Source organism: Ceratotherium simum, chromosome 5 (genome assembly GCF_057802395.1).
Source record: "Ceratotherium simum simum isolate JZ-2026a chromosome 5, ASM5780239v1, whole genome shotgun sequence".
Taxonomy (NCBI): Eukaryota; Metazoa; Chordata; class Mammalia; order Perissodactyla; family Rhinocerotidae; genus Ceratotherium; species Ceratotherium simum.
Window position 1 is genome coordinate 61113263 of NC_141904.1, and position 886659 is coordinate 61999921.

Below are 886659 nucleotides of genomic sequence, written 5' to 3' on the forward strand. Positions count from 1 at the left end.
TTCCACATTACATGAGATAGATAGATGTATTCAAAAGTGGGCAATCTTACCACAATCTTACCACTTACCATTGAAGGTCAAAAAGATAAATGTTTGTGACAGCATATTAAAAGGTTGGGATAATTTTATGATATGTAGGTAACACAAGCTAAGACAATGATAAAGATAATCAAATCTCATGCATGAAAAGGCAAAAGCTAATCGCCAACAAGGTCAGGTAGAGCTTTACCTCTGTGCTTTGATTTAGCTGAGCATAAAGCCATATTAAACACACAGTACAGTACACAAAGTTGGTTTACACAGTACAGACATCTGCCCCAACCACCAGTGCTAAGGAGATCTCAGGATAAAAGTGAACAGTAACATGAAATAATAATAATAATAATAGCAGCTACCACTTAATGAGTACTTCTTGTGGTCCAGGCCCCATGCTAAGAATTTTATCCATGTGATCACATATAATCTTTACAACACCCCTATATGGGAAGTACTACTGATATCCTTAGAAAAATTACTCAATTTCCCAAGGTCACACATCCGGTAAAGAGCAGAAGGAGTATTAAATGCGGGTCTGTCTGGCTTCAAAGTCTGTTCTCTTACCCAGTTCACATTTTATGCAGCATCAGAAATCATGACTAATTTTACGCTAAGTCCACTGTTAGTGATCAATGTTATCCATAACGACGCCTCTTTTTACACATAGAGTGCTGAAACAGTCATGGTTAAATATCTTGCCTCAGGTCAAGCTAGAAATCAGTGGTCTGCTTGAATTAAGACTGCTTGGTCACTGGACTCTAGTCAAAACATATATTCTTTCTCTTGACTGACTTCTGCCAGCAATTAATTTATATCCCTAAGCAAAAGATCCGATTGCCTTATCTGAGATTATGTAACTGAGATTGCTATTAATAGATAAGATATTCTACAGAATTATGAAAAAAATCTATCCTAGAGAATTTAACTCTGTGCCTTCTTCTGACAGTGAGTTTCATAGTTCAACCAAGTTTTGGGTGAATCAGAACTCAATGGTCAGCATATATGGTCCTAGCAGTTCATCCTAACACAGGAATCAGAGATGAGATGGATTTACCATCAGAGGGCACGTGGAGCTTGATCATGATAAAACATAGAATCTCCCCACTTATAAGCATGTCCCACTTAAGAGAGACAAAAAATCTTCCGGATTCTGTTAAACAGTTATTAGCACAAACTTGGGTGGAATATTTAACCTTTCTGGGCCTTAGCTTTTCATCTTTGAATAAAAAACCAACTTCAGAGTGGTGGTGAGGATTCATCTACATACATAACCAAGAATAACATACGATACATTGTAAAACTTGAAATGATTTTCATTTTCTTATCTTTTCTTTCTTTGTTTCATAAAGAATTTTAAGTGGCTTATGAAAATAGTCTCAAAAAAAATGTTCTCTCTCTTCTTCTTTCCTCTGGTCCAATGAAGAAAAATTCTTGTAGCAAGCTGAACACTGTACAGGACTTGAAAAATGAATACTTTTGAAATATCTGGGCTTGTCAATGGAGGACAATTTAGCAATATCTAACAACTTACAAATGTGAATATTGCTTGATCCAGCAATTCCACCAGTGGGAATTTATCCTACAGATAAACGATTCATGTACAAGGCTATTTATTGCAGCTTTAATTTTAACAGTAAAATATTTCTAAAAATCTAAATGTCCATCAATAGAAAATTGGTTACATAAATTATGGTACATGGGACATCTATACAATGGAATAATATGCAGCAGGAAAAAAATTCCAGGATGTACTTTTTAAGTGAGAAAGTAAGGTAGAGAACATTATGCATAATATACTTCTATTGTATAAAAAAGGGGAGAAAATAAACATGTATTAATATTTTCTTGTATGTGCATAAAGAAACTCTAGAAAGACACCCAAAAGATTGTGGTTTCTGGTAAGCAGGGGATCCATGGGTGAAATGGGTGGAAAGGAAATTTTCGCTATATTTCACCTTTTTTTAAATCAATGGCAAAAGTTTAATAAATTAATTAAATTTTTAAAATATTTTAACTTAGCTTGTACCCACTTCCAACAGATAGTAAGATCTTGAAGTTCGCCATCTTATCTCACATAACTTCTAATAGACAAATGGATGAACTGAGCCATAAACTACTAGATTTTTCCATATAAAGATCATCATCACATCTTGGAGCATAGAGCTACTCACATTTATGACTATCTCCATTATTTCTATTTCTGTCACTATTTTATTTTTTTGGTGCTCTTCCAGTAATAGAACCATATGGTAGCCATTCGTAGGTGGAGCACAGTTTCACTACTGACTTTTAGTATAACTGACAACACATGCCACATACCCTTTACTTCCTCTTCAAGCAAACTTATGGCACTTAGTTGAACTGTGAATCACATTACTAATTTTTGAAAATGTCAGAATCTTGCACATATAATCAAATAGAAGTCAGAGAACCACATGATGAACTCTCTTCTGATGGTGTTACCTTTAGTGAGCACTTCCTTATTTCAACTCTTATTTTCCATATGTATACTCCAGCATAAAAAAATTAGAATAATAAGTTTCTTTTAAGATACCAGAAGTCATTCCCTAACTTTCATGATATGCATTCAACAATATGACTTAAATGTCCAAAACTGACTTCTTTATTTCTCATATTAAATATGCTACTACCCAAGCATTCCCCCATCATAGCACATCACACTACCATTCACCTAGGTGCTTGGGCCAAAACTTTTGCAGTCAACATTGATTACCTCTTTCTTTCATACCCCACATCCAATCTATCAGCAAAACTTTCCAGCTCTAGAATAAAATATAAAGAAAAGAGCAAATATTTGTAAATTAAACAATATATTTCTAAATAACCCATGGGTCAAAGAAGAAATCTCAAGGGAAATTAGAAAATATTTCAAATTAAAACATTTGAAAATTTGTGGGATGCAGATAAAGCAGTGCAGAGAGGGAAATTTATAGCTTTACAAGATGATATTAGTAAAGAAGAAAAGTCTAAAATCAAAGATAAATTTCTATCTTAAAAATGTAGAAAAAGAGCAAATTAAATTCAAAGTAAATAGAAGGAAGATAATAATGATAAGAGAAGAAATTAATGGCATAGAAAAGAGAAAAATAATAGAAAAAATTAACCAAAAGAAAAGTTGATTCTTTGAAGAGATTGATCAAATTAATAAACACCTGGCAAGACTGACCAAAAAAGAAAAAAGCCTAGAAATTATCAATATCAGGAACGAAAGAAAGGTTATCACAATAGATCCTATAAACATTAAGAGGATAATAAGGATTTGTTACTAACTTTATGTCCATAAAGTCCATTGATGAGTTATATGAAATGGACAATTTTCTTTAAAAACACAACTTAGAAACCTTGATGGATAAAAATATATAAATATCAGAATAGCTCAATATGTAAGTAAGCCCAAAAGAAAAGCACAAAAGTAAAAGTATTTATTCAGAGATGACTTAACTGTCTACATAGAAAATCAAAAACAATCTATTTTTTAAAAACTATTAGAATTAGTAAGTGAATTTAGCAAGATTATAGGATATAAGGTCAGTATACAAAAATTAATTGTATTTCTCTATACTAGCAAGAAACAATCAGAAAATAAAATTTTAAAATATCATTTATAATAGCATAAAAAAATATAAACAGGAGTGAATTTAAGGTGAAAACAGTACAACCTGTCCACTGAAAACAACACAATATTGCTGAAAGAAATTAAAGAAGGCATAAATAAATGAAGAGGCATACCATCTTCATGGATTAAAAGATTCAATATTATTGAAATGTCAGCTGTCTTCAAATACATCTACCGATTCAACAATCCCAATAAAAATCTCATCAGGATTTTTCTTGCAGAAATTGACAAAATAATTCTAAAATTTATTTGCTATTTCAAAGGGTTTAGAGTAACCAAGTCAATCTTAACAAAAAAAAACAACTAAATTAGAGGATTCAAATCACCTGATTTCAAGACTTACCATAAACCTACAGTAATTAAGACAAAAGTAGCAAAATAATTCAATGGCGAAATACCAGTTTTTTCAATAAATTCTGCTGAATCAAATGTATATTATATGAAAAAAATGAACCTCAACTTCTACCTCACGCTGTACACAAAAATTTATTTGAAATTAAACATAGACCTAAACATAAAACTAAATTATAATACTTCTAGAAAAAAAAGTAGAATACCTTCACAAGGTTTTGAGGTAGATAAAGATTTCTTAGACAAGACAAAAATAAAAAACATTAATCATAAGAAAAAATTAGTAAATTGGGCTACAACAAAATTTAAAACATAGCTCTTCAGAAGATTCTGAAGAGAAATTGAAAAGGCAAGCCCCAGACTAGGTGGAAATATCTGATGAAGATCTTGAATCAAGAATATTTAAAGTATCCTGAACTGTACACTTTAAATAGGTGAATTTCATGTTATGTATATTTTATTACAATAAAAAATATATATATAAAGAACTCTTAAATCTCAATAATAAAAAGATAAACAAAGGGCCTGCCAGGTGGCATAGCGCTTAAGTGGACACGCTCTGCTGCTGGCCCAGGGCCAGTCTTCCTCAGCAAAAAAGAGGAGAATTGGTGATAGATGTTAGCTCAGGGCTAATCTTCCTCACACACACACACAAAAACAGATAAACAAAACAGGCAAAATATTTGAACAAACATTTCACAATAGAAGATATACAAATGGCCAATAAATACGTTAAAAGATGCTCAACTTTATTAGTCAATAAGGAAATGTACATTAAAATCACAATAAGATACTATTGCACTCCTTGTAGACTGGCTAAAATTGAAAAGACTGACAGTACCAAGTGTTGACAAGGATGTGGAGTAACTGGTACTCTCATACTTTGCTACTGGGAATGCAAAATTGCACAGTTCCACTGGAAAACAGTTTAGAAGTTTCCTTAAAAGTTAAACATACATCTAACCCAAGTTTTCTCAACCTCAACACTCTTGGTATTTAGGGCCAGTTGGTTCTTTGCTGTGGAGACTGTCCTGTGCATTGTAGGAGGTTTAGCAGTGTTCCTGGTCTCCACCCTGTGGATGCCAGTAGCACCTCCCAGTCATGACAAAATGTCCTCAGACATTGCCAAATATCCCCTCAGGGGCAAAATCGCCCCCCAGTGAGAACCACTTTTCTACTCTATGACCCAGCTATGGCACAACTAGTTATTTACTCAAGAGAAATGGAAACATATGTCCAAAAAGAAACTTGTACACAAAAGTTTATATCATGTTTATTCTTTTTTTTTTTTTTTTTTAAAGATTTTATTTATTTATTTTCCCCCCCAAAGCCCCAGTAGATAGTTGTATGTCATAGGTGCACATCCTTCTAGTTGCTGTATGTGGGACGCGGCCTCAGCGCGGCCGGAGAAGCGGTGCGCCGGTGCACGCCGGGGATCCGAACCCGGCCCGCCAGCAGCAGAGCGCGCGCACTTAACCGCTAAGCCACGGGGCCGGCCCTCATGTTTATTCTTAATAGTTAAAAAAAAAAGGAAACAATCCAAATGTCCCGCAACACGTAAATGGATAAGCAAATTGTAATATGTTGATAGAATGGTCTAATTAGTGTATTTTCTTCTCTGTTCCCACTTCTCACCCTACCCAATCCCCAGCTTGAATGAAATCTCTATGAGAAAAGAGGGGACCAGTTTTGCTCATCACCATATGCCCAGTGCTACAGCAGTGCCTGGAACATAGTAGATGCTTACTAATTACTTAATTGAATAAATGAATGTAAGTTGCATTCAATCTTATGATTTTTGTTAATCTTTCTCCTTCAGGCGCTTACATGTATTTCTCCCGCTCCCAGAGCGATAGCTCTGAAAATTTGCAGAACACTAGCAATCCATAATGTAAAAAGAAATTTCATTATAATGCTAAGATGTTATTTGCTTTCTTCACCGTACTGACATTTGTACTAATGGTGCAAAAGCAATGGTGGGTAAAAGTGTTGGTGTCATACCATGAATCAAGGCAGTGGCACCAAGTTATACTAGAAATTGTTGTATTCTTCACTGCCATGCAATCAGTTTTTTAAAAAGCCAGTTTCACTTAAGAATGTCTTTGCTGAAAAAGTATGAATGATTAGTTTTATTAAATCTCGACTGGAATATAAGTCTTTCTAATATTCTCTGTGACAAAATGGGAAATAAGCATAAAGTACTTTGGCTGCACGATGGTTGCGTCTGAGCTGGGGAATGTTGGTTTGATACTTTGAGTGGCAAGCTGAACCAGCTGCTTTTCTCATGGAACAAACTATGGTTATTTAGACTTAGGTGTTTGGCAGACATTTTGTCAAAACTTTTCTCAAGAATGAATAAAGTGAGCCTATCTCTTCAGAGCAAATGATAGTATTTGTTGCCAATGATAAAACTTGAGTTTTCAAGTAAAAAATTACAATTTTGGAAAACTGTATCCACCCACTGTGAGCTTAACAGCTTCCACTATTTTTCTGATGAGATTGGTGGTGATCATAATATGTGATTTTTGGCTTATACTATGCAATGAAACTTGTCAACATTTGGAAGATCTGCAAAAGTCAGTGAACCACTATTTCCCAAATACGCAATGCATGATGTTACATAATTATGCATGAGTAAAAAATCCTTGAAGTACAAGATAGATCAATGGACTATAATGGAACAGCATACAAAAAGTTCATTGATATAAGATTCAGATTCTACATTGCAACTAACACTTAACAAACTACCACTTGTCCAGTTTTGACATAATACCAAAAAAGAATACCCAAAACTATCTGAACAGGCTCTTAAAATATGCCACTATCTTCTAACTACATATCTCTATGAAGCTGGATTTTCTTCTATTTCAGCAACAAAAAAAACCACAATAAGCTCAATACAGAAGCAAATATAAGAATCTGGTTGTCTTCTATCAAGCATAGACATTAAAGATATTGTAAAAGTATAAAGTAATACTGCTCTTGTCACTATTTTTTTTGTTTTGGAAACATAATTATTTTCACCAAAATTGTTGTTTACGTTAATATGCAATGGGTCTATTATCTTAGCCAGCCCTGGTGGTCAAGTGGTTAAGATTCGGCACTCTCACCACCATGGCCCAGATTTGTTTCCCATTCAGGGAACCACACCACCCATTCAGGTTGTCATACTGTGGCAGTTGCGTGTTGCTGCGAAGCTGAAATCTATGCCACCTGTATTTCAAATACCAGCAGGGTCACCCATGGTGGACAGGTTTCATTGAACCTTCCAGACTAAGACAGACTAGGAAGAAGTACCTGGCCACCAACTTTCGAAAAAATTGGCCATGAAAACCCTATGAGTAGCAGTGGGGCATTGTCGAATAGAGCACTGGAAGGCGAGAGGATGGCACAAAAAAGACTGGGCAGGATTCTGCTTTGCTATACACATGGCTAGGAGTCGGGGTGCTAACAACTTGATGGCGCTAACAACTACAACTATTATTTTATTTTTAAATATATTGATAAATATTTTTAATTTCCCAATTTTAATTTTGAAATCTGTAAATATGGATAGATATAACTCACATAAATAAAAGCTCTTTGGGGTCTCAACTTTTTTCCTAATTATGGTAAAAAACACATAACATAAAATTTACTCTTTTAATCATATTTGGAGGTACAATTCAGTGATATTAAGTACATTCACAATGTTATGCAACCATCATCACTACCCATTTCCAGAATGTTTTTGTAATCCCAAACTGAAACTCAATTAAACAATAATTAAACAATAATTGATAATAATAAACAATAATAAAAATAAACAATAATTAAACAATAATTCCCCAGTCCCTCCACCTTCCAGCTCCTGGTAACCTCTATTCTACTTTCTATCTCTATGAATTTGCCTATTCTAGATATCCTGTATAAGTAGAATCATACAATGTTTGTCCTTTTGTGTCTGGTTTATTTTAAAGTTCATCCATGTTCTAGCATGTGTCAGAATTTTATTCCTTTTTAAGGCCGAATAATATGCCGTCATATACATATACCACATTTTGCTTATCCATTCATCTGTTGATGGACATTTTCACGAATAATGTTGCTGTGAACATTGGTGTACAAGTATCTGTTTGAGACTGTACTCTCAATTCTTCTGGGTATGTACCTGGAAGTGGACTTGCTGGATCATATAGTAATTCTGTTTCACTTTTTCAGGAATCTCCAATAACTTTCAAGACTACAAAGGGGTCTGAGATCCCTTATACAAAAAAGTTGAGAACTGCTGTTCTAGAACAACCCAGCTTTTCCTGGATGACTCCTGCTTGTTATTCAAGATAAAGGCAGGCCTTACCTCTTAAGAAAAATGTCAAGTTCAACCCCAGTTTGTGTTATTAGGTCCTCCTATGTGTAGACTTTGCGTCCCTCCATCTTGTCTCTTAGTACACTGTATTTTAATCACCTGTTAACTTCACTTTCCCCTCTCTGAACTATAAGCCCGTTGAGAAGGAGATTCAGATCTCTTCTATTTGTGTGTATGCCCAATGTCTGGAACATAGTAGCACACAAGAAATATTTGTGACAGAGGGGCCAGGCCAGTGGTGTAGTGGTTAAGTTTGCACACTCTGCTTCTGGCGGCCTAGGGTTCACAGGTTCGGATCCTGGACGCGGACCTACGCACCGCTTATCAAGCCATGCTGTGGCAGGCGTCCCACATAAAGTAGAGGAAGATGGGCATGGATGTTAGCCCAGGGCCAATCTTCCTCAGCAAAAAAGAGGAGGATTGGCAACAGGTGTTAGCTCAGGGCTAATCTTCCTCTCAAAAAAAAAAAAAGAAGTATTTGTGACATAATTTTGAAGGAAATTAAAGATGATTATTTGAAATGCTCTACAGGAGGATTGATAAAGATTTCACTCATCTGTTATCTCTAATTGCCTAGTACAGTCATGCACTGTGTAACGTTTCAGTCAACGGCAGACCACATATATGACAGTGGTAGCACAAGATTGGTACCGTATAGCCTAGGTGTGTAGTAGGCTATCTAAGTTTACTCTACGATGTTTGCACAACGACGAAATCGCCTAATGACACATTTCTCAGAAGTATCCCCATCATTAAGCAATGCATGACTATAAGGCTGCCGGGAGGTCTGTATTGAGAAGGATTCTGAGGTCATCTAGAAGCTTAGCAGGAAGGAACACAGGGACTAATTAGCAATGCAAGTGGGAAGTGGAAAGATCTATACCTAGACTAGATGCTGGGTCCCTTTCAGTTCTAACATTCCATGCAGGGAAACGCAATTATTTTGTCTTCAAATCTCATCCTTACTACTTTAGTCTAAAAACCTGATACTTCTTTTAATAGTAAGTGAAATGTGACTATGTTGCAAAATCCACTGGATAAAATATTCCCTCTTCAGTCTGCGTCCCTATCCCTGGATCCTGCTAACATTAAAAGTTCCTTATAGAATTCTTCATGGATTTTTACAAATACATCAACGCAATTTTATGATAATATGAGGCTGTTAGATTTGATATGATTCACACTGCTTTCATCTGGGGACTCATTCCTTACTTGAGTAGCATTCAGAGACAAATATATACAGCCTATTTTCATTTTATTTCTAGTTTCATGTCTTTGGCTTTATTTATAAAAAGCTACACCTTGTTAGAAAATGAAAACCATTCGTATATGTATTATTACATTATTTCTCCAATCTCTCCTTTTACAAATGGACAGCTATTGGAGTTAAAGAGATTACTGGGTAGGCTAAGAAAAATTAATGATGCTTTAGAAGAAAGACTTAAAGGATACATCTGAATAGGGAGTCTGAAATCGTTCTGGCCTCCATTTCAGAAGAGGCAAGAAAAGAAAAGGGAGACCTCTATAAATTAAGTGTGGATATGGTAATATTCATGTGGGTGACACAATATGTTGGTATATCACAGTATTAACTTATCAACAGATTGATCCATAGATGTTCAAATTGGACTAGAGATGTTATTCCCAGAGAGATCCTTTCATTTGTGCTGTTTAGATTTGTTCACAGATTACTGGGCCTCAGAGAATGAGCTATGCACTTATCTTAAACTCACCCTAGATGGAGTAGAAACAATAAATGAGGAATTGAGAATTTCATGAAAATCTAAGTGACATTAGCTTCATAAAGGAACAGAAAAAAATTTTCTAATTTCTTGAGGATAGAGAAAGAAGAGGACAAACGCTTTTTTCATTTGCATGTAAGTGGAAAAGAGCTGATCAACAGTGAATGTGATAGAAAATAATTCTGCAACCAAGGCACAAAAAAATACTACCTGAATTTTATAGCACTTTTTGCTTTTTAAAAACACGCTCACATCCATTATTTCATTCTATCCTCTCAAGAAACCTGTGAGGTAAGTAAGTCAGGTTTCATTATCTCCAAGATTTATCTAACAGTCTTGCCACTACTATTTTATGGTCGGGTTCATAGATCCAGAGAGAAGTATTCCTTATATTATGGCCATATCTGGCGACTCACAAGAATCGGAAAAATGAATAAACGTGTATATATTCCGAGGGACAGGGACACTCTTTCTTAACTTGGGAGTCGATTGTCCCTTATAAATATTCTACTGTCAAAATTAGCAACAAACACATTTGTTCTGCTGTATTGAAGTGGAGATTTCCAGACAAACTACTTTTGACTTGCCATCCGGGAGGATAACTATAAAAGGTGCCCCCAAAGACTTTGAGCAACAAAATCACTGGTTCCTAATTTCTCACCCCCTTCTTAACTCTTTCTCTTATTTAACCCTCTTTCTGGCCTCTAGAAAATCAAAAATAAACAAGAGGAGATAGGAACATTTTAAGCTAGACAATGACTAGAAATGGTGCTGTTTCTATTTAAAAGACAGAGCCCACGTTTCTATTTAATTTAAAACTAATATAAGGGGCCGGCCCCGTGGCTTAGCAGTTAAGTGCGCGCGCTCCGCTGCTGGCGGCCCGGGTTCGGATCCCGGGCAAGCACTGACACACCGCTTCTCCGGCCATGCTGAGGCCGCGTCCCACATACAGCAACTAGAATGGATGTGCAACTACGACATACAACTATCTACCGGGGCTTTGAGGGAAAAATAAATAAATAAAATCTTAAAAAAAAAAAAAAAAAACTAATATAAGTATTTCTTATTCCATGTCTTATTAGAAATATAAATGAATAACATTTATTGAATGCTAATAATATACCAGGCAGAGTAAAGAAATTTGCTTATAAAACACTAGCTCAGTCTCAAAGTCTGCTCTTCTATTACAATGAATAGAAGCATTTCTTTAGAAGTGGAGGGTGGGCAGAGCTGCTAGTCAGCTGTGGTTGTCAGTAGCCTGGTCATTTGTTTACGGATAACTTTCTTCTGGCTGTCTGATGACTGGTGCCTGTTAAACATTTCACTTACCATTCCTGACATAGTGTTTGCTATTTTATTTTCTATATTTTGTGTATGCTTGAAATTACACACACACACACACACACACGTGCATATATATATAACATATGCATGTGTGTATATATATGTATACAGACATATATAATATGTATATTATACATACTTTTTAAAGAAAAACAGGTATCTATAAAGCATTTCATCTGGCTTGTAAAGTAGAGGGGACCACTGCATCAAGGGGTCCCTACTCCAAGGCCCACTAGGTTCTGACCTCCACGACCCCTCTCACCAAGTTTGTGTCTTAGACTGACATGGTTAAGAGTCTGTCCTCTATGCTGTGTCTTAGAACCAAACTCTGTCCTCCCACTGAGGGCTTACATTTTTTGGAGGCAATGAGAATGTTACATAGTATTATATAGTAAGACCAAATTTAAATAACAACAATATTCCAGGAAGCCTCTACTGACTGTTGTTTTACCTGTAGCTGAACAAACCTGGCCAAAAGGTTTTCTTGCTGCCCCATTATCTCTGGACAATACCATTTGGAGGACACAGCGCAACTAGAACTTGGTTCTAGTTATCAGCAATTCATCTGAAACAACGAGAGGGGAATGCCGTCTCCTCTCCCTCCCTCCACCCCGCTCTGTTTTGTGCCTAGTGGTTACAGCCCTGGTTCTGGAATGACAGGAGCCCAGGATTCGTATTCCAGCATCTCTCCTTTCTAACTGAGTGACCTTAGAAAGAATAATTCATGTGGGCCTTAGTTTCCTGATTTGTAAAATGAGGATACCGAAAGGACCTACCTCAGAGGGTGGTTGTGAGAATTAGATGAGGTCGTGCTTCAGACACAGTGCCCAGAATAAGTGCTCCATGTTAGGGGGGTATATTTACATAGTTATAAAAGGTGATTCTTGACCCCTGACAGCAGGCTGCTTCATGAGAGGTGAAATACACTCGTCTAAAAGTCTTATTTTCTGACACTTTTTCAGACAGAGCCTAAGGTGGATACATACCTATATTGACTTCCGAAGCCACGCTAAAATATAATATTGCCCTTTTATGTTTTATAATTATTTCCTATCTCAGTTCTACCATTGTACCTCACACTCACCTACATATCATTCTGCATGATTGCCGTCCATTATTGTGTCCTGTTTCAGAGAACGGGCACCTGGAGAATGGGGATCTTTTACTTAATATTAGCTTCTGCTACTCTAGCTCTGCTGAAATGTTGTTACGTTGATTGCCTAAGACTTAGACAGTGTCAATAACCAAAATATTTTGCAGTACTGATTTTCTGGGTCTATTTCTCTGTTGGACCCAGTTGACTACTTAGTTCTTCTTGAAACTTTCCCTTTCCAAGATGCTACTCATGACTAATTCTGCTCCTACGCACCTCTCTATCTCTTGTTCTTCTCTGCCCAACCACCAAACGTTGGTATTCCCACTGGGCACCAACTTAAAAGAAAGAGGTAGTTCTCTATGTGCTCATGTAGACAGATTTCCAAAATATCTAGGGAAATGAAAACAAGATGTTTTCGCTTATAATTTGCAGTCTTTCTTTCTTTCTTTTTAAGTATTTAACTAGGGAAATATGTATTAGTTTCTTAGGGCTGCTATAAAAAAGTACCACAAACTGGGTGGTTTAAACAACAGAAATGAATGCTCTCATAGTTCCAGAGGCAGGGAGTCTGAGATCAAGGTGTAGGCAGAATTGGTTCCTTTTTGGAGGCTCTGAAGGAGAATCTTTTCCTTGCTCTCTTCCTAGCTTCTGGTCCTCGCTGGCAATCTATGGCATTCTTTGGCTCATCACTCCAAACTCTGTCTCTGTTGTCACATGGCATTCTCCCTGTGTGTCTCTGTCTTCGCATGGCATTCCCCTGTCTGTGTCCAAGATTTCCTTATTTTGTGAAGGCACCAGTCATTGGATTAGGGCCCAACCTCCCTAACCCCTTATAACCTTGTTAACATTTAAAAACAACTACAAGTAAAGCATATTGTTATGGGTTGAATTGTGTCCCTCAGAAAGATATTTTGAAGTCCTAACCCCCAGAACCTGTGAATGTGACCTTATTGGGAAACAGGGTCTTTGCAGATGTAATCAAGTTAAGATGAAGTTACACACATGCACACACATGTATTTTTACATATTATATAATAATTAGTACCCTGTAACTTCTATCCTGGCTTTTCCTTTTCTATTCCCATCCTGCCCAGAGACACCCAAGCCAGAAACCTGGGAGTCCTCCCTTGAGGGTTACTTCTCACCACCCTGCGGATTTTGCCTCATTAATGTCTCTCAATCCAAGTCCTCCTCTCCAGCCTACTGCCATTGCTTAAGTCCAAGCACTCATTATCTCTTCTCAGACCAAAACAATAGCTTACTAATTGGTCCCCCGGTGTCCAATCTTGACCCCTTAAATCCATCGCTTCCTGGGCAGCTAAAGTTATTTATATAAAATGCAAATTAGATGATGTCGCTCTGCTGCTTAAAACCAGTGCCTTGCTTGCCCTTCCCTCTAGTTCCTCAGCCTGCACACAAGACCCTCTATTACCCACCCAACGCATCCCTTCAGCCTTATCTCTTGCCTCTCCTTGCTTTCAACGCTACATTACTAACCTCAGTGGCTTGCAGATCCCGGATCACACTTCTCTTTCTCTGCTGTGCTAGTCCCTCTGCCAGGAATGTCCTTTCTTCCTCTGCCTAATGTTTATCAACCTTCAGGATGCATTCCAGGTATATTATGTTCTCCATGAAGCCTTTCTGAATCCCAGGCGAGGCAAAGTGTTCTTAGTATGTGCGACCAGTGCACCCTGAGCACACTGCTCTCTTACACTGTCCTGTGTATATCCAATACTACCTTCTGTGTCTGTCTCTCTGACTGTAAGCACTTGAATGATGAATGTCATGTAGTTTAAACCATGTATCTGTAGTGTCTAGCCCAGCCTCTGGCATGAAGTAGGTGCTAAAGAAATGCTGGTTGAGTGAACAAAGGAAGACACATTTTATTATTCAAGAATTTCCACATCTGTTAATTAACAAAGGAATAAATGACCATTTGGTTCTATTTTAACAACACCTCAAAACACTTTATAATTTTATATAGACCAAGGTTTCTCAACCTGGGCACTGTTAACATTTGGGCTGGATAAATTTTTGTTGCAGGAGCTGTCCTAAGCATTACAGGATGTCTAGCAGCATCACTGGCCTCCACCCACTAGACACCAGTAGCTCCCCATCGTAGACAACCAAAAATGTCTACAAACATTACCAAATATCCTCTAGCAGGGAAGGGAGCACAATACCCGCCCCCCACCCCCCCAGTTCAGAAGCACAAGTATAGACTGATGATCAATACAGATTCTGAATTTCATAATACTGTGAAGACAAAAATTCCCGTAACATTTCATTTGGCTCCTCGGGGTATCAATTATTCTTTGCAAGAGCAAATCTGCTATAGTTTATCTTATGTTTTTAAAGGCATTTAAATCAACTGTATGTAAAACTTTTAAGAGTTTTCCTAATATAATTACCTTGTAAAAAGATGAGATCATGTCATTTATTGTTCTATAAAAATGTAAGGTTTTTTCAAAAAGCATATGTATGTGCTGATTCTCATTTGAAATGTAAGCGGTCTATAATTTAATTTGAAAGACGCTCTCCTCTGGCTATAAGAGAAGAAGGGAAAGAGAGATAGGAAAGGAGAGGGAGAGAGACGGGAAGAGGGAGAGGATTGTTTTAATCCAGAATTTGGGGGGCTTTTTATGTTAACTCCGCATTTCCTTTGCTCTCTGCATGTCTCTAACTCACTGTTATTGACCAGTGTGGTCAACATTAAACAAAGAACAGTGAACTCTATTACACAGCCTAGTCAGGCAAAGGTCAATCCAATATTCTGGGTGACAGAGTTTCCAATATTCAAAGTATTCCACTATTCATAGACACACTGAACACGAAAACTATACTGAAATATTTTAGAAATTCTTTGAGTCAAAAAGAGCACCTCCTATGGGCCAGGAACTATGGATTTTTCTTAAATGAGTCACATAGTCATGATCTCTATTCTCTGAAAGATTACAGTCTAGTAGATGGATATTAAAATTATTGAAATAGTCACATCGATGGGGGTATAATTAGAAATTGAATAAATGCTATGAAGGAAAGTAATTAAGGAACATGACCTAAACTTGAGAGAGTGACATTTGAATTGAGATCTGAAGAAAGAATCTAAGGAATTAAGTAAAAGAGACAGAAGAGAAGCAGCTGCTGGGGGAGGGGACAGCATGAGTAGATGCCCTTGGATGGAGGGAGCATGTCAGGAAACTGAAGGAAGAGAGGAGAGGAGCCTGATGGAGCTGGGGGGGTGAGGGGGGACGGGGGTAGGCCAGGGCAGCCAGGCAGGGCCTGTTGGGTCATGTTGAGGGCAGCTGGAAGGGCATCACCTGATGTAGGTGTAAGAAATCATTCTGGCTGTGGTGTGGATAATGGATTGGCAAAGCAGGGCAGAGGGGATGCAGTGAGACTAGCATCTTACCTATATCAAGATCCTCATTGTTCCTTGAAAACTCAGGCAAAAGATTTCCTATTCTACAACATGAATGAACCTTGAAAACATTACGCTAAGTGAAAGAAGCCAGTCACGAAAGGCCACATATGATTCCACTTGTATGAAATGTCCAGAATAGGCAAATTCATAGTGATAGAAGTAGATTAGTGATTGCCCGGAGCTGGGGTGAGAAGGGAATGGGGAGTGACTGTTCATGGGAACCGGCTTTCTTTATGGGGAGATGAGAATGTTTAGAATAAGTAGTAATGGTTGCACAACTTTGTTGAAAACCAATGAATTGAACACTTCATACGAGTGAATTTTATGGCATGTGAATTATATCTCAATAAAGATGTTACTCTCCTCGCCGCAAAAGAAACCTCTTATTACATCTTGGGTGAAAAATTGTTCTAAATTCCTAAGTAAAAACAAGGTGAAGAGCTGACTTGTTAAATTCTTAATTTTAAAGTCGTGTTCTTTAAAAAGCTCCTTGTATTCTATTAGCCGAAATTTAAGAATTATATTGAAATAGAAGCATTTAAACAAGAACACCCGATCAACAATTTAGACAGAGCCCCATAAATCCCAAATCAGAGCCTTTGTTAAGAAAAATTGTAAAAGCACCAGCCACTGGGAATGAGATCAATGGGAATTTTACTATTTTGTCAATTCAGTCAAATAGTGGATTTTAGCTTTCAGCACGATTTTCATTCTCATTTCAGACAGCCACTTAGCAGATATGTGATATCCATCTTGATTTCCAACCTCAGCTTTCTGCATGAATTTAATGGGGGAAGTAATTGTGCAAGAATGTGTTTTAAAACACAAATCTCAACTACCCTATTATTACATTTACAGTTGATTACCATGTGAATTGCTTTTATGCTATGCTAGAATATCACTAACGCTGTTCTTTCAAGGGGTACAGTATAAAGTACAGGATAATGAAACAGCCTCTAATAACGATGACACTGGCTAATACTTATCTTTCACTTCAGATTTACATTAAAATTATCATCTAGAGAAAAGGAACTAATGTGTGGGGTCATTTTCCACATCAGGACTCTTTTTTGTGTAAGTGACAGAAAATCCAACTCAAAACAACACAAGTGAAATTATAATTTATTGACTTTCTTAACTGCAAAGTTCAGTGGTGGTGCTACCTTCAGGCACAGCTGGATTCAGGGATCTCAGGCCAGTTTTCTGCTAGATTGGTTTCATTTTCATACTCAAGGTTGTCCCTCTTGATGGCAAGATGGGAGAACCAGCTCTTCCTGTCTCTCCTGCATTCTTAGCAAAAGACTCACTGTGTCTCTTGGGTTCTTATCAAGCCATGTGCTCAGCCTTGGACAAACCGCCATACCCAGCAGAACCAAGCATGTTGATTGACTCAGGCCTAGGTCACAGGTTCACTCCTGCAGGACAGACTCCCATTCCAACCATACAGACTGACAGTAGGGGAAGGAAAGCAGGTATTGCTGCTAGAAGAAAGGGCAGTGCAGGCTGGCAAGGAAAATAACAAATGTCCACTAAAATGTCCAATTAAAAGATGGGCCAAGAGCTAGGGCCAGTGAATGGACAAGGAGCTAGGAAGCAGAGTGGACCCTTCTGGGGATATCAACCCCGCAAATTACCCTTCTCTGGGAATTTCTCATATGCTTCATGGGTTGAGCCAGACATTTTCTGCTTGCCCCTCTAAAGCCACTCTGCACCCATCTCACCCTGCTTTCTGTCCCAAAGGCTGACTTGAGTGGACAAGAGTATGTTCCTGTACCCTCTGACTTCTGGTTGTGCTTGGTGAGTGGGGAACACCCGCAGGAAATCTAAGGGAGGCAGGAAGGGGTCCTTTCAGTCTAGCTACATCCTTCAACCAACCACTGCAGCCCCCTTTTATTTCCCCAGCTTTACTGAGATATAACTGACATGTAATATTACGTTTACGATGTATAACATGATGATTTGACACACATATATATTGAGAAGTAATTACCACAATAAAGTTAGTTATCACTCCCTTCAACTCACATAATTACCTTTGTGGTGGCAGTGGTGGTGGTGAGAACATTTCAAATCCACTCTCTTAGCAACTTTCAAGTACACAATACAGCATATTAACTACTGTCACCATAGGGTACATTAGGTCCCCTGTTCTGGCTGCCTTCTCTACCTGAACTTCCCTTCCTGGCTCTGGTAACCACTCCCCCACTTGTCTTTTTAGGCTTAGAGATGGTAAGAGCCCCTGGGGTACTACACTATTCTTTGTGGGGTTCCCTAAACGCCTCTGATAGCTTTGAAAATAGTCCCATAATTAAACCCTTTTTGAATTATCACAATTTGAGTGCACCATCTGTTTCCCACTGGGACCCTGACAGATATATGTATTGAACATGGCAGATATGCATTTACTGTATGAATTTAAGTATTATCCTAATCTTCACATTTATTCTACAAAATAGGTATTCTTAATCCCTACTTGATAGATGAGGGAACTGAGGCTCAGAGAGGTTAGTAACTTGACCAATATCCCACAGCTACTAAGGGACCCAGCTGACACTAGTCTAATTTCTCATTCTGTATGTCCGAGCTGCATCATCTCTGGCCTAGACCATGACTTCCACTCATAGTTTTTTCCGCACAGCAGCCAAACATCATCTGTTCTATAGATCTGCCAAAGTTGTTATGAGGAGTCAATGAAATAACAAGCAATAACACTTAGTAAAGTGCCTTACAAATGTAACACATTAGCTCACCAAATATGTATGTAGATCTTCTGGTCACTTTCAGAATTAGATTCCTTGAACTTGGAGGATCCAGAGGAGATGCTGGAGGAATGGAATCTAGGGATCCAATCCCTCTGAACTCAGCTCACCCATCATCTTCTCTAGGAAGTCTTTCTGATACTTCAGGATGGGTGAGGTGCCCACTCCGTGCTCCCGTAGTATTTATCCTGCCATGACACTTTTCCCACATAGTGTAATCATTTGCTTCCTTCTCTGTATCCCACATTCAGTAGAATGTGGGATATAATGGAGTACCATTATAATTGTCCATTTACTTCTCTGTCTCTTTCTAAACTACAAGTTTCTAGAAGGCAAGGGTCATATCTATTATTCTTGTATCTCTAGTGTCTGATACACAACTTTAGGTGGGTGCTAAATATGTATCTGTTGAACATAGTTCTGAACAAAAAATCACGCCAAGAGTTCCTCAAGATGGGTTGTCAGGGACAATATTGAGGGGATTCCCTCAAGAGGAGGAAGATGAACTGTGACTGCTGAGATAACAGCCAAACTCGAACAGTCCGTGATTCTGAATAATAGAGCTGTAATCTAGTCAGGAAATGTGTTTCTTTCAAGAGTATGGGTTAATAATTTTAAAACCATCTTATGTAGTTTCTACTAACATTGATTAAATAACTAAATATATTGTAAATAATAAGACCCAGGTTTTTCACTGTGGGAGAAAAGACTTTAGTGGAAGAACTGATGGAAATCAAATAAGGTCTTTAATGCAGTTAATGGTATCATATCAATGTTAATTTCCTGGTTCCGATCATTGCATTACGGTTATGTAAGATGTTAACATTAGGAGAAGCTGGGTGAGGGATAATGAAATTTTGGGGACTATTTTTAAAACTTTTCTGTAAGTCCAAAATTAGTTCAAAATGTGACTGTCCGATGGTACATTCTCTTAAAGCCGTACTCTTAGAATCTAATATAGGTGTTAACATTTCACCAAGAAGTTCACAGGGGTGTAACACATTAATAGCTTGCTGTGTTATTCAGAATCACAGAATTTTACAGTTTGGGTGTAATCTTGGCAGCCATGGTCCATTGTTCTACTCTTTAGGGAATCCCCTTAGTACTGTCCCCTACAGCCCAATGCCTTTGCTGGGACGTCTCCAGGGACAGTAGAACACCACTGCCCAAAAACTGAATTGCTAGAAGAAGAGCTTGAATTGCCAGAAACATCTTCCTCCTTCTCTCCACCAAGCTGAAATCGGCCTCTTGTTGACTCTCTGGACCCACATGATGGCCCTTCAGATACATGAAGAGAGTCAGAATCATCCTTCCTGTGGTTTTTCTTCTTCAAGCAAAACACCCTCAATCGCTTTCCAGATGACCTAATGATGTTTTAGTAGGAGACCCTGATGCTTTGACACAGCTGTTTCTGAAGTTTTTCTTCAGCCACAGAACACTTTGTTAAAGAAATTCTTAGGTGGAAGTCAGTATGTAAAATAGATGTAAGTAACACTCCTCTGCTGCAAGTGGTGTGTGAGGGACCCAAGGACTATTTGATCCCCTCACTCCTTCCCTTCTCGAGTGGTCCTTGAAGCCCAATCTTGGAACCTTTAAAACTTCCAGAATATGTAACAAACTCTTCCTTAAACCAAAGGTTTGAAAGGACATGGGAATGAACCTCAGATCCCTAGGCAGGTATGTAGGGGAGAAGTTTTGGAACACATGCTTTCCACTGTCCCCAAATTATGTGGACAATCCCTCACTTAGCCATGTGTAGGACCACACATGGTGGTGATCATAAGAAAAACTAAGACTTTATATGTATCAGTTCAAGAACTATATAATGTAAATATTAGGATCATCCCATTTTATAGATGAGAAAACAGAGGCGTGGAGGTAAACCAACTTATTCAAGGTCAACAGAAGTGGTAGAACTGGCTTTTAACCCAGATTTCTAACTCTGAACCACGCCTTTTACCACTGTACTCTCCTGTCTCTCTGGAACAGAGATCTAGAAGGATTATGGGACTCTAGCCCTCTTATCTGGCATCCTCACCTGTACACTGGTCACTTTACAACCCGGAAATTGTCCTGGAGTGGATTCAATAGGGAATCCATTGTAAACAGTCTGTCCCTGACACCAAGCCTCTACAAATATAACCCGCAACCCTTCCCCACAACCTTTCTCTCAGATAACACCTAAGTTCTCATTTAAACAGCATCACCTTGGAATGTAATTGCTCTGAAGTCCTGAGGATTAAGCATTCTTAGAATGGCATGTCCGCACATGAGGAAGGGTGGTCTACAGGCACACTCAGACTTATGCCCACTAGAGTGGTGGTTTGCACCAAGCCTGAGCGCCACTTGTGGCTCTGAGCTGTGGCTGTTCTATGCTTTCATGCAGGACAGATCTTCGTGAGCCTCAGTCAGCAGCCTCTCATCCCCAAGTGAGGGCTGGGGTGGTGGTCATCTGTTGTTGCTGCCTATCTGGCACCCCTCCTCCCTTTGCTGATAATACCAAGTTTTCTTTTGGTGGAAGCCCTCCCCAACCCCACCCTTCAGTAACTGGGCTTTGGGTGGGGAGACTTCACTTCCTCAGCTCTGCCCCAGGCCAGATACCTGGCTGAGCCTGGATAATCAGCAGAATCCCAGTTCCACGTGATCCAAGCTGGACCAATGAGACCCAATATCAGCACAGTTGTTGGAACCACTGGAGAAGATATCTCTCTTACCCTAGGGCTTCTCAGTTGAGAGGTTGTAAATCTAGCAGCCATCTTGTTACCAAGAGACTCCCAGCCGGATGTTGAAGCCAAGGAGAAGAAAGCAAAGCCAGGAGATGAGAAGAAACGGATTCCAGAAATCTTCACTTCAGACACTGCATCCAGCTGTGCCTAGGGACGGACTTTTTACACTTGCGTGAACTAAAAAATTCCCTTTGTAGCACAAACCCCGGTTCAAGTTGGAAGTATGAACTTCAAATTCGCTATAGTCCTCTCCTGCTCATCCTTTATAAAATTATAACCCCCACCACACCCTGGCATTCCCTAAGCTCCTTCCCTCGTTTGTTATTTTTTCCTAAGCCCTTATCTAACACACTATATATTTTACTTTTTTATCTTATTTATTTTCTGTCTCCCCAACTAAAATGTAAACTCCATAAAGGCAGAGCTTTGGTCTATTTGCTCATAGCTGTACTTTCAATGGTGCCCCAAATGACCCTGGAACACAGAGGTGCTCAGTAAATAGTTGTGGAATGAATGAATCAGAGAACTTGCAGCTGAAACAGTCCTTAATGGCTTATATGGAAATGCTTTTTGACCCTTGTAGAAAGGGCCCTGCTACAGAGAGAGTCAGGAAGGAAATTTTCCTGGCCTAATATGAGGCAATCTCTCTCCCAATTTTAAATATCTACTCAATAAACATATATTGAGCACCGACCTGTGGGAGTTACTGTGCTAAACACGAAGATAAATAAAAACGTAGACCTTGCCCTCCACTAGCTTTCAGTCTGGTACCACAGTCTTTACAATAGCAAGTCAACGTGGTGGGAAAACAGCCAGCTTTGAAGTAGGAAGATCCATCTACAAGAAGTCAGGCCACGTGCTCTCTCACTCGCTCGCTCTCTCTCCCTCCATAGTTAGAGGCTGACCTGCAAACTCAGAGTGAAGAGTTACAAATATCTCAGACTGGAAACTGGCTAAACAAGCTAAAAAATCAAAGATACAACTTACTTACTGAAGGAGAGAGGGGGAAAAATAAGAATTAACTGAAAAAAAAAAAAACTCAGTAAAAACTAAATTCAAGTTCATGTGGCAGTGGCAAAGCTGACTAAATACCTGGCATCCACTCCCTTTATGTTGTATGGAAGCTATTTCCACTAATTTGAGAAGATTGTAGGGATACATGCGGCCGTGAGGGAGACAGGAATCTCAGAAAGAACAGTAGTTCTGATTGTTGGTCCTCATGGGACTGAAGTGTGGCTCCTTCAGGACCCAAGGCAGCTTAGCCATCTGGTTATCTTGTGGCTTCCTCAATGTCCCCTAGAGCTCTGCTGTTGGCATGACTCAACCATTCTTGGTCTCTGCTTCTCTTGGCTTTTTCTTCCTTTCTTTTCCTTCCTTCCTTCCTCCCTTCCTTCCTTCTTTCCTTTCTCTCGCTCTCCCTCCCTTTCTCTCTCTCTCTCCTTACCTCCCTCACTACTTTCCTTTCTTCCTTCCAACCTCCCTCCCTTCCCTTCGCTTTCCCTCTCTCCCTTCCTTCCTTAGCTTCATTGACATATTTAAAATTCATGGTTTGCTAAGTTTTGACATATGAATACACCCGTGATTCCCTCACCACAATCAAAAGAGTGAACATATCTGTCATCTTCAAAGTTTCCTAAACACCTTGTGTGTGTGTGTGTGAGGAAGTTCAGCCCTGAGCTAACAACCATGTCAATCACCTCTTTTTTTTTTTTTTTTAGCTGAGGAAGAATGGCTCTGGGCTAACATCTGTGCCCATCTTCCTCCACTTTATATGGGACGCCGTCACAGTATGGCCTGACAAGCGGTGCATTGGTGCGCGCCCGGGATCAAAACCCGGGCCGCCAGCAGAGGAGCGCGTGTGCTTAACCACTACTCCACGGGGCCGGCCCCCTTAAACACCTTTTGTTTTTTTTAAAAAAAATGTCTTATTTTTTGGTCAGTTCATTCACTCTTTGAGCAGTTTTTGCTGAGGGCCTACTATGTGCCAAGCTCTGTTCTAGGCACTGGGGATACAGCAGCAAAGAAAACAGATGAAAATCCCTGCCTCCTGGAGCTGATATTCTAGTGGAGGAAACAGATGAAAAAAAGAGAAATAAAATGTGAATTGTATATAGAGCTATTTAAATTGAGGCTGGGAGACCAGAGTAACCTGGAAGCTCTCAGCTTAGTTCTCCCTACTGCCCCTCCCTCAGTGCTCCCATGGCACTTCCCCTTCCCCCTGACAGCAGGGACAACCCCGGGCTCTGCCCTCTGGTGTACGTGTGGTCTCCCACATCACAGAACCCCAAGGGAGTGCTCAATAAGTGACAGTTAAGTGAATGAAAAAAAGGATGATTAGGTAAGTTTGGTTGTTTGCTGCAGACAGATACTCCTGCCCTCAGCATGGCCAGCAGTGGCGGGCATGGCCATCTTGCTGTTCCTGCCTCTCCAAGGCCACATGGCATCTAAACCCCTTTTTAATCCTCTCCTCTGCCCTTCCCCACCCCCGCTCCCCATCTCCAGACAATTGGTGATATGCTTTCTGTCACATAGACTAGGTTGCATTTTCTAGAATTATTTTATAAAAGAAATCATACAGTATGCATTCCTTTTCTCTGGCTTCTTTTACTCAGCATACTTATTTTGAGAGTCATCCATGAGATTGTGTGTGTCAATAGTCCATTCCTTTTTACTGCTAAGCAGTATTCCACTGTAGGGATATACCACAATTTGCTTATCCATTTACATGTTGATGGCTATTTGGATTGTTTTTAGTTTTTGACTATTATGAATAAAGCTGTTATGAATATTTGCATGCAAATGTCTGTATAGACGTATGCTTTCACTGCAGTTGGGTAAATACCTAGTAGTGGAATGGCTGGGTTTCAAGGAAGTGCATATTTAAATTTTTAGGAAACTTCAAAACTGTTTTCCAAAGTGGTTGTACCATTTTACATTCCTACCCACAGTGTATGAGAGTTCCAGGTGTTCCACACCCCCACCAACACTTGGTATGCCAATCTTTCTAACTTGAGCCATTCTAATAGATGTGATGGTATTGACCTGTGGCTTTACGTTTCTGTGGTGAATAATATTATCAAGCATCTTTTCATGTGCTTATTTGCCATCCATACGTCTTCTTCGGTGAAGTGTCTGTTCAAATCTTTGCCCACTTTTCTATTAGGTTATTTGTTTTTCTTATTGTGCTTTGACAATTCTTCATATGTTCTGGACACAAATTCTTTATCACATATGTGATTCACAAATATTATCGCCCTATCTGTGGTTTACCTTCTCATTCTCATTCTGAAACAGCATAAATTTTTAATTTCTTTTTAATGAAGTCCAACTTATTAATTTATTATGGTTTGTACTTTTGATGTTACATCTAAAACATTTACCTAACTCAAGGTCACAAAGATTTCTTCCTGTTTTCTTATAGAAGTTTTATAGTTTTTGGTTTTACATTTAGGTCTCTGAAACATTTTGAGTCAATTTTTGTATATAGTGTAAGGTCTGGATTGAGGTTCATTCTGTTGCATGTGGATATACAATTGTTCCAGCATAATTTGTTGGCAAAACTATTCTTTCTGCATTGAATTGCCTTTTGAATGGCCTTTGTCAAAAAACCTATTGATTAGATATGTGTGGGTCAATTTCTATACTGTTTTATTGATCTATTTGTGTGTCTTGGCACCGATACCATACTGTCTTGATTACTATAGCTTTACAATAAGTCCTAAAATCAGGTAACACTAGATATCCAACTCTCTTCCTTTTTTTTTTTTTTTTTTTTTTTGCTTTTAAACAAAACAATCCGTTGAAATTTTGATTGGGAGTACATAGACTCTACAGTTTAATTTGGGGGGAATCAGCACTTGAATAACTAGTTCTTCAATTCATGCATATCTCTCCGTTTGTTTATATCATCTTTAGTTTCTCTCAGCAATGTTTTGTAGTTTTCAGTGTACAAGTTTTAAACATCTTTTGTCAAATTTATCCCTAAGTATTTCATTTTTCTGATGTTGTAAATAGCATCGTTTTTGTAATTTTAATTTCCAATTATTCGTTGCGAGCAGAGTTTCTTTTTGTTTCTTTCGTTTCATTTCTGTTTAGGGCAGATCCTATAAAGCTAGGCTGTCTCTTAAGGCCCTGGCCTAAGTGGTTATCCTAGGTGATGGATCAGCCCAGTCTAATCAGCTGTAGCCAAGAGTCCAGAGTCATATGGGAGAGTTCATGCCCCTTGCCCACTCAAGGATTAGCCTCAGGTCACTGACCCTCAGCAGGGATGGCCCTCAATTAAACCATTCCATACACAGAGTGAAATTATCACTAACAAATCAGTAAAATGATTTGAACCAAATGTTAATTTTGTGTTTTTAAATATTGCACAGGAAACTTCTCTATGGCTGTGGGGGAGGGCCAGCAAAAAAAGACTCTTGCACTAGAAGTCAAGTACGTATTTCTGCTGGCATCTCTAAATACAACCATATGGTCCTGAAGGCCAGAGTGTTACAAATTCCACCTACTACAGGAAGATCTAAATTCCTAGGAGACCATATGTCTAATGATGTATCCCAGGCCTTTAATTTACACGCTTTGGTCTGTCAACAACTCTGCTTTTAACTGGTCTGCTAAGCATAAAAGGTAGTCAAGTCGAAGGTATCAGAGTAAATAACAGGTATCTCAGGTGAACTTCTATTGTTAAGGGGACGTAGAACTCTGTGACTAGGCCACTGCCCACCAAAATGGACATCTGAAGCCCAAAGCAATTTTAAAGGAAGGCATTTTTAAGCCCAGTTTTCTTGGTAAATTGTGATGTTTTTCAACACAACTCCTTATGCCTTGGTTTTGTCTTTTATTTTCTTGTATTCATTTATTCATTCATTCATTTTTTCATTCAGCAGATATCCAGGAGGAACTACTTTGGGTGTCAATGCTAGGGTGGTGATGGAAGTGGGAGGAAACACCAAGACGGATAATACAGGATTCCTACTCATAGATAGGAGAAGCACACACACCGGTACAATAAGAATAAACATACAAAGTGGAATATTTGGCACTGTGATTTGTAAAATATAAGGCACTAATCCAGTGTTTGTTATTTTATAACTCAGAAGAGGAGAAAGTACTATGGAGAGTTGAGGAAGGCCTCACAGAGGATGGAGAGGGATTTGATTTAGTTTTATGGATGAACAAGCATTCCTTCCTCTAGGTGAGAGGACAGAGAAGGAGTCTCTGTTTACCCTATCCACTTCTCCAATAAGCTTAGTGTATTGTGTTGGAGGGAAACTGGAGAAGAGGGTCTGATAGAGGGATGTGGTAGATCACATTTTCCAAAGATGGCCACATTCCTCATTAAGAGGTGGAGTCTAATTCCCTCCTCTTGAATGTGAGGTGGCTTTTGTGACTGTTTCAACCAATAGCATGCAGCAGACACAACACTACATGCAAGATTAGGTCATAAAATTTCATTTTTGCTCTTTTCACCAGAACACTTCTGCTAGAGCTCTGAGCTACCCATGTAGGCACTCCCACTGCCCTGAGGGTTCCACGTTCTAAGGAAGCCCAACCTAGCTGAGGCAGAGAGAAGTTTTGAGACTACACACAGAGGAAGAAATGTGTGGTTGGCCCCCCACTGCTCTAGCTCCAGCCATCTTCTGACTGCAACCGCATGAGATGCTCCAAGTCATAATTGCCCAGCTGAGCCCTTCCCAAATTACTGATCCAGAGAAACCATGACAGGTAAGGAAATACTTATTGTTATTTTAAGTCACTAAGTTTCAGGGTGATTGGTTCCACAGCAATAGATAACCAGAACAAGGAGCTAAGAAGTGACTTGGCTATTTTCTTTTTACTCGTTTTATATCAGATTTGGGTTTGGTGGAACCAACCAGACATGGGGTAACTGGGACCTGGAGATGAACCTCACTCCACAGTGCAAAAGAGGTAGTCAAGGGAAGCTCAAGAGCAGGAGTAGAATCTAGATAATTGGTCAGTGAGATAGTAGAGGACCAGGCCCTACCAAGCCTGGGGGACAAGACAGAGCTACCATTGAAGCAAGGCTGCTAAAATGAGAACCAGAGCAGGGACTCACATGCGGGGGGCAAAGGCAGGGAACTCGCTCTCAAACTGGTGACAAGATCACATGAAAATAAACAAGAAGTGAAGCTTGACGATGAACAAGAAGTGTGACTTGACACTGAATTGTGAAGCTTTGCAATATAGTGTTTCTCCCAACTAGAGAATCTAGAATGTTCGCAGAGCCTAGAGTGAGGTGGTACCTGTGATCCCACCTGTGTAGACGAGATGGAAGTAGGTTCAGGGGCTGGGGGCCAGTCAGGTTATTTGTTCCCAGCCAGCCCTGATAACTGCCTAGCCCACTCCACCCAGCCTCTAGCAAAAGGGGAAAAAAAAGAGGCCACTAAAGAAGTCTAAAAGAAAAGAAAGTCATAGGAGAAAGATGAAGGGATTATGGATGGTATTCTGAAATAGCTTGCATCCACTGAAAAATCAAGCTAGGTACCCACCCCTAATTGAGTGGCACCACGTATCAAAACATGCCTGAAAATATTTTTAAAAGACAGAACAGCGTGCAAACACGTAAGTAAGAATGTAACTGAAGAATGATCACTTTGACCCAGTGTTTACAATAGCTACATCGACACCTAAAAGGGGAACATCCAACAACCTAATTGTCCAACAGACTAGTAAATTGTAGAATACTGTGGAGCCTATTTATAAAAAATGATGTTTGATAACATGAAGAAATATTCCGAAAATATTGTTTAGTTTGAAAAAGTTCCATAGCAGCAGCTTCTGGGTCTCTGTATCTTTAAACCTGCCTGTAAGTATTCCTTGTACCAAAAGTCCTCAAAGAATGTTGGTTCAGGGGCCAGCCCAGTGGCCTAGTGGTTAAGTTCGCGCACTCTGCTCTGGTGGCTCGGGGTTTTGTGGGTTCGGATCTCGGGTACAGACCTACACACCACTCATCAACATGCTGTGGCGGCATCCCACATACAAAATAGAGGAAGATGGACACAGATGTTAGCTCAGCGACCATCTTTCTCAAGCAAAAAGAGGAAGATGGGTAACAGATGTTAGCTCAGGGCCAATCTTCCTTACCAAAAAGAAATATTGGTTCAATAAATTAATTCTATAGCTAATTTTCAATGAAGACCTACTATGTGCCAGGCATGGTTTTAAGTTCCTCCCATATGTAAATCTGTTTCACCTCCACATAATCCTAGGTGGTAGATACTATTACCATCCCTGTTTTGAACAAGTGAAAACAGGCACAGAGAGGTTAAGAAATTTGCCCAGTAAGTGGTAGCACTGGGACAGGAAGGGATCAGGCAATCTGGCTCCATGACACTGATATAGTCGTCTCTAGATCTAGATGACCCCAAAACAAGTGATGTGGAAAAAATGTCAAAAAACTGAAATTTTGTTTTGTCCTTACCAAGACGTTACCCCCAAATCATCAACAAGAAATACCACTTATTAGGTCTCAGGATTACTGGTAACAAATCTTCCAGAACTAAGGGCAGGAAGAATGGTAGCAAAGAGTCCAGAAATAAGGAGGAGGGAGAGGGATCCTAGGATATTCTTTTTTTACTGGCCAGGGGAAATAGAGAAAGCAGAAGGAAAAAAAAAAAAAAAAGGAAAACAGGTTTGTTATTAGGTAATTGGAATCATTACATAGGAAAGAAAGATGTCAGTACAAATACTTTAAATGCATTATTCTGGGGTCTTATACTTCTGGATCCATTTTTTCTCCCTACTTATCTGTATGCATTTGTTTCAGCTCCTATTACACAGGCATAATTTGTCATAAATTACTTTAAGTCTGTTCAGGAAATTTTAAAAATTTTACCATCAAGAATTAAGACGGGGGCGGCCCCGTGGTGTAGTGGTTAAGTGTGCGCGCTCCGCTGCTGGTGGCCCTGGGGTTCGGATCCCAGGCGCGCACCGACGCACCACTTGTCAGGCCACGCTGTGGCGGCGTCCCATGTAAAGTGGAGGAAGATGGGCATGGATGTTAGCCCAGGTCCAGTCTTCCTCAGCAAAAAAGAGGAGGATTGGCATGGATGTTAGCTCAGGGCTGATCTTCCTCACCAAAAAATAAAAAAGAATTAAGACGAAATGAGACTAGACAAATAGCTGATCACCTCCTCCTCAAGAGACTCTGCCTCATGCTATTTCTCAGTTCTAGCCTCAGGTTAAGACCCTCAACTCCAAAACAGGATTAACGCTACACGCACATTTGCCGCTTGAAACAGGGACGGCGCCAGCAAGTCCTTATTTCCCTCCCACACCTCCCCATTTCTCTGACAGCCTTGGGAATTGGGACTGAGCTGAAGTGTGGGTGGTTGAAGAGTGGGAGGTGTTAACCAAAATTCCCCCTCCCCCGCCTTCTGCATCGCGCTCGTGCATATATTATGCCACCCCACCGCTCTCCATACTGTCTGAGGCAAGAGCATCTGGAGCTTCGAGATGTGTATTAATTCACTTCTCCCTTCATTCTCACACTCAGAAGGAAACGGGTAAGCTTAGGCAAAATCGCTCCTTAATAAGAGATTACTGAGTGTGTAATTGCTCCCAGAGTGTTTTTAGAGTGATAGTCCCCTGGTTGGAGCCAAGCTTGCTATAAAGAATCTCCCTAAACTGCCCAAAGACTGTGATTCCATTCATTTGTCGTTATTTGAGTGACACACCAAAGATTAAGGAGCATCATTTACTAAAAGCCTTTTCCTCCCACCTCATCTCAAATAGGTCAGCAGATTCAAAAGTTCAAGGTTTCAATCTTTGAGTTGTGGAGTGAACAGGTCCTGATGTTAGTACTGAGGTGACTCCAGAACCTTCTTTCCCACAGCAGAATTTATTAGCAAGTAGATGCGATCTTTGAAAGGGTTGTAGGCAGAATCACTGCACCATATAATTTTTTTAGAGCGTTAGAGGATCATTATTGTGTTCACCTGCCCTATTTCACAAAGGAGGTCACCCAGCTGGGAGTGAAAGTTAGTTCTGCTGAGTACTAACTTACTGCTCTTCTCATTTTCTCCTAGGACATAGGCCTGGCATAACCAGAACAGAGTGCATGGTCGCCCAAGAGGGATGGACACAGTCTGATTTGACAGGTAGACTTCTGCCCAAGTTGACACAGTTCTCACTTGGTATTAATGTTTCTCTTGATGAAAACTGTGTCAGTTTTCCATTGTCCCATAATTGGTGTGTCTCCCACCCCCCCAACACACATACACACACACACACACACACACACACACAACTTGTAGCTTGTAAGGCTTTTCCTTCAAGTTTGTGGCCTGAGGGTGCCAGATGGAGACTGTCTAGGCCTCCCCATTTTCCCATGGACACTCAGGGAGGTGGTATAGGGCTGCCTTTGGAATCCCTGAGCTGTGCGCTCCTCTCTGATGTGGTTCAATTTCCTGAAGCCACTTCGTGGTATCCATCAGAGGAGCAGGGCCCACCCCAGAAGTGGGTGCACTCAGACGTCCTGTCGTTTCCTCGCATCCAGTCGTGGGAACCAGCCAGTCACATCCACTTCACCTGCTTTCCCGGTGCCATTTCTGAAACGCTTTAGTCAAGAGAGAAAGACAGGCAAGGAGACCCCTTGGTGTGCCTGCCTGTCTAGATTGGGGTGTCTGTGAGCATTCTCAGGTTTTGTAGACTCTCCAGTCGACTTCTGGGGTGTCAGACAGAATTAGGGGCTAGGATGCCCCTCGCCTAAAATGTATCCATTTTGTGAACTATCCACATACTTTTTTTTTTTTTTTTTTGGTGAGGAAGATCAGCCCTGAGCTAACATCCATGCTGATCCTCCTCTTTTTGCTGAGGAAGACCGGCTCTGAGCTAACACCTATTGCCAATCCTCTTCCTTTTTTTTTTTTTCCCTAAAGCCCCAGTAGATAGTTGTATGTCATAGTTGCACATCCTTCTAGTTGCTGTATGTAGGATGCAGCCTCAGCATGGCCGGAGAAGCAGTGTGTCGGTGTGCACCTGGGATCTGAACCTGGGCCACCAGTAGCAGAGCGCGCGTACTTAACCACTAAGCCACAGGGCCGGCCCTCCATATACATTTTTAATCTTTCTGTGTTACTCATTGTGGCCCTAGGTTACCACTGATGGTAAAGCTCACTGAGGGCAGGGCCTCCTGTTCACCTCACCTTTCCAGTGCTATGGACAGTGTCTGGAATAGGTAGACAGTCAACAACTGTTTGTTGAATGAATAACAGTGAAGTATTCAGAGGACACAAATAATTATTTTTTAATTATTACAAAGTGGACTATGAAATTTGAGAGAAGGAGGGGGTGATCTGGGAATTTAGTTTACACATTTCATTGTTTACCTTTACTGATATGCATAAACACTGTCTGTGTGTCCATAGTCAGAAAAAAAAGTCATAAATAATGGTCAATTGGAAAGACCTGTTTACAAGGACCTAAGAGTGAGAATGCTCACAAAATGATCATGTGTTAGCATTTTAGCTGTTTTCCTCAAAGCTCTTTTGGTTATAAGCTGCAGGAATCTCCCCAAAGTGGTGAAAATGGGAGGTGGGAGTTATTTGTAATGCTACAGGATTCTCACAGAATTCAAGAGGAAACGAAGTTTAGCTGGACATTATGCAAACCAGAGCATGGAGAGCAGAACAGCCAAGATTTCTCTACATGGCCTTTCCCGTTTCTGCATCTCAGAGTCAGCTCCTTCCTCTTCCTCTCTCCTGGCTTCCTCTGCCTACTCCTCTTAGGCACAGTCCAGCAGCAATATCCTCAGACCCCGGATGACATGACTTGCCTACTCTGGTGCCCATCTTCTATGACAACCTCACTGAGAGGGTATCCGAGCAGCCAAACTCATCTGACTTTTGGCAGTGCTTTAGAAGTCATGGATAGGTGGCCAATCAATGGAGTGACCACCTTTGAGTCAGGTGCTTATCTGTAGTTCAACCTGCAGTGGCTAAGGGCAAGGAAGGAGGAGGACATCTTACCTAGAAAGCTTCACGAGTGGGTCAGACAATAAAACATATCTAGTACTTTTGTTCTTCTAGTAGTCTGTGAGCTCCTTGGTTTTAGAGACATTATTTCATTCTTCTTTGTACACTTGGTGCCTGGTATATGGGCTGGTACATAGTAAATATTCAATAGTTATATGATGAATGATTGAATGATGCCTGGATGAGAATGAATGCCCACTAAACTCTGTGAGATACCGTGTCACACACAAGAGTACAGACAGGCCTCAACTTACAATGGTTCAACTTAATGATTTTTTGACTTTATGATGGTGCAAAAGTGATGCACATCCAGTAGAAGCCATACTTCAAGTTTTGAATTTTGACCTTTTCCCAGGCTAGTGGTATGTGGTACGATCCTCTCTCATGATGCTGGGCAGCAGCAGTAGCCACAGCTCCCAGTCAGCCATGTGATCATGAGGGTAAACAACCCATAGACTTACAACCATTCTGTCACCAGACAACCATTCTGTTTTTCACTTTCAGTACAGTACTCAATAAATTACATGAGATATTGACACTTTATTACAAAAGAGGCTTTGTGTTAGATGATTTTTGCCCAGCTGTAGGCTAGTGTAAGTGTTCTGAGCGTGTTTAAGGTAGGCTGGGCTAAGCTATGATGTTGGTAGGTTAGGTGTATAAAATGCATTTTCGACTTACAATATTTTCAATTTACGGTGGGTTTATCGAGCTGTAACCCCATGGTAAGTCGAGGAAGATCTGTATCTATAAACAAAAAGACACACAACAAGTGTTGACAAGGATGTCGAGAAACTGGAACCCTCGTACATTGCTGGTGAGAAGATAAAATGGTTCAGCCTCTTTGGAAAACAGTTTGGAACTTTCTTAAAATATTAAATATAAATTTACCATATGACACAGAACATCACCCCTAGGTATCTAACCAAGAGAGCTGAAAATATATGTCCACATAATGGCTTGCACACACATGTTCAGAACAGCGTTATTCACGGTAGCCAAAAAGTAGAGACAACCCACATGTCTATCAACTGGACGGTGGCTAAATAAATTGTGGTATATTCATACAATAGAATACTATAAAAATGAACTAAGTATTGATCAATGTTACAATGTGGATGAACCCAAAAAATATTATGCTTAGTGAAAAAAGTCAAATACAAAAGACCACATATTGTATGGTCCGTTGATGTAAAGTGTTCAGAAAAGGCAAATCTATAGAAACAGAAAGTAGGTTAATGGTTGCCTCAGGGTTACGATGGAAACAGGAAGTGACTGCAAACGGGCATTTCTTTTGGGTGTGATGAAAATGTTCAAAAATTAGGTTGTCGTGATGGTCACACAACTGTAAATTTGCTAAAAATCATTGCACTATATACTTAAAATGAGTGAATTTTATGGTTTGTAAATTATACCTTAATAATGCTGTTTTTGAAAATCGGTGAGACTAAAAGTGGCCACATAGGTTATCTTAGATAGCCAAAACCCTTTGGCTGACCTTTAATTTTATCTTTGTGTGTTCTGAACAGATTTGCACCCAATCCACTGTTAGTTTGACATCCTCCTTGCAATCTAGCTTGTGCAAAAATGATCTTGGCAGAATCAGAGTGGTCAACCCATTTATTTTGAGCTTTAAAGAGTAATGGAATTGTGTCCAGAAAACATCACCAGCTAAAGCTAAGATAGCATTGATTGTGGTAGCCTCTTCTTCAACTTCATGGCCTGGATGACCAGTAAAACCATTCCTGGCAATATAGACAATTTACTCAACTGGGGAGGTATTACACACTGTTATTGTGTGGGCTGTTTGCTTGCTCCAAAAAATAGATCCAGCTGGTCATTTTAGGTATCCAAAAAATCTATAATGTAATTGTTCAATATAGAATCACTGTACAGAGAGTGCTTGATGTTAATACATGTTTGATACTTGTAGAATCTCTTTAACATAAATAATCTTTCTATATGGAAGGGGTTAAGCCTGGAGATGACATACAAGTATAAGAATAGTCAAAATATTTCTCAGCCACCAGTATCCTTCTCTCTCCTGAGTGGTAAAGAGAAGATGATGTTGAGTAAATAGCAATTTAAAAAATAACAACATCATAGCTAGATATTTTATAGATACTTTTCTAATTCAATTAAAAAAAAGTTAATCTTATACATTCAAGTGACGATAACTCCATCCTTGCCATTCACATAATGCTTGAATACATGATCTGAAGTAAGGAATCACCCAACTGGCCTAGTCTTTCTACCCTTTCCCAAACGGACTTGTGCTCTAAAATGAAATATTTAAGCTTTTGCCCAATCTCTTGGATGGATTATAAATTATGCCAGGTATGATTGAAAGAAAACTGACTTTTTTACTTTTTTTTTTTTTTTTTTTTTAAGATTTTATTTATTTTATTTTTTCCCCCCAAAGCCCCAGTAGATAGTTGTATGTCATAGCTGCACATCCTTCTAGTTGCTGTATGTGGGACTCGGCCTCAGGATGGACGGAGAAGTGGTGCCTCGATGCACACCCAGGATCCGAACCCGGGCCACCAGCATCGCAGCGCGCGCACTTAACCACCAAGCCACAGGGCCGGCCCTTTTTTACTTTTTTTAATGTACCGTGGATTCTCTAGACAAGTTGATTGGTTAGTTTAAAATTTTTTAATACATATATAAATATGCACTATGTATATGTAAATATTTGTATTTTCTTTCCACAACTGCTCCAAATGGTATGATATGGGTACCTCTAAGATTTTTTCCTCTGATGATCAAATTAAGCCAATAAACATTTGATTAATCCCTCTGGTGACCCTCTAGCACCATAAAGTATAGTCATAAATAGGAAGAACGGTGATAAGAGTCGCTCATTGAGGAAGTTTTTCAAGGCAATAGAGCAGCCTAGAGTCAGGTAGAAAAGAAAAGAATCAGCACCAAAAGAGAGTGAAAACCCAAAAGTACTGGCCATAGTCTCTAGAAATGCACAGCAAAAAAAATGAGTTAAGGATTCTTAAATGCAAAGTCACATGATAAAATGTTTCCTAATTAACCAGGGCATCTTGTAGCTATTGATTATAACTTATGAAAATAATAAACTTGTGCATCATAAATCAAGCAGAACATATTCCTTAGGGCATGATGGATGGAAAACAATGGATTGAACTTATTAAAAGTTCATTGCAAAAATAAAGGATTTCGATGGTAAACTGTTTATACTTCCTGCTTATCGTATGATCTTTCTAAATGAAATAGATCTTGAAACACATTGTTCAGAAACTGAGGTACTAATCTTCCTGCATTAATAGAAAAAAAAAAAGAAAAACATCAATCAGGCCAAAATACTACGTGACTCAATGTCTTAGGGACATAATGGGGATTATAAATAATGAGAATTTGCTACCAATATTTTTTTGGCAGTAAACAGAATAAAATCTGTGTTTAAGGGTTTATATGCAAGATATTTGTCTTTATCTTAGTCTGTTTAAAAGATTCCTGAGCTTAAAATGGAAGAGCTGGGAATAATGACCTTTTTAGAAAACTAAAATAAGAAAATAGCTTTTGAATAGCATAGAAACAGAATAATAAGCATTCAAGAGTGTGTATACTGTAAAATGGCAATAATTTGGATTAATGAGGATAAGGCCAGTCTAAATTAGTAAAATATGAATAGAAAATATTTGAAAATAAAATAAATGCTGTTATTTATCTAGTACATGCCCTCAAAATGAAAAAAGTGGTTAACAAGTTGCTGGACCTGATGTTAGGGCTAGTTTTACTTGGTAAATGAGCCTCGTTTGTAAAGGTGCATTAATTGCTTCTTTTCACCTACATTACTCAACAAGTGTTTACTGAGCTCCCTACTCCAGCTGAGGAGGACACCAAAGAAACACAAGAGGACTACATAAATCTGGCATTCTTAGAGGATCAATTAATTTATTGAGCAGCCTACTTGATTACAGGCCAAATATTTCTAAAATAGAGACCCCTCCAAGCTTATAAAAGAATATTTCACAAAGAGTCATTATTATGGGGGCCGGCCCCGTGGCTTAGTGGTTAAGTGCGCGCACTCCGCTACTGGCGGCCCGGGTTCGGATCCCGGGCGCGCACCGACGCACCGCTTCTCCGGCCATGCTGAGGCCGCGTCCCACATACAGCAACTAGAAGGATGTGCAACTATGACACACAACTATCTACTGGGGCTTTGGGGGAAAAATTAAAAAATTAAAAAAAAAAAGAGTCATTATTATGGGCATTCATGTTGGCCTATACTATCATTCAGTGATACTTTCAGGAACTGTCAAGAAGCAAACAGTCCTTGAAGTATTTTCAATCATCCTTCCTCAACGTCTCCTCCACCTGCTGCTGGTATGCCTTCCATAACAACCCCGCTCCCTTCTCATTTACTGCTTATCCTCTCCATTGTAGTGGGAACCGTGTCATTTCCTATTTTATTTTCATTTTAATCATTTTCATTATTTTAATCAAATCATGATTTCATTGTAATTTATTTTCATTTTAATCATTTTCAAAGTAATAATTATAATAATAACAAACATTCCTATATGCCAGCCTTTGTGTTAACCTGCTCAGGTGGACACCTGATTTTTGTCTACTAGCATTCATTTCTCTTTCTCTTGGAAATAGTATCCAGATTTTATTTTGAGGAATTCATTCCACTCCCCATACACACACACACACACACACACACACACACACACACACACACTTATAATCCGTTTGGTTTAGGTGAGTGGGCATGTGATCCAGGCTGGACTTCTCAAAATATTCCATCTCCCTGACTATGATCATTGGTCAAGAACGACCCAAATTGATCCAGTGAGAATTGTTTCTGGATTGCTGGAACTGTGGGTAGGGAGATGGTCTCTTTTGCTGTGGTGATTAGCTATAAGGATAATAATGTAAAACTGGAGAGGCCTCTTGAGAATGAAGCCAACACAGAAGAAAGCAAAACGTAGAGATGGAAAAAGAGGCTGAATCTTGATGACATCAAGCCCCCTGGATTCAGCTATACCTGCAATCCACTCCTAGACTTTTCAGTTATATGAGCCGTTATAGCCCCTTTTTTGCTTTATGACATTTTGGATTCTGTTTCTGATCCTTGCAACTAGAGATATCTACTTAATAGACATACTCTATTTCATTTGATTTCTATAACAATTCTCTGGGGAAGATATTGTAACTCTCTACATTGCATGCATCAGAAATCTGGGGCTCACAGAAATTAAAAACTTTGCCCAGTGAAGAAGCCATTAAGTGATAGAGCTCAAATCCATGTCCATCTAACACCAATGTCCATGCAAAAACCACTGAAGTCATCTCCCTCCATGCCTCATTTCTCTCTGTGTCTTCAGCATTTAATACAGGCTCTGACACATACTTGGTGTTCTGTCAATGTTTTATGAATTGGTTGGCATTAGAGGAGAGAGGAACAGGCTTTCCTGCCTAATGGACTAAGACACATAATAAAATAGCATGGAAGAAAATTAATTGGGGAGTGGGGGATTGTAGGGGTTGGGGAGAGGAATGAGACAAATTTGACTAGAATAAAAGATTTTGATGAATTTCTGCAAACTGGTCTAGTTAAATCCTCTAAAAACAGTTGATTCTCAAAAGTAGGTTAAACATTTACCTGAACTATCTTATTCATCAGATTCATTTACTTTATAACCCCATACTTCATAAGTAGTACAAAGATAAACTTTAGAATGGTTAAATTTGTCCAAATTTCTAATGAGTAAAGGCAAACCAACAGATTCTTCTCCATATTTAAGATAAGCTTTCCAACTTTGCTACTATATCATGACAGAGCTTTTTTTTTTTTTTTTTAACTCACACGAGTTAATGATCCCGAAAGGGCCAACTTTCTGCTCATGATCCAAGGGCTGTGATGCTTATCTGAGGACAGACCTCTTGCAGAGTTCAAAGGGAACTCTGCCCTCAGATGTGCTCTGTGGAATTGTGTAGCAAGACAAGAAACAGCCTCTTAAATGGGCATGGAGACACAGCTGTCCTAATTAAATAATACCCCGTGTAGCCTCTGGCTTAATCATATAACAAAGTGCACCCCAAATATCATTAGCCCCAGCATATGCACAGACATGTGAGGACCAGCACTGCAGCGTGAGGTGAAAATGTCCAGTATGAAAATGGCTGCTAAATTATATCCATGTCGTGGATCTCTGCCAAAGATGGCTGACAAGCCTCACCTGTCTGGTTCACTCAACCTTTGCAGGTCTGAGTCCATTAGGCAGATGATGGGGGAGTGAGGCTAAAGCAAACTGAAGATATTAAGACTCCATACGTCCATGAAAATGGATGATTGCACAGAGATTCCATCCCAAGTGATAGCCCGGGAGGCAAAGAACTCATTGAAACACTCCATAACTTGTCCTTATTACTTAGCATATGTAAAAGATAGGAAATCATACTAATAGCTTCAACTCACAAAACGCTTGCTGTAGTCCAGACACTTTGCTGAGCATCCTGCATTCCTTATCTCATCCTCGGAACCGCCCACGGGGTTGTTGCTGTTCTTAATCATGCTGGTTCTGGAGCTAGGGAGAGTGAGTCTCGGTGAAGTAAGTAACCTGCCCAAGGTCACACGGTTCATAAGTGGTGAGGCTGGGGTTCAATCTCACAGCTGGCTGGCTGTCTCTGGAATGAGGAAACTTATCCGCCATGTTATACCACCGCTACAAGAGACTACACAGAACATTCAAGACGTCCTCTGGAATGCAATTTTGTTCAATAGCATTTCTTTTAATTTTTTTATGGGGGTAAAATATACATAACATAAAATTTACCATTATAGCCATTTTTACAATTCAGTGACATTAAGTTCACTCGCAGTGTTGTGCAACCATTGCCACTATCCATCTCCAGAACTTTTTCATCCTCCCAAACTGAAACTCTGTACCCATTTAGCAATAACTCCCCATTCCTCCTCTCCCTAGGCCCGGATAACCTCTATTCTACTCTCTGTCTCTATGAGTTTGATTATCCTGTGTACCTCATATAAGTGGTAACATACAATAATTGTCTTCTTGTGTCTGGATTATTTATTCAACATACTGTCTTCAGAGTTCATTCATTTTGTAGTATGTATCAGAATTTCATTTCTTTTTAAGGCTGAATAATATCCAACTGTATGTATACACTACATTTTATTCATCCATTCATCTGTCAATGGACATTTAGGTTGTTTCTGTCTTGACTATTATGAATAATTCTTCCGTGAGCATCCATGTACAAATATTTGTCCAAATCCCTGCTTTCAGTTCTCTGGGGTATATACCCAGAAGCGAAATTGCTGGATCATATGGTAATTATATGTTTAATTTTTTGAGGAACCACCGTACTGTTTTCCACAGTGGCGGCACCATTTTACATTCCCTCCAGCAATGCAAAGTGTACCAATTCCTCCACATCCTCATCAACAATTGTTATTTTCTGGTTTTTTGGTTGTTTTCTTTCTTTTTTTTTTTTTTTTTGATAATAGCCATCCTAATGAGTGTGAAGTGGTATCTCATTGTGGTTTTGATTTTCATTCCCCTAAGGATTAGTGATGTTGAGCATCTTTTCGTGAGCTGATTCACCATCTATATATCTTCTTTGGAGAAATGCCTATTCAAGTCCTTTGTCCATTTTTGAATTGGGTTGTTTGTTTTGTTATTGTTCTTGTTGAGTTGTAGGAGCTCTTTATGTATTCTGGATATTAATCCCTTATCAGATAAATGATTTGCAAATATTTTCTCCCATTCTGTGGTTTGCCTTTTTACTCTGTTGATAGTGTCTTTTGATGCACAAAAGATTTTAAGTTCGATTGCATTTTAACAAAAAAATGTTAATGCTGGTTACACAGCATTACAGTCAGGAAGAGAGAATAAGGTGGGTGACAACAATCCTCTGCATCAGAGAGTGAAGCACATAAGAGGCATGATTTGATTAAAGGCATATGGGGACATAAAAAAAAGTATTAGGGGCAAAGGACGGAGGGAGTGATGCCTCATATCAATAATAAGAACTTGGAAAGCCTTTTAAGAGTCATCTCAAGAGGGAATTATTGCTCAAGAAGCAAGGCTGGAGAAGGTGGAGATCGATGATGACCACCTGTATGTTCCCTAAGGGAGGAAGAACAGGACCTAGCCAGGGAGATTGAGAAGAAGTTAGAGGAAAAGGAGGAGATCTGTTGATTGCTGAAAGATATCAGTATGTACTTTGGGCAAAAAGTCTTGACTTAGTGTCAAAAGACCAGGATTTAAGTCCTAGTTCTGCCAGATATCAAGGATCTGGAACAAGTCACTAAACATTTCTGAATGTCAGTCTTACCTCTACCGTGGGGGCAACAGGACCTGTCCTTCCTATATTCATGTTTGCTGTAAAGATTAGATGAGATAATGTAGTTGTCATAAACCGCAATGCGCTGTCCTTACAGAATTATGAAAGCCAAGAAAAGAGGCATCAAGCTGGGAGCATGCTAAACTATTTAAAATTTGGCACAGTATATAAGAATTTAAGACAGAGATGTGGCAATCTGGAGGTTGTTAGTGTCCAAGAAAGCCTCTGTAGCGGCAGGGAAAGAATGGAGGCCAGATTGCTATTGGTTGAAGAGTGACCAAGAGAGGAAGGAGTCAAGTCTGCAAAAATGGAGAATGCTTTCAAGCTTCTTGGCAGTGGTAATTTGAAAGGGAAAGGTCATGGGAAAGTCATGTGGTTCTGATGGGGATGGCCAATTTATGGGATCCACTCTCCACAGCTGCCCCGAGAGTGCATGTCTACAAGACTTTGGGCTGGCTGGCTCATCAGAATATCCCACCCATTTATCCACAGTAGTGGACCCAGGATAAGCATATAACCCAAATCAGTTCAGTCAGACAGGATTATATTTGCAGGTACTGGAAGACAGAAGAGACACTCTTTCCTCTAAGTGGTAAAGTAGAGTCCTTGTTGATCTCACTCCCCATCCCACCTCCACTCACCTGCTCATGTGGAGGAAGTCCATCTGTAGTGGAAAATAATGAGATCAACACCCAAAGAGGAACACAGCCATATGAGAAAGAAACATCCACACAACAGACACCAACATATAATAATGCCTTCTGTGTCTAGAACATGAGTCATCAAACTAACATCTAAAGGTCAAATCCAGCCCTCTACCTGTTTTTATATGGCCTGTGAGCTAAGTATGGCTTTTACTTTTTCTTTCCTTTTCTTTTCTTTTTGGTGAGGAAGATTGTCCCTGAGCTAACATCTGTGCCAGTCTTCCTCTATTTTGTATGTGGGACACTGCCACAACATGGCTTGACAAGCAGTGTGTAGGTCCACGCCTGGGATCCGAACCCACAAACTCTGGGCCACCAAAGCAGAGCACATGACCTTAACCACTACACCAGCGGGCCAGACCCATACATTTTTATATGGCTGGGAAAAAATCAAAGGAAGAATATTTCGTGACATATGAAAATTATATGAAACTCATATATAGTGTCCATATAAATAAAGTTTTATTGGAAAATAGCCATGCTCATTCATTTACATCTTGCCTGTGGCTGCTTTCATGTTTCAAGAACGGAGTTGAGTCATTGTGACAGAGATCTTAAGGTGCACAAAGCTGAAAATATTTGCTCTCTGGCTATTTACAGAAAAAGTTCACTGATTCCTACTCTAGAGTAAGGCCAGTGCAGCCCTGAATTGTTATGTGAGCCCCCAAAAATTTAAGCTAGTGGGAGTTAGATCTCTATCTCTCACAACAATGTATTTCCCAAAAAATATCCTCTTGATTTTCAAGATGAGAAACATGAAGTTTAGAGGGAATAAATGACTGGCTTGGTCATATAGCTGGTGACAGAATTAGAACAGTACCTGGTATCCTGTCTCTCAGCTCACTGCCACACAGGCCACCTTCACGAGTGTGCAACCTGTGCCATAACACAGGGTTCCCTGCTTAGAACAACTCTGCTCTTCGTTTAATGCTCTGTTGTCACAATCCTGAGTCTTAACACATTTTGAAAAAGAGGCCCTGCATTTTCATTTTGCACTAGACCCCGCGAATTATGCAGCCAGTCCTGGCGCCACACACGCAGCCTCCCCCTCTACAAATCTTACGTTTTTCTAATCACTTTCTACATCTACAGTATAATTTCCTATCACCCTAGTGCATTAATATTAGAGAAAGTGATATTATGAAAGCCTCCATATTTTAATTCCAACATAATTTATATATAGTTAAAAGCACACGTTTTCTCACCTTTATAACAAAACGGTTTCTCCAAGGTTCAAGTTAAATAACCATAATTTTATTTTTCACTTGATTTAATCATTCTCATCACCATCATTGTTTTCTGTTTATTTTTATATTTCACTTGTACTCTGGGAGTGGTGTGGCACAGGGAGTGGATTCAGTAATTCTGCAAGTTCATAAATTCTGAACAGGTTTTCAAAAACAGTGCCTGTGCATCATGCCCTCAATGTCCATCCATGTTGTCACAAATGGCTGGATTTCATCGTTTCTTATGGCTGAGTAGTATTCCATTGTGTATATATACCACAGCTTTTTTATCCATTCGTCCCTTGATGGGCACTTAGGTTGCTTCCAAGTCTTGGCTATCGTGAATAAGGCTGCAATGAACACAGGGGTGCATGTACCTTTGCAAATTGGTGTTTTCAAGTTCTTTGGATAAATACCCAACAGTGGAATAGCTGGATCATATGGTAGTTCTATTGTTGATTTTTGAGGAATCTCCATACTGTTTTCCATAGTGGCTGCACCAGTTTGCACTCCCACCAGCAGTGTATGAGAGTTCCCTTCTCTCCACATCCTCTCCAACACATGTTGTTTCCTGTCTTGTTAATTATAGCCATTCTGACGGGCGTGAGGTGATATCTCATTGTAGTTTTGATTTGCATTTCCCTGATAGTTAGTGATTTTGAACATCTTTTCATGTGTCTGTTGGCCATCTGTATATCTTCTTTGGAGAAATGTCTGTTCAGGTCTTTTGCCCATTTTTTAATTGGGTTGGTAGTTTTTTTGTTGTTGAGATGCATGAGTTCTTTATATATTTTGGAGATTAATCCCTTATCAGATGTATGGTTTGCAAATATCTTCTCCCAATTGTTAGGTTGTCTTTTCGTTTTGTTGATGGTTTCCTTTGCTGTGCAGAAGCTTTTTAGTTTGATGTAGTCCCATTTGTTTATTTTTTCTATTGTTTCTCTTGCCCGGTCAGATGTGGTGTTTGAAAAGATGTTGCTAAGACTGATGTCGAAGAGTGTACATGATGCAAAGTGAAATAAGTCAGAGGGAGAAGGTCAAATACCGTATGATTTCCTTCATTAAGTAGTAGATAATAACAACAATAAACAAACACATAGGGACAGGGATTGGCTGGGTGGGTCACGGAGGGGAAGGGGGGGGGGAGGAGGGTGAAAGGGATAATTGGGTACATGTGTGTGGTGATGGGTTGTAATTAGTATTTTGGTGGTGAACATGATGTAATCTATGCAGAAATAGAAGTACAATGATGTACACGTGAAATTTTACTATGTTATAAACCAAGGGTACTGCAATAAACAAAAAATTAAAAAAAAAAAATAAAAAAATAATAAAAATAATCTACCTATGCCCAAAAACCAAAAAAACAAAAAAACAAAAAAAAAAAAAAACAGTGCCTGTTATTGAAGCGTCTGTCTGCGGTGATAATTAAAATGAAAACATTTATGAAATGCTGAGATAGCCCCACAGCAAAGCAATGTAGGGGTCAGGAAATGTACAGCACAGGGCAAACCACAAAGTTTAGTTGCCTCGACAAACCTAAATCTCATCCAAAACAATTGGGTCTGCAAGAAATGAACCTAAAACATACAAGAGAAAGGAAATGTTAAATCACGTGGTACAATATTGTTCTCGTTTTTTTTCAAACATTGAGTTTTTGTCTCCTGTGCTGGTCGCCTGCCTTAAAAGACTTTAACTAGCTTTCTCTCTCCTCTTTCTTTCTTTGTTACTTTGTTTCTTTCTTTCTTTTTCTATCTCTTTGATTCTCTGTCTGTGTGTGTCTGTCTCTCTCTTCTTTCCTTCTTGCCTTCTCTTTTTTGGTAACTTTTACCATTTTTGCAAATTATCAAAGTGATATGTATTTATTGTAGGATATTTTGGCAGTAAAGGTAGGGGGAAAAAAACATAAAACCATCATCATTTTGCTACTCAAGGTAGCAGTGGCTAACATTAATTTTTGCCATTGCTAACATTTAGAATATGTCTTTTCTAATCAATTTTCTCTGCACACATAAAACTTTTAAAAATGGAGCCTCACTGTATACACTGTTAGGAATTTGCTTGTGAGCATTTTTCCATGTCTTCATTATTCTCCCTCATTGCCATTTTAATGACTACCTTCTATACCATTGTGATGGTTAATTTTATGTGTCAACTTGACTGGGATAACAGATGCACAGATAGCTGGTAAAACATTTCAGGGTGCATCTGTGAGGATGCTTCTGGAAGAGATTAACATTTGAATCAATAAACTGAGTGAATACGATCTGACCTCAACAATGTGGGTGGGCGTCATCGAATCTGTTGAGGGCCCAAATATAACAAAAAGGCAGAGGAGGGGCAAACTCTCTTTCTCTCTTCTTAAACTGAGACATCTATCTTCTCCTGCCCTCAGACATCAGAGCTCCTGGTTCTTGAGCCTTTGACCTTGGATTGGGTGTTACACCGTCAGTTCCCCTGGTTCTCAAACCTTCCGCCTTGAACTAAATTATACCACTAGCTTTTGTGATTCTCCAGCTTGCAGATGGCATATCACGGGACTTAGCCTCCACAATCATGTGAGTCAATTCTCATAATAAATCTCCTCTTATCTCTCTCTCCCCGCCCCCTGTGTGTGTGTGTGTGTGTGTGTGTGTGTGTGTGTGTATCTCCTATTGGTTCCATTTCTGTGGAGAATCCTGACTAATACAATCATTTATTTAACAAATTCCCTATTATTGGACGTTGGGGTTGTTTCTAATTTTCAGCCATTCCAAACAACACTGCAATGAACATCCTTATAGCTATATTGATGAGTACACCTGTGTTTTTTCTTTTGTTCATTTCACACTAAAGGCTAAAAGAAATGATCCTTTAGCTCTATCATTATACAACTATTCATTTCCATAATACCATTGACAGGAGAGCTTGGATGAAAGTATATATATATAATTTCAAACAGTTGCATGGCACAGTGCCTACATATAGTATTTGCTCAACAAATGATGGCTATTAATAGCTCCAAGCGAGCATAGCCTCCGTGACATCAAACTCAAAGGGAAGTTGTTCTTAGCTGCCATTTATAAACTTTGACATAGCCTTTTTTAAGCAATTTAAATGTTTGTTATACCATCCCTCAGAAGATGGGATCCATTAGTTTAGTACTCATATAAAAAAATAGATATTATTTTGTCCCACTTATATTTCAGTGAACCCTTCATCCCAATATTTTAGGATTAGATAAATCCATTCTTAAACAACTCAAAGGTCACATCAAGCTTACAAACTTCTAGGGACATATTGTATGCAACTGTATATGTATACGGAGTTCACTATTGTTCTTTTAAAGAAATTGATTGTGATACTTTTAAAAACAAAGATCCAATCACATCAACAGAAATTAATAAATGGGACTAAAGATTTTCACTTTTTATGTTAAATACATATAAAATATTTTATTATAACTGGCAGGTAATTTTAACCTTTAAAAGTAGATTAAATACTATTAATAATAGAGCAAAATTTCTTCCCTGCTTGGTACAATATCCTACAAGGGACTTGTGTCTTTTAGACTTTCAAATAACCAAGCTTCCAATGTGGCAAATCTTCATTTAGATGTCCGCAGAAACTTAACCAAAGATGTAAAAGATCTCTACACTGAAAACTATAAAATGTTGTTGAAAGAAATTGAAGAAGACACAAAGAAATGGAAAGATAGTCCATGCTCTTGGATTGGAAGAATTAACATAGTTAAAATGTCCATACTTCCTAAAGCAATCTACAGATTCAATGCAATCTCTGTCAAAGTTCCAACAATATTTTTCACAGAATCATAAAATTTATATGGAACAACAAAAGACCCCACATAACCAAAGGAATTCTGAGAAAAAAGAACAAAGCTGGAGGTATCATACTCCCTGATTTCAAAATATACTACAAAGCTATAGTAACCAAAACAGCACGGTACTGACACAAAAACACACACACAAAACAATGGAACAGAATCGAGAGCCCAGAAATAAACCCATACATCTATGGACAGCTAATTTTCGACAAGGGAGCCAAGAATATACAATGGAGAAAGGAAAGTCTCTTCAATAAATGGTGTTGGGAAAACTGGACAGCCACATGCAAAAGAATGAAAGTAGACCGTTATCTTACACCATACACAAAAATTAATTCAAAATGGATTAAAGACTTGAGTGTAAGACCTGAAACCATGAAACTTCTAGAAGAAAACATAGGCAGTACGCTCTTCGACATTGGTCTTAGCAGCATATTTTCAAGTACCATGTCTGACAGGCCAAGGGAAACAAAAGAAAAAATAAATGGGACTACATCAAACTAAAAAGCTTCCGCACAGTAAAGGAAACCATCAACAAAACGAAAAGACAACCTAACAATTGGGAGAAGATATTTGCAAAGCATATATCTGATAAGGGGTTAATCTCCAAAATATATGAAGAACTCATGCATCTCAACAACAGAAAAACCAACAACCCAGTTAAAAAATGGGCAAAAGACTTGAACAGACTTTTCTCCAAAGAAGATATACAGATGGCCAACAGGCACATGAAAATGTGTTCAACACATCAGGGAATGCAGATCAAAACTACAATGAGCTATCACCTCACACCCATCAGAATGGCTATAATTAACAAGATAGAAAATAACAAGTGTTGGAGACGATGTGGAGAGAAGGAAACTCTCATACCCTGCTGGTCAGAGTGCAAACTGGTACAGCCACTAGCAGAAAACAGTATGGAGAGTCCTCAAAAAATTAAGAATAGAACTACTATATGATCCAGCTATTCCACTGTTGGGTATTTATCCAAAGAACATGGAAACATGAAAGATACGCTCACCCCTGTGTTCATTGCAGCATTATTCACAATAGCCAAGACTGGGAAGCAACCTAGGGGTCCATCAAGGGACAAATGAATAAAGAAGATGTGGTATATATACACAATGGAATACTGCTCAGCCATAAAAAAACAATGAAATCTGGCCATTTGTGACAAGATGGATGGACCTTGAGGGTATTATGCTTAGCGAAATAAGTCAGAAGGTGGGCCGGCCCCGTGGCTTAGTGGTTAAGTACGCGCGCTCTGCTGCTGGCGGCCCGGGTTCGGATCCCGGGCGCGCACCGACACACCGCTTCTCCGGCCATACTGAGGCCGTGTCCCACATATAGCAACTAGAAGGATGTGCAGCTATGACATACAACTATCTACTGGGACTTTGGGGGAAAAAAAATAAATAAAATTATTAGGAAAAAAAAAGAAATAAGTCAAAAGGAGAAAGTCAAATACCATAGGATCTCACTCATAAATAGAAGATAAAAACAAAAAAAACAATCACATAGAGACAGAGAATGGATTGGTGGTTACCAGAGGGGAAGGGTGAAAGGGATGATGAGGCACATGTGTGTGATGATGGATTGTAATTAGTCTTTGGGTGGTGAACATGATGTAATTTACACAGAAATTGAAATATAATGATGTACACCTGAAATTTATATAATGTTGTAAACCAATGTTACCACAATAAAAAGAATAAATAAATAAATAAATAGATGTCAGCAGAGAATTCCTGCATATTGCAGGTTTTCAATGCGTGTCTAAAATAATCATCACTTTAGGCACATTAAGGATTAACTTGAAGAATTTTACAGCTTAGCACTCAGCTTAGGGCCTGGTATATAGTAACAATTAAAACTTTATTAAGAAATAAATGAATGAATCAATGTCACCAGATATTGCCTTCGACCATTAACATCCAGGACAACTTTTATTTCTTCTCTTTATTTATAATCACCGTTGATTCATAACTTCTCTTGGTTGCCTTATCTGTAAAATGGGAATAGCAGTAGTGCTTGGTACAATTGTTTGAGGATTCAGTAATGTCACGTATGTAAAGCACCTAGCTTCAAGCATGGCACTTGATAAGCCCTCAATAAATATTAGCTGTTTCCATTAACAGTAGCATAATCATCATCATTATCCTCACCATCATCACCATCATCGTCATTATCATTCTGGAATGCAAATGCCATTTGTCCTGCTCTCTTTTTAAGCAGGAATGAGCCTTATTTTCTCCTTGAGAAGGTTATTCTACTATAGTTGAGTTTCCAATATATTCCCCACCTGAGGGTACGATGTGGAAGGGAGTCAGAGAGTGAGAGTTGGAGGAGAAAGGGAGCCCATTAATTTGAGAAAAGCAACATGTTCCAGAAAACCTTGGCCTAGTGTATGAGAAAAGTGGACTTAGCAATTACAACTGTTATGAAACTTGTGTTTTATGAAGCCAGAGGCTGGAACTGTTCAATAAAACAACTTCGAAATATCAAAAGACCACTTTGGGTGGCCTGCCAGTGGATTATAGACATGACTTTTATATTGAGAGGGGTTGCCTGGCATTGAATCAGAGGAAGTATATGGTTTGAGCAGCAGGATATCAGTAGCTAGTTTGGGCTTAAATAAAAAAATCAAAAGTGGCAAATCAGTACAGCATAAGCAAAACCTAAGAGATTTGTTATGTACAGTGTAAAGGAAGAGGGAGTTCTGCAAACATCCGACTGTGGAGGAAAATGCTGGAGATTTTTCTTTAAACCATTTCTCTCAGCACACTGAAACTTTTCAAGGACTTAATTGATTTTTAGGAAGACATTTAACATTGCAATCTGTATAGGAACATTCTTCAAGTTAATTTAAGAGCAAATTTATCATAAAAGCTCATTTTTCTAATTATTAAGGAAAGAGTAAAAAAGATTTCCAATGGGGGAGAGACATGGCAGAGCCCAGAAAAAAATGTCTCTCCAATTTCCTCACACAAAAGGAGAAGGGAAGTGCAGAAACTGTCCTTTGTTGTAAACCACGCCTGCAAAAGCTAACGAGAGCACGGCATCGCTGTGTCTGTCAGCCACTGATGGATGATAAGCAGCTAGTCATACAAGTGTTACCAGTTCAAAATGGAAACACAAGCATGCACAGTTTTAGCCCATAATTGGTCAGAAAACCTACTAGTGCTTCCAGGACTTAGAAGCTTGCTGCTCCCTCTCTTCAAGACAAATTACTGATCCACGTGCCATTCAAGTTCTAAATTCATATTTGCAGCAACCATGGCCATTTCTCATCCACTAGAATGCAACATATACCAAATGTACAAGGTGGCAAAATGGAGTTACACCGTAGGATGCTTAGGAGCCAAGCATCTGTTAAGCTTTCTGTTAAAGCAGGTAAATTATGAAATAGAAGGGGATACCAGTGCTAAAACTGAACACAAACAATATATCATTTCTCCTTGGAAACTTTCAAAATGATTTTGCCAACGAATTACTCGATTCGAACAAAGAGAAGACTTCTGGGCATTGTAAACGATGTTCCTATATCTGCAGAAAGTTGTCTTCAAGAAATGGATTTTTATAATATTAACACATTTGAAATGTTTATGATTGGAGTCTGGTCCACCCAGGGGGTTAGAAATAGAAGGCCTCTTTACATTACAATCTTGTATGCTACAACGTCCTGTAACAAAACCTGTTTGACTAGAGATCCAGCCATTGGCCTCCCAGTCTTTCTAGACAGAATGTCTGAATGACTTCTTGATTGCAGCTAATTATCTCAGCTCCAACTACTATATATTTACATATCTAGCCCAGACTCTTCTATTGATGTTGGGGAAAATCAGAATTCTCTTTCTAAGCTCTGACTAATCTTGCCATCACCAGCCTTCCCTCCTTGGGTCAGTCCTCCATAAGGCCATCACGGATACCTCTCTAAAACATAAATCTGATATTGTTAGGACCCTCTTTTAAAACTCTTCAGTGGCAAACTGCTTTCTTCATGGATTAAGTCCAAAAATGCTTATAATAACCATTAAGAAAACCTATATGCTGGGTATTTTGTAAACATTTCATTTAATAGCATAACAATTATGATATTTCATAAATTATTAAACAAAGATTTTTTAAAATTTCTCTTAAATGGTGTCTCAAATGAATTGGCTTTTTGTCTATTGAGTAAATGTTTTCAATTTTTCCTGAGTAGAGCAGATACACAGTAGAGCAGTGGTTTTCAACCAGGAACGATTTGTCTGCAAGGGGACAGTTGACAATGTCTGGAGACAGTTTTCATTGTCACAACTGGGTGGAGGCTTACAGTGCGCAGGACAGCCCCCCACCACAAAGAATTATCCAACCTAAAATGTGAATCCTGCTGAGGTTGAGAAATCCTAGGCTAAAGCAGTAAAAAAATATTGCTCAGCTATGACCATGAAATTCAGGTTTGGATTCTCATGCTACAGGATGAGGCTGATGGTGGGTCCTTCTGGGAATTGACCTTTGCTTCATTCAGGGTTACAGTGAACACGAAGGAAGGAGTTGGGACTATGTTGCACCAATATATATGACATATCTGATAGGCCAGAATCTCCAGGTAAGGCAGGCAGGAAAAGAGGTCAGAGGAGTTAAAAAAATTAAAATGCCAAAGGAGCATCTCATACCTGGCCAATCCTCAACACAGGTAATATCATTCATGGCTGTAGGTCCTTGTGATAAAACTGAGAGATCTGAGAAGCCATCCCTCTGAGAGTACACAGTGACAAATTTTGCCCTAGCTAACAGTCTGTTTCTGTATCATTTGCCATTTAAGATTCTTGCATCCTCTAGCTTCATCTGGTGATGTTTCCATTAATCACCATCTCTTTTGGACAATGACACACCAGCAAAACAGTGATTTCAGAAGCCAGGCTGAGTTGAGCAAAAAAAACAATTCTAAAATCTCCCTTGAACATACCAGAAGTAAAGCTTTAAGATCTGAATGTACATTTTTTTACCACAAGCCAAAGGAACCTAGAAATCGGGATATGACATAAGGAAATTTCCCAGCTGCCCAGACAGGAAGTGGAGAGGATTTGCATGATGTGGAAGTGTGGGGGAAATGTGGAGGAAGAGGAAAGGGGGCCAGAGGTCAGGCACAAGTGTACTGACTTCTCTTCAGGGTCAAGAGCTTGGGTGGAGTTGAGTGAAAGGCATGAGGAGGGAGCTGAAAGCTTCAGGAATTTGGGACCTACTTTCCATTTGTAATTCTGGGAAGAGACCACCTTCAGGGTCCCTCTGACAAGTGTGCAACCATGGAGGAAAGGGAAGCATGGCATGTTTTTGGCAGAGATGGCATGGAAGGAATCCAAATGATTCCACATGCACCAATGAGGAATACAAAAAGATAACTATTAGATCAAGAGTCAGCAGTCCAATGAGAGGTGACTTTGTAGTAGAGGCTAGGGGTGACAACCAGAGCTTGGGCTCAGATGCAGGATATAGTTAAGATTCAGGGGATCTGCAGCAAGATTGGTCACATCAGCATGGGAAGGGAGAAAAACACACCAAAGAAAACAAGACGAAAGTTTTACCATCTCCAAACTTTAGTGATAATTACCAAGTGGGACCACGGATATCTTTGTGAGGCCAGCAAACACCTGAAAGGACCAGCCTTGTGGACTAGCAGTTCGGGCTTTAGTTCATGACAATACGTGTAATATGTATACACAGACACCAACTTGGGAGGAAGAGGAATAAAGGCAACCCTTGGAGAGCAGCAGAACTGAAGATCTATCCAAATGTCTAAGCAAGGTTAAGGGAATGGTCACTCAAGAAGTTTAGATAAATTATGGGAAATAAAGAAGCTATAATTTTTGTCATATCTAAATTGTAGTATTTAAAACGTTGATACTCATTTCAGTAGAAAACTCCTACTTACAGGGTGTAATTATAAGAAAACTGAAGCACGAAAAAGTAACTTAACTCACTCAAGTTCACAGAGCCAGTAGATGGGGGAGCTCTGTCTCCAAAGACCGAGATCTTTCCACTGTGCCTCTCGTTATCACAACATTCCAGCAGACCCTTGGCAGTCTGGCCCACCCTAAATTACCAGCCTCGTTTACCACTACATTCCTCATATTCTCTTTGTTTCTGTTACAGAGTTATTTCCCAAACATGCCATGCATTTTCCTCCTTCATGCTTTTGAACAAGGTTTTCCTGCTGCTTCAATACACATCCAAACTACCCTTTTCTCTTCCACCCAACTTAACACCTTTGGGTAGGCTGGAATCCTCTTTGTTGGTAGCAAAAGGTGGGAAGTACTGAGAAACAACCTGACAAAACTTAGTGACCCAAGCCAATTCCCAGAGAAAGAGCACTACTCTCTCGCCCAATCTGGTCTCCTCTGGGCAGAGGCTGCCAGGTCAACAGGCAAGGCAGCATGGGCTTACAACCGCCTACTTGATTTTCGCTGGCTGCGACCATGTCAGCAGGATCACACCGGGTCTGCAATACCTGGTCAATTCTCAAGCTCAGAGACTTGGTTCAACCAGTCTGTTTATAGCCCCACCATCCCCTTGACATTTCATCGTGTTTCTCTGACACATAACCCTCCCCAACTTCTCCCCAACTTTCCTCCACAATGATACTAGCCAGACCACCCACAATTCCTGTTTATCTTATTTGCACGTGGCTTTTCTCCTTATAATGTCGTTAACATGAGATGAAAACTCTTCCAGCCAGGACAATCAGAAGTGCCTCCGCCAACTCTTCCGCTTTACTTGGTCTATCTCCAACTGGTTCATCTCACTCTTGTGGTCATAAGAATCTAAATACCCTGCGACCTCTTCTCTTACGGACCCTTACTGAGGTCTTCCTATAACTATTCTCATCAATTCGTGTACTCCTAAAGCCAGTTAGGTTAGTACAGCACTTTCCAATAGAACTTTCTGTGATAATGGAATATTCTATATCTGCACTGTCCAATATGGTACCCACTAGCCACATATGGCTATTGAGCCCTTGAAATGTGGTTAGTGTTACTGAGAAACTGATTTTGTTCATTTTATTTAATATTAATTAATTTAAATGTAAATGTAAATAGCCATATGTGACTGGACATATACCACACTGGACAAACACAGGGTTAGAACATTCTATTTTGAGCAATGTAACATACAGAATATTTCCCAGCATATAGTCAAAGCACATGTGATACATCTATATACCCACTAACCAAATACATCTTATATACTTAATACTTAACCTAAAATATTTTCCTCCCTCCAGTACAGTAGATTTCCCTTCAATAATAGCTATCAGCTATTATAACCAAGCCAAAAATTACCCCCTCAACAAAGCTTTCCCTGTCATCTCTATAGAAGCAGTTACCACTCCTTCTCCAAGACTCACATAGCATTTTATACATATATCTGTCACAGAACCCATCCCAGCATATTACTTCAGTGTTTACATTTTGATCTCCTCTTCTGTTAGAATGTGCTCTCTCTAAAGGAAGGAAGAGAATCTTTTTTTTGTTTTTTTTTTTTTTTTTTTTATTGCAGTAACATTGGTTTATAACATTGCAAAAATTTCAGGTGTACATCATTGTACTTCTATTTCTGCATGGACTACATCATGTTCACCACCAAAATACTAATTACAACCCATCACCACACACATCTAACGAATTTTCCCGTTCACCCTCCACCCTCTCCCTTCCCCTCTGGTCACGACCAATCCAATCTCTGTCCCTATGTGTTTGTTTATTGTTGTTATTATCTACTACTTAATGAAGGGAATCATACGGTATTTGGCCTTCTCCCTCTGACTTATTTCACTTTGCATTATACCCTCAATGTCCATCCATGTTGTCACAAATGGCTGGATTTCGTCGTTTCTTATGGCTGAGTAGTATTCCATTGTGTATATATACCACAGCTTCTTTATCCATTCGTCCCTTGATGGGCACTTAGGTTGCTTCCAAGTCAGGAAGAGAATCTTTTATTCATCTTTGATTCACCAACACCTAGAGCAAGAGTAGACATAGAAAGCACAGAACTATTGGATAAGTAAATGAATGGAAAATAACTGAATGGAAGATTGGTAAAAAGGTTAAAACTATTTTTTTTGGTGAGGAAGATTGGCCCTGAGCTAACATCTATTGCCAGTCTTCCTCTTTTTACTTGAGGAAGATTGTCCCTGAGCCAACATCCATGCCAATCTTCCTCTATTTTGTATGTGGGACGCTGCCATAGCATGGCTTGATGAGCAGTGTGTAGGTCTGCACCCGAGATCTGAACCCAGGAGTGCATGAACTTAACCACTGTGCCACCAGGCCAGCCCCACAACTATTTTTTTTTAATGAACATGGGTAGGATGAAATCTAGCTGGGGCAGAGATAATTAAAGTATCATCTGTTTTATGTCTTTTTCTTTCACATTTCTTTTCATGAAGTCACTGTGATCTACTTGAGAGATGCTGTAGAATTCTAATTGCTAATGAGGCCTCTGCAGAGGCCAGCATTAAATAGTATTTGAGTTGTCAGTTATCAAATGTTGGTAATAGATGGGAGACAACATGCCTGGTGGAACAGTTCTCCCCACAACTGTCATCTGCTACACACAAGAACCCAAGACATGTCTCTGCAGACTTCTGAGTCACAATTAATACAATGGAGTATTGCCATCACTCCCTCCAATCCCTTTTCTAAAGCACCGCTTCAGTTGTCTTTTTAGACACAAACGGTGTTGGGTCATATCCATGATTAAAATCCATTGCTAACCAAACTCCTTAGCATGACCTGCAAGACCCTATGTGATCTGACACCCAACCCAACTCTCAGCCACAATTTAGACTGCACTTCCCACTTCCCTGCTCCAGCCATGCTGGCCTTTCCTTGGCCTCTCCTTGGGCCCGTCTCCACCAACTTCCTTCTGGCCTCAGAGCACCTGCACTTTCAGCTCATGCTCCCTGGAACTCTCTTCTCTCTCCTTTTTGCCTAGTTAATGCCAACCGATCCATCAGCTCTCAGCTCAGGCATCACTTAGTAGAGGAAGACTTTCCTGGTGTCCAGACAAGGCCAGATCTACTTTTATAAACAACACGTACCTCTTTTTAATAACAATCATCACAGATGGTTTTACATATATTTGTGAGTATTTGATAAATGTCAGTCTTCACCCACAAATGCTTAGTTCCATGTGGACCTGAGTGTGTTTACTTTTCTTCATTATGTGACTCTCTGGCCCCTAGCACTGTCCCTGACACAAAGTGAACACTCAAAAAATATCTGTTGGATGAATGAAAGAATAAATGAATGAATGATTGATACAAAAATCTCCCTTAAGAGTATAAGCCCAACTAAATGTTATTAAAGATCACAACTCAAGTACCTAAAGATCACAAAAATTAGGTCCCCAATAAAGAATAAACACATCACCCACGGCCTGACTTCCTTGTAGTAAAAACAATAATCATAATGACTCTCAAACAAAGGATAGGATGCTAAGATCGCTTAGCAGATTCTATCTCATCCTAGGAAGTGACCCATCTGGAGGTCATTAAATTGCTATCTGCAGTGACCAGCCAGATGCTTCCAGAGATAATTAGAAGCATTGGTGTTAAAATATCCAGAGATTATCATTGTGGAATTCACTTCGGGTATCAAGGATATGGACCTTTTAGCTTAAATGTTTCCTGATCATTAAGACAAGCCAAGGGAAATGGTAAGTTTCACTTTTCACATTTTGTGTCTGGTTTTGGATATACTATGTACTTTATAACATACAATAAAACACATTGATTACATACTGATATTCACTCTTTCATTCATTCAACAACTATTTAGTGACTCACTAATATTGTCCAGCAGTGGTGGACAAACACAGACACCATATCTGGCCTCATGGAGCCACCACTCTAGTGGAGGATAACTTCTAATATTTATTGAGTGCCTACTCTTATTCCAGGCACTATGCTATGGGCTTTACATGCATTATCTCATTTTAATGCTCAGAAAAATCATATAAGTTAGTACAATGAGACTTTTTTGTCTGAGGACTGCCTAGAATCCACAGTTCTTAATAGCCACTGTTTCCCCTGAGCAAATTATTCCTCCCAGGGATATTCTCTAGTTGGGACTGTTAGACAAGGCTCTGTGCTCTCCAGCCAAGTGCCAAGGTGTAACCCAGGCTGCTAGGCCAAGCAAGTGCTCCCTCCCTGGAATCTGAATATTAGGCAGAGAGGGAATAAGACTGAAAGAGGCTGCAGGCAGACCTGACTCCTCTGGCCAGGAGACCATTTGGGGCTCCCTTCTTCCTAACACCCCACGCATGCTGCCTTCAAATCCAGGAGTCCCTAATATCCTTCTAATAAACTATTTTTTCTTAAGTTAGAGTCAGTTTCTGTTGCTTACAACTCAAGAATATTAATTGTCATTGAAAAGATGACAAAATGGGTTGAAAAATGTATCCAAGGTCATACAGCTAGAAAATGGTAGAGTTAGGATTAGAAACCATGCAGTCTGATTCTAGAGCTCTTCTCACTACTGAAAAAGAAGATGGTGTGTCCATGGGTGCCAGGACTCATAAGGTAAAACCCAGCAGATTCTATGCTGTCCCACCTTTATCAAGGCTTTACTAGTGGGCCACCATCAGCTGATTATGGCTTCATGGCTCACACTCTTTATTTGAATTGTTGGAAGGGCCTCCTAGAGCAGAAACATGGAGGTTGCCTGCAAGCAATGGGTTGGTGGAGGTTTGTAAATAGAACCAGCCAGATTCTCTAGAATACCTACCACTATCACTTCAAGCTGGACACAGTGGCAGATGGGCTGGCCACTGAAAGTTAGTGGTTTCTCCTAGATAACACCCAAAATGACCTTGGAACTGAGTCAGCTTCCAGTTTGAATGGTGCCCCCATCTCCTCTCCCCATTTCCCTAGCCAGAGGCTTAATAAGTTCTGAGGAGTAGAAAAATTCACCCCAAAAACATGCATCTAAAATCCTTGGGCCAGAAGCCTCTGTCTCTGATTATTAAAGTCTTTGTTCCAGGTTTCAAAGTCAATGATTCAAGCCTGGGGGAAGAAAAAGGCTCTCAGAAAACAAGTGAGAAAGCACAGGGGGAGGGACACCACCCAATTGGAGTTATAATTTCTGCCCCATGACCTTGCCGCAAAGGAGCACAGTGATAAATGATCCTCGCAAACTCACAAGAGAATGAAATGTATATAAATACGTTGTTGGAGTCCAGTGAGGAGTCCAAGAGCGTTTCTTTGACTGTGCTGGTTCTGGATTTCTCACACATACAATAACAAGTTTCTGGCTTCCCTGGCACATATGCTTGAGCAATGTGTTGCTGTATCACTGACAGCTGGTGACATTTCCTTTGCAGTCAGCAAGATTCGTACAGAGGCTGTGTGTCCAATGAAGAAATTAACATCCTGAGTCCCTATATTTGCTATTAGTCATCATTTATGCCTTCATCCAAAAAATATTCATTGAACACCTGTTGTAGGCTCAGCCCGGGGGGCACAAAGATGAACCTGAAGCAGTTACTCCTCTCTCAAAGAGATGGTACATGTACTTCGATAACTATATTACCCAGTGATATTACTAATTAGAACAATCGCAATTAACATTTGTTTGAGGACTTACATTGTGCCAGGAAATGTTCTAAAATATTTTGCATGTCATGTCTCCTCTAATCCTCACAGTAGCTCTGTTATTATACCCATTTTATAGATGAGAAGCATGGAGAAGTTATATAATTTCCACAAGATCACAAGTACAATAAGAATGTCGGCAAAGCACTTCTGGATTCCGGGAGAGAGATGTTAGTCCTGCAGAAGAGTACCAGGAAAGTTTTGTAGTGGAGATACCGTCTGAGCTGGTCTAGTTAGTCTATAGTCTATTAAACTGGTGTTAAAGAAATAGGATCCTACTTCTCTTGTGATTCTCACTCTCAAGGATCATTGCTAACACAAATCCCTCATCTGACAGACTTAAGACAAAGACTTTAGACTTATATTGATCTCTTTTCAAAGCTTGAAAAAGTGTATTCTATTGGTCTGTTGTGCTTGAGATCTGAGAACTCAGTAAATCAATTAAAAATTAACACAGAGTTAGAAGATCAATTGAAGAAACTGATACCTTGATGGATTTACCTATTGGCCCAACGGCCATTAAATGTTCAGAATTTTTCTACTGGGTGAGACCTTAGACATGAATTGATCTATCACTTTCCACTTAAAAATGAAAAAATGAAAACACCCAAAAGTAAAAAAGACTTGTCCAAGGGCACACACAGACTTTGAATAGGATCTAGGACTGCCACTCTGGCCTTCCGATTCCTAATCCACTGTTCTTTTTTATTTAAAACAACTTTGCTGACATTGAGGGTATGATGCAAAGTGAAATAAGTCAGAGGGAGAAGGTCAAATACCATATGATTTCCTTCATTAAGTAGTAGATAATAACAACAATAAACAAACACATAGGGACAGAGATTGGATTGGTGGTTACTAGAGGGGAAGGGGGGAGGGAGGAGGGTGAAAGGGATAATTCGGTACATGTGTGTGGTGATGGGTTGTAATTAGTATTTTGGTGGTGAACATGATGTAGTCCATGCAGAAATAGAAGTACAATGAGGTACACCTGAAATTTTTACAATGTTATAAACCAATGTTACTGCAATAAACAAAAAATTAAAAAAAATAAATAAATAAAACAACTTTGCTGAGGTACAATTGAAATACACTAAATCACATATGTTTAAAGTATACAATTTGATCCATTTTGACATATATATTCACCTGTGAAACCATCACACAATAAACATAAATATTTCCATTGCCCTCAAAAGTTTCCTTATGCCTCTTTGTCTCTCTCTATACCTCCATTCCTAGGCAACCACTGATCTGCTTTCTATCACTGCACGTTTGCATTTTCAACTACTTTATACAAACGGAATCATACGGTATGTACTCTTTTTGGCTGGCCTCTTTCACTCACATAATTATTTTGAGATCTGTCCATGTTGTGTGTATCCAGAGTTCACTCCTTTTTATTGCTGAATAGTATTCCATTGTATAGGTATAACAAAATTTGTTTAGCCATTCATCTGTTAATGGAGACTTGGGTTGTTCCCAGCTTTGAGCTATTATAAATAAATCCACAATAAACATTCCTGTACAAGTGTTCTGTAGACATACGCTTTTATTTCTCCATATTAGATACCTGGAGTAGACTGGCTGAATTGTATGGTAGGTGTATGTGTATCTTTTTAAGAAACTGCCAAACTACTTTCCAAAGTTGTTGTACCATTTTACATCCCTACCAGCAGTGTTTGTGAATTCCAGCTACTCCATATCCGATCCAACATTTAGTACCCATTTCCTTTTCACCATTATTTTTATTAGCTAGTAACAATTCCCATCACAACTGACTAATAAATTCTTTAATACTGTCCTGGTAGAGGAATGCCTTTCAGATGCCTGAGGCCAGGCATGATTTTCTTACTCTCTCACTCTTTTCTTTTCTCCCTCAGTCAGTTTTGCTGGGATATAGTTTTTGGACAGAGTAAAAAGAGTGGATATTTTTAGAGGAGATGTCAATATGAAAAATAGAAAAGTTTGACTTCCTTAGAGGTGCTCCTTTTGATGAATATGAAGGAAGAGAAAGCTCCCTCCCTCAGAGCACAGGAAGAACATGCCATTACCACCAGGCTGGAGGGGAGCAGCACTCAGAAGTTCAAGGATCTGATGCCAGGACCCTGAGGGGTCCACGGAAGGGAAAGAAGAAGGAGGGAGACCAATGAGAAGGCTCTCCATCTCCCGTTCTGGGGGGCTCTTTATGGACCACAATGTGACCTTCTCTTTCCTTCCCTAGATTTTTTGAGAGTGGACACCTTCTCTTTGTCATTCCTGTAGGAAATCCATAAATATCTGGTATTAGTTATTTAATCATAATAGCTACTATTAAATTAGCAGAGACCTCATGTCAGGAATTGTGCTAAGAATTTCACAACTGTTATCTCACTTTAATTTTCAGAACAACCATGTGAGGTTGGTATTATTAGTCTCATTTTACACGTGAGGAAAGTGAAACATAAAGATGTTAAGGAACTTGTCCATGATCACCAAACTAGTAACTGACAGAGCAGAATTTGAACCCAGTTCTGTCTGACTTCAAAACCCAGGCTCTTAACCACTCAACTCTACTACCTTTTCAATGACTGAATCTGGATGTTGTGAATATAAGTGAATAGTAAATGAATATGAAACTCCTTGCAAGCCTAACCCTCAATGAATCTATTCTGTAATATTATGGATTGATTACAGGCACTGCATGCCAAATATTCAAAGAATTTCTGCAATCTTTAAATGTTCACCAAGAGTAAGTCCTTCACGTTCCTTAGTAAATGTGGAGGGAAGGGGGGATCCATATTTAAAACTTTGATTACTAACTGCACCAGTCTTTTCTCTTCTTTACTGCCTACACATTCAAGCTGATGTTTCAGCAACTGCTACAGTTTTTTCAGATGTGTGCACATGCACGTACCACTCCTCACAATGTCCAGTGGTTCTGCACGTTTGGTGTTGTAAGTCTCTCCTGGGGAGCTTATTAAAAACAGAAACACCAGGGCTTAACATTCTGAGACTCTGATTAGATAAGATTGGTTTTGAACCCAGCATCCGTATTTTCAGCAAGCATCCTAGGTAGAGAGACAATTGTTGCCTTGTAGCCACCCATCATCCATTCCCTGACCTAAAATCACCCAATTTTATTTGGGGAAATTGCCTCTCCCCTGCTGGGCTTGGTCCTGATGGGAGGGCAATTCCAGGCACTCTCCTCCGTAGAAACCAAACCCCCTTCCCATCAATTGGTTTAACCAAGGAATTGACATGTGAACTAAGCTTAGCCAATCTTATGCCCTTTCCCAAGACTTTGAATTTTGAATGAAGGAACAAGTGGAGATGATGCAGCTCAGCAATGAAGTCCTCTTCCAGCCATGAGCGATTATATGCTTACTGCTTCTTGGCAGCTTCTTGGTACCGACCTTGTCACTCAATTCTATGAACCTCCATCCTACTTGCCCAAATATCTTTTCAACAAATACCTTTTTGCTCAAGTTAGCTGGTTAGTTTCCAATGCTTGCAACCAAAGCGATATTCCGTGATACCTCAGGCAATTCTGATGCAAGAGATCCAAAGGCCAGCCTTTAAGAAACACCGGCCTTAATTTTTGTCCTTTCCTATTTGACCATTTTGGGAAGGGGCATGTTACCTCTACTAGCTATTTCCAGCTATCATTCCCACATGAGTAAACTTGTCAAATCTTTTCAAAAGCATAAGGAGACGCTACTTAACGCAATATTTAATTCTTCCTCTGTTGCCTACCGTGCTTGTAGTCTCTGCATATAATAAGGATCTTTTTTTCACTAAGTTAGAGGTCCAAAATGCTGTTCTTAGGCTGGCAAACTCAGAATTACCCTCACTAGCTTTTCTTTATTTGTGCACCTCAGGTGCCTCTCTTAGCCTAAAAGTAGAGGAAGAGTTGGTAGAATCAAGTGGACATCTGACAAGCCACTAATTAGCTGCCTGGTAGTGTGTTGACGTGGGCCATGACCTCAGGGAACTGAATGCAATGTGAAGATCCATAGGAAAGGGTAGAAAACCAAGAGAGCACCATTATTAGCAACTCCTAATGAAATGATGACATTCCAATGATAACAATAGATGCTAATTTCTCCCTCCAAGGAAGTTTTTATGGTAATAAGCCTTTGGTCACAGATTTCTGGCTAAAGAGTTAGTCATTGCGGAACAAATTGAAGCAGAACAAAATAAGGGCTGTGACCCTCTTTCCCCAGCTAAGACAATCTTATGCACTTTGGTGTTATGTATGTTGTGAGCAGACTAGTTCCAGATGCTGTGGTTGTCTTGATCTTCAGAAGAATGAACTTCCAATGGGGAGTGGACTGCTGAGGCTTTTGACTGGCCAGGATCATTATTATTCCCCTTCTCTGAGGATGGCATCCCCGCTCACCTCTGGAAGACCTTCATTTCCCCGTCATAGTCTGTGTAGTTTCAACGGGGTTGACACCACCTCCTTAGCTCCTGGGGTGGACACAGAACCTACACCTGGCTAGTCAAGGCATTCAATCTTCCTGACCACAGTGATGGATCCAAGATGGACATACGACACAAGCCAGACCAGTGAGACTCAGACCTAGCTTTTGCTGGAGCCATTGGAAAGAAGGTGCTTTCTGCTGAATTTTTTAAGCTAGTTAGATCCAAGCCATTTTGCCACCATTAAGGGAGAACCAATTTTAGAATTGAACCAACTCAGAGGGAAGGAAAGTCAAAAGACTGAAGAAGATAGATTCCTAATGTCCCTATGCAAACCCTTGAATCCAGCTGTGACTAAAGTAGCACGACCCACTGGGATTTTCAATTACACCAGCCAATAAAGTCCTTTTTGGTTTTGCTTGTTATTTTTGAATTAGGTTTCTGTCACTTGCAACCACAAAAATCTTGACTAATACACATGGGAAGCAACAGATTGACCCCCACAAAGATTATTTGATGAGGTTGTTAATCCATTCATCTGGAACTCTCTAAACTACTCTTTCTGGCCTAGGAGGGAAAGTGATACAGGCATAAGGGAAGGATAGGAAACTCTTATAATTGAATCCTCCTGCTACAAACATTTGCCTACACATTTCCTAAGCTATGAGGCAAAATCTTGCCTTCCTTCTGCACAATGTTTTCAAATTCAGAACATATGCTGAAACATTCCAAATGAACTTAACTTCTGCTGTTTCTCCAGGACACTGTTTCATTTTGTGTGGCCACCCCTACCACCTTGATGCCTTTCTTCCAGTGGTGATTTCTTTAAAAAGCAAGAACACCTTCCTACTAGGCCAAGGTCGTTAGCCCTAGCACCGCCATCCACTACTTCCAGCAAGTTCTCCATCAGAATGAATCACAGAGAGAGGACTCAGAGAAGACATGTCAGGGTTGCCTCCTTGAACTCATCTCGGTGTGCACACTCTTCTTAATGCATTCATAACCCAGTGAGGGACTCTACTCCATTAATATTTAATGGCCTTTCTGATGTGATGGGATGGAACTAGTGAGTATCACAATATGCCTCACTAGTGTGAAGTTATAAACTCAATTTGCAGCTTACCTCCATCCTTGACTCCTCACAAGTAATTTATTGCCAGACTCTGTGATCTCTGTCTTCAAGGACCTTAAAAATGAAACTCAGATTGCTTTTAAAAAACACATGGGCGTTTTCAACACCACTAGACCAGGATGTGGGTAACCAGAAGATCCTCTGCTTTAGATATTGTGACAAAAATCAAGTCTAAAACCTTGCAGAGAATGACTAAAGACAAAGGAAAAAGTTGGGGAAATGTGAAGGAAAAAGTACTAAAATCTAAAAACTGGATGTGTGAATACAAAGAAAAAGATAAACCAGAAGTCATGTTGGAGTTTCTTGCTTAGAAAGTTAGACATAAAGTAGAAAATAGCCATGGACTAGAGCTAGTAAATTAAAAACTATTACTTTTTTTTTACAAAAATAATAGTGGTTCATTGCAGAAATAGAAATCACCTGTAAGCACACTGCCCAAACATAAACAAAATTAAAAATTTAATGTGTTTCTTTTACACCTAGACGTACACACTCATTTACAAAGTTGGGATTATATTAGTGTTTTTTATTACAACCTGTTTGTTTAAATGTAATATTTTATGACCATTCTTCCACATCATTAAAAATTCTAAACATGATTTTTTTAATTTATTTTTTCAGTTAATTATTCAATATTTCAGACATACAAAGAGGTATAAGGAATAATATCATGAAAACCCTATAGCCACCACCCAGCTTAAGAAATAGATCATCATGAACACAGTTGAAGCTTTCTATATATACCTCTGGAGTAACATTCTTCTCTTCTCTCCACTTGCCCATTAAGTATAATTTTTTCCTGGCTGCATAAGGTTCCCTCAGAGAAATGTATCATAATCTATTTAACCAATTCTTTATTGTTAGAAATCTAGACTGCTGCCAATTTTTCATTATTATAAATAACCTGTAATGAACATCATTACAGCTGTCCCTCGGTATCCACGGGGGATTTGTTCCAGGACCCCTCCATGGATACCAAAATCCGCAAATGCTCAAGTCTCATATAAAATGGTGTAGTGTTTGCACATAGCCTGTGAGCATTCTCCCTTATACTTTAAATTATCTCTAGATTACTAGAAATACCTAATACAGTGTAAATGCTATGTAAATAGTTGTTCTACTGTATTGTTTAGAGAATAATGATAAGAAAAAAAAGTCTGTACATGTTCAGCACAGACGCAACCATCATACGCCTTTCGATCTATGTATGTGGAAATCGCAGACATAGAGGGTCGACTCTTCTGGCATCCATATCTGTGATTATTTCCTTACGACAAATTCCTAGACGTAAAACTGCTTTTGCCCAATGGTAAGAACATTTTGCTACATATTGCTAACTTGTCCTCCAGAAAAGTTCTAACCAAGTACACCCCATCCCATCCCCAGCATAGTATGCAAGAGCTTATAAAATAGCTGCACATGGGGCATGGGGGAAGCATCATAAAGTTCGTTTCTGGTCCGTCTTTTTAACTGGCTGACAGAGTGTCTGCTCCTGGGCACAGGCTCTGTGCTGGGCACTGAGGATAGAGCCCAGTAAAGCCCTGTCCATCTAGCAGAGAAGACTAGCGCAGGAACAGGAGGCAGAAGATGTGCGTGCTGGAGAGGCAGCCTAGCAAAGTGGTCGGAGGTCTGCTGTGGGAATCAGACTTGCCCCTTGGGCAGGTTATTTAACTTCTCTGTGCCCCAGTTTCCTTATCTGTGAAATAAGGTAATCAAAGCTGCCCAGCATAATCCATACATTTACAGCTAAAAAGACATGCTGCACAGTGCCACCAACTTGGACTGCAGTGTTACTAACTCACTCCATGCACAGCATCTTAGAAAAAGCAAGGGATGGAAAGGGAGGGCAGGGTAGCAAGTCAGAAAATAGAAACAAGAAGGGAAGATGGGCAGGGAGGACAGCAATGAGGTTTGTGCTCATGGCACAAAAACTCAATTATTTCCGAGGTAAGAGGGCCCAGGAAATGCTCCACACCAGTTTTCCTGTGTCCCTGCCTGCATGTCGCCCCCAAAACGGATTAACTAAATGCTTCATGACCGTGATCCACTCCGCCTGCCTGAGGCTACATCTGAGCTGTACGGAGACAAGTTACTACAAGGGCCTTGGCTGCCGTGAAGAGGGGTGTGTTTTCTGTTGCCGAGAAAGAAGGAAAATACTCTCTCATCGCACATCCAATATAATCTCCGTGTACTGATGTACCCCATATATCGCCACGTAGGAAAAAAGCACACTGCAGACAGTGTGTTGTGTAAGATCCCATTTATATAGATATAAAACTATAATTCATTCGTGCATAGAGTAATTCATTAAAAAGTATTTATTGAGGGCTTACTCGGTGCTAGGCCCTGTGCTCTGAGCTGGGGGATATAAGGAGGATATGGTCACTGCTCCTGGGAAGTTTCCATTCCAGCAGCAGAGACTGACATGGATATTTTATATACTTGCACATTGTTTGACTTTTTAAAAATAATAATTAGGTGTTACTGGACTCGTGTGAAAAACCAACTTTTCTGATTTTGGAATAGTGAATGATCTGCAACAGCTGGAAAACAGAGACAGATAAACAAATGAAAACACAAAACAAACAAACAAAAAATAAACCAGGTCAAAGAAAGCTGAGAAAAATCCATGATAGAAAGGAAAGCACAGACTCTGTAGGAAGGGTGTGGGACTAAAACGAATCTGTTCTTAAGAATCTCGTTTAAGGGTCTGTTCTAGAACAGGAGTCAGTAAACTTTTTCTGTAAAGAGCCCGATCGTAAATATTTAAGGCTTTTTGGGCGGCACAGTCCCTACAGCAACTACCCAGCTCCGCCATCACAGCAGGAAAGCAGCTGGAGACAGCACGTTGATGAATAGGCGCGGCTGTGTGCCAAAGAAACTTTATGGACAGAGGAATTTGAATTTCATATGATTTTCACATGTTGTGAAATCTTCTTCTTCAAATTTTTTAACCATTTAAAACTATAAAAATCATTCTTAACTCGTGGGTCACGTTTGGTCCGCGGGCCATAGATCGCCAACCCCTGATTTAAACAGCTACGTGATAGTCCGTTCCCTGGATATTCCAAAATACTTTTAATGAATCCCCAATTGGTGACATTTAGATCGCTTCCAGTTTTTTCCTATTACCCACAGTGCTGTCATGAACATCCTTGTACGTGCTTCTTTGCATCCTTGAGTGTCTAAATGAGTATCTTCTACCTGTCTCTGAATCCACACTCATGTCCCCAGCACGAGCACGAAAAAGTTGTATGGGAGGGGTTCTTGAGACAGTCCCGCTGAGCTCCAAATGCAGAGGATCATAATGGCTCTTTTATTCACCAACCTAATAATTTTATTTTTAAAGGGCTGTCAAATTGCCAGATATGAGTTATTCTGTATGAAGCCTGCTGCTTCTTTTCAGCGATCCATCTTTCTCAGCGTTTGCAGAAGAATTCTCAAGATGGCCTTCACGATTTCCCCCAGGAGGCTGTCAGAAAGGCAACAGCCACTTGCCAACCCACCCTGCCTCGCCGAGAGACCTCTCCTCCCAACGTCTCTCACCAGGCTCCTCACTCTGTCTTTGTTTTAGACAGTCAGGCAGTTTGATAGAAGATTTCCTTCCTACCTCCCCTGGAAGTCAAATTCTGGGATGGGTGTTTGGTACATTTGTAGATTTTTTTCCCAAGGATCCTCGACTTCTATTTATACATGGCTATCTCCATCCTGTCCACAATTTCTATTTTTTCCCTTTGTTTGCATCACTTCAAGTTTGTTTTTTTGTTTTTTGTTTTTTTGTGAGGAAGATCAGCCCTGAGCTGACATCCATGCTAATCCTCCTCTTTTTGCTGAGGAAGACCAGCCCTGAGCTAACATCTATTGCCAATCCTCCTCCTTTTTTTTTTCCCCAAATCCCCAGTAGATAGTTGTATGCCATAGTTGCACATCCTTCTAGTCGCTGCACGTGGGACGCGGGCTCAGCATGGAGAAGCGGTGCGTTGGTGCGCCCCTGGGATCCGAACCCGGGCCACCAGTAGCAGAGCGTGCACACCCAACCGCTAAGCCACAGGGCTGGCCCATCACCTCAAGTTTTTAAAGAAAAGGTTTATTTTAAAATTATTTTTGCAAAAGGAATATAGACTTGTTGTAAGAAAAACTAATATCAGCTCATTAAACTCCATAAAGTAGAGTGTGAAAGGCCTCCTTCTATGTCCACCAACAACCCTTACCCCCAGAGGCAGCCATTATTTTCAGACAGACGGGATCTAGCTGCAGAACTGCTTAACTGTGTGACCTTGGACAAGTCACTTAACTTCTCTGAACTTTAGGGTCTTCATCTGTAAAATGGAAGTGATCATTCCTATTAGCACAGTTGGAAATAACGCTTATAAAGCATTTAACACTTAGTACTGTGCCTGACCATTGTAAATGCTCAAGAAACATTAGCTATGTTGGTATGACTATTATCAACAGCCTTACATTATTGTTCCTCTGTAGTCATAATTTTTAACATAACATAATTTTTAACATAAATGGTATCATTCTATGCTAAGCTTTTTAAAAAAATTTTTTAGTCAATTTATATGGAACATCTCTTATTCTTTTTAATAACTTTATAGAATACCAAGGCATTGATATTCATTATTTGTTTAATCATTCCACTATTGATGGTTATTTAGGTTTTCAATTTAGGTTTTCAATACTGGAAGGGACATCCTTGAACATACAGGTGTGGGTTTTTATGGGAGTATTTTCTTAGGATGAATTCTCAAAAATACAATTGCTGTGTCAATAGGTATAGACACTTTTATTTTAATAATTACAGCCTAGTGTAGACATCTATTTAGCTCCCAGAATATTTCCAGCTTTCGGCCTTCCAGGGCCTCATAGGGCCACACCTCTTGGTCCCCTTGCCAGTAGAATGGCCATGTGACTTGGCCAATAAGTTGTGAGTGCAAGGGACATATGTCATCACCATTTTATTGTCAGTTTGAAGCCTTCCAGAACCTTCTTTATCTTCTGCCATAGAGACCAGCAATATTTCAGATAGTGGCCACTCCACCACAGTGAGGACAATGTAGCACAGAGCCTCAGATGACCCACCATGAACACACATCACGAATGAGAAATAAACATTTGTTGTTTTAAGCAGCTATCATTTGAGGATTCTTGGTTACTGTGGTATAACCTGATTGATACACTGCTAAATTTCTCTCCAAAAAAATTTTTACCAATTTATACTCCAAAAATGGTAAGCGAAAGAGCCTGCTTTACTCTACTCTTTTTGCAATTTTTCTTAATTTTACAGATTTCTCCTTTCCATTAGTCTTACTAGAGATGAACAGAAAAAGGGTGTGTAATGCCTCAGCCACTTAGCGAGGCTTTGTTAATTTCACACCCCTTCTTATTTATTAGCAAATTCCTTTTTTTCAAAAATACCCCCAATGGTAAATATGCAACTAAAAGCCCTTCTCATGCTCCTTAATTGCTTTTTTTCCAAACATTGCCTAATTCCCTTTTTGCTGGGCTCATCTTATGTTCACCAGCCTTAACAAGTGTACTGTAATCTCATCCATGTCTCTTTCCACTATCTTGATTTTCATAAGATTTTTTCCTCTCATGGAGAAATGAGCAGTCATTCTATGCTATATGTGACTATAGTGAATAGTCCTTTCGAAAAAAATCACATTAACAACTCTATATGTATTATCTTTATTTGTAATAAGGGGGAACCAATGTAAGCGTGTATCTAGATCCTAGGCACTCTTTAGGAACCAGCTCAAATGCCACCTACTTCGTTAAGCCCTTCCTCATCATCCTCAGCTCAAGGGAATGACTCCCTCCTCTAAAGACCCATGTACTTTTCTGCATGTTTTTCACAACACTTGCTTTGTTGAATTGCAATTAGAGGGATCTGTTTGGTGAACTGTCCCTTCCTGTGTCCCTTTGCAATACATCATTCATTTATATGCAACGCATTTTGCTATCTCTGCTTTACAAAGTTATATCATTGGTTAGCCGCTCTTATTGGGAGAGAGAGAAGGCATGTGATCAGAACACCAGTGTGAAAGCAAGACCTTCCCAAGTGGTATTTGGAAAAAGCCTAGAACGCTTAAAATCTGAATGCTCAAACCACAAGTGCATTCTTGTATTTTTTTTCTATAAGTTAAATGATTCTTCTACTGATAAAATCCAGGAAGAAGAGAAGCAGAGGATGTGTTTTATGATAACCATTGGCGTCTGAACAAACTCTCTGCTGGGATGTGTCTATCTCTGGCTTGGAAGGAAGTAGTAGGACAGTGTAAAGAGACTCAGGCCAGTTTGGTTAGGTGCAAACTACTAGGTTTTTTAATAGAATGTGAATTCAAGAGGGCATATAGTAGTTGTTCAGTAAGAAATTGTTTAATACATAGTTAGAGGTAGGTCAGTGTAAACTACCTCCCCCAATCCTTGCTGCAATAAAAGTGAATCCAGTACCAAATTCTGTCACACAAACAAAGATTTATTAGATAAGCATTTATCAGCAAGCAGCCACAAAAACAGTCACATACCTCTAAGCTCGATGACATCACAGCCCTCTGTCCTTCTGTGTGCTCCTACCATTCTTTACACGACAAATTCTCTTGAGACAGACACAACAACATTCTTGAGGCAGGATTCAGTTAGCCTCCTAGCCAGCACCAGGCAACCAGAATCATCTAACTTAGCAGAGGGAGGTGGGACCATCCTAGAATCAAGCCATAGGCACGATTCTGAAAGTCAGAGAATAAAAAGCTCACTAGAGTTTTATGTCCTATTCATGTAAGTTTGGGAAGTGTCTCTAAAATATTTTAGCCAATCTACACATCTTGAACACTAGTCATTTTACCAATGAAAACCCACTTCCAACATTTAGTATGCTAATTAATAAGACTTTTGGTATCAGTCAAGGATAAATGCAGTTGAAGTCCTGTGGTTAAATTCATCTAGAGTGTGGACTTATGAATAAATGCAAACTGGCTGTTTCTGGAGCACGTTCCCAATCAGAAAGGCTGACTGCCCCTAGGGTGTAGCTTAAAACTAATCAACCACATATTTAGATCATACCATCTCTGCTGGCATAATTTAAAATCAATTACAGACATCAAAACACAAGAGGTCACTCACATAAGATTCTAAAGCACAAAAATTAGAGTGTTTAACTCAGCTCTTGAAACCTGGGGTGGAAATGAACAATAGGCTCAGTAGGCACCTCTCTATGTATCTCTGGTCATAGCAACTTTTGTGGCAGTATAATAAAAAGGAGAATCTGATTCACCAGGAAGACATTTCTCCTGGTAGATGCCTGTGTATACAGTCGGTCCTCCATATCCCCAGGTTTCACATGAGCAGATTCAACCAACCCAGGCTGAAAGGCCTACAGCAGTTGCATCTGTACTGAACACTTACAGATTTTTGTCATTATTCCCTAAATTAAATAGTATAACAGATATTTACATAGCATTTACATTGTATTAGGTATTATAAGTAATCTAGTGATGATTTAAAGTATACTGGAAGAAGTGTGGAGGTTATATGCAAATAGTACGCCATTTTATATAAGGAACTTAAGCATCCACGGATTTTGGTATCTGTGGGGGTCCAGAAACCAATTCCCCATATACGGAGGGATGACTGTAGTGGAAACAGCTGAGAGGTGAGCCTCAGCCCTCCAAATTTGTCAGGGAGACTCTCCCCATGTGCCCTCCCATCTCATCACAAGCATCGGAAGACTTCTAATACACAACTCTATCAGACTGGGCATAAAAAGCAGTAGGTGCTTTATTCCTTCTGTATTGTCTTTAAGAAGGATATAAAGGAGGGAAGACCTTCTCCTGGCCCTTCATTATGTGCTCCTTCTCACCCCTCACCTGCATCTCACCTCCCCAGTAGAGATATCAGGTTGATACAGATGTAGAGTTGAAAGAGGTGGTTCTGGACAGTCTTTACCCTCATCCCTCCTCCTCCCCCATCACTTCTGTCACTGAAGGATACACTTTTTGTGGCCTTGGTATTTTGTGCAACATCGTACTCCGTCCCTGTAATGCCTCCACCAAGCCAAGGGGTCAACATTTTAAGGTGCAAACAATTGCACATGGCCTTTTATTATTCCTTCCATATTTACATAATGCCTTTTAAGTGTTTTTTAAATGTGTTTTAGGTCAGTGTTAATGGAAAAAAAGTGTTAAATGGTACGGCTCTGAGTATATATCCAGATTTTTTTACAATAATTTTTATGGAAATAATTTCCCATTATAAGTCTTTGTACTGTAAGTTGCATTTTTCCTGAGATACAGGCTTGACTCGTGATACAGACTCCCTATGTTCTCAGGCATGTCTTACCTCCCCATTCGCACTCCAAGGGCAGGATGTACGACTCTCTCATCTTTGTATGTCCAGCGTTTAGCTCAGTGCAGTGGAACACAATAGGCCTTCAATACGGATTTCTTGAGTAGGGGTATGGGTACTTGGTTGATCACGAGCAACCGAAGGCTATTTGTGTTTAGTTTGACTGTGATTCTGGCTGCACGCAGACTCACCTTTGTTCTGAAATTATTTTAACAGTTCATTGTGTTTAACTGTATCCTAAGTGCACATAGAAGTTTAGATTGTAGTTTATTTTATTTTTCCCTAATACTAGTGCTATATTTTTACAGAAGGATGGAAGGCATTGAGCCAATTCCTTCAGAATTTTTGCATAAAATTAAGTCAGTAGTTGCCCATTTTTTAAAAGACTTCAAATTCTGAGGGCAATTGGTAGCTAAGCAATTTTATAATTAGAAGAAACCTTGAAGATTCTTTAATAATACTGGTTCACATCTATTGTGTACTTACTACATGAATGGCTTTGTGCTAAGTACCTTACAAGCATGGTCTCATTTAATCCTTTTTCTTTTTGCCTCAGACTCCAATATGGCTGAGCACAGCACTGTTACTGATCCTGTCTTTATTGAAAATGTTGATATTTTGTTCATCATGAAATTTTTGCGTTAATTTTTATTTTTTTAAATATGGTATTAAAATTTTATTTATCTGGGGGCCGGCCTGGTGGTGTACTGGTTAAGTTCGCGCCCTCTGCTTCAGCAGCCTGGGGTTCACAGGTTCAGATCCCAGGCACAGACCAACACTCCGCTTATCAAGCCATGCTGTGGCAGCATCCCATATAAAGTAGAGGAAGATGGGCAGGGATGTTAGCCCAGGACCAATCTTTCTTAGCAAAAAGAGGAGGATTGGCAACAGATGTTAACTCAGGGTTAATCTTCCTCACACACACACACACACACACACACACACACAATATTATTTATCTTAGTTGCTGTTTTTTGGTATCCCCTTAAATTTTGTACCCTATTCCAAATAACAATCTTAAAAGGTTAGGACTATCATTTTTCTCCCTTTAGAGACGAGGACACTGGGTAGCTGCACTTGCCCAAGGCTTACAGGTGCCAGTAATGATAGAACCAAGATTGGAATCCAGATGACCTGATAAATCAGCTCTCAGCTTAGTCAAATAATTTCAGAGATGAAGAAACTGAGAAGCAGAGGGACATGAGGATTCTTGGAGTCACTCAACAGCTCTGTAGCAGACTGGAACCCAGAATTCCTCACCTGTCATTAATCTTAGCACCATCAGTCATTCATTGTAGATACATCATACTTATTCTCTATGCTGCAGAATTCATTGTCTCAATAACTATTTATTATGCATCTCCTAGGTTCATCACACTATGTACATAGTATAATGATGGCTGACTTCCTTGGCAAAGAAGCTGGGAAAAGGTAGTCTTAGAAACCATTCATTCATTCACTCACTCACTCACTCTGCTAGGCTTTGGGATACACAGCAGAATAAGATTCCAAGAGGTTCACTAACAAAAGAAGAACACAAATGTGCAACTAAAAATTTGGGATAAAGTATGATAAGCTCAACCATAGAAGGGCTCAAAATTACAGAGCCTCTGTTCCAGATTCTAAATTCTTGTTATGTACTTGCAGAAGAGGATTCAGAAAAAATATAAAGTAAGCTTCCTGTCTTTCAGGAGTTTGTAGTTGACTTGAAGAAAAAGATCATATGCACACATGTCCAGTATTTGTCCCCTAATTTGGTAGTTGACCATTTTAAGAATTCTCATAGCTTACAGCATTTCTCTGTCACGCAGTCATTTACTCATTCCTTCATTCGTTAAGAATGTATTACATGTCTACTACGTGCCAGGCATTCTTCTAGGTGTTGGAGATGTAATCATGCATAAAATGGGCAGGGCCTCTGTTCTCATGAAGCTATATAAACAAAGAAACTAACTTTGCATAGCAATGAACACCTAAAACAGGGAGATGGGACAGTGTGGTCAAGGAAGGCTTCTCCAAGGCATTGAAAATTCAGCTGCGACCCAAGTAATGAGAAGGATCCATCAAATGATGATGTGGAAAAAGAGCACAGGAAGCAACAAATGCAAAGACCCTAAGGAAGAACAACTACGGCTGTGCTGGTAAGAGCAGGGAGGATGGTTCAAGATAAGGTAAGAGATATGCGAAAGGCCAGACCTCATGGTGCCTCAAAGACCTCAGTAAGAAGTTAAGATTTTAATCAAAATTTATCCATCTTATGATTACTTAATATCTGCTGTCCAAACTAGAAAATAAGATCCATGAGGGCAGGGCTTTGTTCCTTCTGTTCTCTATGGCATTGCCAACACCCAGAATAAGAAATGGTGTAGAATTGGTGCTCACTGAGTATTTTTGGAATAATGAAGAATAAACAGAAATAAGTCTTTTAGGAATTGTGTCATTCTGATTGGAATTTTTTCTGGTTTTTTGTTTTGTTTTGTTTTTTTTGTGAGGAGGACTAGCCCTGAGCTAACATTCGATGCCAATCCTCCCCTTTTTTCTTGAGGAAGAGTGGCCCTGAGCTAACATCCGTGCCCATCTTCCTCCACTTTATATGGGACACCGCCACAGCATGGCTTACCAAGCAGTGCGTCGGTGCGCGCCCGGGATCCGAACCTGTGAACCCCAGGCCACGGAAGCGGAGCGAGCACATTTAACCACTTGAGCCACCAGGCCAGCCCCAGATTGGAATTTTTGATACGTATACTCTCTTAAAATTTCATTTTGACTTTTTTTTCCTTTTTTTGCTGAGGAAGATTCACCCTGAGCTAATCTCTGTGCCAATCTTCATCTATGTTTTATATGTGCGTCACCACCACAGCATGGCCAACAAGTGGTATAGGTCCACACCCAGTATCCAAACCTGCTAACCCAGGCTGCCACAGCGGAGTGCGCCAAACTTAACCAGTACGCCACGGGGCCGGCCCCAACATATTTACCTTTAACATCTTTTTCTTCCCCTTGACTCCCAATTTTAATCATCCATCTGTGCCCCACGGGCAAAAGCTATACAAGATAGATGGTGGTAGGATAAGGGGTTCCTGCTGAAAAGTGTAAGTCTTAGAATTTGACTTAAGTAAGGAAATGTATGATCCTCTCTCAATACGAGGTTTTAAGAGTCTAATAAATATTCAATCCTTGGGTTAATGTAATCTAGTGTAATAAAGTCCCAGCTCTGGGGAGTCAGGCAATTCTAGACGTATATCCTGGATCCATCACTTGGACAAGTTACTTAACCTCTCTAAGCCACAATTTCTTCATCTGAAAAATGAGAAGAGTAACAGTATCCAGCTCATAGAGCTGTTGTGCTGATTAAATCCAATAATGTATGCCACGGTAAACGTGGAGATGGGCCACTCACAGCCCCCTTCAAGGAAGAGCTTACTGTCCAGCTACAGAAAGTGCCGGCAGCAGATAGTCCAGCTGTCAATTCTCTCTGAGTCAGCCTCAGCTATAGAGATCCCCTCACTCAAAGTCATGGCCTTCCTGGGGCAGCCTACACCTTGTGAGGCATGAGTACAAAGGCTTGACCTTCAGGTTTCAGCCTAGTGCAGGATACCGTGATGGCCAATGTTCACCTTAGAATTCCCCACCAGATTGGCTGAGAATTTGGGAGGCCTTCTTCCTCTGCCCAGTCTTGCTTCCTCCTCCTTTCTTTCAAGTGTTGCTCACTAATAAACATGTTGCACCCCAAACTTCATGTTAGCATCTGCTTCTGGAGAACCCAATCTGAGACACATGCCAAGTGCTCAGCACAGTTCCTAGCATATGGATCAAAAACATCATTATTATTATTCATTGCCCTAATGAAGATAAGAGTAAGACTAGTTGCTTGTTCTCAGTATAATGTTCTACAATGGTAGTGAGATGAAAATTTTTCATTGGAGTTGCCAGGACTTTTGAACCTAATCCTTTCTCTCTCTCTCTCTCTCTCACTCTCTCGCTCTCTCTCGCTCTCTCTCTCTTGCTCTCTTGCAGTGCATGTGGATTTATTCATTTATTCTAAATCGTGGATGACTAGTATGGGCCAGGCTCTGAGCTAAATACTGGGAATGAGAATAGTACAACAAGCCTTCAAGAGCATTTTAATTGGCCTCAGCTAGACTCAAAGGTAAGGGTGAGACCTACTGCCCTCAGTAAGTGACCTTGTAAACGTATGGCTCTTTGTCCCTGAAACGGGGCCCCCAATGAGGAATGGAAAGGAGAAGACAGTCCAGGGGTTCCACAGAGCGTGGCAACAGCAAATTATTCTACTTCTGTTGGCAGAAAAGGAAAAGTTATAGGCAGCCAAGATAGGTGCATTTTTCACAACTTCCATCAGTTTCCTCTCAAGCTTATTCATAGATGATAGGGGAAATGCATAACTTCCTGAGTGGATGGAAATTCTGGCTCCAATTATGGCCACAACTGAGGAAGAGTAACATGGAAATAGTCAAGAATATACAAACACAATAGGGAAACAGAAACACTTCTAAGGCAACTGGTTATTTTGTTCAATCACTTCCTGAGCAAGTTGGGTACAAAGCCCAGCTATGATGCTGGGGGTAAGAGAAACAAATAAGTAATACAGTCTCTAGATTCAAGAAACTAAAGGCCTTTGAGTAAAGACTAACGCTCATACAGACCAATTCCCTAGAGAGTAGAGCATTCTAATGAGTGTTTATGTAAGAACACCACATATGCATGAATATAAGGTAAATTTTTATTTTCTCAGCCATTTATGCACCAGAAAGAAGAGATTTGCCTTATGTTTGAGTCCTTACCAAGTCTCTCATTACAGGGCATGCACTCAAATATTTTAATTTGAAAAACAAATTACTGAGCCAGAACCAACTTCAATAATTCTGGTTTGGGATGAGTATGGAAGTCATCTGATACTGTTTTTAAAAAATAAATTAAAAGATGGAGAGACTTAAGACAGATTTAGAAAGTATTCCTAAATGTATAACCTCACAAATCCAACAGTCATATTATTTGTAAACAAACCTCTGAAAGACCATTTGAGAAAGCAATTCAGGACTTGCCTGTCAGCAGGGCAGACACCACATAAACAACACTGCTGAGTGAAACAAGTAAAAAGCTGGATTAAAAATATAAAAACGTCTGTCTAAGTGCTTCGCTGGGCTGGGCTGGACACACGGATTCTCCAGAGGCCAGGGACACAAAAGCAGCGTTCCTAGGAGACATTCTTCTGAGATGAGAGACCTCGAACTTTGGCACTGACAGCTGCTCAGAGTGGGTGGCTGAGGGATGGACTGGGGGTGCAGAAGAGTGCTAATTCGCTATTCCCACATAAAGTAAAGACCCAAACAGGCTGTACCCAGGGTGCAAGGAGCAAAGAGAAATAAACCTCGTGTACTGAAAGGAACCAGAAGAAAACAGCTCTGGGTAAGACAGGAAAAAAATCTCCCCTGAGAATTTGTAGCTACAAGCCAGCTTTCACCGGGGTTTGCAGGCTGACTTCTACCCGTGTGATCCCACGGCACTTCCAGAATAAAATTTAATATGAAGCAGAACAGGATAATTTAAAGGCTGCATGTTTTCATCCGTAGAACCACAACAATTTTTAAAAAAAGCATTCTTTCTATCACACAGGCACACTTAACTATCATACTTTAGAAAACAGAAAATACGAAAAAGAAAAAAAAAACATATGAACGGTTTTCAACAAACTCTCTGTATTCATCTGAATGAATAAGAAATCATAGAGAGTTTTAAGCACAGCAACCAAAGATAACGATGGTAACAGAATTCTTACAAGTAGCATACTGTGAAAGAATGACTTGTTTTAACTATTTCCTTAACTGCTTTCTTTTCAACTTTTTTTTTTTTTGGCCTTTCATGTGAGAAAAATGAGATAAAGCTTTTGGAGATATTTTGGAACAAAGCAATATGATGCTCCTTTGTTAACTTGCTCAAGTCATGACAGCCAGTAGTTTTCTTTAATTATATCAATATTCAAGCTCACCAGGAATAATATTAGACTTCCCCTGGACACGATGGGACTTAGCCAATCATTTAACACTGGGAAGATCTCAAAAGCCTTTATAAGACAAATGATGAAGAGGAAAAGAAGGTAGATCCTGGTAAGTATTCAGGTCACCAGGGAAAAGTAGTATAAAGAGTCTAGTTATCTTGACATATCAATGTTTTCCTCTGGTAATCAACCTCACACTTCTGGATATTCAAATTTGCTTTATTTGTTCAAAGGGAACCAAAGAAGGCCATAAGGCACATCTTTTCAGTAGTCAGGCTGCAAATTTCACCCAACTTGATTTTTTTCCTCTGTTACACAATTTCCCCACCCTTCAACATTGCTTTTTGCAGACATCCCTACTATATATAATTTCAGGTAATTCAGGCATTGCCATAAATTTAGCTGTTGATAGACAGTGAGATGAGATGAATGTTCACCAATGCCGAAATAATTAGTAGCTCTATTATGGGAACAGGGCTTGGTAGTCAGGCTGGAACTATTTTAAATCCAAAATCAAGATGTCTCACTCAGCATGATTCCCTTCAAACTATGAAAAATATCTGCATAGTAGTTCATTAAACATAAAGACACTTCTTTAACAAATCAAAACAAATCTCATCTTTCTGCCAGATGTTTTCGATAGGAAAAGCTAGAGCCCACCCTCTTATTTCTAAGGCAGTCTGTAATATGTAGGTGGATGATTGTTCTCTAACCAAAGTCAGACATCTAGCCACACTCCCCAAAAATTAGCAAAAAGATTATATTGCATTGCAATCTGGAGAAGAACATAAAACAAGTGAACCTCAAAACAAAAAGAAGCATTTTGGAGAGAACATTTGTTGATTGCCTCCCTTGCATACCTTCTAGCCTTCTCTCTTTTTAATAGAATCTCAAACTTGTCAGTCATGAGATTTGGCCAGAATTGAACTCTACCAAGAATCCAAGGATAGGCTCTAATTGGCTATATCAACCAGCATTTCTTTCTTCCAGCCAGAGAGAACGGCTTTTTGGAGGCATTCTGAGAAAGTACTGTCCTTTCTTTTCTGTGGAATCTACCAAAAGAATTCTTTCCCCTCTCTACTAAAACAGAAAAGTATGGCTGTCAGCCTTTTGTGGCCATAAAAGCTGCCAATCTTTAAATGAAACTGATGACGGGGAAGACAGTATGGAGAAACAAGAAGAAACGGGGTTCCTAGGGATATGATTGAGCCACTAGATCAATCTATACCTGAAGCCTGAACTACTGCTGGACTTTTCAGTTAAATAAACTGATAAATTCCCTTTATTGTTCAAGCTAATCTAAGTTGGATTTTCTGTTACTTGCAACCAAATAATTGCAAGTTAACAGATACTTGCAACTTAGTTAGTTATTAATGGAGGCTGAAACCAGATTAGAGGACAGGCGTTCTTAAAAAAAAAAAGAAAGAAAGATTTGGGTAAAATTAACCAGATTCACAGCTTAGACAGTGTAGGGCATCTTACTTGACAAGCAAGTATAGCCTGGTGTTTAGTAAAGTTGAATGTATTACAATGAAAAGATCTTAACGCTAGCATGTAGAAAAGTCTATTATTGTTGAAAGAGTGGCAGATTTTGTTAAAACACTTCAGTTCACTGTGGAAAAAGAGCTGAGTCTAACACCTCAGTCCATTCCTATGCATAAGCTGTGAAGAAAAAGAACAAGTGTATAATTTCCTCCATCATCTCCCTGGCAATTTGCGAAGTCTCCATCATGAAATCTTTAATCCAAGAAAACTATTTTGTTTTGTTTTGTTTTTAAGAAGAAAGATTAGAATTCACAGAGATACTCTTTGGACAACCAAGATAAGGCAAAGACTGGTTGGTTGTTTGTTTTCATTTTTCTCTTTTCCTATTGAACACCACCATGAAGTGGCACATTTAAAGGTTTCCTAGATATATTGTGCACTTCTCAGTTTGTCTGGTCACTGTCCACCACCTGTGCCCCTTTCCTCTATCCACGTGGTTACAACATAGGGTTCCGGAAAGCCATGATTAGTTAGTAGGTCCCTGCCTACTGGATTCAGTTTATTGGACCAGGGATGGACGCCGATTCCACTAAACCAAGCAATCTCTTCTCCAGAAATTTGGATTTGGAAGCAAGAGAGTGTCAAGTTAATTTGTTCCCTGTGGTTGGACAAGGAACATATAAAATCACTAGGATTGGGTGGTCATTCAACCATACGGACTGGAAAGTTAAGAAATCAAGTCTGCAGTGACATATTGTAATAATAAGAATTCCAAGAACTAACAGTTATTGAGTGCTTAGTAACAGGCACTGTGATAAGTTCTTTAAGTGTGTCATTGCTTGATGCTCAGAACCACCTATGAGGAAGCTACTGTTATTATGCCCATTTTGAGAGCACACTGAGTAATTAAGTAAATTGTTCAAGATCAGAGGGCTCATGTCAGAGCAAAGATTCAAACTCAGAAAATCTGTATTCAGAGCATTTGCTCTAAACCACCAAGTCCTGTTCCTCATGCCACTTTGTACCTAAGGTTCAGATGCATCTCTCCCTTTGAATCCTGTAAAGTTCAGTATTTCTGTTGTAAAGTTTCCCTTTTTCCTTAGTTTAGGTTGATCTCTGTTTCTTGCAACCAAAAAAGTCTTAGGGAGCACATTAGTCACAATCAGGGATCAACATTTATCGTTCCCCAGAACTCAATAAGCAGTGAGTAAACAAACAAACGAGCAAACTAATGTCTCATTACCACAAAGCCCCCTCTGCAGTGGGCTATTCGGCATCTTAATTCATGACAACTGCAGGCTCAGATTCTCTGAGCAATGCCTCTTATTTGTGCCCGCACACAGCAGATGCTACGTCCCTGGGCATTTTGGTAGTAGGTGGATAATTTCCTAGAAATGAAACGAGTTCTTCATGTTCTTAAGAGGTAGCACAGACAATACCCTCCTCTGCAATCTTGGCATTTTGAAGGACAGCTGTAGGACTCAGTCAGTAGTTAGAATCCAGGAGGAAATGCAGTTAGATTAAATTTTTGAAAAATAAAACCATATTGCTTATGGCAAGATTAACTCAAGGCTGAGAATTGAGCTTTGGAGTCAAGCAAAGCTGAATTTGAACCACCACCAGAACTACCCCTCGCCACCTTGTGACACTGGGAAACTTTCTTAATGTTTCTCTTTCTAAATTTTATGAATTTTTAAAGTACTACTTTGGGAATTGAAAAAGTACCCCAAAGAAGTACAAAGAAAAAAATAACAATTAACCGTATCTACCCCAGAATCAATTGTCATTATATCTTGGCTTATTTGCCTCCATTTTTTATGTTTGCTTGTTAGCTAGTTGGTTGATTTAAGAAAAATCACACAATATGTTCATAAAAATGATACGCATTCAATATAAAAAATCCAAACAATACAGAAAAATAAAAAGATGCTTATTTTAATCACCCCAAATTCCACCATCCAAAAATTACTATTACTTATATTAAGTGAAAATTATTCTGGAAATTTTTCTATATATGTACAGAAAGTTGGCTGCATAGGTAAACAACTTATTTGATAAATAGACTAGATAGATGGATAGAAATATTTTATTAAAATAAGAGACTTTAGATGGCTTTTAAATTAAATTTAATTTTAAAATTAAATTTAATTTTATTTGACTTTAATAGAAAAAAATAAACTGAGGGGACACTAAGGGCATTATTCTTGAAGTTTTTAGCTTCTGATTTTCTTAGCTTAAGACCCTAAATTCCAGCTGATGCTTATGCAAATATCCATACTCCCTCACATCCGTGTATCCTAAATTTCAGAAGAAAGGTGACCTTTAGATTGCCCCACGGTGGGATTTTTTTTTTGTTGTGGTAAAATATACATATCATAAAATTCACCATTTTAACTATTTTAAAGTGTACAATTCAGAGGCATTTAGTAGATTCACAATGTTGCACAACAACCGCCTCTATCTAGTTCCAAAACATTTTCATCACCCCAAAAGGAAATCCTATACCCATTAAGCCTTCAATCCCCCTCCCTCCTCCCTCCACTCCCTAGCAACCACTAATGTGCTTTCTGTCTCTATGAATTTGCCTATTATGAACACTTCATATAAATGGAATCATACAATATGTGGCATTTTGTGCCTGGCTTTTTCATCCAGCATAATGTTTTCAAGGTCCATCCATGTTGTAGCATGTATCAGTACTTAATTCCTTTTTATGGCTGAATAATATCTACTGCATGGATATGCCACATTTTTTTAATCCATTCATCAGTTGATGAGCATTTGAGTTGTTTCCACCTTTTGGCTTTTGAGAATAATGCTGCTGTGAATGTTCATGTACAAATTTTTGTTGAGAGACCTGTCTTCAGTTCTTTTGAGTACATACCTAGGAGTGGAACTGCTGGGACATATGGTAATTCTATGTTTAACTTATTGGGAAACCACCACACTTTTCCATATCAGCTGCAATATGTTACATCCCCTGTTTTTATTGTCATCACTCACTCCATACCTTCAAAGTCTTCCTTTAGAAAGACATTAAAAAACCAGAAGGCCAGTTTCAATACCTTTCCAACCATATTCTGCCTATTGCTATCTATTTTACTTGAATGGTGCAGTCAAAGTCCTTTAGGCAATACTTTTTTTTTTTTTTTTTTTAATTTATTTATTCCCCCAAAGCCCCAGTAGACAGTTGTATGTCATAGCTGCACATCCTTCTAGTTGCTGTATGTGGGACGCGGCCTCAGCATGGCCGGAGAAGCAGTGTGTTGGTGTGCACCTGGGATCCGAACCCGGGCCGCCAGCAGCGGAGCGCGTGCACTTAACCACTAAGCCACGGGGCCGGCCCTTTAGGCAATACTTAAGCAAATGTATAACGCTTTCTCTGTCTAATAGCCTACCTGAGGCATGCATTGCCAATTGATCCGCCCTTTCTCTAACCCAGAAACAGCGACAGAACTCCCAACCTAGTACCACTCCCAATCAAAGAGGAAACATAAAAATTAAACGTTTTGTCCCCTTTGTCTTAAGCCTCCTCTCACCCCTTTTTTGCTTAGGCCATCTTGCTAACTTGGAAAACCCCCCTCATTTCCTTGGAGTCTCTGATAGCTCCTTGTTTTTAAGACCCAGATCAGATTTCATTTTCCACAAGTCCCCCAGTCCCCCTACTGTGAACTCCCAGAGCCGCCATATTGTCTGTGTCCCATAGTTTGTGCCCATTTTGTATCACTTAGTGTTATAGTTTGTGTTTATATCCATAGATACTCTCTCCACAACCTGTGTGCTCCTTGAGGATAGTGAGTGGGAAGTAGACAGGCAGAGTGGACAGAAACCAGGTCACATAAGGCAGACAGAGCAGGCCTGAGTTCACACTCCTTTATCTGAGTACCACGGCTGCCTCCACCTCCTCTCCTGTGAAATGGGGGGAAGTGCTGAAATTGCAGGGTTGTTATGACGATTAGAGACAATGCCTAGAAAGCACGTAGAAGGTGAGCGGGAAATTACAAAGATACAGAGCAACACAGTCTACATTTTCATGTATATTTTATATCTTCCATGTGTCACTGACAAGCACTGCACACAGTAGGAGCTCAGAAAATATTAGTGGATTATTATATTCATTCTACACATACACACCAGCCTTGGGTGAAGAGTGAGAACCAGGCAGAGCCTCTTCCTTTGTTGTATTTGTTAGTATTTTGTGCATATTCATTTTCTTATGTATTTACACTCACCTCTTTCCAAAAAAATTGATGACACATAAATATTCTCTTGTCTAGATAGACTCTTCCCAAAAAATCTCCTCAAAATTGTCATGGACACAGGAAAGTGCCAGAAGGCCTGTATTACAATCATATTGGTTAGTAGGTAATAATTCAATTAGACAACTATTAGCTCCCCTTTACTAAGTGGTCACTGTGTGCGAGGCACTGACTCTGCATCTCACATGGTTCTCCTTGAATCCTCACCACAACCCTATGATCTGAGAGGTACTATTATCATCTCTTCCAGGTGAGGAAACTGAGGCTCAGGGCAGGCCCACAGCTTCTCAACAGGTGGCAGACGTGGAATTTGAACACGCCATCTGTCTCACTGCCAAGTCCATGCTCTTCACTCACACACTACCCTCTCCTTCCGGACCATGACTGACCTTCCAGAAGGAGCGAGTGTTTTGTTTTACTTTGTTTTTTTAACCAAGAACTTCAAAGCCTTAGGCTTGTTTATTGGTGATGGACGTGTTAGTAGCAAAGAGAGATTTTTCAGACCTCAACAAGCCTTTTAGAATTCTTTAAATTACACAATAAACAAACAAACAAAAACATCACAACTCTATACCCTCAATAAAGAGAGGCAGAAGGATCCCCTAAAGTTTAGTCAGCTACTGATTCAATCTTCTTTTTTGTGTGTATGAGGAAGATTAGCCCTGAGCTAACATCCGATGCCAATCCTCCTCTTTTTGCCAAGGAAGATTGGCCCTGGGCTAACATCTGTGCCCATCTTCCTCTACTTTATATGGGACACCGCCACAGCATGGCTTGACAAGCGGTGCGTTGGTCTGCACCCGGGATCCGAATCTGAGAACCCCGGGCCACCAAAGCGGAGCACCCGAACTTAACCACTATGCAACCGGGCCAGCCCCTCAATCTTCTTTTTTTTGCATTCAAGTATAGTTAACACACAACATTATATTAGTTTCAGGTGTACAACTTAGTGATTTGACATTTATATGTATACATTATGAAATGATCACTATGATAATTCTAGTTACCATCTGTCTCCATACAAAGTTATTACAATATTGTTGACTATATTCCCTATGCTGTGCATTACCTCCCCATGACTTATTTATTTTATGACTGGAAGTTTGTACCTCTTAATCCCCTTCGCCTATTTCACCCATACCCCTACTTCACTCCCCTCTGGTGACCACCAGTTTGTTATCTGTATCTATGAGTCTGTTTCTGTTTTGTTTTACTTGTTTATTTGTTTTGTTTTCTTGGATTCTACATATAAGTGAAATCATATGATATTTGTTTTTCTCTGTCTGGCTTATATCACTTAGCATAATACCCTCTAGGTCCATCCATGTTGTCGCAAATAGCGACATTTTTTATGGTTGAGTAATATTCCATTGTGTATTCCACACCACATCCAGAGGAGCAAGTTTTGAAGCACATGGGATTTCACTTTAACAAGCATGAAACAAAAACGAGTAAAGAGAAGTGGCCTCAGAGAAACTGGTTTGAGTATATTAATAAGGAAGAGGTAAAATGAAATGCCATCAACACTAACATACCCACCTCACGAGCTTCACCAGTAGTTAGGTGGTACAGGTCAAATCACATTATCCCCAAATAAATAATAAATGAAGTAATAGCTTTCAGCCCCATCTCTTGCCAGCAAATTTCAACATTAATAAAACCTGATGTGATTGTGCAGTCTTTTAATCATTTAACCAACATTCATGGAACACTACTCTGTGCCAGGCACTGTGCTGGTCATGTGATACTTTTGAATCTGTTGAAAGAGGATTTATTCCACATATTTAACCAGTAGATGTGGTATATGTTTCAAGAAGACCATCGAAGGTGCTGTGGTCATTGCTTGGTTCTTCTGGACGGACCTGGTAATTAGGTACCGGGAATGAGGTTAAAGAGGAACTTGAGTTTGTATTTAAAACTCTATCAGTATATCCATCAGTATGATAATTCGATTAATCCTTATCACTTTTCTAATGTGAAAATTAAATGTCAGCTAACTCTAAGAATTTCACGTTTCAAAAAAATTAAGTCAAGATGGAACAATTCAAGCGTGTTATTAGAATGAGACCACATATACTGCACATTCTTATGCCTTTGCTATAGGTGGCAGAATAATGCCCCCCTCCAAAGATGTCCATCCTAATCTCCAGAATCTGTGAATATGTTACCTTACATGGCAAAAGGGACTTTGCAGATGTGACTAAGAATCTTTTTTCCTTTTTTTTTTTTTGTGAGGAAGATTGGCCCTGAGCTAACATCCGTACCAATATTTCCTCTATTTTGTATGTGGGCCGCCACCAAAGCATGGCTTGACGAGTGGTGTAGATCCGTGCCTGGGATCCAAACCTGCAAACCCAGGCCACCAAAGTGGAGCACACTGAACTTAGCCACTATGCCATCAGGCTAGCCCCTAAGAATCTTGAAATGGAGAGATTGTCCTGGATTATTCCAGTGGGCCCAAGGTAATCACAAGTGTCTTTATTAAGAGGGAGGCAGACAGGTCAAAGAGAGAAGTAAATATGATGAAAGACATAGAGGTTGAAGTGATGCAGGGCCATGAGTCAAGGATGCAGGCAGCCTCTAGAAGCTGGAAAGACAAGGAAATGGATTCTCCTAGAGTCTCCAGAAGGAATGCAGCCCTTCCAACACCTTGATTTTAGCCCACTGAGACTGATTGTGGCTCTCCAGAACTGTAAGAAAACAAGTTTCTATTGTTCTAAGCCACTAAATTTGTGGTGATGTGTTACAACAGCAATAAGAAACTTGCAGGCAGACTTTTCTGAATCATATGATAGTTGGACGTTAAATTATCTCTCAATGTAAGATATGACATCATTTAAAAAGAGAAAAAGGAAGTGTCTTTTCATGCTAGTCTTTTTTAAATCTTGAGAAAAATAAACACTGTTTCTTTTGTGAAGGCAGAATGGTACAATGTGCAATCTGACCTTTCGGAGGGGTCAGGGCATTGTCTATAAAAATGGAGACAATGCGAATTCAAAAGACTGTTATGAGTGTAACTCATATAAAATCTATACAAATCTCTATCATGTGGTCCAATTTCAGCACAGAATCACACTCAAAGAAACAACAACCAGATAGAGAAGCACAATCCAAAGCAACTCGAATCTTGATTCAGACATTCAAGAAAATTCTAAAGGGGAAAATTCACTCAATAGATAACTTCTCAAAAATCCTTTTGAGGCTACTTTCATTCTCTGTAGCAGTGGCTCCAAAAAATTCTCCTTTCTCTCTCTCCACTCCCCAAAATTGTCCTCAACATCCAGCTCCATCACCTCCCTAGTCTAGCTCCCTTCTCCCCTCCAAGCCTCAACCCTTGAACATGTATATCTGTGATTCTCAAGTGGGGACCAGGGATGCTATTAAACATCCTACAATGCACAGGCCAGCCCCCAAAATGACTGTTTGGCACAAAATATCAAGGTGCTGAGGATATAGATGAACGGCATCTCTCCATCTCTTAATTTTCTTTTCATTTAGGAACACATGGATCCTGCACAACAAAGGTAGCTCCTTGACTAATGCAGCAGCGAGACTCCTTCCTCTTTAGAAATGAGGGGAGAAAAACACTTGCAATCTCTTATAATTCAATATATTTTCTTTTATCCCTGTCCCATAAGAATTACACGCAATAACATATGTAAAGTGCCCAGTATGGTTGCTCAAACCATGGATGCTAATGAGTGCTCAAAAAATTTTTAGTTCCCATCTCTTTTTCCAGAAGGGAATGAAGAATCCAATTTATTCTTAATATGGTGGCCCCAAGATAACAGCATCTCTGTCTAATGTGTCCTCCCACCCCATAGCCAATTCAAATTTTTGAATATTTAGATTATAGCAATTTTTCACCTGCTATTGTATTGAGTGAAAGTAGGTGCAAATATTAACATGTAATATTTATTGAGTACTAACTACATGCAAGGTCCTGAGATAAGAGTTCACAAAATCACCTCAATCCTTATAACAGCACTCTGAAGTAGATACTATCATTTCTATTTTACATTTGAGGAAGTTAATACACAGTGAATTAACTTGACCAAGTTCCCATAGCTAGTAGGTAGAGGAGCCAGGATTTGTACCTAGGAAATGTGGTCCAGCACATACTCTCAACTGCATACTCTCTCTCTTTCTACTCCCCCAAAATTGTCCTCAACATCCAGCTCCACCACCTCTCTAGTCTAGCTCCTTTCTCCCCTCCAAGCCTCAACCCTTAAACCCTTAAACCCCATATCTGTGATTCTCAAGTGGGGGCCAGGGATGCTGCTAAACATCCTACAATGCACAGGCCAGCCCCCAAAGGGAGTAATACATTCCCCAGGAGAATTAGGTTTTAGAAATAAGAACATCAGAAAAACAGCACAGAACAGGATTACTGAAACCCAGTGTTCAACCGTTGAATACTAATGGCTCTGATTAATATGTTTCAATATCTAAAATAAACAAAATTTTTATCAAGTAGCATTCACAATGTGTAAGAAGGGAAATGACTTCTACCTGTTTTTAAAAATACCTCATTTTTATTGTGATGACCATCAAACTCTTTGCATTTGGTTGAATATACAGAATTTCAATTTATCTGTATATATGCTTTTTTTGAAATTGTTGTAAAACATACATATCATAATATGTACCATTTTAACCATTTTAAGTGTACAATTCAGTGGCATTAAGTACATTTACATTCTTGTGCAACCATCACCATCATCCATCTCCAGAACTTTTTTCATATTGCAAAACTGCAGGTCTGTACCCATGAAACAGTAACTCCCCATTCCCCCTTCCCTCCAGCCCGTGGCAACCACCATTCTACTTTCTGTCTCTATGAATTTGACTACTCTAGGTACTTCGTATAAATTGAATCATACAGTATTTGTCCTTTTATGACTGGCTCATTTCACTCAGCATAATGTCCTCAAGGTTCATCCATGTTGTAGCATGTGACAAGATTTCCTTCCTTTTTAAGGCTGAATAATATTTCATTGCCTGTATATACCACATTTTGTTTATCCATTCATTCATCAATGGACACTTCGGTTGCTTCCACCTTTTGGCCATTGCAAATAATGCTGCTACAAACGTAGGTATAGCGTATGTGTTTTTTAAATGCTCAAGTCATGGTGATTGAAGAGCTCATCCATGTTTACTTTAGATTTGTATATGTTGAACATGAAACTCATATTTTATTTTTACTGGCCTGTGAAAATACCGCAATAAGTTAAGCTTTCTAAAACAAAATTAATTAAAACAACAACAACAAAAGATCATATAATTATAGTAAAGTCAGGAGTATCTTTACAGTATTATAAGGGTTGAAAACATGGTGCTCTTTAGTCTATCTGGCCACATGCAACTCTAGATAAGTAACTCAATCTTCCAATAATAGGTTTTATCATTTATTTATTTAGTTATTTATTATTTTTTTGTGAGGAAGATCAGCCCTGTGCTAACATCTGCCAATCCTCCTCGTTTTTTTTGGCTAAGGAAGACTGGCCCTGGGCTAACATCTGTTCCCGTCTTCCTCCACTTTATATGGGACGCCGCCACAGCATGGCTTGCCAAGCAGTGAATCAGTGCACGCTCGGGATCTGAACCAGTGAACCCCGGGCTGCCATAGCAGAGTGTGCGCACTTAACCGCTTGTGCCACCTGGCCGGCCCAGGTTTTATCATTTATTGAGTACTTACTAAACACCAGGTATTGAGGTAGGCACTTTACATGTATTAACTCATGAAATGATTATAACGATGCTGTGAGAGGTATACCATTATTACCCCTGTTGTACTTAGCCTAGCAGTTAAGAGTATGTGCTGGACCACATTTCCTAGGTACAAATCCTGGCTCCTCTACCTACTAGCTATGGGACCTTGGTCAAGTTAATTTACTGTGCATTAACTTCCACAAATGTAAAATAGAAATGATAGTATCTACTTCAGAGTGCTGTTATAAGGATTGAAGTGATTTTGTGAACTCTTATCTCAGGACCTTGCATGTAGTTAGTACTCAATAAATATTACATGTTAATATTCGCATCTACTTTTCACTCAGTACAATTCAGGTACATTTCTTCCCCATCCTTAATGGTCATATCTGAAGAGTGAGTACAGAATTTGCAACCTGATGTTAATATTACCTTAAGCCTAACATAATTTAAAAATTCTGTGATTCTCAATGTTGATATTTGTGTCAAGCACTAATCGTCAAAGCTATCAACCCCATTTTTTGGAAAGCCCTTTACCTTTGGGTCCAAGCTAACAAGACCTTGCTTAGATCCAAGCAGGATCAGGACCTAATTCGCTCACCCCTGTTTAACAGAGAGGAAACATATACCCAGTATATGTGTGCAAGGCAAAATCTTTACATATGGATTGGATTCTACTGAGTGAGTAAGCTATTCTTTGAAAAAGACACTCCCTCCAATAAGAAATCCCTAGATGGCTTCTGTACAGAGATGACTCTTAGTCAAATATATCAACTGCCTCGTATCTCTTCACCATTATGAAGGAAAAAGCTGCATGTTGAAGTGTTGCGGACCAGAATACCATGCACATAGCGAATGACAGATGGATTTGGCCCCTTTCTTTCTGAATTCTAGGCCGTTGCATGTGTTATTTCTAGGCCTTTGCATGTGCCCTTTTATCCATGTGGCATATCCTTCCTTCCCTATGGAACTATCATCCATCCTTCAGGAGCCAGTTCAAATACCATGCTCCTCCATGAAATCTTTTAGAGTCTAGACAATTGTAGGGTTCTTTCCCTCCTCAGCTCCAATAGCATTAATTCATACATCTCTATTGAACTTTGTCATATACTTCTTTGCTTGATTTGCCTATGTATGTCTAGGAATCTTATCTTTTTCATTTCTGGAATCCTCAGAGGGCTTAACATGGTATGTTACAGATGTTCAACAAACATTGTCTGGTTGGATGCTAACTATAGACTATAGCATCTCCCTGTAAATGCTACCTGTGAGATTGAATCTGATCATTTCATGCACAAGCCTTGTTTGTGTCCCCTTCAACACCCTCAGAGTAGACAATGTTGGATTAATTTATCTGAACAGATTATTTGTTTTGCATTACCTTGACATTGTTTAAATCTTCTTGGTCAGAAAATGTGAGAAAGAGAAACCCAGAAAATCAAATAGGAGCATCTTTGTTTATTATAAATGGAAAAAGTTTCCTCTTATACTTGATTTGGTGCTGTTTTTAATGACCTGATGGAAGGAAAAACAGGCTTTGACTGTGACGATTTTGATAGTGTGCTGTGAAGTTTCCTGAAGATAAACAATCAAAAAACATGATTTCAAAAGCCGGTATGGATAATCTCAATGGACACTAAACTGGACCAAATCTTATTAAACATAAACAACTTTGGGTGGGAAGAATGGTTGGAAACACACAAACATGGACCAATACCAATTTGCAGCTTCCGTGAAGAGGAAGTGGATAGCCTTTTGGGTTTATCAAAGCTATTTATAAAAGTCCACAAGGCTAGGGATTAAGAAGAAAGTATTAGAGAATTGGCAAGATATAAAATTCATTGGCTGATGTTGCCCAGAACTAAGGAGTTCATCTTAAATGTTGAAAGGGGTCCTTCTGTTTCACCTTGAAGCATTGAGTGATACATAATTTTAAATGAAGAGAAGCCACATGCAATCAAAGATCAGAATCATCAGAATCAATATAAACAGAGACATCAATTGGCAAGCAATATTTGCCATGAATAATTAAATCTAGGATTGGCGGAAGCCAGACTCCAAGTAATTCCTTGATGTAAAAACAAACTCACTGAATAACCTCCAGGGAAGTTCCTCATGTGTTAAATGGAAATCGTAGTCCCAAGATTCTGGACATTGCTCTTGGAAAGAGAAAAAACTGGCTACATTCCCGAGGTCATCACCAGAGAGTCCTGCCCACACTCTCAGTGATTTAGATGCCCAGTCTTTCTTTTTTTCTCAAATTAACATCGTATAAATACGAAATGATCATTATTTTTAACCAGCTCAACACATTTTACTGAAAACATTTGTGCCGTTAAGACAAGAGATGATTAAGACATGATCATTGTCCTCAAGGAGCACACATTATAGTAACAATAATTACAGTAAAACATGATGAATACAATAATAGAAATAGCATAGAAGCTCTCTTATCCAATGAAGAGTCAGGCCTCCAACCTTATTCTTTTTTATTGCTGTGGCAATTCTAGGTCGTTTGCATTTACATTTAATTTTAAAAAACTATTTTGTTGATTTCTATAAAAAAGATGATAAATTTTTATTGGGATTGTGTTGAATCTCTAGATCAACTTGGAGTGAATTGACATCTTAACAATATTTAGTTTTACAACCCATGAACGTGGTATATATATCTCCGTTTATTTTGTGTCTTCTTTAAAATCTCAGCCATATTTTCAGTGTAAAAGTCTTGGATATCATTGGTAGATTTTTAAGTATTTTGTGTTTGGGAGCACTACGGTACATGGGACTTAAACTTTATTTTCTTATTTGCAGCTAACATATAAAAATATGTTTTACATATATTATAAATATACTTTATATATTATATATACAAATGTGTTATATATCATAAATATATATTATGATTTTTCTCTTGTAGTTTATTGATATGGTAGATTACATTGAATGACTTTCAAATGTTGAATCAGCCTTGCATACCTGGCATAAATTCATTAGCCATGGTATATAATTTTTTTATATATTGTTGAATTTGGTTTGATAATATTTTGTTGAGGATTTTTCCATCTAAGTTCGTAAGAGATATTGGTTTGCAGTTTTCTTTTTTGTACTATCTTTACCTGGTTTTGACATCAGGGTAATATAGGCTTCATAAAATGAGTTGGGAAGTGTTTCCTCTTCTACTTTCTGGAATAGATTGTATAAAATTGGGGTTAATTCTTCTTCAAATGTTTCATAGAATTCTCCAGTGAAACCACCTAGGCCTGAAGATTTCTTTTTTAGGAGCTTTTAAGTTAAGAACCCAATTTCTTTAATGCTTATAGGGCTATTCAGATTGTCTGTTTCATATTAGTTGAGTTTTGGTAGTTTGTGGCTTTTGAGAAATTGGTCCATTTCTTCTAAGTTGTCAAAATTATGAGGATAAAGCTGGTCACAGTATTCTCTTATTATCTTTTTAATGGCTGCAGCATCTGTACTGATAGCCCCTTTTTCATTCCTGATATAGGGGATTCCTTCCTTGCATTTTTTTATTTTTGTCAGTCTTACCAAAGGTTTATCCATTTTATTGATTTTTTTAAAGGACCAGCTTTTTCTTTTTCCATTGATTTTCTCTTTTGTTTTATTACTTTCAGTTTCATTGATGTCTGCTCCTTTCCTTGTTATTTCCTGCCTTCTGCTTGCTTTAAGTTTATTTTGCTCTACTTTTTCTAATTTCTTGAGGTAGGAATATAGTTTATTGTTCTTAGATCTTTCTTCATTTCTTTTTTTTTTTTTTTAAACTTTTATTTTTTTTTTTTAAAGATTTTATTTATTTTATTTTTTTCCCCCCAAAGCCCCAGTAGATAGTTGTATGTCATAGCTGCACATCCTTCTAGTTGCTGTATGTGGGACTTGGCCTCAGGATGGACGGAGAAGTGGTGCCTCGATGCACGCCCGGGATCAGAACCCGGGCCTCCAGCATCGCAGCACGCGCACTTAACCACCAAGCCACAGGGCCGGCCCTCTTCATTTCTAATATAAGCATTAGCACTATAAATTTCCCTCTCAGCACTGCTTTAGCTGCATTCCGTAAACTTTGCTATGTTGCTTTTATTTTCATTGAGTTCAAGGTATTTTTTTTTTTCTTTTGAGACTTTCTTTTTAAGTCATGGATTATTCATAAGTGTGTTGTTAATTTCCACATGTTTAGAGATTTTCATATTGTCTTTCTGTTATTGATTTTTGTTTGATTCAATTACGGTCAAAGAACACACTCTGTATGATTTCAACTCTTTTAAATTTATTGAGGTTTGTTTTAAGGCCCAGAGTATGGTCTATTTTGGTGAATGTTCCATGGACATTTCTTTTTTTAGTTTTTTGGGTGGAGTGTTCTATGTATGTCAATGAGATCCTGTTGGTCGATTGTGTTGTTGAGATAGCATGTGTAGCACATGCCAAGAGGGGATATAATCATGGATTTGTCTATTTCTCCTTTCAGCTCTATCAGTTTTTATTTCATGTATGTTGAGTCTCTGTTGTTTGTGCATACACATTTAAGATCATTACGTCTTCCTGGTGGATTCATTCTTTTATCATCATATAATGTCCCTCTTTGTTTCTAATAATTTTCTTTTTCTGAAATCTTGTTGTTATTAATGATGTAGAGTTGATTCCAACTCCTAGCAATCCTATGTACAGCAGAGCAGAACCCAGTCTTTTTGCACCGTCCTCTCACCTTCTGGCACTATATCAGACAATGCTCTGCTGCTACTCATAGGGTTTTCATAACCAATTTTTTTGGAAGTGGGTGGCTAGGTCCTTCTTCTTAGTCTGTCTTAGTCTGGAAGCTCCACTGAAATCTGTCCACCATGGGTGACTCTGCTAGTATTTGAAATACCAATGGCATAGCTTTAAGCATCACAGCAACATGCAGCCACCACAGTATGACAGGTCCCTGGAATGCTTTTATTTATTCTCTTCTATTTTCTCTTCATTGTTCAGATTGGATAAGTTCTATTGTTTACTGACTCTATTCCTTCTCATCTCTACTCCACTCTTGAGCCCATCCAGCAAGATTTTTAAATTTCTCTTATTGTATTTTTCATTCTATGAATCCCGTTTTGTTCCTTTCTATAATTTCTTTTTCTTTATTGAGATTTCCTACTTTTTTCATTTTCATTTGTTTCAAGAGAATCGTAATTGATTGTTAAAGCTTTTTTATGATGGATGCTTTAAAATCTGATTTTTCTCAGCATTGGTGTCAGTTGACTGTCATTTCTCAGCCAAATTGTGATGTTCTTGGTTCTTGGTATTTTAGGTAATTTTCAATAGTATTCTGCATATTTTGTCTATTTTATTAGGAGACTATGGTCCTATGTAAATCTTAATTTAGCATGAGTGACTGCTGCCTCATGAAATGAGTGAGGAAATATCCTCTCCTCTCTTTCCTGATAAAGATTGTATAATAGTGGTTTTAAATCTTTGTTGAGTGTTTGATAGAATTCACTAGTGAAACCATCTGGGCCTGAAGGATGTTTTATTTGCTGGAAGGTTTTTGATAATGTATTTAATTTCTCTAATAGATATAGAGCTATTGAGATTTTCTGTTTCATCTTGTATCAGTTTAGGTAAGTTGTATATTTCAAAAAATTTGTTAGTTTCATCTAGCTTGTTGAATTTGTTGGCATAAAGTTGTTTATAATATTATATTATCCTTTTAATGCCTGTAGGATCTATAACAAACACATCTATTTAATTCCTGATATTGGTGACTTATATTTTGTTTTTCCCTTGATCATTCTAGCTAGGGATTTCTCAATTTTGTTGATCATTTCACAGAGCCAACTTTTTTTTTTTTTTTTGTGAGGAAGATCAGCCCTGAGCTAACATCCATGCTAATCCTCCTCTTTTTGCTGAGGAAGACCAGCTCTGAGCTAACATCTGTTGCCAATCCTCCTCCTTTTTTTTTTTTCCCCAAAGCCCCAGTATATAGTTGTACGTCATAGTTGCACATCCTTCCAGTTGCTGTATGTGGGACACGGCCCCAGCACGGTCGGAGAAGCAGTGTGTCAGTGCGTGCCGGGGTTTCCCAACCCGGACTGCCAGTAGCAGAGCGTGTGCACTTAACTGCTAAGCCATGGGCCAGCCCAAAGAGCCAACTTTTTGATTGGTTAATTTTCCATATGGTTTATCTGTTTTTAAAGATTTTATTTATTTATTTTTTCCCCCCAAAGCCCCAGTGGATAGCTGTATGTCGTAGCTGCACATTCTTCTAGTTGCTGTATGCGGGACTCGGCCTCAGGATGAACGGAGAAGTGGTGCCTCGATGCGCACCCGGGATCCGAACCCGGGCCACCAGCATCGCAGCGCGCGCACTTAACCATCAAGCCACAGGGCCGGCCCTGGTTTATCTGTTTTTATTTCATTGGTCAAAGATCTAAGAAGCTTTATTACTTTTTTCCTTCTTCTTTTGGTTTACTTTGCTCTTCTTATTCTAGTTTCCTGTAAATATACAACCTTTGGTCATTGATATAAGCATTTAAAGTTTTATCTTTCCTTCTAAATGTTGTTTTAGTTTCATCTCACTAATTCTGACATGTTCTTTATCATATAGTTCAAAATATTTTCTAATTTCCCTTGTGATTTCTTCTTTGAGTCATGAATTATTTAGAAACATGTTAATTTCTAAATATTAAAGGTTTTCCTTGATATTGTATTGTTATTAATTTTTAATTTAATTCCTCTCTGGTCAGAAAACATATTTTGTATGATTTAATTCCCTTTAAATTTATTGAGACTTGTTGTATGGCCTGGCCTATGGTTTATGTTATGAATGTATCATGAGCCCTTGAAAAGAATGTGTATTCTGCAGTTCCTAGTGTAATATTCTATAAATATCAATCATATCAAGGTGGTTGATAATGTTGTTCAAATTTTCCACATCCTTACTCATTTTTTTTGGTCTAGTTTTTCTATCAATTCTTGTGATGAAGTATTAAAATCCAGCACTATAATTGTAGAATTGTCTTTTTCCCTTTAATTCTGTCAACTTTTCCTCATGTGTGTTGAAGCTTAGAAGTAGGAAACAGCAGCATATAGTCAGGAAACCAGCATTCAAAGCTGGGTAAGGCTAGGCATGAAGTAATGTTGGAGATATTATTTTTCATCTTTATTAAATAATGATTACATGGGTAGTATTAACAACATTATCACGCTGTTCCCAGCTCATGCTGTAAGACTTTATTACAATAAAAATAGTGTTATCAGGAGAATCTGCAGGCACTTCCAGAACAAAATATCCTTAGATGGAGTTTAAATGAGATTCTTTATAGAAAATTATCTTAAAATGCATAAACACAAGTAGGAATTATCATAATTATTATCATTATAAAATCATAGAGAGTCCTCTTCTACTCAATTCCATGCTAGAGAAGGTTATGTTCTATCAAGACTTTAGTATTCCTGAAGTTTATTAGAGCTATTTTAAAAACTCTTTAAAGAGTCATTATAGTGTTAGTCAATGGGAGCTCTGGGCCGGCCCCGTGGCTTAGCGGTTAAGCGTGCGTGCTCCGCTACTGGCGGCCCGGGTTCGGATCCCAGGCGCGCACCGATGCACCGCTTGTCCGGCCATGCTGAGGCCACGTCCCACATACAGCAACTAGAAGGATGTGCAACTATGACATACAATTATCTACTGGGGCTTTGGGGGAAAAAAAGGAGGAGGATTGGCAATAGATGTTAGCTCAGAGCCGGTCTTCCTCAGCAAAAAAGAGGAGGATTAGCAAGGATGCTAGCTCAGGGCTGATCTTCCTCACAAAAAAATAAATAAATAAATAAATAAATGGGAGCTCTTTTCTATGGAAAAAAAGGGGAGTGGGTGATAAAAATATTCAGAAATTTACCAAAGGTACATTATATGGAATATAATATCACAATAAAATATTAAATAAATCTATACATAAGCATATGGAAAGTTGACTAGGATATATTGTTAAATAAAAAAAAGTTTTAGAACAATATGTAATGTGTTTTTTAAAAATACGCACAAGTCTATAGGTGCATTTGTATATTTGTATAGGCCTAGATCAAGAATGAAATTGTACACTATGGACAACTCTAGGGAGGGGTATTTCAGAATAGGGAATCGGCTGAGGGGTAGGGGGTGTTGATGAGAGAGGGGCACTTTTGCTTTTTATTTTCTATAGTTTTATATTATTTGTATGTATCTTCTATAAGCAACGTGCCTTGTTAAACAATAATTTATTTTTAATTTGAGCAAAAAACAACCAATCAAAAAAGTGGAAAATATGCAAAGAAAAAGCTAAATTTTCTAATATTGGGACAGAGCAGAGCCTTTAAGTAAGACAAAGAGGAACTCCTTGGTGAATTTACCTGGGTGAATTTACTTATTCTATAGCACAAGGCTGGATAAGATTACTGGAGTATTTTTTTTCGTAAGTGCATGAAAATAATCTGCTCTGAAATTAATGATAATTATACCTTGTAACCTGTTTGTTTTATTGGATTTTTAATCAAACTTAAAAAAATAAGCAAATACAAAGCTACCTCCTGAGCTTTGCGGCAGAACAGCAGCCTGCTCCCGTGCTGTCCTTTATTAGATTAATTAAATTAAACTGGCTCTTAGGGGATCACAAATTCTACAGAAGCCTAAAGAAGGAAGACATATAGGGCTCCCTAGCCAGAGCAACAATGAATCAGGACTCAGTTTCGATGGGGTGGTCAGTAAGCGACACATGGATTTGCTTGCAAACCGAAGTATCTTTAGGCAAATTCATTTTGTCCCAATGAGATACGCCAACCTGCTTAAGTGCCGCTGTTTAGAATGTAAAGTGATAATATAACAGAAAGTGGTATTACCATTGTGTCTAAAAGCAGATGCTTTTAGCTGCCAACCTAACAGCCATTTTCCTACCCATCTTTCTTGCCAGCAGAGCCCTTCTCATGTTCCAAAGGCAGCTGAAAATACAGATACACAGTTTCTGAGCCTCCTTAAAGTTAGCGTGTGGACATGTGACTCAGCCCTGTGCAATGGGACTTGAGGGGGAAATTTTCTGGGATAAAGAAAGAATGAGAAAAATCTCTTTCTCTCTCCCTTCCTGCTTTTGGACAGTGTTGCTTTTCGCTACTGCAGCAGCCACCTTGTAACCTTGAAAGAACGCAAGTCACTGATACACTGTGGATGGCGGAGCAGAAAGATGGAAAGAATCTGGGCCCATCAATCAGCTGGGAACCCCAACTTGGAATCACTTACTTCTATCTTCTTTGCCTCAGTATATGGAGGAGTTGAGCAGAAATTCGGGGCAAAGAGGAGGGGTCAGGTGTTACTCACATCTTTGGCATACCCAAGAGGATGGCCACAGTGTTGCAGCAGAGGTATTAGGCATGTGATCAAAGAAAGCTTGTGAGTCACCTACTGTGCTCTGGGAAGGTACTGGAGCCATGGCAGCTGGAAATGGAAAATGAAATCCTCCTTGGGAGGGCTGCTGCCCCTCCGCTAGACAGATCCACATTTACCAGGAAGAATTGTATCTGCCAGGCCTATCAGCGGTAAGATAGAACCTACCTACCTGGTTGTTTAAAGCAGATGTCCAGTCCATCCAATCTACCTCCCGTGCAAGTCATTCTTTGTGCAGAATTTCTCACTATTGGTATCAAGACCACACATCCTCCATGGTTCCTCCAAGAACCCTTCTTCAGAGACGTCCTCCTCCAGGGCCCTGAAGACTCTGTACCTCACTGTTATTCCAGCTGAGGGCTCTAACTCCTGGGCAATAAGAATAATATAATAATGAAACAGCTAACATTTATAGAGCACTCATTCTATGCCAGGTGCTATTTTAAGTGCTTTCATGTATTAACTCACAGTAACTCTATAAAGAGAATACTATCATTTCCCCCATTTTACAAGCGAGGAAACTAAGATGCTAAGTGACTTGCCCAGCATCTTGTGTCTAGTAGGTAGTGGAGCTGGGATAAATCCCTGGCAGTTTGGCTCCAAAGCCTGTGTGCCCAATCCCTACGCAAAACTGCCTCTTAGAAATAAGCTTCCTGGGGGCCGGCCCCGTGGCATAGCGGTTAAGTGCACGCGCTCTGCTGCAGGCGGCCCGGGTTCGGATCCCAGGCGCGCACTGACGCACCGCTTCTCCAGCCATGCTAAGGCCACGTCTCACATACAGCAACTAGAAGGATGTGCAACTATGACATACAACTATCTACTGGGGCTTTGGGGAGAAAAGAAAAGGAGGAGGATTGGCAATGGATGTTAGCTCAGAGCTGGTCTTCCTCAGCAAAAAGAGGAGGATTAGCATGGATGTTAGCTCAGGGCTGATCTTCCTCACAAAAAATAAAAATAAAAAAAAAACTTATACATCTACAGTCAGTTGATTTTTGACAAGGATGCCAAGACCATTCAATGAAGAAAGAGCAATCTCCTCAACAAATTTTTCTGGGACAAATGGTTGTCTGTATGCAAAAGAATGAAGTTAGACCATTAACTCATACCATATACAAAAATTAACTCAAAATGGATCAAAGATCAAGAGAGGTGAAACTATAAAACTTAGAAGAAAACATAAATCTTCATGACCTTGGATTTGGCAATGGTTTCTTAGATATGACGCCAAAAGCACAAGCAACAAAAGAAAAAAATAGATAAACTGGATTTCATCAAGAGAGTGAGAAGACAATCCTCAAAATGGGAGAAAATATTTGCAGATCATATATCTGATAAGGATTTATTTAATATCCTGAATATATAAAGAATTCATAGAACTCAACATCAAAAAGACAAACAGCCCAATTTAAAAATGGGCAAAGAACTTGAATAGACATTAAGGAAATGCAAATCAAAATCACCATGAGATCATACCCACTAGGTTGGCCATAACCAAAAAGAAGAAAAAATAAGTGTTGATGAGGATGTAGAGAAATGGAACCCTTGTACATTTCTCTTGGGAATGTAAAATGGTGTAGCCATTGTGGAAATCAGTTTGGCACTTTCTCAAAAAGTTAAACATAAAATTACTATATGACCCGGCAATTCTGCTCCTAAGTATATAGCCAAAGGAACTGAGAACAGGTATTCAAACAAATACTTATTTGAGAATGGTCATGATATCATTGTTCACAATAGCCAAAAGGTGCAAACAAACAACATGCCCATCCACAGATGAATAGATAAACAAAATGTGGTATATCCATACCAAGGAATGGAACGAAGTACTGATACATGCTACAACATGGATGAACCTCAAAGACATTATGCCAAATGAAAGAAGCCAGAACAAAAGGCCACATATTGTATGATTCCATTTACATGAAACATCCAGAATACACAAATCCATAAATACAGAGAGTAGATTAGCGGTTGCCAAGAGCTGGGAGTATGGGGGAATGGGGAGTAACTGTTTAATGGGTACAGAGTTTCCTTTTGGGATGACGAAAACGTTTTAAAACTAGATAGAGGTGATGGTTGCACAACATTCTGAATGTACTAGATGCCACTAAATTGTACACTTTAAAATAGTTAATGGTTAATTTTATGTTATGTGAATTTTACCTCAATTTTTTTTTAAAAAAATGGTTAATGTCCAAAAGGATCATAAGCTGTAAGCTTTATGGTTATCTGTTTCACCAGACATCATTTAACTTCATCTGACTAAACCCTATTAGACAAAAATCTACAAGTTAACCTCTGCCTCCTATGAGTTATAAAATGGCCCTGACAATATGAAGTCAATCCAGTACTGCACTGAAGAACATCCAGCAATCTCTTCTCTATGTCTAAGTTTTAGATATTTTTCCTGACATCATATAGAGTCCACGTAACCAGTTCAGACTTCGCCGTTACTGAGAGTTCCTCTCACCTTTGGAGAGGGCTGCCATTTTGTTTTTAGTCAGCTGGCCTCATTCAGGGCCTCCCCAGCCCATTAGAAACATTGTACTTAAACTAGAAAGGGAAAGTGTTGGGATCTAGATTTCTTTCCTCCCTGAAGATTTCTTAGCCCTTATGTAAATTTGCCCACCTCTTCCCAGCAATCAACAAGCCATCTGTATGTGGGTCTGTCTGTCTACCTACATATCTGTAGGCTATATTTATGTGTGTCACTAATGGGTAAGGAATAAGAATTGTGTCCTTCCCTCTGCTTACAGAGCTGGATTTTCAGCCCTTTGCAAGTATAGCAAACAGAAATCTTTTACCAAAAGATTAGAGAGAGACAAAGACAGAGACAGATAGAATTTTTCTGTAGCACTTCAATTTTTACTCAACATGTTGGGGGTGATAGAACCCTTTGAAAATTTAAAGAAAACTGAGGACTTTTTCTACAGGAAACACACATGGATACATAAACACAAAATTTTGCAGACGATTTCTAAATTTCAGATCATTTTGTACTTCCAGAAAGGTTTCCAGGTAAAGAACTCCTACCCTGGGCACCCCAAACCATCAGAAATAGCCAAAGTAAACCATTTTTAAAGTGCTCTGTGTGATCTAACTAAAACATCTGAGGACAAAGCCTCCAGTCTATAGCTTTCATCTTATTGCAAAGATCCATAGAATATATGAAATTACTCCCTTTATTTGTAGGTTCCTGAAATGAGGAAATAAAATTGTGAATAGGGAAAAAAACATCAAAGAAGAAACTTCTTCATAGGCTTGCTTTTTGTTCTGTTATTTTAACTATTTAGCCAACTACTGTTGAAAAACATTTATTTTGAAAACTTTATTTATTTTGCTCCGCCACATTTATTTGCTCAGTATTACTCTTATATACACAGATCACTGGTTAATGAAGTTTGGAACAGCCTTATGCAGTTTCAGTTTTAGGCTAAAAATGCAATGAGCTCTCTATATCAACTTCTAACTGAAATTAATCTTCTTCACTTTTTCCTCAGCATGAATACTTTTTATAGGCCTTTCAGCCCCTCCCACTCACAAACTCATTATTTTCATCTGCTAATTTACTTTTTAATTACTTATTTCTACCATACTATACAGCTATATTCAGTGGTTCTTGACTTAGTCAACCTTGGACTATTTCAGAAAAAAAATGTCAGAATGGTATATTTTCTTTTGGGGCCTAATTTAAAAATAAGATTTACTTTGCATGCACCATTAAAGGTGATAAATCTCCCAGCTTTAGTTAAGAACAGAACAGTATCAGATGTCACAGAAATTCCTTCTTTATGCCATTTATTTCATTATGAAATTTAAAGTAGAATTTAAGGCCTTTTTTAAAATGTCATAGAGTTGATGAACAATGCTTCTGGAAAGATGAGGAAAGAGCTATAAAACCTGGGCTGGTAATGAGGTGCCGTGCACGAGTACCTCGTGTGGGTTTTTACATCAAGCATTTTTTCTCTTTGGGCCAATGTCCATTCTAACTGGTCAGGCATCCCTGTTTGTATGGGACTTCCCCAGTTTTAGCACTGAAAGTCCAGCATCTTGGAAACCCTTTCAGTTCTGGGGAAACTGGGACGGCTGGTGAACCCTAAAGAACACTTTCAGCAAAACCCAACATTATTCATTTAAAAGCACCTCAAGTCCACATTTTGTAAACAATCGACCCTCTTCAGATTTGTAATACGACCCAGAGATTTTTTTTTTCAATACTCAACTTAAAACACATTTAAGACCAGAATGGAAATTACATGAGTATCATGTCAGAGAAGCCTGGTAGCAGAAAGACTAATTTGCATTGGCATTTATAATGAAGAGAATTTACATATTACTTGTGAAATTAAAAATAAAGCTTTTTTTTTAAAAGAGAGATTGATTTGGAAATATGCCTAAAAGATGTTACTCTGAGAAGAGTATAGAATAGAATTTCTTCTGGAGCTGAGATTTGTTATTGTTTTTAAATTTGAATCGTGTTGATTGGAACAGGTATAAATTTACATAGTACAAAAGTTCAAAAGGAACAAAAAGAGTATGGACAATGAAGCACCTTCCTCCCATCCCTGTCTCCCAGCCATTCAACTGCCCAAAACAATGGTTATTAAATTCTAGTATATTGTGCAGAGATATTCTGTGCAAATATAGACAAAGAAATAGAATTTTTAGAAAGTGAAATGATAATTACTGAGGATGGGATTAGAGGGGTGCAGAGAGGCTGCGTTTAGAGTTGACGAGTAGGAGTTAGCCAAGCCAAAAAGGCAAGAGAGAGCAAAGGAGCAGCATGGATAAAGGCACAGAGTATGGGGCAGCTTGGAGCATTCAGGGAACTGCAAGCCGTTCAGGTCAGAGTTAAGGGTACAAAACCAGAGAGGACAGTGAGAGATTAATCTGGAGAGAAAGGCAGGGCCAGAACAATTTTTTTAGTATGAAAGCACAATGTTTTAAATGAGTGTAAGCCAAGGAAAAGCAGATTAAATCTCCATGGGCATGGGGGGGTGGGGCCGGGGGGAGGACAATCAAAGGTCTTCATAGGCAGTTCTCTTAATGCCATGCCCAGTTTGGACCAGCCTGTGGATAATGTTTTAGATGACATAGTTTCGGAAGGAATAGATATCTACATTCAAGACCAAACTGAGTTTCTTCTAAGACTGATGTCCATCTCTATTAAGTGAACTGTAAGTGAAGCTTTGACAAAAGTAGACGTTAGGGGAAATTATTTCAGCAAGGGCTCCTACTTCCACCTAGCCTGCATTGACGAGCTGTGTGTCTTTACATTGTTGGAAAGTGCTGCTTTAAACAGCTCTCATCAGTCCTGCCTCCTACAATCTCAGCTCAACAGATGTCAAAGCTGTGATCTTTAGAAGGCATTCTGTGTGGCTGAAACTCTCTATTGGAGAAGCTTAAGGAACAGTGTCCTCACTTGAGCATTCTCTCTGCATGTCAATAGACTTCTGGCAACTGTAAACATGTTCCCAATTGCCGAGCCAATAAATAAGGACTAGAGAGGATCACTTGTACCATTGTACAGTAATTTCTAAGAAAGAAAGTTCTAGAGAAAGTTCCTGTTTTAGAGAAACTAACTTGCACCATTGCATAGTAATTTCTAAGAAAGAAAAGAGAGAATTGACACATGCAAGACAGGAGTTCCCTAACCTGGCTCTTAAGAATCAAAAAAAAAAAAAAATTCAAGGCACCAACCTTGATTTACTAGGTCAGAATCTGGGAGGAGTAGTAAAAGAGTCTATCTTTTTTTTAAAAACGCCCCAGGGGTTATAATGATCAACCAGATTGGGGAGACTCCATCTGCTAATCCAGAATGATGGAGTCCTCACACAATCCTGTGCAATCACAGACTCATTTCAAATGAGCCTGATTGCACTGAGGGTGTTGAAAAGTTTCTAATTGCTTAGGTTGGGAGACTCTTTAACTTCCTGGCAATTTGTTAGTCTCTCCACAGCAGAGGAAATGCCCAGTGGAGAAGAAAGTCCTTATAGAAACCCATTGGTGATGGGTCATTTAACTGTACTGGTGCACCCGAATGCAGTAGATGTGTTCCAGAAAAAAGTGTAAATAAATCAAGCTTTTATAAATGGTATTTTTTTTTAAGTGTACTAGGAGACTTAGAGATTTAAAGGGAACTTCATGGGCATTTTTCAAATCAGTATTTTATTTTAAATGTAATACATGATCATGGTTTTAAAAAAAATCCACACATAGTAGAGAGGAAAATAATATGAAAGGTAAAATCCCTTCTCTCCCTTCCTCCTCCTCCCAAATAAACAATTTTAACCCTTTCTTGTCTCCTAGTCATTTTTGCTACATATTCCAGCATGATTTTATAAAATGTTTGCTTTTTCTTTTCACTTATCAATACATGATGGACTCCACGCCATGTTAGGAGACAGAGAGCCCCACTCATTCTTGCAATTGCTGTACCAGTCAATGATCTACGGAACTATTTCTCTACTTATGGAAATGTAGGTGATTTCCTTTCTCTCTCTCTCTCTCTCTCTCTCACACACACACACACACACACACACACACACAATGCTCCAATAAACATCTTTGCACATATATGCAAGTATATCTATAGGATAATTTCCAAGTGAAATTGCTGGGTGAAAGGGTATGTGCATTTTAAATTTGGTAAATTTTCTCAAAATGTATTCCCCAAAGAAGTACACCAACTTCCACGCCCAACAGCAGTGAATGACAGTCCCCACATTCCCCCTTCCTCATCTCCTCTCCATATTATCAGACTGCTTCATCTAGGTCAATCTCATCAGTGAAAAATGGTGTCTCATTCTTACTTTAGTACTTATTTTATTACAAGGGAGGCTGAGTATATCTTCCTGTGTTTACTGACCACTTAGATTTTTTTTCCAGTCTGTTGAGAATTCTTTTGCAAAGCAGAGAATCATTTTTCAATGTGATTCTTCAGCTGCTATGATTTATCCCTTTCTAAGTTTGAGTCATCACAAATCAGCTTGAACAAGTCATTTCCAAGGAATAACCATACAGAGGTCACCCTTATTTCGAAAAAGCCATGACTTGATCCTGCTTGCATCCCATTTCTCTCCTTTGCTTTGCTTGCCAAGAGGTTAATTCTTATTTCCTCTCCATCCATACCTTCCTCAGTCCCCAGTTCTGGCATCTGTCCCCACCACTCTAATGAACGTGCTTCCTGGAAGGTCACCAAGGGCCTCCTTAGTGCTAAACCCATAACCTCTGCTCTGTAATCATTCTCCTCAATTTGTGGGGGCACTTAGTTGCTCCTTGGCTCTCTGACCTCTCTGGGCCTCAGATTCCTCAGGAGATACTAATAAGAATACCCTTTCTGTCTTGGGTTTGTCGGGAGGTTTAAATGAACACATATGAATGAGTTTTGTAAGCTATAAATACCACGTAGATACAAATCATTATTATTGTTCACTGGGGCCTCTGCAGTTCCCAGCACAGGCTTAGAGCTTAAGAAGAGATACTTCATTCTCATCCATCATTTGATGCACTGCCTCCCTTAGTTCCCCCACTCCTCTCCTCCCCCCAGAGACTGACTTTCATTAAGCACCTACTGTGTGCCAGGCAGCATAAGGGGTGCTGGAGAAACAGCAGTAACCACTTTTGGGAAGCCTTCAATGAGTGTTGACAATGTGCTAGCACAGTGCTTAGAGGCCCACAGGGATAATGATATTTCATCCTCTTATCAACTCTCAGAGGCAAGTATTATTTTTACCTCTGTTTTAAAGACAGGAATCTGAGACCCAGAGAGGTTAACTAACTTACCCAAAGCTACACAGCTAGTAAGTGGGGAAGCTGGGATTTGAACACAGATCTCTACGGCTGCTCCATATAATGCTCAGTACACTACATCTTGTCTTATACAGTTATTGGGAGAGTTAAGTGAGATCATGTACATGCTTAATGAGATGAGGTAGATAGGGATGAGATAAGTAGGTGCTTAATAAAGGTAGACCCTTGCTAACTGCAGGATCAAGAATGTCAACATGGTTAACTCAGGGAAGAACAGATTTCAGACAGGATAGACATGAGCCAGCGCATAGGCCTGGGGGCACTTTGATTTTCCAGGTGTGTACAACAGTGGCACTGCATGATGATCAGGCTGTGTCACAACCAATTACCTATCTCCTCTTCTGCCACAGGGGTCCAGAACAACTCAGTCTGAGTCACTCGTTTATCGACCTCTTGCTGGAGGGAACAACAACGAATCAGGCATCACGCTACAGTCCGGAGCCCTGAGAAAGACTTTTGAATCAGGACCCTGCGGGCAGAGAAAGTAGTCTGCTGTCTTGGGAGAGGAACTTAAGCACTTTAGAGTGAGGATAGTATTCTCTCAAAGCAGGCACCAGAATTAGGAATTCTGGGTCATCTTGCAGATTTATGCAATAGGTCGAAGAGAAATAAAGTTCATTGGCCAGCCGTGATTCCAAAAAATGAACAAATTACCTACCCATTGTTAATTGGTTCCATCAGAGACTACACATGGTCCTCTGGTACAATAATCCAAGGACTGTTGTGACAATGACTGCTGCCTTTTCTCATCCCACCTAAAACAACATCAGTTGTAGAATATGCCACTTTTTAATGTGCCGCCAAGAAAAAGCACTGCCAATTAAACTGTGACAGGCCACCAATTGTAAGACACATCCTTGTTTCTGAAGGGGTTAAAAATGTGAAAATCTATATGCATCTAAGAATTGATAAAATTGCTAATATTAAGAACAATTAAAATTTTAGTGTTTTCCATTGGCTAGGCAGTCTTCTAGGTGCTTTGCACACCTCATCTTATTCAATCTTCAGAGCCCTGTGAAGGAGGCCTTACTCTGCCTCTCTCACAGGTGAGGATGCTGCGAGGCTTGGAAACATCCTCACCCCACATACATGACCACAGAAGCGCCCGTGGAATTCAGATCTGTCCACGTTCAAGTGCTCTTCCTGTCGCCACCCTCCGTCAGTTTGGAAAAGGTCAGCATGTCCTTCGCAATGCCCAGCAGGTGACGTGTAGTCTCTGAGACCAAGTACGAGAATGAGTGGCAGTGGGAACAGTGCCCAGAGTTGCCACCTGCCAAATGAGCCTGGGACGTGCTGCAAAAGACATGTGTGACTCCCTGAATGGTTCCACCAAGGTCATCTCACATCAAAGAACACAAGGAAAGTTCAAGACAAGTTCTGGAATGTAGTTTACCAACAGGCCATTATTAATCTCAAGCAGTGAGCTGACATAGTGAGGGTGACAGCGAGCACAGCGGGTGGAAGGGACTCACTCAGCCCTTCCGAACTTTGCGTCATGTAGCTGAATTCTGGCCTGCTAGGAGCATCCACAGATGAGGCTGGCTGGCCACATCAGAAATATGCTCCTTTTGAACTTATTCTCTGAGAAACCTCCAATGAATGCTCGAAAACACTTGTTATAATTGTATACACTCCTATTATTAAACACCTACTCTTAGCTCAACCTCCTCACACCATTGCATGGAGCCCCTTACCCTCTTTTTCATAGCTGAGGAAGTGTACAAGGAATTCATCCAAGGAGGGGTCACAGAGAAACAAAAGTCAGCCCTCTGGCTGCCCAATCCCATTCAAACCAGTTTGTCTCAGGACAAGAAAACAGCTGGATGTTTTTCACATCGAAATCAGCTTTGTGGTTAATAAGAGACAGCGATGCCCTCAGGCAACATTCCCAACCTGACCTAATCTTAGGGTTCCCCTGGGGAATCTATTTAAATTTCTACGGCCAGCACCCTCTCCTCTCAGACATACTCAGATTATCTAAGAATAGGTCTAAAATTTGTATTTTTTAAGAAAGTGCCCTACGTGATTCTTCTGAGCTGGAGAGTTTGGAAAACTCTGCCCTGAGGGCAGTTCTCATTTCATTGGTTGGAGAGCCATTGAAATAGGCATTATCTGGGTGGGCAAATTGCTGGAACGCATATTACCACTTGAGACAAGTGGATAATTGAAAGGTTGTTGGTTCTTACCTATTATTTCCTCTAAAAAAAAATCTTCCAGCCGATTGCCTGAACATTGATGAGGATGAGTTGTGCTGTTAATGGCTATAGCCTAAGAAGGAAACTCAAGAACTGCGGCTCAGGGATTGTATTTTAGTGGCTATTGTTAATCTTCATGAAAACAGTAGTTGGTATGCTCTATTATTATTCTCATTTTACAGATGAGGATTCCAAAGCCCAATTAGGTTAGTAACTTGGTGAAGAGTCAAGAATGAATGAGGCAAATGGGAGCTGAAGAGATAGGAAGGAATCTAAGCCTGATACTGGCATTTAAGGAAATCCAATCTCAATTTGGAAATGTTATCTGAGGCCTTTTAAAAATCCTTAGACTTTGAGTTAAGAGGAGTAAACCCTATTCTAAAGGAAATTAGGCTCCAACTTCTGCCATTTAAACTCGACCAAAAAGAGTTATCAAAGCCCAAATAGTCTAAATATTCTACAGGTGTCACCTGATGAGGTTTTAAAAAAATTGGTCTACTGTCTTATCATCCTTATTAATAAGGATGGAAAAAATATTCATTACACTTCAGCTATACCCATTTGTGGTTCTAATTGCAAAGGGGTGAACTTATAAGAAAGGACTTTAACTTCTACACAAATCTACACAAGACTACTCCATCCTTGCAAGCGTTATTAAAATAATTCCTTAGTTCTGTTGATCAAACCTCAGTGGGCAGAAGAACCTCTTGTGTAGCTGGTTAAAAATGCAGATTCCTGGGGCTGGCCCAGTGGCATAGTGGTTAAGTTCACACGTTTCGCTTTGGCAACCCAGGGTTCACAGGTTCGGATCCCAGGCACGGACCTACACACCGCTCATCAAGCCGTGTTGTGGCAGGCGTCCCACATATAAAGTAGAGGAAGATGGGCATGGATGTTAGCTCAGGGCCACTTTTCCTCAGCAAAAAAGAGGAGGATTGGCAACAGATGTTAGCTCAGAGCTAATCTTCCTCACCAAAAAAAAAACAAAAGCAGAAACAGAAAAAATTCCAGATTCCAGATCTGGGGTATGTCCAAGAAATGTGCATTTTAATCAACTGCCCAGTTGAATCTCATAATGGGGACCCATTTATAAGATTCTGTATTAGTAAAACTTATTTGTAACTGCTCTCCATTCTTACTGTTCTCTTTCACTCCAAGGGAACCTGTTTTTATGTTCAATTCGGAATTGTCAGAGGTGCTGAAAGAGCTCCGAGTTTCGAGAAAAACAGGTGAATTACCAGCAGAGTGATTTATGAAGTGAAATAACTCACTCATTTAGGCAAATCGGCTCCCCCTTGTGGAATGTGTTCTATGGCAGGTACGGCCTCATAAATGAACTATAGATCTTGGTGCTGAGCTGATCAACACAACTCAACCAAGAATATTCTTGTGGTTGTTGGAGTTGGAATTCTAGGAAAGCCATTTGGTTTCCTGCATCCCACTTCACTTGATTTCTTGCATCTGATCTGATGCTCAGAGTTCCTGTTTCACTGATGGCATGAACAGAAATTAATTGAATTAGCCAGTCTCCAATTTTCATTTGCACAAACCCACTAGAATTTAATCCAGCAATGTCTGCTTTCCTCAAAGCCCTCTGTTTTAGAGGTAAAATCCCTACATAAACAAACCACCAAAAAAAACCCACAGGTTTTTCCCTTGGCTATTTCCAAAGATAGATAAGCTAAATGAATTTTGTATAATAGCTTCCATCATCATTTCTAAAACCAATATTTTTTTCAAAATCTCTTAATTCTATGATAATCTCTTGTAATGTGTGTTTGCTGTATTATTTAAGATTATTCAATTTTGCAATGGAAAATAAGAGAAGCAAATAGAGAGAAGAGATGAAACTAAACATAGAAGCAAGTAGCTTATGAGACACATTAGCCATAGATAAACTAAGTAGAGGAATCCACATGCCAAACATAGGTAGGAAGAGATAGAAAAACCAAGAGGCACCAAATATTCCTGCTACACACATTAAAGACAAGATTTCTAACAGTGACGCGTAGGAAATTACATTAACACAATGGTTGCCTACGAGTACATACCCGATGCAATATTCAATCTAGGAGGTCTTAAATTGGCTCCTGTTAGTGACACTCAGCCTGCTTCCAGGTTTTCTGCCCAAGAAACACCAATGGCTGCTCATCTGGCATTTGGCAAGCTACAAATGTTGACCAGGGGCACTTGCATATGTGTCTCCAATAGAGCAAGTGTGTTTTACAGTCCAGGTAAGTTTTGTGTGTTGAGTGCCTTGCTCAAACCTCACTTCTGGTCCTCATAAACACACCATCACCAGGAAGACTAATGGGGCAGAGAGAGAGAGAATATGTGAATTTCCTCAGAATTCAGAGAGTGTGGGCCTCCCCCCACTGGTACTCTATATTTTTTTTTTTTTTAAAGATTTTATTTATTCATTTTTTCCCCCCAAAGCCCCAGTAGATAGTTGTATGTCGTAGGTTCACATCCTTCTAGTTGCTGTACGCGGGACTCGGCCTCGGGTTGGACGGAGATGTGGTGCCTCGGGGCGCGCCCGGGATCCGAACCCGGGCCGCCAGCATCAGAGCGCACGCACTTAACCGCTAAGCCACGGAGCCGGCCCCTTGTACTCTATATTAAGTGTGTTAACCTATCCCATCTCTTCCCCCTTGCTTTGCAATGTATGTTTTAAACTGCTTCAGTATACCATATGATTTGAATATCTTCATTTGCTTTGTGAGCCTTTCAGTTAACTAACCTCTGAGTTAGCTTGCATGATAGTCTACTTGGAGGCTATCATTGTTTCAAGGTAATTTCCCATGCAACATCTCTTATTTTCATATTGTCTATAACTTAATTCAAAATACGTCTAAAGAGACATTAAGACAGATGTCTTATGGGGCCGGCCCGGTGGCGTAGTAGTTAAGTTCACACGCTCCACTTTGGCGGCCCAGGGTTCACAGGTTTGGATCCCGGGCACCAACCTACACACCGCTCATCAAGCCATGCTGTGGCGGCATCCCCCATACAAAATAGATGAGGACTGGCACAGATGATCAGCACAATATTCCTCACACACACACAAAAAAAAGACATATGTGTTATGTCCATGCAACACCCTAGGTGTGGTGAATTAACACTCAAAGTGCCCTAATCAAGAATCCAAACTCAGTCAGCATCTGAAAGATCTTAATCAGGAATCAACAAACCAGAGAAGATCCCTCCCCAAGAGCTTCAAATATCCTTATCTGAATCTGCACCAGAAGTTTTATTAATCAGCATAAGAGACGTTAAAAATAAGTTTTCACGTGTGAAACGATGTGAAGTTGGCAGGAAATTTTGTACAGGAATCTTCATTCTGGCATGGATGAGGTATAATTATCTGGTGAGCCCAGAAGACTAATGCCTTCTGAGTGACACCTAAAGTTTATAACTCAGTTCAGTTCTGTGTCATCTTAACTTACTTACTGGAGGATTCTTTCATCTGATTCAACTAGAAGGTCAGCATATTGTGCCCTTGCAACATGGTCACACTTGCCTCGGAATAAATCCTTCATGCAAAATACTTTCAAAAGGCCTAAAAGGACAAAGAACAGGGACTTCACTGAGTTCACAGACAGGATGTGTGATTGTTTTATGTCTGCTTGCTTGCATGGCAGAATTAGATCTGAGACTTGCCATTGTTTTTTCATTCAATATTGTCAGGAAGCAGAACTAAAGCCCTCACCTACCCTAATTATTGGAGGTTATCATTACAAAGAACACATGAATTGTGAACAACTAAATTTACTTAGGTTAATTTGGGGCATGTACTAGTTATCTATTGTTGTTTAACAAATTACCCCAAAACTTAGTGGCTTACAAAAATAAGCCTTTATTACGTTATAGTTTTCATGGGTCAGGAATTCAGGAGTGGCTCAGCTGGCAGGTTTTGGCTCTGGGTGTCTTATGAGGTTACTGTCAAGACGTAGTCAGAGCCGCAGTCACTTGAAGACTTGACTGGGGCTGGTGGGTTCACTTCTAAAGTGGCTCATGCACATGCCTGGTAGGATGATGCTGGCTGGTGACAAGAGGCCTCAAGTTCATTACCATCTGACTCTCTCTATAGCACTGCTTGAGTGTCCTCAGGATATTGAGGTCGGCTTTAACCAGAGTGAGTGATCCAAAAGACAACAAGGTTGCAGCCAGCCTGGTGGCGCAGTGGTGAAGTTCGCGTGCTCCGCTTTGGCAGCCTAGGGTTCACAGTTTCAGATCCCAGGCGCGGACCTATACCGCTCATCAAACCATGCTGTGGCGGCGGTCCACATACAAAATAGCGGAAGATGGGCACAGATGTTAGCCCAGGGCCACTCTCCCTCAAGCAAAAAGAGGAAGATTGGCAACAGGTGTTGTTAGCTCAGGGCCAATCTTCCTCACCAGAAAAAAAAAAAAAAGACAGCAAGGCGAAAGTGGCACCTTTTGCAATATACACTCAAGAATCACACGTACTGTCACTGCCACATTCTATTCATTAGAAGTGAGTGATTGGGCCAGCCCTGTGGCTTAGCGGTTGAGTGCGCGTGCTCCGCTACTGGTGGCCCGGGTTTGGATCCCCGGCTCACACTGACACACCGCTTGTCAGGCCATGCTGAGGCCGCGTCCCACATACAGCAACTAGAAGGATGTGCAACTATGACATGCAGCTATCTACTGGGGCTTTGGGGAGAAAAAGGAGGAGGATTGGCAATAGATGTTAGCTCAGAGCCAGTCTTCCTCAGCAAAAAAAGAGGAGGATTAGCACGGATGTTAGCTCAGGGCTGATCTTCCTCACACACACACAAAAAAAAGTGAGTGATCAGTCTGTCTCACACTCAAGGGAAGGGGAATTAGTCTCCACCTTTTATAGGGAGAAGCACCAAATAATTTGTGGACATATTTTAAAACCTCCACAAGGCACTTACTTGAGCCTCATCTTTGCAAGTCAAGTGGAATTTGTTCTATCTTCTCCATATTCTTACAGTAAATATTTATCAAGTGATTATTAGGTGCCAGGCTTTGCTATAGATGTGAGGAATACAGCTCTGAACAAAGCAGATGAGGTGGAGCAGGATGGAGGAGTCAGCCAGTCAACAACACACCCACGTGCAACTGAAGGGAATCAGCAGATGTGAGAATGGGAAATAGTGGGGGCAGGTATGGGGAGTATTTAACCTGTCTAAAGCAGACATTCACTACCAAGTTGTGTGGGGGAGTATGGCTCAGTATATCCAGACCTCCTGATTTTTCAAGAGAAGGTGGAAATCTGTACATGTGTGTAAAACTTCCAGAATTTTAATGTTAGTCATTAATTCAAATGTTAACACAACATTATGAGAAAAAAAAGTCAGTGTGCCTAATTCAACCAAAGTTCACCATTTTACAATGTCTCACCTTTTTTTTAAAAAAATCTGATGATTTCAGGGAGAAAAAGTAAGGAAGCGATAAGCAAGGTCTAAATGAGAACGTAACATTTAGATAAGGGTTGAAAGATGAGACAAATAGACAAAAGTATTCTACCATTCTGTATTAATATACTACTACTACAGAAAGCTCTACTATTATCTTAGTGTTGCTGATGAGCTTCATGCTAATAGATACCAATATTTTTAAATGATGTTAGTAATTTTTTTAAGGCTTAAAACAAAAATCTCTGAGAAATAGAGCAGAAAAAAAGCACAGCAGAGGAAATTGGAACTGTCTGCATTTAAATAAAATGAATTTACTATCAAGTATATAATATCCTGGATAACTTTTTGCCTTTTTACTGAAAATAAAGCAATTATAGTATTTTAAAAAATAGATAGATAGAAGTAGAAATAGATAAAGATATGCCCTAAACCCAACTTGTTCCTTTTGGTGATTTAAAAATAAGAGTTATCAATACTCTTAACTGATCAATGCCTCTGTCATTCATTTTATCCCCAAATTATTTATTCTGTTTTAAGATGCAGTTTACAACCGAGAAACAGAAATACTGATGTAGCATGTCTTGCTTTAATCATGTAAACTTTGAAGTTAGTGATATTTAATCTACCAGGCTTTCAAATTTAAATTAAGAAATCATTATGACTGGTACATTCTGTAAACGAAGCAGAGTCGATATAGATATTTGGTTTTAAGAAGGTAAATGAGGGGCCAGCCTGGTGGCATAGCAGTTAAGTTCATGTGTTCTGCTTCGGTGGCCGGGGGTTCGCCAGTTCAGATCCTGGGTGCAGACCTACTCACCACTCATCAAGTCATGCTGAGGCGACTTCCAACATAGAAGAACTAGAAGGACCTACAACTAGGATATACAACTATGTACCCGGGCTTTGGGGAGGAAAAAGAAAAAGAGGAAGATTGGCAACAGATGTTAGCTTAGGGCCAATCTTCCTCAAAAATAACAGAAAGCAAATGACTTCTGTAGATGTAATCACAGGGTTGACATCAAGAGGGTATTGGTTAGAACTTGAGTTTTTAGCTTCACATTCTTGGGTTCAAATTTTAGCCTTTGACCTTAGACAAGTGATAACATTATTTATTTTTTAATTGGTAAAATAGAGATAAGTTACACACCTCTAAGTATTGGAGAGATAATAAGATCATGTAAGTAAAGTCTCACACACATTGTCAGTGCTCAAAAAATGTCAGCTATTGTTATCACTGGGCCACTTGCCTTCCATATGGCTGCTTCCTGGGAGAGAAGTCAACTCACCTCATATAGATCTTCCTTACCTTTAAAATCTGTGGGATTCCTTGTAGGCCTCAATTTGGGCCAACAGTTGCTTTCTTCAAAGGTAGTTTAACATCCCCAGGTGGGTATTTGTTAAATCCCTGAAAAATTGCCTTAATGGTCTTTGCACAGACTCAAATCCTGGAATTCTGTCCATGACCTCCTCTCTCAGAAAGGGTAAATCACTTAAACTCTCAGCTTGCTTGCCTGGAGAAAAGAATAAAAAGTCACTTTCCCAACTGTGATATTAATTAGTAGAAGTAAAGTGTTTTAGAAATGCAGAATATGGTTAATTTTTAAAGGGTAAAATATAAATGTTAAGGGCAATGGAATTTTATCACACTGTGGAGGGAATGCAACTGTTTTTAACACTTTTTTGCGGGAAAACGTTAGATGGTGGTGATAATACTTAGCTTTCAGAGACCTAGGTTCATTTTGAGCAGAGCTAAAAAGAGCTTTGGGAGATGAGGTAAATTTTTAAAAATCAGAGGTGAAAGAAAAAGCACTAGGAATTTTATAGGAGTGCTTTTTCTATGAGATAGACCCCTTTAGTAAAAATGAAGTTGTTTCCAGTATCCAAAGATTTCTGCTACTGAATATGTCTAGCTTTAATACGGGCATAATAGCACTCAAATTTCCTCTTTGTCATGAAGGGGCTCTCTGTTGAGTATTAAATTGCTCATTTCACTTGTGGAAGTGAGGGTCCCTGAGTTACCAAATCAATGTAATGGATTTTATGAGCTGGTTTATATCAGCGAGGTGTTCTAGAGTAACGACTTTCTTAAAGAACTATTTAGCTTTTCAAAATGGAGGTATGATCCATTTGACCAATAATGTGCACATAGAAACCCCAAATGGAGGCATAATTGTCACGGCCCACATTGAAATAAATGTTGCCTATGAACAAGGAAAGTGGCTTGTTTTTATTTTTTTAAGAGTGCTTTTTTTTTTTTTTTTTTAATCCCCTTTAAAAATCCCCTATGGGGTAGAAGAGTAACATTGTCCCCACTGACTGGAGGAAATTGGTGCAGTTGGGCTTGATGACTTTTCCTGAGTTTGCAATGGAAGCTAATGAAACAGCCAAAATTAGAATCGCTAAGTCCCTGCATACTCTCCTTGCTCCATTGAACCTGCTCCATTCCAGGCAAAAGCACTTCACTTGACGGTTTCCTGTCTGGTCTCGGAGGATGTCAGCCCCTCCCTATTCTTTTTTCTTTTGTCTGACCTTCCAAAGACAGGAACATTTATCAAAGTCCTCTCTCCAAATGATCTGCCTGGCACCAGCCACTTTCAGATTTACCATAAAGAACAGGGTAGTGACACCCCAGCAGTTAGTGAACTTGTTTCAGGGGAGAGCATGCCTCGGAAAAGGGGCTGACCATGAATGGGAAGGGCTGGGAGATGGGTCCTACCAGACGAGGATGGAATTAGCTGAGAAAAGGAGAACAAAATCTAAAGAAGGCCTGGAAGAGGAAATATTAAGGAAAAAGAAAAATAGTAACTGGCATTCTATAGTGATTGAGAACAGAGCAGGAAATCAAAAGACTTAAATTGCAGGAAAGAGGTTAAAAGAGGAGGAAATTTTCTGTTTCCTGGCTCTGCACAAAAAGGTGGGTAGCTTGATGATGATGTACTTAGAGAATTTGAATGCAGTGCTTCCCTGGGGCGGGGGAATGGACTAAGTGAATCTGCTGAGGCTCTTTGAGCCACAGGGTTTCAGACAGTGCAAAAAGTAAAGGATGAGAGCCTGAGAGGCAGGCAGAGGCACAAGGGCTTGGGTCAAATGCAGAGTCTGAGTTGGTACTCCTGCATGGGGCTCAAGTCAGCATTTCTTTCTTTTTTTTTTTTCAGGGAAAGAGTCGCCCTGAGCTAACATCTGTTGCCAATCTTCCTCTTTTTTTTTTTTCCCCTCCCCAAAGCCCTAGTGCATGGTTGTATATCCTAGTTGTAAGTCCTTCTAGTTCTTCCATGTGAGCTGCTGCCACAGCATGGCAACTGACAGACAGGTGGTGTGGTTCCACGACCGGGAAACGAACCCTGGCCGCTGAAGCAGCGGGAGCACCAAACTTTAACCACACGACCGTCAGGGCTGGCTCAAAGTCAACATTTCTAAAAGCTCCCAGAGGATGCTGTTGCTGCTGTCAGTGGACCACATTTTGAGTTGCAAAGCCCTACAGCTACACTGTTAAATACAAATAGAATATGAGCCACATATTTATAATATTGTAGTAGCCATCTTATAAGAAACAGAAATTAATTTAAAGAGATTTTATTTAACCCAATATATCTAAAATATTATATTTTACCATGTAATCAATATAAAAATTATTGATGAGATAATTTACTTACTTTTTCCTGTACTAAGTCTTTGAAATCTGGTGTGTATTTTACACTCTACGGAATATCTCAATTTGGACCAGCCACATGTGGCTGATGCCTTTTGTATGGGGCAGTACAGAGCTAAACAACCCCAGCAAAACCTTAGCCACTCCAAATGCTATTGGCAAGCTAAGAACTGTGCTTTTAGTACTGGAACCCACTTGAGGGGGAACTGAGAAAGCCCGGGATCATGGTGAATTCCCTGCTACTGAGCAAAAGTCCTCAAAATTTAATTATTCACCAGGATCCCCTGAGGACAGGGTTAAATGCAGATTCCTGGGCTTCACCCGCAGAGATTTAAAAAAAAAAAAACTTTTTATTATAAAAAAAAGGTGAACATCTTTAATGCCATTGATGTGTTTGTTAGAGAAACTGGGTTGTCACTCCTTCCTGATTTGGCTGATTGCTTCTCCATGGTGTTATTTCACTTGTTCTTCTATTCCCCATATTTCCTGCAAATTGGCATTTATTGCTGAAGAATTGATGAGATTCAGGTCCCAGAGAATCTAACTAGAGCGGAGTTTTCAACCCTGGCTCCACACAGGAAACACCTGGGAGCTTTAAAAATTCGATGCCAGGGTCCGTCCCCCAGAGCTTCTGATTTGATTTGTATGAGATGTGGTCTGCACATCAGGATTTTTAAAAGCTTCTGAGTGGTTCTGGTAGAGCAGGGGTGGAGAACCACTAGATTGGACTAACTGGTTTGAAAAAAGGCAAGTGCTCCATAAAGGCCTGAAAAGAGGACTTTTCCACCTCCTTATCACTCTGCCCTGAACAGCCTTGTGAAGGAGCCTCAGAGCCAGTGCCACGCTAAGAATTAGAGTCACTGGGGGAGCTGAAAATACTACCAATGTCCAGACTCTACCCCCAGAAACTGATATAACTGTTCTGGGGTAGGCTCTGGTATCTTCGGTTTTAAAGTCTCCCCTGGTGATTCTAATACATAGCAAGGATTGAGATCTGAGATAATGCTTCTCAAAGTTTAACGAGCCTATGAATCATCTGAGCATTGTGTTAAAATGCAGATTCTGATTTTGCAGGTCTGGATTGAGGCCAGGTTCTTCATTCCTATTGAACTCTCAGGAAACGCTGATGCTGCTGGGACCATCATTTGAGCAGCAAGAGCGTAGATGGACAATACGCACTGTGGAGCCAGAAACAACTGCCTTTGAATTCTACTTTTGCAACTTACTAGCTCGTGTGGCTTTCAGCAAGTCATCTCACCTCTCTCAGCCTTTTTCCTCACCCACAAAATAGAGATAATAATGCCTACCTCTGTTATTAGCCGATGTGAACAGCACACGGAGCCTAGTTGGATGTTGAATCTCTCTGTTTTCCCACTGATCCTGGATCATTTCCGGGGAAGTTTGTTTTGCCTTCCAGTCGATCTTTTGTTTAAACTGACAGTTCAGGGCATTTAAATAAGCACTCTGAGGCCAGCATCCATATTCCTCTGCTTGGTGCCTGACTTTCTGCTTGGCAAAGCGGAATTTGAGGTTATCCATGACCTGTCTCTTCGCTTCTAGTCCTCATTACCTCTGATCGGTTTCCCTCCTATGCATCCCCCAGCACTCGGGATTAATTGTCTTTATGTCGTCGTAAATCACAGCCAGCACCACGTGTTCCTATGACTATTTTGAAATAAAAACCCTCTTTTCTCACCATCTGCCTGGCTTGCCCCGGTGTCTGAATCCCAGCGGGTTCTTCACGCCCTGACTTTCAGCGCTCAGAACACACGCCAAGAGGAATGCATCCATCCTCAGGTTGAGAGAAGAAACTCTCCTGTTAACATAACTTATTAACTACAAGTTCAGATCCTCTATTTTTAGCCATATGGAACAATTTGGAAATCTATACATCACAGGACTGTGTAAACTAAACCCAAACCCCACCACTTTTTCGCATTTAAAGAAAAGCTTCTATTTATTCTGTTTTCTGAAGCTGACAGACAAAAAAAAAAAAAAAATGTTTGCTGTAGCTTCCTGACTTCACAAACGTGCCTTCCAGGTGCTTTCAGCATTGTTCTGCTTGTTAACAGTTCACAGTGGAAACTGATTAACACCATTAATAGTTTTCCAGTTCAACAGCCCTCTCCTACCTGAATTACTTTTTTTTTTTTTTTTAAAGATTTTATTTATTTATTTTTTCCCCCCAAAGCCCCAGTAGATAGTTGTGTGTCATAGCTGCACATCCTTCTAGTTGCTGTATGTGGGACGCGGCCTCAGCGTGGCCGGAGAAGCAGCGCGTCGGTGCGCACCCGGGATCCGAACCCGGGTCGCCAGCAGTGGAGCGCGCTCACTTAACCACCAAGCCACGGGGCCGGCCCCTGAATTACTTTTAATATTTGTCTGTTTCTTTCCATGTGCTCCTCATTGAGCCACCTGACTTCCTCTCAATTTGAAGTTCCCATTATGTCTTTTGAGGGATCAAATAAATTAAAGAATTTTTTGTTTCCCAGTAGAGATGTCCTTATGCCAAGAAAAGTGACTAAAAATGTGTTTTCTATTCAAATGAGAGGAGGAAAAAAGATACTCTTCATATCAGTATTTTAAAAGCAAACTATTTATTCACTGATTCCACAAGCAGTTATTGGATGTTTGCTGTGTTAAAAACACCATGCTGAGTGCTGGGGAGGGCACCCTACAGAGACGAAAATAACCAAAATATAAAGTCTCTGTCCTGAAGGACCTGATAATCTAGAAAGGGAGAGAAATCTACATATATGAGCACCTCTAATATGAGCACAATGTGAAAAAGTTTTCTCAAAGCCTTCCCAGGTCCACTGGGATTTTCCTTGTACACTCTGTTCACAATACAAATATTAACCATCGTGTTATAATTAGTTGGCTAGCATATGTCTCTTTGGGAGGGCTGCAAGGACTCTGAGGTCAGAAACATTCTCTCAGTATTTCTCTGGTCTAAGCAGATTCTAAGGTGCTTGATGAATGAATGAAAGGGAGGAGGAGGAAGAGAGAGAGAGAGCACATGCTAACTTGGCAGTGAGTCAACCTTAAGGACAAGAAACGGTGTCTGTGCTCCAACATTCAGAGGCCATGGAGGGAGGTGAAATTTAAGTTAGGTCTTCAAACCTGGTAAGAATAACACTGGGTAAAAATGAGGCAGAAGAACATTCAGGCTTAAGAAATGATAGGAGGAGAAGAATGGAGGCAGGAAAGCCAGGGCCAATCTGAGGAATAATTTCTGTTTGCTGCTTCTAAGTCCAAGATAGAGACACTGAGGGAGATTAAGAAGTAGAAACCCTCAGTAGTGGTGGGCCGGCTCTGTGGCTTAGCGGTTAAGTGCGTGCGCTCTGATGCTGGCGGCCTGGGTTCGGATCCTGGGAGCGCCCGGAGGCACCACTTCTCTGTCCAACGCGAGGCCGAGTCCCGCGTACAGCAACTAGAAGGATGTGAACCTATGACATACAACTATCTACTGGGGCTTTGGGGCGAAAAAGCTGAATAAATAAAATCTTTAAAAAAAAAAAAAAAAGAAACCCTCAGTAGTGGAAATGCAGATGAGTGAGCTGGTAAAAGCCCTGGTGGCAAAGCCATCCCTCTTTTGTTCATTAACCCAACGTATTTAATTACACGCATTGAGCCCTAATTATGTGTATGTTCTAGTCCATGTTCTGGGGGCGCAGGGGTGAGCAGTGCAGACACGCGAGCTTCCTGTCTGCATAAGGCTCATACTCCAATGGAGTAAATAAACCAGCAAAACCGTACACATACATGCTGTGATAATTTACTGTGACAGGGAGAGTGTGCCGTGATAGAAAGTGACCAGTTGGCTAGGGTGCTCAGGAAGAGGTTCTCTGAAACTGAGCTCAGAATGATGAAAATGGAACAGTCACACCAAGAGTTAAAGGAAATAATTCCAGCAAAAGTAGTGATCTCAACCGGGGGTGATTTTGCCCCCGAGGGGTGCATTTGGCAATGTCTGGAGACAATTTTGATCGTCACATCTAAAGAGAGGAGGCAGTACTAGCAGCACCTACTGGACAGAAGCCCAGGATCATCCTGCAATGCACAAGACAGTCACCTTATAACAAAGAATTATCAAGCCCAAAATGTCAGTAGTGTCCACGTTAAGAAACCCTGAGCTAGAGGTTCAGGGTTTGCAACTGCCAAGACCCTGAAGTGGGAATTAACTGTTAAGTCTGAGAAATAGGCAAAAGGCTAATGTGGATGGAGCCTTCTGAGACCTGGAGGAGTGGAAAGTGATGAAGGAAACAGAGATGCAAGGGCCAAATCATGCAGGACCTTGTTGGCAGTGGCAATGAGGGCACCTAAATTGTGGGACTTTAGAACAATTAACCTGGACCCTACAGCTGCTACAAATATGATCTTAGGTGGATAAAGTATTTCCTTTAATAACTTCAAAATAAACAAGTCATTGTGCTTGGTTGCTTTTCCAAGCTCTCTGCTATTCCAATAACACAGCAAAAAATGATTTCAGTACAGTTTTCTCCTGAGAGCTTGAAGAAGAAACTTCCAAATAATTGGCCCCTTCATTCTGTGGATCAACAAAATTCCTGGAGTGAAGAAGGACCCAGAAAATGGAATCTTGTTTAACCTTGTTTAATCCAATTCTCCAGTCTTCTGTCATACATCTTTAAGGCTCTTTTGCCCAACAAAATTGCTAATGTGGAAAGAAAGACACCTTCATTACTGAGAACTCAGACATGATGGATGATGATGTAATGATTGATTCGCCATTGTAGGAAAACTGAGCCTTACATGTTAAATCCTCAGTATAGAGAAGCAAGATTAAATGGGACCATGGCTTTTAACGTGGTTGCAGAGAATCGTGAAATAATGTGCCTTTAGAGGCTTTTGATGTGTACAAAAATGAATAGTTTTATAAACATACAAATGCTTAGTTATCAGTCATTCTATCATTCATACATGCTGCTAATACTATTGAGCACCTACTGTGTAGAAGAAAATGTGTATGGTATTGGAAGCTAAAAAGAAAAATAAGACAGAGTCCTTGGTTTCAAAGAATTTATAGTTTATGGGTAAGATATCACATAGACAACAAAGTATAATATAATCCAGAATTAAAGAAATGCCAGGTAGAAGCCAGAGACATCTATAGTTTCTGTCTGTCTAGCATATATTCTCCTTATTCTAGTAGGAGCAACTTGATTTTTCTTCGGGGAACAACATCTCCCACATGCTCAGTCCACGTGGATTGGATCAGTTTGACCCTTACTTACCCTCACTCCACTAGGGGTGGGCACATGACCCAGTCCCAGCCAATTAGTATATTCCATTCCTCTGGCCACAAGGTGGCATGGTCCACAATTCCAGGATGGACACTGGACCCAAGCCAGTCCAACGACAGTCAGTCCCATCAAAGAGAAAGCCAGGCTTAGAATAAATCCAGGCAAGAGTAAGAGAGACAAGAATTGGAGAGAGGCTAACTCTTGCTGACATTGTTTAAGCCCCTGGGTTTAGCCATTCCTGACATCAGTGTTCCCTGAACCACTGAAGTCCCATTTTAAAAAATTATTTTTACAATTTACATACAGTAAAGTTGACTTATTTTTTGGTGCATAGTTCTATGAGTTTTAACACATGCATATATTCACATAACTACCATTACAATCAGGATATAAAACAATTCCATCACCCCCAAAAATTCCCTCCCTCATGCTGCTCCTTTATAGTCAAATCCTCTCTATACCCCTCACCCCTGGCAACTACTGATCTATTCTTTATTCCTATAGTTTTAATCTTTTCCAGAATGTTACATAAATTGACCCATACAAATGTAACTTTTTGAGACTGGCTTTTTACGTGCAGGATAATGCCTTTGAAATTCATCCATGGGCCGGCTCCGTGGCTTGGCGGTTAAGTGCGCACGCTCCGCTGCTGGCGGCCCAGGTTCGGATCCCGGGCGCACACCGGCGCACCGCTTGTCCAGCCATGCTGAGGCCGTGTCCCACATACAGCAACTAGAAGGATGTGCAGCTATGACATACAACTATCTACTGGGGCTTTGGGGGAAAAAATAAATAAATAAAATTATTAAAAAAAAAAAAAGAAAGAAAGAAATTCATCCAAGTTGTAGTGTGTATTATTAGTTCATACCTTTATATTGCTGAGTAGTATTACATCGTTTACATGTACCACAATTTATTTATCCATTCTCCCATTTGAGATGTTTCCAGTTTTTGGTGATTATTAATGCAGCTGCTATAAAGCTTCATATATAGAGTTTTGTGCAAACGTAAGTTTCATTTCACTTGGGTAAATACCTGAAGTGGAATTGCTAGGTCGTATGGTAAGAATATGTTTAACTTTATAATGTTTTCCATAGTGGTTGTAATATTTTATACTCCTACCAGCAGTGAATGAGAATTCCATTTGTGATGCATCCTACACAGTACTTGGTATTGTCCATCTTTTGTTTGTTTGTTTTTTAGCCATTCTAATATGTGTGTAGTGATATCTTATTGTGATTTAATTTACATTTCCATAATGGATTATCATGTTGAACAACTTTTCATGTGTTTATTTGTCATCCATATATCTTCTTTGATGAAGTGTCTGTTCATATCTTTTACCCATTTTTGCTTACTTTCTTATTGCTGAGTTTTGAGAGTTTTTGAAATATTCTAGATACAAGTCCTTTGTTGGATATGTGATTTGCAAATATTTTCTCAGAATCTGTAGCTTGTCTTTTCATTCTCTTAACAGTATATTTGCAGAGTAAAAATTTTGTATTTTGATTAAGTCTTATTTATCACTTTTTTTCCTTTTATGGATTGTGTTTTTGGTGTCATTAAAGAACTCTTTGTCTAACTCAAGATCACAAAGATTTTCTACTATGACACCTAAATTTTTAAATTGTTTTATGTTTTACATTTATGATCCATTTTGAGTTAATTTTTGGGTAAGGTGTGAGGTGTAGGCTGAGAATTATTATTATTTTTTTTTTGGCATATGGATGTCCAGTTGTCCTAATACCATTTGTTGAAAAAAATTATCCTTACTATTATATTAAATGGCCTTTGCACTTTTGTAAAAATCAATTGGCCATATTTGTGTGGGTCTGTTTCTGAGTTCTCTATTCTATTTCGTTGTTCTATGTGTCTATACCTCCACCAATACCATATTGACTTGATTAATGTAGCTTTATAGTATGTTTTACAATTGGGCAATGTATAAGGCTTTCAACTTTATTCTTCTTTTTCATAAATAGTTGGCTATTCTAGTTCCTTTTCCATAAATTTAGAATCAGCTTGTCTGTATCTGCAAAAAGTCCTGCTGGGATTTTTATTGGAAATGCATTAAATCTACAGATTTATTGAAAATTTACAACTATGAGTCTTCCAATCCATGGACATGGTATATCTCTCATTTATTTAGCTCTACTTTGATTTCTTTCATCAGCATTTTGTAGTTTTCAGTATACTAATCCTGCACATGTTTTGTTAGATTTAAAACAAGGTATTTCATTTCTTGGGATATATTGTAAACGGTTTTTTTAAATTTCAGTTTTCAATTATTCACTGCTTATATGTAGACATACAAGTTATTTTTGTAGGTTGACCTTGTATCCTAGAACCTTGATAAATTAACTTATTAGTACTAGGAATTTTTTTGTAGATTCCTTGGGATTCTCTATGTAGAAAATCATGTCGTCTGCAAATAGGAGCAGTTTTATTTCTTGCTTTCTAATATGTATGCCTTTTTTCCTTGCCTTATTGCACTGGCTAGGACTTCCAGAATAACATTGAATAAGAGTGATGAGAGTGGATATCTTGCCTTGTTGCCAGTCATGGGGGCAAAGAATTCAGTCTTTCACAAGTAAGTATGAGTTTAGCTGTTGGTTTTTTGTAAATGCCCTGTATCAGATTAAGGAATTTCCCTTCTATTCCTAGTTTGCTGAGAGTTTCTCTCATGAATGCATGTTGAATTTTGTCAAGTGCTTTTTCTGCTTTAATTGATATGATCATGTAGTTTCTTTAGTCTGTTAGTATGATGGAGTATACTGACTGATTCTTCAAATATTGAGCCAGCCTTATATTCCTGGGACAAACCATACTTGGTCATGGTGTATTGTTCTTGTTATATATTTCTGGACTCAACTTGCCAATATTTTATTGAGGATTTTAAAGTCCAATTTTTGGTTTAATCCAGTTTGAGTTGGATTTCTGTCACTTACAATGATAAGAGTCCTGACTAGTAGTTATAGGTCCAAACAAGAACTGTGAGAATTCAGAAGAAAGTACAACAATATCTGAATGTTATAAACAGAGAAGATTACACAAAAGAGGTATGTAAGAGCGCTCTTATTTCACAAGCAGTAAAAATAGAAATTATATAATAAAATTAAATTACTGCATAGGTTCCTGTAGTTGTTTTAGTAAATATTCCTAGACTTATATCACAACAGTAAATTGTTTTTTAAATTGAAATAGCTTTATTTTGGGTGATTGCACATGTAATATACACAAGTTGTAAGAAATTTAAAGAACTGGGGGCCAGCCCCATGGCATCGTTGTTAAGTCCTGCACATTCCACTTCCGTGGCCTGGGTTTGCAGGTTCAGATCCCAGGCGTGGACCTACTACACTCATCAAGGCATGCTGTGGCGGCAACCCACATACAAAATAGAGGAAGATTGGCACAGATGTTAGCTCAGGGCTAATCTTCCTGAATCGAAAAAAAAAAAAAAGAGGAAGATTGGCGACAGATGTTAGCTCAGAGTGAGTGTTCCTCACCAAAAACAAAACAAAACAAAACAAGAAATTTAAAGAGCAACAAAATGTAAAAAAATAGAATATATAAATTACTTGTAATATCATTAGAGATAATGATATTACATTATCACATAACCACATTAATAAAATTTTATATGTATCCTCCATAACAGTATTTATCAAATATTGCTACAAATTAGAATCACCTAGGAAGCTTTGAAAAGATTGATGTCTGTGTTCTACCTGTAAAGATCGTGTTTAATCAACATGGATTGTGGCCTCTGACCCAGGATTTTTATAAGCTTTTCAGGGATTCTAGTATGCAGCCAAGTTTGACAGCCACTGCTCTAGAACTTAGTTTACATGTACCCAGTGACATACACATTTGCTTGTTATTTTCTAAAAATTGAATCAACTATTCTTTAATGTTCAGCAACTTACTTTTCAATAATTAAACTTATTATTTTGAGATAATTTTATATTGATATGCAGTTGTAATAAGTAATACATAATTCCTTTGAATGTTATACATAGCATTACAATATGACCCAGCAATTCCTCTCATTGGTATATACCCAAGAGAATTGAAAATATATGTCCACACAAAAATCTGTGTACAACTGCTCATAATAGCGTTATTCATAATAGCCAAAACGTGGGAACAAACCAAATATTCATCAACTGGTGAATAAACAAAATGTGGCATATCTATACAATGGAATATTATTCAGCCATAAAAAGGAATAAAGTACTGACACATGCTACAAGGGCCAAGAACCTTAAAAACATCATGCTAAGTGAAAGATACCAGACACAAAAAGTCACATATTGTGATTCTATGTATATGAAATATCCAGAATACGCAAATCCATAGGACAGAAAGCAAATCGGGGGTTACAAGGGGGCTAAGTGATGGGGATGGGGAGTGAGTGCCTAATAGATACAGGTTTTCCTTTGAGGGTGATAAAAATCTTCTGGAATTAGATAGTAAAGATGGTTGTATAACTTTGTGAATATACCAAAAGCTGCTAAAAGTGGCTTGTACATTTTTTAATTTAAAAATTTGTGACGTGTATTATTTCTCAATAAAGCTGTTGTTTAAAGAAAAAGAAGAGGGGGCCGGCCCCGTGGCGCAGTGGTTAAGTGCACACGCTCCGCTGCTGGCAGCCCAGGTTCAGATCCCGGGCACACACTGAGGCACCGCTTGTCAAGCCATGCTGTGGCGGCATCCCACATAAAGTGGAGGAAGATGGGCATGGATGTTAGCTCAGGGCCAGTCTTCCTCAGCAAAAAAAAAAGGAAGATTGGCAGATGTTAGCTCAGGGCTGATCTTCCTCACAAAAAAAGAAAAGAAAAGAAAAGAAATAACACAGAGTGATTCTAGGTACGCTTTACCCAGTTTCTCCCAATGGTGACATTTCATAAAACTATAATACAATATCACAACCAGGATATTGATGGTGATATATTCAAGACACAGAAAAATTCCATTTGCCATCTGTATATTCTCTTGGGTAAAATATCTTTTCATTTTTTTTTTGCTCATTTTCTAATTGGTTTATTTGTTTTTACTCTTGAGTTTTGAGAAGTCTTTAAATATTTTAGATACTAGTCTTTTGTTAGAAATAGTGTGAAAATATTTTCTCCCACTGTCCCTTATCTTTTCAACCTCTTCATATGAGCTTTCATAGAGCAAAAGTTTTTAATTTTTGATGAGGTCAAATTTGATCAATATTTCCTTTGTTGGATTTTGCTTTTGGTGTCATTTCTAAGAACTCTTTGCTTACCCCTAGATTCTGAAGATTTTTCAAATTTTTCTTCAAAAATTTTACACTTTTCTATTTTACACTTAAGTCTATGATCCATTTCAGTTAATTTTTATATAAATTGTAAGGTTTAAGTCCAAGTTCATTCGTTTATTTTTATGACATATATACTTTTTACCTGTGGATGGCCAATTGCTCCAGCACCATTTGTTTAAAAGGCTATCCTTCCTCCATTGAATTATTTTTGCACTTTGTCAAATATATCTTGGTCCAGTCCAATATAATGCTCTGCAATGATGGAAAGGTTCCACATCTGCACTCTATAATATTGTATGTTCTGTATATGTCTGTTAAGTCCATTTGGTCTAAAATATGGGTCAAGTCCAATATTTCCTCGTCGATTTTCTGTGTGAATGATCTATCCATTGTTGAAAGTGGAGTACTGAAGTCCTCTACTATTGTTGTATTGTTGTGTACTTCTCCCTCTGGATCTGTTAGTATTTGCTTAATATACTTAGGTGTGCCGATGTTGGTTGCATATATATTTATGATTGTTATATCTTCTTGATGAATTGACCCCTTTATCATTATATAATGACCTTCTTTGTCTCTTATTACCATTTTTGGCTTAAAATCTACTTTGTCTGATGTAAGTATAGGTACCCCTGCCCTTTTTTGATTTCCACTTGCATTGAATATCTTTTTCCATCCCTTTACTCTGAGACTATGTGTGTCCTTAAAGCTGTAGTGAGTCTCTTGTAGGCAGCATATGGTTGGGTCTTGTTTTTTTTAATCCATCTAGCACTCTCATCTTTGGTTGTAGAATTCAGTCCATTTACATTTAGAGTAGGTTTTTGTTTTTTTTTTTTTTTTGGTGAGGAATATTGGCCCTAAGCTAACATCTGTTGCCAATCTTCTTCTTTTTGCTGAGGAAGATTAGCCCTGAGCTAACATCTGTGCCCATCTTCCTCTATTTTGTATTTGGGATGCCGCCACCGCATGACTTGATGAGCTGTGAGTAGATCCGCGGCAGGGATCCAAACCCGCGTACCCCAGGCCACCGAAGCAGAGTATGCAAACTTAACCACTACACAACCGGGCAGGCCTCTAGAGCAATTATCAATAGGTAAGGACTTACTAGGGCCATCTCACTGTTTTCTGGCTGTTTTGTAATTCCCTTGTTCCTTTCTTCCCCTGTTGCTGCCTTCCTTTATGAATTGATGATTTTCTGTAGTGGTATGCTTTGATTCCCTTCTCTTTACCTTTTGTGAATTTACTGTAGGTTTTTGCTTTGTGGTTACCATGAGGCTTACATAAAACCTCTTATAGGTATAATAGTCTATTTTATGCTGATAACTACTTAACTTTGGTCACGTACAAAACTCTACCTTTTTACTCCCCCTCCTTTTATGTTTTTGATGTCACAATTTACCTCGTTTTATATCGTGTATTCGTTACATTATAGCTACAGTTATTTTCAATACTCTTGTGCTTTAACCTAATACTAGAGTTAAATGGTTAACACTCCACCAGATTACAGTATTAGAATATTCTGAATTTGACTATATACTTACCTTTACCAGTGTGCTGTATATTTTCATATAACTGATTATCCTTTAATTTTAGCTCGAAGAACTTCTTACAGCATTTCTTTTAAGGTAAGTCTAGTAGTGATGAATTCCCTCAGCTTTTGTTTATCTTGGAAAACCTTTATCTCTCCTTCACTTCTGAAGGACACCTTTGCTGGGAAAAGTATTCTTGGTTGGCAGTTGTTTTCTTCCAGCACTTAAAATATATCATCCCACTCTCTCCTGGCCTGTAAGATTTCTGCTGATAAATCTGCTGATAGCTTTACAAGGGATCCCTTGTAAGTTACAAGCTTTTTTTCTCTTGCTGTTTTTAAGATTCTCTTTTTGTCTTTGATTTTTGACAGTTTTATTATAATGTGTCTTGGAAAAGATCTATTTAAGTTGATATTGTTTGGTAAGCTATGAACTTCATGCACTTAGATAACCAAATCTCTCCCCAGATTTGGAAGGTTCTCAGCCATTATTTCTTTAAATAAGGTTTCTTCCCCCTTTTCCCTCTCTTTTCCTTCTGGAACTCCAATACAGACATACCTCAGAGATATTATGAGTTTGGTTCCAGACCACTGCAATAAAGCAAATATTGCAATAAAGTGAGTCACACTAATTTTTTGTTTTCCCAGTGCATATAAAAATCATATTTACACTATACTGTAGCCTAGTAAGTGTACAATAGCATTATGTGTAAAAAAATGTATATACCTTAATTATTATTACTATTATTATTTTTGTGAGGAAGATCAGCCCTGAGCTAACATCCATGCTAATCCTCCTCTTTTTGCTGAGGAAGACTGGCTCTGAGCTAACATCTATTGCCAATCCTCCTCCTTTTTTTTCTTTTTTTTTTTTCTCCAAAGCCCCAGTAGATAGTTGTATGTCATAGTTGCACATCCTTCTAGTTGCTGTATGTGGGACGCCGCCTCAGCATGGCCGGAGAAGTGGTGCCTCAGTGCGTGCCCGGGATCCAAACCCAGGCCGCCAGTAGCAGAGTGCGTACACTTAACCGCTAAGCCACGGGGCCGGCCCTGTACATACCTTACTTAAAAAATACTTTATTCCTAAAAAATGCTAACCACCATCTGAGCCTTCAGCAAGTCATAATCTTTTTGCTGGTGGAGGGTCTTACAAAAAACATAATATCTGTGAAGTGCAATAAAGCAAAGCACAGTAAAACAAAGTATGCCTGTAATTTGCAATTTGGTCCTTTTGCTGGTATCCCATAGATCATGTAGGCTTTCTTCACTCTTTTTCGTTCTTTTTCCTTTCTTTCTCTATGACTAGATAATGTCAAAGTTCCTGTCTTCTATCGCAGATTCTTTCTTCTACTTGATCCATTCTTATGTTGATGCTCTCCGTTGCATTTTTCATTTCACTCATTGTATTCTTCAGCTCCAGAACTTCTGTTTGATTATTTTTTAGGATTTTTATCTTTTTCTTAAACTTCTCACTTTGTTATTGTTTTCCTAGTTTCATTAAACTGTCTTTCTGTGTTTTCTTGTAGCTCATTGAATTATTATTATTTTTTTTGTGTGTGAGGAAGATCAGCCCTGAGCTAACATCCATGCCCATCCTCCTCTTTTTGCTGAGGAAGACCAGCCCTGAGCTAACATCTATTGCCAATCCTCCTCCTTTTTTTCCCTTTTTCTCCCCAAAGCCCCAGTAGATAGATAGTTGTATGTCATAGTTGCACATCCTTCTAATTGCTGAATGTGGGATGCCGCCTCAGCATGGCCGGACAAGCGGTGTGTCAGTGTGTGCCCAGGATCCGAACCCGGGCCACCAGTAGCAGTGCACGCGCACTTAACCACTAAGCCATGGGGCCGGCCCCTGATTTTCACTAAAATAGCTATTTTGAATTCTTTATCTGGTAAATCACAAATCTCCATGTCTGCAGGTTTGGTTAATGGAAGATTATTGTGATCCTTTGGTGGTTTCAGGTTTTCTTGATTTTTCAAGTTTCCTGAAGTTTTGTGTTGCTAAGTTTGTATTTCTAGTTGGAGTCACCTTCTCCAGTCTTTACTAATTGCCCATTCCAATGTGTCCAAACTCATATTTTTTGCTCCAGTAGTATGCTAGTACTTCTCCTCTAGAAACCTGGACTTCCACTAAGGCTCTGACATCCATGGGTAATTGTCTAAGACAGTGTTTTCCAAGGGCTCCCAAACTGTGGCCAAGAGGGTCTGGAGCCCATACACAGGCCTCTGCAGGTTCCACAGCCAGGACTGATGTCCCTCTGCCTATTGAGTGAGACTCCTTCTGGGTCCCTTGGTGTATGGTGCTAGATCCCAAAGCCCCCTCAAAGGCATTTTTGTGGATGAATGCCAAATTTTTGTGGTTGGGGAGGGGACAAAAATGAGGGACATCTTATGCTGAGGAAGACTGGCCCTGGGCTAACATCCTTGCCCATCTTCCTCCACTTTATATGGGACACCGCCACAGCATGGCCTGACAAGTGGTGCATCAGTGCCCGCCCGGGGTCCAAACCTGGGCCGCCAGCACTGCAGTGTGCACACTTAACAGCTATGCCACTGGGCTGGCCCCTAAATGTTTCTGCTTCTAAAAATAAGTTCATTGTAGAAAAGTTGAAATATATAAGAAATTTAAAGAAGAAAATGAAAACCAGTGGTAATTTTACCACCCTAAGGTAATCATTCAAAATATTTTAGTGTGTTTAATACTAATGTACTTTAATACATATATATAGTTTATAAATTTGAGCTAGGACTATGTATCTAAGTTTATGTTCTGATTTTTAACTTATAAAGCAAGGTAAGCATTTTCCCCATGTCTTCATAAACATCATGTAAATGGCTATGCAATAACCTACTATATCAGTTGCAGGTGTTTTAACATATTGTTGTGTATGCATGATTTGGTTTATAAATATTTTTGCAAGGAACAACTTCATAGATATTATTGAGGTATTGCCATTTCTGATTATCTCTGTTTTAAGAGAGTACTAAACGTTTAATTTCTGGGCCAAAAGATATGAATGTTTTTGAGGTTCTTGATACATACTGACCAATTGTTTTTCAGAACATTTATAACAATTCGTATTCCACTGGGCAGCATGAGTGCCTGTTTCACTGCATGTTTACCACCATTTAGTATTATCAAGGAATATTTTTCATATGAATTTTCTTCCTTTTTTTCTTTTCTTTTTTAGGAGGTTGGGTTACAGAGACATTATGTAGGTGAAAACTCAGAAAAATTTGGGAGACTTCTTCACCAACAGAAAATCTTAAACAGAAAAATCTAAATCATTGCTTTCACATATTTCACATTTATTTGAAGTCCCCTTATTTTCTGCAATCATGGAAAACATGATGGCTATATAAAAACTATTTTACGTTTTAACACATTCAATTTCAAAAGCATCATTGTGAATAGCAGCATAATATTCCACTAAATGGCTACGTAATTACTTAATTGATCCCCTAGAGTTGAACATCTCATTTTTTCCCCATTTTTTAGCTGGAAATATTGTGATGAAGAGCCTTGTTCATGAATTATTGCCATCATCTCTGATTAATCTGGATCTACAATGTTTGTGAGTCAAGTTATTATGATTTTTGGCTCTGAATTTAGTGTTTAGTTCTGGTAACTAGTCTTCAGGACTTATTTTTGAGCCTAGGTTACTTCAGCAACTGAGCCTTGCCTTATTCCCCAGTCTTTGGTAGCTTCACTTCAAATTACCTAACCTCTCAATACCTTAGTTTTCTCTTCTTTAAAATAGGGATAATATAGTTCCCACCTCAGAAGACTGTTGTCAAGGATTAAATGAGTTATAACTACTTTTTCCCTGCCTAGCCTTCTATTACTTGTTCTCCCAATGTGATGCAAATCAAGAGTGAGCCTTGCCTCCATCACCCAGTTGGTCAGGTCCAGTACCCTGGTCCAGGCAGAGGTATAGGACCCAAGCAAGGGCAATCAAAATACATTTTTAGGAATCAATATAAACACCGGAGAAGATCTCCTTTTGAGAACAGGGGTCACCAGGAGCCAGACAAAGAAGTCAAAGGAAAGGAAAGCAGAAACATGGAAGCTCAAGAGGGAAAGTGGAGCCATCACTGGAGCCCCTGGATCCAGTCTTACCCAAAGTCTTGAACTTCCCAGCAGTGACATGAATCAATAACTTCCTTTCTTTACTCCAGGTGGTTTGTTTTGCACTTCTGTTGCTCATAACCAAAAGAGTCTTATCAGGCATGTTGGCTATTAGTATTTAATCCTGCTTTTTAAATACAGTCATGCATCATTTAATGACCGGGATAGTTCTGAGAAATGAGTTGTTAGGTGATTTTGTCCTTGTATGAACATCATAGAGTATACTGAAGGGGAACAAAATTTGCCACCCCAAAATACGTCTCTTTAACATAAGGATTATTTTAGGCTGATTATTTTTAAGAAAGAAAAGACTTAGAAAGTTTTTCTTGTTACCTCTCCCTTAACTGCCTAAAAGAATTCAGATAAAAAAACCTGTCTCAGGAAGTGAGCCATCACCTGAGCATAACATGAACTAGGTGGTAGACAGTGAGGAACCTAGAAAAGCTTGTTTGTTTGGCTCCCCTCTGTGTTCTTCTGTTTCTGTGTTGCCAAACAAACACTTATTTTCCAAATGTGTGCTCCTTTTCACCAATCTGTGAATTGCCTTCCTTCCCTTTGAAGTCCCTGACTCTCCCCACCCCCAACATCTTCTTTTGTCTTTAGCTGAGGATGGTACTTAAGGTGAGGGCTTCAGCCATTTTGGTGAATTACTTGGTTTTCATGGAATCCTCCCATGTATACATGTTATTAAACTTTTGTTTATTTTTCTCCTGTTAATCTGTCTCATGTCTACTTAATTCTTAGATCAGCCAGAAGAACCTAGAAGGGTAGAGGAAAATGTCTTCCTCCCCTATAATACTTACACAAACCTAGATGGTATAGCCTACTACACACCTAGGCTATATGGTACTAATGTTATGGGACCACCATTGTATATGTGGTCCGTTGTTGACGGAAACATTGTCATGAGGTGCATGCCAGGTGTTTTAAACTGGCACCACTATTGTTCATTCTCTTGAGGCCACTAGATATAGTCTTTTATGTAATGACAAATATCATTATTACTAGAGGACTTTGAGGTTTTTCTTTATGTTTTTTTTAGAATTAACGTGTTTTGCCGTCTTAATTTCTTTTACCCTAAAATAAACATTGCCCCAAAATTTAAAGTCAGAATTACTAGATTTTCTGTTCTTATTGTTTTGCAAGCATTCCCTTGTGAAGTAGAAATCACAGTCATAAGTCAAATCTACACATGAAAACCATCTAGGGGAAAACGGTTAATGGGTTCTGTCTTAGTTTCCTAGAACTGCTGTAACAAAATACCACAAACTGGGTGGCTTAAAACAACAGAAATTTATTGTCCCACAGTTCTGGAGGCTAGAAGTCCAAAATCAAAGTGTTGGGAGGGCTATGCGCCCTCTGAAACATGGAGGGACATCTTCCTTGCCTCTTCCTAGTGTCTGGCTTTTGCCATCAATCCTTGGTGTTCCTTGGCTTGTACATGCATCACTCCAGTCACTTGGCCATCTTCTTCCCATGTGTTTGCACATCGTTTTCCCTCTGTGCTTGTCTGTATCTGTGTCCAAATTTCTCCTTTTTATAAGGACTCCAATTATATTGGATTAGTGTTCACCCTATTGACCTCATTTTTACGTGACTACCTCTGTAAAGACCCTGTTTCCAAATAAGGTCACATTCTGAGGTACTAAGGGTGAGGATTTCAACATATCGTTTTTGGGAGACACAATTCAACCCATACAGGCACCATTTAGTTTTAATTTTTTTTTTTCCCCCCAAAGCCCCAGTAGATAGTTGTATGTCATAGTTGCACAGCCTTCTAGTTGCTGTATGTGGGACGCGGCCTCAGCATGGCCGGAGAAGCGGTGCTTCCGTGCGCGCCCGGGATCCGAACCCGGGCTGCCAGCAGCGGAGCGCACGCACTTAACCGCCAAGCCACGGGGCCACCCCACCATTTAGTTTTAACAGTAGATGAAGTGGATTGTTTGCAAAGGCCACAATTCCTCCCATCCTTGTTTTCATGCCCCTTTGCAATGCCACTTGGCTGCTGCTCTCAAGAACTAGCGTCCATCCCCCCTCCCCTTGCATGTTGGCTTTTAGACCTGCTTTGACCAATAAAATAAAGTGGAAATGATGTTACGCCACCGCCAAGTCTAGATCTCAAGATGCCTAGCAGCTTTTACTCACTGTCCTACCGGTCTGAGACCTCTTTGTGAACAAGTCTGAGATAGGCGGCTGGAGATGTTAATGGAAGAGAACATGCCCCAGGCAACCGCCAGCACCGGTTGCCAGGCATATGAGTGAGGCCATCGTGGACCGTACAAACTGAGTTGAGCCTCTGGAACCTGGTGTTGTAGCTCCATGAGTGACCTCAGACATGGTTAGCAGAAGAACTGCCTAGCTGAACCCAGCCCAAATTGCTGGCCTACAGAACCAAGAACAAATAGAATGGTTGTTATTTCAACCTACTAAGTTTTGGAGTGATTTTTTACACAACAAGAAATGATCGATACAGTAGCTTTGGGTCAAAAGCTTGAGTCTTCTGTTGTTTACTATCTCAATCACCTGAGCTAAATCACTGAATTCTAAGAGCTCCTGCTTCTTTCTTCGTAAAATGTGGATATTTTACTTATCTTTCACCATCAGTTCCAGGTTTCAAGTTTCTGGTTTCAGTTTAATACAGACCCAAGTCAAAATGGTAAAAGGAATAAAAGGAATTTATTAGCTTAAGTAACTGAGAAGTCCAAGGTCTGGTCTGGCTTCAAGTATGACTTCATCCAAGGACTCAAGTGATGATACCAGAGGTTGGTTGGCCTCCACCTTTCCCCTCTGCTTTCCTCTGTGTGTCAGCTTCATCCTCAGTCAGGCTCTTCCCAAGTACTTCTCAAGACAAGTTTATCCAGCTTCTCAAGACTTAAGTTTATACAGCATGGCAAACCCAGGAAGAAGTCTGACTTTCACTGGACCAGGTGGAAACATGTGGCCATCTCTAAGTCAATCAGTCCAGAGGGCTAAGGTGCGCCAAATAGTGAGGGCTGGGACATGTGTCCATGCTGAGCTGGTGAGGTGGAGAGACAGAGGGCAGTGATGGAGGAAGAATAGATTAGGCTTACCAAGACCATCTGGGGAGATTAGCACAAAGGAAACTGGAGGTTTTTGTGTGTGTGTGTGTGTGTGTGTGTGTGTGAGAGAGGAAGATTAGCCCTGAGCTAACACTTGTCGCCAATCCTCCTCTTTTTGCTGAGGAAGACTGGCTCTCGGCTAACATCTTTGCCCACCTTCCTCCACTTTATATGGGACGCCACCATAGCATGGCTTGACAAGTGGTGCATCGGTGCACGCCCGGGATCCGAACCTGCGAACCCCTGGCCTCCGTGGTGGAACACAGGCACCTAACCGCTATGCCACAGGGCTGGCCCCAAAACTGGAGTGTTTTTGATAGAAGAAAAGAAATGGAAGCTGAGCAGGTAGAAAATAAGATGTTCACTCTCTATTGCTTAGGCTTGTTGAGCAGATAACAGTAATAGCTTATGTTTATTAAATGCTAATTAGATGCCTGGCACTGCTCTAAGTATTTTACTCTTTTTAACTCCTTTTAATCTTTTCAATTTAGAAGTAGGTGCAGTTGTTATTCCCTCTTTACAAATGAGGAAACTGAGGCACAAAGTAGTTAAGCTGTCCGTAGTCAAGCGAATATAAGTAACATCAGAACCCAACTAGACTGACTCAAGAGCTATTCCTTTAACCACCAGTCTATACTCAGAATAGAATTATGGTAGCCAGACTTCTAAAATGGTTCCAAGATTCCTACCCCCGGAGTATAATCCCCTCCTGTCAGAGTGGGTGAGACCTGTGAATGCGATGGAATGGTTATTCTCTTCATTAGGTTACATTATATACAAAAGTGATTGGATGGTCATTCCCAAGACTCCTTTACAGCGGAGAGTCTCCTGTTGGCTTTGAAGAGGTAAGCCACCATGTTGTGAGGGGGCCACGTGGCTTGGACTTGAAGGTGTTCTCGAGCTGAGATCCACCTTTAGCCAACAGTCAGTAAGAAAATAGGCATCTTTATCCTACAGCTACAAAGAACTGAATTCCGAATAATCTGAATGAGTGTTGAAGAAGATCCTAAGCTCCAGGTGAGAACACCTGGCTGACAGCTTGATTTCAGTCTAGGGAGACCTTGAGCAGAGGACCCAGTTATGCTGTGCCCCAGCTTCTGATGTGCAAAGCTGTGAGATAAAAAATGTGTATTGTTTTAAGCCACTAAGCTTGGGGGTGATTTATTACCAATACCAGTAGGTCTCCTTGTAGCTTTCTTATCTTCCCATCAGGGTAGCCGCTCTCTCCTGCGGCATGCCAGGGCCCTTCACATCAACTTTCCTGGGTTGCTCACTGTATTGTGCAGCCCCCACATCCCCTGGGGGGTGGTAATCAGCAGGTGGAGGCATTGTGAGGTCCACTGCCCCCAACACTTGATACAGTGTCTGGTGCTGTTCTGTAATTGGTTGTAGAATGAATGAAGAGGCATCCTGTGTGGTATGCTGGTAAACTTCTATTTTATTATGGGAACTGGTGGGGCCTGGGTTGTGGGAGGGTGCTTCCAAGAGCAGTTTGTGGTCAATTTCAGCTTAAGGCCTCAGGACAGACAGTCAGGCGCCCAGACCTAATTTGAGTTAGTTTTTAGTGTGGGGCCTCCTATACTATAAGGGTTATAGTAATTCACTCTCCAAACCCATGTGAGGTTTCCTCCACTCCTAAGCCATTTCTCCCATTTCAGTGCCTTCTCAAACCATCATTTCTTTGCCTTTTCACACCTGTAGAGGCAGAGAGGCCTCAGAATCTCAGCTCTGCTACTCACTAGCTGCGGATCTATTATTTTACTCCCCTAAGCATGTTTCCTTGTCTATTAAATAGAGAAAATAATCGTTACCTTTGGCAGAACTGTTGTAAGGACTCCATGAGAGAATGCATTCTATCCTTTGGAAGGTAAGCTCCACAAAGGTCACAGGCCTTGTCCTTTCAGTTCATGGCTGTATTCTCAGTATGCCCCCCACACAGTAAATGCTTAGTAAATTTGCTAAGTGAACAGTTTATGGAAACAATTCAGCACAGTGCTTGGAAGATAGTAAGCATTCCACAAATGGCAGTTTTTACGATGTCCATTTTGCCATGGAGGAAACTCACCTGGGGATGTCTAGCCAGGTGTTCTGTTCTGATTTAAATTCCACAGATTTTCCCATTTTATCATTTAATCTTTAATAAGGTAGCCAGACACGCAGGGGTCATTCTAACCACTCTCAAAGCTCCTACTGACAAAGGGACATCCCTTAAAATCCAACACTCCCAAGAAAACTGACCCTCGCAAGCATTTATGGGGAGTCAGGATTCCAACAAAACCAGGAAGAACCAAATTCCAAAGCAAACAAACTCACCTCACTCCCCATCCTGGGGGAGGGTGTTCACCCCGGTTCAGCTAAAGATAGAGCGCGGGCCCTCCCCGGGAACTTCCTGGCTTTTATTAGTTTGTAATCCCAAACGTAACTCTTCAAAGGTTTTTCTTTTGGAAGTGTGGGTGTGAAACTGCTTCCCTAATCACATTTTGCGGGAGGATCTCCGAACATCTGTATATTATTTGAAAACCTAGCATCCGCTTGGGATGTTTGGGTGGGTGGGGGACCCTGTGTGGCAGGATGAAACAGCAGGGGCACGTTAAAAACATGTCAAGATGTCTTTTAAACAGAGGCAGAAAAATTAGGCAAAAACTACAAATGGCTAATCATCCTGGCTCAATTACACGTTTAATCAAAGCCCGCCTCCCCCACTTTTAGCACCAGCGTAAGAGGGGGAAATGGGGCGCTTAGAAGTCTAAGCGATAAACATCTTCTCACCAAAAGCCAAGGGACAAAACTCATTACAGATAAACCCAATCCTCCCATTTCCCCCGGACGCCTCTCCCCGATTGCTAAAGAGGCAGCCGCTCCCCGGGTAGCTGCCAGGAAATCGCTCCTGCCCGGCGGCGCAGCTTTCGCCCAGCCGGGGGTAAGAGGTGCACTTCCTGCGCCCTCCCCACCACCAGGCCGGAGTGCGGGAACCTTCCCTCCTCCCATGCAGCAACGAGTTGGGAAAACTCCGTCACCAATCCATCGTGGCTCGGGGAAAGGGGGTGTGGGGCTCGGAAGAGCTGGATTTTGCAAGTCTAGGATCGATATTCCTCCCCTCCTCCCCAGCCGTGGACTCGGCCAATGGAAGCCTGAAAAGAAAAAAAAAATTAAATCCCAACGTAGCCCGAGTGCAAAGGCCGCTCGGCTTTGTTTCCAGGCGGGGGAATGCGCCGGGCTGGGGGCGCGAGCAGGGAGTGAGCAGGGCGCGCCCCGCCGCGGCGCTGCCGGGGTGATGAAGCCGAATAAGAAACCCCGTCGCCCTAAAAAGGCAGCCGGCCGTCCCTCTCCTCTTCTCCGACCCGAGCCAGAGGCCCCCCAAGTGCTGGATCCGCGAGCAACACGGACGGGGGGAGACCTCGCCAAGCGCGCGCAAAGCGCGGAGTCTTTAATAGCTCGCAGAACAGGAATCTGGCAAAGACTCGCCGGCCTCCCAAGGCAGCCACTCTCCTCCCTCTCTCCGAGACCGGGCCAGCGCCGCCACCAGTCCCCAAACTGCCCCAGCCGAGCCCGCAGCCCCTGGGGCCGCGAGCGAGGAGTACCGAGCTGTGGGACCTCCCAGAGGCGGGAGCTGAGCGCGGCTGCTTTAAGAGCGCGGAGCGCGCGCGCCCGCCGCCGGCAGCCCGGCTGCGCGCCCCCGCCCTCACCGCCGCGCGCTCCTGCTCGCGCGCCCCCGCCCTCACCGCCGCGCGCTCCTGCTCGCGCGCCCCCGCCCTCACCGCCGCGCGCTCCTGCTCGCGCGCCCCCGCCCTCACCGCCGCGCGCTCCTGCTCGCGCGCCCCCGCCCTCACCGCCGCGCGCTCCTGCTCGCGCGCCGCCGCCGCCGCCGCCGCGCGCCCCCTGCTCGCTCGCTTCCTCGCTCGCTCGCCGGCTTTAAAGTCTCTGCCAGGATCCATGCTCACATGTTACTTCCTGTATGGAGGCATGGCCAGTTTCCAGCCCCGCGCTCCCTGTTCCTCCCCAGCCTGCGCCGGAGCCACAACTTTCAGGAGCATGGACTGAAGGCGCCCTCGCCCCAGCGCCCGTCTGAGATCCTTTGTGTTTTCCTGCGTTTCCTCTGGCCGTTTCTATTTTGGGGGGCTCTTCGCTCCCCCCGCCTCTCCCCTCCCCTTCCCCGCTCGCAAACATGCCTCCTTCCTTCCCGGGGCCCTGGAAGGAGCTGCCTGCTTGAAGCTCGGAGACGCCGCGCCGCGCTCAGCCCCGCCGCCGCCCGCCGGCTCTCGGGCTGCGCTGTGCTGCCGACTCAAGTTGGGGATCCTCGGCTGCTCGCCGCCGCCGCCTGCGGTCCCTGCCTGCCCCGGGGCCCGGGCATCGCCGCCGCCCGCCGATTCCTCGCCCTGGCCGCCCGCCTCGCTCCTTTTTGAACGGAAAGCAGCCCTTCTCCGCCGCGGATCGTCCCCAGTGTGGCTCCGCGTTCCCGGTCACTTTTTGAGATTTTTTCGGGGGGCGCTCGGCGGCTTCCCGGATTCCAGGGGGACTCGGGCCGCCGAGTGCGGGTGGCCCGTAGAGCCGGCGAACAGGGGAAGAGCCCAGGCTTAGGGGAGGCTCACACGGAGGCAAGAACTTATTCAACAAGTTTACCCTCCCTGCCTTCCTCTTTTCGATGTGCGTTTTCGGACATGCGGAGGTTACTGGAACCGTGTTGGTGGATTTTGTTCCTGAAAATCACCAGTTCCGTGCTCCATTATGTCGTGTGCTTCCCCGGTGAGTGCCGGCCGCCGGGGGGATGCGGCCCTGGCCGGCGCGCGCGGGGCATGAGGAGTTGTCGCCGGAGCACGGAGCTCGGGCGCCCGTCCCCGGGACCCCGGAGAGGCTGGGGGGGGGGGGCAGGTACCCGGAGAGGAGAGAGATCCGCTCTGCTGGCTCTGGCGGCGTTTAAGGAGGCTGGTGGTTGGGAAGGGTGGAAGCAGGGGCTGACCTGGGAGGGGGACAGGGGCTGCAGGGATCTCCTCTTGCTCAGGTTTGGGGGGCCTGGGGTAGCCGGAGTCAGGAGAAAAGGGACTCGCTCTGCTGATCCGCCGCCGTTCGGGAGAGCTAGAGCTCTGTGGCGGTTGGGGAGACGGGCCATGGGGAGGGTACCTCTGTGGCTTTAGGGGACCTAGGGTGCGCGTCTTGCTCAGGCGGGGATTGAAGGAGCTCAGAAGGGAGCACTTTCTTTGCTGCTCCCCGACCCTTTGGAGAGGCTGGTGGTAGAGGGATGGAAAGCTGGAGGCTGGTCGTGGAGGATTGCGTTCTGGTCTTGGGGGCCGGGGGCGAACCCCGCTCGGGGCTCGGGTGCAGGCTGCGCTCTGGCGCCAGCGCGAGGCAGCCTTCCCGGGCGCGGGGGCCTTGGCGCGGTGGGAGGGCAGGGAGCGGGCGGTTTAGGGAGATCGGTGGCTCCCCCAACCCCGGCCCCGCGGCCCCTTTACCGCGCAACTCTGCTTGGCGGGGCTGCCTCGGGTCGGTGCGGGGTGGGGGTGGGGGGACGGGGGCGGGTCGGCGGCTGGGTTGCTGTTCGCGCCGGGCGGATATTTTCCTGTCTCGCACGCCCTGCCTACCTTCATCTTTGCCCTTTTGCAGGCTGTTCGCGGCTTGCAGACCCAGACCCGCGCCTTTCTGGCAGGGTTAAGACAGCAACAGTATTGGCCATTGAAGATAATAAATCACCGCACGTAGCGGTGTGCGGCTCGGCGACCCTCCACTTCCAGCCCTCCACCGGCCGACTCCCCTTCCTCTCTCCCTTCGGGAAGGGCAGAGGCCAGCCTCCTCCCTTTCTCCTCTTGCAGGCCCCCCGGGCTGCAGCCCCGAGCTCCGTTGAATCTGTCCAACCCCGAGGTTGGAGGCCAGGTCCTCTGCCTTAGCCGAGGAAGGGATGGAAAGAAGGGGGCGATTCGTTTTTCATTCCTCGCTCTCCTAAGGACAGGAGAACCCCACGTTTTTCTGCCCTCTCATCCACCCGCTCCTGGATACCCGGCGGTAGGGATCATCTGAACCAAGAAAAAAGAACGTGCCCCGATGTTTCTGCTTTCTTTGGTCACAGCCGGCTGTCCCCGGGTGGCCCGAGTGCACGGTTTTGGTGCAGCGGGTCCCCCAGCTCTGTCGTGCGCCCTGGAGCAGGACGCGGGCGCTCTTGCTGCCCTCGGGGACCCGCTCGGGGACTGGCAGCGAGTGTCCCCTTTACAGGCACGGCGATGGCCTCGAGGGGCAGAGAGGCAAAGCACCGTCTTTTCTTCGGCACCCCCCTTTCCCTCTGCGCATCCTCCTCATCCTCTGCCCCTGGCACCTCACAGAACTGCCACAGCGCAGAAACCCAGCTAGGATGCCGCGCGAGGACGTGCGTCCACACTCCCCCTGAGGCCTGGGGTTTTGCCGACCACGGTCCTGCCTCCACGGGGCTGGCGGCGATGTGGACATTTCCCCTTAAAAATGTCCCCTCTTTCTTTAAAGACCATAGCTTAGTATTTGTGTTAGTCATCTGTTCCTTTTAGACTTTCTTCTTTGCCGTTTACTTGCCGACTGAGTGGGCTCAGGTGCACACTGGGGTCGAGCTTTGTAAGGGTCACGCTTTAATGGGAGCAGTGGGAGGCAGCAGGAGAGCAGCCTTGCGAAATAAGAGGAATTTCTAATTCCATTTCTGGCCGCCTTCTTACGCTGGGGCATGCGATCAGTGGACCGGCGGTGATTTTTTTTCCCCTGGTGTCTGAGGAAGCTTGAAATCCAAAAGGGGACCTCTAGTGATGCCGCCTTCGTGGCGCTTGGACAATTTTCTTCTTCCACATTTTTCTTTTGGTGCCCACGCTGCGACGTAAATAGCCCATTCCCTTGTCCGGGAGCCGAAGGGTGCCGGAAAGGGAAGGGGCCATGGTGTGAGGCGCGGGGAACAGGGGTTGTGGTTTGGAAAAGTGCGGCCGGAGATGGTGCAGCAGCCTTGGGAACCAGGCAAAGTTAAAATGTCAGAGCCGTGGGAGACGCCGGCTTTCCTTTTTCCGAAGGTGCCGTGATGCTGCTGGACCTCAGGGGGCGCCCCCGAGCCACTCGTTGGGCTCCTGCCACCTCCACTTGTCCGGCTCGGCCACCTCCATGCGGTGGGGCAGGGGTGGGAGCCTGGACCCGGCGCGGGCGGCCGGGATCCGAGGCTAGGGGGCTGCGGATGCGCCTTGGCGCCTTGGCGCAAGGAGGCGACCTCTGCTCCGCGCTGCTGCTCCTGGGCCACTGTAAATCGGGTGGGGGCCCGAGTTCGGTTTGGGACCCCGCTTCTTGCGTGCCATACCCTCTTTTGGTTTTGGTTTATCTGGTTGACAGGAGGGTTAAAAATGCTTCTGGTATTGGATTAGTGTCCTCCTCGTGAGGTTTTAACCCAAATCCTTTGTTGGTTATTTTGCTTGTTTCTTCTCCGAATCGCACTAACTTTTCAGTTGCATTTGAGTTCTCAGCTGCTGTTCAGGATACAGGGGAGCTGTAATGTGGGAGGGTTGTGGAAACATGGCCCTGGCATGGGTCTTTTCCCAGCGGATCGGAAACGGTGGCTTTTAGTCTCGCAACGACAGTATGGCAGGTGTGGGACTGAAAAGAGTCACGGTTAGCATTTCCAGTGATGTTTCCACTTTCCAGAGCAGAAGTTTTACCAAATGTGATACAGTGCATAGTACGTTCTTTTCCTACATCTTTCAAAAATTACTCTTTTGGAAAAATTCATGAAAGTAGAAAAATATAATGGATCTCTATGGACCCTTCACCCAGCTACAACAATTAATCTTCCCTCTTCTATACTCCCTCCACCCTCTCTAACACGTCGTTATTTTAAAGCAAATCTTACACATAGTTCATTTAAGTATTTGGTATGTATTTCTAATCATTGAAAGTTTAAGTGCCTCCAACAGGATATAAAATATGTTACTTAAGAGTGTTAACATTTTATGTATTTTACATTCATAAGGTATTCAGCGGAAACTTAAAAAAAATTTTTTTTATTGATTTCTTCTCTGTTTTCAGAGTGAAACCCTTCTCTTTGATTCTGATATGTCTTGTGCTGTAATTACATTACATCTAGGAAACTGACGTTGGAAACACTTCAGATGGATAAGCTCTGCTGTGTACTGCACGTCAGGCTCTCAACATCCATGATTGATGTCCTCGGGTCTCCCTTTAAGGCGTCTCTTGGTGTATTTGCATGTATGTGCTTTAGTGCTGATGGACATCTCTTATGGCCTTGTTAGAACAATGAGAAAGTGATATTTGTAGTTCAGCTATGTTACTCTTAGGGATGGAATGTGAAATCATGCAGTCGTGGCCCCCCCCCCACTCCTCTCCCACCCCAGTGTCTTGTTTGAAAATGAATCTATCCAGTTTTAAAAGTGGGTGCCTCTGACACAGTTAACTATGGAATAAAATCTTTGATGTTTCCTTCTAAACTGTTCACATTACAGAGTTGATGAAGTTAGAACATTAATACTACAAATAGGCATTACAGGACCTTTTAAAAATGGGGGAAGTTGCTGTCACCGGAGGCAGAAAGGTTATAGGAAAGGTTGGCTGAAACGAGAAAAAGAACTAGCCAATAGTGGAGCTCTGAGCATCTCCCCTTAATTATGGACCCGTGGTTACTGAAGAAAAGATTATATTGTTGTTTACATGAGGAGTACAGGGAATGCTGATGATTTAAAACAGCAGAACAACAAAAAAACCCTTTTGGATTCATCTTTCTATTTTTCTGAAAAATTTCCAACTTAATGTGGTATATAATCAGTTATGAATTGGTGGACCAGTTGCAATGAAGTTTCCTGCATTTATGTAAGATCATTTGAAATGCCCCAGGGCAATTGTTATTAGGGACCGCCTCCTCCCTCCTCACCCTGTCCCCCATTTTCCTGGAAACTACTTATCTGAAAGCACAGTCTGGACACTTCCATCAGCCTTACCTTGGTGAGGAAAGCAAATTAAATGTTGCTCGTGCTTTGTTGCTTTAACTCTTCCCTTTTATGGTGAAAGTTTTTTTGTTTTGTTTTTGTAAAATCTGAATTTTTGTTCAACATTTTACTTAGAGCATGCAATGCCATTTCTAAGCAGGATAAATATTATAATAGGATGTGCATTCTGAATTGCAAAATTAAAAAAAATTATGATTAACCCTTTCATCCTGGGGCACATCTTTCACGTGGTCACATTTTGTAAATCAAAGTTTATGGGGGATATTCAGCGCATCTGAAGTTATCGCAGAAGCACTGCTGCCCCCCTTGAATAAGCCCTTGGTACGTTTTGGTTACAGATTGCCCACTATTGGATGATGGTAGTAATCGCCGAAGCTGCATTTTTGGCTTGACCCATGTAGAGAATAAAAGGCCTGTGTATCTAATAATATAAAGGAAGCCAAGGTTGTGTGTCCTGTCCCCACTTTTCGTTCTTCATCTGAGCTTGATCTAGGCAAAGCTAGTAGCTACTGAGGGGCTCAGGAAAGAGAAAAATGTTCTTCTGAGAAGAGCCTGCCCCCAACAGGCAGTAAGAGCTTGTGGAATTCAGCAGCAGTCACTCAATTTGTCCGAATGAGGTTGCCTGGGCGCACATTAGCCCTCAATAATTATTTGCAAATGATTAAAAGATCAGATACCTCAATTTCCCTGTCTGAGAAATGGGAGTGACCATCTTGCTTGCAAAGAACCAAACCCAGGACTCTGGCACATCTGTAAAAAAAAAGAGTTATCTGTTACTCATTTCTCTTTGACTTTTTTCTTTTAGTATTATGTTCCATGGAATTGTAACCAAAAAATAACTCCAAAAAAGATGTGATTTAAAAACCTTGTTTATTTCCTCCTGCTTTTTCCTACAGTTCCTTTTTGTCTCAAATTTCCAAGGCCACAAAATTGTTAATGTCTCCTTAAAAAAATAAATCTGGAAGTAATGCTTAGAAAAATCTGTGAAATATATAACATAAATTTGTGGTTTGCTCCTATTATGAAAAGGACTGTGAGGTTTGTAGGGGATGGCTGTGCAAGATTGCTTCAAGTAGCTAGAGGGCTCCCTGTGCTGTCGTCTCCTTGTATAGGGACACCTGTAATTGGAGGGACCATTTCACCTGGTATCATTCGTAGCAAAATGTTTGGTGTTTTGACAGAAGAAATACATAATTTATGTAAGATGGCTTGCCAGGCCTGCACAGGCTAGTTTTCATGACGACAGCACTTGACAAGACTATTTGAAAAAACGTTGTGAAAAGTGCTTTTAGGGCTGGGTGGAATGACGGCTCACTAGGTTCCAGACGTTCCAGGTTCCTGGTTTCTCTTTTTTTTTTTATAATTTTATTTATTTATTTATTTATTTATTTCCCCCAAAGCCCCAGTAGATAGTTGTATGTCATAGCTGCACATTCTTCTAGTTGCTGTATGTGGGACGCAGCCTCAGCATGGCCGGAGAAGCGGTGCGTCGGTGCGCGGCCCGGGGGATCCGAACCCCGGCTGCCAGCAGTGGAGCGCGCACACTTAACCGCTAAGCCACGGGGCTGGCCCTCGGTTTCTCTTTTCGAAGCCCGGCTAACTGAGTTGGATGGTGTTACTGCTGTACTTGGGGTGGGGGTGGGAGGCAACTTTTACATTGAAGGAGAACTTTGGTATCTGTCAACCAGTTTATGAGAGTCACTGTACTGTTTTATCAGCGTATAGCAAGGAGAAACCTTTTAGGAGCCTAGAACTTGTTAATGCTTTTTATTTCCTTTCTAAACCAGGTAGCTATAAAAAGTTGTACAGAATATAGCAAAGTACATACCTATATGGTCTCTGCAGCCACCTCGCCCCACCTCCGCTATTATTGGCTGTGCTGCCTTAGGCAAGTTACTAAGCCTCTCTGTGCCTTTCCCTCTTTTTCTTTTTTCCTCTCTGAAATAGTTTAGTGATAATATCCTGACTCCTAAGGTCTTTGTGAGGCTTGAATGAGAATGCATGCTAAAGGACTTAGCACTGTGCCTAGTGAATATAAGTGCTCGATAAATTAACCATTTTTATGTGTACTAAAGAGATTTGGATAGGAGTATATGGGCAGAGGAAAATGGAACTGAAAAGGACAACTGTAGGTAAAAACAAAAATATTTTTTAAAAATTTATATAAACTTGAATTTTTTTTTTTTGTACCTGGCTTTGCTGTCGAGGGTGAGGAGGAATGTCTGGCATGAGGACATAGCATGTAAAAGTACTAAAATGGTTACATTTTGAGGTTTAAAAAAATGAGAAAACCTCAATGAAGTCTGAGCTGTCTCGTCACTCACATTGCAAAGAAGTTCTCCACTTTCGCAGCTTAAAATGGGAAAAATGTTTTCTGCAGGCTTAAAATGTGCCAAGTGAATCTCCAAGATCCCTGTGCTATGTTATCCTTTGTAGAGTTGCCTGCTCCCGCACCCTGGAATTCCGATTCCCCTTCTAAGGCCTTCTGTGCTGTGTGGTAACCAAGGAGAATGGGTTGACCCGTTACCGTCTTTTCTGGGTTTTAATTTTGTGCCACTAAGGGAAGCAAACAGTCGTATTTGGGTGTCGCTTTTATTTTGTACTTGTGTGACACTTGAACACACTCGTGTCCCTGTCTCCATATCTTCGTGGGTTCAGACCTGTGGAGCATCACACACCGTGCATAGCTCCTGCCCTCTAATCAATTTTTTGCAAACTGAAATCAGCATGATGGTTTTCTGGCCAAACAACAAAATGCAATTTTAAACTACTCAACTTAGCTATTTTGGGGCTGTAGCAAAGTGACACAGTTGGCTGCTGAAATCTAGCAACTAAAAAAAGAAGAAATGAAAGCATAGTTCATGGAATATGTAACACTTCCACGTAAGAAAATAGGACAACTGGTCTTATTTTGGGGACTGTGATACTAGTTTTCCAACGAGGAGAGTGAAGCAGGTTGCCAATTGATATCACAGTGGGTATACTTTTGAGGAATTCATATCAGTTATACGAATCCAGGAGATATTTGAATTCTCACAGTGTTGCATCCTCGTGAATTCCACAGTGCACTTAAATCAAATAAACTCATCAGTTTGGAATAATTGGGATAGGAGACACAGCCATGAACAATTTACCAAATATAAAAGCAGAGTCCAGATTAGTGAGGAAATGTCATTGACTTTTCAAGAGTCAAGTTAGTCACGAATCGTCCCAAGGGTTTATTTACAAAGCAGTGGTTATTTATAAATGAGTTGTGTTCATTTAAAAAAAAAAAATCGCTTCTCCTGAAGTGTTTTGATTCAGTGGAGGCTGAGAGCTGGCTGTGGATTCAGTGGAGGCTAAGAGCTGGCTGTGGTCTTGGCTATGTCACTGGGTAGCTGGGCTGCCTTAGGTGAATGACCCAACGTCTTGTGGAGGTGGGGTGGGGTGGTGTTGGTGGCCTGGGAGTCCCAGATGTGCATACCTCTTAATCAGGAACCACATGAGGACCCCAGAGGCCCAAGTTGAAATTCTTGATCTGTGGCAGCAGTGTTACCTTGGGCAACTGGGCCCAAGGTAATCTCTAAAATGGGAACAATGGTTTTCATAGCCCACGCTCCCCAGGTGCTTGCCATTATCTAGGCACTGTGCCTGAGCTTTTAATATGCCTTTACTCCTCCCTGGAAGTGGAAACTATGAATAGCCCCACTTTAGGATGAGGAAACTAAAGCTGAAGGAGGTTGTCACGTGTCCAAGGTCACTCCTGTAGTAAGTGGGGGTGGCTCTAATATGTCTCCTAGTCATCTCTCAGGATAATTTTGAATTTCAGCCTGGTTGCTGTTTGTTGGAAAGCTGTTTTTCCTAGTTGCACAGGAAGGCCAATTAAAAGACCCACCCAGCCTTGCTTATTTCAACCTACTACTTTTCCCTTATAGGCAGGTACCTAAACACTGGGTGAAAGAAAGGTGTCTTCCTGTATTTGCTGTAATTAAATAAGGATGTAATGCAATTAGTATAGGATTTTATTTGGTTACATTGAAGAGATGACCTTTTAGCAAATTACTTTAGCTTCTGAATAAGCTGATAATAACTGTGGGTGGAGTGAGTTTGTTGGTGGTAAGTTTTTTTAACTGCTCTTCAAAATGATCTAAATTGATTTGGTTTATAATCTGAAAACTTTTGTTTGGCGTGTTAAATGTGGTTATGTTATAATAATGTGATATTATTATTATTATCCCATATATCATTTCAGTGTGGGCTGCAGGCTCTGAATCACAACTTCAGGAAAATGTCTGAGGGAGTTGTACTTGGCAAGAGATGGTTTGGGTTCTGGATTTTTCCTCTAGAGTTTAGAACTAGCCGTGGGAGCCAGCCAAGCCAGCTGTGGGATCTGGGCAAGACCCTCAGTTTCTTTTGGGTTTTTTCCCTCACCCTTAGCTGAATGGCTTCCAAAATTCTTCTAGAATATTAGGGATTGTTGATTCCAGGCTGGGCAGTTTGGAAGGGTTGGGACCTTTCTGTCATATGCAAGTCAGGTGCCCAGTGCATATTATATTGTGACTTGTGAGGTGTACTTGTTATCTTTCTCTGAGAGTTTGCTTCCTAAGGTGCTAAGAACCCTTTGATTATCTTGCTAACCTTGCTGTAGAATATCCCAAAGGAGTAGCAACAAGGTAGTGAGTGAATCTTGGTTAATGGAATGCCTATGAGCTATTTTTTGTTTTTAAACATTAAACCTGGGCCGGCCCCGTGGCTTAGCAGGTTAAGTGCGTGCGCTCCGCTGCTGGCCGCCCGGGTTCGGATCCCGGGCGGGCACCGACGCACCGCTTCTCCGGCCACGATGAGGCCGCGTCCCACATACAGCAACTAGAAGGCTGTGCAACTGTGACATACAACTATCTACTGGGGCTTTGGGGGGGGGGGGGACAAAAAAAACATTAAACCTTATTTCTCCTGGAGTCCAGGTAAAGAATGGAGGTGTCCTCATGCCAACGAAGCTATGTATGGCTTTTAAAACTGTTTAATGTTATTTATGATTGGAAGAGTGGTGGCAGGATTAAAAAGAAAGTACAAAGCTAGTTCTAGAGCTTATTCTGGAAAAGAAAAATGGAGAAAGGACAGTCCTTTGGGTTATCTGGCACTCCACAGGGGGCATCTGGCCAGCAGATGCTCTGTTTGGCCATACTGTGTTGAAAAGAAAAAAATGAATTAAAAATGGTGGCATTTCACATTCATGCCATCAACAAGTACATCCTGAGTCTCTCTACTGCATGCCAGGCACTGTTCCAGGCACTGGGGAGACAGTGGTGACCAAAACAGATGGAAATGCTGCTCTCATGGGGCCTTCCCACGAAAGTCTGGGTTACTCTTGAAAAACTGGAAGGTAGAGCAACCTAAGGCCCATGTTCCTGCTTGGCAACAACAGTGAGCTGGAATTAAATCGTGGCTGCCCCCCGAGATGGGGCACTCGCCTGGCCCGCAGTGGTTATTTACAACACTCAGCTGGTCCCTGGAGGTGTTTGCCACCCACGCATAGGTGATTTCTAGATTTCTACCTGAGGGACAGATTTTTGTTGTTGTTGCTTGTTTGGGGGTTTGTATTACCCGGATCACTTGTGTGTAAATGGGTGTGTGTGCACACGCACTAGTATGAGCATGTGCCTCAGTGGCTGATGAAATGGCTTCTTTCCCATCAGTCTGAAGCTCAGCTATCCTGGTGGTGTCATTTTTTGGCTCTGCAAATGGCCTGCTGCTTGGATATTTCATAATAATGTGGCGACTTCTGTCGCTGATCTAAATTGCTGTTGGCTTGTTCGGTTTTAAAAACTTGTGTTTTGAAAATCTCTCATTTGATTTAAGAATTACCTCCCTTGGTCACTTTCGTGTTACCAAACTACCTAAGAGGGGGTGATATGGAGCATAAGAGAGGGTAGGCCAGTGACCAGTACAGTAGGATCTGAGTAAATTGATATTGGAGATGTCACATTAGTGGGTCCCTTACCAAAGAGCTTAATTTTCTCACATAACATCCCTGACCCACTAATTTTTTGCACATGACACCCATGCATGGATTTCTGATATATGATGGAAATATCACATATCTTAATTTTTCCAGCAATAACATATGAAAACCTGAACTTTGAATAGAGTAGAGTGCCCAGCTTTTGGCATGGACAGATGGAAGATTTGAGGAGGTAATTCCTTCACCCTAATTCTAGCATGTGTACTTTAAGTGGTCATTATAATATACGGTACATTGACATGAATTCTTCATGTATGGTTCAGGACCTAATTAGACTGTATGCTCTTTGAGGGCGAGACCTCATTCCTCCTTCCATCTGCTGGATCTTCAGTATCTAGGAGATGGTAGTCATATTTGAGGACTAATAGAATGAGCAGATAATGCTTTCTAAAACACAGGACATTTTACGAGACATTGGTATCATATGTGGTTCCCAGAAATCTCACATTGCTTCCTCTTAAGAGATAGGATATATCCCAGGTTACCATCTTCCTTAAGAGAATTCAGAGTGTATATATTGTCATGGTGTTTGAAGTCCATCTTTAAAAAGGGAGAGGCTGAATTTGTACCTTCTATTGCTGGCTACCAAAGTCTCTGTTGCTGAAAACAAGACATATTCTCAATAGAGGTCAGGTGTCTTATGGGGCAGCAGAGTAATGTTTTGATGGTCACAACTCTTTTTTTTTCCTCTTGTTGAATAATTGAGGCTAAATTCTGTGACTCTGGTATTCATTGCACCAGAAGCGGCCTTGACTTTAGGGTTGATACAAGAGAAGTAGGCATTGTCATTTCTGCTTTGGTGGTTCTAGAAATAGACATGAGGTATGTAGGGGGCAGCAGAGCTTGCTTGAGCTGACTGGAGCGTGAAGATGAATGCTGGTCTGTTGCCTAGTAATGGTTTTGGGCAGGTGGCTCTAGGAGAAGGGCTAGCCTGAACTGACCCTTTTTGCTTGCTTGACAAGTATTGGTTGATCATCTTGTCTAATGCACTCCGTTAGACAGATGTTGGCTGGTGCATCATGGTGATTCTAAATGTGTTTAAGCAGATGCTAAGCTTTCTAAAATACATTGCTAGCCGATGCCTGCCCTACTTTATTCCTCTTCCAACCAGTTGTTTTCTTTTCTAAAACTAGTCATTTTCTCTGCTTACATATGTGAAAAGGCCACGAGTGGAGGGTGCGGAACATCATTGGACAGTTTTGGGCGTCAGCCCCTCATCTTCTCAACTGGTCAATTTGCGCAGACGCTGCTGAAATTATTTCATGTGATTAGAGGGTGGGGAACTCGGGCATTAGAGTTCTTTCTGAACATTTTTTAGGATGTGCTTTTTTTTTTTCGGTGAGGAAGACCAGCCCTGAGCTAACATCCGATGCCAATCCTCCTCTTTTTTGCTGAGGAAGACTGGCCCTGGGCTAACATCCGTGCCCATCTTCCTCTCCTTTATATGGGACACCGCCACAGCATGGCTTAACAAGTGGTGCGTCGGTGCGCGCCCGGGGATCCGAACCGGCGAACCCCACAGCGGAGCGCGCGCGCTTAACTGCTTGCGCCAGTGGGCCGGCCCCTAGGATGTGCTTTTTAAAAGAAAAACTTCTCGGTTGGTATTGAAGCATCTTAACTGATGGGAGGGAGCTGCTGGTTTATGAGGTTTTTGCCTTCCCTCGTGACGTCAAGCTGAGGGAAAATTGATTTCTGGAGAATCTGGGGGAAATGTAAGCACTCTGACCAGTTAAACAAAGGAGTTTTTGGAAATAACTCTTATGTGCCTTGGGACCCTTAACAGGGTTTTGAGGAAATGAGACTTGCGACACGTGGATTCTGATGAAAGAGGCCATTGGCAAATGCATGTTTTTTGAATTGCACAGGTCTGTCAATCAAGGTAAGTAACTGGCCTAAGTTAGTGAATCCTAGCTTTATCCTTTACTAATTTGGGCCAGTTACTTACTTTATTTGCTTTCTCATCTGTCAAAGGGGGATAATGAGAGTTTCAACCTCCTAGAGCCCTTGTGAAGATTAAATGAGATCTTGTTGTGCAAAGCATCAGAAAACCATGAGGCACACAACACCGGCCAGTTGTAAATAGTACCTGTTTTTAATAGCTGCTGCTCAAGATTTATGCAACAAACGCTGGTGTCAGTATGCTCTCAGTTAATGCCATGTAACCCTGTGAAGAGGTGGGAGAGCTGGAGCTCGGGGATAGCGGAGATCCCACAGTTAATGAAGTGGCAGAATCAGAATTTGAACCTGGCTTTCTGGATGCTGTGATGCTTCCTTCTCTGCTAGCAGAGCAGGTGGTGGATGAATTTAATGTGCACGTGGCTGCTCAGGAACATTTTCTGTTGACTTGAGATTTACCAAAGATGGCTGTTGGGTTTTAATTTGCCTTGTATGCCCCCAGCTTGAAGGAGCAGGGTTTCAGCTCTTCTTGGTATTCTCATGACTGAAATCATCTGTGTGAGTAGGTTGTACATGCCTTGCTGTACATCTCTGTGTTAACGTGGGACCTGTCGTATCCCCTGGGGGCATACGGATGGAGATGGTCAGTGAAAGTCTGAAGCACCTGTGTTTGTCTTCAAGATGCCCCTGGGTTATTTTGCAGTTTTTTTACGCAGGGGTTGGAGATTGACATTTGAGATGAAGGTCCTCATGCCCATTGCCTTGGCAGATGTTGCTAATCCATCACAGAGCTCTTTCCTGTGAACACCTGAACTGGGTCTTTGCCAGAGTTGGTCTGGGAGAGGACTTTTGTGCATCTGTGTGCTATAGTGAGACGTGTTAGACACCCTTCAAAAGTATAAGGAGAAGCTATCCAAGGGGCTTTTACATCCTTGCAAATAGGTTTGCTGCTGCATGGGCGATTTTAAGCCATAGAGCTATTCTGAAATTGAGTTGAAAGAGCAGGTATCAATAGCAAGTACCATGTGCAAAGGTTTCCTGGTCCATGAAATTGATTTGGGCTCACATTTGACTTAAAAAAATCCAATCTCTTGATGATGGTTACATCATATTCTAATTGGTGAGCTCTATTGATGGAGGTTTAGGGATCTAAAATTAGTTGCTTATTTTCCCTTTCTTCAAAGCCCAGAGGTTTTGCATCAGATTATGGCTCTTGTAGGACTGTTTGTATTCCAAAGTGACACTATTCTGAATTCTTAGCTGTTTAAGTAAGTGTTAAGTGTGGGCTTGGTGACAGCAGTTTTAAAAACTGTGACTGACTAAATGGATCCTTTCCCCCTGTTGTTTATACCTGGTAAAGTATCTTGTGTTTACTCTGAATAAATTCATTGTTACCTTTAGGGTAGCTTGTTTCTCAAAATTTGAGTGGTTTTCTGATCAGTGTTATTTTTGTTAAGGAAATTGGAGAGTAGGAATAAAAGGCGAAAGGAATTCTTTTGTGAAGCTACGTCAGATAAATTTGTGGTGTTGGGTAATGTCTCAAGTACTTGGATGACATCAGGTAATTCCATATTTGTTTCCTGGGTACAAATTTTTTCCCCTAAATGTCCCTTCTGATGTTGAGCCTTAGCTTATTTACTATGAAATGTCTGTAGAGCTGTGCGGTCCAGTATGGTAGCCACTAGCCACACGTAGTTGTTGAGCACTGGAAATGTGGCTTGCCCAAATTAAGATGTGCTTTAGGTGTCGAATATACACTAGATTTCAAAGACATATGAAAAAAGTATGTAAAATATCTCATTAAAATTTTATATTGTCTATTGATAATATTTTAGATATATTGGGTTAAGTGGAATATATTACTAAAATTAATATCTCCTGTTTCTTTTTACCATTTCATGTGATTACCATAAAATTTGAAATTACATATGTGGCCCACACTCGTGGCTTGCGTTGTATTTTTATTGGATAGTGCTGGTCTAGAGTGCTCTTTCCGACCTTATCGCACCTTCCAGAAGAACGTTTCACAGCTGTGGTCTCCTGTGTACAATGATCATCTCTTCTCCCTTCCCTTCCCCTTCAAAGCACAGGGCCAAGAGAGACTCCTATCATTGATGGGGAGAGGGTTGCCTCTGGAAGGCACTGTCACTAGGAAGCGCTGGTGTCTGGGTGTCTGGATAGAGAGTTGGGGTCATTTAGCTTTGTGGGCTTGTTTGCCCATCTGTGAATATGAGTAACTGTCCCTGCTTGTGAGGGTGTTTAAGGAGTCAATGAGGTAAGCAATGTCAGGCATTTGGCACAGGCCTGGCAAATAGTAAGCACTTGAAAATAGTAGCCATTATTGTTATTTTACCTGCTCATGAGTGGGCATTCAGCAGAGTTCCTACCTTTAATTTCTCCCTCTTTGGGTTCTAGTTGGTTAAGCATTGTGGAACCTGTCGAGGGTTGCAGACAGACCTGCATGCTTTTAAAACACCAGCCTCTGCTGCCTAGGAAATCCAGGACAGCGCAGAATACCTTCAGCATTCTGATTGAGCTTGTGCTCAGCAATTTGAAAGGCAAGTGGGACCTTGGAGATCTTCAGAGATTGCAAAGGGCCCGCAGAAGCTCCTTGACAAGAGTGCTAGTCCATCTCAGTGCTCATTCCCTCCTGCCTGGTGGAAGAGGCTGTAGAATCCTTTCTCACACAGCTTCCTGGGCCCTTGCGTTTGCTCTCCTGGGTATTTTGCCAAGTTATTGAGGTCCAAGTTCCCAGTTCTAGTTAATAGCCAAGCTCATGCCAGATCCAAGTGCTGGACTCCAGGTTATTGCCAGTGTTCCAGGCTTTCACACAGTTGTGGATTTGGTGAGAGAGAGCGGGTGGTGGTCTCTGCATCCATATAGTGTAGAGACATCCAAACCTCCCTCTTAGGATGTTTGGTTCCTTTTTCTAATAGATTCTTAAAATGGGTGGCTCTTCCAAGTGGAGGAAATATTTCCTCCACTTATTAAGTGCCAACCTGCCACTTAATTTGGAAATGGAAAATGTGTGAGACACTTTTATTGGAAGCTCAGGTCCACCCAGAAGGGCTTCTAGCATCGGGTCCTATGTGTTAGTGCGTGCCTACAGGCTGAGAACTAGGGCAAAGGTGGCTGATGCTGGGGAGGGAAGCAGCAGGACGGCTGGGAAAACCCATCCCTTTTAATTGTTTTTCAGGTCCTGGATGGGAATGCTTCCTTCCCAGGGAACATTTGGCAGAGTGGACACATGCCCTTTGTTTAGTGCAGGTGATCAGAATCTGGGTTTCAGTTGTAAGTTCTTTTATGAGGGATAAACAAGGATGTTGAGGTCTTCAAGTTAGGGTTTTGAAGGATCCTTAGTGGGTCCTCAGGCCCCACCTTGAGCCTGCCTTGGAAACCCAGGGGAGGGCCGATGAGAGCAGCTGTGCGTGCATGTGGGAAAGGGAAGAGAGGGAGTTCTCTGAGGACTTTCTCGTGCTCTTGAGCAGAGCCAGATTTCAGAGTGATTCTTAAAGAAAAACAGTCATCCAAACCATTTTGTCCACATGGAGCTTTAGCATTTGCCTTGCCAAGTTGTCAAGGCAGACCCCTTTGTAGGGATGGTGTGATCGCCTGTCATCTGCATCTGCCACTACTGACAGCTGCCTCCCTCCCTGTCCTTTCACTGGATCTGGGAGTTTTACTCCTGGGTAGTGTTTTCCACTGTAAGCCCTGATTTCTAGGAAGAACCCACCCTCTCCAGCCAGTCTTGCAGGGGTGAGGGATGGTATGTGGAAATTCTGCTGTTACTCCTACAGATGTTTTTACAATGTGGTGTGGCTAACGTAAACCACCATTTATTAAGTACCTGCTATGAGCATGGTGGGCCTCATGCTTGGGGCTGGACACAGCTTACCCGAAAGCATCCGTATATTTCCCAGGTGTGCAAATAGCAGTTTTGCTTAGTTAAGGAACTTGCCCGTGGATGTGAGGGCGGATCTGGCTGCGACATCTGTCATGCCATTGATTGCCAGGGTTGATTCAGCTGATCTGGCTGGCTAGGCGAGTGTTCCCTTCCTCCCTCACCACTCCATGTGCATCCCTCCTGAAGCTGTGTGCTCAGTCCAAGAGGATGACCTTCCCCGATAGAGGAGGACCGTTCTTCAGTCAAGGGTATATGAGTAGCTGTGCTCCTTTGCTAGAACCTTCAAACAGGCTCTCAAGAAACTTGCCCAGCTGGGATACCTTTGAAAGTGGTGGAACCAGGCTTCTGACTGCAAAGCCAGTGGTCTTATTCATATGAAGAAAACCAGCTCTGCACATCTTGTGAATTGCGTTTACACGATTGAACTCTGGGTACTTTAAGACTGGTAGCTGAGTTCTGAGAAAGGGAAAGGCCAGGTAAATGAAGACTGAAGGCTAACTTGGACAGGTATCTTAATTCTTGCACACTTGGCCACCGTAGGGATACATGGAATAGGATCAAGTCTTTGTATGTATTTTGACACAGGGTTGATGAAATGTTAGAATGCATTTTAAACCCAATAAATGATGTGTGTGTTAATAAAAGTAAGAAAAAAAAGCCTTACTGGGTAAGTGTGGTTTTATTCCTGTGGCTAAGAATAAAGTAAAAGACTTAAAGATTATTATTTTCTTTTGGCTGCAAAAACCTTTCAGGAGCTCTTCGTAAGTTACCTTGGGTAACAGGATATAATTATACCTTTCACCTGCAGAGTGTATGTTTGTAAGGTACTGTGTGATTTGTACTGGTTTTTGGAGGTTTCTGAGTAGTTACAGAACAGTAATGTCTTTGATGGAGGGAAAATATTTGTGTTTCCTTCATTGTTGTCTTAGTCCCAGAGCATGGCAAACACATGTTCTTGCCCTCTGACTTTCCCAAGGCTTTGTGGCTTGGTCCATTGGGTGCTTTTGTCCATGATATTTTTTTTTTTTTTTTTAACTCTTTTTTTTTTTTTTTAAAGATTTTATTTATTTTATTTTTTCCCCCCAAAGCCCCAGTAGATAGTTGTATGTCATAGCTGCACATCCTTCTAGTTGCTGTATGTGGGACTCGGCCTCAGGATGGACGGAGAAGTGGTGCCTCGATGCGCACCCGGGATCTGAACCCAGGCCACCAGCATTGCAGCGCGCGCACTTAACCACCAAGCCACAGGGCCGGCCCTGTCCATGATATTTTTGGCACCATCTATAGCCAAGGAAGCAACCATGGAGTCGAGGATGAGTTTGTAACTTTTCTTTCTTGCCAGTGGTGAATACTTCTAAAGGCTGACGATGTGGACACTCTTTGAATAATGAACCCACCTCACTGAGCTCTTGGTTAGTTCTGTCATAGAGGAACTGTTGTGAATCTAGAGTCATCAATTCCCTGAGAGACAGTTGCCAAGGTTTGTTTTCTTCTTTCTTTCTTGCCACACCTGTTAATTAGTTCCAGACACTGGCTAATCAGACGGTGAGCGTGGAAGCTCGGGGGTGAGAAAGAAGGTCAAATCAGTTGTCTTTCTCCACACAGCCAAAGCCCTTGTTTTAATAGAAAGGGTTTGCAGCATCCTTTTTCCTCTGTTCTCTAACTCGATGTTGAGTCATTTCTGAGTGCAGGCTGCACCCAGCTGTGGGGCTTCTTGTCTCCTGTGATGTTGGCTTTGTGCTTACCTATTTGAGAGTGCCTGGCCACAAGAATGTGGGCGGGGGGACAGTGGCAAAGAAGGGCAAAGAGTAAGTGAGAGGACCTAGGGTTGCTTCTTTATCTTGGCAGTTGGTGTGTCCTTATTTTTTTGCTGGGAATGCTTGACTATATGATATATTCATATATATCTAGTATATAAATGATAAAAATTATAAGGATAGCAACATGAGTGGCCAAAGTGGTAAGTTTTTTCCAACACATTATTTCTCATCATCCCAGCATGACTCTGAGAGAGATGCTGCTTCTCTAGGAGGGAATGGAGACAGTGCGAGATTGAACAATTTGTCCAAGGTTGCGAACGCAGCTAGAAAGTAGCATAATTTGAACCCAGGGAGCCTTTGCCTGTGTTTGACAAGAATGGGATCAGTGTTGAATTTAACATGTACTCTCATGTCTTGTTGGGATGCTGGGAAGGGAAGAATGACCAGGCTCACTCTTGAGTGAAGCTGTTGACTTCTGGACCTCGCTGTTTCCAGGCTGTTGATACGGAAATGAATGCCTGAGCTGTCCAGTGGGACGTTATGTTTTTTTAACTGTGAAGGGGTATTCTATTGCACATTGTTCAAGGAAGGTAATGGGTTCAAGTCAAATATTAGTGGGAACTCCACGTTTAGCTCTTTGCTGGGTGTTATGGGTGTTCTAAAAATGTGTGCGAATTGGGGAAATAAGATAAAAGGCCACTAAAACAGTGTGCCTAGCTGTGTAAGGCTGAAGATATAATAAAATACTGAAATACGAATTCAGACCCTACGTGTTCAGGAGCAATAGAGTAATGAGAAAGATACCTTCCCAGGAGTAGGTGCTCTATAAACCTTTGAAAGCCTGGCTGATATTTTATATGTGCACGTGAAGTAGGGGGAACTAGTGAGCAGAGGCAGTACTGAGCCTGTTAAGGTGGTTGGCCCGTGGGTAAATGGGCTTATTCCAAGGGCAAAGTCATGCAGTTCTGGGATACCTTGTATCTTAGCTGCTTTCTGGTGGCATAAAGCCATCAGTGACTGTCAGCTTGCAGATGGACACTGCAGAGATTTGAGAGGCATGGAAGCCAATATTGGATGCATGGACTGGCCCTTGAATGCCAGGGTGAGGCATTTGGACTTGATTTTGTTGCCTTTGGAGACTGAAGTAGCACAGGGAAAGGCTGAATGGCTTTCTCACAGTGGTCCTGTGAACTGAGACTTAGTGTCTTCTTGCTTTGTCATGGACTGGTTTGTGTCCTTAGTCCCCAATTTCTTCATCTCTGAGATGGGGTAATGGTCACCATCTCATAGAGTTGATGTGAAAATTAAATGACAATATAAGTAAGGCACTGGTCCCTAGCAAGCACTGGCTGTTGTCATTGTTATTATTGTCCCGCCCTTGTTTTTGCCTGCCCAGAATCCCATTACCATTTTTTGGTAACCACGTCTTTGCTACTCTTTGGTATTGATCCCTCCTCCATTGTCTTGCTGGGACCTTCTGCTAATCAAGGGGTGTCCACCCCTATCTGAGGTACAAAACCCAGGCTAGGCTGGTCACACATTTTCTCCCTGGAACTGGAGCCTGAGTCAAGTGAAATACGGATACTGACATCTCTCTCAATTCCTGCTGCCTGAATCCCCAGAGCTGCTCGGATCCTTGCCCTTTCAGAAGCTGGATTGTTTGGCTGTTGATTGGATTCTTTGAGATGTCTGAGATCCTTTCAATACCTTCTTTTTCCGCCTATGTTAACCAAGGGTTGGTTTCGGTCTTTTTCAATCAAAGGAGACCAGTGTCAGCTGGAAGTACATAAAAGGGTAGGTAACTGGGTGTATTGAGAAGGACAGGAACTGTCTCCTCTGCCTGCCAAAAATAGTCCTGTAATAATGGTCGCATTCCTTCTTTGGTTTTTCGAGTTCATTCATTTTGAGTTTTTAATCTCCAGGAATTCGAAGACTTTTATTTTGGTGTTAGGGACAGCCTCTCTTGAGGAGACATGCTGATAACACTTAGCCTTAACTGCTTCTCTTGATTTTATTTGTAAATGAGAGTCCTAAGGATCTGTAAGGAAACGAGTAGAACTTAATTGAACATTTAGAACCAGAATTAAAAAAAATAATAAAAAGAGTCCATAATGGTAAGAGGCCCTGGAGGAGGAGATTAATGCAAAGCTGTGTGTCTGGGTGTATATTTTGCCTGTACCTAGTGCTGTCTATCACATTTTAACTACTGCTTAGCCCGGAGGTCAGCAGAGTGTCTGATGATTTCCAGAGTTCATCTCTCTTATCATATCTTGTCCCCACTCACAGTTTCCTTTGCTGGCATTATTGGACAGCAAGTGTTCCAACCTAAATTTAAATCAATAAGAAGCAATTTCATTTGTTTTTAACTACGAAGACAAGCGCTTCCAGCAGAGTGCTGTAGTTTCAAGTAAGGTTCATTTTTGTTTTGTTTTGGTTTTTTTCCCTCTTTCTGGCTGGGGCCCAAAATGCATTAATTTTTCAGTGTAAGACTTTGCTGATGTTGCCCGGCTTTGATTTAAGTCCTTGTTACCATCATCATCTCTTTAAACTGGGATTGTTGGCATCTGAATCACTTTCGTGTTTTATAGATTCTTGACAATCAAAGAGCCATTGGGTTTGTCTACTCATCACAAAGTTGGAGCCTGTTAGAAATGCAGGACCTCAGCCCTACCCCGGACCAGTGGAACCAGAATTTGCTTTTTAACCAGACCTGCAGGTGATGGGAGCACCTTGGAGTGTGAAGGCTGCTCTCTGTGTTTGAATGGGAATATTATTCCAGTCTCCTTGTTTTTCATAGTTTTTTTCTATTGAAGTGTAACAAATGTTCATTTTAGGAAACAGGGGGATTCTTTAAGGTACATAGGGGAAAGTAAAATCATTTGTAACCTCAACACCCGGTCATAACTAATGACTTACCGTGTTGATCTATAGTCTTTTGGTCAGTTGTTGGAACATTTAAAGAAACAGTTAATAGAATCATATTGTGAAAGATATTAAAGCATCTTTTATTCAGCATAAAGCCTAATTCTTAGGAATTATCTCCTAATTCTTAGGAGATGAAAGATGAATATCCAAGTTCTCTTTTGGTCAATGGCAGAAGATTCTTGAACAAGAGACCTTTTCTTCCCCACCTATATCATTTGTTAGAGACCTGTTATGTGTCAGGTACTGCTCCCTGCCTGTGGGACTCTTAAGTCAAAAATCACAGAGGAGGGCCGGCCCTGTGGCTTAGCAGTTAAGTGCGTGCGCTCCGCTGCTGGTGGCCTGGGTTCGGATCCCGGGCGCACACCAACGCCCCATTTCTCCGGCCATGCTGAGGCTGTGTCCCACATACAGCAACTAGAAGGCTGTGCAACTATGACATACAACTATCTACTGGGGCTTTGGGGGGAAAAAAAGTAAAATAAATAAAAATTAAAAAAAAAAAATCACAGAGGAAGATGAAAGTTAAGACACTGACCGGGCTTTTGAATCCTAACATGCCTTTTTGGTGAAGTCTCTGGACATTTGAGACAAAAGAAATTATTATTATAGTTTGCTTTTTGTTTAATTTTACTCCTTTTAATTTTTTGCCTTGTTTTGCTAGTATGAATTTTGAGTTAATTGCTACTTTAATTGCTTTCATTAAGTGATAGATTCCTCTGATTGAGCAGACCTTTCCATCTCAAAATATCTAGGATTTGCAACTTAAGGTCAGGAAGGACAACTTCTTCAGCAGGGAAATAAAAAAAGGTGGTTGCCTTGGCAGCAGAAGCTTGGTAATTACACTGCCAGTTGTAGTATCTATTCATGATGGAGGCACTGGGGACCCAATTAGCAGGTCATTTTCATGTAGGAGTTTTGGGATTGGACTCTGGTGTGTGAAGATGATATGGCAACCAGCAAGCACCGTCTTCGTGCAGGGGAATTGGGTATAGCTTTAGATCTTGTCGCCTTGGATTGCCACGGGTCATAGATAGGCGACTAAGGCTCTGCTGTTACAGAAGCTCTGCTGTTCCTTCTGTTCATTTGAACTAACAGTTTCAAAGTTGTCTTGTCTGCAGAGCCAACATATTAGAAAGTTGCTACTCTGGAGAGAAGCTAGCTTCCTGGGAAGGAACTGGCCGCAGTGATAAAGCCAGGAGACTTGTGACAGTCAGCAAACTGGAAGCACCGAGATGGGAGAGGCAGTGGACCATCCCTTTGGTCTGGATGTCCCATTTGTCTTGGGAGTGTTGCCCTTTCCTGGAGTCTACTATATAAAAGTTTTTTGTTTGTTTTTTGCAGGGCAAGATTTGCTCTGAGCTAACGTCTGTTGCCAGTCTTCCTTTTTTCTTCTCCTGCCAAAGCTGTAGTACATAGTTGTGTATAGTTGTAAGTTCTTCTGATTGTTCTATGTGAGCCGCCGCCACAGCATGGCTACTGATAGATGAGTAGTGTGGTTTTGCACCCGGGAACTGAACCAAGGCCGATGAAGTGGGGCGTGCCGAACTTTAAGTGCTAGGCCATCAGGGCTGGCTCTACATGCGTTTTTAACACAGAACTTGTAGCTATCATTTATTCTTGGTCCTCAGCCTTTTAAATTTTGAAATAATTTCAGATTTCCAAAGAAGTTACAAAAATAGTACAAAGAATTCCTGTATCCCTTTTTGCCCAAATTCCCCAAATATTGTTTGCCACATTTGCTTTCGCTTTCTCTACACACACCCACATACTCTATTTTTTTTCTTGACAGTCTGAGAGGACATTGCAGACATGTTGCTCCTTTACCCTTAATCACTTCAAGGTGTATTTCCTCAAAACAAGAACATTCTCTTACATAAGCATAATACAGTCATCAACAGAAAATTACTATAGATATGGTTCTATTATCTATAGACCTTATTCAGATTTAGTCAGTTATCCTACTAATGTCCTTTATAGGAAAACAAAGAATTTTAAGTATTTAAAAAATTGTTTTTTCTGCTCTAGGATCCAAATACATGATCATGTATTGCATGGGGGTTGTCCCGTATCTTAGTCTACTTTTTTTTTTTGGTGAGGAAGACTAGCTCTGAGCTAACATCTGCTGCCAATCCTGTTTTTTTTTTGCTGAGGAAGATTGGCCCTGGGCTAACCCATGCTCATCTTCCTCTACCTTATATGTGGGACACCTGCCATAGCATGGCTTGATAAGCAGTACGTAGGTCCACGCCTGGGATCTGAACCTGCAAACCCCGGGCTACTGAAGCGGAGCGCACAAACTTAACCACTATGCCACCGGGCTGGCCCCTCTCTTAGTCTTCTTAATACTGGAATTTTCTTTATCTTTCATGAGCTTGCTTTTTGAAGAGTACAGGCCACTTACTCTGTAGAATCTGCCTCACTTTGGATTTGTGTGATGTTTCCTCCTGATTAGATTCAGGTTATCATTTGTTCTTTATTACAGTTCCATGTCTTGTTTCTGAGAGGGGGCTTGTGGAACTTGGCTCAAGTCCCCCCCCCCCAACTTTATGCCTCAACTCTTTTTGATCTGATGCTCTTATTAGGGGGAGAAAGTTTTGAGATCTATCCCTAATATACATATTTTTCTAAATTATAGATTATATCAGTCAATTTAGGCTACTTTAACAAAATACCATAGACTGAGTGGCTTAAACAACAGAAATGTTATTTCTCACAGTTCTGGAGGCCGTGAAGTCCAAGGTCAAGGTGATGGCCAGTTTGGTTCCTGCTGAGAACTCTCTCTCTGGCTGGCAGCCTGCCGACTTCTTGCTGTGTCCTCACATGGCAGAGAGAGAGCAAGACCTCTCTCATGTCTCTTCCTATAAGGGCACTAATCCCAGTGGGGTCTCCATCTTCATGACCTAATCACCCACCTACAGCCCCACCTCCAAATACCATCACATTGGGGGTTAGGCCTTCAACATAGGAATTTTGGGGGAACAGAATTCATTCCCTAGCATAGATGTACTATTATACTGATGTTATATACATCATAAAATATTCCCAGCATACAAATTAAGAGGGATAAATGAATATTTATATACATATTTATATATATACATACATATACATACATGTATATGAATCTATAGGTGTTTATATAGGTGTTTTTTTTCAACTAACCCAGTGCTGGAGACTCCTGCAACAAACAACGTTTACAGTCAGCTCTCTACAGGGAGGAAAAATTAGTTGCATGATAGGTTGGGATTTCTTGGTCTCTTTAGGTTATAGGATTTCCTCTAATACAGGAGTCAGTAAATTGTAGCCTGGGACCAAATCTGACTTGCTGCCTGTTTTTGTACAGCCAGCGAGCTATGAATATTTTTTACATTTTTAAATTGTTGAAAAGATTTAAAAAATATTTTGAGATGTGAAAATCACGTCCTTCAAATTGAAGGTCTATAAATAAAGTTTTATTGGAACACAGCCAAACCCATTTGTTTACAAGCAGCAGAGAGTACTGTTATGACCTGCAGGCCTAAACTATTTACTGTGTGGCCAGTTACAGAAAAAGTTTGCCAACTCCCACTCTGACACCATCTTATTAATGCAACTGCTGAATGATATGGTCCAGGTCCTGAACTTAGAGCTGTGCATGTATTAATTCAATCCTCACTGCAATGCCATGAGGTAAGGGTCTCCTAAAATATCTCCTTCGAAGATACTGTCTCCATCCAATAATGTGAAACTTTGAGGCTCACGGAGAAAAATTTGCCTCTGATTGCATAGCTGGTAAGTGAAGAGGTTTGAAAGCAGCTCTGTGGCTTCCTGGCTTGGTGGTTCAGGGTCATGCTGGACTTTCAGAATGCACATGGTTGCTGCGGTGGGTTGGGGGTCAGTGTGGGTAGTCCAGGCCTCTAGACTGGTCTGTGCAGTCAGGATAGCCTTGCCCGTTGCTATGTCTTGGGCACGCTGGGTGCCTGGTAGCTGCTTAGTAAAGGGTTGAAGGATGGCTAGATGGATGGATAGATGATGCCTAAACCCGACGTGGAAAATGAAAGTGGAAGATGGGAGTGTGGTCAGGATCAGTTATTAGAGTAGATTTCCCAGAAACAGCCACTTTAAGTTGGGCTAGAGCAAGAGCCCCACAGCCTTAGGGAATCTGGAATGAGAAGTTGAGAAGTTAGGAATAAGAGATGAGGCTGGAAGCCATGAGGATGTCAGACCTCAGGTTTCCCAGATATTCTGGTGAGAGGGGCCTGAGGAAAGCCCAGTCCTTTGGGAATGCCTGTGCCTTGTCTCTGTGTCCCGTGGGCATGTGCCTGGTCTGGATGATATTATCTTCTGTTCCTGATAGAGACGATGGCCCAGGATCTTCTGTTCCTGATAGAGACGATGGCCCAAGAGTAAGGGAGCAGCTACTGTTGGGGTAGGCATCCCTGGCATCTATTTTTTTCTTTAAAAAAAAATTGCATATAACATATGAATAGGTTCTTTTTTTTTTTTTCATAGTATCATACATTTTATTTTTTGCTTATTGATTCATCTCATTCAGCATCACACTTTTTCTTTTTTTTTTTTTTAATTTTTTGTTTATTGCAGTAACATTGGTTTATAACATTGTAAAAATTTCAGGTGTACTTCATTGTACTTCTATTTCTGCATAGATTACATCATGTTCACCACCCAAATACTAATTACAACCCATCACCACACACATGTACCAAATTATCCCTTTCACCCTCCTCTCTCCCCCCTTCCCCTCTGGTAACCACCAATCCAATCTCTGTCCCTATGTGTTTGTTTATTGTTGTTATTATCTACTACTTAATGAAGGAAATCATACGGTATTTGACCTTCTCCCTCTGACTTATTTCACTTTGCATTATACCCTCAATGTCCATCCATGTTGTCACAAATGGCTGGATTTCATCGTTTCTTATGGCTGAGTAGTATTCCATTGTGTATATATACCACAGCTTCTTTATCCATTCGTCCCTTGATGGGCACTTAGGTTGCTTCCAAGTCTTGGCTATTGTGAATAACGCTGCAATGAACACAGGGGTGCATGTACCTTTACAAATTGGTGTTTTCAAGTTCTTTGGATAAATACCCAAGAGTGGAATAGCTGGATCATATGGTAGTTCTATCCTTGATTTTTTGAGGAATCTCCATACTGTTTTCCATAGTGGCTGGACCAGTTTGCACTCCCACCAGCAGTGTATGAGAGTTCCCTTCTCTCCATAGCCTCTCCAACACGTGTTGTTTCCTGTCTTGTTAATTATAGCCATTCTGACGGGCGTGAGGTGATACCTCATTGTAGTTTTGATTTGCATTTCCCTGATAGTGATTTTGAACATCTTTTCATGTGTCTGTTGGCCATCTGTATATCTTCTTTGAAGAAATGTCTGTTCAGGTCTTTTGCCCATTTTTTAATTGGGTTGTTAGTTTTTTTGTTGTTGAGATGCATGAGTTCTTTATATATTTTGGAGATTAAGCCCTTATCAGATGTATGGTTTGCAAATATCTTCTCCCAATTGTTAGGTTGTCTTTTTGTTTTGTTGATGGTTTCCTTTGCTGTGCAGAAGCTTTTTAGTTTGATGTAGTCCCATTTGTTTATTTTTTCTATTGTTTCTCTTGCCCGGTCAGATGTGGTGTTTGAAAAGATGTTGCTAAGACCGATGTCGAAGAGCGTACTACCTATGTTTTCTTCTAGAAGTTTCATAGTTTCAGGTCTTACATTCAAGTCTTTAATCCATTTGGAGTTAATTTTTGTGTATGCTGTAAGGTAAGGGTCTACTTTCATTTTTTTGCATGTGGCTATCCAGTTTTCCCAACACCATTTGTTGAAGAGACTTTCTTTTCCCCATTGTATGTTCTTGGTTCTTTTGTCAAAGATTAGCTGTCCATAGACGTGTGGGTTTATTTCTGGGCTTTCGATTCTATTCCATTGATCTGTGTGTCTGTTTTTGTGCCAGTACCATGCTGTTTTGGTTACTATAGCTTTGTAGTATATTTTGAAATCAGGGAGTGTGATACCTCCAGCTTTGTTCTTTTTTCTCAGGATTCCTTTAGCTATTCGGGGTCTTTTGTTGTTCCATATAAATTTTAGGATTCTTTGTTCTACTTCTGTGAAAAATGTTGTTGGAACTTTGATAGGGATTGCATTGAATCTATAGATGGCTTTAGGAAGTATGGACATCTTAACTATGTTAATTCTTCCAATCCAAGAGCACGGAATATCTTTCCATTTCTTTGTGTCTTCTTCAGTTTCTTTCAGAAATGTTTTATAGTTTTCGGTGTACAGATCTTTCACCTCTTTGGTTAAGTTTATTCCTAGGTATTTTATTCTTTTTGTTGCAATTGTAAATGGGATGCTATTCTTAATTTCCCTTTCTGCTACTTCGTTGTTAGTGTACAGAAATGCAACTGATTTTTGTATGTTGATTTTGTATCCTGCAACTTTACCATATTCGTTTATTACTTCTAAAAGTTTTCTGGTGGATTCTTTAGGGTTTTCTATAAATAAAATCATGTCATCTGCAAATAGTGACAGTTTCACTTCTTCCTTTCCAATTTGGATCCCTTTTATTTCTTTCTCTTGCCTGATTGCTCTGGCTAGGACTTCCAGTACTATGTTAAATAGGAGTGGTGACAGTGGGCATCCTTGTCTGGTTCCTGTTCTTAGAGGGATAGCTTTCAGTTTTTCACTATTGAGGATGATATTAGCTGTGGGTTTCTCATATATGGTCTTTATTATGTTGAGGTACTTTCCTTCTGTACCCATTTTTGAATAGGTTCTTACTTAGAACATTTCAGCTAAAGCTTAAATCTGTTGACTGTTTTCTCCTCATCCTGCCTCCCCAGAGCGTGAAGCTGTTTTAGGAGGTTTACATATATTTTTATACAAATACATAGATTACAGGCATACCTCGGAGATGTTGCGAGTTTGGTTCCAGACCACTGCAGTAAAGCGAGTCACACTAATTTTTTGGTTTCCCAGTGCATATAAAAGTTACGTTTACACTATACTGTAGTCTATTAAATGTTCAATAGCATTATATCTAAGAAAAATGCACATGCCTTAATTAAAAAATACTTTATTGCTGAAAAATGCTAGCCATTATCTGAGACTTCAGCGAGTCATAATCTTTTTTGCTGGTGGAGAGTCTTGTAAAAAACAGTATCCACGAAGCACTATAAAGCGAAGTGCAATAAAATGAGGGATGCTTGTACAGTACGTTTAACATAGTCCTTTTTGTTGCAGTGGAATATTCCATTGTTAAGAATATGCAGTAGTTGGTTATTTTCCTGTTGATGGTTATTAAAGTCACTTCACAGAGAGCAGTCTTCATATGTATCTCCTTGTGCACATTTGCCAGTATTTGTTTAGGGTCGATACAGAGAATTTTTACTGGTGGGTCACAGGATAATAGAAATGAGGGTCTGGGCTAGCCCTCTTCCCTCCCTGTGGTTCTGGAGACCCTAGGGTCTGATTCAGTTTTCCCTAGCTGGTCTGCTTAGCCTCGCTTCTTGTGTGTATTGTTTCTTTTTCTTTTTGCAGGTGGAGAGGGCAGGAGGTTAAGCATGCTGTGATATTTGCAGGCTGAGTGTACGTGAATCCAAGGATGTCCCACATACTGTCACTGGCCCCACGATGGGTTTTCTTCCCTTGGTTTGTTGTGGAGTGACAGGAAAGATGTGTCAACTTCGCCAGGGCATCCTTGCCTCAGTGCTAAACTGCCTTTTGGCTTGAGGGGCCGGTGGCATCCACCTCCAGGTCAGTGGTGTGGAAACTAGATGGAGAGGCAGGAGGAGGAGGGGAGGGCAATGAGAAGTATAGAGGAACTAGAGAGAATCCTGCGGACGACGGGTTTTGAACTTGGCAGTGAAAATGTGATGTGATCCTCTTGAGAAATATTCACTGAAGCACCATGATATAGTTGTGGGGGGCACATAGGCTTTAGAACTGGGTAGGTAGATTTGGTTCAAATCTTGTTTCTAGGCTTAACCAGCTAAATTAGTCAACTTGTTCTGAACCTGGGTTTCCATGAGGATCTTGGAGAATCATTCCTCAAAGGTGAGATTCCAGAAGATAATGGGTATGGGCCACACACAATGCCTGACACTTACAAGGTGCTAATTGTTAATTCTCTTCTATGTCCTGGTTGCTGAGTTTGGTGCTGAGATTAGAAAGGTTAACTAAGACGAGTTCTTGCTTTCAGAGCACTCACGGGCTAGAAACTGGCATGTAAATAAATGAACATAAACAAAATGTTGGATGAGCCCAGAGGAGGCAGGAGAAAAACTGCCTGTAGGTTCTTCAGTAAGAGGCACTGGAGAAAAAAAAATCATGACTGAATCTTCTGTTTCTCTGGACGTTAAATTGTGTTAGAGTAAGTGGATACCGCAGCATACCAGTGTTGGTTTTATATAAAGTTATACCTAACCAAAATGATTTCAAATGACTTTCTCAGTAGTAATTGTAAAAAATACCCATTTTTGGGAAAGGGGGTGGATCTGTCCATCTTCTGAGCTTAGTACTCGCCCTGTCTTTAAAAATCACCCTCTTGTGCCGGCCCCGTGGCTTAGCAGTTAAGTGCGCGTGCTACGCTGCTGAGGCCGGGTCCCACATACAGCAACTAGAAGGATGTGCAGCTATGACATACAACTATCTACTGGGGCTTTGGGGGGAAAATAAATAAATAAAATCTTTAAAAAAAAAAAAATCACCCTCTCTTTGTCAGTTATACTCCTATAAAGCTGGAAAGAAAAAAAAAAAGAAAAGAAGAAAATCACCCTCTTACCTCCCTGAAGTCTAGCTGGTTCTGTGCAGTCCCACAGTGGATGCTGGGTGGGGAAAAACAACATAGGTTCTGAATGGGCCCAGGGTATTCTAGGGTATTCTAGGATGTTCTGTATCTTACTGTTCAAAGTGTCATCCTCTGACCAGGAGCAGCAGCATCCCCTGAGAACTTGTTAGAAATGCAGCAACTCAGAATCAGAGACCCCACTCTGCATCTGTAACAGATTCCCCAAGTGATTCCTATGCACATGGAAATTTGAGAAGTGACAGGCTGGGACAAGTCAGGGCAGCTTGGCCCAGGTCAGGACATCCCCTCTTTGCAGCTTTTTCCCGTATTCAGCCCAGGCACCTCTGTCCCCCATCAGGACAGACACCTTTGGAACCCTAAAACAGTGTGTGTCAAGACAGGCCCCACTGTGGTGAATTACTTTTAGAGAGCCCCCTACCCTCCTTTCAGCCCAGGAATCAGCATTTCCCTTCTTAGGTAGAAATACTTAGATTTAAAAAAAGGAAGATGGTCCGCATTTTCCTCATAGTCAAAACAGCTGTGGTTACATGGGTGGGAATTACTGCTTAAAGGCTTAAAGTCTATTCCTTAAAAGTAAGCTGTGTATACAGTTCTCCTTTTCTTAGTTAAACAAAATGAAATGGTTTTTGAAAATTGGAGATAGATGAGTGAGGTTTTTATAATAATCACTCGCATTTACTCATCAGCTCTTGTTCTTGTTCTCTGCATTTTCTTTCAGTTTGAGGCATTTTTAATGAGGAGAGGAAAAAGGGTCAGGGAAACCAAAACACAAAAATTCTGCTGAGCTCTGTAGCTGTTCTCAATTCTTGAAAGTGCTTGAAAAGTAATATTTTGTTGCTACTAAATCTAATTAATAGCTAGCTGGTACTCATCAAGACCTCATTTCTTTGAACCTTGAAGGCAATTGGAAAGATACACAGAACTGTGTATTATCACAGCAAACGAATTCTCTATTTTCCTTAATCACTTAGAGCTTTATCAGCAATATAGGCGCAGATGGACAGCTGTGTTTAAAAAATAAAATGCATCTCAGGGTGTTCACTGTGGTATGTAATAAATGCGTATTGATTGATAGGATTACTTTTTAAAAAAATATAATTTTGAAACCAGAGTCTAAACTATGTACTGGGCATGGTTGGTAACTGAGTATCCACCCTGTTCCTGAGTATTTGGATGGAATCAACAAGTCTTTGGAAGCCTAGTCTCTGCCCAGCACCGACTAATCAGAAGGCTATGGAGCAAAATGGATTTAAACACAAAGAGAGGATGAAAATGCTCATCCGGGAGGAGGGCACGGGGGATTACAGCACAGAGCCCTGCATCTCTGCCTGTGCAGGGCACAGCTGTGGGCTGGTAGTTACATGGGCATTTCTTCCGTTCTGAGCAGAGCAAGTATGAATTGACTTGGTGGCTGACCTGCTGATAGGCTCAAGTAAAGTAGGTCAGGCCTTAATTGTGGCTGTCAGACCTCGGGAGTTCAAGCAGAAGAGAGGCAGTGATTGCAAATGCTGCTTATTCGGAGGACAAGAGCCACTTCCAAGGGCTGTCTGAGCACCCCCTCTCCACACCCTCTACTCCATCCGAATCAGTTATTTCTGCTGAAACACACCCAGGACTGATGATGTTCTATGTTTGTTAGGTAGAGTGTTATTCAGTTTGGCAAATATTTAAGTATCTACTTTGTGCCAAGTACAGCAGTTTGAGCCTCAAGATTGCCATTTGGTTGGTTGTGCCAGTGGAGCCACCATCCATCAGCTCTTTGCAGGCCCGTAATTGATATATACTAATAATCTGGCAGTTCTGCTTTCAAGCCTGACTCTTATCAATAAAGCATGACAGAGAAATCTGCACAGTGTGTTTGGGGAAATAGCTTTCAGGAAGAAACACTATGTTAGAACAAAATTGGCCTGATCTAAGCATAGCTAAGGTCTGAAATCGACAGGGAATTGTTACAATTAGTGCATTTTTTTTTCTTTTACCCATTCTTAATCTGTTCTGGGAAAACGACGGAGTTTTTCTTAATCCTGATGAAAAGTGAGAATGTCTGTCTGTTTACAGATGTTTGTCATTTAGTCAAAACACAGATGACAGCCTACATTTTTGGTTTCCATCCGGACGTGCTGCATGTGTCTGTATTCAGAGAGCAGTGCTAATCTCCCCCCTCCTTGGATAGCACCAAGCAAGACATGGGGTCTTTCCGTTGGACCCTGAATGTAGGAGCTTTGCCATCTGTTAGCTGATGAACCATTTGTTTCCACCATTGGTGGATGGTAGGATCAGCACAGTTGCATTCACATTTTAAGAAATTTATTAAATGTACTTTTATCTTTTGCAGATGAGGAGAAAAGTCTGATTATATACTGTTAATTAGCTGCTGGAAGAAGTTAATTGAAGTAGAACTATAGAAACTCTAAGGCGTGTTTTCTTACAGCTGGGAGTGTATCCTCAAAGATTGGGCGTTCTCCAAGATGTGTCAACAATGTTGCAATTCCAGGAAAGGGACTAAATGTCACAGCTTGGGTAAAGGGGTATTTCTCATGGCTACTTGAGGGAGGGTGCAAGAGAATTTCATTTATAACTTGGTAGTTTCGCTCTAGGCCTTGACCCTTCTACTAAATGAAGTAATTAATGGCATATTCATAAGCTAGTAGGCGGAGAACCATTTATATACACGCAGCAGCTGTTGAGCTCTAGGTGAAACTGTGTCAGAGATTTCCATATCCAACTGGACTTGGGTCTTAATGTCTTTATCAGTTTTACAGGTTTGGGTAACTGGTTTATATGGACAAGAAGTCTAGCTTATGTTCACATCACGGTAAAAGATTAGAAAATTTGTGTGCTGTATTTCTTTTTATACTTTTTTTTTTTTTTTTGTGAGGAAGATCAGCCCTGAGCTAACATGCATGCTAATCCTCTTCTTTTTGCTGAGGAAGACTGGCTCTGAGCTAACATCTATTGCCAATTCTCCTCCTTTCTCCCCCCCTCCCCCAAGCCCCAGTAGATAGTTGTATGTCATAGTTGCACATCCTTCTAGTTTTCGTATGTGGGACACGGCCTCAGCATGGCTGGAGAAGCGGTGCATTGGTGCGGGCCTGGGATCCGAACCTGGGCCGCCAGTAGCGGAGCGCACGCACTTAACTGCTAAGCCACGAGGCCGGCCCAATATGACTTCTGTTTCTTTAAACAAAGTTTGAGGCAGCTATAGACTGAAGTGTTGGCATCTTTGTAGTCTTTAGCATAACTTGAAAAATTGAAAATATTTTTGAAAAGAAAGCTTTTTTTTCCATTTAATTTATACATAGCCCAATTTATACATTTGCCTTTAAGGCAAAATCTATGGAGGCAGAAGGACAATTAGTTTTGAAAACAAATTTGAACAGTCTCAATTTGTATTTGGTTTCAGCAAGTATGGAAAATTTTCAGTAACTTTGGCCAAAAGACATCTTAAGACAGAAAATATTCTTCAAAAGTTGCTTATTTTGGGGACCGGCCTGGTGGTGCAAGCGGTTAAGTCTGCATGCTCTGTTTCCGCAGCCCGGGGTTCGCAGGTCCAGGTCCTGGGTGCGCACCGACACACCGCTTGTGGAGTCATGTGGTGGCGGCGTCCCATATAAAATAGAGGAAGATGGGCATGGATGTTAGCTCAGGGCTGATCTTCCTCAGCAAAAAGAAGAGGATTGGCAACGGATGTTAGCTCAGGGCTGATCTTCCTCACACACAAAAAAATAAATAAAATAAACTTAAAAAAGAACACACACACGCACAAAGTTGCTTATTTTGAAATGCTTAGATTAAGGCAAAAATTTATCTGTGGTCACCTCCTTTTTCTTGAACCCACCAAAATTAGTCTCCACTTTGTTTTTCCCTTTGTATATGAAAACATTGGCTATCCATGTTTAGTTTAAAAATAAGTGGAATTTTACTTTAAATTCACATTACTTTTCTTGTGTATGAGACAACGTGATGTTTATTTCTACAAGTAACAGGAACCCAAACAGACAAAAAACAAGACCAGATTTCACCAGTGGTTTTCAAACTTTTTAAGCACAGAATCCCTTCTTCAAATCTGATTCTTCTTGTTGAAGCACAGTACTGTGAAACACATTGAATGCTTTAGTTATTTGACAGATGACTGGGGGGCAGTGCACAATCCTTGCCGTCTTAGGTGTTACAAGGTAGTATTTGTTTTTGATGTAGTCCAGTGCTCTCATTCCTGATGAGAATACTGAGGTCTGGGGACTCTGAGACCCATTCAAAGTCACAGTGAGTCAGTGGTAGAAGTGGATTTGACACTCGTGTCTTGGGTGGCCCCATGGGCTAGTGGTTAAGTTCGGCGCACTCTGCTTCGACAGCCCGGCTTCAGTTCCTGGGCGCGGACCTACACCACTCGTCAGCAGCCATGCTGTGGCAGTGACCCACATAGAAGATAGAGGAAGATTGGCACAGATGTTAGCTCAGGGTGAATCTGGCTCAGCAAAAAAACTGAAAAACATCCTGTGCTTCAGTTGCTAGTTCCTGATGGTTTCCTCTTTGGCAGAGAGGATGATGAGCAGAAATGAAAACTGCATGCATGTGAATTTAGAATCTCAGCTGCTTTTCTGAATTGAATAATTTTCTCAACATTTTTATGCCATTTAACCTAACTCTTAGTAACTGTATATGTGATTGAAATAAATGGTATAGAACGTTTAATGTCCAATTTCACTTTCCCCGGTCTGTTAGCTGTAGAATACCGCCAACTGCCCACATTGTCGAAGGCAGCCAAGTTCATTTGTTATAGGGTCTGATTTAATCTTTTTATCCTATTGAGTTTGGTGTTAGGTCGTTGTCCTAAACTCAATAAATTTCTTTTAACGTCTATGTGTTGCTTGTTTATGTCATATTTAATCAACTAAAATGGATAAATCTGCAAGGACATTGAAGATCTGTATTTCTTTGACAGATTTTGTGAGCCATTTAATAATTTTATTTTTGCCACGTATTGATATTTATATGAAAATGGATAGAGTGGGTTGTGTTAGTTGTAATTAGAGTCATTTTACTAATAGGAAATTTATCTCCTAAAAGCATTTTGGAACCATTATCTTGGAGTATAAAACGAAACAAAACATTATTCTAGCATGAAAAATCCACTTAAAGGGCACAGTTGTTGCCACGGTTTGTTGTTCTTTACCAGCTAAGAAACTAAGGGGCATTGGCCATGGGAAGGAGCTATTGGCATGGAATGAATAGAAATTTTGCACACACTTGTTTTGAAACTCAGCTACTTCTGTTCAGGGTTGACTGGTCTCAGTGGTAACAAGCTTAAAATGAAATAATGCCTTTTTGCCAACACCATCTTGATTCTTCTTGTATGGCCTGCTTGAGCCAATGTAACACATAATGTAGAGCAAAACAAGGAATCGATAAAGCCATTAAGCAGCTCGCTGTCTGGCTAGCAATGTTGATGAATGGGTCTGCATTTCCCCTTGGGTGTTTTTATTCACCCCGTGAAGAAAAGGAGCGGGCCAACAAAGTAGAGGAATTGAGAAGAATGGCTTTTCTTGCTGGAGTGAAGCTGTGCAGTTAGTGTCTCTGTCTTTTTACTGTGGGGACTCCTTTTCTTACCTATGAACCAGGACGTGTGGTTGGTCGTCCTGTTCTGCCCTCTTCCTGTGTCTTATTTTTGGGTTTATTAGTTGATGATAGAGTGGAGAGATATCAGACATAACTCATTAAACTCAGGAATCAGTAAGTTGTAACTCCACTTCGAGTCGTGAGACTAGTGCCCAGGAGCTTGGGTGCAATGGCCTATAGTGGGGCCACAGGAGAAAACATGAGCTTGGATAGTGTGTTATTTTGCTAGGGCTGCCATAACAAGGTACCACAATCTGGGTGGCTTAAACAACAGAAATTTTTTGTCTCAAAGATTTGGAGGCTAGAAGTCCAAAATCGAGGTGTGGAATGGTGTTGGTTCCTTCTGAAGGCTGTGAGGGAGAATGTTTTCCATGCCTCTTTCCTAGCTTCCAGTGGTTTACTGGCAATCTTTGGTGTTCCTTGGCTTGTAGAAGCATTACCCTGATCTCTGCCTTCATGTTACGTGGTTTTCTCCCTGTGTATCTGTGTGCAGATTTCCTCTTTTTATAAGGATACTAGTCGTATTGGGTTAGGGTCTACCCTAATGACTTCATTTTAGCTAAGTACTTCTGCGATGACCCTATTTCCATATAAGGTCCCATTCTGAGGTACTGGCGGTTAGGATATATGAATTTTTAGGAACACAATTCAACTCATAACAGATGGATAGGAAGATGGCTGGTTTTCTGTTTTTAAATTCTCAAGTAAGATTGGTTTCAGTCAAGCAACCTACAGAGTCAAAGTTAGTAAACATCTATTGTGTTTTACAATTTTGGTAGGTGCTTTCACATATCCTGTGTTCCTTAACACAGCAAACAGATATATTTGTATTTATGAAGCTTATAGACGCTTTATAAAAAATAGAGTAAACCCTGTAGATGAGCAGGAACACTTTAGAATCTTCTACTCATCTTCTGGATATCAAAAAGGATAATAATTCTAATCCCCAGTCACTTGCATGAGGGCTTTGATTTACTTGAATCAAGCTCAGTGGGTGGCAGATGTTGGCATTACACAATACATGTATTGTATCATGACATAAAACATGTACTGTAATTTTTGGGTGACTCAAGGAATTTGTCGAGTACTTTTGACTCCTGCTAAAATCTTGTGCACTGACTTTTAAACTTAACGTCCTCGCTACCCCAGATGGGAATCTACTGTAATTAATTAAAAGTTTGGTTATGATGGTGTTTTGTTTTGTTTTGTTTTTAAACAGTCTTAAAGTTGAGTGTTTTCAGGTTTGCCTTCAGCAGTGGAAGCTATTTTGCAAATAAAATCTTACTTGAAATCTCTATATAAAATAATTTATTTATTTATTTATTTACTTTTCCCCCCAAAGCCCCAGTAGATAGTCGTGTGTCACAGGTGCACATCCTTCTAGTTGCTGTATGTGGGACGCAGCCTCAGCATGGCCGGAGAAGCGGCGGGTTCGGATCCCTGCGGCGGGTCGCCAGCAGGGAGCGCACGCACTTAACCGCTAAGCCACGGGGCCGGCCCTGAAATCTCTATATAAAATAGGTTTTAAAAAAGATCTCTGATTGAATCGGTAGAGGCTTCTGGTCAACCTGCCCACTCCCTTCCTTGGTTGAGCTCCCTCAACCAGAACACAGTTTGAGAAGACATTGAGAAACCACAGTATGTGAACATGTTTGCCATACGATGCAAGTTTTACTACCTAGAGGGAAATTGAGACGAGTAAGGATATTGTTGGAATAATCTCAGGTTATTTGTGGGCTCAAATCATTGTTCATGGTGTATTCTTTTCATTTATTCAACAAAAATTGAGAGTAGTAATATGTTGGAGTTTCAAAGATCAATGAGATATAGTCTTTTCCTTAAGAGTTTTTAAGTCTCCATCCATCCTTCATATTTGTTGAGTGCCTCCTATGTGCTATGCCCCATTCTAGGTATTTGAAAAAGTGAGAAAACTAACAAATAATACCTGCCTTTGTGGGGCTCTGTTTTACTGGAGGGAAACAAAGTAAGGTGATGAGTGTCAGGAAAAAGGAAAGACAGTTAACGGAAATTGGGAGTTATTAGAGGTGGGGAGTTGGGTAGGTGCCTCCTACTTTAAATAGACCTTGTTGGAAAAACGTGACATTGAGTAAAGATGTGGAGGAGGTAAAGTTAAGCATGTGGTATCAGGGGACACAGGGAACAAACAACTCACTGTCATTTGGACCCCACAGTAATCTATAAGAGCAGGTACTGTTGTGATCAACATTAAGGCAAGGCTAAAGTTGTCTAGGATCAAGTGACTAGGAAATAGTGGTGGATTTCCAGCCTCTGGTGGCTTTGTGTGAGCTGCAGCTGGCTAATTGAACAAATGTCTCTCTGTGACTGTGTTAATGGGAATCTTCTTAGGCTTCTGTTTCAGGCCCTCCTAACCTTGAGCCGGCCTTTGTGTGCCAGAAGGGCCGAGGCTGTATCTGCCTTGCTCACTTGGATCTCTAGAATGCTTAGCTCATAGTTGTTGCTCATTATACATGTGTTGATTGAACAAGAAGGATAAAATATGGCTCTTGCCTCCTTGTAATTAAGAGAGAGGGTCTAACACCCAAGCCGGTGGTGATAGATAAGATAAGGTTCAGAGGAGAGTAAGACCAGCTTCCTCTTGGTGGTACCTGTCCAGCAGCCAGTTTGGAGTTGGAATTCTGAAGCACGCTGCAGCTGGGGCTCCAGGTAGCTGCCTCACGTACACGGGGCTTGTAATTTTCTCTGTGGGTCACATTAAATAGTCCATTGTTCATCAAAGAGTGGGGAAATTGATTTCAAATTACTCCTGTATTGGTTAAAAACCGAAGTGCCACGAATGCTTTATGGGATCAGGAAGAAGATGGGCCCAGGGTTTTAGCTGCACTAAAACCTGCTTAATTAACCGAACACTGTCTATTACCATCTGACAGCAAGCGTGACCCCTCTTCTGCAGAGGAGCTTGGTTTTGAAGACCATCCTCCCAGAGCCAGGTGTAGTTTAGACCTGTGAGAGTGGAGAATTTATGCTTTGTGCACTTCTCTTCTGCTCTTTGCGTCTCTTCTGCTCTGCGCATCCTTCCCTGGGCCCAGTGGTGTGCTGGAGCCTTCTTGCACTGGCTGGTGAGAACTGATTGTTATGTTTTTAGTAATTTTATGAGCTGGTTATTAAACACAATCTTTTAGAGCACAAAATTATGTAAACTTACAATTAAATTATATTTAAGAAGTAATAAATACCTCAAACATATCACTTCCTAATGATTTTAATACATTTTAGTATTATCTAGGTTCTTGAGCCTATGTCTATTATGTCTCTATGGTACAGACGCTGTTTGATGATGTGCTACTCTACGTCTCTTTCCTACTTCACAGTTAGTGATGTCACATTGGTAGTTTGAAATTAGCAGTGGTGGCAATATTTACAAATGCTACGGATCAACCCCCCTCCCAGAGCTGGATGGTAAACATTTACAGATACACCACTGACTGGGGTCATCTTCTGTATTAGTTTCCTGGGGCTGCCATAACAAAGTACCACGAACTAGGTGGCTTAAAACAACAGAAATTTATTGCCTCATAGCTATGGAGGCTACAAGTCCAAGATCAAGGTGTTAGCTGGATTGGTTCCTTTTTGGAAGCTCTGAGGGGGAATCTGTTCCTTGCCCCTTCCTAGCTTCTGGTCCTTGCCGTCAATCCTTGGCATTCCTTGGTTTGTAGGTTCATCTCGCCAGTCTCTGCCTTCATCTTCACGTGGTATTCTCCCTGTGTCCGTATCTTCACATAGCCATCATGCTTTCGTGTCTCTTGCCCCTTAATATGAGGACATTAGTCATATTGGATTAAGGTCCCACTCTCTTCCCGTTTGACCTCATCTTAACTAATTACATCTGCAACGACCCTATTTCCAAATAAGGTCACATTCTGCCTTACTGGGGGGTAGGACTTCAACACATCTTTTTGTAGGGACCCAATTCAACCCATCATGTCCTCCAATGGCCTTAAGTAGCCGGTTGGGATACCTTGTCTTTGCCAACTTAAATAATAAAACTTAAGAGCCAGTATGTATAATAACTTCAGTGGCTTACTCTGGAGTAGGTTTTTTTTTTTTCACGTGTTCTCATTTAACCCTCTCAATCACTCTGTAATGTAAATACCATTATTTCCATTTAACAAATTAGGAATTGTGGTCTGGGCCAATTGGAGTAATTGTCCTAGCTAGCATATTAGGTATTTGAATTCAAATACCAGTCAACTTACTAGTCATGAGGTTTTTTCCCCTAGAACCCCACTGGCAGTGCCAAATCCACATGGAGGGTTAATTGTGGCAGAGGAGGAGAGAAGGAAGATCTAATTTTTATGAAGCTCCTTGCAGAATCAGGTGCGAAGCTTGGTGCCCTTATATATGAATTACCTAATTTAATCCTCATGACAACTTTTGGAGTTGTTACTGTCCATGTAGATGAGAAAATGGAACTGTAGGGCAATAAAGTGACCTTGGTAACTGGCTGGAATCACAGAGCTGGTAAAGGGGACAGCTGAAAAAGGAGCACAGGTCTAAAGACCTTTCTTGTTGGGCCGTACCACACTCTGTCCTTTAGCAAATCCCCCGTCTGATACATGGACACGTCCCATTCCAGATCCTTCTTGTTGGTTGAGGTTTTAGTCATGCACATATTTATTTTCTCATTCATTAAGTATTGCGAATGCCCTGACATTGTGCCAAGGATTGTACTAAGGGATGGGTTGTGACTTGTAAATAGATATTAACAGCTCAAGTCTCAGAACTAGAAGGCTTTAGAGTCCTTTTAAGGTCACACTTCCTTAAAAGGTCACGAGGTCCCACCTCTGTCTCTGTCATTTTCCTTGTTGGTGACAACCCTCAGCCCATCTGGTATATTGGTTTGCTTTTGCTGTGTAACAGATCACCACAAACTGAGCAACTTAAAACAACACAGATTTATCATCTCTCAGCTTCTGTGGATCATATGTCTGGGAGTTAGTTGGGTCCTCGCTCAGGCTGAAATCAAGGGCCAGGGCTGTGATCTCATTTGGGGCTCAGGTTCCTCTCCCAAGCTTGCTGCTGGTGGGCAGAATTCAGTTCTTTGTGGTTGTAGGACCAAGGCCTCAGCTTCTAAAGGCTGCCTGCCTTTACCTGCTGTGTGGCCATCTCCACAACATGGACATTTGCTTCTTCAGGGCCAAGAGGTGAGTGACTCTGCTGCTTCTGTTCTTTCAAAGCTTACCTGATTAGGTCAAGCCCACACAGGGTAAATTCCCTGTTCATTAAATCAAAGTCAGCTGATTAGGGACATTAATTACATGTATAAAACCCCTTCACTTTTGCCATTTTTAATGACTAGAAGAAAACCCTAGGTCTGCCTCTACTCAAGGGAAGGGGATTATACAGGGTTTAATCCAAGAGGTGACAGTCCTGGAGGCCATCTTGTAATTCTTATACCATATCTGGAATTTCCTTCAGACTCTTCCGCCCTTTTGAGTTTGGACTCGTATTATTCTCATTTGTTTCCTCCCTTACCTTAGCCAGATACGTCCATGTGGTTCATGAACAAGTCACAGTTTGAGGACATTGAGTGCCTAAACTGTGGCTGGCTTTGTATGACTAGCCTCTGCTTTACCAATCCTTGGGATTGGTATAAATCTATTTCTTCAGATTCTTTGCGTGAAATCCCAGTTTCTGGCCTCAGTCTCTGATGCCTCTGTTTCTGTTACTTAAATATTCTTAATTTCAAAAAATTACGGGAATATTGCATTGAATTTTCAGCTGAGAGGGAGAGAAATCAACACAAAGTAGCTCAAGCAGCTAGAACTTACTGGTGCCATAATGCAAGGGTGTAGTAGCTTCAGACATGGCTAAATCCAGGTCCTCAAACCATGTATCAAGACTCTCTTTTTTGTTTTTTTTGCTACCCTTTTCTGGCACATCTTGTGAAGTTGATAGATGGCCACCCTCACTCCACTAATACCTGCAGACTTATATGATACACATATCTCCTCAATTCTAAGGAAAGAAACTCTTCTTGAGTCCAGATATCATGCCTTACTCTTAGTTATCAAGACTTGGGTCACATTTGGCTGGACCAATATCTGGACAGGCTCAGATAATGTCCCCACCACTGTGATTGAGGTAGGAGTGAAAGCACCCACCTCAGCCTCTTGGAATGGCTTTCTCTTAGGAAAGAGGGGTCTTTGCCAAGAGAAGAGAAAAAGAACATTGGGCAGGTGAAAATAACAGACACCCACTTCGGAACCTGGAATGATAGACACATCCTAAACAGATCATTTTGGTATAAATTCAGGGGTCTAGAATTGGTATTCTTTATCGCTCCTTAACACCATAGCTGGTGAGACAGAAGTGATGTGGACAGCCACCTGTGATATAAAAGCTTTGGGTAAGTGGCAGTCCCTGGTAGGTTTTCGTTTTAGTGTAAATCCTCTGACTTCTTGACATGGATCTCCTTTAAAGACTTATGAATATTGTCCTGAGAAAATGCCAATGAATTCAGAAGTTGGATCAAACTACGTTCTTTGGGATTCGTTAAAACTGGAATGCCTGGGGCCAAATGCTAGCCAGATGCATCGAAAGCTGCGCTAAACCTGAGACTATACTGAGCTGGATCACTCTGATGCTCTCATTTTATAGGATTTTTCTTCACCGCAAAAGGCAGCTCCACAAACTCTTTAAATCTTACATGATTCTTTTTTTGGGGGGGCGCTGAGAATGTGGATAGAAATTTTTGATTATTAACCTGACTCTCCCTCCTGCTTCTCCTTGGAATTAAATTCTCTGTGAAGAAGCCTCGAGGTGGACATTCCCCTTGTTGGGTTTTATCGGTTTGAAGGCTCACTTTCTCCGGCTGGTTTCTGTGCTGGCTGATATTGAGGTTGCAAACTCAAGGACATGCCATGTGGGCTCAGGAGCTGAAGTCAAGGAGTGAGGTAGGAGAGCTGCAGGGAGTGGCCGGACTGTGGAGAGCCGGACACAGCTCGCCTCCTTGTCAGGGCCGGCTCCATTCTGCCTGGGCTGATTGTGGCCCTGAGGGAATTTAAGCCAGCGTTAGATCATTCCAATATTTCAAGAAAAGCTAGAGATCTTAAATTTCATCTGATTGCTCCCAATTTTAAATTTTGCTAATGACTTCAGTTTTTATTACACCATGAGGGCTGAAGTAATTGTCTGTTGGCTAGGCTTGTCCTCTGAGCGGCCAATTTGGATCTCTGGTCTGCATCTTGCCCAGGTCAGAAGGCCTGCTGTGGATGCCATTTGATGCCTTTGCAGTGTCCATCTTCTTCTTCCTATTAGAGCCTCAGTTTTGCACAGGTGCTACCCTCCTCTACGAAGCTCTGTAGCTGGGGAGAATCCAAACCCTAGCTCCAAGGTTGAGTTTGTTTGATTTACATCTCTTATTAGTGATTGGTTCAAGAATTCCCATGTGATCTGACTCTGTCCAGTGGAATGGGAAGATGTGTCTGCCGGGCCCACCTGTGGAAAGCTGCATCTTTCCTTGAAGCCAGAGAAGCTGTGGTCTTTCTCCTTTCTCTGGGCACTGTCAGGATGTGCCACTCACAACTGCTGCAGCTGTCTTGCTGCTAGCCTGAGCATGAAGTCAAATTTGAGGAGGGCTGACGTGGAAAGGAAGGAAGAATCTGCATTCTTATTGATATCCTTGAGCTGCTGAATCAACCAGCCCTGAAGCCTGCCCTTCCACTGGACTTCCTTTTGTGTGAGACAATAAATTCTTTATTGTTTAAGGCAGCATGAGTCAGCCTGTGAAGCAGACTATGGGAGAGACCTCAGTCCCTTTCTAGACCCCATGAACTATTGGTGATAAAGAATGCCTTCCCTGATGCTGGGCTGGGCTGTCACTGATTTAGGGTTCGATGATGGAAGGATTTCATCCTATGCCTTTACTCTGATGCCTTGCTGTTGGCCCTTGGGAGTGTTATCCATACTCCATCCTTCTGTTGAGAAGGATGGGCTCCATGAGGAAGAGGAACATCATCAGTTACATCTGCCATGGGTGTTCAGAGTGAGGATTGGTGAGCATACCATGTGTTTGCCATCAATGGTTTGTGGTTGGATCCCGCCTGAACATGTTACCGAGGCCATTGGTCTCTGTAGAGGGTTAGATAGGGATCAATAATAACTAAACTATGACCTTTTCCATTTATAAAAATTATTCTTCAGGTTGATAGGCCTTCATTATGGAAAGAGCCTCATTCTTCAAGGAAAGGCTGAATTGTGTTTAGTATAACCCACAAAGTTTCAGGCTCCTAGGAGAATACCAAACAGAAAGGGGTCCCTGGTGACCTTTACTGTGAAGGCAAATCAACTGGAAGCACCCCACCATCTCTAAACATTCCAGATGTTTCTTTTTCTTTTTTTTAAATAAGAAATAACATTGCATTTTAAGAACATGTTTTCTTATTTCTGTCAGTTTATGCAGGTTATTTTTCCTAACCTTTCCCACTGTTAAAATTAAAGATTGCCCTTCTATTAATAACACAGATAAGCATGGTCATGCACAACTGATTTCCACTTTTAAATGTTTTTATTTGATGTAGTATGAAGAGGCAGTGAAGTATGTGGTAAGGAGTGTGGACTCCAATGCCACACTGCCTGGGTTTGAATCCCAGCTCTACTACCTACTGGCTATGGGACTTTGGCAAACTGCTTAATTTCTTTGTGCCTCAGTTTCCTAACCTGTAAAATAAAAGTAATTATAGTGCTGACCTTGTAGGGATGTGAGGATTAACAGTTTAATACACGAGTGCATTTATAGTGCTTGGAATAGTGCCTGGCATACTATAAGTGCTGTGTGTGTTCGCTGCTAGGTGTCGTCACAATAATGGTAATAAAATCTACAGTGCCACCACGGGCTGTATCATCAGGCTTTGTTAAGAGATTTTGGAAGACCTGAATCATTTGGTAGATGTCATGTCACTGTCTCTGAGATTATAAGTGATTTATTGCTGGATATAAAAAATTGCCCTGGGAGATAAGTGTGGGGGAAGGAGTCACTATGGGGCAAGGATGCTGGGCTGTAGCCAGCAGTCTTCATAGCAGGTGGATAAAGAGATTAGATAGCGTGTTTGCCTAGATGGATTTGGATGTACTCAGGATGATAGTAAGTACAGGAACGATCGTTACTTAAGAGCCCAGCACTGAAGTGTGCAGCATTTAATAAGACAAACATTTCTCTGTTAAATGGCCATTCCTTTCCAATGTAGGTAGTTCTCTCGTTTCATTCACTTAAATATTATTTATTCTCTTACTGTCTCATTCTTTTTTTCCAAATGCCAAAAGCAGTATGAGTTTTTGCACAGGAATCCTAATCTTGTAATTGTTACAAGTATGGGATTTAGAGCCAGTGAAACCTGGGCTCGTGCTCTGAAGACACCACCTACTGCCATGACCTCTCTTGGGCTCGGTCTCCTCATCTGTAAAATGGGATAACCATTCCTCAGAACCTTGCTGTGCCATCAGATGGAGTTATGTATGTAAAGGGACCAGCACAGTGCCTTCCTCATCATTTTTTATTTTCATCATTTTCCTGCTTTATTTCTAACCACTATCTTCATTACCAAGTTAGCAAACTTGAAAGCTTTTTTTGGAGACTTTATGTACGTTGTGCCATTTCTGTGGAGTTTACTGAGAAGGGAGCCTATTTAGAAAATAAAGAACATTAGTACCTACATTTTTCTAGTGGGCCTTTAGTTTATTTAGAGCGGTTTTCCTGAAATCTCTGGGTGAATTAGGCAGGCATTGGCAAACTTTCTTTGTAAAGAGCCCAATAGTAGAGATTTTTGGCTTTGCGGGCCATACATCACAGTTGTACCTCCTCATTCCGTTGTAGCTTGAATGAGAGTCACCATAGACAGTACGTCAACGAATGGGCAAGGCTGTATTCCAATGCGGCTATATTTATGGACCCTGAAATTTAAATTTCATATACTTTTCATGTGTCATAAGATATTCTTCTTTTGTGTTTTTTTTCTAACCATTTAAAAATATAAAAACCATTCTTAGCTTGAAGACCATACAAAAAGAGACAGCCGATTGGAGTTTGCCAGCCTTGGCGTTCAGGTTTTGATGAAGCATCATATTACAATCCAAGCAGCAAAGAAGGCTCTCATTTACAGAGCTTGTCTGGCAAACTGTTTGGAATCTGAAACATCTTTCTGTAACATTTGTAGCGATGCTGCAATTTGATCAGGTTCCAACACTGTTTTCTTGGATGGCCTCTGCCCACAGTGAGGTGCACACTTGCTTCTTTTTCGGGTTCAGTGTAGCATGTGGCCTTCTGCCCTTAGAAATGTTACCGCTGTGAGCCCAGGTAGCTGCTGGGCATGAATTGCCTGATTGCCTCCCTGAAAAGCTGTTAACTTCTCCAGTGCTTTTGAAAGGAACTTCAGCTTTATGCGTTCTCCAGCCTATTTTGTTCCTTGGGTTTTTTCCCACCCCTGTCTTCTGTGCATTAAAGGTGCATTAGTGTATTCTCAGTGCAACACTTTAGAGTTCTTGGAATGGGCAGAGAGCAGTTATATCCCATAACAGCAGAATAATCAATGGAAAGAGATAGATTGCCAGGTTGTAAATCATGTGAGAGAATTTGATGATATCAGCTTCAGGGGAATGGGATCCTATTACTTGTTCTGAATTCTCTGGTTCCTGGAATTAATTTTTTTTGTACTTGTAATCATTTGATGGAACAGCCTTTGCCATGAACGAGAGGATGACAAAGAACAGGTCAGCTGTGTCCCGCACACTGCCTCCATTCCTCGCTGGGTGTGCTCACCCCTGTATAATTTCAGACCTGCAGTGTGAAATGTTATTTCTGTAGCTTTAGTGAGCACTACAGAGTGGAATATACTTACACCGTCAAAGAGTCTAAAGAACATTTATTCCTTCATATTGAAAAGTGAAGAAAATCACACCCTTTAGACTAGGACACTCAAAAACCTAGTGGCATTCTAGCAAATGCAATTACTGGCAATAGAAAGCAACGTTTTTTTTTTTTTTTTTTTCATTTCTAAGAGAAATAAACTGTGTTTTTTACTTTCTGACTTAATACAGCAAGATGAAAATATGCTAAAGACATGTGTTTTTTAAAAGCATAGACCAGAGACATTTTGGAACCTTTTCATCTAGCAAATCCAGCTTCCCTTTAAGCAATGCATCAAGATTGCTTCAATATTTAGGTATTAATATTCCCTTGTGGCTCAATCAGCTCTTTGAAAATGAATTTCTCGGCACTGCTGTCACAATTAAAGACATGCTGAGGTGAAAGGGAATTTATGTGTTTCTTAGATTGGAAGGATGTGTTGAGTCAAATGAACATCCTCTCAAGGTTAAATTATCTATTTAAAACTCTCCTAGTTACAGTGCCAGGCACAATCTTTGATAAAATTCAGGAAGAACAAATGACTTTATCAGTGGGAGACAGATTCTCTTTGTATAGAGGAAACCTGTGAAATCAGAATGAACTGGACATTGTTTATTATCAGGGGGGAAGTGGTTACATAAATTGAATATAATGTAGTCTTAATAAAACATGAGCCATTATTGGGTTACTGAAGGCTTCCTAATAGAAGAGGGTTGGGGTGTGTTCATTGCTGTTTGTGCTTTTTTTTCCTTAAAGAACCGTGAGGTGCCCTGAGCAGAAAACCATCAGCAGTATACAGTGACCTCTCTGTATTCAGTCTGTCCAGGGAATTTGGATGAATACAGTTTTACTTAAAAGATGATTTCATGCCCTGGCTTTCTAGAACAATTACCCAAGTCCTGTTGGCTTTACCTTCAAAATAAATCTTGAATCTCTGGCCAGTGCTTTCCATCTCTTCTGCTACTAACTTGGTCTAGGCCACCATCCTGAGTTGAAATATGGTGACAGCCTTCTAAGTAGTCTCCCTGCTTTCAGAAACATCTTCCCGTTACATGTGAAAAAGTCCAGACTCTCAACTGTGGATCTGCCTCTACTCCACATCTTCTCCTACTGTTCCCCACTCACTTACTCGGTCCGGTCTTCGTGGCTGGGATGGCCCAACAGCCCTGGCTCCATCCTGCCTCATCATCCTCATCCTCCCATCCTGTACAGTTAGTTGCCTGGGGTTGCCTTGATGGCGTAGTAGTGGAGTATAGACCTCGGAGCCAGACCGGCAGGTTCAAATCCTGGCTATGCTAGTAACCAACCTTGTGAGCTGGATGAATTACTGAAACCTTTCTGTGTCTCAATTTCCTCATCTTTAAGTTGAGTGTAATGATAATTCTACTTGATAATACTTAATAATAATTCTACATAAGGTTCTTATGAGGAATAAATGAGTTAAAATATGGAAAGGACTTAGACCATTGCTTTGCACTCAGTAAGCATTGTTTAAGAGTTGGATGATGGTAGTGTTTTGTTTTAAAATCAGCATCATAATTATCATCTCTACTCCTTGGATTTTTGCGTAGCGGCTCCTTCTCTTGTACATCTCAGCTCAAGTGTCCTTTCTGAATGACCTTCTCCATCCACCTTCTGAAAGGGCCCACCCCTTCCTTCGCCACCTTGTCCTCGACCCATTATAGGTTAAAATTAAAAAAAAAAAAAAAAAAAAGAGAAGAAATGATAGCAACAAATAAAAGAACCCCCTCACCCCAAACCAGTTTGAATTCATTGCCAGTCTGGTGCCCTATCATCTCTGAAGACTTATATGTGTATTTCCTGCAAACAAGGACATTCTCCTATAATAGCACAATATATCCATTAAAATTGGGAAATTAACTTTGATATAATACTACTGTCTAATCCTCAGACTCCATTCAAATTTGCTCTGATTGTCCCAATAAAAAAAGGAGCCGTTTGGAATCATGTGCTAGTTGTTAGTCTCCTTTATTTCTGGAACAGTTTCTCAGGCTTTCCTTGACTTTTATGACCTTGATAATTTTAAAGATAACAAACCAATTATTTTGTGGATTGTCCATCAATTTGGGTTTGTCTGAGGCTTCCTTGTGATTAGATTCGGGTTATGCATCAGGGCAGAAATATCACAGAAGTGATGCTTTTCCTTTCATCCTGTCTTGTCAGGTGGCACATGATGTTCATGTATCCATACCTGGTGATGTTAACTTTGATCACTTCATAAACACAGCATCTGCCAGGCTTCTCCACTGTAAAGTTACTCTTTTTTTAATCCCCTTTGTAATATTTTGTGGATAGGTACTTTAAGGCCAATTTCCCTAAACTTTCAACTTGTTTCTTTATTACATCAGTTTGGACTCATGGATTTCTATTTTATTTAATGGGTTATAATCTGTTACTACCATTATTTTGATGCTCAAATTCCCCCCACATATGGGTAGTAGAAGTTCCTTCCAGCTGATTCTTGTGTCCTTTTTTTTTTTTTTTTTAAAGATTTTATTTATTTATTTTTTCCCCCCAAAGCCCCAGTAGATAGTTGTGTGTCACAGCTGCACATCCTTCTAGTTGCTGTATGTGGGACGCGGCCTCAGCATGGCCAGAGAAGCAGCACGTCGGTGCGAGCCCGGGATCCGAACCCGGGTCGCCAGCAGTGGAGCGCGCTCACTTAACCACCAAGCCACGGGGCCGGCCCTCTTGTGTCCTTTTGACATACGTCACCATCATTATTTGAGCACTTCCTTACTTTCTGGAACAAGAAATTCCAGGTTCATCTTGTACTTTGCTGGCCCCAGCCCTGGGTTTGGCCAAGGAGCTGAGGAGCCATGGAGCTCTGATTCCTTTTAGAGGAGAATCATATTTAGAAACCAAGATCTGGGTGTTAGGTGTGTTCATTGCTCATGAGACGTTACAGCTCCCACACCCTTTTAGTGGACACAACTAGGGATTATATATGTATATGTATGTGCATATACACACACATTTACATCTGTATTTATTTCTGTATTTTTATCTAGTAAAAATTATGAGTTTACTACCTCTAATTCCATTTCAATGCCACATGGTTCAATTTAGTTTTCTCCTTTCTGTATTTGTAACTCCCTTCTCTGACAGTGAGTAACCTGGCTCCCACCATCTTGAATATATTTACTTATTCAATTAGTCCCGCCCCATGGTGGGCCAGTCTTCCATGTAGGCACCCTCCTCAACTCTCTGAGATACCAACACTCCACGCTAAGCCCTTCTCTCCCCCAGGTACAGAAGCCCTCATCACCATACTTGGGTGCCCCTTCTGGACAGATGGTGCTTTTGTGCAAAGAAAATGGTATTTCTTCCTTTTGGCAGAGAGCAGCCCCATGCTAGTTACTCAGCATGGCAAGCAGAGTGTGGAGGCTGCGTTTCACTTCTCTCAATTGACCTTGGTGCTGTACATCAAGTACCCAGCTTCTGTGGCAGCCCTGATGACTCTACCCCTGGCTACACTGGATTAGCTGATGGGCTCCCAATCCACCTGGGGATGGAGGCACTGCTGCTGCTCCTGCAGGTATGCTGCTGTGTTGAACCAAGAAGGTTTGAGAAAGGTTGTTGCTGGTTTTTGACTTCCTGCCATTGGCACTGAAAGACAGAGAAAGCCTGGTTCAGTAAGAGGGAATAAAACAGATGGCCAGAGAGGGGATGGAGAAAGAGGACTGTCAGAGGCTTCATAGAAGGATTGAGTGCCTGATCCTAGTTTGTGTCTGAGGCTAGCGGCATCCTTGCCCTTGTTATTTGAGTGACAATCCCATATTTATACAATAAATGCACTCATAAAGTTAAGCTAACACACTAGGTAAGTCACATGGCCAAGCCCCAAGTCAAGGGACAGAGAAGTACACTGTGGGAGGAACTGCAAAGTTGACTGGCCCAGGACCTGGATACAGGGGTCAATTATCCAGTCTACTATGGATAAGTCAAATTGTTTGCCAAAGGCTAACCCATTAATAAGTGGCAGAGCTAGGAATCAAGTGAGGTCTGTCCAATTAGGGCATCAGCATTTAATCACTCTTCTGTTGCTTCTGGATAAAATAGTCAGGGGCTTGATCTGCATGTGGCTTTACCAGGGTGCACAGGCAATTTAAAAGGGTATTCCTCCCTTCTTGCTTTCTCCTGCCCTCTTGTACATAGGAAGTTTACTTTCAAGAAGATAGTGTTAATCAGATACAGGAACTTCTTTCAAGAACCAGATGGCCTTCATTTCTTTCTTCCTGATTAACTATATAAAGCTGATTGTCCAACTGAGAGAGGCTTAATTTTACAGGCTTACATGGGAGGCACGCTTATTGTTTACAGCTTTCCACCCCCCTCTTGCCTTCCTTGCCAGAGGCTCTGCTCCAGCAGGGGAACCTGAATGTAACACTAATGAATTTTGGAAGAAGTTGGAGTTTTACAAGGAGCCATCACATAGTGGATAGACATGAGAACACTTCTCTTTAATCCTGTAGGTTAAAGGTGTGCCTGTGTTGTTTGGAGGTCTTCCATTCTATGTCTTCTTTGTATTTGTTTTATTTTAAAGGGCTTTGACCGACAGCAGGAGTTTGTATGGTGGTTTTCAGAGAATGTCTGCATTAATGTTCTGTAGGCAAAGGGCTGATTGTGCTGGAGACCATATTAAGGAATTGTAATATAAAAATTATACTGAATTATAAATGTGCAGGGACATGTTATTATAACTAATTATTAAGCTTACAAAGAGGCCAAGTGGTACTTGGTAAATCTTACTATTTAGTGTGGTGGAAAAAACTATTTGCATCAGTGGAAATATTACACTGAAGCATTGTGCCTTTTATGCAGAGTAAAGGTAATAGTGGCTGGAATATAGGATCGCCCATGTGCTGTGTGAAAGATGGCAGGCTTAAAAAATCCATTTGTATTTCTGGCAAATTGTCTTAACATAATCCACACACTTTTCTAATTTAAAATATGAAAGTTAAAGTTTATACTGAAATTACATCCATTAAGAAACTGGTAAAATAGTTGTCTCCCAAGTCTAGACTCCAACGTTAGGGGTGTGTGTGTGTGTGTGTGTGTGTCCTGCTCACATTTGAATTGTGAATTCACATTGCGTTCCCTTGCAAGGATGTGCCATTTTTAATTAAGACTAAAACATGGTGGGTTATTCTAAATTAGGCCTGATTATAATTGCAGATGGCAGTTGAGCTTTTGGAAGCTGGTTTCTTTAACTGTTAAATAAAAATTGTCTTTTTTGGTATTGGTTTACAGAAGTTTTCAGCAGTGGTTGTTTAGGAAAAAAACTTTTACCTCTTTATTTCCGTTAAACTAAATATCACAGCATATTCATCTTCTATTAAGGGGGTTTGAAGAAATTTTTCTTATTAGGCTTTCTTGACGATTGATAAAATGAAAAATTTTGACCCATAAAACTGGACTTTCTGGAGGCTTTCTATTAATGAATACGGAAAACTCATGACATATTTTCCAGGTGTTCTCTGGATAGTTAGTTATTGAGCCAATGCAATAATAAACTGGCAGAATTTTTTTTTTAATAAACAGTACGTTTGACTATTAGTAGACTTTTAATGATCAAAATTAGTACCTTAGCATAGCCTTCTTCTGTTTGGTAGGCATACTTGACTTTGTTCAGTGTTCCGAAAGGTTTATGGGTGTGATAGCCTATGGCCTAGGTGTGCAGTGGATTTATGCACGTTGTTCCGGGCTTATAGGAACTATATACATACATACATATAGGAACTTCTGCCTGTTGATGGGTATATAGACCCACAAGACCAGTGGTTTGTAGCCAGGAGTTCACAATTTTGCCTCCCCCTCCACCAAGGGGACATTTAGCAAAGTCTGGAAATATTTTTGATTATCAGGACTGGGAGGTGGTGCTACTGTCATTTGGTAGGTAGTGGCCAGCATTGGTGCTCAACATCCTACAGTGCGCTGGGCAGCCTCCCCCAGGAAAGAATTATCTGATGCACAGTGTCAGTAGTGAGGCTATTGAGGAACGCAGCACTCAACAGTGAACTCATCATGCCTCCTTTTGTGTCCCAAGTGGGCATGGATTCACTCATGGATCTACTATATTTTATCCTCCCATTACAGTACCAGTGGGTAGTATATTAAATTAAACATCAATTGATAAGAAATAGTGTTTTCTGGAGGAATTCAACAAGGAAGTCATAGGTAAGCAATGAACCAGCAATGTGTTAGGCAAGTGGTATCTTAGAGCCAGAAGTTTGCAACAGGCCAGGTAGTGGATTTGCTTATGGGGTTTGGGGAGAATGGATTGCTTTGTCCCCCCATGAAGTCTACCTTTTAGAGTAGATGTCACCCTTAAGCGTTAGTTCTAATAAGTGATGGATTCATAAAAAGTTGGTAATGAAAACATCTTAATAAACAACATCACGCAATTGTGTTACTCCTTCACACTGAATTCTGCCTAATGAAGATTGGCTGTGTACAGTCACCAGTGCTTAATTTTGTTGCATTTTGTGTACACAGCTCAGAAAATTAAGAGACCAGGGAACTGATATTGAGTAGAATAATAAAAGGATTTTGTTGAATGACGGCACTTTTGATTTTTTTTCTGCCTTATGTGACTGGGGCAATAAGGGAGGAGGATGTCATGGGGCTTATAAACAGCTGATAACAACAGGCTTCATTTACATTTTGTAGCTTGTATAGCCCCCCTCCTTCAAGCACATGTGTAGGGAATTGAAATTGCAGTTTGCCTATTATGTGTTGGCGGTAATCTTTCAAAAAAAAATTTTATGTTTCAAAATCAGGCAGCCAACAGCAGTAGCCAGTGATATATGGGGCCATTGATGTGAATTGAATTTGCAGAGGGAAGATGGGATTTGGTTGCAGTAGGAACTCGTAATGAGGTGGCCCCACAGATTTGTAATGGTCAGCCATTGTTTGTGCCCAGAATCAGCTAGAAATCAAATACCTTTCAAAGAGAGACTGAAATGAAACTTGAGTTGTTTTTTTTTCTCTAGCTAATGGAGTGGTTCCAAAGTGATGTCATTTAGTTTGGCTATTGAGGGTACTGGAAGATAACAGGTTACTCTTGTAATAAGTGTGTAGATTGGTGGTCTTCACTGATCTCATTCATTGTCTTATCATTAAAAAAATTGGACCCATACCCCTAATATATATATATTCATTTTTATCAATTTTGTATGTATGGTCTTATACTAAAATGTTATATAAATTATAAAATATTAAAAAGTGTAGGGGCCGGCCCCATGGCTTAGTGGTTAAGTGTGCGCGCTCTGCTGCTGGCGGCCCGGGTTCGGATCCCCGGCGCGCACCGACTCACTGCTTCTCCGGCCATGCTGAGGCCGCGTCCCACGTACAGAAACTAGAAGGATGTGCAACTATGACATACAACTATCTACTGGGGCTTTGGGGAAAAAAAAAAAAGAGGAGGATTGGCAATAGATGTTGGCTCAGAGCCGGTCTTCCTCAGCAAAAAGAGGAGGATTAGCATGGATGTCAGCTCAGGGCTGATTTTCCTCACACACACACACAAAAAAAGTGTAAAGCACGAGGTACAAACTATTATGATAGAAGGTTAAATATTTTTTCTCATCCCCAGGGAATTGTCTTATGCACCCCTGGGTGCTCAGTGCTGGAAGTGACAGGTGCTAGTGTAGCCTTAGGTGACACTGTCAGGTCACGCATGGGCGGTGTGAGGTAATGGAGGATATCGGTCTGTCTGCTTTTCCACCTTGCAGGCATCTCGTTAAAATAAGCGTCTTCATCTTGAACCTTTACTATGATTGTGTGCTGTGAGCTGCAGATGGGATTGGATTAATGCTAAACATTCAGAAGTGGTTCTTCTCCCCAGGTGTGAAGTGTGGGATAGAAACAAAGTCAGTCAACTACAGCTGACATCTCATGTTTTATCCGGATGCTGTGCCTTAGAAGTTCACTTCCAGGGGCCAGCCCGATGGCGTAGGGGTTAAGTTCCCGTCTTCCGCTTGGGCGGCCCAGGGTTCGCCGGTTCAGATCCTGGGCGCAGACCTACTCACTGCTCATCAAGCCATGCTGAGGCGGTGTCCCACATAGAAGAGCTACAGCTCTACAACTATGATATACAACTATGTACTAGGGCTTTGGGGAGGGGAAAAAAAAAGAAAAAGAGGAAGATTGTTAACAAATGTTAGCACAGGGCCAATCTTCCTAAAAAAAAAAAAGTTCACTTCCTGATTTATCTCAGTAATTTTCTTTCTTTCTTTCTTTCCCCTCCCTCCCTTTCTCCTTTCGTTTTTTTTGGTACCAGGGGAATCTGGGACACCGTATTTTCTATATATATGTCTTCTCTGAGGTCTACTTCTCTGTATGGGCTTTGAAGTTAGAATAATTATAGTATTTGAATGAGTGAATGCAGGATTCAATAGATTTACCCCTTAGTCCAAACTCTACTGGGTGGGTAATCTTAGTGGGGAAGCTGGTAAATTCCTCTGATCCTCTGTTTTCTTCTCTGTGAAATGGGGATCAAGGCTAACCCATGCAGTTCTCTGTGGGATTCAGTAGGGTTCATGTGAAGGAGCCGGTACAGGGCCTGGCATCAGGTAAATGCCCATTGAATTATGGTGTAATGCTTTTCTCTGCAGTCCCGGTCCTCGGAATTCTTGAAAGTATTTCTCAAAAGACTCCACTCCCTCTGGCCAACACCGATTTCCCCGACCTCAGAGACCAAAATGACAAGTCATACTGTATTTGCTGGGTGTGGTTATATGATCATTCACTTCAGATGTTTTTTTTTTTTTTTTGTGAGGAAGATCAGCCTTGAGCTAACATCCAATGCCAATCCTCCTCTTTTTCGCTGAGGAAGACTGGCCCTGGGCTAACATCCATGCCCATCTCCCTCCACTTTATATGGGACGCTGCCACAGCATGGCTTGCCAAGCACTGCATCGGTGTGTGCCCAGGATCTGAACTGGTGAACCCCGGGCCACCGCAGCGGAGCGCGCGCACTTAACCACTTGCGCCACCGGGCGGGCCCCCACTTGAGGTGTTCTTTCACTCTCTTCTCCCCCAGTAAATTCGGTTTCTGGAGGGTGGAAACCAAGTCTTCACTTCCTTTTGTGGTCGGTTGTCTTTTCTTACCTCCCTCTCCAACGCCGTGCTGAGTGAGTAATCAAAGAACTAATTCCTGGTTGTCAGACTAATAGGCATTTTCTGTGTTGAATCAGAAGACTCGCTTTGGAATTAAAGAAGGTGAATGAGGAAGGGGGAGCTGGAAGGATTTCAGAAAGGAGATTTTGCTAATTGTCATTAGTGCCGGATAGAGGTTGGTACACTTCTGTATTTCTCCATTGTCAATCACTTCGGATGATAATTTTTTTGCTATTATTTTTAAGTGACAGATTGCAGTACATATTTTAGGACCTGCCACCTCTTTTGATTTGAAAGATTATGTTGTCGGAATTTTAGACACTGCAGGTAATGACCTAATTTTACTAAATAACAGGGACTTATGAATCTTGTAAATTACCTTCCTCTTGCAACTGACAGTGGTTTTCTCTGATTTATTATGCAAATAATTGTAAATCCTATAACCGAGCAAAGTAAAACTTTTCATGTCTTTTAGAATCTGTTTTCTGGTTTTGCTCATTCTGTAAGTCTTAGCTTAATAGGCGAGAAGTATAAATTGTGTGGATTACTGAGCAGAGATGAAGGGCAGTATATTTTGGTTATTTCCAGTTAGCAAGCTGCCTCTTAGTGAATCAGATTAAGTGCCTCAGTCACTTCCTTTTTTACAAGTTGACTTTAGGAAGGCACGTTTGCATCCTAAATGCAATAAAGGGAGATTGTTATTTTGCCACTTTCGCTAAAAGTAAAAATATCCTTATTCTTCTGTTGTAGAATTTCAAGCCTGACCCCCTGAAGCTAAAGGAGAGGCTAATTCCACTGTGTGTCTAATAGCAGGGAAATATCTTACATGCCTATCAAGTTGATGCAGGAGGGTTTCCTTGATTGCTAGCAATGGGATGGATTCTGACTGACAAGTCAAAATTTGGCTTTGGAAGAGTACTGTAGGTTTATTCTCAGGATGAAGGAAAAATGGGATAAGCAACTTGGAAAGGGCAGGAACCAGCACAGTGGGAGCTAATGGCCAACTGGTGTTGGAATGAGTTGGCCTCACCCCGTCTTGTTTTTAGGGATGGCACTCCCCTCAAGATCCAGATCCGTCTCTGGGAGAGATTCTGGTTGGCTTGGCTGGGGAGGGCAGGACGCCTCTATGGATAATGCAGAGGAAAACTGGGGGATTATAACCTGGAGAAGTGGAGGGAAAGGACCATGAGGTTAACTACGGCCGGAGATTTCTTGTTCTTAAGGTTATCCGTTACATGGCTTCAATCATAGAGTGGATTACCGAATGATGGAGCAGGAAGGGGCTCCGAATTCCTCTTGAAAGGCCTGATGAGTGGCTGGCTTGTTAAGGGGGTGCTACAGCTGTGGATGCTCAGGCTGGTTTTTTTTTTTACCTTTGCATCAGGGTAGAGAATTTGATTCCTGAGTGATGCTGTCTAACATTGAGAAAGACAGTCTCTTTCAATTAGCAGAGATAAAGTATTGACACTGAAGTAGAGCAGATGCCTATAAACACAGGCCTTCTAAAATTGCAATAAAAGACTTTTTTTTTGCCCCCAAAGCCCCAGTAGATAGTTGTATGTCACAGCTGCACACCCTTCTAGTTGCTGTATGTGGGACTCGGCCTCAGGATGGACAGAGAAGTGGTGCCTCGATGCGCACCCGGGATCCGAACCCGGGCCGCCAGCATTGCAGCGCGCGCACTTAACCACCAAGCCACAGGGCCGGCCCACAATAAAAGACTCTTGAAGAAAACTTGCAGTTGCTGTTGGTAGAAGCCAAGTAAAGAACTACCTATGAAAGGCTTCACCTGTTTGAGGATTATAAATATCACTTGAACAAACAAACACCCAAGGGGATAGTAGCAGGCAGGGTAAGTCTATTCCTAAATTTTATTGACAAACACCAATGCAGCCTCTAGTGTTTGTTCAGAAAATGCTGTTGTTTAGGGGCACATCAAGACTCTGTTGGCCTGATGCTCTCTTGGATGCTCAGAGGTTCTCAGTTTACCTTGAAACCCAAAAGGAGAGGCCGCTGAGCTCAGGAGCCGCTCCTGGGAGGCCACACCCTTTCTCACTTAGGACCACTCCTTCATAAGGTTGTGGGTTTGCCGAGGGTGCCGGATAGCATGGTGGTTCCAAGTATGAGTTTGGGATTAAGATGAGACTTGGATTTGAATCCCCACTGTCCCATTTAATAGTTGTGAACTTGGGCAAGTTTTTAACCTCTCTGACCTTCTGGTAGATCTGCTTAATCAAGATCCATTTCCTCCTTCCTTCTAACTGAATCTTTGTATTATTGAGGATGGCAATGAACCTAACTAAAAAACTACATTTCCCAACTTCCCTTGCAAATAGGGGTGGTTGATGAGTTACAAGTAGAAGTTGTTTGGGGATTCCAGGAAAGCTGTTCTGAAGGGATCCATTCAGGCGGGAAGTATGCTCTTTTTGATTTTTCACATTTTGCATTTCAGATGTGAAATACAGATGTGATGGCTTGGAGCAGCAGCAGCTGTTTTGAGACCATGAGGGAAAGGCCAAGGGAATTGCAGAGACTTGGGCATCTTTGAGCTGCTGAGCATCTACCTGCAGCCACCTTCCTTCTTCTTCTTGTATGAAAGAAATCAACTTTTATGTGTTTAAGCACCTGCAATGGGTCTCTGATAGCGTCATAATGCAGTTCCTGACTGGTAGCTGCTACTTTTCTTTTGAAATTACTATTACCATTATCACATATTACGTACAGGTACATGTATTAGTTCCCTAGGATTGCTGTAACAAAGTACCGCAAACTGGGTGGCTCAAACAGCAGAACTTGACTCTTTCACAGTTCTGGAGGCCAGAAGTCTAAGATCAAGTTATGGGCAGAGTTGGTTCCTTCTGAGGGCTATGAGGGAAGGATCTGTTCCAGACCTCTCTCCTTAGCTTGTAGACAGCCATCTTCTCCTTGTGTCTTCACATCATCATTCTTCTGTGCATGTCTGTGCGTCCAAATTTCTCCTTTTTATAAGGATATCAGTCATATTGGATTAGGGCCCACCCTAATGACCTCACTGTAACTCTATTAACTCTGTAAAGACCCTATCCCCAAGTAAGGTCACATCCTGAGGTAGTGGGGATTAGGACTCCAACATATCCTTTTGGGGGACACAGTTCAACCAATAACAGTGCATAGATAACATATTATCAATGAAGTTTTGGTTTCTCATCCTTTTCTGATTACAAAAACTCTTTATAAAAAAAAAATCAAATACTTCTTTATGAAAAATTGCCTTCCTCTACCCCCCCAAAATTCCTGTTTTGTAAATGACTTCTAACTTACTTTTTCGATTCTGGAATCAATAAGGGCTTGTGAAGGGGCCATTTGTTGTTGTTTTAGGGCATTGATTATCAGCTTATGACACTCTTGAATTTGGGTATGCACTTGAGTAGGTTTCAAGCCCATGACTGAGAAATACAAGAGTCTACTGTGTTATTCCACATTCTTTAGAATAAAGTATCAACATGGTCACAGTCACGTATGTTGTGGGCCGTTCGGTGCTCTTGGTGGATTTACGTGACAGCGATGCCCTGGAGTGTCACCCTACAGTATGCCCAAGACAGGCTGCCTCGGGCTGTTTCAAGTTTCTGTGACAATACTCCTCAACGTCTCAGCCTCCAACGATAAGTTCAGTAGGGTGAAGCTTGGTTAAATCACTTTGTGAGTATAAAAAATTTTTAAATGTTGAAGTTTCCACCATTGCAGAATTTCTTCAATTCTATTTAAATCTGGAAAAAAATGTTACCCCACCGTTCTTCCCGCTGCTTCCTTTTTCTTTGCAAATATTTCCAGCATTGAGACCATTACCTCAGGAGTGAAGCAGAGCAGTTTATGCATTAAATAAATAACTTTCCTGTCCCGACGGGGTTTTTTTTTTTTGAAGATCGCTTTTAGGTGACATTATGTGTTTGTAGGGGCTTGTCTTTAAATAAAAGGCATAATTGAAATATAGCTGAATAGGAATCAAGAGTGTGATTCAAGTGTAAGGTAAAATTGATGACATCCTTTATTGCTTTATAGATGAATTACTTTATGGTGGCCTATTTCCCGATAAAGCTTTTTTAAAAACTAAAAATGCATTTTTCTACATTGTAATCGTCCATCCTGACAGCAGCAAAAAGGAAAGGCTGTTTTCCCCCCTCCCTAAGCAGTGATAGTAGAAATTGCTTATTGCTTGAAAATCTATATTTGCCTGCTGGTGTGCCATTAAAAAGGGATTTTTGTAGCCAGAATTCCATTTTTTATTTAATGTAAGACATAAGGGGTTACATTTTCCATGTTGACAGATTGTGGAATGGGTAGGTGACTTGAATGTGGTCTTTTTCATTTAGAGTGTTGCTGTTCAAAATCTATGTGTGCTGGGCCGGCCCCGTGGCTTAGCGGTTAAGTGCACACGCTCCGCTGCTGGCGGCCCGGGTTCGGATCCTGGGCGTGCACCAACGCACCACTTCTCCGGCCATGCTGAGGCCGCATCCCACATACAGCAACTAGAAGGATTTGCAACTACGACATACAACTATCTACTGGGGCTTTGGGGGGAAAGAAAGAAAGAAAGAAAATTATAAAAAAAAAAAAAAAAGCTTCGTGTGCCAAGGAATTGGGAATGTTTACACGTGAGACATAAAGATGATTTTGGGGTTAGTTCTCTGCATCCACCAAATTTACTGCCCTTCTCGGAGTAAGGAGCTCAGCCAGGGAAGGAGGACCAGCAGTCTTTAGCGGGTGCTCCTGTAAATTGCCGCTGGATGCCAGCCTCCCAGCAGTGTCCGGGGTAAACGCTTGGGGGGAGGAAGTCTGGTAGGCAAGTCATTAAATTGTCGTCCAATTTAATTTCCATAGCCCATCTCACCACCTATGATGTATTCTTGGAAAAAAGAGTAATAATTTGAATCAGATCAAGCCTCTAGGTCAAATGCTGGGGACAGAGCCTAATGTAAAATGACACACCTGGAATGCAGTGAGCAAAACCCAGAATGAAGGGGATTTTATACCTCAAATGACGCCAGTTATTCAACAAATACATTGAACAGTTTTAAGAGGCAGAGAAGCACCTTTGGATTAAAAGAGATTAAAGAGTCACATCAACCAAATGCAAGGCCAAATGGCCTTTGGATCTTGATTTGATCAAATCAGTCAATGTTAAACTTTTTTTTTTCAGATGGAGAAATTTGGATACTAGATATTGTCTCTGACTTATGGCATTATTGCTACTTTTTAGGTATAGACAAGGTAGTGTTGGAATTATTTTTAAAAGAATCCTTATCTTTTAGTGATAGATACTAAACTGGTTATGGGGGAAATTATGATACCTGGGATTTGCTTTAAGTTAATCCAGTTGGAGTAGGGAGTGGATCAGGGTAAAAAGAAGTAAGATTTTCCATATATGATAATTGTTGAAGGTAGGAGATATTTATGTGGGGACTCTTCTTTTTTTTTTTTTTGTGAGGAAGATCAGCCCTGAGCTAACATCCATGCTAATCCTCCTCTTTTTGCTGAGGAAGACCGGCCCTGAGCTAACATCTATTGCCAATCCTCCGCCTTTTTTTCCCCCCCTTTTTCTCCCCAAAGCCCCAGTAGATAGTTGTATGTCATAGCTGCACATCCTTCTAGTTGTTGTATGTGGGACGCTGCCTCAGCATGTTTGGACAAGGGGTGCGTCGGTGCGTGCCCGGGATCCGAACCCAGGCTGCCAGTAGTGGAGTGCGTGCACCCAACCACTAAGCCACGGGGCCGGCCCCCAGGGACTCTTCTATTTTTGAATGTTTGAAATTTTTATAATACAAAATTAAAAAATAATAATGACCTACCTGTGTTCTATTCTTCATGATGACTGCTGACTTTACAAGAACTACCTTTTAAGTATTCTTGGGGTAATAAATATTTTAATATATAACCTTTTACCTCAAAGTAATCTCAATATAAATATGATCACTAACTGCAGCAACCAAACCTCAAAGAATTGACAGGTTTTGTTTAATGACTCATTTTCCTTTCTTTGAACTCAGCCCTTTGGAAGAAAGGGGATGTTTTATTCATCAGACTCTTCACTTTTTTTTATTTTAGAATGCTTTGTAGAAATTAGCAGGTGTTTAATTATCAATGGGAGGATTCTTTATTTGCTGAATGCAGTAGAAAGTCGTTAAAAGAAGTTTAAAATATGAAAGAATCAAGTGGGAGAACTCGGGGGAAATGAATAACTGTTCTCTCGAGTCCTGGGTTTATTAAGGTCAAAGGAGGTGCTGTTTAATGTTTTGCAGCTTCATTGTAAACTGAGCCAAAGGAAAATCTTTCTGCCCTTTGGTCAAACATTCCTGTGTGAAGAGAACAACAGTTACAATGGAGCATTGCGAAGGTTTTTTGGGGTCATACCTTAGACCTTAAATTTAGATAGTTGAGATAAGCCGGGATTTATGGCAGATTTATCCCTGGTCTCAGCATTGAGCCATTACTTCCATTTTTGCGTTTCCTTTCATGCTACAAGTATTTTTTTGAAGTGCCCACTGTGTATTTCATCAGTTCTGTGCTAGGCACTGAGCAACGAGGCAAACCAGAATTATTTTTTTTTTTCTGTTTTGTCTAACTCGAACACAAACTGTCTCCTGCTCCCTCCCATCTCCCCCCGCTCTCCTCTTCTCTTGTCTTGGGTACCTTTCTCTTTTTCTAGCAACATTGCCCTATTAGCTTCTAATGATGATGGTTAGGGTAAATTATTTGGATCTGGGAAAAAGGTGTGATTAAATTGAAACAGTTTGGGGGGCGGTGAGAGAGGGCGAGTTGAATAGCTGCCATTTATCCAGCTCTGACCCTGTGCCAGGTACTGCATGAAGAAACCTCTAATTTATTCCATCCAAATATCCTTCAAGGTGAGAGTCACTCCCATTTTATAAGGAAGGAAGGGAAGCTCAGAGAGCTTGAGGAACTTGATCAAGGTCTCATGGCTTCTAAGCATCTTTGTTGGTAAATGCACCAGGTCTGTGAAAAATCGTGCTTGTAACCAACAGGCCACATACGTTCTCCAGGGTGTAGATAATGAGGGAAATTTTTCAGTGAAATATCAGCCATCTATTTTCACCATGATGTTGCTTCTTATTCATTCCATATGGGAAGTTGAGGGGCAGGGAGGAGGGACACTTGGGAGATAGGCATTTTTGCCTTCAAGCAGTTCACTTTGGGTACCTTCAAGATTGCCTAAATTAGATCTATAAGTCAAATATTTTCTGGATAAAAGAGGGGCACAGGAAGGACAGACGGAGACTGGTAGTTTGGTTACTGTGAAATGGCTTTGCTAGCTCTTTGCGTTGCTGCCTTGTTTGAACCTCAAAGTCGAAAAGGGTCTCCATGATGTAGTACACAGAGATCTTTGTGAACAAAGCTGCTTACGAGCCCTGTGCATCGACAGGAAATCAGTATCTTCTTTCAAGATTATTTATTTATTTTTCCCCCCAAAGCCCCAGTAGATAGTTGTATGTCATAGCTGCACATCCTTCCAGCTGCTGTATGTGGGACGTGGCCTCAGCACGGCCAGAGAAGCGGTGCGTCCATGCGTGCCCGGGATCCGTGCCCGGGATCCGTGCCCGGGATCCGAACCCGGGCCGCCAGCAGCGGAGCACACGCACTCAACCGCCAAGACACGGGGCCAGCCCGTCAGTATCTTCTTAAAGCTTGCAAATGATACTACTTTTGTGGTCTCTGCTAAGAAGGAGATAAAAAGGGTAAAGGTTTACTGTAGGTTCCTTTGAAGGCACGTGGAGTTTGTGAAGTAATGAATGGCGAATTCCAGTTGATCTCCTAGAGGCTCTCCAGGTTAACCAGTGTTATCGGTCTGCCTGTCTTCAGCTTTGGGCTCCTTTTCCCTTCCAGGGCTCTTCTGTCAGGTGGGTAAGGAGCACTACGCCAGGAATGAAGTCCAATGTTGGAGCAAAACGTTTGAAAACAGTTAGAAGGTGGATGGAGAATAGCCATTTCAAGTAATGGACAGTAAATCATAGAATTGGAGAAGTTCCTCAGGCTGCGGTAATGTGCTCAAAGATGCTGAGCATGGACTGATGACTGAGACGTGCATTTAAGTGATGTTTCTTGGCCATAGGGCAGCAGGAATTGGTCGGCTGGATGTGTGCTTTAAATGGATGATCTAATTGGGAGGAAATAAAATGATGGGGAGAGAACTGTAGTCTTGCTTCCTGGACCTTATTCCAGATCTTTTTTATAGAGTTTGGCCAGAGCAGATTTTGAGATAAGTATTCATTTAGTTAAAGAGGTTGTCATTGTCTTCATTCTGAAATGGTTGACTTGAGCTAATTCACTTAAGATGAACAAATTCCACTATTCTGGCTTTCCAACTTCCTATATGAATATGAAAGCCACATAGAAATTAAACATTTAAGTTTTCTTCAGTGTCTTAGTTACTAAACTATAAAACACCTGGTTAACACTTTAGCATTCTATACTTTCCTATTAATAGTGACTTTTTTCTAAATCAAAGCTGTTTTGTCCTGTTGTCCACTCCCAATTAGAAAAAAAGTGTTTTTTTTTGGAGAGCTCTTTAGGGGGGATCTTTTTAAGATTTTATTTATTTTATTTTTTGCCCCCAAAGCCCCAGTAGATAGTTGTATGTCATAGCTGCACACCCTTCTAGTTGCTGTATGTGGGACTCGGCCTCAGGATGGACAGAGAAGTGGTGCCTCGATGCGCACCCGGGATCCGTACCCGGGCCGCCAGCATCGCAGCGCACGCACTTAACCACCAAGCCACAGGGCCGGCCCTAGGGGGGATCTTTTTAAAGATTGGCTCAGCTGAAGGAATTTGCCAGTTGACATTCTTTGCAGTGTCTTTGTGGTTTGGCATGGTTAAAAATATTTATCATCTCAAGTTTCTTTGACAACAAGGGTAGAAAGAAGTATTAGTGTACTCTCCCCAAAGTACTATAGTAATTGTCAACTACTTAGAAAATGTATCTTTAATGAGAGGAGGACATCCTGCTGTTTGTGACAACATGGATGGGCCTTGAGCACAGTATGCTAAGTGAGATAAGTCAGTCAGAGAAAGACAAGTACTTTATGATATCACTTTTATGTGGAATCTGAAAAAACCCAATTCTTTATCTCAATTAATCATCCCAACAAGCAACAGCCCTATGGTGTAGGTACTATTATCTCCACTTACATGTAAGAAAACTAAATCATAGAAATGAAGCAGCCAGTCTATGAGCACAAAAGTATTATTATACCCAAGTATTAAGAACCGTGTGCACAAAAATTAATATTTGCTCCAGTTCTTTCTCTGGAAACTTTTAACCGCTATATCATGCTGCTCTCCTGTAGATTCTGGCTTCCTGCTTTGTTTTCTAGATTTTCCTCACTGTTTCCTTCAAACTGGATAAGGACTTAACCATGAAGTTATGAAAACTAGATCAAGAGCAAAGGGTTCTATAGAAGACTTAAAACATCAGCCACCACAAAATCTTTGCCTGATTACTGTCGAGATTTGAATCTTTTGATTCTATCTAGAATGCCTGTTTCGTGTGTTTTGTTTTCAGAAAACTGCTCTCTCAAGTTATAATTGAAGCGTAGCCTCATCTGTGAAGCCTTTCCTGATCTCCTGAGAAAAATAGGAGATCCCCTTATATAACCCTCGTATCTTGCACATGGCTTCACTAAAACATACATGTTTTCACAATTATTTTCCTTAAAGTCTGTTAAGTTCTATGAAGTGTGAGAGGCCATTTTTTAATCTTCATGTCACAGTGGTTCTCAAACTTGGCACTCATCAGAATCATCCAGGACTCTTTAAAGCACTGAGCCCTGCCCCCCAGAGATTCTGATTCAGTAGGTCTGGGGTGAGGGCCACAAATTTGTATTTCTAACAAGATCACTATTGATGTTGATACTGTTGGCCTGGACCACAATTTGAGAACCACTCATCTATCAGCTGACCCATAAAAACATGTTAAACGAACACTTTAGTCTAAACTGCTATTTATTCCTCCGAACAAGTTGCTAATAAGTTTTCAGTATGAAGAGTGATGAGCTAGTAACCCTCAGGTATGAAACTGATTCCCACACAGAGAGGACAGCATATCAGAAGAGGTTACAGAATATGCTCCAGGTTTTGTCTTCCTCTCCAGTCTTCCCAACCAGTTATTAAGACTGAGAGTAGGAAGTAGAAAGGCAGACTTTTAACTTTGAAAGAAAAAAGGAAGTTCGGATTTCTCTGTCTTCTGCTTTGAGTCTTTAGGTACTTTGATGTGTTTATCAAAAATACAAGAACTAATTTCAGTTTGCATTATTTTGGTGGGGTAGCTATCACACAATAGGGATTAGATTTGGATGTAACGCATTTTATGGAAACCATTAGATTTAAAATAGTTGTCTGGGCCTACATGGAATCAAATTAATCCTTTCTCTTCAATAAAATAATTTAATATTTTGTATCATAATAAATAAGCCAAACTCATAAAAACAGAGTAAAATGGTAGTTACCAGGGAATGAGGGATGGGAGGATAGGACAGATATCATTTAAGGTACAAATTTACGCGTAGTAAATAAACCCTAGAGATCTAATGCACAGCATGGTGAATATGGACATTATTGTATTATAATCAACAAACTTACTAAGAAACTAGACCTATTAATGATTCCAACCACTAAAAATAGGATACTTAGGTAATGCCATAGAGGTGCTAATTATTGCTACAATGGCAATTATATTATAAATATAACAAATTAATATGTTTTACACCTTAAATTTACACAATGTTATGTGTCAAATATATTTTAATAAAAGAGCAAAATGTATATTTAAGATTAAAATTCAAATCTTGAGACTATTTGGGGGGCAGGAACTGTTATTGGGATTGAGGAATCAAAGCTAACAGTTGTAGTTTTACTACCTTGAAATTGTACAGTAATAAATGAACAAATGAATGAGTGAATGAATGGTTAGCAACTTTTTGCCAGGTGTAAAGATCCCCCCAGGTTTGTTAAATGAGTATGTTATTTTCTAAAACTTACATTTGTTATATACAAATACATGTTGTCAGAGTTTTTAAGCCGTTTGTTTCTGTAAATAGTTTGAATACTATAAGTGTTTATTCTATTCACATGTTGAGAAGACTCTTTTTTGATTAGTAGAGAAAAGGGAAATTGCCAACACATGGAATGGTTCCCCTTGGCTTTTCAGTGATGTAGGCACTGGAGGCGTAGATATGAACAAGATGTGGCACCTCTTTTCTAGGAATTTATGATCTAGTGACAAAGATGGGCATGTAAATAATCAATTGCAATAAAATGACAGAGATGCTCTGATTGTTGTGTAGAGTGGGGGCCCTGGAAGCCAGTTACAGGGAGAGATCAATTCTGCAGAGGTGAGATTTGAGTCAACAGTCTAAAGTCCAGAAGAAGTGATCAGGTAAATAGATAATGCTTATAATACTGGCTAGAGAAAGTGATAGTGTTAAGGGAGGTAGAAAGATAAAGTGCTCTTTCTTACTAGAGAAAGAAATTACTTCTGTTTTAGGAGATTAGGGAAGGCCTCAGTAAGGATGATGATAATTTTACTGTACATTCAGCAGCAAATTTCAGTTTGCAGAGAGCTTTGAAGTATGTATATCATCTGCTAGTCCCACAGAAAATCTGGGAGGCAGTTGAGATATATTAGCTATTGGCTGAGAGAAGTAGGGCAACATACCCAGGGCCACACCGCAAGTGATTACACAAGCATGTGTTTGAGTTCAGCATTTCTGACTATTTATTCCGCAAAGAACCAGAGTGATCATATCACTCCCCTTCAATCTCCCCTCCCCTCCCTGCCCATGGCTTCCCAGTACGTATTAGGGTAAAGCTTTCACTCTGGACCATGGCCTGCAAGGCCCCATGTGATCTGGCTCCTGTCTTCCCGCCAGGACTAGCCTTGGACAAGCCCCCTTGCTTACCCTGCACAATGGCTGTTTCAGGAACACACCAAGCTTGTTTCCATCCCCAAGTTCTTACACATGCTGTTCCAGTTGTATAGAAAGCCACCCCCGAACTCCCTTCTTCATTTGGTTCATTCTTAGAATATCACCTCCTCAGGGAGTCTTTCCTGACCTCTGCATCTAAAGCACACCTCATCCTCCCATCAGCCTCCATCTCTGTTCTCTGTTTTATTTTTGTTATGACACTTAGCACCCTCAAAAGTTATAATTTTTTGTTCATCTGTTTGTTGTCTTGTGTTCCCAACTAGAATGTGAGTTTCATGATGGCGGGGGTTGGGGAGTGGCAAGGATTTATTTGTTCACTGCTGTTTTCCTAATGCCTGGGATATAGGAAGCACTTGATAAATATTTATTAAGTGAACAAATGACTCTTCAATTGCTTAAAGTATGACTGAGGTGGTTTTCTAAGAGCCAGCAATGAAAATCATTGGAATGACTTTATAATTTCCAACTTACAGATCGGAAATCTGGAATTTATTTTGGACAAGGCTGATATGAAACACAAGCTTTCAATTTCATTTTTGGATTGTTTGTTGCTAATGTATAGAAATATGATTGATTTTTGTATATTTATCTTGTATCCTGCAACCTTGTTGAACTTCAACCTTGTTGAACTTTTAGCTCTGATAGGTTTTTTTACTGGATTCCTTAGAATTTTCTATATCCAAGATCATGACATCTGTAAATAAAGAGTTTTACTTCTTCTTTTCAAATGTGGCTGCCTTTTATTTTTTTTTCTTGCCTACTTGCCTTGGCTAGACTCTCCGGTGCACAAGTGAATAGAAGTGGTGTGAGCAGATATGGTGAGAGCAGATACCCTTATCTTGTTCTTGATCTTAGTGGGAAAGCAGGTAGTCTTTTACCATTGAGTATGATGCTAGCTGTGGGTTTTTCACAGATGCCCTTTATCAGGTCGAGGAAGTTCCCTTTTATTCCTAGTTTGTTGAGTGTTTTTATTAGGAAAGGGTGTTAGATTTTGTCAAATGATTTTTCTGCGGAAAATTAAAGGTTTAGACTAGAATTCTTCTTTTTCAAGCACAGATTGCAAGACAAAGCTTTCCTTCTCGACCCCCACTCAGCAGAGGTTTGGGAGTGTTCCCCTTTTCTTTCGTGAGCTCCTTAACTACCTGGAGCAGTGTTTGTCGCAGGGTTAACTGTCCGAGAAGGATGCCTGTGCATCCTTCTAATGACGGGATATTTCCCAGAAGTCTCAGAAACAAACTGCTGGAACGTGATGCCCTATCTGATGTGCACACTGCTGCCATGTTTGTTTAGTGCATATAGTACTGTCAAAGCACTGTTGAATGAGCTGATTTCGAGCTGTTGATATAGTTCAGACCTTGACAGTTATCTCTAATCTCCTTGAAGCTTTAGTGTTTGATTGCATTCCCTTGCCCAGCAAATAGTCAACGGTGTAAGTGATCTCAAAGTGAGAACATATCGAAAGGCTGTATTTATAATAGACAAGGTTCGAAGGAGAGCCGAGACCTTGTAAAATACGCACATGCACTTCCTGAGTGTGTAATAAAGACTTCTCCTCGTTGGGGCCTGTCAAACAGCCGTATTACAGGCATGATTCGGTTGCATGGGGCTTCTGTTCTTGATGTTAAAATAACATCCAGTAAAGTCAGTTGGTGAAAAAACAAGCTGTCAAGCATGAGAATGAAGGAAAACATAGGATATCCATAAAATTGTATCGTGTTAGTTTAGTAAATTCAATAGTTTGAGGCATATTAGTTTTTTTGTTGAGGGTTCTGTCCAGTATTACACCATGCCTTCATTAAGGTCTTGAAATAGCACTAATATTTCTTACAGCTTTTGGATATTTATTGGAAAACAACATATACGTTGGAATCTCTGTTTAGGAGAGGGTCCTGCCCCTTTTAATCAGTGAATGCTATTGGATGTATTTTAGTTTTAGTTAGAAATCTTTATATTATAGTTCATGTAGTGTTACTAAAAATGCTGAGATGCTATGGTTATGGCTCATAAGGCTAAAAATCCAATGAGATGCTATGAGAGCGGCCTTATCATTATGTTGTTTAATTCTTACCAGTTAGCCTATAAAGTATTACTTTATGTTATTATTATTATTGATTCCAGTTTATGAAACAGAAAACCGAGTCCTGGGCTGATTGCTTCCCTAGGGCCATACTATTAAATGGGGGAGTAAGGATTTGATTCCAGGTGGCCTACCTCCACATTTTGTACTCTTAAAACATATCCTAATCTAATGACTAATTCTTCAGTCACTTAAGTGTCATCTATGACAAATATTAGAATTTTAGTATTTTAGAGATGGTTTCTTTGAGCTTTCAGTCCACAATTGAAGTGAATCCCTTTGGTTGTATTCTTGACCAAAAAGTCAGGTAGTTTCTGCTTGAATGCTTCCAGCACTGAAGAGCTCACTACTGCACGTCGGCAGTCTTTTTTGTTCTTGGGTAAGTTCTTTCTTATTTTGAGCCAATCTGAAGTCAGGTTAGCTTTCCTAGCAATTGCACTATATTACTGTCTCTATATAAACATATAGGCAACTAAATGCTCCATGTTTTTTTTTTTTCTAACAGTTTTATGGAGATAGAATTCACACATCACACAATTCACTCACCTAAAGTGTTTTCCTTATATTCACAAAGTTGTAGAATGGTCGCAACAATCAACTTTAGAACATTTTCATCGCCCTCAAAAGAAACCCCATACCCTTCAGCAGTTACCTCTCCATTTCCCCTCAACACCCCCTAGCTCGAGGCATCTGCTAATCTATTTTCTCTTCTTATAAATTTGCTTATTCTGGACAATTCAAAGAAATGAAATCATACAATATATGGCCTTTTGTGACTGGCTTCTTTCATTTAGCTTAATGCTTTCAAGGTTCATCCATCTTGTGGCATATATCACAATTTCATTCCTTTTTAGGGACAAATAACAGTCCACTTATGAATATACCACATTATATTTATCCATTCATCACTTGATGGATATTTGAGTAGTTTCTGCTTTTTGGCCATTATGAATAATGCTGGTATAAACATTTGTTCCAAATGCTTTTTGTGTGTGTGTGTGTGTGAGGAGATCAGCCCTGTGCTAACATCTGCCAATCCTCCTCTTTTTTTGCTGAGGAAGACTGGCCCTGGGTTAACATCCATGCCCATCTTCCTCCACTTTATATAGGACGCCGCCACAGCACGGCTTACCAAGCGGTGTGTCGGTGCGTGCTGGGGATCCGAGTCCGCAAAACCCTGGGCCGCAGCAGTGGAGCGCCCGCACTTAACCGCTTGCGCCACCGGGCCGGCCCCTCCAAATGCTTTTTTGACGGAAGAGTCTGGTCTCTCCCTGCTCCTGCACTGTATTTACTGTTGGTTAATCTGAATATAATATTTTACATGGTAAAATCTCCTATTGCTGGGTTTAGTCTGGTTCCACCTTGCTGGATGTTTGAAGTTTTGGTTCTTTGATCCATTAAGTTATCTGTTCACTCTAGAGTTGTATACTGTGTCAGTTGGTAAAATATCCGGTCTGTCTTAATCCAAGTCATAGATCAAAATACTGCACAGGATGGAGGTGGCTTCTCTGCCACGTGGCTTGTTACTGTGGAGGCGGCGGGGCCGTCCCCTCCCAGCCACTGCTCTGTGTACAATTAGGGGACTCACATTTTTATGTTAATGTGAAGGATTTCAGGTTATAAAAACATCCTTTTATTTCTGCCAGCACCAAGATGTTTTAGTATCACAGGATTATCTATGCCAGTTTCTTATCTCTAGTTAGGTTATTAGTTGTTTCATGTTCCAGCTCAGACCAGAACTTGAATTCTGGTTCTTGCACCACTTATTATCAGAATGACCTTGGGCAAGTTAGTGGAAGCTTAACTTGGTTATTTTTCTCATCTGGAAAATGAGGATAATAGTAGCACGCACTTCACAAGGTTGTTGAGAGGACTGAATGAGGGAATCCATACAAAGTACTCATCACAGGACACGTTGTTAAAGGCTATATTTCAAGGAAGAAAATGGAGGCCAGAGACTTTTCTGTGACTGTCTTGGTGCCAGAACTTTAGCTACACAGATCAAGCAGAATCCTTCCTATTCTTTTGCAGCCTCATTCCCTTCAGCTTTCAGTATCTGAAGGAAATGAAGTTGTTTGTGATCCTGGAATTCATGCCTGTGGAACTTGAGATTTCCTAGGAGTTGACCAGGTCCCGAGTTGCCCCTCCTTCAATGGTGTTGTCCAGCATTTTCGCATGTGTGTTTATCATTGTTGGCCATGCGCCACAAAGATGTCAGTCACATCTGAAACTCGCTTGGTCACTGGATAGAGAAAACTCCTGCCCATGAACACAGCCCAGCCCTTTGAGGGTCTGCCTACCTAGTGATGATGATAAATGAGGATAGCCATCTTATCATTCCAGTCTGTGAATTATTATTTATTCAGACTGGAATAATCTCGTTAAGAGAACTGGGTGTAATCTCTGCATCATAATCGGATTTCAGTTATCACTTGGAGCTGTGACTCAATCTTGTGGAATTTTAAGGACAAAATTTGAAGAAAACATTACTGGTTGCCTGTTACAAGGGTCTTTGTTGTCCTTAGATTTGTCAAACCTTCAGCTACTGTTTTTAAAGTTGTGGTACCAAGTTCTTTTTATTTTATTATTATTATTTTTGTGTGTGTGAGGAAGATTGGCTCTGAGCTAACATCTGTTGCCAATCCTCCACTTTTTGCTGAGGAAGATTAGCCCTGAGCTAATGTGCCCATCTTCCTCTATTTTGTATATAGGATGCTGCCACACATGGCTTGATGAGCGGTGAGTGGATCCATGCCCAGGATTCGAACCTGCGAACCCTGGGCCTCGGAAGCAGAGTGTGCGAACTTAACCACTATGCCACCGGGCAGGTCCCGTATCGAGTTCTTATTTGCAGATATTCACACAGCCCAGCTCTTTGAGGCCTTAGCAAAACCAAAAAGCTGAGGGAAGAGAGGCATCTTATTGCTGATTCTCTTCAGATGCTGTTTTGGAAATGATACTGACTTTTTTTGTATTCAAGATCAAGGATATTTAAATTAATATTTGTTGTAGTTGTTTTCTTTCTGTTACATTTAGCAAAATGTCAGGATCATACCGCAGAGCAGTGTTTTTCAAATTTATGTACAGACCCCCTTATCAAAGGGGGAAACATCTTTTCTTTTTTTTTTTTGCTGTGGAAGATTTGCCCTGAGTTAACTTCCATTGCTAATCTTCCTCTTTTTTCGCTGAGGAAGATTAGCCCCGAGCTAACATCTGTGCCAGTCTGACTCTATTTTGTATGTGGGTTGCTGCCACACCATGGCTGACGAGTGGTGTAGGTCTGCACCTGGGAGCCAAACCCAAGAACCTGGGCTGCTGAAGGGGAGCATGTGAACTTAACCACTACACCATGGGGCCAGCCCCAGGAAACATCTTTTAAGAACCCTGTGATTTATCCAGGCCCCACAAACATAAGATACTTAGGTTTTATTCCATGAAAGTGTGTTTTGACTGCGAGTTATCAGAGTTTTTGCCTGGTTTGGTGTTCGTAAATTGGAATATTTTGTTTTTAGGGGATCATAGAAATAAAAAACCTTGAACTTGTGGACTTTTAAAAAGACTCTAGTGGTCTTCTGACTCCATTTTGAGAAACCCTACTCCAGAGATGAGCCCATCGATAGGAAGTGAGGGCTCTGTCTCCAGGAGATTGCAGGTTGTGCATTCATGAAGCTCTGGGTCAGGCTATAAGACATGATACTTCTTTCTGAGATTTTGTTTGGTTGCAAGTGTGCAGGTAATTAAAAAAGAAACAAACTACATGTGTGTGTTTGTGTATGTGTGTATAATTTAAATATATATTTGATTTACCAACTTCAAATATCAGATAATCTTATTTACAGCAGACACCCATGTTTTGAAATACCTGCTACTTGTGCTATACTGTCCCTGCATTCTTGCTTTGCTCCAACTGCCTTGATCTGCGCTGTTGCTTTGTCACTTTCTGACATGGCTTCTTGGTAGCTGGTACCCGCCTAGTTCTATTTGTGGTTCCTGGACCACTTAAGAAGGAGGAGATGATTACTCAACTCTGTTACCTGGGCGTGTACTTACCTGTGAGTGAGGAAACTGTAGTAGTTTCCTAGGGCTGCCACAGCAAAACTTACAACTACGGAAATTTATTCTCTCACAGTTCTGGAAACCACTAGAAATCAAGCAAGGCCAAGCTCTCTGAAAGCTATAAAGGAGAATCTGTTCTTTGCTTCTAGCTTCTGGTGGCTGTTGGCATACCTCAACTTGTGGCTCCATCTCTGTCTCCGTGGTCCCACTGCCTCCTCCTCTCTTACCCGTCAAATCTCCCTCAGCTTCACTCTTATAAGGATACTTGTCATCGGATTTAGGGCCCAGCTGGATAATCTAGGATAAACACCTTCTGTTTAAAATCCTTAACTTAATCACATCTTTTGCCATGTCATATTTACTCTTCGACCAGATAAGGTGATGTTTACAGGTTCTGGACATAAGGACGTAGACTTACCTTTTTTGGGGCGTGGGAGTGGGGCACTATTCAACCCACTACTGTAACCTAAAGCACTAGATTTAGGTTACAAAAGCATAAATGCAGAATGCTGGATGCTCAGCAGAAAAACAACTCATTCTCAAGAGCTGCCACTTTTCTTTTCAGGGAACTAGGTGATATATTGGTCTCCCGTTGAGTCATTTTCAATTTTTTGTTCAAAAAAACTTAGCACGTACTAGGCACAAGGTAGGCGTGAGGTAATCCCCTTTAAAGCATTACAGATGTTATGTCTGTCTTTAATTGGTTTTGCATTCCACTGGAGACTCTCAATGCGTTGCTTCCTACTTTGAACGCTTGCTACCAGCTGGCCTTCCAGACTTTTCCTTGACTCTGTCTGCCCTCTCAGCCCTGCCCACAGTCTATGACTGACAGCCTCGTTTCCTGGTTGAGCGCCTTACGTGAACATGAAAATTCATAGCAGCCTTTAGGGAGGAAATGAAGTTGATGTGGTTGATGGGCAAGGGATAGCCATGACTGTCTTTTCTTTCCCCAAAATGAAAGCTACCCTCTGGAGAAATCAGAGTAGGACATGGGGGATATAACCTGGCTATTTCTAACACTAAAATGGCCTTTCTTTCCAGTGTGTAATCAATATCATCACTGTCATCTTCATCATTCTCTTCCTCCTCATGAACACAACTTATTGAGCATATATGAAGAGTCAGACCCTGTGCCAAGCACTTTTTGCATATTACCATATTTAATCCTCATACCACCCCCAAAGGGAGCTACTGTTATCATCCCATTTACCAGATGAGGAAGACAAGTCTCGGAGGAAAGAAGTTACCTGTTTAAATTCCTGTGTCTGAGCTGTCTGGTCCAGAGCCTGAGTTTTACCCTTAAACAATCCAGCTCCTTTCTCTATTCTGCAAAATGGGCTTTCAGGGTTGTTTTTTGTGTGTGTGTGTGTGTGTGTGTGTGTGTGTGAGGAAGATCAGCCCTGAGCTAACATCTGCCAATCCTCCTCTTTTTGCTGAGGAAGACTGGTCCTGGGCTAACATCCATGCCCATCTTCCTCCACTTTATATGGGATGCCGCCACAGCATAGCTTGCCAAGCGGTACCTCGGCGCGTGCCTGGGATCTGAACCGGTGAACCCTGGGCTGCTGCAGCAGAGCACATGCACTTAACCGCTTGCGCCACCAGGCTGGCTCCAGGCTTTCAGACTTTAAGGAAACAAAGTCTAACACAAACTGCAATTATTTTAAAGGCAGTGCAGTAATTTATTCAAGTTCCGTTTGCTTTTTGGATATTTCATGTCTCTTCTGTTTTCTTCTTCGTTCACTTTCAGAATATACTGGATCTGGAATAAATGGGGCCCCAGTCTTTAGAGTTTCTTTTCTCTTCCTTCAGTGCTTTATGTGGAAAGGTGTTTCCAGATTAGAGGAGAGATTGATGGATTGTATCTCAGTCACAATAGTGCCCCCCACTATTTGGGAGGGTCTCTGAAGAACTTAGGTGGAGATGTGGGCGATCAGGGGAAAGCTCTGCCAACTTCAGCTAGAGGAGGTCCAGGCAGGTTTGTTTTTGTTTTTGTTTTTCGCTGAGGAAGATTAGCCCTGAGCTAACATCTGTGCCAATCTTCCTCCACTTTATATGTAGGTTGCCAGCATATGGCATGGCTGACTGTGGTGTAGGTCTGTACCTGGGATCTGGCCCGCGAACTCGGGCCGCTGAAGTGGAGTGTGCCAAGCTTAACCACTACGCCATGGGGCCGTCCTCTCATGCAGGTTGTTTTTGATTACATGAAATTAGAGGCATATTTACAGAGATGAAGCTGAAGCTTAACTCTTTGGTCATTTCCTCGGAGTGTCCTTTTAGCCCTGAGGTACCCCCTGGTTCTAGTGAAATGAATAAAATTCCTTTCTCCTTTCTGCCTTTCACTCCTTTCCTCAAATATATGTAGAACACCTACCATAAAACATTATTCTTGGCACTGGAGATACAGCCCTGAACAGAAACAGATGAAAATCCTTGCCCCTATGGGGGCTTTATATCAGTGGGCCGAATTGGAAACCTCAGGAGAGCAAGAAGCCACTGCACGTGGTTATCCTGTGGACTACAGTTATATTGTGAGTAGTTTGTTAGGCAATAATTATTTTTATTAATCTGGGAGAGAGAAATTTTGCAAATTTTTTTTCTCCTTGCTTTCTTTCCGTACCACCCCTTTAATTAATGTAGTTTGAAAGGAAAATCTCTGAGTTCTGACTCTCACTTAGGTAAATGTTTCCAATTCATTTAAGGCTTATCAGCGATTGTGTTTTGTCCCACTACAGATGGGCTCGTGGTTCTGTTGAAAAGATGGGCCATTAGTATTTATACAGAAACTTAATCCAGGTTTAGGAATGTCAACAGATGCCTCGTGAAATCTAACAGCAATCAGGAAAATAAACAATTTCTTTGTTTGGTTTGGAAGGGGTGGGGCCCAAATCTAGAAGCATAGTCATGCGTTACAATTTCAGTGCGTATGCCTTTTAGAAAAATTAAAAGCAGGAAGCCAACCTTGCGTGCTGCTGCAGAGATCTGAGATTTAGGATGGATGGGTCTAATTTTGTTTTGCATTTATATTTAATGGCCCGGGTCTCTTTCCTGTGGGCTGGTGCACATTTAGCTAATGAAAGCCTTCTGAGGAGACCTTGCTGGCGGTAAGGAGGTCATGCCCAGCCTCCCCATCTGGAAGCCCCGGAGAGAAATCTGGCCGGGCGATGCAGGGCTTACCTGCGGAGTTGTTTTCGTGCTCCCCACTCGCCTGGATTGTTAGTTTACCGAAAGCAGAGGACCGAGGCAGCAGCCAAGTGCCCACCCTGAGTTATGAAGTCGGCCCTCCGGCCATTTTTCCCCGCCACAGAGATGCCCACCAGCCCCCGAGCCTGACCCGCGCCGGGGTGTGTGCCTCTCCCTGCCTCGGGCCGTCCGCCTTCCAGTTTGTAAGGCCATGGTTCAGTTGAGTTCAGACTGTTGATTCAATTTTTCTCCTGTACAGTTTGTCAGTTCTCTCTGCTTTGCTGCCCTGGTGCGAGGACTTTCCTTGGCCGGCCCCGGGGGAGCCGCTGTTGGGCTCACAGACGCTTGCTTCGGGTTTGGGGGGCAGCCCGGGGTCCTCTGACGGTCCTGGGGAAGCACCCGACGAGCGGCCTGGTTCCGAGAGCCGGTGGCTGGGCCGGTGCAGAGAGGTGGCCCGCCGTCCCCAGGACAGGTCTGCGCTGTGCCGCGGGGCACCGAGAGGAGGAGGGAGGCCCGAGTGCCCCGTGGACCGCGCCGCGTTCTCTGCCGCCCGGTGTGCTGAGTGGGCGTCAACTCAGGTGCATTTTTTGGCGACCTCCTTGAACTCCAGATTTTCCTTGACAATAATGAGGCTTTTGGCTGTGGCTTCTGGTCGTTCTGTATGTAATAGAGGCTTAGATACGTATTACGTATATATTTTAAAAAATTAAAAATAGCTTTCAATACTGAGTAACCAGGTGGTAGCTTTCAATACTGAGTACCCAGGTGGTAGATGACGGGAGGTTTTTTTTTCCCCTATGAAATTATTGTAGCTAAAAATGAAGACAGAGCGATGGAAATAGAGGATGGTCATTTTGCAGTCCACTAGTGAATTGAGGGATCTAGGCATGGGGCATCAACACTAAATATCACCAAAAAGGACAACCAGATATTAAGAGCCCCTGATGGTAGAACATTTACCTCCTAGGAAGTGGTCTTGTAATCCTCACCTCCCCCTGGCCCCCAGGAAAAACAAAAACAAAAAGACCCGAGTCTGTTCAAGTGTCTAAGTACCAATTTACAGGAATTACAGAGGACTGAAAACCATGGTTAACAGCACCACAGGAATAGAATAGGCAAATTCCAGACTGGCCAGAGATCTGGATTTTTTAATGAATAAATTGCAAGAGGGAAATAAAGAGAGATGAAGAGGAATACCTATAGATTAAAGATTTTAAAAGACATACCAATCAATCTCCGTCTGGAATTTATTTGGATTGTGATTCAAATGAATTAACTAGTAAAAACTAGGTGTTTGGAAATTTGAACCCTGATTGGAAATGGGACAGTATTAGGGAACTTTTAAAATTTTTTTAGGAGTGAAAATAGTTTTAAGGGAAAAAAACCTCTATTTTTAAAATACCGATGGATGAAATGATATAATTGAGATTGATTTCAAATAATTGCAAGGAGGGATTGTGGGTGGTTGTCATGAAACAAGATTGGTCCTGGGTTCCTAATCTGTGAGACTGGGCAGTGTGTATATATGGGGGGGGGCCCTTCTGTTTATCTTAGTGTTTGTTGGAAATTTTCCAGATTTAGAAATATAAAAGGGAGATATGGTAAGGTATCTCCAAAAAAGCTTTTCCTGATATAAAAGCCACATGTGTTCATTGTAATAAATACAGATAAAATAGATCATTGAGTTAGTGACTTTGAATGCCTCAGTGTATTTGTATGTGTCTACACGTCTTAGATATTTTTTTGATGAAAGTGAATACTGTCGTACTTTTGTAATCTGCCCTTTTCACAGAACTGTTTATTTTGTGTGTTGTCCTAGACCATTAAATTCTCTTCTAAAACCTTTACAATTGACTGTCGAGAAATGTTTGATTTAATGCTTGTACAGTGATTTTATTTAACTGTTTCCTTATTGTTGTAAATAAATGGTACTTACAATTTTGGATATTATAATGAGTGCTGTGACAAAAATCCTAACTAAATCTCAACACATATCCTTCTTTCCTTAAATAAATTCCTTGGGAATGCTAAGGCAGTATTCAGCCCTGAATACTGGTGTTTGGATAGCTTTTGCTTATGTGCTTTGCCTATGAAATGTTCTTAGTTTTCTTTTGAATAAATTTCTTTTTTCTTCCAGAATAACAAGCTTCTTGAAGCCAGGCCCCATATTTTCAAAATCTTTTGTGCTTCATAAACTTGTCTAGATGTCCACGAATGTTCACACAACTGCCTGTTATTCCTTATCTTCAAAAGACCCAGTGTTCTTATTGGAACTTGGCAAGGAAGATGCCATCTTTATAACTTAGGTGTGGCTGTGTAGCGTCTGTAAGATAAAATGAATATTCAACATTTTCATCAAGCTAAAAGCAATGAGCCCCACCCTATGCTCTCACATTTATTAGTCTGAAGGTAAAATTTCCTTTGTAAGCATGGAGCGCTGGAAATGAAATGGAAGGAGATGACTCTGCAGTGCTCAAATTCCATGCAAGTTTGGAAAAAGAACTTAATATTGCCCTCACCAGTAAAATGCTTTGGGTTAGGTAGCTTGGGTACAGCTAGCTGCTTAGGGTAGTTTAGAGACCTTGTAGAAACATAGTTCGTGATCACAGGGCAGGTTCTCCCCCTCCCATAACTCCATCCTGTTTTTCTCCTTTCCTCACCCTGGTGCTGAGAGATTGGACCATCCTTGAAAGGATGGACGTGAAATTGGTTTGTGTTTCCAAATTCCACATGAGAGCCCATCCATTTCTCATCTCTGGATAAGGGAACTTTAGTAAACTACAGAGTGAGATGTTTGGTTTTTGAGGTGGGTATGTGGGGGGTATCAGGAGAGGTATTTTTGTGTCTATAGATAACGGACACATGCATCCCATTTTAAAAATGAGAAACAGTATGAGACAGAGATGAGGTAGCTCATCTAAATTCACAGTGTGAGTGATGAAAACAAGACTCCCACCCAAGCCTTCTGTGAAGGCAGCCAAGTGAATGGAAGTGCCTAGAACCTCTCCTTAGCCTTGTGTAAACCCAGTGATCTGGAGTTTTGTACAAGGCCTTAGAGGAAAGTGGTTAACTCTGGCTTAGTGGTTAAAAACAAAGGCTGTAGTATAGGCAGAACTGAGTTTGAATACTAGCTGTGCCACATGTAGTTTTGTGATCTTTGGCATATTACATGAACTTGTGCCTTAGTTTCTCCATTTGTAAAATGGTGGATAATAATTGGACCTATCTCACAGGGTGGCTGTGAGGAGTAAATGAAATAATAAATGAAGTAATATGTATGTTTAAAGTGATTAGAGTGGTGCCTGGTGGGTAATAATGGCTTTATAAATAATGCTTATTGATATGCTAGCCTTCTTTAGATGGATTTTAAGGCATTTGGTCTAGCACAGTGATTGCATATAGTAATCAGCAAATGCTTGTTACATAGTCAGTTTGATTGTATATTGTAATAGTTTAATTTAACTTTCAGATCAACTAGGATACCCTTTTCTTCCGAGTTGACCATGACACCCTGTAGAAAGGAACAGATTAGGTTTCCATTTTTTCCCCCTTGAGGCTCTGCAGAATCAAATCCATTATGTATACAGCACCTACCCTAACAGAGATGATCACAATCACATTTCAATTACACTGCGCACCTACAGAGTTTCAGCAGATGTGTGAATTTTAAGTTATTAATAACTAATTGGGTGTTAATTATGTGCCCTGGAGTTCTTGGAGCTGATAAAGAGGTGTCACTTACAGTGTCAGGCCTCTGTTCAGCTCTGGAAAATCATTTTTGGCAGATGTGCCGAAGTTAACTTTTGAGCGTTAGGTTTCAAACATCGTCTCCCACAAGTCTTGGTTTTATTTTTTGGGCATTGTGAACCCTTCCTATGAAATTGATGTGACTTCTTGTAAATGGAAATTCCATGTACTGTTTCTAAAAGGGGGTGGCCAAAATATGACCATAATTTTTCATCCCTGAGGAGATAGAAGAACTAAGTGAACCAAGAGTAATCCTAGGGAAGAACTAAAAGCTGCTGAAGGGAATTCAAGAGCGATTCTAAAGCCCAGTGGGTTTTGGTATATTTTGGAAGGTGACTCTTATCTTTTTTTTGGTGAGGAAGATTGGCCCTGAGCTACCATCTGTTGCCAGTCTTCCTCTTTTTTGCTTGAGGAAGATTGCCCCTGAGCTGACGTCTGTGCCAGTCTCCCTCCCCTTTGTGTATGGGACGCCGCCACAGTATGGACTAAAGAGCGGTGTGTAGGTCCCTACCCGGGATCCGAACCTGTGAACCCCAGGCCACCGCCAAAGTGGAGCATGGGAACTTAAGTACTATGCCACCAGGCCAGTCCCACATAACTCTATTTTTGAAGAGCCTTGAACTTGGATCTTGCATGATTTAGCTTCAGCACTAAGGATATGTGTCTCATGTTTGCCTCCTCAAACCCCCTCACCCCCCATCAATTATTCCACCTCCATCCCAATTGGTAATAGTTTTACTTTTATTAACTAGAAGAAATCTCTGAGTTAGAAATCTTGGATGCAAGTCAGCATGCTAGGAATATGATCCATGATATCTAAGATTTCTGGAACCATATAAAATTAAAAGAGATGTTTTGAATGAGATAATCTTTGAAAATACCACCTTCTTCCTCTTTTTATCTCTTATTACTTGCAAGCTTTAGATTGCTGGAACTTTTTGCCTCCTACTCTGAGCAGGCAAGAGATACTCATTTGTCTGAAAGTCAATGCAACGAGAGAAGGTGTTGCTTTATGGTTGACAGAACCCATTTGCTGCTAGGAAGTTGTTAGGACATGAGGGCTGCCTGGTTTGCTTTGTCTTTTAAAATTAGCTTCATAAACGCACACAATTGAAGAGGGTGCTGAGCTTGGATATTGTCTTTCCTTTGACCAAACTAGAGCATTTAAAAAAATCGAAGCATTTCCAAGCCAGGGATAAAAATATAGTACAGTTATGCGCCACATAAGACGTTTTGGTCAACAAATGGACCACATGTATGACAGTGGTCTCATAAGATTAGTACCATATAGCCTAGGCGTGTAGTAGGCTATACCATCTAGGTTTGTGTTAAGTATGCTCTAGGATGTTCGCACGACAAGGAAATTGCCTAACAATGTATTTCTCAGAATGTGTCCCCGTCGTTAAGCAACGTCTCACTGTTTACAAGATAAAAGGGGAAGCTGAAAATGAAAGTAAACAAATAGAAGCCCAGGATTAGCAAATACTGCCAACGATTAACACCTCTTATTGGTCAAGTTGGCAAAAAACCTAGTGTTTTGGTTGAACCACAGAAAATAAAAACTACCCGTTGGGTTGTGGTTGATGGCTTTGTCCACACTCCACATACCCCTTCCATACTGTGTTTTTGGCTGCTTGCTTTCTGAAACTTCTTTCTGGATTTGGGCCTTGCCCATTCTCTGAGTCCTGGTGGAGGCAGAGCCTGTCTGATGTTCAGGTTTCCAGCCTCCCTTGCAGCTAGCGTGGGGGGCATGTAACCTGGACTGTACCAATCACATACATCTGCCCCGGACTTTGGATCTGTTGCTAGTTTTGTAAAGACACAGGGACAGAGGAAAAGCCATTTTGGCAGTGTCCACGACATCCTCTTGATAAGGACAGCAGTGTCATTTTAGGGGCCTCATTTGCCTTAATTGGCCTGGTTCCTGAGCTTGGTCATCTAGCCCAGGGGTTGGTAATTTTCTATAAAGGGCCCAATAGTCAATATTTGAGGCTCTGTGAGACATTGTCTTTGTTGAAACTTCTCAACTCTGCTGTTGCAGTGCAAAAGCAGCCATGGACAATGTGGATTTGGCTGCAGTTTGCCAATCCCCCATCTAGCCTACCCAGTGATCCTGGGTGCTGCGCTACCTAATACTTCCAATAAATTCTTTTTCTCAGATGAGGCAGAGAATGTTTATTTCTCTTGCCTCCAGTTTACTCCTTCCTACTTCCAGACTCCTTAGTCCTGATTTACTGAGTGTGGGGCCTGTAAAATCCCACCTGCTTCATACAGACTCAAATAGAGGCTTCTCCTATCTCCAAAGAGATGGCAGCTCTTTTGGGGTAAAATATGGTTCACTTCTGATTCTCTGCAGTAGATCGTTTAATTCTTAATTGAACACATCCTCTTTGTTCAAAACTCTTCTGGAGTTATACATCCAGAAATACTTCCATTTGATACTTTTTTCCACCTAGGGGTCCTGTATACTCCATACCCAGACTCCCCCAATGGTACTGTTGACCTTAAACAAATAGCCAGTTATTTCACCAGCAAAAATGTTTTCTGGGGGGATCAGCAAAGAACTGCAATTTAGGGTCTGCAGCCATAGCTAGCTATGGGCAAGTCCCCTGCAGCAAGGGGAGGAGAAACTCTTTATAGAGGGGAAGAGGAAGTTGGGAGGGCTATTGTAAACAAAGAGTTCAGGTGTAGTGGCTTTTCATTGGTTGAGCCGTGACAGTCTCTCATTGGCTGAGCTTCTTGCCAGTCAAGAGGAAAGTCTTTCTTCTTCCTATTGGGCTCAGCTGTCCACATAGGGCGTGAGAGCTCCTTTTTAATGAGGTTTTTGTTTATTAATTTCCATAGTACATTGTGTATAATTGTAGTAGGATATCAAAACCAGGCAATCGACTGTCACATTCACAGACTTGATTCAGTTTTCACCAGTTTCACACGCACTCAGTTGTGTATGTGGTGTGTGTGTGTGTGTGTGTGTAGTTCTATGCATTTTTGTCATATGTATAGATTTATGTAACCATCACCACAGTTAAGATACAGGACTGTTCTGGGCCGGCCTGGTGGCTTAGCGGTTAAGTGCACGCGCTCCGCTGCTGGCGGCCCAGATTCGGATCCCGGGCGTGCACCGACACACCGCTTCTCCAGCCATGCTGAGACTGCGTCCCACATACAGCAACTAGAAGGATGTGCAGCTATGACATACAACTATCTGCTGGGGCTTTGGGGGAAAAAAATAAATAAATAAAATCTTTTAAAAAAAAAAAAAGATACAGGACTGTTCTATCACCACAAAGGTGGTATGTGCTACCCCATTTAGCCACATTGAGCCCATCCCTAACCCCTGGCTATCACGAATCCATTGTCATTTCAAGAAGTTTAAGTTTAAAGAAGATGTAACCTTTTGGGGTTGGCTTCCTTCACTCAGCATAATTCCCCCAACCCATCGAGTTGTTGGTCCGTTTTTTTGCTGAGTAGTATTCCGTGGTATGGATGTAGCTTGGTTTAGTTAGCCATTCATCTGCTGAAGGACATCTGGGTTTTCCATTCGTGGGCTATTACAAGTACAGCTGCTACAAACATTCACACACAGGTTTTTGAGTGAACCTAAGTTTTCATTTTCTCTGAGATAAACACCCAAGAGTGCAATTGCTGGGTCATGTGGTAAGTGCATGTTTAGTTTTATAGGAAACTGCCAAACTATTTTCTTTAACCAGGTACATGGCAACTTGGATTGGCAGTTTTTGAACAGTTCTCTCTTTCATTTTACCCTCTTTCAAACCATTATCTGGATTTATTTTCCTAAAACGATAATTGCATTTCTCTTACATGGCAGATATTATACTAAGCACCATACATATACTTTCTAACTTAATCCTCATAACAGCTCCCCAGAGGAGGGTCGATAGCGTTATTTCTCTAGAGAGGGAACCTAAGTCATAGAGGGTGTAATTAACTTGTTCCGGTTCACCAGGTCATTAAGAGGCAGATCCAGCAATTCAAATTCTGTCTTTGAAGCTAGCGCTGTTAACCGGACTGCCTTTCTTTAGAACATCGCTGAATGTTCAATGCACTCGATGCCCTGAGATGTTCTCTTCTAAAGTGTCCCGATTCTGAGCATGGCCTTTTTTGAGGCCCATTACAGCCTACCTACCTGCTGACACTCCCTTGCACCCATCCATGAATCCTCTGCTGCTTTGGGTTTTATTTGCCTTCCTGCTTTGACAAGCCCAAGACGTTCCACAACTGCATAATAAATGCAGGGGCTTAATGTTTGATTAAACTGATCCTGTTGCATGGTCACCTGAGAATATTCTCACAGTGGAAGTAGTAAAGGAAACTATTGTAGGGTGTAGTGAAAACCATACTGGAGATGAAGACTTTCTGAGATTAAAATAATCCCAACACATTCATGTAGCTGTAGGTTTGTTACCCAAGCAATCCTTGTTCCATGTCGAAGCCCTCAACAGTACCTAACCACTAAGGATTCCCTGGCATCCCCAAGGAACTCATCTTTTCCTTCCTTGAATGCCTTCATATGTTCCAGGCACAGTCCTAGGCTCCAAGGATCCAGATATAAGACACTTAGCCTGCCCCTATCAGGGTACACACATTCACCACAAGAAGGGGGAAAGAAAACTGGGCAGCCAAAGAGAGTATCCTGGGGAAGAATGAAATACTCCCAATTTCTTGTGGTACGAGAGAAATTTTCTTCTGGAATATACATCTTGAAATACCTAAATTCTTCTGTCCTGAGACAAAAAGCATTTCACTTTGTGCTAACAGCTAAATGCAGGGTGTTTGATTGGAGGGACCCCAAGCTAATGTACCAAGGGAAAGCTTGTATCTCCTAGGCTTTCTGCTGCAGAACACACACTCTTGATACTCATTTGGCTGCCATCTGGAATACACTTCTTCCAAAGAGGGGGGAGAAAATGTTCTAGTAGGTCCTGTTACCCTGTATTGGAAGAATAATGGCATATTGCTTGAATGTTTCCCAAGAGAATGTTTCCATGTGCTCCTTGTGTATTTTAAACTCCAAATAAGAAGAGTCATGGTGACCATGGATGGTTGGATAGTGAATTTCCACTTTAAAGATTCTGATCTTTGCTGAAGCAATTATTTATTTACATGAGAAAATAAAAGATGTCTTTTCCTTGAACTGCCTGAGCAAGCCCACAAGCTAAGAAATGCATGCAGGTTTAATATAGTGTACTGATGTTAAGAAGCAGTCATGTGAGTTCACCACCAGGGTTAAAAAAATCTAATGGCAACTTTGGTTTCAATCAGAATAACAACTAGGCTTTATTGTAAGTGTAGCGGGAGGATCTTTGCTTGTGTTTTGACTCCTCTCAGAAGTAGATTGTCCTGTTGTATAGATAAACAACTGACACTCAACTTTTTGCTCAAGATCACATGGCTGGTGACAGGGCTTGTAATTGGTGGAGCCTGGGTTTGGGTGGACTCTGCTCTATTATGTCCCCAAGCCTGTATTTCAGCCAGTGTGCCCTGTCCTGGCTCATCAAAAGCAAACTGTAAAGAACACCCTTTACAAATAGTAGCCTGAAGGTCCTAATAATGGTAGCACTGGGTTTTACTACTCAACTTAATAAGGGTGGTTTTTCTTGATTTCTCTTTGTCCTTAATTCTCCCCTCTTTTCTTCCCAAAAGGAAAAATAAAACCTATAAACAGCGGGGGTTACAATGCCCGGTAATTTTGGTTTTCCCTGGAGAAACGCAGTGATGCATAGTGAAAGTATGAAACGCAGAGCTGTACGCTGCTGTCAAGAAATGATCTTTTGATGCATACGAGTTTCAAAACTGAATCGAGGAAGCCAAGGGTGGGGGCAGCATATATCGTAATCCTAAAAACGATGAATGCCAGCAAAGTATTATGGAGTTGGCCATTGCCACGTACCCGGGAACATCAGCGAGAATGTGTAATACAAGATTTTTGTGGAATGAGACTCATGTTCGAAGAGCAGAGTGGAGAGTTCTGCACAAAACTGCTGAGAAGCAGCCAAAAAAGAGCTCATGAATGATTGAGCCGTGGCCAGGAGAAAAGAAATTTGGCACCTGACTTAGTAGGATGCAATAGTTATCCAACTATTGGATGCATCTGTGGTTTTCACGAGGAAGACCGTGGGACCTCGGGGTGATGACTGAGTGAGGAAGAAGTTTTGTGTCTGAGCCCATGTGTTTCCAACCAGCAGTGTTCTTTTTTGTGGAATAAATATTTCTGAGTGCTAGTGTGAACATTTAATCAAATTAAATAAACATTTCATCATCAAATGCACAGTCAAGTTTTATTTTCAAATTTATTAATGTGATCATTTTCAACTGCTTTGTGCTGTTTTAACTCTTGATTTGCAAAGGAGCTTCTTTGTCAGATGTGTGCCTTTGGAGGGGGCCTTCACCCCTATTTGGCTTTATTGCTTGCTTTTCTTGTTTACTTTATGTTGTAAACTAATTTTAACTACCAATAAAAGTTTTAGGACTCCTATTTACATCTGAACAATGATTCAGCAACTTGAACCTATATTTTTTTGCTGTGGAATTGTCTAGTAAAAAGTTTATAGATTCTGCTGACTCTAATGGCTCAGATAAATTATACATTTATCTGTGTGTATGTTTATATTTCTTTTCTCACTGCCTACACTTTTAGAACCCTATTCATCAACCTCAGTTACACGAGTGTATTTGGACACTCTCTCATTTTTTTAAAAGGAAAAGCATAATTTCTGTATGCTACCAGATGGGTGTGTTGGCTAGAAGATAAAAATCCCCAAATACTTAGCAGACCATCTGGTGTCTTGGTAGGGTTTAGTGATTGAATTCTTGAGTACTGATTTCCAGTCTTAGCAGAGGTAATCTTAACCCCTTTGAATTTCTACTAAAAAAAAAAGTTGTTTATATTTTGTCCCATTGTTAATAATCTTGTTTTAGAACTTTCACAAAAATATGGTGGATGGTACCAGCCATACATACGTGCTCACGCAGTTGCCAATTGACTGATGGTAGGTTGTCCTGAACAGGCCTGATGAGGCTGGAGGACTAAAGCTAGTTCATGGGACACAGCTTTCTCCAGGAGATGGCAACTGGTCCATTGGGAATTAATCTTCCCTGAATTCACTGGCATTGAGCTTGAAGCTAAGCAATTTTCATGCACCAACATGAAGTTTTTTGCATGTGTACATTGTACTTAGCAGGTCACCTCTTAATACTGTGGCTCGTGTGTATTTTGGACAGTATTAAAAGCTTCATTTACATTGTCCCGTGTAAGTCATACAAGAATTAAGTAAATAGCACTATCATCCTCATTTTGCAGATGCAGAGTGTGTGAGCCATTGCCAGAGCTGCTCTTCAAGTCTGTCTCTGACTCTGCAGTTTGAATTTCCTCCACAGTGCAGCTCTGATGGACAGGACACTTGCTAAGCCCCTGCTCGTGCTATGGACAGTGCTAGGGTTAGGTATCCTTAGAGGAACAAATGATCCCCATCTCTTTCCGTGTGGAAACTTGCTCCTCTGGTAGCAAAACATTTTAAGTACTATTAATTTTTCTTCTCTTAGTTCTATTTAGGATATGACTTTGGGCTCGCCACAGTATATGATTTTTCATCCTAATACTGTAAAACGAGGTTTCTCAACCTCAGCACTATTGATGTTTGGGGGCCAGATAATTCTTTGCTGTGGGGTTGTCCTGTACATTGTAGGATGTTTTGCAGCATCTCTGGCCTCTACCCAATAGATGCCACTATCAACCCCCTCATTTGGAACAACCAAAAGTATTTCTAGACATTGCCAAATGTCCCCTGGGGGACCAATTTCCCCCAGTTGAGAACCTCTTTTCTAAAGTAACTGCCAGCTCTTTGTCTCTGGGTAAAGGCTCAGAGCCTGTTTGGGCAGCTGCAGAATCGCCCTGTCAAAGGAGGGGAGATTTACAACACAACCACCAGATGTCACGGAGGTAGAAATAATGTTAACCAACAAATTCGTATTCATCATAGAACACTTTATAAGTACATATCAGATAGAGGAAAGGCAATTTTTAAAAAGCACTTATAAGCCAAGAAAGGAAGAACATTTGAAAAATCATCTCACAATCTAGAGATAAGTGTGACTTGACATTTTGCTCTATATCCTTGTTGTTTTTTTTCTATACACATTACATATGGGAAAGACATGCTCTCCATACCAGGATAGAAAGGATAAACTGTCCATGATGTTCTGCAGTCTACTCTTCCCTTTATATAGTGAACATTTCCCATTTCTTTAAGTCCCCTTTTCCAGCATGGTTCATAATGGACAGTATATTTTGTCTGCTGTTCCTCCTCGTTTTCAACAGCTGCAATAGTAATCCTCAATTAATGGACCAATGTCTATTTTTCTGTTACTTTGATGTTGGACATTTCATTTGTTTTCAGTTTTTTTCTATGCCAGATAATGCTTTGATTTATTCCCCAAGTATTTCTTTATAATTAACTATGTGCCAGGCACTCCTGTTTCAGGTACCCAGGATAGAGAAGTGAACAAAACAGATTCCTACCCTCAAGGATCTTACAGTTTAGCTACATCCTTACAGCTAAGTCACTGTGTGTATCTTTGCCTTGTTTTGTGGGGATTCATTGTGCCCTGCTATTTTCTCGTATGTGTTGTCTCCCACTCCTCCAATTTTCTTTGCTCATCTGAGCAACCTCTTCCTAGTTTGTAAGGGCCCAGCCTCTATGAAAGGAAAGCTCTAGACTCTGTTTGCCTGTGAAATTAGAATTAACCTTGGTTCAGAATGCTCCCAGTTTTCTAGTGAAATCATCATCAGCCAGAATCCTGTAGAAACAGCATGTGTGTGCTTTATTAACTGGGGGAACTGTCAAGGAACATGTAAGGCTAATTAAGGAATTTAATCTGTTACACAGAGAGTTGACTGAACGGGGTCTTTCTTGTCCTGTTTTTCATGGATGGCCTCACAGGAAGCCCAATGCAGTATGGGAGAGGCATAAAGGGGGTATGAAATTGCATGCCTTTCCTGAGTCTTTGACCTCGGTGAATTACTTAATCCCTTCGGACCTCAGTTTACTTTTGTGCCTCAGAGTTGTTGTGAGAAGTGGATCAGATGTATGAGCAGCATTTGGCATAGGGTCTGGGAAGTGGTGGTCACTCAAGAGAATGGAGGCTGTTCTTATTCCCACCCCACCTTTAGACAGTCTTTTGAATCACTCTCTTGAGTACCTTTTATATGCCGGATACTTGACATGCATTCTCAAGTTTTCATAGTACATTTAGGAGATAAATGTAGGAGGAATTCTGTCAGTTTCTTGTTTTGTTTTTGTGTGTGTGTGTGAGGAGGACTAGCCCTGAGCTAACATCTGCCCAGGGCTAACATCTGCCAATCCTCCCTTTTTTTCTTGAGGAAGATTGGCCCTGGGCTAACATTCGTGCCCATCCTCCTCCACTTTATATGGGAGGCCACCCCAGCATGGCTTGGCAAGTGGTGCGTTGGTGCGTGCCTGGGTCTGAACCTGCAAACCCTGGGCTGCCACAGCAGAGCACGCGCACTTAACCGCTGCGCCACCAGGCTGGCCCCAAGAATTCTGTCAGTTTTTGCTTTATATATTTTGAGGCTTGGTTGTTAGATGATCATGCATTTATAACATCTTTCTGGTCCACTGACCATTCTATCCTGGGTTCTTGCACGTGGCCCAGGGCTTGCATGGTCTGGACTTCCTGCTGGTGACAAAGGAGTGTTCATCCATGCTTTCTTATCTGCTTGCCGAGATGTGGGGCAGAAGGGACCTTAGTCACTTAGTGAGTCATCCCGCAGGAGGGACTGGTTAAGTCTCTTAGTCCCATGCCAGTTCCTTCCAGAGTTGCACATGAGTACAGTGCTGCCTCTCAATGACAGCAAATAAATGTTATCTCTCCCTCCTCTATTTCTCCTTAGTTCATCACTGATTATTGTCTTCCTAGTGTTCAATCACATTTGCAAGTGACATTTTTCATTTATTTGTTGACCTGTTCATGATCTTCCTTTACCCTGTAGATTAAGGTAAGATTGACAGGGACTGTATCGGTTTTATTCATTCTTATGTTATATAGTCCTAGAACAGTGCCTGGTATATAGTAGATGCTTAAAAATACGAATTGAACAAATATCATCACTGAAACATCTTAGTCAAGAAAGAATGTCAGTTATATTCAGTTGTTTTTCTTGAAGGTTTATTCAAGGTGATATGTGCTAATGCATGGTTGTACAGTTTGGCTGTTTCACCCTTAAGTGTCGATATCATTTATTTTGTGAAAGGGTTTCCTTTCTTTTGAGTTTGTGTTTCCTGAGCATCCCTCACCTGATGCAAAAGGTGAGATGACAAAGAAGTGGCCTTAGTCTCAGAGATTAGAGAATGTAGAATTGAAATGCTTCTGCAATCCCAATTTACATGTGAATAGTTAAGAGCTGAGGGTTCCACAAAATAGGAAATAAGTGAGAATGCGTTCTAAGGGAAGTGTGGGTAGATTTCCAGAAGTCTTGGTAGCAATGCCAATCATTCCCCTTTGGCAACATTATTTTAAAAATTCACTTTTGGAGATTTCTTCTCCAGTTGGATTCTCAGTTCAGCCTCTTAACAGTTCATTTACCTGATTTTGTTTGATGGCTCTATTGGAATTTAGAATGTATAGGATTTTGGAACGTTAATTTTACTTTTTAGGAGATGGGGTGCCTGGGTTGTGTCCAACATTCTTGCATATTGAAGACTTTCCTTAGTTTCTTGATCTTTGCTTTCTGGTCTCACAGCTTTTAATTTGTTTTCAATTTTTTGCTGTTGTAAACAATGTTTTTATTTATTTCTCAGATATTATTTACAACCTACTTTATGCCAGCCACCCAGGGTAGAACAGTGAACAAAACAGACCCCTGCCCTCATGGAATGTACCTTCTAATACATGGTTGCAGCTAAATCATTGTGCATATCTTTGATTTGTTATCTTGGGATTCACTGTGCCCTAGTGTTTCTTGTACATGCTATCCCTAACCCCTCCAACTTTCTTAGCTCAAAATGAAATCAATTGATTAAAAATGAAATGAATACAGGAGGCTTTAAATTAGTTACTCACAATGAGCATTCAGATTTTCTTGCCCAGCATGGCTGTTGAGAGTGCTGTGCAGTTCTCTTTGTCCCTGAGTTGACTGATAGCAGGCATCAGTGGGGAAGATGCCTATGCTTTGCTTGTTGAAAAGTGGGCTACTGAGCAGCTGGGATCCGCTTGGCCTGGCCTTGCCGCTGTTGGTGACGTGAGTGTGCACTGACACAGTGGTTACTGTGCTTTCTTGGACAGACACTGGGTAGTCACTCTCTGGACAGACAGCTCCACGAAGAAGATATTTGGGAAAAACAAGAATTCCAGGCCCTGAGATGGGATGGAGAGAAGACCTAACTCTCAGGGGCTGCAAAAGCTGCTAGGATAGGAACGTTCTAGCCTGGACCAAGCAGATACCAATGCCTGTGTATTCAGGGCTGGTCACGTTGCAGCTGGACATTGTGAATCCAGATGTCCCTACCAAGAGGGTGTCCCAGGAGAGTGACCAGGTGAGGTCTCAAGAGCAGGCACAGGGTTAGAGGAGGTGGTGTGCCATCATGATGAAGAGCTTGGATCAGCCCTACAGCCAGATAGCTATAGGTTCAAATACTAGCTCTCTGCCATTAACTATTTTGTATGACTCTGGCAAAGTTGGATGACAATTGGAGTTCATTTCTTCATCTCTACCATAGGGTCAAATGTCTAAATTGGCCCTCCTGATTTCTGTTCCTATTCCACCCCCATCACACGTGTGCTTTCAAATTTTGTTTTCTATCACTTATTGCTTAGATAAGTGTTTGTTTTCTTGTTTATTTCCCCTCCTAGGATACTAATTCTTTGAGAGTTAAGGATTTGATTTTTTTTTTTCTTCGCTTTGTCCTAGCACCCAGCACCTAATAGATAAAATATTTGCAGAATGAAAGGATGAGCTTGCTAGAAGCTCGGGGTCATTATCTTGTGCTCTCCGGCCTGTATTCTTTGCTGCATCTAGGAAAAGATCATCTCCAAGTAAGAAGGCAGGATATGCCTGTGTTTTAGACATCATGGATTCTGCCCACCATGCCCTTGGCACTTAACTTCTGAGTCTGTTTTCAGACCAACAATGTAACACTTGTTCCCATGGCTTGCTTTGGAGGATACCTTTGGGAATTGTTGCTGACAGCCTTCTACTCAGGAGCATGAGCTCCGCTGTGTTTTTCTCCTGCCCCTGCCCTGTTCTCTGTTCCCTTTTCTCTGACAGTGCCCAAGGCCTGGCAGGGGCACCAGGGGCTCCTGCAGCCTGAAAGACTGGCTGATCCCTGCATTTAAGGGTCATGAGCCATGGCCTGATGAACATCCAAGACAGAATGCTGGTGGTTTTATTTTTTTTAGCTCCACAGCTGTCAGTTTGATTAGATGTTCTCAGGGCTTCATATAGGAATATAAAAATGTATGTTTTCTTACATTGACAAAGGCTATGATTGTGCAAGTCCAAACAGTGCCCGCTCAGCTGAGTATTTTCTAGTTCAATTTTCGGTAGCTTTTGACCAACTGCATTCTGCTTCACTGGAGAGGAAGATGATTTGATGGCACTATGTATGCTTCTTAAAGTGAAAAAGCCTTTGCAGATAGTTTCTCCAGGCAGTAGAATGTAGCAGGAAAGAGAGTCAGAAAATAGGGATCTGAATTCTGATTTTGAGCATTCACTACCCAAAAAAGCTTAGACAGATATACATTTTTTTAAAAATCTTGAGTGTTAAGTTCCTCCTCTGTCCAAAGAGTAGATTAGATTCAATGTGGTATGGCCAGTAGATTTAATTTTGAGTATCACTGGTGATTAATAGATAGAGACCGCTTAGATCACTGTGTTGAGAAGGATTCTGAAGTTGTGTCTGGGCCCAGAGGGAAAGTGTCATGATTGACTTACTATTATTTTTGGTAACCGATTTACTTAAACCAAATGATCCTAGTTTTTCATTCCTGGATGTCATGTAAAGTTTCCTTTAAAATTAAGTTTGTTTAATTGAAAGAACTGAGTTGATTTTTTTTATTCTTATTATTATTCTTTTTTTTGTGGGGAAGATGAGCCCTGAGCTAACATCCGTGCTAATCCTCCTCTTTTTGCTGAGGAAGACCGGCTCTGAGCTAACATCTATTGCCAATCCTCCTCTTTTTTTTTCCCCAAAGCCCCAGTACATAGTTGTATGTCATAGTTGCACGTGCTTGTAGTTGCTGTATGTGGGACGCAGCCTCAGCATGGCTGGAGAAGCGGTGCGTCGGTGCGCACCTGGGATCCGAACCCGGGCTGCCAGTAGCGGTGAGCGCGCACTTAACCGCTAAGCCACGGGGCCGGCCCTGAGTTGATTTTTAAAATAAGAGTAAATTAGTGTATAGTGGGCATGTGGATATAGCAGAAGCCATGAACATAGTATGAGAAAGAAAGAAATTCTGGAAATGTTAAGTAGATGAACGTTAACCTACCTGACAAGATGATCTTGGGGATTTTGATGCAGGTGGAAGTGCATTGTGATTTCTAAAGGCAGTGCAGAGGAATTACGTTGTTGTTAGGTTTCTTTTTTGACCAGGAGGTAGATCTGAGAGAGGCCTTAGTATCAGATGTGAGCAGCAGTATAGAATAGTGATCAGAGCGTGGACTCTGAAGCTGGATTGCCTAACGTCTGCGTAACTGGTGCGAGGTAAAGTTATTTAACTTCGCTGAGCCTCAGTTTCCTCTTCATTAAAATAGGGGTAAATGTAGGTAATTGTCTTACCTACCTCATGGTGCTGATATTGGGATTAAAGGGGCCGATGCAGAAGATGCCTCTAGAGCAGCATCTGGCTCAGTACAATCCAGTATCCATGTGTTGACAGTAATGATGATTATCGGACAGAGGAAACTTTAAACAATTCATTTAACAGGTTGGAACATTTTCCTCCCCCTTTTTGAAAAGAGGTGGCTGGCCTTACTGATTGCTAAGACTACTGTGAAGTCTGAAGTATTATTTTTATGAAAGTTGGCCTTTTTTTTTTAAAGAGAAGTTATTTCTGGATGGAGGAGTAGCAAATGTTAACTCGGGTGACTATGTTCTTTGTCCCTTGGTTTCTATATGCTCTTTCTTGTGCTTGTGCATATCTTATTTCTCTGGCTGCCTGGGGCAGTTTGGAATATGTGAGCATTTATGCAACTGAATATTTTTTAGAATTATGGCATCTTTGGTGAATGATTTTTTTCTAGGCTAAGATATTTTATCATGCTATAAATATCAGAAACACTAGAAATTAAAGAATAAGTCTATTTCATTTTTGTTTATAAATCCTACTGCCTTTATTTTGCAGCGGATAAAGGACATTGTTTAGTTGTTTGTTTGTAAGTCACCTAGCTTTTTTTCCCCTTTCTATAAAGTGTAGATATCCATTTGTACATAGATATTAACATTCTTATATAAAGGATGCAGCCCTAGACACATAAAAACCCAGCACCTATGAGTTAGTTTTGAAATGTGATTGTGGAAAAGAGAGTAAGGATTTTGGTTTAGGAAGACTGGTCTGTCAAAAAAACCAGTCTCTCACAGTTTCTTTTCAAATATTGATAATTTAAATTTTAATAAGTACTAGACCTAATGCCTCATGAAGTATGATTTTCTTTCCTTAGGATCATACATGCTATGGTGTGGCTGACCTGTTAACTAGATCTGGAGAGCAGACCAACCAATAGAAACCAACTCTAAATGAACCTTCTAGGTCTAGATTTGTGGTTAATAAACCTGAGTTCTCCTGAAGATCTGCTTTCTTAGTCTCATCTTAGAGGGGGTTATAAGGTAACAGTCATCTCAAAATATGTCTACAGATTCTTTGATAGTCCTTTTTTCACGAGGTGGGACTTAATTCTTCTCCCATAGTATGGGCTGATCTTAGTGACTCACTTCTAATGAAAAGAATAAGGTAGAAGTGATAGTGACTTTTGGAGACTAGGTCTCTAGAGAGACTTGCTCTCCTGGATCATTCACTCTGGGGGAAGCCACCTGCCATGTTGTGAGGACACTCAAGCAGCACTATGGAGAGGCCCATGTGGTAAGGAGCTGAGGACTTCTACCGAAAGCCATGTGAGTGAGCTTGGAGGTGCATCCTCCATCCCAAGTCAGATGCTCAGATGACTACAGCCCAGCGGACACCTTGACTGCACCCTCATGAGAGATCCTGAGCTAGAACCACCCAGCTAAACAGCTCTGGAATCCCTGACCCACGGAAACTGTGAGATAATAAATGTTTGTTGTTAGAAGTCACTATGTTGTGGGATAATTTGTTACATAGTAATAGATAAATAATATAAGTTAATGGTGGTGGCCAGACAGATGGGAGCAATCAGCCATCACTGAATCCATATGCAGATTCCTCTCCTTGGTATACACCCTTTGAATGGGAACCAACAATGGTGGGGTCTCTGGGAAAGGCCTTTCTAGGGGAAGAAAGGGGAATGTTTTGGGGTCAGATTTGGTACTTTGCATGCACAAAGAAGATCTGTGCCAATAGCAATTTTTAAACACCTCCCAACTAAGAATTATTGATAATGACTTGGCATATGTGACGCCAGTCTGTAGGAGTGCAGGTGAACAAGGGTAGGCAGAGCAGGTGGGTAGATGCAGAATACAGAAATTGGCTTCTGATTCATCTCCAAGTCAAGTAGCTTCTGATATAACTCATTTACGTAGTTTTTAAAACCACGGGAAAGAGCAAGGACATTGGCATTCCTCTCAGGTTTAAGTATGAAATCTGGCTTTGCCTCTTAGAAAACTGTAATCTCTACAAAGGCCAACATGTGTCTGTGTCATTCACTTCTTAATGCCAGGTATCACAGAATGTGAAAGGTTCTCAGTCGATATTTGTTGGATGAATGAATGAACGTCATTATGCAATTTTGAGTAGATGACATAATCTGTTTGAGCTGCAATATGCTGCTCTGTATAATGGGCATAAATAATCCCTATCTTACAAGGTTATTATAAGGCCTGGAGAGAATCAAAATTAAAGAATTAAATCAGAATTAAAGCACATCCTAGAATGTCTGGCCTACAGGAGGTGGGCATGTATTTCTCAAAATCCGCAGAATTAATTCTAATTGTGTTGGTCGGGGAATAAATGTGAAGTTTTGGTCACGTTGCACTTTCTGTTTTGGCAGAATTAGTGTAATTCAGTTCCTTAAATTGTCAGTGGTGAATTCAGAAAATGAACTGTTGGATTTGGCTTCATGTCTGTATCTTAATAAGTGGAGTATCACCAAATTCCCACTCTACAGACTCCTTGTAGTCAAGCTGGTGCCACGCCCCTCTCATTTCCAAGAAGATAATGTTGCAACTGGGAGTCAGGAAGCCACATTCCTGGGACTCACTTATGGGGTGACTGGGAGCAGAGTTCTTGATACTGAAGATCATCCCTCCTCATCTTGTAATCTTCAGTTCAAGAGCGTGCCTAATTATGTTTCTTTCACTGAGATTGTTTCAATAAAATGACCTAGTATAAATCTGGATATTCAGTAAAAACAATTCTACCTTTCTGCTGTAAATAATATTTATGAATGATAGTTTTGGGGTTAAAAAAGGCATTATGGGAAGATACTGAGTAAGATTTTTCTGTCTGAAGGGTTGTATGAAGTTTAACCAGTTGGACATCTCTTGTTTTTGTGTTAGATTTGGTGTGTGTGTGTGCGTGCTTCTGGTAAATGGCGTTTTCTGATAAATCTTAGTGCTACTATCAGTAGCACTCCTGTTTGAATGGGGACTCTCATGAGGGGGTTCCTATTTATTGTCAGATTTTGTTCTGTTTTGCATTGCTGCGCTGTGGTTGGGGGTGAAATTCTGAGGGAAGGAACTCTTGTGCAGGAGGTAGGGGTAACCTTGACCATGCAGGCTCCTACGTTTCCGCCGTTTAGAAATTGAGACCTAGAAGAGGTAAGAAATGGGAATCCAAGAAATGCATTGTCTAGCCTTCTGCAATACTTGCCTATCTATATAAATGAAAGATTTTATTTTTTTGAAAATGGAATGCACCGATGAAGCTCTTTTAGTGGGAATTTTATATGTGAATTTGAGAAGTCCTGAAAATGAAATAAAATATAAGGGAAAGGTCTAGAAATCTGGCTGTTAAAGCCTTATGTTTTTTTGCCAAACGAAATGGCTAATTACACTGGGAACCCCAGACAGGTGGCTGTGTATCTTACTTGGTAAATAAAGAATGATGTTAACCTCTCCAGAATGCTGATGGCTATTGAGTTTGGGCTGAAAATCCTATAAAGGAGAAAGAGCTGCAGCGTGTAATAAACTCCCAGGTGCTCGATAAACCCCTGTTCCTCTTATGCTAGCTGGTCAAGATCAAGGGCGCCGTTGCCAGCCGCAGGAGGCTCCTTGCTGGCATGGAGGTGATGAGATTTCTCCTCTCCTGCTATCTGTCTGAATTACTTCTGGGCCTGACGGAGACGGGCACTCTCTCGATAGCAGCTCAGAGACTGTGGATATCTTATTTCCCTTAAGTTAAACCTACCAGTCTTCATTTGCCAAATAATTTCCACTTCTGGGAAGGGTGTGTGGTTAAACCCGACAAGCTTGTGTTCACTTCTCTGCTGTTACTTGGAGGCCGTAGGGCCTGGAGCAGGCAGCCAAACCTGCTCCAGGTTTGGATGGCAAATGTGCCATCATTTCCGGCATCGCCGGTGGACAAAAGGGAAACCAGCTTTGCAGAGTTGTTATGAAGGTGAAATTAAATGATAAACACAATGTACCTGGGCGGGTGGTTTTACAGTTACTGTTTTCTCTAAGTCTAAGGTTGGATTTCTCAACCTCAGCAGCATTGACATTTTGGGCTGGATAATCCTTTGTTGTGGGGGACCATCCTATACATTGTAAGAATTTTAGCAACATCACTGACCTCTATCCACTAGATGCCAGTAGCACCCCCACGCCCCTTCTTGTGATATTGAAGATGTCTCCAGACAAATTTGCCCCTCACCACTGATGGAAAGGTACTTAACAAAGCCTGATGCCAGATTTTTTCTTTGTTCAAAAATGGTGTAGAACAGAACTTGGAATGAATGAGTAACTTGAATTTAATATTATCTCTTACATTAATAAGGAAATTATATAATGGTGGTACCTCCTCCTCTAATCCCATCTCTTACTCATTCATTGAATTAATTTTGAAAAGGTGCTTTTGAAACTTAGGCCCAGCCATCTGCTTCTTCCTGTTGCCTTAAACCAGCATTAATCACTTTAGGATGGACTTTGAAAACAATAGCAGAAATGGTGTCCTGTTACTCCAAATCCTAGTAGAAGAACTCAGATCCTAAGAGAATCATGAAAAAGCTTATGAATAAGCTCAAAACTTAAATGTATCCCCAACAAACTAAATTTGGATTGCCGTGATTATGTATTTGATTTGATAGTTTAACCTCTATAAATCTCTTTAAAAATTTGCTTCTAGGGTTCATAGGCATTGATATAGGGATGGAGAGAAATTTTTTTTCTAAGATTTCCTAGAAAGTCTGGCATCTTTGACATAAGCATACTAGATACTATATATATATATATATATATTTGGTACTGGTTCTGGGATAATGTCATTAGTTGTATTAGAAATAATGCTAATAGCTTATGGTGCTTAATATGTGCCAGCTACTGTTGTAAGTCCCTATATTAATTCAGTTGCTTCTCAGAACAGTTCTATAAGGTAGGTTCTGTCACGCCTGCCTCACTGTCTGCATTTTTTTTTTTTTGTGAGGAAGATCAGCCCTGAGCTAACATCCATGCTAATCCTCCTCTTTTTGCTGAGGAAGACCGGCTCTGAGCTAACATCTATTGCCAATCCTCCTCCTTTTTTTCCCCCAAAGCCCCAGTAGATAGTTTTATGTCATAGTTGCACATCCTTCTAGTTGCTGTATGTGGGACGCGGCCCCAGCATGGCCGGAGAAGCGGTGCATCGGTGTGCGCCCGGGATCCGAACTCAGGCCGCCAGTAGCGGAGCGCGCGCACTTAACCGCTAAGCCACGGGGCCGGGCCCCCGTCTGCATTTTATAAACAAGGAAACTGAAGCAAAGAAAAGTTAAGTAACTTGCCCAGAATTACCCAGCTGATAAGTGGCAGCCTGCCTACTAGTCTTTGACTTCATTTCTGCTGATTCAGAGACTTGATCCACAAGACCAGGGGTTGTCAAACCATAGCCCATGGGCAAACAACTGGCCCACTGCCTATTTTTGTAAATAAAGTTTTATTGGAATACAGCCATGCCTGTTTATTTACTTACTGTCTATGGCTGTTTTCTTGCTACAGTGGCAGAGTTGAGCAGTTGCAGCAGAGAATAAATGGCTGGCCAATCCTAAAATATGGCTCTTTACGGAAGAAGTCTGCCTACCCCTACACAAGACCGTTCTCATCCATGTGTGTGGTCCAGATAGGTGGGAAAATAAAAAGAATCATGGTTCCATAAACTTTCAAATATGATTTAGTTAACATTCATCTCATACTTTGAAGTTCCAAGTATTTGGTGTCATTCTTCTTGTTATGGTAGATGTCGTACATTTATAGGACACACCTCTTCATCAGGGTTTTCTCAGCAATTTTTTTTGGGAGAGGAGAAAGGAACAGATAAACACATGAAATACAGGAGAGAGCATAGCAAGACAGATGGAGGGACGCTTGTCAATGAGTGTGCAATTAAGGTGCTGCAGAGGTGGAAACAGGTGTGGACAGTATTACTCTACCAAACAGGCTTCGACTCCATGCAAAATTTGAAAATAGCGCTCTTAAAGTTTCCATTCTTCCTGCTTTCTGCTTTTCAGGATAGAAATGGACAGGCCCATTTTTGTAGATAGCAAATGGCAACACGTAAGGTGGCTCCTTATAACACAGTGGCTCAAGGTTGGAGGTGGGGGAAGACAAGAAATGAGCTTCTTTTGTCAGATCAGAAATTATGCAAGTTTTACAAAAAGTATTAGAGGAAATGTGTTGTCTTTAATTGGTTTTATGGTTTTATCGTTCTCTTTAAAAGGTTACTTTGTGAGCATTACCCTCCACTGAACGTTGTAGACACTTCCTGAAGTTTAATGAGATCTTGGAGTAAAATCACAACAAAGGTGACTCTCGAGTATTTTCAAGAAATGATATTATTTTGGGCTAAAAGTATGTTACACTAGGCTGTCATTTATTAGGAGGATTCACTTCACCACACAAGCTTCTCTTTATCTGAAATTACTATGAGCGGCAACATAAAGGTTTTTGCTCGCACCTAATTCACAGAATACTTATTTAGTATATATTAAATCAGTGGTGGCCTAGTTTTTTAGACTCATTTATTATGCTGAACTTTAGTTAAGATAGAAATAGTTTATAATTATATTTTTGTCCCCTGGTAAAATACTGTGCATTGCGTTTTTATTATTGACACCTCCTTCTAGGTCCTTGTGAATGAAGGATACCGACCGCTCTCTAGGATTGGTTATTTGAAATTTTGATTTTTGGCTGAGAGTGGACTGAGCTTGTGTAGATCAAAACAAAAAGTATGAGCAGGAGTGTTTTTTTCGGTGACTCATTTCTTGTGGAGTGGATGGATGATTTTTGTGACTTAGAGCTTGCGATGTTAGGAGTTGCTCACTGAGACCCAGAATTGAGTCAGAAGGATCGATTCCAAACAGTGTGGCATGCTTAGATGCTGGTCTCCATGTTAGGAGGCTGGAAGGGACAGTGAGCATCCTAATAGTGATGACAGCACAGTCACACCTGCTGCCTGCCCATGGCTTACCGTGTCTCTACAGCATCCACTCCTGTCCTTCCTTACTATTCTTCTCAGACTTGTCGCCAGAGTTAATTACAGTTCTGTGTCTATTTCAGATAGTTTATTCAAGTTTACTATGGGACCCCAGTGCCTACAGTGTATTGTTGAACGAATGCACGTTTTGCCTTTTTCTTCTCCTTTGAAGCAAGGAATTTCCTGCTTGGAACCACATTGTGCAGGTTTATCTTACCATTCTGTAGGACACACATTAGTTTTTGAGGTATGTGACCTCCATTGCTGCAAAAATCAGTTGACCTCGAGACAGACTGGCACAGATTGAGAAGGGATTGTGCCATATCTTGGCATTAAAGACAACTGCATGGGCAATGAAGGAAGTGGCAGGTGGGACTGGGAGGTCCCACAGGCCAGCAGGTGTGCTATCTGTGAATGAATGTGGTGAGGTGGGGCTGCTCCTTCTGGGGAAGAGGCAGCTTGACAGGGCGGCTAAAAGCCTCAATTCTGGAGTCCAGCAACTTAGACTTCTATCCAAATCCTGGCTCCCTGGCTGTTTGACTTTGGACAACTTTATTCAATCTCTTTGAGCGTTAGTCTCTGTTTTAGTCCCTTTGGGCTGCTATAACCAAAATACCATAAACTGGGTGGCTTATGAACAAATTTACTTCTCATGGTTCTGGAGGCTGGGAGTCCACATCAAGGTGCCAGCAGATTCAGTGTCTGGTGAGGGCTGCTTTCTGGTTCATAGATGGTGCTTTCTCGTTGTGTTCTCACATGGTGGAGGGCATGAGCTAGCTCTCTGGGGTCTCTTTTTTAAGGGCACTAATCCCAATCATGAGGGCTCCACCCTCACGCCCCAATCACTTCCCAATAACCCTGCCTCCTAATACCATCATCTTGGGGGTTAGGATTTCAACATAAGAATTTTCGGGGACAAACATTCATACCACAGCAGTCTCCTTGTTTCTTTGATGAGGATAAATACCTGCTCATGTGTAGGCTCTTGGGAAAGTGTTAAAAAAAGCTCAACACTGGGCCTGGTATGCAGTAAATACCCTCTGTTAGGTTTTTTTTAGTTGAATTTGAACGGATTCAGTTGTGTTGGGACTCAGTCTCTAGGTTAGTGGCTAATGTTCAAAAACTTGAGAAGACCCATGAGGGGGTTAACTTATCCTGAAATCAAGTTCTTTTTGAAAATTTGCTAATTTTTTCAGGACAGCAAGGTGGCATCTTAAGGATGTCAGAGAATTAACTAGTTCCCAGGAGTCTCAAAATGTCACTGCGGCTTTCAGACGTACCTAAGTTATTCTTAAGAGCCCTTTTGCCTGGTAGGAGTCCATTTTATAATATTTGTTTAAATTATGTTACAGAGCATGGTGGACTTGTAATCTGTGTTCAAAATGGCATTATCTGCCCCTATATTGATCAGTGCCATATCTTTTACTTGCTTATCTCTGCTTCCCATATGGTCAAACTCCAAAGCTAGACCTTGAGGAGACTCACTAACTCATTAACCTCCCTGACACGAAATACAAACCTTCCAGAAGGGGACTAGCTGTGGGAGGCAGAGTGTTGAAAATCTCTTTCAGCCCCACTGCAGTTTCCTGAGTCCCAGTCAGAGGCATTAGCCTTGGTGCAAGTTTTCATAACGTGCCGGAATTTGTCATGGTTGAGTTTATACTGTCATTTGAAAATTATTGCTTAGTTCTTTGAGAAGTAATTTAGTAGAACTGCGGAAAAGACCTCCTTATTGGCATTTTTTGTTCAAGTGGTGGTCATTGAAATCCCAGCCCTCTGGAGGCTTGCCCTGACTTGGGGGGGGTGTGAAGTAGAAACCTTGTAAAAGCAGAAGATTGAGGCCAGGTAAGGCAATGCTTAAGTTGGCATCAATTGAGAACATGATTCAGTTGAGAACATGATGGTCTCCAGGCTGAAATGGGGTCCAGGAGGGACCGATGAAAAAAATCTTAGATGTCTATGGGAAAAGATTTTTCTGAGTGGCTTAATTATTTTGTTTGAGGTTTTAGGCCTTCTTCTGACATAGTGTGAATGCTCTGCAGAGAAAACTGTTTCTTAGAGTCCCTCCTATTTTGGAGTCTAAAAGTTACGTTATCCCTACATGTAAAACAAAAGTTGTCCTTGCATGTAAAGCCAGTTCTTTGTGCTTCCTGAAAGTAATTGAAATTTCTGTGGATTAACAGCTTGGCCAAGGTTCTTTCTAAAACTCTGGCTTAGGCTTTTTGGCAAATAAGCAAGAGCCTGAATGATCCCATAGGATAAAATACCAGACTGAGACTTTACAAAGTTGGGCTCTCATTGTGATATTTCAGTCTGTAAAGTGAGGATAATACATTATAGATGTTACAGTAATTTGGCGCCATTATTGAGTGCAAACTCAGGCATCAGACGGAGTATAGAATAGATTCCTACGTGTTCTTCTTTTTAAATATGGAACTCGGAACAAGACTTGATGGGATAGGAGGGTTGGAGTCAGTAGAATGTAGATTCCATATGTAAGATGTAGTAGGAAAAAGAAACATTTGGTTGTGCACGAGAAAAACCCATTGAGCATCTCTGAGATAGACCTACGTGCGTGTTGAGTAGGAAGATCTGGATACTGATTGCCTTCTCCCCCCTCTCTCATTTTTGGATTTTACTATTACCTAATGTATTTTAAGCCATGATGGAACTCACAAATACTCTATTTTTTTTTTAAATGGGGGGTAGGAGATGAAGGTTCCTCAGTTCTCCAAAAAGTTAGATTGATGTGCTGCTGGATTCTGTTTATTCAGCAAATGTTATTGAGCACTTGTTTGTTGAATTGATTGAAAATGAATTTAAAATAATTTTATCTTGACCTTTCCTGTTTGCAGTTTTCATATCCCCTTATGAGGTAGCTGGAGAAGTCCTGGAGTGTCTTTCAGACTCTGGATGGGAATTATTGTTTAGAAGTTGTCAGTTAGTGTCACTAGGTGATAATTCCCCTCTGTGTGAATGTCATGGTTACAGTCTGCTTTTTTGCCTCTAAAAAAGAACAATTATATTCAAGAAATTTCCTGGTGCATTTAAAAACAGCTGGGTGAAAGTCATTTTAAATCCCCAAATCGAACACATTAGTTCTTTTATGCATTTAATTAAGCAGAAGTTAAAATAAATTAGAACAGAAGACATTCAGTGCTGATTGTTGAATCAACAAAGCAAGAAACAGCCTAGCATTACCCTACCACAGATGTCTGTCACTCAGCACTGTTGCCCTATAAATTTTCATCAACTCTTAACATTTTTTGAATAATAATTTCTTTTCTAGTAAAAACTGGCATGTGATGTATAGCAAACAGTGTTCTTATACAAACTTTACTTCTGTGTGTGCGTGCGTGTGTGTATAATTTTTTTTTCACTTATAATAGCTTTACATTGCTGGCATGGATCATTTTTGGGGGTGGGGGGAGATTAACCTAGAATGGTAAAGTTTAGGAAGATATAGTAAATAGAAAAATAAGATTTAGCAGTAAATTTGGATATTATCAGTGGAAATGACTGCTGAGATTGTTTCATTTTTAGTACTAAAATATTCTTAAGGACCGGGTGAGTTTGAGTTCAATTTATCTTTATAATGCAAGTAATGTGTGTTTGGTTCATTGAAGAAATAGTTGGTTAAAAATACATCAGCTGGAAACTTAGCCTTGTATTGTCATCACCCATAGGTATCACTGTTGCCATTTGGGTGTATAGATTTTTTTCCTAGTATATATATATTTTTGGCTTTCTTTCTTTTTTTGTTTGTTTTCTTTTGGTGAGGAAGAGTTGCCCTGAGCTAATATCTGTTGCCAATCTTCCTCTATTTTTGCTTGGGGAAGATTAGCCCTGAGCTAACATCTGTACCAATCTTCCTCTATTTTGTATGTGGGTCACTGCCACAGCATGGCTGACAAGTGGTGTAGTTCTGCGCCTGGGATCTGGACCCGCGAACTCAGGCCGTCAAAATGGAGGGCACTGAACTTAACCACTATGCTATGGGGCCGGGCCCCTTTTTTCTTTTTTAACAGAATTATGCTTTATAGGCAGTCTTATATGTATTATCTTTTTTTCCCATTTAACAGAATATCATGATTGATATGGTATCTGGTATTGGCTTCCAAATAATTGAGGGGACGGGCAAGGGTATGGCTAGTGTTTCAGCTGAAACAAGATTTATCCTTAGATTTTGGATAATTTTTGCAGCAGGGTAATTGGTACATAATGGTTCACTATACTCTTGCTTTTGCATAAATTTTGAATTTTTCTTAATAAAATTTATATATGTGTGTGTCAATTAGTCATAAAAATCTTCCCAGGTCTACAGATTAGCATTGCTGTCATTATTCTTAGGAGTCACGTGTCATACTGTTATAACATGGACCATAATTTGTAGCATAATTATCATTTAACCATTGCCCTATTGTTAGATCTCAATTTTTTAGACTATTCTTGCAGATGGATGCAAACTTGTTTTGTCATTTTCTTAAGAATTTGTCAGTTAAATTTTTTTCATGACTCAGCAAGGAATTGTGAATTATGATAGCTGAAGAAATGAGAACCAGAAATCTTTATTTAGAAAAGTTATTAAAGTCTGTGAAATCAGTACATTCTCTGAATACTTAGTTGTAATTCAGATGAATCTTACACTTTCAAACACGCACACACACATTTGTGCACCAAATAATTGTTGTTGCCAAATGTCTTAGTGCCTTGATATATTGTAACATATGACACAATTGCATTTGACTCTTCTGGAAACATCTACTGGGTACATGAAGATTGGATAGTTCCTGTGTAGTCTGTCATCTTTGTGCTATTTATTCATCACAAGCTAATAATTCCTTTCTCTGTGGAGGGCTGTTCTCAGCCTTCCCCTGGTCAGGGGCCAGTGGAGCCAGACAGAATAGAGACTCGGTAGCTGTGACCATGGACCAGCAATTTCTTTCTTATCTGCTTCCACAGTTAGTTAGATTGAGAATCCTGAGTGAGGAGTATCATCTGTTCTGTGAACTTCAGGTTAATTTGGGTAAGTTGATTTTGGGTTAATTTAGTGTTAGTCACTACATCTTATGTGAGCTTAAGTATGGAACAGGTTGTATATTATAGCTGGTGCCTACTTTATCCAACTGAATCTTTGCAACAGCCTTCAGAGGCCGTTTCTATTATTGTTCCCATTTTACAAGTGAGGAAATGAGGTCCAGAGAGAGAAAGTAACTTGCTCAGCAGAGGTTACACTGCTAGATACAGATTTTTGGACATCACAGTCAACTCATTTAGTAGCTTGGATCAAGATCCAGATGGATCAGCGGTGAATTTTTGGTAGATGTATCATTAATTATAATGTATGCAAATGGAAAGCCCTAGATATAAGCCTGTGATTAAAATCTGCCCACTGATTGTGTCTAAAAGTTTCTCTCCTGTCCATGCTCCAGGAGCTAAATTTTACGACTTTTCCATTTTCAGTCCCTCTTAATTTGATTTGGAATAAACCAAATTTCTTTTTTTTTTATTATTATTATTTATTTATTTATTTTTCCCCCCAAAGCCCCAGTAGATAGTTGTATGTCATAGCTGCACATCTTTCTAGTTGCTGTATGTGGGACGCGGCCCCAGCATGGCCGGAGAAGCGGTGCGTCGGTGCGCGCCGGGATCCCAACCCAGGCCGCCAGCAGTGGAGTGCGTGCACTTAACCGCTAAGCCACGGGGCCGGCCCAGAATAAACCAAATTTCTAATGTGCGGGGTCCCACAGCGGTAGAGTGGCTTGCTTATTTGATATATTTTTTAAGTTAGCAATTTCTGAAAATTGGCAGCCCCCTTTGATGTGGAACACCTAGAGCATGAGTCAGTTATAAAGAGTGCTTATGATTACTGGGCCCTGGGATGGGAGGCAAGGGAAGTGTTTTGAAAGGTAGTTTTTGTACAACTCTTCCTCATAAATTAAAATTTATGACAGCTGTTTGGGAAATTCGATACCCAGAGGCACAGACACCTCGTTTAGAAACACAACATGCTGTGCGCAGAGCTGGAGCAGAGACTCTGGATGTTGAGTAGATGGGGATGCTTTATCATCATTAGACAAATGGTGCAGCCAACTGGAGCGTAGGTGGCTGTGGCTGGGATAAATGGGCTCAGCTTGCAGTTGCAGTCTCCTGAGCAAGCCAAAGGCATGGGTACAAATGCCGTCCCCCAAGAGGAACATGGATGATGAATGTAAAACTTTTTTGAAAGGCACCTGAAAACCAGCAGCTGAGGAAACCATTCGGAATAGCTGAAGGGAGTAGCCTGATGAGTTTTAAAAAATGAAGGAAGAGATAGATATTCATTTTTGGTCCAGGGGAGAAATAGTCAGCATATGATTTAAAACGTCTGCTTAGTGGTCTAGTCTTTACAAATAAAGTTGTCTGAAAACACAAAGCGGGGGTGTCAAGAAAATGTGGAGCCACGTGGGATTGAAATCGTCAGGTACAACCTGATGGTTCTTCCCTTCATCCCCTCTTATTTAGAAAGAAGTGCAGTCCATTGTAACTTTTCACTCTTTGCATCTTTGATCTCTCTAGCTTGGAGCATCACTAGACAAGATGCCCGCCTGTCTGACTAAAAGTTCACAGGCCAAGAGCCCAAAGTGAATTTCCCGTCCTGGCTTCCAGGTTTCTCAGCTTGGCATCTCACGTTCCTAGAAAAGAATTACCTGCAGTATTTCGCAACCTTGTTATAACCATGTCCCAGTTTGATAACTGTTAAAAATAACCCCAAACTCGTCCACTTTCTATTGGTTAGTTGATTGAAACTTTCTTTTTGTTCTCCAAAAGTAAATGCCCATTGTAACACGTGATATGGTCTTTCAGATTGCATCCCCGTCCCTAAATTTTGAGATGCCTCTGAATTCTCAAGCCTCATTAAGGATCTCTGTATTAGACAAATTTTTTTCTTATTTCTTCCTTGTAAACTTTTCTGGAATAGTAGGGTTTTTTGTTTTGTTTTGTTTTTTATTCTTAAGTGAAGACAGCATCCCTAAGTTAAGTTTATTTGACTAGGAGGAGAGAATATTCACGAGGACGCTAGTCTGATGTGATTGGAGAGACTGATAGAAACGCTGCAAGATCGTGCCATACTCAAATTGCATAGTTTGGAAAGCTTGCTGCCTCAGGGATAGAGTGTACGCAAAGTCCCAAACGGTACAATAATTGATTTTGATTATATGACTCCAAAGCTTGAGCACTTCAAACTGTTTTCAAACTAATGGCCGCCACATTTGGCAAGGAGCCCAACTTCAAGTTGGATTCATTATAAAGGGAGATCTTGACGGCTTATCAGGAGGACAGAATGCATGCTAGGTTTTTGAGTAGTTGCTCAATTTCAGAGCTTGTATTGTTTTTCCTTAAAAGGTACCAGAATGTAGTACCCCTACCACCAGCCAGGCCAGAGTGACTCTGGTAAGCACTTGCAGAACCTTAACAGTGTGGTCTCTAGGTCTCCTCATTATATGCCAGCTGACAAAAGCTTCCATGATCAGAGGTTCACAAGGTTTAATGGACTTCGATGGGAAGTTAAGGATGATCCCCAGGAGAAGTAAATCCGTGACACGTTGCCCCCTTCATCTTATCCCACTTTTCCTCAACTGCTCTGCCACTGGAACATTTTCTCTTTCTCAATTTCGATTCTCCCCTTAAGCAATTGACTAATTAGACATTAAAATTTCCCAGCCTCTCAATCCCAGAGCAAAACTGATGAACACAGCAAACCAAAGCATTTGGACCAGAAAAGAACAAAGATGTACCTGCTGCTGAGATTTGAAGCTGGAGCCAACGCTGGTCACCCGAGTAGGGTGACCGTATGTCTCGTTAATGCCAGCTTGTCCTAGTGTAATTATTAACAGTGCCCCCCTTCACTCTCAAAAGCATCCCGTTTTAGACAGTTAATTATGAGTCATGGTAGGACTGAGTGGCAGCAAGTGAAGCAGCGTGGCATGGGAGGGGAGGGAAGATATGGTGAATGGGTGGGCCCTCCTCTCAGGGGGTGGCTGGTTCTTTGATCCACCAGCAGTGCTTTGGGTGGATGTGTACCTACTCTTGCCCCAACTGAGTGTCAAGAGAAGCCAGAAATCTGCATTTTTAGGTGAATGTCCTACTTTTAAAGTCTTGGCGATTATTCAGCTTTATAATAAACACTGTGGAGGCCGGCAAAATATGTGGGTGATCCATTGGCTGCTTTTGAAGAAAGTTCTCCATTTTTTCCTTAAAAAAACACACAGGTGATAAAGGGGGGAGAAAAGGAAGACATGGAGATACCAGCCCCTGGTATGGGCTCTGGGGATACACTGATGAACAAACTTCTCCTATGTCTGTTTCTGATTACAAGGTTTTGGTAAGGGTGCTGGGTGGGGATGAGTAGGGATGCAGGATGCAATAGAGTAATTATTGGCACCCGGCTGGTGTTTGGTATCTACAGTATAACTTGCTGTGTGATGGAAATCTGAACATGGCACATGTCAAGTGCACCATGGGATGTGTTAAATGAGAAACAAGAGTGGTACAGAAATCATTATTTTCAAATGTGGTCATGGCTTTTAGGACATGAATTTCTTTCCTTTCCACAATCAGTTTAGATGAACAGCTTTTGTTTTGAGTCAGGTTGAGTTAATCTTTTGTCTTTATGTTCCCTAAAAAAATATAATAGTGTTCAAGCTTCCCTGGAGCCATTTCTTTCTCTGTGAAATAGGCGATTTAAGATCCATCCCATCCTAAAAGGCTTTAGCTTGTGAAAAGCTGCTTTTCTTGCTTTTAAAACCTTCACTCTGTGTTTAGAATAAAGGGCATTCCTGGATCTGTTAAATAGGCAGTTAATAACGCAGTAGAAGCTGCCCACTGCACAACCAACCATAAAACTTGCTCAGAGGGCCAGACGTGTATTGGAATATTCCGTAACGGTCAAATGCTGACACATTACAATTAGCCGTGACCCTGCGATCTGCATTCTTAATTGCAGTCTTCATTTACAGTGGAGTATTGCTCTGCTTTTAGTTTGTCCGGAAGGTTGACTGGATCTTGGTAATCTCTTCCTGTCAGCCTGCCTGCTAGGACCAGCTTGAATTCAGCTTTTTAGAGGAAGCGTTGTCCTAGGGAGCAGGCTTGGCGGTTTGTTTCACCTTGATGTGTTTTCCAATATATGCTTCATTCTCGGGGGATAGCTTTTCATTCCTCTTTTATCAAATGTGGATTATAAGGACTCACGCCCCATGGAGTTTTTATGAGGTTCAAATGAGACAATTCATGCAAAATGCTTGATGTGAGAATATAGTAAGCACCAAATAAATGGTAGCTTTTATGCTTTTTCTTACTCCAGATTTAAATTTTTTTTAAATCCTGAATTTTGAGTTAGTAATCTTGTTGACTATTGAAGAAAGTTGAAAACAGATGTTGGTTTCATTTTCTTGATTATTGAAAAGTGAGTTAGTAATGAAAACAAGTGACATAGAAGTTGGGGATATTGGTGAAATTTGAATATGGACTGTAAATTAGATCATATTACCGTATAGCAATGTTAAATTTCTTGAATTTGGTAATTGTACTATAGTTATGTAAGAGAATGTTCTTGTTAAGAAATTCGCTGAAGTATTTGGGGTTGAAGAGGCGTGATGCCTGCAACTTATTCTCAGATGGTGGCGGAAAAAATACGTACATAGAGAATTATAAAGCAGATGTGGCTAAATGTTGACAATGGTGGGTATGGGTGAAGGATATATGTGAGTTTTTTGTACTATTTAGCATAAATTTTTGTTTAAAACAGTGGGCAGGAGAGGAAAAATGTAGCTAGTAAATGTTCTGTATTTATTCACCAGGTAACACTACTGGTTCAGATTTCTTAGAGCTTTCTATCAAAAGGTGGATTTCTCCCAATTAGAGTTCCCCCATCCTGCTCTCCTTTCCTACCCCCCAATCCTTGATTCCTGGATATGGTATTTGAAAAGAGGAACTTCTTTGCCCAGCAGTTAGTGTTCCTGCTGTTTCATTTCCAACTCCAAGCCTTAATCCTTTGTTCATGACATTATAATCATCACCACAAGTGGCTAATTGTGATGTCACAAATGGAGGATTATGACTCAAATGAGGAATAAACAGCAGGGGTGGATTAATTCCTAAGCAACGAAGAAGATTCTGTTTGGTGCAAATGCCCCAGGGTAATAAAATTTAAAACCAGAAAAAGGCTAGAGGAAGACAAAACTGAACATATGTGATCTATTAGCTAAATTGTCTCTAAGTGGAAAGCTTTTTTTTCCTTCCCTCCTTACTTAATTTTCCATGCGGCATGAATAGCTCCTCTATGGCAGATAAATGGATTGTTTGTAGGTCTAACTAAGCTCAAGGTGTCTTGCTGACTAATTACAGGGATGTCACACCTGGGCTGAAAAGTGAGTCGTTACGGAGCCATCGAGGTGTTTTTATTTTCTGTAAAGTTGAATTGCTCTTTGCAGTCAGCACTGCAAAAGTCAGGCTGTATAGATCAGTACAATGGCTGCAGACCCCTAGGCTGATAATTGACAGCAGCCCCAACCTAGAAACCCTGGGTAAGGCCATGGCAGAAGGAGAATGGCATCAGTCGCTCTGGCTCAGGACAGTTTTCGTGAATGGGTTAGATGTAAATGAAGCAGTAGTAACAGCTGTTGCTAAGGATTGGCCTAGAATTAGTAGTCAATTCTCCGTGGAACTGTAATTTTCAATTCCAAGTCAAGGATATATTTTTTCTCTTTTAGGAAACATGTGGTTCCTATACTATTTGGTTAACCAAATATCCAAATTCTCCTCTGCAAATGACACTTAACAGCTCCTTTATCCTTGGGGTTATTTGGCTGGCTCAGGAGTACTTTTGAATTTGTGGCCTTTTCTAAAACCATGGTTTCAGTAGCCAAACTAAACTGGAAATCCCTTTGAATTGTTTTCCTCTTCATAGGACATAGTGTTCCCTTTTCCCGTCTGTTAAATTTAGTTCTCTTGAGTCGTGCTGTTTGAGCCCTCTCTGGACTTAAGACTTAACCCTCCCTCGAATTTTGGAAGCCTTCTTGAAAAACATTGGTGAAAGACTTGAGGCTACAGTTTGGCATTAGAGCAAATAAACCCACACTTTAAAAACATAGTAAATTTAGTTATAAAGGAGACTTCCCATTTGAGACAAGGCATTTAATAATAGCCTTTATGCACAAAGTAGAAATTACCTGATTATTATCTTGGGGCTGTGATTAGAATGTGTTGTTATATTGGTAACATCTAGAAATGTGTAACTTCATCCGTGGTTTAGATGAAGCAGCTCCATGGTGCCAGCAAGCATGATGTAGCATGGTCTTGCAGTTGCACACGAGTTTGAGATTCCCTGGAGACAAAACAGCTATGAGAAAGTCATGCCTCCATTTGTCACAATTTTCTCCTTTGCTTCCGGAAGCAACCAGAGTTGTTTTCTGTATTTTTAAGTGTAGCTCAAACATAAGTTTTGCCTTCTGGGTTGTGAGGCAATCATAGCCTCTCCTGTTTCACACATGGGTTGGAGGGGTGGGGGTGTTTTTCCTGCTGTTTCCACGTTAGTACACTGCGGCTAGCTTTCCTCCAGGACGTGCTGTCTGAGGCAGGTATGTGTCTGTGTGTGTCCTTTTGGGAGTGGTCAGCTGTTCTTTTAAGATGAGAGAGAGTACATTTAGTTTTTCTTTTCATATCTTGTTTGGAGCATTTACGGCCCTTCAAAAATGCAGTCATTGTAGTGTGGGTTTTCTCTGAGCCAGTGTTTTCCACACTCCAGTGTACTGGGAGAAACAAAGGGAACACGTCCAAGCCCAGAGGGGTTCTCTCAACGTGTGACGGGAGCTCCCAAACCTGGTGTGGTTGTTATTGTGGGAAGTCTCACACCAAGTGCTGTGGGAAACACAAAGGTCATTAATGTGGTGGCCTCTGATTCTGGGGCATTTACAGCTTCACTTGGGAGCCAAAACTGGACCATGTGAAATTGATTAGAACAATTTCACAACCAAGAACCAACAAATGTAAATTAATATAGATAGAACTTGCCTGTAAGTTTCCAAGGGACTTGTGGATTTAAGTTTTACAGTTCACTGAAGGTTTCCTGCGGTAGATGAGTTTGGGAACCAGGTTTGAAAAGAACCAATATAGGGCAGTGAACATGACCGTGATCTCTGTCAGCAGAGGCACCTGGGTATGAGTCCCTTCCCTGCCATTGACTGACCTTGAGAGGACTTATTTAACCTAAGTCTGCTGTCCTGGAGATGAGTCTTCTGTCTCTCTCTCTCTGCTCTCTCTCATTCTCTCTCTTCAATACGAGAGTACCTACCTACTCCATAAGGTAACAGTTGTTGTGAGGATTAATTGGGACAGTGCCTGTGAAGAGTTGGGCAAAGTGCCTGCACTTTTTGAGAATTTGGAATTATCGGTGGAGGCAGAAAAGATGCAAGATAGGGAAGTTGGCATGTGCAAATAGGAGCACTGATGGAGAAGGGTTATACTAAGAGCCTTATTGTGGAGGGCAGGTTAGCCTGGTTAGCAAGGAAGAGCTGATGGAGCAGGTGAAGAAGGTTTGGTTAAGATTAAGAGTGCCCTTGATGATCCCAACGGTGTACCCTATCCATATCAGTTGAGGGATGCAGATGCTGAGTTCTTGGTGCAAGGAGTTAATAGGGGTTGATGCCTGTCACAGATAAAGGAGGAAGAGGCAGGATTGGATAGGGAGAACCTCAGAATGCGCTGCAGATCTGGCACAGTCTCAGCCAACCCATAGGAAGGTCTGAAGCAAAGGTTGCCCATTATATGAGTCCAGCTTTGGGCAGAAATGGCCAGACCCCAGAACCCCCGAAACCCTTTGCAGCCTTTGGTTGAGGGCTGCTTGGGAAGAGCATCATCTTGGCCCAAAAGCTGCTTGGATCCTGAAGGCTTCTTGCAGCAGAACAGCAAGCCCTTTCTTGCAAGGAGATCTGAGTGCCCCCCCTTCCCCACAAAGCTGCTCCACCATCTAAACTGGGTTCCCTGTCCTGTCTTATTTTCCATTTTGTTTATTTCCCTCTCAGCTTTTTGTCAACAACTGTAATAAAATGTGTGTACACTTTCTCTCTCCCACCAGGGTGTGGCTCTTGCCTAATTGGCTGCTAGCACACCTACAGGCACAGAGGAGGGCATTTCCTGGCGGCCTGGCAGATGACAATGTCAGGTCTCCTGTTGCTGTGATCTCTCCTTTGCCGTTGGAAAGATTTCTTAACTCTTGCTGGTTTAGGAGCAGGAATGCAGTCATTGTGAACATTTGCTGTGAACATTCATGGGGGCCGTGCATTGTGGTTATCTCATTTAATCCTTCCCGCGTTCCAGCATGGCGAGGGACTAGCTTATATTTGTTTAGTAGAAGGATGGATGCATGCATGTCCACTTCATGGATGAGGAAACTGAGCTTTAGAGAATGTAGATATTAAGAGTCTCCCGGGTCACTCAACTCAGGAGTGGCAGAGATGGGACTTCAGCTCTTTCTGCCCATTAAGCCTGTGATCTTAATTGCTCTGCTGTCATGGGGCAGATAGAGTTGGGGACTAGAGGAATGAATGGAAGGAGGATTTGGCCCACACCAGCCCTTTGATACCTCTCATTGTTCTCAGTGTCAGGGTTAATGGCCTTTTAGAGTTGGCCTGTGCTGTAAATAGTTGGTGAAGCTGTGGGGAATTGGGTAATCTTAGACAACACTAGTGGGGACTTGAAACTGGTATAGCTTCTATGAAAGTATTAGGCTATGTCCATCACAATTATACATGCCCATACCCTTTGATCCCATAACTCTGCCCCCAGGTCCATATCCTACAGATGAACTGTACAAGTGCAAAATGACTTATGTCAGGTTATTCATTGCAGCAGTGTTTGGATTTGGAAAGGATTGGGAACAACTTGATGGCCCATTAATAGGGGATGTTTTAATAAATTTTGCTATGCTAAATAATGGCATATGTGCAGCTGTTACATATGTTACATTAGTGAAGCAACTCTGTGAACTGATACATATGTTTATCTATATTTCCCTGGATATCTTGTTAATTAGAGGGAAAAGAGCAAGATGCACAACACTTCTAGATTAGGCTATTTTTTTTCTGAGGTGCATACAGGAGTTTCACTAGCCTGGTAGTAATAGGTGTTGCCCTGGGAGTTACCAGGAAAATGTGAGGGAAAATGATGTAGTTTTCACTGTCTGTCCTTTTGTACCTTTGACTTTGGCTTTTATAATATATGCATGTATTACCAATTGAGAAAATTCAATAAGGTATCCCCCAAAACCAACTAACCAAAAATGAATTAAGCATTGGTCATCAGGACCAGGAAGACGAGATCACGTAAAGTTTACCACTTAACACAGTACCTACATTGAAATAAAATGAAATATCTGTTTATTTCCTGTTGAAAGGAAAACACCAAGGAGATTTTCAGCAAATTTGGAGGACATATTGGGAATAGTTTGACTTGAAAATTTTATGATCTGGCTTATCTGGAATTTGCTTTAGGGTGCCTTCAATGGCACCTCAAGTTGGCAGTTGGCCATTTGCCAGGGCACCCACAGTACCAGAGTTCCAGTGGAGGGCACATGTGCTGTCTGTGTTAGCTCTGTTCAGGGTGACAGCCAACATTTATTCATGTTACAACGATTAATGATTCTTCTGGGCAGTGCGGAGGAGTCCACCATCCAGATGTATTTGTCAAGGCTGTAAATGGGCTCTGGGGCTGGACATTAGGGATCCTGGCCTGACCTGACTAAATGTGGCTTTGGAGCCCTTTTGGAAATTAACTGGTGGATGTTCCTTTCTTTTCTCCCAAACAAAAAGATTGCAATGAAAATAAATGAAACTGTTAAGTTTCATATTTTTACAGCAATATGAGAAAGAACAAGAAGTTAGGAAAGCGTGAATTATTTCTTAAGTAGGACTTTGTAGCTTCATTGGTCATAGAAATCTTTATATTAACACATTAGACAAATTCTTTAGAGGCCAATTTGCATTCCCTTAGAGGAACATTTGTGGGGGTGGTGTATAATGTGCAGCAATACTTGCTCTTTTTCAGGAAATCCATTTGTTAAATAGCCCTCAAAATATGACAGCTTTATGGTAGGATTATGACTTTTTTTGTTTCCATGTCTGCTAAAGGGCTAACAGAATAAGACAGTTTAATCACATGCCATTATGTTGATAGGGGCGTGGGAAGCTCAGACAAGCTTCCAGAAGTGGAATTGGGTACCCTGCTTTTGTAAGCTTTTCCTTAGCAGAAGTCCTTTAAGTACAGCTCCTTGATAATGACACAATTTGGAGACGTGCCCAGTCAGCCCCTTCTTCTAGGGGTGTCTGACCTTCCTGACCTGTGACTGGCATCCCCTTCTCTACCTTGGGCCCCGTTGAAGTGGCTGTCCGTGAAGGTGTGTTGCCAGGTAGGGATGTTGTCTCCAGGGAGAGACGGAGAGAGAGAGAGACCTCCCTGGAGTAATCCATGTTTCCAGCCAGATTTATATTATTTACAGGGGATTAGGCAGGGACCAGGATTAGGCCAGTGTTGCCCTGGAAAATTGTTTTCCGACCTCAAGCCAAAAGAGGGCTGTGTCCTGACCAACCTAGGAAGCGGGTCGGTTCCCACGTGGCAGCCTAGCCTCTGTATCCAGGCATTTGTCATCCCAGCTGGGGATCTTTGAGGAATCAGAGCTAGATACAGCATGAGCTCATCAGAGGCCCCTTTTCCTTGGCTGCCTTCATCCTTCCAGAGACTCAGAGGCCTCCAGCTGTGGAAGCAGGTCTTGAGCTCTGTCGGTGATTAGCTGCACGGCGGGGGAGGCTCTTCGCATTTCCCTTGGTCCTGGAGCTCTCTGGTGGATTGGAGCAGTCTAATCTGGCTCCTCACTGAGCGGGATGCAGGCGACTCCGAGTAAAAGAAAGGAGCCAGTGTCCCTTCCTCCCCGCCTTGTGTTTTCCATACCAAAGGACTTAACGCTTATGTTTGCAAAATTCAATCGTCAGTGCCCTTGTCAGCTGCTACTTTAAATTCTGTGTCCTTTTCCTGTTTCTGGGTCATTGCCTAATAAATGGTAAACATGGCCATATCCCAGCTTTCTTTTTCTGGATTATCTTGTGTGAGGCTTGTCAGTAGCAGAATCTTAGATGGAGTAGCTTGACCTTGACTTGCCTGCCATATTCGTGGACCATCCCATCTCTTCTCAGCGCATCAGGGAAAATCTCCTGACATGTCTGGTGTAACCTTTCACCTTAACAGAGAGGGCAGAGGTTGAGGAGGTTTGGCAATGGACCTGCAATTGGTTAAGGAGCCCATGCTGTAGAATCAGACCTTACTTATTAGCCCAGGCATCGGGACTTCTGTTTGAGCTCTCCTTTTATCGTAATAATTCATGGCCCTCGGTTTTATGTTCTAGGAACGAAAGTTAAATTTACCAGTAGCCTAAGGAAAATATTTTGCCGTTCATATTTCTGGCAACTGTTAACAAAGATCCCTAATGCCAGCCAGAAGTCATCTGGTGATTGGAATTACCTGTTTGAGGGAATGATTCATATAACTGCTCACCTATCATCATCCATAATAAAGAGTTGAAACTGTGTGAATACCTTTACACGTGTGTATACACACACACACGATACTGGATCCTACAAAAGCTCTAGAAAGATTTTCAACAAAACTATATGCATATTTATGATGGTCTGACTTAAAATGTAGCTGGGTGGCATATATGAAATTCACTTTGGAGGGGGCCTTGGGAGAGCACCTCAAATAAATAGTTAATCATTCTCTTCTAGGGCAGCTGGAACATTCATGAGTGAGACACCGTGAGAGGCTGATGTGACTGCCCAGCTGGGAAGACCCTAATCTCTGTTATAGGATGCCAAGCACCATAGTGTTCTGTGAAATTTAGGTGCCAAAGCTGAAATGGCAAGGGCAAATGTGAATTGCAGACATGGAATTGCATCAGATCTGCTTTTCTCAGGGGCATTGCTGTGTAGTGCAGTTGAAAGTAGCATCAGAAATTCTAGTCTTTCTACTTATTGACGGTGAATAATTTTCTCAAGAAATAGAGGAGAACGAACTAGTATGATAATCATAATGATGACACTCTCTCATTTTAGAGTGCTTATCCAATCACTGAAATTAGTTGATCAGAGAAATTGAGGATTTAACCAGCTTCCGGTTATTTTATACTGGGGACATTTTGGGAATTTCAGTCGGTGTTCTGGAAATTCTCCAGCTACTAAGCTTCAGTAGAGTTAGAGATAGTGTTCCTTTCAAGTTAGGAATAGCGTTCCTCTCAAGTGCTTTGGAAAGAAAGCAAATTGGTGAAAAGGACGTTCAAGTCTGGCAAGGGGGCATACCTTCTACAAGTCTCATTGTGCTTTCCGTACAATTTTCTGCTTCCTTTATTTTTTTCCCCCTTCCTCTGGGCACTGTCCAAGCCCTCCTCTGGGTTAGGTGATGGGGGAGAGCTTTGCTAGACTTGGTTCTGGCATCAGCCCCAACCAGGCAGTGGACCTGACTTGTTGTGACAACTTCACCAGCTCTTATTGTTTGTAGCAGATGGCTTGGAATGCAAATACAGGGATTCCACATGGTTGCTCTCACTTTTTGGAAGTGCAGAGGCTTCCTAGTTCTTCAAGGCCACTAAATCCAAGAAGGGAGAGAGTGTGAGATGGCAGAGACCCACAAAGGGGCAGAGTCAGATCTCTTCCTGAGTGTTGGTTTCAGGGTAACCCATTAACTGATTCTCTCCATGACAAAATGCAAATACTTAATTGTCCTTGTGCTTGACGGGACATGTGTTACATACAACACCTGTTTCAGGACCCCGTCTGCCTTGTTTTTCATCTCTTGGACATCTGATACATGCAAAGTGGAGGAAATGTGCAAAAGAGTGGAAGGCAGGTTGAACAAACACGCACAAAACCACGGAAAGCCTGGGATTCTAAAACACTCAGTGTGTTTTTACCCTGAAGGTCCACAAAAGGATAAATTCATCCTCTCTCCCTATCATCACACATTAGGGCCCGCGTTGTGCTGTTTATAGATTCTACATCCTAAGAGAAAACCATTCATTCACTCAAATGGTTTTTGGTAGTTGACTCCTGTTCTCTTTGACATGCCCTTCAAAGTTTTTGACTAGAAACAAAGCTTTTTGATTAACAGCAACCCTCTGTTGGCTTTTGAGCTTGTGTCAGGCTTTTGCTAGAGAGTGGTTTTTTTCAAGGAAACTAATAGATGATACACTCAATGCCAGGTAGTTTTAGATCTCTGCGCTGTCTTCCTCGAAAGACACGTTAGTTTTTTTTTTAGATCTCTCAGATGAAACTGCTTAGAGAATGACTGATTTTTAGAGAGAATTGCTGTGTTTTTACATAGACAAAGTAAAATCATATTATCTGTCAATAGATAAAATATGGCACACCAAAAATGTGGAGTATTAGGCACCCTCAAGTGACATAAGTCTATGTGTACTGACATGGAAAAATGTCTAATATATTGTTGGGTGACAAAAGCAAGATGCAGAACAATATGGAATGTGGTCCTATTTGTGGTTTTTTAAAGGAGTGTAAGGCCCAGCCTATATATGTATGTGTATTTCTGTGTATGTACTTGTAATCACTTAGAAAAATGATTAAAAAGCTATAAAAAACCATGTTCCCTCATGGGCTAGTAGCAGCATCGGGTGGAAGGGAACACGGGGTGGCCATCATGCTTTGTTTGGACCTGTGTGTTGTCCTCATGTCATACAATGAGGATATATTTATACACTATGGACGTACAGATTCGGGAAAATATCCCAACAAGGTTAATGCAGACAATACTTTGCCTGAGGTCACCATTTGGGTTCTCACCAAGAACAGATATAGCATCAAGTATTTCAGTAAAATTTTAATACTGTAAAGGACGGATGGGGCTTTCCTAAGGGCTGGTAGGTACGATGGAGTCACATTAAGTAAAGAGGACATACGTTTGAACCCCAACTCATATAAAGAACTTACTGATGGGGAACAGGAAGGGGGTGTTACATCATATAGAAGTTGAAGAGAAATACGTTTTAGGTTATGGAGAGTACGTAAGGTAAGTAGGATGAAGAATGAGCTTTCCATGCAGTATTTACTTCTATTTTTCTTCTTTTTGTACATTCCAGTGCTAAACTGTGAACAATATATGATAAATAATGAATTTTCTTCTACTACCATGTGGTGTCCCCTCATTAAGAATTCAACGGCCCTGGGCCAGCCCCGTGGATTAGCAGTTAAGTGTGCGTGCTCTGCTGCTGGTGCCCCGGGTTTGGATCCCGGGCGCGCACCGACACACCGCTTCCCCGGCCATGCTGAGGCCGCGTCCCACATACAGCAACTAGAAGGATGTGCAGCTATGACATACAACTATCTACTGGGGCTTTGGTGGGAAATAAAATAAATAAATAAATTCTTTAAAAAAAAAAAAAAAGAATTCAACTGCCCTTCATATGTGTGGTTCCAGTTAATGATTTGATGAAGAGTTTTGTGTTGCACATAAGTTGCAATTAACATTTTTTAAAATTTCAAACACAGACATTGGCAATTTATAAGGCACATGGAGTAGAGATTTAGGAAGTGATAAAGAGCATGCCACCTGGAATTGGACAAACAAGTGCGCAAATCTCCATTGCAGAACTTGGCAGTAATGCATCCTTGTATTAAGCTGTCAGCTAGGGGTATTCAGCTATAAACGGTGAATAATAAAATTACTTAACTCCTTATATTTGATATGAGTATTAAGTGAAATAGCGTACAAAAATGACCTAACTACAGTGTGTGGCACATGTTGTTTGATAGATATTAGCTGCTATTACTATGTATTATGTTGTGGAAATGATCAAAAGTGAAAAAGTCATGGCAAAAGTTAGCTACTTCCATGTAAGCACATATAAAACTTTGTAGTATGTTGTACATTTTATTCAGTATCTTTCCAGCCTTTTTTATTAAGTTGTTTTTATAGCAATTGGATATGATGTGAAACTAAGAATTTTTATTAATTGGTTGCTGTTCCTTGGAATAAAAATGAAAAAAAGATGAACAATTGAAGAATATTAAAAACACAATTTGCCCATTCATTACATCCAACAATTCAGTTTTATGAAGAGGTAGGCATCATATTAACATCTAACTATTTAGCAAGATGTATAAATGATTAATATAGGAGGAATTCTGAATTTAATACCTGTCCAAAACTTGTTAGAATAAATGATTTTTATGTTTCCATTATGTTTTGTGATGGGAAATAATATATTTCACGTAAGGGAATATTCAAATACTTCTCCTTATTACCCATGAGATGTCCTTAAACTTGGCAGTGTGTTCCTTTTTGCTAATATATTATGAACTCTTATGGTTAAATGCCTAGGTAATGTGTTATAATTCAGCATACATTCGTATCAGTTTTGTCTGTCAACCAGGATCCAGTAGATTCAGCAACATTTTCTGCCCATTAGGTAGCTGAACTTAGTGCTAATGAGCAGTGAAGGGAGGTTGAGTCCTTGCCCCACAGAACCTGCTACAGAACAGAGATATTGAAAGGTATGTGTGTTGGGGGATAGGAGGAGAGAAGAGGAAGACACAACGATATCTGACTCTATTTGGGCTCCTCTGTGGAGAGGAGGTAGGAGAGGCAAGGCTTTGAAAAGTAAGTGATGTTTGAGTTGAGTAGGGAATGACCTAGTTGGGCTTGAAGACCAACCATGGGAATTTCAGAGAGAAGGAACAGCGTTTTAGGTAGAGGGTAGAGCATGTGTTAAAGCATGCTCTATTAATTAATTCTATTAATTAATAGAATCATGTGTTAGAGCATGGGCATAAAAATGCCAATTAATTCTTTACGGAGTGGCTGAGGATGTAATAGGTGAAGCTGAAATAAGGTAGGCAAGAGGCCAATTCATGAAGGGCCTTGGGAATCTTTTAAAGGCATTAAGATTATAGCTAGTAACTAGAGAGAAGTTGATAAAAGGATGCAAACTTTCAGCTCTAAGATGAATAAGGTTTGAGGATCTAATGTAAAACATGGTGACTAGAGTTGATAACACTGTAGTGTATAATTGAAATTTGCTGAGAGAGTAGAACTTACATGTTCTCACCAAAAAAGAAAAACAATAATAAAATAAATATGTGAGGTGATGGGTGTGTTAATTAACTACATGGGGGAATCCTTTCACAATGTATACATATATCAAATCACCACAATATACACTTTAAATATCTTATAATTTTTTGTGTCAATTATACCTCAATAAAGCTGAAATAAAAAATTAAAAAATAAAAGAAGAACTACTAGGTAGATATAATTTTCCATGTTCCTTACTCCAACTCTTCCCAATATAGTAGACTGTTTTCCCACAGTCTCTCCCTCTCCAAACTAGATATTTAAAAAGAATGAGAGATTTTTCTTTCTTTCTGCTAAAGTTGAATCCTACTGTACTGTTTAACCACATTGTTATAACTTTTTTTTTTTGCTGAACAAGATTGGCCCTGGGCTAACATCTGTGCCCATCTTCCTTTATTTTATATGGGACGCTGCCACAGCATGGCTTGACAAGTGTTGCGTTGGCGTGCGCCTGGGATCGGAACTTGTGAACCCTGGGCCGCCAGAGCAGAGCATGTGCACTTGACTGCTACGCCACCGGGCCGGCCCTGTTATAACTTTTAATTCCATCCAATCTCACGTAAATGTTGCTTTCAATAATTAATAGAATCAATTTTTAGAATGTGTTAAAAGCTGGAGAGGGGGAAAAATGAAGCAGTAAGAAGGTAGGATATTTATACTTTATGTCAAGCTGACAATCAGCCCATTTCACACACACACACACACACACACACCCCACCTATACACATCTACCTACATCTTTCTGATTTCACTTTTTCTCATTTTTTCTGATCCAAAATTGCCCAGATGGGTTAAGAAATCCTAGATATCAAATGCACCCAGGATTTCTTTACAATGCAGTAAATATTCCACATGTTTTGGTTAATAAAGAGGGCCAAAGCTGCTGAACATAATTTTTTTTTTTTTTGCTGCCTTAGTAAATTATAGCTAGTAAGGAGCCATTGTGGGAAGAGGTTTTTTTTTTTTTATTTATTTTTCGCCCAAAGCCCCAGTAGATAGTTGTATGTCATAGTTGCACATCCTTCTAGTTGCTGTATGTGGGACGCGGCCTCAGCATGGCCAGAGAAGCAGTGCATCGGTGTGCGCCCGGGATCCGAACCCGGGCCACCAGTAGCGGAGCGCATGCACTCAACTGCTAAGCCATGGGGCCGGCCCTGGAACAGGTTTTATAAAGTTCCTTACATACTAAAACCATAGTGAGTAAACATTATTTATCTTATATTGATTGGCAAAGATCAACTTGCTTGATAAAACATCAAGTTAGTAAGGGTGTGGATAAAAGTACTCTGCTATTTACTTAATATTAGCCTATAACTATGTCAATGGAAATATATGTTTGGTTCAGAAATCTTTGGAAGGCAATCTGTAGGTTTCCATAGAAAGTAAAAATACACATACCTATTGACTCAGTGTTCCCACTTACAGGAATTTATCCTGTGGAGAAACTTGCACGTCTGTACCGAGGTTTATGTACAGGAATAGTAAAATCAGGAAGTATTATGATAGCGTGAAATTTGAAACAACCTACATAACCATAACTAGAATTCTAACTTGTGACATATTTGTATAATGGCGCACTATGTAGCCATTTACGAGAAAGGAGGCAACTATGTATATGTTGATTTAGAATGATTTCTGATCTAGATACTGAGTGAAAACGGCCACATGCACAATTTCTATGGTATCGTGTTCAAGTTTTTCCCCAGCGAGGGGTGGGCGAGAGGAACATTCTTGTCCTTTTTCCCTCTCTCTGCATCTTACTCCCTTGCACATGCACGTGCACACACACTCTTTGAAAGGACGTGGCAGAACTGTTGCCAAATGTAACTTCTGGGGAGTAAGGAGGGACCCCTACTTTTCACCGTACCCTCTTTTGAACTGTTTGGATTTTTGTTACGGAGTACTCCATTTTTTCAAAATTTAAAAATAAAAGTTCCCGCATAGGCATGAGGCTCCCTGATGTCTTAAGAGCGTTGAACTGGGTGGACCTGGTTACAGTGAAAGGCTCTGCTACTGAATTTACTTTCTAGGTCTCACTTTTCTTCGAGAACAGGTCCCTCTGAGTAAAGGATCTCTGTTCCTTTGCCGTCTCTGAAATCCAGTGCTTGTTAGGGCCCACATTATACCCCCTGCATTTTAAGCATTAATTTGAGATTTTACATTTTGCCTTGATTTCATTTCTTTGTTTTGTTTTTTAATTTTTGACTGTTCAAGAGATTTTTTAAAAGCCAGACATTTTCATTAAAGATATGATGAGTTCTATGTCCAGCATAACTTGTTCTAGGTTGCGGTGGTGTAGTGTGGAAGGTACTTTTCTATTTGTTTTGTTTTAGCCAAGTGAATAATAGTTGTAATCAAAGATGCTATTAATTATATGATATATAGAGGCTATCAATTTTGAGATAAAAAAACACTACTACTATATTAAATATACATTAATTTTAATAAATAACATCCCTAGTTCCAAAATGTTAGAGAGAAGGAGTGAATGAGTATGTATGTTGGCAAGGACAATGGAGTAAGACAGGGATTTAAGGACATGTTTTGACAATATTCTATGACACCTGTCACTATGGGGTTGAGCTGATTGGAATATAACTACAGGTTCTCAAAACTAAGACTTTGAGGATGTTCCCATGAGAACAAACCTCATCCTGTGGTTCTTCTCAGGGTATAGTACCCATAAATTCCCCCTAATGCTTATGTGGTCATGCTAAGTACTTTTTGTTGTTGTTATTGTAAAGGGCCACAAATTGACATCTTAAGTGCATAGCCATTTACAAAATTCTAACCACATGCTCATTTCGTTTTTCTTTTTCTTAGCAATGGACGGAAATTTTATTAACCTGATAAATAGTGCCTACCAAAAATCTACAGCAGACATCATACTCAATGGCCAACGTTAAACTTTTCCTTTGTGATCAGGAAGGATAAAAGGATTCCCGTTATCCTGACTTCCTCTTCATTTTCTTTTGTTTTTACAACTTTATTGAGGTGTAATTGATATACGAAAAAGCACGTGCTCATTTCTAATGTGATCCCACCCCACCCCCACCCCCCCGCCTGGAAGATTTGCCCAGAGCTAACATCTGTTGCCAATCTTCCTCCTTTTGCTTGAGAAAGATTGGCCCTGAGCTAACATCCATGCCAGTCTTCCTATATTTTGTATGTGGGTTGCTGCCACAGCATGGCTGCTGAGGAGTAGTGTATGTCCACTCCTGGGATCCAAACCAGGCCGCTGAATTAGAGCACACTGAACGTAACCACTAGGCCATGGGGCCAGCCCCCCATCCTCGTTTTTTATAAGGCTTTCTCGCTGATGGGTTGCATGAAGACACTTCCTTGTATGTCTGCACTAGCTACGCACCTGGTGGGTAGGTACACAGGTGAGCAGGGAACTAACCTGAGAGCTAGTCTGTAGTGGAAATGACTGGAGTCCTTCAATGGAGAAATACTTTTTCTGGCTTTTGCCAGTGTAGGGCAGTGTGCAAGATGGTTTCTGTCCTTTTTTCCTCCGAGCTTTTTTGAAAAGTTAGCATGTTTATTTTCCATGCTTCAGTCAGGTAGTGGTTGATCATGGAGTTAGTCGTGGATTTGAATACTGGCTGCTCCACTGATACAGCCTTGTGACCTGAAAGTCCTTTAAACTTTTGTTACCGAGCCCTAAGGGACCAGTGACCCGCTAGTGGGTCCTTTCGCCCAGAGTCGCTGGTGCCAAGAGAATGAGACCAGGTTCAGAATAGCAGAACAGGAACTGTATTAGTTGATCAAGGAATGGAGACGGGAGAGCTCATGCTCTAAAAACACCTTCTCCCCCAAGACAGGGAAATGGGGAACTTTTAAAGGTGAGTGGTCCTGGTGTCATTGGGGTTCCTGGGAAGAGGGTGGAGACTTCCTGGAACAGTTGGTGCATGCGCTGTCCTTGAACTCTTGCTTGTGGCCCCAAACGTGCCTAGCAAGGTATGCAGGAGGGGAGACTTTTGTATAGTAACGAAGCAGAAGCAACTTCAGTTCACCTCCAAGTCCCCCTGCACAGGCGCTGCTCCCGTGGTCGGGTTATAGCTGGTTTAGAGCGGTTTGTAGTTGTGATTTCTCTGGTGGGGAAGCCCAGCTCAGCTGAAAAACATCTCAAAAGAAGATGTTAGGTGTGGGCCAAAGTGAAGTTTTTCTGTTAGGAATATGTGTCGGTGCACCGGGGATATGTATGGGTGACACTTTGGGCTTTAAATTTTTCCTCTATACAATGGGGATAGTGAAAGTGTCGTGCTCATGGAGTTACTGGGAGGATTTGATCCATGTGAAATGTTCATGGCACGGTGTCTGCTGCATGGGAGACAGTTAAGATTGATCATCATTATCATCATCATCATCTTTTCCTCTAAAGAGCCAGAGAGTGAATATTTTAGGCTTTGCAGGTCATACTGTCTCTGTCACAGCTACTCAACTCTGCCCTTGTAGCAGGAAAGCAGTCATAGATGATATGCAGCGAATGGGTGTGGCTGTGTCCCAGTAAAATTTTATTTATAAAAACAGGCTGGATTTGGCCCGTATATAGTATGTAAACAAACGTAGCCGTGTGCCAATAAAACCTTACTTACAAAACTAGGCAGGTTGGATTTGGCTCATGGGATGTAGACTGCTGATCTTTTTAGTGGTTCTCAAACCTTTTAACCTCAGATCTCCTTTTACACTCTTAAAAATTACAGAGGACCCCTGAGAGCTTGTGTTTATGTGAGTTATATCTATTAATATTTACCATATTAAAAATTGAAACTGAGATATTTAAAAACTATTAATTAGTTAAAAATAACAATAATAAAACCATAGCATGTATACAATAACATTTTCATGAAAAGTAACTATTTTCCAAAACAAGAAATGTTATTGGGCAGAGTGGCGTTGCTTTACATTTTTGCACATCTCTTTAATGTCTGGCTCAACAGAAGCAACTGGATTTTCATATCTGCTTTTGTATTCAATTAGTTGTTATGTTCCAAGTCAGATGGTCTCTGGGAAACGCCCACTTGACCTCCTGAAACTATCTTGGGGATCCCCAGGGGTCCCTGGACCACACTTTGAGAATGGCTGGTCTGTAGACATCGTGAAGGGAAATTAGGTTAGGTATTACCTTGTAAATGCCAGCTGCTTTTACCTGCCACTTCCAAGTTCCTTTGTCATCTTATTCTGAGCTAAAAGCGCAGGTTGCAGTGTTTTTCCCTTCCCCCTGTTGCAGAAGGCATATTTAGTTGTGTGGTAGGAGTGTATGAAAGCAAGTTTGCTTTATTTTCGGAAATGATTGTCACCTTAGCTGAAATTGTCTGCTGCTGCATTCATAATAGAGTTTTACTACTGTAGAGAAACAAAAGCCAGGAGATAGTGTGAATTCATTGGAGTAAAGGAGAACAAAAGAAGTGGGCTTCAGAGCAAGAAAATGCCTCTGATGACAAAGAATCCTAAAAGAATGATTTGCATAAACTGAAACACTTAAAAAGCTCCAAGAAAATAAGATTAAATACAAAAGGAGACTCAACTTAGAGTGGCTGCTTTGGATAAGTTTTCAGGATTTTCAAGAACAAATGTTTCATACTTTAGTGTTGAGAGCTCTTGAATTCTAGGGCAAAGATACCTGGAACTCTGTATTCTTTTCAGGGAGAATGTGTCTCCATGGTCATTTTGGAGTTGATCCTTATTTGGTGAACAGGAGACTCTGAAAACCTTGGGAGTTTTCATAAGCAATATGTCCTTATTCCTCTGTGCACCCCCTCCCCCCCCAAGGATTTCCATATGCTGCTAAGACTTGACTTTTCAACCGAGAAAGAAGTTGACTCACGCGTTGCTAAAACCATACTGTGAGATCCTAATATGAACCCATGTATGTGAGATTTTTCTCATAAAGAAAGGCAAAATTACTTGATCCAGATCTGTTTTGTTCATAGATACCTGCAAGTAAATAGACTGAGGGATAAAACTGCAAATAAGCTGAGAACGTTCAACAGCGAGATTTCTTGTAGCCCTGACTAGATAGATATGAATATTAAAGTAATTCAGCACAGTGCTAAAAGCTTGTACCTAATTGCCTTTTCTTTATATTTAGCTTAACTTTAAGGGAAATTTATCACTAAATTGGGCTCAATGATTTCCCTGGTTGCCAGCTTTTATTACCCATTATACCATGTTTCTGTTCAATTTACCTCTTATGGCGGTGATACTTCTTTTTTTTTTTTTTTAAAGATTTTATTTATTCATTTTTTTCCCCCCAAAGCCCCAGCAGATAGCTGCATGTCACAGGTTCACATCCTTCTAGTTGCTGTACGCGGGACTCGGTCTCGCGTTGGAGGGAGAAGTGGTGCCTCGGGGCGCGCCCGGGATCCGAACCCGGGCCGCCAGCATCAGAGCGCGCGCACTTAACCGCTAAGCCACGGAGCCGGCCCCGGTGATACTTCTTATGGCGGTGATACTTCGGTGAGGATATGACTATGTATTTGGAAGATGGAGAAGTGAACTTGACTGCCTTTGAAGGTTCAACTCCAGGGCTTCTCGAAAAAAATGGCAACGAAACCATCCTACCTTGTTCCAGAACATTCACATTTTGGGTTTTCTCTACTGAATTGTACCGGATTGTAGTGGATACATGTCCCCATCTTCTCAGCCTCATGTTCAGCTGTGTCACTTACATTCCGTGTACGGTGCCCTTCCCTTTTTTATTACATCTGTTACTTGTATTCCCTTTGCTTCTGTGAATCTTAAATTGCATGCTTTTATACTCCACAGGAAATACATGTAAAACATCATCACAACTCTGATAGAAACAAATGTGCATCCCTGTCATTAAAGCTACAGCTGTAAGCTGTGCCTCCATCCAGGTCAGAAGGCTCTGCCATGAGGAACCCAACAATTAGCAATGAGCAGGAAACAGTCTAGGAGGGTAAGCCTCCTGGTTTTCTGGAAACATTGTCGTGGGAGATTTAGTAGTTGCCATCCCCCCTTCCCGGCTCGCTTGCCCCTTTGTCTGTTTTCTACTAGCTACACATTTCCTCCTGTGTGTTCACGGAGCACTCCGCCATCACACCATATGGGCTCTTTCCTCTGGTGATTAATCAGGCTGCATGCTGGGCTCTCTGATTCTTTGGGGACTGTGTTTCCTCCTGGTCTTGTCAGAACATGTAGAATAGCAGTGTGATACTTCTCACATTTGCACCCACTGCTAACAAGGTATCTGACAACTCCGCAGTAGCATCTTGGATGCGGGACACAGGATGCAACTGGGCTGTGCTGTTTCATTTTCAGATCTCTGCTAGATCTGAGTTTGAGGAGGCCCAGGCCACATTTTCTTATTTATATTGTGTCTCTGGTTGCATGTTATAATCATAATAATATATTTATTCTATTTTTGTGGACCAAAATGTGGAGGTTAAAAAAAAAAAAACCAAAGCCCACATTCAGTGGCTAGTTTTTTCCTCTACAGTATATTAATGAAAAGAAATAAGTGCAGAAACGTCTTTAAGAATTGTTATCATCATAATGATGATGACAGAAATAATAGCAGCCTGTGTGTTTTGAGGCATCGTGCTAAGATTTCACATCCTTCCTTGGTTACTATTTTACCACAACTTGGTGAGAATAGGGGCTATTACTATCTTCATTTTAGAGAAGAGGAATTTGAGGCCTGGGAAATTAAGTATCTGGCCTTCAGTACCTCAGCTGATAAATGGCAGAGTTGGATTTTTTTCTTTTTACTTTTATTTAAACAATTAAAGATTTTTTGTAATTGAATTAGAACATATAAAAATTAATTATAAATAGTTTATATATTAATAATAGTTAAAATTAATCATAATATTTAATGTGTTAAAATATATATAGATGTATAGTGTACTATAAATATACAAATATAATAAAATATATAATATATAAATACATTATATATTAAGTATGTTATAATATTTAGTATATATGTGCACAGATCTTAAGTGTGTGGCTGGATACATTTATATAGGGGTATTACTGTTTTCACCTGAGTGATGACCTTCCAGATCAAGATGTGGACCCTTTTCAGCATCCTAGCCACACGAGTCATTCCTCTCCACTTCCAAAAAGGTAACCACTGTTGTGATTTCACTCACCATAGATACTTTTACCTGTTGTAGAACTTCATATAAATGGAACCATACAGTGTGTACTCTTTTGTAAAAGTCTGACTTCTTTTGCTGAACATGTCTGTGAGATTCATCGTGTTGTTGTATGGGGTCTTGTTCTTTAGTTTTCATTGATTATATGAATATACAGTTACTGAGTAAAGGCTTGCTGCCTGGTGCGCATAGAAGCCAATGCTACAGCACAGGCTTTTGAGAGAAGAAATTGCTGAGCAGCAAGGAGACAGGAGGCAAGGCTCAAATTTGTCTCCCCAAGCTGAAGCCGGGACAGACTTTCAAGGAGTTGGGAGTGGGAGTGGTTATACAAAATGCTAACTTGGTGGAATCTGGTTGGAGGGTAAGAGTCTAACAGTCTTACAAGTCCCATGTGCTACAAATCAAGGGACCCCTCGCTTCTTCTTAGGTTCCGTATTCCTCTTTCTTTTTACCCTGAGTTCTGTAGTTTGGGAAGTTTTGGTTCCTAGGCAGCTTGAGGTCGTCTGAGGACAAGGTTTCCACCTTCTGAGCATGCTCCAGCTACATGATTTAGAGTTTTTGCTCATTACCCCTGCAAAACAACTTTTGATACAACATTGTTATTGATACAATACAATACAATACAATACAATACAATACAATACAATACAAGAGGGCCAGTAGGAATTGGCATATGATGGTTACAATACTACAGTTGATCCCCTTTCGTAGTGGTAGACCTTTGGGTTCTTTCCAGTTTTAGGCTTTTGGGAATAAGCTGTAAAGAACATTCTTGTGTATGCCTGTTGGTGCACATCTGTAGGCAATTCCCTTGGGTCCCTACCATAAGGGAGTCATAAGGTGGGTGCAGAGTTTGGATTTGAACGTTGGTCCTTTATCCTTGCTGCTGCCTATTGTTTAAAAATCTCCCCAGTGGCCAGCCCGGTGGTGCAGTGGTTAAGTGCGCGTGCTCCGCTTGGTTGGCCCAGGGTCTGCAGGTTCAGATCCCAGGCACGCACCGACTCACCGCTTGTTGAGCCATGCTGTGGCAGCGTCCCATATAAAGTAGAGGAAGATGGGCATGGATGTTAGCCCAGGGCCAGTCTTTCTGAGCAAAAAGAGGAGGATTGGCATTGGATGTTAGCTCAGGGCTGGTCTTCCTCACCAGAAAATAAAAAAATTTTAAACATAAAAAAAGTAAAAATCTCCCCAGTTGATGAAGCTGTAGGTTTTCTGAAAATTCATTGGACTGGTACTTCGAGATGTGAAAAGTAAAAACTGTTTTCTCCTCTACTCTCTGCTACTGCCACACTCTCACTGTTACCAAGCAAGGGCTCTCTCCACCTGTGCACACAGAAGCTGATACCATGGTACACCAGTCTTTGAGGGAAGAACATTTATTATGCAGTCGATTGGGAAGGATATGGAAGGACAGGCTCCCAACTCTGTCTCTCTGATTTAGGGTATGAGGTGAGGTTTGAGGGATCAAGGAAGGCAGGCTGGTATGCGGAGGCGCTGGCAAGATGTGTTTCAATTGGCAGATGAAAATTTTCTCCTATGTGCATGCTCCTGGCTGGCTCTAGCCTTGAGAAGTAGCTTTGACATTCTGTTGTTAGGATGAGGTCAGCACAGTAAACAAGGGTAAAGTTGTGTAGATTTAAGTCATTGCCTTCTCTATTGATAACAGTTTCTAGAGATTTAGTCATCTTCTCCTTCCTGGCACAGAGAGGAAGGCACCCCCTACAAATGGGGATTTCTCTTATAAATGTAAATTTACCTTACAAATGGATAACTTCTGCTAGGTTTTCAGAGCTTTTCCCTGTGTCTGTTGTTTCTTAAAAATAATCAGCCTAAAATAATTCTTATGCCAAAGAGGCATATTTTGGGGTGACACATTCTGTTCCTGGTCCTGTGGCTACATCACTGACAACACTCTGATGCCAGATTGTGGGGTTTTCCACACCAAGCAGTTGTCCAGTTCTCTGCAGACACTACCTGGGTGTCCTACAGTTTAACCCAGTCTGCTTGGAGATAGCGTCAGGTCTCACAGGTTGAGGGCTTAGTCCCACAAGACTGTGCCCCCCTGCCCCTGACACATACACTTTAGATGACAGTTGCATGATGGGTCCCCAGGTTACCCAGAACTTCTGTCAACTTGGCTACAAATCTGAGGTACCCACAGCCCCTTCCTCAGATTCAGTTCTTTGCTAGAATGGCTCATAGAACTGGGGAAAACAGTTTACTTACTGGATTACTGGTTTATTACAAAGGATGTGTTAAAGAATATAAATGAACAGCCAGATGAAGAGATACGTAGGCGAGGTCTGGAAGAGTCCTGAGCACAGGAGTGTCTGTCCCTCGGGAGCTTTTCGGTGCGTCACCTTCCTGCCCTCGGGCCTGTTCTGGTTCACTAACTGGAAAGCTCTCCAGACTCCATACTTTTGGAATTTTTACTCAGGCTTTCTGCAAGTTTCCTCATTAACATAAACCCTGGTGTGGTTGAAAGGGGCTTGTGATGAATAACAAAAGACACTCCTTTCATCTTTATAGCTCTTATCACTTAGGACATTCCAAGAGTTTTAGGAGCTCAGTGTCGGGAACTAGGAGCAGAGACCAAACATACATTTTTATGATAGGTCACAATACCTCAAGATGTTTCTTAGCAGCTTGTGTTTGCCTCGCTTATACAGGTGCCAGATCATTAAACTGCCCATCATTTTCAGTTTGTTTTCCGACTAATGGCCTTTTCGTAAAATAGATACAAGACGCTAGAAGAATGCATCTCATCAGTGTTGCTTGCTTAAAAGATTGTGAAGAAGTTTCGGTTACAATAATGTCAGATTCCACAAGATTGGGATTGAGAGTAACTATTTTAACTAGCTTGACACTTTTTCTATTTTTGCTTTATTTTATTTAATATTAAGTACTTCAGTACTTGGTACTGAAGGTCGAGTGATCCAAATTCAGAAACCAGAAATAGTGTTTCTAAGATATTCCATGGGTTGGGGGAGTTGACATCTTGTTTCCTGTGCTCTCTTTGTGCTAATTGGTTGTATGGCCTTGAGAAAGCCACTTTCTCGTGCTTTGATTTGCTCTATTTTAAAATGGGATATATGGGATTGCATCAAGGGTTCTTAACCTGTTCTTGGTTTTTCCAATCCCTTTGGTAATCTGAAGGATGACTCTCTCCTTTGAAAACCAAATACAGATTTGTGTCACGTCTCATATGGGCTAGTTCAAGCATATTTGCTCAGGATTCCTTGATTATAAAGGATATTTCCAATTCTAATATTAGTTGAAAGTTCACCTCTCTGCATTTTGGAGGAGAAATCTTTTATTGCATCAGGTTTATTGTCTGGATGCCGGGTTATACTGTCATAGCCAAAATGTAATTGATGCTCCACGGTCACCCTGTAACAAAAGTGAGCTAGATGCACGATTGGTCAGGTAACATCTTTGTGGACTGGCACTCTGAGGCAGCTTGTGCTGTGAGGATGAAGTGAATAAGCCAGAGTCCAACCCTGCCCTCCTAGGATTTACAGTGAGGGGGCAGGATCTGACTTGGCGAATAGCTGCTGGAGAAGAGAGGCAATGGTTGTCTGGTAGGCCAGGTGGTGTAATGGTGAAGAGTGCAGGTTCTGGAGGGAGACAGAGGCAGATCAGATTGGAATCTCAGATCTACATGGGCCAGGTATTTAACCCTCTCTGTGCCTCAGTTTTCCGTATGTACAAAGAGTATAGTAACTATATCCAGTATTGAGGATTCTTGGGGCTTTAAATGCATCAATGCAGGGTTACTCAGCCTTGGCACTATTTGACACTTTGGACCAGATCATTGTTTGGGGAAGGTGCTGTCCTGTGCAGTGTAGGATGTTTAGCAGCATCCTTGGCCTCTGCCCACCAGATTCCTCCAGTTGTAGCAACCAAAAACGTCTCTGGGCATTGGCAAATGTCCCGTGGAGGAGTCAAAATCCCCTGCAGCCCCCTGCCCAACCACTGGTCTTATGTTAAATTCGATTTTCTAAATGCTATGGAAAAACTCTTGGTGACTGTTGACTTAAAGAAAAACTCTTTTGAATAAGCCGTAATTCTCTACCTGATGGTCCATTGATGGAAACAAAAACAAAAAGCCAACAAAGCCCAGGTAACAAAAGTCTGTTTGTTTCCTGCTTACTGAATTATTGATGCGCTCCCTGAGATGAACTGCATTCATTCAGGTAAGATTAATACCCACCTGCTCTGTCCCCTGGCCCTGCCCCTGGTGGCTGCAATGTGACGGTTCCTGCTACCTGCCCATTTGCAGCCCAGCTTCTCTGACATCCTGCAAACAGGCTCTGTTCTCGAGGTCTTAGCTCAGAGCAGACCTGTTAAATCATGATAAAGCCAGGCAGCTCTGCCGAGAGCGCTAGCCTGCTGGGGCTGTGGGCACGGGTGCCAGGCAGTGGGAGAGCTAAGCTGACAGTGATAAAAGACACATGCGGGAAGGGCTTTGGGTGGCTGAGACACGAACCCTGGGTATTATCGCCTTACCTGTTAATGACCACACACCCCAGAGGTATCGACCCAGAAGTGGTGTTTGGGCACCTGAGGCTTGGAGTTGAGTTGGTGAGGCTGCCTGTGATGGGAGTGAAGAATAGGTGGAAACAACACTGCTGGAAAAGCGTGTGGAAACTAGGGAGTGAAATAGTAGTGTCTGATGGGTTTTGGTTGTTGGGGGAGGGAGTGGGAGGTTGGAAAAGAGAGTGGGTGGATTCTGATTCTTTAGAACCTTTCTGGGGCTGGCGGTGGCATAGAGATTAAGTGCACACACTCGGCTGCTGGCGGCCCGGGTTCGGATCCCTGGCACGCACCGACGCACCGCTTGTCAAGCCATGCTGTGGCGGCGTCCCATATAAAGTGGAAGAGGATTGGCATGGATGTTAGCTCGGTGCTGATCTTCCTGACAAAAAACAAAAAGAAAGAAACTTTCTTCGTTCAACCATGTTATTTGGTTTCCAGCTTTGGATTTTGTGGACCAGTTTAAAATAAAATTGGAGGGCTGATGTAGCATAGCTAACCTTTACGTTTGTCCAGTAAGGATGTTTAAAGAAAAAAAATACCATTCACCATCACTATCACTGCGTAAAAGAGAAGATGTTTTGTCACCAAAGAAGCAGAAGGAACGTAACCATGGAAGAAAGAGGAGTCGTTTATGTTGAATAGATTGCGGTTATGGAAGGTTGCCAGTGGTCCTTATGTTTTCTCCTTTCACCAGGCCCAGGCGAGGATGTCAGCATAGGCTGCTCCGTTTGTTTTAGTGCATATAGGAGGGACTCGATGCACATTGTCAAATGGCCACTGAATTAACGAAGGGTGGTGTCCCATGTTTGCCAGTCTTGGTGAGGACTGGTGGTTGAGCAGAGGCTGTGTGTGCCCCTTATATTTGAGGTGCCCTTGTCAGGGCGTTCATCTCTCATTTGTCCTTCCCCTTTCTCTCCACCTTTGCTTTGCCTTTTCCTAAGTGGCAGGCAAGACTGTAGCAGTACACAAGCATGTTCCCACTTGCCAAGATGTCGCACCTCTTGCTCTGCTTTTTGTTTCATATTGTTTGTATGTGCCCTAAGGGACAGTTATGCTGTAAAGGAGCGAGTCCCCCAGTGTCCTCGCCGCCCCAGGTCTCGAGAGGGGAAAGTGCAGAATGTGATCCCTGTAATGCAGACACGATTAAATGCTTGCAATCTATTGACATTTTGAAATGCTTTGGGCTCTAAGGCTTAGGGAGAGCTTTTAGAATTGGGAGCTACCTGTCATTTAAAAAAAAAAAAAAACCTGGGAGAATGAACAGGATGCAGCTAGGAGCTGTCCCATTGAATAAGTGCTCAATATGGGCTATATCTTCCATCTAAATCAAGACCCTGACCTGTTTCTTTGACTAATAATTGGACAATATATAGTGACATAGTATCCGTAAAGCTATCAGCAAAGGGAGACCCTAATTTCTTGCTTTGGAGAGTGGGTGTAGAAACTACATTAACTCTATGTCTTTCTTAGATTTTTATCTTACTCTGCTAGTGTGTTAATATTTTTGTTTTAGCTATGAATACATTGCAGTTTTTAAAATTCTGATAATACAGAAAGACGCTTGAACAATCCTTCCTAATTCCAGACCATCTGAAACATAAATGTGGTGAATTTTGTGCATTTGCTTTGCTTTTACATATGCAAAACATCCAATTTTAATATTACATAAATGATATATGTGTATTGTTAGACAACACACTTTTTTTCCATGTTAATGTCTTGGAGAGCTATACATGTTTTTCCATAAATAATGTCCTCATCCTTGTTAACTGCTGCATAGTATTCCATGGTATAGATATTCCATAGTCTACAGAGCTGTTCATAGTTGCATGCTATTACAAATGATGCTGCAGTGAAAAAATAAAACTTAGTACATGCATCTTTTTCCACATGTACATTTTTATCTATGATTAAATACACAGATGATTAATTCGTATTTAAGGATATTTTTAATTTTAATGTATACTTTGCCTCCCCAAAATGCTATGTCACTTTGTGTTACTCCCATCAACAATGAAGGAAAAGACTGCCCGCCTTTCTGCATATCCCAGCCAATTGGTGATCTAAGTCCGTTAAAAAATACTGAGTCACTATGATGGGATGACCTGAATATTATCAGTCATCTGTATGAGTGAAGGGAGCATTGTGGTTTAAAGTCATCACTTGAGCAGTGACCTGCCTCCAGGAGCAGCTACAGAAGCTGAGGGACACTTTTACATACCAACAGGTAGATCGTTAGCTCACCAAGACCTTGGCTCGTTAGCTCTTTCCTAATGAGCTGGCTCTTAATTAAGTTGAGTAGTGTGTAAAAATTTAATTGTGAATGGAGAATACCAGTCTGGGTTTCTTAAAGATGTTTTGGAAATGTAATATTTTTCATGTGGCTACTTCCAAACCGCCTGCGAGGGGACTTGCCCTAAGAACACATGTCAAACAGGATAATTTTAGAAATTGTCACGAGGTCTGGCAAGTTTGGATTCTAAGTCTGTCAGAAGGAAACGAACACTAGTAGTAAGACCATAGTAAAAACTAAGCAGCTGGCAGCCAGTAGGTTGCCTCAGCACTGTGCGTGTGTAGGGCTGGGGCTTTTGTGCTTTAAGTCCCTTCGGTGTTTCCCTCCTGCCCACAGCCCATGCAGTCAGAGCTGTTGTTATCTCCATTTTACAGACGAGCTCACTGAGGTAGAGGGGAAGAGCCTGCATGCTGGGGATACAGCTAGTAAGAGGGTGAGCCGGAAAGTGCATGTGATATGTCTGCCTGATTCTAAACTCTTGACTGGGGGTCAGCAAATGTGGCCCACCACTTGCTTTTGTACAGCCCACCAGCTAGGAAATGGTTTTTATATTTTTAAATGGTTGCATTTTAAGAGATTACTTTAATACATACATAACCTTGATTTTTGCCTCTTGGCCTGCAAAGCCTAAGATGTTTACTATTTAGCCCTTCATGGAAAAAGTTTGCAATACCCGCTCTTGGCTGTTATTCCTTAACTACCTTAGACTGAAAAGAAATCTTTTCACTCAAGTGGGAAAGTCAGCTAGGCCAGTGGTTCTCAAAGGTTAGCATGGGTCAGAATCACGTGGAGGGCTTCTTCCAACACGGATTGCTGGGCCCTATCCCCAGCATCTGGACTGGGACCAGAGAAGTGGCATTTCTAACAGTTTCCCAGGGGGTCTGATGCTGCTGTTCCTGGGACCACACTAGGAGAAGCCCTGAGCCAGGGGCTTAGGGATGAAGTAGGAGTTAGGGATGGTGACCAAGGACCTGCAAGAGTGTCTCACTCCAGTTATTGGCTGTAGCAGCCCCTCCAAGTTTGAGCCATAGGTTTGTAGAATGAAAAATCATGCATTAAGTAAAGAAGGCTGCTGTGTTGACAATGAAGAAATTTAAAATATGATGGCAGCAGCTGGATGAAAATGGAGATAACTAGTACTTAAGAACTGCAGTTTTTTCTACTTAAATGTTTTAATCATTAATGTGGTTGAATATATAGTTAAACCTCTTTCTTATTTAAGTGATAATAATTGGTATCAATTATTGGTAACTTACTATGTGCCAAACTGTGCTAAACTCTTATAATATGTAATCCTGTGAGGTTAGACAATAGTATCTCCATTTTAAAAGTAAGTAAATGGAGCTATAAGAAGATGTAAGAGATGTAAGAAGGAACTTGCCATCAGTCACTTGGCTAGTAAGTGGCCCCAGCCGTTTAGACCCTTGTTTATGACACAAGTCGTAACACATCCTGCCTTCACCCTCCTCCATGGCTACTGCGTGTGAATCCTGTCCGTCTCTTCAAACTTAGATAAATGTTCCCCTGGGAAAAAATGGCCCACTAGGTAAAATGTTATTAATGTTTTAATTGTTAATTATTTTATATTAATAATAATTTAATTTTAAGTACATTCTTAGAAAAAGCTTTTGCTTCTAGTTTAGCTATCAAAATTATTTTTAGAAATTCGAATTATGGAAAATTGTTGTTGTTAGTGCCATCCAGTCGATTCCAATTCCTAGCGACCCTGTGTACAGCAGAGCGGAACCCTGCCTGGTCTTTTTGCGCCATCCTCTCACCTTCCAGCACTGTATCAGACGATGCTCTGCTGCTATTCAGAGGCTTTTCGTGGCCAATTTTTTTCAGAAGTGGGTGGCTAGGTCCTTCTTCCTAGTCTGTCTTAGTCTGGAAGCTCTGCTGAAACCTGTCCACTATGGGTGACCCTGCTGGTATTTGAAATCCCGGTGGCATAGCTTTCAGCATCACAGCAACACGCAGCTGCCACAGTATGACAACCAGCAGCTGGGTGGTGTGGTTCCCTGACCAGGAAGTAAACCTGAGCTGCAGCAGTGAGAGCACCAAATCTTAAACACTAGCCCACCAGGGAAAATTTTTACCTGAGAATATATACCAGGACACTCTCATTTAACAGATGCTAATATTTTGCCATAGTTGCTTAAGAGATTTTTTTTCCCCCCAAAGCCCCAGTAGATAGTTGTATGTCATAGTTGCACATCCTTCTAGTTGCTGTATGTGGGACACGGCCTCAGCATGGCAGGACAAGCGGTGCATTGGTGCGCGCCCGGGGTTTCGAACCCGGACCGCCAGCTGCGGAGCACGCGCACTTAACTGCTAAGCTACAGGGCCGGCCCAAGAGATTTTTTTTTTAAAGGAGAAAACACTAGAGAATTGCTAAGTCTCTAAACTCCTTCTTTCCTCCCCAAAGTAATACCTTGTTTTGTTTATGCATACTTATATGTAGCAAAACTACAAAAACATGCAAAGGAAATCATATATAGCAGCTTCAGCATATGGCCTTATAATCAATTGTGTGTTGACAATTTATTGAGTACGTACTCCGTGGGAAATTAGATGAGAGAATGATGTTCCTGGGGGTTTTGTAGGCAGTGTATTAATAACATTTTACCCACATCAGGAATTCCTATGTGGCACCCTAAGTCTCCCCTTTCATCATCCATGTATTTTGTTGCTGTTTGTTTGTTTTGTTTTGATTTTCAGGTGTCTGGAAAATTCCTAGAATGCGTGTCTTTGGGTTTGGATCTTTAAGTTCCTATCAGAGTTTTGACAGATTCTTTAAAGCAACAAGTGTTTTTTAAGTCCCTGTGGGTACTAGGCATTTTGCAAGGTAAGGGGGATACAGTAGAGAATGGGACAGATAAATAACCCTCCCTCTTTGAGCTTGCATTGAGGCTATTCCAATTCTCACTCACCCTCCCCCAATTTAGTATAATAGGATTTTTCTAAAAGTTAGTAATACTTGTAGTTAATACAGCCGTGAGTCGCTCAACGACAGGGACACCTTCTGAGAAATGCATCATTAGGCAATTTCGTCATTGTATGAGCATCATTGAGTGTACTTACACAAATCTAGATGGTATAGACTGCTCCACACCTAGGCTGTATGGTACTCATCTTATGAGGCCACTGTCATATGCTGTCTGTCATCGACTGAGACGTCTTATGCGGCTCGTGACTGTCGAGTCCCAGATTTTACGTGCTGGCCTCAGCATTCAGCTGTGGTTACCATTATCCTTATGTGTGGCAGGCAGTGTGTCACAGTTTTTGGTTCGTAGAAGGTGGTCACCTTATCTATTATGTGGCAATGAGGCGTCCACATTCTTAGTAAATGGCCTGCAAAAGTTGTGTGCCCATTTCCATTTGTTATTAGACATTGTGCTAATTGCACGGGTGATTTAAATGTTAAAAGGCATTAAAGCATTTGTTGTAATAATTAACAAAGGATTGGTAGGTTACAAATGAATGATAATGCTATATTTTTAAAATACAGCGTTATATATCTGTGCAAAGTGGTATATGTTATGAAACATTAATATTCAAATGAGAGATTTGAACTGAATGATCTCTAAAATCCTTTCTAGTAAATTCTTTCTAGTTTTATAAAGTATAAGCTCTACAACTATTAATGTATTTTGTGAGACATCAACTGTGTCACACTTCTGAAAACCTCAAGGAGAAGCCACAGCCTACCTTTGGTCATATGCCAGTGTATTCACTGAACCTTGGATAGTGGCCTAGAGATTGCTGATTTTTTTCTTCTTTCTCAGTAACAGAAGCTCTGTTTCTCCAGGTGAACACAGAGTAGCATGGAATACAGACTAGCCTTCAGCCTCTGTAGTTAGGTGTGATTTAAATTTTGCCTGATGGGATATAAGTGGAAATGGCATGCAATTTCCAGGAAGTTTCCTTAAAGGGAGAGAGTCATGTCCTTAATCCCTTCTTCTTCCTCTTAGCTGGAATGTGGACATGATGGCTGGATCTTGAGCAGTTACTTAGGATCATAAGGTTGATATTACATGAAGAGGATGGAAAAGCCACAAGAGAGAAGCAGTCTGGGCAGCACTGTGTACATAGTTGTGCAGATTATTTCTTGCAGAAAGGCCTCTGGCTGAGAGGTTGATTAAGGGGCTGAAATTCAGTCCAGGCTCTGCTTTCCACGTTGTGTACCTGGAGAAAGCTTGGGCCTTTTACTATCCACAAAAGGATCGTGTGCTTACTAAGCCATGTACCTACAGGGCTCCTTTCACCTGGAGGGCTACCTTTTTCTAAGTTATTCAAAGGTGCCACATGAGCCCTGTTACTATGGAACGCCTCACCATCCCCAGACCTCCCTACCTGTAAACTTCATTAATGGTAGAGAGAAGTAACCTTTTATCTTGTTTTAGCCACTGTTGTGGCATTTTCTGTTATTGGTGCCTAGACCTAAACCTGATAAATATATCGCTATTTTTTTCTTTGCAAATGTTACTTTGGACTTTTTTGTTTGTTTTGTTTGCAAACAACAGAAATCAAATCTTGGCAACTGAAGTCAAATGAAGTTTTTTGGAAGGTTATCAGGGGCTCACAGAATAGACAGGCGACTGAAGAATAAACGTTGGGTCATGGGCAAGGAACAAAGAAATTCCAGGAGGCTAGCAAGTGGGTGCTAGCGAACAGGACACTCAGAGCCAGGAGAGTGTGGTCAGAGATGCAGCTCCTGCTACTGGGGACAGTAATCTCCAGCCTTGTCTTTTCTCCTTAAGGGGCTCAATCGTGATTTCACTGGTATCCTGAGGTCAGGGTGTCCACTTGGCGAGGTGTAGATCAGCTGTCCTGGCTCCTTGGCCTCCAGCTCCTGTAGTGGGAGCAAGCTCCTCTGGGTCGACTGTTTAACTGCCTGCGGTGAATGGAACATATTCTTCCAAAAATGAATTGAAGCTGCTGGTAGGGTGGGGGATGGATGCTGAGCACCAAAAGGAAATAAAAAAGAAAGAATGAAAAGAAGAAGACATTGACGACACGTGGTCACACCACTGTGTGCTCTCAAAATAAGAAATGGAATAGAGTGCATACGAGTTTCCCACCAACGGTCTTCTTTTCTTTTTGGTACTTAATTTCCCGCCATCAAGAAGTGAGTGCTAACTCTGTATTTATTAGTTCACAGATCCCTCAGCAGATCCTTATTGAATGCCTGCTGTGTACAGGGGTTCTGTGCTAGATAATAAGAGGGACATAATGACATCAGAGATGGAGCGGGTGCTCCCTGTGCTAACATAGCCCCAAACACCATATTGTGTTTTGGCATCCAGAATGACACGGAAGCTGCAGAAAAGGCTTTGCAGTCTTAGCTGCACTACCACCTGCCACTCCCCTTCTTCTATAACTCTTTAGGGAATGGTTTATTTGCTTTTTTCATTGGGGCTTATGCCTCAACTCTGTGGTCTGACATCATCTTGAACCCTGCAGAGGTATGTTTCTGTCTCTGAAGTGCTATTTTGTGGTAATTTTATGGTTCTTCTTTATGAATAATTTATCTGTAGAGTCCTAATATCTTTGTAAGACAGTGAATTTTAGTGTTTATCAAGGATATGTCTCAACTAGAAGAGAGAAATCAATTTCTTATTACAAAGAAAAGCAAAACGTGAGATCATCCACTTTATGGGAAAGCAGTGTATTTTATAAGCATTTTGGATTATTATTATTTAAGTCAGGAACACATGGATTTATAAACAAATTATTGTCCCTTCTCATAAAGAAAATGATACATTTAGTAGTCTCTTTTTATGCATCCTCACCATCTATCTATTCTTGTTGTTGGGTTATGAAGTATCCTATAGTCACAGTATTTTAGGGCTAAAAGACAAACCTGTGCTTAAATCATCTTGTAAAAATATTTGCCTAATCTTTTTATAAAAATTCCCCGGGGACACTGACTCCCTAATCTATTTTGGTGACTTACTTCTTTGTCTTCAGCTCTTCTAGCCCTTATTGCAAGATATATATGGATGCTCTTGTCCAATTTTCGTAAATATTTCTTGGAATTCCATGTGGTAAAAAGTTTTTATGCCTCTTGAGTTGAACAGTCCATACTAGCTGGATTTCTGTGCCTCTTGTGAATCTCTGAATGCCCAAAGAAAAGAAGAACAACAGTAATATTAGTAATGGTTACAGTTTACAGTTTATTAAATACTTCTTAAATGCAATGCATAATCCTGATACCCTGTAAGGTACATACTGTTGTTATCCCCATTTTTACAGAGAGGAAAGTAAGGCCTTTATTCTCAGGGCCAAAGGCAACAGACCTGGAACTTGAGAGATGATTGCCTCAGATCTAGTTCTATGGGAAATCAAAATCACTCTTCTGTTTTCCCCCAAACAGTAAATTGCTATATACTTTACTTTTATGCTTGAAGGAGAAACAGTAGGTGCTACTGTAAGGAATGATTTTATTATAGGTATTAGAATATTTTAAGCTCCTGTTTGGCCCAAATACAACTTATAAAAAATAAGACTCAGAGAACCATAACAGATTTAGAAACTCCAGCTTCCTTCTCTTACTATTGCCTTGTTACATTCAGGGAAGAGTTTTTTAAATTAATGACATTACTTGTTTTATTAAAAGATTCCTTCCATATCCTTGGCTTCTTCTCACTTTAGCCTGCTGTGTACAGGGATGTAGAAGTGAATTGAAAAATACTGGGCAGATTCATACTGCATGCTGGAGAAGGCATGGATCCATGTGACGTATCTACTTTAATGAATTTTTGGCTTTAGCGAGTTAAAATGGTATGATGTTTTGATACTGTCCTTTAGTTTAAAAATCCTGGACTGTTTTATATTTATTTTTGTGGCTGAGGGGAAAGCAGGAAAGATGGAAATTTTGCCAGTATGTATCTCTGTTGCTTTGAAACAAATCAGGGAAATTTGGTGTGTCCTGAACAGCAGCGAGGATACCAAGTTTAGTGCTCTGGTGACTTAGTAGCTTTTCCTTGGCAATTAGAAACCAGGGCCTTTGGAAAGCAGAGGGCACTGAAGTGGCCCAGAGACTCATAGGACATACTGATGAGCTCGTGGAGGAGAGGCAGATTTTGCAGTAAGATTTTGATAAACTTTTGCCCTGGTGCCTTGTCCCCTCTCGTCCTTCCCCATTTGTAAGAGAAGCATGGAAGTCAATGCTATTGACTTTGAGCAGTCGTTGCATTGTGATGCGCACAGTGAATTTGAAGTTTGGGTCTTTAGTTGAAAGGGGATAAATAATCAACATTGAATTCTTACCTGTTATAGCTTTGTTGGCTTCATAAATTGTCCCCAAGGAACCTTCATGAATGGTACAGATACCAGCCATCACCTGGCTTACTAAAAGCCATAGAAATCCTGAAACCTCATTTTAGGCAAGGATTTCCACTTCTACTATTGCAAAAACTTCCACAAACAGCAGCGTTTCCATATATGAAACATTGTGTTGCGTTGCCTGCTACCGAACCATAAATCTTACCACAGAGGGAGAAAAGGGGCAATTGAGCATGAATCATACAAAGTTTTGAGGAAGACTTTGTTGACTATTGTTGCACATGAGACGTACTGGAGGAAAGGTCCTGGGGTCAGTTTCTTTAATTAAAAGAAAAGACTCAGAACGTTCTCAAGCATTCACCAAGGGGCCTTGAACTTGGAGTTATGGGGATTATGAGGTGTGGAGGCCTTCTCTACAAAAGTGTCTGGAGGAGTGGCATCCTCAGAGCTCGAGCCCCTCCTCTCTGTCCTCCATAGTTGCTGTAGGCTCTCCTGGGTCTCCGTGCCTCCAGTCCTCCTCCGTCATGCACCCTGGGGTGGGGTCTTCCATGGCAGGCTTGGTAGTGGCAAAGAAAGGGAACCAGAGAGAGGAAGAATAAACCTGGTTGGTGGCCCGCCCTTCTCCATTTCCATTCCTTCCCATTTTTATCCTCTTCTCAGCCCCTCATCCCATTTCCTCCTCGTAGTAGTTATGTGTTCATCCCCTGAAATCTAAAGTCTTATCTCTGGGGCTGGCCCGTGGCTTAGCGGTTGAGTGGGCGTGCTCCGCTACTGGCGGCCCGGGGTTCGGATCCTGGGCGCGCACCGATGCACCACTTCTCCGGCCATGCTGGGGCTGCGTCCCACATGCAGCAGCTGGAAGGATGTGCAACTATGACATACAACTATCTACTGGCACTTTGGGGGGGAAAAAAAAATTAAAAAGTCTTATCTCTGAATTGAGCCTGTGTGTGTGTAAGGCGTGGGAAAAGTGGGGCTGACAGTTGAGTTGAGTTTCCTGATCGTCACTTTTATGGTTCTTTATTATTATTATTTTTAAATTTTTATTTATTTATTTTTTTCCCCCAAAGCCCCAGTAGATAGTTGTATGTCATAGTTGCACAGCCTTCTAGTTGCTGTATGTGGGACGCGGCCTCAGCCCGGCCAGAGAAGCGGTGCGTTGGTGTGCCCCCAGGATCCGAACCTGGGCCGCCAGCAGTGGAGTGCGCACACTTAACTGCTAAGCCATGGGGCCAGCCCTATGGTTCTTTTTTTTTTTTTTTTTTTTTAAAGATTTTATTTATTTTATTTTTTCCCCCCAAAGCCCCAGTGGATAGTTGTATGTCGTAGCTGCACATCCTTCTAGTTGCTGTATGTGGGACTCGGCCTCAGGATGAACGGAGAAGTGGTGCCTCGATGCGCACCCGGGATCCGAACCCAGGCCACCAGCATCGCAGCGCGCGCACTTAACCACCAAGCCACAGGGCCGGCCCCATCCCCTATGGTTCTTTATTGAATGACACAAAGATGTCATGGGTCAGGAGGAGCAGCGAGTTCTCTCCTTTCTTGGTTCTGTTCTCCCTATTATTCCTTCAAAAACTCCAAAAGGTCTGTGGTTTCCTCATTATTGCAGTGTTTCTCAACTGAGGGGCGATTTTGCTACTCAGGGGACATTTGGCAATGTCTGGAAACATTTTGGGTTGTCACATCTCTGGAGGAGGGGCTTGCTTTTGACATCTAGTGGGTGGAGGCCAGCAATGCTGCAAAACATCCTACAGGGCACAGAACAGCCCACTGCAAATCATTCTGCCTCAAATGTCAATAGTGCCGAGATCAAGAAACCCTCCTCTACTGAAACATCTCCGCGGCCAACATATGAGCCTGTCTTGCCTGGCACATGCATCACTGGCTGATTTATCTCTCTAAAGTGTATCAAACTGGTTTCCTAAACCAGTTAACCATTTTCCTTTTAATTTGTATTCCAAACTCTTTTTCTAGACAAGGCCAAACTAATTGCTGCCCAAAAGGATCAGAAGTTCTACATTAGTGGAATCAGAATTAGATTTTATTCCTTGGGAGTCATGCCAATTATCAATCATCTAGAGAAAGATGCTTGAATAATCCATAGTATAGTTCACCAGCATTTTATGGGCTGGTGAGTAAGAATAGGGGTTTTGAAGTTACACAGTGGTCCAGCTAGTAGCTGTGATCACTTTGGTCGATCACTTATTTTGTGCCAAGCCATGTACTATGTTATTTTTCTGGTCTCCCTTGCACCACGCCATTTGTCCTGTGGGCCTCACCGTGGCTATCACTTCCTCCAGGAAGCTTTCCTTCATGCCTCAAGTTCCGAGTCACATGCGCCTCCCATGTATTTGCCCCTCTGGATATGTAACTCTTAATTCCTTGAATCAGGGTGGCTTGTTGTTGACTTTGAGGGCCAGCCCCTCCCACCTGTCTAATTCACTTCTGCCCGACACATAGCAGGGCCTCTGTAAATACTTGTGGAATGAATAAATCAAGGTAAACTTTAATTACAAAAGGAATTATAGTAGAACAAATAGAAACTTAGAGTCAGGAAACATGTGTTTTGGTGTTGGTTCTCGGACTCTCATTTATCAAATAAGCGGCCTGAATGAAATGATTCTAAATGGGGAGCCTCTGTGTTTCTTGGAGGTACTCTCACATGTACAGCGCTGTCACTATGAAAGTTGATCTGCATTACTAAAACAAAAAGGTTTCTGTGTATCTGAATCAGTAGCAAGCAGAGTATTGTTGTTAAAATGTTACCTCAGATCTTGCCGTTCCTCTGATCGACATTCTTCTTCTCAAGCGAGAGTTCTTACCAGGAGCATCAAGTACCTATGACATCCGGTCTGTCCCCTCCTTGACCTCTTCTCCTTCTCTACCCCTCGCTCACTCTGTTCCGGTCACACTGGCCTTCTCGCTGTTCCTCACACTTCCCAGGCACCCTCCTGCCTCAGTGTTTCGTAAATGCTTTTCCCTTTATCTGCAGTGTTCTTTCTCAGAGACCCGCATGGCTTCTTAAGTGCCTGTGGGTCTTTGCTCAAATGTCACGTTTTGGTAAGGCCTTCTCTGGCCACTCTATCTCAAATTACAGCCCACTCCCGACTTGTCCTATCTATCTCCCCTCTCGTTTGCTTTTTTCTCCTGAGCACCATTTGACATTCTATATATTTTACTTTAATTTATCTTGTTTATTGTGTCCTGTCCCCTCCCCACCCCTGCAATGTAAGCGCCATGGTGTCAGAGGGGTTTTTTATTCATTTTTATGGAATGGTAACTTGCATGTGGAAAAGTACGCACATTATAGTGAACAGCTTGATGAATGATCACAATCTGAACACACCCATATAACCAGCTCCCAGATCAAGAAATGGAATGTCACCAGCACCTCCGAAGACCCCTTCATATCCCCATCTAGTCACTTCTCTCCTCTTCAAGGGCTTCTACCTTCCTGACATCATAGATGAGGTCTGGATGGTGGGGACTTGGTCACTTTCTTTCACTGTTGTATGCACAGCACATGGTAGCCTCAAACTGAACACTGGTTGAGTGAATTGAAACAATCCTGAGAGAGAAAACTGTACAACTGATGTAGCTAGATGTTCTAAAGTTGATCTATACTTGTGGATTAATCCCAGTCATTGGAAAATGCAATTAGAGGCTTTTGAAGTATTCAGTTGCAAGACACTGGCTGCTGTAACTTAGCCTATTAGATTTGTCACTTGTTTCTGCTGTGTTGGCCTTGGTTATTTAAGTATTTTACCTGTGATCTCTTTAAGTCCACTCTTCTTGCTCATAATTTTAATTTATTGTCTATTCTATTTGCTAGGAACTTAATCAGACATCTCTCTGGTGATTGTCTCAGAGGATTATTTAACTTCTTCTTGCCTTTCAACTACATTGTAAATTCAGCCAAACATAATAAGTTTGCACCAAATTTTACCTTTCAGTCTTGATTCTTTCCTAGATGGAATTATTGTACGTTTCTGTTCCTGGTCACTGGCCACTATCTGGGACTATTGGAGTGTTGATTACTGTTCCACTTGGATGCCTACATTAGAATTGAAACCTGAATTGTTTTAGTGTTTTAAGTAATAGAGTGTCATCAGATTTGATTGTACTGCTAACCATTTGAGATTTCATGATGAGTTTAAGGGTACAATGGCTTCCCAGAAGTTTGGGTTATAGCTGTCTCCAGCTGTAGAGATGCCTAGAAAGTCAAGGATGTGCCATTCACTACAGAGTCACTATGTAACTGATGAGTAAAGTTATTGGGTCTTTATTCTGGCAGATGGCAGAGAAGTGTCCAGAGGAAGAAATACCTTTTCTAACTCATACAAAGTAACCATATCAGCTGACGCTGGGGCTTGACTATATGATGGGTGAATATTATACAATCATTAAAAATCAAAAAGAGGAGCATTATATTTTAGGACCAATTTTGTCTTCTATTTTTCATATTTAACACCATGCCCTGTATGTTTCCCTAAGTCAGGAAATGCCTGGAGGACCTGGTTCTCTTAAACCCCACAGAGACCACCCCTTGGCTAGGGCTGCCATGTAAGCAAGACCCATATATTACTTAGGATGCTCTCAGATGCGAGTGAGGAGAGACCCAACTCTGAGCAATAAGAAAATAAAGATACGCTATCCTTCAGACTAGAGATCTGGAGGTAATGGATTTCTGGGTAATCAGTGGCCAGCCAAGTTCATTGGGAACCCAGGCTGTTTCCATCTTTCTGCTCTGTCATCTGTGTATCAGATTTGTCCTCAGAGTAGTTCTCCTCGAGGTAAAATGGAGCAACACAAAATGTTGCATCCAGACTAGCAGAAAGGGCCTAGATCAATTCAGACCGCCCTCCTTGAAGGTCACAGTTGGGTGGTGGAGAGGAATTGGGGGACTGAATGTGGGTTCTAATCTGGAGGAGGAAGCAGGGCAGGTAAGGTGGGGAACAGATATAGCACGGACATCCAACCCACTTGCTGGAATTAGAATTGGGCTTTTGGAGCTCTGTTTATGCAGAAGTCTCCCCTGCAGTTTCATGTTTTAAGCAACTATATGAAATATGAAAGTCAAGACCAAATTTAAAGTCCTGTTTTCCCTTAATTTCATTATTACAACTTAAGAGTGAAATTATTAGTATGATAGTATGATTGGAGAATTAATAATGGTGAATTTTTTAACGCTGTCCTTATTTTGGTTAAATTTTAAAACTTAAATAGATTGCTTTTTTTACCCTGAAGATTTAATATACTGTCTGGTACACAGGTGCTTATGTATTCATAGTTATTTAATCATGAACGTGTGAATAAATGTTTTATTTTCTGTTCTTATTAACTGTATAAAGGCGCCACCTGTTTGAAGTTATGATAGTAATGTTATTTTAAGTGACAAATTTGAGACATTGAAATGGAACTTAAAGGATTGTTTGTGGAGTGGGTTTGTGGGGGCGGGGAGATGTGGATGATTAATTCAAAGAGTTGGTTTTGTAGCTTGTCCCTGGGTTAGAACTATTCAGTATTCAACCTGGGCCAAATATTTAGGACTTTACTTATTTCTTCTCCTCTTTCTTTTCAGGAAATGTCTTTGTTGTAGAAATTATATAATCCATCTCTCAATTGGTACATTGTTCAAAGGCTGGAGTATTAACACACTCAATGTTATTTCCCAGTATTTTATCAGATGATCATCAGGAAATTTTCTGTTTTTTTCTATCATATCATCATTAATTTTTATGATCAGATTATCTCTGGGGATATATTTCCAAGAAGTTGCTAAATTTCATCTGCTCTCCTCTCCTCCCTAGCCCCCACCCCCGATATTATTAGTACTGTAAATAGGATATGTATGTAAATTTGGGGGGGAACAAGAAGAAGGGAAACTATTCTGGTCTTACTGTCTTTAAACATACATTTCTCCTGGTATGATTTCCTTATTTCCATGTGGAGTTATCAAAATGGGTTGGCTAGAATGCAAAAATCGTGGCTGTTTTTGACTATCTGTCAAAGGTATTCTGTTTTTCTAATTTTTAATTTTGAAATAATTGTAGATTCACAGACAGGTGCAAAAATAGCACAGAGAGGTTCCATGTACCCTTTACTCAATTTCCTCCATTGGTTCCATCTTACATAATTATAGTACAGTATCAAAACCAGGAGTTTGACGTTGGTACAATGTGTGTGTATAGTTCTGTGCCATTTTATGTGTGTGGATTGGTGTAACCACTGTTGAAATCAAGGTACGGAATGTTCCATCACCACAGAGATTTCCCTCATTCTACTCCTTTATAATCAGACACTCCTCTTCCCCCATCGTCCCCAATTCTTGCTATCCACTAATCTGTTTTACATCTGTACAGTTTTGTCATTTCGAGAACGTTATATACTTGGAATCATACAGTATTTGACCTTTTGAGATTGGCTTTTTTCACTCAGCGTAATGTCCCTGATCTCCATCCAACTTGTTGGGTACACCAATAGTTCACCCAACCTCATTTTAGAGGAGCATTCCATGGCATGGATGCACCACAGTTTGTTTAACCATTCACCTTTTGAGGGAGGTTTTGGTTTTTTTCCAGTTTCTGGTTGCTTACAACAAAGTCAATTATTAATAGTCCTGTACAGGTTTTTGTGCAGGCATGAGTTTCCACTTTTCTGGGATAAATACCTACAAGTACAATTGCTGGGTCATATAGCAAACGTATGCTTCACTTTTTTAAAGAAACTGCCAAGCTATTTTCCAGAATTTCTGTACCACTCCACATTCCCACGTGCAGTGCATGAGAGATCCAGCTTTTCTGCATCCCCACCAGCTTTTGGTATCGTCACTGTGGTTTTTTTAGCTATTCTGATAGGTATGCAGTGATACCTCACTGTGGTTGCAGTTTGCGTTTCTCTGATGGCTAATGATGTGGAATATCCTTTCATGTGCTCATTTGCTATCTTCTCTGGTGAATGTCTCTTTCTGTCCCTTGCTCACTGTTTAATGGGATTGTTTGTTTTTTTTACTGTCGAATTTTGAGAGGTCTTGATACAGTCTAGATAGTCGTTCCCTGTTGGATATGTGGTTTGCAAATATTTTTTTCTCAGTCTGTAGCCTTTCCCTTCGTGCTCTCTACAAGGCCCTTTACAGAGCAAAAGTTCTTAATTTTGGTGAAGTCTAATTTATTCATTTCTTCTCCTCTGGATCATGCTTTTGGTGTCATATCTAGTAACTCTTCACCTAGCCCCAGGTCCAGAAGGTTTTCTCCTATTCTATCCCCTAAAAGTTTTACAGTTTTACATTTTACATTAAAATTTGTGACCTATTTTGAGTTAATATTTGTATAAGGTGTGAGGTTTATGTCAAGACTCTTTTTTTTTTTTTTTGCCTATTGATATCCAACTGCTCTATAGAGCACTACTTTTTGGAAAGCCTATCCTTCCTCCATTGAATTACTTTTGTACCTTTGTCAAAAACCAGTTGGCTATACTGTGCAGGTCTCTTTCTGGGTTCTCTATTCTGTTCCATTGATCTGTGTGTCTACCTGTCTGCTAATACCACACACTCTTGATTATTGTCGCTATATAACAAGTCTTAGAATAGGGCAGAGAGATTCCTCACACTCTATTCTTCCCTTTTGATGGTATTTTCTTTTGAAGACTTGATTCTCGGCCCCTTTTTTTTGTTGCTTGGAAAGATCACTGTGTTCAGTGCAAATGACCTCAGTGTCCCTGGAGAAGCCCTCACTTTAATGTGGCACATTTTATCCTGAGGGTCAATTCCAATGGATGGATGATGTCTGCTTACAATCTGTTTTATTTTATTCTCTTTCTGGAATCCAATTTTGAGCGGGATTGAGAGGACAAGGCCTAGCTCAGCAGGAGAGTGCTGTGAAATTTGAGTGATATCTGCCTTGGGTTTAGGATAGGCACTTGGTGGCAACAACACTGGGTGTTTGCCTTACTGGTATTAAATAAGGCACTGTTGAATTTTAGTTGAAGAGCCACAAATTTATCACTGTGGCTGGGATGAGTGGTGGAGGACAGGCCTTCCCCACACATTTAATCTACCCTCTCGAGTTTAAATATTTCCAATGAATCATCATACTCTCTGACCTTGTAACATAAATCCAAGAGAGCTGCATTTCTTTTTTTTTTTTTTTTTTTTTTAAGATTTTATTTATTTATTTTTTCCCCCCAAAGCCCCAGTAGTTAGTTGTATGTCATAGCTGCACATCCTTCTAGTTGCTGTATGTGGGACTCGGCCTCAGGATGGACGGAGAAGTGGTGCCTCGGTGCGCGCCCGGGATCCGAACCCGGGCCACCAGCATCGGAGCGCGCACACTTAACCACCAAGCCACGGGGCCGGCCCGAGAGCTGCATTTCTTATCTGCAAACTTCAGCCAAGTCTCATTACTGTGTCCGTGTGTAGCGGCTTTGTCTTTGGGCTTCCGGTTAGTCTACTGGTTACCATCCCTTTCATGTGAAAGGATCTCTTGATTTATGACTTGATGGGATTTTTTTTCACCATGGATAGAGATGTGCATGGATTAATGGTTGAAAACATACAGGATTTGGTTGTTAGAGTGTATCGAGAAAAATAGGATGAATAGTTTTTGGGGAATATGTTATCAAACCTAACTTGTATGAGGGATTCTTATAATGGAAATATACTACCATTGAGTGAAAAACGACAAAGGATTGCTAAATGTAATTGTAAGTGGATACTTTCCTACCTCGGGCATATAAGATGTCTACAAGACCATTTTAGAATCCATTAAAGACTGGTGATTGAATTATATCTGCTCCAATGCCTGCCCTCTAAATTACCTGTTTTGATGCCTGCAGTTGCACCATTAAGGGTTATTATTATTGTATATTTGCATCGCCAGAAATCTTCTGTATTAGATTGTTCCCCTGAGTTTGTGATATGTTAAACTGTTCCCACTTATTAAGATTGAGCTAAATAATTTAATTTTGATTTTCTGTGGCATGTGTCTGAGTTCAGTAGATTGGAAATGGGAGAGAGTGGGAGAGGCCTGGGGCCCAAGTTGTTCTGGAGAGTGGTTTAAGTCATTGCAGTGTCGAATCATAATTTTCAAAAAGTTAAAATACATGACTCTTCCACAAACAGAATTAATACATATCAAATTTAAATCATTAACGAGGCAAACAGTAATACGGTAAAGCTGGTTGGAAGGGCATTTGGAGGAACTGGGTATTTTTAGACAATAAGGAATGCCAGAATATGATTGCTAGGTTAGATCCAACATTGGTTAATATCCTACAGAGTTATTAAACCGTAACCTATTTTTCTTTTTTGAAACTGGATATAAATCTACAGGTTAATGTGTAACTTCACCAAGTGTGATCTTTAATCATAGTGAATAGCAAGTCAAACAATGGTACATTCCCCTAGGTAATTAAATATTTTTTGAGTGAGTTTGTTAAATTCGGCCCCAGTATGACGTTGAAAGGACGTGCTGCGTTCTCTTTACCTTATTTCCATGTTTTCGATAATTGTTGTCCTCAGCAGCTTGTGAAGCTTCATGGAGACTGACAACGCCTGTGTTTTATCCACTTTCTGGTTTTGCTTTTGGCTGGTGTTGACGGCGGGTCTGCCTGTCTGCAAGGTGAAGTGCTTTACAAGCCTGCAGTTGAACTATTTGTGATATTTTCATTGCTCTTCTCTGTTGATATTTGACACTTTCAGTCCCATCTCTATCCTCGCCTCTTTCTTTCATCCTGTTAGAGTGCATTTATGCCTCTATTTATGTAGAATGCTGGCAAAGAAGAATGGGCGACTGGAGAAGACTGGATCAGAGTCCTGAACGATTTACTTCCTTGGCTGTCCTGGGCTTGGACGTGACTCCACCATGTTCTACCTACGCGACCTTGAGCAATTCAGTTAACCTCTGCACCTCCATTTTGGTCGCCTAAAATGGGTTGAGCAATGGTGCTTACTTTGTAGGGATATTGTAAGGATTAAAGAATTAAATTAAAGGATTAAAATAGTGCCGGGCACCTAGGAAATTTTCAACTAAGATCATCTCTAAGAGCTATATATATATATTTTGTATCTTGTTATTTTACATACTAGATGTTCCCTAAAGGATTTGCAAACCCACTTGCTTAAAAGGACCAGGGAGGCAAGTCACAAATAACTGAAGGGTCTTACAAAATTAACCATAGGAGCAGGGATGACTGTCACTTAATACCTGGCATCCCAGCTGGGGAAAGGTTAGTGACTGATAGGGACAGTGGTGAAGTTTACACCAAGTGAAGGCGGCCCCTGACTATGCGTCTCGAGCCAGTTGTTGCCTTATGGTTCGATATGGCTTGATGCTAAAATTTTTTTGAGAAGACTAAAGCCTGGATTGTCATGTGTCTTTTCTCCTTTGTAAATGTTGGCAACTGATTGACATAACATGCTGTGTTTATGGGCTCCATGTAGTGGGCCACCAGTTTGTCATGTTTACTCTTGGTTGATTTAGATTATTCAACAAGAAAGGTAAAGTGGTTCACATTAGATTGTGTCAGAATTTCAAGTGACCGTAGCGGTCATTTCCCCAGTCCCCTGCTTTTACAGATAAGACAGTTGAGTTTAGGCAAAGTCACAGGGCCTGTTAGAGGTGGTACTTGTAATTTTTGTGGGAATAAGCTTTACTTTTACAAATTCTTCCACTTTTGGAAGTTATAAGGTTTAACACAGATTCATTTTTGAAAGATTACCGTGCATTAAAAAATGACCCTATTGATTATCGGAACAGAGGAGGGAAATACACCAAAAATTTAACAGTGGTTACGGTTATTTTTATTTTCTTGTTTATGCTTTTTATGTACTCTTTTGTCTATTTAATGTACTCTGTTGATTAATGTACTTCACTTAATGTGCTTCTACAATGATTATTTATTGCTTTTATAATCAGAAAAAGCAATAAATGCTATTAAAAAAATAATTTATCGTGGAAATGCCTAGATGTGTGATAATACGGTTATTGATCAGTTTCATGGCCTCAAGATTGTCACCAGCAAAGTAAAGTTTCATTATTTCATTTGCCCGAGGAAAATGATGGTGTATCTTACTGTGCTATTTAAATATGTTTACATAGGTCTTCCTTAGGTCTGCAGTGATTTCTTTGATGGAATGGTTTTGCGACCACCCTGAGGCATGTAAATTGCTGGTCCCACTCCTAGGCAGCTTGCCTGCAAGGGATACCGTCTGTTTTGGCAGAGCCAGGGGCTTGCCCTGCTGGGCTGGAGCCCACCAACTGTTGCAGCCACAGTGCCTCAGCTGTTGTGCTTTTACACTAACTGTCATTAGCCATGCAGACCTTTATGGTTCAAACCAGGCCACATCTGTTGTGAGTCCCATGACCTTCAAAACCCACAGCAGAAAGAAATGCAAAACATACTTTTTATCTCCAGGCTTTCTGCAGATGCGACATTTTAGAGGGCTTAATTAAAAATATTTTTCTAAACTTATTTTGTAAAGGATTTTCATTTTCCTTGTCCTCTATTAGCAGTAGATTTACGTTGTTGACGACTTGAGCAAATCAGTGTTGCTCAGAATGTGGTCTGCTGACCACCTGCATCAGATCCCAGAAGGAGTTTGTTAAAATATTTATTCTGGAACCTCACTGGAGAGCAAGAGAGTCATGATCTTAGGGGTGTATTCCTGCACCAATATTTTAAAGCGATGTTTTGGGCGTTTGGGGCTGTGTGCCCAAAGGCACATCCTGTTCTCTTTCACAGTGGTAAGCGTGGAGTTACAGAGCTGACACTAAGATGAGTAGTCATGTGGTGAATTGAGCACCCCAGGAAGGCCTTGACCTCGTAGAAAGTTTGTTTTTGGGTGTAAAATTTGGGGAAAGGTCTTAAAGTCATGTTACGTGGAAGATGTTCCTGGTCATTGCAAGAATGGAAACTATCTTTACAGGTTGAACATAGTGATTCATTTGGTTTTGTTTTCCAGAAATAGTAATGTCTAAAAGGAAATTGTTCTCTGTATATGCTGTATGTCCCCTCAACTTAGTTCCTTCTGAAAAATAGAATGGCCCACATATCAAACGCTATGGTGGTGTTGCTGTATTCTTCAGTGCCAGCCATTGGGTCTCCTGATGCATTTAGGAGCCTTATATTTGCATTGCTAAAGCCATGAAGAGACCAGCGGACCATATGCCTCTATAAAAATACTCCTCCCCCCATTGAGTTAGCACTAAGTCTCTTAAACAGAAAAGGGGAAAAGGAAGAAATTGAGTTCCCCTAATTTGTGGGAATGAGGTAAGTAGAGAGAAGGAAGAAAGAAGATTTCTCTCAACTATTCTAGGTCACATTTTGTCCTTGAGGCAGGAGCAAGAGGGACAAAGAAGCTGGCTTGCATAGTGCTATGTGAGTCTCCAAAGCACCACGTTTCAGACATTTTAGATGGAGGAGATTTATTTTATGCAACATATCCAAAATATCATTTTAACATGTAATCAAAATAAAAAATATTAATGAGATATTTTACATCATTTTTTCTTATTAAGTATTTGGAATCCTGTGTGTATTTTACTCACAACACGTCGCAGTTCCGGGTAGCCCCCTGTGGCTGGAGGCTGCTGTATTGGACAGCGCAGTTCTAAAGCCTTCTTTTCATCCCCAGTTCTCAGTTAAATTTTAACATATGCCTGCATGGAACATTCTTTTTTTTTCTGTCTTAGAGAAAATGAATTGTTTTCTCAGCAGTTTGTTGGTGTTAGCGTAACGCCTTCCTGTGTAGGCTGTAGTGTTAGAATTCTCTTTGCAAGCCTTGTAATAATTTTCAGGAATTATCACTTTTTTTTTTTTTTTTTTTTGTGAGGAGATCAGCCCTGTGCTAACATCCGCCAATCCTCCTCTTTTTTTGCTGAGGAAGACGGCCCTGGGCTAACATCTGTGCCCATCTTCCTCCACTTTATATGGGACGCCGCCACAGCATGGCTTGCCAAGCAGTGCGTCAGTGCGCGCCCGGGATCCGAACCAGCGAACCCCAGGCCGCCGCAGCGGAGCGCGCGCACTTAACTGCTTGCGCCACCGGGCCGGCCCCTTTAGTTGCAACTAGAGAGTATTGACACTGGGAGGAATTCTTTCAGTGTGAAAGCTCTTAAAAGGACAATCGAAAACACAGTGTTTTTCTTCTAGGACACAGGTTTGGGGCATCTAAGTAACCCAGTGGGGTCCTTGACACAGAATATGTAAAATTAGAATTGTCCAGGAGAGTCCTGGTTCAGTGGTCACTTTGTGTCAGTCCAACCATGTTCTGTGTTAATATTTTATGTTTTGTTGTTTATATATATATTTAAAAAGAACCTAACATGCACCATCCATTTCCATGTTGCAGGCCCTCAGACTTTATAGGGAAGTCTCAGTGGAGCTCATTCTCCTTCCTCTGTCTGTTTAGAGTGTCTGGGTTTGCATTCCTTTCTCTGTCCTGTACAATGTAATGTGATTTTGACAAGATACTTTACCATTCTGTACCCTGGGAAATGGGAAAGCTGAGAGGATTTACTCCTCCAAGTTCTGGTGAGGATTAAAGGAGAGAATCCAGCTGAAGAGCTTGGCACTGTGCCTCCTGGTACAAAGTTAGTGCTAGAGAAATATTAGCTATCCTCAGCATCTTTACTAATTATCTGTGTTAATTTTAGAAACTGAAGCAGCGCAGGAGAAATTTTAGGAATGTATTTGTTTCCTTGACATTGAGATAAGGTTTAAAAAAATCCTTACTTCTTACCCGTAACATATATTAAAAATCTTTGTTTCTGCCACAGTGTCTTTAGCCTCATTTCCACATTCTATCCACTGTTTTGTCCTAGGATTGAACATCTCTTCACTTTGGGCAAAATTATTTTAATAAGAACTCTCTGCTCAGAGCATCTCTATTAAAGACCCCTCTCCCTCGAGTGTGAAGGGAAAAGTCCTAATTGCATTTCACAAAGTGCCTTTTCTCTTTCTGAAACATTGGTTCCTGAATAAACCTCAAATATCATGTCCAATTTCTGAAACACCTGAAATCTGCAGGCTTTTCGGTTCCATTGTGTTAAATATCAAAGAATGGATTAGTCTGAACGTGGATGGGCACAAAAGAAAACCTAAGGTTTCCAGCAGCTTCTAATACCATCCATTCTTTCCATCTTTTCACTTAATACTCACTCACTAATTATGCAGAAGTGATATTTAAGAGCCTGTTTATAAAATGTTTAGTAAACCTTTGTAAGTAATATTTAAAGGAGAGTGTGTTTTTCAGAATTCACTCGGGATTTCTGTAATCTGCAGCCCTGTAGTTTTGGTACATGTGTCGCACCAATTTGTTCCAGAGTATTTCACGGCGTGTGCTACATTGTTCTCATCTGCTGAGTCAGAATCAGAGGAACAATTTGTTTCATTCAATTTTGCCTGATAGGGAAGCCTCCAAGGATATGAAATTTCCTTTCAGCATCATTATATTTATATATATAAAAAAAGCAACTATCCTTTTATTCTCCCTCCTACCCCCAGTCTGATTGACTATATTGCAGAATCATAAAAGGATTTAAATTCAGAGTTGAAAAGTCACCTTACAATTGATTTCATTCAGTTCCTTGTATACAAATACATATTGAGAGGAAAGAAAGAAATATTGAACTGAAACTTTCAGTTTTGGATTTGAGCTTTTTAAAGTCATAAAACTGCTTTTCCATTTGACTCTTCAGATAGGTCTTGTAGTATAATTGGTCAGAGTCAGAGAAGGTTTTAGAAAAAGCACATCCAAAAAAGAAAACAGATGCAAACTGTGCTTATTTAATAGCTGCCATTTCATCATCAGAAAAGGCCTTTTGGTTAAATGGCTCTTTTTCCAAAAAAGGAAAAAAATTTTTCCCATATAATTAAAGAAACCGCTTTTAGAGCTAGATAAAGCAGACAGAGATAAATGCTTTAGCAATCTTGATGTTATCTGGTGAAAATTTTTATGTGGTTAGATTTTTTTTTTTTAATAGTACTTTTTTTGTGTGTGTCTGTGTGAGGGAGATCAGCCCTGAGCTAACATCCATGCTAATCCTCCTCTTTTTGCTGAGGAAGACCAGCTCTGAGCTAACATCTATTCCCAGTCCTCCTCCTTTTTTTCCCCAAAGCCCCAGTAGATAGTTGTATGTCATAGCTGCACATCCTTCTAGTTGCTGTATGTGGGATGCGGCCTCAGCATGGCTGGAGAAGCAGTGCGTCGGTGCACGCCCGGGATCTGAACCAGGGCCACTAGTAGCAGAGCGCACACACTTAACCGCCAAGCTATGGGGCCGCCCCGTGGTTAGAATTTTTTAATTAAATCATTTTATTTAAGATTGTAATAGCCCTTTTAAATTATTTTCGTTGAGACTTGCATTGTGTTATTTCAAGTTAATTCCTCTTCAAGCAAAGCAGAATGCAAGATATTTTTTCTGATGATTTCTTTCTGCAACTGAAGGGAACAAAGCAAACCTCAATCTTTGCGGAAAGCAAGCACCTAACACCTAATAAAAATGGAGATAACAAAAATGAACTTGTAGCCCTGTGATATTCTGACTAGCAGCATTAAAGTGGTTGCCTGGGCAATACTACCCAATTCCTTGGGTTATTTTTTTCTTTTAAATTCCAGAGACAGATTGAATCAAAGCCGATGGAAGCTTTGTTCTCGGTGTTTCAGGGAGGAGAAATGGTCCTATGGATTTCGAAAACAGAGAGAGGTATATTTGGTCATTTCTCTCTCTACCAGCCACAAAGCATATTTGTCCCTGAATACATTTTCATGATTATAGATAATCCTGAACAGTTGCTAAAGACAAAATCTTTGTCATTGTGCAGAGATGAATTACCATAGTTTTATTAGTTATCCTTTCCTCAGGTCACTTACTGTTCTATTGCTCACACTTACTTGTGGAAGAGAGAGGTTTTTTTTTTTTTTTTTTTTGTGAGGAAGATCAGCCCTGAGCTAACATCCATGCTAATCCTCCTCTTTTTGCTGAGGAAGACCAGCTCTTAGCTAACATCTATTGCCAGTCTCCTCCATTTTTTTCCCCCGAAGCCCCAGTAGATAGTTGTATGTCATAGTTGCACATCGTTCTAGTTGCTGTATGTGGGACGCAGCCTCAGCATGGCCGGAGAAGCGGTGCGTTGGTGTGCGCCTGGGGTCCGGCAGGCCGCCAGTAGCGGAGCGTGCGCACTTAACCGCTAAGCCATGGGACCGGCCCCCAGGCCTTCTATCTTAAATTCTTTTAGACAGTTAAGGGACAGGTCAAAGTTTTTTTCAGAGTCTTTTGTTCTTAAAAATAATCAGGCCAGGGCCGGCCCCGTGGCTTAGCGGTTAAGTGCGCACGCTCCGCTGCTGGCGGCCTGGGTTCGGATACCAGGCGCGCACTGAAGCACCGCTTCTCCGGCCATGCTGAGGCCGCGTCCCACATATAGCAACTAGAAGGATGTGCAGCTATGACATACAACTATCTACTGGGGCTTTGGGGGAAAAAATAAATAAATAAAATTATTAAAAAACATAATAATAATCAGGCCAAAGAGACACATTTTAGGGCGGCCAGTTCTTATCCCCCACACTACTTAGATGGTAAGGGTGAGGGAGTGGATACATTGCTAACATTGCACAGAGCGCTAGGGTATAGACAGCTACAGGCCACTGAGTGGCTGGCAGGCCTATCCAACCTAGAGGCCCCAGGTTTCTGGGTTTCCTAAGCCAGTCAGGTCTGTCCACATCTCTGTATTTGATCCCCAAACCCAGAGCTTAGGTCTTGGCACCTCCAGTGTATTTTCTACCATCTACCACGAATGCGTATTATCTTGGCGTGTTTTTTTGTCACTGTGAAGCTCGCTTTCTCCAAGTACTGGAAATGTGAATCATGTGGTCAGTGCTGACGTATTTTGCTTGGGTTGGTAGTTGTGCCATGGCTTTGAAATGGGCACCCAAAAACATTTAAATAGGGTTTCTTTGTCCATTTCTATTTGTTCTATAAGAAATATCCATTTCATTCAATATTTTTCATTAAATACTTCATAAGGACTGTGTGTGTATAAATGACTCAATTATATAAAAGGCCCAGGTTATAAAGTTTATCCTTTATTTCTCAGGGATAAAAATTTATTAGGCACTCATGATTACAAATTTTAAACGAAAGAAAATATGAAGAGAATTTATTTGTCAATGTACCATTTTGTTTCCCTAACTCAAGTTGTAACAATATTTATTTCCGCTTGACTAGAAGTAACTTGCTTTTTTGTAGACAATAACCAATGTTTGTGTAATTGTAATTGGATATTCTTCACATCATGTTAGAAAAATCACTCTAGTTTTCCGTTAGTACTATTGCAATGTGATTTTATCTTAGACAATTGCCAGTAGTGGTGGGAAGAGTAGCCTAGACAATTTCTTTCTTTTGAAATTGTTACATTTTTAGTTTTCCAAGGCCCATGTAGAAACTGTTTTTCACTTGTGATGTTTATTTACGTTTGAGCAGGTGGAGTATTTTTATGATTCCTAAAATTCAATTTTGTGAAGAATAGTTGTAGTATAGTATCAATTGTACAGGTTTGAGAGTAATATCTGGTTCAGGGCTGTGTGTTCTTGGACAAGTTACGTACCTTTTCTGAATAATTGTACCGAAGCCACAGGATTATCAGAAGAATTACTTGAGCCATTGTATTGGTGGTACTTCTAATAGTGCCTGACTCATGGGCAATAATTGAGTTCGTAAATATCTTATCATGAGGCCGGGCAATGGTGGCAAACTCATATGGCCATAGGGACTAGACAGGAAATATAAATGATCAAATGGGATTGGGTGGAGTTAATGATTCTTTTCTAAAGAGCTACTTGGTATTCCCATAGCATATTGTTGCTATTTGGGAACAAAGTCCAGATCTCTCATTAAGAAAATACAGATATTGGGGTTCTCTCCTGGATTTTCCCATGTTGGCAGTGAATTAAACACACATACACACACACGCATACATATACACTGGGTGAAACAAAACATCTGGATCGATGGCTGTATACAGCATGGTGGCCACCCGGAATGCAATCTCCGATCTGTATTTGCCAGTTCCGTTGATCATTAAGGATTAAAGAGATGGCACAGTTGTAACATTGGAAGTACAGATTTGTGGCAATTGACATTACCACAACACTATCCATGACTAATCCTCATTTTCCCAGTAATCTTATAAAATCAGGAGGCATGATTCTTTGAGAACCAAACAGTATTATCATGGATTGGAAGAGTTGGTTGATACATTTCTATCTGATATTATAAAATATTTGAAGCCAGAAGTCCAATTCTTTTTTAGGAGGGAGCCTCTGAGGAAGACTGAACCACGGTATTTTTCAGATTTTTATCACAAATATATAATAAGCCCCCATATAAATCAGTTTTCTAAGTGTACCTTTTCTTGGATCTGTTGGGAAGTGTGTATTTTTACTTCTGAAGTTTTTATTTTTTTATTTTATTTTATTTTTTTTTTTTAATTTTTATTTATTTATTTCCCCCAAAGCCCCAGTAGATAGTTGTATGTCATAGTTGCACATCCTTCTAGTTGCTGTATGTGGGACGCGGCCTCAGCATGGCTGGAGAAGTGGTGCGTCGGTGCGCGCCCGGGATCCGAACCCGGGCCGCCAGCAGCAGAGCGCGCGCACTTAACCGCTAAGCCACAGGGCCGGCCCTGAAGTTTTTAAACTATTATATAGTTAATAGCAGAGGATAGCTCTAGTTTTTTTTGTCCCTTTTATTCCTGTCTGATTGAAAAAAAATTGATTCTGCCTTTCGGAATCAGTGTTATTTTAGAGTAACGAAGAGAAGTTCAAGTGTTTTGCTTCTCTCCCTGACTTCAGTCATTTTTACAAGCCTATTTTATGTTTTTTTCCTCTAGGATACTACAGTGGTCTGTGATTCCTCTTTCCCTTGAATTGCCTATGAGTTTTAGTAATCTAGTTTACTTAAAAAAAGGTCAGGGCTCTACATTAGGTCTCTTTATCACTTTAGATGATAAAAAAATATATTTTTTGGTAGTTGGAACAATAAGTACATTTGAATGTGATAAAATAGGTAATCTACTGTAATATAGTCTATTGTATTTGAGGTTAGCTCCGCATCACAAACAACCTGAGGGACCATTTGTGATGCAGTAGTTACAAAGGAATGCACTTCTTGATTCTCCTTTTTGGGACATTCACTAAGTACATTTTACTACAGTTAATTGAAATACAGGCACAAAGGAGAGGAGAGGCTGATCGGAATATTTAATTACTTTAACTATAATTTGATACTTTTGCCCATTGTAGACACGAAAAAGATAAAGATTTATTCATTTTAGACTATTGTGTGGGATTTAATGTTCTTAAATGCTCTTTAAAATTTAGAGAAAATTATACTTGATAGAGATTTTGCCATCCTTGAGGGATCTTTAATTTGTTTGTTGTATGAGCAGTTATTATAGATATAAACAGCCTGCTTAACTGCTTGTCTGCCATTCTGGAAATATGCATTCTGCATTTAAAAATGTGAGTGCCTATTACTTATTGTAGTGGGCTTTTTTTTTTTTTTAAACATTTTATTTATTTTTTTTTTCCCCCCAAAGCCCCAGTAGATAGTTGTATGTCATAGCTGCACATCCTTCTAGTTGCTGTATGTGGGACGCGGCCTCAGCATGGCCGGAGAAGCAGTGCGTTCGTGCGCGCCCGGGATCCGAACCCGGGCCACCAGCAGCGGAGCGCGCGCACCTAACCGCTAAGTGTAGTGGGCTTATTTTTGGCAGTAACTCTGGCAGAGAACTAGGACTGTCTGTATGAGAGCCATCCATCCATCATCCTAAGTAATTTTTCATTCTGGTACTAGGGAATCAGAATTTCTTTGTTCTGATGTTTCAATTTTGCATGGAAGCTGGCCAATTCTCCTAGGCTTCTTTTTTTTTTTTTAAAGATTTTTTTTTTTTAATTTATTTTTTTCCACCCAAAGCCCCAGTAGATAGTTGTATGTCATAGCTGCACATCCTTCTAGTTGCTGTATGTGGGACGCGGCCGAGGCCGGAGAAGCGGTGCATCTGTGCGCGCCGGGGATCCAAACCCGGGCCGCCAGCAGCGGAGTGCGCGCACTTAACCGCTAAGCCACGGCCGGCCCTCTCCTAGGCTTCTAAGTCCTTTTGAATGGCCTAGAATTGGACATACAGTTAAGTGGAAATACTATCAAGTATCACTACACTATTTTGCTTTGGTACAAGATGTGCCACCATGTTGTAGATGGAAATTTGGGCTGTTCTCGTCATAAACTTACTCTGGTTTCACCTCTACATAACCTCTGCCATATAACCACTTTCCCTTATAGGAGATCATGACATAGCTGGGATCAAGTGGACATGGTTGGTTCAATATGGTAAGATGAAAGAGCAACGTGGAGAAATGCTGTGGTTATTTTGAAATGTTTAGTGACCACATATCTTCCTTTCCTGGTGGGCACTTCAGGCTTCCATTCGTTTTCAGATATACAAATGCATATGTAAATGAACCATCTTTGTCAAAAACCATGAGACATTAGTTGTACTCTGTAATTTCCATTCATGCATTGGCAATTTTGGAAGACACATGTTCTCCATCAATATGTAACTAGGTTTATTTTTATCCCATGTAGATTCAGTGACCTTCTCTCTGACAGTTAAAACCTAAGAAAAGACATCTATGTCAAGAACATTGTTTAATGTAGTGTATAGAGGAGCTGGTCTCTTTGTATGAAAAATGTTCAGCCTTCAAATTAACACAGAAGAGTTAACACAACTTGAAAGTCTTTTTCTTCCCCCCAAGTTGAAATTTCTATGAAACGCTGAGACGAAGGTTTGCACAGAATCCTCCTGAATATAGAGTCAAGGCAGATGGGATACACATCTGCTTTTATATTCCCAGAATAAAAACATTCTTTGTTATAAACTATGTGCAGTGGCTCTGGGAAATTAAATCATGGACACAGGAAACAATTTTGTTGATATCTTCAATGGTAGGTAACTCGTAGGATATTTTTATAGGAAAGGATTGGGACTTTGGGTCTGGAAACATTTTTATCTTTTCTGCTTCAGGCTGGAAATGAGGTGGGCTCAGTAGAAGTTCTGAGAGGTGATAGAGTTTATGAAAAGTCCCTGATGAAAATACCTGTCACTCATTTAGCTCTCTGCATAGCAACCAACTTGACTTAAGATTCCTCCTGCTGGGCCAGCCCCGTGGCTTAGCGGTTAAGTGCGCACGCTCCGCTGCTGGCGGCCTGGGTTCGGATCCTGGGCGCGCACCGACGCACCGCTTCTCCGGCCATGCTGAGGCTGCGTCCCACATACAGCAACTAGAAGGATGGGCAGCTATGACATACAACTATCTACTGGGGCTTTGGGGGAAAATAAATAAATAAATAAAATTATTAAAAAAAAAAATTCCTCCTGCTGAGTGAGACATAAGCATCATTGGCTAGTTAATGCTTTTGGATTTGAAATCTGTATTTTCATCCTGTCAAAATTGAGAGACTCAAATTCTTCTGGATGTTGGGAGATCTGGGTTTTTCCTTTCTAAACTCATTTCATTATTATACTCTCTAGACACTTGAAGGCTGCCCAAGTTTGTTATTCCTCATGCCCAGTTTGTTAGCCCAGCGTGTCTGTGTGTGTGTGTGTTTGTGTGTTTGGGTATGTGTTGGTTAAACTTGGACTAGAGATGACCTCTTTGAGGAGAATTCTGCAGCAGTGTGCACTATTGAGCATCCTTTGTGTCTTCCACACTTGTTATGTCACTGCCATTCCAACTCCTTGAAGCATTATAATATCACTAAAAGCCCTCCTGATCTTTCTTCTGACAGATGACTTCAGCTCCATAAACCATAGTGAGCTTGGTGCTGTAGAACTTGGGAGAATATGTGTTTGCATAACACCAACTCCTCCCTCTTGTCGGTCACATGATAACCATAGGCAGATCTATACTTATTGTCTATCCTGAAGAGTGAAACTACGTATTTTCATAAGCATGCTTCATTTTTAATTGTGTAATTAAGTTGCTGACATAAGCAAGTATGCAATTTCACATTAAGGTAAGGATCCATAAAGGCATGCATTTGCATAATTTAATTTTCTGCACAGAAGATACTGAAAATCAATAGCATAATTCATGGCCTTACCATATCATTGCCACGCCACCGTTGGTTGGCTGTTTGAGTTTAGAAGAGTACAAAGAGTACTAAAATTGATTGAATTTGGTTGCTGAGTCTGTAACCACAGATTTTTTCTTTGTGCAAATCACTGCTCCTTGCCAATAAAATATTAAGTTGCTTAATATACTCGATATATATTTTTTGACTGCTGTTAAAATAATAACTTTAAAAAAACACACCTTGTCATATGATTAAAATGCATTTGAAGAGGGGACTTAAACTTTTGTTTTCTTTTCAATTATGCAAGAGCCAGTAGTACATGATTATGTTCCTATTTAGGGAAAAAAGAAATCACACATTCCTGACATAGACGGAATAAAAATTAAATATAGTCATCTTTAATGAATAGTTTATGTGTTAAAAAGAAATCTGGTGCCAAGATGATAAAGTCCTTTGCTACCCTATTCATTGCTGAGTTGCCTCCCTAAAGAACTGCTTAGGAGGTACTCAGGATCATTCGTTCCAGCTTCGTGTATTAGATGTTCGCTGTTTCTGATAGGTGGGCAGTGACTGGAAAAAGAGACAGGAGGGGAGAAGGTAATGTTTTTGCTTGTGGCTTATATAAACACACACATATATGCGCATACACACAGATACTCTTGCCCCCTAACACAGACACCGTCAGTCTTGCTGTTGTTCATCTATATTCATTCATTCATTCACTCACTCACTAATTATTGAACAGATACCATATGCCAAACTCCATCTTGGGTGATAGCTTGAGAGCTCCTTATCTCCAGGGAGCTTAGAGCCCTTCATAGGCCATGCAACATGTCCTTCAGAAACTGGTTTTCCTGCCCATTATTACCTTGTTGTGTACAACCCATGTTGTACTCAATACTTCGGGGAGTGTGATGAAGACAGGGTTAACCCACCCTCCTTGGGATCGCCCTGCCCCCTCTGTTACCGCTTACCAGTTGGTCTGTGCAGCAAAACTAAACTTCTTACTTTCATCCCAAGTGAACTCCCTTTAGACAGGCAGTTCTGCTGCTCAGGTCAGATCCCTTCCACTACAGAGTGCTGGATATTCATGGCTGGGAAGGTAACTGCTCTTTGGGTATGGATTCCATTACTTTGCAGCTTCAGGGGAGGACCTTCTGATGTTTCCCTCCCTTGTTTCTTGAATAGGGTATATCTTTGTAGATTTGCCATTTCACTAATAGTTTAGTGGGCTTGGAGAGCTGGCTGGTATGGAACTCCAAAACCTGTGGCCTCTATCCAGTCTAGAGACTGGATGGAATTATGGGCTACTTCTTAGTGCTTGGAGGTTTTCATGATAACCTGATGAAGTTCTGGACTCTGTTGCTCTGCTTTCCCAGAAGGATTGATAACACAGTTTCCAGCATGGAAGCCACTCCAGTGAGAGACGCTGCTGGCAGCCCTTGTCCTCCTTCACCCCATCCTGATGTTCTCAAAGGTTCTGGGAAATGAAAAGCACCTCCGTTTCAGAAAAAAAGGGGACTGGTAGTGGTGATGGTGATTCTAGATAACATCTTCTGTAAAGGGTATAAGTTAATATCCTTGAGGATCACCCTATTCCTTCTCTACTTTTATACCTAGTTCATTTGTTCGTAAGCTTTCTGGCTAGAACTCTGGTTCAGTTCAGATTGTGTGTCTAAATTCTGAGGTTGACACCACCCTGGTGTAATGTCTGCAGCAGGCTGTTCATTTCTGCCTGGTCAGCTCTTTCCTAGTGTTCAGACTTAACCTGTCGAGTTGCAGGCTGTGAGCGTAAGAGTTGAGAATGTTAGAGGTGAAGCGGACCTCCGATCTAGCTCAGCGAGGAGGTTTGTGGTTCTTATCTCTGGCTTTAAAATAGAATCACCTGGAGAATTTTTTTTAAAAGTACTGATATCTTGATCTCACTCCAGACCAATTAAATCTGAATCTCTGGAGGTAGGGTCTAAGGCATAGGTTTTTTGTTTTGTTTTTTGAAGCAGTCAGGGCTGAGAGTCAGAGCTCTAGTCCAATGCATGGAGAAATTGATGATCAAGTGTTGAAGTGACTCGTTTGAAGGTCACCTTTAGTGTCACTTGGGGATCTTTTGCACACGAGAGACAGGAAAGTGAGCTTTGGCAGGTAATTGGTTCATGTAACTATAAAGCCTCCCATGGGGTTGGTTTCAAATTGGCTTTGTCCTGGGCTTAAATTTTGTCAAGAGAATTGATCCATAGATTTTTGCTTCCTCTGGCTTGGTTCTATTTTTGAGCTCCTCTGCTGATCTCTCTGCAAGGGCTTGACACTCCACCGCGCTCTTGAGGCTTCCAGCTCATGTCATAACACCTTCAGGAGGAGAGAAGAATCTCTCTGATTGGCTGATGTCCCCATTCCCAAACCTATTACTGGGGTCAGGGGCATGGTTTACAGTGATTGACGCTTAAGCCAAACAAGGCCCTGGACCTGGCAGGGATGGGGATGACAGGGTGTGGCTGGTCAATCCATGTGACTAGGGGGAGTGGGGTATGATGATTACAAAAACAGAGTCTCTGCAACAAATTTCCACCATGCTATCAGGAATTTAAAAAGCACTGTATGCCCAGTGCTGAGTTAGGTGCTCTGTTCACAGTAACTTGTGTTGTCTTCATAACAGTCCTATGAGGTTGGTATTTTTAGCTGCATTTTACAGACAAGGAACTGAGACTCAACCACGTACCCTAATGAAAACCACATATATTGTTCCCAAGGTCAAGATACTCTTTTACTCATTGTCCTAGTACTAAGAGGAAAGATTATTTGTATAATAATTATTTAGAGTGAGCTAGCTCTAAGAAGTATAGTAAACAGATACATAAAAACGTTTTCCATATGCATAGAGAATAAATAAGGCAAACAATTATTTATTTAGTGTGCTTGAGTAGAGGACAAAAATAGATTAGGAGATGGGAAATTTTATTTTTGGTTCCTGGAAGCTTAGAATAGTCAACTTCCTGGGGCTCTGAATGGCTCATCTACAAAATTACATGATGGATTGGAGGGTAGGTACCTAAACCTTCATCATACTCTAAAAATGGGTAGTAACTTAGATTTTGACTTTCTCCTTCAAGACCAATAAGCAGACATAGATGACACCAGATTTACTTTTTAGATGTGTGTTTAGACTTGATGAGATTCCCATTTCCCTCTAAAGGGCTCATCTCTATGGAATATCTTTGTTTTTTGTTCAAGCATTACTTCTCTCAGAGCCAGTCTTTGCAATTGATGTGTAAACATAAAGTACTTTATGTGTTTCCTGATTTTCTTTCATGACTGTCACATTGTCAACAAAGCTAATGCCATCATGGTGAGATTATTACTTTGGCTAATTTGGACTAGAAAATGTGTGTGTTTTCCTGGTGCCATCTTAATCTTAAGTTGAATATACAGTTCCCCTAACTATTTTCTTTGCTTTTTAAAAGCACATTTGATTTTGTTTGGGTGTATTTAAATATTAACATGGACAGCTGGGATGTATTGTGTGAAGTATAATTCCATTTCATTTTGGATTCTGGGTACCTGTGATATTTGTCGTCTTACATGTCAGTGCATTCAGGTGTGCTCTCACAACAAGAGAAATTTGCATCCATGAAGTGGCTGGGAGGGGAGGGCTCTGAACACTATAGCAGGCAGATGGAAGCTGTCCATATAGGGTAGAAGATGGGATTCATTTTGGGTTATCAAAAAGTATATCATTAAGCAGTATTTCTTTTTTGAACATTGTTGGCCTTGGAGAGTTTCAAGTTTCATATCCTCAGGTACAACAGGTGAATATTTGGGGCCCAAAGGATGTAGAGGACTGCAGCTCACCATGGAGTGTCTTCCAGGCCTCAGACTGTACTGTGTGTGGATGGCAGAGGCCTGGCTTTGATGCTGTCATGCTTATGTTTGGTTTCCTGATCCACAATGTGCTTCCCTTTGTGGCCTGAGACCAGTTACTTAGTGTCTCTAAGCCTTAATTCCTCCATCTGTAAAGGAGATAACCCCTTGCTCCGTGAAGATCAAATAAGGCTAGAGGCCCTTTCCACCGAGGACATAGGTTTATACGTGTAGTTGGAACCAAAACCACAGGTTCTAGGTCTACTGGTTATGTGACCTTGGGCAAGTTAAAGTGACTTAATTTCTCAAAGCTTCAGTTTGCTTGTCTATTGAATGGTGCCATTATTGTGACCACTGTATCTACTGCCTGGTGTTGGTTTGCAGATTAAATAAGATAATGTATGTAAAGTGCTTAGTGCACCACGCTTCCTGGCACAAAGTAAAGGCTCATTGTAAACTATTTTTAATAGTAATAGTAATCATGGTTATCTCTCTAGGTTCTCCTGTAGTTGTTTTTCTGTAAAATCAGGAAGTTCTTTTCAGTTATTCCCAAGGCTTGTGCTTCTAGGAAGTCACCCAGCTGTGTGCATTTGACCCCCTTCCTGTGTCCAGTGGGGTGATGGCTTTGTCTCACTGCGGCTCTCCCTCTCTTCCAGCGTTGACAGAAGGTTACGTCGGGGCCCTGCACGAGAACAGACACGGCAGCTCAGCTCAGATTCGCAGGCGCAAGGCTTCAGGCGACCCATACTGGGCCTATTCCGGTAAGTGGACTTGTTCCAACCAGGTTCACACAGGCCCGTTAACATCCCATTCAACTCACTCGAAAGCACACTTTTAATCACTTTTACGCCTGACTTCTGTTTGTTCAAACCTTTGGAGTTCACTAAAAGTTGAAATATTCAAGCCTATTTTTCCTCAAGGTTATAAGTACCTTAATTTATCTCTCCCACCTGTTTTGTCAACCTGTTTTTTCCCCTCAATTTGCATTTATTTCTGAACTATACTTGTTAATGAGTTATTGTACCAAACTTGTAATTTTGCAAAAGACACAGCCTTTGCTTTTCTGTCTTTTCAGTGGCTCTGATTTCAGAGAGCAGAAAATATAAGGTTAGTCTTGAGCTGCTAAATGTCTGCTAAATATTACGAAGCATCACAGATCATTTTGATCTGTGATGCTTGAATCTAAGAAATGCAACTTTATTTACAAATCAGATCTTGTTAGTTGAATATAATTGAGCTCTCTACTCTATGGTATTCTGCAGTTCTTTTCATTTTTATTTTTACTTTTACTTTTATTTGAAGAGAGAGAACATTGTTATAACTATGTTGCATATTGCATTGGAAATAATTTTTGTACATTTTAAGGGGAAAAAAATGAAGACCTACAAGAACATACAGACCTTTCTGGATTATGCTTCTAACAATTACCAAAAATATTATAGGTGGATTGTTATTTCTGAGAGACTTTGATGCTCAAAAATATATGGAAAATGTATTGTAGGTAATTAAAGAGGAAACTTGAGGAAGACAGACCACTTCGGAAATTATTTTGGCACTGAATAATTCAAATTCTTTGCATGAAAGGGCTTAGAGGCACAGAGTATTAGTCTTAATAATAAATCTATGTATTATGCAATGTTTTTGCATATAGAACTGAAAGGTATTATTTTCATAATGATACTCTGGTTTTAAATCCTGAATTTTGACCTGCAAATCCTGTTAAATTTATGTCAGTGTAAAATTTATAGGCCTGATCTTTAATTACACATTATCTATTGGCTTTTTGCATCCTTTTGTCTATTGATAAATCTGCTGCCCCTACAGGGAGAACAGCCTATCTGTTTTATTTTTCGAGGAACAGATAGTGATTCTGAAGTCTTCCATCACACCCAGTTCCTTGTGATTAGAATTATCTAATTAGAGCATTTCTGATAAATGAAGGAAATTGGGAGATGAAGGCCAAAATTACATATATATAGCTTCTTTCCAAGAAACCCAAAGAAAATTTATCATTTTGTACTCTGTGGCTTCGATATCAGTTAGGAAGAGGATAAAGTGGCCTGCTATTTACAGTTCATCAATTTAGAATAATAATGCTGTTAGTCAGAAAATTGGAAGTTATGTCCCATCAGCGTCTCCAATTTCAAATGGTAATGAAAGAATAAAAAGCCTGAAACTTTTCCCATTATTTAGTTGAGAATGGACATAAGTGGTGCGCTCACTGGGATGGAGCAATTAATTGTTGACATCCTTAACTCTGGTGGACTTAATGAGTCTCTATTTTGTATTTCTGGAATGCATTGTGTCTGGATTTAGGAACTGCTTCTATGGATGGAAGGACAGATAGTTCAACTTCAGGGATTTGTTGTGCTTTTCTGTCAAGATCCAGATAGTAAATATCTTAGGCTTTGCAGGGCATACGGTCTCTGTTACAGCTACTCCACTTTGCCATTGTAGTAGAAAAGCAGCCATAGATAATACTGGACAAACGGGCTGTATTCCGATAAAAATGACAAAAATTTATGGATGAACACTGAAATTTGAATTTTATATAATTTTCATGTGTCAGGAAATATTATAATTCTTTTTGATTTTTTTTTTCCCTCAACCATTTAAAAATATAGAAACTATTCTTACTTTGCAGGCCGCACTAAAATAGGTAGCCCGTTGGATAGGGTCCACAGGCCATGTAGTTTGTCAACTGCTGTTCTAGTTAATTGTTTTCTGGAATCAGGATGGGACAGTCATAGGAGGAATGAACTGGTTTGGAAGAACCAGTGAAGTCACTTGCTAGATGTAATGGAGGAAATAAAAGTAAAAGGAGAAGAAAAGAAATAGAGAGGTATATAGTCTTCATGCTTTAAACTATTGTTCCTGAAAATTCCTCGCTATCCGTGGTTGCTTCACACCACAATGGTGGAATATCGGTTCTCATGTCAAGAAGACTTGGGGTCCATCAGAGACACTCCTTAGCATTTGGCAAATAGACAAAGAAGGAGCAGGAAGGAGTAAGAGGCATTGCCTGTTACTTTTGGCACTTCAGGCCAGGCCCTTAAAACCACAGTAAAGCAGATGTCAGACTACTAGCTACAGATATTTACCTCAGGGTATAGATGTTGCTTGAAAAGTGGGATTGCCAAAAGAAAGGCTTGTCGTTTGTTGAGGGAAATGTTTGTAAATTTAGCAAGTGAAGCAGGCCACTTCTGAAAGATTGGTTTAATGGTCCAGATTTTAATCTCATGCCTCTAATTCACAGATTTGTCTTACTTCCTCCTAAGATAATGCCATTGGTGCTTTGTTGATATGGTGTGTGAGTGAATGAATTTTGAAGTCATATAGATAGATTATGGTTCAAATGTAAATTTTATCTCTTAATATCTTTATGATGTTGGGAGGGCATTTAATTGCTTGGAGCCTTAGTTTCCCCATCTTTGAAATAAGAATAATTAATAGCACTTCCCTCATAGAGTTGTTATGGGGATGAAATGAGATGATGTGCGTGAATAATTTAAGAAATTGATAGAATAAAGTATCTGATATTACTTATAATTGTTTTGACACTTGTTTTTGACACTTATTACTTTTGTGGCTGTTGATATTGTTGTTATTGGAATTCTCAGTGGGTAGCGATGATTGACAGTGGGTGATCACTAGGTAATGCTGAGAGCTAAGCAAGCTAAATTCTGTCAGCTATATTTCACAAGAATTGACCATTTGGGATTTGGGAATGAGGGTTAAGCAAGCTATCCTCAAGTTCAGGGGTTGGCAAACTACCAACCACTGCCTGTTTTTGTGAATAAAGTTTTATTGGAACACCACCATGCCCATTCCTTTGGGTGGTGTCGATGGCTGCTTTCATGCTATAACTGCCGAGTTGAGTAGTTGCCACAGAGACCTTTGACCAAAAAGCCTAGAGTGTTATTATCTGGGCCTTTACAGAAAAGGTTTGCCAACTCCTGCTCACACTGATACAGCCTGAGTTTTAGAGCAGATGTTAGCCTGACTCATAAACAGAACTGTTTAGAGATTTGGAACATGTCTTTTTTGGCCTTGCATTTCCTTTGAGCTGGCATATCCTCAGCAAGTATTCTAGTTAGCATTCATAGTGATTCTGGTGGTCCTGCTTTGGGAAAGGACTTGGGAGGAACAAAGATGAGGGATGTGCTGCAGGAGATAGAGCAGGGAGATGAGCGGGTGTTGGCAGTTCTGGGGCCCCTGGAACTGTGTCCTGCTCATTAGATTGCCTTCATGTGGGTGGGGTTTGGTGCATGATGCTGATCCTGTTATCCCCGTGGCATCCCACCCCAGTCACTTGAGGAGAGTTGCATAAGTATTTGAGCTGTGGATAGCTTGTTTTTAGGATATTGTCATGATAATTATTCATTAATATTGGTGTCATGTTTCACTTTAGGACTAGCCAAGTTATTTCAATTTCACTGCATGACCTTGGATAATACATACATGCTATTTATATTTGAAATGCTAAAAAAACTTTACTTCTGTAGGCTTATCGAGTAATGCCATTGTGAACACTTGTAGCTTTAGCATAGGGGACTTTTTATTGAGGAGCCTGGAAATATGTGTTTTAGTCTCACTGTGATCATCTGAAGATTGGTTATCTCTCTGGTTCTTAATTTTGTCCACTGTAAAAAGGGGGGTCATAATATCTGAGTTCAATCTGAAAATATAATAATAAGAGATATGAAGCAAAAGATAAAGGTAAGATAATTTTATTCTTAACTGTTAACAATGGCACTGTAATTTCAGGATTGCTTTATATCTTTGGATTTATTTTCTTTATACCAAAATAGGGAAAAAGGGGGGCTGGCCCTGTGGCCTAGTGGTTCGGTGTGCTCCACTTCGGCCACCCAGGTTCAGTTCCTAGGCACGGACCTACACCACTCATCAGCGGCCATGCTGTGGCAGCAACCCACAGACAAAATAGAGGAAGATTGGCACAGATGTTAACTCAGGGCAAATCTTCCTCAGCAAAAAAAAAAAAAAAAAAAAAGAGGAAAGACCTCTTTGTGTATTTTATGCAGAATTACATTGAGAAAAAAAGCAATAGTTTAAATAGGATTATGTCATTGGAAATATTAAAACAATTTCTTTTCTGTTAGTTTTACTCGAGTAAATTATAGATATTTTTCTGTGTTACTTGAGGTGATGACAGCTCATGAATTTTGGAGTTTGCCCAGAACTGTAATTATTATACAAAAAGTAACACATGCTAGATAGGTCATCCTTGCCGGAAAGGGAAATGAGAAACAAATCTGGAGCAAGTTCAAGAGTAATTTTGGGGCATTTTTATAAAGCTATCTGTTTTCTCTCCTTCCCCTCAAAGACTTGGAGAAAAACAGGCTGTGGTTTCTCCTTCTACCTCTTTTTTACTTATTCTGTTTGTTTTTCTGCTTTTTTAATAATCTATATCTCATGTTCCTTCTGTGTAGAAAGATTCTATGAATCAATGCAAGGGAGGACATTGCTCACCATTAGAGGAATGCAAAACTGAGAAATGCAGTGACCAAAATTCCTTGCAAGAAGTGTCTGGTGTTGCGCTGGGTGAAGGTCAAGCAGGATTATTCTAAGAGGCGTTACTGCCACTGCCAGGAAATTGTAGGAGGAGAGAGATATCCAAGGTCCTTTCTAATTGTCCTGGGGTTTGATGACTTGCTCAGCTGTAAAATGGAGACAAAAGGACATAGCTTGGAGGTTGGCTTTGAGGATTAGAGGTAATATATGTAATCACTTGGTATAATTCTTGGCCTCTACTCTGGAGTGGATAGGTATTACCCATTTGGCTCTTAATTACATGCCACCCCACTACACTATTCATCTAAACTTCTTGTTTTATAACACGTGTTTGTAGGTGTATGTCTCATTTCCCCAGCTAAACGTAGAATCCTTGAGGACAAGGATTACAGCTCATAATTCCTTGTTTTTCCTGCTATGTGCCAGAGTATCTCATTTTGTGCATATTTGGTGCATATTTTTCAAGTAGGTGAATGGATAGATGGGTAAATGAACTCATCCCAGAGTCTGTGCTTGGGAACTCACTGAGAGGATCCTGCCCTGAAATTCAGATAAATTAGTGGGTGATTTACAAAAGGTTTCACCGTTGGATCCTTTTAAGTAACAAGCTCCCCTGGTGAACTTAAGATGTAATTAAATTCCTAAAATAACATTTCCATGCCTATTTTAAATAATGTTTATACAGGGTAAGGCAAAGTATACATGCCTGCAGAAGTCTACTTTTGTCATTAGGAGAATGGAAGGCACTGTAGAACCTCAAATTTTAATGTTATTATTAATGTGTTATTTGCCCCTTTCCTACTGCCTCCTATGAAGTCTCTTAAGGGAATTATTTCCCCAGAGACATTCCCTTGGCATAGAGACCATCTGATCTGATGGAACCACACTGTTGGGGAGGAATCAGCCTTAAGAACCGTTTTCCCAAGTCCCAGCTCAAAGGTACGTCCCCCTTGATGCTTAGCCTGACCCCTCTCTTCCTTAACTCATCAGTCTCTTCTTTATTTTTTTCACAATTAATTTCTGTGTTCTCTATAATTTTCTATTAAGCTACTTAGAGTTTTTAAGCAGAAGTTATTTATTTATTCATTCAGCACACTTAATTGCTTATTGTATGTCAGGTGTTGGCTATAATGGGAGGGGCCCAGAAGCTCCTCAGAATTGCTGCTGCCAGATCCCAGCCATTAAAGATGGGCAGGTGTTTGCCAGGACATGCAAAAGCCTTGAGGCATGAAATGATCTGGCAGTGACTGGGGAACTGGAAACAGCTTAGTAGATTGAGAGCATGTGGTAGGGTGGAGAAAGTTAAGGGAATAATACAGAGCTTGAATTTGGACCATGAAGAGTCTTAACAGATTTCTAGTAGAACATCTTTGTGTGGGTGATAGGACATCATTAAAGGGTTTCATGGTGGAAATGGACTAAGTTGGTTTTGAGTAAGTATGTTTGAGTAAGACCTCTGGTTGTAGGGTTAAGGACAGGTCAGTGGGAGAAGAGCGCAGGATGAAATGTGATGAGGTTCTATCATCAGGGATTTGAGGGATATAAGGAAAGAGCCCATGGGAATTCACTACCCTTAGGACATGGAAGAGAAAGCAAAATGAATTGTCTAGGATGATCCCCAGAATGATTGAAGACGGCATTGCATTTAGTTAAGATGAGTAAATGAGGAGTGGTGGGTTGGTTGTAAAGAGAAAAAATTTGGACTTGAACCTATTAAGATATGGTCTAGTGTTTTGTTCATATTTCTTATACCCTTTAAACTTTATGCTCTTTGAACAGACACCTCTGTCTCTAATTAATCTTTGTGTTTCCTTGTTCCTACTTAAAATGTTTTGGAATAGGAGGGCCTCAAGGTCAGGAACACGTTGTAGAACAAACTGTTTCTTCTTATAGGTACTCTTTTTTCTTTTACTCTTGATCTGTGATTAGATAGGGTGAGAAAAAACACATATGGTCACACACTAATCAGGACTTTATGTATAAAAAAGAAAAATGTGTTGCCATATGTTTAAGATACCTTGAGCATTTTTCAATACTTGGCTGAGTTTGGTTTTTTCCCCCTCTACTATTTGAAAGAAATTGTTCTCACACCTTAGAGATGTCTTCTTTTTCTGTTTTATTTTTTTAACTTTATTCTAATCTTTGCCACCTGAGTTCTAAAGTTTCTTGGCATCTTCTCTCTGGAGATGGTTTCACAAGTTTTTGTAAAGTTAATGAAGGCTATTGTATGTTATAAGGAGACACCAATAAATTTCTCAGGGTCCTTGTGACCTTTGGAAAGGCATGTTAGGAAGATGCAGGATTGTTCAGTGGTGGGTTGGTATCAGGTGATATATATCAGTGATAACAATTTCAGTTGTTGCTATGATGGGACATTTAAAACGTGGGTAAATGGAAGGCTGAGAGTTTGGGTTTTAAATTGGCTCTGAAGGAAGTGGGGTGATGGAGCCTTTTTGGAGGGCTCTTTGGCAATATCTGTGAAAATGTGAAATACTGATAGTCTTTGATCCAGCACTTCTACTTCTAGGAATTTGTCTTTCAGAAACACTTGTGCACGTCCCCAAAGTGGCATTGTGTTTAATAGCCTAAATAACCATCAACAGGGACTTGAATAATGATAGCACACCCTTATGATGAAATGCTTCCTAAGCATCTACCAAAATGAAATAGGTTGAGCTACAAGATGTATTAAAATAATATGGTAATAAGGTCCCCTTAGTGAATAGAGCTGAGTAGTCTGGAGACTATACACAAAAGTTAATTGTGGTTATCACTGAGAAATGAGAGACACTGCCTTTTTGACATTTATATTTCTATATTTAATATATTATAGAATATTAAGTATTAATTATTAAATATTAATATAAATATATTAATATATCTAGAATATTTCAATTTCTTACACCAGTACATTCATAATATTTCCCAAAATAATCCTTTTATTTTAGAACAGATGGCTGAATTGTATTGAATTCAGGCAGTCTTCTTTGTAACAATTTTGAAGAGAAGGGAAAGAAAAACTAACAGTAAGCCAGAAGGAAATCAACAGCCTTTTTGTCTCTTTAATTGGCTGTATCTAAATTTTTTAGGTGAAACATTTTCACTGGCATTTCAAATTTTATAAAATGCTGATATGAACCACGCAGAAATTAATGAACTAATATTGACTCAGTTTGAAAATGAACATCAAGATTTATTGAGCAAAGCAGTAAATATTGACCCAGGCAGAGAAAAGGTCAATATTTGCTTTGATATAACATAAATCCTAATATTCAGTAATCTATAAATTTAGTGGGTCTATAGAAGGCATACAGAGAGCTTTCTATAAGTATATATTTTTCATATCTGTGATGGATCAAAGTCAAACAGCTTTTTTTTTCCTGGTCATAGAGTTGAAAGGATGATAGTCTCTCCTTTGAAACTAGCTTCTTGGTGGGGGGCGTGTGGGTTTGTGGAAGGACATGATTAATTTAAATGTTCAAAGGAAAAATATACCTAGCTTCATACATGCTTAATAATTGGAGCGCCATGATTTGCATGTGTTGTGTGATTTAGTTAAAGGCTTCTTCTCTTCTCTTCTAACGTAACAAAATGTACTCATTTTTTATATCTGATTTGGTTCATAAAACCCACTCTCTGACTATATAAAACAGGGGCACATTCTATCTTTCCCTTTGGATATTGTTAAGCTATATTATGTGGAATTTTTTTGTGGAAATAAAATATCATTGATATATATCACGCTGAGTAACACTTTTATTGGCCTTTCTGTTGTTGAAATTATTAAGTTGAACTACACTCTTTTTCCTTATCCTTGTGTGTTCTCTTGGTGGGGTGGACCTGGTAGCAATATAAAAGTAAGGGAGAGCTGTTTCACTGGATTGTGAACTTTTAGTATTGCCAACATGTCGCTGGACTAAGTATCTAATATGTGCTTTAAGATTGACACTGTTTGTTTAAATGCAGAAGCGAACTCAGTTCACAAGGTTAAGTGTAATCTTGTATCTGAGCAAAAGTCTTCTGTGGTGTACGGTCCTGTTGTGGTCAGTCCACTTTGAGTGTTCTTCCAGTCTGATGACAGTCTAAAGTGGTGATGAGTCTTCAGTGGTTTGTTAAATGATCCTGAAATGAACGTCACCTCCATCTCTCAGCTTGTAGTCTCCCATGACCCTATTTGAGATCAATAGCATTAAGAAGAGTATATCTTCTTGATTGTCTTTCTTGCTATTAAAATTTAACCTGTCCTCTGTTTCATTTATATTAAATCCTATTTTCTGTCATGTAACTAAGACCTTGTTTGGGTTAAAAAACAAATCAGTGGTATGTATATAACACTGAACCTTGCCTTCTTGAGAAATGCTTTCTAATAACTTTAGGAATCCTTACTTTTCATTAATAATACTGTAGTGTGTAATAAATAATGTTTTCCTTGAGTGTAGTATTGAATGTGATTTTGTGTCATATGAAAAATGACCCTACTGTGATATAAGGACTTGAACATGATAAAGTCATTTCTTCTTGAGTTCTTTATCAAGGAGAAATTCACAATTTGGTGCTAATAGGTCTTTAACACTTCTGTCACTTGCCAGTATCTTTTTAACAGAGACAAGTCTTGCCCAGAGCATTCAGCCAGGAAAGTATTTTAGAATTTGATCTTGTGGCTTTCATTATTTCCTGGTACCTTTCATGTCTGGCAGGCCATGCTAGTTTTCTGTTTTGGTCTGTTAGGTTTCCCATTAATTATATATTTAAGATTTTATAAAAAGTGAGCCAGTTTAAAGAAAAATTTTAATTCAACAGTTGTACAGTTGGCATTCTAATATGGCAAAATAAGTCTTCTTCTCTAGGAGATATTATCACCATCTTGGAAGAATTGAAAAGCTTCTTCTATGCCATATGATCGACCTATATCTATGATGTGAAAAATCATAAGGGTATATAGAGTTCTCTTGAATTGGCTTAAAAATTAAGGAAAATATTTAGTGTCCTAATTTTAAAAAAGTATGGCTCATTTTATGTCTTGATTCTGGTACAGCCATATAGATTATTAAAAATCTTAAAATACATACTGGCCCAAGCCCCCTAAATTTCCCCTCTGTCATCTCCTTGGCCACTGCTTCTCCTGTTTTGGGACCTTTTCAGGACCCTCCACCACCCCTTGTTAGTGGTTATTCTCTCTGATCTGTTAAATGCTTTAAATATCATCCCTGCTTATCACGATGGAGGGAACTTCAGAGAGTTGACAGGGTGGACTGTGGTGGTATTTCAGGGTGTGCATCATACTTTGCAGACCACTTATTGAGTTTAGTTGACCTTGAGATCCCCCCTGGACTTGGGAAGCCACTTGATCGCAATTGCCTGTTTATGTTGATTCACATTCTCCCAGTTTGAAGGCCATTCCCTGGGAGGAAAACAAGCTCCTTCTTGAAGCTGCATGAAAATTTGCTGCTCCCAAAGGTACCATTTATTGCTCTGCCCCAATTAGTGTTGGCCTCTCTCCTTCCTGGAACCTGTTTTTCTCTGTCCCACCCTTCTACTAGTTCCAAGTGTTAGGACAATGTTCTTCCTTTTAGCAGGGCGTGCATACCATTAGTACATTTGGTATTGATTGGTTGTTGAGAAATTTTGGCAGGAAGTTGAAATATGAGCCTCTTCTAGGCTGTCTGACTAACATCTGTGAAGACGAGAAAAGCCAGGTGCAGTGTGTGTTTCTGCTTCTGGGGCTCACTGTGATAATGGGAGGTATTTTCTCCTTACTGTTGTGGAGTCCATAGTCCACACTCTCCTCCTGGGGAGTGATTTTGACACTTTTTGAAGGTCTTGTGGCTTTTACATTCTTACACCACCTCCTAATGAGCTATCTTATAACATCCTTTTCGTGTGAAAATTGCCCTTTCTCTCACTATCCATTAGGGTGTGAAAAGGAAGTTTCAACACTTAACGGCCAATTGGACCTCGTACCTGCTGTGCCAGAAAGAACTAGTCAAGTTTGGCTTCCCTTTGTCATATGAGTACTCCCGGCTGGCAATATTACCAGGATTTTTCTCCCAAGTTCACACAGAACTCATTTCCAGGAGTATGTCTAAGGATTTGTTTTGGTATCAGTTACCATGTTTTAGCCTCTAGAAAAGACCTCCTGATGCTCCTTCTGTAATAATAAGGGCAGTTTATTATCTTACAAAGCCCTCTAGAAGCAGGGCACCTCCAGGTAGCTTCTTCGTACTCTGCCATCTTTAATGTATACTCCATGTTGTTTATACTTTACCATCCTCAGCCGGTAGGCTTGGTCCTTAGAATCACTTTCCTCATGGCTTTAATATGAATTTGGAAGTTCCACAAGTTCCAAATGCTGAGGTATAAAGTCCAGAGAAGAGGAGAAAGTGTCTTGTGCCTCTATTTAAGTGCAAGTAAAATTTTCCTCAAAACACCCTACCCCTGGCCAATCAACCCTTCTATCTCATTGGTCAGAACTGGATCACATGTTCATGCTTAATCCAATCACGTGCAAGGGAAATTGGATTAGCATGATTGGCTGAGACCAGTCAGGATTTACCCAGAAGTAGCAGGGGAATGGCTGTTGAATAAGTACCCCATGGTGCCTGCTACCCTTGTTATTTTTTCCAGGTCTGAAAAGCTAAGCAACCCCATGGCACTTAATAAGGGAAGGAGTTAGAGGAAAGAAATTTCATTACTTTTGAAATGAAAATTTGATTTCAGAAGCCTGATGTGGTTGCAAATAAAATAATAAGGCTCCATGAATTTGGGGTGCTTTACAGTATTCAGGGTTACACTGTACAGTTCTGTCACACTGGTCATACATAACTATTTACATTTAAATTAATAGAAGTTTAAAACCACACTAGCCAAATTTCAAGTTCTCAGTAGCCACAAATGGCTAATGGCTACCCTTTTATACAGCATAGTTATAGAAATTTTCCGTTCTTGCGGAAAGCTCTCTTGGACAGTGCTGTTCAGAGTATTTAGACATTACAGAGAAGCCAGCAGGTAACATTTATTGAGCACTGACTCTGTCTCAGGCACTGGGCTAATTGCTGTGTCTGTCTTAATTGATATTCACACCATCCCTCTAAGATATGCCCCCTTTGCAGAAAGGGAAACCTTTGTTGTGGAAAGTGCTTTCCTGGGAAGCAAGTTAGAGACCTCTTCTGAGCACTGACACCTGTCTGCCTGCCCCGCCCTCCTAGTCACTGGATCTAACATTGGAAGTGGGACATCAGAGCTTTCTGATACTTGCAAACATTCTCTTAAGTGGAAAGCATTAGGTACTTTCTTTTCTTCCTGAAAAAATTGCATATGCTGCAAGTATACCAGCTTCTGAAATCCAGGAAGGCCCCATGTAGAATCCCCTTCCCTTTGGTGGTCTCAGGAACTTGTGCTGTTATAGCTCCTAAGCATTATTTTTGCCACAGTTCTATACCTTTGGCTAAATAAATCAGAAACTTACAGTGATTGAGGGTGTGTGTGTGTATGTGTGTATGTGTATGTATCTTCCCCTCACCAGTCTTCAGTTCATTCAGTCATTCACTGAAAGAGTATTTATCAAACACTGGCCGTATGGCAGGCTCCGTTCTAGGTACTAGGGCTACAACAGAGAACAAAACAAACAAAATCCCGTTCCTACCAGTGGAGACTGACCGTGAAGCATACACAAAATAATATGAAATCTCATCAAATAATGCTATGGGAAAAAGTAAAGTATGGTAAGGCAATACAGGGTGATGAAGGGGGGGGTTGCTATTTTAGAAGGGAAAGCCGGAAAAGGCCTCTGATGAGGTGATATTTGAGGAGAGACCTGAATATAATGAGAGACTGAGTCGTGTGGATATGTGGGGCAAGCATTTCCGGCAGAGGAAAGAGAGGAGACAATGGAACTCAGAAAGGTTACCTACAGATCGCTCTGCTAATTTTAGTTGGGTCTCATTCTAGAACCTTGATTGGCCCACGATGCTGTTCAATGTCTTAGGATGCGCAGAAAACCACTCACAACAAAGAATTATCTGGCTCAAAATGTCAGTAGTGTCAAGGTTGAGAAACCCTGTGCTAGAGGCTCACCAGAGTTCATTGCTTTTGTGTAGTCTGTCACCATGATGTTGTGGGAGTTCCACCTTTCTAGCCAGTTATTGATCCAAATCCTTACCTGAGCAAGTATTCTGTGGCAAGAACAGAGCAGGCTGTGTTGTGCAGGGTGGCTAAGGTATTACGGAATCAAGTCAGTGGCATGATTTTCAATCCTCTTGGGAGATTGGAGAGTGGAAATGGAAAGCTCGGCAGGTTGACCGTTCCAGGAGTCTATGCGTGAAATCATAAAGGAATGAATCACACTCTGGTCATGGTGAAAAGCCCACCTCTCATGTCATGTGAAGGCGATGAATGATAGTCAAGTCACAGTAAAGAGATGGTGAGATTGCTTTTATTATTATTGTTTTATTTTTGCGGTCCCTGGTGACTACTTCGTGTGTCAACCCTTTGATCTAAGAGGCTGCTATGAAATAATATCCATCTTAGTATTGCTAACCGTGAAGGACCCTCTAGAATAGCTGATCAAGTCACTGCAGCACCACGAGAAAATTTACAGTTACCCAGTATGAACCTTGACAAGCACTTCAACGCTGGGCAGGGCATAGCACACTTTCTTAAGGGATCGCTTTTAACAAAGGAGTGGAAAAGAAAATAGAGCTATGAATGGCAACTGACAGGTCATCATGATCTAGCTTTTTGTCACATGTCAGCAGCTTAATATTTGATACAAATTATGTAAATGTTTAATAATGGCCACAGATTCCTCCCAGAATGGATTCCTCGCCTTCTGTGTGTGGATTAAACAAAAATTACATTGTGGGGGATGTAAATGCGTGTATATTTATCTACACGTGTGATGGTGCCCTTAACTGTCTACAATGCAAATTGTTATTGCATGCTTGCTCTGTCCCAAGCCCTCTGCTACATGTTTACATATAAAGACAGATTCATGTGGTCCCTGCCCCCAGGCCGAGGGAGCTCAAAGTCGATTCTCCTCTTTCTCTTTTGAAAATGAAATTTCATTATCAGTGATAGTCAGTAACTTTGAAGGTTAAGTATACCAAGATTTAATATATTTATCCTGATGCTCCTATCGTAGGCCTCCTAAGAGTTTGAAAAGGTCTAAGATCATGCATGTGCCAGGCTGACCCAGGAAATATTCTTTCTTTAAATTAGAATGATAACATCTTACCTAAGTATTGACATATCCATTTAAATTGTGTTCAGATGTGTGTTATTCTAGCTCCCTCAGTCCCTACAATTTGGAGCTCAAATTCAGATGTCTGTTTATGGGGAAGGTCACATGAGAAGCACTTTTCTCCCCAAAGAAATGTTGGAGTTACCGTAGCATCTTTTTCCTCCCCTGGATTCTTTCTCACATCCCAGGCTAATTCCAAAGGACTTTCTTCCATCATTGCTGGTGACAAGAGACTTTATTTTTGGAGTATTATTTTCTTTTAAGTTTTTTCTCTTAGATTTTGAGTCTGATTGATACCACATTTTCCGGGTTTCCATCTATATATAAGAGGAGTAGATTTGGGATTTCAAATCTCTCTGGTGGAAATATAGACTGCGTTATAAAAAGGAAAGTATGTTTCTATCACAAATGTATTATTTAACGCCATTATTATATTAAAATGTTTTCCTAATTAAAAATGCTTGTTATAAAATAGCTATTAATTATTAAAATGTGTTATTTAGAATAGGAGGATTGCCATGCTCCATTTTTTTAATAGTAGTTTTTAGTAGTAAGAAAGGTACACCATGCTCTTTTACTCTATTTTCTTTTGGTTTACTCAAGTACATAATGATTTCACTGTAGTAAATAATTTTTCCTAATTTTCCTCATGTAGATAGCCCCAAAATGCATAGCTTATTATTTAAGTAATTTGTCTATAGCTAGCTCCAGCTGAGCACTGCCCTTTGCAGAATATGTTTTACAGGATATTACGAGAATTTAAAGTATTCTTTCATATTAATTGCTCGACATTTAGATGTTTTAAGTTATTTTAATAAATTAGGTACAGCTGTAATATACAAGGTGGAAAATGTATGCTTTCAGGGTTCAAGGACACCTCAGCAGGTTGTAGAATTCTTAAAATACAAGTTCAGATAAAGATCTGATGCTTGATTTTCAGCTTTCATTACAGAACAGAATAGATTTATGCACTGAGAGGACAGGAAATATAATAATTAGAAATATATTAATTGATTTCAGATTTTTGTCTGTAAAATACTAGTCATAAATATGGTTATTAGACTCCATGTTTATGGTCTTGGAATTTGATTGAGAGAGAGAGTTATTCATCACAAAAGCCACCAGTCCCACCATTTATCACAACGAATTGTGAAATTTATCTCTCTGTAACTCACAGGTGTGATGTATGTCTTTTTTTGGTAGGGACATTTACTGCAGGAATTAATTCTAGACATTGGGAGACTTTTACAGCCATTTTAACTGTTAGTTACCTCAAGATTTCAATAATTTTACTGATTTCTTGGCATTAGTCTTGGGGAGTAGAGTTTCCGTGAACAAAAAGAATATGATCAGTACAGGATTGTTCGAGTATCTCTGTGTTTACCTCTGTACTGAGTCTCAGTGTAAGAAGTCCTTGACAAAGGGCTAAGGAAAGGTGGTTGCTCAGAGAGCTTTGTCCAAAAGTCTATGCCTGGAACGCTAGTTCAGTAGGCTGTTAAAAGGCTTTTTTTGGCACGAGGGTCCTGTGGCTAAGGAAGACTGGGAATTGCTGAGGTAAACGGAGTAACACAGGTTTGTTTACTGCAGGACTTCTCAGAGAGTTTAATATTCCACCCTTCTTAAAGAATTGGACACTCGCCTTCACTGTGCACTCATACACTGCATTAGGAAGGGCGGGGAAAAAAAAAGAGGAGATTGGTTCTCCTGAGCCGGATCAGTGTCTTCCAACATTGTCATTTCCTAGCAGCCTTAAGAGGGCTATGCTGGTGTTATGGAGTTGGTTACAGGGAAATTTCAGTCTGAAATGATGAGTTTCACATGATTCACACATCAACTATGAAGTTAAATGCAGAGATATGCTTGTTTAAAAGGGAAAACCATGCCAATGTATATCAGAAATATTTTCCTCTTCTTCCTTGTTGGAAATGGAGCATTTGTATATGAAAGAATTCCTTGGGGGATGAAACGCCATTTAGTTTAATGTGATGAGCATATGTAGTATTCAAGTCACCATAAATGAAAATATTTACTAGAAATGACTACGTTTAAATTTATGGACATGTGTTTTGTATAATACCTTCCTTAAGAGGGTGACAATGTATGGGAGTGTGGGATGGTTTTATTTCATATTGAATTTGGGAATAATAGAATTGTCACCAACAAATGGTTAGATGAAAGGAATAAACCCCCTAAGAACTCAATTTGCAATAATGAGGAATTAAAGATTTTTGTCAAGCCAGACTGCACCTGACTGGGCCTTAGAAGTGAAGGTACCAGGGAAGATTAAGTTTGAAAATTAAATTTTTAGAGGGAAGAAGGAAAGAACTGGGATTTGGAGAGTATGGAGAGGGAAAGAAAAATGGTGATGTGGTTCTCTCATTGTCCTTTTGTTCTTCCCGGCTGTGAAGAGTAGCCCATCCCCTAATCGGGACAATCAAACGTGTTTCTAGATATTCCCACATGTACCCTGGGGGGAGGCAGGTCAACATTGCTCTTCATTGAGAATGGCTGCTATAGAGCATGTAAGACGTAATAATAATAGGTAGTAATGCATATAATAGTGTAGAATTATTAGATGGTAAAGTTGGTCATGATGTTTGACCTGACAATTTTATTTAGGTAATTGTAAAAGGTTCCTTATTGCAAGCAGGCGATTTCAAGTGTTTTTTTTTTTTTTTTACCATTTGTTGTAACAAATGTGGTGGCCTGGATTTTATTTGGTTTTGATTTGTGCCATGTCAGCCCTGGAAAGCATGGATGAAATTGATTGTAGCTCAGATTGAAGATGAACAGTAAAGAGTTGCCTAGTTAATGGGATGTATGTTTGCCCTGATCTGTACAATTTACTGTTTAAGGTTAATATTTAGCAATGAATGATCGGGTATGTTTTTAGACATTGTCTACCTTAGAAGGATTATAGCCATAGTGCTTCATCTCACATTTGCTTCTGTGAAGAATTAAAGATGCTGCCCAAATTAAATCAAAACAGTAGGCAAGGTCATAATGTTAATTATCTGCATATGTTAGCCCGCAGAATATGCATACATAGATACTTACACATATTTTTTAATGTATGAAGGGTAGGACTAATTCTTTAAATGATTTTTGTAACTTTGCATACTTTTCTCCCCCTGGATTTAATCTTGTTTTATTCAGATCATCTCTAATTTCTGTGGAAATGGTTTCAGAAAGAATTTAAAATGAGCTGTGATTTGAGATCTTTTAAAAAGTGGAAATTGTTAGAATATTATCTAGAATTATAGCATAATAACTCTTAATATTATTTTCAAATTCGTATTTTAATGCAATTAAAAGTTGGCTTTTTAAATTTCGGAGCAGAAAGAAAGCTTTTTTTTTTTTTTACTTTTCATGTACCTGCCAAGGAATGTTTTTTTCCTTGGTGTGGGCAGCGATGCCCTTTGTCACATCTCTTTTTACCTTCTACCCTTGTGTCCTGGGCTTTTAAATTCTGTTTGGCAGAATTTTCTCCCTTCCTTCTTCCCCTCCCCCTGGACCTAGAGAAGTTATCTGGCTCTTGTTTCCCTCCTGGGACACCTGCATCTCACCATTTGCCACGGCCTCCTTTATTTCTCCTTCTCTTGGTGTTCTGTATTTGGGAAGGTTGGCGAGGAGGTGGGGGGAATTGAGTTTAGTGAAAAGAAAGTGGACTCTTATCTCTTTTACACTGTACAATGCCTTTTTAAAAATCAGAACAAAGAGAAAATAAGATGCATTATAATGAAACTTGGACACTTGACCATAATGAAGCTTTTAGTTCTCATCATGTTGAGTGGAGGCCAGAAAACCTGCCAAACCTCTTACTCTGTGTTCAGCTGAATTTGCTCTGGCACCTAAGAGGGGAGAAAAAAGGGGTTGCAGAAACTTGAGGGCTCTATCTTTTTGCTTTTTTTTTTTTTTTTTTTTAACTTTCTACTTAAGTTGAAAGGCATATTAATTTCATATTCTGGTAGTTCTTTGAGTTTCACTTGGGCCATACAAGCTGACCTTTACGTGTGACTTCTGTCCATGTGTTAACTCACATTTAAGATGCTTAGGGTCACTACGTGAATCCTATGGCTTCCCTCATAACTTATTTTGTTTTGCAGTTTAATTACCACGGAGATGAGATATCAATCTGATACCAAAAGTAGTGTCTACACAGCTTGTATTTTCTACCTTGGCTTAATGTGTCACCATTCCAGTGAACTGTCTTTGGAAAAGCAGTAAAATGATGTCCCCTCTCCATGTCCTCCTCCTTTTTTTCTTTCCTGAAGCATAGTAGGGTTGAGGTAGCTTGAGCAAATATGAAAACTGTGATAACTCTGGTAACCTTTATTCACACACACACACGTGTATGTAGTTTTATTTTTTAACCATTCGATTTTTGGTAACATCATTCTCTTAACAATGTAGAGTATTCATCTGAGTCAATACATCAAGATCCATGTTTTTTTAATAACTGCATGTCATTCCATAGTATAGATACACCATAAATTATTCAAACATTTCCTTATTGGTGGACATTCACATTGTATCCAGCTTTTTGACACTACCAAAGTGCTCCAGTATTCATCCTTATGTGTTAGTGCTTTTATTTTTGTGGACGAGATTATTAAAAATATGACTGCTAGATCAGAGATTAAGCTGTTAATTTTTCCCATGCCCTTTAGTACAGGGCTTTTCAGATTTGATTATTTCTGTATCACAAAGAATGGGAGAAGTGAATGGAACCACTCCAGAATATATAGACTGAAAATAAGCAAACTGATCAACCATGAAGGAATTGCTTTTGTAGGCAAAGACAACATTTGAAACATCAGATATTGGTTTGCTAAGCTTAAAATCAAAACGCGCAGGTTCATGTCTTAACAAGTATGTGTGTTGAGGGCTGGTATCGGGTAGGGTGTGGTAGGTTTGTGTTTGGGGGAATTGAGTCTATCCTATAAAATCTTTGGAAAGGTTTCTGGATAAATGTCGTCAGGTGGAAATTATTCAGTAAAGAAGTGACAGAGGCCATACAATAGCAATTATTAATTAGAGACTAAGGAAATGAAATTTTACCAGATAGAATATTTGCAAAATGAAAGTGATTCAGTGGTTCACGTGTTTGTTTATATATTATTCTTAGGTTCGAAACTATTTTTTACATGAGCTGAAGAAGAGGAGAGAGAAAGAGGAAAGATTAATACCTAACTACTGATCAATGATAGCAAGTACTAAAGGACTCCAGTTTGGTGGAAAGTTCCAGGGATGTTGTAGATTTAGAAATTTGATACATGTGGCCAAGGAGAGAGACGTTTGGGATTGAAGGTATTTATTGGATAAATAATTTATGGAGCACTTCCTTTGTGTAAAAGTGTTTTAGGTGAATCATGTCTTTTAATTTCTCCCATCGAGCCTAAGGGGAGGGTACGGTTTTTATTGTCTTTTTATAAGTGTGAAAGTCAAGGAACATAGAGTTAAGAACAGAGTGTTAAGAAAGTCAAGGAACCTAATGCTCACTGCTATATCCTGAGATTCTAAAAAAGGGCCTAGCACATAGTATGTGCTTCATAAAAATTTGTTGCCTGAATAAAAATCTTCAGAGCTTCTACCTGTCTATTTGTCCATCCATCCCAGGCTTAGATAGTATCTTAAGAGATTGCAATCCTTCCCCAAAGTTGACCACACGGAACACAGCAAAACATGATATTGAAGGAAGATCTTTTCAAAAACCTAGTAGTTAATTCACAAGGGCAAAGTCAACATGAATTTGGTGACAGAGGGGTCTCCATAATGAGAGGCATTCATGCTAATCTGGCCAGTACACTGGAAAAGTGTGCCTGGGACCAGGCTGCTAGTTATTCATTCATGTGCTTCAACGAATCATTTTTGCACAAGGCACTGTGGATATAAATACCCCATTTGGAGTTTGTTCTGTGGCACTTGAAAATTTGGCTTTTTATATGAGTAATGTGCGAGTTGGTACTGGAGCTGTTGCCTAAGTCCTAACCAGACCAGCACCAGAAGACATCCAGGACATGAGGATTCAGGCAGCCTCAGTTTGATGCAAAGCTCAAACCCGTTCCAGTTTGTTTTCCGTTTGGAAGGCTGGCTACGTCTTGACCACTCTCTTGGCAGATTTCAAAGTTTAAATCCTTGTTTTATAATTAGCATCAAAATAATCGACACAAGAGGAATGTGACATGGATTTGACCACGCAGCCAGTGGAGAGTGAAGGATGCTCTCCTGCTAGTTTCTCTGCCCCACTCCCCACCCACATGTGATTATGGAGCAGCTTCTCAGGTTATTATGAACACACAATCCTAAAAAGGTAAAGGTTACTGGTTAAAACAAGATTGAAATGACTGCCTAAGTGACCCAGGGACTGCACTGTGTCTGACTGTCCCTCGAATGGAGAATTTATTCTTTTCATAGCACCTGCTCCATCAGTTCCAAGTTGGGCCCCTTTCACTCTGCCTTCTGTAGTTCTCAATTCCCAGCAGGTGTCCTCACCTCTCCCCCTCAATTCATGGTTTTAACCAGCTTGTGATTGTGACATTTTATCCAACATTCAAAAAATTCTTTCAGCATTTTAAACTTTCCAAGAGTATAGGAAAGCTTGCAAAAAGCTACATGACCTGTCTTATTTCCCGAATATGAATGTATCTTTTTAATAGTGTTAAAATAATGTTGCAAGAGAAGTGTTTATCTCGTAAAGGAAATCTTCCTTTTGATAATTTAGTTGATATAAAAAGAAAAACAGTCCTATCAAACTCTCAACAGTCTTAAAAATAGCTTCACATAAATAGCTCATTTCTGTGTAAAACAAACACTAAAGATCTTGGCTGAGAGTTGAAGGTTCTGATATTAGTGGATTAGGTTGGTCCGACAACTCCACATTTCTCGATTTTTATCTTTGTCATGGGGAGTGATTTGGAGGCCAAAGGACACTATTTGCTAAGGGAATGGAACTGCTGTCCGATCCCAAAGTGTTTCGCCAGCATTTTTCTTTGCATGAACGAGAGCCGTGAGTTTGACTTACTGCCTTAGAAGGGGAGGTGATTTTTTTGACCCCAAGTTCCCATTGTTATTGGAATTTTAAATTTCATTTTATTGAACAGATTGATATCAACACAGGTACTTACCCCTTTGCCAGACATGAGTAGAAATACAAGGTATTGCTTGAGAGTTATAGAAAGAACCAGTTTGTGTGTGTTAATTATTTTCTCTTGATCAGAGTAGTTCCGCGGCCTCAGAAAATTTAGGAAGAGCCGCCATCAGTAGTGAGCCAGGAAGGTGCCTTCTACCCTTGGGCCTTACTAGGGTGGCTTCACATTTTCTACACAAAAAATTCTGATCCTTTAACTGGAGGCTCCAGGTTCTTGATGCTCTCTGGTTGCAGTGATCTCTAGCCTTATATTTTGCCACTCCCTCTCTAATACTTCATACTTCAGCGCCAAGAACATTTGTCGTTCCTGAACATTCGCTGACTTTTTCCTGCAGGTAATTTAGCTAATCCTAATTTATTCACATTTTGAATCTGGGATGGCCTCTTGTTGTCTGTTAAAATCCTCTGTGTCTTCAAGCTGTTTCTCAGGACCCACTTCTTTGCCTAAATGTTGCCGGATTTTTTATTTTGCTCCGACCCCCAACTTGAATTAGTTATTGCATGTCTATACAACTTTGCTTATTTATAAATTTTGCACTGAATTTTAGCTAACTGTTGACTGGTGAGCTTTGCTTTGCATATTGGTTTGTGAAATCCTTGACGGGCAAGGTTTAAGTTTCATTCCTCTTTGAATCTCTACTAGGCCTAACCTGGACCACACATAGAGAAGTTCCTAAATAAATATTTGAAGTATTTTATTGAATTATGTGTCTCTGTGGAACACAGAAATAACATTTCTTCTGGTCAGTAAATAATGAAGTGTTTACTTGGTAGCTTTATTTTGTAAAGATCCATACCAGCGCTGTCCAATAGAATTCTCTTCGATGATGGAAATGTTCTATTCTGTGCTAACATAGTAGCCACTAGCCATGTGTGGTCATTAAGCACTTGAAATATGGCTAGTGTGGCTGAGGAATTGAATTTTAAATTTTATTTAATTTTAATTAGTTTAAATTTAGCCACATGAGTCTGAGTCTAGTGGCTACTGTGTTAGATTGTATTGTACAGTGCAAGCAGAGAAATAAACTGTTTTAATCCAGAGCTTTTCCTCTTTCGTTTTAGCAATCTTTATTAAGCACTTATTAGGTGACAATACATTTTCCGGGCTCTGGGGATACCAAGAAGCGTCTGTTAATTCTGGGACTCAAGGAGCTCTCACGGTACTGCAGAGAGACTGACAAGATCCCATTGCTCATTAATACAGGACACATAGACAGAGGGGGTATAAAGCCAAGAATTGTTTGCACCTGAGGAAACCATGGAATTGGGGGCAAGACTGGAGAGGTCAAGAAGGGTATCACAAAGGAGGGTCACTTGAAATGAACATATTTTATGAGACATGGGAGGAGGACATTAGCAGTAGATCTGTTTCTAGATACATGAAACATGGTAGATGGTAATCAAGTGACTTGTTAACCATATGTGAAAAAAGTCTCCCATAGAAGACAGCACTCTGAAGTCCTATTACTTTGTCCATTTCTTTTTTTTTTTTTTTTTTTGGTGAGGAAGATTGGCCCTGAGCTAACATCTGTGCCCATCTTCCTCTATTTTATATATGAGGCACCACCACAGCATGGCTTGATAAGTAGTACGTAGGTCTGTGCCCGGGACCTGAACCCACGAACCCCAGGCTGCTGAAGTGGAGCATGAGACCCCAACCACTAAGCCACTGGGCCAGCCCCTGTCCATTTCTTTGACTGTAAGCCCTGACACTTAAATTTCTGGAGTTTCAGGTACCAGGTGACTTTAGCTTATAGTTGAATCTCCAGTGCCTAGCACAATACCTATCACTTGAAATGTGCACAGGACACTTTCTTTTTTTTTTTTTTTTTTTTTTTTTTTAAGGTTTTATTTATTTTTTGCCCCCAAAGCCCCAGTAGATAGTTGTATGTCACAGCTGCACACCCTTCTAGTTGCTGTATGTGGGACTCGGCCTCAGGATGGACAGAGAAGTGGTGCCTCGATGAGCACCCGGGATCCGAACCCGGGCCGCCAGCATCGCAGCGCGCGCACTTAACCACCAAGCCACAGGGCCGGCCCAGGACACTTTCATTCATTCTTTTTTTGTTGCTTTTTTGGTGAGGAAGATTGTCCCTGATCTAACATCTGTGCCAGTCTTCCTCCATTTTGTATGTGGGACGCCTCCACAGCATGGCTTGATGAACAATGTGTATTTCCCCACCTAGGATCCGAACCCGCGAATCCGGAGTCCCCAAAGCAGAGCGTGCGAACCTAACTGCTACGCCACTGGGCCAGCCTCTGTTCATTCATTCTTACAGCAAATACTTGGTGGCCTGCTCCACGCCACGCACTATGGCTCCACTGGAGATTATGACCTTTTTGGTTCCTGCTCCCACGAGACCCATCTTAGTGGGGCAGCCAGGCAAGAAACTAATGAATATCAATAGATAAAACTGATCTATTGTAGCCATGAAGGGAATGAATGGGCCTGTGGTAGATAGCAGCAGTAGGAATCTATTTTAGTTGGATGATGAGTGAAGGTCTCCCAGTCATGTGATTCCTCAGGGAGAAAGAATTCCAGGCTGAAAGAGCAGCAAGTACAGCAAAGAACATGTGGTGGGGCAAGTGCATGGCTTGCTGTAGCATCTGGCTGAAGACCATGGAGCTCTGAGTAAAGTAAGAGAGATGGGAGTCATGTGAGATGAGGTCCCAGAGGGAGAGAAAGAGGAAGGCAGGAGCCCGAGTCTACAGAATCTTGTAGGCTGTATTAAAGAGAATAAAATCCTGAGGATCATGAGAGATCATTAAAGGTGAGCAGTAGGTACCTTTATTTCAGGAATATTTAACTTACATTCTAAGGGAGGGAAGTTTGTAGAGTTTTAGTCCATCTTAGAAGTTCCTGAACACTTATGGTCAGTCATGCTGCCATTTTGAGATACCCTCCTTTTGGCTATAGATTAAAATCCATTAAGAAACCGAGCAGAGTTCTACATTCTCATGGGAGTACTTGAAGCTGAGTAAACTGGGGGAACGTCTGATGAGTCCTTGGAGAGACAAAAGTGGAGGACATAATGCTGCACAAGTAGGTTTCGACTCCAGGTCTAATTGTGAGAGTGAGCCCCCCTGTGAAAGGCAGTAATTGGCCAGAAGAGTGTGATTGCTCCTAATTGCCTTCCTAATTACACATGCTGGTGTTGGGGGCTGAAGGCCTGGTGTGTGGCCCTGTACATCACAGATGACTTGTTCCTGGAGAGACAAGACTAAAATATCTCCCAAGGATGAGCCTTTTTTTGGTAGCCCTCCACCCAGTGGAGATGCACGTAGGAGAGGGTAGGTATGTAGGTTATGCGAAGGGTGTTTTGTAGGTAGGTGGGCATCAGCCAGCTCAGAGAGTATATATCCCACCAAACCTTCTAGCTTTAGGAAGATGGATATCTTAACTTTTCTTGTTTAAGCTCTTGCTCATTATCAATAGGGTATGCCCAGAAGCTAAAAGAGCATAGATGCTATTAGTATTCTGTCTGTATTTCCTTTTGTTGTTTTTAAGCATTTTTTCTTGTTTTGTTTTTTGCATGCTGTTCTGCTCTCCACCTTTGGGCACCTGCAAGTCTTTGCTTGATGGTTTTCTAGGGCCACAGGAACCTGCACAGGGCAATCTGGAAGGGCTGGGGAAATGCATGCCCCTTAGCCAGCAGCTTTTAGCCACTGATTGATCAGAGTTGAGTAATACTTCCCTGTCTTGTTCCCCCTCCCCTGTTGTTTCGTGGGTCACCTCCCAAATAAAGGACTAGCACTTGAATCTTTGCCTCTGGATCTGTTTCTGGGGGATTCCAAACTAAGACACTCTACTTTAAGAAAAGCTGACGCGACAAAACTTCTTTACCAGACATGGAAGTCACATATGAAACCTAAGTATGTTTGAATAAGACAAAGTCAGGGTTAGTACATAAAGTATAATCAAGTGATGACAAGTTGCTTGAAATTAGTCATTAAATCAGGAGCTCTGGGTGATGAAAATCAGACTTTGTTTTGTTGTTTTGTGGGAAGGACCATTTTATGAAGCTGGAAAATATCAGAATCTTGAGTGGGGGACAGGCAGACGCTTAGGCCCTCAGTAAAAATTTTGAGAATGCTTAATGAAGCCATTGTGAGTTTCCTGCATGAGACTATATAGGAGGCAAAGTAGATTTGCCTCTCATTTTGGCTACATTTGGCCACATATATTTTGTTGGTTTACACAGTATTTGTAACATCTTTGAACTAGTTTCCAACATTTAAAAACTGGAGGTTTTAATTTAAAAGGCCAATATTAATATCTTACTTAAATTAAAATCACAGTGCACACATTCTAAATGAAACTGTAAAATCAGGCAATCTGGCAATACTGAGCTGCATTCCTGCATGACGACAGGGCTTCCTTTTAGCCAGTCCCTGCTGCTCGGTAATTTCTTGCACTCTGCCATTTACATTATCTGCCTGGCCCCATATGACAGTTGAATTTGCATCCGTGATCTAAGAATTTGTTTTCAGTTCATTAACTATTTGAAAACTTAATTCTTAGGCACTCCTGCCAATTAGCTTTAAATATGAAGATAAAAGATCTATGAAATTAAAATGTGTGCCCGTGTCCATCCTCTTCGTTTTAGAGGGTGATCTACTTGATGGTGTGATATTATAAGTTAATGGGATTTTGTTAAGGAAAACATCGATTAGCTCAGAGGTCTCCTGGAACGTGCCTCCAGAGGGAATGGGGAGGAATTTTTGTAATTATGTAGCTCTTAGACTATCTGACTTGCGTCTCTTTAGTTATGTTAGCTCATTTCAGATGACTTGAGAGTATCTGCCAAAAAGTTGGGGGAACACATGGGTGTTAAAAGGATTTGGGTAGGAAAGGCTCAGTGATGACCTCTGTAGGAGGAAGGATGCCCTGTGGCTGTATCTATTGGGAAATACATTATTAATTCCATCCTTCCACCTATATTTAAAAAGTTCATAAAGCTTTAGGAGTAGAAGAGCCAGTGAAGTGGAATTTGCAAAGTGTTTCACATAAAATAGGTTTACTTGTATGTGCTTTTCAGGTAAAACATTGATGGATGACTGGGTATATGAGCATTTAGAGTCTGTTTTTCTAGCATATAACTAATAGAAAAAAAACTGTAAATTCAGTTTGAGGACTGTCCTTTGAATGATCATTATTTCCAATCTATTCTAGCTTTTTGAAATGAGTGGGAAATACTCTGTGTTGTGTGGAACAGGAATTTGGGACAGATGTCATCTCTTCCCACATTCTGACCCCTCCACTGAAGAAGATTTTGTCCATGACACTGGTAGACTTTTTATCAGCATGATTATACCATCCAGGTCTAAATGTAAACAAACAGTTGATTTTCAGTTGAATTATTTTGAGGCTGTCAATTTCTTAAATTAACTGGATTTATTAAATTTATTATAAATTTATTAAATAATTAATTGCTCTTCCCATTTTTATTTTTTTTTTTTAAGATTTTTTTAATTAATTTTTTCCCCCCAAAGCCCAAGCAGATAGTTGTGTGTCATAGCTGCACATCCCTCTAGTTGCTGTATGTGGGACTCGGCCTCAGCATGGCCAGAGAAGTGGTGCCTCGGTGTGCGCCCGGGATCCGAACCTGGGCCGCCAGCAGCAGAGCGCGTGCACTTAACCGCTAAGCCACGGGGCCGGCCCCCCATTTTTCTTAATAAATGTGATTTAAATCTGTCAGAGCTTCTGCTCAGCACGAGATGACCAGTGATACCTCATTGAACAGATATAATGTCCAACTGTAAGCACAGGTACTCAGTAGGTAGTTATTTTGTGTAGGCTTTCTGTAATATTGGGAAACACCAGTTCCATATGACTTTAAGGCTTCTAAGGCCAAGGAGAAAGGTACTTCATGTTTCCGTCTTCCTTTGACTTTCATTAAATGAAACAAATGTACCTGTCTCATTTACCATCTCCTCAATGTCAGATGCTGTTTATTTTCCAAAGTATCACTAGGCTAATTTGACAAACCAATCAGTGCTAATTTAATAATAGATGAGGACAGTGCTTTATTCATCAATTGAGCTATATGTTAAATTAGTCGATAAACTGAGTGTGAACCATCAGCCAGGCTGATGGACCCTGCCTTCACACTTAGTTGGTATGAAAGACAGACATGAGACAAATAATTTCACCAGTCATTGATTTAAAGGTGTGATGTGTGCAAAGAAGAAGTTTAGTGTGCAGCTAAACAAGAGTGTTGGGTGAGCCAGAAACTGTGAAGTTTTAAGGATGGGAGTAATTTGTGGTGTTAAATGAGGCAGAGTGGCCTAAAGAGACAAGGACCAAAGAGAGTATTTAAGAGGAATACCTAACCTAGTTGACTTGGGGCATCATAGAGCAATTCCTTGCCAATGTGATGTTCAAGCCGAGGGTTATATTCAGGATCTGTTCTTTCTTCCAAGGTAATAATTACATGAGTGTGGTTGTTTATTTCATTTTGTAATTTACTATTTAAATTATATTTATTGATAATCCACTTTGTGCCCACTGTCCTGGGTACTGAAGCACTTATTAAAAGGTGTTCGTTGTAGTTAGGGTGGGAGAGGCACAGATGATGATTCACATAATACCATCATGTGGTAACTGCAATAATAGAGAAATGTATATGTGGTTGTGGAACCTAGCTATAATCTATCCTGAGGTGTGGTCTGGTGGATGGAGAAGATTTTGAAGGGAGGGAGGTGTGGTACTTGTGCTGAATCACAAAGAATAAATAGACGCCATTTGGGTGAGGAAGGTTAGATGGTGTGTGTTGACGGTAGAGATTGAGATTGTTTGGGGTGGGGTGGTAGCTGGTGGCAGCATGTTTGATGCAGTGGACAAAGTGTGAGCAGGCATAGAGACCAGAACTGGCCTAGCTCGTGCTGGGGAGCCACAGGTAGATCCTGCACCCTGGAAGGAATTTGAGGGGCAAACAGTGGCGATAGGTGGGCTTGGATTGCCAAACAGGGGGCCTCATTGTTGAGAGCCTCTGTGCCATGTTTTGGGTTTTGAAATGGAGAGCCAGGAAAGAAATCCTGTGCAGGGGATTGACGGAGTTCATTTGAGGTGCTAGCAGGATGTGCTGTTGGAAAAGTCCAGCGGGTCATTGGCTATGTGAGCCTGAGGATTGGGGTGGGATGAAGATTTGGGATTAGCTGAGATAACTGAAGGAGAATTTATAGAGCAACATCCACCTGAGAAACAATGATTTTTAAGGAGTTGATAAGGGAAAAGGAACCCAAAAAGGGAAAGCTAGGGATGGTGAAAAGTATACAGTGAAGTTAGAGTGTTGGGTGAGCCAGAAACTGCTTCAAAAGTTTTAAGGAGGAGAATAATTGATGATGTCAGTGGAGCCTCACTCACAGGAGCCTGTCATGCTATTCTCAGCAGCTGATCTGAACAGCATAGCTATGTGCTGGTGGGGGTGGGGTGGGGAATGGGGGGTTGATCAGGCAAGAAGCAGCTATCTTTTAACTAATGGTTTTCACATTTGTACCATAATATGTAAATATTTTTGATTCTGCAAATATATATTTTTAACCTCAGAAGTGTGTGTCTGTGTGGGTGTGTGTGGCTGCGTGTGTGTGGTTGTATGTGCATGTGTGTATGAGTATAAGAAGAATCATAGAGATTATTCCAGGAGGGGGTACTGTGGGTGGGGAAACTGAGGCTGAGTTAGAAGCTGTTTTATTCTTAGCTTCCGTGAAGCACAAACTAGGTCTAGTGATCTTCTAGGTGGTTAAAATCTTTTCTGTTTCTTGTGCATGGTACTGGGAAATTAGGAGCTTGATAATTTCATTCAGTGATCATGATGTGTTTCTTCTGCCTTTCCATTTTTACATGCAGAAGCAAATATCATTAACAACCAAAATGACCCACACGCTCTCATTATGAGACACGATTCTTTTAAGGAATTTAGTGTGCATATCCTTGACCTTTTTTGGAATTAAAAATTATCTTGAAAATTTACCTCTACATCTGTAATTTCTGTGGTGTGCTCAAGAACAGTTTAATAGTCTGAAAACGGATGAATTTAAAATTAGAGAGTTGAAGGTCGTAACCCAGCAGTGATAACTCAGCTAATGAAATATTCATTTCCAACTATGAAGTGGCATTGTATATCAATATGTTGTCACTGTCTGTCAGCGTTACGTAGAGCGCAGGTATATTTATGCATTTATAAATAGCTGAGGGAAAAAAAGAGGCTAATTACATGCAGAAATGCTACGGAAATGTTCATGGCTCAGCTTCTAACAGGCAACTGCTAACCATTTTTCCAAGCCACGTTTGTGAATTAAGTATAGGTTCTGCACATTAACCTCTGCCGTATTTGGTTTTTAAAATGATGTAATTAGGTGGAGGACAATTCAGGATATATATATGCTTTTTTAGGTCATGTCCACACCAGGGGTTTGTTATACAAATGTAAAATGAAGTGCAGAATTTAGCACTTACCTAGAAAAATTATAAGGAAAAACCCTTTGGAATGAATAATATAAAAAACTGTAGAAGAGATATATATTTATATAATTGGCTTTACCAATTAAGAATGAATTTACTTTAGCAAAAATCAATGTAATTATCCAGATAATTCCAGCTAATTAGAGTCCTTCCCAAATCCTTAGGCCTTCATTAGCTGCATGTTTCCAGTAAAAGCAGATTTTTTGGAGTTAAATTAGCTTTATAATTTGTGTCAATCTTGCTCTATTTTGCTGGTGTAGACCTGGTTTCAATTAATAGTGTCCACTTGATAAACAGATATCCTTCAGGGAGAAAATAAAATGGGAAATAGAAAGCATTACCCATCAAACTGAAAGCCTGTTGGCACTCACATTGACACATCTTCTTGGAATATAGCGTCTCTATATCTACATATACATGGACAACAGTAGAGAATTCATGAGAGATCATGTAAACAGGGTTGAACATGCAAACATATACGTAAGGTCATGATAATAATATCCTAGTAAACAACCTGTTTTACACACACACACACACACACACACACACACACACACACACACACACACACACACACACACACGGGAAGCAGGGCCAGTTCTATCCCGCCTCTTCCCTCCCTTTGATTTCTGTACTTCTTCTGACCTATAAGGAACCACTCCTTCTTCTCATTCCAGCTGCCCATTACCCTTTTTCTGTAGCCCCTCGATAAACTGAAAGTGACAACCACTAATTAGATTTATAAATAAATGCCACCTTAAATGAACGTCATATATACGTTCTCCAAATCGTATGTGCCTCTGGCTTATTTTCCCATTCACTGTGGAATTTAAAATAACACATTTTTCCCCCATTATCTGAGGGGGGGTGGAGTAGGTGGTGTCATCAGATGTGCCCGTCATAGTGGTTGCTCAGAAATTAAAACAGGAAGATTTGCCTTGGGCAATTGGCACTTTATTTTAGCTTCCAAAAAATTCATTTTGTTCTTGTTCTTGTTTCTTGATTGTTCCTAGCTTTTAATGTGAGAAAAGAACACAGATTGTAGCTTGGGCTCACCTCTTGATGAAGAAGGCACATGATAAACCAAATATAGTTTAGGACAGTATTTGGCTGTGGGTTGACTTGATAGCTGAGCCTATGAGGCATTTCATTACTAATTGGTCACTAGTTATGGCTCTTTATCTTTGGAGAGCTTTAAGAAAAATTTTAAAATAACCGGGCTGGTGGTCATAATTGTAGGAATTCAAGGGTGGTTGGAGAGTCAAGGTGGCGAAGATGTGGAAAAGAGGAAAGTAATTCACCCCAGAGGTGGGTATATATCATTGGTAGTGTCAGGAGTAGGCAGGAGTGTTATTTTTGGAGGAAAAGTCTACTTTTACCTTTGTGGTCCTTCTATTTTTATATTTATGTCTAATGATTTTTTTTAATATCAGAGATGACATATGCCTATCAAGTTTTGGAACTAATATATTTTGAAATGATTATTCTCTGATTAGATCATGTGGATTTAGAATATGCTAAATCTGAGGAAAAGTAGCATGGTGTCTTTGAAATGTCCCAGTGGGAATAGAAGCTGTATGCACTATAACTGTGTTTAAAGGACACAAGGAAGATAGATGTGTTCTGAATTACCACCATGGTCATCCATGGCTCACTGGTGGTGTTTGTAAGCCAAGTACAGTTTCAGTTTTTAACTTATATCCCAAGAGGGAAAATAGTAGGTGATCTAATGTGCTTTTTCAAAAGTGCTTTTTAGCATAGGCTAAAAGAATCTCGTCTTTTCCCAAGAGCTGGATCATTTGTGTAGAAAATTTTTTTTAAAAATAGTTTTTTACCCCAAGAAACAAATATCTTGTTGAGTTGAACTTTCAAGTGTGTCCATTCCCCACCCCTTCACCTCCAATAAGGTGATTGTTAAGGAGGGAATCACAATGATGCATAATTGGTAGTGGATTGAAAAGCCTTTCCTTAAAGTTAAGGAAAATTAATTTGGAAAGAATCCAGAAACAAGAAAAGCTCCCTACAAGGAATTATTTAATTTATGCTGTTACTCCCTTTTCTGCCATGTTCCTGAACGGACCTAAGGCAGCTCTGATAGAATCACATTGTCTCAGTTTGAAAAACTTTCATGTGTTTAGTGTCAGTGGATGGGTTATCTCATAGGCGTTTGAAACTGTCAAAATTCCAAGTGGTATCATTTCTGTTTTGCTTTTCAGTGATCTGTGAAGTAAAAGGTCCCTATGTAAGGCAGGACAGTACAGACAGTACCGAATCACCGTGGTCTGCCTTTTTAGACCCTTCTGGGGAGCTCATAAATGCTTGATCACTGACCCCATGGACCATAAATGTCTCCCTTTGCCTCTTCTGGACCTTAATATTCATTCCTTATTAAAAGCCTTTAATTTTGGTATAATGGAAACACTTATATCACAATGGTTCCTGTGGAGTTGTTAAAGTCAATTTGTTCTTAGAAACTTCTTAAAAGGCCGATTTATTGACTTGATGGGCTGTAAAACTATTTCCATTTATTATGAGAATTACCTTCTTAGGTAGGCACTTGTGCCCACGGTGGCTGTAGTAATACCCCTCGTTACCCAGTGGAGTCTTGTTAAAAGTCTGGAAATTAGGCCATTTAGTCCCCAAGGACACTGTCTCCACTGTTGTACTTTTTTCTTGAGGATGGCGCCTGATGTGGGGGAGACTACCAACATGTGAGTTTGTCTAAGAAAAATAAAGGCTCTGTAGCAATAGCCAAAGTATCCAAAGATAGTAGCTCCCAGTTTCAGAGCCTCCTACTGCTTACTTCTTCCTCATCCTCAAAATTGGTGTGTTGGCCAACTTCTTTCCCTTTCCCAGTTTGATAGTGGTTTATTCACATGGTTCAGACTATTTTCAGCATTGGTGTGTACTGCACGGCACAGTCTAAGTATCAAGGCAGAGATTCACATTTTGCTCCTGGATATTAGAAAGAAGTTCAGGTGCCCAAGACTACAATATCTACAAGCAATATTTTTAATTGCCTAAATCAGAGTATATAGGATTATAGAAGGAACTAATTATATTGAGATAGTTATCAAAATATTAAAATTTGTGATTTGGTAATACCTGAATATTTTATTAGCACATTACATAACAAGATCTAGAAGTAGGTCTGGCAACTATTATAATATTGAAGTTATCAGGAATGCATATGACAATATATATAATATTGAAGTTGTCAGGAATGTATATGATGGTTTGAGATACCTACAGTAACTGTAACATGAGTGATTTCTGATGATGATAAATTCTCAAGTACTACTGATAGTAGTGTGGTTTTGCCTCTGTTGATAAGTTGAAAGAAATGCTAAATTCAACAACCAGTTAGAGGTTGTTGGGAATAAAAATTAATTTCTTTTTTTTTTTTCAGTTTTTTTATTTTTTATTTTATTTTATTTTTTTTGTGAGGAAGATCAGCCCTGAGCTAACATCCATGCTAATCCTCCTCTTTTTGCTGAGGAAGACCGGCTCTGAGCTAACATCTATTGCCAATCCTCCTCCTTTTTTTTTTTTTTTCTTCCCCTAAAGCCCCAGTAGATAGTTGTATGTCATTGTTGCACATCTTTATAGTTGCTGTATGTGGGATGCGGCCTTAGCATGGCCGGAGAAGCGGTGCGTCGGTGCGCGCCTGGGATCCGAACCCGGGCCGCCAGTAGCGGAGCATGCGCACTTACCTGCTAAGCCATGGGGCCAGCCCTAATTTCTTTTTCATTTCAAGTTCACAGATCACTGGAATTCTAGCACAGGTTATTCTAGACCAGGGATCACAAACTTTTTCTGTCAAGAGCCACATAATAAATACTTTTGGCTTTGTAGGGTATATAGTTCCTGTTGCAACTACTCAACTCTGCCACATGAAAGCAGCCATAGACAATACCTAAACGAATGGTCAGGGCTGTATTCCAATAAAACTTTATTTAGAAAAGGAGAAAGATGGATTTGGCCCGTGAGTCATAGTTTGCTGACCCCTTTTCTAGATGAAGGCTGTTGCCAAGACTCATTTTCTACCCTGGCTGATAAATTCTCACTTTGAGACTTAATCATTGATACCATTTTTTCTTTTTTCGCATGTGTCTTTCTCATCTCTCATGTTTGGGTGCTATGTCTTACACTACTTTTGAATTAAATTCACTTTAACAGGTATATGTCTTGAGCACTGGTATGTCTGTTTTCTTAGAAGACAAAGATGATTAAGACACACTCTCTGCCCTTATACTAATTGGGGAGACCAACACATAAATGGGTAGCTATAAATACATAATGACATTTCAGTCAATGACGGACCACATACATGACAGTGATCTTGTAAGATTAGTACCATATAGCCTAGGTGTGTAGTAGGCCTAAAGTTGCTGGACTGCTGGACTGCTGCTGGGTGGTGGACCATTAGGGTTGTTGCTTTCTTCCCTGCACCGTTCTTGTTCTCTCCTCAAGCACAGGGTACATGTGAGAGCCATCTTCTCTTCACTGCTATTCTAAGCACCTATTTATTATGAATTTGTAGTTGAGTGGAAGGTGTTCTAGTCCATTGGTTTGGATTAAAATGAAACTTGACGGCAAAATTCATACCAGAAGCTATTTTACTGAAAACATCAATATTGAGTTTATTTGAGCTGTTAGAGTTAGAATGAGAACTATCATGGAGAACAGAATTGCTGCTAATGTTACTGAACTTCATGGATAAAATATCTTTTATAAGGTCTACTTTCCCTATGTATACATGTGACAAAGTACTCGAGTAGGACCTTTATAGCTATTTACTTTGCCATTGGTTTCACAGTTAGCTTCACCGAGACACCTTCTCAGTCTCAGAATCCCTTCCATCTCTAAAATTTTTGGCTTCTTTGATTTTTTGGTAATTTTTTTCTGAAATTCAGTTATTCACATTGTGATTTAATTATTTTATCAAGGAAAGTATGTCTGAATAAGTCATTCATCTCTGCCGTAAGTAGGTACAATGATTGATTTGTTGATAAATCTTTGTATATCACTAAGATAAAGTATATGTAAAATCTGATGTTTTGATCTGTTGTATATTACCAAAGGAATTCTTGGTTGAAACAAATTATAAATCACCTCTTTGTTTCTTCTTATTGTATTAAGAGAGACATGGATCATCAGTTTAAAAACAACAATTATTTGTTGCCTTGTTGCTAAATTATTCATGAAACAGGGGAAAGAAGTATGAAGTAATTTTTATTATTTGACTTTACTTTGCCTTACTATATATTTATATATAATTAATCCTGAGCTTTTAGATCTCAAGCTTTGCGGATGGTTTTGGGGAAGCTAGAAACCATCGTTTCTCAGTGGGCAGGACAAACAAAGTCATTATTTATCTAGGATACTTAGAATGTCTTGTTTCTTAGGTTTGTGATTCAGGCTTGCTCCCACAGAAGCTGGGAAATTATTTCCTTCTGTAAAGTTGAGTTCCCTGAGACATGTTGTTCTAGCCTTTGATTCAACATCATCAAGTAACCTGAGGAACTAAAATGACCCTATTAAGGTAGATAATTTACTTGAGGCAGAGATTGGGCAGGTATTTGTAACAGTTTCAGGTGCCCGGGGCTGCTATATTTATAATAAATTATTTGTAATACGTACTCAATGATTATTCTACAAACTGCAAGTCTTTGTGCTAGGTGGGAAGTTAAGGTGCTCTCTTGCATTCAGAGGTATTATTTATTAATGAATTTATTTTAATCTCATCTCTCTTTTGGATTTTGTTAATAATTTGCAGAACTTTAAGAGAAGAGGGAAGGCATAAAAATGCATGTTTAATGCATCTTCGTGAATAGTAAGCAGGATCCTGAGTTCTAGAGGCTGGAATGCCTCAGTTATTGGAGCTCATATTTCTGCTTGGGTTGCTGTGACCTCAGAGTGCAGAGGTTTTTGGGGGGCAGGGGAGGGTGAGTGGGTCTGTAGTCTTATAGTTGGTGCAGTGTCACCAAAGGGGGCTCTGGCAAGCACCTGGATGCTGAGTCCCGCCCCTTCCTCAGCACGTAAAACGTTATGACTGTCCTTTGCCCTTGAGCTTACCCTTAGTGGCCTCATGTTGGCACATGCCACATTTCTCTCAGTTCTTGGCCCTTCCCACCAATGTATTCAGGAATTTGGACTCAAATCTCAGGTGTGCTTTTCACATTTTCCTTAATTCTTTTTTCCATGGGACGTTTTCCTCTCTCTTTTCTTCTTCCAGCCCACAGCTTACTATTCATTCATTAAATAAAAAACTGAAAGAGTGGCCTTGATGGTGGCATAAGAAATATAACCAAGTGGAGGAAAGCTCTCCATAGTTGAGTAGTTGTGAGTATTGGAGGCATCTCAGGATTTGTCTCTCTTGGTCCATCTCATCCCTTTCCAAGATCCCCTGCCCATCCCCACACTACACAGTTCCAGTAGGGCTGTCCACCACAGTGACCAGATCAGGCATGGGCCACTTACATAGCCTGGTCTCTTCCACGTGGGTGGGTGTGTCACAAGGGTTGTCAGAGTACCTCCCTGCAATGGTGGTTTGTGTCCCAAGCACGGCTAATGAGTGTTTTTCTTTAGTTTGCTAGATGGGCTCCTCACAGAGACTTTCTGTTCTTTCGGATGTGTTTCTCATCCAAAGGAGAGGGTGTTGCAGTTTTGGCTTTGTGAAGGCAGCTTGTTGGCCTGAAAATTAGAAAAAGAATCAGAGCCATGGTGATATGGCCGTAGCCCCTGGATTCAACCATACATGAAGCCTCCTGCCTTAAACTTTCTAATTATTTTAAGTCAGTCATTTCCTTTTTTCTCTTCTTTATCCACTTGACTTAGATTTATGTCCCTTTCAATCAAAAGATACCCAAGTAATATACGGGGGAGAGGGGCACAAAAAAAATCGCTGATTTAAAAACAACAAGCAGGGCCGGCCCTGTGGCTTGGTGGTTAAGTGCGCGCGCTGCGATGCTGGTGGCCCGGGTTCGGATCCCGGGTGCGCATCGAGGCACCACTTCTCCGTTCATCCTGGGGCCGAGTCCCGCATACAGCAACTAGAAGGATGTGCAGCTACGACATACAGCTATCCACTGGAGCTTTGGGGGGAAAAAATAAAATAAATAAAATCTTTAAAAAAAAAAAAAAAAAAAAAAAAAAACAACAAGCAGCTATTACCAGCACAGGACTTTAGCCTGCAAATTGACAGGAGTCCAGGTATAGCTTTTTGGATGCTGTCTCCTTGTCTTCTCTGTGGCCTCCACCACCACCTTTTACCAGTTTGCTTTTAGCTGAAAGGATCAAAATTAATCTCAAGTTTGGCTGGGTTGTAAAAAAAGAAACTGCGAATCATTTGCTCTCTGTTTCTCCCTGCCATACCGAAATAAACATCTTTTTTGATTATTCAATCATAGCAAAACTGATGTTTTTCATGGCATGTTGACATTGTTTCCACCAGATATCTTGTTGGAGTAAACTGATTTTGCCATAGAGAAGGTGACATCCGAAAGTGGATAATGATGCAGTTTTTGTGCGTCTGCTTAGTGCTGGAAGTCACTTTTGTGTTTAGTTTGCTCCAGGGCTCCATGGCTACATGAGTACAGAAGACTATTTTGGATCTGAATCCTGTCCTTTCCACTGTTTCTACCCCACCCCCATTTTACTGTTTAAAACAAGAATACAGTTTATTATGATTAATTGTTATGGACATGTGTATGGATATCCTTTTTGTTTTTCAAGGATGTGTTAGATTTACTATTATTTTAAAAATTCTCCTTGTTTTTATTTTCCTGTTGCCATCTGTTCGTTTAAATTTTCTCAGATTGTTTACGGTTTCAGTTTTCCCTCCATACATTTTCTGGCATTTGGCTCTCCTTTTTCGACACAATAGGTCAGGCTTTCAAAAATCTGGCCCCTGTGTAATTTGACTTTTTCCCTAGTCAACACACCGCCTATGCCTTCCGAAGCCTTTCATCTCTTAGGTCTTTGAGCAGATGTTAACTGTTTAAATATTTTGTTGTTTGAGTGTAAAGAAAATTGAAATATAAGACGTCAGTGATAGCACGCTTTGCTTATACCAGAGCAGATTGCTGCCTGCAAGTTGAATATGCAAACGTCTTTAAAACATGGAGTGTTCCCCTTATGCATTTTAACCATAATCTATAGGTTGTGTGCTCTGAAAAATGAGTTAAATTCATCAGGTTATATTGAAGATTTTTGCTGCGTCTGGAGCATATCTAAAAGCTGGTATTTTTACTCTCTGAATTGGTTTATAACAATGAGAACTTACCTAGTAAGATTCAGGCTTCCACGTGGGACTGAGACAGGCATTGGGTGTGTTTTATACTCTTCAATTTCTGGTTCATGTTGTATTAATGATGGTATTCGGACTCATTTGGTCATAATATGAATGGCTAAAATAAATAGTAAGTTATTGCTGTTGTAAAGTCAACTAGGATTGTGACGTCACTCTTAGTAGTAGTAGTGGCAGGAGTGATATTAGTGACCAGCATTCATTGTATGTGTAGGGGAGGAAGAGCTATTCCTCTACCCTCTAGGTCCTTCAGGCTGTTCTAAGAATTAAATTGACATGAGACAGAATAACAGGAGAAAACCAGATAAGTTTAATAACATGTATACATGGGAGAAACCCAGGAAAACTGAGTAACTCGCCAAAATGGCACAAGCCACCACCTTAAATACCATTTTCAGCTAAAGACAAAGAAGGACATTGAGGGTAGTGGTTTGGGACTTCAAAGGGGAGGAAGGCAATTTACATGGAGATGGAAAAGCAAATGTTTGGTAAACAAATGTTTGCTGGGCCATAACATTGATATAAATGTGCCTTGCTAGGTACCTTCCTGTCTACCACACCTACAGATATCTATGATGATAGCTTCTTCTTGGAGCAGCCCTTCTATCTTAAATTCTTTTAGGCAGTTAGGGGGAAGGTCAAAGTTTCTTCCTGAGTCTTTGCTTCTTAAAAAGTAATCCAGCCCAAGAGACATATTTTGGGGTGGCAAATTCTGATACCCCACATGTGCTTCATATATTCCTAACGCTGTGCCATATGCCTCATTTAATCCTTCAGCCAACTCTATATGTTGATCCCTATGATGGTCCTATTTTACGGATGAGGGAACTGAGGCTGAGATGGTTAACCAGCTTTCCAAAGTCATACAACTAATAAGCAGTGGGGCTGCTATTTCAACTTTGATGGTCTGAGTCCATCGCTCATGGGCTTAGCCTCTGAATTGCGTTTCTTTGTGGTTTAGGCCTTAAGCACACAGGCTGTGAAGGTCAAGAGCACTTAACGTCACTAAATCTTAGCTTTTTGATCTGTGTAAAGTAGATGGGAACCCTGTCTACCTTCAAAGTGTTGAGAGGTTAAATGACAAAGTATAGATGCCTGGCTGGTAAGTGCTCAGTAAATACTAGCTTTTATCGTTATTATTAAGACTATTGATTAGTGTTATACTGTAGAACCATGTATATACTGTACCTCCCACCTCCCATGATGAAGAGGCCTCTGGACAGTGACAGTTCATTATGGCTTTGAGTGTAATCATATCTTTGGGTAGATAATGCATCACTACCTCTGTCGTACATGATGATATATTAAATAATTGAACAGCAGCAGATTCCTCCTTAACTTTATTTAGATTTTGTCCTTGGCCCGTTCCCCACCAGCCAAGATGAGGAGAGAAATTTGTAGCTCGGGCCCTCAAGTTGAAAGTGGGCATTAATATTAGCAAATTCCGTTTAATAATCATCACATTAAATTTGATGACCAGAGGGGACATCCTCATAGCTTATAACTGAAAATAATGTCTCTGGGAGACAAGGGAGCATTTCCCAAACGTTAACCATTGAGCAAGATTAAAGGGACTGATGACCTGGGAGGCCGATGATTGGTGTTATTCATCCGGTAGTTCACGCTCAGGTAACTCGCGTTAGGTTTCCTGAGCATCTGTGGCCCTTTAATCTTAGCTGCAGAAATAGAAAAGACGATTGTGGAAACTTGTCCTGGAGCAAAGATTATTGATACTTTTTCCTCTTACGTGAGTGAAAACAAAAGAGGATTGTAATAAATAATGGCTCTGATCCTTGGGGTCATTGAAGAGGAGTCATTAAATCCAGCAGCCAGGACAGCTGATAGTTGCCAATACAAGAGCCTGAATGGGCCAAACTTGGTCCCTTGAGGCAAATGAAACTGTGTGGTTGCCTAGAAAGGACAAACTCCTGCATGGACTCTATGTGCGAGATGAATGTTTTTGCAGGAGTCAGAGGTAGCATGGGAGTTGCTCCTTCATGCCTCTTGACCACGCCTGTGGACCCTTGTGTGCATGGTTCTCTCTGCTTTCTTCTTTTCATGGCTGAATCCTCTCTCTCCAGATCATAGGTTAAATGTTGATTCTTAAGTGTGGCCCCGCCAGAGCACTCTTAACCTTAATATATCACCTTATTTGTGTTGTTGCTTTAATTTGTTTATTGTTTTTGTCTCTCTTATTAGTCACCAAGGTGAGGATTTTGTTTGTCCACCATCTATTGCAGCTTAACACAGGGCCTGGTGGCACATACTAAGCACTCAAAAATCTGTAGAGAATGGATGTCAGTTATTGGTTGACTCCATATATTTTGATGAAACCATTGTTTTCATCTGTTTCCTTCTGGGTGAAGGGTTAGTTTTTGGACCCAACTTTATGTGCTTGGAAATAAGAAATCAGGTGAAGGACTGTAGGAAAAGGTAGTAAAGTTCATCTCTGTTCTATCAGGTTATTAAAGGCCAGGGATCATGTGAATGTTCACATTACTCCCAGGGGCTGAGATGTCTATCATCAGCTCTTTGAGCCGAGTTTCCATTTCATCTGTGAAATGCAGAGACGGTGCTTACCGTGTTGTACGCTTCTCCTGAGGATTTCATGATGTAGTAGATTTCATTGATGCTGAGATATGTTTTTCTTCACATTTTAACATCTCTGAAATCAGGATGTAATTTTCATTTAGTAGTGTTTGAAAATTGTTGTCGGGTTTTTTTTTTTCCCCACGTTTGAACATCACTGAAATTGGGATGACTCTTATAATCAATGGTGTCTTTGACTTCATGAAATAAGGTAATTATGGGAGGCATATCGATGTTAGGTGTATACTAAATGTTAGTTTCATTATGTTTTTCCTCAATAACAAAGAAGAGAGTGTTGGTACAGACATCACTATGAGAAAGAAAGGCACCTTCCCGTGGAAGGAGAGGCACAGGCCTGGGAACTGGGAGGTGGGTTCTTCTAGTTCTAGTGTTGGCATTAACTAGTAGTCATTTTACCTCTCTCTGCAGTCATTTTACCTCTCTCTGCCCTCCCTTGTAGATCAAGGTTTTTGGTTTTTCCGGTTGGCAAATCGGTTTCCTTGCTAGTGCCGTTGATTGCCAGTGGCTCCTTGGAGCCCTGTGTTCAGAGCTGTGAAGCCAAGCCCTGGGTTTGTAGGCAGATGTCAGAATTGTTCAGTGCTGACTGCTCTGAGCGTGGTGTGGAGAAGGAGCCTTAAGAGTGCCCCATATTTCTGCTTTCAGGTTCCCTGACCTTCAGCTCTAATATTCAGTGTCCAAACGAAAGAAAGAGAGGGGATGACTGAGGGGAAGAAGCATGGAGGGAAGGAAGAAAGGAGAAGAGAAGATAAGACAAGACAAGACAGACTGGCTCAAAAATAGCCAGTCTGATAACTCAAGAGTGTGATGGAAGGACTTGACTAGTGAACTAAATAATCTGCTTTTCTGGATGAGCAGCAACTAGAGAATGAAGCGGTCAGTGGAACAGACTAGAAGCATGATGAGTCTTTGGGTGCCTGTTGACGAGGCAGAGCTTCATAGTACAGAGTTCTGAGCACAGTTCTCATCATTGCTAGAACTGGAAACTTGGAGGGTGTCTTGATCTTTTATACCTTCCCCGCAACCATTAGGGATATAAAATTTTTTTTTTTTTATCGTGAGGAAGACCAGCCCTGAGCTAACATCCGATGCCAATTCTCCTCTTTTTTGCTGAGGAAGACTGGCCCTGGGCTAACATCTGTGCCTATCTTCCTCTACTTTATATGGGATGCCGCCACAGCATGGCTTTCCAAGCAGTGCGTCGGTGCGTGCCCAGGATCCAAACCCGTGAACCCTGGGCTGCTGCAGCGGAGCGCGTGCGCTTAACCACTTGTGCCACTGGGCCAGCCCCATAAATGTTTTTTTAAATAGACATTTTATTTTAATGTCTGTTTAACTATTTTAAAATAGTTTTAGATTTACAGAAACATTGGGAAGATAGTACAGAGAGTTCCCATATACCGCACATCCAGTTTTCACTATTATTGACCTCTTACATTAGTTTGGTACATTTGTCACAGCTAATGAGCCAACATTGATACATTGTTAGTGAAGTCTCTACTTACTCAGATTTCCTAAGTTTTACCTAGTGTGCTTTTCTCTTCCAGGATCCCATCCGGGATACCACCTTACCTTTAGTTGTCACGCCTGCTTAGGTTCTCTGGACTGTGACGGTTTCTCAGACTTTGCTTGTTTTTGATGATCTTGACAGTTTTGAGGAGGAGTGTTCAACAGGTATTTTGTAGAGTGCCCTTCAATTTGGGTTTGTCTGATTTTTTCTTGTGATTAGACAGGAGTTGTAGCTTTTGTGGTAGAAGACAACAGAAGTGCCATTCTCATCACATCCTATCAAGGGTACCGTGCTATCAACATGATTTACGACTGTTGACGTTGACCTTGCTCCCCCGGTTTAAGGTGGTGTTTCTCAGGTTTCTCCACTGTAAATTTACCTGCCCCCTCCTTCCCCACTATATGCTCTTTGGAGGGAATTCACTAGGAGCAGCCCACACGTAAGGAGTAGGGAATTATGCTCCACTTCCTGAGACCATGGCATAACATTTCCTCCCGAGGACAGTGAGTGTATTTATTAACAAGGAATTGAATTTCTGATTTGAGAGACAGTATACTTCTTCATTTGCGAGATGGTATACTATCACAGCTAAGACCTGTGGACACTGAAGCCAGACCAGCTTGGATGTGAATTCCAACTCTGCTACTTCCTAGCTGTGTACCCTAAAGAAGTTACTTAAACCCTCTGTGGCTCAGTTTCATTATCTGTAATAGGGGGCTAACAATGGAACTATAGTGAATATTAAATGACATAATCTACAGCACAATGCTTAGCACAGTGCCTGGCAAATTCTAATTGCTTAATAAATATTGTTGCGATTATGAAAACAAACTAGTTTGTGGGTGTGTTGCGGGGAGGGGGAGCGTATTATTGGTTTTAAATTTACTTTTTTTTTTTTTTTTTTTGTAGAGCACGTTTTGTAGAAGGTGGTAGGATTTCCAGGTGAGTTAAAGACAGGTGACATGCTGCTGCAGCACCAATTTCAAAAATAAGAACAATCAAACAAGAAGCCACACAGTTTAAAAATATCCTGATGCCTGGTGGAGGGTAAAGGTTTGATTAGAAGGGTGGTAGGTGGAGAGACTGGTGGAGATTCTCAGGGACGATCTCTGCTGCTTTAGAGGTTGGTGCTGCTTCCTGATGACATCCTCGTCGCCGTCGAAGCCTAAGAGTTCCCTGTGGGGTTGTCGCAGCCCTTCCCGTCTCTCAGGATTGGTGTTTCAAGCTGGATGAAGAAAGTAAAGTTTTCCTGAGGTGATAGGAATGGACCAAGGAGAGTGACCTGTGGTGTGGACGTAACTCTGTACGGTTCCTGTAAGGCAGGAGAAGGGTAGAAGGAAGCAGAAATTTGTTACGAGCTCTGTTGGCAGTGTTCCTCGGGCGAGCCCCTGACCCGGCACTGCCAGTTTCAGTGCCCCTCTGGGAAATGACTTCCTGGTGAGGTAAAAAGTGTGTAACCAGCTGCTTCTATAAAACAGATGCCCTGGCAGCTCAGAGGAGTGCTTGTGAGGTGGGAAATGGCGTCTGACTGCTTAATTTAGCTTCAAAAGCACACATATTTTCATGAGTACTCCCCAGTGGTCTGGACCTGGAGGGCTTATGGGTGTGTGTGCGTGTCTGTGTGTGTGTGTATACACACTCATATACCCTTCAGGTACAGACCACTGCGGGGAGGGGAGTAATATATATGTATGTGCATGTGTATTTTTTTTTACACACAAAGAGAAGTGGAGGAGGGAAAGAGGGTGAGGGCAAGGTGGGTGAGGAAGGGGAAGGCGATAGTTGTAGGAATAACCCTATATGTCAGGTGCAAGCAACAGAAACTCCACCCAAGTTGGTTTGAAGTTTGTGTTGGCCTCAATTTTGGCCCAAGACTGGTGGGAGATACTGCTCTGTCACTGGGCTCTGCCACCCACACTGTCAGCATTATCCTAATGCTGGCTCCGATCATAGTGGCGACAGCGCTGTCCACAGCAGGGAAGGCGGGAAGGGTTGTTTGGGAGGAAGAACTTTCTCAGAATTCCTGGCAGCTCAGCGTTTCAGGCTGTGTCGGGTGCATCCCAGCTCCGTTATTTGTGCAGCTGGTTATCTTAAGCTGACTGAGGTCCATGCAGCAACCCTCAAGTCTGGGTAGAACCTTAAAAATATATTTTTGAAACTATGGAAATTCTCAGTAATATTCAAATATAGAGTAAGCCCCCATGTACTCATTACCCAGCTTGGGTGGAACTTTTTAGATCATTAGTCCACGATTTGGATAGGGAAGGCATGGATTGTTACCCAGAGATGTTGAAATAGAGCTTGGGGGCCGGCCCCATGGCTTAGCGGTTAAGTGCGTGCGCTCCGATGCTGGCAGCCCGGGTTCGGATCCCGGGTGAGCACCGACGCACCGCTTCTCTGGCCATGCTGAGGCCGCATCCCACATACAGCAACTAGAAGGATGTGCAGCTATGACATACAACTATCTACTGGGGCTTTGGGGGAAAAATAAATAAATAAAAAAATTAAAAAAAAAAAAAAAAAAGAAATAGAGCTTGGGAAGCTGACCAAAGAGAAGGTGAAACTCACCACAGTGTTCATTCCACAGACATTAAGGGAGGTCAGCCGTGTTAGATAGGTTAGACAGGGTTTGTTTAATAGTAATACAATGTTCTGTTGAGGAAGTGGTACCAACTGTTCCCTTCCTTATGTTTGTATTTTGGAGAATTTTTATGTTTTTTATTGTATTTTTGTTGTAGGGCTAGCTTCCTTTATCAATAGGATAACTGTACATGTTCTGGTGGAAGCTTGTTATCCAGATATAATTATTAATTATGCCTCCTTTCATTCTCAGAATTGATTTGGTTTGGATGATAAATCATATGGTCAACTAACTTAGCCCCTGATAGAAACTCCCATTATGTGATTCCATGACTGTTTGGCTCTTTGGAGTGCCTCTTTGTATGACACCAATTTCACAGCAAGAATGCTAAGTGCACATGGCTATTGTGTGAAGAAGGCCAGTTAGACTTGGGGAGTGATGGGGGAGACTGGGAGCTGGAACACCCATGCCCAGTCTAAAGGCATTCAAGTTCAGATTTGCTCAAAACCCATGCTGGATACAAAAACATCTGCAGGCTGAATTCATATCACGGGCCCCTAGTGTATTCATCTTCCACTTTATAGGGAACAGTTAATGATCTAGACCGCAAGAAGGCAAACTAGGGCTCACATGCCAGATTCATCTGCCTGTTTTGTAAATCAAATGTTATTGGAACACAGTCACGGCCATTTGTTTACATATTATCCATGGCTGCTCTAGCACCATAGACGGAGAGAGAGCCTAAAATATTTACTATCAGGCCCTTAATAGAAAGTTTGCTGACTCCTGTTCCAGAACAATGCTATCCATTAGAAATATCATGTGAGACATAAATGTGAGTCACACATGTAATTTAACTTTTTCTAGTGGCCACATTAAAAAAGTAAAGAAACAGGTGAAATTAAATTTAATAGTATATTGTATTAAACCCAGTATCTCTAAAATATTATAATTTCAACATGTAATCAATAAAAAATTATTAGTGAGATATTTTACATTCTCTTTTCCCTGCTAAAGCTTTGAAATTCAGTGAACTACATGGTAAACACATCTCAGTTCTGACTACGCCACATTTCAAGTGTCTAATTGGTCACATGTGGCTAGTACCCACTGTATTGGACAATGTGGTTCTAGAAGATATGCCTGAAGTATTTCTCTGAGCATACTGCAGCTCACAGTACCTTTTCAACTTACGTTCATGTTTTATTGCACCCCTGATGAGATTTTTTTGGCAGAAAGGATTTTTTTTCATTGCTTCCTGAATGCTGCTCTTTTCCAAGTACACAGTATTGGGATGTGATGGTTGGCTAGGCTCTCCTGCTGGATGCCATGCTGCCACGCACTAGCTTCCTCATGCTCCCAAGTCGTTTCTTACTCAAGAGATTTAAAAAATATCTATTTGTCCTGGATCTTCTGGGTCTGTTAGAATAATTGCCAAGCATTTGGAAAGTTAAAAGTTGCAACGCCAGGGTGTTTTGTACTTCCCCTAGGACATAGCTGTCAGGTATGAAAAATCTACTGTGGCTAGATCCATTTGTTGTAGTAATCACTACCTTTCCCTTGGAGTTGATTTACGGTTCAGTGGGAAATTCTGGAGCATGCCTAGTGCAAACAAGACCATGTTCATTCATGGAGAAAGACTGGAATGCAGGTTTGAAGTAAAGAAAGATAACAGTTTCCAAGGCCCCTGGGAAAAAGCATTTGGTCACTTAAATTCCTATGAGCTTTCTGTAAGTAACATCAACCTCCTGTGCTGTGTATTGGTCTTCTAGCATCTTACATACAAGAGCAGGGCAGGGGAGGAGTGTTAATTACCCTGGGCCAACTCATTATTAAAAGTATTTTTAATACTTTTAATATTTTAATACTTTTAACCCCGGAGTAGTCCGGGGTTTCCATTGTGTTTGAGGTTTGATACATAAAAACTTACTCTCTTCTCTTGTTAGAAAAATGCTAACTTTGTCAGGTAGTCTGGGGTTAATGGTTAGAACTAGGTTAGCATCCTCTTCACTGGGGTATGAATAACCCCATTTCATGGGCAAGAAAGGTAATCTTAGATCTCAGTTTTCAAAGTTCCAGACTTGGTTTGCTTTTATATCCCCCAAACAGTACTGGAACCTTCTTTATCCCAGTGGTACCTTGTGATAGACTGTATTCACAACCTTTTCTGCCAGGGGGTTAAAATAAATGTTTCATCAATGTCTTTTAGTTTAAAGATAGCTTAAAAGTGCTGATGGTTGGCTTTACTTCCTCTTATGTTCCTTCTTTATTTTTACTGCAGGAGTTACTGACTTTTTTTCTGTTTTCTCTCAAAAAAAAAATCTTCATTGATATGTCAAAAAGATGAAAAGATGTTATAACTTACTTTGACTTTTCTGTTTCCCTGCTTCCCCCCACACTTGCCCCCCTCTCCCAAACTTTTAAAAATAGATCTCATAGCATTAGACATTTGCCAAAGCAGCAGTTTTGACGCAAAGGATTTTTCCCTTTTGTGATGTATAAATGCTAACTCTCCTCCTCCCTTTGCAGACACAGGCATTTTTCCCCTTTGGGGTTTTAGTTTTATGCTAGCACATTATGAAGTGTTTGGCAGATCCCTTAAGATAAAGGTAAAGCTGATCTTGGCTCCAGCTTCATGGGTGATGGGGACACAGGGGCTGGAAATCCACAGAGGCTGGACAGATCTGCAACACTCCTCTGCCCATGACGCCAGGAGTGACCTCAGGAACTTTGAAGGGGCTATCTCTTTTGCTCTAAAGCAGTGGTTCTCAACTGGAGGCAATTTTCTCTCCAAGGGGACATTTGGCAATGTCCGGAGACAGTTTTGGTTGTTACAGAAGGGCTGGAGCTACCAACATCTAATGGATAGAGGCCAGGGATGCTGCTAAACATCCTACAATGCATAAGACAGCCTCCCACAACAAAGAGTTGTCTGGCTCAGATAATTATCAGTTGTCACCAGTTCTCAATGATGTTGAGGTTGAGAAACCCTGGGTGCTTTTTAGGATTGAGCTGTGGCCTGTGTATTTCTTTCTCCTCTGTTGTTTTTTTCTTTAAAAAAAAATGCCAGCAAGTGAAAAGCCACCAGCTCTATTCATGATAAATGGCCTCTTAAAGAAAATCCCAGATTTACTCTTCCTGCAAAAAGGAAGGAAAAGAAAATCAAAGTGGCCCCATGGTATGAGTTATCCACTGATGATATTTCCCTCTGAGGACTGTTTTCTGGGTTAGGGTAATTAACAGAGCCCAGAAGGTTGTGAAGTCTAAGTTAAAGGGTGTCACAGATTCAGTCCCCAGATGGGCCACCCCCTGGGATCTATGACGGTCTAAACTGCAATTACATCTCATGGTGTATTTACTTTGTGATTGGAAGAAAATAAAGGAGTGCTCTTCAGTCATTTGTACCAGAGGAAAACTCATATTTTTCATTTTAATGTGACTTCTTGTGAAGGGTAGATGTTGGATAGTGAAAAGGCGGGAAATGAGTTTACAAATCTTGTGCTTTGCAAAGTACGATGTGACTTTTTGTTTTCATATTGTAGATTGTGTTTTCTATTAAGCCGTTGATTATATTCTCTATTTGCCTTTTTGTTTTTGGTGAGGAAGATTAGCCCTGAGCTAACATCTGTTGCCAATCCTCCTCTTTTTGCTGAGGAAGACTGGCTCTGGGCTAACAGCCGTGCCCACCTTCCTCTGCTGTGTATGTGGGATGACTGCCACAGCACGGCTTGATAAGCAGTGCATAGGTCCGCGCCCTGGATCCAAACCTACGAACCCCGGGCCACTGAAGCAGAGTGCGCGCATTTAACCACCACAACACCGGGCCGGCCCTCTATTTGCCGTTTAAGAAAAAGAAAACACAGAGCTTTTTGTGGATTTGAGTATACAGTGACAAAATTTGATAGGATGATTGCTAAAGTTCTGGGACAGGCTTTTGGAGCTAATTTCTTTTGAATTGACAAGTATCAAATGTACTCACTGCAATTTTGTGTGCCTGGGTCTCTACTGGAACTTGCATACCGTTTTTAACCTGAGCTCATGAGATGGGATAACTGCAGTGATACTCAGTGTTATCATTTTGGTCTTTCAGAGTAGAAGGAGATAGAGAGAATCCAATTGTTGCAAGCATACTTGATTGAATAATCTTAGAACGGACTTCGTGGACAATAATTGTGTTGGTGAGAAACATAGTTGAATTTCTAAAGTTAGTGAGCCCGTAGATCTGTCAGCACAAGTGCATCTAGGCAATGTCTCCCTGGAATAATTCAAAGGGTATTTGGAATGGATGAATTAAAGACTTTGTTTCACCATCTTCCTCATCCAAGTTCTAAATCCAAGTTCTTCCTCATCCAAGTCTGCTCTGCGACTCATTTTAGATGCAATGAGTAGAAAATTGAATTTAATGATTAAGTCCCTTTGCTTTCTGAGTCATGGAAATTCTTGTGATTTTTGTACTGCTGGATTTACAGTGTATCTTAATGAATATCAATTTTTTTCTTCTTAAATTGTCTCAAAAATGTGAGAGTATAGTTAACGGGTTGTGCTGGTTATGTCTGTGGGCAAACGAAGGGAAAGGAGGTGACAGAATCTTCTGATAGGCCCCGGCTGAATCACAGAGTGGTAATTATTCTTTAAATACTAAAATAGAGTTTTCCCTATTAGAAGCCTCATAAAACCAGCGTCCACCATCTATCTGATTTTGCTGTTGATGTAATTTTAGGAAATCAAATGAACCGAGATAGAAATTAGGTTTCATACTCGGTGGCTTGTGTACCCCTCTAAGTTCTATTAGATTTAATCGGAGTTTTGCAGGTGGAAACACAGCAGGACTGCAGCTTTTATCACTGCAGAGAGCAAGCCCTTCATAAACAGAGAATACAAAATCATGCCTTTTATCTTGCTATTTAAAAATTCTTCATTTTCTGCCCCCAAGTTATTTATCACATGCATAGGGAAGACAATTCAGGATATCGTATTTCGAAAAAGGGAAAGGGAAGCCATTCAAATTCCTATTAAAATGAATTATGTGAGCTGTACATCACTTTCTAATTTCTGAAACTACTTGTAAATCATAGGGAAAGAGGGCATTCTACCATTGGTCAGGGGAAAAGTGGGAAATTGAATGTTTTGTCAAAGATAATAAGAAAGGATTACAGCTTGGAGAGACCCAGACTTAGTGAGCAAGTACATTTTGAAGTTCATCAGGCTTATAAGCAGATGGAGAGTTTAATTAAAGTTACTTGTCATTACTGAAGTTTGCTCTACTGTCTCCCTGGGACAGAAGACTATGTCACGCCAGTGACATTGTCAAAACTTAGATTTGACCTCAAGAGCTGTGCATTTTTCTTTCACTCTCTCTCCATTCCTCTTTCATCATTTAGGAGCTGATGAATATTTTTTAATTGTGGTCAGTTCTGTGTCACAAATCTTGATCAGTATAAGTCCCAGTGGTTAACTTTATTTTATCTATTTTATTATTTTATGTTTTAATTTATTTTTTAGCCGATAACTGATTCAAGTTTAAACAGTCTATGACTGCCAAGAAATAACTAGTATATATATGTTTGTGTGTAAATATGTACATGTATACACATGTGTAAATACTGTATTGATAACAGAATCAAATGTGTGTACATGTATCTGTGTGTATGTGGATATGTGTGTGTGTGTGTCTATATTATTGACTATTATTGGGATAATATTTACCCTATCAAACTCTGAAATGCATATTGAGACTATTTATACTGTTCGTATAAGCAAAGCCCTTTCTGGGCTGGCCCCGTGGCTTAGCAGTTAAGTGCGCACGCTCCGCTGCTGGCGGCCCGGGTTCGGATCCCGGGCGCGCACCGACGCACCGTTTCTCCGGCCATGCTGAGGCCGTGTCCCACATACAGCAACTAGAAGGATGTGCAACTATGATGTACAACTATCTACTGGGGCTTTGGGGAAAAAAACATAAATAAATAAAATTTAAAAAAAAAAACTTAAAAAAAAAAAAGCAAAGCCCTTTCTTTCCCTCTTGTTCCAGCAAGAAGCTCAGAGAATGGCTTATCTGGGAGGCTGCCTTTTTGATCTTGTGTAGAGTGAGGAGCGGTCTGACATATGGTTCAACAAAGGCGCCCAGGCTCAGGCAGCCAGCACTTGGGGCGCTTCTGTTAACGCCTGTTTATCAGATTACTGCAAGGCAAGCTGCTTTCCTCAGAATGTGCTTCCTACTCTCTGCGTTTATGTAATCCTACCCGGGCACTGTCCCGATACCGTTATACAAACAGAACTCTCCACAGGCACTACCCAAACTCATAGACTGGGTTCTTTGGGATCAGGCCTTTTGTGTGGATTTAACCAAATATGTAGGAAACTTAATAATCACAGTCTGGAGCTTTTCAAAATTGTAGTTGTTGGAGGCCAAAGCCATAAACAATGAGAAATCCACTGATTTTTTGGCATGGTTAATTTTAGACTGGTAAGTTATAAAAGTGTTAGCAGTCGAGGTGTGGAATGGACTGGAATCCAGGGGTTCTCCGATCTTGCAGCTCATCAGAAACCTTTGGGGACTCATGTAAGTGTCACCCGCCCATATTCCATATCTGTGAAATCTTTTTTTTTTCCCCAAGCACCCCAGATAATTCTTATGCAAGTGGTCTCTTGGTTCAGTTTGGAAACCCCTAAAATAGATTATCAACCTCATCGTAACCTTCCTAGGCAGGAATTGATTTCTTTGAGTGTAAGTCATTTAAATTCCGTAATGTGATAATGGATCTTAAAGCAGATTTAATTATGTAAGACAGACCATCCTTTTTACAAAACACACAAAGATTTCAAGTTAGGCCTCACGTCTTTGGAGCGTATAGTACCTTGGGCACAGATCCGCTGGCCTAAATAAAACTGAATTAAACTCCTCTTTCCTGCCCTCTCACGTAGAAATTGGCCAGGGTACCCCAGAGAAGGTTATTCTCAAAACCAAGCCTGTTGTTCAAATCTGGCAGTGAAAAGGGCTTTTAAACTTGGGTCCACTCCTAATGGAGCCTTTTGATAAAAGTGCTTTAGACTAAGTTACACCTTTTGTATCTTAGTTGAAAACTGAGGGCTAATAAAACATTTAAAAAATTTTTATTGTTTCTTATGGGACCTCTTGGATTTAAATTTGTTTTTCCTACTTATTAGGTATGTGACCTTAAGCAGGTGACGACTCAATCTTGCCACACTTTGTTTCCTAACCTATAAAACGAGGGAAATAGAATTCATAAAGTTATTGTGGGAATAAATGAAAGGATGTGTAAAGTGTTAGCTCACTGTCTTCTGTGTAGTAAAGACTCAATGACTGTTGTCTCTTACTATTATCATGCCAGGCGGGAAAGTTACAAAATCAATGAGCGGCAGATCTTACCTTGGTCAAGAACTTTCAAGTCTCAAATTCGGCACAAGGTGTAATTAAATGGCCGAAGTATAAGTAGGAAGGACTGAAGGCTGTAACGGCAGAAGAGAAGAATGACTGCATTTTTCAGATGAGATTGCTTATGGCTTTTTGCTGCATCTTGAGAGAAAGCATCCCCCATGAAGTGGCTTTTTGAGCTGAGCCCGGAGGGTGTGGTCTAAAGGAATTAGACTGATAGAGGGCCTGCCCTGTGGCTTAGCGGTTAAGTGAGCGCGCTCCACTGCTGGCGACCCGAGTTCGGATCCCGGGCGCGCACCGACGCACCGCTTCTCCGGCCATGCTGAGGCCGCGTCCCACATACAGCAACTAGAAGGATGTGCAGCTATGACATACAACTATCTACTGGGGCTTTGGGGGGAAAAATAAATAAATAAAATCTTTAGACTGATAGAAGATCAAACTGGAACAGGAAATGATATGGTATAAAATAGTGTCTGGCACATGGAAGGTACCCAAGAAATAATGTTTGAAAAGCACGGGGCTTTATGGAGAGAAACGTGCATGTGAGTTCTGTTTGTAAAATGGGTGTGATAATACTGACCACATAGGGTTGCATGGAGTAAGTGAATACTCTATGTCACATGCTTATTAGCAGGACATTTGGCATTTTGTAAGCTCCCAATACCGGTGGCTAGTAGTATAATTATGCTCTATTGGTATGAAGGGGAGTAGAAAGACATCGGCTGGCAATATAAGTGTGTACCAGATAATGAAGGCATTTTAATACTGAGCTAAGGAGTTCAGGTTTTATTCACTTGACATTTGGGAACCACGGAAGCTTTTTGATCAGGTGCACAGACATTGAAGCTCTGTCCTCTCATGATTTCAATACAATGCCTGAAGGAATAGCAGAAAAAGAACAGTTTCTCTCCACACCTCTCTTTCTCTCAGAGAGTCAGACCTTTTCCAGAAGCCCCATTGCACACTTCACCTTGGGACAAGAACCAAATTACAAGCCTAATGGAATGATTTCTTTTTAGGGGGCCTGTCACAGGCAGTGGCACTGCCAAGGGGGAGGCCTTAGTTAACATTTTTTAAAAGCTCCCCTTTCAGTATTCTCCGTTAGCCCCCATCTCCTCTAAGGCATATGACCTTAGTGAAAACAGCAAAGTGCTTGTTATACAATCCCAGCTACAAGTTCCCAGGTCTGATTGTCCACCTCTCTCTCACCCCTTCTGGACAGATATCTCCTCTCGGCTTCATCTGTATAGATGTGACCACTCAACTGGCAAGTGACGGAGATCCACTTAAACTAATCAGAACAAACAGGACTTTATTATCATCTATTATAAGGAATTGAAGGACAAATGGAGAATTCTAGTCCCCGAGAAGGGCTGTAAACAGAGCAGTTGAAGTCGCTTTTGTGGGCTTTCACTTTAGTGTTCTATCATCAAGGGGATGCCACAGAGAGAGCATGAGTATCCGACTGGTCACCTGCTAGCCAGTGAATGATCTCCCTGCATCCAAAGTCTTCCCTTGGCCTGTTTCCACCTGCCAGAGGTGGGGGATGAGAGGCTGTCAGCAGGAGGGCAGGTTAGGGTGAATCTGGCAGCGCAAGTGTGGTAGACCTGATTATTGGGCAGATCTGATACTCTCTCTGTAATTGCCCCGCAGTCCCTTGACCGTGTGACTCTGCTGTGCCTCTAGCGGGGTGGATGCTTTGCTGCCCCGTTGACTTTGGACTGGGCTCTGGGATTCTCTGTGATCAGCGGAATGTAGTGGAAGCACTACATGAGTAGTGCTACATGAGTAGAGGGCTTGAATGTGCTTGCACGGTTTTACTTGGCCTCTGTGCTCTGCCGCCTGCCATGAGAATAGCACTCCCAGGTTTGCAGGTAGCTGCTGGTCCCACAAGGAGAGATGCATGGAGTGTCTTGGCCCCAACCTGCAGATTATGCTGTCCTCCAGTTACCTGAGCACTAGCAAGAAATAAGCCCCTATTCTTGTCCACCATCAAAATTCTTTTCTTTTTTTGTTTTGGGTCACACAGTATTATTGTAGCAGAGATGTGACCTGTACAACAGCCAAGTTGCCTAATGTATCTGCTCTTTGTCCAGAAAACTGAGAGGAGCCAGAATGGTCAGCAATGTGGAAATGAATCACTGGCTCCTAGAGTCACATGAGCTGCCCTGACTTCCAGTGGAGTGCCCTGTTCAATCACGCCTGCGTTCAGTATTGTGAAATGATCTGCTTTTTCACAAAACACAACGTTAGCTTTCATATTCTGATTAACAAAGGCAATATACATTATTAGACTTAATTTAAAGGTGTAATCATCTGTGTCAGTCAGATAAGGAAAAAATAGTGCTGTGGACCTTTTCCAAATTCCCATAGGCTTAAAATATAAAATCTCCCTCAAGAGTGCTGACAGCACACCTTGCCTGTTATTACAGCTCAGGTTTTGTTTTGTTCCTCTGCCAGTACCAGAATATTATTAGATTACAAATCAGATCTAACGGTTTAGATTATTGTTCATCTTAGCTCTGCACTTTCTCTCCATTAGTTGTGGCATAACAGAAATAATTTAATTTATTAGTAGGCCTGTCTTCAAAAGAAGCTTTTATTTCAAAATGTGCTTGAGGACATAGTGGGGAGAACCATGAGTCTATCCTCAGTGTCTCAGGAGGTAAAATTGTGAGGGTATAACAGGTTTTGAAATACATGTGGTTTTGCAGGATGAAGAAGTGCTTGTACCCTGATAAAGTGGATCCTTGCTGCAAAGAACACATTTTCTGGCAACTTCTTTCTGGTAGCTTTAGTTGTTTTTTTTAGTGTGTCATAACCATGATTTTAGATTTACTGTCTCAGAGGTAACTGAGCAATGATACTGACATTCATTCATTCACTCTGTCAGTCTATGCATCAGCCATTCAACAAATGTTTATTCTCCACCTTTTCAAGGCATGTTCAATTTTTCTTTGGTACATAATAATCGTTCATACAAGGTTGAAGATTATTCAAAATGGATAGGCACGTTTTACAATACAATGAAAACTCACGAATTTAAACTCAGATTTGTTATTAAATTTTCTATGTTTGCACATAATACCTCAATTAGCTGCTTTCCACAATAGAGGTTGAGGATTATTCTAAACAGACGTGTACCTGTTTGCTCACCAACTTAAACTCAGATTCATCATTGAATGTCGTACGTTTCCAGGTGACTCCTCAATTAGCTGCTTTCCAGGGCAAAATGGCTCTGGGTCTGTAAAGAAGGACTGTGCCCTTAGGACTCCTCTGATACGCAACCTCAGTAGTCCTGCCATGTTGGTCCACCCCTCAGTTAAATCCGATGATGCGGATGGAAGCATGCGGAGTGTTTGAGGGCATTAAGGCAGATAAAAATGCTGTGAACAACTGTTTTGCTGGTTTGATGATTATTTAATGTGTACCTACTGGTTCAGGGTGCTGGATTCATTTAAATGTACTAACCAGCCTTAGGGTCTTAAATGCCCCCATGCTTTATGGAGACATTTAAATTTTAAATCCTATAAGTGTTATTATTACAATCAATGAATAATTTCTTAGATTGCCTTAAACAGGTTCCCATCCATTATTGTTTAGCAAAAACCAGAGGCTTCAGAGACTAGCGTAGATTAGTGAGGTAGAACATAGCAAAAGTCTCTAGCATGAGGTATTGCGTGGGGCTCAACTTAATGGCAAAGGACGGGGTCCAAAGTTTTAGAGAGCGTGAGATACATAACTAAAATCTACTTGTGTACATATGTGTGTGTATAATTACAGTGGTTTGTTTTTCAGCCATCATGGCTTGCAGAGTCTGGATGCCTTTAATATAATAGTAGCAGTTGTAGTTGTGTATTAATAGTCATTTGTTGAATGCCTACTATATTCCTGGTCCAGTGCTATACTCTTTACATGGAATATCCTGTTTGATTTATTCCAGCAATCTTATGATGAGGGGGCTGTTAATGTTCTCACATGACAAAAGAAGCAAAGTAGTTTATGTCCCAAACATTTATGTAGTGTTTTAATATGGGCCAAGCATTCTTCTAAGTGCCTTTCAGCTATTACATTAATCCTTCCAGAAATCTTATGAAATATTATTTTTATAGATGAGGAAATTGAAGTGGAGATAGTTAAGGCACCTGTCCAAAGTCACAATTAGTACCAGAGCAGGATTTGAGCTTGGGCCCTGTGGCTGTTGAGTGGCTCCTTAACTGTGCCCATTGTTAACTAGCCTGGCCTGGTGGTGGCCCTGGGATGTGCTCTTAAATCATCTCACTTAGGAGCTTGTGTTCAGTAGCCATTACATTATTCCACCTCTTGTGTGAAAGAACAGATTCTAGGACAGGCTTTGCTTGTTTTTAACAAAGAGCAAATCTGAAATCCACCAGGAGATCCATGTCTGGTGGTAACTTGCTTTGTTGAGGTTTGACTTGCTGTATTTCAGCCTCCCTAGTAGCTCCGTAGGTTTTCTAGTTGTTTTTCTGTTTGTGTGGTTATAATTTAAGATCTGCTCTTAAAGTCTTCTCAGACCTCAGGGAACCGTGGAAGGCTGCTTAAAATTCTGTAAAGTGAGAATTAGCTAGCTAAGGGTCTGGTCTTTATTTCATGTATAAGGAAAAGGAGAAAGAACATATGTACACACAGGTGCCCTTACAGAGTATCTTTCTTGTTTTCTACCTCCATCTCTCTTTTTTTCTTTCTTTTCTTTTTTTTAAATTTATTTAAGATGACTGGGAGGGGCTCTGGAAAATAAATTTCATTGCATGACTGCTTTGCCAATTACATTGCTAAGTGCTTTGCATTCCTGATCTCATTTACTCTAGGAGGAGCAACTCTATCAGAGAACTACAGTTTTTATCCCTTTTTTATAAAGATGCTGAGGCCTGGGGTGGCAGTAGTGGAGACAGGATTCAAACTCACATTCGCCCAGATCCAAATCTAGGACGTTTCCCCCTCTGCAGGGCTGCCTCAGACTCAGGTTCTATGTGACCTGCCTGCTAGTTAGGTTCTTAACAGCTTCTGCTTTCTCAGATTTAGTTTTGTTTATTATTAAAAGAAATCCCATTGTTTCATTTTACTGGCTGTAATCCTGTTTCCACTGCAGCCTAGAGATGGAATACATTACGATGGGAATAACCATTTTCCGGTGTCATCTCTCATTTGAGCTAATAGGAGAATATGAGCTTATATATTGGCAAGATTGGAGGGACCCAGCTGATGGGGCTTCATTGTTTTACTGAGCAAAGTAGTTTATCCATTTTTGTTGCCAGTACTTATTGAGAACCATATTGCTCTGTGGTCTCAGTCATTACCAAGCAAGATGAAAGATACAGGGGCTGTTTATTAGGTTAAGGGAGGCCCATGCATCCATCCAACAAATATTTATAGAGCTCCTGTTACATGCTGAGCACTGTTATAGGCACTGGAGATATAGCAGTGAACAAAGCAGATCAAGTTCCTGATTTGCCCTAGAAATATAACTAGTGTATCAAAATTCTAGAATGGACCTCTCATTATTTTCATTTTTATTTAGTCATAGGCTATTTTATTTTATAAATCACTGGTTACTGGCCATCTTCAACCCCTGAAAATATCACTGCAAATGAAGATTTTTCGATAGCAGTTCTGATGCCTTTATTTTGCTGGGTGTTCCTTGCCTGCTGTGGAATAACTCTTTTAAGTTTGTTAGGAAATCTGTATGATGACTTCAGGATCATCTAGTTAAGCTCTTACATTTGTTAGATGAGGAAATTGAGGCCCAGGGAAGTGAAGTTTAAATAGGAAGGTAACTTAGTTCAGAGTAGGAATTTTGACTTCCTGCTATATGTGTCTTGGCATTCTTGAACAGAATTCAGAAACCCAGAAAAAATGGTGGACTGTTATCCCATCTAGCTACTAGACAGTTATAGCTCTACTGGTTCTTCAGGTTTTGGGGGCCACGGACTCCTTGGACTTCTTCTCTCCAGAAAAATACCCATGGCCACATATATTCAAATTGTTTATACATTATTTGAAAATGGATTGAAGAGGGACATAGATGGCTGTTTTTGCATGGTCTTAGTGGGAGATAATGAAGGAGATACAGAGAAGTGACCAGATTTGAAGGCTTTGGTGACATACATTTGACATCTCACTGTGCTGATTAGAACAGTTTCACTTGTAAATCTATATGGAAATGGAGCTTTTGTGGGGAGATAATGTATTGATAAAATTAGTTTATTTTTTTTGTGAGGAAGATCAGCCCTGAGCTAACATCCGTGCTAATCCTCCTCTTTTTTTTTTTTTTTTTTGCTGAGGAAGACCGGCTCTGAGCTAACATCTATCGCCAATCCTCCTGCTTTTTCTCCCCAAAGCCCCAGTAGATAGTTGTACGTCATAGTTGCACATCCTTCTAGTTGCTGTATGTGGGACGCAGCCTCAGCGTGGCCGGGGAAGCGGTGCGTCGGTGTGCGCCCGGGATCCGACCCCGGGCCGCCAGTAGCGGAGCGTGTGCACTTAACCTCTAAGCCACGGGGCCGGCCCAAAATTAGTTTAAATTTAATGCTGTGAAGCATGTTGGTAGGTACATGAGGGTTTCATTAATTGATTCTCCTTTTTTGTGTATATATTTTATGATAGGTTTACAGAGAGCTAATGATAATCTAAGAAAAAAGTAATGCTAACCCTTTTTTATTTAAATCACTAAAATTCTTTCATTAAAAACAAAAACAGTGGTTGAAAAATTTTAGAGAAAACATGGTTAGGTGAGAGTATGTGACTTGGGGGAGAGCTGAAGTATTTTTATGTATTTATTAATTTTTATAAGAAATATAAAAAGTTTGTTTTGGCTTTAAAATCATTATAATTTGAGTTCACAGTAAATTCTGGGAAGAGAGCATCAGTGGTGACAATTTTTGCATCTCAAATTTCTCCATGAAAAAACCAGGGCAACTAGGAAAGCTACACTACAAAACAACAAACAATATCTGTAATAAAACTAGGTTATGAGGCATCCCCATCAGTCTCGGAATACGTGTGGACAGGACGAACCACTGACAGCTACAAGACCTGTGTGGAATTGGCCCAAGAGGGGAGATCTGAAGATTTCTGTAAGGGTTTTGTAGAAACTATCTAAAAGAGAACCAAATATGTACAACAGGAGTCTTATAAGAAGAATTCGAAGTTAAAGAGAAAAAATATGTAAAAAAGTATGGAAAACTTTCTTGAAATAAGAGTCCTTGAAGGTACATATTGAAAGGGCCACTTTGTTCCTCATAAAATCATCTCAACTCATCGAGACATAATATAGTAAAAGTATGGTCTTTAATAAAGGGAGAAAAAAACTGTGGGCATCCAGGCAAAAAGACTTTATCACTATATAGGAAAGAAAATTAGATTCTCGTGGGACTTTTTTCACAGCAGTGCTTTATGCCAAAAAAATCAATGTAGTATCATATTTAAGATAATCATGGAAAGAAAATGTGAGCCATGAAATTTATAACCAGCCAAACTGATCTTCAGGTATAAACCAGCACACGGATTGTTGTGAATGTGCCAGAAATCAGGGATACTATTCCTGTAAGCTCTTCCTGAAGAATTTAGTAGAGAATAAGCCTCAGACAACCTTGAAACTTGGAGAAGCATTGATGATATAAGTACAGGCAGGTAACTAAATGGTTAATGAAGGATCTTTTATAGAAGTAGTTCAGTTAGTAAAGCCACAGTTTTATTTTTGAGATCATCATAATTGTAGTTTCTGGTAGATTCAGGGATGATTGCACCATGGTGATATAGTTTGCCACCCTGAATAAATTCATGGATCTAGGCAATAATCACTGATGGCCCCTAGCATTACAAACAGGGAGACACCTAGACATGATGTACTTCATTGTGGATGTATACAACACTACCTATGAAATAGTCTTGACAATAAAATATGGAACTTTAGTCTGACCAAGCGTCTAGATCTATCTATCACTTTAAAGAAAATAAATAGGGTAACAGGTTAAATGACACCATGGGGGTGTGATCAGCAAAACTGGCAAAATACAGACCATGGAAAACTTTACACTACAAAAGACTTAGTTTTAAAACAAAGAGAGTAAAGGAGATGGAAGGGAAGCTACAGTTTAAAAGAGATTAAGAGTACATTGATTTATCTCAATATATGGACCTTTTTTGGATCCTGAATCAAGCAAACAAATTGTAAAACAGAAGAAATTATAATGTAATTGGGAAAATGTGAATATTGGATTTTTAGGAATTGGTAATTTATATTTATAAAGTGTTTTATAATATTTTTGTTTTTGTTAGTAATAATGAAAAAGAATAAAGTAAGGGAAAAAAGGTTTGAGTGACCAATTAGAGAACATGGGATGCTGAATACACTTGAGATTTTAGTAGAGGTATTAGAGTTTTCCAGAGAAACAGAACCACTAGGATCTATATAAATCAAAATAAAGCAAACCAGGCAAATCAAAATAAAGAGATTTGTTGTATGGAATTGGCTCAGGTGATTATGGAGGCTGAAAATTCCCACGAGACCCAGGAGAAGGCTGGTATAAGTTCCATTGGAGTTCGAAGGCCTAAGAAGACCTGTGATGAGGCTCAACAGTCAGGGAGAGCTTGACTTTTTATTCCTTGGCCTTTTTGTTCTATTCAGATCCTCAACAGATTGGAGGATGCTCACTCACATTGGGGAGGGCGGTCTGCTTCACTCAATACTGATTTAAATGCTAATCTCATCTAGAAACACTCTTACAAACCCACCCAAAAGTAATGTTTCATTAAATATCTGGGCAGTCAGGTTGACACATAAAATTACCATAACCGTAAAAAGCACCTTTTTTATTTCTCATTCCTGTGTTCCTTTTGTCCTCTTGGCTGCAGGTGATGAAACAGTAATTCATTGGTGTTGAATGACTGTGGTCATCAAAATGGAAAAAGCAGGTTTTGCTGTGCAGTAAATTGAGGCTCCTGGTGGCTGGGGATCATTGAAGTAACAGCTACAGTATTCATCTTCAGGGGTTCTTTTTTTGCACTTCTTCTGTTAGAATGATGGGAAATTGTAGGTGAGTGAGATTTCCTAGGGTTCCCAGGTGCCTTGGAGAACTTCATTACTTGTTACCTCTAACACCTTCACAAGACATGGGGTTTGTTTGATTCACTGTGAACATTTATGAGCTTATTCCTTCTTGTACACCAAGCATTTCAAATATTGCTTTCCTTAGAATTTTTAAATGCCATGTTTCTTATGGACTTTCTCTACATTTTACAGTTTTCATCTCAATGTACATCTACTCTAGCTATTGACAGCTACTTCTTAGCTTTAAGAGTCCTAACTTTTTCGGTAATATTAACAATAGTAATAACAGAATCATACTTGTTTTGTTCTCAATCAGTATTCATTTTATGTTCTTCTCAGGTTGACAGAAAACCTGAGAAGTTTTACTTTTTTTTACACTATTGAATCCTTTATGGTAGGTCATATTTCTTTCATTTTGAATGCCAGAAAACTGAGGCTTAAATGATAAGTGACTTGCTGTGAAGTAAGAGCTAAAGAGGGAAAGTTAGGATGACCCTAAGGGTACAAGAAGGAGACCTGAGAAGAGGGGAGAGCCAGGAAGGTTAAAGAGGTATGAACATTAGGGAGTAATGAGTTGTGAGTTAAGTATATGAATAACAATATGAGTGATGGCAGTACTCATGATCATAATGACAGAGAACATTCTCCCAAGAAGTATGCTGAGAGCTTTGTAGTATTCTACCACTGGATTTCATGGGCTAGCCACCATTATTTCCTCCATTTTACAGATGAGTAAACAGAGCGGCTAGGATATTATGTAACCTGCACTGGGCTAGCTTAGCTAAGTCAGTGCCGGACCACGACCCAGTAAGTTAACTGCCTCTCACACCTCATAGTAATGTGTCTTACTCCTTCTCCCAGGGATTAGGTAACTGTACCCCAGACAGTTTAAGTAACTCCGCTAAGCACTTAACGTTTCAATCAATGGCAGAGCCAATAAAAGAATCTCTGTTTTCTGACTGGGAAGCATGATGAGTTTGTCCAGTGAGTTTCCTTGTGGAATAGCTCCTCTGAGGCAACATTCTTGTCTTCTCAGTACTGTTTCTTTGACTTCCTTGCCTGTTTCTTATTGTTCACCTCTTCACTTTCCATCCACATTCTCAACTATGAAGTAAAGTAATGGTTGGGTTTCACATTATAATTGGAAAAGATAGAAGGCAGCCTGAAAATAATCCTGGTCTGTTGGGAATGTTGGCTTGACTTTTAGAGAATTTCTTTCTTGTCCCTGACTTGAGACTTAACTTTTCTGTTAATGAGGAGTAACATGTTAATGTTGTCCCTGAACTTTATTCCTAATAATTCACCAGTGGAAGCACTCACAGCCAGCTCTGCTAATGAATGTAGAACAGCGACCTTCTGTAGAAAAGGAAAGAAAAAATCTTTTCTGTTCTCACAGGGATCCTTCCTGTTTGGAAAAACCAAATAGACAAGAAAAATAAATCAGGCACTTGAAGGAAAGAAGCTACATCCTTGAGAGTGTTATATTTGTAAAAATTCTAGTAGCCCAGAGATTTTCTTTCCAATTTAAGCAATGAGGAATTTTCCAATGTGAAATTATTTTTCACATAGCCACTAATAGGGTATTTTTGGTGCTAAAATATTTGCTGGTCCTTGGTGTGGCAATCTTTACTCTTCTAGCCATAAGCAGTAGGAGAATTTCCTCTGTAACTGTGTCCTCAGACCTTCTCCCTAAAACACAGGAAAGGCAATATTAGTTTTAGACAGATTTTTTACATGGTCAAAGATGTTTCTTTTCAAGAGAAAGAGAAGAATAGGGAGTGTCCTTTCTCTGTGGCTGTTGAGGGTCAACATCCCTGTGATATTCTTTGTGCTGCATTTCTTAGTAAGTTCTTGAGGCATTTGATTACCCTGGGTTGAATATGTTCTACATCCAGGCCGTCCCATTTTGTGCCTTTTGCACCTGAAAGTTTGGTTACGTTGGGAGATTGATGGAGCTGCAGTTAATGAACCAGTTGCACAAGGGTTATTAGTTAGTGAAATCATATTACTCAATGCAAAGGAGTAAGTAGAGCTGAACTGTGGAATGCATTTTTGGTGTAAGAAATCTGTGCAATTAAAATGGAATAGATTTTCACTTAGCAGAAGTGATGGAAAAAAGGATTATTGTGGTTATTTATATTATTTTTATGTTGCAGAGTAGATATTATGATACAACAAAACAACCCCCCTCCCCCCACCAAAAAGTAGAAAAATAACCCTGTTCTTCATGGAGATAAAATTCACATGGATTCACAGTGCAAGTAGAAATTCATCAAGTAGGGCAATGGAGAAATGTCTTCAATTCTTGGATTTGTTTGTCCAGCAAGTTTACTGATGATCTATATTGGTGGGTTTTACATTTTTTAATTTAATTTTATATTTTTAATTTAGGCTTTATTGAGGTATGCTTGACAAATAAAATTGTAAGATATTTAAAGTGTACATTGTGGTCATTTGATATATGTATAATATATCTGTTTTTTAATGATTCTGAACAATTAGTTGACACTTGTGAGATTTAGGTCAGAGGCCCTTAATAGTTTCACAAACCAAAGTATTCATGTTGAGTTATTTTAAAATATTTCTGGACTTTTCTGTAGAAAATACATGTCATATTTATAGATGAACATGTTCATTCTGTCTGGGAAGCCAGGTTGAGTTTTCATTTGTTTGCTTCCTTGGCTGGCAGGACTATACTTCATAACACAGTTTCACCCACAAACCCCATAGAGCTTCCTACCACCAGGCTATTCAGGTAAGATAGTTATGTCAAAGCAACCCAAAATTTACATTGAAGATGTCTCCCCTTGCAGCAGGGAAAACATAGCTGCAAGTCCATTCCACTGTGAGGATTTTCAGTCTCAATGAGATGCTTAAGAAGTAAAATTGTGATTTCTCCACAATGAAGAAAATTTTACAGGAGGTGAAAACCCCTTAGCTAGCTGTTTCTCATGTTCATAAGCCATACAAAGCCCAACTGGCTTCCTTAGGTTTCATGACCCACTTAAGACAGATCCTGGAACAAGGGAGGAAGTCTGCTCCTTGACATCCAATTGATTTTTCTCAGGTATGGCCCAGATATGAGAGGTGGGCAGTAAAAGAATGGCAAGCTAATGGAGACATTCCAGAATAGCAGTAAGGGATTGTCTTCCAACCCTGGCTCTTGTGTCTGCTCTGAGGGTGATTTGTGAGAAGCATCAGAATGCTGAAGATGCACCAGAAAGCTTACCACCAATGTTTACATGGCCTAGAGAGACTTTCTGGGTTATTTGTCAGAACTCAATAACATTACACATCCATATGTCTCAGGACTTTTAGAGCTCACCAATTAAAAGAAACCCAATGGGGTTACCATCCTTCCAGGTTTTATTTTAAAGCCCTGTAAGTTACTGGTCATATTGAACACAGAATAAATAGGACAACTACAGAAAAATGCAAATGATACTTGTGGTCATCTAAGAGATGAGTTTGCTTCTGGTCATGATCCATAGAAATAGGAAGGACCACAATGTACAAAGGGGAAACGTGGACATTTAAATATTTCATACCTATTGATTTGGTGATTTTACCATGTGTATTTGAGTTAAGAATTTTTTTTTAAATAGGAGATACTATTCTGTGTAGCTAAATTTCACAAAACTGGAGTAAGACCAAGATTTGATCCCAGTGCTAATATTGCAAATTCCGTGATCTTGTTAATAAAATGAAGATAATAATTACAATTTCCTAAGATTCATAGAAATAATTCATGTAAATTACCTAGCAGTGTGCATGGCACATTGAGAGTGCTTAAAACTTTTCAGCCACCATTATCATTAACAACTATCTGTATAGTTTTGAGAGGATAAAATAGATTTCTGAAAATTGTATATATATATATATATATATATATATATATATATATGTATATATTTATTATTGGTGAGTGTGGTTTTTGGATGGTGTTGCCTAGAGAAGCCTCTTGATTTATTTCTCTCCTGGAGATTGTCTGTTTCTGCTAAAAACATTCATCCCTTTTTTGTCAAAGAGACGCGCCCCCCCCCCCTTCTCCCTGTTGTGTGTTGCATATGGTGAATATCAATGCAAATACATTCAAATCATGGAGGCACCAGGAGACTAACCTGCAGTGATGCTAAGTGGATCTGACATGATAATGACATAGAGGTTATTGGTGATTAATGCAGGTGACTGGGGATCACGGGAAATGTGTTTGTCCTTTTACCTGACCCTGCTACCTCCACAAAAGTTTTGACAGTAATCTTGGGGTCGCCCAGTCCATTTCTCCACATCTTCCAGAACTTAAAATTCTAATATCTGTACTGTTTTCCCACTACCCACTTTTGGTGGCTATTAATTTGTTAAAAACGTAATAATGGCTAGATGTTTAATGTTTGTTTAGTGGAAGCCTGGAGTTAAGTTTTTTTTCTTTTTTTTTTTGTGAGAAAGACTAGCCCTGAGCTAACATCCAATGCCAATCCTCCTCTTTTTGCTGATGAAGATTGGCCCTGGGCTAACATCCGTGCCCATCTTCCTCTATTTTATATGGGACGCTGCCACAGCATGGCTTGATAAGTGGCAGATTGGTGCGCACCTGGGATCCAAATCTGCGAACCCCGGGCCGCTGCATTGGAGCACGCGCACTTAACCGCTGCACCACCTGGCCGGCCCCAGGTATTATTTTTTTATGGTGGTAAAAATACTTGTTTCTTACCCTACCACTTGTTTATTGCGCCACGCTGTATAACCTTTTTTCTCAGCAAAGATAAGTGATTCCTCTGTTCTTTATCTAAGTACTTTGGTCTTAATTCCCTTAGGCACAATGCTCAAGGATAAAATTTTTTGAAAATGGAAAGTTTTTTTGGTTTTAATTGGTCATATGGTGGCAAAACATAATCTGTCCTGAAATCATTTGGTAATTACTGAGCTTCAAGAAATATTTTGAGCTCTATCCCTCTAGGCAGGTGATAGCATTTCACTTCCCTGCTTCTCTTCAATTGAGTATGGCCCTGAGACCTGGAGCAGGCAACTGGAATGTGAGTGGGTGTGAGGAGTGTTACCTTTAGGCGGAAGCTGTAAGAGTGAGTGCACGCTTTGCTCTGCACCCCTTTGCAATCCTCTGCAGTTGGGGAAGTGTGAGGGTGGAGCTTCCCTCCGCCTGAGTACCTGAGTGAGGAAGATGTTGAGCCTGATCTCCTAGAGGGTACATTTGAAGCATGAGCAAGAAAACACTTGTTTTCAGTTTCTGTTTTGGAGAATTGTTTGTTTCTGCAGCATAACCTAGGTCACCCTGAGACATTCCTGCTTCCCAACGTGAACTTTCTGTACTTTGTTCCTAATTGGGCTCCATCTTTTCCCTCCAACCGCCACCAGTTGCAGCCCACATCATACAGTAGAAGAGATGGGAGGAGGACAGAATCTCGGGATGCCAGTCTCACTCATGGACCCAAGGGCACATGTCTTCCAGGTCCCATCTAACCACTGAAGATTCTTCTCATGCTTTCTTGGCATCCTATGACATCCCTGATCTGTCCTTCAGTCCATGGAAATATCCCTGGCTGTAGGGATAGTTTTTTGACATATATATGTGTCTATGTATGTATGTATGTATGTATGTATGTATATATATATATACACACACACACGTATATATATGTATGTATGTATGTGTATATATATATATACACACACACGTATATATATGTATATATATATAAATAAAAGGATCTATCTGTCTATCATCGTCATCTCCTTCCCAATATTAGATTATACAATTATAAAAAAGGGTATAAATATTAATATCAATTAGATAAAATACAAAGACTTTTTATTTTAAAAGACAGGTTTCACTGGTAGTCCTTTCTTTATATAGCTACTGTAGAGATCCAAGGACATATTACCTACTTTGTAGCATTATTTCAAGAGTAGGTGGGCCGCCCTGTGGCTTAGCGGTTAAGTGCGCGCGCTCCGCTACTGGCGGTCTGGGTTCGGATCCTGGGCGCGCACGGACACACCACTTCTCCGGCCATGCTGAGGCCGCGTCCCACATACAGCAACTAGAAGGATGTGGAGCTATGACATACAACTATCTACTGGGGCTTTGGGGGGAACAAAGGAGGAGGATTGGCAATAGATGTTAGCTCAGGGCTGATCTTCCTCACACGCACACAAAAAAGAGTAGACTATGTGCTGTGCTTCCTATTAAGTACCTTAAAAATGTCTATATTAAGAGATATTAAAATAGCTCATTACCTCGTGTGTACTGCTAGAAAAGAGATACTTAGTCTTACTATGTCTATTTGGAAATATTAGGTACTGTTCTTACCATTAAAATACATTTTTTTCTTAAATCATTTCCTTAAGTCAACTCATGATCCTTAGATCAAGTCAGTTGTGCATTATTGGCTTATGTTCTGTGTAGAACACTTAGTTTTTGTTTTGCTATTGGTACCAAGTCATTGCTACATTTTTGTGGTTAAGTATATGATTTTACTATTCAATATGCCCTTTCTTCTCAGTATATAAAGTTAGGTTACATGGCTTTTATATTTCAAGCATTCCTGTGAAATAACATAATTGTCATTCACATTTTAAAGGTTTAAAATCCTAGGCTTGCAAAGGGTTAAGTCACTTTCCCATGTGCAATAATCAAAGCTGGATGACACAGCAGGGAAAATATTTAATATCTGTCTATACATCTGTCCATCCTTTCATATAGCAACTCATGTGTTGTGCAACTACAATTTACCAGGTGTAGTCAGTAACATCTGGGAAAGTACAAATGAAGAAGTCATAAGTCCTTGCTACTCTGTGGGGAGAATGCCACTAGACTGGAACAAGCTAGACGAGGTCTGTTTTGTACATGGCCTGACCTCTTCATCTGCACAGTTCCTGGCATGTGGTTAACTCCAAATAGAGAGTGAATGCATGGACCTGTAACTGACAATTGCCATGCACCCCAACAGGTGCTTTATGTAGCCTCTCAAGGAGCTACTGTGTGAACCCAGAGGAGGGGGTGACAAAATATGCATGGTTGGGGTGGGATGTGTTGGAAAGACTTCAAATAGGATGGTATTGAACTTAAACCAGTGGGAATTGTCTTGGTGAAGACTTCAGGAGGAGAGAGTGACAAGTCTTGCCTACAGTGACAGCAGTTTGTGAGAAGGCACAGTGGTAAGGATTATGTGAAAAAAGGTGAGTTGTGGTTTTCGGTTCCTGGGGGATCTCTTTATTTGGGCCATCATCTTTTATATTTCCTTTTTTTTCCTTTGGTCATGGGTATAATTTAGTTACCTATGTGACTGATCCTCTATTCAAAAGAGGCCAAACCCCAGAATGGACCATTTCCCCAATATTTTCAGTGTTGGGTTTTGTTAGTGTCTGCTTGCATTGATACGGATTACATCCTTAGCATATGGAATGTGTGTGTGTGCATGCACGTGTGTCTATGTAGGAGAGAGGAGGAACAGACTTGGTATGCAATATGAGAAAAGAAGATATTCGGTATTTGTTCAGACACATGCACCCCAACAAAGGAGAAGTAAATGTCTCTGTGGTATCTCACATAAAACACGAAGCACTAAATAGTATTGAGAGAGACTCACTGAGCCCTCCATGAATAGTACATTAATGTGAAGGAAGTGTTGAGGAATTCCCAGAGAGCATTGTAGTTCAATAATGACCATTATTTATCACAAACGTACACTCTGTTTGTTCACATTGGGTAATGAATGACCTTTCTGTTTCCGTGGCCAGGACCAAACAGGCCTGTGTCGCCGCTGGTGCAGGCTGGGGGCCATTCATCACGCCTCACTTAGCCGATCACTGCCTTAAACGACACCACCAGGGAAATACTGCAGCTTAAAGGATCGGTTGGAAAGAAAGCCTTCGTGGGTTAACTACTGCAAAAACAAATACTGGGTGACCCTCTCTGCTGCCTCCCTCTCTCTCTCTCGCTTGTTTTTTTGTGAGGAAGATCAGCCCTGAGCTAACATCCATGCCAGTCCTCTTCTTTTTGTTGAGGAAGACCGGCCCTGAGCTAACATCTATTGCCAATCCTCCCCTTTTTGTCCCTTTTTCTCCCCAAAGCCCCAGTAGATAGTTGTATATCATAGTTGCACATCCTTCTAGTTGCTGTATGTGGGACGCCACCTCAACATGGCCGGACAAGCGGTGCGTCCGTGGGCGCCCGGTTGAAACCTGGCCGCCAGTAGCGGAGCGTGTGCACTTAACCACTAAGCCAGGGGGCCGGCCCCCTCTCTCTCTCTCTTTGTCTCAGGTTTGACTCTAGTAGAGTTTGAATCAAATCACTTGACAGTGCTGTCAGGGAGAGTGTATTAATCCACGAGAAAAGTATATTTGCAACATTGATGACTCTTGCTGATTTTGTTGTTCTGTTTTTGTATGACACAGCTTCCTTTTTTGTTTTTTCTCCATTGAAAATTTCCATCAACCTTCCAGTGAGCGGCCTGCAGTCCAGAAAATCTCTTAGTAATTTTAATTAGCTGGTCTATCATTGTCCTGAACTTGGAGTAAAAGGTTGTCTTGCTTGTGATCTGGTTGGCTCTCTTGGTTTAGCATGCAACTAAGGAAGACCATTTCATTTATTTTAGTCTGGTAATGCCGTGAGGTTCCTGCACCCTCCACATGGTACACATCTTACAGAAAAGAAGACAAAAGCCTTTGCATGGTATGATCGTCATACTGCAGTGTGAAGACAACACCTTTGTTACCCATATAGTTGTCCCTAAAAGTTAGCTTTATATCAAAGCCTGGTTAAATTTATTCACTTAAAAATTTATATAACAGCCAGCTCTGAGAAATGCTGTGATGTCATCTAGCATAACCCTGGGAATACTGCCAGTTCTAAAAACCTGTGTAGCAAATCAGAATTGCCATATTTTTGGAAACTTCACTGTGTGAATTTTGAGACTGCTATGCTTTGGAATTATACGGTGTGAGCTGTCTTACTCTCTTATAATGAGGGATGCTATTGTCTTCTAGGTTGACAATGTTTAATTTAATTGTGTGATTGTATTTCAATCATAAGACAGAAAAGAAAACATATATGTTAAATATATATGTATATGTATGTATATTATATATATGTGCGTGTTTTATATGTATATAAAAAACACGTGTCTGTTCTACTACATCTATATATAGTGTTTTAAGATGGAAGGCAGACTTGAGGGCTTTCTCTAGGTTTGCTGATCCTTGACAGATTTGTTGACGATTTTCTCTCCATCTTTGACTATATTGTTCAAAGCCAGTGATGATTCTCTTCATCAGGAGCTAACAGCCTATCGTGATCGGTGGAGCCAAAGTGAAATTTGTGCTTTGTTTTTGCTTGGTGGCTTTCTTTGATTTTTAAGACCTCATGAGAATGTTTAAATAAGAAATGTTCTGGTTCAAGATTTGGAGTTTTAAATCGCACAGTCTGATATTCTCAAGTTTTTGAGGCATATCGGGAGAGTGACGGGCATTTAGCTGTGAAGTATATTCCTTTAAGCGTTTGTATGCTGAAAGATGAGGTGATGACATATGTATCTATCATATTTTTATGGAGAGATCAAATTCAGGCAAAGCTCACAATACTCTTAGCTGATGTTGCAGACTTTTTCGCTGAAATGTATTAATAATGTGTGTAAACATCTGGCTCATGAACTTTGTGAAAGAACACAATATCCATTTATGGTGAAGAGAAGGAAGAAGCTGTTAAAATATAAGGCAGTTAAATGAACAATTTTAAGTCATATAACTTGCATCAAATCATTGAGATAATTTTTACCTATTATAAATATATCACAAACAGAACAAACTTTTTGTTCCATTTTTTAAATTTCAGATGACTCCTGTTTCTTAACTCATCTGTCATTTCCTTTACTTGATGCTCAACCCAGCTGAAAGTGAATTCATTCTTTTTTCATAGATCTTTATTCTTCTTTCATGGATTGCATCCATCTGTTATCCTTTTACTATATAAATCCACTTGCTCTGTCTATAGGTGTTTCCCACATTAATGACTTGGGAATTTTAGGAATAGATGAGTTGGAGTAATGCCAGTGGCCATTGATAGAGAAGTGTTACCAAATTTTGGGTGTTTTTTGACTTCTGTCTCTTAAGGGAGATGACATTTTTGAGACTTTTTCCCCATTGAAAAACGAGACAGATTTTTAATAGGAATTGTTGGTTCTAACAGTGTGTGTATATACATATAGCTATACATATATATATCTATATGATGGATATTCATGGTGTTGAAACTTTTCTAATTGTTACAAATGAGAAGACTAAAAAAATTACTGAAAGAGCAAAGAGAAGATGAACTTACATCTTAATTGTTTATTCTAGGTGGAATGTTTTTTCAAAAAACAATTTAATATTTTAAAAAATATTTCCAGATGAAGACTTTCAAATGAAAGTCTGTATAAATATACATGGATTTATACATTTGTATCTTATAAAATATCCCAGAGTCAATCAAGAAATTATATCTGCCAAAATAAGTGTAATCATGTTGTTCAGCCTAACAAGAAGAAGGGGGTGCTTTGCATGCACAATTCCATGCAAATGAATTCACATTTCCATCTAGCTGTAACGGGCATATTCTCTCCACAGCTGTGCTTTTAGTTTTGACATGGTGATAGAAGCTCCACTTTGAAAATTATTGGATTTGGAAATAGGGTTTGGAATATTGAATTTGCTGCCTAAAATAATGACTGTTTTTTTTTTTTTAATGGTTTTACGTGCCAGGCACTGCTCAAAACCCTTTGCCTGTATTAACTTATCTAGTTCTCATAACGACCCTATGAAGCAGGTACTGATACAGTCTCCTTTTTGGTGAAAATCTGGAGGCATAAGGAGGTTAAGCATTTGGCCCTGGGGTCACACAGCTAAGAGACTGGCCTGAACTTGAACCCAGGCTTCCTTGCTTTGGACCTAACACTATTACCACTGAGGTATGCTGCCTTCAGGGTATCAGGCCCTTATCTTCTGTCATTTCACCTATTTCCCCCAGTGCTCCTACAGGGCAGGTATTGTTATCTTCATTTTACACCTAAGGAAACTGGGACTCACAGTAATTCCACTAGGACAAGAGAGCTGATAGTCTAATCTTCTCTATCTTCCTGCTTTTTATTGGACAGATGGAGTAGAGTTGGCCTGAGGTGTAAGTGGAGTCTCATGATTGAAAGTTTTTAAATGAACTCCACACGATACCCTAAATATTCTATAGGGCATATTATTTTAATACCCATAGTTTTGCAGGGCAATTTGCTACGTCTATCAAAATTAAGCATGCATACTTTTGATATAGCACATCTACTTCAAAACTTGAAGAAGAAATCACAAGAGCTTTTACCATCTTTTACTGGTTTAATCTAGTTTATTTCAGAAATTTAGATTTTATGCTTAGGGTAGTGTTTGTGGTTATTCTACACTTGATAGAAAGAGAGACCCTGCAAGGTTGTACCAAATATTTGGACACATTCCCAGGTGTGTCCTTTATCCCTTGCCCCTTCTCCTGCATCCCTCTGTACCTAGTTCATTCCTTCAGTGTTGAAGTGTTTTCCACGCAAGCTCATCTATAAAAGCAGAGCTCTGTCTAAATCTTAGGTATTATTATCCACAAGGTTATGAGTTTTCTTTATTTCTTGTCTATATTACTGCTTCAATTAGTCACTGTGCAGTAACTTAATATGATTAATGAAGTGAAGGTCAGCTTTAGGACTTCAGAGGGCATTTTTCTTGGGCAAGTAAACATTACAGATAACTTATTCTTATATTCTTTCTTTTAGCTTATTTGTCAAAAAAGACATTTGCCTTGAAAGGAGATTATTTGTTATAGTGTCTTCTTTTGAGAAGTTGCCTCCCTAAAGTCATTTCTTCACAAAAAAATCTCCTGCGGTTACAATTGTTGGAATGAGCTTTGATAAAAATTGGTCTTAGAATCATCTGGAATATTTTTATTGTCAGTTTGTTCATAAAGATTGCTTTTTTGACCTTAAGGTGATTTCTCTCTCAAAAATATTCTTCCTGGTAGGGGGGCAATTTACAGTTCTTTACTGTTGAGCTTAATTTATTTAAAAATCTTGTTTGGATATACCATACTGATTTTGGTTTCTCATTCTAAAAGTTTTTTAAAATGGATACATTGGGAATCTAGGGCTCAGGGCTTAGACAATTGGATTTTGTTTCATCCAGATTGCCATTCCAAGCCAGTGAAGGCTTAATTTGTAGGCTTGTTTGTATTTTGGGCTTTATTTCATATTTACATTCCCTTGGACTGTGCTTTCCATCTTTAATTCAGCTAAATACAGAAATACACCTAAATCCAGCATCATAAATGTCAGGTCCATTTCAAGAGTATTTACATTTGTATTCAGAATTATGCTGTCACGTTTGGTAGTTTCCAGGTATCGCTTGCATTGGGTGAGAGGCAGGCTGTCTGCCTTTGGTCGCCATATTGCTGTGACTCTGCCTCAGGGTTCTGTTGGAAGAAAAGGGCTTAGGTTATTGTATCAGCTTCTGGTCAGCCCTTCCTGGCTCTAGTGTTGGCTCACCTTATCCGGCCCACCCCACCCCGCTCTGTGATGGAGTCAATTTTCTCACTGGGTCGGATCATGTCATTGCCACTATCCAAGTCCTTGATCGTCTGACTTGGTTGGCAGTCTGAAATCTACATCAGGGTTCTCAAACCTGGTTTTCCATCAGGATTACTTTGAGCGTTTTTTAAAAATGCAGATACCCGGGCCCCTTGGCAAGTTAATGGTCTTTGGGTATTTTCAGGCATTCTTCTTAGAGCTGTGACTGGGAACCACTGGTGAGTCTTTACCTTTCTAATCTCTTCTCTTCTTTCCAAACCCTTGTTCTTTGTGTATGACTCTATTATAGTATGTACCTCTTCTCTATCTCATCCACTAGCCTCTGACCTCTCTGGTACAGGCACCCCTCACTTTCCACCTTGTTTTCTAAGGTGCGTAGCACATAGTAAGAGCTTGGAAATAAATGGTTGAAGTGAATACAATTTGAGATTGTAACATTCTTGGGTCTGGTGTTGGCGTACATGGGTGGTAGGCTCAATTCCAGGACATACCACTGGGTTTTCATCTCTCCTGCCCCCCAACTTTATTTAGGGATAGTGATACTAAGTTTACTATTTACTATGTTCTTACTATCTTCCAGATACTTTGCTTAATGCCTTTTTAGTTTTCAACCACAAGATGCTTGCAGTGTTCAGTTTTGAGGGATCATTAAAAATAGGTGAAAAAAACTGAAGCCAGGTATATTAGTCTGCTAGGGCTGCCATACCAAAATACCACAGACTGGGTGGCTTAAACAACAGATTTTATTTTCTTACATTTCGGGAGGCTGCCAGTCCAAGATCAAAGTGTGGACAGGTTTGGTTTCTTCTGAGGCTGCTCTTCTTGGCTTGCATTCTGCTGCCTTTCTCGCTGTGTCCTCATGTGGCCTGTCTTCTGTGTGTCTTCCTCTTTTTGTAGGGATACTGATCTCAGTCTTCTTGGATTAGGGCTTTACCCTTATAACCTCGTTTCACCTTAGTTACCTCTTTAAAGGCTCTGTCTCCAAATAAGTCACATTGGGGGTCAGGGCTTCAACATACGGATTTTGGGGGGACACAGTTCAGTCTGTAACACCAGGGGAGGTTAAATGATGGCCTAGGATTCCAGATGTGGTGAGGGGGAGGGAACTGGACCAAGAAGCCAGTGAATGATGAATGGTGAAGATGAATGATGAATGAGGAAGGCACTGGAATCATTGTCTTGAACTTAGTATGTGAGGAGCAGTTAACATGGGAAGGTTGTGCTGTTGGGTGGCCTACCTGAGAGCAACTGAAGAGTTGTTTTTTGTATTAGTGGATTAATTCTAGAGGTTGGTCCTGACTGTAAATTAAGGCCACCAACACTACATAGGTATATATGCTTTTTTTTCTTTGAAAGATCCCTTTTAGGTTTAATTACAAAATAATACTGCCAAAGTTAACCTCCTAGTAAGTTGTAGCATGCCCTTGAGTTTTCAATGTTTTTGACTCAGTTGGTTTAACTGCCTCTGTAAGCCTGGTCTCAAATGAACAGAGTGCCTCCAATGTGATACTCTGGCCTGCATGGTGATTAAAATCAGGCTTTTCATTTAAAACTATATAGCAGTTTATGGCTGTGAATCCATTAAGTAAGGATGTTCCCTTAAGTAAGGGATGACCAAGATTTGTTGTGTGGACTGAACCTGTTGAACCAAATACCAAGTTAGAAGAACTCTTTAAAAATAGTTGACTAAGTCTTATTTCAATAGTAATGTAATATTCCATATCGAATGACAGGTCAAAAAGTGAGAATTGAGTGTTCTTACCGTTCTCCTTGAGGCTTTTCTTCTTCATTTGCTTTCTCCTGCTAAAGCTGTCATTTGGAATTAGTTCTTGTCTTATGTTTCTGTAAATAAAATTGATAGCATGGTATTAGTGTCTTTGTTTCCATAATTCTGAGAGATTGCATTTAAAAAGGAGCTATATAAGCTGTAAGCTTTTCATGCTTAATGGGCTGGTTTTTAAGTGAACAGTGGTATGAAGTTAGCACATGTTAATTAAAATGTCTGGAAAACTAGTGCTTTATGAATTCAATATGGATTGAGAGAAGTTTGCAAGTTTTTGATTTATACATTACTGCCAGAGAATTTTTAATGTTGTAAGCAAATCTAAAACTAACAAGATATATCTTTTGTAAGATAATAAATAACTTTCATTGATGGGTTTTAAAAAGCTCAATTGTAGTAAGAAACATCACTGAGAAAAGAAATAAAGATTTTTGTTTCACAAGAAATTATCATTTTTATTGGCGGCAGGAAAAGCTTATTTGATATGTTAACTATATTAAATAGCTCTTGAGTTGATTACACCTGAAAAATATTTACTGTTAGATAGACCTAGAGTTTGGCGTCTGTAGAATGAAAGTAAGACCATTAGTTCAGGTACACAGAAAGCAGTGGACAGAAGAGAATGTTCTATGATATTGTTCTGTTTCTTTAAAAATATGTCCAGCTGCTCCTGGAAGCCCCAGATCAGCAAGGAAAATAAATGCAAAAACAAACTAAAGTAAAACGGTAAATATTCTCCAGCTGCCAGAGGAGCGGAATTTCTAGGATGGACCAGCTCCAAGAGCTTTGGCTTTCTGAAATGTTTTAAACCGAACTGACAGAGTTGGGGCTTGAACTGAAAAGATAGGAATTTGCCTCATACAACTTTATACAGCAACATTACTTTCTTGTTTGAAAAAACACTCTAAAAATATTTTTTGATGAAGTTTATTTTAAGATTATAGAGGCAATGCATGCTGAATATAGAGAACGTGGAAAATAAAGAAAAATGTAGTGAAGTAAAAATAACAGTTACATTACGGGAAAAGAAATGCTTTTGACATTTTGTGAATTTTATTCCAGTACTGTTCTCCCGCTGAGCGCTCTGTCAGCTCTCAACCTTGTACCCCTACCTACCCAGCATTTTCTTCATAATAAAACTCACCCTCCTTGCACATTTGGTTTATTTTGTAATCCTAATGCATCTTAGAGTTGTGTGTATTTTATGTGGTGCTATTTCTTTTTCCTCCAAAAAAGCTGCTATTAAAATGACTGTGTATTTTGGAATTCATGGAGTCTTAGAATTTAGGGAATACAGCACACATATATTTATGTATACACTTAAAATTTATATGCACATATATATTTAGATGCGTACCTGCATTTTCCCCTTGATCTTTTATCATAAGCATTTCCTAGTGGTATTAAGGTGTTAGGACTTATAATGGCTAAATCATATTAGTTTGTGTGATTGTGCCTTAATTGATATGATTTTTGCATAGTCATTTAGTTTGCTTTTAATTTTTGGACTAAATATAATTAACGTTCTTAAGAACATTCTTTGTTAATTCTCTGTCTAAATATCCAGGACCCATTATGATCTGTATTCTTCCAGTTAACTAAATCTTTCAAGTTAAAAATACTGAGGGTTGTAAACCCATGTAATCTAAGAAGTGAATGTCTTACATATTGAATTTTGATTTGGACAAATGTGTCTTATTGTTCTAAGGCAACAAAAAATTACTTTCATCTCTTAAACTAAGTGATTTAATAAGCAGTTAATAAGTGTGTAATGAGGATGATTTGGGTTTTGTTATAAATGATGTCAGAGTGTGAATTGTGTAACTATTTTTTGCTTTGGTCATGCTGATTTGAGCATGGGATAAATATTCTTTTATTCATCTAAGCATCATTGAGTGTCTCCTCTTGGCCAGGCACTTTCTGAGTGTGGGTGAATGGGACAGAAAATGTGTTTTATATTTTAGAGTTTACATTGGAGGATAGCGGGATGGTGTTGAGACAGACAGTATGTAAGTAAACAAATATACAAGATATAGTTAATTCAGATAGGTATCTCTGGTTTTTTTCATCATACCTTTTATCCATCCATTGATTATTTTACCCAGTTCAACAAATAGAAAAAATAAAAAACCATTAACTCATACATTGTGACTGTTATAGAAGTTACAACAACAAATGTTAAAGAGGTATTTTTTATGTATTTGAGATAGTCATATTGTAGTGTGGCGGGAAAAACCTTTTGTTTGGTTTTCCAAGTCAGATGCTTGTTGAAAAGACATGAGTTGAAGCAAGGACTTCCACTGCATGCTCTGGATGGAGAAATTAAGAGCCTATTGCTCTCTTTACAGTGATTTTAGTTTTGTGAGGTTGCTTTCTTTCTTTTAAAAGGAAGAGAAAAAAAAATCTTTGTCCTGTAGGTGTAAAGTCATTACTCGGACTAATGGGGCATTGAACTAACCGGAGGTACAAGGTGGACTCTTTTTAAACCTTTTTATTGAATCCTTTGGACTGTCAGGTCAAAGGAGATGTGATTAAACTTAGACCTCTTTCCCCCACCCTCCTGCCTAGGAGAAAAGTTTTCATGCTTAGAAAATGGCGCTGAAAAAGAACAATTATGTGGTTCTGTCTACTGGCAATTTATTAAGTGAAATTAACTAAAAGAAAGAAACAAAGAGAATACTAGGAAATGGTAAAGTTGCTTGAGTACAGGTAATTGCATAAACAAAGGACCATAAATGGATGTGCCACGTGGTGAAGGGAGCTCAGTGTGGTAGGAATGTGCAGTCCTCCTCACCGCCTCAGTGTGAGATTGACTTAGGAGGCATGATCTCCCTGAGAAGCTGCTCTGAAGTGCTGGAGGCAGAGGAAGCCAGAGGCCAAGGGAGCTTCCTGAGGCACAGCTGGGGTGAATCAAGTATTTTTTGCGGAACCAAGGAGGGAGTGTGGGCTGCCAAAGACTGTGTAGCTGGAGAGGTGCAGGAGTCCTGTGGAAGGCTAGGATCGACAGTGGGAACAGGAAGAGAAGGGCCAGCCTTCTGGATGCTCAGCACTACCCTTACTACATGCCGGCTTGGTGGTTTAGGAGCTCTGTCTAAATGCACAGAGTCAGGGTTGACAGAGGCATGAGAAGGAGGACAGGTTAGACTGGAAAACCACATATTGGAATCTCTTAAAATTAGAGTTAGAAATTGATGTATAGATTCTAGGCAAACCCAAAATACCACACATACTTTTTAATAGACATTGGCAACCTGATTCTAAAATTTATTGGAAATACTCAGGACCTGGAATAGCCAAACAAATTTGAAAAAGAAGACAAGTTAGAGGACTGAAATTATGGGATTTTAAGACTTACTGTAAAGCTATAGAAATCAAAAAGAGACCTATAAAAAACTTGTACATGAGTGTTCACAATTGGCAAAAACTGGAAACAACCCAAATGTCCATCAACTGGTGAGTAGACAAGCAATTTGTCTTGTATCTGTATATGGAAATTCAACTCAGCAGTAGAGAGGAACATACTTCAAACACATGCAACAACATGGATGAATCTCAAAAACGTGTTGAGTGAAAGAAGCCAGACATAAAAGACAATATAATATATGATTCCATTTTTACAAAATTCTGGAAAAATTAAAACTATAATGATGAAGATCACATGGCTAGTCTACAGGCACCAGGGAGGAAATTGATTACAAGGGGCATGAGGGAACATGTTGGGGTTATGGAAATGTTCTTCTCTAACTTGATTATGGTACTGGTTATACAATTGTATTATTTTATGTAATCATATAATACACTTAAAATGAGTGGATTTTATTTTATGTAATTTGTACGTTAATTAAATGGGTTTAAAATGAAAATGAGGGCCGGCCCCGTGGCTTAGCGGTTAAGTGCGCACGCTCCGCTACTGGCGGCCCTGGTTCGGATCCTCGGCACGCACCGACGCACTGCTTCTCCGGCCATGCTGAGGCCCGTCCCACATACAGCAACTAGAAGGATATGCAACTAGGACATACAACTATCTACTGGGGCTGTGGGGGGAAAAAGGAGGAGGATTGGCAATAGATGTTAGCTCAGAGCTGGTCTCCCTCAGCAAGAAGAGGAGGATTGGCATGGATGTTAGCTCAGGGCTGATCTTCCTCACAAAAAAAAAAAAGAGAGATATAAAAAAAAAAAAAAAAATGAAAATGAGAGGTAGGTAGACCTCCTACCGTTCTCTTTGATGTTATGTCTGAAAGGAGGGTTTGGAAAGGTGTCACTTTTAGTGGCTGTAAAATATGAATTTCCTGAGCTATCCATGACATGAACATAAACTACAACGTTATTTTACTTTGCCTAAGTTTTGCAGCATTTTAAGTGCATGGAATTGATAACTTGGAGAACTTTATTTTTTTTTTAAGAAATGTTCAATTTTTAAGAGCTTTTCTGCTTGAGTGCCTCGTGTATCAGGTGTTGGCATCAACTAATAATGTGTTTCACTTTAGCTCTGTTAGGGAAGGATTTGAGCTAAGATTTCAGAGTTGTAAAGGGAAAATCTTTTGCAGTCAATAGAATCCTGCTGATAAAATAAATATTTTTGGTATGGTAATAAAAAAGAGAGGAGAACTGCCTCAGGGATATACCTCTTTGATTTGTGAAGGACTGAAGAATTTGGGAACTGCCAAAGTTATTAAAATATCTTACATACAAGCCCAGTCAGCATTTTAGCTTCTTTGCCGGAACATATCAATTAATTTTTCCTACTGTGAGTTGTCTCAAAATATTCACTGAAGGTAAGTACTATCTTATAGTCATTTATAGCTGTCTTAGTTTCCATTTGTACATGGGTCTGTTTCTAGGCCCTGTATACATATTTTATTTATCTAGAACTATGGTTTTGGCAGTACCACAGTGTTTTATATATTAACTTTAAAGTATGCCTTGTCTTGTAATGCAAACCCTTGATATTTATTTTTCTTTCAAATTCTCTCTGGTGGTTCTTGTTCCAGATGAACTGTAGATTTAACCATTTCTAAATATTGGTGGTAATGTGTCTTATGAAAGTTTAAATTGATATATGCAGCAAAGCTGGATTTTCTTTGCAGAGGAGTCAACATGAAACTGAGATAAAATAGATTTTCTCTAAAAGTATGGAAGTATAAATCAGGTCAGAGTGACAGAGTTGTAGAGAGATTTCATTTTATTAAATATAATTTGGATTTCCATTTATCTTGCAAAGGCTTGGGCATATATTAATAACACTGGTGGCTGTAACAGGCTCTCAAATCTCATTGGTTTAACAGAATAAAAATTTTTTTTAACTCATGCAAAGTTAGTAATGTAGGTCCAGGTTGTCATTCAAGGACCCAGGCGCCTTCTGTCTTGTAGCTCTGCATCCCATCTGTCTTGGGAACATTGTATGTGTCAGGCCTAGAAGTGGTGCACATTACTTCTGCTACATTCTATTGACCTACATGCTCTCTTTTGTCCATGCCTGCACTGCAATGAGAGAGTTTGAGAAATTCACTATATTTGTGTCATCAGGAAGAAAAGGAAACAAGTGTTTTTGTTTTTGTTTTTGTTTTTGTTTTTGTTTGTGAGGAAGATTGGCCCTGAGCTAACATCTGCCAATCCTCCTCTTTTTGCTCAGGAAGACTGGCCCTGGGCTAACATCTGTGCCCATCTTCCTCCACTTTATATGGGACGCTGCCACAGGATGGCTTGCCAAGCGGTGCGTCGGTGCTCAAGTGGGATCCAAACCGGCGAACCCCGGGCCACTGCAGCGGAGCGCGCGCACTTAACCACTTGCACCACTTGGCTGGCCCCAAGGAAACAAGTTTTAGGGAAGAAAAGGAAACAAATTTCGTTGTAGCAGTAGAAGTCTCTGCTGCAGCGTATAAGTCAGTCCCCTGTACATACTAAATATAAATTGGGTTGCGTTAATGTGGGGCCTCAGAATATTGTCTCTCTGCCCGTGGAATACAAGTGACACATGTAATGAAGGTAGATTTGGACCATGGTCCCCTTGAGGACATTTCTGGTACTGACTAGCGTTAAGATTGAAAACTTCAGCCCAGGAATGCAGGTCACCAGGCTGGTGAGAGAATGCACAAGTGTGTTTTTGTCTAGGTATGCATGTATGTTGCAACAAACCCACCACCTTTCAGGCTTGTGGCATTCCATCTAGAAACAATAAGAAATTTTACTGCTGCCGAGTGATGGATGAGCATAGAATTGATAGATGTTTGGAGGAGCAGGTTGTTATCCTTGACTTTTTTGGATTAAATGTGGTATAGGGTATGATAGCATACTCAAAGACAGGCTTATTTATCTCTTGCTCTGTTCAACACTGCATTGTTTCCTGTAACTATATTTATCCAGTAAAACCAGAAACCACAATCCCATCAACAAAATTTTAGTTAAACCTTCCATTTTTTGTTCACCCAGGGGGTGCCATTCACAACTGTTATAGAATTGCATGGTGACCCAGGTTCTCTTCTTTCATGCTTCCACACGTAAACATGAGAATTATGTGGTAATTTGCCTGAAGTTATGAGCTCTTAGAGCCCGAGTACAAAACTCTCTATTTCATATTTGTTTTGCAACTTGATATTACTGGCCAAATGATATATTAGGTTTGCCAGATAAAATATAGGTCATACTTCTGTTAAAAAATTATTTGTCGGGCCGGCCCCGTGGCTTAGCAGTTAAATGCGTGCGCCCTGCTACTGGCGGCCCTGGTTCGGATCCCGGCGCGCACCGATGCACTGCTTCTCTGGCCATGCTGAGGCCGCGTCCCACATACAGCAACTAGACGGATGTGCAACTATGACATACAACTATCTACTGGGGCTTTGGGGAAAAAAAGGGAGGAGGATTGGCAATAGATGTTACCTCACAGCTGGTCTTCAGCAAAAAGAGGAGGATTAGCACGGATGTTAGCTCAGGGCTGATCTTCCTCACACACACAGAAAAAATTATTTGTCATTTATCTGAAGTTCAAATTTAACTGGTATCTGTATTTTATTTGCTAAATCTGGCAACCCTAGTTTCTGGAACTGTATCATTATGTAACTTAAAAAAGATATTAAATGATATGATAGTTTGGGGTTAACTGCATTAAATATTGCAATGTTGAAAGCTTTTACAGTCTATATAAATTAGAGTAAGACTCTATCTGGCTTATTTGTTGCCCTATTCCTAATCTTATTACAGTACTTGTCACATAGTGGGTGTTCAACATCCATTTCTTACATGATTGTTTATGAATAAAGGGAAAATGGATCCATTCATTTTGTCACTCTGTTTCTTTTAGGTTTGTCACGCTTTTCCCCAGCAACCCATTTTAAGCATCTTGTGGGTGGAGATTGTTTCATACTCTTTTGTGTTTTCAAAGTATTAGTGATTCGAAAGGCACTTTGTAGGTAACTGGTAGGGGCTCCATGAAGGAACAGTTACCAGTCAAAGGTTTTTCGTGGGTGCAAAACACTGAGGGAGGGCGATTATTTGGGAGAGCAGCTTGTGGTTACCATGTTGAAAGTTAACAGAAAGAATTTTAGACTATAGATGAGGACAAAAACCCTAACCATGAGGCCGATTAAACTGTGGGGTGGCCTCTTAAGGCAAACTGCAGAGACTGTTGCTCTAGTCAGTCAAAGGCAAATGCCTCCACTGGGAAGTTGTCCATTGATCTTATTATCTGGGGACTTGAAATAACGTTTCAATTTTCCCTTTGAAAAGCCATGATATCGTTTTTTAGAACACATGCTTCATCCTTAAACTCTCATGCAAAGCCATTACTTGAGCTAAACCTTTCTTGCCAGAAATATCTTCAAGGAACACACTCGGTGTAAGGGTGTATATTGTGGAAGATTAGAAAAGAAAGTGTTTTGGTTCTCTTTGTTACGTGGATGGGCTTTTTGCAAGGTGAACCTCTTTGGAGGCTATGAAAAACTTCATAACATATCACATAGTATTTTCCATTATTTTTACTGTTACATAAGCATATGTATTGATAAGTTTTCTGAAATCATATGGCAAAGTGGTTCAGGGAGAGTTTTTGAGTCTTGGTAGATGTGAGTTAGGGACCACTCATTTGATCTATAACCTGAAGCAAATCGCTTAGCCTTTGAAAGCCTCAGTTTGCTCTTCTATTAAATAGGGGTAATAATAGCAATTAATGTCAGGATTGAAGGATATCCGTATAAAGCACTCGCTTCAGTGTCTAACATCTGATAAATGATGTAAAAATTTGAATTGCTGTATTTTATTATTTATACATGTACTGTTTAAGAGATAATTATTGTTACATTGTTAAGACCCAAAGCTACAATAGTAATTAATCTCTAAAATAGCAGTTAATATCTGAGTGATGAATTGTCTTCCCATAAGAGGCAGCTAGGAATGTAGTCATCCATGTGATTGTTGCATGTCCCAGGACAGTTTCAGAGGTTAATTTGTAATGGAAGCAGCTGCTGGATGAGCTCAAGGCATAGGCTTTGGACAAAAAAACTCCATGTCCTCATTCACGTCCTGACTTAACAGGCTCTTTGACCTTGACAAAGTACAAGTACATACCCTCTCTGAACTTAGGCTTCCTCCTTAGGTAACTGGTGGTAACAGTACCTCCCAAGCATAGAGCTTCACACAGTGCCTGGAACACAGTAAGCCTTTGGTGAGAGAGTACAGTGAAAGAGAGAAAATATTTTGGGGCTATGCTGTTCAAAACAGTAACCGCTAGCCACATGTGGCCATTTAAATTCAAATTAAGTAGAATGAAATAAAATGAAAAATAAGTTCCTCAGTCTTTTGGTTTGAATTGTAATCCTTCAGAATTCATATGCTAAAGTCCTAACCCCCAGCACCCTGAGAATGTAATCTTACTGGGCAATAGGATCATTGTAGATGTAATTAGTTAAGATGAGATCATACTGGAGCAGAATGAGACCCTAAGCCAGTATGACTAGTGTCCTTATAAAAAAGAGAAACCTGGACACAGATATACACACAGGAAGAATTCTTTGTGAACACGAAGGCAGAGATCAAAGTGAAGCTTCCACAAGCCAAGGAATGCCAAAGACTGTCTTCATACCATTAGAAACTAGCAGAGAGACGTGGAACAGATTCTCCTCCCAGCCCTCAGCAGGAACCAATCCTGTCCACATGTTGATCTGGGACTTCTAGCCTCCAGAATTGTGAGACAATAAATCTCAGTTTTTTAAGCCGCCTAGTGTGCAGTCCCAGCAAACTAACACGCTCAGTCTCGCCGGCCATGTTTCAAAGCACTGAATGGCCACATGTGGCTGGTAGCTGCTGTATTGGATGGTGAAGATACTGAACTTGCTTTCATTGCAGAACGTTCTTTTGGACAGTACTCCGGGGGATTCCAGGCTGCTCATAGCCCCTAAAGCTTAAGTTTAAAAAAAATTACAAAAGGTTCAATGAGTTTTATGAAATATATTCCTTGTCCTGAAATCCAGGGCGAAACACATAAATGATTTAAAGAAAAAAAAAAAAAGCTCTGCCTTAAAACTGGGCTAGTCAGACAGCCAAATATTCAGGGGGACTTCCTGTTCTGGAGGAGATGGTGAAAGTGGCCAAGACAGCCTTGTCTTCTGTTCAGGATGAATTTCTGATTAGCTTCCACGGGTAAACTCTCACATAATTGCATTCTATATATAGAGCTTCCCTTTGTATCCAGCTCTGCTTTTTCCCCTTGTTTTCTTCTTCAGACTACGTAAAAGTGTTCGCAAAGACTCCTTGCCCCCCACCCTGAGCTGCAAATAGACTGGCAGAAGAGGGTTCTACTGCTTCACAACATGGCAGGATCGCGGAGCCTCTCCTAGTTCCCAGCCATGGCTGACGACATACTGTGAAACTCTTGTGCACCCTTTCCTTTGGCTGGAGAGCAGGTGCCAGAGAACCTGTCCCAGGAGTGGCTGAGGACACGGCACTGGCAGCGAAAAGCATCCCAGGCCTGGAGTAGAGGTTGAAACCTCCCTGCGGGGGCTACCCCTCCTCTTGGTTGGGGATTTGAATTTGCTGGCAGTGGTTGTGACCTCTGATGGGGTGAAGCCACCATCCTTTCTGCAGTCTTTATCCTCTTTTCAAGAGGTTGTACCTTGGGTGCTAGGTGGGCTCTTATAGTCTTTGGTCAAACAAAAGCAGTTTGTGCACCTGACCTCCAAGCGACTTTTCTCGGTTCTTCTCGGCTCCTCTCCGCTCTGAAATGCCTCTGTTGGCAAACTTGGCCTTCAGTGAGTCAGACTGAAAGGAAGAATTCGGGAGGAATATTTGCATTTTTTACCTTTTCAAGTGAAGGATGTTCTTTTAAAAGTGGGATTATAGGGCCGGCCCCGTGGCTTAGCAGTTAAGTGGGCGCGCACCGATGCACCGCTTCTCCGGCTGTGCTGAGGCCGCGTCCCACATACAGCAACTAGAAGGATGTGCAGCTATGACAGACAACTATCTACTGGGGCTTTGGGGGGAAAATAAATAAATAAATAAATAAAATCTTTAAAAGTGGGATTATACTTCAGAGTATCTTTAATATACCTTTTATAGCAACTAATATGATCTTGAAAAATTATTTTATCTTTTCATATTAGAATTGTTATTTTTGACTATTTTTATTCATTACGTGTTTTGTTAAGCTGAAGTCATTGCTGTAATGAATATGGAACATAAAGAACTCTTCTTCCCTAAATAGCTTAGTATACTGTTTCTTGAGTTGTTTTATACTCAATCTAAAACTCTATTTATGAAGAAGAAAATATGTGTATGTTATATATAAAACCATTATTGTGCCCTACTATGTGCTGGGTGTTCTGCTAAGTACAGTGGATTCATTTTAATTCTTACAAGAAAGAGGCAGGTGTCATCCCCATTGTGTAACAAAGTTGAGGAAACTGAGGTTTAGGGAAGTGGCAGAACAGATGGACTGGCTGGAGAGCAGCTTCTCTGACCACACAGCGCAGGCCCCTCCCAGAGAGCTTGTGAAGAAACAGTGATTTTATTAAACATTGCTAAAACCAAAATTGTATTTGTTCTTGCAGTCTGCGGAGCACATGGGGCCTTTTGCAGTCGGGACAAGCCCATTTCCTTTCTCAGTGGGAACCACTCCAAGTATTCCTCTTGAAACAAAATGCCAAGGATTATTTTTGCAGACTTCTGTGGAGTCGTTTTTGGACAACACCCTGGAACAGGAAACCACGGTTTCTCCTAAATTTGTACAGGATGGAAATAGATAACATTCTTTATAAAACCACTGCCATAATTAGTGCTTTCAAATCAGCATAATGGTGGATGGTTTGATGTACGCATTTCTTACCTGAATAAATTATTGGAACTTGCCACATGGGAAATTCATGAATACTTTTACAGGGCTTTATTTTATAAACTGGAAATGCAGCGGAAAGGATACATGTAGTTAAGGAAAGAGTACTATATGATTTAAATGATTTGAAAGCTTTCCCTGGAAAATGGATTTGAAATAGAACAGGGTACTGTACCATAAATGATGAGAATGCAATTTACCGTGGCTACTTGAAGCCCAGGTACTGCTAATTGTTATTGGAGAGAATGTGATGAACTTTCTGAAATAGGCGGTGGTGATTTGTGAGGGAAGTCTACACAGTAATCAAAAACTTACTGCACTTGGGCCGGCCACGTGGCTTAGCGGTTAAGTGCGTGCTCTCCGCTGCCGGCGGCCCGGGTTCGGATCCCGGGTGCGCACCGAGGCACCACTCCTCCAGCCATGCTGAGGCCGCATCCCACATACAGCAACTAGAAGGATGTGCAGCTATGACAGACAACTATGTACTGGGGCTTTGGGGGAAAAATAAATAAATAAAATCTTTAAAAAAAAAAAAAACTTACTGCACTCAGGCATTGAATTTTTCTTTGTTACAGTAGAGTAGCCAAAACTATTCATACAGCAAATCCCAGGTATACCCATGTCAGATCCAGAAGGATTGGAGTGCTTAACTAGTTAACCCCAGACTTTGTGCCTGGAGTAATCTTTCCATAACGGTTGAAACTCCTTTTATATTTTGAGTCTGTTTCTACAAAGGTCTGATAGCTAAATTGACTTTAGCTGAATTGAATTTTTCAGGCTACTATATTTTTATGATTAATTTTTAATTATTTTAAGCAATACATGGTCATATTCTCCTGGTAAAAAATTGAAATGTTTTGTACAAACCTCATTCCCAACTTATTGTGTAATCCCAGGCCTTTTTCCCTCTTCCTCTCAAATAAAAACAATCATTGGTTTTGTGAATATACCACTAGTTTGCTTTTAATGTGTCTATGAGTATCTTCATATTCCCTTGGGAATTAATAGCCTGTTCTTTTATTTTTAAACAGAGAAGGTATAATATATATGTTTTTGTGTGTGTGCATAAGTGTAAGTAGAAATATACTTTTAAAAATTGACTGTTTGCTCTATTTGTGCCTTGCATATGCGGTCCACATTAGTTCATTTATATTGGCTTCATGTTTTAAATTACTGCAAAGTATTTTCTTGTTGTGGCTATTCCATGATTGTGCATTTGCTTCTCCATTACTAGATGTTTAGATCATTTATATTTTATTGACCTTAAGAAGGATACTTGACGGAACATCTGTCTACATGCCTCCTTATACACATGTCCTATTGTTTATGGTAGGCACATTAAAAATTTTAATAGATTCTGCAGAAATGAGAGCACCATCTTTAAGCAAATTTTAGGGACTATTTTTGCAAAGCAAAATGAAATATTTTTGTATGAAATATTTAAAGGTAGATCTCAGTTTTGCTTCCCTGTAGTATGTCTGATAAAAGGAAGCTCACATGGGTGCCTGCTACTAGATTTCTTAGAGGTTATAGCACTGATCAACTAGGTGCCCTGTTAAGGGGACTTCTCAGAATGCTAACAATAACTGTCCCTCTTTCTGTCTGCACACTGATAGCAGAGTGTCCTGGCTGTTGAACAACTATATGGCACTACCACTGAGTCCACAAATAATACAAAAATAACTTATGCTGTACCAATGTGTGTCGCAAACAATAGAAGGCTATTCTGGCTAAGCCTAGGCAAAGATGGATTTTGTCGCAGAAAGATAGGGGAGCTGGTGAAATCTCTGGGAAAGCTGAAAAACCCAGCTCAACGAGAGTTAGATTCAGGGATGAATCTCTCCAAGCTTATTTTCACTGTTTGTGTTTAAAAGTTTCTCGGTTATATGATAGTCCTAGTCTGGGGGAAGACGAATACCTTGTTTGAAAGGTCCATCAAGAAAAGATCGAGCTGGGAAAACACAGTAACGCAAAGAGATCCAGCTGCTTTTAGGAGAAAGCAAAACACAGATGCTGGGTGGCCAGAAAACACATGGTATCTGCTACCACTGAATAACTTGAGCAATAGATCTCATAGCTTTCATCAATACCTACCATTATCAAAATTTGGTTTTCACATCTAATACTTGTTTACTTGCACGGTGGAGAAAACTGGTTGTTTGAATTAAGTATCTATTTTCAAACAATTAGATGAAGGCGAGGTATATGTAAAATACATTTTAATTGTAAAATGCCTGAGAATTGGCATTAGGAGGCCTGGAATTATTAGACTCTTCTTGATGGGTTCGTGGTTACTTATTTATAATGATAGAAAAGTATTCTGATTGGGGTTCTGGTATGGCTAGCACAATCAGTTCTTTTCTCTTTTGCCTTTGATAGTATAATTTTGAAAGTAAAAAATTAGAAGATGTGGTTAAGAAATAGTCATTTTAAGTTGGAGCCACATAATTTTCTAATGTTTTATGATTGTGGTTATCTGGATTGACTAACTCTCAGAAACCGTGATGTAATAAATGGTAGTGGTTTCAGGCCACTGAATTTTGAGGTAATTTGTTATGTAATAATTGATAACAAAGACAGTATCGACACAATTGGGGCTCTCTTTCTGGCTGATGGGAAAATATTTCTGATGATTTGGGGACTAGATATTAGAGAGTTTAACAAAACTGTCTGTGTTAACAGCCTTCTAAGATGTTTAAAGACAATACTAGATACTATTTTCCTCTCTCTGCCTTCACCCTTCCTAAACATAGTCTTTGAAGAGGAGGCATTTTGCTTGTTGTTCACTATGTTTTTCCAAGAGGTCCAGCTTTCTCATTTTATGGTCATTCTAAAGTTGTAATGAGGATTATGTTGACTTTTCTGGAGAAGCTGTCATGGTGGATTATATTTCAAGCGTGTTTAATTTAAAACTTGAATCTGACATTAAGATGCAGGTCTGTGTTCAGACACATCCACTTATACAATTCTGATTTTCTTACCTGAACAGTTTTTTGGAAACACAGTCATATTCTGTCAGCCTCTAGCTTTGGTGGTAATTGAGAGGAGTTCTTAGGTATTAGTATGTTGCTCCTGTGAGCACTGAAGCTGAGTCCTGAGAGGTGAGGTGATGAACCTTTAGTTCATCTGCTTAGAAGTCGCACACTGTCACCTCAGCCATACTACAGATCACACAAACCAGCTCTGATTCACTGTGGGAAAAGTCTAGAAAAGGATGGGAATACCAGGAAGTGAGGATCGTTGGGGCCCATTTTAAGGCTGGCACACACGTTATCTAAAATTTCAATTTTCTCATGCTTTTGCTTTAACTTTTTCTCCTTAGAACTTATCACTGTTTAAATTATTTTATTCATTCACCTTACTCATTGTCTGTTTCCCACAGTAGAGTGAAAGCTCTACAAGGACAGGACTTTTTGTATGTTTTGTTCACTGTTCTGTCCCTTCTAAGACCGGGCCATAAAGGCATTATGGCATCTGCTGATCTCATAGATTGTTTCCTTTGGAACAAGCTGACCACCGTATCATGGGACGCTGGGAAAGAAGTGGGGCTCCCACCTCACAACCAGCACCATTTTGCCAGCCATGTGAGTGAACCACTTCGGAAATGGATCCGCCAGTCCAAGTTAAGCCTCAGGTGACTGCAGGCCTGGCTGTCGTCTTGACGGCAACCTCATTAGAAACCGGAGCCAGACCCAGCCAGCTAAGCCGTTGCTGAATACTGACCTGTAGAGACTGCGTAATAAATGTTTATTAATGTTTTAAGCTACTGAGGTTTGGGGGGTCTTGTTACGCAGCAATTGGTTATTAATGTAGGGTGCAAGGAAAGCTTTTACATCAAAAGGCTTTGGGGAAATAACTGTGGCCTCCTTCCTTTTCTCCTCCAAGTTGATGCATTCTTGGGGTAAGCTGTTGTCCCTCTCTGGGCTCTAGGAATGGCTGTGTGACCCAGGCCTGGGCATTCAGGGTCTTTTGATTGCTTTGACCTATAGCAGTACTATACAGATATACTCAAGGTGTACCCATGAACATTTCATTTATGTGAGCCCTAAACCCTTTTGCTTCATAGTTTAGTTTTCTTTAAGCCCTTTGAGGTAGCTTTGTTTCACTGGAGATGGCTGTGATTTCGTTTTTTCTTATTTTTATTGCATTGGAAGCTATCCTCATGGTTGACAATAAGCATTTCCTTGCCTCTTTTGTGCACGGACTGTGTGTAGGGCCCTAAAAAGATTGCTAAGCTCCCTGGCGCTGCAGCTGCTGACCATAAGACCTGAGCACCTAGGGATGACAGTGGTAGGATATAAAGCTTTCACAGCTGGACAATTGGACTTTTCTCATAGTTCATCTCTGCCCTTTTTTTTCCTGTAGGAATTTTTTCCCAGGTGGTTCACTGAGAACCACGAGTTTTGTGATCATCTTATTGCAACTTACACATTCAGTCTTTTTAAATTAACTCCCTCTATGCTTTCATGGTGTAGACAGAGATGCTCTCATACCCCTTCTAAAACAACAGGATTCTTGCCCAGGTCTGGTGGTTTTCAAAGTGTATTCTAGAATTCTCTGGCTCGTTGGAGTCCTACAGAATTTTACTTTCTCTATTTTGGTCTTCCATGTAATACTTCAAAATTCAGTTTGAAGAAAGACTTGAAATACTTTTAAAAAGTTCACATTAAAGTACACTTTATAAGTTCTGTAGTAGTTTGCTTAGGGATATAAAATATAATAGGGTAGACCTTTTTAAAGTGTAGCACATACATGATTATAATAATTTCTTACTTTTATTTCTCATGTCCTTGGTTTGAATAGTACTTTAGGCCTCACAATAAGGAGCTTGCTGAGGTTGAAAGGCTCAGGTTGTTTGAACACTGTCTTGCTGGGGGTCCTGGGGGACCTTGGGGGTTGACAGGCATTAAACCAAGGAAGCTTAGGGAGAGATACCGGCTGGACACTAGGGTGTAGTGGTCCCCAGGGTTGGGTTTCCCTTGAGATAGAGAGAAGCAAATGTCTCTGTGCCCCTCTGAGTGTATCTCAGTTTCTACCTGAGTTCCTTTCCTTTCCTCCCATCACTGTTTCTTTTATTGCTCCAAATCTACTGGTGGAGGTGCTAGTGAGTCTGCTCAAGCGTGATGGTCTCAGTCTCTTCTACTTACATAGAACATTGAGACCAAGAATTATTTTAATGGTAAGATACACATAACATAAAATTTACCATATTAACCCTTTTAAATTGTACATTTCATTGGCACTTAGTACATTCACAACAGGATGCATGCAACAAGAACTACTGTCTAGTTCCAGAACTTTTTCATCCCCAAATGGAAACTCCATACCCATTAAGCAGTTGCTCTCCATTTCTACTCCCCTTAGCTCTTGGCAACCTCTAATCTACTTTCTAGGACCAAGAATTCTTTAAGATATTTTAAAAATAAGATTTATTTTTTTAAGCTATCACATAAAAACAAGCCAAAGGATGAGTTCTGCCAAAATGAAGCCCACAGAGAAACCCACAATTTTATTCTTCTTTTTACCACTCCTACCTTGGTGCTAAACATTTTAGGGTGTGTGTGTGTGTATCCTTCCACATTTTTTTCTCATTGCATGCACACATATGGATTCACATATCTTTGATTAATTTTCTTATTGCTTATTAATATGGGATTACAGTGTACACATCCCTCTGCAACTAGCTTTTTTTGAACATATTTTATGAACATCTCTCCAGATCGGAGCAAACAGCTTTAAGTCACTTACTCTGCAGCTTTGTAATATTTTGTAGTGTAGATAGTCCATAAATTACTCAATCATGCTGCTCTTGGGGCCCCTTTGAAGATTTAGTAATTAATCTAGAGACAGTCGTGTGAGAAGGGCTGGACAGGTAGAATTACCCCCTTTTGTATATTAGGACACTGAACCTCAGAGAGAGGTTAAATCATTTATCTTAAGTCACAGATGCAGTACTGCTCTATGATGTTGTTACTCAAATTGAGAATCTAATTGCAGTGTGTTTTCTCTACTATTGCATGCTGTCTTTTATTTTTTAAGATAAAATGCTCTTTTTTGTTGGCCATTTCTTTTTCTGGTCAATTCCCATCCTACTCTCATATTCCTATGAGTGTCTTGTCTTTCTTCTTCATGCCCTCCATGTAGCCTCATACATTTAGTATTTATTTGGCAGCTATGCAGTTGAAGTACAAATACCTTATTACTCCAAAAATCTCATATTGCCACGTCTTGTTTGGAGTTAGAATTAAAAGACCCTTTTAAGATCCTTTAATGTATGTTATATAACTGAAGGAAATAGACCCAGAGAGGTTAAGTGACTTGCTCAAGTTCATACAGCCCTCCAGTGGCCAAGGCAAGACTTGAACCCACCCCTTCTGAAATCGTATCCCATCATGGATGCCAGATAGACAACATCTCCCATGCCAACTCCATGGACTAGAGCACCATGTGAGAAAGATTCTGAGACTTTGGTTGACTAATGATGTCTGCCATGAATGGGATGGGCCATGGGATGGGAGAGGGGGAGATGATAAAGTGGGGGCTACATGTACCATGTATTGCCTGTGCCCCAGCCTACCATACTGACAGTGAGGATTCTTGAGTATGGCTAGAGAATTATTATACTTCAAGGGGTGCAAAAGTCAGCCTGGGGACCAATCACAAAGTCAGGTTGAGGTCTTATGTGTTAGAAGGCTTTGAGACTAGTTGGCCAACATTTGCTTTAATTTTCTTTTCTTTTCTTTTTTAGGAAGATTGGCCCTCAGCTAATGTCTGTTGCTATTCTTCCTCTTCTTTTCTTTTTGCCTCTGCAAAGCCCCCAGTACATAGTTGTATATCCTAGTTGTAGGTCCTTCTAGTTCTTCTATGTGGGATGCCGCTTCAGCATGGCTTGATGAGTGGTGAGTAGGTCCATGCCCAGGACCCCAACCGGTGAACCCCAGGCCACCAAAGCAGAATGTGCGAACTCAACTGCTGCGCCATCGGGCTGGCCCCCAGCTTTAATTTTCTTTTAAGTGATTGAATTGTAAGTTGCTAATTGGGGCTATTACTGGGGATACTAATCTTGGGAAGACTGATGTAGTTCCTAACGTTTTATCCACTTTTAATTAGTATGTTGCTATTGAATGTTGGGTTTGTGAAATTGGCTACTTTATTTTATTCTGTAATTAAATATGGCTTTCTTTTTCCTTTGGAAGAAATGACGCTGGTTATTTAGTTAAACCTGGCTGCCTCAACCTCAGCACTATGGACATTGGGGCCAGATAGATGTTCTTTGTGAGGGCCTGTCCTGTGCATTGTAGGATGTTTAGCAGCATCCCTGGTCTCTGCCCACTAGAAACCAGTACCCCCACACCTCAGTCTTGACAACTGTGATTTTCTCCAGCCATTGCCAAATGCCTCAGGGACAAAATCAGCCCTGTATGAGATCCAGTGGGTTAATCTGATGCATGCTTTAAATGGGTTGTAATAAATTTTTTAAAAGGTTATATTCTCTGTGATACATTTGTATTGTAGGTGTTGGAAGTGACAGGAAAGCATGAAGGAAAATAAACACTCATTATCTTTAGGAAGACAGTAGGACACTTTGCTTCCCTGTAGTACTGAATAGGAAAACCATCAATCTAGAAGCTCATTTTGCAACAATAGGTGGCACACTACTACCAGAAGCTAGCTACTTCAGAAAGTGAATGGAGGAGACAGTTTTGTGAGTGGTGTGTTTCAATCCATTTTTTATGAACAATACCACCAGCTCCTTTTGTCTTATTTCTTTTAAAAGGATATTCTACTTTAACAGTGCTTCTACAGCCAATTTTATTCTTAAAAATGACTACAAATTTGCCACTTAGTATAAACAACAAACCTATAATCAATATGGTGTTTGTGATAGAAAGATTATATCATTATGGGAAGAAACCAAATTACCTTTGGTGTGTCAATTATTTTCTCAGTGCAGTGCATAAAAAGACATTTTTTACCTTTCCTAGCATGTTAGGTGTTCCATGTGTATATTTTTTGAACTAGTAAATGAATTTTTACTCTCTGTAAAATAATAGCTTACTATTGTTATGTATGGCTTCTGTTGAAAACAGGTGATGAGATGCCAACTGAGGGGAACTGAAATTATGACAGCCTAATGCCTACTTTACAAGTCAGGTATCCCAAACTTTTAATTATGATGCCTTCATGTGTAATTGGAGAAGACTATAAATCGAATTTTAAAGGTTAGAACCATGGTGCTTATATCTAGCATGATAGACTAGTTCATTACAAACTCCTTTTAATAAACTGTCCACTAATAAATTTAAAAATAAACGTTGTCCTTTCCTTTTCCTGTTTTAGTAAACATCAGTTCCCATGTTTTGCATATGGAGGCTGTGATGAAGAAATTGGAAAATAGAGACAAAAAATTTCCTGCATATTGATATTTTTATAGTTGTGTCTCTTTAACTTGTTTAGGGGTTCGTTTTTTAAAACTTTAAGTGGAATAAAGTTTCCACTTAATAAGAGGAATAATCTAGTGGAGACTCTCAAAAAGAGTGATAGAATTATTTTGAAAAAGAAGACTATTTTAAATACATTTTAACATTAATGTTTTTAAATGTTTAAAGATGTTTGGGTTCTTTGTCATCAGAATACTTTTGATCATTTGTTACTTACCTACTATGTGCCAGGCATTGTTTAAGACCTTAGGGACACTTTCTCACTGTAATCCATACAACCATTTTGTAGGAATGAGGAAGCTGAGTCCCAGGGAGGATGATAAACTAGCTCACATCGCAATGTTACTAAATCACAGAGCTGAGATTCAAACCCAGATCTGATTTTAAATTATCCTTTATCTAAAATGATAGAATGTCACAGTAAGGAAAAATCAGAGCCGTCATGAAATACAGTCTTAGTTCTTTGCATACCTCTGTCCGCGCTTTCCTTCTTCCTTTAGGTATGGAAAACATTGTTCAAGCAAAATCATATGGGAGCCCCCTGTACAACTGACACACGAAGAGCTTCTTGCTTGAAGCCCTGGTAGGCGGTCCATAGTTATGGCGGCCAGGTGCTGAGGAGTTTGGTTTGCCAACCACTCAGCTGGTCAAGACTCTTGATTTTTTTTTTTTTTAAAGGTCTACTTTTTTTTTTTTTTTTCCTCCAAAGCCCCAGTCAACAGTTGTATATCATAGCTGCACATCCTTCTAGTTGCTGTGTGTGGGACGCGGCCTCAGCATGGCCGGAGAAGCGGTGCGTCAGTGGGGGCCGGGATCCGAACCCGGGCCACCAGCAGCAGAGCGCGCGCACTTAACCGCTAAGCCACGGGGGCTGGCCAGCCCTTGATTTTTTTTTTTTTTAAATAAACAAGAAAATTTAAGAATGGAATGGTTTATGAGTGACAAGCATATTGAATAGTTACAGACGTAATGGCCTGAACCCAACAATTGCTCTTGTCTTGTGTACTAATTTTGATCAATAGAACACATCATTTGTTAATTAGCATTCCTTCTGAAGTTTAGTAAACTCTGGAAAAACATGGAGGGATTCCAGTTTGTACATAAATCCATAAAATCGGCTTTGTCATGTTACTAAAGATGTTGAGATACAGAGGAGGAAACAGTTTATGTACATTTCAGAGTGAAAAGTTCTGCCTCAAGGTAGGATGTGAAATTGAAACAGTGGGTAAGAGTGCTGGACTGAGAAGAAATCCTTTCCCTAAATTTTAATATGTCCCCCAATCATCATATTCCATCTTGTTGACAATTGAGCTTGTCTTTCCAGCTGTCACAGACTCTTAGATGATTCCTTCCCTGCCATTAGGGGGAAAAAATAGCTTTTTCCCCTAAGACATAGACGTACAGATGATTTTTTTTAATTAAAAATTTTTTTTTATTTGTTTATTTATTTTTCCCCCAAAGCCCCAGCAGATAGTTGTGTGTCATAGCTGCACATCCTTCTAGTTGCTGTATGTGGGAGCGGCCTCAGCATGGCCGGAGAAGCAGTGCGTTGGTGGGCGCCCGGGATCCCAACCCGGGCCAACAGTAGCGGAGCACCCGCACTTAACCGCTAAGCCACGGGGCCGGCCCTAAATTAAAATTTTTGAGATAACTGGTGCTTCACATGTAGTTGTATGCTTTTCCTAGTTAACTGGGAAATTGTTTCCTCCATTGGTAACATTTTGCAGAACTGTAGTGTACTGTCACAACCAGGATATTGACATTGATACAATCCACCTGTCTTACTCAGATTTCCCCAGTTTTCTCATACTCATTTGTGTGTGTGCGTAATAAATTCTATAGAATTTTATCACCCATGTAGGCTCGTCTATCCACCACCATGGTGAAGATAGCGACAGTTCCAACACCACGAGGATCCTTTGTGTTGCCCTTTTCCTTTGTGTTGCCCTTTTATAACCACACCCACCTCCCTCCTTAGCCTCCCATCTTTGTCCCTGGAAATCACTAATCTATCCTCCATTTCTAAGATTTTGTCATTTCAAAATGTTATATGAATGGAATCATCCCATCAGTAACCTTTTGGGATTGGCTTTTTCACATCAGTCTAATTTTCTAATGAATCTTCCAAATTGTTGAATATATCAATGTGTTTTCTTTTTATTGCCAATTTAAAAAAATGCGGACTTACTTTAAGACGATCTTTGGGGAAGCGAGCTTTTATTACGGTATTTTCAGCAACATAAGGTGTTCAAGGCAGGTTGTTGACTATAATTGTTGTTCTCCAGCGTTTCCACTGAGCAGCTTTTGTTTTTTTACTCAAAAAAATTGGCACGGGGACGTCGCTCCTTGAGCCTTTGTCAAACTGGGGGCCGAAAACAAAATCCCGCAAAGACATCGATCAGAGATATCATTGTAGGAGGAAGTCCTCAGGGGCAGAAAAGGCTGTATCCTTTGACTGTTTTGCCATAGTTGGCTGTTAGCGGAGTCCTGTCCTTTATCTTCAAAGCTTTGGAGGAAAGCTCGACATAAAAGAAAATGACTCAGGGGCCACCAAAGAGGCTTGTTTTTGTTGTTGGTTATGCGGGAAGTATTATTCTCTGCTATTGGCAAAGTAATTTTCAGCTCCAGGTGAGCCCAGATCAGTCACAGTGGTTTTCACAAGCCTTATAAGAAGGCCTAGAGTGGTGTTAATTAGTCAGAGATGGGAGAGGGAGGACACGTGTTGGCATACTCAATCAGTTCCGAGTTCCTTCAGTTGGCTGGGGCATTCCTCTGCCATCATTGCTACAATAGGGCAGTTCATGCATGCTGATGCTCGTGTGTTTGATCACGCTATTTAAATTTCCTGCCATGTATGGTAAGGGTGCACTGCTGTTTTAGACATGCATTATGAGTTGTGAAATTAGATTGAAATATCTTATGTGGGCAGAATTAAGATACAACACAAGCAGAAGCTGAAGGGGTAAATGTTATACTTTGAAGTTGTCTCATCGTGTAATAAATGTATTAAAACTTTTTTTATTGTCACCTAGAATAGTGGTCTCCCTTGAACTTTGGTCAAGGAACCATAATTAGTATTAGAGAGTTATTGGTAATGTGGATGTTTCCTAGACTTACAGAGTGGCAGAATACAGTTACCTTTTACTTATCTGGACTTTGTTTTCTAGACCTGCTTGTAAAAATCTATTTCAAGGGATTTCTCTCCTGTTTTCTTAGTTTCTGACTGCCATCAGCCCAGTGAGTATTTCTGCAAAGACTCAGGTACTTTATTGGAGAGTTCTAAGTTCCTTCCTAAGATCTGACCCTGGGCCTGACGTTTAACCTCTCGGGGTCTTACTTGCCTCAAGTGTAAAATAAAAGATTAGATTTCACCAGATGACCCCAAACTCCCCTCCAGTTTTAACAGCCAATGAAATGTGTGACTACAAAGTGTAAGACCTGGTGCCTTTCTCTGAAATGAGATTGTTGAGACAGTGTGGTTGCCTGGACTTTCTCGTGCAGACTCAGAAACTGCCTGTCGAGTAAAAGGAGCCAGTCTCGTTGTGTTGCCAGTGCTTAGGGCCAGGCACAGGTGGGCGGCTTGCCACTCTTTGAGGAATAAGTTGACAGTGGACTGGTGCTGTGGCATCACCTTCCATCACCCCTCTCCTTTAGGGAGGACCAGTTTCACCTGCCTCACCTGTATGCCTGCCTTGGTGATGTCAATGAAAGCATTGAGGGGTTGGGCATATAGGGCTTCACTGTAAAATTCTTTCAACTTTGTTTTATGTTTGAACATTTTCATTATACTATATAGGAAAAAAATCTAGTGGAAATTTTATTGCTTAAACCTTGGGAGCAAATCAGAGTGTATGTCTAGCTGCAGGTCCCAGTAGCATGGACTTAATTTCTGGCCTTCTCAGGCTCTTCTTCAGGGCATTCCTCTGGAGTGACAAGTGTCTGCAGGACAGGAGTTTGTAATGGGTGAAGGACGCCTCTGTTTTCCCTTGACCTTCTCTGCTTATCTGCTGTCCGAGGAGTTTATTCCAGCTTTTCATCGTGGGGCTGGGGAGTCCCCATGTTACCTTTGCAACATGACTCTGGGTTCCTAAGACAGGGCTCTGCTTCTCCTTTTTGCAAGCCTTGGATGAGTTCTTTTTTTTTTCCCCAGGTCGTCATTAAATTCTGAACATGTCATTTAAACTGGTAAAAGGAAAGTCCAGGTTTGAATGTATAGTGAACGTGCAGTTCAACTTTTTTCCACTTTTGCTACAAGAGAGGCAGTCCAGGAGCTTAAGAGAATTAGCTGGAATGAACCCCAGAGTTGTTGTAGGTATTTAGTGGAACTCATTTATCAGTACCAACTGTGAACAAGTTGCCCAAGGTTAGGTTCATGCTGGTTAAAGAAAACAGCAGTGGAGCCAGAAAGCTCTGGGTCCGAATCCTAGATCTTACCCTCTCCTAAGTCATGGAACTTTAGGCAAGTCTCTTAACTTCTTTGAATCCCCGGTTCTTCTCATTTGTAAAATGGGAATAGTAAAATTACCTACCGCGTGGGGTTGTTATACGAACAAAACCAAACAATCCCTATAATATGCCTTTGCATCTGTCATTGATAATGCTCAATAAATGTTACCTGGGGTGGTAGAATTCTTCCTGCTAACTAATTAAGACCTATTCTATTACTTTACCCTTTTATTTATTCAACCAGGGTTTCACTCAATACCCCAGGAGACAAAGGTGTTCTAATATCTCACAGAAATGTAGGAACTTTGTCTTGTGACATTGATCTCTAACCATGTTTGTCTTTGTCTGATGTATAGGTAGGTGGATAGTGCTTCCCCTGACCCCTGATCGCTGGCGGGGGAGGTCCCCAGCCTTCTAATGCTGCACAGTTGTAAGCAGAGCCGCTCAGCTGAGCATCTCAAGGATTCTGGGAGAATTAAGACAAATCCCAGGGGGATTAGGACACTGGAGTCATTTGCTTGTCACTTGATCTTTGTCTAATAGACCATCAAGTTCAGTTTTGCATGGTGAACTGAATTTGTTTCAGCTCTTAATTTTTCACCTTGTAGCTATAATCCTCTGGCTGCCATTGCCATCTTGAAAGCTGGTTCACCAGCCACCCGGAACACTCAATGACCCAAGCATTTTAAGGTTTTCACTTCCACATCTGTGCTTTGGAAATGCAGAGGAGACCTCAGTTTAGGAATACACTGGGAAGGAGGCAGAGGAGATCATGGGATCCAGCTCCTTGTAACGTGTAGTGTCTGTTTTCTCATTCTTCCCAGGTTGTTCCACAGTGTTCCTCTCCACAGTGCTATTTAAATCGTTCTGTGGAAGCTCTGTGGTGAGATTTTGGTGTCTTAGAAGGGCCCTCCGTGTCAGCATGCCACATCACACGGGCCCATTCACTCATTCCCTCATTCCCTGCTCTGAGACCATCCTCTGGTTTGCTCCCTCCAGTCCTGCATGCTCAAACATTTGGTCATTTCTGTGGATCAGTGGGAAGGATGGTGCTTTTGTCCAGAGGCAAACTGGCGAGTTGCTTTGTGTATAGGGCCAAGGGTATTTGTGGGATCAAATACGATGCAAGTTAGAATGCTCTCATCCAATGTCTGTTCTCAACTTTATCCATGTCAAACCGTCACAACAATAGTGATAGTAATAATAATAGCGGCTACCAGTTAGAGAGCTACATTGTTTGATGATCTCATTTAATTCTCTAAAAGTCCCATGAGGGAAGTACTATTACTTTTCCCATTTTCTAGCTGAGTAAACTGAGTGCTCTAGGTCTCAGTTCAAAGCTTACATGTCTAGTAAGTGGTGAAGCCAGGATTCAAACTCAGGCAATCGCTACCTGTTACTGAGGTTTGTACTGACTGCATCGTTCCCTGACTATTATCCTCAGTTAGGAGTAGGTGGGGGAGGGCCACTGTCCTCATACAGATGGCCTCATACTTGATCATAATGAAATCATCCTGTTTTGGACTTGGGCACCCCCCATGCTGACAGGGCAGGTGGCAGCAAGCTGTTTCCACTACGTGAGCATAGCAGAGCCCGTTTGCCTTCTCATTGACGAAGTTCTCCTTCCTTCTGCGTGTCCATCTTCTGCCACTGTAGCCAGATTTCTGAGCCCACTGCCTTAAGGATAAAACATAATTCCTCTGATGACCATGTAGCCAGAGCAGCCACAGAAGGCCTTGGGTGTTGTACTGGTTATTTTCTGCCAGCTTTGTCTGTGCTTTTCTAGGAAATGCTGAGATTCAGCAGTTGTTGAAAAGGCATTGACATCTAATTGCCATCCTGTAGGCTGTTGCCATAACAAGTCTGCAGTTAAGTCAGTGCAGATACAAGCTCTATTTGCTGGTCAGAGGGGCTCTGGTTTGTTTATAGGTATAATCATTAACTCCCTTGATGGGCCAACATAAGGATACTGGGAAGGCTCCGGTGGGACAGTTTTATAAATGAACCACGGAACTCCTCTGTGCCTGCTTATATGCAGTATTGGTAATTCATGCAGATGCCGTTCCTACTGTATCCAGGAACAGGCTGACTTTGATCTGTCTACTCTTTAGGGACACTGCCTCCAATTACTTTCACTGGATATCATTTTGTTATTCTAAACTGCCTATTAAACACCTGTACTTCCCTTTACCTGGTCTTGACACACGTGAAGAAATGCTCTTCATTTTGCCCGTGGTAACGTACATTTCTGTTTGCACTTGACTGTTCATTTTCTGTAACTCTAGCCTCATAGAGGAGCAGAATGTGATCTTGGTCAGGAACTGGAAAGCTTCTGACTCTCCTGTTCAAGCTGGTGTGGGATTGGGGCTGTGGCTGAGGACCAGAAGAAAAAAGGAGAAGCATGTCCCAGTGTTAGAACATCTGGCTGGGAGTTGGGGGAGAGAAGTGAGCATAGCTCCTTTCTGTAAAAATTATATTTATCAGAGTTTTCCCATCTTTGGAACTGATTGCTCTTTTATCCTAGTGGAGACTCCTGTTTTTATAGAAGAGAGACCACAGAGTTCTCGGGCCCGAGTTCAGAGAAGGGTTCAATAGGAGATTCAAGGCTTCTTGTTGGCTGGGTAGAACATCAACCTTTGAGCCAGGAGTAGTTCTTCATCAGATTGCCCTGGATTGGGAAAGGAGTCGTACCAGATGGCCTCCTGGCCCCAGAAGTTCCTTCTGGAGTCGAGCAGGGTTATCTTGTCACTGTGATTCAGCAACAGCAGGCATTGATGGCGCCCCCACCGGATGCCTGGCATGGCCTTGTACCTCCTCCCTCCCACAGCCTGCAGCCCTCCTCCATGGCCAAGGAGTGACTGCATATCGAGACATATCGGCAGCCCCCATTGAGCGGACTTGATTGCCTGAAGTGAGAATGGTTAAATGGGTAATTGATGGAAGCAAAAAGCCAAGGGAAGTGGGTCCCTGCTGGGCAACTGGTTGGTTAAGAGGCTGTGCATATATAGTGGGGCTGTGGTTGGGGACTTTTCCAGAATGTGAGTCTTTCTCCTTCTCCTCTTTCTCCTCTTTTTTTATAGTAACCTCAACAATTCATTGCTTTTTATAGCCATACACTAAGCTATTTGCATCCATTATTCATTTGATCCTTTCATGACACTTATCTTCGTATTAAAATAGGGGAATCAAGGCCCAGTCAGGTAAAATGAAGTGTTCAAGGTCACACATTTTGGTAAGTGGCAGAAGTCTGGTCTGGGCCGGGTCTCTAACAATCCAAGCCCTCTACCCTGTACCTCTTTTCCATCTCTCTCTGGAACTCTCTCTTCCTCCCTTCCTTAGGGATTCCTTCCTGTGCCAGGTTGGGGATGGAGTTCCAGAGATAGAGGGCATAGGCCTACCCTTAAGGAACTCAAAATTGAGTTATCGGGGACAAATAAAAGCTTCTGACCCTTTGTAAGGCGAGGGAAGCCCAGAGCTGCGTGGAGCCCATTTGCGAGTTCCCACCTGAGCCTGGAGCCTGGAGATGGGTTATAAAGTTTGAGCAGTGTGGTCTTTCTTCCACAGGGCGTCGGAGCACTTGGGGCCATGCTAGGCTGAACACCTTTCTCCAGGCAACCTACAGCATGAGAAGCTGGTGTGTTCCCTTCCTCTGTGGCTGTCCTGTAGATGTAGTTTAACAAGGAGGATTGGTTAGGTGCACTCCGGTGCTTAAGGTCTCCTGTTACGTAAACTGAGGCCTCCTCCTCCTGCCCCCCAAACTCTGCCTTAACGAAGTGAAGAAGTGCAGAGGAGAAGAGATGGGGCTCTGGACTGGGGTTACAAATGTTACTTATCTCATATCACCCTCACAAAAACTCTGTGTAGTGGATCGTGTTCTATTGTATCTGTGGTGGAAGAACCCCAAGATCAGAGAGTATAGGTATCTTTTATGTCACTTCTGTGCTCATAACCCTCTTGTAATTTCTTGCCTCTCTCAGAATTGATTCCAAAATCCCTAAGTTCTAGAAGAAAGGCTTTATATAATCTTGCCCCTGGTTATCTCAGTGACTTAATTTCCTACCACTCTGCCCCAGCCCCTGGCCTCTGTGCTGTCCCTTGATATGCTGTGGACATCCTACCTGGGCCCTTTGTTCTCCGTGCCCTCCCTCACCTCCCTCTCCCTCTCCTTGTTCATCTCCCCCTTCTAGGTTCTCTCCTCCTGTTAAATTTTTCTCCTGTGAGTTTGATTTGGAAGGGTTTGATGGGCAAAGTGAACACATTTGGCTTATGGAATTACCCTGAGGCTACTTTGCAACAGCAAATTGTTTGTAAAGGGATGGTTTTGTTTGGTTAAGCACAAGTGGGGCAAACAACCCAAGGTCAAGGTTGAATACTGTTTCTTATGATTTTTGAGGTTTCTAGGGCCAGGCTCTCTAGATCTTACATTGTTTCGAATTCCTTTGGGCGTCGGTCTTTGTACCTGACATAGCCTCATATTTAATTCAATGTGCACATTATAACAAGGTCTTATTTGATGACTTGCTCAGAAATTTTTTTTAGATTTTAGTAGAATTAAGTGATCTCTGGTTTTTGGCTTGGTTACCTCTAAAAACTTTTTTGGTAAAACAAGTCTGGTCTCCTCTGTGGCCCCCCTACTTTGCAGACCATGAGGAGGATGGAATTTCACTTGCTGGTTACCATGGCCTTTCCTGCTGCGAATTTTATTTTTGCTCTGAAGTATCTGTTATTGATCCATTCGTCATAGCTTTGCTGTCACTTGTACCTCAAACGATGATGCTGTCTGTGAGGGACTGGGGTCAGATGATGAGTAGCACCCAGATCTCTCTACATAGAGGTTTCCCACTTCTTTGAAGCATCTCCATGTAATTCAGAATTTATTTTTGATTTTGACTTAGAGGTGCCCTTGCACAAATCCCGGGGTGGGGTCCTCTTTTGCAAGAAGTACGGAACAAAAAGAACATCTTGTGGTCAGTCAGTGGGCAGATCTTTGTGAGAGATAAAATCACATTTCTGTATTTTGGCTGCATGATTTAAAAAATGGCAAAACCCAGAATGAGTATCTGCTTTTCAGTCTGGTGATTGCACACTTTTCAGATTATGCAAATAGATTCTTTAATGTGTTTACCTGGGAACATCCCAAAGTTGTCTGTGTGTGCTTGGAAGCCCTGGGTGCCATTCCTGACTCTGTCACTTAAATGATCTTTGTGACTCTCCTCTACCCCTTGTGCCATGGCGACCCCTGTCCTCCTCTTCCTCTGACCCTCGTGCTGGTCATCACCAGTGCTGATCAAGCTTTTACCAGGCCCAGGCCTTCTGCTTAGACGCCTTTCTCAACAACTCCTGAGATAGGCTGGAGGAGGCTTGGAGCAGGGATTGGTGAACTTTCTCTGGAAAGGGCCAGATGGTAAGTATTTTAGGCTTCATGGCCTCCTGGTTTCAGTTGTAGCTACTCAACTCTGCTGCTGTAGCACAAAAGTAGTCATGAGATGATATGTAAATGAATGAGTGTGGCTCTGTTCCAGTAAAACTTTACTTACAAAAGCATGCGGTGGGCTGTTTGACTTGTGGACTATAGTTTGTTGTTGACCACTGCTTGGAGGGATAAAGTAACTTTTCCAAGAAAATGTAGGTAGTAAGTGCCAGGGGTAAGATTTGAACCCCTGCTTTCCAATCCTGAAGTCTGTGTGTTGATCCTCTGTGCTTTTCACAGCGGACCTGTTGGACTGTTTTAATTTTAATTTTATTTATTTATTTATTTTTCCCCCAAAGCCCCAGTAGATAGTTGTATGTCATAGTTGCACATCCTTCTAGTTGCTGTATGTGGGACGCGGCCTCAGCATGGCCGGAGAAGTGGTGCGCTGGTGCGCCCCTGGGATCCAAACCCGGCTGCCAGCAGCGGAGCGCGCGCACTTAACCGCTAAGCCACGGGGCCGGCCCTGTTGGACTGTTAATTAACTCATCTGAGCCTTACTCTTTTCTCCCAGGAAAATGTGGTTAATGGTATTTGTTTAGGGCTATTGTGAGAATCTAATAACATAGTATAGGAAAGTCTCTATTAGTTGAATAAATAATGATATTACGTTGAAACTAAAATAGGTTTCTAACAGATGGATAATTATTAAATAAAACTTTTAATCTGCCTTTTTTTGACTTCTAATTACTGAAATGCTAATTAGCAGATAGAATATCACTTATTTATGCTATTGAATAAAAACACAGATGTGCCTATTTATTAGCTTTTGTATAACCAAGGAGTGCGTTGATCAAAGAGATGTTTAAACTGTTTACAGAGCTCTTTCTAGCTGTTCAGAGTGTATCCCCTCACTGAGCACAGACTCCTCACCCTGTCCCTTGTCCGAAGGAGCAGTTAGGTCATGCAATAATAGTATGCCACTTACTGTGTGCTAATGCAAAGTAGTACTGTTTCTTTCTTTATGAAAAGGTAACGTGTGCGTGAAGTGGACTCACCTTCACTGTTCAGCTCACTGATACACGTACCGAATCCAGATATCCGTGTACCCACTACCCAGGTGGACACAGAGGATGTTTCCTGCACCTCATAAAGATTCCCTTGCACATCTTCCTTATCTATAACCTGTGCTCTCCCAGAGGCAACCACTGTTCCAATTTCTGTGACCACTGATAAGTTTTATTCTCAATCTTCCTATAAATGGAATCATATATTATGTACTTTTTTGTGCCTGGATTTTTCTCTCAGCACATCTGTGAGATTTGTCTGTGTAGCTGCAGTACCAATAGTTTGTTCTCTCTTTTTGCTGCGTCCTATTTCATCATGTGTCTATACCACAATTTATTTATCTGTTCTGTTGATGGGCATTTGGGCTGTTTCTGGTTTAAGGCTATAATAAATACAGCTGCTTTGAACTTAAGTGTAAATGTTATTTTTGTGAACATAGGTATTTTTGTTTCTTTTTGATATATAAATTAGTATTATTTATTTATTTATTTTTTTGTGTGAGGAGATCAGCCCTGTGCTAACATCTGCCAATCCTCCTCTTTTTGCTGAGGAAGACTGGCCCTGGGCTAACATCCGTGCCCATCTTGCTCCACTTTATATGGGACGCCGCCACAGCATGGCTTGCCAAGCAGTTCGTCGGTGCACGCCCGGGATCTGAAGCGGCGAACCCTGGGCCGCTGCAGCGGAGCACGTGCACTTAACCACTTGCGCCACTGGCCGGCCCCAAATTAGTATTATTTTTATTAGAAGAGATTGGAATGTTTGTATTTGAGAGGTGTTTAAGAGCCATGATGAAAGAGTTAGTTTTATTCCAGATGTGTACGTATTAGGGCTTTCAAGATTAAAAACACTTAAATATGTAATTCTGAAACTACTTCAAGTATCTTTTTAAGTGAAGAAGTAAGCAATGATGATGCATATTGTCTTAGTTAATTAAAATATAATATTATGATTTAATATTAATTTACTACATCCAAAGTAATAGGTGTGATGTATGAAATACCCAGCCTTATTGTTTCCATCATTTTAGAAAAAAGTGTATATATACACTATTGTATAAATATCATTGTTTTCTTGCCTTTTGTTGGGAATACATATAAATAGTTTTTATATACAATACTCTGGTGATGCTAAATTTTACATTGTAAAGTGGGAGAAAGGATTCTTATCTCCCAGTTTTGAGCATCAGATGATTGTATAAAATCTGTGGAAGTGCTGTATAAACGATAAAGTCTTATTGAAATGTTGGTTAAAATAGAGACAATCATCATAATAATAACTGGGTTGAGTTAGGTCATTGTTTATGACCTAATTTATTAGGTCTTTTACTAAAACCTCAATTAATGAATATGACTAGGAAATTTTTAAAAAAATCATTGTTTAGAAATCAGCAGTGGGGCCGGACCCGTGGCTTAACGGTTAAGTGCGCGTGCTCCGCTACTGGTGGCCTGGGTTCGGATCCCGGGTGCGCACCGACGCACTGCTTCTCCGGCCATGCTGAGGCCATGTCCCACATACAGCAACTAGAAGGATGTGCAGCTATGACATACAACTATCTACTGGGGCTTTGGGGGGAAAATAAATAAATAAAATTAAAAAAAAAAAGAAATCAGCAGTGGGATAGAGTTACTAACAGAGGAAGATTCAATCAGGGGTTTTAGGAAAAACTGGGAATAGTTTTTTTAGATGGTCAGTCTCTTGGTGCTTCAGTTTCCTTGTTTCTAGGATGAAGGGGCAGTGAGTACCTTGCAAGTCCCCTCCAGTTCTCCACTTTCTCCACATTCCCTTTTACTGTTAAAAAGCATAACAATGCTGACTCTCCACTGCGTATTTGAGTCTAATAGAAAAAATTTTATCCTCTGGGCCCAATTGGATCATGAAATGGATTGTATGACAGAATCTGTAGTAACTTTCATGAAAAGAAGAAGGTTTTATTGATGTGTTACAAAACATTTATTTTGTCTCTTCTGCCAGGACCTCACTGTCCTGTTAGGACTTGTTGGGTTCCATGTTAGTTACCTTAAAAGTGAAAAGTTTGCACAGGAGAAAAGGAGAAAGACTTGTTTCTCTCTAGCCTTGTATTTTAGAATTCATCTTGTGTCCCACTGCCCATTGATTCTGGGGGTTGTGGCTTTGGTAGTCAGGGCAGCGGGTTCTGGAAATCACCGAGGCTTTTCAGAATTGCAGCTCCCAAGCAACATCGCCTGCTTGCCTTCCCTTTTGAAAGGAGATAAATGGCTCTCTCTCTTTCTCTCTTTTTCTTTTCTCTCTGTCTTTCAGCAAGGCTGTTTAACTTTAAAGGCCATAGGCATTAAGGATCCAGGGATCTGTATTTTAGAGCAGAGTGTTCTTGCCCAGCATTTCAGAAGCCAAGCTCAAAGCTCTCGACAGCTGAAAATACCCCCTTGCTCTATTCAACCAATGCGGGAGCGGCTGATTCTAGCATAACAGAACTTTTCTTATAGACTCCATTTACTGTTGAAACCTCAGTAAGGGAAACACTTTTAGAAACATCTTGTTATGGATAGGATCGGGCCAAATAAATATATTTCCTGTGGAAGATAATGTGCACTTGTATAGAGGGCAGTCTCTGTAGTGCAGCTGGTCTTTGAAACGCAGTAAGAATGGTGGTTCTGGAGTTAAAATGAATTGCTTTTCAAGTGTTGGGCTGTGCGGCTCACTAGCTTTGTGATCTTAGGCCACTTACTTATTCTGTTTGAGCCCTGATTTCCCTGTCTGTAAAATGGGGGTCACACTTAGTTCTGAGGATGGCTTGATGATGCACGAGTGCTTGTGTTACCTGGCTTCAGGAAGTGCCCACTCAGCATTAGCCACTCTTTTTTTTGTTCATGACCATCTGTGAGATGTATCATCATATATAAAGAGACAGAGAGGGAGAAAGGGTCACAGTAATTTCTCTTGGGGAGCTTTTCAAGCCATCTGCCTCAGTGAGCTGTACTAGTATGCTCTTTTCAAGAGGTGCACAGTCTCTGGGCTAGTTTGTGTGTGAGACCTTGGCATGTCCAGTCCATGTGTTCCCAGAAGAATCCAGAAGTTGTGGCAGAAGTAAAGTTCCCAGCCTGGTAGAACAACTAATTTGCAAAGGAAGACTCTTTCCTTAAAATTATATTACTCATTTGAGATCCACCTTTAGAAAATCTGAGGAGTTGGTTTTAGATCAGATCCATCACTGAAATGATGAAGAATCAAAAAATGAAATAATTGAGTTGTAAAAGGTGACTTTCTTTCTTTTATCAGAGCCATTGGGTGGGAGTAAATTGATATAACCATTTGGGGGAGCTATTTAGTATTTCAGTAAAGTTGAAGATTTCTATGCTTTATGATCAGGTAATTCCATTTGTAACTTAGAGAAACTCTTGATACATGTAGCCTGGGTGACATGTATAAGAATGTTCATAACAGCATAGTTTGTGATGGGGAAACTGTCTACTACCTGAATGACTTTGACCAGGCAATAGGTGATATATGTGGTGTATTCATCCCTTGGGGGACCATGCAGCTGCTAAAATGAATAAACAGGCCAACAGATAAACATGAATAACTTTTTAGCTTTACCTATAACATTTCATATCTTTAATATTAAAAAATATCTAAAGCAAATATAGCAAAGCATTAAATCTTGTTACATAATGATGGTGGCCATATGGCTGTCGGGTATACTGTTTCTGGCCATTTGAAACATTTCTTAATTTTTGATAACTGATAGAAAAAATAAAAATACTGTAGGATGGGTTACAGGTTGCATTTGGCATTTATTTTTATGTTACAAGATATTATTTCCTTGAGGAAAATAAATTGGTAATGTTTGAAGTGTTTTGTGTCAATGTGGGTATTTTTTTGTCAGGGGGAGGGGTTAGTATTTTCCACTCCATTCTCTGCTTACCAGAAAGCTCCCTAATGTGAAAAAAAAATGAGTATCAGTTCAGAAGGTGGTACAAATGGGTATCTAAGTGATCAGGAAACTGAGTCTACTTTTCTGGGTTTATGTCTTTGCTCCCACTGTTAATGGCTGTGAGATATGAGGCAAGAGACTCAGCCTTCTTCTGCTCAGTTGCCTCTTTGTCAAATAGTGTCCAATAGTAGGAAGCAAAAGGGATTATTTCTGTTGATTCACGTACTAGACAGTGTTTGATACAGTAAATGTTAGCCGTTTTTATTGTTACAGTTTGCTGTGGGAAAGGAACTCTAAAATGCAGTAACAGGACACCAGCAATAGAAGGTCTGAATCAGATTCTATCACAGCCACAAGAATCTAAAGCCCACAGCACTGAACCTGTGCCATTTCCTCCATATTCTGCTCGTCTTTGCAGCTCAAGCTCTCCCTGGGCAATGTAATAAATAGGTGCTGCCTCTGTTTTCTTCCTCTTCCATGCCTCGAGATAGGGGGTTGGCCTTAGCAGCCTTTAATGGGTTCCTTCATTAGGAATTAGACTTTGGGAAGTCTAATGCTCTCAAGTTTGACCATGTCTCATCCAGCGTGTTTCTCTCCATGATTTCATCTAGCCTACGCAAGTGTGTTTTCAGTGTTGCTGATGGTGTCAGTATTTAAAGGCACCAGGATAATTTCAAATTTGTGGGCAGTTCTGGGATGGGGTGCATTTTGAGTCAGAGAGGTAAATGTCTCCCTTTTCATTTAAATGCCCACGGTACTTTTTTCCCTTCTTCCTTCTCTTTTTACACACACACACACACACACACACACACACACTCTCACTCACTCACTTTACATTTGTAGGACTTGGTCTAGGACAGTGGTGGGTTCTCAACCAGGAGTGGTTCTACTCCCTTAGGAGACATTTGGCAATGTCTGAAGACAATTTTGATTGTTACGAATTGAGGCAGAGGAGTGTGCTACTGGCATCTAGTGGGTAGAGGCCAGGGATGCTGTTGTTGCGCACCCTACAGTGCACAGGTCAACCTCCTACAGCAAAGAATTATCCAGCCCAAAATGTCAATAGTGCTGAGGTTGAGAAATTCTGTCTTTGTCCTAATGAGCAAGTTGTACGCTGAGCCCCATAACTGGAGTTCCAGGGCCTCATCACATTAGTTTTGTTCCAGCATGGAATAAATCGCATCAAAGACTTAGTACTCTTAGGTAGAACTGAAAGACAAAGCAGGTTAGGAGAGAGCAAACCGGTTAAGTCCTGCATATCCTAGGACTCCAACAGGTGTACAGGATAAGCAGGAATAGAAAATTGTGACCTTTAGAAATTCTCTGTCCTCTTTTTCCTCTGCCATATGTGCACTCATCTAAAGAAAGGAGATTCAGAGTGGATAAAGATCTCACGAAATCTGTTGCTCTGGCTTTTGATCCCTCTTCTCATTTTTGTCTTCTCTTTTCAGTGTGTAGAAATCATATGTCAAAGCACAGACCTGCTTAGAATATCGAGAGTGTTAATGGAGGCTGGAGCCTTCTTTCTGCTACATTCTGGTTCAGCACTGACACTTGAAGAGTATTTCCTGTTCATACCATTCAGGGAGCCCTTCCAGAAGGGCCCTGAGACTGCCTAGGGATGGTGTCGGAGCGCTTGAATTCCATCTGCAAGGCGAAGGCTTTGAGATAGAGGAACTTCTTTTAAAGGAATCATAATGTTTTTGATGTTAATTATACAGGCTACTTGACCAATTAGTAAACTCCCATCTTTATATAAGGGGAACTGGGAAGTGTTTCAAAATGAAGGTTACCTAGTGGCTTGAAAGAGCTGTTTGCTCTGTATTTATATTTGGGACTTAGAAAGCAAGCGATTCAGACATCTATCAGATGGAGGGCTGTCTGCTCGGAATTGTGCCTCAATGATACACACATGCATGTGTGCACGCACACACATTTTATAGACTGGCTTCACGCTTTTGCCAAGGTTTCTGTCCTTACTTCTATCCTTACTTTTATCCTTACTTTCCAAAGCGCCATCACTCCTCACAGGGATGCAGTTGGAAGAACAAAGCTGGCTGAGATGGTGGACATTGTTTGCCACTCCTCCCCTCTGCCTGGAATCAAAATGAGGTGTAGACCAGACTCCATGTCAGTCTTGATCCACTTTGATAAAAACTCAAGGTGAGCAACACAACTGGCAGTGGGGAAACCTTATAACTGAAATCCAACGCCTACTTTTTAAAGTCTTAATCATAAATGACTAAAAGCAGTTTTTCTTAAGGAAAAAAAAAAGAGCATTACAAATAACACTTAATGTGAGTGTTTGATAGCCCAATGTCAATGAAAGAGATTTTTACAATTAAAAACAGTAATTGGACAGGACATAACATCACTTCTATGGTATTCTTGACAAAAATGCATAACCTCACTCCAATCCTGGGATAACATCAGACACCCCAAATTGAGGGACATTCTACATACAGTAACTGATCAGGACTCTTTTGTCAAGATCAGGAAAGACCAGGAAAAAGTGAAAAACTGTTACAGACTAGACTGGAGGAGGCTAAGTAGAAATAACCAAATGCAATATGGGATTCTGGATGGGATCCTGGAACTGAAAAAGGACGTTAAAGGAAAACTTGGTATAATGCAAATCAGGTCTGTCTTTCAGTAATAGTGTCATGCCAATGTTAATTTCCTGATTTTGATCGTAGTTCTGTGGTTATGTAAGATGTTAACATTTGGGGAAGCTGGGTGAGGGGTATTTTAATAATACCCCTTATTTAATAATTTAATGATTATTAATATTTAATATTATTTTAATATTAAGAAATGTGGCTTTTAATTCCGGCCTACATTTTTGTATCAGAAGGAGAGTATGGGGTCTTTGCTTTGTGCAATCTTTGCATTCCTTTCTAATTATTTTCTATCCGAAGTGTAACTTCCTAGACATCAAATGTCTGGGTCCAAATATAAGAACATTTTACATTTAATCTGCAAAGAAGAAAAGTCATATTGAAATTCTGCAATTTCTGGCTTTTATTTAATTTTTAGACCAGTGTGGACATGCAGGGAGCGTAGAAGTGTGACCTAGTATTTGGACATTTATTCCCTAAGTATGGAGCACGTGGATGTGCTGTGGCCAGTAGAGAGGTGACTGAGAATGCTGACCTGGCCCTCAGAAGTTAATATTGTGGTTTTAAACTTACCTACAAATGCTTAGGCTCCCGGCAGGGGGTTAATAAGTAAACCACAGAGAAGCCACACAGGTGCCTGGATTTGCTTGTTTTGTAGTTTATCCTTGGACCAGAAAGAGGGGGAAACAGCCGACCAAACAATTCAAAGAAATGTATCATATATGAGTAGTTAATGAAAATATACTAAACAGAATAAACTTCAGTAGTTGTGTGTTGGCCTTGGTAGAAGAAGTGAAAACTGTTTAATTGCACATCAGAAACACTGATAACATGTTTACATATAGGAACTTCAGATGCAGTATGACTGAAATAATGGAAATGATGGCAATAAGAAGGAGAAAATGGGGGCTGGCCCTGTGGCCTCGTGGTTAAGTTCGGCGCGATCCACTTTGGCAGCCTGGGTTCAGTTCCTGGGCACGGACGTACGCCATTTATCGGCCCCCATGCTGAGGCAGCCACCCACATACAAAATAGAGGAAGACTGGCACAGATGTTAGCTCAGGGTGAATCTTCCTCAGCAAAAAAATAAAATTAAATTAAAAAAAAAAAAAAAAAAAGATGGGGGGCCGGCCCAGTGACGCAAGCGGTTGGGTGTGTGTGCTCCACTGCGGCGGCCCACGGTTCGCCGGTTCGGATCCCGGGCGCACACCGACACACCGCTTGTCAAGCCATGCTGTGCGGCGTCCCATATAAAGTGGAGGAAGATGGGCATGGATGTTAGCCCAGGGCCAGTCTTCCTCAGCAAAAAGAGGAGGATTGGCAGATGTTAGCTCAGGACCAATCTTCCTCAAAAAAAAAAAAAAAAAGAGAGAGAAAATGTAAAATGAATGCTAGTTTTTGAAAGAAAATATCTCTTTGGTTCCAAAATATTTAAACTCCGAACAAGCTGTGTGTATTGTGGAAGTTATTGGGTGAGCGGTGACACCTTTCAAAATTAGGAAGAACAAGTTGTATTTTTGAATATAGAAGGCTGGCATAATTACTGAAGGTACAGTAAATGTCCCTATCATTCTTTGGGTTTAATCTTAACATAATTAGCTCCTTGCACAATAGAGCATTTAATTTGAAATGCTGCCAACGCTTATTAAGTGAGAGAAGTACTTCCTGAAATCTCTGTTGTTAAATTTGGGACTTTTCTGTATGAGATAATTTTCGTTAGAAGTGTCAGAGTATCAGAATTGTTGCTCGTATTCTGGCATTTATCACCAAAACTCACTGAAACACTTGACATTTTCAGTTTTATTGATGGAGCGTTTTATGAATATTGGGGAATTTGCTGCATCACATGGAAAGAAATTAATTTCGGGAGACCTGACAAGCCTTCTGAGTGATAGATCCACTTGCCCTGTGTAGCCTTCCTCATTCAGTGACTTGGGTAGTAAACATGAGTCAGTAGGATTTAATTCTTTTATCCCTTGTTTTGGGTTTTCTTTAATTGTTGATTGCTGAGTCAGGCTAGGAAATATAAAATGTGAACACCAGTTTTCTTTGGTTTGCATTTCTGTTTTGGTTGTGACTTGACATTTCCCTGGCTTTGTAAAACAAAATGGAATCCTCTTAAACTTTGGAGTTGGAGTGCAGGATATTTTAAGACGCTTTGACAGTTTGTTGATGTCTCAAGTGACATGGTGTAACCAGTACTGCATGTTATTCTATAAGATCACTAACCACTAATCTGTATACTAGACTTCCTTGGTCTTTTCAACTATTTCCATATAGTAATCAAAAGAAAATCTAATCAAGGGTTTAAGAAACTGAGAAGTAGCCATCCTTAAGAACCAACAGAGGTTCATCAGGAATAAATTTTGCGGAATTGAACTCATTTCCTATTTTGATAAGAAATAAACCAAATATCTAAAAAACTCCTTACAAAAATGCTTGGGCAGTGTGAGCTTTAGGGTAATAAGGCCATTTACTTGACATGATGATCAAACAACTTGAATGCTGACTAATAAGGCAATGAAAACCTAGCGGGACAGCTTTCTCTGTAGGCTCCTGGGCTGGTTTTTTTTGTGGTCTCAGTATCAGTTCAGACCATTTTAAGTCTCCGGATGTATGAACATAGGATGTCTTTCTATTTACCTAGGTCTTTAATTTCTTTCCATGACACTTTGTAGTTTTCAGTGTATCAAGTCTTATACTTCTTTGGTAAAATTTATTCCTATATATTTTATTCTTTTTGATATTCTTTTGAATGGAATTGTTTTCTTAATTCTATTTTTGGCTTGTTCACTGCTAGTGTATAGAAAAACCACAGAGTTTTGTATATTGGCCTTGGATCTGCAAACTTGCTTAATTTGCGTATTAGCTCTAATTAGTTTTTGTTGGTTCTTTAGGATTTTCTATATATAAGATAGTGTCATTTGCAAGTGGAGATAGTTTTACTTCTTTGTTTCCAATCTGGATCCTTGCATTTCTTTTTTCTTGCCTAATTGCCCTGGTTAGAACCTCTAGTACAACGTTGAATAGAAATGGTGAGACTGGACATCTTTCTATTCTTAATGTATTTTAGGGTGTATTTTCTTCTTCTTGAACTGTGTACAGTCAGGCATCCCTTAATGACAGGGACATGTTCTGAGAAATGTGTCATTAGGCGATTTCGTCGTTGTGCAAACGTCATAGAGTGTACTTTCGCGAACCTAGATGGTATAACCTACTACACACATAAGCTATATGGTGCTAATCTATGGGACCACTGCCTTATATGCAGTCCATCATTGACTGAAACGTTGTTATGTGGTGCATGACTGTATACAATCTTGTGCTGCTTTTATATATCTTTATGTTATAATGAAACAAACCAAAATGTATTTTGTAGTTGAGGATGTGGAAGACTGAACCAGAGGTTGTTTGCACTGCACACACTGCCCTTTTTCTGGACTTGGCTTGTTATGTGTTCACATGAAAACTGACTCAGTGATTGTTCCATGACTCTTCCTTTTCTGTGCGTCTTCACTGCATTGTAGTATAAAAAAGAGCTTCACACTCTCCGACTCTATCAATAGAATGGTCACGTCAGGCAAACTAATAAGGATATTTTAATTCATTTATTCACCAAATATGTATTGAGTGCTTACCAAATATCAGGCATAACTGATGTTCTAGAAAAATAGCAGTTCATAAGAAACTTAGAGTCTAGTTGCTTAGAGGCAGACAAAAAACAATTAAATTGATAAATATGAAACTTATTTACACTATTTATCTCCTCCTCACCACCTTTTCTAAAATTCCTATTTTGAAATGCATTCAGAAATGGACATATGGCGTGGTGAGAAGGTCTGAAACCATGTAATCAGAGGAAGAGCTAAAAGAATCAGGGAGTGATTGCATGATGTTTAGCCAAGAAACTTGGGATATGGAGGAGGAAAGAAAAAGGTTACATGACAGCGGTTGCAAATACAGTTGGCCCTCCATATCCTCGGGTTCCACATCCGAGGATTCAACCAACCGCAAGTCTAAAGGCCTATGATGGTTGCGTCTGTACCGAATATGTACAGAGTTTTTTTTCTTACTATTATTCCCTAAACGATAAAGTATAACAGCTATTTCCATAGCATTTACATTGTATTAGGTAGGTATTGTGGGTAACCTAGAGATGATTTAAAGTATATGGGAGGTTGTGCATAGGTTATATGCAAATACTACACCATTTTATATAAGGGACTTGAGCATCTGTGGATTTTAGTATGTGGAGTCCTGGAACTAATCCCCCTCAAATACTGAGGAATGACTGTATTTGTCCTCTGGACGCAGTAACATGTTGATTAGCATTCTGATTAGTAGCTAATAGGTGGAAGTTGGAGTGAGACAGATTTTAGTCTCTTTATACCAGGAGATTTCCACTGGGTCGATGTTTCTTTCATTGGAACAGCTTAGACTGGGTAGCCACTGACCTCTTTAGACAGAACATGCTGTCTCTTTTTGCCACAGTCCCTTTTGTCTCTATTTGGCCTGATTCACTCAATTGTTACCTTCTTGGCATCCTTATATATCATTTGTGTCCCTCTAATATCATTTTACAGGGAGATTTTTCTAGCTATTTGAGTTGTTCATGGGCAGAATAGACAGCAAGTTAGTGATAGTAAAAGTATAGCTCCTTTCTTTTTTTTTTTTTTAGAGATTTTATTTATTCAGTTTTTCCCCCCAAAGCCCCAGTAGATAGTTGTATGTCATAGGTTCACATCCTTCTAGTTGCTGTACGTGGGACTCGGCCTCACGTTGGACGGAGAAGTGGTGCCTCGGGGCGCGCCCGGGATCCGAACCCGGGCCGCCAGCATCAGAGCGCGCGCACTTAACCGCTAAGCCACGGAGCCGGCCCTATAGCTCCTTTCTTTAAAGGAAAGTTCTTATCATTTTTCTTGGAAATATAGTGTTGACTAGATTTATTTTTAGGTTCAGAATGGTTTACTCAAATACTCTTACACAACACTCCTATTTCCCCCCTGGCCCCCAGTATATAGATGTAAAGAGAATCTTAGCCCAGATCCTTTTGGCTTCCTTTTCACTGTCTTAGGTAGCTCCTGATGGACCTCTTAAGGACCGTGTGACACAGTTGGAAAGTCAATGGCTCTGATAATATTTGGAGATCTGCATTCATCTCTAATAGTTCTCAACCTCAGCACCATTGCCATTTTGGGCCATACAACACACTGATGTGTTGGGCTGTCCTGTATATTGTAGGAGGTTGAGCAGCTTTGCTGGCCTCTACCCACTTGATGCCAGTATCACTTTTCTTCCCAAGTCATGCCAGTGAAAAGTATTTCCAGACATTGCAAATGTCGGTGGGGGACTGGGGGAGATGTCAACATTTGCCTTGGTTGTGTACCACTGGGTCGGCGTTAGTTTGGTTATGTCTTTTCAGTCTTAGGTACACATCTAAGAATATTTACCAGTTTTTAGTGATAAAGCTTCAACTTTAGAGACTGATGAATTTGACTTCTCCATGATTTATTTGTAAAATGGGTTTTAGACCTTTCTCATGGGACTCATGTAAGTAATATAGACAAAGCATGTAGCAGTGTAGAACTTAGAGACAAAGTATAAACACTATCATAGATTACTTAGATTGTTAGTGTGTTTATTTCTGCACTTTTTTAATAAGCTGTTTCTAAACATTCCTATAACTCCTTTGAAAGAAATGTTTATTTCACTGTTTTAATCACCTTCCATGGTACCCATTCCTATGAACTATATTCTTACAACCCCCTACTTCCATCCCCAGTCACTACGCATATAACAACATGCACATATAACAGAACTACTGCTTTCCCCCTTGTAGTCTCATGCTGGGGGTAAGAGCTTTGTAGGGTGGGATTTTTACTTTGTTTAAACCCACATTACATGGCATTAGTACTGACAATGTCCCTCCTTCTCAATAAAGTACATGCCAAATCTTTCATTTCCTGAGAACATAAGCTGGGAACAATTTTCCAAATGGAAAAATCATTTGGCATTTTGAAACATAATTAAAGAGTATCTGGGTAACTCATAAATTGTGGGTCAGTCAACGCATGTTCTGTTTACACAATGCCAGTGACTGGTTGGAAAGCCGTTTCCCCTGAACTGAATGGCTTGCTCAGATGGATTTGCTTTCTGAAAGACTAGGCTTTTTAAAATAGGTTTATACCCTTGGGGAAGCCAAAATGTCCTGGAAGCTGTACTGTTCTGATATGACATACTTTAAAATTACATTAATGCACTTAACTATGGAGTTACTGGTAATTGCATTAGATAGATGAGTCTTTGATCTTGAAGATGAGGATTTGACATGGTCTAATCTTAGTGACATGGTTAGTATGAGGTACTAAGGGCTTTCAAGCTGTGTGCCATTTCACTGTATTTTTCCAGAAAAATTTAGAAGTCCCACACACTCCCATGAATATCAAAATTCATAAGTCATAGAATTCTGTATCTAAATACCTTATATCTCATACTAGTTGATATCTTTTTTTTTTATTGCTAGTTGATATCTTACTTTTTAGAGTATTCCTCTGTGGATTCAGGGCGCCCTGGGTTTACCTGTGTCAGAATCCCTGTTACATTGTTGCAGTCACCTGTTCACTTGTTTGTCTTTCCCACTAGATTATGTAGTCCGAAACGTTTGTTTTCGTCTATTTGTGTATCATGCACGTCCATAAAGAAATTAGACACAGGAGATGTTTGCTGATTACATGAGTGGCACAGTCTTCTCTGGTACTTCCTCCAAAACCTCTCTCAGTAGTTAGCCTCCATTCTCCATTTCCTCTGCTGCCATCTCAGGTCTCCGCCATGTTGGGCTGTTCTGGTAGATGCTTGATGGTCATACTAATGCCAGTCTTCCTCTTAGCAGTCAGAGCTGACTTTATAATCTTTAACGATCTGAACTTCTCGTTGAGGCTTCCGACGTCCACAGGTGATCACCAGCAATTGAATGCCTTGGTAATTCCTATGGACAGGGTTTTTGAGAATGGGCCATCACGTTGTATATCTTTCTTGGGGATTTAAAAAGAGTTTTAATTACCACTCTAAAGGTAGTATAACGTTTGGGATAAAAAGAAAAATGATGTAAAACTTATATGCTGAACTACATTCCTGTCTTCTAACCAAACCACCCTTCAGCTTCTTTCTGTTCCTATTAGTATATCAGGCCCTTTGTCTCTTGTGTACTGGTGAGGGTCCTTAGGTTCCCTATTCCTGCGTGCTATTCCCTGTGGTACTCTGCCTGGGGAGGTCTGGCTATGAAGTACAAAAAACCTATCACCTATTTTCCTGATTTCTGCAGACAGAATAATCTCTCCTGCTAGAATGTCCTTTTAAAATACCTCTAAAATAACCTTCCTCCTCACTTAGTAATTCAAAACTCGTCTTGTTCCAGAAAAGGAATTAAGGGTAGCTTACAGGGGTAGTAAGAGTCAATAAGAATTCCATGGGGAGAAAAAGCAGTATCTTTGAGAGTTAGGATATAAAACACAGCCAGAAATGAGGTTAATATAAAAAAATACATGTTATAAAGTTTCAAATACCTTTGGTGGGTTAAAGGACTTATCTCTTTGTATTCTTAGTTGTATTCTTGTTGTCTTCACTTGCAAGCTCTTGGCAATTCAAATGGCAGAAGACGATAAAAAAATGCATGACATCTTCCGGACATGTGTAGCCCCTTCTCTCCTCTTGTCTCTGTTAAATTGTTTTGGGAGTTTCACATTTTTTCTCCTGCCTTCCCCTTCACCCCCGCCTTTGAAACTTATTTGTATGGTTGCTAAATTGATATTTCTGTTACTGCAGTCAAATGCGGTAGGGACAGAATTTTGATTTAGTAATTGAGTTAAAGTTGGTGTCATTCACTTAGTATGAAAGCACAACAGTGTGCCAGTGAGGTGTAATGAGCATTAAGGTTATTGAGATGTTGGATCTGCCCTCAGGGAGCTTAGAGTTGAGTTTAGACGGGGAGACTGCAAAAGGTAAGAAACAAATGCATTCAATGGTTAGAAATTGTGGTCAGTCCTATGACAGTAAGAAAGTTCTGAGACGGTTGGTCTGCTTTGAATAGAGGTTGCAGAAGGTCTTTTCAGGATTGCATTTAAGCTGAACCACAGAAAGTGGGAAGATGCATGCTTTTTGTGTGTTTGTTTTTGGTTGATGAGGTGGGGTGTTGTCTCTGGCACTGAAGAACAGTTTACCCGAAGGCCTCAGGACTGGCAATACCTTCATACGTTTGGGAAAGTGAGGAACGTCCATGTAATTGGAATAATAATTTAAATATCTTTCTTGGAAAAAGTGAAATTCGCTTGAAAAGTATGAATTTTTTGTGTTTGAAGGGCCTCATCTTTTTTTTTTTTGCTGGGAGAGATTTGCCCTGAGCTAACATCTATTGCCAATCTTCCTCTCTCTTTTTCTTTTTCCCTCCCCAAAGCCCCAGTACATAGCTGTATATTCCAGTTGTAGATCCTTCTAATTCTTCTATGTGAGTTGCTGCCAAAGCATGGCTACCAACAGACAAGTGTTGTGGTTCTGCGCCTGGGAACTGAACCCGGGGCCGCCGAAGTGGAGTGTGCCCAACTTTAACCACTAGGCCATCAGGGCTGGCTCTCCTCATCTGTTTTTTATTTGAAAAAGCAGGTGTTGATACAAGGCTCCCTGGTGCTTCAAGGTTTCCACATGCCACTTCTACTAAACTCTGAGGGAGTGATCTTCAAATTTGATTCCTGACAGATTTAAAATGCCCCTAGCAAAAGAAAACCCCAGAGGAAAAACATGGTTACAGCCTGGGAAAGTGGGATGCTTCAGGTTTAATCAGAAGACCTGCTCTTACCCCCAGAGCTGCTTATAGATCTGTCCTGCATTGGTAGTCGGTAAATAATAGTGACATGTGGTGTTTGCTTTCATTGTCGGCTGGAGCAAAATGTCATTTATTTCACTCTACCAATTTGAAAACCATGCTGTTTTATGAAAATACAAGTAGATGAGGTGTAGAGGTGGGTTTTTTGCTGTCCTTTCAACCAATTTGTAAATTTCATAGATCATATAACAGGGTAAACTGTGACAGTTTTGATTAAAACCAGACATTGGGCGAAAATTTGTTGTGAATTTTGCCTGTAAATCTTCATTCTTCCGTTCTGTTTCAAAAAACACCTGTGTGGGTTTCTTTTTTTAATACTGTAGAATATTTGGAACATATACTATCACCTAAAGAAGCAAAAATCATTACTCATTCTCCTGCTACAGAGAGCTAGCCATTATTGGTGGGTTTTTTTCTAATTTCTTTTTCTGTATGTGCATATTCAGGTTAATTTCTGCAGGAACTCATGTGTGTGCAGTCTAATTTATTATCTTCCTTTCTCCCTTCTTCTCCCAATGGGTCTCTACCAGTTGAGATAAAGACCAGGTGCTGGATCAAACTATCCATTTTATCAATGGTAATGCTGAATTGAACAGCACTGCTTGGATCTACAGTCATGATGGGGCATCTTTACACCTTTTCCTCGAGTCTGAATCTTGGGCCCTCTCCAGTGGGAGATGGGGCGTGCAGGGTAGATCTAGAGCAAGTAGACAGCTAGAATACTATCCTACAGGAACATGTCACGTGTCGCATACCACTTAGAGAGAGGAGAGAGCTTATCACAGGTAAGGTATCCCTAAAGTTAGAGAACCTGTGAGATACTTCACTGTACCTAGTAGGTCCCTCCTTCCAGTTATGAATCAGAAAAGAGATCTCCTTCCTCCAGAGAGAAGTGGGTGAGGGGATTGAGGTGGAGAAATTATTACTCTCCTCTTATAGGGGTTGGAGTATAAAACCATTTCCTCCATGGCCATTTGAGGATATAGATAAAAGTTAGCATTTCTTGGGGCTGGCCCAGTGGTGTAGTGGTTAGGTTTGTGCGCTCCGCTTCAGTGGCCCAGGGTACGCAGGTTCGGATCCCGGATGCAGGCCTACGCACTGCTCATCCAACCATGCTTCGGCAGCGTCCCATATATAAAGTAGAGGAAGACTGGTGCAGATGTTAGCTCAGCAACAGTCTTCCTCAAGCAAAAAGAGGGGGATTGGCAACAGACGTTGTTAACTCAGGGCCAATCTTTCTCACCAAAAAAAAAAGTTAGCATTTCTTCTTTGAATTTTCAAATCTTAATGTCATGTTTAATTACTACATAATAGTTCATTTACTTATCTATATTTTAGATGCTTTTTTTATGGGGAGAAATATTTTTGTTTGTGTTATTGAATATTTTGGTTTGAGATCACAAGGAAACCATTGCAAAGATAGATGACCTGGAATCAGTAGGATAGTATTCAAGGGTTTGGATGTCTGATGTTGGTTGTTCCACATCTTGTCCTGTGTGCCTACTAGAGTCCACCTGTAGCTGTTAAGATCCGCAGAAGTCAAAGAGGGAGAGGTACGCCACTGGAATCAGGTAATCGGGAAGCTGATGGGAAGGGTTATTTGACACCAAACATGTTGCTGGGGAAATACTTCCCAGTTAGTCATGACCCAAGACCATTTGGAGCTACATTAACTAGGCCTTCTATTTTCCATTTCTTTTCAGATTTGTCTTTTATAGATAATCTTCTTCCAAATAGAAGGGTTTTATTTTCTGCTTAATTGAGTATAAACAATTGATTGCATGTTTGCTTCACAGACCGTGAGTGTTGTGGCATTTGTCTGCTGTTGGAGAATGGATCAGCAAGAGGACTGGACTTCTCTTTTTTTTAAGTGAGGTTTTGATTAGTGATGAAGTCAAACAGTGCTCAGTGTTCATGGACGATCAAGCAAACCAATGAAGCATCTTGTGTGCTCTGCTAAGAAGAAGAGAACACTCGCCAGTTCCAATTTTCTGATTGTCTTCCACTTAAACATTATGTGTAAATACTATTTTTAAAGTATAAATAACTATAGCGTCTTATTTTTAAGTGCCATCATTAAATACTCCTTTCAGCCTGGTAAAACAAATTCAGTCCTTACGAAGGAGAGGAAGGTGAGTTGAAAATAAATCTAAGAACGAGACTGCTGTGATTTCTAAACCCCTGGCGATCGTTTCTTTGCCCTAACCAAGAGCCATTAAACCAATTTTAACAGGACCTCTAGACACAGTGAAAAACATATGCTAAGAATAAAGAGTCCAGCAAAACTTTGAAGATTTTCTCAGTTAGAGATTTCCCAGTGCACTATTTACAAACATGTCTTGAAGTGTATTCAGATTTCTTAAGGCTAGGAAAAAACAAAACAAAACACCATATACACACCAGAAGGGAAATTTACCAATTAATGAAATTCTTGGGACTTTGGAGGTGAGCTGCTATTTAACCTTTTCTTTGCTATGTGGTGGCTTTGAGCAGTAATCACATTATATGGTTGGACTACTGTTTTGAAAATTCTAAGGCATGTATTACCAAGCTTTAATCATGGATGATGGCTTTCAGTAAGCTTAAAAAAAAAAGAACTGACAGTTAAATCATCCATATTTATTTAGGGCAAAAAAGAGGCCCTCAGAGTATTTTTGCATATATTCTTTACTCTTAAATAAAAATTAATACACCACTTATCCAAATATTGCTGAGGTCACATTCCTGGAAATGCAAAGATATTAGAGAAACATTACTCAAAATCTAATTTTTCATAGGAACAACGTTATAGATTCAATCAGAGAGTTCTGGAGAATACCAAAATGGATTAAGGTAATAGCAAATAAGGGAGATACGTTAAGGAAAAAAAAGAAGAACCAAATAGAGCCAGAGATACAAAAGGTACTCAAATACCTGTTTTGTGACTGAGTGAATTATTCATGTCTTTCTCTACACCCTTGAGAGTTTTTTGGGTACCTTTATATTTTTATATAATTTCAAACTTCAAAAAAAGTTGAAAGAATAGTACAAAACCATCTGTATACCTTTGATCCAGATTCACCAATTATGTAATCATTTTTTTCTCTCTGTGTGTATTTATTTTATAAAGTTTCAAACATTATGCCCCATTACTCATCAATATTTTACTATCTATATCCTAGGAAAAAGGACATTTTCTTATAACAGTAAATTATCTATATCAAGAAATTCAGTGTTGGTATGATACTATTATCTAAATCCACATTCTATATTCAAATTCCACCATTTGTCTCTATTATGCCCTTTATAGTGGTTTTCTCTTCAATCAGGATCACACATTGTAGTTAGTTGTCATGTCTGTTTAGTCTCCTTTAATCTGGAAGTTTCTCAGTCTGTCTTTGCATTTTATGAAATGGACATCTTGAGGAGTAGAGGCTACTTATTTTGCAGAATGTCCCTCAAATGAGGTTTCCCTGATATTTCCTTATGATTAGAGTTAAGTTATACATCTTTGGCAGGAATAATCATAGGTGATGTGTTTTTCTCAGTGCATCATATCGGGAGACATTGGATGGGAGGTGATGTTGATTAAATATGGTTGCCACCAGATTTCTCAACTGTAAAGCTATTATTTTCGTGAGTTATTATTAATAAGTGATTTGTTGGATGAGACTTTGCATCTGTGTAAACATCCTATCTTTCATCAAACTTTTCCCCAGTAGTGTTAACATCCATTGATGATTGCTGATGTTACTATGACGGTTGCCAAAGGGTGGTTTTCTAACTCTGTGATCCCTTTACATTTATTTCTCTACGTTAGGTTGACATTCTACTGGAAGGAAGTACTTTCTTTTCTCCTCCAATTATTTATTTATTCACTCATTGATGTTTATCATTAGGACTCATATATTGCTTCATTCAGTGGGTTATAATGTATTACTATCATTATTTTGGTGTTCAAATGGATTGTCTCATATTTGGCTAGTGGGATCCCTTCAAGCTGATTCCTGTGTCATTTGTACATGTCCCTCTTATCTCTAACTTAATTAGGAAACTTAAATTTTATTTTTTATTATTTTTTTTAATATTATTTATTTATTTTTTCCCCCCAAAGCCCCAGTAGATAGTTGTATGTCATAGCTGCACATCCTTCTAGTTGCTGTATGTGGGACGCGGCCTCAGGATGGTCGGAGAAGCGGTGCATGGGTGCGCGCCCGGGATCCGAACCTGGGCCCCCAGCAGTGGAGTGCGCACACTTAACCGCTAAGCCACGGGGCCGGCCCAGGAAACTTAAATTTTAACACAATGGTGGACTATTTATATAATCCATGATGTGAAAACTTAACCACTATAATGTTGCTCTGTTCTCTCTGTCAGTGTTTGTATTTTGCTAGTACAAAAGGCTCTTGTTATTATTTCTGGTTTGTATGTTTGAGTTGTCAGCTGGTTTAGACATTATAGTCTACTTAAAGTTAATTAATATTGTCTTAAAATGGAATCTTCCAATAAGTAGATGATTCTTAGGGGGATGGCATTATGCTCTGCCCCAGAAATCAGTGCTGCCCTGCTAAACTATTTCCATAATTAACTACAGATGTGATTTAGTGTGTATTTCCTTCTTGTTATTTTAATATTTAGCTTATTTCCCTTGTCACTTCTGCAGCAGGCCCATATTCATAAACTAGATTTAATTAAAAGTAGAGACTTATAATACAGAGCCATACCTGCAAACAAGTAAGAATCCATGTCAGAGAAACTCAGGATAGGGAGGATTCTCTGTGAAACACATGGATTCATTTTAGCAAGCATTCTGTTAAGGTGCTGCCAAATCATGAGATTTTGCGCATAACTATTCTCATACTTTTTGAAGAAAGATATTTTAAGTTTTTCCCACTTAAGCCTTTCTGCAGGGTATGTGGGGACAGCTGTGCATTCTTTTTAGTAGCAGAGTATGATTCATTTGCAATCTGAAGGTCAGACTTGAAACTCAATTATTATTTTTAAGGTATTTATTTGATGGAAAATAATCCATAGCTTGATATTTAAGGTTAACTGGATTGCCAAATTTAACTACAGGGACAATTTAGCAAAGGATGTTGTCATTTCTATTTGTTTCTCCTTGTCTCCCTTTTCTGTGAATACCTGTCTTAGCCTCTTGGATTAACCAAGCCCAGCCTTTTCCCACACAAGGTGATGGGTGACGGAGGTATTTGTGGGTTTGTTGCTTTGTCTTTGTTCTTTGTTTTTTGGCCTTTTCATAGTCAGGTTTTGTCCATTTTCTTTTCAGGTCCTAACTCAATAGGTCTGTAGTCTTTGAGCTAAGACATCTGGAAGCTTTAGCAACAGTGAATTTACAGGCTTTCCTTGAAATAGCTATGTTACTATCTTCCATCCCGTTTTGTTCTAAACCTGCAGAGGGTTGAAATCAAGTCTCCTTCTCAAACTCTCGAATTTGAGAAAGGGTATTTGGTATAAAAATTGGCTTTTTAAATGTAAACCCGACCTGAACCTTATTTCAGCCGTTGAGTTTCTGACAGAAGACATTGCTTACATAAGTGTGAGAGAAAATGAGGAGTGTTCTGCACATAGTGTTTAAACTGTTACTTTACATCAATAGGAAAAGATAGCTTTTTGTTTTATAATTAGTAATATATTTTCACAAACTTTGACCGGTTTAATATCATTGCATTGGTTCTTGAAAATTCAATGTTTTTATAGATAGGAACTGTTGGTTTCAGGTGTCTGTTTTTTCTGTTAAAATTTTTTTTAATTTAATATCACAGTGACCTTTCTCATCCTCCATCCCACCCTGCATTTGATCTCAGCTGGCTCAGATCTACCCCCTGAGAGACCTTTTTCTAGATCCTCTGAATCATATGAGTCTACATGGAGGTTTTCTATGTGCAAACCATTTAATTTATGTCTTATAGTGGAAACACAGCTCTGCAAACTTAAAAGAATTCTTTCAGTCTTAGCCATTTTTTGGTGAGTCAACCTGGTGATTGCCTAATGATGGTGAACAGATACATGATTCAGAGAATGAAGTTCTAGGTCAAGAAATGTGCTTATGTAGATGCCTACCTTCTGGAAAGCACATGGGTAGCTGAGAGCAGTGGAGATAACTGGAGGTTGATTTTAACGTAGAAAAGGCATACTCATCTAGTTTCTTAAAGAGATGGTTCTAGTACAGACCAATGTGATTTGTAAGCTGTTATACATCAAGTGCTTACTGAAACTTTTTTGACCCTTTAACTTATGATGGAAAGACATTTAGGTTTTTCACTTTAATGAAGATAATCAATGTAAGATGTTCGCCCACACAAATGTCAATCCTTCTGGAAGCTGGCACTTTTCAAAGAACAGTTGTGTGATTTCACTAAATTGTTAACACAAGCTGATAATTCTTTTTCAATATTAATGAATTTAGCTGATTTTTAAAATAATTTCATAGCTGTCACTGTGAAAATAATAATAGCTTTGTTTTACTGAGTGCTGATGTTCTAGGCACTGTGCTATTTTTGAGCAAGGTTTTCATTCAATCTTCTCAATAGCTTTGTGAAGGAGTTAGTATTGTTATCTTCCTTATATAGATGAGAAAGTATATCTCAGCTTAAGGAACATTCTCCAATCTATCCAGCTAAAGTTCACATAGCAGAAACTAGGTTTCCAACCCACACTGTGTGATTGTAATACTGAAGTCAGTACCTGGACCCCTCTCGTTGATTATCAATATCTGCATGTATTAATTAATGAAATATAAATTTGGCACATTTTGTTCAGTTTTTAATAAACTGGTCTTAAGGGATTAGGCTGGCTACTAACTAAGGAGAAGGTATAATATAGAATAAGTAGCAAACTGGATGTGTTCAAAGCCTCCATTCCCAGTTTCTAGTACAGAAATATAACAGATGTTATTGCATTTAGACTGTTATCCTGATAGGTGACACATCATTATCGGCAACTGCTGATGCAGCGCAGATAAATGCTGCCGGGAGTCATGTGCGATAGGGGAGGAGGCTCTAATTGGGGTGTTCTGAGTGCGGAAAATTTAACTTATCAAGGTTTTAGGAGATAGCGTATTTTGAGAAAGTGAGCTGCTGAAAGATGTTCTAGAAGAATCAAGAACTACAAGATACAAGGTGGTAAAATTCAAGTTCCTCTGCTATAATAATAACACTATTAATTGAGCACCAGATACTGTTCAACTACATTATATATAATAACGAATTTAATCCTCATAAGAACTCCATGAGGTAGGTTATATTATCTCTTATGAACATTGTGAGCAAATAAGGCACAGAATGGTTAGATTATATGGGTTGGAGGTGCAAGAGCTGGAATCTGGCTTCACTGTTTGAGTTCTTAACCACTGTGGTTCAGCTGCCTCTGTGGTTTGATGCCTCGTGCAAAGATCCGCTTGCAGATTGGATAATATTTCCTTTCACAGAATAGTTAGCCCAGTGCCTTTTGGAGGCTTTCAGTTCAAACATTTCCTTCAAAACCTCGGAGGAGGCATGCCTGTGGGTTCACCATTTTATCCTTAATGGCCAACCCAGCCAGCTCCTCAGTGGTGTGCAATAAATATTTGTTGGTCAGACTTAGATTCCTGAGCTGAGGCATCTAGTTTGTGTGGTTAGGGGCCAAAAGAAACATTTTGTTTACACAAACAACTCTTAAGGAATATATCTGCCAAACATTTCATTGGTGTCGGTTGTTGTGAACTATTGCTTAGATAAAGATAATGATGGTTTCCTCATAATTAAGGTTATCCCTTATATGAGAGTATTAGTGATGTGAGTTAAGTGGCTGATAAAGATGCCCGTGGGGTTATCCGCAGAGAGAGAAACTGGCACTAAGTTTACAGATGAATTAGAAAAGGCCAGCTCTTATCTAGTGCTAGAGGAGAGGAAACTAGTTAAGAGAGTAACCAAATTTAACCTGAAAAAGATGGAGAATCAGAAGTGATTCACTTCATTGGCAGATGAGAAATAAAAAGATGGGAGTGAGAAAGGGAGAGAGAGTTCATTAACACAAAACAAAACAAAACACATTTATTGTCTGGGATCTACGCTGAGTCTCTGGGACAGCCATATCTTATTTGTTTTCATTTTAAAACAGCTCTTAGAGAGAAGAGCACTAGTGAATCCCCTTTTATGGATAATAAACTGAGACTCACTAAAAGTAATTACCTAGTTTAATGTCACCCCAATATTAAGTGACAAAACTGGGATTCTGACTTGAGCTTTGTGGCTCCAGAATTGATGCTCTTCAAGCACAGTGGTCACAAAGAAAATCTTCCTCCTTGGGATGAATCAGACCTAAGATGCTGAAGGGAGTAAGAGCTACCTTTGCCCTTGGAGGTCACCTCCCCTTAGTAACTCTAAGTTATTAAGTTTGTTCCCATATTTTTAATAATATGTGCATATCCTTCTTGTTAAATCCAATGCAAGTATCTTCAATGTTAGGGAGTTTTAACCTCAGCACGACTGACATTTTGGGCCCAATAATTCTTTGTTGTGGGGGCTGTCCTGTTTATTATAGGATGTTTAGCAGCATCCCTGGTCTCCGCCCCCTAGAGGTCAGGAGCATAACCACCCCCATTCTCCCCTGCAGTTGTGACAACCAAAATGTCTTCAGAGTACTCTGTAAGATGAAGACAGCAATAAATTGTAAGCAAGTAATTATTTTAACAGAGATCCTGAAACTTCCATGTGTATACAGTCATTGATATCTTTTTCACAGTGGTTCTTTTTGAGCATTACCCTGACTTAGTAGGTCTGGGCAGGAGCCGAGGAATCTGCAAAGTGATTGATGTGGGTTAGTTCTTGGACCATACTTTCGGAGGAAGTGGCCAGGAAGACATGAAGCTCACATCCTTTCCTATAAGCCAGCTATGCTTCCTACTTAGCAACAGAGTGTGGTACATTCGTGGGTATTTAAATATTTTCTCCCTGTCCTTTTAATCTTCCTTTAATCTGAAGGCCTATCTAGCCACTGATTAAGTTTACAGTTCAGCTAATGATTTGCTCCAGGTTTCCCAGCTTGTAAAATCTCATGCCCTGCATATAAATGTGTAGGATTTTGACCTTATAAACTGAGGAACAATTATCTGCATATCTTAAGACAGAGGAGGCCACCTTTTGACTTTGAAAATATCACCAGGAGGGCATTTTATTTTAGGAAGTTAAGTTTTGTGTGCCTAAATATCTGTTTACTGAGCTTCTTGGTAGCAATTTAAGGCAAAGTTTTACTGTGAATAGGGGCTGAAACAATTGGTAAAAATGAAGGTTGGGTTTTAGTGATGTGATTTAGTTTTCGTGTGCTGCTTCTTTCCTGTTGCTGCAGATAAGCAAGAGTTGGTTCTCTGGGTGAGTTCTGCTAGTATTCAGCACTCAGTGTGTTCTATCAAAATCTCAACTGAGAAGACACATTGTGTTGGGAGGTAATCCTTCACCTTGAAAAGGGGTCCTTTGCTTTTCAAAACACTACTTTGGACTTGCCTTGGATAAATTTAAAAGTGATAGCGTTCACATTTCAGGGTCCCCACCATCCACAATGTCTCTGTCCTCGTCAGCAGCCTACATCTTTTTTTTTTTTTTAATTTCCATTTTTATTGAGATTTTAGATTCACATGCAGTTGTACAAAATAATACAGAGAAATCTCTTATATACTTTGCCCAGTTCCTCCCATGGTAACATTTTACAAAACTATAGTATATTACAGGATATTGACATTGATACAATCCACTGATCTTCTTTAGATTTCCCGAAGTTAATTTATTCTTTTTTTTTTAAAGATTTTATTTATTTTATTTTTTCCCCCCAAAGCCACAGTGGATAGTTGTATGTCATAGCTGCACATCCTTCTAGTTGCTGTATGTGGGACTCGGCCTCAGGATGAACGGAGAAGTGGTGCCTCGATGCGCACCCGGGATCCGAACCCGGGCCACCAGCATCGCAGCGCGCGCACTTAACCACCAAGCCACAGGGCCGGCCCCGAAGTTAATTTATTCTTATTTGGGTGTGTGTATTAAGTTCTGTACAATTTTATCACCTGTGTAGGTTCATGTATCCACCAACACAGTCAAGATACTGAACAGTTCAACACCACAAGGTCCCTCTGATTCCCTTTTATAATAACACCCACCTCTTTCTTTCTTTCTTTCTTTTTTTTGTGAGGAAGATGAGCCCTGAGCTAACATCCATGCTAATCCTCCTCTCTTTGCTAAGGAAGACCGGCTCTGAGCTAACATCTATTGCCAGTCCTCCTCCTTTTTCTCCCCAAAGCCCCAGTAGATAGTTGTATGTCATAGTTGCACATCCTTCCAGTTGCTGCATGTGGGACACGGCCTCAGCATGGCCGGATGAGCAGTGCATCGGTGCGCGCCCGGATCTGAACCCGGGCCGCCAGTAGCGGAGCGCGCGCACCCAACCGCTAAGCCTCGGGGCCGGCCCTCCCACCTCTTTCTTAACCTCCATCCTCAACTGGAAATCTTTAATCTGTCCTCCATTTCTAAAAATCTTTTTACTTCAAAAATGTTATATAAATGGAATCATACAGTGTGTAAACTTGCCTTTTTTCACTCAGAGTAATTTTGGGGGATTCATCCAAGTTGTGTGTAACAATCGTTTGTCTCTTTTTACTGCTGAGTAATATTCCAAGGTATGGATCTGCCACAGTTCATTTAACCTTATACCTGTTGAAGGACATCTGGGCTAATTCTAGTTTTTGGCTATTACAAATAAAGCTGCTGTGAACATTCATGTACAGGTTTTTGTGTGAACCTACGTTTTTATTTCTCTGGGATAAATGTCTGAGAGTACAATCACTGGGTTGTATGGTAGTTGCATGTGTTGTTTTATTAAAACAAGAAACTGGCAAGTGGTTTTGCAGGGTGGTTGTACCATTTTACATTCTCACAGCATTGTATGAATGATCCAGTTTCTCTGCATCCTTGCCAGTTTTTGTATCATCACTGTTTTTTATTTTGCCCACTCTGTTAGGTGTGTAGTGATCATTTCATTGTGGTTTTAATTTGCGTTCCTCTGATGGCTAATGATGTCAATCATCTTTTCATGTGCTTATTTTCCATCTGTATATTCTCTTCAATGCAATATCTTTTCATGCTATCTGCCCATAATCTCTTCTAACTGGATTTTTTTTCTTTTTACTTCTGAATTCTGAGAGTTCTTTATATATCCTAAATACTGGTCCCTTTGGATTTTTAGTTTGCAAATGTTTTTCCCAGTCTATAAATTGTCTTTTTATCCTTTTTGTGTGGGCTTTCACAGAGCAAAAGTTTTTGATTTTGATTAGTTCCAATTTATCAGCTTTTCGTTATGGATAATGCTTTTGGTTTCAAGTCCAAGAACTCTTTGCTTAGTCCTAGATCCCAAGGATTTTCTCCTATGTTTTTTCTTAAGAATTTTTAGAGTTTTACATTTTACATTTAAGTCCATGATCTGTTTTGAGTTAATTTTTGTATAAGTTGTGAGGTCAATGTTCATTTTTTCCTGCCATGGATGTCTAGTTACTCCAGCACTCTGTTGAAAAGGCTATCCTTCCCTCATTAGTTTTAAATCTTCACTAAAACGAGTTGAGCATATTGGTGCGGGTCTATTTCTGGGCTGTCTCTTCTATCCCCTCGATTTATGTGTCTGTCCCTCCACCAATACCACACTGTCTTGATTACGGTGGCTGTATAGTAAGTCTTAATATCACGCAGAGTGACTCTTCCCTCTTTATTCTTTGTCAAGATTGTTTCAGCTATTCTAGGGCTTGTGCCTTTCCGTATAAATTTTATAATAAGCTCGTTTATGTCTACAAAAACTTTGCTGGGATTTTTATAGGAATTTCATTAACACTGTAGATCAGTTTGGGGAGAATTGACATTTTTACTATGTTGTGTCATACAGTCCATGAACACAGTGTGTCTCCATTTATTTAGATCTTCTTTGATTTCTTTGAACATCACTGGAATTTTCAGCATACAGGTCCTGAACATGTTTTGTTTAGTGTGTACCTAAGTATTTCATTTTCTTTGGAGTAATTGTAAATGGTATCACTTCTGTTTCTGTTTGTTCATTGTCAGAATATAAAAATGTGATTTATTTTTGTGTGTTGATCTGTTATTCTGTGACCTTGCTGAATCACTTATTAGTTTTAGGAGGTTTTCTTTAGTAGATTCCTCGGGATTTTCTATGTAGACAGTCATGTCATCTGCAAATAGAAATAGTTTTTTTTTTTTTTTTTTTTGGAGGAAGATCAGCCCTGAGCTAACATCCGTGCCAATCCTCCTCTTTTTGCTGAGGAAGACTGGCCCTGAGCTAACATATATTGCCAATCCTCCTCCTTTTATTCCCTTTTTCTCCCCAAGGCCCCAGTAGATAGTTGTATGTCATAGTTGCACATCCTTCTAGTTGCTGTATGTGGGACGCCGCCTCAGCATGGCCGGACAAGTGGTGTGTCGGTGCGCACCTGGGATCCGAACCTGAGCCGCCAGTAGCGGAGCGCACACGCTTAACCGCCAAGCCACGGGGCCGGCCCCAGAAATAGTTTTATTTCTTCTTTTTCTTTCTGTACGGCTTTACTTCTTTTTTATGCCTTATTTTAACGGGTCGAACTTCTAGTACTATGTTGAATAAGAGTGATGAGAGCAGACATCCTTGTCTTGTTCCCAGTCTTAGGGAGAAAGCATTCAGTCTTTTCATCATTACATACGATGTTAGCTGGAGGTTTTTTGTAGATGCTCTTTGTCATGTTGGGGTAATTCCTCTCTATTTCTAGGTTCTTGAGAGTTTTTATCATGAATGAATACTGGATTTTGTCAAATACTTTTTCTATGGCAATTGATATGATCATATTATTTTTCTTATTGTGATTGTTGATATGGAGCATTGCATAGCCTACCTCTTTTTTTTGTAATCCCTCAATTTCACATTTTATTTTCATGACATTGAGTTTGGGGAAGGAAAGGAGTCATGAATGCTACATCTTTTTAAATGTTGCACAGAGGTGCACTTGCTTCATTGTTTGCCCTCATGCCCCTTCTATTTCTCTGTCTCCATCTTGTTCTGACTTTATCTTTGTTTCTCTTGTGGTGTCTCTATAAGTTATGCTTCAGATAATCCAGACCAGAAAAGTTGGAGCCTGTACTGCTGGTTGATACATCTGAATAATCTGAGTTCATATTTATTTATTTATTTATTTATTAAAAATTTATTTATTTATTTATTTTCCCCCCAAAGCCCCAGTAGATAGTTGTATGTCACAGTTGCACATCCTTCCGGTTGCTGTATGTGGGACGCGGCCTCAGCATGGCCGGAGAAGCGGTGCATCGGCATGCGGCGGGAATCCGAACCGGGGCCGCCAGCAGCGGAGCGCACGCACTTAACCACAAGCCACGGGGCCGGCCCTGAGTTCATATTTAAACCTAGCTTTTCCGGTTTGGCAGTGGAAGTAGGTACCACCTGTTCCATTGCATTTTTACTCCCAGGCATTGCCTCTCAACATTGTAAGACTTTTCAATGGATTCTCTTTTGTCTTTGGGCAAAGCATAAGGGGAAGGAATTTAAATGGAAAGAGGGTCATTTCTTGATGGTTCATTTGCTGCTGAAGTGATTAAATACAGGGGAATAAAGAGCCATAAAAAGAATTTAAAAAAAAAGAAAAAGAAAACAGAAAATGATTTTGTTGATTCTGGGGTTACATTAATCTAGCTTGAACCTGGGTTCTGGGAATTAGTAATAGTGTGTCCCTGGACAGCTTGCTCAACCCCTTATAAGTTTTTTCAATTTGTGAAATGGGGACATCTCTCTCAGAGTGGATTAAATGAAATAATACAAGTCACCTACTCTGCCTAGTGCCTAGGAACCTTGTATGCACTCCATAAATAGTGGTTGATTTGGTCCCAGTGTCGCTGCCCATGGAATGGGTGAATAATTCTAGCAGGGAAGAAGAATAAAAAGTAGAAGTGTTTGTGGAGTGAATGCTGAAATAGAATTGCTACTATTATTAGGTAAAAGGAAGCTAAGGGAAATTTTTTTCAAGAAAAAGGCCAAAATGCCTGAAACAGTTGTTTTTGAGAGTGAACATGGTGAAAACCTATGAATTGAAGGTGATTTCTAATGATTTGTTAAAGGCTACTTGAGAGAGAGCTCCCAGTTCTGCTTTGGTGCAGTCTCTGCTCACAATGCTGTATGTTCTAGTGCTGCCTGCTACAGAGTGGGCAAGCCTTCCAGAAGACCCACCACCAATAACAGTTTCCAAACTAGACTGCCCGGCAGACTCATGTGGGGAAAGCTGTTACATGAATAGATTTTCAGGACTGGCTTCCTGGATTCCAATTCAGTAGGTTTGGAGGAGGGTCCAGGAATCTGTATATATTCTTTGAGACAAAGATCCCAGGAAATTCTGAAATGGATCTGAAAGGGGTATGAGAACCACTGGGATGAAGTCACCATTTGAGGTTTAGCAGCTGTAGTAGCATTTTAAGTTCTGCTACCAATTTTATGTGCAACCCCAGGAAAATCATTTAACCTTTTTGCACCTTCCTTGACTCAGCCTTTTAAAAGAAGAGGCATAAGGGATAAAAACTCTGACCTACTTTACATAGTTGTTGTTAAGAATTACTTTAAAAAAATAACTGAAAAGTACTTTGCAAATAGAAATTACTCTATAAATGCCTTTTTAAAGAAATGTAATTTTCTAACACAGTTTTAAACACAAATAGTCTTTTGGAGTGCATCAGCTCAGATTACAAATATCAGATGACATAGTTTCATGATGGCCAGAACCCAAAGTTGGAGGCAATGAGGAAACAACACAAAGTTGTAATGTCTTCTTTTATCTCTATCATCGTTAAAAAATAATGCTGATGCTAACCTCTAAATTCACATTTTCCCATTTAGTTTGTCTTGTATTTTTAAGATACTACTCCCACCAATTTGAGAATTTAATTAGAAAAATAAATGACTTCTATCATTGCTGCTGTGTTGTTCATCCTTCCTCTCCCAGTCTCTCAATTAAAGGCTTGCTTCTCCTGTCACAGACACATCTATGGATCTGTTAGAAGTCTGTAAATTGATGCACACCTACAGAGTTGGTGAAGACACTGATAGTCCTGTCCCCTGATGCAAGATGTGTTCTGTCAATCATCCATCCTCAGGAGTGCCTGAAAGTGCTCCCCTTCAAATATGCTGCAGTGCGGTCCCCAAACCATCTTTTCTCCAAGGCTAAGACAAGTGGAGGCTCATGAATGCTGAGGTACATGAGTTAGGTTTGGAATTTACAGATTATAAACTCGTTTTGCACTTCAAAAATTGGTGGCAGGGGGTCTGGCCCGGTGGCGGAGTGGTTAAGTTCGCGCACTCCGCTTGAGCGGCTCGGGGTTCGCTGGTTCGGATCCTGGGCAAGGACCTACGCACGGCTCATGAAGCCGTGCTGAGGTGGCGTCCTACATAGAGCAACTAGAAGGTTGTACAACTATGACATACAACTATCTACTGGGGCTTTGGGGAGAAAAAAAGGAAAAAATGGGGAAGATTGGCAACAGATGTTAGCTCAGGGCCAGTCTTCCTCGGGGAAAAAAAAAAAAGAAAGAAATGTGGGATGCCCTAAATTCCCTCAAATTAAAAAATTGGTGGCAGGATTGTTGAGGCAGTAACAAATATCAGACGGGTTAGAAGGGAGAGAGTCCATGGGAATTCAGAATACATTGTTTTAGGCACTTGTTACTACATTCATGTCCTGTGGTTTACAACAGTATTTAGGTGGCAGTATAGAATAATTGTTCTGGAGTTGGACTGGCCAGGTACAAGTTCTGGACCCATTGTGGCCTTAGGCAAGGGATCTAACCTCACCAAGCCTCCGTTACCTCCTCTTTAATCTGGGTGCTAACAGTAATTATCTCATAGAGGTGCTGAGAAGGTCAATGGAAATAAGCATAGAAAGTTCTAGTTGGGGTCCTGGCGTATATTAAGTGCTCCATATAGCTGAGCCGTCTTATTTGCTGATAGAGGCAGTGGTGTCCTGTAGAAATAGAAGGCAAACCAGGTGAATGAATGTGGATCTCAGAGGTTGGAGCAGTCCATATTTAAATATTGTTAAACCCAGAAATCAATAAATTTATCTATATGTATTGTTTATATTTTGTGGGATTTTCTCTGAAATTATATTCTTCTACTCTGCTGGTATATGTTTGTAGTTTTTGGTACAGATAAAACCACACAGAGTGATGATGCTATGTGGTTTTTTACAATGTGTTTTTATAGGACAATGAATGTGAAGGTTGGGTTGATAAGTAAGGAGCTGCCTCCATTTTTTAGTTTTGTTATGCAAAAAGCTATTGGATAGCTTTCTACTGTTAATCAATGGGTGTCTCTGTTGACTGCTGTTGATAGGAAAGTGTTATCAGTTGCTCACTCAGTGTGATTACATGGAGATCAGGTAGAGCTGGAAATAAAATAAGAAAAACTTTGAATATAGTGCTTCACCTCCCTTGGAAGCTATAAATCAGAAGGTAAATCTGCATGATATGTGCACATATATGCTCCTCAATTTCAATTGGAGATCCCTCAAGCGACAGAGAAGTGGTCTCCTTTTGCACTGTCCATTGAGACTGGAATAAGTGTTAATAACATGCCAGAATCTTCAGTCCAGGAAGCTTAGAGCCTTTTTACACTGCCTCTGAGATAAGCCAATTTGCCAACTGCTCTCCTAGGGTGACCACCTGCTCCTGGGGTCCAAACCATCCTATTTTAGACAAATTCAGGACCCACTTTTTGTTGAATGCCTTGTCTTTTTAAAATTTTTTTAACACTGATATCATTGCCAGATATTTGCATTATTAAAAAGCAAAAGGAATCTATTTAATAAAAATGACAGGGCCGGCCCCGTGGCTTAGTGGTTAAGTGCGCGTCCTCCGCTGCTGGTGGCCCGGGTTCGGATCCCGGGCGCGCACCGACGTACCGCTTCTCTGGCCATGCTGAAGCCACGTCCCACATACAGCAACTAGAAGGATGTGCAACTATGGCATACAACTATCTACTGGGGCTTTGGGGGAAAAAGTAAATAAATAAATAAAATTTTTTAAAAAATGTGACATTAAAATAATAGTACCTCATTTTTTTGATTCTTTTTTTTTTTTTCCCAATGAAGATTTTTATCTTGTAAGGAAACATGGCATTCAAGAGCAGATTGGATGATAGGGTACTGTATTTTCCTATCAGTGTGGTATGGACAGACTGAAAACGTTAAGTATACATGGGTTGGTTGGTTATCATGCAGTTTGGACTATTCCTGTCTCTCCCACTGTGGGGTGTACCACATGCAGACCAGTTAGCCTGCTCTGGAGGCCTGGAGAGAGCCTCCCTCTTCTCTGTCTCTCAGGCTAATTGGGATTGAAGTGAGATGGCATGACTGTCAGGGTGGCCTCAGAGAGCTTTCTGCCTGCTTGTGAGGAAAGGATTGGTGGGAGAACATACAGAGAGCAACTTTCTTTCATGTGGTTGTTAATACTACAGAGCTGAGTAACATCAGACATAGGAGCATTGGGCTTGGAGACAGGTGCATCTAGGCCCAAGGGAACAAACTTAAGTTCATCCAGCCTTAGTTTCCATCACCATCTAATTACTAATTAGATTGAGATTACTAATCCTTTTATTTCATCAAATTGATGACTCATTATACTTTTATTGCACCACTGTAAAACTTACCACTCTTTTATGTACACTAAGAAAGAAATCTCGTTATTAATTTGACTATGACATATTGCTAAGGATACCATAAATTATAGGATCTGTCCTGATTTCAGAGAGATAAAGTTGTAAAATATGGAAGCAATCACATCATAAATTTGTAAGGAACACAATAGTTAATACCTGTAAAATATGAGCAGTGTCTTAACACATAGCGAGCGCTCAGTATCGTTAACTTTCTTCCCTCAGCCCTCTCTCCGGGTGTTTTCTTCCTAATCAATCGGTAAATCTTTATGAGCATGATCCGTATCCAGCATTGTTCTTTGTATCTAGGACATAGCCGTGAACAAAGTAGACATAAACCCTAGTTCTGCATTCTACCCTATGTACATCATAAAGGACCTACCCCCTCAGTAGCCAGCAGAATTACACCTGAGCTCAGAGCTGCTTCTCTTGGCCATTATTGGGTTTGAATATTGTGTTAGTAGCAAATACACATATAAAATCTGTCAAAGTCCTTACAGTTTCATTACCCTCCAGCATTTTCTGTGTACCTTGTACTCTCGCTAAGCCAATGGCTTATCTCAGATCCCTCAAACAAACCATGCCATGCCCCACCTCCCTCCTTCTCCCCATGCTAGTTGTGCTCTCCATCTGGTATTTCTTGCCCTCAGCCATTAACATGCAGCTTCCCCAGCAATCCCAGAAGCTACTTCTTTCCTAGTCCTTCCATCTGACTATAATTTATCTCCTCAGGCCTTCCTCACAGTACTCTTTTGCATTTGCTTCTGCGACGGTACTCTCCGAATGCAATACTATAGTCACGTGGACATAGGCTCCTTAAGGAAGCCCAGTGAACAATAATTGCAGGCCAAAGATACATGTTTTTATTAACGCATATCAGCAAGTCACACTGAATTATACAAATGCGTATTCTCTATTTTACACAAATTAAATCCAGGGCCTTCCTGTTGGGTCATATGGCAGTCCTGCACTTACTCAATGATTTTTATATTTTATTAACAGGAAGCATGTAATTAAAATCTGAAGACTTTCCCCACCCCTTTCCTTTTCATATGTATCTGTTCTAGCTTCTCAGATTTCTGGACCGACTTAAACTTGTCAGCCAGAAAGATGGATGTCATTCAGGTATTGGCAGGAAGAGATGCTTCTGTAAATAGTCTTTTTCACATCTGGGTGTTCAGTTTCTCCTGCTGGGGTGGGCTGAGAGAATCTGATGAGCTTTGGATATTTTTTTCCATACCCAGGACCAATCCAGCCTATGCTGCTCTGTGCCTCCGCTCTGGCACAAGCCCATCCTGTTCTTCCTCGTTTTTCAACACCCAAGTGCAGCTGTGGGGCCCTTCATCCGCTTCAGACTTGCCAGTACCCACCACTTGAAACTGGGCCCTGCTGTGATTCTAAGTCTCCATCCAGAAGGAGCTGAGTTTTTTCTCAGGACTCAAGAGACTGTGAAAGTCTCATGAAAAGGAAAAATTTTGTGCCAAGAGAAGGAAGTGCAAACACCTTCTGTTTTCTGCCTCTAAAGCAGGGCCAGTGGTTTCCGCTGCTGTGTTTTTTTATGTCATTTGACTAACCATCTCCCTACAGGCCCCAGCAAATGCGAGCAGTGCTGATCCAGCCTCCCAGGATCCTTTGAGAGTTACTGTGATACAGTATTTTACTGTTTGCAGCATGACTATAGACTGCCTCTTTTATAGGATTTAAAACCTTCCTGTCAGATGCCCATAGGCCTCCGGCTCATATCTACCTCGTTTTGTGGTCAGCCTTCTAACTCGTACATAATCCCCAAGCATACAGCTGGGTTTTTCTCTGCATTTAAATTGTTACTCAGAATTTCATGTAGCCTTTTTAAAAAGCCATCCCCTAGGTGGTTTAAAAAAGGTGTAAATCCAGTCTTTAAAAGCCATGAAAGGCATATATATGAGTACAGTTGACATTTAAATATATATATTGGCATTTCACATATGTATATTTTTCCAGTTGACAAAAAGCAACCTAGTAATTTTACACTGGGTTTTCATACCAGGAAAGTAAATTGTTAAACATTACCAAAGTATAAAGTGATCTTTGATTTTAATCAGAAAGACTTGCTTTTTGATGCTCAAGAGCAAAGTTGTAAATGGGTAGAAAATTGCACATTTGGTTCCTGCTCTTTGCCTTTTCTTGCACTTTGATGAAGGAAGGGCTTTTATCAGCACATGGAAAACCTCAAAGGAGCTGCTTTTTTTAAGGAATGGGCTCCTCCCTGCTCAAAAGATTGCCACACTATGGATAACTGAAAAGCAGATGTAAGAATTAGAAGGTTATTCTGATAATCTGACTGCACTGCCCCATGTAGTTTGTATTATACTCACATATATGTTATTCCATGAAAGCCAGGCAGGGCACATATACTTTGGCTGGGTAAACTGAGGTTAGAGAGGTATGGGAGGCTTGCCTATGATCATACCAGTATGTGGTGAACCCAGGACTCCAAGATTCGTTTTCCCTCCTTTAAATGGTCTTGCCATGCACTTTCCAGGCATCACATTAGAATCTGCTAAGACCGTATCTAGTGGCTGGGTAATTATTTCAGGATCACTTCCCCTTCCGTTTTATGACACTGTTTATCTAATCTTCAGAATTCTTTCTCTGCCCTCCGAACTTCCATTTCCTGGATTCAACTTTCATCTTCTCAGGGTATAGGTGATCTTTTAACAGTTGCTTGGCATTCTTTACTAGTTCATCCATTTCTTTGTTATATACTTATCACAAATTCCCAGGACTCAAAAGTGTCTTAAATGCATCTCCCAGAACGTTCTCAGAGTTTTTGCTTGTATCTGAATGAAAGATCTACGCATTCAAGAGAGAGCTTCTGAAATCAAACCAAGCGGGTTCCGATATTTGCCCAACTGTGTTGATTTTCAGTCTTGCTATGGTGGAATAAGCAGAGGTAATATTAGAAAACTTTCAACTGAGGCAATAAAAATGAAAGCAAGAGCCAAAGTTTCTTCACTCTTTATCTGTGTCCATTTGACTTTTCAAATACTTGTCTGGAAGAAATTGAGCATGTTTAATATTTTAACACTCACTTCACATTCATTCACTCTCAGGAAGAAGGTGTTTTGTGTTTTGAAGAAAATATGCTCTTCAGAAAGAATCATGTATATATTAATTTTTTTCATTAATGTGTTTAATTTTAGAGAGCCATGAAGGGATTCAGCCTTATTTTTTAGGTTTTCATTTAGCTCCTGAATGGCATGTATCATCATTACAGCTGGAGGGATTCTTTTTTGCCGTGGAGAAAGTGAAGTCATATTGAAGAAAACATTTTAAGATTTAAAAACTATGGGATTGTATTTATATTGTAGAATTCTAACATATTTCAGTTAGATTTTTCAAGCTCTATCTGACTACCGTTGCTCCTGGCTAAAACGTTAAGTGTTCAGCTTTCTCCCTGCAAAAGAGCTCTATTTTTCTTCCTTAATAGAAAACAGAATTAATTGAACCAATAAATGAAATTATTACACTTTTGATTTGGACAACCTGAAACATACAAAGTTTGAAATTATCAAGCATTTTCTTGAGTGGTGGTTTTTTGGGGTAATGTTTTCTGTCAGTGTGCTACAGTCCTTCCTCCTTCCCAGTTTCCCTCTCTTCTTTTTTGCATTAATGGTGTTCCATAATAAATATTATTTATAGAATATGCCTGGTCTGTACTATTACTAGGAAAAGCTTAAGGATGACTAAAGTCTAAGACTAATAAAGCCCAGCAACTGGAAAGCCTTACTTCTGGATCTACAGGCACTTATCTTTCTTGTGCTCATGGAAGACATCACTAATGGATCAGTCTTTCTAGCAGAGCCCAGATGTGCCCTCCTGATTCTTTCCAGTGCTGCTCTGCAAGCTGCCTCCCTCAGTCATGTCCAGATGAAATCTGTATGTCATCTTTGAATGAGAGTATGTTTATGGAAGGTCCTTTTATGGGCAAAACCCTGTGCCGAAGAGAGGAGGTACAGAAAAGTTCTTTCTTCTAGGCATTTCTATTTCTGGTTTGAAAGGTTACTCCAACACTAGATAGAACCATAATAAGCAAAGTACAGATAAAAGCTCCTGTAATTAAGTGGACACAGATGATCACTATCTGCCCAGGAAAATCCTGAGTTGCTCTGATGTTATCTGAAATCAGACTGTCAGTGGAACTTCTTTCTCAGTTGCGGTAAAGCTGAAGAACTTGTTTCCTTTCTTTAAGTTTTGAACAGGGATCAGGTACCGGTTTGAGTAAATGTTTAAAATCAATATTTTAGAAATGGAAATCTAGGTATGATATATATGTTCTGAGGTCACTGGCTGCATTTGGCCTCAGTTCTGCACGTAAACTTTGGAGGACATGGATAGAGTTTTGAGTAATTTAGGATCAGTAGTTCAATCCTGGATAATTTAGTGACTCAGCACAGTAATAAACTCTGGAACCTTCTGCTTCTGTGTTTCTTCTCTGCAGGAATTAAGGGCAGATAGGAAGAAAGCAAACATGAATTAATTTGATTTTATGTGCTTAAGCAGACATAATGAGAATCTGTTGGTGTGGCAGAAGTTACCACCAATCTACATAAAAATGAATAATACTGACATTAAAAGAAAGAACATTAATTATGTCTCTGTGATTGCAGACTTACATCATTTCAGGGGCTTGTGCTTACACATAAGGGTCTCAAGTCTCTGAATTTGTTGGACGCTACGTGGAGTGTGATGTGACAGAGGGGTCTGAAACATTGCCCTGCCTATCCCAAGTGACATTTCCTGGTGTTCCTGATATTGACTTGCTGTTTCACTAAATAATGCCATCTTTTGTCACAAAGACAGAAAACACTTTTGTGTTTTCAAAGAGTAGAAATAAAATGGGTTTTCCCACCCTCTTTGGTAACCAGGTACTTTTAATAGCAAGGCTATTCTTGGCTTCATTCCTTGGCCAATTTTGTGATAATTTTTTGAGCATGTTGGAGCCCACATGCTCAGTGGCAGCTTTTCAGTAGAAAATTCAAAGATCAGTTACCAAGGATTCCACGTTTCCTGTTAGAAGAGGTCAAGCAAATGATACAAGTTATGTAAGTATTTCTCAGACAATAAAGGAGCTGTTCTCTCAGGCTAAGTGTACCCTTTGCAGCTAGCTGATACGAATCTGTCAACTCACGTTTTTAAATCTTTAGGACTGTGTAGTTTAAATGTGAAAGACAGCACAAGCATTAAAAAGCAGCTAGAATTGATGAGATTTGTTAGGAAAATATTGCTAATATTGCTAAAATTGCTGCTATGATATTTGTAAATGATAAAATATCAAGTGAGGTTTTTATCACTCATAAAGATTAAAGTTTGTTTCAAAATCATGTAGAAATTTTATTTTAAAAATTTGGGTATAAGATTCAGAGGATATTATATACTTCACAGTATATTATCATCTTTGGTTTGTGAAGAGGCCCCTCATGGTTTGTTTGATCTTACTTCATTATTTTTCTCCTTCACTCTGATTCTGTTCTTTTTTCCCCAGAGATCCTAACTAGTAATGTTTTTAATTCACCTGAATGTTTTTTACTATAGAACTCATTCTGTTATTGCATATTTTAAATTGCGTCTTTGAAAATCTATCCACATTGTTTTATTTACATCTTATTCATTGCTTTTCATTGCTGTGTAGTATTCCATGCACACATCATCCCATACTACTTACCCATTCCCACAGGGAAGGACACCTTGATTGTCTATAACCTATTGCTTTCATACACAGTGCTGCCATGAGCATCTTCATGCCTGTTGCCTTATGGATCTTTATATATAAAGATGTGTATGTATGTATGTGTGTATGTATGTGTATAGATGTACATATGTGTGTAAATATGTGTGCATTTGTGTATATATCTATCCATCCACCCAAAAATGGATTTCTTGAATTTTACAAATGTAGTGAATTTGATTATTAATGAATTTCACCAAAATCCGCTCTATCATCTGCTGAATGAGTGTACCATTCTATATCACCATCATTTGTATATGGAATTCACGTGAGCTTACCAGTAATTCACATTGCTTGATGTTCTAATTTTTGCCAACCAAGTGGGTATAAAATGGTAACTCACTATTTTGATTTTGCCTTTCTTTTGTTGCTAGTGAGGTTGAACATCATTTTATATCTTTAGCCATAGATTTTCCCCTCCTGGAAATTGCCTATTCAAATCTATTTCTGTTTTATAATTTTATTTATTTATGTTTTTCCCCAAAGCCCCAGTAGATAGTTGTATGTCATAGCTGCACATCCTTCTAGTTGCTGTATGTGGGACGCGGCCTCAGCATGGCCGGAGAAGCACTGCGTTGGTGTGCGCCCGGGATCGAACCCAGGCTGCCAGCAGCGAAGCGCGCGCACTTAACCGCCAAGCCACGGAGCTGGCCCTCTATTTCTGTTTTAAAAGGTGCATTTCCCTTTCTTTTCTTGCAATTGTTACTGCATTTTCTTAACTGTGTTTAAGAAGTTCAGCTTGAAGTTGTTCCTTTAGCACTTGGAGCAGACTTTGTGACTGAGCTACCATCCCTCCTAGCATTTCTTTTTGCCTTTTAACAACCTAAAGTCTTGCTTGTCCCTATGCAGTTGTTTTCCACCTGCTTTCCCCACATAAGCTCCTGCCTCCCTGCAATGCAGCCAAGCAAACTTGATCAAACCCTGTCAGGTCACTGCTTTGCTTAAAGCCTTCAGTGGCTTCCCTTGGCTTTTAGGAGTAAGGTCTGAATCTTTGCTGGGTCTCAAGGCCCCCCCATGATTTAATCCTTGACTCTGGTCATCCCCTTTGCTCTATGTTCTAGCCAGAGAAGACTTCTTCCTTACCTTTCCAGGGCCTTCTCTGGCCCAGTACGTGCTGTTCCCTCTGCTGTCCTCCCTCCACCTGGACAATGGCTACTCTTCAAGTTACTCGTAGTGTTTTCAGGAAAGCCTTCCCTGATCTTCGTGCTAGGTTGGGTCTCTCTTTGTCTCCCGTGGCAACCTCTGCTTCTTTCTTTGAAATTCTTTTTATAATTAACGATATTTAATATATCTTTTGTTTAAAGACAAAAGGGTGGGTGCAGAGGCATTTCCGTTGGGAAATCCATGAGGTCAGTACCCGTGTCTTTGTTTCTGTCTACTGTAAGCCAAGCATCTAGCTTAGCACTTAAGACATAGAAGCGCAATTAACATTTGTTGACAGAGGGATAAAAGTTTATGCACATTAAATGCTAATTCTATCACTTGGGCTTTGTGTTTCATTTTTATTAAATAATTGGATCAGTTAGTCCATTTGGACCTACTTTTGATTCTGCTTTTTACATTTACTATAAAAATATATTTAATTGCATTTTTCCTGTTAATCGAATAAATATACTTAAATATATTTCTCTCTGTTAACATTGTCTGCAGGTTTATTTTTAATAGGGATATGTGTGCATATTATTAGCCTAAATATCATTAGATACTGTGTTGCTGTGTCATGGTTTGTATAATTGTTCCTTTATTTTGAAGCATTAGGTTGTTTTCAATTTCATTACTTTATAATGAAATATAATATTTCTTGGTATAAATTAATTTCTTTTTTCCCCAAGTTATTTCTTTGGAATTACTGCTTTTGAAGAGCCCTTATTAAAGGCTGCTAGATGGTTTAGAAAGATTAAAGTCGGTTTCATTGCTAGGCTGTGTGTACCTGTTTATCTAGAGCTCCACCAAAATTGAGTTTTATAATTTCATTGTATTTTAATAGCTCTGAAGTGTAACTTTAAAGTTGTTTCAATTTGCATTTCTTTCTCTGCTGGTAAATCTGTGCATTTTTCACCAAGATGATTTACGCCTTCAATTTCCTCTATTTAAATTGTCAGTGTGCATCCTTTGATTTCTTCTTAATGTAATCAAATCTTTTCTTTTTGTGAGTGGTGTAAGGAACAGGTAGTCAGGATCTTATCTTCCTGCTTACTATTTTTGGAGCCTCACAGGATTTGCTTCTAAGAATATTCTTTGGTACTCTAAGAAAATATGCAACAATATAAAGTCAGCTTTAATATTACACCTTCTTTATAAATAATTCCCATTTAAATGTAGTAGTTATGGCCCCTTAGCACTGCTAAAACCAAACTAAAGCACTAACATTTCTCTTCATTTGGGGGAGCAGTATTTCACTGAAAATGTAGGAATTCATGTAATAAAGGGTATGTTTTCTTGGTTCCCTTTTAAATTTAAAAGTTATTTATGGATTTGCGTTCCATAGTGTCTCAGCATCATTTAGAATTAGGCTTTGCTTACTGAACACAAACTGCAAAACCTCATTTAAGCGTGACTCAATTACCCTTTAATGTACAACAGCAAAGAGAAAAATCCATCGGAATTTGTCATTATGATTGATTCTTGTGCACAGAAGACTGCCAATCTTTTGCAAAACTTTCATTCCCGTTTTTTTTGATCTTTTGCCTTTTTGTTTGATATGGTTGAATAATCTGCATAGTTTTGATATTTAATTCCCCTTATTCTTGTCAGTTGGGAGCTAGGTTTGGGAGGTTGGCATTTCTTTATTCTCCCTCCAGTTAGGGCTTTCTTCTAAAGCATTTAAATTATGCAGAGCCTAGAATTATTCCAAGAGTGGTTTGATGAGGTTATTTTGCTTTACTGGGAGAAAACGGACAGCATGGGTTTGAAGCAAGTCATAGCTTAATGTTTAGGTTTTAAGTTTTCTCTTTTTTTCTTACTGTTTAAAAATATTTCTTTTGGGGGGCCGGCCTGGTGGCATCATGGTTAAGTTTGCGCACTCCCCTTCGGCAGCCTGGGGTTCTCAGGTTCGGATCCTGGGCGCAGACCTATGCACCGCTCATCGAGCCATGCTGTGGCGGCATACCACATACAAAATAGAGGAAGATGGGCATAGATGTTAGCTTGGGGCCAATCTTCCTCACCAAAAAAAAAATATATATGTATTTCTTTTTCTTCCAATTTCCTTTCTCTTTACTGGTTTTTCTCATGCCGAAAATAACATGAACTTTTACATGTGAAGGACTGCAGTGGACAGGTGGGCAAGATGTTCACTGTGCGAGATCACTGGCTAAGGGCAAATAGTGGCTGCATTCCAGAGCGAGGGTCATCTTTTTCTAACTCATACAAATACACTGTATGAGGTGGTAGCTATCCCTATGGATGTGTGACTTTAGTAGTTGCTATGACTTTCCCAGGTTTTGTATTTCTATGTGAGTTTCTTTTCATTTGTCTTTTTATAGTCTTGCTTTTGTGATCCTCAAGAAGAGATATCCAGTGGTCTGAGCCTTTTTTCTATTTATAGCATGTTCCTCAGTAAGTCAGCACCCTTGGCTGGATCAGTGTTACCCTGTTCATTTAACCTCAAGTAAGTGTACTCCATCATGTTACTAACCTCAGGGAATAGCCCCCAGCTTTTAGTTCTTTCTGCTCCTTTCTTCTCACCAGTGGGAATGTCTGTGTTTTCAGAGCCATGTAAACTGAGAGGCATGGTTTTAGAGAAGAGCTCAGCTCTCAGAGATTAGTACAAGTTTGTTAAAGAGTTTTCTTTTGTGTCTGTGCTATAAGGATGGGAAAACTCCCCCTTTTTTCAGCCTAATTGCGTGTATTTCACAGTGGGATCGCTATGAATAAAGCTCTGGTTTATTTCCCGTTGGAATAGAAATGTTGGGTCATGGACATGCCTTTCTTCTTATCCGCAGCTCCTCAGTTCCTATCTTGAGTGGAACAGGACTTTAGGTGGATGGTTCTATAATTGACGTCATGATCAGAAATCAGATGAAGGTCAATACAAAGATTCCACTGGTATCTCACTTTTTGAATTCCTTGACCTACTTTTCCTGTGTTGGAAAGGGTTCATTTTACTTGACATACTTCTTTGTGATTCCATGTTGGCGTAAGATATAAAGTTCATTGATGTTCTCTGAGATGGATCTTTTACTTTAAGACCCAGTTTAAACCAATGCCCTCTGAAGACTTTAGATTTGTGCTCCCTGCTCAATTCTAGACAAATGTGCTCGGGACTCGCAGCCATATTTGGCAGATCCTTGCCATCTTGTAGTCATCATCATCTATGTGTCTTTCATGTTATGAAGACAGCAGTATAGGAGGGGGATATTTGCCCATCCCCTTGTTTTCCTATTCCAAGTTTAAGCAACTGAAAGTATTCTTCCTAAGTCAGAACAGTCTTTATGAATAAAGATGTGGTTCTTTTTTTTTTTTAAAGATTTTATTTATTTTATTTTTTCCCCCCAAAGCCCCAGTAGATAGTTGTATGTCATAGCTGCACATCCTTCTAGTTGCTGTATGTGGGACTCGGCCTCAGGATGGACGGAGAAGTGGTGCCTCGATGCGCACCCGGGATCCGAGAAGTGGTGCCTCGATGCGCACCCGGGATCCGAACCCGGGCCACCAGCATTGCAGCGCGCGCACTTAACCACCAAGCCACAGGGCCGGCCCAAGATGTGGTTCTGAAATGACATTAGTTTTTCCTTTTTACAGTGAGATATCTGCCTGGTTTCATTAAGCTCAATTTTCTTCCTAACTTATCATCAAGGAAGTGAAAGGTTGACTCTAAAGAGAAGGTGTGATTACCTGGGTATATAAGTAAGTTATAGAAAGAGAATTGGAAGGATATGCATAAACCTAATAAATCATTACCTCTCACTGAAGAGGAGGAGGGCGTGGGTAGGGAAGAAGATATGGGCTTTATAAGGGATGTAGTTTGTTTCACCAAACACTATTGTACTGTTTAACTCTTTTAAAATGAGAATCTATTACTTGCAAAATACTTTTTTTAAGGGGACAAAATTTTAAAAATCTTTTAAAGATAAATAGCTACATCAGTAATCCTGCATTCCCTTTCCTTTGTTCTGAAGCAGAGCAGTCTTTCTCAACCACTTTGCCTGTTCTGTGTTTTCTATTTCAGAACATCTCTCCCTTCTCTCCTATTGGCTTGAGTATGGCAGTGGCGGGGGAGTTGAGCTGAAATTCTCGTTAATGTGGAAGTATTCATGTTTCTTTACCATTTTTAGCAAGAGATGGCTTCAAGTTGGAGGCAAGCGTTGTTGTTCTGTAAATAGAGCTGCGGAATATATCTTATTTGTCATCATCTTATTATTCCTTGGCCTGTTTCTAGGCATCAGCGCAATAAAGTTTGTGAATTCTTCAGAAGCTATAGTTTGAGCCTTTGCTGAGTGAAGCCTTATAGGAGCTTTTTTTGTTTTTTCAAGAAATTCAGGAAGTGGTGTATCTGATTATTTTTCAGATAGTCCACCTAAATGGAAATTAATTTTTCAACAAGAGCACTAAATCTTAGGGGGTATTATTAGAGTTTGCAAAAGCATCATATTATTACTTGATTTAAAGTCAAATACCTGAACCTGAATAATATAGGAAATCCCAAATAGTGACACTGAATTTAAGACAGCTTGGGTTGCATTTATAACTCCTAGCTGAGCAGCATGGATAATTGCAGCCCATTCTTGAATTAATGTGTCTGGGCCTGTGTGACTTAGCACATATGAGGGAAAAGTCATCAAGTAAACTATTCAACTGTTGTTAATTCTTACGAATAGAAAATATACAGAGCACTGTTAAGTCAGACATGAACATTATGGCACTTTAATCCCTCAGATCAGATGGAGTCAGTTCCATTTGCCATGGGAGAAATTTTAATTTACCCTTTAGTCAAGAAACTGAAGCAACATTCTCCTCTTGAGCCATTAAAAGTTGACTCTCTATTTTTCTTTGTTGGCATCTGGAAATTGAGTCGTTTGCAATGTTCTAGACTTATTTTTGGCTGTATATATAGAGCCATGATATTTAATGAAAATATAGTTTGATTTAGAAATATAACAGTGTTGAAAATTATTTTAGTAATAAGATTATCATAGTTACAAATTAATTTTGAAAATTCTAATTTTAGTGCTAGATGGCACCCAAGAGACCATCTATTTTCACCCCCCTTGTATTTTTTACAAATGATGTCTAGGGGTGAAGCCGTGACAACTGTGTTGCAAAGAAAATCTCACATTCAAATCAGCACCTTTCCATGTGTACTCTAATATGAGAGTGATAACTTAGATTACAGATGGAGTTCCATAGATGCCTGTTTAGTTATTTCTATTTAAATCTCTTCTGGAAGAAAACTTATAAGTATACATTGTTGTTCCTGTGTATATCTATACACTTTAATTGTTATATATTTATAATCACTAACGTATATTGGGTTCCATATATCTTCATAATCTCTCTATATATTTAATCCTCATAACAGTCCTGTGACACATAGGCACTGTATCGTGTCCATTTTAAAGATGAAGAAACTGAGGTATGGGAACATTAAATAACTTGCCTTGGGGTCAGTTAACTAGTTTGTGGTAGATCCATTTCCACTCCAGATCTTTTACTCACTATTTATAAAACTCTAGCCAGTGCCTTTATAAGTTTAAACATTATAACATCCTGAAAATGTCAAAACAATGGAAAAAAAGCAATGTTGGATGATGTCTACTCTTGTGGATAATTTTTCCTTGTGTTCTGAGCTATTCTCCTGTTAAGACTGTGACCTGTCTTCCTCCCGGTGGTGTAGAGGCTGGAATGCTGTAGAATCAGCTGTACCGGCTGACGGCAGATGCATTTTGGGTCAAGGTAGCAGCCAAAGCTTCTTGGGTGCCCCGCAGCTGTTGAGACAATATGAATCTGTGTGGTGGAGGTCTGCCAAGTTAGACTCTCGGCTCCTCATTATGCTTCGGGAACTCACACTTTCCACAAACCTCCTGCCCTGCAGCGGCTCACATCAGTGCGTTGCTATGTCAGGCTGAATAATTCTCAGCATTTAGCACTTAAATTGGCTCATTGCAGACAATCCAATTAGAATAAAGTCTATTATCGTTTTGGTACCTTGGAATGAAATGGAGTGTTTAAGCGATGAACAGGCCATGTTGCCTGGCAGTTGCTCAGCGTCTAACTCATCTTCGTCTTGCAGGTTCCCTGCGTCTTGCTAAAACGACGCCCTGCCTTGGTGCGAGCCATGTATGAAGTTTAGTGACACACCTTTCTGACCCGACGCAAGCTTTCTTTTGATGTGTCAGTATTTGGAGGCTCCTGAGAGCTCGACAAACAGTTCTTAAAATCTCAGTTGCGTGTCCTGCTAACAAGGGACATTTAATTAAGGTTGCTTTTCAGATTGAAGTCAGGAACCCAAACAGGCATTGAGAAAGGAGGTAGCGCATCCTGCAACAAAGATATCATGCAGCTTAGAGATGAGTAAAATAGAAGTTTGGATTAGGAAGCAGTTTACAGAACTCTTGTATTTTCCCTCCTATAACTTGGCCAGTAATAAATGAGAACAGGGAAAGAAATGGGATCAAGGTAGCGTGGTGGGGAGATGATCCAAAAAAGGTGCTAAACAAGAAGTCCTCACATTGTGTCCAGGACAGAATGATGGTTTCTAGATGTGGTGGTAGGTTCGTGAGCAGAAACTTTGATGTCAATATGAAAGTGAGGCATTCTGGGGACACTAACTCAGAAAGAAACACTCAGTTGTTCCTAACTAATGCTACAAGGACACAGGTACCTTTGGACTTATCAGGTTATAAACAAGAAAAAAAATAAATTATTGACTGGAGATACATATTTTTACTTATTTTTAATTACCCTAAGATGCATTGTAGTACTCTGGAAAAACCATTGAGTTCCACACCTGGATTTGACATTCAGCTCCATCATTTTCTAGTTGTGTGATATGCCAATTAGAAGCTCTTTCTGAGCTTCACGTAAAAATGGGTGTAATGTCCCCTTGTACAAATAGTAGTGAGGGTAGGAAATAGTATATAAATACCACTTGCATTTAGTAAAATCTGTAAATGTTGTCTGTTTATTTATTTCAGTGGTAAGCTCAGAAATCACATAGACAAGGAAGGTGCCTGGAATAGCTTCCTCTACCCCTTTAAGGTTTTGAAAGGGCTGTATTTGAATTAGACACCATGAATGGAGTGGGGGGCGGGGGTGGGAAATGCCCTTGCCATCCCCTGAATATGGCGGTGATTTAAACCATCTCTCTCTACCTCTCCTTGCTTTTTGTCTAACATGCGTTTTATATCGCCGGCCAACCGATCCTCATTGATTTCTTTTACACTGCGAGTCAAAAAGGCTACCTCATTTCCTGGGGAAAGCCTGGTTCTGTAAATATCCTTTCATCCCTCTGTAAATGCTGTTAATGGCTTCTTGAGGAGAATTCACTGCTTGTGAGAATGGGACTGGGAAATCTCTGCAGTCTGCTCCCACACTGTAGTAGGTGAGTTTGCTTTTAACTCGGTTCCCAGTGGCATTGATGCTCCCAAAAGGTCAGGGCAGTGGTGCTTGTAATTCTTGTGATCCCCTGCATTTGAAGTCAGAGACCTAGTGCTGTCGTTGTAACCACAGCTTTGGCGCTGGAAAGGGCGTGTTGCTTGTATGTGCAGTCTAGCCAGCAGATAATCGCTTATCTTCATTCCAGGTGCTGTGTGGGAGGGCTGGAGATGCAGATGTAGTTGGTCATGCATGGCTGAATGAGAGCTTGTTTTGGGCCTCTCCAAAATAAGAATGGGACAGAAACAGCAAGACACTTAGAGAATGGTCAAATGATTTCTCTCCCTTTATGCTGCAACAGGTAGAAAGCAAATAAAAAGCCAGACAATATCCAGATTCATTTGTTGATGGACCTACTTATCTGCTAATCTACTGTTAAATTAATTAAATGAGGAGGCCATTAGACTGAGGGGGCTTGAATGCCGTGGGGGCCTATGTAACAAACCAAAATCGAAGCCTGTAAATGCCTCAAGGTTATGAAATCGAAACCTAAGGACGACCAGTCACAAACAGCCAACTAGGCTTTGAGCTACAGGCAATCAATCATTTCCTTCCTTTGCTTCTTTCCTCTGTAAAAGTCTCTCCCTGAGCTCCTGTTGGTGAATGGCTCCTAACCACTTCCCGTCTGGTGCTGCCCCATTCAAATGGACTTTTGCTCGAATAAACTCATAACATTTTTAATATGCCTCAGTTTACCTTTTAACACTACCTATCCACTTATTGTAAGAAAGCAGCATGTTTTAAACAAAAATGCTTCAGATGTTGCATAAAAAGTTGTTATCCACGCTTCCCTTCACCCCTCCCTGTTCAGCTCTACAGCCTGTCCTTAGGACAGGGGCACAGTCATCTTCACAGCGCCTGCCTGAAGAGCAGTCAGCAGTAGTTGCTGTCTGTTAATCCTATTAGTTACCCAGGAGAAGAAAAAGAAAAAAATCATCACATGGTGGTACCGGGATCCCAGACACTCGTTAGGAAATTCTCTTGATTGTCACCCATAAGAGGAGGTGGTGTAAGTGTGAAAACTCCACTATGTTCCAGTTGCAGAGGTAGTCTCAGAAGGTGTGACGAACTCGATTTCGGGAGAGCAAGATGTTCCCCAGATGAGGAGAGGTTTTCCTTGATAAGTGCGTACCAGCACTTGTCCCCACATCTCAGTTCTAGAACAACCCCCTCCTCACTTGTCAAATGTGTTTTCAAGGGTATTTTCAACACTGTGCCTCTGGGAAACCATGTCCAGAAATGTTCTACATCCTTCACCATTTGCAAGCTCCCCCAAATGTGTGAATGCCATAGTTTGTACATGGATGAGGTTCTGCTGCGTATTTAAAAAATATATTTTTGGGCCGGCCCCGTGGCTTAGTGGTTAAGTGCGTGCACGCTCCGCTACTGGCGGCCCGGGTTCGGATCCAGGGCGCGCACCGACGCACCGCCTCTCGGGCCATGCTGAGTCCGCGTCCCACATACAGCATAGAAGGATGTGCAACTATGACATACAACTATCTACTGGGGTTTTGGGGAAAAAAAAAAAGGAAGAGGATTGGCAATAGATGTTAGCTCAGAGCCGGTCTTCCTCAGCAAAAAGAGGAGGATTAGCATGGATGTTAGCTCAGGGCCGATCTTCCACACAAAAAAAATAAATAAATAAATACATAAATAAATAAATAAAAAATATATTATTTTTGAGGAAGATCGGCCCTGAGCTAACACCTGTTGCCAATCTTCTTCTCTTTCTTTTTTCTCCCCAATGCCCCAGTACACAGTTGTATATCCTAGTTGTACATCCTTCTAGTTCTTCTATGTGGGGCGCCGCCTCAGTGTGGCTTGATGAGCAGTGAGCAGGTCTGCGCCCAGGATCCGAACTCGCGAATCCTGGGCCACCGAAACTGAACTCGCGAACTCAGCCACTATGCCACCGGGCCGGTCCCTTTTAAAAATTTTTTAAAGATTCTATTCTTTTTAGAGCAGTTTTGGGTTCAAAGCAAAATGAAGAGGAAGGTACAGATATTTCCCTAATACCTCCTGTCCCCACATGTACATAGCCTCCCTCATTATCAACATCCCCCACCAGAGTGGTACTGTGGTGCAAAATAACCAAGAACCATTCTATACATAAGGGAGATAAGTTGAGTTTTACTGGAGCCAAGCTGAGGATTATAACCCAGGAAAGCAGTTTCCACAAAGGAAGAAAGCATTCCAGAGAAGCCTGGTTTTCAGTACAGTACAGTTTTCAGTACAGTCTTATACCTTTTTAGAACAAAGAACACACATTAAACACTCCCAGGATACATACTCATCAAAGTTTCAAAGTGGTGTTCAGTGGCACATTAGTAGGTCAGCATGACCCTGATGTTCAGGAAAGGGAACTTCAGGAGGACTGATTCGGGCCTTATGGATACTGGCATCCAAGGAGGGGAGGTAAGCATTCTTATCTAGAGTGCATTCTTTTACTTTGAGATAATGTTTAATGCACTCTTTACTTTAATGGTTAAAGCAGATGTACAATGTATGTTTGATAGGCCATAAGTCAAACTTCTTTAGTTCATGCTGAATTAGTTTTAAATCAGAGTAGCTACTCCATATACCTCAATAGGTGAAAATTTCTTGTCAGAACGTTTATTACAAGTGATGAACCTACACTGACACATCATAATCACCCAATGTGCATAGTTTACACCAGGGTTTACTTTGGGTGTTGTACATTCTACGGATTTGGGCCAATTTATAATGACATATATCTACCACTATAGTGTCGTACAGAGTAGTTTCACTGCCCTAAAATCCTCTACACTCCATCTATTGATCCCTCCCTCCACCCAACCCCTGGCAACTACTGATCCTTTTACTGTCTCCATAGTTTTGCCTTTTCCAGAATGTCATATAGTTGGAGTCGTACAGTATGTAGCCTTTTCAGGTTGGCTTCTTTTACTTAATAATATACATTTAAGATTCCTCCATGCTTTTTCATGTCTTGATAGCTCATTTCCTTTTAATGCTGAATAATATTCCGTTGTCTGGATGTACCACAGTTTATTTATTCATTCACCTACTGAAGGACATCTTGGTTGCTTCCAAGTTTTGGCAATTACGAATACAGTTGTTATAACATTTGTGTGCAGGTTTTTGTGTGGACCTAAGTTTTCAACTCCCTTGGATATATACCAATGAGCATGATTGCTGGATTGTATGTTAAGAGTATGTTTAGTTTTGTAAGAAAGTGGCAAACCCTCTTCCAAAGTGGCAGTACCATTTTGTATTCTCACCAGCAATAAATGAGTGTTCCTGTTGCTCTACATCCTTGCTAGGACTTGGTGTTATTAGTGTTCTGATTTTGGCCATTTTCATGCGTGTGTTTGCTGAGTGTTTTGATAATTGTAATTCTCCGTTTTAAGATAGACATATTAAGGCAATTATAAGACATTTTAAGATAGAAATAGGGAAAGGTTGGTAAAGAGTACAAACTTGAAGCCATAAGATGAATAATATCTGAGGATCTAGTGTAACACATGGTGAGCATAGTTGATAACACTGTAAAAAAATAAGATGGACATTTTCCTATTTTTGAAATAAGTGAATTTTTTAAACGTTGGTGTGCTATTCATTTAATAATTGGTCATGTTTTTTAAAAATTTAATGATACACTTAATAAAGATGAATTTGAATCAATGGAGTCTTAGATTTGGTGAAATAGGATGTTATTCTTTGGTCTCTATTGTTCAATTGTAAGCTCCCCCCCACCCCCCCAAAAAAAAGAAACCCACTACCTTTCTCTTCTTTCATTGGGCACCACAAATCTTGGCTTACAGTAGGCAACTTTATGTTGCAGCAAGCTGAGAGTCTTGTTATAATAAAATTCTGAAGGGTTGCTTTCTTTCTTTTCTTCTCTATTTATTCCTTCCTCCCTCCGTCCCTCTCTCCCTCCCTTCCTTCCGCTTAGGAAAGAAGGATTGGACAGTTCACTCATTTGGCTTCAGGAAGTTTCTGTGGTTTTAATTTAATCATTAGGATAATGGTAAAGATAAACCTTGATGAAAATAAAATGATGAAGGAAAGAGAAAGTACATAAGGTATTGCTGAGGACGATAGAAGCAGATCTGAAATGGAAAATAGCCCATTTGAATGAAATACCCCTTGCTGAGGGATATTAATTTCTGATCTCACAGGTCAGAAAATTGGTTTCCTTCCATAAAGTCTTCATATAAAGCAAAAACGCAGAGTCTATGCTAATTGAGGTTAATTAAACTATACCTTATTTGTATGTGTCACTTTACTTGACATTCTACAGTTCTGTGTGTTTAACACGATAAATTAAGCATCCTGATCTGTTTTTAAGTGTATCAAGTGTGAACCTAGATTTAGTAGAAAGGAAGCTTTTTTTTTTTTTTTTTTTTTAAAGATTTTATTTATTCAGTTTTTTCCCCCCAAAGCCCCAGTAGATAGTTGTATGTCATAGGTTCACATCCTTCTAGTTGCTGTACGTGGGACTCGGCCTCGCGTTGGACGGAGAAGTGGTGCCTCGGGGCGCTCCCGGGATCCGAACCCGGGCCGCCAGCATCAGAGCGCGCGCACCCAACCGCCAAGCCACGGAGCCGGCCCAAGGAAGCTTTTTTTAAAATGTAAATTTTATTTAATTAGTCAACGTATTTCAGTTTGTTGAACTTCGAAGGCATGGAAGGCTGTTGAGCCGCGTACTTCCAAATGCGTGTCATCTGCCATTAGGATTCTTTCCCCAGCAGTATGCTACTTCTGTAATCACCTTAATGGACTTGATTCCTGGGTAAAATTTAATGTACAAATAATTCTTGAAAACGTTCCTCTTCTGGATCACTTTCCCGCATATTCATCTAGGAAATTTGCTCAATCATTCAACAAACTTTTCATGAATGTTTGTGCTAAAATGGTAGGAGGCAAACAGGCTTCGTGCCTTAAGGGGTACGTGGTCTGGAGGGGGAGGTGGATCAGAAAACTGGCAGCAGTAGAGGGATGCACAAGGAGGGAACCATAGGGGCACCGAGGCGTGCTTGTGGTGTGAGTGGATGTGTGTGTGTTATTGTTGCAGGACCCAAGGAGAGCCCTCCCTGGAAGAGGCTCAGGGGCTTCGACTTACTATTTCGTGTCTGGAACATGCTTCCCTCTCCACCCCTACCCTCACCCCGAGGCGTATAACTTGCTCCTTCACTCACTTCTGGTCTCTGCTCAAACTTCACCTTCCCAGAGAGACCTACCAATATGCCCCTCCAAAACAGTACTTCGGTCATGCTCTATTCCTTTCTCCCCACTTCCTGTAATTTTCTTCAGGAAAATTATCCTACCAGCCATTGTCATACTCCTCCATTAGAATTAACCCTTTCAACCCTGTTGTTTTCCTGGTGCCTAAAGCTTAGTAGCAACTGATTAAAATTTGTTAGGTTAGTTAATGCTGACATATCAGCTCAGTCTTTTTCATAAATTTGAGCCCTTTAATTATTTGTGTCTCTTTCGCCCAAACATCACAAAACTAAGCTCCGTTTTGCACATGTCACAGGGTACGTAATAAGGAATGGCTTTAGCAGAGTGCTAGGAGTGGACTTAAAGATACATGATATTTGCTATTCCTGCATATTTCTTTACTTGCTGTGTGAAGTCGTCCGGTTTTTCCCAAAAGGAGAGGCCTCATATTGAAACTGTTTCTTTTTCTCATTCTTTTTTTTTTTTTTTTTGGTGAGGAAGATAGCCCTGAGCTAACATCCGATGCCCATCCTCCTCTTTTTTTGTTTTTGTTTTTGTTTTTGCTGAGGAAGACTGGCCCTGGGCTAACATCCATGCCCATCGTCTTCCACTTTATATGGTACTCTGCCACAACATGGCTTGACAAGCGGTGCGTCGGTGCGCGCCCGGGATCCGAACCTGCGAACTCCAGGCCGCCGCAGCGGAGCGCGTGCACTTAACTGCTTGTGCCACCTGGCCGGCCCCAGAAACTGTCTGTTTCCTATTTCTGTTTCCTTGAGGAGACACACAGCCTGCAATAGATGGTTAATGATCAGCTTATACATAACTTGTAATATCTTTTTCAGGCACCAATAAATAATATGAGATGGGGGGAGAGGGGTTCCAATATGGAAAACAAAGGGTTTGGTGGCAAAATAGTGGGTGGGGAAAGGCAGTTAAATTTTAAAAAGGGTTATTAGGTAATGCATTTGAATGATTTTCTTCATTTTCACTTTAAAAATGAAACAGCAACAATATCTTTATACCATCCAATAAGTATTCATCTCACAAATATATATGAGAGGTATTATTATTGTGCCTATTTTATAGGTTAGAAAGGAAGCTCAGAAAGGTAAAATGATTGACCCAGGTCCCCATCAGGAACTCCAGCCAAGTTCTGATGCCACAGCCCAAGGTTTTTGTTTCACTATTATGCTATTATGCTATAAAATATAGTAGAGGGAATGTATCAATGGCTAATTTTATCAAGGGAACTGTTCATCTTTGAAAATAACTAGTAAGCATCCATTTCCATCATATTATTTTGCTACAAGACGATTTTATAAAATTTTTAGAGGTCCCTTTAAGGGTAGCTTTGTAGTAGCTCTCTGCTATAGGAAGTTTGCGCTTTTATCGTCCTCAGATCTCCTACTTCTTTTTCCTTCTCTTCCTTTATTCAAAATTTATGTTTCCTCTTTGGCTCACAAAAGGCTGCCTGCTATTGTATGTTCTCTCTTCCATGGACTCAAGTTGGCTGGAACATGGGCTGACCATTCTGCCGTGTGCCAGCAGTCTGGTGGTCATGCAAATTCTGACCTGGACTTCCGGGTCTCGGAGTCTACTGCTTCTGGATGTGGCAAGTCCAGATTTGGAAACTTCAGTCTGTCCTGCCTGTAAGCAGTCTAAGAGGAAGGAAATGGAGTTTGTGGAGGATGAAAAGCGGGTTATTGTTATTAATAGGAGATTATATTAGGAACTGTCATTTTTAGCATATTCTAAATGCCTTATTTTGAAGAGCTAGAGAAGGGAATGGAAACTTCAAAACATGTTGATTAAAAAGGATGGGCTTAATGACAATTTGCACAACTTATTGAGTATCTCCTATGTGCCTGGTACTGTGCTAAGGAGTGGCATGTGGTAATAAATAAAATAGCTGAGGAGTTTACTGTCTAACAGGGAAGACAGCTATTGAAGAAGTAATTACTCATGCTGGGAGTGCTACAGAGGTGAAATGGAGGATGGGATAAAGCATGTGGATAGGTGATTTAATGATCTAGGCCAAGGGTCAGCAAAGTTCTAAAAAGAGCTCGATAGTAAATATTTGAGGCTTCAAGAGCCATATGGCCTCTGTAGCGAGTACTCATCTTTGCCGCTGTAGTACAAAAGCAACCATGAACCAGTCAGTAAGCAAATGGCCGTGACTCTGCTCCAGTAAAACTTTATTTACAAAAACAGATGGCAATCTGGATTTGGCCTGTGGGTTCTAGCTTGCAGGCCCCTAATCCTGGCTCTTTTTCTACTTTCACTCTGTTGTCCTCTGTGTGTGACCTTTCACCCTCATCTTTGTCACCTTGTGGTTCCAAGATTGCTCCCATAGCCTTCTGTAGCCCAGCCTCACGTGGCAGAGGCCACAGCAGGAGCTAAGGGAGGAGAGAAAACAACTTTTTTGTCACAGGTGGTCCAGCTGACTTCCTCTTACAAATCATTGGCCAAGTTGGAGCATCTCCTCACCCCTATGCATGTCTAGCAGAGAGGACTCTGATTCCCACCACTCATCCTTTAGGGTGAGTACATTGCAGTTCCAATGAAATCGATGTTCTTTGAGCGAGAAGAAAGGAGAGGATATTGGTGAGGTAGCCCACAGTGTTTCCATGGGAACTGAGCTCCTGGCTACTCTCAGCTTGATTCTCTGACCAGGGGCATCACATCTCCTGGAAGCTTGTTAGAACTTCAGAGCATCACACCCCAGCCAGAACTACTGAATCAGAATTGAATCTACATTTTAACAAGATCCTCAGGTGATTTCCAGACATTAAAGTTTGAGAAGTGCTGAGAAGGCCATTTTAAGGATGGTTAAACTGAGACTTGAAGAAAGAATGGATTGAGTGGTAGTAGCCCCACCTTGACTCCCGTTCATATAATGCTGTTATAATTCCAGTTTGTAATGATATTTCACATTTAATATCTTAAATGTACATTTTATAGTGTTCAGTGTTCAACGTGGACCACAGTTATTTAGAGGATCCATCTCATCCCTTTTTTCTTCAAGCAGGTCCTAGCAATGTTCATGGTGTTCTTAGGTTGAAAATAAAAAACAAAGTCTGGGAGAATAAAGCAAAGTCCGTAAACATTGTTCTTTTTTAGCCACATTATAGTACGTAATTATAGTACGTAAAGGCGATGTGGCAGATCTTGTCTTTATTTTGAAAATAATTCGCCATCGTTCATTATGGGCAACTGTGTGAGTGCATATGACTGTCAAGTGTCTGGATTCTATTTTTGACTACAGGAAACTCCACGGTTAAGCAACCAAATTCCATTTTGGAATTCTGTTTCTATTTTTTGTTCTGTTCATTTGATCTTTTCCATTGGTATGCACATTAGCTTCCAAAGCATAAAGATTTTTTTTCCCCCGGCTGTATTCTGCTCAAAATGCTGAGGGCTTCCCCAGGAACTAAAAGCCTGCCTAACTGGAAATGTGGTTGGTCTCAGGTACATCTTTAGGTCTCAGACAACAGGTCTGTGCCTGCAGCCATCTTTACAAGACTTGCCACACTTTCTAAGGCAGAGCTCTCAACTGTCCCTTGGAATTTCGTTGACTGGTGTACTGTTGTGAGCTAAATATGGGGAGAGGCCTATTGAAGACTCTCCTTGCCAGCTGGGCAGGTCTCCCACTTGGCAGTTTTGAGAATGGTTATTTCCTGTACTGTTGAAACAGGATGAACTTGGCTGGGAGTGTCGGCCAGAAGCCCTCTATCCCATTTATGCGGCTGTGCTGGCTGGGTTCTGAGAAGTGCATGATTTCATTTGGGAACTCGCTGTGGTTTGCTGCTAACCATCTGAGTCTGCAGAATATGTCTTTTAAGCATGACCGGGACAAAATAACCCTGGGGCTATTTTTGGTGTGGTTTGTCTGTAAGGTTTAAAAGCTTTCTATAGGATTTTCTTGCTTTATAAAATTGAGGCTTCCTTTAAAGTTGTGTCATTTCTATGGTTTATAAATTGGATTATCTTTCTCTTGTAATGGTGGTAGTTTAATGTTTAATAGAAACCAGAGATAAGATTCCCTTGTAAAGATTTCGTAATTGTTTGGTAAAGTTGGATGTTTCCCCCTCTCAAAGTGAAATATACTTATACTCCAGGAGGGTGGGGCTTTGAGGGGCACAGGGTATGAAAGGGACTGTCAGGAAGCCATGTGTAACTTGGGTGTTTTTTCTGTGTTGACCACCCTTCTAAATTGGAAGGAGAGTGTTCCATGAAGTTGTGGAGGAAGATAAATTAGCCAGATGATGGATTACGCACCATCCTTCTGCTATAAGGAGTATGAGGCAAGAGGTTAAGTGATGACACACATCACTTCATTTGTCAGTGGGAGGACAAAACGGGCTTGTGTGGCCCTTTGAGCTCCGTCTGACTGCCCACACCCAGCTGCTTAAGTTGCCCCTGATGATTCTCTTTCCCTCTTCTTTTGACCTGGGAACATGCCTGAGAAACCTTTGAAGTAAGATAACACAGCATGCCTAGCCACCCTTCCTGAATATGGCAGCCCCATCACGGGAGCTCACAACGCTAAGGTAACTTGAATGTGACAATTTTCCATCTCAAGTGAATGTAGAATGAAATCCAATCACATTTTCAAATCAAACTTGTTATTTTGCCTCCTATCCATTTTTTTATCCTCTATTTTCTATTGGGAAGATTAAATTACATGAATTTACTGAAAGAAAAATCATAGCAATTGTCAGACTGCATGAGGAGGGGATTTATTTATCTCTCATGGATGGGACTAATATTTCCTAGGACAGGTTGCTGAAGTTTATGAGCTTTTAAATTATAGGATGTGGTTTGGGAGTTTCCATAAAACAAAAACTTTTATATTCCTGTGATGATGTGACTCTGAGAAGGCCGAGACACTAGTGGTTGAATTTTTTTTTCATTTTAGTTTTTACTTCTATTTTAAAAGTTTTAGATTTATTTTTAAAATTATAAAGGTGTTGGAGATAAGGAGATTGAAAATGTCTTCTCTCTTTTCAGACTTGATATGTTTATATAAAGGTATCAACTCTATTGTGACAGTCTCTACCTGTAATAAAATGTCATTTCACTGTAACATAGTGTGATTGGAGTAATGTGGTTCTCAAGTAAAGGTGATCTTTATTTCTTCCTTCCTTCCCAGGTACATTTGGCAATGTCTGGAGACATTTGTGGCTGTCACAACAGGGGGAGATGTTGCTGCTGGCATCTAGTGGGTAGAGGCCAGGAATGCTGCTAAATATCATACAGTGCACAATATAGTCCCCCACATCAATGAATTATTTGGCCCAAAATGTCAATAGTGCTGCTGTTGAGAAACGTTGGAGTGACATAACCAAAACCAAATATTCTGCCTCTGAGCTTTTTGTTATTTAACAAGACATTACCAAAACATGTCAAAATATGTCAACCATTTATCATATGCAAAAATCATTGTTTTTTTTAAAATAACAACAGTGAACCTTCTAAGCCAAATTGTTTCCTAGAGGTCGTTCTCTCTTTGGGAATGAAGACTGAGGTGCAATTGCACATTATAAAATTCTAGTTTATTGAAGAATTATGTTTAAATTTTAAAATATTACATTGCTTTACAAGATTGAATATTTCTTTAGCAGTCTTCTCTTTTAACTTAGTGATTTTCAAATGATCCCATATTTAGTCCTAAGGTTCCTTTCCTAGGCCGGAACTCAACATTTAATTGTAAAATGAATAGCTCATTCTGGTTCCATATGCTTTTCTTTGTGAGCTTCCTTTGAGAAAAGCCCATTAATTGAGCCCAGTTGTCCTTTGGATGTGAGTTTTTTGTTGTGTATCACTGCCCAAAAGGTGATGAATTAAATTGTTAAAGTCATTTTAGTGGTGACCTGAGATTAACAGAAATGCATTTGAAAAATGAAGCACAGGTTGTTTACCAGACTCCCTGTGAGCATCTCACTTCAGACTTGGTATGGGCATCCCGTGCGTGCTCTGTCCCCATGGCCTGCCCAGATGAAAAGCTGAGCTCTCAGTGGGTTCTTTGCAAAGTGACATCCTTTTGACCTTGACTGTATTCAAGTTTTTGTGTGTACAGTTTCAGCTTCTTGATTTTTATTTTCTTTCAGTACATATTATATGAATACAGATTCATGTATACCAATTTCTACTTAAAAAAAGGCACTGAATTGTCAGTAATGAAATATCAGGTTTTAATTGAAGTTGTTAGTAATGTCCTTTCTTGCCCTGGGTACTTGGATGTTGACATACTTAATGATAGAATAACAGAGAATGTGCTATGTTTTTACCCCACAGATTGCTTTTAATCTCCATGATCAGGTTGATAATTGCCAGTATAAGTATTTATAGAGAAAGATAAAGATGGAGCTACCTACACTGTATCTATAAATACAGCCATACATACAAAATGTGATGGTGACAGCCATCTTGACTGTATCAGATATGAAGGAAGATTTGAATATAGAAGATTTGTATTAATATAATTTGGCTTTTGTATTTTGTATGGCTTTTTACTTTCAAGGGTGGCTTTGAAAGAAATTCTGACCCCAGGACACCAGAGAATTAGTCCCAACAAATTTCATCCAGAAGAACATTGGTAATTTTTTGAAGATCAGAGTTGTGGTTCTCTTTTTCTCTATCTCTGTCTCTGTCTCTCTCTCTCTCTACCTTTCCCTCTCTCCCCCCTTAGGAGTGTGATAAGGACCTCATGGCCCAAGGATGACCACATCAATTCACTTTGGGGTCTAGGACCGTATTTTACATGTTAATTCTTACTTTTAACTTACTATTAAGACTTGTTTTCCTCATCAGTCAGTCAGAGACAAATTACAAGCAGAAATAGAGGGAGAAGACTGAACACTGTTTGAAAAACAAAGACCTTAAAACTCTGAATGTGCCTGTGGTTCTTCTTTGTGGAGCAGGCATCTTCCTGCGCATCATCTTTGGCTGTTTCAAAATTAAAATAACAGTTAAAGAAATAATACTGGTGGCAGTGCTGTTGAACCATTGTAAAGGAGACCTGTGAAAGAAGACAGTGTGGTGTTAATACATTGCTTAGAAAGGGCCCAAGGCCTTCGTGTACCCAGTGGAATCTTGAGATCTGGCTCCCACTTGCTTCCCTGGCTTGGTCTGCTGCTCCTCTGTCTCTTGCTCATTACACTTTGGCTGCTTTCTCTGCTCTTCACCTTACAGTGTTCTCATCTGCCATTTTGTTCTCTGCTCCCTGTTCCTAGAAGGCTCTGCTCCTGGCTCTTGCCATGTTGAGCTCATTCTCACCCTCAGCGTCTCTGCTTAAAGGTTCATTCCTTGTTGTGACTAACTCCAAGTTATCCTGTTGACTTTTTAGTTGCTTTAGAATTATTTATTTATTTTTTATAATTTTATTTTTATTTATTTTTTTCCCCCAAAGCCCCAGTAGATAGTTGTATGTCATAGCTGCACATCCTTCTAGTTGCTGTATGTGGGATGCGGCCTCAGCATGGCCGGAGAAGCGGTGAGTCGGTGTGCGCCCGGGATCCGAACCCAGGCCGCCAGCAGCGGAGCGCACGCACTTAACCGCTAAGCCACGGGGCCGGCCCTAGAATTATTCTTTACAGTTCTACCTCAGGAGTGTAAATTCCTTGAGGGAGAGAGCTTGTCTCTCTACCTACTTCCCCCATGCTCTACCACCACCCACCACCCCATGGAGTGAGCACTCAGTCAATATTTGTTGAATGCATGAAAACATTTTTACCCCAAACTATTTAAATAATTGTGATTTTAATGTTTAAAGGAGTAGACATCCATTTTTCTGGAATTCTGCTTGACAGTATTTGATAAATAGAATATTGTTCAGCCAGACAAATTGCTTTCCCATTCCATTTTATACTGGGAGGTGATGGCATGTCCAAAGTCATTTTAGATTCCTTCCTTACTAAGTTGTGACCACTTTGCCCTCCATTCTACTTCCAGAGTTAAGCTAAACTCATTGGATCTTCTGGAAAGGCACTGTGTATACCTGGCCCCAACTGGGTTATTGCTCAGGGCACAAGCCCTCCCTCTCCTTACTGCTGCCTTCCCAGACACCTCTGACCGTTCTGCATTCTCATCTCCCTCAGACCATGGAGTATGGTATTTAAGTTTATGATCCACCTTGATTACACTTTTTGAGGAAATCCAAACTAGCAAAGGATTCAGGACTGTATGCTATGCGGTAGCTTTAAAACAAAGAATATCTCCCAACAAAAAAACAAAATCAAAAACAATGCCAGTAGGTTGTTCACAAATGATGATCATGTTAACGTTGTTTGATGTTTAGTCCGTGAGGATTGTTGGATGATGTCACAACAAACTCTCATCTTGATTAACAACATGAAGCTCTTCCTGTTCTTGGCTCCAAAGTGAGACCTTTGGACCTAAAGTTTTTTAAGATTATGCCTGAAACATTGCTCTTCTATCCTGTCTTCCTTTCTTATCAACTGGCAACATTTATTTTACCCTAAATATGGCAATTATTCTTCATTTGTATTTTCTTTTCTTTGCTATTTGAAACATATTTTCTGTGAAAAGTATTTCCTCCACCAAAATCTGTTTGCTTTTTTTAAGTGAATAAGATTAGATTTACTCTCCAGGTCCATTAAATAGCTGCTGCTAAGCGTATGTAAGATGAGGTCTACAGATGTGGGGCTGGCTTGCTCCATTCTTAAGCTGATAGTTTGGTAAAGCTTTGCTGGCCTGGGAGCTGCTTGCTTGGGTTGGATATTGCATAAATTCTTGTTACACAGCACTGCATGGAATTATCCCAACGTGGGCATCAGTGTTGAACACAGTAGACCATGAAATTCCATTTCGTTTCTGTTACATAAACGTAGGATCCCAAATAGTGTGATTATTTCTGGCAGCCTTGGGCATCTTAGCTAGGAGGAAGATGTAGGAAAATATGAATACTTAAATGTATTATGAGCTTCCCAGCATGAGCAGACCAAGTGCCTTTGGCACTGGCCTTTAAAAAGGGTCAAATATAAAAACATCTATACCATCTTTTGCTGAGTTCTTACTGTGTGCAAGGCACTGTTTTCATTTGCCTTATCACAGCTAGTCTTCAACATTGTAGTGTGTTATATTCTCATTTTACAACTGAGGGGATGGAGGCCCAGAGAGGTCATGGCAATGTTGCACAATTGCACAAGAAGAGAAGGAGGTGGGTTTTGAACCCACTTCCTTTGACCCCAAAACTTGTAACCACCTCCACCACAGAAATCTTGGTCACATGGTCAGAAACAATTCACTTGTCTCTCTGTTTCTTAGATCTTTATTGGCTTTCCCTTGCAGATTTTCCAGGGGTGACATGCCATATTCTCTTCCTTATCTCGATATCTCTTTAGAGGCAGGTGGTCCTTGAGAGCCAGGAGGAAGGCTAATTTTGATCAAGATTAGAGCTAGAAGAAACCAATGAAACTCCCCACTTGCTTCTTTACTTTAAGCTAAAGACGCTAATGTCCAGAATGGTTATGTTGGCCGTCTGGAGAGGGGACTGCCACTTAGGAAACCCATATGGCTAAGAATTTGTGGTCAGACAAGCAAAACTGAGCAGAGCTTCTGTTGCAGTCCTACGATTTGGTGTCCCAAAAGCAAATATCTGCAGGAAGCCAGTCAGGGATTATAAATATATAAAACAGAGGAGGTATAAGACAGTAGGAAATGATGGAGCCTGAGCCTACCTGGAAGGGTGCCTTCTCTCTTCAGTTTCAAGTTAAACAAGTAACACTAATAAAATCTTAAAAACTTAGGGGCGAATCAGAGTGTTGCTGGGTTACGAGTGTGTGCCCTTTGCCCTTAGAACCTAGGTCTATGAAGGCAGAGATTTTGCCTTTTTTTGCTCCTCTTTGCTATCAATTAGTAACTGTACACGGTACCCCATAGACACTCATTAAATATGTTGTGAATAAATTGTAAGCCTTAGTTTCCTCATCTGTAAAACGGCCCTGATAACAGTTCGCAGCTCAGGGTTGTTGAGGGGATAAAATGAGATACTATACAAAGTACGCTTTGCTTATAGTGTCTGGTGAGTGTAAATGATAACTGAAATGTTGCCTGTTACTAATAGTTTCCATTAATTGGTTAATTGATTCCTACCATGCTACTCCTTGCTTTAGTTGGTAGCAATAAACTTTTGGAAAAGGTCATCTAAGACCATCAACATATGATTCACATTGACAGTGGAGACTGTCACCATCTTCTGATGCTCTTCTAGTCCCATTGTTTCTCAACATTTTCTAGAGTGTTTTTCAGAGTCTGTATTTCACCAGTAGCAATAGGAAATGATAAGATAATCTAAGAGATTTCCTCATTGTCTCTTCAATGATACCAGTCTTTTCCTTCTTTGGCATTTATATCAAACATGTAATCAGTAGATCAGCTAGTTTGAAAATAGTCTCCACTGTAGAAATTCACCCCATTAGATATCTGTGCCATCAAGCCAGGGAAAGCAAATTTCCTCTCTGCAAGTGAGCCACATGTGGATTGGTTTGGGGCTCCGTCTTTCACTCTGCACCTGTGTTTTCGTGCCTGAATATTTTATGGACTCAAAGATGCAGTTATAATTACCCACTTTGTGAGAACATTTAGCTTGTTCTACTGGGTGTTTTGATTCTTAGTGGAAGGGGGAAGTATATCCAAGTTATACATCCTAGTTAGAGTAAAAAGAAAGGTGTCAGTCTTAAATACACTTCTCATCACATTAAGTTCTATATTTGTGTGTGTGTATGTACATATTATATGAATTAGAATTAGAATCTTGATATTTCATATTCTGATGAATGCCAGAATGCCCCTGGAGTTGGCTGCTTAAATGATCTACACAGTGGATTATATTCTTGCATTTGCTCTGAAACTTGGATTTTCTAATATTGATATGCCATTCACAAAATCATAGTATCTTTTCTAGGCATTTGTATTTGGCCTGTTCATCTGCTGTAACAATAGCCTGAGTAACAGTGGCTTAAACAATATAATAGATTTCATTCTCATGTAATAGTCTGTACCCAAGCAATTTAGTGCTAATCTGGTGACAGTGTCAGAGACCCAGGCTCCTTTTGTCTTGTTACTCTGCCATCCACAGCATGTCTAGTGATGTCGAGTGGGTGCCCCCTCCTACCATTATATCTGTCCTCCAGCCAACTGGAAGACATGAAGGGGAAGTGGAGGGTATGTTCCATTTCCTTTAAGAGCAAGTACTTGGAGCTGTACATGCTACTCCCATCTTGTCCTATTGATCAGAATTTACTCACATCTGCATATCTAGCTGCAGAGGAAGCTGGGAAGTGTAGTCTTAAGCTTGGGTGGCCATTTGGCCAGGTAAAACTTCAGGGTTCTGTTACTTGTTTCTTTCAATTGAGTTGACATAGTCTATAATCTTCTCCCCATGAGGAGCCTGTTTGTCCTGTTGAGTGCCGTGTACCTGGCGCTGAGATCAATGGCTGGCACATCATCAGTGCATGGTATGTATTGCTTAAATGAATGATTAAAATGGAGTCCATCTCATCTTTGGAACTTCATAGGTGTGGAATTCCACACAAATCTCCTTTGCCTCCCTGTCATTGTTCTTCCTTCTGTTCCTGGGGTTTACAGAACGACCCATTCCCTATCCCATGTGTGTGTCCTTACTTGGTTTGAAGACAGCTGTCAAGGGCAGCTTTCTCTACCTCCCCCAGCACAAGGCCCAGCACCCACGTTTCTTTTGACTGTTGCATGTTTTCATAAGCTGAAGGCCTTCCCTCGTACTTGTCTCTCACCTCCAAGCACATTCCAGTTTTGCTCATTTCTCATTTAAAAGTGTGATCTACGGAATGGAGCGCAGCTTCTCAGTTTTGCAAGTAACAGATGGACAGATAGCAGTCTGCTTCATGTGCTTTTGATGGACACCCTGTCTTCTCCAAACTGTTGAGTGCAGCTTCTTTCTGTGTGGCACAGAGTGGCAGAGATATGCATGTGCATACATACCCACCCACATGCTGCCCCACCAAAAATACACATTAAATGAGCTTCATAGCAAGTGGAAGGAATGAATTTTCCTGACCCTTCTCTAAAAGCCGGAGGAAGCACCACCTAAGCAGTGCAGAGTCTGGGCTTATGGAATAGCTGGCTCAGTGGTGCATTTTGTGCCACTGATTTCATCTGTCTTTTTCTACTCTCATTCTCAGATGCCCTCACCTTTTTATTTTTTAATGGTACATTTTCTACATATTTGCAAGATGTCTCAAATCCAAGGAGGTGCTGTTTATATTAAGTATGTATATCTTAAAATTATATCCATATTTTGCCATGTACACCTAACCTTTGGTTTGACCTGGGCATTGTTCTAAGAGCTTCATTTAGAATATTTAATAACCCTTAGGAGTAGGTATCATTTTCATCCTCTTCAAGAAAACTGAGTCTAAGAGAAGCAAGTAACTCGCCCAGTTTCCGTTTTCTGAGATGAGATTCAGAACCCAGCCATCTGATTCCAGACCTCGTGCTTTTGAGCAATCATTAGGCTCTACTGTATTTACTTTGAATCTCAGCTTTTACCAGGGCAACGCGTCATCATAGTTTAGTGTGCATTAAATAAATGATAAATGACAACTAGAAAATAGATAACAGCACCCCCCTCTCCGCGGTGTGCGTATATGAACATGAGCCCACATGCGCACTCGAGGTAAAACAGAACTGCGCCCAATCTGCTGGGGATATTCATGAGGGCCGGGGTGGAGAGCCCTGTGTTGAGAAGGCCTGATTTCCATTGTAGCTACATCGCTCAAATCATGCCGTTTAGCTTTTCCTTAACATGTCTGCTGTGAAATGGGGATAATTGCATTCAGGTTCTGCCTAACACTGTGAGAGCTCTGGGTTATATTTCAGAGCCTGAAGTTCTGGATGTGGAAATCGAGTGTTATTTATAGCTGACACGTGAAGAGAATTACCAGAAGCGATAATGGGGAAGGAATACCTTCTGTGGTTTTACTTTATAAAAACCAACAACTGCAGAAACATCCCCTTAAAAAAGCCATACGAAGAAGAGGATGTTTGGCTTAGAAGCAAAACTTAATCCTTGAAGAAGTTCGGAAAAGTGAGATACGCTTAAGAAATTCTTGCTTTTAAGCCTCACAGGTATCTTGCAAATCAAGTCACCAGGCTGACCGAGGCTTTCATTCTAGACATCTCTCAGGATGTTCTGAACTAAAAATAGGAATCTTCTTCTCTAAAGGCAGTGCATCATTGCCCCCTGTCACTTAGATGAGATATAGAATCAAAAGAAAGCACTCAGGATATTTCAGTTGCAAATGTCTTTCCTTGGAAGATGCAGGTTTTGGAGGAGACCTAACCTGTGAGAGGGACTGCATTTTTGGGAGTCAGCAAGTGGAGGGATTGACTATGCCTGCCAGATTTGGCTTCCTTGCCAGTTTCTTTTAATTAAGAATTACCGGCCATTTCATTTTGATCCTGGGCTCACCACTGTTGCAAACTTTCCTTTTGAATCCCGAGGGAGTGCATGCAAGACTTGCTACCTTCTCACATCGTGGACATTATGAGCTGCAGTCCCTATAAACTAAACCCAGATTCTGGGTCAGACTCTCCTTAGATATTGATTATCAGATCCAGAGTCTTAGAAGCCATTCGAAATACCCTTATCCTCCCTGAGGATTGAAAGCTGATCATATTTCCATTATTCTGAGCAAATGCTTAAAAATGTAAAACCAACTGGCCTTTCATGAAGGCAGCTGAAGAAATCTCCCTTTATGAGTTCTATGTCTCTTTGAGGCCTGGAAACTTGGAAACATTTTCACAGCTTCTTGCTTATTTTAGAGGCAAGAAACATGCAGTCAGAGTGATCACATTTTCAGATTTATAACAGGTAATGGCAGAAAGAACATTGCACTCATCGAACTGCTGGTGCCACGTCCAACTCCAGCTCCAGTATATTTATTAACATCTTTTGAATAAAGTCTTAAAATTATCTATTAAGCACAATTTTTCACCCTTTCTGACAGATTACTGGTGCTGCCAAGAAGCTTTTAAACTGTAAATGAAAAGGAAAAACAATCCTGCATTTGATCTTGGGTTTCCTTTTTCTTCTATGATTTATCTTAGAATTTTGCCGTTGAGTGCTTTTGTTGGAATTTAAAACTATAATACCACCTTTTTTTTTTTCTGTCTGGACTTAAGGTTTCCTACTGTTCTAAGACTGCATTTGAAGTTATCTATCTTATCTTAGTAAAGGTTTTAAAAATACTCTTCCTTTTAATCTAAATTTCTTTTCTCTGTAGTTAACCAAATCTGAATGGCTCATTTTAACAAAGCTTTAATATGGTCTTTTTTAAATTTTTTTTTCCTGGATAGCTTTTCCCTTTTCCTGGCTTTTTCTCTTATTTTTCACTTGTAAATTTTTTTCCAGATTTGCTTGAATAGCCACATGGTATGGGTGTATAAACTTTTTTTTACGGCCATAAACTTTGAAAATGGGTTTTAAGAAAGTATTTGCACCATCTTATCCTGCAATTAGAGACTTTCTGATCTGAAAAAGGACTTTTGGTTTGCCTCATATATTTCCCTGGAGTTTTATGTAAATTGAAATTTATTATGAATCAAGTTCTATTTTAGGTGTTCCTGAGGAATCTGTAAATGCCAGTAGAGAAGGGAAATTGATTTAGCATTCGGCACTCTGTGATGAATATTATCATGTTTGAAATGTATAAGTGCTCTACTTATATTAGTTATATTTTCCGAATTACCTTTCAGAAGGCCTTTCAGAAGAGCCTGCTAATGAAAGCTGTTACCAGTTTTACATTTAGGGTATGGTCAGTTGAAATATTTGCTGTTGCTCTATACTTTTTACAAAATGGAGTTTAAAATGGAAAATGACAATTTTTATTATCATGGCCTATTTTTCTAGAAGAAATGAACAGGTAGGTCTTCTGGAATGAGAAGAGGTATTAGCACTGGTTAACATTTTCATCATTCAAAATCCAGGTGATGTTGGTGTCCAGATTTTTGCTTTGGGAGTGAAAACTGTTATAAGTGGCTTTTAATCCTCATGATATTTCTATGAATGGAAAGTAAATTCAAACATCAATAATAATTACTAGAAATGGCTCGCTGAAGTTCAGTGTAGTGTGTCATTTCAATAATAATGTGTAGAAATGACTGAAGCTACTGGAGAAACCAGAAGTTGGTACAGCTGCAATGTCCACATTCGCCATTTTGACAGTTGTTTGAATGCTGTGGAGATTAGACCAAACTGGCAGTCACACTTGCCATGCATTTGAGAGCGTTTTTTTTGCACAAATTCAGGAAACTTTTAAAAATAAAACATTGTTTTCTATTGCAAAGCAGCTTTATATTTATTCACACTAGGATTGCAAAGCTCAGTGGAATAACTTGACATCAGGTGCTCTCAGCAGACCTCAAGCAAGCTCCTTACCTCCAGTGAGTTTAAAAAGAGGATGCTTACATAGCAAAATCGAGTAAATATGTGCAGAGCTCATAAAAAGTCATAAGTGATTGAACCTAAAGAAAAAGCCGATGCTTAATGAAATTGCAGTGTGAAGATATACTGCTAAATCTATTGTCATAGCATAATGCCAGGCAAATACAGAAAAATCGCCTGAGATTTTATGACTTTCTTGAGGTGTAGATGTGTAAAAGAACTAAGGCACTGCATTTTGGAGAAAGTAATCCATACTCTATTTCTGAAATCATGATCTTCTACTTTTTATTAGTAGTACAGGAAATGGTTTGAGAGATATGTTTAACTTTATTCTCCTGCTTTGATCCAAGGGTCCGAATAATGCCGACTTTCATTATTTAAGAAATAAGAATTTTCGGGCCGGCCTGGTGGCGTAGTGGTTAAGTTCTCACACTCCACTTCGGTGGCCCGGGGTTCGCAGGTTTGGATCCTGGATGTGGACCTATGCACTGCTCATCAAGCCATGCTGTGGCGGTGTCCCATATATGAAGTAGGGGAAGATGGGCACAGATGTTAGCCCAGGGCCAGTCTTCCTCAGCAAAAAGAGGACAATTGGCAACAGATGTTAGCTCAGGGCTGATCTTCCTCACCAAAAAATAAAATAAAATAAAATAATAATAATAGTAATTTTCTATTTTGGAAAGCTAAATAGAACACTCTAGCTTGCCGTTTCATGAAGGGGTGGAGTTTCTGCACCTCAAACTGCATGTGCAGCTACATGTTCTGCCTCCTGAGCATAATGCATTTGGTGGGTGTCCACCCATAATAGATGGAGAGAGAGCGCAAAAGAAAATGCTGGAGACCTTTTGAATTGAATGAAAAGAAGTCTGAACTGGGTCCAAGGCTCGTCTTCATCACTAACTTGTTTTTGATGTGGTTGCATTACTTAATTCCTCCGTACGTCCTTTAATTTTATTATTATTATTTTTTTCCCCAAAGCTCCAGTAGATATAATGTCATAGTTGCACATCCTTCTAGTTGCTGTATGTGGGACCTGGCCTCAGCATGGCCGGACATGTGGTGTTTCAGTTGGCGCCCGGGATCTGAACCCGGGCCGCCAGCAGCGGAACACGCGCACCTAACCGCTAAGCCACGAGGCCGGCCCAACGTCCTTTAATTTTAAACGAACAAAAGTCATTTTATAGGAAACTACTGAGGAAATAATCATTCAGGTGATAGGTTGTTATGGCACCAACTAAGTGAATGAAATTTGAGTAACGCTGGACTTTAGAATCTCTAATCTCAAAACTTTGAGAATACTCTGAAAGTGATTCAGATTTTTTTTTTTTCAACTTCATCAGTTGCTGGTTTCCGTCCCAATTGTTTCTGCATCTGATTTGGCATATGCACATATGTGTCCTGTGAGTATTTCCAGTCTTGTTATGTCAGTAGGATTATACATTTTTCTCGGGGAGAGACCAAATTTTATTCTGGTTTTCACTGAGTCCTATGGATTCAATAGATGCTTATTATGTGGTGGTCAAACAGATGTGGTCCAGTGGAAGCCATTCTGTACTTGAGGTTGGACAGATTGGCTTTCTGATCCCAACACCAGCCATTGATTCTTCTTGGGCAAATTAATTGACAGCACTATACCTTCTTCGTGTATTAAATGAGAAAGAAAAGTCTTATCTCACAAACTTGTTGTGCAGGTCAAAGAGGACAGTCGATTATGACTGTGTAGGAACCATCGTCCTCTGATCTTCTAACATGCTTCATTCATGTGACGGGCTTAGCCCAGTTCCTGAAACAGATGACTCTCATCATTGTGATTCTCTATAAGGGATTTTCTCATGGGGCCAAATAATCAGTCAAGATGCCAGTGATTCTTGGGTGCCATAAGATAGGACTTTGTGCTGAACTGATCACTTAAATTTAGCCAATGACTCCCTTCCCTTCTTTTTTTGCCTTTTAGAGCAGGTTTTAAATCGTCCATCTTGACTGTATATGGTTCTTAAACAGTTATGCCCACACTCTGTTGGTTTATACTTTTTTGTCTGTGTGAGGAAGATTGGCCCTGAGCTAACATCCATGCCAATCTTCCTCTACTTTATATGTGTGACGACACCACAGCATGGCTTGATGAGCAGTGTGTAGGTCCGTGCCTGGGATCCAAACCTGCGAGCCCTGGGCTGCCAAAGCAGAGCATGTAAACTTAACCACCACGCCACCGGGCTGGCCCCCTTGTTTTTGTTTTTAAAGAAATGTTTGGTGTGCTATCCAATATGTAAAAACATACATTTTTTTTTCTGAAAAAATCAAAATACTTTGCATCATGACAAAAATAAGCCAGAGCCAAGTTGATACTGTTCCCTTAACCTAGATATGGCATTAGCCATGGTCCCCACCTCTCCCTACTGCCTTCTAACTCAGAGGCCAAATGTTAATTGCTATTTGTCACTACGCATTTGCTGTTGTTTTCTAAATAGCAGAACTAAGAAGTGAAATACCTATTTTCTCATATACCTATTAAATAAAGGAAGACATGGGGCCGGCCCCATGGCTTGGTGGTTAAGTGAGCGCGCTCCACTGCTGGCGACCCGGGTTCGGATCCCGGGCTCGCACCGACGCGCTGCTTCTCCGGCCATGCTGAGGCCACGTCCCACATACAGCAACTAGAAGGATGTGCAGCTATGACACACAACTATCTACTGGGGCTTTGGGGGGAAAAAATAAATAAATAAAATCTTTAAAAAAAAAAAAATAAATAAATAAATAAATAAATAAAGGAAGACAAAAATTAGGCCAAGATCACCCTGTATTTCCGTTGACCCTATATTCTCATGTAAGTTTACTACATGGCCCCTTTGGCCATTTTGAGTTTGCAGACTTTATTGGTGGATCAAAATCAGGCCCAACAAATATTTATCTCCCACTTGATATACATTCACATATCTCAGTTAATTCTCCCAACCAGTCTTTGAGATAGATAATGATTAGGATTTTAATTTTAATTTTTTGAAGAGATGAAAAATTTGAGGCTCAGAGGAGTTTGTGAACCAGCCTCAACTTACACAGCTGTTAACTAGAAGAGCTAGGCATTACCCCCAGACCTGGGCAGTTCTTGGTTATTTTTATCTCTGCTACACCATAGAAACTCTGTGCCAAATCTTGAAACAAAGATATGGTCAGTTTTTATTTAAATGTTGGAAATAATCAAGAAAGCATTACTTCTCCATTAAATATCTTTTTTTAGTTGTCCCAGGGTATAGCAAATGTGACTTTTTATAAGACTTAGAGCAAGCTTTCTTCCCAAACATAAATTATGATAGGAAGTAAAGAGTGACATCCCTTTCAAGTAGACATTGCAGACTTCCAGAATATTGTTCGCCAGTAGGAAGAAGGGCAGTATTCATAATCGGAATGTGGAGACCACTGTACGCAGATTTTTTGTCATGTGACGGGGAGCAGATCTGCTTGCAAGATGCAGAATGTTGACTTTGCTTTGCAACACTGAATATTCCAGCTATGCTGACAGGTCATGTCAAGGTTCAAATGAGTTGTGTATAAGTCATTGTGTTTTCATTACAAGTTTTTTTCCCTGATGTTTAGGCACAAGCTGCAGAAAAATCCACATGTAAAAAACAGATACGTTACAAATGATTATTTGCAGTACAAAGAGAATTGAATTAGGGGATGGAGTTTTGGGGGTTTTGGCCTAACAATATCCTAGTCTGGGATTTGGGGCATATCATTTATTATTCTGAGCTTGCTTTTTCAAAATGCTGATATGTAAATGCTAATAAAAGACATATAATAGTTTTTGCCTTGTGGGGTTACAACGCCTGTGCAATACTGAAGAATACAGAACAATTAATAAATTCTTAATAAAGAGTAACTTTCATCATATCATTGATTTGCCACCATCGTCATCATGCCCTAATGTATTTCCTTCTCCGGATGGGATCCTTAGAAATGTTTCATACCAGTCACTTAGTGTGGGTCCCTTTAAACAAAGCATGAATGAAATGAGAGGACTGATGCTCTCAGAGGATTTGACAGCTGATGTTTAACTGATGAAGTGGAGGTCATCACCAGTCCCCAGTCTGAAGAATAAAGAAAACTGAGAAGCAAGAGTTTCAGTGGCAGTTTCAGATCTGGGGTTATCTCCTTATACTCCCTTTAGTTCACATACACTAAAAGGAATTTCATTTAATATATAGTGAGCAACTGCTTTATGCCAGGGATACAGCAGCAAACAAAATAGCGTATTTCATCAGTAATATCAGTTTCTCAACTTCAGCACTATTGACATGTTGTGGGTGCTGTCCTATGCATTGTAGAATGTTGAACAGCATCCTTGGCCTCTACGCTAGATGCCAGGAGTATCACCTCCTAGTGGTGACAGTCAAATATCTCCAGTTATTGTCCGAGTGTCCCCTAGGGAGCAAAAAAACCCCAGGTTGAGAACCACTGAGTTTTATGATGCACAGTTTTCATGTATTAGTGTCCCCGTAATTGGGATGCATCTTACAACTGATGACCTCCTATAATTAGGATTGGCAGGGGTCATTCTTCCTGGTGTGTGGGTGGCATCATATGGTAGATGAACACACCTTTCAGCCATTGTCATCATTTCCTTTAGCCTGTTCTCAGAGCTTACAGTCTCCTGGCTGCAGTGAAAGTCCGAACGCTAGACTAATGTGAGTTTAAGTCCCTCTCGGTCTGAAGAACTCTATGACTTTATGACAGACTGAATCTCCCTTTTCCAAAGGTCCACAACCTCATGCTACATGACAATCAAATTGTCTGTGATTTCAAGCCTTTTGAATTCATCAGGGAATGGCTTGGATAGTTGTCAGGCTCTGCTTTGCTAAAGTATAATCTTGAAAAACATTTTTTTTCGATTTTAATCTACACTCTTTTCCTCTGGAATGTACTATTACCAGCGATAGACTGGCTCTGGTTTAAAAAAAAAATAACTTGCATAGTCTAGCATTTATCTGTACAATTTTAGCTACTGAATCAAAACCTCTTGGAACCCAGACAAAATGGCATCACTGGCCAGCCAGCTTCCTCCCATCCCCATCCCCAACCGTTACTGAAGTTCCCCATGATGTTGAAGGTATTTTGTAAAGTGCTCCCTGAGATTTGTCTTACAGGCTGTAGTAGTTCTGCTGAGAAAGAAAGAAATTATATTTAAGTTGCAGTGTTGTCATGAAGACCTCCATAGAATGGGTATGTTTCTCTTTCTTCTTTTCTTCAGCTGGCTGCTCTGTGAAATGTGCCTGCAGTGCATAGCAAAGGGGCAGAGCTGAGTTTGTGGCCATTAAACAGAAGATCAGTACATGTTTTGAGGTATATAGTCTTGGCCAAGAAAGTGTAAGCAAAGTACTAGAAATTTCCTAATTTAGTAGGAAATTTTGTATACTTTTGACTCACATCTGGTAAAATATCTGATCCAGCTAATATCAAAAGTCCTTGGAAGGAAAACTTTAAATCGAGGCACATCTGGGAGATTGCGTGAGCTCACCGGAATCAGAAAGCATTCATCTACAGATTTCTCTGGGAAACTCTGACCACACACTGTAAACATAAGTTTGTTTTCTCTATTCAAGTAATTTTGCTAAATTAATGAAGTTAACAAGGGCTACTGTTCATTGAGCATTTAGTGTATACTCAAGCACTGTCCTGAGAACTCTGAATATAGAATAAAAACTGGCAGTGACCGTGAGGGCAGGCCTAGCAATAGATGTGACTGCTATTCCTATCAGGAAACAAAGGTGAGAGGCCGGCCCCGTGGCTTAGCGGTTAAGTGCGCGCGCTCCGCTACTGGCGCCCTGGGTTGGGATCCCGGGCGCGCACCCACGCACCGCTTCTCCGACCATGCTGAGGCGCGTCCCATGCAGCTATGACATACAACTATCTACTGGGGCTTTGGGGGGAAAATAAATAAATAAAAAATTAAAAAAAAAGAAAAAGAAACGAAGGTGAGAGAAACGTAGCATGGAGAACTGAAGTGGCTTGCCCAAGCTCTATGGTTATTAAGCATCACTGTTGAAATGAGCTTTCCTTTGCCTAGCCAAGTTTCTTGATTGATTCACTCATTCATTATGTTTTACTATTGTCTCTACCCTTATATCAAACTATAAATTGTTACTTATTATACTGGACACGATTCAGTTGTTAAATATTCAGGCAGCACAAAATTAAAACCTCATTTTGCTGGAAGGTTCTTAAGGCACAATTGGGGATTAGGATTTTGTGTCTTCCTCATATAATCCCAAAGTCAGCTCCACCCTTACTAGCAGTAAATCAAGTCACGCTGGATAATAAGTTTCAGAATTTCTGTCAATCAAATGTGTGGTCAAGCCTGTGCTCTGAGAGTAACTCCACAATGGGCAGAAGCTGAGAAAAAAACTACATTTTTTAATGTGATAAATAAAAATGTTAATTCCTGCTATGCCTGAGAGGTTTGGAACGGGGAACAGAGAAGGATTTAATTTAGGGAGCAGAGAAAGATTTAATTTAGAAGTGATTTCATAAGGACTTAGGTTATAATTAAGAAGAACGAAGGGAGAGCATCAGGCCCACAATCCCACACTTTGCTGTGGGACTATTTAGTAGTGAGTCTGCCACTGCCTTGAGAAGCCTTCTCTGTACCACGTGAATTGCAGCGTGCATATTTTAACCCAGATGAGATGCTTATCCACAGGTAAGCCAAGTACAGGTATATTCCATTGCTGTGGATTTAGCTCTGTCTTGATTTTTAAATGTGAGGCCAAAAATACCTGTGCTTGGTAATTAGTACCGCTTATTGCTTCAGTGTGCTATTTTGGCACTGCTCTCTTCTGTCGCAGAAATTTGAAGACATCTGTTTACTTTCAACTCTGAAAGACCTTTTCAGGCACACTAAATATGTAGGACATGAGCTTGTTCTTACATTAGAGTTCCTTTTGGTATCTTATCTCTTCTAGAACATTTTTACCAAATTATTGAAAATTAGTGAAAACATTTGAACAAATTTAGACATGGTATGATGAGAAATGACAGCTCCTAAGAAAGGAAAGAGTATTCTGCTAGAAATCCCTTCTGGGGTGGTGTGTGCTCTGGTTAAGTCAGGAAGAGTTTCAGAAGTTACCAGCAGGGATTTATTGCTTTCTAGAAAAGGCCCAGATTTCTTTTAAAAATCACCAAGTGGACTGACCAGGATGACAGTGCTTTTATTAGTGGTGATAATTAGTCCAGCTTAATCATGTCAGCATTTGAGCTTTTGATCCTGTGCTAATTCGTAGATCTGCAGAAGGAGATAAATTTCGTGGACTAAATGTGACTTTTGTGGTTGGCCTGTGTAATAAGCATCTCTTCAAAGTATAGGAAATGATTGTTTAAAAATCCACAACAGGGGCCGGCCCCGTGGCTTAGTGGTTAAGTGTGCGTGCTCCGCTGCTGGTGGCCCGGGTTCGGATCCCGGGTGCGCACCGAGGCACCGCTTCTCTGGCCATGCTGAGGCCGCGTCCCACATACAGCAACTAGAAGGATGTCCAGCTATGACATACAAGTATCTACTGGGGCTTTGGGGGAAAAAATAAATAAATAAATAAATAAATAAAATTACAAAACTCTTTGAAAAAATAAAAATTAAGAAAAAAATCCACAACAGTTTATGAAACTACTTTATAATGGAATGGACAGTACCTGATTCATGCATGATGAGTTATGTGCATGAAATATACATGATACAGGGGTGGATGAACTTCAGCAGTGACAGTTCTGACAAACGCCTGGGCAATATGGGAAGGACAGATTGAGATAAAGTGCAGAGAGGTACTCAGGAATATCAGTGATACTTAAGAAATCTTCAGATTAAGGGGTGCCCAGATGAAGTTGAGGAGGCCCAAGTCTTTTAGGACTTGTTCAAGAGCGTGTAACAGAAAATTCAGAACAAACTGGACGGAAGCAAAGATTAGAGTTTATAGACTGAAGTAACTGAAAAGTCTGGGGCTGGTTCTGGGTCTCAGCTTGACTGGGTCTCTGCACCTCTGCCTGGATTGGCTTTCCTTCTAGGTGAGTCCTTTTCCTTGTGTTGGTCTCCAGCATCCACAAACTTAAATCATCCTTAAGACATGCAATACCAATGCAACAAGAGCTCCTTTCCCTAACATTTCTTGCAAAAGTCTTATCCTTGGACAAGTCACTCTCTGCATCCAGAGGGATAAATGTGTCTAATTGCTAGTTCTGGATCTCAGCCTGCCTCTTTTTTCAGAGGAGGGCCTGTCGCCTTGATTGCCTTTTTCAGAAAGACTGAGTATGGATCAAGGGGATGGTTCCCCAAAAGGAAATCTGAGTGTGTCATCAGAAGGAGAGGAATCGATGCTGGCTAGGCAAGAACAACATCTATTCTATGGTGAATCAAGAAGGAAACTGTGGTCTCTTCATTCATTCATTCACTCATCCTTTGAACAAGGAATTATTGGACACCTACTATGCTCAGGCATCGTTTCAGGTGGTAGGAGTTCAACAGTGCACAAAACATCCCCACATCCTTTCTTCATGGAGCCTATTATATTTTCATGCTCTTGTTGGGGAGGTCAAGAATGGGGTATGTCCTCCAAATATAGAATGATGGTTGCTGTAGATACAACAAAGGGCAGTGCCTGGTTCTGGCAAAAGAATTCAAGGCAACAGGAGATGGAATGTGTTAGAGAAAGGATGGAGAGAGATTTGAATACTCCTGAAGAAGAGGCTTACAGTGGATTACCTGGAGTCTTTTATAAAGCACAGAGGGGTTTAGCGTATGTGTGTAAAGAGCCTTTTTGTTAATTGGGAGTGAGAGTTAATGTATTTACCTTTGAGAATGCACTCATGATACTGTGTTATTTTAGATGCTTTGCCTGCCATGGAAGAAGCACTGAGATGATGATCTAATAGCTTGTTACCACTGTTAATGTCTATGATTATCTTTGTCACAGTGGGAATATAGCTGTCAGGGAAAGAGAAAGGCATTTCTACTTCACTTTCAGTAACAGAGCTCAACTTGCTAACACTCCAACCAAGAGGCAAAGGCACTTAACGAAAAATATAAGCAAAATAATGCTATGGGACCTTAACATGTGGTGATTTTTAATGGGAATGCTCAAATGGTCTCACCAAAGGCCTGATTATTTTTTTTCCAAAAGTCTTTGTTGTTTAGAGTATGACTCCATGACTTTGAAAACAACAACAACAAATATGAGTGTGATGGGTCTTTTTGTAACTGAGAAACAAATAGGATTTAAGTGAGCAGGTAGAAAAATAAATATAATACAGCTTTTCTCGTTGATGGTAACAGAAGGAGGATTCTGTGGCTGTTTATTTATTTATTTATTTTGTGAGGAAGATCAGCCCTGAGCTAACATCCATGCCAATCCTCCTCTTTTTGCTGAGGAAGACTGGCCCTGAACTAACATCCATGCCCATCTTCCTCCACTTTATGTGGGACGCCGCCACAGCATGGCCTGACAAGCGGTGCGTCAGTGCCCGCCTGGGATCCGAACCTGGACTGCCAGCAGCAGAGCGTGCACACTTAACCGCTATGCATCGCACCCAGCCCCGCTGTTTATTTTTTGAAGGGTACAAATATGAAGGAGAGGATCTGATAGAGGCTGTCTGATTAAGGAAAGAAGCATCAGAAATTAAGTATGTGGTGGAGAACCAGGGTTTGGGCATTGCATTGTTGGGGGAGAAACCATAATTCAGGTGAGGCTGTGAGTAGCACTTACCATGTGCCACTCGCTTCACAAGGGCCTAGTGTGTCTTACCTTTTGCACAGCTCACCCTGCCTGGGAACCAATAGTGTCCTAATTTTACATGTGAGAAATTTGTGACAGAGAGAGGTTAAAGAGCTAGGTTTCCATAGCTGACAAATGGCAGCTCAGGCAGTGAAACCAGGGACATTTCCCCTTCCTAAGCCTTGGGTTTGTTTTTTTTTTTGGTGAGGGAGATTGGTTGTGAGCTAACATCCGTTGCCAATCTTCCTCTTTTTGCTGAGGAAGATTGGCCTTGAGGTAACATCCGTGCCCGTCTTCTTCCATTTTTTGTATATGGGACGCTGCCACAGCATGGCTTCATGAGTGGTGTGTAGGTCCATGCCTGGGATCCGAACCTGCTAACCCCAGCCGCAGAAGCGGAGCTGAACTTAACCACTACGTCACCAGGCCAGCCCCCTAAGACTTTGGTTTTTAACCACTGCCTTAAATATCTCAAATCATCTGGTAAACCTTGCAAAGGTGATCAGGACCCTGGCTCCAGGAATTCCCTGAATGGCTTTACACGGCCAATTAGATAAAGTCTCAAATCGTTTTCCATGGATTGCAAAGTTCTTTCAGAACGTGCTCCTGCAGACAGTCCCCATGTTGGCACTGAATTGTTCTGTTCTTCCTCACATTTCATTTTGCTCTCACCTCTCCATCTCCGAATTGCTGCCATCTTGTTTTCTGTGGTGCCCATGCAATTTTACTTATACCCTGTTATGAAAATTATGCCTCCAATTGTATTTTTCTGTATGCTTGACTGTGAGAGCTTTTGGGAGTTTCCAGTCTTGCAGACGTTGTATTTTGTTATTTTTTTTCACACAGTAGATATTCAATGAAGTGAAAGCTGAAAGAAAGGGTGTAAATGGTAGGTTTGAGAGGGTTAGTAGTTCTTGGTATTTCTTTTCAGATTGAAGCCCCAAGAAGAACTTTAGGAGCAGCAATCATGCCTTAATTCGTTTTTATTAATGTTTTTAAAAAATCATTGACTACAGTTTTTTTGTTCTATGGTTGCTTTCTTGTGCTTCTAGTAATTGGATGAAAAAGTCTTCATTCATCTGGGGAGTCTTGATTCGTATCTGAACTGGCTGGTGCCACCCTCATAATTATTTCTCCATATCTATGCCTGCCACAGGAAATGAGAAATTGGGTATTTTTAGATCCTTAGGTTTAAATTATTAATATAAGGAGTCAAAACTGGAAAGAGAGCTCAGGTGCCACATGGCATGCTATATTCATAAACATTCTCATATTGAAGAATAGAATGCCCTGGGATAAATCATAGAGGCTTTGCAATAATCCTTTGTCCTATGGTGTGGACAAGTACTTCCTGTGTAGATGAATCCAAGAGTCTCCAAGCCATGCCATCTTTCCCTTCCAGCTCACCGTCTTTGCAGAACTTGCATCCCAGGAACTTGGAACTGGTTAAAACATCATTTACCTAAGTAGTGCAAGAGGCTGTGGATTGTCCCATTGGGCTTAAAGACAGTAATTATTGTCAGATGTGATAATGCATACCTAGGCAGAATTTAGGAATGCTTCAGTCTTTTTCAGCCTGTACTGATCTGATCTTTTCTAGTGGAAAAGAGTCTTCTCCCCTCCCAGTTGAACTCTTTCTCCTAGTTGCTAGAATTGGAAGTGACAATCACTTCTAATCTGGTCTGTCCAGTGTTTTCTGAGGCTTCTTCTATAACTGTCTAGGAAGTGTGATGTCCTTTCTTAGTGGACCAAGGTAGCTCCTCAAACTGTAGCTTTTAGTGTTCTTGGTTTCATAATAATCCTAGCTTTTCAAAATTTACTTGGAATTCGTGTTTCTTTAACCTATGTAGACTGTATCTTTGTGCTATCTTGGAAATATGTTCTTTGTCTTAGGATTGTAGATGTCACATCAAGGGTGCATGTTTTCTTCAGGCGGCTTTATTAGAAACATTTTTCAGCTTTGTATGGTGGTGGGAATTCTTCGTATATTCTGGATCATTTAGCAGCAAGATGCATCCCAATCTGCCCTCCTTGGTCTTCTCGAGGGTAGAAGACTCACCGAATTTCCCTGTGCATCTCCAGTGCCCACTTCAGTGCCTGGCTCTGAGGAGGTCTACAGGAAGTGTTCACAGGGGAATGTGCAAGGATTTCTTCTTGGCAACAGTTTACTAACTACGGGTTTTTATGAAGTGCGGAAAGCATTGCTCCGTTGCTGATGGACTTATTTGTTTCTGTGAAGTCTTCTTTGTCTAACGGGTATTAACAAATATGTCAAACCCAAATCAAAAATAGTAGAATCAGAATCTCACCATTCCTCAGAAGTGGAGGCAGGTCATGCTTAGCAGCCTTAGGAAGGACAGTAACCCGGGGGCCGCAGGAAGCCACCACTTACCTCATAGGACCACCCTGGCACCTGGCCTATCAGCCAGGATTTTCAAGTTCTTGTGGGCACTTTTGCTTTGAGCAGTGAAGGGGAATCCTTTGTAGTTTTGTGATCTGGGAGTGACACGCCATCGTTTTAACCATGTCAAAGCTCTGAATGATAAAGGGTCGAATCATTATCATTAATTAAATTCATTTAACTGTTGGAATTCCTCTAAGGATCCATCTGGAGGCCCCCTTTCTTCTCACTCTGTACACTGTCTCCCCAGGCCATCTCATAATGGCTTAAATTATCATCTACTCCAAGAGCACTCTCAGACAGCTATTTCTGGCTGAGATCTCCCTTTTGATCTTAAGGCCTGTATAGCCTACTTTCTCCTTGACCTAGGGGCATGGGAGGGTCCTCAGGGCACTTTAATAATACGGAGCTCAGGGCTGGCCCCGTGGCTTAGTGGTTAAGTGCGTGCGCTCCGCTGCTGGCGGCCCGGGTTCAGATCCTGGGTGCGCACCAACGCACCGCTTCTCCGGCCATGCTGAGGTTGCGTCCCGCATACAGCAACTAGAAGGATGTACAGCTATGACATACAACTATCTACTGGGGCTTTGGGGGGGAAAAAAATAAATAAAATCTTAAAAAAAAAAGAATAATAATAATAATAATACGGAGCTCAGTATTTGCCCCCCCCTTCTGCTTCTTTACCACCAACCTGTTCACCTTCCAGTTCTTCCTGTCCCCACGAATGGCAGAACCATAAGTCCATTCACATTAGTTCCAAGCCTAGAATTCCTTTTTCCCTCCATCTACATTAACCATTAGCCAGCTTATGTCAGTTTTACTTCTTAATGTCTCTTGAATCTATTTTTACTCCCCATACTCAATACCACCACTCTATAATAATCCCTTGTCTAGGTGACTGTAGAAGCCTCTGAACATCTCTCCAGGTTTACTTTCTTGTGACCCCAGTCTTTTTTGCACAGAAATCTGAAGCATCTCTTAAAAATAGAAATATAAAAAATTAATAAATAAAAATGGAAATATAACTGCATTACTCCTGTATCGACAGCCTCTCAGTGGCTTTCCATCAGTCTGAGGATACATTCTAGGATCCAGCCATGGCTTTTCTTCATGATCTCACCCTGCCCACCTCCCTTGCCCCACACGGAGCCCACAGTTTCCCCTGCAAGCCCTACATTTACAGCTGCGTCTACTGGAAAATCTTTTGCTGCTCCCAGCCTTGCCTTTTCACCTTCACCTGGTTAGATGCTAACTCATGCATCAGCACTCAGCTTAAATCACTTCTTTTAGGAGGCTTCTCTCATCTCAGTTAAATCAGAGCCTTACTCATTCTCCCAACACCCTGCACCACTTTTGTTCTGCTACTGATGGTTAAGGATTACTTGAGAGGGGCAAAAATAGAAAAGAGGTACTGGCATAGGCATTCAGGCAAAAAGAGTGGTTACAAAAGAATTGAGGGTAAGCCTTGCTGTTGTTGAGTTTGTCCTTTGGTATTTAAAACCTGGGCATAATCTGAGAATACATACTGTACGCTTCATACTAGATGCTACATACCAGATGACATTCTGGAAAAGGCAAAACTATAGAGACAGTAAAAAGGATTCATCAGTGGTTGCCGGGAGTTGCAGGGTGGGGAATGGATGACTATGCAGAGCACAGAGGATTTTTAGGGCAGTGAAAATACTCTATATGCTACTGTAATGATGGATACATATTATTATACGTTTGTCCAAACTCATGAACTATACAGCATCAAGAGTGAACCCTAATGTAGACTATAGACTTTGGATGATTATGATGTGTCAATGTAGGTTCATCATTTGTAACAAATGCATCATTCTGGTGGGAGAGGTTGACAGTGGGGAGGCTATGCATGTGTAGGGACAGAGTATATATGAGAAATCTCTGTACCTTCCTCTTGGTTTTTCTGTGGATCTAAAACTGCTCTAAAAAACCCCCTAAACCCTGGGCAGAATCCCTGGTGTCAATGCCTCTGTAGGAATGTGAGCACTTCTGGATACCAAGAAGCACTTCTAAGGGTTTACCTAAGGGCTCCCTAGTAAATTAATGTTGGATATTGCAGTGGCAATTAAGCAGTGTAATAAACGTGATTGTTGTGGTGGTTCTATGGGGGAGGGGAGATTCTTCCCACAGGCTGGGCGCATTCCCTGCTGCTCTTCTAATTAACATAATTTCTAGCCCCGAGGCTAACTGCTGTACTTTCTCCTCCAATGTAGAAGGGCTGTGGAGATGCACCTCACACTCTTTTAACTCATCATATTCAACTACACTCAGAGTGATGGGAAAGGGAACAAAGATCCTTCCGTGTAAACAGTGCATGTGGCTCTACCAGCCACTCCACTTGAAAGCACTTATACTCCTGCGAAAATATGAGGGGTGACGTATGAATCTGCTGCTCTCTCTATATTACAGCATACTCATGTAGTAACTTTCTCACGTGATTCTGAATTTAAAGATCTCTATTTCCTACCCAAGGCCAACTTGTAAGCCAACTACTGTATTTAGTGCTCCCTGGACAAAGGGTGATGGGTTGGAATGCTTAGGGAAAGGATGGGCTCATTGGCTTGCCAGTTTATTTCCCTAAAGGAATTTGGGTGGTAATTTTGTTGATGCCCTGCTTGGTTTCACATTTTGTGCTGACATTAGTACCTAAATCCCTTCCATGCCCAACTTCCCACCCCCCACCAGGTATACTGGTTCATTGCTGAGGAGTGAATGTATGTCTAATTCCTTGCTAAACTTCTCTTGTTTGAAGGTCATTTTATATAACCCCTAGTGATGATTGCTGGGAAACATATCAGTGGTAAATCTGCACATGTTTATTTACAGGTGAGTGCAGTGTTCTGAGAGGCTGGGCAGGCACGGGTGTTGAATCACAGGATCCCCGACTCTTAGGGCTGTGAGAAGCTATAAATCCCATGCGCTCCCATCACCATGATGGTCTGTATAAGATAACATGATAGATAAAGGCAGGGTTGGCCGGGAGAGCTTTTCTCTTTAATGAAGTAAGCAGTAGGGACCTGCAGAATTCATGGGGGAGACGTTTCTTACAGCCCTGAAAAATGGCACCGTTCAGGCAGGTGAGATTGGAGAGGGGAGACTGGAATCAAGAGAAGCAAGGGGGAGAATTTCAGATGAAGATTTTGCAGATACTGACACTCATAAGATACTTCCCTTTATCCCTTATGAAATCCCAAACTACATCCATTATTCTTTCTTCAGCTGAGTTACAGCAGAAGTCTGCTAGAAATATTTTGTGGTGAAATTATGGGAATTCTGCAGCATAAAGTAGAAAGATCAGGAGATGTACAGGAGAGAACATCTCAGTGAGATGTGGAATGGAGAATTTAACAAATCAGGTGGGAAAGGAGATGCTTGAAGAGAAATCAGTTCAGATAAAAGAGATACAGGCATCGGAATTTGATGGAACAACACTAACATGTCCTGGAAAGCTTCCCTCATAATGGTCTGACCAAGTCAACTCTGATACACTGTTATAATCGTAGTATTATTTCAATTTAATGACTATACATAATGGCATCTCTCAGCAATTAATCGAAAATTAACCCCCACCTTAGTTCTGATATAAACTATGGTTTAGGCTGAAAACATGATGGATGAGAATTACTGACTGCTCTGGACCTGTGTACTATATGTCATTTCCTTGAACTTTATTTTTTTTTCTGCTTCAGTTTTTTTCAGACCTTCATCTATGAGACCAAGCCTTTAATACTTGTGACTCCATAGGATGTTAGATGTTTTTAAGTGGAAGATGTTAATGACCCTTTTTTTATGAGAAGTAAATGTTATATAAATTGAATTTTAATGCTTTTATTGTCCCAGAGGAAAATAAAAACCATTAGCTAATGACGATGGTAATGTTCAAATTGTTTTTAATTTTAAAATAATATTTAGAACCTGCAACACTATGCTGTCTCATTTTGGACTTAGGAAAAATTTATGAACATGTACATAAATGTATATGAATTAGGCACCAGGAATGAAGTGGCTTAAAAGTACGACTGTGGCTTAAATCTATTTATATGTATGTTTGGAACCTGAGCAGTGTAGGTATCTGGCTGGAAACCTGCCTGCTCAATTATAACTAAATGTCAAATTCCCCTACAGTTAACCGTTATTAAAAATATCCTTGTCTTAAATTTACTTTGGCAGGGGAATGTGCTTAGTGATTATCATATGTGATACTCTAGGGAGTTAAAGATTTATATTATGTTTCACTTCCGTTGAAATAATAGGATTCGCAGGCATGCATATATCTATATGTATAAATCAATGTACTTGAGAAAGTTCTCCTTCAACAATAGCTGATTTTAATAGTGTCTGAAGTAAAATAAAAAATGCTTTGTTTCATATCACTGTGGAGTGTCATAGAATTCTTGTTTTTTTCTTCACTCCTAAAATAGGTAACATAATATAATATGTTATGCTCATTAAAGAACAGAATTTCAGTTTCAGAGAGAGAGTGGCCAAGTTCATTATTTCGGGGAAAAGGAACAAATACCAACCCCTTAGCTAAACCAGAAAGTGAAAGAGCATAAGAACTAATGAAATATATTTATTTAAAAATGGGATTTTCTGTCTTAGAGTTGTCTTGTATGTCTTTGTTTCCAACAGACATGTATTTCCCATCCTCCAAACAGTGCCATGAGGAATTAGTTTTAATTTTTGTTCCATGATTGTTTACATTGCATATATCACCATAACACCCTGCCCTCAGACATACACACACATGCCCGTTGCATACTCACACATTTGTTCTACAGGGGAAGAAGGTAATAGAAGAGACAATCATTGATACTAATATTCCATGTGCAGAATCAACTCAGAACCTTCTTACCACAATTTTCGGTTGGCCCTCAGTGCCGCTCTTCATTGAAAAAATATTGAATGAGAATCTAGTAGGTCACAGTCTGGTTAGTTTAGAGAGATCTAGAAAGACTGATCATTTACCAATTCAGCTCAATGGAGGCACCAGACGATAAATTTAGAGGTTGAATGTAGGGAAATTGAAAGCAAATAACCTAAGGAAGGTGAAACAGGGCAAAAAAGGTTGTTATTGACATGTTAAAATGAAAGAATAGATGAAGACGTCGTTATCCGTTTGAGAGACTGTTGTTTGTCAGCAATGGAAGAGTACAATTGCTACCTTTATTTTCAGTCATTTCAGGATGTAGTGACATTTCTGATGAGATTGATTATGTGACACCCAGGAAGGATTTTTAATTATTGGCTATTTAGCTATCTTTCTCTGTCCTGGAACAGTGTTTCAGTGTGTCTCTTACTCTTTCTAAGCATTCTTTAATGAAATTGCATTGTGTCTTACCCATCCCTATGATTTGCTTCTTTTATTCTGTTGACTTGTTTAAGGTACATAGGAAGGTGGGTTGAAAACTCGTTAGTATTCCACATTAATAGTAAATCGAAGTCTCTCCCCTGTATCACTAAACCACTGCAAATAAAAACTGGTATCGTGATGCATGTTGCTTGTCTATAAATATCACCTGACACAGAGAGCAAATAAAGCCGTGTATGTTTAACTGGGAAGAGTTGAGAATTAATGCTAAATTAAAATATTGTCACACAGATTAGTAGAGGCATGCTCAGTCTTTGCTGCCTTTCTCTTTACTGTGAACGCTGAATAATAATTATTTTATGAAGGTAGTGCATTGTAAATATTTATAAACAGAAATGTAAAACAGTGAGACCACAGTGAATAAATTATTTTGAAATATTTTAAAATCCAGTTTTTATATGCTTTTGAGTAAAAATTATTCATGATGATCAATATTTCTTTCTCACTTGCCATCTGCCCTGCTTCTTTGGCTGTGCAGTTCTAGGTGAATGATGCACTGTGCTGTGTAATGCACTCCCCAAATTTATTGACCTGGATGCAGTATTTTTACGGAGAGCATGCAAACATGTAATCACTAAACATAAGTCTTGTGGGGTAGGTAATTGCCAATTCTTTCCCAACCCAGGGAACAATTAGGTAATCATTAGGCTTGCAGTGTGACGCCTGTCCCTTGTCTTAGTGCAGGTGTCATTCAGCAGCTTCTCTATCAGACAATGGCGGACATTCATTCCATGTATTCCCGGAGGGACTGGTCAAAAGAATTGCATCTTGCGTTTTGCAGGCAATTTTAGTATTTTTCTGTTGCATCTGTTTGTGAAGAGGCCCTATTTTCATGCAATTCCATTTTAATTGACTTTCAGCAGCCAGTTTTGCACTGTTGATTCAGCCCACCTGAAAGGCTCAGATAGGGTCTTTGGGCTGAAACAATGGCACTTAGGTGGTTTGGCCACCCCTTTATTAATCTGAAAGCAGATGTCTGTAGCCAGTTAATAATCTGTGATTCTTGTACTTTCCTTTCTGGCTTGGAGGATTTGCCTTAATGAGGTTTATGTGTTTTGCTGGTTTGTAGAATATACTTTCCATTCCCCCAAGCAAACCATTGTGTACCTTATTATTATTATTTTTATCTCTGCACATCATTGGGCTGGTTACAAATATTCAAAGAATTTTCTTGGATCAGGTAAAATAATAGCAACACAGTGATGTTGCTTCTATTTGAGGACAGATGAAGGTCAAGCGTTCTTAATGCTGCCTCTGCTGTGAAGCCATCCTTGATTTTCTTAGTTTAAATTAATCACCCTCTTTTATATGCTTCTATAGTTATGGGTTTTTCCTTTGTTGTTTTCTTTTTATAAGTTGTCTTTATGATGGTCTCCCTACTGGATGGCAAAGTCTTCAGAGACAGGAACTGTCTTATTCATCTTTGCTTCTCTCTGCAGAACACAGAATAGGCACTTGATAATTACTTGTTAAATTGGAGACAGTCAAATTTTCTAGACTAAATAGCCTACGAACCCTCATTGTATCAGTCAGAGGTCACTGGGTGGCAAGAATGGAAATCCACATAAACTTTCTTTAGGTATCCTTGTCTTCCACATTGCAGCTTTGTTCATGCTGTTCCATGTGCCTGGAGTGCCCCTACCTCATCTTTTTGTATCCACCAGGGCTCAGCTTAAATGTCACCTCCTCCAGAGGCCCTGAACTGCGTCGAGTCCCCCTAATGGTTTTCCTTCACGTTGTTATTTCATATTCTTTTACATAAGGAGCAGGTGCATATGTTTGTGCTTGTTTCCTTGGTGAATGCCTTTCTCCCCAAGTAGTGCAAAAGCTCCCAAAGCATTAAGCCATCTCTGCCTTGTTCACTTTGGATCCCAGTGCTTGGTATACAGTGGGAGCCCTATAAATGCCTCTTTAGTATGCAGTTTTCTGGCTGTCATACATCTCCTGGAGGTGTGACACAGCCTCTTCTTGAACAACTGAAGCTAATCCCTGCGTTAGACCATCTGTATCAGGGTGATAAATTCCCTGTTTGTGTAGTCAGCTGCCCTGGCATGAACATAGCACTCTGTAATGTGCATAATATAATCATTTAGCTTTTGGGGTTGTTTTTCTGCATCATTTGATCAAGTCATAAACTTAAATTATGAAGTCAACTCTAGAGACTGTGTCTAAGTAAAGCAGATCAATGAGATCTGTCTCAGGAACAAGAAATTTAATATACTCTGCCTGACAGCTGACTAGAGTCATTGTTTTTGCTTCCCAAATGCAGGACTAATCGTCCAGATATGACAAGGTGGTTTTTTTGATGAGCAAAGTAGGCAGTTTTGTCCCTTTGCTTCTGGATCAGAGGACAAGATTGTTTTTGGCCTGTTACTTTTGGTAGTAAGAAATTATAGCTTTATCTTGGGACTTGGGAGGTCTCACACATCCCTATGTTCTGACTAGTATCTCCTATACTCAGATAATCCAGATACTACTAAAATTCCTACAGTTTAGGACAGCTAGTGGTGTGGGTAAAAGCTTGCAGACTAGAGACTGGATTCCCAGCTCCTTCACTGATCACAAGTTACTTAATCTATTAGCCTCCATATTTCATTTTTAAAATAGGGATGATAATAGTATTGTCTGAGCAGGGATCTAGTAAGGATTCATTGAGATGATATGTGTTCTCAACACAAACCCAGACAGACAGTTAAATGTGTAAGCTTTGGCATCACCATCATCTTCATCACCTTTATCTCTCCAAGAGACCCTTAAAAGCTGGCACAGAAGTTACCAGGAAGGAGGAGAAAGGGTGGTACTTATAAACATTATCTTGTGCAATATAAACATCCATAAACACAGATTCATTTATTATTTTTTGCTTTGAGTTCAGCTTTCCTTATTGTTTCTGAATGATATCTTTAGGGGTTAAGTGTGGGGTCAGGCATGTTCACAATTTTCCCTCAGCAGTGAGGATTCCTTATGGCTGGGGTACATAACAGACAATCTTAAAATTCTAAAATTTGCTTGACTAAAAAAAGCAAAAATAAACCATTTAACTTGACGTTATTGCCCATGTCAGATTGGGTTCTGTTTTCTTGGGGAAAATGTGGCTTATTACTTTGTTTCAGCTTCTAAATAATAATGTTTGGGCACATCGCTCTTCAAGGGTTGGACACTCTTGTCTTGAAATCTTGTTCTGTTTGATCTGCACGCTATTTTAAAAATAAAAATAGAATGGGAAAATCCAGCCTTGCTTGAAAAATCCTAAGGTTTCTTTGGGCCTACATTTCTCAGTTTCAACAATGGGCTAGAACTGAGTGGAAGTTGCTCTCTTTAGACGAATGGTTCTGAAAGTGTGGTTCCTGGACCAGCAGTATCAGCATCACCTAGGAGCTTGTACGAACTGCAAATTTCCAGATCCCACCCCAAAGCTTCTAAATTAAAAACTTGGAGGTGGGTGCAGTGACCTTTATCAAGCCCTTCTGGTGATGCCCACCGACGTGGAGTGTCTAAGAAGCATTATTTGGGACAGAATGTGTGCTTTGAAGTTCTCCACAGTCCCTCTTATTGTACATCCAGCTCCACTCTCTGAGTTAATTACCTCCTTGGTACCTAGAGGCATTTTTGTCTGGTTGCTGGTATGGATTTTAGGGTTGGGTTATATGTGTGTTGATTTATGTTCTGCCTCAAACAGATCTGACACCTTAAGCTTTTAAGTTCCCTAAGCTTCTCTAAGCCTGAGTAGTTCTTATTCAGTAAGAAATACATGTTGAGAGGGATGTGTCTCTAAGAATATGTTTAACATTGTGGAAGACTGTTGACAGCTGTGTTGACTGTCAGGACAAGATCAGGGTAATAGACTGTCTAAAAGGAATGTATTAATTTTATTACTTAAGAAATAAGGAAGTCACCTCTTCCTAAGTACACTAGAAGACTGGGGTTTAGAATCAGATGTACCTGGTTGCAAAATCTCAGCTTTGCTCCTGAAAATGTGTGGCTTGAATGAACATCTTTAACCTCTCTGAACACAGCTTTCCTCGTCTGTGAAATGGGTATAAAAAACCTATCTCAAAAAAGATATGGTGAGAGTTAAGTGGTGTCTGTATAGGAAACTTCTCCTTAGCTTCAAGGTTCATTTTTCATATGTGCAATCAAGTTTATCAAGCCTTTCTGAAGAACAAATACACACTTTAGGACTTACAATAAAAATTGATGAACTTATTTATTGATTAATCAATAGCTATATATTTAATCATACATCATTTATGTATATATAATACATTGTATATGACTCATATTTTTAGTTAGTGCTTTTGAGTACTTAATCTGTATCAGCCACTGTTCTACAAGCTGGGACAACACAGAGAACTATTCAGATAAGATCCATGCTTTTATGGTACCCATCTTCCAATTTGGAGACAATAAACAAGCAAATAAATAAATAAATGTTATGATTTCACTTATTCTTTCGGACGGTATTTTATACAGTACTTTAGCGACAGCAGCTCTTGAATGCATCCAGGGAACATATAACTAGCGGGAAGACAAACTTTATTGTATAAATAGCATTGCAAGTATCCTGAGGAATCTGCTTCAGAAGGAGTAGGCCACAGTGGTTAATGTGTTATCTTTTCAGGAATGTAAAGCTAAGTTGATAGGACAGAGAGAACAATTTTATTCTGTAATCGCTAAAAGTGGTTTGGAAACTTTCCCAAAGATATTGGCAGGATGGCTTTATAACATAAAGCATGACTTAGAGAGGACAAAATTAGTCAGTAATCTTCACTGAGGTATAAAGTGGTGAATGAGGTGGGAAATGTCATGGGGAAGATCCTTTCTCGTACATTTGGGGAATTTCTTGGATGGTTTCCCCCATGGTGTCCACTCCTGAGCAGCATTGTCACACTTGTTTGTTTATTGCGGGGTTATCAGTTAATCACCTACCCCACTGCCTCTGCCATAGCAAACTGTTAGTTGGAGATCAAAACCCCATGTCCAACGTTGTTAAATTCCAAATTGCTAAACTGCCCTTCACTGCAAGGGAAAGTGATACGACCTGTTCTCCGTTTCTCCAGGCGCCTATAAAGCCAATAATTCTCCATTCATGTGAATCTCTTCTTGTCTTTATTGCCTCAGCCCCATTTTTCCACTCTTTATTATAGTTCCTTTGTCCGTCCTTGTTGTGTCACGGCTTTACACGCGTGGCTCAGCCAGAGCCTGAGGCTTTGTTCTCTCTGCTTTTTTAAAGCCTTTTTGATGAGTCGCAGGGTAGTTCCAACCCAGACTGTTGTCATTTGATCCCATATCGTCTCATTGACCTAGAATTTTAGAAGAAAATGCAGTCTACATTAGTGTCTCTGAATTATTCAGCCTTTTTTTTTCTTTTAAAGAAATCCAACTAAAAGGAAATAATTGTGTAGTTAGTAAAGAATCTGGGATAACTGCAATGTTAAGTTAAAGCTTTTAGGATGGACCCATATTGATGAATAGAGAATGTATGAGTTGTTTGTAGGTGGGTTCCTTCTAAAGTACCTGCAGAAATAGAGTTTTGGTTGTGCTCTGTCAGTTATCTCCTGGTCCCACTGTCTGTTCAGGATTGGGTAATAATAATGCTCAGAGAACTAATAGCTAATACTTCACGTGTAGTATGCTCACTGTTTGCAAGACACCATTTTAAGTACTTCATTTCATTATAGTGCTATAAGTTAGGTACTATTATTACCCCCATTTTACAAACAAGAAAACTAAAGTGCAGAGAGTTTAGGTAATTTGCCCAGAGTCACCTACCTGCCAAGTGGCGAAGGTGAAATTCAGTGGTCTGGCTCTAGAATTCATGGTCTTTATCACTAGGCTATGCATGGCTTCTTTCCTTATTGAAGTTGACATCTAGAGGAACCTGATCCATGTAGTTTTATTTTCAGGACTCTCAAAGCAAACCTTTCTTCCATAGCAAAAAGTAAGTCTTTATTCTAGGTCTATCTGCGTTACCACAGGATCTGAATTAATGGAGTTCAAAGGAGTGAGATTTAGCCATAGTTACCATGCCTCTGCAGATGACATGTAACTTGCATGTCAACAAGGTCTTCCATATCGAATAACATTTACATGTAATATTTGGTTATTGAATTTAACTTGGGAAGCAGCTTGCATGCTTAACTACCTGCTGGTGAATTTTCCGATGCCATGGAATGTGTCAGAGGCAGTGGAGCATTGCAAATTAATTACTTGTGTGCACAGCAGGCAGTGCTGCAAACACGCAGCCACCAGCAATACTAGGATGAGACATTATTTGTGACGCCCAAGGTTGGGCTGTTAATGAGTCATCTTGTTGAATAGGGAATGAGGAATGTCAAGAAGCCCAGGTATGGCTTTGTTCTGATGCAGTGTTTAGTCTATGAACCAAATCATTGTTGTAAGTAGGTGTGCTGATGTGAGGTTCACTTCTGGTGGCATTGGTGGAGTTATATGACAGAGATTCAGTGTTTATAATGCCGCATCAATTCCATATGAAAAATGCGTTAAGACGACTAGAGCCACTGATTTAGTTCTTATTCATTTATTAGTTTCTCACTTTATTCATTCAAAAGATGCTTACTGAGTGCCTAATATATGCCAGATCCTTCTGCTACACTCTGTGGAAACAACGGAGAGCAAAATGGACAGGTGGCTCTAGAATTTCTATGTAAGATTCAGCCACTACAGTCTGCATGGAAGCTGGAGCTAGTGGGATTTGTCTTGCAGCAACAATGGTATAGCAAGCACTTAGCTTTTACTTAGCTTGTATGTTTATTTAGGCAACTTTGAGGACGTCCATGGCCAAAGTTCTCTCCTAGCTATTTCTTGGGGCTGCCATGAAACTTATAGTTGGGCTGATGGGACGTAGGAGTCGTCCAAACAACATAGGCTCAAATTCTTTCAAGCGAATAAATGAAACTAAGATTAGTGGTCCCAAAGGAAAGCAACGTGGTTTTTTGAAGCTTAGGACAAGGTAAACTGACCTAGAATGGGGGACCAAGGAAGAATTTTTTAAAGAAATGACTCTTCTGCAGTTTGAACACGTGACACAGAGCCTGGGCCTGACCTGCGTCACTATGAGACCAGACACAAGGCCTGTTACAGATATCACAGGGCTGACCTGTATCCATATTCCGGGTAGGAAAACGGGCCTGTCAGTGGGGGCTTCTGATTGTGTTTTGATCTCTCATGATGAACTGTAAAGCCTTTTTAACAAAGTAGGCAGAATGGAGTGTTAAAAACTTCCATGACAAAATTTTATTATTACTCATTTTATCAGCAAGACCTTCAATCCATCTCAGCTTTTTCAACTCCCTAATCTCTGCTCTACTTGTCAGAATTAGTAAGAAATATTAGCCCCACCATAGGAATGGTCTCAAGCCTCATTTCCAATGTTGGTAATGCATCAAAACCCTAAGTCTTGTATTAGCACATTTTATATGTCTAAGTTCATTCCCTTACTGGGAAGGAAAAGTATATAGTTAAAAGGAGAAAAAGGCTAATGACATAATAATTGATAATCATGATTTTCTGATCAGAAATGAGTGACATTCTCCCAGATTTAGTGCACGTGACTGCCACTGAATACTGATTATAAATTAAGCTAATTTAAACAAATATTTTCCATGTTGGTTAAGATACCTATGTCAATCTCTGACTACTGTGGTAGGAAAACATTCTTTGAAGTGGAATTCAAAGTAGTTGAATGCACCACTTTGAATTCCACTTCAGTAGTTGTATGCACAAGCATGTGTTCTCCATTGAGGCAGAGAACCTTGTCCCTCAGTAGTGTTCCAGTATACCCTGGATGCAGAGCTCAGTAAAAATGAGCCCTGAAAAAAACTTTGAATGAATATTTGCATCATGAATGCATAATAGAAATAGTAAAGAATTATTAATGTGTTGTGAATTAATTATTCTTCTTGGGGGGTTTTAATTAAATACATGAAATAAAAAATAACAGTTGGGCACACAGTAGTCCAATATTGAATTGTGTGATGCAAGTTATCTTTCTCAGAAAAAGTATTGACAAAGATGGGGAAGGCTTCATTGAAAGGGACAGGATGTGAGCAAGTTGGTTAATGAAGGCTGATCAGGGAATAGAAGTGAGGAGGGGAGGTGGATCTGGGCTTTGCAAGGTACCCTTTTTAGCATGGTTTTTCTACAAATACACTGAGACTCAGTGTCCTTCATTCCCTCCGTCTTGCACGTTTTGTGGACCCTGGTGAGCACATCTGGCCCTTAAGGACTAAAACGTGGCATCTGCCAGCTGCAATGACCAACCTGGGGAGCAAACCACCTGGCCCAGCATGTCTCATGATGTGATGGGGGAGGAGAGATACAGTGATAATGTTTTTCCCCTTGGGAAGCCGCAATGGGGAGATGGAACATGCCCATGTGCCTTCTCAGTTATATCTATGGGATAGATTTATCTACATGGGTGTGCAAATTAATATGAAGCCAATGAGGTTGTTTTTAAGATTACATTTCAAAATAACTTTGAGATAATTTTGAGGCAGATCTATCTCCAGCCATAGATAGATTGCTATCATTTCTTTTTAGCATGGATAATTGTTTATTTGACTTCAGTCATAAATATTCTTATGCAGTTTAATGAAATGCCACTTTTTGAACCATGTGAGTTATATCTTCTGGTTGTTTGTGTTTATAATGTCAATTCAAGTTATTGTGATTTACTGGCGTAGGGTATCTGGGTGACTTTTGGATGGTGTTGAGAAACTCCATGAGGAAAAGAAAAGAATGATTTTAACTCCTTTATCATCTCTTGACTTCTGTCTGTGTTGTAGTGTTAGGAAGAAAACCATTCTTAAGGAGTTTTTCCGTGTTTTTAAAAAGTACCCTCAAAGATATGCAGAAAACAGAGAGAACCATCTAACGAGACCCGAAGAAAACACAATTGCATTAATTTCAAATTTGGTGTTAATGTTTGCTCCTTTCAGAAACGAATTTAATAGCTTTGTCTGCAAATCATAAGTAATACTTGAAAGGGGAGATACCCAATGTGTGTTTTGCTTTGAGATTCTAGTTGTTAACATGTAACAAATTATACATAAATACGCAAGAGAAAAACAGCTTTGAGATTAGAAGGAGTTGTTTGACATAATTAATAGTAAAAGTAAATTAGTTGTGGTGTCTTAATTGTGATTTTTACGAGGGATGTTCAGAATTTATTTGAAACTCTCAATGAGAATTCTGGGATCTGGATCTGCAACTTAAAGTCATATTTAATGTTTGGCTTTGAACTTGGTAAGTCTGCAAGACCAGGTTAGGAAAGAAACACCCAGTAATGGAATTGGAGCCGAGTTAGCTCATGGGAAGTTAGACTTGCCACTTACGCTAAATTTCCTGAAGACTATTAAAACTCTGAGGTTAACAGTGTGATGTTGGTTAACTTTTTATTTATTCTCTGTCCTGCTATTAGTTCATTGATGTCCCATGGTGGTTTGAATATTAGTGAAGGGTAGTTTCAAGGAGCACGTGGTTTCCAAAAGTGAAGATTGCTAATTGTAGGTTCACCATCATAGAAGGACATACCTGGGCATATCTGATCGCGAGAAGTTGAGGAACCTGGTCCCATTGGGATTTAATCGAGCCATTCAGTGGAGAAGATTTTTCCTCATTTGATAGAGCTAATGCTGGGAAAACAATATTTCTATGTTGATTTCCTGTTCATGTTACAGGAAAAGAGCAGGATTCAAATTCTACTGATCTTGTTATTTCCATTGCTCTCATGGTGCTGAGCACTGTGTATGAACTGAAAAATGTCTGTCTATTGAAACAAAAGGAAATCATAGATTGATAAGTAATGGAGGTCCATGAGCAAATTACTTTCGAAACTGTGTCCCTAGAAATTTGACTGCATTGTGCATAGTAAGGGAGGAGATGTATTGTAGGTACATTTCCAGTTAAAAATTCCTCTCCAGATCATTTGGTGCAACGGAAGTACACTGAAATTGGATTGTGTTGATGGTTGTACAGCTCTACAAATTTACTAAAAATGTTGAATTGTACACTTGAAATGGTTGAATTTAAGCACCTATGTTATACCTCAGTAAAGTTGTTTAAAACCCTCTCTGTTTTAAACTGAAACTACATTGTTGTTTATGTTTGTTAGAATATTTATTGACCTGTGTTTATACAGCAGTGCACACAACAGGTGCGTCCCTGTCCGTATAGAGTTCACATTCCAGTGGGGGCGGTGCATAGACAAGAGACAATATACAAAACAGGTAAGTTTGTAAAATATTAGAAGGTGATGCTATGGAGGAAAAAATGAAAAGAGGAAGAAAGCACATTGGGATGGGGATGTTATTCAGGTGGCAGAGCAGGTCTCATTGAAAAGGTGACATGTGAGTAATGATCTCAAGGAGGTGAGGGGTTACTTGTTACCCTAGATAGGACGACAGGAAAATGCTTGACATGTTCAAGGGACAGCAAGGTGGCCCATTTGGCTTATATAGAGGGATCAGTGAGGAGAGAAGTAGAAGCTGCGAGCAGGGAGGTAATTGGGGCCAGGGAGCAGATGTGTTCAGTCTTGTAGACTATTTTTCGGGTCTTTGGCTTTTATTTTGAGTGACGAAGGATGTTGTTGGCGGGTTTTAAGCAGGTGAGTGACGTGATCTGACTTATGCTTTACCAAGATCACTGTGTGCAGTGTTGATAATGGACTGAAGGAGGGGAAGGTAGGTCGGGGAGTCAGGGTGGTAGACTTGCAGTAATCCGCAGGAGGGATGAGGGCGGCTTGGGCGAGACTGGTAGCAGGTGGAAGAAGTCAGCTTCTGGAGCTATTATGAGTGCACAGCCTAGGATTTGCTGCTGAATCTGGGGAAAAAGATAAAAAAGGAGTGAGGGATGACACCAAGTTTTTTGCCGTGAGCACTTGAAGGATGCCGATAAGATAGTGAAGAGCACGTTGTGCCAACGTCAGGACAGAAGAAAGATTTGGAACTTCAGATTTGGAAGTTCAGGTTTGCACATGTGAAATCTGAGATGCTTAGTAATCACTAGTGGAGGTGTGGAGTAGACAGATGGATTCAAGACAAGGGTTTTGTGTTCAGATGTCCCCAAAGGCCTGCAGCTTCTGCCTGACCATGTCATGAGGGATCGGAATCAACATCCCTTTCAGAACGGCAGCCTTCCAAGCTCGCAGAGAAATGTTAGTCTGAAGGTACTGGTGATTCCTTTTTCTATCCTCAGTCTCTGAAGGAGCATGCATGCCCATTGGGATTTAGGACTTTTTGGACAAATGAAGACTTCAGGCCAAGAGCACTGTGGGTGTAAGTTTTACTCACATTGACTTTGATCGAGTATGAACAGCCAGTGGAGTAGTTTGATTGATTTCTCTTGGTGCCCTGCAATTTGCTTCTCTTTGGGATCTTACCCAAAGAAAGGGGGACAGCCCTGGTTTGACCTATTGTAAAGTAATAGGTCAGAATGAAATGTTGAATACAGGACTTGAAGTGATACTTAGAACCATAGTGGTTTAGAGGTCTCTTCATGCGCCTCAGTAAGCATGGTTAAGAGCCTGCTGCTTCAAGAAATGTCTGTGTCTTGTCAAGTGGTTTGTTTGGTTTTTTTCCTTTTTGTTTTTCTGAGTTAGGTGTTTTTGGAGGGAGTTGGGGAGAAATTTAATGCTAATAAATGAAAACAACCTCTCCTACCTAGACACTGAAAGGTCTAACTTCCCCCTTAAGGAGTGGTCCCACGGCTGAGTACAAAGGCTGCTAAGAGAATGAAAGCTGATTACAGCACATTTCCTCCTCTTTGTCCAGCATCTTCTGAAAATGATTATTTTATCTTGAGGCTTTGTCTGCATTAACAGTTTTATCTGTAAGGAAGGGACTTCTAATTTGCTAATTAGAGAGCTTGTTGTTCACAACCAGGATCCTACGGTTTTGGAAATCACTGAACATTTTCTCTGGGATGTGAGCTCCTGAACTAAACAAGTTCCAGCTAAGTTCATCAATGTGGTGGACAGGAATTGACATATGCTTGCATTGTTCGGTGTTGTAGGTCTAGAATCCAGAAGGAAAAATGTATGTTCTATCTCCTGCTTAGTCACAAGATGTGGATCCTAACTTCAGTTTCCTATTAATCTTTTTATGCATCTTACCAAGTAGGATTCTTCATTGTATTGTCTGAAAAAAATGGTTAGTTTCTTCTCTCTCTCTTTTTTTTTCTCTCTTTTTTTTTCCAAAGAGTTCCAGCCTATAGGAATCTCCCATGTAATTTTGTCAAATTGTGCCCTGCCTTCTTAAATTAGTACCTCGAATGTGGTCAGGAATATTTTTTTCTCATGGTATTAGTGGTACTTAATCCCCTAGTTCAAGAATTACAGAACCAACACCACACAGCCACACCTTAAGCCAAAGTTTTTTCTTTTCATCTAAGTGTTTACAGCATTTATTTACTCTGATGCCTCACCACTGTTTTCTTTAAAGTGGATTATAGTTTTTAAATATTTTGAAATTTTCTGTTGTTTTAAATAGAAAAGACCCTCTTAGTACAAAAAGATATGTGATTTTAATTAGGTGTACATGTAATTTTTCCATCAGTTTTTCCTTCCATCTTAATCTCACAATGTTGATGGCATTAGTCTTCTCAAATTTACTATGGTGATTATGGGACCTTCTGTCTTTCTGTAAATGGCTGTCTTTAGATAACAAAAGCAGTCACTTACTTCATTTTCCTTTATCTGCCTACTTAGCTTTGTGCCCCAACTACAAACAGATGGTTTTATTGAAAATGTTAGTACTTTGATAATGATAAATATTTTCTTTGCTGATTATGAGTAACCGAGGTCAAAGCTATCAGTAGGCCGTTCTCCCCAACCTATGGCCTCAGCTGAGAGGTTCAGTCCTTGGTGGAACATCCTTTTGGACCTAGACATGCAATCCAAGTTGAAATTGACCTCCAGATTTCACTAACATTAGAACTGCCCAGAAGTCTCCACTCATTTAAATATTACTGCATCAGGATATTTAAATGGGGGTCTCTGGAGCCAACTGAGTTTAAATCTACTTCTTGCTTAATGATGTGATCTAAATACCAAATAAATTAACCTTTCTAGGTATAATATCTTCATCCATAAAATGGGGATAGTATTGTCAGGATATGATTGTCAAGATAATCCATGAACCTTCATCCATTGTCAGTGGCCTGTAATTGTTAGCTGTATATAAAGAATGGGTGTGACATGGAGAGTTAAAAGCTGATTACTATGGGAGTGGTCTTGGATAGATTACCCGCTGACCCTCACCTGTCTCATCTATATAACAAAGATAATAGTGAAGTTTCAGCTTATGGTTCATTTGAGAATTATGTGAGATGATTCTCATAAAGCACTTAGCACAATGTCTGGCAATAAGCAGTAAGTACTCAATGTCATCTCTCGGTACTGTTCGTGGCTATGTTCATTGTTCTCAAAACAGTTTCTTTGATTCCACTTTTGGAGATGCTTATGTGGGGGCTCAGGAATGTGGATTTTATTTTTAATGACTTTCTCCAGTGCGTAAAGTCCAGCACTTGTCTTTGGTTCAGGATTTGGGAACCACAGTTTCCATCTTCCATGGCCGTCGGTGGGCTGCCACATCTTGCCACTTAAATCCTGAGATAAAATTATAGTTTGCTTACAAATAAAATTGCTGATGTTTTTCTATAGGATGCTTTTTTTTAATGGTGACCACTTTCTTTGCTGTCAATATAAATAGATCTATCTATAACTCTTATAATTGAATTTGTTTCTTCTTCATCATGATCAATTTAATCCCTGAAAATATAATAGTGATTCTTAAGGTTTATGAAGTTTTTCATCAAACATTTTATTTTGATCACAAATTTTGACAGAATGAAAAACAAGAAAGCTGGCCATTTTTGTGTTTTCATTGATTTGTTCTTCTTTATCTTCCCCTTTGTATGCAACCCCTTTTTATGCAACCCTTACTTATCCAAGGGCTGTACCACTAGATGTGGGTAACAAGGGTGAGGAAGTTAAAGTGTGTCCTGCCCTCATGTCTTCTGATACTCTCCAAGAGAGCTTCCTTGTTACCTCCTGTTTTAAGCTCTGCAGTGTTTTGAAAACATTACTAAGTTTTCAAGTGCAACCAACACGAGTATCTGGATTTCAGAGAGAGCTTTGACAGAACATCTCTTGATATTCTCAGAGTTGAGATGGAGAAATGAGGACTCATAGTAGATTGAAAGACACTTCCCAGGGAATTCTGGATAATGCTCCACTGTCATGATGACGAGTTCTATCTTTGGCCCTGGCCTTTTGAGCATTTTTATCAACAGCTTAACAAAGGAGATGGATTTATTGAATTTGCAAATGGCATGTTGCCGGGAGGCATAGGTCTGAAATTAGATGACAAAATCAGGATCTCCTCAGTTCCTAAGAGGCAGGAATGATGGGTGAAAATTAAATATGATGTAGTGGAGGAACAACAGGTAGTGCAGCCACAATTGGAAGAATTGTACAGACTTTGCTTCAAATCACAGCTTCAGTCTTGCACAGCTACTAAGTGAGTCTCAGTTGTCCATTTCTAATAATGGGTATATTAGTAACTTACAGGATTTTCATATGGGGTTAAAACATAAAATAACAGTGAGGAACATAATGACTTCTCGGTAATGTTGGCTCTTATTATATTTGTCTCATTTTAAGGTGAAAATAGAATATCTGCTGTAATATGGATCTGATTTAACAGTCACGTGAAAAAGACCCGAGGATCTTTTAACCCCACGTAATTCCATAATGCTTTTTTCTCAACCTCATTTTCTATTATTGCCCTCTCTCCTAAGGAGCCTTTTTAGACATTTTTTTTCCCTAATCAGTGCCTAACCCATGAAATTTTAATGCCATAGATAGACTATAGATTTGATTATGTACTCTATGTTTTAAAGATAAAAAGAGTAACATATTTTGCCCCCAAGAACAAACTTGCACCCTATGGGGCAATATTACCCCTGTTGAGAGTGCCTGCCGTGATGTGTTAAGACCTCAGGAGTTCCATAGTCCGTTGAGAATGTTCTCAGGTCACAGTCTCAGAAGTGTATGTGTCCAAATTTTATAATAAGTTTTTTTTTGTTAATTACAAAAGTACTACATGTATTCTCAAAATAAATATCTTCCTAGATCATACTATCATTTTTTTTTAATTGAAGTATAGTTGACACAATATTATATTAGATTCAGCTGTACAGCATAGTGATTTGACATTTATTTACATTACAAAATGATCACTCTGGTAAGGTTTAAAAAAACCATCTGTCATCATGTAAAGTTATTACAATATTGTTGACTATATTCCCTGTGCTGTACATTGCATCCCCATGACATTTATTTTATGACTGTTAGTTTGTACCTCTTATTCCCTTCACTTATTTCGCCCTTCCCTCCACCCCCCCTGCCCTCTGGCAACTACCAATTTGTTCTCTGTATCTATGAGTGTGTCTGTTTCTGTTTTGTTTGTTCATTTGTTTTGTTTTGTTTTGTTTTTGGAGTCTACATATAAGTGAAATCATACAGTATTCTTCCTTCTCTGTCTGGCTTATTTTACTTATATAATACCCTCTATGTCCATCCATGTTGTTGCAAATGGGAAGGTTTCATTCTTTTTTACGGCTGAATAATATTCCATTATATGTGCACCACATCTTCTTTAACCATTCGTCTACCAGTGGACACTTAGGTTGCTTCCACTTGCTGTGATAAACATAGGGGTGCATATATCTTTTCACATTCATTTTCTTCAGATAAATACCCAGAAGTGTTTTGCTGGATCATATGGTAGTTCTATTTTTAATTTTTTGAGGAACCACCATACCATTTTCCTTACTGGCATCTTTTGACTCCCATCCCAGAGATGGCCACCATGAACACTTTAGCAAGCTTCCTCTTAATCTTTGTGTATCTTTCGTCACTGGTTTTAATTTGTATTTTACTTTCTTGTTTATGTGATATGATGTAATTCTGTAATAACTGCTCTACAACTAGCTTTTTCCCCACTGAATGGTGTCAGATATGCCTTCCTCCGTTTTAAATTTCTATGAATTTTTTAAATTTAAATAGGTAATATATTAATATGGTTCAAAGTTCAAAGAGTATAAAGGAGTCAGTAGTGAAACCTCTCTCATCCCTATTTCCTCTTCATCTACTAGTGTTACAGTTTCTTAAATATGCTACTAGAGGTAATTTATGTACATACAATAAATATATTTATGGTCATTTATTTTCTCATTTTAAAAACACAAATGGTAGCATATTATAATGTGTGTCTGGTTTTTCACGCAAAAAAAGTGTAACTTAGAAGCTTTACCATTTTAGCTTAAAAAGGTGCCCGCCCCCAGGGTTCCACACTATTCCATTGCATTGATTTGCCATAGTTCAGTTAACTAGTCCTTTGGTGATAGATGTTACCTTGTTTCCAGTCTTGGATAGTACCAACAATGCTGCCATGACCGACCTTAACCTTGTATGAATGTAAGCATATCTTAGAATTAACACCAGGGTCAAAGGAGTGCACATTTGTAATTTTAATAGTTATTGCCAAATTTTCTTCCAATAAAGATTGTATCTCAGTAGCCGTAAATGAAAGTGCTTATTTGAATACATCCTTGCTAATAGTGTGTAATCAAACATCTTGATGTTTACAAATTTAGTAGGTGAAAGATTGCATCTATATAATTTTAATTTAATTATAATTTTAATTGTAACTCATTATTAGTGAGGCACAGCAACTTTTCCTATGTTAGAGGGCCATTTGTGTTTCCTTTTTTTGAACTGTTGGTTCATGTTCTTAACCTATTTTTTAGTTTTCTTTTTTGAGGAAGATTGGCCCTGAGATAACATCTGTTGCCAATCTTCCTCCTTTTTTCCTTTTTTCTCCCCAAAGCCCCAGTAGATGGTTGTATGTCATAGGTATACATCCTTCTAGTTGCTCTATGTAGGATGCCTGCCACAGCATGGCTTGATGAGCAGTGCTTAGGTCTACTCCCAGGATACGAACCGGCGAAACCCAGGCCGCCAAAGCGGAGCTTGCAAACTTAACCGCTATGCCACCGGGCCGGCCCTCTTTACCCATTTTTATATGGGGTTTTGGATTTATCAATTTCTGGAATCTCTTGATATACTAAAGGACTTTCCTTTTTGTGATATGAATTGCAAATATTTTTGCCGATCATTTGTCTTTTGATGTTTCTTACGGTGCTTTCTGCAATCAGAAAATTAAATATTTCTTTAATGTATTTGATTTTATCACTTTTTTCTGACTTTTGGGTTTTACATAATATGTAGAAAAGCTTTTCCTACTCCAGATTTTCCCACAACTGCTTCTTGTACTTTTGTTTATTTTAAGTATTTAAATCTTGGATCCATTTGGAATTTATCCTAGAGTATAATTATCTACTTTTAAACCATAGTACAGTATTAAGTAATAGATGTAGTTTACTTAGCAAGTCCCTACTGATGGATATTTACGTTATTGCCAATTCTTTCATATTATAAACAAAAGGCCAGATGGTAAATATTTTAGGTTTTGTTGTCTCTTTCACAACTATTTCACTCTGGTGAAATAGCACAAAAGCAACCATAGATAATATGTAAATGAATGGATGTGTCTGTGTTCCAATAAAACTTTATTTACAAAAACAAGTGGTGGGCCAGCTTTGGCCCACATACCATAGTTTGCAAACTCCTGTTTTAGAGCATGAGTTAGTCTCCTAAATCTGGAATTGATTCCTTGATCTGTCACTTACTATGTGAGGGCAAGTTTTCTAGCTTCTGAATCTCAATTTCTTTACTTATAAAATGGGGAAACTATTACATACTTGACACAAGTTGTTGAAAGGATCAAAGAAGATGAAATGTAGAAAGTTTTCATCACAATGCCTGGCAAATAGTATTTTCCAAATGGATGATGCCTTGTTGATTTCATTTTGTTGATGTGGACTATTAAATGTCACTCAGTCATTTAATAGTAGGGCTGGGACTAAAGTGTCAAAAAACGCAGTAATCAAGAGAAATTATATTTTAATGCAATATTTTGATTACCAGATTTTTCCTTTTGCTTCAGATTCCAATATGACTTTGCATAGCATTGTTACTGATAATATCCTTATTTAAATTTTTTATATTTTGTTTATCATGGATTTTTTACATTCATTTTAAACTTTAAAACTGCCTTATAATATTATTTCTCTTGATAACTGATGTTTTGGTGAATGCCTCACCCTAATCCTAGCCCTTTTGAACAGATATTTATTTATTGAGTACCTTCTGTGTGCTGTGTGAACAAAATAGACAAGTAGCTGACATCATGGAGCTTACTTTTTCATGGACCATATACTAGGAAGAGAAATGAACAAGGTTAAAGAAATAGAATGTGGATGGGCGTGCTATTTCAGATAGCTAGGTTAACAAAGGCTCCTCTGATTAGGTGAAATGAAGGGAGTTGTTAATGTTCTTTTTGTCATTCTTACTTCTGCTAAATCCCTCCAGTTTTCTTTCTAGATCCCCTTTATTGGAAGTTACTTACACTATAAATTTACTGAAATAGAGAAAAGTACAAGTTAAAGTGAACTATTCACAGTGTAACAGAGAGACACAGAATCCATCATGTTGTTTTGGCTTTACCTCATAAATATGGCGCTTTATGTCTAGACATTTCCCAAGACAGAGTTTAATAGTTAATACATTTTGTAACATACATGCCTTCTTTTATAGTTGTCACAGGAAGGGTGTTAATCATCCTGTCTCCACCCTCTGAAGTGCTTCCCAGTCCCACACATTCCCTCCACACCAGGCCCCTCAGCTGTTGAGTGAGTGCCTCATAAAACTGTTTTTAATTTCTTGTTCTTTTCCTCTCAGCCCTTATGTCAGTGGGTTGGTATATAGACTATTCGCCCTCACAAACACCAAACTCCCAAATTCTGTGTCTGGGAATTTTTCCCTTTTCCTACTTATGGTTAGGATTTCTCATGAGCTGGAGCCGCTTTTATTCGCCAACACATTGTGGGGCATAGAGAGCAGTGGTGTGAAAAAGGCCTTCCATCCAAAGACAGGAAGTCCCCTCCTTGTCTGAACCAGACCTCAACTGTCAGTTTTGTTCCCTTCCTTGGGATGCAGCTCTGACCATTGGGAATGATGCATAATTACCTCAGTGAGTCTTCCCTACGTAATAACGTGTGCTGTGGCTTGTCTCTGAGGCAGATGACTTAAGTGAGAGGCAACTATTCCTGTTACCGCACAAAGGGCATGATCTGCTCGCCGCGAGACAAAAGCCAGTTGTCAAGAGGCAAGATGGTGGAAAAGAAAGGGCAATTTATTACAGCTTGCTAGCAAGGGGGAAGATGACCGACTAATGTCTCAAAGAACCATCTTACAGAACAAAGACTACAGGCCAGTTATATAAAGGGCTGGTTTCTGAGTAGGGGAGGCATCTGGTCCCAGGGTGGGGGCATCCATGTGATTACTGGGTGGAGGCATCTGGTCTCAAGGTGGGGGCATCCATCTGGTCTTAGTTCCTGGCAGTCCTTTGTTTTACCTGATATGCATCAGAGAGACTGGAGCAATGCCCTCTACCCTGATCTTTCAGTTGTCATTGATGATGGCTATCAGCATAGACTCTCTGCCCAGGAGTCATCACATCACATTCCTAAGGAACTCGAAAGAACAAAGTTTTCAACTTATAGCAGCTGGGAGGGGCCATAAAGTCTAGAGTTAGTCAGAGGTCATTCCAAGTCACAATATGGTTTCCCCTCTACCATATGGCTTCCCTTATGTCAACCCTGTATTGAACCGGTATCATTCCCATTAAGACTTTCAGGGATTCTTATCCTATGACCCCTGTGTTACCAAGAGTAGGAATTTACAGCAAGGGACTTCTGAGCTTGTTCCCTCTCCTTTTGTCTAAATGAGATCTTTAAATCTTAAGTTTATCCCACTCCTATAAGGAAAGAGGATAGGAAGAAAAAGACAGAGGAGGGAAGGAGAATCAGGAGATGTTATCCTTATATATTCCATCCAGCATGCATTCCTGATTTTTATCTTTATAATTTGACATTTTCATCTTAGTGATGAATGTAGAAAGCATTGAATAATTTAACTGTTGGTGTTTTTAAACCAACATTCTGATTATATCCTATATTTTTTATTCACAAATAGCAGAATGCCTACTCAAGCTGTTTTAAATACAAAGACACTTAAAATTGAAAGGTCTAGAGGTAAAATTTAAATTTCAGGAATGGTTTGTTCAGATCTGACTTCTATTGTTTATTTTGCTCCTGCCTTTTTCCTTGTCAACTTTGGCGTCTGGCTGATTCCCCTTTGGTTGCAAGTCATTCCACTCCCTTCCTCTTCTTCATTCACATTTCCGGAGGAGAGAAGATTCTTCCCTCAGGTTCTGAGTAAAAATCTGGAGTCTTGTTGTGAATAGTACCAACCTAAAGCATTCCCTCTGACCCGGGAAATCCCATGTGCTAATTGGCTTAGTCCTGCATTAACACCCCTTCCTGGGTCAATTTCTTGTCAAGGAGGATGGGATTAAACTATTTGCCAAATACCAATCAGGCATTATTTCTGGAGCCAGGAGCAGGGTCAGGCCATCCAGAAGTTAGGGTTTGGATGTGGTTCTCAGAAGAAAGTACAGATAATCATGTTTTTTGAGCATGTAGAATGTGCCGAGTACTGTTAGACGGGCTCTATATGTAATAATTTATTTAATCCTCCTCACATCCCTGTGGTTACTTTTAGCAATGTATCCAGTGAGGATGAATGTTGGCTAGACTATCGACAAATATTTTATATGCCTATTGGAGTCTTTCAGGTGTTACAGGAAGTGTTCTTATAGAATTTAGAACTCTTACAAGTTTTAGAGATGATCTGATATGAGTTTGTAATTTGTGTGTAGGGAAATTGAATCATTATAAGACACTGCCATATTCAACTCCTCTTTCCAGAGTTGAAACTGGAATGAAAAGAGCAAATTTGTGGCATGGCTGTCACCATTTGCCCCTCTGGCATTCTTCACAGACATTGTTAATTGATCTTGTCTTTATTGATAAGTGATCATACAGTCATTTGGAGCTAACATGTGAATTAAACCTTATTTGCCATCCTTGAACTAGAACTCCAGTGGCTAGTCTCCTTAGCTGGTGCTCTTTCCACTATGCCATGTGACCTTTCCAGTCCTTGGATGATTGTTCATGTTATGTTTTGTGGGGACAGTCAGAATGCTGAAAGAACAGGTCTTTGCCATATGAAGAGTGTTGACTACTTGAAGACATACTTGACTTGAAGGTTGAACACTTCAGGTCTGGGACCAACTTGCCTACAGTTTATAAATGCTTGAGATGTTTGGCATAGGACAGTAAGAATTGTGACCTTTTTGTGAATAGCTAGATGCTTTTTGTAAACAATTCCATGTGAAACAAAAATAAAGTTGGCCCAACTTTAAACAATATTTGTTCGATTTTGAGTGAATAAACCATTCCAATTAGTAGTAGAAATTTTGATTGAATGTTTGGATGTGGGTAGATTCAATTTGAAAGAGATAACTTTTTAATCCCAAGTATATCTAAACATGCATAGTTGCAGACTTTGTCTTTGAAGGACCTCAGAATTCTCCAGTCTGTGAATTGCATGTATGCTCACGGTGCATGCTTTACTACTGTCATCTCACACACCCATGCAGACATCACTAATCAATTAATCAATGAATCAATCCTTTTGAGCCTCTACTCAGCCTGGAGGTCTGTGGCTGAGAACTCCTAGGTACTCATTATTGGCATCTTCACTTTTGGTAATACCCTCATTTTCCAGAACAGTAAAATAGGCTCCAGAGAGACCATCAGCATCAAGATTAGAATCTGGGACCACCAATTTAGAAATTTGTGCTGTTTCATATTTTACCTGAAATTAGTTTTAACATCCCGTCCTAAGATAGAGAACCTGGGAATTGTTGGTATTAAAAATGAACAAAGTAGTTCCCATTTCTGGTGTTACTGTCGGTATTATTTCTGGTATTATGGTTAGTTATTGATGTTACCTTAAAATGTACCATTGATGTGAAATGGAGGAATGAAGTTTTTACACCTAAAATTTGAAAACAAAAAATTTACCAGCCTATTTTATTATCTGGAAGGTAAATTTATGTTTTCTAAACTGGCTTAAAAATTAGAATATTCCTATCAACAATATTGAACAACTTCATAACTATACGTGAATAAAATGAAAACATTGGAGATCAGCAATATGAATGCTTTTTATCACTTTTTCCTTTTTTCATATATACAACAATAAATTCAAAAGGTAACTTTTTCTATTTTTCATGCATACAACAATAAATGCACAAAAATTTATTAAGCTACCAATAGTGGAGAGTGCCAAAGAATCGTAAGCTAAATCCCATAAAGCTTTTTAATTAAAAAATGGAATAGTTTAAAGATGTGTTTTAGATTTGGGAGAAAAAACATTAATTATAATATTAGGTAAAGAACGTGTACACATATTTTTGGATTGTTGCTGTTGGTTAAAAGTATACAACAAGATTCCAGGTAATAACCCTGAATCCAGGTAATACTTTTAATATAAGTTCCTTGAGGGAGGCATTAATAAGCATATTTGACTAGAAACAGCACATAACATGTACATTAGTTTTGTTTTTAATTAGATTTAGACAGAATTCATTATTTTTAATGGCTTTTCATTAGTGAATAGAAGCCATTATTTGGATATATTATGGTAAAATAAATTCAAGGTGTATGCTTATTTTCTGCAAAGAACCTCTTATGTATTTAAAGAAATCGTTGTTTAGAACACAAATCATAGACCACATATTTGAAATTCCTTTCTTAAAGACAAAAGTATGATTTATAAATCCTCTAAAAATAGCACTTTTATCCCTTTTTCTCAGGCCAGGTAATAATAGCAAACTATATTGATGTGAGGCCGTTACTTAAATTCTGACAAAGTCTTGTTGCTAACTGGTTATATTTGTTCATATTTGGACTTTTCAAGTCGTATTGCTGGAGGTGGAGGGCAACATTGAGATGTTTCTCTCCGATTTTTCTTTGATTGTCCTTTAACAAAATAACTAGTCTTGGTTCACAATTTGTGCATGTCAACCAAATTCTTTGGGTTAAATCTGCCTTAGAGAAACACTGAACATCAAGCAGGATCTCAGATGTGAGCCCAGATTTACAGTATTTGCCGTTATTTCCACGTAGGGAATTCTGTCTGCCTGAAACAGGCCCATTGGAGTTACTCTCCAATTGTGTGATTTATTCACCCTACTGTGGAAATATGTCTTCCTGATGCTAGTCCACTGAATTGTTGCATCTCAAAATGAGAAAAATACAGTGACTTGTTAATGGTACACCAAGGAGGTAGAAGTGGATTCTTTCAATGCACACGTGAGCCATAAATTAAGCTAATAATGTTGTTCCTTAACTGTAATTTTTAAAGGTGAATTTCTTCAACTTTATAAGGTTTTTATATATCCTCAAATAATGAAATATCACCTACAAGCTTGCTGTGTTTTCTTTAGGCCAGCCTCTCTTTTCCTTTGGCTTTGCTCTGTGCAAATTCCTTTTATGCAAAAGGATATGACAACAATCCCAGCATTAGCTATAAATATAAATCAATGCCCATCTCCTTCATCTGTTAGGCCATAGACTTGCCTCCAAATATAGAACAGTAAATTCAGTAAAATCTGGATATTAAAATGTAACCCATTTCATAAAACTTAGATTTTATTTGGCTTCTGTGCTGTGTGTGTATATGTCTTCATTTTGTTGTCAGAGTAACCACAAAAGAATGACCCTTCCCACAAGATTCAACCAGAAAACAAACATGGGTGTTTGACTATTCACTGAACTCCAAACTTTATCCTGAGTTTTCCTACTAATTTCCATGTTTGACTGTACCATTCAGTCTAGAATACCACATTGTGTTTTTTGTCTTGATTTCTTAGTCTTCTTTGGTCTGTGACAGTTTTTTAGTCTCTCCTTGTTTTTTTTTTTTTCACCTTGACATTTTTGAGGAGTACTGGCCAAGTATTTTGTAGAACGTTCCTCGGTTTGGATTTGTCTGATTTTTCCTCATGATGAGACTAAGGTTATGAATTTTTAGAAAGAATCCCACAGAGGTGATGCCCCCCTCTTATCATATCCTATCAGGATGTTCATGATAATCCATGATATCGTAGGTGATGGTAACCTTTGCCACTTAGTTAGGGTGGTATTTACCAGGCTTCTCCACTGGGAAGTTGCTATTTTTCCCTTTCCTCACTTTATTCTTTGGAAGCTAGTCACTAAATCCAGCTGTGCTGGGATTAAGCTTCACCTTCAGTAGGGGTCAACTATACTTTTGACTCTTGTCCTCTGCCCAAGTGAGAAGCATTTAGTAAACTTCACAGCACTTCAGGGTGTGGCTCCACTCAAATGTCACCTCCTCTGTAAGTCCTGTCATCAGGGAAGTGAGAGCCCCTCACTCTCTCTCTTAGTATACCTACCTGAGCCCTTGGTTGCACTACAGGCACCATTATTTCCTCCATTATATAGTCAGGTTCTCAAGGGCTTGCTGCACATTTTATAACACAAGAACGACGGCAAGAATCATAGCAGCCAACACTTACAGAGTTTTTCTTTGACAATGTTCTAAGTACTTTACATGGATTCTCTCATATAATTTTCACAACTGCCTTTTCACATGGATACTAGTAATTCTCCCCATTGTACAGATAAGAAGGCTGAGCCACAGGCAGCTTAAGTTTCCCAAGGAAACCCCAAGGGAACTGGGGCAGCTCTGCCCACTAGCACCCATTTCTCAGCACTGTGCCTGGTACTGAGCAAGCGTTGAGTCAATATTTAAATGACTACAGTGATGGATTGATTAAAAAAACTAATTTTCTTGGGCCGGCCCCATGGCTTAGCAGTTAAGTGAGCGCGCTCTGCTGCTGGCGGCCCGGGTTCGGATCCCGGGCGCGCACCGACGCACCGCTTCTCCCGCCATGCTGGGGCCGTGTCCCACATACAGCAACTGGAAGGATGTGCAGCTATGACATACAACTATCTACTGGGGCTTTGAGGGAAAAAATATGTAAATAAAATCTTTAAAAAAAACCAAACAAACTAATTTTCCTCCTTGATTGACCTTCTTTGCTTAGAGGACTCTGTTAAAGCATGGAAAGAATACGAGAGCCTTAAAATTAATAGTGCTTCACAAAAGCCATCCAAAGCAAAGGTTCTATCTCAGCAAAGGAAAAGATTCTTTTAAAAACCAGTTGCCTTTGGTGGGCTTGTTACATTTGCACACAGATTCCATCATGCACATCACATATTTGCTGCTTATCTTACCTTCTCACCATACAGACTAATTTAACATATACATGAAGAAAAGAGGGAGCGTTTACTCTGAAGTTGACATCCTGACTCTCGAGGCCTAGAGAGTGAGGAAGACTTAGTAAGAAGCCAGCAGATAGAAGTATAAAATTAAAACCAAAATAATGCACAGAGAACATGCTGTGGTGTCATTAGAGGACAGAACTATGCAACTCTTTCATCTCACCTTCCAATTTATTTACTTGTGCAAAAAAATATATATTAGGGACTCACTGTAAGTAGGTCCCTGTGCTAGGCATTGGAATAAACTTGAAGAAGACGGAGAAGGAACCCTGTTCTCATAAAGTAACCACCTAGATGGGGAAGACAGACATTAAGGAATAAGCTATAAATTAAAAGAGTGATAAGATGTCAGAAGGAAACCAAGGACCCGTTGTCAGGATAGTACAGAACCCCTGTGCATTCTTCACAGAAACCTCCCTCATGAGGGGATATTTACACTGAGATCAAACCTTTAGCCTGGGGTTTCAGATGCGTTCATTAAAAAGAAAATACTTTTTTTCCATCATAGGTTGAGTGAGAAACTCAAATCTCAACTGTTAGATTCCCTTGGTACTGATATGTTGGCAGTATGTCTCCATCAAGATCTCATTCCTACAAGTCTCTCAACAAGTGAACAGGAAATTACTTTCGGCAGACCGAACTACCCTGTGGTTTCTACCCCCTCGCCCCACCCCTCGCCTTTGGAGAACATAGCCTTGTATATTAAGTTGACATGCCTGAGCTGGTGTGCTGTTCAAAATGAGTGCTGCCAAAATGCAAATATCCTACGCATTCTAAGAAAAAGTCAATAAGAGGATACTAAAGTGTAAATGACTTTTCCTTCTTATTTTAGATGGGTAATGTCATACCTGAGAGAGGAAGGCTTTTTACTGATTTGGTTTTTTTTTCCCCCAAAAGTAGGTTTAACTACAGTTTTTATTTAGTGTCATGTTTTTTACTTAAAAGCGTTTATTCAAAGTTCTGAAAAACAAAGCATTCAATACTGTGAGACTTGTGCAACTGCAAATGATTAATGATATAATTCTCAGTCCTTTATAAAGTGTCTTAACACTGAAGAGATTTATATAGTGTGGAATGGTGATGGTGCTTCCACGAGAGAATGGGTGATCAATACCTGCAAGCCTGGAAAAAGTGTGCTATTTCCTCCACTAATGACACAGGGGTTTTTGCAAGGCAATGGAGTCTGGAGCATGAAACCACTCCAAAGAAGAATTAATTTAAAATCTGAAGTGGAAGATCAGTTTCAATTAAAATTGCACTTGAATGTGTGTTGGGTGGAAGTGTGAAAGCAAGCGTGTAGTCAGCTTAAATCTTTAGATTGTTACCAGTGAATAAATGAATCCCAGTGGCACGAACCCTGATTATATTTTTATAGAGTGCTAAATTATATTTCACACATGTCTGGAAGGTTATGAGAAATTATGTGAATGGCAAGTATTTTTCGGAGGTTACGGAGTATTTTTTTTATTAGTAGGATAATTATCAGGTGTCTATGTGTTTTTAGAAATGATAGCTTGCAGTCGTATTTCTTTGGAGTCATACATGTTTGGATTTATTTTACCATGCATTTTTTTTCCATTGAGTTAAATTTTATTGTACTAGTGAGTTTCTAAAAGGCAACATTATGTTTGTTGCCTATGGAAACATTGGTTTCCATAAGTCCAACGTAACAGGCCCAATTGTAGCTAATCAGAATTTACATTTTGGTCAGCATCAAATATATCAACAATCACTTTACTCAATTTTTCAGTGGATTCTTTTGGCATCTGGAAGAAAATTTAAAGAGTGGACAGGATAATTGGGAGTACTCCTTACGTCTCCTTTCCCTTGTTTTTTTCTTCAAATGTATTGATGCAAGATGAAAATTAAATTTGGCTAAAATATATGCAGATGCACACTCTGTTCCTTTATGACTCGTCACAGTTTTAGGGAATTTGACCAAGAAGTGAAACAACGTGAGTGAAAAGCCCTTGACTTTTCCTACCTTAGTTGGATTCCTACAGTAAAGAAAATGGTGATGTTAACTTCTTCTAGAAAGTATGATAGCACTTGTAAATGATTTTGAAAAGTGCCGTGAGGCTGCTAAACCTTTGCCAATCAGTGAACATGTTCTTTCTGATAGTCTCTTTTATCTTACTGTTTGGGATGAGGATTAGGGAAAATGACCTAGCCATAAAGAGAGGCCAAGTTATTTGCCAGATAGCAAGCATATGAATCATTTTTAGGGAGCTACATCAATTGCTCTTGCAGCCATGAAGCTTCCATTATCATGACCGAAAAGATTTTCTGTTTGTCCCTTTTTTCATGGTACCGTTGTTTATATCAGCTGTGAGCTGCATCAGACTTACAGGAATGGAGAAATCCATGGCAAATGAGTGTGTGATGGTGGGTTGGGCACCACTGTGGGCTCTTATTCAATGCTAGGGAGACTTGCCTTATGGTTTCCTTGTTTCCTCCATTATACAAGGCTAGGTATAGAGTGAGGCACAAAAATACTGGCTGATGGGTAGGTTGGTCACCTAAAATCATTTTGGCTATTCATCTAGAAATTTAAACCTAAAAAACCTAGGAGTACATGTATATGTATATGTATGTATATACATACACTACACTTTATTGATTGGGAAGCCTAAGTTTTAGCTTCTAAAAATTATAAAGTTTAGACTTATTCTATAACTAATTCTCAAAAAGAGATTAATTTTAATCTTTCTAGCAAAGGATGCTTCTTTTCAACAGGCTACTTCTGCCTTGTTATGTCAAGAAGGTTAAAGGAGGGGCGCAGAAAAATCTCAGAGCTTGTTATCAACTTAATAGACATCACCCTCAGAATATTTTATTTCCGAATAGGGCAGAGAAGGATATGCAGTGTGTTTTCTCTACCTGTGCCTGATTGGTACCCATTAGGATTATGCATAATAGTTGTATTCTCTTCCTTTAATTTTGTGGCATATTAAAAACATCTTTATTTATATGAGAGCTGAGTCCAATCTGAAGTTGGCTTTATACCCTCATCTCCTATGACAGAGAGGGTTTTTGAAGGAGAAGCAAGTGCCTTAACACACAAGTGTACAAACTCTGGCCAAATAGAAAATCTTTCACAATTAGCCATAGGAAAACCCTGCCTCATTCCCTACATTATTGGTAATGACTCTCATCCACTGTTGTGTTGCTTTTAATTTTTTCTTGTTTTCTTTTCCTGTTCGCAAACTGCTAGGAGCTAAGAAGAAAAGTTGTGTTTCATATACTGTTCACAATAGCAAAACATGCTACATTGATTAAGATATTGTCTTCTGAATAAACGCTCTGCTTATTTTAGGAAACTTATTTAAAAATTTTTAAAAATGTGAACAACTCTGACAGCCCTTCTGCTCAGCTCCCTTAATCTGATTACAGGTAAAGTTAACAAATGTTTAATTACAAAGCAGGAAGCAAGAATATCTTAAGTAACATATCTTTCCTTACATCTTCTTGCTGTATCAAGCAAATGGCTTGAATCTATTGTTTTCAATACACTGCCCTCTTTGGAGTGGAGACATGAAGGACGATGTACCTTGGGAGATGCAGTGCTTGGCTTCCTACGTCTGATTTGTTCCATCCCTGACCCTTGAGCCATGAGGATTGAAGTGTTGTTCTCTTTTAACAGGCGCCTATGGTCCTGAGCACTGGGTCACGTCGAGTGTCAGCTGCGGAGGCCGTCACCAGTCTCCGATTGACATTTTAGACCACCATGCACGTGTCGGTGAAGAGTATCAGGAGCTGCAACTTGATGGCTTCGACAACGAGTCTTCTAACAAAACCTGGATGAAAAACACAGGGAAAACAGGTAGACTGTGTCTTCTTTACCTGCCTGCAAATCAACGTGGAATATTTCTGGTTGTCTCTGGTATTTACCTTAATCATGACTTGCTTCTTGAGTAGTGCACGTTGCTATAGAGAACGTATAGCTGAGTGAGAGCTTTGGAATCGGCCCTTGGTTTGAGAACCAGCCACTTGCTTAACTGGCTGTGTGATTTTGTGCAAATTACTTAACCACTCTGTGCCTGGGATTTTAAGAATATGATAAATGTGGATAATAGAATTGTATCAACCTCATAGGGTTGTAAGGATTAAATGAGTCAATATATGTAAAGTGTACAGAATGGACTCTCAGAAATCTGCTCTGTCCAATATGGTGGCTACTAGCCATGTGTGGCTATTTAAATTGAAATGTTAATTAATTAAAATTAAGTAAGAGTAAAATTCAGTCCCTCAGTTGCACTAGTCATGTATCTTTTTTTTCCATTTTGTTAGGTTGTCTATCTGTAATGTTTGAAAGCAGAGAAGACACACATTCAGATTTTTGTGGGGTTTTATTTGGGGGAATCACTTGACTTTATTTATTTCCAGCTTTATTGAGATATAATTGACATATAGCATTATATAAATTTAAGGTTTGCAATGTGATTATTCAATACACATACATATAGTCATGTGCTATATAACAACATTTCAGTCAATGACAGACCAAATATACGATGGTGGTCGCATAAGATGAGTACCATATAGCCTAGGTGTGTAGTAGGCTGTACCATCTAGGTTTGTGTAAGTACACTCTAGGATGTTTGCACAATGACAAAATCGCCTAATCACACATTTCTTAGAATGTATTCCGGTTGTTAAGCGACACATGACTGTAGAGTGAAATGATTACCACAACACATCCATCACCGCACATAGTGATTTTTTTTTTTTTTTTTGTGGTGAGAACATTTAAGACATAATTTCTTAGCAACTTTGAAGTATATAATACTCTATAGTTGAACTTATTCATTTTATAACTGGAAATTTGTGCTGTTTGACCAACTTTTCCTCATTTACCCTACCCTCCAGCCCTTGGTAAGCATCCTTCTACTCTGTTTCTGTAAGTTCAGCTTTTTTAGATTCCATTTATAAGTGAGAACATACACTTTCTCTGTCTGACTTATTTCACTTAGCATAATGCCCTCAAGGTCCATCTATGTTGTCACAAATGGCAGGATTTCCTTCTTTTTTATGTCTGAATAATATGTGTGTGTGTGTGTGTGCGTGTATAACATTTTCTTTAACCATTCATCCATAGATGGACACTTAGGTTGTTTCTGTGTCTTGGCTGTTGTGTATAATGCTGCAATGAACATGGGAATACATATATCTCCTCAAGATAGTGATTTCATTTCCTTTGGGTATATACCCACAAGTGGGATTGCTGGATCATATGGTAGTTCTATTTTTTAGGTTTTTTTGGGTTCTTTTTGGAAAGTGTATGATTTTATTACTAAGGAATCCACTTTTGTGACCGTCATGAAGCCCAGTCTGGGTTAACAGTGATGAGTTCTAGAGGTAACTGCACCCCACTCTGGACTTTCTGGTTATAACCACTGTCCCCTCTCTGCCTCAGCTGAAAACCCCAACCTATGAGGCTTCAATCCCTGCGCTCCTATTCCTGGAGGATGCCAAAGCCAACTGTGTAGGAGGATTTTTCAGGAAAGACGACTTTGTCTTCCTAGAAGACAAATCCTCTACTTTGCTGTATGAGGCAGATAGCAGCCCCAAACCATGGACAGGTTGGGACCTGCGCAGGCTTCAATTTTCAGTTTTTTCAGGAATCTCCATACTGTTTTCCATGGTGGCTGTATCAATTTACATACCCACCAACAGTGCACAAGGGTTCCCTTTTCTCCACATTCTTTCCAATACTTTTTATCGCTTGTCTTTTTGATGATAACCATTCTAACAGGTGTGAGGTGATGTCTCATTGTGATTTTGATTTGCATTTCCCCGATGATTAGTGATGGTGAGCACCTTCCACGTACCTGGTAGCCATTTGTATTTCTTATTTGGAAAAATGTCTGTGGTACTTTACTCAATTTTCCATCAGATTTTGTGTTTTTTTTGCATTTGAGTTGCGTGAGTTCTTTATATATTTTGGATATTAAACCCTTACTTGATATATGGTTTGCAAATATTTTCTCCCATTCAATAGGTTGCCTTTTCATTTTGTTGATTATTTCTTTTGGTGTGCAGAAAGAAGCTTTTAGTTTGATGTGGTCCCAGTTTTTCTTTTTGCTTTTGTTGCTTGTGATTTTGTTGTCATATCGAAAAAATAATTGCTAAAACCAATGTCGAGGAGCTTTTTCCCTATGTTTTCTTCTAGGAGTTTCACGGTTTTAGGTCTTACATTTAAATCTTTAATCCATTTCAAGTTAACTTTTGTGAGTGGTGTAAGGTAGGGATCCAATTTCATTCTTTTGCATGTGAATATCCAGTTTTCTCAGTACCGTTTATTGGAGAGACTATCCATTGCATTGCATGTTATTGGCTCCCTTGTCAAATATTAGTTGATGATTGTTTATGTGTGAGTTTATGTCTGGGTTCTAGATTCCATTCCATTGGTCTGTGTGTCTGTTTTTATGCCAATATCGTACTGTTTTGATTACTATAGCTTTGTAGTATAGTTTGAAATCAGGAAATAAAATGTTTCCAGCTTTGTTCTTCTTTCTCAGGGTTGCTTTGGCTATTTGGGGTCTTCTGTGGTTCCATAGGAATTTTAGGATTGTTTTTACTATTTCTGTGAAAAATGCCATTGGAATTTTGATAGGGATTGCATTGAATCTATAGATTGCTTTGGGTAATATTATACTAGCCACATTTCAAGTGCTCGGTAGCCACATATGGCTAGTAGCTACCATATTGCGCAGCACAGATGAAGAACACTCTATCATAGCAGAAAGTTCTGTTGTACAGCACTGTGCCAAATGCACAAATGGAAATAAAATTCTTATCCTCCTTGAGATTTTGCTTTGTTAATATTTCTTATTGTATTAGAGTGCAGATGAACACTGTCTCTTCCCTTTGTATATCAGGGCAGCAATTCCATCCTCCTGCTTCCTTTTACCCATCTCACTTTTCATTTGGGATTTGTGAATATGATGCATCATATTTTCACTATTGCTAATGCAAAGAGCTGCCTCCTTCTTAATCACTATTGTGCAACTATCAGTTATAGATTGTTCATGGAAGTAGAGAATGCCTTACTTTGCCCCCTTGTCTGATCTGAAAATAAACACCGGGTGTTATGGGTGTTAGATTACATCTTTGCCTAGTGCTACCTGGGGTTCTGTTGGTGCTAAAGATATTTTTCATATCTTATTTTTGAACTCTTATAACACTAATCCATTAAAAACAAATGCTGTCCCTCTCTTTTGAAATAATCCCTTTGTAACCAAGAATGTCACTACAAACCATTCTAGTAATCCCTTTGAGGAACCTTGGCTGCCTGAAGCCCTCATGCTGGGCTAAAATAACTTCACTATCAGCCTTTTGGTCCCATTCATGTTGTGGGTCACAGACTTGCCTTTTCCTTTAACCTAACTGGCTGCATGTGCAACATTGGGGATCCATTTTCTTTCTCCAAACCAGTATTTGTCTGAGATTATTTATGGCTGATTGCTTTGGGTTGGTCTGATTTGTTCACAGAATTGCTTCCCACTCACTTAGCACAGTGATTCCTGGCTTTGGCCTCTTTTTCATAATGTCCCCCTAAACAGTTCTCCTTTGTGCCTTACAGCAGGCTACCCTCTCCTGTACCTTGACTCATCCATTTGAGTAGCTGCTCAGGAAAAATGCGTGTATCAGTAATGTTATTTGTACACATCTTTTCACCTTCATCTCTCTCCTCTCCCAGTGTAGATTGTGTGCTTATTGTTACAATTCAGATTTTGTCTACCAATGGTCCTGCTTTATATTTCAAATGTGAGTGTCGTTTGGAGAACCACGATGGGCATATATTCCTCGGACGATCTGAATGTGGTGGATGCGAGCTTTGCCACACTGGGTGTAATCAGATCTTGGAATTGAGTGCCACCTCAGTGCCATATTCCGGAAGGCTGCCAAAGGCAATTTGCTGAGCTCTCTGATAGGGTTTTCTACTTGACTTGCAACGCTTGACAGCCTTCTGCAAAGATAACACGTTTCAGTGACAGCTTTCAGCTTGGTATTTCCAATGACAGGTTTTAGACGAGTGTAGGGTTCACTCAATGCAAGTTGATTCATGACCTTGGTCTTCCACAAGCTTATTATCAATCTCTGTCACTTTGATGACTTCCTAGAGTGATCCACAACTTGTTGCATATCTGTGAGTGCATGCGCCTGATTTTAGAGCACAGCTATCCAAATACGAACACATTTGTCTTCAGAAATTTCAGAAGAAGCGCGGCTTTCTGAGAAGCAGAAATAAATTATTGTTACTTCCGAAGCTGTACTTATTACTATAAAATTCATGACATCATACTAGATAGGCCAATATCGCATAAATAATTTAAGATGATTCTATAGGGTCGTTTTTAAAATTAAGTGACGAGGGCCGACCCCGTGGCTTAGCGGTTAAGTACGCGTGCTCCACTGCTGGCGGCCCGGGTTCAGATCCCGGGTGCACACCGACACACTGCTTCTCCGGCCATGCTGAGGCTGCGTCCCACATACAGCAACTAGAAGGATGTGCAGCTATGACATACAACTATCTACTGGGGCTTTGGGGGAAAAATAAATAAATAAAATTATTAAAAAATAAATAAATAAATAAAATTAAGTGACGACCATTTGTATACAATTTTAAATAAGAACAGGAATTGTTTTTCTGTTCTTTTAAAAGAGTTTCAATTTATGGTGGTTTATCAACCTGTATTCTTCTTTTTTTTGATAAGCACAAACCTAGAAACTTCTTTCATTCTGTAGTTCTTAAAATGCCAGTGAGTTCATAAATTTGCCAATATTTTGGAGAAATGGCGATTCAGTTGCTTTGTCTATTATGCATGGATCATATCAATCCATTTGAACAAGAGTACACGTACAGTTCAGGGTGCTGTGTGTCTAAATAAAGTAAAGGTGGGGGTTGATAATATCCACAGTGAATATTATTGATAGGCAACCTGGATAATATCAATTTAAAAAAAACATACATATCACTGTACTATATTGCAAGATGTGACCATTTGAGGAGACTGGATAATGGGGACGAAGGACCTATGTATTATTTCTTATGACTGCATGTGAGTCTACAATTATCAGAAAAATTAAAATTTTGGTTAAAAAAATTCAGTATATCATAAGCCACATCATCTGTCTTTGTTGCAGTTGTTCATTTTATATCTAACTTGTATGCTTAGGTGAAGAAAAAACTTCTTTTTGTGTAATCATTAATTTTTAAGCAACATATTTTTTTTCTACAACACTCTTTTCTTAAATCTTGTACTTCTACAAAATAAATTCAGGAAGGAGTATTTATTTTTTCTGATAGAAATTTACAGGTCACTTATCTGTAAAATAGACTGTCTTTTGGATATTAAAATATGAATATAAAAAGTTAATATTTAAAGCGGCCTATTACCCACAGACAGTAACTTTCCCATAAAACAGTTTTAATGTTCATATATGTCTTAACCCCCTGAGAGTGCTATATATCCAATCCAGCATAATCGATAGAGCAACTTGCTTGTACCTAGCCCACTTCTCGAAAGTTGTCTAAAATATCTTTACAAGAAAGATAGCATCTCTCTATTTCTTCCTGAGGAGCCATAACTGTCTATTGTGCCAGTTCTCATTTGATTTCATCTAAAGTTATTTCCCTTTCTTTCATTTTTGTAGAATGAAAAGATAATGCATTCATCAAGAACATTTCAAGATATTCTTGCTGTTCCTAGCATTAACTTCTAGCTAAATGATCAGAATTTAAGACTTAGATGGCGCTTGCTGATGTATGTTAATGAGCCATGGTCTCCTACGAATTTTAACTATTTGGAGGGCTTTTTGGTCTTTTTTCACTACTGTATCTTTCATCCCACACCAAGAACGAATAGTAAATGCGTTTGCCATAGTGCATGTTACTTCCATTTTCCTACTTTATGTTGGTTTACTATATTTTTTCTTTGCCTACATTCTTGCCTATTTTTCTGCCTATACCGCAGTGCCTGTCTTAGATGGATTCAGGAAATCGTTGTTAGATTTATAAAGGTAGATTGATGGTGGGGAAACTAGGTGTAGATAATCAGGTCAGGGAATGTCCTAGTATGTTGCTGAGCCCATAAAATTTAGACAAGGATTAGGAGCCTGTTGCATTTACTTTATTTTACCTGGCCCTTGGAACTTTTATAGTCGAGTAGCACCATAAGAACACACAGACTTAAACTAAAGAAAAGAACAACCTCATTGCAGTCTGGCAGAAAGAGAAAAATAAAATCTTGACAACCTCAGTCATTTCCACGTGCTCCTCCCTTAACTGAATATGTGACTCCAGCTCAGTTGTGCCCCCAGTTCAGTGTAAGAGGAGGGTGTGGCCATGCCGCTTTGCTAGCCCACAGGGGAAGGCTCCCCCAGGGCCAAGAAAGTGTCTGAAGTTGCAACATACTCTTTATTCTGTTGATCCCTGCAGTTCACAGCTCAAGCTGACCTCTGCCTCCATGCTGCCCTGAAGAATCAGTATTCTGTCCCAAGGTTGGTGGAGAAACTGTTGCGAGCCTCACTGAGAGCCAGCACTGGACTGCCATTATGGGCGCCTTACAGAGTTTTGAGTGGCGATCCTCATCATGCTTGATTTCCTCCCAAATCCATGGGCTTGAACACTTAGCCCTCACTCAAGATGTGATTCCCAGTACTAGCGTGGTTGCCCAAGGGTAACATGCCTGGAACAGCCTTTGGCAATCTTGAGATTGGTAAAGCATGTTCTAGGAAAATCTGGGTGTGTGTTTGTCTTCTCATCTTTCTGACTTTGGGCTTTCTCTTCTTTCTATTTCTATTCTGTTGATGGTCTTGATGTGTGTTTCTCCATGTATGTCGCATAAGCTTTCACTTTTTTGCTGTTTCCTTCTCTCCCCCATGTCCTATTATGTCTCCTTGAATTTCCTCTCCCCTATGGAGTGGCTCTGTCTCTTGCCTGTTTATCTGTTTTCACTCCTTGCTCCTAACTTTGGCCCCCTTCTCTCCCTTCTTCCTGTCTTCCTTCCTTATAGCTGGCCACAGATGAGAATCAAAGTTTAAAAAATGTTTTTACTTACTGTATTTATGGAGTAGAGATTTTGATGTTGACTTTGAAACGTGAGTATTTTCTCATTTCAAGAATCTTGATCTATCCCTGATATATTATGGGGAGGGCTTGGACAAGTGAAATATACAATGATTCCCCAAATATGTGTTCTTGGAGTTTGCAAATTTGCTTGATACCAAACCATTAAATTATTTTTATTCCACCATCCCCCGACTTCCACCTAAATTCTTAATGGTTCCTAATAAGTATATATGTGCTCACTGAAGATAGACCAGTGTGGGGTCCTCATTCCTAGATTATAATCATAGTATCTTTTTAGCTCTGACTTTTATTTGTGTCACTAATTAATTACTCATTTTGCTCACAAAGAGACTACCAAGCTTTCTGATTAAAAGCGTGCTATCAGCCGAGTAGACAGATGTTTGGAAACATCTGGATGTTCAGCACCATTTACACTGGGCATGCCCAACCCTGACTTTGTAATACCCTGGAGCATCTCTGGTTACCTCAAGGTTGCCCAAAAAAGAAAATTTAATTTAATTAATTAATTTATTTATTTGTGAGGAAGATCAGCCCTGAGCTAACATCCGTGCTAATCCTCCTCTTTTTGCTGAGGAAGACCGGCTCTGTGCTAACATCTATTGCCAATCCTCCTCCTTTTTTTCCCCAAAGCCCCAGTAGATAGTTGTATGTCATAGTTGCACATCTTTCTAGCTGCTGTATGTGTGACGCCGCCTCAGCATGGCTGGACAAGCAGTGCGTTGGTGCACGCCCAGGATCCGAACCCGGCGCCAGTAGCGGAGCGCGCGCACTTAACCGCTAAGCCACGGGGCGGCCCTGAAAATTTAATTTTAATTTTAAAAAGATCCATTCTTCTTTTGGGGCGTGCTAAGTGTGCTTGGACTCCTCAATTTCTAAATTTTCCTATTTCAAAGGCCCAAATTCTTGAATTCTTTCATCCTATTACTATTTAGTCTTACCTGAACCCTGGAATTCAAGTTGGAGCTGATTCACTGGCACTACAAGCTCTGTTTCATGTCTGCTAAGCTCCATTTCCTTTCTCTTATCCCCACAGGCCCAGCCACTGTGTTCAGGTGATAGAAACTAGTTTCTGGGTAGACAGAAGCTTAATTTACCAATTACATAATGGGAAAACCAATGGAAAACCAACTTGTAAATTTTGAATTTTGAGGGTCGTTTCTGAAGCCCATCTTTCTTTTTTTAGGTCGCAGAACCCTCTACTAGACTCTCATGTGTCATATCTTGTATAGTTCAAGGGTCAGTTAATCCACTTTGTTCATCTCGCTCAATGTAGCAGTGAGTTAACCGAGACCCAGGATGATCCCATGCCTTGACATCTCTTGGGTATCTGAGGTTCCTCCAGCTCAACATGTTTACCGTCCCTCTACTAGACGACTGCAGGAACCTCCTGACTTGTGTTTCTACCAACCAGTGTTGCTTTCCTCCCAGGCCTTCTTTACTTAGTTGCCAGAATAATCTTCTTATTTCCCTAATCTGATCATGTCTGTCTGTCCATTTTGCCATCTTTCTTTCTTGGTCTCTCTCTCTCAACCATATCAAGTCTTTTTTTTTTTTCTCAACTATTTCTCTTGTGGATAAAGACAGACTGCTCACTGTCTCTGCTTCATTTTCTAGCCTCTATGTCACACCCTGCTGTCTGGGTGCCAATCACCTTGGCTTCCTCCTACTTATTCCCACTACCTCAGGGCCTTTGTATGAGCTTCTTTTCCCTTGATGTGCTCCCCTCTTGTCAGCACTTCCCCAAGGCAGCTCCTTTAACTCTCATCTCAGGTGATCCCCATCAGTCCTTGATCCCCTCTCCCATTCTCTTGTTTGGGGTTTATGCTTACTTGTTACCACTTGTCCCACTTGCACAGTTCTTCTGTGGTCAGTTTAGTTGCTGGTGACTGTCTTTTTTTTTTTTTTTTTTAATTTTTTGTTTATTGCAGTAACATTGGTTTATGACGTAAAAATTTCAGGTGTACATCATTGTACTTCTATTTCTGCATAGATTACATCATGTTCACCACCCAAATACTAATTACAACCCATCACCACACACATGTACCGAATTATCCCTTTCACCCTCCTCCCTCCCCCCTTCCCCTCTGGTAACCACCAATCCAATCTCTGTCCCTATGTGTTTGTTTATTGTTGTTATTATCTACTACTTAATGAAGGAAATCATACGGTATTTGACCTTCTCCCTCTGACTTATTTCACTTTGCATTATACCCTCAATGTCCATCCGGTGACTGTCTTTCCACTGACCATATGCTCCATGAGGGCAGGAGCTGTGTCTGATTTACTTACCTTTTCTTCCTTTGCAATTACTTGGTAAATATTTGAAAAAATGAATGTCAGTGCCTACGGGGAAGTTAGTAGAAAGCTGGAATTAGAGTTTGTGTGTCTTGACTTTCAGACCAGAGCATTTCTCTTTTCACCAGGGGCCCAAAAGCATCCCCTGATGGACACTGGTATTGTGGGTGATCTGGGGTCCCATTATTAAGATCCAATAATGGTAGTGTTTTCCATCTTGTAGTGTTAAAAATGGCGGGGGTGGGGGGCGGCGGGTTGGAGGTAAGACAGTAAGTAGCTAGTTTTCCCTCCCATTCATTTTTATTTAACTTTTGACACCTCCTTCTGTTTACTCAGATTTTGGTGTGAACATTTGTTTAGCCCAGCATTATAATAGACATGTTGAGTATAATTTATAAACAGTTGGTAGATGTCCTGCAAAGAATACGATGAATGCCAGGTACTTGGTCTGCTCTTCAAGCTCAGGAAAAAACTAATTCTGTATTCATGGTGTGACTCCTAGCTCTCCCTGCCCTGTACACAGCATTTTTACATTATGGGGAGCCCCAGACATGGGAGGAATCTGTGAAAGCTGTGGTTCCTCTCCCTGGGATAATAACCTTTGTAAATGATACTTATATAATGCCATCTTTGTGCCATGATGTCCTGTATGAATTACTATTCTGAGCAGTCTTCATATGTCAGCCCTTGTGATCTCATAACACACCTGTGAAGTTGTTGTGGTGTTATTCCAGTTTTACAGAATAGGAACTGAGGCACCTAGGAGTGCAATAATTTTCCCATAACTGGACAGTGGCAGATCTAGGATTCAATTTCGTACTCAATAGCTCTAGAGTCCAGCTCCATATATGCAGCCACGCTCAGAATTTTACTTCCTATATCAGGATGGCGTAGACCCGAAGTCAATGGGCAGCTACTGCTATGAACTTTGGTCTCTAGGTTAAGAAACCCTGAATTTGAAGCCTCCAGCTCCTTCCACTCCCTCCATCGTTCTGCTTTGATTTCGTCACAATCCATGTTAGCAGTTTAACAACCAGATGCCCGAGTTTTAGAAAGTCCACTCCCATTTGTTCTAGAAAGTCCACTCCCACGTACCTTTCCCGCCTCCCTGTCATATCTCATCATTCTCCAGTCTTTAGCTGTTGCTTGCTGTCTTCCCAATTCTCACCTTCTACAGGTTCAACTCTTACTGCTATTGTTTTAAAATTTAAAGTTCATTTATTTATTTATTATTATTGTGGTGTTATTTACTTACTATTTTTCTTTCAGTTAACTAACTTTATTTTAAATAGATGAACTGATTTTAAAAGAAAACTTTTTATCAACACCACGATGGGAAAACCAGTGCTATTTGACATGGACAGACTTACGTAAAAAAAAAGTCTGTGATCTATGAAAATAAATCAAAGTTACTAAAGTTATTAGAGTCTGGCATAATATTTCCTCTTGGGTAAAAGGGGGAAATGAATGAGTATCAGGGTAGTGAGGAGGGCATATTAGCATCAAATTGAGATTTTGTTTTTGTTGAGGTGACCAAGGGTTAGAAATAATCAAGAAAATCAAGAAAGGAAATAATATTTTTCTTTGTGTTTTAGTGAACTCAAAGCGTCTACTTGACAGTTAAGATCTCCTCCCCCGTATGTGGGCCACACCTACCCTTGCTGTTGTCCCTGCCCAATACACTTTTTAGTTTGTGGGAAAGGCAGTAGTGCTTTAAATTGGAACTCTCTCTGAAGATGGAGCCTTACACCTGTGTGGTCGCCCTTCTGTGCTGCACGTGAGCTCCATCCATGTCTCTAGAAATGAGTTTGACACTAGCCGCCACTGAGTGTGTGCATGCTGGATTTCTGGCACTGTGTTAAGTGCTTTTAGTGTGTGATTTCCTTCAGTCGTCAAAACAGCCTTGCCGGGTAGGAAGAACAGTGGTGGAATACTGAGGTACACAGAAGTCAGGTAACTTGCCCAAGGTCACACTACTGTTAAGTGGCAGAATGAGATTCCAACGCAGGTCTGTCCATCTCCTGAGCTCATGTCTCTTAGTACATTCTGTGTTCTGCACTAAGTACCTTTGTTCCATTTTGTTTTGAAACAGAGCCATGTTATCAGTGGTCATCAGAAAATTGTTACTTGATAGCTGGGAAAGTTCTCTCTTCCCAGTTTTATATGTAAACAAAAATATAAGCCACTTTCTTAAGTGGGTTACGTACACGTAACATGCTGTGAGAAGTACTGTAAAATGAAAAATGAGATTAATGTTTCAGATTGTACAGTTCCCTAATTATGCTTTTAATTATTCATATAAAACAAGTAAAATGACCCCTGACAGAGATATAAATGATTTAGGTAAAATCAAATATTTATAAGATGCTGCTGAGTCTCTGGGTGCATCGTAACAGATGCATTCAAAATGCTTTGCGTTCATCCTTTGGATACAAAATATTATGTATATAATGTATAACAGGCTGAGAGTAATCAACAGTATTTAAGACACTACTGAGCTAATTCATAGGTATTTTGGCTTTGGAACTAAATGTGTATGATTGGTTTAATATAATAGTTTATCTTCTAAAATATCATATTTTGTTTTAGGGATCACCAAATTTCAGTAGCCCCCTGCTTTGTTTCTTTTTTTTTTTTTTTTTTTTTTTTTTAATTTTATTTATTTATTTATTTATTTTCCCCCCAAAGCCCCAGTAGATAGTTGTATGTCATAGTTGCACATCCTTCTAGTTGCTGTATGTGGGACGCAGCCTCAGCATGGCCAGAGAAGCGGTGCATCAGTGCACGCCCGGGATCCGAACCCGGGCCGCCAGCAGCGGAGTGTGCGCACTTAACCGCTAAGCCACGGGGCTGGCCCCTCCCCCTGCTTTGTTTCTACATTTTTTAATGGTTGGAAAAAAATCAAAAGGAGAATATTCCATGACGTGAAAATTATATCCCAATTTCAGCGTGGATAAGTGAAGTTTCACCAGAACATAGCCTCACCTTTTCCTTTACGTCTAGTGTTGGGCTGTTTCTGTGCTGCCGAGATGAGGTTGAGTAGCTGCAGCAGGGCCCACAGGGCTCACAAAGCCTCCAATATTTACTATCTCAGCCTTTATAGAGAAAGTTTGCCAATCCTTGTTCTAAAACATGCCTAGCACACAGTAAAGGTGGAACGATGCTGTAGCATGTTTCAGCAGCATAAGAAACACTTGCTTTTACTTGATTTTATCCTTTAATTCGCTGTCCCACTAATTGAACGTTTACTGTATATTTTTCAGAACTTGGAGAAAAACTGCCTTTTGAATGCAATAAAAAGGGATTTACATGAGCGGGGTTCCTTCACTTGCTTTTAATGCTTCCTTTATATAGAGAAATGCTGAAACTAATTGCACTGTTTTAGAAATGGGTCATTAGTCTAGTCCCTATCTTTTATGGAGACCTAATTTTCATGCAGGATTTCTCACTAGAGCTCGAACTGGGATTTCTTTAGGAAGAGGAGACAATGAGGGTACGAGAGCTTTTCCTTGGCTTAAAACAGGCTTGGCTTTTGATAACAAACCATTCGGTATATTGGTTGGCATCTTACACATATTTAGCAGCCAATAAGTGTTTGTTGAATGACTGAATGAATTCACTTTAGAAAACAAAGAAAAAGGGGGGGAGGGAAGTAGCCCTTATACAATAAAATCTGTTTTTTACATTCCTTTTGGAAAAATAACTTTTCTGCTTATATAAGTCCAAGCTATTTGTTCTCAATTTCTCTTTTTACTGTTTCAAGGAAGAGGAATGTGTTTTTGAAAATTAGAGTTTGAATTGATTGAGGTTCCCTACATTATGGACATTCTTATGTGTTTGTTCAGATGGGCTAAGGGGAATTTTCTTATATTTGGAATTAAAAGAACAAGTAAAGTAAATCTAGTTATCTGCAGTTATTTGAGTGACTTAATGAGTAGAATTTTCACTGCACTTTCCTGGGCACTGTTATCAAGAATGATGAATATAATACCCAATCCTGGCTGTCTTTCCACTGTCGTTGCCTTAATATTGGAAAAACCTGCAAATTTTATTTCCCGATATCTTGCCTACGTTTTCTGATCAAAGAAACGTGCCTCCCACATCTGGCTTATCATATATATTTCCCATCTCATTCCAGACTTTGAGTCTTGGGGCAGCCCCAGGAATCAGTGCTTCAGAAAGAAAAATCTCACTCTTCGGATAATTTTGGTCATCAAGCCGATTTAGGAGACCCTGATTCAGAGCGACTTGGTTTTTCATTGTCTCCATTTTTTTTTTCGTCTGTGAAATGGATAAGAAATTCTGAGACCATTCCCTGGGAATTTTCATGATTTAGAGTCAGTTGGTACTTGGGAGCATTCTGCAGTTAGAATGTGCTAATTTATTCAGACTAGTGGTTTTGACTTGTTTTTTAACAGGTACATGAGGAAATAATTCACATCATGTAATCATGAACTTTATTAGAAGCAACAGAAGAAATCCTTCAATTGTGGTTTTGAAACTCACTATGTTTCCCTTCCCTTCCATTTTATACAGTTGCCATCCTTCTAAAAGATGACTATTTTGTCAGCGGCGCTGGCCTGCCTGGCAGATTCAAAGCCGAGAAGGTGGAATTTCACTGGGGCCATAGCAATGGCTCTGCGGGCTCTGAACACAGCATCAACGGCAGGCGGTTTCCTGTTGAGGTAAGAGAAACTCAAGATGTCAAAGTATAGCTGTGCTTTGGGTCTTTGTGTTAATGAGATGCTTTGTTTTCCCCCAGTCGTTTTGCAAATCAAACTTGTACCCTAGCTATCTTTGTCTCTGGAAATCTTTTTATAGATAGCATGGCAGGTGGATATCCATGCTCAAGTTTCTCATCTTTGTTCAACTGGAGAAGTCACAGACATGGTTTGAGTAGACTCATGCCAGTCGATGATTTTCAGCCATTTGTTTTGTTTGACAGTTTCTTTTCACTGTCCATTTCTGAAACTCCGTTTTCTAAAGGTGAAATGTGTGAAATTCGGATGACTTGGTTTTTAGCCTTTAGAAAAGAGCAAAGTTAGTTGATAAATGAAGATGAGTCTCAGAACCTTCTCTCAGTAGGGAAGCTGTTTGAAGGTTTGTTTGCTGCTGTCTGCTGTCGAGAAAGAGGCCTTGGCCATTGGTGGTATGACTTGCTGTTAACTTTACTGAGATTGATGGGACATTTTGCCTCCCCTGTGTCAGTTTTCTCAAAGATCCAGGCGGCTGGACAGAACAAAGGTGTGGGTGCAGTAGGTCGTGTGTATCTTTTTGGTCAAGGAAGGAAGAAAAGAGCAAGTCTCCGAACTCCTTTATTCACGTTGGGTGAGGACAGCATATTTCTTCCATTGCTAACCTTATTTTTCCCTTTAATCATGATGAGGATGTGAATAGGTTTTGTTAGGACAAACATGTTTGATACTTGGTTGGTCGCCCATGTGGTAAGCCTTACAAGTTGGTGGGAACTGAAGGGGTGTGCATTCAAGCCTGTGGCTGGACTTAAACATGGAATGACTTTGGATAATTGTGTCATTGTTAGCCTGTTTTAATTGAAGGAGCCAAGTGGCTAAGGAGAGTTCTCAACTCTTTGTGTTTTATAACTTCTATTAAGTTATGATCTGCTTTGATAATCTGATGCATACTTGAGACTCTCTCCATAGAGAAAATACATATATGCATTTGCACACAGATTTACATATAATATATAGGGTTTCATCACTCACCACAGCTCCTCAAGCCCATTCACGGACCCGACCTTCTGGGCATCCTTGAAGCTTAGGTGAAGAATCCCTGCAAAATGAGAAAATCCAGTTGTATTTCTTTGTTTATAGATGCTTATATTCACATATAGATTTGTTTCTTTTCCATGATTTCTGGAGAAACCAGAGATAACTACTCAGAGAAATTGCTTCAAAATTTTTCTTGTTTACCTGATAAATTCTCAAAACCAGAGTTTCTTCCTATATTAGGATTCTTCTATCTGTGGGACTTCCAGTCTTAGTCACACTAATTATATGTCTCAGGAGTAGGGGTTCTACTTAATGCCCTCTTGTCCTCCCTTTAAATTGAATGAATCATTGTTAGAAGTCTTAGCTTTATTTGTACTTCTTAGAATCGAAATTACATCAGATTTTTAAGTTTGGGGTTTCCTTTGTGTTCTTGCTGACCAGTTCCCTTTGGCTGTGTGAGTTGAAGGGATAGTTTGTGTCCAGCTAACTTTGCTCTAAAGCCTCTTTATCTTAGAATTGGGTTGCTGTTTCTTCAGTTAATTTTGTTCCAGACAAAAGATCTGTGCTTGAAAGTTTGCAAACTTAATTTGGCGGCTGCCTTGGAAAAGATCTCTGGAGTTAGGAACTGGGAACTTCTGCCTCCTCCTCAGTCATATCCTCTGACACCAAGCTGCGCCTGTCTCATCCTCCTGTTTGATTCTGGAAAAATGCATTGACTAGATGCATATTCTTTTGAAAATTTACTACTTTAAATGAGTATTTCAGTTTTCTTTTATTCAAAGAGTGCCATTAAATTCAGAAGCTATTTAGAAATGGCAGCTACAATGCACAGACTTATTGTTTGACCAAGTTGTTTGAATTTACTTCTTTTAAGTAGTGTCAGATGGTAAAGCTGCCTGTATTAATTGGGTCCTTCATCTAAGCCCATCTGCTTCATAGCTTGTTTTTTTGTTTTTAATGTGATAAACATGTTAAATTACTTAGTAGATCTATTTGGAGGAACTTGAATATCAGAGATCAAAGGTAACAGGAGCAAATTTAACTTTAAAGATTTTATTTATTTTATTTTTTGCCCCCAAAGCCCCAGTAGATAGTTGTATGTCATAGCTGCACACCCTTCTAGTTGCTGTATGTGGGACGCGGCCTCAGGATGGACAGAGAAGTGGTGCCTCGATGCGCACCCGGGATCCGAACCCGGGCCGCCAGCATCGCAGCGCGCGCACTTAAACACCAAGCCACAGGGCCGGCCCGCAAATTTAACTTTAAAATATGTGCAAAAAAGTTGCTCACTCTTGCCCAAACCACTTCTGTAATATTTTATGTTAAATTGCTTTATTTGAGCTCTTTGTTAATACCAGCTCTCCCTGAGATTTTTATACTGTCTGAACATCTCAGACTTGGTTTATTTCTTTCCACATAACTACGTTGTTTGCCAAGAAACTAAAATGAAAGTAAGAAAATGTTAATTTATCGTGTAGTAATTTATCAGCGTTGGGGTCATTACTTTTTTGTCTTGTGTATGAGAGTCAGAGAAGAGTCATTGTTGAAGATTGCACTGGGACTGGTAGAGTACAGCATTGGTTCTCAGCTGGAGACCGCGTTCCCGCCAGAGGGGACATTAGGCATTGTCTGGGGACATTGTTGGTTATCCTTATTGTAGGAGTGGTATGCTACTAGAATCTTGTGGGTAGAGAGGCCTGGGATACTGTCAAACATCCCAATTCATATGACATCCCCCATGACAAAGAATTATCTGGCCCAGAATGTCCCTGTTGTGAGACTCTGGAGTGGTGAAAGCAATGTATTTAGTGGAATTGAGCCTTGCTTTACTTATGTGGCATCATTTTAAGTATATTTGAATAACAAGGACTCATTGCTTGAGAAGCTGTTCCATCCCCTTGTGGTTTTTAGAGAGAAAATGTGCCTTGCCTTATGGGTACGAGCGTTGCTGGTCCTGGTTCCTTTAGATTCTGTTTGAGATCGAGTCATGACCTTGGGTATCTCAACAGCTGCCTCAGTGCTCTAGCTCTGCAGGTTGAAGTTGAAGCATATGTCCCACAAGAATCTGGATCTGCTCCCTGAGGGTAAATTGCAACAACCCCACTTTGTAGGTTTTGCTGCTTCCCAGGAATTCTTTGAGGTCATCTACAACAACTTTGTACACATCCAGGAATTAGACCTCTCCACATTTTCCTGGCTGAAATGCTGAACTCAATCTTGTAGTTCCTTCATTTAAAATCATGCAGTCTAATAGGAAAATAAACGTCCTTGGAAAAACAAAACAAAAGCCCTTCAGTAACTTACATTCTTTACGGCTCAGTTAAAGTTAGAAGACACAGTCAGAGTCAGATTACAATGCTATGCCTAGGAGACCAAACTCAGTTTGGATCCTCAGATGCCTTCGCCTTCTATTATTCAGCTTTATTCCTTGCCTAGCAGCAAATTTTTCTTGAGTGGCTCCTTTTGTCTAGGCGCTGGGTTACAGCTGTGAACCAAAAAGACGCTATCTCTACCCTTGAGGTATTTACATTCTAATGTGACATAGAAATTGAACAAGCAATCACATAAATTTCTGTGTAATATCAGTTGTGATATAGTCTCTGATGGAGAGGGACATTTTGTCATGAGCTGGAAGACCTCTGTGGAAACAACTATTTATTAAGATATAAGACATTTATTAAGATGGAAGAGTTGAATTGGAGCCTGCCTTTAGAACAGGGATATGCAAAGGCCCTGAGGCAGGTGATACTTAGTAAGTTTAAGGAATAAAGAGAGATCAGTGGGAGTTTTGGTAGGCAGGATAATTGCCCCCCCAAAATGTGCACTCACTAGTCCTTGAAACCTGTGAAATATACATATTACTTTACATGGTGAAAGCGACTTTGCGGATTTGATTAAGTATCTTTAAAGTGAAAAGGCTCAGAATATTCCAATGACTAAAACAGTGGTGTCAGAGTATCCTGTTACAGTTCTTTCATGGCTACTCAATTTTGTGTTGTCTGTCCAACCACATTTATCTAGGCAGCTTCTACCTTCTCGTAAATTTTCTCCCCATCCCACACTCATTCCCTCTTCTGTGATTGGTAACTTAAATAAAGGTTTGTGTAACACTAACAGGAATTGAATCATGCGGTGTTTCCACTAATGACTGAGGTTGGAGTTAATGCAAAGAGAAATCTCCAGATAAAACCTCTGAGAACTCCATTCAAGTGGAGGTTCATTGCATGCTTGTTGTCTGAGGTAATTAAAATCTTGTTTATTATAATAAGAGATTGCAGGAGTTGTTGATTCAGACTTATTGGTGCTTTATGAGTTGAAGTCTTCAATAAGCTTAAATGATCCAAACTGATTGTGTGTGCCCTTTCTAGTGAGACTCACAGCTGGTTCATTTCAGCTCTGTTTAGAGCATCTTAGCAAGTGAATAGAAGCAAAGATATTTTTCCTAATACACACCATGTATGCGTTACCATATGGTACAGGTCTACAATCCCTTAGCTGAAGCCCTTGAGGCCAGATGTTTTAAAATTCAGAATCTCTTTTAGAAAGGTATTATGGTGCATATGCCATATATATTACAGAGGGCACGCAGTAGGGTTTGAGACTATACCCCTTGAATGCATTAATATTTCTGCAGCATGCAGGTGAATATTTACACTGAGTGGGAAATATCAGTATTCTAAATAGCTTCACATCTCTTTGCATCAGGTTTTACCACCGTGTTAGTTTTTGTACCAAAATCGTAAATAACAACAATAACAAAACACCTTTGGTCTTGGAAGCCTTTGAGCTTTCATAATCACTGATAAAGGATTTATGGACCTGTGTTTTAAAAACTAGGTTCATAGCATGGCACCACTGGTTTATGTTCCAAAGAGCGTGGGTTAGTTTCAACCATGACATAAGCACGTTGATTTATTTGTCTACCAGGTGGGCTGGATGTGTCCAAGTACTACTCTCATCCTCCTCCCTTCTCCATGATATTGTGGTATTGTACAACATTCTGAGTCCAAGTTAAGGTTAGTCCAGGGGGCAAGAAGTTGCTAGTTTTAGGCTGACCTTGTTCTGTGATTCATTCCCATTTTAGCATTCTGTTGGGGTCTGCAGTTGTCTTCAGTATCCATATCTTTGGATGTGTTACCTTGACCTGCTCCTGTATTCCCTGCTGTCTGCCCAGCTCCTACCCTCCTGCCTAGAATCAGACTAATGATTTGCCTTTCATTTTGTGAAGTGGATCTTGGTTCTTCCCACGCTGCTGTTACATTCTGGTTGAACAGTTATCTTGCACTGGACCCCCAGGTTGTGTCCCAGGTGACCTGCCTCTACCTTCTTTCTCCCAGATGAGCCCATGCGCTTGTGACACACAGAGGCCTCACACGGTGTCACCCTCCCTACACTTCTGCAAGCATGGCATGCTGCTACATAATTCAACGCGTGGACTAGTCCTGCCAGAGACTGGGCTCCCACATCGGTCCCTGGCTTCAGTCGCGTAATATTCTAGAGTATGGACTAAATGTTCGGTTCCCCCAGCACTTCTTTATGTATCCCTTCTTTTCTGCAAAACTAAATTTAGACATATGAAATGTCTTCTTGAAGATTTCTTTTATACATCCAAAGGCTTCGAAGAGTCCTCCATTGAAGAAATCTGTTTATCTTTGTTTAACTCAGCATTTTCCCAAACTTATATGACCATTCTCCCTCTCCTTTTTCACTGTAAGTTAGCCATATCACCCTTTTGGAAATGAGGTTTATAACTTTCTCCTCTCCTTCTTTGGTCCATATTCCTTTGTAAGAAATGGAGTCCTGTTCAAATAAATGTTTTCATAGGATACCAATGATGATTTGGATTTTAATTACCTTGAAAATTATAAAACCAACTTGGCTTGTTCACAAAACAATTGTTTAGTATCTTTGTGAACTTGATACTATCTTGCTTTGTCGTTAGTGAGAACTGTCATTACAGGGAGATGGAGACATTTTCTTTTAAAAATAGATTTTTTTGCAACATCACCCTATTTCTTTCACCCTGCCTTGTACTTTACTTAAATTCCTGGAATTGTTACAGGTTCTCTGAAAAGATGCTTTGTTCACAGAGAATCCTTTGTCCGTGGAGCTCAAGACACTGCCTGTTTTCCTTGTCCTGCCCCCTCATAGAACGCTAGAAGTGTTAAGGAGATTGTTTTGTGGTTATCTGGTGTTTGCTATTATGTGCTGTAGCCAATCGTGTTTTCCTCTGTAGTGACTTCCATCAAATGGCAAGGGAATTGGTTGAAATTTAATTAATGACTTTATTGAAATAAAGATTTCATTTTAGAGCAGAATGTTTCTTCCTTTAGTAGTGAAATATTTAATTTCCGTCTGGCTGATCTTTTATGGGTATGTCCTGTGTTAATTAAGAAGAACATTTGAAGAGGCCCCGGTACTTAGAGTATGCTCAGTGGAGAAGTTAATGCCTGGTTGTACAAAGCAGAACAGGTTTTGTGAGGTAAAAGCAACCTTGGTCCCTGGCGTGGTAAATCTCCGTGATGTCCGACAGTCCTCATCACGCACAGTCATCCTTAGATGTGAACTTGGCTCAGGGCTGTTTGATGGTGTGTCACCGACATGTGGTATGCTGATAACTGATTGAATCGTACTGACAATTACAGACAAGCAGATGACACTCTCTGAAGAGAAAACCCGGTGAAATTGGAGATATTCTCAATATAGAAACTTGATGACCCAGGGGGCACAACCAAAGAGAAGGTTTAGGGTGGTGGTGATGGTGTTGGAGGGGGTGCTGGTGGTTGTGATTGTAATGATGGTACTGTAGACACCACGTGATAAGAACTACCTGTGTCAGGAATGTTCCAGATGTTACTTTATTTAATTTTCACACCAGCCTTCTGAGAGAGGTGCTTTTACCATACCCATCTTGAAGATGGGACAACTGAGCTTCTGGGAAGGTAAGTGGCTTGGCTGAGGTCTACTGTTATACTCCAGAATCCGGGCTCCAGTATCTCCAAAATCCTAACCAGCATTCTTTTTATTTGATAAGTCATTTTGTTGTTTTACTTGTCTTCCCTTTAGATTTTTTTAGAATTACCAATGCAGTAGAAATAACTTTGTTGGAATCTTAACTTCTATTTATTGTATAACAGGAAAGAACAATATCAGAGGGCTTCCAATGTTCAGAGATGGCTGAACCAGTAGTAAAACATACAGAGAGGAGAGGTGAAGGGAAGATAAAATGCTACCAGCTCTTTGCCTAGAGATGTCTGTAGAAAACACTACACATTTTGTCTGGATTGATCACTCAGTCTATTTTCAATCATGTAGAGCAACACCATTTAATAGTATAATGTAAGCTATGCATTATAATTTAAATTTTCAGTAGCCACATTAGAAGAGATAAAAGAAACAAGTGATTGTTTGATTTTAATAATTTACTTTATTTTATATAATTTATATTATACAACTGTTAAAAAATCAATTGAAAATTTAATTGATTTTAATAATCTATTATTTTTACCCTAATATATTAAAATATTACTATTTCAACATGTAGTCAATATGAAATTTATTACTGAGGTATTTTACATTCCTTTTTTGTACTGTTTTGGAAATCCAGTGTGTATCTTGCACTTCCAGCACATCTCAATTCGGACTGGCCACATTTCGAATCCTCAAGAGCCCCATGCAGCTAGTGGCTACCGTTCTGAAACCTGCAGACCACCGTAATGGAATTTAGATAATAAACTAGCCAAAAGACTAACACAAATTCTTTTTTTTTTTTTTTTTAAAGATTTTATTTTATTTATTTTTCCCCCCAAAGCCCCTGTAGATAGTTGTATGTCATAGCTGCACATCCTTCTAGTTGCTGCATGTGGGACGCGGCCTCAGCGTGGCCGGAGAAGCGGTGCGTCAGTGCGCGCCCGGGATCCGAACCCGGGTCGCCAGCAGTGGAGCGCGCTCACTTAACCACTAAGCCACGGGGCCGGCCCCTAACAGAAATTCTTTAGGAGGAATTTTCATGTGGAATTTGTGGATATTTTCACACTTTTTCTCTTCTAATGAATAATTATATACAGAGTTCAGTTTTGTATTGGGATGTGACTTGGTTGTTGAAAAGCCTTCACCTAGATGTGGTACAGGTTTTTTTTCTTTATAAGCTTTAAGGTTTCCCCCCTTATTTATTTATTTTTACAACATGAGTTCCTGGGGCTTTGAACACTATTCTTCTCAGAATCCATTTCCAAGCTGAGGAACTCAAATAAAGCTGGCTGGGGAGACCTTTGTGCGCTGAAGGTAGAGACCTCAGGCGGCCAGATCAGATGTATTGTGAGTTCAGGTCAAGAGGATTTATGGGCCTATGGCTCAGAAACAGCCCCCCTTCCACTTTTTTTTTTTGGTCCTGTCAAAATTTGAGCAGGAAGGTTTCAAGCCATCTTAAATCTAAAGCCTTCAGCAAGTTCTTTAGTGCCACCGTCACTCAGAAAGGACAGTCAGAAAGATTTATAAGGAATAGAGAGAAGTCAAGATTGAAAGAAACTCTATTTCCTCTCCCTTTTAAATCCCCAGCATAGAATTTCATAGTACCCCCCTCTAAAGGAATGGGGAGGAAATTCCTAAAGCTTCCCTGTACGGATTGCATGGCCAGGCACTGTGTTGAGCACAGATATTGCTCTGGGTATATTTATATATTACGTACGGAGACCAGCTAGGCAAATTCACCAAAACCTTATTTTATTTAAAAATATAAATTTCATCTCTTGAATGTTTGAGGATGTCTTAGAAGACAGGGCTTTAAAACTCAGGTTAATACGTGAAAGCTATTTGGGTTAATATTAAAATAACTTCTAAATCCCAGCTCTTACTATACAGATAGAGCTTTGATTTCTGAATCTCCTGATTAAAACCATTGCTGCATTGGTGTATAAAGTTCAGTATTTCAGGGAATCTTCTTAGTTTATGCCTCGATGTTCACCATTCTCTGATCAAGGAAGGCTTGGGGTGAAAGAAAGCTCATCCCGTGATCCCCTGACATTTCTCAGCCTGCTTCTGCTTTTGAATTTGCTTCTCTCTCTCTTTCTCTTTTTTCATCACTTTATTTATATTTATTTATTGACAGTGTAAGTATGGGCTGAAATATCATAACCATATGTAGACAGCACCCTTACAAAAATATGCCCCTGGTATATTTTCTGGATTCTTGTTATTTGGTCTAAATGCTCTTCATAAAAAGTGATCTGTGGGGGCCGGCCCAGTGGAGCAAGCAGTTAAGTGTGCACACTCTGCTGCCGCGGCCCAGGGTTCACTGGTTCAGATCCCGGCGTGTACCGACGCACCGCTGTGCAAGCCATGCTGTGGCGGTGTCCCATATAAAGTGGAGGAAGATGGGCATGGGTGTTAGCCCAGGCCCAGTCTTCCTCAGCAAAACAGAGGAGGATTGGCAGATGTTAGCTCAGGGCTGATCTTCCTCACAAAATATATAAAAAAAAATGTGATCTGTGGTCAGGTATATTTAGGAAATTCTGCAAAATATGTCTTCATCTTATAGCTTGATAATGGGCTAACATAGTAAAATTCTTGAGAAATATTCCATTAGGTAAACCTGCTTAATTTTCATTTAACCAGGAACCTGCCAAACTCAGTTGACCATGGAACTCTTTACGGTTATGCACTGTATAATGACAGACCACATATAGGATGGTGGTCCCATAAGATTAGTACCATATAGCCTAGGTATGTAGTAGGGGTACGATTTAGAGTTGTGTAAGTAGTGTAGGGAAGGAAGAAATTTTCCTCCACCCTTCTAGGTTCTTCTGGCTGGTCTAAGATTTAAATTGACGTGAGACAAGTTAACAGGAGAAAACAAACAAAAGTTTAATAACATGTATATATGGGAGAAACCCTGGAAGACTGAGTAACTTGCCAAAATAGCCAAAGCCCTCACCTTAAATACCATCCTCAGCTGAAGACAAAGAAGATATTGGAGGTAGGAGGGTCAGGGACTTCAAAGGGAAGGAAGGCAGTTCACAGGTAAGGGAAAAGGAGCACACCTTTGGAAAACAAGTATTTGTTTGGCCACACAGAAACAGAAGAACACAGAGGGGAGCCCAACAAACAGGCTTTTCTAGGTTCCTGCCTATCTGCCATCTAGTTCTAGTTGTGCTCAGGTGATAGCTCATTTCCCAACACAGGTTTTTTTATCTGAATTCTTTTAGGAAGTTAAGGGGGAGGTAACAAGGAAAACTTTCTTTTTTTTTTTTAATTTTTTTTTATTTGTTTATTTATTTTTCCCCCAAAGCTCCAGTAGATAGTTGTAGGTCATAGCTGCACATCCTTCTAGTTGCTGTATGTGGGACGCGGCCTCAGCACGGCCGGAGAAGCAGTGCGTTGGTGCGTGCCCGGGATCCGAACCCAGGCTGCCAGTAGTGGAGTGCACGCACTTAACCGCTAAGCCACAGGGCCGGCCCAACAAGGAAAACTTTCTGACTCTTTTGTTTCTTGAAAATAATCAGCCTAAAATAATCTTCATGTTAATGAGACACATTTGGGGTGGCAATTTTGTACCCCCCACCCCCGTACACTCTGTGATGTTCTCACAACCAGGAAATCACCTACTAACACATTTCTCAGAACCCATCCCCATCGTTAATTGACACATGGCTGTATTTGTATATCCTATGAGACTAATGATGAGGAGAATACATGAGGGAAATGCTGCCCCAAGTAGTTCAGTGGAGAGCTCTTTTCCAAGCCTGGATGCTGTATAAAATGTTTAAATTACTTCCTTACACTTTTCTCTAGTTTCTATATTATCAACAGTGTTTGTTCATTCAATTGATTAATAGAACCTTCTCTGTGTAAAACATAGAGTGCCCTGGTCTCAAGGGTCTTCTATTTCAGCAGGTACTAAGGCCCTGAGGCAGAAGCCTCCCTGGCCTGTTTGAGCAAGCAAGGGGCAGAGTGACACGAATGCAGTCAGCCAAATAGTCGAGGTCCCGAAGATATGAGGCCTTGTGGACCTTGGGAAGCTCTGTGGCTTTTACTCCAGGCGAATTGGGAAGCCCTTGAAATGTTTTCAGCAGAGGAGTACATTATCTGGCTTATATTTTGGTAGGATCCTTCAGGCTACACTTGAGCGTAGGGAACAGCTATGGATACCGAAGTCAGAAGATGATTGTAATATTTCTAGAGAGATAATGGTGACTTGGGCCAGAGATGGGTGCAGTGGGAAGAAGTTAAATTGTGATTGTTTTGAGGGAAGAACATGCTAATCAAAGGAGATCAGATAGTGACGTTATTTCAGGTGCTATAGTTTGTTTTTCTTGGTTTAAAAAGAAAACAATTTGAGGAGAGAAAATCGTGGATAACTGACTAATCTGTAATATTTTTATAGCATTTCATTTAGTTTTTAAAGATTCTTTAAAATTTTTGATTATGTAATACTCAACTTTTATTTGTGTAATATGTATTATATATCCGTTTTGATTACGTACTATATGTTATACACTAAAGAAGAATTTAACATAGTGAAGTGATTAAACATAATAATAATAAAACAAAGCCGCTTCTTGAAGGCTTAATTTCAGTTAATATATATAGAGTGCTTCAAGCAGAGCCTGGCATATTCTAAGAGCTTTTTCACTATTAGCCATTAATATTATGTCTGTATCCTCTTGTTACATTAGGCAGCAGATCCTCAATCCATTCGATTCTCTTCTTTTTCACTATTTCTACCCTGGTTCAAGCCATCACCATCTCTGACTTTGACCATTGCTATAGATTCCTAAAACATCTCTCTTGCCCCCCACAATCCAATCCTTATCCAGTAACCGAAGTTTCTTTTAACACTTGAATTGGATTACATTTTTCCTTTGCTTAAGATCTTCCAATGGTTTCCGATCACATGTTCAATAAATCCAAAGATCCTACCTGGCCCTACAAGGCCATATTTGATCTGGATCCTGCTCCCTTCCACGCTCTATTCTCCCCACCTCATTTTCACAGGGTGTTTCCTCAGTCCAGAATGTTCTCTCACTGACTATCCCTTCTTGTGGTTTATTCCTTTCCTAATCCTACCCATTATTACATTGCATGCTCTCTCTGCTCCCAACTCAGTCCCTTTCTTTTCTGTTACCTGGTTTCGTTTTCTTCATATCACCCATCACTTTTTGAAATTATTTATTGATTTGTTTACTTGTTTATTAACTCGCCTCCCCCTCCCTCACCCCTATACACTGCATGCAAGCTTCTGGGGGAGAGAAGAGTCTGTCTGGTTCACTGCTAAATCTCGGCTGCTGATGGATATGGTACCATAAAAGAGTGAGCAGTGATATGTGTTAAGAAACCAACACTCGCGTATTGTATCTTGATCTTGTTATCTCAGTGGTTTAAAGAGTTAGGAATTGTAAATCCTGAGAGTGAAAACTTGTAATTCATTCATAAAAAGGACGTTTAAAGAAGCAAATTCTCCCCCCAAACCACCTCTTGTATTAAGTATGTGAAAGACCCAAATAAATTAGTTACTCCCAAATAAACGCATTCATCCTGTTGCCTCATGCTGCGAGGCTGAGGGTTAGTTGTGCAGCTCGCAAAATGATCTTTTTAAGGTCTGTTCTTCCAGAGTGTAGCTCTTATATTAACAACCATTAACATCTACATATCAAGACAGATTGTTCCAATTAGTCAATGAGGTCCAGGTTTGTGAGAGCTGTTAATAGGTACATGAACGATTACTGTAGCAGAGTTAAAAGGCGTGCCTTTGGGAATTTTAGATTGAGATTATGAGTTTCATTTATGAGCTAAGGCAGGAGCCCTGAGAATTGTGTGCTGCGTTTCTCTGCAGGTTCATTCACTAGAAGGTTCCCGAGTGCCCACACACAAAAGGTTATATGAAGTTGCCAGGTTCCTCTTCTCTGCCCCACTGTCACCCCATCCCAGACAGTGCCTTCCTCTGTATTCATTGAGAACTAGGCGTTGTGATAAGCATTTGGGAATTTTGTAGTGAACAAGACAAACCAGCCCCTTGACTTCATGGTACCTGAGACCAGCAGAGTGAATCTTAACCAGACTTTACATCAAAATCAAGTGGGCATTTTTTAATTTTCCAAAACCAAATTCAAGTAGTTTTCACCCATTCCTTATTACTGGTATATGAAAAAAACAAAACAAAAACACTCAATTGACAGTCGGTTTTTCCACGTTCAGATAAAATGCTGTGTATCCTTAAGGTGAACACCATGCCTCTCCATTGTGCACTATCTCTCTATTTCCTTTCCAAAGTTTACTAGAATCCTGTGATATAAGCAGGAACTGGATTTGGAGTCAAATAAAAGGTGATTTGTAGACGCTGGGGGGTGATGCCCTCCTCTTTCCAGTGGGCCAGTCTCTTAGAATGATTGAGGGTCACCACATCAATCTCAAAAGTGCCTGGAATTCCACTACTTGAGTTAAGGTATTGCTGCCTCTTCAAATGCTCGTATAAGGGAAAGAGCAAAATAGAAGAGTTTTATCTCTATTGAGCACATTAATAAAGTTCATCAGATCCTGCTCCAGCAAAGAGCAAGGCATTACTTGGAATAAGATGCATAGGAGGTCAACTCTGAGAGGACACAGTGTGGGTGGGCATGGCTGGGTGAGATGCTTCCTAGGGAAGGAGGAGGGCGTGAATGAGATATGAATGAGGACATGGATTGGGGAGAGGAAGCATTAGATCTGGAAGGCACACTAGTTTTATCTCTGGCTGTAAGTGAGCCAGCCTCATCTGGAGAGCAGGTGATTGGAATCAAGAATGATGCGCAGATAGAGTGTGACTGTGGGTTTTGATTGTTTTGAAGGGATTCTCGTGGATGAAGGAATCAGCTTAGTCCTTGGGGGCCCAGATGGAAACAGGACCTATAGAAGATGACTCTACTAAAGAAACTGGTTACCGCTCAGGCACAGCACCCAGGCCAGCAGCAGATGCTTACCAGGGGCTCATCCCTTTCATGTAATTCAGGGGAGATTTTTCAAAATCAAATTCCCTCAGTCCTTCTGAGGACCTCCTGAATCAGGTGTCGAGAAGTAAAAGATATCCCCCCATAGTTATATCGAAAACAACTCTTGGGATCATAATGATAGTTAACTTTGCAAAAAGTCCTGACTGCGTGTACTTAGAGCACTCCACACACATTGTGTCATTTAATCATCACTTATGAAAAACATGTTTCCATAGAAACAGCAGTTAATAACCGGTATCTCTATTTTTCAGATAAGAAAACTGAAGTAGGAAAGTAGAGTCATCCTAATAGAAATCTCAGTAGAACTTAGAGTTGTTTTGGTAGCAATCATTTAAGGAGGCTAGTAGTCTGAGTTTAGATGCCATTTTCTACTGATCACAGAGTGATCCCTGTTAACATTTTGATCTATTCCCTGCCAATATTTGGCAGAGGGTGAGGGGAGTTAGAAGTATAGTCCATATCAGAGTCGGCCCCGATGGCCTAGAGGTTAAAGTTCAACACTCTCACCCCTTTGGTGGCCCGGGTTCCTTTCCCGGTCGCGGCACCACACCACCCATCTGTGGCTCACATGAAAGAACGAGAAGGACTTACAACTAGGATATAAAACCAGGCACTGGGGCTTTGGGGAGGAAAAAAAAAAATGAGGAAGATTGGCAACAGATGTTAGCTGAGGGCGGCTCCTTCCCTGCAAAAAAAAAATAAAAAAGTATAGTCCGTATCAAAGTGAATATGATCATAGCCTGCTTTATCACTTCACATAATATGAATATTTTCCATATTTTGAAATATTCTTCACTCCTTCAAAAATGAAATCTAATTTTCTTACTTGTACCTTGCTGCATTCTACAAATTTTTCACAATTAATGCATTTTACTTTAATATTAGGGAAGAAAATAACAGAACAATGCGTCTAATTTAATGTCATTTCTGAGACCTTATTTTTTCTAAGCAGAAACAAGTACAAAGGGAGCATATGAAAGCATAAAAAATAATTTTTTTCTCAAAATGCAAATAATTTCATAGTCTTTTGATTATCAAAGTAATATATGTTCATTATAAAACAATTCGAACAATGTATGAGTTGAAAAGAAAGGATGTGTTTTTCTTGCAAACACATAACACTCTTTAGAATGCCAAATGCTGTACATAGCTTATAGGCTCATTTCCACTCACTACATGATGGAAGTGTCTTCCATTGTCAATAAGTAGCTATGCACATCATGATATTTAAATGCTGTGTAGCTTATGCTCTGAGCCAGATTACTGGGGTTCAAATCTTGTCATTGCCACTTATTAGCAATGTGACTTTGGGCATATGTTTGACCTGTTCCTTTATCTGTAAACTGACATTTAATACTAATATCTACCTGATAAGAGCTTTTGGAGGAATTAAAAGTATAATATTTATAAAGCACCTAGTTTAGTGTCACATAGTAGGTGATCGATAAAGCTTTGCTTCTCTTCATGGTGTGGATGTGACATAATTTATTTCAGCAATGCCTTGGTAATAGACATTTTGGCTCTTTCCATTTTTCCCTGTTACAAACATCACAGCTATGTGGAGCATATATTTGGGATAAACTCAGGTTCTCTAGGGACCAGCCATATGACATGAAGGTGAAAGGTAGGAATTGTCTAAAGTGCTGTTTGACTGGCTGACATTTGGGAACATAAGCCAATACTAGTCAGAACTCCGGCTTTTCCAAAGAAGCTGGAAATCTGTTTGAAAAAGCCAAAATCTCTGTATTTATGTGTATACTATACTCTTTATGTAAGATATACTATCTTGACCTTCACAACTTACTGGTGGACTAGAATTGGTGATCAATTAGGGTTTCATATCCAGGATATTTAATCTCAAAGCTAAAGTTCTTTGTGTTACAGCTCAGTGTGTCTGCCTTACCTTCATGAATTAAGAATGTTCAGGATGCTATACAATGTTAATCAGTTTGGTATTATAATATAATTTGGTTTCTTTATATATAAGTTCTGAAACTGTAATAATAATAATAAATTTCCCGCACCAAGATGCATGTTCCTAATATGGGGCTAATATTAAACCTCCTGAAATTGCATGTGAAACTTTGTAGATTTAGGTGTCTTTTCTTTTTTTTTTTAGATTTAGTGCTTCATTCAGACTCTAGTATTGTTTTCCGATCTTTCCCCCTCAGCTCCACCTCCCCAAAAAAATCTGGAGAGAAAGGAACAGATTTTTTTCTATAGGACTAATTTGTCTTTTATTTTCTAATATATAGAATATATAAAATTTACATAAACTTTTGTATATAACCTCATTACTGGTCTCTCTAATTTTCTCGAGTTCCGAAAGCTCACAGTGAAGGCTGCTGTAAGTGACTCTTCTGCTAGATCAATGGGCAGGGACCATCGCTGTCCATCTTGTTAATTTCTACAACCTTAGTGACAAGCACAGAACTGTGTGCATTGTAGGTGACCTATTTAATTTTTTTGTAAAATAAAAGAATGAATTCGCTGCTTTTTATCTTAGTTAACTTAGTTACATAAGGAGTCTTCCAGCTCAGGTTCACAAGAACTAGCTCACAAAATGTCTCTATCTTTTAGTCAAATCTAGTTCTAGTGCCGGCCATTGGCACACTGGACTCAGTATTGATGGCCATTTCGTTTTGACATACTGACTGGCAGGCACAATGCTTGTCGCCTTCCGTTGGATCAGGAGAGGGTAGAAAGTTCAGCAAGTCTTACCCAACAGGCTTTGTTCAATTTAAGTAGATTATGGTGTGAACGATGGAGGTGGAGATCAGAACTGGCAAGGAGCTGGGATTTGAATAGGACCTTCAATTTATTTGACATGTCTAATGTTCTTATGAATGGGGATGGAACCCTGGTTTTTGGTGATAGGTAAAAAGATTGGCTCTTAGATTGATAGAGTCTTGGGTGGATTAGTAAATCGATTTGCTAAGAGCTAGAATGATACACATTTGGGGTCTGAAATTCACCCAGCGACAGCCTAAGATAACAAACCCAGTGGCACTAGTGTTTGAGAGGTATTTTGCACGTAAGCTATTAGTGGCTTTTCTGTAGAACTATTACTTCTACAGAAATAAAAGCTATTATTTTAGTTAAAAAAATGGGTAATTGGTGATATATTGTTTATCTGAAACCTTTTATTTTTCTTGACTGTTCTTTTTTTAAAATTTTTCTTCAACCTTCTTATTGCATGTTTATTAAAACAATACGATAAATAAATTTTAAAAAGAACCAAACTCGTTACTTAGGAAGATACTTCACTAATTAATTAAATTTAACCTCAAAGGCTGCAGTTTATTGTTACTGCTACATATGTTGTGGTTAAATTACCTGTTCAAAGTAGTTTAATAAGACAGAAAAAAACAATAACAATGCCTATTATCTGTTCAGTAATTATACTTCTGTCTTATAGTGACACACAACCTTGAATCAACCTCAGATACAAATATTTTAATAAGCAGATATTGAGGTTTTTGCCTTCATAGTCCTGACGAAAACATCAGGAAATCTGAACTTCTACTGAAAGATGGCTAAAGATGGAATTGATCAAAACCAGAATTATGATGACACTGGCCTCAACTGTCCGTTAGCACTACTAAAACAAATGTGTGTTTCCCCAGTGGGCAGCCATTTGGAAATTTCAGCCAAAGACCCCCATCTCTTCCGGTTCTCTTTATATCTTCTTGCTGGGACTTCTCCAACCATTTCTCTTCTAAAGTTATTAGTACATGTTCCGCCTGGCTTGGAATATTTCTTATTGCTATATGTTTCCCCAAGTATTATTTTTGAATATGTATTACTTTCTTCTCTCTTCATCATCTTCATTTACTTTTATATATAAGTAAACAAACAAAATTACTTCCACGCATAGTTAGCAAAAATGACTAAACTTTCTGAAATTTAGATGTATCCCAAATCTGCCCTTTTTTACTGATATGGAAACCCAGAGAGACCGATTGTTTTGAGATCCCAGGGCCAATGTTGCAGTGCCAAGTCTTGAATATCAAGAGGTTAAAATCTATTTTTCTGGTCTATGGTAAACATTAAAGAAGTTATTGGGTGTCATAGTGTTTTAGAACATAGTAAACCTTGATAAATTTAGGGTTTATCAAAAATACTAACAAAATTACAAGATACTGTGCAATAATCCTTCAATAACAGTATTATTAACCATATTCCTATTGGGGAAAACTTGAATTTTCAATGAAAAGCTCATCTTAGGACATATGATAGTTGTGTTCTCAGACATCAAGAGGTCCAAAGAAGTCTACCTATGGTCATTATTGGAAAGATAAATGAAATAAGAGTGTTTTGAGAATGTCTATTTAGTGGTTGCCAACTCACTTTCATTCTTTTCCAAGTCTTTTTGCCTTAATTCAGTACTTTGGTTTAACTCAACCTGGTGGTTAGTAAAGAGAGCATTTCTTTTTTCTGTCAAGATGCTGTTACTGATCCGCCATCTCTCCACTTTTCCATGATGTCATTTATTTTGGCAATAACTATCATGAGAGTCCACTACTTTATCTTTGTGGTGTTTTTCCCAGAAAAAAAGTGTAGAACATATGCTTTTTTAAGGTCAGGCAACTTGAAAAGAACATTTGGCTGTGTTACTATCATTAACGGTTTTTGGTTTTCCGTTCCCTCAAATTTTGGTAGCCCGCACAACCTGCATTTAAGCAGAGATCAAATGGAAAGTAGACTCAAATCAGAGTTGATCTGAGTTTCCTTAGCTGTGTGTGGAGTTTCCAGTTTATTCACTTCTCTGAGGAATCTTTTTGACCATTTCACCACTTGTGACCTTTTATATTAAGTGGACATTTGAAGAAAGTAAAAATTTTTAGATGTAAATTTTCCTTCTCTAATTCCTACCAAGTCATCTAATAGATAAAGATTGATCAAATGGTGAATGAATTTAATCTGATAAGTGCTTTAGACTTCAATTCGTATTACTGAGGTTAGGATCATAAATAGGGCTTCGTTTTGTGTTTTTTGACGTGAGATTTTCCAATTTGCCAGTATCAGGTAATGGGAAGTTATTTACCACATTTTCAGTAATAATCTGTCTTTAAAAGCAGTTTGCTACCTCTATCGTTTTGATCTAACCTTAACTATTTCTTGTTGTTTTTTATTAGCATGAGACTTATCTTCCTGGAGTGTGAAAGTCATGCTTGCGACCCTAGTTAGAAGGGAGATATTTATGTAATAGGCTGGGAGTTAGACCAGAAGGTTCTCATATGTGGGCAGTGAAGTCAGAGTTAGACACTGCGACAGGGAGTGGGATGAAGCACTAAAAGTTTTTAATATGTGGTGTCTTAGCTGTCATTACCCACCTCTGCACTTAAGAGAAGAACTTTTAAAAAAAAAATTATAGGTCTCAATGCATATATATAGCAACATACATATTCTTGGTACAGATGTGCTAACGTTACTGTGGGGAACTTTGCTTTATGTTTTGCTTTGGTGTTTGACAATTTAGTATTGCAACCTTGGCAGAAGGACTGGGAAGGACTCTGAGAATGTTTGGTATTTGTGTTCCTCAATCTTGTTTTTTAGGAATTCTCAATTCAATACAATGGAAAACCATTTTTCCAGTTCTTTTGATGGCAATTTTTCCTTTATTACAGTAACCAAATTTTCTTCTATTGTTTTTGAATTGAAATGACCTGTTTTTAACTTATTAGGACTTCAAAATGGATCCAAGATTTTGTTTTGTTGACAAATGTAAAATGTAACCATTCTGAAGTAATTTTTTTCTCTTTGAATTATTTTCATATGACCTCAATAATTCTAATGATTTTTCCCTAGTATCTACCTATCCTTAAAAATCACCAAGTTTCAGAACAACTCTCTTTTGAACTCATGTAAAAATTATCAATGTTTTAGCAGAAGGACACAATAAAACTAATCTGGGGGCCGGCCTGGTGGCGTAGGGGTTAAGTGTGCGTGCTCTGCTTCAGTGGCCTGGGGTTCCCAGGTTTGGATCCTGGGAGCGCACTGACACACCGCTTGTCAAGCCATGCTGTGGCGGTGTCCTATATAAAGTAGAGGAAGATGGGCATGGATGTTAGCCCAGGGCCAATCTTCCTCAGCAAAAAGAGGAGGATTGGCGACAGATGTTAGCTCAGGGCTAATCTTCCTCACAAAAAAGGAAAAAAAAAACTAATCTGATTAGAAAAAATTGTTGGGATAGGCTATGTATAGTCTTCAGTGATGACCTAACTAATTTTTATCAGTTACGAGAGAAAACCTCAAGCAGTGTCTTTCTCAAGTATTGGCTTTTAGAAGGCAAAACCATTTTTATATTCTTTCTCATAATTTACTGATACATTTCTAATCAGGAGTTTCTCAAAAGGTTAATAGAAATTGTAATGCTTTATTGTCATAATGCTTAAATGATTTCTTTTTCAATAAAGGGTATGTTATTAAAGAGAAAAATGGTTTTGCAACCCATGCATTAAAGTATGCAATGCCATCTGTCTTAAGGTATGGTAATCAATGGTGTGAGTGAGGCCGGTTTATTTCTCATAGATTTACTAGCATCACTGCATAAATAGCCATAATGGAATTGATCTCTTAGGCTGAAGCAGCTTTTATCGTATACAAAGATTTGATGATGACTGTATTAAACATTGGCTTCTGATTAGTCTTAGTCTTTCTTGGATAGAGAGGTTTCAGAAACTTCATGCTTCAAGATTGAAAATGCAATATTTTTGACATTAAACATTTTTTTACATTAACTAGTTGTCCATGTTTTTTACTTCCTAGACAAGTCTTTATGTACCGTGTAGCTTGACTTTTCTGTATCTCAGTCAAGTGCTATGGTTACCATGGGCATCTCTGTGTGCTCATCTCAGAGGCACCGAGAATAATGTGGTGAGTACGCACGTTAGATTGGAACTCAGACATGGGAGCCTGGGTTTGAATGGCAGCCTCTTCCTCCTACCTGCATGACCTCAGCATATAACTTTACTTCTGCAAGCCTCAGTTTTCTCATCTTAAAAATTAGAATAAAAACCCTACTTAGAAGATTGTTGTATAAACTAAAACAAATATGTGTTGGCATGGTGCCTGACATATGAGCAATGATTATTATTATTATCTACTCTTATTATTGTGACCACTTCTGAGTCAAAACAAGACTCATTCACAGTAATCATTTGAAGTCAGCATAGGTATTGTATTCCCTTGAGGAAAAGGCCCTCTTACTGTTTAAATTGTTTTGTTTTTTTCCCCATTTTATCATAATATTTTTCCCTCCGGTGGCTCTTTAATAAGAGAAATTGGAGATAAAGCTCATTATATGCATCCAAAATGGTTTTTCGGCAAAAGAGTAAAAAACCACTAATTAATAGGGCAGAAAAGACCTACCTTCTCGGCAGATCTAGCTCCGAAGAACATTGTGAGCATCAAGAAGTCTGTGTTCTGTTTGCCCTCACTGCCTCTAGAACAGACTCCTTTAACTGGCCTCCACTGCCTACACTTTATTCTGATTCTGGTCGTAGAAGGTGACTGGCAGCTTTACTTCTGCAGAGCCACAGCATTCCTACTGCCCCCACCACACTCCCTCCCCTGGAAAAAGCAATTTCTACCCAATGGGCTTGTGTCAGAGTAAATCAGCCCCTCAGATACCCATTCAGCAGCCACAGTCTTAGATATTCAGGATCCTGGCTGAAAGCAAGTGTCTGCTTAAAAATAATTTGTCCCTTACCTGAAAAAGCCTCTACGCCATGCTAACTCTAATTTCTCCAAATATTTTCGAGTGCCGACTCATATTTTAAGCCAAGCAGCTGACAAAAATTTACCTGTAGGCTAGCTTAATCAAATTTTAACCTAAGCAGAGCCTTGCCAAAGAAATAAACTTACTTCATGAGCACAGATTTCCAAATCTGTCAAAAAATGTGCCCCAGAGCCAATGTAATTTTTTTTAAAGGATTTGCTAAATGATCACCCAGGAAATGTGTGTGTTTGTCTGTAGGACAAGGCCAGGGGTTAGAAGAGAGGCACACTTTTGTGTTTCAGTAAGTAATTTTCCTTGTTATAATAAAAAATCACATCCCTTGTTGGAAATCTGATTGGTGCCCAAATGCTCCGGGCAAGTGTTTGCAACTCGTGATTATTTATTCCCCAGATCTTTTTAGATGTGCTATGTGTGAATCAGCCCAGCCTGCATTTAAGGCTTGAAGAATGTTCTTTAGGATTCTTTGGTATCAAAGCATCCATTAATTACTGAAGGGATAAGATGGTGGTTTACTGGAAGTCAGAATCTGCATGGTTCTTTGTTCTAAAGGGGAGAAAAGGAGTCCTCCATAGAAAGGATAACCACTTTTAAAGATACCCTTTTAATATCCTGTTGACAGATATGCATTTTTTTTATTTATAAAGAGTTCTTTCAAAATGATCTTTCTGTGGTGACATTCACGTTATACTGGAAAATATTCTTGTGTTTCTGGCAACGATACACTAATTACTGCCTATACATTTTTAATAGTTTAATCTGTCATATTCTAGGAGAGCAATGATTCTGATTCCAAACAAAACTGAAATGCATGACCAAACACATTATGAAATATGGGGTTTCGTTAAATCCTGTTGTTAATTCAGTCAGAAGGAAGTTGTTTAGTTCAAACAGAGGAATAGGAATGCTGAGGTATTATGATTGCATTTCCAAATATACACATACCTTACTATTCACAGTCGAGCCTTGCCGCTGTATTATGTTATGTTGCCTGGTAGCCATCGAAAAAGGAAGTCATGTCTGGAAGCAGAGACTTTGTTATATGCTATCGCTTTGTTAGTACTCATGGGTTGCGTGGAACAGAAACCCACTCAAGTCAGCTGAAACGTAAAAGGATAGTTTGTTATAAAGATATGAGTGTCTCATGGAACTGAAGGACGCTAATGTGGCTAGAAAGGGGATGGAAAGTGGGCAGAAGTCTTTTTTTACATCTTTAGTTTCTCTTTGTGTCTTCATAGTTTCTTCTCTTGTATCTTCTGCTGTAAACAGGTTCTTTCAGTCAGTGTGATGCAATACTTCTTGAGTTTGTAGATTGTGGGCTGATACTCACCAACAGTCCTTTGAGCCTAATGCCAAAGACCCAGGAAAGACAACCTGATTGGTCGGCTTGAGTCAGGTGGTCCATACCTGGTCCAGTTGGCTATGGCCATGGAGTACAGAACAAATATGGCAGACCTGGGCCTACTCCTGTGATCCTCTGTTAGGGTATTTCCAGAGAAAAGGGGACTGGCAGAGTCCCTAGAATGTTCCTTCTCACACACACTAAGAACTTTGTCTTTTTTACCTCTGAAACACTGTGCATCTGGGCCAGCATCAAATCTTAAGTGGTGGTCTTGCAGGAACTCTCTGCGCATCATCTGGACACGGTTTAGCAAGCATGACTGACACAGGTATGAGTTAGAATCCATTCAGAGACACTGCTTATTCCTTCATTCTTACAAATCCATCTCCCATCTTCTGAAGCTTCAAACTTGCCTCCTAGAACAGAAGAGAAAGGTGTCTGTTATTTAAAGACGGGCTCATTATCAAAAGGTGACCAGAGCTGTCCTAGCTACAATTCATATTCCTAGCACGCCCTTAAAAACCGCTAAAACACTAGATATTATTTATGAATGAGTCAAAATAGCAGCATGTCCTCTGAAGGGATGCCTGGCTTATTTATTTATTAATTTATCCATCTCCCTTGGAAAACTTACCATCTGGAAGCTGTCCACATTTTAAAAAACACATAAATTAAAATCCAAGGCAAATTGACTACAGCATGGGTGACCTTCAAACCCTCTCTTATCCCAGCCAGCCATTTTCTATTCTCATTGCAGTGAAAGGAGGGAGGAAAAAGGGAAAGTGCGTACACACAGATATATCTGCTCCTGTTTATTTGGTGAGATCAGGTCTTCCTTCATAAGACCTTGCATTTACTTTAAACTCTATATTATAGGCGATGATAAAATGTGAATTATGAATACCATGCAAGAGTAATGTTCCTAAAATAACGCAGTGCATTTCTTCTTGCCTGGCCACCTTCCACCTGTCACAAGGCATTGTCCAATCTGATTTTCCAACTTACATTTTCTGGCTCTGGTTGAATGACTTCATAAATTGCTTTCATGATTATCCTTATGTTCGGTTAAAGGATATGGCTTTGATGAGTAAATATATTGTTTACAATTTGCCTCTAACATTTGTGTATTCTGAGTTACTCCAGTTTTAAATTGCTTGAGGCTTTTAGTGAAATCATGTATACCCAAATACAGGTTTAACTTTTTGCAAGTATGTGTTCCACATATATACACAGTTCTAAAGCGATGGAAATTTTTGCCCTGTGTTTTTTAACTTGTCACTTTCTACCTTTCTTTTATCTAAGTCCATTTTGACACATTACCAAAAAAAAGTTTATTAAAAAAACATTTTCTGTTGTTATTGATATTTGTATGATAACCTAATGTCAACCTGTCAAAATCCTCATAAATTAGTTTCTTGTGAAAACAGTCTAATTGAAATATTGCTTTAGGGAATTAGTACAGGTAGGTAGAAGGACAAAATATATATAAGACTAATTAGTATGTTTTAATAGATGGTACAACATTTCTATAAATTAAAACTTTCAGCCTAAGGATTTATTGGAGAATTGTGGTTAAATGGGTATTAGTCAGCCTGAGCATGTTTCATAATTACGGGTAAAGGGAATCAGGCTTTTACTGGAAATACCATAATTGATCAATCAGTTGACTTTCAAGTGAGTGTTGAGGAGGTGTAGGTCTTGGAGTGGTGGGGGATTCATAAATCATAAAATCCAGTTTGGGATGCGAGATGCACTCATGAACAGTTAATGAACAGCAAACGGTATGAAATGAAGAATGTTGAGTTGCAGACAAATCCAAGGGTATGATGTGAGTGTCTATAATGGGATTAATTGTGCAAAAATCTGAACGAGACAAGGAATTGTCATTGACTTCATTTGGGATAAAGGCTGATTCACTTCTGGGATGAGGCAAGAATTTAGACTGATCCTCACTTCACTGCCTTTGTGACAGTCAGCAAAGTGGTGTTGAGCACTGACTATATGCCGGCCTCTGTGCTAGGTGAACAAGGTAGAACAGGTACCCTAATTGCAGTCATAAGACAATAGGTGACCTACAGGCTACGTTGGAAGAAAATGAGACGAATAGGTTACCCAGCCTAGAAGCTCAGGGACTACTTCCTGAGACGAGTTACATATTCTCTGAAACCTAAAGAATGTAGAAGAGTCGGATAGAAGAACCTGGGGAAAGGTGTGTTCCAGGCAAAGGGAATAGCATGTCAAGGCCCAGAGTTTAGGGAGAGAATGGCACATTTGAGGAAAAAATGCAGGACAGACAGAAAGCATAATAAGAGAGAAGAATAGAGATGTCAACAGGGGATATGACGGTAATGAGTATGGATTTTATTCTAAGGGAAACGTGAATCTTTTAAAGTGTTCTGAAGAAGGAGAGCGATGTGATCAGTTATCTGTTAGGTAGTGACTGGGACTGTGGTGTGGATGGTGGAATGGATTGAGGAGGCCTGGAGTCTGAGGTCACCTTGGGAGGCTCCTAAAGTAAAACAGGCAAGTGGTGATGGTTAGTTATCTAGATCTGACTGGAGGCAGGGGCCAGGGAAGGAAGTGGACTGATTTGAGAGAGATTTGTGAAATGAGGTTGACAAGTCTTAGTGTTGGATGTGGAGAGAAGATAGATGATATCAAGGTTTTTGGTTTGCACAACTGGGTCCATTGTGGTGTTCCATTGAGGCAGGGAGCCCTGTGGAAGGGGCAGGATGCATTCTGTTTAAGAAATAGAAGGGTAGATCCAGTTGGAGATGTCTAAGAAACCTATTGGTTAGATGGATCTGCCACTCAGGAGACAAGTTGGAACTGGAAATAAAGATCTGAGAGGCATTAGCACGCATGCAGAAATTAATGCCTTAGTGCTTATGTGACTGGAGACAGTTGGGTTGAGTGAGAACTGGTCATCCTGAGCTATGAATTACACCAGGCTTTAGGAGACACCTAGGAGAAGAGAGTCCTGCAGAGAAGACTGAAATCGAATAGCCAGAGAAATTGAAGGAAAATCTGGGCTCACACAAGGCGAGGGATACATTTGTTTTAGGAAATGCAGGGGCAGTCAACAGTGTCAGGTGTTCCCTCAAAGTCACGTGGGGACAAGGACTGTGATGGAATTCAGCTACAAGAATGCTTATTGGTGATCTTTCCCAAACCAGTTGCTTTAGATTTAATCAATATGGATTTAAATAGAAATATTCAACATACCATTTGCTGAACGAACCTCAATACTGACTGTACTATTATAGGAAATTCTGAAGTTTCCAGTGGCTAGACTGGTGACACCAATAGACGCTTTGTGGCCAGGAAGCAATGAAACAACTGGATTTTATTGAAAAGCATTCCAGTTTTACAAAAGTATTGAAGGAAGGAGGGAAGCAACAAATCTGATTTAGTGAAGACATTTTCCTTGACAGCAAAATTTACTCCTGGGTTATAAATTTGCCATGATCGAGACTAAAATGCAGTGAAAGTTAAATTTCACCTATATCTCATTCAACGCCTAACGTGATTTAAATGACAAGATTTCAGAAGTGACATGTAGCCTTGGATCTAAATATATTTTTTATGGCTGGAAATTTTAATTTCAGATCAGTGAAAAATCATGACGCCTCTTCACGTGTAAGAGACTTAAAGAGTGGAGTGTTAGCCCGGTGCAGATGGTTTTGTCAGGCAGAACTATTAATGCTAAGGGGAATCAGATGGCAGAATTTGCACAGGCTTATCTATAAATTCGCTCCTGCAAGATAATATTGAAATGGTTGAATGACTGACCTAGTTCTAAGAGACACGATGAGTTCATCTTGTTTTAATCTCACATTGGATGTTCAATTTGCCTGTGACATGCTGCCATAGACATCCTATGAAAGTATTATATTTGCATGACCCCGCTCCTGCCTCCCACCCCAACCGCCACTGGAAGAAAATACTCGTTCCCTTGCTCTCTCCATTCCAGTTCCAATGATCTTTTTCCTTCAAAAGGCCTTGCCTCTTCCTGCCTCAGGACCTTTGGACCTACTCTCTTGGCTTGTCCTACCTCTGAGCAGACTCCTCCTCTTTTTATAAAGTCTCAGTTCACATGTCACTTTTGGAGGAAGCCTTTTCCTCCTTGCTGAGATCCAGTGTCCCTCTTTCCTACTCTCATTATCCCCTGTACTTGTTTGAGTGAATGCAAATTAGGGAGGGAGGGAAGAAGGGAGAGAATTCGGTAACAACCACTTTGACTATTCTTGAGGTTTCCAGTGACCCTTCTTGTTAACCAATGATTCACATAGAGAACATGATAATATAAGTTAATGTTTATCGAGTGCTCATGACGTGCTGAACATGTGGATTATTTTAATTCTCATGGGAACTCTATAATGTTAGTGTTATGTTCATGCATATTGTATGAGGAAACTGGGGTACAAAGAGGTTAAGTCACCAGCCCCGGGTCACACAGCCAGGAAGTGCACTGAGGGGTGTTGATGCAGTTCAGACCCTGAAGTGGCTTCCTCAGCGAGGTGAGGTCTGATGGTGGGGTCTTTATGAAAGGCAGCTACTCAAAGCTATGTGCTGAGTCTCTTGCTGGGATGTCTTTCAAGCCTCTTTCTTTCGTAGTCTTCCGTGTTCGTCAGTTATACTTCAGCAGTAGATGATGTCAGCAGTAGATGTCCATTCAAATTCTTAACAGCTGGTGTAGATTTTTCTGTTCCGAGGGTGACTAGTCTAGTCAAGTGATCGAGAGAAAGAAATTCCAGCAGCACAAAGTCAGCACCTCCTTCCTACAAAGAAAGTTAAAAGATATCCATTCCAGCAGAAGAAAACTATGGATGATTTAAAAATAAATAAAATAAACACCATGGCTTTGCTGGGTTTTCCAGATGATTGTCTGCAGTGGACTTGGCCTCCACGGCAGCACCGGAGGTGCCGGTTCAATAAATGTAATGGGAGAAATCGCACTCTATTAGTTTTAAATTAACTTAGTCTGTGTGGCTTTCCTCGTCCATGGCTCCTTCTTGGGGAGCAGGACTGCACCGTATTGATTCAGGTGATGGATGAGAATATTAATGTTGTGAGGCAGGACAGGAGCCCCGCATCGTGGGCTCCACCAAGTCAGGCCCCTAGCCTCTGAGTAAGTTAGTGCCGCTGGATCAGAATAGCAAAACCCCTGGGTAGATTTAAAGTTGACATCTGAACATCAAGGCTTTGCTTGGAGCTTGAAAATGGCACTGTTTTCAGACTGCATTTGGAGACTGTTTTCTCTTCTCCAAGTACAAGTCAAAGCTAGAAGAGAGTGACATGAATTCCTGGGCATCAGGCAAGGATGATATTTCAAAAACCTTAGCTGCACGTGGAAACAGGGAGGTAGCTCCTTCAAATATAAAAGCCCATTAAAAAGGTTGCAGTTCAGCTCGCATGCCCTGAAAAATGGACGGGGTGGGGTGGGGTGAAAAGGTGTAAAGATTCTTCCAGGACATTTCAGAGTAATTGTAACAATAATGCATTAAAGTGTCAGTAGGAGAAGTGATTAATTGAATTTGCCTTCATTTTTCTCATTTATTTGCTTTTGGTCCTGTCTTCACTAGCCTCTATTAAAAAAAAAAAAAATACAAGTAGTCTTGCTCTGCCCGGTCCCCAGCACTCTTTCTGGAGTCTTTTATTATTGCAAAGTGACATATGTGAAACCTTGCCACTGACATTCATAGACTTATAATCCTACTTCTTCAATTGCTTTATTAATGCTTTAGCTTTCAGCATAAAAGCCGGCACATTGAAAACCACGGAAAATTTCTGATTATGACAATGACATTTATCATTCTCTAATGGAGGAGCTGTAGCTTCTAGGTGGAAAGTTGGCGGGTGCATCCAGTGTGAAATTCCTCGTTTTAAATGCAGTCCTTGCTGAGAGTAGCTGTTCTCTCGGGCACTGGGTAATAGTTACACCTCAAACAGTTGTAGGTGCATGTCCGGCAATTGGTGGGGGCACTGTTAATAATTTTTACTGTGTTAAATTACTGTTAACGGTTTTTGAAGAATTGATATCATGTTAATTCAATGATGTAGTCAACATATTAAGTGCTTTCTATATGCCAGACAGTGTTCTAAGCACTTGGGATATATCAGTGAATAGACAAAAACTCTTGTCATCGTGGAACTTACATTCTAGCAAGGGGTAGGAAGACCAGAAAGTGTTATAAGTCATCAGATGTTAGAAGGTGAAAAGTACATGGGAAAAAAATAGAGCCTGGGATTTGTTGGAGGTGGGAGTTCCAGCTTAATAGGCCTTATTTAAAAAGTGACATGTAAGCAAAGCCAGGAAGGAGGTAAGTCTGATCTAGAATATCTCAGAACTCGCAGAGGAAATTCCAGATTAGGTGGGCAAAAAATCCATATTGGAGAGTAGTAAATCCTGGGTTATTGGAAACTAAAAATGCTTTCCCTTATTTCTTTCCAACTTCTGAGTCCTCTTTCCTTCTGTCCATGCCCTGGCATTATTTGGGGACAGTGGCCAACCCTCCTGTCACTCCTTACTCTATGGGAATTGGATGGAATCAGGAGAATTAAGAATGTGACATTTGTGTGTGATGTTTATAATTTGTCATGAAATCCATTCAAGAGTTAAACAAATGGAGGGCGTTGGCTTCGGGCGTGCTTTTGCCTCACTTTTGTTGGCATTCAGTGTGATTCACAGACCTGATTCAGTTCTAATGGTTCACTTATATATGAAACTTCTTGAGAAGGAAAAAGATAAAAATGTCCCCAGAGCAATTTTACTGAGATTTTGGTTCAAAAAGAAATGGTGTAAATAAACAGCAAAAAAAGCAGTAGCTAAGGCAATGCGCTACAGAACAAGCCAGAAGACAAATGCTGGGTAATTTGTCCCATCCTCTGATTAAATGGCCATGAGCAAATCATCGGGGCCTCCGGGGCACACTCCATTCCTCTTTGTTGTGTCTGCGGGATGACGTGCGCATGTAGGTAGCTCTGCACTCAGATAACTCAGGCTTAGTTGCCGCTACTTCCCACGACCCTCAGTACCGAGCCCATAGTGTTCCCTAGTGTACAGAAGCCAGTAATGGTAATTATGTACTGATAATAATCTTTAAGTACGTAATCTAATCTCACAATAACCTTGTTAGGGGAGTGCTTTATTAATCTTCAGTTTACAGATGTGGAAATTGAGGCCACGATTGGTTAAATTAGTGATGCTTAGCACACACAGCTGGTTAAGTAATCAGGTGAGGGTGGGAAACCAGGTGGTCTGGCTGCAGAGGACATGCAAGAATATATTCAGTTATATCCAGATAAGTCCTTTTTATTGGTCTGATGCCATTATAGGGTTATGGAATTTGTCTCTTGATGTTCTAAGTTAGCATCTCCAATCCTCACCTCTTACCTTTAATCTACCTCTCCTTGAATGTGCCCTCTCTACTTGGATGTGCTCTTTCTCTGAAAACCTGGAGAGTTTATAACTGTTTATAAAATAGATCACCGTTACCTGCTATAATTTTCTCATAGTGTTTCTGGGAAATTTATTCCCTTTTGCTGAATGTGGATGTACTCAGAGAAGGACCAGTACCTGATTTTTCTTGGTAGCCATGGGCAGGGCCTGCCAGAGTAGGTGCTCAATAAGTATCTGTAGAATTCGTCCAGATACTGTTGAATACAGTATTTATTGAGGACCTATTATATGCCAAGCAATGCTCCAGAGCAGGGATTCTCAAACTCAACACTTACTGACATTTTAGGCCGGATAATTCTGTGTTGTGGGCACTGTCCTGTGATTTATAGGAACTTTAGCAGCATCCCTGGCTTCTACTCGCTAGATGCCGGTAGCACTTCCTTCCAAGTTTTGACAATCAAAAATGTCTCCAGACATTGCTAAATGTTCTTTGGGGGTCAAAATCACTCCTGTTTGAGAACCTCCAGTCTAGATGCTCAGCTTACACAGACCTGCTCTCGTCTGCCGAAATCAAACTCTTTGTCTCTAGTCAAATTTCTAATCCATCTTAGAACTGTTCAGCTGTGCTGTCATCTTGGGCTGCCATAACAAAATATGAGAGACTGGATGGCTCAAACAACAGAAATTTGTTTCTCACAGTTCTGGAGGCTAGAAGTCCGAGATCAAGAAGCCGGTTTCATTCTGGGGCCTCTTCTCTTGGCTTGTAGGCAGCAGCCATCTCACTGTGTGCTCACATGACCTCTTCTTTGTGTGCTGAGAGAGAGCAAACCCTCTAGTGATTTCTTATAAGGACACTAATCCCATCATGAGGGCCCCACCCTCATGACATCATCTAACCTTAATTATCTCCCAAATGCCCCATCTCCAGATACCATCACACTGGGGGTAGGGCTTCAACATATGAATTTTGGGGGGACACAAATATTCAATCCATAACACTGAGCCTTGATATGTTGGAAGCATAAAGAAAGAGCATGAAGTCAAATAGACAAGAGTTCACTCTTATTCCAGCTTATTATTTGAACCAGTTATTTAACCTTTATTAGCCTATTTCCTGACCTGCTAACTAGGTATAAAGCTATTTGACTCAAGGATTTGTTTTGGAGATTAAAAGAAATAATCAATCCCAAGACGTGTAATTTTTAATAGGAAAGAGATTTTTGCTCTTCCTTTCTTTCTGGAAGTGTCTTTACACATACCCTAGGTGGGCGATGCAGGACTACCTTCAAAGTTAACAAAACACACTAAAATAAAACTTTGTAGCACTTGGTGTAGCCTTTGCACTGCATTTGATTAAATGTATTATAATTTATCCAGTGAATAATTATGCTTTATTTCTTAGTTACCGCAATTGTTACAACCAAAATGAGGCAGAGGTACATGTATGGATACACACACACACACACACACATATGGGGGGAGAGAGAGAGAGAGGAGAGAGGTTTTTTTAGAAAGGGTAGAAATGTTTGTATGTACAACTTAAGTTAAAAAAATTTTTTTTGAGCTAATAAGAAACTTCTGGAAATTTCCTTACCATATCTGGTAAGAATCAGTGTTTTCATGCAATAGGAGAAAAATCTCTTTTCCTCTAATAAAATTGTGGCAACAAGATGAGTAATAGCAACGTGAAAGCATGAAATGTTTTCCAAATACTTTGGTGTTTGTCCCACATTTTCCTTCACTTAAGGGAAATCATGGTCTTGTACACAAATTTGAACTTCAGATCCATTTTTGGTAGATCTGGAGCGAGTATGTACAGAACTGTTATTTGACATCCTAAGGAATTAATTTCATAGATGATAGTTAAACAAATGTGGCTGTGTGTTAAATTGATTTCGGAACATGTTTGGGGTGATCAGCTATATAGGGACTCCTACAGCTGGTGAGCCTTAAACATGCTTTATAAAGATTCCGGTGTGCTGCCAGCACAGCTGTAAACACTTGGCGCCTTTGCTTTGTAATAGTTACGACACTTGCCTTTTTCCTCAGCATTAGAGCAGTGCTGATCATTAAGTATGTTTAATAAAAAATATCTTCTCAGCCTCCAAGTGACTCTATGTGTTAAATATTTTAGAAAGTTATTCCATTCAGTGAGACACTCTTGACATTAAATAGATTTAATAAGAAATTGTTGGTTTCTGATGGTTTTCAGTGTTAAGTATTTTTTATAGATAGTTACTTTTCCAGCTGACAACCACCTCCAAGTATTTAATATTTAAAAAGTTGCTTTTATAGCTGCTGGGTGCATCTGTGTATAAAACATAGCATGAGGATTGCCTCTAAATTTTGAAAGAGTCCTCCTAATGAACATAAGAAGAAAGCGTTTTCATTTTCTGAGCATATTTATATTTCATACTCCCAAGTAGATTCCAAGTTTCACAAATTGGAGACAATTTTCCACAAGTATCAGTTTTAATGTCTTGTAAGATGCCAGACACAAAGGCACACTTGAAGAAATATATTTATCTAGCATCGAGCACCTATGGGGAATGCGCTGTGGATAATGACTAAGACATAATTTTGTTTCCCGTGGGAGCTCTCTGAGACATTACAGGTAAGTCAGTCTGTCTTCCCAGAGTTTATTCGAAGTTGCACATGGTTCTCATGAGTAGAGAACACAGGGCAGTGAAATACAGGAATTCAGAGCTTGATCAGTGATGTCAGATAGAGCTGGTCCACACTTTGATTTCTGTTTTGAGAGAGCTCCATTCTAAGCCTCTGCAGCTCTTAAAGCTCGGATGCGCCCTCTGCGTATATAGTAGTTTCACTAATTTTGCTGACTTGGATTGGGCAGCTTACTAACAGGCTAAGCGCTGGGGTTGACACGCCTCAGGAGGCAAATGTAGAGATTAGGCATAGGTGATGATGTTGGACGGACCAAGCTTTGAGGCCTGGCTCTGCCCACTTTGCTGAGTGAGTCCAGGTCAAGACACTTAAGCTCTCAGTATGTCAATCTCTTCCTCTGTAAAATGTGCGTAGTAATATCTGATTCTTATAGTGGTTGTGAGAATTAAATGAGCTGATGCATATTGATGTTTTCTGCTCAGCACTCACAATATATTAAGTGTTCATTAAATATTTACTGTTTTTGTATTATTTTTTTGTGCAATTGAATAGCAGAGTTAATTTTTTGCAGCAATGCTTCAGCGAAGGAATGGCTTCCAGGTCAGTCCTTCCAAGACTTAGAAGCCTCTTTGGATGCCAAATTTGATAAACCCAGAACACAGAATGTTGTTTCTTCTCTTGTAGCACTTGAAGAACACCAGCATATTTTCCAGTGTATGAGTGGATTATGTCAAAAGGTTAGGATGATATCAGCCGGGAATTCAAGAAACACAGGACTCTCAGTCTGAAATTAACAAAGGATTGAGGATGCCCTTGGATTTCTTCCCTTTTGTAATGCAAGGAAATTCTCCCAAGTGTCTGCCTTCAGATAAAACCTGTGACCCCTTACTTACTCTGAATATTCAGATTTAGCCCACTGCACTTAGAAATCACCTTTTGGCCATTCCCCCCTACATCTGACATTCTGGGAGATTCTCCTGGATTAACGTCATGAACTAAAAGGAACTTCTCATTTCTGCCTGCAAAGTCTTCCATTAGACCTTTATGCCCAGATATGATGGTGGTGAGTATGGTGATGAACATAATAGTGATGATGGCAGTGGTGGTGGTGATGGTGATAGTGATGATAATGATGGTGATGATAAGGATTTTGATGATGATGATGGTGGGGATGATACTAGTTGTGGTGAAGGGGATAAATATGGTGATGGTAGCTCCTTTATGTTGACTATTACCGTGTGATTGGCATAGTGCTAAGTAATTTGCCTGCATTATCTCATTTAACCCTCATACCCTGTTAATTCTGCATCATCATCATCCCTCTTGAATGGGCAGGCTTTAGTTTACCCAGGGCTTTAACCCAGGAAATGGTGAGCTGATGTCAGAACCCAGACCCGCCTCTGCCCTTGACTGCTTTGTGTGCTGCGTCTCAGAGGGTCACTGACAATCTGGCACAGCTGGCATGCCAGTTACTTTTGGAGCTCCTAGGATCTGGGGTAAACTCAGAGCTGGGCAAATATGGCCCAGAGCTTCCCCTCAAGTTATGGAGGCAGAGATGTGAACAATGTTTCCGGCACTAACCTGGCCTCTCCTCAAGTCATGCCTAGGGACTGGTGTGGAATACACCTGGGCTTTGAAGGTGGGATCCAAGTGACCATGTGCCTTCAGAACAAATCCCGGATTGGCTCACTGTCTATGTTTTAAAAACCTGCAATTTCTACATTGTGTCCTTATGCTGAATGAAACTCATTCCTTATTTAGCCTTTTTGATCATCTGTTGGTTATTCCAGGTCTCGCTCTCTGTATGTTATTGATCCTTAAGCATGATGTTCCTTTGCCTGAAACTTTCTTCCTACTGCTCCCCCACCCCAGATGGCCAACGTATATGTTAATTATCCTCTGGATCTCACCTTAATTTTTAGACCTCCAGCTTCCTACTCTGGTGCCTCTACTAGGTGTTCTTGGGGCAACTTAAATTCTCCTTTCATAGCTTGTTTCCTCCTTGTCTTGTGAGACCATAAGCTTCCTGGAGATGCTGACTCTGGTGGCCCTGTCCATCCCTGTATGCTCAGCATTTAGCACATCCTTGGCACTAGATAGGTGCTCAGTAAATATGGATTGCCTGCTTGAATGAATTCATGTCATGTTTGCCCCTCAGACCCACATCAAGGAGCATAGGATAGGAATAAGGGTTGTGATCTTTTGTCTTTTGACCTACGTCTTAAAAGGGTTAAATCCTTTACTTGCATACAGTTAACCACACTGTAGAAGGAATAAATTTCCAATTGGAAGATACTCTTCAGGGTGCACTTTTTTTTTTGTTTTTAAGCAACATGTGTCAAGGAGTTTATTAGGCAAGATGAGGGTAATAAGTTCATCAGTTTGAAATTTTCATTTTTAACACACAGAAGGCATAAGGAAAGGCCAAACTCATTTTCCTATTCTGTTTAATTCGATCACATAAAAATTATCTCAACAAGTACACGGAAGCCTGATATGTTTTTCCATTATGCTTCTATATTTATTTTGTAGAATCAACTCTATAGATATACCTCCAGAGTTTTGTCTTCCAAAATGCAATATTGTTTATTTTCATGTCCTATTTTCTCTCTCCAGCAGCACACATCAAGACTTTTTAAATCAACATTCAATTATCACCAAATGACTTTTCTGCCTATTTCAGAATGATTTTAATGTGGTAGTGTTTATTTTATTAAAGAATTTTTATATCTGGCTTGGAATAATGCAATTAGAATTTTTCCCCTTATGCAATCACTATAGAACCCTTTGCATGAGAGACTAAACAAAGACAACAGAGAAGGGAAGTGGTTTTGTTTTATTTTTAAAGGGCAGATAAGATATTGTCCTCTGTTTTAAAAGATATTTTTGGCCCTCGCTATAAAATTCAGCAAATCTAGGAACTATATCATGTGCTTAGAATTTAGGGCATCTTGATTTAGGTATAGAAAAACAAGCTTTAGTCACTGCTCAAATTTTTTTCTAAAATTCTGCCAGTTTTATTATTGGGATCATGATAACCTCTCGTGGGTTCCAGAAAAGTAAAAGACCCAACTGCTGTCCAAGGGGTGGTTAGTCTAGTTAGGAAGAAAATACATGGAAGAGAAAATCAAATTGTCAGTGAAATGAAATTTTGAAATCTCAGTCAGAGGGTATTAGAAAATAGGGCTGCTTTTCAAAATTGTAGCGGCCCAGGGCAGATGGTTAATAAGTGCAACGAGCTAGAAGCAACATGGAAGATTAAGGTGGAAATTTTCAGTTTTCTTGGGTAAGATGTTTGGAGGATAATTTGCTCCCAGTGATAATGGAGCCAGTGCCTTCTACCAGGCTATGGGCTCCTCTCTCCTTGGATCCTTTCTACTTTACTGCCACGTTTCAAATGCGTGCCATTTTCAGAGGCAGGATTGCCAGAAGCTGATATTGAATACAGATTCTCAGCTTCGCTCCTTACCAGCTGAGCAGTATTGAACAAGTCACGTCACCTCTCTGTGCTCAGTTTCCCCATCTTTAAAATTGAGTTAATAGTGATGCTTACCTCATGAGATTATTGCAGGATTAAATGAGCTATTGCATTTAAAGCAGTTAGTTCAGAGCCGGCCACGCAGTAAATACTCCTGAAATCTTAGCTGTGGCTATTAATAAAAAATAAAAATAATCCGTAACATATATTATGCAGCCACATTGTCATTATTGTTAATATCTTTCTAATCTCAGATATGTCATTGCTCGGCCCAAATGCCAGCTCTTCCCTTAAGCTTTCCCTCTTCACACATTGGAATTAATTACTCTTCTGTATTCTTAGTTACTTTTTCCTATATGTTTATTGTAGCCCTTAATACTTAATAGATTTTATTATGTATGTCCTGGAAACTTGGGACCATTTTTTACCCATCCTTAAATCAAGCCTGAGCATAGTAATTATTTTCAATTAGACAGCGTTGTGGTAGAGGAAAGGATAAAAAGAGTGTGACCCGGATGAGTGTTTTAATTTGCTTTCATTGCAAGAATAGGGAGGGGATGGTGGTGTGGGGTAAGGGCACCCAGTTCGTGAAACTCACAAGAGTTGTCCCAAAATGCTACCTTAACTCTTAGCTCTGTGTTTGGATGTTAGCTTAGATTTCAGTTATTGCTTTTCAAAGGATGCAAACTCTGTCTTAGGTCGAATGTTCGTTATCCAATTCAGAAAGAAGTTTCCCCAGATGGAAAGGCTTGAATTATTTATGCAGTGTTTATCTCTGAGTTTACTTCCCATCACAACCAATTAAGGCTATTTGGTTTCATTAAAAATAGCATTTTCTCATTTGGGAAAACATTTATCTGAAGGAAATTTAAATTTACCCACTTGGAGGATCCAACGCTGGTATGGAGTTAGCTGTGCCACCCTTAGCCAAGAAATAGAAAAAGGAAACTGATGCATTTTTCTCCTCAGTGGACTTTTTTTTTTTCTTTTTAATTCTTCAAAAGACATGAATTATGTAGAGTCCAACCTCATTTTGTCCAGCTTTTAGATTTAAATCTCTACAAGTCATAAAGCATATATGGCATGTGCAAGTAGATTGCGTTGCCTTGAAAGGTGCTGTTTACTATACTGTGTCAAGTTCCCTTAGTAATGGATTACAATCCCTTCATACATGTAGAGTGGTAACAGTCACTCAGCGCTTACCATCATTCTCCACTCATTACCTTGAATAAAATATGTTAGGTCTTCTCTTTAGGTCATGACCTATATAAGTCAATGTTCTGAGCTCGTCAGTTCCGCCCGGCCTAGAGGTATTCAATTGAAAATTGTACTCAAGCTTTATCTTTTATAGTGCAAGCTTTGCTTTAATCCATAGACACCATTTTTTAAAATGAGACTGAGTTACACTTTGGAGGGGCGATGTGAGACAAAGGGATAGGACCAAAGACTGAGTCATGGTTCAGACAGGGTGTCTCAAGGACAGTGCTCCAGCGGGGCTACCACAGTCTTGGTGTCTTCTTTAGGAGGTGGTTGACTCTCCATGACATGCTCTGCTCCCTTACCTTCCCTAGATGAGATGGTTGCATAAAGCAGCATTGGCCTCTCTCAGTTGTTATCGAAGGCCATAACTATCAACTATGGGATGCTCCAGGTGCCTCACCAGGGCACCCTCTGCCCCCTGTAAACCTTCTGCAGAAGGCCTGTTATAACCTGTCAGGTAAGAATGGAATTGGAGCGAGACTTAAATTGGGTGATGTTGGATGATCCTAGGTTGTCTCCTGCAAAGGATATCCCTGTGCCCTCTCATCCATTCTGCCCTATCCATGCTTTGGAGGTGCATGTAGGGATGAACTTTGCAGGATTTCTTCTACGTTTTTCTTCCTTGCATGTAGTTGTCCACCTTCCATTGATCGTTTCTTTCTTTAGGGAGGATAACAGCAGTATATAATGGAGAAGTAACGAATACTTTATGTGAATACCTCCTGAGCCCATGCTAGAATCCTTTCCCCTGACTCTCATAAAATTTCCTAATCCTTCTTGAAGATCAGAGCCAAGCAGCCACCGCCAATTAGTCATCATTTGCCTGCTAGATTAAACCTATTTGCTACCTTTGATTTTTAAGTTCAGGTCTTTCTTCCCTATGTTCAGCCTGGGGGAACTTTCTGTCTCTTACCATTATGTGCTGATTTTTTAAAAATCAAACTTGCAGAATTCACGTATCACCTACAATCTGAACTAGTCACATTTTCCCATGCAAAAATCTCTGTATGACTTCATTCAAAGGAAGAATATTGAAAAAACCTATTGGGAAGATCATCCTTAAGTTTAGTGGTAAACGTTTGTTATTTATCTGGATTGTTTTGACCCCTCTATAAAGGATGTTTTAGACCTGCCGTATGCATCGGAAAAATACGCTAATAATAACCACTACCCTTTAATGGGTACTTACTGGGTGCAAGATTGTGTGCTAAGCTGATTATGAACAGAATGTTATTTAATTCTCACTAATGTGCTAAGTAGGTAGTATTACCATCCCATATTATAGATGATATAAATGGGGCTTGGAGAGGGTAATTTGCCCATGTGAACCACAAGTAGAGCCCAGAATTAGAACCCATATCTCCTGGATTTGCAGGCTTCATCTCAAATTTAAATCATAGTCTTTCTGTTTAAAACATGCTGTCTGAAACAACCCCATTTACTTCTGTTTAATTGCCCTATGCTGAATTTGAAAGTAGCTTCTAGAATGCAGGGATTATTTAGATTCTTCGTTCACATGCCCACTTTCTTGTTATTTAAATAGTATCCTTGAATGCCTTGCTCACAGTTCCAGACTTGCATGAAGTTCAAGTTTTATGTAAGACTTTTCTACCTGCTTCAGCCCCATTATGTAATATGCATTTCCCCCTCTCTTTAGTGCTGGATGTCAGTGCTGTGCTCCTCAGAGATAGTAAATGCCTCAGGATGGTAGGACCCCTTTGTCCTAGATATAAATCATTCCATCGGAGGCCTTTAGGTTCATGAATGCAGTAAGCTTTTCTCTTTTCCTATTCGAAACAGTCCCTCTCCTGCCTTTTAAAAGCGGATTTCAGGGCCGGCCCTGTGGCTTAGTGGTTAAGTGCGCACGCTCTGCTGCTGGCGGCCCCGGTTCGGATCCGGGCTCGCACTGACGTACCGCTTCTCCGGCCATGCTGAGCCCGGGCGTCCCACGTACAGCAACTAGAAGGATGTGCATCTATGACATACAACTATCTACTGGGGTTTGAGGGAAAAAAATAAATAAATAAAATTAAAAATAAAAGCGGATTTCAGGTTTAAGTTTACACAATTGCAGAAAAGCCGGCACAATTATTTAGCTCCAGTCCGCAGCTGAAACAATGGGATGCATAGCTAATTTCACTCATATTTTTTTAAATGTGCATTGGTAACCTGACACTCTATTAATTACTATATTTCATATTGGGAAGCTAAACTTGCTTTTCTTAGAAGCCTGCTGAAAGTAAGACAATTACCTGTGCAAGCCACCTCCAAGTGTTTCGTATTTAATATAACATGTTAACATAATAATGCTGTTTTATGGAGAAAGAGGGTGAATTATATACTGATGATAAAAAGCTTGCTTTAAAAAATTAAAAAAAAATTTTTTTTGAAAGAAGGAGGTAATGAATGTTGTTCTTTCCCGGGGTTAGAGAAAATACACAAACCACCCAAAAGTAGTCAGGTTCTAGTGGGTGTTGTTACCTGCTTGTTTGGCACTTTATAACTTTTCTGCTACTTGCGGTTGATGGTTAGGAAGTTGGGTGGGGGGAACAAAACAGTCTAGAATGTATCCTTAATTCTCCCAAGATATGTATTTTGTGATCGCTAAGCGTAGACAAGATAGGAAGAAAGTAAATCTTTCTATCTGCGCAATGGAAAACTAATAGCTATTGATCATGTCTTGTAAAGTAGAGATGTGGGAAAACACTCTAACGTGATCAATAGGAAGGACAACCTTTTATATAAACAGGGTTTGTTTTTTTTTTTTACCACCTTTTAAATTTACCACCCAGTCTCTTGCAGTGCCTGGAAGCCCCTGGAACACTTGTAGACTCAAATTGAAGGAGAATGTTGTGGTCCTTCCTTTATCCTCCATCTAGAGTCATGCAAGTTACCTGCATTACATAATTGCTGGGTCATCTCATTTTATTTGCTCTGTAAAGGTTAACATGTTCTTTTTCCCCTCCTGCTAGGAACAAAGCCAGAGAATATGTATAATTCAAAAATTGGTTCAGTGAAGGCCCATAACTTTCATTTAATTAAAGGCTCTGAGTAAAGGCAGTTTGAGATAAGCTTGAACGAGTGGCGTGCTGCCTGTTTCTCTCCCTGGCCTTTTCAGAGGGGATACAATGTATAACTGAGTATTTTGTGAACTGAATGAGGAAATATAAAAGAGGAGAAATGACTTGGACACGAATTTGAAGTTGATAACCTTGGAACAGAGTGAGAAGGTGAAGATCCTGAAAAGTATTTTTTTTAACAACAGATCTGGGAAAGGAAAAATCTTATCATACTTCTTTTGTATCTTTCAACTAACTCAGTGCTCAAGCTATTTCCCATCTATTTAAGATCTAGGTAAAGGGAGCAGCGGGTTTGCTGTTTTAAGGTTATACCCCAGATGATGCATGCCTCTTTCGCTTTGAAATGAGTTTTAGTTTGTAGAATTTCTCTGTTTCCAAATAAGTTAATGGGGTCTTCAGCCAGTTGGTATACTGGATAGAGAAGGGTTTGTTTAGAAGTAATTTCGCAAGTCCCAGTCTAGTAGAAATGTCTTTCCCACTTGAAATGTTTACACCGCAGTGCACATATAATCAAAGTTTCCTTTGAAGGTGCTTGTTGTTTATGGCATCAAATACCTCTTTACTCAGTAACTGTCCACGTGATGTGTAGGATTTTCATTGTCTTGTGCCTATTAAAATTATCAACTGGAGTGGAACGGCTAGATAAGTTGTAGAAGATTCTGGGAGGTAATTTGTTCTTGAACTTGCATAGGTTTGGAATACCATAACATGTTGATAGCAAAACTTCTGGGGACACTTTCATGTAGCACATTTTATGAGTTCTGCAGTACTCAGCTGCATAGTAAGTGAAAGGGAATTCAAATCAGGGAAGAAAAATATTCCTGAGCTGTTCAGAAGAAATTCTGAGGAAAGTTAAAATTTGTTGGTTGAAGTAAAATGGTGTTAGAAAGTAATTTTCATGTGTTTTCTATAGAATTTCTCTTATTTGTTTCTCCCGGACCTTGAAAAACATGAAAAAATGGTGTTAAATTGGGGAAATATCAGAAATAATTGAATATGTGATTAAAATGACACCAAGCAGGTTTTTAAAGCTGCCAATCGCTTGAAAAATGAAGCTTGTTGAGTGTTTTAGTGGATGTCAACAGTATCAGAAAGAGGATAATATCTAATTAGGGAAGTTGTTAAAAGAGGTGCAATAGATAAAACACAATAAATCTATTATATGAAAAAAAGGGCACAGAGACTCTTGACTTGTGTAGAAAATAATAGAAATATAGACTTAATAGTGGCTTGAGGGACAGCCCAGTGGCCTTGGTTTTTACAGAAGAAAATTGAGGAACAGAGATATTAAGTGGCTTACACAGTTGTGTTGGTCTTGTTTTGATTGGGAACTACAGAATCCATCCCAATCTAGCTTAAGAGAAATGTGGGAATTTAATGGTTCACATATCTGAAAAGTCTAGGGATAGGATTGCTTTGTGATAATAAAGACAAGTTATCAGGAATCTCTCGCCATGTCCCGACGCCTCTTCTCAAGCAGGCTATCTTCTTGGGGTTGCCTCCTGGAGTTCCAGCTTACATCCTCCTAGGTTCACATCCAGTGGAAAAGAGAATACTTCTCTGTATATTTCCTGGAAAATTCCCACTTAATTTCTGCTGTGTCTGAATGCCTCACATTTCCATCTTTATAGCCCAAGGCTCTATAGGAAGCTTTTCTTCTAAGGTTGGGGAAGGAACTGTTACCCAAAGAAAATCAGAACTTGGTTACCAGAGGTGGGGGTGAAATCCACAGGTGTCCTGTAGGGAGCATATAATTCTACTTAGGGGCAGAACTGAAGCTCACCTCCAGATTTCTTGACTCAACAACATCAGGCTGCCGTTCTTTCCATTAGGATCATTAATCCAACAAATACTTATTGAGTGTCATCCATGAGCAAGACACAGAAAGTAGCAAGTCTCGCTATCAAATTGATTCCCGTTTGGGTTGGAGAGGCACTAGGGTACTAGGATTCAAAGCTGGCTGCCATGGGATTTCTTTGGCATGGCTACTCTGGACCTACTAGATCAGAATTTTGGCCATGAACCCAGAAATGAGCTCTTTCAACAATCCTCCTGATGACACTGATGTGCCACTAGGTTGAGGAACTACTGTGCTAGAAAGGAGTGCTATAAATGTGAATAAATGTCTTTCTGATAGTTATTTGCAGATTATTTCTATCACACGTGCAAACCAAGTTGGAGTTTCTCAAAGCTAGGGGCACAGAGTACCTGATTTTGAATTATCATGTTAAACTCCTCAGATTTCAGGGCCCCACTCTAGATCTATTGGAATTTCCGATCTTGGGCTTAGGAATCTGTATTTTCTTTAAGCTACACAGAGGAATTCTGATACATTTACATCTGATAAAATTGTTCTCCAAACTGAGTTCCATAACATTGAACCATTGGGACTGAGGGAATAGTGTTTGTTAGAATGTTATTTTTATGTTTTATCAATTAAAAGAAAGCTTTATTAATATTGGATATAAACATGGCAGGTGGCGCCCTCACGTGGTCTATGTGCCAGGTGGTCACATGTCTTACGTGGCAGGTATCCAGTGGAAAGAGTGGGAATGCCAAAATGCATAAGCATTCAAGTTGTTTCAGCATATTGCAATCAGTTGCATTTTATGTATGCCTGTATAAGTGAGTCTATGTGTTAATATTATGTTTGTAACTAAACCACCACTCCCAAAATAGACAAATGGCTTAATCAACACGCTCTTTGTCGGCTATCTTATGGGTAAAAATTAAGAAGGATCTAATCAAATCTGACATGAAGCTGGGCATGAAAATTATAAATTATCAAGACAATTTGATATATGCTTTTATGTCCCTTATCATTAACCTTCAACCTCACCTGAAATATATTTTGTGAATTATTACCAAATGGTGATATAAAAATCAGCATAGTATTTTGAAATAATGTTTATTTCACCCTTACTGCATCCATTTTTTATATCTACTTTTGTGTTTTAGAATGAACATATTGTGTTATTTAGTACAGGAATGCAAGTATATAGTATGTCAGAAAACAAAAATAGTGGGAATGCATGCACACAAAAACTTTGTAACAGTGAGGTTGGCACATGAACTAAAAAATAGAGACCACTGCTCTGTAAAAAAAGAAATGGCCAGTCCTTGGACCCCTGGTTCCCATCATATGGTACATTTGATTAGCCTTTCATTTCCTTATTGCTTGACTTTAAGAAGACAAAAGAGAAGAAGAAAAAATAAACTGCCATTTGGTGTTAGATTTAAACCATCAGGAAAATACATACCTCATCTATATTTACATGTTCATAAATTGCCTTCACTCTGCTTGTCAGATTTATTTGCATATTACTTTGTTGATAGAATAGAGGGAGATACCCAGAGTAGCCAGGAAGCTCAGCTCATGCCACGCATCAATTTTTAAACTATTCTTTAGATCAGAGTCTCTTAAATCCATTTGCTTTTCCAGCTTCAATACCATTTGACGAAAGGATGCGTTAGTGTGCGTTCTCTGGCTTTGAAAATTTTTTTTTTCTAAGGGTACATCAAACTCGTGACAGATATTTGAGTGTCATTTTTCTTGGTTTAATATAGACTGTATTCATATTTATAAATGTAATTGCTCTCCAAAGGAAATCAGTAATTTGTAAGCGATTATCTGTATTTTGAACTTCACTGCCTTGCTTTCAATATATTTGAAACTTCCCTAGCTGGTGCTTAATATTCCGAAGGCATGATTTGTTTGCTGTAAGAAAGATATGCGTGACATCTGGTTCACACCTGTGGTGTTGGGGATGAAAAGTATGCAGTAAGTTATATCCAGATCCAGGGCCCTTCGCCTGGTCTTCAGGGAATGGTGTCCGTTCTGAGATTTCTTCTCATCTAAGTGTAAACTAAAACAGAGACTCGCTTCCCCCCATATTCTCTCTCACTATCAGGGCTTTTAAAGGGTCAGGAGACTCAAACTGGTGGTTAGATAAATTTGGCTTCCTACCTCTGCCAAGCCGGAAGTTCACACACTGCTGAGTTTTTAAAACTTTCTATTGAGGTATAGCATACCGATAGTAAAGTTTTCAAGCAGTAAATGTGCAGCTTGATGGATTTTACATATATGTACACCCACGGAACCACCATCCAGAACAAGATATGGAACATTTCCATCACTCTGATATCTCCCTGGTACCCCTTCCCAGGCAGTAACCTCACCTTCACCCCAAAGCTGTTACTATGCTGACTTTGATCCTCTGCTGTCCCCTTTTGCCTGTTTATGACCAAAGTTAATTGCTGCTGATAACCTAGTTCTTATTGTGTTAGGATATTATTCTTGGGATACTAAAACTTCTATAGCATCTATAGCTCTGAGCCAGGAAAAAAGTCGTGTCTGCTTCCAGAATCTTCTGGAAGGCCTTACATAGTATTCAGGGTGTCTATTAGTTACTATTTTAGATTATGGTTTTATCCCTCCATTTGGTCTTCTCTCTCCGGTTGGTCTTTAATGTACAGGTCACCTGTTCGGAGTGGTTTTTTAAGATATTAGTGTCTGCAAACTCATTCGTGAGGATCAGTTGATCTGATTAGTTTGCTGGTTCCTGATGGTGGGTTGGCCCTCCAGGGAGAGAGACATGAGCCAGGGAGTTTAATGAAGAGAAAAGAATCAGGAAAGTTAGTGGTTCTTCTGGATATCTCTTGACTTCATGTGGTTGCCAGGGAAGACTTTGTAAGGAGAAAGAGGCAAGGCCAGCAGTGGAGGTTGAGACAGCTGCTTAATCACACGTCTCTTTGGGACATTTGAATTCTTTCAGGTTTATGGAAATGGAAACAAAAATGGAATTCCATCTGCACCTGTTAAAAATCACAGCTTACAGTCTTAAAAGAACTGCATTATTGCTTTGTTTATTAAGCATGTGACAAGGCATTCGACTATACGGTGCTTACACGGGAGAGGCTTGTATGTTGCCAAATAAGTTTATAGACGAGTTTTAACGGCTGAATTACAGCCTGTCTTGGAAGCAGAAAGTAGTCCTTGCCTCTGGGGTTTTATGGGGAGGCAGGTCAGGCTCATTGGTGAGGAAATACTTCACAAAGCAGGTAACACTTAATTTGAATCTTGAAAGATAATGAGTAGGAGTTTTCTGGGTAGAAATATATCTTCAGCTTTCCTGCTCTGGTTGTTCTGAATTGATAACACTCACATCATAAATTGCTATTGTGGTTAATATTGTAATTAAGGCCCAATTATGTTTCAAGTATTAGTGGAATTGAGTCCATGCTTTTACTACATTGCAAAATTTAAAGCAGTAATTAATATAGGACTATTATTATAGCATTACACTCATTTTAAAGACGACACTGCACTTATTTTTTTACATTTTAGATTAGAATTGCAAGATTTGTTAGAAAAAAAGGTGAAGGTGAAACAGAAGTAGAGCTAAAATGGCTCAAATCGCTGAGGCCAGGCAAGCTAATGAGAGAACAGTTTCTGCTTGTTAAGCATCTAACATGGGGCAGTCACTCTGCTTCACTGTATCACGTTAGCTTTTCACAGCAACCTTAAGAACTAGATACCATTATGTTTAATGTCATTTAACAGCTATTAGAAAACCGACACATGTAAAGTTCCTTGTATTAGTTTTCTAGGGCTGCCGTAACAAAGTACCATAAACAGGAGAGCTTAAAACAGCAGACATTTACTGTTTCTCAGTTCTGGAGGCTAAACGTTTGAGATCAAGGTGTCAGCAGGGTTGGTTCCTTCTGAGGGCTTTGAAAAAGAATCTGTTCCATGCTTCTCTCTTAGCTTCTGGTGGTTTGCTGGCAGTCTCAGGCATTCCTTGGCTTGTAGAAGCATCACCTGCCTTCATCTTCACGTGGCATTCTCCCTGTGTGTGCCTTTGCGTCCAAATCTCTCCCTTTTTTTTTTGTTTTATGAGTGAGGACGATTAGCCCTGAGCTAACATCGTTGCCAATCTTCTTCGTTTTTGCTGAGGAGGATCAGCTCTTAGCTAACATCTGTGCCTATCTTCCTCTATTTTGTACGTGGATGCTGCCACAGCATGGCGTGGTGAGTAGTGTGTAGGTCTGCACCTGGGATCCAAACCCAGGAACCCTGGGCCACCGAAGCAGAGCGCGCGAACTTAACCACTACGCCTCCGGGCCGGCCCCTAGATCTCTCCTTTTGATAAAGACACAGTCATATTGGATTACAGCCCATTCTAATGACCTCATCTTAACTTGATCACCTGCGAAGACTCTATTTCCAAATAAAGTCACATTGACAGGTACTGGTGTTTAGGACCACAACATCTTTTTTAGGGAAACAATTCAAACCATAACATTGCATGAACTCCCCCAGCCGGAAAGCAGTAGAGACAGGATTCAAACCTAAGTTCATATGACTCTATAGCCCAAGGCTCTAACAACTGTGCCATCTTGCATTATCCCCAGTGTTCATATCCAAGTACTTCATGTACTTTTTAACTCAGCGGTCAGTAGGCAAACATCATAAGAACATCTTGTTCTGTTCATGATGTCTTATGAACAGACAGGATTGATTTGGGAATATGCCCTGGTAAGAAATGTTAGTCCATTTGTCGTGGAATTGGAGATTTTTGATCTCCATTGAGACACGAGTTAAGTGTCTCATTATGTTTGTGAGGAGCATATGAGTCGTTGTCTATTTAGTCTAAATAGAACAGGGTATCTCAACCTTGGCGCTGAATTTTGGGCTAGATAATTCTTTATTTTGTCATGTGCATTGTAGGATGTTTACTAGCATCCTTAGCCTCTACCTGCTATATGCCAGTAGCATCCTGCCACAGTTGATAACCAAAAATGTCTCCAGACATTGCCAGATGTTCCCTGAGGGGCAACATCACCCCCATTTGAGAACCACTGGTTTCGAAAGGGAGAAATGGCATTGTGGCTAAATGGTGCTGGTCTGGCTCTTGCTGTGCTTTGCCTAGACTTCATGTTTACTTAGGGTGGTTGCAGGCAGAGAGTGGGAGGAAGATAGGCCATCCTTTTTGAACTTTCTCGAGGCTCTGTGGTGTCCATGGACATGAGAAGGAGGGCGGCAGATAGAATGGAGAGTTAAAGACCCAAAGCACGTTATGCATGCTCTCTGAACAATTTGATTTTTTTTTTTTAAGCAAGATAGTGGTTTTGGAATAAATTTGAGATAAACGTACAGATCTTCCATCTGAACAACAAAAGGTTATCCATGTTTCCAGAAAAAAGCAAATGACTCTGTTGGCAGACCAGAACTTAATGTTTTTAGTTACTATTTTGGGAGATATTTGCAATTGAGATTGGGGTTTTAATGGGCTTTCTGTCTTAGGGAAGGGGATGGTAAACCCTGGTTACACCTGTGGGACAGTTTGTGAAGGTTTTTACCCTAATCTTTATGGTGAGAGAAGCTGTAGCCATTTTCAGCTGAACATGGGAGCATTGTCAGGAAATTCTGGCTTAAGGCTTACCCAGGTCCTTCATCCTCCAGTTTATGCTGTTTTCTACTGCTCAAGAAGATGGAGAAGTGTTGCTCTTTTTTTGAGAGAAATGCTTCTTTGTGGATTGCTTTGCCAGGGTACCCGCAGGACTCTGTTTTCCTGAGATGTGTCGGGGCATCTTCACCCAGAGTGTTACCATGCCCCTGCATCAGCCAGTGCATTTTCTCTTGTCCTCAACCATTAATGTGGTTGTGTACACTGGTAATGGCTCAAAAACCTGGGAAATGAACTCAGAGCTTTACTTTAAGGAAGGCCAACTAACAAAGATAACTCTGCCAAAGCAGTGTCAGGACAGGCTCACGGCTCCAGGAGCCACAGTGTTAATGGCCGGGAAGCCCAGTAGAATGCTTTTGAAAAAGGAAAAAAATCCATCTGCTATGTCGTTAACGTTCCAGAAAGGTAATTCCCAAGAACTCCAGATGGGTCTTGATGTACTGTTTAAGACTCCGAAAACTCAGAGAGCTACATGTTCTGCACCGCCTGTGTTCCCAGATTGAGAACAAAAGACAGGGTATCTCTGAAGCGCAAATAGACTATCATGTGGAGGAATCCGTGGGTAGGAATTATTGAGCCAACATGTTAAAAATACTTGAGGTGTAGGCGTTTGAAGAAATAAAGCCCAATACTCCAACCTTTAGATCAGGACCTGGGGCTATATTAAGACCGATTACAATGCTCTGGATAAAAATATAACCCCTACGCATGACCTTTTAAAACCGCAATGCATGTCAATGTGTTTCCCCTAACATGTAAATCCCCATGGATCCAGCCTTTCTCTATGCTGTTCAGAAAGCAGGGTGGAAAATGGTTTACCTAGCCATAGTTCTTCACATAAGCTATGTATCTTTACTATGCGGTGTCTGATACAACTCCACTCCTAACCTCTACTTAGTAACTTGGGAAGTGAGCATAAGTTGTGTTATGAGGCCAGGGAGCTTGATGACATTTTGATGTTCGGTTTAAATGTGTCTGTTCTTTATTCTAAAGCCCTCCCCACTCCCCTCTTTTGTTAGTGTCCAGGCAATATCTCTTATGGATTCTGCTGGCCCTTGTTCTTGCCCTGTGTTTATGGCCCTGGGGAGTTTGTGCGCCAAGTATGTGTGTGGTGGGTCAGTTCTGGCCTGCAGTACGTGCCTCTGTGCTGGCCTGCAGTACGTGCCTCTGTGCTGTTGGTTACGTGACCCTAGGGAGTAGGGACCAGTTTGAATGCAGAGTCGCTAACAGCATCTAGCAGATGGGACAGAGCTTGAAGTGTGACCAAAGCAGTTGTTGTGAGAAAACCAGGCCCAGGCTCCCTAAAGAAAGAAAGCAGAGCCTCACTGATCAGAACCTACTGAAGTTGAGCTCTGATCCCCCAGGCAAGGGCTCTTTCCTGCTCTGAACTGCATTGTGGTGTCTGCTGAGTATGCCCTGCCCTTAGCCCGTGAGTGATCATTGCACCAGAAAGAGATGGGGGCTCCACAGCTGAATGCCACTCCTGATGGGTGGAAGTAAATAATCCTCCAGCACCTGACTGGCCCCATGAGGCATGTCCCTTGATCTGTTGAGGGACAACAAGTCTGGGCCCCTGACTGCTCACCAGCTGTTCTTGAAGCAGTTCCTTCCGTTTTTTAAACCTCTCTTTTCAGTCTTTAAAATGGGGATAACAACAGCACCTTCCTCATAGCCTTGTCATGAAGATAAAATTCTCTAATCTTTGTTAAGCACATGGCCCGGTGGCTCTTTCGTAAGTGAGGCTCATAAAAGTAGAGAGTAGGATTTTTAGACTTGGAGTCTCTCAAATTTGGGTTCCTTGATATCTCATTCTGGCTGCTTCCTAGCAATCACCGTGAAAATAGCCTTCATGGTTGCCTCTAGAGGCTAAGACCACTCCCTCAAACCCCCATAATCCATAAAACAAACCAGGGAACAAGAACTCACTGATCTTATGGCTGTCAACCTTGTAAGAATGTGGACTGAGGCCTGGTATGAAAGAGAAGATTTGCTTTAAAGCATCATAGAATCTCATGTTTAGAATGAGCTTAAAAGCCATCTGGTCAGAACAAATCTCTGCTGTTTGAAGTCAGGAGATGGTTACTCTTGGTTGAGGGTAGTGACCAGATGGGAGCACATGGGGCTTCTGGGGGCCAGAGGTGATGCATGGATGTGCTCACTCTGAAATTTCATCAAGGTTACTTACAAATGCACTTACCATGTGCCCTATTCTCTATGTATGTGAATACTTCGTAAAGTTTGAGAGCAAATCTTGTCATCCGTGTACTGTTTGGTTCTCATTTTAGACATTCTTTATGTTTACTATCTTTTACTTATTATTTTAAATATTTACAAAAGACATTCTTCTTATTGAAAAATCTTTACACAGTACTCAACATCTGAAGTAAAAATTGCAGCCATTGTTTCATCCCTATCTCTGCATTTTCAGTTCTCAGAGGTAACCACAGTTAAATTTCTTTAGATTGTTCCAGTTATTTTTCCTCTGTGTGTTTCTGTATTTTTTTCCTTTACTTGAAAAATGGAATCATCATGTACATAGTGTTCTATAACTTTCCTTGTTAACTAAATAATATATTGTGGACAGTCTTGCATATCAGATATAGAATTGACATCTTTCTTTTTAAGAGCTGCATAATATTCCACCGTATGGATGCACTCACTTTATTTAGTCATTCTCCTATTGATTGACAATGAACTTGTCTACAGTATTTTGCTATTATAAATAATGTTTCTTGAATTCCATGAATCTCCCTAGTAACATCTGTGACACTGCTCGAATCCCAACTAAGGCAGCTAATTGTAAGCTCCTTTTTTTTTTTTTTTTTTTAAAGATTTTATTTATTTTTTGCCCCCAAAGCCCCAGTAGATAGTTGTATGTCACAGCTGCACACCCTTCTAGTTGCTGTATGTGGGACTCGGCCTCAGGCTGGACAGAGAAGTGGTGCCTCGATGCGCACCCGGGATCCGAACCCGGGCCGCCAGCATCGCAGCGCGCGCACTTAACCACCAAGCCACAGGGCCGGCCCATAAGCTCCTTTTGATTTAAAATACCTTCTTCATTAAGATTTTAGGCTGGAGTTTCATGGGGATAACTCTCTATGGTGGCCGAATCTCAAATTTGGAGATAATGAACTAGGCTTCCTGGGTAGACTTCTGGGTGTGTTCACTGTTAGATTATGTATTATAGGTTCAAGACGAGTAAAACAAACAAGTGTTTGAGCACAATTATATTTAGTGTATAGTCTCTCTCAATGTGTTCTAGTATTAGCTAATCAGGATGGGGCTGCATGGAGCCAATCAATAACATGATCATTGGCTGACACTCTCTTTTGTAGACTCTTGGCTTCATAAAGCCATGGCTTTGATATTTTTTTTGTTTTTATACCCTCCCTTAAATCCTGTCTTTATTCCAAATTGTTAACAGTTCCCTGCCGAGATGTAGCTATCAAAAGCTCAAGATGTTCTCATTAATAGAGTTATTAACCCCCTTGTAAACCAGCAAGGCATTTTCTGGCTTGGACCCAAAGCCTAGAAAACATTGCTTGGCTTTCTCTTAATGCTGAGGTTACTAGTTTGACAATAGCTGGCTGACGGAGAGTAGTGATGGGTTTTTTCTTTATATCTCAGTGCCTGATTCAATGGAGGAACGGACTGGTGTTTGATAAAGCAAGTACATTAAAATGTTAATTGTAGAATCTAGGTGGTGATATATAGATGTTCACAGTAATATTCTTTCAACTTTGCTCTTATATTAAAAATTTTTTCATAATAAAATGTTGGGGGAAAAGAGAATATGAAAGAGAATGGGAAATGGGAAATCTAATCAACGAAGGACTTGATCTAAAGTCAAACAATCAATGAATTCAGTACCACGGAGCGAGTTGAACAGAGACAGGTATTTTTTGAAAAGAAGTTTTGTATAATAATAATTATAGTAGTTAAGATAATAATGAGGAAGAAGATAATATTGATACCATCCCCTAGGTTTTGTGGCATTCTTATTTTCCCTGCGGTGTTTAATCCTAACACCAAACCTGTAAGGTTATATTTGATTATCAAACCTCTTTTTAAGTCATCATCATCCAACTAATCTAATAACATTGTCTCAATTTTCTGTGTTTGGAAATGGAGACCAAGAAATATTAAGTGATATGCCCACGATCTTAATACCAGATGTGGCAGAGCTTGAACTTGAACTTAAATTTTCTAATCATATCTTTGCTACTCCATCATGTGTTTGCTCTGATTATCAGACCCTGAAACCAAAATCGTACTCTGAGGAATTCATGGAAAGGAGGATCATTCAGCCAAGAATATTTTGAACTATGATCAAAGTAATGATGGTGGCAGAGCTCTGTCCTCCTCACCACTAAGTCCTTCAACCACTTCCTAAAAGCCTCTCCCTAAGACATCCCTTCCAGGTTGTACCCAGTACATCAGCAAGGCTGGTGCCTTGCCCAGCTTTGGGCAGCCTTGTTTTGCTCCCTAATTTGCTGGTGTTTTTCTGACCAAAGATATGGTCTGGGAGAATTAGTACTTTATGTTTACTAGGTGTGCACACTGTAATTTTATGGCTAGGTAGGTGGGAAACTGTTAGTCTAAATAAATATACTTTCCAAAAGAGTGGCTGTGTTAAATAAATTGAATAGTCTGTGTACATCAGAAACAGTAGCTCAATCTTTTCATTTTTTCTCCCTCCTTTGGAGTGTTAGTGAGCTTGAGTAGTTGTGTGTTTCACTGCAGGTGGAAATAAGAGAAAAGGGAACGGTGTCAAAGTGAGATCAGGAATAAAGCAGAACCATAGCCTGTGTGATGTTGCGCTGTCTGCTGCTAGAGGCTCATGGATTCCTTCCTTTGGAGCACTTTGCGGATGAGGCTGGTCTTGAGTTGGCTTAACTGTCTCCCTCTGCAGCGGTGGTGGGGATTTTGGTTTTGTTCTTTTTTTCCTCATTTTAAAAGAGACTTTTTCCCCCCCAGATGAGCTATTATTTAGAATCCAGCAAGTATTTTAAACTGTTGCAATAAAACAAACCACCTTTCTTGGCCCCAAACCAATCCTAGTCCCCTCCCTAGAGAAAACCACTGTTATTAGTTTGTGTTATTTTCCAGAGCCTTTTCTTTCCTTTCCTTAGTTCTGTGTATCTGTGTAGCTACATACACAATGCATACAGTATTTTGTTGTATGGCTTTCTTTAAGTATACTTATTTTGCATCTTGACTTGCTCCATTAACAGTATATCTTCAAGAACTTTTAATGTCAGTGCCTATTTGTCAACTTCTTTTCTCCCCTCTGTAGGTTAATCAATTCTATTTATTATGCATGTCAGTTTTTTTCCCCTGATACCAACAAAGATGGGGCAAATGTACTTGTGTATTTGTCTTTCTATTTGCAACACCTGTGGCAAAGCCTTAATTTTTCTGAATAAAGAGACTCCTTATATTATAAAAAGATAAATCATTAGAAAAATGAATAAAAACCCCCATTAGTTATTAGGAAAATTAAAAATGAGAATACAAATGTCCATCCAATGGGTAAAAAGTAAGAAAGATCCATAAATCCACTGGTAGCAATGGTGTAGGAAGATTGGTATTCTCATACATTGGTGACTAGAATATAAAAGGTGTGTACCCTTTTCGGGGGGTGATTTGAACCGCTTCTAGGTATCTGTCTTAGGGAAAGGATTTTGTGCTCATAGAGGCATGTTCACATATTTTTTTTGCAGCAGTGGTTCTTAACCTTTCTGACTTGCTGAGTCCTTGAAGATTTTGATGAAAGCCCTAGACCATGTGAGACCAGGGCTGAAAATGTGTCTTGAAGAGTTCTTAGCACGTGGTAATAGATGGTACCGTAAGGGTTCATCTGATGAAGAGTGATAGACACCGTCCAGTGCACACATCTATAGCCTTTGGCAGTATTTCAGGAGATGTGCAGCCCTTCTGGAAACCAAGTCCATAGCTCCATAAATTTGTTTTCCTCTCTCTGTCAGTTACCTGTGCAAAGCCACTGGCTATAAGGGAACCTTAGAAAGGAGAGAGGTTCCGAATAGACCGATGCATTTCCTCTCGTGCGAGAAATAGCTCCCATTCATTTATTCCACAGTCAGTTAATGAGTGCCTACTGCGTGCTTGGTCCTGGGGCCAGCACTGCCCAGTGGGAGAGGTCCCAGCATACTGTATCTAGAAGAGTCCTTTGTGAGGGAACCTCCAGCAGAATTAAACAGATGACCTGAGGAACGGAGAGCTGTTTTAAAGAACAGATGTTCAAGTTCCGTTGACCCAGCTATTCTGAAAAATGCTTTACTGGGAGATTGTCCTGAGGACACTAGAGTGGTGTGGTTTTGATTTATAGAACTCAAAAGCATTTGGGAAGCGTCCAGGTTGTCTTGCATGTGTATTCTCAGAAAGGTTTTACATAAACATTTTTCTTATGGAGACCCTGATTTGGCAACAGTCGGCTGCGTACGGCAAAATGCAGTTTTCTGGATAAAACTGTGTCACTTGCCTTTGTGCACAAGCATTTTTGTAGGCTTCTGGCTGGGGCAGAGGCAGCAATGCGCCAACTCTATACCTGTGTTAATTTTATTTAGCTTAATTGCAAATTCTTGGCATCATCATTTCCCTAAAACCTATTATGGGGTAGAAAATACAATATTAGACGTGAGGAAAGAACTATAATGGGAACTTTGGGTGAGTAAGTAACAAATAAACTATATTTCAGATTTCTTGTATTTCAAAATGGGAGACATATTGCTGATTCCTAGTTGGATCTGAATGATTTATAACCTTTTATTTGTGGTTGAGTGTTGCAGTCTATGTTGTCATGGAAATTCTATTGAATTTATAGGTCCATTTATCCAAAATGATTTTCCAGACTTCATTTTATGGTGAATCATGTGGCTGTTACTCCCAAGTACAAAGCAATTTCTAAAAAGTTTCATATTACAAAGAGCACAAACACTGTGGTGGTGATTTTTGTGTTTTTGAAATACAAATGAGTGTCAGATGCACCTAGGGACTCCCTCTCCCTCCACTGTGTCCAAGGTGTTAAGCTTCACTGCATTTCAGAACCAACTTTATGTATAAAATAGCTATGCAAGCAAGGAAAGATTGATTTAACAGAAAAGAAGGTGGCTATAGTAGCTCCAAGATTAAGTGGAAGTGGTCTTGAAGGTACTGGTTTATGGGTGGGAGCAAGACTGCTCTCCCAGTCTTTGAGCCCCCTTACAGCAGACTTGCTCCCTCCCCTTTAAATTAAAGTTCAGTAGTAGTGTGAAAGGGAAAGAAAAGCAGTATTCTACCATATTTATTGACTCAGTTTCATGTGACAGTGGGTGTAGGCAGGTTTCTACACCTCAGCACTATTGACATTTTGAGCAGGATAAGTCTGTGCTGTGGGGCTGTCCTGTCATTGTAGGGTGGTTAGCAGCCTCTATCCACTAGATTCCAGTAGCATCTCCGTCCCAGTGATGATAATCAAAAATGTCTCTAGATATTGACAAATGTCCCCTAGGGTCCAAAATCACCCCTGGTTGAAACCCACTGCTCTGGAAGCTTTATACAAGGATCCTAGAGATAATTAACAAGTAGTTCTCATTGCTAATGAGAATTCTGATCAGAATGTTGTACAGAGAGGATTTTAAATGTGTGAGTGCTGCAATCAAATGCCTAGGTTTGAATCCCAGCTTTGTTACTTCTTAGACAAGACCTAGTATCTCAGCCTTGATTTCCTTTTGTATAAAATGGGGAAAAGAATAGTACCTACCCCAAAAAGTGATGGTAAGGATTAAAGGGATTAATTCAGGTAAAGTATTTTAAGATTTGGATACATTCAGCAGCCCTCATGGAATGTTCTGTGGAGGAGGCTGCCTCTTGGCCTCATTTGCAGTGTCTGTGTCGAGGGAAACGGTGGAAAGAAGCCATGCTTGGTCCAAGTAACTGTTATTTGGTTCTCAGCTGGCATAATTCTACACACCCAGGGACAGTCACCTTAATTTGCTCTGTCAAGCAGATACCTTCTCTCTGGCCTTATCCTCCGGTTTACAGTAACCTCTATCGAATCGAGTCGGTGCCGGGCACAGAAGCATCCTTAGCCCTGCTCTATTATTCTATGACTTTTCACTTTTGTTTATTCCAGCTTCAAAAGCGTAGCTGTTTCACCAATTTGATGTATTTGTTATTGAAATATCATATACAAAAAGGAAAATTCACAAATATTAAGTATACACCTGAACGAATTTTCATACTCTTGTAACCAGGCCCCAGATCAAGAAAGAGCACTTTCTAGCACCCCTAGAATCCCTCTTGCGATTACTGCCCCCCAGGGGTAACCACTGTGTTGGTTTCTAACTGCATTGAGTTTCTCCTGGTTTTGTACTTCATTTCAACAAAATCATACAGTGTGTCTTTCTTTCTTTCTTCTTCTATTTTTTTTTTTTTTTTGGTATCTGGCTTATTTGTCTCAGCATTATTTGTGAGAGTGGTCTGTACTGTTACCTGTAGCCATGCTGCATTCCCATAGTTATTCCATTATGTGACTATGTCACAGTTCGTTTATCCATTCCATTATTGATTAGCATTCAGGTAGGTTCCAATCTGGGGCTATTGCAAATAGCCCTTTCACTAGTTTATTTGTATTTTTTTCATTCTCCCCTGCCCCCCCAACTAATATTTAAAGACATGTGAATCAATTGGGGCCCCACAGTATGCCAGACTTTGTGGGAGGTGCTTTACTTGAGTTATTTTATTTACTCCTCCCTGTAACCCAGTGATGTATTTCTTGTCTTCACTTTACTCTTTTTTTTTTTTTTTTTTAATTTTTATTTATTTTCCCCCAAAGCCCCAGTAGGTAGTTGTACATCATAATTTCACATCCTTCTAGTTGCTGTATGTGGGACGCGGCCTCAGCATGGCCGGAGAAGCAGTGCGTTGGTGCGCGCCCGGGATCCGAACCCGGGCCGCCAGCAGCGGAGTGCGCGCACCTAACTGCTAAGCCACGGGGCCGGCCCTTCACTTTACTCTTGAGGATATCATGACTCAGAGAGGGCGACTAACTTCAACTGGGTCACACAGCTGTTAAATGGCAGAGCTATAGCTTACTGCCCTCTTTCCTGAATACATGATAAGGGTATCTGGCCAACATATAGTCAGATGCTGAACCTACCTCATTTTTGTCTCAACTTATGCTGAACTGTAAGAAATAACTCATGAATCATGCATAGTAAATCCCTGAAAAACTCAACTTACTATTGTAAGCAAGAGCCTGAACTCTTCCCTACCAAGAGAAAAGCACAAGGATTAAATATTTATTTGACTAATCAGATGCATCACTGAACCAGGAGTTCCAAAAATCAACTAATAAGTTGACTTATAATGGCATAAACAAGTTACACACAGAGACTTTTAAAAGGGTTCCCGAAAACATCCTGACACCTGATTGTATGTGAGTCATAGCCCTAGTGTGCACTTGTGTTCTTCTGCTCCAAAAATTTGGATTCCTGCTGTCAAGTAGTTGAAGATAATTCTCTGTTACAGGGCAAGTGAAAAAAGGAAATAATTAAGGATTAGTGCACTCCATGATTAATGATATTGTATAAAGCAAACGTTTCAGAATGTTTATTTAAATGCTACCTTGCCTGCAAAGATGGTGAATACCTGCTACTCTTTGGAGCAGGCTTCTTCTGAAAATATTCTTCCAATGAAGGCTGTATGAAGCCCACACACAGGTTTCTTTGCTACACCTTGTGGCATGACTCATTGGGATGTTGGCTGGCCGGTGGAAACGATTTATTTTCACCTTAATTTACATATCCCTCCTGGTGACAGAGAAAGTAATACTGATACATAATAATAAAAAATGAGAGCTATTTAGTTTGTTCTTACTTTTCCAAAGCATGTGAGTAGTGAATCTTTTTTACAATGATCCCATGAGGTAACTATACCTCTATTTGACAGAAGGGGACACTGAGCCTTAGAGATCTCCAGTGTCTTCAGTGTACAAATCAGGTCTGATGCTATAGCCCATGTGCTTTGATCATCATTTAATATCACCCAGCTGTGTTATCTGCCATCTTCATGGATATTTTTGTGTAAGTCACAAGAGTGTGAGCTGGGTTGTAAGAAAGAGGTGAATGAAGAAGATTGAGCTCTCGAAAGTAACTGGTTCACAGAACAGTTTTATAATGTGATACACACATATGTACATATATCTGGATATGTTTGCTTAAAATCAATAGTGACCTTTGGGGGGTCTGTAAGTCAGAGTTCTCCAGAGAAATGAAACCAACAGAGGATATATATACGTGGAGAGAGAGAGAGATCTGTATATATATTTATATATACAGAGAGAGAGGGAGATTGAGATTTTAAGGAATTGGCTCCCTCAACTGTGGAGGCAGGCAAGTCCGAAATTTGCAGAGCAGGCTGGAAATTCTAGCAAGAGTTGATGTTGCAGTCTTAAGTCTGAAGGCTTGAAACTCTGGCGGAATTTCTGTGTTGCAGTCTGGAGGCAGAATTCCTTCTTCTTAGGAAGACCTCGGGCTTTCAGGTGATTGGGTGAGGCCCACTACATTATGGAGAGTAATCTGCTTTACTCAGAGTCTGCTGGTTTAAATATTAATGACATCTGAAAAATACCTTCATAGCAACATCTAGAATAATGTTTGACCAAACAAGTGGGCACCATAGCCTAGCCAAGTTGACACATAAAACTAGCCATCCAAGGGGGTAAATATAATAATGATCCTTTAAAAAAGTAACTGGGAGGGGCCAGCCCCGTGGCATAGCGGTTAAGTGCGCACGCTCTGCTGCTGGCGGCCCGGGTTTGAATCCTGGACGCACACTGGTGCACCACTTGTCAGGCCATGCTGAGGCCGCGTCCCATATAAAGTGGAGGAAGATAGGCATGGATGTTAGCCCAGGGCCAGTCTTCCTCAGCAAAAAGAGGAGTATTGGCGTGGATGTTAACTCAGAGCTGATCCTTCCTCACAAAAATAAAAAAAAAGAAGTAACTGGGAGTAAAAACTGTTCATTGACATAAAACAAAATACCTATATCATAGTTCTGAATTCAGAGTGTTTGTGTTATATATTTTTATATTATATATATATATATAGTGTGTATTTATCATTCTTCCCACAATTTAAATGAATAGATTTTCTTTTGTTGGAACATTAAAATTTCAGGCTAGAGTTGCTTGGGTAGAAAATGGTTTGGATTTCTTGTAGATTAAAGAGAAAATAATATAATCTGTGTTTAGCAAAACCATACCTAGAGCCACTTAGCCATTTCACTGTGATTTTGACATATATTTGCATCTTCCTGAGCATTTTCTTTAGTGGTTTAAATCCATTCATTCTCTGAGTATCCTGATCTCTCCTTTCTTTTGTTATTTTGTTATTTATTCCCAGAGATGGCAAGAACCTCATGATAGTGTTTGTGGCTTTATCATTTGGCTGTCCTTGCTTTCAGGTACTCACAGCCCCTACTCAGTTTATTCTTTCCGTAAATAAATTACTAGTATTCACAATGAACAGCACCATTGAAGACATAGCCTTGAACTAGGTAGACAGACTTCCTGCCTGCATTGATCTTATCTGATGGCATTGGCAGAATTAAAGAATTAGAATATCTGGGGGCTCGGCCCAGCAGCGTAGTGGTTAAGTTCACTCCGCTTCGGCAGCCCGGGGTTCACAGGTTCGGATCTCGGGCGTGTACCTACACACCGCTTATCAAGACATGCTGTGGCAGGCGTCCCACATATAAAGTAGAGGAAGATGGGCACTGATGTTAGCCCACGGCCAATCTTCCTCAGCAAAAAGAGGAGGATTGGCAACAGATATCAGCTCAGGGCTAATCTTCCTCACCAAAAAAAAAAAAAAAATTGGAATGTCTGTGTTAAGTGTGTGTGATCTGGCTTAATAGTAGTTAAGGTATAGCATAATCTAAAAATCAAGTTAGATTAAGAACCTATTATACAAAAACCTCAGTTCTGACATCATCCTATGCAAATCATCCAACAAGTGGGCCCAGGGGATCGTTAACTGTATTTGGATTTTTATTTTGCCTTCACTACACATTTTTATTCTTAGGCAACTGTTTCTTGTGCACCACCATGTTCTCAACTGGCTTACTACACTTTAGCACCAAGAATGATAATAAAAATATATTTCACCTCTCCAGTTCTGTGATCTCCTGCCTCCTATGTGATTTTTAATTCTGCTGTTGCCTTTTTAGTGACCATCTTGATCGCATTCTGTTTACATCTCATCTAGTCTTATCCTGTAGTTTTTCCTGTGTGTTCTTCCACTCTATTAAAGATGTCCAACCGTATCCTGGAAATGTCGGGTGAATCTATTGATAGATTGCCTTTCCTCTGAGCTATCTGCATGCTGTTTCCTTACTTAATTCATGACGAATTTTTCTCGGGCCATGTATGTGTATGCATGGTGCATGTTGAAGACATGTAAGATTTTTGAGAGGAAACTACAAGGTAGAGCTTTCTAAATCACCAAAGAAGGTACTGTTGGATTTTCCACCCTTTGTGTTGGAATCATTTCCTTTCTCTGCCATGATCAGAGATGTGAGAGCTGAATTTCGCACACAACTATAACGTTAGAGCATAGGAAGTCCACCTTCAAGAAAATATCCCTTCTCACCCATTGCCTGTATTATTATTATTATTATTATTTTTTTTTTTTGCTGAGGAAGATTAGCCCTGAGGTAACATCTGTTGTTAATCTTCCTCTTTTTTTGCTTGAGGAAGATTGGCACTGAGCTAACATCTGTGCCACTCTTCCTCTATTTTGTATGTGGGATGCCGCCACAGCATGCCTGATGAGTGCTGTAGGTCTGCGCCCGGGGTCCAAGCCTGCAAACATGGGCTGCCGAAGTGGAGTGGACTGCACTTAAGCACTAGGCCATGGGGCCAGCCCCTGCCTGTATTATTTTAATATTCATTTAATATATGTCTAACTTAACCATGAGCCATTTATTGCCTTATGCTTTTTTGTGATACATTTACCTATGACTCAACTTTGGTATTCAGAAAAAAAATTACCCATCTCATTATTGATAGTTTTGTCTTCCCAAGCACAGACTGTGTCTTCATCTGTCGCAGTGCCTTATACATAATAGGCATTAAGCAAATATTTTTGCCTATTGGGAGGAAGCACAGTGATTAAGACCTTGACTAGAATTGGAAAGATTAGGTTTCCATCTCAGCCTCACCCTTCTTCCTCAAGAGCTTTGTAAATTTAGAAATCCTTGGTTTCTTTGGCTGTAAAATGAGGATCATGGTGGTAGCTTCCTCATTGAGTGTTAATGAATGATAGTACAGTTCCTGGCATCCAGTAGCCACTCACTAAATATTTGAAAAATAACAACATTAATAAAAATATAGAAGGCTCTGGTTTTCAGATTTGTTGCTTTGTATTAATTCAGCTAAACACAGATAGTGATACAAATTGGAAAGCAGCCATATACATCATTTTAAAATAAGACTGCAAATAGAGTCATTTTAAATATAAAAGAAAGAATGGCGCAAGGCAGGAGTAAAGGGAAGCTAAGTGGGCATTTTGTTGTGATCCTGTACACATCGTGCTGGTACCTTACACCCATAAAGCAGTGACCGCTGTAAACCTACACTCACAGTCCCATTTCATCTCCCTCCCATTACTTGGTAGTGTTACCATTCACTCAGGCATTTTCCATATCTGTATTTTAGCACATGCTTCCTCAGTGATGGGGCTTTTTCCCCCTGTAAGATTCTAGTTTCCAAATGTCAGGTTATGCCATATTTTGCTCTATGTATCTAACCACCTTGATCTGGCTTAGAGAAGTATTGGAGGTTTTTCCATTCCAGCCCTTCCGCAAGGTGGAATTGAATGATCCATCCAGACCTGTGATTCTCACTTGTGAGTTTGAAGGATTTTGTAGGACTGGTCCCTTGATTGCACCCTGGTGTACACAGTCTACCAGCGGCTTTTTAGTTGAGCCTCATGGAGTTTGTTTCTCTTGTTGGGGACACTCACATATCTCACGGCATTCTGCATGGGTGGAGGGACATCCCCTTATACAAAGTTGATCCAGATTTGCTTCCCTTGCAAAGAGGGTCTTGGTTGGAACAGACTCACAGAGCCTTAAGCTGTATAGTTTTCTTGAAGAACCAAAGTGTTCTAATCTCAAACATATTTGGAAAAGATTGAGCCAAAGCTTTAGGTCTTTAAAGACCATTCCTCACTAAAAAGAACAAGGAGATCACTCAAAAAATGACCAATTTTGGGGCTAGAGCCAGGAAAATACAAGATGAGCCTAGAGCATCTGTGCCAGCTAATAAGGAGGTGCTAAAAAATAAAAAATGAGGGGAACATGGCAGAATGACAGAGGAATCTGTTTGAAGAGTCTCCTACTGGGCAAATCTGAGACAGTTTGAGCATTAAAATAAATACTGGTAGTAATGGATTATAATCCATTGAATAAAATAAAAGCAAAAATAAATGAGTCTTTATTGACATAAATAAATGAATGAATAAACTATGAAAACCATTCCTTACAGAATGCCATTAATGAATATAGAAGGAATGGTGGAGTTAGAATATCAGAATTGTATACTAAACTAGTGGATGAAAGTTAGATGAGGAACAGGATATTTATGTAATCTCAAAATGTCCTCCTAAAAAAAGCACTTTTTAATCACAAAAGGAAAATTAATAACTTTATAGTAGAGACGCCTAGCAGATATCACCTTAACCATGCAATTGAGTTAAACACCCCAGTATGAGAATAAACCCACTTAATGTGCTTCATGATATGGTACACTGTGAAGACATGGTGTTACTACTGTGGTAACCTGTCCAAAATGCACCTCCTGAATCTGATCATGAGAAATCATGAGACAGACCCCAACACTACATAGTAACTGGCTGTGTGCTTCAACCTATCAAAGTAAAAAAAGACAAAGAAAGGCTGAGTAACTGTTCCAGGTGAAAGTTGGGGGTGGGACGGATCAGTATAAAGAGATGTGACAGCTAAATGCAAAGTTTGTTTCTAGATTGGATTCCTGGATTGAAAACCAAAATAATGACCTATAATGGACTATATTTTGGCACTTGCCAAAATTTGAAAATGGACTGTGAATGAGATAATAGTATTGTATCAAAGTGAAATTTGCTAATTTTAATAATTTAATAATTTACTGTGGTTATATGAGAGAATGTCCTTACTTTTAGAAATTATACTTAAGTATTTATTGGTAAAGGGGCATATTTTCTCTCACTACCAAACGATTCAGAAAAAAAAAAAATTAGGGGGGTGTGTGTGTGAGTGGGGAGAGAAAGAGAGGATGCAAATGGGGTAAAATGTAAATAATTGGTGATACTGAGTAAAGGATATGTGGAAAAATTAATAGGTCTCTTTATTGCCAGATTTTCCAGATCTTTTCTTCAACTTATGTGCACCATGTTTCTTCGGGAGGAGAATTGCTATATAGTAAGCGTCATTTGGATTCACATTATTAGAAAGAACAGGCTTTGAGGAATGCTGAAAGGGAGGCCCTGAGTATGGCTCTTGAGAGCAGATCCAGAATGTTGGTGGGCTGCTCAAGATATTTAGCAGCCATCCCAACACCTTCAAAGATGTTTTTGGAAAATAGGTTTCCAGCCTCTCCCCAAATTTGTCTCATCAACATTAACAACAGGGGCCGGCCCCCTGGCTTAGCAGTTAAGTGGCGAGCTCCGCTACTGGCAGCGCAGGTTTGGATTCCGGGCGCGCACCGACACACCGCTTCTCCGGCCATGCTGAGGCCGCGTCCCACATACAGCAACTAGAAGGATGTGCAACTATGACATACAACTATCTACTGGGGCTTTGGGGGGGGGGAAGGAGGAGGATTGGCAATAGATGTTAGCTCAGAGCCGGTCTTCCTCCGCAAAAAGAGGAGGATTAGCATGGATGTTAGCTCAGGGTTGATCTTCCTCACAAAACAACAACAACAAAAACAAAACAATAACAACAAAATAATTTAAAGTCTAATTCACTCAGCAAAACTCCATCTACTTATTTACTGTCATCTTTAAGATAGTATGAAAAGTTAACATAATTCAGTAGACTACCACTTGAGAGAAATAGCAAGGAAAATCGATATTTCAGACCTATGCTACTGTTCTCTTTATGAAACATTTTATTATCCTGATGGGTGGAGCCAGGACTCAAAGACATTTTCTAAAAATGAATTTCCCCACGCAGTTGTAAATGAAAATGCCCTTGAAAAGGTCTAAAAGTATTTTGTATCACACACTATTCAGCTGATGCATTAAACAATGCCACCTCTGCTCAGGGGCTGAAGAATAAGAAAACCTTCTGTGAACTTACTTAATTTTCAGGCCTGAGTTTTACAAGGAAAGTGAAGTGTAATTTTCTGAATATACTTGTGTGGAGTTTTTGTCTTGGGTTAGTAGCATTGTACCCAAAGCAATTGACCCAGTATTAAACTGTTTTGATCTGCACCTCATTGAATGGATTTTTCTCAGTGTAAATTCATGATGTCTAAAGCTGTCCAAACCTAAAGGCAACACGTTTGTAAGAAACTGCCAGAGGGGCCAGCCCTGTGGCTTGGTGGTTAAGTGCGCGCACTGCAATGCTGGCGGCCCGGGTTCGGATCCCGGGTGTGCATCGAGGCACCACTTCTCCGTCCATCCTGAGGCCGAGTCCCACATACAGCAACTAGAAGGATGTGCAGCTATGACATACAACTATCTACTGGGGCTTTGGGGGGAAAAAAAAAAAAAAAAAAAAAAAAAAAAAAAAAAAGAAACTGCCAGAATCAGTGGGAATTCACAGTCTGAGAAAAACAATTCACTATAAAAAAGAAAACCCTCCAAAAGAATCTGCCCATCCTTCTCCCATCCACTTGGGTACCTGACTTTTCCTGGAAGGTGTCCTGATTTGGGCTACCTGATTTCACCCTTCAGAAAAGAGACGTTACCTTGTTTTTAACATCTTGTTAATGCAGTCAGCACAACTCTGTTTGCCTTGGACCTTTACTTCAGCTAGGCTCTCTAACTTAGGCTTGCCCACTGGGAATTTACCATTCAGCACCGAATCTGCAAACTCTATCTGGGGTGTGGTTGTTCACTCTGTTACAGAAAATAGCATCATGTCATTTGGAAAAGTGGGGAAATAGAGGTCATGGAAGAGAGCTAATAATATAAGAGATTTGATTTTCTGTAAGGGGTAGGGTCATCCTAGAAGATTCAGTGGAATCACATTCTTATTAGAAATTTTAAAATGTCTGCCAGATGTTAACTTTAAAATATGTTGATGATGATGATGGTGGTGATTTGTTGAGTACAGATGAGGTTTAGGCATGGTGCCATATACTATACACTACACTGACTTGTTTGATCTCCACACCCACTCTACCAAGGACAAATACTTTCTTTCTATACATGAGGAAGCTTAGAAATTCGCTTGCTTGCCTGAGGTCTTACAGGCAAGTAAATGAGGAAGCTGGAATAGGAACCCAGATCTGTTATTTTTATCACATATGTAGTCTCTCGAGAATATATTCTGTGGTGCATTTTTGTCCTCTGAATTGTACGAAATATCAAGGAGTGTTCAAGCATTAAAATTGGATAATGATTGTAAGTTGATTTATCTGTGTTCTGCTTTTTGAATAAGAAACCCTAGCCAAATGTAGGAGAAGGTATTTAAAGTTGGGATGAGAGCACCTGGATTTTACACTCTTCCTCTGATATTTCACCTTAGCCAAGTTAACATCAACTTTCTGAAGCACTAATTTCTCATGTATAACTGAGTGTAGTATTTTCTGCCCAGTCTTGACTGGGGTGATAGATGGATTAAGTGAAATAACGTATCGGATGGCTTTTTGCAATCTGTAAAATGTAAAGCATTATTATTGTGATTACAATTATATTTCTTTTTGAATTCACTAAAATATTCCATTTGGGCTATTTCTCAAAGCTACGGAGAGACCCCTTCAAATTCTCATCCTTATACTGGGCATTGTCTATAAAGATGTGCCCATTTAAGCATTTATAATTTAAACAAGTGGACTGAATCTCACAGGCTTAGTTGTCAAATTCATGGTGTTTAACTCCGTTAAAATTTTGCTTCTTAACAGGGAACTTTCCCCAAGAGATCAGTATTATTAGGTAATAAGAAGGTGTCGGTGTTATTTATTTTGGGCGGCATGAAGGCATTGTATTATGTGAGAAATTGTGTGTTTTCGTGATGCCTACAAAAGTATGTAGTGGTAAAATGATACGATGTCCAGGGTTTGCTCTCAAATACTTCAGCAAAGAAAAAATACAGATAGATGAACACATTTGGCAAAACCTTATTAAGTTGGGAATCTGGGTCCAGTGTACTATTTTCCTCTACTTTTGCATAGGTTTGAAAATTTTCCTAATACATTTTTCAATTGTTCTTTCACAGATGCAGATTTTCTTTTACAATCCAGACGACTTTGACAGCTTTCAAACTGCAATTTCTGAAAACAGAATAATCGGAGCCATGGCCATATTTTTTCAAGTAAGTTAACGGTGGCCCAAGTACTTCAACCAGAGAGTTCTCTGAGTATTTTTTTTTTAATTCACCGAATTGTTCCATGTTTAATGAATGCATCTGTTTTCTAGTTCACACCTGTCTAAATGAAAGATATTGCATATTGTCTAATGTGTGATTTAAAATGTAAATAAGTATGTTTAGAAACATAATGAAAATTTTCGCATGAATTATTCTGATTTTATTGCTACTTGACTGGTGCACAGATTGAAGAACACATTTATCATCTAAGTTACTTCACTGCTGAAGCGTTTTGAACAGGTTCCTTCAGCATATTAAGAGGCTCATGTAAGAAAAAAAAGGTAGTTTTCTTTGGAGCAACTTTAAAATTTGACATTACTTGCAAGTAGATTAATAAATAGCATCCATCACTTCTCTAAAGAGACCCCTTTTCTTTCCCTGCCGGAAATCCCCATGGTAACAAGTTTTTATTAAGACCATTTCCAAATTAGTACATTTATGATCTCCCACCCTTTCTTTTTCTCTTTTATTGTGTTTAGATTAATGAGTGTTCCTGGCTCGTGTGTTAGTTCTGTACCTAGAAGCCAAAGCTTGCATCCCTCAATAGACAGGCTTTTTAATAAGTCAAATCAAATTAAAGCAGTGTTGATTGTTGAGTGTCTTGACCAAGTAGCCTAGAGGAGACCTGGTGCTGTTTTGTGTGGAAGGGAACCTGAGTAGAGGTATGTAACTTGTCTTTCAGTCTTAAAATTTGCCTAAAGACTACGTACAGGTGTTCCTTTTTTTTTTTTTTTTTTTTTTTTGGTAAGAAAGATTGGTTCTGAGCTAACACCTGTTGCCAGTCTTCCTCTTTTTGCTTGAGGAAGATTGTCCCTGAGCTAACATCTGTGCCCACCTTCCTCTATTTTGTATGTGGGGCGCTGCCACAGCATGGCTTGATGTGTTGTGTAGGTCCGCACCCAGGATCTGAACCCATGAACCTCAGGCCACCGAAGTGGAGCACGTGAACTTAACCACTGCGCCACCAGGCCAACCCCCAGGTGTTCCTTTTACCAATGAGTCTTTTTTGGAAAATGTGATGTCTTTCTGACAACTGAAAGGAACATTGAAGACATCAGAACCTTATCCAACATAAATCTTTAACATCTGCTTTTTGGGGCAAACTTCTTTGTCATTGAGATGCAGCCATTCTTGTTTGGAGTATGTTAATTCCACTACCCTGCTTAGTGGGTGACATATAATGGACAGTTCTCTCCACTGCTTCTCTTTCCCGCTTAACTACCCTCTCTGCTTTTCCTTTCTTGGATAGAGGCTCAAATGGGAGATTATATGTGAAAAATTGAAAAGCCCAATATTCTACCCAAACTTAAGAAATAATAAGAGAAATGGTCATTAGCATTGGTTATGGCACTGGTTTTCAAAACTGTGGATTCTGACCTACAAGTGGGCCATGGAATCATTTCAGTGAGTCCTGACCAGCACTTTTAAAATAAAGAAATAGAATAATATAGAATAAAAAATAATCAGCAAGTATCCAAGTATATCATACATAGTAAGGGTAAATATTTTTGTAGAACTTTTTTTTTTTAGTTGTTTATACACAGAGATGCATACTGGGTGTATATTGGGTCATGATATGAAATGTATTTCTTATGTGAGTCATGGTCAATATTTTGGAATTCATCTGTTTATGCTGTGTATTGGGCTGATGTCCCCTTTGTACTCACACACATCTCTTTTGCTGGTTATTTTCATGAACCACAGTAGAGAGTAGTGTTTTAAGAGCTTATTCACTGGGGTCAAAAGTATTTTCTTTTGAATCCTGTCTCTTCTACTTAACAGCTGCATAATAGTGATGAAGTCATTTAAACTTTCCAGCCTCAGTATCCTTACCTGTGAAATGGGGATAGCAACTTCTACATCATCAAGACTGTAGTAGCCATTAAATGAACTCCCTAGTGTGGGTCCTGGCACATAGTAGACATTTGGTAAATGCCAGATAAAATATGTATCCATATCCATCCATCTCTGTTTCTATGGGATGGAGACCTCATGGTGTATGTGTCTTCTTTGCATGAACAGAAGTCTATTCTGTGCACTGCCCTGTTGGCAGATGGCTGGGATTCTGTCTGGACCCCTTCTGCATCTAAACTGTGATTGGTTTGCCTTAGGCAATACTAGGGTCACTTGAACCATTCTTAAACAGTTCCCACTTATATGGTTAACCTCCTGTTTTCTGTTGTCCTCTTGGTATGCTGCTTTTCATGTAGCTGGACCTCTATTCCTGTTGCCCTGCCATCAAATCAACCCTTCCCTCCTCCTCTGTCATGCCCACTCATGCCCAGTCCAACCAGGTCTACTTCATAGGTCACCTTTCTTATAGGAAAATAAATTTTAAAAATGTTTTTATGAATACTGGAAGGACTAGTTCACAGCATGCTCTACCCAAAAGCTTTCTATTTTGCCAGCTCTATAAACTCTTGTTAAATATAAGACCAATTAGAGTCTTAGGCAGGTAAGGCACATTGGCATACAAAATAGCAAAACACCTCAGTGTGAAATCTAGGTTTTAGATTTTTAAAGTATTTCTAGGACACAGCTACTAGTTCACATGCAAAGAAACTTAGTGTATATTTCATCTGGTTCTTCTCTAAATTTTGGCTTGCTGTCCTCTAGACACTAAATAGAGGGCAGATAATATGAGATAGAACAGAATTTTTTTTAGAAAGCAGCTGTGTTGAGCTGCTTCCTTTGTTTTCCTTATAAGTCCACATATGCATTTATACATCTGAGTTCACACTATATCATGGAATGGAAGGGAAAATGTCATTATTGTTATTTTGATTTGGCAATCTAGTTAGAACCTGTATTTTGAGATCTTTATATTTTGAATCTTTCCATAAGAATGTTAAATTTGGGAGTTTGGTATTTCTCCCCCAAGTAGTAAATTAAATCTTGATATATATTTCCACATTCAAACCTGGCATCTTACATTTTGGTACTGAAGAAGTATTTATCATCCTTTCAGCACTGATTCAATGCCAGGAATGGTACCAGTTGCTACATTAATATAATAAATGTAATCATCTCATGCCCACTTGGACCTCACTGTCTCATGGGATAATGGCTAGAAAGAGGTGAGTGGAGAAACTCCTCCACTTGCAAAGAGGCTGTTCTCTGACTTGGTGCTCATAAATCCACATATTATTTATCCAGAGTGACATGATGTGAATGATACACGACCGCACGTCTAGCAAGGCTAAGTTCCGTGTAGGTGTTGAAGCCTTGATGCCGACTTACTCCATACATTAGAGCGATTTTCTTACACTTTCAATTTTTCATTATCTTTATTTCTTTTTTCTTCCTATTCATGTGCCTATTATCTTGGGTAATTTCGGCTCTCTCACTGCCTTTGCTGTGATTAGGCATAATGAAGTTCATGTTTCCAAAACACTGAAACAAGCACAAACCTAGCAGGCGCATGGTTGATCAAGGAACCACAGGTTGGCCTAGACTAGAGGTTGCCTGCAGGTTGTTTTATTGTGGCTTGTGGGCATGATTGTTGAACCTACATAGTGTTTACAATTCTTTTCTTCAGTTAAATATGGAAGATTTTACATAAAATGTCCTGATGATGTAGCAGGAATCAAGATTTGAGTAGTGGCTGTCTGTCTGCTTTGGAGGGGGTGTGAATTCCCATTGCAACACAATCTCCAGGCAATTTTCTTCCTGCCTTCGTGTCAACAAGATCTTAAGATCATGACCCCGCCTGGACCCCAGTAACTTTGAATGTTGGCTGACATCTTTTGGTTACAGACTGAGTTGAAGGTCAGTCTCAAAGCTGAGAGATGGTGAGCCTGGTCTCCCCTGGTTGCTTTGTGTGAACACCAGTGAAGGAAGGAAGGACCACGTATAGAAGATAGCGAATCATGGCAGCCACATATGGTTGTGTGCATTTGGGCCCACATAACTCTAGAAGGTGCATTCACTTCATAGCTGCTGCTGAGTGGAATATTCATTTCAATTTTCCAACACTTGTTAGTAGTGTGTCTGGAGCCTTTTTTCTAGTTCACACACCCTTGGGCTAGCAGCTTTCTGGAAGGTATAGGGGAAAGGAAGGATGCAGTTTGATTTTAAAAGTTTTTTTTAAATAAATAAATTAAGATAAGAAATTGGGAAGGATGAAGATATTTCTTGTTAACTAATGAGAAGAAATAAATGCTAATTTATATAAATATAAAAATTAAAATAATTATTTGTTAAAGTAGAACCTGCACTAATTTTACTGATAGCATGATTCGAATTCCTGTAAAAGTGTCGAATTCCAAAAGTCGTAAAATGCTCTTTTAAAATATTCTATTAGGGCAAACTGATGCAGCCTCAATGGAAAACAGTATGGAGATACTTCAAAAAATTAAAAATAGAAATGCCTTATGATCCAGCTATCCCACTTCTGTGTATTTATCCAAAGAACTTGAAACCAACAATCCAAAGAGGCTTATGCACCCCTATGTTCACTGCAGCATTATTCACTATAGCCAAGACGTGGAAGCAACCCAAGTGTCCATCAACAGATGATTAGATAAAGAAGATGTGGTATATATATACAATGGAATACTACTCGGCCATAGAAAAAGACAAAATCGTCCCATTTGCAGCAACATGGATGGACCCGGAGGGTATTATGTTAAGTGAAATAAGCCAGACAGAGAAAGACAAACACTTTATGACCTCTCTCATATGTGGAATATAAACTACCACATGAACAGAGAGAACAGTTTGGTGGTTACCAGGGGGAAGGGATTTGGGGGGTGGGCACGAGGGGTGAAGGGGCACATTTATACGGTGACTGACAAATAATAATGTACAACTGGAATCTCACAATGTTATAAACTATTATGACATCAATTAAAAAAATATATTCTGTTAGGGCTGGCCCCATGGTGTAGCGATTAAGTCCAGCATGCTCTGCTTTGGTGGCCTGGAGTTCGTGGGTTCAGATCCCAGGCATGGACCTTCCCCATTCGTCAAGCCATGCTGTGGTGGAAGCCCACATACAAAATAGAGGAAGATTGGCACAGATGTTAGCTCAAGGTTAATCTTCCTCAAGCAAAAAAAAAAGAGGAAGGTGGGCAACAGATGTTAGCTCAGAGCAAATCTTTCTCACCAAAAAAAAACAAAAAAAAAAAACAAACTATTATTCTGATGACACTCTACATGGGTTTTCCATTTAAATAAATATGAAAACCTCTGTTAACAGGAAAGTTGAAATGACAGTATAATGACTAGGCAATTTGTGGAAGGATACTTTGCTTTGAAAATAACTTAGAACAGATTTAATTAGTTCTGATTTAAGTTGATAGAGTAGAGAGTACCCAATACTCAGAATGACTTTACCTTTAACGAGGCTTACATTCTTTTAGACCAAGAATCTTCTATCATCACCTTCTGAATTGGGTTCTGATTTGGTTTTTCTTTCTTCTAATCTGTTTCTTCACTATTCCTCGTTGAACGCGTCCCTCCATTTTTCCCACGAATCAAAATGCCTTCTAACCATGTGACCTTCTTAATGACTTTCAATCTGATGCTCCTAGAAGTTTGGTATCCCTAAACTTTTTTTATAGTTTTTATTATTGTGGTTTTTCAGGAAGCACATGATTATCATTGAATTTATGATTGGGAGGGGAGCATCTCATTCATTTTACTACCCAGTTGCCATTGTTATTTGAATGCCAGAAATTTTATTTATATTTCCTTATTCCGTTGAACTTTAGAATTATAAATGGGTAATTCTTTAAGAGCATCTACATTTAGAAAGTTTTCTCATGTGATAATCTTTCCAGCTTCCTTGTTAGACCTTTCTGGGTGTAGTCACTTGTGAATCTTTGCATCAGACACAAAGATATAAAATTTTTATCATGTGTGCATCCAGAGGCCCAGTCAATGACATATTTCTTGTACATTTAGGAAATAAACACCTAGTGGTTAAGTTCAGCGTGGTCAGCTTCGGCGGCCAGGGTTCAGTTCCAGGTGCGGACCTACACCACTCGTCTATTAGCAGCCATGCTGTGGCAGTGGCCCACGTGAAAAAAAAAAAAAAGAAGAGAGAAAGATTGGCAATAGATGTTAGCTCAGGGCGAATCTTCCTCAACAACAAAAAAAGAAGGAAACAAATTGCATCCTGATTTATTTATAGGTGTCTTAAAGTATTTCTTTTTGACAACTTGTCTTCAAAACTTTAGTGAGGTTTCTTCATTTAATGTTAGCAGTTCCACTTGTACTGGGAGAAACAAGCCCCATTGCACCAGTATTTTTTTTTTTTTTCTGTTTAAATTTCTACCCAGAATATGACTGCAGTCATCTGGTTTTCCCTAAGGTCCGTAGTGCAGTCATTTGCCTCTCTTCTCTTCTTTCCTTACTTCACAGTTGAAAGCAAACTTCAAAACTCAAATGTTTCTCAAGTTGCTAACCCATTCTTTATATCATGTCGGTAGTACAGACTGCTTAATTATTTTTCTCCATCTGGAGAGGCTTAGTAATTAAATGAAATGGCAGCACCTGGGCTTATATATAGACACTGAGAAGGCAGGAGGAGTTCTTCATGACTCATCCATCCAGGGTGGCGAGGAAGCCTTTTTCTCCACTTCCCTGCATTTCACCTTCCCTCCCCCTACGAAAGGTGGATAGGATTTGTCCTTCCTTTAACCCCCTGTTTCTCTTAGCATTCCATCTTGCATTAAAGCTGTTATTTTACTTGCTTTCTCCTGCGTTTGTACTGTGAGATCATTGAGGACTGGGAGTCTTGACTCACTCTTTTCTGCATCTCTTGTGATTGGCGCACACTGTGACTTGGTTGTGCCAATATTGAACTGAATTCAGTGGGAACATATTTAGGCTCTACAGTCTTGACTGGAAAGGAACAACCTGATAACCTATTAACTAAGGAGTACTAGAAACAGTACTAGAAACAGGTGTAGGATCCGAGAATACTAGAATATAAACTCTTCGAGGTTGAGGTCCATGTCTTGTTCCTCTTCTCTTTGTATCCCACCACCTACCTTTCTCTAGCCCTCACCTCAGTGTCTTGACCCCAATTACTACTCACGAAATATGTACTGAGTCGGACTGAGTTATAGGCAACCTCTCAGTGTCCTACCACAATATTAATGATTTGGGTTTTGGCAAAGCATCTGTCTAGGTGGCTGTGTAAGCTTCACCTAAAAAAACGTGGTGGGTATAAAGAAGTGTAAGACACTTTTTTTTGTGTGTGTGAGGAAGATCAGCCCTGAGCTAACATCCGTGCTAATCCTCCTCTTTTTGCTGAGGAAGACCAGCTCTGAGCTAACATCTATTGCCAATCCTCCTCCTTTTTTTTCCCCAAAGCCCCAGTAGATAGTTGTATGTCATAGCTGCACATCCTTCTAGTTGCTGTATGTGGGACGCGGCCTCAGCATGGCCGGACAAGCAGTGCGTCGGTGTGTGCCCAGGATCTGAACCCGGCCTGCCAGTAGTGGAGCGCGTGCGCTTAACCGCTAAGCCACGGGGCCGGCCCTCAGAAGTGTAAGACTTGAGCTGGTCAAAGATATTGAACATGAAGGTTCTGAGTCTCCTGATTTGTTGAGTATGGTAACTCTCTGCCCTGGGGCTCCATTGGGTCTAACATGCTGTTAAAGGGATATATCTCCATTTATGCCTGTAGTTGTGAAAAAGCAACAGGGCTTTAAAAATCTTAAAGTTAGTACTGCATTCAGAGGCCTTAAAGGAGTGTTTTAGTGCCAGGAATATCTGGATGTATCTGTGCCTGAGAAGGTTTTTATAAAGTTGCCCACCAAATTGTTTCATCTTGGTAGATGGTAGGTGGAGATGCTTTTTTGGATTATTTTGCTATTTTTCATTCTGGCTTTCTTCTGTCTTTTTCTTACGCATTTCCTTTCTAGGGTCTCTCTGTGATCGTTGATGAGTTAGTTTCTATGTGTTTCAAGGCATCTATGTGTACGTTTCTTTGCTTTTCCTTACTCTTCCTATTTTTCACGTCTTTGGTTTTCTTCCTCTTTCCCCCTTTTTCTCTTTCAGATTTTCTAAGCGAACAAAATGTAATATTTTCTCATTTATTTATTCATATACTCATTTGCTAACTCATTTGCTTGTTCTGCAATATTTATTAAGCACCTTCTCAGTGCCATGCTCCGTGAACATTGCAAATGTATCATCAGAATTGTAGACTGACCTCAAAGTAGTTGGGGAACTGTAAGTTTTGAAAAGGGCTGGCCTTTGAATCCTTTCTTCAATAGTAGCATCATTTTGTAATTGGGAGACAGGGAAGGACAGATCAGTTCAGGTAGGAAATATTAAGAAAAGAGTACAAGAATTATATCTTGTGTATAATTACAAAATCATAAATATTTCATTTTGGGAGTATAAAGTTCCCATTTGTGAATGTTAGAATTGGACTTTCTCCATTTTTCTTCCATTCTTCTACAAAGCAAAACACCACTATTAAAGTATAAATTATCCCTTTTATTTATGGTGACCTAAATTAATCTTTTTATTTTTTTAACCATCCTAAGGAGGCTTTTTCTTTTTTTAATGAAGAAAAAATTTTCTATCATTGCTATAGATAGTTCTAAATTTTATTTACTCCTGTTAGTAATGTGAAACAAGGGCCTTACTCCATAGAAAAAAAGAAAGGAAGGAGGAGGGGGGAAGGAAGGGAGAGAAGGTTGGAGGGAGGAAGGGAGGAAAGAAAAAAACAGTAATTATTTACATTTGTAATTATTTTTAATTATATTTATATAGTAACCCACCCCAAAAAACCAGTAACTAGTTTTCACTTGGAAAACATGTGCGTTTGTGTTGGGGAGTGGTGGTGGGTTGTTAAAACTTCCTTCTTAGACTGCTTTTCGAGATAATTGCAGTAAACTAATATGATTGTTAATTTATTCCTTTCTAGTTGCCGCTGTTTGAATATCATCCTTCTCACATTTTCCGCATCCTGGGTTTTATCCAGTTATAAGTTCAATTCTTTCACTACATTACCTAAAAGTATAATTTCAGAATATTTTGGGTTGATTAAGAAGATTTTTTTTATACACACACACAAATTAAAATACATATGTTCCAATTAAACTATTTTAACAGCTAATTGATTTTGTAGGACTTACCATTAAGTGAAGGCCAGAGTCATTTTTAACGTTCGAATGCAATTTTGGAATAGATTTGTGGTTGTACAACATTGAATTTATAGCCTATCAGGTGTTTTCAATACATCTCCTCTCTTCAAATGGCCTATAATTCAAATTTCCTCTTAGTGGACATTACAGAAGACTATTTAATAATTGGTGAAGCATTACATAATTAAGAGACTTTGAAAAAGACCATGTGAAAATCTTCTTTAATTAAATCATCGCACTTCAAGGACGGTTACCAAGTACTTTGCCTTTGTACATCACCAAATGATAGTTTAGAATATTGTTTAGTTTAGAATCTAGTTGTTTTCACCACTAGTTCTAATATAAGTCATAGAATCTGATTGTCATAGTCGCAGAGAAAATATTAGGAACTCTGTAGTGATCCCTCTAAAATGACAGGTGAGACACCTGGCTCTCTGAATGGTAAGTGGTTAACCATGGTCTCATAACTCTTTGGAATCTACCAAGCCAGGAATTCTAGTTTTGTGACTCCCAATCCAGTTGTCTCATTTTTCCTAGCTTTGCAGTGTGACCTAGCAGATGCCTAAGCTGATTAGACCTCTTGGAAGAACTCTACACATAAAGCACTTTGCATCCCAGGTTTAGAAGCGAGTGGCAACTCGCCTCTCCCCACCCTCCTTCCCCTAGATAAACTAGTTGAAAAGATGCTTCTAAATAGAATACAAACACCGATAATAAAAGTTAACATTTATTGCGGACTTAATTCATGCAAAAAGCTAAAATAAAGTGCTCACATTAAGTATTGTCTTATTTAGTCTTCACTAGTCTTCACCCCTCAAGGTATTATTATGTCCATTTTACAGATGCAGAAGCTAAGGCATGGAGCTTTTTTCAATATAAATTACCCCAGACTACACAGGCCAATAAATGTTGGAGCCAGTATTTCAACAGCAAAGGTATATCTCCAGGGTCTGTGCTCTTAGTGGAAAACTGAATCAGAAAAGTTGAGTATTCTGTTGAAGAGGGTAGAGAAAGAAGTATGTATCATTTCGTTCCAGTTGTTATCGTGTGTATATAGGTGCCATAGGACCTCTCTTAATTTTGCTGGTACTTGAAGAGTTATTTTCTTTTTTTTTTTTTTTTTTTAATATATATATTTTTTATTTATTTATTTTTTCCCCCAAAGCCCCAGTAGATAGTTGTATGTCATAGTTGCACATCCTTCTAGTTGCTGTATGTGGGACGCGGCCTCAGCGTGGCCGGAGAAGCGGTGCGTCGGTGCACGCCCCGGGATCCGAACCCGGGCCGCCAGCAGCAGAGCGCACGCACTTAACCTCTAAGCCACGGGGCCGGCCCTGAAGAGTTATTTTCTTATAACTTAAAGTTGTGTCCTTATTCTTTTTGCCCATAATTAAAACCTTTGATCCTATTCAAAATTCTCTTAGATTTTGTGCCTATAATTAATTTTTAGATTTGATGACAGCTTTTTTTCTTTGCTTCCCCTCTTTTATAGAAAAGCTGTAAAGAGTATTGAATGAATAGTATGGTTAGATAAGGATAGTGTGAGTGAATGGGGTCAAGATTTAAACAGTCATTTATTAATTTTTTTAATGGCAGTGGTTCTTATGGAGGAGGGGGCACAGGGGATTTTTCCCCCCAGGGGGAATGTGGCCATGTCTGGAGACACTTTTGGTTGTCACACTGGAGTGGCAGTGCTGCTGGCATCTAGTGGATAGGTCCCAGGAATGCTGCTCAATCCACAATGCACAGAACAGCCCCACAACAGCAAATTATCTGGCCCAAAATGTCAGTGCTGAGGTTGAAAAACCCTGCTTTATGGTTATCCACTGTTTGGGGACACTGGAATGTTTTATCTCAGCAGATGGAGGCGGGCAGTGAGGGCTATTTGCTAGCTGATGGCCTTAGGAATAACTAATAGTCTCGTGCCTGAGATCCCCTAGTCCCTGGCCAACCAAAGTTTAGTCAGCTGCATTCTAAGATAAGGCATAAAGATTTACATGCCCAAATATTTAAATATTCTAGGTATTCCAGCTTCACCTCCAACCCCTTAAATTAAAGAGCCCATGTGGGTATTTGTTCCCAGACACTGCAATGATTTGTGAAACAAGCACAAACTTACTAGAACTTTCACTTAGACGTAGAAAAGTAAACAAAGGTAAGAGCATGTGCAAATGCCTTTGAACACGCAATCAGTGTGAGCTGGTTTGAAAAACTCAAAGATCAGTGAAACTCCCTTGTGGAGGTTGTAGGAGAATCTGCCTCTGCAAATCACCACACTGCACTGTTTTCATGGCATTGTAGAAGTAATTTCCCAGGGCAGGATTTTACAACTATTAATGCCAGGTTTTTTTTGGGATTTGCTATTGTCTCTTTTGAAATCTTTTTACTATCCGGCCATCTAGGCAGGGTCCCAGAGGAATGATTAACCATCTTTAACATGTGCATCCTGATGCCACTCTCTTGCGGTGCTGCTACACGGAGAAGCTTGCAATTCTCTTTTGTGTTTAGGGTTTACATTAAAACGACTTTTTTTTCTGTCTATAGCATCTTAATATATATGGGATGTCTATACCATCTGAAGCCTGGAGCTTTTGTTTCTCAATTTGTTCTGGTTGAGGCCTACCTATCTCTTGAGTGTGCTTCTGACCCGTATTCCCAAAGCGTGTGTCACGTACACCACATGCGTTAAATTCCAAGACTGACTGGTTTGCACAGATCTTTCCTATTGGGTGGAAATCCATTCAACCATTTTTACATGATATGATAGCAAACTAGGAAGAAACTTTATTTATTTGTATGAGGCTTTTTCTGATTTCCCCAGTACCCTACTTTTTCTCTAGCACCTTGATCTTGGTAACACTGTTTGGCCAACTGTAGTATTGTTCAGGAGTGTAGCTCCTATGGTTTGTGAGAGATGAGGAGACAGAGACTATTGGGAGAACTTCCATAATAAAAATATTTATCCTTCCTGCCTTTTAACTTGCAACAAGTAAGCATCCAAATGTGATATAGTAAAAGACAGAGTAGTTGGGGCTCTCATCATTTCTTTTTTCTTTTTTTCTTTTGCTGAGGAAGATTTGCCCTGAGCTAACATTTGTGCCAGTCTTCCTCTGTTTTTTCTATGTGGGTCACCACCACAACATGGCCGCCAATGAGTGGTGTAGGTCCAGGTCCAGGAAGCAAACCCGGGCCGCTGAAGCGGAGCGCGCCAAACTTAACCCCTAGGCCACAGGGCCAGCTCCTCTCATCATTTCTTTATTATGACTGCCCAAGTGTCTTTTGAGAAAATTATTAGCATCGAATCCCTGTTTTAGGTTTTGTGGGAGTTGTGAAGTGTACCTATACATTGACTCACCTGGACATATTTGTACAGCAGATTCTGTTTTTCTTAGCCCTTTGTGTTCTTTGAACATGTATTAAATTATATGATTTTGGTGTGTGTGCAAATTCCTAGGTAGCTGTGTATAAAATGATACAATAGAGCTAATTAATTTAGTTCTTGCTTATTGGGAATTTGGATTTGTCCAAAGTTGAGGTAAGCCAGGACTTACTTTACTTAAGGAGCATTAATTAGGCACATCATTACTATAGGTGACATTGCAATGCGAGGGCTCGCTTAATCCGTGTGTATCAATTGGATATTATTAACCGATTTTATGTAGTCTTCATTTGATATCAGTCCTTTGATTATAACAGAGAAATCACACTACCAGTAATTGGTTTGCACCACATATAACGAAACAATATTATATATCTCTGAAATGATACCCAGTTCTGACTCTGACAATTCAGTTCCTGGGACTTCTTGATCTATGTTACTCGACTTTCTGTAGCGTTTTCCCAAGGGTGCAGCTTGACATCCTTGAGCACCATTCTAATGAGGTTTTAGTGAATTATTTCTATTTTTAGGCACTCTCCAAAGGTGGCTGCCAGGCACTAGTTCTGTGTTTTTAAAAAACTGAACCGATTATAGGGTTTAGCACCAGATGTCTCAGAAATACAAGCAGCTAACTAACACAAAGCCAATTCCTAAATCTTTCAGGAAAGGAAATGCATGTTTAGAGCCGCATCTGAACTTGGGAGCCCAGCTACCCTCCTTTTTTTTTTAATTAATGGAAACCAGTCTAAAGCTTTGGTTCCTGTATATTTTGTATTTTATAGGTAAAAGATGTCCTCATCCCCATAAAACAGTTCAGACAGGTAAAATCCCAAGTCTTCTAAAAAGAGACTTCCAGTTTCTGATTCTCTTTGAATATAAACAATAAAAAAAAAAAATAGGTGATTGTTATGGACCCTGGTTCTGTGTCAGTCCTCTGCCAATTCTGACAAGTATTCTACATACATTATCCCATTTAATGCTCATAAAAACCATCTGAGAAGGAGAGTCTGATTCTGGAACATTCCCCAGATGCTTGGATTCCTTTTCATTATGAAGTCAATGACTAGGAAAGCCATCGGAAAGGGTTGGAGTTGTGGAGTGAAAAATTCTATGCTAAAATTCTGACTTGCTGGCTTGTTCTTTTGCACAGATATTTCTATTCCCTCTCTGCCTCAATTGCTTTGTCCATAAAATGGAAATATTGATATCTGATTGGTTTGTTGTGAACTTCTAATGAGCTCAGGTATATGAAAGCACTGTGGAGGAGACTTTGAAGCACTCTATAAAATTTGTTAAAATGTAATAGTTTTGATGATGCTGATAATTTGTAACAACTCGAGTTGAAATGCTAAAATGAAAGGAAATACTTTGAGCAATTACTTTTCCATATCCTGAAGCCTGGCCTGGAACAAACACATTAAAATAAACATATTGTTTTGGTACATCAAATATATGCATCCTCCCAGTCTAGTTACATTTTGGTGGAGAATGCTTCAGCTCTCTGATTGCCTTGGCTGTGATACAAGGTTCTGAAGTCTAAGTAGTTGTTATTGGTGCCATAACTCAGTAATTCAGGAGGAGGTAACCAAATTCAAATTTCCTCAAGGAGTATCTACATATTTCTCCTACTACTTTAAAAAGGAGCTACAGTAATTAGTCGTAACACCTTGGATGGTGAAATAAACAGTTATTTAATTGGGAGCAGCCAGTCAGCTGGGAGAGAGACAAGTAACACATTGACACGGGCCCAGATGTCTGCAGATGGTGGGGAGGCCATTCAGAAGTGAAAGGGCCCCATCAGCTTTTCTCTTGGCCCCAAATGACTTCTTAATTCCTAGTCAAGAGTTCCTCTCCAGTGTCAAAGTTGTAAACCAGGCAGCCTCTATGTGGCCTTATTTGTGCTGGAAAGATATCCTCTTTAATGAGATCCCATATCAGTGTCTGGTTGGTTAGAGGCACTGCCAGCAATAATGATGTGATTGTTAGAGATTTTTAAATACTATGGCATGTGAATGATTGCCTGCTCTGGCGATTCATTTCATTTGTCCCCGTGTTTGCTGTGGGCTGAAGACTGGGGTTGTGAGTGGAAGATGCTTTCCCTTCAGCATTTTGGCAGTTGTAACTCTGTGCTCCCCTTTGTCAAAAAGGATGAGATCATCATACACAAGCCCCCCCCTCCTCCTCTCTTATGGCCCTTCCCTTGCCTTCTTTGTTAATTCCCTTTGCAAAGTTGTAGGGTCTCTATGGTGTCCCATATACAGTGGTCAGGTCACTGTCCAGGGAATTGAATAAAGCATGGTGCCTGTCATCAAGGAGGTTACTTCATGCTCTCTCTCTCTCTCTCTCTCTCACACACACACACACACACACACACACACACACTTACCTCTCAGCTCCTTAAGACAAGGACCTTTGCTTGTTTGGAGTTAATATTCTCAGTGCCTACTACAGTGATATTGAATGAAAGCAAGAGAGATTACTTGAAAGTTGGCTTGATGGAGAAAATAGACTCTAGGTCCAGATTGATTATAATCCCAGTTCTGCCCATTAGTAGCAGTAAACTTCGTTCAAGTTCACTTAACCTTTCTGTCCCTCAGTTTCCTCATCTGGAAAATGGGGCCAGTAATAAGAGATCTACCTTGGACTGTGGTTGTAAGGTTTGTATTAATTGATACAGGTGAAATGAACATACTGATACACATTAAGTCCTCAGTAAATGTTAGCTCTCATAATTTAAACAGTAGTGTGTATTGACATGTAGGCAGTGATAAAAATTAGTTACCAAGTGCAGCAGTTATGCAAAAGGAAGAGTGATTAACCTGCATTGTGTGAGAGGAAAAGTATTCTCACCTGGACAGAGTTTGTGACACATCCGTGATTTTTCTTTTTCTCTTCCTCTCCAAACTCGGTGGACTGAGAGAGCACACAACAGTTGTCCTCAACTGTGGCTTCACATTGGAATCACTGAGCAAGCTTTACATAATACTGATGCTTGGTCCCACTCTGGAGATTTAGATGTCATTGGTCTGGAAGGTGGCCTGAGCATCAGTATTTTTAACAGCTCCTCGCATCATTCTTAAGTGCATAGCAGCCTGAGATCTGCTGGCGTAGCTAGTGAGGGGCTTGTCAGAGCTCCCCTGGGCTCCTTTCACTGTCCTCCCCATTCCTCCCCTGCCAGCTCTCTGCTTAGGCAGTCAATGATCCATGTAGGCCTTACTCTGTGGTGGTCTCGTTTTCTTGAGAGAGCATGTTCTTAGCTGCTGAGACCCTGATAATGCTCCCTCCCTCCACTTCTCAGAGTAACACCAGTCCCACTTGGATTCTGTTCACATTTTGTAGTGGACGGTTTCAGGAAGTGCTGCTGTCTTTTGGTGACTCCACCTTTTTGTAATATAAATAGTAATATTCTCCTAGTCGTAGGGGAGCCTAATCATTTGTCCCACCTCCTACTTTCAGCCAGAAGAAACTCAAATGTGAGATTTGTTAGTGATAAGGCAGATTGAAGAAAATGCCTGGGACCAGAGGCTCACATGAGTCTATGTGCTTCTTCCCCTGGAGAGGATGAGCAGGCAGAATGAGGCCAACCCGGCTCATTAACCCAGGTACAAGGTGTTAGAACAGGGGTCTGGGCTGGGCCAGCTGGGTCTGCTTAGTGCTGGAGGCTGGAAGCAGGAGCATCCTCCTGCCTGAGGTGTGGCTGGGGAGCTGGGAAGACAGCTCCAGAGGAAAGGGCAGAGCTTGCTTTTCCTTTGAGTGGTGCAGTATTAAGGGGGACCACCCTGCCTTAGGGAGGGGCCAGTAGAGGGGGGCCGGGAGCGGGGAGTTGGAGGGAAGAGAGAGAGCTTCTTCCTCAGCACTTCTGAATAAATTCGTGTTGGTACAGATTCCCACCTCTGGTGAACCCAGGAGGGCATGTGGGAGAGTGAGAGCAAGTTTGTACCTCCCTTCTTTGCCCTCCTGCTCCTTCTATTACTAATAATATTAGGGAGGAGAGTTTTATGTTTCTCTGTGCCAGTCCTTACCCATTATCTCCTTTGATGCCTCAGACTTATACAGTAGGAACTTCTATCCCTAACTGACAAATGAGGAAACCAAGGAACAGAGGTGTTGGATGATTTGCCCAAAGTCACACGACTAGAAGATAGGATGTCAACTCATGTCTTTCTTGCTCTGGAGGCTCTTCCCCTCTTCTCAACCTCAATATTATACTGCTCCATCCATCCTGTAAGCCCCAGTCCCCCCTTTTTCTTCCCAGAAGTGTGGACCTGTGAGGCCAGCACTCTCAAAGAGTTTCCACCCATCCCTTGGGGTGGGGGCCCTGGTGATGGGGTACTTGACATCTAAGGCAGTTAGGACTTGGAGGAAAAGTCTTCGCTGGCGAAACTTGTAACTTTGAACCGTTTCTCCTGCCAGCTGCTGTCTTAAAATTTGGATGATGCTAAGGTTGTGAGAGCTTCTTGTTTTCCACTAGCCTACCTCCAAAGCAGATGATTTTAGTTGGCTACCTATGGAACCTAGCTTCAAGCTCATCAAAATGGGGGTTTTATGGTTGTTGCCATGCAGCTCCTCCAGTCCTGTTGCTTCCAAGATTTTGGATGTTCTGTGCTAGGATGTTACAGGCACTGGCAGCACCTGCTAGAGATCTCAGTCACAGAGCCAAGACTACCCCAGCCCAGTGTCCCCACTGAGGCCGTCCGGAGCCGAGGCTGAGAGCTCACTAATGCACTGGGCCCAGAGGGGTGTTTGTCTTGTGAGACTGGGGAGACTCAGGGGGTTCTCTTTTGGCTGATGGACCCCTGGGCTGCAGCTGAAACTTTTTGGAAGCCCGGAAGCAGTTCTGCTCACTCCTGATCTGCCATGAGGCCTTTTGTGGTATTCACAGATCAGGAAGGCTGCGCCCTGCCACAAAGGAGCACTTCTAGCCACGGGCTGACTTTGCCAAGCAGAATGATAATCTACCTTCTGTGCCTTTATCTGCCAGAGCCCCAACATAATAATCTTCTCCTCTGCGGCTTTATAAATGATGAAATGTTGCACAGAGTTTTTCTATTGGGCGAATGTGTAAAATCAGCCCAGATACCGGCAAAGTACCGTGCCTTCAATTACATCCTCGTTATAAAAGCTTCATTTAAAAATTCTTGAGCCATAAAGCAAAGTGAGAGCAGTGTTTACCATCACAAGTTGTTAAGCAGTCGGTCTTGGTGTCAGAGGGGCCTCTGTTAGGCAGTGATGCTATCAATTACCAAGAATGTCCAAGCTGCCTCCCCTGTGTGGCCTTCAGTGAGGCAAAGGAAGGATGTGTAAAAGGAGATTTTTGCAACTTGGTTTGGATGCAACCTAACTGGGGACTTCCAAGGCTCTTCAGGATGCAAGTGACAATAGTGGGATGTTATACGAGTACAGCGGATCATGTACTGTCGTGCATTCTCAGTGAAATAAGAGTATTACTCTCCAGGCCTTTCCAGTTTATGTATATAGAATAAGCTGGCCGGGCCGGCCCCGTGGCTTGGTGGTTAAGTGAGCGCGCTCCACTGCTGGCGACCCGAGTTCGGATCCCGGGCTCCCACCGGCGCGCTGCTTCTCCGGCCATGCTGAGGCCGCGTCCCACATGCAGCAACTAGAAGGATGTGCAGCTATGACATACAACTATCTACTGGGGCTTTGGGGGGAAAAAATAAATAAATAAAATCTTTAAAAAAAAAAAAAAAAAAAAAAAGAATAAGCTGGCCTCTTTTACTATTCATTCACCAAATGTTCCTTGTAGCCAAGCATGCCAAGTGCTCTGCTAGGCTCCGGGGCCACCCTGGTAAGGACACAGCCATGTGGTCTTGGTGCTTGTGGACATCACAGTCTGTGAGAGGAATAGATATTAATCATATAAATGTGCCAGTGGATGCATGATTAAACTTGTGTTAAGTCCAGTGAAGGAAAGAGGCATTCAGTGCTTTGAGAGTATGTGATGGGGATCGGGTGCCGTTTAGGGGTCAGGAAAGGCTACTGGAAGAAGACATGATTCAGCAGGGGTTAGCTAGGTCAAGAAGTTCTCAGCTCAGAGGGAATAGCACGAGTGATGGCCCCAAGACAGTAAAATGGAGTTTCCGTGGACCTGAAAGGAAGCCACCTGGGCTGGAGCTGGACCCCACAGAGCCCTGAAGGCCATCAGCTCTGGACTTTTATCAGGGAGCCATTAAAACACTGGCCGGGCAAGGGGACTAGCTTGGTTAGCATTTTGGAGCAGATCAGGAAGGCTGTGGTGAGAGGGCCACGCTGGAGAGAAGCCAGGGAGGATGCACTGTCATCCGTTTGTCATAAAGAAAAGAGATGGTGGTAGCTGGGACCTGAGGAAAAATGATCTCTTTCTATTACCAAGATTATAGGAATTTTACGTTCTTCTGTAGGAGGAAGAAAATTAGTTTCAGGCTCTTGGAGCGTGTGTTTGAAGCAACTTGGTGACTAATGAAAGTAACACGTCTCCGGTAAGAAAGCAGTTCAGAAGGGGTTTTATAAATGCTGCTCACGACTGAGTTTGTAGAAACATCCTCATTGTTGTTTTGATCCTGGCAATTTTTCTGTGCTCACTTTCGCCTTTGGTGTTTTCTCCTGTTGTGTTTATGTCTTGACTTGTTTTATGTGCGTCGTGCAAGTGTATTGAATGGGCCTCCGTCTTCTGTTCCATTTTAATCTTTGAGAGCTGGACAGGGGTGTGATTAGGATGATCAGTTCATGTGTGCATTTTGCCATGTGTTGTCTCTGCAAATACAACTAACTGCTTTCCGTTATGAAAGTTAATTTTGTAGCCATATTGTAAAACCTGTCAACCCATACATGGAACTTCTTGGGGATTTCATTAGTGTATTTCTGCAAATAGTCCTTAGATGTCTAATAAATAAAAATGACAGTCGCCACTCATAGTATCATCTCATCTCTCCACCCTGTGTGTTTCACAGCAGATTGATGACCAGGCTGAAGCCTGATTATAATGATCAGAATAAAGGAACAATTAGGCGGATGGTCCCTAGCTATAGTGGCCCATCACATTTTATACTCTGTTACAATTTACAGTTCCAGAGACCTTCCATTTAGGTTCATTTATAGCACAGAAGGATTTTTGAGCATATATAGTTTCCCAGCTCATCTTAAAAACACAAAGCAAGAAACCATCCATCTTAAAAGTTAAATTATGGGGCCAAGCTGGCTTAAGTTGACGCCATTAGGAGCCCACTGTCAGAAACACAAAGAAGGCCTCAGCCAGCCATTATGATCATCATGCATTTAAGCAGAGGGCGAACTCAGATTCTCTTTGTAACTGATTGCTTTGTTCCATGTAGTATCATAAAGGAGATATTGGTTGTAAAACCTAATGGATAAAATGGACCTGGTAAAAGATGGTCTCCCAGTTCCTTCAGATCTTGCTCATGTAATCTTCCAGCTGAGAAGTGAGAATATGACTCCTATTAAATGTAGTTCAGGATGTTCTGCCAAAGGTGATATTACTCCAGACCTGTGACTGTTCCAGCAAATGAAAACCTAAATAAACCCCACAACAGCACCTAATGTTCTTTAAAGGACTCCTGGTCTGAGCATTTCCACATAAAGAAATTAACTCTCATGAATAATGGTGCATTTTTGACATGCTCGTGTTACTGGTATATGAATGTGAATTAAGGGTTGGAGCACACTTTTATTAGAGCCAAAAGAGGAACCCCCCCATGCCTCCCCAAAATGAGAAAATGCCACGGCATGGTAGGGATCTGTTAAAAAAACAAATTTCTAGATCATATCCCTAGTATGAAATAAACTTCACTCGGTCTTTTGTACCATCTGTATCTAGAATGCTCAGAAAATAGAATTTCGAAGAACCCCAGTAGTCCAGTAGTTAAATTCACTGCATTCGTGTATTAAATAATAATGAAAATAATATTAAATTACATATTTAATAAATAATAAATATGGAATAATGTGGTCAGAAAATACCTAAAACTAGAAACTCATTTTCCCAAAGCATCTCTTCTATGGACTTTCCATTCTACTGTAGTCTTTCTATTCTGAAACTTGGGTTAAATTAAACTATGCATTTTTAATACAGAGAAATAGTGTTGATTTTCCTTTTCAGTCCTCTTTCAATTTTCTATTATTTTATAAGACACACAAAGTATATTATTTATGTTTTTAGGAATATTTTAGTGGGATGACAAGCACAGCCAAACATTATTATCTCATGAAGCACTCTCTGGATGAGGAGGCCTTTGGGATCCTCAAAAGTAGTTTCAGTAAAAATTTTTTAAATACACAATATAATGCTAGGAAATTAACTTCAGTCATTAAAGTAAGCAATAAATATCTCGGAATAATAATTACCATCATTACGCTTTCCCAGCTCCGAATGGTTGCTCTCTCGGAGATTTACTAATCCTAGTTAGAGATTATTTTCATTATGGATACTAAGCTTTTGAGAAACTACATCACTAATTGATAAAAGAACTACACAAATATTTTAATATCAATTTTCCTTTCTACAGGGTTTGGCATTTTATCACATGCCTTTACTTGTATTGTTCAATCCCTAAGACAAATAGGCAAATAAGGCATTCTGGGTTTTATGCCACCATCCATCCTGGTCCCAGTTTTTTTCCTGGTCATTTTTCTTAACAGAGTTGGGGAAAAGAGAACTCAGAAGGTAAGTGACTTGCCCAGGGTCACAAAGTTGGAACTAGCACCCAGACCTTTAGCTTTTATGCCTGTATTCTGTACTGCCTTCCAGGAAAGCTGATGTATCTGTAGCTGTTGGCTTTCTCTTAGGTTTCATAGGTGGAAAAGGTCAGTGAATATTCTGGAAGGCATGCTAAGTATTTTTTTGTGTGTGTGTGTGAGGAAGATCAGCCCTGAGCTAACATCCATGCCAATCCTCCTCTTTTTGCTGAGGAAGACCAGCTCTGAGCTAACATCTATTGCCAGTCCTCCTTTTTTTTCCCCAAAGCCCCAGTAGATAGTTGTCATAGTTGCACATCCTTCTAGTTGCCGTATGTGGGACGCGGCCTCAGCATGGCTGGAGAAGCGGTGCGTCGGTGCGCACCCGGGATCCGAACCCGGGCCACCAGTAGCAGAGCGCACGCTTAACTGCTAAGCCACAGGGCCGGCCCCATGCTAAGTATTTTTATATCTACTCTTGGGAAGATAGTAAAGTTTGGTAGTTCCTAGCCTTCCATGCTTATAGCTCGTTATTAACAGATGGTAGACATGCACTTGAAGGGAGGCAGCCACAGAATGTATTTTGGCTGTAAGCTGGGAGAGTTAAAACGCAAGATGTCTTAGAAACAAAAGTGCCTATCTCAGTGTCACTGGACAAACAAATTCTGAGGTGATAAATTTTTATCCAAATTGAGAATTTAGAGTTGTTTGAGACATAAAGTACCTCTAATGGCCATGACCCTACACATATAGCTGTGTTTTCTGATTTACTCTTAAAATTCCCACATTTAGGAATTCTCATAATCAGTGCTAGAATTGCCTGGGATGTGACTGTATAAGGAGGATTTACTTGCACTTGGGACTAGAATCCAAAGTTGGATTAGTTTAGGATTTTCATAGGCATCTTTCTGCTTTCACCACAAATTCTAGTTTAAACAAACCCTTTGTGTGGAATCTGACTTTTTGACTCCTTACCACCCATGACTACTTACACTAGTCTTTCAAAATGGTATTTGACGCCTGAAAATGAATTGTAAGAAAATAATTCAAATATTGGAAAAGTTTTGGGCACAAAAGTATTGATTACACTATTGTTTATGATGGTGAAAGTTGGTGGAACAAACCCAAATCCCCAACATTTTAGAAATGAGTAAGTAAATTAGGCCCATCCTGGAGTTCAAATATTATGTAGCCATTAAAAATTATGCTTTATGGAGACTTTTAATGACATACAACATATTATTGATTAATACGATTGTTGATAAAATGTTAATACCATAAGTGAACAAAGCATTCAACAATAGCAAACACGTATATGGTACTTGCTACCAGGAGCGTCATCTAAACACTTTACGTGTATCGAGTCACTTGGAAGTAAGTATTCATAGTACTTATGAGAGAAATACTTTTGGGAAGTTCATTTTTAGGTGAGGAAACTGGAGTCCGGATATTAGGTCACACACCTACTAAATGGAGAAGTAGGGCTTCGAACCCCTCAATTCAGCCGCTACTGCTATTCTGTCCAAAGTAATGTTCAAAACAAATGATCGCATCCATTCTGCAAAATGTGTTCATGTGTGTATGGAAAATTTAGAAGGTCATGTGACCCAATTCCCAGCACTGGTGACCTGTGTGGTAGGAACTGGGGTGGCTTAATCCTGTTCTAGTCTTTTCTGTGCCTTGTAAAGAGCATGTGATATTTTTGTTTATTAGAACATAATGCAATTTTAAATAAATGAATAAATGGGAGCCTTCTTTATACCTCCCAGAATTTCCTTGTTGCTGAGTGAACACCCACTCCTACACTGTCATTTCCATGTTGTCCAGTTTCTGGACAATCAAACCACAGTGGCCAGGCTTCCTCTACCACTGATCTGGCATCACTTCAGTCAGAGAGTGAGTCTGGACACGTACCAAATTTGCCTGGACATTTTTCTACTTTCCAATCATAAGCAAAAATCCAAGAGGCAGACAGGGATGTATGATCTGAATTCTGGATCCCTCAGTTCCCATCTCATAATTTTTTAGCTGATTTGGCTAAATGCATGGGCATTTTAGCCAGGGAATAAATACTAGTAAAGACTTTATAGAATAAGTAATGGGAAGCATTTTCAAATGGTACATTGTTTCCATTGAGCTATGGACAGATGGGTTGTTTCAAATACAGCCTGTTTTTTTGGACTTTTGCTAGTGAAAAAGTAGAACCAGGATTCTTTTATTTTTTTCCATACCTCTCTGCTAAACTGTATTTAAATGTTTGCCTCTATAAACATTTAAAAGAGTCTCTTTCCTTTAAAAATACATATGAAAATATTTACCAATAAAATATGGTTGAGGATTTACTTCAATATAATTGGAGGGGTGTGAGGATATAGATGAAAAAAGATTGGTCAGGAAGCCAAGTGATGGGTACATAGGAGTTTGTTAGAATACTTTTTTTTTTTTTAAAGATTTTATTTATTTATTTATTTTCCCCTCAAAGCCCCAGCAGACAGTTGCATGTCATAGCTGCACATCCTTCTAGTTGCTGTATGTGGGACGCGGCCCCAGCATGGCCGGAGAAGCAGTGCGTCGGTGTGCGCCCGGGATCTGAACCCAGGCCGCCAGCAGCGGAGCGAGCCCCCCCAGCCGTTAAGCCACGGGGCTGGCCCTAGACTACTTTTCTACTTTTGTTTATGTTGAAAAATCATCATAGAAAAATGAAGCAGACACTTACCTGCTATCTCAGTGGTTCTATTGCATCATGAGACACAACAAATTTAGTCTGAAAGGGAAATTTTCAGGGAAGTTACATAGAACTTTAGTCTATAAAATGCCAAACCAAGCAATTGAAATGTGAGAAATTCTGACAGTTTAATCACACTGTTTGCATACAGGGCTTAACCATACCAAAGAGTAATTTGACCGGTTTTTTCAACTCAACTAATCTTATAGTATTGATGGGTTTTGATATGTTTAAGTTTGGCTTTTGTGTGGTAAGCCTTTTATAAACTCTTACTATCTTACCCTTGGATTTTTGCAAAAGTATCTGAAATGTTCACTTTGATTTCAGACTCTCAGCCTTCCAGGCCGTCCTATATGCTCCCTCCATGCTAGTAGCACTTTTTCTTCATCATTCTCCTTGTCTAGAACTTGGCAGTGGATCTCTAGTTACCTGTGAATAAAATCTAGATGTTTTAGTGTGGTCCATACCTACCCTTGCAGAGTGATTTCTTCTACTACAAACCATTTTCTAGAGATGGATCCACATAGTCAAAAGAGAATGAGTTATTTAAAAACTCTTGATGCTGGCAGTGGAGAAGTCAAGATGGCGGCGTAAGCAGACTCGGAACTCACCTCCTCCCGCGGACACAGCCAATTTACAACTACTCGTGGAAAAATTACCCCTGAGACAGAACTGAAAACTGGATAAGAGGAACTCCTGCAACAACGGACAATCCTAACTGAGGTGGAAGAGGCAGAGACTCCCTTCCGGAGAGAAAAACGCCGCCTTCACAAGCCGCCAGCGGCACGGCCGCCGGGAGCAGCTCACAGGTACGCAGCCTCCCTGGAGGCACGGGGTCCTGAGCCGGGGAGCGCCCCCGCTGCCCCGCTGCGGGCATATTGTGGACCCAGCACAATCGAGACCAGCGGCATAATATCTGACTCTGCTGCTACTAAAGCATTGGGGAATACGCCCAGAAAACCCGGTTCACAAAGAAACTAAAACCGGCTCTTAAAGGGCCCGCGCGCAAACTCACCCGTTTCAGAAAGCATCCTAAAATCACCAGAAAGAAAGGTGCACAGTGCTGGTGGTGAAAAGAGACTCACCTAATAGGCCCTGAGTGCATCTCGGTGAGGGTGAGACCTCTCCAGGGACTGGGACATTGGCGGCGGCCATTGTTGTGGCCCGGTGTGGGCGTGCTGACACAGACGCCATTGGAGTTCTCCCTGAGGCCTGCTAGCCTAGGGTCTGCCCCACCCGCTAGAGCACCGATTTAATCCAGCTCAGCCAGGGCAGGCAGCCCACCCTAGAGACTGGCCCTACCCATCAACAAGCCCTCAGGCAACTTGTGGGCCTGCATAGACTGGTGACTGGATTCTCTGCAGCCTGGCAACTGAGCCGACTTGAGCGGGGCAGGGTGTGCACAAGGAGCGGGTGGAGAGTGTGGGGTTGTGGCGGAGTGTGTGGGGCTCCCACCGTGGAGAGACTGGGTCCGCTTGGGGAGGTTGGGGCGCACAATGATTTTATATATAGAAAACCCTAAAGAATCCACCAGAAAACTTTTAGAAGTAATAAACGAAGATGGTAAAGTTGCAGGATACAAAATCAACATACAAAAATCAGTTGCATTTCTGTACACTAACAACGAAGTAGCAGAAAGAGAAATTAAGAATACCATCCCATTTACAATTGCAACAAAAAGAATAAAATACCTAGGAATAAACTTAACCAAAGAGGTGAAAGATATGTACACCGAAAACTATAAAACATTTCTGAGAGAAATTGAAGAAGACACAAAGAAATGGAAAGATATTCCTGTGCTCTTGGATTGGAAGAATTAACATAGTTAAGATGTCCATACTTCCTAAAGCCATCTATAGATTCAATGCAATCCCTATCAAAGTTCCAACAACGTTTTTCACAGAAATAGAACAAAGAATCCTAAAATTTATATGGAACAATAAAAGACCCCGAATAGCTAAAGGAATCCTGAGAAAAAAGAACAAAGCTGGAGGTATCACACTCCCTGATTTCAAAATATACTACAAAGCTATAGTAACCAAAACAGCATGGTACTGGCACAAAAACAGACATACAGATCAATGGAATAGAATCGAAAGCCCAGAAATAAACCCACACATCTATGGACAGCTAATCTTTGAGAAAGGAGCCAAGAACATACAATGGGGAAAAGAAAGTCTCTTCAACAAATGGTGTTGGGAAAACTAGATAGCCACAGGCAAAAAAATGAAAGTAGACCCTTACCTTACACCATACACAAAAATTAACTCCAAATGGATTAAAGACTTGAATGTAAGACCTGAAACTGTGAAACTTCTAGAAGAAAACATAGGCAGTACGCTCTTTGACATCAGTCTTAGCAACATCTTTTCAAACACCATGTCTGACCGGGCAAGAGAAACAATAGAAAAAATAAACAAATGGGACTACATCAAACTAAAAAGCTTCTGCACAGCAAAGGAAACCATCAACAAAATGAAAAGACAACCTAACAATTGGGAGAAGATATTTGCAAACCATACATCTGATAAGGGCTTAATCTCCAAAATATATAAAGAACTCATGCATCTCAACAACAAAAAAACTACCAACCCGATTTAAAAATGGGCAAAAGACCTGAACAGACATTTCTCCAAAGAAGATATACAGATGGCCAACAGACACATGAAAAGATGTTCAAAATCACTAACTATCAGGGAAATGCAAATCAAAACTGCAATGAGATATCACCTCACGCCCGTCAGAATGGCTATAATTAACAAGACAGGAAACAACATGTGTTGGAGAGGATGTGGAGAGAAGGGAACTCTCATACACTGCTGGTGGGAGTGCAAACTGGTGCAGCCACTATGGAAAACAGTATGGAGATTCCTCAAAAAATCAAGGATAGAACTACCATATGATCCAGCTATTCCACTGTTGGGTATTTATCCAAAGAACTTGAAAACACCAATTTGTAAAGGTACGTGCACCCCTGTGTTCATTGCAGCGTTATTCACAATAGCCAAGACTTGGAAGCAACCTAAGTGCCCATCAAGGGACGAATGGATGAAGAAGCTGTGGTATATATACACAATGGAATACTACTCAGCCATAAGAAACGATGAAATCCAGCCATTTGTGACAACATGGATGGACATTGAGGGTACAATGCAAAGTGAAATAAGTCAGAGGGAGAAGGTCAAATACCGTATGATGTCCTTCATTAAGTAGTAGATAATAACAACAATAAACAAACACATAGGGACAGAGATTGGATTGGTGGTTACCAGAGGGGAAGGGGGGAGGGAGGAGGGTGAAAGGGATAATTCGGTACATGTGTGTGGTGATGGGTGGTAATTAGTATTTTGGTGGTGAACATGATGTAATCTATGCAGAAATAGAAGTATAATGATGTACACCTGAAATTTTTACAATGTTATAAACCAATGTTACTGCAATAAACAAAAAATAAAAAAAAGAAAGAAAGAAAGAAACTAGGCCTTTTTTCCGTCAGACTGGAAAAAAATAAATAAATAAATAAAAAATAAAAATGGTTACAGAGAAGATTAAAAGAAAAAAAAAAAAAAACTCTTGATGCTAATTTCCAGTCTTCTGAAACAGTGGTGCCAATTTGTCTTCCTACCAAGTATATAACAGTGCCCATTTCTCCATACACAGATAAACAGTTATTACTATCTTTCAAAATCTCTCCTGATATGATAGGCCAAAAAAAAAGTCTTTTTTAAAAAAATTATCACTGAGGATGGACATTTTTCAAATTTTCATTGACATTCCTTTTTTCCATTTAAAATATATTCATATCTTCCCCTCTTTTATTATCATATTCTATAGTAATATTTTTACAACAGGATAGAGGTTTGTCTTCCATTCTCAAATGTAAACTTCCTGAAAGGGGTCCTGTTATCTGACGCCTCTTTGCATCCTCAGTACCTGGTCTAGTGCCTAGTGCAGGGTAGGTACTTAAATATCTGTTATCATGTTTTAACACCTTTCTTTAAAAAATGAAAAGAATACAGTGGTGTCCATTTTGAGTAGGAATTTCTATAATACTCGTTGCTGAGGAATCTATGTTTTTTTCATTGCTACTCCCAAGTGGTGACCCCTAGAGAGGTCTGAGAGGACAGTGGCTATAACTCAGGAATAATTGCCTTTCTGATATGTAAGCCTCACTCCCCATACCAGGGACATTATGTAGGAAAAGGAAGTGTGTTGTGCTGAAATTTGAAAATTGGTTGTATCATGTGACTCTTACCAATAATTTCTCTTGCTCTCATACCATCACCTAAATTGAAGACTTAGTATGATTAACAAGTTTTTAGAAGACTTTTTTAGCTTGTTGCTCTAGATTATTTTAGTGGCATTTCTTTTCCATTTCTCAACCTTGGTACTAGAAATTAGGAGTTACATTGCAAGCCTTTTAGTTGTATCCTACTGGCCCATCTTTTTTTTTTTTTTTTTGTGAGAAAGGTTAGCCCTGAGCTAACATCTGTTGCTAATCCTTCTCTTTTTGCTCAGGAAGATTGGCCCTGGGCTAGCATCCATGGCCATCTTCCTCTACTTTATATGGGACGCCGCCACTGCATGGCTTGACAAGTGGTGTGTCAGTGTGCTCCTGGGATTCGAACCTGCGAACTCTGGGACTGCTGCAGCGGAGCGCACACACTTAACCGCTACACCACCGGGCCAGCCCCCTACTGGCCCATCTTTTGTAGTAGCCTTTTTCCCTTCTTTCCTCCATGATTTTTGGTCCTATAAAATTACTGTTTTAAATAGACATTTTCTCATAAGTCTTGTTTCTCATCAGATTTCTTTTATTTTGTACTTCTAGCATTTAACCTAAAGACTGAACTTTCCACGGCGTGCTTGGACTCATCACGAGGAAGCCAGTCTTTTGTGATGTCCCTTAAATCAAACTCTTCATGAGATTTTATAGCACTCACCTCTCACCAGCTCACCACCAGCCACAGTGCTAAGCAGAGTTTTGCTTTCTCTTCCCACATATGTGTCTACATTTAATTCTTCTAAAGGAGTAAAATAAGAGTGATACACTTCAAATGCTGAGATTCCAATCTCATTTAAAAAAAATTTCTCTTGCCCGTTTCCATAGTCTGAGATGTACCTAGAAAGGCCAGCCCTAGAGAGGAATATTTAATTACCCCTCTATTTGTTCCATCTCCTCAGTTCCCATGAAGAAATTCAAGCCTTTGATGCTTTCTCCTTCTTTTCATTTTGATGTCATTTTGAGACAGATGGTAAATAAAAGCAGTGAGCCCAGGCCAGGTGGCAGAGTATCTGTGTCTGCATGTTCATGACACCTGCCACTGGAGAATCTAGGCACACAGACTGAGAGAGTGTCCAGGGACACGACAGAGGAAGTGGGCAGCCTGGACACCCCACCAGCTGGGGAGTTGTGTCAGGGTCTCAACAGCTTATATAATTTTGATGTGATTTTGCAGTTAGACACAAATTTTTAGGCAACCTGCGTTTTGCCTGAGTTGCTCATAATTTGAGTCATGTTTTCTCTCACTTGACTTTCTCACATCAGGTGCAGAATCCTGTCGCTATAAAATCGTCAATGAAATAAAAGTGCAGTCAGCGTTATGCCATCCCTCTAATTAACCAATGTTGTCAGCTCAGTTCTAGAATATTAGATAGATTTTTGATTCTCTAGCATAACTGATCAGAACCATGCTTTGGTAGAGAGTAAGTTGGAATTTTTCCCCTAGATATATCTGTCATCAAGTTTGCATGTCATTTTCAAGTCAGTTGGACTATCCAACCTAAAATGATCCCCCAGCAAAATTCTGTCCCTAACTTCTTGCCAAGCTAACCTTCTGGAGGGGAGTGCAAAAATGAAAGAGTCAATAATTTTGACCTCTTGACATTATGGGCTTTTCTGACACAAGGCAAAGAAAGTAAGAGTACGCTTAAATTTTCTCTGTAATCAACTGTGTGTTTCTGTCAGCTGCCTAATTCTCTAGTGTTCCCTGTTCCTCTCTCTCTTTATTTCTCTCTCTCGTTAGCTACTTAAAGTCTCTTGAAGGTCACCAGTAGTCCATTCTAAGATTCTCAAATTGTAGCAAAGCTCTTCCAACTCTAGCTGGTAAAACTGATTCAGCAGGACTGCTGTCCTCTGACAATATGGGCAGAAAGTAAGCCTTGCCTGGTTTTGAGTATGACGTTATGTACCGTATTGGTCTCACTCAAGTTATCGTTTGTATGGTGTCCTGTGCTTCAGGGCACACACTGTGCCACAGCGTACACTTTCTGCTACGTGGGAAGGAGCCCTACTTGCTTTACTTCCTGCCAAAACACAAAATGCACTGTATGGCAACACTAATTTGGACTCTTTCGGGGATTTTTTTTTTTTTTAAATTACAAATGGCAGCAGGACATTGTCATGGTGCTGTTTCACCCAGCTCATGGACTCAGGTGGAGTGTCATGGTGAAATTACAGAATATGGGCGCTGTTCTCCTTTCATCCTGTACTGCCTCCATGAGGTCCAGTTATTGTCTTCTATTGTTTTGTTTTGTGAGCCAAATACGAGATTTGGGCATGAAATGCTACAGCTTTGGAAACTGCAGAATCCCTCTCTAATAGCCAAAATTAAGTTGTAACTCTACATGATACTGAGAAGTCTGACCTAAAGGGCTTTCAGTCCTTTGCCTTCTTATCAGGAAATTGTCTTTCTCTTGGTAATTATTGTGGCTTTATTCCTTTGTTGATTTAGTCATTCAGTTAGTAAATTATGATGAAATACCTGGTATGCACCAGGCACTGTTAGAATATTTCATAGCAATTTCAATGTCCAGTGGGGAAATGTAGAATGGTATTTGTGTTTATGGCATCAAGGACCGTTCAAAATAGTGGACTGGAGCATAATTCTCTGTTACTTTGTTAGACTTGCTTTTGGTGACGAACAGAATTTACTCAAACACTTCATTGGGAAAAGGCCCTCCCATTCACTGCTTTTGGGAGTGCAATCTTGAACTGACTGTCGTGCCATATGTCCAAAATTGTAGAACTTTACAGATTTTTTTTAACCTGGCACATCTACTTCTAGAAGTTTATCCTAAGGAAATTAACGTGGATATGCACATAGCTGTAAAGATGTTCATTCAAACTTTAAAAAAAAAAAATAGTGAAAAACTGAAAATCACCTGTATCTACTAGTGGGATCGGTTACATACATTAGGGTCTACCTATGCAGTGGAATCATAAGCAGCCACTAAAAGCAACACTGAAGGGCCGGCCCTGTGGCTTAGCGGTTAAGTGCGCGCGCTACACTGCTGGCGGGTTCGGATCCGGGGTGTGCACCGAGGCACCGCTTCTCTGGCCATGCTGAGGCCATGTCCCACATACAGCAACTAGAAGGATGTGCAACTGTGACATACAACTATCTACTGGGGCTTTGGAGGAGAAAAAAAAAAAAAAGCGACACTGAAGACTATATAATAGCCTGAAAAAATGAAACTGTTCTTGTACATATACTTTACATACATTTGGGAAACAGATAATGTAGGGGACCCCTGGGAATCTGACTTCTCTGTTGCTCGTTCTGTGACCCTTGGAAGCCACTTAACATCTGTAAGCCTGAATTTCCTTATATGTAAAATGGTAATACTTTATCAGTTGCATAGGGTCATTGTGAAAATTAATGAGCTAATTCATGTAAAGTGCTTAGCATGGTACTTGGCACATAATAAAAATAAACTGTAATAACGTCAGTGACAGCAATGATTAGATGTTGCATTGAATAAAGGCTGGAACTCTGTATACCAAAATATTAATGTTTACATCTTATGATAGGATAAGCTTTGATTTTGATTTTTCTTTAAGTTTGTCTATAAGTATTTTCTAAATTTTCTACAGTTAACATGTCTTAGTTAATGATGATTATAATAAAGAAATAATTATTTTAACTATAGTTTGGGGGCAAAACACTTCAGTTAAAGAAGTGTGGTCATTTTAGAGTTGTGAGTACCTACATTTTTTATTAATAGATGTAGGAACTTGATTGTTATAGTGGAATTGGGAGGGATGAAACAATTGTCCTCACATATTTATGGCTGGAGTTTCACTAAGACAAATAACATGCTTTAGCCATTGTCAGTGGGAAAATTCATTGTATTTCTAGGGCAGCTGTATTAGCAGCAGTGGCCGAATAGCTATATTAATGTTCTGGTGTGTGATTTGGGTTAATTACTGTCAGAGTTTTATTAGGCTTTGACATGACTTTTTTTCCAGCAAATAAAACTTGAGGAAATTCAAAATTGGTATTAACTATCTTGCTGCAAATGAGTTTCTAATATGGACAAGTAAAATCAACAACTATAAAACCACACTGTCAATAGGAGAGTGAAGATTTCCTAATATAGATATAGCTTAGAAAGCCTCGTTTTGATTTTCCCTTCCCTTCGGATATGTGTTAGTTTACTTGCCTAGTGAGGCATGTAATGCCAGTAGGTTCTGGGAATACTTTCTGGAGAAGAGTATGGTGGAGTTGCCTCTGAGTGCATACGAAACTAGCATAAGGGAGCAGAATCGAGCTTTAATATGAGTGGATTCAGCATTTCCAATTTAGGGGTCTATAAATTACAGATCCTACAACTTCTAGAAATGACATGGAACCCTTGACATGTAATTTGAGTAATCAGGAACTAATCACTTCTGTTTGTAACAAGTTGTCCTTCATTCATACATCAACTTGGATCTTGGTCTCTTCTGAAGTTCATTAATCCATTCATTTAATAAATGTTCAGTGAACACTGCCCCATGTGCTTAGAATACAGTGATAAACATCACAGATGCAATTCCTGCTTCAGTGTGAGGGTTTCTGGTACAATTATTTTATGTAATAATATTTGCAAATTTAGGGATTATTGCTATCTTTCTTATCAATGTCAAGGTTATATCCTAATAACTGACCTTTATTGTCGTATATCTAAAATAGAATTCCCAAATTTTATTCTCATGGTAACCCTACTGAATCTAATTATATATATATATATTTTACCCAGATAAAATTATATTCTTTATACCAAAACTGACAAGGAGGTGATATGGGCAGATTTTCTGTCACTTTCTTGGTTTTGCCTCATGGACATGGAGATGGAATCTAGAGAGGGTCGGGGGTGGTATCACTGGCTCAGGGAGGGTGATTTTTTTTTTTTTTCTTTTGTTTAATGTTAGGTAGACTCCAGCATCAGAGTTAGGTAGCACGTTTGTAGACCCTCTTGGCCGATGCCACACACTAAGCAGGAAAGTACTGAAAGCCCTAACTCAAGCAGGAAAGTGAGATGAGAGAAGGAGAGCTCCATTAGGGATCCAGTGACTGAGTGTTGTCTTTCCTGGGGTGTCAATGGGTGATTCTCTTCTAGTCCTAGTCCTGATTTTATTTAGTCCCCTGCAACCTCCTAAAGACCTCACAGTGTCTTTAGTGAAACTGTGCTTTCCACTAGAAACAGACACTGATCTCTTTCATGTAGCATGGCTCTTTGCGAAATAGCGGTTTCATGTAGAAAAAGACCTTTTTAATTTTTATCTATTTTTGTAGCACTGAATATCTTTGGGTGTACAATTTATAACCAGTCTCCTTTCTAGGAGTTTATATGGTTTTATGGGAAGAAAATAATAATTGATATTAATATAAGAACCTTATTGAAAAGAGAAATGGTAGCTGTCTCTTTTCTTGATTATCTTCACTGGAAATGTCAATGTCATGCTACTCCCAGCATTAAGAACTGGATTTCCTATATTGAACCATGATCTCTCTCATCTATAAATTAGAGGTGTTCAAGGTATTCCAGTTAATTTTGAGAACAAAAGAAATGTGAAACAGCTAGAAATTGTTGTAGAAATAGAAATTACAGAAATAGAAATTACAGACATATGGTTGCTTATGTCTTACTTTTCAGGGTGGACATGCCTGTGATGGATTATGTCTCAATAAAAATTTTGTCAATAGAATTAGATTCTTAGATGCATCATGGGCGCCTGCTGTTCCAATGATTTGTATGGTGAATCTTTTATACAATGAAGCATACTTCTATAAAATGATTAATACCCCCAAATTTCAGTTGAGATTTTTGTATCCCGCATATTTTCATAAACAGGAGGTTTCTAGGCCTCTAAAGGGTCACTGATAGGCCTACAGCTTAAAGAATTGTTTATGAAACATTGTTACAACATTTACCATGATGATAAAGGCAGCTTTTTATAATTCAACCAAAATGTTTCTAAGTCCAAGGCAATAACCTATTAACTTGAAATAATGTTTGTTTTGGCTATAAATAACATTATATAAAATGGATTAAGACTTCTCTGGAGATTTGTTCCATGTGAATTGAGTTTTGAGTAATATATGTTACATATTATAGTGAGTTTTCTTAACTGATCCTGTAACAAAGAAAAGGTGCAAAATACATTTTCTGGTGTCCGACTACTGATATTCCCTCCAGAGACTAGCAAACTAACCAGAGTCATGGTCAAAGATAAAATACTGAAAACATGTTTTTGTTTATTCATTCATTATATATTTATGGAGCACCTACTTGTGTCAGGCATTGTACTAAGCACTTACTATTTCCTAATTCTTATGTTACAGAGAGAAAACTCTTTTAATCAGTGCCTTATAGAATTTGTGGCATCTCTTGATGATGAATCAGTAGAAATCTCTACCTTCTCACTCAAACTCTCTAATGGAAAGTGTGCCAGTTAGCCCATTTATTGCCTCAGTTACAAATCCCCCTTTCTTTGCCTATTGTGGTGCTTGAGCTGAATGAACCCTGTAAACATTTCTCCTTTGGTGGCTGGTGCAATGGTGGGCTTTGTCAATAGAGTGCGCTGGGGAAAGGGTGAGGCTCCCCTCCTGCTTCTGTGAGCTACATGGGTGTGCTAGGCAGCTGACCAGGAAGAGGGAGGCCCAGTAGCACTCCTCCCAGCAGCTCTCACAACAGCTGTGGCCCACACCCTCCAGCAAGACCTTTCTTCACTACTAGGAGGCCTGCTCCTTTTGACCAACTCCAGTCCACCTATAGCCTTAGCACTTCATCCGTACTATGCCTATGCTTTCTCATAAATTTCTCTACCATCCAATGAGCCCCTCTTCTGGATATGCTCTGGCCAGCTCTCACTCTCCAGCAAGTTTCTCTGCCCACTAGTGGGCCAGTCCTATGGACCTTCGCCAGCCCACACCTTCTGGCTAATTCCTTGCTATGGGTTGCATGTTCTTGTGTCATCCACACTCTCTCTAAGGAGGTCTGAATACCAGCTTTGTGAGGAGGGCCTTCTTCTGGGTTCTTGATTTTCCCTTGCTCACTCTCTGTCTGTTCTGGAGGTAGTAGCCACTTTCTGTATATGCTTTTCCTGTTCCTCTGAGGGCCTTTTTTCCCCCTTTTTTGGTGGTTAACTACCTTTTACTCGTTAGCAATTCTTCATATTAAATTTTCCCTGTTCAAGTTACTGATGTGGTTTCTGTCTCCTGACTGGACCTTAACTGAAAGGGAGGGGATAAGAGAAAAGTCATCTGCAAAAAGAATTAATCGCTATTGATCTGCCAACTCATGACCAACACCCTATTTTCTTCAATGTGTTTAATAACTGATTTTATTTTAGTATGGATTACATCAGGCCTTCTATATTCAGGTGCTGAATATTCCCACCAGCATTACTGCATTGAGTACAAAATAAGTAAATATCCTTTTATGCCTCCATAATATGAAGGCATTTATCCACTCAGCAGAGATTTCTTCAGCAATGTCAGCATGCTTGGCACTGGAGTAGGTGCTCAAAAAAGGGAATGATGCTCAACCCTGCCTTGCAAGTTTGTCAGGGAGACAGGACCTGACTGTATGAAAAGTTAGCCAACAATGCGGTAGAGTTTGCAAGGCAGCATACAGTCCCATTAGCATTTGTATTGCTTCATATTTCTCAACTAAGTAATGTTGCAGAACACCAGTATTCTGTACAATCTGTTCACGTTTCTAGGCGCACGGGTATTCATTTGTCTTTTCAATTGTTTCCCATTTTCTCTACATACACAGTACTTGCCGGTAGGAATTTCAAGGCCTACAAATTGGTAGGTCCTCTGTAATCAATGAAAGTAGTTTATGACACTAGATCTTTGAAATGGTGTCTGAATATGCACACTTTGGGACTTTAGGAGGCATCTCTTTTACTGTATAAATTACTGGAAGCCAGCTGTACAGGATGAAGCAGGAGTGCTTTCTGGAGTGTCATTGGTTTCGAGATTGTAGGGCTGCATGTGAAGAGATTCTAGTTTTGAACCTTTACGCAGGCAGGATTCACAGAGCCAGGTTGAGAGCCTAGTGTCCCTTCATATATGTACTCTATACAGAATAATATTTAAGATGTTATCCTTCCAGAATTGTTCTAGTGAGTCCCTTGAGTAGAATTGTGTGCCCTTTCGTGCAGTTCTTGTGGAGAAGTTACATCACGTTGGCAGGCAGTGCCTTCGCCTTCTGGAGCTCTGAACTGTTGCTGAAGGTGATGTTCTGGAATTCGCTGAGACCAGCCTTTCCCAACACATACTTGGAGGAGCACTAGTCCTGGAAGATGCTCCAACTTGATTGAGTCCTGGGAAGTGCTATCTAGTGGAGAATAACCTCCTCCTCTTAGAGACTGACAATGCAGTTTAGCATAAGAAAGGCTAAGTCCTGAAATAAAAGGAACCTGTTATTTCCTAACGTGGTATTCCTGAAATATTGTTCACCCTGGATCTTTCTCTCTTAAATATCTATTGTCCCACCAAAATACTGTTTTTCCTACACTAATTAGGGAATCTGACTGTTGTTTTTGCGTATCTGTCTTTAAAGCCTTTACCCATCTGTGTGTGTGAACTTGGATGGCTTTTTAAAAAGATTTTTGGTGGTTCCTGCCATCCTTAAGAATTACAAGGGTTGGATAAATGGTTATGAGGCCTGGAAGAGAAACCATGCATATGGGGTGTAGGAATTATGATGATGTATAGACAACACTTTCGGTTGTACCAGAAAGACATGGCCTCAGGTTTGAGCCTTACACCACCACCACTTTCTGGCTGTGACTTTTGGCAAACCACTTCAATGATTACTTGTTCTTACTTCATAGGGTTGTTGGGGCAAAGTGAAATAATGAACATAGAGCGCTTGCTGTAGCGTGTGGCATATTATAACCTCCCAATGGATGCTAACTGGTATTATTTTGAAGAATAGATTGTGGCCAGCATTTGGGATAGTCCTCTGCAGAGCCTATTTGGGCATTATAGAGGCAGTGACTGAAATCATTTGGACTAGTTTTGCAGAAGTTCTGCTGGTGAAATAAAAGAGCTTGTAACGGATACCAGGTCAAGCCAGAAATATTACCACGTCCCTAAGGCATGTGGATGTGTTCATGTCTGCGAGGAAGGGTCCTTGAGGAATGGAAAAGAAAAACAGCAACTCACGCTCAGGTTGCTCTCCAGTTTGGCGTCTGTGTCCACCCTCCAGCCCTCTGCTGTGACTGTCCTTCCAGCAGCACTTGGGTTGTATTTCTTCAGGTCTTACCCACCTTTCAGCGCAGAGCATGTCACCAGAAACCCTATTCCAGTGTAGAGAATCACGTGCATCACGATTCATGGGATACAAAAATGATTCCTGTCTGAGAGCTGATTTCACTCTGGGCCTATTTGGGAAAACAGTTTCTTAGGCTTAGCAAAACGGTTCCTTGTTTTCTCAGGTCAGGGTGAGGCCAGGCTCTCTCAAGTCCACTGAGATATTCAGTATTGGCATCTTCACCCTCATGCAGGTTCACGGGGGAGCAGAAGGACAGTAAAGATCAGTGGTGTGGGAATGTGGCCTGTTACCAGCCACCGAGAAGTCGAGCTCTGGTTTTGCCACCTCTGACAGTGTCAGAAAGACAGCAGCCCCTTGGAAACCAAGGCAGCACTGTTCCCGCCACTTGCCCTGGGTTATCTTTGCCAAAGCATGCTATAATATAGGCATACATGAATTAGTTCATTTATCATTTGTATATTTGATATATATATATAAATTTATCAAAATTGCTATATACAAATATGTCAACATTTGAATACAGTGTTTTTTCAAAATGCAAATAACTCTTTTTCTAGTTCTAAAAATAATCATGTTGTACAGATTTCAAGCAACATGAGGATCCATTAAGGAGAAGGGGAAAATAGGATGCCCTTTGTTCCCACCCTCCAGGGGGAATTGCTGTTGTTTGCTCTATCTGCATCAGAAGCTTTAAAAGCATTTATAAATATGTGTCACCTAAATAGGATGAAACTCGACTATAAAGTGGTTTTGACCCTAGTAATATGTCATAGTCATGTCTTGATGTTGGTAGATATAGATTTTCCTTATCCTTTTTTAACCACTTCATAGTGTTATACTGCATGGTGCTACCATAATTTAATTAGTTAACTATTAATGGACTTTTTTTAGTTGTTTCCAATTTTTTCTTGTAATGAACAACATCGAAGTATTGTATTCACATTTGGGCCCTTATCCACTTATTTAAGTTTTTTTCTTTACATAAATTCTTAGAAGTAGATTTCTTGGATCAATGAGTATGCCCAGTATTAATTTTGAAAGGGTCTAAGCAAGTATACCGGTACCCACTTGACAAGTTTCTCATCAATGTGGGGCACTGTTGGAGATCATTGTTTTAACTCATAAGGTTCTTGTGCTATTCTCAAATTTCATTCTTCCTTCTACTATCTGTAGCAGCCTAATTACTTCATGAACTTCAACTGTTTAAATTACGTAAGAAATTCAATAGGAAACAGAAAAAGGAATGTTGACCTCTGAACTTCTTAAGTTAATTTAAGAAGTAACTCTTTTTTAAAAAACCCAAAATAAACATGGAAATTTATTCTCTTGGGTTAGTACTGGGGGGCATAACCTTGCTAACATGGGATTCAACTGAATGCATCATTTGTACAGAGGCACAGTCAAAGCTTATGGATTTTCAGGCCATCAGGAAAGTATAGATTTTCAGGCCATCATCACGTTTGTCTCTTCTCTTATCGTCCTACCTCATGATTATTCTGTACCCCAGTGGCCTGACTTCCAACCAAGCAGAATTTTAATCTCCCTCAACTTTCATGAGAGGTAGTATACAGAGTATCTAAAATTCAAAGATAACCCTCCTATTAGTTTATCTTCTCACACTAATGCAAATGACTGAAAATCACAAATGAAAAATTTCCTTTGCTTCAGGAGATTAAAAAGAATGTTTATCTTTGGCACAGACTCCCAACTAAAATTTTGTTCTGTAGTTTTGAGTCATATCGACAGATTTTCAAGGGGTTAGGAATAGAAGCAGGTGCGTTCCTGCTCTGTGAAAAGTGATTGATAATGGAGGAAAGACTGAAACTCATGTTTGCGCTTCACTGACAGCTAAGCCAAAAGAAGAGAATTAAGGTGTCACTTACATATGTGCTTGAAGTCAGTATTATTAATTTCTCTTTATTACCTAAGAATTTAAACTTACATTATAGAGTATATCTGTACCAGGCACAGTATTGATTGCTCCAAGACACACTGTAATACTGGGAGAGAATGTAAGTAGGAGGGTTGTTCAAAAAATAAGCTTACTATGATGTTTTTAATTAGCCAGTCAAGGTTTGCATATATGAAAGCAATTTTTCCAAGTATAGTATTATATATGTTGTATTATTACAATATAGTAATATAGTATTTGAGGGTTCTTACTCAATAAATGGATTATTCTATCAATTCTCATGATATCTATAAGAGGTTATTAAGATGCTGTCTTCATTTCAAAGTTGAGAGAATTGAGTCTCAAGGAGGTTAAATGACTTGCCCCAAGTCAGCAAGGTAACCAGAACTCCAACTTCAAGGTCTGCCGACTCTTAAATTTCTTGCACTTGACCGTGATGCTCTGCTGACTCCCAGGGTCATGGGATAGATTGAGAATCTGTCACAGTATTGGTCATGCCTTTTGGTACCATGTGAGTACAGTTCAAATTCAGTATCATTGCTGTGCTACCTGCTTTCCCGAAAGGTTGCCCCCCACTCTTAGGTGCTTTATTGGCTGAAAACCTTTCCATAAATATCATCAAATTGGTGATGGTTTATGTGACAAAAAGGAAAGAACTTTCCACTAAAACATAAAATTGTTGGATAAATAAATCACAATATATTCATATGATGGTATTCTCTACAGCAATGAAAAACAAATTACTGCTACATGGAACATGGATGAATCTCACAGATCTGATGATGAGTGAAAGCAGGTGAACCAAGAGACTGGCGTATGATTCCGTTAATAGATGTATAAGTAATATGGGAGTATCAGCTGGGGTGGGGAGGGGCTCATAAGGGAGCCTTCTGGGGTACTGGAAATGTTTGTCTTCATCTGCACTGAGGTTACATGGGTGTATACATCTGTGAAGAAGTCATACACTTAAGATTTGTGTGCTTTGCTGTTTTATATTATACTTCAATTTAAAATTAAGATAAAGAGTAAATCACAACACACATGTCATCTGGGCCCTCAGTGTCTATGAGGGGGCCAGTTTAACCTAAGGACCTCTGCGTCTTAGAGTTGATGCTTAATGAAACCTCTTTTTGAAACCCCACTTACATGTGGGTCAGTTACCTGACAACCTTGAAAAGCTAATCTGCAAGCAGTAATTTTTAAATAATTTTGAAGATTCAGAGGAGTCAATTTATATGTCACTGCATCCATACACTGAAGCACATGCACCACATTCACGAGAGAACTCTCCAGGACTCTACGTTCTTCTAGTGACACTTAGCATGGAGCAGACATCTGGAGACTTTGGCTTTATTAGAACCTGGTCCCCAAGTTATTATTAAAAAGGACCAACTTGTATCATTTACTGAGACTCAGATTGTGTCTAAGAGGGCAATACAGCATGCAATATCTTTTACAAAGGTTTTATCTGAAATTATAAGAAAGCTTGAGAACTTAAAGGGGACCTCTCCGGGTTAGCTGACAAACTGCTTTAGGTGGCTCATTTTCTCTACTGTTCTACCAACAGAACTATCGCACGATGACTCATAACAGTGTTGAACTTTGTAGATTTAACATTCTAAAACAGCTCTCACATTTCTCGGTGCACTCTTAGCCTTTTTGAATTACTTGTGCAGTGATACCAAGTGATACTGATATTCAGTGATACTGAATAACACAATACCTACTAAAAGCTGTTTCTAGATTTTGGGTGATTTTCATGTGATGTTCATTGACAGATACAGTTCACTTACTATGCCGTAAAACTTGGGCATTTCTGCGCCATCATTGGAAACCTCCCTGCTTGGTAGTTGGACCCTTTGTAACAACCATGAATCAATCCATCATTCTCCAGAGATTTTTTTGAAGGCTTCCTGTGGGAGAGGCACTGGGCTCCCTATTGCATTGCCTCTTCAGACAAAACAAAACTCAGCATCTGGTTGACATGGTACTAATACTCTGTCTGCTAATACTCATATCACTATCACATAACTCATGGGCTTTGAGCACATTACGGACATAAAAATGCCATTGACTTTTTTTCTTTGTGCTTTTGTTCATCTAATAGATATATCTGCAGTAAAATATCCTAGTTCCATCATTGCCACTTATTAGGTGCTGAGTAATTATTTGTTGAATGTATGAGTTAGTGAGTGAATTAATGAACAGGTGAGTAGTTAGTTGATTAGATGGAGTTTAGCACTGATAATTTAACAAAAATATTTACTATTCAAAATTTTTTGAATTTTTCCTATGTGCCTGGCACTGTGCTAAGTATTTTATGTGGATTAAGTCATTTGACTTTCTCAACAACCCTATGCGGAAAATACTGTTAGTATCTCCATTTCATAGATTGAGGAAACTGAGGCTTAGAGAAGTTAAGTAATTTATTTGCCGAAAGTCGGGATTGGCAAACTTTTTCTATAAAGAGCCAGATAGTAAGCATCTTTGGCTTTGCAGGCTCTGAGATTTCTCTGCAGGTCTCAACTGTTCAGCTCTGCTGTTGTAGGACAAAAGCAGTCACAGGATATATGTATACCAACGGTCATGGCTGTGTTCCAATAAAACTTTATTTACAAAAACTGTCAGTGGGTGGGATTTTCCTAATGGCCCTGGTGTGCAGACTACTGTCACACCTCATCAGTGATAGAACTTTGATTTGAACCAAGGCAATGTGACTTTGAAGACTGTGTATTTAACCAATTAGGAACGTATTATGATCCATAAAAAAAAAGTAGGAAACTTGCTTTAGCAGTCTTTGTTAATACTTCCTATTTTGTTTACTTATTTATTTATTTTGCTTTTGTCTTTCCCTCTAAAGTCTTCCTTTATCAAATATACCACTTTTCAGTTGTGAATTGAAAGAAAATAAAACCAAAGCCCACCTCAGAGTAATAATCCCCTGGTCTCTACGCTGTGGAGCGTAATGCCTGCTCTCACACATCCTTTCATTTTACCCCTGCAGGTCTACCACGGGAGGTGTGCATCATTGTCCACTTGCCCAGAATGATTAAGTCACTTACCTCTGGTCACACAGCCAGTACACGGCCAGGACTTGAATCAGGTTCTTTGAACATAAATCCCAGAATTCTTTCAATTCTTTAGATCCCCTGGCTGAAGTTTTCTTTTATCTTTTTTCTCCCTTTTTTCTTTCCGCTTCTTCACCTCTTCAACAGCTACCTGTTGTTCTTTCCAGAAGACAAACATTTGTTAGTGTCTGCTCTATGCTGGCACTAAGTGGAGCTGGGAATATAAAATCAGATTAAAGCAAATATGAACCCTGCCTTCAGGGAGCTCTCAGCCCAGTTAGGGAGACAGGTGTTTAAACAGGCCATTAAAGTGTAGTAAGTGCTGTGAGAGAAGACGTGTTATGGGGGTTCTCTGGTGACCCTAGAGGAGGTGAGGACTTCTGACCCTCTTCAACTTTGAGGCCCCTCCAGCCTGGCTTTCCTCTGATGCACAGACCACCTGGGCTGCACCCTGAGTTTCAGGCATTGAGAGGCTGTGATTGGTGCTAGAAGGGAGCTAAACAGAGTAATGAGTTAGCACATGTTTAGGATAGGCCAGTTTGAATGGGATGGTCAGGGAAAGCCTCTTTTAGCTGAGATCTGAAGAGCGAGAACCTGCCCTGCAAAGAGTTGAGCAAGGAGCATTCTAGGCAGAGGGGACAGCTGGGTAAAGGCTAGAGGCAGTGAAATGCTCAGAGTATAAGAAGAGGGAGGCTGGGGGGCTGGACTGTAGTGAACCATGGGAATCATGGCATCAGGAATCTTGAGGTGACCTGGCCCCAGATCCTAGAGATCTTTTAAGCAGACATGTGTTGTGCTTGGATTTACTTTTTTTTTTTTTTTTTTTTTGCTGAGGAAGTTTCACGCTGAGCTAACATCCATGCCAGTCTTCCTCTATTTTTTAGTATGCAGGCCACCAGCACAGCATAGCTGCTAACAGAGCGGTGTAGGTCTGCGCCCGGGAACTGAACCTAGGCCACAGAAGTGGAGTGCACTGAACTTAACCACTAGGCCACCAGGGCTGGCCCAATGTTGCGATTAGATTTTCTTTTAAATGGTCATTCTGACTCAGTGGTTCTCACTCTCAGAATCACCTAGGGAGCTTTTAAATATCCAGTTGCTCAGGATAGTGTTTCATCACAACCAGGACAGTGTTTCGTCATTGTTGTTGCATGGTCATCTTTTTTGTTTTTCTTTTAAAGCCGATTAAAGGTGATTCCAGTGGGCAGCTGGGGGAGAACCACTGGTCTAACTGCTATGTAGAGAAGGACTTGGAGGGTACAGTAGAGTAAGCAGTGAAAACAGTTAGGTAGGGCTGTTGGAGCTTTTTTAGGTTCAAGGTGGTGGCGGGCTAGGCTAGAGTTAGAATGGAGGAGCTGGAGAGTGGTGGTGTACGGATTCGAAGTATGTATGCAGGTGGAATATTCTGGACTTTCTGATACATCATATGTAGGTGTGGCAGAAAAAGGAGGAATCAGAATAATTCCCATGTTTGGGGTTTGGTCTACTGGGTTGCAAGATGGTACCATTTTATTGTAATGAAAGATTGGGGTGGGCGTGGGGGGCCTCGTGACTGAATTTAGCTTGGACTCCCAAAACTATTGGTCTGTCTGTAACCAGAAATAGAATTATATTTATATCTTTGTGTGTATTTATACATACCTGGCTGGGTACCAGCAGGACATGCCTGCCTCTTTGGGGAAAGAGTGACTGTAGCTACATTTTTAAAGAATCTTGGATATGTTAGGCACTGTGCTAAATATTCGTTTAATCTTCTTAATAACCCTATAAGGTCAAGGGGGGTAATCTCTGTTTTACAGATGAGGAAATTGAGGCATAGTGAGATTATAATTAACTATCCTGTGATCACACAGCTGTTAAGTGGAAGCAAGGTTTTGAACCTGGGTCTACCAACCTGGTTTCAAAACCTCTGCCCTTAACCACTACACTAGTCTTACATACCCAAGTTGCTGTTTAAGGTGAACCCATCACATTCAACTGCAGGAGGTTCATCTGCATTGTTTTCTAAGGAGTGATTTATTCTCAGGTTATTGTCAACAGCAGTTTTTTATAAGATAAGCTTCTTCCTGGTTAAATGTTACCTACACCTCCCCCACTGGGGCCATTTTTTCCAGCTGAGCCGCTGGAGGAATTGAAAGATTCTGAGTACTGTTGCTTGGATAAGTAGACTGCATGCTCTATGAAGAAATCATATTATTTTCTCAAAGGAGAGAAAGTTGGCCCAGTAAGGGAATGATTGGTGGGAACAAACTTTCTGGTTTTCCATTTTGTTCTGCTACAAATGGCACATTCTATCAGTCAAGGCCTGCTGGGAAAAATTTTGTCTTTTCTCGTTGCAATTTAATTTTATCCTCTGTTGAACTCAGGTGCATTTTAAATAAAAAGCCAAACTGTTCAGTTAGCATTATTCTGTATCTTCCTTGAGTTGGGGCTGGCCTTTGTAAGACTATCACTTATTTAAAATGAATTGGCTTAATTTGTGGGTTTGAAGACGTTTGTCCACTTAAATAATCTTTTTGTGTCCCCCAAAACATTGCTTACTGAAGGCTCTTGAATTGGATGCTTTGACAGCTTCAATAATGTCTAGTGAAAATGATTTTCACTGGTTTGTTGGTGGATAAAGTGAGATGTTTAGATGAGTTGATGGGTTGATTTCAGAGGACAGTGATGGGGAGTGTAAGTCCCCCTTATAATATGAGGCACCAAACACTCACATGAGTGGGTGGTTTAGAATAGGGAATGCCCTGTGAGGTGTTGCTTAGGAGAGTGCATTGATACTTAATCAGTCTTCAGAGACTGCACTATAGGAGCAGTCATTCAGTGCTCCAGAGGAAGCACAGAGTAGAAATACGCCCTCCAAAAAAAAGCATTGGGGTGTGTAATTAGTTTGCACTTAGCTTGGTTGCTATGAATCAGAAACAACAGCTGCTCACACCAGTGCATTTTGCTGTGCATCTTGCCTGGGGACGTCTTTCATAAGAACGCCTTTAGATTTGGTGCTGCAATTTATTGGTTTCTTGTGTTTGTTTAAACATAAAAGCTACTGAAAACTCTTTGTCCCAGAATTGATTATCAGTGCTTATTTGCTCTATTTGGGGTTTGCTCATTATGTTTTCCATGTTGGGACTTGGATTTTAAACATATTGCTGCACCTCAAACTGTAGAAGCTATGATGTAACGTAACAGCTCAGGTCTCTGAGAGGCAAGAGTTTATTTGGAAAGATAGGTACTGCCTTTTAATAGCTGATGCACCAGTGTAAGGAAAATGGTGATGTGTGGATTCTTTATGGAAGCCAGGGCTCTCATCCCCTCTTTGGGAGCTAGAACTAGACGGTCAGTTCTGTAAGGAGGAGCACTGTGATTTGTTCAATATCATAACCCAGGACCCAGTTCTTGGCATGTGGCTATCTGTTGCTGTGTAATAAATTACTACAAGCTTAAAATAACACACATTTATTATCTGACAGTTTCTGTGGGTCCTTTGCCTCATAGTTTCCCACAAGGTTGCAGTCAAGGTGTCAGCTGGAGCTGGGGTCTCATCTGAAAGTTTAGCTGGGGAGGCATCCACTTCTATGGTCACTCAGGTTGTTGGCAGAATTCAGTTCCTCAAGGGCTGTTTTACTGAGGATCTCCAACCCCCTTCAGTTCCTTGCCACATAGGCTTCTCTAGCATGGCTATTTACTTCACTAAAATGTGTGAGCCATATAGGCGGTAGTGCGAGTCTGCTAGCAAGATGGAGGTTAGAATCTATTGCAACCTAATCATAGAAGTGATTTCCCTTTGCCTTTGCCACATTCTACTGGTTACCCATAAGCCACTGGATCAGCCTACCCTCAAGGGGAGGAGCTTACACAAGGGTCTTGAATTCCTGAAGTCACGGATCACTGGGAGACATCTTAGAGTCAGCCCGCCACAGCATGCGGTAGGCACTCAGTGTATATTTGTTGACTGAATGAGCATAAGAGCTGTGTTCTTATGCTTTGGGCTAAGGACACTCTACCATTTTTTCCCCTGTCACCTCTTTATACAACTATAAGATGAACAAGGTCATTTTAATATTTTATATATGATACCTACATGATATTTACATAGCCTTCCCCCATCCCTCAGAAGACCATCTGGATGCTTGGTTACTGAACTTCAGTTATATCCAAAGTGATGACCTTACCTACTCCTAAGGAGGAGTTTTGTCAAGAGAAGGATCAATCTGGAGACCCCTTTGATCCAACATGCTTTGTCTCTTATATTTTTCTTGCTGCATACATAGTGGGGATTTAAAGCAGTCCCCACACAGTGCTTTCTGGATTCTGAGTCTTTTGTAAATGGAGTGCCCTGAGCCGCTTTTTGCTTCAAGGGAGTGAAAAAGCATGGGTGAGAGTTCACATCTAATGTGTTTTGGTTGAAGTCACTAGCTACGTGCGGAAACAGTCAGCTCTGCTTTCTCCCCCAAGCCTTTGATATTGTTGGCGGTTTTCAGTGCATGGCAGGATTATTAACAAGAGAAAGTCAAAGTTGTCCAGCATTGCCACACCAAATCAAGAGAAAGTTGCAGGCGAGTCACTGAACCTGAAATAAGCTTCTCTTGCCTCAGACTTCCCCACATCGCATACTTTTTTTTTTTTTTTTAACTCAAAGGTCATGACAATATCTGTGTGAAATGTTTGCACTGTAGCTTAAGACTCTAGGTCATACTTTGCTAGGTCGGAATTTTTTTTTTTTTGCTTCTTTCCAGTTCAAGAGCAACCTTTACTTTGAGAAGACAGACAGAGGTGGGACAGGCGGGTTCTGGGACCCTGTCTCAAACTGCTGTAAAGGCTTCCCCACCACCTTGTTGGCTCTGAAACACAATGCATGAAAAAGACAAAGAAGGACAAACATCACCATGTGGGCGCCTATGGAAGTTCCATTTGCCAAGTGCCCCAGCCTGCCCACACCCTCCCTCTCTTCTGTTTTGGCTTTGAAATTGAGTGTTCACTGCATCTAAAGCCAGAGGAAATGGCATTGTATACCCAGCCCCGGAGAGTTTGATCCTCATGAAAATGAGAAATCGCCTGTATTGACAAGAGGCCAGCCTGCTGCTGGCGGGATCTGCAGTTGTACAGATTTGCTCCTGGGCCTCGCTGCCCCCCGGCTGGGTTGGTTTTTCTGGTAATAGACTATTCTAAGCCAAGTCTGACAATTTAATGGTAAATACACTGGTGGGCTGGAGAGGTTGGGGCCATGATAGAGATAGAGATAGAGAATGGTCAGTTTAAGTAGACCAAGAGCGTTAAATTTATTGCCTCCGTGGCCTTTGCTGGTCATGAATCCCGGTTCTCTGGAGATGAATAACTTATGAATTGACTAGTTTCCACTAATATTATGAATTAACAGTAAGTAAGCTGTGTCGATGCTCAAAGCTCCATTTGAAGGGGGGAGGGTGAATCCTATTAGAATTTATAATTGTGTTGCCTTTTCGTATTAACCCCTTTCCGTGGCTGAGGAATTAGGAGTTTTCTCATCTGCTGAGGAAAACCAGTCCCAGGGGTGCGTCCTGTCAAGTGCTGGAAAATAGATGATGATAACGGGGCCATACCCTTCTCCTCTGACAGGAGCTCTTCCTTCTCTTGTGAGATGCCTCTGTGATGTTTTGCATACCTATGAGATTAGCCTTAAAGTATGATTCTGCAAATTTATTATTAGAAGTTAAATCAAGCCCCCTGACTATGAGTCCACACTTGGTTACTTGCCTTTAGCTGATTGGGAGACTAAAATCCTCCATTTTGTGAAAAGTCCTACAGGTTTGTAGAGCTCCTTTTTCCTTTGCAATGCCTCATTCTGGCTTGTGTCCCTGTTTTCCTCTCTGACTTTATTCCACGGCACTTTGGGATGCTAAATTTACCAACACCTCTGATCCTGCTTTTTGTAATGCCATTGCAGCAGTGACGGTCAGGAGAGAATAGAAAATATTGTTGGGATGTCCAAAGGGGAAAAAAATTTCTACATTAGAAACTGAGACTATAAGATGTACAAGAAGAAAAGTCATATTTGTGAGTATTAAAAAGGAAAATCAGGAAAAAAAACGATATTTTCAGTATAGATCAGTGGTTAGTGGTTTGGTGCTATGATTGTCTTCTTGAACATAGACACGTCTTGAACGTGTTGACAGGTGTTTAATTTATTAATAAAGGAATCTGTTCTGTGCTCTATATGTGGGTAAAGCCTAACTGAAATGCAATTGTGTGAAAATAGCCAAATTATACATGGTTTATGCCAGGAAGTTCTTGATAGCTACTTGAACCAAAATCTGGTGAATGGTAACCAAGGTATTGAAGTCAGAATGAAAGAAGCTACAGCATTCTTGCTACATGGCTCTTTAGGTGAGAGCCATGGAAGGAGAGGAGAATCAGATCTGAAATTGGATCTCATGAGAAGTGCTTGCCCTTGTCCTGATGTGACATTTTAGCTTCTGAATACACAGTTACCTGCTAACCATCTGGGTGGATGGATGATCATCTCTGCAGTTCAAAAAGGCCATGTGAAGTCTCTGGTTCTGCTGTTTGTTACGTTCCTCCGCAGCCATGGTTAATGGTGTAGTCATTCATCCACAGCAGGCATAAATCCTTTCTCCCACAAGAGGATTTTGGCTGGATGTGACGTTTATAGGACTAAAGGAGCAGCTGGTAATGTCGAATTCAAGGCAAGTAGGTTGTCTTGGCCATCCTATTTAGCAGATGGCCAGGACTTGATAGATTGAAGATTATTAGGATCCAAGTCAGGGGCCAAATGGCATGGTGGACAGGAAAAGCAAATGGCAGCACGCATCTGAATGCGGGCACATGCAGTCTGATGAGCCTCTCTGCCTCCATTTCATTTGCTTCAAGCAGGAATAAATGCAGACTCCTGTAGAGCCTGGATTATAGACACATCTCTGGAGGTTATTGATAACTTGGCAACTAATTTATAGTTGGTTGAGGGGCCGGCCCGGTGGCGCAAGTGGTTAAGTGCACGCGCTCCGCTGCAGCGGCCCGAGGTTCACCGGTTCGGATCCCGGGCGCGCACCAACGCACCGCTTGGCAAGCCATGCTGTGGTGGCATCCCAGATAAAGTGGAGGAAGATGGGCATGGATGTTAGCCCAGGGCCAGTCTTCCTCAGCAAAAAGAGGAGATTGACAGATGTTAGCTCAGGGCCAATCTTCCTCACAAAAAAAATATATATATAATTGGTTGAATCCTGATGGTGACTATTATTTGGAAAGAAAATTTTATGAAGTTTAGATTTCATCAGCATTTATATGAACTTGGCCTTTTGCCCAAACCTACGTGTCATGGTTTCCAGTATTGCTAATGTCTCTATGTATTTTGGTTATATCTAAAGACAACTTAAAAGCTTAATTCAGAGCCCTCTGTCTTGTTTGTATGCCATCCTTTTGAAGATGACTAATGCCACGAAAACTGCTCTGAAATGGAAGTGCCAGGAGCTAAGTTTTGCAATGAGAGCGTGAACTCTGCAGGGAAAGGGGGTGTCCATTTCTTCTAGTCCATTTTAAGCTCATTTGTGCAATTGCTGCCTTCTCAATATTACTGCATGACTCCTTTGATCTTAAAGTGGAAGGAAGCAAATTTCATGAGCCAGGAAAACTCCTCAAGTGGCTTTAAAAGGAGCCACATATTATCAAAATGAGTAGATGTCAAATAAAATATAAATTTGAATCTTTTGAAATTTGCACTCAAGTAAGTATTACTTTTAGAGCCAAGCACGTGGAGAAGCTCAGGGATAAAATTGCTGTTGTTTGACATTCCTTAAATTGAGTATTTGGGTCAAGTTGTTGCCCAGTCATATCCATCCTTTATTGAATATTGTACTCAGCATTATACTCCAAGCTTTACACATTTAATCCTCATAACAACATTATGAGGTTATGTCCCCATTTTACAGACGAGGACACTGAACTCTAGGGATTTATCCCTGATTCAGAATTCCATTTTTTTCCCACCCCTTGGCCTTCTCTACCTGGATGGAGAAGAATGTACACATGGATTGCTAAAACAGTCTTCTTCGCTGTAGGCATATTTCAAAGCTGCCCAAATCGCTTAGCTTATATCTGTGAATTTTTTTTTTTTTTAAAGCAGCAAGTGATTGAAACAGTGAGTAGAAGGGATTATTTCAGTTAGAGTTGTGCCTTCCTGGAACAAACCCACTTATTAGCATGCTGTTTGGATTCCCACCCTGAGTTTTGGGACCAAGTCATAGACTGGAGAGTAAGCTCAGTAGTGTTAGTAAGTTACTTTGACCAGCCAATAATCTCCATTTTTCCTCTCCCTTTCTCCTCATATATCGTCTCAACTTAGCCACGTAAGCCAGCAAGGGAGGCTGTGGAGGTGAATGGGTGTTGTAGAAGGCTTTTCATTTATGAGGTTGCTTAGAATCTAGGGTCAGGCCCTTGAGCTGGAATTAGACCAGGGTTGAGTAATGAGACACAGAAATACTGTAGTCAGAAGTGACCAGAAATTGAACCTGCATGGGCTACAAATGCTATCGTGGGTATAAGTCATGGAGGATTAGGAATACTTTCTTTGAGCTTTCACATCATCAAATAAGACTAAATGCATTAAAGGGTCCTCCTGACTATAAAACATCTACAAAACAAAAGCAGTTAGGATAAAAAATTGGGATTATTTATGCAATGTTGCCGTGGTAGAGGAGGGGTAGCACAGTTTCGGAGAAGCACGTGAGTTGATCAGGTTGACAGCAAATGTTGTGTCTTGTGATGTGGAATCTCACTGAAAAACCTTTAAGACAAACCGTAAGCAAAATGTATGGGTTAAGAAAATTATTGCTGTCATAGCCTGTCCCCCATCTTCTACCTCTACACACACTCGTAGAAGTTCTAACAGCTAAATTTTACTCTATAACAGATGATATCGATTAGCTAAAACAACAATTATTTTATTACTTTAGGATTTTGTAGGTTAGCTGGTCAATTCTTCTGGTCGAGGCCAGCTCGGCTGGGCTCTGCAGACTGCAGGTGGTTCATTGGAGGCTGGATGGTCTCGAGTGGACTCACTCTCCTATCTGGTAGTTGGCAGGCTGGTGGGTCTGGAATGATCTCAGCTAGGACTGCCTGTGTCTGTTCCATGTGGTCTCTCATCCTCCAGTAGGCTAGCCTGGGATTCTTCACCTGGTGGTCTCAGGATTTCAGAGCAACAAGGGAGTATAAACCCAAATATTCACCCAGGTCCTATATAAGCCTCTCTTGCGTCATGTTTGCTGATGTTCCAGTCGCTAAATCAAGTCATGTGGGTGAAGCCCTGTTTCAAAGAGTGGAGAAGTTGATATACACTCTTGATGGGAGGAGTGGCTCAGTTAAATTGCAAAGGTGCATGTGACAGGGACGGCAGGAGTTTGTGGTCATTCTGCCATTTCCCACAGATATTAGAATAACTGCGGGTAGTTAAACTAATGTTAGCATCTCTATCAGACTGAATCTGGAGGAAGGAGAAGGGAGACCATGTTTTTGTCTATAACTCCAATTTGATATGGCATATTTCTCTGAGCTCTTATTTTATTCTATCACTTGTGAAATTTGGCCATGCTTCCTGGTAGATTCTCTTATGTTGCTTTCTTAAATTGTGATTCCATTTTTGACCATGTTTTAAAGATTTGATCAGTATTTGCTATGGTGCAAATATGATTTTTTCATTTTGGTGTATTCTGTGGATGTTTGCCTTTCAAGAACGTTTCGTGTTTCAACCAGTGTGTTAAATCCCTGGCTAGAGCTTCCTGTCAGGAAATTTGGAGGTTCACTCATGCCAACTCCCAGAATTCCACCTTTGTGATCTGATACACTAGGTTCCTATGCACTGATTTTTTTTATATACCTGTAGTGTTTATGATGTAGTACCAAATTCCACATTATTTTATTAGTCTATAAACATAACACCATACATAATGACACCTGTGTTTGAATTTAGTCATAACTCAGCACTCCAGACACTAACATGTGATCACTGTTAACTCATAGAGCCTCTAACCTGGGTTTCTGAATCTCAAACTCTGCACCATTGACATCTTGGGCCAGATCATTCTTTGCTGTGGGGGACTATTCTGAGTATTAAGGAATGTTTAGCAGCAGCCCTGCCTCTGCCCACTTGATGCTAGTAGTGCACCCCTCCCCGCCCCCACTTGTGACAACCAACAATGTCTGTGGACATGGCCAAATGTCCCCTGGGTGGGGGTAGGGGGTGGGAGATAGGTACATGCACCTCCAGTTGAGAACCACTGCTCTAACCTGGAGATGCTGAGGCAGGAGAGAGAAAGAAATGCATGAAGTGTGGGTTATTATCAAAGCGCAAACTAGGAAAAGCAACTCAACAGGGAGAATCTCTAAGTGGGGAAGAAGTATGGAAAATTTTAAGTTACTTTAAAATTTAACCTAAGATAGCCCTAGATTCTTGTGAAATAACTAGGAAACATCAAGTTGGGTCTTGCTACACATTGAAAGTTTCATCAATATTATTATCATCATCAACTTCATTATGTTAGAAGTGGATTAAATGTAAATACCATCCCTGAAAATAAATTGTGGAGCTATGCTGACCACAGATAATAGATTTTGAAAAACTCTTTCTTTGGCAAAAGTTAAACATACACAAAAGTAGAGAAAGTTGTATCGTGACCCATCCAATACTCATCACCCAAGTTCATAAATGATTGATTAATGGCCAGTCTTGTTGCATCTATACACTGCTCGCTTCTCCTGCTATCCGCTCCTGGATTAGTTTAAAGCAAATTCCAGACATCATTTCATTTCATTTGTAAGTATTTCAATATGTGTCTAAAAGAAAGTACCTAAAAACCAAAATTATAATATGCTGGTGAAATTTTAATCATCTGGAAAGGGTAAGAATGAGGATTTATGCTGAGTAGTATCAGAAAGTTAAGAGAGGCCGGCGCCGTGGCTTAGCGGTTAAGTGCACGCGCTCTGCTGCTGGCGGCCCGGGTTTGGATCCCGGGCGCGCACTGACGCACCATTTCTCCGGCCATGCTGGGGCCGCGTCCCACATACAGCAGCTGGAGGGATGTGCAGCTATGACATACAACAATCTACTGGGGCTTTGGAGGGAAAAAATAAATAAATAAAATCTTTAAAAAAAAAAAAAAAAGAAAGTTAAGAGAAAGAATGAGTGAGTGTCGAGATCAAAGAGGCTTGACTTTTGGAGGGATCAAAAACGCCAGAGGGAAATGAAGATGAGAGACACTGTCTCTTCGAGTCCTCTCCTCTCCTCTCCTGCTTTGAGTGACTCTTAGAAATGCCTCTTATAGTATGTGGTAAGGCATAGGGGACTGGGATCCTTAGAAAGGAGAGTAGGGTGGTAGGGAACAGATCCATTTTCTAAAAATAAGAGAAAAAAACACAATCACAAGAAGGTATTGAAATATTCAGTCCAAGACGGATTGCTCTCTGATGACTTTCAATGACTTTTTAGCTGATCAGGGTCTACTTTTAATAAAACAAAGCAAGAGGAAAGTCTTGCAGTTGCTTTTTAAGATTTTGCTGGGACTGTGGTATTTCTCTCCTGATGTATTCTGAGAAGTTCCTTTCTTTTGATTTAGACTTCCTCACTTGATTCTATTATGTCGTAAATCTCCTGTGTTTGGTGAGAGCCGTGGTATATGTGAGACCTAAGCAGCTTGCTAGATAACATCTATTTTTCCCCCCTTCTCTTTAGAAGATTAAACTGAGACTGTTGTGTCTGATGCCAGAATAGGTTTAACCAATCATGTTTCCTTTACATGTAGGTCAGTCCAAGGGACAATTCTGCACTGGATCCTATTATCCATGGGTTGAAGGGTGTCGTCCATCATGGTAAGTAAGCCATGTACGCTTTCTTTTGCTGGGATGTGAAGGGCTAAGGTCTCTGCCTAAAGGAATGGGGTTATCTTGCAGAGGACAGAAGGTGACACCCATTCCTCATCCACTGATGTTGAAGGGCATTAGAGCCGTTATTTGATGAGTAAAGAGCACGCCCATTTATTACCTGCAAATGGGTCTAGGTTAACAGTAAGCAATTTGTTTCTCTTCAGGTACCACTTTGAATGCGTATGTTATAAATCAGAACACCCTAAGATGTACTATTGATATGCGTTGAACCTGCCACTTGTCTCATCTCTCTCCTAAAAATATTCTACTTTCAAGTATCTTTTCATTTATAAATTTCTTGATTTGCCTCTCAGATTTAGGGGAAAAATTTAAGTAGCAGTGACAAGTCATTAAACTTTGCTGCCTATGAGCAAGCATCCTCAGCTACTAGAATGGAAAAAGCTAGGCCATGTCCTGTGGAGCACACGTCTTATCTTCAGGCATAAAACTGAGAGAGAAAGTAAGATAAATGGTTTCTGTCTTTCCCAACTGGTTTTTATTGGAGGAATTTCCCTGCAACTTTATTATCAGCAATGCATCATTACCTATGACATCAGGATCTTCTAATTTCAAAAGTACCCTTGTCACCAGGGAGGTGTGGAGTCTAGAGGTAATGTAATGATTTGCAAAGTTTTAATAATCTAATTAGAATTCCAAAGACATTGACAGAAACAGCATTAGTAGCCATAATAAATCTCCTCTTCATCTCCACGGCTGTGATAAAACGTTTTCACACCTTTCTGGGAGGATTGTCTTTCGACATTAGCCAACTCTGCAGAGCTTAACAAATATCTTTCCCTCTTTCTCTCAGGGAAACTAAAACTAGTTGTCAGTGTTCGGTTGAAGCAAGGGGGATTTTGGATTAATTGTTCTGCTCTTATAACTGTTCAATCACGAAGCAGGTGACAGTAATAAACCTAGTGAAAGTAGAAAAATAGGGTAACTGAAAACACATAATAGAGGTTTTCATTGTTGGAAGTTTCCATTGCTTCTTCTCCATTTCGGTTTGTGTCTCTGAAGTAAACCTCTCCCACAGAGCTGTGAAGTAGGTTGCATGACAGTTCCCCTAGGGAACAGAACACCTTTACCAAAACTGATCTGTCTGCACGTTTATGTTTTGATGTTCGTAGCAATAGTGGTGGTTTGGGGCAGTAGGGAAATTTGCATTGTACTCTGGGCAGCTTCAAATGTGCAAAGCAAGCTGGTGCCGTGGGCAACGTATTATGTATTCTGAGCTCCTTTCCTAGAAGATCCCCTTGAACACTCAGTTGATCAAACTCCTTGAAATTCGAGTCCATAGTGTAGATTATGAGTTTTACGGTTTTGAAATATAATAAATGATGGATAGATCTTCCTTCCCCCAACTCTTCTTCCTGTTTTAAAACAAAGATATCATAAAGAGTTCTAGAATCTTTAAAACAGGTACCTGTTCTTCAGCTGGAAAGGAAGCACTCCACCGACTCTGGCATTTGAGTAGATCTGTGTTCTTATTTTCACAGTGTTAATTGAAGGAGATTCCATATGTTAAAGATAAGCAGTAGGCTTCCTTTAGTGCTCAGATCCCCAGTTCTCAGTGAACTCGCTGCATAGTGATCATTTGGTTCATGAGCTGTGTGCTGGCATACTCGTATTATCCTTCCTCATTATCCACAATAACCCTCTAAGAGGCTGTCATATGTAGGGATACTTTACCCGGCACTGGGAGGGTGGCAGAGATGCTTGGGATGGTTTCAACCCTACCTTCCAATTGAGAAGTCAGAGGATAACTGCAAAAAATAATTACCTGTAGAGGAAGTTCACTTGTTTATTCAGCAGAAGTGTTGTGTGCTCATTCTTGGTAATTATGGAGTTGGTGCATTGATTCAGACAGACATAGGTCAGCCCTCATGGACCCAGAAGGGAGCAGAAGTGCTGCCTCTCACTTCCTCCAGCCTGCCTAGTATGTTACCCGTTCCTGCCTCTGCACTTGCTGCTTCTGCTTCCTCTGTCAGGAAAGTTCTTCCTTTAGCTCACAGCAAGAGTGTCTTCATCTTATGACTTCAGGTCTCAGTTCAGCTCTTGCCTGAACTGAAAGTTCTTTCTTAATTATTCTATCAAATTACCCATCCTCTCCCCACTCCCTTTCCTCCCTGTCACATCCTAGATTTTGTTCTTTGAAACACTTAAAAGTATCTGAAATAACCTTGTTTATTTATTTACTCATATATTACCTACTACATTGTAAGCATCATGAGGGCAAGAACCTGTGTGTGTGGTAAATAGTAGATTCTCAATAAATATTAACCGAATGAATGAATCAAGTAAACATACAAATAAGTGAAAATATCAAAATATAAAATTGGAAGAAGGGAAGGAGAAACTAAAGGGCACTTGGGTTTTGCTTTGATTGAGAAGAGAAAGGAGTAGGATAATGTCTTGGAAACATGCTTTTGCCCCCAGTTCTCGGGCTGTTGCTGACTTCCATTTTGATAACCCTCATCACTTGTCATTCTTCCAAAAGAAAATGAACATTTGAAATAGCTAAAAAAACTTTTGTTGGAACTAGAAGCATTTTCAGTTGAACGTCCTGTGAGGGATTTGAATGATCTGTTAATTTGATGGGACATAAATAATCGTGCCCTTCACAGAATCTCTGACTTGGGAATGATGATAGAGATGTGTAAAGAGAAAAAAATCAATATGAATTTCTGTTACAGTTCAGAATTGGCTTTTATTTCTTCAACTCTGGGAATCATATCTTAGAATATTAATTTCTCATTAAGTGAATGTTTTTTTAATAGGAAGAATCTTATATGTTCCTTCAGCTGAAATGGAAATGAGTAATCTGGTCGCAGTAGCCATCCATACTTGGCATCTGGTCTTTAGGGTCCTCTGTGAAGCAGATGCCAAGATGGAATTTTAAGTGCAGGAGAGTTTTTTGGCAGGGAGGGACTGCCTGGGAAAGATAAAGAGGAGAGGAGGCAGGATTAGGATTAGGAGGCAGGGGAGATGGTTGGGACAACAACGCGGGTCTGACATCTCCGAAGGGACAGGGAAGCTGGGAGGACTGGCTAAACGCAGCTCTAAGAAAGTCTTGGCCAGGCCGTCAGAGAGCCCCAGAGCCACGACTGCCCATGAGAGGAGTCCTGTGTTGGGCAGGAGTGGCCTGGCTCTAGTGCCCCCACCACGTTTAGTCATTGGCTGGAGCATCCCAGTGAGAGTGGCTTCAATGTGAACACCGTGTGGATCCTGAAGGTGCAGCAGCTGCAGGCTGTCAGCTAACAATGCTCTTCACGGCAGTTTGTCCCTGGAAGGCAGATCTTAGGGGTACACCCCCGTGGCTGATGTGGAGGTTCACATCTTCCTTCCAAAGACACCTTCCTAATCACATTTCTGAAAAGTTGTTCTACTTGGTCTTCTCACTTGTAAAATGCTCAGAGGTTCTGACAAGCAGTGCTGTTCCTTTTATGTATAGTTATTAAGTGCCTGATATAAGTACCGAAGCTAGGCATAGACAGCACAGCAGACGTGGACCGGCCCTCATGGAGTTTGCACGCTCTTGGGAGAGACATATGGTTAAGCGTGTAATTACATTAAAGAATGGGGAGCAGCAGATTTAACTCAGACTTGGGGATTTAGAGAAGACATCTCAGACAAAATGACCATGAAGACCTAAATAGTGCATAGAGATTGTCCAGGCAGAGAAAGGAGCATAGGGTTTCAAGCAGGATCAGTGTAGATGAAGGTGTCTGGTGGTGAGAGAAGATGTGGCATGTGCGAGGCTCTGAGCTTGACAGTGTTGCTTCTGTAACGCTGGGGAGAGATACCCTAGAAACCTCTTGGCAACATAAAATCTGTTTCTTACGTGTTCATTTTTCTATGTAAATTGTGATTTTTTTACAAACTTGAGAGCCATGAAGAAATATAAGTAGAATGGAGAGAGGTGATTTACCGTTGATTGTGGTCCTGTCTATCCATTGAGCAACAGATGGAAGCACTAAAATATATCTAATTAGGTATCTTATTTGCACTACCACCAAAATCCACTGGAGAGGAAAGATTTAGGGAGAAAGCGTGAATCCTATTCACTGCATTGACTCTGTCGTTTACAGTGCTTTTTATATACAAGAACCAGCACGTGCTAGTAGCCACACCTGATAGAAATATTGGTTCCAAACAACTTAGTTTAGTCCCAACTTTTTAAAAACCCACTAAAATAATAAACTTATATGTGAATTGGTATAAAAATGTAGCCTTCCCTTATAAATAGTTACACCCAATTGATCAATGCTAAGAAATGTGCATTATGTCCTCTGTCAATGGAAAAGTATTTATTTTGTTCCTTTCAGCTTTTTGGATTACCTACTTTCTATTCTTTTTCGTAGTATCCACCCAAAGAAACTCCAGCAGGCTGTTTGTGTACCTATTCTTGAATACTGTCAAAAAGGCATTGACATGGGGCCTGCCCAGTGGTGCAAGCGGTTAAGTGTACACGCTTCGCTGCGGCGGCCCGGGGTTTGCCGGTTCGGATCCCTGGCGCGCACCGACGCACTGCTTGTTCAGCCATGCTGTGGCGGCGTCACGTATAAAGTGGAGGAAGTATGGGCACAGAGCACAGGGCCAGTCTTCCTCAGCAAAAAAAAGAGGAGGATTGGCAGATGTTAGCACAGGGCTGATCTCCTCACAAAAAAAAAAAACAAAGGCATTGACACACTAACCACTGCCTCATGTCAATCATCTAAGGCCAGTTTTTTATTTCCGGAAGGAAACTTGGTAGTAGCAATTGTTTGGATGTTGAGCTCTGACTATCTGTCCCTCTTTCCCCATCCCCCTCCTCACTGTCACTTCCCTCTTCTGCTGAAGATACCACCTTGGTGAGCAGGAAGGTATCTTTCTCTTCAGAGGAAACGTGAGGGAGACAGTTAGAAATTGCCTCAGACACCATTCAGAGTGAGGTGGTTCTTCTCCCTGTCTTCCCTCCCCAGGCTCTTCCGAGAAAGCGTTCAGTGAAAGTACAAATAAATTATCACCTGAGGACATGCTTCTATTAATGACACAAAATGAAGCTCTTGCATGCTTTTCTTGTTAAAACTTGTCATAGCCTCAACTTCCACTGCCAAGATCAAAACTTTCTTTGCAGAATAGCTTCCCCGACTCACTAGTTTATTCACTGGACTCACTTTTGGGGTGTTTTCCAACCATTTTCTCTCGTGCCCTGGGATACTGATCATCAACTCACCAAATCTATGGTCAAAGTCATAGAGTAGCTAAAGTCAATCCAGGCATCTAGCAGAAAGGGAAGAAATCAAGTGAATTTGCAAATATAAGTGACTACCTGGCCAAGTGTTTTCATGTGGTATGTGTCCTCATCTGCTCTTTTTTCCATACCCAACTTGCTCGGGTTGAGTTTTCTACAATAAAAATAACCTGGAAGACACTCCAGACATGGAGCAATCAGAATTCTCTCTAAAGCAGTGGGGTAGGTTTTATCTTATACAACTACCGTTGCAACACTGGCTACAGATACACTATTGCAAAAGAAATCAGCCCCAGGGCAGGGCGCTACTGGCACTCCATGACAGCTGCTGTGAGAATGCAGATTGGTGCAGCCTTTCCCAAAGCCCTGTGGCCATTTCTGCTAAAATGGCCAATTTTAGCCACTCTGAGCTGGCAATTCCACCTGTGGGCATATACCCAAGAGAAATGCCCCGAAAGACTGTGTATGGGAGCTTTGTCCATAATAGCCCCAAAGTGGAAACAGCCCAAATGTCCACCAATGGGAGCCTAGATATATAAGTTGTAGTATATTCATACCATGGAATATTATGCAGCAGTTAAAAACAATGAACTCTGATTTACACAAGAACAAAAGAACACGTACTGCATGGTTCTGTTTATGTAAAGTTCAAGAACAGGGAAAACTAGTCTATGGTGATAAAAATCAGAATAGTGGGGTGGAGGGGAATATTGATTGAGAAGGGACATGAGGGAATTTTCTTGGGTGATAAAAATATTGCATATCTTGATCTGGAAGATGATTACATGGGTATAATATAAAAGTTTACCCCATTGTCCCTTAGATTTGTGCATTTGATTTTTTGTAAATGAGTTAAAGACTAGCTCATGTATATTGTATATTAATTTCCCAAAGTTATTACATTCACAAAGCTCAAAAATAAACTAGCACCAGGCACCAGATAGTCAGATATTAAAAATCCTGACAGTGTCAAGTGTTGGCAAGGATATGAATGCCAGGAACTCACATACTTTGCTGGTGAGAGGGGGAGTTAGTACATTAGTCTTTGGAAAACCGTTGACTACTCTTTCCTAGTCTAGTAAATCCACTTGACTAGTAGATTCAGTAGTCCTACTTCTGTGTATGTCCCCTAGAGAAACTCGGATATAAGTGCACCATGAGGTATGTACAAGACTGTTTGTGGCATTGTTTTTCCTAATTGCCCAAACCTAGAAATGCCTCAAACGCCTATCGTTAGCTGGATGAATACAAGGTAGTGTAGTCATACAATTTCACCCCAGTGAAAAGGAGTGGAATCTGTGCCTTTCAATGACATGGGCACTTCTGAGAACCATAAAGTTGAGTAAGCAAGGCGAAAGTCGCAAGAATGCATAGAGTATTCCTCAATACAAAGTTCAAAAATGAGAAACTCTAACCTGTATTGGTTAGGAGTGCACATGTAAGTGGTAAAAGAAAAGAAAAGCCAAAGTAATGATTATTTCAAGAAAGAGGATGGTGGTTACCTCTTGAGAGTGGGATGGGATAGTGATGAGGGACTGGCCCAGGGAAGAGTTGCAAGGGCCCCTTCTGTTCTGAGTGTGGTTACCCTGGGGTTCACTTTAGGATTATTTGTCAATGTTTATTGACAAATTTATGTTTTGTGCACTTTTCTGCATGTGTGTTAAATTTCACAATCAAAGAAAACGATAATTAGCGTTAGAAAGTAAGAGATTCAGACAGTGCTCTCCTCTGGGACACATGAAGTACCAAGTGGTCTCACAACAAGCAAAGAGGAGAGTGACAGCACTTCTTTAAAAAAACTTTTTACCATAAGTCCCCCTGACAGGCTGTGTGTTCTCTCTGCAAATTGGTTGCAGACCAAAGAAAGAACTGAGGCTGCCTTGGGATTGTATCCTTAAGAGATGACTTTGGAAGCCAATACCTCCTTTTGGAATTTAGAAAAAGGAAATCAGAAATAAAGGAGGCACGGTGTCACGTGACAGGTCTAAAAACAAAGCGCCTCACTGCTACTGTGCTGGTGCTCGCTGGCTCCGCACCAGGTAAGGGTCTGATTAGCCCGACAGGCATCACTGAATCCTCCAGAAACGCCCTGAGCTACAACTCCCATGGCCCACATTATACAGAAAGGCAAGTAAAGCAGGCAGTGGCTGGATGACTTGAACCAAAATCCTCATGACTTCAAACTGGGTCTTGTTACTCCCAGACTATCTCCCCGCCCTGTTCTCTGCCAGGGTCACCACCTGCATCCTTCAGTCTTGATTGAGACTCATCATATAGACTCAGTGGAAGGGGCAAGTGAGGAAATATTTTACAGGCCCATACTCTGTCATTGTCACTCCAGCACCATTGTGATTATCCCCGGGGTCTAAGACCTTGACATCAACTTTCTGGCTGAGGATAAATGGCTAACGTTTCTGAAAAATGTCTTACGCGGACTTTGGAAGAGGACAAATCCTAGACTTTTAGACGGGAACTTCTGGAAAAAATTAAACTGTTAGGCAGAAAAGGTAGCCTGTGTCATTACAATCCATGAGCAAGATAGGGCAGAGGTGAGTTGATGTGGTTTGAGGGGTTCTTGCCTGTGTTGTGTGTGTGAACTATCAAGTGCCTAATAAGTGCTACTCAAGGTGTTGAGGGTAAAATGATGACGGATTTCTCCTGCCTTTGGGAAAATTTTAATCTCATGAAGAATCTTTTTTGTCCTTGCCATTCTTGGTGCTGAAGGTCAAAGAGGCTAATGTTGTTTGCTTGCAAAGTCGTCATGTCTTCACACAAATAAGCAGTTGGATCTTTGGAATGAGTTTTTATACAAAGTCTGCATTATGGAATTCTTTTAAAGAAATGGAATTTTGTTATTTTTCACTTGAAATTTGACTCTTAGGAACGCCACTGAACAAGGATTCTGAAACAGTGCTTCAGAGTTTAGTCTGTCTTGGGTTTCAGTTTTGGCTCTCCAACTTGGGAGCTGTGTGACCCTGTACAAATTGTTGCATCTCTCTGTCCCATCTCTTTGATTCACCTTGCCAAGTAGGGGTAATGAAAGTATCTTCCTCATGGGTATTAATGCCAAATGCTTTAGATAGGTAAAGTAATGAGCAGGAAGGGTGCCTGGCATGTGTCCACTGTCCTCTAAATCATGAGTCAGCAAGTACAATCTGTGGGTCAGATCTGGCCTTCTGCCTGTTTTTGTAAGTAAGATTTTATTGGAACCCTGCCACAGTCATTTATTTATGTATTGTCTCTGACTGCTTTCGCACTACCGTGGCAGAATTGCGTAGTTGTCAGAGAGAGACTGTCTGGCCTGCAGAGTCTTAAACATTTACTGTCTGGCCCTTTACAGAAAAAACTCGTCCACCTTGCCTTGTCTAAATGGTACCGATTGTAGTACCTCTACTAAGAATGTTGCCGCCATCACCCAGTCGTTCCTTCATGTTGGGACAATTACTTACCATTTGATAGACTTCATAGAGATGAGCTTCAGTTTTGAAGTTGCCCGAATCACCACGTCATCTAAATGTATTTCAACTGAATTAATCAGGGTTCTTATTTAATGTTTACCTTAAAGAAATAAATCATTCAAATTATTTTCTCCCTTTTGAATGACAAAGTCAATGCTGTATTATCCACAATTCACTGATAGTTTTGAGCATCTTAACATGCGACAAAATTTCCCTTTTGAAGTTTATGTTTCCAGCATTTAATTACATGGAACTTTCCTGAAGTGTGCTATAAATATGCACCACCCTGGTCTTGACTAATTGGCTTACGTCTGTTATGGATCCAGGAAGGACAGATGATTATCTGAACACTTTTGATCTCAAAATCTTCTAGAAACAGGCACGCTTAAGCCACTTCCACAGTTTCCTGGATTTCGGTGTGTCAAGACCACCACCAGAGATGTTAGCTATTTCCATTTCTTTTCTTAGTCAAAGCCAGGAAATACGGGATGCTGCGCGACTTCTATTTTATCACCAATAGTGTTAACAGTAATGTTAAGACAGAAAAAGGCTTCAAAAGCTATTCTTTTTAGGTTAGATTTGAATTTGAGGCCATTTCTCATTTGGCCAGCCTTCATTGTCAATATTTTAGCATTTAATTAGGATTTCAGGAGCCCAGGGAAATGGCCTTTTCCTGGATGTTTCAATGGGATGTGGAAAGCAAAGAGAGAGTTTAAAAACATGTCTCCAGTTGTCTACTGCAAAAGTGCTTGCTAAAGTAGTCAGGGCTGCCTTGTGTGATTTCTGAGCCTGCTACACGATTGTCACCTTGGTGTAGGAGAAACACTCTGGTGCAGTGGCCAAGAGCACAGGCTCTAGGTTTGAATATGAGTTCTGCTTTTCACTAGTGGTAGAACCTACACACATCATTTAACCTCTTTGTGGCTCAGTTTTCTCAAATGTGTCGTAATGATACTGATTTTATTGGTTTGCCCTGAGGAGTCAGTGACTTACTGTACATACTTGTGCCTGACACGTGGTCTACAGCCAGTGTTAGTTGTTAGCACTGCCGCCTCCACCACCATCATCGCTGTTAGCTTTGTTACTTCTTGAGTTGAGTACATGATGGAGGCCCTGTAGTGACAGGAAACGATTCTGGAGCTCTGAGTTCTGTCTCCATCATTAGCTATTGAAATAGAATGTATGTTGCTTGACTTAGTTGTCATACAAAAATAAAATGAAATGATGCAGACAGTGGTCATAAAGATGATTTGGGGTACCAGTCCTTTTGAGATCAGGGGAAAGGGTAGTGGACAAGGAACCACAAAGTGGGTGAAAGGAAGAGGCAGCAGCCTCTCATCTGTTAACCCCTGGCTGTGTACCTAGCCCTGCACAGATGTTCTATGCATACACTCTTATTTAATCCCACGGCAGCACAGTGAGATAAGAATTATTAATCCCATGTTACATTTGGGTAAACTGAGGTTCAGAGAGATTGGCTAATTTGTTCCAGCACGTGCAGTGGAGCAATGATTTGAAACCAGTTGTGTTGGACCTTGAAATGCATTCTCTTTCCATCTCTGCCGGGCCGGTTTCTATTTCTAGCATCGACTAACTTCCTGATTGTTGTCACATTCACTTAATTTTGTGTGCCTTGGTTTTTCCCCTGTGAATTAGGTCAGTGACTGAGTGTCAAAAAGAAGCTAAAAGAATGTACACACCGTGTCAGTTATGGCCACCAGAACCATGTAGAGGAGAGAGACAAACAATGGAACTGTTCAGTGATAATATTGGATTTTTGTCACCATATAACTCTGTATAATTTAAAGATTTTATTTATTTAATTTTTTCCCCCCAAAGCCCCAGTAGATAGTTGTATGTCATAGCTGCACATCCTTCTAGTTGCTGTATGTGGGACTCGGCCTCAGGATGGACGGAGAAGTGGTGCCTCGATGCGCACCCGGGATCCGAACCCGGGCCACCAGCATTGCAGTGTGCGCACTTAACCACCAAGCCACAGGGCCGGCCCTAACTCTGTATAATTTAAATGTCATGTTCATTTCCTTAATTGTTGACAAGAATCTGTGCTCTTTGTGTAGTTTCTCTTTGGAAATATTAATATCAACATATGTTTCATACAAACATCAAATGTCATATTTAGCCAACTGAAACCACCAATAAACTCAGGGAGGCTAGATGTCTTTGAACCAGAGTGAAGAAGCTGTTTCATGACCTTGGAGCGCCCCTCCAGGTACTTGAATACAGGAATCTGATTAATCAGGTGGGCTCTCTCCCTCTCCAGCTGCCCTTGCTTAGACCCTGCAATAACACTAGTTATTCATGCCATAATGTGGGCCTTTAGGATTTCCTCTGGACTGTGCCCATAGAGAAGGCCATGGGGCATGCATTTAATCCTCTACCCACTGGTGGAGAGTGTTTCAGAGGCAGCGATAAGCTCCACACATCTACATCCCCATGTCGTTTGCCCCATTCAGGCTCGGATAGTATTGCTTGTTGCATCCCTTTGAAATATCCTACCCTTCGTATAGGAACAGGGATTAGCAGACTTTCTCTGTAAAAGGATTGATAGCAAATATTTTAGGCGTTGCTGGCCATACATTCTCTGTTGCAACTACTCAGCTGTGCAGTTGTAGCCCGAAAGCAGCCATGGACAATATGTAAACAAATGGCATGGCTGTGTTCCAATAAAACTTCATTTACAAAAACAGGCGCTAGGCTGGATCTGGCCCCTGGGCCACAGTTTGCCCACTTTTGACTTAGAGTTACTTAGTGGCTTAGTTTGATCAGTTCTTTTCAGCCATGTATAAAGGACCTAATCTCTAAGGCACTGCCCTGGGTGCTAGGGAATATAGTCAGGAGCCACAGCCTTGCTTTAATGGAGCCTCCTGCCTGCTCAAGAGACCACTGTTAACCAATTACACTGGTTAGACTGTAAGCGAGACCCAGGTCTGTACAACCATAATCTTGGGTGAGTTATCAGCCCTCATCAGGATGTTGATACCTATTTCACAGCGTTGTGAAGCCTCATTTAGAGAAAGACCACAGCAATGCTTGGCACTGAGTTCATGCACCATGAATGTGAACTGGTAAAAAGAGGTGAACTGCAGAATATCCCGCAGTAGGGAATGGAGTCTTGGGGTTAAGGTCAGTGAAGGGTAAACTGAGGCTGGAGAACCCAGTTAGTATAAACAGATGGGAGTTGATGCCAGATGCTGGATATATGGGGTGGACAGGAAAGGCAAGGTCGTTGGCCTTGTGGAACAGTCAGGCTCGTGTGGGAGACAGATAGTATGCAAGTAAAGCTGGGAAGGAGATGCACGAGGTATGATATAGATGGTTAGTAGCGGCGGGAACATGCTGAGACGCGCGGCTCAGGGTGGACTCTCAGGAGAGGGCATTTGAGCTGAGACCTGCAGGATGAAAAGGAATCGCCCATATGGAGTAGGGGTCGGGGGAGCATTCTAGGCAGAGGGGACTGCAAGGTGAGGAGGCGGGCGGGTGGTCAACAAGGGAGAGGGCAGAAGAGACAGGTGGCAGAGGTGGACCGATCATGTAGAGCCTCATGGCCATGGTGAGGAGTTTGGATTTTATTCTAAATGAAGTGACAAGCCACTGGAAGCTTTTGAGCTGGGCAGTGTCAGGATTCGATTTATGTTTTAAAAGCTAAAAGAATTCTTCATTCTTCAGTGAGATTTCCTTACCTGATCATGTTCAGATCTGCTGCAGGTGAGGAACTCAGAGCCCAGGCATCCAGACCGGGGTAGTAGAAAGGGCCCAATGCTAGGCTTGGGAGACTCAGACTCCCTGCCACCTCGCTGTGGTCTCAGTTCAGTCTCTTTCCCTCTCTAGACCTCCTTTTCCTCATTTGTAAAATGAAATGGAACTAGTGTCCTTGGAAACTCTCTTGACCTTCGCAGTTCTCTCTGGTTCCCCAGGTGACTTCCCAGGATCACCTTGTCATAACTTCAGTCTAGTGCTTGTTCCTTAAGATCATCCATCATGGGGCCGGCCCCGTGGCGTAGTGGTTGGGTGCGCGCGCTCCGCTGCTGGCGGCCCGGGTTCGGATCCCGGGCGTGCACCGCCGCACTGCTTGTCAAGCCATGCTGTGGCGGCGTCCCATATAAAGTGGAGGAAGATGGGCACCGATGTTAGCCCAGGGCCAGTCTTCCTCAGCAAAAAGAGGAGGATTGGCATGGATGTTAGCTCAGGGCTGATCTTCCTCACAAAAAATAAAAAAATCAAATCATCCATCATGAAGCCTTGTAGATAGCTACATCTTGATAACGGCCAAGCCTCATTTCCACTGCCCTGTCTTTCCCATTTCGTCATTCTTCTTGATGACAGAGAGATGACATGGCTGATAGTCAACATCCAGTCCTATAGAGCAAGTATCGTTGCTTGTATTTAGATCATAAAATTAATTCCTCAGCTCCCTCTGGGAAGCCTCTGCCCCCATCTTAATTATAATCTAATGCTTTCTGACCTCCCTGATGGTGTCTAGATGCCATGATCTTAAAATCCCTGGGTTCTGGCCCTCAGGCTCTTTCTTTCAGTCCTGACCTCTGTCGGGGCCTGGGGCAGGCCACCCCAAAGTATACCACAATGGCATATTGATTATTTTGAATTAATGTTACTTGAGAAGCAGCTAATGCAAAAAGGGCATTTTGACCCTCCTCTCTCTTTTCCCCCTGAAAGCAGGAGGTAAATCTACCATATGAAAGGTACCCTTTCTGCACCAGGAGATAGAGAGACATCCTTATCACCAGAGCTAGGGAGTTCAGGGCCAAGAACCTGTTTATACAAACCTTGTTAATTCTTTTACTAATTTACTACCTCAAACCCACTCTGCTTAAATTCCTTACTAATTAAGCACCCAAACCTAAATTTCTTTGCCCTGTCAAATTCTCACAAATTTATTGTTTCTTTGTGTAAAAAGATAAACTGTCTGCTCTGTTCACTGTCTAAAAGTCATTTTTATGATCTCCCGTGCGTATGTATTAAATTGGTCTTTCTCCTGTTGTTCTGTCTTGAGGATTTTTTTATTAGTTCAGCCAGAAGAATTCAAGAGGAGTAAGGGGAAAATTTCCCCCTCCCTGACACCTCCTGTTTCCTGTTCCTGTTCTGCAGGACCCTCTGTCACCAGCCTGTCAGACTCATCACTCCTTGCAGATCACACAGCCCATTCATGACTGGTCCAGACTTAACCCAGAGCTGCTGACTCTATGTCTAGTGTTTTAGCCTCTTCACAACTTTTAGCCGAATTCCAGATTGTACTTAACCAGAAGCTGATTTTGCCCCTCTAGAACCTGCCAAATCTGGGGCTTTTAAACTTTTCCTTCTACTTTCCTTCTTGCTCACTTCACTCCAGCCACATACCAGGCAGAATCCCTTTGCACTCGCTTTTCTCTCTGCCTGGAATGTTCTCTTCAGGTAGCCACATGGCTTACTTCCACCTTCAGGTTTTTAATCAAATGCTTACTTCTCAATGAGCCTGCCCTTAAAATTGCCATTTTCAAAACAGTAGTCAGGGAGATCTCATTGAGAAACATGTCATTCAAATATGACTAAGTTGTTAGCAGCTGAAAGGCTTTTGGTCTAAAACCAGCCATGAAGAGAGCAGTGAAGAAGTGTTCTAGGCAGAGTAAAGAGCCTGTGCAAAGGCCTTGGGGTAGTGTGATCTTGAGATAGCAGAGGCCAGTGCGACTATACCTACGAGTCAGAAAGTGGCAGTGCCTAAGGCTGCAGAGGATATAGGGGCCCATTGCTACAGTCCTTGTAGAAACTGGCTACTCAAGTGTGGTCAGCATTATTACAAATGCAGAATCTCAGCCCCCACCCAAGACCTACTGGATCAGAATTTACATTTTAACAAGCTCCCCAGGTGATTTGCATACACATTCAATTGAGCACTATCTTCTTTCCCCTTTTAGAGTGACCTAACACCCGGTTTTTTCCACTGTCACTCCCTCCCTACCCTCCCCAACACGAAGCAGAAGGCCAGTCCTACCCCAGTGATGTTAAGCATTTAAGGAAAAGTTAATAGCTTTTCCTTATAAAAAGTTTTGAGAAACCCTGAAGAAATTAACAATCATTGGGGCTAAAGAAGCTTTGGGCTTTCTGTTGTTAGTTTATCTTATACACATCCCTGACACTGATTGATTACTTGTTTTGGGGGTGGCACAGCTTTTCTTCCCCTAGAGACCAGTGCACGCTGTCCATACAGCTTCCAATGTAATACTTTGTTCAGTGGTGTGTGTGTGCTCATGTGTGTTTTCAGCATCGTTCCATCATTCTTGGTTACTGCATAGGTCTCATCTATATGTTGATTGTTTATCATGTTTTATAAAGGCTTTCTTTTTTCCTGTATAACTAAAACATTGAAAATATTAGGTTATTTAACACACTGAAAAATGCAATCAATCAGATGATTATCATCTAATGTTTTAATGATCACATTTTTAATCCAATTATGCATGTTTGAATCTTTCAAATTTCCTTTAATTAAAGATTGCCTCCTGGCACTGCTATCAGAAATAAGAAATTGAACAGAATTGAGGCAGATATAATTTAATGTTGAAAGGAAACTGCAAGGATAACTGGGCTGCGCTGGGTTTAATGGTTGACCATGACTTTCAAGTCCTCATACAAAATTTTCTAATTGATAAGAAAAATTTAATCATCTCCAGATGTACTCCATTTGCATTCAAATAAGGTATTTCTTTTTCTAAATAAACCTCCCCTAACTGATTATTCATATTGTCGTTCAAAATGCTTAAAAATGAAAGACAGAGTTGGGTGAAATGTAGACTACTTAATACAGTGTGTATTTAATATAAAAGTCATACATTATTCATTTTTGCAATTTGAATAACTTTGAATTTAGCATCCCTGTTCCTCATCTTTTTCTTTGATGAACAATTAATTATTAAAATATAATATTGTCTGCATACAGCACTGGGATCCTTGAAAGTGGAATATGAGATTCATTCCTTTTCAATTCTTTTATCTAGTAGTGCACAGTACCTGCTTATTATGGTATAATGGAATGAATGGTGGTATAAGTAGCATTTCAAATATTTTTCTCAACTAGTTAAGTGGCTGGGATAGGAATGTTTTGAATTCAAATTAGTAATTAGGATAAAAGTTGGAGGCAGAATGTTCTGATCACGATGGGTTTGAAGCCAAACTGCCCTATTATAACAAGATTTCTTTAACAAGCACTTACATGTGCTTATTCTGTGCCAGACATTCTCCTAAGCCCTTAACTAATGTTAATTCATTTAATACTCAGAACCTCCTTATGTGATTGATACTATTATAATCCCATTTTACAGATGAGGAAACAGTTACATAGAGGCTACATAGCTTGTCTTAGGTCAGACCTTTGAGTAAAGGAGTTAGGATTCAAGCCCAGGGGGCCCGGCTCTAGCATTTCTCTCCACTTTATAACATATGCATTTATTAAGATTTTCTTAATGGAAGAGTTTATGTTGCCAGCTGAAAAGTGCGTTCTTCCTTCTTCCCAGTGGCTGTTCTGAGGAACTCCCCGTCTCAGGTCCAGCCAGCGGAGCACCTTGTGGCTTATGCGGGCTTGGCAGGCAGTGCTAGAAATACAGGACTACCATTTCCAAAATGATTTCTAACTTACAATTAAGCATTATGAGCACCCCATTTGCCAGTGGAGCACTGCCTATGGGACTGAGTAAGAAACAGAATTTCAGAAAGATCATTAAAAATTGATGTTCGGTTGGAACTTAGAGAATTCTAGGGGGAAAGGAAACAACTCAAGAGTTAATTCTGTAATGTGTGTTCACAAAAGAAATGATCAGTAATGATGGAGGCACCTGAACATTTAGCATGTCCCCCTCGTTCTAGCCATGACTATCAAGGTGACTTTCTAACGCTTGTTCCCCACCCCCCAACACCTGGCTTAAAATGGGGTGGGGAGTGAGCAAAATGTGGCCCAAGGGCTGAATCCATTCCACTGTCTATTTTTGTACGCCCCCGAGCTAAGAATGGTTTTTACATTCGAATGCTAATTAAGTGAAATGTGATTCCCCCCCAACAAGAATTCTTCTTCTTCTTAGTAGATGTATATTTTAAAAATTGTGTTCGATTATTATTAGCATTTTGAATATCGTTAACAAGGTTGCGGAAATGTGTTTGTTATATAAGTACCTATATAACATCTTCAATTTTGCCTCCTGGCTTGCAAAGCCTAAAATTTTTACTATCAGCCACTTTACAGAAAACATTTGCTAATCCCTGGCTTAAAACACAAAATGAGCCAGCCTGCTCTCAGCCAAATGCTTGCTTTGATAAATGAAGGTTGACAAGGCACTGTCTAAACTCCTTCCATCTATTAGCTTGCTTAATTGTCACAGCAACCCTGAGGGGTAAATATTCTCAGTAAATATCCCATTTTACATATAAAAGAAGTAGCTCAGAGAGGTTAAGACCGTTCCCTAAGGTCACACAGCTGTTAAATGTCAGTTGATTTCATAGCCCATGCTAGAGCTTTGGCAAAGAAAACTCTTACCTATACTGCTCAGGTTGATGGAGAATTTTTCAGACACGTGCACCTTTAAGGCACTAATAATCCAGTTAAAAAAATAAGACACATGCACAAACATTAAAGGAAGTACATGGCTTTGTAAGATGTACGTGGGTAAGCCTTGGTAGTTTTGAGGAATAATAATACAAGTAATAAGAATTAGAGTAAGAATAATATCTATCATTTGCTTACTATGTTCCAGGCTCTTTCTGAACCCCTTTCTCATATTGACTTATTTAATCTTCACAACACCTAGGAAGGTTTAATAACCTGCCTAAGATCACACAGGGGAGGAGTTGGGATTTGAACCCGGCAGGCCGAGAATCTGCTCTCTTCACCAACCTCTGTAGGGATGGAGGAGTGAGGTGCTGATGCGGCAAGGGTTCCATGTAGGTATTCAGTACTAGGGGATGTTTCCTGCTTCCAGGCTTAACTGTTCCAGATCCTAAGTGGTTTCTTTGAAGAAAGAATTCCATCCAAGTCTTTGTATTCGCCTCGAGTTTTTGACCTGGGGTCCCTTATTTCACCCTGTTCTCCCATTTCTCCAGCGTAAAATTAAAAATTGAACTAAATTGGTGGTTTTCAAAGTGTCCCTGGGTTCCCAGCTCAGCTTCAACTGCAGTGGCTGCACGTCGAGCTGCTTGGCTCCTGTGTAAGATTTTGTTTGAAGAAAGGGTTCTTTGGCTCCTGAAGTCACTGAACTAGAGTGGTCGAAGGCCCTTCCAGGTCTCAGCGTCCTAAGATCCACTGGCAGGGACGGTGGTGGGATCAACAAGCAGTGAGCCCTCCTTCTCTGTCCCCCTCCCCAGGTCTGCCTGACCCGCCACCCATCTGATTGCACCTTCAAATCAGTTAAAGCCAGAACCTGCCTCTGAAGCCCTTGGGTTGGTCAAGGATAGAGAAGCCCTGCTGCACTTGTAGCACTGGTCACGCCTGCAGTGTCCATCAGTCCTGCCAAATTCACGAGACCTGCAAGAACTTATTTAGGAGTCCTGATCCTGCTGAAGCAGTGTTCCCTTCTGAAATCCAGCCACCTCAGATTGCGGGGGCAGGTGTTTCTGCTTTATCTTTTTATGGTCCTTAAAGCCACAGCCTCTTCCTCAAGCGGGTGCTTTGGATGGGGGCTTTGCTGCCATAAGCTTGCAGGAACTGTCTTGTCACCACCTGGCTGCATACAGCATGCTCAACTGCAGCCCTAATATGGGATCAGGCCCCTAGGAGAAAACGCTCAAGATTTTCTGGTCATTCAGTCTGGAGCCCTTGATCCTAAGGCGGGTTGGTGTGCCACAGTGTGCCACCAAGTTCTCCTACAACGTGAGGGAGAAATGAACATGGTGATTTTGTGGTTCGTGATGCCAAGCCCTATGCAGCCTCTATCGCTTGGGGCCTCGTGTTGACTATTTACACAGCCCAGGAAGCGCAGAGGCAGCAAGAAAAGGCCAAAATATTTTCTCCTCCCAGCCAAGCCAGGCCCAGCCAAGCACGCCTGCAGCGATTTCCCCCATCATTAGGCGGCTCGTAACCAGGTTTAAATTAAAGCCCAAACTTGCCAGTGGGCGGAGGGGCAATTCCATTATTTCCCGTCTTTTGTCCAACAGAAACCGCTTTTGTCATTTTGATTATAGAACCCTATGATTGGAAGACTTTTGCATTTATTGGTTAATATTTAGTTTTTCCTTTTAAAAAAGGGATTGAAAACCTATATGAGAATCAGCTAAGGTTTCCGAGCCTCATGAATAACTGCTGCTATGTCACTGTTCCTAGTGACCTTGGGCTTAGTCATTTAACCTCTCTGGGCCTTGATTTCCATATCTGTAAAATTGAAGTATTGAAAGTACATACTTCATAGGGTTGTAAAGTGAAAGAGTAGACTGATGGGTTGAGAATGACGAAAGTCTAGATTCTAAACTCAGCTACCTGGTTGTGCATTTTAGGGGTAAGTTGGGGATGATAATAATAGGACTACTTCATGGAACTATTTTAAGTATTAAATAAATTAATCTTTATAAAGCTCTTAAAACAGGGCCTGGCACATATAGTACGTGCTGTTTAAATGTTTGCAACATGTAAATACTCAGAATAGTGCCTGACATGTAGGAAAAGCTAAATAAATGTTAATGTTTCTTCAACTAATCTCTCTCAAATGGAAATTGCCATTTTAATTATTCTAATATAGTTGATGTCTCTTGGGGTTTTTACATTATCCCCCAGTTACTTAGACCTCTTGAGTCGAAAGATACACATTTGCCCAAATACCTGCACTGGTTGCTCTGCATGAAAGAAGAGGAGGAAGGAGGTATGAGGCTTGGGAAGAATATTCCTATAGGCACAGATGTGTCCATGAAATAACCTGGAGCTGTTAGGTCCCCCAGGAATGTCCTGAGGCTGGTGGTGGAGACCATCAAGGAGCTAAAGCAAGCCATTAGCAGGACTATAATAACCTTATTACATCCCTAAGAAGGATAAGAAAGGAATCCCAGACTTAAATTCAGGGCTAGACCTTTGGAGACCCATGTAGGGCCTAGAACCTTCTCTGATTCATGAAAGGTGCTGGATGATCTACTGAGCCTGACTGAGAGAATTATAACACAGCCCTAATCTCTGTTGCACTATTTTCTACTGCCTCAGGACCCTTGCACATGCTGCCCCAAGGCCTAAAATGCTCTTCTTCTCCTCTTTCGCCCCTCACCTAGTTAACTTCTGCTCCTTCTTTAGCTGAGTCAGAATCACGCAAGCTCTGGTGTCAAGGTGCCTGGGTTCATATCCCAGCTTTGCGACTTGGGGGCTATGTGACCGTGGGCCAGCACTCACCTCTTCTATACCTTGTTTTCCTCATAGAGTTATTATAAGGTATCCTTGTTGGGTCTCAGCTTAAATGTCATTTCTTCTACTTAAGAGAAGACCCTTTCTCTTTTATAAAAAGAAGCCTATTTTCAGGGCCATCATTTTATAAGTTCAGGGTTTTGCCTTGGTTAGGTTTCACTTTGATTTGGATAGGCCTTGGATGAAACCATCATGAGATGTAACCAACTATGGAATTGCACTTTACCATTGGCTTATAGATTTCTTTACATACAGATACCCAGTTTGTTCCACTGATTATTAGTTCATACGTATTAGATGGAGAAGGGTTCTATGGTGAAACAAGATTGGGAAGGAGTGGGTTAAACAAAATCAAGCCCATTTCTTTTCTGCAGGTCGTCTCAGAGACTTTAATATGCTAATGTTTTGTCTATTTCCTGGGGGAAGAGGGAGGGACTGCAGTGTTGTTCAGTGTTGTTCATCATGGAACCCGTTTTTCATGAAATACAGTGCAGTATCGTGCCTCAGAACACACCTTGGGAAACACTGCTTTGTTTTCTGTGGCCCTCCCACCACCAAATGCTAGTGCTTCTCAGGATGTAAACAAACATAAGGCTTGTGATACGGCACCAGCATGCTGAGGGTTTTGACTGTGTGTCTGCAGCATGGTACGACTTATCATCTTATCATTGTGCTTCTTTTTCCCCTCTTCTCCCAAACAGAGAAGGAGACCTTTCTGGATCCTTTCGTCCTCCGGGATCTCCTGCCTTCATCCCTGGGCAGCTATTACCGGTACACAGGTTCTTTGACCACTCCACCATGTAGCGAAATTGTGGAGTGGATAGTCTTCCGGAAGCCTGTCCCCATCTCTTACCATCAGGTAGATATCCGGCCCCAAATGGGGTTTCTGTGTTTACTTGTTTTGTGTTGACTTGACTATCTGACATTGCTAGAATATATCAGTAAGGATTTTTTTTTTTTTTTGATTGTCTGCTCCTCATTGATTCCTTCATTTTTTCCAACAAACATGTTTTGAACCCAAGAATTGTAAAATATAAAACATGGTTTCTCAGCCGTAAATTAACTAGCTGAGGAGAATTGCAAGCATGGGATCAGGTATTATGTAAGTATTCAATCTTGAAGAGATAATAACTATCCTCTATGATGATGATGATGTCTTGTGCCAAGAACTCTTCTTAGCTCTTTATATATGTTAATCCATTTAATCCTCATGAACAGTAGTTTTATGAGGTAGGTACTATCTGTACCCTCATTTTGTAGAGGAGAGACACAGAAGTGAAGTAACTTGCCCAAGGTCATACAACTGATTACCAAACCATAATGTCTGATCCAAAAGATCATCTCTGAACCACTAAACCTAGCCAAAGTTCAGAAAAGGGAGAGGTTTGTATACATGAAAAGATACCATTGATTGAGCTCTTTCTGTGTGCTAAGTAGTTTACATACTGTCAGCTTACCCACTTGCAAAACAACATTGAGAGAGGGGTATTGCACCGTGATGGTACACATCAGGACATCGTGGTATGGAGAGATTGGGTAGCATGCCCAAGGATTCGTGGTTAATGCACATTGAAGACAAAACCAAGCCTGCATTCTTCTGATTCCAAAACCCGGGTTGCTGACCCTTACACTGAACTGCTTCTCTCTGAGTGTGGCCTGGGCAGATTTCATAGGAAGGGGGATTTAGGCTGAGCACTTAACTGTGGGTAGGAATTGGTGAAACGGAGATGGGGTTGGGGGCAATGTCAGAGGAAGAGGAGCCACCAGGGGAGTGCGGGGCCTTGAAATCACTTCATGAGGAGTAATAGATGGAAGGGGAAAATTGTTAGAGGGGCTGTGTTATTTGTCACAAGTGCAGCGTGTACTGGAGTGGAAGAGGAGTAGATTTCTTCTCCATGATTCCAGAACATAGAGCCAGGAACAATGAGTAAGATTTGTAGGAAAGTGGATATCAGCCATTAACCAGGACTGTCTAAAAATGGAAGTTTCCTATCAGGGCCATTCATAGAAATGCCTTTCCAGAGCTTGACAGCCAGGAATATTGATGTTGTAGAGGGAAGGGGGAAATTTTGGGATTATGTGATAATCAGTAATATATCTGAAGCCACAGGCAACAAGGTTATGAACCTGGCTGGCATGGGGAATAGTCCGAAGATTTTCCTAACAAAGGCAGAGAATACAGAATAGGGAGTAAGGGAAATAGGGTCAGATGGTGTCCTGGTCAGGTCTGTTTCAGATGTAGCAGACAGAAACCTGCTTAGAGTAGCTCAAGTAGAAGGAGTATTTTGAAGAAACAATAGTGGAGGCACTCTGAGACGAAGCCGCCATGACCAGGACCGTAACCAGCACGTGCGGCACATGCTTCACTCTCTCTTTCAGGGGCCACGTGGGCTCTTAAATCTTGGAGTTTCTGCCGCAGCTTTGTGATTTGGTACTTTTGCAAAATTCTTGTCTCTCCTCTCTCTCAGTTTGTTTTCTTCTGGTTGCATGGCCCAGTATGGTTATTCTAGTACCAGCTGACCTTTCAACTCAAGGGCCAGCTACCAACTGACAATAGTTTGGGTGCTATGTCAAGTATTCAAGATAGACCTGAATAGAAGTTGGCCAACCAATGGATTGGCTGGCCTTGGGTTGTGTGTCCATCCTCAAATAAATCAGCAGAGGCTCCCGGTAGCGTCCTAAGCCATCCAGTGTTGCCCCTCTGGGGGTAAATGGAGCAGGTTGTTTAGAAGGAGCTGTGTGCAGGAGAGACACTTTATCCCACTTACAAAGTTAGGCGGTGTGGGGCCAGGCTAAACAGACTTATTTGGCCTCACTGCTGTTGGCAGACATTTTACTTTGAGACTTTTTTTTCTTTTAATTCCACTCTGATGAAGAAAGGAGTACAAGCAATTTGGTTGCTGAACAGGATCCGCTAGCCTTAAGGAGATAATGAAGTATGAAACGAGTTTTCTTCCTAATGGTGAAGCCAGCGTGGTTTTATTAAAATAAAATAAAATTGGAGTCCAAATATTTGTATCCTCAGGGTTGGGGAAGGGGGTTTTGAAAAGGGATCCTTTTTGTCAATTAAGATCAAACCTTTTGTTTTCAAAGATATAATGGCTTGAGGTAGTGAGGTTAAGAAATACAAGTTTGGCCAGTTTTTTTGTAGGGCACCCTGTGAAGGGGAGAGGCCTAGAGTGGGAATTGTTTAGTTGGGGAGAAATAAGGACCATTAACACATACTGGGTTTTATTGCAGTTTCAGATTAGCGGGTCCAAATAAAAGGCAGAGTTTTAGGATAGGATGTCTGACCAAGTGTTTGCCAATGAGAAGCATTTTGGCTCATGGTAACTGAGCCTCTTAGAAGGTGCTTTTTTAACATCTATTTACTCTTCCTGCTACTCATTTACTCAGAGAGAAGAAATCAGGAAAGAGTTTTTCTCTGTGACTTCCAATATATGACTTCTCTGTAGGTATTATGGTTTCAAGGAAATAGTGAAGAAATACATTAATCATATTGGCCTCCCAGTTTCTTTACTATAAACCATCTTCAGATAATATTTTACTTTTATCAGGCACAGCTTCACGTATCCCTATCTCTCTCCCGAGGGAGGAAAACAACTCATTTTCATGTGGCCAAACTGGATTCTTGCTGGCAAGCTGCGTAGAGGTCACAGCTGTGTCAGCCCTTGGAAAGGAAGGCATTAGCCATCCAAGTATTATCGCTTGAGACCTTCCCACCCTGACCCTGCCAACATTCTTTCTGAAGTTAGCACAGAATGTTCATTTCAGAAAGGGGAACAGCCAATTCCAAAAAGCCAAGTAGACAGAATTCCATGTCTGCTTCTATCAGAAAGAAAACATTCCTGGTCCTTGATACTTCTCTTTCTCCAAAGTCTCTGTCTCCTCTCTCTTCGTCTCTCTTACCCAGTCTCGGTGCTTGGAAGCAGTGAAAATGAGAGCATGTTCACCCTAAAATATAGTGGTTAGCAAAAACTGTTGACTTATGTGATGTGGATTTCTTTGAAACTTTCTACAGTAATTATGAGAAACTACTTATTTTTCCTCTTTTGTTCTCTTTTGTGAGTCTACTTGGACATTCAAACCAGCCCTATAGCCGGTGAACTCTGGCTCTGGCCTTTGTGATAATCTGGCTCTAAATACGGTGTTGCTAATGGAATCACATGTTGGCTTGGTTGGCCAGCAGTCAGCATGGCTTATGTGACTCCACAGAATAATCTACTGTAAATGTCAGGCAAAAATCATGCCATGACTTTGTCACCAAAACAAAATGGTAGTACTCTCAGCCCTGGTGTTAGTAGGTCAAAGGAGCATTGTGTTCATGATCAGTCAAAGAACATGATCGTTTTGAGTCTAGTGTACTAGGGTGTGTTTTATTTCAGAACAGTGGCTCTCAAATGATGGTGCTTTGGCCATTGGAGACTATCCCAACCTTCCCTTTCCAGGACTATTTGCCTCCTGTAGTTTAAAATATGACACTGTCCATAATTTTCCCGAGCATGAGTTTTATTTAAGTGCTTCTTGGGGGCTCTATCAGAAAGGCAATAAATAAGTCTGAACATGTCTAGTTTGTTTGCTTTTGGATGTTTGATGTGTTTTTTTTTTCTTTCTAACGGTAAGCTGGAGTGGATAGGAGAGGATTATTTGCATGACTGTTTTTTTAACCAACGTTATCTCTGTCATAAAGGGTGGAGCAGCTCTTTTGAATTAAGACTATGTTCCATTTGGAGCCAAACTGCCTGGGTTCCATTCCGGGCTCCATTCTTCAGCTAAATTACTCAACTACTCTGCTACTCAGTACCTCGATTTTCATCTGTAAAATGGGGATGATAATAATACCCACCTCATGGAGTCATTACAAAGATTAAATGATGGAATGTGTGTAGAATGCCTAGACTGCCTGGCACTGCAGGAAGTGCTAGGGAGATACTAGGTGGGTTTTTGGTTGCCGTTATTAAGTGATCACCAAGCCTCTAGGGCAACACTCTCCAGTAAAAATAAAACACAAGCCGCATCCATTGTTTTAAATTTTCTAGGAGCCACATTAAAAAATGTAAAGAGAAACAGGTGAAATTAATTTTAATAATATATTTTATTTGACCCAGTATATCCACAATATTATCATTTCAATGTGTAGGACTAGCCACATTTCTAGTGGAGTAGCCACATATGGCTACTGGCTACTGCAGCTCTTATGCTTATCTCCAGGCCACAACAATTAATGAATCACATAATTCAGAATGTTTCTATCCCAACACTACATAATATGCAGTGCACGTGAATAAAGAAGGTTTCTTAAATGGTGGGGTGAAGGTGTCATTATTAATCCACAACAGACAGCTTTTTTGTTAATTATGGTTAAATCCTTTTGTTGCTGTAGAAGGCCTTTCTATAATTGCCTTCGTGCATAACTGTCTGTCACTACAGGGGGACATGGCCACGTAGTTGCTAGCTATTGTCGAGTTTTATTTTTTTTATTTTTATTTTTTTAAAGATTTTTTATTTATTTATTTTTTCCCCCCAAAGCCCCAGTAGATAGTTGTATGCCATAGCTGCACATCCTTCTAGTTGCTGTATGTGGGACTCGGCCCCAGGATGGACAGAGAAGTGGTGCCTCGGTGCGCGCCCGGGATCCGAACCCGGGTCACCAGCATCGGAGCGCACTCACTTAACCACCAAGCCACGGGGCCGGCCTCGAGTTTTATTTTTGCAGCCATGGTTCAATAAGTAAAACTTGGGATGCTCCAGGCTATTGGGAATTTAATATTCCATCATTATTGTCGTTTTTAATAAGGAGGCAACAAAACAGGGCCTGCCCTGTCACTCTTCAAATGTATGGTGAAGCCAAAGAGTTTCTGTGACCTTAGGTGTGACATTTCAGTTCCTAATGCTTACCCTGGAGTCTATTATTATGCTTATTATGGCTTTGTTTAATAGCCCCATCCTATAAAATATTATACACATCAGCCTTTTAATGGTTCATAATTATATTACTTTTGATTTTCTCTCATTTCCCCCCTTCAGCCACGACGGTCCCCTCCCCATGTCTTATGGATGAGAGCTCTTGCTGCACATGAATGGCATGAATAGATTTCAACTTTCCTTTGATTCGAACCGACAGATTAAAAACTAATTATTCTCTTTAATATTTTTCTAATAAAAACTAAGTTGAAATGATTTATATACACTTCCAGCCAACACATTTGCAATTCAAGGTTAAAATTGTTCTTGAAACAGCACCAGTTAAAATGCAATTACAACTCCCCAAACAGGGATAAAAGGAAGAAATGTTTTACATGTTCACTTCAAAAGTTTAAAAAGTCAGTTTAATATGATGGAAATAAAAACTTTCATTTATTTTTACTAAATGATAAAGACTTCATTAGTTATATTAAAGTAAAGATAAATCCGAGTGTGTTTATTACCTGCCTCCGGAAAAGAGTAAGGTGAATAAAAGTGCAGGCTTTGTGAGGTGGGAGCATTTTTTCCTTGCACCTGCCATCTTTTTCACGGTTCCCAATTCTTTCTGTGTTTCCTGTGCAGAAAAGTGCAAGCAGTTTTATGTTACCAGTGGTGGATGTGCTGCGTGGAAGGGCCTAAAAGGAATTTTAGGGACTTCTACTATCATCACATTCAACTTTTCCACTGCAGTGTTACTCTTTCAGTGAATAATGCTGAGGGCTGTTTATGCATGTGGCATCAAGTGACTGAAAGCATGAAAAACAGAATCACACAGACCTAGGTTTCTAATCCTCACTTCACCTCTTGGTTCTTGGGCAAGTTGCTTAATGTCTCTAAGCCCAGTTTCCTCATAAGTGAAAAATAATAATAATCATATGATAATACCACCTTTGTTTTGGAATTTTTATGAATATTAAGTAAGAGAAAGCACATAACACTCTCAGCACAATGCCTTGCATGTAATAAACACTCAGTAAATATTAGCTGCTAGTGTTAGTGATATAATAATAGTGTTTTTAATAATGTTACTTTTTTTTTTTTTAATTTTATTTATTTATTTTTCCCCCAAAGCCCCAGTAGATAGTTGTATGTCATAGCTGCACATCCTTCTAGTTGCTGTATGTGGGACGCGGCCTCAGCATGGCCGGAGAAGCGGTGTGTCGGTGCGCGCCCGGGATCGAACCCGGGCCGCCAGCTGCGGAGCACGAGCACTTAACCGCTAAGCCACGGGGCCGGCCCAATAATGTTACTTTAATATCATTGTTTGAAACTAAAAATGTTAGAAACCAAAGTAATGTTTGTAAAGTGCATAACAAAGTACCTGTCACATAATGAGTTTGATAAATGTACATTATAAGGAGGAAGAAGCAGATAGAGCATCTTACAGGTGTTGGAAGCTTAGAGCACAATCATAGTTACCACATTCCTCATAAAGTAATAATAGTAGTAGTAATAGTGATGATAATAATACTTAATGAGCACCTGCTGTGTGCCAGGAGTTAGTCCAAATGCTTTATCTATAGTAGCTCATTTACTAGTAAGAAAAACCACATGAGGTAGGTAATGATGTTATCTCTATTGTACAAGTAAGGAAACTGAAGCACAGAAACATTACCTTGACCAAGGTCACACATTTAGCAAGTAGGGCTTCAAAACAATATTTTGAACCCAGGTAGTGAGAGTAAGAGCTTTGAGGTTGGAGAATAGGCACAGGCCAGCTCATCAGGGCCCCACCGTGAGAATGGGAGGCTGTCGAAAGGTGTTGAACAGAGATGTGACGTGATTTCATGTACATTTTAACAGGATCACTGTGGGGCAGATCTAGAAGAGTCGGAGAGTAAGCACCAAACATGTGGTCCTGTCAGAGGCCCAGAGAGACACAACTTGACACAACTTACTGAAGTTTGTTCTACGGGTCCAGCGTTATGCAGGACTGCCATGTTGCACAAGTCTAGGAGGCAGCTTCTCATTGTCGTCCCTGTACATGGCATCCCTTGGAATTAAACAAGTGGAGGTCCACCTGGTGGTTAGTTTCACCTTTAGCGAGTTGAGTTGCAAGGCAAGGGTAAGGATCAAGGGACAACCTGAAGCAGCTGTGTAGTGATGTGTCAGTAGATTTCTGGCCCAGATGATCGCTGCTCACCTGCCGAAGTGAAATACGTAGACTCCCCTTGCCAATCCAGGGGTCATGGGAGTTTCCACTCAATGGCCAAGCGTGCCAGTTGCCAACGAGAGAAGGCACTGGCAATTTTCATTCATAGAGGAATGACAGAGTTTTCCTGAACGCTGCCAACCGACCGAAGGACATTTGATGAGTCTGCTGAACTTGTCCTCCTCTTCCTCTTTTGTGTGACTGTCAAGCAAAGCTATGATCCAGTTGACAATATAACATTCAGGTCATCAGTTCACTCTCAGAACCATCACATCCTTCCTTCAAAATCTTGGGGCAGGTTGAGTTAATGACAAGAAAGTGGCCGAGCTTTTAAGGCTAAGCGTGTCATTAAGCTGTAAGAGCAGTTTCAGCGAAAGCATTTTTGTGTTAAATTCAGAACCTGCCTCTTTTTACAGTTATATGACTAATTCTTTCCTGAGACATCAGAAATAAACTTTTTAGGAGACCTAAATGCTAGCTGCGAAAGAAGCACGTAGTCTAGAGAATAAACAAACCTCGGAGTCGTCTTGCTGAGACAGTCTCTTAGGCCCTCCTTTGCTGGCATCTCAGAGATTAAACTACTTCAGGACAGATGGCTGTCTCTTCTCGAAAATTTCCGGTCTAACTTGCTATATATGGCAGCCCCATCGATTTTTTTAAAAAATCACCCTGAAAGTTAAGGAAGTCCTCCCTCCATTCAGCTCACGTCTCTCAGGCTTTAATTTAAGCCACTTTCCTCTTATCTGGCCTTCTCTAGATATGGAGAAGAGCTGGTCAGCATCTTCCACATATAGGGACCTTTAATCAAGTTACTCCTTACTTGCCTTTTCTTCAGGCTAAACAATTCCACTTCCTTTAACTTTTTCACACAGGAATTATCCTCCATCACTTCAATCATTTTGGTTGGTCTTTCCTCAGACTGTCTCCAGAGGGTCTTTGTTAATTCCTCTCATCTAATTTTAAGAAGTTATTTTCGGGCCGGCCCGGTGGCTTAGCAGTTAAGTGCACGCGCTCCGCTGCTGGCGGCCCGGGTTTGGATCCCGGGCGTGCACCGACGCACCGCTTCTCCGGCCATGCTGAGGCCGTGTCCCACATACAGCAACTAGAAGGATGTGCAGCTATGACATACAACTATCCGCTGGGGCTTTGGGGGAAAAAAATAAATAAATAAAATCTTAAAAAAAAAAAAAAAAAAGTTATTTTCTCTAAGAAAATCTGAAACCTTCTTTCATTTTTGGTTGCATTCAGTTCTGATTTGGGTAGTCCTGTCAAGTAAGTACACATCGCTAGGTTGAGGTGATTTTTTTTATCAACACCTCCAATTATCTTCAACTGAGTGGGTCACGTTTGGACAAACAGTCCAATTTTCTTGTTTTTTCTGCTTTTATTGCCTTTCTCCCTTCACTGTAAATAAAGAAGGAACATCAGAAGGAAGAATGGGAAGAAAGGCAAATCCTAAATAGAGACCACATGAGTTGTTAGGAGAAAAGAAGTTAACGTGACTAGTAGAGAATTGGAATAACACTGGAATCACGGGCTGCTTTTGCTTTTAGGCTGTTTGAGAGACCATCCTCGTTCTACTACCTCCATGAAAAAACAGAAAAGGTTTCAGGGTTTGTTATCACTTTACATTTGAAGAGATTTGGATGGGAGGTGGAATGATACGTGAATCTGTATACTTAAATGATTTTTCTTAGCTAAAGTCGCTATATAAATTCATTGCTTTCTCATGCAAAAAGAGAGTGTTTCCTACTAGAAGCAGGTCATTTTCTGCATCATTCTCTGAGGCTGAGAAACACTGGGGTTAGTTTCAGGCCTCAAGATGACCATCCAGAAATCCAGCTAGTAATTCTCTTATTTATTTTATATGTTGCTGTTCGCTGCCTTCTGGTCCCCCAAAGCCTAAGGCAGCCACTCAATGCCTGCTTGGGAAGCATCTGTCTAACACCACTCACCTTGTAATTCTCTCCTGCAGAAAGCATTCTGATTTGGCATTCCAGTAGCTGATGGACCAGAGAGAGTTCATTCAGTTTTTCTCTTCTTCATTTTATTCTCTTCCCCCACCTCAAGGAGTTACTATTTTTGATGGCTGGGCATTTTAGATTATAGTCCATTTCTTTGGTGACAAGAATAACTTTGTGGTCCATTGAGAACAAATCTCTACCATCTAGCCCCTGCTTCATTCCTCTTATATAATAGAATGACTTTTTTTAATGAGCAGAAGGTTGAAGGCCACAAAAAATCCTTTTTGATGATAGAAATATGATACTGGAGTCCTGAATTTTTTTTTTCTTTGCTTTTCCATAAGAGTTGGTCAGCAGTTGTGTGGAAAATGTTTCTTAATGATATTAATAATAGTGATGGCAGCTAATCTTTACTGAGGGCTTACTAGGGGCTAAGTAATTCACATAGATTTTACTCTTTTCAACAACCTTATAAGACAGATACTAGTATTGTATCTGTTGTATAGATGAGGAACCTTGAGTTACAGAAAGCTTGAGTAGTTTAACCATGATTACCCATCTGGTACATGTTGAACTTGGGCAGTTTAACTTGCAGGCCCTGCATTTAGCAACTTCGTGACTTAGCAGCCTTGCTAAACTGGATCTCTAGTATTTAAGAAGATGCTTAGTAAGAATTAAATCACTAATATTTATTGAGCTCTTATGTGCCAGGAACTGTTTTAAGCGTTGTACATGGATTATCTCATTTAATGCTGACACAAACCCTATCAAGTAGATGCTGCTACAATTATCACCATTTTATTGAGGAAGAATAGAGGCTTAGAGAAGTTAAGCAACTTTCTCAGGGTCACGGAGTGGTTGACCCCTGGAGCTACAATTCCCACCCGTGCTGTCTGGCTCCAGAACCTACCAGTTTCACCAAACTCTCTCTGCTCCTTCCCATAAAACTAAAGGTCTGGCCGGGAGGGCGGGCACTGCAGAAAGACTGAGACTTGTCTGAGACACAAACTAAAAGAGTTCTATACATCTTCCAGGGAAGTGTTTCCCAGTCAGTCGGCAGGACAGAAACCACAGCCAGATAAGTCCGTTGGCAGTGATTCCAGCAGGCAGCCTGTGTCCTGCTGGGTTTGTCAGACTTGGCATCGGGCACTTCCTACCATTTTGTGTTCTTGTCACCCTCACCCAGCTTTGGATCACATAGCTTTTCTAATCGATGTTCTTTTTTCCTCCCTCCTCTGGTTCTCTGTTCAGCTCGAGGCTTTTTATTCCATCTTCACCACAGAGCAGCAAGACCACGTCAAGTCGGTTGAGTATCTGAGAAATAACTTTCGACCACAGCAGGCTCTGAATGACAGGATGGTGTCCAAGTCTGCCGTCCGTGACGCCTGGAACCACGACATGACAGACTTCTTAGAAAATCCACTGGGGACAGAAGCCTCTAAAGGTATATTTGGATTAAGTTAAGTGCCATTGCCTGGAGGAAGATTCCTTATCATAAATTACTTTAAATTAAAAGGAGTTCAAAGCCAGCCAAGAGTTGGAACTTGGTGTTAAGAGCATATGTTTCTCTGCTAAAAGAGACATGTCTGGGTGACAAATAGAAGCAGTTGTGGGAATAACTTCAGTTAAATAGATATGTTCAGAATTGCCCTTTTGATTAGTAATGTATCAGTCATTCTCTCTGTATCTTTACCTTGTAACGTCAACACCAGTTAACTTTTGGGTGTCTTACTTTTTAACTGTTTCCCTGTTGAGATCAGGAGTTTGGACCTGTTCCCAACAGCCTACTGTGCAGTCTTCTTATTAACATCCTCGCCAGGCAAGAACCCCATCTCCTCCAGCTCTCCACTCCAGCTAGACACCACGTGGCCTTTTAAAACTATTATTTAACAGTTTCATTCCCATATCTGATAAACAGAAGTTTATAAATTTCAGGCATCTTAATCTTTTCTATTTCTACTTTCTCGTGTGAAATGAACATGAATGACTCTCCCAGGAAACTAGAAAGTCTGATTCTACCCTTGCAGCCCTCCCTCAAGCTCTGCGATTTGTCATAATTGTGGTTTAGAACTCGGGAAACACTTAGAGGAATAAGGCTGATCAAAGTCCTAGTACTTAGAAGGGAGGAAGGAATAAGAAGGAATTTTCTTTGAGTGTGAAAAGATGGATCTTTCTCAAGCCAGTGCTCTCCTTCGAAATTATGAATTTGAGTAATATGGGAAGAGCTTGTGTCCTTTATCAACACTGGACGTAGACTGTGGTATTTTTAGCGTGGAAAGTCATTTGGGGAGGTTTTGTTTCAAGAGCGCCCCCGCCCCCAATAAAGAGACCAGTTTACTGGCATCTGACCTTTGTAGGAACTGGGAAATGAGATTCTATTCCACAAATAACTGCGGTGATGTGTACTTTGATGATAAGAGTGGGCCCATTTTCTAGGCTCGTATGTCTGAAGAGGAGCAAAAAGAAGAGGAAAGGGAGTTTAAGAATGTGACCATTTCCTTCCTATCTGTATGGTTTCATTTGAGGATGGTGAGGAAAGGCTAGTCTGGCCAGATTCCATCCATCGAGAAACGCTTGAGATTCAAGTAATTTGGGGCCGACACTTTGTCAAGGGCGTCACTTGTCAGCTAGAACAATGGGAGGGTCAAGAAGCACACGAACCTGTAAAATATCTTAGGTTGGGCTGGCATAGGAAACCTCACTTGGGCTAATTTTGTTTTTTTAACCAAGCTAAAAATAGAGAAAACGACCAAATTCGAAAGCTTTCTCCCAAGAGAACTTGCTTGGGAAAAGGAGGTTCTCTTAGGGATTGGCTGTTTCGTAAGAGGTGAATGTAGAGGACGTGTCCGGGATGAGGAATTTATACCACAAGTGAGCACAAGATCTGGGAGCTCAGAATTGCTGAGGTTATGACAGTTTCAGAGTTCTTTCCTGAAAAACAGGCTGAGCTTATGATATTTCAGCTGTGCAGAGAGAATGCGTGGCCCTCGTTACCTAAGAAAGTTAGAGAAGATCGTGGTTTCCGTTGCATTAATTTGTGAACGTGGGCGAGATCTTCCACTGAATGGGCTTTCTCTGAATTTGAGCAGAGCCGTGGACCCATCCTTAAATATAGGGAACCAGTTCTTCATCCTGCAAGGTTTTGTTGCAATTCTCATAGTGTCCATCGCTGACTCCTAAGATGTGTGTATAATAATGTTTTGTGATCTTTCTGGAGGCCGAGTTACAGGTGCAGTCTTATTTCTTTTTTAAACATATTATTGGAGTGTAACATATGGAAAAGTGCACACGTAATATGTGTACAACTTGATGAATTTTCACAAACTGAATACGCTTGAGTAACAAACACCCAGATCAAGAAACTAACATCACCAGCTTCTCAGGAGCACCTCCGTCTCCCTCTTCTTGGTCACTGTCCGTTGCCAAGGGTAACTACTACCATGAATTAGCTTTGTCTGTTGGTCATTAGATGATGGAATCATCTAATTTGTCCTCTTTTATGTCTCACTTCTTTTGCTCTGCACTGGTTTTGAGGGTCATCTATATACTGTTGCATGTAGTTGTAGTTTGTTTTTTTTTTATTGCTGAATTTCCTTGTGTGATTGTACCTGAATTTATTTATCCATTTCAATATACATGAATATATGGATTATTTCCATGTTTTGATGATTATGAAAATTCTTGAACATACCTTTTAATGAGCATTTGGACACATCTCTGTTGGGTGCACACCCAGGAGTAAAAGGACTGCAGCCTAGAGTACACATATCTGTTCAGATTTGGTTAGATACTGCTCAGTAGTTTCCCAAAGTGATCATATGTACTTCTTTGCACTTCTGCCAGCAGCATATGAAAGTTTTCTATTTTTTTGCAGCCTTTTTTTAAGGTGTAATTTACATACTCTAAAATTCAGTTGTTGTAAATGTACAATTCAATAATTTTTAATAAATTTATTGTTGTGCAACCATCACCACAATCCAATTCCTTCATGCCCATTTGCAGTCAGTTCTTTCTTCTGTCCTCAACTCTAGGCAACCTCTGATCTGTTTTCTCTTTCACTTGGTGTTAGGATTTTAAGATCTATCCATGTTGTAGCATGTATTAGTAGCATTCTTTTTATTGCTGAATTGTATCCCCATTTGCTTTTTTTTAATAACAGCTTTATTGAGATTTAATTCACATACCATAAAGTTCATTCTTTTAAACTGTCCACTTCAGTGGTTTTTAGTATATTCACAAGTTGTGCAATCATCACTGCTGTCTACTTCCAAAACATTTTTATCACCCCCGGAAAGAAAGTCCATACTGATTAGCAGTCAATCACTCCTTGTTCTCTTTCCCTTTCCTTCTCCTGTCCCTCACTCCTCCCAGCCCTAGGCAACCACTAATGTACTCTCTGTCTCTATGGATGTGCTTGTTCTGGATAGTTCATATAAAAGGATTCATACAATATATGGCTTTTTGTCTCTGGCTTCTTTCACTTATCATCATATTTTCAAGGTTCATCCATAATCAAGCATGTATCAGAATTTGATTCCATTTTATGGCCAAATAATATATCATTGTATGGATATGCCACATTTTGGTAATCCATTTATCAACTGGTAGACATTTGAGTTTTTTCTACTTTTTGACTGTTAAGAATAATGCTGCTGTGAACATTCATGTTCGAGTTTTTGTGTGGACATATGTTTTCAGTTCTCTTGGATATAAACCTAGAAGTAGAATTGCTGAGTCATGTCGTAACTCTACATTTACAGTTTTGAAGAGCTGCCAAACTGTTTTCCAAAGCAGCCGCACCAGTTTACACTCCCATCAGCAGTGTATGAGGGTTCTAATTTCTCCACATCCTCACCAACACTTGTTACACATCTTTTCTGTTTTAGCCATTCTAGTGGATGTGAAGTAGTATCTCTTTGTAGTTCTGATTTGCATTTCCCTAATGACTAATGATGTCCCTATTTGTTTTTAAATGCACATTTCATGGAACCATGGTCCACACGACCAAATGCTCCTCCTTTTTTTCCCCAGGAAAACTCAGGTAATTCCAGAGCACTGTAAGCCAAAAACCAGCTACAGGTGCTGGCAATCATCTGGCAGCCTGGACAGCTTAGGTTATTGATCTTAGACATCTAAGCAGTAAAGAGCCAATACAAAGGAGGAGTCCCTTTCTCTTCAGTCTTCTGCAAAAAAAGATTTCAAAAAGAGAAGGATGGTATTCTGTAATCTTCAGCTAATTCAAAAAGAGCAAAGCCTAATTGGTATTTTCTACCTGAACATTACTGGAAGCTTTCAGTGCCTAGGAGAGCTATGATGTTGAGCATGGAGCTATACATTTATTGGGCTATTGTCACAGAAGAAAGAAAAATAAATCAATTACGTAGGACAGGAGTCAGTAAACTTCTTAGTTTAAGGACCAGGTAGTGGGCCACATGGTCTCTGTTGCAGCTACTCAGTTCTGCCACTGTAGCTGAAGGTAGCCGTAGACAATCTATAAATGAATGGGTGTAGAAAACGTCTTCCAGGGCCGGCCCTGTGGCTTGGTGGTTAAGTGCGCGCGCTGCGATGCTGGTGGCCCGGGTTCGGATCCCGGGTGCGCATCGAGGCACCGCTTCTCCGTTCATCCTGAGGCTGAGTCCCACATACAGCAACTAGAAGGATGTGCAGCTACGACATACAACTATCCACTGGGGCTTTGGGGGGAAAAAATAAAATAAATAAAATCTTTAAAAAAAAAAAAAAAGAAAAGAAAACGTCTTCCAATAAAACTTAATTTATAAAAATAGGTAGCAGGCCAGATTTGGCTTGAGAACCATAGTTTACTGACCCCTGCTCTAGGGGATGGCTCAAACTAAAATGGAAGCTAATCATAGGCTTGCTTTAAGGTAAATATTTTCTGTCTTAAAGATGGTAGCGGCCATGACTGTGAAAGTGTCCACTGGCTAGTTCTACTTTCCCATTCTACTACAAGACCCGAGGACCAATCAGAGGTTTGTTAACTTAGTAACCAACCACTCACCAGTTCACCTTAACACCTGGTCAACTTTCACACCAGAAGTGCAAGCACAGCCTCAATGGACTGAATATAAGCACCCCACTTTACCTCATTCCTTTGGCTGAGATCATTAAGTAATGGTCATTGAGCAGCACTGTGGGGGATGCCTGAGTTAATGTGCCCCCACCCTGCCCCTCTGTCAGCATGATTGGATGGACTGGAATAGAGAAAACAGAATCAAGCCTTCCAGTGCCAAGCACAAGATGCATGGCCATGCAAGACACCAAAGGAAAGGGGGGAAAAGTCATCTTAATATTGTATTCTTGCTGAAGAAAGACTTATAATGGATGTCATCCGTAAAAAATATGAAGCTTTAGTTCCAGTAAATGGAAACAATATTTAGGCTTGGTGGATTGTTCAAGGGACATCCAATTTGCCACTCTGCCCTTTGTCGGTAAATAACTTGGACAGACTTTAGGATTTAATGGGCTGTCATTTCAGTTATTCTGTGACACATCCCGGGCACACGGAAGAGCCTTCGGGGATTACGTGCCGAATACTCTCTATTGTGAAGACTTTTGGAACAGTGAACGGAGAAAAACGACTTTCCTTCCAACAACATGAAACATATGGTTTATTAATTTAACGAAACCCGTTCAGACCACAGTGGAATCAAAACCACTTGATCTGATAATTTGATTTGATGGCTTAATTAAAGTGACACTGTATAATGTAATAAAAGCAAAGGAAATGGGGAGGACACTGGGCTGCCTGGGTGCCCTCCAGTCTCCTAAGCCAATGCCTGGTTTTTTGGAAGATGGTCTTTGCTTCTGCTCATGGAGGGATCCCTTTTTTAGCTACATTTTCAGTGCTAAAGATTGCTTCCTGTTTTGTTTAAAAGCAGTTTTTAAGGACACATACCACTGTGTGAGAAGGTGTAAGTAACTAGCCTATTTTAAATCAAAATACATTGAGAGGGAGCATCACATTTTCCACCCAAATTAGCAAACAAAGAAGTAAATCCATGATTGCTTTTAAAAGAGTTTGACATTGAAATCATGGTTTTCTGCTATTTTTGGAGAAAATACTAATGTTGTTCTGTTTTCAGTTTAATCATTTCCACTCCAGATTAATGAGCTTGAGTTACTTTATCTTATTAAAAGAAGCTCTGATATAAGCACTTAATTCCTTTGTAGGCATATGTCCTCCCAGAAACTCTTCCAAAAAGTTATCTTGTTACTTTCAGAAACCTTCAGCACAGAAAAGTACTAAGAGAAACACATTTTTAATGTAGCCCCCATGGAGTGTTTTCAACTCCCTTCTTTTAAAAATAACTATCGTTTGTCACTACTACTTTCTAACCTTGGGAGTGAGTAAGAAAGAAGGCAAAAAGTGGGGCTGTGTTTAAGACTCTCCAACATCCTTTCATAATTTTGAAGGTCATGCCATATTATAGCAAACATTTTTCCACACTCAGACATTCCATGATTACTGTAATTTTATGTAAATATTTAAAGAGTTGGTGTAAGTTCCCTTTGATTGGTTGACATAAAGTTGATACTTCGTCGACATTCAGTGTAGCATTAACTACTTTTGCTTCATGTTTTGTAGGCAGTGAATTTCTTTTCATGTATCAGACGTCTTCATCTGCCATTGAAGAGCTTATTGACTCTAGGAGCTGTGCCTGAAGCATCCTTAAAAGGCAGTTTAGGGGATTTTGTGTACCAGATGTATGCTAACCTTTTTCGTTCGTACGTGGTGTATTTAATCCTCAAAACAACCTCTGCCAGGATTCACTTTTCATTTATCAGATGTTTGTTGAGCATCTACTATGAACAAGTTGTAGGCATTAGCAATAAAGGATAACAAGGGAGAGGAATCCCTCATCATGGAGATGTTTTAGTGGGGAGGAAGAAATAAACAAATCAACCAATGATAAAGCTTCGGTGTTGTTCTGAAGAAGATCAAATCAGGTAGTGTGCTAAGAGTGTGGAGTGTGGTGAGACAGTGGGGAAGAGATCTTCCCTGGATGGGGCAGGTGGTGATAACGAGCCAGCCCTGCAAGTTCTTAGAGGGAAAGGTCATTTGCAAAGGCCCTAAGGCATAGGAATTAGCATGAGGGGGTGGGCAAGGGTCAAGTCTGGAATACACTTTTCTGGGTAAGGAATTAAGATTGTATTCTTACAGCCATGGGAAGCCTCTGGAGGGTTTTAAGCAGGGCTGTGGAACAGGTTTTTGAACCCGTCACTCTGACTGTTGTGTGAAGAATGTTTGCAGAAGACCTGGGTGGAATCTGCAAGACCAACAGAGGCCAATAGAAATATTCCTGGCAGGATGACAGTGGTCAGATAAGGGTGATCCTGGTGGAGGTAGAAGTGATCCGTTAGGGATGGATTTTGGACTAGATCCTCTGAGATTTACTAACAGTTTGGATGGAGGATGGGTGGGAGTGAGCAAAGAGAGAAAAGCAGTATTATTGTTTCTCTTTAACACTCAGGTGTCTGAGACTCAGAGGGAGCAAGTGATCCATCACCCAGAGCCTTTCAGCTGGGAGGCGGTAGAGCTGAGATGTCAGCTGAGATCCTCTTATGTCCAAACACAGCATTCTTTCCGTTTTCCCAGGGGCTGCCAGCTTCCAAATGAATCCATGAGCCCCGTGGCCTCTTTGTTTTAGATGTCATCAGGTGGCTTGAACAACACAGCTTATTACTCCTTCCCTAAATGAAGGAGCTTTAAAACTAAACGTTGCTTGTAGGAATCGGGGGCTCTTCCTAAAGATAGGGCTCAGTCTTTATCTGTTTGGCTTGCTTTTGGTGGGTTTCTTGGGTGCTCGGGGCACAGGCTACTAAGGCCTATGTACAGGGTCAGTTCATGGGAGGACCAGTGCATGGGAGGACCAGTGCACCCACTTGATCTGGACGGTGAGGCTTCTAGGCTGAGGATCTTGTGCATCCTTGAATCAACAGGGCCTAACACGGTACTTAGGACATAATAGGTGTGCAGTCATTGCTTATTGAATGAATGAATGAATGAATGAATGATGAGACACTATATGGCAGTGGGTAAGAATATAGATTTTGTCTATATTCTTATATAGATTCTATATAAGATTCTATATAAGAGTCTATAGATTCTATATATAGATTCTATATAAGAATATAGTCAAGCAAACCTGGACTAAAATTCTAAGCCAACCATTTACTTCTGTGTGACGTTGCTCAAGTTAATATCTAAGTTTTGGTTTCCTTTTCTGTAGAAGAGAGATAACAGTCACACCTCCCTCCTTGGCTTGTGACCTTTTAAATGAGACAGTGTAGGGAACAAATAGTACAGAGCCTGGGACATGGGAAGTACTCTGTACTTAATGGTACTTTCTTGTCAGTGGGTCAGCAGTGGCTTCTTTCTATGCTCAGGACAACCTGTTACATGTGGCGTGATCACTGGAATATTTCAGAATAAGGGGACCATGCTCTCTTCCTGGTAGAAGTGAAAAGCCAGGCTGTTTGAACTTGTTAAAACCTTTCCAGTGAAATCCACAATCCTTAACACAATCCACACGTGCCGTCCCCCTCTCCAGCCCCATCTTGCACTTCACTTCCCTTGGCATCCTGCACTTCAGTCCACCAGCCACCCTTCAGTCCCAGCAGGTTGTTCCCTCTGCCTGGAAGGCCCTTGCCTCACCTCTGTGCCTAACTGACCCCTCTCAGCCTTCACAGCTCAGCTTTATGGTCCCTTCCCCAGGGAAGTTTCCTGGCTGCCTCGGCCCAGCCATTTGCATTAGGGCACCAGTACCTTTGTCTTGCAGCACTTCCCACAGTTGGAATGTTACATTAATTTCTGTGATTTTTGGTTTTATCCCTAATATCTAGATCTCCCGTTACCACATAGGCTCCATGAGGGGTGAAACTGTTTCTTTTCTTTTCTTTTTTTGGAGAGAGAGTGCAGTGCTCACTGTTGGCTCCTCAGTAAATATTGGATTGGATGGATGGATGACACAGTTGGGGCATTTATGATCTAGAACAGGCTGGGTGCTCTTATGGGAGGAGCATATCCAGGCATGTGGAGTAGGATTCCCTGCCCCCGATACCTGAATCAGAGAGGCTCTTGGGATTTGGAAAGCCATCTTCCGCTTTGACCATAAGCCACCTGGATGGAAGCATTCATCTTAATAAACCACAGAGAGAGAGCTTTCCTCTCCGTCCCAAGGAATAGGTGCACTACCACACCTAAAAGCAGAGAATGGAGGCACTTAGAGTGGCAGGCGCTGGTGTCAGGTGGCCCCCAGGCAGAACTGCCTTATGGCTGGGGAGCTGTTGAGCTGATATTGTTAACAGATGCCAGGGGCCATCTATCGTTTTCACACTTTATAAATATTACCTAATTACTTAATCCTTTGTCTCCAGGCAGGTAGGCAGAGTTTGATCTTCAAGGCCGACTTAGCAACCCTCCTACAGCTTCAGCTTTTCTTTACTGTCTAGAAAAATCTTCCCTGACATTGGGTTTATTTGTGTGGCTACCACGGTGCTTGTGAACAGCAATCTGGAAACTAATAAAGACCAACAGCATCCTTCCTCCCAGAGCGACACACTTCCCCTTTCTCTCGATGAGTAGCATTCACAACCCGTGAAGCATGAGGCTCCGCGATGTTCGTGTGCATCTCCTTGGAGTCATGGGAGGAATATATAGCTGGGAGGCAGACTGTTTGTCTTCCCCATTCTTCCTACTGATTATTCTGTAAACAAACACGGGTTCGTTGAAGTTGTTTTTCCTCAGGTAAAAGGAACATGGACAGAACCCTTGGCTTTCTCATGACATAAGAAACGGTCTCAGCTCCCCAGCCCCTGAGGCCTGAGAATCAGACTATGTGTAAAGGCACAGGAGTGGGCGCCCATGTTGAGTCCTCTTGAATTATCTTGTTCTCTTTCCTTCTCAGCACAGCTAGTGGTCATCATGGTTACTGGCTTCACTCCTGGGCCCTCTCTGGACGGATGTTATGATGCCAAAGCACTAGCATGGACTGAAATGAGAATCTTGGCTGTCCCATTTCAAATCTCTGCCTCTGTTGAGAAGGTGCTGTCTATATGTCTGACACTGAATGCTAACAGGTATAATATCAAGGGCATGGAACCCTGCAGTTTCTATGCTTCTGGGCTGGCATCAGGAGAGGCTTCCCAGAAGAGAGAAACCTTCTCACTGAGAAATGTACTAACCATTTAAAGCTGTTGGTTTTCACCAGCCAACTAGAAGGCCAATCTCCTCAGAGCACGTGGACCTGTATACTGGAGGCAGCCAAGAGACCAGGCCGAGGTGGCTCATTTCCTCCTATGGTCTGCATAGGTGATTTTCAACTGGGGCCCACTGGGGACACTGCCTGTTCACAGGCTGGTCTCTCCATGCAAGTGGCGGGCTCCCTGTTCTTCTGTTGGGTCCTCCTGACCAAGCCCAGGAGGGGCTGCTTGAGGCCAGTCCCCAGCACCCTAGAACCATACCATATAGGGCCATCCTTACCAAATGACCAGTTGGTGCAGATGCCATATCTGGGGGTTGAAATGAGGTTGGAATCCAAATAATGGAGCTCATCCTATGCCCCCCCGAACCAGAACTAAGAACAAATAAGAGAGGCAGATGCCAAGGAGGAGTCAGAGACTCAAAGCTAATAAGGTGAATATTGGGCAAGACCCAAGATACTCCTTTAAATATAGTAGGGTACCATATTAGGTATCACCATATTTGGTGATATATTTGGTAATACCTAATTCTAAGAGGAAAAATATTTTAAGGAAAAAGTATTTTATATTGAAACATATGAGGGCACCCTGACCTATTGGATCATAATTATCTAGACTCAATAATTTAAATAAAAGCCTAGCGAAACCCATCAGTGTGAGTCACTAGTTGATCACTTGACATGGCTGTTGGGATCACTTGTAAAGACAACTCACGGGATCTTAGATCTCGGATAGTGTTTAGATGTCAATCATGCATTGCTGAGGGCAGCTATTGGACTCTAAGTGACCAGGTGTTTCTTCATAATAAAGGGGGCCATCCCATCATCTCAAGCGGTGGGAAATAGGAGACTCAGCCAGAGAAAACCCAGCTCCAGTACAAGGGCCCTGGACATTTGTCCACCGTAGACCTGCACCCTGGTCTCTGGTACAGACCTCCAGTTGGAGCCCATGACTAGAACAAGGCAGTGGGAGAAGGTGGAAGTTAATAGATACCACGTGGAAAGGATGCTGTGCTTAATTAAGGTGGGATAGGTCCATTTTGCCCTTTTGGCAGGAAATCACAGCATCTTAAAGTTGAAAGGGAGGGAGGGTCCCTAGGGTACATGGAATCCAGCCTTCCACCCAGTGTCCGAGAAGCAGCTATTGTAAAGTGGGGCTGGGAAGATGCATCATTCTGAACTTTGCCACCTCCCTTAGTGCCGAGCTGAACAATGCTTTTTCCTGCACAGGACAGGGACACCTCCCATGGCCTTTAGCTCTCAGAGGAAGAGGGATAGCGTGTAGAAAAAAGACTCCAAGGAGGGAGGAGAGGTCAGGAGTAGCATAAGGTGGGAAAGTCAAAATCGCGTGCTTGGAGGACTGGAGAATTGAATTTCTGCCTCTGCCTTCCCAGACACTGGCTGCTGCTGTTGTTTTCTGAGCATGTGGCTCTGTTATACGTACAGCAGAGACAGCTGACGGGATCAGAAAGCATTTTCAAATTTTCTGTCTTCCATGGTAATTGCCACACGGAGCATCTAATACTCAGTTGTTGGCTGAGAAACTGAATTGCACGCCAGGGCTTGTTCATGGGAATGGAGGGGCTGCCATTGGATGGTGTAGAAAAAACTCCACAGGTGTATTAGAAAAACTGAATGGTTCTCCCTCCTGCACCGGGAAAAGCCCAGTTCTCCACCTCCTGTGTTTCTCCTTCGCTTTCACATGGAACACTTCACTGCTGCCACTTCTAGTCACCAAAAGTGTGGAGGCTTTTCCCCACAACAAACAGTTGTCTGTGACACCACCTGGGTCTCCTATAATTTAACTCAATTCTGACACTATCTACCTACAGATAGCATCAGATCTCGCAGGTAAAGGGCTCAGTCCCACCAGATTGCTCCCACCCCACTTCAGATGCCAATTGTAAGTAATGGGTCCCTGGGTTACCCACGACTTCTGTCTGACTTAGCTACAAATCAGAGGTTCCCACAAGCCCCTCCTCGGGTTTGATGAATTTACTAAAATGGCTCACAGAACTCAGGGAAACCATTACTTACACTTACTAGTTTATTAAAGGATGTGATAAAGAATATAGATGAACAGACTAGCCCTGGTGGTCTAGTGGTTAAGATTCTCTCCTCTCACCACTGCAGCCCGGTTTTGTTTCCCAGTCAGAGAACCACACCACCCATCTATCAGTTGTCATACAGTGGCCGCTGTGTGTTGCTGTGATGCTGAAAGCTATGCCACGGGTATTTCAAATACCAGCAGGGTCACCCATGGTGGACAGGTTTCAGTGGAGCTTCCAGACTAGACAAAAGGACCTGGCCACCCACTTCCAAAAAAATTGGCCGTGAAAACTCTGTGAATAGCGGCGGAGCATTGTCTTATACAGCGCCAGAAGGTGAGAGGATGGCACAAAACACCTGGCAGGGTTCTGCTCTGCTGTACACAGGTCACTAGGAGTTGGAATCGACTCAGTGGCACTAACAACAAACAGATGAACAGCCAGATGAAGAGATCCATGGGCGAGGTCTGGGAGGGTCCCAAGTGCAGGAGCTTCTGTCCCTGTGGAGTTGGGGTGTGCCACCCTCCCGGTACGTGGATATGCTCACCAACCTGGAAGCTCCCTGAACCCTGTACTTTGGGGATTTTTATGGAGGCTTCATCACGTAGGCACGCTCCATTATTAATTTCATTTCCAGCGCCTCTCCCCTCTCTGGAGAATGGAGGGTGGAGCTAAAAATTCCAAGCTTCTAAGTATGGCTTTGTCTTTCTGGTGACCAGCCCCCATCCTGCAGCCTAGCCAGAGTCACCTTGTTAGAACAAAAGATGCTCCTAGCGCTCTTATCACTTAGGAATTTACAAGGGTTTTAGGAGCCCTGTGTCAGGGACAAGGTCAGAGAACAGATAATAAAACAAGAGATGCTCCTGGTGCTCTTATCACTTAGGAAATTACCAGGATTTTAGGAACTTTGTGCCGGGGCAGAGACCAATATATGTATTTTCTCTTATCCCATAATGGGTTACAGTTTGCATTAGTTAAAACACGATAGATTTAAAACTTGAAAGCAGTTGTCCTAGTGCTTGGTGGAACTTGGGGGCAACCGTGTGCCAGGGTCTCCCACATCATGAGAAAGTGGCCGTCCAGCAAACTCTGGCCTCGAGTCAGACCCACCCAGGGATGAACTCAGCTCCAACACTTACTAGCTTTGAGACCTAGTCTCAGACCATCCTCCTCCTCATTCTCTGCTTGCCAGCCATGCTTGTTTTCTTTCCAATGTTTCTATCACAGGACCTTTGCACATGCTGCTTTTTTGGTCTGACATATATCTAAGCTTCCTTCCTTCCTGCTTACTTTATAAACACCTAACTCATTGTTCAGACTTCAGTTCAAACATCAAACTCTGCTCGGTAAATCTTTCCTAACCAAACCCCCAAATCTAAGTCAAGGTCCTTTATTAAACCTTTTTACAGAATTACTATAATATTTTCCTTAAAAACATGTAATTACATAATCCTTAGTGCTGGGAGTATTTAACCTTTTTGGTGCCATGGACCCCTGTGGATCCCATAAACCTCTTCTCATATTGACGGTTTTTGATGCATAAAATAAAAATATAATAGATTACAAAGGAAGCCATTTATCCTTGGATATTATAAAAAAATTAAATTGTAATATAGTAATTTATCTGCTTCTTGATGGAGGCGTTAAATTATAAAGTCTAGCAACAGGTCTAATAATCATTGTAATTTTGAAATAATAATAAGCATGAAGGAAAATTTGAGATCTTGGCAACAACTGTCATCTGACAGAAATGCATCTGTGATTTCTATTGGTGATGTCACACAAGTCCTGCTAACACTTCTGCTGTTTATTGCCAACCTTTGAAATACAAGGAAATGCTAAATTTTAGTTAGATTAATGAGAATGAAAGTGTATTTTTTCCTATGCAAATTCACAAATTTCTGTGGATTCTATCCAGCACCCCTTAAAGAGCCCCAAGTTATGAACTCTGTTTTAGGGGATTAAGTGGTTGATGTCTGTTCCCCTCTGGGCCATAATCTATAGCAGGTCAAGGACCATGTCACCTTGAGTTCACCTTTATCCCTAGTTCCTGGTCAGGGTCCTGACATACAGCAGGTGCTCAATAAATATTAAACAATAGCTACTCCTTACAGCACTTTCCTATCCATCAGCGTGTGCTTGTGCATTTCATGCATGCATCCCAGAAGCCTTTACCCAAGCTTTATCCAAGACCACACAACTCGTGTGTCCAGAACCAGGGCAGTCTGAGTCTGGAGTGAATAAGTGGATGGATGACCCTCTTGAATCTCAGTCTCTGAAACAGAGGTAATGATGAAGCCAGCATCCCCATAAAATTCCTGTGAGAATTTGATGACATAATTTGTGAAAAGTGCTAACTCAGCCGGGAGCCAGGCTCATCAGATAGGACTCGTTCTTCTCGCAGTGTCAGCGCCAAATGGCACAGAGTGAAGGCCTTGCGGGTGGGCACCCTGGCACCACCGCATCTATTTCTAGCATTCCCGTGATGGCTTGAGGGACCACGAGCTTAGTTTGCGTTTCTGATGGGGCAGAATGGTGACTGGGCTGCATCCAGTTTTAGAGGGCCTCGAAGGAGCTGGAGGCTACTCTGGAAATTGTCAAGAAACCCCACACTCTCATCTGTCATTGAGAACAGAAGAGACCACGAAGCCAGAGGGAGCGGGAAGGAAGCTTTTTGCGCCAAGGATTGTTAACCCGCCCAAGAAGCCGCGGACCTGAGCCTGCAGTAGTGATGCACAGCGCCTGTGTGGGAGGGTTTTTACCTTTTAAGTAACCCTCCTGACATCTTTATTACCATCTTGCAGATAGGAAAACAGATGTGAGAGGTGTATGTGGATAGAACGCACATGCCCACCCCCTTGTGCCCCCCACCCCTTTGGTGTGGAATATGACAGACTGGGTCCCAGTTCTGAACCCTTCTCCTACTCTGTGTCCTTGGCCCAGTCCTGGTCTCTCTGGACCCCAGTGTCCCCATTTGTCTTTAATGGGGAGAATAATTGAACCTGCCTCTTGGATTCAGTTATGCCTATGTGGATCATCTGAGATGAATGCACGGAGCCTGGCCGTCGTCATGTGCTTGGCAGCTGGCAGCCCCAACTAGATATTATTTGGATGTTGTAAATCCCAAAAATGCCAGAGCCGGGGTCCTGCTTTAATTTCATCCTTCCTGGTCCTGGCACCTTCGCCCATGCACTTTCCCTTTCATGAGCTCTTGGGCAGGGTCGGGGAGGTGACACCCAGCAGCACCGAGATTCCAGGTTTGAAGTCCGATATGATCTGCTTTGGGGGATTTCGTGTTTACCTAGACCTCTCTGATACAGCCCTGCAAAAAGAGAAATCCTTCCCTGAGGCCACTTCTTTGGAAATTTCCCCTAAAGGACTCCATATTCAAGGGTTCTTGAGCTGAGCTGGGGCGATAAAGAAATGACAGGCATTTAAGCTGTCTGAGGCGAGGCTCATGGCTCTGTTCCACCTGAGTAGTTCCCTTCTGCTTCAAGAGGAGAAATACTCCTGCTCTCTCTCCCTGCCAGGCAGGTCCCTGGGGAGAGGCATCTCCCTCAAGGTCCTCAGCTGGCTTAGGCCAAGTTTGTCCCTCTGACACCACCCTCTGTGGTATATAATATCACAGCTCTCCCTCCCCCGCCCCCCAGGAGGCAGCAGTTTCGTTGCTGTTGACAAGCATTGTGAAATAGTGAATTGGCACCAGATTGCTTTGTTTGAGCAGTGCTGTCTCTCTGACTCCTGGTCAATAATTGGCCTGCTGCCACAGGTGTGAAACTCAGGGGGCGGGTGCCCCGAGGAGGCTCCCCGGGGAGGACCTTTAATAGTTTAAGGCACTTGGAAGTTACCTGACTTGCACACAGAACGTATCACTAATTTATCTAATGCCCAAAATGAAGAGGATTGGGGTGAGGGTGGGGGAATCTGCCATTTCCTCGTGGAACCACTGAGAAAGTGTCCTTGACATTGATTTAGAATCAGAGGACCTTGGGTGCTCTGCTAGGAGCCTCTTCATTATTTAACGAAGTCTGGGATCATAATTAAATGTGGTTCAGAATGAAGGCAGAAATTCTCAGAGCTGGCACCGAGCATCATCCGAGATGCCTGTGAAAAGCAATCAGACACCGGTAGGGATGTAATCAGGCCCCTGAGAAGGGGAAGGCTGATGTCAGGAGCACCTCGCAGGGGATATTTGTTTAGAGAGCTGAATGTGGTACCTCCCGCCTGGTTAAAAGGCTTCGATTTTGTGCAAAAGGATATGTCAAGATGACTGGCCGGCTCCTTGTGTTAGGTGCAGTTGTGATGGCCGTTGTCAAGGGTGTTGGGCATCCGCTCTGTGCCTACAACAGTGCTCCTGGTGCCGTTTTACACCAGTGGAAAATACCCGGCTTTGGGGGCCAGGCAGCCGTGGGTGAAGCGGCCTGGGTAAAGGTAATGGGGAGTGGTGGGGACTACGGCAAATGTGAACACACACTCCCAGTCCGAAGGGGAGGCTACTCCAGGTAACCACTGCCATGTGTGCATGCAGGCCCAATTAAAAAATCCAGCTTTATATGTAAAATATACCAATTTGTAAAACACCGTGTGAGCCCAGCAGCTTGTCCCTGCATGTGCCATTAGGCCTCAGGCCCACAGATGCTGGTTTAGCCACAGTGTTCTCTGTAATCCTCACCCCAGTCCTGTGAGGAGGATATTGTTGGGTCCTGGCCCTGCATTTTACAGATGAGAACATGAGGGTCTGGATGGGTCTGAGTCCAAAGCCCACACTTGTTTATACCACTTTTCCAAGCTGTTCCATAAAATTCCATAGCACTGCTTTTGTGTGTTTTATATTTGGAATTTTGAGGGAGATTTTGCTTGAAGAAATAGTTTCCGTCACTGAAAGAGCAAGCAAAACCTGGAAGCACAAGGCATGCTTCTGTGCTGTCTGCTTATTTTCCTGTTCCTTGGGGGGCATCTGGTCATCTCACCTCCCCAGCCGCCACGCATGCTGGAATTTTTTTTTTCTGGTGAGGAAGATTGGTCCTAAGCAAACATCTGTTGCCAGTCCTTCTCTTTTTGCTGAGGAAGATTAGCCCTGAGCTAACATCTGTGCCCATATTCCTCTATTTTGTATATGGGATGCCACCACAGCATGGCTTGATGAGCGGTGCGTAGGTCCACGCCTGGGATCTGAACCTGCAACCCCTGGGCCACTGAAGCAGAGTGCGCAAACTTAATCACCATGCCACCAGGCTGGCCCAACATGCTGGGATTTTTGTCACCTCCATACTCAGAATGCTTTTTCTGAGTAGCAAACATCCCCTCACTGAAAGTGTGAGGTAAAGACTGGGATCAGGATCTTCAGAGGAACTTGAGGCTCCTGAAGGTGACCCCAGGAATGGACTGTGTGGCACTGATTTTGCACATGGGGACTTCATCAGTGGCCCTGACTAAAGAGCAGAATGACTTCCCTCATCCCATCCCTGAACTTTGAGGCCCTGCCTGGGGCACTGGTGATAAAGAGCTTGGTTCCTGCGCTGGAGGTGCTCACAGGCCAGACAAAGAGACAAGAGAGGCGGACTGATGATGAGGACGTGGTGTGATGGGCACTTTGAGGAGGGGAGCAGAGGGACTCTGAGGCAGAGGAGCCCTCAGAGGGGAAGCATGATGTTGAAGTCGGATCTTCCAGGAGGCTGGGGTGAGGGCTGGCCAGAGATGAGTAAGTGAGGAGGAAAATGGAAAGTGATGAGGTTGGAGATGTGGGAGGGGGTCATGTCACACAGGACCCGTGGACCCGGGGAAGGACTAAGGATTTTATGTCATACACCCAATAGGCCATTCATTCGGGCAATATATTTTGAGAGCCCACTCTGTTTTAGTACTGAGGATAATATAGCAAACAAGACAGAAAAGGTGCCAGCCTCATGGAGCTTACCTTCTAGTGGGGGAGGTAGATTATTTATTGCAGGTCGTCAATGAAGTCAATCATATAATTCCACGTGGTACTAAGTGCTAGGAAGAATCTCAGCTCTGTGGAGGAGTGGACCTCTCAAGCTGTGCTGAGGGCAGAATTGGGTGCTAAGGATACAAATGTAGTCGGTAAACGTGTTTCAAATGAAGGTTTGGCCTCCTTTTGTCTTCCAGGTCTGGGATCAGCCAACCACTGACCACAGGCCAAAACTCGCTCACCACCTTTTGTACAGCCATAAGCTAGGAATGGTTTTTATATTGTAAGCAGTTGAAAAAGAATCAGAGGAAGAAGATCTCATGACACATGAAAATCATATGAAATTGGAATGTAGTGTCCATAAATAAAGTTTTATTGGAGCACAGCCACACTCATTCATTTACATATCGCCGAGGCTGCTTTTGCCCTTCACAGGCAGAGTTGGATGGTTGTGACAGAGACCATATGGTCCACAAAGCAGGAAATATTTACTTTTTGGCCCTTTACAGAAGAAGTTTGCCACCCCCTGTTCTAGGTCCTCCTAGTACTCTGCAAATGCCTCCTCCAGATTTGGCCCAGAAAACTCCTCCCTCTCAGGGAGGTGGAGGGAGATGGAGAGCGGAAGAGAAATTTCTGTTCCTCCTGTGCTTCCCTTAGGCCAGGAGGCGGCTCCTCAGCCTGCAAACCCCTGGCCTGGTGCTCTGGTGCGTAGTCTGGGACAAGCACGGATTTCTGGAGGCCCCTTGGTTCCTGCATTCCCATTTGGGAGCTTAACTCAATATTTTTTAGTACATTGAGACAGTGGGATTCAGTGATACCAAGCTACATTTATTGACAAGGCAATATTTCCATGTCTTATTGAGTAAAACACGACAACAACAAAATCAGTTATAGTATATATCCGTTTACATCAAATTGTATATATAAGCTTTTACATGTGTGTGAAGAGATGTCTGGATATTGAATCCCCAGAAGGTTAACAATGTTTATCTCTAAGTCCTGATGTTTTGGGTGACTTTTTTTTAAAACTTCCTACTTACTTTTTTGTACTACTTGGGTTTCTTTTTAAAACCATTAACATGAGTCATCTTAATCAGCAAAGAGAAATCCAGCTATTTTAATTTCAAAGAATAAATAAGAATGGTTGCATCCGCATGTGGGTGATAGAAAGATTTATGTGGTTATGATGTAACTGTTAGAGATGTGCGTCCCCATACAGCCCATCACTAATAGGAGCAGGGGAGTGATGCCTTCAGGATGAGGGAGATAAATAAGAACATGGTAGGAGGTGAGAAAAGAGGTGGAAGTCAGATCTGACATGATCATCATTGTGAGGGATAGAAACTTCCCAGTATATAAATTTTGTGGGTTCATTTTTGGCGTTTGGAAAGAAGGGGTGTAGATCTTTTCCTGATATCCCCCTCTCTATGCTGTCTTGAGAAACCAAAAGTGTGAAGTCGGGATATTAAAAAACGGTATCTTAGCGCCACCTAGTGTCCATACTCTGTCATTTCACCCCCATGTCTCAGCGGAAGACTCCTTCAGATTCTTTGTTTGATGTCCCTGCTCTGGTGGCATTTGCGCGGCAGGCAGCGCGATGCCTCCCAGGGTTCTGCGGGGCAGTGGGAATGCCTCATTAATTTATCCCTTCCTTCCTGTCTCAGTCACACAAAGCGAATCTCTCTGACTGAAGTGTGGTTTGGCAGTTGAAGAGCAAAAGGACGCCTCCCTGTCAAGACCAATCTCCACTTTCCTCCAGCAGCCGGGTTCCTTAAAGCTGCAGCCACGCTTCTCTGGCAGGAAAGCCATCCTGCTCCCCAGGGCTGCCTTGAGCTTGGGGCTCCTGGGGAGTCTGGCTCGTCGGGGGCTCCCAGGAGATGCCAGAACCAAGCCATGGTCCCCGGCCTATCTCCTCCAGTATTGCTCACGTCCTTCTCACCCAGCTCCTACCCTCAAAGCCTGAGCCTCCTCCCCACTGCCTCCCTCTCCCTCACGCCCCTCTTTGTCCAGCACATCACCAGCCTCTCGGTTTTACCTCTAACTATTCACTCTAGAACCTGCCATTCTGCCCTCTCCCCTGGTCTACACGCAACTGACCGTCTACAGCACCTCCTATCATGCCTCCTTTCTCCACTCTTGGCTCCTCTAGGTTCTTCTACGCTCAGCTGAAGCTCAAGGGATCTTTGTAGAGCACAAACCTGATTGCGTCATTCTCTGGTTCAGATCTTTTTGGTGGCTTCCGAGTGCTCGTAGGATGAAGACCAGAATTTTCATCTGGGCCTGTGAGGCCTCCCACTCCAGCTGCACCCGGCGCTGCTTGCCTCCACCGTGTTCTCTGTGCCTTGATCCAGCCTCACTGGCTTCCTTTTGGCCCCTCAGGCCTTCTGCCTCCTGTGGTCCCTTGGCCTGCCCTCCCCTCCTCCACTCACTCCCACCCAGTTAATCTGAACTCAGCTCTCAGATGTACTTTCCTCAAGGGAACTTTTTCCTGGGCTCCATAGCTTGAGGCAAATCCTTCTATAATGTGCTTGGAAAACACCACATGCCTCTCCTCCCCTCCATCCCTCCCGTCCTGGCGTGTAATATAAGCTCCATGTGTGTGCTTCTTGGGTAAATCTCCATCTTTCCCTTTAGACCAGTGGTTCTCAACCAGGGGCGACTGGTACCCAAGGGGACATTTGATGTTATCTGGGAACATTATCAGTTGTTATAATTTATGGGGTGAGTGCTACTGGCATCTAGGGGGTAGAGGCCAGGGATGCTGTTAAATATCCTACAGTGCACAGGACAGTCCCCCAAGAGCAAAGAATTGTCTGTGCCAAGAGGTCCATAGTGCCAAGGTTGAGAAACCCCGCCCATCCCCCATGGAGGCAGGAACCACTGCCACCGGGAAGGAACACATTTGGAGGCCTAAAATGTCACTATTAAGGGCTGACTTGATATTATCAACGCTTTAATAGGTTTGTCCATAGATAAATGTAGAACCGCCATGTCCTTTCAAATCTGCCAGCCACAAGGAATGAAAGGTGAATTAGCCTGGCTTTCCTTATGCCCACTTCAGGATAATTAGACGAGGTACTGCTGGTCCAGAGAAAGTCATCCTTGTGTTTCTTGTCCTTTGCTTTAAAATTATTTCAAGTCTCCTTTTAAATTATATTTGATTATACTCTGATCTATTTTCAATAAAATTTCATCCACAATTTTAGTTAGTTGGGAGACTCCACAGGTCAAATGGCCTGGCTTCTTCAAAAAATTCTTCATGAAAGAAAGGCCAGATGACGATGCCAGATTAAGAGGCTAACGCTTAATAACTAAGTGCAGCTTGTGATCGGGCGGGGGGGGGAAACGGCTATATACAGTCTTTTGGAGACAATCGGGGAAATTTGAACGTGGACTATGTATCAGATAATATTATTGAATTAATGTTTATTTCTTAGGTATGATAATGCCATTATGGTTATTGTTTTAGTCAGCTCAGGCTGCTATAACAAACTGCCATAGACTGGCTGGCTTATAAACTACAGAAATTTATTTCTCACGGTCCTGGAGGCTGGGAAGTCCAAGGTTGAGGTGCCAGCAGAGTCACTGTCTGGCGAGAGCCCACTTCTGGTTCACAGACCGCCGTCTCCTCACTGTGTCCTCTCCCGGCAGAAGGGGCGGGGGAGCTCTCTGGGCTCTCTTTTATAAGAGATTCACCCTCATGACCTAATTGCCTCCCGAAGGCCCCACCTCCAAATACCATGACATTGGGGATTAGGTTTCAAAATATGAATTTGAGGGGGACACAAACATTCAGTCCCTTGCAACTCTATAGGACAATGTCCTTGTTCTTCAGAGACGGAGGCCGGAGTACTTAAGGGTGAAGTGTCAGGATGTCCACAAGTTGCTTTCAGTGACTTAGCAGGAAAACGTGTGTGTGCTTGTGTGCGTGTAGAAAAAGAGAGAGAGGGAGAGAGAACAGATGTGGCAAAACGTTGACAGTAGGTGGATCTAGGTGAATGAGTATGGGCGTTTCCTGTACTACCATGTCAGCTTTTCGAGGTTGGACTCTTGAAGAAGACAAGGCAGGTGACTGAATGGCATGTTGTGCTTGGACGGCCCCTGAGCTGGGAGCCCCCCTGAGCTTGGCTGTATGTGTCTTCAGTTTGCAGCTCTCCACCCATCCACATGAAGGTGCAGCCTCTGAACCAGACGGCACTGCAGGTGTCCTGGAGCCAGCCGGAGACCATCTACCACCCGCCCATCATGAACTACATGATCTCCTACAGCTGGACCAAGAACGAGGACGAGAAGGAGAAGACGTTCACAAAGGACAGCGACAAAGACTTGGTAAGACCTACCGTCCCGAGTCGGGGTGCCTGCTGCCCTGCCGGGGTGTCAGGCAGCTATGAGAGGGCCCCCTGCCGTGTCTCTTTGCCAGGCCCACATGGTGTGATTTATGTGTCATGCCAGCCTCACACTGCCTGCTGAGGGCTCTACTGCCATGGCTGTGCCACGGTGCAGTGGCTACCAGTGTGAGCTGTGGCCGGAGCCTGTCTGGGCTACATCCTGCCCTTGCACTTACCAGCCACATCACCAGGAAAAGCTAGTTAATTTCTTTGTAATTGGGCCCTTCAAGACTAACTGCTTTTTCTTTCGTTATTAAAAAAACAGAAAGCCTCCATGAAGCCCTTTTTATCTGATATTGTAAATATTAAATGTTATACAAATGTACAACAGTCCTGGCACATAGTAAGCGCTATCTAAGTCCTAGCTATTATTATTACATTTATTCCTCCTCCTCTTCCTCCTCTTTCCTGACTACTACTACTGTCACCATCACCAAGCAGTTGTCCACAGTCTGCACTATTCCCTTTTGTCCCATCTATCTACCTTACACATTCTCACTACCTGGTGGACCCCTGTGACCATGTAACTTTTAACTACTGATCTCAGACTTGCAGATGCTATAAAATACGATCTCACTGTGAGCTATACATGCCCAATTCAACTTCTCATCTTAAAATGTACATAAATGTCTAGTGGCCGACACCCAACAAAGCTTTCAGAACAGATGTTAGTAGAAGCCGTCTCTTCCCCTGTAAAAGTGAACCCTCCAACAAGCACTGGTCTTTAAGTCTTTGCATAGAAACTCAAAGTGACACATTTGGGTTTGAAAGCCTTGCATTTATTGTTAATCAAAAGAAGGCTTTGGAATAATGAAACCCATAATTGTATATGCACATGAAAAATGCACTAGGACAGAGTGGGATCCTTAATGACTGTTATCACCTTTTTTCTCCCAATACAGAGTCCCCGGGGCCCATTCAATCAGTTATAGAATAATACTTTGCATATTCCTTTAGATGAAGATTCTTTTACTTTATTTCCATTTATATGTTCAATTTCCACGCTAGACATTGTTATCTGGGTCACATTAGGGGATGATAAGCTTCATGAAATCAGAGAGGAATCTATTGAAAGGCACCCAAGGTTATGATGTGTTTTAACCTTTCTCTTGTCACTACTGGAAGTCCATAAGGGATTTTTCTCTTTTTGAAGTAAAGATGGCTTGCATTAATCAGCAGAAACTATCTAGGCGCTTATGCGGTTTCTTGTTCTAAGTGGAAAATAATTAAACATGCAAAGATGAATAGATACTGGCTTGGAGTGAATTCTAATAAATCCCTGCATAGATGGAGCGAAGATTTTCCTCTGAACAGAAGACGGGGTCAGAGTCTTAGAGAATGAGGCATAAATTAGTTTCAGAGAAAGAGAGAGATGTAGAGAAAACCAGGCTTTGACAGCAAGTTGTTTTTTATAAGAATTTCTAGGGGTGGTTATTTTCTTTTGGGACACACAAAATTAATTTTCTTCATTTCTCAAGAAGTCAAGAGTGCTGACTTAGTGGCAACAAAGCTCTTCTCTAACTTATGGTTATTATGGCCCAGAAACCTAAAAGTAATACTTAAAACATGGGTGTAGCATCTTCCAGTTTACATCCCTCTTCCACGTCCTTGCTACAAACCTGTGGGGCAGAGGTTATTACCTACCTTTTCCAAAAGAGAGAAATGAGGCTTCAAGTTAAGTAAACTGACCCCAACCTACTGCTCTCACCAGGAATCCGTTTGCCAGGCAATGGCAGCAGGTGTGGCCGCAGTAACGCTTTAATACCCGGTCAGAGGTTTTCAGTAGCTACATCGGGAAGACCCACTCAGTGGTTAAGCTCCCAGGACTGCTTTCTCTGCTTGGCCCAGAATACACGTTTCGATGACAAGACACTTCATCCATTAGGAAGTCTTTGAAAATCAGTTGCTTCTGTTTGTTTCTTCAGGAAGCAAGTGCTGCCTACTTTTTAGGTATTTTCCATTTTCTCAATTTAAAGGCTCTTGGAATAAAGCTTTGAGGAATGGGGCTCTGGATTTGGCTGGTGATGTTTGACCAAGGGCTGGCAAACTTTTTCTAGAAAGGGCCAGATAGTAAATATTTTAGGCTTTACAGGCCATACGGTCTCTGTGGCAGCTACTCGACTCTGCCACTATAGGGCGAAAGCTGCCATAAACAACGTGTAAAAGAATGGGCGTGGCTGTGTGCCAATAAAACTTTATTTACAAAAACAGACTGTGGGCGGGATTTGGCCTGTGGGCTGTAGCCTGCTGACTTCTGTGTTAGAGCAGTGGCATTCTTTCTGTTGTGTGGTATGGACTACCTATGAATAACGCTCGCCTCACCTGTGTTATACAGCACTCACACAAACCCTGTGAGGCAGCTATCATTCTGCTCACTTAACAGCTGAAAGTAGCAGAGGCCAAAAGACATTGAGCAACTGGCTTGGAATCACAGAGCTAGTGAGTGGCGTGACAAAGCAGGATCTTGTGTCATCTGACCTCTCCTCAGGTGTTCTTCCTAGCATCATGGCCCATGTTATCCATGGTCGAGGTACAGCGAGGCCTTTAAACTGCAAAGAAACAGACATGCAGAAATTTTGTTGTTGATGTTCTAATTCTAAACTCTGCATGGCTCTGGAAATTCAGTACACTTGACAATTCTAGAGGCTGTCTAGGGTAGATAATTACCATTTATAAGGTACAGTAGTTAGGAAAGAAGTCCAAGCCTTGTGAGTCTAAAGAGGGCTGAAGACACATTCCAAGCCGGAGTCAAGAATATGTGTCAAAACTAATTATGTTACTTCTCTTATCCCACACATTTCAGTGTTAGAAGCAGATTCCCTGACATAGTTATCTCTGAACGCTGTTACCTTTCAAAGGGAGCCTTTGGTCAGCAGGGAAGTATCGTGGCTGCCACGCTTTGCCGTGGGACCCAGAAACCTAGTAGTAATACTTCATGTTACTTTAGGTTTGGCTTTAGAAGGTAAGTGTGCGCCGGCCTTCAGACCAACTCACTGCCTGTTCTCTCTCCACCTGCAGAAGGCCACCATTAGCCACGTCTCACCTGACAGCCTTTACCTGTTCCGTGTCCAGGCTGTGTGTCGGAACGACATGCGCAGCGACTTCAGCCAGACGATGCTCTTTCAAGGTAAGGCCAGCTTCCCTTCTTCTCTGGCCTGGGGGGCCCCTTCTTCTTTAGGCTGTGTCTTTTTTCCTGGTAAGGGGCTTGGACGAAAGAAAACAAGCCTGGGGGCCCGCCGGGTGGTGCAAGGGGTTAAGTGCGTGCGCTCCGTTGCAGCGGCCCAGGGTTCGCTGGTTCGGATCCTGGGCGCGCACCGACACACCACTTGGCAGGCCATGCTGTGGCGGCGTCCCATATAAAATGGAGGAGATGGGCACGGATGTTAGCCCAGGGCCAGTCTTCCTCAGCAAAAAGAGGAAGATTGGCAGATGTTAGCTCAGGGCTGATCTTCCTCACACACAAAAAAAAAAAGATAAAAAAGAAAACAAGCCTGGCCTAAGAATCAGTGTGGGGTTTTGGGGTTTGAAATCACACCTGAAAAGCCTCCTCAGCAATTTAGGCCTGTCTTTTAGGTTGGGGGTGTCATAGGCCAGAAGGGGGGGAAGAAGAGCAAATCATTGATTATTTTTTTAATTATTGTTAATTTTCAACTGTGGGGAACCAAGTATTTGTCTAATGCTGCATCAGATCACAAAATCACTTCCTAGTCGTGTTGTGGAATGTCCCGTCTGGATGGCTAGCATGATTCAGTTAGCTGTTCTCTTAAGAACTAGAGCCCAGACAGATGAACACACCCTTCAAGCTTGCAAGCCAGACAAACAAGCCCCTTACAGGATCCTTGAGCTTCTTGAGAAATAGATATAATGTTCCTGCTGATTTAGAGTCTAGTAGAAAGTTCAGGGCCAGGACTAGAGTGAGGCAAGAGAGGCATTCTCCTTGGTACAAAATGTAAAGGAGCACCAAAAAACCCAGTAATCAGGATACGTTATTTTTTTTCTTTTTAATTTTTTATTTATTTATTTTTTCCCCCAAAGTCCCAGTAGATAGTTGTATGTCATAGCTGCACATCCTTCTAGTTGCTGTATGTGGGACGTGGCCTCAGCATGGCTGGAGAAGCGGTGCGTCGGTGCGCGCCCGGGATCGAACCCTGGCCGCCAGCAACGGAGGGCGTGCACTTAACCACTAAGCCACGGGGCCAGCCCAGGATACGTTATATTTTAACGGAATGTTTTTTAAAAGCAAAATCAATGCAAAAATTTCATGAAGAAAATATCAGAATTTTAAATAAAGATGGGATCCACTCTGTCTTACTTGTCCCAGCCTAATCTTGTCCCTGGTTCCAATAAAACTTTATTAAGAAAAATATGCAGCTGGCCCGTGGGCCTTAGTTTGCTGACTTGGTTTTGTGATATGCACTAGGACATAGAGGCATGGAGGGAGGGACTAGGGCATTGGGCTTCGCTCTGCTGGTCTGCGGTCCTCCCTGATAGGGTTCTTCACTTCTTGGATCCTGAGTTTCAGAGAAACCTACACATCAGACCAGTGGTTCTTACCCTTTTTGAATCATATATCTGATGGCAGCTTTGGACCTTTTCCCTGGAAAATGCCAGAATTTTCTGTATAACTTCAGGGGCCCTGTAAAGCCTGTAGGCCGTGCACTAGCGGCATCAGCATTGTGGGGAAACCTGTGAGAAATGCACCTTCATGGGCCCCTCCCAGACCGATTGCCTCAGGTCTCAGGGGGTGGGGACAGGAATCTGAGTTTAACCAAATGGCCCAGGTGACTGGCACGTACGTTAAAGACTGAGAAGTGCTGGTTTAGATCTGGGGCCCTGGAATGAGGGCCCCAAATTTGAGTCCTGGCTGCCTTTTAGTGTTTCTGCGACTCAGAGTGTTTATTAACTTCCCTAAGCTGCAATTTCACAGTCCAAAAAGTGGTAGTATCGATAGTAGCAACCTCACAGGGTCCTCAATGACATGGGTGATGCATGTTAAGTAATTAGTACAGTGCCTGGTACCAACTATAAATATCCCCTTAGTATTAGGTTTAATATAAAAAATAAATGATAGACCCAGGGTAAGAAGCCCTCCAGCCTAGATTCCCTCTAAGGACCCTTCTAGCTTTACAATTTTTATTTAGTATTTAACTGTTCTTTGCTAATGTTCACGTTATCTGATCCTTTCATTTAAACTAACTAAAATTGGCATGATTGTATTTTTTTCACAAATAAATCACACTCGCTGTGTCCACCTGTGCCCTGAATGTATTGGCCCCTTTGCCTATGTTGAGGAGGGTCCACAGGCTGAGGCCAGGTCTGTGTCGGCCCAGGGGAGAGAGAACAGGAGGCCAGAGTGGGGACTTGCTAAGGCTGGGGCCCTGGGGCTTTGGACACATAAGTCGTGATCAGGTCTCCCACGTGCTCCGACCAAGAGCCTGGAATCTGCAGAACTGCCTTTCCTGATTAATAGGCCCCTGAGCTTGCTGGCTTTTGTATGGACTTTGAAAAATTAAATGTTTGTAATGTAATATAATTCAAAAAGGCCTTGTCAGCCATAAATTCCAAGCACAGAATGTTTTAAATGTCTGATCACAGTAACTTGTTGAAAATGGCCAGTGTCTCCTTTGTCTACAGACTTTCTTTGTTCAGAGGTAGACATGAGTTTTTTACTCATTTTGTGTATCGATGTTTGTCCCTGTATACTGACAAAGGGGCGTGGATCCTTCACTCCTCCCACAATGACTGTAGCATCTTCCCTACGGCATCCAGTGGGCAGTGTAAAAACTAAATCTTCAGGTAAGCTAGCACACCTTTTCCAGTGAGCCTGGTAGGACTTTATGAGCAGTAGAGGCCAATGTACAAAACTGATCATCTCTTAGGACTTAAGTTTTAAAAGGGAAAGAAAAAAAGCTTAGAGAATTTTACAGACGCCTTGGTCAGAATAATTAGGTTTCCCAGTGGTAAGTTTACATCTGGTTTGGGACCATGAGGGGGCCACATGGAATATTTACATTATTATAGTAAATATAATAGTATTTATGTTCTATATAACATAATATTATATTTACCTTCCTGTAGTAAATAATAAAAATAATAATGCCAAGCAATATCTATAGAATGGCTCACAGAGCGTTTGCCTCTAAGTTATTTCATCTGACCTCGTGGCAGCTTGTCACGTCGGTGTTATTTTACAGATGGAGAAATGATGTTCGGGGTGACTGAGTAACTTGCAAAAAATCACTTGGCTGCTAAGCAGAATCCAGGTTTCTTATTCTAAATCCCAGTCATATATACACAGCAACAGACCACCCCTAAAGGGTAAATATTACCCTGTACCCCCCGTCTTCCACAAATGGATAAAAAGATTGATTACTAAGCCGTCAAAGCCTTTTTGCAATTCTCAACAGTCACGGAAAATCGGGATTATTCAGCTTTGTCTCTGAGCCACACACCCATTCGGCAGCCTGGCGAAGCCAACAGATCCTCTCTCAGAATGGTTTAAAATAAATAAGTAAAATACATAGGGAAGGAAACCAATTATGTTCAAATACAGTTGTCAAAATATTTTAAACAAACAAATCTGAAATGTAGTAATATATGCGCTTTTGTATTAAGATATTAAATGACAAGTGGTGGGTCTGTTAGCTACTGTGATTTCTGAGTGGTGGTGAACATAGATGATATTCCGAAATAGCTACAGCAACTCTTAAGGCAGTTTGAAAATATCCGATTTCAGAGACAAAGTCACAGGTTCTGTTAATGCAGCTGAGGTTAGTTGCCTGCTTCATGGTGGAAGGAAGGGAACATCTCAGTGAGCGCTTAGTGAGGACACAGATGTCATTGTTTTCCCTGTCCCTGAATTCCATGAGGCCCATGGACGTCAGGTTAAGCACTCCGGATCTGAAAGGTCCTGTAGAAACTTCCTAGTCACCACGGCTAGAACTGACCCCAGTGGACATTGTTCAAGATTAATGAAAAGCAGGCACGCTGATGGAGTGGCTGTTTAGTTTGTTGGCCTTAATTAGAGCACTTTTGTAAAGGGCAAGTGGAGCAGGTCTCCTGGGAACCTTTCTTTCTGTCTTAACGAAGGTAGGTGTGCACCTGTCTGAGGCAGTGCATGCAGGATCAATCCTGGAGCAACTAAATGATGGCGGGAGGCTATATTTAGTCCCGGGCAAGAGCCGTTTGCTTCCTAGGCTGCTTTGTTTGACCTGGTTGTATTGGCTTCTAGATCTGTCTGTTCTCCACATTTGTCTCTTCACATATTTCACTCTCCAACTATGCAAAATAAATATAGCGTTAGGTCAGGGTTTGCAAATTCAGGTGCCCCTGGGGCCAGGCAGGGAAGATGTACAGATGAGGGGAGTGCTGTCAGTGGGAAACTTGAGATCGTGTACCCACCGAAAGGGGACGATGGACACTCTGCCCTGGCCAAATGTTGCCCTACAGGAAGGTGAACTCAGTTTTGCCAAATATTGTGATTTTTCAGGATGAGCAGGAAATTGGGATCTTTAGGTGAAAAATTTACCATGTTGGCAGCAAATTCAGTTTTTTAAAAAAGCTTGCAGGCCAAACGAAAAGTATGTCAGTCACTTACCACTTCTGGTTTAGATAGAAACTATAGCAGGTCCAAATGTTACTTATTTTGGTATTTAGAATTTTTTGCTGATTTTTCAGTGCCATGTATATATAGGAAGCAAACTTTTAATTTATATAGCACTATTGTTTTTTGAGATAACAAGAAGCAGTTTGCTATGTTGTTGTGGTTGTTGTTTTTCTTGTTATACTGCTTAGCATTATTCACCATAGGGAAAAGTTGGAACCAAACCAAATATCCACTGACAATGAATGGGTAAATAAAATGTGGTATGTACATACAATGGAATATTATTCAGCCTTAAAAAGGAAGGAAATTCTGACACATGGTACCGCATGGGTGAACCTTGAAGACATTATGCTAAGTGAAATAAGCCAGTTACAAAAAGACAAATATGTATGATTCCACTTCTGTGAGGTATGTAGAGTAGTCAAACTTACAGAAACACAAAGTAGAACAGTGGTTGCTAGGGGCTGGGGGGAAGGGGAAATGGGGAGTTATTGTTTAATGGGTACAGAGTTTTAGTTTTATAAGATGAAAAAGTTCTGGAGATTGGTTACACAACAGTGTGAATATACTTAACACTACTGTGCTGTACACTTAAAGTGGTTAAGATGATGAGTTTTATGTTATGTGTATTTTACCACAATTACACATTTTTTAAAGTTATATTGTTTAACAATGATAACGCATAGGAGAACAGAACTTCAGGAAGGTACGAACACTAGAAAGAGTAATGTATGGTTAATATAAAAGAATTAACCATTTCAAGCAACAATGGCAATATCTTATGGTGTTTTAAAACTTAAGTAGAAATAAAATATATGACAATACACAAAAGATGAGGTGGGCAAATAGAGTTAAATTATTGTATTGTTCTCACATTTTTAGGAAGGGGTAAAGTACTAATTTAAGGTAAACTATAGTAAGTTTAGGATGCATATTATAATCACTGAGAGGTTAATATAAGAAATTATAACCAAAAAGTTAGTAGAGAGGAACAATGGAATAATATGATCCCATTTATATGAAGTTCAAAAATAGACAAAACCCTGAGAGAGTTCAGGATGGGGGTTACCTTTGGGAAGGGGGGTGGGTATTGACTGGATGAGGGGACATTCAACCCTGCTGGGGTGCAGTATGGGTGGTAGTTCCACAGGTGTTTACAGAGGTAAAAATTAATTGGACTATATACTTAAGATTTACTGTATGTAAGTTTTACCTCAATAAAACAGAAAACAATAAAAATTAAAAAAATTTTAAATAGCTTAAGACAAAAGTCAGCAAACTGTGGCCCACAGCCAAATCTAGCCCTCTGAATGTTTTTTAATAACTCACAAGCTAAGAAGGTTTTGTGTTTCTAGATGGTTGGAAAAAAATCTAAAGAAGTATAATATTTCATGACACGAAAATTATATATAATTCAAATTTGTGTCCGTACGTAAAGGTTTTTTAGAATAACAATAAAAAGTTATATTGTTTACAATGTAATTTCTTTGTTTCTCAGCTAATACCACTCGAATATTCCAAGGGACCAGAATTGTTAAAACAGGAGTGGTAAGTAGAGAATGGTCATTGCTTTGTCATGGCTGGTTGTTAGTTTGCACGCGGTTAAAACTGTCACCACGAGGTGGCGGTATGATGTTGTTAAACTGCTCAACGTGAAGAGGTTAACGTACAGAAAAAATTAAGTTATTCAGTCTTTATAATTCAATACATTATGAAAACAAGCTGTGCAACAGAGTGAACGCAATAGTGTTATACCGTATACTTTTTGTCAAGATAAGAATTCTCCAGATTTTTAATTATTTATTATCTGTGAGATTGTACTATGTAGGAGTACAAAGGACTGTAAAAGGTTGGCTCCAAGCCCTTCATTGGACATATGCTAAAATTCAGAGGTTGTCATTTACCCAAAGTCACAGCGATTTGTAAATTTCTGGAGCCTAGATTAATATCTAAGTTTTCCCATTTCTAGTGTGATTAATAATCACAGTGTTAATCACAGTGTTGGTAATAACAATAGTAGCCTAAAATTTACTAAGCATTTCCTGAGTTTCAGGCACAGATTATTTTATTAATCTACTCCTGGCAGCATTCCAAAAGATTGGTGTTATTATTATCCCCATTTTACAGATGAGGAAACCGAGGCTCAGTGAGTTAAAGTGATGTGCCCAGCATCACCCAGAGAGTGAGTGAGGGAGCATCAACTCAGGCCCAGGCCACTTGATGTCTCTGTCTCGAGTGCCTTATCTTATGTGGCATCTTGGTTTCCTCACCTGTAAAATGGGGTGATGATCATGTGTGCTCCAGGGGAGTGTGGCGAGCCCCGGCACATAGTTGGCACTTGTTAAGGGAACTCTCATTGTCGTCTCCTACATGGGTGTAGATTTTGCCGTGGATGAACCCGGAGACTCTGAAAGGTACAGCAGCTGTGCAGGGCTCAATGTGGAGATGCAGGGCTGTCAACCAGTTCCCAGAGCTTGCAGTGCAGAGTGTGGCTCCTGCCTCTGGCTGGGCCCCTGCAGACATGGGCGGGCTACTTTCCCCCTCTGTCCATCCACTTCCTCACTTTCAGATGGCAGAGCCAGATCCTGGAGGGCTTTTCTAGACCTAAGAGCTGTGTATTCTCCACAAGTGCCAGTGATATAAAAAAGCAAGGGCTCCTGCCTCTTCCGGCATCACCCCTGGGACAGTTGACCATCTGGTGTTGCCAGTGTATTACCTATTTGGTGTTTGTCTTTCAGCCAACTTGAATGCTACTTACTTTTTTACCACTTAGCCTCCTCCTGAGCGATATCAGTGAAAAGTTGAGATTGATCCTCTAGTTAAAATTTTTAATGCACTCAAAGTGACTGTAGAACCGTTAAGACCAGAGGTGGTCGTCCATGGATCACTTGATATCAGCTTTGGCACCATGCTTTGGGAAACCCCATGAGATAAATGAAAGACGAATAAAAACCTTTGAGGGTCATACCCAATCCTAATGACTGACACTTCTCTGCTTTCTCTTCCTCTGTCCCTTCCCCCAACCTTCCTGGGTGACCCTTTCAAGCCCACAGCGTCTCCTGCCTCTTCGGCCGACATGGCCCCCATCAGCTCGGGGTCTTCTACCTGGACATCCTCTGGCATCCCCTTCTCATTTGTTTCCATGGCAACCGGGATGGGCCCCTCCTCCAGTGGCAGCCAAGCGACAGTGGCCTCGGTGGTCACCAGCACGCTCCTTGCCGGCCTGGGCTTCAGCGGCGGCGGCATCTCCTCCTTCCCCAGCACGGTGTGGCCCACGCGCCTCCCCGCGGCCGCCTCTGCCAGCAAACAGGCCGTCAGGCCCGTCCTGGCCACGACAGAGGCCTTGGCGTCTCCAGGCCCCGACGGTGATTCGGCACCGACCAAGGACGGTGAGGGTGCCGAGGAAGGGGAGAAGGATGAGAAAAGTGAGAGTGAGGACGGGGAGCGGGAGCATGAGGAGGAGGGGGAGAAGGACTCCGAGAAGAAGGAGAAGAGCGGGGTGACCCACGCCGCCCGGGAGCGGAACCAGACCGAGCCCACCCCCGCCCCCTCGTCTCCCAGTGGAACTGCTGAGGAGGGTGGGCATCAGACTATACCTGGGCACGAGCAAGACCACACTGCCATCCCCACGGACCGGCCCGATGGCGCAAAGGGTGCCCACCCTGGCCTGGACTCCGACTCGGTCACCTCCACCCAAGTGCCCCCCACAGTCACAGAGGAACATCATGCAGGGAGTGATCCCAAGTGGCCCCAAATGCCATCTAAAAAGCCCATGTCCCGAGGGGACCGGTTTTCCGAGGATAGCAAATTTATCACGGTTAATCCAGGTAAGTGGTCCCGTCCTCATTTGAGGCTCCGTGCTGCTGTGAACAGTCTTAAAAAAATGGCGTAGGGGATGAAGATCTGGAAAGTGCTTAATATTCCTGGAATTGTATGTATCCCTAGTATAAAAGGTGTGTGTGTGTGTGTGTGTGTGTGTCTCTTCTATTCTAATAAGAATAATCTACTCTCTTATCATTGCTGGACTAAATCTTGCCTTGATATTTGTTTCCTGGCAAAATCTGCTTGCCTCAGAATAATTCCAAGGACTTCAGCATGCAATGAAGTAAATGAATAAAAAAGACATCAATCTTAAGAAGTTTATTCATTAAGATTTCATTCCTTCTTCGCATATTCAGCAGCTGTATTTATGGAGCGCCTGTTTGGTGCCAGGCGCTGGGCTGGGTGCTCACTCAGGTAAGCTTGGTGCCTGCTTCTTGGAGCTCACAGTACGAAGAAGACAGAGATGATGGCAGCTAGCTGGAGCACTTGCCAGGAGGTTAGGCAGCGGGAACGTTAGAAAGCAAGTTAGCTGGCCAGCCAGAAAACTAGCTTACTAAAGTTGGAGATTTTGAAATGGCATTAGAGGAAATAACCACGGTGCAGTCAGAAAGAATAGTGACAAGAGCAGGCACCTACCTTAACTAAGAAAGGCCAGTCTGGGGAAGTGACATTTACATTGAAACTATATGGGTGAGAGGCTCCATGGGAGAGCTGGTATTAGTCCCTGGTCCTAGCCCAAGAAGTAGGGCTCTCATCCCAGAGCCCCATTTGCCTGTGTGAATTACCCAGTTTATAGATGGTGAGACCAGGGCATGGCTGGTGTGGCCTCTGCTGTGAGGACGTGATCCCCATCACCCTGACCCGTGGCAGTTTTGTTGCTCTCTCGTGCTCCAATCTTAAGGAACCCTCCCGATAGTTTCTGCGAGGGAGCCATGAGCATGAGGGGTATGTTACTATTGTGAGGGGTTTTCTTAATAAGAAATTCTTCCTTTTGCCAGACTACAAGATGTTTAGCAACAATTTTTTTTGCATCTAAGCTGTTGTGGAGTTATAAGAGCGCAAAAAAAAAAAAAAGCAACTGGTAAATATTTATTTGCTTTTGCACTTGTAAACATTAAAATTCATCTAAAGCTGAGATCTCGTATGTTAAGATACAACTTAGAATAAATTTTCATGTTTTGAGTTACGTTCTCCTTAAAGCTGGTATGGACTCATTTTTTGAAGTGTGGGTTTCCTACGGGTGTTGCTCAGTTTGTCTTGGTCTTAGGGAAAGGTGCAGAGTAGCCGTCTGTGGAATTGAGTAAAGGAATATCAGGCCACTTGTGAAGCTGTTGGAAGCTATTCCTGCATAAACAGGGACATTCCCTCTAGGAATTGCTAAGAAAAAGTTGAACGTCTTGCATTTGAAGATTTTAAAGAAATATTTATGGAGTACCCACTTTGTACCAGGCACTGGACCAGGCACTGGGAATAGACCATAGATCAGACAGGCTTCTGCTCTCCTGGGGTTTACGTTCTGGTGGAGGATCTTGAGAATATTCCAGTAAACAAATACATAACTTCAAATAGTGTAAGTGCTAGAGTCTGGGATGGGGACAGTGTAGCATCGAGTGTCAAGGACTGACTTTTGAGCAGAGACCCAAGTGATAAGAAGGAGCTAGCCATGCAAAGATCCATGGAAGAACATTCCAGGCTGTAGGAACAGCAGGTCCGGAGACCCTGAAGTGGGGATTAATTTGGATCAGCCGAGGAGTCGTCAGAAGCCCAGTGTGTCTGGACCATAGAGAGTCAGGAGGAGAGATAAGGGATGAGTTCAGAGACAGGCAGAGCTCAGATCAAGGGGCTCACAAGCCGTGCTGAGGATTTGATTCTACTTGAAATGGAAAACCAGTGGTGGATTTCAGCAGGAGACCGACTCGTTTGATTAACTTTTTTGAAAGATCACTCAGGCATCTGTGTGTATACAGGGGAGGGAAGAGTGGACACAGGAAGCCCAGTTAGGAGGTGATAGCAATGGCGGCCTGGTCCAGTGTGGTTTTTCCACAGACAGGTGGTGGACTTGGAATTAATTTTCGAGCTTGAGGGGTTCAGCCTCTGGAACAAGGGCTCTGGTGAAGTAGTATTCTCAGCCTGCTCCTCTTAAACATTTCTTTGCCCACATTCCTGAAAAATATGACTGTTAAGAGCTTAGGTTGGGAGTGTTTACAGCTTGAGAGACTGGAGAGGAGTGAGGACCTGGGGCATGTTCCAGGTAAGTAGAAATGAGTCATTGTGATTGGAATCAAATTCCAGACTCCAGGGAAAGGGAGGAGGCACAGATAGTAAACCTTCGGGATTTCCATCTCCAGGTGTGGGGCCTGTGGGTCTCCAGCCTCAACCGTAAGGCATTGAGTGTCTGTGATCTTGGCAGAGGAGCTTTTGGAGTCAGATCACCCCAGTAAACTCTGCCCCTTATTCACTCAGGCCAGTCTTTGCTCAGCGTCCTTGTCTGTAAGGTGGGGATAACTATAGCCCTTAGTGCAGAAGGAGGTGCAGATAAATGAAGTCAACCTTGTTGTCAGTGACAAGGAAGGAGGAGCTATTTGCAGACCAAAGGCCACATAATCATAATGGTGAGGAGGCCCCTAGCAGGTCTTTCTTTTGCAATCAACCATAGACATTAAGAAGTACGCCAAGACCATGGTTCCCAGTGAACTGGCGTTAAAAACAACCTCTAAGACCTCTGGTCCATCCCTAATACTGGTAAATCAGAGTGTCTGCCTCACTACCTTTATCTCAGTGGGAAGGTTCACTTCTTCCCAAAGCAAAAAGGGATCTTGCTTTAGAATTTCAAGCAATTCAAGTTCAGAGATCAGCAAACTTTTTCTGCAAAGGGCCAGATAGTGAGTCTTTTCAGCTTTGTGGGCCATACGTCTTTGTTGCAACTACTCAACTCTGCCCTGTAGCACAAAAGCAGCCAGAGACGATACATAAATGAGCAGATGTGATTGAGTTCCAATAAAACTCTGTTTACAAAAACAGGCAATGGGCCTGATTTGATCTGCGAGCTGTTATTTGCCAACCCTTGGTTTAAGCAGACATAAGTGTGTGTATTAGTTAATAAAGGATGTGAGTAACTTGAGGGTAAACCTGCAAACTCAGTCCATGATCCCCAAAGTCTCACTTCACCTCCATTCATCCCATCTTTTCCCCGTCTGCCTCCTGCAGCTTAGTGTTTACTTTTTAAATGAAATCGCCATCATCTTACTGTTAGTGGTGACTTATGTTAAAGACTTTGGATGTACATTTGTTTGAATCTGTTCCTGGCAAACTCAGACACATACAGAAATCAGGTAATATCAATGAGAGAAAGGACCAGGTGTTATATATTAGGGAGCAGTGAGGACTGCAGCAAATTTGAGAGCACATGTTCTTTCTAAAGACAGACACCCCACTCAGTTCCAACTGACTGTTGCCAGTGAGAATGCCTAGTGAGCCAGAAATCCAGGTCTTTGTGCAGAATCGCCTAATTTTTAAGTGAGTTTAAATTTTAAGAACAGTTTTTGTTTTCTTTTGTTTGTTTTACATGTGCCAAACTAAATGCATCCCTTTGCCGGTAGGCAGGAACCACTGGTGCTTGGCGTCCACTGTAGAGTTGATTGCTATAGTTGCAGCTGCCCTGGAAGCTGATTAGAAGGATTAGAGGCCTCTGTGCAGTCGCTCTTTCTCTCACCAAGCCTTTTGCTGGCATCCGTGTAGGGTGAAGCCCTCAGCTGGATATGTGCTGCATGGAGATCCGACGTGGTCCCTCCCTCAGGAGCCACAGCCTGAACGTAGTGTAACCAACGGATGCAGTAGAATGTTTTTGGGGTGCTGTGCAGTACAACATGCCCTAGCAGAAGCATTTCGGGGTGGGCATAGTCTGCAAACTCATCATTTAGTGCTGGGGTTTTCCATTTCTGTTTCCTTAAATCAGGGAAACTCGTTTTTAAGACTAAGTCGTGCTCAGAACCCCAGCATAGAACCCGTATAGAAGTCTAATCCGGCCCATGGCCTGCTTTCGTCTGGCCCGTGAGCTCAGAATGGACAGAGCTGGTCAGAGACCTGGGGCTGCTGTTCTGCTTTGAGAAGGCTCAGCTCCAACCACCCCACTCCTCTGGGAAAACCCTGAGGTACCTCTTTGGAACCCTCAAACTCCAAGGAACCCAGCTTGAAAACCTTTGATTATAGAAAGAATAACATCACCGGTTAACATTTGTTCCGTGCTGGCACTGCCTGTGCTAAACGCCAGTCTGTGACATCACCTGTCCTGCAGTGCCCCCGGGAGGGCTGTGCCGGCATTGCTGTGTCAGGCAGGGAGGAGGCTGAGGCTCAGAAGATGAAGGAACGTGTCCCCACAACAAGCGTGTGGGAATACGGGGCCATGACTCCACCGTCCAGGGGGCTCCATCCCACATGGTGCTGCCTCCTCCCTCCTGGCGAGGGAGCTTGTTCCCTGAGTGGGCAACACGAGATGATTGCAGATGAAATATAATTAGTAAGTGAATATTTGAGTGTGTGCTTTTAAAAAGATGCCAGTTTTCCATCTATGGCAGAGGTTCTCAGCTGAAGGTGATTTCCCCCTCTCCCCACAAGGACATTTGGCAATATCTGGAAACATTCTTGGTTGTCACGACTGGGGAAGGGGCTGCTGGTGGCATCTAGTGAGTAGAGACCAAGGATTCTGCTAAACATCCTACAATGCACGGGCCGGCTCCCACAACAGAGAGTTACCTCGTCTAAAATGTCGATAATGCCGAGGTTGAGAAACTCCGATTTATGGTATTGAAGTTTCCTTTTAAAGACGTTTACTTGAGGAAGAAACTTAAGGACAAAAATAAGTAGTACAGGTCCATGAACAGTGGAGATCATGACTGCGATACCCAGCTGGAGTGCACAGTGGTGGGGAACAGTGTAGCACGCTTTATTTAAGATAAATTACACCAGGCGCTTGTAGGGACTGCCAGAAGCAGTTGTCAGCCAAGACTAGTTTACCTGGTCACGTTTTTTTGGGAGATGTTTTCTAATTCTGCTGCCCCTGCGACTGGCTGTCATCTTCCTGAGCGTGTCGGTAGGAACTAGCTTGGGTGGCTGGAAGGGGTTTTTGGCACCAGTGTGCTTTCGTTTCCTCCAAGAAAGTGTCTGGGTCCTTGGAAGTTTCTGTACCCCACTGAGTGATCTTTAAAATAGGACAGATTGTGTATCTCTGGGTGTGGGAAACCAGACCCCACTGAGAACAAGTAGGTTTCCAGAGAGGTTGGAGTCAGGAATTCAGGTTGTAAGGGGCGCCGTATTTGGCGTAAGGTGGTATCAGCTTCTGTCCTGACTGATGGCAGAGCCACGTGATGTTGCAGTAAAGCAAGTGTCTATGGTGGCGGTTTGCTAGGTCAGGACTGGCTGTATTGATGGGGCTTGGAATTAAATTGGGATTTATCAAACGCCCTCCATTTTCCAACACCTAATTGAAATAGTCACAGCAGACAACTGTTTGATTGATTGAGTCTGATGAAGTGAGCTCTGTGTGAAATGGTAAGGAGTGCTTATTAACCAGAACTCTGGGTGGTGATAAACATGGAAACACACGATGCTCTAGTCCAGCTCCGACGTGGCGGTGGGAACACGGAACCGGTGTCCCGTTGCAGGAGAATATGTGCATTGGTAACTGACAATCCTGTCTCTGCAACGGGGGTTCAGATAATGTCAGAGCTCCGGAAAAATAAAGGCAAATTTTGTGGCCCTGTAAAAAAGCAGCTGCCTTTTCACCTCACACCCATTAGAGGGGCTACCGTCAAAAAACAAAACAAAACAAAACAGGAGACAACAAGTGTTGGTGAGGCTGTGGAGAATTGGAACCCTTGTGCACTGTTGGTGGGAATGTATAATGGTGCAGCCGCCATGGAAAACAGTATGGTGGTGCCTCAAGAAATTAGAAATAGAACTACCTTGTGATCCAGCAATCCCACTCCTGGGGATATACCCAAAAGAATTGAAAGCAGAGTATTGAAGAGATATGTGTATAGTCATGTTCATAGCAGCATTATATACAATAGCCTGGGGGGAAAGCAACCCAAATGTCCATTGACAGAGGAATAGATAAACAAAATGTGGTATAAACATACAGTGGAATATTATTCAGCCTTAAAAAGAAAGGACGTTCTGACACATGGTCCAGCATGGATGAATGCTGAGGATGTTATGCTAAGTGAAATAAGCCAGTCACAAAAAGACATACATGATTCTGCTTATATGAGGTGCCTAGAGTCATCAGAGTCATAGAGACAGGAATTAGAATGGTGGTTGCCAGGTGCAGGGAGGAGGGGTGATGGGGAGTTGTTTAATGGGTATTGAGTTGCATTTTGCAGATGAAAAATAGATTCTGGAGACTGGTTGCACAACTGTGTGAATATACTTAACACTACTGAACTGTACTCTTAGAAATGGTTAAGATGGTAAATTTTATGTTTTATTCACCACAGTTTTTTTAAAAAGCAGCCGCCTTAATTCCCGGATGGAGTGGTTTTTAATGAGTGCGTTGCCTGCAAGGGAACCAGGCTATAGATTTATGAGGGTGCAGATTGTCCTCTTGATCGTTCTTGAAAAGTGAAGATACTCCTAACAGGGGCCTCTCGGATCCAAGCTCCCCTTAATCTTGATGCGCAGGGGTTCTTGTCCTGCATCAGAAGTTGAGCCCTTCCTGTGGAGTAGGACGCGTTCCCGATGGGTCCATCTGATGTATCCCTGCCTGCAGCATTTACAGTACATTGTACTCCGTTTTTATTTGCTTCTACTGGGATGAGAGCCAAGCCAGTAAAAGGCAAACAGCATTAATTCAGTGATGACATATGCCACTGAAAACTGTTTTTCTTTTCTGTTTTTTTTTTTTTTTTATTTTTTTAAAAAGCAGAATGGAGGCGCTTTACTCAGATTCTGCTGGATGCTGAAATAAAAGCTGGGAGGAGGAAAGCTATGTGGGGGTCGTTAAACCTCACCTCCCTCCTGCAAAAGCTCAGGGAGGGTTGGTTAGGCTCTTGCTCCAAGTTTCATTGGGAAGACGTTTCTGAAGCAGGCTCGTTCTCTGGGTCCTAGCCCCAGCTGGCTTCAGATCTTCTGACGCTCCTAGCAGCCTTCGTCTGCACATCACATGCATGGGGGGAGAGGTGGGTGTAAGTTGATGCCTGCTTCCCATTTCCATCCGCTTACACACAGACCAGCAAGATGCAGCTCTGGAAAGAGGATGATCAAGGTCCGAGTTCACTGAGGGGAGTGGCCCACGTTGTACAGATGGAGCCAACAGCCTGGTTAATTTCTAATCGATTGAAAAATAAAATCTCTTCAAAAATAAATGTTGAATTGGGAAAAGCTGCCCTGTACAAAAACAGCCTCTTCTCTTGAGCCAGGTTAGTGATTTCAGAATCCTGGTCAGGAGTTTATTAAATCATGATTTTTGCTTTTGATTATGAGGCCTTTTTAAGAGACCCAAGTTAGTATTGTTCTGCTGATTTTGTGGGTCAGAGAGTCATCCTGCAGACTGAAATTAGACTGGCTAGAGTGAGCTGGCAGCAGGAGTCAGGGGTGAGGAAAGAAGGTCTAGTGTGTGACATTAGGGAGCAGTGAAGACTGTGGCAAACTAGCGAGACATGCCCTGTCTGAAGCGAGTATGCTGCTTGCTTCCAGCTGATGTTTATCGTGTGGGAATTCAGGCCTGTGTTGCCAACTTTGAACATTTCCAATAGAAGATTCCATTGCCGATTTTTATGTGAACCCCATTGCTTATTAAATGTTGGCAGCTAACTCACAATTTAATAATAATTATGGGGAGAGGGGTGCCAAGCCAGACACATCTGTGGGCTACCAATTCTCATAACCCGTGGCAGGCAGGAATTGAAGGGCTGGTCCTGCTGGGAAAACCTAACTGGACGAATCAGAGATGGAGATGAGGAGGAGCTCATGAACCCAGAGGTCCTGCACTTGGCCTGGTGTCAGGATTTGGGCATCATGGCGGGAAGCAAACCTTCCAGTAGCTGGGCAGCCAAGTTCTGCTGGACCTCTCAGGAGGCAGCTGGGTTACAAGTAAAGTTCTGAATACAAGTGAGTTGCTCCTAACAGTTGGAGCGTCTAATTTTATCACACTGTCAGCACTGTTGCTTGGCTCCATTGACAGGAAGAGAAGAATGAACACTCCCTGGATGCTGCCCCTGTGTCAGGCCCCATGCTGAATGCTTCACTGGCCAGGGCTGGCTTCGCGAGCGTGCGAGCTGTGTGGTCACACAGAGTGCTATCCTTAGGAGGCCCTGTGCTGCCTTCATGCTCTGCTGTCGCCATCTTGAAACTCGTTAATCGTTTTTGAACAAGGAGCCCCATGATTTCATTTTGCATCCAGCCCCATAAATTATGTAGCCATAATTACGCAATCTCCTTCACATAGATTATCTCATTTAATCCGCATAACGCCACCGAGAGGTGAGCATTGTCAGCATTGTCATCTGTTTCCCTTTGGTAGAAGAGGGACCAGAGGCTCAGAGACAGGCAGGCATTTACCCAAAGTCACACAGCTAGAAAGGCCTGAGCGAGAATTTGTAATCTGGTGTGCCTAACTTGGAATTGCAGGATCGTACCCTTGTGGCCCACTGCCGTACCTGCACTGAAAAGTTTATAGTGTGTTCCAGAGCCTGAAAGGTGGTCAGGGGACTGAAGGCACAGGAGGAGGGGAGTATATACTCAGCCCTGGCGGCATGTTATGTGTTCCTAGGAGTTTGCTGTTTTGTTGCGCTTCCTCCTGTGAGGGCCTGCTGGGCCACAGATTGAGTCACACAGCAGGACAAGCGTTTCTTCTGAAGGACGGTGAGAAGTGTGGTGTGGTCTTTTCTCAGCATCCACCCAGTGAGCACTCACCATCCCCCTGGTGCTGTGCGAGGGTGGTGGTGGCGGTGATGATGATAACGCCCTAATGCTGTGGGTGGTGATGATGGTGATGATGTTGGGGATGATGGTGATGGGGATGGCGATTATGATAATCACAATTGAGAACATTAACCAGGTGCTTATGGGTGCCAGGCAACATTCTAAGTGTTTTATTCCTCACACCCCCACAATGCAGTAGGCAATATTGTTATCTCCGTGTACACATGAGGAAACTGAGGCACAGAGAGGTTAAGTAGCTTGCCCAGAGTTGCACAGCTAGTAGGAGGCAGAGCTTTATTACTGTTCTTCCATGGACTGATGGAAATCTGTCCTTTGGGGACCTTAGAGTAATAAAAGAGCAGTTATCTTTGAGTGTAAGGTGTGCAGTAAGAGGAATGCAAGATGACAATGATGATGATGGTGATGATCGTATTTACTCAGCACTTTCTCAACGCCAGGCACACTTCTTGGCATTCTACATGCATCTTCTCATTGAATTTTCCCTCTGCTCCTATGAAGTAGGTTCTTTTTTCCCATTTTGTAGATGAAGAACTCCAGGCCCAAACTGATTTAAATTACTGGTTAAAGTTTACATGGAAAGTAGCAGAGCTAGGATTTGAACCTGTGATCTCTGTGATCTGTGCCCTCCAGAGACAGCACAGGCTGAGGGCTTGGGGAGGCCTCACAGAGAAGGGAGCACCTGCACCAGGACGGAGGGGATCAGTAAGATCTTCTGGGAGCAGGATGGGAAAGGCATGCCTGGAGGTGGGATCAGCAGGGACAAAGGCAGAGAGGTTGGACTGTGGCCCAGCAGGCTCACTGGTTGGGCGGGTGCAGCTGAAACACAATGTGGGGGGCGGCAGGAGATAATGGAGTGGGGGGAAGGCCTCACTCATGGAGGGCCTTGCTGTTCCTGAGGACAGTGAGGAACCTCAGGACAGTGGCAGGCGCAGAGTTCATGTGGTCACGTGGAGATGGGGTTAAATTCCAGGCTCCTGGTACCATGAAGACAAAGCAATACTGTGAATTTGAAAATGAAATCGACTTTTATGCCTCACATGGAAATCCAGTAGCACTCATATTTTTTCCTGGTTTTTATGTAAAAGGCCCGGGCAAATCCTACTGCCTGCCGTTGGTCAAGGTCGAGATCAAACTGCTGTCAGAATAATTTCCTTAGGTCTCTCGCTCACAGTGTAAGCTGTTGCCAACCTGGGACCTCCTCCACAGAGACTGCCATTTGGGGACTGTCCACAGGGGGATTTCAGATGGTCTTCACTCCCCCATCTCGCCCCCCGCCAAATTCTCAGCAAGCACCATGAAATGTTAGAAAGAGAAATGGCTCAGTCGTGAAACAGCCTAGCCCGGCCCAGGCTAGCTGTCACTTTGAGACCCGCACCCTCTGCAGACCTTCATTCGCCCCTCTGACTGTGAGGAGTGCATATTGGGGGGTCACAGTCTTTTCTGGGGCCTGGAGCTGAGAATCTGATGAAAACTTTGAACCCTTACCTTGGCGGGGGCAGGGGTGGGGGACAGACATAATCGCCCACACATAGGATTTCAGGGACAAGATAATGTGCCATTGACCCTCACAACTAGACCATCACTCATAGCCCAGAGATTCTGGAGTGGCCCCTGTTCACTGGTTTTAAGATGGCAGAAATACCACAGAGCTGGTATTTCCAATGACTGTTTAGAGACATCTGTGTGAGGGACTATTTTGGCCGAGGGTCCTTTTCAGTGGTGTAGGGTGAGTAGGACCTGGAGTTTGCATTCTGCCCCCTCCCCCACCTGCCTACCAAGGAGTAGCCCAGGCAGGAATCCTTTTGTGTAAGGCCGCGGGGAGAGAAAGAAGACATTGGGAGTTCCTCCAGTACGCAGGCGCCTCCCAGGGTGGATACTGAGTCACTGGACACGTGGCCTGTAATGTCAACCCTCCTGCCGTATTTCCATTAACAGGACCTTCTGGTCTTGGAGATACTCCCACCATCAGCCAGATACCATCAGCCAGATAATTGCCTGGCTGGCCTGCCCCCTGCTGGAGCCCTGCAAAATTATTCTCATTTGCAACTGGTTCCTCTGGCCAGTCACCAGAGCTTTGCCATGAAAGCATTACGTCGAGGGAGAGATTACACATCTGATCCTGGTCTGCCTCGGCTGACAACCTTCCAGCAGTTTCTACTACCCTTGAGACTAAAACCAGTTCCCATAATTCAGCCTACAAAGCCCTGGCTGATGTGGCCTCTGACTCTCCAGCTTGGTGCCCTTCCCCCATTTCATACCCCCACCGCTTTAGAGCTCTGTGTCCGGAACAAGCTTCTTCCCCTGCACTTGGCCTGGCTAACTCCCCTTCATCCTTCAGGTCTCACCCTAACATCTCCCTCGAAGTCCTGCGCTGGGACAGCTGTGCCCCTGTGCCTCCCCTGGCCTCGCATTCATTTTGTTCTAATTACTTGTTCATGTGTCTGCCCCTCCCCCTTTCAGTGATTCCTACCCCACAGGCATAGGGTTGTGTCTGTCTATGTTCTGCTGCTTCCCCATCCCCTGGCACCATGCCTGGCACACAGTAGGGCCTGGGCAAATAGCTCTCTAATGAAAAGTTGTGGAGCAAGGGATGGGAAGAAATGGGCTGGCACCGTCAGGAAGGCACTTGATAAACCATGGGGTGCTCTGTGGTGGTTTTCAATCAGAATGTGCTTCACCTGATTGCCTCTGCCTTCTTCCCTGTGAGCTGGGCGTAAACCCAGCCCCAGCTGTTTCACAGGCCTGTGCACGGATCAAAGGAGCAGATCAGGGTAAACTGCGTGCAAGAAAGCCCGGTGGAAAGCACGGTAACACACTTCATTACACAGCAGCCTTGCCTCTTTAAAGATCTGCTCCCAAGGCCAATTAGTTCTTTCCTGCTCAGCCCACCTTCTCTCCCTTGGAAACCCAGCCTGATTAGCCCTGCATTTAGTCCATCCTGCAGAGGGACACTCGGGCTGCTTGAAGGCTGGCCTCATTTTTGCAGAGCAGGAGGAATCCTTGCTGAGCGCAAGTCAGCCTGTACCAGCTGTGGACTTTTCAAGGGACTTTGCCCTGCGGTCACAGTTCACCTTTGCTTCCTCGCTGCCTGCCTCCCTGATTGCCTCTGTGCACCTGTGCTCTTCGAGCCCCACACCGCACCTGAGCTTCATTTGGGCCACCTGGAGATTTCCAGGCATCCACCCCACCCCACGGGACAAGAGGGAATAGGGAACTTGTGAAGATACTCGGGGCCTGAGACAGACAGAGGAAGGAGCTGCTCGGGTAAGAGGTATTGGTTGACCAGAGAGAAGCCTGAATCGTTTCACAAACTTTCCCAGTTAACCTCTGGACTGGCTGCTATTTAGAGGCAGACGTGTGCTGGAGCAGACTGCGGCATGGCTGCCTGGCTTTGGTCGTCTTAGAGCTTTTAGAAGGATGGGCAGGTGGGGAGGTAATGGGATCAAAGGAAAAGCTATAGAACCAAATTTGAGGAAAAAGAGGATTTCTGGGGATCTGGGTGGTGGGAACTGATGGGCAGAAGCATCTGGGTGCTCCTGCTGGGATGCGGTGATGTTCAGTCAGCGGGATGCGGCTGGTGGGGATTCCCGGGCCGGAGCACCATTGCCCTAGCTTGAGTCCCCCCCTTACCCTTGGTTGGGAGACTGGGGAGCCCCACATTTGGACACTGTTAGGGAGAGGTGGTTTCACAAAGCAGAGTTGGGGTGCAGTTACTAGAGGAAGGAGTAATGATGCTACCATTGTAGTCACAGCCAGTTATCTTAGTAAAATCCATCAGGCCATGCTCCCATCCTGGCACTAGCGAACCTGAGAGGCTCCCGTGCCCCTTTGCAGAGGTAAGTTTGGTTCTGCCTGCAGACTTGAGCACATTTCTTCAGTGTGTCCAAAGGCCGCTCTGGGTCAATAATATTCTTGGAGTCAGGCTGGATGTCTGTCTTCTTCACAACTCTCTTTGAAAACATCTTGAACTCTACCTGCAAATCGATCCCACTGGTGATTAGAGAATGCAGCCTGCAGAAAAGGCCTCGTTTGGGTTGGGACTCAGTAGGAGATGGTGCGGGCTACAGATTGCCCCTCCTGTCATAGGGCAACCCGGAGCGGGCAGCCCAGTTCTCCGGAAAGCACCCAAAACTGGAGCAGAACTCTGCATCACACTCTGGCTCCCGGGCTCCGCTAACCTCGGTCCTCTAACTGGCATGGTTTCTCTTTGCAGCAGAAAAGAACACCTCTGGGATGATAAGCCGCCCTTCTCCAGGGAGGATGGAGTGGATCATCCCTCTGATTGTGGTATCAGCCTTGACCTTCGTGTGCCTCATCCTTCTCATTGCTGTGCTAGTTTACTGGAGGTGAGTAAGCCGAACGGCACCTACAGAGGTGATATGAGGGCCAGGTTCTCCTGTAAGCTCGCTGCCCTGGGAGGGGGCCAGCCCTTAGGGAGGGGAAGCCCATGGCCTCTTTTTTTGTTCAGAAAGTTAAGGCAGCTGTTTCTAGTGTCACCACGTGGGAGACCCCCTTGTCTTGGGAAGAAGCCAGTGGGCTGGAGCCACTGCTGAGATCAAGGCCCTTATGATGAGCTTCTGGGATTTCATACTAAAGAGGCTTTTGTTTAGGAATCAGGGAGATCCAGGTTCAAATCTCAGCCCTGCTACTTGCCAGAGTCAAATGTCATTTCCACTTTGAGCTTTAGTTTCTAAACCTGCGAAATGAATTAATAAGTTTCATAGCATTTCCAGTTTCTCTGAGATGGTGCTTCACTTTGTTGTATCCACATAACTCCTGTTTTCCTTAAATTTTTTATAGCCTTTTGCTGAAAATAGGGTGATAGGAAAACATTTAGCATATTATGTGGCATTTGATACATGTAAGATGAAAATGGCTGACTGTAAGCCATCCTTATACTATCATTGTCCTTGAACTGGTTCTCACTGCTTCCCAGGGGAAGCCTGCCTGCAGCTTCTGGCTGGAAGCCCTGGGTTTTCTCAGCTGCTCTCAGCCAGTTGAACTGAGTGGGGCAGGCTGACCCCCTTGGTTGGCCTGGTTGCTTTCGCCTCTCAGTCTAACGTAGGAGGCTTCTGCCCTTTATCTAAAAAGCTTCATCAGTGGTAAACGGGTATCAGATTTCCATCCCTGCCTCCCTTGTTTCCATTCATTCAATTAATTTTGATCCCCTATTGGGTGCCAGGCCCTCTTCTAGGTGCTGGTGATACAAAAGTGAGCAAAGTAGACAAAAATCCTTGCTCTCCTGGAGCTTAGATTTTGGTGGGGCAGACAGGCAATAAAGAAGGCAAATAAGTAAAATATATAATGCGTAAGATGGTGTTAAGTGTGTCATGGAGACAACTAAATCTGGAAAGGGAGGGGCATGCTGGGGCTTAGGGGTGAACGTTGAGACTGGTTAAGGAATGCCTACCTGACAAATGATATTTGAGCAAAGACCTAAAGGAGGAGGGGGTCACATGGGCTCCATCTGGGGCAAGTTCCAAGCAGAGGACACGGCACATGCAAAGGCCCTGAGGCAGGAGCATGCCTGGCATGTTCTAGGAACAGCCAAGAAGTCACTGTGGCTAGAGCAGGTGAGTATGGGCAAGAGCGATAGGAGAGGGTGTCGGGAAGAAACAGGGTGGAGGGGAGTCAGGTCATGTACAACCTTGTGAGCCATTGAAACACATTGCCTTTTACTCTGGGATAAGTAGGGTTTGTTACAGAAGAGCGTTGTAAGATGACTTCAGGATTACTTGGCTGCTGTGTTGCAAAGAAGCTGAAGAGGAGCAGGGGCAGAAGCAGAGCGACCAGCTGGGAGACTACTGAACTAGTCCCAGAAGGTCATGATGGTGGCTCAGATGAGGGTAGCAGTGCAGGTGGTGGGAATTGATTGGATACAGAAATATTTTGAAGGTGGGATCAGCAGAATCTGCTGACAGATTGGTGTGTGTCCTTGGGTCTGTTCTCAATTGGGTGGAACAAGGGAGTAAGGAACGGGTCACCTCAGGCTTCCCCAGGCGTCTAACTAGAGCACTGTTAGTGCTACAGACCAGCTAGATTATGAATTACATTGTGTTTTGGAGTGGGCCTAGGAACACTAGACTCACCTCCATGTCATCCCTTCTCCAGAACAAAGCAGTTTGCAAACATATTTGTCTGGAGCCCTTGGTAAATTGGAGGCTGCCTGACGTGGTTTTCACTGAGCTGTTAGAAGTAAGAAAAGGTCTGCATACCCATCTCTTGGCTCTGCTCCGGGCTGTGTGGTTTTAGTTGCAGGCTTCCCACACAGGAGCAGAGAGGGCCCACAGCTGCCCCAGGCTGGGTGAACCTAGTTTAGCAGCCCCAGCGTGAAACAGTTCCTGTTCCAAGCAGTTCTAGCAAAAACCTCAGGATTATGTGTGATTGACCCACCCCAGTCCTCTGCCCACCCGAGAATGGATCACTGTGACCAAGGAAGACCGTGGAGCACGTGGCCAAGCAGACGTGGATACCAGCTGGGCCAAAAGGCACGTGTTGACTGCAGGCTGCTTGTAGGAAAGGGCTGGGTTGTGTAGTAAAGAGGCTTGAAGATCCTCCCATTCAAGATGTATTTTCTCATTAGAAATGAGAACTGTTTATACTTTTGAAAAACTCAGTGAGTCCAAATGAAAAATATATATTGAATAATAGATTTACATTTCATGTTTAAAATATATAATGTTATATATATGTATATATGTACAGTATGTATATATTCAAAGCTTGATTTAAGTAACCAGAGCTCTAAACTTCATCCAGTAAACTCTGCCTATGAACTTTTACCAAATTCCTTATGCCAGTACACAAAAGTGAGTATGAAGGAAAAAATTCTTACAGAGCAAGGAAAGCAAAATTGAATTAGCATGAGGACAGATGAGTTGGCTAAGCATGAGAACAGCCTAGAGGGGACTAGGACCTTTTTTCTCTCCAACTTTTTTTTTATTATTCATATGAAAGGAGGAAGCATTGGGGAGCTCACACAGAAAATTGGTAAATTCAGAAGAGACGTGTATTTCCCTTTGGCGATGCAGTTTTGAAGCTGGGACAACAGTGCTTCCCTTCCGCCTTTTGAGGCACAGTGAGAGCGGAGGATGGGCAAACAGACTTGACATAAGTGGAGCACTGAGGCAGATCAAAACCTTCTGGATCGTTTCCTCAGGTGGCAGGCCTGGCACCCGGGGGTTCAAACCAGCTTGCTGTGGTGGCAGTTTCTACAGCCAAGGACTGACCCTTCGCAGCTATTGTTCTGATTTCTGAGTGTGTTCACTTACAGTTGTTTTCGCTGCAGCTTAGTGGGTTCATGAAATAGCAGAAAATGAAACCTGAGGTCTCTGAATTCTGTGTCTCCACTGGCGTCCCATGGTACGATGATGTTAGTGCTTGCTGAAGTTCACCGAGTCCTTTCTTCGTACCAGTCACTTTGCCAGGTGCTTGGGTGGCACCATCAGATATGATTCTTAAAACAGATCTGTATGGTAGGTACTATTACTATGCCCATTTTAAAAGTGAGGGACAGGGGCCGGCCCCGTGGCTTAGCGGTTAAGTGCACGTGCTCCGCTACTGGCGGCCCGGGTTTGGATCCTGGGTGCGCACCAACGCACCGCTTGTCCGGCCGTGCTGAGGCTGCTTCCCACATACAGCAACTAGAAGGATGTGCAATTATGACATACAACTATCTACTGGGGCTTTGGGGAAAAAAAGGGAAAAAAACAAGGAGGAGGATTGGCAATAGATGTTAGCTCAGGGCCAGTCTTCCTCAGCAAAAACGAGGAGGATTGGCATGGATGTTAGCTCAGGCCTGAACTTATGGAGGTCAAATGACTTGCCCAGAGCCCTGCAGTAAGTGGTGGGCCCTGGTTTTGAACACAGGACATCTTCACTCTAGAATCCCATAACCTTATTTCACCACTAAGATGTATGTCTCCCATCTGTGTATTGTGAAGGCTGAACATGACTGACATCCAGCTAAGTCACATGGAGTTGGGATTAGTGGGCTCATTGTGCCAACGCCTTCCAGTTAGATTCACCTGCTTTCTTTGACCAGAGAAGGGAGAAGGAAGTAACGTTTGTTGAATGCCTACTGTGGGCTGAGCAGTGTGCAATATTCTCGTCCACTGTGTTGGTCAGAACCACTTCTGTCGCAGTTGACAAAAGTCGACTTCAAACTGCCTTAAGCACAAGAAGGAAAAAAAAAAGTTTAACTCATGGAATTGAAAAGCTCAGGAGCATTAGGCCCAGTTGGATTTGGAAGATGGAACCAGGACAACAGGCCTTGGCTTGTTTTGTGTGTCGCTGTGTTCTCTCTCTGTCTCTGGGATCTGCTCTCTGTAAGGTCTTTTCTCTTAGGCAGGCCCTTGGACTGTTTCCACATGGTGCCCTCTGGTCCGTGTTAGATTTGCTTACCCCCATCCCAGTGGAAAGGGAATTTCTCTTCTCTAACAGTTCCACTTCAGTCCCAAGATGCTGTCTTTTAGGACGGACTCAGGTCATTTGTCTATCCCCAGAGCCTTCTCGTGGCCGGAGAGATGGAAGACTCTTGTCAGGTCTGAGTCTTAATATTTAACCCTGGGGCCCGTAAGTGAAGCCATTGCCATCAAAAACATATGCCCTGAAGCTGGACAAGGGGTGGTTTCCTAGAGGACCATCAAGGCCCGTAAAGGTGACTGGACGCAGGTACCAGGCAGACAGAAGTGGCCGGTGTCACCTCCAAAAGAAGCTGGGAAATTGGAATCAGGAGTGGGGGGATTTCCACGAGGAAGAGGGAATTCAGGCGTGGACAGCAGGGGAAATACACATGTGAACAGTGGGGAAGAAACAAGGTGGACGTGGAGCTCAGGGCGGCCAGCCTCAGGTTCTCAATGAGGACTCTGGTGTCATGTGTGCGTGTGCCATGGACTGGAAAAATAGGGGCCACTTTCAATCCCATCCCAGCTGCGGGATTATTAGAGAGTGCATACTTCAGTTTAGAAGTGTTCTGTTAGTTAAGAAGTCGCACAGCTATTTCTACCATCCTATGGGCAGTGGACCCACTTGCAGCTTCCTGCTAGTCATGCAGTGCGTATGGAGTACCTGCCATACCTGGTGCTGGGCCTGATGGTTCAGGGGTGATGCCTTTCCCCCAAGGTCCTTGCAGTCCAATGGGAGAGGCAGACAGGTAAATATAATAGAGTTTGGAGAGTGTTTGGAGGAGTAAGTCCAAGTTGCTGTGACAGCACACAGGCAGGGCTTCAGCCGGGGCTGGGAAAAGGGATGTGGTCAGGGAAAGTTCCCTAGAGTCACTGATGCCCAAGCTGGGTCTTGAAGCACAAACAGCTATAAGCCAGCGAAGAGGATATAGAGGCATGGGGCTGGAGAGAGAGAACCTGGCCTGTTATAAGCAGCTACCTGTGGTTCAGTGTTGCTGGAACAAAGTATGAGGACAGCAAGAGCCCAATGAGGAAGGCCATGGATGCCACGTGAAGGGATTTGTGCCTTGTCCTGAGCATGATGGGAAGGCGTGAAGGAGCCGTAGCCGCAGGAGAGCAAGATGAGAAAGAGGCAGTACTGTGTAGTGGTGACGTAGGAGCGTGGGCCCAGAGGCACACAGCCTGGATTGGGAGCCAGGCTTCACCACTCACTCACTCTCTGTGTCACCTTGGAGCATGTATTCTTAATGAGGTATGATCATCCCCAAGCGGGGGAAAATGGGTTCTTGGGAAGTGAATAAAGCACAGGTATACTTTTAGTACATACACAGATATACAATTTGTATTAAAATTTCATTGGGAGTGGGCAATTAAGGAAAAAATGTCCATCAAGACCCCTTAGGGGAGATGCTAATGAAACAAACGTTGAGAAACACTGCATTACACAAGACTACTACCTTCAGTTTCCTCGTCTGTAAAATAGAGTTAAGAAATGTGCCATTGGGTTCACGGGAGGGTTAAGTGTGAGCTGTGGGAAATGCTTATCCCAGTGCCTGGCACGTGGTGAATGTGCAGTGGTCATTGTTGTATTATCCCTGACCTTAGAGAAAAAGACAGATTTAATTCTGAGTCCTGGTGTGCCTAAAAAGAGTTGTTGTTCTTTAATAAAGAAAATCAGGGGCTGGCCTAGTGGCTCAAGCGGGTAAGTGCACGCGCTCCACTTTGGCGGCCCGGGGCTCGTGGGTTTGGATCCTGGGAGCGCACCGACGCACTGCTTGTCACACCATGCTGTGGCGGCGTCCCATATAAAGTAGAGGAAGATGGGCACGGATGTTAGCCCAGGGCCAATCTTCCTCACAGAAAAAAAAAGAAAGAAAATCAGATTTGCAGATCTAAATGAATATTGTCCCTTAAATGTAAGCACATTGTAAAGCTGTACACAATTTCCAGTCGTATATCTATTGCTTAAAAACATTGCTTGAAAATAACTTTCGGACTTTCCTTCTAGAGTTCATTCTTTTGAACAGTCTCAGTTGTGCAAAGTATTTATCCTAGAAACAGCTAAAAGTCATCTGTATGGAGCTAAATATAGTATAAATATAGGTGAACCAACTGAGCAGAACCACTTTGGGCCAAAAAAGGAAAGGGTGACTATAAAGTTAATGAAATTGGTTTGGGTGATGCTCCTAATGGGCTTAAAGGCAATTCCAGAGGAGCACATCCCTAAGTAACTAGGTTAAAGACGTGGCCCACCCAGCCTGCCCCCAGCTCCTTCCCGAAACAACTTTGAAGCCCAGTGGTCAGCTTCATTAATGCAGGGTTGGCTGTATTAGAGTCAGGTTCACTAGCTGCTGCAGCTGATAGATCTCAACACCCCAGTGGCCTAACAATGCAAAGTTTATTTCTTACCCACGTGAAGTCTGACAGAATTGAGCAGCCATCCTCCACGCATGGCTTCTCTTTCTGGAACATGTGTTGCCCAAGTTGCTGCAGCAGGGATAAAAAAATGGAGGAGGCACCCAGCACTCAACTGCATGGCCGGGAAGTGTAATCCTTCACTCCCATTTGTTCCGCATTGACCAGAGATGGTCACACCGCCCCAAGGATACAGGATAAGTTGGGGAGCACATGAGTATTCCGTGAGCACTGCCAGAAGTGTCCTTAAATATTTAGACCCATTGGCCTCATTGGGTTAAGAATATGTCTCCCAATTTTGGAGGATTTTGGAGAATTTTGAAGAAAGGGACAATTTTGGAGGCCGATCAGTCTCATTACTTCACATTTGGCCAAAATTAAAAAATACAGGTAGAGACCTCGGATTTTTTTTGTCAACTGAAGGATATACAGAGGCCCACTGGGGACTATTTGAGCAGAATTTTTACAGGCAGCAACACAGATTTGTGGAAGAAATTTATTTTAAAATATTGTTAGCTGAGATGTTATAGGTAGGATGCAACATTTCTTGCTTAAATGCTCCTGGCAAAGGTCTACCTTGAAGAGATGTAGGAACTAAAATCCATAACAGTGCAGAAGTTGCTATGAAGCTAGGAAGAATTCCATGCAATGTGGTTTTGGACAAGGTCAGGGTTGTGGGGCAACTAATAAAGATAAAATCAACTAACAGTTGTAGCTTGCCTCCTTTTGCAGATGGCACCCTGTGTGTGCCTTTTAAATATTGCGATCTGTGTCCACCATGCAATGGTTCAGAGCTGTAATCGTTTCTATTGAAATGAAGGAGAAGGAATCAATTCCGTAGTTTTTGAAGTGTGCTGTTTTGGCCTTACTACTCAAGATGGTAACAAAACCCACCTTTTGAATTACTACAGTCAGTGCGTTCCAAGAGCTCTGGATCCCCTGCCTTTCCAAGACAAGCTGTTTATATGGCACTAATGTGCTGGAGCATTGGAAGAGCACAGCTGCTGCCGCTCAGAGAGAAGAGGAAATTTGTTGGAAGCTTTCTTTTTGATTTGCATAATTTGAGGTAGATGCTGGGAGAAAAGCTATGTGCAGAGTGTCCAGTCAGTGTGCTAGGGCATGCAACTTGTTTATTTATTAACTTGTTCCGTAGAATAGCTTAGCTACTGTGAGCAAGACATTAGCGTCCACTTCGAATTGTGCATATTGCAAAGATATTTTTAATTTGTCTTTTTCTGTAATCTTGAGGAAGATTGCCTTGAAGGGTAGCTCTTCTCTCTCTGAGCAGTTTCACCCCTGAAATGGCTTCATATATCTTAAGGCCTATATAGCCAAGAATCTTTTATTGAATATTCATCATACCAGACATGTGCTAAGCAGATTACATCCCCTCCTAATCAGCTTACAGATCCTAGGAATTATTACACCCATTTTGCAGATCAGAAAACTGAAGCTTAGTAAGATCAGGTGACATGTTTAAGTCATAATGTTAATTAATCTTTGGTGGATCCTGGATTTGAACCCAGCCAATTTGACTTCATAGCTCAATGTCTTAGCCATTACATTATTTTGCCTAGATGAGGAGTAGCATGCCTGGAGGCATTTACTTCCTTCCACAGCCTCTTTTTATAGTGCGTGTTTATGTGTAGAAAAGATCCTATGGTTTGGATTTGCCAAAATCACGTGGAGAAAATTTGACCAACTATATTTTCAGGTGTTCTAAAAGCTGAATAGATTTTGATGTTGAATACTATAACCTATTTGTTGTGTGGTAGTTCCAGCTAATCAGTGCTATATTACCTTGATGACAAATTGAGCATCTTATTGACCATAATTCTAGCTTAGAAAAGAACTTTCTGGAAGCACAGAGCAGCATTTCTTCTCAGATTCAGATAGGGCTGAGCCAACTAACTACACAGATTCTGGAATGGAAAACTGTAAAATCTAATGGGAATTGTAACATCTGACCCAGGTTTGTGAAAGTTTGGGATTAGAAGAATTCCACGCTCTGATCTGAGAAATTCGTGTCTCTCTTCAGCACATGACCGAGCCATCTGTGAATTCTGTGGTAAATCAGTCAACAGCAATTGAGCCTCATATGCAGATAGAGAAAAAGTCTCTCTTTTACTCTCATCTTTAGACTTTCAGAAATTTTGCCATGTGTTGGTGCCTCCTCATTAAGAATGCTGTTCACGAAAACAAGTGAGTTTTGTTGACATTGCAATGGTTTTTCTTCCTGGATGTTCAGTGGGAGACAGTGTAATAAATAGGAAGGGATGCAAACCACAAATGTGTGGGGGCTTGTGTTAGCATAGTGGAGGCTCTGGCAAACAAGCAGATGCATGTGAAAGTCAAGTGTGGGCATGTGCTGACACCCCTCTCTCATTCACGGAATGACTGACCACATGTGCCCCAGTGGAATGTGGATCCCTCCTGTATTCCCGCAGTGGCAACAATGACACTCAGAGCTGCTGAGAGCCCCGGCGCACGCGCTCCGCCCATCTGCTCTAGCAGCCAATGCTTCCAAGTTGACTCGCTGATGACTGGATTCAGTTTAGCTGTTTGTCCCTCTTCCATCCCAGCAGAGTCACAGGGAGACGGGTGCGAAAGGAATGATTTCTGCCATGTGTGTGACTGTGAACGGACAGCAAAGGAGAAACACGGCCAATAACAACAACCCATAACGGTTGGGTTAATACAAAGCAAACGTTACAGCATTTAATCCTCACAGCAGCCATGTGGGTAGCCAAGGTGTCAGGCACTGCTCACCTTCTTCTCAAGGGAGGAGACAGTTTCCAGAAGGAGAATGACTTGCCTAAGATCACATGGCCTATTTTGGAGTTACTCACACTTAGAGTTTGGTTTTGTTGACCTAAGACCCTTTACGGCTGGCCCATTTATTCCTTCCTTTGTTCAAAGACATTTTCTAAGCGTCTAGTTTGTGCCGGGCACTGGGGATTCAGTGAGGAGATGGAGCTCCTGTCTTCAAGGAACTTGTAGGTTAATGGAGGAGATGAGCAGATAAAGGTTATCTCAAATAGAGGTCAAATATGGTGACCTTCAGATCTGTTTTATATAGCTGACATTGTTTTTAAAAATCTGAATTAGTTTGAAAATAGGAAGATTTTATTTAAAACCCTAGCTGTCTGGGTTCTCATGATAAATAGGGAGATCTGGCAGCATCGTTCGCTCATTCCCTCATTCCCTTGTGGCACCCGTAGGCTGGACAGAACTAACGTTCTTCCTCAGCCCCCACCAGCAGTTCCTTGACTGGCCCCTGTGGAGGTTGAATGTGTCTCAGAGTTGCAGTGGTGATGAGGGGAGGCCATGCTCTGGGAGGAACTTGACCTCCACCAGCCTGGGGCAGGAGGGAGACAGAGCCAGGGAAGGCTTCGTGGAGGAGAGGATGTTTAGCTGTGATTTTCACAGAACAGAGAAAAGGGACAAATGCCCGGGGCAGAGAGCACTGTGTCAGAGCTGACCGAGAAGCACTACTCGGTCATTGTGTGTTCAGTACTGCCAGAGTGAAAACGCCCTCAAACTGCCCTTCTTCTATGCAAAATAAAGTCCACTTTCATGGGTAGAATCAGATATTTTTCCAGGAGATCTGGCATGTACAAAGGCCCTGGGTCAGTCAAGCTGCTCTTGTGTGGCTCAAGTGAGAGAAGGAATGAGAATCAAAAGGTAGGTTTATATACAACTTTTCTCAAGTCTAGAAAAATCCAAGCTTCCAAGTCATACTTTTTGGAAATATGTGTGATCACCTTTATCTTTTCTGCAAACAGACCACTCCCGGAACCACCCATATTCCAGGCATCATTTTTTCTTTTAAAACTGATGACTGCCCATATCGTCATCTCTTTCTGGAACCTGGTATCTGTGGCCATATTTCAAGAATTTTTTTAAATCATTAGGAATAATTTTTACAGTTCAGCTCTTCAAAGCCTGACAATGTGTCAAGCCAGTGGGGATAGAGCTAAAGCACATTTTACGATGCCAAAATGTGGCTTGCCTCAGAGGGTTTGAGTTTCTGATGACACTATGGTGTTAAACTGTCTTGCTCTGAGACGCTAAAAGCATGGGGGTGGGGAGCCTTTTGAGGTCCCCAGCTGCTCCTAGAGGTGGACACCTCTTTTTTTTTTTTTCTTTCTCTGCAGCTGTGTGCAGGGAGATCTGGGTCATGTGGCAGCTAATGCTGCCGATTCCATGCAACTTTTTGCTCAATAACTGTTTCCCAAATGGCTACTCGGGGGGCCTTTCAGAATTCACGAGAACCGTCAGTTGTTATAGTAACCGGCCCCCTGCTGTCGAGTTGGCCCTGAGATGCCAGTCAAAGCTCTTGGAACAGGCTAACACGCAGTCATTAGACAAAAGCAGGGAGAGATTCACTGCTAAAGGTTGCCATTTAAACATACTCCATGATACTTAAAAGACCAGACTGATCCTGTTAAGGAAGAAGAGGATTGATACATTTTTAGACCAAGCTCGCTTTTCAGGAAAGGGAAACTCCTTCTGTGTCCAGTCTATTCTGCATAACCAACACCTTTCTTCGGATTTCTTAGAATTAAATGTCCTCTCTCCCAGAGTTGATTGTGTCTGTTCCGTTGGCTTGCTCAGGTGGCTTCCTTGATTATTCGAGATATTAGTTATTGGTTTTATGGCATTTGCTTCCCAGCAAAGTGTTGTCAGTTTACGGGTGGTAGTTTTAAGCGCTTGTGATTGTGTGTGAGGAAAAACTGCGGAGATAGCCGGCTCGGCTCCAAAATTCCCGAAGGAGTGAATCTGGCAGAATTCAGAGTAGGGCTAAGGGTTGAGAAGAAGTCTAAATATTTTAGGAAGCTGCAAATTTCAAGTTTTTATGAAAATTTACAAAAACACTCCAACATACTCGTGATTTCCTCAGATTAATGTTCGTAGCCACAGAGTATGTTGGTGATGTTTTGAGGACAGTTGTTGTAGTTCCAGAATGTACTCAATAGAGGGAGACAAGAAGTTCTGAATTACAGCACACTCCTCCTCACTCCTCCCCCCCCCCACACACTTTGAAATCATATTCTCAAGTTCTGACTTTTCCAAATTTTGGTTCCTTTGCCAAGCAGTTTTACCCAATGTGGAATCTAATAATCATCAAAATAAATGAAAGCTTGTATTAAAGGAGAAGAAAAATCTAACACTTAAGAATCAGAGGATGTTCATTCCTAGAACTAAAAAGCCACCAAGTGAATCAGAAATTAACATCTTTGGAATTACATACCTGAATCCAGATTTCTGAATGGCATTCAACAGAGCTTCTATAAGAGAACTTCCGTATATCCAAGTTTGTCTTTGCTGTTTTATCAACAGAGTTTGGAAAGAATAGGAATCATTTCAGTGTGAAATCCTATAGCCCAAGTGGTTTGAGGATTAAATATAATTAAACACTTTCAAGTGTTCTTGTGTGACAGAAGTGCGTCTTTCAAATACTATAGCCACATCTCAGATGCTATGGTTCTTTAAGTTTTAAAGGGAAACTAAATATTAGACTTAGTTTATAGTAATAACTTGCCAACTACTACCCTCACCTTCTCTTGAGTGCCTCTCCTGTGTATTCCATAATCTGTTTTGTGAATCAATGAATTGTCCAGAGATGAGAGGAAGGCACAGGGAAAAGACAAAACCCCAGATTTATCTAACAGCACCAAATTCAGAGAAATTTGTGGCAGAAGGGGGTTCAAATGGTATCCGGTAGATTTCTGCCAAGTTCTATTTATTCTAATGGTATTTTAAGCGATCCTGTTCGTCAGGGCATTGTGTCAAAGGTGGAAGGATAGGTGTATGAATGAGAAGGGTCCTCACACGGTTTGTGGTATCCTTACCTGCTGTCAATAGCAGAAGTAATACAGGGTTCTAGTATGTTCTAATATGTAAAGACAGCTTTTTAAGAGCAAAGTTCCCATTTCATATTTCTTATCTCAATGTAAAAAGCTTTAATAAACCCAGCCACCTTTGCGTGTTAGCTTTCTCTTTTGAAAATGTCCCAAATGAGGCCTGATGATGGGGTGTGTCTGTGTTAGATGGGAAGGGAGGGTATTTGTGTGGAACTCTTGGTGGCCAATTGAAAGTACTGTCTTCTACACCTGTTCTCTTTTGTTTTTTGTCCGTTTAGAGGGTGTAACAAAATAAAGTCCAAGGGCTTTCCCAGACGTTTCCGTGAAGTGCCTTCTTCTGGGGAGAGAGGAGAGAAGGGGAGCAGGTGAGGGGCGGTCAAGCTTGAGGGGGGCGTCTCTTTGGCCGGGACTGGCTTGCCGGATTTTTGTTTTGTTGCCATGGGGATTAAAGTCCTCTAGACAGCACGATGCTGAAACTCACCTGTTCTACCCCAACTCCCAAAAGTAAGACTTGCAAATACCAATGCAGCTTGCGGGTACCAATTAAAGTATTTCCTATGTGTGCTTGCTTTGCTTTATTTTGCAATTTTGGGGGGGGGGGGGTGTGTTTTTGGTTCTAGGATGATAACATCCTGGAGGTGTTCTGTGTTTGTGTGTCTGTATGTCAGTTGCATCCATTTTCTTTCCAAAGCATGTTTTAGAACTTTAAAAAAAAAAAAACACATCATGCATGCATTTAGCCTTACAAGTGAAAGAATATCTTTTAGAAACCTAAATTTATAGATAAGTTAGGGATAAAGAGTAGAAGGGAAGAGAGAAGTGAGCAAGTAGGGATATGTTATATATTTTTCTGTAAGAAGAGTGCAATTTAAAAAAAAATAAAAACATGAGTTCTAGATAACTTGACTATTTGGAAAAAGTATTGTCCTGGAAACATGTATAATAAACCTTTAGAAGTCAGGATTGTGCAATCTTCATCACCACACATGAGCCTCTTGATAATATTTCTGTAAGGCTTATCCTAGGCAAACTCTGCTTAATATTGTAATTAGTATTTTAATGTTAAATTGCTAATTAGGCTAATTCACTAATCAATATTATGTTGTGAGTAGTCCCTTATTACTTTCAATGAGCCAATTTATAGGATTAACATTAGAATTTTTACATGGAATGATTTGTCTCCATTGGTTGTGAGTAAATCAGATTATTGAGATGAAATTTTACATATCCGTCCACTACAATCAGGTATACCTGTGAGATCGGAGAAGGTAGAGTCCAAGAATTATGAAAGATTAATGAGAAAGTCCTGGTCTATCTTCTTTTAAGCTGTACCATGCAATTTTGGCCTTGTGGGGAAAGGCAATATCTGCTGACACTGGTAATGTAATTATTCTTTTGATGATCTCTTTCTACTTACTGTAGTCTTCCATTTCTAATCCATTTGCAACACTCCAAGGGTAAAAACTGAAATAGGAACCGTTCTGTATAGCTATAGATTCAAAGATCTAATCTTAATTTAGAGAAAACCTTGGACGTCACATAAATGCCTAACTTTGATGCCCAGTCCATTATAAATATAATGTGGTTTTCACTGTAACACTTTAAAAAGCCAGCATCACCTCATGGGCAGCACAAAGATAAATGCTCATCCAGTTTCTAAGTCCTCTCCAGAAATGGTGCCATAGCCAGGTGGACTGTATTAACTCTAATTTTATGTACTTGGCCCCAAATGTGGCAGTGGGCTCCTTATAGATGTATTTTAGATCCTAAGAGGCATTTTGTTACAAAGTACTCGGGCCCTCTGGTTTCTTCTCTGCTTCTGAGTGCCGGAAGCTTGGAGACATGCAATCAGTTTCATTTAGGTCTATAAGTTGAGAGCCATCTTGGGAAGCTGCACATATTTATAGAATTCACCTGATTATGAATCATACATTTTACTTTACTTTTTTTATAGCATAGTAGCTAAGAAAGACAGTCTTTGGTTCAGGGAGTTGTGGGTTCTAACTGTGGCTCTATCTCTTCCTGGTCCTGTGATCTTGAATAACTTCCGGAAGCCTTCTGAGCCTCAATTTCCTCATCTAGAAAATGGGTCTAATGATAGTTCCTTTTCATGGGGTTGTTGTGAAGATTCAATGAGGTAGTATATGTAAAATGCTTAGTGTGTGAAATATATCTCCCCGTTAAGAAGATGAGGAAACGGAGGCTCTGAGAAGTTCCTTGGCTAGGCCACCCTGCTTAGGGGCTCAGGTGGGACTCCCCGGTGGTCTGAGGCCTGAGCCCTGCCTCTTCTCCTCACTGTTCCACATGCTGTGCTAACTGTGTGTTCCATGAAGAGATGGGCCCGATATAGATCCTGTCCTCAAGGGGCTCAAAGACTCAGCCTTTCTTGATGCTGGCCACCCTGCCGTATCTGTCCCTCCAGAGCCTGCAGTTCCTCATCCTCCTGAGGGTTCTGTGTACTGAAGACCACCAGCCCACTTCCTCCTCTCCTTCCCGCTTCTATCCCCGGGAGCTTTCGTGGCAGCCTCCTGACCCAGTTCCATCCTCGCTGCTCTGTAAAAAAACTTTCCGGAGGACAGGGCCCCTGCCTCCTCTGCCAGGCTGCTCCGGGAGCTGGAGCACATCAGGGAAGCACTGCCATCAGCCTCTGTCTCCCACCTTTGCCCCTTTCTGTCCACTCATTTCCTCTCCTGGCCTGCGTCCCGTGCAAGATGTGGTGGGGAATCAGGAGAAGAGCCCAAAGAGCTGCCTGAATAGCAACCCTCCGAACAAAAGTCCCTGCATGCACATCCACCTCAGGGTAGTACCGTTTGGCTGTTTGTCTCACCTCACTTGTTAGACAGGCCTCTCCCCAGCGGAGGAAGGGGCCTGTGCAGGCTGAGAGTGGACTCGCTAAATCGCTAAAGGAGGCTGACGGTTCGTGTAAGACATAGCCGATTATCCCCTAAAGGAGAAGGAGAAGAAAAAGCAGTAAAAATCAGACCCAAATATTTAATTTTTCAAAAAAGTTGTTGATTTCAATTTTGAAGAGGTAAGACTTGACACGGTTCAAAAATAAAAAAGTTTAAAATTATTTAAACCCCTAGATCTCCGTCCTGTCACCTAGCCACCCTGCTTCCTACCTCCTCGCAAATAGGTAACCACTACTGGTTTGTTGTCTGTTCTTCCAGAGATTGTTGTGTGTGTGTGTATAAAATATGAGCAACTGTGAATCTGTATCCCCTTATCTCCTCTTACACAGTAGAATACTGCATACACTGTCATAAACCTCGCTTTTTTTCACCTAACCCGGTTTTTCTCTATGCATATATAGTTTCCTCATTCTTTTTTACAAAAGCATGATATTGCTTGGTATAGATGTGTCGTGATTTGTTGAACCACTCCCCTGTGGTTATTGTTTTGGTCATTCCCAGTCTTTTGTTGTTGTAAACAGTGCGGTGGTGAAGAACTTTATGTGTCATTTTGCAAGTGGAGAAGTCTCTCTATAGGATAAATTCAAGAGCCAGGCCTGATGGCCCAGTGGTAAAGTTCGGTGCGCTCCATTTCAGCAGCCTGGGTTCAGTTCCCGGGTGCAGATCCACACCACTTGTCTGTCAGTAGCCATGCTGTGGCGGCAGCTCACATAAAAGATCTAGAAGGACCTACAGCTAGAATATGCAATATATATGGGGGCTTTGGGGACGAAAAAAACCAAGAGAGGAAGATTGGCAACAGATGTTAGCTCAGGGTGAATCTTTCCCAGCAAAAAAAAAAAAAAAAAAGATAAATTCAAGAAATTGGCTGTATCATGAGCTGTGTGCATTGGTAATTTCGGTGGGTGGTGCCACATTGCCCTCCCTGTTGTGGGTTTCCAGCAACAACACGTGTGGAGCCTGTGTCTCCACAGCTTTCCCAGCACAGTGTGTTGTCACACTTAGGCATTTTTTAGCCTTGTAGGTGAAGAAAAATGGTGTCTTAGTGTAGTTTTAATGTGCTTTCTCTTATTATAAGTGAATTTGAATTTGAATTTCTTTGGCTGTAAACTGTTTATATCTTTTGCTCAGTCTTCCTCTGCGTTGTTGGTCTTTTCCTAATTGAGAGAGAACCCTCATCAGCAATATGGGTTGCAAATATTTTTTTCCTAATTTATGGTTTGTCTTTTAACCATGTTTATGCTGCTGCTTTGACTTTTTTTGTGTGTGTGTGAAGAGGACCAGCCCTGGGCTAACATCCAATGCCAATCCTTCTCTTTTTTGCTGGGGAAGACTGGGCCTGAGCTAACATCTGTGCCCATCTTCCTCTACTTTATATGGGACGCCACCACAGCATGGCTTGACAAGCGGTGCGTCGGTGCGCGCCCGGGATCCGAACCGGTGAACCCCGGGCCGCCGCAGCCGAGTGCGCGCACTTAGCCGCTTGCGCCACTGGGTCGTCCCCCTCTTTGGCTTTTATATAATCAACTTTGTCCATATATTTCTTTTGCGGTTTCTGGATTTTCAGTCATCATTAGAAGGTCTTTCTCCATTCTGAGGTGACTTTATTTTTTTTGAAGTACTTTTATGGTGTCAAATTTTAATATTAAATTCTTAAGTCATTTGGAGTTTAACTTGATTGATAGTGTGATGTTTGAATCAACTTTTTTTTTTCTAGCTGGCCCCAAGTATATAAAAAGTACTACAATCTGGGGCCATTTAGTGAAGAGTCACGTAATACCTCGCTACATCCTTAAAATAACCTCTTATAGCAAAAGTCTGACTTCTTTCAGTCAGTATGTCAATGAAATAGTAGTTGCCAAAAGATTTTTACCAGACCATTTTACGATATAGACACTGAATCATATGTGCGGTGAATAAAATGTGAATTTCCGTTTCCTACTCCTGCCCAGATTGAGATGGACCATCATGTCCCTGTTAACCTCCCCCATCAGTGGGGAACTGTGGCAGTGCCTTAAAACAGAGGCAAGATGGGGTGGAGAATCCCTCAAGCCTCAGTCCAGAAATTCAGAACATTCCAGATGAGGGTCCTAACTAAGTGTGAAACTGCTACCTCAAAGGCCCTGCCTTCAAGCCTTCTTTTCTGGGTAACAGCTTGGAGCGCTGGGAAACACTGTCCAGAGCTCACTTCCTTACAGTCAGCTGTAACATAAAAACTACCCTGTTCAGGGGGCTGGCCTGGTGGCGTGGTGGTGAAGTTCGTGCACTCCACTTCGGCCCGGAGTTCCCAGGTTCGGATCCCAGGCACAGACCTACACACCACTTATCAAGCCATGCTGTGGCACCGTCCCATATAAAGTAGAGGAAGATGTGCATGGATGTTAGCCCAGGGCCAATCTTCTTCAGCAAAAAAGAAGAGGATTGACAACAGGTGTTAGCTCAGGGCTAATCTTCTTCAAAAAAAACCACCCTGTTCAGATTCTTGTTCTTGTCAAAATGTGGTTTGTTATTACCAGTACTTCAGTCATTTGTAGGTGTCTGCAAGGATTTATTGGCAAACTTAATGTTTAGCAAGAAAGTATATTGCCTTGAGACCACTTATGTGTATATAATTTGTTAATTTTCTCCCACCTTCCTAAGATGTTAATTGCAGGCAATTTGTATCTTCCACTAAAATTCTTACTGCAGAAATCAGATTTTTGACACTTCCAGCTGTAACAAGAGTCGATGGGACATCTCTCCTACCCATGTGAAATCCAAAATATTTTGAAACATTTTTTCCTTATTTAATATCTGTATCCTTTCTCACAACCTATCCATCTTCAACACAATTTTGTTTGGTTCTCCCTTCCCTTCTTTCCTTCCTTTCCTCCTCACAGCTGACAAGCCCCACTTATCCAAGGTATGACAACCATGTGTTCCAGGATTTCCAGGATAGCCCTGATGTGAAATATGCCATTCGATTATCCCTAAAAGTACATTTATATTTGTCAGATCACATGTCCCTTTATAATGGTTTGGAGAATTCTTCCTTCTAGAAGATCCCTTCCTGAAAAGATGCAAGTATGAACTGAGTTTTATAAACAGAATCATTTAGCATACAGTAAAGGAAGCATAACAGCAACTGAATTGAAAAATCTCAACTCAGAACTTCCATTGGGCTCTTTTCCAAGTGGGACCCCCGAGTTATTTCAAGCAGACTCTCCTCTTTGAGGAAAAGCCCAACAACGCCCACAGCCTTTTCCTTCTATTGTTGTTTTTGTTGCTTCAATTTCTTGAAACATTTTCCCCTAAAAAATCAATCCATCTCTTTTTAACACATCTCTCAATTGTCTTCCTTGAAGGCATGTGAACGTTTTCGACTTTCTATTAATAAGTGGCTCTTACTCATACACAGTTGACTACAACAGATCCATTACAAAAGTAAATATTAATGTGATTTCTGTACTCGATAGCATGAGAATAAATGGGATTATTAGCGGGCGTGCCACTGTAAATTTAAATGAGGGTAGTATATAAATCAGTTAAGATTGCTTAATTAATATTCAACAGCAGCTCAGCCAACTGCCCATTCTAGTCTGCACTTAGCATTTTGAGCTGGACGCTGCTGACAAACTCCTTGTTGCCTTGATGTGATTATAAAACCATTGAGCTTAATTTGAAGGCAGTGACTTGGTTTCTAATCTCTATATATCAACATTTGGTTATTTTGTAATCCCAGGTTTTCACAGGAGTCTAGAAATTGTGTGGTGATTCTACTCTCACCTGTGCCCCAGCGGTGACAGTTGATGTTGAGGGCAGTGTGGTTGTAGTGAGCCAAGGACCCTGGGAGAGATCAGTGTGACATCTCAAGCTTGTCGAAGGGATGCACATTTTGACCCAGATGTCTCTAGACCTCAGAAACCCCCTCTCCTGTAAGCGGGGCTTGGATGCTGCCTTTTGAGGAGACTTTTGGATACACAGCAGTGCTGAATGGAATTCTAGACATTTCTAATAGTCAGTCTTTCTGGCCTCAAGATCAGTACTTTGCTTTTGAAAAGTATCGGTCACCTAAATTATTCCCAGATTCTTGTCAGGGGCAGGAAGAGATATAAGTAAGAAAACTGGACATACCAAAAGTTTTCTAAGTGGGTCTCTGGAAAAGCAGGAGCAGCAGAAAGGAAAGCCTTTCTGTAGAACTTCAGTCATTCTGGGTATCTTGCTCTAAGAATGTGCCAGATTCCTGAAGGAAATGGAGACGGGGGATGGAGAGTCTAAAGATTTCCTGCTTATCTTCATAATTTGCTGCATTTTGTTTGAATAGTAAGCCTCTGTAACTTACATATTTACAGATACTTATAAAGCACTGTCCGAGCAGCTGTGGTTGGTTTGTATGTGTGTGTGTTTCATTAGTCAAGAGAGCCAGTTAAACACACCAGGCCTGTCATGTGCTGGCAGTGTGTGTGTTTTGATGGGGAGCTCAGGGAATTGACATTGATGGCTGACTCATATTGGTCGATATTTACTGCATCCTGACTAGATGTCCCCCGACATGTGCTGTGCTTTCTCAAGCGTAGAATTTTTGATTTTTGGAAAAATCTCTCTCTTCAAAATATCTCCCTTATCTGAAAGAATGAAAAGTTGTTTTTAGAAATTTCAGTCCAAGACCAAATGTTCATGACTATAAGCTTAAAGTGTCCATGGGCTTTTTAGAAGCCAGGCTGATCCATTCATGCACACTCCCACCACAAGGCTTTCAGGCACCACAGACCATGGGATGTGGGCTTGAGACCAAGGGAGCTGCCAGCCAGAATCCACACTGATTTGATCAGCTCCTGGAGAGGATATTGCACATTATCCTCCTGTCTTCCAGTCAAGCCTTTCTTAGAAATCTTAAAATATATGAGTTCTTGTTGGTTTTCTAAAAAGGGATGAATGAATGGAGAGTAATATGGAGAGCTTGTTTCTATTTTGCTACTTAGAACCTTCTGTGAGATGTGCATAGATCTAATATGTTGGCCATCTTTGGTCAAGCACCAGAAGCTTTTGGCTTTGTGTTTAGGGGCTGTGATATATGAAAAATGCATACCTTTAAACAATTGACTCTCATTCAGTACAGCGAGATGCTTACTCTGAGAGGCGTAGGAGAAGTGCGACCAATTCCGGGACCGACAGATTCACATCTCCCATTTCATTTTCATTTTGGCCCGTATACCCATTGAGTTTGAATTGAAAAAATTGCCTCATGCAAAGTGGGATGTCTCTTTCTTGCTCTCATCTAGGAGTATTTAGTGAATGTTTGATGTACTTTATCTTGGTACTTTCTTCATGGGGGGTGGGTTTTAGAGAGCCACTTAACTCAGTGGTTTTCAGATTTGTGCAAGTGGCAGGGTGTTTGGAATTCTGGATATCAGAACATCATGAACTACTTAATGAGAAAATATTGACAAATTCAATTCCTTCATAAAAAATAAACTTTATTTTGCCAGCAGACAAGTAGAGCAGTCCAAAGGGTAGTTTAAAAGGTAGCTTTAGGAGGACAAACTTTCATTTGAGAAATAAAAGTTTTTTCTGTGATCTGAGAAAAGACTTTTATTCAAGACAAGAGGCAGAACACTTTGCTCCAGCTTAGAGAATTTCATCCAATTTCTGAGAACTGAGGTTCTAACAGAAACGGAGACGACCTTTCAAATTCTTATTCAAGTATGTGCAATACAGTTTTTCTTTCTGTTTTTGAGATGGTTATATTAACATCCTTGAATTCTTAACTACTGTTTTCCATCCCATATGGGACCCTATAAATTCTAGACTCTTGGTTTCATGGGTACTTGTATGGTACCTGCCATTCAAGGTTGTTTTGTTCTTTAGTGGCTTTCCTAGTGAGAGTACTGGAGACTCTAAGGAACCGTTTTCCGTTTATCACAGTGGTCCCTAACCAGGGACAGTGCACACCAGAACCCTCAGGGGAGATTTTTCAGAATACACAGGCCTCTGTCCCACCCTGGACCCTGCTCAGCTAGGATCACCAAAGTGGGGATCATCCACATAGGTATTTTAAAAGCTCCCCAAACCAAAGAGATATGCACTGCTGGTTGATAACCACTGCTTGGTTGAAACTTTACTGATTGTATGTGTGAGTGAGAGAGAGAAAGAGAAAGATTGACTGACATTGGGACCCTCCAAAAACTAAGGTGCACTTAAATTGGGAAACTCAGTGTCAGGAAAATATATGTTGCAAAGGCAGCTTAGGGGAAGTCAAAGAGAACTAATTTGAGTCATTACTAGGCCAGTCAGGCTCAATGAAAAGAAAATGATCTGTTCTCAATTCCTTAAAGGGGACATAAGGAGGGGAAGGTACAGGCAGAGAGGAAGGGAAGAGAAAAAGGCAGGAGAGGTGAAAATATATAATTTATGGTGGGGATCCATTGGACTAAAATTTACAGTTAAACTTGTAAATGTTATTTTTTATTTCAAACATGATCTACTTTATTGTTTTCCCTTTTTAAGATACTTGCAAAAACAAATGTTCATTGTGAAGAAATTATAATTTTAGAAAATGGCTCTTTATCATCCTAGAATCTGTGTCATTCAAGGGGGGACTTTTAGAGTAAGCTAGTTGGGAGACAATTGGACCTAGATAGAAAATTGAAACTGCATACCCAGTGACACACTTGAGCATTTTCTGAAATTCTGTCTCCATTCTCCTAAGCTCAAAATTAGAGATAATACTGCCTGTTTGAACACATCACAGTTGAGACATTTAGAGGCATTAAAATGTGTGTTTTCTTTTTCTCTTCTCCAAAAATCCCTGCCTTTACTTTTTTATTCCTGGACACCACTGAAGGTCAGAAACCAAAATCTCTCATGGGACCTCTCTGAAATGAGTGAGTTAAAATATAATGTTATGCAATATCGACTCTGAACCAGCTGCTTTTCTTAGGTATTAATAAACCCACAAGGTAGAATTTGTACATGCAAAGAGTTCATCTAGGTGTGGTCAATGATAGTGAAAAGTTGACAAACTTAGCACCTTGATCAGTCCCTCGCCCAAAGTAGACCCCCAATAAATAGTTATTAAAGGAATAAATTAAATTAAATGTCTAACAACGTAGTACATCCATGAAATGGAAAATTGAGCAAACATTGATAATGAGGATGTCAGTTCATATTTGTTATCAATGAGATATGTATAGGGTAAACTCATTTTTGTTAAAAGCAAAACAGAAAATAGCCCATCTGTCTGTCTGTATTTGGTGAGATTACAATAGTAGCCCCGAGGGATATCCGTGCTCCGTTCTTGCTACCCTCTACTCCGTTTATCACGTAGCAGCCAAAATGAGTGTTCTGAAATGTACCACTGCACGGGTTATAGCCCTCCATTGGCTTTCCATTGCTCTTGGATGCCAGGGAGGATTGTGGCCTTGCATCTGGCATGATCTGGCCCTTGCCCACCCCTCCGCCCTTACCTCCTGCGGCCATTCCCTGTTCTTCCCTCTGTGCTCCCTTTCAGTTCCTACAGCGTGCGAGCTCTCTCAGCTCTAAGGCTCTTTGACTAGCTGCTTGATCTGCCTAGAATGCTCTTCCCCCACAACCTCCCTTGGCTGGTCCTCCTCAATCGGGTCTCAATGTCAATGCCAGCTAGTCAGTGAGGTCCCCTCCTTCACCTCCTCCATCAGTTATCACCATCTCATCCTGCTTTATTTTCTTCATAGCTCTTGACTATTTGTAATTATTTGTTTACTTGTTTGTTGTTGATGAACATAAGTGCCGTGAGAGCAGGGACCTTGTCTGTCTTGTTTATCATTCTGCTCCCAGCCCCTCATCGTCAATGATGTGGAACAGTCAGTAAATGAGGGAAAGCGTGGAAGGATATACCCCAAAATGTTAATAGTGATGATTACTAGGAGAAGGATTTGGGGTAATTTTAATTGATTTTTTTCCTTTTTGTTCATTTGTATTTCCTAATTTTTCTGCAGAGATTGTGTATTATGTACATAATTCTTTCTAAATTACCTGAATGCTTAGCCAGGCTTCAGGAAGTAGTTTTAAGGCTTCTAGGCAATTGCAGAGAATGTGTTATCTGCACGCTCCACACTGTGCAGCGGGTGCTAAATAAATGTTTGCTGAGTCCACTGAAAACATTTCCCCCAAAGTTCTGTAGTCAGTTGCTCACCCAAGTCCTTGTATGGGAGGAGAGGTATGTGTGACCTGCATCAAGGTGCGGATGTGGAGAGCTGTGTCTCCCAGGGCTCTGACCTTCATCCCCAGTGGTGTGCTGTTCTCTGGCAGTCACAGAGTTATGTTGCTCCAGGGAAAATCCATTATAAACAGGAGCACATGGGGCACTAGAGTGTGATTTGCTTCAGTACACACTGCTTTTTTCAAAGAGAATGTGGAGCCTTTAGCTCCACATGTAATTGAGGGACTGGGTGAACTGCCTGCCTGACTTCTTCCAGAAAAAGAATCCACAATACAATTTATCCTTTCCACGTCACTTGACTTGAACAGTTTCATGGCCAATAACAATTCTTTTTACTAATAGCTTTATATATAGAAATTTAATAGGCATAGTGATTATGGTCTTAAAAGAGTTATTTCTTTGGGGTTTTTTTGTGTGTGTTTTTTCAGCTAAAGTCTGACCTGTAAATGGTGTGTCATTCATTTCAGTGTCGTAGACCACTTCTTTGGCTACCAAAATTTGAATAGTCCAATATCTCAACAAACGCAGGTTTTCCTTAGCTATGACAGTGACTGGTTAAGGTTCTAGTTCATTTCTTAGGGCCATAACCTATGTTTTAACTGAAATGTTACATTCTGGAAATCTGTGCAAATTGGGGTGGGGGAAGGAGGAAGGAATCCAAGAATAGAAAACTTGATGAATTTAGAAACAGAAAGAAGCTAATACCTCACACATCAAAATCATGTGTTTTACACATGGGTTTCCATCACTTCACATTCAGTAGAAGATCCGCTTACCACTAGGAGCCCTAAAATATGTTGTGTATTTCATATCCACATAGCTTGAGTCAGACTGACCGATGTTCTTTCCAAATTTAGATAAAGGCAGCTAGACAATGAGTGATGAAAACTTGTTTTATTATTTATATTACAAACGCCAGGCAATTCATAGAAGAAAATCATTGTTCAGTGCTCTGCAAGAGCAGTCCTGTTGAGACACGTGCTGAGAGTGGGAGTGATTTATACCCTAGGGGTATGGAGCAGTATCCAGAATCTCTCCTAGAACAGCGCCCAAGTGTACAATTGGTCAGAGCTTCTTTCCATCTGAAAGTAGGCACTGCTTAAAGAAAGACGCTTCATCCTGTGACATGCGATCATTTCTGATTATGTGGTTATAATAGCTCCATGGAAAGCCGAGGTGGAATAATCTATGTGACTTGGAGGCCTCCTCACTCCCACTGTGATCTCCTTTGCTAATAGAGTTGTTTGATTTTTTCCAAACCCCCCAACCCCCTTCTTTGGCTTCATAGAAATATGGTATGTCCAACAGAATCATCCCAGACTGGCGATTAGATGAGCAAAGATAACTCGGAAGAAAAGTTTACTTACTCTAGTGGTTGGAATAGGGCCCCCAGAAAAAGCGAAGCTATAGTGTGCATAAAGGGGCTTGGTGTGAGACGCCAGAGGAGTGGGATGGATCCCAGGGACACTAAGCACCAGAAGGATGCCGCCTGCTTGGCTAAAAGACCCAGCAGTAGGGCCAGCTATTGTGAAGCCCCTCCGCCAGACGAACAGGGACCCTTCTCTGATCACAATAGCCATTCACGCTGAGCAGCCTCATTAAATATTCAGCCTGTGCTTCCGGCAGCTCATTAGGGCCGCAATGAGCAGTGACGTGGATGCTGGAAAGCCGAGGGCCGGCCAGCATCACTAGGCAGACGCTGAGTGAGCTGCTGATGGCTTTTCTGTTCTCTGCCTGTCCTGTGATGACCAGTGTTTGTTCCCTGCTCTGCCTGAAGTACAGGTAAAAACAAACAGCAAAAGACAAGCAGATGACACTTGAGGGCTTCAGGTCCTTTCTCTGATGTTGTCTGACATGGGCTTCTGATTTTGAGCGCTCGCCCCCTTGGAACCCTCTGACCCTCTTCAAGAGCTGTCTGCGGCTTCGGGGGCCTGCACTCAGCACTGACAATGTGGTGCTATTGTGGGCTGTTTGATGACTGCATTTGGGAGGGTCGAGGTGTGATTTTGAACTTGGTGCTGGGGGTTTAGAACAGCAAATTATTCCTCTGTAACAGGTCAAATTTAGAAATATTGTGGGGTAATCCTAGCAGTTTTTACAGCAAGTTTCCTCTGTCCATGCCAAGTTTCCATGTGTTTGAGTGGTTCATTACTAAGCCTTTCCTTTTGACTCTCAGGATAGGTCTGGTGTAATAAAAAATGGATATTCTTCACCTATTTGGAGTTCTTTGAATAGCTGAATGTTGTCCTCGTATCTTGTTACTTTTCCGTGGGTTTGTACTCAGTGCTGTGTGATATTTAAACCTGGGAAAATCTGTGAAAGAATAATTGAAAAATGATGAACTCCGACAAAGTATATTTCTCTGGGCTCACTGTTTGCATGTTTTTCTCTTTCCTACACAGAAAATGTTTTCAGACAGCTCATTTCTATGTGGAAGATAGCAGTTCACCTCGGGTGGTCCCCAACGAAAGTATTCCTATCATTCCTATTCCGGGTAAGTGAGACTGCTCTGATTTGCAATGGGCTAATTGTTTTTCTCTTTTGTTCTCAGTTTTATGTGGTAGCTATGACAAAATATTATTTTTATAGCCTTTTAAAGCTTGCCCAGTCTAGGAGATCCTTAACTAAGGGTAATTTAATGAAATCTTTGCTCCTTTACATATCTGCAAAGTAGTGAAATCCTCTTTAAAAGGGACAGATAACTCAGAGTTAATATAGTGTAGAGTCACATGCAGGGAAAGGAAGTAACAGTAGGAAAAGGGGAAAAACATACATCTTTGCAAATCTACTTGGGCTATAAATTTCATTCTGATAGTCAATTTGTGCTTATATTTTTTAAATCACAATTTGCAATGTTTTTTTTTTTTTTTTAAGTGAATTTTCTCCTAAGATTCCTTACTCTGAAAATAATTTATCTTCGTGTTGGAAGTTTTGGTTCCTAAGGTGTCTGTGGAAGTCTAGGGATATGTTCTTGGTCCAGTGTCTACTTCACTTGTCCTCCAGTAAAAAGATAAAACACTCAGTTAGTGTTAGGGGTAGGGATTGGTGGGGGACACTATAGTAAATCCCAGCAAATGCCATAGATGTTCAGCAGCAGGTTGGTTGTGATGGTAAGGATGTGGGATTTGAAGATGGCTCCCACCATTTTTATGTGGCATCCCTTCCGTTTTGCCAGATTTGAACTTCCTTCATCTGGGTTTTCATTATGTTCTTGTAAATATCTATCTTCAGATATCTTATACATCCATCCTCTTGACATTAATTATTCTTTTGTGAACAGAGGCACTACTTTTACTATATGTTACCTCCCACACACCCATGGCTTCCCCATCCCCTTGTCTGCCTCATTCTCCAGAACAGTTTTAACCATCGAATATACCATATATTTTACTTGTTTGTGGTCTCCCCCCACCAAAGTGAGAGCTTCATAAAGGCAAGTGGATGTCTTCTGAGTGCTAAAATAATACCTGGCACATAGGAGGCATTCTTTAACTCTCTGAATGAGTGAATGAATGTCAGCAAACCTTCCTTGATAGTCTTAAAAGGCCAGAGCTGTGACGCTCACAGGTACAGTACAGTCATTCTCTGAGTACCAAGAAAGACTGCTTCTATTGTTTGCACATCTTCACTAGGTGCAGTTATGGTTGGGAACTTAATTGGCCATTTATGTGTTTGTGTATGTTAAGTCATTAGATATTGCTGGAATTGGCCATATTCTCCTCATTATGGTCAGCTACTCTCACTACAGCTTGTCACACAGAAACAAGAGAGGTAGCAGAAAAGTCTCTGATTAAGTTCCTACTGGGTCATTTTGTGGCTGCTTGACGATTCCCATACAGACGGGATAGGTTTTGTGTTACTCTATGCTCTTCTCTACTAACCCTCGCTCTTTATTCTCGATGGAGGAGACTGTGCTCCTGCCTTTGAGAGGAGAGGAAGCAGACAGGAATCATCGGTCTTCCATCCACATGGAATAAGTAGTTTTGTTGAATCTACCGGATCCGCACGATAGCGTGTGTATCGTCATTTTCCTCTTGCGTCACCTAGAATACGTGTTGACCTCTGGAAAATGCCTGGGAGCCTCTCTCTCCTCTGAACTGAGTCATCTGACAAACACAGCTGTTGGGTGGCTGTGCAATTGAAATCCATTTTAAAAGGTTAAATGGTGAGGGTACTTCTTGGGCTGTCTTTTAATTCCCACTGGATTAGGAATCAGAAAACCTAGGATCTCGCCCTTCCTCCACCATGAAACCTTTGGTCAATGCCTTGACCTCTCTGAGCCTTAGTTTCCAGAATCTGTAAAGTGAGTAGGATGTCTGCCCTACTTGCTCTTGAGGTGGCATTAAAGATCACATGAGATGATATGTGTAGAAGCACTTTGGAAACCGTAAAGTAAGCCAGAAGTGTCAGCTGTTGAAGCTTTCCTTCCCAAATCATGGTATTGCTCATCCCAGCAGCCCTGGAGGGCAAGCATTTGCATGGTTCTGAAGTTAAGATTGTCCCTAACACTGGACCACATCCACTGGGTGTGCCCCACCTCGCTGTGCTCTTTGGCTTTGACTTTAGGACTTTCAATTCCCTGGAATCCTCAGAAAATGCCGTCAATCGTGCCTGCCTTGCCATACTTCTGAGTAGGTGTCTTAGACCAGAAATGCTTTTGAATTTAATTGCCAAATAAAATACTCACAACCCAAAGGCATTTCTTTAAATGTGAGTTTCTCCAAATTCTTACTCACTGGTGGTATAAGTACATGGAAAGAAAATTTCTTCAAATTCTCCACTGACTGAGAAATCCCTGGTATTCAGTTGTACCTCACTTGGTGTAGTAGATGCATCCTTGACGAGTTGTAACACATTTGTAAAAATGAGTTACTTTAAATGCTGTAAGGCAGTGTGGTGTTAAAACACTTACCTAGTGAAACCAAGAGTGAGTCTACTCTTTCTCTGTTTTCTCAGGTTTTCATAGATAGCATAGCCTTAACTGGGGGTATGCCTAGACAAGTAAACTTATTTCATCCTTAACTGAGAAGAAGTTGCCTTATATGACTTTACTTTAAGGATTTTTCAACTTGATCACAATCTCTTATTTTTCCTCAATAAAGCCCCACAGTCCTATTTAATAGTTACATTTGTAAAATATTTTGTAATTTATGAAGCACTTTAACAATCCATTATTCTATTTATTCTTATGGTTTCTTTCGGTTATTACAGTATACTGTCTTGCATAAGAAAACTCATTTAAAAAACCCACAATTTTTAATAAATTTGTGAGTTATTTTCACTGTTAAAGCTTTCAACATAACTTTTCTTTAATGGAGACCTCCTTGGGATCATTTAAATGCTTTACCTTAGGAATTATCTAATTGTTCTTATTTCTAAAAATAATAGGATATTTATAGAGCTCATATGGAATGCTTATTCTGCTCACTGGATATCAGATATATTTTATCCCTGTTCAAATCCTAATAAGAAGACTACTGGGCCCCAGATTTATCAACTTATTTTATCACTTGAACTCCTTGTTTTCTATAATTGAGTTTTTAAAAAAGCTATTTCCAGACAACTACCAATAAACTGAACCATTATACTGGTTAAAAGTGTATGAAACGGGGTGAGGTCAAAAATTCAGGTATCAAACTGTTATAAAATAGAGCTTCTGGGTCATCTCTGTAAAATGTGTAAAAGACTCTGTTCCTAGAACTTATTTTACATTTAACCTTTTTTATTTGTATTTTTTGTTTGCTTATTTTTTTGCCAAGGAAGATTCACCCTAAGCTAACATCCATTGTCAAACCTTCTCTGTTTTTTTTTTTGCTTGAGGAAGATTGTGGGACACCGCCACAGCATGGCTGATGAGTGGAGTTAGGTCTGTGCCCGGGATCCAAACCCACAAACCCAGGCCACCTAAGCGGAGCATGCAGAACTTGAACCACTCAGCCATGGGGCCGGGCCCTTAACCTTTTCTAGAAAACATCATCATCGTCATCTAATATTTATTGAGCATTGGCCAACTATGTGCTCTATGTTTATTTTCACTACAATCCTATAGAGACAGGTGGATATCTCCTTTTATACAGATGAAGAAACTGAGGCTCAAGACATTATTTAATTTGCCCACGGTTACATAGATAAATGGTGGAGCTAGCATTGGAATTCTCTGTGTGACTTGAAAGCACAGATGCTCGGAAATGGCTCTGCCACCTCTTGGCATGCTGCTCTGACAGTTCTGATATCTCAAGATTTCAGGCTCCTCATTTGGATATTGCTTCATTAAATCAAGGCATTTTCAAATACATGTGAATATTCTCTTTAGTTTTTTCTGGGTTGTTCTTTACCATTACCTTCTTCTTTCTCTGGCCCTGACCATTCACTTCTCCTTTAAGTTCTCTTTCATCCTCCTGGAGAGAGTTTCATCATTCTTCTGTTGAAGTTTCCTCCATATCAAAAAATCTCTCCTTTCCTTTGTTCTCTAGTCATTTTTATTCTTTTCCTTCCTAAGAAAAAGACTCTCAACCCACCAATACTTCCATTCCCTGTGCAAAAATAGGCCTGTGTGATTTAAATGACTTAGGGAGCAATTTATACATATGTTGAATGTTGAATACATTTAGACACTCAATCAGCAACTTTTGGATGATTCTGCTGTGGTTAAAATTCATAAATAAACAGCTCTGGTCTTTAAATCCCAAAGTGTAAGTGGAATCAGTAAGTTACACTGACTTTTAAAAAGTAATGTAAAATAGGCAAATGGTTAAGGAAAGCTTTGCTAATCTTTTGATACTCATTCCTTGGGGACAGCAGTTTATAGGAATTTTTTAGGAATTTTGAGTTAATTAGTTTTACTGATTCTAACAAATTTAGGAGTTTAGAATCTTCAGTGTGTTCTGGTTTAATATAGCAAAGACAATCTTGTAAGAATGATGATGTTTTTTCCTGGTCTCACCTACATTTATGTAAAATATGGAAATGCTAGAGACTATGAATAGGGTGGCTAAGGTTAGTTAGCCACATTAGAAAGAACTCGTAATGAAAGAGTGTTTATCCAACATGAAAGAAGTGCTTTGGGGTTAGGTTCCAGTCTCTACAGAATTGACATCAATTCTTTAATCTTGAAAATTTTGAATAGCAGTGCCTGTTCCATGTATGATGTATGGGAAAAGTGGTTTTTTTTCCCCCTAGATAAGTTAAACTGTGACTTCTGCAGGTGAACGAAAGGGGCTTTGACTCTTAATAGTTTTCACTAAATGTTTTTCAAAATCAACTGTTCCATGGTTACTGGTCTCCCAGTAGTCTGTTAGTCTGTGAGGATAAAGCCTAATTGAATGTAATAACCTAGCTGTCAGTCCCTTCATGAACTTTCCATCTTCTAAGACACTGAAGTGGTCACAAATTCCATCCTTCTAGATCCATATTATTCTGAACACTCACAAGTACTTTTAAAAGTCTAGAGTTTCCAACCTAGGGATATTCTTTTGAAACAACAAACTTGAATGATATTTTTGCTGCAGTTATTATTAATGAAGCATTACATACATACATCATCTACAAATTATGTTCATAGTATTATATTTCTTACTCTTTTAGACTTCCATTATATATAGATTTTTAAAATCAGAACTTAGCTCATGAAACTAGCCTGCCTATAGAGCATATTGAAAGGGCTTTTCCAAATGTGCATATTGTCGAATACAAATGTCTTTATAAATGCTTTTCTCTGGAAATTAGAAAATCTAACTTTCTAATAAGAGCATTGCAAAACAAATGTTGCTGCTTACCAGTAGCTTAGAAATCCAGAAATGATTCATGCCTTTCCAGCAGTTAAAATACATCTTATTAATTTGAAGGTCACTGGCTTCAGCAGGGTGCCAGCATATAAAGGGGTTTTAAACATGCAGTTTAAAACCCTTGGGATTAAACCAACCTTGTTGGCATATTTTATTTATACAGAGATTATCTCCAAAGGAGATTCATTGGTCTTTTGACTATAATTAAGCCCTTTCTTTGTTGACTTCATTGTGTCATAAATGAAAAGAGATTTCTTTTTATGGCAGGAAATAAAATGTTCCAATCTCCACAACACTCCTTGCATCCTAAGAGTCTGATTTAGACAAAAATCTATTGGTTGTGTCCTAACAAGGGAACTAAAATCTGAATCATGTTCTTTTATTTCATATTTGCTTTATTTTCCTAAGTTAACACACAGGTATTAGCAAACACAGAGAGAGGCCTGAACTTGGCCTCTGGTGGCCTGAGAGGGTAGACAAGAAGGGGACTGAGTTCCTGAAATCGAGGTTTGTCTACTAGAGGGGTGGTTAACAGTACCTGATAACAGCCCAGTCGTGGGACTTGGGATGGAAAAGGGGAAAGTCTGAGCAGGATTGGCTTCAGCCAAGTACTGTGCTGGGGTTTTATAGGTTTTCCCTGCCCACAGACAGATTTGGTTGAAATTTTGAATAGGGTTGAGGGAACTGCTACAGGTTAAATGAACTTCACAGAGGTTGGTCACAGAGTGAGTGAGTGACTTAAGGCCCTCTGGAATGCTAATGGTAATTATATATGTACCCACACACTGCCAGAGTAAGCAAGCAGCGATATTTTCTTAAACAGATTACTTAAGCCAATCAACCCCAGCAGCTAAGCATCTTGGCAGGAAGGTAAATGCTATTACACTTTATTTACCTGGCATCATCAAGGTAACCAGAATACCAGTGTGAATTCTCCAGGTAACTGAAGCCTACCTTTAAAGCCAAAGCAATTCATTTCAGCCGTTTTTTTTTTTAGAAAGTTTCTTTAAAATGTATTATGTGGTTCTCTACCAGCTCTAACCATCTATGCTCATTTTCAGGTCTAGAGAGGTCATATATGATGGAAGAAGCCAGCTTTGGAGTCAGCCTGGCCCTGCCATTTGATAATGCCAGTGGACCTTGGCCAGGCTTCTAGGTCTCTCTTAGCCACAGTTTCCCCATCCATTAGATGGGGGTAATGACAGCCCCTGGATCATAGGGTCGTGCATGTAAAGTGATTAGCACCTAACAGTGATTCAGTTATAATGCTTTTACTAAATGCCAAGCACTCTTATAAGGACTTATGTTATCTCGTTTACTTTGCATAACACTCTATGAATTAGGTACTGTCGTTATTCTAATTTTACAGTTGAGGGAAGGGAATCACAGGGAGATGAAGTCACACCACCAGGCAGTCTGGCTCTGGCTTTTCCACTCACACCATTGCCTCTGGGTACGTGAAACACAGGAAACATTCCATCAATGGTGGCTGATAAGAATAACTGCTACATAGTTTTACTGAGTTACGGGCTAAAGACTTGTGTGGGCCTCTGTAGTGCCTCCCAGTGGTGGATGTTCAGGGATAGCCTTGGCTGCTGATTTTTCCTTTCAAATATCAAACCAAAAATTGCAGACAAGAAAGCTAAGGGAAAGCTTTTTCCCTTTTTGTTTATGTGTTATTCCTTAAAATTAAGAGAGAGCATATTTAGCATATGTGAGGAGGTTAGAAGCGTAGACCAAAGTATGGGTGATTTCCCTCTCACGGCTCTGAAGATGCAAGTGCATCAGAGATAGCACTGCAGATTTTGGAAACAACTTTTCTTTATGTTCAAATGCATTTTTCTTTATTTCCTGCAGTGTTTCATTGGAAATCAACATTATTCAGCTCTATTTTTCCTTCTTGGAAGCTCTCAGCTTTAGTACATTCTTCTCAGTAGACATTCACCCTCTTCTAATGCTCTGCTTTTGGTACCTACAAACCAAAGACTAATTTTAAGCTTCATCAGAAGTGGTACATCCAGATACTTTGTTGTGGACTGACCAAAAATAAAAGGCTTCTTACATATAGAATTTAATTCCAACCACAAAAGGCTAAAATCTTGGAACAAAGTGTAAATAATAATATTTAATAACAATGAGCCCACTTTTCAGGTGTGGATTCTCAACTGACGATATCAGACATTTTGAAATGGGGTGATTTAGTAGTAACAGTTTTCGTCCCATTTTTGCCTAATTTAAACCTTTGGTATCTGAAAATTCTGTAAGTAAAAATATTGGCACAAAATTATAAAGTAACATTTTATCCGATTCCCTGAGATACTCTGTTTAATTCCTCACTTTTCCTTGAAGCTGTGGTGCTTTGAGAATGAAGACAGACAGCGTATCACAGTGCAGAGAAGCACAGGCTTTGGGTTCAGTGCACCAGGATTCAGATCTCAGCTCTGCTGCTTAGTGATTGTGTCACTTTGGACCAGTTGCCTCGATTTCCTTATGTGTAACGTGAGGATAACAAAGTCCCCTTTACCTAGTTCTTGTAAAGAAAAATGTATGAAAAGCATGCAGCACAGTCCCTGGCAACCACTAAGGGCTGAATAAATGGTGACTCTTCTCATTATACCAACTCTATCATTAGACTGTTTTCATTATTCCATAACAAACTTCCATCGAACCTGTAGTTATGAAAACATCTTCACTTTGATTCCAGTTCACCTTTTTTCTTTGTGTTCCTCCCCATCACCATTACATCAGTGACATTTATTCTCACCTAAATCGTCAGATCCATCCCTTTTGTGTCACTTGAAGTCCGCACCATGTAATTACATGCTGTTCTTGCTCTCACTTTCTCGTGTTCGTCATTTCTCCAAAGCCAATGTTGCCCTGGGACAAAGACCATCTCCCTAATGTCTGGCTGAGCCCTAGGTGCTCAGTAAATGCCTCAGGCAGTGGTTTCCCCTTCACTCTGGCCCAGACGACAGCCGTTCTTTCCAAGTCAGAGCACTCGTGACCATGGGTCTGCGGCCGGCTTCTGCGGCCATGCTCTAGCCTTCAGTTAACCTTTCTGAGCTCGTTTTCTCAACTGTAAGATGAGGATGAAAATATTACCCATCTCTTAGGGTTGTTGGGAAGATTGAGGACATGTTAATACATGCAAAGGGCATAGAAACTGCCTGGTCCATAGTTAGTGCTGCTAATATTCTCTGCTTTCGTTAATGAAACTCAGATGTTTAGGTGGAAATAGCATTTTACAGATGGATATCTTCTTATAATACAGAGTCTTTCCAGATAAAAATTGAGCAGATCAGGTCTATGATGCTGTCCTAATTGCTTGGCCTTCTGCTAGTCACAGTAATTTTATAATTATCTGGCTCATGTTGAGAGAAATTTAATAGAAAAACTATATAAGAGGAAAATTATTAGGACTTCTAATTAGTCATAGTCTTATATTCATCTTAATATTGAGAAAAAAGATTTGTGACCCCTCAGTTACATTTATCTTGATTGAAAGACAAATAATGTGTTATCTGGTAGCTGATGGTGGTCAGTACAGTGTGTTGTGTGTTTGTGTTATCTGCTTGTCTGGCAGTTTTATGACGTTACTGGTGGTGCCTGGAAACCCAGAGGGGTGTGGTTAGACTTCCTTGGGTGAAGAAGCAAATTGGAGAGACTAGTGAGTCATATATTTCCATGATTATCATACTGAACTCTGCTGGATTTTTGCTGCATCTAACCGTGGGTGTAGCAAGCAGACTGATTTCTGGGCATGTATGGCATTAGCTTGGATATTACAGTTGTGCACTTTGCAGGAAAAAATAATAAATTGTTAACCTAAAGCATTTTTTTAATGACTTGAGGTGGGCTGTGACCTTTGAAACTCTGTTTTGTACCTTGTGGAGTAAAATAGCTCTAAAGCTGACGTGTTTTTTCTTATTTTGAACTAGAGTCCATGTGCTTAATCATGGTGCCGTAAGCTTACTGGGAATCTACATGTATGAACTATCATTATGAAATAAATATCGCCCTCAACCTATTATACTATTAAGGATGTCACTCTGCCCTTAGAAACAGTGTTGTGACTTTCATTTCAAAATAAATAGGAGAGAAATCTGCAGTCTGCGTGCTGGAGTGTTTGTGGGGCTAGGTTGTGTCCCATCTCACTTATTTTGCCTCTTGTGTGAAGATGAGTTTATTCTTGGGTTAATCTTTTACAGACTCTCCAATTTTGTACATATTAACCCTTTTCTCCACTTAATATCATTTCTTTGCCACTTGATCATTACTGAAGAATTTGCTTACTTCTAAACATTTTAAGTGAAGTGATCAGATAATTTTGGAAATTTTTCTTGAACTGTGCATTCTGCTAAATATTCTGGGGAAACATTTTGGCTCTGCTTACTTTGTTAATGCTGGTTACATCATTATGGGAGCTATAGATTTCTTGGGCGTGCAAAATGATTGCATATTCATGAACATCTTCAATCCTGAAATATTTGTAAATAACTTGGCAATTTTTTTCATAAGGTGGCCTATTAAAAGGATTAGGTCTTTAATTGTTCACACAGAAAGAATTTGTGCTTATAGAGCACCACCTATCTGATAAGTAACATTTCTATGCTAAGCAATTTGGATTACGAACATATAAGTCACCTTCCTTAAACAAAGTATAAGGGATGCTATTTTCTGCTTTAGAATGATTCAAGTTTGAAAATGTCAATAGATGCAAAAAGCCACCCTAGAGCTTTGCTCTCTCGAAAGAAAGTAGAGAAGGAATGACATAGTCAATGTTAACTGTCACCAGATGAAGAGAAATCAGATTGTCAGGCCTGGATCTATAACATTCTTGCCAAAGTAGGACCTCATTTACACATACAGATCTTCATACCCTTTGCTAAGAAAAGCATCTGTGGCAGTTTAGATGTTTGTGCGTTTGCCAAAGATCTTTCACTCTGAATAAAGTAAATGTCATGTCTGTTGTTTATCTCAAATTCAGCAGAGTATTTTTAAAAGGAAATATTTGCGGGGGAGGGTTGAAGGAAGAAGGGAGGAGGGAGGTTGGGGAGCTCCAGTTAGAGGGGTGTGGCCGCTTTACAGCAGTACTCAAGTATCAGAACGGATCTGGATAAATCAGCTTAAAACACAGTTTGGACTCATGAACTAAAAATGTCCTTTTGAAATGACAACACTACAATAAATTGTAATGGGGAGTCTTCCTGAATCTATACCTAGTCTGTCAACACCAAAAAATCCAGTTAATTCAGTCAAACTGATTATTTGGCATCATGTAGACACAGCTGTCTTGAACTAAAATTTTGAACACTTAAACATAGATGGCATTGTACCCGAAGCCAGCTGGTACAATGGCATCTATCTGTAATTGTGTGTAAAGATTGCTTAGACTTCAAAGATTGGAAATAGAGCTTAATTGCTCCAACTTCAAGCTGGACCCCATTGAATAGCAATTAGAAAAAAAAACCCTAGGTTATAAGATTTCTTGACAAATAAGTACCCTTGGTAAGTTCAGACTTTTTGTCAAGTGTATGATGTGGTGATTTAACTATGTAAATTGCCTTGAATATGAAAAATGTAATTCTTTATGTACCTTTTTTAAAAACCATATTTAACCTAGCTTATAGGCATTTGAAATCATGAGATCCTAATGTAAAATAAATCCTGCAACTTTTCTTGAAGACATCTATTTCAAGTGATACAATTACATCACTCTTTGCAAAAATCAAATATTTGTCTTCAATAATCCCTTATCAGTGGTATTTGTTTTATGGAAGTATTCTCTGTGACTCTGAATATCATTTTATTCCCACAGATGACATGGAAGCCATTCCTGTCAAACAGTTTGTTAAACACATTGGTGAGCTCTATTCTAATAACCAGCATGGGTTCTCCGAGGATTTTGAGGTATGTTTCAAAACTGGAAATTAATTTCCAGAAACCTAACTCTTATTTTACAGGGATTTTTATAAACTTGAAATGAATTTACTCCAAGCATAACCGTAATTGAGAAAAGTGGAGTGTTTTTTTTTTCTTTTCCTTACACTCATAAATTTAACAGGCATTCTTTTCCCAGTAAAGATGAGGTGCAAGGGAGTTGGTTGCACACTTCCTCAACATGCACTTCTATGAAAGAACAGACTTAGTGGTAGAAAAGAAAAACAAACTCCAGTTCTTCATGTTAATTCTAACCGGCACAATAGGCGTAATGCAAAGCAGAGGGCTCTTAATTCCATCCTGTCTGGGATGCACGAGGTGTAGTGGAGAGGGAGCTGAGTTGGAGGAACTGGATGCTGGATCCACAGTGGTGCGCTTCGTTGTTCTTGGGCCAGTCACTTCATCCCTGACTCCCAGTTTCCTCGTTTCCAAAATTGGCGCCACTAATGTCACCTACATCCTCAAGTTGTTGGAAAAAGTGAATGATTAACATCTTTGAAAGTGCTGGGTTAACTGTGAAGCCCATGCAAAGGTTGATTGTTGTTGTTTTCATGATTATTAATCCTTGGAGAGAAGACGTGGGTTAACACAGCCTTCTGATTTTAAGAACTGGTGTGTAGGAAACAAGGTAGAGAGCAGCACGCGCCACCCTGCCAACTCTGGGTTTCCTGCCAGTTCAGCAGTGACAGGGTGTCAATGAGGAGCTATTAAACAGACTGCCCTTTTCTTCACTGAGGCGCTTAACTAAGGCACATCTCTGGCAGCAAGCGTGGTGTCGAGGAGGCCAAGTTTTCATGGCAGCTCAGCTGTCTTCTAGCTTTGTGGATAAGTCAGTTCCTTTCTCTGTCTCTTTTCTACTTTAAAATGGAAATAATGATGATGATGCTAACCTGCCCACCTCTTTCACAAAATTGGCTAAGGGGATCAAATGGAGTAATGGAAGGTAAGCACTTTGAGATCATCTGGGAGCCATACAGCTGGGAGGTGCAATTATTTTGCATGGACAATGAGAAATAAAAATAGAACCAAAAGCCCCTGTCTCTATGCAAATTTGGAGTCTCCAAAGGCCATCATAAAGGCAATTATATTGACAACTCGTTTTAAACTAAGTCTTTGTCCTTCTCCTAGTTTTCTGTTTGTTTTGTTTTTTGAGAAAAATGAAAGCAAAGGTGATAGAAAAAGAACCCTCTGATTTATTCTGCAAAGTCATATGTTTCATGGAACAAACAAAAACATGTCAAGTATTTAATGTGGCTATTAGATGCTTACCAAAAAAGGTGCCTATTCAACTACAAAGAACATGGTTTAAAGTCAAACATTTTGTATTCATGAGGACAGCAAATGTGTGTGGTGTTAAAGTGATTTAGTTCAATTGACTGTTGGCTGGATGACTGAGCAAGAATATTGAGGCATTTAACAATGTTGATGGTATTCAGGACAAACATTTATCCTCTAGAGAACAGAATTTGATCAGGATGATCAAATGCAACTCCAGTTTCTCAATTATTTATGATTTGAGACCCCAGTGCTATTCATCACAGCTGGTTTTGACACCATTTAATTATTCAAAGTAATCAGCTATACCTCTGTAAACTTGATCTGAGCTAAAATGGGCTTGGCTGCATCAAAATCAAGCCTGTTAATAAATCCTGGGCATCTGCACCCTATTTCTAGCCTTAAAAAATAATACTGTGGCTAGGAGCTTTCATTGCCTATATTGAACTTTATAGTTTAGGTATTATTAGCTGGTAGTTATGAGTGGGGACCAGAGAGGGTGGGGAGGCGGGAGGCTTTGTTCTGCTGTTGTCCTTTTGCAATCTCTCTGATTTGAAAGGTTTAAAATCAGAGCTGTTCAGAATAGGATGAATATCCTTTCTTCTGAAAAGCACAGGAAGGCAGCAACATCAAGGAGGAATGAGACAGTAGAAAAACTTGCTGATATACTGTCATCTTCTAATTTAGGGAAAATTTGAAGTATTTTAAAACAGTGGTATTATTCCTTTTTTGGTAGCTCTGCTAAAAAGGAAAACTGGTAACAGCCTGTATCAGAAATTATTAAGGCTGTTTTATAAACGAGATAGTAATAGGCTATAAAAGGAAGGTCAGGAAAAGAGATTTTGTGTGATTAAAAAAAACAACAAAACAAAATCCTCATTATGGTAAGAGAGTAGTAACCTCAACCCCAGATTCGCAGATCTTTTTACGTGGAGTAATGATGGCCGGCATTTACTTAGCACTGTGTGTGGATTATTTCACTCGTTCCCCAGAACCACCCCATGATGTGGGTGCTGTCTTACGGTCCCCAATTTACAGATGAGGAAATTTTACCCGTGAGAAAACTGAGGCTTTGGGTGGCTCAGTTTTGAAATGGCAGAAGTAGGTTTTAAGACCAGGGCTATCTGACTCGAGCCCACGTATGTAACCTTGATGCCCTTCAGAGTAGTAGTAAAGTAGTAGTATCCTGTACTGAGCTGAAGTCAGAGAGAAAAACAAGATTGCCACTGATTATCTAAAACTGACCATGCAGCTGATGAACCAACAATTGCCTTAGCAAAAAAGGGGGAGGGAGCAGCCAAAATAAGGAGCCCCCCTACTAAGAGTACTAGGAGCACATTATATGATCTTTATGGTCTAGAGCCTTCCCAGATGGCTGAGAATCTGACTTATAAAAATCTTCTACAACATCTGAATAGAAGCCTAAAATTAGTCAAAGAACTAATCTTAAAGTTATAGAGAAATACCACTTAACAGTTGATATTTGGCCATTAAGAGATAAAACAACTCATCTAACAGTTTCTGAGTATGTACTGTTCTCTGGACATAATATAAGGTACACAGATGAATTAGACAGAGACCTTGCCCTCATGGGGTTCAGTCTGGTGGGGGTGGAGACCGGAGTGTACACAACCAAAGTAGAAAGCGTACAAAGCAAAATAAGTGCCAATACAGATATAAAGTTCTGGAGGAGTGCAGAAGAGAAAGGCATCTATGTATTTTGATTGGGTATTTCACCAAAAGTTCTATTTGCCCCATCTTGTTTAAAAATCTTGGATGGAAGTGAAAAACAATTTGGTGAATAGCTGTCATACTTTCAGAACTTTGCTGCTTGGAGGAGAATGAGAAAAAGGATTCCCTGGTAATTTTGAGTCTTTGTCTAGAGGTGATGCTGAAAGCAAGCTTTTTGTCTTTGTCAGATAAATGTTGGAGACGGTTAAAAGCTGGCGACGTTCTATCTCTAGCAGATTTTGCAGTCACTGGAAATAACGTCAGTCTTTGTCTCAGGATAGTGTTCAATGACTCTGTTCCCTTGGCTACCTGAGCTGACTTCAACTTCACTCGTCCCCGGCCTCCACAGTCATGATCCATGAGGCTTGCAAAGGCGCAATGCTAGCATAATCTTTCACAAGGAGGGAGCTCCGAGGCCATGTGGGTCGACAGAATTAATAGGCAGGGGTCAGGAGCATCACAAGTGTAAAGGCTGAGTACCAGATGAGGCCAGAGGTCCAGTACCCCTGGATGAGATCCTTTGGGGGATCACCTCTGTTACAGTTAACTGCAGCTGAATTAAATTTGGGCTGGTTGCTCATCTTAAATCAAGAGAACAAAGCTTTGTCCACCTGAGCCCATGTGCTAAGGGACCAGTAGCCACAATCACTTTACATAAAATGCAGACTTCTGATGTTGCTGATGACGCATAGTAGGGAGTCCCTGAACAGAGGTGTAATGCTGCATAAAGACTGCTGCCTGCAAGATGGCAGAAAATGACTCTGTACAGTTTCCCGAGCCTCTGTGACAAAATGCCAGTTTGGGTCTTAAATGTCTTAAAGAAAAACATTTTTAAATCCTTATTATGAAGAAAATCATAGTTGGTTGATATTTTTAGGAAGAGTGAGGGAAAAGTGAGTTAGTTTATAAATTGTATGTGAAAAATAATTTTAGATTATAGACCTGCTGTAGGATGATAGGCACTGTGCTGTACTCTCCAAAGATGGGTTGGTTTTCTGGAGGGGTAAGGCAGTAATTTTAGATAAAGACATATGGATTCGGATAGGGGGAGAGAAGGACAGGCATTCTTGGCAAGGTAAATGGCAGTGAAGCAAAGAGCAGGAAATCATATGGTCTTTTCAAAGGGCAGAGAATTAAAACTGTCTGGCATTGGGGAGGGAGCTGAACACGGGATGGGACCTTGAAAGCCTCACTAAGGAATTTAGAATCTGTCCAGAGGTTTCTCAGTAAGAGAATAACAAAGTCAAAGCAGTATTTGAAGACAGTCTGGCAGCAGTTTGTAGCCCGAGCAGAGGAGAGTAGAGGCAGGAAGATGCAGTGTAACCAGTACCTGGCGAGGGCCAGCTCTGTGTCCGTCCTGTACAAGTACCGGGCTGTAGTCATGACCTAAACTCATCAGTCATCTGTAGAATAGTCCCCTGAACACAGTTGTGGGCTGCCTGGACTCAGATATTAAGAACGTGATACATACTCAGTGTAATACTTGGTCATTAGGTTCAAAATATTTTCTTCTCAGCTTGCTTTGTGAAGCTGAGTAATCTGAAAGATTTCTAGATGTATTTTTTGTTCCATTATTTTTTCACATTGAGCCACAGAATGCTAGGACAGTAAATCTCCACGTGCTTTTTTGACAGCCTCTCACATCAACGACTCCAGGCAGGAGGTGATTCAGCCTATTTTATCTCCCGAGAATGCTGAGTATATCAACTTTTAGTATTTTTGTTCACTTTTTTATTTTGACTTTATTTTAAACCTCTTGTTTTCAGTTGGCTCTCTTCTACAGTTGTGTGTCTGTTAATACTCAGAATATTCATTTTGAGAATTCCAGCTTTGTTATATAGATAGTAAAATCCAAACAAGCTTAAATTTTAAACTATTTATCAGAGTGCTGAATAGGTAACTTGGTAACTTTACACACTCCATCAGCCAGTGTCACTTGAAAGGGTTTTAACACCTATTAAAATCACATTAACTTTGAAATGCCAGTTCTGATGGAGAAAAGCCACTCCAGGATCAGATGATATTATCAGCATCTAAATGGGCCAAGCAGTACTGCAAGGAATTACAGATGACATTATTATCCACAAGACAAAATCAGAAGGCCTTAGGCAAACCCCTTGGGTTCTAATAAGATCAGATTTAACATTATTTATGACTATTCTTTGTTTTCTGTCATTCGCATAATTGGAAAAGTGAAATAGAGGCAACAGATCAGACCAAGGATTTTAGATAACAAAGAGTTGGATTGGTTATAGTGAATGACTGCTTTAAACAGTACAGACAGCTGCTCCCAAGCAGTCTTGGTCAATTGCATTATATTATAATAAAGGCCCAACCTCAGTCCATAGCTAGGGTGGTCAGATCCACACAGTGGGGAAAAAATAGCAATAAACAAAGCGAATCTCAAACTCAAGTCCTAAAAGCTAAAATCGCTCAGCACAAGATATCTTAGCAACTCAGCCCTGAAATGATACATGCCAAAGGTATGACCTTCAAAACCCTGAAGCAAAAGGATGTCAGCTTATTTCAGGGATTTGTGTATAGACTGAATTAACGTCTTCCAGAATACAAACTCATCTTCAAAGGTTTCCTGCCCCGGAAACTAGTCAAAAGAGTATGCCTCAGTCTTTCGAGGCAATTCTAAAAGGCCAGTCCCCCAAATACTCTGAATATGGCTAGCATTGCTTATGTTCTGGTAGATGTCAAGCCTCACCAAAAAAAACACAAAAAAAGATATCAGATTCATTATTTTGTTATCAGCCCACACGTTGTCTCATTTTAGAGAAAAGAGCCAAAGGCAGCCTTAAGCCCCTTTAAACCAGCATTTGCCAAACCGCAGGTTACAAACCATTTTAGAATGGAACAGAAAATATCAGAGTTGATCACATCTACTAAGAGTAAGAAAAGGGTAAGGATTGTCATGAAACACACACTTTCCCCAGAGAGGTGTCTTGAATTAATGCCTGTGAGGCTTTTTTTTTTTTTTTTTTTTTTTGACAACGGGGAAGGCCTACAATTATGGAAAATTCAGTATACAGCTTCTAAGAATCAAGAGTCCATGAATGGTTTCTTTGAATAGATAATGACCCTTTGTTTTTCTACCTTAGTTAAAATCTTTGATTACAGTGAGTTCCTCCTTGGAGAGAAGAACTCACTCAGAAGTACTTGGGAAATATAAAAGACAACCAGTTCCTTGTTTTCATTATGCCTAATGTAAATGCTGTGGAAAACATCCATAATTGCTATGCAACTCCTTTGTGAAAAACAGTCTGCGTGCTCCTAAACTCTGTTACATCTGTTATGTGTAAAACATTTCTCCTGATAATTTTGTGCCACTTTGCTCCTGCTCTTTGTAGCAGCTGTGCACTACTAATGACTTCCGTTATTAGTTAGCTTCAGCGCTTTCTTGGGTTTGAAGCGTACAGCGTAGAAAAATTTGGCTTTTCAGCAACCTTGTATTATGCTAATAGATGATGTTTATATCCATGGCAAAGGTAGCTGAAGAGAGTTGCTTCTTCCACTGCTGTTTTTCTAAAGGATAATTTAAATAAAAGCGTTAACAAATAATTCATCAGAGCCATGTATGTTTGAGCCAGATATGACAGTTGATTGGGCTATATATTAGTTATATTAGTGTCATTTCGGGACTGAGTCTTTATAGTCAATTTGCAGTCTGATCGTTATAAAACAAGGCCATAAGGCCTGTAAGCGTATTGCAAATCATGGTGGAGATTATACTTCTGCCTAGAATATTCCTGTTCATCCTTTGAGACACAGTTGAGTTCTCTCCTGTCTAAAGCCTTCCTCTGTGCTCCCATCATAGTTTCTTCAGGCCACTTTTCTATTAATCACATTTGGCTGTCACTATCCTTTTGCACGTTTTTCTCACCCATCAGACCGTGACATGTTAAAAAAGAGATACTGTTTTCTAATCTCCAAGCCTAGGTCAAAATCTGGAATAAAGTAGGTGATTGATGAATTAGTAAAGAATGAAATCCTTTTATCTTGTTCACATCCTTCATACATTTGTTATGAATATGTCAGTAACTATTTCTGAAGTTGAGTTTGGGGAGATAACGGTGGCATTGGTTATGGAGTGAGTAAATACTTTATGCCTTTGGATGTAAATAGTTCCTTTCTTGCTGCAGCCTTGTTTTTAAACATCTAAAGTCTGTCTAAAGTCTTTGAAATCTTGCTGTTTGTTTTCTTCACTAGGAAGTCCAACGCTGTACGGCTGATATGAACATCACTGCAGAACATTCCAATCATCCAGATAACAAGCACAAAAACAGATACATCAACATTTTAGCATGTGAGTAATAAACTAGAAACTATCTTCAACTGTGAGGAAATTAAATCTTCATGCTGGGTCTAAGCTGAAAGCCAAGCAATCAGAATCAGGATGCCAAGAAAGAATTACACTTGCAAGTTAACCTCTCATTAGCCCATCTTCAACCATGTGTAAGAAGTGGGAACATTTTCTGCCCCCTTAGTCTTTTATTAAGCTGTCAGATCTCAGCCTAATAATAAGGTGATTGAGAGAAAGTGTTCTGAGCTTGACTGTTTTCACATGAAGTGATTTCATATCCGATGCTGGGAACCAAAATTTTAACGTCATATGGCTATCTTGACATTGTGCTTAACCAGTGAAAGCCACGGCTTTTAATACAAATAGAAATACTGAGAGTTGAATCAAGTAAGCCAAATTTCACAGCAGTCATTCTAAGACTAGGTAATAGGTCTATACCTTAAATGATGAGCCTCTGCTCCTTGTGGCCCATGTGCTTAGTCCTATCCAACATATTTCCAAGGTCAAGAGTATCCTGGAGGTTCGGAACTCAAGCAAATAAGCGTTCTTCTTACGGAGCCTCAAGAAATACCCTAGGAGCACAGGCTACTTCTATAGCTAGAATGCCAATTGGGTCACTGGCAGTTAATGTATGCTTTGATATTGAGGGCAAGGGCCCAGATGTTTATGGTTAACATACACTATGGTAAGGAACACATTACATAAAATTAGTGCATTTAAATAAAAAATTGTGCATTTAAATTGGACCACTTAAATTTGAACACTACTGTAGATAAATTTTTTTATATTACTTTAGTGAGATATAATTCACACACCATATAAAATTCACCCATTTTAAGTTAATTTAAATTCGCATTTGAATTTAAATTTTAAGTGAATTTCAGTGGTTTTTAGTATAATCACAGAGTTATACAACCATCACCACTATCTAATTTTAAAACATTTTCAGCAACCCAACAAGAAACCCCTTTACCCATTAGTAGTCACTCCCAATTCCTCCCTCTCCCCAGTGCCTAGAAACCACTTATCTACTTTCTGTCTCTAAGTATTTGCCTATTCTGAACATTTCATGTAAATGGAATCACACAATTTGTGGCCTTTTGTGTCTGGTTTCTTCTACTTAGCATGATGTTTTCAAGATTTACCCATTTTGTACCTTGTATTAGTACTTCATTCCTTTTTATGGCTGAATAATACTCCGCGGTATGGATATACCACATTTTTTTTTTTTTCCGGTGAGGAAGACCAGCCCTGAGCTAACATCCAACACCAATCCTTCTCTTTTTTGCTGAGGAACATTGGCCCTGGGCTAACATCTGTGCCCATCTTCCTCTACTTTATATGAGATGCCGCCACAGCATGGCTTGACAAGTGGTGCATCGGTGCGCACCTGGGATCTGAACCTGCAAACTCTGGGCCACCGAAGCAGAGCACGCACACTTAACTGCTGCGCCACTAGGCTGGCCCTGTTTGTTCATTTATTATTTGATGTACATGTGAATTGTTTCTACTTTTTGACTATTATGAATAATTCTGATGAACATTTGTGTACAAGGTATTGTGTAGATATATATTTTTAATTCTCTTGAGTATATACTTAGGAATGGAATACTTAGGTCATATGGTAACTTTATGTTTAACATTTAGAAGAACTGCCAGACTGTTTTCCAAAGTTGTTGCATCATTTTACATTCCTATCTGCAATATATGAGGGTTCCAATGTCGCCACATCTAACACTTGCTACTTCATTTTCTTTAATAATAGCCATCCTAATGGATAGGGTCTCACTGTAGTTTTGATTTGTATTTCCCTAATGATTAGTAATGTTGAGCATCTTTTCATGTATCTATTGGTCATTTGTGTATCTTCTTTGGAGAAATATCTATTCAGCTCCTTTGCCCATTTTTTAATTGGATTACTTGTCTTTTTATTGTTGAGTTGTAAGAGTTCTTTATACATTCTGGATACAAATCCCGTATCAGATATATAGTTTGCAAATATTTTCTCCTATTCTGTGCATTGTCTTTTCGCTTTCTTGATGGTGTCCTTTGAAGTACATTTTTTTTTTAATATGGGCGAAATCCAGTTTATCTATTTTTGTTGTTGTTGCTTATGCTTTTGGTGTCATATCTAAGAAACCATTGCCTAATCCAAAATCATGAATATTTACACCTATGTTTTTGTCAAAGAATTTAATGGTTTTAGCTCTTATATTTAGGTCTTTGATCCATTGAGTTAATTTTTTGTATATGGCATGAGGTAGAGGTCCAACTTCATTCTTTCGCATGTTGATATCCAGCTGTCCCAGCACCATTTGTTGAAAAGACTCTTTTTTCACCCCTTCGAATTGTCTTGGCACCCTTATTGAAAATCAACTGACCATAAGTGTAAAGGTTTATTTCTGGACTTTCAATTCTGTTCCATTAATCTCTCTATATATCTATCAATATATCTACCCTTATGTCAGTACCACGTTGTATTGATTACTGACTATAGCTTTGGAATAAGTTTTGAAATTGGAAACTGAGTCCTCCACCTTTGTTCTTCTTTTTCAAGATTGTTTGGGCTATCCTTGGTCCCTTTTGTTTTCATATTAATTCTAGGATCAGCTTGTCTATTACTGTGAAAAATGTAGCTGGGATTTTGATATGGATTGCACTGAATCTGTAGATTAATTTGGGGAGGATTGCCATCTTAACAACGTTAAGTTTTCCAATTCATCAAGATGGGATGTTTTTCATTTATTTAGGTCATCTTTTATCTCTTTCAACAATGTTTTATAGTCTGCATTTTACAAGTGTTGAGCTCTTAAATTTATTTCTAAGTATTTTATTCTTTTTGATGCTATTGTAAATGGAATTGTTTACTTAATTTTATTTTCAGATTGTTCATTGCTAGTGTATAGAAATACAATTGATTTTGGTATACAGATCTTCTTTCTTAAACCTTGGCTGAACTCATTTATTAGTTCTGATAGTTGTTAGACACTTGGTATTTCTAGTCTTTTTGATAAAGCCATTCTAACAGGTGTGAAGTGATATCTCATTGTGGTTTTCATTTGCATTTCCCTGATGATTAATGATGTAGAGCATCTTTTCCTGTATCTGTTGGCCATCTGTTTGTCTTCTTTGGAAAAATGTCTATTCAGATCTTCTGTCCATTTTTTTAATCAGATTGGCTTCTTTTGCTATTGAGTTGTATAAGTTCTTTATATATTTTGGATATTAGCCCCTTATCAGATATATGATTTGTAAATATTTTTTCCCATTCAGTGGGTTCCCTTTTCATTTTGTTGATAGTTTCCTTTGCTATGCAGAAGCTTTTTAGTTTAAGGTAGTCCCTCTTGTTTGTTTTTGCTTTTGGTGTCAGATTCAAAAAGTCATTGCCAAGACCTATGTCAAGGAGCTTACCACCTATGTTTTCTTCTAGGAGTTTTAGGGTTTCAGGTCTTACATTCAAGTCTTTTATCCATTTTGAGTTAATTTTTGTGTGTGGTGTAAGATAGTGGTCCAGTTCTTGAACTTTTGCCTGTGGCTATCCAATTTTCCCAACACCATTTATTGAAGAAATTTCCCTTTCCCCATTGTATATTCTTGGTTCCTTTGTTGTAAATTAATTGATCATGTATGCGTAAGTTTCTGGGCTCTCTATTCTGTTCCTTTGATCTATGCGTCTATTTTTATGCCAGTACCGTTACTGTTTTGATTACTATAGCTTTGTAATATAGTTTGAAATTAGGGAGCACGATGCTTCCAGCTTTGTTCTTCTTTCTCAAGATTGCTTTGGCTATTCAGGGTCTTTTATAGTTTTATACAAATTTTAGGATTGTTTGTTCCAGTTCTGTGAAAAAATGCCATTGGAATTTTGATAGGGGATTTTGCACTGAATCTGATATTGCTTTGGGTATGGACATATTAACAATATTAATTCTTCCAATCCATAAGCATGAATATCTTTTCATTTATTTGTGTTGTCTTCAATTCTTTCATTAATGTCTTGTAATTTTCAATATACAAGTCTTTCACCTCCTTGGTTAAATTTATTCCTAAGTATTTTATTCTTTTTGTTGCAATTGTAAATGGGATTGTTTTCCTAATTTCTCTTTCTGATAGTTCATTATTAGTGTATAGAAATGCAACAGCTTTTTGTGTATTGATTTTGTATCCTGCAACTATACTGAATTTGTTTATTATTTCTAACACTTTTTTGATGGCATCTGTGGGGTTTTCTATATATAATATCATTGTCATCTGCAAATAGTGACAGTTTTACTTCTTCCTTTCCATTTAGGATGCCTTTTATTTCTTCTTCTTGCCTAATCACTCTGACTAGGACTTCCAATACTATGTTGAATAAAAGTGGTAAAAGTGGACATCCTTGTCTTATTCCTAATCTTAGAGGAAAAGCTTTCAGCGTTTCATCATTGAGTATGAAAGCTGTGGGCTTGTCATATATGGCCTTAGGATTTCTATATACAAGATCCTGTCATCTATGAATATAGTTTTACTTCTTTCTCTACATAAAGCTTTAAAAGAACCACAAGTCATTTTTTAATAAGAGTATTTGTTTCAGTTATCTGAGAGAGTGAGGAGAAGGTCAAAAAGGGAACAAGGAAGAAGAGTCTGACTTTGCTTTTCTCGCCAGTCTTTGACTGGATTGACTGTGGCAGTGTTTGTTGCCTAACGCAATCCAGGCTCCCCTTCCTGAGACTGTGAGGATTTGTCCATCTGTATGCCTCATTTCTAACCATATTAGTCAGGCAGGAGTATATACACATATATGTCTTGCATATGTCCACACATAGCATTCTCTTTGCCATAGCAACCTTTTCTTATAGGGACCTCACTGCCTAGGCTAAAAGTATGTGGCAAAGAAGAGGGAGGAAATCAAAGCAACTTCTGTGTGATGTGCCCAAGGATCAGAGTGTTTTGCTGGAAAATCACCGTCTCTGGTTAGATGTGGTTATACTTTCACAAGTTAATTTGTGGTTTTACTTCCACAAATTCAAATTAGAAGTGGTTTTATTTTCATAAGTTCAGAGAGTTGGGTTTTGGTGTTCTCCTGGACACTGGTCAAATTCTGGACACATCACCTGTCACCTTGGTTTACCTTTATATTAATGCCTTTATATAGCAAAGAGTAGCACAAAAATGTCATGAAACAAATAAAAATTAGTCTGTGAATGTGCCAGAAACACAATGTAGGAAAAGCCTTCCCTCACGGAGTCAGCACAACTTTCGAGGTATATGTGGATGCCACCATGCCACCTCCTATATTGATCTATTAGCCAGTCTGTTACCTTTTTGGTTAAATATGAATTTTGCAACCTGAAGAGTACGTGTTCTTATTTGTCATTCTGAGAAATAACAATATACAATATAATGCTGCTAAGGGATACCAGTTTATATCCAGATGCCTTAGGAGAAATTTTTCATTTGGGGCCTGTTTATATCAGGCAGCCCCTGTTCATATCAACAGTAGTTTGAGAGTATGTCAGAGCAACAAAAGCAATTCACAGTTCCAAGAATGTAGAGGACTTTCAAAAAGTGCATGATACAGTCTGAAGTCAGTAATGTCTAAGCTATTGCACTCATTGGACTTCTTTTTGAATAGCCTGTTATGATCATAATTATAGACAGCAACGTAAAGTGGCTTTAGCCCATTCTGTTTCTAGCCAGGGAAAATAAAATTATGACCTCAGCTTCCTTTTATTTAATTTGTTATCCTAAAAATACAAGCTCACTCTATTGGACAACTAGAGGTGCATATCACCACGCACCTTTTGTTCATAAGCTAATGTTAAGGGGATCCTAAAATCTGATCGTTGACTTCAGATTCCTGCAAGGAGATTACTTTTAGAAGCAGCTCAGGTTCCTTCAATTACTTAGGTTCTGTTGGGGTGGCAGGGACTCCAACTGAATTTAGCAATGGAATCTCCTGAAAATAGATGTTCTGGATTCAATATAACAATCACCTTTTTATATTTGTATTAATGGGGAGGGGACAGGGGCATAGGTAATCAAAGGCCTTCGAAGTTGGTTTTAAAATATAGGACAAGGAAATTTTGGAGGGTTGCAACTTGCAGTTGTTTTACATGAACTAATAAGGATCTCAGTTTGCATTTCTTGGGCATGCACAGGCCAGAGCATGAGACGGAAGTGTCCCTGTGTTTTGAGATGGGTTTGAATGCTGTAGCTTTGAGTTTTCAGTTGTTCTTCTGCCAGAAGGGTTCTGGGGGCACTCTGGGAGATGCCACATTGCATTTGCCTTGTTTTGTGCTTTAGAATGCTGCTAGTTTTTGAATTATACAGTTTGTTTTTTGCTTTTTTTTTTTCTTATCCTCTATAGATGATCACAGTAGGGTGAAGTTAAGACCTTTACCAGGAAAAGACTCTAAGCACAGCGACTACATTAATGCAAACTATGTCGATGTAAGTCAGAAATGTTTTTATAAACCTGTTTCTGATCATTGAAGAGTGCCACAGAGACTGTTGAATGTGTTTTGATACCGCACAGAGCTTTCACTAAACACACAGCCTGTTCGATATGGAAGGCACTTGAATGATTAAGTGGTCTGTGACGCTGCTTTCACCTTACTGTGTGCTGTGTCATCTTTGAAGGGTTACAACAAAGCGAAAGCCTACATCGCCACCCAGGGCCCTTTAAAGTCTACATTTGAAGATTTCTGGAGGATGATTTGGGAACAAAACACTGGAATCATTGTCATGATTACGAACCTTGTGGAAAAAGGAAGAGTAAGAGCCTCTTGACTTAATATCTTAATCATGTACCTTCATTCAAAAGAATATTTATGGAGTACCTGCTGTAGGATAGGAACTTGGCCAAAGATAAAGAGTTATAGAAATGAAAAGTGTTCTCTCTGCCCTTACCTTACTTGTGACCTGATGGGAAAGAGAGCTATGCACTTTCCAGAGTAGATTAAATGTGATGATAGAGATGAATAGGGTGTTAGAGGAATGCTGCAAAATGGATGAATGCATCCTCTAGTACAGAGATTTTGGAAAGGAGCTGATATTTGAGATGAGATTTGAACGATGACAAGAAGGAGGAGTTACACAGGCTGAAAAGAGAAGGGAGGACATTCCAAGTACAGGGGATGGAAAGAACAAAAGCAGGAAAGTTGGAAGAAACATAGTATAGTCAAGGAACTACAAATAGTTCAGATTGGGGGAAGTAAAGACAGCTTAAACACTTGACCTTTAAGATGGTGATTAATATTTTAGAATTTATTAGATGATGCTAATTTAGGCTGGAATAAGGGCTATGCCTCAGGTTCATTGCTCAGAATCACTACCGCTTCACTTTGACTGTGGAGTCTGTTTTGCATTGGTGACCCATGTTGTAACACGAAGAATCGCACAGTTACGAGAAAGTGTCTTGTAACTGTGAATGCAGCCTGACCTCCCAAATGATACTTAAACTTCCTTTATAACGTATCCTACCCACATTTCTTACAGGTCAAACATACAGGTTTCTTTCTTAGGCCTCCTTTAAAGTACATCATGTGTTGAAAGATGATCATGAATACAAGGTCCGTTTCTCAAATGATCTTGCCCAAACTTGTCCCAAGATTAACCTCTTCAGAGGTCATGTCTGCCTGTCAGCAGTTCAGCCTATGCATTCCTTTTTCAGTCAACTACATGGTGATATTACCTGTGTTTTGATATTGTCATTTGAAATCACATTATCAACAGTAGAATTGGGGCATAAATTTGCAGATATAATTCATAACTTTTTCTTTTTGCAGCGGAAATGTGATCAGTATTGGCCAACAGAGAATAGCGAGGAGTATGGAAACATCATTGTCACACTGAAGAGCACAAAAATACATGCCTGCTATACTGTTCGTCGTTTTTCAGTCAGAAATACAAAAGTGAAAAAGGTATTGAAGGAACTGGGTGGGCTGCCAGGGCTTCTCTTTTTTAAACTTGTATGAAAATTACTGTACAACCAAGGCCAATTCTCATACCCAACTTGGTTTAAAAAAAAATGTATTTTTAAAACATTTTTTCACAAGTCTTTTGATTGACATCAATGTATGGTGTGAAAGACATTGGCAAAGCACATAATAGAATTTAACTGGCCTGATTGAGTTCTTTAATCTCTTCATGAAGAAGGCTTCATTTAAAAAAGAAAAAGGTCTTCTTAGGTTTTGGTAACCAGCAAATATGGCAGCATCTGTTTGTTGATTTAGCTTTTTAATTCCAATTTTCTGACAGCTTTAAAGCATTGTTTCCCAAAGTGTGTTCCAAGGAATACTAGCTGTGCAAGATGCTTGCAAAAGTCAGATCTGCTATTCAATAAGTATGGGAAATGAATGCTAGCTACATAATATGTCTCTCCCCTTAGAGACTACAATGAACACAAGTGACCAGAGTGCTCCAGTTAAGAAACCTATATAACTTTGTTTTGCCTACTGTTTCCTAATGTGACAACCATAAAACCTTTTTCTATCGAACTGTTAACATCCTGAGAGTCACGCCTTGTGGAAATGCTGCTTTCAAGTTATCTCAGTTTCTCTTTTTTCAAAATCCAGTCCCATAAAGACTCTTAGATCATTACAGCAGTACTATGAACTCTAGGTAGATGCTCATTAAGAAAAATGAGACTCTGCAGAGGCTGAGGTACGTCAGTTGTTTGTAGCAATGGGTCTTGCACATCTCTGAGAATGTGATAAACTGTAGCCCCCTTGCCCCAGAAGAATTCATGTTTACTCAGATTTTTATGTACAGTTTCAGTGGCTCTGAAGCCCATTTGTGATCCAAGGTTAACAGTTCTTTCTATGTATAGTTTTTTCTGAGAATGGCAGAAGTATATAAAAGTCAGCGCCACTGTATTTATCTGTATTCTCCACAATAGAGCTGTTAGCTGCCTCAAGCTAACCAATAACCAGTTTATACTTATAAAGCCCATTGCTCATGGAAACCCTTCAGGTATTTAAACATGGCCCACATACTCCTGTTTTAGAAAAACAGCTTAAGTCAGAGGAGGAGGTCAAATAGGTACTTTAGGTGCTTTGCACACTGACAAGAGGAAAAAGTAATAACTGAAAATGAGAATGAAATAGGAAAATGAGAGTTAACGGAAGAATTAAGAAATCAAAGCCATCCAGGGCCTTTGTAGCACAGGGCCAGACACCCTAGAAGCTTCAGTGTTGATTGATTAACGACCCTGAGTCATCAAAAAAAAGTTAAAATTTTTAGAAGTATTGGTAATAAGAAAAAAACATATCATGGCAAGTGATTTATTTGGGGAAACTCTTCATCCAAAGTAGTTAAAATGTAAGAAATTCAGCCCCTTAAAAGAAAACTACCTGAAAAATTCATTTATGAAAGTGACAGGTAAATGTATTGTTGCCTTTGACCCTAGAGATTGAGAACCATTTGTCACGGCGGATTTTCTGCATGCTTCCTGGAGAGTGTACAGCAGGAGCCAGCACTCGGGCTCCTGAAGGTCCAGCCTGGACAGTGGAGAAAGGATGCGAGTCAGGCCCACGGTCAAATGACAGCAAAGCCCTAAGCCTTCTGGAGTTGGGGCAGAAAGTCAGGAAATGGAGGCCTTGTAGGCGATTGACAAAATGCTTTGGATGGTTCCAAATTCAAAACACTGATATTAAACATTCATTCTTGGTACAATCTTAAACCATTTTCTCCTCTAAGAGATGTCTGATACGTCCCGTCCAGCTGGTAATGTCTCCATTTAGTGCATGAGACGGCCACAAAGAGAAAATGACCTAGCGCAGGAACAGTAATTACGGTGTATGAGGTCAGAGGTTGTTTCCTGACATCTTTACGTTATTCTTATCCAGAATCTTATCCACATCTTTTTTCACTTTTCTCATAGGGTCAGAAGGGAAATCCCAAGGGTCGTCAGAATGAAAGGGTGGTGATCCAGTATCACTACACGCAGTGGCCTGATATGGGGGTTCCCGAGTACGCCCTCCCGGTCCTGACCTTTGTGAGGAGATCCTCAGCAGCACGGATGCCAGAAATGGGCCCTGTGTTGGTGCACTGCAGGTGGGGCCAGAGTCTTTCTCTCCTTCTGCCTGGGATTCTACATTTGAAGCGGGCAGAGCACGGGGTGTGGGCCTGTGAACTTGGACCACTGTAGCTCTGCTACTGCTTTGTTTGATTTAGAAACTGAGATTTCCACTGAAAACTGGGACCAATAAGACTTGTTAGAGTTCTGTAAAGTAACTATAGTCCCATAATATTAAGAAATCATCTGCTGCTTCTGAGGTTAAAACAAAATCTGCTTTTAGAGGATTAATCTCTAGTTTTTATAACATCATCTTATTATTAATAAAATCCCCATTGTTTATAGGGAAATTGTAGGCTGCTCTTAATACATAAAAATCTGACCTTAAACAGAACTTTAGAGCTTTCTACACTAGAGATTTTGAGTTTTTGTATATAGCTTTTCTGTAGGGTTCCTCTAAAATAATATTTATAATATGTATAAAAGGATTTTATTTTCAAAACTTTAGTTTATATGTGCTATATAAAATACCTTTTAAAAAGCACTGGGAAAGCCTGCTGTAAAGCCTATTTTCTCTCCTTAACTACCTTAAACAACCTTAGTTGGTTGTTTAAAAATGCTTTTGTTTTGTTTCATTTGTAATTGCATTTTTGGCTCTTTTTTTCACTTTGGTATTAAAATGGATGTTGCTTATTCTATGATTTATGTTGCACAGCTGCACAGCATTTTCTAAGCACATCTTCTGGGGTCTTCTTATAATATGCAAAGTCCTTTGCAGAAATTGGAACCCATCTTCTGTTTAAAATCCCATGAGAACTCTACATTTTTGCTAACCCATTTAGGAATCATTAAAATAGAGATGAAAGTCCATCAAAGAGCTTAGGTATCAGTGGAGTTGTGTGAGATGGGGAACCTGCTGGCGGATTCTGCCAAAAGAAGCTTGTTATTCAGTACTATAGAACTTAGGTCTTCCTGAGTATTTTTGTTTAATGACAATTAGGAAATGTGAATGAGAGGCCAAATTTTCCAGATGTGGCATTCTTATTCTATACCCGGATTACTAAAGGAAAGCACCCCTTTTAATGGGAACTTACTTTTTTGTGTGTGTGAGGAAGATCAGCCCTGAGCTAACATCCATGCTAATCCTCCTCTTTTTGCTGATGAAGACCAGCTCTGAGCTAACATCTATTGCCAGTCCTCCTCCTTTTTCCCCCCAAAGCCCCAGGAGATAGTTGTAGGTCATAGTTGCACATCCTTCTAGTTATTATATGTGGGACTTGGCCTCAGCATGGCGGGAGAAGCAGTGTGTCGGTGCGCGCACAGGATCAGAACCCGGGCCGCCAGTAGCGGAGCACGCGCACTTAACCGCCAAGCCACAGGGCCGGCCCCAATGGGAACTTTCTAATACTGGGCAGACTGGGGGAGTTGTGCAGAAAGAAGTTTATTGAAAGGATGATGGGTACCCCCAGAATTACTGGGAGAATTAGAGAACCAGGGCCATGCCTAAACAGCAAGGAAAAACTCCCTACACAATGACTCTGTAGATGTGGTTCTGGTGTGGAGACGGCTGCTGCCAGGAGAGACATCTCTCTGTCCCTTGCATCACTGAGCTTGAGCTGCAGGGGAGGCCAAGAGGGCAGATACGTAACATCTTTCTCCAGTTCCTATGGTATAAAGGCAGTCTTTGCTCTCCATCAAGACTCATGAGGTGGGAAAAGTCCTACTAAAGTTTTTGGATGCTATCCATAATGAATAACCTGTATCAACTACACTAGGTTATCTAAACAACAAGGTTATTTCTAAGCTCGTTAAATATTAAGATTGTAATTTCTCCAGTCCACAGTTAATGACTTGATAAAGCAGAAGGTGCTAGTTGAGTGTCTGCATTTCTTCCAGCGCTGGTGTGGGCAGGACAGGCACCTACATTGTAATAGACAGCATGCTGCAACAGATAAAAGACAAAAGCACAGTTAATGTCCTGGGATTCCTGAAGCATATCAGGACACAGCGTAACTACCTCGTCCAGACTGAGGTAAGGAGTATCTGCCAGTGCTTTCGTGCGATTCTAGCACATGCTTTAACTGAAAGCTGAATGATATTGAGGAGCCAGATTCATTCTCTTAGGGCTTGAAGGAATTCACAGGTTTGTATTAGAAGATATCCTGACCATGATATACTATTCTTTGACTCCTAGTTTACCATTTCTGTATGGATCTTTAATTTAGATTTCTTAATAACTACACAAGCACTTTTGAAGCAGATACAGTAGTAGCTAGGCTGTGTTCGATGATATGGGGAGTTAAACATGTTGTCTGGCCTGAGAAATATATATGAGAGAATGGTTCTAAAGCCCTTCATTGAATACACATTTCTCCATTGCTTGCTGCATTGAACCTACTGTTTGAGGCATGGTATGGAATACAGAGCTAAAATCAGCACAGACTCTACCCTAAAATAAGTTATGATGAATAAGCAAGTATTAGAGCAAACCACCTAGCTGTAAATGCTTGAAGAAATTTACTGGAAGGTTCCTGTTAGAGGAAGAGTTAATCTAAGGTAGATTTCATGAACGGGATAGAGGTGGCTGCCCCTTAACAGCTCTCCTCAGTGACTACCATCTAATGTGCCTTTTAGGAGCAGTACATTTTCATCCATGATGCCTTGTTGGAAGCCATTCTTGGAAAGGAGACTGAAGTATCTTCAAATCAGCTGCATAGCTATGTGAACAGCATCCTCATACCAGGAGTTGGAGGAAAGACACGACTGGAAAAACAATTCAAGGTAGTCCTTTGAATACATTTCTTTGGTTAAAAAACAAAAAAAAAAGCAAGGAAGTAAAGAAATGCCTTGAGTTTGAGGGTCATGTCTTTTTTGCAAGAATGTATAGACTGACATGGATTACTATTTATACACTTCTAATGTAATGTGAAGGAAATGAAGTTTCAACCTATGTATGAATTGTTGGTATCCAAGTAGATGGCACAGTGCTATATTTTCTTCTGAGCAGTTTATGACTTTTTCTGAACATAAATGTCAGCCCCTGGCCATAATGACATAATACTTTGAGTCGGGCATCCTAGTTTAAAAAACATCCTCTGTATTTTTTCTGAACTAATCTACCTTTTCCTTATTAAGGATGGTTATTTGTTGACATGTTGTCCTAAAAGTAAACCTATTTGAAAGACTAGCCTAACAGATAATTTAGAAACTAAAAAAGAATTACTGAAGAATACTAGAGAAAAGTTAACTTTCCCTAAATGGTTGTTCTTTTACTTTGATAGGAACGTGAAGTTTAAAGGCAGTTAGGGTTTATATGGAATTGACTGAGGTGAAGGTGAAAAAAGACCATAAGAACTACTCACGTAATTAAGATCAGAAAAACTCAGTTGTTTCAGAGGATTTATTATAACTTTCAAACGTTGTCTGTCTCTCCAATTACTAAGTGCTTTCCAATTTATTAGTCTCTCATTAGTCTTTTAAATTCTTTTTTTGCACACTGTTCCATATGTAATTTCTCATTTTGTGTCAAGGTGGAAAGAATGAGATGAATCTGTGCAGTTTTAGTTTTCATGGTAAAACTTTCTCTAGACTCTGAAACCTTCATTTGAATCTTAGCTAAAGAAATGAGACTGCCAAGCAAGTTATAACAAGTGATATGAAATGAAAAATAGATTAATTTCACTAAGTTCAGTCAAAACAATTTTAAATTGCTAGCTCTCCTCTTATAATATCCAAACTACTGTAAAAACTATTTGAAGTAATTAATAGTAGGGACATAGTGTCTCATTTTATAAGTTTAAAATGAATTCTTAAATAATATTAAGTACCAACACTTCTTAAATTCTGCCTTTCTTTTCTATTTCTGCAATATTTGTTTACACATACTTAAAAAAAAAATTAACCAAAGAAATCAGTTCATTCCATTGGAAACCAAGTAATTGATTTTTTTACAAGCACTAACCACTTGAGAACTTAAGCAGAAGAAAAAGGCAAGAATCAGAAACTTGAAAACTACACCCAGGGCCCTTGACAGTAGCACTAAAGCATTTAGAGGAGGCTGTTCCCAAATACTCTACTAAGATGGATGTGCCCCATCCCACACCCCCAAAAAATAGGATTGACAAAATGGTTCAACCAAGCTATACAAACAGGAAGAATAACCAAACTACTGTGCTAATTATTTATAATGGCCTTAGAACAATATCAGTTTAGTTCAACAGAAATTTACTGAGAACCTAAGAAATCCTTTATGTTCAAGAAACATAATTAGCTCTTATTACCAAGAAGCAGTCTTTTCTAGTGTAGACCCACTTGAGTCTCACGTGCCTATATGGAATTAGGAAAAAAAATTCACAAAAGTGGTGACATCGTCAACAGAAAAATCCACATTAATTCAATAAATATCTCTTGCTCACATAGTACCTGTCATCATCAAGAAGCCTAAGGCCTGATAGTAGAAATAAGACAAGCATACAAATAACCAAGGTAATTGAGAGAAGTACCACTCCTGAAACACAAAAAAGTGTTCTTTGGGACACAAAAATGTTTTTGTTCATCAGTAATCTGATTATTGATATTTTTGGCAGATCATCAAGCAAATGCTATCAATCATACCCTTGGTTTTTTTGTTTGTTTTGTTGTTTTTACAGCTTTATTGAGATATAATTGATATATAACATTGTGTAAGTTTATGGTGTACAAAGTAATGATTTGATATATGGATACATTGTGAAATGATTATCACAATAAGGTTAGTTAACACGTCCACAATTATACCTTTGAATGAAAACTGAAATGTTGCTTTTCTTTCAGCTGGTCACACAATGTAATGCAAAATATGTGGAATGCTTTAGTGCGCAGAAAGAGTGTAACAAAGAAAAGAACAGAAACTCTTCAGTTGTGCCATGTAAGATCTTAAAATCAGTTTGATTTGGTTGATTGTGTTAGTATTTTTATCATTAGATTTTATGTATTATGTAAAGAGGAAACCACTACCAAGGGGAAAAGTTATGCTCAGGACAACTAAGGCAGTTTGATCAAACTGGGAGGGGTGGCTGTCAGTGCCAGCAAGTTGCTGCATCTACGTGACATGAAATTGAGCTTCAGTTCACCTCAAAATTCAAGGATTAGGTTACTTATCTACATATCTTAACTAAAAAAAAAAGTAAAGCCATTATCACTATGGCATTAACACTTCTTTAAAACTTAGAGTCCAGATTAATCTGAACACCTAGAAGTACATCGTTAAATTATTCTGGCTATTGAGATCAAAGTACTGTTGATAGGTGGTGACCTTTGTATAAATAACTTGGGACACAGCAGATGATACTGTGGACGCACTGTAGACACAGGCATGGGTGATGGTTGGAGAGATTATCTCTACTGAAAAAGGCCACTGTTTTCTAAGCCCTTTACAGGGAGAAAGATATGGATAAAGGGATGGCAAAAGAGCAAAATACAATATGTTGCTATAATTGTAGGAATATCAAACCAGGGTCAAAAATTATCTGAAAACCTCTGTCATCTCAGCACAGTATTCTCTTAGTGATCTGCTTTGAAAACCTCTCCCACAGTAAAATTTTATTCCTATAATGCCTATGTCCTGGGAACGGGCAGCAAAATTTCATTTTACATTTTCCCTTAGCTGATAACACTTTAGCTTTGCTAAAAATATAGGTAAGTCTTAAAAAGAAAGGGGAGCCAGGGGGATACATTACTCACCAAGTAAATCTCAGAAAGCAGTAGTGGTTCTGTGTGTATAATAAGGCATATGTGGTGTTTTTGTTTTTTCCATATGATAGCTGAGCGTGCTCGAGTGGGTCTTGCACCGTTGCCTGGAATGAAAGGAACAGATTACATTAATGCTTCTTATATCATGGTGAGAGTCAACAGTTAATTATAAATAAAGTCAATTAAGCTGAAAGGTGCTAAAGAGCAGATACCACCTATGTGACTGATTTCATTTTTCAAATAATTTCTCCATGTGTAATAGCAAAATTATAGAGATTTTCGTATCTGGAAACCTCTAACAAAAGACACCTAATCAGTTGGGTACAAAAATACTTAAATTAAGAACAATGCTTGTTAAGGAACTGATTTTATTGTTAATTTCACCCATCTAGTCTTTGAATAAATGTTGAAATTACTATTAAGTAAAAACAGCAGGGGTAACTAGAAGTGAATTGCACGTGGAGAGAAAATTGTCTACATGTTAGCAGAAGTACATCTAAGATTTAGCCAAATGTACTCAATGCCTTTTTCAATTATTTTAGTGTGGTCAAAACAATGCTGTCTTATTTCATGAATATATTTTACTACCAGAAAGTTAGAATAAAATGTTCATAATTGCTGATTTTTCATCTTCCTAACTGAAGGGCTATTATAGGAGCAATGAATTTATTATAACTCAGCATCCTCTGCCACATACTACGAAAGATTTCTGGCGAATGATTTGGGATCATAATGCACAGATCATTGTCATGCTGCCAGACAACCAGAGCTTGGTAAGTAAAGCACATCTGCTATATATTAATGAGCCTGTGAGGCTATAAGCATAAATTACATCGATACCTCGCCACAGGGCTGTAGTGTCTGGATATGCTAGGGAGGGAATTTAGACTTCTCATCTTTAAGTCTGTACAGATTCCTTTCATAGTCCCACAATTACTGTCCTTATCAGTTCCATTGTTTGATTCTCTAGTGCTGGTGATATCACCCCTCAGTTGTACTCTACATGGCAGTGCGGTAGATGGTTTTGAAAAAGGTCCTTTTAGAAACCTCATTAATGTATGACCTTAACCTGACCTCTTAGTTGCTATGTGTCACTTTTGAAAAATAAATAAATAATACCAGCTAACATTTGAGTATGTAATTGTGTTTACTCTACATGTATTCACTCATTTAATCCTCTCTACAATTTGATGACATAGGTACTGTTATTGCCTTATTTAATAGCTGAGAAAACTGAGGGAAATAACTTGCCCCAGGGCATACACAAAAAATTGGAGCTAAAAAAAATTGTATCAAAAGTACTAAAAATGTAGCATTATTTTTCCGCATGCCATAGGCAAGTCAGATCTATTACAGGGAAGGAGATAAGGGAAGGCCGTTTTGTTCCAACTTAAAGGTGCTTTTTAAGACCTTGACTAAACTTCTAGCTCTTTCTCATCCCTTTAGTCCTTCCTATTGAGGTCTCTAGACTATAGAGGAGAAGGGTGAGCAAGTTTATGAAAATAAACTTAAATGTTTCTGGTTAGATCTCATTGCATTTTTAAGTTTCAGAATTAGTTGGGTCTTCAAAAGGTACTAGGAGGACATGTAAGCCCACAAAGTAAAAACAAAAACAAAAAACAATGAGGATCTGCCTCCATGTGTGTCAGATTAGTGAGTTTTTTAATCAAGAAAGAACAGCATGTGATTGAACCCCTAGTCTTGATGACATGCATTTGACTGTGTGCCCAGTCAGTGGGAACTTCTTCACTTTGTCGCATTTTGCTCCAGCTTCAGAATACCAAGACTGCTTCTGTATGATAGAATGGCAGCAAAGTTGAGAATCTTAAGCTAAAAACTGGAGTGTAAATTTTCAAATTAGCTGGCAATAGAGGTCTATTCTGTTTGGCATGTGGAAATTGGAGCATTTAGGGTTGTTAAAACGTTCATTTGTTGGATGAGTCAGTATTTTGTTATTGTCACTTAACAGAGGACAGTCACCAAAAGCATCTACCCACAAGCTCGTTTTTATGAGGAGGCTAGGGGGATACTGGACCAAATAAGTTGCTACATGTTCTATAGACAGTGAGGATACAGGAACGGCCCTGGAGTATGTCATCTCAGTGTCGTTGAGGCCCAGGGAGGCTAGGCTAGAATCATAGAGGCCTGCACTCTCGGCTCCAGGGTCAAAAGTCAGATTCTTTAGTGCAGTTTTTCCTAAAGATAATGTTTCTGGATTCTTTTGTTTGTTTTATTACTTATTCCTACTATAACTTGATAAGACCACGATTCTGTGAATAGCCCAAAAGTCTCTGGTTCCTAACTCAGAAAGCGCTGTTATAGAAGCCTAGGCATCTTTGACCTATAAATATATTTGGAAGTAAAATAACCAGGAGACCAGAGTGCCTACTGAATTAAGAAGTAGCATTTATTTTTCTTAGTCTTTCAAGATGATCAATTATTCCCTACTTTACTGTCTGTATTCAAAAGGTTTTTTCTCCCTTTCATTAGACCAATTTGATAATTTACTATTCATGTTAATTTCTTTGAGTTATGTAATTTTATTATTCCCATTTTTCAGATATGGAAATTAAGGCTCGGAAAGATGAATTTATTCAGGATCACATTCAATCCTAAATCCTAAATTTAGAGGCCTTGTCCATCATTACCTTGTCTTTAATATCTGTTAAAAGAGTCCTATTTCCATTTCCTTGGACAAAATGTATTAAAACCCATGACAGTTACAGACTTCTTTTGTATAGACTAAACCCAATTGCTAATCTGTTTCCCCTTATGCTGAGCTTTAAAAATAAAAATGTACTTGGCAATAAGCTATATTGAAACTTGAAAGGGTGATAAGTCTTATTGGACTGTTGGCTCATTTCTAATGCAACAATGTAAGATTAAACAAAACCTTCTTTGTTTTGAACATTATTCAGAATTATTTCTGACTTCACTAGTAGTATCTACGTGTTACAGGCAAACTGTAGCTTGCCATTTGAACTGATTAGAAAAAGAGGTGGGGGGATGCTCATCGTCATAATCGTTGTATCTCTCACAAAATCTCCAACTTATGCAACAATTAACTTTTTCTTAGGCCTCCACAGTTTTCAGGGATAGAATTCAAGTACCAAGACTGAATATTTATGCTTAATCTTAAAATAGATGAACATTTAAAGCTTGCTTGATTCCAGGCTGAAAGACTTCCTATGTTATCCCTTTTTGAAACCTCACATTGACACATTAACTTTTCTTTAAAAGAGCACCTTGTACTTATATGCATATTTATGCACAACCTCTTTCCAAAAAGGTTCTATCCCTTACCATTTATTAGCAGTGTGATTTTAGACAATTTTTGGACCTCTCTGAGGTCTTCATCTGAGGCCCTTGGTGCCCTCATCTGTAAAGACAGATGATAAAAAAAACCCTTACCTCACTAGAATATTATCAAAATAAAATAAGAGATAATGTTTATGAAAGTGTTGAACAACTGTGGAACTGTTAACATAATCCATAGCAAATAACAATTAGAGTGTCTTAGTTGCTTAAGCAATTTGTGAAATCATAAATTAAAATTATTCAGCCTAGATCCTGTCTCCTTTTTTACTATGACAATTATATTACAGAGCACTTCTCAGCAGAGGGATAATACATCCCCTATAGAGGGAGGGTTTTTTGGTTGTTACAGCGACATAGATGAGAGGTGCTAGGAAATGGTTATTAAGTATATTTTACAATAGAATACAGTAATCAAACTTGGCATGATTAGATGGGGCTATAATTCTGTGAACTCAATTTAAAAGATGATTTGAGAGGTATGGGAAATGGCAAACATAAGAAATCATTTTGCAAGAAAATGCAAAAACAAATGTTTGACAGCACTGCAGAGGAATTTTTTTTGGTTCCCATAGGCAGAAGATGAGTTTGTGTACTGGCCAAGTCGAGAAGAATCCATGAACTGTGAGGCCTTTACCGTCACCCTTATCAGCAAAGACAGACTGTGCCTCTCTAATGAAGAACAAATTATCATCCATGACTTTATCCTTGAAGCTACACAGGTAACTTAAACCTCAGTTCCTCATTAATACCCCTACCTGGGCCCTGGATCATCCTTCTAAGTAATAATGAAGTAATTTACCACCCTCAAGACAGGCCCAGGCATTTGAGTATGACTTAATTTTAAATTCTTCCCTTCTTTCTGACTCAAATATTTGCTCTTTCCAGCTGGATAGATGAAATGTAACCATTCCTCTGATTGAGCATGCATACAAATAGGTCTGTTGACCTAATTATGAAAACAATATACTAGAGCTCAATATTTTCTTTGCCGTCAGAAATGTAAACCTTGCAATGTGTTGTAGAAATGATAATATTAAGACTTTTTTTTTAGTAAACAACATTTTGATGTGTAATAATTGCTTTCTTATGGGGTGGAAAAGAGGGGGGCCATCTTATGTTAGTAATTTAAATGATGAGCTAACCCCTTTCCTTTTTTTTTCCTTTAATTTTATAGATAAGAAGGTAGAGTAGGATATAAAGTGTCTTGTACTTTGTCACTTGAAATTTTTGCCTGAACAAAATAGGATTCTACTATTTCACTATCATGACCTGCTTGTTTTTTAATGGCAAGCAGACCTCCCTAGTATTTTTCTTCTGGCTAGCCACAGTTTGGTTAGTCTGGTATTCTTCAGTTATCTATAATATATACTTTCTCAGGAGCAAGTTCTAGTCATTAGATTATAGATATAATGACACAAAGGATGGGATATGACTCATGTCGTGTTGATTGTAGGATGACTATGTCCTAGAAGTTCGGCATTTTCAGTGTCCCAAATGGCCTAATCCAGATGCCCCCATAAGCAGTACCTTTGAACTTATTAACGTCATCAAGGAAGAGGCCTTAACAAGAGACGGCCCCACCATTGTTCATGATGAGTATGTATCTGTTTCTTAATTTTAAAATTGAGACATTTTTCTTGTTTCATTGCTATAGTAGTGGAAAGGGAAGACAGATTTTCAAAAACCTACTCCCTTCTCAGCTTGTGACAATTGCATGTTTTTTCTAATGTCTATATGTGTAAGGTGTTGTGGTTCTGTTTGCGCTTTAATTTGTCAAACCCTTCCAAGGCTTCAGGTTCTCCTAGAGTGTTTGTTTTAGAAAGGTGAAAGTACCATATCTTAACCTACGAAAATAGATTTACATGCTTTCTGTGGTATTATGTTTCAATAACACTTGTTAAAGTTAATTAAATTATCAATTAACTATTTACGTTAATTAAATAGTTACATTTATTTTAAAATCCTTACACTGAATTTCAGCAAACACTTATTAGGGAAGAAGCCTTTTTAAATATGGTATAGTTGATTAATAGTGAAAAAGTTACTGTTATTAATGATAATATTTAGAGTTTACAGTGTGTTTTGAAGTCTACAGTACTGTCTTTTAGGATTTAAGGGTAAAGAACATGAATTTCAAACAGAATCTCACAAACCTTTAGCCAATATGGCACCAATTGTACATCCTCATTTCTGTTTTAGTGCCAAGGTAGCTTAGCTCCTTGGTCAGCAAATTCTCAATGCACCCATTACGTTCATTAAATTACCAACTACTCTAGTAGCACAGATATTAATAAAGTAAAGCTTATTGTTAAGTCTTTGATTTTCCTCGAACTAATGCTGTAACAGGAAGTGCAGAGACTTTCAGCTGAGGTCAGCACCTTCACCTCAAATCAATAGTACCCTCCTATCTGAAGTGAGCCATATTACTGGCTGCTTCCAAAGAGTTGTATGGTCTTTCTTAGGAAATAGTGACTATTTTAAAATGTTGGGCTGACTCTTAATTAGATTAAGAATTAAGACTAGAAGAGCATCATAGTCGAAGCTTTAGTTAAATGGCACACTAAGTAAGGTCCCTGGAAATGTGACAACCACCAGCAGTGTTTAAATAGCACAGACAGCCTCAAAATAATTGGGTAGTTACTACTGGTTTGTGAAACTTAGGGTAGGCGGTTAATAGCATAAAGTTAGGGCTGCTTCTCGAGTTTTTTCTCCACTAATCTGGATCAGCTTTTTAAATAACTTCTGGGTTTTACCATCTCTTATCAATTCAGGCCAAATCCTAACATTGCTGCCCAAGTTTTATGACTGATTTGACTGTTATGATAGTGCTCCAAGGAATTTTGTCCTAAAGTCAGTAATGCAGCTAATCTTATATTTCATGGTGAGGGAAGAGGGAAAGAAAAAACCAACAACTAGTTAAACAATTTGAACAGAACTGTTTGATTCATTTATCTATATTCAGCTTTTGGGTATATTTGTCTCATTCAGTGGTTTTTATTTTATACCACCTGCTGAATATCTCACCTCTGGAATTAATCAAAGGTAGCTGTTCTTAGGCCTAAATAAGAAAAGAGAAAATTCATCTTAAACTAGTGGATCTGCAAATATCATATAGGTGAGCTGGAGTAAAAGCCACCTAAAGAAATGTGTTCATTCATTTACCCACCATGTCACTTAGGAGATAAGTGATTCCTCAAAAATAATAGAAATTATTTGTCCATGTCACTCAAGAACAACTTTTTAAATAGTTGCTAGCTCTAATGCAATACTCTGAATGCCAGTTACCGTTCAGTTTCCTCTTACCTAATTTTTGTACCTCTAAATATCCCTTCCTGATGGCATACAAACACCTCAAATTTAGTTTGTCTCAAACCAAATTTATCATCTTCTAGCCTGCCCCCATCCACTTAGTTGTACAAACCAGAAACACATCCGAGTTTTTCATGTGTGCCCTCTCACATCCACATCTAACTGGCCACCAAGTCTTGTTGAGGCTACCCATTCTTTTAATACATTTTTCAAAGTCTTTTACAGTCTGGCCTAAGTTTACTTTTCTAGCTGTCATCCCAATCTTCCATTGAAGTACTTCCTGCGGGCCAACTTGCCCCTGCAAGTGCCCTTTCATTCAATACACACTTCAAAAGTCACTCTCTTTGAAACTATCTCTAACTCATGCCAGAGGTGATCAAAGTCATTAACAAACATCACGTCCTTATCAATGCCATTCCTGTCTATCATATCATATATTGTAACTACTTGTTTATACGACTGTCACTCCCACATTGCTGAGACCAGCAGTGGTAACTTATTCATCCCAGTCTTCATGGGGTGAAGCCCAATGCCTGGCACATAGTAGGTGCTGGATAAATACTGGCATGAATGCGTGCTGTGCTTCAAACTGTGATGACCTACAAATTCTTAAGGATATGTACCTCTATATAAAGAGGCTTGCACCTTGCTTTTTGTTTTATTTATTGTCATTTTGCCTGCTTAAATTCTTCTGTGAACTATAAAACCAGTTTACAGAGTTTTTTAAGCTCTGTCAAAAGTGGAAGTGAGCAGGCTTGGAGAGAAGGCCTGAGTGCTTCAGTCAAAGAGTTGAACTTTTAGTGCACAAACCTCATGATATCTATGTGGTCTTCACAGAGATCTTTTTAACACCTACTTTTAGGGTTCTCAGCTGTGTGCCAGATGGATGAAGTTTCTGGATAAATGATCTAAGGATAAAATTCATCACCAAAAAGTAAACTGATTCTATGTGAGGACAGGCACAGCTTAAAGGCAAACTGCTTTATTCTCAGCATCCTACATTCATCTCGTCAAGATGATTCTGTTCAGAGGCTGATCTTCTATCATTACTGTCAAATTTTAAAAACATAGTCTTTGTTCCTACAGAAGAAGTTTGGAACATAGGCCTGGTTCTTACACAGTCTTATGAGACAATAGTAGATTAGACCTTACTCACAGAAGGAAGAATACTTTCCCGTGCAAATACTTAATGTTAATTATTCACTCTGAAAATATATCTATCTACCCTATTGGATATCAGAGTAGGCTAATTTCATTTAACAGTTTTCAAAGTGTGATCTGAAGACCGTGGTTGGTAGGGGGCGGTCTCCAAGGCCCTTCCAAGAGGAAGGGCCAAGATCTAAGAGGTCAAAACTACTTTCATAATAATACAAAGATACTACTTGCCTTGTTCACTTTCATTCTGTCCTGAGAGTTTTCCAGAGCTACATGACGTGGGGTGACATCCTCACTCTGATGGCTAATGGAATGTGTGCTTGCATGGTTTTTTGTTTTAACATTTTCTCAGTTTTAATTTCTCATATAGCAAATATTGATAGATAGAGCCCAAATAAAGAAAAGCTCTTTGGGGGGTTCCTCAATATTTTTTTTTTGGTCCTGAGATCAAAGAGTCTGAAGACTGCTGAGATGCTCTATAGGAGACACAGAAATATTTAGATAGCTTTCTATACCAAGTGCTGCAAAGACACCCACAAATCATCACTAATTCAGTTTTCATTTAATCTTCAAAATTACCCCACTAGGAAGGTAATTTTAGTTTCTCTACTTCACATATGAGAAAATAGGCACAGTGAAGCTAAGTAATAGAACTTGTATATACATACAGTTAGTAAGTGTTAGGGCCAGGACCAGCTACATAATTTGTAGGGTTCAGTGTAAAATGGAAATGCAGGAACCCTTATTCAAAAATTATTAAGAATTTCCAGATGGCAACAGCAGAGCATGAAACTAAGTGCAGGACCCTTCTGAGTAGGGAACCCATCAAAGTATGAGGCCTGCCCTACAAAACTGCACAGGTGGCAAGCCAGGAAGCTGGCTCTGGCCATAGTCAAATCCAGATCTGTCTAATCCCTCTGGTTAACACTGCCTCCCACTGGTTTTCAGAGTAAGCACTCCTGCACTCATCTCCCTTGTTTCTTCAGACTGGGTGGGTTTTTTCCTACTATATTTTCTCATTCACTTCCAAAGTTTTAATTTCTTAAAGTCCCATAGAAGGCTTTTGTGTTGCCATAATTCCCCAGGATTGGTCAAGCTTGAACTGTTTTCTTTCCTGCCCTAATGATTTCTAAGGGAAGCTTCACTGTCTTCACAATGACAGGGTTATAACTCTGGATTGCATTTTTGGTTATGATTTTTAAAACAACATCTTAAAAGCAAATAATTGTAATTTTATGAAATAGTAAAAAATATAATTGAATGAGCATAGATATTACTCCCACTGCTGATACAAGGAACCCCAAAGTGTTTTAAAATATAGACAGAGCACTTAAAAACATTACTGTACATCCGTAACTTAAAGTACTTTCATTTCTTTTATAATATCTTTGAGGCATGGGCAAGGAAAGATGAAAATACTTCTGTTTTTTTTCTTAACAGCACTGGTTAAATAAGCATTGCTCTCAATGGGGCCCTTTGAGGAAGTGGCAAACTAACTACCAAAGCCAGTGAATTTATATACTATTCTTATTTTTTCTAGGTTACAAATTAGTTTTATCACTTTTTCACCAAGTCCCTATAGTTTTGTGTGTGTGTGTGTGTGTGTGTGTGTGTGTGAGAGGAATATCAGCCCTGAGCTAACATCCATGCCAATCCTCCTCTTTTTTTTTTTTTTTTTTTTTTTTGCTGAGGAAGACTAGCCCTGAGCTAACATCCGTGCCTGTCTTCCTCCACTTTATGTGGGGTGCCGCCACAGCACGGCCTGACAAGTGGTGCGTCAGTGCGTGCCTGGGATCTGAACCTCAGGCCGCCAGCAGCGGAGCGCACACACTTAACCCCTGTGCCACGGGCTGGCTCCCTAAGTCCCTGTAGTTTGAAGTGCAATCCATGAAACTTGACAGACATCCTTTAATCCTACTTAATTCCTAAACTTTTGAAAGAGAATGGCCTTTATTTTTTCAATCTTTATTCTTTCATTATAATGCTGGGTATGTAGAAGTTATTTAAAAGTATCTGTGCATTTGATTGATTTGACTTAGTTTCTAGTCATGTTTAAAGTCTTATTGTGTAGCTACTTCTTGTCAATTTAGGTACTTATTTAAGAGTGGCTAAATACAGTCATGCATCACTTAACGACAGGGATACGTTCTGAGAAATGTGTCACTAGGTGATTTCATCATTGTGCGAACATCCTAGAGTGTACTTACACAAACGTAGGTGGTATAGCCTACTACACACTTAGGCTATATGGTACTCATGGGATAACTGTTGTATATGCGGTCCATTGTTGACTGAAACGTCATTTTGCAGTGCATGACTATACAGGAAAAGCCAGAGTTAATCCCACGTGGAGTACACACTACATAATAAAATACATATTACCTGACTTTTCTATCTGAATGGTTATAGATAACTTTAAGAAGGAGCTAAGGGGAAAAAAAAAAAAAGAGATCTTGAGTCTAACAGTTTCACTAGAACAGATTAACCAAAGGTTAAATTCTTCCCCTCCTGAAAAAAATCAATACAAATGATTTAAACAAACAAACCTAGCCAGGCTAAAATGAGAGAGTAAACTCAGTACTATTTAGAATCTGAGGAAAGACAACATGATGAACAAGAACAAAAAAATATAATAGGATTTTAAAATCATATGCTCAGAGATCTAAAAGAAGACTGTATGAAATGAATTAAAATATATTATGAAACAAACAAATTAGAGCCTAAGAAATGGAAAAAATATGAGATGGGTCAGTAGTAGAATGGACAAAGCTGAAATCAAACTAGGATATGAAAGCTAGACACAGAAGTTCTAACATATGTATAAGAGGGATCAATGGAGAGATAAAAAATTAAAGTAGTAGTAGTAATGGCTGAGATTTTCTAAGAAATGAATACAGAGATGAGCTCTTAAACTGAATGATCAGGACACATTTGAACAATAACTTTTAGAGAGAAGATTTAGATACCACAATTACCCAGGCTGATCTAATAGTAATATATACAAGTATGCACCCCAGAGAGATTGTATGGAGAGACTGTATAGTCTCTTCAGACATCAATGGTTTATTTACATAAATTGACCATAAATAGAATTTCAATACATTCTCAAAAAACTGATACCATACAAGGCCACATTCATTGATTACAATGCATTAATATTAGAAACCAACAATGAAATGAAGCCCTAAATCCTTATACCTAGACACTGAAATACTTACATCTAGAATTACTTATAGATAATTCATGGGTTAAAGAGGTAATGAAAATAGACATTCTGAAATACTTAAAACTAAATGATGATGAAGGCACTGCATTTCAAAACCTGGTAGGATGTAGCCAAACTACGCTCAGAGAAAAAAATTTATAGCCTAGCTGCATATATTGGAGAAAAGATTAAAAATAAACTAAGCTTTCAACTAAAGAAGCCAGAATAAGAACCAGATAAATCCACAAAAAGTATAAGGAATTAAAAGATAAAAGCAAACAGTAATGAAATGGGAACAGGGAAGAAATAGTAAAATTTAAGCAATAAAGTCTAATAAAAAACACAACTTTGGAAAATGGCAAAGGAACAAATTAGAGAAGGCATAAATTAACATTTAAGTCCTTATCCTTTTAGAGTTTTATGCTAAAATATTAATAAAATACCTGGGATTTGCTTCGAAATATGTGGAGTAGGAAGTAGAGATGAAACAAGAGTGTCCATGCATTGAGGGTTATTATAACTGAGTGATGGCTACGTGGGGGTTACTGTACTATTGTACTTTTGTGTATGTTTGATATTTTCTATAATAAAAGGTTAAAATAATAGAAATATTTTAAAGGACATAAACATTTGAAACTATTTATAACTCTGTACTAATGAATTTTTAAACCTAGATAAGCATAAATGATATTTTTTGAACACATCATATGTGCTCATCTCTGTTCTGAGCCATTTACATGTATCAGCTCAAATACAAGCCCTAGTCTCAAGAGCTATGAGAACTTGGCCAGTTACTTCACCGTGTTTCTTCAGCCTCAAAATGGGGATAATAATGGTACTGATACCATAGGGTTATTGTGAGGATTAAGTTGGTGCTTTACCTATAAGAGAGCCTGGCACATAGTAGGAGCACAACACATGTTAGTGATTATTAAGAACTGAATAAATGGATGAGTTCTCAAACTAAGGCCTACCAAGTCCTCACCAGGCTACATCTGAGCAATAACACACATACAGAGATTTTTATGTAACCTTGATTTAAAAAAATTAAACAAGGCTAGCATCAGAATGGAAAAGTAGAGGCCCATCTTATTTATTTGAATGTGGATGCAAAAAATCTAAAGTACTGTCAAATAAAACCCAGTGTGCTATATTATAAGAATTATACACCATGAAAAAGTCAGATTTATCCTGGGACTGTAGAGCTGGTTAAACATTACCAGAAATCTCTCAGTGAATTCAGGACATTAAAGGGATTTCTAAAAAAATGAGTAGATGTTGGAAAGCATACAATAAAATAACATCCATTCATGATCCCCCTCCTCAAAAGAAAATACTCTTAGCAAACTAAAAGTAGAAAGCATCCTCTTTAACTTGACCAATGTTATTTATCAGAAGCGTATAGCAAACATTTTAATTTAATTTTTAGGGCCGGCCCTGTGGCTTAGCGGTTAAGTGCACGCGCTCTGCTGCTGACGGCCCGGGTTCAGATCCCGGGCGTGCACCGACGTACCGCTTCTCTGGCCATGCTGAGGCCGCGTCCCACATGCAGCAACTAGAAGGATGTGCAGCTATGACATACAACTATCTAGTGGGGCTTTGGGGGAAAAAATAAATAAATAAAATTATTTAATTTTTAAAACTTAGAAGCTTTACCATTAAAGTAAAATACAACATGATACATCCTCACAGTGCTAGAATGCAAAACTATTGAGGTCCTAACCAATGCAGTAAAAGCAAAAGATATAAGAAGTATAAAAGTTGAAAAGAGGCAAAACTGACATTGGCAGATAGAGATGTAGCCAACTTCCTAGAGAATCAACAAATTATTAGAACTTAGAGTTCTGCATAGCTGGATACAAGTCCACCGTGTGAAAATCAATAACATTCCTATATATCAACTGAAACCAAACAGAAAATGTAATAGAAAGAGGCCATTCTCAGGAGTAACAGAAACTCTAAAAGTACCTAGGAATTACCCTAAAATGAAATTGGCAAAGGCTATGAAGAAAACTATAAAATCTAATTGAAAACCATAAAAGACCTGAATAAATGGAGAAAAGACATCATGTTTGGGAACAGAAAAACTCAAAAAGATGTTAATTTCCTCAGCTGGATCTATATATTCAATGCAACATAACCAGAATCCCAACAAAAATTTTTGTGTTCCTTGACAATACAGTTTCAACAGCATGGGGTGGAAGGATAGAGGTATTTGGAAATGAGTGTACAAGTGAAAAATGAAAATATATATGTTTGAAGCACTAAAAAAAATTAATATGAAACAAATGTAGAGACAGCCAAGACTATTGTGGAAACTTGCTTTATCAGATAGTAAGACTTATTTAAAACCTACGAGAATTAAAACAAATGTGGGGAAATGCAAAAAAGAGACAGATTAAAGGGCCAAAATAGAGAGTTCAGAAACAGGCCTACATATATGAGAATTTAGTGTATGATAAAAAGGCAGTTCAAGTCAGAAGAGATGAGACTATTCATGAAAAAATGCTAGAACAATTGGCTATCTATTCGAAAAATAACTAAAATCAGATCCTTACATCAAAACAAGAACAAGATTTAGATGAATCAAACAATTAAATTTAAAAAAATTAGAAAAATGTAGGAGAATATCATTAACATACTGGGCTAAAGAAAGCATTCTCAAACAAGACTCCTAAAAAGCCAAAAATAAAAGATTGATAAATTTAAATTGATTACATCTAGACTATAGTTCAGTATAACAAAAACGATCACAAAAGATGTTAAGAGAAATTAGAGATTGGAAAAAACACTTGCAACATATACTATAGATAATATAAAATAATTCCTATATAAATACATTTAAAAGAGACCAATCTAATAGAAAAATGGCGAAGTATATTAATAGGCAATTTCAGAAGAGGAAATAAACAAAATGATGGTCAATAAACAAAAAGATATTTAACTTTTCTGGTAATCAGGGAAAGGCAACTACAATAGTTAAGATACAATTTTTCACCCATCAGATCGGCAAAAGCGTTTCAAGTTTAAAATGATGAGGAGAAACAAGTATTCTTATGCTGGGAGCAGTATGAACAGGTAACAACCACTTAGGAGAGAAATATGGTAGTATCTTTAAAACTAAAAATGGGCATACCTGTGATCTGGCTTTTCTACTCTTGGCACCTCTGCTAATGTGCACGAGACACAAACAACCTAAATGTCCATCCATAGGGAAATGAGTAAGTCTGCATGCAGCAGATGAAATAATGAGCTGGACTGACATGTGCTGATATACCTAAATCTGGACGTCTGCACCTAATTGTGTAATAATATTTACCTTTAGATAGGTTACCTCTAAAGTTGGGGTGGTGGTTAGGGGGACTTTGGTCTTACTTATATTAAAGAAGTAAAACATCTGTAATGTTTTAATTTCATATAAGAATAAATTCAGAAACTACATATTTAATAGTTTTTTTTAACAGAACAGTGGGCACAGGGCATCTAAATTCTAGTCTCATTTCTACCACCAACCAGTAACACCACCTTGAACAATTCATTTAATCCATCTGTTTTCTCATCACTAATATGGAAACTATGTGGGAAAATGAAGTTGCCAACCTGGCCTGATGAAAAAGTCTACTACCCTTCTAACCTTTTTTTTTTTTTTTTCTTTTTTTGGTGAAGCAAAGAGAACCATATTTTTCCAAGAGTTTTATAGAAGGTCCTCTCATTTGGATAGTTCCACTTCAGTGCCAAAAATAATTACTTTATATGAAGCTCATTTTGAAAATTCTGACTGAATTTGAGCCATATATTTCCATTTTTATTCGTGTCTTGTAAGTTTCAATTTAGCTGTTTGGGATTGTTAAAAAGAATTTTTTCAGAGCCTTTCACCACTTTCTACTTGTCCAATAGCCTGTAGTTAAGGTTCTCATATTATTTTTCCTATTATACCACCCTGCTCATCCTCAACATCAGGTCTTCTATAGCCCTCCAAAGTCTAATTTTGAACCTCTCATTTCATATTAGATGTCAAGCCAAGCATCTGATAAACCAGTTTGGGAGATTTCACAATCATAAACAAATGTCACCTTTATGCTTGCCTCCAAATCTCCCCCCTGTCCAGCATTTCACTCATTTTTTGTTCTAGAATAGGTATCAATATGGTCTACTTAGCTTCCATGAAAATATGTGATGGTAATTTCATTCCAGTATATTAAGTCTCTTAGTAAATCTGAAATAGCACTTTTTTTCCTCCCCAAGGTATGGAGCAGTTTCAGCAGGAATGTTGTGTGCCCTTACCACCCTGTCCCAGCAACTGGAGAATGAAAATGCTGTGGATGTTTTCCAGGTGGCAAAAATGATCAATCTTATGAGGCCGGGAGTATTCACAGACATTGTAAGTACTTTGCTTATTTGTGAAACAAATCAGGTATAACTCAGGCTCACACTTTAGAGCAGTGGTTCTCAAATGGGGGTGATTTTGCCCCCCAGGGGATATTTGGCAATGTCTGGAGAGTTTTTTGGGGACAGAGAGAGGTGTTCTGGCACCTAGTGAGTAGAGCCCAGGGATGCTGCTAAACAACCTGTAATGCACAAGACAGCCCTCCACAACAAAGAATTATCTAACCCAAAATGTCAATAGTGCTGAAATTGAGAAACTCTGCTTTCTAGAGTATACTGTTCTCTAGTTATAAGATACGGATATTCTATTATCTTAATGAACTGTCAACATTGAAAATTAGTTCCAAGCTAACAGAGATCAAAAGGATATGAATAAGGTGTAGGTCTTGATTATAAAGGATTCAAGTTATTTTTTAAAAAGTGTTTAGATAGCATCAATGTATGTTCCTGTTTCTCTAGTATGTTTTTCACAATTACATTTTTAATTGGTATTTCCACCTTAGGTGAAATGACTAAGCTGTTCTTTGGCTCAAATTGTCTTGCTTGTTTTTCAGGAACAATATCAGTTTGTCTACAAAGCAATGCTGAGCTTGGTCAGCACTAAAGAAAATGGAAATGGTCCCATGACAGTGGACAAAAATGGTGCTGTTCTAATTGCAGATGAATCAGACCCTGCCGAGAGTATGGAATCTCTGGTGTGATTGGAATCCTGAAAGGGCACTTACTTTGTAAAACTTCTGAAGACTGAGAACTTTTTTGAGGCCTTTTTTGCCAGACTCTAGGTTATACAATAACCCAGTTACTTTTTTACACTGATAAAAGTTTTGATATTTATTTTTTGCCATTTTATGTCTTAATGGTATCCTACTGAGCATTTGCGCCTCTGTTCATTTCACACAGTGAAGCTCAATTTTACCTAGTTTGCACTATATGATCAGTGTTACTGCCTATAATCTAATACTAAAGCAAACCCTGATGTGACATTCCATGACAACATACATGCTACTTTTTAGTTCAGTACAGTGAAGGTCTTTGTTATGACAGTGAATCTTGATTTTTTAATTATTATTATTGCTAAAGCAGTTGCATTCTACTAGCAGGCAATGCTGTACTTTTCCTCAGTCCTCCTCTCCTATTTTTTTGGGCACTGTTCAATACTGTATGCCTTCTGTATTTTCATGGAGTGGATGAGCATTGTTTTCTTTTAAAGAATAGCAGGTTATTGGGAGCTACTAAGAAGGTCTATCATCCTCATGGCCTTGAAATAGTTCTATTGATGATGGTGAAGATATCCACTAAGAAATTAGAAGGCCTAAGAGTTGCTTCATGTGAACATCACTTATTAGTTACAAAGTTATATTCATAGCTTAAAAAATACCCAATTGTGTCAAAATAAAGGATATCTCTGTATTACAGTTTTCACAGTAGCTATGTGGACAGTGTGTGTTATTTCCATTTTGACTCTCTGAACTAGCTACACCCTAAAATCAGGGCTATCTTTTACAATAGAGAGATGGCAACATTTTACACAACTCAGTTATGAAACCTTTTAGTGACTCTCCATTAATGCTTCTTGGTTTATAATGCCATACCTCACGGCAGGTGGAATAATGAAAATTTTTGCAGGTGTGTAATTTTGAAACTAGTCCTCTAAAATATCCCTATTACTCGTATAGCAATCTAATAAAAACTACCTATATAGTTAGCATTCTTTTCTTTCCTTTTTTGCCAAATGTTTCGTGATAAATCTCATAATTACATACATTCTTCTACTTAGGATTAAATTTAAAATACTGGATTAGCAAAAGTCTTGGGACTATCTAGACTCCCACACATGGGTAAATCTGATTTGAAGAGAGAAAATTAGAATCTTGAATAAAAGATGATATTGACATTTTCAAATAGTTTTAAAAGAGAAAGACGGCTTTGTATGCTTTTGTGTAGTTTAGCCTCAGGAACAGATACACTTCAGTAAAAGAGGCTGATAATCATTACTCAGAGCCCAAGGAAGTTATTTGGTCTAGCCTCTAGAGCCATATTCACCCTGCAGTACATAATGGGAAAATTAGAAGCATTAATAAGAAATTTAATTCAGTTAGTTAGAAAAGTAAGCTACGTACTGAGACCTGCTTCTTCTATTGCATATTTGGTTTTGAGAGACAACTTCTGTCAGAAGTGAAATCATCACCAGAACTGGGCCTGTTAAGAAGAAAAGGGTTTTGGTTACTTTTTATGTCAATAAACTTCAACAAAAAGTCCACACTGGCTACTATCGTACTATCTGGGTAGGCATTAAAACATTAATAATAATCAGCAATGAGAGTGAGTTGGCATTCTGTGAAGTTTGTCGGAGTGGTGCTGAAGGACCAAAGCTGCTAGAGAGGCTACAGGCCAAGTCCAAGCGTTGCGGTGCATAGGCCAGGTCAATGGAGTTTTCATGAACTACATAACTTGCCAGGGTTCATCTCATCTTTTTATCCCATGGATTCAGCAACACGAAACAGTCTGCTGTTCACGAACTGTGTAGGCTAGGCTTGAGAAAAGGTAGGCAAGTGAACAAAGTTTGCTAAATTTTATGTGCTCGATGATACAGACACCTTTGCAGCCCCTCTGCTCCCATCAGAGGTGACACAAAAAAAGCTCCACCTAACACTTCATAAAAAAATCTTGAACATAGGAACACTACAACTGCCAGAAGGCTGAGGAAAATCAGAAAGGGGAAGGTTTCAAATCATGGCAAGAGCAAGATCATTTTGTCAATTAAGTAGGTTACCTTAGTAGTATAGAGTATTGATGTGAGCTAATTCTTTTCAGTAGTTGGCACAGTGGACTTGACTTTCAGAAGTAATATTCAAGTTGGGGTTCATGGTCCCTCAGTAATTTTTTCTTAATAAAAGTAAACATTGGTTAGAAGACACATTAGCAAGTATTCCTTTCTATGCTGTTTACAGAGGGCTCAATTCATGGAAATATGTACCCTCCAACATAATTCTGTGACCATCTCTTACATGGGTATCAGAATCATGATAAAAGAAAGACATAGCTAATAAATAGAATAGAAACATTATAAGGATGATTTAGAAGTTCTCTGTGAGCAGTTGTGTGTCTATAGCGGGCTTGGACCAAAGTCTACAAATCCTGACCCACTGAACTATTAGCAATTGCTATTTGCCCATCTTGCCAAAGTGGTCCAAACACACTTCACTGAGGATAATTATATTCAGCAGTTCCTCACTTTCACCATAGAGAGTATCCTCACTATTCTTCATTTGTTATTGGCAAAATATGCTTGCACCTTTCCAGGGGCAGAGCGTTTCAAACATGGTGATTTCTTTGAGATGTAAGCACATTGCTTAACTACATAACAAGGTTATTACCACTTGCACTCAGGTGGAAAGGAAATAGCTATTGCAAATTTATGTGTGCTATAAAAATAAGCTTTTTGGGTGTATGAATTTAGCTCTAGGTAAACAGAATGCACACATGATACAAAACTGAATTGCAATGATCAAACCAAGTGGCCATGCTGGACATTAGAGAAAAGATACCTTATTGCCATCAGGAGAACTCTTTCTTACATCCAAAAGCCACAGTATCTTCTTTTATATAAAAAAATTATCTTCTGAATTTCAAGAATAATGAGATTCATTGAATTGGTTTTCCTAATTTTTATGTCTTGCAGCTTTTAGACTCTATTTCAAGTTTGAAGAGTCCAGCAAGGTCAGAAAAGGTTATGGTGTTCAAGGTCTGGCTGTTGGAGTTTTTAGCCCAGAGTGACATATTGAAATCAACAAATAACCTTAATTATTTTATAATGACACAGCACAACTGCCTTGTTATGAATTTTTTCTTAAATGCATATATACTGTATTTAAAAATTAAAATATACATACCAATTTACCAAAGATACATATTACTAATTCTAAGCAAAAAATAAGGAAACCCAAACTCATAATTTAAGAAATAATAATCAAAATGTAGTTTGTCTTAAGAATTTAGCAGTTATACTGGAAAATGCATTTTTCAACTCCTGTGTTCTAAAGTTTATGTTCAAATGGTGCCAGTGAATTTTTATATGAAGGGAAAATGCCTGCTTTTTTTCTTTTTTTAAAACAGCTATAATTTCACTTACCCCTTTGCGCTTTCCCTTAGTTGCTATTTAACATACAATATTGGCTTTATTTATCTCTAGGAAGAAGGCATGCTACAAAAGGAAGGAATTGTAATAATGATATTTGGCCTCTACTTTGTCTTAGCTGTTAAACTGTTTTTAGTATTTTTGTTAAATATTTGCAAAGGGAAGCATTTTCTACAGAGGATAATTAATTTCAAGAAAAATATCTTGAGTTTTAAGAAATAAACATCTCCAGAAAAGGAGACAGCTGATTTTATAAAACGTCGCAACTCTCCAACATTTGGGGTAGTGACTCCTTTTTTGTTAGGACATTTGAAACTAGCAAGCAGCCATTGTTTCTAAAAAACTCAGCCTTCAAGTTGATTCATGTTTCTTTCACTTCATTTTGAAATAGCTAAAATCATTAAAACTGTAAATATTTTGTTGCTTGGATAAGCATCTTCTGGGAACTTTGTATCTATGGTATATAATCATAGAATTTTATATTTTCATATAAAGCTAATTTTTTTCTAGTTTCAACTCCGTCCTAGTTTTTTTTTCTTTTTTTTTGTGGTGGATATGTGAATTCAACTTTCTGTGTATTGAAGTAGCAAGAACCATCTTTGCATTCCAAAAGAATCCAACATGTGTTATTTCTTTGAGGCAGTGATTGTGAAAGTTGGGTCTTCTTTTTTAATTCCATTGACCACTTGTGCAAAAGGAATTAGACATGATTAGTCACTGAACACATTCGTTGCATTGACCCATTTGGAAAAAGTGGGTTTTTTTTTAATTTGTTCAGAGGGGTGGGGTTTTGTAACCTGAAATTTTTCCCTTTTCTCTTCTGTTTAAAACTATATCAAATCATTCTATTATAGTGTTATTTAATATGTAAATTGTATTGCTATACATAAAATAAAGTATGGTTTTTGATGTATTCATTAGTGCTGAGCATTTCTATGAAAATATCTATATACAATAAAACCAGGTTACTAGTCTCCCTTAACAGATCACATTTTATACCCACCAACCCTTCCTCTTAGTTTTCATGGTAGTAAAATGAATGTTAGGAGTCATCTTTACGGAGGCAGAAAACCAAAAAGAAGTGCCTTTTCTGAGTTCTTCCTCCTTTAAAGAGTAAACAATGACAGAGTTTTACCTGCATGTTGAATCAAACTTTATTTGCTTTTTGAATCTGCTGTTAAATTATAAGCAGAATTACTGTTTTCTATAGCATATCAACTACTAGATTTGTAGCAACTTCTCTGTCTTAATATTTACTGTGTAGGATGAAGGATATATCCTGGCAAGACTTTTAGAGAATCTATGAAATATATGCACAATCACTACGATTGTTTCTACTTAGAAATTTTGATATTTCCAAACAGGGGTACACAGGTCCCAAACTTGGCAGCTTTGGTCCACCATTCTCTCTGAACTTTTAGTGGCCCCACATCAGGAGGTCAACTGTTACCAACAGCGCCCCAATTTTTCTTTCTATAGAGATAAAGAGCTGATAATTTCATTCTCCCTAAGTAACAAGGAATTTAAGAAATAATGTATTAATCTTTTCCAGTGGTATCTGGAAGAAAGACCAATTCCAGCACAAAAGAATGAATCTCTCTGTTGGTATAACCCTAGTCTTCCTCAAATTACACCCATGGGGACTCAATACTCTGTATCATAGGGTACATCAGAGGTCACAAATTGATGGGCTGTAGATCATATCAGTCCACAGATATATTTTATTTGGCCCACAATTTTAAAAATTTGTATTAGTTACCAACATCTAAAAAATGAAAACTTTTACATTAAGATTCAGATTTCAAGCTTTCAAAAATGTGGGCAGTCTTAGACCAGGCTCACATTCTCACATAGCAATAACAAGCTGGAGAGGAGTAGCAGTTGCCCCTTTTAGGTGACGCATATGCTCTCTGGGTAACCAGTCTACATCTCCCCCATCACCTTATGTCTGCCTGTCGTCAATCCTTTAAATAACCTGCCTGGATCCTATGAGTATTTGCATAAGAATTTTGAGACTATCTTCCATCTCACGCTGGTAAACCAACAACCAAGAGCAGCAGTAGAAGTCTTGATACCAGTCTTCCATCATTAAAATCCTAAGAAGCCAGCATGGGGCAAAGGAGGTCCCACATTCCTAACTACTTCTAAATTCACTCAAGATGGTTCCATGAAGCAGCAGTTATGACTGTTCAAAATAACTAACAAATCAGTTCTCTACTCTGTGGCTTTTACTGTCCGGGATATAACTCTAGACAATGAAGCTTCATTTCTGCTACCAAGAATGAGGCAAAGAAACAAAAGTGCAAAAAGCCACTGGTCCGAAACTCCGTTTTCTAACAGTTAATTTAGACTGCTAAGAACTTTAAGATTTAGAGACAAGTCACTTCTGACCATGCCTGGATTCAGAGACAGGATTAAAGACACTGGCTTTATACCTCTGCCTGTGTTGGTGAAATAGCATAAAGGAATTAGAAGATAGGAACTTGAAGTTGGGAACTAGTAAGATAAAATTGGTTTTTGTGATTATGAAGTTTGTCAGGGGAAATAATTAGACCAGCAGTTTATCTAAATCTAACAATTATATTATGTTGCTCAAAAATTGGAATGGAGGAAATTAACTTTATCTGATTTGTGGTAATTTGAAATCATTCAACTTTTATAGTTACTGGCCTATAAACTAATTATCTTCCCTTCCCCACACTCTACTTCTACAAAGTGTAAAGTCAGGCTTTGTGGCAATAGCCAATGGGACTTGAAAAGCTTAGGGGAACACACTAAGTTGTAGATATCTTTATCATCCCGTTAGAATTCCTTTCATAAGCATTTGCTAAATGACTACCAAAGGCCAGATGGTAGTTTTACTCTGTATGGAATGTAAAGTTGTTCGCAGAGGCATTTCAAGTCAGAAGAGGCAAAGATTACAATTTAATTTTAAAAATTAGTTCTTCAATTTATTCAAAAACATTTATTTGGCACTGTAGTAGAGATGATTTTTAGGGAAAGAGTTAAAAAGACAGTTGTACACCAGTATGAGCAAACAAGTAAAACCTGTAACCATTGATGTTCCCTAACTTATAGACTGTGCTCACAAAATTATGTTTATTCTATATTAAATTTGTTACTGGAACTTAGAAAGAATTTTCCCACAAGGGAAAAAAATATTAAAGAATGAGAACTATGGAGTCAAACAGCCAAGGCAGAATTGCCCACTAATTTATTGGGTGATTTGGGGCAAGTTACTTCACTTCTCTAAGTGCCATTGTCCTCATACGTAAAATAGAGAAACAAATGTTTACCTCCTAGGACTGCTGTGAGAAGTGAATGACATGATGCATGCAAAGTTCTTGGGATACTCAATAAATATTAGCCATTATAACTATCCTATAATCTTGCTTCCTTTTTTTAAATTGCTTAAGCAGAACTTTGTCAATCATGAAACAAAAAGTTAACTACATTAGCTTGCCCAATTAAATAGTAATATTGAGAAATTTCCCTCATTGATAAAGAATCTCACTATGTCAAATTAGATCCCAGGATGGTAGATGGGGATGAAGGTGAACAGTGAGAGCAGCCCATATATCCTACTGTCCAGAAACAAGAGTGGCAGAAGAAGGGAATGGACAAATATACACAACGCCCCAAAGCTTGAATATTTCTGTCTAATGGTTTAAATCTCAGTGTATTTCAAGAAAGTTTTTTTTTAAAAGAAAAAAGCTCCGTAATTTCAGAAAAGTGAAACATAAGGCTTTATAATATTGGTTAATGTCAAAAAAGAAGTGCATAATATTGCTTAGTACTATGAGAAAGATGAATGTTGTTTCTATCACTAGCTATAGTTTCTTCTTAACACCCAAACCCTATAAACTAATATAAACAGTGATAATTCCTTTTTCCTCAGCTGATTTTTATCTTCTCTCACTTCTTTCAATATATGCCTGTCATTATCAACCATCATCTTCCCTCACCCTAGACCTACTTGGCCTCTTTAGCTACTCATTATAGTACTGTGAAGAAGTGGCCAGAAATTAGAGATGTTTCCTGTGTCTGTAACAGATTCTTTTCTTTTTTTTAATCTTATTTGTTCGTTTGTTTATTTGCAGGGAAGGATTCTGCTTGAGCTAACATCTGTTGCCAACCTTCCTCTTTTTTTTTTCCTCCCCAAAGCCCCAGTGCATGGTTGTTAAGTCCTTCTAGTTCTTCTGTGTGAGCTGCTGCCACAGCATGGCAACTGACAGATGGGTGATGTGGTTCCGTGACCGGGAAATGAACCCCGGGCCACCAAAGTGGTGAGAGTGCCGAACTTAACCACTAGGCCATTTTACAATAAATTAAAATATATATTCCAATATTTAACATTTCATGACTCATGAATCCTGTAAATGTTTTAAAATTGATCATTTAAAAAATAATATGAGGGCCGGCCCCATGGCTTAGCGGTTAAGTGTGCACGCTCCGCTACTGGTGGCCTGGGTTGGCATCCCAGGTGCGCACCGACGCACCGCTTCTCTGGCTATGCTGAGGCAGCATCCCACATACAGCAACTAGAAGGATGTGCAACTATGACATACAACTATCTACTGGGGCTTTGAGGGAAAAAAAGGAGGAGGATTGGCAATAGATGTTAGCTCAGAGCCGGTCTTCCTCAGCAAAAAGAGGAGGATTAGCATGGATGTTAGCTCAGGGCTGATCTTCCTCACAAAAAATAAATAAATAAATAAATAATATGAGATGGGCTATTATAATAGGATACTAGGTATGAAAGATCCTTTTTTTATGGAAAGATGTACAATAGTCATGTGAACTTAAATGGAACTTATTAATATTTCTTATTTATCTTTTGTTGGGACAAAATTCTCACATTGCTTAAGAATATTCGAACTGGACTTTGTGTCAGAACATCCCAACAGGCTTTTTTTTATTTAAGTTTTTACCATACCAATAATCCAATATTCTCTACTAGACAAAGTATTTCCTATTTTCCTCCTTGGTCTTATTTCTTAAATGCCTCATGTAGGTGCATGCATGTGAGCACCCAGGCTATATAGTTCCAAAACCATCCTTTGGCTTTTAAAAATTATCCACTACTTTTAGGGGCCACCTAGTGGCGTAGTGGTTAAGTTCACATGCTCCACTTTGGCAGCCCAAGGTTCATGGTTTTGGATCCTGGGCATGGACCTACACACGGCTCATCAAGCCATGCTGTGGTAGCATCCCACAAACAAAATGGAGGAGGACTGGCACAGATGTTAGCTCAGGGCCAGTCTTCCTCAAGCAAAAAGAGGAGGATTGGCAACAGGTGTTAGTTCATGGCCAATCTTCCTCACCAAAAAAAATAATTATCCAAGGCTTTTAAAAAATGATAAAGGAGTTTCTTGCTATTCTCAAAAGGATTTGAGACTAAATATCCCCTCAAATTCTGAACAGCACTGAGGAAAACATAAAATGCTGCAGCAGCTGACCCCACCCCCATCTCCCTCAAGAGTTCCCTTTTTGTTCAGTGTTCTAAAATTCTTCTGGGTTAGCTTCATAGGTAACCCATGTCTCTAAAGAAGCATGTACACCAGAGCAAGTGTATTATGGCCACTCAGCTGGCAATAGCTGTAGTCTGTTGTTAGCATCCCTATAATATTCTCTTTCTATTTATAAAACATAAATGCACTGGAAAGCATGCTTTTGTTTACTGCAAAAACAGTCTCAACAGAAATACAGACAGTCTCCAGAACTTCATGGTATACTATGATACCTTCACTGACAACTGGGTAAGGTGTTTACATAAGAACAATTGAATAAAGGACTTAGGGCTGCCCTATCCTAACAATTCAGGCAAAAGTCAACTAAAATCTTATCAACTTCTCTGCACCTGTAATTCAAAATCTTTACCTTCTCCTTGTTACAGCAGAAATGCCCTTTATCCTACGTAAGGCCAACCCTTCCATCTTCCATGACTCGCAAGTGGCCCAGGCCTTCTTGTCCTCTCAAGGACTTCATTTGGGTAATTAGCCCTCCTCTCACTTGAAGTAGGTACTTCTCTTTCTCTATTGAATCATTCATTTTGGTATACAAATATGCTTTATTATCACCAACTTGGAAAAACCTTCTCTTGATACCAAGACTCCTTTGACTACCATCTCATTTTGGTGTTTCCCTCTGACTATAAAATTTCTTGAGAGAGTTGTCTATAGTCACAAGATCTATTCCTTTCTTCCAGTCTCCCAACCTATGTAAGTTGAGGTTCCATCATCATCATCCCACAGGTCTTATCAAGTTCTCCAAATACCTTGTTCTCTACCTTCAACTCCACTAATTAGTCAGCCATTGACCACACCACTTTCTTCTTTTAAACTCAACACATATTTACACAGCAACCACTATGTACCAGGAGGTGTTCTAGGTGCTAGGGATAAATAAAGCACTTAACGAAATAAAATCCTTGACCTCATGGAACTTACAGTTGATAGACAACAAATACATAAATAATATTTAATATTACGTAAAAGGGCAAAAAAAAATCAGAGAGAGATAGAGAGGGATGAGGTATGATAGATAAAATGGTCAGGCCTATCTACTGAGCAAAAACACAAATAAAGTTTAGAAGTTTGAAACTTCTCTTTGTTTCTGTGATTTTCTTGTGGTGTTTCTCTTACCTCATTGGTAAAGAAGGTTCTGAGAACCATCTGGGGTCTGAGAAATGTGGCTCCCTTAGGTACTTTTGGAGAGTTGAAAATTACTCAGGGTATGAAGGTAGGATTCTTCTTCTACCTCAATATTTGCTATTTCTCAAGTCTGCATTGTTGGAGTCACTTCATATCTTCAACCTCTAAATGTTGTAATGCCCCAGGCTTCTGTTAAAGTAGATCCCTTTTTCTCCATTTATAGCCTCTGTCCCCAGGTATTTCCATCCAATCCCATGGAATTAAATACAGTCACGTACCGCATAACAACGTTTCAGTCAATGAAGGACTGCATATATGATGGAGGTCCCATAAGATTAGTACAATATAGCCTGGGTGTGTAGTAGGCTATACCATCTAGGTTTGTATAAGTATACTCTAGGATGTTCACACAATGACGAAATCACCTAATGACACATTTCTCAGAATGTATCCCCATCATTAAGTAGCACATGACTGTATTTCCTATATGCCAATAACTACCAATGTATGTCTCTAGTCCCAACCTATACCCTGAACTCCAGACTAATATCCAACTGATATTTGACATCTCCATTTGTATGTTTAATAAAGATCCCAAACTTAACATGACAAAAGCACAACTCTGATTTTTCCCCTAACCTGCTCCAGTATTCTACCATCTAAGTAAATAGCATCTAAGCAGTATCATCTATTCAGATAGTCAAGCTAAAAATCTAGTTATCTTGATTTCTCTTTATTTCCTGCCATTTAAAAAGAAACTTAACAAGAAACAATCTGATGCTAAACATAGGCAAAATAGCTGAACAGATACTTCATCAAAGAAGATACACAGATGGCAAAGAAACACATAAAAAGATGCTTGATATTATTAGTCACTAAGTAAATGCAAAATAAAACCACAATGTAATACACGTATTAGAATCAGTGAACTTGAAGATAGCTTAATAGATGTGACCCAAAATAAAATGCAAAGAGAAAAAGAGCAAATAGAAACACTATGGAGAATCCAAGTGCTGTGGGCAATATCAACAATTTAACATACATATAATTGGAATTCCAGAAGGACAAAAAAGATAGACAGAAAAAATATTTGAAGAAATAATGGCCTAGATTTTCCAATATTAGGGACACCAAACCACAGATCCAAATGGCTTAGAAAACACCAAGGAGGATGAATACCAAAAAAAAAAAAAAAACAAAAAAAAAAAGTCACACTTAGGCATATAATACTCAAATTGCTGAAAACGAAAGTAAAAAAAGAAAAATAACACACACATTACCTAAAAGGAAGGAAGATAAGAATTACAGCAGACTTATTGTCAGAAACCACGCATGCCATAAGACAATGGAGTGACATACCTAAAGTGTTGAAACAAAAAACCTGTCAACCAAGAATTCTACATCCAGTAAATAGGTCATCTTCCAAAATAATCTATGAAATGGGTAAAACATATTTTCTATTTAGAGCCATACTCTTACAAGCTATTTTTATTTTCCAAATGAAAGTCAACATTTGTTGAAGGTATGTTTTCCTGGTGACATTCCACAAATATGACTTAATGATAGCCAAATTAGGAGTCGTTAATGTATTTTGTTTAGGGAAAAGATTAGGAGACTAGTACAATCCATATGTAAAATTACTGAGTTAAAATTAGCAGACGGAATGCTATTTTATTACCATACTTTCTTTTGCCATTAAGATAAGATTATGTTGCTTTGTTAAAGAGCCCAATAGACCACAGAAAACTACACTCAGACTCACGTCCACATTATGCAGCAAGAGAAATAGAAAACAAAAAGGCAAGATTAAATCCATTATTAGAGAATAACCAGTGTGTCTTCAAAAAAAACCACTTTGGCAAAGAGTCCAAAGAAATCAAAGTACACTGTTGAATTTGCATCATGTAGACCATGTGCAAGCCACATGAGATACAGAGCAAAGGGACAAAAGAGAATATTTTTAATGAATGTATTCGAAAAACACTTTCAAAACTCTGTTAATTAATCTCCCTTAAAAATCAACCAATTTAACCTCATCAATCCTCCCTGGAACAACCAATAGTTCTCTTTCTGAATCACATCAAATGGCAACTCTTGGCTTTAAAGACATCATCATTCCTCCCTTTACTACTACTATTTATCCAACCTTATATTTATTCTCTTCAACTCACACCTCTGTTCCAGCCAAGGCCAATCTATTCACTCACTGATCTACAGACTCACTGTTTCATTCCTACACCTAGATATTTACCCCAGTCACTCCCCTCCCTTGGAGTGCCTTTCCCCTTCACTCCTATCCAATGCTCAGATGATGACTTTCTCCTGGAAACTATTTCTGACCAGTTAACCCGTAACTTTTAACAGTAAGATGAACCATTTAGTTCTTATACTCTTGCTATGACACTTTATCCTAAATCTCTTCTTTACCTTGTTAAGCAGGAGTTGTTCCCAAGAAGTTAAAGGTGGTGGGTGAAGAATGAGGACATGAAATATATGCTACCCTGTAAGGAGAAATCAGCAGTAAAAGATAAAGTGGCCAATACCCTAAAAAGCCTTGGATGGAGTGACATCCCTTTAACATTATAAGCTGACAGGTAGATAACCTCTCAATTATGACTATGTGAGGTGGGGGCTTTCAGTAACTGAGAGCTGTATAAAGAAAATGTATGATGACTAAAGATTGTTCACTTTCCTAAATGATCTTATAAACACTTTTTTGTCAGAGTTTTTCCAAAATTAGAGTATCATTCTGCATAGAGAGCACTCATGCTCAGAGAGTTTATGCCCTAGTTTATGGGGGGGCAGGGGTCAGTCCATCTTTAAATGTGAAATCATATTTCCAACCAAGAACTACAATACTAGGGAAAGCAACCATCATAACCATTTTAACATTTATTGAACATGTTTTATATGTCTATCTCTACCAATTCTAAGCCTATAGAAGATAGAAACAATGTAAAATATATCTCTATACACACACACACACACACACCAAGAATGTATACAGAACTGAAAAGTTAAATAACAATACATGACAGTTTATTATTTGGTCCCAAATACATTAGTATTATTAACATAAATAAGCGCCACAGGAGTTCACAGGAAAAGTTCAAGAAGGAAATGATACTTCAGTTGAACATTAAAAGATAGATTTTGAGTGACAAAAGAAGTAATGAAGGACATTCTGTTCATCTCAGTGTTGGGGAAAGTCTTGCATAAACAAAATTTTCATCTTAAAAAATTAGATGAACTTAGGGCTGGCCCCATGGCTTAGCAGTTAAGTGCGCACGCTCTGCTACTGGCGGCCTGGGTTCGATCCCGGGCGCGCACCGACGCACCACTTCTCCGGCCATGCTGAGGCTGCGTCCCACATACAGCAACTAGAAGGATGTGCAGCTATGACATACAACTATCTACTGGGGCTTTGGGGAGAAAAAAAAAGGAGGAGGATTGGCAATAGATGTTAGCTCAAAGCCAGTCTTCCTCAGCAAAAAGAGGAGGATTAGCATGGATGTTAGCTCAGGGCTGATCTTCCTCACACACACACACAAAATTAGATGAACTTGGAAAAGCAGGTCTATACCATGGAAGAACTTAAATATCAAACTTTGTTTGGCTTTACTTTGCCTGAGGATAAGAGCCACTGAAGATGTAGATATATCAAGGTTACTGCCAAAGAAAGACTACAAAACAGACTATTCGTCTGAGTCAGTTCAGCTTTCTCAAATTTTTTCCCAAAAACATATCTCTTCTCAAACATAGATCAGAATTTTCTTGTACAGCTTTAGATAAGGCTCACTCTACTTAAAAGCGTCCCTGAGAATGACTGCAAAATTTAAATACAAATAGTACAGCTCTCTTTTAAATAGTAAGTCAGAAATAACTGAATCTTTTTCACACATCTGGGGATTAAATAGTATTATAATTTTGTGCTTCCAAGAAATACCTCAAAGTCCAATAGATTTGTTAATTCCACTCTCCTGGGAAAATTTACTCTGTGGGTTTAAAAACATTTTTAAATTAACTTTAGATTATTTACTTATCAGTAACTTTTGGGAATTAATTTTTCTAAGTTTCAGAATGAAAAGTGAATACTCAGTTCTTCTGAGTCTAAAAGGCATGGGAACATGAGTTCACAAAGCCTAATAAAAAAATGTAAATCTAAGGATACTATTACAAGGTTTATTGTCAAAATTTACCTTTATTTGCATGTTAAATAAATGTGTATAACTTTATTCACATGCTAAATAAACATAGAATTTTTGAAATGATATGAACTAGAAGTTCATAGAATAGACCAGAACTAAAATACACCAGAGTCTTGCTATAAAGGAAACTGAGTCCATGAGACAGAACCATGTTCTTTTTTTTTTTTTGTGAGGAAGTTCAGCCCTGAGCTAACATCCATGCCAATCCTCCTCTTTTTGCTGAGGAAGACCGGCCCTGAGCTAACATCTATTGCCAATCCTCCTCCCTTTTTTCCTTTTTTCTCCCCAAAGCCCCAGTAGGTAGTCGTATGTCATAGTTGCACATCCTTCTAGTCGCTGTATGTGGGACGCCGCCTCAGCATGGCCAGACAAGCAGTGCATTGGTGTGCGCCCAGGATCCGAACTCAGGCTGCCAGTAGCGGAGCTCGCGCACTTAACCGCTAAGCCACGGGGCCAGCCCCCAGAACCACGTTCTAAGTTAAACAATTTATAATAAGGTTTTTTTTATTCTGGTGAGGAAGATTAGCCCTGAGCTAACATCTGTTGCCAATCCTCTTTTTGCTGAGGAAGACTGGCACTGAGCTAACATCCGTGCCCATCTTCCTCCATTTTACGTGGGACACCTACCACAGCATGGCTTGATAAGCAGTGTGTAGGTCCGCCCTCAGGATCCGAAACTGCGAACCCCGGGCCTCCAAAGCCGAGCACACGAACTGAACCACTATGCCACTGGGCTGGCCCCCTTTTTTTTTTTTTTTGGTGAGGAAGATTGGCTTGAGCTAACAGCTGTTGCCAATCTTCCTCTTTTTGCTTGAGGAAGATTGTCCCTGAGCTAACATCTGTGCCAATCTTCCTCTATTTTGTATGTGGGACACCACCACAGCATGGCTTGATGAGCAGTGTATAGGCCTGTGCTTGGGATCTGAACCCACGAACCCAGGGCCGCCAAAGCGGAGCACACGAACTTAACCACTATGCCACCTGGCCAGCCCTATAATAAGGTTTTTACCACACATAACAAGACTATGTGTGGTACAGTCCAATAAAATAGATCTACTTTACCATTAATGCTGCTCAAAAATGAAAATCTTACATTTCACAGTGTCTATCAATTCTGAAACACTTTAATATGCATCATTTCCTTTGGGCCTCACAAGTATTCTGTGAAGTAGAGAAAGAAGGTAGTATTCTCCCTTTCTTGCGAATGATGAAACTGAGTTCTTAAGTAGGAAATGTAGAGCTAGAATCCATGTGCTCTAATTCACATGGAATATTGCCATTTCATCACATTGCCGCCCTAGCAAATATCAGTGCAAGGTTCCAGTGCATTTCAGTTGTAAAGGTCAAACTTCTTAGGTTTATTCACAGCATTAACTGAGTTAAAATTTTTATCATGTCTGGGATAGGAAGATGAGTTTACCACTTTTATATTTCTTTTTCTATACAAGCTATGTGTAAGGGTGGTCTACTGTTAGTCAAGGTGGAAATTTTATATGGACATATTTATGTATAGCAAAGTTGACAGAGAAACAAATTTATGTAAAATAAACTTTTTTTTCACAGAATTTCCCGCAAAGTCACAAAAGTACTCTCAACAGACTATATTTAAACTATCAATGAAAACAAAATGGTGATCTTAAGAGGAATTTGAAAGCATTCACAGCTGTCAGAAATTCATTTGAACCATAAAATTATATAGCTTTGGGAAATAATATTTTGGGCACATGAAATGAATGAATGTTCCATTGCTGTACTCCTAAATCATCTTTTTTAGAAAACTTGTCTTATGCAAATAGATAAAAAGTTCATGGGCAAAACAAAATTATAACAAAAACTACTCAAGAAAATCTTGATTTCAATAATGCTGACTTTACAATTTAACATATTTTCTATGTTGTGTCTACTATGAATTAGTTCTCTACCAAGAACACATAAACACTAAGGATACACAAAACAAAGTAAATACTATGTAAATAATTATTTAATCTTATTTCTCTGACTCCTTAGTTATCTGATAGCAGTTTGCAATATTATTATGAAACACACCCCCAGGATTTTATTGTGACCTTTACATGCTAACATCACAGTGTAGATTCAGAAAGGATAACTTTCTAACAGATTTTGTATTATTACAGTAGTAGACATGCAAAATCACACCATGAGTTTTGTAAGTTATTTATGTGAATGTAGTTCCACAAAGCATGTTTAACATTCCATTTTTTAATTCTATCACACAATATAGAAAGTCAAATTTGTAAAACTGAAAAAATGTTACTGGGTCATGGGCTACAATGATGGGCAAATAAATCAAATGCACAGCACTGAAGTACCCAAGTCATAACCTGTAGTGTCTTCCTAACTTTGTCTCTGCAGCCCTTTCTAAACTTGAGGTCTCTCTTCTTCCACTCAATACCACAGTGGCTACCTAGATCTTATTTATTTACTTATTTCAAATTCTGTTATGCAGAATAGGCCTAGGTGCTGTTCTAGGTATTAAGGAAACAGCAGTCAGCAAGACAGACAAGGTTCCTGCCCTCATGAAATTTATATTCTGGTGCGAGAGAAAGACAATAAGTAAGCAAATATATCAGATAAATATATACATCTGTATATATTTATGTATATGTGTATATACATACATACATATGCAAATATATATCAGGTAGAGGTTAAGTACTATGAGAAATTAAAGTAAGGTGAGAGGACATAAAATGATGGTGAAAGGGATTGTTTTTGAGAAAGTGGGCAAGAAAGGACTCGCTCAGGGAGTGACATGTGAAGAACATATGAAGCTCTGTGGAAGATGTTCCAGGCAAGGGGAACGTCAGTTGCAGAAGTTCTTGAGATGGGACTGAGCTTGGCGCATCAGCAACATCAGCGTGAACAAGGGGGCACCTGGTAAGAGATGAGTCTGGAGAGGTAGGAAGTGCCTGATCAAGCAGGGCTTGTAGACCACGTGAAGGAGTGTGGATTTTACTCTAAGGGCAATGGAACGCCGCTACACGGTTTAAGAAGGGAAGTTACATGTTCTAATTTATGTTTTGAAAAAAATCACTCTGATTATAGAGAAGATTGTAGAGGGGAAAAAGTAGAAGAAAAGAAAAAACTAATGAAGAGACTATCATACGTTTCTTTACTAGTACTTGCGTTTAGGGACCCAAAGTAGGTGGCACATGGTACCTATAAGCAAGGTACTCCCAAAAGTTAATTTAAGGTTATTCTTTGAGATTGAAATTAGGAAAGATCAAAATGCAAAGAAAGGGAGCAGATATTCATCTGTAGATATTACTCAAAAGACTTACGGTGGATATAAAATTGAAGACTTTTAGAAAGACCTCAAAATCTAATTTGAGATAACCAGAGTGTAACCTCAAAGAAGTATGACTGGATCGCAACCATAACCAAAAGATTAAAAATCAATTTTATAATATAGGTGATAAAAAAAAATAATGAGCTAAAAAATGAGAGTGGTATACAGTGAAGGTTGCAAACCATTAGTCTGCTGGTATATTTTATTTTTTGCTTTGATTTTTTGCTTTGAATTAGTTGCTAATGCTGAAAAATCAGAAGATTTCATGTGAAAATCCAAATTTCTGTCTTCATTTGAAAAGTCAGAAGCTCTGGTAACTCATATGTATTCATACAAGGCAATAATCTGTTACAGATAACAGCAAGTACATTAATCATTATAAAATTCTAGTAGAAACTTCTCTAAAATAAATGGATACGTTCTTTTACTTTAGTTTTTGAGTAACATGGGACTGTTTTTATGTTGCTTAAAAAAAACAAAGAAACAAAGCATTTATCCTGTTGCCAACTTAAATATATTCAACAAGCATTTATCAAGAACCTACTATGAACCAACATTTGCTATTAGGAATTTGGAGTCTAGGGAAATAACTCCAAGGGCACAGGAACTCTCAGGAAATGTGATCACATTTCTTGCAGAGTCTATTGAACATTTATTCTACCAACTCAAAAGGCAAATGCTAATTCCAGGATCAAAGGTATTCAAGGCCTAGCTTCCAGTAGCTGCCCTGAACCTCCACACCTTTGTGGTTGAGAGGCACAACTTCACCCGTGCCTCCCTGAGTGCAAGGCCTTCAAGGTTTTAGAACTGTATGGCCTGGGTGCTCACATGCAGGCCCTTTGTCCTGGGCATCTGCTGCTGCTGGCTATGCAATAATCCACTGTTTGGAAACAGACTCACGGCATAAATTGCTAAATACAAGAAATAAAAGTCAATCAAATAAGTCCTCTCAAAAGGATTTAGTTATTTCATAGAAAATCTGCAATAAAAAGAATTTTTTAAAGATATCACATCGTTTCCTTTTCTAAGCCATCTGACAAATCAGATGAGACTAATTAGGTCTATTTTAAGCCTTTTTTGTCCTATCTGCTAGACTCTGTATTAATGTACAGTAATCATAAATCAGAGATAGCTGCACTCTACAAGTCTATAGAAAGATAATCATTCAAAGAGCTGAGCTCATGAGATGAGAACAAAGTATGTCTGACAAGCTTTTCCTTTCCCTTATAAATAATATCAGAAACATAATTTTAGTACCCCAAAGAGCAACAAGCTAACACTGTGAATGAAATACTTACATGTAAAAATATACTTTTAAATGCACAGCAAAATAAAGTAAAAGTGATTTCAAATGTACATGCATGGACATCTATGCCAGATTTTGGAGTGGACTTTATGGAAAACATTTCTGCATGAAAATAGGCTTTGCTTATATTTAAAAATTTCAAGACATTAAATATGTAATAGTTTTCCCAATGGCATACGGTTTGAATTGATATTGGCAAATAATTGTATATAAAATGAAACTACACTGAATTAAATGTTAGTAAAAATGACAAAATAAAATATAGGCAATATAAACCATTGCACAGGTGTATGCCATATTACCAGCTAAAAAAAAATCTTGCAATTACAGGCCTACACTCTTTATTTCACTTGTGTGTAATTACATTTTATACATGTTTGTTTAGTAATATCAATCCATCATTTTGAGAATATAATTAACTGGATGGTAGAACAGAATGTGTGTTTTACTATTTTTGTGTTTCTGTATTTCAAACAAGTTGGTTTTTGTTAGTTGTGTTTAACTGCCATCTAGAGTTAAAATGAATCCATTTCTTTTCCCCTCCATACTCTTCTTCTAAATTTTAGGCATATAAGCCAACATGTTTAACCCCTATTTCATATCAAACAAATATTCTTCAGACAATAAAATTGTAAAAGGATAACTTTGTCCATTTTTTCAAAGTACTACTAACATTCCCACCTGCTGCAAATATTTTAAGTTGTCTAAAAAGTGAGACTCACATTTAATCTAATTAAAACACAATTTTTGAATGTATAAACAAGCCAGTGAGCAACATAACACAAATTTGGACTTGGGGAAATATGTTAAACACTTAAAACAAACTAATCTGCAGTCTATCTCTATGGCCTCCTATTTGTAATTTTTTCAGAGCCCCAAGAAAGCAGACCCAAATATAAATATATTCAGGAATTATTTCTTTTTTTACCTCTGAAAAATATGATTATGAAAACTAGCCAAATCCCAAGTGTATCTTTAACTAAAGTTTTTAATATTCTTACATTAAAAGTGTTATTCATATCCAAATTTGAGAGGAAGGTTTATAAGAATAAACCATCAGTACAATCACTCAGCTTTCAATTTAAGAAAGTCATTACTGAAAAGCACTACCAAAGGCATATTTAAGAAAAAAATAAAATCAGATTTGAAAATAAGACCTGATGCTCTAGCAAAAAAAAGAAATGTATTCACATGAAATGTTCACAAAACTAGTCAAAACATTTTCTCATGCTGTCCTCATAAAATTAGGATATGGGTGTTTTTTTTTTAAATTATGTCCCAAATACAGTAAACCACAACAGCCTTTTCTGACAATATTTTTACATATCATTAGATTCTGAAACAAAGAAGTTGCAATGCAGTAAAACTACAACACAAAGGAAATTATATACAAGTTTTCAAGTAGATGCATATACCAAACAATAATGATGAAAAACTGGCTGGTGCAGAGAGCCTTGAATGTTTTTGATAAATACAGTTGCAGAGCATTACAAAAAGATGGGAATGGCAGAATACAATGCTCAGCAAGTAGTCAAGTATGCGTTTAAGAAGGTTCTTAATTGTTTGCTCAGTAGTCAACTAATGATAAAGTTGTTTCCTGATTATAAGAGCAAAAAGGAAAACAAACATGGAGAAACTAAAGAAACAGGCAGGAAGGCTATAAAAGAGAAAATTCCTAATTCAAGAAAAGAAAAGCCTGGGTTAAAGAGTTTTAGTTAGTCTAGTGAGTGAATTGAAATCTGCTGGGAAATCAAGGAGACAAGACTGCAAAAAAAAATGCCTTTATAAATTGTACACACCTGGAAGAGTGTCAGTGTAAGAAAGGATTGTGTGAGCTTTAAGTTACTGAAATTTGGGAAGTAAAAAAGTATACATATTTAGTATGTATACAACATACAAATGATTTGCTAAGAATTATTATGTGTGCTTTCAAATTTGATTGAATTGAAATTCAATCCTTTCTCAAGTGAATTTTAGAACTAGTGACGTTTTTAATTTGCTCTCCCAAGAAGGAAAAGGCATATGCAAATTCTCATTGGAAATCGCTAGGATGGAGCATAGTTTTATCAGCATGACCTTGTCCTCTCAGCCAAGAAAGTCTACACTGTAGGCACCAGCTGTGATAATGATTTCTCTATCGCAGAGTTCTATCTGATTTGGACATACATTGATAGCTGCTTCATTGACAAAAGATCCTAAAGAGGTATCTGGTTATAAATTCTCTCTGGTCAAAACCCATCAAGGGCAATTTAAAGCATTTCAGATACATTTTGAGTATAGAATATTTTTCCATAGTAAAATGAACAATGTACAACTATAGAAAAAGGTAAAATTCTAATAATTTTATTTCAAAGTGAAGAAAAGCAGAAATACAGGTGATTGAACCCACTTTACCCAATTTCATCTGGGATTTCCTGAAACAGGAAGAAAAATGAACTCCATTTCAGGCACGAGTTCTTTACTTTCTTAGTATTTGTCAACCCAGAGTAAACCCAAAAGAAGTCTAAAAAGATTGCCTCTATATAAACTATAACAGAATTTACTGTTAGTAATTTGGAGTCTTTGAAAAAGTCAAGGATTCTCCAGCTCTTTTAATTATGTCTTACTCTTTTAAGCTTGTCCTTCCTTTTATATCCTCAAGTCTTCCTTTTCTGTACTCATTTCTATTCTCTACTTACCAGTTTCCCTTGCTCCAATACCTCCTTCTCTTTATTACTGTAAAGGCTTTATTTTCAAACTCTCTGGCACCAAAAATGAAATCCTCAAAATTGGGGAAAATGAGAACACATTCCTTTCAATGCTTCCTTTCCACCGGCCCTCACCGTAGATGTATTCTCATGCACACACTTCTGAGCATGCTGCTTCCTTCACTTAGAAGACTTTATGCCACACTCTCCTGCCACCTGATAACACCCAATTACAAAAACAGACCTCCAAATGCCACCCAGTTTTCAAATTTCACCTCGGTCCTCCAAAATGCCATCTAGACCATTCCAGCTCATAGTGCTCTCTCCTTTCTTCCCTAGCACCCTCATAATCTGCATGTTACTTTTTAATTACACATTCTAAATGTAACATACATAATTACTTGGACCACTAAAATCAAAACAAGCTGGAGTTCATTTACGAGCAGTGTGATCTTAAGTCATTTCTCTAAGCCTGTTTTCTCAACCATAAAAATATGGATAGTAAGAGTTTAGCACCCTTGCTTATAGGGTTGTTATCAGGACTAGATGAGATAATTCCTGCAAAGTGCCTAGTACAGAATGAGCTCTCAATGAGCTTTTTGTGTACACCTTAAGAGCTCAGCCAGATTCTAGGATTTTGAGGGCAGAGGCTACATCTTAGAGATGTTTAATAAACACATGTCTACAGAATTTATAATGAAAGGACACAATGCTTTCTAAATAATGAGGCTAAGGGGACAATTTTAGCACACTAGTGCACAGAAGTAGAGTTTAGGAAATAACTTCACATTTACAGAATGCCCCATTATGGGCCAGATGTTACTTAGTAGGTTGCAATAATTTGCATGGTATACTGTGAATACTCACTCCAGAAAGTACCCAAACTTATCTAATAAATACAGAACCTGTATACTAATAGATAGACTGTGCAATCTATCTCAGCCAGGTGTCTCAACAGAAAGGATCAACTGTGGGCTGTGTCGTGAGGAGGGGAGCTATCACGGCAGATGTTTAAGTAGAGAGTAAGTACTTTTATGGGATGCTATAAAATAAATTATTACAGTCCATCTAGATAACCTCTAAGGATCTGTGAAGTATTCCTGATTACCGTTCTCCTAAAAACTGCAAGAAAATTTCCAAGGTATTCCTTGGGTCACTGCTAAGGCAGACAATGACCTAAAAAAGCCAGGTTCAAAGTTAAAAGAGCTGGATTTGTCCCACTGCGTCACTAGGCAAACGTACACAAAACAAGGAGGTGAGAAAAATTTAAGCAACATATAAATGCTTTAATGTGCAGTCTCTCAGTTCTATATTTCATGCAACCCATTACCAACTTAAGAAAAATCCTTATTTATAAACTTAGATAAACAAGAATGCCTTGTAACATAGAGCAAAAGCTGTATTTCAGTCCTAAAACACAGGACCATTCAAGGGTCTATTTTTCATCTTTACTAAGTAAGGCTGTGGAACAGCTAAATCAAAGTTCCTATCAACTGAAGACAGACAGACCTCTCTTACATTATGATGGACTCTCAATTGGGGAATTATTTCATCTATTTAGTCAAAAATATTTGCTGAGCACCTATATGTCAGGCAGTTCTAGTTGCTGAGGATACAGCAGCAAATAAGAGACAAAAATACCTGTTCTTAGGATGTTCAGATTCTAGTAGGGGGTGCACTGGTAAACAAATGAACGAATGATTATAAAACACGTGGGATGGTGCTGCGTCTTGGAGAAGAATCAAGCAGGAGGAGAACAGAGGGAAAAGAGGTGGAGTGGCCATCTTACACCGGAGGGTCAGAGAATAGCCTTTGAGGAAGTAGCATAGAAAGAAGAGGAATTGAGTCTACGGAAGTATCTGGGGAAGGGGCTTTCCAAGCAAAGGAAACATGAAGTGCCACAGTCCCCAAGCAGGAGCTAAGTTTTACGAAGATATTCTGGGAGGAAAAAATAAAGACACCTGGATTGGAGTCCTAGCTCTCTGCCCTTTACCAACTCAGTAATCTTTAGAAAGAAAACCACTTGACCTCCCCTGAACCTCGGTTTCTTCCTCTGTAATTAAGGATAGTACCACGTACCTCACAAAGTTATTTCAAGGGGAGAAAAGGATGTTTAAGAACGCCCTTCACAGCACTAAGGGATTACTCCCAAGTGTGTGTCCCGAGGGCTGTGGGAAATTTAAACAAGGCTCTGCTGGCTTCAAGTTAACGACCTAAATAAACGACCAAGCTCGTTTCCTCGTCTGTCAATGGGGATAACGGTTCCTATCTCATCCAGCGTCGTGGGGACTCCATGAATGAGACAGATCATCCACCGAAATACGGCGACGGACACACAAACTCCTCAGGGCGTGAACGACCGAGATTATCGTCCCCCTGGGAGGGCGAACGACAAGCGGCAGGGGCTTCGCTCCTCTGCTCGGCACGGGACGCCCAGGGTGAAGCTCTTTGAAGCAAAGTGCTCTTACTGCCTGTAAAGTCCATTGAAACACTTTCGACTACTTGGAAGAATTTTTCCCCACTCGCCCATTCTACTGTGACATTCTGGTTTCACTCCCTGAAGCCTTTTGAACACATTCAGGTCCCATTTTAAAAGGCCTTGAAATTGCGCTACTATCAAACAGAGTTTCCCCAAGGTTCATAATGACTATTTCAGAGCACTCTCCCCTCAGGGCTGCAGCGCCTCACTAACCTTTTCGCGCCAGAGGCCCGCCTTTTATAACGTGATGACGTCATCTCGTCGCGCATGCGCCAGGATGATGGCGTGACCACGCCCAGGCCTGCGCTGAGACCCGGCGTCCGCACAGTTGCCTGCTCCTTTCCGGAAGAGGTCGGTGTGAGGCTTGGTGAGCGAACTCCCACCGCCTGACGGCCTGCCCGCGGGTGGGTGCCCTGACTGTCCGAGGGCGGCGCAGGTGCCTGCAGGACCAGTGGGGAGGATGTTGTTAGGGGAAGAGCTGGGGTGATGAGGAAAGTTCAGGAGTCCTTTGGGCGTAAGCGGGAGTTGGGGTGGTTGGAGGGCTGATAACTCTGAGACGGTGCGGATCTTCGGTTCGGAAGGCAGAATTTGTCTTGAAGTTTGTCTGAAGTACTGATGGTGGGCGTAACAGAAGAGAAGTTACCATGGACTAACTTTCTGGGATTTCCTTGGCGCTGCACTTGAAACTGGGAGGAAGGCGGCGAGGACTGGCCTGCAGTGATCTTAGTGGGAAGCATCTGTAACTAGACCCTTGCGGGCGAGCCTGCGAGTGATTGCTGTCCGCGGTGCTGAAGACGAGCCTGTGGCGCCTTGAGGAGGAAACCCGATGAGGGCAGGGCGCTGTTTGTTTCCCTTGGCTGGGCTCAGCGCCCTACGCTCAAACGTGTGTGCTGAAGGAAGAGCTCAGTCTTTCTATGGGCGCTGGACACTCAGCAGACAGTCAGTGTTTCATTTCATAAAATTTAGGGAAGTCAGTACTTCATTCCAGGGAGGAATTTCGTTCCTGTTTTTCCTCTCCCTTAGCGCAGGCATCTTCAGCTTTTGCACCCAACCAGATGCTTTGCCTTCAGGCTCCAAGCCTTCAAAGCACATCACTAGACCTCAGTCTGTATTGGTCCAGGCTCTTCAGCCAAGGTGAGCTTGCTCATGTGCCACGAAAATGGGCTTTCCTGAACTCTCTAAATGAGAGTCCTGAGTAGCCAGGGTAAGGTGAAGGGACCAATTGTGTTTTTCCCCACAGTTATACATGAAAAACACTTTCCTATTTGGAAAAAAGATGGTAGAACTGGGCAGTCTTCCAAGAAAGGAAAGACCATGAGTTTCCAGTTGGTTCTCATACTTGTTTGCCTTTCTGTCTATGTGTGTGTGCACATGCATGAGGGATGGCATTCCTGCGATGAATTTTACAGAGTTGATTTTTTTCTTGCTGTTGATTCAATAAAATGTTTACTAGTCTTAGTACCAGCTGCTTGTTTGTTTTGAATTCTGATTAAGGTTAAACTTTGAGAAAAAAGAGAGGAAAATGTGAAATATGTTGAGTTTACCTGATTCATGGTGTTCTTGGATGCATCAGGCATATGAAAGACTATTCATCGTAAATAAAAATGTTTTTAAACGCATTCTTTTATACATTATTATATCTCAAATTTTATTTTTCTCTTCTGTGATAACTAATGGGTTGAGGTACTAAAATGATCAAATGTTTCAAAGCTGAGGATATGTGGTAGAAGTAACTTTAAATGTTTTCATTATCTAGCAGAAAGCTTAGAAGGCAGCTTTGACTAAAAATGACTTCCCTGTTCGCTCAAGAAATTCGCCTTTCTAAAAGACATGAAGAAATGTAAGTTTTTTAAAAAGGCTAATCTAAAATGTATACATTGTACTGGCTTTACTAGTGAAACATTGTGTGCACAGTAAGACTTAAAAATCTGAAAGTGTGTCATTTTAATTTTCTGACATTTGAGAGATTTGGTGTTAGGGAATGTCATTGTCTTAAGAATAACAACAATTAAAAGGTGTAATTTTATTTCCATAGATTTTTACTTTTTATTACTAATATCTAGATTAATTCATCCTTAGTCTCACCCTTTCTGGGCAGCACACTGATATTCACTGGACTTCTTTAAGCCTCTTACCCAGGGCTGGCTTCTTGGGTATGTGACCTGTGCCGTGACAGGCCCGGCAACTGGTTTAAGGCTCTAATGTTGCTGTCTTGAAATTCCTAATACTTTTCTAACAAGGGGCCCCATTTTCATTTTGCACTGGGCCCTGCAAATTATATAGCCAGTCCTGCACATATATTTAGTATTAACTCTTCTCCACCTCTGTCTGTGGGCTCTCATGTTTTCCTTTTCTTTAATTAATTACCAGGCCCTCTTCCTTGGCCTTCTAAGATATTTTCCTTACAAAAATGACTGTTCAAATACCTCAGTTGTAGTTCTACCCTCAAGGACAGCCCTATGAAACATAGTTTCTTAGGAATCTCCACAACTATTTGGGAAATATTTAGACTGTTATATATACCACTTATGTATTTTTTATCATCTGACATGTTTTCTTATTAATCATTTAAGAGGGCCAAAAACTTATAAAGTGAGCATTTGACCAGTGAGAAACTTTTAAAATATATTATGTATAACGAAGTAGTTTGATAATTTACTTACAATTTTTTACGTCTTTCTTCAATTACTGTTTTATCTTGTTGTGAGTATGCATACATACACACAGCCTCTCACTCATATACAGAGCCATCATCTTTCTCTTGGGAAAAGAAGAAAAAAATATTTTTATTGCTTCTTCAAACATATGGAAGTTTAGCACAATTCTAAATGTGTAACATGAGATTCAGGGGTATTGAAGTGTTAAGCAGAAGGTTTCGTATAGCAAGTTATATCGATGTATGTGTGTGGGGAGGTATATATAAGTATGTGTACAAAGGGATATATATTGCAGTTTGCATTTTCACCAAAAATTAAAACATCTTTTCAACACTCTAAAATAATTTTAAAAGACCAGAGAGGCTAAAAAACCCAAAGCATGTACTTATGGTATTTAACTTAATAAAAATAAAAATAATTTTACCCAGATTTAAGATTTATTGAACTACCTAAGGTTTTCACTGTCTTATTAATTGATATAGTAATTGGCTTTCAAAATAGGTTGAACTTGAAGTGAGGTGCAATTAAGAAATGAATTTTTTATATTGGTCAAGCAATAAAATGTTTCCTATTTTAAAAACTTTATATAATCTTCATTTTTTCTAGAGTATCACAAAGATTAATGTTACTTCAACAAATGGAGAATAAATTTGGAGATCAAAACAAGGAAAAGGCTTCTCAGATGCAAGCAGCTGAGACTGCTTTTAAAAGGAACCTTAGTCTTTTAAAGGTAAGTTTCCATGACTTGAGTATAAAGGTGTTTCCCACCTTTGCAAAAAGGTTTTAAGTGAATTTCACTATTTTGATTTATAATTTCTTTTTTAGAGTAATAAAAGAATTAATGAAGCACCATCTATTTTTTAAACCCATGCTAGTTGCATAAGTAGCATATGGATTCTCATTTTCAAAATGAAAAAAATCGAAGTTTGCTTAAGCTAAATGTTTTTCATCAACCAGAAAATCAAAGACTACAGAAGGAATTTTAAGGTCACCTTTGTGCAAGAAGTAATAAATACAAGATGTAGCTTTCCATCTTCGGTCTTCTTTCATTTGTAGGGAGATCCTGAAACACCATAAAGTACCTATAATGTATTTAGATCCAACTCAAAACTATTTAACATCATAAAAACAAGAACAATTTGATTTTACCCTACTGAGGCCACAGTCAACACACAGAATTCTCGTCTAAGATAACAGATTTTCCAGATCTCTTTTGATGGTGATGGAGGAGGTGGTCAAAATGTGTATTGCGCAGGGCCTCACCATTTGGCCAATGTGCCCATTTGGAGTAAAATCATATGTCTAACATTTTTGGCTGCTTGCTATACTTTGCTTCCAGAATTGTATGGCTTCATCCATAATTAAAACCCTAAAGTTTGCTTCCATTCAAGCTTCCAAGAGATCCTATGACTAAAACATTTGGTAGTAAGGCGATATTATTTAAGTTATAAAGCAGTGTTTTCAGTTTTTTATTGTTAAATATTTTCATCGATAGGCATAATATAGTTATCTTCTATCTTCACTAGAGGATAAAGGAAGAGGGAAATTCAGTTATCTTCTCAGCTTCTGGCAGTTTGATCCACAGTAATTTAAGTCACAGCCATAGTGCTACCAAAGCATTCTATATTGCCATATGTCTTACTTGCCCAATGGTGTTTGCAATATTTATTTTTAAATGGAAATATATAGGATAATCTAGAATTTGCTGTGAAAAGTCAGGAAAACTAAATTAGAAGGCTTGAAGGCTTGATTGCTCCTTACCTGCAGCAAGTGCAGCTAATAATTGGTTTTCAAGTGTTTTCCTTTTAATGAGCAAGTATTTGATGAATGCCCAGAGGGTCCTTAGTATTGAGCTAGTTCTAGGCAGAAAATGGGGACCAAAAAATAAGTATAAATCAGAGTTCTTTACATCAAGTGGCTAACAGGCTTAGTTGATGACATAGGGTTGTCACAGACAAAATATGAGACCCTATATGGTCAATATTAAATTATGTGGAATACTTAGCATAATAAAGAATCTTTTAGAGCTAGAATATTCTAAGAGGTCTGAAAGAGGAAGCTAAGCTGGAGCTGTGTTTGAATAGGCAGAAGGCAAGACATTTCATTGGATTCTTACAAAAGAGCCAAGACCAGAAGAATGAGTGGCCCTATTAATGTTCATGGGACCCTGAGCTAACTAGCTTGGAAAGTCAAGGGAAACAAGGTTGGAAATGAATTGTGAGACCAAATGAAGAAGTTGAGACTTGATATGTAGAGATAATATAGTACTGAAAGTGTTTGAGCAAAACAAAAATAGAGACTTATATAAGAAATGTATTGTGGGGGCCGGCCCAGTGGCTTAGCAGTTAAGTGCCCTCCGCTACTGGCAGCCGGGGTTCGGATCCCAGGTGCGCACAGATGCACCACTTGTCTGGCCATGCTGAGGCGGCATCCCACATACAGCAACTAGAAGGATATGCAACTATGACATACAACTATCCACTGGGGCTTTGGGGAGAAAAAGGGAAAAAAAAGGAGGAGGATTGGCAACAGATGTTAGCTTAGGGCTGGTCTTCTTCAGCAAAATGAGGAGGATTGGCATGGATGTTAGCTCAGGGCTGATCTTCCTCAAAAAAAAAAAAAAAAAAAAAAAGAAACGTATGGATATTTAAGAAAGATTCCTTTGCTATTTAGATGCAAAGTGATTGCAAGAATGGAGAGAATGGATTTAAGGAGAATAGCTAAGAAATCACTGTCACATCTAGAAAGAAGATAATGAACCTAGTTTCATAGTCATTAGAAACCAGTTTGGTATGGTGTTTTTTCCCTTGATTATAAAGTAATATATTCTCACTGTAAAAAACTTGAAAGAGCAAAGAAGATGAAATAGCGTGTCTTCTATATCATCCCACCCATCTAGAAAGCAATGTATTTTTGTATATTTCCTTTCAGTCTTTTAATAAACATTTATTGAGCACCTATTACAACCCAGATACAGTGCCTGCTGTTAGAGATACAGTCTCTTCCCTGTTTTTTTAATATACTTTGAATAATTGTATATGCAATTTTTTTATCCCGCTTTCCCTCGTAGTATTTTTTTCAAACTTTGGAAGTAATTTTAATGGCTGTACCATAGAAGTTATTGTGAAAGTAAAATAAACAGGACTTGATTACCGAATTTTGAGTTGGGAGAGACTTCAAAAAACATATAGATTCGATTAGATTCTCATCTAAAGGTTTTCAGTTTTTTTTTTTTTGAGCATAAAAACTTTTTTCAAAGATATAAAATAGATAAAAGTGGACCTGCTTTGGCCCAAAGCCCAACCCATTCAGCCCATCCTTGCCTGCCCTGCTGTGGCTCTCAGGAACTGTGAAAACCACTGATCTGGCTAATCTTGTAATTTAGAGATGAGGAAATCATAAGGAACTACTCCTAATACCCCCTGTCAAGAACAGATTAAGTTACATTAGGATATGGACTTAAGGACAAAGCACACATTACAAAGAGTTTCATTAAAACTTAGAAGCATTCCTATAAAGATAGTAACAAAATAAGGATGACCTCTGTCACCATTGTTATTTGACCTTATTTAGATGTTCTGACCAATATAATGAACACTAAGGGGAATCAGCTTTAACTTTTGTAAAGGAAGATATAACACTAGCATTTAAAAATGATACAGTTACATAATTAGAAAAGCCAGAATTGTTTTAAAACTAGTATATTATTAGTTGAGTAAAATTAATGGATAAAAAGTAAACATACAAAATTCAATAGCAATCCTATATATACAGCTAGAAAATATGAGAGATCACGCTCATGTTAACAATGAAAGTATAAAATATTTGGGAATGCTCTTAACAAGGGATATGCATGATTGGTATAAAGACAATTATTGCACTTCAATGGGAGATTTAAGAGAAAACTTAAATGGAGACATGTGCCTTAATCCTTACTGAGCAAGCTATTATTTTTCTAAAATCAGTTGTCACAAAGTTGTTTTCAGAATTAATGAAATTCCAACAAAATTGCACCAAACCCAACAAAATTTCTCTAAATGCATTTGGAAAAATAAATTAGCAAGAATATCAGAGAATGTTTTTAAAAGAGGAGCAATAAGGAAGAGACTAATCCCTCAAAGATCCAAACATATTAGTAAAAGAATGGATATGAATGTAAGTAGTGAAGAAAACTCACAGTGAGGGTTTAGTCAGTAAATATCACAAAAGATAGTGGACTTTGAAAACAGGCTGAGTGATTTTTCCTGTTAGGATTAATAAAATGAAATTTATCTGCCTTTTAAAAACAAACATAATTGGAATGGATTTGGAAGAGAAAGAGGATTTTGTTTCTATAAATACTTCCATTATATAAACTGTCATCTCTCCCACCTTTCCTCCCACAAAATTTAGTTTAACCTAAAAAGGCAGTTTTGTGGTAAAGAACGTCATCTCATCAGGAAGATGGACAAACACTCCAGAGTGAGGAAGACTGGGATGGTGCTAGAGCAGATTCGAGATGCAGTGAGTGCTTCCACTGAGGCGGGTCCTGGAAGCCTTCATGGGTCAGCTGGTAGTTAGAGCCTTCAACAAACTACCCAGCATGGCCAGTGACTTACAGGACCACGTCTCTCCTCTTTCCTCCTCACGTTTCTCACTTTCTCCATTCAGTGAAGAATAAGTTTAATGAATGCTTAAGCATTCCTTGTACCAGTGACCTTGGATCTCACGCATTAGTATCTTATTTTTTTCTTTCCAAGAAATTGCCCCTCCAGCAGATTAAAAGATTAAACCCAGCCCAGCCATAGCTGGGTTCACTATATATATTTGTAGGGAGACGTATCTTGCTGGATTGGGAGGGAGGTGCGTGTGTAGGCGGGGGGAAAGCAAGAGATCTCAGTACATGACTTTTTGTGCTCATATTTTGCCTTCCTAATCATGAGTCAACTCATCTACAGAGGCTGCTGAATCCTACCACGGAGTAACATTTACACCATCATCCACACTGGAAACTTGTTTTTTAACTGTAAAGAAAAATTTAAAACCCATGTGGAAGAGGGAATAAAAGAATGCACTTCCTTGTGCTTATCACCCAGATTCAATAATTATCAAAGCGCCGTCAATCTTCTTTCATCTATACTCCTCACCCCCACCTCCAGCCCCTCAGATTATTTTGAAGCTAATCTTCAGACATTGCATTGTTTCATCTGTAAATATTTCAGTATATATCTCTATATATTTCAGTGTTTATCACTAAAAGATAAAGACTATTTTAAGCAAAATCACAATATTATCAACCTAAGAAATTAACAATAATTCTTCAAATATCCAATCAGGATTCAAATTTCCCTGATTAACTTATAAACATGTTTTTTTTTTTTTTTACATTTATTTGAATCAAGATCTAAATAAATTACAACTTGTAATTGATTGATAGGTCTCTTAAATCTGTGTAAGTCCTTCCTGCCCTTTATGTTTTCCCTTTTAATTTATTTGTTGAAGGAATTGGGTCATTTGTCTTACAGTTTCCTACGGTCTGAATATTGCCAATTACATTGCTGAAGTATCATTTAGTATGTTTCCTGTTATTCCTATAAATTGATAGATCTAAGTGGTGCTGTGCAACAGAAATACAATGTGAGCCACATATATAATTTTAAATTTTCTAATAACCATTCTTAATAAAGTCAAAAGAAACAGATTAAATAAAATGTTATTAAAATTGATTTCAAACATATAAAATATTATTTAAAATGTAATTGCTATAAAAAGTTAGTAAATATATTCTTTTTTCTTACTAAGCCTTCAGAATTCAGTGTGTATTTTACATGTACAGCACATCTTAATTCAGACTTGTCACATCTCAAGCGCTCAGCAGCCACATGAGGCTGATAGACACTGCATTAACAGCGCAGATCTAGAGGCCTGATCAGATTCAGGTTCAATGTTTTGAGGAAGAACACGTTAAATGGCTGGTTGTCTCTCTTTTTGGAATGTTAGCAGTCATTGATGGTCACTGCCTAGATATATTCGTTAGGGGTTGCAAAGAGTGATATTTAAATTCTTTATTCCTTTGCATTCAATTGCTGATTATTTATATGAACAGAAGCTTCCCCTTGTCAATTATTTGGTTACACTGAAGTACATTTCATATAGGAAAAAGCATGATGAATGCTTCATTCTTTTCTGTATTTAATTTTCAAAATAATAAAGATTGTTTCTCTAGTATCCTCCGAAAGTGACCAATTAGATGTTGTTGGTTTTTTCTTTTTAAATATGTCTGGGATTTGAAATATTTCAATCCATTTCCATTTTTATTTCTGTTGATGCTCAAATTGTCACATTTTTATGAAGTGAGAGCCTCTTCAAGTTAGCTCCTGAATGCTTTTGACATGATCTTAACTGCCTTTGATAGTTTCTTTTCTTTCTGGTATTGACATCTTCCAGGCTCATCATGTGCATTTGCTGCCCAGACCTGGAATTGCCCATTGCCCCAAGAAGCCTTGGATCCTTTTGGCAGGAAATATATTTAGAGGCCTCAATCTGGGCACTAGGGGGTGTTTATTACAACTTTTTTTGTAAAGATAAAATGCATCAAGAGTTCATATCAATAATTCCAGTTGAATTACAAGATTGCAAGACTTTTAAAATCATCACTCTTTTACCTCTAACTTCTTTTTCTCCAACCAAAAATCTCAGTTCCCAAAAAATTTTCCAACAGCAACATAACTCTTATTTACTTTATCCTGTAATACAGACAGCACTACCACCAACCATATGGTTACTGAGAATGGTTTTCAGTAAGATATTTTTTACAATTCTTTTTGTCCTTAAGGTATATTCCACTAGGGATGCTCAGTCAAAATACTGTGTTCTAAGACCACTTGATGTACTTCTTCTCCATGTGGTTATGCCACCAACTAGATTTCTTTTTTTTTTGGTGAGGAAGATTGGCCCTGAGCTAACATCTATTGCCAATCTTCCTCTTTTTGCTTGAGGAAGATTGTCCCCGAGCTAACGTCTGTGCCAATCTTCCTCTATTTATCTTTTGTATGGGGGATGTGACCGCAGCATGGCTTGACAAGTGGTTGTGTAGGTCCGCACCTGGGATCCGAACCTGTGAACCCCAGGTCACTAAAGTGGAGCACGTGAACCTAACCACAGCGCCACCGGGCCGGCCCCAATTTGTTTCATTTGGTTTTCAGTTATTAGGGATTGCTTGTTCGTTTGTACTATAACCACATAAAATCTTAAATGGTCTAGGGGCAAATCTGTAAAACAAGATAACAAGGTATAGTCAGGTACATCTAGCCTCTCTTCCTTTGCTCTTTTTCTTTCTCTACTCCTTTGGGTACCTTTTTTTTTTTTTTTAAGTTTTTGGTTTATACTCAGGAAACTTTGACAGCTATTTAATGAATGTATTCATTTAATGAATATTTAAGTACCTAGTACATACCCTGCACTTTGTTAAATTCTCAGATGCTTAAAGGTTGTATGGGACATAATCTTTACCTTCTGGAAGCATATAGTCAAAGAGAAGGTTCTTATATGAAAGTGTTAGGATACAACCTGCTATAGAAGGCTGCGGTCAAATTAAAGAGATTTTTCAGTCAAGCTAAGAACTTCATACTTCATCCTCTGTGTAGTAGTTATCAGTTATTTTTTTTAACTCTAGGTAAGGACATATTTAAAGTAGTTTTTTAGAAAAACGAGTCAATTCCATGTTAGGTATGGATTGAAGTAAAATGAGATATAGTCTAGGCAGGAGTCCCAGTAAGTATTCAGTAAGTATTTGTTGCGTGAATAATAAGGCCACAGCATTGGGAATGACATGGAAAAGCTAGAGGAGACATCCTGAAGGAACAATCTATGAAGCTTTGAACTTTTAAATGGCAGGGAATAGGAAGAGGTGAAGATAGAGGATACAGCATAAGTCTCTGGGGGAGTAGAATTCCCACTACTATACATTCAGTAGGAAGAAGATGAGTTTAGTTTTATTAGATTGAGAAATAAGGGCTAGGAAGAAAAGTTATCCATCCTTCTATATTAACAGTTGAAGCTAGATAAGAGACAATCTTGGAGGGAGAAAAAGTAAAAAGATGAGGACAGACGTCACAAATCTTAAGAAAGCCCACACTTAGGATTAAGGAGAGAAAAAGGAGCCAGCTAAGGAGAAAGAGAAGTAGGAGTCGGAGAGGTAAGCAAAACAGCTAAGAAAGTGAAATCTCACTTAAGGAAGAGGTTCTCTGGAGGGGTGATAATCCCTTGTTGAAATGCTGCAGAGATGACAGTCAAGTTACTAACCATAGGCCTGCCTTACCAGGCCACGTATCCCTACTTGTGTCTGCTCATTTGTTTGCAAATCTGTTCTACAAGAGATATTCAGTAATCTTTATTTTCTGGTCTTTAAGAAAAATGTTTATAATTTTGTCTACAGGTGCTAGTGGACCTAGATCTACCATAAATGATGACTTTAAAACTATTCTTAGAATAACAGTATAGTAGGGGTTGTGATTTTATTCTGTTTGTTTGATTTATAAAAGTGAAAAATAATTTTTCCAGGACCTTGTAAAATCTCAGTGTAATCACAGAAGAGTTAGTCTTCTCTATGTGTTGTAGCGTTGGCATCAAAAGCTCTTGAGCCTGCGTCTTAGCTGTAAACTTCTGGGATGGGATAGACATCCTAATAGATGGACTTTTTATCCCTAAATTCATGTTTTTCCCCTTCAAATCACCTTCCTCTAGACAGCAGGTGCTTTAATGGTTGTGCAACTTTGGGGAGTCCCTTTAGGGAATTTCCTGTTTTTCCCTTTTACATTTCACACCCATTCCTTGCTCCCGCCGCTACCATCTGCTATCTCTTTTCTCCTGTTCAGCATTGGCTTCTTCACACCCCACTCCCACGCCCTTTTCCATCTCTCTCCGTCTGTGCAACAGCCCTGTACTTAAGATTGCTCCAGTGCTTGTACATGGCTCAGAGAACTTTCTCTTTTCTATCAATTCACTAAGCTAAAAGGAGAGACAAAATCTACATGGCCTTCAACCAAGGCCTCTGTGAACTTGACAAACATAAGCAAGCACAAGACCACAGAGGTGCTGATTTGGGGAGCATTTATTAAAGAGGGCTCAACTGTTCCAGTAACAACTTGGCGAGTCCTACATTTCCGGGCATGTACGTCATGCATGTATCAAGGTAAAATCTTTACCAGGATATGAATTAAGTTTAATTACCCTTGTGTTCCTACGATCATAAGGGAAAATACACACATCTACAAGTTAAACTACAAATTAAAGCACAGTGTTTGAATGCCATCAGCTGAATGATACACTACCTAGCAATAAACTTGCATCGAGATTACCTTAGAAATCAAGTACTAAAAATCGAGATAGTATATAGTGGAAAAGTTCTTGTTACAAAGTGCTGAGGTACCTCATTGACCTTCTTTTAAATATGTGAAGTATTTGCATATGTATAGAATTTAAAATGGAATACTGAACAAATGAAATGTGTGTCATGAATATACCATACCATTTGCATGATCTGGACAGACTTGAACTCTTCACTTTTAAGGTTACCACATTGTGGGTCTGAGTATCTTACTGTTTTTAGTATGTGAATATTTGACTATTTTATCTATGTGGCTGTTTTTAATGATTATAGAGCCAAGTCAGTGGTCTGAGCAGTTTTAGAAGTTCTTTTTGCAAGAATTACTGGCATTTACTATTTAAAATGACAAGGCAGGATTTAGGAATACCCTCCTCCTTTTATTTAAAATAAAAAACACTGCATTCTCTATTTGAAACTGGTTAATTAAGCAATGATCAGTTCGAACTGTGTATCCAGAGAAGAGTTGATGTGAGGGGTTTGGGATATAGATGTTGCTATTACAGTGCCATTTGTGTGTTATGTAAATACATTTTGTTTTAAAAATGCTGGTATCTGCTGAAGGATATAGAAGCAGCAGAAAAGTCTCTGCAGACCCGGATTCACCCACCTCCACCGCCTGAGGTGGCTTCTCTTGAGGTGAGAATCTTAAAGAACAAATGTAAAAGAAGAGACCCTATTCTGCTAGTAATGCATTGTAAATTAACTAGTGGTTATATGTGTGTATTTCCCAGATTTATTTATTCAGTAAAATAAACAAGATGTGTCTGCTTGATCTTTGTATGTCCACAGTGCCATGCTTTGTATGTAGTAGGTATTTGATAAATTTTTTTTTAATCAAGATACTTATCAAGTGAAAATTTTATAAGGATACTGTGTCTTTTCACCTAGTCACTTAGAGACAACTGATCCTGTTAAACCATAGCAGACAATATGCACTCAATCTCAAGATGACAGCATGCCTAACCAAAGAGCTTTACCTGTTGGCTGATGTTAGAAGTAACAGTTCTGTCCCTCACCAAAAAGTCCACCAACACAATTTAAATGCATATTATCATGCAGTCTAGTGTGGCTTTTGTCTGTTTTATTTTGCTCAGTTCAAGAACAGATTGGGAAGATGGCAAAAATAAACCATATTTGGCATATGAATGTATTTGTGATGAAAGGGAATTTACTACATATAGAATAGTTTGATTTATATTTTTAATGACCTTTTTCAAATACAGTTTTGCTTGCTGCCTAATCAGGGATGTGAATAGACTCAAAATTAAAGGCTGAGAATTTGCCCCTCTATTTTCTGTGTCATCTAGAGTAATAAGAAGAGGCAGTGGTCAAGGGTAGAAAAAACTCTGGTACAAAGTTGTGCCTTGGGCATGTCTTTTTCTTTGTTGAATTCTCCAATATCTTACTCTGGCCCGTACAGGGCCCACACAATAGGGGTTAATCCAGCCGTGAATGGTGGAGAAACTCCCAACCACAGGCCTCGGTTGGTATTTTTCTTAGCTAGTCTTGCACAGCAGGATGACCTTTATTTTAAGTATGTCAGGCTGTTTCTCAGACCACATGCATAGATGTATAGATATGCAGAATCCTTCACCATTTTCAACTTTCAGAACCCCAGTACGTTTTTTAGTGCTCAGAGTGAATAATTATGTGTTCTTAATGCCATCTAACTTTTTGGCTGAATTTCCCAAAATGAGATTGAATAGTGATGATCTAATATGAAATGCCCTCCTATGACACAGAGCGTTTGGCAGTTACTCTTCTTCGGCATCCTTAGGGCAGTCACCCAAGAAACCATCAAAGCTCGTAGACACGGTATGGTGATGTTGCATGAGCTTCTGTAGCTTATAGACTGCTACAGTCAGGCCAGTAATACAGCATCTCAACTTCCAAGATACTTGAATTAAAAATGGTTACATGATATTATTTTCTCATTATACAAAAAAAAATTGGGAAGAAATTACAATTTGTCACATCAAGTGCTCTTTTAAAAGATATAGTGGATGCATAAATTTAATATTTTCCCCCATACAATTAAGGGGTCAATTCACTTGAATCCTATACTATAACCCACTAGTTATATTTCAGTTCCTGATCTCATCCCAGGTCAAATCTTTTAATGTTAATTCTAAAGCAGTTGTTCATGTTTAGTCACTTCTTTGTAATAATTTTAGTATTGGTAACTATTTGGTATGGGATTTGGAATATTAAACAAAAACACTTAATGATTGTGTAGCCATAAATGATATTACTGGTAATAATCACAAGGTTGGCCACAAGAGGGCGTGTAAAATCACAATAAAATTCTAAAACCTGTAATTCTGCCAGGCTCTGGTTTTACTGAGAAATTTGAAAATTAACACTAGTAAGTAGCCAGATTTTTTTTCTAAAATTAACATAAAATATTCTGTAGAGGAAGTACATTCTACATATATGTGTGTGTGTGTGTACACGCACACACACACTTAAGTGCATAAACATTTAGACTATTATAAAGAGCCAAGTTCAATTGCTTGATATGCTTTTTTACTTTTGGATGTTGTTTTTTTTCCAGACTCTTTACTGGGCATCAGTAGAAGAATATATTCCCAAATGGGAACAGTTTCTTTTAGAAAGAGCACCATATCCTATTGGTGTTGAAAATCAAAATGAAGCAGAAAATAACATTCAAAATGAGGCGCAGCGATAACTTCTTCACACACTATTTCAAAAAACGTGTTTAGTAAAGCTGAGTATTAAAGAATTTGCAGGTTATTGCAGGAACTTGAGGAATCGAATATGTTCATGACATATGAACCTCTTCAATGACATGAAGATGTGAGAATCTACTGGCAAGTCTCAGGTTATCACTTAGAGACCTACTACTATTTCAGTGTCATGAATTTGCTTTCTACCAAACCCCATGAAAGTGTTAAAAACTAATATTGAAAGGAGGACTGTTTATTAAATAAGTTGCTAAATGAGTGTTGTGTGTGTTGTTTTAAAAAATCATTTGCAGTCATTCTCGTCTAAACAGTGAATACTGGTTGTTAGTTCTGATTTTACATTTTCTAGAACCTTTACTTGTCAGTTATTTTATTATGGGGATGAAGCACAGGATCAAAGTGGTTGTTTGCTCACTATTATAGTTTATTTTAGCAAATGAAAAGACAGTGACACTTAACTGCTTTAGTATAATAATATTTATCAGAAAATAGATTCATAGGATTTTGTCCTTAATAGATAATCAAACCCCTAAAAGTTCTAGAGAAAAGAACTGAACTATAAAGCATTCAGTAAGTTTCAGGAGGGCTTAGACTTGGTTCTGAAAAAGGACACCTATTAGAGCTGGGAATGGTTATTGGATTTTGACTTGGTTATTTAAAGATCGCCAACCCTGTGAATGCAAATAACTCCTCTCTAATCTTTTCATCTTTAAACTTGCCCTTCCCTCTCCCTTCTATTTCTGAAACAACTGTCAGTCAGAAAGCTTTGGGTCACAACCCTAAACAATTTTGAGATTCCTCAGTCCACCACTGCTTGAGCACTCAAAAAAAATTATAATTTTTCTAATTATAGAGGCAGTTCCTACTAGTAAAGGGAGTCTATGCCACCTTACAGTTAAAGATTTTAAATTTCAAACTGGTTTGTGTTTTTAAAAGAAGACAATAGGACAAGCTAACAAAAAACAAAAAACAAAAACCTATATTGAAACGTCCATTGTGCTGGTAAGTTGCCTTAAACTACCATCTTGGAAATATCCTGTTGAGTGGGTGTTGGTGTGGGTAACAATAACGTTGTTTTCATAATATACTCTGGCAGATTAGCACACTTCTCTACAGTGTTAACAGTTGTAATTAAGGAATAAACAGCACAGAGTGTCAGTCCGATGACAATTTCATCTATAGTGTCACAATACAAAATGTCACAAAATATTAGAACTGTTATATAACTATAAAAAGTATCGGCTTAAAAGCTGAAAGCCCTTTAAAAAGGAAGACAGAGAAAGGAAGAAAAAAGAAAACTGGCATAGAGACCAGAACAATTTTATACCTTCTCAAGAACGTTCTGTCATGAAAATAAATTGATAGTTTTTTTTCCTGTTCCATTGCAGTTTGGTTTCTAGCCATCCAGTTGATTTAGCAGGAGAATGCAGGGCTTTTTAGCAGCTTTGAATTGGTAAACAGATTTAGATGTAGTAGAAAGGAACATGAGGAAGTTTTTTTTTTTTTTTTTTTTAACATCCAATCTTTCCCAGCATATGCACATAAGAAGGTGAATGAAGCAATGTGAAACTTATTTCTCTTTAGTCAAGTGAAAAAAAGGCTAAACATTTGTTGAGATGGTAAAATATTGTGTCAAGCAAGTAGGCACATTCCAAAATTAAACAGTGGTTGATACGTTAACGTCCTCAACTATTTGAGCGTACACTTCCTTTGAGTTCTGTAAATTAAATCACCAGTAGGTTAGATTAAAATACAAAATGAATAGCAATTTAACCATCTCAGAAAAGGTTCAGGTTTTTTCTCCCCTAAATTGACTAACTTGCTAAATAGTTTTTTAAAAAAGAGCCTAAGTTTAATAGACTCTGGGTTATGTTTTAGGGCAGAAGAGAAGGTATTTCCAGGCTTCAACTATATCAGTTCCCCCATTTCTTGTTAATACCTCAAAAACTCCCAGAAACGACTTTATTCCTGGCCCCCCAAGGGCTTTACCCCCTCCCCTCCTTGTAGACTGTAACAGATTGCACCACATGGTGTATGTTTAAAAAAATAATTCCCATAGGGACCTGGGTACCCCATTAAAGGGCTTTATATTCCTCATGGCAAATTAGCTTTACATAGGAATTTCCAAATATTGTTTCCTGTAAGGAGGAAATACCATATCTAACATATATTCTATTCACAATTTGTAGGAATCAGACAAGGAAAAAGAAATGTCATCTACTCCTACATCTATACCTTTTCCTCCCTAATTCAGTGCCCTTATCATAGCTACACTGTACCTACTATTCATGAAAACTATAAATTTCTATTTTTCTTTTTTTAGAGTAATGGGATGTTCAAAATAAAGATCAGTTCAAGAATTTGTTTCCACACCCTTTCTTGGATTGTTGCAAATGCATAAATATTCAAAGCTCCTTTTCTGCTGAAACACTTCTAGTATATGAAATTATTAAACTATAAAGGCTTTAAAATTCCAAAAAACAAATTTTACTAAGTACTAAGGAAAAAGCCCAATATTCTGGAAACCAGACAGCTGGTCTTTCCCATGTGTAGGCAGCAGCGTGAACGAAAGTGAAGTCAAACGGCCCCACTGTTTCCTCTGCGTTACATACAAGGTGTTTTAACTAGTCAGCTTAAGACTTCCACGATAGTAGTCTTTCACTTTCTTTACAATTTTGTCTTCTCTGCCTCACCCTCCCTTTCCATCAAAAATAATAAGGTAGCTATGTGAGTATATTTATTTTTGAATCAATATTTAACTTATTTGGAGATTATTTTGTCACTTCTGAGATACCTGGAGACTGGCCAGAGGTGAGGTGGGGAGGGACTATGTGAAAAACCAGGGTTTGCAATCACCAATTTTAAACAAGAGGAAGATACTGAGCTTTAAACCCACTGTCAGGTGGGTTTCAGTGTGTAAAATTTAATGCACAAGGCCATGAATTTGGCTTATCTACAAAATAATTTTTTTGCTTTTCCTTCCTTAGTCTATTAATTTGTCTTTTTACACTAGGCCGATTCACACCCTTTTATTATTTTTTTAAAATAAAGTTTTAAATCTCCCTAAAGAGTTTTTTCCCTCTCTTTTCAAGAATTGCCCAAACATAATAGCTACATGGCTCAAAACACTCTTGATTTCAGTAGTCTATTTGGACCTCTTCCACTTTAATTAGGATACTAAATTTTTTTAAGAATTGCTGACCAAAATCTCTTCAGAGAAGGTAATAACTGGTGAGTTCAAATAGGAAAAAAATTCTGTGGAAATATGGAGACGGGGAAGAGGAGACAAATTACTTTGAGAAAGCCTCAAGTTGACACAAGGGAGGGTGGTCTCTCTCTCTCTTTCTCTCTCTCTCGTGGTGTTTTTGTTTGTTTCTCTTATAATTTAGAAGTTAATTTGTCTACATAGGAAATTTGATTCCCTATTACTAATAAAAGAACGTTTAGAGTTTTCTGGGACAAACATGGGACCTGTCAAACTTGAGCAATTAAGGAGAGGATTGATTTGTGGATTTGACACCTGGCATTGTGATCACCCTTTCTAAATGGAACTGAGATTATATCCTTACTAAAATCCAAGAAAAGGAAAATGACTCCAACAAAGACAGACGCTAAAAAAATGCTTCCGGACATCATCTTACCTCTCAGAGTCAAGTTTCCCTGCTTACAAAAATAAAAAAAGACCTGGTCTCCTACATTGTAATGTTTTAAAGTTCTTGCTATTTTAAAAACTCTAATTTGTGTCTCAGACAAAGACAGAGACTGAGACTGCTAAAGTAGTATCTAGATTGACCACAATACAAATCAACAAATAGTTGCACAGAGGAACTAATGAAGTGTTCTTATTTTAGAAAGTGATGATTTGTTTCTTTTTGATGATAATTGGGTCATTTAACCTTCACTGTTAAGGTCAAAGGATTTTTTATTATTCCTTCCTAAATCTAGGTTATCAACATAGAAATTTTTCTGATGTTTTACACAATACCACATTGGGACAATACAGTCAAATTAGAAGGAGACAAAATTGCATTTATATATTTTGTCTACTCTATCTTCTTTCATCTCTCAATACAAACACAATTATTTTTCATACCTTGTCTCCAACCACTTATAAGGTCTATAACACTTATAAACATTTCCTTATACTAGAATGCTCTACCTCAGGAAAACAAATACTGAGCTATTCAAAAGAAGAACCTAGAGCCTTTTAAAATGATATCCAGTAAGCATAGAGGTGGATAACGTTTGAATACCATTCATTAATTTATTCAACAGATCTTATTGACTGTCATTAGCAAGCACAGTTCTAAGCATGAAGAATACAGCAATTAAAAAAACAGCCAAAAAGAATCCATGTCCTCATGGAATTTACATTCTGGAGGGGGTGGTGAGTGGAAGGGGTCGAAGGTAGTGATAAATAAACAAAAGAAATAATAATAATATATTAAATGGTGATGAGGTCTAATATAGTATGAACATCTAAAATGTCTTCTCAATGGAAGAAAATGAAGCAGATTTCATCGTTTCTCAGAAAATATGATTAGAACAGAGAAACCTTTTTGTTCCCCTATTCAAAGATCTTGAGTTGCGGTTTTCCAGTGAAGCAACATTTCCATTGCTACTAATTTGGAAATTGTGTAAGCTTAATGGATAGGTTTACGAAAAAGAATGCAAAAAAAAAAAAATCCTCCCTACTTCAATAGGTATTTGTATATCAGTGTTCATAGCAGCATTATTCACGATAGCTAAAAGGTGAAAATAACCCAAATGTCCTCTGCCAGTTGAAGGAATAAACAAAATGAGGTATACAAAAAAAAAAGGAGAGATAGCTATACTTATGTCAGACAAAATAGACTTTAAGCCAAAAACAGTAACAAAAGACAAAGAAGGGCATTATATAACGATAAAGGGGTCCATTCATCAAAAAGATATAACAATCATAAATATATATGCACCCAACACCAGAGCAGCTCAATATATTAAGCAAATACTAACACATCTGAAGGGAGAAATAGACAACCACACAGTAATAATAGGGAACTTCAATACCCCACTTTCAGCAATGAATAGATCATCCAGACAGAAAATTAACAAGGAAACATTGGACCTGAACTATACATTAGACCAATGGACCCATACATTAGACCAAAAGGACCTAATAGACATTTATAGAACATTCCATCCAACAGCAGAATACACATTCTTCTCAAGGGCACATGGAATATTCTCCAGGATAAATCATATGATAGGCCATAAAACAAGTCTTAACAAATTTAAGAAGACTTAATTCAAACCAAGTATCTCTTCCCACCACAATAGAATGAAACTAGAAATCGACAAAAAGAGGAAAGCTGGATGACAAGATTGTGGAAACTAAGCAACACACTCCTGAACAACAAATGGGCCAAAGAATAAATCAATGGGGACATGGAAAAATATCTCAAAACAAATGAAAATGAAAACACCACACCCAAATTCATGAGATGCTGCAAAAGCAGTTCTTAGAGGGACGTTTATGGCAATGAATGCATATATTAAGAAAATAGAAAGATCTCAAATAAATAATCTAACTTTATACTTCAAAGAACTAGAAAAAGAACACTGAGCACAAAGTTAGCAGAAAGAAGGAAATAACAAAGATCAGAGCAGAAATAAATAAAATAGAGACAAGAAAAACAATAGAAAAGATCAACAAAACTAAGCTGGCTTTTTGAAAAGATAAACAAAATTGACAAGCCATTAGCTAGACTAACTAAGAAAAAAAACCAGAAGACTCAAATAAAATAAGACATGAGAGAGGAGACATTACAACTGATGCTACAGAAATACATAGGATTATAAGAGACTACTATGAACAATTATATGCCAATAAGTTGGATAACCTGGAAGAAATGGATAAATTCATAGAAACTATAACCTATCAAGATTAAATCATGAAGAAATAGAAAATCTGAACAGACCCAACATGAGTAAGGAATTGAATCAGTAATCAAAAACTTTCCAACAAAGGAAAGCCCACTCAAAGAAGAATTAACATCCATCCTTCTCAAACTCTTCCAAAAAATCTAAGAGGAGGGAACACTCCCAAACTCATTTTATGAGCCAGCATTACCCTGATACCAAAGTCAGGTACCAAAGGACACTACAGGAAAAGAAAACTATAGACCAATAACCCTCATGAATATAGATGTAAAAATTCTCTACAAAATATTAGCAAACTGAATTCAACAACACATTAAAAGGATCATCCTCAAGGACCAAGTGGAATTTATCCCTGTGATACAAGGATGCTTCAATATACACATACTGATAAATGTGATACACCACATTAATAGAAGGAAAGATAAAAACCATATGATCATGACAATAGATGCATAAAAAGCATTCGACAAAATACAACATCCTTTCATAATAAAAGTCTTCAACAAATTGGGTATAGAAGGAATGTACCTCAACATAATAAAGGCCATATACGGCCTTTATACAGCTAACATCATACTCAATGGTGAAAGATTGAAAGCTTTTCCTCTAAGACCAGGAACAAGACAAGGATGCTCACTCTCATCAACCACTCTTATTCAAGTCCTAGCTAGAGCAATTAGGCAAGACAAAAAAATAAAAGGCATCCAAATTGAAGAGGAAGAAGTAAAATTATCCTCATTTGTGGATGATATGATCTTATACGCAGAAAATCCTAAAGACTCAGTGAAAAAACTGTTGCAACTAATGAATGAATTCAGTAAAGTTGCAGGATACAAAATCAACATATACAAATCAGTTGCATTTCTACACACTAACAATGAAATATCTGAAAAAGAAATGAAGAAAATTATTCCATTCACAATAATAAAAAAATACAATGCTTATGAAAAAATTTAACTGAGGAAGTGAAGGATCTGAACAATAAAAACTATAAGACTTTGATGAAAGAAATTGAAGAATAAACAAATGGAAAGATATTCCGTGTTCACAGATCAGAATTAATATTTTTTTAAATGTCCATACTACCCAAAGCTATCTATAGACTCAATGCAATCTCTATCAAAATTCCTATGGCATTTTTCACAGAAATAGAACAAACAATCCTAAAATTTGTATGGTACCACAAAAGACCCCGAATAGCCAAAGTAATTCTGAGAAAAAAGAACAAAGTCAGAGGCATTACATTTCCTGATTTCAAACCATACTACAAAGCTATAGTAATCAAAACATGATGGTACTGCCATAAAAACAGACACATAGACCAATGGAACAGAAATGAGAGCCCAGAAATAAACCCCTGCAAATATGGTCAATTAATATTTGACAAGAGAGCCAAGAACACTTAATGGGGAAAGGATAGTCTCTTCAACAAATGGTGCAGGGAAGACTGGATATCCACATGCAGAAAAATAAAATTGGACCCTAGTCTTATACCACTCACAAAAATTAACTCAAAATGGATTAAAGACTTAAATATAAGGCCTGATATGGTAAAACTCCTGGAAGAAAACAAGCTCCTTGATATTGGTCTTGGCAATGATTTTTTGGATATGACACCAAAAGCACAAGCAACAAAAGCAAAAATCAACAAGTAGGATTACATCAAACTAAAAAGCTTCTGCACAGCAAAAGAAATGATCAACAGAATGAAAAGGCAACCTACGGGATGGGAGAAGATATTTGCAAACCATATATTGGATAAGGGGTTAATATCAAAGATACATTAAAAACTCATACAACTCTAGGTTGTTCACTTCACAAGGGCACTTGATCCAGGAGTGAGTGGGCTTACTATAGGAGGTAGGAGCTAAGCCTTGGGCAAAGTTTGAACGGTCAGAGGAGAGAGAGGGCATTCCAAGTGGAGGCACGCAGGAGGGGAGATTGAGGAGGGTGTGATGGGGGAAATAGTGGGAAACTAGTCTCAAAGGAGCAGAGAATCAGAAAAAGGGGGATATTAGGAGACAGGTGGGGCTGGATCATTCATTAAAAAAAAAATTCATATAACTCAATAACAAAAAAAAGAAGCAATCTGATTTAAAAATGGGCAGAGGAATTGAATAGACATTTTTTTCCAAAAAACACATCCAAATGGCCAAGAAGTACATGAAAAGGTGTTCAATATCACTAATCATCAGGGAAGTGCAAATCAAAACCACAGTGACATATTCCCTCACACTTGTTAGAATGGCCATCATCGAGAAGACAAGAGGTAACAAGTGTTGGGAAGGATGTGGAGGAAAGGGAACCCTTGTGCACTGCTAGGGGGAACATAAGTTGGTTCAGCCACTATGGAAAACAATATAAGAATTCCTTAAATAATTAAAAATACGGCTACCATAGGATCCAGCAATTCCACTTCTGGGTAAATAGCCAAAGGAAATGAAAACAGGATATCGAAGAAGATATTTGCACTCCCATGTTCATTGCAGCATTATTCACAATAGGCAAGATATGGAAACAACCTAAATGTCTGTCAACAAATGAATGGATAAAGAAGATGTGCTAAATATATACAATGGTTTATTATGCAGCCATAAGAAAGCAGGAAATCTTGCCATTTGTGACACCATGAACAGACTTGGTGGGCATTATGCTTGGCGAAATGTGCCAGAGAAAGGCAAATACTGTCTGAGATCACACTTATATGTGGAGTCTAAAAATGCCAAATTCATAGAAACAGAGAGTAGAATATGGCAGTTAACAGGGCTGGGGTGGGGAAACGGGCAGATGTTTTCAAAGGGTGCATACCTGCAACTGGAAGATGAATAAGTTCTGGAGATCTAATGCACAGCATAGTGATTATAGTCAATAGTACTGTTAAATACTTCAAAATTGCGAAGAGACTAGACCTTAAATGTTTTCACCACAAAAATGAAATGATAATTATGTGATGTGATAGAGGTCTTAGCTAAAGCTACGGTGGTAATCATATTGCAATATATAAATGTATCAAATCAACATGTTGTACACCTTAAACTTACACAATGTTATATGTCAATTATATCTCAATTTCTTAAAATGTGGTATATACATTCAATGAAATATTATTCAGTCTGAAAAAGAAAGGAAATTCTGACATGCTACAACACGGGTGAATCTTGAAGACATTATGCTAATTAAAATAAGCCAGAAAGAAAAGGACAAATATTTTATGATTCCACTTTTAAGAGGTACCTAGAGTAATCAAATTCATAGAAACATAAAGTACAATGGTGATTGCCAGGGACTGGCAAGGGAATGGGGAATGAGTGTTTTTTTTTTTTATTATTTTTTTAATAATTTTTTTCCCCCAAAGCCCCAGTAGATAGTTGTGTGTCATAGCTGCACATCCTTCTAGTTGCTGCATGTGGGACGCAGCCTCAGCATGCCGCGTCGAAGTGGTGCGTCAGTGCGCGCCCGGGATCCGAACCCGGGCCACCAGCAGCGGAGTGTGCACACTTAACCGCTAAGCCACGGGGCTGGCCCGGGAATGAGTGTTTAAAGGGCACAGAATTTCAGTTTGGGAAGTTGAAAAGTTCTGGAGCTGGATGGTGATGATGGTTTCACAATAATGTGAACATGCTTGATGCCATTGAAATGTACAATGTACATGTCCAATGTTAAATGTAAAAAGGTTAAAATGGTAAATTTTATGTTATGTATATGTTGCCACAATAAAAAAAAATATCCCCATTAAATATAACCTGAACTTCCATAGTGTAAGCTATTTGATTTAAATCTTGTTATTTGTGACAAACAAGCATATATAAGCAGGTTAATCCCTCCTAGGAGACTTCTCTACCAATAGTTAAACAATGTGCTATACTCCATGTGTTCAAATTCATTTGACTGCCCTTCTTTTGAAAGTTTCTTGCTCCAGGTGGTTTTATGTCTATGAAACTCCTACAAACAAGGTTCTAGTCCCAGGTCTGTCACTAACTGCCACTCAGTTTCCTCAGTGAGTTGAATTAGACCTGCGTTGTATAGCAGAACTGTCTGTGAATGGAAATGTTCGATATCTGCACTGTCCAATATGGCAGCCACTAGCCACTTTGGCTGTTGAGCACTTAAAGTGGAGCTAGTGCAACTAAGAAACTTATTTTTTATTTAATTTCAGTTATTGGAAAAATGTTTGGAACCACTTGGGCATGTGAATCTACTCTTTCAATGGTAAGTTTTAGAAAATCTAAATAGAGATCAAGTATTTCCAATGAAAATTTAGCATCCAAATGGAGATGTGCTATAATTGCAAAATACACATTGGATTTCAAAGACAGTATGAACAAAAGAATGCAGCATATTAATAACTTTCGTATTGATCACATATTGAAATGACATTTTCAATATATCGGGTTAAATATATTATTAAAATTAATTTCACTTGTTCCATTTTATTTTTTCTAAAGTAGCTACTAGAAAATTCAAAATTACATATGGGACTTGCATTATATTTTACTGAACAGCATTTAACTAGACAATTCCTAAGAACCCTTGCAATTCCCTGAATTTATAAGCATTAAAGCATAAGTAGCTTTATAAGCATTTTTAAAAATCCACTCTACTATTTAACAATGAAGACTATAATTACTGAATTTGGGGGGGGAAATTATTGTTAAATAGTTAATTGACATCTTCACACTTTACTTCCAACAGAACAACTCAGAAAATAAGTGAAAATTTCTAAGAGCAGAGTAGAATATTGTTTTGTCCTCAGAGTTGTATTTAGATGTGTGCTCATTTTTAGAATCCCAAGTTCAAGCACAATGCCTAGGAGATAACAGATGCTCAATGAATAATTTTGGATGAATATTAAAATTAGGACTTGCATTTTGACCAGACTTAATTAAATCACATTTGATGAGAACATTTATTAAAGATGAAACAGCATGAGGCCACAAGCCAGATAAAATAATTCGGCATTGGTTTTCTTACAGTAGAAGATAAAAAGAAGCTGGATACCGAAACCAAAGAGGTTTGTTTTTCCTCAAAGGACCTTGCTAATCACTGAAAGCAATGTTAATACTTGGTGACAACAAACTATCTTTTATAGGAAAAGTACTTTACAGACAAATACTATTAATCATCTCATTATATAAATGGTGAAATGGAAGCAGTGTGACATTAAGTGACTGTCGAAGTCACGCCAAGGGTTCCCTTCTTATACCTGGGGACTCAGCATTCTGAGTTTCTCCTTCTCCCCTATTTCCACTACCACACCAACAGGTTCTCCAGAGGAACCAGAGAGAAGCAGTTACCGGTTAAAATTAGGTTGAAAGGAAACACCACATTCACAAAGCACCTATTTTAACTTCATAAACTTAATAGGCTGAGTTCAAAATGGAATTATCATCATTGTCACTCACTAGTGAAAGGCTCTGAGCAAAGACCTTTGTATTAACCTTCAGTCAAAATTAACTTTTTTTTCCCTAACAGTTACACCAGGTCCTTGAAGTGCCCTTCCCTGCTGTTACTGGCAATGCCAATGTCGAGAGAAATAGTGCTGTTTTTGCATCAATCACATAGTTGCTTGCTGATCTAACAGAACTTATTTTCTTTACTTCCCTATATGCTCATCAAATTCAGAAACTCCTCTAATTAGAACAAAGCTTCCTTTTACTTCATCCTCCCTTTTTAAATTGAATCAGCAGCCAAGTTCAACTCAACAAATATTTATTACTGAGATCAAGAATGGACTAGGAATTATGAGTGGAGATAAACAAGGTGGCTCCTCAGAGCTTTTTGTCTGTGGTGCAGTCAGCTGTATATACAGAGAAAGTAGAGTGTTATAGAAAGACCAGGGTAGGAGAACTCCTAACACAGCCTGGGAAATGGGAGGTGATGAGTGTGGGGAGGTAAGGAAGCTGGGAGAGAGAAAAAGAATCCAGTTCTACATTTTAAGTAGCTCTGAGTAGAAGAGTAGAAATTAGCTGAGGGACTTTCCACTTCAAGCTGGCAGAGAAGCAATACTGACAGCTCTTTCTCTGTACCCAACCCTTTCAAATGAGGGGCATCTCCACTTCCTCACGTCTGATTTCCTCCCCAACTCTCTCCACTGAAACTGCTTGAGTCAAGATCGCCAATGCCTTCTGTCTTACTAAGTCCAATGTTTGTCCTAAGTATGCATCTTTCTCAATCCTTTGGCAGCATTTGACACAATTAATCACTCCCTCATTCTTGAAATGCTTCCTCACTTGGTTTCCAAACGCTGAAAACTCCTGTCTACTGGCTTCTCTTCCTAGCCCCTGACTCCTAGATATTGGAGTGGCCCCCAGCTTAGTTATTGACCCTATCCTTCCCTTCAGCTATTCTCGCAGTAATATCATCCAGTCCATGATGTTAAATATGACCCCTTGAGGGGACAACAACTCCCAGATATATATTCTCAGTTCTGATCTTTCCCTTGAGCTGAATGCCCCCTCAACACTTGGATATCTAATAAGTATCTGAAATGTAACATGTCCAAAACAGAGCTCTAGACTTCTCCCCTCAAACCTACTCCTCCCACAGTCTTCTCCATCTTTGTAAGCGCCATCACTACCCCTCCAGTAGCTCAGGTCAAAATCTTGGAGTCACTCTCAACTCTTCTTTATCCCCCTCCGACAATACATATAATTCATCAGCAAGTCATACTGGCTCCACCTTCAAAATATGTGCCATATCTGACTACTACTCACCACCTCATTCACCATGATCCTGGGCACCCTTGCCTGGACTACTGCAGTACCCACTTGACTGTTCTCCGTACTTCCACACTTGTCCCTCTTTTCACTACAGAGCAACTAGAGGCATCTAAATGACACTCTCCTACCACAAACCTTCAAGACTTTCCATTACCCTTGAAATAAAATAAAGAATCTTTATCATGGCCTTCGAAGTCCTTCATGATCTGGATCCTGGCTACCTTTCCAACATCATTTCCTATACTCTGCCCCTTGACCTCCGGGCTCCAGCCACAACAACTTTCTTCCCGTTCCTCACTTTTACCTCAATGCTTTTGCACTTTAGCTAATGCATCTTGCTGGAAGGCTCTTCTCTCCCTCGCTTCATTCAGATCTTTGCTTAAATCTCACCTGGACCACCCTCTCTAAAATAAGACACTCTCTCCCTTATGCCCCATAACCTCTATCATCTTACCTGCTTTATCTTCATAGTACATGATATTGTGCTATGTACTATTTATTAATATGTTGTCTATTTCTCCCACTGAAATACAAGCTCCATGATGGCAGAGACTCTGTCTTGTTACCACCATATCATCAGCCTCTATTGCAGTGCCTGGCACCTAGCAGGTATTCGATGAATATATTTTTAATAAATTATAAGAAAAAAGAACTTCGTACCTATAAAACCCTGCTCAAAAACAAGATGAGGAACCAGTGAAGAGCCAAAAACTGTGAGAGCAGAGAAGCCAAGAAGCCACAGCAGTGAACTGGGGCCCAAACAAGAAGCAGTCAGATAGGGCAGCCAGAACGAAGAGACTCACAAAAAAGGAAATAATAACATCCACTCAAGGTAAGAAATTATGCTAAATCTCAACAATAATTAGGGAAATGTGAATTAGATCAACATACCATTTCTCACCCATCACATTGGAAAAATTAGCGAAGTGTGCTATCAAAAGGTTGGTAAAGATATGGGGAAAATGTCCTCTCACATGCTGCTGTTAGGAGTGTAAATAGGTGCAGCCACTTTGCAGAGCAATTTTGCAGTATCTATAAAACCCAAATAGTCACACAACCTATGACCCAACATTTCCATTTATATTCTAGAGAAGCATTCACTCAGTTGGACAATGAGGCATATACAAGAATGCTTACTGAAGCCTGGTTTGTAGAATTAAAAAAATTAGGAACAATTTGGATTTCCTCAGTAGAGAAATGGATAAAAACCCCGTTATCTATTCATACAATGCAATAATATACAATAGTTAAAAGGCATGAGATAGATCTACATGTAATAATATGGACATCTCTCCAAGACTTTTTTTTTTTTTTTGTGAGGAGGACTAGCCCTGAGCTAACATCCAATGCCAATCCTCCCCTTTTTTCTTGAGGAAGATTGGCCCTAGGCTAACATCTGTGCCCATCTTCCTCCACTCTATATGGGACGCCACCACAGCAAGGCTTAACAAGTGGTGCATAGGTGCGTGCCCAGGATCCGAACCTGCGAACCCTGGGCTGCCGCAGCGGAGCGCACGCACCCAACCACTGTGCCACCGGGCGGCCCCTCCAAGACCTTTTTAAGTGAAAAAGACAATATGCAGAATTATTCAATATACCATTTCTATTAAAAATGTGTATACAGGGGCTGGCTCCATGGCGTAGTGGTTGAGTTTGGCGCGCTCCATTTCCGCAGTCCAGGTTCGCAGGTTCGGATCCTGGGTGCTGACCTACACCACTTGTCAGCCATGCTGTGGCAGCGACCCACATATGAAATAGAGGAAGATTGGCACGGATGTTATCTTAGGGCTAATCTTCCTCAAGCAAAAAAAAAAAGAGGAAGATTGGCAGCAGATGTTAGCTCAGGGCAAATCTTCCTCAGCAAAAAAAAAAAAATATGTGCACACACAGTATCACTATATGTCTTACAAAGAGATCAGATGTATTTGTACGTTGGAGGGAACAGAAGCAAGTGAGTTGTCAAAGAGGACCTCGTCTTTATATGTAATACTTTAATATTTCACAAGTAATTTATGAAAATATATATTTTTAAAGTATTAGGAAATGAGCTGAAAGAATTGGGATAGAGTTGGTGTTCAGAACAGAGCTAACAGCAAGAAAGCATGAAATAGTTTGGCATATTTGAAGAACAAATAGGTTTATATAGTTGACACATTAAGACTGAAGCAAGAAGTGGCAGAAATTGAGACTAGAGAGGCTGCCTGGGGCAAATTGTGAAAAGCCTTGTGTGCCAGACTAAGTCTTATGGACTTTATCCAATGATTCCACACCATTCATCTATCTCCCCAATATAAGTTGTAGCTTGGAGAACTATGGGAAATTTCTCAATAACTAGGATTGACCTTACACATTTTTCAATGTATGTTAAACCATTAAGTTCTCATTTAGCCGTGCAAAATAATAATTATCTATAAGCCCCTTTCACAATTTATGAGAGTTGCCCTGCTAAAATCATTTTATTATTTTAGACATTATAAAAAAACAACAGAGACTGACTATGGCACCAAATAAAATACTACTACCTCTTTGAAATTCCAGAAGAAAACCTAAGTTGAAAGAAAGATGAAGATGCTTAATTATAAAGATGTTTTCAGCCTACCTATTTAACTGCTTTATGATGACAGCATTCAATCCATCAGTCAGCATATCATTCATATATCAGATTTTTTGTTGAGTTCAACTGTGTTAGGTGCTGAGGCTACAACGATGAGCAAAGAGAGTCCCCACTCTCATGGAGCTTACATACTAGGCAGGGAAAGAGATATTAGATGAATTATCACAACAGAGAAATATAAAATTGCAGCACTAATAAGATCTACAAAGCAGTGGCCCACAGCTGTTTATGCCCATAGTGGGGGAATCTGACTTAGGAAGGTCAGGGAAGGCTTTGCTGAGGAAGAGGAGATAGAGATTTAAAGGAAGCGAAGAAAAAACTAGGAGAAGCAGCAGTGGGTGAGGAAGTTAATTCTTCTTGACAGACGGAACAGCAAATGCAAAGGCCCTATGGCTAGAAAGGTAGAATGCTAATATTTCAAGGGACTTGTGAGAAGATAGTTGTTGAAAAAACTTTTTTTTTTTTCTTGCTGTTCCCTAGTTTGTCAGCCTGGAGAAAGACAGAGAGAGTATAAATATATCCCATACCTAAACACTTGACCTTGCCATCTTGCCCCACAAAATGCTTTTTTAGTAGCAGCAAAGGCTATAAATCCATTATTTGTTGAAGACTCTTAAACCTGAGGCTGCATCCCCTCCAGTCTGAGTTGCCTAGTCAAGTACCACAAATAGTCAAATCAATCACCTTGGAGAATGAATGGCTTGTGTATTCACAAAATAAGAAAATTCTGATGCTTCACCTGGAAAAAAAGAGAGTCAAAGCATTTCTGTAGCTCATAGAAGAAACAAGCAGTTGATTGCTGAATTTTTTACTTTATGGTATCTTTTGGCATCTATAGAACTGCCTGTCTACAAGAAGAAAAGTTTGCTCTTGAGTCCTCAACAAAAATTTGTCAATGCCCTCAACAATGACTTTCCAAAATGTTTTTGACTGCAACTCACATTAAAAAAATCTATTTCAGTGGGGCCGGTGGCATAAGCGGTTAATTGCCTGTGCTCCACTGCGGCGGCCCGGGGTTCACGGGTTCGGATCCCCGGCGTGCACCCACGCACTGCTTGGCAAGCCATGCTGTGGCGGCGTCCCATATAAAGTGGAGGAAGATGGGCACGGATGTTAGCCCATGGCCAGTCTTCCTCAGCAAAATGAGGAGCATTGGCAGATGTTAGCTCAGGGCGGATCTTCCTCACACAAACACACACACACACACACAAAATCTATTTGAGGGGCTGGCCCTGTGGCCTAATGGTTAGGTCTGGTGTGCTCCGCTTCGGGTCTGGGTTCAGTTCCCCAGCGAGGACCTACACCACTCGTCAGCCATGCTGTGGTGGCAATCCACATACAAAATAGAGGAAGATTGGCACAGGTGTTAGCTTAGGGTGAATCTTCCTCAGCAAAAAAAAAAAAAAAAAAAAACACCTCTAAAAAACCTATTTCACATTGTGATTACCATAAACAGTATATAGACACATAAACAAAAGTTTTATGTTTCAAATAAACCAACTGTAAAAAGATTTATTTTTAAAAAGCGTCCATTGGGGAAATTGGAATATTTGGATATTTTGGAGATTGGATATTACATGATATCAAATAATTGTTAATTTTATTAGGATTGATAACAATTACACTGTAGTTATGTAAGAAAATGTCTATGCTTTTAACATCCTGAAACATATGGGAGAGAAATGAAGTAATGTGTGGGATTTGCTGTAAAATATATCAGCAAAAAAAATTTAAAGAGAAATGAAGCTGGTATGACAAAAATCTGGATAATTGTTGGATCTAGGTGATGGGTATATGAGGGTTCATTATACTATTTTCTCTACTTTTGTATATGCTTGAAATTTTTCATAATAAAAAAATTAAGTTCAAATGAAATGAACCTGCTCTTACCCTGACTGTATATAATGCGCTTTGATATTTCCTGTTTTTTTTTAACTAAATAATAGAAGGAAAAAAGAATGCTTGTGATGACCCATGAGTTGATTTCATGATGCACTCAAGGCTTGTGATGCACGATTTGAGATTGCTAGCTACCTTGATCTTTGCCCTGCCCACACGGAATCAATATAACCCAAAAGACACCTTTTGGTCACTTGAATGCAAATTAAAAACAAAAAGCCTAATTCTTACCTCAATGTCTCCAGCTTCCAAAAATGTAATGCCTCTTGACATTTCCATCGTTGTCTAAGTTCAGCATAACTAGCTGCTGCCACTTTGGGAGTGCCTGATAACATCTATCGCAGTACAAGGATGTATGTCTCCCTGGTGACATCTAAATGTTGATCTTGTAAATTCTACAACAACACATAATGTAGTACAAAGATATGCCAAGTAGCATCAAAAACACTTTTTTTCAAAATCTGGGTTTAATATAAATGTCAAATCAAATTTAAAGGAAAACAAATTACGAAGTGTATTCAGATGACTTCAGCTAATTAATTCTCTCCATTGATAATATTCTGAACTTTGGACACAGAGGTTATTAAATGCTTTATTTTTGTTATTACTTATAGTTGCCAATTTACAAAGCAAGTTAACTGTATAAGCTGCTAAATTTTTTTAAAAGACAAATTCTATTTTTGTACTAAGTGGGAATTTCCAACGTTAAATAAATCCATCTATACCTAGTGTTTTTATTGTGCTGAGATGTGAGTAAAAACCCCTATGATCCAAAAGACCAATATATTACAGTCTACCTTCCTTTTGCTAACCTGGGGGAGAATGTCCATCAGTTCTAAAATGCCACTCTGACTCTGAATACCTTTCTTGCCTTCTCTCCCAAAATCATATGTAGCAGACAGTATTGGCTGGCTATCTAGCATTCATATTGCAGCTTCCTCTATCCACTTCTTAACTGCAACTGACTTTTACTCAGATTATCACCTTTCTCCACTCCTTGGGTGCTTCAGGGAAGCTGCTCCACCCCAATTGGTAGTTCCAGGGATATAATCCAATTTATCTAAGCCAGTCATGCTAATCCCCTTCTCCTTGCCATTGATTGGTTTAGGAATGAACATGTGATAAAATTCCGGCCAATGAGACAGAAGAGCAAGTCACCCAGAAGGGTTTCTGGGAAAGGTTTTCCTGCTCCTAAGAGACAGGAGATTGTTCATTTGGACAATGTCAGAGCTGCACAGGGAGCTGGAACTCCAGCAGCATCTTTCTACTACCCTCAAGGAAACTCATACAGAGGAGGGCCAATCTAAGAGATTTACACAGAAACAGACGAGAGGCTCTTACTTCTGAGATTCTTATAATGTGAAATGATCAATTTCCTTATCATTTAAACCACTTGCCTGTTCCTTGTGGCTAAGAGCTCTAAACGATACATTAGCTTGTTAGAATTTCAGGCAAATCCTTACATTCATTACATGTTAAGCAATTTGTGAGCTTAAAATAAGAGTGGGTCTGTGTGACTCCAAAACAGCTGGTCATTTCAGTTCAAAAACAAAAAATAAGTGTACGAGTTGATATGGTATCAAGGAAAAACCCTAACGGTGCACGTCTCTGGGAAGTTTAGGGGTACTCTAGCAAATGGGGTGAAGTTGAATAGAGAGAGCAAAAAAGGTAGATGAGAAAAGTGATGCCTAGGTTAACCCTACTAGAACAAGAGGAAAAAAACACCCCTCACACATCTGAATCTCACACATCATTATCCCCAATACATTTGGAGGCATGACTTGAAGGTGTGAGCTGCTACTGAGAAAGATCTTAGCATTCTGGCTAATTACGAGACAAGCTGTACACTAAAAGGATGTCCAAATGGCTGAAGTTCTGAACACAGACACAAGATGGGCTGACCTATTTCATTACCTGGACTGCACAGTGTACATAAGCAGGTGATATCTGTAGTTAAGTATCAGCAGAGGGAGAGACGCTGATATAATCTAATGCTTGGAGAGACGGAGAGGAAAAAAAAGAGAAAATTTGAATTTTGACAACAGATCTTTTTTGGGGGGGAAGGGGAGGCTAGGCCACCCTCATTCTGCAACTGGCCAGAGATTACTGGGCAAGGAACTGTCAGAAGTACTGTTTCACTCTGTCTGTCTTCACCGAGGAGTGTATAGTCACTCCTTTCCATTTGTCATTTTTAGAAAGGCATGTCTGGTGCAAAGAAAGGTAGGTAGGACTTGGTTTCCATTAAGTTCAGGAGGGTAATGTGAAGATAATTGTTTTGACTCTAAAAACATCTTGAGCTCCTTGAAAGACAGGAACTATGTAATTTTAATGAGAATAATTATGTATTTTATGTAAAGGAGTTATATGCTTAGCTTATGATATTTAAAGCAAAATGATCACAGCATGTGTTTGTTTTATATTATTTGAGAAGTGACATTTGATTTTAGAACATTGCCTAGCACATAGTAGGCACGCAGATGCTCGTTGAAGGAGTATTTGTTGACTAATTGCTAGAAAAATTTTAAAAGGCTGAAGATATGTTTATTCATCTGAGTGAGGGGGGGAGCCTTTTTTAACTTCTAAAACTTCTAAATAGGTTTAAAGTCTTTTTTGCATGATATACTTTTAGAATAAATTATTTCTATTATTACCATTGGGTTTTTTTTTTTTTAAAGCTGACAATTTTTTAAACTAGTAAATATATTTTTAAACAGTTTCTAAAACTAAAGCTTGATAACTAGGTGTAAATTGAGATGTGAGTGGCAATTTTGTTTAAACTCTAAAATCCATTCTATACTTGTTAGTATTCTTAATACAACATTTGATTTTTAGAAGAATTTAAATGGAAATAATGTGTAGGCTTATCTGCCTGCTACAAGGCTTCTATGGATTTATTTCAACTGTTTTTGTTTTATTTTTCAAAATCTCATAAAATAAGTCTAATAATTCAACAGGATTTTCATTAATAGAGGCAGGACATTATAAACCACATTTGAAAAGTGTACAAAGTACATTTAATTCTAATCTGACCCACACATGTACTATTTCTTAGAAGCTTATCAAATCCAAGCCTTTGCAAATGCATACACTGTAACAGATTTTTCAAAAACATGATGGAAAATATATACCACCCAGCTAAACACTCTCTTGATTTAGAATCGAGGCCTATATGTTTCTATTTCCATAGTGACTATTGCTGTGGAATCGACAAGTTTTAATTTAGATATGAGATTATAAACATCATTTGCAGACAGAATTTATTTTCATCTCCTACAACTTCTGAAAATTGATCAGTCTAAGTGCCACAGAACAGAAGCAAATTCTGGAGCAGGATTTAGAAATTATTTGGCTTAAGGGGCATTTGCGACTAACAAAAGGTGAGTTTTACAAAAGGTTATGGCTTTTTAATCCACAAAAATTTGTGAATTTTTGTACTTTATAAAATAAGCTAAAAAGGGAATTTCTAATCAAGCCTCCCTCAGAATCATTTAAGTTGTGCTAACATGTAATTTTCTTTTTTAAAAAAAATCAGCATGATTAAATTAGATTATATTAGATAATATTTTTGCCGAAATTTCCTACAAAGTCGAAATGAGACATTTTATCATCCTCAGTTTTCTAAGGAAAATAGTTAGGATGCGACTCACATTTAGGTCAAATGCAAGTTAGCAAACCAAACCACTAAAGAAAGGGAAACAGGAGAGTGAATTACAGTCATTTACTGTTGTTGTTTTTTTTTTTAATTTTATTTATTTATTTTTCCCCCAACGCCCCAGTAGATAGCTGTACGTCATAGTTGCACATCCCTCTAGTTGCTGTATGTGGGACACGGCCTCAGCATGGCCGGAGAAGCGGTGTGTGGGTGTGCGCCGGGGATCGGAACCTGGGCCGCCAGCAGCGGAGCGCGCGCACTTAACCGCTAAGCCACGGGCCGGCCCAGTCATTTACTGTTTTCAATGGGCCTTTTTTGGAACCCTGACTGTCCCTGTGCTCAAGAAGCTCACAAATAAGGATGGGCAGGGATGAGGAGACTGGCAGGTGAAGCGGAGGCTTGTCAGTGCTATGGCGGAGAGCACGCCAGCGCTGGCAGGGCAGACAAGACCCCGGGGGGTGGCAGGAAAGTGTCCCAAGACCTCTGCAGCAGGAAAAAGTTCTCTACACTGAAAGGAGGGGCTGCCTCTTAAAACAAACACACACAAAGAACTCAGACAACTCTATTGAATATGGTGGACACACACAGCCCCGCAGGTACAGAAAAAAGAACCATCCCCCCTCTTGTGACCTGCAGTGATTAACAAGCCACACTAATTCAGGTCACTCTGGAACTGCAGCTTTTTGCTTTGGGTAAGGTTGAAAAACGTGTCATAAATCCAACCTCTTCAACTCTTTCTGATTGCTTTTTATGTTTTCTTTCTTACAAGTAGAGCTAAACCAAAAGTTTATACAGCCCAAGGATTGCTAGAACCGCCCCACCTTTAGAAGCTAGCTCCTTAGCCCAGAGATGGTGTACAATGAAGAGAGACTGTGAGCGTGCAGAGGGGAAGCCAAGAGAGAGGTCAGCAGTGAGAGGGAAGAAAGACAGCAAGAAAATACATTATTTTGTTTAGTTAATGATTAGCTAGGCTCACTGAGCCTAGCTCAGGACAGCAGAAAGCAAAATGCTAAGGCTTTGCAGTCGAGTTTCAGTATTATTTCTCTGCAAAGTCTTTGCTCAAGATCTGCAGTTTATTCAAATGTGTCTGGTCTACTCTTTGAAGGGACCATATTTAGTATCTAGTGACAGATTCATTCATTCTTTGAAGTGATATGCAATGAAGGCTTGCTGGGACTCTGGGGGCCAGGAAGAGTGATCCAGCAAATCAAAAGGGGCAAGACAGCCATTCATTCCATTTTCACTAAACACCTACTATGTGTTAGATGCTATTCTGGGATCCGAGAAATGCAGCAGTGAAGAAAACATAGCAAGATCCCTGCCCTAATGGAGCTTACACACTAGTAGGGGGAGATAAACAATAAATAAAGCAAGAAAGGAGAATAGGGAATGTGTGGGAGTGTGAGTGTGTGTGGTGTGTGTGGGCATGTAAGGGAAAGTTTCACATTTCAAATAGATTGGAAGGGGAAGCCCTCCCTGAGAGAGCAAGATCTGAACAAAGACCTGAGGGAAGAAAGGGATAATCCATGGAGAAAAGAGTTCCAGAGGAAGGCACAGCAAATGCAAGGGTCCTGAGGCAGGAGCTTGTTGGGCATGTGTGAGGAACGTTGAGGAGGCCAGTGCAGCTGGAGTGGAGTGAGGGAGGAGAAGAAGGTAAATGAGCTCAGAGAGGTCAGTTCAAGGGGATGAAGGCAGGGGCCTTTAAATCACAGTAAGGCTTTCACTCCCAGTGGTAATGGTAAAGCATTAGAGGGTTTTGAGCAGAGGACTGACATGATCCAAAGTTTTTCAACAGGTATTTGCTGAGCACACACTGTGGGCCAAGCACTGTGCTGGGCCATACACATGGGTGCTGGGGGTGTACTAACAAACACGACAGACACAGTCCTTGCCCTCATGAAGCATATCTCCAAGTGGGAAAGAAAAGCAAGTAAACCAGCCCACAAAAATAATTGCTAGTTGTGATAATGCTGCAAACCGAATCAAGCATCTTGCATAATAATAGATGGGGTGAGGTGAATGGGATGAATGCACAGGGAAGCTTACTTTGGGTCAGGGCATCAAAGAAGACTTCTCTGAGGAAGCGATATTGGAGGTGAGTCTTGACGGAGACAGAGGAGCTAGCTAAATATAACGTTGGGGAAAAGAGCACATCACGCAGAAAGAACCCCATGTTCAAGGGCCCAAGAAATGAAAGGATGTGGCAGAAAGGGCACAGATGGGGAGTCAGATCTGGCTTCAAAAGCATACTCAGCCAGTAACAGCTGGGCTAGACTGCAGCCTTGAGGAGACTTCTTCTTCCCCAAATGAAATGACATGTGCCTTGCAGGTTTGAGAGAATTAAAAATAGCATTCATAAAATTCCCTGTGTACAATAAATGCCAAATAAACACTAGTT

General features: G+C 40.3%; 2 protein-coding genes across 9 annotated transcripts; both read left to right on the plus strand.

The window, feature by feature from the left end:
• The first annotated feature begins 141209 nt into the window (after positions 1-141209).
• On the plus strand, positions 141210-828996 carry PTPRG (protein tyrosine phosphatase receptor type G). Of its 5 annotated transcripts, XM_087431272.1 has the most exons (31): positions 270715-271146; positions 272218-272318; positions 313114-313218; positions 534112-534291; positions 548401-548549; positions 615427-615522; positions 669799-669865; positions 690692-690849; positions 701322-701514; positions 723414-723598; positions 726676-726784; positions 732762-732811; positions 734310-735090; positions 748239-748371; positions 760991-761077; positions 774206-774297; positions 785406-785497; positions 792749-792845; positions 799192-799274; positions 799464-799598; positions 800612-800746; positions 802708-802880; positions 804739-804874; positions 805477-805623; positions 807655-807748; positions 808644-808720; positions 809217-809345; positions 812463-812609; positions 813344-813486; positions 823805-823940; positions 824500-828996. In XM_087431272.1, the coding sequence occupies exons 2-31, from the start codon at positions 272243-272245 to the stop codon at positions 824644-824646; spliced, it is 4332 nt and encodes a 1443-aa protein (XP_087287398.1). In that variant the 5' UTR covers positions 270715-271146; positions 272218-272242; the 3' UTR covers positions 824647-828996. The 5 variants fall into 5 exon arrangements, with proteins under 5 accessions (XP_014648907.1, XP_087287399.1, XP_004419932.1 ...); XM_014793421.2 differs by lacking the exons at positions 270715-271146; positions 272218-272318 and adding an exon at positions 141210-142040 and having other exon boundaries at positions 748242-748371; XM_004419875.3 differs by lacking the exons at positions 270715-271146; positions 272218-272318 and adding an exon at positions 141211-142040.
• A 20140-nt stretch (positions 828997-849136) lies between these two features.
• CEP15 (centrosomal protein 15) lies at positions 849137-863713 on the plus strand. 4 transcript variants are annotated; one of them, XM_014793440.2, is made up of 5 exons: positions 849137-849860; positions 850483-850566; positions 851990-852113; positions 861312-861386; positions 863305-863713. In XM_014793440.2, the coding sequence occupies exons 2-5, from the start codon at positions 850514-850516 to the stop codon at positions 863437-863439; spliced, it is 387 nt and encodes a 128-aa protein (XP_014648926.1). In that variant the 5' UTR covers positions 849137-849860; positions 850483-850513; the 3' UTR covers positions 863440-863713. The 4 variants fall into 4 exon arrangements, with proteins under 4 accessions (XP_014648926.1, XP_087287403.1, XP_087287401.1 ...); XM_087431277.1 differs by lacking the exon at positions 861312-861386; XM_087431275.1 differs by lacking the exons at positions 861312-861386; positions 863305-863713 and adding an exon at positions 860372-861305.
• Positions 863714-886659: the final 22946 nt, after the last annotated feature.

Excerpts from the sequence above, each read along its gene's own strand:
- PTPRG (XM_004419875.3), top strand. The coding sequence starts at position 141,956 with ATGCGGAGGTTACTGGAACCGTGTTGGTGGATTTTGTTCCTGAAAATC. Across the intron at positions 735,091-748,238 it reads ATTTATCACGGTTAATCCAG|CAGAAAAGAACACCTCTGGG; the intron begins GTAAGTGGTCCC and ends TTCTCTTTGCAG. Across the intron at positions 805,624-807,654 it reads GACTGGAAAAACAATTCAAG|CTGGTCACACAATGTAATGC; the intron begins GTAGTCCTTTGA and ends CTTTTCTTTCAG.
- CEP15 (XM_014793440.2), top strand. The coding sequence starts at position 850,514 with ATGACTTCCCTGTTCGCTCAAGAAATTCGCCTTTCTAAAAGACATGAA. Across the intron at positions 852,114-861,311 it reads GGAACCTTAGTCTTTTAAAG|GATATAGAAGCAGCAGAAAA; the intron begins GTAAGTTTCCAT and ends TATCTGCTGAAG. Across the intron at positions 861,387-863,304 it reads CTGAGGTGGCTTCTCTTGAG|ACTCTTTACTGGGCATCAGT; the intron begins GTGAGAATCTTA and ends TTTTTTTTCCAG.